Source organism: Anser brachyrhynchus (assembly GCF_964034855.1).
Source record: "Anser brachyrhynchus genome assembly, chromosome: 19".
In the NCBI taxonomy this organism is placed as follows: Eukaryota; Metazoa; Chordata; class Aves; order Anseriformes; family Anatidae; genus Anser; species Anser brachyrhynchus.
The window spans coordinates 4229923-5341164 of NC_137712.1; the positions used below are offsets into that span (position 1 = coordinate 4229923).

General features: G+C 48.3%; 43 protein-coding genes and 11 long non-coding RNA genes across 160 annotated transcripts in view; 28 read left to right on the top strand and 26 right to left on the bottom strand.

Annotated features, from left to right (window-relative positions):
* Positions 1-227: 227 nt before the first annotated feature.
* On the bottom strand, positions 228-9731 carry LOC308180316. Of its 2 annotated transcripts, XR_013940880.1 has the most exons (4): positions 9659-9731; positions 8182-8266; positions 5818-6390; positions 228-5723 (listed from the first exon to the last, which is right to left on the bottom strand). It is a non-coding gene; the product is annotated as an uncharacterized lncRNA (long non-coding RNA). The 2 variants fall into 2 exon arrangements; XR_013940881.1 differs by having other exon boundaries at positions 228-6390.
* Positions 8848-31880, top strand: LOC308180315. 3 transcript variants are annotated; one of them, XR_013940877.1, is made up of 4 exons: positions 8848-15858; positions 16451-16576; positions 17883-24628; positions 27758-31880. It is a non-coding gene; the product is annotated as an uncharacterized lncRNA (long non-coding RNA). The 3 variants fall into 3 exon arrangements; XR_013940878.1 differs by lacking the exons at positions 8848-15858; positions 27758-31880 and adding an exon at positions 15863-15983 and having other exon boundaries at positions 17883-19564; XR_013940879.1 differs by lacking the exons at positions 8848-15858; positions 27758-31880 and adding an exon at positions 15865-16005 and having other exon boundaries at positions 17883-19564.
* A 148-nt stretch (positions 31881-32028) lies between these two features.
* LOC308180313 (uncharacterized protein) lies at positions 32029-34809 on the bottom strand. Its single transcript, XM_080561684.1, has 3 exons — positions 33765-34809; positions 32438-32578; positions 32029-32350 (listed from the first exon to the last, which is right to left on the bottom strand). The coding sequence occupies exons 1-3, from the start codon at positions 33838-33840 to the stop codon at positions 32163-32165; spliced, it is 405 nt and encodes a 134-aa protein (XP_080417810.1). The 5' UTR covers positions 33841-34809; the 3' UTR covers positions 32029-32162.
* A 3326-nt stretch (positions 34810-38135) lies between these two features.
* Positions 38136-51587, bottom strand: WDR5 (WD repeat domain 5). The gene is made up of 14 exons (XM_080561677.1): positions 51386-51587; positions 49103-49293; positions 48159-48267; positions 46752-46825; positions 45723-45812; positions 44940-45029; positions 44482-44565; positions 43358-43413; positions 43211-43257; positions 42336-42411; positions 41614-41647; positions 41044-41118; positions 40207-40294; positions 38136-39211 (listed from the first exon to the last, which is right to left on the bottom strand). The coding sequence occupies exons 2-14, from the start codon at positions 49181-49183 to the stop codon at positions 39111-39113; spliced, it is 1005 nt and encodes a 334-aa protein (XP_080417803.1). The 5' UTR covers positions 49184-49293; positions 51386-51587; the 3' UTR covers positions 38136-39110.
* Positions 51588-58631: 7044 nt separating this feature from the next.
* Positions 58632-99875, top strand: BRD3 (bromodomain containing 3). 5 transcript variants are annotated; one of them, XM_080561658.1, is made up of 13 exons: positions 58659-58780; positions 73434-73613; positions 75455-75771; positions 77923-78060; positions 79038-79185; positions 80712-80926; positions 82612-82983; positions 89062-89190; positions 90138-90329; positions 91150-91385; positions 91913-92205; positions 94075-94203; positions 94604-99875. In XM_080561658.1, the coding sequence occupies exons 3-13, from the start codon at positions 75571-75573 to the stop codon at positions 94717-94719; spliced, it is 2169 nt and encodes a 722-aa protein (XP_080417784.1). In that variant the 5' UTR covers positions 58659-58780; positions 73434-73613; positions 75455-75570; the 3' UTR covers positions 94720-99875. The 5 variants fall into 5 exon arrangements, with proteins under 5 accessions (XP_080417783.1, XP_080417785.1, XP_080417786.1 ...); XM_080561657.1 differs by lacking the exon at positions 73434-73613 and having other exon boundaries at positions 58632-58780; XM_080561659.1 differs by lacking the exons at positions 73434-73613; positions 77923-78060 and having other exon boundaries at positions 58632-58780.
* Positions 99876-100983: 1108 nt separating this feature from the next.
* On the bottom strand, positions 100984-104891 carry BRD3OS (BRD3 opposite strand). 2 transcript variants are annotated; one of them, XM_080561686.1, is made up of 2 exons: positions 104773-104891; positions 100984-104580 (listed from the first exon to the last, which is right to left on the bottom strand). In XM_080561686.1, the coding sequence occupies exon 2, from the start codon at positions 103894-103896 to the stop codon at positions 103627-103629; it is 270 nt and encodes an 89-aa protein (XP_080417812.1). In that variant the 5' UTR covers positions 103897-104580; positions 104773-104891; the 3' UTR covers positions 100984-103626. The 2 variants fall into 2 exon arrangements, with proteins under 2 accessions (XP_080417812.1, XP_080417811.1); XM_080561685.1 differs by having other exon boundaries at positions 104768-104863.
* A 4588-nt stretch (positions 104892-109479) lies between these two features.
* On the top strand, positions 109480-235325 carry VAV2 (vav guanine nucleotide exchange factor 2). 2 transcript variants are annotated; one of them, XM_080561656.1, is made up of 28 exons: positions 109480-109691; positions 139271-139387; positions 188706-188764; positions 200544-200612; positions 207610-207712; positions 210045-210143; positions 211568-211636; positions 212305-212405; positions 215871-215970; positions 217311-217406; positions 217809-217877; positions 220635-220721; positions 222468-222553; positions 223095-223227; positions 224285-224394; positions 224671-224772; positions 224882-224970; positions 225702-225718; positions 226000-226021; positions 227243-227370; positions 227574-227648; positions 228025-228077; positions 228855-228971; positions 229050-229137; positions 229226-229349; positions 230078-230164; positions 232022-232176; positions 232612-235325. In XM_080561656.1, exons 1-28 carry the CDS (start codon positions 109488-109490, stop codon positions 232657-232659), a joined length of 2607 nt encoding a protein of 868 aa, XP_080417782.1. In that variant the 5' UTR covers positions 109480-109487; the 3' UTR covers positions 232660-235325. The 2 variants fall into 2 exon arrangements, with proteins under 2 accessions (XP_080417782.1, XP_080417781.1); XM_080561655.1 differs by lacking the exon at positions 230078-230164.
* A 2994-nt stretch (positions 235326-238319) lies between these two features.
* Positions 238320-260413, top strand: SARDH (sarcosine dehydrogenase). 4 transcript variants are annotated; one of them, XM_080561653.1, is made up of 23 exons: positions 238320-238547; positions 238626-238722; positions 239431-239547; positions 239662-239752; positions 240387-240565; positions 240962-241141; positions 241717-241840; positions 241970-242070; positions 242850-242954; positions 243550-243679; positions 245349-245435; positions 245525-245615; positions 247894-248035; positions 249128-249211; positions 249332-249445; positions 250044-250182; positions 250587-250700; positions 252595-252742; positions 252969-253062; positions 256901-257063; positions 257332-257500; positions 257936-258071; positions 259927-260413. In XM_080561653.1, the coding sequence occupies exons 3-23, from the start codon at positions 239437-239439 to the stop codon at positions 260050-260052; spliced, it is 2628 nt and encodes an 875-aa protein (XP_080417779.1). In that variant the 5' UTR covers positions 238320-238547; positions 238626-238722; positions 239431-239436; the 3' UTR covers positions 260053-260413. The 4 variants fall into 4 exon arrangements, with proteins under 4 accessions (XP_080417779.1, XP_080417780.1, XP_080417777.1 ...); XM_080561654.1 differs by having other exon boundaries at positions 238331-238547; positions 239431-239603; XM_080561651.1 differs by having other exon boundaries at positions 238408-238547; positions 239431-239752.
* A 2144-nt stretch (positions 260414-262557) lies between these two features.
* On the bottom strand, positions 262558-276419 carry DBH (dopamine beta-hydroxylase). The gene is made up of 12 exons (XM_080561662.1): positions 275966-276419; positions 273652-273798; positions 272066-272323; positions 270567-270743; positions 270174-270276; positions 268743-268909; positions 267986-268129; positions 267834-267872; positions 267247-267306; positions 266472-266599; positions 265715-265874; positions 262558-263378 (listed from the first exon to the last, which is right to left on the bottom strand). The coding sequence occupies exons 1-12, from the start codon at positions 276344-276346 to the stop codon at positions 263244-263246; spliced, it is 1899 nt and encodes a 632-aa protein (XP_080417788.1). The 5' UTR covers positions 276347-276419; the 3' UTR covers positions 262558-263243.
* An 8275-nt stretch (positions 276420-284694) lies between these two features.
* On the top strand, positions 284695-305449 carry FAM163B (family with sequence similarity 163 member B). Its single transcript, XM_080561683.1, has 3 exons — positions 284695-285018; positions 302601-302716; positions 303049-305449. Exons 2-3 carry the CDS (start codon positions 302624-302626, stop codon positions 303436-303438), a joined length of 483 nt encoding a protein of 160 aa, XP_080417809.1. The 5' UTR covers positions 284695-285018; positions 302601-302623; the 3' UTR covers positions 303439-305449.
* LOC308180317 lies at positions 294142-302590 on the bottom strand. Its single transcript, XR_013940882.1, has 2 exons — positions 296625-302590; positions 294142-296026 (listed from the first exon to the last, which is right to left on the bottom strand). It is a non-coding gene; the product is annotated as an uncharacterized lncRNA (long non-coding RNA).
* Positions 305450-305962: 513 nt separating the features above from the next.
* On the bottom strand, positions 305963-330696 carry ADAMTSL2 (ADAMTS like 2). Of its 10 annotated transcripts, none has more exons than XM_080561643.1 (19): positions 330617-330696; positions 329021-329132; positions 328246-328388; positions 327607-327679; positions 327123-327225; positions 325358-325503; positions 325139-325262; positions 324113-324193; positions 322994-323169; positions 321727-322069; positions 320656-321037; positions 315890-316047; positions 314225-314351; positions 311972-312185; positions 310499-310654; positions 309406-309576; positions 309119-309295; positions 307968-308112; positions 305963-306763 (listed from the first exon to the last, which is right to left on the bottom strand). In XM_080561643.1, exons 2-19 carry the CDS (start codon positions 329129-329131, stop codon positions 306645-306647), a joined length of 2949 nt encoding a protein of 982 aa, XP_080417769.1. In that variant the 5' UTR covers position 329132; positions 330617-330696; the 3' UTR covers positions 305963-306644. The 10 variants fall into 10 exon arrangements, with proteins under 10 accessions (XP_080417769.1, XP_080417771.1, XP_080417770.1 ...); XM_080561645.1 differs by having other exon boundaries at positions 321805-322069; positions 327607-327682; XM_080561644.1 differs by having other exon boundaries at positions 315944-316047; positions 327607-327682.
* Positions 330697-330726: 30 nt separating this feature from the next.
* MYMK (myomaker, myoblast fusion factor) lies at positions 330727-361593 on the top strand. 2 transcript variants are annotated; one of them, XM_080561679.1, is made up of 5 exons: positions 330727-338961; positions 341264-341378; positions 343312-343460; positions 343822-343938; positions 344942-361593. In XM_080561679.1, exons 1-5 carry the CDS (start codon positions 338827-338829, stop codon positions 345086-345088), a joined length of 663 nt encoding a protein of 220 aa, XP_080417805.1. In that variant the 5' UTR covers positions 330727-338826; the 3' UTR covers positions 345089-361593. The 2 variants fall into 2 exon arrangements, with proteins under 2 accessions (XP_080417805.1, XP_080417804.1); XM_080561678.1 differs by lacking the exon at positions 344942-361593 and having other exon boundaries at positions 343822-344668.
* Positions 361594-365766: 4173 nt separating this feature from the next.
* On the top strand, positions 365767-375460 carry SLC2A6 (solute carrier family 2 member 6). Of its 8 annotated transcripts, none has more exons than XM_080561667.1 (11): positions 365767-365797; positions 366151-366314; positions 366914-367076; positions 367161-367367; positions 367927-368026; positions 368327-368538; positions 368696-368848; positions 368935-369043; positions 369263-369436; positions 369727-369872; positions 369959-375460. In XM_080561667.1, exons 2-11 carry the CDS (start codon positions 366214-366216, stop codon positions 370112-370114), a joined length of 1521 nt encoding a protein of 506 aa, XP_080417793.1. In that variant the 5' UTR covers positions 365767-365797; positions 366151-366213; the 3' UTR covers positions 370115-375460. The 8 variants fall into 8 exon arrangements, with proteins under 8 accessions (XP_080417793.1, XP_080417789.1, XP_080417794.1 ...); XM_080561663.1 differs by having other exon boundaries at positions 365781-365797; positions 366168-366314; XM_080561668.1 differs by having other exon boundaries at positions 365796-365934; positions 366168-366314.
* On the bottom strand, positions 374996-382671 carry CACFD1 (calcium channel flower domain containing 1). 3 transcript variants are annotated; one of them, XM_080561681.1, is made up of 5 exons: positions 381581-382671; positions 376666-376738; positions 376087-376240; positions 375894-376001; positions 374996-375785 (listed from the first exon to the last, which is right to left on the bottom strand). In XM_080561681.1, the coding sequence occupies exons 1-5, from the start codon at positions 381702-381704 to the stop codon at positions 375732-375734; spliced, it is 513 nt and encodes a 170-aa protein (XP_080417807.1). In that variant the 5' UTR covers positions 381705-382671; the 3' UTR covers positions 374996-375731. The 3 variants fall into 3 exon arrangements, with proteins under 3 accessions (XP_080417807.1, XP_080417808.1, XP_080417806.1); XM_080561682.1 differs by having other exon boundaries at positions 376087-376180; positions 381581-382670; XM_080561680.1 differs by having other exon boundaries at positions 376087-376212; positions 381581-382555.
* Positions 382672-383650: 979 nt separating this feature from the next.
* Positions 383651-404178, bottom strand: ADAMTS13 (ADAM metallopeptidase with thrombospondin type 1 motif 13). 3 transcript variants are annotated; one of them, XM_080561370.1, is made up of 30 exons: positions 403976-404178; positions 403581-403647; positions 402473-402753; positions 402129-402270; positions 401618-401754; positions 400918-401001; positions 400708-400832; positions 399791-399937; positions 399330-399464; positions 398643-398793; positions 398226-398330; positions 397599-397750; positions 397407-397470; positions 396708-396834; positions 396336-396484; positions 394874-394994; positions 394073-394153; positions 393627-393808; positions 393041-393176; positions 391180-391309; positions 390284-390473; positions 389477-389594; positions 388986-389115; positions 388212-388391; positions 387423-387627; positions 386578-386887; positions 386083-386229; positions 385413-385589; positions 384881-385065; positions 383651-384604 (listed from the first exon to the last, which is right to left on the bottom strand). In XM_080561370.1, the coding sequence occupies exons 1-30, from the start codon at positions 404048-404050 to the stop codon at positions 384446-384448; spliced, it is 4392 nt and encodes a 1463-aa protein (XP_080417496.1). In that variant the 5' UTR covers positions 404051-404178; the 3' UTR covers positions 383651-384445. The 3 variants fall into 3 exon arrangements, with proteins under 3 accessions (XP_080417496.1, XP_080417497.1, XP_080417495.1); XM_080561371.1 differs by having other exon boundaries at positions 389477-389591; positions 401618-401757; XM_080561369.1 differs by having other exon boundaries at positions 401618-401757.
* Positions 404179-404731: 553 nt separating this feature from the next.
* Positions 404732-409754, top strand: REXO4 (REX4 homolog, 3'-5' exonuclease). Its single transcript, XM_080561378.1, has 8 exons — positions 404732-405039; positions 405313-405767; positions 406058-406213; positions 406428-406621; positions 407036-407124; positions 407490-407564; positions 408197-408271; positions 409000-409754. The coding sequence occupies exons 1-8, from the start codon at positions 404854-404856 to the stop codon at positions 409090-409092; spliced, it is 1323 nt and encodes a 440-aa protein (XP_080417504.1). The 5' UTR covers positions 404732-404853; the 3' UTR covers positions 409093-409754.
* STKLD1 (serine/threonine kinase like domain containing 1) lies at positions 408174-422520 on the bottom strand. 4 transcript variants are annotated; one of them, XM_080561375.1, is made up of 20 exons: positions 422099-422520; positions 421568-421663; positions 421049-421093; positions 419658-419732; positions 419104-419175; positions 418576-418646; positions 417901-418016; positions 417300-417412; positions 417038-417198; positions 416381-416511; positions 415659-415742; positions 414745-414861; positions 414029-414163; positions 413159-413287; positions 412333-412461; positions 411799-411927; positions 411159-411296; positions 410740-410819; positions 409618-409661; positions 408174-408857 (listed from the first exon to the last, which is right to left on the bottom strand). In XM_080561375.1, the coding sequence occupies exons 1-20, from the start codon at positions 422111-422113 to the stop codon at positions 408779-408781; spliced, it is 1959 nt and encodes a 652-aa protein (XP_080417501.1). In that variant the 5' UTR covers positions 422114-422520; the 3' UTR covers positions 408174-408778. The 4 variants fall into 4 exon arrangements, with proteins under 4 accessions (XP_080417501.1, XP_080417500.1, XP_080417502.1 ...); XM_080561374.1 differs by having other exon boundaries at positions 419104-419208; positions 422099-422503; XM_080561376.1 differs by having other exon boundaries at positions 408174-409034; positions 419104-419208; positions 422099-422497.
* A 106-nt stretch (positions 422521-422626) lies between these two features.
* SURF4 (surfeit 4) lies at positions 422627-436652 on the top strand. The gene is made up of 6 exons (XM_080561383.1): positions 422627-422874; positions 430231-430417; positions 431583-431659; positions 432252-432295; positions 433245-433431; positions 433732-436652. Exons 1-6 carry the CDS (start codon positions 422827-422829, stop codon positions 433996-433998), a joined length of 810 nt encoding a protein of 269 aa, XP_080417509.1. The 5' UTR covers positions 422627-422826; the 3' UTR covers positions 433999-436652.
* On the top strand, positions 422883-428692 carry LOC308180180. The gene is made up of 2 exons (XR_013940791.1): positions 422883-423617; positions 425547-428692. It is a non-coding gene; the product is annotated as an uncharacterized lncRNA (long non-coding RNA).
* Positions 436653-437754: 1102 nt separating the features above from the next.
* Positions 437755-439962, bottom strand: SURF2 (surfeit 2; the record flags this gene model as incomplete). Its single annotated transcript, XM_080561820.1, has 6 exons — positions 437755-437766; positions 437828-438000; positions 438596-438793; positions 439236-439339; positions 439498-439652; positions 439888-439962. The coding sequence occupies 6 exons, from the start codon at positions 439960-439962 to the stop codon at positions 437755-437757; spliced, it is 717 nt and encodes a 238-aa protein (XP_080417946.1).
* On the top strand, positions 439889-444945 carry SURF1 (SURF1 cytochrome c oxidase assembly factor). The gene is made up of 9 exons (XM_080561379.1): positions 439889-440161; positions 440974-441055; positions 441179-441306; positions 441685-441767; positions 442526-442717; positions 443220-443292; positions 443469-443631; positions 444030-444111; positions 444376-444945. The coding sequence occupies exons 1-9, from the start codon at positions 439961-439963 to the stop codon at positions 444440-444442; spliced, it is 1071 nt and encodes a 356-aa protein (XP_080417505.1). The 5' UTR covers positions 439889-439960; the 3' UTR covers positions 444443-444945.
* Positions 444946-445600: 655 nt separating this feature from the next.
* Positions 445601-449800, bottom strand: RPL7A (ribosomal protein L7a). Its single transcript, XM_080561384.1, has 8 exons — positions 449707-449800; positions 449167-449287; positions 448571-448720; positions 447605-447745; positions 447203-447282; positions 446751-446881; positions 446248-446317; positions 445601-445762 (listed from the first exon to the last, which is right to left on the bottom strand). The coding sequence occupies exons 1-8, from the start codon at positions 449707-449709 to the stop codon at positions 445658-445660; spliced, it is 801 nt and encodes a 266-aa protein (XP_080417510.1). The 5' UTR covers positions 449710-449800; the 3' UTR covers positions 445601-445657.
* MED22 (mediator complex subunit 22) lies at positions 449789-456353 on the top strand. 2 transcript variants are annotated; one of them, XM_080561385.1, is made up of 4 exons: positions 449789-449961; positions 450322-450402; positions 450736-450944; positions 454977-456353. In XM_080561385.1, the coding sequence occupies exons 1-4, from the start codon at positions 449839-449841 to the stop codon at positions 455173-455175; spliced, it is 612 nt and encodes a 203-aa protein (XP_080417511.1). In that variant the 5' UTR covers positions 449789-449838; the 3' UTR covers positions 455176-456353. The 2 variants fall into 2 exon arrangements, with proteins under 2 accessions (XP_080417511.1, XP_080417512.1); XM_080561386.1 differs by having other exon boundaries at positions 449791-449961; positions 454983-456353.
* Positions 456354-456741: 388 nt separating this feature from the next.
* SURF6 (surfeit 6) lies at positions 456742-459606 on the top strand. The gene is made up of 4 exons (XM_080561380.1): positions 456742-456921; positions 457359-457565; positions 458172-458263; positions 458703-459606. Exons 1-4 carry the CDS (start codon positions 456828-456830, stop codon positions 459369-459371), a joined length of 1062 nt encoding a protein of 353 aa, XP_080417506.1. The 5' UTR covers positions 456742-456827; the 3' UTR covers positions 459372-459606.
* A 147-nt stretch (positions 459607-459753) lies between these two features.
* On the top strand, positions 459754-484172 carry CCDC180 (coiled-coil domain containing 180). Of its 2 annotated transcripts, none has more exons than XM_080561372.1 (37): positions 459754-460041; positions 460590-460774; positions 461767-461849; positions 462388-462497; positions 462594-462722; positions 462891-463001; positions 463985-464080; positions 464337-464500; positions 464686-464838; positions 465480-465559; positions 466244-466332; positions 467042-467164; positions 467412-467585; positions 467840-467955; positions 468699-468825; positions 469062-469101; positions 469207-469445; positions 470004-470221; positions 470853-471028; positions 472020-472200; positions 472723-472869; positions 473141-473285; positions 473506-473622; positions 474031-474129; positions 474771-474884; positions 475428-475627; positions 475841-475920; positions 476724-476853; positions 477419-477493; positions 477783-477849; positions 478615-478756; positions 479129-479289; positions 480096-480233; positions 481293-481404; positions 481648-481753; positions 482259-482397; positions 483565-484172. In XM_080561372.1, the coding sequence occupies exons 1-37, from the start codon at positions 459973-459975 to the stop codon at positions 483712-483714; spliced, it is 4785 nt and encodes a 1594-aa protein (XP_080417498.1). In that variant the 5' UTR covers positions 459754-459972; the 3' UTR covers positions 483715-484172. The 2 variants fall into 2 exon arrangements, with proteins under 2 accessions (XP_080417498.1, XP_080417499.1); XM_080561373.1 differs by having other exon boundaries at positions 464686-464805.
* On the bottom strand, positions 471035-491263 carry LOC308180179. 2 transcript variants are annotated; one of them, XR_013940789.1, is made up of 3 exons: positions 489935-491263; positions 488782-488977; positions 471035-471344 (listed from the first exon to the last, which is right to left on the bottom strand). It is a non-coding gene; the product is annotated as an uncharacterized lncRNA (long non-coding RNA). The 2 variants fall into 2 exon arrangements; XR_013940790.1 differs by lacking the exon at positions 471035-471344 and adding an exon at positions 476729-476825.
* On the top strand, positions 484208-495679 carry GBGT1 (globoside alpha-1,3-N-acetylgalactosaminyltransferase 1 (FORS blood group)). 2 transcript variants are annotated; one of them, XM_080561382.1, is made up of 8 exons: positions 484208-484563; positions 485458-485577; positions 486600-486712; positions 487683-487745; positions 489031-489081; positions 489180-489215; positions 491286-491420; positions 491863-495679. In XM_080561382.1, the coding sequence occupies exons 3-8, from the start codon at positions 486651-486653 to the stop codon at positions 492539-492541; spliced, it is 1026 nt and encodes a 341-aa protein (XP_080417508.1). In that variant the 5' UTR covers positions 484208-484563; positions 485458-485577; positions 486600-486650; the 3' UTR covers positions 492542-495679. The 2 variants fall into 2 exon arrangements, with proteins under 2 accessions (XP_080417508.1, XP_080417507.1); XM_080561381.1 differs by lacking the exon at positions 485458-485577 and having other exon boundaries at positions 484209-484563.
* A 2501-nt stretch (positions 495680-498180) lies between these two features.
* On the top strand, positions 498181-546972 carry RALGDS (ral guanine nucleotide dissociation stimulator). Of its 6 annotated transcripts, none has more exons than XM_080561772.1 (18): positions 498181-498403; positions 538764-538874; positions 539351-539544; positions 539802-539876; positions 540041-540234; positions 540642-540763; positions 540896-541111; positions 541231-541334; positions 541639-541723; positions 542391-542468; positions 542567-542653; positions 543029-543061; positions 543301-543422; positions 543544-543639; positions 543768-543969; positions 544134-544460; positions 544607-544721; positions 544907-546972. In XM_080561772.1, exons 1-18 carry the CDS (start codon positions 498386-498388, stop codon positions 545080-545082), a joined length of 2355 nt encoding a protein of 784 aa, XP_080417898.1. In that variant the 5' UTR covers positions 498181-498385; the 3' UTR covers positions 545083-546972. The 6 variants fall into 6 exon arrangements, with proteins under 6 accessions (XP_080417898.1, XP_080417897.1, XP_080417896.1 ...); XM_080561771.1 differs by lacking the exon at positions 498181-498403 and adding an exon at positions 506601-509211; XM_080561770.1 differs by lacking the exon at positions 498181-498403 and adding an exon at positions 523640-524016.
* LOC308180340 (general transcription factor 3C polypeptide 5-like) lies at positions 545321-556501 on the bottom strand. Of its 11 annotated transcripts, none has more exons than XM_080561785.1 (12): positions 555921-556501; positions 555147-555265; positions 554707-554905; positions 553562-553757; positions 552983-553087; positions 552350-552464; positions 551594-551674; positions 550937-551034; positions 550304-550386; positions 549867-550009; positions 549003-549165; positions 545321-545726 (listed from the first exon to the last, which is right to left on the bottom strand). In XM_080561785.1, the coding sequence occupies exons 1-11, from the start codon at positions 556355-556357 to the stop codon at positions 549008-549010; spliced, it is 1734 nt and encodes a 577-aa protein (XP_080417911.1). In that variant the 5' UTR covers positions 556358-556501; the 3' UTR covers positions 545321-545726; positions 549003-549007. The 11 variants fall into 11 exon arrangements, with proteins under 11 accessions (XP_080417911.1, XP_080417910.1, XP_080417914.1 ...); XM_080561784.1 differs by having other exon boundaries at positions 545321-548719; XM_080561788.1 differs by lacking the exon at positions 555921-556501 and adding an exon at positions 555688-555887 and having other exon boundaries at positions 555147-555372.
* A 645-nt stretch (positions 556502-557146) lies between these two features.
* LOC308180342 (bile salt-activated lipase-like) lies at positions 557147-563535 on the bottom strand. Its single transcript, XM_080561794.1, has 11 exons — positions 563215-563535; positions 562575-562725; positions 562033-562155; positions 561589-561786; positions 561358-561488; positions 560820-560927; positions 560401-560518; positions 559314-559500; positions 558579-558782; positions 557925-558122; positions 557147-557416 (listed from the first exon to the last, which is right to left on the bottom strand). The coding sequence occupies exons 1-11, from the start codon at positions 563278-563280 to the stop codon at positions 557230-557232; spliced, it is 1671 nt and encodes a 556-aa protein (XP_080417920.1). The 5' UTR covers positions 563281-563535; the 3' UTR covers positions 557147-557229.
* Positions 563536-563909: 374 nt separating this feature from the next.
* LOC308180345 (general transcription factor 3C polypeptide 5-like) lies at positions 563910-567672 on the bottom strand. Of its 2 annotated transcripts, none has more exons than XM_080561802.1 (6): positions 567078-567672; positions 566547-566708; positions 566107-566305; positions 564960-565155; positions 564380-564484; positions 563910-564288 (listed from the first exon to the last, which is right to left on the bottom strand). In XM_080561802.1, exons 1-6 carry the CDS (start codon positions 567526-567528, stop codon positions 564268-564270), a joined length of 1134 nt encoding a protein of 377 aa, XP_080417928.1. In that variant the 5' UTR covers positions 567529-567672; the 3' UTR covers positions 563910-564267. The 2 variants fall into 2 exon arrangements, with proteins under 2 accessions (XP_080417928.1, XP_080417929.1); XM_080561803.1 differs by having other exon boundaries at positions 566547-566665; positions 567078-567244.
* A 645-nt stretch (positions 567673-568317) lies between these two features.
* LOC308180343 (bile salt-activated lipase-like) lies at positions 568318-574589 on the bottom strand. Its single transcript, XM_080561795.1, has 11 exons — positions 574384-574589; positions 573744-573894; positions 573202-573324; positions 572758-572955; positions 572527-572657; positions 571989-572096; positions 571570-571687; positions 570483-570669; positions 569748-569951; positions 569096-569293; positions 568318-568587 (listed from the first exon to the last, which is right to left on the bottom strand). Exons 1-11 carry the CDS (start codon positions 574447-574449, stop codon positions 568401-568403), a joined length of 1671 nt encoding a protein of 556 aa, XP_080417921.1. The 5' UTR covers positions 574450-574589; the 3' UTR covers positions 568318-568400.
* A 241-nt stretch (positions 574590-574830) lies between these two features.
* On the bottom strand, positions 574831-578880 carry LOC308180346 (general transcription factor 3C polypeptide 5-like). Its single transcript, XM_080561804.1, has 6 exons — positions 578230-578880; positions 577699-577860; positions 577259-577457; positions 576112-576307; positions 575532-575636; positions 574831-575440 (listed from the first exon to the last, which is right to left on the bottom strand). The coding sequence occupies exons 1-6, from the start codon at positions 578678-578680 to the stop codon at positions 575420-575422; spliced, it is 1134 nt and encodes a 377-aa protein (XP_080417930.1). The 5' UTR covers positions 578681-578880; the 3' UTR covers positions 574831-575419.
* A 591-nt stretch (positions 578881-579471) lies between these two features.
* On the bottom strand, positions 579472-585633 carry LOC308180341 (bile salt-activated lipase-like). Of its 2 annotated transcripts, XM_080561793.1 has the most exons (11): positions 585553-585633; positions 584897-585047; positions 584355-584477; positions 583911-584108; positions 583680-583810; positions 583142-583249; positions 582723-582840; positions 581636-581822; positions 580900-581103; positions 580248-580445; positions 579472-579739 (listed from the first exon to the last, which is right to left on the bottom strand). In XM_080561793.1, the coding sequence occupies exons 1-11, from the start codon at positions 585616-585618 to the stop codon at positions 579553-579555; spliced, it is 1671 nt and encodes a 556-aa protein (XP_080417919.1). In that variant the 5' UTR covers positions 585619-585633; the 3' UTR covers positions 579472-579552. The 2 variants fall into 2 exon arrangements, with proteins under 2 accessions (XP_080417919.1, XP_080417918.1); XM_080561792.1 differs by lacking the exon at positions 585553-585633 and having other exon boundaries at positions 584355-585502.
* Positions 579567-642772, top strand: TSC1 (TSC complex subunit 1). Of its 8 annotated transcripts, XM_080561761.1 has the most exons (28): positions 579567-579703; positions 601009-601203; positions 602801-602918; positions 610717-610787; positions 612099-612238; positions 612790-613017; positions 620694-620756; positions 621809-621982; positions 622861-622964; positions 623533-623685; positions 625294-625438; positions 626465-626619; positions 626934-627007; positions 628484-628662; positions 629116-629225; positions 629468-629591; positions 629968-630080; positions 630350-630422; positions 631766-631864; positions 633066-633636; positions 634363-634406; positions 635104-635270; positions 636121-636303; positions 636684-636794; positions 637361-637483; positions 638456-638643; positions 638757-638918; positions 639683-642772. In XM_080561761.1, exons 8-28 carry the CDS (start codon positions 621877-621879, stop codon positions 640173-640175), a joined length of 3477 nt encoding a protein of 1158 aa, XP_080417887.1. In that variant the 5' UTR covers positions 579567-579703; positions 601009-601203; positions 602801-602918; positions 610717-610787; positions 612099-612238; positions 612790-613017; positions 620694-620756; positions 621809-621876; the 3' UTR covers positions 640176-642772. The 8 variants fall into 8 exon arrangements, with proteins under 8 accessions (XP_080417887.1, XP_080417889.1, XP_080417892.1 ...); XM_080561763.1 differs by lacking the exon at positions 602801-602918; XM_080561766.1 differs by lacking the exons at positions 579567-579703; positions 601009-601203; positions 602801-602918 and adding an exon at positions 605021-606401 and having other exon boundaries at positions 629971-630080.
* Positions 586256-596587, bottom strand: LOC308180349. 2 transcript variants are annotated; one of them, XR_013940904.1, is made up of 4 exons: positions 593419-596587; positions 589120-591604; positions 586723-586827; positions 586256-586631 (listed from the first exon to the last, which is right to left on the bottom strand). It is a non-coding gene; the product is annotated as an uncharacterized lncRNA (long non-coding RNA). The 2 variants fall into 2 exon arrangements; XR_013940905.1 differs by lacking the exons at positions 589120-591604; positions 593419-596587 and having other exon boundaries at positions 586723-588244.
* Positions 596631-610322, bottom strand: GFI1B (growth factor independent 1B transcriptional repressor). Its single transcript, XM_080561805.1, has 7 exons — positions 609204-610322; positions 603830-603958; positions 602003-602149; positions 601183-601445; positions 600779-600916; positions 600148-600313; positions 596631-599772 (listed from the first exon to the last, which is right to left on the bottom strand). Exons 2-7 carry the CDS (start codon positions 603942-603944, stop codon positions 599594-599596), a joined length of 1008 nt encoding a protein of 335 aa, XP_080417931.1. The 5' UTR covers positions 603945-603958; positions 609204-610322; the 3' UTR covers positions 596631-599593.
* Positions 642773-644683: 1911 nt separating the features above from the next.
* Positions 644684-721339, top strand: AK8 (adenylate kinase 8). 6 transcript variants are annotated; one of them, XM_080561797.1, is made up of 13 exons: positions 644684-645000; positions 653940-654024; positions 658047-658096; positions 658801-658914; positions 664209-664277; positions 670931-671012; positions 672640-672711; positions 673769-673969; positions 676714-676845; positions 679735-679824; positions 693198-693339; positions 718075-718155; positions 720760-721339. In XM_080561797.1, the coding sequence occupies exons 2-13, from the start codon at positions 653991-653993 to the stop codon at positions 721004-721006; spliced, it is 1314 nt and encodes a 437-aa protein (XP_080417923.1). In that variant the 5' UTR covers positions 644684-645000; positions 653940-653990; the 3' UTR covers positions 721007-721339. The 6 variants fall into 6 exon arrangements, with proteins under 6 accessions (XP_080417923.1, XP_080417922.1, XP_080417926.1 ...); XM_080561796.1 differs by lacking the exon at positions 644684-645000 and adding an exon at positions 651880-652031; XM_080561800.1 differs by lacking the exons at positions 644684-645000; positions 720760-721339 and adding exons at positions 651880-652031; positions 719835-720735.
* SPACA9 (sperm acrosome associated 9) lies at positions 646232-773450 on the bottom strand. Of its 3 annotated transcripts, none has more exons than XM_080561808.1 (5): positions 651745-651857; positions 650993-651154; positions 648380-648582; positions 647782-647929; positions 646232-646299 (listed from the first exon to the last, which is right to left on the bottom strand). In XM_080561808.1, the coding sequence occupies exons 2-5, from the start codon at positions 651134-651136 to the stop codon at positions 646291-646293; spliced, it is 504 nt and encodes a 167-aa protein (XP_080417934.1). In that variant the 5' UTR covers positions 651137-651154; positions 651745-651857; the 3' UTR covers positions 646232-646290. The 3 variants fall into 3 exon arrangements, with proteins under 3 accessions (XP_080417934.1, XP_080417933.1, XP_080417932.1); XM_080561807.1 differs by adding an exon at positions 773442-773450 and having other exon boundaries at positions 646295-647929; positions 651745-651790; XM_080561806.1 differs by having other exon boundaries at positions 646295-647929; positions 651745-651859.
* DDX31 (DEAD-box helicase 31) lies at positions 721738-785288 on the top strand. Of its 5 annotated transcripts, none has more exons than XM_080561779.1 (21): positions 737430-737670; positions 738414-738475; positions 739253-739500; positions 739684-739759; positions 740229-740272; positions 740725-740795; positions 741397-741461; positions 741895-741939; positions 743532-743573; positions 745350-745414; positions 746179-746298; positions 746683-746789; positions 747515-747750; positions 748108-748284; positions 749849-749908; positions 755746-755796; positions 757853-757992; positions 763575-763656; positions 769691-769802; positions 775072-775252; positions 784849-785288. In XM_080561779.1, exons 5-21 carry the CDS (start codon positions 740265-740267, stop codon positions 784997-784999), a joined length of 1713 nt encoding a protein of 570 aa, XP_080417905.1. In that variant the 5' UTR covers positions 737430-737670; positions 738414-738475; positions 739253-739500; positions 739684-739759; positions 740229-740264; the 3' UTR covers positions 785000-785288. The 5 variants fall into 5 exon arrangements, with proteins under 5 accessions (XP_080417902.1, XP_080417903.1, XP_080417905.1 ...); XM_080561780.1 differs by having other exon boundaries at positions 739256-739500; XM_080561776.1 differs by lacking the exons at positions 737430-737670; positions 738414-738475 and adding an exon at positions 721738-721926.
* Positions 728201-737441, bottom strand: GTF3C4 (general transcription factor IIIC subunit 4). Of its 5 annotated transcripts, none has more exons than XR_013940901.1 (6): positions 737065-737437; positions 734397-736217; positions 732506-732636; positions 731531-731619; positions 730364-730815; positions 728201-728338 (listed from the first exon to the last, which is right to left on the bottom strand). XR_013940901.1 is itself a non-coding variant. In XM_080561774.1 (5 exons), exons 1-5 carry the CDS (start codon positions 737398-737400, stop codon positions 730751-730753), a joined length of 2442 nt encoding a protein of 813 aa, XP_080417900.1. In that variant the 5' UTR covers positions 737401-737437; the 3' UTR covers positions 728969-730750. The 5 variants fall into 5 exon arrangements, 2 of the variants coding, with proteins under 2 accessions (XP_080417900.1, XP_080417901.1); XR_013940903.1 differs by lacking the exon at positions 728201-728338 and adding an exon at positions 728969-730252; XR_013940902.1 differs by lacking the exon at positions 728201-728338 and having other exon boundaries at positions 728969-730815; positions 734657-736217; positions 737065-737441.
* A 4859-nt stretch (positions 785289-790147) lies between the features above and the next one.
* Positions 790148-800437, bottom strand: BARHL1 (BarH like homeobox 1). Of its 3 annotated transcripts, none has more exons than XM_080562258.1 (4): positions 798045-800437; positions 796024-796712; positions 792688-792910; positions 790148-791162 (listed from the first exon to the last, which is right to left on the bottom strand). In XM_080562258.1, exons 2-4 carry the CDS (start codon positions 796454-796456, stop codon positions 790868-790870), a joined length of 951 nt encoding a protein of 316 aa, XP_080418384.1. In that variant the 5' UTR covers positions 796457-796712; positions 798045-800437; the 3' UTR covers positions 790148-790867. The 3 variants fall into 3 exon arrangements, with proteins under 3 accessions (XP_080418384.1, XP_080418383.1, XP_080418382.1); XM_080562257.1 differs by lacking the exon at positions 798045-800437 and adding an exon at positions 796826-797051; XM_080562256.1 differs by lacking the exon at positions 798045-800437 and having other exon boundaries at positions 796024-797051.
* Positions 800438-800585: 148 nt separating this feature from the next.
* Positions 800586-814014, top strand: LOC308180483. The gene is made up of 3 exons (XR_013940968.1): positions 800586-801412; positions 813173-813281; positions 813388-814014. It is a non-coding gene; the product is annotated as an uncharacterized lncRNA (long non-coding RNA).
* Positions 802521-863798, bottom strand: CFAP77 (cilia and flagella associated protein 77). The gene is made up of 6 exons (XM_080562268.1): positions 863482-863798; positions 827728-827827; positions 826938-827166; positions 814776-814878; positions 813129-813224; positions 802521-802778 (listed from the first exon to the last, which is right to left on the bottom strand). Exons 1-6 carry the CDS (start codon positions 863608-863610, stop codon positions 802710-802712), a joined length of 726 nt encoding a protein of 241 aa, XP_080418394.1. The 5' UTR covers positions 863611-863798; the 3' UTR covers positions 802521-802709.
* On the top strand, positions 856161-862654 carry LOC308180487. 2 transcript variants are annotated; one of them, XR_013940977.1, is made up of 4 exons: positions 856161-858846; positions 859049-859088; positions 859886-860137; positions 861068-862654. It is a non-coding gene; the product is annotated as an uncharacterized lncRNA (long non-coding RNA). The 2 variants fall into 2 exon arrangements; XR_013940978.1 differs by having other exon boundaries at positions 860025-860137.
* Positions 863799-863900: 102 nt separating the features above from the next.
* On the top strand, positions 863901-873449 carry TTF1 (transcription termination factor 1). 4 transcript variants are annotated; one of them, XM_080562246.1, is made up of 12 exons: positions 863901-863993; positions 864569-864669; positions 864809-865707; positions 866706-866950; positions 867397-867582; positions 869098-869176; positions 869462-869592; positions 870122-870350; positions 870661-870750; positions 870972-871037; positions 871714-871799; positions 872240-873449. In XM_080562246.1, exons 3-12 carry the CDS (start codon positions 864821-864823, stop codon positions 872398-872400), a joined length of 2160 nt encoding a protein of 719 aa, XP_080418372.1. In that variant the 5' UTR covers positions 863901-863993; positions 864569-864669; positions 864809-864820; the 3' UTR covers positions 872401-873449. The 4 variants fall into 4 exon arrangements, with proteins under 4 accessions (XP_080418372.1, XP_080418373.1, XP_080418371.1 ...); XM_080562247.1 differs by having other exon boundaries at positions 863961-863990; positions 864568-864669; XM_080562245.1 differs by lacking the exon at positions 863901-863993 and adding an exon at positions 864003-864147.
* A 1509-nt stretch (positions 873450-874958) lies between these two features.
* On the top strand, positions 874959-902942 carry SETX (senataxin). Of its 3 annotated transcripts, none has more exons than XM_080562199.1 (26): positions 874959-875112; positions 875626-875769; positions 876603-876783; positions 878101-878311; positions 878493-878602; positions 879137-879356; positions 879650-879769; positions 881203-881374; positions 881804-881894; positions 882748-887304; positions 888130-888229; positions 888901-889077; positions 889706-889935; positions 890458-890625; positions 891198-891354; positions 892192-892293; positions 892781-892893; positions 893442-893513; positions 894396-894545; positions 895054-895161; positions 896031-896218; positions 896577-896669; positions 897279-897443; positions 897926-898024; positions 900412-900499; positions 901052-902942. In XM_080562199.1, exons 3-26 carry the CDS (start codon positions 876604-876606, stop codon positions 901853-901855), a joined length of 8475 nt encoding a protein of 2824 aa, XP_080418325.1. In that variant the 5' UTR covers positions 874959-875112; positions 875626-875769; position 876603; the 3' UTR covers positions 901856-902942. The 3 variants fall into 3 exon arrangements, with proteins under 3 accessions (XP_080418325.1, XP_080418326.1, XP_080418327.1); XM_080562200.1 differs by lacking the exon at positions 874959-875112 and adding an exon at positions 875140-875542; XM_080562201.1 differs by lacking the exons at positions 874959-875112; positions 875626-875769; positions 876603-876783; ... (2 more) ...; positions 879137-879356; positions 881203-881374.
* A 7236-nt stretch (positions 902943-910178) lies between these two features.
* NTNG2 (netrin G2) lies at positions 910179-957921 on the bottom strand. Of its 6 annotated transcripts, XM_080562249.1 has the most exons (14): positions 956396-956990; positions 952679-953798; positions 936000-936643; positions 924974-925146; positions 923250-923276; positions 921174-921320; positions 918316-918384; positions 916326-916400; positions 915117-915191; positions 914527-914592; positions 914001-914075; positions 912210-912377; positions 911662-911796; positions 910179-911316 (listed from the first exon to the last, which is right to left on the bottom strand). In XM_080562249.1, exons 2-14 carry the CDS (start codon positions 952889-952891, stop codon positions 911093-911095), a joined length of 2091 nt encoding a protein of 696 aa, XP_080418375.1. In that variant the 5' UTR covers positions 952892-953798; positions 956396-956990; the 3' UTR covers positions 910179-911092. The 6 variants fall into 6 exon arrangements, with proteins under 6 accessions (XP_080418375.1, XP_080418377.1, XP_080418376.1 ...); XM_080562251.1 differs by lacking the exon at positions 911662-911796 and having other exon boundaries at positions 956396-957921; XM_080562250.1 differs by lacking the exon at positions 916326-916400 and having other exon boundaries at positions 956396-956987.
* Positions 912504-934216, top strand: LOC308180485. Of its 6 annotated transcripts, XR_013940970.1 has the most exons (4): positions 912504-912949; positions 920897-920992; positions 925311-927737; positions 928376-934216. It is a non-coding gene; the product is annotated as an uncharacterized lncRNA (long non-coding RNA). The 6 variants fall into 6 exon arrangements; XR_013940971.1 differs by lacking the exons at positions 912504-912949; positions 920897-920992 and adding an exon at positions 921063-921197; XR_013940972.1 differs by lacking the exons at positions 912504-912949; positions 920897-920992 and adding an exon at positions 925055-925175 and having other exon boundaries at positions 925278-927737.
* MED27 (mediator complex subunit 27) lies at positions 937781-1078804 on the top strand. 3 transcript variants are annotated; one of them, XM_080562260.1, is made up of 8 exons: positions 937781-937860; positions 987666-987810; positions 1019285-1019415; positions 1048969-1049062; positions 1059849-1059956; positions 1066925-1066966; positions 1075654-1075731; positions 1078297-1078804. In XM_080562260.1, exons 1-8 carry the CDS (start codon positions 937796-937798, stop codon positions 1078429-1078431), a joined length of 798 nt encoding a protein of 265 aa, XP_080418386.1. In that variant the 5' UTR covers positions 937781-937795; the 3' UTR covers positions 1078432-1078804. The 3 variants fall into 3 exon arrangements, with proteins under 3 accessions (XP_080418386.1, XP_080418387.1, XP_080418385.1); XM_080562259.1 differs by lacking the exon at positions 937781-937860 and adding an exon at positions 984824-985105; XM_080562261.1 differs by lacking the exons at positions 937781-937860; positions 1066925-1066966; positions 1075654-1075731; positions 1078297-1078804 and adding exons at positions 984819-985105; positions 1061969-1066897.
* LOC308180484 lies at positions 987817-1019269 on the top strand. The gene is made up of 3 exons (XR_013940969.1): positions 987817-1007201; positions 1007667-1007787; positions 1007923-1019269. It is a non-coding gene; the product is annotated as an uncharacterized lncRNA (long non-coding RNA).
* An 11725-nt stretch (positions 1078805-1090529) lies between the features above and the next one.
* LOC308180486 lies at positions 1090530-1104500 on the top strand. Its single transcript, XR_013940976.1, has 7 exons — positions 1090530-1091823; positions 1092419-1092539; positions 1094946-1095043; positions 1096005-1098371; positions 1099816-1101164; positions 1102848-1102973; positions 1104075-1104500. It is a non-coding gene; the product is annotated as an uncharacterized lncRNA (long non-coding RNA).
* A 6081-nt stretch (positions 1104501-1110581) lies between these two features.
* RAPGEF1 (Rap guanine nucleotide exchange factor 1) overlaps positions 1110582-1111242 on the top strand; it is a 90034-nt gene continuing 89373 nt past the window's right edge. For 2 of the 7 annotated variants that reach the window (XM_080562231.1, XM_080562236.1), the window contains exon 1: positions 1110582-1110870. Coding sequence is in view for 4 of the 7 variants with exons in the window: in XM_080562230.1 (XP_080418356.1) it covers positions 1110846-1110870 (25 nt within the window). In the remaining 3 variants the exon portion in view is untranslated. The remainder of the gene's footprint in view (positions 1110871-1111242) is intronic. The other 5 variants (XM_080562234.1, XM_080562233.1, XM_080562230.1 and 2 more) reach the window with 4 other exon arrangements.

Below are 1111242 nucleotides of genomic sequence, written 5' to 3' on the forward strand. Positions count from 1 at the left end.
GTAGGATGTGGGCACCTGCCTAGATCCCTTCCGAAAACAGGATGTGCAGATAACACTGCTTCACCTGGCTGGGTGACTTGCTCCGAGACAGGCTTATGCCCAGCCTGGCCCGGTGTCCTCCCCAAAATGTCATGTTTTCCATCAAAGGGAGCCATTCAGGAAACGAGTGACTCGGAGCCTGCAAGCAGTGTGGAAGCCGTGTAAACAGGGACGGGTGCCCGACGGCGCCAGGAGGTTGGTGTGCGCGGCGCGTCCCCGACAATGGTGGAATGCGTCCTGATCCCACAGTGAGATCAGAAGCCCCTCGTGATCCGGGCTGGAGGAGTTTGCAGAGCATTTGAGAACCCAAGCTCTGTTCTGTTTAAGCAATCCTCATCTTAAAAAAAAAAAAAAAATAGAAAAGAAAAAAAAAAAAGAGGTTATGGAGAATCCACTGAAAATCCCTGTGCGTTTCCTGAGCGTGGAGGAAATGAGTGAGATCAGCTCCAAGCTCTCGCAGAGAGCATGCCCTGCCAGAAATAGTTGTGCTTGGACCAGCAAAGCCAAACTTCCTAGGCTGGACTGGGAACCCAAACGCTTCGCTGTTCGACTCCAAGGGAAAATGCTGCCAGCTGCCAGGATTTAAACCAGCAATGTTGCTTCTGAGCATGAAGTCAGCCAGACAAGACACTGTGACGAGGAGGCAGAATGGGAGAAAAGAGGGCATGGACTCGGCACCGAAAGCACAGCGCTGAGAAACCCGGCTGCAGCACAGAGCTAGGACAAGCCCGGAGTGAGGCTGGGTGATATCAAGCCATTGGGACCGTGCTCTTCATATTGCTGCCATCCTTCATCCCTTACGCATCCTCAGAAAGAGGGCAGGAGCTTCTAAAAAGGTGCTACCGCTACCGCTGGTGATTGCCTGACCCTCCTCCCCGCCTGACAGCCCGGGGCAGGCTGATCCATGGGCTGACCACGCACCCCACGCTCTGCGCTGGAGATTGCACTGGAAAGATGACTCAATCTCACCTAGGCACCGAGGATGAACTCAGGTTGAATCGCTTTGAAAGATGACTACTTTTTCCTGGGGTCCATCAGCGTGATTGCTCCCGCATCGCAAACTCGTCCTCGCTCTGCCTTTTCCCCGCTCCCCTCTGCGCTTCCAGAAGCAGCAGGATGAAAGCAGATGTTGGCAGCCAGCAAGATTTTTCTTTCCCGAGCCAGGCAAAAGTGACTTTGATTTTCCATGCTGTTCCAGCAGACTTTTCTGACTGAGTGCATGAGCGGGCATGGCTAATGGCGAATTTACCTAATGGGTTAGGAACTATGGAGCAGGCCGTACATATGCAGATCAAATGCCTGTTTTAAATGAATGTCCAATGGCTGTTCTTTATAAAAACAAGGATTTGCACATGAAAAATGTTAACATCTGTGTGTTTCCTACAAAGAGAAGGTCTGATGGGAGCTGTTTTTTGTGGGCGCTAATTTCCCACATGGGAAAATCTGCACACAAAGGTGTTTTGTAAACGCATTGAAAACTTTCTTGCAAAAAGTGACAGAGTGTACCTCTCTGCAGTCAGAAACGTGATTGCCTCATATGTAGACATATCCAGGCTAACCTTAAGCTCATTAGCTCTGGTAGCAGCATTGCCTGAGCAAAGCTGTGAGAGATGCAGGCTGCAGTCCCCTGGAAGGGCTGCCTGATGCCACCTTCAACCTTTCCACACACTGCAGGGGGAAATTCTTCCAGCTGCCAAGCATCTAAATCCTTGGTTTGAAGAAAGTCAGCTGGGGAAATATTCCAAATTTCTTTTCAAAAGTGAGAGAAAAATATCACGTAAAAAATGATGTCTGGAATGTCCTCCTAAATAATAAATAAATAAATAAATAAAACGCTTTAAGTTCGTTTTATTCTAAGGGATATGTCAATTTAATATTTTTCTACATTACTTGATGACATATCAGAAATTGTAGTGCATAATAGAAGTGTCATTTCTAACAAACATGTCATAACATAATGGGACGTGTCAATCTGTGACAGAATAGGAAGACGTTTAATACTCGTGGCACCGCTAAAGCCACCTACCTTATTTTTTAGATCAAAAAGCACCCTGTCTGTATTGCAGCCAAACAGCTTGCTTTTGGCAAAATGTGTGCAAATGCAGTGATGGCAAATACCTGAGGGTGAAATTCCAGATCTGCTCACAAAAAAAGTGCCAATGTGCAACGTGCAGTGGAGATGCTCTCCCCTGCTGTGAGCACACACAGCTGAAACCAGCAGCATTGGTGCAGCCACACCATACTCTGGTGCTGCTCACACAGAAAGGAGCTGCAGGGGTCTGCTGCAAGCTGAAGTTTCGTGCTTTTGTCCCAGGCAACCCCAAGTTCCCACCCTACGTGCCCACGTGCCAGAAGAGCTGGGAGTTGTGCCGGACCTAGGTAAGAAATCCAGCGCAGCAGCACAGCCAGTGCTTTGGCACACAGTTAATATGAATGAGAAACTCCCACTGTCTCAAGCCAATTGTAATTCAATTGTAAAAAATTTGCTCCAGGTGGCAGTTTGGCATCTGCTTTCATTTCATCCCTGCACCGAGGGATTGCAGGCAACGCTAATGAACGGCTAATTTTGCACACAGCGGGCCGTATCCTCAGCTCATATTAAATCAGAGGAAGCACCATTAAATGTGAAGCAACCGAAGCTTACACCAGCAGAGACGCTGAGCCTCGGTGCCCGTCCTTCCAGCCAGCTGCTCTTGGTTGCAAAAGCAGCTTAAAGCTGTGAGCTTTGGGCTTCAGCCACTGCACTGGTGCCCAAGGAACATCTCTGGCCAGAGATCTGCTCCCAGCCCCTTCCCGCAGCCCGTCTGCTCTGGGGACATGTTGCAGGCTTGCTGTTTGCATCTGCAGCCCCTTTAAACGCCCGCTCTCGCGTCCAGGGCAGTGTTATCTTTCTGGCATTCCTGAGCGCTGAGCCCTGGCCTCAAGCAGCCAGAGGAATTTGCTCCCCGAGCACTAATTCTTTCTTCTTCCAGAAGAAGCCCATGGGACAGCTCCTGTTGTGCAATGAGGACGGGCTGGTGTCCTGCCAGTGCTCCTGACCCGTGCGCCGGGTTCTGCAGCTCGCCCCGGTCATCTCCACGGTGGGACTGGATGGTGGGGTCGTGGTGCTCCATCCGTGGTGGGGCTGGATATTGGGGTCATGGTGATCCATCCATAGTGGGGCTGGGTAATGGGGTTGTGGTGCTCCATCCACATTAGGACTCGATGGTGGGGTCGTGGTGCTCCATCCGTGGTGGGGCTGGGTGACGGGGTCGTTGTTCTCCATCCGTAGTAGGGCTGGGACAAGTGTGGGGGCAGCAGCCCCTTCTCCCCACGACCCCACAGGTGCCCCGCTCCACAGCATCTCATTCGGAGGCATAACCAGTGCCAGACCCAGCTGAGATGTGTCACACCTTGGTTCCTCGCTCCCCTTTTTCCCACCGATTTTGACGACAGAAGGGAACATTTCTCCGCACAGAGCGGAGCTCAGCTGCAGGAGTCCTGGCCGCAGGGCGAAGCTGCAGCAGAGTTTCATCACGGGCTGCATTCGAGGGGGGAATACAAAATCCCACGCGTACAAGAGCAAAGAGTTCAGAACATAAAAACGTGGGGAAGAGATAGAGGAGGTTGGGGACTAAAACAAGGCTAATTGCTTGGGGTTAGGAGGAGGCTCAACCACATCTGCTTACGGCAGGGCTTTTTGCCGCTCCGCCTGCTGCAGTTGCTGCTGGGGGAAGAGAGGCTTTGGGACAATCTGGGCTGTGGGGCTGGTGAATCATCCCGGGCGAGCTCTGAAGCAGCCAGCGAGCTTTTCCCAAGCCTTTGTGTTGACAAGAACATTGTGCTGACAAAACAGCCCATTTTCCCCAGTCTAACCTCCTCCTTATCAGCCATTCGTTACAGGAGTGTTGGCTGACACTGGATGGTGGCAGACGCCGATTATTAAGCTGTTGACAGAAAGCTCATCCACTTTGAACAGTTATCATCGCGGGGAGCATCCACCACGCAGGCTGCTCCTGACAGGCTCTCTCATCAGCCAGATGCCATGTGTCGGGGAGCCTCCTTGAGGCGCACGCCCCCATTTTCCCTCTTGGCGTATTTAAATGAGTTTCCCAGCAGTGTCACGGTTGATTAGCCCCGCGGATCGGTTTACGGTCACAAACAGACACGGGGGTGCTTCTTACCTGGCCCCCAGGTGGGATGTCTCTGCAAGGAAATAGGTACAGGGGTAAGGAGGGGATCCATTTGGGCAAACGACGCAGCAGTGGCTGTTCTGATGGAGAAGGAGGGAAAGGAGGAGCGCTGGATTGTGCCTTCCTGGGCAGGGAAAAGCCACCCAGCTTCTCACCTAGACTTTCCTTAATTTGCTGATTTTGCTACTGACTGCAGCAAGTGGCTGAAAGCCGCACCAAAGGGAGGGATTAGAAAGCCAAAGCACAGTTGGGTGCTTTTCTCCTGAGCTCACTAAACACGTCCCCTCCTCAGGACGGTGCTCAGCAGCAGCAGGCTTAGTGCTGGGCCATGCCCGGGTTTACCCCACGAGCAGGGTAGGAAGGAAAAGGATGGGAAGGGCAGGAAGGAGCGGGGAAGGAGGAAGCCATGGGTGAATTTTCCTCGTGTTCTGCCTGCCGGAGCGCAGCGCTCCCTCCCTGTTGCTTTGCCATCCGAGCAGCTCATCCGCTCGTCACAGGGAAGCAGCAAGAGCACCCCAAGCCAGCGCTGGAAAACTCAAGATTTCGCTTTGATGTCTGCCTGAAAGATGAAAAGTCTTAATCAAAGCCAAGGGCATGTAAAACAGCAGACTCTAAAATAATTGGGCACTCCAGCCTTCTTAGGCAAGTGCAAATAGGAGGATTATTGTGGCATGGGTAGTCAAACATGCCTAAGCTTTAATCTAAGTGGACTCAGACTCCCGCCTGCCCCGAGATCGTGCTGCTCTCTGCTCCTTCCCCTCTGGCTGGATTAAAGCTGCCGTGGGCAGAGCCGCCAGGTTTGGCCGGCACTTTGCTTGCGAGCCTCCAGGAGTGGCTGCTTTTATGTAAGGGATTTGGTGCACCCGGGGAGTCTGAGTCCTTTGCTTCATTTCCCCGTGCTAAAGGGTTTCGTATAGCGTCAGCCTGCGAGGCTGAAGAAGGTTTTTAAGAGGTTTTAAATTGGTCAGTGCTGGTGGGAAGGGGACGGGACTGGACATAGGCTTCCCAAGAGGATCAGCTTCCCAAGGCTCTCAGGACAAAAGTGGCCGACGTGCCGGGGGACCAGGGATGACCATGACATCCAGATGGGCAGAGCAAGGGGCAGCAGAAACCAGGAGGAGTGGGGAGGAAGGGGCTCGCTGCAGGCTGTCCCACTGGGATCCAGTGACGTGATGCAGATGGCCAGACAGGGGTGCAGGAGCAGCACCCAGAGACCCCATCTCCTGCCACAGTTTGTACGCCACGTTGCATCCCAGCACTTACAACCATGCTCCCCGTGCACAGACACACACACAAGCGAGCTCTTCTGGCTCAGGAAGCGTCTGCCGTTGGAAAGGTGTTATTTCCCAGGCTTGTAAAGCTAATGAGCAATTAGTACCGCATCACAGAGGTCTGCAGGTTCTTCCTTGGTTTGTCGCTGCTGCAGCCATGCGGTGTGCTGCGGGTACCGAGGCCAGGCACCGGGCGAGGGGGCAGCAGGACCCGGGGCCGGACGCAGGAGAGGAGGATCGTCTTTAAGAATGGAGAGGACATGAGACAAAATGTTCTTGCTCAATGTTGTAAACAGCCCTAAAGTGTTTTGAAAGACTCTGTCAATATAAATTACCGAGAAACAAGACGCTGGAATTGCAAAAGAGGAACCCAGCTGGAGAAAGGCTGCTCGCAGAGAGCCTCGCTGCCGTCCACCTCCGACACTCAGCGGGCTCCGCGCCGCGCTCCTCTGCCCTCATGCATTCCTCTCTATTCTTCCCCCTCTCGCATGGAGGAGATGCTTCAAGTGCTCTGTGCAAGATAAGTGCATTAAAACCTCCTTCAGCCCCAGCCTCTGCAGCCGTGCGAGCAGAGGGAATTTACCAGCAGAGCTCTCGGCATGGCATTTTTCAGCTGGAAAGATTTCGGGGTAATTCCTTGTGCAAGCCCCCCGCATGTGCACACCGCCAGGGTGCGGGTCTGCAGCGCATCCTGGAGCTCTGCGTTCACCACAGGGCGAATGTGCAATTAATTGCCGAGGAGCAGTTGCTGGGCCTCAAATTCACACCCTGTTTTACCTTGTGTTAACTTCCTCGTGTGGCCGTACCTTCTGCCAGGACCATGGCCAGACTCCTCTGAGAAACCTCCCCGACAGCCAAGGCAGAGCCGGCCGGCTCAGCTCAGGTAGCCGAAAGCCCAGGCGTTAATGCTGAAGAAAAATGAAAATAAAAGTCAGAGCAACACCGTGCTTTTAATTGCAGCCTGGAGGCATTGCCTGCATTGATCTGAGCTTGCAGAAAGGTTGCTGTGCACTCCCCAAGAGCTTCGGATCGCAGCAATGGGAGAAGGGCCTGTGCCAGGGTATTCTCACCCACACAGGCCGTGCTTTGGTGAGGGCTGGGGCCAAAAGTCCCCTTTTTTGGAGTGTGTTAACCCCCCTCGCAAAGAGATCAGGTGAAAAACCCCTTGCAGGGGCTGTCAGGGTGGTGGGCGCCCAGCCCAGCCCCAGCACCAACCCTCTTCCCATGGGGCTCTGGTGGTAAATCTTGGGAGGATTTCCACAATACTGGTGGGAGTTACAGACTTCAAAACCTTCCTCCTCGCCGATTAAAGTGCCATCACCGCCACCGCCTGCGCGTGGCGATGCTTCAAAGCCCTGGGATTTCCCCCAGCCCCGAGTTTTGCCAGCTACACGAAGGAACCGGAACATTTCCATCCCCCACTGAAACACCAACACGGCCGGGATGGCAGGGAGCCAAAGCAGAGAGATAATATTTTCCTTAGATATTAGCCCGGTACGAAATCAGAGCAGAAGTATACTCAAAGAAAGTCTTGACGGGTACTAATGAGGGTTTCAGGTGGGCTTTTAAAATTTAACTAGAAAGCTGAGAAAATGATGAATTCTCCCGATGATTAAAGGGCCCCAGCACCAGTAGGCTGCACATTTCAGGAGGGTTTTGCTGTGATCTCTGCTGCTGCTGACACTGCGGGAGGCTCCAGGAGAGCGAGCCGTGGTGCCCTGAGCTCTCAGCTCCTCCAGCAGCATCCGAGGCCACGAGCGGGGTCTCCGCGGGGCACAGCGGGCAGGATTACCCCGGCAGAGCCGCTGGTACCAATGTTTCTGCAGCTCAAAGCTGGCTGAAGCTGCGGGGTTTTGGGACACAGCCGGAGCCTCTCCACGGAGAAGACTCAAACCCAGCCCAGGGCGCGCACAAGGACTGCAGGGGTCCTCTCCACGTGCGTACTGCTGCCACCATCATCTCCCCCTGCGTTGGTGCTAAAAACACCTCGCCAGGCATCCCGGAGCAGGGCAGGGGATACAGCCTGACCTGAGAATGTGGGGCTAGGGGCGGAAAAGGGGGAACAGAGGGAAATTGCTCAGCTTTGCCTCCACCCAGCACCGCTCCCGGCAGCGGCATGAAGGAGGCATCGCTTCGCCGCGAGCCCGCGAGGAGCGTTTTGGCTGACGTCTCTGCCTGTCAGCATTCAGAAATATGAGACGATGGACGGCTCGCAGGAGCAGAACTAACAAGCCAACAAATCAGGCCGCTGCCATCTCCTCCGCCCCTCTCTGTCTGGTTCAATAACAGCCGATGGGGGAGGCTCCGCGAGCCGCTGAATGGCTCGATAACCAGGAGCCAAAAACATTCAAAACCACACGTCTAAATTAATTCATCCCAAAGCATCCGCAGACAGCAAAGGCGGGGGGGGTGGGGAGGGAGGAGGTGGAGGAAAAGAAATAGAAGAGGGAGAAACGACTTGGCCTCCTTTCAAGCCCTTTCTAAAAATGCTGAAAGAGTTTGGCAATACTAATAAAAACCCGGTACAGCAGTTGCCCTAATTTCTCCAAGTACCATCACTGAGACACAGGATGGCTGTGGCATGTAAAATAAGGGCAAAAAAAGGATGAGGAAAGGGTTCGGATGTCAAAATGACAGTGGCAGGATGGCGGGACAGAGCCGAGGCCACCGAGCTCCATTTCTGGTCCCCCAGCGCTCACCCCAAGCCCCCTCCTGGGGCTTCTGCATTTGTGCTGCAGGCTCCCAGAGCTGGACCCTGGCCACCTGCACGTCCCAGCCGGGCACCTGAAGAACAGAAGAGATGGATTTTAGTGTAGTTTAAAGGAAGCGGACGAGGTAATGCTGTCTGCTGGAATGAAATTCAACAGAGCCTCGGAGAGAGGCATGCGAGCACAAAAGCAAGGCGTTAGTATGCAGAGCGAGGGAGCCCAGCAGCCAGGCAGGCTGCTTGCCTGTAATGCAGCTCGGGGAGCGCTTTTTCTTTGAACAGCGTGAAATCCAGGCAGGAGAGAAGCTGGAGAGCTCGCCAGCTCAGCCTTCGAGAGCTCTCCCAAGGAGGTGAGGGCTGAGGAGGCATGGTGGGCAGGGCTTTCAGGAGTGCCACTGTCTGGGGCTCGATATCTTTGATAAAATACCAAAATATCGTCACTCCAGAGCAGTGCTGGAGGCATACTGCATGGTCACACCCCATCGTGGCCAAGGTGGGATGTGTTGGGGTATCTTGGAAGTTGGCTTCATCAGTTGGAAACTCTGGGTATCCGGTCCCTTGTGAATTTCAAGCTTAGTACCTTGTATTTTACGTTTCCAAAATTAAACATGAGTTTAATTTAAACTCGAATTCTGACGACTTCATTCCTACAGCTGTAGGATCAGGCTGCCGGCTCTCCTGGCTGCTGAGCGATGGCGCTTGTAGGGCAGCGCTGGACCCAGGTCCGTGCTCGGGGTGGCTCATTTGTAAGGCTAGCACTGCTGTGAGCAGCCCAACGTTTCAGGGCTGCAGCCCATCAAACCACCAGAACAACCAAGGTCAAAAGCATTTTTGAGTCATCCCGCCGAGCCTTACAGTGATATATATAAATAATTGTACAGGCTAAAGCTAACGACCGAATGCAAACACTCCCACTGCTGCAGAACTTGGTGACATTCAGCCAAAAGGTCAGTTTTCTCACGTTGGTATTTGCATTCTCCATCTACATACATTAAAAGGAAAGCAAAGGAACTGAAAGAGGCAGATGAATGGCCTGGAAATGCTGACGGGTCTCTGGTTTCAATAGCCCCTTGCATTTATTTTCCTCCCTTTAACTATTAAGGCTGAGCAACAAAACACCTCCCGGGGTGCTGGGGGCTTTTTCCCTCTGACCAAGCGCCCCGTGGGCGAGGACAGCACAACCCCGTGGGGCCTCGAGCCCCCAGCAGAGCAGCTGGGAGGTGGAGGATGCTGTGGAAGACCTTGCCCTGCTCCAGCTGGGGCTCGCTCTCCAGGGAGATGCTGGGGGGTCTCGTAGGGGCCAAGAACAAACAGTAGGATTGCTCTGGTGGAGCTACTATAACCCTAGGAAGAGGGTTTGGGAAGAATGAAACAGCAAAACTGGGCTCTGTTAAGTTATGTAGTATTTTTAGGGAGCCCTAATCTCAGTAGTAATGGAGAGCAATTGAAGTTTGCAGAGGGAAACTCACAGCTTTCGGGCAGGGGGCACCGAATCCCCATCCACTCCAGACAGGCTCCGATGGGGTGGAGGAGGAACGGGGCTTTTCTGTCCTTCGGAGCTGATGTTTGTTATCTGGGGAGCCTGGGGACAAAGAGGTGTTAGGAAATCTCTCTGACTCATTCTTAAAACTTGCTCAATCCAAATCTCCGCGGCGTGTAACATGCTACATCTGAGGGGTTTCTTCCTCAGAGCCCCATCCCAAGGGGAAATGGCTCCAGAAGTTTAAACCTCCAGCTAATTATAGATGCACTGCCCTATTAGTCTCCAAGCGTGCATCAGCCGAACCTCGTTCCTCTGTGATGCAGGGCATGGGAGACATCTGTACCGCTGCAAATTGCCTTAGTCAGAGCATTTCTGCAGCCCGAGGCGTGCTGGGCTGAATGGCTGTTCCTAGCACAGTTTCTGCTGATGTCTGAGGCACCTCAGAGTGCAGAATGCATCTTTTTGATCAGAAAGAAAAAGGCTGCAGTGTACACAAGCCTTGGGAACCACGTCCTCGAGGTCTGATGAAGGGATCGAAGTCAGAATACCCTCCTCCTTGCTCCCCAGATCAGGCAGCCACGCTGGCTTGTTGCACTGACTGTACATAATTTGAAGTCCTGGACAGGATTTTAACCACTTCAGATGGTTTAAAAGGCAGCAAAGAGCCTCCAGAGCCAAACCTGGGATGCAGACCGTGCTGTAACAGAGCTCCCGGGTCCCACCTCTCCTGCTGAAGGTCCCCACGTGGCCCCAGAAATTCAGGGTGACACGAGAGGGAAAGATCTCACACGGGAGATGGTAAAGAGCTCAAGGTGGGAGAGGGGCTAGAGCAGAAATTTTAGGAAAAACACTTGGTCCATGCAAGTCATCAGCACGAGGCAACCCCATGCTGCTCAGATTTCTCCGTACAGACGTCTCCAGGTGGGGCCAGTCCCGACTTCCAGGCAATGGGGCTACGTTGGAGTCCAAATGCTGATGCTTTCAGGGTTTTGGTGCCTGCAGGGTTACGTGCCATTTTAGCAGGGAGCTGAAGGGTGGCGATTTGGCAGATTACGAGTGGCAAAGTCCCACGAGTCCCCTTTAACACACTGAAGATCTTTTTGCGGATCCAGGCCTGTGTTTGTGTCTGTTTAAAAATCAATAAAATAATACTGGGCTTATGGAGGGTGTTGTGACACTCCGAGGATGTGTCTGGAGTGTTTTTGAGTTCCTCCTCTGGAAAGAACTCTGCAAGTGAAAATTGAAATTGCTTTTAACCTTTTCCTGGGTCATGCAAAGACCAGCTTCGCTTCAGCATCCAGCAGATTCAAGCTGAGATCAAGGGTTCTTTCTGCAAGGTAATAAAATATAGGCAAAGGCCATGCTCAGATAGATTTGTCACCCCAAAAAAAAACACAAAACAAAAAAAACCACAGTAAAAGCAGAAATCGTGAGCATCCTTACAGAATGGGTGGGAGGACAGGGAAAGGGGACAAGATAAAGCCAGACAAGAGGCTGGGATTTTACCTCCCCAGAGCATCCGTCCTGCAGCTGCTGATGCTCCTCGCGCTGTGGGAGACTGCATCAGCGCTGCGGCTGCATTACCTGCAGGGCATGCAGGCTAATTACCAGCCCCACACTCAGCAAATGGCTCTGCCTTGGAAAAGTGTTATCGACTGCATAAGAGTGCAGGAAAATGGCCCGATCTCTGCTAAGGTAACCTCCTTTTTCTAAATGGTTAATCTCCAACATTAAAGCTAGTGTGTTAAAGGAGGTTTAGGACAATTTAATAGCTCATAAAACTTTATGGTCCCAGTTGAAATTGGAGTGATAACTCTGGAGTGTAAAGCTATACTTTGCTAAATGTCTCCCTTAGATTTTTTATTTTATTTTATTATTGGAAACTTAACATCTGCTACAGCAAAATAAAACGGAACAATTTTCGCTGTTGAGAGACATGAGCATTCTGCTTCTCTTCATTCTGTTTATATGTTTATTGCTTAAAACTTTGGCGTCGGTATTATCCTTGATTATTAAGACTTCAATCACTTAAAGGAAGCGAGAGATAAAATCATCCAAAACAGACCCATGTTCAATTTAACCTGTGAGCAGAATAGAAACCAAGAGGATACTAAATTGTAGACATCAATATTGTCTGGAGCCCTTTCAAATTTCAATTACTGATATGGTTCCTTGGCCAAATTTTGTTTGCAACCGTGCTGCATAAAGCAACATGCAAATCATCACGGAAAACGCAATGGAGAGGCTCTGGAAGGTGTCCGGCTGCTAGCAGTCTCTGCCTTGGTACCAGGTGCAGCAGTGTCTCCATTTCCCCAGGTGTCCAACGCTGATGAAGTTACCTGAGCCTCCTCTTGCCGAGCAGAGACCTGCAGCCGAAGGGCTCATCCTGGAGGTCAAGCATCATTATAGCACTGGGCAGTAATGCCAGGCTTCGTCAGTGCCTAGCTCTTCAGCAGAACTTCTTCCTCCTGAGTCCCGGTGTCGTGGGGCTCTCTGATGCCCAGAGTAACGTCTTGTTTTCCTCCAGCAAGCACCTATTTGCTATTCCTTCCAAATTCTTCCCAGCATAAATCTCAGCTCGTGTTTTCTGGCCACATATTTAAGGGGAAAAATATGTCTCTAAAAGAGCCGCAGGAGAACTGAAGCAGCGACTTATGACACCGGATCAGGCAGAGCGTGAGCGGCGATGCGCGCGGACACGAAATGCCCACGTCAGCAAGCGTGGTGCAGGGGCTCCTGCCAGCCCTCGTGGGCAGCCTGGCAGAGGCTGCCTCTGGTCCCCTGGGCACAAGGAAGAACCCTGGGGTTGTTCAGGAGAAAAGGAGCTGGCTTAGTTTGGTTCGAGTCCCTGGCATGGCAGCCGAGAGCCCAGAGGTCTGCTTCAAGCCTGGCTCTAATTCGGTGCCCTCCCCTCAGCATCACCCCGTGCTTTATTACCAGGGGTCCTGCTCGTTACAACTCTTCGCTGCAATTTTGTGCGTTTAATTGCCACTTGGAACATAATGAGACAGTTCTGACAGGAGCAGAGCGGCGTGTAGAGGCTTGAGAGGGCTCATCCCTCCCTGGCGAGCCCCAGCTGCGGCACGTCGCGCTGCGGGCCGGACGCTGCGCTCCGTGGCGTGGGAGGAGAGGGCTGGGCAAGCCACTCGTCCTGAAGAGTCGGTTCCTCTGCTTCCCCCCGCGTGGTTTCCCAGGCAGATGGTGGCACGCACAGCTGTCCCCATTACTTTTAATGCCTCCCTGCATTTCTCCTCGCACACAGAAGCGCGCCTTCGGTGCCTTCCAGCTGCTCCGTGTGCGCAGGGCAGCTCCGTGCCGGTGCTGGTCCGTGGTGATCCAGCAAACAGCAGGGCAGCACCCGAGGAGTTAAAGCACCTCTGGTTAAGTTGCCCCCAGGGATCCTTTCCCAAGCTTCAGTCTTGGCCTTTAGCTGAAAGCCTTCCTCCTTCCACGAGATGTCATTTAGGCCGTTGGGGGATCTTCTGCGGGGAACAATGCCTCTCCCTTACACGTGGTCCCCTTAATTAGTAATTAGGGTAATGCGATATTGAAAAAAAAAAAAAAAAGCAAGGCACAAATTTAATTAGTTGTGTTTTATCGGAGTAACTGAGGAGAAGCCCCCCGGACTCCGCTGGAGGAAAGAGATCGATACGGAACATCTATTTTCACAGGAAAACAATTGCAGCTGACGGCTGTCCGCGGGGCGCGGGTGCCGTGATGGAGCTGCCGCCCGCCGCAGCCACCGCCGCCCACCGAAGGGGAAGGGGGAGAGCAGGGCCTGCTAAATAAATGATCGATATCTCCGGAGAGTATCTGTGTATTCTCAGATAGCGCTACGGAGCGGCTAATAGGAGCTGACACATAGCTATAGGGAGATGGCTTCCATTGCTCAATTAACTAATTATCTTTTAAGCTGTTCTGACTCAAATGGGAAATGATGGCGGAGGAGCGTGGCTTTTTGCATCTCTGTCCTTTTTGGCAAGTTGCTCGGTCTGTTGGCCAAGCAAACCCCCTCCCACGGCCGCTGACTCGCCTGGTGTGCAAGAGCGTGGGGGGGTGCAGGATAGCATGGCTGCACCATGGCACAGCTACACCACGGCACAGCTACACCGCGGCACAGCTACACCATGGAACAACTACACCACAGCACAGCTACACCACGGCACAGCTACACCATGGAACAACTACACCACGGCACAGCTACACCACAGCACAGCTACACCATGGAACAACTACACCACGGCACAGCTACACCACGGCACACCTACACCATGGAACAACTACACCACGGAACAGCTACACCACGGAACAGCTACACCACGGCACACCTACACCACGGAACAGCTACACCACGGAACAGCTACACCATGGAACAACTACACCATGGCACAGCTACACCACAGCACACCTACACCACGGCACACCTACACCACAGCACACCTACACCACGGCACGGCTGCACTGCAGCACACTGTGCACACACCGCAGGAGCAGCCACTTGCTTCTCCCGTGCCGTTCCCCCCCCCTCTCCCCGCCGCTGGGATGGAGTAACACATTTGTTGGCTCTTCCAGGCATCCTCATGGAGATATCGCAGGAAAGGCTTCCTTCTTGGCAGGGCTGCTGTGTGCACAAACTTGCCGTTATTTACGTGCTTGCTTCTTCCTATGAAAATGTCCCATCTGGGCACACTTAAAGAACTTTATCTCAGCGCCAGTGAGTCAGTAACAGGCATATCTTTGCCTGGCTTATTAAAGCCACCAGCCAGTTCCCAGTCCACCTTCTCCTCCCTCTACCTCTGTTCTGTAATTGTTAGCCTTTCCATATTTCATCAAGCACTGAGAGCGGGGCCCTGCTGTGCTAGGAACTGTACAAATACGTGCTGAGATAAAGGGCCCGCATGTGGGCACTTGTAGCTCAGAAAGGAAGATAACGCCTGGGAGAAAAGAACGATTGTCCTGGTTTACAAGAGGTTGCCAGTGGCTAGCTGAAGGTTGCACAAAGTGGCCACCGCTCCGAGTGTCCCGTGCCAGCGCATCAGCCACGGGGCAGCCAGGAGCCGAAATGGGCGAAAAATCCAAAATTCAGCAACGCTCTCTCAGAGTTGAGGACCTGACTCAAGCGCAGGCTGGCTTGAACGGAGGCCAGGCTTCAGGAAAAGCAGCTCAGCCCATCCTGGAAACCCCAGGCAATGCCACCTAGAGCAGGAGGAGGAGGGAGAGGTGGAGGAGGCAGCCCCGAGCCGTGCGCGGCACAAAGGGAACCGCGCTGTGAGCCCAGCCTCGCTGCGGCCCCGTGGAAGCGGAGCTGCTCCCGGTGTTTAATGCTCTCCAGCGCGATTTCGTCTATAGAGATCAGTCAGGCTTTGATAAGATCATAGCAGGAGGACAGGAGGAAATTGCAGTCTTGCCCAATGCTTGATCTTACGCTGCTGAACTTGCTGTATCTGGGATATTATAGCCCAGCCTTAATAGCATCATATTAAGCTGAGACAATGCAGCCCTGTGACCTTGCAATGCTTGATAGCCATATGTGCTATTTTAATGAAAAATTGGGACTTAAGTAAATGGCCGCCTATCGGCAGAGGGCTGCTAACAGGATCTCGCTCCCGAGCCCGGGCTGGGGGGGAGGGCAGGGGAAGGGAATTGGGATGTAATGGCCATAATCAGCCCCCGGCCAGTGACCTTCCGCCTCCTCCTGGTGCTCGCGGGGAGCCAGCCCCGGGGGACTGGAGCCAGGATGGGCATCTCCAGTCGGTGACAGACCCCGGAGGTGGCCCAGTGGCTGCTTCCACAGCACTCGGGTGCTTTAAGGCCACCAAAATCCCTTGCCCGTGCCAACAGCCACCCACAAGCAAGGAGGTGGTACTGCCTCGCAGGCGGACACCCACCCCTGCAGCCGCGCACAGGGGTTTCCTACCCCAGCAAATTGAAACTGTAAATATTGATAGCCTTTTCTTCCAGGGCTTTTTAATGCCCTCTGATACTTAGAAACTATTAAGTGCACCCATCATTACTAACCTGCGAAGTAAATGCGTCCTAATGGGCAGGCGAGCTGCGCTCGCCCCAACAAATCATTTCTAATGAATAGCACCTGGCACATTCATCACCGTTAAATGCCAAAGCAAATCCATCTGCGTTAGCCGCTGAAAAGAGCCAGGCAGAGCTCGCACTCCTCTCCTCTCCAAGGTAGGGGAGGGCTTGGCTTGCAGCGTGTACGTGTGGCTGTTTCTAATCTCTCCCCGTTCCTGCAGCCAGGATCCTCGAGGCACGCCGCTCAATAGCCGGGCTGCTCCCGCACACAATGGCCAGAGGTCTCTCCGAGCGCCGTGGAAGGTTTTAAATAGAAACCAGCGCCTCTCCCTCACACGCACACAATGCTTTCCTGACCCTCTCCTGACCTCACCCTCAAATCTGGGGTTCACAGCCCCAGCCTTGAACCCGGCTCTGTTTTTTCATGTTTGGCCTCTCTATTTCCTGAGGTCAGGCAGCCCACCGCTCCATTAGCATGAAGCAACTCAGGGCTCATTTGCCAAAACTGACATCCTGGGAAAGTCCTGATGAATTTATGAATTAGAGGCTACAGATGCCAGTAAAAGAATTAAGGACTTATTTATTTATTTTTTTATTATTTGCAGGAAATCAGCTGGGATGCTGCTGTTTTCTTTTTTTTTCTGAAAAGCGCCATCAGCCTTGAAGCTGCAAAGGCTGCGTCAGCAGCAGTTTGCTTTCAGGGAGGAAAAAACACATTTTTAAGGGTTTGTTGTTTTGTTTTTGAAAGGAAGGGCCGGGGGAAGAAAGTTGAGCGAGCGGACGAGCGCGGGAGCCGGCGCGGCACAGCGGCCCGGCGGGGCGAGGTGCTCTCACCTTTCAGCACGTAGCGCTTGCAACGCTGCAGAGAGAAGAGGTAAAATTTATATCCCATAAATCACATGTCAAGTGCCTGCAAGGAGAGGTCATTAAACAGATGTATGAGGCAAGAGACAAAGTCCATCCATTTTGGGAGACGCTCCCGGTGTCAGCAGCACTCCAGGAGCCTCCAGAGGCAGGTACCCGACCGGCACAGTAGAAGCTCCCCAGATAGTTTTATTTATTTCCTCCCCGATTTATTTGATTGCGTTTTCTTTATTTAAATATCTTGCTGGGCTTTCCCCTGCCAGAGCAGCCCAACAGAGGTGAGAGCGGAGGGTAGCAGCACATCAAACAGCTCGGGAGCACGGGCGGATGGAGTGATGGATGGAGGCCGGCCCGCGATTAATAATCAAACCAGGAGCTTTTGCTGGGAGTCATGTGGAAAATGTGGCTTTGGAAACATTTGTCTTGGTCCCACAAACAACAAGTGGTGTTTCGCTCCCTTCCTTTGTTCCTCGCCCCCCCTTTCCTCCCTCCCTCTCTCCCTCTTTTGGCTTTTCATGCCCAGATCCGCTGATTAAAATCTTCTCCATCCTTTACCTGCTCCAAGTGGCTTCTGCGCTGCTTTGATTTATGCTTTGCTTATCTCAGGCTTCAGTGCAAAAATAATGACCAGATAATAAAGAGCACCGAGGAGCTTTTCAAATGACGTGGCACCCGCTGCTCGGGCCGGGGCTTTGCAGAATCCTTGGCGAGGAACGTGGCGCTGGCCCTGGGCCCGAGCAGAGGGGGATGAAGCACAGCAGCTCCGCTCGCCCAGCGCCCGCGCTCCAGCGTCACCTCTCTGGGCAAAGCCGGGCACCTCAAAGAGCTCCTCCGTGGGTCGAGTCAGCACTTGGCTTGGCAAATCCATGGAGAGGTTTGCTGGGGGCTTTCTGCGGCGTTGCGGTGGCTGTCGATCCTCCCAGGGAGATGCTCAAGCAGCATCTCCACGATGCTCTGCCCTCCTTGAGCCCTGCTCCATCCTTCGCTGACCTGGGGTGCCCGAGCCCTGCAGCATCCCGATCCCAACGCTCCCATGGACCTACAAGGGCTCCACACCTGTGGGGGTTCAGATTTTACTATAGGGGTCAGATTTTATTGTAGGGTTGGGGACCTATAGGTTTCCCTGCATTCTTCGTTACGGCCTGCACAGGGACAGCACTATTTCGCTCTTCCAGATTTCCCCAGCCCCTGCGCCGCTGTCATCTGGTTAAAGAATTGCCATTAATTTTAGGGTAGGAAGGACCCATTGTTTACTACGCGATCGGGGAAAAGGGAAGGTTTCTGCTGCCAATAAACTATTTTTACTTGTAATGCAGATCCAGTATGGCCAGCGAGGTGGCCGCAGTGTGGGAACAGCAGGCTGTTTGCAGCCCAGGCTGCAGCACGGGGACATCAGCCCCCAGCGACACCGCGGCCAGGACAGAAGCCAGTGCCAAGCCAGGCAGGATTTTGGCGCTGGCACAGCCTGGAAGTGCTGCTCAGAGGTGGCAGCAGGGCTGGGCACAGTCCTGCAGTGCAGGGGCAGAGCTGGGCAGGCACCGGGAAGCAGGGGGACAGCAGCAAAGACCCTGAAGTGCTGCGTGCTGCTTTCTGCACCCCAGCGCTCGCTCAGTCCCGGAGGCAGTGGTAGCCAGCAGCCCCATCCCTTCCAGGATGCATTTCCAACAAATCATCCCCCCAAACACGCTGCTCAGTTCAATTTAACAGGGAGAAGAGATGCAGCCCAGCGCAGGACCTGCAGCGTGAAATTATTGCAGGGGAGGGATAGCAGAGGTCCCTCCTGGCTTTAAATAATCCTCAAAAATAGACATCTCCGGATTGCCTCCTGGCTCCTTCCGACGACTGCGAGTTTGTCAGCAGGGGGAGGGATGGATGCCTGCTCATTTACCCCCATCCTCCGGCGGCGAGCCAGCAGTTTACACCTACGGCAGCAGCGGAGACCTCTCCGCCGAGCGTGCGCTCCCCGCGCCGCGTGCTCTATAAATACGTGTGCATGACAGATTTGGCACCGCGTATTCCTGTAAGTGATGTAATCCTCGGGAAGTTACTTAGCAACCACGGAAAATGTTTTGGAGGCTCTAATTTTTCAGTATGGTAAAATCGTATATTTATGCAGTGCGGCTAATCAGCTTGCTGGCAAGTCAGCGACGATGATCTCATTTTCTTCATCATTATTTTATGTGAATTGGGCTTTTAGCACTAAAGAGACCACAAAGATTTAATTCAAAAATGTGATTGCTTTATGTTTCCAGGGTATCATTAACATGGCATCTACGCAAATAACCATGGTAACAAACTGGTAATTAGTACATATATGGCACTTATTATTAATACAGAAACAGGACAAGCTCCAAATCAGCGCAGATTACAGTACATTATTACCATAGTAATTACCTGCAGTAACACACACAAATTGAACTAAATGGCCAATTGAACTAGAGTGAATGGCTTTTTATTCCAGTCCCTAAATAATGTGCATTCTTGGCTGAGTAGTTCAAGGTAAATAAAACTGTTTTAAATTTATTGCCAACTTTTTTTTTTTCTTTGGTGGGGAAGGACTGCAGATGGCAGGAGTCAAGAACTTTTTTTGCTGTGCATACAGTGTAATTATTGTACAGACTAAGCCGTTCCTGACTTCCATAGGAAGACAAAGAGGGCAAAAGTTATTAGTTTCTATTTTACTAGCAGCTTTATTTCTGTAATTTCAGCCATGAAGTAATGTTCAATGTATCTAAAAGAGTCAATGCCAAATAACGTAGGGCCCAAATTCAGTCTTTTGTTTTCTGGGCTTTTTTCTGAGGCAGGGAAAAAGTACCTCTGTTTGGAGGAGGCTTGAAAAGTAAACTTTTTAAAAATGGACGTATTTATTAAAATAATGGAAAAAGGGGTTTTGACCTAACCCTTTCCCACAGTCTGAGGATTGACTGGAAAAGCACTGAACACGTGCCCAGGGCCAGAAGTCAAGCGCCCCGGCTGGAGCTGGCAGTGCCAGGACGAAGCCAACTGCTGAAAAAGGAGCAAAGCCCCTGCTGAAAAAGGAGCAAAGCCCCTGGCCGTTTCTCGATCCCCCCATTTCACAACACGGCACCGGGGCTCTGCTGCCTGCGCGAGCCCAGGGAGAGCAGGAGCAGGAGCACCCAGCCCGGACAGGAACAGAGCATCCCGAGAGCTCTCTGCCGGTGGCACGGCCGCGATGCCGGCCTGGCAAAACCGGCACTGCGCTTGCTTGTTGGGCCCTGGTGGGTCTCATCCCCCTTGCTCAGCTGCAAGACGTGCTGCTGCCGGAGACGCGGGGTAGCCCCAGCTCCTGCTCCCCCTGCACGAAGCAGAAACCGCCCTGCCATCGGGGCGCTGCCGGAGAGGAGCCCTCTCTGCTCCCCACCCGTGCCCTTTAAAGGTGAAAGCCATCTATCCAGCCTCATCCTTACTTTCTAAATGAATATAACATTTATAGAGAGGCTTTCAAAGGCGATGTCTGCCTGACCTCTAGGGCTGCGCTTTCGGCAGGGCGGGCGCGAGCGCTCGGCTGTGCCGCAGGAGCTCGGGGCTGCACGCGCTCCCCAGCAGCAGCTCCTGCAGGTGCACAGCCCGGGACCTCTCTTCTTTATTTTTTTCCAACTCTGCCTCCTAAAACGACTCTCCGGGGTTCTTAGTATGATGATGATCTTACCATTCACTTCTTATTTGGAAGGGCTTCCTTACCTCTGCAGTGTTTTTTCCGCCCAGAGGCCCATTGAAGAAGTTCTTGGAGCAGAGGAAGCGGCCCCAGCCCCACCAGACAAGGTGCCTCCAGTCTTCCCTTCCCCGCAAATGAGAGCAGAATTAAAACTGCAGTCTTTCACAGATCTCTCCCCTTCCTTCTCTTTCCTCCAGACAAGCATTAATATTTCCACGTGCTGCTGGGGACTCAGACAGCGCTGCCTGGACTGTGCGTTCAAGGTTTGTATGGCAACGAGCAGCACGTGAGGGCTTCATCTGCCTTATTAACACCTCTGTGATTAGCAGACACGGGGACCTGTACAACAGGAGTGGAAATCCTTCCCCACCAAAGCCCTGCTTTACCCGCCCACCAGCCTTTATTTGTGCTCTTTATCTGTGCACTTCCAGCAGGCATAATGGAGAATCATTGTTCCTTTATCGGGTCCATCTTTCATTGTACTTTACCTTTCTCAATTCATAAGAAAATTATTATTTTAGCAGGCGAGCATTTAATTATGTCTCACTGTATTTGCTTTGGCTCTCGCAGCACGGAAAATCTACTCCTTTTAACAGCTATCCATTTAGTGTGGGTTCCGATAAAGCCAAATTGCCTGCAACTCAGTTTTATGCAACCCCATCTGCGTTCTCCATACAGCTCCCTCTCTCCGTCCAAATCCCAAACCCACCTAACATTGTTCCAGCGCCTGCCCGGCCGTGCCAAAGCCTACGTAACCCCCCCAGGCATGCAGCAGCAGCAGCAGCAGCAGCAGCGCTTATCGGTGCTGCAGCGAGAGCCGCGGCACCCGCCTGACTCACCGCTCCGAATTAACGCCCATCAGGGCTTATTTCCATAACGCTCCTCCTACGCACCCGCAGCAGAGCAGCACCTGAGTTCAAAACAGGGTTTGGGCCTTGTTTTCATGCCGACTTTCTCCCGGTTTTGGCTCTCGGGGTGTTTTGGCTCGGGGGAGCCAAAAGCGTCGTGCGCCCCACGTGCGCCCCATGCGCGGGAGCAGGCGGCCAGCCGCTCGCACCAGCACCAAGGAGGTGCTTCAGTGCCCAGCGACGTGGCACAAAACATCCCACTTTACCTTAAAAAAACCCTGAAGGCCAGAGCAGGGCTTTATTTTCTCTTTCCCTCTCTCTCCTTGTTACCGTTTTGTTTTGCAGCCGTTGCTGCTGTTGCCATGCTATCGCCTTTTGTTGCTATGGATTAATATTGTTTTTTTACTTATTTTTATGTATGTCCTGGGAACATGATTGCTTAATTTGCCCTGCAGCTTTGTAGGCCTGACAGGCATTTCCACATCGTCCCAGCGCTCACCTTATCTTAATCCAGTTCTGGGCTGCTTGCAGGGTAAATACCTGCATAAATGTTCACTGCAGGCCGGGGACCGGTATTTGCCCCAGCGAGGCAGGGGACAGGACAGACTGTTCCTGCTGTCTGTGCCGTGCCCACCCTGCTATAACAGGGCTGGCTCCCACCTAACCCAGAATCACAGCTCAAAAGCTGCCCAGGCAATGGGCTACCAGGTCTGGGCAGAGGGGTGGGCTCCGGCTGTCTTGCACAGACCCCAGAGCCCAAAGGGGACACATCCGAGGGCTTAACAAAACGCATTCCTTTATGGGATTGTAATGGGCAGCTGAATTTTGGTCCCAATTTATTGTCTCTGGAAAATCTTTGTCACTAGAGAGGAGCCGGGGGGTCCCAGGGGAGCGTCTGAGCTGTGCCATGGAGAGGCTTTTGTCCTCAGCGTGCTGGAGCAAGGGTGTCAGGAAGAGGAAGGGATCATTTTCAGGAGGTTTCAGGAGGTTTGCCTGCAAGCTGTGCAGCCTGAAGGCCTCCCCACCCCGCCGCACCGATAGGGCTGAAGTCCTGAGGCCGCTGGCTCAGCTCCCGTTCGGTTCGTGCCCCACCAGCCTCAAGGGGCAGGGCATTGCTGCTGGCAGCACTCCGACTGCTGCCCTAAGCTCCTGAGCATCCCCGTGGTGCTGCTTGCCACCAGCCCATCCAAGAGGGGGACTTGCAAAAGAAAACCACCATAAACTTTGCGGTTTCACCGTGTTGTACAAACGTGAGGCCACCAAGGGGGCACAGGAGGGATCTGCTCCAAGTCTGGCTCCGTTGCATGCCCCTTGTGGGACAGCCTGCTGTATTATTTTAAGGCAGGCCTTTATTGCCCTGTGTCTCCATCCTCCCCACAAAAAAATGGGGAAAACAGTCCATCCTTTTGTCCCACTCCTGAAATCTTCGGGGAAGTGACTTTGTCCTACCATTATTTTTGCATTGGGCTCGCCACAGCGGCCACTACACCCTAATGCACTAATAAATATGGATGGCGGGGATTGGTCTCTCCCTTTCTGTAATTAATCTTGTCTCCATCCTTCTGGGTCATCTCGTGAGCAATGCACAGACAAATATCCCCCTGGAGTCGTGAGCCGGCGGTTCCTCGGCTGCACACATCAAAGGGGAGCTGGTGACATCACGGAGATCACAGAAAACATCAAGTCTGGCTGTCTGGGGGAGAAAAAAATAGCTCCTTGCAGATCCACAGCTGGTGGGTTTTTTTTTAATTACACCAGGGCCAAGGAACATTCCAACCATAACATCCTGCAGCCTGCCCGCCACCAGACAACACGTCTTTTATTAGCGTAGGAATGTATCTTTAATAAACTGGAGGTCTTCAGCTCGTCGGAGGGACTGGGGGTCCCGTTTGGCCCGGCTATAGGGCCTGCAGCAGGGCAGCGGCTGCAAGGTATGAGAAGACTTTGTGCTGCCCGTGCTGCTACAGGCAGGGCTCACCCTCTGCAGAGCTGAGTTCTGGGGACACGGCAGCAGCCTCGCAGCAGCAGCAGAAGCACAGCGCGTGGCTGGCTGCTGGCAGGGTTTGCGGAGGGCTCGTGGTGAGCACGGAGCTCGTGGTGCCGGCGGCCTCGTGGTCCTCGATGTGGCTGGAAGCATCTGCAGGGAGCAGCAGCCCAGCAGCACGGGTGTGCGTCACTGCCTGGAGAAATCCCTCGCTGGAGAGTTTGGGGAAAGAAATGGAAAGAACGGGTCAGGAAGTCCTGCCACGATGCCGTGGCCGTGCAGCTTCCAGGTCAAGCCTGCTTGTGGGACTCGAGCTCTCTCCAAACCCTACAAGGGCTTTTCCTTTGAGCCCCGAGCCCGGGCTGAGTGGCACAGTGGGACCCCCACCCTGCAGGCAACCTCAGTCAGCCTCAGGGGACAGCAATGGGGCACCTGTGTGAGAGGTTCGCCGCTGGCCAGCCCGGGAATTCAGCACCTCCTTGGGCATCTCACAGCATCTCTTCCCTCCAGTCCTGCCCAAACCCACCCGTGTCCCTGCAAGCCGAGGGGCTGGCAGCACACCACCCTCTCTGCTGCTTTTGTAAGAGCTTTAAGTGCGGTTAAGGTCAGCATGACAAATGAGGGAGTCCATTTTGCAGCCTTAATTATCTCTCCCGTCATTAGTGTATGCCTCTGTGTTTGCGCAAACTGGGTTTTGGGGTGTTTTCCATGAAAATAAATTTATCTCCAGTTCTAAATCCATTTTTGTCATCCTCCTCACCAGAGTGTGTGGATATATCCATGCAGGAAAGCACGATCCCACGTAATTCAGCAGGTTTGGGGGGGGTTTATTCATGGTTTTTTTTTCTTCTCCCCACTTAAAGCAGCACCAGAGGAAATGTGATGCTGAGCAGTTGCTCCACCAAGTAACAAATCTCCCGTATTGTTCCCTCTCCTTTATTTATCCTGAGCGCACGGTAGCAAGGCAGCCTGAAAAAGTGCGTTGTTTTCAGAGGCATGCAGCCCTGAAAATGGATGTTTGCTTTAATCAATCTCGGAGGAGCCCGTGGGGGCCGGGAGAGGTGCGGCGCTGGAGATTTGTTCTATTGATTAACCGAGCGCCGAGATGGGAGGCATCAAACACTCTGAGCGGATAAAAGCCTGCTAGGTGAATAGGGCTATTGTCGGGTTTGGTTTGCAGGTTATTGGGTTTGGGGGATTTTATTTTTCTCTTCCTACCTGCGGGGCCGAGAGCAAGCCGAATAACTTTTCTAATATTCCTCCCCGCTTCCCCTTTTAAACTTCCCCGGGAAAGGCATCGCGCCGCAGAGACCCCCCCCCCCCGTGTGCCAGCCCGAAGTGAGATTTCACATTATTGCATCTGACAGCCCTCATTCCTCAGGCGCTTTCTCTTCCCTTCCTAAGAGGAGGAGGGAAAAAAAATAAAAAAAAAAACAAAGGTTTCAAAATGTGAGCACCTTCTGAGGCTGCAAAGCGCAGCGCCTCCTCGGGGGGGCTGCTCGGAACAGGGAGCGAGAGGAGGGGCGAGGGGGAGCCAGAACCACTTGGGAAGAGGTACTGGGATTTGACATTGCGTTTGCCTTGGGCCCTCGGAAAATGTTTGCAGTTTTCAATTAATCTCATTAGTCCGGAAGGAGGTGGAGGGGCGGGGAGGCAGGGAGGAGAGGCGGGAAATAAAAATAATTTCACGGGGAATTCTCTTTAATGACTTTTTAAAAACACGTAATTGAAATTGGTGCTTGTGGGGAATGCTTCAGGAGCGCCGAGGCTGGCGGCGGGGGAGCAGCGAGGGATGGGGGGCTCTGCTGGGACGCGGCGGAGCTGGGGCACGGGGGGCTGCCCAGGCTGGAGGGCAGGGGGACAGCACCAGAGAGGGTCCAGGTCTCGGGGAAAGCTCAGCTTGCTGTCGTGGAGAACTCAATTTCCTTTTGCTGCTCTCCCAAGGCTGAATTTGCAAGCCTGGAAATGGGCAGCTCTTCCTGCAGCTCACCATTTTCTCGCTCCCCAAGAAGCAAAGGGGAGCTCTCGGTGCCAGACCCCCTCGGCGCCAGCCTCCCCACCGCGGTGACACTGGATGGGCTACGGGGTGGCCTGGGTGAGGACAGGGCATGGTCTGGACAGGCTCCAACCCCCACATCCCCAGAGGGACAGACAGAGGAGGGACAGAGCCTGCCCCTGCACTCAGGGCATCCAAACCTCCCTGGCTCACATGAACGAGCCCAGCATCACTCCTGCCTGATGGGGAGGAGAGCCTGGAGCATCTCCGGGGCATGGGACACAGTGAGGAGCCACCAAATTATCTGCATCCTAATGAACTGCATGTTCACCAGACAGGAAAACTGCTCAGCCAGGGGTGGCGCTTGCTTGGTTTTGAGGCTCCATTAGCACAGCGTGCAGGTGCTTGCCAAGCATCCCTCTGCACCCACGTGCTTTGCTTTCTGCTGCTCCTTGCCCTGTCGCTCGGTCAGCACCTCCGCACCAGCACTTCTCCTTTCCGCAGGGCATTCCCTCGCGCCCTGGTACCAAAACACTCCCAGCTCCCAGGGCTTTCCCTGACCACTGCCCGCCTGCCGAGTGTCACCAGACTTCCTGCATTTTGTCCCGTGCTGTGCCAGACGCTAAAAGCTGCCAAAACCGCATGGGTTTCTGCAGCACGCTCCCAGCCGTGCCGGGCATTCGTGCAAGCCTGCACCAGCTGCACCTCCACGGAAGAGCCCGTTGCAGAGACCCACAGCAGCTTCCACCAGCCCTCGTACACCCCAACCTGCCCCGTGCACCCCAACCTGCCCCGTGCACCCCAACCTGCCCCGTGCACCCCAACCTGCCCCGTGCTCCAAATCTGCCCCATGCACCCCGATCTGCTCTGTGCACCCCAGCACTGCATGGCCGCCCCTTCCCCTCCGCCTCACTGGCAGGGCTGTGCCCTCCGCTCCAGCCCCCAGGCTGAGCACTTAATTGATCGGATTATCCCTTATTTACTAATTAGCAGCCTTGCACTCAGACGGCCGGAGCGGGGGCCAGCAGCGCTTTCCCTTTATACCTCAGCAGTTGGTGTTTGCCGGCTGCGGAGGCTCGGTGAGCAATTTGCCGTGATTCATTTCTGCCGTGGAAAGCTGATACTTGGCACGGTGCTCGCCTGGGAACAAAGCAACGCAGATGCATTGCCCGTAGCCACCGGGAAGAGGCAACGGCAGACTCTGCCCACCTTTTAACTTGCCTTATTTTTTCCTTCTTCTGCGCCGTGGTTTGGTTTGCTGCGTTTAACGAGTTCGGTAATTGCTGGCGGAGGTAAGGTCTGCTGCTCCGTGTAGGTCGCACTGATATGGGTCTAATAGAGAAGATATTACCTAAGAGGAGGGACATGACTCCGGCACCCTGAAGACCAGGCTTTTGTCCCAGTGGCTCCTTCACTGAGGGGCAGAAAAGAGCAGATAACAAAAAAAAAATCTCCATCCTCTGCAGCAGAACCCGTGAGGTCAGCAGGACTGGCCCGAGGGTGTAAGATGCTAAAACAACAGAGTCAAAGGAAAAGTTTTGAGGGTGTGTTGGCAGGCTGGACAAATTAGATAACCGGGCAGGAAGGACACTTGAATCCACTGGTGATCCATTAGCAGGCTCTGCAAAGAAATGGGAATCTAGCTTCTGAGCCAAAGAGCACACCTTGCGACTTATTAGCAGCCAAAAGCTTGTGCGCATTATTTTGAGGCGTCCCGGGGGCATGTACAAATGCTACCAGAAGCCAGCTACAGAGAAACCAAAGCCTGCCATAGGAGGACACCCCAAAACACGCGGCCGTGGGTGCTGTGTGCTGCTGGTTACGGAGGGCAGGGGCAGGGTGCTGGGGCTGCGGGATGCCCGGCTGCCGGCGCTTGCTCCATCTTTGTCTGCTGCCAATGGATCGATTGTGTCCAGGGAGCTCTGGTTCGCCTATGTAGGTCAGGCAGACAGAGCTGGCCCCAGGGCTGCCACGAGGTTGTTAAAATGAACAAGGGTCCCCCTTCTCCCCTCGTCCAACCCCCCTGATGCCCAGCCCTTGGCAGAGGGCGGCCTTGGCTCTCTTCCTAGAGGAGCCGAGCGCTTCTTTGAGGCTTCAGGCTCATTCGAGCCCAGCCAGCACGTTTGCAGCTCCCGGGCCAGCGCAGACGTTTTGCCCTGCGCATCGCCCTGAGCAATGCTCTCCCTGTTTGTCTTTGCACGAGGAGAGCTCCGTGCTGGGAGGGGAATGGGCAGCGTGACCCAATTCGCGGCTTTCCGTCGCTACGGCTGGCATCGCTGCCTCTCGGCTTCGTGATCTGGAAAGGGCTGAACCAGCTCCCGGAGAAGGGGGATTTCTCGGCACTGCAGCATCCCCCCGGCAGCCCCGGGGAGGGGGAGATTTCCCACACTGGGCTGTTCCCCTGCTCGTCTCTGCATGGGAGGAGAGCAGATAAGAGAGCAACTTCCTAACCCTCAACCTCGGGAGCCTCTGGTTTTGGCCACGCATCTTTGCTTCCCTCCAGAAGCTTTCATGACTCAAGGAGGAAACCCAGATCCTCGGGAAACTTGGACTCCCCCAGGGCTTGCAGGCATGGCAAAAGGGGGAGAGCGAGAAAGCAGAGAAGAAACTTACTCAAATAAAAGAGACTCAGTAGTTTAGAGCAAACTTTGCACTAGCCAAAGACTTGACCTTGTGTTCTCTCCTAGGAACAAACAAGAGAAGAGTGAGGATCGCATTATTTTGCCTGAAATTCAGAGTGGATCAACCCCCTGCTGTTCCTAGCTCCTGAAATGAGTGGCTATAAACAACACGCATTTCCAGAGGATGAATTAAACAGCGAGCCTGAGTACTGACTGTATTTTAAGAGATGTTTATTTGTCCTCGCTGCTGCTCTACAAAGAGTTGCACAAGGGCTTATTAAATTTTAACCCCGCATTGTTCCTGGGTAAACACTGCCCTTCACCCAGCGTGCTGAGTGCTCGCAGCCCCGACAAGCAGCCACACACCGGAGCCCCCAGCGTGCAGGATCCCAGCACCACGGTCCTGAGCCACCAGCACCACGCACGGCCCTGTGCTGCCGCTGCTGGGGCTCGGAGGGCCGCTGGAGGCTTTCCTTTAGGTGCTGGGGAAGGCTGCTGCCCGGCTGCGGTTTCTGTCACTGGGGCAGCCAGCTCGTTTCGTCTTTCCTACAGACATCCAGAGCTTTTCTGCACCTTTCTGCCAAAAAAAAATCGCTTTGTGAGAAGGTGGGGAAGACCTTGGTTTGCGGAAGGGTAGCCAAGCCAGCAATGTACATCTGGGCTCCTCTCCTCCTTTTTTCAGAGCATGGAAAGGGAAAGGGTGAGAAACTGGGACTGCTGGCCAAGGAGCTTGCTGCAGCTCCCCGGCGTGCCAAGCCCCGGGGGCAGCCTTGTCCCGAGGTCCTCCTGCCCCAGCTCCCACCCCCAGCACCCCGAGGAGCAGGCACGCTGGACACGTGTGCCGTGGTCCGTCCCTCGCGTCCCCTTCCTGCAGGCAGCACGGAGAGCTTCCAGCCCCCAAATTGGCTCTGCGGCACGCCCGGGATCTTTGGCGAACACAGAAAAAGGTTGAGGGGATTCGTGCTGAACGCTCGGGCTGCCTCCCCTCCGCAGCAGCTCTCGCCTGCCCGTCCCGGTGCCGTGCAGCTGGGCAAGCACCACGGAGCTGCCCGGTGCACCACTGGTGAAACCCATCGGCGACAGAGCAAGAGGCACAGCCCGGAGCTCTGCATTGCTGGGGAAAAATAGGGTTTTGCTGTTTGCAAGGGCAAAGCTGAGCAATGAGCATGAAAACAAACCCCAGCACGAAATCCAGGCCAGCTCTTCCTGCACTGCTGAGGGCCCCAAGAAGTCATCGCCTCCCCATTTTCGGGGTGCTTTTGGGGCGTCTCCCCTGCTGGGGGTTGTGGGAGGGGGACACGCAGCCAGAAGAAGCGAGATGCTGAGCAGGGTTCTCCAAAAAGAAGGATCCGTGCCTTGCAGAAACATTTTTGAACTCATGTTTGTTCCCTCTCCTGGGTCTGGGCAGAATGTCAAAGCCTGCTCTGAGCTGGAAATATTTTAAGACTAGCACTCACTGGAGACTGAAACAATGGCAATTCTTTAGCTACTGAGGCTTTTATAAAAGGGCTTTTGACACAGAGGCTGCTTAGGGGTTTTTTCGTTGTTGGTTTTTCTCCCGGAAAGCACTGTGCTAGTGTCCGTGCGTCTGTTTGTGCGCACACTTCTGCGTGTGCAAAGCCCCCTCTTGGCTCCCAGCTGCGCCTTTCGTGCGCGAGCCCTCGAGGATGCCCGCGGCGCTGCTCGGGCGCAGCCAGCTCCGGCGAGGAGCGAGGAGACGCCGATCGCACGGGATGCCATGCAGCGATGCAGGAAGAAGACATTTTAGAGTAAATGTCAGCTTTTGCGTTTCTGGGTTTGGGGCTTTTTTTAAACACGTGGGTGGGACTTTTAATGCCCGCATGAAGCCGAGATGGTTTCAGTCTCCAGGGCTTATCCAGAAGATTCACACAAACACGATGGAAAGTGTCTCCTTGCTTAGGAGGATGAAATTTGACACTGCGGAGATTTTAACCCGGTATTCCAGCCAGGAGCCTCGGTGGTTAGTGTGTCATATCTGATAAAGGCTAATCAGCCCTCCTTCAGGCACCATTCAATTCTTATTTTCATCTGCCTCCTGTGCGCATTGCGTTCTCTGTGATACGTACTTGCACGCAGGCAAACCAGCGCAAATTCTGCTCAACTCTGGTCTTCCCTGGACACGAGGCCAACGGGCAGGGCTCAGGGTAGAGAAGTGCATGGCAGGACCCCCCGCCCTAGCCCACAGCCCCGCTCCTGGCCCTGCCTGCAGCACTTTTGGAGCCAGCTTTTTGCACGGGTATGGGGACAGGACCCCATGAGAGGCATTTTTCTGGCCAGCCCCGCTGTCGGCTGCCTGTCCCGAGCCCGGCTCCGTGCCTGCCCCTCCTGCGAGGTGTCCAAAGCCTCCTCAACAATTACCCGAGTTGCTGTTTGTTCAGGCGATGTGGATTTAGCTCTCCAGCCTCACGTGTAGTGTGTGCATAGGGAAAGATAGATTGCCGCTACTTTCCAGTATAAATCACATTCCTTACAACACTCCAAAGTAGCATTTTCAACCTCAGGGTGCTAATAGGATCCAGCAGGAGAAAGAAATGTCAGCTAAGTAGCAGGCGCTGTTTGGAGAGTGCAATGGAGCTGATCCACAGCCCTGGGGCAAAAGGAGCAATCCCAGGGCAAAGGTTAAAGAGTTCAGGAGCACTTCAGCCTACTTAATTGCAACAGGCCTCTTACACAGTGCAAGATGGATGACTCAAGCCGGGCAAGGGGGGCAGAGCGGGGCCAGCAGCATCACCATCTGGAGGCGGGCGGGCGGCAGGGGACCGCGGCGGAGGGGACAGAGGTGGCTCCTCGCCCCAAGCCACTGCTAGCCAGAAAGGTGGCCTGTGCCGTACCGGGACCCCCAGCCGCCAGCTCTGTCCCCTCCGCCAGGAGCTCAAGAAATGGGAATTTCTATCGGAGCTGGCTGAAGCCACCGCGGTTTCGTTGCAGGAGCTCAGCACTGATCCGGGCTGATACCTCCAGCTGCCAGGGAAAGGTCCCTTGCTCCCCCCAAATCCGTAAGGAATATTTTAAGGGGAAAGGAGAGGAACTGGTTATTTCTGCCGTTCTTGTCATTGTGGCAGGATTTGTTTTCCAGTTCCCTCTTTTTTTGTTAATCTTCAGAATCTGAAAATGTCTTGTACCAGCCCCAAGGTGATTCTGCTGGGAAGATGCCTCAGATAATATTTTTAGTAGAGTTTAGACTTGTTTTCTGACACGCATCTGAAAAAAAAGGTCATCAAAAGCTGATGTTCTGCATGGAAAATGTCTTTTGAAATATTTTTTTTCTATCTGAAGGAAAAAAAAAAAAAAAGTTTAGAATAAAAACATTTCTTTCAGGCCTCACGGGCGAGCTTTATGCCGTTTCCCTGGTGATAAAAGCACGAGGCCGGATCCTGAGGCACCAGCGCTTAATTCCCAGCGCCGCCACAACCCCCGCCATGACCTTGAAGGGGCCCCTTCGGCCCAGCTCCACGAGGGGCGAGATTTTTGTCCCAGCTTTTGGGGCTTTTCGGTCAATACAACGTCCGAAGGGCCTGTGTCTCCTCGGGACACCCCGCTCCCCCCACCGCCACCCCCGTGTCCCCCCCGAGAGGGGCTACCCCAGGGCTCCGTCCCCGCCTCCCCCCGTGCTTTCGGGCTGCTTTAGCTCCCTGCAGCCTTCCCCAGGGGTCGAGGGGGGATGAGCCCGGCCGGGCAGCCCCGGGGGCAGCCTGGTTTTATGGGGGGGCTGCCCCAGCTCCTCGAACCCCCCCATCCCCGGCTGGCGGCCCCCGGGTGCCCCCTGGTGGGGTGCGATGGAGCCGCAGAGCCGAGGCCTGCTTCGGCCTGGGGGGGCCCTCAGAGCCCCCCCTGCCGTGGGCACGACCCCTGTCCCCAGCCCAGGCTGCCCAAAGCCCCCCCAGCCCGGCCCTGGGCACTGCCAGGGATGGGGCACCAGGGATGGAGCCGTGATGGCTCCTCGGGGCAGCCTGGGCCTCACCTCCCTCGTAGCGAAGAATTTCTTCCTCATATCTGACCTAAAGCTCCCCTCTTTTAGCTTAAAGCCGTTCCCCCTTGTCCTATCACTGACACAGAGCCCCTCCCCAGCTGTCCTGCAGCCCCCCTTTAGGGACTGGCAGGCCGCTATAAGCCCCCCCGGAGCCTCCTCAACACCCCCAGCCTCCCTCCACGGCAGAGGGCCTCCAGCCCCTGAGCATCCTCCCGGCCTCCTCGGGACCCCCTGCAACAGCTCCGTGTCCTCTGGTGCTGGGGCTGCAGGGTGGGGGGGTCCCAGCCCACCTCCTCCCAGGAAGCAGCCCCATCTCCGGGGACATCACCGAGGCCTCTCCAGGGCAAAACATTCATCGGCTTTTATTGAGGAGGGGGGCGAGGAGGGCTTCGTGCACCGCTGCAGGGGCAGGGATGGCCGCACGTCCCCTCCTGCCCCCTCCAAAGCTCAGACACCCCCACCCCAGGCCCTGCGGGGGGCTCAGGAGAGGAGCAGGGCTGCCAGGAGGCAGGGCAGCAGGAGGCAGCCGCCGTCGAGGCCGGGGGGCGGCCGGGGGGAGCCGTTGCAGAGATCGGTGTCGCAGCAGTGGATGCGGACCCCCGGCAGCTCCTGCTGCTGGCAGTGACGGGAGGTGGCACAGCCGCTGGTCAGCAGGCTGCCCAGGACCACTGCAAAGCAAGCAGAGCGCGGGGCATCAGGGAGGGAGGCTGCAAGGCTACGGGGTTTGCTTTGGGCAGACAGCCGGGCAGACTCACCGCTCTCCGTCTTAATGCAGAACCGGTGTTTGAAGCCCTGGTGGGAGTGGGAGCAGGTGATCACTTCGGGGTTCGAGCACCCCATGTCCACGTACTTGGTGCCAACGATGATGTTGCAGCCGTAGCACTGGAGCCCGGACACTAAAGGAGAGCATATGAAACACAGCTGGATTTTTCCAGGGGAAAACACTTCAACTCCTTCCTGGCTGTTCTCTACAGAAGCATTTGCAGCACTCCCTGCCTCGCCAGGTTGCGTTAAGCTCTGAGTCAGAAACCAAACCTGCCCGCCACTTGTTTACCCAGTGGGCCCCAAAACGCAGAACCAGCTCCCGCTAGAGGTCAGTGCGAAATCAGAGATTAGCAGGAGATTTGAGCTGGGATCAAATCACAGGAACAAGGGAGCTCTGAAACAAGGTTTGTAAAGAGTAAGTGAAGCCTCCAAACCACAGACACCACCGAGCCTGGGCTCGGCCGCTCTCGGAAACAGCTTTTGCCTGTTTCTCCAAAATCCTCCAGTTTCAGCTGTGCCAGTGCCGGAGTCGCTCACACCAGAGGGATCATTTAATTTTTGGTTTGGTTTTCTCCCTGCTTTTAACGCAGGGTCTACAAGGGAGGCAAAATAATCCGAAATCAGAAGAGAAAGAGTCAGAGTGGCTGAGAGCAAATGCCCGTGAGCCCGCAGCAGTGGCAGTGCTTTGTCCCCCCCGAGCCCTGCTTGTGCTGGCGACAGCTCAGTCCTTCCCTGCAGGGTCAGCGGCTGTGTCCGAGAACGGCTCCCCCCAAAGCAGAAGGGGAATTAAACCATTTCTCAACTTCTTTAGAGAAAAATAAAAGGCATTCAGAGGATATTCAGCTACATCATCCACAGGGCTTAAGGCAAACGCAGTACCTGAGACACATGTTTATTAACCACAGCAACAGAAATCATGCCGCAGGCTTCCTCTGGCTGTTGCCTTCCCCCTGCCTCTTAGTTATGACCTGGAGCCCTTCCCCGTCCCTTGCTCGTTTGCTCCCAAACCCTTTTGGGGAGCTGTGTGAGCGTCCCCACACCCCTGGGCACAGCAAGGGGGTCACTGGGGAAGGGGAGCCCCCAGGGATCCTGGCTCCTGGCCCACACTTCTTACCCATGTGCCCTCATTTTATAGAAAACGTGATGACTTCTCCTAAAATCACCGACAAGGCAACACGCAGCTACACCGCTTGGGGCAGGAATACCCCCAGATTCATCCTGAGAACGAATCACGCTTTAGCAACCAGGGGCTGAGGAGGACGTGAAGGAGCACAGCGCACAGGGGACACTCCGCACCCTGGGGACATCAGCACTTACCCTCCGGGAGGACGAACGCCACGGTCAGCAGCGAGAGGATCCCATGGGCACCTCCAGGCATGTGTCTTGAGAGCATGGGGGGGTCGGCCCCGCAGCCCCCCCGGGGCTCAGAGGATGAACCCCAGCTGGTGGGGAGCAGGCACGGACTGCCTGTCCTCCCTGCTCTCCCCAGCCTCACTTTTCTCCTGGATTTTCTCCTGCGAAGCCCTCCGACGAATGAAGGCAGGGAGATGCGGTTGGTGTAGCAGAGATCTGGCCGCTCCCCGCTTCTCTGCTGGCCCCGTGGCGCTGAGTCTTGTTATGTCAGTGCTTAATTTCTCCCTTTTCCTCCCGAGAAATTCTCTGATTCTTTCAGTTCGTGCACAGACGTGAGTGCGTATGTGCTACCCTCGGTTATTTCTGTCCTATTTCCTCTGTCCACGATCGCTTCCCATTAATACTACCGTGCAGCAGCTCTTGGAGAGAAATTCTCCCTAATCAAGATTTAGTTTTAAATCCACTTCAAAATCCTCTAATTCAGTTGGATTAGGCAGAAGGGGTTTGGGGAGATGTGTTTTTACTTTTTTTTTCTCTCTCTTTCTCCTTTCTGAGCTGCCTCATCTTCACAAGCAGACCCACTGGCTTTGTGTGACATATTGTGCTATTTAAAGAGGGTAGGAATATTTTTATTAAAGAGAAGCCGTCAACTAATTTTAAACCCAAGGCTCGGGATTCTTTAATGAAGTACAGCCCTGGGGGTGGCTGTTGGGGTTAAAGGGAAAACCTGATGGAGGCAGAGGTGGGTCTGGATGTACTCTATGCATTTGCACACAAGAAAATCATTTCCTCATAAGGCAGCGAGGTGCCAAACGGGGCCAAGGCTGGGCTCGTATCAGCTCTGGGGGGAGCATGACCAGGGCTGCTCGGGGTTGGGGTAGGGTCTGTGGGTGCAGCAGAGGATCGCAAAGAGCCCTGATGGCCCTACAAGGCCAGGATCAGCCTCACAGCCACGTGGGGCCTCACGGACATCACTGGATGCAGGATCAGGCCCCCAGACCTCCGCTGGCTCCCCCACCAGCATCCCCACAAGCAAAACCCCTGCTCTGAGCAGAGCTAATGGGACTTAGAGAGCTAATGCTTACTAATAAGAGAGCACAACTGAATGCATGGGATTAAAAAATTAAAATGACAAAATAAGCTGCTTATGCAGTGCATCCAGCAACCGCCTGCTAGCACCTGGAAATCCCTGCCTGGGGCAGCCCAGCCCAGGCTGGTGGCAGGACCCCAGCTCCGTGGGCACCTCTGCTGCCAAAAAAAGCCCCAGCCAGCCAGGTGCTCAGACCCCATCTCCATAGCGTCTTCATTAGCCAGCACGCTCGTTAATATTTCACTGGGAGGCAGCACCAACTTGTTCAGGTATGGGCACCCACAGATCAGGAGGGGCAATTAGCACCTGGGAGAAGTGCCTGAGTAATGCAGCTCATTTATTCAAATCACTTAAACCACCCACGGTGTCTCGCTTGCCTCAAAACAATGTGATTATAGCAAATGTCTCACACAGCAAAGCCTGAAAGCCTAGGGGAGAAGGGATAAAATGCAGGAAATGGGATTGATTTAAACGCCCGCATAAATCAGAGCATTCAATAAGGAGGGGAGACTAACTTTTAATCCCTTAATAAACTCATCGGTGTCTGGCAGGGGAGGCTGCTCGCGTGCAAGGAGCGGCCCGGGCTCTGATGAAGCGATGCTGAAGCGATGCTGAAGCGACGCAGCAGCCCCGTGCAGCTGGTGGGTTTGGGGCCGCGCACAGCCCCAGGCACAGCACCTGGCTCTGCGGCCTCATCCAGCAAAGCTGGGGGCTCCGACGCAGCCCCTGCAGGGCAGCGAGATGGAGCCAGGGGGGCTGAGGGACAGCACGTGGCGTTGCAGTGGGTGGGGAGACGGGCAATGTGTTGCGATGGGGGAAACAGGACGATGGGGCTCTGCGGCTGGTCCCCAGTCGGGGAATGCGGCGTTGGAGGGGCTGGAGGAAGGAGCCGGGCTGGTAACCCACTGGTAACCCACTGGTAACCCACTGGTAACCCCAGCCTGGCCCAGCTGCCAGGGCGGGTGGTGGTGATGCTGAGGCTGGGGTAGCCAGATTTGCTTGTTTGTTTGTTGTATTCCCTTGGGATGCAGGAGGCAAAGACTTCTACAGGAATAAAACAAAAGACATAAAACAAAACCCTGCTCTTCTAGCCTGCCACCCCTTCCCCACCTGGAAGCAGCGTACGGTTCTTTTAACGTGCCCTTGGCTCTGCTGCAATTCAGAGATTTGTCAGCCCCGGGGGCACCGGGAACGGGTTGGGAAGCGGCCATCCTCCCCTGCCGGAGAAAGATTTGATCAGCAAATCCCCCGGCACGTTCATGTTCTCGCTTAAACCTTTGCGATGCCCAGCAGGACGGCCCAGCCCCGCGCAGACCAGGCGGGTTCGCCAGCATGTCCTGCTGTAGGGCTCAGCCCAGGACTCAGGGCAGCGGCGGGGCCGAGCAGCAGCGCTGGGCGCAGCCCCGGGCCCCGCACCCCAATTCTCGGCCCCCGCACCCCAATTCTCGGCCCCTTTCGCCCTTCCCAAAAGCCGGGCTGTGGCCGCTTGCTGCCCGCCCGAGGCGGGATTCGAACCCGCGGTCCCCGGAGCCTCCCCCCCCCACCTCCCGCCGCCATTAGCGCAGCGGAAGCCGGGCTGCCCACCGCCGGCAGGGGGCAGGCGGAGAGGCTCCGCGCCTGCGCTCTGATTGGCTGGTGGTGATGAATACATTAAGGAGGCTGGGAAAAGAGCCGATATGTGGGGTTTCCACGGGGTTTTCAGGGCTCTAAAAACTTGTACGAGTCAGAAATGATTTTTGCTCATTGGAATTAAATAGGGGCGTCTAGAAGGGGGAAAAAGAAATAAGAAATTATCCTCACCGTGTCCGCGAAGTAGAGCTATCATCAGGGGTTTAAATAGCCTCTGCGTAAGCAGCACCGCTGTGTTGTATGAAAGGAGAGAAGGTTAGCACTCCCCTTGATAAGGATGGAAGAGGCCCCAGTGGCCTGTACAACACGCATACGGTTAAGGCACTGCCACCTACTTCGTGGCATCTAACCATGTTTTTCCCATTTTTTTTTTTTTCGGGGAGCACAGGCAGAGCTGCTCCCTGCACTCTCCTCATTCGCCCATCATCTTTTCCCCCAGCCCTGCAGAGCAGAGGGCAGTGCCGTGCCTTCCTGCTGCAGGGTTTGATGCGCTGCAGCCCCCCAGCAGCCTGCACCAAGCCTCCTGTGCTAGATTTGCAATAACCTGGACCCCCAGACCACCATCATGCTGGGCTGGGTGCAGCAGTGTTGAGGCAGAGCTGATGCCAGCACCGCTGCTCCGCTTGAAACACAACCTGAGCCAGGGCAGGAGAGCAGCAGCAGCAAGCTGCAGGCATGGGGATGGCTCCTGCACGGGCAGAGTGCTGCAGCACAGGGGGACAAGCGAAGCCCCCCCAGACATAGCTACACGCAAATTGCTACACCATGCAGTGCTGAATCCACGGGGAAACGCCTACAGGTGTAATACACCAACTGCTCTGCACTGGTGAAGGAGCACGGCCACATCTTGCACTTGAAAAGTTCTGCTGGACTGTAAAAAAGGCTGAAAACCTTCATAAAGTTATTTAAAGAAATGGGACTATTTCAGCAGCAAGGCTCTCTAAGTCTAGAGCAGCAGCAGCCCTCCCTGTGGGTAATGAAAAGCCTCAAAGGATGTGATTATTAATAGCTGTTGGTGCTCAAACTCGGCATGAACCCTATGTTAAAAACAAAACTATACCTCATGGCTTGCAGCTGTCTTCTCTAATGGTAGAGAGGCAAAACATCCCAGAGCCACTACAGGAGAGGTCTGTACTACAATTGATTTTCAGTTATTATGAAGCACACGGCTGATAGCAAAAATAAATATATGAAAACCCCTTACAGCAGAACCCTCGAGGCAAAGTAAAGCTTGTGCACAGTTAACCGGCAAAAGCTAAATTTTAAGCACATAAGCACAGTTAACCAGCAAAAGCTGTATCATCATGCAGCCTGCCCTGCCCACTCCGCGTGGAGAGGGCAGCAGAATTCCTTTCCCCTTAGCTAAAGGGCCCTCTGAGGGTTTGTACTAATGTTGCCTCAGGGGAGGACACCTTCAGTTCAACCCTCTTACTTTCTTTCAACAAATGCTCCTCTTTCATCAGAACAGATGTAAGCATGGCTGTTTCTTCTCCCTTCTCCCTCTCCCCTACTCACTCAGCAGGGCTTCTACAGAAATACTTCCTCTTAAACCAGTTTTTAAAGGGAGGCTGCTTTGGATACAGACACTTCACATTAGTACACTCTTACCACAAGCATACACATAAAATCCCACCTTTTTATTATGGCATATGGAACTTGTTTGGATGTGTAAATACCACATGGGTATGACAAAAGGGGAAAGAAATACCAATGCTGAAATAGATACAGAGTCATGCCATTATCAATACAGCTTCATACGATGGATTTTCAAAATACAAAAGTCTGGGTTTCTTTTTACATTGAAATAACTTTACAGTGTTCCGTGAGCTCGCTTTTATCCAGAAGAAGAAAAAAAATATGCTCAGAATAACTACAAGCAGAATTAATTTTAATGATTAACAGAAGATTTGTAACTGCTCTAGAACAGCATCTATGAAACACACTTAACAAGAGGTAAGCAACTATACAGAAGGTAAGAGATCTTCACCACAGCAGTCAAAGTCAGTGGGGCAGGAAGGGGAGGGGGAAATCTGGAACTGCATGGTTTCATTTGGTCACAAAGTTTGAGCTGAGTGTTTAAAATGAAGCACCTTTAAAGATGCAGTACTCCTAGTTAAAACAATACAGAAACTTTCAAGACTAGAATCTACATTCTGAAAAAATAAAAAAGTCAGACATTTCAAAAAAAAATCCACGCATCTCTAGGCTCGTGACTTAACTTACTGTTAGAAAGCAGACTGGCAGCTCTTCCTTAAGCAGCAACAGCGCCTAGAAGTAATGCCACCAGAAAGTAAAGCATCTTTGGGGTGTCCAATACAAGCTGACACTTCTAACGATGTCAGAACGATCCATTTGTCTGCCAAAAGATTAGGCAAGAAAAGGAGACACTGCATCTTTTTTTTTTTTTCCACCACGTTGCCCTGTTCTAGCAAAGAGCTAAGACGTTTTCTTTGGGCCAAGACTAACAGAAACCACTTTATCAAATATTCTTCAGGTTTCCTGCCAAACTGGATTTATTATTCTCATGTGGTTTTTTAATATTTTTTTAAAAACAATTTTTCCTGACAGTCTCTAAAGTGATACTGGAACGTTTAACAGTCACTCTTCCACAGTTTAATTGTTTTGTCGTTTTCTAGTGCTGCTGATGCAATGATGTTTTCTGTTGGGTGACAAGCTGTTGAGATTACAACATCTATGCAAAAAGAAAGAGAAATACAAACATCATTATTTACAGCAATGAAATCAGGCTCATAGCACATTTCTGGAAAGTAACATGTATTGTTGCTACATCTGAAAACAGCGTAGACCAGTTACTATTTCCTTGTAACAGAATTAAGAAAAGTTTTCCAACATTCACTCCGTATATGGGAGAAGAAATATTTGCTAACAAAAAAGCATCCCATAGGCAGGCTCAACTTGAGAGCAGTAGTCAGGGAGTATTTGTCAGGCTACAAAATGAAAGAATCTCTAGATTCTCGTTCTTGCCTACCTCATGGCAAAGCTCTTGGCAATTACATCAGGACACAGCTAATAAAAACCCTGCTCGGTACCCTTCCTTGCAGGTATGGTATTGCCAGCTAGATACACCACTTAGTCTTCAGAGTCTTGCCCTAATCTGAAAAACGAAAGCTTGCTGCCACTGCCCCAAGGTACAGTCTAAACCGACGGTCCTGCAGAGGAATAAGCATGCTTACGTTTCACAGCACAATTCCTCCTAGTGAGTGCAGTGGGAATGGTCTCTTCAGGGATTCGGACTGAAGTACCTATCAGCTGACCTCTCAATACATGCTAAACCTCACCTTCAAGAAGTAGGTGTACAAACACACAAACGGCAGGACCGTATTAGTTCTTATCCTTCCAAGAGTTACAGCTTTAGGTGTTCAGAGCAATCCAAACTCATTACTATTATGAGTTGCCTAAATATCTTGACCAGCTCTGAACTCAAAAAGACATCTTTCCAAGCTGATGTCAAAATTCTTAGTGAAAAAGTACACATTTGCAACGACCGTTAAAAAGCCTTCGTGAAAAGGAGTGAACACTGATGGCTCAATTAAGCTTCAGCTGGTCGAGAATCTATGGGTCTGACAGCCAGAACTAAACATCAGTGAGAAAATGCTAAAGCTAAGCCCTCATTACAACCTGACATGAAGGATATTCTATCAATAAAAACAAAATCCTCTTCCTTACCTGTGTGCCCTTGTAATTTCTGTACAATCTCTTTTGTCTGAAGGTTCCAAATATAAACCAGGTTGTCTTCTGAACCGGACACAATCCACTGGAGGGGCAGAGGAAAGTTATTTTAATCTCTCTCGTCATCTATATCTAACAACTAGTACTCAGTAACACTTTATTATGATATTATAAGGAACTTACATGACTATCTGATGTCGTTTGTTCTGTCTCAGCCTCTATTCAGTGCATACAGGCAGCAGAAAGTTTTGTTACACCCTCTGTATGCCAGAGGAGGAAAACTAAACAACCAAAAGATGCTGAAGTCCTTCCGTGTTAGGATTTAACCTCTGCTGATGTGCTCCGCCATCTCAACCAGAGCACACCATCGTATCCTCGGACGGCTGCCTGCTGTACCGCTAACCGATACACACCCAGCTGCTCCCCACTTGGGAACGTCCTCTCCTGCTGCAGCGGAGGGAGCCTGGCCACGAGGCAGCAGGACCACCCAAGGACAGACACCACAGGCACTCAGAGGTAGATGGAGCTTCCCAGGACAGCTCCTTCTCCCACTGCACCCCCAAACAAGGATCTGCTAAGGGAGGTTTCCATCCCCAAATTACTGCTGCGCTTCTACAAAATTTTACCGTTGCTAGTTCATTGGCATGGCCTCTACTGAACTGAGTATTTTTTCCTCCTCTTCCAGACAAAAACCAGTTTTCAACAAGATGATAGAGATGTTTTGGAATCAAATTACAGAATGAGACACTCGCATCATGCTGGCATGCCCATGGAGAAAACCAGTAAAAACTGCACAGCAGTTAAAAAAAAAAAAAAGTCCAAATAAACACTAACCTTTCCACCGGTAACGGAGAAATTTGCAAATATGCAGTACTTTTCGTTTTTGTGTCCTGTGTATGTCTTCAGGCACTGAAAGTGAAGAGCCACAAGGCATAAGCATTGTTGGGAAGTAGCTTTCTCACAGCCAAGGACAAACTCTCTTGTCAGATCAAGCTATAAATATATCTGTCTGGGTTTCCCTCTCTGCCAACTCACTTATCTAGAGGATGCATAGGGCATTGCTGTCCTAGAACACTAATTTTGAGGATAGGAGGAAAAATAAATAAATTTGTCATTTCCCACCAAGAAAAACAACAACAATTTAATGTTTAAAAGAGAAAAAAAATACATATATATACGTATATATATACATATATATAAAAAAACTGTATTCAGTGTCTTGGGCCTATACAGGAGCATAAACAATTTTTTTTCAAAGGCATCTTTAGTCTTCCTTGATAAAGGGTTACTAACACTTTTTTCTATAATATTCGTAAAATGTTAAGAGAGGTTAAAAAGCAAATGAAATCCAGATTCTCCAATAAATTTAGATAAGTCTACACAGCAAGACAGGACTGTTCTTACCTTTCCTTTGCTGTAGTCCCAAAGTTTAAGAGTGCTACAAAACACAAAAAAAAAGCAAAGATTAGTTCTTGCAGTTTTTTCACCAGACAATTTCCTAGTAGCAGAAAGTTTCTCCATAGCAGAGCTTAGATGGGGCACTTTAGCCTGGCTTTTCATTGACTAGCTGAAAAAGGCAGGCTACAGTCGTGAAATTCTATGCACAGATGCTCAGACAGACAAGCTACCAGCCACCCAACACAGCAAGGGTAGGTCTCATGAAAGCAACAGCACCATTACTGTCTGTGAATGGAGATGACAGACCAACTAATCCCTTCTTAGACACTGCATAGAAGTTCTCCAGGTGAATCATTAATACAATAAGCACACCTGCACTGCTCTTACGCCTTACACAAAAAGTTGTTTTCATATTGCACCCTTTTATAGGCTAGATTTTGTCTCTTGATGTTACAAGAGAATCGTATGATTAGTGCAAGAGAATGCTGAGGTTTCAAAAGGTACACTAGGAGGAATGAACAGGCCTTGCAGTCATTAAGCAGTGCCAAGGCTTTAAAAACAGAAGCTCTGCCTGTGACAACGTACAACACCTCACAGATTTTCTAAGGTTTATAGTATGTATGAAGTTGTGTAACATCGTTACTGTGACAGCTAAACAGCAGCAAAATAAAGTTTTATCTGATATTCGTGAACACTTCAAAGCTTGTGGATTTTTTTTAAATACCTACTTGTCCAAAGTTGCAGCTAGTATGTATTTGCCATTTGGGGAGAATTTCACAAAAGACACTGGAGGGTTATCATCATCTACAGTGAAAATAAAAGTAATTATTAACCAGCGCACAGTTGCATTGCTTCATTGGCAGAGAATTTCTTTTGACAATAATCTGTTGTTAGTTGTCTCACTGAAACAAGCTTTCAGTTTTGTTATCCCTCGGTTCTTCAAGAAATACAGATATAAGAAAGTGATTGTTTTCAGTATTTCAAGAAAATGATATTTTGCTCACAAACATTTTAAATAACCCTTTGTAACTGAATTTTCCTTCTTTGCATCAGCACTTACAGAGCAGAAGTATATCTATACCTTTTAAAAACCATTACATTAAGAGCATATGCTGCTAATTTGCAGTGCCATGTAACTTGTCTATATAATGCTTTATAAGAATATGAAAGACCAGGGAACATATGCCCAACAGGTAGCTTTCTTTTATTATCTTTGTTCACAAGATGCCTCATGCTAACAACCATCACCAATAAAAGCAGGCAGCTCATGCAGTCACGGACTGTTTCCATCACATCCAACAGCATGAACAACTTTGTTACAGTTTTGAACTGCCGCACAGCAACCACCTGAATGGTAGAAAACTTTGAAAAACTCATTTATCCTGCAGCTATACTATGTAACACTCGAAGCTTAAGCAAGTTTCCATAGATGTGATAGTTCCTCTTATTGTAATAGCTAGGAGGACAACGGCGTACTAATGGAATGGTAGGAAGCCTGAAAAATAGGGGTTAAGGAAGTCACTGTTCACAGCAATGATGCAGAATAGCTGTATTGCAGCTAAACAGCTAAGAATGGAGCACAAACAAAAAGCCTTCTACTTACCAATCAGTGTTTTCAAGCACTGTCCTGATGCTGTATCCCAGATTCGACTATAAAAACACAAGACTCATTACTACCAATATGAGATTTTATTTTTTTTTAACATGCAACAGCTTTAAAGGTTGCAGCAGACAAGAAAAAACTACTTACCAGAGTCCGTCATAGCTACTTGACACTATCAGGGATCCATCACGATTAAAATGCACCTGTAATATTACAGAAGGGGGAAAAAAACTTTACTTATGTTTGTAAAAATCAATGTTTTAAGCTTCACTGAAAGTATTCATCTTCCGACACTAACAGTTTAATTCATATGGATAGAAGCAGAGAGTCAGTATGATATCAAAACCATAGGTATGAATTTAGATGGGTAACACAATCAAAACGAGATCCCCACCACCCCCGAGTCTGCCTGGCATAAATGGAAATGGGAGTTAACTACAGCTGTTTATTCATGGATCAGGAACTGGAATATACGTTTCCTCGGAAGCTAAGAGCAGCACCTTAACATGAACACAGCATTAGCTGCTCAAATAACAGTAGTGTCTAACCTGGGGTGGCACCTTAAAATTTTAAAGGACATGGACCTTAACCTCTTACGTAACCAAATATGTTTTGAGGTCAATTTATTCCCTTCAGTTATACCTCAAAATACTATTTAAAAGAATAATTACTGTTAATGTACATTTTCAAGTGTGAAATCCAGGCAAGGCAGAACAGTTGTACCAATCGCATTCCAACAGCCATGTTTTAACACATCTGAGGCTCAAAATTCTTTTAGTGTTTCCTTCACTTCAACAACATTAAGAGTTAAACACCTTCTGTTTTTTCCTTCATTTTATTAGATACTGCTGTATTCCAAGTTACTTTAAACTATTTAAATTACCAAGATTGGAAATAGAGTGTACTACGGAACTACCCTGGTCTGAACCATAGCACTAGTTTGGAAGAAGCAAGCAGACACACGGCGGTTCCAGGCTGTTCTCCGACCCTCAAGTGACAAGCAGTCTGTACCCCTGCATATCGGCACACCACTATTCACTGCTCCCCACATTAGCACCCAAGACAGAAAACCATGTAAGCCTCACATGTAACACTCCTCATTTTGTTCTCCTTGAGCAACGACCATCTGCAAACCAACCGCAGCCCATCCACGACGCTGTATAAGGGTTCATAATAAGAATGAGAGCACAATCCCACTCTTCCACCAACAGAGGTAGGAGAGGAGCTGCCCTGAACAAAGCACATGAGCATGTTTATCAGAAAGGACTTACAGCTGAAACTGGGTCAGAATGAGCAGGCAATGTCTTGAGGCACTTCCCTGTTTTCACATCCCATATCCTCACGCTTTCGTCAAACTGAAGATTGAAGAAATGCACAAGGTGGTTTAGTGATACACCTATTTGTGGCATACAAGATGTTATAACTTGATGCAAGTCTAGACACACGTCGTCCTCCAGTTGCACTGCAGCCTCGTTAGAAAGGCCAGGGCACAAGCACTACACAGGGTAGCAATAACAGACAGGGAGCACAGTTCCCTTCAACTCTTCCTCCACATGCAAGGAAAACTGCATGTTGAGGATGGGCTAAAGGCTAGACCGTGTCCCTGAGTAAGGACAGCAGTAACACTGCACAGCTCACCCAATTACAAGTTGCATTTGTGGGGGAAGACAAAATTGAAACGAGGGGTGTGCAGCAACTGCTGTGCACTAAGGAAAAAAAAATCACTTACTGATCCAGAAACGATGAGGTTTGACTGAGGGTTGAAGTTGCAGCAGAAAACGTAGTTACTGTGCCCCTTCAGCGTCTTTAAGCACTTACCCTGAAATAATATTTATAACAGAATTAAATATATAGCATCCTCTACAGCCATACATGCATTCAGATAAGCTGCATGAAGGTTAATAACCATGCAGCACAAAGAAACCATCTCTAACCCTAGACTTAGATGGGCAGAGGACCAGCTACAAGAAAACAATAGAAAAGAAAGACTTTTTTCAGTGCACGCAGCCAAATTTCAATCCCTCTGGGCAATGAGAGAAAACCAAGCAGTTTAACATATCTAATCAAAATTAAACCAATTTACCCAGTTTTCAGCATAACTGCGGAAAAGAAAGGGGGAAAGAAGCAAGGAGAAGTGAGCCTATGATGAGAAGTTACAAAAAAGTTCAATCTGAGAGGCTGCTTTCAGAAACAAAGCCTGCTACTGCATTGCCACTGTAAGACTTTAGCACTCTCAGAAGAAAACCAGACTCCTCATGGTACCCGTGAGCATCCCCCTCTTTCCAAAAGCATGCGGCATAACTCACTCATCCCAGCCCATCATCACACTCATCCCAGCCCATTCAGCCAGCTGCTCGTTTTAAGCAGGAAAGTAGGAGCTATTACCTAAAGAGGATCAGTGCTTAAAACTCTACCTTCTCTCATCATAGCACATCAAGCTCATCTCCCAGAAGAGCTTGATTTACGATGGCAATGCTGGGGAGGAGGTAGGTAAATAATAGTTTGTCCTTACCGAGCTTACATCCCATATTTTGAGAGTTTTATCATCAGAGGCAGAGACAAGAAGGTTGGAATCTGATGACCAAGCAACATCAGAGATACCCTAAAACAAAGGAAAACAATCCTCTGAGCGCTGTTTGCCCACTGACACATGCAAATGGAAAACACAGGCTGCATATTATAGTCACAGCTGAAGCTTGAAAGAAAAGTCAGCACTGGGAGCTGGGAATTCATTGATCTGACTGGGATACGGCTCCTTTGACATTGGCTCATTTTAGGCTGAGCCATACGCTCCAAAAACATCAACAGCTTGTTCACATAGCACTTACTGTGGCCAACAACACCCTTTCTTGGAATTCATAAACAGTATGCTACACAAACTAATCTGAATAAGTGGTTTCTCATGATGACAAATGGCTTGCTCTTTCTGGTCTGAGTCCCTAAGGGCTGGAGAACAACAAGATTCTACTGGCTTTTCTTTTGGTGAATCTTCATCTTTGCTTCTGAAACTTCAGCACATAAGAAACTTTGGGAAACAAAACCGGAGGGTTTGGGAATTTGTGTTTTCTTTAGAACTTTGGAGAATGAGTAAGTGTTGTGTTTATGTAGGCAAAGCCACAAGAAAATTCAATCTCCTTAAAAGGCAAGCCATTCTGCTCCAGATACAAAGGAAAGAAGGAACAGGACAGAGTGTTACAGCTTACAGGGATTTTCACCCAAGAATACGCTGCCCCTTGTAGGAGGTCAGTGTTCCCGAAATGGAGGGACTCAAGAAGATGGCTGGGCAGTGTGCGTGCAGGTTCTTCATTATCACTCTGCACTCTTATTTCCAGCTTGACCTGGCATCACCTCAGCAATTCCAGTCCCAGGATACTGCACAGGACTGTATAAACAAAGACGTACAAAACGAGGCTAAAGAACAAGCCCTCTACACAAGGCAAACTAATCACGAATGGAAAACTCTGGACGTGAAAAACAAAGCAAAGTCAATTCCTTACAAGTAAATTCATACTCAAGCGCACAGTGATCTCCTCATACTCACCAGTTTATGACCGGATATTGTTTTTTCAAACTTGCCGTCATACGCTCCCCAAATTTTAATGAGCTTGTCAGCAGCTGGAAAAGAACGTACCGGTTAAGAGACTAACAGCACCGACAGATGCATCTGTCCTTTCTAGATGGCGAGAAATTAACCACGTCCCTGCAAACAGTGAGTAGTTTTCCCTCCCCAGGCAGACGCTAGTGGATGAGGCAGTGTGTAACTGGTGAAGAACGGTTTCGTACGCGCCACGCTGCAGCAGCTGAGATTACATAAACTGCCTGGAATGCGCAGAGTCTCCAGCTACTTCAGTCTCTCTGATGACAACTTGGGTTTCTACTTTTGTTTCAGATAGCCAGCGGTAAGAGTAGTCCTGTTCCACGAGAAACGCTGAAACGCTTTTGCCCAGAAAGAACACAAGTGACATCACTACCTGGACTGAATTAATGTCTGCAAAAACCCAAACATATTATCCGTTTTAACTCGCAGAACAGGCCAGAGAAAAAGGTTGATATTTGCCAGAGGTAGAGGTTGGAAAACCTTGGGGTGGGGGAAAGGGTCTTTCGTAAGGATACTTGGACACAAAAAGGATTTATACACGGCGTGCTGGCCTTATAAAGGCAATCTGCAGTTAAGCCAAAGACCTAAGTCATTCCCATGTCTGGAAGTTGTTTGACTGGCCCTCAGCGTCGGATTCAACATTGTTCTTTTTAATTGCCCTTCCCATATATATGGATCCTCACCGAGGGTTTATGTAAACACATTTTCAAAGGAAAAGCTGTCAAGCAACATTAACCACCAAAAAAATTAAAAGAAATACCAAAGCAGTCAGGGAGAGAACTTGATCTACCACCTAAGAGAGCAAGTAGTGAAACACTATATATAATAACATCTTCTGCACATTTCATGGGGATAATCAAAGGCTCTGACTCACTGAACACCACAGGCACAGCGGACAGCAACACATGGCCAGTCCTTCATGCCACACTACAATCCAGTCCGGTAGTGCAAAGCTACCTTCCTCAGCTCCCAGAGCTAAGCTTTTGCCTGCAGGTACTACACACAAAGCTCAATTCAAATTCAAAAGCTTAAGCTAGAACTTGAGCGATACAGAAATGCACAGGGGAGAGAATCCTGTGCTCGCTTTTGCCCACTTGCTCGGAAAAGAAAGCTGAACGGGAGAGGACTCTGATCTGGCAACACCTGCAAGATCCAACGTCCAAAGTGACAGAACTTAAAAGCTGAGAAGTAAATCATCCCAAAGACTGCCAGCTTTGGGATTGCTCCTTTTCGGAAGAACAACGACACTACATCCCTCTTCCATCTGATGAGGGTAACGGTAAAGACAGGTAGCTCTCCAAGGCCCAAACATGCACGTTTTCAACAAGGTAATAAGAAAGCAGTACTTACAGGAACTGGCTAGCCACTCTCCGTTAGGACTAAACTTCACCGACGAGACTGCCTTTGTGTGTCCTGCTAATGTGAACTTTAGAGCATAATTTGGTTTTACTGGCGCGGGCTGAAAGAAAAATACGTATGAATGAGGTTAATCAACTCCCAGCAGAGTTTCACAGCACACAGTAATGGACTGCATGAGTATTCACCATAACAGAGATTCTACTGTTTACATTTTTTTTCCCCTCTCCAAATTCAAAAAAAAAAAACATGCTGTCAGGAGTCTGCGGTGCCTTACTGCCCACGTGCACCACCAACTCAACCTTGATAAGAATTCCACCCAAGCCAGGAACAAACAGATGAGAAGAATCCAACGGTCCAAGCATAAAGTGCTTGGCAGATTAAAATAAAACCCTTGGTACCGATCTGTGTAGTACCATTGAACATTTGTAGTTCTGTTCTTTGTTGAAAATCAAACCACAGGTCAACTCCTCCAGAACCCCAAAATCCCATTTTTTTCCACTATTTCACCATTTGTGAAGGCTTCATGGTTAGACAGCAGCATCTTCTTTCAGCATCTGCAAGGCTTCAAAGAATCTGACTAATGACTGCTTTCCCGTTTTGCAACTAAGACCACACACTCACCAGCTCTACAGTCACCTCTAGGCCTTTGGAAAATACAAACCACCTGAGCTTTTAACGCTCAAAGCGACAAGAAATATTTCCTTAGCAAGAACTTAAACCAACAAAACCTAGCGCTACAGAAGAGCCTGTTTTTATCCACCTGCTTTACCCATACGATCCTCAGCACGTTTTCACCTCCAGACAACAGCAGAAGCGGACATCTCGAGAAGTTCTTAATCTACGTTTGATTCAATCCTCTAATTCTGGTTTGCCTGGCGAACGCGCAGGTAGTTGCCATGTGCGTTTACACGGACATTGTTCGGCCCCACACACACCTTGCTCTGATTGGTTGAGGAGGAAGGAGTAGATTGTGTTTTGGTGGATTCTGCATCTGGCTTCTTTTCTTCTGTTGCCATGGTTCTGAAGCTGGCAAATGAGACTTACGGTGCTTGAAGGGGAGAATGAATGTGCTGCTTCAAAAGGCGGCCCTTGCCACAGAGAGCAGAACCGCACCGGTAATGAAAACCTGGAAGAAAAACAAAATATTCTCAATAGCTGTCAAAGAAAGATCGTCAGCAGCTAAAAGAATGAGGTCAGCCTAACTGCAGATTTCCAGAAAACAGCATGAAAAAACTTATCTATAATCTTTCGTATAGATATGTATATCTTTTCAGCAACACAGCAGTATTTTATGCCTTCAGGTCTATTAACGTGCAAGACCAAGAGTCCAACTCGTGGCCTTTTATTACTTCTTGGACAGCACTTTTCGCTCTGCTCTGTTCCAAGCAGAAATCATTAGAAATAAAGCAGAACAGCGTTTAGGTGCAGTGGGATGTTTCATATCATATTCCCCAAAATACTTGTAAGAAGTACTTGCATAGCACAGCAAATACAATGGTTTGTAGAAAAGGCATTTCCAAAGCTTAAAATCCCACCAGGATCCTTTCATCTCCTAATTCAAGTATTTCAGTCTCATATTTCTCCCCTAAATGGCCTGAGCATCACATCATACCTTTCTCTGTCTGAGCGTTTCACCTGACTGAAAGCCAGCCTTGTGTTAGCCTCAGCAGACTCGCTTTCTGTAACAGAACCTGATAAAGCGCAGCGCCAGCGCTCTGTAGTCGGGGCCGATGCTGCCGAGGGAACAATCTCTCAGCTACATTTTAGCCTTGCACCCGAGGAACCTCCAGCTCACACCGTAAGGATTTGTCTTTAAAGTACATTCGCAACGTCCCACCACAACTACCATTCTTTTTGCTGGTGGCAGCAGATTTGAGAGCCAAATCATTTGCTCTTCCAGCAACTACTGGTATTTTAAGCAACTCCTTCTTGGGAGGGGATGGGAGGGAACAGGGCAAAGTGCTACCAGTTGCCTGCCTGCTTTAATAAGCGCCCTCCGCAGCGTGGATAGACTTCTCATTGTTGCTACCCGTGATTTAAGTTTTCTAATGCAGATCACATTCTTTTCATCTGGAACTAATCCGGGGACTTGAGCGAGCACGCATCCTGCTGCCAGCGCTCAGCTCCGTCCCAGGGAGGGCTTCTCCCTGCGCCACAGCATCTCGCACTAAACGCAGCACCTCGGCGGCACCCGCTGCCCAGCGCGAGGGCTTCCAGCGGGGTGATGAGCAGCGGGCAACAAGCCCTCCTTCCCCACCCACCTGCCCTCGCCTCGCTGCTCCCCATCGTGCCCAGGGGAAGTTCTGTGGGAGAGCCCAAACTTTTTGGGGGGCAGGAGGAACCATCCAGAGGCACGCAAAAGTGCATGAACACACAGCCACACACGTGTGCACACACAGAGGCAAGCAAATGGAGGCGTGTGCACACACACAGGCATGCACATGCATACAAGCACGTATGGCTGCAAGCACACGTACAAGAGCATGGTATGGCTCCGAGTACATGTACACATGTAAGCAGACACAGCTGCAAAGCATGCATAGCTGCAAACAAGCATAGTATGGCTCCAAGTACACGTACACATGTAAGCACGCATGGCTGGAAGCGCATGCACAGAAACACAGTATGTCTCCAAGCACATGCATGCATATAAGCATGCACGGCTGCAAGCACACGCATGCAAACACACATGCATGGCTGCACGCACACGCATGCACACACATGCATGGCTGCATGCACACACAACTAAAAGCACATGGACGTCTGCAAGCACATGCGAGCAGGCATGCACTGCTGCGAGCACACCCCCCCATGCAAGCACTCACAGCTACAAGCACGGACACAACCATGCAGCGCTGCATGCACGCGCGCGGCTACGAGCACACGCCCACATGCAAGCACGCAGCGCTGCAGCCGCGCGCACATGCAAGCGCGCACAGCTGCAAGCACACGCACATGCGAGCATGCAGGGGTGCAAGCATGCACGGCTGCGGCGCGCCCCCCGCATGCACGCGCGCGCACCGCCCCCAGCGCGCGCCGCGGCCGGGGAGGGGTCGCGCGCCCCGCGCCGTGTGGAGAAGGCGGCGGGAAGGGGGCGGGGGGGGGGGGGGGGGAGGGGGCGCCGCGCGCGCGCTGCCTGAGGGGGCCCGGCCGGGCGCTGAGGGGAGCCTGGAGCCGGGAGCCGGGCCCCCCCCCCTCCCAGCCCCGCGGTGACTTACCGGGGGCCGGGGAAGGAGCCGGGGGCTGGGGGCTGGGGGCCGGGGGCCGCCGCCGCCTCCTCCTCCTCCTCCTGGGCGCAGAGGCGGGGGCGCGGCCGCGGAGGGAGGGGGGGTGGGGAGGGGAGGAGGGAGGGGAGGGGGGGGGGAGGACGCGGCGGCGGCGGCGGCAGCGGCGGCGGCTCCGGGGCCGCCAGGCGGGGGAAGGCGGGAGGGCGCATGCGCGGTGCGGGCCAAAGGCTGCACAATGCCGCTCTCTCCCGGGAGCGCTACGGAGGGGCCCGAGGGCCAAAAAGGGGCGGGGAGCGCCTTAAAGGGGCAGGCGCCGCCCTGCCGGGGTTGTTGGGGGGGGCGGTGTGTGAGGAATTCGGTGCTCACCTCAGTGAGGATGGGGCTGGGGGCGGTGTGCAAGGCCCCTGGTTCCGAAAAGCACCTAATTTCAGCCCGTTAAGGCCCAGTAGCTCACTCGGGCACTTGTCAGTGGTTTTATTTCGTTCCCTCAGCCGCAGCTGGGGCTGCACAGCCCGGTTTTGGCCAAAAAAAAAAAAGAGAGAAAAGAAAGAGACACGTGTCACTGACTGGCCCGGGAAGGTCCTCGGGATCCAAAAAATCCGAGTGGCAGCTGGGAAAGGGGAAAAAAATTAAAAAAAAATAAAAAAAAATAACGAAAAGAAGCTGTGGTGCAGCAGAGCCAAGGCCCAGCTCCTTCCCCGGCCTGGAAACCCGCAGCCGGAGGCTGGGGATTGATCCCTGCCCTCCAAACGCCGGGGGAAACACAGACACGGAACCGACAGGGCTGCCTGGTCCCCACAACATTATAGGGAACAAACCCAGTTAAGTTCCTGTCACCAATTCTTCCAGATAGATTTGGCGTAAAGTATTCGTTCTTTGTAAAAAATAAAGAGACCACGGATCAGATCAGCAGGGTAACGCTATGTGTTTATCCAGCTTGCACAGGGGGGGTTGTTTCTTCCATGCTGGAGATGAGGGTTGGTCTGCGTCGTGCCTCTCACTGCCTGGTTTGGAAGGTGTTTGCCTGATATTTTCTATACTGAGTAATACCTCTCTGGAACCTGAAAATTGTGGCCTCAATTACAAATACTAATCATAATCCTAAACAACTCCTAAGCCTCTGAGTGTCCTGGACTTTTATTTTAACAAATTTGAAGTTTTATAAACCCAATTTGGCAAAGTATTTGGTCACACGCTAGATTGTTTTTTTTTTTTTGACAGAAAAAGGCAGCCCAACACGCACAGGCATTTCTTCGGGACTGCATAATGTGAGCACCAGGGGATTTGCATGGACAACCCATGAAACTTAGCTTGTTGGTTACGAGTCAGCCGTGAGGGTCCTTCTTGCTCCGCAGGCCTTGCTGCCACAGCTGGGATCAGCAGGATGTGATCTCTGTCCAAATTCCCTCTCTGTAAAAGACTGGGCCTTGGCAGGCTTCTCTCTCACAACATCTTTCATTCCATTTGGTTCCCAATAGCCTGAACTTGGTGACCTGCCAAGTACACTGGAAAAGACACCTGTCTGTGGGGTTTTTTTTTGGTTTTGGATTTTTTTTTTCAGGGGGGAGAATCTTCCCATAACGATGAAAAAGAAGAAATTTCCATGAGTGGCTCAGATGGTAGGGAAATGACTGCTTTCTGTGAGGCTGTGATTCCTCTGGATGGCTTTAAGTGTGTCAGGAACAGATCTGAGGCCATGGATCCTGCTAAGACTAACGTATGCAATTTTGTCACAGGTTCCACCGAGACGAGAACTGATCCAGTCCTGCAGATTTCATCCAAAGGACATCAGTGTTTGTGGAAAAGCTCCCACTAACTTCAGCACATGCTGGATCTGCTCTTTAGACTTGACGGCTGCAACCAAGCACATGCTTATGTTTGCAATGGTGAGTAATAAGGCAATAAGCTTACGAGCTATGTAAGTCTATGTTTATGTTTTGGCACAATTAGCAGTCTCTGTTAGGACTTCTATTTACTTGGGCCGCTCAGACAGCAAACAGAGGGAGCACAGAACAGACGTACCGCATGTTTCACACTGTTCAAGAAACAGAGGGAGCAAGGACTCATGAGAGACCTGCTGCTTCTTTTAGGCTCTTAAAGAGCAGCTGATGCCTGACATATAGCTGTTTCTGTGCGGTTGCTAATATGCTGCTCTGTTTTTTTCCTAAATCCCAGATACATCACATTCATATGTTTCTTCTGGGATTTAAAAACAAACACTGAACCTTTTCCAGGCTGATATTTCTACCTCCCCCACTACAGTATGAACCTTACTTGCATTACTGCCAACATTTGTTCATTTAAAACTAGGAAAACTTAACCCAGTGGAAAGCAGCGAGGATTTGATTCATTGTGCCCTGGGAGGGATGTGTATACTTAGCCTGGGCACAAGGGCCCAATGGATGTCGAAGAACTTCTTTCAAAGTAAGATTATTGAACACTGCATGAATAGAAGTCCTTGTCAGGGAAGACCTGCAAAGAAGCAGTCCATGTTTTGGTAGGAGAAACATGGACTTCATGCCGGACTAGAATCCTGCAATATCGTTCAATGCAGATTCCCCCCAGTGCAAGTCACAGCCAAGTTGATGCGTAAGGGCTGCTGATTTGAGGGCCCCAGACTGAATCACACACGGTCTGATTGCCAGACGTGATGACAGCCTCTCTCTCCCAGCCTCTTCAACTGGAGCAGCAGGTTCTCAGCACTTCTGTGAATCAGGAACTTTGTTCTTGGCTGGTGCAAATGGTTGCAACTCCAGTGACTGAATGGTTCAATACAACTAGCTCATATCCCTGGAATAATTTACGTAAAATGTAAATATCTTTGTCATTTAGAAATTGAGATGTTTGAAAGTATTACTGTTGTGTTAGAGCTTCTCTTTACTGTTTTTCCGGTCTGTAAGAGGGCAGAATGAAAAGTAAGAAAATACACAGAAATATGTTAGGGCTTTAGCCAGCTGAAATCTAGCGTGTTCTGGGATCTGTTAACTCAAACTGCCAACTCAGTAGCACACACCATTCACAAGCTTGCTTTCCTGTGCAAACCACTGTGTTAACAGCAGGTGCTAGGTCTCTACATCACACTGAATGTGTAACAAAACCATTTAGATGAAGATAATTTCCCAATAAAAATATTTACTGTGGCAGAAGCTACATAGCCATATTAGCTGGGCAGTTTCTCTTCACTTCTCAAATTCCTTTGGTCATGTCCTTTTTTTTTTTCTTCCTCAACAGTTTAGATCTTTGCTCTGCTTCCTTCCATAAAAATAAAAGTGTCTCGGCTCACTGTCTCCCAGCATCCAGCTCCTCCAAGTAGTGCTTCTTGCTACATCCTGATAAAAGACACGGAGATCAGAGCATTTTGTGGGCTTTTCATGCCTTTCCTCTCCTCTGCAGAGGAAGCTGTTCATCTTTGTTTCTTTGTTCTGAGAACTGCCAGTCTGGAAGGACACTATTAAAATCCACTTCAGACCCTCTATTGGATATTGGCTGTCTCCAGAAGAGCATTTAGATCATAATCAAAGCTTATATTTGCAGATGAACACTTAAAAGATCCGTTGGGTCTTGGGCTGCTCAATTCCTTCCTGTCCTCTGATCAGTTATCATAGTGCTGTGCTTTTTGGGGCTTGTAGACGTACTGGCTCACGGGTTCCCTGTTTGGAGTCTCTGCATACCCCTCTCCTGATGAAGAGGGAACACTAAAAGGACAAAAGTCCTGTAGACACTGACACACTGACACCTTTCCCGGCAGTGAGTAGCGAGGGTGGCCTCACCAGTTGGTGTGGCCAGGCTCTCAGAACTACAAAAAATGAGTCAGAAGAGCTGCATCCAAGTTCTTGCTCTGCTAATGATCCTCTGCATCATCATATTCTCTCTCAGCTTCCCCAGCTGAAAAACAGAGCTCATAATATTTATTTTTTTTACCTACATAAGCTGTTAGGAGGATTATTGCATTGTTGCGAATTCCACAGATGAAAGGTACTACAGAAGAACGAACTGTAATTATTGTTTCAAACCTCTGCCCTAGACCCGTCACCCTTACCTTATTGAATAATGCTTACTCAGTCGAGGAAATTCTGCCGCTATGGTGAAGAAAATCATGAGTGAAGATGACTCTCTTTTGCAATAAGAACATTTATCCCCTAGCGTTCAACACCCTTCTCTCTGCCAGTGGGATGGTTGGAGTCACCCATATAATCTCAGTCACTCAGTACACACTCTTATGCAATACGCTGTTTGGACACTGTTGTTTCTTTATCCCAAACAGGACCGCAGCTGAATAAACTCTCTTTTTGTAATGGCTAATGACGTCCACTCGAGAGGTAGCAGCTCCTGGTAACAGGATTTCCCCTGAGTCCGCTGATAGGTGAAGGCTCTTGGAGCCCGTGGTGGCTGGTGGCTGACAAAACGGTCAGAATGGCCAAATTTGCCCGCCTTGAGGCACGTGGAGCTCCCATCAGCCTTTCACATGCACGCAGAGGCACAGTGTGCCTGAGGATGTGCCCAGAGATGGAGGACCGAACTCATTGCTGATGAAGTATTCAAAACACTTCAGCAGCCTTCTCCGCTTGCAATCTGTTTGCAATTTCCAAGTACGAATACTAACAAGGAGCTTCCTTGCTGTAGGAAACTAGGGTTTTGATGGTGAAACAGGCACTGAATGGTGAGGTAGAGAATCAGAACCTCACGGTTACAGCTTACACCTATGGCGAACATCGGGAAAATCGGTGCTCAACGTTAGTCTTCTCAGCAGTCCCTGACTACTATTAAATACTGTTGAGTGCAATTATGCAAGGCACTGCATGTGGTCATTTCTCATAAAACTCAACAGTCCCACAGAGACAAGCATCTCCCTTTTCTGATTCTGCCCGCTCTTGTTTTCTGAAGACTCAAGTCCTCCCCTTGACAATGCGAGCAGAGAAGCAAAAAGTATCAGTGCCAACCAGCCCTGAAAACTACTGTGTTCTTGCACAAATAAGTTTTTCTCGTCAAACCCTATGCACAGAGCTGCCTAGAAGGATGTACATATCACTGCACATTAAGGGTTAAAAGTAGTGCAAGGGCAAGGAGTAAATACACTGCCGGTGTTGGTTAACAAGGTACTAACTGGGTAACTGGAGGTGCATCTTAAGAGACCACAGAGGTTAATCAAAAGGCTTTGGGTGAACCTAGGGTGCTCCTTTGAGCTTAGGGAGCAGGTGATGGTAGCAAAGGCAAAAAAAAGCTACTGCTATAATCTTGTATCTTATGGTGAAAGTCAGAAGTAAGGTTTCTTGGAATAGTTGGGTTGTTAGATACTATGTATAAAGCTAATATGACAAAATTGGTTCTGAAGCTGATTTAGTGATTGCAACCATCTCTTCCTCAGTCTCTGTGCTCTTATTTTGGGCTAGGTTCCCAGTGCTTGAATCATTCTGATTTGATTTCACTATACCTTACTGTACTGGGGCTTATCCAAAATGAGCCAGCACGTACCTGTTTTGCTGACCAGATATGTAAATTTACTGCCTTGCTTAAAGGAGGCTGTGAGGGTCCCTAGAATATGTTGCTTTCCCTTTCTGTTAGAGGATGTGGCTGAGTTCTTCAAGCACAAGTTTGCAGCCCTCCAGGTAGGTGTGTGAGGGACTTGGATGTTCCAGCTTGAAAGCTGATAGCTGCGACATCTCAGGGGACGCTTTCCCATGTGAGCTGTTTTGCCTGGTCTGGTTGATGCATAATGAACATAATTTGGGATGAAATTATCTGACGACCCCCTGTGTGAGATAAAGGAGTGTAAGGCGTATAACGTGCTACGGGTGCAGAGAGCGCTGAAGCGGCTTTCAGGGACCTGATGTCCTGAAGTCAAAAAGGTCAACTTGCAGATGCCTGTGGTAGGGGGGATCCCGAGTCACACACAAACCCCGCATGGGGTTTTGCTGCTTGTGCGGGTGCAACTTCGGAAACTCTCTTAGAGAGTAGTTCTGTCCAAGAGAGGTATGGTTGTGGCACTTTTCTAGTTCCTGAATTTGCACCAGATTTCAAATAGAGTGAAAAAGGCATTTTTCTATGGATTTGGTTAAGGTATATGCACAGTTCTGCTTTCGTACTGAGGCAACCACAAGTCTGGCTAAGTGGAATTTTCCTAAGCATCTGTCCTCTTGCCTGTGCAAAAATCAGCCTTCGGATTATATCAGACTGTCTGAGAAGTTTCAGTTCCGTTGGTCACATTTTTCAAAAGCTAATCTGCTGGAAGTAAGGTCTTGCAGTGAAAGTGCCTCCACCTTATGGTTACAATAAAGGGACTTATTAATTGGCATCACCACACGGCTGTCTGTGCAACAGGCAGCGTGGCAGCCGCTGCTGGCATATGTGGCCATACAGAAATCCCGTAACTAGTTCTTATTTCACGTTGGCTCTCACGTTTCCTCTGGATTCATTTATTTTCCAACAGTTTTCTTTTTGTGCTGCAGCAACTGAATCCCCCTTTGGTGTGTAACAGTATCTTTTAACTTTTTTCTTCTGTTTGCATTGGTAGATTTGCTTCGGGATAGGGGCTGTAGGTCTTTATGGCTTGGAAGCGTTTAGCAGCGTCCCTGTTTGCTCTTGTGGTGGGTGGGTGTAAAATCCTTACTACTGATGGTAAACATTAGATTATTTCGTGCTTGTTTTCAGCAGTTGACCGCGCCGTGGAACTCCCTAAGCAACCCGCACCGGGCTCGGGGCTCTCCGGACGGATTTTTGGGGCGATTTTACCACTACAGCTCACGCTGGCCGCCTTCTATTTTTATTGCGGCTCGCATTAGGCGTTGCGTAACGAACAGGGGCGCGCATTACCCAATGCAAACCGCGGTTTCAGAAAAGCACGGGCCCAAGCGAAAAGAAACACGGGCCCGAGAAGAAAAAAAAAAAATAAAAAATATATATCTATAAAAGCCCAACATGCACGGACCAGCTCCGGCTGCCGGCTTAGCCCCGTCCCAAGGAGCAAGCGGCCGCCCGCGGGGTCCCCAGCTCCCCATCCCCGGGCTCTGCACCCCCTGGGGGACCCCGAAGCCCCCCGGCAGGATGGCGGGGACCCCCCCGTGCCCCCCCTGCCCCCCGCCGGCCCCGCTCCTTCCCCCGCCGGGGCCGCGCCGCTCCCCGGCCGCTGCCGCCGCCGCTCCGGGGGGAGCCGGGGGGGGGGGACTGGGGACTCGGGGGGGCCCTGCCGGCTCCTGGGACTTGTAGTCCGGGGGGTGGCCGCCGCCTGCAGCCCGGCCCGGCCGGGACTACCGGCCCCACATGGCCTTGCGCCCCGGCGCATGAGCTCTCGGGCGCTGGAGCGCATCTATTCTGCTGCCTTGCCGAGGATAAAAAGAAGAGCAACTGGAGGGACTGTAAGGCAAACGGTGCCGGAGCTGCCGGGGCAAAGTAATCTATTTAATCTTTCCCTTTCTTTGTCGGGTGCTGGGGGCGTGCGGTGCTAGCACCGGGCCACGGGTTCTGGGGGGAGCTGGGAGGGAGGGGGGGGGCCGGGGAAGAAGCGGGGGAAGGCGAAACCCACTTGAGAAAGGCCAACGCTGATTTCTTTATTTTTTTTTTTAATTTTTTAATTTTTATTTTTTTAACCCTCCCCTCTCCTTCCGCTCCTTCTTCGTGCGGGAGCCCCGCGCCGCTCGCCGCGGCCCCGCAGCCTTTGTGCGCCGCCACAATGCAACAAAGCGCGGCGGGCTGGGCACAGCCTGCCCATTGATTTCCTCCCGGCCCCGCCGCTCCTGCCCACCCTTTTCTTCTGCTTCTGCTTCTTCTGCTGCTGCTGCTTCTTCTTCTTCTCCTCCTGCCTCTTCTGCTCCTCCTCGCCCAGCGCCCCGAGGCGCCCGGGCGGCCGCGGGGGTTGCGCGCCCCGGCCCCTGCCCCGCGCAGGAGCGATTTAGGAGGGATTTGCTTTCTTTTCTTCCTTTCCCTTTTTTTTTTTTTTTTTCCTTCTTCCTTCCCCTCCTTCTTCCCCCCTCTCTCGCTCGCTCTCCCTCGTTCGCTTTCTCTCTGCCCGCCATCTTTTGAAGGGGGGAAAAAAAAATAAAAATTAGGGGCGAGGGAAAAAGAGGGCTGCGGGCGCTCTTGGGGGAAAAAATAGGAAGAAAGGGGAAAAAAAAAAAAGAAAAAGGGGGGAAGAGGGGAAGAAAAAGGCGGGGGAAAAGACAAGGGAATAGGAGCGAGCGGCTGGGGGCAGCTCCGCGGGCGCGCAGGGGGTGCGGAGCGGGGCCGGGCAGCTCCTGGGAGGGTGCTGGTGTGGGGACGGGTGGGTGTGTGTCTGTGTCTGTGTGTCTGTCTGTGTGTGTGTCTGTGTGTGCAGCTGCTGGCCTTGTGCAGGTAGCTGGCGTCCTCGGGACTTCGACAAATAGCAGGGGAAGCGCGGGTTTGTTGTCCAAACTTTCCGCGCTTTACAGGCGCAAAAAAGATTGACTGCGGACGGACTGCTGGCTGTCGCGCTGGGGGTAACGCCGCCGGGAATAAAACCTGGAACTTCAAAACAGCCTCGCTTTCCCTCCGTTCGTACGACTTCTTAGCTTTCGCACCTCCCCGGGCGCTGGGGATAGAGCGTTATTTGTAGCCTGCTTGGTTTCGCTTTCAAACAAAGCTGCAGTGTTCGGGGCGCAGATCTGCGCGCTGCAAGCGGGAGGCTGAGCCTCGCAGGGGGTCGGGGGGGGGGGACGGGTTTCCTACCGAGATGTCTTCTGACAACACGCAGCCTGCCTCCTGGAAGGCTGGCGTTAAATGTGTGACACCTCTGTACCCTGGGTGCACCCCTCTGCCGATGGCTACGGGAATCAAAAGTTACCAAAATAAACTTTTTTTTTTTTGGATGAGCAAATGTGGCGGCTTCAGTACTGCTCTAACGTTTAGAAATTTTACCTGCAAGTTGCCTGACGTTAGCAAACGGTAGGTTAGGGGGTAGCGCAATTAGCGAAGCACACCTGCTGTTCCTTGCTGGGAATAGAGAAGTGGAGAGGTGGTTTTGATAAGCTTGTTAGTATTTTTAATGTATTCAGTCTCTGTCAGCCTGCTAAGGGAGTGTCTCTAAATTAAGCTGGAAATTTGAGGTTAAGGCTGGAGCTCGTGTCCTCAATTTGCTCGGCGGTAAGTCAAGGTGTTAGAGAGGACTCGGTGTCTTCCGTATGTGCTGCAATATAGGAGTGAGAAGTGTGGAATAAACGTGCACCAAAACAAACAAGAAATCCCCAACACAGTCTGGTTGCGTTGCAAGCAAAAAAACCTCGATCTGCATTGCTTACACTTCCCAACAACTTGAGCGCGCTGTAAATGCGGAGTCCTGCCTCCTAATCTGCAGAGCGCAGCTCTAGCAGACTGCTGCGTGTCTTATTTTGTTAACGCAGAAGTTTAGGGAGTTTTTAATAATCCACTCGGAGGCTCCCGCTGAAACGGAGCAACTTCTGACCTCGGAGCCTTCCTTTTTGGAAAGAATAAACGCTAACATTGTGTTTTCTTTCTCTTCACTCCACGCTGGTTAAAAATACTCACTTACGCATGTACTTAGTGCTTTGAGACAATGTTTAATAAAAGGATTGGGCAGAGGGTAATAGTCTTATTCAACATTCAGCATTAGCCTGATTGCAATATTGTCTTCCATACGCGCCGCCTGTGTGGTGCTGGGAGCGGAGGCAGTAGCTGTCCCAGTGAAAGGCTTTTTTAGTTTTAGTGACCTGTGCCTGCAGAGTTTAAATTAAAAAAGGATGCATGTGAAACGTCTGAGGTTTGTTCTCCAGACTGACTTTGGAGTCTGAGCTGCATTAGTTTCAAATACAAACGAGGCTCGATTTCTTCTGGAAATAAGACTGGTGTTATTTTAGCACTGAGGTGCTTTCAAAAACTTTAGTTCTTGTCATTTAAAAAAATACTTAGAAGAAAAGCATGTGTTAAAAGTCTGATGGGCCCGCTCAGAGTGTGTGCTAGGCAGCAGTGCTGCTCTTCTCTCTGCCCCTTAAGGCTGCTTTTGCTGGTGTTGGCAAATGCAGCGTGTTTCAGCGCTTCCTGGGGCTTCCGTGGGTTTTTACCGGCACTTCATCGGTGCGAGCTGTGAAAGATGCAGTTTATTTTTTACCTCTTGGCTTTTGGAGGGCACTCGTGCGTTCCCACAGCGCGCGGGGGGCTGTGTGCTTCCAGCCGAGCCTGGCTGCCCTCCTGGAGTCCTGCTCCTTCTCCCCGGAGTAATCTGGGAGCCTGATCAGCCCCGCTGACAGCACAAACAACTCGGGAGTCAAATCCCTCTCCTCAGCAGCAGCTGAGTGATGTAGTGAGGTCTCATGTTTCAAAGGCTTAATTACTTTTACAAAATATATCACTCTCTGTCTACTTCGGTAAGCTATCAGGTGCTTTCAGTGCAGGCAGAACTGCGCTCACCTAAATAAATGAACAAAAAGCGTTTTTGCATTTCAGCATTGCTGATTGTTTCTCTTTAATCCCGGCTGCTCCTTCTTTGCTAATTTGCAGAATTCATTAATCTGCGGCGGGTTTCCCAGTCATTACCGTGAACCTTATGTTTTGTTTTGTTGTTGCCTTTTTTTTTTTTTTCCTTAAATTGCCACATTATTCTCCAGTAACAGCCCAGAACACCACTGTAAGCAATTGAGTTCTGGGAATTAGGAAGGAGCCATTGTTTGCTGTGCTGCTCAGTGAGCTGTCAGGACATTTTGGAAGGATGTGCGCGTCTCGAGCTTTTCATTCCACAGTATCATTCCACTGTGATGTTAGCGCGGCTTTGTCAGTCGTTAGTGCTTGCTGGAGGTGAACATCTTTCTTTGGGGCACACTAACGGCGCGGTAGAAGGGAGGAAGTACTCTTTAACCCACTTGCTGCAAAAGGCAATGTTAAAAGGATTTAAATTCTTCAGGAGAGCAGTGTGGAAATTCACTGTAATGCGCTGCTAAGGCTGTTTTTTCTCCTAGTCCCTGTTCGTTCCCCCAGTCTTGCTGATAAGACACTGACTGCAGAAACACTTGCCTCTTTTGGATTCTTTTCACACCTTGCCGGGCCTCAGCCCTTTTCCAGCTTGAGTCTGATAAGAAGACACCGTCGTGTCTGGGTGTATTTCAGCAACACGGATAACCTGGGCGGAGGAGGAGGTTTGTTTGAGTTTCTCATTCCTTTGCTGGACCAGCGCTTGACGTTTTCCTCTCCACCAGCAAGGCAACAGGTGGAGCAAAGACAAACCAAGGTGAAATTTCTGTGAAAGGGGGGCTGATCTGGAAGAACGTGACCTGGCTTAAACGATTCCAACCCTACGTCCGTTTAGCTTCAAACGCTGAGGTTTAGACTCCGTTCTGGTTGACCCAGGTCAGCTGTGGGAATGACCTTGCTTGCTTGGAATAAACAGCACGATGTTTGTGGTGGTTGTGCTTCCTTTGCCTTGAACTTCAGCGATGTCCTGGTTTCAGCTGGGATGGAGCTGGTTTTCTTTGTGGCTGTTGGTACGGTGCCATGTTTGGGGTTTAGGAGCAGTGTAATATCGATCACACGCTGGTGTTTCAGTTGTTGCTGAGCAGTGCTCACACCAAGTCAAGGACTTCAGCTTCTCATACCTTACTGCCGGGGGGGAGGCTGGGGTGTACCAGAAGCTGGGAGGGGACTGGAACAGGACAGGTGACCCAACCTGCCCAAAGGGATATCCCGTACCATATGGCATCACGCTGAACCATAAAACTGGGGGGAACTTGCTAGGGGGGGCTGCCACTGCTTGGGGACGGGCTGGGCATCGGCCAGCTGGTGGTGAGCAATTGTCTTGTGCATCACTTGTTTCATGTATTCTTTTTTTTCCTTCCCTGTTTCTTTCCTATTAAACCGTCTTTATCTCAGCCCACAAGTTTTACTTTTCCTGCAGGAGCTTCGGGAGAGGCTCAGGGGTTGTCTCTTCACTTTGCAGGGAGCTAAGCTGTGGGCGCTCGCAGCGGGAGCTGTGTTTGGGGGAGCCCACATCCTTCTGTTGGGATCTTCCCACATCCCCAGTCAGCGTTCCTCTGGGCGTGCAGGGGGAGAGAACCTTCCTCCTGTGGGTGTGTTAGGCGGGGGGAGCTCCTTCCCCTCCTTCCCCCGTTTAGCAGCATCAGCTCCCTGCACAGGCAGGATGCAGGCTTCAGAATCCAACCTTTTTCCCTTCTTTGCTGCCTGGGGATTTAAATCAGACGCACAAACTTGGACAGTCGAGACTGCCTGGTGCCCTCTCGGGGAGTGACAGCAGCTTAGCACTGTTTGTTCACACCTTAGCTGACCTGCAGCTTCCTCGCGTAGCTGGGTAAATTTATGGATCTACCCAACCTTAGCAAAATCAGCGAGGCACCTTTCGTCTGAAATAGTGGCCCACGTGCAGCCTTTTGCACTTGTTTGCTCTGAGTTAACACGTTGCGTTATTGTTCTGGGACAGCAATGTTTGTTAAGGCGAGGTGCTTGTGCTGGTCTAGAAACAGATAAATGGTTAAACCAGCGTAACTTTAACGTTTTTAGGGGATAAGTGGTGTTTGTAAACGGGAGGGCTGCTGCAGCCCAGCAGGTTGCTGCTCCTCTGTCAGCCAAGCTGCAATAATTAACCTGGGGGGTGTGTGTGCTTCCTCTGCCCCGTTACCAAGTGTAACATTACTGCGGCTCAGCTAACGAGTAGTAATTTTATGTCATGGTAATGCAATCCGTTTCACTTCATTGTCCATCCCCTCAAACCGACTTGAATGTCGTGTATTGATTTAGGTAAGCTTTGTGTGCTCGGCAAAGTTGCCGTACTATAAACCCAGCGTGATTTAAACCAGTAGCGGCTGACCCATGCGTACTCCAATTTTAATGCTTTTTGACCTAAAATAAATCTCCTATTCTTCAGAACGGTATCTTTAATCATTTTAATGTGTGCAAAATAAGTTTAAAAATTGAGTAGGAGAAGATGTTGGAGCACAAGAGGCGTGCAAGAGGTCTGTTGGTGAAAGAAGACACTTTCTCCGAGTTCCTTAGAAGGTTTTGCCGTGTGCTGTGAAATGCGTCAAAGAAGTTAGCGTGTGGATCTGCGTCTGCTTGCTGGAAGCCTGTCTTCTCTGTCAGTGTTTGCGTGGAGCTGCCCCTAAGGATAACATCTGTAGCACTTGTAAATGGCGTTAGTGATGCAGGTACGTGCTCGTGCAGCGCTGGAGATACAAGGGAGCACTGTGGTGTAGGTTATTAGGTCCACAGCAGAAAGCAGTCCTTTCAACAGGTAACGCGTAGGGATCGAACTGATTACCTGGGCTCTGTGTTTTGTACTTTGCTCCAAACACTTTTTATATTTAGTTTCATTGAGTTGCTCTTCCTGTTCCACGTAGCCTCGCAGCTTGAGATGAAGGTGGTGGAATTTGGCTGTATCTGAAAACCCCTCCCAAACAGGTGTCGCAGGGGACCTCTGTGGTGGTGGTGTGGTTTATCTTTTAGAAACATGCCCAAAGAGCACCGTGTTATTGGGGAGCGGGGTATAAAGCAGAGGGCAGTTTGTTTTGTGCCTTCTTCAAATGACAATTAGTGTTTATGTGTGTATATATATATGTGTATACTTACATATGCACTAAAGTATTTCTAGACCCAAGTTATGGTATTTGAGCACCTCAGAAATACAGGTTTCTAAGTGTAGTATCTGTTTCGCTTTGTTTTTTCCTTAAAAATCGGTATCACCATAACACTGTAAAGGACTTGATGTTCGATGGGCTGTGTAAATGCATGGGAAAAGACGAATGGCTTTAATTGTGAGTGGTAGGGGACGTATTTGTATCCCCGTTTTACAAATGGGGAACCGATAAGCCCACAGCATGGGGAGTCGAGCACTGAGCGGAGATGTCAGCATCCTGTTCTGTAGCTCTTTTGTGTTTTGTAATTCTTTGCAGGTATAGCACAAGCTCTGAGATGTTCTGCCCAGCAGGGAAGTATTCATTCTTGTGTTTTTGTTTTTTTTTTTCTCCTTTTCTTCAAAATGCTTTGTGTCCAATAATCTCTCCCTTTGGAAATCAAAGATCAGAAAAAGAAACAATCATGACAAAACCTGTTGTGGAAAGATTATGTATAATTTATTCACTGTGTACTGAATCAAACTGAATGGATACGAGCTTTTTACTTTTACAAGTACACAGAGCACCATATGCTGATTAAAAAGGGGAAGGGCTGACTGTCTTTTTCAGAACACAAATGTTTAGCTGCAGATCACATCCTTTAAAAAGCAAAAAAAAAAAAAAAAAAAAAGAGAACCCTGCGAGGGTGTAGACATACCATAATCCCATTAAGAGTTCTGAAAGCTGTTGCGGGTGTCGCCACGTTAAGCTTTAATGGGCATACATAAATGCTTCTATTATGCACGTATCGTCTGAAACTTGGGTCAGTGCCAGGGTATTATTATTATTATTTTTTTTAAATAATGTGACTGCAGGTTGGTTCGCTAACTTGAAATTGGGAAAGCTGATTTCTGGAGTCACAGGTTGAATCTGCCGTGGTGTCGTGTGTTGGATAAGTCACGCTTTGGAGAAGTTTGGCTGTAAAGTAATAGGTGAGCAGGGGGGGAATTAAGAGACAGAGCCTTGAAGGAGGTGGGATGCGGTGCTGACAGGGCATGAGACCGGTGCTGAACTGCTGTGATTTTTTTCCTTAGGTCACTGCATCTTGCCAGGCTGTGCCTCCCTTTCTTGGCCTGCCTGGGCTAGTGCACTCCTTAGGGCAGAGGCCGTGTGGGTGCTGCCCTGTGCTTGGTCACGGCCGGGGCAGGACAAGCTCTCGGTCAGGGTGGTTGGTGTCTGCACACAGCCTGGTGGAGCACGGTTAACCTGAGGTGCTCGACCTGTCAGTTATTGCCCTTTCAGTCAGACTCCAATTTATAGTCCGTATCCCCATCCCACTCTTCTCTTGCACATTTGCAATGGGGTGGTCATGAGAAGAGTCTCCCACAGCATGCACTGTCCTCATAAAGCACCGGGCACGATGAAGTCCTGGTCCACGACGGTCCTTTCCGTATTGTTGCATGGCAGCAACAACGGTGACCAAGCCTGGATGAACCACACCAGGGCTCCTCTTCCCCTCGCAGCAGCCTGTAGCTCGAAGCAGTGGGAGCGGATGTGTGTGATGCAGCACCTAACAGCAGCCTGCGGTCAGTCGCGTTTTCAAGCTGCATGAAATGGGAAGCTTTAACTTCCTGTCTCGTCTCTATTTTTCTCCTTTCTTTTCCTGACTTTCTCTACATCTTGCTTTCTCCTGCAGGATGTAGGTCTTTTCTCTTTTTCAGGGTTGACTGCCGGTCTCCTCTCCCAGTTCGTCTGCTCAGTAATATTTGTATCTGTTTCTTTCCGCAAATTTTGCTTCCTGAAGGAAAGGAAGCAAAAAGAAACCTTAGGTTGACTTCTGAAGCCAGTGGATACCAGGTTAAAACTTCTCAGCACCCTTTCATCTCCATCCAGTTCTGAAACGATGAACAGGTTAGGCCTGCTTGCGTGTCGCCTTGGTGGTGTGTTTGGGACAGACCTGTTGCTCCTGGACTTCTAGACATGTTTTATTTGTAGCAGTTTTCAGTAAGTGAGATTTTTTTCCCTTTGCTCCTTGTGCACTGTGGTAGTGTTTCCTGATGGCTGGGCAAGCGGGGACCCACAGATGCCACGCCACTGAGATCTGTTACAAGAAAGCTCGTGGTGAAAGCAGGTCGGGTTGTCACACAGCTTCGGTCTCCCGCTGGCAAAGCAATTGGGAGTGCTGGCCCAAAGGATGCTAATAATGGGTGACTGCAGCTCAAACCCAAGTGTGCAACTGGATTTGTAATTCTGATTGATCTTAGAGTACGGACCTGAACGCAGAAGCAAGGGTGAATAGAGGTGGAACAGTAGATTCTCTCCATCTGTGGAGTTTAAAGTGATTATACATACCCGGAACATCCAGCGGTGGAATACCAGGGAAGGCATCCAGCAGGCAGCCTTTGCGCTGGTTCTGAATTTGCAGAATTGGCCAGTCTGTAGAAGTTGTGGCCGAGGCTGTAGAGTCTTTCCCTTTGCCCATCAGCAAGGTTTTTGAATTCGGGATCATCAAACTTTTTCTCTTCCCTGGCCAGCTTTTGTGTAAATGAGGAGATTACTTTCCTTGGCAGGGCTCCAGTTTCTTCGCTGTGTTTTAGGAAATGCGATGACAGAGACCGAGATCTCCACGATCTTGCACACCTTATGCTTGTACGATGACACTTCCCTGGCTGGGGTCATGGTCTGCTGGCTAGAGCTGACTGGAGCTGGCTAGATCATCTATCAGAGCTGTTGTAACTGCAGGAATAGGAGCGCCCACAAGCCTTCCTCTTTCTGAGCAGACCTTCCAACCCCAGATAGCCCCTAACCTTCTGCTTAACTTTCTCTCACCCTAATAGACAGCTAGAGAAGGGGTTGACCCAGGCTGAGGGGCCAAAAAGCGTGCTGAGCCTGAGTTTGTTTGTGCCTAAACCTTCCTTAGAAAGAGGTTTATCTTGATGGAGCAATTAGTTGTATCTTGTAGGTGATAAGTTTGCAAAACCCATCTGTGGAGAGGCGCAGAGCCGCAGAAACTGTGCAGCTTAGCGAGAGGGGAAAGTTGCTCAGCGCTTGGCAGGATGGGGCTTGAAGTGGTTACTGAATCACGGAGATGCTGAGATGCTGTCGGTGTTGTGGTTTACACCATCCTTCCAATGTGCCTTCAGCCACGTTCCTGCCTCCCCCGGGTCCCCCCCCTTCCTCCTCCTGACATGTTGGGAGCTTGTATGGTATGTGGCCGTGTGCCAGCACCTTCCCAGCACTTCCTTTTTGCCCGGTGCCCAAGGCTGCAGGGCTTTGGGGCGCTGCAGTAACCTCTATCAGTTCTACAAGTTGCCACAGACGCACTCGATGTGAAGGTACGGTGACAGCAGGTGTGTCGCAATGCATTATATACGAGAGGGCGCGTGCCCAGGAGCAGGCTCACCTTATCTCCTTTCTCTGTGAACACTGACTGCCAGCTGCCTGGTGTCTCTCTGGCTCTGCCCATGATTACGAGGTGGTGTGGGTTCAACGTTCTGGGTCATGCAAGGTAACTTCATTGCATCTCTGCTTTTCCCTGCTAGGAAGAAATGGCACGAGCAAACTCTGCCCGGGCATGTGAGTCTCCCAAACACTTGCCTTTCTGTGCCAAATCTCTATAATGAAAATGAAAGCTGAAACAGCCCTTTTTTTTTTTTTTCATTGCCACTAACGGGTAATTGGTCTATCTTGTGAGAGGCACAAGCAGAAGAGTTTTCCTGTTAAGCACCTACCCGTTCCTGTCCTGTAGATTTGACTCAGTCTTCTCCAAGTGTTAATGTGCAAGCCACTGGCTGCTTTGTCCACTCTGAAACTTGTTCATAGATTATTTCTACTGCTCCAGCTAAGCATTCATTAACGTTTTCATTCTAGGTCACCTAGCTAATTTGCTGAAATGCTTCCAAGAAGATTTTCTGTAAGTGCAGTTCACTTTATTTCAGAAGTCTTAGTCCAATCTGCGGTTCAGAGTGAGGTCTCAAGCTGGCTGAACTTCCCTGGTCAGGAATCCAACACAGAGTAAACTCCCTAACCAGTCTGACACTCTTCTTTCCTCCCGTAGCCTTGTTAACAAAAGTGCACATAACTGAAGAGCTTGCACACAACCAACATATGGCTGAGTTAAAATTTGTGTCTGTTTTCAGAGAACCACAAGATGGTAGGGCTGGAAGAAATGTCCAGAGGTCATTTTGTCCTTCGCCCTGCTACAAAATAAGATCAACTGTGCCTAATCCATTACTGAGGTTGGTTATCTAAACTGTTCTCAAAAGCAAATTCAAAGCTATGAAAATAAACTTGTTATGCTGTGAGACATCACTCCCTGCACTCGAAACTGCAGCCTTTAGAAAGCAATCGAGCCCCATATGATTTGCGTTGCAGAAAGTGTGTGACGTGCATCTCAATTCTTGCTCAGACTCAGGAGGTGCTTTCGGTGGTGTTAGCAGCTCAGTGGAGAGAAATGCTTTGGCCCATAATTACCAGAAGGAACTTTTTATTTGGGGTGCCAAGAACAGTGCTCGTAGAAGTCCCCAGTGCTTTTATAGTCAGGATAAAGTAACTTCTGGGTATCCCAGAGTTTGAAGGCGTGATGTAAGGCATCTTAAAGCAGCCTGAGTTGTGGGAAATGCTGAGTACGTGTCGGAACTGCAAGCCCTTGAAATTAACAGCTACACCTCTGGCTAACTCTTGTCTACCAGCGAGGCTCCTCACTGAGGAAGCACCTGCCCTTACGTTAGCCGAGGAGAGACCAAGGGTGGGAAATCCATCCGTAGAATCCAAGGAGCATTCAACTAACCAAGGCAGAAGCGAAGGGACTGAGTTAGTCTGCCGCGATCTTCCTCCCTCCTGCAGAAGTAGGTAAAGCGCACAGTTGTCTGCGAGTCTCAGGATGTTACTGGGGCCGTGCTCAAAATGATATAGGCAAAAGGCAAATCTCTGCGTGGAATTAACGATGTGGGAGACAAGAAGGACAGCTGAATGGACTTCCAGAGCGCAAAGCTGCAGCGTGCCGTCGGGGCGCTTGCGAGCCAAATTGCCGTTTCCTGCAGTGAGGCCAGGTGCAAACGCTTCATCCCCAGCTTGGAGGGGCTGGCAGATTGTGTGCAGCCTGCGCGCGTCTGCCAAGGCTGCGTTGGCTGGTAAAGCAAATTATCTGCCCTCAAGTCTTGGTCTTAAATTGCAGATCCCTTTGCGTTTAAAGGGAACATCCACGCTGACACGGAGTTAGTAGGGAGTGAACGCTGCCTGAAGTTCAATTCCGATACAGGGCTGCGAAGAAGAAAGAGGAGGGCATGCAGCAGCCCTGTTTCTCTCCAAGGAGCCTGGAGGAGAGGCGTTGTGTCCCTTGCTTTCTGCAGCCATAGGCATGAAACGGATACAACTGCCCTCACTTCATAACCTTATCTGAGGTTAAGGTTGTGTTGATGGGTCGATTTTGGGGGCTGTACGGCTCACATACCATAATGAATGATAATGCAGGTGTCTCCAAGGTGGATGGAAATCGTTCCTGGGGCTATAAGGATGGGTGGATCAGGCACTTGGTTGCTTTAGGGATCTTTGGACTGCGCAGTAATAATAGGGCTTGGAGACAACCTGATGAGCCTCCATACCCTCATTTTCTTTCTGGAGATACCTTATTGTAAAGGTAATGGAAGTTTCGTAGTTTGGACAAAAAGAGATTTCTGGGTAGGAAATTGATTGCTAACAGGCACTTGAGAGAAAAGCAATATTCCCCTCGTTTGGGTGGTGTTTGATTTACCAAAATGGATTTCTGGGTTCTCCAATAAACCAAATTCACGTGCTGCCTCTACTAAGCTTTGCCTGGCCACTGTTAGAATCGAATGCTCTGTACTTTCAGTTCTCTTTGCTGTTCAACATCTTCCTGCTAAAGTGGCTTATGTACTGAGCAATACATGCATAATCACAGTGGCATCAAGATAAAAAGAATCTTATTCTTCAGTTAGGCAACTCAGGGAAGGCTGGGAAAGCAGTTCTGCTCGCCGCCCTTTGCATGTTTTATGACCAAATACCTGTGTGTTTTTCTGCCTTGGCGGCAATTTGTGTTTGCAGGAATCTGATCGTCGGGCAGCCTTTCTCATAACCCCAGTTTCTAATTTCTGCACCTCCGAAGTCATCAGAGCGCGCTAAACCTCTCCCACGGCTGTAAGAAAGCCTGGGCAGCGCGAGCACGGGCCGGCTGCTTCTCCGAGGTGGGGAATAACACGTGATGACAAATCTGACCGAGTTTTCAGCTATTGCTGCTGTCCAGGAAAAGGGACCAAGCGTCTGCTCCGGTTGCTGCACAGAGCTGAGGTGGGGCAGTAATGCTTGGAGAGGCAGAGAGCGGGTGCCCGCTCCGGCTGCCCTGCTGTCTCTGCGTGGTTCTGGCTCCATCCTAACTTCAGAAAAGCTCAGCCTCTGCCTTGCACGTCTGCTTGAGCAGTGCTGCCTTGGAGGTGGTGTTTCTCTGAGGGGCTGGGCTCTGGCTGGGGTTCAGGGCTCTGCCGCGGGCTCGCTGGGGTCCAGGTCCCATCGCTGCCGTGCGTACCAAGTGCTGCTTCTTCGAGGTGGGAACAGGGTCTTGCTGTGAGTCTGCAGCGTGCTCAGAGCTGAGGGACCCTGGTCTGTGCACAGCCTGTGCGCTACCAAATTGTCAATCTCGGTGTAGATAAAGACGAGGTCAAGGAACATCTCTTCAGCTTGATAATTTTCCCTGATGGGAAGATTTATGTGGCTGCTTCTGGCTGGGCTGGAGTTGCGCCAGTTTTTGGTTAAAGTGCAAGTAACCACGCAGAAATACTATACGACAGAAAGAGAGTTGTTGGGCTCGCACGATAACGTCAAGCTCGCTACCTTCTAATTTTGCAATCAAAACAAATACCTTCCTGTGCTGCAGGAACAGCAGCAAGGGACCGAGCCATCCGTTAAGCGTTCTGCCTTGCCAAAGGAAGTGGCAGAACCGTTAGCTGAAGCAGCAGGCTTACTGGCACAATGCACATTTCATGGGGCTTTATGGCTTATTTTAAAATAGTCTCCACCACTGCAGACAGTCTGTGGGTAGCATCAGCTGAGTCAAATGTTATCCTACTAGGACAGGGAATTATTAACATGTTTTCTCCATGCCAACTGTTTCTCCACTGACTGACCCGTGCAAGTAACTCGATGAAACAAATGTCTTTGAAAAACAACAACAGAAAACAAACTTCCAGCCTAACTGTGTTTTTTGATGCTTGGTTTGGCTGAAGGTCAAGCCAAACCCCGTAGCTTTGCTGGATGCCACACTGAGGTTGCAACTTAGCACAAAAGGACAGACTTAAACTCCACAGAAGCAGGATTTATTTGAAAGTTTGGGTTTGGGTTTTGCTTTTAATTATCTTCTCAATCTGGGGTGGGCAAGAAGGAGGAGAAATGCACAGTGTGGCAAGCAGTGCACGCTCTTTGTTTATGGCAGCAAAGGGTGTACTTTAAATTTGTAATATCAGAAGTGTGGATGTGCAGCCAGAAAAATCAAGGACAGCTTCTGTTACTTGTACGACTTGTACGTTACAGCTCTGTGGAGCAGGGTAAGTAGTAACTTAAAAATTTAAGTAATAATTACTTCTGGGCTAAAAAGTCCAACCTTGGGCCCTCAACGGAAAATGCACGTGCTGTCTGCGCCAGGGCTGGTTTTGGCAGCCTTCCTTCCAGGTTTGTGCAGCACCTTGTGCAGCGAGGTCCTGGTCACAGCTGGGCTCCCTGATAGGTTAACTGCTGATACTAACGGAGTTTAAGAAGATGCTGAAGTGCTTAGACCAGAGCTGTGTATTTTAATTCTACTTACAGTAATAGGACAGTTTGTGTAAGTCGGCTTGTTTTTCGTGCAGGAGTCTGCTTAAGTGTCGTGTTGGATGATTCGACTGAGAGGTCGGGAAGGTCAGATGGTCATGCCTTCGCTTTCTTCGTTTAATAAGTGAGGTCTGACAGCTAGTAAATGTCTCACGCAGGGCTGTGGCCTCTGAAAACATTGTCATGCACTCTGCTAAGAGGTGGGAGATTGCCAAAACGTTTGCACCCTCAGCTACAGATTTCTACTAATCCTGCTTTTTTTTCCTCCTTTTTTAAAAAGTATTATTTTGAAACTTGAAAAGGAATGAGAATTTTTTTAATTTTTTTTTTTTTAAATTAAGCAATGCTCTGATATCAAGGCTGCTTCCCTGGCAGATGATGAGGAATCTGATGGAGTAAGGGTTAAAAGGCTGCAGTGAGGCGAAGGTATATTAAAGCTGCGTTTATGTCAGGAACAGATACTTCCAGGTAGCTATTCCTGTCTTTCAGCTGCAGGATCCGGAATTTAATGACTGCTGCTAAGAGGTTTGGGGTTTGTAGCCACTTTTGGTTGTACTAAGTAATGAGAAGGAAAACGCAAGTTATAGAGGGTCAGTTGTCAGAGGACTAGCTGAGCTGGCTGTCATGATTCACCCTCCCTGCTTTTGCTAATGTTCTTAATTAAAATCCTTTCTGAGTTATGTCACTGATGACTGTTACAGTCCGTATAAGCGAGCCTTCTCTGGACGAGCAGCGTTGTGCACGTGAAGAGGCGGTGTGTGTGTGTCCCAGAGAGTTTGTAGGCTGCTGGGTGGAGCGGATGAAGACAGAAAGGAAATACCATTCCCTCCGTGGCACAGATGAGGAGCCGTGGCGTGAAGATCCTGAATGCCTTGGCTGAGGTCAGAGGGGAAGTCTGGGAGAGGCAGGAGCCGGATCTGTTTTTGGAATTACAGTTCTGGGACTTAATGAAAATTTTAAAAATCCTCTCTGAAATGGAGTTTGAGAGGTAGAAGGATGTGGGGAAATTCTGATGCAGAGAGGATTGTCGTATTTAACCTTACGGTATTTAAAGGGAATACTTAAGTTATATATTGCTTAGTTTCAGACTTACAACTGAAATGCTCCATAGCGCTAGGAGTTACTTTTCCACGCAAGCTCCATAAGAGCTATGTAATTAAAATAATCCGGGTCTGGATTCTGGAGCGTGGGACGCCTCGGAGCCAACCAAACTGGGCCAGAGCGAGGTGCACCCAGCGGCTGTGGCACCCAGAGCACTTGGGTGTCCCTGGCACCCAGCGGAGTGGCCGCTCCGCACCGTGCTCCCTGGCTCACAGTGCCACCGGGGTTCCAGAATGCAGTCCTGGTTACGGGGACGCTGGGATGCAGATACCTCTGCTGCCTGGGCGAGCCTGAGAAGACGGCTACTTAAACATCCCTCTGTGTCGCAGATCTGTTTGTGTTTGTACACATCTATTTTTGTAAAATTTCCCTAAATTAGGCATGTGTTTACTTGTTGCCGTCGTCTAATCAGCAGCTCAAAGGGTAAGTTGATGTTCTATATTTAGTCCAGACATTCAGTAGAGATGATTAGGGAGGTATCAAGGAAGAGTTATTTTTCTAGGATGTCTTAATATTCTCTCCTTCTTGTATTACTGCAGTTTCTGTCTCTGCTCGTGCTTTCTATGTGCAAGAAAGAAGCATATGTCAGTGAGAGTACATTTGTGGTTTTCTGAACGTATTTGAAATAATCTGCCACTAGAAAGTGACTGTGGTCTGTTTGCCATAAGAAGCGTAGCTACAGTTCTGATATGAATTGAAATATCAAGCGTTTACGGAAGATGACACAGCAGAGCTGTTTACCATATGGTATACAAGAAACAGTGATACTAGACCATTTTTCTGCTGGAGTTTGCCAGGGAAAAATAGGATAAAATATTGCAATTTGTGTATTCTTGCGTGTTTCATGCATGCCTTGGGAGAGGATGGCAGCGCTCTCTTAGCCAGCTCATGGAAAGCAATATAAGTATAATACTAATTATTATTTACATTGAACCTGTATCTTCCTTATGAAACTTCCATGCAAAACTGAGGGTCCAGCTAATTGGGCACAGTAAGAGACATCCTAAGACGTTTGAGATTCAAAGCACAGACCGCTTCCAGTTAGGATGTTTCTGGTGCCTTTTGCATTTACAACTGATCACAGCGCTTCTCTGCAGGCCTGTTCACTTCTCGTGGTGGGGATCTTCTGACAGCTGGAGTCAGCTCTTGATTATGGGATGTCAGAGAACCGTTGCACCAGTGTGGAAGCGTGCAAGCTGGCTCAGTGCCGCCCAGCGTGGGTCTAGAGGCAGCGTAGCTATGTTTACAGGGGCTGCGTGCTACGGATTTACTAGCTTGAGTCAGCACATTCATGGGAGCCTCTGCTTTACATCCCAGCTGTATTCTTGTGCTGCCCCATGTGTATTTGTACAAAGATGCTCTCTGACCTAGATAAAGCAAGAACCAGGCCTGCGAAGCTTACTGGCTTTCTGCAGGCTTTGAATTTGGGAATTGCTATTCCCATTCTCACTTGGGTCTTGAGCCATGCCCGTCATCAAGGTAACAAAGTTTGTTACAAAGAATGAAGCAGATGGGGTAAAGAGCTTGAATTAAGACACTTCTACTGCTGATAGTGTTTGAACGTGCCTACCTTAAATAAGTACCAGCATTTACACGTTGTCCTCTTCCTCATTTGCTGTAGGTTGCATGGTTGGACCCTGGAAATGGGATGTCAGTCCCATTCAGGGAGCATAAAGGAAGAAGGAAAATCTCCCAGTTGCTGCCGCTGTGACAGCGAGTGAGAGCAAGAGCAGGAAAATGTCGACAGTCACATCAGCAATTCAGGCTCCTCAGGGCCCTGTGAATCCGCCGCCTCCGGAGGTCACTAATCCTAATAAGCCTGGCCGGAAGACCAACCAGTTGCAATATATGCAAAATGTTGTTGTAAAGACCTTGTGGAAGCATCAGTTTGCTTGGCCTTTCTACCAACCTGTTGATGCAATTAAATTGAATTTACCGGTACGTATCTGCCACCTTCTCGGTACGGTGTTCTTGGAAAGCTGCATGTTAATCCGATCGGTTTTCTGATCCCTGGGTCAAAGTGGCAAGGTTGCTTTTGGAGATGACCTTGAGCGTTCTCAGACTCACTGAAGTTAAAGATTATGTTTTACAGAGCTTGAGGTGCAGGTTTCTGAAGGAGAAAACTGCTCCTCACTTAGTGAGGGAAGGGAACGCCATACAGGCAAGCTGCCTTACAGCAACTGAAGCACAGTGCTTCATTTGTGGCTTGCCTGTGGTTACTGTTGTGTGTCTTTCCTCCGTGTCCCACCTCTGTCCAATTTGAGCGACAGACCTCAAGTCTGTGCTCTGCTACCCGTGCTCTACGGAGCATTTGGTACTAGGCTGAGCGTAATTTGTGTTTCTGATAGGCTTTCCTGGATCTGACACTGACCGCAGCGTTGAGAGAGTCAGGAGAAGCTGATTACCAAGCATACTTGGAGTGAAGTAGCTTCAAACACCATGCTGGAAGCAGAACTAACAGAACAGTTGTATTTAACCATCTGCCTCATGTACTTAATGATACATATCCTGTCTCTGTCAGACCAGATAGTACAAGACAAAGCCAGGTTATTCATAAATGACCAAAGTGAGTTGATCAGCCTACTTCCAGGGAACAGAACCACACAACCTTCACCTCTTCAGAGTGGTCCTGCAGGTGTAAAAACTCCGCAGTGGAGGCAAGCCCCCATCCACCTGCCTCACTTAAACACGGAGCCCCCCATGCGCCCTGCTGTCCGTTCCTCCAGGCAGCCCATTACAAAGGCATTACAAAATTACCTGACTGCTCTGAACAGGAGGATTGCGAATAGGATTTGAGGGAGCATGGTTCTGGGGTGTTAGGTCTGGAGAGCTACAGTTACTGCAGGTTATGACCTGATTTTATGGACTGGGTCAGGAGTCCTTTGAACTCTGTAATTTTGTTGATGGGTACTATTTAAGGTGATAAACAAAAGAGTAAAACACTTAACGCGTGTATAATGTTTCACTAGGTCTGTGCTCCTGTGTGTCTTCTTTTTATGGATTTAGTTTCTCAGAGAGACATTTTGAAGTGGCTTTAGGGCAGGTTACCAAAAAGGAGGAGTCAGTTGGAAGCGTAATTGTTTTTCACATGTTTCAAATCAAATCTGCACAAGCCCAGTAACCAGCAGGATTGCCTCTTCTGTCCCGGTGTGTCTTGCCTGAAAAAAGTTGGTATCTCGGGTCGTGCCTGAGGGTTGGGCTCAGAGTGGCTCGGGGCTGTGTGTGGCTTTATGTGCACATGCAGTGAGAGGCATTGCTGCCTTTCTTCGGAATGAGAAAATTACAGCATATAACCTCGCGTGCCTGCAGTGTCTCCAGACTAATCACAGCCTCTACAGAGGCTTGAGACCAGCCCAGAGAGAAACTGGGTTAACACGTGGAAGCCTTTGGAGACCGTTTCCAGAGAGTCGCTGAAAATTTTAGTGCAGTCTTAGCCAGAGCTGGCACTGATAAACCTCTGTAAGTGCCGAGCGTTTCAGAGGCAGTCTTTTAAAGAGGCAGGCAGACTTGCTGTTTCCCAAATTGCTGCTGCCAGTTCACTGTTGAACTGAACGCTAGCCAAAGACGGTGCTGCCCCTGCTATCCCGGCTTCTGGTCCCACGCAAGCATGAATCGCATCACTGCGGTGTTAGCTAGCTGCGAAGCGTGGCACTGTCCCGCTCTGCAGCACAGTCTGCAATGGCACCTACAACCTCAGTGAGGGGGTATCAGGGCTGCAAACAACTTGCAGGGAGAGCTGCTCAGAAAGCATGTTTTCTTCCACATATCACTGTTACTACCTTCCCTGTCCAGCTGTCCTTACAAAAAAGCTGGTTAATGGCCAAGTAGTTGTTTGTGTGTTTGAGCGTGTACAGGGGGGAACTGGTGATTGTACAGGGGGATCCGATGCCTTGTAGTCAAGTTCCTAATGATAAGCTGAGGGCTACAAATCAGAAAATAAAACTAAAGGTGTTATATGCAGTTTGCACAAAAATACGGGGATGTGTTTTTTTGGGGAGGGGGAAAGAGGAGAAAGCTGGGACTAGGGAGCGATGTGAACACACTATCTTTATACCAGGAGATGTAACGTCTTTCCTGTTTCTCCAACAGGATTATCACAAAATAATAAAAAACCCCATGGACATGGGGACTATCAAGAAGCGCCTGGAACATAACTATTACTGGAGTGCCAGTGAATGTATGCAGGATTTCAACACCATGTTTACAAATTGTTATATTTATAACAAGGTAAAGAGCCCAGACAAGCACTTAGCTGGGGCACTGCCTAGGAAAAAAACACCTACAATTGTTACAGTGCAGGTTTTGAACAGGGCAGCTCCTTTGTGCTACAGGCCCTCCTTGCAAGGATTCAAAATGCCACTAATTGCAACCACATTACTTGAAATGCACAAAGCTGTCTTTGTGCTGCGTCTTTCTTCCCTCACAGCATTTAAAATGGCAAATGTGCCTTTTAATTATATGTTGATTTCTGTTTGGGGGTTGTGTAGCAAGTTTTTACTCCTCTTATTTTCATTTAGGAATTCTTCAAGATAAACTAAAGTTTGTGCAGGTGTTTTGTGTTATTAGCTCTAAGTGTTTTACTGGTTGTCTAGCAATAACCAGTGTCTCCTGCCTCTCTTAGCAGCAGAGAGCAGTTCAGTAAGTTGCGTAATTCTGTCCTCTGCTGTGCCTCCTCCATACTTGTACACCTTTAGATTGCTTATTATTATTTTGGGTTTGGCTTATTTGCTGTTTTGTTAGTTTGTTAAAAGCCAGTATTTTTTTTGTTTCTTACAGTGGTTTGTCATCATTGACCCATAGCGGAGAACAAGCTGAAATAAACAAATTAATTAGTGTAAGCCACAGACTCTGTGTTTACACTTTTCTCTAAGACCTGTTGGCAAGCAGGGAGGACAGCTCATCTGTTCCAGTTTTCTGCTTCCACGCTGATGCACGGGATGCTAGCTGTCAGGCTTCTGCTGGAAGTCCTGATATTCTCTGGATGTAGCCTATTTAGAGGCTGTGATTATTGCATTCTAGACCGGATTAGAAGAGCAGGAGAATAGTGTACAAGGAGGGAGAAGAGCTAGGCTGTTTATTGTCAGTTCATTGGATACCATCATTTATTTGAAGGGCAGTGTCATTGGGGATTTAAGAGCTTGATCTTGAACCTCTTTGTTTTTAATGAGCAGATGACACAGCTCAGGCTTGTCTTCTTCCTGCAGCCCACAGATGACATCGTTCTCATGGCCCAAGCCCTGGAGAAGATATTTCTGCAGAAGGTTGCTCAGATGCCTCAGGAGGAAGTCGAGTTATTACCCCCAGTTCCTAAAGGCAAAGGTCGTAAGCCGTCAGCAGGCACACAGAGTGCAGGTATTAACCTGATCCAGTGACCGTAAACGTTCCAAGCCTGTTGGTAAGGCCTGATCCACGTTCAAGCTGCATGACTTTGCAAATGGTGCAAAAGGCTAGGAAAGGAGCGTGTAATCTAACAGAGCAGCGGAGGAATGCAAGATGCATAGATAACGTTCACCCGGTGTTTCAGGGCTTGTCTGTCTTAATGCCACTCTCCATTTGTCACACAAACATCTTGCCATCTGATGTTTCCATCTGCACAGTGCTTCAGTGGAGGAGGGCAGTGCTGTTGCTTTCTGTGTGCAAAGAGGAAACCGAGGCAAGAAGAGACAAGGTAGTTAGACGTGCCAGCCTGCTGCAAGGGACAGACCGTGGTGCAGAGCCTTTATACATCGGGGTTTGTACAACTCACCCAAGGTCCCAACAGAAACCTGACACAGTGGAGACACTAAATCTTGCCAATCTCCCTAAACCCCAGATAATGTTTTTCTTTTGCACACACGGTTGCAACATCACAGAATAAAGTGTGATGGACCATAAAGGATTTATTAAGCTATTGCAAAAGGCTGTGTAGACTATTGTATATCAGTAGAAATTAAGTTTAATTCAGTTTACCCTGAGTTGATTTTAAATGGGTTTAAGATGAAAACGTCCATAAGCAGGGTAAAACAGTTCATAAAGGAGCTTGTGTTGGCTGAATTAAATTGTTGAAAGTTTTTTTTTCTGTAAACAAAGTCTAGTTGTTGCACTGGAAAAGTCAACTGTTCCTCTTTGTTTTCCCACATCTCAGGTGCCAAATGGAGCTGCAACTTTATCCAAGCTGAGAGAAATTTGTAACGATGTGTATTTTCAGCATCCTTTGCTAAATGCAGCTATAAAAGCATACAGGCATATCGATACTTTGGTTATTAGTTATTAAATGTCCTGTTTAATTTATACGAGCAGGTAATCCTGTAACAATGCAAGCGTAGTGTAAGAGACATTTGCCAGGCTCTCAGGAGACTAGGGCTCTGCACCCAGCTCTGTTTTTCTTGTTTTATAACTTGTGGCAAATCTGAAGCCTTAGTGAACTCCTAGGTGTTCAGCTGCCAGTAGGGGAGGGGTTGTTGCCGTTGGCCTTACAAATACTTCCAGACTGAGCTCTGTGCAGGACAGCACCTGTCAAAAAGAGCCGTCTCTCCCCTTTCCTTCTCCTTGAGCTCCTGATCTGTTGCTGAGCTCAGGGCAGCTGTGAGAGCAGGAGATGGATGAAAACTGCCCCAGAACAGCACACTTCATGTACAAGTATTTGTGTGGCTGGCCTAAAGCTTGTGGAAGGAAGACTTAGATCAGTGATTCTTTAGTTCTTGTCGGCCTCTGGGTAATAGCACCAAGCAAATCATACGCAGTGTCCTTTGTGCTCTTCCTGTGGCTCCGAACTGGGAGCTTTTTGCCAAGCCCATGATTGTATAATCCAGCAGCACCGGTGTCACTTTGTTCACAGTGTCCTGTCGGCGTTTGTAACCATCAATACATTGCAGTGTTTTCACTTTGTCGTTTGAAAGGAGCGCAGCAAGCAGTGGCCGTGTCTTCCGTCTCCCCGCCGGCCCCGTTCCAGAACGTCCCTCCAGCTGTGTCTCAGACGCCCGTCATTGCTGCCACCCCTGTGCCAACCATCACTGCTAATGTCCCGCCTGTCACTGCCCCTCCTGCCGCTGCTCCCCCTCCGCCTGCTGCTCCGATAATGCCTGTGGTTCCTCCTACGCCACCAGTAGTCAAGGTAAATGGAGAACTTGACCCCTTCCTCTTCAGAAGGCAGGACTGCTGAGCAGTGCTTTATTTTCATCCCCTTACTGCTGGTTGTGTGCTTAACTTCTCTGCATTTGACTCCTTGGCCATCGTTGTCCCTTTGGGATGTGCTCAGACAAGTGCTTGCTGTCAAGTTGCAGTGGGTTCAGAAAAGTTTTGCTAGTTTTACTGCACCCCAGCTGAGGTGATGTCACCTGTAATTGCTCCAGCTCAGTTACGAGCTCTCATCTGACCACAGCCTTAGCCAGTACTCCCTGAATCAGAAGGCTGCTGGAGGTTTCCCCCCTTTTCCTCCGTATAACCCAAAGCATGTCTGCCCTCTGGAACTGAATCCCTGATTTTCCTGGGACTATTCCATTAAGGTTTGCACACCCCAGCACCAGGAATGTGCCTCTCTGCCACAAATGAGGTCAAGATAAGCCTGTCACTCCAGTTGGAGGAGACTGATGTTGCCTACAGGTTTTTGGGTACATTAATTCTGTCTTCCTTACTGAGTAATCTCCTGGGAGGTGTCACTAGTGTTTCACTGTTTAATATGTTAATTTATGGGTAAATGAAAATGTTGCTCTAAATAACCGGAATTTTCCTAGCAAGCTGTGTATTACCTAAAAAATAGTCAAAGCATAGCTCAAAGCTCAGTTCTCTGAACTGAGAAATTAACTGCAAAAGTATTGGTGTTCCCTGACATGAGGTTGCATGGGTCAGCAGAGCCCCAGATTTTTTTCTAATTTAACCCTATAGTTTGAGAATTACTAAGGGAATTGTAAGTCAGATCTCCTTGCAGCTATGCTGTGCTCCTCAGAAGCCTGTCTCATATTGCAGTTTCTGTTCAAATAACTTGCTTCTGAGAATCAGTTTAATTTTAAAACTCAAGGATGAACCCAAAAGTGAGTTTGCCAAATATGTACTGCAAAATTAATCTTGCTTGGGATTTACTTAAGATTTGCTTTAGATTTCCCTGGGGAACCCCCCCCCCCCTTTTTTTTTTTTATTGTTTCCTCCAGAGGAATAGATCCTTCTTAGGAGCACAAGAAAGAGCTGACTGGACAGCCACAGCTTGAATTTATGGGAGATGTATGTTTTATTTGCTTGAAGCAAAATCGTTAAATTCTTACTCTTGTCCGTAATAAACAATCTACCTTAGCACATCCACTAAATACAAGGGAGTGAGGGCTCATGGGTCTTTGGTGATTAATATGCTTTGGTTCAGAACTTATAGCCTGATCCTGCCACTGGGGCCTCAGACATGTGGTTAAGTTACTGACACTTACTAAGTCACCATGCATCAGCTGAGCTGCAGTAATCGACTGGGCGCACTCCTTTCCTTTGGCAAACATGAGGTAAGAGTCCTTAGTTTAAATCTCAGTGAAATACATAGAGCTAACACATTTTTCATCATGTTTGGGGTTGGGTTGGAGACGTGCAAATGGCTGGTTACTGTGGCTCAGATGACATGTAGTAATACATTGTGTTGTGGTCGCTGAATTGTGTGTCGAAGCCTCTAGTCACAAGTCCCATTTATCCCAGTGAAATAATTGTGTTTTCTGTCAGAGGACAGGCCGATCTCAGAAATGAGGATGAATTGGGCTAGGTTTCTGCTAGCTTAGCGTGAGAACCGGGCATGCACTCATGAAGTCTGTCCGTCTCCTGTTTCAGAAAAAGGGAGTGAAGCGAAAAGCGGACACGACAACGCCCACCACCTCCGCCATCACTGCCAGCCGAAGCGAGTCACCCACACCCCTCTCGGACCCCAAACAGGCCAAAATCATCGCCCGACGGGAGAGCGGCGGCCGGCCCATCAAACCACCAAAGAAAGACCTTGAGGATGGAGAGGTCCCCCAGCACGCAGGGAAGAAAGGCAAACTCTCTGAGCACCTCAAGTACTGTGACAGCATTCTCAAGGAGATGCTCTCGAAGAAGCATGCAGCCTATGCATGGCCCTTTTACAAGCCTGTTGATGCAGAGGCCTTGGAACTACATGACTATCATGATATTATCAAACACCCCATGGATCTCAGTACTGTTAAAGTACGTCCACATTTACCACCTCTTTTGCAGGGTGTCACGGCCCTCTGGTTGCAGAGGACTGGCTCCTTCTGGGGGAGGGGGAAGGGACAAGGGTGGAAAACTGAAACTGGATATCATCTGGATATTTTTATATTTTGTTTCCTTACCCTCTCCTTTTTTCCCCATAATCTGGGACTTTTTTTTCTGCCCTACAAAGCAGACTATATGATGGCATCCTCTTCTCTTTACGGATAGTCCAGCTATTTAAACTTGTGTTATTGGGATCGTGTTGCACTCAGAGAAGAAGAGGTGCTGTATTTCATAGGATTCAATTAATAGTATCCCATTTCCAGAAACTGCTGCCTGGCTACTTGTTGGCATGATGCGTGGTCCAGATAGGCTTACGCTGAGCAATTCCAGCTGGAACACGATGATCTACTGGTAGGCAGGGGGAGGAAATAATGTGATGCTTGTGTGGTACGAGATTGGCTCTTCAAGACTTTAGCTTAGCGTGGTCCAATATTCGAGATGTTTTTCCCTGTAGACTGGGGAGTTTCTTAGCCCCTCCTAAATATCCATAGAGCAAAGCTGTGTCTTTCTAGTTCCCATTTCTGCTTGGGCATTGCAATTGGTGTCAGTGGAGGTGTGACTTTCTTCCATGTGCAGGAAGTTAAGGTGTCTCTGCTGGCTTTCATGAGCATGCCAGCACTGTTTTGCTCCCAGCTCGGCAAATGTCTAGGATTGTTTAAAATGCTCAGGTGACAAAAGGACAGCCGCGTTCTCGATTGCTTACATGTTCCTTGGCAAAATCTTTCACAATACCTGGCAGCAGCAGGTGGTGCTCTAATGTGCCATTCCATTCAGCAATGATGCTGCAGGGATTCTTACTACAGCTATAGCATTTTTAAGAGTATTTTAGTTGTATTATTTAATGGTGAGAGAATAGTTATCCCAGTCTGTGCACTGAGGACTAAACCAAGAGTTACCAGTGTCTGAGTTAATTGCCATCCTGATGCCATGGTCATTGGCAAGTTTCCCCGTGCCTCTCTGCCTTAGTTTCCCCAGTCATAAAATGGGGATAAATAATATTTAACCTACCTCACAGGGCTGTTGGGAAGACAGATATCTGGAAGGTGTTATCGAAATACTAAATATTATTATTGATTGGGTTTGTACAGAGAAGACCCTCTCTGAGCTGGCAAGAATGTTGCAAGTGGGCTCTGGTGGAGCTGGGCTTGGAGACAATTCATCTCCTGATCTTGCTGTGCCCTTGCTTTGTTCACAAAAACCAGTGCAATGTGCAGTATTTTCTTAAACTTGCAATTAAGCCAAGTTGTGTTAAAGGCCTGCAGCAATTTCCTGGGAAGAAAAGACAGTAAGAAGGGTGAGTTGAGCTGCAGGCAAGAAGGGGGAGCCAGAAACAAGTGGTAAAAGCAGGAGAAAGGAGTAGGTTGATCACTGTAGTTTGGGGAGTTGGAGCACAGGTGCCTGGCTGGGATGTTCTGCTGACAGAGGAAGGTCTCAATGTTTTCTTGAGTAAGTTTCCATTTCCTCTTGCTCTGAGCATGGATGAAGGAGGGAGAAGTTCCCATCAGTTTTGGTACTGCAGTTTGTTTGCCATCCTGCTGATCTTGGAGAGCCAGTACTGGAGGCCTACTTAGCCCTTGCACGTTGCTTTAATGATATGACTGCATCCCTTGCTGTCAAGGTCTGCTCAATTCCCTTTGCATTGGAGTCATTTTTTTTTCCACTTAGCTTGAAGGTCCATCCACGTGGATTATAAAGTAGGATTATAAAGTAATCCTAGGATTATAAAGTAATTCAGGTTGGAAGAGACCTCAGGAGGTCATGGTGTTTGGCGTACCATGCATACAGTTCTGCCTGCCTGTGCTTATCACTGGCTGCGTCAAAATCAGTTCCGAGTTCCTGAAGTGGCCAGTAGCTGTAAAGGGCGTCTGCTTCACCAACATGACTGAGATGGGGAGAAGCATCTCTGGCTCAGTGCAACTCTTCTTTCCGTTATCACACTAGAGGGATGCTCAGTTATTGATAACCTCTTCTCTACCTGTTCTGTGAAAACAATTAGATGATCGTGTCCTAGATGAAGTCATTCAGTTACTGTACTGGCAAACCTAGTCCTTTCAAGACGTGGTCTCGGCTCCGTCGCATCTCCTTGACTTCATAGGGATGCCGTGGGTCTCTCCAGAGATACCTGCTGCCTGGTGGATCAAGCCCAGGTGAACGCAGTAAGATTACGGATGAAAAGTGGAATCCTGACTGTCAAAGCTGATATTTTCACATGTGACTAGGTGGCTTCTCATTGCGAGGGCTTCTGTGCTGTGTTTTACAAAATGTAGGTGCAATGCTATGATTTTTTGGGGTTGGTGACTGCTGCTTCATACTTGAAACTCTCTGTAGTCCTAACTTTATTCTTTTTTAAAAGTGTCTATCTCTGCGCTTCTTCTACAAGTGCGGGTGATCCTTTCCCTCTGTACTTTTGTAGCATAGGTCAGAAAGCTGGAGAAGAATTACTGGCAGACCCGACAGAGTCTTTTGTATGTAAAGACTCTGGACTTGTCTTTCTACGTAGTAGATTTTTTTTTAATAAACTTGTTTGAAGTGCTGTCTTGTATTGTTCTTTATGAAGTGTTTTGTTGTCGTTGCCCTTGGCCTGTAGATCATGGCGTGACTTTTCTGAGATGCAGTCTATAACATGTTAAGTGCCTGGAACAGAAACCTGCCTTTTGCAGGCAGTGCAGGTGTCAGGGGCTTTCTCTGTGGCTCTGAAAGGCTCGAGATGTAATTCTGCACAAGTGACAATGGTTGTGGGAAAGCAGTGCAAGTAATGGCCTTCAGACTAATCTTGAGAGAATTATGTGAGGAACTAAAACATAAACATTGCTGCAGCTGTAAAGGATTCCGCAGTACCTGGCAGCTTGGAACTTCAGTTCTCTGATTGTACGAAGTTTGATTTCCATTAGGGAATGCCTTTCATGCCCAGGAGCATATTTTTTTTCAGGCTGTGCGCCCAGCAGAGGTGTTCTTCGGAAGGATTTGGAGATGGTTTGCGTGGTGGAAGCAGCAGGTTGGTTGTCGTGGCTGTGCCGTGGCAGGCGAGAGGTGGAGGGGCTGCAGCAGAGCACGTCGCAGCTGGGAGCAGAGGGGTGAGCTGGGGTGCTGTGCCGGGCTAGGACTGGAAGCAGCAAGAGCTGAGGGCACAGGGGGTCTGCAGGGGTCTCGGTCATCACAGTGCAGGGGAGAAGTGCAGAACTGTTTGGAGCAGAGAAAGGATGAGACATGGGGAGAAAGGGAGAGAAGGGCATGGATGATGCTTTAAAATCGAAGAGGCAGCAGCCCTTAACTCCCCAAAGCAGTTGAAATGCTTGCTGTGAAGCTGTAGCGGTGCTCCGCTGCTGCTGCCCTGTCCACGGGCATGCAGGTTGCAGTGTGCTCATGTCCTCTGCTGGTGCTGGGGAGCGTGGGCACGGGGAGGCAGGGTGCTGTGCCCGCCACGCAGTGCAGGATGAGGCCCCGCAGAGCCCAGCAGCAGGGATGTGGACGTCTCTGCCTTTGGTTTGCTCCGTGGTGAACAAACAACGGTCCTTGCCGTGTAAGAGGATTTCTAAAGGTGTTTACTTTTGGAATAAAGTGCTACGTCCAGGGATCTGACTGTGCTCATCGGTTAACTTTATGGCAGTGATTGCTGTGGCTTCCGAGCAGCTGAGTCTTGGGGTCTTGAAAGTGACGAGAAGGCTCTTTGGGGAAATTTTTTAAGATTTCTTTATTTGCACCTCTTGTAAAGTACAAATGCAGTTTCCCAAGGCAGCTCTTCTTGTTGAGGCAGATTTTGTAGGGTACAACTAGGCCCCCAGAAATAAGTCGGAGTCCTCGTGGTTTGATGTCTGCTGAAGTTCTTGGAACTGTGTTGCTGTGTCCTTCGTGGGCACCTGCCCTGATGCCATGTGCTTGGAGGGCAGGTCGATGTCCAGCTTAGTCTTGGAGAAGAGAAAATGGAAAGGAGACGTTTAACATGTTTGGAGACCTAACAAGATTGCTGCAAGAAGGGAGGGAACGGTTTTCTCTGCATCCTTGGCAGGCAGGACAAGTCTTACCTTAGAGCAAGAGGATGCTAGACATTAGGAAACAAATTTCTGAATGTTAAAGAATATTAAACAATAGAATTAATTGCTGAGAGAGAGATGAGATTTTTTTTTCGAGCTGGCCTCCCAGCACCCTTTCCAGTCCTGCTATCTATGTCTTCTGATTTGCCATTGTAAATGTTAAAAAAAAAAAAAAGTGTTAAACAGCAGAATATATCAAAGTGAATTAGTAACCCAAATATATTCCACCACATCGTTTTAAAATCCTCTTTCTTTTGTCAAGTTAATTTTTCTTTACACGAAAGCAGAAAAAAAAAATCGACAGTTTAAAGCATTGGGCTATAAAACTGTTGGTTTTGGATGAAAGCAAAGCCTCAGACACTGAAATGTATTTCACAGGCTGTAATCAGCCACTGAGCGTGCCAAACAAATACAAGCATATCAAAAAGGCCTTTCATGCAGCAAGACGTCTTTTAAAATAAATGGACCCTTTCGTTTGAACATATTGTTTTGCTTTGGAGTTGGCCTGAGACCCTTTTCAAACAAGGCCAGCTCTCCTTCAGACAGGAGAGGCGCACAAATTGTGTTTCCCTCCCCATCTTTGTGCTGCGGTTCGGAGGCTTGCCCCTCGTTTATTTACCAAGGGCATGAGCTCTCGTGACAGAAGCTGCACGGGCGTCGAGCTGCAGCCCTGCAGGGGGGGATGCTGCAGGAACGTCACCACCCTGCAGGCAGATCCCTCCAAAGCTGCATCCCTGAAGGTGCAATTCTGCCTTATTTGGAACAAAAGCAGTTCTAGGAGTCATTGCAATGTTTCAAAGTGATTCCGATATCTGCCTCATTCAAAGCTGTGACATATGTTTAATTTCCATTGAACAAGTGGGAGTTTTTCTAGCCTAAGCCTAAGCACCCCTGTCTTCTGCTCTGGTGGGGAAGGAGCCTTGCCCGATCCCATCTGCAGCCTGTCTGCCAGCCGCTGGGGGATACAGGTGCACAAGACATACAAAAGGGAGGCTGCGCGCACTTGGCAAACAGCGAGTTTCTTTAAAATCGTGTCTTTTAGATGCAAATGAAATCTAGTGTTAGCTTTTTTTATGTCCTTTTGGTAGGAGTAAATGGAGCTAAGGTTTTATACGTGGTAGTAATACATGCATAAAATCAATTAAGTGCTAGGAATGCCATAAACTGTTCTCTAAACCAAATCATTCAGTCCCAAACAGCAGGAGAAGTGGATGAAATTGAGAGCTAGAAAATGAGAGGAAGAAACAAGGTGCAAATATTTAGCTCCTGATATTTTTCCTCACTACAGTAGGAAATAACATAAGGAACTGGTTTGTAAAGGATGAATTCTGTATCCGTTCTGTATCTGTCGGTTGGACTTTTAAAATCAAGAGCTGGTTCTGTAGCTTAACAGCAAGTGCCTGACTTAGTGTAGAAATCACCAAGTGTAATTCATGCCTTGTGTTAGAAGGAAGCCAGGAGAAGGCTGTAATCTTCTCTGCCCTCTCAGATTTAGAGGGTAAAAATACCCAAGCAGCATATAGAAATACATGCTGAAGGTAATCCTGTCATTGTAACGTTGTTGTCTGTTGACTCCCTGCCCTTCAGTCTATGCTCTTTGCTTACATTAGTTTCTAATCCTGCAAACTCTTTTTCTATCTGACTGCCTTTATTTTCTAGCAGAATGGGGGCCCTGACAAACTTACATAGTACCGTTAAAGAAAACAACCCAAATATAGACTCTTAAGAGCTTAAACTATTGTGGAACTAGATCAGCTTGTTTAGTTGTCTGGCTTTTGTTTGCTTATTTTAAAAAGCAGAAACTCTAAATGTTATTTAGGAGCTAATAAGTCTGATCAAACTACTGTTCTCTTAGACAAATGTGATTTTTGAAGCTGTTCTGAGCTCTCTCCATGACACACATCCTTCATGCGATTACTATAAATGCTTTTTGCTTATGGCTTTTTCTCCCCTTTCCCTTTGGCTTGTTTGTTTGCAGAAAAAGATGGACAGTCGGGAATACCAGGATGCACAAGGTTTTGCAGCAGATATTCGGTTAATGTTCTCTAATTGTTACAAGTACAATCCTCCAGACCACGAAGTGGTAGCCATGGCCAGGAAGCTCCAGGTAAAGGTGTTGGCAACTGCATCTTTCAGAGTACATTTAGTTCAGCTATACGGTGTCCATTCAGAGATCCAAGCATGGATCTGCTCTTGGCACCATCAAGAGAGAGTCGGTGATTCTTCCAGTCCTCGAAAAGAGCCTTTAGATAATCTCTGATGCAGAACCGTTGTGTTCTTCACGTGGCATGGCCCAATGCCATTCCTAAAATGTTATAATCATTGCTGTATAAAATAATGGGAGTATTTTCTTGGGCTTACAGAGTATGTGTACCCCTCTGTACATGCACCTTGGAAAAGCTGGGAGAAATTGTGCAAGAAATTGAGCTGAAAACTGTGCAATGTACAGTACAAGAGCGAGTGCTTCAGCCTTTGGATAGGGTGTGGGGTATCCTGGCATTAAGACCAGCTGTGCAGTTGGCATGCAGAGGCTGAGCTTCCTCCCTGACCTTTATGGAAGAGCTAAAGACCAATTTAGAAGTCTGCTGAGCAGAGGAGCAGCAAAGAGTGAAGCCAAACCTAGAGGGAAGTTTGTTAGAAAAGCCAGAACGGGTCAGATCCGTTTAGTCTAGTGCCCCTCTCTGGAAGAGGCTGGTGCAGACAAGATGCAGAAGCCTCCCAGGAAGCGGAGGTGTGAGAGCCCCGTCACCCCTCCGCAACCTTCCCAGCCACAAAAGGATCTCAGAGGGAGATTCAGTAACCTTCCCCTGCCTATTCCTATCCCACTGCAACACTAATTTTGTCCTTGATGAGAGGAGGAACTATATCTTACTATGACGATTTCAACCCCTGCTCTAGAGTGCTCACTGTATTTTGTTATTTACTGCTACAGCCCCTTGTTTAGTGCAGTAGGACCCTGACCCGTGGTGGGGTGTCTGTTGTGTTTAAAAGACAAGAATGAGGTCTTTGTGGCTGAGGCTCCTTTGTCACCATTTTTTCCCCCTTTTTTTGTAGGATGTCTTCGAGATGAGGTTTGCAAAGATGCCTGATGAGCCTGCAGAGGCCCCACCTCCTCCTCCTCCAACAGCACCAGTTGTGAGCAAAAGCACAGAAAGCAGCCACAGCAGCGAGGAGAGCTCTTCCGACTCAGACAGCTCAGACTCAGAAGAAGAGCGAGCGACTCGGCTGGCGGAGCTCCAGGAGCAGGTTATTGTAGTGGCCAAGCTGTGTGTGTGTTTGTGCAGTAGAAAAGGCTTAGCAGAAAGGGTTTTTTTTCTTTCTTAAAAATCCCATCTAGTCTGCGGTGCAGCAGAGCGATCTCCCCTTCTGCCAGCTCAAGGGGAAGAACTCCCAGCTGTGAAATAAGTGTAGTTTTGATGTGATGTTAGTTTTCCTTGAGATAACATCAGCTTTGAGAATGGTTCTGTACTTTCTGGGGGTCCCAAAGTGTTCAGCCATCATGAATGAAGGAGCACACAATACTGGGGATCTCGGTAAGCAACGTGACCCCCATTTGGTATGAGAGCTCAGGCACAGTGACACCCGTCACAATCTTCCTGTGTGATATTTTCACTCTGTACCTCATCTACAGAAGCCGTTTTGACTGTTACAAGCTCTGAGCCATGGCCTTTTTTATTACGCAGATATGCAGTGGTTGTAGGTACTACCTTAATGCAGCAAAGCATTAATAAAATGGCTTATCCAGTGTCTCAAAGCAAGTTAATAGGAGACCCAAGAAGGGAATCTGGCATTTCAGAGTCCACATTGCCAGCACTCTAGACTGAGCTATTAAGCTTAATTTTTATTCGCTACTATAAAGCAAGAATTAAGTTTTCAGTTAGTTTCTGCACATTTGCACTGCATTCTTTAAAGAACTTCAAGCAAAGCTTGCTAAGTCCAATCAGTAACTGCTTGATCACTAACTTTGGGATATATTTACAAGTCCAGGATATAGAGGAAGTGTATGTGGGGGCATCAGTTATCTTGCCTCACAGTCTGATCTAGTTTTTCACTTTTCTCTCCTAAGCTAAAGGCTGTCCACGAACAGCTAGCTGCATTGTCACAAGCACCAGTGAACAAACCAAAGAAAAAAAAAGAGAAGAAGGAAAAAGAGAAGAAAAAGAAAGACAAAGAGAAGGAAAAGGAAAAGCACAAAGTAAAAGCTGAGGAGGAGAAGAAACCCAAGGTGGCTCAACCACCGAAACAAGCCCAGCAGAAGAAAGCCCCAGCTAAAAAAGCAAACAGCACGACCACAGCTAACAGGTGAGAGCTTGCCTCCCGCAACTTGCCTTAGGTGGGAATACCAAGAGCCTTCAGCCCAGTTTTGTCCCTTTTTTTGTCCCATTGAATTCCCTGGTGAAGCTCGGTTGTCAGCACAGTTAACTCGCAGTTGAATAGTGTCTCTGTTCCCAGACAACCTCAGGGAGTTTTTAAGTTAGGGCTGGCAGCAGAGCCATCACATTTCCACTGTCTGATTCTCTCAGAATCCCTGCCCAATCACTCTCAGATAAGGTTTTGCTTTTTGTCTTTTGCCTAGCCGGCAAGAACATGCTATTTCATTGCTGCCCCCCTGCTGCTACTTGGGCTTGTTGTCGTGCCTCACAGCACTAAAATATAATAGGAGTAGAACAGCTGATCTCAGATTTCTGAACTTTTTTGTGGTGCTGTTCAAGCTATCTGGCTTAGAGGTTCAAAGCCAAAAGCATTGAGATGTTTGTTGGAAGGGGAGTAGAAGAGTTCGTTGCTCTTTATATACCCATGAATGTTTCCATGCTTGCCAACCTCCCCAGGCAGCCCAAGAAAGGAGGCAAACAGGCGTCTACAAGCTATGATTCGGACGAGGAGGAGGAAGGCCTGCCCATGACCTATGATGAGAAACGACAGCTCAGCTTGGACATCAACCGCTTGCCCGGGGAGAAGCTGGGCAGGGTGGTGCACATCATCCAGTCGCGGGAACCTTCCCTCAGGGACTCCAACCCCGACGAGATAGAAATAGATTTTGAAACGTTGAAGCCCACAACTTTGCGAGAACTGGAGAGATACGTGAAATCTTGTTTACAGAAAAAACAAAGGAAACCATTTTGTAAGTTACCTCCTGGGGCACGCGTTCCCCAACCAGCTCTTGGGCTCAGCTTTGGAGTCGGGGCATGTTTGTTGAGATTCTCTTATCCAGCTGCTGGGTATGTGATGACAGGGATTTTTAGAGATTTTCTCCCAGAGAAAATATGCAGAAATGTTCTGGTTTTTCTGTTCTTTCTTCTCATGATGCCCTCTCATGGAGACCTGGAGGGACTATTGTTCCTCTGCAAGACCTGTGTGATATCTTTATTACTGATCTAGAAGGCACTACAAAGGTTTCGGTCTCATTGTGTTGGGTGTAATGTGCATATACCTGGAACGATACCTGGAAGGATTGGTTCCTTATCCTGAATAGTTTATCACCTAATTAGGAAGGAAAAAAAAAAGTGTGGTTGGAATCCAAAACTCCAAGGGAATAAATGACTCGCACAAAGTCACCTGGGTTACCTAAGGATGCTGGATGTGTCTCAGTTGTATGTTTGTGCCAAAGCTGCTATTCCTAGATGGCCTGATTACCATATAATCCTCAGTGATAGATGAGGGGGTGAATGTTAATGCACTGGTGAGTGTACAGTACTGTACAGTACAGGCTTTTCTCTGTGCCTCAGACACAGGGTGAGTTGTTGTAGCCCCTTGAGAATTTGGCTCCAGCTAAATAGCAGTAGGGTGCTTCTTAACCTGAAGTGGTCCTGACTCAATCCTCCTGCTTCTTGGTTAAGAGGAAGTTGTCCTGTTAAGAGTATAATATAACCGATAGCTATTCACAGCTCTTCCACAGCACTGTTTCCTCACCACAGGACTTTCAGGTGGCTTAAGCAAAGCTCAGACTTCGGCCCTTCTTTTTGCTTTTCAGTACTGGTTTGATTTCTGCCCCCACTCCCCTTCACTGGTGGAATAGCTGAGGAAAGGATTTTCCAGAGCTGTTAGGAATTAGGTTTGGAGTCAAAGCATGGAGTAACACACAACATCAGATGTCTGTCCGTCCAATCCTCTGCGCCCAGCCTGTCCGGAGCTGGCTGGCTGGTGAGCCTGGCCCACAGACACAGCGTTAATTCCTGACCATGGCCAGACTCTCCTGCTGTCTGCTGCCTATTCTAGTGTTCAGGGGCGCACCCTCTTAGCACTCTGCTTTCCAGATTTCTCTAAAAAAATAAAAATACTGCTTTAAAACAGTGCACAGAAACGTAGGTATTTCCTTGCTGGATCCGGCAAAATATACGGCCTCTGTCTGCTTCTGATACTGGCCAACACCTGTGTTCAATTACTCCTCCTCTGAGTGATATTTCTTCCGCTCAGGAGCATGAGTAGTGCTCGTACTTCTTACCATTTCCATCCGAACTGATGCCGCTATGTTCTTGTTGTCTTGCCAGCTTTCGCCTCTGTTGGTTTTTAACTTTTTGTTTTGTTTTATATTTAAATCAACGTAAACCACAGTCGATTCTTGTGTGAGGTGTCTTAAAGTTTTAATGGCAGATGCTTCCTTCTGACAACCTTTAATGGGACACTTTATTTTACAGGGCAGAAAACCCATGTAACAATTCTGTAATTACAAATGTGTAACTATTGACCATATAACTGGCTGGTAAGTAACCTGTAACTACAAGGTTATTACATGGATATTTCTATCTTCTAAAACACTTTCCAGAAGGTCTCTCTTAAAGTGCATGTTACAGGATGATTGGTGATTGGATAATCTAGACAACTTCGTGTGTTGTCCTCTATCTGGGATGTGTAGTTGCTGTGTGGTCACTTGATCTTAGCAGTGTCACTGCAGAGTGCTCGCACAGCCGTACATGCCCTGTAAAATAGCGATGTCCACTCTTTTTCACCCACAACCATGCAGTTTCAGAAATTGTGCATTCCTCCTCCACAGCTGCAAGCGGAAAAAAGCAAGCAGCAAAGTCTAAAGAAGAGTTAGCTCAGGAAAAGAAGAAAGAACTAGAAAAACGATTACAGGACGTCAGCGGGCAGCTGAACAACAACAAGAAACCTGCGAAGAAAGGTAATGGCTGTGGTTCTACTGTGCTACCGGTGCCTGGAAAGCTGTGGTGTGCCTCGCTAAGGCAAAGCTCCTGCCTTCTGGTAGCCGTGGATTTATCTGTGATAGCTGTCATTAGTGTGGGCACACAGAGAGCTGCTGCTGGGCACCAGAGCTGCTGTGTGGGGTCTGCTCTGATCCCCGTCTGGGTGGAAGCTCCCCTTGGAGTTAAACAGGAGGTGTCTTGGAGGCGATTCATCCTCTGGCGGGCCAGGCCCCGTTCCAGCGAGCAAAGCTAATGGGTAAATATGCTGCCTGTGCAAAGCGAGGTTGTAAATGAAGCAGTGGATGAGAAAAGCTGTGGGCAAACCTTCTCTAGTTCAGTTCCATGCAAATAACTGCTTCACTGCCTCTCTTCCTGCAGAAAAATCCGGCTCTGCTCCCTCTGGAGGCCCTTCCCGGCTCAGCAGCAGCAGCTCCTCTGAGTCTGGGAGCAGCAGCTCCAGCGGCTCCAGCTCGGACAGCAGTGATTCCGAATGAGTTATGGACACTTAGACACAAAACACAAAATGGACATCACTCTCACCGATGCTCTGCAGTGTTCCTTTCTCTCCTTAATATACTGCTCTTGTTCCACGGTGGTCAGGTTTTTTTTTTCCTCTCTGACTTTTTTTATTTTTTAATTCAGTATTATAAAAGGTATCTTCCATTTTTTTGGGGGGCGCTCTTTTAATAGGTCAAAGATCTTGGCGTGTGCGTGTGTGTGTGACTAGACTTTATGACAAATAGTTCCCTTTGCATAAAGTCTCTAAAATACATTTTAACTAAAGAAGATTTGTTGAAAATGGAAGAACTTGGAACTCTTAGCAGGAGATCACTAGAAGGTTCTGCAAGGTTTGTAGTACATTTCCCTCCTGCCCCTTCCCTCTCCCCAGAAATGTTCTCTTAATAAGCCCACCCGGCTCACACAAAGAAAAAAAAGTCTTTTTTTAAAAAGAAATCTCTGTAAAATGGTACTGTATCTGAAAGATGTTAGCTTTGGAACTAGTTGGTGTATTTGTTATTAGCACTAGTATTCTTAATCTCAAAGTCTACAGTGTGATGAAAATGTCAGATGCTATCATCTTTTTACATAAAAACAAAAAATTCTCACGTACCGTGGATTGCTAACATTTTTTGTTAATATTCGTAGAGGCCATAGGCACCTGTTCAGGAAGGTATTTAAGCATGGACTTAATTTTAAGCACATGAGCAATAGAAGTGTCTGCATTTCTAGTCTTTTCCACTAAAATTTTTATTTTTTCTTGGGAATATTTTGGTAAGAAGAGAGCGAGGGACACTCAGGTTTCTTGGAACTGTTATTTTTAACATCAAATAGATGATTTCCAGGAAATTGACACTGTCTATGAAAGTTTTCATTTAATTGAAAACAGTTTTTGGCTGCAAGTTCTCAGCTGGACCTCAAGGAGTGATCCCTGCAGAGTGACCAAGGCGTCATGTGCTCGTTATTAGACACATGCTTAAGTACTTTCTCCATGACAAGCACCTCAGTCTGGGCTTAAAATAAAAGAGCACTTGAGCTCCAGCTGAGGCTGAGCTGGCAGGGGACTTGGAGAGGGATGTTGGTTTTGTCTTTTCCTTTGTTTTTCCCCTTATTTTGTATCTGCAATGAGCTCCTAGAAAGGGAATGCTACTTCTGTGTCACACAGAAAGCAGGTTTCCAGACACTGAAATGTTTACCTCAATAATAGTAAGGGAGGGGGGGGGGGGGGGGGGTTAGAGGCAATTTTTTTGAGGCTATCAATTTCTTACGAGTCAGCCGAATGTTTCAACCTGCACTGCTGCAATACACTCTGTTTCCACTGTCCCTAATTTCATGTATATATAAGTACTTTATTTATTAAACACTATTGGTCATTTAAAATTTACTAAAAAACAACAAGACCAGCAGAAATGCAGATTTTTAATGTGGTTTGAACCAGATTAAAAAAAAAAAAAGAAACCAACAAAAAAAAATAAACATGTTATTTAAATACATTGGACTTTATACCTACAGGTGCTACAGTCCAGTCTATTGTGTATCTGGTGCTCTGTCATGTTTTGTGTGTTCATTTTTTTTCCTCTTTTCACTCCAGCCCCTTTATTTCCTGTTTTGTACAAATTTTGAAGACATACAGGTAGATGTAATTCCTTGATGCAGCACATTTTTTGTCTGTATTATTTCCACAGGTCTTCCCCCTCTCCATTTTTTTGGTAGAACAGTGTGGGGTTTGATTTTATAATCCAATTTTAGGAGAACACCAGTTCTATAATTATATAAAATTTGTATTTGTATTTCTGAGGGGCAGAAATTTATTGTAAATTCTTACCTTTTTAGCTTTTTATTGTAAAGAAAATATACAGAGTTTAACAGAAAGTTATGCCTTTCCTTCTCCCAGCACCAGCCCCTAAGGCTGCATCTCTGCTGTGGCGTAGCCCGAAACTTCACCCTGCTGAGGAGTGGCCTTGGAGGGCTCCTCAGCCCTGGCACAGGATTTTTGTTGCACAGTCAGCCTCCAAGAGCTAGGAGAGGAGCTGCTGTGCTGGGAAGCGTGGAGCCTGGGGGATAGCCCTTTGCTGAAAAGCCAGGGGGCTGCGGGGCCAGCCTGCTATTAGCACTCCATGGTTTGCACTTACTGCATCCGCATTCAGCTGCCAGTCACTTAGTGCCCATCGGCTGAGGTTTTATTAGCCAGACCCTTAGGAGATGGGATTATCAAGAAGTTTGTCCTTGCATCTGGCCTTTAGAAAATCCATCTTTCAAGGATCAGCATTTCAGGTTGTTCAGGTGTGCATCTCATACAGCCTACTGGCCCCGTCCGCGTCTTTTATCTGTATGGTGACAATAGCACTCTCCGCAGTTTGCTGTAGAAAGGAATTACCGTTTTCTGCTAAGGGTTGAAAGAGAGGTGCTCTGCTGCTGTAAACAGCTGTAAGTTGCTGGACGTCCTCAGCTCGTTTTGTAATTGCTGGGGTGCTTGGCCCACTGGCAGAAAACCCTCCAGGTCTTTGCAGATTGAGTTTCCTGTAGTGTTGGAAAATGCATGAACTAGTGTGTTCTGATTCTTGCTGAAATTAATGATTTTTCTTTTCCGTTAACGATGAAGTTATTTTTAGTTGCTATATTTTTTTAAATTCTGCCCTTAAAAAAACACCTTCCCCTAGACAGATACTTAGTAATATATTTTCAGAATTTTACTACAAGGAGATGTAATATACACCTAATTAAGCCTAGTTTTTTGTAATGGGCTTGGTTTTCATTTGTCTTTCTCCTAGTGTCTGAGACTTGCATTATCAAAACAAACTGGTATTTTTAATTAAATTAATTGCTACCAATTCAATACCACGACAGCTTGGAGAAACAGGCTCCCAGCTTTCCCTGCTGAAATCCTTTCCCGCCTGCATTCACCTGAGCTGTGCCGTGGATGTAAGGTGATGGTCGCCCTGGACAAAAGGTGCTCCTGTGCAGAGAACAACCCCCAGCCAGTGTTTGGAGGCAGTGGCGGCCCGCCAGCAGCTGCTCTCACCAGCATCACCACCACGCAAAGCCCGAGGACCCGGCTCTGCAGCACGCCACCGTCCCCTGACGCTGCGGCCAGGGTGCAGACATCCCGCCCGGACACATAGGTCTGTCCTGGGAATGAGTGGAAAGGTTGGAGCCGAAGGGTTGGGGACGAGCGTGAAGTGATGGAAAGGGGCCTGGCCTGGGACTGTCTGCAGCGCCGGAGGAGGATCCCTGCTTTAGTTGGCAAACTTGTCCTAGCCTGGGGATTTGCAAGGAAAACGAGCAAAGAAAACAAAAAAGAAAGATGAAGAAGCACCTGACTATCCTCGATAAGCCAGCTGCAGCTTGGGCTTCTCTATTTGGTGGAAAACTCTCATGGAAAGGAAGATGTTTTCCAATGAATGGCAGATCACAGGAGAAATCCGGTTTGGCGTGACCTTCGTTTTTCAGGGGGGAAAAAAATTGGTGACTCTTCACTGCAAAATGTTCTTACATTTTTTTCATTTTCGTATTGTTTGTAGTGCTCATTATCTCCTGATATGTCAGTAGTGGTGCCTCTTTTACATCCAGATCAGAGTGTCTCCTGGAAAGAAGAGATGTTTTCAGTCCGTAGTAAGTAGCAGCTGCCCTTAATGAGTTGGAAACGGAAACAATAGAGCATTTATTTAACTGAGTTTGTATTGCATGACATGTCAGTCCAGATGTCATGAAATAACTTGGAAATGATCAAATGTGTAAGTAACATTTGAAATGGCATTTTTAAACTTCAGAATGAAAAAGACTGAATTTTTTATGGTAGGATTTTTTCTTGAATGAACAAAGTTTAACTTTGTTTTCCAGGGGAAATTTCACTGAAATCAGTATGATTTCATATGTATACATACACACATAGTTTTATTGAAACTGTTTTTTCTGAAGAATTCCTGTTTTGACAAAACAATATCTGACCAGACCTAATACCAATCAACCAGCATTACTGCACCTTTAAAAACTTTGTTAAACTTTATCTGATTGTAAGGTCAGCCTGTCTCTTGGCATACCATCAGATGTAGGCTCAGTGGGACCAGAGGGAGATCCGCATCCCGTGGGCTCAGGCCCTGGTTTATCTACTAAAGGAATCTGTCGAGTACGACAGTTTTCTGCTAACCAAATGTTGTCTATACAAAATCTTTTCAGTTTTGTATTGATGTGATTTTAAACTTTCCTACCGACAGGGTTTGTAACTGTAGAACTGATATTTCAGGACTATGTAGCTGGTGTTTGTGGGGTGTGTGTACCATAGCTGCACGCACCCGCACACACATACACAAGCACGTGTGTGCGTGTATATATACAAATTAGTTACCCAGTGAGGTCTCTTTCCATGTTCTCTATGTGGTAGAAGCAGACTGCAGTTACCTAATCTAGTTCTTTCTCTGTTTTGGGGACTCTTAGACCAGTTTTTAATTTTTTCCTTGTTTTGAAAGGAATGATGTTTTTTAAAGCTGGGGTTGGAGCTAGGGGGGAAGGGATTGGGGCATGACAAAAAAAAAACACAAACAACACAACCTTTTTAGTAATGAATTTTAAAAAAAGAAATACTCTAATACACAAGCAGTTACCACTAGGGCTAACTGGGCAGGCTCTGCATTGTTGAAGATAAATTTAGGGCGAGGATTCGTTACACTAGCAGCATTATCTTGCTTGTAAAACAATGAGATGCGTTTAAAGCAAAAATGGTATTTGCATATCTTTTTAAATGTCATTTTAAAAAAATAAATAAACCACCAGCTAGGATTTGACACAGGCCACTTAGAACTTATCCCTGATACTGGCATAACCAATCCAGAAAGATTTGTTGTTGTATTTGTTTTGTTTTTCCTTTTTTTTAATATTTAAAAAAAATGTTACTTTTCTGTATGATGTGCATGCAAATTTACCGTAACTTTTTCTTAAAACTTTTTAGTGCCATTTCTAGTATATTCCTGTAAATGTCAGTTACTGGAAAAAAAAAAAAAGTCAATGTAAGTAGTTTAGCTTGTTTATTGCAAATTGCTGGCCTCAAACACAACAGAATTTTTAAAAAAAGTTAGAAAGTAATCTTTGATGTTACTGGTAATGGACCCTGGTCCTGGGGCATTTGTTTTGTTTTCATAATAAAAAGAAAAATTGTTTTGTGTGTGCAGTTTTATACTATATTTTCCCCTCTCCTCTCCCTTTCCTCATTTTCCCTTTCAGGTGTTGCAGCTCAGCTGAAAACCAGTAGGGCTTTGACCTAGCAATTGGTTGAGCAGCATTGCCACCAAACAAACAAAAATGCTAAGGATCCTAGTGCCATGAAATAATTTGGAAGTTATTTAGCAAGCCCAGCTGTTAGCACGCATGGTGTGCGGCACTCATGGGGGCAAACTGCAAGCAGAGGGCAAGTCTGGGGTGCTGCCAGCTTGGCCTGGGGGGTCTCTGAATCACAGTTCAGTACCTGACATGTGCTAAATATACCTTTTTTTGGTGAGGATCTCAGGCTGCTTTAATGCAGGGGGCAGCCTAGGAAGGACTTTTTCCCCGCCTAGAAAAGCCTGTGATCTGAAGGGGCCTCACCTTGTGAGAATTGCACCTGATAGAGGTAAGTTGAGCTGAATAAGAGGAGGTTGAAAATCTCACCCAAGTTTAATGCTGACTATTTTCCAGCCACCAAGACCTGAAGAAACCAGAGGGAATTTCCCACCAGCTGCAGCTGCCCCGCAGGTCAGTGAGCCCAGGGCAACCAGGACATAGGAGATGCAGTTGGGGAATGGGGGTCCTACGGCGGCTGATCGCATTCACAGCGCAGTCTTGACATTGCTGTATGGTGGCCAAAAGCTATTTTGGTTGCTGGAGGTTGTTTTTTTTCTGTTCGCTTTCTCAGATGCATGCCTAGTGGTTTATTTATACAGTAGGGGTTACAACAGCCAGGTTCCTGCAGGGTTAATCTTTCTCTAACCCTGTTCCTGCTCGCTGGGTTTAAAAGCCGTGATCACTCAGGTTTCAGCAAACCTGTTCTGCTTAGCTGTTGTATCAGTGCAGCTGTGCATTGTCAGTTGTTCCCCCCACTCCAAGGAAATGTTTTTTTTTTTCTTTTTTTTTTTTCTTCAACCTAGACTTTAAAATTCTCCTGTGAGGCTGCTGCCTCCACAAGTGATCTTCTTCAGTAGTGGTGTGGCTTCAGCGGGGCCCCCCCACTACCTGAGGTAATGCCCAGCTGCTGAACACGCAGAAGAAAAATGCACACCTGCACGCAATGATGCATTTAAATAATTTTAATGCACTTAACCAAAGAGGCTAAAACAGCATTTTAAACAAGTGCATTAATACGACCCACCTGCCTTACAGAACTGCTCACTTCCCTGCAGCCACCCCACAACCCTGCTGTGACTAATGAGGACACAGCTACGGAAACTGCACTCACACTCACGGGCATGAGAGGGAAGAACAAGTCACACTTCTCTTACGGTCCTGTCTACCCTCAGTCCGGGAAGAACTTATGCACACACTTAAGCTTTTATTCCTGAATAGTTTAACGCTTTAAGTAAGCTGAATTTTGGTTTACCAGCCACATAAACAAAAAGGGACTGATTATACCCAAAATAATCATCTTTCTTACTGAAATTAAAAAAATAAATGTGATTTTTCTATAAGAAAAGTAAAGAAAACGAACAGCTGGCTTTGGGAATGTGCTGTTGTTCTCCCTAGTTCCTTCAACTCCCCGGGTTAGGGCGCTCCCCTGGGCTGCTGGAAAGACCCTGAGCCCAATTCTGCCTCACCAGGTTGCTTCTGCACTTCCCAGGGGAGCCCTGGGGCCAGGCTCCTGCCCATTTTTCTAAGTGCTCGCCCGTCTGGAGCCCCGGGTGCGCCTCGTGTCCCAGGCAGTGCCCTGCCTTAACCAGCCCGCTCCGTAGAGCGGTTCTGCCGCCCCGCTAGCAGCTTTCGGAGTCTAGTTAGTGTTGTGAATCCTGTTGAGTGCTTTTTCCCCAGCTGAAAAAACATTCACCGAAAATATTTCTCAGCTAGAGCTCATCCTGCCAAGATCAAGAGGACTCTTTGAGCGTGCAGAGCGATGCCTACGGCTGTGAAGCACTGAGGTCCATCTCAGCAGGTTCAGTTTTATGAGCGCACACACAAGGTACCAAACATTAACACATGCATAAATAGTTACATTAAAAATAAGAGCTGCCCACTTTTTGCAGTGAATATACTTGCTCCGATCAGGGCTGAGTACATCAAACCTCTCTGATCGCACGGTGACACAGGTATGTTCTGCTCAACACATCAACTTCAGCAAACTTCAGTGTCTGTGCATTTAATGCGCACAGGAGAGGTGGAGAAAATTCTTCTTTGCTATGCTAAAAAAAATAAAGTGCTTGAAAAATATTTAACGGGAGAGGTTTTAGATAAATATAATAGCAGTACTGACTATGCCTAATTTTAGGCAGGTAAATAATCCACCTTGAAGTCAACATCAAATACTGATTTGCTTGAAGTTGAGCCCATGTCCAAGTACTGCTGGGTTGAGCACACGGGGCTCAGCCTGCAGGACGATGCCTGAGGCAGAATGTTAAAGTGGAGCCTGTGACTTCAGCCCGATGTTACGCTTTAATGCTGAACCCTGGGAACATAATGAACAACCCTGGAAGTGGTACTGCTTTGTCGTTAAGAAAGGTTTAGGTGCTTGCTGGGTTGGGTTCTCAGCTTGACCCTGTCATGAGGAAGTTAGGGACTCGGCTCCAACAGCAACAACCTGAGAGCAGGATCCATTCCTAAGAGGTATAACTGGAGTATTTTTGTCTCCTAAAACCCTTCAGTTGGTTGAAACAAATGCTGCCACACACAGTGTACGTGTACCAAATCTGCTAAAGCAAGAGATGTTATCCAACCTGAATTAGAAATTATTTCAAGCTCCTACATGTCTTAAAACCTACATGCAAAGCAAACCTCAGTAGGCTGTTTTTTTCTGTAGCTGATCTCTGGCTGCAGGTACGTACTCCCCGTGCCTGAGCGTCCCGATACCCCCCAGCAGGAGATGTGTGTATTTACAGCAGCTTTCTTCCTGTTGCTCTCTTAGGCCTGTCCCTCCCTCTCAGGTGGTTCACCTGGCAATACATTCCTGGAGCATTAGCTGGGGCTCGTGCAAGCTTTACTGGGGCTGGGGATCTTGCTGCAGGAAGGGACTCGGCTGCACTGGCTCCAGAAGTCCTGTCTGTGATTTATTTCTGTGATTCCAAACTGAAAGGGCACTTCGCTTCGCAGAGGATGAAGCTGCAAAGCACCTTTCCTGTTAAGTATTTTGAAGATAAAATTCTCAACACATTTTTTCCCTCTTCCCGTTGCCCAATAAATCATTTAACTTCATGACCTGGTTCTAAGAGACCACTTCCAGGGAAGTAATTAAAGGCAGACAGGGCAAGCAGAACAAGTACTGGCTGTGTATGTTAGCAGATAATCTTCCTAAAATCTTAATCTCAGCGGAAACCAATCTAGACTCGCCTGTCTCCCACCAGCGTTCGCAGAGCTTTGGCAATGCCTAAGGACTAGCAAGGTAAAGTGCCTGCTGGGGACAGTTCCCAAATGGCAGCGGGTGTTGTTCACGGTACACAAGCCACTTACAAGCAACACATGGTCCAGCACGGACCCTGCCGATGATGCTAGGCGGCAAACACAGGCCCATCAGTTCCTGAGCGAGGCTGTTTTTGTTATACACGCTCAACAACATGCAAAATCAGACACTACCTACAGCAAAAAATAAACATAAATTTCCAGCAGCCTTCCTGACCTATCCCACCCCCGGCCTTAGCCGCAGGTCTGGTGGGACGGTGCGAGCCCTCCGCTCCCAGCTTGATGCAGGTCTGGTTCGTCTCCACGTGCAGATTCCTGACGCCGAGCCGCCGGAATTACATGATAGCACAAAACTTGGACTGTCCCGTGTCCCTGGGGACATCCAGCTTGTTTTTGTCCCGCACCAGGATGGCTTCGTTGCCGTACTGCGAGTACCACATACTGCGGCTCCGGCTCAGGTACGTGTTGGGCGGCGCTGACTCCAGCTTCTGCTGCTGCTGCTGCCAGATGAGCAGCGAGGTGTCCCTGTAGCGCAGCCGGGCGTAGCCCTCGGACAAGGCTTTTTCAGGCAGGGGCACCCTCCCGTTCATCACCTTGTCAGTCATCTGCTCAAGGGCACCTTCAAAGGCGAGATCTTCCTCCCGGCAGCTCCCAAATACACCCCGCTGGGGCGGTGCAGACCGACGGCAGCTTGGTGCTCAGGGGAGGACATCCCCAGGGGCACAGCTCCTGGGGGCTGCAAGCCGTACACCGGTGCCAGCGCCCCTCAGAAGAGGGCACGGGGATGTGCACACCCGAAAATCACAGCGGGCAGCCTGGCCTTGCTTAGGGAACAAGCCAGGGCTTCCAGAAGCTCATCCAGCGGTGGTACTGCTGCTCGTTTCATCTTGCAGAGGGGCCGAGCGCACGCGAGCTGCTGGCTCCGGGCACACGAAGCATCTCGGCGCGGGCGAGCGCGACAGCCGGGAGTGACGGGGCGAGCGGCTCCGGCTGAGTGTCGCCTCTCCAAAGGATGGAGCCCCAAAATGTAGGGCACAGCTAAACGGCCACCGGCAGCATCCAGGCCCGTGCGGGACCTCGTGCGTGACCTCAGCACCCCTGCGTGACCTCAGCACCCCTGCGTGACCTCAGCACCCCTGCGTGACCTCACGCCGACGCCAGCCCGGCGCTCCCCCAGTGCCGCCTTGATGGATATCGCCGAACGCAACCGAAGCCGCTGCCTCCAGGTCTCCGCAGCCCTCCTGGGCCACCCATCACCTCCCGACAGCGCCGCTCCGGGGGGCTTCAACCTGGGGGGGGGGGGGGGGACACAGCGAGGGTCACAGCAAGGCCTGGCACTGCCCACCCTTTCCCCCCCCACCCCCCCCACCCTTTTCCCACCCCTCCACGGGCTTCCCACCGCCCACGCCCCCTGCCCCCCCTTTAGGGTGCCCCCCACCCCTGGGCGCTCCCTGCCCCGAGCCCCCCCGGCCCCACCGTGCCTGCGCTGCCCGGCCCGGCCCGGCTCGGCCCCGGCGCGGCTCCGCGGAGCGGCTGCGGAGGCGCCTCCCGAGCGCATCACGGCGGGGAGGAGCCGCAGCCGCCGGCGGGGGGAGAGGACGGGGCCGGGGCGGGGCCGGGGAGGACCGGGGGGGGTTCGGGGGGGGGCTGGTGCTCGCCTCCTGCCCGCCCCCAGCCGCTCCCGGTGCTGGCCCCGGGGCGAGCGGCGCCCCGACAGCAGCATCTCGGGGTCCCCCGGCACGGGGCGGGAGTTGTTTGCAAGAGAGCTGAGCGAAGGGAGATTATTATTAATAATAATTAACTTATTATTATTATTATTATTATTTGGGGGAGCTAAATGTAAGCTCCCAAGCTTCTTGCCGCCCGCTAACGCAGCGCCCTGGTGGGGTTTTTGCCCTGCTGGGCAGCCGAACACCGCCCCAGCCGCTCTCACGCTCCCCATCCTTAGAAGGGGGGAAGAAAGTACGCTGGAAAGGGAAAAAACAACTCACGGGGTGAGATAAGGATAATTTAATTAAAGGGGAAAGGAGGAAGGAAAAAAAATAAGCAAAGGCCGTGCGGAAGCACAGAGAGAGAGAAAAGGAATTACTCCCTGCTTCCCGTCAAGGGGAGGCACAAGGCACACGGCAATTCCCTGCACACAGATTTAGACCCAGCGCAAAGAGGAGGGAAGGAAGGAAGGACAACGGGAGGATGAACACGCATGGACATGGTCAGCACTGGAGATGTCCCGACTCCGCTTGATCCCCTCCCGCTAGCAGAGCAGAGACAGGAGCCAGCCCAGGCCGCACCCTGTGGAAGCTGCAGAGCAAAATGTGAAATCACTGAGTGGAACCAGATTTGCTTTTTTGGCACGGGTGAGGTGTCTCGGTCTCCTCTGAAATATCACCCGTTCTGTCACCATCCAACTCAGAGCACGGCAGAAGGGGCCGATAAACGGCATGGCTGCATTGCCTGGGCAAGGCAAGGATCCCTTTTGGCCTTCTCGCCAGCATCGGGCCGCCCCACGCTCACTTTCCTGCTCTCCTTTGCCAGGCTGCAGGCACTCACCCCCATCGGCTGCTCTGGGTGCCCGGGGGTTTGGGAGCTCCAGAGCAGCCTCGAGCTGTCCTGGCAGGAGCGCAGGGCTGCTAGCAGGAGGATAATTGCAATCACTCTTCCAGGCTACGAGCTGTCTGGGCAGGTCGATCAGGTGTTTACAGCAGGCGGCGAGCCAGACAGACAATCACTGTCTGCACGGGTGAATATTTGTAGTTTAACAGCAGCACTTCAACCCTGATAGTCCACGTGGGGTGTGCAGCCTGCGTCTTCCTCCTCCCTGCCTGCATCTTCCTCCTCCCTGCCTGCACCAGCTGCAGCCGTGCAACCTGTCCCTCTTGAGGATTGAGCAAGAGCCACTGCCGAGCACCGTGTTGGCCGAGCTGTGCCTCCCGCAGCTTTCCTAAAATAGTTGGAGAAGGGAGCCCACGAAGTCTCAGGGCGCGATGTAAGCGGCACCCGGCTGCACGGTGACCGCTGACAGCTCCTGCTCGGGGAGCCGGGACCCAGCTGGGGATGGGTGTCCTTTGGGACAGGCTGGTGCACACGCCGTCTGATCCAGAAGGTGGCAATGGCAATCCACGGACACCCAGAAATGGGGATTTCATGGAGGCACGGCCCTGGTATTTAAGGGAGATTTTCAGATGGCTGCTCCTAAGAGGCAGCGTGGTGGCAGCTTCTCTGCATGCTCCGACTGGGGGCTCGGGACTTCTCCTGGGAGCCATAAAAACACCACCTTCAATATCCATGCTCTGCTGTTAAAAGGTGGCCATTCCCCAGGCGTGTTTGTGCTCACTCGTACCGTACAATCTCCTTGCACATGTTCGTGCGTTTCCCTTCCTCCTTCCTTCCTCCTGTCCTTCCTCCCTCCCTCCCTCCTCCCTCCATCCCTCCTCTTTCAGGACAGCTTTGTCACCTCTGTGCAGGGCCGTTCCCTTCCCACACGGCCCCGTTCCGACCCCAAACCCTGCTGCCTCCCCGGCCGGGCACCCCGTGCCCTGCCGCGGGACCCCTCGGCTCAGCACAGGCTCCTGCTGGTACCGAGTTACTGAGACCCCGGGGATGAAAAGGCGTGATGCCCCTGCTGTTACTAGTTCTGTGATTATTTCTCCAGCGCCCATCTCTCAGGCCTCTCCCTTGAGAAAGCAACACGAGGATGGGCCACGAGGGCCGGGAGCAGCGCGCTCGGTGCCCACCAGAGGGTGGTGGCAGCCTCTGCGAGCAGCTCCGCCGCTGCCCCAGGCTGTCGTTCCCTGGCTGTCCGTCGTTCCCTGGCTGTCCGTCGTTCCCTGGCTGTCTCTCGTTCCCTGGCTGTCTCTCATTCCTTGGCTGTCTCTCATTCCCAGGCCGTTTCTCATTCCCTGGCTGTCTCTCATTCCCTGGCTGTCATTCCCAGCAGTGCCAAGGGGCAGGAGAGGGGAGCACCAGCTCTAGCACAAAACCCACCCCGTGCTCCTCTAGTTTATACAATCCCCCTTTCGGCTTTAGGTTCACGCTGGAAGCAGTGCCTAGATCCTCTCTGCTTGTCCCGTGCTCCCCCGGTTCAGGACGTTTGCATGATCTGCAGCGCGCAGCCCACAAGAGTGCGTGCTGGCTGCACGCTCTTCGCCGAGCCTTGCCTTCCAGTTGGTTCCCCGACTATCAAAAATCCCTGCTATCAGCTGTTTTTACTGCTGCAGAGGTGGGTGAGCAGCGTCCTTGCTTCAACACCTCCCACGCAGCTGCTGGCTTTGCAGCTGCAGCGATCGGTCCTGAGTGTCCAGGGGCCAAGTAGGGGTTTTATTATGCAGTAAAAAAAGCCAGGCCACAGCAAGCAGCTTTAATTATCCGCATATAATAAACTCCTCTGTAGCCCTCTACCTACAGACCTGATCTCACAGGGCAGACCAGCATCCAGTGAACCAGAATTATCCCTGGCAGGGCTCCACGCCTTTCAATGGCCTCGTGATTCCTGCCCGGTGGGTGCTGCTGGAGCCCTAGCGGGAGGCAAGGCAGAGAGGCTGAACGGTGAACTTCAGGAATGAGAAAGTTATGGGGAGAAATCTCCTCCGCAGGGTACGGGGAACTGCAGGCTGAGATCAGCATGCTCCCGAGTATACCCGGGGCAGGGCGTAGCTCTGATTGCGAGGCCAGGGCATATGCATGCTGCTCCTGGTCCGATTATACGCGCACTCATCCTGCCCTGCCAGAGGCGTACCAGGCACCGCACACAGCCAGAGCAGGGGCAGACCGAGCGCCAGCACGTCAGGCTAAAAGAAGCACTTCCCGTGATATTAAAAAAAAAAAATAAATAAAAAAGCTTCGCCAAACTGTCCTTGGAATATCAAACAATTGTTTTCCATTCTTCAGAGGGAATCTTCCTTCCCATGCTGGAAGTGAAGGGTCATGCCAGCAGAGTTGCTCTTTCTTCTTTATCTCCGCTTGGCTACATTTGGAAGAGATTAGCGTTGCATTTGTTTGACATCCAGGTTAATAGCTTCCCTTCGTCCCAGCCTCGGCTTCCGGTTTTGGCTATCTGGAAAGCCAGGACGAAAATTAATCGACAAACTCTTGGGAGAGGATCTCCGAAGAAAACTCAGAACAGATTTGAAAAGGGGCTGCTCTGAAGTGCGCTGATTTGGATGGGAGCCACCGAGTGAAAATTAGAGATTTTCAGGAGTTTGCTGCCAAGGAGTTAATGGCCGAGCGTTGAGGTTTGCAATAAATACGCTGGTAATTAATTATAGGAGTTGTCTTCGTGTTTGAAAGTCAAGGAACGCGACCGCTTGTTTGGGTTAAACATCTCCCCTGCAGTATTTGCAGCCCAAACACGAGCCGGGGAGGGGGAGCGCGCGGCCAGACAAAGCAGCGGCTGCTCGGGGGGGTGCTGGGGGGGGCTTGGGGACCCCAAATGCGAACGGGGGCCGGGGGGAGCGGAGCAGCGGGGCGGCTGGGGGGGGGGGGGGGCCGCTGCAGGACGGGGAGCGGGGAGCTCCGGGAGGAGGGAGCGGGGAGGGGGGGTGCAAAAAGGGAAAATAAAAAAAAAAAAAAAAAGAAAGGAAAGGAGGCGTGCAGCGCTCCCGCAGACAAAGGGGCGGCGGGGGCGGGCCGGGAGCTCCTCCCGGCGGGGCGGGGGCTTCGGCCCGGGGGGGGGGGGGGCAGCAAATTCCCACCCGCGGCGGCAGCGGGGGCGGCCCCAGCGGCAGCTCCGCGGCGGTGCAGGTGGGGCCGGGGCAGGAGCGGCAGCAAAAGCAGGAGCAGCACCGGGAGCGAGAGCAGCAGCTTCAGGAGGAGCAGGAGCAAAAGCAGCAGCAGCACCAAGTTTCCCCGGGCCGGGGGGGGGACACACGAAGTTGCGCGGGGGCGGCCCCTTTGTTCCCGGCCCGATGCGGCGCGCCTAGCCCCGGCGGTGGGGCCGCAGCGGGGGCAGGGGCAGCCCTCCGCCGGAAAACTCGGCGCCGTCCCCCGCCTCCCCTTCCTCCTCCTTCCTCCTCCTCCTCCTCCTCCTCCTCCTCCTCCTCCTCCTCCCCGCCGATGCTTCCCCGGGCGGCGGGCGGCGATGGAGCGGGGCGGTAGCGCGGCGGCGCGGTGCGGAGCAGCCCCTCGGGCAGCCGCCCGCTGCCCCTGAGCAGGGAGGAGGAGGAGGAGGAGGAGGAGGAGGAGGAGGAAGGCCGCGGCCATGGAGGAGTGGCGGCAGTGCGGCCGCTGGCTCATCGACTGCAAAGTTTTGCCCCCCAACCACCGGGTGGTCTGGCCCTCGGCGGTGGTCTTCGACCTGGCGCAGGCGCTGCGGGACGGGGTGCTGCTGTGCCAGCTGCTCCACAACCTCTCCCCCGGCTCCATCGACCTCAAGGACATCAACTTCAGGCCGCAGATGTCCCAGGTATTATTATTATTTTTTTATTTTTATTTTTTTTTGGGTGGTGGTGGTGGCGGCGTGCGCGTAGGGCTCTTTGTGTTCTTGCAAAACTTCGTGGTACGAGTGAGTGCGGGCGTGGGTAGGTGGGTGAGGGGGGGAGAGCTTTTTTTCCAGCCCCCCCCGGCTGCCCTTCGCCCCCTACCCCTGTGTTTTAGCTCCCAGCCCCGTACCCCCCCCCCCCCACCCCAAGGCTCAGCCCCAGCACCGGGGCTCAGCGCTGGGAAGCCATCAGCGGCTGTACAGAGGGGGCTGGGGGGGAGAAACCGCCCCGGGGAGGAAGGCAGCGTCCCCCCCACCCCCCCCTTCCCTGTGATGTATAACTAATTTATAACACCCCCACGTTTATAGCCCTCTCGAAACAAAAGCAGCCAGCACGGCCGAGATGAGGCCGGCGCGGTTACTGCCAAGCTTTTCTCGAGGCTTAAGTTTGGCTTTGATGCGCTGCAGGAGCGGTGCTCAGAGCGCTGTCCTGGCAGGGTGCTGGCCCGAAGGGCAAAAGTTTGCCCAGGGAGATGAAAAACAAGAGGAAAACGCTCCCCAGGTGCTCTGCGAGCCCACCCCGGAGCCGGGGGGCCGGGTGCTGCGGGGCTGGGCTCAGCGCTCCCCACCACCGTGGCTTTGGGGTTGGGTGACCCTAAGGCTTTAGGGTTCCCTCCCTGGACGCGTTTCCATCTCCGATCGTTTTGGTGGAAGGATGCTTGCACGCCAAATGGGCTCTGTCCGCCTGGCTTGCAGCGCTCTGCGTTTCCGCGTGCCGAGCCGCGCGGCATTTGCATGGGAATCGGGAAATGAAAATCGATGAGAAACGAATGAAACCCGGCCGTGCGTCCCCTGCCCCGCAGCTGCTGGGAAGCCGCTGTCCTGTTTGAACAGCCGAGGGCTTTCTCGGTAAAAAGGGAGGGGAAATCTCCTGGTCGCGAGGGCATGTGAGAATCTGGGTGTCAAAGTATTCACAGATAAATAACACATAATGTTATCTTGAGTTCTGCTATGCGTTGTGCAAGCACGCTGCCTACCCGCAAGCGCCTTTCCCTGGTTTTCCCAGAGTTTTGTTCAGGGTAACGGTGGGGTTCGTGGCCCTCGTGGCTCCCCAGCCAGCAAAGCACAGCCACGTGCGCTGGGGGAGCTGCTGTGGCTGAGAACAGCTCACCTGCAGGGTGCTGGGCCCCCAAACTGAGCCGTGTTTTGGGGTCTAAAGCGTGTTTTGCTGCGTGCACGGGAACAGCGAGGATGTAGCCGAGGCAGAGACCTTGATCCCACGGCCGGCCAGGGTGGAAAACCCCAACCATGCGGGTGAAAGGGCAGGTCTGTCTGTGAGCGCTCCTGCCGGCACGTGGACCTGCTGGTGAAGGGGAAATAGCGCGCACCCATGGCTCCTCCTGGGGTGTAAGAGTGCTATGAGGCTTCCTCTGGGCTCGCCAGGCTGTAAACCAATCGTACTGCCTGCTGCTGCTGCTGTTACCGATTGCAAGCCATCTGAGTGAAGCTGCAGTTGTGCAGGGACTGGGACTGGTACGGGCAGTGAATGTGCCACTGGTGACGCCCTGTATTTTTCTTCTAGGGAAATATTAAAGCCCTACAACCTAAATTCAGTTTAATGTTTGCCCTGTGGGGAAATAAGCAGGGGTTTAAGGACAGGGGCTGCAGTCAGGGCAGGTCCCCGTGGCAGCCCAGGAAGGAGCCTCGTGCTGCCGAGGCAGGTGTTGCTTGTTGGAGGTGAGGGTTTACAGCCCAGCTGTTACCGAAATCGCTTTCTGCTGCACCACCGGCTGCCTTGCTGGCTTTAGGAGGAGCGTGGAGTGAGCTCGGGGGGGGTCGGATGGCTTTGGGCAGCCCGTTTGTGGCCAGCTGAGCCCACGGGGCGAGCAGGTCCTGATGGAGATGTGGCTGCTACAGCGAGGTTCGGCTCATGCTAACCCACCTAGACCCGAGCCTTTACACGTGCTCTGAGGCACTTGATGTTTCTCTCCCGGTTCCTGAAGCTGGGAAGCTGTGATTTCTCCCCCAGGGCAGCTAAAGGCAGAGCACCTCGCTGCTCTTTGCTCTGTGTTCGCAGCCCCGGGGGGGGGACAGGAGGGCGCTGAGCCCTGCACAGGGGTTGGGCACAGCTGCAGCCGTCAGCACGGGGTTTGGTTTCTCTGGGCCGAATCTCCAAAGAAGAGGGCAGGAGCTGATTTTTGTCAAACAGCTGCGACGCGTTCAGACACGGGGGCTGTGCGAGACAGAGTGTGCCTTGGAACTTCAGGGGTTGTTTTTGATTATAAAGGCACATTTTGCCTGACTGGCTGGGCTGGCTAACCAGCTGTCTGCCTGGCTGCAGAGACTTTTTTTTTTTTTAATTCACTGGAAATGCCGGGGGACAAGACACTTGTGCTAGACTCGAAACACCCAGCGATGTTCAGTCGTCCACCTTTCCGAGTGAATTAAATGGGGTTGTGCAGGTGTGTAATGAGAAACAGCTTTTTGCCGGAGGTGAGCATCACTTCAAAGGCCAGAGGTGAAATCTCATCTCTGCAAAGAATTGCTCCAAGACCCAGACGCTGTCGTCTGTTTTCTTTTCCTTCCCCACTCCACGCTGATTTGCAGCGGGTCTTATTTTCGCTCTCAGCCATCAAAGGTGGCGCGGTTGCTGCGTGGCTCTGGCTGCGCAGCACGGTGAGGCCATCAAGGAGCAGGCTGCAGGGGTTTGCTTCCCTGCCGCGGGGCTGCCCTGGTGTCCCCTTCCTCCTGAAGCCTTTCTGTACGTGTGCGCCAGGCTGGGGCACAGCAGTGGTTTTCTCCTTGATGCAAGGCTATGTTCATTTAACTCGTTGATTTAGCTCCTCGGGCTTAATGAATAACTCCAGCAGGCTGTGACCTCAGGTTTGCTTTTTTGCTTGATTCCAGAGGCGGGAGACCTTGTCTCGGCAGGGCCCAAAGTTGCCGAACCTCCACGGAGGCTGGCAGAAAGAGCAGGAAGAAAAGCGATAAAACCCAGCTGTGCTCTGAGGGCCAGCGGGTGTGAGGCCACTTCTGATGAGCCTGGAGTAAAACTTCATTTCTGCTAATTGCTTTTGCCGTGGAGGCCGTTTGTGGAGAGGCGGGGAGCGGACTGGTGTGCTTGCCCTCGGTACTTATTGATCCTTGTGTCTATTACTGTGGTTGGGTTCGGGGGTAATTCGAGCTGGCTTCTCAGCCAGCTGAGAGCAATGGGAGGCCATCTGCAGTCACAAAGGGGAGCAGATGGAGCACCCCTCAAACCCGCAGTCCCCATTCCTACGTAGACCTGTTCCCAGAGCCCTGCTGCTTCCCCCCCTTCCCCTCTGGGGTACCTCTGGCACCGCGAGGTTCAGCCGCGCTCGTGTCCCGTGCGCTTTGTGAGCGGGGTGGGGAGCTCCGAGCTCCAGATCCCCATCAATAATCGGCTCTGAATCATCATTTTGTTAAGCCTCTGGTCAAATACAAATTAAATGGCTCTTCACTTGCGTTCAGCACGGCTTTTTATTGCACTTTTGGGCGAGGCTGCTCTTGTTTTCCTTGGATAAAATTGATCCTCCCTAGGAGGGCCGTGGATGCCCATGGATGCTGGTGGGGAAGCCCTGCTGCAGGCTGCTCAGGGCAGGTGGGAGCATGGGCAGGGCCCCTGCAGGGACTGGACCAGCTCCTCCAGAGGTCTCTGCAGCTCAAATTGGCTTCCCTTTTCCTTCTCTGAGCACCCTGTGGCAGTGTTATCGGCTGTGATGCTGACACCCTGACGTGTATTTAGGCTGGTGGAAGTTCATACTTCAGCCAAAGCAGCTGTGCCCTTCCAGGGTCTGATCATGCAGTTTGCTGTAAGGTGGAGACTCTCCTTAATATGTTACGTTTGCCCTTCGTTTGAGGTTGTCCTGGACACTTAAATATCTCCTAGATACTTGAAATCAAGCAACCGTATCTATTTAATGTGCACATTTGTGTGCGTGGAGACGTCAAGCTGGCAGTAATGGTCAGCTCATTAAGAATTGGTTGTTGTTGTTGCATATTGACATCTCTCTGTGGATAATCCATCTTGGTCTGCAGTGCCCGGAGGTTTTATTAGGGCTCCCGAGACTGATGAGACGCAGCAAACGTAATTGGCGTGATGACTTGGCTGCCCACTGCTCTGTTTTGCTGTCATTAGGGAAGAACAACAGACAACTGCCTCCCCGCGACGGACGCGTGTGACACCGTGCACCTGCCCGAGCTGTCAGAGGCATCCAGGCCGGTTTGTTTTCTGGAGGATGGGAATAATTTGGTATCAAAGTCCTGTTTATTGATGATGTGGGCGTTCATTTGCCACGACAAGCGGGAGCAGGTGGCTTGTAGCAACTGCTTCCCCCAGGTGTGCGGAGATGGAGGCGCGTTGGTGCACGGGGCACCAGCAATTACCAACGAGGCTCTGGGACCTCCAACGAGGCTTTATAACTAAGGTGCTTGTAATTGCTTCCATGAACCATGATCATAGCTACTTGCAAGGTGGTATTATCAGGGCTGGGTGGGCTGTTCGAGCAGGGGCTGCCTCAAAAAAGCACATGAGTTATCGCCCCAGCTGGAGGCCACTGCTCCCAGGAAAGCCCAGCCTTTTCTGCAGATCAGAGAGTAATTCCCCTGAAGAAAATCGGTATCCTGGGCTTTCTGGGTCTTTCCTACCCAAAAGAAAGCCTAAACGCCTTCAGCTTTCCCCTCTCTCAGCTCCTCGGTGCAGCTACCCTCAGGCTTACCCCGCTCAGGTCCTCTTGCTCTTTATTTACTCTCCGCTTCTTGAAGCCGAGTTCTGTTCCAGAAGCAGCTATAAAAAACGGCCTCATTACATCTCGCTGTTTACTGTGTCTCGGTGACTTCCCGTTCGGATGTGCTGAGCTTTACAAAGGGGGAAAAAAAGGTGCTCTGTTTTGTACGGCCAAACTCGCGAGCGCCTTGCGAATAGGAACCGATTGTAGTCCTTCTTCCCAGCCTCCCCTTCATGCCTCCTGCTCCGTTTCTGGGAGGAGATGTCAAACAGCACCCTAAAACCTTGTGGTACCCCCTCTTTGCTGTTTGGCGAGGTTGTAAGGTAAAAGTTAACCTGGGGCTGAAGGCCCGTGTGTATTCTGCTGGGGCAGAAGGTGACAGAGAGCATCGGATGGATCCTGCTGGCTGTGCCAAGAAGCATAAAGAGCAGGGAAACCTTCCCCCCCCCCCCCCCCCCCTCGAATGATTGATGAAGGTTAAATACCTGCGTTCAATATCGCAGGAACAGCCTCTTGAATGAAGAGCTGCCTTTCAAAGCACAAAGCCACAAAGCAGTCACGTCGGTCCCTCTTCAAGCTGGGACCGAGCTTGGAAGCTGCCTCCTATCCCTACAGCACAATGTTGGGCTGTAAAAAAACGCTCGGCTTTTATGTCCTTGGTGGTGGCCCTTTGTGCTGGGGGTACCGCCAAGGAGATGGGTACCTCGGTGCTGGTTCCTCGGGGCAGAAACGGGCGATTTCTCAGCCAGCACTTGCCTTTCCTCACCCAACCTCAGCCAAGAGGTTAGGTATTAGGTTGCTTGCTCCGGCAGAAGTTCTGCGAGGTGTGGGCTGGGGTTTGGGTTATATCACAGGCGAGGGCAGTGGCCGTGCTGGGCTGTTGGTGGCCAGCGGAGGGGCAGAGCATCGCGGGGTGTGGGCGCGGAGCCGCAGCCTTTGCTTGCTTCAGCTCCTCGGGAGCCAGAAGGGACCTGGCTTTTTGGCTGGGACAGAAATGTTGCTTCAGACTGACCTCAGGGCAAATTTTTGATCTGCTGCTTTGTCCGTTCTTAAAGAGACAAACCTTTTTCTCCAGTGTTTGAGCATTTGTGCTTCTCCGCGTGGATTCCCTTAAGCCCGCTTTAAGTAGCCTCTCAGATATGCTAATCCCACGGGGCTGATTTTGCTTTAATTCTTGAAACCGTGCAGTCTTTCTCCTGGGCATGAGCCCTGCAGGTGCCAGGGCTGGGAGCGTGGCTGGGCTCAGGGTGGGAGCATCGGGGTCACATCTGCTTCATGGGGTGTGTGTGTGCTGGGTGGGGAGGATTGGCTTGGAGGGCAGGTGAGCACAGGGAGCTTGGCAACACCTCTGGGGATCGAAGACTTTATTTTTATTTTTTTTAAAAGTGTGGATGCACCTTCTTTGAGCAGTTTCTTTGCCTTTCCTCATGCCAGCCCTGACCTCGGTTGGATCCATCGGATCCAGCTTGAGATGCGTCCCTGTGGCTGCTCTCCTGGCAGCCAGCACAGCTTCTCTGATCCCACCCCAAGTGCGTGCTCGGTGCCACTGCCAGGTGACCCCTTCTTGTGTGGATGCCTGTGCCCTGCCCAGCACCTCGCTCAGCACCCCCGGACCCGCAGGGCTCACTGTGTGCCAGCCCCTTGCAAAGCCTCAGCCCCGGCGTGCCCTGGGGGGCTGCGGCTCTCACCCTGACTGCCTCTGCTTGTTCCCGCTGCCAGCGAGCTGTGAGTCAGCCCCGATGTTCTCTGGGGTTGGTATTAGCCCGAGGAGATGAACTGCTGGAGCATTTTATTGGGGTGACTCACGCGTTACCACGCTGCAGCCCCCACGTCCTCACCCTCCTGGCCGTGCCGCAGGGAGGTGGCGGCGCCCTGCGATGCCGGGAACAGCTCTGGTCTCCGTCCCAAAACTGGTGGGCTTTGGCTGCCCAGGTGGGGGTGCAGGCACCGTGCAGGGCACAGCTCAAGTGCAGAGCTGTCCCCGTGCCCCCCGGGTCCCTGTCCCCAGCTGAGCCCCCTGTATGCGCTGCTGTCCGCTGTCCTGCCCCTCCTCGTACCCTGCTTTCTTATCCAAAGCTGTTTCCTCTGATCTTCCTTCTATAAGGAGAGGGAAAGACTTCCCTTTTTCTTTAGGGCAGCTGCTAATAAAAATCAGCATTTAACAACTTCAAACCCAGCTTTAATTAAATGCCTCTTCCCAGCGCTGTGTTCTCCCCTTCGAGAACAAGACAGCCTGAAAAAGGTCTGTTTCTAATAAAAACGACTTTTTTTTTTCTTTTTTCCCCTCCCCTCCTGTTTTCTTTGGTTGCAGCTCAGGGCTGTGCTTCATCCGATGACACAACCCGAGCGCGGCCGCTCCTTGTCCCCCACCCTCCGTGACGGCTCGCGGCCGGGGCTCTGCCAAAGCAGCGAGCGGAGCATGTCGCTGCGTGCGGTGCTGCTGCTGGGGCACCGCCTGCCCGGGTCCCCTGTAGGGTCCCCTATAGCTGGGGTTTGTCAGTGGCCCTGCAACTGCCGAGCACTGTGAGCGTGAGCCGCTCCTTCTCAGAGCGTGGGCGTTGTGTAGGGGTAGCAGACCTTTCCCTACAGGTGTGCGTTATTTTTCTTTTTCCTTTTTCTTTTCCCCTTTCTTTTCCCTGTGTGGGGCTATCACAAGCATCTTTCCTATTTTTGGATGTTTTTGCTGCTCCTTCTGGGAATGTTTGACCGGGACCCCGTTCCGGACTAGCCCAGCCTCGTGGGTTTGGTCCTTGTTATTGGAAAGGTTTAGCTAAGAAAGCTGTTACAGTTGAATCCCTGCAAAAAGCTTTCAGCTCAGGGTAAGTGGAGCATCTGACCATCTTCTGTGTCAGAGGGTGTTCTCGCCGTAGGACAAGTCTGAATGGCTCCATCCTAGAAACAACTGGACAAATAGGGGTTCAGACGGGATCAGGATGCTATTGTGTGTTTAGGTGTAAAGCCAGGTCGCTCTGGAAGAAAAACTTCCTTTGGGAGAAGTCACCGAGGACTGGTGTTGTATGTCAGCCATCGAAATGCCCAGGCTAAGAAGCCCCACGGAAGACGTTTTGGAACACCTCTGCTTCTCAGGGTCATTCTCCTTCTGAAGTGCCCGAAGCAGTTGTCTTGACCTGATTCGAGGGCTGGAGGCCCTTTCCGTCCCCAAAACAAAGGATGCGGCCTTCCCATTGTCTCTCTTCCGCCTAACGCGCTGTCGCTTGGGTGGCAAGAGATAACGCGGGGTCTATTCTTGTTTCGCAACCCGTGGGACTGCCCTGTCTGGACAGCAAGCCTTCGGCTGGAAGGTCCTCCTTCGCCTTCTTGGAAAGCCACCAACCTGAGTCATATCCTGACTTGCTCCGCTCGTTTGGCTCCTCGGTGGTGTGATCCAGCGAGCTCCCCCCCGCTCCGCAGACGGGCTGCGCAGCCTTGTCTGTGGCAGAGACCCAGCTGGAAATCAGCCTTTATTTGCCGTGACACCGCTCGACGTCTCCGGATTGGATTTGTCGGCTCTGCTGGACCCGGGCAGCATCTCCGATTTCGCACGGTGCCCTGCGCGCCCCGCTCGGGAGCAGCATCAGCCCGTGCTGACGGCTGACCCGGGGCTGAACCTGGCGCGGCGGATGCAGATGCTGAGAGCTGTGCTGGGATGTGATAAGAGTGGTGTGGGGTTGGGGGATTTGTGCCCCCTGGGCTCAGCTGCCAGCCCTGCCCAAGTCCCCGCGCTCACCTGCGGCAGTGCCTGGCTCTGCCTTGATGGATGGGAGAGGTTAAGGAGCTCCTATAGAGGGAATTTGCTCTTTCTCTTTGAGCATATGCTTTAATGCTGATGGAGGGGGGAGTAAATTGGCCTTTTTATAGCATTCATATCTTTTGCTGTGTTTTATAGTGGTTTACTGCTAAATGGAACATCTGGTCTGTGAAAGGGGCTGAGCGGGGAGCAGAGCAGGCTGCGGATCGAGGAGGGGAGGAGCGGGAGAAGTGATTTGTGTCTACTGCTGCAGACACAGAATTAGCCGTTAAATCCCCAGAACTCAGGTGCATGACAAAAGCAGCTGGCCACATGGAAAACAGGCATGTGCCCAAGCCTTGAGCATGGCCGAGGATGGGGCAAGCTCCTGGGTCCCTCTGGGGGAGCCCCGTTGCGGCGCCTTGCTCAGGATCAGCAGCACCCTGTCTGAGCGTGCGTTCCCCAAGCTGCTCTGCACTGAGACCTGCTTTAGGAGCTGTTTTTGTTTTCTAGGACAGGCTGTTTGGCTGCTTTGGGTTTATCAGGTACTTGGAGTGTTCACAGCTGTGCTGGGAGCATCCGAGTTCATGCAAGGGTACAGCTTTTCCTATGAGCAGACCCCTGCTCCTGAGAGGCTGGGCTCATCTTGGCAGCAGACCCAGCAAGAATGGGGAAGATTATATACATATATATCTTATATATCCATATAATTTTTTTTGAAGAGCTGTAGTGTGTTAAACGCTGCAAACCCCAGGCTGAATGGCATGTCCCCAGGACAGGAAATGTGTACAGCATCTGGGGCAGGCTTGTGTGCGTATCAAGACCCTTTGTGTTTATGGGAAGCACTTTCACATGTGAGTGATCTTCCAGGAAAGCTGGTGGTAAGGCTCAAGGGGTGGGGGAGCACAAGTCTCATCTCAAAGAGCTGTGGGAGAACTGTGACTTTAAACAGAGAACAAAATCAAACTTATAGTGAACCCAGGATGTTACTTTGAAGAGGGATTTTTTTTTTTAAATATATATAGACAAACTTACAAACTTCCATTTTCCTTTTCTGTCACTGCTGCAAAGCTTAGGGTTGTTTTCTGGGAACTGCTGCTGAGCTGGGCACAGCCCCAAGGGCTCCCCGAGCTCCACGTTGCTCGGTGCCGCCAGGCTGGGCTGCTGGCGAGGAGCAGGGCTTCCCCTGCATGCCTCTTCTGTACGTGGGTGCCCGCTCCGTGCGGTGAAACCTGGCTTTGTAACTGGTGCCGGCAGTGCTAGGGAGCCCGGGCGTGAGATCCCTGCCCACAAGGGTAGATTTTTTTTTTCCACGCGGAGTCGCAGGACGTGAAATGTGAGCGTGGCGCTGAGGTTTGCCGGGGCTGGAGCAGGGTGCCAGGAGGTGAAGTTCCCAGGGCAGCCTCCCTGCGCCACCTGCCCCTGCTCACCTCGGCTCTCCCCGCCACCGGCGTGATTCACCCAGCGTCTGCTTGCGAAACCAGCTGGAGATGCAGGAGCCCGTCCCGCTCCGGAGCAAACATTTTTTGTAAAACCGGAGTCTAAAGCTTTAAAACAAAATCCAGCGTCTTGCCAGCTGCGAATCGCCCTGCGTGCTCGGGCGGCAGCGAGGGCTCGAAGGCTGGGAGCTGGGTGGCACGGCGCGTCTCTTGTTTAACTTTAATCCCTTCGTGCGTGTCAGTTGAGTTTTGGTTTCTCCAGCGGTGGAGGTGCTCGTACTGATGGAGTCGGGACGTTTCCCACATTTAATCGCTGCTGCTTCCCGCCTGCTCGGCACGGCATCGATCTGCATGGTGCAACCAGCATCTCCTGGTGGGAACGCGGTCCGAGAGGAGGCCAGCTTGGTCGAATGTCCTCTGCGCTTGGTAGCAAAACCCGTTTCTTGCAACACGAACAGCGGCGGTGGTCAGAGGCCGGGAAGAAGAAGAGATAAAGCCACGATAAGGCAGCCCTGGCTGGGAGAGAGGGGCTGGAAGAAGGCTTTGCTCAACCCTTGCTGGAAGGCTCTGCAGCCTCGTGCGTGTCTGGGTGCACGTCACCAAGCTTTACCCACGCTGAGGAGCATTTTTCTTAGGGGTCACAAAGGTTAGAGGTAAAGTTCTCTTGTATTGACGGCTCGGTTATCTCAGAAAGCGTAATGAGGAAGCTTTAATGAAACTACAGTGTCTGCTTGAGTCTTTTTTTTAGCCAGGTTGTTGCAATAAGCATTTCTAATTAGCGAGATTTAATTCCAGATTTTTGTCCCCCCCTGCAACTCCCCCTTACTACTTAATTATATTTGCTAACATGTTTAACAGCTTTCCCTTCAGAAAAGAACAATTTATTCAAAGGTCATAAACAGATTCTGGCATTAATTACTCCAGGAGCCACACTGGGCTGCACCAGAGAAACCAACTCCGTGGGGAGCGCTAAACCTTTGGCGGCTGGATTTATCTGCAGTTGAAACGACTTTGTTTGCACGCGCACAAAAGATAGGCACCTCCAAAAAATAAAAGTCATTGTATCTATGTTAGAGCCCAAGTTTTTAAAACCCACGGGGATCTTGCAGGTAATTTCCTTCAGTTTTTGGAACAAGCGGATAAATCACATCTGCTTTGATCTGCTCGTCTCTGCCTTACAGACAACGTCCAAGGGTGTTTCCATCGATGGGTTTCGATCCCATCGCTGCTGTTGGGGTGCTGGAGTGGAGGAAACTCGGCAGCAGGATGGGGCTGAGCCCTTCCCCTTGTCACCAAATGCCAGCTGCAGCCTCTGGCTGCCCAGCCTGGCTGCTGGGCTAGGTTAATGGTTTTTGTAACCTCCCCATTTCGGAGCGGCTGCAACATCTGTTCCAAGTGATAATCAAGCAGTGCTGTGGGGAAATTAGCATACAGCTGCCAGGGTGGGTGACAGTCTATAGAAAAAAAAAAAAAAATGAATTTACTGATGGAAGATGAAGCCTCATTGCATTTTCATATTTCCTGGTGGTTTTGGCAGCGCGACCAAAATCTGCTCCTTTGTGATGGAAAAGGCCAGTGCTGCTCTGTGGGCTCCTGATGTAAATTTAGGAGCGAAGTGTCCTTTGTTCCAGTTCTTCCAAGAGTACTTCTGCCTGCTTTTGGTTCTTCCTGAGGTCTGTACGTCTCCCTGGTGTGGTTGAACCCACCCTTGGTGCTGGTGCTGCCGCTGCCCTCCCGGCGCGGAGCCGTGGCTTGGCTCCCTCCCTCCTGCCCGCTGAGCTCGCCGCTGAGGACCGGCTCGATGCACGCAATTAAACCGTGTCTCTGTGACTTTTCCTCCCTGGTGCTCTTCCAGAAGAGCCAGCTCCCGGCGTCCTGTGATGCGAGGATTTATTTTTTCCTTAAGGGAAGGCAGACAAACAGGCGCTGACGTTGTTGCTTTCGCTACTTTGGGGGAAACGCATGAAAACGCGATTGAAGTGCTCTCTGAAGTCTCATAAACTTGAAAGCCAATTTAAAACAAGCAAGTTTTAAAATTTATAAAGCAGGATGATCACTGAACAATGGGTGGTGCTGTGCTGAATTCCGCTCCTTGTCAGATTAAAATAAAGGGGGGGGGAAGGAGGAGAACACCTTCAGCCTTGGGGTCTGCCACCAAAAGCTGGTGAAACCAGAGCTCTTCTCCCCTGTAAGCATGGAGAAAAATAATCTGAAGTGGGATGATCTGCGAAATGTCTGGTTCGACTTGGTGTGAATAAAACGAGAGAGAATAAAGCCTCGAGTGGTGTAAAGCAGCGTTGTAACTCCACCAAGGGAGGAACTTGCCAAAGGCTTTTTATTCGCGTGGGTATTAAACCTCCTGGGCTGGAGCGCAGGGAAGGACCTCTCCAAGCAGGCGAGGAACAACTCAAATAGACTTTTTTTTTTTTTGAGACAATTCTCCTAATAATAGGGCGATGGTGTGAAGCTCTGGTATAATAAAGGCAAGGCGTCAGGTAGTGTTATTGCTCACAGAAACCTGCTGTTCACCGCGCAGGGCTGTGATTTGTGTGATTCGTGTGCCACTGTGGCAGGAGGAGCTTCCACGCCGCAGGAGGCAGGCGGCAGTGGTACAGGTGTCTGCAACAAGGGGTATTTAACTTGTCGGTGTGCTGAAGGTAACTTAATAACTGCTTGGGTTTGTCTTTGTCGCGTTAGCAGCCTGCCTCTGTCATGTGTTTGAGTGCTTCTGAATAAACGGAGAGCTGCTCCCTCCGCCCGCTTGGTGTTTTTACTCAGGAAAATGTAAAAAATGAAAGAAAATAGTAGATATGGATAAAACTGCAGGGGGACTCGCCCCGTTTCGCTGGAGCTGTGCCCTGGAAGTGGCAGCGTGCATCTCTGGGTACCAGCCGTGGTGGCACCGGGGGTCCCGTCCTGGTGGCTCCGTCCCGGTGGCACCGGCCATGCTCCTTGGGCTGCTCCTGAAACCCTTACGGTGACCTCAGGGTTTGGTAGGAACACTTCAAGGGATCTACCCTTTTTTTTTTTTCCTTCTTCTTCTTCTTTAGGTCCTCTGAGTGCTGTGGTTGTGCTGCTCCTGCTGCTAATGGCAGCTGTCCTTTGCCAGGTTTCTTCCCCTCCTGCCCGTAAATAGAAGCACGAGGAGCAGGAGGAAGGGCTGCCGGCCGTCTCCTCTCTATAAGGAGACTCCTCTGGCTTGAGGGAAACTCACTGTGACTTCTGAAAGCTGCCCCAGGGCTCATGCTTCACTTTTCCAAGCACAGACTGAGTTTTCCCCAAGATACCTGCTACCTTCCCTCTGCTCTGCGGGCGGCTGGGGCAGCAGTGCTGGGAAAGGTGCTGGTCCCAGGGTCTGGTGGCGCTGGCTTTGGCACTGCCACCCGTACAGGAACAAAGCAGGAAGGTGAGTGCTCAGATTATCCCAATTGTACGGTCTGTACATGCTTCAGGGGTCGATGCAGTCATCGTAATAAAGTAAAATAAAAGATTAATTGGTTTATGTTGGGGCTGGGTCCCCAAACCTGCATGGAGGAGGAGAAGGGTCTGCACACCTCTCCTGGTGTGTCACGCGTGGGGTGGGTGCTGTCACCGTGCCGGCGTGTCCCACAGCGCCTGGGTCTGGCAGCAAAGCTCCTTGTGTCACGTTTCCTTGGGATTTAATGTCTTTAGCGTCCATTAGCCGGGCCGTGTTTCTGTTTCTCTCCTTCCCACCCTGTTCTTCTTGGCTCGCTGGCTTGGAAATCCTTGTGGCCATGTTCTGGGAGATGACGGCGTAATTAGCGCTGATGGAGCTGATGAGCAGCCTGGGCTTTGTGCTGCTGCAAGGTGCTGAGCCGAGCCCCCCCCCCCCCCCCCCCCCCCGATATCTTGGCATTATTTTTCCTGGTGTTCTGTGGGAAGAAAACTTTTTTTTGCAGAAACTTTCGGTGGGTGGCTTGCAAAGAAATCCTCTGTGCACTGAAGAGGTGTTGGTAACAGCTCTGTGGGTTTTAGGCAATTGTTGTTTTCTAAAAAACCAAAGCAGCTGCAGGGCTTCGTGTGGCTGTGGTCTGCTCGCAGACTCTGGTTCTGCAGAAATCTTTCAAAGTGGATGTGAGCGCTGTGGGGAAAAAAGGGCAGTTACAGATGTCACTGTTTGCATCAGTTTTGTTGAATTGTGGGGTTACAGGTCCAAGCTCTTCCTGGTCCTTTCTTTACAAGGTAGGGGCCCTAATCCTGGGCAGCAGATTGCTCAGACGTCCACCACGGACTGGCTTGGGGTGGCCCATTTGGGTGCTTGGGTCAAAAAGAAGTCACAAAGCAGAAAGCAGGAGGGCTCTGGTCCTGGGAGGACTCCGTTTCTCCTCCGATGGCAAGGGAGGCTGTGCGCTGCCCTGATTTTCTTCCCCTCCCCGAGACGCGAGCCCCCCACCAGACGTGTCAGACACATGGTGGTCGCTCCTTGAGTCTTGGAGGGGAAACAGTCTTCAGGACGGGAGGTTTTTTTAATAATAAAGGAAAAAAAAAGTTGTGTTTTACTACTTGATTGCAGCCAGAAGTGATGGCCACGATGACTTTACGTGGAATGTTATTTATTCTCCCCTCCCTAAAAGGCACTCAGCACTTGGAAAGCCTTTTCTCCGTGGAGATGAGGAAGGACTGTTTTGAATAAGAGCTTTTTATATTGGAAGCTACACCTTAGAGAAAGATGTTTTATTTCCCCTGGTGTTTATGGCCGTGTAAAATACTACGTAGCCTTCATTTTTTTTTTCTGTATGGTCCCAATTGCAGTATGCAGAGAAGCAATTTACTCCTAACAGCTCAGCCTAATACGTGCCATAGCGATTTTCACAGGAGCCAGACCCGTCTTAATGTTGGCTATATGACTTCTAAAACGCACCATGCTTGCTTCTAACCATTAATAACTTGTGCTTGGGGCTGTGCAGAGCCCAGCGCGTCTTAGTCTGACAAAAACCCGTGTGGCTGTTCTTCTGCCTTAATTTTGTGCTTAAAAAAGTGGATTTGGAGGAGAAGGGTGTGTGAGCAGGGCTAGGCCAGTGACGCAGGGTAGTGCATGGCCAATTTAAGGCAGATTGTGACATCTTCTGCATAAACACAGGTCTTGAGATCTTACTCCTGTGACATTTTCCTATGCGTGCTCTAGTTGAGTTGTCCATACGTTTGACACTGTGGATGTGTTGCTGGAAGTAGTTGCTTAGAGAGGGATTGATTTAAAGCAGAAGATTGCTCTTCTTTAGTTATATATGTGGTTTAAGTAGTGAACAGTAATTTATATTGGGTGGCTCTAGGAAAATAGCTCAGGGTTGCCGGCAAAAAATGGGAAACAGAGTCCATGTCCGGCTGCCTGTTGATGCTTTCTTAGGCATATCAATAAAATAACTTCAATTTGCAGGTCAGGGAGCTGGCGTTTTTAGGGCCGCTGCCTATCTAGAGGTATTGATCGTCTCCCAGTCGAAGCTCTGAGCGTTGTGCTCCATGTCCAGCTGATGGCCAGCCCTAAAGCGGCTCCGGGACCAGCCGGGGTTAACGGCCACGTGGAGGAAGGAGGGAGCTGGGGATCAGATGCTGCTTCCAGCTCCCCCCAACTCCTTGGGCTGGAACACGACGTTAATGGGCCAGCCCAACAAGTCCCTGGGGCCTCATCTCCCTGCTCAACTCGTAACCAAATTAATTAGACCAGCGCAGCAAAACGCACCCTTCCCTATCGCTCCCTGCTCTGCAAATGCAATTACGCCTTTACGCGGAGTTTATTTTAGATATTCCAATTAGGAGAATAAGCTTTGCTCTTATGTGCTGTCTGCTGTAACTGTTTGTGTCTGACTGGTAAATACATCATTAAATTCTGTTTCCAGGGGAAATACTTGTCCTAGTAAAACACCTGCGTTTGACTGCACCCAAGTCAGCGAAGGGATGGGGAGAGTCGGTGCCAGAAGACAGCCAGTTCTCTTCACCCCACAGAAATTCCAGTTAACTTTATTTTTTTTTGCCTAAATGAGTGTAAATTGGGGATAACTGCAGCATTGCAAGTGTAAGCGTTTGTGACTACATGTACCTGTTAAACTTCCCGCTAAATTATTTAACAGAGCGTCGTTTGTGGTAGACTGCAGTAAATCCTTCGCCTCTCCCAGTCTGGCTCAGAAAGGAGGACTTGCCTTCAAATGGTGAGCCAAAGCTGGAAGCTGTCTGCTCAAAAAATTGGAGACTTCGGGCAAGAAAGTCAGAATTTGCCCCTCTCCCTTTCCATCAAAAACTAATGTCAGGGCAGGGGCAGCAGATCAAACTCACTGAAAAATGCTGGGTTTCTGCATTCCTCATCATCCCTTTAAATGCAGGGGATTTCTAAAACCGTCTCTAACCTGACTGATGCTGACTGTGAATACCCCCCTGTCGCGTTAACGCGGTGGATAAGCAGCAAGTGTTACGGGCTGGGAAGAGTGAGATGTGGATATTAGATTAGAGGGTTACGTTGATCTTGTTACACTCCCAAGGTATTAATTTATATAAATATCCAGAGCCTTATTTCCTGTAATCTGCGGGATCTGTTCTCAGCGGCGGTTCTTTTGAGCCGGGGATCTGACCTCTTTAAGCAGCTTTACAAACGAAGTAGCCGCTAGATTAATTTTCTGTAGCCCATTTCCATCACGCACAGGGGTGCCTGTACCGAGGAGCTGTGTTGGGGCAGAACATTTTGCCTCGCGAGCGCGGGCAGGAGGAACAAATATCCCAGGTAAGGTAGAGCAGGCACGTCCAGGGAGAGATTTAAAACGAACTGGGTCAGGTGTGAAGCTCCCCACTGTCTCCTTCCCCTTAGGACACCCCCTGAAGTGACAGCCACGGATGGGGACGTACCCAGCTCCAGGAGGGCTTGGGGCTTGTGCTGCAACTTGCTGCAAACACCTCTGAAACGTTAGGCGCTTAGTCACGGCACAAAGGTGTCTTCAGTTCGTTTTGGCACCACATCTTTTTACACTTTGGGGAACTTCACAGCCCAGCGTTAATTTTGGCTGGAATCTCTCATTAAATTCCACTTTGCAAAAATAACTGGGAGTGGAGAGTAAATTTTTTTTTTCTTGTAGCATGTTTTCTCCCCTTGGTGTGAAACGGGGTAACTGACAAGCTGTAAAACTAAAGCAAAATGAAATAGGGCTTTTGTGGCGCTTGCCCTCTATTTTTCCTCCCAGGAAAGAGTCCGATTTCTGCATGGCACGTGGAAATCCATCGCTGAGCCTCCCCAGTGCTCAGATAGGCACTGAAATTGGGGGGGGGGGGGGGGGTCACAGCATGGCAGCCTGGCTAATCCTTTCTATCTGGGGACAGCAACAGGGCCTGAGGGAACAGCATGGAGCTGGGACAGGGGAGGGTCAGGTCAGGTATCAGGAAAAAAAAGCCCTCACCATCTCAGACGTGGTTTGAGGCGGGGATGGCTTTTCTTCTGCCTTTCACCTTGGGTTTCATTGCAGTGCTTAGGTGATTTGGAGTGATGCTTGATCTAACGTATTAAGGGATTGCGCTCTTCTCTTCTCTCCAGAAGGGAGAAAAATACTGAAATAATGAAGATAAAATAAGTTCTAATCTTTAGCAAAACAACCAACCTCACAGTGATGCCTGTGGCTTTCCCGTTCTTCCCCTGGTTGAAGTTCCTTCTGATTTTTATCTCCCGTACATTAAATGTGGTGGTTAATCTTCAGGTTTCCTGTCTCAGCCTCCCAAGCTTTGTGATACTTACAGTTACTAGTCAGTTAATTAATTTCCTTGCCATGTTGAAAAGGAGAGGAACTGATACCCTGAATGCAAATGACAGAGGCGGTGAGAGCGCTTTGTGTGGCAAGAAAAACGTCTGCTAGTGCCTGCGTTTGTGGAGGGCTTTCCTTTCCTCATGTAGAGAAATGGATTTGGAGCCGTTAGGAGAAAGCCAGGCAGGATTTGGGGGCCTGGTCTGAAGCCTGCCGAAGTTGTTGAAGGCTCGTGTGAGGCTTTTCCTGGTGCCTGGGAAGTTCTGCGTTTCAACATGGAGCTCTTCTTGTTTGACAACACTTTCATCTTGTTCCTGGAGGGGACTTCATCCCAGCTGGTCTCGCTCCATCCCCGCTCTCCCCATACATCCAGAAGCAGGCAATTTGTTCTCCCAGGCACGGCCGACAGACCTGTGGGAGCCGTGCACTTCTTGTACGGAGGGAAGCGGTGCTGGAAACCTCCGTGGAGGCGAGGTGTATCGCATCGCTGCTCCGAGCCTCGTCTGTCTAGCTGATTGCTTCCTTGTAGAAAGCAATTGGGTCGGACAAGCAACGCTTGCTCTGCTAAATGCGTGCTGACTGTTCCTGATTTACCTCCTTGTCCTCGCAAAAGGAATCCCTAGCAGGGCATGCTCCAGGTCGGAGGTGAGGCTGATCAATCAGCCTGCGGCTCCCTGGGTCTCCCTCCTTGTTTGTAAAGATGGGCGTAATGTAGGCTGTGTGCTAGGGGATGTCTAAAGCAAAGGCTGAATCACAAGCATGCAAGCAGCTGTAGTGTGCGTGAAGCTGGAGGTGTCTTTTTCAATCTCATCTCGTTTTGTCCGTGACAAAACAGAGGCTTTGTGTAATCCAGGCTTGCTGCTTGGATCCCCGTCTGAGCTAGGCTGGAATCACTGATGTGTGCTGATGCTATGAGAAGTTCCTGGTCCTGTTCGGGGATGTCCTGCCTTTTGTCTCACTGGTGTTGCAGGAATTGATCGTTACAGGGACCATGTGTATGGCCTGGGCCCTGGTTTGGCCACCGTGCAGGTACTGGTGCTCACCACAGAGCAGCTGCAGCTTGGTCCCCAGCTCTGCAACAAAACAACTAAAGCTGTTGGATTATAAAAACCTTTTATTTTGCTTCCATTAAGAATTTTTTTTAATAGCCTAACTGATGCAATTGTCTTTGCATCGTGCATGTGTTCGAACCGCTCTTGGTGCGTTGTCACTTTGCATACAGGGGGTACTCCCTGTTCCTGCTCTTACCGCTCTGCTTTAGCTTAATCTGCACAAGAAATGTGGAGCTAGGAAACTTGATGAGCCTCAGTTAAACCACTGGTAAAAACAAAAGTCACTTTGTTCACATTCTTAGCCCCTCCCAGCACCGAAAGGCAACACAAAACTTACTTAAAACCAAGGCAAGGAAGAAGCCCCAGGTGACTCCCTGGGCATCGGTCGGCCTGTCCGTTCTCCGTCCCCGGGCAGAAGTAGTCCCTGCACTCCGGTCCCCAGGGACCCTTCTCTTAGCCCTGGCAGCATCAGGACCAGCTCCAGCTGCTGCCTGTAACAGTAGATGTGCTGCTCGCCTCCACTGATTTATCCAGGAGGCAGGAACCAGCTGTCTGCAGCGGGCTGCTCCTTCCGGCTCGCAGCAAGGTCTGCCCCGTATGCCTTGCAGTGCGTGAGGTTTTCCTTTGAAATTTCTTAAGAGGATTTGTAGTGCAGCTCGGCCTTTCCCACCTCTTTCCAGCTCTCTGCTCTTCCCACCTCCCGTCCTGCGAGCCCCTGGGTGGAGGAGCAGTGCATGAGGTCCCTGGCCCCAAAGCACCCTCGTTAACATGTTTGTCCCCTCTGGGGGTGACGAGGGTGCTGGGCTGCTCCGAGGCTGCCCCACCTCTGCAGCCAGGAGCTGGGTGCTTTGCACAGCCCCCCTCGTGCTGCTGCGACCAGAGAGGCCTATTAAAAGCACATCGTGGGCTTAATCTTGCACAGTGCAGCTTAATCTCATATGCAGGCCCACATCAGCCGTCTGTAATGTGAAAAGTAGGGTTCTGGTTTTAATTACTTCTTTGGGAAGAAGCTGGGGGATATCTTTCAGCATCATTACCCGGTGCCATTAAGCTGAGCTTTGAGTGTTTGTCGTCTGCTTTTGATAATGCCATCCCAGTCCCCAGCGTGGCATTTAGGAAGAGTTTTTCCACCAAACCCGCTGCCAGCCAGAGCTGGCAGCCTGGGTTCAGCAAGGACGTGCAGGTAAGTGGGGGCTTGGGCAAAGTCCAGGAACCTCCGCGCAGCCCAGGCGTAGCAGCAGGTGCTCTCCATCTCTCCTGCTGGGACAAACCAGAGCTTTGTGTGCTTCAGCACGGATCCTGATGCTGAAATACGATCTCCAGATCTTGACAGGCCCCAGCAAGACTGGGCAAATCATTGACCATTAGAGCATTTCAGCTTCCCAGCGCTGCCATCCCCCGAGTCATCAGGGAGAACAGCGTTTGCTGCCTATCCAATTTCTGAGGTTTCTCGCTGACACTTGTATCGAAATGACAGAATTTTGCAATTGTTCTAGGCCATTATTTCCTCTGTCACCAGTTTAAAAGGTAAAAGCTGCAACGAATGCGGCGTTATAAATATTTTTCATGGCTGCCTTCTCGCTTTTCAATCACGCTTTCCCTGGGAGTGCTGCTCTACTTTGGCTCAGTGGGACGAATGCATCGGGAGATTGGTTTGTTCAGCGCGTCTGATTCCTGGCAGGTAACCTGGCACTTCTCGCAGCGAGGAAAATAGCACATTTGGTCGTAATTCCTGAAGCTCTGTGAAGGGGAAGCAAATCTAATTGGAAGCGGGTCACCCAAAATCATGACTTTATGGAGAAATGATGCTTGAATAACGCGATGGCAGTTCGTACAGGCTCTTGCCAGAAAAGTCTGTTGGATGTTGAGAGATTACATGCCACTGGTCTGATATCAGAGCTTTTGAAATAAGAATTCCTGGGAGGTTTGGAGCCAAAAGCCTGCAGTGCTTGCAGTGAGACAGACGTGTGCCTTGATGATGGCATGGTCAGCAGAGGGGGTGGTCTGCAGATAGCAATGGGCATGTAAAATGGGGCTCATGCGGGACTCAGAATTGACATAAAAGTCTCGAATTCAACGTAGGTGTCTGGTAATTATGTAGTAAGTCTGTTTTGACAGTTTAGCATAAGCGATGTTGGAGTTGGCTGTTGCAGGCACCTAATTCCGTTCCCACCCCACGGTATACTTCCAAAGTCAGAACTTGTCTGTTCAGCATTTGTAGGGCAGCTTAGCATTAACTAGAAGAATAACAGTTCTGTGAGTTTCCTGAGCTAGCCCAGACCTGCACGCTACCGCCTGGAGCTCCCTCTCTCGGGTCTGGCCCCAGTACTTGACGTGACAAGGTCTGGTTTCCTGACTTGGCTGCTACTTGCTCCTCTCGGAGGCGTACCGTGGCTGTTCCCATCCCCGTCCTGTCAGGAGTTCATCACGGGCTGATTCCCTGCGCCAGCCCGAAGAGCAGGAAAACAATGACTGCTTGGAAAGCTGGGTACGAGCGTATCGTTACGGTGTAATGCTATATACGGTTACGTAATGATCCATTTTCTTTAACAGCAGCTGAATTCTCTGTTATAATTTGATTGTCATGGCTCAGGTCAAGTCCTGTCTTAATGCTCTGGGTTGGCCAAAATGTTTCGAATTTTCTTTGCTGCAAACTCGGTGCATGGGAAGGTATCTGATTTCTCAACTGGCTATAGCCATAATTTCTTCCTTACATATCTCTCTATTTTGTGTTTTTTCTACCTATGGCCGTGTTTTTTGCATGATGAAGTGTGAGCCCCAGTGAGACAAACACGAGTTTAGGACTTTGTGTCAATAGCAAAAGCCAAGGCAATTCCTCCTTTTTCTTTTCTTGAACCAAGCTCCCCTGATGGAGCTGCACGTCTTCAGCTAGAGGAGAAACGAGCCGCATTTAACGAGCGCAGGAGGGGGCTCTCTGCTGGAGGTGCCAGACGTGGGCAGGTTGAGCAATCCCCCCAAGCTCGTGAGGTCTCAGACCTTGTGTCTCGCTCGGTCCAAGCCGGGATTTGGCAGCCTGTTGGTAACTGCGCCTCGGAGACAGCCCCAGGCTGGTCTAACCCTGGACTGCGTGGGAACGTCTCAAAGAAGCCTCTCTGCATTTCTCTGCGATCCTGGTGCTGAAGAGCCTCAGAAGGCCCAGCTGGGTTTCTCATTTAGGGCACGGTGTGGGTACCGTGAGTTTTTCCCATGCTCAGCTGTAGCTCCGGGTGCGCACAGCTCCGGTCCCTGCCCCGCTGCCCTGCACAGCTCTGAGGCAGGCCAGGACCTTGAGACAAAACTGCTTCGCTGCTTTTTTGTTTTCGGTCTTGGTGTATATGGCGATGGGGAGGGTGTCTGGGAGGGCAGGCATGTGTCCTGGCTCTGGTTGTCGCGCCATTGCCCTTTGGTGGCCCCAAAAAGACGAGGACAGGAATACAAGCTTCTGGTCTGTGAAGGATATGGCACATCCTTACTGCCTAGGCAGGTCCTGCACCAGAGCAGGAGAGAGGCTGAGGAGGGATTTTCACACAAGAGATGCTGATTTGGGAGTAACACAAGGGCAGCTTTCAGCCCAGGGTTTTCCAGGGTGGTTCGGGATGTGAATTCTCTTTATTCAGCAAACAGGGCTTCCTCTTTCCTGGCTTCCTAGCAGCAAGGAGGCACGTTGCTCAAAGCAGTGTTGTCCTTCATACAAAGAAGCCCGAAATTCCCTCCCTCAGGAGCTGCTGGGGCCTTCAGAGAGGGTTGGACCCAGCTGACTTTGCAAGAAGCGCGCGTTATTCCTGGGAATGGGTCTTTGCAGATTTCTTCCGTAGAGACATCCTAAAACATCAACCTCTGAAGTCTAATCGGCTGCCAGATGCAGTGCAGGGAATCTGGTTAGGGTTTTCTAAAAACCTCAGTGGCAAAGATTTTGGTTTCCTAAACCTCAAAGCTGTGGTTGGGGTTTGCACCCGTGCTGAACTTGTTGGGATTTTGGGTGGCCAGGCAGGAGGCAGAGAATTGCAGACCCCGTAAGTGTCCCTGATAGAAATGCTCCAGGTGTCACAACTAAATCCCTTCCCTTATCTGAGCGACTGCTAATTTTCCAGCACATCCCTACGTCTGCAGACCCGGGAGGGCTTCACAAAGGAGGGAAGTATTGTCCTCAGCTGCAGCGCGGCCGTTTTCGCTGGGAAGTTGCAGCTTCCTTCCGCTCATTTAGAGCCCCCGCGCTTCGCTCTGACCCCGCCGTGGCAGGATGGCCCCGGCAGCTCCCCCACGTACTTTTAAACAAACCTGCTGGGAACGGCTCAGCCTGTCGATAAGCATAGGAAAAGTATTGATGCTGTCAAAACTTTCCCCCTGAGGACGTAAGGATCAGGGATTTCTGTGACTTTTTCCCTGCTCCAAACCAGGGGACGTTACCCCATCCCCTCCTCCAGCATTGCATTGTCATCTTGGACTCAGTAGCTGCCTGATGGGATTTTTTTTATCCATGCTTCTGGATTTTATTTTTTTTTTAACTTTTTTCTCTGAAGGAGCATATATAGTGGAGAAAATGAGCCTGCTGTCCCAGACTGTGGCAGCCCTTGGGTTTGGGGTCAGCAAAACTTCCATAGGATGCACCCGCAGCGCTGGCTTGGCCCTCGCAGGGCTCCTTGGCGGGGTGACAGCAGCCCTGGGGGGACACCGCTGCAGCCCTGGGTATATTTGTCCCTCTCTGTATCTTCTCTCTGTTTCAGTATGTCCCTGTTTCCTCTGCGTCTCTGAGTAACTTGGATTTAATCGTTTGACCCCGTGCTGTGTCTCTCGCTCTTCCCACGTCCTCTGCACATTGGCCACCTCGGAGGTGTTTGCCTCGAGCCCTCTCCTCGTTTCAGTAATTGATGTTTTGTACGAAATCCAGGGGCTCTGGCTAATGTTTTTGCCAGCTCTGACTCAAGCAGCGCTGAAAGCCGTTCCTGTGTCTACAGCTGAGGTTTGTGAGTTCAGAGGATTTAATAGGTTACTCCAGGACCTCCCACTGTTTGTTGTTTTTTTTTTGTCTTTTATATTGATTCTGTAATTTTATTCACATTCTGGCTTCCAGTCAGAAGCTAACTGGGAACTCTTTGCCTGCTTTACCTGAGCAGGAGCAAGGGAGGCAGCAGGGCCGGTGGTGGCTTTGCCATCAGATGCTGTGGTGCTGCCTGGTCGCTCGGTGCTGGGACACTGCTGCATGCAGTAGATGCTGATTTCACGTTGTCCCTGGAAAATTAGGCCACAAAATGATGATAGTGACGTCTCAAGAGCCAATGCTCCCCTCTGGGAGGTGCCTCGGCTTGCTGTAGCTCTGGGTTTGCTCCCCTCCTTCCTCCCAGTAGTGAGGAGCTGTTGGTGTTTGCTCGAATAAATGATTGCTCTCCCTCAGGTGTTCTCCTAGGGCTACTCAGGGCCTGTGGGTGGATGCGAGGAGAAGGAGAAGCTGCGGTGAGGTCAGTGCTCATCAGCGTTTTGGGCTCATTAATCAGCCTTGCTAAGTGGAGTTTGCCCAGCCCGTGAGGCTCTGCAGTAGGAATGCCTTTGAAACGGGGAGAAATAATAGCACTAAATTGTTGGAGAAATAATTTCATTCTCCACTTCTCAGTAGATAAATTTCCTGTCCAACAACCCGAAATTTAATCTGTCCGTCTAAAGTAATTGATGAGTTGTGACTTGAATCCAAATGTAAATGTAGGAAGGGAGGTTTTCTGCAGCGAGATGTTTTGAATCATTTCCGTGGCAGCTGCTTTCTGCTGGAGGCAGTGGCCCGAAGTGGGAGAAGCCCCAAAGCTGCAGAAGGTCTGGGGCTGCTGCTGGAGGGTGGCACGAGCTTCTATTGCCTTTGACTTTAATTACTGCTCCTGAAATTCTCCGGCAGTGCCTTGATGGGGAGTCGAGCTAGATCCGGCAGAGCCATTTGAAGAGATGAGCAGGTAAAGGTCATGGTTTAATGTGCAATTTGAAATGCACGGTTCCATTAGCTCCAGTCCTGTGGTTCCTGCTGGATACTTGGATGCCCTTAGACTTTCTCACTGCCTCTTGACTTCAAAGCAAGCAACGGGAGCTCGAGGAGCTCTGCTTGGTGTTGGCTGCAGGCCTGCTTGTTCCCCCTCCCGCATGCTGCTTATCTGAGCTTGTGCCACTTGGGCTGCCCCTCTGCAGTGCTGGAGTAGCACAGGGGGAACCCAGCGTGACTCGGATGTCCTTTGGTGTTCTTAAGGGATTTACACCAGAGCACACCCATTTCACCACCGATGATTGCAAATTCCCAGTTTTCTCAATGAGGGCCCTTCCCTTCCCCGTTTGTGAAGGCTGTGATAAGCAGATGCTCAGAGCTCCCCACCAAAGGCTTGCTTTTTGCCTGGTGCATGCGCGTTGTGTTGGCAGCCAGATAAGAGGAAATCTTACATCACGGGCAGGAAGTGCTAAAGAAAGTTACTTTCGTCATTCGTCAATGGGTTATCTAAAACGGTAAAGCTGCAGCATTCCTTGCATGCTGCAGGGTCCATTTAAAGCCCACGGCTTTGGACGAGGTTCAGCAGCGTGGCTTCGTGCCCGGTCACCCAGAACTATTGCCTGCGGCTCCGGTCCTCCTAACCCAGCCCCCTGCCGTCACTGCCTCCCTCTTAGGCCGGCTCTGAAAGGCTGTGAGCTTTCGCGTGATCCTGCCCTGCTGGATAAACCACCTGCCCTGCTTCCTTCCTCTCCCTATATTCTGCCCCATCATCCATTTTCCCCTGGAGACCCCGAGCCTTGCAGCAGTCCCCCAGCTGGGGATGCTTTGCGCCGTCCAGAATGCAGGGACTGGAGGCTGCTGTGATGTTCATGTGAGCGTCCTCCAAATCTACCTCAGGCAGTTTGGTTGTTGGGCGAATGCTGCTGCCTTCACAGGCTCCTTGTGTCCCGTTAACAAAGCAGGCTCCAGTGGGAGCCAGAAATGCATGTGGCTTTCCGGCCTGGGAAGCATGTGATTATCTCTGCTGTTTGCTCTCTCTGTCCGAGCCGAGGCTGGGGGATGGTTTCCAACCTAAACCAGGCATGCTTGAGCGTCTGGAGCTTTTTCTAAAGAATTGACTTGGGAAGCTGCTGCTGTGTGATTCACACAGGTGCTGCTGGGTGCCCTGTCCCTGGGACTGCAGCAATGGTGACAGGAGGGGGGCACGTGGGGCACCAGGGCACTGAGCACCACCTCACCCAGGGTCTCTGAACTAATTAAGTTCAATAAAACAATGAGTAATATAATAAAAGCCTTTTTTAGAAAAAAATCCCAGAAGCTCCCCAGGTGCAAGGCTGCTGTGATCCTGCCGGGGTGATGGGGCTCTCGCTGCCCCGCTTTGCACAGCGGGTTTCTGCAGGGCTGGGGCTGGCAGCAGTTTGTTGACCTTACTGCGCTGCGGGGGGGGGGTTAAAAATAAACAAAACTGTTCTGAAACTGGGTGTACACAGGTGCTGGGGCCCTTCTGCTGCCAGGACGGCTCGTGGGGACAGGGGCTGGGCTGTAGCGGCTGCCTTCTACGTAGTGATGGCTCGTTACAACCCTCAGGATCTGTTCAAGACATTTAGTTTCACCAGATGTGTCCTGCTCAGCTCCATCCCTGCTCCTGTTGCCTCTTCATTCGGGCTTTTAAAGCCCCCCTGTCCAGAGCACCCTGGATGGAGGTGGTCGCCTTTGGAGCCTGGGCAGAGGTACGAAGGGAGCCGCAGGCATCAGCAGATGCTGTGGTCTCTGGGGTCTGGTTCCAGGACTGACCATCCTGGTTGCTGCTGGTGGTTTTCCCCCCAAAAGTGACGGCTCGAGGGGGCTGAGCCCATTCTGGTTGCAGAGGAGGGTGACAGCCAGGCTCAGGGTATGACCCTGCACCACCAGGAGATCCCAGGACCCTGCTTCAGGTCTCGTCTTGCTCGAAGCTGTATAAATGACACCACTGATTTGGGGCCTGGCAGGTGTTGAATGAGCCCCATGGAGAACATTGATTTCTCTTTCTCCTGTGGATTGTTTACTAGTCCTAAGTTGTGACTGACTGGTAAATAAAATGGCCTCGGCACAGCTCATGTTCAATTGTAGCTAACTTTAACGTGGGGCCCTTGAATAATATTACCAAGCCAATAACTCATAGTCCTCCATCCCAGCCTCAAAATGCTTGTGAGCAAAAGCACAAAGAAGGTACTTTGTGGATCGGTGAGACAGAAATAGTGCAGGAGGGAACCGTGCCCCCACATTTAGCTGCAGTTGTCACCCCAGGTGGCGGCAGTGCCGGTGGGCCAGCGCGGTGGCCTTGCTCTGCTGCCCCATCCCTGGTGGCAGAGCAGGACCGCAATGCTCTGGCCACATGGGTTTGGTGGCCTGGCTGGCTTTCTGGGGGATGCTTTTAGGATTTGCTGCTTCCTGCCCGTTTTGTGCTTTACATTGGGCCTTTTGAGCATCTCTTTAAACAGATTATGGGGTTCTTCTTTGATGTAGTCATCATTTTTGTAGTCATCACCTGGAACTGCAGGAAGGGCAGTGGCACCGCTCCGGGGCAGCTTCTGCTAATTTAGCAGCTGGTGGCCTGATGCCTTCCAGATTTTAATTGGATGAATGAAGACAGTTGGATACAGCTGATGCTGAACAGAATATCTGGCGCTGTCCTTCCTCGCCGAGGCCAAGCCGAGATGGGGGGAGCTCTGTCCGACCCAGCCCCGTGGCAGCGCTGGTGCTCGCTGGCTGGTAGAAGCGCTGTCAGGACAAGGCGTTTCATCCGCTCGGATGTGCGAGCTCTCGGAGACGTCTCAGAAGGTAGTGTGAAGCCGAAGCTTTTCAGGGATTTGAACCCAAAATGCATGGTGCGGCGGGTTCAGGTTCTCGTGTCTTTCACACAAGGGGCTTCTTTCGCTTTGCTGAACGTTGGCTCTGGGAAAGTCGATCTCGCCCGAGCCCCCAAGCCTTGGGAGGCAAGGAATGCTCTGTGGAGGAAGGGTGCCTCTTGCTGTGTGCAATCGTGGCTGTAACCTGTGTCATTAGCTTTCAGAACTGGAGGCTTAAAAGGACTTAAGATAAACACGTGCTAGAAATTTGAATTCAATGAGACCGCAATGCAACAGAAAATGCAGCCCTGCTGCAGGCAACTGCCCTGCACAGGATGCAAATCCTTGCGGAGACCCGGCAGACAAAGTTATGAAATAATCTGTATCAGCGAGAGAAGTTGTAAAGAAATTCCAAAAAACCTCTCAGTCTAGACAGATTATATTTACTGCAGTGTTTATGTGAGATAGAGGAATGCCCTAGAAAAACAGAACTGTTTTCAGTTTCTGCCTCCGGCACTTGCTCGTTTAATGAGAGCGCCGATGTGATGGCTGCGTGCTGGGGAGCTTGGCTCTCGCTTGGCGGCTTCGTGTGGATGGGGCTGGAGTGGGGAAGAAGGGTAAAAGGTTATTTCTGCCTTTGTGTAGGTGAATCCTTCTGTTGTTAACAAGATGGTTTTGCTAATCCGTCACCACCGACCTTAAATTTAATCCCAAATGCAGCAATGCCAACAAGCTGCATTGCAATTACGTTTATGGAGATGTGATGACCCCAAAGATTATGTTTGAATCTTTTAATTAAAAATAAGCGCTTTTTTTATTTTTCTTTGATGGCTGAAGTTTGTTTTTGCATGGTGTTGGTTGGTGCTGGTTGAGGAGCACATGCAAACTCCTCCAAACGCAGCTCGCAGCCCCTGCCTGGTTTTCACGTGGGGCAGATTCACTCCCGATGGGCTGATTTATATAAAAGCTTTTGAGTTGTACATGTTTGTGAGGGATTTGCTGAAAAAGAAGAATGGTATAAAAATGCAGCAATAAATTGAAGAGATTTCGTGGAATAGCTTGAGGAAGCAGAAGGAAGTGGAATTAATGGCTCGCTCAGCACAGTCGGTCAATCCTGATGAAGGACACAGGTGATGCAGCCACACAAGTGAAGCAGATTTTTATGCTTCTCATCCCAGTCCCTGTGCTGCCAGGCGTCGCTGTTGGAGCGAGACTGCGGTCCCTAGGCTTCAAAACCCCCAGTGCTCACGAAGCACCAACCAGTTATTGCTTTTGTCGAAGATGGGATCTTGGAGGACACAAACAGACGGCACAGTGTTTTGCTGGCTTAGCTACCTGAGTAACTGAGGGTGGTCCTAGAGACGTGGGACTGCTGCTTCTAAACCTGAAGACTTGCAAAGCCTGATGGAAGCAGTCTGGCAATTGCCCTGGGCTTGGGCACGGGCTCAGGGCAGGGTCAGGAGCAGCTCTGCTGGCTGCTGGTGTTCCTGGTGCCTGCAGTACGGAGGCACAAGGACAGGGGTTAAAACGTTACTTGAATAAGTTGTTGCTTCAGCCCCCAAAGCAACAAGCTACAGTTTTCAATGTCTCAATCTTTCGGCTTGTTTGGGATGTGTGTGTGCGTGCACGTGTGTGTTGTACAGTAAGAGCTACAAAGAGCGATGCAATGTGTGCAGCTTCTGCCGGGAACCAGTGGGATCGTGTTGGATATGGTTAAAAGTACAACACTGGGCTTCTGTAGAACATCGTCTGTAATTTATATTTGGCTTGAGGCTCGAAAGAGAAACGTCCTGGCTTCAGCTTGCGAGCCTTTCTGCAATGTTACCTTATGTTTGAACTGTGAAACTTGTTTTTCAAAAGGGCGTTTGTTTCTGGTGTGCAGCTGAGAACACAGAAGTCCTAACAGGGCACCAGGAGGCCGACATCTTCAGGAACAACAAATAAACTAATGCATCGTTTTTCAGTGCAAGTTTCTGAGTTCCTGTAACTTGTCTCACATGAATTTAACTCAAGAAATCTCAGTTAAAATTTGTGCCTTGCTTATATTTTCTCTCCCTTTCTTTTGTTTCTCCTAGTTCCTCTGCTTGAAGAACATCCGAACCTTCCTAAAAGTGTGTCACGACAAATTTGGGTTAAGAAACAGCGATCTGTTTGATCCCTTTGACCTCTTTGATGTTCGGGATTTTGGAAAGGTAAGAGGTGCTGAGTTCTGGGGAAGCGACGGTTCTGGTTCTGGTGTTGCGGGCCCCGGGCTGTTCTCTGGACTTGTGCTGTAGCTCAAATATGAAGGTTTTGTGTTTTTCTGAGCGATTTCTGCACCCTTAACCCATGCATTGAGCACCTGTTCCCCTGCGCTTATGGTAGTGTGCATATCTAGAGGTTGATTGTGCTGTGTATTTAATTAGTGAAGGGAGAGAAAGCTTGAAAGCCTGATGTTTTAGATTGCAGACCCTCCATGATCAGTCTCTCAAGTACATGGGAAGTGTCTGTTTTGGGGGAATTATCCTTATATGCATGTTCAGAGGAGCTGCTGGGAGAGGCTTTAGCCAAGGGTCTGGGTGCTGCAGTGGGGTCAGGATTTCAGGTCCAATGCCCAGCTGTAGAGCTGGGGGGCTTGCACCATCTCCTGCGTGAAGCCTCCTCCCTGCCCTGCACATGCCAATTTGGGACTGAACGCTGCCACCCCAGCAGCACGTTTCCAGCATGGGGTCCCTTGTCCACAAACGCTTCTGGTTTGTCCAGGTGTGGGTGCAAACCTTGCACTGTCCTCCCCCAGCTGCTGCCTGTGCCACGGCTGCGAGCAAAACATCTTTACCGAAATCACTGTCGGGTTTGTAATGGGGCCGCCGAGTTTCCCTGGCGGTCAGAAAGTTTCAGGCCGAGGCCAAATTAGTCCCCTGAAGCGCTTCTGAAAAATGCATGTGGAGGTTTCTCCTGCCAGCAGCTCCGGGATGCTGGCTGTGTTTGTGCTGCGTGTCACCTAGACGAGAGGAGCGAGCGAAGACGTTTTTGTTTTGCTGTAATTGATGGGTGGCACCGCACGCTGAACGAGACCCAGCTGCAAGGGAGGAAAATCCTACACGATTTTGACAAGAGGCTGTCATTCTGATATCCTTGCTTCTGACATGCACGGCATCAGGGCTGCGCTGTTACTCTGATGGATACTGGGCTCAGGGAGGCTATTACGCAGGACAATTGCTATATTCTGCGGTGGAAGCGGTGTTAAAAGATTTATTAAAGCTCTCTATTGTTTTACCTGCTTTTGAGCTACCAGGCATGAGCTGCTTGAAGGCATCTTCTCTTCTGATTATCCAACGAGTAGATTTTCACTGCTGATGGGGATATATTATTTGATATTTATTGCCTAATTTATTTCTGGACCATTATCTGGAATGTGCAATTGCAGGGGCTTGTTTTATGAGTTTTTTTTGATTTATGAAATACAAGAAGGCTTTTGTTGTTCCGGGAATATGAATGCACAGAGGGAACCTTTTGGGCTGGGGAAAGAACCGCTGCTAATTAAAACGCTGCTTTATCGTCGCGTTCTCTCTTTGTGCTGTTTCAAATTGCCACAGAAGCCTGCTAATCGAGCCTGGTGCTAAACACTTCTGGAACATGTCAGCTGAGCGCGGTTTGGTTTCCTTTGTGTTCTGGTTAGGGAGCAGCCATTCCCGACTCCTCCTGTTTACTTTTTGGAGGTCATTCAGAGCTGCGCAGGCCTTTGGGCTCTGACTTGGGAAGGAGGCGATTTGCCGTTTGCTCTTAACCCGTGACAGCTGGGTGCTTTAAGAGATTTCGGGAGGAAACTTATCGCAAACTTCTGGGAAATCCTGGTACACTTTATTGCCTGGGTCTTGCTTATTTTCATGTGCATTGTCGTCTTCAAACAGCCTTACAAGGTTTGTGAGGCACGGACTCTGTACACAAACACCTTGCTGATCTCGTCCTGATGTGCTTTTTATGAATTTGGTGGGGGATATCAGCTGTTCAGCTCTGCACCGCCCTAAATCCCTCTGGAAGCCTTTCAAAATGTCCCCATTGTCTTTGCCACCTTTCATTCCCACTTTATCCTCAGATCTCTTTTCAACAGTGGCAAAGCAAATAAACAGGGAAAAATCTGCTGCTGACCAGAGCGCCTTTCCGTTTGAGTCACAATCCTGCAGCCCTGAGAGCAAAAGGAGCCTTTAATTCATGCTCCAACTGGCCAAATGCAGACTTCACACACAAAAAATTCTTCCTGAAGCCGTTCATTATTTAGATCAATAGCACTTTTTGGCGACCAGACACTTACGCCGTGTCAGAGGCTTTCTGAGCAGCGCACAGCAATAGCCGACCATTTAATTACACAGGAACCTTGGTGGAGTGGTGCTGGGTGGTTCCTTTCTGGGCACTATTAAAGTAGTTATTTCTCTCCTCCAAACCAGCCAGGCAGTTAGACAGCAATTACGAACAGCACTTGGATTTGCTGAAGTGTAATTACCAGGCAGAAAGGCAGCGGATCGCGTTCATGTGGTGCCAGCCTGTACGTAAAGGGACCTGACCTGAACGAAGGAAGATGCTGCTGCTTTAGAAGAGGAAGAAAAAACAGATCTGCCTTGCCTTGACTGGCAGATTTTCTGAAAATGAGGGTTTTCCACGGATGCTGTTTGCTTCCCAAGGCAGGATGTGAGCAGAGAAGAGCCGCTTTAGGCTCCACGGAGCCCCCTCCGAGGCAGCAAACGGGGTTGGGACATTGATTTTCGTCCCTGGTTTTGCTGCTTCCTTGAGGTTTAAGCTCGGGAAGTTACTGCTTTCCTGCTGTCACTGGGATAACAGCTAGAGAAATGGGATCGTGGTCCATGCGGGCTTCTCTCGCCCCAGTCCCTGTGGAGCTGAACAGACCCATCCCTGCCTTCGTGGGATGTTGGGTAATAGGCAAGCCCAGGCTTTTGCCAAGCAGATGCGTCATGGTTCTTGTAATCTGGGTTGCAGTGTTTCCCAGTTACCCAAGGGAGCTGAAAGGCCAGTTTAAGTTGCTCACGGCCAGTTTTTTTCCAATGTCCGGTTGTTTAGCAATCCCGCCGTGACAAGGGACAGGCTGCATTTCGTGGCAGAGGGTGCCAAAAGTGACCTGAGAAGCTGACCGGCTACATTTCTAGCTGGGCCCCTTGTAGACACCTTAATACACTTTTCTACAAGTTGGATCTCCACTTCCTTTTGGTTTGCTTAAATCTTTTTCCTTTACAGTGGATCAAAAGCCCTCGGTAAGGACTAGGGACGTGAAGTGAGGGCCTGGTCTCGCAGGAGTGGGCGCTGCAGGGGTGCTGTGCCCACCTTTTGCTACTACAGCCTGGCTCCTGATGGAGAAAGAAAATTAAGTAAAAACACAGTGCTCACGTACGTCATGGTGTTGTGCAGTGCTACATGCACATTTAATAGCAGTGGTGATATAAAATGCAACTCTTATTGGACTTGCTAATTTATTAGCACTGACTATAACGAGATAAAATGCACATAAATATGGATTAAACTCTTTATCACTCTATTAGTCAGCATGATAGTAGCAAGGTTCATTAAAGGGAGTTACTCATTTTCAATAACTTGCAGTAATGTACGTTTTTTTGGAGAAATATAGTTCAAATATTCATAAACCCGCGGAGCGTGCCATTTATTAGCCTCCTACTCCTCTCTGCTCTCCTGATGTATGTTTAATTGTCCTGACTTTTTCTTTTGAAGTTCCTGGACTGCCTGAAAAAAGGTGGGTTTTTTTCTTTTTTTTTTTTTTTGCAAGACAGGGGTCTTATGTCTCACTGCCCCCAGCAGCCCCGTTTTCAGAGCCTGCAAAATGTTTGAAGCTCCCTGCTGTTGGGACAGGGTACTGGGAGAGCGGCGAGGGGACTCAGCCCCAAGCCTCCAAAATGCCCTGCTGCCACTCAGAGAAACAAGATTTCTGCTTGACTTGAGTGTGGAGAGCGTTGTCAGGATTATTTAAGGGATTTTGAGACATTTCTGCTGAGTGCCAGCGGTGTTTTGTGTTGCTCAGACTCTTTGCTGAGAGTTCCCCTCCCTCCATCACCTCCAAGCACACGTTAATACCCCCGCGGCAGTGTTTTACGGGGGGGACTTTAAAACTGGGCACGCACTTCTAATGTAGCCTGAGCACATAATGGGGGGTGGAAAGGGGGAGATTTATGTGAAATAATATAGGTAGTTGAAAATTGCAAGACTCTCAGATAAACGGCTGTGTTTCGGTGCCATAACAAACAACACGAGCTCAACGCCTGCCCTCCCGCAGCTAACCCGCTGGCGGTGGGAGCAGCTCTCCTTTTCCCTTTCTGGATTTTTTTTTTTTTTAGTACTTTATTTTTTATTTCTGCCTTCTCGTAGCCAAGAACAAACTGGAAGTCGTGCCTTTCTGCTGCATGGAGTGGCCGGGAGCAGAGCTGGGGGTGGCCGAGCTCGGCGCCCTGTCCCCTGCTGCTGCTGGCTGGGCTGCCCGCGTGCCTCGCGTCCTGGTGATTTGCAAATCCCCCAAGGAAACGGGCAGCAGCACAGCCCTCCCCTTGTTGTGGCCCTCTGTGCCAGTTATTCAGGCGGCTGCTACGTGGTGGCTGGACGTGTGTCAAGAAAAGGGATCCTATCGGAGGCAAAACTGCTTCCAATTGCCGTATAACTCACAAGATGCGTGTGCAGCGGGTGGGGAGGGAAGTGAGGAGCCTTCTCCAGAAGAAGGGCGTGTGTATTTTTTTTTTTAATTCCCAAGGGAGTAGTAGAATAACTGCCTTGCAAAAAGATGTGTGTGTGTGTGTGACTGCATGCAAGAAACCAGGAACCCGCTTAACTCCTTGCCAGCCCGGTGCTTACAGTGACGTTGTCCCAGAGGAGCAGGAGCCGCGGCTGCGTCCCCAGCCTCTGCTCCCCTTCGTGTGCCTGTGCAGAGCAGCCAAGCTCTGGCTAGCTCCAGCAGGGCAACATTTTGCTTTAATTGCATCTGATTTTTCTATTTTGAAGCTGTTGCGCTTTTCAGAAGTGACCAAAGAGCTTTACCAACAAGCTGAAAATTCACGTGCGGCGTGGATGCTGCTCGGGGGGATTTTGCCCAGCCCCTTGGGGGCTGCAGGTCCTTGCTGCAGGGAGAAGCAGCCCTGGCAGAAGCAGGCAGCCTGCTGCGGCTCTCAGACTGATGATATCCCTGGCTGCTCGCAGGAGCTGCGGGTGGCATTTGGCCCTCCCGTGCAGGCTGGCACGCTGTTCAGCTGGGGTTATGCTGGCTGACTTTTGGCCACCCGTGTTCCAAGTAGCTGGAATCGTGCAGGATATCACCATGAACTCTACAAATGGCAAAAGTAGACTGGAAGAGGATGGTTTGGTTTTCTTCCCCCCTTTTTTTTTGCAAGCTTGTGGGTCCATTTGGGTCGGGTGTTGCTTTTGTGTCAGGGCACCCAAGCTCGGGGCCAGCCGTGCCCAGGGCAATGCTGTCGGGGGGCACCCGGCTGCAGGATGCAGGGAGGGGGTGGTGGCAGGCTGGGTTAGCAGGTGCGGTGCGTCCCGCAGATGTTTTCAGCCAGAACGCTAAAAGCAAGCACAGGAAACCCTGATGCTGAACTTCTCTAAAGCACGGGGCAAATGAATTGCAGATTTCTGTGGCTAGCCAAGCGTGCAGCAGGCGGTGCTTTCTGCTGCGCCGTGCACCGGCCTGTTACGGCGCGGTGTTTGCTGTAGGAGATGCAGGGGGTGTTGCCACACATCGTGTATGTTTTTAGGGTCCAAATCCTGAAAACTTCCCCCTGGTCTCCTGTTAACATTGCCCTGAAGTAACTGGTGGATTAAAAATCTCCTAGCAGGCTGCCGCAGTTTGCAACCAAAAGGACCACGCTGGTTTACTTTGTGGTCTTCAGGGTCCAGTGACAGCACCGGGGCCTCAAATCATGCACATGCACCAAGCTGCTGGTAAAAGCAGTTGGTCTCCTACTGCACCCTAAAGTGAAACACCTGGGTGTCACCAGCCCAGGAAGCTAGGTGCTGAGCTGTGCCCTGTGCTGTCCCCTCCTGTCCCTGGCTGGGCCGGAGGAGAGGCTGCTTAAAAAGCAGAGCTTTTAGCTGCGAGGTGGCCGGCTATCTCTGCTTTCTCCTTCTCCTTTCTCCTTTTCCTCCCTCTCCTACTTGCAAATCGGCACTGTTTATAGATGCACAGCTCCGCCGTGGAACTGAAAGAGCCAGAAATGTTCATTCTGGGAAGCTTTGCTTTTCTTTTTTTTTCCTCCCCTCTTGGCTGCTTTCCCCAGTATTTTTCCAAGGGGTCACATTAAGGGGTATTATGTTTCAGATCAAACAAGCACGGACAGGATCTTTCCTAACTCCCATAGTCTGCATGGGAGAACGGTGCTGTTGGGCCTCAAACTGCAACCGAAGTGTTGTAATGTGCAGGGAGCCGGAGGTATCGATCAGGACGTGGGTAAACACGTATTCTTAATGTGTATGAAATTGATTTTCTTGCACTTCCGTGATTTGGCTGAGCTCTTCTTGTAGTCATATTAGACAAGATCGGGGGGTGGGGAACCTGAGAGCAGTAAAACATTCACTGGTCTGTGCCTCCAAAAAGGGGAAGGGGTGCAGTCCGTCTCTTCTGTGACCCTACAGCTTTTGTCTGTTGTTTGAAAAATGCCTGGCTGCTTTTGAACCCCACAAGATGTTTTTTTTATTACATTATCAGGCGTTTGTGACTTAACGATTTGGTCATGGTCACCACGACTGAAAGGTGTCAACAGGCAGAGTCAGTCCTTCGGTGCCTCAGCGCTCCGTTAGTGCATCTGGCATCACTTGAGCTCAACCGTTCAGCATGCTTGTGCTTTGGGAAAGGAAGGAAACACATCCCGTGTAATGTCATTTAAAGCAATCTCGGAATAAAAGGAGGTTTTTATTCTGTAACAAGCCAGGGATCTTCTGTTTCTTCATTAAAATCTTCCCCAGATTTCCTAGCCTCTCGAAGTTACAGCGTCTGATAATGAAACTGTCTCAAGGCCAAATGCTTCGGTTATGAAGAATAATTAACATTTCTTGAAACAGATTAACGTGTGGGTGTAACCATGTTTTAGCAGAATGTGCAAAAAGCGAAACTCTCAGCCTGAAAGCACTGCCATGACCGAACTTCTCAAACCCCAGTGCTCAGGGTAATTCTGCTCAGCATCTACCCTGTGAAACAGATTAAAGGAAAAGGGGAGAAAAAAGCCTCTGCAGCAAACCGATTCCTCCTGGGGCAAAGGAGAGCGGGTACAAGTTAGCGTATCAAAGCATCGTGCCCCAAAACAGGCACCCTGATGCTGGGATGGAGCCGGGGTGCCTGGTGCCCATTCCCCAGCCCATCCTGGGAGAAGGGGACAGGGCTGGGGCGCACGGGGGGGGCCCGATTTGGCCCGGTCAGCCTCCTCCTGTATTGACACTTTGCATTCGGGCAGTCACGTATCGAAGCGAAATGTTAATGTTTCACGGCAAATAAACATTGCTCAAAGTGGGGGCAGAAAAATGGTGTGTTGAAACCTCGACTCCTCAGCAGAGCGTGGTTTCGGTGAGGTTTGCTATTAACACCCAGGTCTCCTGCCATCTCCTGATTCAAGGGGCTTCACGGTGCTGAGGCCGTGACTTGGGGGTGCTGCTGTTGGCAGGAGCAGCTCCGTGCACGAGGGCTGCCCTCGTGCCACAGCTCGCTGGTGATGAGGTTTCTCCTTTCCATCCCCGCCTTGTTCAAGAGAATTTAAAAAAAAAAAAAAAAAAGGCATCTCAGACTGTTTTGTTCCACTCTTTCAAAATGGGCTGCTTGTTTGTTCTTGGAGCGCTTCCAGACTTTTTTTTTTTCCCTTTTCCTTCAGAAATGAGTTATTTCTTCAAAACCGCCCTGTACTTTCAGGATTCCTCCGGGTGATTCCCCTGCCCGCTCCAGCTGGGTGTGCAGGGCTGGGGGGGCTGGAGAGCTTGGTGTGATGGGTGTTCCAGACCCGCATGGGCTGCACTGGGTGCATCGGGGCAGTGACACGGGATCAGGTGGCTTGGATCTGCAGTGCTGGCGGGGAACAGTTTCCTTTGGATGGGTTTTAAATAGCTTCCCTGAGCATCGCAGGTGAAGCCAGGATCACGGAGACATGTGAAAGCCACCTGCATGGGCTGTGTGATGTTCCTAACTATCGTTTCCCTGCTGGGAAAGCTGGTGCGTTCCTCCTGGGGACAAGTGCCTCTGCGTTTCCCAGCCCTTCCCGACTTTGCCAGGTTTTGAGCTAGGCAAGGAAGAGGCAGGGAGGCACGGTGCCTGCCACCAGTGTCGATGTGCAGTTTTTTGCTGTACCTGCAGCCGGACGGCAGCGCTTGCCAGCCCTCGATGCTTTGCAGATTGAGTTAATGAGCCTCAGATGGTGATGCCGCAGCTCGCTCATTTATGCTCTCAGTCTTAATGGCGTGTGTGTAAGTGAGGCGTTCTGCTCTTCAACATCGTTTTCTTCTTACTAATTACATATTAAAGCATAATCGCGGTAGCAAGAAAGCAGCCTTAATGCACCCTGGGTAAAGCTAACGATGTGGGCACACTCTATTTAGGGGCGTTTGTCAAAGTTCCCTATCCCAAGCCTGTTGTTAGTAACTTCAGGAATTTCTGAGCCAGCATGGACTTGGTAAATGTTTGCAGTCATTCCTCCTAATGAATAAGGCTTGTGTGGGAGAGGCTGATGGAGCTGCGGTGGAGATTTTTCCCTGGCTAACAGATGGTGGGGATTTCACAGCCTGTTACTGAAGTTTTGAAAAAGGTGGTTCAGGGGAAGGAGCTAAATGCAAATGGGCTGTGGAAGTAAGGCAGATCGGAGCCAGCACTGTGTATGTTCTTCTGGGACTTTGGGAGTGGTGCTTCCCTCCCTAATCCTAGGGCAAGGCTTCATCTTGGTGCCTCACTGCTGACACTGCTGCTGGTGTCCAGCACCTTCTCTGCGACCTCTGCTGCGTGGCAGAGCTCGTCTCCATCTCCTGTGCTTGCCACCTTCGGGATCTCCCTGACTTCAGGCAGCTCTGGAGCATGTGTCTAACTTGAAGGCCACAGAGGGGCTCAGCAGTGAGGAGAACTTGTACAATATCTGGGTTCTGAGTCGGTGCAGATGTGGCCCAAGAAGCAGCAGTAGGCCCGGGCCCTGCAGAGTGGTGCCAGGGGGCAGTGACGGAGGCCCAGCAGTTGTGGGCCCCGACCTGGTGCAGCCCCCCAGCCTTTAAGAGACTCTCGCTGAAGACAGGTGAATTACTCATATGGGTAGGGAGACAGCCGCACAGATATTTGCATTGTATGGTCTTTGAGGATGCAGTTAACGTCCCACAGAGAATAATGAATATCGTACGGTTAAAGGTGTACTCTTGTCTCACTTCGTTTTGCGTGTCTAACTTAAAATATGCCTCTGGAGAGACCAGATGTAAAAGTGGTGTTTTGACAAAGAAAACTGAGTTTTCTTAAGGGGAAAAAAAACCGAGAAAAGCCCTCTCCCAGTAAGCAGACCCCTCAGTGTTGGTGCTACTCGTGTGCAGAGGTGGGGGTCCCAGGAGGCTCCTGAGCACGTGTGACAGTGGGGGTGTTCCTCTGGCTCTTCGGCCTCCTCTGGGTGCATGCAAACACAAAGCCACCAAAGACGGTGCTGGGAGCACTGATGTGCGAGAAGTGCTTGGAGAGGCAGCGGCCTCGGAGCATCGCTCCCCTCCGTCCCCGTGGTGTGCCCGAGTCCGGTGGGTGCAGCCCTGCAGTGGGGAAGAGAAACCCAGTCTTCCAGGCCAGCGGACTGTAAAGATTATTGGAAAAGTTGAATATATTTCTCTCATGCTGAAATGGTGCTGTAGTCCTTGTATGTAGGGATTTATCAAAAGGACCTCTGTGCTCTCGGCAGAGCTGAGATCACAGTTCGTTGCAGATGGGAGTTGAACTGCCCGAGTCCCGCTTTCCTACGAGTCTGAATAACCATTGTACAGCGGCGGTGTATCCTGCACACCGCACGGCAGTCCTGCTCCCAGGCAGCCTTTGCAGATGCTGGACTCGCACAATAAAACAAAACAAACAAAACTGGCTTCTGGAACTAACATGGCCAAGTTGGCTGTGAGGGCTCTGTCTATGGGCACGCGATGTGGGACCCTGGGGAGCAGCAGCGAATGGAGCCCACCAGTTCCTCAGACGTTAGGGGCAGATCCACCAGCACGTGGGTTTGTTCAGTTTGGTTTCATTTTTTCAGCTGGGATGTTTGATCCCGGTGTGGGAGATGCTTTAAGTTAGCTTCCCATCCAGCATTTTCAGCTAACGCAGCCACTTGGGGCGTTCTGATTTTGGAGACCTTAGATGACAGCTTCTCCGAGGGAATCTGATTTTGAGAGCAGGCTGTCACTGGGATTAGATGTTTCTGATGTCTTAGATCATGCACAAAGATTTATTAGTCACTGGGCGATTCTGTGGTAGGACCTTGAACTGAATGTGTCGGGAAAAGCCATTGCCCTGGGTGGTGTTTTCGAGGTAGAGAAGAAAGCTGGGTCAGGGTCAGCAGCCCACGTTTGATCTAAGTACAAAACTTGCCTTACAAAACATGCACGCGTAGAAAAAGCTGCAGTTGGGAAGTAGATAAACGTCTGGCTTAACTCCAGCCCACGGGGAGCCCTGTGAAGGGCCCTTGCCCAGGGGCCTCGCTTCGCTCTGTTTGCTCAGCCCGCTTCCTCCATCGGCCAAACCCCAGTGTGTGCTGCCTCCCGCCCGCCCCCTTGCCTTTTTTCATAACATTGTTCTAATTACTGGAGTGTGAAGAATTGACTCTTAAAATGCCTCTTGGCAAATTCCATTTGCGCATTGATAAAATTGCCCCGTGCTGCAGCCGCGCCGTTAGCGCTGGCTGCTCAGCGCCTGCTGGGCTCGGACCCTCTCCGTCCTTCCCAGGCAAACCAGGACACGCCAGCTATTGCCTTGACTGGGGAGAAACGGGAGGACTGGGGGGGATGATGAGGGGTTAATACTTGCGTTGGGGCTCCTGTTGGGGTGTTTTCCCAGCGCTGCTTCTCCTCCGGCAAGCTGGCTGCAAAATGTCACTTTTGGGGATGGCTTTTTGGCCGTGCGCACATCCCTGCCTCGGCGTGGTAGTGCAAGGAGTTACTGGGTAAACTGGGACACCCGGAGAGAGGCCAGAGCTTCTCTGGGGTGGCTGCGGGTGTGAGGCTCCGGGCCCAGAAGCTCAGCTGGTGGCACGGGGGTTGTAGGGCCGAGGTTTTTGGGGAGGTCGAGCTCTGAACCCTGGGCGGAGTGGGGATGTTTGTGGGTGGCACTTTGGCCATGTCCTCTGCTTTAATTGTCCCTTGAGGTAGGGGCTTGCTGGCTCTGTCTGGACCTCCTGTGCCCTGGCTTGGTGCATGGGCGTGCAGCAGGCTCTTAACCCCATTATTTCTAGAGGACTTTTGGTTTTTAAGCAGGCAGGGAGCACTTGAATAACGCTTTGGGCTTTGTCTCCAATTGCGAGGGCTAAAAACTTAAAAAATAAAACTGAAAGCTCAGTTAGCAAGTAATTGCGAGGTTCCTGGGACTGAGGCTTTATGGAGAATGCCGAGGAGGTGGTTTTCTCTAAAATGTAAGGGAGCGGGCAGCTTTTGGACCATGTCCTGATTCCTGAACACTTGTGGTGGGTCCGTGCAGCAGACTGGGGTTGTAAAATTACGGGTTGCTTCTGTCTGGGTTTCCCTTGTCCCTGCGTTTGCAGCATGGAGCTGGGCCAGCAGGTCCTGGGGAGGAGAACAGGGGTGGGGAGGGATGGGATGGAGACGTTGGTCTCCCTGGGCCCCCCGTAGCAAAGGATCTGCAAGACTGGGCTGCGCTGAGCTGGGTGCTGGCCTCAAGCACTGATGGCTTTGGCTGCCATAAGATCTTTATCATTAGCATCTTTGCGAAACTGCCCGGGAGTTCTCCATGCAGGATAGGCTGCAGGCTGCAGAAGCATTTGTCTGGACCCAGCTGACTTTGTCTGAGGAGCTAAACTGGTGGGGAACCCAGGCTCATCCCAGCGGCTCTGCCCTGCTGGCAGCCCCCGTGTGTCCCTGCGTGGGACCTGCTGGAGGTGTGGTGGCAGCCCGGTCCTCACGCTGCTCCAAAGAGACCTGCTTGGGTGCTGTGGGCAGCCTCTCCAAGCAGCTATAGCCATTTTCTGGCACACAAAGTGGCGTAATTGCCCCTTGCAGGAGTGTTGGCACACCCCCCGACTTCTCGTAATGTGCCTCGACTTGGCCGACGACCCACGGAGGAGCAGTTATCCTTCCGAGGAGCAACAGAGCCTGAACCTCCACCGCGTTATCATGCTGACCGGCTTTAACCCTGCTACGGGGAGGGTTAGAAACAAGAGAGGGAAGGCTGAGGAAACCTGCCCTGCTCTAAGCTAAGGAGAAAACACCTGGGGACGCAGCAGGGACGGTCGGTGGCCGGGGATGCTCAGGTTGGGTGTGCTGTCACCATGGCAAAGGCCTCCAAAATTCAGGGGAAGGGCAGTGCTGGAAGCGCTGGAGGTGGTGATGAGGGCTGCAGGTGGTACTGATGGAGAAGGTGAAGGCTGTTGTGGCTGCACTGGGGCTGTCGGGGGCCATGAAGTTGAAGCGTCCTCCCGCTGCTGTCCGCAGCAGGCGCTTCTGCTGGCACCTGGTGCTGCACGAGGGCTCCTGGAGCCGTGTAAAACAGCCAGAGCACGTCTCATGTCAGGCCTTTCGCTCCTCCCAGACACTTCTCCGGCTCTGCCTCGCCACAAAGAGGCTTGTAAAGAGGTAGCGATCGATTGAAACGAGTGGTAGCCAGTTCCTGGTAGTGCGAGCTGTCTGAAGGACGAGCAGGTCTTTAGATTTCTGTGGTTTTGCTCAGTTCTATTCCAAGCTGCATTAAATCCCTTTTTTTTTAACCTGTTTTCTTCTGAAACATAAACAAGCAAATGCCACAACAAGGACACACTTAAGGAAAAACGAAGCGTGGCTATAAATATGAGTGACCCTGCTAAAAGAAAGGGCAGATAGGGGACATTACCCGGCAGTCCTCATTAGGGGAACTGGTGTAATTCAGCTCTCTGGATTACCTGCGTGTTCAGCAAAGCTGGTCGGAGGACTGGCGGAGAGAGATAAGAGATACAAGATATGTATACAGATTTTTTTTTCCCTGTATGTTTGTATTCTGGGCAATAGAGCAGGTGAAATGGAAGAAGGATGTTGATACCCATGATTATCTGTGGTGCACTTGGTATGCTTTGGGAAAAATAAATAAATAAATAAATCCTTGCCTTGGGGAGAAAGGGAAAGGAAGGAGCTGGCCGGCAGCTCTTTGCAGAGCCCCTGGCAGCCTTGCTGTTTGGAGAAGGCAGGGCTGCAGCCAGGCTGTTTGCTTTCCTGCTCCGTGCTATGCACCCAGGTATTTGCAAAGTGCTCAAAGCTTTTCATGCCGCGGGGCTCAGAGCCTGACCGGCACCGTGGAGGGCAGGCGCTGGGGCTCGGCGTGCTGGTCTGTGCCTCGTGTCCAGCTCCGGACGGGTGGCTTCTGCTGCAGCTACGTGGGTGCTGAGCGTTGAGGTGGGAGCGTGGTGGAGGAAGGAGCAGTGTGCAGGAGCAGCGCACGGCTGTGCAGCTCTGCCCCGATGAAGGAGCCAGAAATCTGGCAGACAGGTTGAAATGGGAGCCACCTTGGAGATGGGGCACTGAAGTTACTTTTCCCCCACCCCAGGCACACGGTAAACTACGTAACATGCCGCGACAAGAAGCAAAACCACTGAGAGTTGGGTATCTGCGTGAAAAAGGAAACTGCCCACAGTTAGGAAGGCAGGAATGGTTTGGAGAGGAGCTCACGTCCTACGGCGCGGGGCTGGGAAGGAGCTTCCACGGCACGTCAGGGGCAGCGGTGCCTTTCGTGGCCCCGACAACCTCAGGCACCTGCTGTCAGCCACCTCTTGGGCAGCATCTGACGGAGGTGGGCCACCATCTGCGTGTGGATGCACTGCCACCAGCCCCAGCCTGTTTCTACCCATTTTTGTCTCTGCTCCCACCCGTTTCCATGCCCGAAGCTCTCCAGGTATCCACACGAGTGTGGAAGTGCATCCAAGTGATACCGGGAAGAAACGGTGCTGCAGTAAATCCCCATTTATGGCTGGAGCCACGCTAATGGGGGTTTATCTTGGAGATTAACCGAACTCTGCTTATCGTTTTGCTTTTCCTGCCATGAAATGCAGTTCCATGAACGGAACAGAATTGCTCTACAGGTCTGCACCATCTGTGGGAGGTATAATAATTATAATAAACCCATTTAAATTCCCCCTTGTATTTGGGAGGGACGGTGATAATTCTTGTGCTCCCAAGACTTCTTTAGCGTTGTTAATACCTGCTTTTCAAGTTTCCTTTTTTTTCCTTTCCTTGCTCGTGGCTGTGGTATTGGAAAGCTCTGTTCTCGAAGAGATTTAGCAAGTGCATACCACGTGAAGTCAACAGGGGCTGCACTTCAAAGTGAAGCATGTGAATAAATATTATCCTGACTTGAGGCTACTATTTACTCTTTTTCTTCCGAAACAAAACAAATTCATACGTGCCTTTTTGAGGCTTGGGATTAATAGTTTTCTGTTTACCGCTGTGGCAGTGCCAGCACTTCAGTATTTGCTCAGATGATGGCTGTGCCAGTGCTGCAGGATTTGCTCTCTGGATATATCTGCACCAGGCGCGTCCCTGTGCCCCAGGCGGACAGAAGATACCAATAAATTTGGGTCTGGACAGCCAAATCTTTGTGGGGTTTGGCTTTCAAAAGGTGCTGAGTGCTCTGTCCTCTGAAAATCAGGGTCTCCAGTTCACCAGGTCTCGGGGCGGTTCGCAGCAGCCAGGGGTGCTGCTGTGGCATCGCTGCCCCCGATGCTTCTTGCCGCCTGCTTCGGTTCTCACCTGCTGCTCCAAGGGGGGAAAACCACCTCACGTAGGAAAAAACAAAATAAAATTATGCCGTCAAATGTTTTATGTATGAGGAGGCACAGGCTGTCAATAATCCTCTATGTTTTTTAATGCGAACTCTCTCTGTGTTTCTGCTGGTGGCTGATGACACCAATTAATTTTATTGTTTGGAAATAATCTTCTGCGGCATGCGATTTGCACAGCCCTAGCCTTATGCTTTCTAATGATTTCTCTATTAATTTCACCGCTGCCAATAAGCCGAAGATGCCTTTCAAGTGGAAAGGGAAACATGACCTAATACCACGGATAAAATATTAGCAAGAGCAAATTAAATCTCGGTTACTCGTGTTAGGACCCCGGCCGCTAAAGACAGAAGAGGTGCTGGAGCGTAGCAGCGAGCTGGGAGGCTCCTGGAAAGAGGAATTTTGGTTGTGCGCCTTCAGAGCTGGCGGGGATGTGGTGCCTGAAGTTTGATCAGAGCTGGGTGTGCGATGCAAAGAGCAGTGTACGGTGACCGGAGTGGGGATGTCATGGCTCAGGAACTGGGACAAGTGGCACAGAAATGCCCCTTTGTGATGATAACGCATATATCTGCGTGCTGTATAGGAATGCACAAGAGCGCGGAGCTCTGATTTATGGACAGCTCTAAAATTAATGCTCAATTGGTGTCTTCATCCTTTCTTGCTCTAGTGTGCTATTCCCTGGTCAAGAAAAGTTGGCCCTGGTAGATTTCCACCGGCTTTACAGCTATCCAAAAAAAATCTTTTGAGCACCGTTGGGGGCCATGGGATATCCACGAAGGATGCATGGAGGGGTGCAAGTGGTGCTGTCTGTGCACCAGCACTGCTGGCCCTGATTTGCTGTCTGACCTCCTTTCTGGACTGAGGATGGGTCTGGGGTGAAAACGATGAGAAGTTCCCATGAAACTGTCTTCCTTCCACCTCTGGAAGATGCCGTAGTCACAGCGTGGCTCTCAACACGTGCATGGTGTTGGGCACTGTCTGGGTGCCTGGGCTGGCTCCGTCCATTTCTTTCTGCGAGGGGAAAAATGTTCCTGTAATGCACGGAAGTATGGTCATGTCGGTATTGCTTAGGGAAGCCACAAAGGGAAAAAATCGATGCAGGTTGTCACCAGAATATTGACATGAGGATTTCTATAAATATACAAAAACGCAAACATACAAATATTGATAGCTTTAACATTGTACTTGCCCTGAGTGCTGTGCGGTTATGTTGCTCCTGCACTGAAATATGTGGCAAAAGAGTTGGTAATCGAGGGTGTGGGCTGCTGGGTGGTGGCAGCCGGTGTGCCTCTGGCGATGGAGGAAAGAGCTGGGGCGTTGTGTGCTGGGAACGCTGGGGGAACTGGGAGCACTGGGACTGTGTGCGCTGCCCCTGCCCCTGCTGGCTGCACCTCTGCAGCCTTGGGAGCAGATCAGCGGGCAGGCTTTGGGCAAGGGATTTGTTGTAAGCTGTGAAAGAAGCAGTCACTTTGGCCAGAGTCGTTCCCAGGTATTTTATTTTGAGTGGTAACCTGTGAGGCGTTTCAGGAATTTCAGTTTTCCTTGCTTTTAATAGCAAAAGCTTACGTAAACCCCAAGTTCTCCCAAAACTGAATCTCGTAATGGTGTGGGCTGAGAAATTTATAACATAATGAACTATACATATATAAAAAAAAAAAAAACATCAGAAGCAATGATTGCAGACATGTCTGTGGCACTGCTACCCTTCTGTTAGTGTCCCTGCCTTGACTGGGTTACAGAAGATGCTTCGAGGCGCACCCTGCCCGCTGGAGCCGGCAGGAGCCCTGGCTGCAGCACAGAGCAGTGCCCGGGCTGCTTAATGCCCGTGGGTGCAGCCGTGAGCTGCTTTTGGGTGCTTAGTGGTCTTTGAGTTGGCATTAAAATGCTTGCAGCTGGATCAGAGTCTGAGCGTGAGGCTTCTGCTGGCCTCGGATTCCCTTGCAGTGGGCTCGGGATTGCGGAGCGAAGTCGAGCCCTCCCGTGGGGTAAGGACCAGCACGGTTCCAGCTGACTTCACTCCTCTCCAATAAAAAAAATAAAAAAAGCTTCGTGATTAGGGGGTAAATAATGCTGTAGTACTCCGGTGGCATTTCCCCCTGGATGCTTTCTTCTCTTTCTTTATCTCATTGAGTCTAATCTTCCAATATTATAAGAAGCGACGAGTAACTTAGCTATTGGCCTTTTTAAATATGTATGAACTTCTTAGGGGAAGCCAGAGAAATGAGGAGCGACTGAGACAGATAACAGATGCACGATGGTCTCACAGCCGTGTCGTTTGACATGCTGGTTTTTTCTGCTGTCCTAAGTCATTATTCAGAGGCAAAGCATAATGTATCTGTGCTTTTCATGTACAGATTATTATTTTTTTTAAAAAAAATGACGGTATCTGGGACACAGCTGCGATTCTATCGCAGAAAGCTGATACTGCAGTTCTGCTCGTCCTGCCTTTGGCTTGCTGGGCTTTTGCTGCCGGCAGACAAAGATGTTTCTGCCTCTCGTCGGAGTCAGTCTGGGAGGGAACTCAGTAAAATGGGCTCTGTGGGGCGGGGTGCTGACCATGTCGCGGTGGTTTTTCTGACGGACCTGCGGACTGGCACTTGTGGTGGTCAGGCTTGGTTTCTGAGAGGCAAAGGGTCTGTCCCTTCTCCTCCATCAGCCTCGTCCCGTAACGCATGTAACATAATAACTGGTTTTATTTTTACTGGGGAAGTGAAGCTAGGAGATAGGAGCTTGGGAAAGGAGGAAAGCAGCGATAGGATAGCATTTGCTTTCCAGGAGAGCGCTCGTTGCCCAAAGCGTGACAACGTGTGATGTTCCCTGGTAGCGTGCAACACCGCTGCCACCTGTTTATGCAGTGATTGGGTTTTATAGGACCGGCTTTTAAGCACGTGCTTGGTTTGCTTTTATTCTCCAGGCTTTCATACTCTTGGCTATAGGACCCACTGTGGTGGTTGCCCCTCACCCGAGAGGGAACCGACGCAGCTCCGAGGGGCTGCTCTCGCTCCACAAATTTTCCAGAAAAGACTTGGCGGAGAGATGATGCCGTTTAAAGAAAATTACTGCATTGCCTATCAACTGAAAACAAAAGTCTTTTGTCTTGTCAATCATGAGGAGGCTTTATCTTGTCACTCACAAGGAAAACGTCTCCTTTTCACTTCTGCCAGACTTTGCTGAGACCCGGCTTCTCCTTCGTTCAAACAAACAAGAACGGGGGCCAGCAGCTGACTTTGGTTTTTGGGTTCGTTTTTAAAGAAACTTAAAAAAAAAAAAAAAGGAATATTTTATCAGTATTTGGACTTGAATGACAGAAGTAACACAAGCTAGCGTGTGTCCTCTTGTCCTGTAGCCGCACCTACAAGAGGTTTGTCTAATTCTTGCCGTGGAGCTGGGACCTGTGGCTCTTCTCCAGCAGCTCTGGAGCAGCCCGTGGTGCCCCGTGTCCCACACCGTGCTGCTGTCACCACAGGGAACGTCCCCTCCGTGTGCGCTCTTTGCTGACCTGGGCCGTGCTCCCCCAGCCTCACAAAAATTGGGGATGCTTTGCAGCCTTTGCCCGGCTGGGCAGGCGTGAGCTCTGGTGGCTTTTTCCTGTAAACATCTCTCTCCTGGGGCACTGCGCGGTGTCAGGAACTGGTATCATTGTTCTCAAGAGCCGCACGTTTCCCTTCGCAGCCAGCTCAATACACGCAGCTGCCATATGGAGTTCCCATTTCGCTCTTGGCCCTTCTTGCAGCACGACACCCAAACGCTGCTCTTGCTGCGTGCCAGCGTTTTCGTGGTGCGCCGAGGTTACATGACATCGGTGCCTTCGGTTGACAGTCCTTTGCCAAGCCAAGGTGAAATATTTGGCCCGTAGAGACGTCTGCTCGTAGCAGGGAAGCGTGAATCACGCCTGGTCAAGTCTTTGGTTGCACGCCTTTTTCTTTTTCCACTGCCCAGCGTTGTTTCCGCTGCTCTGCCCCGTGATGCTGCGGCCGCTCCCCGTGGCAGCGTGCTTGCTGCAGCAGCAGAGCGTGGGCTGCCCTGTCCCCATGGGATGTGGTAGGAGATAACGGAGCTCGTGGCTTCGGGGATCCTCCTGGTCCTTGGGGAAACCCCAGCGTGCCGGCGCTGCTCCGCATCCCGAGACGATGCTCTTTCTCCGCTCCATTTGCTTTCGCTGCCCGATGGCTGCTCCCCTGGGAGTCATCACTCTCCGGGGTTTTACATCAGCCGTGTGTGTTTTGCCACTCTTCTGTTATTAAAGAAGTTATTTTCAGAGCGTGGAGGCTGGAGCAGCCTGGGCTGGCTCCTGGCTGTGCCCTATCTCGGGACCGGGGACCAGCGCTGGTGACAACGTGCCACCTGCGCCGCGTGTCTCTGTTTGAAGGAGCCCAGCTGGTTCCCAGAAGGTCTCCTAAGCCCCTTCGGTTCTTTCATCGATCCAGGTGAGGCTGGGAGAGCCACAGGGGGTGGGTGAGCCCCCTCCCAGCCTCTCCTTCGAAGCTGCCTCATCCCAGCCTGCGTGCGAGCGGCCCGTCTGCGCCGTGACAAGGACAAATGAGACCTGGCGTTTTCCTTCATTTCTCCGAACGCGGAGAATCTGTCTTACCCAGACTTTTAAGAGAAGACAAATACGAGCGGCTCAATTTTCTTTGCGTCAGTCTTTTTTTTTGTTTCTTTCTTTTTCCTTCAGAGCCATAACAAAAGCTGTAGTGCGCTGTGGCCAGTAACGAGCTCGGCTCCTATTTCCGAGTATCTCACCTCTGGAAGCGTGTGTGTGTGTGTGTGTCAGAGGCTCCAGGGCTGCTTACAGGAGAACAGCCCCAGGGTCAAATTTGCATTCCTGCTAAATAAATTCAAACTACTTTCGTATGCGAAGAGATTTTACTTGTCGGAGCATCGCTCTGCACGGGGCAGGGGGATATTTTGAGTACAAAGCTCTTCATCTACAGCAGGAGCAGGGCCCTGGGGACGCGTGGGGGCTTCTTGCTCCTGCCTGGGCTTTGCACGGGGAAGAAGAAACCTCCGAGTGCCAGAGCGATGGAAGGGGCTGTTGCTCGCCTCCAGAGAAGCCCCTCCTGCAGCAGCTGGGTGATGTTTGACGCCCTGCAGTGTGCTTCTGTGAGGTTCTGGGGTGGGAGGCTGTGTGCGCACCTCACCTGGTGCCGCTTCCATCGGTAACTGCACTGCCTTGTTGGTTTATTTGAATAACGCATCCCTGTTTTCTTTGAGCACAGCGATGTCTAGCAGTTACCGAGCGATTGATCGCTGTCAGCGCAAGCCTTTAGTGTTGGCTTGTACTCTTTTGTAATAATAATTAATTACCTCTCATCTTTCAAGTATCCTAAGGCTTTTTATGAGTGGCTGATGATGAAGGGAGCGTGCTGTCCGTGCCTGAAGAGGGAAGGGCTGCTCCTGCTTTGTGCTGTTGGTGCTCCCGAGCCCCAGGAGATGCTCTGAGGGACTCCCTCAGGTTTTAGGAACCAAGGCTCTCACTTCTCCCCACGGCGCTGAGCCATCATCGTGAGACCAGCTGGCACTTGAAGCATCTCGCTCAGTGACAGCCAGCTTTGCTTCAGACCTGATGAAAACACAGGAGGTTGCACCTGAGGAGTGCGTGGTCGTTCTGGATTATTTTCAAGCTTGTCAAAGGCCTCCTGTCTTTCTCGGTACCAGAACCTGGGACCTTTTTGCACCCATCTCCAGCCTCTTCCCGTGCCGCAGGTGCCTGGGTCCCCCCAGCCCCGCTCCAAGCCCTTTGCCAGCAGCACGGCTGCTGACCGCTGCAGCCAAACTTGATGTGATGTCTTTTGGAGGTTTTTGTTTCCTGTGGAAGCATTTCTCACCCGTCCTTCTTGTTTAATGTGAGCTGGCAGAGGGTATCGGCCCTGTCTGAGCCGCTTCTCGAGTGTTCGCTGAAATGTCGCCGTGCCTCCCGCGCATCGCCTCCCCTGGCAGCTTCACGCCTTTCTGCTTAGGTGGAGGGGTGCCAGAAGTCAGCCAAAGGGCAGGGAGCCCCGCGGAAAGGCGAGTTAATGCTCCTGTCACTGCTGTATGAACACCCCAACTTAAGGGAGCATTGCAAACTTCAGTCCTTGGATGGGTGCGCTCCTGTTGATATGAGGGATGCGGCATGAAAAAAATGACTTAGCTGAAGCCCAGCCATTCCTCTGCACTTTACCAAGTGCTTTTTCTGGTTATTGTACTGGGAAAGTACACTTCTTCGTGCCCCTTACCCCACTGCTTGTTTGTAAGGAGGTAAATGTGGATTTGATGTCCCGCTGTGGAACCACCGAGCCTGGTTTTTCTCCAGCTGGGTGAGCAGGCACCGTTTGGTGGTGGAATGGCGCTTGCCACCTGCAAGCCTCGAGGCAGGGCACTGCACCCCTGGTGAAGGAGATCTCCAAGCTAGGACGCACGCAGCTGCAATAACACAGGTCTTTCAGGGCGGAAAATGAAAACAAAAATGGAGGAAATGGTTATCCTTCCGGAAATTACAGCTTGCAATTTGATAATTGACCCCATGATGGGCTTGTGAGTGATGGCTGCATTAGGAGGTCCGGGTGGCTCTTTGCAGCTGCCTTTCCTTTCCATTTTCAACCCCTTGCTAGCACCAGGCTGGCGCTAGTCCCCTCCTCCTGCTTTCCAAGAGGATTGCTGCCTTAAATCACTCGGAGGCTCATTACCCACGGTAGGAAGCCGCGGTGCGCAGCTCATCCTCCTCCAACAAGGGGTCCCCTCCTGGGGAGCAGCCCCTAATGAGGAGAGGACCAGGCATCCCTCGCGATGTCTAGAGGAGGAACATAAAATAAGCAGAGGCAAAAAATCAGCTCCTTGCTTGCATTCTTGGTCTCCTCTACCTTGTCACTTGGGTTTCGGTAATCATTTTAATCTGCGGTTGGGATTGCCTGACAGCATAAGGATTTTTTCAATGACTGTCATTTTCTTTGTTACTTTCAGGCTGGTTGTTTCAAAACTCATTACCCTTGGCATTTATTTACTAAGGCTGGAAGCAGCTTGCACCATGGGCGCAAAATGGAAATTGATTTACAGGGATGGTGCGTGATCTAGAAAACGTCGATTTTTTTTCCCCTCTTGAGTCCATAAATTAGTTTTGATTCCAATGAGGTTTTATACTGTACTTATAAATCAGTTCCAAAGGAACTGTGCGAGCATGGAAATTGAAGCCGTCGAGCAGCAGGCCGGTGCTGTGGTGTTGCTGATGCAGCTTTATCGCGGCGCTCCTCTCCTGCACGGGGATGCGCCGGGGCTTGGCGAGCACCGAGGGGTTTGTGGGAGGAGGCTTCTGGCTGGAGAGCAGAACCAGCTGCTGAAATACGGCCGTGTCCTCCCAGCTCCGGTTAAAACACGAAATAGGTCAAAGCTTTTAGGGAGGTAAGGGTCCACGTTTTCAGAAATGACTTGTGATTTAAGGGAACGCTGAGGGGTTTTTGAGAATATCGACACCTCAGCGCTCCAAGCTACAGACCTCCGCAAGGACTTGCGTCAGGCTGTGAAACCACTGACGTTTTGGGAAAACTGGGGTTGTTTGGATTTGTGATTTCAACACTTACACCCTCTGAGCACCTCATGCGTGCAGGCGCTCCCAGGGCACTCTCCAGGACGGCTGATGTGCAAAAGTGCCCGAGGGAGGGTTGGAAGTGAGGAAACCCAGCTTTCATCCGGTGCTTTCGCATGTTTTGGTTTGACATGCTGTTGAGCTAGACGCAGAGATGCGAACGGGCACAAATCCTGTTATCTCCTTGCCATTTTGTTGCTGGGCACCGTGAGAAAAACCATGATGCCTTCATCTCCCTTTGCTGTGATAGGCGTCGAGCTGGGGGAGCCGGGGCATCCCTTGGCTGTTCAGCAGGAGCTTGGCCATGCCGTGGTGCAGCGGCGGTGACAGCGGGCGAGCTCCTGGGTGATGCTGGCAGTCCCTTGGGCCATTTCCCTGGCTGCCTGCAGAGCTGCAACAGGAGCTGCTGAGCACGGTAGCTCCTCTCCTGCGCCGAGATGCTGATTTCCAGCTCCGTGAGATGCAGTCAAACGGGTGCGTTTCCTGCCGGAGCCTCTACCTGCGGGCAGCCTGTCTCGCACGCCGCGTTGCTGCTGGGCTAAACTTGGTTCAAGCTCCGTCGAGTACGATATCGTTTTTACGTCTCGTCACTTCGCATCTCCATTCCTGTCCTTAACGTCGGCTGCTCCGCGGCCTGTCTCTTGTAGCTGAGTTGCCTTGACAGCTTCCCTTGCACACGCAATTGGGTTGTTGCACGCTTGTGTGGCTCTCTGCTTTTTATTTATTCCGTTTTTGTGCCTTAATTGAAGCACCGAAGGAGCTGATAAAGAGCCATCCAAAGGACCTGCTGCGTTGCTCCTCGGCTTTCTATGGACCCAGGCCAGCAGAGCAAGACCTGCGCCCCGGCTGGCAATGAGCAGGCGGGAGCAAAGGCTGGGGTCATCATACAGCAAAAATCACAGTGAATTTGCTCCTCCTGCCAGCCCTGCTGGGGTTATTCCCCGAGCAGTTGGGGTCCTGAGGGAGCCTTGTGGCACTCAAGGCTCAGGCTGGATGGGCTAATCCTGTCGGTATGAGCTGGCCTTGTCTGAGCTCACAGGAAAATTATTTTCTAAGTCAACACAAGATCTCCTAGCAGGTGACAAAGCGGTTTCAGCCTCGTTGTTTTTTCCATTTGCGACACCAGCACTGCTGCTGCTGGTACCCCTAACCCGCCAGGGAGGTTTTTGGTGGTCAGATTTTCAGCTGGTTAGGAAGAAAGGCATTTCTTGTATGCGTGGGGGTATTTGCTTTGCTTTGGGTTTATTTAGCAAATGTTGGTGATTTTTTTTCTCTTTAATTAGAGAAATGTAAGCTTAGAGCAAATTTGAAACAGATGGAGTTGGTGACATCACCCTTTGTTTTCCTCCTGTTAGTGCAGATTACCTACTTTAAAAATGTGAAATCCTAAATTTAGGCTTAAGCACCCGTGTCCCCTTCGTTCTCCTTTCCTTTCTGCCTTTCCCATCCGTCTGCTTTGTTCTTTCATTACGCCTCCTCCACCAGCTCCAGGCGCGGTGCCTGCCTCGATAACCCGCTGCTTCCAGCCAGGGTCCCTTAAAGCTCCCAGCCGTTTCTCGTGCTCGAGAGGAGCAGCCCCAGCGTGTGGGCGGCAGTCCCCGTGCAGACAGCCTCCAAGGGTGGCTGCTGGTGCAGGGCCAGAGCCCGCAGCTCCGGTGCTGAGTGCTGCTGGACCCTTCCCCAAACCCGACCCCGCGTGCTTAATCTGCATTGATGTTCTTATTTTCTGTGGGTGTCTTCTGGCAGCTGCTGCTCTTGTTGCGTGCACCAGACTTTGCAGCACCCCGTGGTGCTCCTACCTCACCTCTCCTCACCCCCAGCATCCCCGGGGGGCTCTCCCATGACCCCTCCAATAAAAAAAAAAAAAAACCAAGCTGCTTGCAGCCATGCAGCTCCTTGCAGGCTGAGAAGCCACGGGTACAACCGGGGCACGCAGTGACCCCACAACCTCTGGTCTTCACCGCCATGGTCACGCAGCCCCCGCGGGCAGGCAGGATGCGCGCTGCGGTGCGCTGCTGTGCGGGGGTTGCTTGTGGATCCACACCAAAGAGCACACGCACAGCTCGGGGTCAGTCCCCGTTGGGTCGGTCCCGGCGTGACCCGCTGTCCTTGCCTGTCCCTGCTGGGTCTGTGGCTTCCCTTGTGCTTGGCCCTGCCTTGTTGTGTTTTCCTGCCGTCGTTTCCACAAGCGTGCCAGGCAGTCTGTGGAAAAAAAAACAGCACGTGTCTAAAGGAGCAATGGCTTGAAATCCTGCCCAAATCCCCGTGCCACCAGCTGTCCCTTTGGCTGCAGCCGGGGGATGGAGGCAGGCGGCTAAAGATTGGGGGGCAGAGCAGGGCACGGCTGCTGCGGTGCTTTCCGAGCCCCCCGTGTCCGGCAGGGCGCTGCTGGCCCAGCGGGGCTGCTCGGGCAGGAATCCGCTCCATCCCCCTGGCAGCACATGAAAAGCCCTGGCCACAGGATGTGTTTGTGCACTCTGAGCTGGGGAAAGCGAGGGGAGGGACAAGAGAGAGGAAGGGAGCTGAATTACTCTCTCCATTGTCAAGTTTATTTTCAACACTTTTTTCTTTTTTTCTCCCAAAGAGTTGAGACTTTTTATTTCCCCTTTCTCCAGCAGTGACCTTGGAGATTTATTCTGCCTTCTCCAACAATAACACCATCCCGGTCCTATTTGTGGTGCGGGGCTCGAGCAGCTGGCACGAGGGGCTGGGCTGGACTGCCAAAAGTTGGGGCTCTTTAACCTCCGCCAGCCGCTTCCCCTGAGCACCTCGGGGTGCAATAAATTAACACACTCGCGTCTTTCCGGTAGGAACCTGGACGAATTCACAGGATAAAATACCTTTAGCAGGCTTTTTTTTTTTCCCCTGCTTTTATTTTCCCTTTTCCCTTTCCCTTTGCTCCCATTCAGTCCAGGCTGCTCCCCGCTGTCCCACGAGCACTGAGCGTGGCCAACGTAACGAATGTCGCTTAAAAATACAGCTCTGCGTAGCCCCTTTTGCACAGAGTTGTATTGCATTGTGGCTTTATGCTTTTATACCTGCTCGTTAATGCTCGTGGATGTGAATCCAGCCGGGTTTTTCTTGGCCGTTTCAGGAATCGCTTGGATTCCTCCTGCCTCGGTGTCCGCAGCACGGCGCGGGCGAAGTGAAGCCGGGCACGGTCCTGGTGCAGGTCTCTTGGCTCAAGCGTCTTTGGACCTCCATTTCTCCATTTGGGAAATGGCACTGACTGTTTGCAGTCATTCCGTGGGGATTAATACCCGTAAGATGTTTGTTTGGTGCTAAGAATTCTTAGAAACAGCAATGCGAAGAGCATGCAGGACTGAGCAGGGTGCGTGTAGGACCTTCTGCTGTGCCGAATGCTGACAAAACGCTTTGACTTTCCTCTATTGTAAAAGCAGAGCAGCCATCCAGGCTGGAAGCAGGTTGCTTTTTCCTTCTGTGCGCCAACTCTGAGCGACTTTGGCAAAAGCAGCTTGCTCCTGAGCACCGGCACCGATGGAGGAACAGCCCCCTGCCGCCCGTACCCGCTGTGCTGTGGCTTACCTGGGGGCAAAGGGCATCCCTGGGTGCCACCAGCAGCTGAAATCAGGGCTGGAGGACCCCAGACCGCTGGTACCCCAGCACTGCGGGATGGCTTTGACAGCTCTCCTGTTGCTCTGGTTGGTTTTTGTGTCCCACCATCCAGGCCGGTGCTGGGGCTGGCTGCGGTGTGCGGGGCTGCTGCTCCGGCTGCGGACCTCTGGCTGAGCCCGGCTCCTTTTGGGATAGGTAAAATCATCCCAGCTGCCTCATTTAGATCTTATCGCCCCTCTTTGGTGCGGACGGTCCCTTCCTGCGGCGCTGCTTCCATCTTTAGGCCAGTATCTAAGAGGAGGCTATTTATTCCTCTGTTTGAATTTATGTAAAGCATAAACATTGTGTCCTGAGATGTTTATAAAGCAGAGAGGCACTTCCTCTTCTCATTTCTCACTTTTAATCAGTGCTTTTTGGTTACTCACCAGCAGCGAAGCCATAAAGGGATCGTTTCTTTTCCTTTTCTCCCCGATTAAATTAAATGCCCCTGGTGCAGGTACTGAAAAACAACCGATCGTACAGAGAAAAAAGAAAAAAAGTGTTCTCCCTGCCTGCCCGCTGATGGAGGCGGTCATCTGCCGCGTTACGGAACAAAACACAGCGGCAGCCCCAGCAAAATGCGGGCTGTGAGGTTCTGGTGCTGCCAAGCGGGTTGGGAGCGGGTGGCCTCCCCTCTCCTCACCCACCCGTGGCACTCGTGAGCCCCCTGGGCACAATCCTGGCAGCAAAAGGGGCAAGGTCACGACGAGACGGGAGAGCCCCATCTGTGTCCGACCAGACCCACCACGTGTCCGGATTTGTTCTGCCCCGGTGGGTTTAGGCTCAGAGATGGGAGGCTCTCGCGGAGACGTTGCACTCCTTCAACGCGAAGCTGATGTAGGTGGATTGGGGTTGCCAGGAGGTGACACAGGGGACAGAAGGGTGGCGGTGCCTTATCGGCCCAGCAGGTCGCTGCTGTGGCTCCGTGTCCGAGCTCTGTGCCCTCAGCGGTTCCGCTGTGTCCGTGCACGAAGCCTGAAAGCGCAGCTGATGCTAACCTTGGGGAGGCATTGGCTGAGCGTGGATAATTAAGGTAATTTTCACTGTTTTCACCTGATCGATACTGGGAGTTATCGATCCCGTTTGGCGATGGGGACGGAGAGGGGGCAGCACGGCTGTTAGTGCCTGCGCAGGCATCACAGCGCTCCTGCGCTCACCCCGCAGGACCCGCTGCAATAAATCCGTGCAAACCGGAGCAGGAAATGCCTGAACCAGGCAGAGGGGCAGAACAGACCCCCGCAAACAAACGCAGGTGTGCACAGGAGCAGCTCAGTGTCAGTTCTTCCAGCTGGTGCACGGGGCAGCTAGCAGGGGCCATGGCGCACGCTGGGCGGCACGGCCCCCGGCTCCGGGGAGCTTCACCTGCAGGCTGCAGCACCCCCGGTTGCACCCCTCAGTGGGAAAGCCAGGCTGGAAAGCTGTGGGGGCTGACGCATCAGCCTCTAGCTGAGGTTGGTGGTGGTGGAGGACTGGAATTTTCTCCTCGAGCCTTTCAGGGGGGCTTCGCCGTGTCGTGCGCTTCTGCCCTGGGTTGCTGCTGCTTGGGGTCACTGCTTTCGCTGACGGGATGGCTTTGTAAAGGGTGTGTGATTCTGCCGTGTCTGGCATTGTTCCCATGTGGGTGCATTTTCTCTTCTTTCTCCCATAACGTGAGCACCCAGGAGCTCAGTCTCCTGCTTTGCTGCTCTGGGGCGCTGCTGCTGCTCGCTCCACGCTGGTCCTGAGCGAGCGTGAGCGGACAGGCCTGGCTCTTCGGGGTTTATTGGGATCTGTTCTTACCCAGCTTCCACTTACAAACTCTTCAGTCAGGATGAAATCTGGGTAGGATTTCCCAACGTGGTAGCTGCGAATAAGAACGTCTCCCATCTCTTCGTGCCCTGCAAAAGGAAGAGAAAGTGTCTAATAATAGCTGTGCGAGGAAGGCTGTACACAATAAAGACATGATGAAAAATATTACACTCATTCATATTGATTTTTGCTTTGTTTGCTAGCTGCTTGCTTTATTACCCTGGCAGAGCCATGAGCAATGTCATCCCAGGCTGAGCTAATGAGCAACCATCAGCTGTCATCAGGCTGGCTTGAAAATGCACTTCCACAGCCGTGTAACAAATAACCATCCGAAACGCCCGTCCGGAGCTGCGGTGTCTCCTCTGCAAGCTGGTTTGGAACAGGGAAGCACCGAGGGGAGAAGAAGCCTGCCTGGTTTCTGGTCCCATCCCTTAGCTGGGGCGTGCGGAGCTGCCCCATCCTGGGGACCAGCGCTGCGGGAGGATGGCCAGCCCCGTAACCAGGGTTAAACACGACCCTTCCCCAGGTTTTGCAGGTCACCTTTATTCAGCGACCTTTTCTTAAGCAATGCTCTTCGCCCCCAGTTTCCCCCCAGAAAGGAAATGTTTGCAAGTGCTTAATTTATTTTAAATTGACCCCGGTTCCCAGCGGCAAGGGCTGGAGTTAGCCCCAGGGTCTCTGGTGGGAAGAGATTTGGGCTGTCACGGAGAGTGATGTGCATGGGTTTTGAATACCATTAATTAATTAGAGTTTTGCAGCCCCTTGTCCATGCTGGAGCAGCAACTCCCTTCATTAGCAGCCAGATAAACGCCGCCTCCAGACAGCGCAGCACAGTCCCCGAAACCTTCCCGTCTCCTTGCTGGAGAGCACGTTCTCAGCTGGGACCGGATTTACGGTGCCATCATGCATTATTCATCCGAAACAATGCATATTCTAACTCCGCGATGGTGCGGGCCAAGGCAGAGTAATCTTAAGGATGTCTCCAACCTATAAATCTTAATGATCCAAGCATTAATAGACTATGTGTGTGTGTTTGTGGGTACACAAGCAAGCGTTCCTCGTAGCAGAGAGCAAGATCCACCCTAAATTAAATTGTTTTGCAAGCAAGCAGCGCAGCATTTCACTTCCAGCAGGAGAAATCGGTGACCTGGGCACGTGCAGTGCTTCCAAACAGAAGTTCAGACCTGCTCTCGACGCATCCGCTGGGAAAAAAGGGGGGGGGAGCTCGCGGTCTGAGGGTCTCTTTTGGGACAGGAGGTTGGGACACTCGGTTTAGATGCTGCTCGTGCCCAAGTTGCAATGAAGAGCTAACCAGTTGCTGCAGCTGCGGATTTTGGCATTTGGTAGCGAAATTATTTCTGATTGGGAGAGTGGAGGAAGGGTTGGGAATAAAAAATCTTCTAAAAACTGCTAGGATTAGATGACAAAATTAAGTATCTTTTAAGAAAGTGAATAGGATGTTGGACTTTTTAAAGGGGGGGGGAATTTTTGCTAGTGTTTTTATAATAATTGATATTAAAGAAAGAAATTAGGCATTGTTTACGTAAAAGCCATGTTCTTTGCCATCATTAAATCCTTCTGCTGCCCATAATATCACACGTACCCTTAGGTCTCAAATACGACTCGGAAAGCCCTTTTCTTTAACCGAGTAAATAAGATTTAGTTCCTGTGCGCTATCTACCTGTTTCTATGGAAACCGGATTTTAGTGCCAAGCAGGCTGCTTGAAATCGGCTTCGCTCCTGGTACGGTCACAACCCGTCCTGTGCCAGAGCAGCAACAAAACATACCCGGGGGCTCGTGCCGATGGCCTGGAGAAGTCGAATTAATGGGGGAATGGCTTGCTGCTGCGGATGATTTTTAAGTTTTTTTTTTCTTTCTTTTTTTTTTTTTCTTTTCTGAAAGCTGATTTTGCCTCTGCCCAGAGGGGAGGAGGAGATGCTCCGGGCTGTGCTCGGTGCTGGGGGAATTCTGGTGCCCCACCTGGGAGTTTGCTGGATCAGGGGTTGGGGTGAGCCCGCAGCAGTGCTCTTGCAGTGCAGGGGCATCGTCCGTGATGCTGCAGAGAGCCCTGGGTTGGATTCGGGAGGAAATAAACAGAGTTAAGTGTTGTTCGTCTCTCTGGGTTCCCATTCAAGTGCAGCTAGGAAGAGCAGAGCAAGCCAAGCACGACTTCCCTCTTGTACTGAAAAAATTATTATAGCATAATTATGTTCTTAGACTTGGAAAATGAAACATCTTTCTCAGCGGGCCTCAGGGCCAAAATAGATGCATTTTTATGTTATTTTTACCAGTGCAGTTTTTTTTAGATGTCAGTTCCTTTTCACAATCAAAGTGGAAGCGACCAAGCTACGCGATCGTCTTTATGAAAATCTCCAGCCTATTTTTGCCGTGTTTGGGATTAGACGATGCGACACATCCAAGGGCCTGCCCTGGAGACAGGGGCATGGGTCGAAAGTGTCAGATGGTTAAAAACAGATGGCTTCTGGTTGTCTTTTTCTGCTCTCAGCGCTTGTGTCGCATCAGTGGTTAATGTTTTAATGAAAGGCTGGAGGGGAGGTTGGAGCTGGCGTTCTCCCAGGCTGGACATCCCCATGGTGCTGGCAGTGGTTGTGGTCTTTCATAGCCCTTCAGATTATTTCTGTAATCCCTTAGATTATTCCTTTTACTGCTTCCCATGAGTTCCTCCTCTCCTTTCCTTGCTGCGCCAGGGTTCGTGTGATGGTTGGGGTCCGTGAGATCAGAGTTAGCTGCAGAGCAAACCCATCGTGGCTCCACCAGGAAAGGCGGATCGCCCTCGCTGGGCGAGCACGCACCGTGTCGGGCACCTTGATTCCTGTTGGCATGCCGAGATCTGACGATAACGAGGGTTAATAACGTGCCAGCATGATAAGTCTGGAGCAGACCCAAGGCACAGCGGGCAGGACTATGGCCTTGGGAAGAGGCGCTGCTGCCAGCCCCGGGGGAGCGCTGCCCCGCTCCACGCGGGGTGGGTGTCGGGAGGGTGCCCTCCGTCGTGTGTGCTGCCACCGTCGTGATCGCTGCCCTCAGCTGGGAGGGAACGGAGGCTTCACGAAAAGTTCCCAAAGGTTTCTCTGCCAAATGGCATTGCTGGATGGTTCTTCCATGCTCCTGAGTTCCTCTTTTGGAGTTTTTGTGCTAAAAGACGTTATGCCCTGCATCCGATGTGCCAGCTGGCTCGCCGTTAGAGGTGCACGAGTGTGAGTGATGAACCCCCCGTGGGCTGAGCAGCACCAACCCTCTGCATGAGAACAGGCCTCCAGGCTGTGGCCAGTCGGATCTTGGTGCACGTTTTCCCCGTTAATGACCAAGGCAGAGTCCTCATCCCGTATCTGGACTTTTTTTTCCATTCTTCTTGCCTGAAGCCCTTCTGTAATCTTAATGGAAAAGAAATCCTCCCTCCCCGTCCACCCATTCGTTATTGGAACTGCTAAACAGTCATCTTCAGCAACTCTCTAATAAAAGGATGTCAGTTAGATGAAGCCCCGGAGAGCCGAGCTGCTTGTGGGGAGCTGTTTCAACTTGTTTCCGTGCCGGCTTTTTAATATACTTTAATAGAGTTCTGGTCCTTTTTCTGCATAGTTTTTCCCCATCAAAGCTTATCTTCCCTGCTCTTTTGTCTTACCATCGCCTAGCTTTGTGTTGGGCTTGGGGGGAAGGGGACGGTGCACGGCGCAGCGGGGATCTCGATATTTATATCACAGATGCAAATGCGCGAGTGGCTCGGCTCTGTCCAGGTGGTGAAAAGCTCTGAGGTTAAAATTCTGGTAACGAACATGCTTGTGGCACCGCAGCCGCTCACTTAACGGGCTGCACTTCCTTGTTTGTTTGTAATTTTATTTGTTTGAACGTTGCTCTGGAGCGCGGGATCACCTTCAGCCTGTTCGCACCTCACCGTGCAGCGCCGTACGGCTCCCACCGCCGTTCTCAGGCAAATCCATCCCAAGTTCCTCGACAGCAAAAACAAAGGCAGGAGGGCAGGCGAGCTGTCAGGGGAGCTGCCGGAGGAGGAAAAGACATGGGTGGATGTGTGCTTATAGGGTGTGCTGGGCCCCAGCAGGGAGGCAGCACTGAGGATCAAGGTGTCACAGCGTGGGGCTCGCTGGAGCCGTCTGGGAGATGCTCTTGGAAAGACTTGATAAGATGTGTGTTTGCTCTGCGAGATTTATGGATGGACCTGGCCGAGCTTCCCCTTCTAATGTTTCATCTAATATTCCCATTGGCGCTGGGGAGGAGAAGCAGGAGAGCCCGGCAGCACTGGGGGACACGAGCTGCCGGCTGCCTGCCCTCTGATGGGGACCGGCGGGGCCGTGCTTGTGCCTTGGCAGCTCCATTTTTCATGCAGAAACGTGCGGTGTTTGCCTAGGAAGGGCAGAGAAAGGGTCACGCAGAAGTGATGCTGGGTTTGCCGCTTCCAATAACACATAGGTTGGGTCCCCGCTGCTGGAAACCACTGCGAGCACGCTGGTCGAGCTGGAGCAGGCTCAACATATAGAGCTGAGCCGGTTCATTTCTCTGCCTTGTGTCCCTTGTGTGTTCCCCTTTCCTCCGCCTCTTTTCCCACATGCTCTGCATTGTGTGCTTCTGCAGCACCCTGAGCATCCGGCGGCTGTAGGCACCCATGGGTGCTGAGATGCCAGCTCTGCCTCACCCTCCCGTGGCTTTCCTGGAAATCCCAGGTGTGCCGTGGGTGCAGCGGTGCCGCGATATCCCCAGTGGGACATGCAATTAATTTATATCACCTGTACCATGAAGGTAGTGGCTCAGCTTAGGGGTGCTGAGGCTTGCCCTGGCGGCTCTGCTGGAGTCCCGATAGGGCAGCTGGTGGGGGGCTGTGCTGACACTGTCACTTGTCCCTGCTCCATCCCCGTTTGTCCCCAGGCTCAGCAGGAGAGCAGCTGCGGAGCCCTGGGGGAGCAAAGACATCATTGAGATGTCTGCAGGCCCTTGGGGCTAATTGCTTTCCATGTGCCCCATCCTTTGCTCATGCACCACGGAAGAGTTGTCCTGTCCGTGCTGCCGTGCTGTTAACCCCATCCAGGCCCTAATGAAGACATCCCGCATCCTACACGGGCAGAGCTGGGTGATGCGCATGGTGGGATCGTGTGCTGCCCGTGCTGTGTTTTTTTGGGGGTAAAATGGGGTAAACCGGGCTCAGACCCATGCACAACGTGAAGGAGGAGAGTGCGGTGTCGCACGTGGGAATGCGCTTCTTGCAGAAGGGTTCCAACATAAATCACTTGAGTGGCTGGTTAATAAAAGTTTTAATAAAAGCTGAGTTGTTTCGGTGTGCGGCCCGTCGCTTTTATCCATGACTGTACAAATATCAGTGCCATCACCCACTATTGTGCTTGTGAACACTTATTACTGATAACGCTCGTATCTGTTGCAGTAGAAAGCACTCTATGAAAAATACATAAGTGGGGCCTTTGTTAGGAGAGCGCTGCTGCCGCTTCTCCCCGCTGCGATAACCGACGGGGGCATTTCACTGCGTTTTCCCTCTGTGATGCAGCGATCCCTATTTTCCCTTCCTCTCCCTCCTTAACCCCTCAGCTCCCTTCTCTCGCAGCTCTTGTTCCCCAGGCCGGGATTGACCCCAGGGTGATGGGGACCGGGGACAGCTGGAGTAAGGGGGGTCTGGGCAGGGGCTGGTCCCTGCTTTCTGGGCATGCAGCAGGCAAAAGCAGGGAAGAAAGGAGGAAAAAAGTTTGCGCAGAAAAAAAATATGCTTTAGAAGACCTTTTCTCAACGTGAGCTGGTTTGTCCCCGTTTCCCTGCCCTCTTCTCTGTGGATATACTTATTCACAGTCCTGCTTGGTATCGGGTACCGGCCGGGGTAAGTGATCCCGTGATAAATATTGCAGAGGAACTGACACAGGGCCGCTTGGGCTTGGGTTTGTTGGTGCCCAGAGGGCCAGCCCAGGCTGTTGCCGGGAGCACCCTCGGTGTTCGCATGGAACCGACCGCCCCTCCCCAGGTCCGGCCGGAGGGGTGGGGAAGAAACCCCCGATCTCGTGTCAGCTGAGTGATGGAGAGCCCCGTTCGTAGTTCCCGTGTTCCTGGCGTGCCTTGCTTGCTCCGCGGAGCTGCATTTCGTGGTACGCGCCGGCTGGAAAACACGTCCCGCTGACCGATGGCGAGGTCCCTCCGCGGCACTCTTGGACCCGCTGGTGGGAGAATCCCGGCTCTCGTGTGACCTGCAGGGTGCCTGTGGATGCTGCGGGATGAGCTGTGTCCCCGCTGGGGTTACCGGGTGACACGGGTCACCCTGTGGGGTGAGTCTGGAGGTGGTGACCCCCGGGGTGGTGGAGCCCCGGTCCTTGTGCCTGCAGGTCCCAGCCCGTGCAAAATGCTGCCAGCTCAGCACAGCAAGGGGATTGCTCAGTATCGCTGTATGGGATAGCGCCAGCCAAAAAAACCAATGCTGAGGCTGCTGGGCTGTGGCAGGAGCAGGATGAGGCCCAGAGCTGTGGGTTTGTGCGGGTCGGGTGGATCCTGCTCAGCCTCCCCTGCGGAGGTGTGGTGCTGGGGCCGCGGCACTGGAGCCGCCTCGGTGGCCGGGTCAGGCCCCAGCCCGGTCACCGCTGCTCGCGGAGCCCCCCGACCTCTCCAAACCTCATTTATAGCCAGCTAGGGAGAGAATTTGCTTAGTTTAATGTTTTCTGTGCAAATGTAATTTCCGAGAAGGGAATACTTGCATAAATATACATACCTCGTCTCACCACCTTTTTCCTTTTAGTCACTCAGACATGTGATTTTATTCCTCCAGCTGTAAAGCCAAGCGTGCGAATGTTAAATTGTTAAATAAGTCAAACATAATTATTCGAGTACCCAGCATAATGTTTCAAAAGTGCAGGATCTGAAATCCAACACAATGCACGCGGGTAAACGCTTTTGTGGAGGTTGTACTCCTGAGGGGGATGTCATTTTGACAGGAATATGTTTTCCCCCTTTCCCTTTCGCAGCCTGTCTCGTACGGTCTCGATGCTTTCGCGGAAGTCTCATCCGCATGCGGTTCGTTTTGATGTGGAATTATTCAAACCTTTCAGCTCCATCCCTGCGGACCGCTTTGCTCCGCAGGCTGATGGAGCGATACCGGCTCAGCTCGGCGCGGGGGCCCCCGACGTGAAATGAAAGGTTTTTTTTTTTTTGCGAGGGGTAGGCCGAGCTGCTTATCTCTTGGTAGCGCTATCAAACGCTGCAGCCCAGGCGCAACGTCTACATCTGGCCAAAATATGTCGTGGAAAAAAAAGTTGTTTTGAATCAAACCTCGTCCTTTGTAGCAGATGGGGGAAATACTTATTAAAACTGAATTTTCAGTGACATTTTGGGCCCTTGTGGTCCGAAGATGTAATATAGTCTGTCTCAAAGTTTGTGGATTCAAAGGAAACGTTGCTTTTTGTTTTCCTTTTTTTAGTTTTCCTTTTTAATTGGATAAAAACGAGGCGCTTATTGGTATCTTTCACAGCAGAAAGCAATCTCTTCCTTCTGCTGCCCCCCTCCCAAAAGCCGAGGTTTGTGCCAGGCAGAGCTTTTCTCTGAGGCCTTCAGCAGCTGCGGTGGGCACGGAGGGCACGTGGGGCTGCCGGAGCTGGCTCTCGCTCTGCGCTGGCCTTTTTGGGGGTTTCACGCTATGCAAAGCACCTCATACAGCGGTCACCTCGGTTGCTTTGCTTGCTGGTGGTGTGGAACCAGCATCACTCGCTTTCTTGCAAAAACCTCTCTTCTGGACCGTAGCACCAAGGAGAAGTTTACGCGGAGCCTCCGTTCCTGGCCGGCCTGCTCCTGCCGTGTCAGCGTTTATTTCCTCCAGCGGCTGCTCTGACCTCAGCTGCCAATTCGCAGGAGTGGCTTTTGGGACGGGGCCTTAGGTGTTGGCCTTTACTTATAATGCTCTCCAGACCTCATGGCCCGCCCGTGTGGGGCCAGCGATTCCTGTTCCCCCCCACGGGGGTCCCCGTGGCAGGCATCCCCCTGGCTGCAGGGCCCCCTTTTTTTAAGCAGGGTTCCTTCACAACCTCAGCCCTTAACGCCCCAGCCCACGTCAAAGTGGCCCTATATTCCTGCAGGAAGATTTATCCCTTTTTTTCCTTCCTTCCCCCTGCAACCCAAGCCTGACCACAGCACCACCCAGCTGCTCTTTGTCTCCAGTGACCGATTAAAAGGCTCGAGGAGGGAGCATGTGGTGGCCGGAGCTGCACTTTCCGCTCTGTGCATCACCGTGTGATTACGCCTGTGTATTTTTGGCATTTCTTCCCCGTAACGGGGCTGGAGCTCGCTCTTTGCAGCCTATGTAATTTTAACGTTGCATGCTGAAATTCATCGAAGCTTCTGGCTTCCGCAGATCCCGCTTTTGCTCAATCTGTTCTTATTAATTTTTAAACACTCGCATTTCAGCGGTAGATAAACAGCTGGTGACACCTCCAGAGCCACGCTGCATCCGCCGAGCAGCTGACGGAGCTCTCCCAGCACAGCCCCAGGACCTCTCTCCGGCAGGGTGCAAGCACTCGCCGAGCCCTGCTCCCACCCATCCCTGGGCCCAATTTTCTCTTTCTGCTCTTGCCCAGTTTTCAGCCAATTTGCTCTTTCTGCTCTTTCAAGCCATCCTGTTTCGCTGCGGGTCAGAAGGGCCAAGCGGAGCTCATGGTGGAGCATCCAGCTGGGGATTCTGCCCAAGCATCCCTGACAAAGCTATTTACATTCCTCAAATCACTGCCTGAAAACATCACGCCTGATTCTTTCTGTCCTTTTCTTTTCTCGAAGGCAGCCAAGATCTAATCTTTGATTTTTTTTATTTTTTTTTTAACAGCTGTGTGGATTTGCTAGGTCTGCAGGGACCCTTAGGTCATCTTGTCTCACCCTCTGTACAGTAGTGATCGCGGAAACCCATCCAGCTCCCCTTCCGCCCCGTAATTTGTGAGCTGTGACTGTGCGCATCCCACTGAGGGAGCCGATATTTCGGACGTGTTTCACTGCAATTCTTTCACGTGCCAGTTTGCAGCGCGTTGTGAGCGATGCGTTTCAGTCGCCCACGTGGCAGTAAATGTGGTGTCTGCAGAGGCAGCTGGATGGAGCAGAGACTAAATTTAACCAGTGCCACCAAATCAAAGCCCTTTATGGGTATATTTATCCACCATTGCAACACAAGTAAGGGATGTAGCTTCTGGTTATCAGTGTCTCTGGAAAGCTGCCTTGTGCATTTCTTTTTCATCAGCCCAAGGCTCCTGCCTTTCTGCAGGTGTAAGTGCCTGCACCGACAGAATGGTATCGACGTGTATATTCCTTGTCGCAGCTTTTTTGCGGAACCAGATAGTTCTGTACTGGACGTACCTGTTCTCGTGGTGCGTTTAGATTATCCTTAATAACCTGGAAAAATTAGGCAGTTGTTGCTGATGGGAGATCTTCTGTGTCCTCTGCATGGGAGGAGGGAAGCAAGGTGCGTGCCTCTGGGAACGCGTCTTCCAGGAATGGTGCATCCCTTCTTCCTTTGTTAGAGAAACTTCAGGAAGGGGGTAAATTGTCCCATGCTCAACGAAGTCAGTGCTTTTGGGAAAAGCTAGTCATAACCTGAATTAACGTTTCATGAGTGTAGGAAGTGAGGTTTGCTTCCTTGTGCCCTGTGCTTGAAGTGTCACACCGTGCTCGAGGTGAGCTTTCCAAAGGTTGCCGGTTGCGTATGAGCACAGGGCCTTATATTTACACATAACCGAGGCTGAAGCAGGGAGCTCTGTAGCACTGGGCGATTTCTCAGCTGGAAGAGCAGTTTTCAGGGTCACGGAGCAGGCCCCGGTGATGTGACGGGCTGCGGCTGCGAGCCCGAGCGTTGCCAGCAGCCGGGGGCTTGAAGCCGTTTACCAGGCGTGTTAGTGCCGATCCCAAGTGAGAAGGGCTGGGACCTGGGTGGCTTTGGGGAATTTTGCTTGGCAAGCCAGCTTGTAATAACAAGGAAAAAACAAAGTTTACAAGGTGCTCGCCTCCTCTCTGAAGGCCAAGAGAAGATGGGAGTTAATGAAAAGAAGGTTACGCTTGCTTTCCCATGCTTTGCCATCTAACAGCCGCTCTTTCTCTTGTTTTTTTTTTTTGCTGCTTGACGTTGCTTTGGGTTTTGAGATGCTGGAGGCAGGGGTCCGCAGGGCAGCAGGAGCCCCATCCCCCTGCCACGTCACCACCAGGGCAGAACGGGGCGGCTCAGGAGGTGGTGGGCTGGTTTCCTCCAGCACATCTCGTGCTGCTCTTCTGGGCTTTTGGTAGTTGATGCTGTGGAAATGAGCACGTTTCATCAATCTGGTGAACCTGGAGCAGCCCAAAGGGCCTTGATCCTAATGGGGTTCTCGTTGCAAGGCCTGGGTCTGGTGCAGGCTAAGCCAGAGCTGCAGGGGCAGAGGTGGGTGCTGCGCTCTGCTCAAGGTGCAGCACCCAGCTCACAGATAAAGTGCTGCTGCAAGATGTTGTGGGCTCAAAGCTGGAGAAATCAAAATGGGAAAGCTTCCGCTGCCTTCGGAGGACTTGGACTAACCGGTGTCTGTTAGCCTGGCTCAAGCTCAGAGCTGACCCCGAATATTTGTTCAGTGCCAGGGATTCCTCTGGCTGTGCTTGGACCCTCTGAGCCACAAAAGCTCAGTGTGGCAGCAGGGGACAAAGCTGTCCGTGTGCCTGCGTGCACGTATCCTGCTCCTGGTGCTGGCATCTCCTGCCTGGGTTACTGCTCTGGTGCTGGGGGGGGGGTTCAGCGTTGTTGGAGAACCACCCGTCTGCGTGCCACGGCCGTGCCTGAAGTCAGGGGGATCTGCAAAATCCAAATAACTGGCTTTTCTGCACCGTCGCTAGTGTTCCTCTTAAATACTGCTGCACTTTTTTCTTTAGCAGCTGGAATAACGATGAAGGAAATAAGCCGAGGAGAATTTCAAGCCCTCTCTCTTCAGTAGGTAAATTGCCATTGTGCGAGTGAATTGGTTTCATATGGATGCTTCTGATTTCTCCCTGCATATGTTCATAAGCCTCTTTTGTGCTCCATATGCTTTTCTCTGACTGCCCAAATCCATTCCAGAGCAGGGTGGACATGGGAACTTAAAGGTATGTGAAAATCTGTAATATTTTCTGCTTACATCCAAGGCCTTGATCAAGAAGGATTAAAGCTAATGCAGGCTAAAGCCAGTTTCTCGGAAGCGGGTTGGGATATCCCTGTCCTGCATCCGACTAGTTGTTCTTTCCATCTGTTCCGACAAATCCAATCAGTGCTGGGGGATGGGGAACGCATGGCTTTGGGCGTCACGAGTCCAGGAAAGTCCTTGAGCACAAGGAGGGGCGAGATTGCGGAGCAGGTGCCTCGCAAGCTGGGGAGGAAACTTAACCAAAGCTGCCCGAATCCAAATGGTTAACAAGCACAGCTCACTTCTAGCCCGAGTTCAGCCTGTTTTGGGCTTTCCTGTGGTGCCAGATGAACACCCCTGCCTGGAGCTGCTTTTTGTAGCACGATGGCTTGGCCATTCTGTGACTTCTGATACTTGCATAGTGGGTGACCCTTTCCCTGACTTTTCCTGATAATTGTGTCAGGAGATATCACAGAGGTGTGGTGATTATAACCACCACAAGACGGGCTCCAAGCCCTGGGGGCAACACTGAGAGGCTTTCCTAGAATCTCCAAAGCCTGTGGGGATGCATTCCTCCCTGCCTTGCAGGGAAATGTTGCTGCTGGTGTTTCCTTCCATGTGCTCACACAACTTCGTGCATCTCCGTGGCGGCTTGCTCCTGCGTGCCAACACGAGGTGATGGAGCTGAGCTCTGTGTGGCCCAATTAGCCATTGCAAATGCATTTACTGGCATTTTAAGCTAATTAGCGTTCAGGGCTTTTTTTTTCCTTGCTCCTCTTTAAGCACGAAGGGCAAAGTGCCCAGCAAGTGCAGGCGCTGAGGTCAGGGCTGTTGGAGCCCGCATCTTCCTGCACGTTTCACGTCCTCCCACACTTGAGCCGATTCCATCAAAAACTTCCTACCTGCTTGTCACTTCAAAGGGAAGCGGGGAGGAGATGCAGCTACTTGCTCATTGCAGAGCTTTCCATTTGGCACCCGTTTACTGCTCTGTGACAGCGGTGCGACTGCAGCCTTGCAGGTGCCCCAGGAGCGCAATCCCAAGGTCAGCCTCTTGATATCCGCGGGGGTGTCCTGGAGCCTGAATGCCTCAGTGGGGATTTGTGGCCGCTGGGAACATCAGTACCACCGCATTTGTGCTCACGCTGTGCTTGTGGAGCTGGAGCAGGGGTCTGGGTGACAGCAGCTCCGTGTACAGGCGCCACGGCAGCTCGCCTGCACGCGGGCAGTGCTGGGCATCAAGCAGGGGCGTCGTGGGGCAGTGCGATCCATGTCGCTGGCGAGGATCTGGGGAGAGATTTTTGGCCCTTTCCCAGCTGTCACGCACCTGAAACCCCCCTGCAAGCCCCCAACAAACCTGGCCGGCAACTCTTTTTCTGTTAAAGGCTGGTTGATCTCCTCCTTCGTGCTTTTGGGGTCAGCTAATGCTGATCGCCCGGCACGCTGCCACCCCGTCACCCTGCCTGCCTTCATCCCGAGCTGCTCAGCGCTCGGCATCCTTCCAGGTTAATTACAGATCCGCTGCCTTGCTAATTGGGGCCGAGGGAAGGAGACAGCTTGGCCAGGCGAGGCACAGAGCCGCGGAGCCCCGGCACGTGCCGGTTGGTGCTGCCACCCCAGCGGCTTCTGGCTCCTTGATGTGCTCCGTGGCTGGGCACTCACCTTGGTGTCAGCTCCAGGAAGCTCAGCCAATTCCTGGCTTAGACCTTTTTTTTCCCCTAATTTCCAGGGAAGCGCCGTTCCCTGGCTTCATCAGCTTTGTTTCCAGAAGGATGCACTTTTTTAGCCAGCTTTTGTAACTCTCACAAAAGCTATACAAATGAACCCTCTGCGTTTTTCTTAAAGGCAGTTTTGCAACATCCTTAGTCTCGGGGAAAGCAGCCAGCCCCTCAGCTCAGACTCCCCCATGCTCAGGCGTTTCTGGGAATCCTCCTTGTCTCTGGGCAGCCGGCAGGAGGATGCTGAAATCTCATCTAGAGTAAAAACGAAGCGCTTCGTTTCGCCTCCCATCTGGTTCCCATTGCCCAAATATATTCCGTCATTGCTCTGCAAAAGCAGAACATGGCTGGCTTGGGCTTCACAGATCAGCAAAGCCAGCGTGCACTGGGACGGGCCGGGATCACACGAGCAGTGAGGGGCCGTGGTGCTGGGCAGCAGCGAGGGGAGGTGACCCAGCGGTCCCTGGGCACTGATGGTGCATTGGAGCCCCCCGAGACACGAGGGTTGTGTTCAGGGGGAGAGAAATGCACAGGCAGCTCTCCTGAACGGACTGATGGTCAGAGAGAAGTGCACGTGTGTGAACGAAATTAGAATCTCTCCATCAGCATGTGTAAAACATTGCATCCTCCTCCGTCTTCTCGACAGTAAGACAGGACAAATCCTCTTCTAAAGCCAGTCCAGGATGGATCTCCTGCTGTCCGTCCCGCTGGGGCGTTTGTCCATTTGCCATCTCTGACAAGCCAAGGATGTGCTTTGTGGTCTGCAAGGAGGGACGGAGTGCCCTGTGAGCCTGCTGTTTACTCACACGTCCCTCTGATCCTCGGCTCATGTCACGCACTGCTGCACACCAGGGCTAAGATGGGTTAGGCTCCTGTTTAATTAATGCTGTTCCGTACCATGCAGAAATGTGAGATGGCTGGTGCCACCTTACACCCACACTTGTGGCACGTTGGTGACTCATTCCCAAGTCAGCTTTTAGAGGTGCTAACAAGCTTTTCCCACAAATAACTTTTGGGACATGGAGGTTTTTCGTTTTCCTTCCTTTCTCGTGCTAAGAGCTGGCTCATTTCCGATGGCTTGCAACTTCTGTGCAAATTGACGGTGCCAAGCTAAGCCAGCTAAAACAGTGGAGATGATGGCGGGTATTGAATAGGAGGATGCGGAATTGGAAAGTCGCCTCCCCTGTGCCTCCTTGAGAGCATTTGAGTCACACCGCCGGGTTTTGGGGGACCTGATGTGCACAACAGCTCCCTGGGACCTCCCGGAGCGTGCAGCCACGGGCAAACTCATTGCTTGACACACTCCCAGGAGGAAATCTCCTGTATTCCCCTGCTGGAGATGCAGCCTGCTTCCAGCAGCACGTACAGCCTCAGTGTCTGCTGGCTTTGGTGTTAGTTCGCTTCCTCAGGTGCTTGGATTTTTTTTTCCCCCCACTCTTTTAAAGTCCCATCAAAGCAGGCTCCTTGCTTCAGTCGTTGCCAGGACATCAGATGGTGATGGCAGAGGTAACTGCATGAGACAGAGACTCAGCATCCGTGTCGGAGAGGAGAGGCCATTAAGTAGCGGAATAAGTATTTATTGCTGTTGTGTTAGAGGAACTTGGCAGCGTAAAGAAAGCCTCGAGGTTTCGGGGCATCGATTTCTGTGCCTGGGGGTGGTGGGGAGCTGCACGGCGCATCCAGCTGCAGCTCTTGGTACTTCTGCGTGTCGGGCTGCCTTGCTCGTGCCCTCTCCTGCCTTTGCATCGTTTCTGTGTCCTGGGGTGGTGAGGGGCCTGCTCTGTGTTGGTCCTGGCTCGGAGGGTTGGCTGTGGGATGGGGACATCCCTATTGCAAAAGGAACCGAGGAGCACAGGTGCCTCCTTATGGCCTTAGGGACCAGGCACTAAGAGGTGATTGAAAACATTTGCTCCAATACTGTGCGATAGGGAAAGACAGATCGGTGCCATAAATATGGGAAAGGGGGTGTATGTGTCTGGGAAGCTTCTGACAGCGTGGTACAGTGCAGAGCTTTTCTACCATTAGCTATAAATCCACCCGAGTTCCTCTTTTCTCCTCCCTGTCAGGAGACATATTTTTGCAATGCCTGCCCACTGTTATAAGGCTGCACAACAGCAGACAATATGCTGGCCCCAAATTCCTCAAACGAGGCATGTTGAAATGATACAAGACCTGTTCCCCCTGCAAATCAGCAGAGACTTGGCCAGTGACTTTGATGAAATCATATTTGTGTCCCCAACACTTAACATGGGCAAATCATGGGCTTAATGCGGCATAATGCTGGGTTAAATAACCCTTTTTTCAAAGGACCAGCCGAGCAAATACATACTCCCTGCCCACATACCCAGCGGAGCGATGCTGATCGCCTCGGGATGGCCTCCTGGACCTCTCTAGTGAGGGCTGTAAAAGCCCCGTTCGCACTCAAGCCCTTTATTTTTAATCACACCTACGCAGGTGCCCTTTTCTGATGGAGTCCCTGCCCCGCTGCTTTGTAAGGAAATAACGCAGACCTTTGGTGCACGCTCCTCCTGCTTTCCCGGAGGAGTTGTTGGTTTGGGTAAAGATGCTTTCATCTGGAAAGCGCGTCTCTGACGAGGCACTGCTGTTAGGGGGCTTAACCTCATTATCCTGAGAGGTGTAATCGCTTGTCCCCGTAACCGTAACGCAGCCTGACACGGGCGCTCTGAGCTGTGGCTAAGAGGTCTCGGGGACAATCTGTGTCAGATGCTCACTTGAGATTATTTTAACCCTTTGCTACTCTCGTGATGGAGATTCCCTTTAGAAAAGGAAGGAGCCCTGTACGTCTGGATGTCCTTGGTGAATTTCGGAAGCAGAATCCAGCTTGTGCCTGCAGATCCTGCTCCCAGCGTGCAGACTGGGTGCCCGGCTAGCAGTCCAGCCCAGCGTGAGGCTGGTGGTGTTAGCATCCCTGGCGAGCTCTCCTCCTAATCAGCATCTGGGCTTGAGGACCGTATTTACCACTTAAAAACAGCCCTTAATGCTGCACGCACAGCTTTAAGAGGTCAGGGGAGCAGCAAACCCGGAGGTCCTGTCCTGCCTCAGCGATATTGAGCAGGGCCCTTGGACAGTGCAGGACGGGGCTGCACCCGGAGATGTTGGTGCAAGGGATTCCCTGCGACATCTGTGGGATGCTCAAGGGGCAGCAGACACCAGCTGTAGGTTTAATGTTTGCTGTGCTTGTCGGGCTTTACAGGTACTGTACAATAGCATGCAGAGCGTAAATAATGGATCCAGAGCAAGCAGGTTGTGTTTTAGCTGTGCATTTGGGGCTGGCTCACATGCTCGGGGTCTCACAGAGCGCTGCAGGACTCGGGGCTGGGTTCGCCGAGGTGCTAAGCACGGGGGAGAGGCGCATGCAAAAAGGCAGTGATGGGAAAAACTGCTGGGGACACTTTGGTTTGCAAATATCCTGCCTTGGCTGTGAGCCCTGGTGTGCGCGTGGAGCTGGGTGGGAGGTGCTGGGGTGGGTGCTGGGCCCCGGGTGTGCAGCGATGCTCCTCGGCAGGTGGGTGGGCAAAGGTGTACGGTGACCGCTGCCACCAGCACCACAAACTGGAGCTGTCTGGGGCACGTCCTGCTGGCGCCTCACAGCAATCTCACGGCTGCTTTGGTTCGGCAGCCTTGTCCCCACTGCAACTCTTCACGTTGCCGGTTTTGCTGTTGGATGCCGTTACCCAGCTCAGAACTAATTTAGCCAGCTTGTATCCAAATTTGGGGTCTGCTTCCCATCCACACTGAGGCGAGGGATTTGGTCTGAGGATTTGTAATTATTTTATTTTATTGTTTATATTTATATTTTATTTTATTCTATTTGCCCTTCCTGAGTTTAGGTGTCAAATCATTCCATGCGATTTCAGGCTCTGAAACCACCTTCCCCCCGAGAAGCCTGTGCACGGAGGTAGCAACATCAAGGTTTCTGCCCAGGCTTATCATCACTGTGATGGGCTCCTGACTTGCTGCAAAGCAAATCCTCTTGTTCTGGGAATGCACGACGACCTCGCCAGGGTCTGCACAAGCCACGAGCCTGGCTCCAGCCCCTGCAGCTTGCTCCTAACTGCAGGGTTAGGGAGTTCCTCGTATGCAAAGCGTATTCCAGCCCAGCTGCCTCGGGTTGTTTTTGCAAATAACGAGAGTTTATTTTAGTTTTCTAGATGTGCAGAGATACCGCTAGAAATAAGCAACGCTGGAGGAAATAGAAGAGCAGTAAGCACATTAATTTATTTATTTTTGTTTTGTTTTAGTTTATTTTTAAATCCGTCATTCCTAAAAGAAAGCACTGGCAGTGAGAAAGATGAAAGTTAGTGGTTTTCTTACGGTGTGGGGGTTTTTGCTGGTTTTGTTTGTTTGTTTGCAAAAATCCCGTTTCTTTGCTCAGCCAGGATCCTTGCAAAGTGACCGGTGAATTTGAGGAACCTGGGCTGAGACTTGCTTTTGTTTCTGGAAGCGCAGAACTCGGTGCCTTTCGAAAATGAGGCTCTCCGTGAGGCCTCTGATGCTCGGGCTCCGAAACCGTGTCCCTGGCCCTCCCGCTGCCTTTCTGCTCGGGCTGATCCACGGCAACGCCGTCGTGGCACGGGGCACGGGGCTGGTAAATGATCAGCTGGCTTGTTTGGGTTAGCTCGTGGCAGAAAACGGAGGAGAGCTGGAATGTCAGGAATGCAGAGAGCGTCCCTCACCCTGCCCGGGGAAACCACCAGGAATTTCCCAGCCCCGTGCAGGTCAGCTGCTGGAAGCAGCCTGTGGCTGCGGGTACCTCTGCCTGCACTTTGTACCTCCAGAGCTCCGTCCCTGGCATCTTGTTGTCAGTTTAGACGTAGCTTTTATGGTGACTTGTGCGCACTGAGCGCAGCTTCTCTTGAGGAAGTTCCGCCGAGAACTGGATGAAGAAGTAATAATAATAATAACCTGCATGAGACCTTATTTAAGCCCACAGCCGGCCTCCTCCCAGAAGACAAACTCGACCATACAAGTGTGTTTTTCCCAAGCAGAGTGTAGAAATGACTCTGCAAAACCTCGCCGCTGCCGGTATCGAGCACGGGGCTTTCCCCTGGGCTGCGGGATGGGGCACGGCACTGGGCTGTGCCGCGGGCTTGGTCGCTGGAGCCCTCTCCAGCATGGTCCAAGGGAGCTGTAAATTTGGAAACTGTTGCTCACGGCTCCTGGTGCGCTCCTGTAGCACTTTCAGGATGCTGCAGCCTCAAAACTGGCTTCGTAGGTTTGGGCAGTGGGGATACCCAAAGGCCTGAACGGGTGAAGTAATTGGCATAAATCATCGGGGAGCTGATAAGGAGTCTGGGGGCGTGCTGTCTGCCCCGGGAAACAAAGCTTCTGCGTTCCCAGTCTGCCTTAAAGGAAAGGGGAGGTATAAATAACCGGCGAACTGTAATTCCACTCGGTGTCATGTCTGCATTAGCTGCATTAGTATGTCCTAGAACCGCAGGAGCAACTAAGCCTCAGATGAGATCAGGGACCCCTTGTGCCAACCGCTGCTTGGCTGCGTAACGAAGCGGTTCCTGCCCTGCCTAATAGAAAATGATAGCCGGGAGTGGCGGGACGTATTACTGCGCTTCCCAGCACATAAGAACCTGCTTTATGGGGAAAATGACACAGTTTAGCAAACACTTAAGGATTTACTTACTTTTAAGAATGCTGTTTAATCCTGTTGAAATTGAAAGGATTACTTGTTCTTAAATGCACGCTTCGTGCTTCCCTGGCTGGGGCTGGCGCAGGAGCTGGGGTTGTGCGGGGCTTTCCTCGCCCCCAGCTCCTCCTTAGCAAAAAGATAAATAAATTCCTCCTCGGAAAAACCCTGCCTGGTGCCGGACAGTCACTGCTCGCTCTTGTTTCTGGAGGTGTAGGGCTTCTTTGTACCCGATCCTTCTTAAAAAATGGGTCGCTTCGCTGCGTACCCGAGCGTGGATTTGGAGCCTGATCACAGGCAGGCTCATCCGGATCAGGTCCCGGGCTTTGATGTGCCGGGATGCTCAGAGACGTGGGGGTTTCGTGAAAGAACAAAGCAAAAAGCCCTGGCGTGGAGAACAGCGTGCTTCTTTTAGATTTCCCTGGAAGTCAAACCCTTGTCGTAGCTGTCTGACTCATAAACTGATCTCTGTGCTGCGTGAGCCTGGTAACAGAGGGCAGAAGAGACTCACCCGCTCAGGAGGGGACGTCCCTGGGGCCGCACGGTGCCCCCGGCCCCTTGTGGTCCCGCCGGCTGGCGACCGGGCTCTGCCTTGAGCCCGTGGGCAATAATGGGCTCAGTCCCTCCTCCTCGCCCAGCCTGGGTGCAATCGGCCTGGCGGGTTTTAGAGGGGGGATGCTGAGGCACAAAGATTTAATGAAACAGCCAGAGCAGTCTTCTAGGTTGCTGACAATTTGGGGAGTAAGACCTGATTTCTTTGAGTCCCAGTTCAGTTTTAACATTTAGATTTGCTGGTTAAAGGGCGGTGTTACCAGAAGTCATGTCTTTGCTTGACACTTCCCAAAACCGAAGCAAACAAGAGCCGGCCAAGACAGGGGTGTGAGAGGGACCGGGAGAGCCTGGCTGGCTCGGTGCCCCCCAGGACAGAGGTGGAAATCTGGCAGGCGCCTGCAGCATGCTGGCCGCAGAGCATGTGGCCAAAGCACCTTTTGCAGAGATCAACCTTTGCCCGTGCTTTTTTTTTTTTGTTGTTAGATTACAGTAAAATGGGGAACTTCGCCGCATTTACATTTGTGGGACTACGCTTCTGCTCGGGGAGCTTTACGGCTGCTCTTCTGGTTGCACAGTAATTATGGTCCGTGATCAGGGGCTCCGGGGCATCGCTGTAAAAGGCAGGCAGGCGGGGATGGTGTCCTGATTGCCAGCCAGATGGGCTCCCGAGGGTGAGAAATAGGCCAAAATAGGCTCATGACAACCGTAGCAAAAATGATGTTTTGTCTAATTAAAAAAATCCCTTATCCATATCTTCTGATTAGAGGGAACTGTCAGGGGTAGCATCTTATTTAAATAAATAAATAAATAAATGGAAGGATGTTTTGGTAATGCTCTGCTTTGTTAGAAGTATCGTACAGGGGACGATAAAGGCTCTGAGGTGAGAAGAAAATCCCCTCTTGCTCTGCGGCTCCTCTCTTTGCTAGACGCCCATCAGGGACATTTTATACCAGGGAGAAACCTGGCCAAGTTTTGCCATTCACAGCATCTCATTTGCCTTGTTGAATAATTCAGCATCTCTGTTCTCCGAGTGGAAGTCGGCTGCGAAATGCCAGGCTGTGGCTGCTCCTTTGTTGCTGCCCTGGCTTCGGGTCCGAGCGTGGGGACCGGAGGCCAAAAGCCACCAGGTCCCCGCTGAGCGGTGCCAAGCGCTGGGCTGGCATTTGCAACGGAGCTGCAAGAAACGGTCCTGGAGCGAATCATGAGCTGAAAGTCACAGAATGAGTCACAAAAGTGGGGAGGAGGGCAAGTAATGAGCTCCAAGTCACAAAATGTGGGGAGGAGGAGACAGGTTTGGAGCACGAAGCATCGTCTGTGCCACAGCCGGGGGAGCTGAGGTTCACGGGCATCCCGTGGATCCGTGTGTGTGCGTCCCCCGGAGTGAGCTTGGGGTTTGCACGCAGAGGGAAGGATTTGCGTGGGGATCCGCGATCCAACTCTGCTTGGCATTTTTGGGTCATTGTACAGGAGGGAGAGAGGCTCTGAGTACACCAGCAGTCCCAGGAGAGAAGCCAGGCGTGCACTTAGGGCACGTGCGCACCTGGCTGGCTGCTCTGGAGGTGGCATCCCTCTGCCAGGGCTCGTGCCATCCCTACAGAAAGCATTAACGGGGCCTTGTGGTTGGGTTGGGTGCAGGGCAGCTCCACATGTCTGTGGTGTTCGACTTCATCTGCCCAACGGAGAGCCTGGGGCTTGGGGCCCTGGGCACGGGGACCTCTCCTGAAGTCCTTTATCTGCGTCCCGGACACAGGCACCTCAATTCATTCCAGTGGGCAGGAAACCATTCCAAAGACAATAGATTTGTCTTTTCATTCTAGCTTGGAAATGATGAATATGAGTAAAATTTGTAGTTTTAGATCTGTAAGTGACCGAAACCATTCTTTGTCTTCACTTAAAACTCTGCGTAGCAATTAAAAAAAGGAGCGTGCATCAAAAATGAGAGTTTTCAGAAAAAGCTGGTGTCTTTGCTGCTCTTGATTGCGATGCTGGTGAAAATATTTCATGCCGAACCAGTCCCGTCTGCTTTCTGCCAGAAGGCAATGGTCTGCGCTCGGCTCTGACCAACTGTTGGTGCCTCTTTATTGAAGTGCAAGTAGTCAAAACCTTTCAATGTTGGGAAGTTTGCCTCGAAAAGATCATCGTCTTGGTGGAATGAGGCACGAGGCGCTATAAACCTTTTGAAATAAAGCACAAAGTAAGACATTTTTTTCCCCAATGGTTCTCAGTGCTGCATAAAACCCATTGGAGCAGATCTGGCAGTATTACAGGAGCTGCAGGACGGAGTTTCCTTGGGTGACGCTGCTGAATGTGTATCTTTATAGCTGAAGGTTAAGGGTCTTTTATGCTCAGTGGTAAAAGCAGAAGCGGTGTTTGCTCTGATAGTACACTGGGAGTCCTGACGGCGATGTGCTGTGACACTGATGGGGGAGCTGGAGCCCATCCATTTCACTGGATGGCTGTGGGAGCAGAAAGCCCAGGCCCAAATTCCATGCTGCGGGTCCTCGGGTGCCCTCCTGCCTTCCTCTGTCTTCAATAAGCACACCAGGATTTTTTTTTTTCTCTCTTTTCCAGGTGATCTCGGCAGTATCCAGGCTCTCCTTCCACAGCATTGCTCAAACCAAAGGAATTAGGTAAGATCCTTGCGATGTGATGCTTTAGATGTTGTATCTCTCTATGTATACTCGTAGCATTTAATCACATCAGGCTCTCTAGAAGCATTGATACGACCGGGATAAATTGGGGTTAAGCAGACACTGAGGATGCCTTTGGGATGTAGGCAGGCTACTTGTAAAAGCACCTTGCCAGCTGCTCAGGAATAGTTTACAAAGAGAAAAAGAAGTGAAAAAGCCACGAGTATGTAATGCACTGGGGAGGGATAAAGGGTGGGGTTGAGTTTGTGGTGGTGGAGGCTTTGCTCTGTTCTCCTCTGCTGCTGCCAAACAATTCCCCTCGTCAGAAATGCCCGTCCCTTTCCTTGCCACCCCGTGTCCCTGTCCCCTGGGCTCGCACCCGCTGTCCTCCTGGGGACTTGGCGCTGTCGGGAGCTGCAGAAGTGACCCGGATTCGCCAGCAGCCGGGAAATCTCTTCCTGGGGTGGAGAAAGGCACCTGATGGCTGCCTGTGTGATGGGGGTAAATAAATGGCCTGGCCGCAGGGAGAGCTGCCCCGCTGCTGGGGCTGCTCCTGCCTGGAGCCCTGGAGAAGGGCTCAGAAAAGCAAAGAGCCCCATCCAGCAGAGCTCTGACCCGCGCCTTTGTTCAGTTCAACGCAATTTGTTTGCAATTGGTTCCCTTGTTTGTGTGCATTTATATTATTAATCAGACAACGTCTGCTCATTAGGCTCAGATACAACTGGGAAGAGTTCTCAGCCTGAAGAACCTTTCCTCCCTTCTTTTTTAATTGGTGGTGGTTGTTTTTTTTTCCTTTCCCCTTCCTCCCCTATGCCCCAAGCTGTAAAACACTCGTTTTTTTCCTCGGATCTTGTCTTGCTGCTATTCTGGTCAGGGTGTAGCATCGCACTGCTCTGTGGCTGTGTCTTGGGGCCAGCCCCAAAGTGTGGGGCCAGCTGTGGGGTTTAGGACTGGATGAAGCCCCCCTTTTACTCCTAGCCCTGCCGCCCATGCCAGCCACCCCACACCACGATTTTTACGGCCTGAACTTTATTTTCTTAACATCACGCTTTATTTTTCCTGCCTTAGCTGCACTGATATTGCTGGAGGGGAACAGCTTTTCACGTGTAAAACAAACTCTGAGTCTTCCCATCTGTTAAATACAAACCTGACAGATCCCACCCGGAGCGGGGGGAGACTCGGGGAGCGAAGTAAAACACACTGAGGGATAAAGGCGTGCTCTAAGTTAGGGGCTATTTATTATTAAGAATAGCCCAGAGTCCTGGGGAAGGTTGGTTTGCTGCTCGGGATGCAGGCGTGCGGGCTGTGGCACAGCTCTTGTGGATGTGCTGATTTTTTCTCGTTCATTTTATAACCAGCATTTACAGTCCCCACTAAAATCCCTTATCTTGGAAGCCTTTTGGCACCGTAATTACACAAGAATAGCAGAGAGCTTAGTGGGGCTTTGTGTGTAGCTCTGTTTTCCCTGCGTATTAACCCTGCTCCTCCTCCCCATTGTAGGCACAGAAAATGCTCTCCCTCCCTTCACCTCGAAAATCCCCCCCACGGGGCTGTCTCTTCCCATCGCTGCTGTCCCTGCAGTGCCAGAGCCCTCGCTTTGCCCATTGCTGCCAGTTTTTTCTCTTTCTAGCTAGACGGTTTCTTGCTGCACCATCACCTGAGCCGTGGTGCGAAGCTGATCTCAGATGAATTCAGTCAATCTGGGGGAATCTGCTGAAAGTCAACCAGCAGCCCCAGCTCCCCGGAGGGACTGCTCGCTGGGGTCCCTCGCTTTCCCTCTGGGGAGATGCTGCCATTGGAATAAAGAGGAAAAAACTTGTTGGCTTAAGGCACGGTGCTCAAAAAACCATGGTAAATACTGCGCAATTAGGATTGTGTATGGGTTGTGTGGTCTTCAGCCCCACAGCACGGATGCGGGTCTGTATTTTAGGTCTAGGGCTTCAGGACCAGGCAAATTAAGAACGAAATAAATCCACCAGCCTATTACCTGTCCTTAAATAAGTTCTATGGCACGCAGGGTAGGAAAATAAAAATCAATCTTCTATGCTATTCAGTGAAGAAAATGTAAGTCTTTCTGGCTAATAATTTCTGGATTCATGAACCTTGCCAGAGAAAGCCTGTTTCACAGAGTAAATCAGATAGCTATCAGGATAGCTCTGTGGCGATGACAGAGTGTTTCTTCCGAGGAACAAGCTACAAGCAGCAAAACATGGCAAAAAACGAGTGTGAGTGCAGTGTGCTGTTTGCAGAGCTCTGCGAGGGCTGGAGATAATCCAGGGCGGCTGCAGCCCGTGCAGCACGTCTCCTGCTGCTCTGCTCTGCCCTCAGCTGCAGGTTTCAGAAGTCCTCTGCAAAGCAGCGGCATCTTTCAGCACGTGGCATCACCGACTGAACTCCTGGCATGCTGCTGGTTGCTGAAGTAGAGGTGTGGGTTGCTCTTGCACAAGGCTGTTGGTGCAAACAGCACGGATGCTCTGGTTTCCCAGTAACTCCAGCAGCGTGTAGTCCCAAGGGCCACCGCTGGCTGCTGCACACCCGATTAATTTTTGGGTAAGAGCCCTGTGCGTAAGAAGCCCCTCGATGAGAGGCTTGGTGGTGTCTCCTAGAAAAGGGCACGTTTTCTGTCGCTGAGTCCATCAGAGAGAGGAAAGGCAGTTTTGTGGAGGAAGAAGCGTGCTGAAGGAAAGGGGATGCACACCGTTGTGTTCAGATCCTGGCTCTGCCCAGGTGCTGGGCATGGCTCTGGGCAAATCCCTGAGATTTGTGTGTTTTTTGTGTTTTTTTCCCCAAAAAGCTCCCCTTTGAGCTTTCTCAAGCAAACTCTCAGCTCTCAGGAGGACAGCAGGACTTCTTGCTGCAGATCCCGATAAATCAACCAGGGTTTTCTCCTCGAAGCTTGGTTTCTCGAAGCCTTTCCCGACACAGCCCTGGTTGCTCCCCATCGCCCACGGTACGCCCGGCCCCGGCTGCCGTGCACCTGGTGCTGGCGAGCTCCTGGGGCTGCTGAGTGCGAGCTGTGGGAGGGGGGCCGGGTGTTTTCATCTCCCCGAGATGCTTGTTTTTCCTGGAAGCAGAGTTTTGCAAGCAAAGCAGGAGGTTAAGGAATATTGGCTCGTGCTGCCTGCATGCATTTTTAATGTGTGCGCAGGGAAGCCATCTGAGAACGGGAAGGGGTTCGCGTGTTCAAAGGCCTTTTACCGAGGTCCTTGATCTGAGTAAATCCTTTAGATATGAACCGAGCCTCTAAGTGACTTTCTTCAGAAGGCACGGCGGTTAATAAAACAGATTTTAAAACATTTGCAAACGGGGAGGAGGGGTAAATCAGCATTTGTCAAGCAGACGGGGTCTGCAGCGGGCATGGCGGCGGTGCTTTGGTTGTGCAGGGGGACGAAGAGGAGGAGGAGGATGGCTGTGTGTCCTGGGCACTGGGGGCTCAGGCAGGGCCCCCCCAGGAGAGCGGAGTGCTGCAGCCACCTGGAAGCACGTTTGTCAGACAAATAAATTGTGGGGATTTTTTGTTTATTTGTTTGCAAGGCTTTACTTGCAAAAGCAAGACAAACACAGCAAGGCCAGCCTGCCAAAACTATTATTTGTATTTGAACAAATAAATAGGTAGAAGCCAAAATGCCATGTCTCTTGGCTAGTAACCTCTCTGTGTGTAACACTCCCCGAAATCCCAGGCTGTCTGCAGGATCTGCTCTGAGCCAGCTTGGTGTGGTGCGACGAGAGGCTGCAGGAGCAGGTCCCAGCATCATGCTGTCAGTGGGGATTTAACCCAAAGATTTCCCAACCTCCCTGCTTTGTCTGCAAACCCCATGCCCTGCTGATGAGGCTCAGCACTGCTCGGTTTCGCACAGGTGAACTGTTAAAACAGACTGCCGTGCCTAAAGTGAGGTTTGCAGCCTTACCATCCCCGGAGTTTCTGTGCTTAATGGCTTGCCAATAATATCAGGATGTGCGTGTGGGCTGGGAAGGGAGAGCCACGAGCATCCCGCCTGTGCTGTTCGTGGGATTGTAATGCTGCTGTCGGCACGGCAATGCCTTCCCTGCCCGAGCAGAAGGGGCAGAGGGTGCCGGAGCTGCTCTGGCAGCCTGGAGCTGCTCAGCCCAGCTCTGCCTGCGGGATCCTTGCTCAAATAAATCATCCTGGGGGCAATGCAGGGGCTGTTGGGAGGTGCTGGCTATGCTCTAAGTCCAGCCCCGTTACTCTGAACATCTTCATTTCCACGGTGCAAAGGCCTCCCTGGGGTAATGAAGATGCTTCCCATGAGGGCAGCAGAGATCAGGTCTGGGAGCTGGGGTGGGACGGGGAATGGCCTGCCCAGGTCACGTCACAGCAGTGCTCTCTTCCTTCCCAACATCTTTGATTCTCTGATTAGCTGTGTTTGATCCAGGAACTCCTCCCCGCTTCATTCACCGTTTCAGAATTAAACCAAGAGTTTTGCCCACGTTTCAGGACTTTGAGCCATTTCCCCATCCGAGCCCTGCTACAGCCTTAACCCTGTGCTGGGGACCACCCTGGCAATGAGCCTGATCCTGCCAACAAAGCCCAGCTCTCGCAAGGGATGGGAAGGCACAAGCCCAGGCATAGCTGGTCAAGGAGACATTCCCCTGGCTGTCCTGGGGGAGAGAAGGGAAGTAGTGGAAATACTGGGGGTATTTGCAGACTCTCCAGCACGATGGAGGCTCCATGCTTATCGTATTTGGGCTGTGGGCCCCTGTCCCTGGGGACGGTAGCTCAATGCAGGAGGCAGATCCAGCCGTGTGTGAAAAAGGCAAGCAATTAAAGTCGCTAACGATTAAGTCTTGGAGTGTCTTCAGGCAGGCTCTGGTGGGAAGGTAGTTCCAGACCTCTTCTCCCGTACAGCTGCTTTTACAAGGGCTGTTGTATTCATCGCCAGCACGCTCCCTGCGATTGCGCTCTGCCCATTATATTTTTTACTGCTGTTGTGTATCCATTGTACTCACTTTAAGTGTTGCTATAAAACGGATTTAGGAGGCTGTGTAAGGAATCCGTGTCCTGAAAATTGCAAGCGGTTGCTGTGCAGCATGTTCTTGTGCTCTGGGGAGTCTGGGACTGGGACACAGCATAAAAATGCATGCCTGCGTTACCCGAGCTGATGAAAACCATCCATACCTGTCCCGGGGCTCCTGGTTCACATCTGCCTTGCTGAGCATCAGTCCTGACCGGCACAAAACCGCCACAGACCTTGCAGTCGTGGGGTCAAGTGGAGATGGCTCCCTGTGATGCGGACAGACCTTCGCTAGGAGCGACCGAATGGTCGATGAGCAGGACCCTTGGCTATGAGCAGTTCTCTCCCAGCTAAGACGTTTTCAGCACATTTATTTTGGCAAGTGTGCATCCTCGCAGGCTCGCTCCTAAGAGGGCCTGAAAAATCTCACCGACATGTTTTCCTGCGCGGCCGCTCTGTAGGCTGGGGAGGTGCTGAGGTCACCCCGTAAGCATCCGCTAATGGAAGCAAAGGCAATTTCTCTCGCCCCCTCCCCACCGGCGGCCTCGCATAATGAAGGTACAGCCCTGAAGTGCACAGCTCGGCTTAGCGGTGAAATCTGGGGCTTGCCGGCTTTTCGGGTTCACCAGCCCCGTCACGGCTCGTTGCCTCGAAGGCGCTGAGCTTCCCTCGGGGTCCCTCCCTGCCTCGCCTCCCACCTCTGGGTGCGACTGCGGAGCGCCCGCAGCCTCCTGCCCCGCTCGGCGTCAGCACACGGGCTGACAGGGGAAGGTGTGGGGAAGGCTGTGCTGAAATTCAGTGCTGTCCCCAGGCGTGCAGAGGGGTTTCAGGCTCGGCAGATCCAAAACACGGGCGGGGAGGCGGGCAGCTGCCAGCACTGGGGATGCGAGGGCTCAGCCTCAGGTCCTGCCTCCTCTCGGGGCCAAGCCACGTCCCTTTGCACCCCTGTGACGAGGGGAACGCACGTCTTTTGGTTCCTGATGGACCCCAGGCAGTGCTGTGCAGGCCGGGGGTCTGTTTGGGTCTGGCTGGTGTTGCACGGCAGGGCCCTGTCTGGGTGGCGGTGCTGTCCCGCGGGCGCTCAGCGGTGCTGGCACGCACCTGGGAGCAGGCAGGAATATCTATCCGGGGAGAGATTTGTTTTTATTGGCAAGCGCTTCAGAGGGCTGCAGCTGCTCAGGTACAGCAGGGAAACTGCTGCTCGGAGTACCGAAAGATTTCCTAGGGCCACTTCGCCGCACGTTAAGAGCAAGGCTTTGGGTCTGACAGGGAGATTTGCAAATTCAGGCAATCATGGAGCTTTGCAGGGTGTAACCAACTAGTGTGGGGTGTGATTTGTCTTCACGCTCCCAAGGTGACCGGGGGGAACATGTCCTGGGGATGGGCTGCTGCCCCTCCAGCACTGGGACGTGGGAAGCTGGCACTGCCCCTGCTCACCACGCTGGCCGTTAATTTTCAGCCACAGTGTTTTTAATCAATTTGTTTTCTGAGTCAGACAGCTGGACCACATCCCTTCCTAGGGATTGTTACCCCACAGGGTACTTTTTCTCTTTGGGAGCGATGTTTCTGGATTCCCCTTTTGATTTTACCCATCTGTTATTGTCAAAGTGGAGCTGAAGTGAGGAGGAAATCGTGCCACTTTCCAGAGCGAAGCATTGCTGCATGAGAATTTCTTTTTTAAAAACGCGATAATGTGTTGAAACATAAAATTATACGAGCTGTTATTTTCTTGTCTCATAGTCTCCAGAAATATTTGGTTCAGATTCGAGCTAAAGATAAATCAGGGCATGCAGCTAACCCTTGGGCACTGTGCAGTGCGCTGTGCTGAATGCTGTAAGTACTCTCCTGCAAAATCATCATCTTTGTGTTATCTGATTATGTAGCTTGCTGCTTCCCCGCTGAATTTCTATCAGAATTAATCTTGTGAGAATTTCTGCGAGTTCCAGACCACAAATAAAAGCAAATCATAATTTTTCAGAAGACGTGTCTAAAATTTGGCACAGCACGAGGTGCTTCTTTCCAGAGATGAGTAATGTAACACAATAGCATGATTTTAATTAAATTCAGCAGCTTTTGGTATGCTCCGATGTGTCTTGTTCTGCGGGGAGAATTGATTCCATCCTGCTTTAGAGAATCGGACGTTAATAGCGTGCTTTTTGTCTGTCTCACAGCGCTTGACCAAAACCATTCCCTGAGCCTGTTTCCATCTCGCAGAGGGAAACCAAAGCTTGGGGCAGTGCCCGGTGTGAGAGCAGAGCTGGGGAAAGAGCTCTGTGTCCCCCCGGTCAGCTCACGCCCACCTCTCGCCGCAGCCATAAATCCCTCACCCCCCCGAAGCCGATGACGGACGCGTTCTCGGTTGCATGCAAACATCTTGCAGAACCACATGGTTTCTTTGGACGGCCCCAGGGGCGCTGTGCTGATGAAAGCATTACGTCCTGCGTCACCCCAGGGAGCTGCTGCGGCCCCGGGGCTGAGGAGCGAGCGCCCCACGGCTGTCAGCACGCTGCTCGCCAAATGCTCTCGGTAAGGAAAAGGTGCTGCTGGGATCCTCGGGCAGATGAGGTCTGAACTCTTTTCCTTTAGCTCTTTGAAAGGGTTTCTTCTCGTACACGGGTGTATTCGGGTGCAAGCAGCTCCCCAGATCTGAGTCCTGCAAGCAGATGTGACACAGCGTGTGGGCACGCCGGGTGCCGTGGCCAGCAGGTCCCACAGGTCCGTGTGAGCACCCAGACTCACCCAAAAGCCCAGGAGCTGAGGCTGGCTGCTAACCTAACACCCAAACTCATGCTGAAAGCCTGAAGGACAAAACCTTGGTGAAATCAGAGTCCTGGGTTTCTCTGTCTTGCCATGAGGATTTCTTCGGAAAGGGCTCGTTGGAGGATCTGCGCATCCAGCCGTGGTTTTGTAAGTTACTGCAAGATGTGATTACAGCCTGAAGATCCCATGTATGAAAACGTTTTTCTGCCAGATCCTGAGCATGGGGCGCTTAGCGCAGCTCCATCCATCCCAGCAGAGCTGCAGAAGCCCATTTGTACCCGTTTCAGGCTCTGGTCCTTTCCGTTTATCAAGGAATCCCTTGCAGAAGGGGCAGCAGATGGGCGCAGCTCAGGTTTCACGGGCGTCACACACCCAGCCTGCTGTTTAAAGCATCGACGTGCTATCGCTGGACTTGGGAAAATGGGGCAAGATTAGCATGCTGGTGTCTGAAGGCTGCAGTCCAGCTCCTGGCGAGGGCTGAGCCACCTCCTGTGGCCTCCTGTGGCCGTTTGCACAAGTCATGCAAACCTCCTCACTGTGCCGGCGGGGCTGGTGGCTGTCCCCAAGAAATCAGGATGGAGACAGAGAGGGGAAATAGAAGATTAATCACGCTGGATTCACCCTGCTCTCTCATACACGAATTTGAGGCTAAGATGCTACTGTACCAAATGATCCGAGTAAAACCGACCCGTCTCTGACCCTCTGTACTCCCTGTGATGGTATCCAGAGGTGAACGGCTGGCTTCGGTTGCTAGGACAGGGCACCAGGCGCTGAAATATGTTCACAAATAAATCTTTCTGCTTATTGCTGCTGGAGAATTGCAGCCTACCTAGTTCTCCTCGTTAAATAATTCAGAGCAGAGAGCAGGCAGGCAGCGCGCCGAGCGGCGAGCATTGCTGCCGAGGAGCCTGGGGATGGCTGCTGAGGATACGGCGTGGGATGGCCCCGAGTGACCACGGAGAGCAAGGGAGGGCTGCTTCTGCATTAGGTGCCTGGTGAAATATTAATTCAATATCCCCAGTGTGGTGTGCTCTGGTTGGGGGCTGCTCCTGCATTTCTTTGCGAGAGGCATTTTTTTTTCCAGGGGGCTCTGTGCCCCAGAAAATCACCTGAGTGGTTTTTAAGATCAGAGGGGAGCTTTGCGTTGGGTGTCGGGGAGGATCGGCTGCTGTAGCTCTTGTCCTCAAGCTGAGAAGCTCCCTTTTAAACGCCGCAACAAATCACTTGGTCTTTTCTTCTCTTTTTAGACTCTAAAACAAACGCCTTGGATCAATCACTCTTGGGTTCTCTTCTTTGATCTCTGGAAATGATGCTGTTGAATGCGCTGGGGTTTGTTGTGAAGAAGTCTGCTCTGGAGGTTTATCATCTTTAAGAGGCTGCTCCAGCAGCGTTTGATGTTGCTGGGGCTTTTGCTCTCCATCCGAGAGGATGAAGTGGCACAGGCTTGAAGGATAAATGGCTCAGCAGGTGTTACTTTTTTTTTTTTTGTGATGGTGGACTGAAAAAAATGAAGTCTAGTGCTTAAATATTGATTCTAAAAGGAGACTTTTTCAAATGAATTCAAAGAGTTTGGGAATTCTGCAAAACTGATGGGTTTCAGTGGACTCAAAATATTTTATTCATTAACGTTGGGCATTCCCAGCTATTGCAGTTAATACTGCTTATGAAGCGCAATGAAACACAGTTTTGCAGGGAATCATGAGCTCTTGGTCCCCTTTACTTCCAAGGCTTCTGCTATAATTTTGTTTGTTTTTTCAAATAATGCCATTCGGACTGGTCCTAGGCACCACGGCGGCTCTCGGAGAGCTCGTGGCTGGAGGAGGTGCAGCTTTTGGGTGCCAGCTGCCTGAAGCCCGTGGCAGGTCCCTGCCTGGGTGCTGCCGGCTGGGAGAGGGGCGGCTGGCACCCTGCTTCGGGCTGGGGAGGGCAGGGAGGTGGCAGCCCCGCTCCCATGATAGTGACCCAGGGATGTGGGAGCATCACCGGGGCCGTGTGTGGCTCCTGGGCAGCCACACGTTTGCACAGGCAGCCGGCTCGAAGGGCTCGACCAAAGTGCGGGGCTTCCTCCAAAAAGCCGCCCTTCAGCTCCCGAATTTCAGACGGCTCATTTAGTAACCCTCCCCTCAGCCTGACCTTCCTTCTAATTGCATTCCGCGCGTCCCTATTTAGCCATTATCTGCAATTGCTGAGATACAGGTTATTAATTCCTCCCCTGCCCTGACTTTCACTCCGGTGCGTTGGCCATGGTCAAGGTGAGGCTGCCGGGGCTCGCGGAGCTGCCATCTCCAAGAAACTCTCGTTAGGAGATGGTTTTCTCTTTGCTCTCTCCTTGTCTTACACGGTGGGGGTTTATCACAGCACTTGATTACACCTCAAGCTCAGATTTATGGTTGGAAGCGCGTTCTTGTGATTTTAATATTCTTGATAGCTCTTTAACGTCTTTCGTTCTGGCATGGTGAGCACTGGAAGAGGAACTAGAGATTAAACGCAGAAGGTGCGTTTAGAAAAAAAAGGAGGTCGTGTCTCGTGGTGGGTTTTTGCTTTTACTTTAACCAGTGGTGTTTGAGCAGAGGTCACCTCTGGTTTTTTCTCTCTTCCTGGAGCTTTGCAGGGCGGTGCAATGCCGCTGCTATTCCCCTTGCCGTTGGGCTGAAGTCTGAGGATGTTTCCCCAGGATCAGCTGAGCCGTGGGCAGCTGGTGGCTTTTTGTGAGAGCTTCACGTGGATTCGTGCTAGCCCCAAGTCCCCAGGGCAGGGGAAACCCACAAACACGCACTCTGTGAAGCCCCACGGTGCCTCCTGATCTCTCGCTGTGCCTTTGTGCTTTGAAGCTTGTCCCCAAAGTGCAGAGGGCACATCTCACAGACACGCGGACAGATGCTGGGGCTCTGGGACAGCCACCAGCTGGCACAGCTTTGCGGGGAGAGCGGGCACAGCCCCGTCTGCTCTTCCCACCTGTGGCTCCCTGCCTCCCGCATTGCCCCTTGGCACGTGTGCATGGTTAAAACCAACCAGCCTGGAGCCGTGCACCCTCTTCCTGTGGGTTTGCATCTCACGGGGAGGCACCGCAACACCAAGACTAGGACTATGGCATCGTCCTGCTCTGTGCTGGGGGTCACCACAGCTCCTTCCCCTCCTGGGCTCGCCACCTGGCAGTGGTTGGGGTTAACTCCCGGATCCAGCCCCTGGTTCACTCGGCCTGAAGCCGCTCACCAAAACCAGGGCGAAGCGAAGCAGGGGAGGGAAGGCAAATTAGTGCTGGAGACGAGATCCAAAAATAGCAAATTGAGGGCCCAGCCAGGCCACGTATTAAATCTTTCAGGAGAGGCAATCCATCGTGAAACAGGGAGAGCGGGAGGGAATTGAGGAGGAAATTGCACGTGGGGGCAGCTGGAGGTTCACGTGCGTCCGCTTCCCCGCAGCATCCTCCTCGGCCCCGTGCTGCAGCCGGCGGCGCAAGGTGCACCCAGCCCCAGCAGAGCCCTGGCCCGCCGTGGCCCCGTGCCAGCAATAATACATTGGCTTTAATTAAAGCAATATTTTTCATCTCTTTCCTACATTACTTGATTATTACTTCAGAACGAGCCAAGGAATTCTTGCTTCCCCCCCCCCCCTCCCCATTCCCTCCCTTCCTCTTTTTAATCCGCTTCCCCCTGCTTTCTTTTGCCCTTTTGGTGTCCTTTCTCTCCCCCTCGCCCCCCCGACGGGGTTTTAGCCTTTTTTCGGCTTTTGCAACGCGTTCATATGAGGAAGCCCCGCTCTTGCAAGGACTCGCTCATCCTGGTGGGATCTCCTGCTGGCAGCACGGCCTCGGGTGAGGGCGTTTGAGCCGTGGCAAGCAGAAAGAGCAGCATGGTGGTTTCCTAGGGGGAGCGGGCAGCAGCCCAGGCAGTGTCCCCCTGGGACCTAACGCCTCGAGGGGGACAAACGTGTTTGCAAGGAATAATTTTGCTCAGGAAGCAGCTCCGGTGATGCTCTGGGTTCGGCTGGGGCCGCAGGGGGGGGGGCGGATAGACCACTAACGCTGTCACCCGTCTCCTTCGCAGGCCCTTCCCTTCGGAGGAGACCGCGGAGAACGATGACGACGTGTACCGCAGCCTGGAGGAGCTGGCCGAGTGAGTGCCTCCCTTCCCGGGGGGTCGGGGAACACACGATGGGAAAGGTTGTCCTTTAGTTCCAGCAAAGCCCGATGGAGTTTGACAGCGGGGCTGGCAGCGCCGGCCTGGCTGCTTTAATCGTCCCGCCAGGAGATCTGGGGGCTCCTACAGCGCTCTCTCTTTTCCCATGCAGAGCCCTGGGAGACGCCGCTTTGGGTCAGGCCGAGTTCACGGGCGGCTTACGGGGGGGTGGCAGCCCATGGGGACCCCCTCCCGCCGCATCCCTTTCTGAGCTGCAGAAGCCCTGGGTGTAATTCCTGCAGCGGGGCTTGCTCCGAGTGCTCTCCGTGGGCCTGCAGGTCGGGGAATAACCCCCACGGTAACCCCAAGGTCCTGCGCAATGCATGAACCCGAGCAATTTATGTTTTTGCAAGCTGTGTCTCACTTCAGCGGCACGCTTTCCACGAATAGTTGGGACTGCGCAAAGGCTTGTAGCACCCGCTGTGCGGGGCAGAGCAGCCAAAATGTGGCAGGAGAGAGCCTGTGGATGACATGGGGGTGCCCGGTGCCTCGATGGGTGCCAGCCCCCCGCACCCGACAGGCCGGCAGTGCCTTCCCCTGCCTCTATTTATTTGTGTCCCCGGTGCCTGTGCTTTGCTGCCCCTGAGCTGCGGGGATGATATAACAGGCTTTTAAACAACCTTGAACTAAAACTGGTGGCTGGTGAAACGCTGGCCCGATTGGAATTCGATGGCAATATTCCCACCGGCTCCGGCGGGGCCGGGACCGGACTTACAAAGTGCAGTCTGTTTCAGACGGGGAGAAAATCTGGGCGGGTGGATGTGCGGCTTTATACGGTTAAATATTATTGTTCCACAACATAAATAATAAGGCTCCTTAATCCAATGAGTTCCTTATGGCTTCGGTTATTAGGAAAGTAAATCATAAATCCCCCGTACAGGGAACGGAGGATACTGCAATCCCCCGCTCGTGGGTTGGTCCCAGCAACTACAGTTTAATAAAATTTGAACTCAGAAAAGGATCCTTTCAAGAGCAACATTTTCCCCCCTCTCCTAAAGTTCTCAAAATCCCTTTAATATTGGGCTTTTTAAGTTCCCGATTCTTGCACGGGGGCTCTGCAAGGTGCTGTCTGTGCAGGAGCCCCGTGGTGTAGGGCAGGACGCCTGTGAGCGCTGGGGACCGGGGGGCAGCATCCAGCTGTGGCTGTCCCTGCTGCTCCCCATCCCTTCGCTCGTGGCTGGGAGTTGGTCTGGCCCTGGGGGGCCTAAATGTGCCCCGATGGCTCGGAAATTTCTTTCCGATCGGCTGCCAGTGGGACACGAGCTCCTTTCTTCTGTCCCAGATCATCTTCAACTTTTAATTTGTTTTTTCTTCCCCCGTCCTTTGCCAAATCCTCTTCTTTACGTCATTAGGTGGGACCAGTGCTGACAGGGGTGTGTAACCGGGGATAGCTCACGAATTCGTTCATAGGAATCAGTGCTCCCGGCGCGGCCAAGTCGTGCGGAGGCACAACCCGTGAAATGGAGCCGTAATTCATCTGTAACTGTAAAACAACCCTGAAATGCCGCCGAGAGACCCTGAGCAGCGGGGCTGGTGTGCTGCCTGCTGACTCAGCAGCACCGCTGCCCCTTCCTGCCCCGGCCGAGGAGCATCTCCCCGGGGACGCTCTCGGGCAGCCTGCCGCTCACAATGGTGCGCACTGGGCACCCACGCTGCGCGCTGGCAAGCCACGAGGCCGCATGAGAAAGCTCTTTCTTAGCTGCTGCCGGTCCCCAAACAGCGGAACAAGGGCATCATTCACGGGCTGGGAGTGATTCAGTCCGCCCAGCAGCTCTGCATTGAATATCGCTCACGATCCAGCTGCCTTGGGAAGATGGGAGTGCATCCCGAATGCTGTACCGAGGGTGAGGAAATGATTTGCACAGCAAGCAGTGAAGTGACCCAGTGCACAGAAGAAATCACTAGAAACAGTAAAACCGCGCACAGCAATCTTCCCTCTTGCAAAAGCAGTCCCCCATCCCTGCGCTTCTTCTGTGCTGCCTGAACAGAGTTATCCGAGTGGTGATTTTTGCCCTTTGGATTTCTGTGTAGGGATGCACAGCCCTGTGCTTAAAAACACTGCAAAACGTGCCATTGCAGGGTCCCGGCCTGCTGTCCCCACTGGCTTTGCAGGGACAGGGAGGGACAGGAGGAAGGGGACAACTGGCACGGACTGGGACCTGCCCAGTCACCCCTGCAGGGCAGGGGAGTCCCCCACGTGGAGCTGTCTTTGGGAGTTGTGCTCCTATAATAAAAAGCTCTGGATAAATACTGAACTGGTTCAAACACAATGTTTTGGTGGCCGGTGCAATTGTTTTTTTCTTTTTAAAGAATGGCAAAACGCTTCATTTTTAATCTGAAGCACTGAAATGCAGCGGTTTCATGTCTTCTGTTTGCTCTTTTAGGTGAATTCCTGCTTGGCAAAGCATTCAAAACACAAACAAGTTTGTGACGGAGTTGCGGGTTGGAGGAGCAGGAGCAGCCAGGCCTGTCCCTGTTGTCCCTCCTGCTGATGGCTGTGTCCCCACGGGGGCGGCAGGGCCCCCCCAGGGTGGAAGAGCCGGGCACAGGAGCCAGCACAGGCTCCGGGTGCAGGTCACTAGCAGCACCCTAAGCACCAGGGTGCAGACACAAGGTGTGTGCCCACAGCGAAACGCGGCCACGAGAAGGCTGGTGGCCCTAAAGGACGTCTGTGCCTTGCTGAGCCCTTTGTGCCCTCACCTTTGGGACGGGGCTGATTTTCCGTGCGGATTACCTTATCCCCAGCATCGTGCTGTCCGTCCAGGGGGTCAAGACAGATAAATGCATGGAGGCGGATATTTATTTTACATCCAAAAAAAGAGCAATCGGTGATGGAGAGGGGAGGGGAAACCAGAAGGCTATCAGGGGAGCGAGCAAGCTCTCAGATTCCCTGTCCTCAGCCCGCCTGCCCCTCTCTCTGCTCATGCTGCTGTCGGCCAGATGGCAGCCTGGGAGCACCGGGGCAGATGGCAGGGCTGGATGGTGGCTGTGCCATCAGCTCTGGGAGGAGTGGCAAAAGGTCGAGCGTCCTCTGCTGCGTGATTTATTGCAGCCTGCCCGGCTGCCAGGCCCTCCAGCAGCACGTTGGGGGGAAATTTACACAAGGAAATGAGTGGGTCGGGGCGATAACGCGGCTGCTTTCGCTGGAAACTGCTGAGAAGAATCAAAGCAGTGTTTGTCCGGGTCTGTGCGAGCCTCCTGGCAGCAGGCAGCGACCCGCCGTGCTGCTCAGCACCATCCTGCCCGCTGCCTTCGCATCTCGGGGTGGCCCGAGCCACTCTGGCACCTCCCAAGTCTTACTTGGCACTTCACCTAAATTTTCTCTGCTGCTGCTTCACCACACCCCGGTTATTTTTGTCACAATAAATTTACGAGGGCAATTAATCCTGGTCCTCTTTACAGCATCAGAACCTTCCTCATCACGAACCCGCCCCGCTTACCTTCCCTCTGCAGGGCCCTGGCCCTCTGCTGGCGCGGAGCGTGGTGTGTGGGTTACACCCAGGGCAGGTTCGGGGTTGTTTGGTAGGTATTTGAAGAATCTGGAGTCGATTCACAGAAGAACTGTGAATGGTTTGACACAAAGCATTCCCTTTGTGTAACTCTTGCCTCTTTTTCTCCTCTAAAAGTGAGAACTTGTGCCCAAGTGATGCTGCTCATGTGGGCACAGACTTTGCCCCAAAGCTGCCCCCTGCTATGAGCTTCTTGCTGAAGTTTCTTCCATTTCTTTCCCTGCTGTTACCAGTGGTCCTTGTCACATCTTCCAAAACAGTGATGTGATCAGCAGAATTGCTCAAGTGCATTTAAAAAAAAGAAAGTAATGAATTGAGAAGCCAAGGTGAGATGATAAGTTAGCTGCCACTTTTCTCATTATTTTTCCTGTGTTGGGAAAACCACACATGCCACACAGTGAAATAAATGGCTCTGTGGTCCAGGACACTCAAGCCAGAGCACTTGTACACATCTTTTCATCTCTGTCATCAGCAAAGATTTTTATATGTCTTGCTTTTGCCATCTCTGAGAAAGTGTTGGTTGCTATAACTGCTTGAGGCTCATTTCTGAGATGATAAGGCTCGACTTCTGATGGAGAATGCGAGACCAGGGCAGAATAGATGGGTAAAAGCCTCTCTTGCTATTTCCAGACGTGTGTCTCAGTCTAAATACTGTCTGGGTAATTAAAACCCTGCAAGATCTCGGGTCCAGCCGCTGCGTTGCACACCTTGCTCTCCAGCACCCTGACACCTAACCCTGCCAGATGCGCTGCCAGCACAGGGCTCTGCTCATCCTCTGGCTCTTAACCCCAGCTGCAGTGCTGGAAATTTGCATTCGGCTTTTGGTCCTCTTATTTTAGCTCCTTCGCCCTCCTCCTTTTGCTCTTCCCGGTGCTTATTTCTGGTCTTTGATCAGTGCAGCGAAGCCGCGCGGTGGTTTTGGGTGGGTCTTGGCGTGGTTGGTTTGGTGCTGAGCGCCTCGCTGGGGCTCGGCTGTGAATTTCTGAGGCTGGTACAAACTCGTCAACTTCCTGGCATTTCTCTGCTTACCTTCCTCATCTGTAATGTCATTGAAAATGTCATCGGTCCCTCTCTTGTGGGAGCTGCTCTCTAGCAGGGCCACTGCCTGCTTTGGAGGGCATTTGTGCAGAGTGGTCATTGCCAGGGAGGAAAAGCTCAGCCAAAAGCACTGGGTTTGCCTGAAATAAGAACAACTCCTATTACTTTGCCCCGAATAAGCTTCCTTGGCGAGGCAAGATGCTGCCAGCCCAAAGCTGTTTGTATCCATCCTAATAACAGCAATTGGTTGCAAAGGTTGCTGTTAACTCTGAAGGGAGGAAAAAATCCCTTTGCTAAACCCGGAGATGTCAATGAAGCTCCTAATCCAGGCAGTAGATCTCAGGCTCCAGTCCCCACGGGCAGCTCTCAGTTTGCTGCTTTTATTGAAGGACTAAATCCTGTCTCTCTGTGAAGAAAGAGGTGGGGGTCTGGCCTCCCCGGGTTGCGCAGTCCATGCGGGGCATGCTCGGGATGCTGACCATACTGCCTCCTGCAGCAGGGCGCCGTGCCGAACGCTGAAAATATCTGCCTTTAGGGTGTTTAAAATTTAGTGTCTTCATGGGTCGTTGCTGTGTAAAAACACCCAAAGCCTGTTCTCTTTTTTAATAATGGGTGTGCGTGCTTATTTTCCACTCCAGCAGACAAAATACGGCACCGACGGAAGGGGATGGGTTTGAGCACTTCTCTAAGCTCTGAAATGGACGTGTCCTTCCAGTTGGCCTTAGGATTTGGGAATCGTCTCTGTTTTTGTGTCTGGGCAGAAAATAGAGTTAGCGAGTGCTGGTGCTGGTGAGCAGGGGAGCGTTGGCCATGGTTGGGCACCAGCAGCCAGGCTCGCGCTTGCGATATTAACCCAGCCGTACGGTTCCTAACGACCTTCGAGCCAGGGAAATGATGTATGGAGAGGCAGCCAGCAATCCGAGAAGGGAAGATTAATCAGGAAGCAGGAGTTACTTGCTCTGGATGAGGAGAGGAGCTGAGAATATAAATATTGGTACAGATAATAACGGTGACGGCGACGCTTGGGAAGGGGAAGATGGATCACCAGCTATTAGTGGGCATTATTACAGCAGCTGCAATGCATCACTCTGGAAGAATGGGATGGATACATCATGCCAGTGAATTTATTTAAAATCCCCAAACTTTTATTAAATAAATCTGTTTTTAAAAATAGAAAGAGCTGCATTTAGAAAAGAAATAAAGCCCAGTTTTGCAAACAGATGTGCTCTGCTGCTCGGTGCTGTATAATATAGAGATGTCGTGCGTTATATTTTGAGCACGGTTTTACACCTAAACATATTTGTATGTAATTAATACCCATGTTGAAAGAGACTGCTTATAAAATATGTGAAAGCTGTTTGATATTCCAGCATTTCACACTGCCCTGATCCCATGAGGTTGACTTCAGTGGGAGCTGTTAGCAATTTGCACCTGTAGATCTAAGCTCTAGCATTACTGTTGTTAATTGGTATTTATTATGGGTTGAATTTTCAGAAGAGCTCCAAGACTTAGGAGCCCCTGGGGGAGTTTGCAAAGGCTCAGGTGACAATTAAGTACCTAACACTTCCAATAGAAGTTGGGCACTATGTCACAGGGCCACCTTAAAGCCTGTGCTTGTGGGGACAACTCCTAAGCATCTTGGCCAGTCCTGAAAATGTGACTTTTTGGCTGCTTGATTCATCTGTGATGTAAATGCTGTTACTGGAGTCTGCTCAGCACTGGGACTGAGCATCACAGAGCTGAGCATCTGGTGAGACTCCCTTAAGGCAAAACCTGCATTGGGAGTGTGGCTGCGTGAACGTGTTTGTTTTTTTGTGTTTTTTTTTTTTTTTTTATCCCCAGCGTTTCTTTTATTCCCATTTCCCAAGCAGGTTGCTGCTGGGGGCTGCAATGTGTTGTGGGGATGCGGCCGTGCATGGGCAGGGTGATGCTTCAGCCCTTTCCTCCCCCTACAACCAGCTCCTCTTTTAGATACGTGACACTCAGCCCATTTCTGCTGAGCACAGAGGGAGCAAATCGACCCCAACGTGGGCTGGGACGGATCCTGCCTAAGTATTCCCTAAGTTTATTAACTCTGTGTTCAAATGCCCCAATCAGTCACTAACACGGGAGCTGCTCCTTGGCCTAAAGAGCTCACAGGAGATGCGCAGGAGGCTGCGGACACCTTCGGAGGAGTGGATGGACTCAGGCTGGGTCCACCTTCACCTTGCCCAGCTGCCAGCCAGCAGGAGGGGCTGGGCAGCGGGACTTTAATGCAGATGGGGAGCATGGATGGATGTTAACGCCATGGGTCTCGGGGTTTCCTTATGGCTGTGATCGTTCTCCCTCCGATCCAGCGGCAGTGAACGTGCCCTGCTGTCGCTGAGCCGCTCTCCTTCTCGTTCCAGCGAACACGATCTGGGGGAGGATATTTATGACTGCGTTCCCTGCGAAGATGAAGGCGATGATATCTACGAAGATATCATCAGAGTGGAAGTTCAGCAGCCCATGGTAATAATCCATATGTGTTTTTTGAACTGGGATGGGGCAGGGAGAGGATAGAATTAAATAATAAGTGATCTATAGGTGATGGGGGTTGAGGATAGAATTAAATGAGGAGTGATCCACAGATGACGGGGGTTGCTGCAGGGGAGCAAATCACTTTGCATCATCCCTCGAAGCCAAGCTGCCTTGCCAGAGGTAAAAATAAGCCGAGTGGGATGGTGCTGGCCCAGAGGGGGCTCTCCGAGGAGTTTTCCAGCACATCACATCGTCTGAAGGAGTCGGGGGAGGAGGAAGGGGAAGGAGAGCTAATAAGCCCAAATGGTAGAAGACAAGCTAAAAATAGTCGTTTGCTGCCGAGCCAGCGCAGCGTGTGTCACTGCAGCCCCTTCGGGGGGCGACGGGGCTCGTACGTGCTCCATCACCGAGCCTCGTGCCCTGTGCGATGGTATTTTTAGATCCGGGCTGGCAGATCTGTGTGCTGAGGGTTCAGCACGTGGCTTGGAGCTTGTTCCTGCTCCTGTCTGGGTGCTCGGAGTTTTCACAGCTGGGATTCCTGGAGTGGGGGGAACTCAGGGCCCCGTGGGGCTTTGTGGAGAAGCAGCCGACCCCATTCGTCACCCCCAAAGACAGCGGGGAAAAGCAGGAGTGAGGCATGCAAGACCTCGTGGAAGGACTTGCATTGACTCCAAGGGGCTCTGGTGCAAGTTTCCTGCTCCGTGGATGGTCCAGGAAGGTGGTGGTGGCTCTTGCATCTCCCCAGAGGTGCCTTCAGCCCCCCTTGCTGCCTGCGTCCCCACTGAGAAGGGTCGCACTGGTTTTTACTGGTGCAGAGCTGGAAGGGAGCCTTCCATCCGAGCACAGGCTTCCAGATTCTCTCCCATCCCCTATCTGCCACCTCTGGATTCGTGTAAACCCCAGTTACTGCCTCCTGCTGGCAAACAGCAGCTGGCCGTGGTGCAGAGCTCCCCGCAGCACAGCAGGATAAGCGCACGCGTTGCTGACCCATTAAACACCCCAACCGGGCACACGGGCGGGTGCTGGGAGCTTGGGGACCAAAACCAAGTCTGGCCACATGTGAAGGCTGTGACGATGCTGGATGAGGCGTTTCATCTCTTCACTCCTTGTCTGCAGCCCGAGGAGCTCCAAAAACCTGCCTGGATTAAGGAGCTGGGCACAAAACATCCCCAGGGACCCCTGCCAAAGCGCCCAGAGCTGCTCACAGGCACCGGAGGCGATGCCGATGTCAGCGCAGCCCAGTGGCCACCAGTGCTTTTACCATTTTGCCATCAATTTTAGAAGCCAGTCGGGCCAAGGACTGTCCTTGGGTAGAAATTTCCCGTGCAGAAGGCAAAAAGAGGGAATGGTCCCACCACGCGGGTGCCCAGCAGGCAGGTAGTGCCGGATTAGGGGCAGTGAGAACAGTTTTTCTGAGTCCCCTGCAGTGTTTTGGTTTTTTGGGCACCGCTGAGCAGCAGTGGAGTCAGTGGTTTAACTCCCTTTCCTCCCTGCCCTTGAGCAAGAGTCTATTTTTAATACAATCACCCACGTTTCTGTCTCGATATTGGATTTTTTTTTAAGCTTTGTTGCCATAGCGAGTGTGTAACGCTAATTGGTTTCTTGTATTTCTGCATGCTTCAGATTAGATACATGCAGGTAAGCCGCATCGATTAAAACACCGGTTTGCTGCTAGGTCCGAGCTGGGGGTTATAGCAGGCACACGGAGGATGTGCCTTCCCGTGCATGGTCATTAAATCAAACCACCGACTGAATCACCCCCCAAACTCGGCACTAACACGTGCTTCGCCTCCCACCACGACGCCTCAGCTCCTCTTTACAAACGTAAGGGAAGGGACGCCAGGAGTTGGGGCTTTGAGAAAAAAAACAACACGTGTAGCATCAGATCTGACCTAAAATCGTGAGACTTGGCAGCCCTGGCAGGGGATCTGTAGAAGTCTAACGTATTATTTATGACCTATTTAGGCTCTGCTGTGATTTTCATCTTAAGCAAAAAAAAAAATTAAAAAAAAAGAGGAAAAGAGCATTTCTCTCTCATTTGTTCTTTAGCCGATAGTCTTTGGTGATGGAGCTATAATAAATGAAAAAATGCAATGCTGTCTATGTTGAAATATCCTGAATAGTAGAGCCAGGGTTTATTCCTAATTTTTTTGGATAAAAATAGTTTCCTATAACATAAACCAATACCAATACTCCTCTGCCTATCCTAACTCGTGCTCATCACAACTTTGCCATCCCTGAAGGCCGAAGTGAAGCTCCGGTCTGTGTGAGCAGGACCACCATTAGGACTATCTGAACATGCATCACTTTAACTTTTTTCTAGAAAATGGGCATGACAGAAGATGACAAAAGAAATTGCTGTTTGCTAGAAATCCAAGAAACCGAGGCCAAATACTACAAAACACTTGAAGACATAGAAAAGGTAAGAACCGAGCCACCCTTTTTTACGCCATTGCCTTCCACCCCATCACTCCATCCTGCCTTAATCTTGCCGTGTTAGTTCTTGCTGCGAGAGCTGGCAGATGCGACGAGGCAGGATCAGTGCACTCACATGTTAAATTGCAAGAGGAGGAGGAGGAGGACGCAGAAAACCCATCCTGACAAGCATAAGTGCGCAGCCTGTAACTGCAGGAGCTGAACAGCATATTTTTTTCTGATCACTGCATATTGGAAATAAACTGAAAAATTCCCTGCTGTGTCCCCCCACCCCAGGGTAAGAGGTTTCTGCTCCGCTCATCCTGGCCGGTCTCGCTGATAAGAGCCGTGGTTGCAGATATCTTATCTCTTCGATTGCCACTGAATAATTTGAAGGAGTTTCTTTGTTCTGGGCGTTTTTCAAAAGTGCTGAAGCTGTGCTGACTTGTCATTGAAGCTAATTGGATTAAAAGTAACATTCCACTGCTTGAATTCATGGGTTTTAATTGGGTTTGGTAAATTATTGTTGTGCCTTTCTTTTAAAATAAAACGAACGCCGCAGCAAGACGGTGGAGTCATGGGTGCTGCCAGAGCCTGGAGGTGGTTTCTGCTCCAAGGAAAGTGGCAGAAATGAAGAACAATAGTGAAAATGAAGCTGCCATTTCTCATCACCCTAATGCTTTTGTTTCCCCCCTTCTGCAATTGTTTGCCTCAGTCTGCTGCAAGTTCCTGCAAAGGAGCTGGGCACGGAACTGAGTGCAATAAAATAACATTTCCCACTTTACAACCAAATGTCCTAATGTGTGCAAATAGCTCTTTTTCTTTGAAAACAGCCATAAACCCTCTGTTTCTGTCTAAAAAAAAGAGTTAAGTTATTGCTTTGATATCCTTCAAAACCGCTTGCAAAGGCGTAGCAGGTTCTGACAACGTGTTAAGGGCCAGAGGGTCCTGTCTCCAGTGCATCGCATCTGTGTTGTGTTTTTTTTTGTAGTTACAAGTAATGTGGATATTTCTATTAATATGTATTTGTTCAGAAAGGCATTTCCAATGTAATCATATCAGCTATGCTTTTTCAAGGGCAAAATTCTAGGGAGAGAATCAAAGATGCTTCAGAGCTGCTCACAGCTGCAGCCAAGAGCTGCAACGTGGTGGAAAAGCTGGCAGGTTAATAAAGTAAAATAAAGTAAAATAAAATAATAAAGTAAAATAAAATAAAATAAAATGTAGTTTAATAGAGGTGGTAGCACTGGGGTGCCCTGCACCTTCCCTGCTGGACGGGCCCCTTGCAAATGCACAAATTCATTAAAACTGGGCATCTAGCTGCCAAGGTAAATGCAGCTGGTGAAACAGGAAAGTATCTCCCTTACGCAGAAAAAAAACAACACTTGTTCACTCTCCAATTTCAATCCCTTTTCTACTTGCCTCTTGCAGAACTACATGAACCCACTGAAGCTGGTACTGACTCCCCAGGACATGGAAGCTATTTTCATCAATTTGGAGGTAACAACACAAGCGCTGGCTTAAATATTTGCTCTTTTCACGGCAGCTTAGCTTTCTTCCCGCTTAAGAGAAGACTTTCAGATTGCACATTAGATTCATGCATTCCCATGAACAAGCTCAGTCCTTCCTCTGCTGCAGAGCTTGAATGGGTTTGGGAGATTTTTTTAAGTGCTTATTATTAAAGTCGAGGATTATATGAATTCTAGGTAAGAAAATAATTTTATACAGCGGATGTTCCAAGGCCTGTGTGTATTTTAGCTGTGCTTAGAAACGCTTTGGAAAGATAGCAGGGCTGTTTCAGAAGTAGGCAGGATGGAGAAAAATGAGGAAGCCCCCAGCTGGGCAGGAAGGGCAGGGCGGTGTGGCGGAGATGTGTCTCCTGCAGAAAGGTTGGACGCTGCTGCTCTGGGCACACCGTGGGATCGGGGGGGCTGTTTCCACTCCTGCCGTTGAGCTCTGATGGCTTGCATTTGTCCTATCTGAATTGCAGCCTTGCACTTATGGCTGTTTAGGGCTGATCTCACCAGGATGGCTTATTTTAAAAACAGGTAAAAAGAAAAAGAAGAGAAAACAACTGCCTGATGAAGAAGTGAACGTGCATGTCTTTAGGCTCTGTTTGCCCGCTTGCTTTAAGTGTGTTTAAAGTATTGATTGTTTCTTCATTTTAGGACCTAATTAAAGTGCACTTCAATTTCCTGCGAGCCATCGACGTCTCTATGATGTCTGGAGGAAGCAGCCTGGCAAAAGTATTTCTGGAATTCAAAGAGAGGTAAAGAGGAAACTCAGCCTTTGGACAACTCTGGTTTTAACAAACTAAGGTTCCCAACTGCATGCGTGTCGCAGACCAATTTCCTAGCAGCAATTCAGCAGCTAGAGGCTCTCGGGCTGCTGAAGCATCACTTGGTGCCTGCCCTTAAATACAACACGTTGGGAGAGGTGTAGCAGAAGGGAGACAGGAAGATAAAGGTGGGAAGGTTTTGATTACGGTGAGCCAGAATGGAATAAAACCTCTCTCACCTGCATGTGCTTTAATGTTGTCTTCTCCTGCGAGCCCTGCTGGGGATTGTAGGGCCTGGAGCATGGCAGCATCAGGCCCTGCAGAGAGACGTCTGTCTGGTCAAAAGCAGTGGTTTGCTATAAAAATCCCATGTTTGGCACTGGCGTTGTCCCGCACCTATGGAATGATGAAAAATGTGAAAGTTGCTTTCGCAAAAATAATAGGTTCTGTGTTTTGGCAGCTGCGAGCGGGAGTACCCCCGAACACAAAGATAAGGTTAATAAAAGCCTTTAATATCCTTAACACTAATCAAAGGCCTGATTCATTGTGGACTCATGCCAGGGTGTTATTTCACTGTGATTAAACCAGTGTCTAGACATAGAAATGCCATTCAGAAGTCAATAACTCCAGAAATACCATCTGCATTAATAATACACCGTAAGGTCAGATATTCCATCACTCACAGTGCCTCTTTTAGAAAGGGAATGTTTCTTGGATTAAAGGAAAAAGTTTCCAAAGAAGAATGCAAATAACTTTAAAATGCTCGTAAAGCCCACTTAGGTGATTTTAATTTCCTAATTCCTGACTCGGCTCTGTGCACATGAGTGCTGTCCCCAGGCAGGAATCCTTTCCTGAGCCTGGGATGGAGCTGTGCAGGCGGGGACAGGGAAGGGATGTGGGCATCCCTGGGCTGACCTGCATGGCTACACAGGAGCTAGGAGCTTGCAAGATGCTGAGGTCAGGATCTGGCCAATTACAGCAATTTTTGGTAAAAAAAAAAACAACAACAAGAAAAAAAAACAAAAAAACACAAACCAAACGACAAAGAAAAAAGAAAGAGAAGAAAAGAAAAGAGAAGAGAAGAAAAGAGAAGAAAAGAGAAGAAAATAGAAAAGAAAAGAAGAAAAGAAAAAAGAAAAGAAAAGAGAAAAGAAAAGAGAAAAGAAAAGGAAAAGAAAAGAAAAGAAAAAAGAAAAGAAAAGAAAAGAAAAGAAAAGAAAAGAAAAGAAAAGAAAAGAAAAGAAAAGAAAAGAAAAGAAAAGAAAAGAAAAGAAAAGAAAAGAAAAGAAAAGAAAAGAAAAGAAAAGAAAAGAAAAGAAAAGAAGAAAAAAGAAACCACTTTTCTATTTGTCACAACAAGGTTTTGCGCATCAGCTCAGAGCACTGCAGGAGTGGAGCAAAGTGTCCCTGTTGCTGCTTCTGTGAGCTCGGCCGCAGCAGAGGGGTGCCCTGCTGTGAAATACTTAGACAAATTTTAAGCTGAGAACGGCGCCAGTCCCTTCAAGGAGAAGAGGCTCCCGAAAGTGGAAAAGAAGAGTTTGGAGCAACTTGATCTAAATTGACAGGACCCTTTCCTCCGTGGGGAAAGGGCTGGGGGAAGGTGGGGATGTCCCCTGCTGCAGCGAGGAGGTGAGGGTGCAGGAAGAGGCAGCGAGCTCGCATGGGGAAATGGCATTGCCCCACTGGGAAGTGAATGTGGGCTTCCAGAGTCCCTGCGCTGAGACCTTCCTCATCTAACGTAGCCATGACAAATAGCTCTTGCTCCTGTCCTCATCCTCGGAGAGGTCCTAGCAAAATGATGTATTGCTGTTCTGCTTTGCAGATTTTCTTTTCTTAAAGGAAATAGTTTGTAAATCTCTTTCTGTGAAAGCTGGAGGTTTGAATTTATGCTCCCAAAGCCTCTCCGAATCTCTCCAAGTGCTGGCAAGATAGATATTATTGTGCCCGCTCGGAAGTTGTCAAGGGGAAAAGGCAGAAGAATAATCTGTATTGGCTGCGGCGTGGTCGGGGACTGCGGAGCCCATAAATCTCTCCATTCAATTACCCGCCGGGTCCGAGGGTCCCACGTTTACAGAGCGACACCGGGGCAGGTGCTGGAGATCGTCCCCATCGAGAAGCGAGGCCCCCGGAATAACGGATGAGTTACAGCGCCCGGCTGAATCCGTGTCTTATCAGCAGCCGTGCAGTTAACAGCGAGGAAGGCGGGGGGAAAACCCAAACCTGTCACGTAGGATTAATGAGCAAAATGGAGGAGAAGGGGGAATCCACAGCAAAACCGCTCTGTTTGTGTCAGGTGTTTAGATTTAGAGCCCGGGGTGCCCTTACAGAGCTGTGCTGTGTTTCCAAAGGCTGTCACAGCCTTCTTTCCCCCAGTCCCCCCCCTTTCATGGTCTCAGGTGGGTCCCTGTGCCTGTCCCACGAGAAGCACGCAACGTGCTGCTGCCCTCCTGAAGCTCTGCTGGGACTTGTCAGGAAGACGTCCTTGGGCTTCAAGGGGCTTCGAAGCCTCTGGTTCCCTGGTGAGGTGCAATAATTACCGCCCGCTTCCAATTGTGAGCTTTTCACAAGAATTGAGAGTTTCTTGCCTTCCTCTGTATTTGGTGGAGCACCCGTGAGGTGTGCGCATTAGTGCCATTGTTTTTTGGGCTGCGAGCGGCCCGGACGCAGGAAGCAGAAGTATTTTGGGGGGGAGGAGATGATCACAAAGACAAATACATAGGCTTGAGCCTTGCAAGGTCTGGTGGCAGCCACATTTGGAAATGCCCTCAGGAAATCGATCTTTGTTGGTGTTTGGGCTTTTTTACCTCTGTGCCTGGAAGCTGCTTGCTTTCGCACACCCTCGCTCAGCCCTTGCAAACCGTAGTGTGGCGTAGCCAGAAAACCAGAGAGCATCGTGACCGAGGAGGCACAGCACCAATTAAGACATCGAGGCGATTATGTCGGTGTTGTAATCTTGAGAAAAAGCTGACTCGCAGCAAAAGAGCCGCTGCAGCGAGGCGTGTGCTTGGGCTGCAGGGTTCAGCGCTCGCCCCCTCCGTGCATTTCCCTTCATCTGCTGCCCCTCGCTGTGGTCAGAGTGGCCCAAAGCATTGTATTTCTTTTACTGTTTGCAAGAGGGATTTGTCTGCTCTGCCCCAGACACAGGGGGATGAGGGGCTGGGCTGGCTGGGGTCACGGTCTGGCACTCAGGAGCTGGGGCAGGAGCTGCCGTAGCTCCAGAAATGGGGCTGCAGAGCCCCTTTTGCCGAATTGCCCCAACAGCCTCCAGCTCTGCAAACTCCAAAAGATTTCAGCGTTAAAAAGCGCTGCAGTAAAAGAGCGTTAATACTAAGCAGTTACACGGGGAGTAGCCGTTCACCTTGTCCTCCCACCACATACGTGCACATAGATCTTTTATAACGGGTTATAACTGCCAGCGAGTGTTTCTGATTAAATTTGTGATTTCCCCCTCCCCAGGCTACTGATTTACGGCAAGTACTGCAGCCACATGGAGTACGCCCAGACCACGCTCAACCACCTCATCGCGAACAGGGAGGACGTGCGGCAGAAGGTGGAGGTGAGCGCCTGGGGGTGCCGAGGGCTCCCCGGACCCCGCCACGGGTTTGGGAGGGCTGCAGGAGCTGCTGGCGTGTTGGAAATGCTGGATTTAGTGAGAGCTGGGGGCTGGGGGCTGAGCTTGTGTTACCCCAGCTGGGAGGCAAGAGGGAGCAGAGCTGGGGTGTTTCTTGTCCTGACCCCGTACTTGCCTCTTCCTCTTCCAACCCTTGGGTTAAACCAGACGAAAGCACTTGGGCAGCTTTATTTGTGTGCATAACTAGAATTGTTCTTTTGGTAGAAACCCAAAGGCATCGAGCATCCATGCGTGGGGACCCAGCTGCCTTCCCGAGGTCCCACGCGGTGCTGGGGATAGTCAGAGACAAACCCAAGTCCTGCACAAGTGCCTTGATTTCCCCACTGTCCTCCTGCCCCAGCACAAGGGCTTGGGGTAAATAGGGGCACATCCAGGTGCTGAGTAGCTCCAAGGAGCCCCAGAAGGAGGGATGTGCTGTTCAAGCTGCAGTTTGTCTCTGATTCCTGCTTTCGTCTTGATGCTGATCCGAATTTGCGGGGCTGTCTTTGCGCCTTACCTTGTTTTCTGCAAATGCCCCTTGACTCTTTGCACAGAAGTAGCAACCCAATTCGGGGATAAGGCTATGCATTCGGTAATTATTTTAAACATCTTCCCTGGATTTTGCATCAAGCTTTCACAGTCTGAGCTGCGTGCTCTGCTGAAGGCTTGGTTGCTGTGACATCCCCTTGCTCCTGTGCTTTTCCGTTTGCTCCCTCCCTCGAGGCAGCTCAGCCGATCCTCCTGCGGCCACGGAGAGGTCCAGGGCTAGCACAGCCCCGTATCCAAACGGGTCTGGGTGAAGGTAGCTGTGCAAAACTTCCTGTGATCACATTAGCTTATCGTAATGACTTAATGCTTATCAGCAAAGCCGCAGCAACTGTCTGCGTGCTTGCTCCTAGCCCCTTGCAAATAAAATGCATTAGTTCAAGCCAGTGAGGAGGTGAGTTAAGCTAATGCGTTTCATTTGACATTTCCCGAGGTCTAGGAGCACTCGCGTGCTCTCCTAATGAGCAGCATCTCATTAAGCTGCGGTAGCTCAGCTGCATGAGATTGCCTGCATTTTAGGGTCCAGCCCCTGTGTGTTATTCCTCGATAACCTCCACGGTGGCGGCCCTGGCAGAGCCTGCGAGCAGTTTCCCAGCAGAACAGAGGTTACAGAAGCAAAATATTAGAGCCGTGGAACTGTTGAGTGTTTGTTTGTTTGTTTGTTTGTTTGTTTTTTATTGTGGGGTAGTCATTGTTTTCCCTCAGCTACTTCACTCCTGCCTTACTGATTTCTTTAATAGGAATGCACGCTGAAAGTCCAGGATGGGAAATTTAAATTGCAAGATCTGCTGGTGGTTCCAATGCAAAGAGTTTTGAAATACCATCTCCTGCTAAAAGTAAGTGTTTCAGCATTAGCACTTCCCTCCCGCTGCCATCCTTGCTGTAGCATCTTTTGGCTTTTACAGTAGAGAACGAAGCATTGCCAGATGCAGAGTGAGGGTTTCTTTTTCCCCCCCTTCAAATGAAATAATTACTAGAGCTACTTAACATGACATAATATTTGTGCCGTCTCTTAAAGTATGGTGACCTGGGGTAATTCTGCACTTGTTAGCCACAAGAGGCAGTTAATGAATACAAAATAAGCTTGCATATAATCTGATTATGTGTGAAATTCCTGCCGTCAGCTCCGTGTAACGGGTCTCTGCAGCACCAGCAAGTTGGCACCGTCCCTGTCCCGTGGTTGGAGCAGCAGCAGCGCAGGCAGCTCACCCCATGCATCCCCTGCTTTTGTGTTTCAGGAGCTGCTCAGCCACTCGTCAGAGCGCCCAGAGAAGCAGCAGCTGAAGGAGGCTCTGGAGGCGATGCAGGTACGGGTGTGCAGCAAAGCTGTAGGTGAAAAACAGCCCGGCAGCCCGGGAGAAGGCAGTGTCCCCTCCTTTAGGACGTGTGTGTGTGTGTACTGATTGCTGTTTAACGGGATTGCTTCGCAGCACAGCTCTTGTCATCACCGTTATCTTCCTTTCTGAGTGTTTGGGGAAGCTGATATTTGTTGACAACGTAGAACTTTTCACTAATTACTGTTGTGTGTAGAGGCCGTGCCGGATTTAGCTCTTGGTTTTTGCTGGTAGGGGTCTGGAGGAGCTCCAGCCGTACCAGCAAGCCTGGGGGCACCACTGGAGTCAGCCCCTGCCTGCACGGGGCATTGCCTGCACGGCGTCATCCAGGCTGAGGGGCCTGCTCCCCAAGTGTATTTTTTCAAAGAAAATGATGTTTCCAGAAACCTAGAATTCTTGTGTCAAAAACTGGATTTGTTTAAAAAAAAATGTTGAGCTTTTGGAGGTGGGGAATCACCCAAATGTTTTTGACTTGGGTACATCCCCTTGCACCCTCCAAATTCACAGCAGGACCATCGCCAGCAGAATCTGATGGGAAGGTGATGGTTGCATCCAGTTTTCCTCTCGTGGAGCACCCCAGGATTCATCCCCGGCATCATTCGTGTGCTCTGAGGTCACTTTGTTTGTTTTCTACCTCCAAGCCTCAGCTTTTTTAATGACACTGCATTTCCTGGCAGTTACATAAGGTTGGTGACCTTTTTAGCTGCTATCCCTGCAAGCCAGTGAAGCCAGAGCCGATATGTAGGTCGTCCTAGCTGAGGTTGTGTAAAGGACATTGCATTCCCTCTCCGCAATACATGACCGTGGCCTCAAATGAACGCTCTGGGCGAGAGAAGGGAGCAGGGGAAGGGATTCTTCCTCGTGCCACAAATCACCTCTGTCCCCAAAATGTCCAGGCTGATGAGACAAAGTGACAAACCTGGTGACAGCTGTTAAACCCTGCTTATGGCCTCGTAATACGGCATCCACCGCTACCTCTGCTAATAAATAAATGTATACAGTCCGGTTGCACTACAGAGTCAGCATTTTTTGGAGGAAGCTGAGAGCTTTGTTTGCTTTCCCTGCCCCATCACCAGGAGAGCACGGATGCAATTCAGACCACACAGGGCTCGCCGGGGCGAAGGAAGCAGAGCAGTTTGATTTTAATTGATTCGTAAACCCAGGCTTAACTTACAAGTAATGTTTTTCATCGAGATTCCAGCCTTTTTGTTTCCCGTGCTGGCAGACTTTACTGCTGTCCAGGATGAGAGCTGTGCAGGGGGTGCATGCCTACAGCTGGAGATGCATTTCCCAAAGGGCTTCACCTCCCTTTTATTTAGTACATGTGGTTGTTAGCACAAGGCAGCGCCAGGATTTGCACCAAAAAGCCGCACATGGGGGTATTCGGTGCATGCGTTCTCCCTCCACGGGAGCACACAGAGCTGAACCCCAGGGGACGGGGAGGTGAGGCAGGTTCCCTGGTAAATCCTGCAGACCCGGTCTGCACATTGCTGCCGCTGTTTCGAGCCACCAATGATCCTGGGATTGGGTTCCCCTTTTGCGTGTGAGACAGATTTACTCAGCAGAAGGGAACAAATGCTCTGCTGAACGCTCAAGTGCTGACGGAGGATGCCAGCCTCGTTTCATGAGGCTTTTAGTTTTGTCGTTCTTCGTAACCATCCCTGCCACTGGCTGGGTTGGGTATTTGGTGATGTTACGAGTATTGTCATGTCGACTTGTGATTATCATCTGTGATTAACCCTTCCTGTGTTGGGAAGCTGGGGAAGGTCTCGCCTGGAGGGGATGTCTTAAAAAATTCCATGCTCAGATTTAATCCAAAATGACAGGAGCTGTTGTTGAGGACAAGGAGGGAGGGAGCAGATCAGAAGCAAATGGGCGGTGGAGATACAGTCGGAAGGATGTGAGAAGTAGTTTCAGTTGAAGGAGCAAGGTTCTCTCTCTGGTGGGTCAAAATTTGGACAAGCAGGGAATTTTTCAGGGGAGAGCAAGCACCATCCAGTGTCTCCATATTTCCCAACACAGACTTTTTGTGTGGTTGGAAATCCTGGAGTTCAGAAGCGCTGGATTTAGGGATGCTCTTGGGGGCTGCCAGCAGGGCCAAGCTGGGGAAGGGCCCTTCCCAGCAAATGTGCAGCCCAGGATCCAAATCAGTCATTTTACGAATGTGGGTGTTTTGACCTTGAAGGCTGGCTTGGAGCTTTTTTATCCAGGGCGATGATGGGAATTATGGTGATGAGAGCTGGGAGTAAAGGGTGCTGCCGGGGGCTCACACCAGGCAAAAGCCGTGTGTAGGGTTTGCCATTGCGGCAGGAGCTGTCTCTGCCTGCTCGTGTACCACTGGATTAATGCATTGCCCTCTTCTGGGAAATGGGAAAAATTGCAGCAGCTGCCTGGTTGAGCAGTGCCAGCACAGCACAGGACATAGAGCGTGCCCCAGGGTGCTGGGATGGAGCCCAGGGGCACAGGCAGCAATGCTGGGTGCCAGCATGGGCTCCTTTGCTTTGACTGATATCGCTGGGTTTGTCTGTAGTTCAGCAGAAATCTGCTGAGCTGCTTTTCCTTTTTTTCTGGCGACACCTGTGCTCACAACGCCCTGTGCTTTTGGGGTTCTTGCAGAGCTGCTTCTGGTCTCGTGCGAGGAAAGGGGAGCGGGGGACACGTGTTGTCTGCTTTAGTGGAGGCGCTAGCTTTGTATGGAAAATAAAAATCAACACTCGCTTTTCTTTTAAGGACTTGGCCATGTACATAAACGAAGTAAAGAGAGACAAAGAGACTTTAAAGAAAATCAGCGAATTTCAGAGTTCTATAGAAAATTTGGTAAGTTGGAAGATTCTCCTTCCCAACTTTAACTAGATCAGTATGAACGTATTTGTTTTTTTGGTGCGGTTATTACTGAATTCAGTGTAGATATCACCGAGTTACTTCGGATGTGCTACCCGAGAAAGACCCCTGTGTTTTCACACAGTCCCTGACCATTGTCAGTGTTCACACAGACCAGAAATGGTTGCTTCATAAAAAGTAATGATTTGGGTGTGATACAGGGTGGGTTTTGTTGGTGGTATTACACTGAAAATGCTTCTCCTGCTTTTGCTCATGCTGTTTGTGTAGGGGTGACCCAAGAGTTCCCCAAATCAACTGTCTGTCTGCTATCTAAAGTAGGTTTTCTTTTGTGGTCAAGGCGACAAAATGCTGGCCTAGATGTTCATGCTCTTGAAAACGTACCAAGGCCTCCTTGGAGGAGGATGGCACGTGCAATACACACCTAACTCCAAAATCTCAAGCAGCTATTTTAAAGGGAATCTCGACCTCCAAACTCCAGAGGCCTCAAACACATGGTCCTATTACCATGCACCAGCCGACCCCCATCACTCGTGTGCTTTTAGCCCTGAACGAGCCCATTAATTTAATGTTCGGCAGCAGAGCTGCAGGCTAACGAGCTTTTCCCCCCATTTGCGGCGGGGTCAGCTGCAGGCACAGCTGCTCCGCAGGCCAGCTTTACGCTGGGGTAATGCGATTTGGGGTCTGACACCTGAGATGCTTCAAAAGGGCTGAGGGAGGGAGATGCTGAGTGCTGTGCACCCCGAGGGCTTCCCAGAGGCATGGCAGGTTTGGGTCCTTTGAGCCTGGACTTTGAAAACAACGAACTTTTAATTGACGATTATTTAACAGAGGGAGGCAAAATCCTTGAAATTTTCAAGAGAAACCTGCAAAAAAATCTCAGGTGGGATCTGGGCCATTGCAGCTCATGGGTTTTGATTGAAGCAGTCTTGATAATCCTGATCTGTGTGAACAATCAGACATGGCACGCCATAAAAACGTGAATGTAAATGGGGGCATTAAGCAGCTCCTTCTTGACTTGCAGCAGGCAGAGAGCAGCTTTGACGTGCAGGAGATGAAATGTTAGCAAAGCAGTCACTCCTGTCTGCAGATCAATCCCACACACGTTCTGCTCGGTGTTCCCTTTCATTGCACAGGGCTGGAAGTTGTGGAGTGATTGGTGTTATGTATACAGAGCCCACATGGCACAGCAATGAAATAATTATAGACTATACACACAGCTGGATAAAATATTTATTTTCCTGAATAGCGGTGACTCTTCATGGTATTTTTCTTCCTGTAAGAAGCACATAAGTGGACTGATTCACGGGGCTCGGTGGTGGTGCTGCCCTGAGTAGTGTGCAAGCATTTCAAGCTGAAAAACCAACTGATGAGACCACCGGGTTGGATTCCAGTCTGCCCCAATATGCCCAGTCCTGGTTCAGGACAGGTATCAAAACTACATCAGGATGGGTATCAAAACTATGTCAGGATAGGTATCAAAACTACAGAGCCCTGGCTCTGGTTTTGTAGAAACCCCTGTAAATAAAGCTTATTTTGCTAGAGTTTTTCTTTCTGGATCCCAAACCTTCCCAAAATACTTTGAACCCTGCCCTGGGACGGGGTGCTGGTCTTCTCGTGGTCCTCCTCCTGATGCCGGGGCCACGCTTGGGCTTGGGCTGCCCTTGGCGAGGGTGATACCGGGCACAGGAGCTGCAGATCTCAGCCCCGCTTTGCTTTCTGCAGCAAGTGAAGCTGGAGGAGTTCGGGAGGCCAAAGATAGACGGCGAGCTGAAGGTCCGCTCCATCGTGAACCACACCAAGCAGGACAGGTGAGCGAGCAGCAGCATCCTCCTAAAACATAAATGGGCTCCGAAGCACGGGGAGACCCTTCCCCAAAGTCACTGATTGTCCCTGCTAGGGTGACACAGCCAGCGGAGCTGTTTGGCTACTGCTGCTCTCTGCAGGAAGGGATAGAAAGCACAACTTTAAAAACTTAATTTTTGAAGGAGAAAAGCGGTCCTCAGAAGTTTCCCCCACCCCAAAACGTGCCCTTTGTTTGGCCTCCCCCCTCGCCCCCGGGGCTGCTCTGCGAACAGCCGCTCGGTGACCTGTGCGCTGGGTTAATGCCTCTTGAATTACCCGCACCAGGCACGTGGCCACGCATCTCCAGATATTTTGTGCCCAATTATTCAATTACTGCCTAGAGTCGCATTGACAGAAAGCACCATCGATGTGGAATTATAGCACAGGGAGAGCATTGAGCTGTGCTGGCTGGGGATGCTCTGCAGAGCTTTCCAAACCCTTCCCCTGAACGGGGGCCGTAATTAGAGGTTTGACTGGCTCGCTTGTTTGTTTGCTTGCTTTGGGCAGGTATTTATTTTTATTTGATAAAGTGGTGATCGTCTGCAAAAGGAAAGGCTACAATTACGAGCTGAAAGAAATTATCGAGCTGCTCTTCCACAAGATGACGGATGACCCTATGAACAACAAGGACATTAAGAAGGTAGGTGGACCGGGGATTAGCTCTGCTGGAGAGCTTTGTGGAGCTGTTCGGGCCACTCCTTGGGCAGCACATTTCCAGCAGCCTTTTTAAATAGAATCAGAGCTCGCAAAATGCTGGAACGTAAATGCTCGGCTTTCAGGGGAGCCTTACAGAGAGTTGGGAAATGCTCACAAAGGTGGGGTTGGGCTTGATCCTTTGACTTCCAGCCTTGGAAAACAGCCCTGGAAAGGCTGGGGTGGTTTGCCTGGAGGGAGAGAAAGCGGCTCCGGGCAGCAAGGGTCGGTGGGGAGCAGGAGCAGGGTGTGGGGCAGGGAGGGAAGGTCCCTGGCAAGGCAATGCCAACGCTGCCACCAGCCTGCCAAAATCAGCACTCGGCGAAGGAGCATCATTTTGCCAGTGGTTTGGGGCTTAGCCTGCGGCCATGGAAGAAAATCTCCTCCCAGGTATCAGGGACCTGTTAGCTTAATCCACCAAGGTGCGATGCAGGGAGGTGTTGTACAGATGGGAGCAGTGGCTGTCGGGTGAGAATAGCCAATGTTGCCACTTGGGTGCTGAAGAAATGCTGTTAGCTTTGTGTTTTAATGAAATATGTTTCCACTTTGCTCTCCTATGCTTTCTAGTCTCATGGAAAAATGGTAAGCAAAGCACACAATTTTCTCTCGTGTTTCTCTGTGCAGTGTTGTAACGAGACAGGCAGAGCATATGTGCATCGGGCAGGTCAGATGTTCCTCCTGGGCTGTCAGGGAGAGGAGTAATGGCTGGGGAGGATCCACTGAAGCAGAAAAATCCGGGTTCTCTCATCTGCCACTGTAAAATCCCGTTTGGCCCTAGTGCACAGTGCAGAGCTGATTCAGGCATCGTTAGCTGTAATGTGTTGTAGAGATAGAGAAGCTGTTCTTCCTTCTTCCCTGCTGTTATCCATACAAAGGAGCTGTAGTCCCTAAGGGGCAGGCGTTAGGAGTAGTTCTTGAGAAGCCTGGATAAAAGCGTGCCGTGTCTTGTTGCTCTGGTGCTGGGAGAGCAGCGGTTCAATCGGTCCTCTCGTTTCCTCTTGCAGTGGTCCTATGGCTTCTACCTAATCCACCTCCAAGGAAAGCAGGGCTTCCAGTTCTTCTGCAAGACAGAGGAAATGAAGAGGAAGTGGATGGAGCAGTTTGAAATGGCAATGTGAGCACCAGGCACGGGGGGAAGGTGTCTCCGGCTTGCTGACTGTCAGAGGTCAGCTCTGACAGCCGAGCCTGTGATGGGGAGGTTTGTGTGGGCTTGCAGGGTGGGTCTCTGCGTAAAAGGAGGTTGGGCCCAGCACAAAATCACCTGCCCTGAGTGTTTGCACCAAAGCATTTCCGAATTTTGCCCGGAATGCAAACAGCCCGGGCTGCAAGAGGCCCTGGGTGCAGAGCGACTCGTGGGGGCAGGTCAGTAACCCCCGGCCCTTCCCCTCAGGTCCAACATAAAGCCAGAGAAAGCCAACGCGAATCACCACAGCTTTCAGATGTACACGTTCGAGAAGACTACCAACTGCAAAGCGTGCAAGATGTTCCTAAGGTGAGCCACGTCCTAACTTTTCTGCCTCTGCACTCAAACACGAAAGCAGGCCACAAAGCTGGGGCTGAATTAAAGCTTTGTGACTTCTTTTTTTTTTTGTTTTGCACAGAGGAACGTTCTACCAGGGCTATCTCTGCCCAAAATGTGGAGCTGGTGCTCATAAGGAGTGCTTGGAAATCATTCCTCCCTGCAAAATCGGTGAGTTATTTGTCAGCATTGGCAGCTTCTGACAAGGAGGTGAATGTATGCGATGATCCCAAATATCTTCCCTAGAAAGCTCCGTCAGCTGTTTGTTTTAACACCCACCAAAATCCGAGGACACTGCAAGCTGCTTCTCAGGGCTGCAGTTCATAAAGGCTGATGGTTGAAAACACAAACAAAACAGACAAAACACCAAAAATCAAAATGCCCAATCCCTGTATTGCCAAAGATCGATGATTTCTCCGTGTGAAAACATTGGTTGGTGCGTGCAGGAGGGAGCTCTGCAGGGCTCACACTTGTGGTGAGCGAGAAAGGCCTCCAGACCCCGTAGTGCTGGGGTGTGGGAGGCAGAAATCCCCATCCCTGAGCTAATCTGGGCAGACCTGTGGTGCTCCTGCGACCACCCAGCTCAGCACTGGAGCTTTGTGCCGGGGAGGATGTGGGAGATTTTCATGGAGCAGCACCAGAAGGGGTTTGGGAGGGGAACGGGGAAGAAATGAAATCTCAAAACTTTGTGCAAGTGAGAAAACGGCCAGGCCAGCTCCGGCCCCTCTCGTCTCTTGCCACCAGGCCCTGAGCCAAGGAGTGGCCCCAGCCCCTGCCCGGCTCTTCTTTGGTTCTGGCCAGGTGTTGATGCCACCTTAATGAATCCTCGTGGCACCAAGAGAAGCAGAAAATGAGTTTGTGGCCCGTTAAATTAACCACCTGTTTCAACATGTCTCTTGCAGGTTCTTCAGCAGAGCAGGTACGTTGCTCGATGGCCCTTTTCCTTCTCTGCATGGGGCGGGCCCATGTCCCCACCTGGTCTGGGCATGGGCAGCTCCCGGGGGGGCACAGCGTCAATCTCAGGGGGGTCCTAGGCACTCTGGGGACAGGACTGGAGACTGACAGCTAAAAATGGCCCGGTCTGCACAGTACCGTGGGCCTTGGGAGGTGCCAGCACCTGGTTTCACAGCCCAGTGGCTTTAACTGGGGAGAGCTGGGGCTGCTGTGTCCTCACAGGGACTTTTTCTTCTCTCTTTGCAGGATTTGCTGAGTGCTGGACCTGGTAAGGGCATTGCTGTATTGCAAGAGGGCATCGTGGTGGTAGCTGAAGGCGTCACCGAGGCTTGAGCACATGGGGTGGGGAGAGCTCCTGGGAGTGGAGCTTTGGGATCCCAGGCGGTGGGATGGGATGGGACGGGACAGAACAGGATGCCTGGGGTTCTCTTCCTACCCCCCAAAGCCTCACTAGCTGCCAGGTCTCCTCCCTGTGCTCAGCCCCTTGCCCACCAGGGAGGAGCTTCCACCCCATAAATAACTCCCTGCTCCAGACAGAGGAAGAGAGCTTCGCAAACTTGTGCCAGATCTTCCTCCAAAGCAAACCACACAGGCCGTGGTGATGACGGGGGAACATCCTCCCACCCACGTGGGATGCACAGCCCTGGGCACTGCCCTCAGATGGGACTGTTAGTCAGGATGCTTGCTGCAACTTTATTCGTATATTTGTTTATTTTATTTTCCTTCACACTAACCTGGACAGAGTGCTGGGCCCGCCCTGCCCGTGCTCTGTCTCAAAGAAGAAGGAACAGTTTGTTTTTGTGCTTTTCCTGTTGAAAGGAAAGCCAAGCCTGGCAAAAAGAAACTTGAATCAAACTGTCGGTTTGAAAACACGGTGCAAGAGCACAGAGCTCTCTCTGGGCAGGGAGAGGCAGCTGGCGGCAGAGGTGGGGAAGCATTTTGAAGATAAACACTGTGGGTTTTGTGCAGTTTGGGAAGCTTATTTAATCTGCTGGTGTTTGCAAGACAGCTGGACTTTGGCTGCAAACTCCCGGAGATGGAGGGGTGCTCGGGTCCCAGGTCTTGCAGAAATCCAGTGCAGGACGCCTGTTTGCAAGTGTTTTGCAAGCGTTTTGTGGTCACGGGCATCACTGTTGGACCTGGCAAGGTTCAGTGCTGGCCGGGCATTGCCTGTTGAGAGCCTGTCTGCAATAGCAAAGTTCAAACCTGGGTGCTGGGTTTGGAGTTGGAGCTTTGGCTTGGCTCAGTCCCTCGCTGGCTTGTTTTCGCTCACTGAACTCAGTCATCCATGTAACTTTAGGAGCCAAGACTGTTTGCTGTGGGTGCTGATCCCTTTTGTTTTCTTGCTTTCTGTCCCAAATTCCTGTCTGCTGGTGCCTTTAGATTTGTGGTTCACGGGTTAAGGAACAGCAGACAGCAGGGGGGTTATTGCAGTTTTGCTTTTTCTTAGCAGGGACTAGGCAATGAAACTGCTTTGCGTCTCTCCCAGGTCCCAAAATGGTGGCAGTACAGAATTACCACGGGAACCCAGCGCCGCCAGGCAAGCCGGTGCTGACATTTCAAATTGGGGACGTGATCGAGCTGCTGAGGGGGGACCCGGACTCGCCGTGGTGGGAGGTGAGGGTCCTTTCCTCGGGGAGCTCCCAGCAAGTTTCAGACTGGTGTCATCCGCATTGTCCCTTTGCTTTGTCACCTTTCCTGTACCGCGGGGCTGGGCTGGGTCCATGGGAGCTGCAGAGGGGTCCGTCCCCAGCCCTGCACAGCGGAAGCCTTGCTTTTCTGCCCATCCTCAGCTGATGTCCACCTTCTGTGTTCTGCAGGGGCGGCTGCTGCAGACGAAGAAGTCGGGTTACTTCCCCAGCTCGTCAGTGAAGCCCTGCCCCGTGGACGCGAGGGTATGTGCTGAGCCAGGAGCACCTGCGGGGGCCATGATCGGGTGGCAGGGGAACTTCTGTTCCACTTTGGGAGGCAAGAGATGCCCCAACAGGACCTTTGGCTCTCCCCAATCCATCCCAGACGGGTTTGGGTCCCAATTCCTGCCCTGCAGTGAGCCCATGGTGCCACCTCAGGAGCCTCATATCAGCTACAGTTCAGGAGAACTGCCCTGCGCTATGTTCAGTAGTGCTGTCAGGCACTTCCCTATTAAAAAAAGGCTCAGATAACTCAAAAAATGCAGCGTGCTCATCGCAGCTATTTTGGGCAGGGAGGGTGGGAGAGAAGTGCTTGGCTGTAACACTGCCCTCGCAGTAACGAGCAGTGCTCTCTTTGCAGCCTCCCAACAGCCGGCCGCCATCCCGGGAGATCGACTACACGGCGTACCCATGGTGAGCCCCCCCGAAAGCCAGAAAGACGCGTCGGCTTTGCTTTTTAATTGGTGCTCTGTCACAAACCCGCTCTAACATGGAGCTGAGTGCATGTTGGAGATGCTTTGCGTCCCGCCACGGTTGCACTGGTGTCCAGGCATTGAAACCCACAGTGCCTGTGGGGATTTCATCACTGATGGAGAGGAACAGAGTCAAAAGGAGAGATTCTTCTGGTCTCTCTTCCCATTCATGTTTTTTTCTGAACCCAGAAAATGATTTAGGGAGGGAAGAAGAAATTCCCACCTTGGCGCAGGAGAGGTTGTGCTTCCCTTTCCTCCTGCTCCTTCCTGCTGGCTCCATCCAGGGTTTCAAGTTCATGAGTCAAAATTAGCATGAGTTTAAATTATCCCCAGCTCCTGCTGAAGCCTCCTTCACCTGGAGAACAATTCCCAAGCAGTGGGATTTTCTAGGTGCCCTGGGAACAGGAGGGAATTCAAATGGCATCGCTCCTTGCTCTGTTCAGTGGTAGCTTCTTATTATCTCCGGGCTCTTCTGTTTGTGCTTGTGGAGATTCGGATGAGACCCCTTTTTCTACTTGCCCAACCTTCACACCTTTTAAAAAGACATTCACACCTTTAAAAGAGATGCACCCTTTTGCCTAAAACATGCCATTGCTCGAAGGAAGCATTATCCCGGGAGGCGATTCGCTTTGGAAGCAGGCTGCTGCGCGGGGCGTCGCGGGGGCTATGCGGGGGCTTCATGGGGTGCTTAGCATGGGTCTCAGCACCTCGGGCTCAGGTTCGCAGGGAACATGGAGCGGCAGCAGACGGACAACCTGCTGAAGGCCCACGTCAGCGGCACCTACCTGATCCGGGAGCGGCCGGCCGAGGCCGAGCGGTTTGCCATCAGCATTAAGTGAGTGCGGCCTACCAGGGCGGACGGGGCCGGAGCGCGAGCGTGCGTTTTCTTGAACGTCTTCGCATCCTGTCGCAGGTTCAATGAGGAAGTGAAGCACATCAAGGTGGTGGAGAAGGACAACTGGATTCACATCACGGAAGCCAAGAAGTTCGAAAGCCTGCTGGTATGTCCTTGAAGCCCCTTCAGCCGTGCGGCAGGCTGCTGCCAGTCGTGCAGAGCATCGCCCGGCCAAGTGTCCCCGTCCTTTGCAGGAGCTGGTCGAGTACTACCAGAGCCACTCGCTGAAGGAGAGCTTCAAACAGCTGGACACAACGCTAAAATACCCATATAAATCCCGGGAACGCTCTACCTCCAGGACCTTCACCCGCTCTCCAGGTAAGACTCGACTTCCCCGGCAGGCATCGTCGTGCTCCTGGTGTAAATCCTCGTGGGCATGGTCTGAGCAAGGGGGTTATGGTTGCAGCCTCCCAGACAGTGTTTTAGCTGCTTTTCCCCTCGTGGTTTCCCACACCAGGGATTTTTGGCACCGTTTGGTGCAGCGTGAGTGCACTGGGTCCTGCCGGGCTCTCCTGCCTGTCGTGGTCGGCAGCAGCAAGAGCGGGATGTGTTGCAGCGTGCGTGCGTTTTGGTGGCTCTGGTTTCACTGTCAGTTGTGGTTTGAGTCCCAGGGGGGCTCCTTTAGTGGAACTGGTGGGAGAAACAGGAAGTCTGCCAACCAAAGAAACGTCAAAGTAAACGGAAAGCAAAATTTGCATTATTGCAGAATGTCCTGTGTGAAGGCCTGAGAGCAGATACTACTTCATGGGGAAAAGTGTATTCTTTTAAAACTTTTTCCATGACATATTTTAAAAAGAATATCAGTGGAAAATAGTTTTAAAAAGTTGATTAAACATCTTTTCCAATCAAATACACCCCTAGGCTGAGGGCTGTGGCCAGACCTGCCACCAGCTGTCCCAGCTCCAAGCCCGTGCTCGAGACCTGCTGCATGCTTTGCCCCGTATCTCTCCGTCGGCTTTTACAGCATTGTGCATTACGATTTTTTTTTCAATTTCCCTTTTAATGCGTGCTCTGCATCTTTCTGTTTCTCTCTAACCTCTTTGCAGCCTCCTGCGCTTCCTACAACTTTTCTTTTCTCAGTCCTCAGGGCCTCAACTTTTCTTCTCAGAGCTCCTCCAGTCCCTTCTGGTCAGGTACCAGCGCCTCTCCCCGCGGAGAGACCTGCAGCATCCCCAGCTTGAAAGCCATCGCAGCGCGACCTGCCTGGTCCCTGCAGTCCCTCTGCCGCCCCTCCAGCCACCCGCAGGCAGTTGAGGGGTTCCCCAGCACTGCCCTGCCAGGGGCACAGCCTGGAAACAAGTTAATTAGCCAAGGTTTTGCTGGAAGCAAAATGCGCTCCCCCTCTCCCCAAAATTAAAGCAGGGAGAAGATGGAGTTGTTGCTAATGAGAAAGGGGACTTAAATTAATGAAAAACAACTCTGGCGCATTGGGATCTCATGATGTACTTCAAGCTCGACCTGCTTATCCTGTGTGTTTCACCGAATGAGCATCGGCATCACACCATCTTTCAGCCTGGTTTTCCTTGCTATGCAAGGAGAACACCTCAGTGTCCAGCAGCTTTTGAGCTCTGGGATCTCAGCCTGCTCAGGAGCTCCGTGCCAAGAAGATGGGGAACCTGGGCTGTCAAATGTTCTGTGGCTCAAGCTCCCTGCAGAGAGTGCAGTGGAGCTTTGGCCTTAAATGCATTACAGACCAGTGTCTTCCTCCAATTTTATCAGGGATCAGAGCAAAAACATGTCCTCTTTATGCTTTTACCTTTCAGCATTTTCTTTAGGCTAGGCAGGGAAAAACATCTGCAGAGCCAGATGTGCTTTCCTTAATGCTGTGTTTGGGAAGAACACAACTTTTCAAGGTATTAAAACATAACCGGGAATTTGCGATGCTTAAACTGCATAAAAAGTAATGCAGAAGTGAATCTTTGCAGAAATGGGCTCTGAGCAAGCTCCTGATGAAAGAGTTCAAAGCTGTCATGACTCTTCGTTCTCCAGCCTGGCAGGGATGAACGAGCCCTCCAGTGATTGCACATTGTGTGTCTGGACTGTCTCCATCGCCATCCTCATCTCTGTGCATCCCGAGAGCTGAAAATCTGGGCAAAGCTTTTCCTCCAACTTAGTTCAACCTTGGTTTGCAAACTTTTTAAAATTTTAATTAACTCTGGAAAATCCTGGGACAAAAAGGGCTGCTTCACTGACACCTGATGTACCTTCAGGGTGGTTTTTTGTTTTCTTTTCTTTTTGCAGACTCCCCAGAATGTGCATTTTTTCCCTCCTCTGCTTGCCCTGCAGTGATGGGACCCATCCTGTCCCTGCCACCCTTACCCTCCAGCCCTCCTTGCCCCTGCCCAGGTGCCAGGGCAGGGAAGCCAAGCGCTGCCCCTGCCCTTCCCCGCTCCCCTGCTGTTCCTCTGTGCACAGGGCTCCAGCTCTCCTCCCCTCTGCCCCACGTTTCCTTGCCTGAAGCAATGGAGATCCTCACTCAGCATCTCCAGGAGATCCCAATAACTCAGTTTTTTGAAGTGGTTCAAACACCAGCTGACTTGTCAAATCTCCTTCTGACAGGGTGGTCCCATCAGGTGTGGGGAGCTGTGCGGCACCCAGACCTGGTGTACATGGTGGAAAAGGATTTTTCCATGGTTTCATCATTAATAATTATATATTCCTATGCAATCTTTCCTTATGCCGCCTCCTTCCCTTCTCAGAAATGCCCCTTGCCCTAGCAGTCCCCACCAAGGGGTCCCAGCCCCTCGTGGGCAGCCAGAGGGGGCTGTCCTTGCTCAGACCTTGGGGTTCTACAGCCCCAGCAGGGTTCACTTTACCCCTGACGTCCCCAGTCTAACCAGTACAGGTGAGACCAGAGCTGATCTGGGTTGTGGCGCTGCAACGGGAGCCAGTGCCGTGATGGAAAACCCAGGTTGAACCCCACCAAGCTTTCCCCAGGCTTCAGCTGCTCGGTGGGGCTGCTGCTGATGTTTCGCTCTGTCCCCTCGCAGTGTTCACCCCTCGGGTCATAGGGACGGCGGTGGCGCGCTACAACTTCGCGGCGCGGGACATGCGGGAGCTGTCGCTGCGAGAGGGCGACGTGGTGAAGATCTACAGCAGGATCGGCGGCGACCAGGGCTGGTGGAAGGGGGAGACCAATGGAAGAGTAAGCGCAGCTGGTGTCCCGTCCCTTTTCCCACTGCGTGGTCCGGGGGATGTCCGAATCTGCCTGCTTGGGGGGAATTAATGCAGGAGTGGTTCTGCGAGTGAAAGGCTCAGCAGCCTGGGGAAAGGCTGCAGGTTTGCACTGGTGTCCCACAGGGATCACAGCACCGGGGACACGTTCCTGATGTCTTTACTGCAGCCACGTGTCCAAGGGAACGTACAGCTGCTAGGTGTGGGTCACTGTGCAAGCTTTGGGAATGGCTGCACCACCTGCCCATCACCACTAAACATCAGGGGGTCTGACGTAGGGATAGGGCTGTGTCCGGCACCGTGCAAAAAACTCTTTGGGAACACCGCACGGTGGCAGGGGAACAGTCCTGGAGATGGGACAGGAGCCTCCCGACTCCCCAGCTCACCTCTCCGTCTCCCCCCGCAGGTTGGCTGGTTCCCCTCAACGTACGTGGAAGAGGAAGGGGTGCAATGATTGCGGGGATGTCTGCTGGAAAGTCGTCGAGCGCCCAGAGCGAGCCGCCGCAGCCCGTGCACGGTTGTCCCGGCACCCAGGCTCCACGCGCGGCGCGATGGGACTCCTGCCAGGACTGCCGAGAGCGTCGCCGCTCTTCGCAGACTCTTTAGCGATCAGTTCCTCTGTACAGTGTGTGTGCGTGTGTGTGTGCGGGCCTGGGGGCGCCGCTGGCCCTGGCCGTGCGACGTGTATAGAAGATGGGTGGTCTGTGGGGTAACGCGCGCGTAGCAGCTGCAGAAGTCCCGGGAAAGCCGCACGCCCCTGCATGGACGGAGCTGAGAGACTCTGTGCGCTTGTCCCGTCCCCCCCCCTCCCCGGGATGGTGTCCAGACCTGTTTTCCTAAAAGTGTTTTAAAGCCCACCGTGGTGGCGGTGGGAGGAGAAGCCGAAGGCCTGGGCTGGTGCCCGGGGGTGCAGAGGTGGGTGCGCGGGGGGCTGGGGCGAAGGGGGCAGCTCGGCTGTCCTGCCCTACACTGCCTCGGTGCTGCACGCCAGGATGGCACCCGAGGGAGTGGAGCAGGGACACCCTGCTCAGGACGAGGAGCGGCTGCTGTTCGTCTCTGGAGGATGCCAGCTGTGAACCAAGGAGCGCGGCCGAACCTCAGGCGTAGGCTGGGAGCGGACCTTCAGGTCAGAGCAGGAGGGCAGAGCGCCTTGCGGGCTGCCCAAGCCCCTTTGTGCACAGCTCCCTCAGCCCCCCCGCCTTGCTGAGGGTGGAGGGGGCAGCCCGGGATACTGAGCGGCTCCCAGGAGGGCTCGGCACGTTGCAGGACTGGAGACATGCCTTGCCACGCAATAGTTTTGGAGGCCACCGGGCGAGCGGGGGCACCCCTACAAGGTCAATTTTCCTGGCAGCCTTTTCAAGTCCCACCTCACTGAGCTCACGGGGCGAACCCACATGAGTAAGGGCTACAGTTCCCGAGTCGTGATTTATCTCAACGAGTCCCGAAAGCATCTCTTCTTTCCCAGCTGTGTGCACTTTTGGGGGTCGTGAGCATCGCCCCCTCTCTTCCTCCCACAGGCTGTTACTGCTGCTGCTGCTAAGGGAAAGGTCCGTCTGTCTGTGCATTGCCACTTTGTCCCAAGTCCCGTCCATCCGAGTTTGTTCTTCCCATTTCGCAGCCCCCGTAGCCGATAGGCAGTGCTGCTGGGTGGAGATCCAGGCCAACATCTTCTGCCGGGCACTGGCTTTGCCATCCAGCTCCAGCATTTCCATCCGAAATGCTCCGTTTTGAACAAATCCTTGTGTGTGTGCGTGTGTGTGTGTGTGTGCAACAAGGAACAACTTCCCTGTCTCCTGTTTCTGAGCTCCGAGAAATGCCCTCCCATCTCTCTGAATAAGGGGCATTTTGAGCTGGTGCTTCCATGCCCCGAAGCTGGCCCCCTGGCACTTGGGGTGGTCTCGCCGTGGGCATCGTGCTAGCGCGGGTCTGGGGGTGCTGGGGGGTGCTGGCATTGCGTGGCTCTGCGGTGCTGGTACAGCCCCGACACCCAGCACCACGCTGCATCCGAGTCAAACGGAGCAGCAGTGCCCTGCTCAGGGTATTAAATGGGAGAGTCTGGGGCTGAAAAGGGAAATGTATGAACTGGGGGACAAACTTTGTGGCTCGGCGAGAAGCCCAGAGCCAGGCCGGTTTGCTCCCCGGTGCTCCTGGATAGGGCCAGGAGCAGAAGGGCTGCGTGGGGAGCGGGGCGGGTGTCCTTCGGGCAGGGACCAGCCGGGCTCGTGGCTTTACCAAGGTACTGTTTGGTGCTAACCTCTCCCAGGCCAGCTCATCGGTGCTCAGCTCGGGGTATGTCCAAGGGGTCCTGTTTGTGAAAGGAGCTGAATGGGCCGTGCTCTGCAAGGAAACTTTTGGGGTGCAGCAAGGAAGGAGCAGGCAAAGCCCTGCTCCTCTCATTTGAACGGCCGATTTCGGTCGTTTTGGCATAACCAAGGGCGTTTTTAAGGCGGGTGAGACGCACGCACACACACACCAGAGATAAAATGACTGCTGATGTTCTGCCTCAGACACAGCTAAAGCCTTACGCCACCCCCCCAGCCCAGAAGCCGTGCTCCCCACGCCGGCGGTGGGCGCATCCCCTGCCGCAGGGGCTGCGGTGCTGCTCCCGTGCCCCCCAGCCCAGCCCCGAGCCCCCTCCTCCAGCCAGGTCTCCCTCTCGTGTTTACTGTTGTAAGAAACTTGTTCAAAAGATTGTCTCGTTTGTAAGTAATTCTTCAGCCATTTTGCCACGGTATATATCTGTGAATAAGAAGGGAAATGTTTTTTTATGACGGTGAGAAAATTGTATATATATTTTAGTTCATCACGGAACATTCAGAGTTGCAATGGGATACGTTGGAAAATAATATGTAAATTCCTTGGGTTTTTCCTTTGCACTGCACTAACTGAGGTTAGAAGGGGCTCGGGTGGAGGGGATTTAAAGATCAAACTGTTTGTTTATGGAATAGTTTATAGCTGGGAATTTGGAAATCATTTGGAGTAGCTTGTAATGCTGGAATAGAAACTTTAGCTGCTACTTAGAAACCCTTTTGCATGTGGTTTTTCCAGACCTTTTTAAGTTACAATACATCAAAGTAAATCCCACAACAAAAAAAAAAATAAAGTGTAATTTTGCTGATATATATATATATATATTTTTTACCAGCCATGATCTTTACTGCCCATAAACCTGCGTCCCTTGCTGGGCGAGCAGGCTGGGTCTTGTGGGGGGCTTCTTGTCCCTAAAGCCCTTTAATGCCGCAGGGAGGGGGCGTTTGGCCAGTCCGGGAGACGGATGCTCATGGGGTTGAAGCCTTTCTGATGGTCAGCACTCAGACCCCTTCCAAAACCCAGCCCCTGCGGTGTCAGACCCGGCTCTTCCCAGCGAGGCACGGCTGCAGCAGCCCCCTGGGACGCCTGCTGCCCTCCCCTCGGGCCTTCACCCGCTGCCCCCGCAGCTGTTCCCCTGGTGCAGTTGTCCCGGATTCCTGCCCCCTTGCCTGGGGCTTGCCTCTCCCCGCGATTTTCAGGGCTTTTATTCACTTCTGAGTATCGTGTTCCGAAATCCCACCTGGCCCTACACACAGCGGTGTTTTCCAGAGTAATAAAAAATAAAAGGAGAGAAATCACCCAGTGGCTTGTGATGAACTGCCCAAGGCATTTTTGGAAGAAAGGGAAGGTCTCACCCCAGAGATGCCCCTGTGAGCTGCCGTAGCGTTTAATTTATAACAACATTTATTGTTTTCCGCTCTTGGAGACCCCACTGCTTTGTTCTATTTGCTTGGACCTTCACGGGGTCGGCTGAAAGCTGTGGAGCTGAGCAGGGGGGGTTTACTTGTAGAAGGAGGACGTTAGCGGGGTGCTAACTTCTGGGTGCTGGTTTGGAAAGATGCTGCTGAGCCAGAGCTCCAACCTCGGTGGTGGTGACAACCCCTGCCTGCCACAAACCCCTTCCCTGTCATTGCTGTTCAGCCTCGGGAAGGCTCCCCAACACAGGCTGTGTGTGAAATAGCAATTTTGGGTACCCGACCTCCCTGCCAGCGATGGGCATCGGCTCAGCCCTGCGCAGGTCAGGCACCGCCGGGGGACACCCACAGCGCTGGAGCCTGGAACTGGCTGCAAGAGCAGGTAAATGCAGAAATCTGCTTCCATGCAAGGTCCTCCTGGCTCCGGGGACATCGCTGCCACCCCAGGGGTGTCCCCACTCCTTGGTGGCAGCTGGTGACATTTAACCCACCGGGGGTGGTTGGAGCAGCCTCGGCCAGGTGGGTGCTGTGACAGCCGGCTCTGCTCGGCTCTATCTAACCCCCCCGGGGTCTGCCCGGAGGGGATAAATGGGGCATTTATTCCCTGTGCCCAGCCCAGCCAGGCGCTGTAACCAGACCAGGAGCAGCCTTCCCAAGGGCATTAACAGGAGGATAAATCTCCAGCCCCCAGCCACGGCTGGCAGCTGGCTCCAGCCCTGCGCGGCCCCTTGTCTGCTTGCACCCCGGAGGGAGGAGGAGGTTGCACCAGACACAAGTTTTATTTTATTTTATCTTTTTTTTTTTTTTTTTCAGCATTAACAGCTGCTGACATAATCTTCCCCCGCTAGCTGGGCTCACCGGGGCTCTGAGCAAACACGGCGCCGGGGGGTGGTTGCATTTGCTGGCTGCCCTCTGCAAACAGTCGCTCCCGCTCCGTGCCGCGGCCCCCAGCACGCCCCATGGCCCCGGTGGCCTGTGGCCGGCCAGCGTGCGGCCACCTCCCTCCACCGCCCCGCTGCTCCCTGCCACGGGCAGCCTTGGGCACCAGAACAGTGGCTGGGACCCCAGAGCAAGGATCCTAACAGCTCGGGGTGGGGAAACTGAGGCAGGGGGTGGCGAGGTCAGAGCTCGGCAAAGCTACGGACTGTGCAGGGTCAAGGGTGCTTTCTGCTCAGTGTCATGCAGTTGTAGTGCTCTCCTGACACCAAACTCGGACTGCAAGGCGTGAAGAGGGCTCTGTGCATGCCAGTGCAAGCTCTGGTGACGGTGATGGCATGTCCTTGTGGCTTCGTGCACTCTCTGATCCGCCGCGGCCTTGCAGCACGCTTGGGCAGTTCATTTGTGCATCAGCCGTAATGCCTTCTGTGACCTGGAAAGCTCCAGCTGGCATATGCAAACCGCTCTGCCCCTTTATTTCCTAATTAATCTAAGCCATTACGGGGAAAGGATTGAACATTTTACATCCCCTCTATGCTATAATGACCACCAAAAAAAATAACCTCCCTCGGTCTGGCTCTGCAGCTCCATCAGGGCCTGAGCATGGTGAGCTTCTCGGGCTGCTCGACACATGCTTCAGCTTGCTTTGTTCCGGGTCTTTTCTAACCCAAAGGCCGTGTTTGTAGTTAGGACATGCTGCCGAGACGGCTCTGTCCCATCAGACAGCAACACCCCACCACAGGCAGGAGTTTCGACTTGTTCGCATCTCTTTGGTTATTCTGAGCGATCAGCAGGCTGGGAAGGCTGGAGGGACGGGGGCTCTCTTTAAACAGAAACTGGTTTTGTCTTTAAAAAAAAAGGCGAGACTGTGTTGGGCTAATTCTGGATCAGCTAACCCGCCCCCCCTCCCTCGGCTGCTATTCAACCCCTTCCTGAACTGGGACGATTTGGATGCAGCCCCCGTACGGCGTGCATTCGGCACACAACGGGGGGCGGCTCCCGGGGCGGTGGTGCCACCAAATGCCACGAGCCCCCCAAGCCACCACGAGCCCCTCAAACTGCCACGAGCCCCCCAAACCTCCACGAGCCCCCCGAACCGCAGCCCCCAGGCAGTGACCGTGGGGTGCATGATGCCGCTCAGCCCCCAAATCCACCAGCCCCTGACCCAACCACGGCTCCACCTGCCCCCTGCTTCACCCAGACAGCAGAACCCGGCCCTTCGGAGCCGCCTTTGAGGAGCCTGCACCGCCTGCGCCTCCTGCCCAAACAGGCCCTAATTTTGGGGGTGAGTCCTGGGCAGGAGGCGCAATAAACCTTGGGGCTGTGAGAGCTAAATGAAAAGATTTATTTTCCTCCCCCCCCTCCAGATGAAATTTTTTGGTGTTCCCACCTTCGCTTTGGGCTCTCGGGTCTGGCTTAAACGCGTTTTAATTCTGCTCTTTCAGTGTGACTGCTGGGAACTCCGGCAGGAGGGTCAGATGTTCGCCGCGCTCGCTGTGTTTGCTTTCTGGCACCGAGCGAGCCCTGCAGGCTGCGAGCCCCTCCTGGCCCCAGCCGCGCTCTTTGCTCTCTGCCGAGCGCTGATCTGGGGAGAAAAGTGAGAATTTCCTTCCGTTTCGAATTTCTCGACTCCCCCTGACTTTTTCTTCTTCGTCGGCGAGTGGCGGAGGAACAACAGCGGGTAAGAGCTCGGCCGGGGCAGGGGAAGCGCTCAGCTGGCCCCGCTCGCCTCCGGCTCTGGTTAATGTTTTCATGGCAGCGGCGCAGAAGAGGAGGAGGAGGAGGAGAGCATCGGAGGAAGGCAGGCGCCCTACGGCCATCGCGGCAGGGAACGCCACCCGGAGCAAGCGTCGCCGGTGAGTGGAGCCGGCGAGCAGTGGGGAACCCGGCGTGGGTTTCCTCCCGGCAAGGAACTCCTGCGGGATATCCCGGGTGGGATTTCCCAGTTTTTTAGGGCTGCGGGGTGGCAGCGAGTGGGGTCCTGCAGGAGGAAGCTCCGCAACAGCCCCCGGACAAAGCTCGTGTGGGAAAAGCAGTGCCACCCCATTAGAGCCTGCTGTTTGCGGGGCCACGGCTGCTCCAGAGCCACGCAGCCAGAGCAAACCCCGAGCCACGTCCCCGGATCCCAGGCACGGGGCTGGAGGACATTACCCGACCCCGTCCCGGCCAGCAGCCATTGCACTGCCCTCTCCTGATACAGAGCAACCCCTGCTCCTTTGTCGTGCCTCCTGAATACGCAAACAGACATTAAAAAGGGGGTGGTTTCTGTGGGCTGGGCAGGAGCTGCCGTGACCTGTGCATTTCCAAGCTCCTTTTTTTTTTTTTTTTTTTTTAAGCTGGGCCCCCCCGCAGGGTGTTTGGGAGCCGCACCGGCTCCCGTTGGGGTGCGATTCCTGCAGGTGGGGTGTCCACGGAGCCCAGCTCAAAGCCGTGCCCTAGGCCCCCCCCCAGGTACCACTCAACCCATTTCGTGGCACCACGATGCCACCACCGGTGCCACCACCGGTGCCCATCCAGCGGGGGCTCCGCTGCCCACCCTGGCGAGGCGTCTGGGGGCTCCGCAGGTCGACATGTCCTACATCAGCTGCGCCTTGCGGGCGGCAGCCCCCCGCCGCCTGCCAGCCCCCTGGAGAAGCCCCCGGCCCTTCAGCAGCGCCGCGGGACCCCCGGCGGAGAAGAACGTCCCCTACCAGAAGACGCTGAAGGAGGAAGGCGCCAGGAGCACGGGGCCCAGCCGGCCCCTACCGCCCTCGGCCGAGGTGGTGGTGGTCGGGGGGGGCAGCCTGGGCTGCCAGACCACCTACCACCTGGCCAAGCTGGGGGTCACCAGCGTGGTCCTGCTGGAGAGGGACCGCCTGACGTCGGGCACCACCTGGCACACGGCCGGTGAGTTATCGGGATCGGGATCAGGACCTGGGGGGGGGGGCTTACACAGGACCCCACAGCTGGGGACGGGTGGATGGAGCCCACCCATAGCATGGGTGGGTTCTGGGTGTGCCGGGGGGTGGGGGTTGGCTTTAATCGTGGAGAATTTCAGGGTCCTGCTTTTCCATTTGGCGCAACTTTCCATTAGGAAAAGTTGTGCCAAACCCCATTTTTTTTTAATCTCTTTATATATTTTTAATAGGATCAGAGAATAACTAAACAGTTTATTTCCACTCTTTTTAAAATTATTATTTTTAAGCCAGTTTTCTTTGGCAGGGAGATGGGAACTAGGCGAGTTTAATTCAACGCGAATTTTGGGGTTTTGTGTCTTTTTGGGGTAGTCCCCACCAGAAACCCTGTTCTCCCATTCATTTAAAAATAATAAAAAAAAAATCAAGATCAATGGTTTGTAGAGCTCCGAGGTAGCCACGAGATGGAGCAAGTGCCACAGCAGGGTGACACCCGTGCTGCGAGTGGGACGGTGGTGCCAGGAGGCCCCCCCAGAGCTCCTGTCCCCGGGGCTTTGGGGTGATGAGGGGGTTGGAGGGGGGGGTGCAGAGCCGCCTGCCCCACGGTAGGGCTGTCCCCCACCCAGGTTTGCTGTGGCAGCTTCGTCCCAGCGACGTGGAGGTGGAGCTGCTGGCGCACACGCGGGACGTGGTCAGCCGGGAGCTGCCGGCGGAGACGGGGCTGCACACGGGCTGGGTGCAGAACGGGGGGCTCTTCATCGCCTCCAACAAGCAGCGCCTCGACGAGTACAAGAGGCTCATGTCGGTAGGGAACGGCCCCCCCGGCGTCACCCCCGAGGACGTGGCGTTTATCTCCTGGGGGCCTCCTGGTTTCCATAAGGCTGATAAAAACAAGGCAAAATGCTGGCAGAATGAAATCCAGCTGTCAATTTTTGCCCGTTCAGATAGCAGTAGCATTATTTTTGGGGTTGCACGGGCAGCTTGAATAGGAATATGGGGTCATGTGGCCCTAAAAAGCTGTGCAGACCTTCCCACTGCCCTGGATGGAGGGTTTGCCTTGGGGCAGCGGCGCACCTGGGCCACGCAGCAATTGGGGAGCTAAACGTGTCCCGGGGGGGGTCTCCAACTCCCCCAGCAGCACGGGATGAGAAAAGGCTCTCGTTCCCTGCTTAATCTCCCAATTTTCTTGTCTGGCCGGCAGCTGGGGAAGGTGTACGGCGTGGAGTCCTACGTCCTGTCCCCGGCGCAGACCAAGGAGCTGTACCCGCTGATGAACGTCGCCGACCTGTACGGCACGCTGTACGTCCCCAAGGACGGCACCATGGATCCTGCCGGCACCTGCTCCACTCTTGCCAGAGCAGCAGCTGCCAGAGGTGCTACGGTAATTCCTAATTAGTAATTGCTAATTAATGCCTGTTGAACCTGGGAGGAGTTTTCAGCCTCTGCCCTCCCCAGCTCTTCCTTTTGCATGGAGCAGAGCTGCTCCTGCAGGGTTGGGGCTTTGCCCTGCAAGGGTGCTGTGCTCTTGGGCTTTGATGGCTCTTGGGGTCACTGTGACAAAGCTGGTAGGGACCATAAGCCCACAGAAATCCATGATGAAGAGAAGACCTTTAGGAGCGAGACGAGGCAGAGCCCAAGGCAGGTTCCTTGGTTTTAGGGTCAGGTAACACAATCCCCTCTTTGAGGCGAGGATTGCCGGCCTGTCCTAGGCATGGAGCTTAGCTCATGGGCAAGGCACATCAATAACGAGTGTCCCCTGCAGCTGTGGGTGCGCAGAGATGTGGTTTTAGGGTGGAATTGAGAGTAATGCTGTTTTCAGCAGCAACAGTAATAACTGGAAAGGAAGATGGCCAGGGCCAGAACCCTGCCCAGCCTCACCTTTCCCACTTTCGGGGCTGGATGTCAAGCGAGTGGGGACAACCCAGCCGTGACTCTGCTTCTTCCCACCCACCCCAGATCATAGAGAACTGCCCCGTGACCGGCATCCAGGTCAGAGCCGACGATTTTGGGGTGAAGCGGGTGCACGCGGTGGAGACGGCCCACGGGACCATCCAGACCCCCTGCGTGGTCAACTGCGCAGGTACGGGGCGGCTGGCGGAGCCGCTCTGCCTTATGCCATGTGGGCTAGGGTGTTGGGGGGCTGCTCCGTCCCCTGTCCCCCTGCCACCCCCCTTGACTGCCACCCCCGACGGGCTCTGTGTCCCCGCAGGGGTGTGGGCGCGTGCCCTGGGCCAGCTGGCGGGCGTCCACGTGCCGCTGGTGGCGATGCATCACGCCTACGTGGTGACCGAGCGCATCGAGGGCATTCAGGTGGGTCGTGAGGCAGGACAGCCCCCCCGGGACCCCCCTGCAGGACCCCCCCTTCCTGTCCCTCTGCACAAACCTGGGCCAGGCTCTGCAGGCACCCCACAGCTTCTCCCGGTAGCTGACTGCCTGATCAGAGTCATATTTAATATTTAACAATGTTATGACTAGCGGATAATCTTTTTTTTTTTTTTTTTCTCAGTAGAATTATTGTAGGGTCTCTGATGTGTTTGGTGTCTGAAAGCAGCGTTCGTAAAGATGCCAAACAGTTTCTGAACCAGCCCCGGTCCCCGCCAGGCAGAGCTGTAGCTCTCCAGGCGTTCCCAAACCAGCTGCAGAAATCTGTTCTCGCCTTCTGGCTGCAGAGAACAGCTCGGAGTCAAAGCAGCCTTCATTCACTCGGGTGCCAAGGCCTGGAGAGTAACACCTGCCTTAGCTTCCATCCCACTGACACAGCCCGTGGCTGAGCCTGCAGTCCCCGAGGCCCCATTTTAAGAAGGGACGATTACAGGGATTGTGTTTCCGTCCCTGTAACTCTGGGCCGTGCAAGCACAGTGGGGAAGAGGCTTTGGGGAGGAAAGGCTGCAGCTTGCAACCCCTCCGGTGCCTCCTTTTCAATCCACCTAACTTCAGTCCCCAGCTGGGCTGGGGACACGGAGGGCGATGAAGCCTGGATGCGTTCGGGGTGCCTGCTTACCCCGCTTGGCTTTCCCCATGGGTCATTCCCCACATGTGGGGCCCTGGGGGGGTCCTCTCATCCCCCTCTGACCCCCTCCCCGCTGCAGAACATGCCGAACGTGCGCGATCACGATGCCTCGGTGTACCTCCGTCTCCAAGGCGATGCCCTCTCCGTGGGCGGCTATGAGTCAAACCCCATCTTCTGGGAGGAGGTGAGCGCTGCCGGGGGGGCCAGGAGGCTTTGCAAGGAACCCACAGCCTCAAGGGGGGGAGCTCCTCGTGTCCCCGCTCGCATAAAGCCCGTCCTGTGGGCACCGACCTCGCGGCTGGTGGGGAGAGCAGGGCAGAGCGTCCCCTGCGCCTGCCCTGGCGGAGGCACGAGGCGCACGGGTGTGAGAGGAGATGAGGAAGCTGAGTAGGGCTGGGGGGGACTTTAGAGGCCACCGTGCCACCCCTGGCCTGCCGCAGGGTCCCTTTATCCAGGTGCCTTAATTCAGGCGCTGCCCCAGCCCTTTGGCTGCATTTTTGTTGGTTTTTTTTGGGAGGGACTCTTTGCCAGGGGATGCAGCGGGAGGTGAAGATGCGTGTCCCTGCGGTCCCCAAGAGGCTTGCCCTCCACACACATGGGACACAAAGGGCTGCAGAGGGCCTGGGTGGGAGCTCTCGCTGGTTTTGAACCTCTGCCCTTTCCTGAGCTGCTCATAAAACCCCGAGAGACCTGAGTCTGAGGCCTCAGAGGCTGCCAGAGCTGAGAATGCCACCAGCTGTGCTCTGTTTCGTGTCCTGACTCCCGTTTCCCCACTTCAGGTATCTGAGAAATTTGCTTTTGGCCTCTTTGACCTGGACTGGGATGTTTTCACGCAGCACATCGAGGGTGCCATCAACAGAGTGCCGGTGCTGGAGAAAACGGGCATTAAATCCACCGTCTGCGGGCCAGGTAACGCGGTGGCAGCATCGTGGCAGCTGTGCACCTCCAAGCATCTCACGGGACATCCGTGGCTGCCTCACGGCTGGTTTGGGGCTGTACCCCCGGCACCTAGGGGCTCGGCAGGAGCAGGGCCTGACCCAGGGGTGGATTTGGGCACAGCAGGCGTTGGTGCAGGATGGAAACGCAGGAGCTGGCTGCAGAATGCTGCCTGTGCTTGGGCTGCAATGGTGCCGCCTTCCTGGGGGTGGCATCCCAGGCTAGCCACAGAAATAGGAGCGAGCTCCTGCTTCCGCGCAGCCGGGGCCACAGGCAGAGGTTGGCAGCCAAGTGGGGACGTTTTGGGGACCTTTACAGCTGGTGCTGGGGCCACTGGCCTGGGGAGTTAAGGGGAACATATTCTCAAGCAGTAGCCCCTGTTCTTCTGGGATTTTTATTATTTTTTTGACCATGGGATTCCAGGTTTCCGGGATGCTGACGTTAGGTTTGCTCAGGTTTGCACCCAACGCGTGATGCGGGGTTAAAGGCAGTAGCACCGCTGTCCTGCAGCCCCAGCAGCTGGCGGTGATGCTGCCGTTGAACCCTCTCCCTGTGTGGTTGGTTTGGCTGTGAAATCCTCCACACGCTGAAAAAAACACTTCTCTTTTTGCTGAAGCACTTAGAGGGAAACCCTGGAGGCCCTTGGGGACGGAGCTGGGCTGCGCACAGCGGGAAAGTAGGGCACGTCGCTGGCCCCGCAGCGGGTAAAACATGGCTTGTACAAGGCGGAGGCCGTAGCCCTGGGCACTGATGTTTGATTGAACTGCGGTGTAAGTGGAGCTGGTGGCCTCCAGCGGGGAGCTGACGGCTTATAGACATACGGCTGGTGTTTGTAATGCAGGGGGGTAACCTCCAAAGGGTCAGCGCTCCTCCTCTGCTGGATTTAGACGAGCTGCTGCTCTGCTTGCAACAGCTGAGTCAGGCTGGACTGTAGCAAATAGCAAATGCTTGTTCTTTCCACTCTGCTGTAAATATTTCACCGATAAAACAACTCGCCCCCCTCGGAAACCTGTGCTTCGCAGGGGGAGCTGCCTGCTGCTGAGGCCAGAGGTAGGGGGGACCAAGCTGGGCACAGGTGCAGGTGCCTCCCCTCGCTTTTTGCACGGTTGGACAAACCACCTTGACACAGGGAGCACTGCACCTCTCCATCAGGGTGTTTTCTGCGCTCCCTAGTGTGGGATTTGCACCAGGCTGGGGTTGTACAGGGAGTGAGGGCTCCCCCCGGGCTGGCGTCAGCGCAGGAGCCTCGGGTAGCATCGATGGCAACCCCTTAGCTGAGCCAAGCAGCTTAAATTCACATTTTTTTTCCCAGCAGAAATCAATGAAGGTGAAAAATAATAATAGCAATGAAATACGGCCCGGCTGTTGGGGATGTGATGGGTGGGATGGTGCAGGGCAGTCTGCAGAGTGCAGGGCTGAGAAGGAGCTGCCTCGTGTCACCAGCCTCTGCTGCTGGCAGTGCTGTGTGTGCGCATACATGTACCTGTGTGCAAGCTTCTGGAGGAAATACATGGATGTATCCATATGTATGCTCTCTGGGAGCAGGAGCAGGATGAGGCCAGCACAGGATCCCTGCTCCTGAAGCAGGCGGTGTGTCCCAGAACGCCTGCCCAGGCTGATGCTCCCCGTCTCTGTCCCCCAGAGTCGTTCACGGCCGACCACAAGCCGCTCATGGGGGAAGCTCCAGAAGTCCGCGGCTTCTTCCTTGGCTGTGGCTTCAACAGTGCTGGTAAGAGACGGCAAGAAATACCTCCTTGTGCATCCCAGCATGGGGTACTTGGCCTCGCGGCCTCATTTTTGTCCTTGCCTCTCCCGCAGGGATGATGCTGGGAGGGGGCTGCGGGAAGGAGCTGGCTCACTGGATCATCCACGGGCGGCCGGAGAAGGACATGTACGGCTACGACATCAGGCAAGGCTCTGAGCCACGGGCTCCACTGGCACCCATCACCCGTGGGAGGTCCTGGGGACGGGTTTCGAGCACCCCATGGGTGCTGGCATCAGGACCAGGTGTCCGTGCCGCAGCCCCTGTCCCCCCCCGAGAAGCCAGAATCAATTACGCCCCACGGCTTTAATAAATTTACACGTGGGGTTTATCTCATTTGCCTCATTCCGCTTCTACGCAAACAGCTTCCAGCAGGCGCGAGGAGATTGCAGTGATGAGAAAGGACAGGGTAATTACGTTTGGGTTGTGTTGTTGTTCAATTAGTGCTGTGCCTAATCCTCTAAGTTAATCATCAGGGGTAATGTTTTCAGCTGGAGAAAGATTACCTTCCCTTCTCCGCAGCACGACATGGGCCGCGAGGTTTCGGCTGTGCAGATGTTGGCTCTGTAATTGCTTTTGACTTGCTCGATTGTGTTTGATTGGGTTTGGGCTTTCTTATAGGGCTGCTAGCGACAGCAACAAGCTTGCTGGGGACAAGGCTGTTAAAATCCCGTCGTTTTGATGGCAACGCTGGTAAACCACGCATGGAATCAGCCTGGGAAGGGAGGGGGTCGGTGCTGCTGCTGCAGCAAAGAGAGAAGCCCGCGGGTGGACAGGGACAGCTGTAGGGTCAGGAGCGTGGGGTGGGACAAGGCTTTCACCACCTTCCATGCCACGCTGGCTCCAGCCACTGCAGATTTTGCTTCGTATTGACATACTGGGTTGCAAAGCGGGCAGCAGCCCCATGGCCCCGCTGTCCCTGCCGTGGGGACGGGGACGTGCAGCAGGAGCTGCTCTGCCCGCTGCTGTCCCCTGGGGCACCACGGCCACGCACAGCCCGGCTCCTTGGGGTTCTATCCTCTCGGTGCCTCGCCTTTTCTGGAGTTGTCAAGCTGATGTCAGTCCCTTTTTTATTTTTATTTTTTTTAAATTGTATTTCGGTGATGATTACTGAGCTCCTCTTTAAATAACTCCTTTTTCTGCACATTTAAATATTTATCCTCTCAAAACGCTCGTTTGTAAATATTTCATCTGGCAGCTGCTGCTCCTCTCGCTGCTGTCAAATGCAGCGCGTTGGTGACGGGGCCGGGGCTGGTGGGTGCCCGGGGTGCCCGTGACATGCCGAGTGTCACCTGCCACGTGTCCCCTGCCACTTGCCGGCAGAAGGGGCAGCTGTCCCCATGGAGCTGACTTGTAGCTTGCCCACGGCTGCTTTTGGGGAGCACTGCTTGCATTTTGGAGCTCCCGGGTCTTGTGTAAGAAAAGACCCGAAAGCACGACCCGTGAGCAGCGCCGGTCCCTGCTGCCCTTTGTCCTGGGAAGCCCCAACCCAGGTGCAAATTTGGGAAGCAGCCACCAGCACTGAGCTCAGCTGGGGGCTGGGAAAATCTGCTTTTGGGTGCCCTGAGAAGGCGAGGGAGGGAGAAGGGAGAGGGGCGGCAGAGCCTGCAGCGCTCGGCCCTGCCGTCCCCCTGCTGCCCACCTTTACTCTGCACGCACCGAGTGGGGAAGAAACCTGAAAATTAGATTTCAAAAGGCCCTATAAATGATATTTTTTCTCGCCTTTTGCCTGCTGACTGGCTGCCTTTCTGCAGACAGAGGGGCTCTGGGCAATTCAGACACCGCTCCCCTGCCAGAGCAGGGACAGGAGAGGTGGCACTGGCCGAGAGGTGATGGCCCGGGAGTTACAGGGCTCTGGTAGTGGCCCCACAGCACGTGCTGAACTGGCACATTCCTTCAAGGAGCTTTTCTGTTTGAAAAAGGAAAATATGTCAAACAAATTTAAAACGCTTTGGGTTTTATTTATATTTCAGTCTAGGGAGAATTGGATGAAAAATGTGAGGAATGTTCACGGCTCGCTCCCTTTCGGGGCTGCATTTAAAACTGGGCTCTGCGAGAGATGCTCTCTGAGGCTGGTCCAACACTGAAACAGAGCAGAATTAACATAAATTTTACTATTTTTTTTTATTTTTCCCCCAGCAGGACTGTATCCAGCTCTGGTAAATCCATCTGGACCAGGGCTGTGGGTTGCACTGAGTGGGCAGAGCCACAGGGATGAGCTGGAGTGGTTTGATGGGCAAAAGATGCGATTTTTTTGGTTTCTTTGCTCTCCTACCCATAAAAAGGGAGCAGGGATCCCGAATTTACACCGCAGCAGCTGCAGCCACCTCCTCTGGCCAAGGGGTCCGTGCCCAGGGGGTGCCGGGGGTTCTAGCAAGCCGATGTGCTTGTCCTGATGGCCACCCTCTCTTGCCGTGCCCTCCAGGAGGTTTCACCAGTCCCTCACCGACAACAACCGCTGGATCCGGGAGCGGAGCCACGAATCCTACGCCAAGAACTACTCCGTCGTCTTCCCCCACGACGAGCCGCTGGCGGGGCGCAACATGAGGAAGGACCCCCTGCACGAGGTGAGGAGCCCGGCCCCTGGGGACCCTCAGGGCCACCCCTGCTTCTGCCAAAAAAAATAAATAAATAAATAGATGCATTGAAGCATTGGCAAGGCATGGCCTCATCCGCATCGCTCTCCAAAACAGCGGGCTGCAGAGATGCATTAAGAGCCTGGTGAGGGTCACCGGGCAAGGGGCAAGTGGAGAGCAGGGCTCAGAGCCCCCCAGACCACCCAGTGCTCCCAGGGTGGCCCCATCCTGCCAGGGTGCAGCCACTTTTGCTGAGCCCCTTCCCCCTGAGAGCGGATTCACAGCACAGCATCCCTCTCCCGATGGCGAGCAGAGGCTCGAGCAGAACAACAGACATTCCTCCCCACCGGCCCCCGATGTTTGGTTGACAGCTCGGTTGTTTTCTGTCACCGAGGATGCAATTTATTTTTTAATAGCATGTCTAATAAGCGATGCCCATTTGACTGACAGCCTGGTATTTGTACATGCAGCTCCAGAACATGTGCTGTGTTTTATAAATAGACACTGAATCACTTCTGAAATGTTCAACAAAATCTATTCTTTTCCGAACGGAGGCACCAAACAAAAATATCTTAATGGATCCCTAATTAATTGCGTGCAGAGAGATTTTCCTGAGAGAACAGAGGAGGAACAAGAAGGTTGCCATATGAATCTTGGATGTTATTTGTATAATTACTCTTGAAAGCACTGGGGAGAATCGTGCTGTGTGGATTTAGCATCCCTCGGCCAGCGGTTCGTGTGCCGCCGTGCAGACTTTGGAGCGGGGCACGGCTCACCTGCCGGGCTCCTGGCTGTCGGATGCTCTTGAGACAAATACCCTTGTTGGGTGGGCACAAATATCAGCCAGTCTGTAGGCAGACGAGGGGCTCTGCTCTTTTAAAAGACAACCCATGGAGCTGATTTTGGCTGCTGCTGACCCTTCTTTCCGTTTGGCTGCTGACAGCCAAAGCCAAAGGTTTACGAGTTGGGTTTTGAGCATCCATTGGATGTGGGCAGCCTCGGCACTGCCAGCTGAAGCAGGAAGGCTTGGTGGAAAAGGCTGCTTTTTAACCTTTCCTTCCCATTTCTCTTTGTCTCAAGTAGGAGCTGCTGCGGCAGGGCTGTGTTTTCCAGGAGAGGCACGGCTGGGAGCGGCCGGGCTGGTTCAGCCCCAGGGGAGCAGCTCCGGTAAGCACGGTGCCCGACGCGTACTGCCCCGAAAGCGGGTGTATTTCCCCCAAAACGGGGAGCAGCCCTCAGCTTTGAGGGGTCTTCCCACTGCCCTCGGTCCTCCTGCTTCTCCCCCAGGTCCTGGATTACGACTATTACGGTGCCTATAGCCAGGAGCGCCACAAGGACTACGCCTACAACCAGCTGCTGGCAGACGAGTACACCTTTGACTTCCCCCCCCATCACAACACCGTGAGTGCAGGGGGGCTTCTGGGGGGTGTTTCTGGACCTGGGGGTGTTCGAGGCACCAGAGCCCCTGCAACACTGCAGCCCTGCAAAGAGCTGGTGAGGCTCAGGGGGACGGAAGCCATGGGCTTTGCCTAAAACTGGGCAAAATGTCCCCAAATAAATGAAGCAAAATGCATGCCCTCTGCTTGGAAACCTCGGCACAGAGCCTGCGTGAATTTCATTGCTGCTTTCCTAAAAGAAGGAGTTGAAACCAGCTCAGGGAAGCTCGGATCCATCCTCAGTGTTTGCCCCCAGTGCCAGATAAACGGCACACGCTGCGGGGCAAGGGAGCCCGCCGGGAAACGGGGGAAGGAATACCTAATTTGATAAAATCCCACTTATTATTGATAACTCTCACTGACATAACGAAGGGGACTGGGCATACGGGGGAGCCTGCCAAACGTACTACATTTAACACCTGACTTTTCAGGGGTGTTTTGAAGGCACCAGGCGCGTGTCCGGGTGCTGCTTCTCCTTACGTAAATGGCTTTCACACGTCTCTCCCTTTGCAGAGTGAGAGGAACGCGCCTCGGCTCCAGCAGTGTGTTTGCTTTAATTTTAGATCAAGACCGAATGCTTAACGTGCCGAAACGCCGTGGCTCTCTTCGACATGTCTTATTTCGGGAAGTTCTACCTGGTTGGCCCCGAAGCAACAAAAGCGGCCGACTGGCTGTTCACCGCCGACGTGAGCAAAGCGCCAGGTAAAGGCTCGGCCTCCGCCCGCGGGCCACCAGGCCTCCGCTGGGAAATGCCACCTCAAACCAAAACACGCAGCGGGGACCCAAAGTGGCTTTTATTTTCCATGCTGCTCTTGCAGAGGGTGTGGGAGTGGTGCGGGAGCGAGTGCTCTGCCCGTCCTCACCGCAGGCCGGATCCTGCTGCTATTTGTGCTGTGGGAAGTGTGCTCTGAGCCAAGAACTGACACAAACCTAAGGGGAAAAAAAAAGCATTGCTCCTGTCCGCTGCTGGGCACGCAGCGTAGGGCATGGCACACCGAGGCAGTGGTGTTTTATATAAGAATTAGGACAAATTTTTTGTACTCCCCCCGCTTGCCCCGTGCCGGGGGGGGGGCTGGTGTGCAGCCGAGCCGTCTCCCCTCCCGCAGGCTCCACCGTGTACACCTGCATGCTGAACAAGCGCGGCGGCGTGGAGAGCGACCTGACGGTCAGCAGGATCAGCCCTGGGGAGCCGGGCTCCCCCCTGGCCCCCGCCTTCCAAGGTAAAACCCCCTGGTGCTGGGGACGGGCGTGCTTTCACAAGTGATGCGGGGCTGAGGGATATCTCCAGCAGGGGCTGCCCTCCCGCTGCTGCACCAGGAGCAGTTCAGCCTCCAGCACCTTCTGCTGGGGGGGCACTAACGCAGCAGCAATGCAGAACTGGGGGCCTCTGCTTTCGTATAAGGGTCACGGGGCTTCATCGAGCCCCCAGAATAAGCTAAAATACAGTTAAATAGCTGAGCATCGGGAGGAAGCGTACCACAGATGTTAGGGTTTGTGCCTGCAACCCTCATCGTGCCCACAAACCAGGCATGTGGCGGCAGCCCCCCGGGATGTGCTCGGCTCCCAGCGGTGATGGGGACAGGGGGCCACAGCGGCAGGTTCAGTTCAAGGTCCACCAGCAGCTCCTCCATCCCTGCCATGCTCAGGACCACGTGTGGCCGCGGGCACCGGGGTGATTGCATTTACCTAATGGCACCGCCTGGCTTTTCCACCTCCACCCCTGGCTGCCCGTAACCCAATTATCCCCTTTGTGCCGGGGGCCTGCGCCGCTCCTCGGTCTTATTGGGTTTCTCCAGCCCTGGCTGGCTGCTCTGACCTCTCCCAAAGCCCTTATCAGCTGCCATAAAGAGGAATTGAAAGGAAGCAGAGCAGCCAGCCCGGGGGGCAGAAATGACATTAGGGAGCAGCAGGGGAGGAGGGCGCCCAGCTGGGCTCCGGCAGCGCTGCCAGCGCCGTGTTGGGTGCTGCTGCGGCAGGTACCTGGTGCCATCGCACCCTCATCCTGGTGGGGATGGTGTCGGTGAGCCCTTCCCACCCCACAGCCCATCCCACATCCCTCTCATCCAGGGCGCCCGCGGGTGACGGGAAGCGGATGGCGGAGCTGCCGGGTTTGATGGGTGCCGGAGGAGTTTAATAGAAGCGAGTCTATTTTTCCAATTACAGTAGGTGGCTGCACTTATTAGCGTTATGACAGATTATCAGAGAGCAATTTCGTCGTGGCAGGCAAGGAAGAGGGGAGATCGATCATGCGATAATCAGCTCCCAAACTGCATCCCTGGGAAGTTGTCGCCCAGGATTAGCAGCGAGATGAAATTCCTGCTCACGTTCACACACACGCCTCCCTGCCTGTCCACCCTAAACCTGAGCCCTGGTGGGGGTTTGATTTCCCATCCTGGCAGCCCCGTTCCCTCTGCATGGGTTCACCCCCAGCTCTGACATTCAGTTCCCTTTTCCCTCCACATCTTAACATTAATTCTGTATCGGACAAAACGTATCAGGAGATTTTGCTGTTGGTCTCGAGAGACGGAGAGTTTTCTCTTTCCATGATGCTCACTGCCAGGCATCTCCGGGGCTTGGACAACTGGGAATTTCCTGCAGAGGAGAGCAGGATTGGTGCAGGTGCTGTGTCCGAGCTGCACCATGCCGGGGGAGCTCGTGCAAGGGGAGGCGAGCGTGGTGCTTTGCGAGGCTGCTGCAGCCCGTGGGAGGCAGGAGTCCCTGCACAGCGCTACCTTTGGCATTAGCTCGTGGAGCTCCTCGCGTAACAACGGAGCAGCAACCGGGCAGGGTTGCTCCCAGAGCTCTGTTTTGCGTGGCCCCACATCCCAGCTTACTCTTTCTTCTTTCAGGTTTTAAAGGTCATTCAGTTTCCCCTTCGCTGGCTGAGCCCCACAAGCAAAATCAGCATGAAGGGCCCCTTGTCCCCTTGCCCTAACATTATTTAACCTCCCTGTTCTTTGAGGTCCCCCCGGGCTGTGCAAGCTGGAGGCACCCCCAGCTTCAGCTCAGCGTCCAGAGCCAAAAATCAGTCCCGAGCTGAGCTGAGCATCACCCCCAACCCAATGCCACGGAGCCTAAAATAATGCTGGGGGGGGGGGGGGGGATTTCTTCCAGGGGACGGCTACTACCTGGCCATCGGCGGGGCGGTGGCGCAGCACAACTGGTCGCACATCACGGCGGTGCTGCAGGACATGAAGCTCCAGTGCCAGCTCATCGACTGCTCGGAGGAGCTGGGCATGATGAGCCTGCAGGGCCCGCTCAGGTGAGCCGAGGGAGCACCGTGATCCCCGGCAGGCGCCCTGACACCTGGCCCCACGTCCCCTGGTCCTCACCCCGCTCCCTCAGTGGGATTCCCCACGTTAGCTCCCGTTTGGAGGGAGAGGGGCTGCCAGCTGGGATGGGAGAGCAAATCTGGGTGATGGCCATCAGCGGCGGGTTGGCGAGCTGCCTCCTTTCACCACGGCTCCTTTGCTGCTGTTTCCCCGCAGCCGTGCCGTCCTCCAAGAAGTGCTCGACACCGACCTCAGCAACGAGGCCTTCCCCTTCTCCACCCACAAACTCGTCAGGGCCGCAGGATGCACGGTAGGACGGGGCTGGCACGCGAGCTCCCAGGGCTTGTCGAGGCTGGGAGTTTGCAACGGGCTGCTGGGGAGTTTGGTTGTTTTGTTGGTTTTTTTTCTGCTTGGTTGGTTATTTTTCTGCTGGAAAAGAGCAAAAAGGACAATGGGAGTAGGGTGTTTTCCTCCCCATTTGCCTGCTCTCCCAGCTGGGGGTGCCTGGGCGCTCTCTGGGCTCGGGCACAGGTTTGCAGCAGCGGTGGAGGAACAAGAGAGGCCTCCCTCAGCTTAGGGTGAGCACTGGCGATAGATCTGTCTGATGCTCCAGATCCCTTCCTTTTCCTCCTACCCCTAAAAAAATATATAAAAAAAATTGGGGGGGAGCGATTTAATGCGAGATGTGTCACAGCTCCCTGTTAAGGGCTCAAGAGCCTGACGCCTCGCTGCATTTGATCACAGGCACAGTCTGACAACCTTAAGCTTTCCGTTCCAGCGCCGATCATCCTGCGTTTGCCGAGACTTCGGGGCTCACGTCAGCGGTTATGCAAGCGCGGAGACGGCCAAAACCTGGGGCTGAGCCCCACGGGGCCGGCACCAGGGGACGGGAAGCGCCTTGGGGTGCCGGTGGAAGTCGGCCCCGCTGCGTGCCCTGGGGGAGCTGTGTTGCAGAGGGTTTTCTAAATTCAAAAGGCTTATCGTTGCTGTCTGACACACGGAAAAGCTAGTACATGTTCAGATGTTTGTTTTGCCCAAGACCGTCGCTCAGCAAGACGGTGAGAGAAACAGGATGTCGTTTTTGTGTTTGTCTGCTCGATGACCTACTCGGTCAATTCAAGCTAAGTCCTTGTAAGTAGAAATCTTGGTTAAGAATGCCCTCTGAGGTTTAGAAACTGATTATATAAAGTAGCAGGATGATACCAGTTCTCCAAATAGCCAGAATTGGCTTAACAGTGAGCGTAGCATTAAAAAAAAATTGTTCATTGTGCTTCTTGACAGCGTTGTAGGGAATAACGCAGTTTTTGAACTCACTAAAATTCTTCCCAGATTTGGGGACTCAAGAAAATAACAGCAGGGCACCTGATATAACATCAGAAAGGAAGTGAGAAAACTGTCTGGATGTGTTCCTAGCCTTAATTAATTAAAGGCAAAATTAACAGCCCCCTGCCCAGGCTGGTAGCCCCGAGCATCCTCCTGGAGGTGCGGCGGTGGGAGCAGGGGGTGGGAGGCAGGCCTGGGATATCAGTGAAATTGGGTTAAGCCGCACGCGGACACTTTTCATTCGGAATTAAAGTGGCTTTAATTCGAATGCAGCTGGCTGCTGAAGGGATTGCTGCTAAATCAAATTAAGGCTACTTGAGCTGTGAGGGAGAGCCTAGCCAGGGCTTAGGGCACTTTAACTAAGGCACAGGTTTTGCCTAACTCGGATGAATCCTCCGAAATGTCACCACGCGGGGGCCAAAAACCTGCTGCGTGTCCAGCATCCCTCCCGGGAGGGGACGGTGGCACAGGGGACCCGAAGGCCAGCCCTTGCTGCAGGCTGTCCCACTTGCCACACGTCACTGTCACCGCCGAGGAGCTGCAATCCTCCCCGCGTCCTCCCCGTCACGTCTGTGGCAAGCCGATAACATCTTGTAATAATCTACTTAGCCCTCTGAAAGGTGTATGAATGTTCCTGTCTGCAGGAGTGCGATCGGTTTATTTGCATTTCGCTTCAAGTTTGCAAGAAAAATAATCCAGTCCTGCGAGGTAGAAACGGCTGGAAGAAATCTTAGGGCTTCTTTTGAGTGTAAATGCCCTGATTTTATGGAGGGGAAAAAAAAAAAAAAAAGGGAAAAAAGAATAGAAAAGAAAAAGCTTTCCTGCCCTCCCAGGCAGAGCCAGCACCTGAACTGCAGGCATCTGGGCAGAGACAGAAAGGAAGGGCGAGTGAATTTTCAGGCAGTTTCTTGTGAAATTGGTAATATTATACTGGCACAGAATTGAAGGAGAAAGCAGAGTGTTCTTGCGAAACAAATCCCAGGGCTGCAAAGTATAGGATTTTTGTTGTAAGTTGGTTTTTAAAGTTCTGCAGAAAAAAAAGCGAGCTCTTTTCATACCGCTTTGCTGAAGTGCTCAGTAGTGCTGATGTGGGAGCAGTCACCCCGTAAGCCTGAAGGCAGCCCGGGTCAGCGTGCAGAGGATTCAGCTCGTATGGGGGTGTTTCTGTAGCTGTAAGGTCGCCGTGCATCCTTTGGGGGGGCACCTTTGGGCCCTCAAAGTCGCCACGAGCAGGGACAGGAGGAGGCAGGTTCCTGGGGGCGGTGAGCTGAAGCCCACCCCGATGTTATCGCCTTCCAGAGGGGTTAAACCGAACCCGGCATCTCTAAAAAGCGATCGCTGAGGTTTTTGTGCGTTAACTCAGTAGTTGAGCAAAATCAGCTGGAGTGAAAGGAGAATTCCCGCGGAGCTAATGAGACTGGAAATTACCGATTGGTTTGCGAATTTATATATAGCGTCTCTCATTGTATTTAACAGCAGCAAAAGGACCCCGGTTGAATTTCCCTGCTGGATTGCGGGGTAAAGCTCAGGTTTTCATTTTCTAGAATACTTAAACGCTTTTGAATTGCTGCTCAAAGGCTCGGAAATTGATGCTATTTCATAGCTCCGTTTGAAACCTACCAGGAACGCCTGCTCCCAGGAGACGTTGGCAGAAACCCGCGGGAGAAGCAGAGCCTGGTCCTTGCCTCCGCAGCCCGGGCCGTGCCAACCGAACGGCTGGCACCCAAATTTCCCCGGAGAGCCGGAGAGTTCTCTGCTTCCACTCCCCAAAAAAAGCCATGAAGCCAAAGGATGAACCAGAGGGAAATAGAGCTGAGCCTCCAGGGGTGTCTCCAGGGAATGTCCCCAAGCTGGGGTGGTCCCAACCAGCCTGGGGAGCTTTGGGAGCGCAGAGGAGCTCGACGCGGCTACGGGATGGCACAATGCAGGGCACATCTCTGCCTGCCTGGGAGAGAAGTGGGGATATCAGCAGGGCCAGGACATCACGGTGCTGCCCCACGCTCCTCTGTGGTTCCTGTCCCTAGGGAGCACGGGCAGGCTGGGAGGGAGGGAATGCTCCGAGGAGCACCAAGCTGTGCTCGTCTTCTCATGTTCTTTCGGGTTTGGTGCATTCAGAGTCTGGCTAATTGGGCTGCCAAGAGGAATGCTCTGGGGCACTGTGTCTGTAGGGGGAACCTGAGCATCCCCGTGGAGCAAGCAGGGTGCAGATGGGGACGCCGGGCTCAGCCCCTGGGTGACAGCATGCAGCTGCTGGGTGCCTGGAGTGGGACACATCCCTAGGGGACAACAGCCCCGAAGTCCCACTGGGACAGGTCTCCCCGCCATCAGGCAATACAGCAGATTTGGGGAGACGCAGCATAAGCGGTGCCTGCGGGCCTTCCTCCAGTGTAGCTGGATCAGCAGAGGGAGACAAAGGCCTGGCTGGTGTGGGGAGCATCACCGCTGACCACAGCCTGACCGGCCACAACCGCAGGGACTGCTGGCTGCAGGGTGCAGCACCCCGAGCCCTGTGCCCCCCCCCGGGACACCAGTGACAACTGCAAGCAGCGGGGTACCGAGGGGGACTTGGGCTCTGGGCTCACTTGCCTCTTAGCTGTGGTTCTGAGCTGCGAAGCGTTGCTTGTCCAGAGATGAGAAATTCACTCTGAACGTGGCACGAGACAGAGCAAAGAAAAGCCTTGCACAAAATCAGGATGAGCGCAACGCTGCCGGCCGAGCTGGCTTTCCCCCAGGTGGGCGGTGAGGCCGTGTGGGCTCAAGCGGCCCCTGCCACGCTGCACAGCCACACTCCATCCCCAGGGATTTTGGGGTTTTGTGCTTTCCAGGTCCGTGCCATGAGGCTGTCGTTCGTCGGCGAGCTGGGCTGGGAGCTGCACGTGCCCCGGGCGGACTGCGTCAGGGTGTACCGGGCGGTGATGCAGGCGGGCGCCCGGCACGGCATCGCCAACGCCGGCTACAGAGCCATCGACAGCCTCAGCATCGAGAAAGGTTTGGGGCTTTCCTGGCAGCTTGCCTTTCCTGGTGCTCTGCCTCGGGCTCGGGAACCCAGATAAATGGGGTTTGCCCAGCTTTGGGGTGCAGCTGGCCCCATGCTGCCTGCTGAGACTTCCCCACCTGCGGGTCCTCTTGAGGGTGCTTTGCCCAAGGCCAAGTGACCCAACGGGTGGCCAACAGGCGGGGCTGGTGTCTTGGTCTCCCGAATTGCTCACCCCGGGCTTGCTGACAAGGCAGGGAGACCCACGCTTGTTTTTGGCAGGGTACAGGCACTGGCACGCAGACCTGCGCCCTGACGACACCCCGCTAGAAGCAGGCCTGGCCTTCACCTGCAAGCTCAAGTCCGGCATCCCCTTCCTGGGCCGGGAGGCTGTGGAAGCCCAAAAATCCTCAGGCATCTTCCGCCGCCTCGTCTGCTTCACCACCGACGAGTGAGTACAGCCACCCGGGGCCGCTCCGCGCCGCTCAGCACCACACGCGGCAGGATGAGCACCCGCAGCGCTCCCCATCCAGCCCCCGCACCCCGTGAGCGCACACGGAGCTCGGCTGCCAGCCCGCTCGGCTGTTTTCCGTGCTCTAATTACATCTCTAATTTAAATCCCACCATGTATTCCCCGCTAGATATTTAATGGAAGCTGGAAGCGGTGCGACGGGGAGGGGGGTTATGTTGTTTCACCCAGAGCAGCAGGAGGCTTTGCAATTCGGGCTGGAGGGGCCTTGGTGAAGGATTGGGGGAGCTGTAGGGCAGCAGCCCCCGTGCCAGGGGGGAGCCCCAGCTCGTGGGCCTCTCCTCCAGCCCCTTCCCCCTGGCCTGTGGGCTCCCAACTTGGCTTTTTCCCAACGTTTGCTCTGCTCCTGCCCCGCAGGAAGGTGCCGATGTTTGGCCTGGAGGCCATCTGGAGGGACGGCCAGGTGGTCGGCCACGTCCGCCGGGCAGACTTCGGGTTCGCCATCGATAAAACCATCGCCTACGGCTACATCCGCGACCCCGCGGGGGGACCCGTGAGTACAGGCGGCGCCGCCTGCCCCAGGCTTAGCAGGGGAAGTGTGGAGCTTCTGCTCGAAGCCATGTGCACGAGCACGTTGCCGTCAGATGGGGTGCAAGACGGGGCAACCCCCCCTGCCCCCCCCCCCAAAGTGATAGCAGTGTGAGACGTGGGGGCGAGTGATGCCACGGCTCAGCGGCGGCGATGTCCTCGCCGGTGACATCCCGGCTGCCACCCTGCCTGGCCCCCACGCCCTCTCAGATGTTAATTGCAAGCGAGTATTTAATTGCAGCGGTGAATTAACTTGTTTCCCGGGGATCGACTGCCCAGTAGGAGCGCAGCAGGCTCTTAATTAACCCCGCGAGACTCCTGGGGAGTAAATGAGGTGCCCTCATTAAGCGGCGTGCTGCGGGCAGAGGTCGGGGTGCCTGCGTGGGGACAGAGGGCTCAGGGTGATGTCCCCGGGGGCTGTCCCTGTTGCAGCACATATGTTTGTGCTTTAATCCTCTGGCTTGCTTTGGTTTTTAATCCTGTGTCAGCACAAGGCTCCCGAGTCAAGCAGGGTGGGGTTGGAGGGGTATCTGCAGCCCCCCGGGGGGACCTTTCCTCGTCTCCCTGCCTCAGCACAAGTCAGGGACATGTGCCGAGGGGGGAACGCAGGACTCGGGGCTGCTCGGTTCCTTATGGGAAGCTGTGCAGGAGTGTTTCAGTGAGCATTTAGGGGGGTCAGGCTGTCCCCGTGGGGGAGGCAGGTGCCCTCCCAAGCTGGGAGGTGGCAGCAGGTGCTTGCAGAGCAGGACGACCACCGCAGGCTGGGGGGCTCCGGCTGGGTGCTGCTGGGGGGTCTGCAGCCAGTGCCCCCCTCCCGCCACGGTGAATGCTTTCCCCTACATCTGGCTTTCTCCTTTCCTTTCTTTTCCCATCCTTTCCCCGTCACATCTTGCTCTCCCGGCCGCCCCTGCCTGCCCCAGGCAGCGTGACGGAGGCGGCAGGATGGAGGTGGCACGGGGACGGTCCCCTCCTGCCTGCGGCGAGGCGGCAGAGCGGCGCTGAGTGCATCCCGCTGGGCACGTCGAGCGCTTCTCCCTGCTCGGGCACTTGCCATGGGGAAACCTCTGCCGGCAGTGGGGTCGGCAGCTCTCGGTGTCACGGGGAGCAGTTCTGCGTGCAGGGGGCTGCGCTGCGGGGCCCCAACCCTGGCAGCTCCTTTGTGCCTGCGGGAAGCAGCGCTCATTAAGCAGATGTTAATGTGCAGCCTTAATCTCTCCGCTCCCTGCGATAACTCCCGCTTGATTTACGCCGTGACGGCAGGCGTTGGCTGTGCGGGAGCTGCACCAGGACCCTGCCCTGCGCTGGGGTGTCTCAGGCACCGGCACTGCCTGGTGCTGCAGGAGGGACGCCTTGGGCTTGTCACGGCAGTAGGGACATCCTGGCTGCCACCACGGTCCCCTCCTGCAGCCAGTGCCTGGCTGGGGGACAGCGGGGACTGACCCCACTCTGGTGTGCCATCCCCCTGCCACCCACCCCATGATGAACTCGAGCAGAATGCTTGTAAATGCACTTTGCATTGGATGCTGGTGAAAAAAATCCACAGGAAAACAACAACAACAACAAAAAGATAGAAGAACTGATTTTTTTTTTTTTTTTTTTTTTAGCTCAGTGCTTTTAAAATCTATTTTCTTCCTCTCTGTGCATCCCTCCTGGGATGGCAGAGCTGGGTTTTCTGCAGGAAGCACATCTGCAGGGTGGGAGGGGAGCGTCCCTGAGAGCAGGGAGGGCCCAGCAATGGGGTCGGGGGGGTGGCAGGGGGCTGCTGTCCCCAAGCACCTCGCAGTGCGTAACGGGGGTTTTGGTGTGGCTCTGCCCTGCAGGTCTCGCTGGATTTTGTGAAGAGCGGCAGCTACCAGCTGGAGAGGATGGGGGTGAGCTACCCTGCCCGAGCACACACCAAGTCCCCGTTTGATCCGGAGAACAAGCGAGTGAAGGGCATTTACTGAAGGACACCGGTATGGGGATGGGGATGGGAGAGCCCTTTGGAGGTACCGACCAAATCCCCAGACCTCGCTGCCCCAGCAGGGAGAGCTGGGCAAACACCTGCAGTGAACTCGTCGAGCAAATTTGGTCCAGATCAAAGGGGAAGAAATGGAAGAGGTTCCAAAGAGCCCAACAATTTTGTTCCCAGCTTTCCTAAATGAAGCAATACCACTAGAGCAATAGTTCTTTCCCGTGGGTTAATTGACCTGAAAACGGTGTTTTGCTTGACTGCAAATGAAATGGTTTCAATTTTTGGCTTTGCTGGAAACCCTTTCCCCCAAAATGTAGTTTCATGCTGCACGGAAATGAATTTTTTAAACCATCTCTCTGCCATTAATATGACTGTCGCCTCCAAATCTGGCATCCCTCTGTGTTCTTGCTGCTCCTGTCCCTGCTCTGACAATTATCACTGCAGGGTGGCTGTGCCCTGGGGACCCGCTGCTGAGGGTGCAGGGGGGCACGGGGCTGGCTCTGCCCCTTGGGCTCTCACATGTTTTTTTGGAGGCATTTCCCAGCAAGTCGCAGCCGTGCTGGTGGAAATTGGCTGTGGGGTGAGCCGAGGGGTTGGGATCAGCAGCACGGGACAGGCGGGTGTCCCTCAGCATCTACCCTGGGATGGGGCAGGGGGCACAGGGCCATTTCCCAGGCTCACATCGGGGATGCTTTGCCCACTGCAGGATTCCTCTGCACCACGAAATTGTGAAATCCAAAGGGATTTTAAGCACCCAACATCCATGGGTTGGTAATTGCTGCCTAAGTCCCTTTAAAAACAAAGCCTGGGGTGCCTAACCTTTTGGTGCTTGCTCGGGTTTTGTCTGTGGTGCTGAAGGGCTGTTTTGGGGTGTGTGGCAGGGGGCTGGGAGGGCTGACATTCCCCAGACCCATGCAGTGACCTTTTCCTTTTGCTGCAATGCAAGAGCAAGGGCAAGTTTCATTTTTTTTTTCCCTCTGTGGATCCTGGGAATGGGAGAGCACTTGGTGCCCCGGGGAGCGCTGCCAGCCTGTGCCAGCGCTCTGCTTTTGAAATGAGGAAAACACAGCGGGGCTGTGCAGCCCCTTAACACTGAGCTGCAGGGAGGTTCTCATCTCCTGCCCCCAGGGAATAAAAGAAAACCCCAAAGGCGATTGCGGCTTGGGTCTGGGTCCCTTGCTGTGTGTGTGTGTGTGTATATATGTAAATCCTCTGAGCTTGGAGAAGAAGGAGTCTGACCCGTGTTTTGGCCTGTGGCTTTGCCCTGTGTAGTTTTTGCCCGTGTCCCCTCTGGGCTGCTCCTCTCAGGGCTGTGCAGGGTGCTGGCACCAGGGCTGCTCCGCGGTCCCCTCCTCTCTGCTGCCATCGTCCCGAGGTCACCTTGGAGGTGGCTCCGGCAGCTCCCAGCTGCCAGGGGGATCCGTGTGGCCCCCGAGCTGCGTGCTGCCAGCCCCGGCAGCGCAGAGCTGGCTTTGGAGGCGTCGGGGAGGGTTTTCTTTGCATGCACAGCAAACCCCCAGCAGCTAAGGGAACGGGGTGGCTGCTTCCAGCCCCTGTGCTCATCCCCCTCTCGTAGCCGTCAGCACCCCTGGGCTGTGCAGGCAGCCTCTGGAAACCCCCCTGGCTGCCCTCGGGGGGAGCAGGAGGGGATGGGTCCATGGTCCCTTTGGTGGCCCCGTGGCTGAGCCCTGCACCTGGAGCCCCCCACGGCTGCGGTGCTCGCCCTCCATCTCTCCCCAGCCTCCTTTAATCACAAACGATTGCAGGCGGCGAGGGACTCGGGCTCCGTCCTCCGCAGCGCAGGGAGGGCCTCGTCTCCAGCGCAGCTTTCCCCCGCCTGAAGAAATAATCACACGACATCTTTTCATTTCGTTCCCTCCGACTGGGTTCGCTTGTTTTCTGTTCTCTTTAGAGCTGATTTCAGTTCCTTCGCCTCGCGCAACGAGCACCACGGGCGAGAGTTTGAACTCTCAGACGCTTTGGTTTCGCTGGAAACATTAAAAAGCCAAACCGGGGTGAGTTTGTCTCACAAGGGGAGGCGATTGCACTCCCTGGTGCTCTCGAGCTGGAAGGCAGAGGCGGGGATGGCCGTGCTGCTGTCCGTCTGTCCTAATAAATGAGGTTCACGCTGGCTACGTGGGGATGCGTCCCCCTGTGCCAGGATTAACTACCTGTCTGCTGGGATAATACAGCCTTATCTTCCTGCAAGAAACCCCCAGCTTTCACCCTATAAGCTGTGTAGGGTTGTATTCTCTGTGGAGAGTGTCCCCAAAACAACGGGAGACCGATGGCACTGGGGAGCAGGGGTGGTCAGGGCAGCTCCAGCCTTCATCGAGGATGGACCGAGCGAGTCAGGTCCCTGCAAGGGGAGCCTCTGGATGCAGCGGAGGCGTGGGCAGGGGCTGGCTGGGAGGGACGGGCTCTCCTGCATCCCCTGGGCCCTTCCTCTGGTCCAGGCAAGTGTTCTCCCTTTGCAGCTCAACAGCAAAAAGTGTCCTTTTTCCTTTTTATTTCACATGTAGGTATTGAATGGAGTCGTTTTTCCTGCCAAAGGTTTGTCTTTCCCCCCGTTTCCCTCCATCCCCATCCCTCCCCCTTTCGAAATCCCATCACGCAAGTATCATTTGTTCCCGTCCGCTGGCATCTGGTGGCGTCAAGGCGAATAATCCCCGGCCCAGCGGGGCTGCGGCAGGCGGCATCTCCTTCCCTCCCTCCCTCCGTCCCCCCGGGGGTGTCAGCGTGGGGGAGCCCCCACAGAGCCACCCCGAACAAGATGGGCCCATGGGGTGCCAGGAAAGCTCGTGTGCTGCTCCCACGCTGCTCTTTGCTCTGTGCCTCAGTTTCCCTGCGGGGAAGCAAGGCATCTCCCCCCCCCCCCACTTCTCCCCGGGGCCGCGCTGGGTTTGGCACAATAGCAAACCTCCCCATTATTATTCTGGGGGCGGAAAGCAGCATTACTCAGAGCCGGGCTTGCTAATAACGCACTAAATATAGCGCTTTCCATCCCCAGAGTACTTTCTGAACCGCTAGGGATGAGCCCTAACCCCCCCCGGGTGGAGGCAGGAGCCGGGGCAGGGATGGGGGGAGCGATGGGACGAGGCTCCCTGTGGCCACCCGTGTCACCACCGTGCAGAGGCGCATCCCATCGCGGTGCTGGCACGCCAAGGGGGACCAGGAATCGGCTCAGACCCTCTTGATCTCACCCAGCTTGAGGGGCACGGAGGCAGCAGGATGAGGCCCGGGGGCGGGCGGGCAGTGAGGGACGGGCTCCCGCAGCGTCTCGGTGATGCTGGGGAGCGGCTGCTTCTCCCACTCGCCCTGCAAAGAGAGTTGGGCACCGTGAGACCGAGGGTTTCGGGCACCTGGCTGCTCCGCGTTTCTCCGTGCTTGTAAAGACGACGTGATCTTTAACGCTGGGAAGTGTTTTGAACCCGAACCAGGATGTTTTCCCATGAGACATCACCAATTATTTATCTCGTGGGAGCACCTACGCATCCCAGCAGCGGAGCAGATGCCCGCGCTGCACCATATTGCACGAAGCCACCGCAATCAGGGAGCTTCCGCCCCGAAAAAACGCGTTCCCCACCGAGTCACACGGCGACAGCTCCGAGCGGCGAGCCCCACCAGCCCACCGTGCTCTCAGCCCAGGCTGTTTGCCAGCTGCTGGCGGGGAGCTTGGCTCGGAGGTGACATTTGCAACGTGCCAGCACGGTTCCTGGTGCGCAGCTGCTGCCGGGGGCGAGGGAGGCGGCAGCCGGGCAGAGCCGAGGAAGGGGCTGGCAGGGCCATCGGGGCGAGGTGACCACGGGCAGCACAAACCCTCCAGCACCATGGGTGCTGCTTGCTTTGGGGGTGCTGCCTGCAAGGAGCAATTTTCCGGGGTTAGATCGTGCAAAGGGCAGAGACGGCAGGGCTGGATTCGTCTCCTACGTGATTTGGTGGTCCGGCAAGGGGCAGGGGGAGCTCAGGCCGGGCTGGGCTCCCGTCTGTTCGCTCGTGCAGAAATGTCAGAGACGGGCAGAGCTACAGCGGGAGCGGGAGGAGGGCGGGCTGGAGACGAGAGGTAGGGCCGTGAGTCATCAGCAGGAGGAAGAAAGTTGGATTCATCGTTTCAGATGAAAAATCCTTGGAGTGTGCGAAGCAAATCAGGCCAGAGCTTGCACCTGCACCTGGAAACCCTGGGAAGGGTGGAGGGGGCGGAGAACCCCTCCCGAAGCAATCAGAGAGGGGCAGCAGGGCAGGAGAGCACCAGCTGGAGAACCGAGTGCTTTTCTGCAACCTCAAGGCTTAGGAGAGCACCTGGGGGCTTGGGGCTGTGCCTGCCCCGAGGTTTGGCCCCAGCCCGGAGCCCACCTGCTAGGGTCTGCCCTGTGCCCTGCAGATCTCCTCCAGCCCCTGCTTTGGGAGGGCATCGGGGGCATTTGGTGGGGCTGTGGGGCTGGGTTTGGTGCCGGGAGAGAGCTGGGATCCTGGGGAACTGGCACGGAGACCTCACACCACGCTCACAGTGCCACCTCGGTGTGAGAAGGGGCTTGCTAAATAATTAACAGCACCACGTCCTTGCAGAGAGCTAGGCAGGACTGGGATCACTGAACTGCAGAAATGCGTGCGCTTAATTAGAAGCTGGTGCTTGTCTCTTGGCAGAAATGCTGTGGAATAAATGAGATGTCTTGAAATGCAGCTCGCTCCGAACGCACCGAGAGAGCAGGGGGGGCAGCTCAGCTCCCTGCTCCCCTCGCTGCGTGCCAGCATCGCCTCTGCTCCCCGCCAGCCTCTTCCCAGCCGCCCCCAGCCCTCTCTGAGCTCACACAGTTGCCAGGGCTGTGATTAAGAGGCTTAATTCATAATTCTGCTGCTGCAAAAAACTTCCGAGCCTCTTTTGTCCCTGCTCCAGGCTCTGCACAGCCGAGAGGTGAGGGTCTCCGGTGGTTTAGGGCTGGCAGGGGAAGGTTCCTGCCCCCTGGGAGTGACCTGGCTGGAGGGTTTTTACCTGGGAGGAAGGCTGATGGTCTTCCTCGCCATCAGCTCAGTGTCCTCCAGCACTGCAGTGGGCAGCACGACCTAACTTATCACGGAAGCTCATTACACTGATGAATGGCATCAGGAACCGATGGTGATAGGGACCATCAGTGGCTTTAAATCTTCATCATCATCAATGTCATGAGCATCGTCACTGGGCCTGGGTTTTGTTTGTTTGTTTTCTTTCTGAAGCTCCTGTGGTCCTTTATCCTTCATGCCTTGCTGTAGCTCCAGGTTTGGAGATTGCACAGATGCAGTGCGTAATGAGCTTGCTCTGCTGGGACCTGACGTAATTGGCCCAAATCCTGTAAAATGGCCTCACAGTCCTCCTTGCTTCTGCAGACAGCCCTGCTTTAACACTCCGGGCTGCTCAAAGATGTCAGTAAATCGCTTTATGCAAATGCACATCCTCTAATTGAATCCGCCCGAGCGCACCCAGCGTGCCGGCGGCTGGGGCACGGTGCTTTAAGTGCTGCTGGTGCTGGGGTTCCCCGGGCAGCTCCAGCTCCCTGCTTTGGGGCCACAGGGTGCAGCCACGTCCCTAGCCCATCGAGGAGCCGATCGAGGAAGTTTTAGCCCTGGCCTGGAGTTTTGCCATGAAGCACGTCAGCCCTGGGTGGCAAAGCTGTACGTACCGGGAAGCGGACGGCCGAGGATTTGTTGCAGTGCATGGAGATGGGGGCGAAGCCGTAGAGGGATTTTAGCACGTCTCTGTTGAAGGTGTTCCAGGGGATGGAGGAAAACTGCTGTGGGACTGAGACCTGCGGGCACGTGCAGACCTCCTCGTCGTTGAACCTGCGCAGGAGAGATGCCAGGCCGAAAGGCAGCCAGGTGGGCTGGATGTGCCGCGTTCCTCCCGGCCTGAAGCTGGACCTGGGAAGGCTCCAGACTCTGCACGTGGCAGCAGGAAACACTGCCATGGCTGGCACCTTCGGGGGAAGACTCGGGGCCACCCGGTGTGCCCGTGCCTAGGACGCCCTGTGCAAGGTCAGCACCTCACCCTCTTGCCAGGGGCAAATGAGCCTGCTGCTCCGGCAGCATGGTTGGTGCCTGCCTGGGCTCATAAAATGTACTTTGCAGACAGAACTGCCTTGCACTGGGCCTTGCAGGGAAGTCCCATACCCAGAAAGGTCTCCTTGTCCTTGGGATCCCCTCTACCTCCAGCCCTAACAGCCCTGATCTGGTGCCTGCTCTGGGGGATGGCGAGGGCAGGACTCCTTCCAGCCATGCCCCAGCACATGGCTCCCCAAAACCTGCACCCCCCCAACAGCCCCAGATACCACCGCTGCAAACCCAGGGCCTGAAAACCTATTTTTATAACTTTTTTTCCAGCACTGCCAGCAAAGGGCTCGGCAGCGGCCCCTCTCCCCTTCGCACAGCCTCGCTCTGTACCTGTTCACGAGGCTGAAGTACCGGTGCAGGTAGCCCGGGTCCACGGCGCTTTTGCAGAGCTCCAGCTGGGTCTGGGGGTAGTAGTGCACGTAGTTCACGCACATCTCCTCCATGATGCCAAACCCGCCCTGCGGCACACACACGGGGGGGCTGGGGGCAGCGCCGGGCAGCAGCCCCCAAATTTTCCCCCCAAACGTTGGCCGTGCCAGTGCCCAGCTCAGCGCTGCCGGAGCCACAGGGGCAGCAAGAGGGGCAGAAGGGGGTATGTGGGCACCGAGCTCCCCCCTTTACGTGCACACACACCGTCACGCACACTCGGCTCATCTGCCCACCCGCCCTTCGTGCAAGGACAGGCTTTCAGGCTGGAACGTGTGGTTTACATTAAAATGCAGATTCCCTGTAATCCCTCCGCTATATTTAGCTTCGTCCCTGTTGATGGTACCTCTGACAGGCTCCTTTTTTTTTTTTTTTTTCGCTGCCTATGTAAGGGAATAACACGCGCTGTCAAAAAAAACACCGCTTCTCCTTAATTACAATTAATACCCAGCGGAACGGTTGGTGATGGGAATCAGAGTGGCAGACGCTACTTCTCGATTAGCACCTTAGCATCCCAGCTGCAGGAAGCGGAGTCCTGTGGGTTCGCTTCCTTGCCACCCTTCTCCTGGCTTCTGGCTGTGATTTAGCCCCGGTCCATGCACGTGTTCCCCCCCCCCCGCCTTTCCTGCACCTTGGGGTGCAGGCACTGACCCCGCAGCGCGCACGCAGCCGTACTCACCACGGTCACTTGGCTCCTGTCCTCCGTGTTGTAGGTGCAGGCTGTGATGAGTTCGTCGCCCTGGGGGGTTCAAACAGACATGGGGGTGTGGGAAAGTGCAAAGTTCCCCCTCCCCAGGCAGCAAATATCAGGACGAGTGAACCCGTAACACAGCAGGACCTCCGCGCTCTTTCGTGGTGCAAGTCCACAGGCAGCATCGGTGCCCCCCCAGCATTTGCTCACCGTGCACCCCCCTGGGAGATTCCCTACGGCCATACCCCAGGAATTGTGTTTCCTGCTTTCCTCACTTCCTAAGAATTTCCTCCGGGCTAAAGCACCTTAAAAAAATCCACGTAGGGACATTTTGCATTGCCCAGCTTGTACCCAACGTGGTGCCACGGCTGCCTCCCCCCCTGCAGGGCCACCCCAGGAGCCTGAGCACAGCCCGGGGATGGCTTGGCTGGGGCTGAGGCTTTTGAGCAGGACACCACGAGCAGCAGCAGCAGTGACGGAGCAGCGGAGAGGAGTCCAAGCCCCTGGGCCGCAGTGGGTCTGTGAGGGAGTACTTGCTCTGATCGGAAACCGCCACGATTTTTGGAGCCACTCACCGGAAAAACTGCAACCAGCTCCTTCAGCATGCGGATCTCCTGAGAGGGGGGAGAAAAAGGCACCGGGTCGGAGCGGTGCCGTGCCCCGGCACCCATCTGTGCCCGCGGGACCGGGTGTCCCGTGGGTGCCACCCACCCGCCCGGTGCCGTACCTGGAAGTGAGGGCTGTAGTGGCCGTCGGCGTTCACCACCTGCCGCTCCCTGCCGTCCCGCGACAGCACCGTCACCACTTTTCTGCCCGCCAGGTGCGTGTGGAGCTGCGAGGCGAAGATGCGGATGCCGGCAGCAGGCAGCGCCTGGGGAAGGATGGCTTCAGGCTCCGTGCCTGGCCCCGTCCCTCTCCCCTCCCGTGTGTCCCCGGGCTGTGAGCTTGGGATGGGTCCCCCCTGGCTCCTGGAAGGATTTTGGGGGCTGCTGGACCCTCGGGGCAGCCCAGAGGTGAGCTGTGCAGAGGGGTAGATGCTCAGCCTGCTGTCATAGCCAATTAATGCTATGCCATGCCCCAAATTAGCAGGATCTGGATGCAGCTTGCTTCCTCGCGCTTGTGGCACCGACGACTTCTTTTGGGTAGGCCCTATAAAAAATACCTACTAAAACTTGCCTGAGAGCAGGGTGGGCGGTTTGAAAACATACTTGAGCGAGCTCTTAAGGAACTCCCCAGGAAGCAGAAGCCAATCTTTGCGTTTCCATAGGGGAAAGCACCCAGGCATGGCACAGCAGTATGTTTTCCTAGATGGCAACGGTACTCGGGGGAGACGGAGCAGCTGGCTCCCGAGGAGCTCTGCCTTCACGGGGAGCTCAGCTCATCCCAACCAGCTGCTCAGGGCCAACTGCTGCTGGTTGTGGGCTGTGGGGTTTTTCTTTCCAGCACGACCCCGAGGGAAGGGGCTCGGAGGGCTGGGCACTCACCCGCTGGGTGCACTTGTCGGTGCAGTACCCGGTGAGGACGAAGGCGGTCTCGCCCGGGGGCACGGCCATCACCGGCGTGTAGACCAAGCCCAGCTCCATGATGCCGGCGTCGTAGCGGCGCAGGCTGCCCGTGTAGTAGAGGCGGATCCCCGAGGAATCGCGGCGCCCTAGTGGGCAAAAGGACGGGGTGGGAAGTCACTGTGGGAGAGCTGACAGCTCTCGGGTAAGGTCAGGTGTGAAAAATGATGCTCTGCTGCCACAGGTGTGGGGAGGGGTGCCCAAGCTTCTCACTCACAGCTTTTTTCATGTGTGCTATTCCTATTGTTATAAAATCCTGGATATTTTCATGCAAGTGTTGGTTCCCCAGAGAGGTCACCAATTCCTCCCAAGATAAAGGCAAGGAGTGCCTTTGGAGAGCCCAGAGCAGGACAGGTCTCAGGGTGCTTTGGCAGACTCAGAAGCATGGCTCATTGCACCTTCTTTAACTGATACATCAAAAAAAACAAAGCTATGCATTTACTGGGGGCCTGCCAGGAGGGGAAATGCTGGTGGAGCAAGCACCCCCTGCATTTGCAAAGCTCCTGGTCTTTGGTGCATTCGAGGTTGCTCTGTTTAACCTCTAGAGCCCACATGCAGCTGGGGGGGGGGCAGAGGGAGCCCCGGGCCCTTGGGTGCTGCAGAGCGGAGCCGAGCCGGGCTCCCCGCAGCAATGGGGAAGGTGCAGACCCAAGGAGTCGGGCTGGGGCCAAGCCCCCTGTCTCTGGGCTGGAGACCGCCAGGGGATAAGAATAAGGAGGGAGACACTATTGGTTAACACACCAAAGCTGGTAAGTTATGAAAGACGTGAGCTCCATATTTATAGCTGTGTTTCTTCTCAAGTTGCCGAATGTGCTATGATTGATCTACAGTACATATGCTCCGGTCTCCTAAAAATACACTTGGGTAGTCAAGAAGTTACTTGATTTTATGTAAATGAAGAAACTGTGTTGTTTGGAATCCTTTTTTTTTTTTTTTTTTTTTTTTAAATGTGTCTCCTGACAACGTTATCGAAGCAGGAATACCATTAAAACAACATCCAAATCCCCCCGTCCCCAGCCAGGCTGGTGCTGTCTCTCTGGTGACTTTGGCATCACTGATGCTCTTGGCTCCGAGCTCAACCCCTCCACAGCTCCTTCCACAGATGTCGGGAGGCACCCACCAGCAATCCCAATAAATATGGGGCTTGCCACGGGTCATAGCCCTGCAGGACCGATGTGCAACCCCACTGCTTGCTGGGCTCCCCTCCCCAAGCATCCTCCTTGCCTCTGGGCACGCGTGAGGATGGGTCCAGCCTCTGGTGACACCCCCGGCAGAGTGGCAGTCCCCATCACTCCCCCAGCTCTCCTGTGTCTCGCTGGCGAGGTGTGGGGGCCGCGCCACGTCCCCACTCACCTTTGAACACCAGGGGGTTGTGATAGTGAATCTCAAGGCGCAGATATCTGGAGGAGCCCGGACCGCCAAAGGCAAGCCCTGCTTCTTCGGGGTAGTAGAAAGCCTGGAAGCGGAGGGAGGACATCAAGGGAGGAGGGTGTCACATTGATTTAGGGAGCCAGGGGCATTAGGGGAGGGGATGTCACATTGATTTATGGGCTGGGGTGGAAATGCTGAGGTGTCTTGGGACAGAGTGGGGGGGAGGTTAAAAGGGACTGAACCCAAATCTCAAATGGGATTGGAGCAGCCCACACAGGGATGAGTCAGGCACCCATTCCTATGAGAAAGGACTAGGAAGGGTTGGAAGATGGCAGGAAAGGTGGCCGGGAGCGAGGGGTCCCATCGTGCACCCACCTGTGCGCCCATGGCCCACGCGGCAAGCACGTGCCGGCAGTAGTTGAGCTGGTCTGGCTTCATCTTGGCGTCACAGGGCCCGTTGTAGCGCGGGATGCTGTCCAGCTCGGCGGCGCACTGGAAGACTTCCATATGGTGCACCAGGGCCTCGTTGCCCGCCGTGATCACTGGCTCGTACTGCAAAGCAGCGTCCGAGAAGGAAGGGGAGATGTTAGGACCGTTTGCCAAGGCCCCGTCCCTGAGCGTGCTGTTTGTGCAGCCCAGCGTGGGTAAGTCTGCCCTCAATTCTTGCCATGAGATGGGGAGGGAAGGTTGCTTCGGGCACATGGACCAAGGACCAAGAGCTTTTGGCTGGCTTTGGGACCAACCCAGAGTCCACCAGAGCTCGTGGAGAAACACCTCGTCCCTTCCCTGCAGGTGGCTGCACCTGAGGAGCAGCAGAGCTCGGGCTGCTTCGTGGTGACCGAGTCCTTTGCAGACTTGCTGGGCTTAGAGGACTTCGGTTTCTCACAAAGAGAGTCCTGGCCCCACTGCCCGCAGCTACCGGGTTTCATGCCCAGCCAGGAGCTGCTGTTCTGGGCACAGGCAGGGGGGATTTGGGTAGAAAGAGCGACTTCAAACGCCTGAGGAATGGCTCCGGCTAAAAGCGCCAGCTGTAGAGATGATCTGCAGCAGCGGGAAGATATCAGGAGTTACGCACTTTTTACTTACACACAGATGATTCATTTTGCACCATCTGTTGGGGAGAAAATCCTCCTTCTGAGCTTTCCTTTGCAGCGTCGCCTCTCCCCTACAAATCGCTGAGCGCTCGCTTCAGCTCCTGTGTCAGGCTTCCCCTCTCCCTGCTGCGTGCTTTTGGCCCCGCGGGTGCCGGGTCGTGCTGTGCTGGGGTGACGCTCCCAGCACCTCGGGACAGGCACTCTGCTGCCACAGGTCTCTGTCCCCACCCCCTTGGGGATGTGACCCGAGCAAGTGCAACGCAGCCGCACAAAAATTGTCTTTATCTGTATGACTTTTTTTTTGCAATATGCCTGATCTGTTAGAGGGCAGTTCATATTCTGGCTTGCTCTGCCCTGCCCTGGCCAGGCTTGTTAATTTGTTTGCCGTGTTTCTGTATTCCTCGTGGCACATGGTGAGCCATAATCCTGCCCCTGATGGCTGCAGCTCTCTCCTCTGCAAGGGAGCTGCTCTGAGCCCTGCCCTCGTCCCCATTCAATGTGCCAGGAGGAAAGTCACCATGGTCCCCATTCAGTCTGCCAAAGTCACCAACCTGCCACCAGATTTGGGTTCTCTAGGGGATGTGAGGGTGCTGCTGGCTGGTGGGCTGGCTCAGGGAGGTGTTTTGGTGCTCTGGGGGTGCATTTGGGACTGAAACCCTCCCTGCGAAAGGGCAGGAGAGAGGTGGGCTTTGCAGAACAGCTTTGAGGGACCTGAACGCAGCTGCTGAGATGCACCAGGGAAAGCATTTCTCCTCTTTCACCTCTTCTCCTGCCTCTTACCATGATGATGTGGTGCTTGGGGAAGCCGTCTGGCAGCTCTGCCATGTAACACCAGTAGGTCGTCTCCTGGCTGGGGATAACGACACCGGGGGCCGTTATCTCCATGGTCTTCATGTCGCTGGGCAGCTCGGGGATGGTGATGTTGGGCTTTAGCAGCTGCACCCTCTGCAGCCCCCTGTGGATGGCAGAGATGTTGATGGCTTGCAGGGAGCGGACGGGTTTCTCCAGGATCCCATAGATGAGGTGCACGGTGCCGTCCTGAAGCAAGAGCAAAGCGTGGCAGGTAGTTTTATGTGTAGGATACCAGAGAGTGTGAATCTCATGGACAATTGGCACTGGTACTGGTGGCATGAATTTGGAAGTAGGCCCTAGCCCCTCTCCAAAGGGGAAACCATCCTGGCTTCAGCAGCATCTCTCTTTGCTGGGCCGTAGATTTAGGGGAATTTATTTCACTAGCATGTTTTAGCATCGAGCGATGATCACAGAGAGTTCGCTACCAGTTGAGAGAGCCTGGAAAGCTTTCCCTACATGGCACTGGTTTCCAGCAGAAGTCAATACTGGTACCTCACACCTCTCCCCTGTCCCTAAAGGAACGGCTCCCCTCTGCTCCCTCGGCCCTCCTGAACTGCAGGCTGGGGTGGCCACGTGGATCCAGACCCCGGGCAGCAGCTTGGGGGGGAGCAACAGAAACAAAACTTCTCCCCCAGACCCTTTCTGCCAGCTTCTGGCAGCATCAGAGAGGGTCTGCTGAAAGCACAGTGGGCAAGGAAGGTGCTGCTGAAGGCACTCAGCTCTGGACAGGAGGTAAGAAGGAAAGGAAAAGGGAGTCATTTTCTCTCCAAGGCTAAGAATAAAGACCTGCAAGTCTTTCCCTGGTTCACACACAGATATTTTTTCCTCCGGGGCTCTCCGTGTTTTGGCAGACACCTCTCACCACAAGGCATGCCTCCGAAAACTAGCAACAAAACCTCGAGGCTGCTCTGTGCCCACGGTGGCTTCCAAATACCCTGTCCACCAGAGGATTTCATCTCAAACGAGCCTCGTGGAGATCCCTGCCTGCACCCGGGGGCTTCCCCTTCTTGTCTGAGACCCCGAAGCTCTTTGACATCCCCAGTGGGGCCGTTCCCACCACCCACTCGCAGACCCAGACGCTCACAAGCACGCAGCCCTGGCTCCACTCGCTGCACCTTCGCTCGGCTCCTGCAGCCCCCCCCTTTGCCTCCCGTTGAGCAACACCTCTTCGTAACACTCCAAACACTTGGCTCCCAACTGCAAGCCCGAGTGATGCAGGAGGGTATTTATATAGACCCAGCACACGCTTACCAGGAGCGGATGATGCAAACGAGCTGAAATCTACGCGTTAGAGAGGTTTTTAAGGGGTTGTAAATAGATGGTGCCAAACATTACTCATGGCGCGGGGCTGACATCTGTAGCACGCTTCCTTACTGCACGCAGCAGCACAAACACCCGATGCCATCCCAAAAAACACAACGGGGGTGAGGTCTGACCTGCAGGCTGGGGGGGTTGGAGCTGTGGGGTTGGGATGGGGCCGGCGGTGCCGCACTAGGCTGAGGGCGATGCCGTACCTCTATAAGGTAGTCCTTGGGGTCACAGGTGCTGAAAGCTCTTCTGAAGAGGATGTAGAACCCCTCGGCGGCGCTCTGAGCCCCCAGGAGCTGGTAGTCCTGCTGCGAGTCCATGTGGAGGTGCCCCTTGGCATCGCTCCAGGCATCCTGCGGGAGGACGGCACCCGGTAAGCCGGGGGGCTGCGCGGATCCTGCACGGCCCCGGGGGGCACGGTGGGGACCTCCAGTGGTGCACGGGTTCTCCTTTGGTTCACCCTCCTTTGGTTCACCAGCGTTCGGTTCACCAACCTTTGGTTCACCCCCCCTTTGGTTCACCAGCCTTTCAGAGGTGTGAAATACCTGACCCAGCACCGATATTCTGCAAAAAAGACCTTTTAGAGCTGACGTGCATTTGGGGAAAGGAGCTGGGGGAGGAAAGCCTGCAGGGTGGCATCAGTCTGCGTTGTTCTGGGTGTACGGCTGGGGGCACTTTCTGAGCAGGGTGATGTGTTTTCCACGACCCTTGCCACAAGCCAGCTGCTCTCGATTTGAGATCAGCCCCCTGATGGGCTGCAGTGTCAGCCCTTTGAACCACGAACCCCCTTTAATGCCCTGAGCTCGCCGTGGACAGATTGTCCCAGGAGCCAGGCAAGGCTGAAAACTGCTCTCGGTTAATGGTGGTGACAAAGCCACGCTGGGAAGCAACGCGGTAGGCTCCTCCTGTGCTTAGGGGTTGGAAGGGTTGGAGTAGAAATTTTATAAATAATATAAATAATTTTAATAATTTGGATTAGAACAACATCTTTGTCTTGATTTTTGCATCTCTTGTTTGTGGCTTTTGTTTACCAAGAAAAGGCCCCTGGGAAGTACCTTGCAGCACCAATACCGGTGGCACTGGTTCTCTCGTCTCGGGGGAAGAAATAAAAGAAAAAGAATAAAGCATCTTGGCATCGTTTCAGCCAGAAGTATAGAGTGATATTTCGAGAACATATTGTCCTTAGAGGGGGAGAATAAAATCAGCTACATGAAGCTAGCATGACATTTGTTTTCATAGGAGTGCGTTGTGCAAATTAATCTCATAGTACATGGGGGGGTGAGCAAATTTGGATCTCTTTAACAGCTGACATCCTTATCCAGCAGAAAGACTGCTGGGAGAGAGAAAACCAGGGCTGTAGAGGTTTACAGAGAGCTCCTTGCAGGATGCTGTTCAGCACCAACGGGAAGAGAAAGCCCCAATGCTGCTCGGCGTTTAATTCAGCGCTGTTTGTCTTCCAGTGAGCACAAGAAGGCAGATTAGCAATGATCCTTTATGTTTTTTTTAACATGATGCTGTGAAATACTGTAGCATTTGGGTCATCACACATCCTGAATGGCTGGTAATTAGCAGGAAAACAGTACAGATAATAAGCCCTCCTTTTCATCCTTTCATTGCACTGCAGATCACATTGCAGCTGATTGTGAAAGAATATATTTTACGGCTAATTTCAAGTAAGCAGAGAGGTAAAATTTAACTTACTGGAAAGCTTCACACAGGGAAAATGTGAATTGCTTTCTGCAGTGAAGCGCAATTGCAATAAACCTAACGTGGTGATCTGGGGACAGGGAGCTGCCGGAGGGCACGGGGTGAGGTATTGCAGCTCCAGCCCCGGCGGAAAGACAAACCGCAGGAGAGCCTGGACAAACGGACTGTGTAAGAAAGGACAAAAAAATCAAATGGCAAAACTACAAACGAGTTCCCCCTCCCCATCTGCTACCACCGGGCATTTGCATACCGCCCAAATACTTCTGCCTGTTTAATTTCTGATAACACCACGCTGCTGGCAGGCGGCCGTCGGATTGGGTTTTCCCGTGTCCTGTTGATCTCTGCTGTAGCTGCAAACGTGAGTTGCAGGCGGCTCATTGGCGCTGGCAGGAGCAGACTTGCTGGTTGATAACTTTTGCGCTTTCTCAAAGTCAGGAATGGGAGCGGTGGTTAATTTTTAATGCGGCTGAGGGCAGCGCACAGGCGAACCAAGCTGTCGATGCAGCCTGCGTTTGCGTGTAGCCGAGCTCTCTGTGCAACCACCTGTTGGAGCGCTTGCGGATGAGTACAGCAGAGTTACTGCATTTATCCCTTTCTCTTCGGATTTCAGATCCTATACCAAGCCCACAGCATAGGCCTCTGGACCAGAACCCCCCCAGCCCTTTTGGACCACTTTCGTTGAGCAGCGAGAGCAGTCCAGCCCCGCTCAGCCCCGTGCCGTGCTCTGGACCAGCTCTGCCCCAATTAAATAGATCAGATTCACCCGTCGGGCAGCAACCCCAAAAGCAGCCGTGACAAAACACGGCAACTCACCCCAAAATACGAGCTGTGCCCGTCGCTCCAGAGCACGGCCAGGTCCGCATTCTCAAACTCTCCCCGGTCCGACATCCCGAAGAGGAGCCCGAACTTGAGTTCCCTGCTGAGGATCTGGAAGTACACCGCTTGCTCGGGGTAGCTGACGTTCCAGGAGAGCTCGAGCAGCCCCTGGGGATCGAGGGGCACCTTGTAGGGAAAATAGGTGCCGCGGGGCGCCGAGCCCTGCAGGGCGGCCACCAGGATGACCAGGAACACGGCGATCATGGTGAAGTACACGGACGCCACCTCCCGCAGCTTGAAGCCGGGGCAGGGGCACGGCTTGCTGCCGGAGGTCTGCATGCTGGGCAGGACGGCAGCCGCCCTCCTGGCTTTTGCCATTTATGCGCTGGCCATCCTGGGCGAGCCGGGTAAGCGATACTCTTTAATTGCATTTGGTTGTGGGGAAATTGGATTGTGGTATTGACTCCCCCCCCACCCCCCCACCTCCTGGCCAAACACTTGTCATTCTCTGCCTCCCCTTAATTGGCTCTAATTGCACATGGACATTATCAATAGCAATTGAACTCGACTGAGCTGATGTTATTTGCTCTTAAATCATCCTTAGTGGCTGCAAAGTGCCGCTTTCTTGCAAGCTGCTCCTTGCACGGCCATGCTGTGCCCTGCCGCTGCTGCCTGTCGACGGCTCTGTGTGGCCCCGCTGTGGCTCCCGTCGAAGGCCCTGCCTGCCTGCACCTTTGGAGGCGTTAAATAGTTGTTATTCCTTTGTTTTTGTAGCAGCTGGGACTTCAGCTCTGGTTTGAAGATACCCTTTTGTCCCCCACCATCCCCCTTCTCATTTCTTTGGCCTGCTGCGTTCTCTTTTGGATATTAACTTTTCTGCGCTAACCGGAACGAAGAGCCTCAAGCTCTGATACACACACACTGCCTGGTTTACACTCGGAGCTTGTGGCCCCGTTGTATCAGTGCCAGCTCCCGTGACAAGCAGCACCCTTGGATGCCTCCCGGAGTCCCCTCCATCCCCGTGGAGCTCGGGTTTCGCTCGCGGTCCTTGCAGCAATGTCGCCGGGCAGAGCCGGTTCCCCAGCGCTGCGTAACGCGAGGATGGAGCTCGGTGCCCGGTGTTGCAATGAATCATCAACGTGTGCACCTCTGCTGCACTCGATGAGGTTTTCATCATGTCCTGAGACACGGCGGTTATCCAGGGGCACGGCGATCGACCCACGGTGCTCTCCTTGCAGGGTGACCTCTGGCTTACGGGTGCTCTCTCACTCAGCTTTGCCAGGCAAAGACCGACACAAAGCAAAGCTGACGAGCCGAGCTCTCCAGACGAGGGTGTCATCGGCAAACCCCAGCTGCTGCTGGTGTCAGCTTCAAAATCACACGTCAGGATGGCACAGTGAGGAGGTACCAGAGACAGGCTGGGAACGCTCCTTCCCCCCCGAAGCCTCTCGGTGCCTGCAGGAGGTGGCACCGAACCCCGCAGCACCTCGGGGAGGCTGCAGCAGGCGGGGAGCAGCCGAGGGGCTGCACCTCCTCGGTGTCACCGCTCAGCCCCTCCGCACCCTGCAGGAGGAGGCAGCGTCCCCGCCGTGCCCCCGGCTCCTGGGCTCGGTCCCGGCCGTGCTGAGCGAGATGCTGGCAGCCTCAGATGGGTGTCCCTCGGATGCCAGCCCCGGTTCCTCGGGCAGACGGCTGGCTGCGTGACAAAGGGCCCTGAGAACAGATTTTTGCCTTGCCCCGTTCCTACCCTCCAAGCACGGCTTCTCCTCCTCTCTTGGCTTTGTTTCCGAGTTGCAAGGGGAACGAAGCCACGCTGTCAGCGTGGCAGGAAGGAAAATGATCCTCGTCGGGGGGCAGGAGGGGGTCCTTAGCTAACGAGCTCTACCTCCGTCTATTAGAGATGAATCCCCAGGTTGCTGGCATGTGCAAGTGGAGCTCCTGAGCTTTCCTGTACAGAAGGAATTTGCAGCAGAACAGCATAAGGCGGGCAGGTCAGCTTGAAAACAGCTGAACTTTGGAGATAAGCAGTGGGAATTTACTTAAAGAGGAGAAAAAAATATGTATATCTCTCTCCCCCCTTCAGTTTCTCCAAGCCACTGCTCGTAAATCCAGGCAAGAAGTGAGGATCAAGCCTTCCTCTCCTTGCTCCTGGGTTTATTTTAGGACTTGAACGAGATGTAGCAGTGCCAGTTTGCTGACTCCGACCCCCCAGCTGCTTGGGGCAGGCACAGAGCGGGTCCCACAGGTGAGAGGGACACCGGGGGGCCGCGGGTCCAGCCTCTGGCCTCAGGGCAGAGCACAGAGACAAGGCACGGAGACAAGAAGGTCTCGTCGGCGCTGACACCAGCACCATTGCACTGGTGCTAGCCCCTCCCAGAGCCCCTCTGCTCTGCTCCTGCGGAGGCTGCCCGATTTCCCCCAGGCACAGAAGAGCCGAGAGCACAGTGATGCACAGAGCACACCTGCAGAGTGCCCTCAGCCCCCGGAGAAGGGCCGTGTTTTATGGACGACCCCCCCAGACCCCACGCTAGGTGCTGTATGAACCCCGTAAGCCTTGCGTACAGGTAAGCAGGTTTACACACAATTGAAGCACTGAATCGAAGCAGGCAGCGCCCCTCCGAGCTCTAATCCCTGGCCTCACTAACGTGGATGCCAATTCGATTAAGGCGAGGGGGGGCATGGAGGGACGGCTCCTGTCTGCTCCCGCGGAGCCGGGGCGCAGCACACGCGCAGCATCCCGCGCCCCGGGGCTCTGGCAGTCACGGCCCCTGTCCGCGGCCAGATCCTGCCCTGCACCGCTGTCCTGATCCAATTTCCTCGGCGCTGATGAGGTTAGGCAGCCTCTGAGTCAGGCTGGACCCGACGTGGTTGCAGAGGGAGAGGAGAGGTCTGGCACGTAGGGGAGATGCTCACGCAGGCAGGTAGGGCCCGGGGACCCTGATGGATGCTGTCTGCGTTTCCCCGCTCTGGCCAGACCCACCCCGTGCCCCTGGGCTCCTGTCACGTTATTTCCCGACAGAGGCAGTCGCTGTTTAACCCGCAGAGCTCTGGTCAAGCTGGGATGCTCAGAGGGGATGGCACCCACCAGCGGTGGGTGGGAAGAGGCGTTCCCTCCGCATCACGCATGAGTTTGTCCTACAGCATGAGAGCTGCAAAGGAGAGCAGCACCCTTGCAGAGCCGCTGCTCTTCCCAGCTTCTTGCTTCCTCCTAAGGTGTTTCTCTTTTTTTGTCTTCCTCAGGACCGAATTTTCTCTCTCTCACACCACCACAGGGGTCTCCCCAGATCAGGGCCAGAACTGGACCTCAGCTGCCCTGTGGCTCAGCACTGCTGCTCCTGCTTCTCCTGGAGGAGCCCGAGCTGCTCCGGTCTCTTCTGCCTCTCCTCTCCCCTCAGTCCATCGCCCGTGGCTCTTTGCAGCTGCAAAGGCAGGCAGGTGGGCTGCAAAGAGCCCCATGGCACCATCGGGGGTGATGCAAGTGCAGGCAAAAGGTCAAAGCTAGGAAAAAGCGAGCATCGTTTGCTCCTGGGAGGCATTGCCTCGCTGGGTGCCCGAGGCCAGGTGGACAGTCAGGTCCTTCCCAGCACAGCCCAGCATCCCAAAGACATCCCTCCCCTACTGCTCCCCCCAAAAGCTGCCACCGCCGAGCCACCTAATGAAATCCTCCTTGCCTGTGCATGCTATATTAGGGTTTCCATGGATATGGTACCACAAACACTGGGCTGTGGCTTTGTTATATAAACAGGAGAGATTGCCACAGACACCCAAAATATCTGAAAGGACAGGAAGAGACAAAGGCGGGCTCCGGGTTTGTTTATAAAGGGTTGCGTGATGCAGCGGGTAGTGCCAGCGGGAGGTGGGAGAGATCTGGGCTAGGTTTGGGAGCTGGAGCACAACCAAGGGGACATCTCGGTGATCTCGGAGTCGGCAGCTCCCGGAGACTCCCTCCGGTCTTCCACAAGATCTTTTTAAAATGCCCAGAGAGGTGCAGCTGGCGGGGCTGCTTGCTGAGCCTGCTCGTGCCCAGGAGCTGTGCACCCCGCAGGTCACGGTGTGAATTGGGCCTTCCTTCATGCTCAGGTACATCCTTGGCCCTGGTGGGGAGCAGGACCGATGGTGGTGGAGACGTGCCATCTTCTGCTCTGCCAGAGCTGCCCACACCCAACCCAGCTCAGCAAGCCCGTCCAGCTCATCCTGTGCCGTCTCAGGTACAGAGAGTCCCTTGGACCGTTGGAGGAATCGTGTAATTCAAAGAAAAAAATGTCTCTAGAAATGGAGGTGGAATGTAAGGGAGATGGAGACATCAGTGGCTAAAATTGTATTGCACTCCCACTCCCCTGCCAATAAAAACACCATAAATAAAGTGGCTTTGCAATAACCAGCTCCACGCATTGTAGCACAGATTCACGAGTCCCTGCCAAGGATGCTCGAGGCAGGATAAGCTCCGCTCTAGGCTCCTTCTGCTATTCTCCAGTCCAACTATTCCCCTTGTGGGTGCTACCCCAAGCTCCCAGTCTGGGTCAGTGGCCTCCTCTTCCCGTCTCCCCTTGTCCCCTGTGGGTGACATCCCCACCCCACGGTGCTGCAGCCCCCTTGGGGCTTACAATGCCCTTCTCCACGGGATGCTCGCTTCCCACTTGTCTTCCCTCCATGGCTCTCTGTGTGCGTCTGAGCAGACACCTTTCCACGCTTCATTATCGGGCATGTGGTGTGGAATACCAAACTCGGTAAGATTTGCTTTATCCTTTAAAAACACCCCAGAACCGGTGTTTGTTTGTCAGACGCACAACGCCCTGCACGGCCCTTCTGCATCACCTGTCAGCCTTCATTTTGCAGCGCTTGCCTTAACATCCGTGCGGTGACCCCTTGCCTCTCTGGAGCGGTTTTCTTTGAGCTGGTCGGGAACAGGAGCAAAAGGAGCTGAACTCACCGCGGGCATGGCTCCAGAGGAAGGGCTTTCTGCCAGGTGTTTTTTTTTTTTTGGGGGGGGGGGGGGTGGGTTGGTGCCAAGCCCTTCTGTGTGGGGCTCTGCTCCCTGCTGCCAGCCTTTCTTGTTGCTTTTCCTCCAGCCATTGCCGTCTGGCACGAAGCTGCTTCCTGAAGGCTGCACAGCAAGCCAGCCTCAGCATCAAGAGGAGCCAATTCATGGGGCCAAAAGAGCCTGAGGAGCTTGAAGATGGAGCTTAGCAGCAAGGGTCGGTGCACTGAACGACAAAGGCTGCACGTAGATCTGCCCTGCATACTTGATGTCTGTAACAGACGAGTTAGCAGAAGGTAAAATAAAGGGTGGCTGTAGTGGATGAATATGATTGACACCAGAAAACTCAACATGGCTTCTGTATGGGGAACACTAGCCATACTCTCGGCAGCCTTAAAAGGGTTGAATAAGCTTGAAGGGGGGGAATAAGCAGTAAGAGAAACACAAGGATGTGGTGGGCATCCTTAAATCCAGCCCTCTGCCTCTCTGTTCCCTTCCTTTCATTTTCCCTTGCAGCTGAAGCAATGGCTGTGGAGGAGCACATGGCAGTGCCAGCCTTGTGTGTCGGGACGTGAGCTGGTGGGTGCGATGCAGCACCACGCGCCTGCCCCGTGCTGAGGCTGCTGCACCCCGCGAGCCTCAGTATTTGGTGCTGGGTGCGGGCTGGGGGTGCCCAACACCACAAGGGGTGAAGCAGCTGGCTTGGGGAAGTGGGAGCTCATCCATCCTGATTAAACACACTTCTTTGAGAAGTTTCACTCCCCTCATGGGGATCAGCAAAGAGGTGCAACAGGGACGGCAGGCAAGGTCATGGCTCTGGCCAGTTCTTAGGGCTGTGCTTATGAGACAGGGGCTCCTATTTTGTGGGTGGTAAGAGCAGAGGGAGAAAGGTTTGCAGGCTTGAACCTAGAAACTGCTGTCCCCGCTGAGCTGCTGTGGGAGCAAAGCTGGTGGAGCACTGGAAATGCATACAGAAAGCTGGGAATTGCTCCCAGCAGCAGCCAGATTCAGCTGTGGTTTGTGGCCATGTAAGCCATGGGTCAAATGGGGTCTCAGTGGGAAGATGTCACCTGTGCCACGATAGCCAGGCGAAGCTGCTCCTCCCCTAGGGAAGGAGCAATCTGGAGGAGGGGAAAAAGCCTAGAAAGCAGGCTTGGGTGGTGAATGAAGGGAAATTCGTGTGCAGTTTGATCCCAAGTCCTGAGGCAGGTGGCAGGAAACAAGAACTGGTGGGTGCAGGAGGGCAGCCTGGCTGCACGAACCCCCCCGGGGACTTGCACCGTGCACAACGCACCGGGGGCGTCAGAGGAAAGCAGCCGATTACAACCTGAACACCTTCACTTAAAACCTACAAACGATTTGGCTCCTGGCTGCCGTTGTTTATCCCGCAGACTTGGCAGGCACAGGGCGCTTCCCAACCGGCAAGGAGGGCTGCTAGAAGTTGTGGCTGGCCAGTGGCCAGCTCTCAAGGCTATCGGCTGGCTCCCATGCTGCAGCGCCCAATTAGCGCTTTCCTCCTGTAAAAACGCACGTCGCAAAGTCTGGGGGATTACGGCTCTTCGCACTCCGTGCCTGTTCAGCCCCTCGCACAACAAGACCCTGCTCACAACAGACGCCTTGCAACCGCTAGGTACCAAAACACCCTAAAAACCTCGGTCTCCCCATCGTAAAAACCTCGGTCTCCTTCAGAGGTTTGGTACCTGATCTTCACAGAATTGATTTTAGAGTAACTGGATCTCGTGTTAGAGATCCACAAAATAAGATCTGTACTCGCTTAAGGCAGCGCAAGTATTTGCTAAGTCCTTGTTATAACATTGTTTTTCCTTGCTCCTGTCCTGGGTTCAGATTGGAGAAGAATTGCTTTGACATATTCATTAAAAAGGCAGCTTGGGAAGAAAGGAGGCTGTTTATTTCAATACAGGAATACAGCCACAGAAACCGAAATGAATGGCCCAAACAAAGAACCTCTATCTTTCATATTTCTGAACAAAAATACAAAGATAAATTGCTAGACAATGACGTTTGACCCATAAAAGTAATAAAAAGCTAGAATTGTTTTTTCTTGGCATAGCTTTTCAGCATGGTCCGCACGTAGTCCAAGCAACCTTGAAGCAAAGCTGAAGAGGAACCGTGATACAGACGGTTCAGCACTAATCAATACAGTCTATGATAATTAAACAAGAATAGCCCGAAGTAGACCCTCTAAAGATAACCTACGTTTTGTCCCCTTGCTTTCGTTTCTGGTTGTCAGACTGGATGGCTTGTGTTTCAGCTCTGTGCACAGGCGTCTGAACTGCGTGCAAAGTGTGCTGAAATTACTGGCAGTAATTAGTTTATTTAGGGAGCAATTAATTTAATGCAACTGTTTCCCTCTCCATAGATTAAAAGAGTGCTATAAGCGATAGCATCTCAAGGAGAGCAGATGCACTATAAAAGGGCCGGGAACTGATTGTTCCCATCAGTCAAGAAGGACAGAACGAGTGTCAGTGGGCTCAAACAGAAGAGAAAAATGAAGTTTGCCATTACGAACAACTTTGGGACCACAGGCACAGGTCAGGCCAGGGAAATCAGCGCCGCAAGACAAGAGCCATGCGTCCCTATGGGCAGAGGTGCTCCGGGATGACGGCGCTTATCTCCCAGCGTTATCACAAGGGGGAAGGAGGGTGGCCTGCAGAAGGGTCCCTGCCCATCGCAGGAGCCCAGCAGCTTTCAGACATTTAGGGGACAGCAGCCCAGGCTGACGGCGCTGGGTGCAGCTCGGCAGGGCCGTCACAGCCTCCCAAAATGTGCCCAGGGGAGCGCGGGCACTGCTCGGCTCTACAGGGGGAAGGCAGGGGGAGAGCTGGGGCAGTTCGCGCTCCCCGGTCACAGCAGCCTGGGGACAGGGGACAGTGGTTTCAGTGCCGGGGGGCTCTGGGGGCTCCAATCTGCTTGAGGGGTAACAGCGACCCAAGTCGGCAGGTTTTCTCCCGGGTTCTGCCCCCCAGTGCTTCTCCCTTCAGCTCTGGGACACAATCACCTTTTCCCTTTCCACCTCAAGCGTTCTGTGATACCGCCCTGCCACTGATGAAACCCCGTGGGCCGCCCCTGCTGCCGCTGGACGCGCCGTGTACGGGGCCAGCACCTTCAGAGACGGCTGTGGGCGAGGACTTCTAAAGCAGCTGAGGTCGTGCTGGAAGGGACGCGGGGAGATGCTGCCACCGAAACCAGAGGGCAAAAACCTCAGCACGGTCCCCGGGACAGAGCCGCGTAACGTAAAAAGCCACGGGATGCCTGTGGGGCTGAATGGGCTATATGGTGGGGGTCACTCCTTTTTCCCCCCCACCCCCCCACCCCCTCGCAGGGGGAGGATGCTTTCCCTGCCCCGGGGATGAAGGCTCCCAGGCACCATGCGGGGACAACCGGACCCCATTAAAGGGGGGGTTCCCGCTTCATTGGGGCCGAAGGGGGGGATGCGGGGGGGGGTGTCTCCATCTCGGTGGGTTCCACAGCACAGGACGGGGGGGGGACCGCGGGGGGGAACCCCCCAGCGCCTCCCGCTCGGCAGCGGCTTGCGGAGGGCGGGGATGGCGAGGGGGGGGGGGGAGGATGGAGGAGAAGAAAGGGGAGGGGGGGGGGGGGGAACCCCGCATGCACGCTCCGTGCTGCCGGGGCTGGGGGGGGGGTGGGGGGGGGCGCAGCGCTGCTCCGCACCGCCCTCATTGGCGGCCCCGGCGGGGAGGGAGCGGCTCCCACCCCCCCCCAGCCCCCCCCCACCCCCCCCCCCGCACCGCCGCGGCTGCCGGCACCGGCCGTGTGCCGAGAGGGTGCCCGCCGCCCGCTCCTGCGCTCAGCACCCTGAGCTGGCCTCGGCCTGGGCGCTGCTCTTGGTTTTGTTTTTTGTTGTTGTTGTTGTTATCTCGTGTTGGCTTTGATTTTTCTCTTAGTACCTTTATTATTATTATTATTATTTTATTATTTTTTTTTTAACTCTTTCTTGTTTTCGATCCCTGCGTTGATGCGCTCCGAGCCGGAGACTTCGGGAGACGCGGTCCTCACCTGAGAGATCCGGCACGATTCCCCCCGAGCGAAGGTAACGGGCTCTGGGAGGGTGGCAGAGAAGGGATGGCACCTTGCCCCGTCCTTTGCCGCGGGGGGGGGGGGGGGGGGTCTTCCCTTTTTCCCCTGTTTCCTCCTCTTCTCCCCCTTTCCTCTTCCCGGTGCATCCTAAACTGGTTTTCTGCTGGGGTGGGACTGGGGCTGTGGGGCCCCGGCTGCTAGCCCCCAGCCCTGGGGGATGCCCACAAGGAGAGCAGGCAGAGGACGAGCCCTGGCTCCGGCGCTGGGGCTGGCAGGGGATTCGGAGAGGGGCTGAGTACTGCCCAGCATCCGCTCTCCGAGAGCCTGTCTCTGGGGGACCGGTGAAGCCCGACCGCCTTAGAGCAGGATGAAAAACACCGGGGTGCTCCAGGCTCGGTGCTGCTGGTTCCTACAGCATCGCCAGCCTCAAAGCCTCAGCTCTGGAGAAGGAAGGACGCGAAAGCCTCTCTCAGGGTTGGGGGGGGGGGGGGGAGATGCCCCCCACGCCGTGCCCTGGCTGGGTGCTCAGGTCGTGTCCTTCGCTCCGGGGACAGCTCGTCCTCCTTCCTGCACGTGGCGTGGGGACAAATCCGGCCTCTCTGGGTACCCCCCTCTGGGCATCTCACACAGGAACCAGGCAGCCAGGATGAGGGATCGTTCCTGTCTGGCATCCTGGCTCCGAAGGACACAGGAACCCCCCCCGAGCTGAGTTAAGCAGCAGAGCGGCCCCCCAAGCTCACCCACAGCAAAGAAATGCAAAGGTGGCTGCAAGGAAGGGGACGGCAAAATTATCTGGGGGCTGCTCGTAGCGGGGTTTGTTTAATACAGCAGCTGGCTGGGGCTGAGCTCGAGGAAGCACATGGCCGTCGTTCGCTCTGCAGGATGGGGGGGCTGCGTGGGAGAGAAATCCCCCGAGGGAAGATGGCTTTTCATTTCCCCGTATCGAGTGGTTTCAGACAGGATTATTTATATTTGACATAACAGATCACCAAACTTGGAAGGCAGTGGGGGTGTGCTCGTACTCATTAAGGTAGACAGTTTTCTGACAGAATAAATTAAAGGTAAGAGAAGACTGCACTTTGAGGTTCAACAGATTGTCTTCCAGCCTGAAACGAGCGGTGAAATCAGCATAAAACCTAGCTGGTGAAACCGTGCGCTCAGGTCTTCCATGATGGATGTCTGTCATTTTGGGAAACCTGGCTGGCATCCCGATGCTCGGGGTGCAGGCAGTGCTCCTCGGTGACCTCATTCGAGCAGCAGTGCCCGGCGTGATTGGTTTTCAGTCCTCGCGTCTTATGTCCTCACTGAGTAAGCATCGAAATTATAATGCTGTTAAGGGAAAAGAGTTTATGTAAATTGTGCATAAACCATGTGCCTGAGCTAGCCACACAGCTGTCTTCAGGTGCTTGCCCCGTTGTGATGGCATGTGAGTAGCGGAGGCTTGTTTGCAGCCTTTTATGGCTGTTTTTCTTCTCAGCTGAAATTAGCAGAAAGATACATTACGGCTGTCAGTTGGTGAAAAGAGATTTTAAACACCTTAAAGAGCGTGCAGCTGTAATTAAACCGTAACCTCCTTCCTCTGCATGTCAGCGTTCCTGTGCAGAACGGTGACAAGAAGTCTTAGGAAACAGTGCCGGTGCTCAAAGGAGATAAAGAAATTCAACAAAATCCCCCCCCGGAGGGACTGATGTTGATTTATCACCCCTCAATACATTGGGGTTTGCTTACGAAAGATGAGTGGATGTGAGGGGAAAGGAAGGAAACAGCATCTCTGGGCTTGTTCCTGTTTTCCATCAGTAATGCGGATTGCTAACGCAGGTGGTTCTCCCGTGCGTGTGCCTACCTGCGCACGAAGGATGCAGACCATGCCCAGCGCCGTGTTTACTGACTGCAGCTCCGCCAAGCCCCCGTTTGCTTTCAGCAGAGCCTGGTGGATAGGTCCAGCTGCAAAGTCTCCCCCTGACCCTTTTGCATTGCAGTCACAGCAGAGCCCAAACCCTCACGTAGGTGACACGAGAGCCGAGCCTGCAGGTTTGGCCGCAGGGGCTCTGCCACCCCAGAACACGTTCAGAAGTAACAGAGACCTGCGGGATGCCCTGGGGCATTTGTGCTCAGCCCAGGGAGCTTGGCTGCATCCTCGCAGCCCAAAGAAATTTGTGACACTGGTCCTTGGGCTCAGCAGGACACGTCCTCAGTGCTCAGCGCGGCGTTCGGTGGGGAGTTTCACAGCTGCAAGGTGTTCACCTACCTGGGAGCTTTCCATTTGGCTGTACGGTGCCCAGCTGCGTTAGCGGCGGTGTAAGGAACAGTAACAACCTTCCTGCCCGTCATACTCGGGTACCTGGCCGTCGTGTTGTCATGGATATGGATTAGGACATGGCCAGCGAAGAGGTGCGTGCTGCTGGCAGGGCTCCCGCGGGCACGGCTGTGATGTGACAGCCCTGGAGAAGAGCAGGGGAGGGATGGAGGGGAGGTGGCAGGTGCCGGGCTTGAACTTGCAATTCGTTCCCGTTCTAATTTACACTTCTCCCCGTGTTGTCTATCTCCTTCTCTCCTCGTGAGCTAATTTATTGTGGCAGGCAGGATTTGTTCACCCTTTGCCTGAGAAAAAAGCATATGTTCTAGCACCACAGCTTGGCAGAGGGACTAAAAATATGCCGGGTGATGGACTCTGACCTGCTCCAGACATCCCAGCTGCCTTTGGATCACGGCTGGGATCAATCCAGATGAGGCTGGGACCTCAGCACCCTCTGAGGCCTGCCAGAACAGCCCTGCACAGAGGTCAGCTGGAAAGGTCAGAGGGGGGAAAAGGTTGGAAAAGTGAAAAGTCGTAATAAGATTTTGAAGTGTCCTCGGACAGCTTGATGTGAGCCAGGAGCCGGTAGCAGCAGGTCAGGGCACCAGCGGGAGGACCTGGATGGATGCAGTTCATCCTGTGGATGGAGCATTTCACCAGGTGTCTGTCAGAGGCAGCGTGGGGGGACAAGGAACGGGGCTGAATCAGGCCAAAGTCATAAGGGCTGGCTCTGCAGAGACCAAGTGATGCGTTCCTGCGTGATGCTGCTGCTGGTGAAGACATCCGTGGGAAGGCCAGAGCGGAGACGAGGTGACAAAGCCACCACTGGGCACAGGCAGCTCAGCCTCCTGACTTCCAGCTCATTTTATGTTTGCACGAGGGGTTTGGGGCTTGGCAGTCCCGGCGCAGCTGATGTCACCCCATCCCTCGTGGCCGTGGGTTGGGATTTCTCATGGAGGGGAGCTGCTGGCACCCCCCTGGCCATGTGCTGGTGCAGGCTGCGGGGTGGAGGCCGGCGATGAGTCAGGGGCTGCGTTTGGTTTTCCCTCACTTCAGGCAGGGTTTTTGCAACAGGGACCTGCGACGGGTCAGGGCCGGTGCTCAGCTTCATTCCTAATAACAGCACAGGATGAGCCAAGGCTTGCTCCCCAAATTTACCACCCGGGTAACTCAGCCCCTCCCGGCTGCCTCCAGTGCTTCTCTCCTGTTTCTTACCTCCAGGACCAAAGCCACCTGCAGCAACAAGCACCAGGCATGCAGCCCTGAGCCTGCCAAGCTCAGGCTCTCCCCAGCTTCTGGTACCCGGCCAGCATCACGCAGGGGACGAGGCATGGCGAGGGACACGGGCTGGGGTCCTGCCATAGCCCTGCACCCCCAGCCCCGCCACCCCGAGCAGCCTCTCCGTGCTCCACGGCTTTTATCGAAGGGCCGGGAACTTGTCACGTTCTCTCTGCAACAATATCTGACATTACCCAAACAACTTGCCCTTGGTGTGTTTCCAGAAATAGTTAGGCCTACAGGAGACACGGCTGACATCTGGATGCATTACCGTTGAGCTCGGAAACATTCAGCAAACAAGGAAGGATCTATTGTTTAAAGGTTATTTCAAGAGACTCCAAGCGAGTTAGTTATCTGGCCGTGCAATGGGGAGAGCCTTAATGGCCCTGTGATAATTGCCTTTTTCTGAGGGCTGTTTTAGGGGAAAGTTAGCAGAAACCCAAAAGCAAGTCTCAGCCCGTGATTGGCAGGCCAGGGACCTGATCCAAGCGGAAAATGTGCAGAGATTTTTCTGTTTCCTTCAGTGCTGTCGGACCAAGCCTCGGCAGCGTGTGCCTGATGTGGGAGCAGCAGGCTGGGGGCACGGGGGTGGGGTGTAGGGGAGCCCACCGTTAGCCCTGCAGTAAAAATGTTTCTCGGGTCAGCATAACTGGACGGTAGGATCCACATTAGCAGAGGGCGAGATAAAATCCTCCGCGAGGCTCTGAAAATAATGAAGTTGTGGTTTGCAGGGGGTAAGGTCAGCGCTGAGCACTGGAGACGAGGGGCAGGGGGCTCTGCAGGGCGAGGGGAGGCTGGCAGGGGGCTCCTTGGTGCCTGCTGCAGGAGATGCTCTGAGGAGCACATGCCCCCGGTCAGTGAATAACACCCGTATTAAAAATAAATAAATAAAGGGGGAGAAAAGTAAAGGAAAAAGAAAAAGAAGGGCGAGTGAATTTTTGCAGAAGCGTAGTGGCAGCTGGCATCCCCTTCCCTCAGCCAGGTGACAAGGACTTGAGGGCACGTGGCAGAGGGGACGTGGCTCTGCTGCCACTCACTCCAGCCTCACATGGCAGAAATCTCTCCTTGGTTCTTACCCTGGCCGCGGGCAAGCAGCAGCCGTTCTCACTGGCTGCTTCACGTGCCCTGGGGAGCTGCGGTGGGGAGATCGCATCCCGTTCTCCTACCTCTCACGTTCTCTTTTCCCACTGATTTTCTCTGTGGGGGATGTTGGGTGAGCGAGATGGGGGCGCAAAGCCACAGCCAGGTTGTCTCTTTACTCACCAAGTGGTTCACTGTTTGAGGTTAAAGGGGAGGATTAATGAAATTAATGAAAGGAAACAGGCCGCCTGTGGGAAGAGGAAGACCCAGACTGCCAGGGGATGCGACTGGTTCAGCCGTCGTCGTGTCCCCCGGCATCGCCCTGACTCGGGCTGCTCCAGCTGAAGCAGCCCAAAATGTCTCGACGTTCAGAGGCTGCTGCAAGCCCCAGCAGGGAGATGTCCTGGAATTCCTTGTAGAAGATGCCACAGAGGCCATCCAGGCTGGTGTTTGCTGTGAGTGTGCCCAGGCATGTCAGGAGACAGGAGCTCACAGGCACGGGCCAGACGAGTCCCCGGAGCGGCCGCTTTCCAGCGTGCGAGCTGCAGCTCTGCTAAGCCACCCGCTTAGAGGCCCCATCTCCTGTGAGAAAAACAGCCTACCCGCAAAGCGCCTGGCTCATTTTCATTCCCGATATTCCACCTTTTCTCCCCCAGGTTGTTTGCCTTTTTCCCCCAGGAAACAGCAAGTACTTTCCGAGGTGCCTGGCAGGGACAGAGCTCGTGCTGCGAATTCCCCGTGTGCTTCCCCTTTGAGCACAGGGAGCTGCCCTGCCTTTGCCTTGCATTTAAGACTGGATCCCCTTTGCTCTCAGTATGGATTTGGCTCTGCTTCAAGATCTGTCGTGGGTTTTCCTGCCCGAGCTCTGGCAAACCATGAACTCTCTCTCTTCTTTTTTTCTGTTTCTGGCGTCTCCCTTTATAGCCAGACTGCAAACTGCTGGGTGCGGGGAGTCTCCCCCTCGCTGGCTGCCTGTCAGGCCTGGCGTGCTCCTGCAGACGATGCTGCACGTTGTTATTCCTGGCTTTCCACCCTTCCTTGGGCCCAGCATCCACTGCTCAGGGTGCAGATGCTGGGGCTCTGCCCGCCAGCACCCGCTGCGCCCTGCAAGCCCCGTGCATCCCTCTAGCGGCAGCCAGCACGCTGAGGCTGTTACGGGCTGGGTTATTTGGGAAAGGCCAGGCTGCCTTAGGAAAAACCCGGCCAGCTCTTAAATATTTAGGTTGATGGACAGTCAGTAGCGGCTCTCCTTTGATATCAATAATTGCTGCAATTTGACTCCGCTGCAACTTCAGCTGTAGAAATCATTCACTGTACAATAGCGTGCATGTTGCCACTCTGCAGTTAACAAAATACATGTGTGTTAGACAGCAAGATATTACGCCTTTTGTGGAAATGCGAGCTAGGCTCCCTCTGGGGAAAAAATACAGTATTGATGCTGCCAGAGACTCGGCTCTGAGCAAGGGCTTCAGCACCCCAGCTGCTGGAGCAGCCCGGGAGCTGTGCGGCCTCGAGGGCAGGGAGCTTGCCCGGTCTCCCTCCGCAAGCCAGGATTTGCAGGGATCTCATTTATAAGGCTCTCGTGTGGAAGGAAAGGGATCTCTCTTACTCTGATCAGTGTTGCCTGCCAGGTAGCTAAGCCCTGGAAAGATTAGCAGGGGGATCTGGGGAAAAATAGCCGTGCTGTGAGAGTGGGAGCGAGGGTGGGAATGGGAGGATAATAAGTGTTGATTGGGTTTGCAGTTAGGCAAATTTTGTGCTTTGGTTGTCACTTTGGTGTAATTTACTTTATTGTACCTGGAGGACTGAGCTCTGGGGTGCAGCACGGGGTGCTGGCGTGGCTCAGCTCACTGCGGCATGGGCAGGAGCCCCCGGGGCACTCGGCACCTCGCACACACAAAGCTGCCGTGCCTAAATCTGGGTGCTCGAAGTGCCAGGGGTGCCTCCTGGCAGAGCTGCAGCCAGGATTCCCCCAGGGGCAGCATCTCCTGGCTGCCTCCATCTCCTGAGCACGGCTGAACCAGGCTGCTCCTTGCAGTGGACGCCTGCCTGTGTCCCCCCGGGGCAGCTCTGGATGTCCCATCCCATGGGCAGGCATATTCCTCTGGAATAAAGGCAAGGAAAATATTTATGCAATTAATATTAGACAGCTCCAGCTTGCTTTTTTTTCTGATTTGCGACAGTTTAGTATTGCTGAGTTCCCAGTTCTCACAGTGGCTCGTGGGAGCAGATTCAGCCCACAGAAAGTGGGATTTTCTCGGTCGTGCATATTTTCCCTTGAGTTTCTGGCACCGTAGTTTTGTTTTTGTTTTATTTTTAAATAAAACAGAATAGGTTATAGAAAACACAAGACTATAATACCAGATTCTGAGAAACCAAGTACTAATCTTACTTGCTGTCTGGATACTTTTGTAAATATTATGATGTATTGTTGACTGGTAGGATTGGCAGACAAAGGGCAAGTCTTAAAATATTGTCTGACTTGATTGAAAGCAAATAAAAAACATAAATATTGCTGGGTTGTGGCAGTGCTGCTGACTGCAGAGGATTAGAGTTGCCCAGACACAGAAATGTGTAAACCTTCAAATGCTGAAATGCTTTTTCTGCAACCAGTGCTTGGGTTTTGCTCGAAAAGAGAAGATTTCCAAAAATGAATACAGATGAGAGCATTTACAGGAACCCTAAAAGAAAAAGTGCTTTGTGTGACACGAATGCTAACATCGTAGTGTGAATAACACAACGTTGCCCAATTTCATAGTATCCCAGCCGAACCAACCCGAAGCAGAACTGAAGCATCCTGCGAGTGCAGAAGAAATCCCCAACACGGAGCAGCCGTGGGCTCACCTTTGTGCTTTGAGTCCTGTGCTCACGAGGGCACTGCCCAGGGCTGCTGTGTTTCACGGGACAGTAACAGGCTGGGGCTGCAGACAGCGGTGAGAGCATTTCTGACTCCCAAAGGAGCCCTGTGGTCGGTTTAACCCTGCGAGGGGCACCTCCCAGAGGCAGCCCTCCGCCGCGTGCCAGGCACCTGCGTGTCGAGGAGCTCCGGTCTCCCAGGCAGGGGCAGTGAAGGTGCACACGCCTGCAGGTTTGGGTTTTGTAAGACCTAAACATATCTGTTAAACAGCTTTATGCATGGTTTACTATTGGGGTGGGCTGTTAAATAAGTGCTTGTTGTGGTACTACCAGCATCAGCGTGGCTGGGGTGACATTTAGATAGCTCAGGAAATCAGGGAATGAAAGGTTTTGTTATTGCTGTCATTAGTTCCCAATTCGTCCCAGCTGAACTATTAGCTCTGGGGTGTGAAGAGCTATTTAGCAATACCTCCTTCCTTTTTCCCAACGAGTTCCAGCTAACTTGTTTGAGTGAAGGGAGCTTTCTCAGGGCTTGAGTGAGGAAAGGTGAAATTGGGGTAGGGTTTGGAGGCTGGAGGGGGGCAGTGCTGGGTGCAAGCCTGAGTGGATGGGTTCCTGCATGCACATCCTCACGGGGCTGCTGTGACCCAAACCCCCAAGCACAGAGCATCCCAGGGGAGGCATGGCTGCTGTTGGTACCCAGCCAGACTGCCCCTAAGCAGGGCCAGGGGATGGCAGCCATGCAGGGGCTTCGCTGCTCAGGGCAGGCTGGTGATTCAGAGCGCTGGTCTAACGTTTGGCTTTTAAAGAGGAGATATTTGGCATTTTCCAGTCCTTTAGGGTGCCACAAGTCATGCCTCATTTAAGTGAGGAAGGCAGGAACTGCAGCCTGCTGGGGTGCTGATTTGCTGCAAATACGAGGAGCAACGAGGCTGCAACACCCAGGCACCGAGCAGCCGGAGCACCCTGCCCCGTCCCTTCCCCAAGGATGGACCTGTGGGCCTGGGAACGAGCTTCTCCAGGTCAGCCTGTGCCAGCAGTAAGGCTCCTCTGACCCTGGGGGACACGGCGAGAGGACGAGCGAGCCATGAGCGGGGAGCACGAAGCAGCGCATCGCTCCCTGGGGCCTCTCCAGCATCGTGGAGTCATTTCAAAGGCAGCGGCTACGTCGTCCTGATGCTGATGCTAGGCAAAAAAGATACAGCATCGCATGTGTTTTGGTTCCTGAAAGATGCCATCCCTGGGAACAGTCGATATTTCAAACATTTGATCTCAGCAGCTCTGCTAAGCCCACGTGTTTTTAAGTGGAACAATTTGTGTGAAGGTTTTTCTCTCTCTCTTTATTCGGCTAATGATGGTTTTCAGCTGAGCTGTATGAATTACTTTATATTTTCTGCCTTTTTGCTTGTGATCATTTTGTTGTGGTGGGTTTCTCTCCCTTTGAGTTAAACCTTTCCCTCTCTGATCTCTCAGGAAAAGCTGTAACAGAGCTGAAGATGAAGAAAAAAAAAAGGGAAATTTACTGGAAATGTTTCAGTAAAGTTGCCAAGAGTCTGAAAACTGTTGGTCCCTATTAATTCCCCTGATGCAGCAATGATAAATCCTTATTAAAAAAAAATAACGAGAGCATAAGGAGACTTTAAGGAAACTCCTGGTCACAAGCAACAAGGAAGCCCATCGCTCCTTGTTCATAATCAACCTGCACATCCCTCGCCACGATGCGTGGTGCTGGCACCGGCCCCGGGGGCTCGATGCCACCTGCAAAGGAAACTCAGACCCCACACAAGTGTTGGGTGAGGCAGACGCAGGGTGAGCGGCAACCCTCACCATTCAGATGTGTTTCCAAAAGCTCTTCTCTCCTCCACTTATTTATTCATGCACTGTGCTAACTTGCCGGGCTGGAGTAGGAAAAAACACCCTGCTTGCTTTTCCTTGCATGGGTTGAACCTGAGCCTTTGTGAGAGCGATGTAAAGCTGTAGCTATGGAAACTCCCTACCCTTTTTATGATTTTTTTTTTTTAAAGGCAGAAAGGTGTATCTCTTCCGAGATCCCAGGCAGGGCTGCGTGGGTGTTCAGGCAGCCCCGAGGGCCCGTCCCTGACTGCTGCTGGCTCCCCAGGGCAGCCGAGACGGGTTCACCCCGGACATGACAACCAGGAGAGACCTAGGGACCCATTCCCATCATAATTCCCCGAACAGGGAAAAAAAACACGTTCCTGCAGCTAGATGTGGGACGCTCCCTGGAGCTCTCAATGCTCTTAATGAGCACCAAAGGAAATGGTGCTTCCTGCTGCTTCCACCCTGTTCTCGTCGGGTCCCTGAATCCTGAGCAAATGAGGCAGAACTGGGCAGCTCCCAAATATTCACTCTGCCCAAGATCCGTCCCGCTGAGCTCTGCTCTCACCTCCTGGAAATGCAAGGCCTGTCGCGTTTGCTGCTCGGTGGAAGCGTACGCTGCGTGCATCCTGACCGACGCACGGCTGTGCCTCGGTGTCCGCAGGGGTCCTGTGGGAGATGGGGGCTCGTCCTCCCCACCACCAGCACCAGGGTGTGGAAGGAGCACGGAGCTGCCCCCACCTCAGTGCCTGGCCCGGGGGAAGCCACCGTGGCCTGGAAACGTGCGACAGGCCTCACGCAACCTGGCCTCGAAGGCAGAACCTCAACCGGCCCAGGTCTCGGTTTTCCTGCCTGTGAAATGGATATAAGGACAGCTAAGCTTTGCCTCTCAGGCTCCGTACTGTTTCGTTGGCCAGGAGGACAGGTGGGAAGCCTGGCCTCACACAGGGCTTTGGCTGAGGTGTCGCACGAAGGCCGAATTCGCAGCTGGGGCTGGTTGTGGTTACCTGAGGCAAACGCCAGCACACGGAGTCCCTAACAGCGCGGGGCTGACTCCATCCGTCTCCCCAGGCCGGCTGCTCCAACGCTTCCCCGTAAGGCTGAGGTTCTGTGCAGGGCCCGAGCCACCAGATGCCCCCAGCTGCATCAGTTTTTGTGGGGACAGCCACCATGAGGTGCTGCTCCCGTGGCTTTGTAGGGCCGTTGGGGTACCAGGACCTCACCGTCCCCATGCACGGTGCTGCTGGCCTGCCACAGCCTTGTCCCCAGGACCAGGACAGGGGGATGGAGGCTCCCTGGCCCATCTCAGCTCCAGCATCACCGTCTCGGGGCCAGGAGACATTCTCAGGAGCCCTGTGGGGATTTTTTGCCCTTGTTCTCTGTGGCAGCGTCAGTAACTTGGTAAAGCCTGCTGGAAGCTCCCACTCCCACAGGTGTCGTCCCCTGCCCACAGCGTCAGGCTCTCAAGACAGCAGCTTCTCTTTTCTGTACTTAAAAGCTTTCCAAAGCTAAGTGAACGGAGCAATATTGGGAGGCACTGCTCTTTCAGAAGGACAGACGCCCCTTTTTCTGCTTTTGCTGCACTGTTTCCGCAGAGCTCTCTGACAACTGGGTCTTTGTGATCTTTCAGCCTCTGCTCAGGAGACTGCTCCTTGCTGGGTGGTGATGGAGATCCCTGCGTGGACAGGAAAAAGTACAAATCAAGGCCGAGATTTACAGTAAGAAGAAGTCTCCGTGGGGGGGGTGTCCCTATCCCAGACTTATTTCCCACTTAGCAGTGATTGCAGCTTATCTCAAGCTGCTAATACCAAAAAAACCTGCTCTCTCTCATGCTAATATCTCAGGCTGACTAAACCATAATTCAAGAGGAGATTAAATGATGCAGGGTGGAAAGACAGCCTGTCTTGCTTTTTTTTTTTTGCTTTTTTTTTTTTTTAAGGAGTTTAGGCTGCTTTAGAGTGTTTTGGATGACAGCCTGCTTTCCAGCTGGCGCATGGAAATAATTCCTTGTACTTATGCAGATTGTGATTGTTTGGGCTGGAACAGGTGGGATTGTGGAGGGCAAAGCTCTCTGGTGTGGTCTGATAGCAGATCCCATCACCTCCATACAGGTTCTTTTTTTTTTTTTTTCTTTTTACTCTGTCCTGGTGCTAGCATAGGGCCATTGTAGGGCTGCAGCAGGGCTGCTTTTAGCAATCTGGTCCCCTCCTGCTCCCAGCTGTGCTCTCTGCAGTTTTACAGAAGGTCGGGGTGATGAAACAGGGTGAATGTACCTTGTTTTATTCCAGGCGATGCTGAAGCATCTGCAGACTCCTTTCCTGGTCCCTTTGGGATGGTGATAGAGGCACCTTCGAGAAGGTCCCGTGGCACTGAAAGGAGGATGTTCCCATGGCACTGTCCGTTTTTCCCCCCATCCCTCCCCAGCAGCACTGCTGCCTTCCTTTTAGCATCTGCAGTCACTTAAATTCGTGCCTGGAGTTGTGCTTAGTAAGCCTCAACACCGCTTTGATGAGCTGTGCAAATATTATTTTTCATTAGGAGTGATTAGGTTGTATTAAACGACATTATTGCCTCATTATTGCAGTGCACATACTCCCTCTCGCTCCATGCTGGGGCTGGCATCCCCTAAATCGATTCCCTTTGAAGGCAGCCTGCTGGAGTGTGCTGAGCATTCAGAAGGCTCACTAAGAGCTGATCTCCCTTTTAAATACAAATAACGGTAATTGGGGGGGGGGGGGGATCCCTAATTGTCCCACGAATCCCTGCTTCTTTTAAGCCTTTCTGTGATACTTGGTTCAGGAAAACACAAAATTCGGAGTGGCTGTCGCTGTGTTATGTCCCTGCTGAGTTGTCTGGGCATCCTTTGCTGGGTTTTGCTCTCGCTGAGCTGTTCCAGCACAGGAGCACAGCCCGGCTGCTCCGGCACTGCCGCCTGCGGGGACGCGCGCCCGCTGTGTCCGCAGCATATGGAGAAGTCTCATACAGCTCGTCAGAAAAGCAGTGGCTTCTCTCTGAGTCTTTGGGCTGCCATATAATATTTAACAGAGCACTTTGGGCTATAAAATTGCGTGGGATGATAAAAAGAGCAGACGGAAGGACCGGTTCAGTGTGACACTTGACTGTCCCCATTGCCTGGCCATCGGCGCTGCTCCGGGAGCGTTTCTGGCCAGGAAGATGCAGAGCAGAGAGGAGCGACCCTGGGGCACAGAGCAGCTTACCTGTGGTTATGATCCATGCAAACTGCCCGCATTGCCCTGGTGCTCATCCTGCATCAGCCTGATGTACCTTGAGGCTTGCCTCCTTGCCTGGGGAGCTAAAACCAGCAGGAGGGAGCATTGGACCGGCTTCTGAGCAGAGGGAGGGCTCTTTTTTAATCCACAAACTCCTTCTGTCTTTTCGGGGCCGTGGCCTCGGAGCAAAGGTGTTTTTCCTCCTGCCCTCCCTGTCCCCAGCAGCCACAGTCCGTGGCCGTGCTGCATCCTGCAGAGCCGGAGCCCGATGGCCCCGGGATGCTCTTCTGCAGAGCTCAGCGCTGCGCCAGCAGGAGCCTAGCAGATGAATCATTGACTGGGCACCAGCTATCGATCACCTCCTCCATGGATTGCTTCCGGTCCGGATGTCAGCAGGAGCTTGGGGGATGCTTGAGGAGGGCTGGGGCTGAAGCCGCCCGGGTCTCTGCAGACTTAGCCGAGCTGTGGGCTACCTCTCAAGGGGGGTCAGTGGCCTCGGTGACTGGCTGTGAGGCAGGCAGCATCTCTAAAGGCAGCAGAAAGGGGCAGGCACTTCCAGGTGGGTGTGAGGTTTTGTTGCTTCCCGTTCTGATGGGGTGTAAAAGCTACCAGCTGTGTTACAGCCTGTGCGGGCCAGCCCGGCCTGGTTGCCTCTCCCAAACAGTGCAGCCCATTCCAATTGCCATAGACACCCTTCCAAAAATCCTGCTTATTTGTGGGACTGTCAGCAGTGGCACAAAGCCTCATTTCCAGGGCAGGGAAGTGTCCGGCCTCTGCTCTGCTGCTGGTTGCAGGAGCTGTGCTGCGAAGGATGACAGGAGGACAGGGCTACCGTGACCTCAGCACCACCTCCAGCATCCAGGAGCAGCTGGGTGCTGTGGGTGAGCCTGGAAAACCGAGAAATATGCTCTGCAGAGAGGGGACAGCAGGGAGGCTAGCAGCCCCTGCTCAGCCCAGAGCCAAAGGGCAGCAGGCAATGACCCGGCACATCCCACAGGACACAGGCTGGAGCTCAGGACAGCTGCTCACAGTGCTGGGATGGGTGCTGAGGAGGCAGAGGGGCAGCAGTGGCTGCAAACCATCGCCCATGCATTGATCCAGCACGCCAGCGTGGAAGGACAGGAGGAGCACGGGCTGAGCGCCCAGCCGCCCGCGGTGCACCCTGGCTGTTTAAATCCCTGCTGTCTGTGCAGAGCATCAGCCCCCAGGCCAGCGGTGCTGCCGTCACGGGGACGAGAGAGAGAAAAAGCACAGAGCGGTGCCGCAGCCCCACTGCCTGGGGTGGGTTTCAGCCGGGAAGCCGCATCCTGCGCCCGTGTTCCTGGCAGCTGCCCTGCCCGCCGGCTCCCCGAGTGCAAACCTCCCGCTGGCACGCTGCCCTGCTGCTCCTCCAGCCCGGCTCTTGTTCATTGACTGGGCAGGGTTACGGCCACTGGGGGAAACACCACAGCACGGCTCTATTTGCCACCAAACAGCTTTGGGCTTCTCATTTGTTTGCTGCCTTCCCACCACCCGTGCTGGTGGCTGCTTGCTGGGCTTCCCCCTGCTCCGGCTGGCTGCGTTGGGGTTTACCCTCGGGCAGAGCGCTGGCACCGAGAGGTGTGAGCAAGCCAGGTTCCCCCAAAACACTGCAGCATCAAGGGCTCAGGTCCAGTCTCCTCTTCCCAGGGCAGTTCATTACATGGAGATTTCTTTTTAACCTCTGGGCCAAGTTCCTGGGTCACAGATGCTGCCTGCACCCAGCTGCGGGGCGGACAGCAGCAGCAAGAAGCTCAGGGAAGCTGCAGCTCGGGCGTCCTGCACGCCCCGTGTGCTCTCCCATTGCCTTTTTTCTAATTGCTGGGCTCTTTGCCTTTCTTCTGAAGCGGGGCTTGATCAGAAGCATGACATCAGGGGTAGCTGTGCGTGGAAGAGCTGGGAAAAGGCCTGCAAGCCTTTGTGGGCTGGATGTGCCGCCTCTGGCCGCAGGTCCCAGGGCTGGCAGTGGACGCACGGAGCGCCGCTGCACTAGGACAAGCTGAGGGCCACGGCTCTTTGCAGGCAAAGCACGGTCTCCTGGGGCAGGCACAGCTTTGGTGGGACCAGCACACCAATCTGAGGCTCAGTTTTGGTACTTGCCGTGAGTGCACTTCCAGCTAGTGCAAAAGGCCTTGGGGTGACTGTGTTACCATGGGATGGGATGAGATCTGTGGAGGCATCTAGGAGTCCGGCCTGAAGGTTTTCCTTACACCTGCAAACGGCAGAAGCTGGTTTAACTGGCACTTGAGGGTCTCTTACAGGAATCTCAGCCTCACCTCAGCCACCACCAGGCGGGGTCCGGCCAGGCAGCAGGAGCCCGCTGTGGCTGGAGGGCTCCAGCACCTAGAGCAAGGGAAGGAGCCACCAAACCGGGGCTGGAGCTGCTGGGAGGTCTGCTTGTGTCTTCTCCAGGCTGCGAGGAGCGGAGAAGGCCATTTGCTCACGTTTTGGGCTTTCCAGCTGCTGCAGGGCTGGTGCCATCCACATCCCTAGAGCTGCAGCCATAGATGGCCTGGCAAAACCAGGCAAGAGGCACAGGACAGTGCCTAAACCAAAGCAGCTCAGCCAGGAGCAGCTCGAAACAGCCGTGCAGAGAAATATCTTCAACTTTTCGGGTGTTTGGGCATCCCTGGTAGCTCGAGGGCTCCTCGTGTTACCCAGGGGGAAGGCAGGAGCCAAGTGGCCGTGGGACGTGCCTGCCGGTGCCTGCGCTCCTCCTAGCAGGGCTCCTGCATACCTTCCCCGAGCCCACAGCGGAGCTGCAAAGCACTTCCTTTTACCAAGATATTTATTACTAAATATATGAATCTGGGAGCCTGCGGAGCGTGAAATTAGGAACAAATGTAAAAAGGAGGTCTAGACAGGAATTGTTCTGCTTATGGGCTTTCCCCCCCTTTCCTTTGCATGCTGGAGAGTTTAATGCTTCCAGGTACCCAGCTTTAATCAGACAAGTATGTTACGGGAGGGAAAAAGCGAGATGCAAACGGTCCAGCTCTGTGTCGAGTGGTGGCTGTGAGTGGCACGTCTGGCTGACCACGGTGGCACCGGTGGGGAGGGAAGCGGAGCACATCACTGTCACTGTGTGCTCCCCTTGCTTGCCCCTGGGCGACCATTTAATGGAAACGGGAGCAGCGCAGGCGCAGGGGCACCCAGCACGGCCCGAAATCCCTTTCTGAGCAGGAGTTCCCAAATCCCCGATGCAGTCTGGGAGGACGCTTCCCCTGGCTGTGTCCCCCTGAACCGCTGCAGAGCGTTTTGCCCCAGAGATGAGGGCAGGATTCAGCCAGGCACTTGCCCCGTGGCCGTGCGGTGCGAGAAGCTCTCACGTTGCACAGTGGTGGTATAAATTCCCCCCGCTCCTACAGCCCCGTTCAGCAGCGACATAAAATGTGATACTGCTTTATCCATTCAGCACTTACCCAACTTTAGCAGGACATTAAGCGCCTGAAAATATGCCGCAGATTTATTTTCTTTGGAAGCAGGTTAAATCCCTGACAGATACGGTTGCTTTTCCTCGGGTGCTGAAGCAATTTGGGTTTGGGGTGGCTGGCTTTTTTTTGGTTTAACCTGATCTCACGAGCTGGAGGCCAGCTTTGTTAAAGCACTTGTCGGGTAGGTGGTCAGAGTTCACTCCCTCTCTTAATTTATGGCGGTTATCCTGTTCCCAGCTCGACTCTCGTGGCACTAAGGGGCTGCTCGAGCTGCAGAGCGATGCCGGTGCTGGTGCGTGGCTGCCAGAGGTGTGTGCAGGCAGCAGCACCGCTCCCCACATCCCCCCGGGGACAGAGCTCGGTCTTGTTCTGCACGGCTGGAGGGAACTTCAAGCCTCCGGTGAGCTCCTGGGGCAGGGATGCTCAGCACAAGACCTGCACCGGCATTGCAGGGCTTGGGTGTCTCACGCTGCATGAAGCACAGCCTCTGCTCAGCGCGGGGCTGGGGGCCTTACACATTTTACCATGCTAGCACCCAAATTCCCCTAAGGGCACTTTTGGGAGAGGAGGCTGCTGGCGCTACCCTGAGAAACAAGCAAGTGGCTTAACGGCAGCGTCCCCGTGATGGTCAGCATCCTCAGTGTGAACACTCAGGGCTCTCAGAAGCACTGTCCCGGGTACCCCCGTGCTCCCCCAACACTTCATCTTGCCCCAAAAGAGGCACAGAGCTCGGTCCCCACCGCACCAGGCGGATCCACCCCATACCGCAGCGCGCTGCTTTGGGAGGGGAGGGGAGAGCGCCCGTCCCTGCAATCGTTAAAGGCTCACTTAGCAGTTCCAGTTATTCCAAATTAAAATACCACATTGTTTTCATGGGGAAAATGGATTATAGGCTCAGAGAAAAAATGTGCACAGCTCAAACCCCCCCTTACTGCGACACTGCTCCTGAAGCTCCGCGCTCCAGGCAGGAGCCGAGGGCAGGTCCCTGTCCCCAGCACGGGGCACGGAGTGTGCCAGGAGGGCACCGAGGGGGCTGTGAGCTCATGGCCAAGCCCCGTGCTGGCACCGGGCAGGATTTACTTCCCTGTACCCCCCTCCTGCATGCGGAGCAGCCCGCTGGTACCCAGAACAGCTGAGATCCGGGAGTGCTGTGCACCCTGTGGCACCCTGCTCGGCCAGCTGATGGGCAGCTTACAGGTGGCCGCTGCTTCCCTCATTGTCACAGGATGGGATTTTCACTGCAGGACCATTTGTGCAGGTCCCATAGGGTCCCAGCACCCCCATTCACCCCCTCATCGAGGTGTGCTGTCGCCCGAGCTCAGTTATTCAGCACACCTGCAGGCTGCACTAACACTTAGTAAATCTCTCCCCTCACTGCACCAGGCTTTTTCCATCCTCTCCCACCCGCCAGGTGGCATTTAGAGGGGACGAGGGCTCCCCTGATGGCTTTCCCAGTGCTGGCACCGGGCCTGATCCTGCCCTCACCCCTCTGCAAAGGCACAGCCCCCCCCCCCCCCCCCCCCCGGCTGGCAGCACCATGCCCCACCACCCCGCGTGCTCTGTGTTGCAGGCTGTTAATGGAGAAGAGGGCGAATGACAGCCGGGACCGTGGTCATCACAGGTGGAATATTAGCGACTGTCATTTTACTCTGTATCATCGCTGTCCTCTGCTACTGTAGGCTCCAGGTAAGGCTGGGGACGTGGCATCATGGGGACGGGGCAGGACACTGTGATGGGGACGGGGCAGGGCACCACGATGGGGACAGTACAGGGTACTGTGGTGGGGATGGGGCAGAACACCGTGATGGGGACAGGGCAGGGCACCACGATGGGGACAGTACAGGGCACCGTGGTGGGGACAGGGCAGAACACCGTGATGGGGACAGGGCAGGGCACCACGATGGGGACAGGACAAGACAGGGGGTCCCCGTGCCCGATCCCACCTCCCTACCGTGGGGCGACACGGTGGTGGCACCAGCGGCGCAGCGGGCCCCTGGCTGAGCCCTGTCCCGTTCCAGTACTACTGCTGCAAGAAGGATGAGTCCGAGGAGGACGAGGAGGAGCCCGACTTCGCCGTGCACTCCCACATCCCTCCGCTCCACTGCAACCGCAACGTAGTGCTGACCAACGGCCCGTCCCTCTACGCCTCCTCGCCCTTCGGCAAGAAGCCGACGCCGAGCCGGAGCGGCTGCCCCGGCTGCGGGCAGTATGAGCCCCCCACCTTCTTCCTGCAGGAGCCCCCCGAGGAGCTGCACAACGGGGGGGACCGGGTCAGCTTCCAGACCGTCAGCCAGGAAGACCTGGAGCTGCCGGTGAGCGTGGGCAACCTGCAGGCGCTCAACCCCAACCGGCTCTCGGCCATGCGGGAAGCCTTCTCCCGCAGCCGCAGCATCAGCACCGACGTGTGAGGCAGCATCGCGCCTTTCCAAGGACTTTTTAAAATCCACAGAATAGTTTTAAAGAAAAAAAAAAAAAAAAGGGGTTGGGGAGATTTTGAATGTATTGCTGCGTTCTGTAGGCAGAGATGTGGTAAATTGTAATATGAAGGGTTAGCAAAAAAAAAAAAGGGGTGAGTGAGGGTGAGGACAGTTGCAGCTGGGACACGAGGTTTTCTAGTGCTGCTTTGCGTATTTTTTTTTCTTTTATAAAGAGGATTTTGATATTGTGCAGCCTTTTATACAGAGTAAATGCCCCTCCTCCACGTCAGGCAGGAGCGCTGAGTGTCGGGCGGGTGACGGGCACGGGGGTGGCTGCAAAATGCCTCGTGCTGCGAGCCAGCGGGCACCCGCTGCTGCTCCCCGGGGACACCCAGCACCCACAGGCTCCTGGCCCTAGTGTGCCAACACACACGTGTGCACACACACACACCCACCATGGTCCCCGGCAAAGCAGGGCTCCTGTTGCCCACCCCTCCATCACCCTGTCCTGCACCGCTCTGTGCTGCAGCCATGCACACGTGCGCACCTATCGTGTCCCTGTCCCTGCACCCTCTCGCTGCCCCCCTTGGCCATTTCTCCCCGGGTCGCAGCCGTGAGACCCTCAGGGGCTGGGGGCAGCGGGTGCAGAGCCTGGCCCTGCCCGCAGAGCCCGATGGAGCCGGGCTGGGGGGGGTTTGCAAGCTCACAGACGCACGGCTGCACCGCCGGGTGGGAGCAACGCACAGAGTGCTTCCAGCTGGAGGGATGTACCCAGAGCTGCCCCCCGCAAATAACCAGCCTGCCCTCCCCAAATAACACCATATGCTACTTCTAATCTAGGGAGCTGAGCGCTGGGAGAGCAGGAGTGGCCGTGTATGTGCGCGTACGCCCCTGCGTGCACATTTTTACATGCTTTTTTTTTCTATTAAAAGTTAAAAATAAATTTAAAAAAATATATTACAAAAAAAATACAAAAACACCCACGACACTTTCTCCCCTCCCAGGGATGTCAGAACACTTCACATTCACGCAGAGCCTCCTCTGCGTTTCTCCCCGTGCTGTTTCCCCTGGCCGGGACCGTGGCACCAGCTCTGCCCCAGCTCCGTTGGCCGCACTGGATCCGGCCAGGGCTGCACGAGCGAAGTGGTGGGCACAGAGCTGGTGCTGGTCACACTGCGGAGGAGTGGTTTTGTTATCACTGCAGCCATGGTAGCAGGACCTACACCTTGCACTGGTGTGTCCACGGGCCCTGCTTTCTCCTTGCTGGCTCAATTCCTCCCTCCACGTGTACGATTTGTCTTACAACGTACCCTCTTGCTCCCGGACTGTGCGGTATTCAGGTTAAAAGCATGGCCTTGGACTCAGGGGACAGCTCGCCCCGCCGCAGTGGAGGGCGCAGGGGCTGCAAATGGACTCTGATGGCCTCGGCGCCGTGCTCTGGGTCAGGCGTCGGTTTGAAAGATGGGATGGGAAGAAAAAAGGCGGCACTCCACAGCCGTCGGCGTACCCGCGCTGCCCGCAGCCGATCCGGACATTTTAACTGTGAGGGCTTTTAATTCCCCACCACACCTTTTGAGGTACGAGTCAGTCTTTGCAGAGTATCTTTGACTTTTTGGGGTTTCTCTTGGGGGTGGGGGGAGCGGGTTTGGGCTTGGTTTTGTACACGTTTAATATCCAGCGTTTTGTCCTGCCCGGGCTGTGCTCCAGGGAGCATCTCCCTGCTCCAGTTAGCACAGCCAGGTTGTACAGTGCTCACTGCAGTTTGTTTAAATGCATTTAGACTTCAGATCCTTTGCATTTCTTGTGAGTGTACTTATCTTTCCAGCTTCCTTTATTTCTTTTTTTTTTCTTCCCTTTTTTTTTTTTTTCCTCCTTCCAGTGTAGCTTGGAAACTAAGCAAATGATTGACTTTCTCTAACCTTCACCTGGTGAACTATTGTACAGGACTTTGGGCATCAAGGAAAAAAATAAAAGAGAAAAAAATAAAGTACTTTGCCATGGATTTTGAGGCCAATCTTTGTGTACCAGCACCTTCAAAGGCAGGGTGCTGTTTGCAGAAGCATCACAAAGGTGCAGGAACTCCCCCCTGTGAGATCCCAGTGCAGCACAGGGGAGAGAGCAGGGGCTTGGGGCGCAGGCACCAAGAGCAGGGATGCTTGGTGAGCCCTGCCCATGGAAACACAGAACAACCACCTCCTTTGGGAGCCCCTTTTTTGTTGGTACCCTATCAAACCTCTTTGCCTGCAGGCTCCTGAAAATCCTGTAGTTCATAAACCCACACACGTAACTCCCAGAGAATCCCAAATCCCATAGCAATGGCCCAGAAAGGACCCAAATTCAGGGACTTTTTCCTGCCTGACTATCAGAACAGCGCTGTTTCCTCATCCTGGGCTGAGAGCTGTTCTTCTTCCCCCAGGAACAGACCCAGCACGCGGGCTTGTAGCCCTGACACCAATGTTTCCAGCACATAGTTTGTTTTCCAAACACCCACCACAAACTGGAGAATAAAACAAAATACCACCATAAATATGACAATTTTATTAAAATATACATATGAGTACAAATTAATGATTATGTGGATAAAGTTCACTGTATGTAAACAAATATATTAAAAAAGAGCACGTCTTTTTTGTGATATAAAGTGCAGTTATGTTTCCATATTATATACAATATGTCAGCATTACATTATTTTTTTTTTGGTAAGGACTATGGAACTACCATTTGATTATAAGATAAAATCCTCTGAGAAAGTATACACCTACATATTACAAAAGAGGGCCTGGGCTCGAGTTCATTTAGCAAATGAAGATCAGCTCCCCACCGTGTTAAATGCAGCTAACGAGAGCGCAGGTTTTGGGGACAAATGAGGGAGGAGGCACTAACTCTCGCAAGGGAAAGGTGCTGGTGCTCTCCCTCCAACAGGCTCACGCCACCCTATTGCCAACCCCAAACGTGCACAGGCAGAAAGAAACCAAAGGACAAGACCTTGTAGAAGAGGTGAACGGCTCCCGTCGGGGGAAATCAAATATACAGGATCTATGTACAGCTCTGATGACCAGGGAGGAGAGGGGAGCAGCTCTGCGCCGGCAGGGAAGGATGGATGGGAAGCGCCCTTAGGGCCCGGCAGCTCGCCCTGCACGGTGCCTGGGACCCCGGCAGCGGGGGGAGAAGCCTGGCCGGGCCCCCACGGCCCCGCACTAGGAGTGGGGAGCGCGGCAGGAGCGGCAGCAGGCTTTGCTGTAGTACCAGTGGCTGCACAGGTTCACCTTGATGGCCAGAGCGCAGTTGGTTCCTGCCTGGTCCTGGCAGCTGTCATCTGCAGGGCAGGCAGGTTGGTTGGGGGAAGAGAAGAAAAAAAAAAAAGGAATTGATATGGAAAGAAAAGAAATAACATTGCAAGTTCATGAGTTCCCTATGTCCCGTACACAGCCTGCCCTAAATACCATGGGCTGGGAAAGAAACAAAAAAATTGCCCTGGCTGCCACGGTCACATCCATGCTCCCTGGCAGAGCATCCCCTGGAAAAGCCAAGCGGTTTCCCCATGAATATCATCGTCAGCCCGGGCAGAGGTACAAGGTTGGCACGTTTCATCACGCCTGCCCTGGGGAGCGGCACTTGGTTCCAGCCCCAAAGCTTGGGCTCCTCCCTGGGGGAGCTGCCCAGCAGCTCCCCCAGCCACCGAGGGACCCCGGCACCGGGCTGTCCCCAGCCAAGGGCCTCCGGTGGCAGGGCACAGGGTGACCCCAGCACATGCACAACTCCTGCCCCAAATGGGTATTTGAGAAGGTGAGTGGGAACCCAGCAGCGGGACAGCAGGAGCTCAGGGCAAATGAGGTGCTGGAGAGAGAGGGGGTGGCAAAACCCACCGTAACACCCTCCCTCCCAGCTCCCTCCAGAGCAGTATTTTGCTTTAAATCCTGTGGGCTTGCAGTTGTTTTGTTTGTATAAAATCCATAGGAAGGATGAAACCAACCCGCCCCCAGGAGACAACCAGGCACCCCAAAAAAGCACTGCAGCATGCCCCCGACCCGCGGGGAGGCCGAGCTGGTAGCCGGGGGCACCCCAGGTCCGCAGCCGGCCCCAAACCTGCCTCCCGCCTCCGTGCTCTTCTCCCACATCATCCTTATTCCCAAATCCTATTAAAGAATTAGAACCGCGTGTTCGCTAAAGATCACAGGGGCTTTGAGCCAGCAGACGAGTCAGATAATGAGATAGTTACAAATCCCACAGGACATTCGGAGACCAAAAATCATTAAAATAATGGCACAGACGAAACTTCCTAGACATGAGCTGGAATCACACAGAAGCACCACCCAGGTCAGCTCTCCACAGCTCCCTCTTATCTTCAGGAGGGAGCGCGCTGCTTTTGAACTCTCCCTTTTATTTAATAGGGTTACATCGAGATGCAGCACGGCACCGTGTCCCTGGGGCACAGAGCGAGCTCTGTCCCCTCTATGTTCCCCCTGGGGTGAGCAGCAAGCTGGGGGGCAGCGGAAAATAAAACACCAGGGGGTGCTCACCTGGGGGCTCCGTGGGGCAGGGCTGCAGGTCGCAGGTCTGCTTGCCGACTGGCTTCACCAGCGGGTCGCAGCCGCGGACGATGTCCTTCCCCTGGTAGCACTTCACGTCCCGCATCCTCACGCCGATGCCGCAGGTTTTTGTGCACTGGGGAACAGAGATTTGGGGCTGAGGCGAGAAAACCCCCTGCCGTGGGGGGGTCTGCGCTGAGCCAGGACCTGCTTAAAAACACCCTCAGTGGAGCCGTCAGGGCAGGGGGCTGAACTCTGCACCTCTCGTTGCACTGCTGGCCCCTCGCTCCGTCCTCGCTGCCAGCAGTCAGACGTCTGCGGCGGGCTGACGGGGATCCATGGACGCGCTCCCACCCCTGGGGCTGCAAACCTCCCTCCTCCCACCAGAGCCACCGCGGCTCAGAGCTGCTTGGTGACACTGAGGTGGCTGTGACCTCCCCCTCCGGCCAGGGGCTATGGGGCTGGGGTCTGTGCAATGAGTATGGGGTGCACAGAGCTGCTCCCAGGCTGCGCTCGCTGCCTGCTGCCCTTTGGACGCCTCGGCGCACGGGGATTACAGCAGGGTTTCTTGGGCTAATTATAGGCTGCAAGGACGGTTTTTAAGACTAAACAAAACGAGCTCCAGGCAGACGAGAAGGCCTGCGTCAGGGAGCTCTTGCAGGGAGCTGGGAACAGCCCTTCGCTGCTCGTTGCCTCCTTGCTCGCGGCACAGAGGAGCCCCGTACGGGACTGGGACAGCCCAGCCTGCCCCCAGCATCACCCCACACCTCGCCGGAGCCCAGCTTTGCTCCCTGCTCATCTGTGGGGCAGCTGTAGTGCAGGCTCCATGCACAGCCCCAGCTGCATTCCTACCAGCTGTTGCAGGGAAAAAGTGGTGAAAAATAAAAACAGGAAAAAAAAAGCTAAAGCTAACCCAAAACATCTCCTCTCGGTCCTGTTCACAGCAAGTCCTGCCTGCATTGTGCCAGGGCAGGCTCTCCCGAGCTGCTAGCAAAGCAAAAGGGCTCCTCTGTGCACTCCCTTGCGGGCTGCACCTTGCAGAGCTTCGCCCAGCTCCTCGGGGCTTTTTGCAGGTGGTGTAGGAAGGGCATTTCCCCCCGCAGTAGCACCCCCGAGATGCCCCCAGCCCCCTCCCCACCTACCTCTGACCAGGGGGTCGTGTACCACTTGAAGCACGGCCGCTCGAAGCACGTCGTCTCCTCTACAGGCTTCTTGGCCACGTCGCAGTCGGCGGGGTTGCGGGTCTTGATCTTGCCGTTGACGATCTCGAGGCAGAGCACGATCCTTTTCTTCACGCCCCGGCCGCACGTGGTGTTACACTGCGGGGACGCAAGCGGGGCTGAGAGCCGTGCACCCCATCCCTGCCCCGCACCAAGAGCATCCTCCTCCATCGCCCCCCCCGAGGGGACTGCCAAGCTCTGAGCCTTACCCGCTCCCAGTCCTGCGCCAGCCAGTGCGACGGGCAGTTCTTGTCCCCGCAGGGGTGGATGGCCAGCGGCTTCGTCTCCAGGTTGCACTGCGACTCCGGCACCACGCGCCCGTCGCTGGTTTTGCAGTACACGTGCCGGATCATCCTGCCCTGCCCGCAGCCGCCGCTGCACTGAAACCACACCGAGCACAGCAGGCGGTCAGAGGTGGGGAAAGCAGCACGGTCCCAGCCCCGTGGATGACCCAGGATGGGGACTGAGATGCCTATTTGGGGCTCAGCTCTTCCCCAGCCCCACCTCACCAAGGGATCCTTGGGGTTCGGATTAAAAAAGCAGCAAACGCTGGCTGCAGGGAAGCTGGGCGCATCCTTCCCCGGGGAACCCTCGCAGCCAATGCGCCCTGCGGTCGCATCCTGCTGGCACCGAGCAAAACTCGGCGCCTCCTCGGCACGGGCAGGAGGGGAAGTGCCACAAACAGGGGAACACGGGGCAGCTTTCAGAGACCAAGATAAATGGGACCAAGCGAGTGGCTGCCAGTGTCCCCCCTTCACTGTTTCGGCAGTGCCCCAAGCCTCGGGGGGAGCAGCGGGTGTTCCCCAGCTCTTCTGCGGCCGCTCTTGTGGATACGCACGGCGTTTTGCAGCCCCGCTGCTGCCATGGAAACTGCTTATTTTTAGCCAGAGAATAAAAACCCTGCGTAAAAATAGCTTGGGATGGAGAGGGTCTGTGTAGCAGAAGTGTGCAGGAAGGGAAAAGAGGGGAAAAAAAGGCTAAAGGTTCACTTTCCAGGCACGGAGCATCAGCATTGCCCAGCTCAGCAGCAGACAGGGTGCTTCTGGCACCCGCCAGGTGACAACGGCAGGAGCTGGCCAGGCTCTCTGGGATGGCACAGGGCTCCACTGTCCCCCCCGACCCGTGGGGATAGAGCACATGCAATGGCTCATCCCTGCCATGGGCAAGGAGCCTTCTGCAGGGCAGGGTCCGGTGCTCACAAACTCCACCAAACCTAAAACCCCAGGGAACGCAGCACGGAGTGGGCGGGTGGTGGTTAGGGCAAGCCCGGAGGTGCTACCCGTCCCCTCCCCGGGGTCTCACCGGTCCCCAGTCGGAGACAGTCCACTGGCGGTCGCAGGGCGGCCCGGTGCAGTTCTTCTCGGCCAGGGGCCGGGCGCTGGCGTCGCACAGCTTCTCCTCCTCCGAGCAGCGGATGTCCCGCGTCACCACGCTCCGCTCGCCGCACCGCGCTGAGCACTGGGGACAGAGGGGACAGCATGAGCAGGGCACCCACCCGACACAGCACGGCCCCCTCCCCAGCCACAGCACGCTCTGGGTAAAGGTGATGGAAACTGGGAGCTGATTTTTAGGTGTTTTAACGTTTTTAACCTTAAACTCTCGAAAAATGCACGCTGAAAATCTATTTAAACACATCTGTAAAATGAGACGGAGCAAAGCCACCTCTCTCCCAAAATGCCCCAGCAGCCCCAAACAGCCTCAGCAGTCAGGTTCGGCAGTGCAGGAGGGGTTGCATCCTGCCCAGGTGCTGTGCAAGCCCAGCAGCCACGCTCTGGGGGGGCCACCCCAGCCTCACTGGCGTTTTGGGGGCACGGAGCTGGGTCAGAGCCTGGCTCAGCCTCTGAATGCATCCGCTTCCAGCCCTGCTCCTCTCACAGCTGCTTGGCTTGAGCGGACCTCCCCACACCCACAGAAGCCAGAGGGTGAAAAACCAAAAAACCAAGGCACCAAAACCTCCCATTATCGGAGCTGAAAGGTTGTAGCTGCTGTTTAAAGCCAGGAGTGAGATCTCCCTCACTTCCTTCGCAGGAACAGCCAGCTGCTTTTCGTGTCCTTCGAGAATGTTTTCCCCAAACCACAGAACTGAGATTTTTATCCTGTGGATAAATTTGGCACCGCGCAGCGCAGTGACATTATTTAGAACTGGATTTGAGTTACTGCAGTCTCCCATACACACGTTTGCTCCATGCATAACGTTAAGCAGGGAAAAGTGTCAACAGCACAGCGCTCAGACGCACCGCGCTGATATGTTAATCCTCAGATCTCTGAAACGTGCTCTTTTTTTATGCCTATTTCCCAAGCCAACTTGGCACCCGGCTTCAGATATGATCCAAATTAGATTAGCTTTGCTGCTGGCTAAGAGCGAACGACTCCAGGAGTGTCTCAAGCAATCTGTCCCTGACACATGCCGGAGGAATATATGGGTTTGGGTAAAATAAGCCACTCCACTTCGCTACGCCAGTCAAAATATCATGCTAGCACGTGCGCAGGGAGCTTTTCTCTACCAGACTGGGAAAGTCAAAACATCCTGCAAAATCAGAGAAGGCACCAGCCCCTCCACCAGCAGCACGATGGGGACAGCTCTCCCCAGCCCGAGGAGGGAAGGAGACGTTTAAATCACAACCAAGAAGCATTTCGGGAGCTCCCAGGAGGGGAAGCATCCCATCTCTGACGGCACAAGCCAGCACGTGCGGCCATCAGGGCCAGTGCCCTAGGAGGTCCCCACGTGCCAGGTCTCCGACAGCCACAGATGAGCCAGAAATCCCCAAAACTCACCTCCGACCACTCCGACATCTCCCACTGGGGCCCGCAGGCTGGGTTCTTGCAGACCTTGCGCTCGTCCGGCCTGGTGATGTCGGCCGACTCGCAGAGGTCGCTGTAGACGGAGCTGTCGAAGCCCGGGGAGATCATCTTCCAGCAGCGCACGATGCGGAACTGGTAGCCCTCGCCGCACGTGCGGGAGCACTCGCTCCAGCTGCTCGTCTCCCACCTGCGGGCCGAGAGAGAGGCATCACGCGGGGGAAACCCAGCCCTGTGCAGCCCCACGCCACCCACGGCAACATCACTTTGCCCAGAGGCAGAGCGGCGAGAAAGCAACCCCACACCACCTCCGTGCAGCCCCCCATGCGCAGAGCCAGTATGTGCCACAGGGGATGTGGTGCCCCTCCCCAGCCCTGCACGTTTCTCTGTTTGCTCACACTCAACCCTGATTTTTTATTTATTTTTTTTTTGCCTGACCAGCTGAAGGACAGAGGGGATACATGCATCTATCGCAGCCAGCACAGGTGAGGAGGAACAGGACGCAGGCAGAGGGAAGGAAGAGGGGTGCAGGTGCCCTTTGGGGTGCCACAGCCGGTCCCCAAGGAGGGATGCAGGCTGGCGTCTTTGGAAATAGGGACAACCCAAACGACTGCAGGACATTGGTGCTGTAAGAGCTACGGGCTGGGAATGCTGACAAAGGGAGGCAGGAGGGCAGGGCTCAGCCCATGGCCCTGCAGATCCCCTGGCAGGAGGGAGGTTTGTGCACCACGGTCACACCAGCTCAAACGTTGTGAGATGGGATGGAAAAGGTAGGACCTGCTCCAAGACGATGCCTGCCCCTTACCACCCCCTGCCACTACAAGAGGGGAGCGACTTCTAAACCAAGGGAAAAGCCTCCTATGCTCAAGCCTTCTGTAGTATAGCAGCATTTTAAGTGTTCTGATATATAGAATAATATTAAAAAAATAAAAAAAACTAAAAGCCTAAACAAATCAGAGGTCACAAGGCTGCCCTGGGGGCGCCTGGACCATGTCCCCCCTGCACACCAGCCCCATGTCAGGCTGCAGGCACAACACGCGGCCACAGGAGGCTGTCACATTTTGGGGTGCCACCTAAAGTGCAGAAGGGAGAGAAAACCAGGGTCTTTCCCATCCAGATCAGACAGCTCTCGGGCAAATCAAAAGTTCTTTTGGCTTTAGCTTCTGGAGAACCTCCGTGGCACCAGGCTGCCCCACCTGAGCCCCCTGCGGCTCCTTCGCCCACCCGCTCTCCTGCTGCATTCACAGCTAAACCCCCCTCACGGTGCTAAAGCTTGAGGAACTGCAGCAGCACAAACCCAAGGAGGAGCTGGCTTTATAACAGACCAGTGGGACAACCCAACACCCGTGCTAGGAAAACACCAAGCTAGTGCAAATAAAGTCCCCGTGGTGCCCCCAGGACCGGGCTGCTCACGGCAGCAGCACCATTCCCCTCCCCTCTCCTCGCTCGCACCACGACCTGCTCTGGCTTTCAGCCTCAACGTGCGAAGTCCGGCGAGATGCCACCAGCCCGACAGGCACGTGCTTTCTGCCCCCTTGCCCTCCCCAGCACGACCAGCCGTCCTCCACAGTTACCCGAGCTGAAAACGACCGCTCTTGGCTTTTGTAGGGCTACGCCTGGTCCCTGCTGCCACCCTGCCCTCGCTTTATGCTGCTGCTGCGTGAAACCATTTCGGGGCACGCCCCAGACCTTTACTTATCCCTTTGCACTGCCCCAGTCTGACCTCGTCAAGCCCTCCCTCCGACAGACACGGGTAACTGCTTTTCTTCGCAAGCCTTCCGAGGCACACGTCCCGTGTTACAAACCAGCAGCAGGGACGCACCCAAGCTGCACGGTTTGGCTCTGGACCGCAATCCAAGCCACGCTTTTTGGATAAGAAGCCACAACAGAAGGAAAACAGGCTCCTGTCTGCATCAGTACCCCATGCTTTGCCCTGACTGCAAGCAAACCTCGGCAACGTTTAAGATGTCAAAGAGGGCACGGGACTGGACAGATCCTGAGTGCAGTTTGCAAACTGCAAACCACCAGGAGGTCAGGGAGCTTTTAACCCAGCAGCCGAAACCACAACCCTCAAGGGGAAAGCCTCACGGTGCCCCAGGGCAGCCCAGGCAAGCGGGGCAGGAGGGCTGGGGTGCTAGGGGCCACGCGCCCCACGTCGCTGCTGCCCCCCGCGCCGTGCCAACCCCCCCGATGCACCCACGGCAGAGGAAGCGCCCTGCGGGGCGGTACCTTGGCTGGCACTCTCTCCCAGCACAGAACTCATGGACGGGCTCGGGGCGGGTCATGGCATCACAGTACGTATCGTCCACTTCGATGCCGTCATAGCGCACACACATAGCATACGTGGACATCACTCCTGGTTTCAAAGAGAATACACACACACAACAGAGGACGCTTGGTGACTTTTGATATCCAAACTATCCCCCCCCCCCACCCCTCTTAGCTGCGTTTTCCAAAAATTCCTCCTGCGGGAAAGCAGCAAACCTGACTTTCTGCCCACGGGGAGGATGCTGCCCAGCAGGGAGGACGACAGCGGCCACCAAAGCCAACACTGGCAAGGGCTGAGGCTGGCTCCAAAAGTGGGTACAGCCACCATGTGCAGGGCTCACCACCAATAACAACATACAAGCAACGTGTTTTCATAGGAAAACGCTTAGGGCAACGGGTCTGCGAGGCAGCTCCCTGCTCCAGGGCAAGCACAGCTCTCAGGACATGTGGTTTACATGAAACCAAATAAAAGATCTCCAGCTCCTGACATCGTATGGCTTCTCTGCGATGTGCCATTAGGAAAAGGTAATGAGAAAGGAGAAATTTAAGTAGAACCTCTCCCTGCTAGCTGCAAACTGGGCAGGGCAGCCTGTCCCAGTCAAGGGGGAGGTTTGTTCAGAGGGGATCAGAGAAGCCAAAAATGACCCAGAACGTGTGGCTGATGGGATTCTGGGGAGGGGGATGGCTTGCTAAGCCCCCACTACCTGCACACTGTGTGCAAGTGCCTGGCACCCTTAAAAAAAATAAATTAATTGCATTTGCTTTTCTAAAAGGTATCCCCTAGACTGCGGTCTCCTCTTTTGCCCTTTTTCCTTCTAATTGCAGAAGCCCCACAGCATCTGGATTATTTCAGGGACAGCAACAGCGAGCAGTGCAGCAAGCAGAGGGCTTGTGCCCAGTAGTGCAGGGGACCAGGGACACCACTGGCTTCCCTCCCCCTAACCAAGGAGCAAAGGAGAGGGGGCTCAGAGCTTTTGGGGGATAAAAAGGGGGAATTTAGGAAAAAAGAACAGAGGCCAGACTTTGGCAGATATGTCGCTGTTCCAGGCTGACACCATTGCAGCTGAGACCAGCCTCGGCAGCAGGAGGAGTGGGAGAAACAGAACTAAATCAAACAGCCAAGTGCTGCTTTGTTTCCTGCCAGAGCCGAACAATCTTCAAAATTTCAATCTGTCGGAAAGAAGCTGAGCTTTTCAAAACCCTCTGAATGTTCAAAAGGGAACGGGAAATAAAAAGCCATGAAAAGAAGGAGCCCGGCTGCACAGAGTTCAATCCCCTCGCTGTCACAGCTGCCCCGGCTCGAGGAGCCGACGTGCTCAAACCCAGCAAGAAGCGTTGGGACCCTGCCGGGCTGGTAAATGCAGGAGGACAGGGAGCTTTTTGCAGCTCACAAACGCTTTGCACAAAAAGCCCACGGGGTGAGACCCTGGGATTTTTCCTCTCCTCCCCAGCAGCACGCACCAGCGGCTCTGCAGAGCTCGGGGGGCTGAGCTGCGAATCCCCTGGCTTTGCAAGGCTACACTGGGGGACGTGGGGTCGTGCTACACCAGATCTGACAATGGAGAGACCCCCTGAGCATCGCCAGGTCCTTCCCATCCCTACGAGACGTAAAAGCGACTCACACACCGGGTGGTTTCGGCGGCTGTGCAGAGGCTGCGTTTGGCTGCGTCTTATAACTACCTGTGGTACATGTAGAGCTGCAGGGTTCATGGGAGGAAAGCTTCCACCTGTACATGTCAGCAGCACTCACACCTTGGCCCTTTCTTAACAACTTCAATCTGTTTCTAGCAATAAGCAAAAAAAAAAAATAGCATTTACAAGGAGAGCCGTGATACGCCACGTCAGAGACACACATCTGCGAGCAGGTTGGGTTTGGGAGGGGATTGGCTTTGTTTGTCGGTTGGGTTCGGTTGTTCTGATTTTGGGGTTTGTTTGTTTGAATTGTTTCGTTTCATTTCACAACATACCTGTCCTGAGCCCCAAGTAGAATCCCCAGCCCGGTTAGAGGCAGAGCTTCCACTGTCTAGAAATAGAGAGAATGGGATAAAAATACCCACAAGTAGAAACAGTTCAGAATTTAAACAAAAAGTTCTCATTTTTTTCTGCTCAAATACACCTGGCCCTCGGCGTAACGGCGGCTAAAGGTGCAGTATCTCCTCCCCTGCGCCTCCGGGGCCGACCCGGCACGCCGCCGCGCGCTGCTCAGCGCAGGCGGATTTTCGGCTGCTCCGAGCTGGGCAGCCTCAAGCCTACACGTGGCGCGGGATTTCGGCAGCCTGCCGCTCCAAGCACACTTTGCTTTTGGACACAAAGGCCCCGCCGGTCGCCTACCTGTTGCTTGGGCCACTCTCGCTGGATTGTTTTGGTTTGGATGCGTGATTTGCATCTCTCGTGTTCACGCTACGTTCAAACGCGTAATGCCAAGTGGGAAAGGGATAACAGATTCAGCCTGGTATGTGAAAAAGCATCTGTCAAACCAAGAACAGCAGCTTCTCCCGGTTCAGTGCGTCGTACGTCCTGAAATGTTGTAACACGTCAGGGATACTGCACCTTTACAACAAAGTTCTCAGACCTTTGCTCAAACCCTGCAAGTGTCTACCCTGATTGAAAGAGCGGACAAGGTTGTATCCTGACATCCAGCTGTCTCTGGCCTGGCAAGATATGCAGCTTATATGATTTCTAGGCAGCAGAAGCTCTGGAATTGCCTTATTTAGGTGATCATAAGAAAAAGTTCAGGTCCAGTCTATCAGATCGACCTTTAAGAGGCGCTGGTGAGAATCCAGGCATTTCCTTCCAGACCCACCCTCCTTCCAGTGATCCTCCAGGAGGATTACAAACAATTCTCCTTTTCCCTGTTGATTCTGCCTGTCATTTTGGCAAATGCTCATTTCCTGCATTTGAAATGGAACTGAAACGAATGTGGCTATTTTTGCACAAAAACCAACAACCTTGGCTTGCCATACATAGCGCTTTATCTTGCCAAAGCGGCTCCGCCAGAGCCACGCCGGCCACTGCCACCAGCAGCCCTGGTGCTGCCTGTGCTGGCTGCTTCCCCCAGGACAGCTTTCAGAAAGAGCCCTTCACATGCAGTCAACATCTGGATTTTATATTTTAATCATTTTAATTTGCCTGGAAAAGGGGCTGTGACCTAGCTCCTCTGCCCTGCACCCTGCTCTCTGAGGCACCAAAGCAAACACCACATTATCAGCTGAAAATAATCACCAAAATAAGCTCTATATCACATCTGAGAATGGAAAACCCTTCAGCAGCATCCCTTTAACGTATGTGATCCTGAAGAACTTCTCCTATGCGTAATGAGGTCACAGGGACAAGTTCTTTCTAGGTAGGTCAGACATTTGGTCATAGGGCACTGCTCAGCTTTTATCATTTCAATCTGAACAAAATAACAGTTTTGTCTCTCTAAATACTAACAGCAGCACGTTGTCCTACAAACAAAGCAGGCTTTTTTTTTTCCTCTTTATGTAATGTATTTACAAGCATTATTATAGTGTCAAGTGTTCTCTTCCCTGCCTGCACTTTGTTTCCATTTTTCATGCGGGCAACGGCACCAAAAGCCAGCACCAGGCCCCTTGTGCCAGGTGCCTGACAGCCTCGTTGCTGCTTTCTAGTGAAATTCCTTCCTGGGGCAGTGGAAACAGACAGCCCTTTCTGGCAGCAGCTGATGCTTTGGCTGCCCATCTTCCCTAAACAGCCCTCGTACCAGAAGAAAAAAAAAATAAAAATGAGTGCATGAGACCAGGAGGTGACCCCAGTGCAGGACAAGCCCCGGCGGTGATGCTGCCAGGGTGCATCAGCCCGGCCCCGTGGGGCTGGCTCCAGGGATATAACAGGTCAGGACGGCACAGGCACTAAAGGCTGCAGTAGTTCAAGAAAAAAGTACCCCACCTCTAAGCAACTGTCTTGTGTGTGCAGCCGGCTGCTTACAGCCTGCAGGCAGATGACCCTCTCCGGCACCTTCACTTAAGGGAGTGGAAGCCAGCGAAAAGCCAACTTCCCATCCTTGGTCTGGGAGGGATGGGTTTGGGATGGGTCAGGTCCAAGCTCCTACCCAAAACTAGGCTGACCCCAGGATGAGATGGGGCACATGGGGCCTTGCCCTGCCTGGTTTTGCCCCTCTCCAAGGGCAGACCCACAGGGCAGAGGTTTTCCTGGTGCCCCATCAGGGTCCCCCCTGGGTAGTGCCTCCAGCCTGGCTCTGCATTAGCACCCCTCCTCCTCCTCTTCTCCTGGAGGAACAAGCCCAGTGCCTCCACTGCTCCTCGCATACCTCGTGCTCCAGCACCCTGCCCGTGGTTGGTGGGATGGGGGGGATAAGGGGGGGGCAAGCCAGACCCCTCACCCTGCTATCGTGTCGTATTTCCACACGCACAGCTCCTGCTTGCCCTGGGTGCAGCCTTTGGCTACTGCAAAACTCCAAAGGCAAAGGTCTTTTTCAGCTATTATTGTTTAGATCTGAAAAAATCCTTATTTTCTTCCCAAGAGTGGTGGGAAGAAGGAACATTGCCATTTTCTTCCCATTCCTCCCTTAGCTTTGTTCTGCAGTGCTTGGTACCTGTCCTGAACAGGTTTAAATCCCTGGGCTGTGCCTTTGATAGAGGGGTGGCTGGGGATAACGGGAAGAGGGTTTGCTTTTATATTTGTTTTTTTTGTTATTATTTGGTTTGGGTTTTTTGTTAAGCATCACAGGGAACTGCACTCAAGGCACTAACAGTCTTTTTTGTTTTATCCTGCAATAGACAAGCTGCTCTGAATTTCAAAGCACATACAGTTCCCTGCATTCCCAGGAGGCAGAAAAGCATCAGCCCCATTTAACAGCTACCAAAACGGAGATGTGAGTTACAGGGTGCTGAGCAAGGCCACACAGGGAGGGTGCTGGGACCAGGCAGGACCCCAGCCGCAGGGCAGGCTCCCTCCTCGCCCCACAGCACAAGGAAGGGAGCTGACAGCGCTGCCCTCGCTTGTCAAAGTGCTAATGAAATGCTTGCTTTGGCAGCTGAAGGCAGGCTTTCCAAGCCAAGCCACGAGGAGAGATGATAGACAAGCCCTTGGCAGCGTTTAAGTGTTCTTATCATTAAGAAGTCTGTGGATATGTTTGGCTGCACGGACATTTTCTTTAGCATAAGCTTCTTTAGCCTAAGCTAGCACAAGTTCTAGGTAAATACAGCTAACTAGAGCCAGAGAGCGTTTGCTCGGAGCTTTACATCTTCTGCAGCTCAGCAGCACAACCCACGGCTTCCCCGTGGGGAGCCGGGGGACAGAGGGGTTGGGGCAGCACAGCTAGGAGGAGACCTGGGTGCTGGGGACCCCCAAAAAACAGGAGGGGCCTGAGTCCACAGCTGTGGATCTGGGACCTGATGGCTCCCAAGAAGCCGGTCTCAGCCCAAGCTCTTTGGGGATGCTCAGACCTGTGGCTGTGTGTGAAGGACTGTGGATTGCTGCTCTGCCCAGCCCACCAGCAGCCACATCCCTGCGAGCCCACGCTGGGAATGCACTGCCGTGAGCCCCAGGGCACCTCAGGAGGCACGCAGACACAAGGACAGGCACTATCCTGAGACTTCCCTTCCCCCAGCCCAGATGAATTATGCTGCTAATGACAGATTATGTTGTGTTGTGTTTTTTTTTTAAACCTTCCCATTGTATCTTTGTAACTCTACCACTTCTAACCAGCCATCAAAGAGATGTGAAGTGCCAGTCCTATTATTAACCACTTGAAGCGAAGCTGCCAGAGAGCTTTTGATATCCTTATCAAAGCAAGGACTAATTGCACTGTTTCTTCCTCCATTAATGCAACAAACCCAGACTATTTCTGTAGGCCCTACACAAATCTCTAGCTCTGCTGTGCCTCTCCAGCTGTCAGTAAGCAGCAGGGCTAGCCCCGGGAGCTGCTGTGGGCATGATCCTGCCAACTCCAGGGAGGAAGACTGTGGGAGGCAGTCAATAGGGTGCAAGGAAAGGGGCCAGACCAACTTCTGCTGCTTTAGAATTAGGAGGGGGCCTGGGGAAAACCTAGCAGGACTTCAAGGGAGGACAAAAGGAAAAAGAGGCTTCGTTATGGCCATGGATCTGGTAACATGTTGCAGCTGGCCAAGAGCCAAAAGCATGCTGACAGTCAGCAGCATGGATTGCTGACATTCCCCACTAAGGAGGGCAGTGATTTTTCCTCTTGCTTAGAAGCTCTCTCAACTTTCTGCTCCCAAACCTTTCCTTCCAGATTAACCCCTGGCAGAAAGCTTTTATGGCATCCTACTCCCACTTACCTTCTGGCTTCCAAAGCAGGTAGAAACCATGCAATGGGGTCGGCATTGAGTACAGTACTATTATGAGTTGAGAACAACAATAAATAGGATCGACTAGAAAGATGCGTCTCCTACCTTGCTTTGTGGGTTCTGTTCCCTTGAGGGCTGGTCATGGTGACAGTGGTGTTTGAGAAGGGAGTCTCTGCAGACGTGTTGACGGCTTTGCCATTGCTCAGCTCCATGTAGGTGCCGTTGATGGTGTAGGTCACCAGGCCATCCGTATCTTCATAGTCAACATAGAGGCTGTCAATGTGCGACCCCACAGAGTTGAGCGGGTCTCCCTGGGCAAAGATGCTGTTCATGGTCATGTTGAGCACCAGCTCCTTCGAGTCGGAGGACTTGTCTAGCAGCTTGTCCGTGATGGCGTTCTCCGAAAGGAATTCTCTGGAGGTGAGCCTGGGGTCGAAGTCTCTGTCATCATGGTCTGTCTGGTAAGTAGACCTGGTTACGTTTGAATCTAGATTGGAGCCAACAGGGGAAACAATGATGACAACCACAAAATGCATTCAGGCTGGGAGGCGAAAGCAGCCCAGAGCAGCAGGGACACATCAGAGCCTGAGCTCTGTCAGAGGCTAGAGGCAGGAGCAGGGGATTTGGGGGACCTCATGGAGTTGCACGCACTTGGGAAGAGTCCACAGCTCTCCTTGGGCCTCACCTTGGTACTGTGAGGCCCAAGGAAGAGAGAGCCTGGCTCCTGGCAGTGCAGCCCCAAGCAGTAGCAGAAGTAGGAAGGAAGATGCCCGCCTGGCTCCCAAGCCCACACAGCCATGCAGGGAAGGCCCCAGGGCAGTTTGGTGATGGGATGCCTGAGGGACTGGGGTGGGAAGGAGGTTGCTGGGGCTGTGGATAAGAGGGAGGTGACAGGAGGCTGTGGGGGGGAGATTTGCACACCCAGGGCTCCCTCCCCTCCTTGGGACCAGGCAAAGCACCGCAGGGCACCGGTGGGGAGACCTTACCCATGGCCACCCCCCACCCACCAGAAACCAGAACCTGAAGGGCAAAGAGGATTTTATGAGCAGACACGTTTTAAAGAACTTTCCAAGGTTTCCAAAAAAACGAACCAGCAGGATCACTAGAGTCAGAAACAGAGCATTTCTCAACAAGAGCTCTGAGAGCAGAACACTGAGGCCCAAGTCTCCTCCTTACCTTTGGGTTGTTTGCCCTTCAGTTTTGGCTCACAGTCAATTGTTTCTGCTCTTTCATAGACCTCATTGGTTTCCTGACCTTTGCTCAAGTTTAAATCTTCCTCCGTGTCCTGTCTTCCAAACACCTGGTTCTCCAAGTCTATCCTTTCCCTGGAGATTTTCCCAAAATAGGTTGCGTTGTGTTGGAGAAAGCCCAATGGCACGTCTCCATCAAACTCTCTGCTTTCTTCGCTATCTGACTCAGAAAAGGTGTAGTAGATAGGCTGGAGATTTTTTGAGTGTGGCTTCCTCAGGAGAGTGTATTCAAACGTGATGGATGGATTCTTGCCATTTTGATTCCAGACCTGGCAAACATGACATTATTAACAGATGCAGTGAATACTGGCACACAAAGCTTGTGATTTGTCTTGGACTTGACGGTTGGTGAGCATCCACCTTGCTATTTCCAAACTGCTTTCCCTTGGATTGCCAGCTTTGTACAGCTGGAGCCCAGCATGGTTGTCCAAGGGTTTTTTTTTTTTGTTTTTTTCTTTTTCTTCAGTACCACACCAGGATCAGACCCAGCTCAGGGCTGGGAGCCCCAGGCAGAACTCCTTCCCCTACCTCCAAGCGATCACCGAGACCTGGGAGAGCTGCCTTGAGTTACTGTCATCACATGCACAACCCCCCTTTTTGTGGCATTACAGTGAACAAGGGGCACATACCCCTTCTGCTACTATATCCACTGTATGGGGACTCAGCTCAGGCACTGCCACCCCTTTACTGACCTCATGCTTTCTGAGCACCCAAGGGACCACCCCTTCCCCTTCAGAGAAGCCCTTGGCTACACAGAAGATGGCAGGAGTGGGGCTCTGGCTGGCTGCCCAGAAGCCAATTAAATTACTTTTCTCCATCTGCCTGGTTTTAGACAGTTTGCTTCAAAAAAAAAAAAGCTGGATTTTAAAGTTTGTGCACTTAGATAAGCTAGCTGGCCCAATTTCTTATTTTCACTTTTCCCAGCAGGTAATTCTGATGAGACACACCAAGAAGAGAAATCCCCCGCAGTGCCTGAGGCGACTTCTCCCTGCAGAGAGGGGCTACCAAGCCCACGTTCATTATTCACGGCCCTGCCTGGGCTTTTATTTGACGATGCAAATAAAACACTTTCATGCAAGGAATGCTCCCAGGGGAGCTGTGAAGCCACAGCAGGACTCTGCTCCTGTGCCACCCATCCCCCTCAATCCAAGGCAGCTTTTTCCATTACTCCCCCAAAAAAAGCCAAAGCACACCATTATATTCAGTCCTTGATTTGTTGGTCCTTGGGCAACGATATACTCTATGCCAGTCTCATAGACATCCATGGGCCTGCGGTACTTGAACACCGTGCCTGCAATGTTGAAGTTCTTTGGACTGTCAACTTTGTAGTTCCCGTTGAAGAAGTAGTAGCCAGCTTCATCAGCCACAGCTTAAAGTGAGGGAGAATGAATAAGAATTATTTCCATCAACTGTGATAAGAGAGGCATGCAATACTGCCACTTTTTTGTTCAGGGCATACAATTATTGGAGCGTCATAGTTACAAAATACATTTTTCCTGCTTTTTGTGACAGATACATCACAATATATTTCCAACATGCATTGTGCCAGTCTTTGCCCAGAGCTCTGGGCCATGCTTTCCTTACACTGCGAGCTGCTGGGCGCGTTGGCCCACGGCCCTGGCTCAGCACAGCCATTAAATAAGAACAGATCTGCAGACAATAAGCAGACTGCCGGGGGCTGGCAGCAGAAGCTGCTTCTCTGGGAGCCTTGAACTGCTTACACTGAGCCCAGCGCTGGCCCAAGGCAGTTCTGCCAGAGCGAGCCCAGGACCTGCACTAAATGCAGCCCTTTTTATCTAAGCCTTCCTACACATGGCCACGAGCCTCTGAGGCAGCACCGGAGCATGACGGCAGCAAACATGAGCCTCTGTTGGGCAAGGCCAGGTTTGTCCACACCCTTCCTGAGCAGCTCTGCCACCTCCATCAGAGATCAGCCTCGTGCCACCAGCACTTGATGAGGCAGCCCATAGACACATCTCCTGGGTACTGCCGTCATGGGCCATCGTGCATTCCTCAAGCTAGGAGGGATCACAAGAGAGGTGAAGTCAGTGGGCTGTGAGCTGGCACCAGCATGTTTGTCAAACTGCACTGCAGTAGCAATAATATTGACCAACAGCTCTGCATTTTGATTGCTTTAATGCAGAAATACAGCCGAGGTGAAGAGAAATGCGCTGGCTCGTATAACATGGTCATTTACACTGACTGTGGACTGAGCTCATGTCCGCAATAAAGCTACATTCATATCCACGTTGGAAAAAATATTAGCTAGCATACACATGCATTCTAGGGAAGTACCAAGAGGTTATACACACCCAGAACATCTGCAGATTTTTTCCGTTCTACTATCTGGATATCCCTCGCTCCAGCAGGAATGTGCGTTACCAGAGAATAGCCTACGGGAAACTACAGATTAATGAAAGGAGAACTTTTTAACGAGTTATCTGAACAAAATGCTCAGTAGTCAGTATTGCAATATTGCAAGCAGACTGGCTCTGATCCAGAGACTTACAGGAGTTACAGATTTTAATGGAGATTAATGTTAACTGTTAGGCTGCAAGTAGGAGCTTACTGGTAATAGAAAATAAGAAAGTGTAAGCAACAGATCTTGCTTTATGATGGGTTAATGCAGTCAAGAGAGGAAAAGGATGCAATCCTTATATGCACAAGCATAAGTTTAAATAAACTGGTGAAGGAACACGTCTGAAGACTTGGCTAGCTAGAGAAGCAGTCCTGGGGTTGGACACCCTGTGCTAGCTGGTCTTCAAGACCCCCCCCCCCCCCCCCCAGAACAAGATTACAGCCTGCTTCACCTCCAATTCCCCTTTGCCTAGTGCTAGGTAAGTGATGGGACAAATCCTACTAACACCACTGCAATTACTTCAGCTTGCTCTGTGTTAAACTGGTCCCCAGAGAGCATTAATCATTATTCCTGAATTAGACCACTATATTTAGGACGAGTAGGTTCTGTTGCTTTATATCACACTGATTTTGGAAATCCCGGTCTTTCAAAACACCCTAGCTTCCTGTTGTTACAAGGCATTTATTTCTGGTTTTACTGGGTCATGGGAAATTAAACTAAATCAGAGACGGCAGCCTCTTGCATAACCCTGTTGCACCGTTCAGAAATCTTGTATTTCTGAGAAGTGTCATGAGAAGTTACTGTTTTTACAGAAGGGTTTCCCTGCCCAAATCTGGAAGTGGCATCGACACAAGAAGAACATGCAGAAAAAAAGCTGAGGCAGGGCACTTAGTAGGAGTGAAAGCAGTTTACCAAAAAAAAAAAAAGCGCAATTAAAAGAGCCCTCTGCCCCAAAGCAAAGGGACCCTTAGAGCCTTACCAAGATGAGAGTTTCCTTTCCGGTAACTCCCAGTCACATGAGTGCAGCTGCTCCCATCTCCTTGGCAAACTCCACATTTATCCAAGGTGTGGGTGGAAAAGAGAATGCCATCGCAGCCAATTGGCTAGAAAAGGCATAGAGTACTGAGGGTCAGGCAAATATTGCACCCCTTGTAGCTCTCTGAATGCTAACAATATTTTTGCTATAATGTTTAACAACCTCACATTTTCCAGACACGCAAACCCCTCGGAAATCAGTGTATTTGCAGGATGTTCCATCCCGAGCCTGAACCATTAACTGTCTCTGACCATCCACAGTGGTGCAATGGAGGTCACAGGGCTTGCTAGAAATGTGAACATAGTCATCTAAGGGGAAAGGATATAAAGATACATTCAAAACAGCAGAAACAATAACTTTCATCCAACCAAAGTCAAAGAATCTCTGCCAAGCTAAACAATGGCAGCAACAACACAACTGCACGGCAGCCAGCGCTTCAAGAGCTACAATCTCCTGTGCTTGCAGGCTGGACAGGAGATCGTGCTTCTGACAGCGTGACAGCCTGCTGCTGCAAGCCTTTGCACAGCCAGGCAGCCCTCGCTGCTGCCAGCAACAGATGCATCTGCTGATGCTACTGGCATCACAAATACCCGCCTGAGGATGCCACTACTCTGTGCAAGGGCTTGCAGTAGCAATACATACATTACACAACAGCATATGCACGTTCACATATCAATATTTAATACTTAAGTTACATTAACATAGACATCCACTGTTTTAAATAGATATACAAGGCTATATTCAAGCCATAGCAGCTTAAAACGTAAGAGCTTTTCCATAAACGTTCACCCAAGCTGGACTCCATTTGCCCTTTGCTTTCTGCAGACAGCTGGCCGGCTGCACCCACTGGCGCAGCAGACCCACGCCCAACAGACATTTTATAATACCCACAGGAAGCAAGTGACAAATTCACGTTTGCACCAGCAATCCAGCGCCAAGCGTTACGCTCCGCCACGGAGGGAGCAGTGATATACCCACTGGCCTGCGCACCCAAGCAAGGCAGCATCAATGGCAAAACATTATCCTGCAAATCCCCCGGGAGCCACGTGAACGCCTGCTAAAAAACAAAACAATTCACTGTAACTGTTCTGGTGAATCATCTCGAGTAGTGAATTACGTTTAAAGAAGTTGTCACCTTGCCATAGGAAGGGGACAGAACCAGCCAAGCAGTCAGAGCTAACCAGCCAAGCCCTGCCACCCCTGCCAAGAGGCTGGCGAGACAAGGGCTCGGTTCCATTGAAAGGAAAGGAGGCAACAAGTAACTTCATGATGCATAATTGTTCTTGGGTATGTACATAGACACCTAAAATAAGAAAACTCCACTAGCTCCCATCTCTATTTTTGGACACCTACATGCCGCTGCCTGGGGTCCCAGGGAAAAAAGAAGCCTGAATCCGACGGGCATTAGGTGCCTAAAAATAAATAAGTGAAAAAACAAACCTCGCTCTAACTCCTAAATTATTCCTGCAGCTCTGTGTCGCTCACCCCAGATGACCGAGCTGCCTAACCTCATCTCGGTGACGTTTGGCAAAGCACACGAGCTGCGGGGGAGGCAGCAGGCGTCACTGGAAGGCAGCAGCCAGCAGCGGCCCCGGCTCAAAGGACACTTGTCTGGGGAAGCTGGACCCTCCCTGCCCGCACAGGGCATCACCCCGTGCTCTCATCCCCCTCCAGCCTTTCAACTCTGGTCCTTGGGAGTGGTGACCAGAACAGACTGAAGGATACAGCTATAAATACATTTGTTATTTTATTTTTTAAGTAACCCTGCAGCTGCAAAAGCCTCCTTTGAACTTGGGAGACAGCTGATTGTGTCTCTGAAAAATCACTTTAAAACAGCAGAGGAGGAGCCTTCCTGCAGTCTATAGCATCATAACTATCAAAATATTTTGGCTAGGCATTATGAAACACACAAAGAACGCCTTGTTACCAGGATATAAAGGTTTCCATTGATACGTTCTTCCATTATACACATGGGAGTTAAAGGATGAACACTGCTCCTCTCGAAAGCTCCTTCCGTTTGCAGGGCACTCCTAGAACGGGATACATTAACGTCCTGATGAAAACAGACTGTGGGAAAGGTTTCTGGCACATCTCAACCAGAGCTTTTCCATCGCCTGCCCTGTGAGGAACCACATCTTCCTCCTCCTCCCAGTGCAGGGACAGCTGGGGAAACCCCCGGGGAGATGGTGAAGAAGAACCCGCTGGGTTTCACGGCCCCAGCACACACAACGAGACCCAAAGCCCCCAGCACAGCAGTGACGAGGGCCAGGGAATGGAGCTCCAGCTGGGGTGACAGCTACAGGACAAACGGTGCCCCCACTCCAAGGGACCCTGAAATGCCACATGAAGCAAGCAAGACTTTTTTTAGTCTTAAAATCAAACATCACCAATTAGAAAAAGGATATCCTTACTTGTACTTTGCAGAGCTGGTATCTTTTGGATGTTCCAGTGCAAGTTTTATTAGCCAGCCCACTCACTGACTTTCTTCTGAATAAAGAAACAACGGTTAGACGGGGGTCAGAGACCCTTCTCTTCACCCTCTTAAAAGAATTTGTCCCCTGCTTCTGGGAGACCCGTCTCCGCATAGCAGAGCCACGTGGATCTACCACGGCCTCACTGAAGTTGAAGGCAAAGATCTCACTGGCTTTGCCACCTGTACCACGAGCTGCTCATCACAGTGTCCCGGGAGACATCGCAGGGACCAGCCCGGACACGGGAGAGCCCTGCACGAGCAGCTGGCACCAGCAGCCCCCATCCAGCCCCGCACCACGGTGCTGTGCCAGGAGCCCCGAGAGCAGCACAGCGCTGCACCCGCTGCCCATCCGCACCGATCCTGTGGGAGAAACCTCGGGGCCAGCCCGAGGGGGACAGCCAGGACACAGCCTCCTCATAACAGGACGCTCCAGGCACACTTACCTTCTGCCCCGGTGGGGTTTGCCAGCTAACAACTCTTCACCAACGCTTATCTACCACGCGATGATGTTGGCCAGACCCACCAGAACACCCAAGCCGGATTTTTGCCACCCCTGCCATGAAGCACAGTGCAGTACCTCTGCCGCAGGCAGTGCCTCTCCTGGGACTTGACACCCCCGCCGCAGGTCCTCGTGCACGCCGTCCACTTGGTCCACTCGCCCCACCAGTAGGCGGTCACATCCGCGCCTTCCTCCAGGCTGTTGGAGGTCTGCGGCATGTCCTGCTCATGTACAGCCAGGTTTGGGAGAGAAAGTTTTGGGTGCTCGCCCCACGTTGCTTGCCCGGCCACCCGTCCCTGCTCGGCCCATATTATGCCACCCCAGGGCTAACAGGCATTGCCTTCGCATCTGAGGTCAAGCCTGAGACTCCCCTCTTGCAAGAAATTCTGCTTTTTCAATTGTGCTTTCATTACGAGTTGGAATGAAATTGCAATATTTAGGATTCCTCGGGAAGGGAAGCGTTCATTGTTCAGCTCAGCCGGCAAAACCAAGCTCCCAGACAGCCCTAACCCCCCACGTCTGCTGGGGCTCTGCTCTCGCTCCACAGCGAACTCAGGGAGCCAAAGAGCTGGTGGCAGCCAGAACCTGAAGCAAGCCCTTGCAGAACTGCTCCGTGGTGGCACAGGGTGCCCATGGCGGGCTGGAGGAGCCCATGCGCTCCCCATACACGTGCCACCAGGTCTGTCACTTCAGGAGGGTCCTTGACACCCCGCACTCCTGCCACTGGTGTGACTCCAGCGTCAAGGGCAATGGAGCTGCTCTGCTGGCAGCATCACCACCACCTGCTCTGTGCTGCATCACTTTAAAGCCCAGAGAACCCCAGCAAGGACCCCCGGCAAGGCGACCCGCTTACCTGAGCTATCACAAAGGCAACATTGCCCATGACGAGAAGGGCCAGGGCACCTTTCAGCTGGGCCTGCGCGCTGCCGGAGATGCTGCTCCACCTCCACCTGAGGATCTTCATTCTAGAAAGCAACCAGACGCCTCGCTGAGCGAGACCCCATCCAGGCCAGGGGGAGGTGAGGCTGCTCTGCAGCCTGGGATACCCGGTGTGTGCCTTATTCAGCATTCCTGGCCAGCTGAGTGCCACTGGCAACTACAAGGGCTTGATCCAGAGGCTCTATTTAATTAGAGGCCGCATTAACACAGACAGGTTCTATCATATGTCAGCTGCTATCTTCCAAACCCCACCTCTGTGCTGGTTCCCAGGGGCTACACCTGGTAACAGCAGCGTGAGCCGGGCTCCGAGCCTGCCTGGGGCAGGAGCGGGGCTGACACCAAAGCAGGCGCTGCACGGGAGGTGGGGAGTGACAAGAAGTGTCACCGGCTTTCAAAAAAAAAGCAATGCATTTCAATATTCCCATTTACAGAACTGCTCCTAGAAGAGTGAGATGAAAGGCTTCGTAAACAAACAAAACAATATGCAATTAGCAGCCATTATTTCTCCTCTTTTCATTTATTCTACTCTAATTCCCAGAGAAGCCTGTTCTTATAGAAAAGAAACCATGCGCAATTAAAGCGCCAAAATAAAGTATCCCAAGCGTCAGCCTTCCATCTGGCTCTCCATTTGTCTCATGAAAGAAAATAACCCAGAATGGCATTTTCTTAAAGAAAACCCAGCTCAAAACCACAATACATTTTATTGTGAGCCTCGCTGCGAGAGCCAGGAGCGAGCAGGTTTCAGGAAACCATGCTTCCAGGCAATCAAAGTGGTGCACGTCTGTAAGAGAGACACAGACAGTCTCCTCTAGGCTAATTCCCTTCGAGAAGTAACTAGACAGTATTTTTGGGAAGCGGGGAGGTGGGAGAGGGGCTGCTCCTGGGGAGAGAGGGCACGACCGTAGAGACACAGAGGTTTTTTCCTCCTCCTTTTTCTTTTTGCGGAGGCTTTTGCAGCGGTTTGGGAAAGGCAGACGTGCTGGCAGCGCCTGCCCAGCTTTGGTGGCTGGCTCGCAGCAAGCCCCAGAGGGGCTCCGGGTCCCCAGCCCGGCTTCGCCATCGCCCCAACGCCGAGGCGCAGCTCGCAGCAGACACTTTCCAAATCGCGGCTCCGTTGATTAATTGAAGCCCGGAGCTCTTGGCCGGGGATGCCGGGGACAGGTGGCTGCGCTTTGCCTTACACTTGGTTTTCATTAAGGCTCCCAGACACTTCTGATTGCGAGCCAATAAACTGGCTTGCTCGGAGTTTATCCGAGACTCAGCGAAGAGTTTCGTGCTTAAATACCCTAGGTTCGGCGAAGAGTTTGCATGCGTAAATAAAAGGGGGAGGAAAAAGAAAAGGGGGGGGGGGGGGGGGAGGTAAAAAAGAAAAAAAGGGCAAAAAAAACGGGCATTTCGGAGCATTCGGAGCCGGCAGAGGATGGAGCCCCCGGAGCTGCACCCACCGGGTACCACGGCCTCGGCTCTCGCCCCCGCAACCCCCCCCTCGCCCCCAGCCCTTTCCCCGTACCTGGCGATGCTGCGGGTGCCGGGGAGCAGCGGCAGCCCCGGCCGCTCCCTCCTCTTCCTCCTCCTCTTCTTCTTCTTCTTCCTCCTCCTCCTCCTCCTCCTCCTCGACTTCAAAGCGCAGCCACCCCCAGCGCCGGGCTCGCAGCGAGGAGGAGCCGCCGCAGTGGCTCCCCCCAGCCCTCGCCGGCCGCTCTTATAGCGCTGGGGGGGGGGGGGGACCGGGCGGAATTCACACCTCTCGGCCCGGGATGCCCCCACCCCGCTTAACCCCTCGCCTCCCCCGGCGCCGATCCGCGGCCGCCAGCCGGTTTCCTGCGGCGAAGCCGGGGGGGCACAGGCGGGGGGGGGGGGGAGGCGGCACGCATGCGTCTCCGCCGCTGCCCGCCCGTGATTTTCACCCCCCCCCCCGGCCCCGAGGCCGTTTTTCGCCCCCCCCCGAGCTGGGCAGGGGGATGCCGAGGTGCCCCCCCGAGGTGGCAGCCGCCCTACTTGCTGCCTGCCCCCCCCCCCCGTCCCCGCATCGGCTGGAAGCGTGCTCGCTCCTGCAAAAAGGAGGGGGGAAAAAAGGGGAATCCTGCAATCCCGGGGGGTTGGTGCCCTTCGGTGGGGCTCGGCGTCACGCCCGCTGCTTGGTGCAGCTTGCCGCCACGCAGGAGGTAAAAGGAGGGTGGGGGGAACGGGGCTTGGCGCACACGAGTTGCCCTGCGGGGTGGCTGCAGTGCCCCTGGCTGGGGGGCACCGGCACACGTGTCACCTCCGGCCACGGCAGGTGGCAGGGACAAGCCCGGGGTGGCAAGTGGGACGCGATGACGCCACGTGTGCAACCCACAGGTGTCCCACGAGGTCCCTTCCCTGTGGGCTTCGTGCAGCCGCCGACGTGGTTCACCTGCACGGTGCCGCGCGTCTCTGTGCACGTCGTAGCACGGCCCTGCACACCCACTGGGGACGTCCTGGCACGTCACCAAGCCCACCTGCACGGTGGCCTCCGTCTCCTGGCTCCAGCACTCCAGGGATGCTCCGTCTGGGCAAGGACCGCTGGTACCACGGTTATCCCGGAGCAGGGCTGCGAGGATGGGGGCACCACGGTGCCTGGGGACACAGCGGTGCCTGGGGACACAGCGGCGCTTGGCCCTCGGTGGCAGCACTCAGCCCCACCCGGACACCCACCCAGCCTCCGTGCGTGTCTCCGCAGCCACGGGGCACCAACCCCACGCAGCTCCCGGGGCCGCTGCACCTCTGGGTCATGGAGAATTTGGGCCCCAGGGATGGCGGTGAGGAGCCGAGCGGAGAATCCATCCCAAAAAAATTTACATGGGAAATGAAGTCTCCTTTTCTGTTTGGCTAAACGTCTGCCAGCCTGTTTTAATTTATCCAGCTAGGTTGATTTGCAACTTTTAATTTTCCATCGGTTGGCTGTGACCAGGACACTGGGAAAATTTAGCGCTCGAGTTCACCCAGCTCCTGTGTTTCAAAATATCCCAGCCCGAGACATGCAGGAGAAAGCCCTTTCCGTTTCGGAACAACCAGGAGGGAAAAGTCTGAACACGAGAGATTTTAAAAGCATCAAGCTATTTCACACTGAAAACGCCAGAGCAGCCTGGGTCCGTGTGAGCCCCTGCATCCCCCAGCCTGCCCCAGGTTTGGCAGGAGGCTGCACCCCGTGGGACCCCATCCCTGGGTGACCCCGCACCCCGCAGGGACAGCCGGGACTGGGAAGCACTGGGGATGAAAGCCAGGGGTCGGGGACAGCAGTCCCCAGGCAAGCACTGGGGGAGCCAGCAGCAGGCGAGACGCGTTCAGTCTCTCTGTGCCTCACCAAAAGTCCACCAAAGCCAAGGGAGTTTTTTTTCCTTTTTTTTTTTTTTTAATGAAACAGTTGAGATGACTCAGCGGTTTCTGACGCAATCCCCGTTTCATCGGAAAATTCCTAACCAGCTCCTAGTGGCAACTGATTGCTCCCATAAATCACGCCGTGTTATCCCTGGCCGCGGCAGCGCGGCTTACGCAGCCCCGGCCCCTCCGCGTGAAATCAGCAGGAGCGATGCCATCGCGGCGGTGGGAGCAAAAAACAGCCCCGAAAGCAAAAAAGCTCCGCAGAGCAGACCCAAAGCTCGAGCCTCCCTCCTGCTTCACCATCAGGGGCCAAACCTCCATGCTCCCCACCCCAAAGACCCCGATCCCCCCACCCCAAATCCTGTGGCTGCGGGTGCTGCTGCTGCCGAGGCTGCCGGCAGGTCCGGCATTAATCACCGGCGGCCGGTCTCAGACGACAGGGTTTTTTATCTCCCTTTTTTTTTTTTTTTGGCATGAGCGTTAGAAATGATTTGCAGATGTTATTTACTGCGTTTTGGGCTCGGAGTAAATCGAGACAAGATGCACCTGCGTGGACGGGGAGAAAGCCCTCCCCACCCGGGGACGGTCGCGGCGTGCTCGCGCAGGATTTTCCCAGGGAAATTTGGGACTCGAGCAGGGGCTGAGCCATGGGGAGATGGAGTGGGTGCTGCAGCCTCTGCTCCAGCCCCGCTCCACACCAGCCAGCGTGCATCCCGCAGCACGATGAACAAGGAGCAAAATCTCAGCCTGCATGAGATTGAAATGGTGCAAATGGCCCGGATCTGCCCAAAAAGCTGATTTCAGCTCTGCTGCCCTTGCTGCCGCCGTTCGGGGCGTGCCGTGCAGCCCCTCTGTGTGCCAGCAGCTCGGCAAAGCCACCCAAAAAGCGAGCACAGCAGGAAAACAGCCTCAGCCCTAGCAGGCAGAGCACGCTCGCTCCCAGGCTGAAGCCGAGACGTTCAGGGTCAGTGCTCTGAGCTACCTCGGCCAGGAACGAGGGCTTACTCCAAATCTAACCCCAACTCCCCAATTTGGCTCATTCCCAGGGGAGCCTCCCCTCCCCGGGGACCCAGCCAGCCGGCCGAGCATCCTGTGCTGCTGCACCCCACCGTCCCCGAGGCTCTGACCCCTGCGCAGGGCCGCTGCCAGCTTTTCCACCCCAAACCAGTGCCCAGCTTAATTCACGGTCCAAACAAAAGGAGCGACAGGCACTCCAAAATATCCTCCCTCCAGCCCGGGGAGAGCCGGCGGCGGCTGACTGCTTGTTTGGCCGCAGAAGTGCCTGCAGAGGAAAGGAGTTTCCTCCACTGAAATTAGTTCAGTGAAGTTTTGGACAGAGCAGTGTCTCTGCTCCACGGGAGCCGCCACGGCACGGAGGCACTCTGCGCTTGGCAGGATCGGGCCCTTTCTTGGGGGTTGCTTTGCCAGGGGCAGCCCCAAGCAAGTCCCCGTGCGGGGCTGCACGAGCATGGAGCAGGACCTGCTCCCGGTGAGCCGGAGCCACCTCCCAGCCACGAGCTGCACCGATCCGGCACCACTTTCCAGGCAACATTCATCCTTTTTCTGGCCAGGCCCCGGTGCGGGTGCAGTGGATGGAAGAGCTCTGCTGTACCCAGCCCCTCCAAAACGCCTGCCCACGTCCAGGAGAGCCAGGCTGGAGGAGGATGGTCTGGAGTCTGCTGGTCCAGGACCCCCCGGCGGCTTCATGTTCACTCGGGGGGAGATGACTAACAGATTTTCTTCCCTTTTTTTTAAGGTTTCCTGCAGAAGTGGCCCGTTTGTTCAACAGTCCTGCACAGCTCCACGCGGCGTTTTCGGGCGAGCCTGGCGCGGCGTGAGCAGATCTAAGGCAGCCATGGAGCGGGTGAGGTCCCTGCATGGCCGGGACATTGCCAGGGGGAGCAAAATGTGGCAAAGCCCCAAAAAAAAGGCCCTGGCAGCCAGCCCTACCTTCTTCTCCAGAGCTGTGGCTATGGCCTACCACTGTGCAACTACAGCAAGAGGAGCCCAAAAGAGTGTCCTTTCGAGACACTCCCAGTCCCTTGCAGAGTGACCCACGGCGCAGTATTAGGCAAGGCACTTAATCTGTGCGTGCTTGCATGAAGTGTGGAAAATGATTTATACCATGTTAGCGTGAGGGTTTCAGCCGTGGCTATTTGCAATATGTTGAGTCAAACCGAACAGGCCAAAGCCACCAAGCTGCCATCAGATTCCTATTAAAATGCCTCTGGGAAGTTTGAAAGCCACAAGTGACCACAGTGTCCCCAGGTACGGTCATGGCCGTAGAGTTTTAATGGTATTAAAAGCTATTACTTTTTTCTGCAGATTTATTTCGCTTTAATTTTACCTGCCCCTGAAGAGCATAGGTTCCTGCAGGAACCTGGAGGAGCGTCCAGACTGGTCACGCTTGGCTGGGAATTTAAGCTATGCAAAGATTAAAAACCAAAAAGTACAAAGCCTTTTCTTCTAATGAAATGAGTCTCGCACGGAGGTTGTGTAGCATTGTGTAGAGGGACATAAGCTATGCAGCATTGCCAACCACAGGCATTCAACAGCCATGAGTCAGACTCCCCCCAATCCTAAGATTGGTTTCATTCCCTTCTGGCTTTTGAGCCTTTAAACATCCCAGCTTGGAGCTTTTCTCTTCAGAAAAGGAGGTTTTTGGTCAACAGGGCTGAGACCCTGACACCATCACCGGGCTCCAGCAGCTGTGACCGTAACACAACCATTAAATCCCACGACACCAGCAAGAAACCCCTGGGCTTGGCCAGCCCCCACACTGCCCCCAGCCCCACTACACCCCTATATTTTCACCTTTGGCACCCAAGCAGACCACCCTGATGAGCCAGGACAGCCAGATGGGTACATATGAGCAATATAAAGCTGGTGACAACAAAGGAGATGTCCCCAGCACTAACGGTGGCCTTGTGGGGGGCAGTGACCAGGCGGAGGAGCAGGGCAGGGTGAAAAACCCAAGGGAAAAAAGAAGCGAGGGTACCTCTGGGGACACGCACAATAGGTTATTCAGGGGAGGCAGGAAGCAGGAATTTTCTTAAGGGCAGGCATTCAGCTAAACGGGGCCGGGCCTCACGGAGAATGGAGATTTTAAGTGGCAATTTATTCCGCTAATAAAAGGAGAAGGCTGCAGGTGCTCTGGCAGGGCTGTGCGCGGGTGAGAGCCGAGCACGAGCGGGGCCGGCCCCACAGCCGGGAGCGTGCTGGGGCTGTGACACCCCCTGGGGGTTCCACATTTACTGGGGTCTTCTCCCCTACCTCTGGACTGTGGCTATACCAAAAGCTCTGCCCACCCCAGCGTTCATGCAGCGGCTCTGACTGCAGGGAAAGTAGGCGATGAGAGGGGTTTTACCCAGATGCTCCAGCTGCCCCTGCTCCAGCAGCTTAGGGAAGGAGCAAAAAATACCCCATGGGTGCTGCCAGGAACCCTCCTGCCTCAAGGGTGGGCTGCCCAGCACCAGGCCCCTCATGCCAGGACGGTTCTTGGTCACACCCCAGAGCCCAGACTGCGCACGTCGAGGCGTTGCAGAGAGGAAGAACCCGGCTCTGAAGTAACGGAGGCGGCGAACAACGCCTAGCAGTTAGCACCACGTTTGCACAGCCCTTCCTCCTGCTCACGCTGCTCTTGCACACTGCAACACTGAAAAATCATGAGCTCATGCAGAAGCTGCAAGCGATTCTCCATTTTAGTGTTGTTAGCACCATTATTCCAGGCCTGGCACTCGCCAGGACTCACAACAGTCCCAGTTTCAGTTCTGATACAACCTACACCAGACAGAAAAAAGGTCATCCTGTACTCATCCCAAGGTGAATATATTCTAAATATTCTAAATTAGCATCAATCCCCAATCCTCTATTTCAGTATATTCTACTTCCAAACTATCACCCTCGTATAAAAAGGAACACAAAACGCTCTGTGTCTCTTTCCTCCACTGCAACGTCTGAGCTGAAACAGTAGAAGTGCTTACAGAAAGCCATGGTTAGTGTTACCCTGGAAGGATCCAGGACGGCATACCAGAACCTGGTTTTGGCATCTGGGAACCACTTTTCAGCCATATATATCACCGTTCCTGCGTGCGCTCGGGTCCACACAAAATTAGCCCTAAGGAATGTGAGTTCGAAATTTGCTTTCCAGAAGCACTTAAGTGCAGGAGCTAAAATTTGCTCTTTCTAGATTTCCTACCTGTTTAAGAGAGAAGGAACGAAATTCTGGCCCTTTGTTACTTGGGCTCCTTCCCGGGAAGATGTGCAAAGCCCGTGCCTGGCTCTCTGGGTCTGCTGTTTGTAGCCTGAACCGAGACTTTTCAGGCAGCAGCTCCCGAGGTGAGCTCGCCACCTGCCCCTTGCCTCGCGGTTTGCTTTGGGCTCTCTTTTTCAATAAGAGCTGGAACACGTGTGCACACTGGGGTGGGTTTTTTCCCCCATGCCTACAGCGCTGGCTGCAAACCAAACGCCAGCCCAGGGCATGCAGCTGGGAGAGATGAAGCCCGAGCACCTGGGGAATGTTTTCTTGCCCCTGGGAGCTCCAGCATTTACTGCTCAGTGCCACGGCTGACACTCGCTGCATCCAGCAGCCAGCTGGGTTTGCCTTCCTCTGGGCTCCAGCTGGAGCAAAGTTGCGAGGGGGATGCATTTGACAAAGGTTTGATCTTATTTTAAACTGATGCCATTTGGCCTGCTGCACGACTGCCTTACAAATGGTCCCAAGAGAGCTGCCTTGCCCCCAGACGTGTATTTTTGTCCCCACAATTGGGCTCCGAGCTGCATTTTCACCAATCTGACACCAATGTCACAGCCACAAAAGCAGGGAGCACACGGGTTGCTCATCCAGGGATCCGGAGTGTTTTGTTCAACCAGCTAACCCTAACCCTGCTCCAGACCCCCCTGGAGGCAAGACCCCCAGCAGCCCCCAGTCCCAACCTCAGCCCCACAGCTCGTGCAGGAACAGCTCAGAATCACTGAAAAGGAACAAACACCAAAAAGGAACAACGACCAAAAAGGAGCAGGGTATTTCAGAGCACACTGGCACTTTGCTCTGATTGCCGCTCAGGGCTGGATGCGTGGTGAGAAGCAGGGTATTTCTGTGCTGTCTTGGGGTGATTTATTTTCACGGTAAAATGAGATGTTAGAGCTTTTCTCTGTTTATTTACAGCTTTACAAGGATTTGTGGTAAGCTGATGGCTTGTCCAGGGTGGCTGAAGATGCGGCGTGGGCAGCGTGGAGCCACCCTGCTCTGCGAAGGGATGCTCGCCTGGAAGGAACGTGGCCGGTTCCTGAGATATCAGATAAAATGGGAGCCCTGCCCTGCTCGTCTCAGCTGTGCCTGGAGGAAGGCTGCCAGCAAACCCTCCTGGGACAGCACTTTGATGCTGCTGGGCCATCCTCACCGCACCCAGCACCCACACATCCTCCTCCCCGGGCCCTTTCCCACTTGGCTGGAGGGTCTCAAAGAGCCTTTTTCTCCACGCATGCCTGCCTTTCCCTTGGACCCTCTCCCGGGGCAGAGGCAAGCCCGTCCTATCGGCCTCAGAAATCTTCGGTGGCTCCTCGGAGGCCTGCAGCCTCCTCCCAAACCCGGAGCACAAAGGCTCAACGCGGCATTCCTGTTCCCTGCTCTGCAGGAACAGCTGTACCAAAAAGATGCCGAGAATCCCTGCGAGGCTCCAAGGAAAAGATATTAACCCAGGAGGGGAGCAGCGGTGCTATAATAAAAAGCCATTATAAAAGAGAGAAGCCACTGAGTGGATTAGCAGCCCAAACCTTGCTTGGATTTTGGTCTCTTTTCCTCCAGCTCTCCTGCCCTGCCGGGCAGTCTGCGCCGGTTCCTCCCCACGAAGGGAAGCTCAGCTCCCAAATTTCAGACGGGTCTCCTCTGGGGGAGTCCCCCTGCAGTATGGGGCTGGGTTTCACACAACCCGAGCACCCAGAGGGCACACACACACACAGCTGCCGTTTCACACTGGGTCAGACGAGCTCCCTGAAGCCTCCCCTCCAGCTTCAGAGCTCGGCGGCTCCTTGCAAAACAAACCGCAGCCACGTTACAGCCCCCAAGAAGTGAAGGCACACGCTGGTCGCAGCCAGCACAAGGCGTGCAAGGACACATTCCCCTGCGCAAACAGCCGGGGCGATGCCGGGCGCAGAGCATTTGCTGCGTGGGGCCACCAGCTGTGCCAAGAATTTCGCTGTTTGGGGGAGAAGGGAGCACGTGGGGCTCCTGCACCCGCAGCTGTTCCCTGCCCGCAGCCCTCCCGGCCATGCAGGGCATTTAAATTTTAAAGCACACTCCCCACGGTTGTTTTCTCCTCCCTCTCCACCGGCTCGCACGGACCCCGTCCCCGGGAGCTGCCGGTCCCCGAGGCACCCATGGGCTCGCTGGTGGCCAAGCTCCTCCTGCCCACCATCAGCACCTTGGTCTTCCTCCCCACCATCAGCATCGCGGCCAAGCGGCGCTTCCACATGGAAGCCATGGTCTACTTCTTCACCATGTTCTTCGTGGCGGTAAGGGGCCCCTTGTTTCCTTCCCCCTGCACCAGATCCCTGCTGGGAAGGGTTGGGGGGTCTCCCCGTGGCAGCGAGTGACCCCCAGGATATCCACTGTTGGTTACCTCCCACCCTGTGTGGTGCTGAGTGGTGAATTCCCCGGTTTGGGTGTGCTGAGGGTGTCCTCGCGCAGATTTAGTGGTGTTCGTGACGGTGAGGTTAGCAGAGGGTCTGGGTTCATTGCGGTGTTCTGGAGCTGGTTTTCTCTGTTTTACAGCTGGTAAATGCCCATGCTGGATTTAAACTGTATGCAGAGTATCTTGCTATGGTTCTGTCATTTTTTGCTGAAAGCACGTAGCCAGATTCTTGATTTTGCAATTGCTAAATGGTGGTGTGAGCAATGCTGGAGTCGGGGAGTTTCTGCACAAGGACAGGCAAGGCTAGAAACATGCTGCTGAGCTATCAAGAAAAACAATTTTTAACCCTCTGCCCTGGCAGAGAGGTTTGAAAGTGCCAGAAAGACCCAGACTCCACCTGCCTCCCTCATCAAGGGAATTACGAGTGGAGAAAGTCCCTCGGCCATATGCACACCGAGCAATTCCTGCTCCTGCTCCCAGCAGCAGGGCTTTTCGTGGCGCTGCTAGGTGCCTCGTACTCCCACGGGCTGAGCGCCCAAAGCAGCATCTCTGCTGCAGAAGGTCCCTGTTTGACACCACGGCAGCAATCTGTTAAAAAAACATGAAGGAAAATAACCCAGCAGCACAATTAGCATTGCATTCGCCTCTGCCCAGCACTGATCTCAAGGTATTTCACGAGGCTCATCATGTCCCCCACCTGGACACAGAGAAACCGAGGCAGGGAGCAGACAGGCAAAAGCTCCTCCGCAGCAGAACCAAGGATACAACCAGGCTCTGAACTCTGGATTCCTGAGGATCCACTGTTTAAACCTCCGTTTAAACACAATGCAGGGGGAAAATTTCTGCCAGTTCCATAAAAACTACAGTAGTTAATAAAACCGTCCCGGCCGAGCCCCCCCCTCGCCGCCACCCCCCCCCCAGCTCCCCAGGGAAGCCAGACAGCTACGATTTCATTTTGCACTGGGCTCGCGTCTGCTCCACCTCCCCGAGAAGTCAATCGGAAAGTTGGCACGCGCGGCGAGGGGAGGCGGGACAGGTCCTCAACGAGGAGCCTGAGAAGCCGAAATCTCTGTGCGTGGGGAAGGGGCGGCAGCTGCTGCCCGGCCGGGGACAGGGGGGTTGCAGCTGCTGCTGTCACCCTTTTTACAGCATCCCCCTCCCCGAGTTGCAGGGGAAGCACACGTCCATCCCCAGCAAGCGTTGTGACGCCGGCCTGAAACACGCTCTTTGTCCTCCAGCCTTTCTCCCCCGTCTCCAGGCTCCCCGAACCCAACCTCGAGCCGAGAGCAGAGCGATGGCCCCGGTGCAATTGTTTCTAGAGACCACAGCGAGCCAAAGGACCCGCAGCAATTCCCATTATAAATAATATCAGCATCCCCGGCGGGGCATGACAGCGAGGATTACACCAGGGGCGCCTTGCCAAGCAGCGCAGGGACTTCTTCAGAAAGAGCAGGGCTGGTGCTACCAGTAGGAAACGAGCAGGGCCGGGAGCTGGGAGGAAAAGTCGAGCGCCAGGCAGGAGCATTCCTTTGATTGCACTGGAAAATTTCTCTTGGCTTGGTCTGCATCTGTGTTGCATGACAATGTCTTTTTGCAAATATCCCCATCAATGAGCCATCGGGCAGCAACATCCAACGGACAGGGACCGGCGGGTTCGCGGGGGATGCACCCAGTGAATTCCCCGTTATTCAGACTCTGGCCACACAAACCCCAATTAGCCCGGACAGTGACCTGGCATCCACACACATTTCATCGGGAAACTCATTTGGAATTCTTTTACAAAAACCTTTCGCAATTAGAATGAAAACCCTCAGCGCCCCTCCTGCTGCTGGAGGAAGGACTGTTCTGCATGGTCTGGGTCTCGGGCAGAGCATCTCGGTCTGCAAATTACAAATCCTGGCACAGCCCGGCCGGCAAACCAAAGCCAGTCCACAGGTAACTTGTAATAAGGCAGAAGAACGCTGATTCTCAGGTAATTTCTGATTGAGAAGGACATTATCTCTCGAATAGATTCATTACTGTGTGTCAGTGGCCCTGGTGGGTTTGAGACTGCTCAGTGCCACCATTTCAGCAGCCACACAGAGACCGTTTCAAACCAACCGATAAGAGCAGACGTGTTTTATTTTATCTTCCTGGTCTGTGGGCAAGCATCTAGCTTTCTAATGCCTTTTATTTTTTTACAGATCTACCATGCATGTGATGGCCCCGGCTTATCAGTGCTGTGCTTCATGCGCTACGATATCCTGGAGTACTTCAGCATCTACGGGACAGCTCTGTCCATCTGGGTGTCCCTGATGGGTAAGCAGGGGCTCGCGGTCCCTGCAGCGCCCGGCTTCTGCAGGGGGGGTCTGAGGGCATCGCTGGTGGGCGCTGGGTTTCCTGGGTCAGAAAACCACCCATTTCTCCTCACTTTCCCCGTGCTAGGCCCATCAGCTTGTTTGCTGATGTTCCGCTTCCCAAGGGACATCCCGTCCTGATGGGGGGCACTAAGAAGTGCAGAGCCTGACACTTCCCTCGGTAGCATGCAAATCCGGGTGATTTAGCCAAAACAAACATATCTCCCCGGTTTATCAGGTCTGGGCTGACAGGAAATATTAGATCTGATTAGAAAAGGCAGAAAGATATTTCACTTGCTTTCATGAAAAATCCCGACTCTGACAATATTCAGTTTTCCTTTTCCCCTTTCTCCTTTTTTCCCCTTTTGTTCCTCATTTGCCACTGAAACAAAATATAAGAGATGAACAAAATGAAAGAACTAGAGAAGGATGAAGCCTTCAAACCTGTTATTTCCCAATTTTGTCGGCAAGTTTGAGGGACGGACAGGAGCAGTTCTGACAGAAGAGGGTAGGGCAAGGGGCAGGATGAGTCTCCTTGCTTTCCTCAACAAACCGAGGCCACCAAAAGCAACCAGCCCAAAGGCCCCACAGGACCTTCCCGTCCCCTCCAGGCCCCGGGGATAGAGCGGTGCCCCCATGGCATCACCACATCGCTCACGGCACCTCCGTGCTCCCCGGGCTCGGTCAGAAAGGGCAAGGACAGGAACCACCCCCACGGGACATTCTTAAGCAGATAACGGCCGTGTCAGGGTAGGTCAGAGCCGATCCAGACGCTCTGGCTCCTTGCAGCGAAATTCGACTTGATTGCTTCATTACTGCATTCAAAACCTCACCAAAAAAATAAAAACCCCGGACTAAGATGTTTAAAATATTGACCCGCAGGGAAACAACAGAGATTAAAATGCGGACATTATCCCTTAGCCAAACTCCCTATAAAAACACGATCCAAGGACATGGAAGGTGTGGTGACTGAAGCCCAGGGAAGCCTCTCGCTGTGGCTTGTAAAGCCCGAGCGCACATGTGCGGACGCAGACCCTCGGGCACGCTTCCCGGAATGCAAATCCAGGACAGCCATAACACAGCTGTGCGAGCTGGAAAAGCATGGAGCCCACTGGGATCCATAACTTTTATCAGTTATTACCCCATTCTGTGCTAAACAAAAGCCTCTAATAATTCACTTGCACTGGCGACTTCCAGCTTGCAAAGCCCAGGCAGGTGCCGGCGTCGCCCGTCAGCCCGGAGCCCCGTCCCCACCGCAGCCGGCAAATTTGGGAGGGCTGGGGAAGCAGGAACGAGCCCAGGAGCCGAGCACGGCTGCAAGCACCCTTGTGTTTGTCCCTGAATTTTCGGTCGAGACGGCAGCAGGCTCTGCTGGAGGTCAGCCTGGGAGGTTTGGGGAGCAATTTGGGCAGAGCTGGGTGCGCGTCTCCCGCCGACAGCAGCTGCGGGTGGTGGTGGGCTCTGCTCTGAGCAGTCCCCCAGAGGTTTGGCTCCTCCAAGCACGGCCTCGATGCCTCCCTTGTGCAGCCAACTTCAGGGTACCGGGACCAGAGAGCAGGCTCTGCCAAGCCTGGAGCCACTCAGTGTCCCCACGTGTCCCCGGCTGCCACCCCCGAGCCCTGTCGCACACTGTCACAACACTGAGCATATTTCTAAAACCAGCTCCTGAAGACACCGCTCAGATACCCAGGGCCGGCTCACTTTGCCCCCTGCCTGCCTCAGCTTCCCCAGCTGGGAGGCATAAGAAGGGAAAGTTGGGCCCAGATCCGTCCCTGGGGACCCTGGGGCAGACCCCGGTGAGGTCTGGGGGTGCGGCAGAGCCCCGAGCCGCTCACCCCACAACAGGAGGAGCGGAGATGGGCGAGCCGAGGCTCCCTGTGCTCTGTGCCCCGCAGCCCTGGCTGAGTTCGATGAGCCGAAGAGATCGACCTTCGTCATGTTTGGCGTGCTCACCATCGCCGTGAGGATCTACCACGACCGCTGGGGCTACGGCGTCTACTCGGGACCCATCGGGACCGCCGTACTGGCGATCACTGTGAAGTGGGTACGTCGGGAAGGGCACGGCGGGGCTTTGCGGGATGCTGGTTATTTCCCTGCCATCAAGAGGTTTCTTCCCGAGGTCCAGCTCCTCCAGCAAGGGGATTAGACGGGGCTCTGCTCTTCCAGTCCTGAAGCAGAGACTGGGTTTGCAAGGGAATGCATGTTTTTGGGTTGAATGTCAAGAAACCAGCATTGTGAACTGATGTAGGAGAAGCCAAAGCGGCAGGCAGGCAGAGGGCTCGCCCTGGGCCGGCAGAGCCCACAGCTGTGTGAGCGGGCTGCAGGCTTCACAGGGTCTTATTCACGGGATCTGGACGTGGAGCAGCCAGCTGAAGCTCTTTGGTGTGTTCTCTCTGTGCTTCCAGCTACAAAAGATGAAGGAGAAGAAGGGGCTGTATCCAGACAAGAGCGTCTACACCCAGCAGATCGGTCCTGGCTTCTGCTTCGGGGCATTAGCACTGATGCTGAGGTTCTTCTTTGAGGTAACTTTTCACACACTAAGCCCCACTGACTTCGCAAGGTGCAGTAGACATTACCAAGCCAGGAGGTTCCCCCTTGCTCTGCGGGTCTGCATCCAGCCTCGGACAAATGTCAGCTCAGGTTCGTGTGCCGGGCGCTGCAGGACCCCTCCATCCCCGTGCCCACCCCAGCCCCTGCTCCGGGTGCTGAGGTCTGGATGGGGCAGTAGGGTTTTGTCCTCTTTTTCCCCGTAAGTGAGTTACAAGGACACCGGCCACATTTCCTTCAGCCATACGTGGTCCTTGAAGTGCTTTTGTCAAGCGGGAGCGGCCGCTTTTGGACACAGGGCACGGGTGACTTGAGGACACCTCACGTATCCGCCGCAGGGACTGGATACGACCCAGGCGTGGCCGGATCCAAACCTCGCTCACGCCAAGGAAAAGACTCCGTGGGCTCCCCGGGGCACTCAATCCCACATTTAACCTTTTGCTCTTGCCGCTGGCCAGTCCTCCTGTCCTGCGTAAGGGGTCTGTCCGTCCCGGGATGGGGGTGGGAGGCGGTGACCCCCCTGCCACAGCTGCCGGTCCCGCCTGCGCTCAGCCCCGCCGTTACGGCTGCTCCGTGCATTGGGAGCTGCGAGATACAACCTCGCCGTCGTCCCCAAGGATTATTTTTCAAAGCATTTAGTAATTGCAAATTCTAGCAGAACATAAAAATGTCACTTAGCAGAAAGTCCCCCCCCACCTCCCCCACCGCGCCCCATCGTCCCCTCCCAGCCTCCCGGCCTCGTCCTTTGCAGGGTAATGAAACACTTCATTCATGAATTGGGAAACGTGCAAATTGGAATGCGTTAAATCCACTTTGCCTATTTTTTTAAGGCTGGAAATCCTTTCTTCTCTGACAGCAAAAAGAGGCAGAAGGCTCAGGATTTTTTTTAATTCCTTTCCCTTTGGCTACTTGCAGAACCCCTGTGTTTTGCACCCACCGCCAAGCCCAGCAGCTCCCACTAACGCTCTCCCTTTGCAGGAGTGGGACTACACCTACGTGCACAGCTTCTACCACTGCGCCCTGGCCATGGCCTTCGTGCTGCTGCTGCCCAAGGAGAACAAGAAGGCCGGGGGCGCCGGCAGCCCCGCCAGGCTGGACTGCTCCACGCTCTGCTGCTGCGTCTGAGCCCCCGGCACCTGCTCCTGCGCCTGGGCACTGGAGGGCTGCGACTACGAGCAAAGTGCTGCCCGCCGTGCTCTCCTTGGGACCTTCTCCCACCAGTTCTGCGCACGCCCTGGGCTTTTCTTCCATGGAAAGGCTTCGTCCTTCCACCATCATAACGCCTTAGGCGTTTCCAGTGTGCTAAATTCCTGTACTTCTCCCTGGAGGAGCCCTTGTTTGGGATGTGCTCCTGTCCCGTGGCCCAGCAGCAGGTGCTGGAGACCTTGGTGTCCCTCTCGGCCACGTCACCTCCCCGCTGTCCCCTGTGCTGGCCCCGGAGGACCCAAGACGTCCCCTTCTGTGGGTTTGCCCACCCTGAGCGCACAAGGCTCTGTTTGTAACGCCCGGTTAACAGAGCCTGTATTCTTGTGAGATATTTCCTATTTTATTTATGCATTCTCTTGATGTAAATACTACTTATCAGCAAAGACTCTTTGCAAGCGTGCAGCACCAGCTCTCCTTAAACGGCGCAAAAACCTTTCCAGCTCAGCTGCTGCTCACCCCAGCTCAGGCATGGGCAGCCCTAGAGCACAGCCACCACCTTCCCTGGCCCAGAGGTGGCTGCAGCATCGGTCACTTTGTCCCCGCCAACCTGCTGGGGTGGCGCAGGCAGCAGGTGTGCTCGCAGCGAGCCGCGTTAGTCCGGAAAGCACATGGAAAACGAGAGGCACAGCAAAGAAGCTCCTGGAGCGGGGGGGAGGGCTGTAAGCCTCTAACATCTCCTATAACAGACTATTTACTATAGCAGAAGTGTATGATTTATTTGGACTGTCTGGGAAAAACGCCAGGACTATATGTCATGGACAATTAGAGCGGTATTGATATACAGTGATGTCCACAGAAAGCCCACATTAAGCCTGGGCTCCTCTGGAAGAGAAATCCACCCCAGTCATTCATCAGAGCCACTTCCTGCGACGGGGCAACAACCAAAGCCGAGCGGGTTTCCAACAAAAATATAAATGAATCACGAAGCCCCGAGCGTCCAGGAGTCACTGGCGAGCTGGCGCTGCCGGGGCAAGGCCAGCACGGCTGTGCGCGGGGGCAACGCTAGCGAGGGGGTCCCAGGGGGCTCGCCAAGCACCGAAACCAACCCAGCCCTGCTGTGCATGAGCAGCCAGCCCCCAGGAAAATTTGCAAGGTGCTGCGAGGGAATGCAGGCAACGCTTTCCCCATTGCCTGCTGAGCAAGTCTCTGCGTCCCTGAGCACACCAGGCTGGGGTGCGCTACCCCACGTACAAATACTCACCCAGCCACCTGCGCATGCCCTTTACCACTTGCTGCAGCCACAGACCAGAGGCACCAGGCCCCCACGACTTATTTTGTGAGTTTGGCCCCTCCGGGGTGGCGGTGATATGAGTATTCCCCATGGCAAGCCCGGCTGTGCCAGCTTTCATGGGCATGGGAGAGCCTCACACCTGTCCGGCGCTCTGTGCTGCGTAAATGCAACGCATCACGGGGCCTGAACACGAGCTGAAACAAGGGTGGCAAACCCCACACAAACCAGGCGGGCACATTGCTGAGGTCCAGCTGAGTAAATGAAAGCTCCTGCTCCCACCTGCCGCATGTTCAGGTGTTACACAAAAAAAAAAAAAAAAAGAAAAGAAAAAAAAACACACCCCAAAAGGGTATTGGGGTATTGCACACAAAAAGAGCAGCAAGGTTTTTTTCCCCCCTCTGCCTCCTGCTGCCCCCAGGTTCTGCTGCCACTCTGCAAAGCACCCATCCTTGCACACACCTCGAGCAGGACCAGCACCCATCCTAGGAGCTGAATCGCAGCCAGCCCCGCTGGGGGATCGGCCCCGGGGCAGCACCCATGGGCGCAGCCAGGTGGGAGCGGGCACCCCGCACCCGGGAGGTGGCTGCAGGGGCTGAGCTTGCTATCGCCCAGGCAGGATATCCCATGCAGTACAAATGCAGGGAAATATTATAAACATTTACAGCAACGTAGACAAAACAGTCTCTTGTAACCTTTTAGCGCTGCCGAGAGCTTTGCCTGTAAGAGCTCTTGAGCCCCTGCCAAAAATTCTTGCTGTTTTCATAAGAGTAGGTGTTTTCGTCTAAGGTGCAGTCTGAGTGCTGTGACCTTTGTCATGTCTGCTACTGAAATTTCCTGCTTCCCTGTTATTCTCTTCTTTGGTAAGACGATATGAAACCCAAAACTTTTATTGCCCCTTTTAAAGCGTCTTTATAGCTCCCCGTCTACTTCATATACTGTCTTATTCTCGAACACTGGGATATTACTTATGGGATCCGAGCTTGATGCTGCAAAAGGCATTTGGGTTTCACGGAGCCGAAACCGCCCGGGCTTTTTTAGCATCAGCATGGGGGGGGGGGGGGGGGGGGAAGGAGGAAAGAAAGGAAAGAAAAGGAAAAAAAAAAGGAATGAGAGGGGAGGGACTGGGCTTTCCGCTCCAGAGCAGCGGCATCTGCTACCAGCACCGAGGCAGAGCGCCTTCCTGCGAGGGAGAGGTGGGCACCAACCTGCAGCAGGGTTTGGGACTGGCCCCTTGAAGCCCCTTTCAGCACCTATGGTTGAAGTGTCCCTGTCCCTGTCCCCTCCAGGTGACACCCGCTGCCCTGAGCTCGCCTGCCACGGGGCCGGGATGAGAGGGGAGTTAGGACCCGCTGCTGCTCGAGGGGAGGCTTCCAGAGATGTCTAGTGGGGCTCAGTGCCAGCTAATCTTCCAAGCAAACCTTATCCAGATCCCTTTGGCTGCATAAAGTGTAAAACTGGCCAGACCGAAACATAAAAGCTTGGTTTCTGCTGCCAGCTGCATGGGGCACTCCAGAAAACGCCTTATCACCATGTGATTTTGCAGGGCGGCTTTCGGCTTTTTCCACGCACCGCCCACCCTCTCCCTGCCGCTTCTCCGTGCACGTTCCAGTTGTGAGCCACCCCAGCCAGACCTGCCAGGTTAACGGGGTCCTGACTCCATCTTCTAGCCATGTTAATAGCCATCCAGCTTCATAGCCATCGTCGGGCCACGGCGATGCTGCTACTCTTCAGAAAGCAGCACGGCTCCAGCCTGAGCGCACAAAGATCCGGGGTGGCGGTGATGGACAGCCCCAGGAGAGGCATCCACCAGGACCTCCAGAGAAGTCCTGTCCCATCCAGGGGAGGGACAGAGGAATCTGATATGCCTGGGAGGTTGGGAGTGGTGATTTTTTGCGCAGGTAGAGCCAGGAGCACTGCGGGCAGCCCAGGAGAGCTCTTGCTCTGGGCTCCCCCATCCAGTTCTGACGTCCAGGAGGTGTCTGCGCCCTGTAACAGGGCACAGCTCGGGGGTAAACCAGGTCTGCAGGGGCAAAGGGGAGCCACCACCAGTGTCCTACAGAGCACCAGGGCTCCATGGCCCCGGGACACGGCACAGATGCACTATACGACACCAGGCCCATCCATCAGCCTGGAAAAAAGGGGAGGTGAAGCAATCGCAGCCCCCATCCAGACCCACTCGGTATCTCCCAGCCATCCCAGCCCCAGTGAATATTTCCTTGCGGAGCACAAAGCAGGTCTGCTGTGCTGCAGGAGCCTCAGGGTGCACCCAGGAGGAGCAGGGTGGGATTCGCTCTGGGTCTGCAGGAATAACCCCTCTCTGCAGCAGCGCACGACGGAGTTAGAGCAGATGTAACACGCGGCTCAGCGAGGGGGTACGGTCCCGGGACACCCCATCTCAAAACTCTACGTCCTGGAAGGGAAGACCCTGGCCGCAAGCCCCTCGCACACCCGCAGGTGTCCGGCCCACCGAGTGGAGCTGGGGATGGACGTGGGCTGTGGGCACAGCCCCAAATCCCAAATCCAAGCCCCTCGGCCCTTGGAGGGGCAGACGGGGAGCAGCAGGGCTCGCCTGGCTCCTGCCGTGACACTCTCGCAGCTGCAAGAAGCTCGCTCCAAACCCGGGTCCGGTGCCTCAAGCCTCCCTGCTCCTGCGGCAGAGCGGTCCCAGGGAGCGGCGGTCCAAGGTTTTGGTTTAGGCCAATCTCCCAGAAATTCTGTCATCATGCAGAGCATCACGCACACTCCCGGATCCGCATTACAGAGAGGATGGCCCCGGTCCAGCGCCTCTTAAAGTCAGTGGAAAAACCCTCCCTCGCTACAATGGGAGCTGGCTCGGGCCTTATACGATCTGACAGATACCAAGGAGCGAGAGGAGCTGTTTTAATCTGGGAATATCTTGTGGCCCCAGAGCTTCTCCTGCAGACTGACAGGGCAGCATGTCTGCGGAGCATGTGCTGCTAAAAAAAGGGCCCGGGCTCGCAACAGCCTTTCAATAAGCGCTTAACTGATCGTCTTTATCTGATCCATGTGCTCCAAACGCGAGGGAACCGGCCGGGTTTCCAACTGTACACATCATCTGATGCTCATAAAAAGAGCTGATGTGTCTGGAAGCCCCAGACCCGAAGAAGCATTATTTAAATGGGGGGAAAAAAGTCGATGCTGCCTTAAAAACAGCCTCGTGCACAGGCAGGGCAGGTGGCTGCTTTCCCCCGGTTACCTGTGTTTTTCCAGCAAAGCAAACGTTTAGTGATAAAACTCATGATCTCATTATAAAGGAAGGATCTGTTCTGCCTGCGAAAAGGGAAGGTCTGGGGGAAGCTTTACACGCGCCTCTTCTCCCTCTCGTTACGTGCCTTTATTTGCATTTTCATTTTCACAGTAGTGGAGCTAATCGGAACTGAGCAGGAGCGAGGGCCCAGGTTATAACCACAGTATCGGGTAGCACCTCCACATCTGGAAGGGATTTTGACACAAGTTCTCCCAGACTGTTACAGACAGTTTAAAAGCAGAATCTGATAAATAGCAAATGTTTAACAAGTCAATAGGAAGCCGCGTTTGCTACAACATGTGGCTCTAACCGTTCTAGCACCGCCGCACTGCCAAGGCCTTCCCGAGCGCGTGCACACGCGTACATGCGGCACGGAGCGCGAGCTTGTCGTGGCTCTGGCCGGACCTGGCCTTCAGAGGGAAGTATTAAAGACAGACGTGTCTTTATACGTCCAGACGTGTCCAACAGCCTGGCTGCTGCCTCCCTGCTTTGGTGGTAAGGGGGTTTCTTCTTGCCGCAGAAAAGCGCCGCTGCGAACAACCCACCCCAACGCGACAGCGCCCGCGGTGTCGCAACCCTGCCTGGTTTGGGGAGGCTTCACGGCAATAAACAAATGACTACCCGAAATGTGGAACCAAGCATTAAAATAGACAGAATTATGCAAGGAGGGGGGAGCGGAGGGGGAGACGGAAGAATAAGAAGTGACCAGAAAAACCACCAGAAACCCTCCGGGATGCCTGCCTATATTTAAAGATAATGTGTCCAGCCGTCTTGCCAAGTCCCACTCATTTGGAGCCGGGCTCATGTTTTGGATTAATTTTAAGGCAGTTCCTAAAGCATCTCACTCACACAAGGAAGAATTTTTGCCTCCTTGGCCAAGGTGACCTTTTAAAAAATCTCACTCACTATTTTTCAGCCTCTCACTCATTTCTAATTGTCATCACTCGGGAGCCCCGGGGCAGCCTGCGGAGGGGATTGTTTCACTGGGGCTCCCCAGGCGCACGGCCCCGAGCCTGCTTGTGCGGAGACGGGGCTGGGTGCTGAGGGGGCATTTCTCTGCATATTCGGGGTCTTCCCCTCTCCTGTGAGCATCACCCGATCACAGGCTGAGAGCAGAAATCACCCCTCCTGGATACCTGAGCCCCCGCAGGCACCCATTATGGGGTGGTTGAAAGTTTTCCATGGAAATTATTCTTCCACAGAAAGCTTTTTTTTAACCAAGCCATTGTGTGGACACATCCATGTGCTCTCCAAGGTTGTTTTTTTTTTTTTTTTAGTTGAAATGCCCAACACCTGAATGCAAACTCTTCTGCTTTGTCCTGACCGGCGTCTTTGTTTGAAGAAAGGAAAAGTAAATCGCAAATATTGCCCCCAAACGTGAGTGCCCCGCTGCACATGGGCTCACTGCTCAGCCCTAGGCTCAGCGCTGCCCCAGGAGGAGCCACCTCAAGACGTGCCCCAGTCTCTGCGTGGAGGAGGCGTTCAAGAGCTGTCACCCCTCATGTCCCAGCCTCAGCACCGGAATCATTTTGGAGCAGAAATGTGGGAGCAATCCCTGGTGACCCGCTCCCTGCCTCCAGCACCCGAGCAGCTTGCACGCAGCAGCTCATGCTCCTGTAAGCACCACCCAGCCCACCTTCTTGCGAGGCATCTGCAGCATCCCGATCACTCTGGAATCCAAAGCACGTCCACGGCACAACCCCCAGATGCTTCCCATTTAGCTCACACGTTTGCAAGATGCTCAGCCACTGACTCAGCGCCGGGCCCTGGGCGAGGCGGCACTGGCGGTGCAGAATTGCCTCAGCAAGGCATCTGGCACTAAAAGGGGATTCCTGCCAAAGCAAAGCATCCCTCCGTACTTTGCACCTCTCTCAGCACACCCAAAGTGCTACCAGTGAGCGAACAGGATGGGACCTCAAAGATGAGTTCTCGTGCCGAACAGCCCAGGTGCCATGCTTTGGTCCGAGCAATTGGACAAACGGAGGGGAAAAGCACCATCTGAGGGGGGCTGGATGGGGCTGGAGGCATCAGACAGAGCTGGCAGCAAGGCACAAGGCTAGGGAGCCTCAGCTCTGGAGGCACAGCAGAGAGAATCCCGGGGGTGAGGGTGGTACAGCTGCAGCATGGCCAGCCAGAGCTGCGGGCGGCTGCGCCTCTGCTCGACCCTTTGGGACCATACCAGGTAGGGCCGGAGGCTGCTTCTTTCCCTCACACCTCAAGCCTTAAAGATCCAGTGGAAACACCAAGCGAGAGCAATGATCAGAAATTGGCCCTTTGGCTGGAAAAAAAAAAAAAAATACATCACAAGGTCTCCCTGCTGCAGAGGTGCAGAGGTGCCAGAGGCAGCACGAGGAAATCCGCCCTGCAGCAGCGCTGGCACGTTCGCATCCCGCCCCGGTGGAACCGAGGCACGCAGAGGCTGCCACGAAAATGAGACAGACATTTGGGGTTTCAGTTAAGCAGATTTCCTCCAACCAGTGAGAAAAGTTCAGCTTAGGTTTGGCTGGATTTGGAAGATGAAGTTTCTGGGCAGCTCCGTGGTTTTATTTAAGCCAGTCCAACCAGCCATCGCACAACCGCATCCCACCAGGGAAATGCAGGAGCTGAAGGTGCCTCCTGTACAAGAGATGAAGCTCTCTACCTAGGCAGGTCTGGGATAGTGCTCAGAGTTTTGCTCCATCTCTGTCCGGGCTAAAGGAAAGACCACACACAAAATGGTTTCAGGATGCCAGCAGCTGTGCACAAAGCATTTGGTTTACATTAATTATGTCTGGACCAAAAAAAAAAAAAAAAAAGAGAGAGAAGGAGAGAAAGGCGAGAAGGCAGGAGGGATGGAGGGAGGCTTTTGCATCATCCTGATAAGATCTGCTCAGATCCCAAATGCAGATTACCGCGCATGCCTTGTGTCTTAACACCTCCTGCCCCGAGCAGCTCCTGGTGTCCCGAGTGGCGCGCCCCAGCCCCGCACGGCTCCTGTAAACGCCTTCGTGAGACACAGGCACAGCCCGAAACATGTCGAAGGCTCCAGTGGGATCTTTCCTCCAAGCTTTACTCCCTGCTTTGTCATAAGAAAGGCTGGGAAAGGTAACGCAAGTGCTGCTGCTGGCAGGGGACAGATGCTGGTGCTTTGTGGAAATGGAAGCAGCAAACAAGAAGGGAGAGTAAATGAACCACGGAGGAGGTAAATTCATTAAAATTTTGTAATGAATCCATAGTAGTGGATTCATTAAAAACGTAAAAATCCCCTTTGTCCCCCACTGGTGCAGAAACCCCAGCGGTGGGTGAGTGAAGCCCTTCGTGGTCTCCCCTCTGGGCAGCACCAGGAGCAGCGGGGACTACTCTGAGCCCCAGCGGGGTCAAGGATGTCACCCTGCAGGGATGGGACATGCAACATGGGCACCGACCTGCAGCACCCAGCCTCTCCCCAAGGGGAAGGAGAGTCTGGAGAGGTGCAGGCTCAGCCTGCCTGGCCTTGAGCAAGAAGAACGACCAGAAGAGATCCCTGCAAACCAAATCCCTGCCACCCGTCGTGGTGGGGGAAACACAGCTCCCACCTTGGTCTGCGCCAGCATCACCCCACCAGCCCAGCTCTGGGCTCTCTGGCACGCACAGAGCTGGGACACCCAGCCCCGAGCCCCCATCCGCAGGGATAGGGTTGAACGGCCACAAGAAGCTGCCCACAGCCCCCAGCAGCTGCACCCTGTGCATCTCCATCCCACGAAGCCTTCCCCAGGCTCGGCACGCTCCCAGGAGCTGCACAAATCCCAAACACGTCCCCATCTCCCACGGACCAAAGGCATGCAGCAGCCTGGGCAGGGAACGACGGAGCCCAACCGCAGGGAGCTACCCCAGGACGGTGTCCGAAGGGCCCTGCTCTGCAAACGGCCACAGCAGGGGCAGGTGGGGGCATGGCCGAAGCCCCCTCCCTGTGCCTCGCCACCCCCAGCGCCTCGCGATGAACTCCTGCGGCGCAGCGGCCCCGTCTCCGCTCAGTGGCTCGGGGGGCCCAGCCTGCGCACGCCAGAAGCTGGACTGACCCATGTCCGAGGTGATTAATTTATCAGGCTTTTGGCACCCACCGCTCCCCGCCAGAAAAACAATATCCCAAATTCCAGGCCCTCCCGCCCAGCAGATGTGTCTGCGGCGAGGGCGACCGTTCCAGCCCGTCTCGCAGAAGTCGCTGCCTGTCGCTGCAGGTCCGGCCTCGTGTCCCTCGGAGCCCTGCGTGCCACCAGGCCACCACCGAGGCCCGGGCTGGACGGGGAGCCACCGGGTCCCCGGGTGCCGCCGTGCCCCCGGGGAGGAGCGGCACCGTCTTGTCCCGGCACCCACTGCCCCACCGAGCTCCCGGCCCCAGCAGCCTGTTTGTGTCTGAACCCAGCAGGCAGTGATTAAGGCCTCATTAAATTTGTATTAATCTGTATAATCGGGGAAATGTGCCAGGCCTTGAAGGGGCACGTTACCCAAGTCATTCTGGTTGGCAGCGGGGGGCAGTGGCAGGGCTCACGCACAGCGGCACAGCAAATTTGGGCTCGGCTCCGAGGCAGCCCCGAGCCCCGCAGCTCGCTCTCCCCTCCTCTCAAGGAGGCTTAAGGCGAGACACAAAGAGCCCGGTGATATCATTCAGAGGCCGCGAGGCGCTCAGACGTCAGACAGCCAAGAAACCAAGAAACAGGGGAGCTTTTTCTGCCTCCCCCCTGTTTGGGAAGAGGGGGGATGCGAGCCCAAGGGAGAGGCACCAGCAGCCCCCCGCACCCCCTGTCCAGCATGGGGACACCTCCTGCCCGGCCACGGCCTGAGCTCGCCCTGACGTCAGGGGCAAGGGGGGAGGACGGGCAAACAGCCTCCTCTTTATCCGAAAAGGTCACCCGCGCCTTGGAAGAGGCTGGAGCTGGATCCCCGCGGTCCGGCGGAGGCCAGCGTCTCCTCGAAGGAGAGGTTTCACAATTCATCTCATTTGTTCGCTGTGGCATTTTCATCACAGTAGTTCGACTTATGCAATTACATAAAAAACATCTAATGAAATCTCGGTGACACAAAACATGAACGTTTATATTGGCCTCCCCGTGCCGCGGAGTTGATCTTGGCCGGGGCATCCAGACAGACATTCTGCATTCTTCAGAGATTAAGCACTGAAATGCTCCGGAGAAACCCAGCTGCCTTCTCCCCCTGCAACCGCGGCGCTAATTCCAAACACATGGTAGCTGTCCGGGGAAAGGGGAACACATACATTACACACACAGAAATATCGCTGTGTCTGCGCGGGGCGCACGCGGCCACGCACACCCGCGCCGCGTCCCCGTCGCCCGCACGCGGGAGATGCTCGGGGGTCCGGCCCCGGCAGCTCAGCAGGTAAAATAGGTGTAAATAGGTGTTGCAGCAAAAGTAAGGGACTAGGAGGGATGGGTAAGGGTGGCACGGTGCTGGGGATCCTGACCTGGAGTCGTGGCTGGAGCCCCCCGGCCGTGACGCTATCGCTGCCAGCGGCCGTGTGGCACCTCTCCGTCACTCCTGGTTTTTCAGCCCACGAGATGTCAGGCCCCAGTCAAAATAAACACGCCTGGGAGGCTCTGGGCAATGAAAACCCACTCCTGGTTTGGTTCCCATCTCCCCCCTTTTAAAAATTCTTCTGTATCCCATTAAAAATCAAGCTGATCTTTAACAAAAAGAAAAAAAAAAAAAGGAAAAAGGAGAGAAAGAGGAGCGGAGGGAAGGGACTTTGGTTTTCCAAGCACCAAAGCCCGCAGCTCTCGTGTGGAGCATTGTAGGTGGGGAAGGGCTGGATATTGGAGTTGCCATCCCCCCCATGACTGCCCCCACAGCCGGGTGCCACGGGCCAACGCTGCTCAGGCATTGCAGCGTCGTCCCCGCTCCTGCTGCAGCTGCTCCTGTGTTTTCAGACCCAGGGCAGCGGCTCCTGCAATCCTGCACCCTAGCGCCAAGCAGCACCCTCTGCCTGCCACATTTTATCAAAGAAAAGCCCCCGTGGAGAAGCACACTGCCCGGAAAGGTGTCCGTCCTGCCCCCAAATACACCACATCCACCCCCAGCAGCTGCCATCCCGCTGGGTGACACCGAGGTGGTGACACCGCCAGCAAACCCAGCCCGAGGCTGAGTTCCTTGTGGGCAGCACAGGGCGAAGAGGGGCGAACCCTGCCCAAAGCTGGCTGAGATTTCTCAAAACAGGGGTCGGGCTGGGGAGAGGGACCTCCGCTGGTTCACGGGGCTGGATGTGGCCACTGGGTTCCCACACCACATCACCAGCTGCGGCCAGAGCTCTTGAAAAACCCCAAAACCTCCTCGTTTGCACAAATGGGGTGTCCAAAGGACGAAAGCCACCGGGGGAACCGCTGACACCAGGGACACCGCACGGTCCCCTTGGGCAAGTGCCGGGAGCATGGCCGCAGCCCCGGCCTCCCGCTGGTGCCCCCGTTTTAAGGGCGGAACATTTCCGACATCCCACGAGCCACCAGCAAAACAAGATGTCAGGGCTGCAGCCGCTGCTGGCCGGGGCCCTGCCGGGTGCTGGGAGGGATCCAAGAGCAAGGGGGGGGGCATTAAAAACCAGAAGCCCCCGACCCTCACCTCGCAGCTGGGGTCGGGCATTTTGGGGGGCTCCAGCCCTGCCAGGGCACGGGAGGAGGAGGAACGACGGGATGGGGGGGGAGAAAGAGAAGGAGAGGGAGGAAAAATAGCCCCTTATTCCACTTTCATCAAGGAAGCATCCAGCCGTCCAAAAAATTTAATGTCATATTTTAGCAAGAAAAACAGCTGTTGTGGTACTTTAAGGCCCAGCATATTTTGGCCAGGGCTGCATGTTGTGGATATTGGCTGAGTCAAGGTTAGCTGTTAAAAGGCAGAAATTCTAGACCCATACAAAGAAACATAGCGTTCCTTCATATCCAGATAATATTTACTCCCAGGCCGGCTTTGTTTTGTTTTGTCCTCCCCTCTGGAGCGGGGCCAGGCGGCGGGGCAGGGGACGGCACAGGGAGCGTGGCAGGGGGACAAAAGCACCGGGGAAAGGGGGGGGGGCCCCGCCTGGCACCCAGAGCTCGGGCTTTGCCCCTCGGTTTTAGGCACTGCCTGGCTTAGAGAGGTTATAGCCGGGTATGGTGGGTCCATCCTGGACCCAGCTGGGTATATAGGGTCCATCCCAGCACTGGGGGTTCGGTGGTACAGAGGGGGGGAACCACCAGACGCCAACGGCTTCATGTGAGCGAAACAGCCCTTGCTTTGAGGAGGGTGCACGGGGAGAAGCATCCGCATCGCCTGGAAATGAAACCCCCCAAAATGGATATTGTGAGATTGAAAAAAACCTTACATGGTTTTCAGCTGCTAAAAGCATTTCTGCGAGGAACCTGGATCCTCAGAGGTGCGGTTGGTTGCCTTTTTGTTTTTAGCCCACTTCCCCTCTCCCAGAGAAAAATAATTCAAAGGAAAACATCAATATAACGCTTTCATCAGCCACCGCAGCGGGGCTTGGCTCATCCTCCAGCAGACGGCCCCGCAGGGCAGGGCCAGCCCTCCCAAAAGTCCCATTTCCCAACAGAGCCGAGCCTTGCGTGATGGCCTTGCCATCGGTGCCGGGGATGCGGGTGCGTGGGGCACAACCCCCGTCCTGGGCACGGGTGACCCCCCATAACCACCCAAGCGATCGCCACAGCCACCCGGGCGCGATGCCACACAGGCTGTAAGTGACTCAGCTTCCCATCGACCCGGCTTTAAGGAATAAAGCAGAGCCCTCACCCCGAAACAATTCCTCCGTGCCTGCCAAGGTCCGTGGGAGCAATTGGCGCTGCGCCCCCACTGCCCCTAGCACCGGCGTCCCCCCACCACGGGACCACCGCCCGCGGCACAGCCGGGCACCCCGGGGTTTTCCTCCTGCCTCCGCCCCAAACGCGAGCCACCAAACCCGATCCCGCATACTTCGCTAACCTCAGACGCTTGGATAGCAGAGGCTGCGGGTGAAAAGAAAAAAAAAAAATAAAAGAGGAGAAAAAAAAAAAGTCCAAGGTGGAACCGCAATGTTTATAAAATGGGTCACTGAATTATACATAAAAATATTTTCCTTGTGGATGCAATTACTTCCTGGACTTGTTATTCCACAGATGCTTAAGTTCGCCTCAAGCAACTCCAATAAATGCTTTACAGTCTGCTAGATCAACAGTAGCAATGCTGGAGTGAATTGAATAGCACTGTTTCAAATTTGTCAGAAAACCACACAGTGTTTTCATGCGCACGTTTTAGAAACCCAAACAAAATGATTCCCAACCGTCGTGCTCCCTTTCCTTACGCTTTTAATGCATTTCACATGAGCTCCTGCGGGGCGGGCAGGGCACCGAGGGCTCCCCGAAACGCACGGCCCCGGCAGCAGGGCTGCACCTCCCGTCCCTCTCCCGTACGGACCCTGCTCCCTCTCTCGCCCAAATTTCCCCGTCTCAACTCACGAGGGCTGGCTTGCGTGGCATGCGTTTGGGGCTTGTAGGTGGCTTAGGAGGCTTTCCCAGAGGAAATGAATTTCGGGAGCCCCCGAGCCACCCCTACCCGCTGCACGTCACCTCCCCAGGCCTCGGAGGTGAAGACGTCTCAGTGCACACGGGGCTTGGCCCAAAGGCCCTGAGTAAAATCCTGATGCATCTCGGTCATCAAAAACTCAGAGCTACGTTTGCTGAAAGTCATTTCTGCTGCTTCCAATGACCTTGAATGATAAAGCATCCACAGGGCACTGGAGGGCACGCCAGGATTACGGGGCAGAGTGCTGTTATGCCAATAAAATAAGTGAATATATGCCCAGGAATACTCAAGATGCACTCAAGGCCGAGCAGGTGGCCGTAACAAGATTATCCTGGTAACAGACGGCCAGCAGAGCAGAAACGTGTCTTCAGATCTCTGCTTTCACTCCAGATTTCATCGACAAGATTTTCTGACTGAAGGATAAATGGGTTAAAAGGTTCCTGCAAAAACAGGCTTATAAAAAGCTCTTTATTCCCCTGCTTCGAGGACACAGACGTCTCCCATCCCCTGTATATAGGGATCCCTTCGACTGCCATGGTGCAGTCCCCAGACCCCCAGGACGGGCTGCTGGCAGCCAAACGAAGGACAGAAATTCCCCGTGCCACATCAGCCCATAGGAAAATCCCCAAAGTCCCGAATCCAGAAGAGTAAAAAAAAAAAAAAAAAGAAAAGAAAAAAATAAAAAAAAAGTAGGAAATAAGGAAACCTCGGGGCCAGGGTGCCTGCCTGGCAAATCGTTTATGTGCAATCCCCACCCCACCACAGGTGGAAAACGCTCTGGCAGTGCAGGGAGCTGCTTTTCCTCGGCCCCACCATGGGGACGGCGTCCCGGGGGCCGAGGCGCGCGCGGGGCCGCACGCTGCCCGCCTCGGAGGTTAACCCAAGGGCCCCGCAGGGAGCGCGCTGGCATTTTTATTTGGGATTAGGTCCCGGCACATCTTAATTTTCAATTCAACCGCCGCTGAAAAAGAAACGTAAAATAAAAACAAGCGCCAGCCGCCGGGGCCTGCCCACGGCCCCGAATTAGCTGCAGAAAAAAAAAAAAAAAAAAAGTTAACATTCCTGCGCTGGCCCCCGGCCAAGAGACGGAGCACTTCAGGAGACGGCCGCGCAGCCACGAGCTCGGCGCTGCTGATGCCTGCAAAGCCCCCGTGCAAACGGCGGTGGCCTCGGGTGCAGGATGGCCCTGGGCACCCTGCCTGCGGGCTCAGCCCCCCGCCGCTTTGAGTGCCACAAGGAGTTTTTTCATCCTAAGGTGACTGGGATGGGAAATGCCACGCAAGAGGTGACGTGTCCCACGCGGGGTTTCTCCCTGGGTGGATGCCATCGGGCTTCAGGAACCCGCATCGGCGGTGCCTGGGTCGGAGGGGTCTGATCCTGCCCACAGAGTGATCTGGGTGTGATGGGCAGGTCAATGAGCACCGAGGACGCCCATGGGGGGAGCCGAGCACCCAGCACCCCTTGGAGCATCCCCAACACCCCGCACCAGCCCTCACCTCATCAACCCAATGCCTGCAGCCCCCCAAAACCCACCACAGACCCCAGCACCCCTTCGTCAGCCACCCCTGGATGCCGACACAGCTCGAGGCCGCTGGCACGCGCCCTGGCACCCACGGTCCCTCCGCCCCAGCCCTCCTGATTTCGCCATTTGCCGCGCGCCGGAGGCGCAGCACCGCGCTCGCGAGGGCTGCCATCTGCTCCTCGTTAGGAGGGGCAGACAGCCCAGCGCAGGAGTCTGAGCGCTAATCTCCTTTCCAGTTGGTATCCGTCAGCAGATGTACAACAAGTGGTCGGATATTTCAGAGGGCATGTGCGCGACGGAGGAGGCTTTAGCTTTTTTCCACCCGCGTGGCCGAGGCTTCGCCGGGCGCACGCGGAGCCCGGCGGCAGGTCCCGGCGCAGCGTCGAGGCTGCCAGCTCCGCTCCGCCGCCGCGCTGGTTTGTTTTACCAAGGTCTTTCTTGGAAGAAGCGGTGACGAAGTTAACAGCCTGCGAGCCGTAATTGGCTCGCATTAAATCAAGGAAACGATATGTTTTGTTTTGCCCTTTTTTTTAAACAAAAAGAAGGAAAAAATAAAGAAGACATATTAAACGGGAAAAAAATGCGCGTGGCCAAGGAAGGAGCAGGCGGCAGCTCGCAGGAATTTAGGGGGAGATTTGTGTCCCTAGGAATAAAGAAATCCAGCCCTTGCCATCAAAAAAAAAAAAACAGCCTCGTTTTAAAATACTCAGCACAGATGCCCATGGGCAAGGGAAGGGGTCTCCAAAAACCCCAGACAGTGGCCCCACAACAGGCACCGCTTCAGAGCCTGACAGAGTGGCTCAGGGAGTTAAGCTATATTAAGTTATATGTATATTTAAACAAAATTCTTCTTAAATGTTGTTTTATTTTTATATTTGTCTTATTTATTACCTCTTTACCAACACAAGGTATCAAAAACTTTAACCTATATATCCGGAGCCATGTTAAGGCTCTTATATTCAGAAGATAAAATTTCTTGTGCTTGTTCTTTCTTACCTTTATTTTTAGCCCCCGTGAACACGAGCCGAGCTGAATGAAGGCAGAACATCCTCCCAAGGCTGCAGATAAACTAAGCCTTCGGGTCTGGGGAGGGGAAAGGCCCAGCCCCTACAGCCTGCCCCGAGACACCCCTGCAGCCCAGCAAGGCCCTGCTTTGTCCCCGAGCACGCTGCTGTAGGGCGCAGCCCTGCGCTCACCGAGGTTCCTGCAACACCAAGCGGGAGCTGTGTCCATCCGAAAGCACAGCATCTGCCTGAAGAGATGCACCCAGGACACTGCACGTGTGCTCAGTACCACTGCAAGCCATGGGCCCCGCTAGGTTTGGGGCACCAGGACCGCATGCCCTGCTCGCGCTGCGCACCAGGACCACCACCACGCACACGTCTCCTTCTGCCAGCACCGCCGAGGGCAGAGCCACAGGGGAAGGTGACATCTTGTAGCCACAGCACAGCATCCTTGGGGATGCTCAGCCCCTGCTTTCATGCTGCTGCTGCACAGATGTGCCTGCACGAAGCTCAACCACGAGCTTTGCCCAAGCAAGGCCAGACACCGATCTGTGCGGTGTGGGGACGCAGCGGGAGCACTGCCGGGTGCTTCTCTCCCTCCAGTCCCTGCTGTCCCGGAGCCACCACGGCCCCAGGGAAGCTCAGTCTGGGACACGTGGCACCTCAGCACTGCTCACCCTCCATCCCAGGCCAGCAGCCACCCAAAAACTGCAGCAGGAGATGCAGAGAGTGACTACAACATGGGGAAGGCTATAAACTGCGATCCAGCCCGTGTCCCCATTCGCTCCACAATTCTCCAGGCTCACCTCCACCTGTTCAGGGGCACTGGAAGTTGTGCTGGGACTCGACGCTTCCAGCGCCCTGAAGAAAAGCCTGGCAAGCAGGGAAAAACATCCTGCTCTTGGTAAGAATTTGGACAAAAGGTAGATCCCACGGGCAGCTGAAGTTCACCCACATCTTCCAGCACAGCCCTGCTTTAACCAGGATGAAAATGGGACACCAAAACCCCTTGTTAAAAAAAAAAAGGGGGGGGGGGTGGGATGGAGGTGCTAGCAAGTTTTTCCATTGTGTATCAACCAGGAAAACCCCCAAACTCAACACTTTTGGAACTTAACACGCAAACAAACAAGAACATTCGATAGGAAACTCTAATTTTGTTTGGAAATGTCATTTCCAAATCGCACATGAGAAATCATGCTTCGACCCAGCCCTGCTGACAGGCAAATATTTATCCCCACAAAATTTCCACATAAACCCGTCCCTGTTGTCAGTAGGTCCGGGCGCCGGCAGCAGAACAGCCACGGGATGGGAGGAGGCGGTGCAGGGACACGCAGCCCTGCCCGGCGGGGTCACGGCAGAGCCCCGCGAACGCCATCCGCCTCCTCGAGCCCCACTCTGAGGCAGGATTCAGGCTTTTCCAACACATTCGTAGCGAGTATCTAGTGTTTTTCGAAGCTCCTGGTACCATTTTTAACAAGGCATTAAACGCAGGGCCCTGCTCCTGAGCCCCGCAGCACTCCATCATCCAGCCCCGCGGCAGCGCGGATCCCTCCCGGCACACATTTCTCAGTCGACCAGGCGGAGTCGTTCCTTTGCTCTGTGTTTGGATACTTACAAAGCCATTACCATGTCTCGCATGCACATCCATCATCAAGGCTTCAAACTCCAGAAAAGTCCCCAAAAAAACGATTTTCCACTCACCATGCAGCCTGCCAGGCTCTGTTCTTCTACTCTGCCTCCCTCCATCCATCGAAATACATTTCAGCAAGTTCCGAGGCCAACAAAATAAACAGATGGCAGCCTGAAGAGGTGGTGATTTTTTTTCTGGAAGGGGGGGGAGCGTGGTGAGGGATGCAGCAGAGAAGAGCTGGCTTCCTTCTGGCTGTTCGGAAAAGCCAGGCTGGGGCTGCAGGCACCAGTGCCCCTTTGGAGCACGACGCACAGACCCCATCCTGCAAAGCCCTTGAGCCTCGGCGGGCTGGGGGGGGAGCAGAGAGCCGGAGCTCTGCGCTGACCCCCACCTCTGCAAGCCTCCCCCCCGCCCTCAGAACTGCCCTGGAGCCCATGCGTGTCGTTTGCCCACGTTTTGCAAGGATCCTGCTCACCAGAAGAGCCCCACATCGCACCGATGGCTCCTGGTGGGGACCACGAGCTCCCCAAAAGCACCCACGGAGCAGCTGCAGGCGTGAGATGCCAAATTTGCTGCGGCCACACGGGGCGAGGGGGATGCAGACCATCAACCATGCCCCAGCACAGGGCACAGCACCCCTGGGGCAGGCACCAAGCGTCCGTGCGTCTCGCTGCAGCCGTCAGCAGGTCAGACACACGGGGAGGATTTATGAAGGGATGCGGCCAGATGAGCGATGGAGACAAACGGCCTTGAGGAGTGAACGGTCTCTCCCTTACAACGGGGACAGAAATTAATTTATGAATTGGCTTAGTCGGGTTGCCAAGCGGCTTTGATGCACTTTGGTTTTTTTTTTGCATGTGCTGGTGAGCGATTGCACAGCTGTCAGAGGGGGAGGAAGATCCCGCAGAGCCGGAGCGATGCTCCACGCCGGCCGAGGCAGCCAGCGGCTCGCAGCAGGACCAGACTGTCTGCCCACCAGGCTGCTGCCTGCACAACACGGGTGTCTTGTCCCCCCCGTGTCACCCACGGGGCCCCAGAGCCATGTCCCACACCGCAGGAGCAGGCAGGAGCCCCGTCCGGTGCCCATGACCCAGCGCAGATGCAGAGCATCTTCTTTCACCCCTTGTATATTTTGGTAGGACCTACAGAAAGTCAGGAAGAGCTGCTGGGAGGCATGGAGCAGAGGCAGGGCGGTGGGGACGTAGGATGGGACCTGCCCAGAGGCTCAGCCCCAGCTCGCCGACCCGCAGACACGGCTCCCCCGCGCCCCCAGCGTTACAGGTGCTTGGAGGGTTTTCAAGACACGCAGCAATTTCCTGCCCGAAGCAGTTGACAAATCTGCGCAGAAACTGGATAAGGCTTCGTGTTTCAGAGATCCAACGGCTCAGGGCTCCTCTCCAACGCGCTGCTTTGCCCCAGATAGGAGAGGAAGAGCTTGGGTTAAGCATTCCTCTCTTTCCTATGTCCAAGTGGCTTCAGGTTTAGGACAAATGCTGCATCCTCCTACGAGGTCTGCGGCAAGCTTATGCAGCTGCCACGTGCCCAGGAGGTGCCTCGGGCTCCCCCAGCCCGGGGGGTCCCATCCCCATCCCACCAGCGCTCCCAGTGTCCCCTATCCTGCACCGCCCCAGGGGCTCCCAAAGCAGGAGGTGGTGGCGCACGCAGACGGCCGTTTTGTGGCAGCTAGCTCCCAGCCATCCTCTCCCCATCCAACCGCCCCGACTGGGTCAGTGCCCAGCACTGCCGGCAGTGCCCCGCACGCCATCAGGACCCATCATCTGCTCCTGCTTCAGCTCCTGCCTTTGCAAGGGAAAGCTCCCAGCCCCTGGGAGACACGCAAGTCCAACCGATGCGCAGCCAACAGAGCAACAAACCCACGAACACAGCACAAAAGCCTTTCTTCCAACCATCCCCAAGCACGCCACGGACTAGCAATGCATGTTTGGCACCCTTGCTGTAAGCAGCATTGGTCCCAGCAGGGTCCACAGCCAGGCACAGAAACCCCCCCCCCCGGGAGCACAGAGCTGGAGTGACCCCGCACGGGGCCGCACGCTCAGCCCTGACGAGCAGCCACCAAGCAGCTCCTCCAGCAACAAGACAACCATGGAAGAAGCCAAAAAACAAGCTAATTCAGCCCACAGCTGGGATCTTCGTAGCACACACGAGGATCAAGAGTAAAAAAAGAAAGAGAAAAGCCTTACCTTGTATCAGCCTCAGACCCCAGAGACCTTGCAGCGACCACCCCTGGGCTCAGCACCTGCAGGCAATCTTCATCCAGAAAGGCTCACGGAGGGGATTTTACTCCTCACAGGGCTGACAGACAGCTGCTTTGGGGTGGAACGTGGTAAATATTGCATTGCGGAGACTCGGTATTACTGATTTGGGGAAAAGGCTGAGGCCTGGGAGGGGCAGAGGGGACAAAGAGTAATTGTCTCCAAGAGCGGCCTCGGGGAATTTGAAGAGGAAGGATGCTACAAATTCACACAGCAGTGAATTCGCAGCATCCTTCCTCCTGAAATTCCCTCCGTATCAGCTGTCCTTGCAGATTTCCCACAGTCTGCAAGATACACCCAGCACCAACGCCTCCTGGCCCCCAGCACCCTGTGCAGGACCACGGCCCGGCACAGAGCAGTGCCACCACGGGCCCAGACACACGGCACAAAGCGCGTGCCATGGAGGTGACCGGTGGTGTCCGCAAACAGAGGGGACACCCAGGGTGCGGGTACCAGCTCCAGGGGAGGCAGCAGCTCCCTGCACCGGGCTGGAGGCTGTTGTGACACCTCCACTCGGACCAACTCAGCTCTGGGAATTTTTTGGATGAGCTGGCCCGCTGCAGCCTTGGACGTCCCCTTGCTCCGTGACCTTTCTCTTCCCACAGAGAAATCCCAGCCCCGAGCGGCTGAGTCAGCGGTAAATCCCCAGCATCGATCAGGCACTGAACGCGGAGCGGGGCGGCTGCGGAAGGGGAAGCGGGCTGCTCGAGGCGCTGCACGGAGGGAAGGCGCCGCGAGCCACGGCAGCACCAAAGCATTGCTGGGGCTCCCACACGGACTTGGGGTGCAGAAACCACCCAGGCGGTTTCCAAAAGCACCGCGGATTGAGGCGAATCATGGAAACAAGTGAATTAGGGAAAGGCGCCTTTTAGCTAATTAAAGCTGAATGCAAAGCCAGCAGTCCCCCCTCTTTCCTACAGTGAGCTCGGAGCACGCAGCCCCCAGGAGCTGCAGATGCCCAGCACAACTCTGCCGGCAGGGTGGGGGCAAAGCCAGCCCCCAGCAGCTCCCATCGTGGCAGCAATGCCACCCTCCCCTCATCCATCCTCATCAGTGCTCATCATTGCCCCCACCTGCTCCCTCGTGCCCCCCTCTGTGCTCGCCCCTCTCTCGTTTCCTTCCCTTCTTCTTCCTCCGCTCTGCTCTGCATTGAAAAACCTTCCCTGCGGTGGGCCACGACAATGTAATTTACCCCAGCAGAAAAAAAAAAACACAGCCCTTTTTCAGCCTAGCTGCTTCTAGTTCCTCAAGGGGAGAGGTGTGACCTTAGCGAAAGGACTTTTCTGCTGGGGTAGAAGGGTTTCGGTGAGGATCGGCCCCGTAAGTGCCGCTGTGGTGGTGTTGGGGGGGGTCAACAGGGCTGGCCGGGTGCACGGGGAGGGCTCGCAGAGCACCCTCATCTCCCCGTGGCTCCCCATCTGCTGACTTTCCGGCCCCACCAGTTTCCTCTCCAGAAGCTGGCCACGCGCGAGCCCACAAGGCGCAGATTTCTCCGATTAAGCAACGCCAGACGGGCCTCTCCCCTTTCATTTTCAGCTGCCTCTTCCTCCCAGGCCCCAGAACCTGCCTCGAGCATCCGGCACCAGCCGTGCCACCGCCATGGAGCCGAGCGCACGGGAGCCCCTGGTGAGGAAGCCGAGCTCCTCGTACCGAACCTTCCCCGAGGGCGTCAGCAAGAGGCTGGACAAGGAGTACCTGCGGTGAGAGCCGGGCTGGGGCCGTGGGGCTGGTGGCGGGGTGGCTGTGTGCCCCGTTTTGGGGCTGGGGAGCGGGTGGGAGAGCTGCTGCCCACCGCTGCTGCTCCCCGGTTGTGTTTTGAGGGGGCCTCATCCTGCCTTGGGCTTACGGTGCTGTGTGTGCCTGCCGTGGGTGGGTGGGCTTTGGGGTGTCTGATACTCATGGGGTCCTGCTGTGGGATGGGGGGCCCTGGGGGAAGCCCCCTTCTCTCTGCTGTGAGCTTCTGCTTTTCTCACTTTGTTTCTTGGCTGACAACCGCCCGGCCACCTGGAAAGCATCGGTGGCACCCGTGGAGCTGGGTCCTGCTCTCACCCGCCCCGGGAGCCGTACAGCCCTGGCACAATGGGCAGACCCAGCACGGCAGAAGCGGCTGCTCCTCGGCTCAGAAAAACCCCACCAGCCAGGGCCCTTCCCCAGGAAAACCCCTCCGTGGCTGGCTGGGAGCCTCGGCGAAGGGCAGGGCTGGGCTGCACGGGGGGAAAGCTGCAAAAAGGGCGAGCTACACTTCCCGTCGGGTGCCGTTGCGGTGTCCGACACGTCCTTCTTGCTCTGTCCCCTTCAGAAGCCTCCACAACAAGCGGCTCTACCTGGCCGTGTTCGCCGCCGTCCTCGGGAATTTCAGCTTCGGCTTCGCCCTGGTTTACACCTCGCCCGTGATCCCCGCCCTGGAGGCTCACCCTAACCCTGCGCTGAGGCTGGACAGGCACAAAGCGTCCTGGTTTGGGGTGAGGAGCGGGATCGTCCCTGCTGTGGGGTGCACGCAGGGACAACGGGGACCCACCAAAGCCCCTCTCTCTATGTCCCCGCAGTCGGTGTTCACGCTGGGGGCGGCGGCGGGGGGGCTCAGCGCCATGCTCCTCAACGACCGCCTGGGCCGCAAGCTGAGCATCATGTTCTCGGCGGTGCCCTCCGCCGTGGGATACGCGCTGCTGGCCGGAGCCCAGGGCATCGAGATGCTGCTGCTGGGCCGCGTGCTGACGGGCTACGCCGGCGGCGTGACATCCGCCTCCATCCCGGTAACGCGCCCCGGGAAGGAGTTTGTCAAGGGGGTGGCAGGATGGGAGGTGAGGGGGGTGCAGGAGCTGAGCCTGGGGTCTCCTGCTCCTTTGGAGGCATCAGCAGAGCTTCGGGGCTGCGGATGGGCTATAGGGGATGGGAAGGATGCACCAGGTTAGTGGCTCCCCGCACAGCCAGCCTGAGCTGCCCCCATGCTGCTGGGGTTTTTCTGCCCACAGAAAGTGGAAGGCAGGTCCTTGTTCCCTCCCCAGCGCTGTTTCCTCGATTTATCAAATGACACGCAGAGGAAGGCAAGGATTGAGCAACCCTCGGGCACATCTTTACAGTAACTGGAGTCTGAGCGTGCACTTCTCCTGCACCAGGCGAGGGTGGGTGTGGGTGGGATGGGTGCCACAAGGCTCTCCTGCCCTGCTGCAGGACCAGCTCCTGCAGGTTCCCCCTCCCGGAGGACAGATTTCCCAGCACTTTGGGTTTCCCTGGCTGTGAGGCACGGCAGGATGGGTTTTGTTGGTGCTGGCTGCGTGCTGCAGCTCCGCTGCGTGTGCTGTCCTGCTGCAGGTCTACATCTCGGAGATCTCCCACCCCGGTGTCCGAGGCATGCTGGGCGCTTGTCCTCAGATCATGGCAGTGCTGGGCTCCCTCATCCTCTACGCGCTGGGCAAGTATCTCGGTGTTTGGCGGGCAGGAAAGCCCCGGGGGACCCTAGGGAAGGGGGGTTTATTTTAAACAGCTTTCCTAGTGAGTTGCTGGATCCGTTCCCCTCGCAGCCACCACCACGGGCGTGCAAGGGGCTTTGCCGAGGTTTTGTCAGGGCTGAAGAGCGGCACACCGTGAACTGTTGTTCTGGTTTTTCCCTCTCTTGCTTTGTTAAATCTCTGCTGTTGGGGTGCCGGCACTGCAGCAAGGCCAGGAGGCCTTTCCCTGTGCTTTCCCTTCCTAACCTGGCTGCCTCCCGCAGGGCTGCTCCTGGACTGGCGCTGGCTGGCCGTGGCAGGGGAGGTGCCGGTGCTGGCCATGATCCTCCTGCTCTGCTTCATGCCCAACTCGCCCCGGTTCCTGCTCTCCCAGGGGAAGGAGGACGAGGCCCTGCAGTCGCTGTGCTGGCTGCGGGGCAAGGACACGGACTATGCCCGGGAGTACGAGCAGATTAAGGACAGCGTGAGGAAGCAGGTGAGGAGAGCACGGGGCTCACCTCCAGCACATGGGAGATGTAAGATGAAAATGGTCAAGCCCAGCATCCTCTGGGCATCTCCCAAGCTGCTTCCTGGGTGCTGTGGTTGTGCCCAAGGGACTAATATATTGTCTTTCTGGCTTTGTCCCCTCCCAGAGCCGGCGGGTTTCCTGTGCTGAGATCAAGGACCCCTTCATCTACAAGCCCATCCTGATTGCCGTGGGGATGAGGTTCCTGCAGCAGCTCTCTGGGGTCACCTGTGTCCTCGTGTACCTGCAGCCGATATTCAAGAAAACGGCTGTCATCCTGGTGAGCTCGGGTTGCCCTGTCATCAGGGATCTCTGCCCTTTCCTGGGTCTCCCCTCTCAGCTTCCCCACGGCTCTTGCTGTTGCAGAAACCAGAGTACGACGCAGCTCTTGTCGGCCTGGTGCGTCTGTTCTCGGTGGCGATTGCTGCTGTGTCGATGGATAAAGCTGGCAGGAAGATTCTTCTCTTTGTGTCGGGTAAGTCTCTCTGCCGTGATGTGCAGGGGAAATCTTTCTTCAACTATTTCCAGGAGCTCTGCAAATGTGCAGGAGTGGGAATTTAACCACACGGGGCTCAGGATGGGTCTCTGGTGGTGGCTCAGCTCCTGAGCAGAGGTGACCCTAGGGGCTTGGACAAAGTCACAGAAGGGGATCGCTCACCCCTCAGTCCCATGGTGCTGTTGCATCTCTCCACAGCCGGTGTCATGTTGGCCTCCAACCTGACCATGGGGCTCTACATCCACTTCATTCCCTCTTCTCAGAACGGCACCATCGCCAACAGGACCCTGGCGAGCTCTGCCAGCCCTCCTGCTGAGTCCATCAACTACATCACCCTCATCCCCCTCCTGGCTACCATGTTCTTCATAATGGGTAGGTGCAGGGGGCAAGAGCCCAGGACCACAGCACGGAGCAGGGAACCAGCCTGGGGAATATTTCTCCTCCAAGGCAGGGTGATATGGGGCGAGGGGTTTGGGATTGGGATCAGGAGGCTGAGAAAAATTGGCATTTGAAGTCGCTTTTCAGGACTGACAGTGTACATGGGGAGAAAATAATGACTGACTGACAGGGGAGCAGGGCAGGATTGTGCCAGGCTCCCCTGTGCTCCCCTAAGGGGCTCTGAAGCCTCAGCAGCCTCACCTTACCCTCTCCTATCCCTGCAGGCTATGCCATGGGCTGGGGCCCCATCACCTGGCTGCTGATGTCGGAGATCCTCCCTCTGAAAGCCCGGGGGGTGGCCTCAGGCCTCTGCGTCGTCGTGAGCTGGCTGACAGCCTTCACCCTCACCCAGTTCTTCCTCCGGGTCGTGGTGGGTACTGTCCCGGGGGGTGTCCAAGAGCTCTTCCTCAGAGCCCCCGGTGCTGGCTCACATCTGCTTTCTGCCCCGCTTCCCAGGAAGCCTTCGGCCTCGAGGTGCCGTTCCTGTTCTTCGCTGTCATCTGCGCTGGGAACGTCTTATTTACAGGCTGCTGCGTCCCAGAAACCAAAGGCAGGTCCCTGGAACAGATCGAGGCCTTCTTCAGGACCGGGCGGAGGTCGTTCATGAGGTAGGAGCTGCCGGCTGCACCGGGCCGCCAGCCCACATGCTCAGGGACCAGAGAGAAAATGGCTGTGGTGCTGGAGGTGGAAGCTGGAGGGCTCCGAAGATGGTGCTTCCCCCCGCAGGGGAGAGGGACAGGCGGCAATGACTGTATTGCTTTGGACATGGGTATTGCCAACCCAAACTCTACCTTCTCTCCCAAGTCACTCAGCACTACCCGGTGCTCTCGGGGCAGCATGTCAGCCCGAGGCATGGGACCACGTAACCGGCGCCAGGCTGGGACTAAAAGCATTCTGGAAACTAAAAGGTGCGGCTGTGGACAAGAGACCTCGCACGTCCTTAGCGCAGCAGCCACCCAAGCAGCCCCAGAGCCCCCAGGCTTTGGCTGGAGCAGAGTTAACAGCTGTAGCTGTGCTGGCACCCATTCAGCATGTAGTTGCAAGAATAAAGCAGTTTTGCCTCCAAGTGCAAGATGTTGCCTTGGTTTGCAGAGAAGAAAGCTGAAGGGGGGTGGGAGGGGAGAGGCAGGCAGGGGCTGTGACTTGGGGATCGCAGCACCCTGCAGCTTCCCATGTGAGTCTCGTGTACCTGAAGACTTCAAAAAAAGGCGGAGCCCGATATTTTTGTATAAAAAAGCTGCCACATTTTATTGCTCTAAAAACACACATTACACTAGGAGCCTAATGAACAAGACCAACTACAGTTCACAAAGAAAATTCAAGACACAACACACAGCATGGGAACAGACAGACATTCAGCTGTAGTGCAAGTGATTCCCTGGAGGAAAGACACAGTAGGTACAGACTACGTCGTAGTGGGGCAGGTCCTTCCCGCCCCAGGGTTTTACACATCCAGGAAGGTGGATGTGCCCCATCACAGCTGTGTGTAGAGCTTCCACCTCCATCACTGAGATTTCAGCTGCATAGTTAGTAGCAAACTGCTCTCACCCTTTTCCTGATGTCCTGCAAGATTAAGGTCTTTATTTTTATTTTAATTTTTTTAAGAACCTAACCCTGGGTAAAGCACAGCTGCAGGAGGAGGTGGTTATGGCTGCAAGGAATGACTGGCCTTGCTGAGTACTGCATCCAACCTAACTCTTCCCAAAGGGGCAGAACAGCACAGGCTGAACTTGGAGATGATTTGCCTGAGCATTTGCCAGCCTGCTGAAATGCACTTGGCAACCTGAGGGCCTGTGGCTATGCTTGTGTCCTCCCATTCCTGATACACTTCAGCCTGCTGTGACAAGGAACCGGGGGGCAACACAGCATATTTGACCTGAATCTCAGGAAACACTAACTGCTATTTAGATCCCCTGCAGTAGAAGGTGCACCTCACCTCGGAGATGTGCTTTATCAGAGGATTAATTTAAAGCAGCCTAGGACAGAGGAAGAGAGATGGGCCAAAATCAAAACCACAGAGAAATTTCAGTATTAGACCAAACCTCTGCAGCCGAGACCTGTTTCCAGAAAGATGTCCAGCCCTGGCTGGAATATGACTGTTTCTAAGCATGGCCAGATTACAAGAGCTCTCAAGAGCCTCTGCTTTCCACTGACCTTCAGAAGATCAGGATCTCTGGCAGCCCTGTCCTAGAGCATTCTCTTTCTCACATGGCTATGTACCAGGTCTTGATATCTTCACTTCAGTGAAACCCTTCCCTGCAGACAGTGGATGTTTTTTCCTGAGAAAAAAAAAAAATGACAAAGATGAATAAAGCTTCCCAGGGCTTGGCCTAAGGAGCAAATGCCCGAACCACATTGGAGAAGAATTTTCTGAGTGATCTTTATTCCACAAAGAAAGCGTGAGGGTTTTTGCTACAACATTTAGAGTCTGAGAAATCACAGTGGCTCTTTCCAGAGGTAGAATGGTCTTTTTATTCACTGCACACACAGAAGAATCAATTGGTGTTACAAAACCAGCTCCTGCTTAGAGCAGCAAGGTCTGGGTACACAGCAGAAAGAGAGCTTCTGCCCTTCTCTGCGTGCCCAGGGGAGAACCCCAGGGGAACAGGGAGCTTATACGCACAAGTGCAGTAATTTCTGAGATTGAGTGGAACGCGGAGGAGACGCGTGTTGTATAAATGCACTTGGGTAAGAGCAGTGCACAGCTCAGACAGTGAATGGTGTAACAGTCCACTCCCAAGTGCACACTTACTGCTGGTTCCCAGCCATCTTTCCATACTCGCTGTAGTCAATGCACCACCTGCTACTGAGGTCTCACATAAGAAAATTTCTGCCCCCTTCTTTCCCAAGAGGCCTCCAGAACCTCCTCCACGGAGACTCCTTAGATTAGTCCTCCAGCCTGCACACCGCCAGCTGGGACTGGGCTGATCCTGTAAAATAGCTAGAGCAGGACTTTAACTTCATTATTCTTGCACAGCTCCTAGCACCCTTCCTCTAAACACAACTAATAACCACCACGCACTGTGAATGGGCACCTTAACTACTGTGATACTACTACTCTAAAGGTCTTTTCTATCGCCACAAAAATAACCTCACACTGAGGTGAGACCAGCCACTAACCCAGCACCGCTCCCGAAAGCCATTGGTGCTGCAGGCCCCGCACACAGACTTCACCAGACCAGCAACAGCCGCATCTGGCTTGGGTCCTGCTGCATCACAGCCAGCCAACGGTCCCCAGAGCACCCGCTCCAGATGTGCTCACCCCAATATTGCAGCATCTGTAGAGTCAGCGCTCGCGGAGCACGGATCCCAGACACCTCCTGTTCAGGCAGGCACGGAGACGCTGAGCAGAACCAGAGGCGTTAAGCGTTGTGGCCACAGGAGAGCTCAGCTCTTGCAGAAGAGACCCTGAGGCTCATTTTCAACAAAAGCACACCCACAGTTCGGAGCTGGGCTTTGCACCCTGCTAATGGTGGCAGAGCTACGCAAGTTATTAGTTTGCCTGGTCAAAGTTGGCTGCTGTGATACGCAGCGTGATGGCACTGCTGGCACCCCAGGGACTTCTGCCGCTGGAGCGAACGGAGCAGAGGTGAGCCAGCAGGCAGACGAAGCCAGCAAGGGCCCTGCTGTTCTCCTGGTTCATCCCTGTGGGCGTAGATCAGACCACAAGGGTTACCCTATTGCCTCTGCTTTGCCTTCCACCTGCGGAACTACTCGCAGAGCAAAGCAGTCACTACCAAAGACATGTGCGTCGCTACGTGCGTCGGTCCTCTGCTAAACACTACTTAACTCCCCAGCCCCTTGAAATCAACTCGGATGTCCTGCTCGCCAGGCAGGACTCGGACTCTGCAACGCAGCCACCCGAGGAAGGTACTGGGGACAGGAGGAGCAGAGAGGCTATGATCACTGAGGCTTCACTCGGAGGTGTCTGGGGGTGCATCCCCCTGCGCCACCCCACTGCTGCGGGCTGGGGTCCCTGCGCACGCACGCACAAGGAAAGCCAATGCCCCACATATTGCACGCAGCCACAGGACCAGCCCGGAGCTGGGGGCTCCGAAACGGCAGAGGCTTTATTGAAACAAGCTGCATCTGCGCTGGCGGTGCCTATTCTGCGCCCCAGACAAGCTGGTGTCAGAGCAATTACAGCTCAGAGGCCCGGGGGAAAAGGGGCTTAGCACGAAGCGGCTGCCCAGCATCCAGCTGCGAGGGCGTGTGTGTGCAAATAAAGCCAGGCCACATTCCTGCCTGGTGCAAATCTTCACACCTCCCTGAACACCGCGGAAGAAACAAGAAATGCCATTAGCTGGCAGCTTAGCCCCCCGGCCCCCAGGGGCTGCGCTGCTCCTGCTGCAGTGCCCACGTGCACCAGTACCTTGCCATCCTCTCCTGCAGCTTCTGATGATGAACAGCACCCAGTCACCAGCAGCACGACCCTTCTGGCACCCTGGTAATTTGAACGGGACCATGAAGGGTCAGGATGCAGCAGGAGCCCAGCTCCCAGCACAGGACGGTGACAAGAGGCTGCCGCTGCTCGCCAGAGCTGCCCGCTGCCTTCACCGAGCACAAACCCTCCAGCCCAGCATGGAAAAGCAACTTCGGCCACATCGGCACCCATAAGACAAAGGGATCGAAGGGCAGCACGCTTTACAAAAGTCTGAGAAACACTCTGAAGGCTGAAATGGGATTTTACAGTACCCCAGTTACAGCAGCCAGGGTTCTCCCCGGGTCCAGAGAGAGACCCCCGAAATGAGACGATGCTTTCCTTCGAATGACAGGGAACGGAGCGCTCCTTTCTCCTACATTCAGAGAAAGCAAGGCCCATCAAAACACATAAATATGTAGAAATAAGTTATTCTCCCTTTTCCTAAGTAAAACAGAAAACAAATAAATTAACCGCCCCCAGAAGAAACTGTGATGAGAAGCATGGGACCTGGACCTAGTGAGCAGTTCTGTTCTGCCTGACACAAAGCAAACAGAGAACATGGCAGGAGCACCGCTGACAAAGCTTGGAATAAAGCAGCAAAACGCCCAGGACAATAACCTGCTATCCCCACCGAACCGGTACAGATTTCTCTGTTTGCAAAGGAAGGATATGCCACCTCCCCATATAAAACCAGCCCAGGACTGATGTAAAAAAGCATGAGCCCGATGAGAACAACTGTACCAGACAAGCAAAAAGCAGGTCCCACACGCAGAGGAACAGGCTGCAGGAGCAGACACGGGAAGGGAGAGATAACAGAGCGCAGTCCCGGGCTCACGAGAGAAGGATGCTCACGCGCATCAGCAGCCATTACACCAGCAAAAAAAACCAGTTGGCTCAAGCAATACTATCCTTTTTCAGCTGAGGTAAAGCAAACCTCCCTTCCCTTCCTCCCCAGTAAAAAGGTGAAGCTTAAGACAAGTACCCTTGTTCAGACTAAGCAATTAATGCATATAATTCAAGTAAATTGTAGAAACCGCCTGAAGCTGTATCCAGAGGAAGGGGAGACCGTACTTTACAGTTCCCAGGATCTGCCCCAGCATCTCTCGCAGCTTCTCTGCAGAGTGGTCGTTGTCTTCACGTGGGTTTTTTGCTGCAAGTCCTTTACTGCGCAGTGATGTCTGATGCCCAGCCTAACTGGGCCCGTACTAAAACCTGCTCAGTGGAAGAAAACCAAGCGTGAGCGTCACCAGGTTTTGCTAAATGCTGGATTAGTGTTTTGTGCCACACCAGAGTGCATTACTTTAAAACGTGTAACATGACCAGTGGAGCCAGGCAGCTCCAAGAGCAGTTCCCAGTGAGCATGTTGCCCGCACTCAGTCCCCAGCAAAACACGGCAGGCTCATTACCCAGGCATCAAAACAGAGAAAGGCTACATGTTTAGGCTTGTACAGCAGCACCCAAAGGGCCAGCACCTCTGCAGGGGGAAAAAAAAAAAGGAAAATAAAAAGAAGGGGACTGTGAGATATTTGGTTCAGTGTTAAACCTCTGAGAGGGCGAGGAGAGAGCGGCCAACACGCTGAGGTCTGGCTGCTGGTGTGGGAGGAGGGCACAGCCCGCCCCAGCCCCTGAGATTTCCAGTTGCTGCAGTGTCCGGGGAAATAGTGGAGTAACAGAGAAGGGAGCAGGCAGAGGGAAGGGCAGAGTGGATTTCCGTATCTTCACCGACACCTCAGCGTCCAAGTGAGGTTCCCCTGAGCTCAGGCGCTTCAGAGGGCCTGTCCCTCCAGGGACCCCGTGAGCTTCTCTTCATCCATTTGCTTCTGCTGCTGGTGGATGCGGGCGTAGGAAATGGCATCTCCTCTGCAGAGAGAAGGGACAGTGCGGGAATGTGAGCTGGGAACGGACGGGGTGCGGGCTGGAGGGCCACCTTCCCCTTCCCTCCCCTGCACCAGCAGGCAGATCTCTTACTTCTTGCCGAGCGCCGACAGGCCGTAAAGCACCCCGGTTGCAAAGGCGATGGCATTTCCAAAGAGCGTGGTCAGCGTCAGGCTGAGCATGACGGGGAACACCGCCATCCTGAAAGAGAGAGAGGCAGCCCCGCGCTGGTTTGGGGAACGCAGCACCCAAAAGGCCCAGTGCCCGGCCCCGGGAGCATCCTCACCCGCAGTAGAAAGCAGCTTTCTGCCAGGGCCGCAGCTTGTCCGCCCTCGCAGACACGGCGTTGGCGAACTCGATGAACTGGCAGCAGAAGGGGGCTTCGCACAGGAACAGGACGAAGGCGTTGAGCCTCCAGGTAGAGCACACGAGAGTTAACACTGCCCCAGAGCGAGGGTCAGCCGTGCCCCCGGCCACACCAAAGCTGAAGCACGCAGCGGGGCTGGACCCCGCTTCCCTCTCCCCCCTTCTTGATAATTCCCAGCCCCAGGCCCCAGATTTATTTTGGGTAAGGTTACTGCGGTATTTACCTAAAAAGGGGTGGGGAGGGGGGTAAGGAGAGAAGAGGAATATAAATGGGGACATAAATAGGATAAAGCCTGTGTCTCCACCGGTCTGACTAAGCAAGACCTGGCAATTCACGCCCGCCCGCAGGACAGGGCAGACATTTCACCTCAGCTCTGCCCCTCGCTCCGTGGTGCCTAATGAACAGAATCACGGGGTACCCTGAGCGGGAAGGGACCCCCAAGGATCCCATCTCCCTCCCGGCAGAAAAAAAAAAAAAAAGAACAGAAACTCCACTCACATCATCCACACGCCAGCTGCTATGTTCAGGGGGTTGATGGTGACGCAGTTCCACAGACCAGCAAAGGCACAGGCTGGAAGGCAAGAAGAGGCTTTCGGTGGCCACAAAGACCCACAGGACAGCGGGGTCGGAGGCTGGCCAGCAGGGCTGGCTTCTCCCAGCTCCAGCCTGCCCTGCAGCCACACCAGCAGGGTTGTGCCCTCCTGTGCTTTGGGCTCATCTGTCCGGACAGACAGCGCTGGAGCTGCCCAGAAGGGTCCTTGCCTTGGCTGGCACCTCCGGGCACTGCAGAGCAGCATGCACAGACCAGCACAGAAGGGCTGATGGCCCGGGGAGAGCAGGATGCAGGTGGAGGGTTTGTTCCCATCCCACCTGGCCCAGCATCCAGGTATCCTTCTGCTCTGAACGCTTGGTGCCTCAGTGTGACGCCTGCTCAGAACAGTGTTTGCTTTTATGTGCGGTCACATACGTGGCACCCCGGGTATTATTTGCAAAGGAACCACTGGTTTGCCCCAGGACTGAACAAAGACGACCCTGCCGGCACCCATCTCAGAGCAGCATGGGGAAAAGTTCAGCAAAAAAATTACTTGCAGCCCTTTCAGGCTGAAAATAAAGGAGAGGTGAACCCGGTCTTGGTCACACACTGCTAGTTCTGTGCAACTCTGCTAAAGATTGGCAGAAAAGAGCCAGTTTTGGGTCTCTGCTAATACAAATGGAAGTGGCTGCTGGTTAAAGCAAGGCCCAGAATAACTCCTGCTCTCCTGAATTCGTAATGCCAGGAGAGGAAGCAGCCAGCAGCCAGGCTGCAGGCACCCACCTCCTGCCTCATTAAACTTGCAAAGAGCTCCCTGCACTCGATACGGCCCCTTTCCCCCGCTGACACCGAGAGGCTGCTGCTGCTCACCTGGGAACCCGAGCCCACGGGAGGGAGGGCGGCGAGGCAGGGGCTGCATCCCCAGTAAACAACAACACAGTGCAGAACCGCATCTGAAATTATAGAGCCCTTAAAGGCTGGCCCGGGATGTGCAGCTGAATAATGAAGAGAGCGGTGTGAATCTGAGAATCAGCCTGGATCCAGGTATTTCTGAAGTCTGCTCATGTTTTGCTAAGGGAATCCCTGAGCAGGGCTGCTGTGAGCAGTCCTGACCTTCAAAAGCTTGGCACGAGTTTGCAAGGTTTCCTTCAGGCATCCACTGCTGAATCCTCAAGGTTTCCTCAAGAATATTTACCCTTATTTACCAGACTGGGAAACAGAGCTGCAGGCCTATGATAGGACCAGGCTAAGGTCACCCCACAAGCAAGTGGCCCCCTGATTTTAGAAAACAACCAAACAGGTTTATTTTTAGAGGCTTCCTAGGACTGTCCCCTAGGACCCAAAATCTCCTGGAGATTCCTGCAAGAACAAGATCCCAACAGAGCAGAAATGCCACAGGACATGCTACCAGCCGTGCTCCAAGGGCACTTCTCATCCTCCCATCACAAAGGGATCAGTGTCAGTGTCCCTGCACTGCAGGGGGAAACTGAGGCACCGGGGTGGGATGATGCACACACGCAAACAGACGGAGAGCTGGCAAAGCACCAGCGAGCAGGATTGTAAGGAGCAGCAGGCAGGGACGTTTCTAACTCTGTGACCAAAAGCCTTGGATGCTCGCGGAAGAGGAGCTCAGGGGACTTGTGACATTTGTGACACAAGTCCGCACCGTGGACTTCTAACACTTTTTCTTCACAGAAAAACACACTTCTGAAAATAACCTTAAATGACTTTCAAGCATTTTATTATTAGCAGAACAGCAAAACCCAGCAGCACCTTGACTACCACTGAAAGGGCAAGGGCAGAGCCCTGCCCTGGTTAACAGCACAGTGGAGCAGAGCAGTGCAAGAGGTTCAGAGCTACAAAATCAGCCTCAACCACAGAGCAAACCTAGGGAGGCAGAATGTTATTTTCCAAGCAGGACTTTGGCCCTACTATTTTTTTATTTCTTTTTACCCTAGTCAATCAGGGTTTCGCTTTGTCAGGGCTTTGGTTCAGTTCTTCAAGTTTTGTTTTCATCCCAAAACAACCCTTGACCACTGAACGTCCTCACAGGAGCCTCAGCGAAGCGATCGCCCTGGTTGCCAATGGACTAATGACCCAGCAGGCCTGAGCTGAGCGAGTCCCTACGTCAGCACGAGCACCAACCAGCAGGAAAGGAGTCAAAGGTTTATAATCGCAGGAGCACTGCACTCAGTGGTGGTTGCCAACAGCCACAGAGATAATGATTCGGTGACCTTCAGTCTCCTTTGCAGTGCAATGCATCCTGCGGCAGCCTGGCACATCCTGGTCCCGCTGGGGCAGGATCGGCTCCTGCCTCTGTAGCCAAAAGGGACGCGGAGCCAACCCAGAGGCTTCTTTTTGCACAACAAAGCCTCACAAGAGGCTTCAAATTCAGATAATGCTTGATGGCACGTAAGCTATGGAAGACAGTCCTGCCATTTGTTTAACTGCTGTCCCGTCCTGAGGCCCTGGGGAAGCACAAATAACTGGGAGCTAAAACGAGGAAGTAAAAAAAAAAAAAACACACCACCCCCCACAAAGCCTCTATTCATTCCAAGCAGCTGGTCACTGTCCTCAATGCAACCCTATTTTTGCTCCTAGAGCATTTTACAAAAGCCACAGACTCCCATCGTCCTTTTACAAATGGGAACACAAGGGGGAGAGGGGACTCGGCCGAGGTCACCAAGCCAGGCTGTGCAGGAGCCAGAAACAGACCCTGAGCCTTGTTTGTCTCGCTTGTGCTCCACCTCCCAGCCCTTTCTGGCTTGATCTTGCTGGTTACAGGTGTTGGCACGTGGTAGGTGTCACCTCCCAGCCTCACCTCCACTGACAAAGTTTCCCATCCATCCTACAGGAAATTCTTCCTCCTGCACAAAATAACCCAGGCCTGTAGCAGCCACAACCCAGACGTCCAAAATCCTTATAAATGAGTTCTGTTCCTTCGTAGCGAGCTCTGAAATTAGAGGCACACTCCAGCCTTGCCTAGTTATCAGTCAGCCCTTGTCCTAACAGGCCACCTTCAACAAGGCGATGCTGAACAAGGAGCGTTTTGAGGAGGCCTGTCACCGGCACGCAGGATTGCCTCCTTCCATGGCCTCCCAGGTCCCTGCTCCTACCAGGAGCCTGTGACCCCGGCTGCCTTGTTTTCTGCCCCACAGACCCCACAAAGTGAGACTGCCCAGGCCACAGAGCAAGCTGTCTGACTCCCCGAGCCATCGGCAATCCTCCTGCCTGTTTCTTCTCCCACATTCGCCCAAACACGTAAAACTCTCAGCTTTCCTTTAAAAACAAGTCATGAGTTCTCCAAGCTGTGAAGAAAAGACTGAGAAAAGAATCCAAGTACAACTCGGCTGCTTTGAAAGCTAAAGACAGAGGGGAAAAATCTGCCTTCAAAGACTCGCGCTGCTTTCAAGCCCCTCGCGAGCTGCTCTGGCACGCGAGGCGGGCAGCGCAGCCACCTCCGGCTCTTCGCCCTCCATCCACGTCCCCCGAGCCGTGCGTGGGCCAAAGCCACGTGAAGGGTGCCAAGGCCACAGCCCATGGGACCGACATCGCCCCACGGCCCCCTCATGGGAGCTGCCCTGGGGACACGGCCCTGCCAGCCTCCAGGCCTCCCGCCTCCACCAGAGGCCTCTGGTACGTGTTGCCCCGTAAGAGCAGCCCTGTGGAAACTTTTCACACCTCTGGAATTTCGGCACCTAAGATGTAAAAGCGAGAGCAGCGTTACGTTTTACCAGCATAGCCAAAAAGGGTTTTAAAGGGGCTGCCCAGTGATTCCACAGCACACGAGGTGGGCTGCAGAAACGCCGTGGCCTTGTACAGTCAAGTCCCGACGCAGGAACAGGCATGGAAAGGGGGCAGGAAGAGAGAGGGATCAGACGAAACACTACAGCAGAGGGAATAAATCAGGGCTGACTGTGCTGGCTGAGAAACACTCTTGTTTTACTAGAAGTCGTGGACCTGAAGCAGAAGGAATTCTCCATCCTGTGCTCTGCAGGAGATCAGACTAAGCGGTCATAACAGTCCCTCCTGCTTTTAAGAGCTATTAATCTCCCCACAGAATGTAGCAAAACAGCACTACGGGACAAGCTGATTTCTGGCAAAGGTGCAAAGACTCTTTCCCTGGGAAAATTTTTTTCGGCAGCAGGTAATTCACAGCGCAGCCAACTCACTTCGCTGTACGCTGTCTCCCATCTTCTGCGCGTCCAAGACTAAACCCTTTAAAAAACACACAACACTAACCAAGGTCGTTATTCGCCTTCAAAAAACACAGCCAGGCCCTCCGTGATAAACGGCAGGAGTAAGAGGAAACATGCTCTGATGTTCAGAACAGGAAAGTTGCAGGAACACAAACACCTGACGGTCAGATAGGATGGAAGAATCAAACCCCGGGGCCCCTGTTCACACCCTGCACCTGACCCCGCTGAGCGTCCTGGTGCTCGCAATAAAACCATTGTCTAGTTTATCTGCCCACGGCCCTCCTGCAGGACCGGGGGCTTGGCTGCTGCTCCCACCACTCCCAGAGACGGGAGATGAGCTTCATCCAAGAAGAAACTCGAGGATTTGCAGATCCCCCCCGAGACATCCCTTCTCCCAGGTGCCAAAGTTCAGCGAGTTCAGCAACCACGCAGCACACCTCTCACGTGCAAGCTAAAATCACCCCGCTTCGGGCTCGTCGTGGCTCTTCCTCCTGCCCAAAACGCAGCCAACTACACATGTAGAAGAGACACAAACCTGCAACCCCAAACTATTGTTCCGCGGCCCGCCTCCCCGTACACAAACACGACCCAGGGACGGGCAGGCACGACCCCTGCCACACGCTTTTGCATGCACGAGCAGAGCCGATGGGGAACCCTTGGCTGCGAGGGAGGGGATACTTACACACGCCCCCGATGACCCCGGCAATCCTGCAGAGCCACCTGTACCACCAGGTCATGCCATCATCGGCGGAGGGAGCCGCTGGCTCAGGGGCTGCTGCTTGGAACTGGTCATCCTGAGAACTCATGGCCCCCCTGCTCCCGGGGGGTCAGGGGGCAGCTCCCCGCTCCCCACCTGAGCCCCAGCAGTGCGGGATGCCCCTCCAGGTGACACTCCCCCCCCCTCTCCAGCAAGGCCAGGAGACAGCCCCTAAACCCAGCCCTGCTGCCGGTGGGCCTCTCCCCGCACCCCCATGCACAGCCAGGCCCCCCAGGGCTGACAATGGAGGGGCTCTGCCTGCAGCAGCGATGCCAGCGGCCGGGGGGGAGCAGCCTCCACGTCTCCCTGCCTATTGCATTGTGGGTCCCCTCCTCCAGCAGGGAGGGCTTTGATGTCACGCTCATTAAAAAGCCAGTGGGCAGAGCCGTGTGTGCATATTCATGGACAGCAGCAGGCGGGGAGGCATGCAGCCCATGGCGGGCCCTAGGGTGGACAGGGCGGTTGGCTCCGCTCGGGGCGAGGGCACGCGTCTGCCCCGAAAGGCACCCGTCATCTCACGGGGACTGGGACTGAGCCCCAGCCTCTCCTCCCAGCTCAGCTCTGGACGCACAAACCTCAACGTTCGGAAGTTTCGGCCAGGCTGATAACACAGCTTCTTGCCTCAAATCGCAGGGGGAGGCATTGTGGGTGCCTCAGTTCTTAAAGCCATCTATATCCATAGCCCCCGTGCCTCAGTTGTACCAACAACACGAGCACACAGCAGGCTGCACTCTGCTCTTACCTCTGTCTTCACTCCCTTTACCTCTCTGAGGACTGAGCTTTTGCTTCAGCAGAAGGTGAAACGATTTGTCTAATGTTACGCAGTAAAGTCAGAAGTAGAGCAGGAGCCCTGGGTCCTGCTTCCCCTAACCACTACCTGCTGTTATCCCTGTGTATGCTAAGAGGAATGAGAAATTAATTTTTGAATGGATGAGAGTTGAATGTGAAAATTGTTACAAAAATTGTGCCCTCAAGAAAAAGCAAACCGCTCCCCTTAATCTGAATGGAATCAGGTTTTTAGAAAAGGGGAGTTGAAGTAGGACTTCTCATACCAGAGATGTCCCAGTTGGCAACCTGCTGGTATCCGAACAACTGGTACAGTGAAACACCCTTAATTCTTTTAAATTATAAAGGCAGCAGCTGCACATTTCGCAAATGAACACAGAGCATACGGTCAGTAATCAGAGCCCATCTCTGCAGACCAGAGACTCCGCATAGCTGATCTGGAACAAAAAATAGCAGTGAGACTTGGGATCCAGAGCTGAGTGGGAAGACAGATCCCATCTGCTAAAAGGTTACAAAAAAGAATTAAGAAAAGGATTTTTTTTTTTCATTACTGTTACGTCTCCTGTTAGACAGGAAATGAAGGCCCAGTGCCTGTATCACCCACGCACTGCAGTGGGACAGCTGATATATTCAGTTCCTCAAGGATCTTGCTTCAAGAATCTACTTTCTAGCTCTTCCAGGAACGGAACGTAAATCTGGAGGCTGGCAAGCAAAAAAATCCAGGCGGAACCAGCAAAAACCATTACTAAGAAGACTGAAGAAAATAAGATTTTGTGGTTGCAAAAAGATGTCAGAGAATTCAGCTGAAAGAAAGCAGAGGTAGGATTAAAACTGCCCAGGCAGAACCATTTATTGTATCCAGCGTGAAGGGTAGGGGCAGCCGTGTCCAGCCAGGCTTCAGGTCTGGAAAAGATCCCTTCAGCAGAACACTGAGATTTTGATGAGGACTTGTACCGAAGTAGGAGAATCCTTCAAAATGTTCAAGACATTAAATAAAACAAACAAACCACACAACAACTTTAGAAATATATTTAGGTCAAACTTGAGTGAATATTTGTCACTGTTCTAAAATACCTCTTCCTGCTACAACTTGTATCACGCAGTCTCAACAATCTCTCAGTGCACAGTTCCTTTGAGATGCAGATACAAGCAGATTATTAGCACAGCTACTATTATCTGAGTAAATATCCCTTGGCACCAAACCCATCATTAAGAGACAGAATTCTTTTATTTTTCCCATAGAAAAGAAGTACTGGTATCACTGTCAGACATGCAGTAACAGAACCGCAGCCGTGACGGCTGGGGAGGGACCTCGGGAAGTCATTTATTCCTCCCCACAAAGCCAACTGTCACCAGTGCTTGACCAGGCCGGCCACGCATTGGTCTAGCAAAGTCCTGAAGACATTTGAGGATGGCAATTCCATCAGCATTCCAGGTGACCTGTCCTAGTGTTGCACTGCCCTTCTGGGCCAAGAAACCAACTTGCCCTCATACAATTGTCTAGTCCTCTTGTTCTTAAAGCCCGCTGCCCTACACATCTTTGCTTTCTTTATAATTTCCCAGAATTTCAATGGGCCTCATTTTAACGAGCTTTTCCACTGCAGGGGAGTGAATTTAATTGTTAAACCATAATCTTAGCTACTTATGCTATAGAGAGGTTTCTAAGGGGACACTGAGAAATAAAATGATCATCCTAAAAGGTCACAGCATATAACAGAAGCAGAACCCTGAGACCTCAATGTCCAAGACACTAATTGCAGACACTGCATTAATACCAGTCAACACAGATAGGTCTGTATGAGGACTATTTGCTAAATATTTGGTAGTTACGTGTCTTTTGCATAAACTCTGTATGTGTTAACTGAGATCCCAGCAGAGTCAGTAGATATTACTGTTCTCACTCAGTAGATGGGGAAGCAATTGCAAAAAGGTTAAATGACTTGTGTGACCTCGAGCAGTGAGCAGGCAGCAGTGACTAACTCGAGCACAGCCTTTCTTCCCCTTTTATTTGGGTTCAGCAGCATGATATTCAGCCCAGAAACTGGTTCGGTGTTCCTTAACATTTTCATGAAATTCAATTTCAGCTTGGCTTCCTGTTGATTGCCAGAAGAATTGCTGTCTCCCATGAAACACCATTGTCTTCATGGTGCTTACGTCACGGATCTGAATAAAGAAAGACCAAACCATTATATTATAATAGCCTACAAGTCAAGCATCCACAAAATACTGGGGTCTTGCCAATTGGTCACTAAGGGAAAAGCTACCCTATATAAATGTTAGAAGAAATATGATAGACATAAGTAGTGCTCACTCACATCTACATTTACATAACAGTCTGACCTCTCCGATCTTGACTGAGCTTTGCATCTGGATGTAAATCTCTTACGAGCAGATGGGTCCTTGCCCATCTAAACCACCCCCTCTGGGCTTCTGACTCACCAGGATGTAATTAAACTGGGTTTGGTTGTTCTCACTGCCCAGGTCAATATACAGGGCTCGGATGGCTATGCGATGCTGAGGAGCCACATTAATGAAGGTCCGACACACTGCTTCATGCCTTTGACCAGGTGACTGCACAGGATTCACTATCTCACCTCGGGGACCAAACAGCTGCTTGTCACAGTCTGAGAGGGGGAAGGGGAGAAGAAGAGAAAATGATTTAGAGATGTGTCCGGTATCTCCGAGAAAAAAAAAATGGTTTAAATTAAACACAGACAGAAAAGTTTCTCTGAGGATTTTCATCTGGGAACCTCCAAGCATAAGCAAACACCTGCAGGGGGCTTGCCTTTAAAACAGAGGGGCAGTCCACAGATAGTATCCATTCTGACACTCCTTGAAAAGGGGCTTATTAGCTCTTAGAGATGGAGCAAGGTTTCCATAGATTCCCATAGACACCACGACCTATGGAACTCTGCAGGCCTTGCCATGGGTCCCCTAATTTAAAGCAATAGCGAAGCTTTCAGTGAGGTACCTTGGTAATATTTTTTAGTTGCATTTCTGCTGTTGTACTGAAGAACAACACCATTTCCTGGCAGCAAAACACGCTGTTTCACAATCAATGTATTTGTTCTGGAATTTATCAGTGACAAAGGGAGCTTCCTGCAGCCTGTCCGCCACATCATTCGCCCAGAAAACAACACGACTTCACCTGGAATGGATGAGCAGAGGGATTAGAAACACTTTTACTTTACGTGAGATAGGTGTGAATGCAGTTCAGTTTCCTATATTACAGAGGTCAGAAATCAAGTAATTTATGCTTCTTGCCCCTATCTTATCGAAATCTTTCATGAAACAGTCCAGTTAACTAATCTAACCATATTGATACCAACAAGAGAGTACATTACATAGTTTTTAACAAGCCAAAGTAGGAAGCTTCTTTAACCCCATAAATTCCTTTAATCCCATATCTATCAAAATAATAATAATAATAACAAATACGAAATCATCATGTAGGAGGAGGAAAGGCATCATCTTAGTTTAGTCCCGTCTAGCAAAGACTTGGTGGAACAGAAAAACTTATAAAATGGTTTCAGAGATTACACAAGGCAGCAAAAGCCATTGAGGGCACCAAGGCATGCAGGCAAACGATGTGCAGATTTCCCAAAGGGCCAGGCTAGTTCCCAGTTAGCCCTGGGCAGTACCTGCACTGCAGTTCAGGGAGCTCTCCAGAACGCTGAGTGTTATCTCCTCCCCTAGAGGACGTCCAATGGCCACAGTGCACTCACTTCTGTCTACACCTGTCATGTTGATGACCCCAGTGGCATTAAGGAAGAGCTTTCCACAGACACCTGTGAAACAGAGACAGATAAGAAACACATCCAGCTGCTGATAACAGCACTCAGTCCTTTCATGGCACAGTAAACAGACAAGCGCCAACAGTGTGCCCACCTTCCAGGTAAAGCACAGGAAGAGCCAGTTGCTGCCCCACAGAGTCTCAACTCAGAAGAGCTTTGGGAAGTCAAGGGAAGAAAGTGATTGTTCCTGGCTCAGACAGCGTGGACAGCTCATGGCATCCGGTCCCTCCTAAGCAGGCGCATTCCCTCCCGTGCTCCTGTCTGTGTATGGCAGTAGGGTCACTGGAACCCAGCCACACACAGTAAGTAGCTATCTCGACCCTTTGGTCATGCCCTCCTCACCTCCACTGGTCTCTGTCTGCTCCTGAGGGACAGCTGGCACGGCAGAAGGAGGAAGATCCAGGTCCTTGTATCTCTCCCTTTCAGCGGTTGCAGCTGTCGTAGGATGCATGGCTGGTGTCACTGTCTGCAGCTCTGCTCCGGGAGACCTGGTCCCCACCACCTGCTCAGGACAGGGCCCTGCAAAGCAGCCACGTAGCACGATGGCCTTGGGGAAGTGCCTGCAGAAGATGGGGTTCACGTGCTTACGGGTTAGCGGGTTGAGGCAGAAATCCTGCCGTGTCTGAACACCATTCCCACATGAAGTTGAACACTGCAGAGGAAGAAACCCACAGGCCTTTATACATACATTTCAATTGGTAGTCAGAAATAAATACATTTATTTGCTCAAGCACGATCTAGGGCTCTGATCTGTTGTTCACTGATGCTGTTCTGCCACTTGGCCTTTTAGTACTCTAGTTTCACCAGCTATAAGATGGGAATAGCAAAGCTGGCCCACCTCCCGGGGGATCCTCTAAACTGTATCTTTGAACTACAGAACCACTTCCTCAAGAGATCCAAGAAGATCTGCATTCCAGAAGAATGCATGCCAAAGATCATTATTAAACAGCAGCCGAAACCTGAGCTGAAAAATGCAGGAAGCACACCTACAGCTGCTAAATAAAGGCCACGGGAATGGGGTGGAAAACAAAAAAAAAGAAAAAACTAGAAACAGTTTAGCATTTCTGTGGGAAGTAAACACACAAGGCAGAAGTGGTTATTTCTCTTCTGTTTCCTTTATGAAAGTGAATGGCTATAAGACTGCTGCACTTAGAAACCAAGGACTGCATCTGAACAGGAGCTGATACCTCTGTCCATTCACTGAAGCTCCATTCATAAGAGCACCTTCGGATGACACAGGGGATGCTGGTAAGGGGCTTCTCTGACACAGGACACGAATGTTCCTCCAGCAAAATCTCTTTGCCTTGGTGAACCTGCACACAGGTGACCAGCTGAACAGCTAAGCCAAGCCCACAGCTGGAGGAACACGGACCAGCTGGGATTGTCTTCCATCTAACAGAGGACAAGGAGAAAAATGAAGTTAGGGATGAATCCCTACCCTCTATTATTTCTCACCATAGAGACCGTAATGCAGCTCCATCATCCTTCCCCCCTTTCTGCTTCTCAGCAGCTTCCTTCACCCCTCCAGCTCACACACTTTGCTGCATGCAGTGCTTACAGCAGCCTCTGAAACAACGTTAGGCATTCCGGAACAGGTTTGGTGTTGGACCCAAAGGAAGGACATTCACATTTTACAGGAAGCACACAGACTCCAAGTGTACATGGAGTCTTGCTCTATGTCCATTACAGTTCTCCTCAGGGTGACATAGAGAGGCTTAACAACAAAAGCAATTGGATCTCCCTCCAAAATGCACAACGCTCTGAGCAGTCAGATTAAAAACCAGCCCAGGGTTATTTGGTCCTGGGAGTGGCATCCTGCAGCACGTAAAAAAAAGTTCAGATCCCAGTACAGTCCAGTCACACAGCAAACAGGCCAAGGCAAGCTCTGCCCCATTTCTTAACCCTAAGCCATACCCTAGATCACACCACACACATTTACAAACAACCACTCGTGTGGTCCATGTGACCATTTCGACCTTGGGGGGCACGGCTCCAAATTACATGGCTCCTGCTCCTTTGGGCGAGGCAAACCGTCACACTGGGTGTCTGCCATGATCTCTTCTGCCTTCTCCCCGGTTTCCCTTGCACAGTAGAGGACCCTGTGCATCACACCTCCTCCACAGCTTGCACTGCATGAGCCCATTTTGTAATGCCACCTGGGAACAACGCAGCCGTCAGTGAGCACCCCCAGCTGTTACCCATCCTCCCTGGATTTTAAACCCAGCCAGTCTATGGAAGTACACCCGGAATTCTGTTAATGCACACATATGCACTTACTAATATTTGAGAGATCACCAGTCACCTCACTGAGCGCAGCTTGAAATCCTAAGAAAGTGCAATCAATTTCCTCTAGTTCTCAGAGCAGCTACCCCAGATTCTTAGAGAATTTAATACTAGCTATGTTCTTTGATGCCACGTGGCTGGCAAACATGTCACCACATTTTGCAGTCATGGATTATTTGTTCCCACTTCCTCAGAGGTTTTCAGCTTTCCCCTGGACTTAAACTCCAAAGACTTCACTTAGTTCTGCTTGAGAATATATCAGCCCAGGAAAGACTCCGTTAGTTTGGTGAGAATGGACCACTGCTACTGTTTTTGCAGCTGGCTGGCCAGGGCATTCTCTTGCTTTCAAAGCTGAGGAGAGGAAGATAACATCTCCAGAGTAGCTCAACCCGTACTTGCTATACTGGACATACAAATAGGAAGGAAAAACCTCTAACTGGCTCATTGTCCCTCGGTAACTGCTTTACCTTGGTGGGCAGGGACCGAGATTGCAGACTTCCACCCTGCTCTCTGGCTTTGGCACTGGATGACAATTTTCTTCTTGGATTTTTTCTTTGGTGTCAAAAGCTACACATACATACTGTATCTGAGTCTCACCTAGAACAGGAACCAAGTTTACTCCATGGCATGCATGCAAGGTTTGAAAATAAGCACAGAGTAACAAAAGCAGTGCCAACCACGTCTGTGTGTACAAAACAAGCAAACTGCTCAAGCCCCAGGCATGCTCATTCCACTCATTTTCCCAACTCTGGAACACAGCAACAGCCAGACAGCCCTCTAAACTATTCCATGTCTTGCGCCAGACCCCCTTGTCTCTTCCAGACTCAAGAAATTTGTGACCACAGCTACACATGCACTTTGATCTGTAGAGGGGAAATGACCAGGTCCCTGAGGTTCCTAGGTCTGAGCTCACACGTACAGCCATGTAACGTTTTTCTGCAGCATTGAAAGATCTCACCTCTACCACAGGACACTGAACACTCTCCAGCTAGAGGGCTCCAGACATACACAGTCTGATTTTCCAGTTGGATATGTCCAAGTGACTCCGGAGTCTGAAGCAAGTGTGTGTCTTCCTCCTCAGAACAGAACAAAAAGAACCGAACCAACGCTGGCACCTGCTTTGCCATGGGTCCTGATCTAATGAAGCCAGGGGATACCTCCAGATCAAACCCGCAACATATTCACAGGCACATTTAAGCAGTTTTTCCATTTTTGCAGAGCCTACAAGTTTAAGTCCCAGGAATAAAGGCTTCCAACAGCCAAGAGCCATCCTAATTAACACTACTTGAGGCTGAACAGAGATGCCTAAAGCAGCCTCTTCCTCACTGGTAAACATAAACCTGGCAGTGGCTCCCCAGTATGGGTTTGGACCAGGCGTCCAGTGCTGAGAAGTCCTCTTCCCTGTTAGTACTCTTCCCTCCCATGTCAGAACCTCTCTGTTTGACAGTGAAGTAGTTATCAGAGCAACAACAGTTATTTCTGTTTCTGACTTTTTTTGGACTCTGAGGAGAAACAAAGAAGGAATCAAGTAAACAGCTGCCATAAACAAACCACCACTAATAATTGTTGAATCCAGCAGCATAAATTAAAAGGGACAGAGCTTTCTAAAGACACAAGTTGAACCTTTAATTGGACGGACATCCTTGCTATAAACCACCATCCCAGCCTACTGTAGTAACGCGGTGCTTTCCAACTGGTAGCCTCCTGCGGGTTACAAGCCTCAATGTCTTAGTAAAACTCCTGAAAGCCAAGCCAATAAACTCACTTTGTCCCAGCCCAAAGGGCAGACGTTAACCACACACGGCACAACGGAGAGGGGTTTTTCTTCTGCTGGACATAAGCTGTCATCCACAACAGTCTCCATCCCATTATGAAGCTGAACACAGGTCAGATTCTGCTGTGCAATGCCGGTTCCACAGACAGCAGAGCATTCATCTGTCTGAGATATCTTCCACCTAAATGGGAAGTAATCGTATCACCCTATTTCTCATCTGAATCACGGAGGTTTATTACTCATGCCACTGATTGCAGAAATGGGTCATACAAAGTACTCAGCTTCTCTATTTCAAGGGCCTATTCTGGATATAATTGAGAGAATGACTGCCAGAAATTTAAGTCCTTGCACAGACACCTCTCTAGGGCTAAAAGCACCTAAGCCAAAGAACTATAGTTCACAGTGTAATCCCCTTTTATTAAACATTAAAATGTCCGTGAGATCAATGTCTGTGCAGGCTTGGCTCTCGGTTCTCTTTTGAGTCTAATTAACACAAGGATGTACTCCACAATAAGATCAAACCTTTGTTTGCACAGTCTTGGAAAGGATGTGATCAGACATCTTCCACTGGCCATGCCCCCAAAGTACACGAGCGTTATTTTTACTTAGTGGACTTACTGTAAAAAATAAATTAAAAATGGAAGGGCTATTTCCCATTCCTTCAATTGGCATCTCAGTTACTTCATGGACCAGGGAAGACAGAACATGGTTTGGAATCAGCTATGTCTTTACAATTAAGAAGAAACTACCTCTACACCTCCCCTTTTTTTCACCTTGTGCAATGCAAAAGAAACTGCAGAGACTGGGACAGAAAAAGAAACTGCAGAGACTTTGCAGAGAAAGGAGAAGCAGAGTGAGAATTCAGATTAGCTTTCAGAAACACCAACCTGTACAGGCATGGTTCCATGGCACAGGGTTCGTGCCTTGAAAGGGGTTGGGGGAATTCCAGGCACAACTGATCCTCTGTTGTTTCATTCTTTGTCTGGTCAAAACACACGTGATTCACTGGTCGTGTCCCTGGGATACAAAAGGAAAAGGAAAGGAAGTTATAAACAAAGTGAACAGTTCACCTCTATGATTTTAGGAAGATCCTGTAATTTTGCTTTATCTAAATCATCTGTGTAGGAAAAAATGGTATATTTGGGAATGCAGACCTTCTGAAAACACACAAAATTCGTATTTCTGATGTAACTTTTCCTTAAGAGTTTTAAAGTGACTTTCCAAGATGAACACCCCAGAAGATGAAAAATTTGATGGATAATCCGCTGTCAAAATGGAAAGATCACTCTAAACTGGCCATTTGCAAGAGCAAGGATATCAGTCATACTTTGGTCCAAATTACTTCAAACGATCTTGATGTCTGACTTATGAGACAGGTTGCTGAAAATAAGCCCTAACAGTCAGCCATTTGACTTCCTGTAGGACTTATCATGTAATATCGTCACACAGCGCCTGTACCCAGACAACACCATGCCAATGTCCTCAGAGTGATCATCAATATTCAGAACCAGATTAGGGGTAGCAGGAGAGAAATCGCAGACTTGCAGTTCCTGTGCCATGCAAGACATGGAATATTCATAAATTACAGCTATAAACAAGATTTTTAGCATTACTGAACTTAACAAGGTGCCCAGTTCAAAATAAACTTGCTCCAGATTTGTGGAAAGACATTACAGAAAGGAGCTCAACAGGTAAACTGGGTGAAGATCCAAACTCAAAAAAAGTTATGAGCAAAGCTGTAGGGAGCCTCCTTTGCAGTGAATGAGTTACCAACAAGGCATTCCTGCATCCCAAAGAGCATGACCCCGAGAAGCAAAATGTCAGGAATAAGTCAGTAATGTTATCTTTTCACTACCCATCTTGTTTTCAAATAACATTTGTTGATAAGGAGGATCTGACCACAACTTTCAGCTCTCAAGACACAATTTCATCTTGGATTCTCAGTCTTCCCTGTTATTTTAAGAACCAGCTTTCTCAATTTTCTCTTAGTGACTATAATAGCTGGGAGGCTTTACAGCATTTTGAGTTCTCTACCTCAGGGTTTCAGCAAACAGTTCACCTACAGAATCTACTGGAGAAAAGCTCTCCAGACATAACTAGTCCTAAAGATTGACTTGTAATGTATTTACTAAATCTTTGTCGTAGAAGTCTCAAAAAGCTTGCCAGAGTCATCTGTACTATCTGGTAAACAAGATGTCAAACCATCTACCAGAGCACTCTGTTACAATCTGCACTATGATTTCTACAGGGAGACAGAAAGGATTAGCCACAACACAGGAATAGAATTCTAAGAAGGAATCTTTATAATTAGCTCCAAGGCTTTAGTTAGACACTGGATACTTTGGTCTCAGATTTTTGATGTTTAACCAACTTCAAATTACAGTCGTCAATAACTTCGAAAAATCTGAGGAAATTGAGTCTTAAAGCCAGAAGGGAGGCTAAAACCAATTTAAAAATCCTCTTCAGGATAAAACATTTTCAATATCATTTTCATCGGCTCATTCACTGATTTGCTAGTTTAATTCAAAAGCTGTACTGCCCTTTTGCTTAGTTCAGCTTAGCACTGGCAACTGTAGCTCACTTCCAGCATTTACTTTTAAATTAATTTCAGTTGTTTAATAACTTCTAACCAAGTATCTACCACTGATAAGTCACACTTATTTCTGAAGATCTGGGTGAATATCAGCCAGCCAAATTAAGTCTGTCCAGACCTCCATAAGAAGTAAGGACTGAGTACTCCTGCCTCACCTTCCCCACAAGTCACTGAACATGACCCCTGTTGAGGAATCCACATATATGTCTGATTCTCTTTTGGCACAAAGAAGCTGTAGGTGATGTCTGGGTTGGTGGCATTGCCATATTCTTTCCCATACCTTCTATAAACCTAATGAAAGAAAAGGTTGTGGTCAATATGTAGATCAGTTCAGGGTCATTTCTCAGGACAGACAAGAGAATATAGTCCCCCTTTCCATCCAGTCCTGAGCCTTAATGCTATGGCAATCAGTTCTTGCCAGACGCAGTGAGAGTACTTAGACTGTGAGTTCTGCGCACAGGGCAGTGGTAAAAGAAAAAAAAAAAAAGATTAAGCCAAGCAAAAGGTTTAACTCAGTATGCCTTTTCCCCACGCACCCATCCCCCAGGCCTGCAGAAAGCCTGTAGGCAGTACACCCTCAGCACTTCCCAAAAAGAGGAAGGCCATCACTCTTAGAGAACACCAGTTGCAGCAGCTTTGGGCACAAAGCCCAACACACCTGGGCTCTGCACTGCAGCCGAGCCACAGAAATTCAGCCTGGTAAGTTCTGACTGGCCCCTCTCCAACTCTATGTTTATTTACCTGTATTTCAATCTCTTCTTGGGTTGGCCCATCCACATGGACTTCCTCCAGGCTTGGCAGATTGTTCTCGGTGAGAAACACTTTGTATTTGATCTGTCTGTCCTCCAGAACCGACGGATAGGTGACATTCAATGAGATTTTTCCCTTTCCAGCAACCACATACTCACCTTTAACCTTCACAGCTAGAGGAGCAAAAGTAGCAGTGAGGTTAAGTGATATGATGCAGACACAGAATCCCCTGGTGCTGGCAGCTACGCACTGCCCATTTGTTAGAAACCAGTTTGATCTAAATCAGACATCTCAAAGGGCATGGCTGCTACCACTTCCCACCGGAGAGCATCCCACAAAAAGTGCGTCATCAAGAACTTTCCTCCCAGTGTTGCTTGTTTTTACAAGCTTGTTTGAGCCCTGCCTGTATTCCCTCCTCTCCTTTTCATTCAACTCACCCAAATGTGTGAAGAGGGGTCTCTGATTGATAATGTGGACCAAGGTGGCGTTATAAGGCAGGGACAAAAATGTAACATACTCTGAAAGGATGGGAAAAAAAAAGAACATAAGGTCACCTTCTCCCACTGTACCTGTTTTAAGAAGTCAAGGGATTACAACCCCGCTTCACCTTATTAGCTCATTATCTATTGCAGGACGAGCCTTGCAGGCAGCAACAGATCTTATTGCAGACAGAGGTTATACAGCTAATACTAAAAAAATAAAGATACAACAGTGATGGCCAGCAGGCTTAAATTCACACTGACCTTAGCTCTATCAGCTTGGCATGAACACAGTAATGATGACCACAGACAACAAAACAACTGAATTCTGTGTTCTGTTCTCATTTTTCGTTTGCTCTTTTTACATATATCTATGTGTGATACTGCAAGAGCCAGATCAGTTCCCAAATGGATGTTTAACATCTCAGGCAGCATCTGACACAGCTCTCAGATCCCATGAATTTGCACGAATTCCCAAATGGCTACATTTCTCATCCATGTCCAGAGAAGAACTGTGAAAAGAAGTCACTGTGCCCACACAACGGCTACATGACTGCCACAGATCTTAGCTCCCTTCTCTCAACTACCCATACTCCAAAACCATATCCTCCATAAAAAAAGAACAAGCAGAAGCGGAAACAAGAAGAAAATTAAGAATAGAGAAAATAGAGAATAGAGAATAGAGAAAATTAAGAACACTTAATATGCTGTGCATCTCCTACAAACAGTACCATAATGTTGAGGCTGAGGACTACACACCTTTAGCTTTTCCTTCTGTGTAAGATCCGCTCACTTTGGTGCAAGTGGAGTTATCGCCCCCACAGACCTTGCAAGAGTCCATCATCTTCTTGGAGTCCATCCGGCCATCACACCCGAATGCCTGAGCAAAGAGGAGAGTCTGTCAAGATTGGCCTATTCTGTGAAGAAAACAAGCAAGCGAAAGCAACATTGCCCGAGTTCCTCAAACTGCCTTTTTCATCTGTAATTTGAATTTAAGAAGACAAACAGGCAAAGGTGTATTTATACCTAGGTATGCTGTGCAGCAGCTCACAAAGCTAGGGATTGGAAAGTCTTAGCTGAGAGCACAAAGTTGCATTAATTGTGTGAATTCATTTTTCCCATAAAAAGCAGACCAGAAAGATTTCTCCTGTGACCTAAATCTAAAGTTCTTTACTCTCTCTTCTGTGGTCTTTTTCTGGAGGCAAAAAAAAAAAAAAAAAAAAAAAAGAAAAGAAAAGCATCCAGGAAAACATTAAACATGAATGTTAGGTTCTAAAGGAACCTTTAGCTCCCCAAATACACACCCAGCTCACATCTTTCAGCCTGTCCCTCAATCCCATGGAGCTCAGAACAGGGATTCTATCCTCATTCCTACGAGCAAGACGAATTTACACAAAGCTACAGGAGGATCTCAGCAGGCTTAGCAGCAAAACATGTGCAACTGCTGAATTTATGCTAGAGGCACCGATACCAGGCTTAGGCTGCTGCTGTAACATACATATTTATCACTATTGCCAACAGAACAGCCGAAATCAGAATAGGTTATGCCTATGCCCTCTGCTGTTCACTAGCTGGAAATGCATTACAAAGCATTCTGAACACCAGGGGAATCAGAAAAACATAAAATTTACAGAGTATATATTTGAAACCAAAAAAAACAACAGACAACAAAACAACAGGGCCAACAGTGGGCACAGTTACTAACATCCACACATTGAGAGGGAGAAAGAATGCCTTTCTCACTCCCAATCCAGAAAAAAAAAAAGTTATACTTCAATTTTAATTACTGTTGATGCAACAATCAATTTGCAGAGCTATGATTCCTAGGTTTTCCTCCTTACTTTTCCACTGACCAGATATGTTCAAATCATGTAAGATCTCTCCAGAGTCAGCATTTTCTAGGGCTATTTATACCATGTAAACTGAACAACTAACAACGTGTCTTCAAAGAGGGCATAAACCAATTGCTGCATGGATTAGGGATGAATAGCCTTATCTAATTAATGCATAATTAGCAAAATGTCTTATCTAGAGGGCAGGGGATGCACAGATAACACTAGATTAGTTGGAATACATCCGATAAGCTTACAGCAAAACTCTCTTCTTTTGAGAAGTACTCCCTCTGTTGTTTGGGACACAGTGTGTTTCTTCCCCTGGTTCCTACTCAAGTGACTTAGCACAGATTACACGTCAGAGGTTCACCTGGATTCTCGTCACTTACTCTGCAGCTTCCCATTACACACAGACTGAAAGCTCCATGGTGTTGAGAGTTTTCCTGCTCACATCTGGTTCCATCTATGAAACTGTCTTCGCGGCTTACCATGAATTCGTTTTCAACGGCCCTGCACATGTGCTTGCACTGCATGTCCCCTGGAGGAGGCAGACAGGAGGACCAAGGAGTTACTCTTTCAGAAAAACACACAACTGGCCATCAAACCATAGGAAGAAGTCAAAAGAATCTGATAGAAACAGCATCCAGGTTTTACCTGAAAACTAAAACCATCAGTGAAATGGCCTTTAGATTTGGAAGAAGAGTTAAGCCCATCAGAACTCCCATTCACAAAGAAACCATGGTTTCTCAGCCTTTCCTTACCTTTGGCAAAGCCAACAGCAGAAGTCCAAGTATAAAAGGATGGCACTTCTTTGGTGAGAAACAGCGGCTTTAAATTTGTTGCTGCACACTGCTCAGCCATAAAGTCCTGCTGGGTCGTCAAACAGGCCTGCATCCCAGAGAGAATTGTACAGGTAATGAAAAGAGGTTATTGAGCACAGAATCCCAAGCAGCATTTCACTCACTAGCCATAGGCAGAAAACAGTGGCTGGTAAGTGAAAACATCAGAACAACTACAAGTAAAGAACACCACTTTAAAGTGAGGCTACAGGATACGCAGAGAATTGTGTTCAGAAGCTGATCTTTGCTGTTTATACAAATAAAAAAAAAAAAGGGGGGGGGGTAGAGGTGATAAGTAAAATAGGAACAATATAAGAATGTCCCTCTGAAGAAAACTAGCATTACATGAGTCACTATTTTCTTGGTGTCTGTCCTGCTATAAAGGTGTAGAGAAAATACCTCATTACATATGAACAATGCTATTAAATAACACGGTTGTCTTCAGACACAGTGCAACAAACACCTCACCTGTTGTCAAACAGATGGAGACAATATGCCAGATCTTTAGTTTCTCTTCCCACAGCAATCAGCTTTGAGAAGTAAAGTTCCGAACCATACAGCTTTCAAAGGGTTAAACAGCATTAAGAAAAAAAGTTCCTAAGATGCAATCAGCTGCATTACCTGAGTATTGCACATCTCCATTTGGATGCTGCTGCCCTGGCACTCCTGTCCCCCAAAAGCAGGCCTGAAAAATGACAGGAAAATAGCTCCTCTACAGAGGCAGGTTCATCCCAAGCAAAAAGCAAAACGCAGACGTCTGGGCCCTGAAAAGGCCAAGAGACCTTGTAAACTCCCCAGACCCACACCTCTTACCTGGGGTTGTTACAGAACCTCTGCCTTATCACAACTCCACCTCCACAGCTGCGGGAGCAGGAGGAAAAGGGGCTCCAGCTGGACCACTGCCCATGGACTACAGCCATGGGGTTCAGTTCTTCCAGAGAGCTGCACCGTCCCTTGAAGCACCACTGAGACCAAGAATACACAAAGTTGGCAGAAGCACCACAGTGAACCCAGCAGAGCTAGCTTCTGCAAGGGTGGCAATAAATCCCTCTTTTGGCAAGCTAGACTGTCACAGAGAATCCCAAGATGAACACGGCACCTTCTCACAAGAGGTTAGAAAAGAAAAGTCCCCTTCCTAATTATAGGATAACATGAGATTGAGATTTAAATAAAGAGCTTATGCCATTTCAAGTAGAAAGCAAAGCCTTGGAGAAGAGCTTAGATATAGGCTATAGGACTGCAAAGCAACTCCAGAGATAAAGACAACATGGAACACCAAGATCAGCTTGTACCAGTTTGTGACTTGAGTGTGTGGCCTTAGCTCCCTGTCCAAGAGGCACTGAGTCCCATGTAACATCCAGCCACAGACAGTGTCTTGCTATCTAACAAGCTCCATAGCACCCACTCTTTTCATCATCCGAGCATCAGCAGCCTCCTCACCTTATTGATTCCACACTCGGTACCATCCAAGAGGGGAACAAGAAGCCGAGTACAACTGGATTTGTCTCCTGGTTGTACATGGCATGAGAGAACTTTACATATGTCCTGGTGTGACAAAAAAAAAACAAGTTCAATTAATCACTTAGGCTCATCAACACTGCCATCACAAAAGCTGCTCAGTTTAAATGGTGCATGTCCCAGATGTCCACACAGCTACCCAACAAGGATGAAGGCCAGCAACGGAAATAATAAAAGCATTTTAAAAACCTTTTAAGGTTTGCTCTTTGCCAAGGAATCTGAGGCAGAAAAGTACCTTCAGTCCCTTTGTAATAACAAAGTCTCTAGCTCCCTTTCCCTGAATCTCAGCTCCAGAACATTTCCCTGTTGTCCCCAACAAGACAGAAACTTTCTACCTACAACATTGCTGTCAGCAAAGGTGCATGCGGTTGCAACACTCCCAAAGGCTATTTTACATTGCTCATCTGCTCCATAGTATAAGCCAGGCTTCCATCCAGGGATGCTGCCGTCCATGTCCGGCAGGTCATTTAAGCAGTTTGTTTGGCCTGTGCTGATACAGACATAAGAAATATCACTTTCCCAGCTGTGGGTAGTAAGGACAATGACATGTTTGCAAACTTCTGCTGAGTTTCATTCTGAGAGTTGGCTGTTGCTTTCCCAGACAACACATGCTTACTGTGGGCTGTGATGGATTTAGCTGCAGCAGCTGCCTGGAGACACTCACAGCTCTCCACTGCTGAGGTTAAAACAAGAACCCAAGCCTGTTCCTCACCCAGCCAGTTCACAGCCCACAATGTATGTTTAGACCTAGGCACTCTGACATTTTAAATAAAATTTCCAGGGTGAGCTAGTGTCTGAGGAGTCCAATGCAGCCCAGGCATGTTAGTCACTAACCAAAGCAATTTCCAGCTACTTGAAGCGAAGACTGGGTTTAACCTCAGCAACAGACTCAAGTGATAAGAAATAAACAAACCCCACATACATCACAGTTCCTCATTTTCTAAGGAAGTCCTACTTTATTCCTTGACTCTCCCCCACAGGGCTGTGCTCCCACAACACGCACACAAAACTCAACCACTCCCTTACCTGACGAAGGCCAGGAATTCTTCTCGGCTACACTGGGACCAGGCAAGGTCAATGCTACTGTGGTTTCCTGCTGAACCCATGATGTAACCATTGCTGCTGCACTGATTCCCCTCACCATCATGGGGGATTCCAAGGCTGTAACAGAAAAAGCACCGAGCCCTGAGAAGAAACCCGGAGGTTTCATTCCCTTAGCACCTCTATTCTCTCTGATCTCTAAGCAAGGGCTGAGCTCCCTCTGCAGCCTTTCCTCCTACAGTTGTCACAAAAGGTTTCTCTCTGCAGCTTTTAAGTGTTGCAGAACTTGCAGGAATGCAAGAAATGCAAGGAACTCTTTCCAAAAATTTTGCATAATCTATAGGAAACCCACCGTTATGACAAGAGATCCTTTACTTTCTCCTGAATTCTTCAAACCAGGGAGTGTTTTCCCCCAACTGTGCTGCTCCCTGACTTTCCTCACTGACCTGTGCCCAATCTCATGGGCTATGGTGACTCCCAGGTCAAAGCCGGTGTCCTGAGTAATAATGCAGCTCCAGGAGGAGGAGCAGACTCCCCCTAACTGAGTCACTCCACGTAGCTCCTTGTTCCCATCAGGTAACTCCAGATCAAACCTAAAGTAAGGGAGAGGAAAGAGCAAAGAAACATTTTCCAGAGGAAAGAGCAAAGAAACATTGCAACTAACAAAGTCAGGACTAGATATTCATACAAATTTATTTGCACCTTCCTGATCTAACTTAGAGAGCTAGCTAACATTTCTTTTGTCATATGAAGGTCCGCAGGGCAAGATGGTAGTAGAAGGGTCCCACAAATCCCTATTGTTCAAAATTCTTGGTGATTCTACATTTAAAAAATCCTCACATCCCCAGACAAGCAGAACAGAACGAAACAACCTAACCTATTTGCCAAAGACAGAGCAGTATCATCCTCTTTTTGAAGAAAGAGCTCCAAACCAAAGCCATGACATTCAAGAAAAGCTTGCCTTCAGCACGTTTAGTCAAGGAAATTTAGAACAAGGAGTCTGAAAGTCAGACAAAATGTCTGATTCTGAGAAAATCCCTGTAGCACTAGAAAACTTCTGTAAACACCTGTGGGTTTTCCTTTCCAGCTATCGTTCAACATTTCTGCCCACAAAAAGCTGCAGTGGATTTGACTGTGCTGCACTGGAAGTACACAATGTTCACTGAGTCTGCCTGGTCAGTGTTTGGGAAATATTCCAGTTTGTTCCAGAAAATGAGGAAACAGCACCTCTGACAAACCACACCACGGGCAGGAGAATCAATCCATCTTCAAAGGTGCTGTGCAAACCAGTGTCACTGTGCTGGTAGCTGGACACCAACAGACTGATTTCCAGTCTCCTGCCAGGACAGGGGAGCTTCAGTACCTGGTCACATACAGCACAATGTCAGCGTGCCGGGGATCAGAGTCATTCTGGGGGTTGACCTTCTTGCTCCACTCGCAAACACTGATTAGTGAAGAGGTGATATTTGTTGTGATGTTTACATCCACCTGAAGTAAGATCATACATTTGCACATTTCATACAGCTTTTAGCAAAGCCCCAGACAACATCTGAACAGAGCCCTCCCTGCTTACCTCCGGTTCCCTCAAAACAAGCATTTGCATCAAATGAACCCTGAAATGACCACCCAGCGAAGCATCTCGCAGCAGCTCTGCCCCCTGTTAAGATACAGAAAAGATTCAGTAAAGAAGTCATCTCGGTGACTTCCAGTATCTATTCCAAATTACAGGGGTGCACTCATTACAAAGCTAACACACCTGGTAACTATAAGGGCAAATATAAATTCACCAGGAAGTACAATCAAGTAAGCAACATAAATGTAAAAAAAAAATAAATCTGTCAATTGATGATAACTTGTTAGACTCATCAGCTACTCTGAAACAGAGAGAAAAATCTGCACAGAAAACAAATTTCATAGGGTAGGAGAGTAAATTCAATGGATCTGGCTTAACCTCACTGAAATCGAGAGGGACTGAATCAAGTCTCTGGTGATAAAACTCTTGCTACTGTATCTTATATTATCTGTGTAATTAGATTAGTAACGAAATGAAGAGCTTTTAACATTCACTTTTCCTTTTGCAGCTCTTTCAACAAGGGTAAGCTTGATGTGCAGTCCCAATGAAACACAAACGAACACCCTGCATGTAAGCAGTGCTCTGTAATAGGAGCAGGTAACCACAGACACCTCTGGGAAGTGCATCCACAGAGCTAAATCTACCTGCAACACTGTGAGCTCTTACACTGGAACAGCAGTCCAAACAGAAAACTACTCACAATGTTCAGGTTTGCAAGAATATATCGCTCCGTGTCCTCTTTGTGGTGCAAGTAAACGTCGGGACCTGCTACGACCATCAGCTCCAGATGTTTGACAGCTCCCTCAGCCCTCTTCTGCAGGCGAGAAGGAAACTGCCCTGCTGAACAGCAAAAAGGGACGCAGGGAGTTTAAAATGCAAGACAGCATACAAGATCCTGCAGATTCACTCCCTCTTCCTGAAAGACTAAAGTACTGATAGACGACTACTTTCACAGTCACTTGCCCAAGTTTCACACTTTTGTTGGTTTTCTTCACCTGTCTGCACCCTTGGTAACATATTTATATTATCCAAATAACAAGTACCTAAATGAAAAACATTGTTTACACCTCAATGAGGTGAGAGCCATTTATCAAGTATAATCATATACTTGCAGATACAAATCTTTCTCCTCAGCTCATTCAAGCAGCCCCACTACCAGAAGACAGTTTTTCAGAGCAGAACAACCAGGGCTTCCTTTCCAAATATGTTACCTCTTGCTGTATTTGATCCTACTCTGGCACTTCTGAAGAGAATGTGGGGACTGGAGAAGCCAAGATCCTTCAGCAGGGCCATATCTTTGTTTCTGACAGGCGTGATATGAATCTTTTCTTCATCTGTAATGACAACTCCTTGCTAAAGGAAATGAAATTCCATCTCTGAGTTATTCCAGACATTTACTACAATGGAGAACTCTTATCATGTCCTTCCTGCTTCTCTTTTGTAATGCTCAGATTTATTAAATGGATGGTTCACACATGTGTGGGGCATCAAGCTGCAAACCTGCAAAGGCTGTAAATACTTGTAAGAAAAGCTGACAAGTTCAGTGCATACTCACCAGCTGCCCTTCACAGTAAGTGACTCTACACTCAGCCCCAGCAGGTAGTGATGGTTTTCCACCTGCAAAGCAGTTGCCTGAGAATTGCTTCAGTATGCTAAAAGAAGAGTTCACCATTTGATTGATCACAAAGGAAGAAGAAACGAGGGCATGGTCCTCTAGAAATTCAAAGGCATAGACTTCTCCCCAAGCCTTAATGGAGCAATGTTGAATTCGACATGTCAGCCCAATGTGCTCTTCTTTACAAGGGCAAGTTGGCTGAGCGACAACAAACTCGGGTACTGAAAGAAACGAAACAAAACCAGAACAAGGGGAACGGTTATAAGAAATGATGATACATGGAAAACAAATATAATAATTTGTCTCCTTGCAAAAAATTATTCTCCAACTGACAACTGTGCCTTTTGAGGTCACTTTGCCAATAGTCAAAGAACTTCTGTGCGTTCAACTATTCCAAAGCAGGGTACTCTGACTGGGAACAGACAACAGCTCTGAAACTAGCTTCTGACTTATCTGTGCTTCTGCTCCCTTGTTAAGGAGAACGGCTCATTTGACAAAGGCTGAGACAGTTTTACTTCCTCAGATGTTAAGCATTACTGAGTGAGAATAATCATAACCCAAACAGAGACACTGGAAAGTGCGCTAGATGAACTCACAAGTCAACAACATCCTTGCTTCAAGAATTTGGGAGTTCAAAACGTATCTTTATTCTGAACTACCACCAATCCAGACCTAGAGTGCTAGTCTCTCCATCTGTTTATTTAAAAAAAATAACAAGTGCATTTAAAGCTATTCTTAGTTTATAGCTTCCCATTCAGATGACTTGGATGCGTTAATCTCGTAGAAATATATCAATACAGAGAACGAGGACTGTAGCAGAAATGCGTAAAAAGATTTATCGTATCTCCTTTAGGAGATTTTAAATACTGACCCAGTTCTTCAACACATTGAGACACAGATTACCTCACTGAGTAATGCAACTCAGAAATGCTAAATGCTTGTCAGAACAGAGTTAGTTAATAAGTGTTCTTAGCATTATCAAATGTACAGGATTAGAAATAAACTGACAAATATGTTCCAACATCAAGAAGGAAGGAGCTCTGCATACCATCAGACACTGAGCTGGTTCCAAAATAAGAGAAAATATCTTCCGGATCCAAAGCTCTGAGAAATTTCTGCAAGAAGAAGAATGGCTTTACTTTATTATTTATTTTTTTAAAGAAAAACAAATGGATACAAGACTATTATTTAACTGAACCTAACCTAGAAGGAACATCAGCAAACAATTCAACAAGTATCGATGCCAAGTTCTAATGGTTTTATTTTGCACTGAGCATATGCTGCACAATGGCCACCCAGAGGAAATAACTTTATCTTCTTGATTAGTGAGGTTTGATACATTTTGGCTTAGAACACATTGTGTTTTCTCTCCTTTTTTTTTTTTTTTTTCCTAGAAATAAAAAAGGCTTCCTGGAAACTGCATTTTCTGGAGGTCAAACTTACCTCTTGGAGAATGGATGGCCAACAAAATCCCAGAGGGAACATCATGAGAGCTCGGATCATCAAGCTGATGATCATGCTGGAAGAATTGCAACCAGTGCTGCAGAGTAAACTCTGGCCCAAGGGTGATTAAAATGTTTAGCCCGAGGCATCACGTGGAACGGAAGTGAAGAATACACAGTTTAAACAAACAGGAGAGTTGATCTTCTGCAGAGAGGGACAGTCGAGGGGGAATTGAACTGCTGCGGGAGGTTTTACAGGAACAGCTGTAGGGGCAGAGCTTTTGCGCAACGTTTGCAGCTTTATTACAGCCAAAGAGCAGAGCCATAAGAGGAGCTTTGGGCCAGTTTTAGCAGCCAAATAAACAAGGCACAATTTGCAGGGTGGGGGGGCGGAACTGGGCTCCAATTTGTTCAACCTGTGCATTGCTGCTCCCTGCACCTCGACCATGCTGGAGCCTCACAGGTGGACTTGGACAGACCGTGAGGCATGGCAAGACGCAGCACCTCGAAACCACGAGCCAGGCCCTGATGGCGGCCACACAGGGCACACACAGCAGGGTCTGCCACCCGCTTCTAAAGCAGGACCTCGGGTCAGCCCTCGGGGTGCCGCCAGCCCGCGGGACCTGCCCCCCAAGCACACAAACAATACCCTCGTGAAAGCCCCAGCTTTATTCACCCCCCAGACTCCCCCCTCCTCAGGGCTCGCCCCACGGGCGGCTCAGCGCCGGCCGCTCCCGCAGCCACCAGGGGCCGCCAGCGCAGGCCCGGCCCCGGCGCCCGGAACCGCAGCGCGGGGCCGCGTTCCCCGGCGGGCCGCTGCTGCGAGGCGCTGAGGAAACGGCGGCCGCGGCCCTTTCGATTCCAGTTCCCCGTCCCCACATGGCAAAACGGGGCCCCGCGGAGCCCGGGGCTGCGGGGCCGAGCCCCGGGGCCCGCGGGAAAGGCAAGAGGAAGAAATTCTGGCGGCGCCCCGCGGAGCCTGCCGCCCCGCAGGGCCCTAAGATGGCGACGGCCCTGCCCCGCAGCCCCCAGGAGTTCTCCGCCAACTGGAAGGCGCTGCAGGAGGTGAGGGCGAGCCGCCGGGCCGGGGATGCTGTCGTTTTCCTTGCTAGTGCAGCTCCACACCGCGTATAGTAATTAAAAAACATGTTTTTGTGTTAAAATAACGCGCAGGGGTCTGGGAGATGCCGTTGCAGTAATGCCCCTTCAGCCAGATAAGAGAGCCCTGGTCAGCTTCACGCTGAGGCATTGTGTGGAGTACTCTAACAAATGACAGCAGGGTAGAATTGAAGGGAGATAATCTTTTTTTCTTTTTTTTTTTCCTTTTGGTCATTTTAGCTACTGAAACAAAAGGCAAATAACTCGGATGAGTCCCACTCTGCATGTCAAACACACACCAAAAAGAAGCATCCGCTCAAAGAGGGGACCAGCCAACAAGTTCCAGTTAGCAAAGGGAATGAGAACGTGGCAAAGCCCAAATCCGCAAACAAAAAGGAAGATGGTCCTGCTAAAGACGGTCCTCCTTTGGATAAGAAAAAATCCAAGGCGGTTGCAGCGGACAAGAATTTAAAGCCCAAATCCACAAATAAAACGGACAACAGTTCTGCGAAAGACAATCCTCCTTTGGCTAAGCCAAAATCCAAGAAGGTTGCAACGGACAAGAATTTAAACGGCACCAAAAGCAATGGAAAAAGCTGCAAGGAAAAAAGGAAGAATGGCAATATTGAAAAGGAGAAGGGTGATGTAAAACATAAGAAGAGGAAAGCTGAAGCTGTGGAGCAGCAGCCCAAAGAGTGAGTACTTCAGGCATCATGCATGTATTTGAATGTTTATTTTAGGAGGTGTATGTAAGGAGTACAGGGTATTACATTTGAAATAGCTGCACTCTTCCAGACTATATTTTGGGAGAAGTAAGATGAACAGTGCCCCTCCTCGGATAAGGCAACAAACTTGCATAGATGACAGTACTAGACTACTTTTCAGAGCTGATTTCTTGATTTAAAAATAAATCTGCTTTTCCTACACTATAAAGATGGAAAACCACTTTAAAACTATTTAATGTAATTAAATTTGTACTTACCAGGGCTGACATCTGGTTTGATGATGTTGATCCAAAAGATATTGAAGCAGCAATAGGACCTGAAGCAGCAGAAGTTGCTAGAAGAAAACTGGGACTTAAAACAGGCCGATCCGAACAGTCTGTGGAGCGGGTGCTGGTTAAAGAAAAATCTTCTGATGGGTGAGTGGCATTCCAGTGGGAAGCATGACAGCAGAAGCATCAAGATTCTTCTGATAACTCTGATTTGTAGATGCAGCATGTAAGCTGACATCCCCCTGGGTCTGCTGACAGTCATACTGCTGAGTTCTCTCCATGAAAATGTGTGCACCTTGCGAACTTCACTGTGCGGTCCTTGTAACAGGTGTGTCACCAAGCTGTCCTTTTTTCTTTTCAGGCTGACAAGAACAGTAGCCATGGACTGTGAGATGGTGGGAGTGGGACCAAAGGGTGAAGACAGTATTGTGGCTCGAGTGTCCATTGTGAACCAGTTTGGAAAGTGCGTTTACGATAAGTATGTCAAACCTACAGAAGAGGTGACGGATTACAGAACTGCTGTTAGTGGCATACGTCCTGAGAACGTAAAGACAGGTAGGAGTTTTTTCCCAAACCTGTCCTTTAAGGAAGGCAATTTTAACATGCTACCACAAAAGCCTCATTGGCTGAGCTTGAAAAAGTTTTAGACCTAATTTGAAAAAATGGAAAATAAAATCTAGTCTGAATGCTAGGAAAAAATGTGGGAAGAAGAACTTTTTTACAGAATGGTCACTGATATCCCAGATGAAATTCACTTGTTAATTATGGTGTGCGAATAATATGTAAGTTGATTTCCTTTTAGTGTTGTGCTCTTCATGGCAAGAAGATTCAGTGTCAAATACAAATTCATATAACTACAGTCCCAAAGATACAATTGCCTTCACAAAAAAAGATGCAGTGTTTTAATTGTAGCTTGCTTAGTGTCTTAGGTGTCTAACAGAAGGTGGTCTAATTGTGTGGTGTTTTTAGGTGAAGATTTTAAAACAGTTCAGAAGGAGGTTGCTGATATCTTGAATGGAAGGATTTTAGTTGGGCATGCTTTACACAATGACCTAAAGGTACGTGGCTGCAAATTTCTTACTTTGAAGATAAGGCTCCAAACATTGAAAATTGATTAACTTTCTAATATATCTTCCTAGATTAGTCAGATGAACACACCTGAACTCCTAGAAACGACAGCTTTATAGTTGTTAGCTCAGTTTCATGTCCTTATACACTGCACCAGGTATAGCCCTATTCACTTACACTATTGACTTCAACTTCCACGCTGACTTAATAGCACTGATTTGGCTACTAAAGAGCCAGAGAAGAAACACCATAATGAAAGAAACCTTTGCATGCTTTGCTTAGCCTCCAAAGCTCAACAGTTTGGTTACTTTCCATGTAACAGCACTCATTAGCCCGGAAATACAATTTCTTTCAGGTCCTATTTCTCGATCACCCTAAGAAGAAAATGCGTGACACACAAAAATATAAACCTTTCAGACAGAGAGTCAAGGTAAGAAACTGATGTGAAGGAACACCTTGATTAATTGACTCCTGGGCTGCTGAATCCCAGCTTCTAGGTTGCCCCACTTGCTTCTGTTTCTCTTTACTACCTGAAACAAGTCTAATTGAATGGTTACTTAGTGTTTGAAATACGGCAATGTCACTTAGTGCATTACAGACATTACCAGTAATACCTGTAGACAAAATTCAGTGGCTCTCCCATTCTTTACCACTTGCATGGTCTTCATAACACTTTTCTGGATAGCAACATAAGATGGTACAGTTCTAATTACAGTAAGGCTTATGTGATGATCCCTCTTAATAGTATAATTTGTACAAGGATATAAAAAAATACAGATGGTTTCAAATTTCTACTGAGACTGCAGGAGTAAAGGTTCAGATTATAGGGCGATATTTTAAGTTTCATAATTATATACTTAGTTTGTTTCTCACAATAAAACACCCCAAACATAAGTCTTAGGGTTATGGTAATACATAGAAAACCCTCTTAGCAGTGCATGCAAACGTGCATAATCCTTGTAAATTCTCCTTGCTAGTTCACCAACAGAAGCTGTATGTATACGCGTATCTATATATTTCAAGCAGTGTGAGACAGCATGATTCAATCTTTTTTATTTCCAGTCTGCACGGCCATCATTGAAGCTGCTCTGTGAAAGACTGCTAAATGTTCAAGTGCAGACATCAGAGCACAGCTCGGTATGTATCTCATCAGAACGTACATTTTAGGGTAGATCAGTAAGATAGTACACATTAGCTCTAGGATCAGGATTCAGCTGAGAATCCTGCAGCTTCATTCTGTCCTCTCGAAAGTTAGCAAGCTCTGCTTGGACACCATCACATACTAAGATTGCCATCTAAGCTTGCGTACTGTTATGTGCCTGATATCATTTGGATTATTTCCTTACTTTTATAAACTTATTGTGCACAAGTCAACTATATTTTGTTTAAATATTAATTCTTACTATTTTAAGATCCTTATTAAAAAAAAGTAAAATCCCAAGTATCAACTGCTTACTTTAAAAGCAGCATTCTACACCTATGACAGGTTAGATAAAATAGCAAGAGCCTATTCTCAGCAGATACTCTCTTATCCACTGAAAAAATGGAGGTACAACAGAGGAATGAACTGAAAAAGCAGAGCAAATTTTGAAGGTACCTCCAAGATACTACGTCATTTTTTCGTAATGGCTTTCCAAGTCGCAGTCAGAGAAAGAAGTGCATAGCCTCGTGGTGGGCCGTACATGTTCGTTCCCCTCCACTAGTCACACTAGGGCTTCTACATCTGGAAGAAGATTATGAAGCGTTACTTGAAAGGATTTATTAGTTAAGATGATGGGAGATGTAGCTGTTTATTAACAATAAATGTTCTTCAACCATGGCAGCCATGTTTTGTTAAGCCTTCTGTATGTTCTGTTTCCTTTTAGGTTCAGGATGCGCAAGCAGCTATGAGACTGTACACCTTAGAGAAAAAGCAATGGGAAGCTGCTATTAAGAACAAATCTAAAGACAAACTGTAAAACTTGAATGATTCTACGCTGTGTTTTTTATCTGCAGTATTTGCTGTTTTCTTGTCAGATTCTGGGCAAATTTAGAGAGAGAACTCAGAACCAACAACAGCTATTTCATAAAATAATACAAAAACAAACAAAAAACCAGCAGACGCCACTTCCAACATGGTACATGAATGCTGCCATACAAGATACTGCTGAAACTGCTGAGTTTAAAAAAAATAAAGTGTTTTTAAATTATGATAAATGTAGGAGAAAATTGTTACTGCTTTACTGAAATTACCAAGGCTAAAGTGTTTATTTCAGGTATTTCTAAAGTCTACAAAGTAAGGCAAGTTCTTAATTACTGCTGTTAGTCTCACAGTTGTAACTAAACCAATGGAACATAAACTTGTTTATGTATTATTAATGGCCCAATATTAATCTTTCTGGTGAGAAAAACCTCTCAAAGTATTTCAGAAGGATCCAGGCCTTTATATCTGAACCAGAAGTCTGCAAGATTTGATCTTATATACAAAAAAAAGTTTACTTTACTTTTGCAGTTTCACAAGTGCTGTATCCACAAGGGTCATTATCTCCTGGAGAGAAATATGAGAATTGTCAAATAAGTACCTTGTTGCTTCAATTATTTTTATACTTATAAATTAATAAAGAGCATTGTGTTTAACATAGCCCTTAAAGACGACTAATGTTTTAAACATATGTAAGGTCTGATTCTGCAAAATCCAAAGCGATTGTAATTATCAGACTGAACACTAATGTTGTGATTTAAATAATCTAAATGGATAGTGGAAGGTAGCAAGGAATGGGTTTCAGAGATTTAGCAGTGGTATGCCACGCACTATTGCCAGAATGAGAGTTCTGGTATTGTCTGTCAACAGGTGGCGTGGGGAACAACAAATTGCATTTACAACAGAAGAGGGAGCTTTCTTCTCATTTGTGATTTTTTTTTTATGTGCACTACTTTATAGATGCACTGTTCATTAAAATAGTGCAGAGACACCAGAGAACAAGTTTGTAGGCCTCTATCTGAGAGGAATTACATAAGCAGACTAAATGCATAACTAAGAAGAGCAAGGTTATAAGACTAACCAGTTATATTGGCTTGCTGAAAAAAAAACACTTTACTGCTGATTACTCCACTGTAAGATGTTACAAAGGAAATATTAGCATAGCACATGAAATAGCATGAATAACTTTCCCGTTTCTGGTATTTCAATAGTTATCTTTTTTCAATATAACTATGTGTCGGAATATAAGTTAACCCTTCAGGCAAACTATCACAGTGTTTTTGTTTGGTTGTTTTTTTTTCCAAGGATGTCTCATAAAGAGAAAGTAACTGGATGCTATATACTTGTTTTATTCCTTTAAACTTTAGCCTGTTTAGCGTGAAAACTGTAGTAAGTTAACGCAGTGCAATGCTGCAGGAGACCAAAACATGGTGTTAAAAATTACAGCACAGAGCATAAATAGTCTTCCAACTAGTTGTTTTCAACATAGAAATATTCTTACAACTCACTCTTCACACCATATACACATAATTCTTCTGTAAATTTCTATACTGTGTAATTCCACCTAAAAATTTAAAATCCATAACCAGAAATTGTGTAGTATATTAAGCACACACCCTTTATTGTCCCAGTATCTTCTACATACCATGCTAGATGGAAAACGGCTTTTTATTTCAGACAGCAGTTCTTCCATTTTCTGGGACACCATATCCAGCACAATGTCATCTATAATGTAAATGAACAGGATAATTTATAGTTACTGGTACAATTTCCAATGGTTTTAGCAGGGGCTAAAAAAAAAAAAAAAGTAGTAAGGGGATGGATCTATACAAACAGAAGCCAAGGTACGATGAAGTTATAAAATTAATAAACTGCAGAGGCTTTTTATAAGTATTCAAGGACAAGAAAGTAACGGATGAATGTACAATTCCAATTCCTCCTCCTTTCTTAGATATATAGTGAGTCTTTCCTGAAAATAAGTTCCATTTGCCCAAGCAGCTGCTTTTTCTTTACTGTCTTTTAGGGCTGGGGGAGGAGACTGGATAAATAACACCACCATCTTACCATACTGAACCATCTCATTAATCAGCATACAGATATTTTCCACCACTTCTGGATCATCACAGTGAAAGTGGTAGGCCTCTTTGATCACGTTTATTCCACTGCCTTTTGAATCCATTGTAAATCTGAAAGCTGATAATTCTGAAAGGGAAACAAATGCATCTGGGCTAATCGGTTGTTGCAGACTGCATTATTTGCTTTCCAGTCCCCTGCCCTTGTTAGCACATGTAGTATTTTTCCAGGAAATCATGTCCATTCTTTTCAGCTTTCCTAAAAGCTATTCTGAAGTGTACTTGGCCAAGTAGAAAACCATATATGCAGCAGATGTGGTCATGCATGGCAGACGTAATATTTATTGTTTCTTTGAGCTCCACCCTTCTACATTGTAAATAAAAAATGAAAACACTCTCAAGTTACTAATAAATGAGACTGTGCTGATCTACTACTACTCAGACATGCATGCTAGCTCCATGGGAAGAAAAAATCTGCACTTCCAGTTTCACTATTTCTCTTTCCAGTTCTGCAAGAAAAGATTAACTCAGGAGAGCAGAAGACAATCTCAATCCCACTATGAACTCTTAAACTATGCAGAAGCACCTCTGAGGTGATTTGCAATTAACAAAAATTAATTACTGAATGTTACCAGATAGCCTTAGAAGGCTTGCTAATGCCAGACAGGCATTCTTCACCAGCACAGCTCTTTTCAGGTTCGTCCTAAGTGCATCCAGCAGAAGCACTGTTGTGGGCTCATAGTCATTTTCAGTTAAGCAACCTTTAAAAGAAAAAAATAAAAATACAAACATTTAAAATACACACCTGCATCACGACTTTTGTTTCTGAAGGGTTTTTTTAACTATGCAGCAAATGTTACAAAGAAAGAATGTGAAAACCTGTATTATAGTAACATAGACCCAGTAAAGCCTTATCATGAGCTGTATCCATCAGCAGTATCTAGTTACATAATCACTATGGATAATCGAAAATAGCTTCATTACAGTGTCAGAGAGCAAATACAGGGAGGGTTTATTAAGAGCATGCAAGTTTCTAACTCTGCTGCCATCTGCAGAGCCTGCTAAGGCCAAGCAGCCTGTATTTCATGAATCTACCGGCAGCGGTGTTTGACATGCTAGCCTTTTCCATGCACAAGGGACAAGATAAACAGCTTGGGAAAACACACCTTGGAGTGACAATGCCCACAGAGCCGAGCAAGCTGATTCCGTAACCGCTCCGTTCTGGAGGTGCTCTTGAATGACCGCGGTGGTAATGGGGACAGCACTTTTCAGCAACGCTTGGTCTGCGTTATTCTCTGAATTACCACAACAAAAAGGAAATGCATCAGGCAGGGTTATTTAACCAAGTAACAACATCACAAGCTCATTATAAGTCAAATTATTATATCAGTCAAACGCTAATAGGCGATGGCACTGGAGTAAAGCCACATTATTTTAATATGGTCGACAGTGAGGGAAGAAATCCAAAACATGCAAATCAGATTTTACAGGACTACTAAATGGTAGTGTTTACTGCAGAAAGCTGAACTTCTCTGGGAACTAGTTTCCTCTGCCATTTAAATTACACTTGGGCATCACAGCAGGAAACCAAACAAAACAATATTTTGAACTTAAAATCATTCACAGGATGGGTATTTAGCTGGTCACATAAATCAAATAGGTAGATTGTCACACAAAGAAAACAAAACACACCAAGTGCACTTGTGCACGCTCTGTGCTTTCAGCCTTCCTTGACCATTAGAACACAACACCTATAAAAGAACACATTGAAGAAACAAATCTCCATAAACTCCAAGTGTGGTCCCATAAAAAGGGGTCAGCTCTTGATCATTTAAAGTTATTCTAGCAGTGCTGTGGAGACATCTCTACAGAATGGGAGAAAAAAGTAAGAAAAATCCAGTCACGGCAACACAAATGTCTGAACTCAAGCACAATACCTGCTGCATTTCAGTCACATGAGTCTAGGCACAATACTTGCTGGGTTCTACTTACCACTCACAGCCAAGCTCCAGAGAACTGCACAGCTAGAGAGGCAGATCTGTTCATTATGAAGAAATTTTTTTAAAATCAACAGAAGGTCTGAAATGAATCCAGCTTTCCTTAGATTCTCTGCTGCAATTCCTGAGGAGCAGAGAAAAAGATATCATACAAAATCTGGCATTTGTGCCCCTCTCACTGTCCTTGCAACAAACTGCACTACCAACCATATTTAAACAGTGATACCAAACAGGTAACATCATACCATGAGCAGGACAAAAGAAAGAAAAAGATTGGATTCAGTTAGGAAATAAGGTATAAAATTTGGTCTTAGCTAGTAACTTTATTTGTATAAGTGTAGACATTTCATAACACTTTGTACAAACTAGTCTTTTCAGATTATCCCCTTGTTGTGAAATTCGGTGACCATTTTCCAAACAGTCTTGTGATGACTGCTGAATTGACACTGCAAACAAAAAATACTATAAATATTTAGCAATTACAATCTCAGGAGAAAAAAAAAATAGAGGCAGAATGTAGAAGAGTTTCAGTTCACCACAGCACAGCCGGAAATAGAATCCAGGTTCTATGCCCTCATTTTCCCAAGCACTACTATTTGCACAGCTTTTATTTGTTTCTAAAACAGTCAAATACAGCACAGCTCTGTAATACATACAACTCAGTAAGTGCCTGAAGCCTCAGCAGTGTAACTTATTCATAACATATCTGAAAGTATAAAAAATCTTACCACCATTACCCCTATCAAACTAATATCTACAGGCATCCACATCTCAGTGAAGTCATGAGTTCTGCATTGTATCTTGGATTAGATTATCCAAGTGGAAAAATAAGAATATTCCTCCAAAAATGAACAAAGTGACCCACCACTGGCTGAAATCATCATCAGTAACGTGCAGATCAATGAAAGAAGATCTTCATTTTCAGAGTGTTTTCTCACTATCTCTAATAGAGAAATGGTCACATTCTCATCCAGGGTCATCACCACATCCTGTTCTAGAGCTGTCAAAAGTAAACATTAGAACAGAACAAAAATTTCAGTGGCTTTGAATGCAGTTTGAAGCTCCTGCTCTCCACATAAGTAAAGCAATCAACTAACAGCTATTCAACTATTTCTTCACATAACAACTCCAAAATTATTTCAAATTTCTTTCTTCCAAAACACGTTTCTCATTATTTTCAATCGTGTACCATTATCAGGTGTTATTGGAGTAAAATGCCAAGAAACTGACAGAATGGACAACACAAGAGTGCAAAATGTCTTCTGTATTTTTATGCTTTGAAAGTCAAATACAAGAGCACTGAAAAACTCTTATTTGTAACATGAAAACAAACTTGGTAGACAGGTAAGACCAGTAGCCTGGATTTAAAACTTACCCTTTAACACGGAATACACATATGCCAGTCCTAAAGAAAGCCCCCAAGAATCTAGGCTCTTATTAAAGCTGGCTAAATTCCTTTATTACCTTAAATTTATCCCCTAAAATTATTAATGAAACCATTTCAAACCTTACCTGCTACATCTAACATTACAAGATAGGGGCTGTATTACCCAGCATTAGTTGGAAATGTCGTAACTGTACCTTGAGTAAGAATTTCAAGCAATAAACTGCAACCATCTACTTGTAACTTGAGGGAATCTGTATGAGCCTTCATTGCAAAAGTGATCAATTCTGTGAATTTTGGCAGATAGGGCAAGGCTGTAGGGAAGAGAAATGATAGAAACAACATTCAGTTACACAGTCGATTGCTCAGTAGATGTTTATGCTTCAAAAACACCAGAGTTCTGGTTTCAAATGAATTTGAGTCCCTGTGAAGGATGGGATACAGTAAAACAACATTCTTGAATGAAAGAACAGTAAAGTTTTCTTCAACAACAGTGCTGAAGAGGTTGGCAACTCTAAGGAAAAAAAAATAAAAATTACTCTTATTGATTACAGATATTGAACATCCCTGTGTGTTAATAGTATATGCTAACGCCAGTTTTAAAATGCTGTCACAAAAATGCAGTGCTATTTGATAAACTGAGTTAACCCAGTGCTTTAAAAAAATTGATTTGAAAGATCTGAAAAAATGTGCAGATAGTGGGAGAAAATAGTGTTCACTCACACAGCTTTACTAGACACATGTAGCTAGCCTTTGCTCTATCAGTCTCAGCCCTAGCCCTTACCCACAATCTATCCCCATGCTGATATGAATTACCTTCCTCAACAAATGTCAGTTTGTCCATTTCCCTTGGTTGCCAATTAAAACATCGTCAAGTTTTTTCCAGTACCCATTTTTCTTGTCCAGTAAAACATGTCGCTGTTCAGCAAAAGCATTTACAAACAAGTATCAACACAATCACATCAACTAGCAATCTATTTCAGTGTTCCAAAAATCAAAAATGTGAAGACAGCAATTTCATTCTCATTGTTAGGAGACTTTTTTCCTCTTCGCATTATCTCAAAAGGTAAGGAAAGAGCAGAATAAATAAATGAAGAAAGCAGTACCTTACCACTTTCATCTCCTACAAAGCTGGCAAGGTGCTGCATGGCTCTAGCCTGTGCTTCTTCTACATCCCAGAAAGCCTGCATGAATTCTACATTAAAAAAAAAAAATAAAAAAAAAAATAAAAAAAAAGATCATTTGATACAAAACAGTTTAAAAAAATCACTCAAATTTTATCTATTTTTGTACAAGATGTGAATTCACATAAATTAAAATAACAAATTTGTGATTGTTGAAAGAGAAACCCTTTCTCCCTAAGCATCAATCATTAAATATTAGAGTATCATGATTCACCTCGATAATCTCTGTATTTTGCACATATTTTGTGGAACTGTTGGAGTATCGAATCAAAGCAGGGCTAAGGGCTTTAAATGCGTTACTCGGACAGCCTTTTCATATTAAGATAACCTCATCCTTACAAGAAAAAAGGCAGAGTAGATCTCTTGTTGGCACAAATTGGCAAACATGTTAGAATGCAGACAAAATAAGTGTGGTTCCCAGATTTTCAGAGGAATGATCTCTGACCCCACTGCACAGTAGGTATGGCTGGTAAATTTACAAGGTTCTAGAAAAGGCTATACAGTGATTCTTGCTCCAAAGCGTATCCCATTCCATTTCAAATAAAATGGGAACACAGTAATTATTTTTCAAGTAGACTTGAAAACACATTGGTTTATCTTCTACAAAAATCACCATTATTCATCAAATTCATCTTTTTTTCCTCATTACCTAGAACATTTTCGATTCCTCCCTCAAGGAGCACATCTATTACACAGGGAGACAAAGACTTTTTCTGTTTTATTAAAAAGGAATCAGCAACAATCAGGCATTCCCCAACAAATGGAACATCAGTCAGATCCCTAGAATTATGAGAGACAAAGGTAGTACCAATAAATTAGAACTGGTAAGTTTCAGAAATATTTCTACAGGCTTCATTTCATTTTGATATAAAAAATTAAACAATGCTTTTTGAAGACTAGATTATTTTTGACAAAACTTACACAGTTTACTTCAAAACCGCTGATGACAAAGCTTACTGTAAACAAGCCAGACTTAGGCTTCGATTTAATTGTTTGTAAAATAGATACAATGCCAAAATATTACATTGCATCCTGAAGCTGATGCATTCTCAAGATGCAAAAAATTGTGTGCAACACGATTTTATAATGTAACTCTTCAAAAAAGGTCAACTACACAAATCAGAATGCCCGTTTCTAAAAGAAAAACAAGTCTTTGACTTTTTGTAGTAACTCAATTCCTCAAGGCAGTAAGATCAGCAACCTTGATTCAATCCCTTTCAAGCAGTAGCTAACGTTCCCTATCTTTGGAAGGTATGTGGGGTTTAGGACAAGAAGTAACAATAAAGGCACAGCATCTAGAACTCACTTTGCTGTGGGTCTCATGCTGGGCTGAATCTGTAGCATCATAAATAGAATTGGGAATAAAGGCAAAGAGCTGTTATCTCCATTTTGTATCAGTGGCAGAACTCCCTCAAGACAACTGGTATTGCGTCTGAGATCCTGCAGCAATGAAGTGATCTCTTCCGTCTGTAAAGAGTATAGTAACAGTAGAGTTTACACACACAAATTTACAGATATCCTGGTGGGCTCATGACATTTTAAATGTATAATGAAACATTATTACATACATTCAGAATGAAGCAGGTGATCATGTCAAGTAGAATACAGCCTAGAGACCAAATGTCTGATTTCTCACTGAAACAAAAATTGAATGTTTCCGGAGCCATCCAAGCCTTGCTATCTGTTGAAATAAGAATCCCATGGTAACATTGCTGACACTGTATTATACACAGTGTTGCTTGCACAGGCATGAACTGCAGGCAATAGTTTTATGTCTAAAAATAGAAATATTCAGCAGAGACTAGAGTCTTTTTTTTGTTTGGTTGTTTTTTTTGTTTTTTACTGGCAATATGTTACAGAAGAGTAAGAAACGCTACAACTAATAAATCATGTTTCAAGATGTAACTGCATATATATAAAGCTAAAAAGGATTCCAACTGTATTTATTACAGAGAAGTTTTGAGACTTATAGACAGCTTTCAATTGTGAACACAATTAATGCTCCAGGCAACTCTCTGTGAATATGCTATTCATATTTTAGAAGGATAATGCAGAGAAGGGGGAGGGAGATAACATTTCTCTCTTTGGCTGATTTTTCTCTGGAGATTAAAAAATATGCACCATAAATTAATCTTTTATAAATATAGCAAAAATAAAAGAAATATCTACTTTCTTCCACTCTTATTTTCCATTTCTCTTCATCAGTCATAAGTGTTTCTGTACTGAAGTCACAAAGCATGAAGGATTCTTCACCAGTCACAAGAATGTTTGATGGCTTGAGATTTCTGCAACACAAATATCTTCTGTCAGCATGTGAAATCAGAATCTAATGATATGTAGCTACAGGTTCCCAGCATCTCTACACATTAGAAAGTTTGGGGTTTGTTTCCTGTTTTGATATACAAGTGGTAATCAACTGAAAATTATTTTCTTCCTTTACTGTGAAATGCTTTTGAAATTGCAATTACAACAAAATTTATCTGAACACAGAATGCAACTTACTTTACTTAGTTACACAAAGTATACTTTGTCCATCACAGCCACCAAAATGTAATCATCGTTGACAGGCAATATTCTAATTTTTATATTAACAATCATACCTCACATTCAAAACAAGAGAGAACACCTCTTTCAAATGGCTAATTCAAGACAAAATTCAAGAAACAGATGACTTCAGAAGTCACAAAAAATTAATCTACAAGTGAAACCCAGAATTTCTATCTCCTAGTCCCCCCTTTTTGAATAGTAAAATTCACCGCTTATTAAATGAAGAGCTGCAGTGAATCAAAAGTCACTGCAAAGAGCAATGATCTATCAGACAATGAGAACAGGATTTCTACTCACCTATGCAAAATGTTTTGTTTGTGTATATAAAACAAAGCATCCACCATCTGTCCCAGGAACTTCACCATCACCTGTTGACAGGTACGTACGTGAAAATGTAACACAAATACAATAACTTGACAGAGAAATTAAACGTTTAACAAGAGAGAATGCCTGTAATTGAAGTAAGGTCCAGAGTGGAAGGAAGTACTATTCTCCCCAAACAGATAAATACGCTAATCTCTGCGTGTATTAGACAATTGCTATTACCCATACTTTCCATGGATAAAAAAGTAAAACAGGGAAAGATTTAATTGCTTGAGAGCAAGATACACAAAGAGTTAATTGTTGATACAGAAATTTCATAGTGATTCAGGGCAAAGAAGCAGATAACTTCCAAAAGCACCCGTCAGCGAAACAGTGTGCTTTGAAGATTTTGAGGAAAACTTTGAGAAAGAGTGAATACAGAGGAAGAAATATACAGAGGAAGAAATACAAAAGCAGCAAGATTCCATCAGTTCAACTAAATGCCTCTTCTGTACATTTTACCATGTCTGCTATTTTCTCTGACTTCTGCCTTTTCGTCTTGATCAGAGATGAAAGATCTTCTTGGCCTGAGTGCTGCATTACCAGACAAAGGAACAGAGATGATATCTGTAATAAAACATTACACCAAGATTGCCTAATTGTTTGCAGGTAATAACATATCCAGTAAGATAGATAAAAACAAGGACTTGGCCAAACCACTGGGTATGATGTTCACCAATACGCAGGTGTTCTGAGATGTTTAATCTGTCACAGAGCATACAATATTTACTTTCTTATATTAAAAATAGAGCACCTGTGTTTTTTTCCAAAAACATTACCCAAGCATCTCTTATATGAAGCCATGTGGGACAATTCAAGTCGAATATACACCCATAAAAACCAACATTAATTTCACCTGAGTGCTGAATCAAAACTGAAAATAAACAAGACAGGACTTTTGGCTTCCTATAGCCTCCTATGAAAGTTCTGTTTGTTTAAATGCAGGCATGCTGAAGACAGAACAAAAGCAGCTTAAAATTATACATTTTACACAACCAATCCTAGTTAATTCTCACCTCATTATTCCAAGTCACAAAAAACTCCTTGTAAGTACAGATGTTTGAATGACGAAGTTTTAGCAAATCCATTGCCTGCATAGAAAAAAAATACTGAGAGAAAGCAGTCTATAGCTACATACTCCTTCCCACTGAAAATGACCCTAAGAATATCGTAAGCCAGTTCCTGACATGTTCATGCCACGTGTCTGATCAAATCCTTTCTGTGTGTAAGCTCTGTTATATGTTTGCATGTGCCGTTGTAGGAAAATACTTTAGTAAGACTGCTCGGTGTAATGCTGTAACAGCACTGTGAGACTCAAGGTACAAACAGATCCTAAGGGACATGGTATGTAAATAATCCCCTTCCTCAATTCCTAACATCTGAACCTGACAACAGATTTTAGGATGTGAGAGTCACGATGATTTTTCTAGCGTAGGCGTTATTTCAAATAACCCCTATGCAAGCTCAAACCACAAAAAGTATGATGGCACTAGTGAGATGTTTATCTCCTTTACGTTGGTTTCAGTGTAAGGAACTAACAATTACCAGTTACTTTAACAAATTTGCTGATGATGAAAAATGTAACAGGAATTCAGCTCACTGTCCTAGTTTTGTTTGTGGCTGTGCAGACATTAAATAAATAAAAAAAAAAAGTAAGAAGAGCCACGCTTCCAGCTTGCACAGCTACATTTATTTCAATAGATGCATCAGCAGACAATTTGGATGAAACTGTATCAGGAAAGACAGTCTCAGTACATAAAGAGGTCACTTATCCTGAATAGGATAAAGCATTTTTACAGATATATATTCTCCCTTATTTTCCACTGCAGATATCATGCATACTGGACACTGTAAGGCTAATTCATCTGATATTATTTCAAATATTTTGTTTAAACAATTTTTGGTATTTTAACAGTATTTCTGATGTTCCTTCTTATGCATGGCATTGAAAAAAGTTTGCACAAAAAAAGGTAAATGAGAGGAAGAAAACTAGTCAAATTATTCACACCATGAAATACCCAACTCTGAGAAATGAGCATGTAATGAAACATGTTTGACAGAAATTAACAATAATAAATATATAAACAGACTGTTCTCCTTCAGCTTGAAGGCCAAAATGATGAGCTTTGCTCTTTGTCCTCACCACAAAACCAATACAAACTCTGAAAAATGGAACTATCTTCTGAGAACAGCTGTCCACTTGAATCTACATATTCAAATATAGGAAGAACTAATAAAAAATCCTGGCCTCAACTCAAGCAGAGGGCAGGGATAACACCCTTCAGATAGTCCTACCCAATCTGTATGTTGGCTATTTACACAGCCAATCTTTGTAGATAAAGACTTTGTTCTGTTAAAGTCTTTGGTCTCGGTAAGTGAAGCTAGTAAAGAAAACCTGCACTGATACCTCCTTCAAGGCCGTGTTTGCTTGCATTTCTTCAGTGCATTCAACCTGTACCAAACAAACAGAAGACAAAGATGAGACTGCAATATAGAAACAGCCAAATTTCTAAGGAAGTACAAACTTGCCAAGAGGATTAGAATTGGCAATTGTGTATGAATTGGCATCAATTTTAAATGATATCTCCAATCTGTAATGCTTGGAACAGTCTTGGTTTTGGGAGATGAACAGAACGCTTTAAGTGACTCCAACCACTAGTCACTGCTCCTGCACTATCAAAGCAGCAGAAAGCTTTGGTGAAAGCACACTGGATGGGCCTAAATAGGGCGTTCCCCTTTCCCCAGTTCTATCTCAATATTCTGGTAGACTGATCCAATTCCTCAGATTTCCAAAAGAGCAGCACAATGTAAGATGCAAACCTACTCTTATCCAGCGGCCAAGCTACAGACCACGTTTGCCTCTTTTACTATCAAAAGGGCCCACAGAGATGACGAACTCTTGTTTTCCTAGCAACCACCTTCTCACCTGCTTTATTACATATTTCTTCTTCTCACTCCTTTTTCCTTTTGATTCAACTACCAGCATTGTGCCCAGCGCCCCCGGCCACAGCTGCTCCACTACCTGCCGGGCAGAGGAGAGATATTAATGCACCTTGCTCCAAGGGGTGACACAACCATAGCAGAGACCCCCTTCAAGCCCGCCTCTCACCGAGACCCTCCACACAGAGCACTCCTCCCGCTCCCCGCAGCAGGACAACACGCACCCCCCAGGCCTCCTCTCCCCTCCTCAAATTTCCCCCCTACATCCTGCTGCAAGAGGGCAACACCCCCACCTCCCCAGGGCCTCGTAATCCCTTCAGCTTACTCTGTTATATATTTTATATTTTATACTCGTAGTTTCAGTACACCCCTGCGCCTCCTTCCCCTTCCCTTCCCCAAGGGGCCGCTTACACCCCCACCACCCACCCCCTACAGGACCAAGCCGCCCCCCATTTCCCCCCCTGAGCCACCAAAGCCTCGCCCGAGGGGCAGAGGCCCCCGGCCCCCCCAGCACCACCTCGTATCCCTCCATGAGCCCCTGAGGGACCGGGCCGGGCCCCCCCAGCCCCCGGGGGCCGCCGGGCAGCCGTTGGCCCCGGTTCCCCTCAGGGAATTTGGGGGACGGGCGCCGAGCCTTCGGGGCTCGCAGGAAGCTTCGTCAGCGCTTATTGAGGGCAGCAGGGCCGCACCGCACCGCCCCCACCGTTTCCTGGATGGGGGATTTCAGTTAAAACAGGGGAAAAAATTAAAAAATAGGAAAAAAAAAAATCGGTGCCAGGGAAGCAGCCGCAAGGGTACCACTGGGGGATGTGACGGGACTTGGTACGGCCTCACTACCGGCGGGGCACACACCCCTGAGGCGAGGGCAGCCACAGCCCAGACTCATCCGTGCTTTAGGACCAAAAAAAAAAAAAAAAAATCCCATTTTTAACCCAAACCCAACCCCGAGAGCTCGCCCCTCAGCGCCCGGGCGCGGCCCCTTTAAGCCCGCGCGGCACGGGAAGGGCGGGGCCCCTCCGGCCGCCCTCTCCCATTCGCCCAGCGTGCGCCGGGGCTGCCGCCCGCGCGGCGCCTTTAAGGGCTGGCCTACGTGGCAGCAGCAGCAGCCGAGCGGCGCGGCGCGGTGCGGCCCGGCCCGGCCCTCAGCTTCCCCCCCCTTCCCCTCAGCCCCGCTTCCCCCCTCTGCCAGGCCGGGCCCCCAGGCGCGTAGCAACCGGCCCCTGCCCGCCTTCCTCCGCCGCCGCCATGGGCCAGAACGACATCATGAGCACCGCCGAGGACTTCGCGGACCAGGTGGGGGGGGGGGGGGGCCTTTGTGTGCGCCCTCAGGGAGAGGCCGGGCCCGGAGATGGCGGCCGGGGTGGGCCCTGTCCCCTCTGGGTTCCTGAGGCACGGCTGGGCCCTGGCTGGGGCTCCCTGAGGGGCTGGGGGCTTCGTGGTGAGGGGAAAGGGGAAAAAGGGGGTGAGCCCTGCTCGTCTCCTCGCCCACTGGCCGGGGGGCTGTGGTAAGGGGGTGGGGGGGCTGAAGGGTGCCAGGGTGGGGGGCAGAGAGGGGGGAAAAAGGCCCGGCCCTTCCTGTGGGAAGCCCAGGCCTGGGGTGGAAGAGGCTCGCCAGCACCGGAGGGGTGTGCTTAAAATCGGGGTAAAAGGAGAGTAAACAAGCTGGGGCTGTTTTAGCCCTCTGTGTGGTTATTTTGGTAGAGGCCGTTGTGGGTTTTGCTGTGAAACGGAAGCTTATAATGCATTATGGTTACGTATCAGAGCAGGAATAGTGTGATTATAAGTAGCTAATGTGGTGGTGGTGTTAGAAAGATCCTCATCGTCATGGTGATTCATATCGTTGAAAACCGGAGGTAACATCTAATCATACTTTATCAAGTTCATTAGAAGAACCTTATTCTGCCTGGTTTTGCCATTTCCACTCCTGAAGCAGAGCGAGTGGTGTGATGCACAGCAACACTCGGCTCTGAGGGGGCTGTGCTGCCGCTACACATTTCACTGGGAAAACCTGTTCGGTGCTTCCTGCCCGCTCCCAGGTGGGCAACTTGTTTTAGAGCCACAGCTTCTTGTGGCATGTGGTAGAAATCAATTTAAGGAGTGTCCTGATCATTTTTGTCGTCCTCTCTCATTTTAAGCGAGAAACTTAAGCTGTCAATACAGTGTTCAAGTCACTTGCCAAAAAATACACTGTTTGTCCTGACCTTTTTATAACACCCCTCTATTTATTCCTGTGTGACTATTTCTAGATGTCTCTAAAAACCCTTTTTTTCCATAGTAATGAAAGCTCTTTTGTCTAGCAAAATGCAGTTTGCTTCCTCATGAGATGAGTTTTAAGTGGCACAAGTTTATTTGTGCTTGGCCACATACTATTTAAAGATGCGTCTTTACCTTAGTCACAGAATTTGGGGTATTTGCATACACTTATTCATCAGATTGCAAAACAACTTCTATGGCTCTTCAAGTAACTAAGATACTCCTCAGATAATTCTGGCTCCAAATGGCTGCCTCCTTGCTCAATCAGATGCTTTCAGTGCTGTGTCTGTTGCTAAAACTCAGTATCGCACCAGTGTAGGAGTAAAGGGACTTACCAAACAATTACCTCTGGTATATATTGCAAAGTTAATGCTTAGCGTTATGAAAACTTAGTTCACGTCAGATAAAAAACACTTGGAATATCTGGACTGAAGTAGAACTGGAACTCACCTCGATGGAGATGGTGAAGCTGGACAACTACTGTTACGTGACCTGAACGTGTTCTCGTTGGTCACCTTGCTTTCTCCATTCCTTGTGCTACTATTCAAGACCTGAAAAGTCTTGCTTTCTGTAACATAAAAGCTCTGTGGGGAAATATATTAAGTCTCCCATGAGATAGTAATGAGTGGCTATTAATCCGCAGGTGAGCTATCCAGCCGAGTGAAGTAGTGCACCAGGACCTGGCCTTACAGGGCAGCTAAGCGTGCCTGACAGCTGGCTGTGACTGACAGGGGTTGTTCTACTTTTCCCAAGGCTATGTTCCACTTTCCTTCTCTCACACAAGCACTCACCTATCACCAGGCTGGGAAGCTGAACTGGTTGAGAGAATGTGAAGGTTAATTTGCTGTTGGTTCGCTTCTCTCATTGTTCCGGTCAAATGGGCACCAGCCCTAGTGTAAGGGAATGGTTGGAGTACAGGACTGGGGGTGACACCAAGGTGGTGAGATCGCTTGTGGTGAAAACTAGCCAGTAATTCAGCTGGGCTATAGCATCTGTTTGTAGCTTGCAGGTGCACAGTAGGGCTGGGGAGCTGCTCTGCTCTCTGAGCTGCTGTTGGCAGTTCCTGAGGGTTGCAGTGAAGGATGTTGTGGGGTGGTCTTGCAGGTTTAGGAGGAGGCGGCTTACTATGTTAAAAGGGGTGGGAAAAGCTGCTAAGTTCTTTAAAAATGTGGGTGATGTACAGTGCGAAGAGATAATGATCTTGGTTCAGAATGATGTCCCACTACTTGCTTTGTGTTTGTCTTTAAACACTCTCCCATGATGCCAGCTCAACACTATCAATTAAATATCTTCTATACCTAGAGGTTAGACACGTTATTTAGTGATCCTTGCTAAAATATTACATGTTAAGCTCTTCAGTGCAGTCATGATATACCGCTGACATTATCGTACTGAAAATAGCTGTATCTAGGGCTGTAGTGGTTGTTTAAGTTAGAGAACTGGTTGCCTCTCTTCTGTAATCCCCATAAGAGGGAGCAAATCTCAAGCAACTTTTCTAATGTCTGTAATAATCTTTAGGAATGTGGGTGCCTGGTATTTCTGCCATTCTAAAAAAAATGGACAAAAATGCAACGAGACATTGGGTCATTGTACTGCAGAGAAAGGATTATAAGGGAAAAGCCAGACGCTGGGTGTTTTATTTAATTTTTCCAACATAAATGCTGGTGCATGTTGTTAAGCCAATTCTAACATCTCTGTATCCTATTTTGCAGATAACAGAAGGGAGAAGAAAACATTTCATTTCTATCCTGACCTTTGTGTTTAATATTAAGGAACTGAATTTGGAAACTCTAGCTTAAAGTCATGTCAATACGTGGTCCTGTATCATCATAAACCAAATACAGCTTATTCCTCTTAGGCTGGGAAAGACTCTTACCATGAAGAGTGATAGCGAAATGCAATATGTGACTAAGAAATCCCATTCTAAAGATTTGATTGAATAGCCTTTTGGAAAAGGGAATTTTTGTAAGGCATGATTTAGAAGTGAAAAAATGTTCTTGTGAGAAATCTTATAGCAATTAAAAACCTGATTGGGATTGCCAGAAATGTTCGGGGGGGTCAGAGCTCTTTTTTTTTTTTCTTTTTGAAATAATTATGAGAGCCTTGTTCTCAGTATTGAGGCTACACAGACAACTTGCAGACATCAGTTAGCCTGGTGTGATGGGTGCTGCTGTCCTTGTGGTCATTAGGTGGGTTCTCCCTACGTGGAGATATATAGATATTTCTATATATATATAGGCTGGTACAAGGAAAAATTAGCTCTCGGCCAGAGGATTTGAGCATCCTGCCCCACAGAATCACTGGTGTCTGCTAGCGCTCTGCTCTTCCAAGAACAAAGCAATCCCTTAACCAAATAAAAGCTAGGTACTTCAAACAGAACCTTATCAGAGGCTCTAAACACACAAAGTTCTGCAGAAGAGTTTTCTGTGTATTTTAGCAGACAGCTGTTCGTTACTATGATCATAATTTCACTGATTCAGGAACATACACTCACGAGGAAAAAAGCTTCTCTGTTTGGACTTTGGCCCGGTCTTAACGACCAGAGAAGCTGTGGATGCCCCATGCCTGGAAGTGTTTAAAGCCAGGTTGGATGGGGCTTCGGGCAACCTGCTCTGGTGGGAGGTGGCCTTGCCCATGGCAGGGGGTTGGAATTAAATAATTTGTGAGGTCCCTTCCAACCCAAAGCATTCTGTGATTCTAATCTTCAGAGTACTTCTAAGTTTGGTAAGATCACATTCATAAATGAAACCTGGAGGAAAAGGAACTTGTGCATGCAGCCCTACCTCCCCAGTGCATGTGTTTGTTTCCTTATAGAACACACCTAGGTGACAGTGAAATGTCCCAACTCGGGCAGTGTCTGTAGCTGTGCTATGATGTAACTTCCATCAAAATGGGCCAAGTTCCTTACAAATTTGGGACTGTTGTAGGTGGGATATTTTAGAAATTGTTAGAGTCAAAACAGGATCACTTCATCCTGTCTCTTTGGGTGGACTTCTTTTCTAGGTTTGAATATTTCAAGACTACTTTTCAAAAAAGATTCTGAGCAGAGGCTATTTAGGTATCCCCGGATCCTCTTGTGCACCTTTGCTTATTAAACTAAGAGGAGCATTTAAATCTATCTTTGCCCTCCTAATCCCATTAGAGGGGAAGTGGCAATGCAAAGCCCCTCTGGTGTATGTTAATGACTTGACTGCCAGTGCAGAACCAGCTGTTCTTCTTTCAGATAGTTTTACTTTGGTATTTTGTTACCTTTTTCTCTTGCGAGGAGGCAGTATGCGCCAAGAGTTGATGCAGAGCCCAGAACAGAATAAGCTGTCTGATTACTTCACGTCATGAGTTTAACACGGTCACCTCCGTCCATCTCCACACTTCATTTTGGCTTAAGTGCGCTGCGCGTAGCAGAGCGTGCACTTTGAGTCCCATGGATTAGTTGGCTATGTTTACTGGCTGCAGCTACCCGCTGCAGAGTTTCACATATATGCTGCTTTTACCCCTGTGAATCACAACTGTAGGAAGTAGGCTCAAAGTGCAATGTTTGGAGCCAGACGTTGCTGATGATGTGTAGGATCGGAACTGCTGCTTCAGTCCCTATCAGTTCAGTCCCACTTCCAGGGACCTCCTGTTTCTTTTTGGTTACTCTGCCCTAAGCCTGAATTATTTGGGTGATTTAGTACCTAAATTCTTTAACCTCAATAATCGTTTGGTGTCTGTTATGTTCTTGTTATTGTGTAACTGTTTGCTTCCTCTCTTTCTGATCTCTGACCAGTGTCTTTTGGTCTTTTCTCGTTCATGCAGTCAGCTTCTGAAGCTGACTTGCTTTAAGCTTGCTGAGGCTTAAAGGTTTTGACTTGTGTGTAGCTAAACCAAGGCAGCTACGTGAGTTATGGATGTCCAGAGACGGTCTGTGTCCCGATAAGGTTGCTGAGCACTGCAGCTGCCGTAGGCCTCGGTCGTTCTGACTTGTCGCCAGCTGATTGGATGCTCACACATGTTTAATAGATGGCATTACATTCCCTCTGTAAGCCCTGAGAACAGGTAAATGTTAAATGCCTTTTTTTGGCTCCTCACCTAGGCTGTTGGCAGCCCCTTCCTTTCAGGGAAAGGGAAGTGGGTCATGTAAGCTGATCTCATCTTCAAAAGCCGCAGAGATGAGGCTTGGAAGTAGATATCATCTGTAATGCTTGCTGCTTTTTTCTGGCTTTCTGCAGCAGTGTCTTTTTTTTTTTTTACTTTTTCCTACAGATGCTCAGCCCCTGTCCTCTTGCATTTCCTCTGTCCTTCACCTGTCTAGACCAAAGATGCCTGTTCCACATCTTGGCAGGGCAGACTATTACCTCTTTTACTTTTCTGTACTATTTCCGAACTATCTGTAGCATTCCTTGCCTCAAGCTGTCCAAACACAGTGAAATAAGGGAGAAAAGAAAGCTGTAAAACAAGATGCGTATCTCCTTCAGTGGCAAAGATCACAAATTTTCTTCTGAGTCATTCATCCAACTATTAACAGGGTTTTAAAAAGCCTGAAGTGGCAGCCCTGAGTCAGAGTACAGCTGCACTTAATATGCACTTGATTGACTTGAATCTTGACCCTTAGACTCTGCATGCATGCAGTGCAACTGGTGTAGTTTGTTCTGCTATTAACTGTTAAGCATGTTTGCCACGTTGTTTTTTTTCTTGTGGTAATCTTCAGTTACACAGTAAGCAAAGCTTTTCATTTGCATAGGATTTGAAACAGCCTTTAGTGCTTGCTGATTACTGTGACAAGAAAATGCTTTCAGAAATGGCTTTAGTGTCCCTTCCCTATACTCCTATATATAGTGAACACTTTCAGAGCCACAAAAAAAAAAAGGCCCAGAAATAAGCTTATTAGCTGTATTGTCTAACCCAAAGGACAGAAAGAATGAGTTATGAAAGAAAGTTTGTGGTGTTTCTGATGATTTGTTTTGATGTTGTTCAGCCTTGTCTGGCAAATGCCTGTGCTCATGTGGCTTTTCCCACCCCCCCCCTTTACATGTTCAAGCATCTAATATCACAAACTGTATGAAACTGTGCTTTACAGCACAATGAACTTTGTGTGGGATAGTGGGGTTTTATTAAATGGCTGCAGATATCCCTCCTTTAGAATTAGGAGAAGCGAAGTCTGGTGGTGCTGCATGAAGGCTTGTAACGTGGGCATTTACTTTTACAAGTGTCAGCCTGCCTAAACTGCTGTTGTTGTTAGATGGTAGAACCCTGCTGTTTAATCTTCTAGAGTTTTAGATTAAATTTGTTTGTTACTTAGTAGATGGCACTTGCCTACGCAGCGGCCCCCACTGGCTCTAAATGTGGCTTCCTGGTGATCTGGCTAAGCCAAACCAGCGTGTGTGGTGGGCCACTCTGTGGCAACGCAAATCCTAGAGGGAGTTCCCCTTAAATAACCAGTGCCATTCAGGAAACTGTCTGCCAGTTGAGCACTTGCTATAATGCAGATCCAGTATGTCCTCCTGTGCACCCCTCAGTCCTACAGGGTGTGCTAGTCTGGACACCACTTGGCAGTGCTGTATTTGTCCCTTTAGAATTACTGTAATTGCAGAGCGAGCTGACCAGTGAGTGCGGAGTGACAGTGTGGGGTAACCAGATGCAACTTGCATTCCCAAGAACTAAGGCACGGCATTTGTTCTACAATATACCTTTTTAACTACTATATTGAATAGAATATGTAAATGCCTAATTTATTTCTGCACAGGAGGCTGTTTTTAATGAAAGTAGGAACTGTGTGTACGCAAGGTGCAATTTTGTGTACCAGCTGCACTGAGCTAATAGCTGTTGCTCAAAAGTGAGGTTCTGCACACAGACACACGCCTTGCACTGGTGCTTTTAGGAGCTGCTGGAAGGAACTAGCTTGTCAGAAAGCTTATTAAAGTTTCTTTAATCTTTGTAGAGTTAACCTTCTGTCAGCCTCACTCCCTGAATCAGTTTGTTACAGGGTGTTGAGTGCCTGAGCATGTGGGTGGGAGTAGGCTTGCCCTTTCAGCTCCCGGCTATCTGATGGATCAGTTGAGCTGTAACATGAAACTGAGACAAACTAAAACCAAGGTCAGCCTTCATCTAGTAAGAGCTCCGTCAAAACACAGTTCCTGTTACGCAGAAAGGTGCTGCAGGATTCTGCTTTCCGAGTCCTTGTCCAAAAAGCTCTCCAGGTAGAGCATGAAAACTGGCTTTCCCCACCTCTCCCGCCTGTTCTGCAACTGGAATGAAGGAGAACTTAATTAAATCCTTGTTTCTCTGTAGATGTTGTTGACCCTGTGTGCATGAGAGCTGGTGACCTCAGTCTGTGGAGTGCATGGATCTCTTCTGCCTTGAGTTCTGCCTTGCCCTCTGTCCTGCCTTCCCTGCTAACTGTGCTGTCTGCCCCTGTAGTTCCTGAGGGTGACGAAGCAGTACCTCCCCCACGTGGCCCGCCTGTGCCTGATCAGCACCTTCCTGGAGGACGGCATCCGCATGTGGTTCCAGTGGAGTGAACAGAGGGATTACATTGATGGAACGTGGAACTGTGGCTATTTCCTGGCCTCCATCTTTGTGTTCATAAATCTCTTCGGACAGCTGAGTAAGTGGCTCTAAGGCTGTTAAGGTGGATGCCAGAGCACTCCAGTGTGTCTGCCACCCCTGGCTCATGTAAGCGCTGTGAATCATGTAAGCACGGGATGCCTCACTGATTTCTCAATAGCCATTGATAGCTTCGAACTAAGAGTACTATGTGGGCTGAATGAAAAGAACTCCTAATTGACCTGCCTCAGTCTTTCTTGGAAATAGTCCTTGAGAACTTCTGGTGACACCCTGAGTCAGAAGTGCCGGGAGTCCATTAGGGCAGTCTGTTTTCAGTTCTGTACATACATACACATACATAAACATACCCACAACCCCTAAGTTCTCTAAATAAATTATTCATATTTTCTTAAATGGGGCAGAGCTAAGACTTTCTCAGCCTGCTGTTTTTATGGTGATTAATCTCAGTGGCAGAGTTTTCCCTTGCAATTGGTACACTGCAGCCACAAGAGAGGTGTTTGTTTCAGAGGAAGTCAAAGCCCAGGAATCAAAATAATCCCAGTGTAAGTGCTAAATGAAATTAGAGTATCAAAAATGGAGAGGTAAAATTATTATATTAAGTCCCAAATCTACTGTTCTTGATTGCTCTGCAGACTTCATATCTTGTGGTTGGCTTTAGCTTTGACTTTTGTATTTCTTGTGTAGAGAGACAGCTTAATTTAATGTAATTACCAGTCCCCATGCCCAAGTGGCAAGGGCTGTCAGTGTTTCTTGATGGAACGCTTGAGGAAGGATCTAAAACAAAACCTTTCAAGGAAAGAGAGTACAGCATGTTTGCCCTAACAGTTTATCACTGATAAAATATTTAAAAAAAAAAACACAAAACATCCCTCCATGATTAGTTGAGTCTCTTTGCAACTTCTTGTAATACTTTAACGCTGACAGCTACTCTACAGTGCTGTGTGCTAGGGACTACATTCAGTGTATGCTTACTCTTTGTGAAATAAAAGATACTTCTGGAAGTAAAAACTTTCTCAAACATGTACTAAAACTTCTTGGTTCCCAGACTGATTTGTGCCAGTGTGCCATTAAAATTTCCTGCCTGGCTCTCTGTAGCACAGTTGAAAGAAATCTCATTCTGCTCAGTTCAAAACAAGTTACAATTCCTGCAGCATCTCTTCCTGTGCAAGCCAGAAGTGTAACTGTGTTCAATTTCCCCAACTCAGGCGGCTGTATCCTGGTGCTGAGTAGGAACTTTGTGCAATATGCCTGCTTTGGACTGTTTGGAATTATAGCATTACAGGTAGGAGGCTTAAGTCTTTGAAATCTTAGCCCCAGTATTACCAGCATATTTAAATACCCAGAATTTCTTTCTGCCCTGGCCTAATGCCAGTCCTCAATGACACTGAGCTATTTTGCTGTTTCTGTTCTTCTGATGTGCCTGATAGATCCTTGGATGTAATTGCAGTCAGTCAGCTGGAGATGTTGATTTGCTATTTGACCTTGATGAATTTAGCAGAAATAACTTGCAATTTACCTGTATGTCAGTAACATGCCAAATGTGGGGCTTATAGCTGCATGTTAGAGGCCAAAGCCTGGGGACTCTTCTGGAAGCCTCTTCCTGTCCCCATCACAAAGAAGCCTGACTAAATAGAATACTTCCTGTCTAAAACAGATGTATTTTTGTGGGGGCTGAAACACAAGGGAAATTCTGGCTTCTGTTCCCTGTTTTACACTGACTCATAGGACCATGCTGGTGTAACTTAGCTCGTTTCTTTCAGTATAATGTACTTGTAATTGACTTCTGCTATGGATAGTGAGGTTTGAGATCATAACATTCTGAGCTTCATTACAACTTGCACAGTGTTAATTAACTTCTCCTGTTCTTTGCCTAGACTATTGCATATAGCATTCTATGGGACCTGAAGTTCTTGATGAGGTATGCCTACATAGTTTTTTCAAAACAGAACAAAAGCTTTTGTCTGTCATAGCCCCCCTCTACAGAGGGAAGTTATCTTTGTATAGAGTATTTACTAGAAAGATTTTGCCAATGATGCACTTATATTAAATATCAGAGCACCTAAAAAAAAAAAGTACAGTGAGTTAAACCACAGACAGCAGGTTCAGTACTGTAGAAGGAAAAGACTAATCCTAACCCACTAAGATCTAAATGCTTCTGCTACTTCTCTCCTTGATGAGAGCTCAGGAGCAGCTGTCTGGATTGGATCAGTGAGTTGCTATTATTTCCTAAATGTTAAAATAGCAACTGTGTTTATGTGTGACAAACCATTTTCTGAGGAAACTGAAGCATTTAGATATTGGAATGGTTTCTGGGATTTAAATCTATATCACCTTTCTGCAGTAGAGGATGGGGCTATTGAAAATGAACTTCCTTGTCAAATGCCAAGTGATGGCTGTGTTACCTTTTTACCTCTCTCCTCTGAGGGGAGGGCAGGGGGCAGCACAAGATCTGTACTCTGGGCTTACTACAACCCTGTAAATGTGTAACTTCTAGCAGTACTGCTGGTCTGTTTTCTCAAAGCAACCTCTGGACTACTTTGGCACATATGGCTAAAGCAGAGGTACAGAATAACTTCAGTACGACAAAATTCATGATGTAACAGATGCTAAGCAACTGTCTGAGCTGCGGGTGCCAGACTGCTCTGGCAGGCTGCATGTGTCTACACAGACTTGTGTAAACCAGCGTTGTGTGCAGTGCTGCTGTTTCAGCTGTGAATTCTAATGCAGACAGTGCAAGGTACTGAAGAGGAGGTCACTTCTCGCTAACATGCAGACTATTACTGAGCTGAAATTGTCAGGTAGGACTAAGTGTGTAGTTTAGTTCAAATGATAGTTTAAAAAAAAAATCTATTTCTGTCTTTCCATAGGAACCTTGCCCTTGGGGGAGGCTTGCTGCTGCTTTTGGCTGAGTCACGCTCGGAGGGGAAGAGCATGTTCGCTGGTGTCCCCACCATGCGGGAAAGCTCTCCTAAACAGTACATGCAGCTTGGGGGTCGTGTGCTGCTGGTCCTCATGTTCATGACACTGCTGCATTTTGATATGAACTTCTTTTCTGTAAGTATCTTGAGTAGAAAAGCATGGGTTAAGGAACTGAAATATAGTATCGACTCCCAGGTCAGCTGTAGGGCTTACTCATTGCTGCTCATTTGTCTTTTTTTAGTTGAATTGATATTTTAAAAAGTTGTTAGTAGATCATCTGACAACTTGTTCTGATGAACTTAACTGTTTACTGATAATCTGTTGTCTGTGTGTCCATTTAAGAACCACATGTAAGCTTGTTTGGTTTGTTGGTGGGGTGTTCTGGTTTTTGGTGTTTTGTTGGTTTGTTTTTACTTTTTCTCTTCCTCCCTGCAGATTCTGCAGAACATTGTGGGCACAGCCCTGATTATCTTGGTGGCAATTGGCTTCAAGACTAAGCTGGCTGCCTTGACTCTAGTCATCTGGCTCTTTGGCATAAACATCTACTTCAATGCCTTCTGGACCATTCCAGCCTACAAGCCCATGCACGACTTCCTCAAATACGATTTCTTCCAGACCATGTCTGTAATTGGAGGGCTCCTCCTCGTGGTTGCACTGGGTCCTGGCGGAGTCTCCATGGATGAGAAGAAGAAAGAGTGGTAACAGGAGTAGCAACACTTTTGGGACATAACATATTAAGTCCAGAACTGATTCTCAAAAATATGGATTCAAAGTATGGATTCAACAAAAACTGCCAGCATTCTACACATACATGTCCCCTTCCTATTAAAGGCACAGATGTTTTGAATTTGATTTACAGTGGCACCAGTAATACAATAGATAAAACCCTATTTCTTCAAGGAATGTTGCCTAGGCTTATCGTTCTAACTATAGATTTGGAACTAACCCAATGAACCTGCATTTTGCTGAGGCTTCACTGAGTTGCAATAGAACGGTTGCTGTCTTTAATGTCAGCAGTGTTTTAAAATTTGAAGTACTGTGAGCAGATACAGCTGTATCATTTGGTGTGCTGTTGGGTTTTAGCTATAACTGAAAAAGTGGATCCCCTTTCTCACCCTCATCAGAACTCTGTCTTGTGTATAAGGAGTTCCACTGCTGGTTATAGCATTGCTTATCAAGGTGGAAAGCAGCATCAAAAGAACTCACTTCGCTGCTCAGAGGGCCTGTAACTCTCTTTTTATTTAAAAAAAAAAAAGGGGGGGGGGGAGGTCTTTCCTGCACCCAAATAGATGGCAAAAAAGAAAACACTGAAAGTAGCTATATCCTCTGCTAGGTAAGGAAAGGGAGAGGGTTTCCTAACTTGTTACGGTTCTGTTCTTGAGGGGAATGAGGTGAAATTCTGTATTGCTTATGATATTTCAAGAAGGAAGGGGCAAGGTACTCCCAAAGAGAGCAAATGTTAGATTCTGATAAAATTCTGTGCCAAAAGAACTTGTTAATTCAGCATTCTTTCCCCAGAGTTGCCCCTTTCTGAATTTCCAAGAAAAGGAGCTAAGCTATGCTGCAGGTTCCATAATAAAAGCTCCTCTCTGCTATTAAACCAGCTTCCATCCGTATGTGCTCCAAACTCATATCTGAATTGCAGGTTACTGGTGAAAGTGTCTCTAGAATCATGGAAATTCCCCTTTTCCCTGTACTCAGTACATGCAAAATGAGAGCAGTCAATCTTCTAAACTATAGTCTTTGCTTCCTAGATTCACTTCTGTCAGTCTCAGCTGCAAAAGCCCAAGTTGACTGAACAGTGGAAGAGCTGGGATGTTGAAGTGAGTAAAACCCTTCTCTCCGACATCTTGGACCACACTTGAGATGCGCAGGGAAGGAGTGTGGAAGGCAGCTGTGTGCTGCATACAGTCCCAGTTCTCAACGCTGTATTACAAACAGTTATAGCTGAAGAATGCAAGCGCAAAGCCTGTGCTGTGAATAAGCAGCCAGGGATGTAACTCGTATATTCAGAGGAAGGAACTCCTCAGCTTAATAGCGAGGAGAGGGGAAGGTCCTGTTTTCACCTCTCAGTGCCACAGCCTCTGTGCCATGAACACGTTTAGTCAGTGCTGCTCAGAGGAGGCGTTTTGTCCTCTGCTGGTAAACTAGGTGAACCTGTCTCACGAGATCATGAGAGCATTCTAGACTTTTAGCAAGCACGAGCCCTACCAACTTGCTAACGTTACATGGATTTCTTGCACTGTTGTATCCCTTTGAGAAGGCTGCTCAGCTACTTGTTCAAAAAGTAATTCAGCTGAACTTCTCCAGCAGGAACTATTTACCAGGGTTTCCTGGTGAGGACGCTAGCCTGGACAGTTCTGTTAAATGGTTGCTTTTTAGGTGAGAAAACTAGGCTGAGGACTGATGGCAAATAGAAGAGCACTGCCTAATGTTAAACTAGTGATTTCATCTTCAAGGGAAAAGTAGCCCATGTAATAGTGAGATGTGCTGCTGCTGCTGAAGAAAACTGATCAGTATGCGGGGTAGATGAGAGGAAGCCAGCATTTAAGTTCTGGTCACTTTGAAGGCTTTCTTCTAAACAGATTTTGCAGGAGAGGTTTTTGCCTCAAGTGTTAATTGTGCCTGTCTCTTCATAGCAAACCAAACTGTTCTTTCAATTCCTGATGTTCAGCACAGGATGTTCTTGCTCAGCTTCACTGCAGGTCCTCTGTCTTAGACATCAAGGCAGCCATTCTCAGATATCTTAACTGCTGTTGATGTTCATAGTATTTATAAATTGAATGGTAGAAAACAATTTCTGTACGTAGCCCTTAGTTAGCTTCCTCAGCTTGTTCTTTGTGTCCCGTCTAACTAAGGGTGTCCCGTCTAACTAAGGAGCTGGATGATGGACTATCTGAAATATTAACCAGTTTCCTCTGTCTGTGAAAATAGAGTTCCCTTTCCAACAAAAGACCCCAGAGAAGGGAACTGATACTGTCCCTTGCAGCAGAAATATTTTAGTACTAAAGGGGCACAGTTAGGTGGAGGGCATTATAACGTATTTCTAAGCAGCGCAATATCTGGACTTACTGTGAGTCCTGATGCAGAAGATTCTGGTTTCTTACATACACTGCTGTATTTGTGCATCTCCCAGAAATACAGTGACCTCCCCCAGTAGCTGAGAAACAGGATGTCAGCTATCAATTGGCTCTGTAAAATGTTCTGGAATTAATTCTGAATATATTTTTGCTTTCTATGTGGAAAAAAAAGTATAAATTCTCATTTTATGCTGTATTTTGTACCTTAGTTGTGTTTGAAAATGTTTTGATTTTTTTGAAACAATCAAAATAAAAACAATGGCATCTTTGTATCCACTTAGAGTGTATGACTGGTGACACTTAAGCTATCTGAAAATGCTGGTTAGCAGCCTTGCATGCTTTTCTCCCACCTAATGGAAGTTATCGTCTCATAAAGAGGTCCAAGCAGCGGTCTGCTTGCACTTTACTGTAGTAATAATTCTTGGTTTGGTAGCAGGGGATGGCTAGCGATGGTTAGAATGTAACTTAATTCCATCCCACTATTTCCCCCTGTTGTATCGGTTAACAGGAATGGGCAGCAAGGTGTAAGGGCAAACACTTCAGTCTTCTGCACCCTCTGGAATTGTTACACAAGAGGCTTCAAGCCACATTTTTTATCATTAAAGTTTATTTGCCATTGGTTGCTTTCCTGAAGTTCTTGGGTTTCTGATGACAACGCTTGAATTTTTTCCTTGAAGGGCCTGACTGTTTCTGTAGAGAGAAGAAGTTGATCAGTTTTTTCTAAACATTAAACCCAGACCTCTACAAGATAGCTTGAAGAGAAATCAGGTGTGCTCCTTGAACAAGCAACAGAACAAGCACAGTCTGAGTCACTGTGAACACAGGGCTAGCCAGGATGGTTTCTGGCCATATTCTGCAAGTTAGCATTCCTGACAGGCAAACTCCATTAAATAAAGTGACAGTCTCCCCACAGAAATGAGCCTATCCTTCCCCCAGCCTGAGCTTCCCAGCTTGATACCATTACAAGGGCTCCAGCACCTCTCTCAGGGTTCCCTTAGAGCCTTTATCCATCTTATGTGACTTCTTTCTGCCTCCCACACTGAAGGATCAGGGTATGTTGCCCTGTAAGCACACCCAAAGGCAAGATGTGGCCAGCTCCTCAAAGGAGGCAGAAAAAGTTTTGAAATCACCCTGTGATTTCAGAAGCATGTGTGTGGAAAGGAAGGACCCACTTCAGTCTCCCTGTTGCAACTGTGCAGCAGGATTCAATCACAGATGAGATATTTATGCAGGCAGTAACATCCCTATTTAGAGCAGGCAGGATAAACATTTCCTGCTAGTAATTCACACCCCAGAACGCAAGCCAGTGGCTGGCACTCAGGGAAAGTATTCTCCCAAATAGCTTTACACCTTCTGCTGGTTCTTAGACAGGAATAGCTCAGACAGACACCTACAGGACAGAATGCCTGTTCACACTCCCCAACTGCGGCACACAGCAAAGTGACTCCCACCTTTCCCCTCTTGCCAGCTGCTCTGTTCACATCCGCTCTTCCACCATCCTCACCGTTCACAACACCGTTCTCCCCAGTCAGCTTGGCCTCATCTTCTTCGCTGTCTATTGCAAAGTCATCGCTGGCCTCTGTGTTTTGTGGAGCTGCTGGGCTTTTTTCAGGGAAGAGCTCAGCTAAAATACAAAGATTTAGATTGGGATCAGTTCCTTGTGCACGTAGGCTCTGCCTACCCCTAGCTTTACTTTCAGCACATCTCAAAGGTGATTTGACAAGCTGATTCCAGCCTCCAAGGATTAACCCCTGTCATTTATGTGTCACTACTGAAATACTTCAGAAATAAACACACTGATGTTTTATTAGGAACGAGCTTAGAGCTCTCACTAGCCCGTTTCTTGAAACTGGGCCACACAGGCAGTTTTGGGGTCTTACAGCTCCGCTCTCCTATGGCGAGGCAGCGTCTTCCAGCCATAAGTCAGTGGGACAGCCTTACCAGCTCCTGCCATTGCTGAAAAACATGGCAAGCAGAGAGACCTAAAGCAAAGCCCAGCAGATCTTGTATCCCTCCCCTCACACCTTATGTGACCAACTCTGGTGTTACTTGGTGAGAAACACTATTTCATGTTCAGTGGTGGCAAGCTTTTCCCAAACCTAAGACCCCCAAACTGAATGAAAGTCACGTCTCCAGCAGACAGGAGCAGAATAAAGGTGTGAGAAGATGAGCTGGCAAGCTCCCTTTAGGACATAGGTGGTACCGATGTTCTTACTCACGTGGGTACAGATCACTCATGCTGTCATCCGTCTCCTCTCCGTCCTCATCTGTCCTGGGAGACTTCGGCTCCCAGAATTCTTCCTCTCTCTGAGGCTGCCTGCTCCCGTTCATTTGGTCGTCAGGGTGCTGCCTCCGTTGCTGCTTCTGTCGCAAGCAGGCAGGGACATATTCCACCCCTTTCTTCTGGCACTCCTCATCTAATGGTGCAAGGGATTGAGCAGCACTTAGCAAGGCTACCCAGCCACCTGCGTCCTGTTTATTTCCACCTCCACTTTATATTAAAAACAACTCAAAAGTAAGTTAAGCTCCAGCTCTAAGACACATTCATACAATTGACAGTGATACCATGGAGCATTAAAGATGGGAAAGACGTTAACACAGAGTCTCTGCTGGACATGTGCACCCCCACTCCGGGGGAATCTTTAGAACCACTCCTTTCAAGTGAAGATGTTTCAAAGTATTGGTAAAGAGGCCAACTGCTCCCTACAGCTGGGCTCTTCCTTCCCAGCTGAGGAGCACCTGCAGTAAATTACCGTCAGTCTAGAGAAAGTTTACACCCTCTCTTCACAGGGAGATACTGGAATTTTAACAGCTCAAGGAAACAAGTAGCTTTTCTGAAGACGGAGTCAGCCAACTTACATGCTTTCAGGGCCTTCTGATAGCGTTTCCCTTGGACGTGACGGAGCACGTGCTCTGGAAACTTGTTTATGTGTCTGAGGGTGAGCTTGCAGAACAGCTGATGCCTGAGAGAAAGAAGCAAGGAACAAAGGAAGGAATACTTTAAAAAGACTTTCCCAGCTTCCCCAAAATTAAAAATGCTTGAGAACTTCCTAAAGCTCAGCCACTTGGTCTGAGACTGAACAAAGCGCGATGCATAACATGCAAGAAGAAGAATACGCACAGGTTCTTTGTGCTGGGCACTATGTGGGGCTCAAACTTCTCATAGTCAAACTCCCCGGCGGTCCTCACCAGCCGCCGGTACTTCTTGCCGTCCGTGTACGCCTGCAGCTCCGCCAGCCGGCACGGCAGCTCGTGGCCGGTCAGCCTGCACCTCACCTGGCGGAAAGCAAGGGCTGGTCAGGGCAGCTCCGCAGGGCTGGGGAGAGGAGAAAACTCCAGCTCCTGCCGGTCCTCGCCCCCATACCTCATCTCTCCCCCCCCTCACCCCGCGGCAGAAACCCCTGAGGCCGCAGCCAGGCTCCGGGCCCCTCACCCGCCCTGCTGCCCCCTCACGACCCACCTTCTCCTCCTCACCACCACCCCCAGCCCCTCGGGGTCCCGCCCCGCTCACCTTGCCCGGCGCGGCCACGCCGAGCAGCGGGTGCTGCCTCAGGAACAGCCGCACCTCCTCCGGCACCTCCGCCATGGCCGCGCCGCCACAGAGAGGCGCTGCCAAGCGGGAGCCCGCCTCTCTTCCGGGGCCGGCCAAGCCGGGGGAGGAGGCGGCTCCCATTACAGAGCCGGGGGGGAAGAGGACGAGCCGGGCCGGAGGCGGTGCCGCCATGGCGGCGGGAGGGGGGCTGCTGAGAGCCGGGCGGCGGCTGCTGGGGGAGCGGCGGGCACCGGTGGGCGGCCGGGGGGATGCTGAGGGGGGAAAGGGGGGAGCGGGGAGGGCCTCGGGGGGCGTTGAGGGGAGTCCTGAGGGCCCGGGGGAGTAATGAGGGGAGCGGGGGGAGCGGGCGCTGAGGGGAGCGGGGAGGGTTCGGGGGTCGCTGAGGGGAGCCTGGGGGGTCGCTGAGGGGAGCCTGGGGGGTCGCTGAGGGGAACGGGGAGGGCGCTGAGGGGAGCCGGGGGAACCCGCGAGGGTTGTTGAGAGGAGCCGAGTGGGTGCTGAGAGGAACGGGGAGGGCCCGGGGGGGCGCTGAGGGGAGCCGAGGGGTCTCTGAGGGGAGCCCGGGAGCGTCGAGAGGAGCCGGACCGGGCAAGGCGAGGCCCGGCCCCGGCGGTGCTCGGTGCTGTACGGACCCCGCCGCCCTTCTGGTGGTCGGTGGGTGGGTGGGTGGCCCCCGGTGCGACCCCCGGTGCGGGGACGGGCTCCGCGGCACGGGGCGAAGGGGGGTAAAAGGCTGGAATCGGCTGCAAAACGCTGGGCTGTGAGGCTGTCCTTGTGCCACTCGAGCATGGCAGCACGTATGTAAAAAAACAAACCACGATGCTGTGTACGTTTGCTGATGGCACAGATGGGAAGGGAACCATCACTTATTTTGCTCTGTTACTGAAATATTTATTTTCTTTTTAAAGTGTAACTGTAGTGTTTCACTGGCTGTTGCTCAAATAGCAAACCAAATCCCGTGCTGTCGTTGGGACAACTGGTATCATCTAGATATAACATTCCCAAAGTAGAAATGCTACCATGGATCTTTATTATTTCATGTAGGTATCAAATTGCTTGATCAGAAGAACATTTTTTGGATATACTCTAACTAAAGCGGGTTCCAGTCGGATTCGGCAAACTAAAGGTAAGGAGGGATTTGTTTGGGGCTCTGTCATTTTTCAGCCTTATACCAAGAGGTGACATTTCCTCAGGAATTTAGTGTCTCTTCTCCTGTACATGTCTAATTCCTCATTCTGACTTTCTTCAGATGTTTGCTTGAGGTTCACCAGGCCACGAAGTTCTACAACAGCTGCTGATGCATCTGGAGAGGACGTCATACTCAAATGGGGCCTTCTCCTTGTGCCTCTGACTACATTCTGTCTTGGCACATGGCAGGTACAAATAAACGTTTCATTTTTTCAAGAATTAAGCACTTTAGGTCTGTCAGGATTTTTCCATCTTTGACTGTTTAATCAAGTTCAAACCATAGGCAGGATAAAGATTTGCTGATATTTTACTTTCCTGTTTTCTGAGTGTCTACTAGTGAGGTTAATGCAAGTCTTTAAAAGAGAGATTCATGTTTTTCACACCTCCAGTATAAATATTTCCCCCAAATGAAGATAGTAGCCTCCATTTTCATATATCAAATTACGCTGTTTCAGGTCAGGTCTGAGGAGAAAATTATGACAAAGAAACAGATTTGAAAGCTTGCTGGGGTCATTACATTGCTCTGTTCTGCCAATGGGAGTTACTTTTGTATTTGTGTACTTTCAGGTTCAGCGGCGAAAATGGAAATTAGATTTGATTGCACAGCTGGCATCAAGAATTTCATCAGAGCCCATCCCTCTGACTTTAGAGTAAGGAAGCCAAGATAGTTTATTATCTACCAAGCACTGACAGCGTGCTGGGGACATCAGATAAGGTCTCTGCTCTGATGGGTTCATGCTAAACTAAACTGCATGAAAACAAAGGAATTCAGTGGGAGTTGGGATGTGCAAGCAAATGAGAAAGACAGGCAACATGTTCATTCTCTTATTTTAGATAACAAAGTGAACTCTTCCTTATGGGATACTCTAAAGCCATGTTAAAAGGTTGAATCACTGGGAGAATGTGGTATGTAATTCAGGCTGAAGAAGGAGGGCTTGGTAGCTGGTGCCTGTGATGTTCCAGAGCAGGGATTAATCCTGCAGGAAGGATTCTTAGGTCAATAGCAGGCCCTTCCCCACGGGTGGAGCGGTTATGTTAGACATGAGAGAATTTTTGGATCACTTGGCCATATGGCCTAACAGTCAAAATAGTTCAGTTGTTCAATTTCATGGCCTGGGATGGGAAAGAAGCTCTCCCTGTGGGCTTGATGTACATGTAGTGTATCCACCTGCTGATCAGCTGTGTGTGTCATTGAAGTGGTATTGGGTTACAGATCCCATGGAAGAGAACTGCTCTTTGGATACTCATGATCATCTTGATTTGATTCACTGTGATAGTAATAAAATAGTCAGCTGCTTATTCCATGAGGCATCTGTCTTCTAATTGGCAGCTGGTCCTAGGGGTAAAATCCCCAAAATGTGCTTTGCCTATCACAGCTGTGATTTTGTTTTTATCTCGTTCTGCGCAGCCCTATGGAGTTGAAGGAATTAGAGTACAGACCTGTAAAGGTCCGAGGGCATTTTGACCACTCCAAGGAGCTCTATATTTTGCCACGATCACTTGTGGACCCTGAGCGAGAAGCCAGAGAAGCCAGGCAGCTGACATCCCACCCAGAAAATGGAGCAAATGTCATTACTCCTTTCTACTGCACAGAACTGGGGTAAGTTAAGCAGTGGTTCTCATGAACAACTTATTTCTGTTTTGAAAAGCTGAATCATAGAATCGTCACCTTTCTTAAATACCTCTGGGGATGGGGACTCCATCAATTCCCTGGGCAGCCTGTTCCAATGCTCGATCACCCTCTCCATGAAGAAATTCTTCCTAACATCCCCTCTAAACTTCCCCTGGTGCAATTTGAGATTGTTTTCTTGTGTCTTATCACTTGGCACCTGAGAAAAGAGACTGACACCCTCATTGCTACAATGTCCTTTCAGGTAGTTGCAGAGAGTGATGTTAGTGATTGGATTTATATAAAGTTCTCCTTCTTCCTTAAAAGGCATGCCTCTCAGTCTGTTAGGTGCTTGAGGCTCGATTCCAAATTGTATTTAAACTCCCTTGGAGTCCCTCAGATGTTTCTTTCTTTGGTACTTAGTTGTAGACAGCAGCAAGAATGAATTTGCTTCAATTCATGAGGTACGTTTGTCCTGTCTGTGTAACTCTAGGGTCACGATTTTAGTCAACCGAGGGTTTGTGCCCAAAAAGAAGTTGAAGCCAGAGACCAGGCTGAAGGGACAGGTAAGAGTGATACAGGGAAGTCTTGCATGACACCTCCTAGTCCCCACTGTATAGCACAACGTGCTGATTTATGACCAGACCCCAGTCACCAGAAAAGTGACTTTTCTACCAGGACATGCTGAAACGTGAAATAACTCTTGAAAGATTCCTTTTTCCTCCCCTGCGCTTTTCTTCAGATTGAAGATGAAATTGATCTCACTGGGGTAGTGAGGTTATCAGAAACCCGGAAACCTTTTGTGCCTGAAAATAACATTGAGAAGAACCGCTGGCACTACCGTGACCTGGAGGCTATGGCAAAAGTGACCGGTGCTGAGCCCATCTTTATTGACGCAGATTTCAGTAAGTCGCAGAGGAACCCAACCCCATGTCCAGTTTACACCAGTCTCCCCCTTTTCGGTTCAGGCAGGTATTTCCCCAAGGCATTTCCAGAGGTATTGCACCTTTCTAGGTCACTGTTTTGAAGGTGGTAGCCAGCCAGCACAGGTGAGCAGCAGCACACTGAGGAGAAGGGGTTGCAGGCCCCAGTTGGAAGGAGGTGGTGGTTGATGCCCTGAGACAAGCAGCCACATGCTCGGGGGCCGAGTGCCTCACAGCTCGGGCTTTGCCGGGACCTTGGGAGCACCAGGGCTGGAGGAAGTAGGGTATCCGTGTGACTTACCGCTCTGAGTTTCTCACAGCAAGGGCTGCTCTACACCACGCAAACTAAAGATCTGACCCGTGCGCTCTTACACCTACAGAAAGCACAGTCCCAGGGGGACCCATTGGAGGCCAGACAAGAGTGAGCCTAAGAAACGAACACATGCAGTACATCATTACTTGGTAAGTTACCCAGCCAGCAGTTTGACCTTTTTTTAATGTAAAGCTTTCAACTGCTTTCTGTTGAAAGCAAGGGAGTGATTTGTTTGGTGTTCTTGCTTCTGCATCAGTGAAACTGGGTGAGCCCTTCAGCTGCAAACCTATTTTTAACCTAAGTAATATTTGCAAGGTGGTTTGAAGTGACTGCTCTTTATTGAATTGCAGCTGACTTTTAGGGAGGTGTCATCGATCTTGAAAATAAAGTATGTTTTTTATTTTCTGTCACAGGTATGGCTTATGTGCTGCAACTTCATTCCTGTGGTACAGAAAATTTATCCAGAAAATACCTCTCTGAGGGGAAGGGCTAACTGCTACTCCCCTGTACTACAGTCAACACCAGACTCTTACAGAAGACTGCAGCCTGATCAGTCCTGAAGAAGCCAATCTCAGGACACCACGTTCACTAAGTTTGTGCAGCTATCAAGCTGCAAATAGCCTTTAAGCAGCTGATGCAAGTTCTGTGCTCCTACCAGCATGATTCTGGCTGCAGATCAGAAACATTCAACTTCAGACTTGGAAGTGGCTGTTGAGTCTCCTGCTTGAATCAGCTTTCTAGAAATCTCAAGGATTTATTTTTCTATTGGGGTTGGGCCGTGGTTGGTCACAAGCTACAAAACTTTCTTCTCCACTGCCATATTTGCCATGCTCAGTGCAAACAAATGATGGCAAGGGATTTTATAGTTTCTTTGTTTATAATTTATGCTTTCTTTGCACTGAGTAGTCATGGGTGAAGTCAGAACTGATGCACTGCAGCTGCATCAGTATAAATAAAAGGGCCTACAGGTGTTTCTCTTTTGACTTGCATTGTGTACCTTACATCTTAACAGCACCAAGAACATAAGAGCTAGCAGAAATAACAAGAAGCTCCCTCAGATTGGGCTGGAGCCTTGCCAAGCTTGTTAGCCTCCAAGAAAGCCACAGGACCAGGTCAGTCAGGAAAGAACAGAAATACAAGTTTGTTCAGATGCTTGCCCCCACCACCTCGGCACGCCTTCACTGACCAGTGTTGCACTGCAAGAGGCATTACAGACCTCCTAAAGAGAAGGTCTTAATGATCTGCTTAGGAAGGTAAAATGCTGTAACTCCCTGCATAAACATGCCCTTACAAAATCCATACAGTAACTCAGTCTAGGCAGTAGTGATGATTTAGATCTATTTCCAACTGAGATGTTTACATAATTAAACTAGGCTGAAGCCAGAACTAGCCCAGCCCATTTAATTTTTCTGATCACCACAGCACATGCAGCTGAGGGGCTGTTGATACACTGTTTAAAGGAGAGGAATTACTACATGGGACTAGCAGTTAAGGGCAGTTCTAAGCAAATAACCTGCGCCATACCACTCTGTGCAGTGCTATTCAATCATCTGCGTGAAGGCAAATGGAGAAGTCAGGCAGTGACCATGTGCAACCCACTGTCTCGAACCCTCTCATTAATAGAGACCACTGAAACTTCATCTGGGGGTTTATTCTTTTTATGTACAGAAACCATGGTAGCAGTCCAGTACATCTTCAGCCCAGCTTAGTAGCCAGTTCTTTGGCCTTTGCTTTTTCAAGCTTGGCAATGCGAGCCACTGATTTTGGACCCAAGACGTTACCACCCCAGTGACGACGGATCTGCAAAGAAGTGAGAACAAGTTAGATACCTCTTACAATCTTGTACTTCATCGCTCAACTGACTTACTCAATTCCACTCCTTTACACACAAGGGGAAGAGCTCCCATGATTAGGAACTCTTACAAATCTAAAGCAGTGAACTACACCATGGGGCAGCACAGAGATGTGACAGTTTAAAAATCTTTCCCCGCCATCATCTAACTTCTGGACTTCAGGAATGGAATCAAGTCTAGCTGAAGTTGTTGACCTCTCGATACTCCTCACCCTGTGTTAGTTGCATTTGCTTTTAACTTGGTGACAGTGTTCACCTTCTAGCCCACCCTCAAGTAAGAATCTGGATACATCATAAAAAAATCTAGATACAACACACCCAACAGGCTTTAGGCTGATCTCACTCAGAAACAGTCATCTGCATTTCACTGGGAAGCTGTTGGGGATGTTACCAGTATGAACTGAAAGACAAGGCTAGCAGCAGAGAATCTTACCTCATCGTATCTGTCATTGTAGTTGGTCTTGACAGCTTCAACCAGCTTTGCAAGGGCTCCCTTATCCTCCCTGTTGGTGACAGGTTAAATTCCTATGCAGCATCCATTTAATGTCCTAAGTCTTTTGTCTCAGGATTAAACAGCTTGGAATACCAACGTTTTTCAGGTTAAGCATAGCATCATTTACAAAAGGTTAATCACTCAAACCATCAAAGATGTAAGAACTCTCAGTGCTTAGATGGTAATTCTGTTTACAGATCTCAGTTAAGAGTAAGCCATCCGTTTTAGTAAACCAAAGTAATGTATAGCTCCAGCATCTGACAGACTGCTACATACAAGAAGTCCTCTGTATTAGAGAGGTAGTCCATGCAAGCTGTTTTTTCTGTTTTCCTTCTTTAAACTAGAGAAGCTCAAGTTTGGTATCTGTCAGCCCTATAGTCTGTGCTTATGGCCGGTTTCTTTTCTCCACTACAGTGCATCCAGTCAGCACACAGAATACTTACGGGTTAACTTGGGTGAAAGCAACACAGGTACACGTTTTCCTGTGGACTAGTCGCCCCAGTCTGGCCTTGCTCTTGATTATGCAGTATGGCACTCCCATCTTGCGGCACAGGGCTGGCAAGAAGACCACCAGCTGAAAAGAGACAGAGTGCTTTATCACTGAGGGGGAACAGCTTTTTATCCTCTCAGTTGGCCTGGGCTGTGGCAATTGCTCAGTGTTAAAAAGCTCGTTTTTGCTCTTCAGCATTGATTCAGGTGAAGAAATTCATACATCATCGCAAGGGCCAAGCCTCAGCTTAATAAAACGACAACTAAGAACATGCATAAGCACTCCACTTGTGGTAAACAAGTTTTTATGTGTTTATTTGTCCCAAAATACACTCTCACCCCAAATCCAGTTCTGACCTCAGCTCAAGTTACACAGGCTCTACCTTGTACTACTGAGTATGCTTACCTCTATGGGGTCCACATCATGGGCAATCACTACAAGCTGCGCCTTCTTGTTCTCCACCAGAGTTGTGACAGTGTTAACACCTGAAAAACAAGTCAAAAATGTTTGTTTTAGGTCAGTCTTTTTTCAGGGCTTTCACATAAGCTTCATCCAACCCGCTGTTTCCATAGCACACCATTAAGAAAATTGTGAAAACTTCCACATCCTTCCAGTAACACAAGAGAAGCAGTTCCATGGACAATTTGCTAAAGCTCAGGGTTAAAAAGCTCGTCTATTTTGCTCTTCACTTTAAGTTCAGGTGAAGAAATTCACACATCATTGCCATAGCATGTCCAATTCTGTATGGCTGGAGCAGAAGGCACCCCATTCCCACATACGCAAATAGACAAGTTCGTGTACACTTACCTGCCCGCAGAACCGGTGGCCTCTTGGTTGGAGTATCTCCCTTTCCTGCAGCTTTCTGCTCAGCACGAGCCAGCAGCCTCTGCTTCTTCTCTTGCTTAGTTTCTGGCCTGTATTTGTGCGCCAGCTTCAGAAGCTGCGTAGCTGGAAGAGAGCATGGACTAGTTAGCTGCGTAACCTGAAAATCTCAGCATTATTTTTTAAGGGACTCAAGTGCATCAGCGATCTTGGTGGTTGTCATCAAGTGTATTTAGACAGCAAGTTAGCATCATTTGCACAATGCAGGGCAGAGCTAGCAGAGTGCCTCCAGAGCCCATATTTACCACCTATGCACCTTTATTGGCATCAACAACTCCTTTAATGCTTGAGTGAGAAAGCATCTGCAACTCAACAACAACTACAGTTAAAGGTGGTGCACTTTTTCCTCTAAAGCAAGCAACTTGTTTGACAACATCTACAAGGGTTACTTGTTTAGGTTTAAAATTTCTTACACAGACACCATCACCTGAAAAAGACTATTCACTCATGCACAGAAGCCCCTGAAGTATTTTTTTCCCCTACATATATATATATATATCAGGGTCAGCTTGCAGGATGTTAGCTTTCCCTCCAAAGCCTGCACTGAGAAAGATTTCTCAACCTATCTGATGCAGTCAAAAAACCCTACATGTTCTCCATCAAGCTAGAAGAATAGTCTCCAATGGAAACACAACAATTCTGAGTTTGCATCCCTAAGTAGGAGCCCCGGTATTTTCTACTCCCTTTTCAAAACACATAGCAGCCACAAAATTTTGGTCAGCAAATTCATAAGACAGCTTGTTGTTCCTATTATCACAGTCATTATTAAAGCCTCCCTAAAGTGCTTCCAGCGATACTGCAGCTTACCTTTAAGTCTTATTTTGGTTTCTTTCCTTACACACAACCCCCTGAAGACCCAAGTCAAGAGAATTTTGTGGGGCACACCCTTACCTGTTTGGCGGTCCAAAGCCTGAGTGAACTGGTTAATTGCAGGAGGCACCTTCAGGCGCTTGTACAGAATGGACCTCTGGCGCTGGAGTCTGATGTAGCGGGGCCATTTCACAAAGCGTGTGAGATCACGCTTAGGCTGGATATCCTGTCCTAGAAATACAGACTTTAACTCACAGCCGTTCCAGACCACACAGCAGCAGTATGGAACAGGCAGGAGTGCATCAGCGATCTTGGTGGTTATGTATGTCAGCACAACCATTCAGATAACAAATACTTTTTTACATCATCTGCACACAGTATAAAAATAGTACTACGTAAACCTGACTTAGATGACTGCATCCTATGTAAAAGGGCAAGATTCGCCACAACAGGAAGATGTAATGCAGCTTTGCAGCATGGAAAATCTAGCAAGGTATCCATAGACACCTTCAAATATCCAGCAAAATACAGCTCTACCACTGATAGTAGAGCAACTGCCTGTATTTCCTTCTCCACTCTACAGTTTTATTACAATACAATTCAGTGTTATTTACATGTCTGTTAATTAAAAAAAAAAAACATTTTTTGAAGTAGCCTAAAAATATCCCCTTACTCACCGATGCCAAAGTTCTTGGGCCTCTTCTCAAAGAGGGGATTGACGACCTTCTTGGCCTCCTGCTTCTTGACTACGGCAGGGGCAGGTGCCACCTTCTTACCCTTGGCCTTCTTTCCCTTCGGCTGCAAAGAGAAAATAAGCACGTTCTTCTTTTTTGCCTGAACTACTTGGTGCACTTTAAGAGCTTACAGCCCACCTCAGAAATACCTATTTCCAGGCACTTATCCAGCCAGGCAAGATGCCTCGCTCTTCGCAAGCCCAAACCCTTCGATAAAGCTTAAAAACGTTAACGAGGCTCCCTCCGGCCGGGAGCGGCCTCCTCCGGCCGGGAAACGCTGCGGCCTGCCCGGGCCGCCCCGCTCCGCCGCTCGGCTGCTCGGCTCCTCGGCCCCGCAGCCCGCCATCCGCCACCACAAGCCCATCCCGAACCCTTTCCACATCCCCCCCCGGGCTGCCGGGCACCCGCGGCGCCTCCTCAGCGGGCGGATGGCGGCGGATAACGGCGGCCCCCCCCACCATCCCCGCGCCAGCCGCCGCTCACCATCTTGGAGGCAGGAGGAGAGGGGAGGGCGGGGCGCGCCGCGGGATTTCTACGCCCTGCGAAGTCTCGCGAGAGGACGGGAGGGGCAGGGAGGGGCGGGGGGGGTGGCGGGGGCAGGAGGGAGGTTCTGTCATGGCGCAGCAGCGGGTGCTGCCGCAGAGCAAGGAGACCCTGCTGCAGTCGTACAACAAGCGCCTCAAGGACGATGTCAAATCCATCATGGACAACTTCACCGAGATCATCAAGACTGCTAAGGTGGGAGGGGAGAGGGGAGAGCCCAGGGGGTGGCCCCGAGGGACCCCTTTCCCCCCCCGAGGGACCCCTTTTCCCCCCCCGAGGGACCCCTTTCCCCCCGAGGGAGCAGGGTCCCCTCTCAGGGCGGGTGGCTCTCAGTTCCCCCTCCTGCCCTGGGGCAGCCTAAAGGGGCTGCTGAGTGAGGGCAGCCGCTGAGGGGATGGGGCAGGCTGACAGAGGTGGGCAGTGGGCGACCCGAAGGCAGCCCTAGGGGTTGCAGGTGTAGGCTGAACTGGGCTGAAACGAAATTCCTTCCAGTGTGGCAGTCGTGTCAGGGTTTTGGTGTGTGAAGGTGGAATTGTGTGCTTTTTTTTTGCTTAGATTGAGGATGAAACTCAAGTCTCTCGAGCAACGCAGGGTGAACAAGATAACTATGAGATGCATGTCAGAGCTGCAAACATTGTAAGTAGCACTCTCATACTCAAATCGTTGGGCAGCGCGTCCTTCAGGAGTGGTTTGGTTCATTATTATATTCCGAGCAGCCTTTATAGCACTCACAAGGACTGCTGCTGAAAGAGTAACCTGATATTCGGGGTGGCTGTGGGGTAAAGTCCTCCTCTGGGGGTAAAGCATGGTTGCCAGCTACAGACTTCTGTCAGAATCCTCACCTAATGCGGGAGCTTCATCTTAACTGGGGCTTGGGCTGTCAGAGCAGCTTGGGGGACCTTGTTCTAGAATTGGAGCGAGCACTTTTTTAATATACTAATGCTACATGATTTTTCTTCCTGCTACGAGGTCCGAGCTGGTGAGTCCCTGATGAAACTTGTGTCTGACTTGAAGCAGTTCTTGATCCTCAATGATTTCCCCTCTGTGAATGAAGCTATCAACCAGCGCAACCAGCAGCTGAGGAGCTTGCAGGAGGAATGTGACAAGAAGTTGATTGCACTACGGGATGAGATCTCCATTGACCTGTACGAGCTAGAAGAAGAATATTACTCTTCCAGGTACAAATAGGGCAGTGGACTTCTCCTTAGTGACTCCACCCCTTCTGGGGGAGTTAGTCCAGACAAGAAGTAGTCCTTAGCGTATAGGTCTTGAGAATGTTCCCAACAAAATTTTATTCCTATTTATAATTCGGTCAGACTCTCAGCAACTTAAAACAACTGCCACTTCCTTGCGGATATCCTACAGGGTATAAATGTCTTGGTGAAGGAGATATTCACAGCATCTAGGTGCCTGCTTCAGTTGGCTAGATTTGACAGATAATTTGCATAGGATCCTTTGCAATCATTGTAAAAGGAGATGAATTTCCTTGGGGGACATAGGCTTCAGTCTCAATATCCCTCTGTAGGAACTTTTATCTCTCCCTGGAGAGTGTAGCTTGCTGAGCTGGGTCCTAATGTTAGATGAGATTAACACGTCCCCCATCCTTGTGGTGAGTTCTTTCACAAGTGACCTGGTAACACAGCGTGCCTTTTCTCTTGTAGTCCACTGCTCCAGTTGCCTGGAGTCCTGTTGAGGTGAACATTTGAAATGAGCAAAAAAGACATGCTCAGTTTCACTGAATTATGAAGTATTGTGATAGGATTTTTTTATGGAAGATTTATAACTCATTTGTTTGTGGAATTTTTAAGATTTTAAAAACACTTTTACTTAGAAAACAGGTTTTAGAGAATTTAGGCACTTTATTTTTTTAATTTTATTTTTTTTTTTGTCATGCACTCCAGCACTTGTAAATGAAAGCAGGAGAAAACAAATGAGAACCTGATTATGTTGGCTGCACTGTCCAAACTAAGTGAAATCAGTGCAATAGTGGTGCGAATTCTAACCAAAAATTTTCTAAATCTTACAAAAAATTTTCATGACCAGGTTTTCCATTTTTGTCTCTTCCCTCTTTCTAAAATTTCTGAGTGTCTATAACCCCAGATAAGTTAACTAAAACCATAATTGCTCAGTATCTTTGCAACTTAGGCCACTGTTTATGGGTAATATAAATATTTTAACACTAAAATGATGCGACATAGTTTAGAAACTGCTACGATACTTTAAGAAAACTTGAGGTAAAGTTTAGAGTCGTTTTTTTTAAACTTTACTCAGTTTTTGGGAGAGGTGGCAAGGGGTCCTAGAAACGTCTCGGAAAGGAAGAGCGATGATCACAGACCTAAGCACTAGTCCTGGCCCTGATGGGTCGGGGATGTATCCACTACGTGGACTGCACGCAGCACAGCGTGGGCTGCACCAGGGTGACCCAGTGTGGGGCGGCAGTGCCTCACGTGTGCCAGAGGAGCTTCTCTCCCACCGCCACCAGGCTGCCGTGGCTGTGTGTCAGTGGTTTTCCCTCTTGGGCTAGGGGGTTCTGACCATGCTGGCGTGGTCTCTTACCTGCCTGGTACAAGATGCCGTGTAAAGCAACCCTTTGTAACAGAGCTAACATCTAAACACAGATGGTTTTCTTTCCTGGTACACTGAATGGATCTGCCTTCACGTTCTTTCTTGTAAGAGTGGTCATGAGGTGAGGAAGCTCAGCTAGGGTACAGAGCTATGATCCCTCCACTGAAACCTCGTATCATATAGCACTTAATCATTGCTTTTAGCACTTAACTCCCTTCTCGTGCTCCTTCCTGCCTTTTTCTGCACCAAAGAAATTGTGTGTGTAAATACAGAAGCAGTGATTTATTCAAAGTCCTTTTATAATTCTAACATTAAGATATTTTTAATGGAATTTTATTGTCTGATGTGGGAAAGCATTTCTGTTATGTCACATAGCCTTAGAGCGTTATAATCATGTTTAAATGGCTGTGAATGTAACAGGTGGCCTGCCCACCAACAGGACGTTCTGTGCTGACCTGGGAGCCCAGCTGGGGTTTCCCGTCTGTACTCCGTTACTTTCTCTTGGGGCTTGATCCCACAGGATTTATAAAGAGGCGCACAGTCCTCTGAGGACAGGACGTGGGTTTCAGACAGCTGTCCTGCCAAACTGTTCTCCGGCGCCCCGGTTACCCTGAAGTTCGGGGGCGAGTTTGTTTTAGGTTGTCCCTCCAGGGAGGCTGTAGAAAAGTGAGCTTCCCAACAGCTGTGAAAAGCCCGTTAGAGGGAGCATGTCCTGCCCAGGAATTGTCACTGCCTTTGTTTTGTGCTAACAGCACTGGGAGGCAGCCCCTTGCACCACAGCCAGTACCCAGTAGGATGTGTCTTGGCTGTAGGGTTGCGCTTCCCTGCGAAGCTTTTCGTGTGCACATAGGGGATTTGATGAGGGGACCTGAAAGCAGGTCGATGAGACTAAAGCTGAGAAGAGAGCTCTGAGGGGGACTCTGCTTTCAGTCCCTGGGTTTGAGCAGTTTCCTGGAGCTGTTCCTTTGTGCACAGACCTGGCTGTGTGCCCCGGGGGGAGCAGCGAGGTCTCTTTCATGCTCTAAGAAGCCTTCAAAGGACAGGATAGGAATTTGGGTGGTGCTGCTGTGGGCCGTGCAGCTGCTGCTCATCCACTCGGCCTTTCAAGGAGTGGGACGTGAGAGGTGAGTGTTAGGCTTTTGGAACTGTTCTAACTGGGGCAGCAGGAGGAGCAGCTCCACGTCGATGCAGCTAACATATTCTTAGTAACTGACCTACCAGGACAGGTGTGGTGGATGCCGTGGTCAGGTTCTCCTTGGAAACCACGGCTTGAGGTTTAAGACTGACAGAAAAGGGACCGTAGCTCTGGGTCGGTCCCAAACGTTTTCACTAAGTGAACCCAGAGCTGCTTTGTGTTGGGGACTCGAGGGCAGGGTGGTCCTGCTCCAGCAATAGGAATCTTCCGAGGGGTTTAACAAAGGCCCTGGGTATAAAACCTGGATCCTCTGCCTTCCCACTCCTACTGCAATGCCAGCTGGGTGATGCTGCCAGAAAAAAAGCTCAAATGTTAGGTGCTTGCAACTAGTGCTTTGTGTGCTTATTCTCCAAAGCAGTAACTCCAAGTCCAGCTTGCCTTCTGTCATCCTAAACCCAAAACTTGTGTTTATGTTCCATTGCTCCCTCCTCTGAGATCACAGGAGCTGTCTTGAGTGTGGACTTAGACCTCAACATGTTTCATGTTTGTGCAATTTGAAGTGTCTCGTATTTCTGCACTTAAACTATTTCCCAAAGCATCTATTCAAGTCCATACGTTAAAAATGTAAATAAAGCTACAACGACAAAATCACTGGACCCACTGGGTTTGTTTTACTCTGATCGCAAGCTGCTTTTTGCTCCAGCACTCACTTTGTCTTGGGTGTCTCTTGTGTGTGCAGCTCCTTCCTCTCTTTGGAATTTTTTCTGTTTTTGTTCCAGTTTTTTCCATCGCTTTATTTTTTAGTTTTGCCCTTCCACGTCGTGTTTTCCTTGTAGCACAGGCAAGAATTAGCCGGTTGTTTACTTTCCCATGCTGCTGATTCATCTGACTGTAGCCTAGCGGTTAAATCCAGCGAGCTGCTTTGTAAGAACTGTTAACTCTGGTACTGCTGAAACCTGTAGAAGCTGACAGCACTTTATAGGCTGGGGAGTTTCAAAAGAGGACACAGACCTTCTGTGGAGCGCTTTACTGAAGGGGCAAGGAGGCAAATAGACTTAAGTTTAGAGCATGGTTGAGATTTTTCTCCCTCACATAGGCTGCAATCAGACTCCAAGAGAAAAGAGTGTGGATGAGGTCTTTGCCTCGCTCAAGAACTCCCATCTTTGGGGTGTCAGAACTTCTGCCCAGATCTCTCTAGGGACTCGTAGTGTCTGGATGAGAACCGAGCCTCTGCTTCAGTTTGTAGCAACAGCTTTGTCTCTGAAATTTCCCTGATCCTTCCCAGGCCCATGAGATTCAACACCAGCCCCTGAGGGGTGTGTTAGGAAAGGCCAGTGCCCCAAGAGTTGTGATGAATTTGTGAACACAGACCTTACATCCATGAACATTTTTTTGCCATTTTCTTAATGCTTTGCTTCTGTCTTGCTTTTCCTCCCTCCCCTTTCCTCCCTCCCCTCCTTTCTTATTGCACCTGCTGCCTCTCCTTACTGGGGTTGTTTGTTCTGGAAAGCTACAGTCTCTGTGACAGCAATGATCTCCCGCTGTGCGAAGCCTACTGGAGACAAGATTTTGCCACGCTGTCCCCCGAAAGCCTCTCCATGCCTCTGACAACTGCCACAGCAGAGCAGAGCGTTGCTACCTCTCAGAGCTCGACCCCATCGCACCCTCACGTGAACGGGCATGGGGCGGGCCCGACGGAGCACTCCTGAAGAGGATTCTCTGCTGCTGACCACGTTCTTCCTGGTGGCGCTGAGCTGCTGGAAGTCTTCCACCTGCTGTACTGAGCGAGCAACTCCTGCTGTCAGGAGAATGCACTGGGGCTGTGACTGCGGGATTCTGCGCACTGGACAGCCACAGTGCTTTCTCCGTGCCTGGGACACTGCCACGAGTGTTCCTCGCGCTTAAGAGAAAGTGATAAGTAAATACCGAGCTGATTATTCTAACAAATTAGAGTTAGGTTTGCTTTTCCGTGACAGTTACGTGTAGAGTTTGTTAGAAATCCAGAATTTATTTCCATGTGAATCTCACAGTAAGTACATGTTAGAGTGCTGGGAGCTGAACTTGTTAGGGCTAGGAAACTCGAGCCAAATCTGGCAGTTGTGTGTTTCGGGGGCTTTACGCGGTTCCCAAGGTTTCTGACATTCTGGCTGCTTTAAAGCTTTCTCAGGATGCCATCAGACAACTTCTGTTCTACTTAGAACAGAATCTTAAGAATCTTCTAGTATTTTTACTCAGCATTCTTCACTGTCAAAATGCTTCACAAACTTGAACTTTTTCCTAGGAATCCTTTGGGAGGAGGCTCTCTAGGAGGCCTGTATCGACGAACAGTATTCTGCCTTTTGGAAAGAAAAGGGCAAACTGAGAATCAGACTGAGGTATTAAATGATGGGACTCGCTTAAGGCTGTAGATAGAAGCAGGAACACACTCCTGTTAGTCTGATTCCTTGTTCCGCTATTTACACAGCAGCTTTCAATTAGTGTAGCGTGAGCTAGCACAAAACTAGCATTTATGTTGGTGATAGTTTCTTTAATTAAATCTTGAGCCAAGTGAGGCATATAGAGCCTAGAGGGTGGGTGACTCGGTTACAGTTTCCTTCCAAAGGAACAGTTTTGGTGCTTTGTTGGGCAGCTGGGCACTTGTGCCCTCTGTGGTTGTTAAGAGGTGGCTCTGACTGCGCAGTCTAAGGGGGATGGAGTTGAACTGGAACACCACCATGACGGCCGCAGAGCTGATGCCTTCAGAACAGCGTAGCAGAGCTTCCCCAGCATTGCGCTGTACCGCCTTGTTTCTCTGGGTGCGAGTTTCGGTTTACTTCCTGTTCTCTTCCTTCCATTCCATTTATTTTTTTGTAACTAGGTGGTTTAATAAAATAACTCTTTTGTATAATTTTTTTTTTCAAGCGTGTGTTTTCAGCCACAACCTTCTGTGACAACATGACACCGTTAAGCGCGAGCGTTTCTTAGGACGAGCGTTCCAGGACGCGTTCAGCAGCAAACCCCTCCAGCTGCAGCCCCGTCCCTGACAGAAACTTGGGCGAGCTAACGGAGGAGCAGCTTCCTGCGGCCGTTGTGCTCTGTGTGTGCCAAAACTTGGACCCAGAAGGGGCCCAGGGGTGCCCCCCGCGCCCCAGCCCTGCTCCGGGAGGGGGCCGCCAGCCCTGGGCCTAAGGGGGACCGGGGGTGGGGGCGCTGCGGGTAGGCCCTGAGGGCAGCCACAACCCGGAAGTGCCGCCGTTGCCGTGGCAACCGCTCCTTGCTGCCGGCACTTCCTGCTGTGCGTGGTGGCGTCACTTCCGGCGGGGCGGCAGAGGAAGGGGCACGCCGCCGGAGGTGCGGGCTGTGAGCGGCTGGCGGCGGCGCCATGGCCAGCCTGGCCGCCCAGGACTGCTACCTGCAGGGCCTGGCTAGGAAGGTCGGCGTGCGGCACAGCCCCGAGCCGCGGAAGAGGAAGTGGGGTGAGGGACGGGTGGTTTGGGAGAGACGTGGCGGCGCCGCGGGGCGGGTTGCGGGGAGCAGGGAGCAGGGCTCGGCCGTCAGGCGCTGCGCGGGCCGGGGGAGCTGGCTTGGGGCTGGGCCCTGAGCAGGACCCATGTGGTGGAGCGGGGGGGTTCTGAGCACCTGTGGTGCGCGCTGCTCTGCGAATAGGCCGTCTCCGTTCATCCTTACACGTGGTGCCTGGATGTGGGAAAACTCCTAAAGTGGTCAACAAGGATAGCTCTGTGTAAATAAATCCTAAAATACATAATTTTTCACGATTGAGATACACCGTTACAATGCTGTACACTGGGATTGCAACTGTAATCTTCAGTAATCATAGAATCATTAAGGTTGGAAAAAACCTTCAAGATCATTTGGTCTGACCATCAGCCTTTTTTTTTTCTTTGCTTTCTAGTATCTAAGCCAGGTCAGGCAGAGAATGGTAGCAGACCGCCCAAAAAAAAGAGAAGGAAGTCCAAGAAGGAAGCCGAAAAGACAAATGCTCCTTCAGCTAAACAGGGAGCCTCTAACGCCAGTAAACTTGCTACAGGACAGAAAGCAGCTCCTCAAGCCAACAAATCATCTCCACCAGGTGTTACGCAGAACAAAAATGAGAGTTCAGGTAAGAATAGCAGAGCTGTCTGTGGTCAGGTTAAAGTTGCCTGAGCTGAAGTGGCTGCATTTCCCTTGCTTCACATGTGTATAGCTCGGAAAGCATTCAAGAAATCCAGCTGCATTGAAAGCGTTTTAGCTTATCCTGTGTGCATAAACTTGTATCGTGGCCACTGGGTGGCTCTCTAGAATTACAAGCACTTCGTAGGAATTGCAGGGGGGTTTTATATACTTGGTAGCTTCTGGGTATTATCGCATGGATACAGTCTGTATCATCCTATGCCTGCTTCCCATTATGAATCTGAAACAGCTGAATGGAGAGATGCAGTCGGCATCTTTATTTCCACGAGCCTGATATTTTTATCCCTTCTTGTTTGGGAGCTACAGGGCATGCCAAGCTACTCAGGGCTGGCAGCACTGAGTGATGGTGTAGGTAGAAAAAGGAGAATTCTAAATAAACCAATAAGGTGGACACTCTTGTTTTCATTAGACTCTGTGAATGGAAGAAAGGAAATTCCAGAGAGTTCTCACAGGTTTTTCCCATAGCCATAGAAAATAGTTTTGTTTAGCTTGTGTTGTTTTTCCAGTATTTTTATTTTCTGTCTCTTATTTTCAGGTGGCAAAAGTGAACTCGATTCCACTTCTTTTTCCGCAATAAATCTCTTGCGTCAGAGACTACATGAGAAGATTAAAGAAGCTTCTGGACGAGTATGAGAACTCTAATATGTACCCTTAAGTGTGTGTGTGCAGTACGAATTCTCCTTGGGCTACCATGGCACTTGGGGATGAGGTTTAGGGTTTGAGATAATTCCATTCCTTAAGGAAGTGCCTGTGAGTGTTGCTGGGAGTACTGCTTGTATTCTGGGGTCCTGAAAAACATATGAAGAGGTAGCACTTAGCTTGGAGCAGTGCATGCCTCTGGTGATATTTGAAGAAGAAAAGGCACTAAGTCTGCAAGGAACACAGCTGTAGGATGCTCAGAGGGAGTAAAGGTTTTGAAATGCATGTACTATGTTTATTATCTCTAAAAGCTGAGCCCACAGCATCTTAAGTACTGCTTTTTTAACGAGAGGTTTGAAATACATCCCACTTCTAGCTTTGTATTGTCCCTGTAAGGCTCCTGATTCATGTCCATCCTTCTTCTTAGGATGATGCCAAAGAATTACCCCCTTCTGTTCTGGAGAAGAGGCGGCGAAGAAAGTATGAGAAGGAGAGAAAGAAGCGCCGAAGAAAGGAGTTGAAGATGAAGGCAAAAATGGAGAAGAAGCAAACTGAGGATGTACCTGTAGAGCCACAGAGCAAAAAGGAAGAGAGTACAGCTGAGATTGTCTTTAACAGGGTTGAAGTCCATGAAGAGAATGATTTAAGCAAGGTCCAGAAGAAGAAGGAGAAGAGGAAAAGAGTGAAAGGTAAAATCACTCCCCTGACAGGCAGAAACTACAAGCAGCTGCTGACCAGGCTGGAGGCTAGGAAGAATAAGTTGGAGGAGCTCAAGGATAAGGACCAGAAGAAAGCTCAGGAGCTAGAGAACAAGATGAAATGGACAAACCTTCTCTATAAGGCGGAAGGAGTCAAGATTCACGACGATGAGGAGCGTCTGAAGGAAGCTCTGAAGCGTAAGGAGAAGCGCAAAGCACAACGCCAAAAGCAGTGGGAGAAGCGGACAGAAAAAGTGGCAGAAAGAATGCAAGAACGGCAGGAAAAGCGCCGCAAGAACATTCAGAAGAAGAAGAAAGAGAAGATAGAGCACAAAAAAGCCAAGGCCCGGAAGAAAGGCCGCATTCTGCCAGAGGACTTGAAAAAAGCTGGCCTGTAGTGGGCGAGAGGCAGCTAGCGCTTGCAGCCTGGCCATGGGAGTCGTGGTGAAGGGCTGCTTGTGGGGTTTTCATAACGAACTTTTGCAGAATGGTTTTGGTGTGTCTGCCTGACGCTGGTTGCGCTGCGGGTGCCCAAACCAGAGCTGGGGTCTGGAGGAGGCGGTGTCTGAGGAACCAGCCTGCGTGCCAGTCGGTGCCATGGCTACCCGAGTCAAATAAAAACAAACAAACAAACTCGTGTGTGTCTGTTAATTAGTTGTCCTGTCCTGCGGAGACAGTTTCAGATTGGGTTCGATTACATTATTTTCCTGAAGGAGACGCGTCAGCCTCCCTTCCCTCTCGGGAGAGGCGCCCTGTGAGGGGCTGCGGCCTGCTCCTGACTGGGCTGGCGGCCATGTTGCTGTGCTGCCATGGCGACGGGGCCTGTCGCTCCTTCCCTCCTACCGCCAGTGCACGGAGCGGCCGGGGAAGGAGCAAGGAGCCGCTGGGCTGCTCCATGAGCACAGGCTGGAGCTGTGGCACAGGCAGGTGGATCCGCTGCCGGGAGCGCTGAGGCCCAGAGGGTCGCTCTCCTCCCCGCTAAATCCGAGCGCTGGCCCCATGCAGCCGGTGGGGGCTGCGCGCCTCGTTCCCCGCGGTGAAGTCTACACGCAGATCTTTGAAGATCAGGTAAAGAACAGCAAAAGAAAAGAGACAGGCAAGATCTGAGTGTTCTCTTGCTCGGTTTGTTGGTTTCTAAAGTGTTGGTGGGGAACCGGAGGTGAACGTCAGCCTTGCTGGTTTTGTTTGCTGTAGCAGAAAATAGTTGTTGTCTTCAGCACGTCCTTCCTGGTGCATCTGAGTGTTTGTGTGTCTTCACTGGATATCAGGACATATTAAATAAAGGCAGAATCATAATCATAACACAACATTAAAAGACAAGGCCTAGTAAGCCAGATGGGTTTTTCTGACTCTGTTATTGACTTTCCTTTTAACCATTCCCCAGCCACACAACTCAGTTTGCTCCAATTTTCCCCTGAGAGGGACAGGATTTTTTTTTTCTCATTTTGAAAATAGTATCGGATGAAAAATTTTATGCTTGTGCTAAATAGCATTTATTATTTTAACATTCTCTTCTGCCACCTTTGCTCCACTGCTTTTATCAATTATTTTCTTGTTATTCTCTGCTCAGTAGGTTTGGAAAGAATTCTAACCGTTTTGATTATGGTTTTTTGAAGGTTCAATTAGTACGCTCGTTGGATGAAGCAAGGAGGAAGGCTGGGGGTTCTATAAAGAGCAAAAGCGTCTCTCTGGTTAGGGATTCAGAAACTTCTACTGATACAGGGACGTTACCGTGTAACCAGCAGAAGGGGGCTGGAGGAGTGCCCTACAAAGACTTCACAGAAAAGCCATCACCATGCAGGTATAGAACAGAAGCAGACATACCTGATTGTGTGACTGTAGGCATGAAGTTTTAAGATTCGCCCTGAGAACTAGATGTTTCCTAATTCTTGGTCACAGCACTAACTGCTTGTAATATCTTGTCTCCTTTCTGCCAGTTGTAAAATGAATTTTCTGAGTTTCTGCCTGTTAAAATGCAAATTAGCATGCTAGTATTTGTAATGGCCTACATACTGTATGGCTTTTCTTTTTAAAAGCTATTTTACAGGTTTTTTGTTCAAATCAATCTAGATATAAGCCCATATATATTATTATACTGTATATCTGATACAGCCAATTACATATTATTGAACTCTATTTTTAAGCTATGTTAATAGCTTACATGATTACACTGTAAAGATCATGTAATGATATTCTTCCTGTTAAGCAGATTCTTTTCCTGTATGTTTGAATAGTTTTCCTAAATTTAGTTGGCCTGAATCGCACTTTAGTGGAATTCCTACTGCCATTTAATAATGCTCTGCTCTGAGCTGCATTTATAAGCAGAAAAATAAATCAGTGCCTCCTTCCTTTTCACCCTAACTCTTCTGCTGAATAATGACACCTTTATTCCCACTTCTGTCAAGAAGCGCAGTGCCCTAACCGATAGGAAGATCAGTGGGCAGATAAAGTCTGTTTCTACATTTCTTGCTGTTTCTTACGTAACAGTTTGTATATATTATACCTTTTAGAGATAACATAGATGTCCTTGTAGTTTACAAATCTACCATTTATTGCTTTTATGCCAACATATGAGATCTGATGTTGTGACGAACCGAGGATTAATGATTACTTGGTCCAAATCATTTGAGAAGCAGCAACATTAATTCTTCGAACTGTGTTCTTTGAAGTTTGAATGGAGCTTGGAATGGAGCATTTAGGAATGTTACATTAAGATAATGGAATAGAATATTATACGAATTGCAAATCTGTACTCTTACTTAGTACAACTCCAAGTTTAATTCTCTGTTTCAGGGAAGCTACGGCATTTCAAAAGGCTTGGAAAAGTGAAGATGTAACTGCAGCTGAGGAAGTCAGAGCCCTACCTGATTTTGTTGGTAAAATTTGTTTTCCTTAATGTCAGATATTTTAATTTGCATTTTTAGGAGCTACTATACGTAGAGTGATTTGAGCTGAATAAGGTAAAAAATCAATCTCAGAAATGACCTGACATCTTTTCAATGATTTGTATGTAATTTTGAAGACAAAGAGTCTACTCACAAAAGAAAAAAAATAAGTGAAACTGTCAATCAATCACAATTATGTTTAGAAGGTACATTGTAGTTATGATATAAGCAGATTTATTTCTTGGAAATTGCAATTTTTTGCATCATACCTGAACTTGGTTCATGGCTTCTATGCTTTTATCCTTCTGAAACCCACAAATCAATAAAGTCAAAGGAAACTTAGGAATATGCTGTATTACTTTTAACCTAGATTTGCATAGATTTCCCTTCCTATGAAGAGCTTTCAGGCATGGTAATTGCTGCACAAACTGTAGAGGTCAAAGTGTTGATTTAGTGATTTATTGTGTATGCATTGAGTTTTTTGCAGCAACAGTTTTCCACTTCATCTTCGTAATTTCTTTCTTGACAGTTCCTGAGGAAACCAGGAGCAATATCTTGGAACTCCTGTCAGAACGCAGGCAAGGCCGTCATGATGAAGCAGTAACCTTAATGTATCATGAGCTTGCTTGCATTGCCAGGGTAAGACAAGATTTTGCAATCCAGACTGTCTAGAATACTATGCTAAAGTCCAGGGGTAATGTTCAAAAGATGAGACTGACTTCCTTACTTTTTTAGGAAATAGAACCCATGATTTTGGAGCCTGGAAAATTGTTTTTGACAAAACTGATGGAATCTGATAGAAAAATTGAAATTCTGTTTACAAAGATTGAGCTTGACACTACTGTCGAAGGCTTCCCGATTGAAGTAAGGCAGCTCTTGCCATTATCTCATCTTCAGTTAATTATACCTGTTGTCTGCTGTCTACTTGGTCAGTGTAACATGCCTTCCTATGTCTTGCTGTAGTTTTAAGATAAGAAAGCATTTTTTCACATTTAGTTTTTCAGTGAGATTGAGAGTAAATCCTTCTTGCAGGGTTTGGAAGAACTGTGGACTACCATTCAGCAGGAATCCTTGGCCAGAAAGAAGTGCGTAAGGGAATTGGATGAAACCCTAAAAAAGGTTGAATGGAGTCGAACTGACAAAGTGAGATGTAGTTTTAATAGCTGTGAACTAAGCATAAGATTATCATTTGTTTATAATACTGGACACAAAGCGAAGAGTAGCTTATTTCCACAGGAGTCAAGGATGTCCGCCAGGTTCTGATGTATAGGCGATTACTGCCTTTTTAACAATATGTCATTCTCTCAATATTCAGAAAAAGATCATTCTTTTCCAGTTACAAAGTGTTTTTCTTCCACAAATACCTGCAGTAAAGATGCAAGGAATGTCTGAGTTGCTTTTGTGCTTCTGCAGGGTTATTTAGGTTGAATTGTCATCAGGCTTAATGTTATTTTGCTGGGATTCTATTCTGAAGGTGAGAATGTGCATGTAATTTTAGTTTGGGTAAGCTGCATTTCAGTAACAGAGATGATAGAGTTAGGTAAGCTTCAGCCTGAGCAATAAAAGTAACTGGACGTTACAGTACACATCTGGATACATTAATGGCTAGTCCATAAGAAAGTCCTTACTGCTTTGTCCTGGTAGGCAAACAAAAGTTGTCTGCTCTACCTTTGTCAGTTTGTCCTCTCTTGTAATGTAGATATGTTGAATAGGTCCAACAGTAACTTTTGTGTTTGATTAGTTGTGAAAAATACTGGAGATGATCAGGTTTCATAAATTTCTTGTCTGCTTAAAATAAGCATTGGTGAATTCACTACAGATGTCAGAAGGGAAGTTGTTTTATTTATTTGTTTCAAATTCAGTTTGCAGCCTCTCTGCAGAGCTCTCAAGAATCAGAGATAATAGAGAAATCAGTCAAGTAGTAAAAAAAAATGTATTTTAAAAAATTATTTTTATGATTCAGTGTCTAATAAATTAAAATCAATGTTAATATTCACTTCCCAAAATATCAGCCAACTGAAGTTATTTCCAGGAAAAAAATTTCACTGGTATAATTGAAATGTCAGTTCCCTAAGGTAAGCAATTACAGACTGTGTGTGTGTGTTCTTTATTCTTTCGTTGTGCAGATAACAGATGTACTAAGGAAGTACACTGTGATGCTGGAGGAAATTTCCTTCTTCTTATCAGCTGATATTCACAGGTTCATGAACAATGAGGCCATGGTAAGTCTTTTTATATTGAGAGTCAGTTTTACCCGTAAGAAGACAGCCATCTGAAATATACCTGAGAGTCCTTTTATTTCCTCATTTTCAAACTGAAATTCATCATTTCTACCAATCAATTACTGCCTTATAGGAGAGTGTTTTCTATTTTGCAGGGTATTCTTTGTCATTTGTATTTTTTTCCTTAGTTTGACACTGAGCTGGCAATTTTTTTCCTGTCACATGCTGCTTTTTAATATTTTTTTTTAATACACAGCTGATTAACAGAGCGCTGTTGGCTAACCAGAGGGCAATTTCCAAGCTGTTCTTTAATCTAATGAAATCAGAGATGAAAAGGGAATTATCACTTCGATTGAAATGGCAAGACAGAGTCAAGAACTGGAAGCTCGCACAAAAGAACTATATAGTTCAGAGTTTCAGGTATGAAATTTTACAACAGATTATATTTTTTAGTATGAACAACACAAAATGGGTAGTGTTCATTTGTGTTTTCTATAGAAAGTAGTATTTTACTACTTTTCTCTTATAAAAAAAAAAGAAGTTAGCTTTTTTTTTTTAATTTTTCCAAACAGATATTTACTTAACCGTGTTCTTCCACCCTACAGAGAATTTATGGTAAATGAAGAAATACAGAATCCCCCAGCCGTGAAAACAGAAATGGAAACTATGATAAATGGACAGATTTTACTTAATGCAAAGAGACTGGAAATTCTGCAGCACCTTGTGTATGACAGAAGAGAGTACAGTAACAAAGAAAAGTAGAGTTCTTGGTAGAGTTAATAGGGGAGCTCCACTACAGAATGAACTTTGCTCCATTTCAGCGCACAATTGTACAACACAGCAGTAAGGCAGGGCCTAAACTTCTGTAAAGCTCTTTTTAATGGAAAAAAAATGTATGTGGTTTCCAGTGCACCTGTTACAATAATAGAGGGCTATCAAGGGCTTGAAATGCAGAAACACAAGTAAACCTTACTGACACTTCAAACCTAGTAGAAAGTGACAAAGAAGGGTGGGTGGATACGTAAAAATTGGTGGCATTGTCACATAATTTCTCAGTGAGAGTTTAACTTGTATAATTATGAAGAAAGGAGCGTTGAAAGAAATCTCACACTGCTACTTTTGAATTCTGTCTAATCTGACAAAAATAGGATGGTTTGGGTGCAACACATTGCAATATTACTATTTTCAAACAGTTTTTCTATTATAACGTATGTAGCAACTAGGTACATCCAGTTCCTTGTCAGTAAACAGTGGTCTTGAAAAGCAGCAGCCATCTTGTTTTATTTTCATTGCTGATATGGCTGCAAAGGAAATAGAGCAGTCTGGTTACTCTGATTCATAGTTTTAACTGACTAGATTATATTTGAAGAGATCTGATTCTTGTTTCCTCTTTCAATAGCGATTTGTTGCCTCCAGCGTGCACACAAGCTGAAGTTAATGAATGGTACAAATCTTTGGTGAATTTAAACAAAAGTATGGGTAAGTTGGGAAATCGCAAATCACAAAAACAGTCTGGAATTCAAGCAGTTCTTTCTTTTTTCCCCAACAGTAATGAGTCAGACTGGTGGTTTGAAAGTATCTTTGGAATATTCTTTGTTCCCTGTTTTCCCATGTACCTAAGTTGCTTTGAACTAGCAATATGACCCCAGTAAGATGTCTGTTGCACTGCCTCCCTTTTGCCACCACAAGCATGTTTGTTTAGCGAGGTCTCGCAGGAATTGACTTGGTTAGAATAAATCTGTGGAAAAAAAGGAGGTTATTTTAGTCCAGATCAGTACTCAATCATGGAAAAATACTTCTTATCTCTTGTAGAATAAAAGGTGAAGTATATGAGATTATTCCTTTGTCTTGTAGTATGCCTTCCCTCTGTGTCTACCTTCTGCTTCGCCAGAGCACGTGCCCTCTTAATGTTTGTAGTCTGTATTATAGCAAAGATGTTGGTAGTGGCTATAAATAACTCGCTGCTTTTAAGCATAATGACAAAAAGATTTGTAGAAATAATGTCTCATTTTACTGACTGATAATATCATACCAGTCTGAAGACACTACTGGGGCACACTGGCTGTGCTGAGGCTCAGCACAGGTCCTCCTTCATGTTTCCATTTCACGCTGCACTGAGAAATAATGACATTTTTACAGTGGTTTCTTTTCCATATCCTTCAGATGCCCACAATAGGCAGTGTATGATGAAAATTCGTACCCAGCATGAGACAGTGCAGCAAAAATGTTTGGCAGAAGTGCAGTTATACAAGGTCAGTATCATAGCTTTGTGAATTCTTGGAAGGATTCTTTGTAATAGTATACAATGTGTTGTTGCAGTACTGTGGGCTTGAGGATCCAGCAAATGTTGAGATGAGTTAAATTAGTTCTACCCTCTGGAAAACCTGTTGTCCGTTTTGTTTCACAGTACCTTGTGGTATTTGTACTGGACATGTGTAAAAGCAATAACAACTGCCAGTAATGAAAGAAATGCTGTCCCTCGTTTAGGTAGAGGACTCAGGGTCAGAACCCTCACCCTTTTCCTGAATCTGTCTTATCTTGGAAGAAATTTCTCCTCTCTGCTAAGTTTATCTTTGTCCAAATAAAATTGTACTGCTTACTACCAGAATATGATATCTGAGGGTTGAATCTTTCTCTGTGAAACATTTTGAGAAACCTTGTTAGTGAAGCTACCTGAGGTACAAACAATTTTAGTATGCATTCGTTTTCTAAAGCTGATATACTGTTAATGAAGTACAATAGGGAACCATCAACCTGCTAACAAGATGAATATAGCAACTCCTCAGATTACACATGAATAGCATAGGTTCAACTTAAAGTAACGTTATTGGATGCTATTTCTGGAGCTATCTGTTCACAAGAAATGAAGAAATACTAAGTTTAACCATACTCTCTAAAAGTCACACAATATTTTATGTTAGATTATATGCATGTCAATAGCTTAACTTTCTTTTCTTTCAGAATAAACTGTTGAATCTGAATGTTTGCACACAAAAGGAGGCTGAAGAAACTGTAAATTCTGACTTACTTCAGTGGACTGAGAAACTACAACGTCAGTTTGAAGAAGAACTGAAGAATATGGATGTATGTTTATTACATCTATTTTTATTGCTGTTTGGGAATATTCTGTTCTTCATGTGCTACTGCCTGAAACGCTATGTGCATCTTAGGCTATTGATGTCATACTAGAAAGAGGTCTGTAGTGTGATTGAATACCTATCCCGTACATAAAACAAGTTTGATGTGATTCAAGAAGAAGAGTTCGTAAGTGCAACTTCCAGCAAACAGTTTAACAGTAACCAGTTCACTTAAATCGTTGGTTTTTTTTAAGGGAGAGTTTGAGGAGCTGGCTAAACAGAATGAGCAGAACTGTAGAGATCTGCACAGCTATTTTCAAGAGGCCAGTAGTCTCTGGGATGTCCATCAACTCAAACTGTCCGAGCAGGAAGGTGAACTTCAGAAGAAACTAGATGAATGCAGACAGAAACAGAATAAATTAATACAGGTATAAACATAAAATAAGAACGTAGTATAATTTAAGGAAAGGACTTCTTAACGCAGAGAAGCCTTTGGAATTCAAAACATCTGGTATAAAAACATAATCATTAACATTTATGCTGGATTTTCTACGTTAGTTTAATTCTGTCCAGTACATTTTTGGATACATGGTTGAAATTAATTATTTGAATCCTAAATAGTTATGAAGCTTTTTAATAATTACTGAATCATTTCTACTGGGTTCTTTTTATGTGGTCTTAGATGATGGAAAATAATCTGGATATAATTCTGGATAAAATGAGAACAGCGAGCTCTGAAAAAAAGCTGAAGAAATATTTGGAGAATGCCCTTTCTTCTTTGGATGACATTAGAGCTAGGTATGAATTTTGTAGTGCAAACTTAGCAAGTAAAGTGTATTTGAAATTTGTTTGTATTTAGGTCATATTCATGCTCTAGTGTGAAGGAAAATACTGCTCCTTACTTCTTGTAAGGATGTAAAATAAAATAATTTCTATATTGAACAAAGTTAAGGCAAACAATAACTACGCTTTAGAAGCAGGAGTAAGGAAAACCCAACAAATATTGATGCTGTTTTAAAAATATGCTGGATCAGTATTGGTATGTAGTATACCATGTCATTCATGCCAATACGATCATTATTCATTCAGAAGGTAGAAGCAGTAGTTCAGATTCTTGAATTGTGGGGATCAAAAAGTTTATCCGTGCCATCAGCTCTGCTTTGGGCTCACAGATTTGACCTCTTTCAAAAGGTAAGGAATAGAAGTTACTAATAATTCTCAGATAGCCGAAGTCTTTTGGTAATCTTTATGTTATGTTTCTTGAATGGTTTCCCATCCAAAAAGAAAGTTCTGAAAGACTTTATTGTAAATATTTCTTAACTTTTGCTCATTTATGTATTTATAATGAACTAATCCCTACTAACAAGCCAGGTTGTGATTGTGTTCAGGCTGAATAAATACGGTAGAATAGTTTATTCTAGCCTGAAGGATTGATCATATCAATTAAAAAGTTAGATTTGGATTTAAAGACATAGTAGTCATATTTCATTTTATTTCTATACATGCTTGAGTGTATTAAACAATGACTTTGAATTTCACAGGTATGAGACATTCAACAAAGTTCTGGTGGATAAAGTAACAGCTTACCCAGAAGCTATTTTGCAGGAATTGATTTCTTACAGTGTATCTGTCAGCAAATATTTTAATGTAAAAGAAATATTCAAGCAGGTAAAAAGAAGACAAACTTCTTTTGGTTTAAAATCTTCCAAGTGTATTAATTTTTCACTTTGGGGAAATTTTACATCAGCTTTAAGACATGTATTACGTAAACTGAAACATTGCTTTGGCCATAGGACCAAACTGCTTTTATATCAATGAAATAGATATATTTTGAGAAGGAATCTGAATTCCTTACAAGCAAGCAAATCCTTAATTTTTTTTCTTATTGTTCTCGTTGCTTTTAGAACTTGGAAGGAAAGATAGACTCCACGTTTCAAGGTCAAGGTAATTCCTCGATGGTACAAATAACTTATTTTTTTTTGGTTGTTTTTAATCTGTGTTTCTTTGGATTATGACCAGTAAAACTTTGCTTTAACTGGAAATAATTAGTTGAGGTTCTGGAAGCTGAAAGTCTGGTGGAGCAACAAGCTGAGAGTATTGTGCAAAAAAATGAAGAAAATCAGAAGATGGATAGCTCTCAACAACAAAATGAAGAAACAAACATAGCTGAGAATGAGGAGATCTTTGCATGGGAAACTAAAGAAACAGAGAAACAAGAAGATGGGGAGAGTATTTTTCAAGAGAGTGATGAAACTGATGATACAGAACAGGGGGTAATCTTTTCACAGGTAAGGGAACAAGAAAATGAGTACTTTTGAAAGTGATGGAAGTTTTGCACAACATCATGGCAAATAAGAAGTTGTCTAGTTGCTGAGGGAAAAAAAATAAAGTAGAATAGGTTTAGTTTGTACACAGAGCACCCATTAGTCTTTATTGTTTTCATTTATTTCTGGACCATCAGGATTTTAGATCCTACTAATGGGTCTACAAAACAGTTCACAAACATTCCTTATACACCACTTTTATCCTTTTTAAAAAACAAAAAATAAACCACACATTCAGCAGCTTTAGTATATGTGTCTATCTTTGTATCTAAGTATTAGTTCTTCAGATCTCTAGTTACATGAATGCAATTTATTACCATAACAGAAACCTTTTAAAATACTGATGATTCTGTCTATTGAGACTTGCAAAAATATTCTCTGTATGAGTTTGTCCAAATTTGGAAACAACATTGTTACTAGTGTCTTTAGGAATCTTACATTAGCTTGAACACTGTGATTATGCACTTATTTTAAAATAGTTGTTTTAGAGGTAACGGTTGATGATTCCCAGTTGTTTCCTAGGATGTGTTCAAGAGCAGCGAGGTGAAAATCTCTGAAATTGCTACTGAGACTTTTTCCACTTCTAGTGGAAACATTTACACAGTTCTCGCAGTTGAAGAAGCAGAAAAGACTGACATCCGAGAGATTTATTTTACAAAGTATGAGGAAAAAGAATCACTTCCTGTGTACCTGGAACATGTACTTATCAAAGAAACCATACTTGTAGAGCTGAAGAAACGGTTAGTACAAAACTTGCGTAAGTTCTTTCTTTCCCTTTAGGTAGTAAACAAATTTCAGCTGTTTGGAAGAAATGTTAGACTAAACATGCAAAAATTATCTAAATATTTTCATGTCATTCTTTTTTTAACTGATTAAAAATAAAAGACGCTTTTGACAATGCTCTTTATACATTGCTCTTAGATATACTGTACAAGCATTTACCTCTTACAGAACATTCCTATTGTACAGAAATGTATTTAGTGAGTAAACGTGGTACAGAAAGGCAGGTGATTTGCCCCAACTCCCTACAGAGCCATGAAGTTCAAATATCTGGCACTCAGTGGTATGATTCCAGCTCAAAAACTCTTCTGTTCTTTTATCCTAGTTCTTCATTTTTATTTTTTTATCTCAGCCTTCATTAATGTAGAATAGGAACAGAACTTCAAAAAACATTACAAGATTTCTGACTCAGTCATATTAATATTATTTATAGTTTCTGTTGACAAAATGAGTAGTACCAGTATTGTGCAAATAGTAACGAAACCATATCTTCCTGTAGCTGGAAGTTAAATTCTTAGAGTTAACATATTTAATGCATTTTTGTTTATTACTCACTGTTCTTCACTGTAATGTATATTTTTTTAATCATAGGATTCGCCGCTGCTTTTTTGAACACTTGGAGAAATGGTTTGCAGAGTCCTTATCCAACTCCTGTGCCACTGTAGCTGCCAAGAAGGAGGAGCTGAATTCAGAACTTCAGCAGCATCTTCTCTTGCATCAGCAAAGGCAGGAGAATATAGAGACAAATATCTACAATGTTAGAGCTGGTACCTACTTTTTTACTCTGAGCACTACCTGCCTTCATTCAGAGATGATCATAAGTGGACAAAAATCTGTTTCAGTGTTAGGTGTCTGTAGTAGATGACAACGGGAAACAACTGAGTCTGTACTAATTCTCGGTATAATGTTTCTCATATTTTTAAAAAAGATGTTTCTTATCTATAGCTCATGCATATTTGTGCAATTGTGCTATTGTGAATATTCAGCAATAGCTTGATCAATGAATTGATTGTAGTTGTAGAACATTGTTTACATTGTCCATACTTGTGACTGCTCGTTCATTTCATTTAGCAGGTGTTTACACTGTACCAAGAAAAAAAAAAGTGTTACAGAAAACAAATGAAATGCTGAGGTTGGGCTTCTGAATACAGGAGAGGAAAGAATTACCTGTGTGAAATATTGCTGAGCAGGCACAGATTGGCCCCTAATGAGAAATCTGTCTTGTATGAGGATCTGGGGGGAGAATTGATTTAAGGCAGGTTTGTTGGTCTTTAGTATATGAAGTATGAAAAATCCTGGCTGTTTTTTTGAGGTTGATTTGCTCACTCTTGGTTTACCCAAATATTTTTCCAGAAGGGAGACCAAAAGTGATTTTTTTTTTCCCACAAAAATAGTGAGAACAGCAATTTCTATTAAAACCAAACAAACCACCCTTTACCTTTACTTTCGTTACAAGACTGAAAATGGAAAGATAAAGGAGATGTCAGCAGTGACCAAAAGTAAAGGAAGAAGACAAGAGCTTAGAGCAAACAAAAGGCATTTGTGATTTGAATTGAATTGATTAGGAGCTGCCAGGGACATAAGTCAAAAACAGGAGAAAAGTCAAAGAAACAGAATCAGGTCTATTTTACTAGTGTTTTTAAGCTGCTTTGAGATCTGGTTCATTTTATTTTACTGCTGCTTCTGATAATAGTGGTTGTGGTACGCCATAGTAAACAGGGAATAATGACCATGTTGTAAAATTTCTTTCCTTATCAGCGGAACTATTACTTCATGAAAAGCGTCTAGAGTGCCACTGTGCAGGTGTGGTGGAAGCTCTGGACAAGGAGAGAGCTGAATTCCTCAAATTTTGCGATCAGCAAAATGACGTCATCAAAAACTTAAATTCTCGGATCCATGACATGGAATCAGTCTTCCTCAGTGCTGCTATGACTGAGAAGTAAGTGTGCCTCAGGTCTTGCTGGCTGTGAATTTCCAGAGTTGAACACTCCCGATTGCTCTCTGGGATGTTCCCGGTTCCTGGCTTGTGTTCTGAGTCTCTCTTATCTGTGTGATTATTACTCTTCAGCCTCATGAAACTTTATAAAAATGAAAATAATTTCTGTTTTCTTTCTCTATGAAGAAATTAAAATCGCTGCTGAATTTAAGACAATTTTCAAATATTTTCAAGGTGATGGCAGTCTTAAAGTAGAAAATATTTGATCTATTTAGATTTTATCTGCTTTATTGAACTTGTACAGTAATAGTAATTGACTAATTGGTTTTGAAGAGTAGTCTTCAGCTGCTTGCTGTTGTCTGCATGTTCATCAAAACAATCAGCGTTCAGTGAGTTATTTTCAGAATACTAAAATATTCCCGAGTTCTCAGATTTGATTGATGTCTTTGTAACCAGCAGCTTCTGAACCATAACGTGCACTCCTCTTTCAACGCATTTTCCCTTTCTTTTATTATTGGCTGTTAGGTTAGTTTCTTTCAGCAACGGTCTGCACTCAGAGCTCCTTAATCATCTGGAAGTCATCCAGGTTTCCCTGAGGAGTTATCGGAACTATTTGGAGGAAGCTTTAGGAAAATTAAGAGATTCAAATGTGGATTTTCTCAAAGCTTGCAGGTATAGAGATTTCACTGGAGGAATGTTTATAAATAGTCATCTATTTCTGGGTATTAGCATTTGTTATATAGGCAGAACAGGAAAATTAATGTTTTTGTTACTCATCTGTTTTGCTATATGTTTGTATAAAAAAAAACTTAATTGTTAAGCCACAATGATCACACTGTTTTCATCACATTTGTTTCGACATCTAAGTACTGCTCAGCTAAAATACTCTTTAAGTAAAGGAAGACTCATAGTCAATTTTTTTGACTTTGCTGGTTGCTTTCAGATTATTTTGTGAAGGAGGTAATTTTTCTTCTGAGGAGGTACAGTCTTTCAGCAAGCATCTTCAGAAAGAAAGTAAGCGTATTAACTCATTTGAAAGGTTAATCATGGCTGATATGGAGAAAATGGAATCGAGCTGCTTGGAGCAGGTGTGTGCAGAGCTTCACTCTTTCAAGTTATGGATTATATTGGCATATTTAATGTGATTTATAATCTGCAAGCTCCCCGACTGGAACTATAAATACTGTTCTAGTTAAATCTGTGACAATTACATGATGGAAAAAATAAGTAGAAATGGTAAGTTCTATTACTCAAGTTGAAAAAAGTGAAAACAAATTATCCCGTCTCTTGTTTCTGACATTTCTAAAGGCTACTGAACTTATCAACCAGGCTGAAACGAAGTTCTGTTATCTCTTTACGAATCGAGTCTTTATGGAGAAGATCAAGCGGCTTCTGACAAATCTACAGCTGCAAATCAAATCAGAGGTACAACCTGAAACATCACAGCTTTGTTCAAATGAAATTAATTTGTTCGTCTTTTATTACATTTAGGAGATTTTTGGCTGAGTTCAGAGTGGACTTAGGTAACTTTTTGTGTCAATTCACATCCATTTTGTGTCGTTATCATCCTAAACTATGGCTTTACTACAGCTGCAGCTATACTAGCACATTGTGGTCTTGCAGCACGTTGAGCATGTGTATTTGAGTAGACCGGCCTTTTTGTGTGGTGCAGTAAAGGACATGAAGTGTTGTTTTTGTGAATTATTGTTTTCAGCTCCTCCTCTGAGTACTAGTGACTGAGTGTTTTTACTAACAAGTCTAGTGGTTTCAAAGTGGAGGCTCTGAAATGCCCCTGAATGGGATTTTATGTCACCAATGTGTTTCTGGTTTTAGGTAGCAAATTCCAATTTACAGGCAGTGACATTAAAATCCTACCTGGAGAAACTCCATCAGAAGATAGATATTTGTGCTCACTCTACTGCAGATAAAGAAGTAAGTTCTAAACAGCATGAAATAGTGTTAATTTGATTCACCATGCATTTTTATATGTTTTTGGAAGTACTCACCAGAGACCATGTAGTCAAATTGACATGATGTGTTATAATCGCAGAACAACTTTGTGACTATCTCCAAACCCAAAATAGTAAAAATGGTACACAGTCAGAAGTATGTAGAGTTATATACATGCGTATGTATTTAAAAAAGTGTTTGTGTGTGTACATGTATATAAAATTTAAATCAAAGATAAAATACAATAGCACAGAATTTATGTACCACCTTTTGGTAGCTAACCAAAAACTTGTATAATAGTAGCCGGTCACCTGCATTTAGCAGGCAGTCTTCCTATATGATACTTTAAATAAGCAACTATATTTTTGAGGCAGACTTCTGTCTATACACATCGGGGGGGCTGGGAGGAAAAGAGTACTTTACCATAGAATTTTTGCTCAGGGAGGTCCTGTACTTTCCTGCTTGCAAAACAAAAGCCTCAGTTTCTATACACTCTCATTGCTTCCACATATGCATAAACAAATTGGTGACAGAACAGATTCAAATGAACTTGTATGGGACTGAGTCAGCATATCTCAAATCTCAGATTTAGTAAATACCACCTGTATTAACATATCTTTCAGGCTTTGACTTCTGAAGAGTTGTATGACTTTACCAAAGTCCTGTTGAAGGAACTGAAAAAGAGGAGCCAGTATCTCGATTGCCTGCTAGTCGATACAAGAAGGCCGTATGATAATGTAGGATAGTATTTTAAGTTCTCTACATTTTATTTAACTTTGAGTGATTTTTAATCTGTATATGTTTTAAAGGCTTTTCAGAATCTGCTTTGAATTTTCAAATGAAGAAAAGTATAACATTATGTCAGGATGTCTGAGACACAGTAACTTTATGTCAGTTCTTCTACAGAGCTGATTGGATCAGTCACCACTGAGATTACTAAACGTCAAAAACAGCAGCTTAACAAAGAGTTGGTCAGTCCTTTGCAAGAGTTTATTTTCAAGGTGTAGCACTGTTCGTAGCTACATATTTCATGGGTCCAAAAGAGAAAAATTCAAATGTGTCCTAAAAATTTTGATGGAATAGGATGTTTTTGTATCGAATGTTTTTGCTTCTAAATGTCACAGAGTTGCGTAGCTGTAACATTTCTTCTAAAATTATTTTGCCTGTCGAGCAAAATAGCGTCTGTTTGCAGGATCTGCTTTGGTAACCAGCAACTACATGTAATGCTAATACTACTTGCCTGCTACAATCAATAGGCTTTCATTTTCTGCCCATTTCAGGAGCACTTTACCCCTCCTGCAGCAGAGGTTACATTACAAGGTCCAATTGCTGTTGCCATTCGAACGGAGTGTCTCAGAGATGAGAAAATATTGACGATGATGGGGCTGGATCCTGTCAAGTTTCCTTTGTTAAATCCAAGCAGAATGGGAAAGTCTGCAGTTGATGATTTAGCAGTAAGGGTTATCCAGAATTTACTGGAGTGAGTATTTGTTTGCCGAATTATATTTTCCTAAATTCCAGTTAAGCAATTAGTTACCCCATGAAGGTACTTATATACTTATATTTGCACTGTTGGTTGTAAACGTAATCCTAGCAGTTGAATATTATCTCTGAAATTTAGCTGCACTTATTACCTGGTGGGAGTAGAGAACTTGTAGCAGGGTATTCAAAAGCCACTTAGCTCTTCGTTTAGTTTCAGAATTAAGTCATCCTGGAGAAAATCTTCAGACCGAAATCAGGACAGAAATGTTTTCTCACATTCATTAGGACCAGGTATGCTAGCAGTTCTTTTAATTTATTTACATTAATCTAAACTGTAGTTTCTAACATGTTACTGAGCAGGTCCAGCTTGTTCCAGGCCACTGGCTTACATGCTAGCTGTGGGAGGACTGTGCATCCTAACTTTCATCTTGGCTGTTTTTACTTTGCAATAAGATGACGATTTTTGGATCTTAACCAATGAAAGCTGCAGAAAGAGATAGTGTTTTTTTTTTCTTTTTTTTTTTTTTTAATGAAGTAGCAAAGTACCCGTATTTGTTATAGCAAAAGTAAAAAGGCAGAGAAAAGAATTAGATGTCATGAAAATATGTAGGGGATCAGGAGTTTTCTGTCCTATATTATCATTGACTTAAAGATGGGTGCAGAGGTAACCCCAATTGCTCCTGTCCTAATGTTCCTGTTTTCTCATCTCTCTTTCCCAGAGCTTGATTCCACCAGCTACTTCCAAAAATACTTTTCCTTCTGCATTCCAAAATTGCCCTCACAGCCAAGACTATGGATGTAGCCCACTCATTTTCCTTTTTATTCCTTGAATTAATCTTGTTTTAAGTCCCATCCCACCTACCACATATTTTATATCACAGTTGTATTGCTCATGCCTCAAAGGACAGTCTTTATCACTATCACAGCTGCTAGGGTACTTCAGTTTTGTCTGTAAGAAATGATTGTTCCTACAGTTGTCCTCTTAATGTTGTGAGGAAGCATTTTAAATGAGAATGCAAACTGCATATCTGTGTAAGAAAGACTTCAGTTGTCATTTATACAACGTTCTTCATCTTTTCTTATTAAATATAAAGCAATTCTTCCCACACCGAAGAATTCTCACTTAAATGTACGTGATGGAGGTCCTCAGAACTCTGCTGCTTACAGGTATGCAGCTCGTGTCCCCAAGAAGTCATCTATTAGGAAAAAGATGCCAAGAGGAAGGTAAGATGTGAAAAGAAATTTCACTTAAAATTACTCCTGTGCAGAAATTTACCTAAACTTTGTACGCTGCCTGTTCTTTGAGAAATTCTTAATGCTTATTTGTATTGGCCTTCTTTCCACCTGTGATTATAATTTGGAATCTCTTCCCTACTTATGTCCTCGTGATCAGCTCTGCATTTTATTTCAGACTTTGGATGGAAAAACATTTTTCTCCTGTTTCATTGGCTGTCGATTTGTATTGTGAATTTGTTAGAATATAGACTTTTAAATGAATATGGCTTAATTTGGGGGTCCAGTGTCTAAATAGTATATCTTCAGCTTGGTCCACAGATCGATGAAATGAGCCAGTGTAATAGTGAAAACAACAGAAAGCTTTTGAAAAGCCACTGAGGAGAGAATCATGTTTTTCTTTCATCCAAAAATATTTTCATGTAATACTAGTTTTGGAGTTACATTTTCTCACATTTTTCTTCTATTTCTTATCCATCACATGACTGACTCAAAAAATTGTAGAGAGAAGCAAATGACTTGTGGATAGTTTCAAATTAATTTTTTGCCTTCTTAGCATACAGAAATACACTAGACCAGTTCTCAATGATAAGAGATACCAAATATTTGGAGAGAAGCCTCCTGAATCTGAGTAAGTCAAGTAGATCTACAGAAAGAAATTCATTGCTTGTGCTGGGGAGAGGGGGGAACCAACCAACCCTACCTATCTCTGCCCTTGACAGGGGAGGGGGTGGAACTAGATGATCTTTAAGGTTCCTTCCAACCCAAATCATTCTATGATTCAGAGTATTTGTTTGCATATGCCCCAAAAAATGTATTAAAATGCACCTGAACAAAAGATTCGAAAAACAGTAAATATTGCCAATGTGATCTTTATACACTATGATTGTCTTTTTTTATTATTACTTTTTTATTTTCAGTACTTTTAAGGGGATTATTATGAATATTCTCTGGACAGGTAATAACAACTTGCTCTGTCTTGCTGAGGTAAGAAAAAAAAATGTTCTTCAGTCATTTTTGCTGTTGTAGATCTACTTTGTCAGCTAAATAACTTATAACTATATTATGATGTTTGGATGGCCATCCAAAAACTTTACTTTCTTCACCAGTGCATTTAGTTTTTAAATAGTGTTTGACACAGAGTGTTTTTAATTACAGGGTTCTTTATAAACATCAGCTAAGCATTCTAGAATCTGGGGCAGTGTAATACACAGGGACAAGCACAAACACCCATATCTAGTTGCATAGGAGAACAATTGCAAAGGCAAGACAATTCCAATATTATTCATTCTAATGGCATCAAGAGAAAATATCAGACTGAAACAGCATGAAGCTGTGACACATACCCACCTTTCAACAGATTTTTCCAAATAGCCATAAGTATACTGAAGCATCATTAAAAGTATCTATAATCAGAACATTCCTTATTAGGACTTGCTAGACTATAATGCCATCTTAATAACTAATATTTGGATACATATACCCAAGTTAAGAGCAGTACAGTAGTAAGAGGACTGATATCTTTTCAGAATTGGCAATTAAGCTGCACTGCAGTCTCAAAAACCCTACCCATTCAAAGAGCAGATAGGCAATAAAACTAAAGCTCCTGATACAGTGCAGGCAAAGGAAGGCAACTGATCTCAAGAAGGTGGTTGACAGCCTTATATATCCCTGCTACTGTTATATGTGTAGGTGTGGTTTATCTGAATGTGTTATCAACCCCTTTTCTGTTTTACCTTTACCTCCTGAAAGGAGTTCTACCAAAAAGAGAAGCATCAAATGACAATGCCTGAAGATCTTCCAGAGACATTTGAACACTGTGCGGAAATGTTCAGACAGAATCTATTGTCATACCAAAGTCAGACAGATGATTACTACAACTCCTGTCTTAAAGGTAAATTAATACAGTTAAGACTTAATTTCACTGAAAATTGCAATGAATCAAGAATTATGTAGCCCAGTGGAAAAACTCCTGTTAAATTCCAGTAAAATACTGGAAGTTGGGCCAATAACCTCTTTAATATATTATTGACTACAAGGAGTGTGGCAAAAGAGCCCTGGACTAAGTTGAAAGATCTATACAGGGTAACATCTTTTGGCAAGTGTGTTTCTGTAATCATGGGACCTAGAAAAAGGGCTGTTAGGGGCAGAAAGAGAAAATTCCAACTTGTTTGATCCTGGCACTGTACATTCAACTTGGCTGGGTTTTCTTTTCTTACAATGACTGCTTCTGTGTTGCATAAACACCCCTACCTTTTCCAAAAAGAATTTCAGGATCAGTTGAAGTTGTTTGAAGAGGAACTCCCTTACGTCTCTCAGTTGGCAGTTGATAGTCTTTTAAAAGAACATGAGCAGAAGCTCAGCAATTCCACTGGTAACATTCGGCACCTCTTCAATAAGCAACTAGAAGAGTGGGAGTGCATGAAGGTACGTATCCTGGACATACTGGAATGCTTCCAGTGTAAACAATGCTAAACGCATCAGAATTATAAAATTTCATTTTATTACTCTCACTGTTTGCTTAATCGCTCACTGCTGACCTCATCACAGATTTTGTTTCTGTGTTTGCAGTTAGTCTGCAGTTCTACTGTAAACTTTGTAATTCTAGTAACTCAGTCCTTTCTCTCACTGCTTCCAACGTTAGGCTTCCTCTCTATAATCTTTTACAACTCTGTGGTTTGACTCTTAGGTCTTAAATTTTTTAAGAGCTGGTAACGTTGTAGTATGGCTATACAGTTCATACAGTATAGGCGTTGATGCCTATCTCATTTGTAGGTACTATTGCATATGGACAATGAAATATCATTATTGTATTTTTTAAAAAGGTATATTTTGTTCAGTAATATCAGCTCTGATAACAGAATCATAGTGGAGAGCATGCAGAAAACGTTACAAGTTAGTATTTTCAGATTTTGTCCTTCTGAGTATTAAGTTAAATTCAGGAGAAAAATACAGATATCAAGTTATAAAAATTTCATGTTCACCTCTTGGTAAAGGCATTACTAATTGTGATGACTTGAAAATGATAAACCAGGTGAGATCAGGCCCTGTTCTTCAGCGGATAGACAATTTGTTATATACTGTACTGCAAGGTTTATTTAGTCAGCCTAGGAATAGACCAAGTTTTCTTTCTTTCTGAATGTTGTGACATAAAATGCTTGATTTTACTACTTTTTCATTATGACTCAATTGCACGTTCATTATAGAAAGCATTCTTATGTGTTTACTTAAAGGTGGTGCACAAGAATCAATTATGTCCCTCCCTGGGGCATCCAGACAACTTACTTCAGCTGGAAGCTTTGTGCCAAGAGGAATCAAAAAGGCAAAAAGACCAAGCTGATGCTATTCATCTCAACACAGAGATGCTTAGGGTAACTATAAAGCCATGGCTGAATATGAGCTTGATAGATGTTGCATTTAGAAAGAACAGATTTTGGATAGTTTTTTTCTTCTGCATCAAAAGTAAACTGAAAAATGTTTTCAGTTTTAGTGTTCACATGGTATCTTTAAGTTATGTGTCAGCAGCATTAGTTCGATATATGCATAAACGCATATGTGCATGTACAAGCACATCGATTTGTTGTGGATCTAACTGATCTTTTGTATCACTCATAGAACATACTGAGTAAGTGATGACCTCTTTTACTGGTAGAGTTGTTGGATATGAGTCTACATTTAGAGTAACAGTGACATCCTCTGGTTAAGTTATTTTACTTGCAGAAGACAGATGCCTGGAAGGTTTTTTTCTGTGTGCGTTTCACTAGCACAAGTAATTGGCATTTCTCCATATAAGATGAAGAACTCGAATAAGCAAAACTTTACAGGAGACACTCAAGAATCAAAACACTCCTGCTCCACACCCATTTCCTGCTCCATCATCTAGGGTTATTGAAAGTCAGTTTTCCAGCAGTAAAGCTCTATTATTTCTCTCAGGCCACCTACTGAAAATTCTATACTGTCTGCAGATTTTTATTTTTTTTTTAATTGCTAAGTAATACTTCCTCCTCTTAGCTCTGAAACACACACAGAAACAAACATAACCTTTTTCAGAATAATATCTGTTGAAAGCACTTCTGCTCAAAGTACCTGAATTCCAAAATGGCCTTTGCTCAGGCAGAAGGATGCATTTACAGATTGCTGTTTCTATCAGGTTTAAATGCTCAACCCAAATATACAATTACAGGACAACTATACCCAGAACTCTATAACTTTTTATACGTTATCTTAGGTAATCAAGTAATGTTGAGAACACTGCAGAAAAACACTTTTAGATCCTTTTATGTGCAATTGAGAACCTTATGTCTGTGATCTGCAGCTGTTGCAAAGCATCAAGGTTGGAGAGTTGTGTAGTTCTTCTGGAGCTAAACTAAAAGGAGATGAGATCAAATTATCAAAGGAATTCCTTTCACTTGTATCCAATGTCCCAACAGGACTGTGCTATTGAGTGTGCTCAGAACTTTGTTTCTGCACTAGCTGCCTTCACAGAAAAGCTGCTTCTGGAATTGGATGAAAGTATCACGACTGATGACATACAAGTACCGAGTAAGTAAAGATGAAATTGCTTGTTGAAAGTAATACTCCATTCTCAAAGACTGCAGAAGACTTTCCCTAGAAAGAGGAGACCTTTGTATTCTATAGTTCTTTCAGTGGAAAAATTTGCATGAATGCAAATGCAAAGCTATTTCTTGAAAGTGAAGAGCATCTAGCTGTATATAAATACTTCAAAACAATATTATGACTGCCCATGTTTTGTTGCTGCTGAGTGTATCTTATATTATCTCTCAGATAGTGAAACACCAAGGGAAAAGACATCCATGTTAATCCGTAGTAAAGAAGCTGGACTTCCTCTAGAAATCTGCAAAGCTGAACAGTTAATTGAACGTGGGAGCAGGTAATATTTGAAGATGCTGAACAGTGTTGTATTCAATTTTTTCTTCCCTAAACTGACATCAGACACTGTCCTTGTAAGTCTTTTGCTCCACTTGTTAAAACTGCTGAATAATATGCTTGTCTTTAGTGAGGTCATTTAGCCAGTAATGGGGCAGGTTGGATGGGTAATGATTTTAAAGAAAGAATAGCGATCGATCCAGATTAATGTGAATTATGTATTATATTGTAAAGCAATTTAATATAAATTTTATTGCTGTGTCACTTTGCTTACCACTATTTACCACTTGACCATTTTCAAACTTGTGGAGTATACTGTGTATTTTCACTCAGAAGACATGGATTCTATTTACTGTGCAGAGCTTTGGAGGCTTTAAAAGAAAAAAGTCGTACTAAAAAAAAATCTTTTACATTTAAAATATGTTGTATGAACTAATATGATCTGCTCTCTTCTATTCTAACGTTCTCTCTCATGGGTTTTTATTTTGGTTTGATCTGTTTTTTTAAAGGACTTGGCCAGGAATACCCATGACCACTCTTACAGACAATTCAGACTATATTATCTGCAAAGAAACTGCATCAGTTACAACAGCAAAGACTACGCTGGGCCACATAGCAGCAGTAGAAGCAAGAGATGCTGTATATAAGGTTGGTCTGTGGGAAAGGACTGTTATGAAGTGCAGGGTAGGGGGGAGGCTGTTACTGTTGTGGGTTTGTTTGTTTTAAGATTAAAATTATAGCTAGGTATGTTTTTAATACACGTAGCAGTTTCAGACATTAAAGTCATATTCACCATGTATAGAAATCCACTCCGTTGTCCATTTCTTTGTGATGTCAAAAAGCAGACAGTTGGTTTTTCAGGGAGCCCTCTCGTTCAGATACGTTACATTGAGGAATTGTTTTAGCAGAGAAGCACGGATAGTGTCAGAAATTTAATGCATTTCACCAGCATCACAATTCAGAAAGTAGTTACTGTCACCATATCTACACAATGCCATTTCAATACAGCTGAGACTCTGATTTGCACTAGCTATAGCTTGTGAAACAGTAGTATCCAGCAATTAGGGGAGTATTCTTATGATAAATCATTTTGGAATAAATTACTGGTGTTTACACATCTGTCCTGGAATTAATCTTATTCCTAGTGAAGAGAATTCATTTTAAAAACATATATTTTTAATAGGGAAACATAAAATACACAGTCAACAGGCAAACACCATTAAAACTATACATTTGCATGAGTGTTTTATGTGTATAGTTATGGGTCACAGTACACTTCCGAAGTGAAGGTAGAGTACTGATTGTGTGCATATAGTAAATACATGCCACAGTAATGTTTTCCTGAATGTGTAGTGCAGACTCTGTAATAAAGGTACTTTGAGTTTCTTGTGGTAGTTCACAAGTTTTTGTTTAGGTAAAGTACCTTTTTATCAGCTTTGTAATAATTCAGTTCATAATGATAACTTAGAAAGTCCTAGGTAGAGTCAGAGTACATTCTTTTCGAGATGCACGCCTCTTCCTCTCTCTTCTCTAAAGAAGGTATCTCTTTAATCATAGGAGCCTAATGGAAGGGAGATGAAGATCTTGCATTTTATAAAAATTTAAATATTGTAGATAGTGGAATTTCAGAAGTATTTAAAATGAACACAGAAGAAGGCAATGAATAAGTCATTGCTCATATATTTCTATTGTCTAAGGCAGAAAATAAGTGTCCTGCATGCAATCATCTGATATTGAATAGGACTTGGAATTAGGCAAAGTAAAATTATGTCTTATTACTACTAATTTTGTCCTTTGTTGTTGTTATTTCTACAGAAATACATATGTAAATTTGAGCAGCACTTTGCCCAGATCAAGAAAGAAAGTACATCTCAGCTGGTGGCAGTTCAGCATTGGGAAAACTGGTGGAAACAGTCCATCCAGAAGATTAAGCAGTTCTATATGTTATCAGCCAAATCTTGTTAATGTTCTTATTCAACAAATAAAAGTACTCTTTAACAGAGAAAAAGTTATCATACTGTATCTTTGCTGGAGTAATTGAGGAATGTAAGTTGCTTTCTGAATGGTGAATTACATTATCATCCTTATTCAAGCTCTCCCTGTTCTCTTTTTAACTTGTTTTTTGTTCACTAATTTTCTGTTACTGAAAAATACTGGTCTAAACAGATCAAAGTTGTATGTACTTACAGCTGCATTTTACTGTAGTCCTGCAGCAGTGTTTCTGGCACGCACACTTATGTTCAAATTCATTGTTGGTGTGAACAGACAAGTTTGTTCTAACGTCAGAGATGTTACAGATACGGTTCAACGGAATTTTGTATTTTTATTATTTCTGTTGCGCTGAGCAAGTGCAGTGGTGAAAGAATCTTTTTTTTTTTTTTTCCCTCCTGAAATAAAAACTGACGAATGTGCTGTAAATGAAACGTAGACTCCGTACAGTCGGTTCTCAGTTGAAGTTAACTCATTGTGGTGCTAGCTGGAACGTGAGAACCTGCACAGCTAGAAGCCCAGCAGTGCGTTTCGACTAAAGTCCACGTTCAAGACTCAGGCAAGGTTGATTGGGTCTGTCATGGCACAGCCTTAGGTTATAATTGTTAAAGGCAGCCTGTGTTAAGATGGAATCCAGCAAGGAAACTTTCTTCAGCACAGAAGATGGCCTTCCTGTGGGTGTCTTTTCTCCACGTTCTGAATGACACTGTTTTTTACATTCTGTACTCAGAGCTGCTTACTTCGTTTCTAGAAATCTGAAGTACAGGTTTAGAAACTTGAGTTGATCTGCAAAGAAAATTGTCCATGGAATGGTCTACAAATGAGGTATTTATCTGCAATTTTTAGTACTTTCTGTAGCAGGGCTTGAAAATAATATACTGCTTTGTTCTGGGAGGTCAGGCAAGTTCATTTATGCATAATATAGTAACTTTCAACTATATTTCTTTTAAAAACTCTTTGAACAGCTTTGAGAAACATGAATAACTATTTAAAAAACATTCAGTCATTTTTCTGTTAGGAAATCCTGTTATTAACTGCAACCCTGTGTATTTCATTTTTGTTTGTATTCATTATGAATCCTAGAGCTGTGGATCAGTTTAGGACAATATGGTAAATGTCACAGATGGTTTTAGATGCAAGGAAATGTTCTGAACTCATCTGGCTCCGGTGTTCCTGAAGATTTGCAGCAGAGAAAATGAAGCAAAAGGAGAATGCATCAGCTGCACTCCTAATGATGCAATATTTCAAAAGTATATGCATTGCATTTCCTGAGCAATTAGATGTCTACTCTGCAAAGGCATATGGACATACACAAAGCCTTTTAAAAATAGCTGAAATCACACTAAAATAATCAGAATGCACATCTTTTTTTTTTTTTTTTCTTCTCTGTGTTAATCTTACCATTCGGTTTGAGGATAATATTTTTTTTCTTCTGTCTGTCCTTTGCCATTACCCAAGTTCTCTGCTCTCAGTCTGTACAATGAGTGCAGGAGGATGGTCAGTCTCCTGGGTATCCTTATTTCCTGAGCCTATCTGCAAAGTGGTTCTGGTTTATATTTTCATTTATGCTTTTGAAGAAAACTTGAGAAGATGTTTATGAAATTTGTTAAGTGGTGTCCAGCTGGGAGGGGCAGCAAGGACCATGGAAAGAAGAATTAATTCAGGGCTTGATGATTTAGAAAAACAAATGGACTACCTGGAATTATGCTCCATTTTCAGGCTATTACAAGGCTTTATATGTCATAAACCTGGCTAGGAGAGATTCCACACAAAAGATGTGTGGAGTGCATTTGGATACAGGCTGAACATCACCACCGGTGCTGTGCTCTGGCAGAGGAGGCAAGTGTAGAGGAACGGATGAACTGTCACAGTATTTCAGTCAAGGGGGGTAATCTTGCTCTACTCAGTACTGGTGAGGCCTCTGCAGGATTACTCTCACATTTTATGAGAGTGGACTGATTCAAGGGAGAGAAGAGGGAAGGAAACATCATAGTCTTCAGATACGTAAAAGGAGTCCCCAGGTGCATGATCATTGTCATAAAAAAACACAGACCCAAAATGCAGCAAGGCAGATCCTGAATAGGAAGATGTTAAGAAGCCTGATGGGAAGTGCAGTAAAGTGCTGGCATAGGCTGCATACCCATCATATGTCTTGCCTGCTCTTAATGTCAAATTGAAAAACAGCTGTTTGAACTCTGCTCTGCACACTTGTGAGCAGGAAAGGGATTAAACTGAGCTTTTAAGGTTAGACAGCTGAGCTGGGGGAAGTTGATTTTTATGGCTGCTGAAAACAGAGGAGTAGTTAATTTATTTTTTTTCAGTAAGTAAATATCATTACCTAATACGTGTTATTGTCATCTAAAGTTTCTTTGCTGGTATCAGACCTCAGTTTACCTTCCTCCTACATGCAGCTTCCGTAGGACCTGTCTCTGGCAGTGAAAGATGGAGTTTATCAGCCAAAATGACAGCTGTATTAGCCCTGCATATCACCTGATATGATTCAGTCAGGTGAATTTACTAAATTGCAAAGGTGTGTGATTTAGATGAATACATAGAGAACATGTATTCATAACGTACATACAGAAATCAGAATCAGTTCAGAAAGGTTCCCGCTTCGGTTATAACTGTGCTCGTTTCTCGCTGAAATGAGAGACCTCTCAAGCATTTTACATAATCCACCTCAGTGACTAAGCAGCATGGCTCTAGCTGTCTAGCTCGTTCCAGCTATCTGATTTCAGAAAGATTGAATTAATTTGAAGCTGTTTGAAGAACTTTATGCTCCTATGAAAGAAAAAAATCAACGTTTCTCTCATTTTGAGGTATTTGTAACTGATTTTCCCTTGTTATTTTGTTCTTTGCAGATTGAAAGCTGCTGGAAGTAAGAAGTTGCCTTTCCTTCTACTCTAGAAGAGATGTTTTCCAGGAAAGTGGTGGGATCTCTTGTCTGTCTATCTGTTGTTATCACACTTATCTGGTAAGCATTTGCTAACGAGCTTTATCATGTTTAAATCATGAGCTTCCTGGCTATAAGTATACCATAGTAAAAAGCATAACAGCAGAATAACAAATACAGGCCGTGCATTTTATGGGAAGTGCCTGTTACAGCTTGTAAGAAAGAGCAATGATTAGTATAACGGGTAAAGTAACAGTAGTAGGGGGATAAGCCTCTGAAGGGAGAGAGGAAAAGACTAATTTTGTCCAAATGGGGCAGCTAACACCGTGTCTGACTAACAAACAACTGTTCAAGTACAGAACATTCCAGTTACTTTTCACTTCAGACCTTAAGATCTGTCTCTTCAAAAGGTCTAAACTCACTCCAAGGTAACTAGGGATAGCTTGTACCTTTCAAACATGGAAGATGTTTGTAACATGGAGGACATTGACTCCTGAGTATGCTTTGTAAATTCTTCTGAAAAAAATCAAATTAAATTATTATTAATCATACTGTATTTCTGATGTTGCAATTTGTTGTTATTTCACATTGTGGGCAGTTGTATTTCACCACTAGCGAAGTGATCCTATATAAGAAGCCATAGAGGTTGTGATCAAAACTGAAAGTAGACAAAAGCCTATGTACCTGTTCGTCTGTTATGTAAATTAAGACAGCATTTAACAGTTTCAGAAAGTGTCTATATGTCACATCAGTATATATTGCATACTTATCCATTTTGAACATTGCCTTGTGAATCTCCATTTGTGTACAATTTTTGAAAACACATAGTTTTACATTTTGTAAATCACTTGATGTAAATAGTAATATTTAGTCCTGACGTTTCAAGCTGGATGCTTCTGGATTCCTTTTAACCCTTTTTTAAAGGAGGCAAGCAGTTAACTAGAGTTACTTCTCAAAATCTACGCCAGATTCTGAAAGTATTTTGGAAAATACCTGAAAGATATATTTCAATGCTGCCTGTCTTAAAATATTTCTTCGTTATCACTTACAGGATTACAGTTGGGAATGGGAAAGTGCACTACCTCCCCTATTACCTTCCTTGCCCTGAAATCTTGTAAGTCTCACATTTTATATGTAACGAGTAATATAGATCACTGTTACAAGAGCTGTACTTCTCTGACAGTTATTACCAAGTAGTCACTTGTTCTTTATTTTATGCAAAGATGAATCTATAATTAGTCACTTTCTTCAAATAAAATGGTGACAATTCAACTTGTTTTGCTTTAGTCTGCTTCCCCTTCAGTACAGCTCTGTTTGTACAGCTTGGATGAAGTCTTGTTTGTTGTGTGTCACAGACTGTGACTAACAGGTTAATGTTGGGTTCGTTATCAGGGTGTAATCACGCACGTACACATGTACACACAGGATCTCACTGTGCTTTGAGATGTGGGTTAAGTCTCTCACCTTGCTGGACGGAGAAACTTAAGTAAGAGAGGTGAAGTGAAAGATCCCATAAGGCCACAAGGATTTCTGGCAGAGTTAGGAATAACGCATTAGTCTCCTAACCATGTTCTTTAGCGTATGATCTGTGCTTTCAATTCCGTTTAAGAATTTACTTGTGTTATGGCAGCAGTTGAGACTATGTGGTGAACAAACTGAAAGGGTGGCTGCTTCTCCAGAAAACTCTAAGGAGTCAGTTTCACTGCGTGATGCAAACTAATTTAAAGTTAACTGACCTAGCATGAATCCTAATAGCCATCTCAAAGCTGCATAAAAGGAATTTGTACTGTGAAAGAGCAAGATATTTAGGCTGACTTCACTGCCATATTGGACCACAGCCATAACACGGCATTCAGCAGGTTTACCCATCCTTTATAAGGATCTATTGACCTTGTAAACACAACAGAGATATGCAAATAGAAAATACGATCTTTTATAGAGGTATTTAAATTATTCCAAGCCATTAAAAATAGGGTGCCTTGTAAGAAGGTTATTTCTCTGAATTCTGTTCAAAGTGTGACATATTTCAGATAGTTCAGCCCTCCAGGTGAACAGGAAAAGGTGTGTGGGGAATGAAACGCATACATGACCATCACTGGCAGTCCCCAGCAAGCACGTGGCTTTTGACCCCTAAACTCTGATTTACTCACAGACTTGGAGAGCTGCCAGCATCTCCCCATCGCTGTTTGGTTCTGCATCAAAGCTGTTACTTGTCTGGCAGCCCTTTAAGGTGTGTGCAGGCAGCGCCTAACTCTCTGCACCGGGCAGAGAAGCGCACGCAGCAGCTGGAGTGGGAACTTGGTCAGATGTCAGTACACCAGCAGATCCTGAAGCTAAACCTGGTTCCTGTTTAAAGAAAAAACATGACAATCTCCTTCTTTTCCCACCCCATCATGCAGCTCCATGAAACTCCAATACACAGAAGAGAAGCCGATCCAACTTTTCCCCCAGTAAGTGATGGCTTTTCATTCCCTGACCTTTAAACTGCTGTTCCTTTCTTCCAGGCATATTCATGTATTATTCAGTGGATATTTCTTCCTTTTTGCAGATTATTTTATCAGCAGCCAAGAGTACTGGCCCCAAAGTAAGTTTCTTTTTTTGAACTTTGCTGTTTGTTTCTTACTCTTGCAAGTTAGAGAGCTGCTGACTTTGGTTCGGGTGCTCTGTAGCACTCAAAATTTCAAAGTTCTGATATACACTGAACAGTACATTGTTCCATGAGAAGCCTAACTGCATGTATATGTTTATAGCTGTCTATGCTACTCTAAGATTGAGCACAGTCACTGTACACTTGCTACCATACCTACCGTAAATTCCCAGTTAATACATTAGCACACACTCAGCCTGCCTACACAGCTGCTGCCAAGGACTCTTTCTGAGATTGGAGACGTAGTAGCTGGAAGACAGTAAGAAATAAATAACTTCTGGAACTGTTCGATAGCTTTAACCAGCTGTGGGTGAGCTTTGAATCCATTTCAGGGCAAAATCAAGCAAGTGCCTTGTATGACCTTCAGCAATGGTTTTGGCTAACCTGCTGGATCTTACCCTGGAACAAATTACAGGCACTCATAAAGGCCAGTCTGTCTGAGAGGCAGTCGAACCAGTGATTTTAAACAGACATGGAAGGCTTCAGGCAGCAGCAGCCAAGATGTGACTTAGGCAAATGTTCCTTGTCAGCTCGTGTTTGTTAGCAGCCTCCTTTGGGCCAGCTCATATGACCCGACTCTTACCTCTAGCAGCTCCCCTTCAGCAGCCACCATTCTGACCCACATTAATAAACGCTCCCTGTAGCAAGGTTTTTACCTTGTTGTTTTGATGGGATGTGCGAGGCCCGAATATTTCTCTCCCCCACGTTGGAATAAATTAATGTGCAAAATCAGCTCGTGCAGGGACTGAAGTAAACGCGGAGAGTATCATGTAGCTGTTAGTGCTGTGTTTTCTGAAGGGAGTTGACTCGTGTGCACTGAGTGGGTGCATACCATGGAAATGAGTCATCGGGAAACCCAGGGCAGCTCTGTCAGATCCGATGAAAAAAGAGCCCTATTTAGAGAAAAAACAACATAGATTTCCTTCTTCCCCCTCTCTTTTCTCTCTCTATGCCGTGTCCTCACCCCCTCCCCAATTAACCCAGAAGGAGAACAGCTGAGTTAATACATTTTATACAAACCAAATTCTTCTCGTGTGATTTCATCTCCTAATCGTATGCATTACTATAGGAGGGAGTGAACTTGTTATTCTCACATTCTCACAGAATTAAAGTATTAGATGTGGGTTGAAGGCGTACCGCTACCTCAGGCATCAAACTGCTCCGCGCAGGTCCCTGCGCTGTTATTGGGAGCGCGCCAGATGGGAGGCTGCTTTGGCCTCCGAGTGTGGTCCTCCACCATGTGGCCGTGACAAATTTCATTAGCAGGGTGATACAGGTCTAGTGGAAATGTGAACAGGCTAGGGTAAAATGGACATTGTAAATAACATCCTGTTTAAAAAATCAAAAAGGTAGGAAACTCTGGAAACAAGGAAGAAAGCCGAAATAGCATTGCATAACTGTAACTGGGCATAGTCGGACTCTGCTGCAAGTATATTGAAAATTTCCACCACCCACACACAAAGAATATTAAGGATTTTCTATAATTGTTACACATTTGAATGATGGCTCACACACAGAATTTCAAATTATATCTGAATGTATTAAAGCTATATATAAATACTGGAAAAATAGACTGTCATGCCACAAGCTGTGTTTTAATAATACAATGACAATGGGGTATATTTCTATAGTAATTTTTATATTGTTACTTCCGCATTAATTCATAAGTAGCTATCTTCATCAGTGATAGCAAACGTGTAGCTTCCCATTCTGTGTGTTCAGCGGTCATTAAACTCTCTTCAGCAGAGAAGTCCTATAAACTTAAATGAGATTTTAGTGTACAATCACTTTTCTTTACAATTCTGTAAACAGTGCTGAATTTCATCCCAGGAACTGAAATGTCTATGCTCTATGAAATTAAATAAGAGTGCAGGAAAATACCTGAACAAAATACCATCCATAATAAGTTAATGCTGACACACTCTTCGGTGCTTCTTTCCCATTGACTGGGCTTGAAACCAAAGGGAGCAGCTACATTTCGTTAACATTCCCTTTGTTTTCTTTCAGGCGTCAGGATGTGCTAACGGTCACACCATGGCTGGCCCCCATCATTTGGGACGGTACCTTCAGTCCTGAGATCCTGGACAGTGCCTACCGGCCACTGAATCTCACCATAGGGGTAACAGCCTTTGCTGTTGGGAAGTAAGTGAACCATTCAGGGGACACGGCTCTGGGGTTGATGTTCTTCCTCTGTGGAAAGCTTGTTTTGGTTTTTCTTGTCCTCAGCAGAGCTGAAGTCTCTTCCAATCTGTAGTAAATTTTAATGCCTGTGTGCTGTGGCCATAATCATACAAGCCTATAAGACGATTCAGCACCCAAGATACCTGAAGTGTGGTCAAGATTTTTAAAGAACTGGCAGGTGCCTTGGGAATTAAAGATATGTAGATAGGTGGTTGGTTGGTCAAAGCAGGGATAATCCACTCATTCCTTGTCCACAGAACTTTACTGCATGTGTAGCGTATGTATCCTTGCAGCAATAGCTAGTCAACACTCTTCATCTCTTGTCTTCACTCATTAAAGTACCCTTTATAATCCACCATGCAGCCCCATGTCTCTGCTGTGCTATTCCTATGTGTCCGTACAGATACACAAGGTTCGTGGGCCGCTTCTTGGAGTCAGCAGAGAAACATTTCATGAAAGGCTACCGGGTGAACTATTATATCTTCACTGACAACGCTGAGACAATCCCCAACGTCCAGCTGCAACCTGGTCGAAGATTTGTCATTGTCCCTGTCAAGAAGTACCCCAGCTGGCAGGAGTTCTCCGTGCGCAGGATGGAGGCCATAAATAAGCACATAGCAGAGACGAGCCACCAGGAGGTGGACTACCTCTTCTGCCTGCACATTGACATGGTGTTCTGCAACGCCTGGGGGCCTGAGACCCTGGGTGACATGGTAGCAGCCATACACCCTGGCTATTTTAACGTCCCTCGAAGCCAGTTCCCGTATGAGAGAAGGAGCTCTTCAGCAGCCTACATCCCTGATGGAGAAGGGGACTTCTACTATGGAGGAGCCGTGTTTGGAGGTCTGGTCAGGAAGGTCTATGAGTTCACCAAGACTTGCCACATGACGATCCTGACAGACAAAGCCAACGGAATCATGGCGGCCTGGAAGGAAGAAAGCCACCTCAACAGACACTTTCTCTCCCACAAACCCTCCAAAGTACTCTCTCCAGAGTATTTATGGGATGACAGCAAGCCAAAGCCCCCTGAAATTCACCTCATACGCTTTTCCACAGTGGATAAGAACTATAAAGAGATATGAGATCCTTTCACAGATGTTCTCCACATGATCAAACCCACTGAATATTAGCTCCCAGAGAATAGGCCCCACTGTGAATATTTGGTCGCACTGTGAACAAACTGAGAAAGGAACATGTGTATATTTTCTCTGGAGATTGGGAGTCTTAAAGCGTTTCAGAAGCAGCAGCCGAAGCGGAGATGAGAATGGAAAGGTTTCTGGGTTTCCTAATCTTTGTAAATACAGGTGTTCCACTTGAGGCTGCAGCACACAAAAAGCTATCAAAAAGGCCAGCTGTCAAATCTAAGGCTGTCCTTATAGCAGGGCTGCAGATGTCACTGCCTGAGTATTTTTCTTACAGAAACTTAGGCAGGATCAAAACAGTGTTTTACATTGCTGTGGAGAAAGAAAGACATAGTTACATAAAGAACTTTCCACTTAATAAAATAATAACAAAATGTGCAGGGTAATAAATTTTCATGTACTGTGGTTTAAACTCACAATGTTTGTCAGGATCAGGAAGAAACTTGCCCTCAGAGCAGGTTACACCTGATTAGTGTGCAGCAGGATTTCTTGGGCCTTCTTGGCAGTGGGCTGGTGCCAGCCATTGCCAGTAAGAATCCTGGCCTGACAGGACAAATCGTGTGGATTCACATAGCAGCCATCTTCCAAATTCCAGTCTGTGTTTTGCAGACCTGAATTTAGACAGAACTGGCACAGTTCAGACCCAGACTGAACTCCTTTGGGTTTGTTCCAATCACAGATGTGCTCTGAACCTTTTCCCCCGTTCGCATGTCTCTGGGGATTATGTAATCTTTTCCAACACAGAAAATCTGGTATGGGAGGTCCATGTTCTTATCCGTTGCTTCAGTCCTTTCCAACTTTTCTAAGCTCTGTGAAATAAATTGGCTAGAAGTCGTTGGAACCAACAGTAACAGCTGGTGCATTTCCAGCAAGCAGGGTGATTTCATTTCATAATGAAATGAGCTAGTTAAACCGTGGGTTCAGCCTAGAGCTGGAAATAGGCTGGGGTTAACATTTCTTTTGCATGAATACGACGAGAAGTCGAACCAGGTGGTTTGCAGCCTTAAAAGCCTGAGAGCTCACTCAGGTGAAGAGGCGTGGGTGATGACCAAACGCAGGGGAACGGCCACCAACAGCTGCATAACTGATTATCAGCTGAGGTCACGGCATGGAGGCTTGTGTGCCGCCTCCCCTGCTGCAGTGCATTGCCTGTAAATATCTCCCCTATTAGCTCCTGGGCATGCTACCGAAGGGTGGTGCACGTCCGTGCTGTGGTCATTTAATGCCAGCAGGCAGCCAGAGCCCAGGGAACAGCCAAGAGGAGCAGAGCTGGGTGTTGCTGCCATGCTGCACAGTACAGGGAGGAGAAGCAGGGGTGAAAGGGCTAGGCTGGCTGTTTCTAAGGGAACAGTTTTTTTGTTTTTTTCTTTAAAAAAAAGGCTCATTTGGCAGAGAGAGAGAGAAAATGGGGAAGAGGTGCCTGACTGTACTTGCTTCTCTTCACATGAGAAAGTTGCTGTGTGGCAGTGCATCACGTACTGAAAGCTTCAGGGCCCCACCATTGATTGCAGATGACTGAACTACCCATTTCAGCCCTATGTGAGCAGGCAGAGAATGGCCCGTGTCGCTGCAGGCATTTCCTCTTGCAGAAGGCTCATTGGAAAACCTTTCACAGCACCCACAATAGGGGTAAGGTACACAAAGCACCTCCAGCCCCAGACCCCTAGAGGCAGCCTGGGCTGTTGCTTCATGCTTTCTCCATCAGAGGATCTGCCCTATCGTGTTTTCTGAGCGCTGTGGTGCTGGAGGACGACACCCCTCCGACATAACCAAACCAGAAGGGATTGTGCTGCGAAGATGTCTGTGTTTGGTAACCACGGAACCTCATCTAGACCAAAAGGGTGAAGAAAGCTCCTTATCCTAATCTTTCCGAAAGGACGTATTCCTGCCAAACCCACGATTAATACTGAATATTTTCTGTTTGTGAAACAATAGTGTCCAAAGCCCATGACTGAAACTAGGGTTTCATTATGCCAGTTACTATATATATGCATATGGATTCCTTTTCAAGCCAGAAGGAACTGTCTGGTCCGATCTCCTGCACAGGCCAGGCCAGATAATTTTATCTCCTGATGTCAGTATCAAGCTCACGATACGTGGCTGAGCTGTGCTAGATCTCTTAGAAAAGCATTCAGACCCAATAAAAACTTCAAGTGATACAGAAACCACAAGCCCGTAGATCAGCTGTGCCGATGGTTAATTCCTCCTGTGCCTTAATTCTGTTCTAAATTGGTCTGTGTTTTCAGCCACTGAACTTCCTTCTGCCATGCTGGATGATTCGGATTCCTGTACAGATATTCATAGTCTATACCAAATCCACCATGAGAGGAAATTCCCCACCACAAAAAAATGTGCGATAGGAGGTGTTTCTGGAGTATGTGTTCTGAAAAATCTTTCGTGAAAGGTTTGGTCTCCTGCTCTGCTTCCTGTGTGTCCTTTTGGCTGGATTTAAGACCCAGACCTTCCCCCTGTTACTGGCAGAGCGATGGACTCATCTGTGCAGTGCCAAACACGTTCATCCTCTTGGCAGGCCCGCAGCTTCTCCCCAGGGGAAGGTCTTCTGTCGCATGACACCGTTCTGCTCGACAGGGCTGCGATTTGGAGCGCTACCTAGAGAGTGCCTCTGTCTCCAGGGAGCAGAAGAACGTGACAGCAGGAACACGCTCCCCGGTGCAGCGTGGGGGATGCTTCCTGAATCAGCTCATGTCCTCCTCTAATTAATGAAAGTCTGGACTTCTGTCATCATCGCCTCCTGCTGATTAATCCCCCTCCCCCAGCACCAGCAGCAAGCTTTCCTTCTCTCGGTTGGGTTGTGCAGCCTGACACCCGTGGCACACGCAGGGACCTACGTGCTGGTCTGAGTTTCCCACCAACCTCCGCTGCTCTGTGGGGAAACTGAGGCACGGAGTAATAAAGCAACAGACTGGTTCTGTGTGGGGGGGGTCTGCCTTCACTCACCGCAGGGGACAGTGCCACCTCACACATCCCCATGCCAGGGGAATTCGGACTTAGGGACACATACATACGGTACTGCACAGAAATGAATCGGCACATGTAAATAAATCACCAGCTGATTTATGCTGCCCGGGGACCTGGTCATGCTTTCAAGGTATTTCTGACTCAAGCCCTGTTTGTCCGTAACCAAGTCTCCCATCAGAAGCTTGTTGCTTTCCCAAGAGCCCCTTGTTCCGTCGGTCCCTTTCTGTTTGACTGGAACAGACTCATCATTCATTGTCCATCTAATTTAAGAACCCATCTGACAGGCTTTTTCTTTCCTTGCCCTAGCCGATGACTTGCATGGTGCATTCAGCCACAAAGGAAAAACTGCTCTGGGAGGGGGGGAAAGAAACAGAGACTTACAGAAAAAGATCTGAAGTGGGGTCAGACGTCTTGCTCTCCCCCCTAGCAGAACAAGAATCATTTGCACTGAACTCAGACTTGGTTTTCCTTTGCTGTCCCACAGGTGGTGTTACCTGGCAGCACTGAGCAGAAATGCCCACTTTGATAGGCAGTTAAAAAAGGACAGATCTGGGCAAACCTCCTCTGGCTGGGGGACAGGGACTGGGATGATCTTTGGCAGACAGGGCCAAGGAAGGCTAAGAACAGCAGGTACATCCCCTGCACAAAACCAGCAGAAAAACAGCAGATGCACCCAGCGAGCTTAATGCAGCAACAGCAGCATGGTGGTGGAAAGGAGCTGGAAGGCTGCAAGCTCTGCGACAGCGCCTGGTTTTACTCTGCTACCCTTTGTTTTATCCGTTCCCCTTGTGGCTTTTCCAGGAAGGTACTGTCCCCTGTCTGTGTCCGCACAGGGTCTCGGTCCCTCACTAGCGAATGAGACACCAAGCAAGGATTTGCTCTGATCTCCCAGGGTAGTTCCAGGCACCGGGGCTGTTATTTTCTCACTTGAATTCCCCTTGCTCTGCTCCACCTCAGTGCCCCAGCGAGTCCCCGTGGGATCCCCAGCACGCAGAGAGCAACGGCTGCCCTGCAGGTGGAGCGACAGGGACGGTGACGGGCACCCTCGGGGACAGCAGAAACCGGAGCAGAGTCTGTGAGTGGGTTGCACTCTGCTCACGCTAAATCCCCAGCCCTGCGGTTCTGATCCACACCATCACATAATTTAGGAAAACATCGCTAGCAAAATTCATCGGAGTGACTTTTAAAGGTCTGCCTACCCACCCAGCTCCCTCCTTTATCTACATGCAAGCGTGCTGCTGTACTCGCTTGACTTTTCTTGGGCTATATTTAGATTAAGCATAGATCCACCAAATGTTGCTGTTTCAAGTAAAGCTGGTATATCGCCATACGAGTAGAAAGGCAGTTTGAACCAGAAATCTCTGTGCGTGTCTGCCCACCTTGTCCCTTTGCTGAACCTTGGGCCAATTTAGAGTAAGCCAGATGAGTACAAATGACTTTCTAAAAGGGCTTTTTTTTTTTTTTTTTTTTTAAGTGAGTTTTGCCTGCGGCAAATTACAGTTATAGGCCTTTTGAAATATGTATTTTCCCCTCCGTTCAGCGCTGACACTGTTACTATAATTAGAGTGATGTTGCTCTGTAGCAGCATCTAGTGCCAGGGAGAGGGCCCTCGCAGCACCTTTTCCTTTCCTGGCTGCGCTCCTGGCCCAGAGGCCGGCTCTGCTGGCACGAAGCCACGCAGGAGTGAGACGGTCGGGCGCGATGGGCTGTGCCGTGTCCCCAACTCCTGCCGTGCCCCTGGCAGCGCTGCTGCCTCCTGCTCGGTGGCTCCAGGCCAGGGGGCTCCTGGAGGCGGTGGCACCCAGTGGGTCCCCAGGAGGGGGTGGCCGGCTCCGCACCCCCAAGCCAGGAGCGACGCCTGGCTCCGTGTCACCTCTGCATGGCCTTCGCCGCCGCCGCTTCTCCTGACATCACCCGGCCATGCCACATGTCACCGGCCTCATAAATACAAGCCATGAGCACTGGAGCCTCTCGAGCGCAGCTCTCTGTTTCCAGGGCAACTCCGCTCAGCCTCGCCGGCTCACCAGCTCACGCTCCAGCACCCCGGCTGCGCGTGGAGCTTTCCGGCACCTTTTTCCTCGGGTTCCCCCGGGCCCCCATTTCGGGCGCCGGGCCGAGCAGAGACGCAGCAGCCGGGGGGTGGCCGTCGGTTGTGCTCCGGCCTGGTGGTCCCAGCACGGCGCTGGGCTCCCCTCCTCGGGGGAACGGAGCCGGGAAGAGCCTGGCAGCGGGTCCCACCGCGCGCCCCCCTCCCCGCCCTGCAGCTCTCCTATTTATAGGCGCACAGCGGCGCTGCCCCAACCCTCCGCTCGCTCCCCGGAGAGCCCCAAAGGCTCCTTGCTGCCCCCCCCAAAAAAAAATTTGGGGTCCCCAGGGGAGGAGGGGACACAAGCGGGGCGCTTTTGGGGTCCCCCTCCCGTGCGCGCCGCGGGGCGCAGGTGCCGCTGCGCGCCCCCGTGCCTCGGGGCCGCGGGTGCGCGCCCAGCGGGGCCCGTTGCGCGCGGCCGGGCGGAGCCGGGCTCGGCCCCCGCCCCCCCCTTACCCCCCCCCCACCCCTCCCCGTTCCGCGCGCCCGCCCCCGCGCTGCGCGCTCCCGGCGACGGCGGCTCCCGGGGCGGGGGGGCCCCCATGGCCGGCGCGGCGCGGCCCCGGCCGCCGGGCAGCGCGGGGGGGCGCTGAGCCCCCGGCCCCAGCGAGCGCCCCCCCGGGGCGGGGGGGGGGCACCCCAGGCCCCGCGGGGTCCCGGAGCGGAGGCCGGCGGCTCTTCCAGCGCGGCTCCGCGGAGGCTATGGTGTGCGGGGCACGATGATGATCGACAGCCAGGTGAGAGCTGCCCTCCTTTGGGTTTTTTTTACCCCCCCCTCTTTCTGGGGGGGGTCTGTCCCCTTCTGAGCACTCCTGGGGGGGTTCGGGGTGAGACGGAGCGCGGGGGGGCTGCAGGTGCAGGTGCCCGCCCCGGGTACCCCGCAGGGGAGCAGCAACAGCAGCCCCGGGGGGTTCCTTCGGGTTCCTCCTGTTCTGGGGGCGCGGGGGCCAAGAGGAGCCTGGAGGAGTGGGGCCGAAGGACGGGAGTGAAAGGCTGAGACGGGGCTGGCTGCTGGAGTGGTGCTGAGGGGTGCTGTGGGGTGCTGTGGGGTGCTGCAGGCTGTGCCCGCCAGCCGGGGCTGCTGCTGCTCTCTCGGGCAGGTGGCACCAGGAGGGCCCTTGTCCCTGCCCGGAGCGTTTATGAGGCTAAACGAAGCTAAATTGAGCCTGGAGGGGCACAAGCTCCACGCTCACAGCCCCTCCTGGTGCTTTTGGGGGCAGGGGAGGATGAACCAAAGGAGGAATATCTGGGGGGTCTCGACAGAACGCGGCTCTTTGGTCCTGCTGCCTCTCTGACTTTATCTGTTCTGGTGCCCTTCTCACGTCCCGTCCTCTCCAGCCCTGGTGAGGGATGGGGTCGGTGCCCACGGGGGCGGTGGGAAGCAGGTGGGCACCGACGGCCCCTGGAGTGGGGAAGGGAGAGGGCTGATGCCGTGATGGGAAGGTGGTTGGGATGTGGTTTTTGGACTGGAAAAATGTGCGCAGCGAGTGGGTCTGTTCGGTCTGGGCCTCGTTTGCATTGACCCAGCACGCAGACAAAAACTGAACCAGCTCTGTTGGGGGGGCAGCGTGTGAGGCAGGAGCTGGCACCGGCGTGTGTAGTGCACCTCTGGCAAAGGGGACTGGCAGCCCACGTACCGGGGTTTGCGTCCTGACCCTGCCGGGGGTCAAGAACAAGAGCACTCTGTCACCGTGGCTGTGGGCTGGAGGGGATAATTCTGCTGCGAGACCCAGAAAATCACGGGTGTAAAGTCGTCTAGAAAAAGACGTTGAGAGCTCAGTCCCCTGCTCGTGCTGCGGAATGCGGGCTGCATTCCTGCGGAGCGCTTTGCACCCGGGTCTGGGCTTCAGCCTTCCCTTCGCTGTTTGTATTTACCCCGTTTTACATCGGGGTAAACTGAGGCACGCAGAGGTATTTGTCCCCAGCCTGAGATCCTGTATGGAGCGGGCGGAACGGCGTAGGGCGCAGCTGGGCCCTCCTGGCTCCCGTTGCACGTCCTGCTCGAGGAGGGTGAGCCCTTTTGCTGCGTAAGGGGTGCAGATCGTCGAAGCCCCGTCCTTTTTTTATGACTACCGGTGAGGAGGAATTTCCAGCTGCGCCCGCGGCCGCACCCCGCCGGCTCCGCTGGCTGCACGGCCCCATTGCTCCTGCCTCGTCAACGTTTCTCTGCCGGGTTGCCAAGGGAAAGACCCACACAAACAGCGGGGAAAACTCGGTGCCGCAAAGTAAATAAGCTGAGCAAACAGGGAGGGGTTTTCGCCTCTGGTCTAATTGCTGCAGGTGCGCTCGGCGCGTCGTGACGCGGGAAAGCAAAGGTTGGTGAGCAGTGGGGAATTTCAGCCTTCAACGCCGAAACCTGCACGTGAACGGGGTCAGAAGGTGGCTCCCACCCTGGGCCAGGCTCCTGGAGCTGCAGGCTTGTCCCTTCTCTCTCTCGCTGCCTGCTTGGGCCGGAGAAGGGAGCAGACGGCACGCGAGCGGGGCTGGGGCTGGCCGAGCCTCTGCAGGACGCGGAGCCTGAGCGCGGGGAGCGGGGCTGGGGCTGAACTGGCTTCGGTGCCCCCCTCGCTCGTCTGACCCGAGGCCGGGCAGGGAGCCGTGCCCGGCCACCTCTGCCAGCCAGCAGCTCGCCGGCGGCTGTGCTTTGCTGCGGGCAGGAGGGCGAGCTGGCAACTGGTGACGGCGAGCGGGGGTCCTGCTGGCAGCGGGGCCCGGGGGGCCGCAGGAGGGGAGATGCTGAGACCCTCCGCAGAGGGAATCCACGGCTCCATCTGGAGCTCCCACTCTGTGTGTGTGTGTGTGTGTGTGTGTGTGTGTGTATGTGTGTGTGCCTGCAGACAGGGCCGGGCAGCACGAGCGGGGGGTGCAGGCTCCAGAAGAAACCCCTGGGCTGGGATGCTCCAGCGCCTGATCCGACGCCCTGCAGCTCGGTGCACTTTGTTGTCTTTGGGGTCGGTTTGCTTTGCAAGGGCTGTTCACGTGAGCCAGGGGGCGAAGGGAGGTTCAGGACTGTTTATTCTGGGCATTTTGGGGGTTCTGTTTCTCCGTTTCTTGCCGTGCCATCCCCTGTACAGTGCCCGCCTGCTGCACCTTGGGAAGCAGGGGTCCTGAGCTTGCCTGGTGATTTAAAAGCAACCTGCCCTATCCGTCACGGCTGGCTTCGCTTGATACCTTCCCATTGCTATAGCAACGTGCGCCTCACCGAGGATGCCAGCACGCTTTCCAGGCAGCAGACGCGGAGAAACTGCTTCACCTGCCCCCAAACTGCAACCGCTCAGGAGCAGGGGGGGGCTGACTGGTAACTGCCCGCAGCTGCTGGGGCCGGAGGTGCAGAGAAGCTGATGCCGGCTCGCTCAGGCTGACCCCGCTCTTCCCACCCCTCCTGAGTCTCCCTGGGACAGCAGGGTGGCAAAGCAGGGGCGGGAGGGCACGGTACCTGGTGCTGGGATCTGGGGTTTCTCTCCAGAGGAGCTCGGGATGGTGCCAGCGAGCTCCCGAGGCCGGCTGGGTGTTGGGGGCTGCTTGGGTTTTTACCCTCCTGTACGAGGCCGCCAGGTGAGCCTCACCCGCAGTGCCCTAATGGGATGACGGGGTTGTTTGCCTGTTTTCACCACAGGACCGTGCTTCTTGCTCCATATCCTTGCATGTTCCTCACTGGATGTGCTCTGGGACCCTGTGGTCTGCTCCCCCTTCCCGCTGTCCTTTGCTTTTCCGTGCAAGCCAGAGGCTGTCCCCTGTCGTGCAACCATGGGTGGCCGTCGGGATGGCTTCGGGGCTGCCTTCCCCCTCCGGGGGTGGCTGCTGCTGCCCCCGTGCAGCGCTTGGGGCTGGCTGGGGACGTGTTTTGGGAGCCCCGTGCGGGGCCGGGCAGGAGAGCGGGGCTGTGCAGCAGATGGCACTCTTGGTTTCCCTATGAATTATTGCCTTGGGTTTTGCCTTCGTCAGTGCTGGGAAGGGTCAGCGGGGACAAAGAAGGGGGCAGATCTGCTCGGAGCTCGGGGTTTGCGCCTCGCTCACCGAGGAGGAACCGTGTTCGGCTGCTCGGTGGTGAGAACATGAGGCAGCTCCATCCGTGGAGACCCCAAGTCCAACCCAAACCACCCGGGACCTGCCGTGAGACCTCGGCGAGGCCACGTCAGTCACCGCGTCCCTCCCTCCTGGGAAATGAAAGCCCCGATCCAGAGCTCCCTTTTGTGCCAGTTCCCACTGCCGGCAGCCAAACTGTCCTCAGCGTTTCCTTGTGCCCAAAGCCATGTCCTCCCCATCAGGAGGACGGCAGAGGTGCCGAATTACATGAATTTCCAGGGCCTTTTGGCTCCCAGGCCACCCCAGCGTGCCTGGGGCTCCCTGCGGGGTGCCGGATATTTGCTTTCCTTACCAATTTATTTCCCCCCCCCCCCCCGCATTGTCACTTTTGGCCGTGGGTCAAAGACAACACTCGTAGACGGGAGCTGACGTCAAAGGCAGCTCGGCGGTGGTGTGTCAGAGGCTCACAGGCTTCCAGGACGGGGTTCCCGCTCCCCGGGGGCTGCGAGTTCATCCCCTGGGAAATCGGGCTTTAGGTGAGCGCCGGAGCTTGGGGAGTTCGGGGTGTCCCAGGGTGTCCCCTTGCAGGTTTCACAGGATGTCCGGTGCTTGGGAAGCAAACCCCGTGGGACACGAACCCCGTGGGAAGCAGACCCCGAAGAGACCTTGGCCAGCGCCGGAGGAGCCCGCCTGGCTCCGCACGCAGCCCGGGGCCCTTTGAAGCCTCCCCCCCGGCCCCGCTGCCTCCCTCCCGCAGCGGATTTCCCCCCGCCTGCTTCCTGCCTGTCCCAGCTCTTCGCCTCCCCGCGACACCACCGGCGTGAAAAGGGCTGGGTGGGCGCGTGGGGGGAGGACGGCCGGTGTCCCCGGGGTGGGTGGCCGAGGTGTGGGGCCAAGCTCAGCCCGTGCCGGGGCGTCCTTTCCTTCCCCAGGAGCCGGGAGCCCCACGTTGGCTGCCTCGTGCCTGGCTGGCCCAAGGGGAGCATGAGCCCGTTCCTCCTCCTCCTCCGGGCGCTGGCGGTCGTTTGAGGGCCCTGTTTTGCTTGGCAGAGGATGAAAGTCCCCGCGGGCTCCGGCCCTCCCTTCAGCATTTCCATGGTGACAGGCGGGCGCTTCTGCGCTGTCCCCAGGGCACCGCAGCGATGCTGCGTCTCCGCGGGGTGGGTTTGGAGCCCCCAGCACGGGGACACAGGGCACGCTCCCGCCCCAGGGCTCGTGGGGGGGACAGGTTGTCCTGTGCCCCGGGGGGTAAGCACTGAAACAGGGACGGGTTTTGTTCGGGGTGCCTGTGGCGTGGACGGGGGCGCCTGCAGCCTCGTGTCCCCAGACAAAGAGCCCGTCCTGTGCCTCTGCAGTGAAACCCGTGCTGGAAAATATTAGGCCGGTGCTGTGTGAGTGATGGCAGAGAAGGGGTGGGGAGAAGCCTGATAAATGCTCCCGCTGCCTGCGGAGGGTGTGTTTCTGCCGGGGGGAAGGCATTTTTCTCCCTTCTGCTGCAGCGCAGACCTTCTTGGGGATAAGCGCGGCAGAAGCATTGGTTGTGCCGTTTGGAGGGGAGCTGGACCCGGAGGGCTTTTGTTTGGATGAAGCATCAGGCAGGCATCTGCATCTCGTGGTGCCCCAAAACCCATCCCTGTGAATGGCTGCCCGTTAAGGGGCTCACAGGGGCTCCTTGCCCCCCCGGGACTGCAACGCAGCGATGTTGCAATATTCCGGGTCTGGGTCCTGCAGTCTGAGTGCCTGGGCACCATTTTCCTGCACGAGACCTCCCAGCTCCTTTGTAGGAGCCAGCGACGTGCAGCCAGAGCTTGTGGGGTGGGTCCAGGAGGTCTTTGTCGGGACTGGCCCCGCACCCACGGGTGCCACGACCCCAATTCTGGGGGCCTCACCCAGCACCCATGGAGCCGGGCGCTGCACCGGGTGGCTCTGGGCGCTTACACAACTCCCCTTCACGCTGCTCCCGCTGCTGCTCGACAGGGTGTTTAGTTAATAGGATTATAAAGCTTTCCTGTCGTTAGGCAACGGAAATCAATGGAGGGCCTCCAGGGCTGAGCCTCAGCCGATTTGCAGCGCGGTCGCTCGATGGCGGTGACGGGTGCGTGGCGAGGGACGGGCGTGGGGCAGGAGGGGGACGTGCCACCTCCTGTGCCGTGCCCTGCTCCGGGAGGATGCTCTTGGCCGTCAGCACCAGCCCTCTTTTGTCCTGCTGCAGGGGCTCGGGCTGCAGCCGGTGCTTTGGGGGGGGGTCTCCGTGCTTTCTGGCCCACCGAACCTGACAGCGTTTGGGTTTGGTCCGTACCCCCCTGCCGCGTCCTCGTTCACCTGCAAGGGGAGCAAACCACGCGCCGGTGTCCAGGCTGAAACACCTCTCCTGCTCTGATCCAGGGCTGGGCTGGCTCCGGAGAGGTCCACAAAGGCCATCGGCTCCTGCATGGCCGAGGAAGCGGTGCCAGACCCCTCGCCTTCGTGCTGGGAGGCTGGGCAGCACCTGAACTGGAGCCCTGAAGGAAACCTCCAGGAAAATCAAGCTGCTCCAGGAACCCAGCCGTGCAACAAGTGTTCCCATCCCCCTGGCTGGCACGGGCTGGTGAGGAGGAGACTGCATGTGGCGGAGGCTTCTTCGGAGCCCCTCGGCCACAAAGCGAAGAGGGAGGGCTGGGAGAGCCTTGGCTTTGTGCGCGGGGCTGGGAACCGCTGAGCTGCTCCGGTTGTGTCTCTTATCTCCGAGCCTGTTCGCTGTCTGACAAGCGATCCGGGGCAGCGATGTGGCTCCGCAGATAACCTCCTGGCCACGGCTTACGTTGCGTAAAGCGCGCCCGGGGAGCTGCAGGCTCAGCAGCACAGCGTCCTGAGGGCTGCAGGGCTGGGGGACAGGACCCCCATCCCCTGGGTGTGTTTGAGCTTCAGTCGGTGACTCGGGGGATGCAGCATCCCCGGCGAGTGCTCCAGGTGCCATGCAGCACGTCCCCGTGCCCCATTCGCCTGCGGGTCTCGATGGCTGTGGACGTATGCCCGCAGAGATGCCCCGGCCTTGCTGCCAGCCTGGTCTCCCTCGGCAGACGGCTGCTGCTCCAGCCTGGCTGCCAGGTGGAATAAACCCTCGCCGGGCAATGATAATTGGTGACAGCAGGGGCTGTCGCGGCTTGCCCGTGCCCTCAGCCCTCCGTGCCCCGCGGCACCGTGCCGTTGTGGAGCAGAGATGCTGCTGGCAGTGAGGAGCTCCTGGTCGCGCTGGGCTGGCCGGCGTGGGGCTGCGCGAGCCCCGCCGTGCCCCGTGTGCTGCCCACCCCGATCCCAGCGAGGCTGGTGCTGCGGTGGGCGGGTATTTGGCGAGATGCTGGGGGTTTTCCTTAGGTTTGGAGCTGGCTGGGAAGAGCTGCGATGCGCACGTGGCAGCTCGTGGCACCTCTGCAGCCCCCAGCTCCCACACCCGCTGCCTGAGCCCAGCACGGGGAGTTGGGTGCCCCTGCGCGAACGCAGTCACCCCGGCTATTTGTGCCCAAAGATCACGTACGGGCTGTGTGCCGGGGATTTTCCTGCCCGAGAGCTGCGCCCAGGCACCCTCCTGGAGCGGCTCTGCCCGCCCTGCGCCCGGCCACCTCCACCCGGGGGCTGCGGCATGGGTGCCCCCATCCCGGGCTCCGTCCCCATCCCCGAGGGGAGGTCGGGATGGAAACCCCATCGCGGCGTTACCATGGCAGCCTCCAGCAGCTCCCTCCTGACGCCGTACCCGCCGTGACGGCTCAGTATCAGCAGCTCCCGTGGGACCCATTCCAGCAGGATAAAGCGCTCTCGGCACGGGACGCGGCAGCTGGAGCGCGAGCGGCGGAGCCCCGTTGCGCTGCTGATGCTGGGAAGCGGCCTCCGAAGCAGAAAGGGGACCTGTGGGCACCTCCGGGCCGTTTTCTATGGGGAAAGTGGTCCTCGGCCTCGTTGGCATCCTCCCCTGGTCCTCGCATCCCCCCAGCCGCGCGTTGCCGCAGTGACCGTCTCCACAGCGACTGGTTCCGAGGGGCCGCATCCAGGCACCGCGGCGGGGGGCGATGGGGACGTGTCCCCGTCCCCTCCTCCCCACGGGACCCGGAGGCTCCCGGGGCTCCTTCCCACCCCCAGGGGAGCGTGGAAGTGGGAATCCCTCAAGTGACAAATGTGTGGAGGAATCCTGAGAAAACTAATTGGTTCTCACCCTCCCCAACGCTCGCTGGCTTTCACTTCGCAGTGGTAATTGCTGCTCCGCACCCATTAAACGGCCGTCTCGTGCTTCACATGGGCTCGACTGAGAATTAATTTTGCGTACGTGTCCCTTCTGGGGAGCTCGGGCATTCGTTCAGGCTGGGGCCGCTGCCAGGAGCGTAACTTTGGGGGTGCAAGGGCGGCTTCTTGAAGTAAACGCCTGAAACTGAGGGTGCGGTTAAAAATGAGTGGGGTTTGTTCTCTTAACTCACTTGGGACAAGGCAGATTTGGAGTGGGATTTGCAGCAGCACCAGGATACCAAAAAAAAAAAAACCTTGGTTTTTGCTGAGGATTTGGTGTCCCACCTGCTCAGGTCCCCTGGAAGCCCCATGGGACACCCACCCACGGGACACCCACCCACGGGACACCCACCCGCACGTCCGAGCCTGCTCTGCCTCTCGAGGTCTGCCCGTGGGCTTCCTGTAACCGCCCCGTTTCTGCAGAGGGATGCCACCGGGCTGGGATTTCTGGGCTTTCGAAAGCGGGTTTCCTCTTCCTATTACCGATAAGTATCGAGGGGGAAGAGCTGCTGGGATTTTCCATTTGCTTTCCGCTTGCCCTGCTGCTCTGTTTCCCCTTTGCCTTTCCGCCAGCCCCGCGCGGTGACAATAAACCCGGGGGGTTTGCATCGCTTCCCCGAAGCAGGGCACTCTCCTGCACGCGCAGGGTGCAGCGCCGTTTGGGCTCGGGGACGATACGGGGAGTCGCAATTTCCTCGGCAAAACAAACCTGCCGTTGTTACTGCCGTGGGATTTCTTTCGTTTTGTGGAAGCCTTTGATGCTGGGCTTCATCAAGCGCCGGGGTCAGCCTTCCTCGGGTGGGTCTTTGTCCTCAGGAGCGAGTCGCTCGGTGGTAGAAGTAGCTAATGGGCTGGGAGAGATCGGGCACTGCTTTTGGAGCAGCCTGAGGGCCTCCACCGCGTGCTGGGCACTGACACCCTCCTGCGCAGAAGTTCGTCACCGAAACCTGCGGCCACCTACACGGAAACTCGGTCGTGGTCCGTCCCAACGAGTCAAAAACGATGGGTTTTGGGTAGCAGGGGCTGTGAGGGATGGATGCACGGCCCCGATCAGGAGCTGGTCTCTCTGTGGGCAGCAGCAGAGCAGCCAGGAGCAGGCTGTAGCCGGTGGAGGCATCGCCGTTTCTCTGTTCCTGCCGAGGCCCTTACTGGAAAAGGGCATTTTCCCAGTTAGAGCTGCGAAGCAGCGAGGTCCCGCTGTGGGCTTCCTCTGCTGAATTGCAGGAAACAACAAAGCCCCAATGCAAAACGAAACGGGGAAGCACCAGGGGCTGCGCTGGAGCTTCCCTGTCTGCCCGATGCGGGGCTGAGGGGTGCTGGGGGAAAGTTTCTCCTCCAGCCCTTGCAGGGCTTCCCCGCTCCATGGGCTCCGTCCTGTGCTGGGGGGTCTGTTACCGCTGCGGGATGGGCATGGGGCGCTGCTGCTGCTGCTGCTGCCGGAGGATTCGGGATTGTAGCTCACCCAGGGTGGAGGTGGAGTGGGATGGGGCCGTCGTTCACGAGCCTGTGCGGGATCGTCCTGTCTGGGCTGGTGTGATGCCGGGGGAACCGTTGCCGTCTGCTTCTGCAGCAGATCTCCCGGTGGCGAGTGCTTCTCGGGACGGCGCTGCAGTCATTCGGCCCCATCAGAAGGTGCAGTCCCGGCCAGCCAAGCCCAGTTGGTTACTGGAAGGTTGTTACTGGAAAGCCGTGCTCTGCTGAGCTGTCGCGGGGCGGCAAGGAACCCGAGCGGGGGCTCGGCGCGGCTTTGAGTCACCTTTCCTGGGAGCGGGGCTGCGGGTGCTGCCCGTGCCGGGGGCAAGCTGCGTGGCCGGTGACGGCAGCGTGCGGCGCTTTGAGTCACCGGGACATTGTGTGCATAGCGAGACGGTGACTCCGTGCCGGGGTGTTTCCTGGGCCGTGGCACTGCCTTGGCAGCGTGAAAAGGGCCGGGCAGGTCCCATAATATTACCAGGCTGAGAGGTGGCCCCGGAGACTCCGTGCAGAGCGGGGCTCAGCTGGGTTCCCCAGTGCAGCTCCAAAACCCGGGCGTGAGCCAGCCTTGCTGTGGGACTTGAGAAAGCAGGGACTGGGCTGCACCACCCTGGGTCTCTGCCCTGTATGCAGCAAGGGGCAGCCCCAAATCAGGGCCTGCTGCTGCCCCCGTTCGCCTTGTCTGCACCCCTGGTGCGAGCATCAGTGCCTCTCCCATAGCCCCGTGAAAAGGTTGGTGCAAATGCTGCAGGAAGGTGTCCTTTGTAGCTAAAGCACCCCGGTGTGTGCCGCTCTCCCCCCAGCACAACTCCTTTTCGGAGCTGTGGGCTCCCTGGGGTGGAGAAGGCAGCCGGTGCCGTGCTCCCCTGGGTGAAACTTCCCACGGAGAACTGACCCCTACCAAAATCTCCGGTGCTCGCTGCCTTTGTTCGGTGCCGTGCCGCGTTTCCAGTGCCATGGGGCTCCCAGTCTCTCGCTGGGTGTGAATTATTTAAGCCTCGCTGTGGTCCTGGGAGCGCAGGAAGGTGTTGGTCTGAAACTGCCTCCGACAATGGGAAGCGGGGATGGAGAAGAGGAGAAGGCAAGAAAAGGGGAGGCTCCCGCCCGGATCAGACATGCTCCCTGCCTCACAGCCTCTCATCCTTCCAGCTCTGCCTGTTCGCCTGCCGCAACAGCCGGAGGGAAAAGCTGTAGCCTCCGCAGACCCGGTTTGATCGCAAGCAGAAATCAACAGCAGGCAGGACCTGTTGTGTCTCGGGGACAATGCGCGGGACCCGCGAGCGCCGCGCATGCAGATGAGGCTTTCAGCCTCGCGCCAGCGCAAGGTGGGAGCCGGCACCGGGATCGCCCCGAGAGCAAGGAGCGGCTGGGGAGGCAGCGTGCCGCGGCATGCTCCCAAAGGGCTGCTCCTCCGACCGCGGGAGCATCGCCCGCTGCACACACGCACACGCACAGAGGCGCGCTCGCTCACACACGCGCACACACGGCCTCTCGGTGCGGCTCCTCGCAGCCCTTTGATTCGCGAGGGAGGAAATAAGGGCGCTCGGAGCGGCGGCAGCAGCTGTTGGCAAGATGCGCTGAGAAAACCGAGCGGGGAGAGATCTCTGGTCCGCTTCCCTGCCTGGGCTGGAGCCCCTCCCGCGAGAGGAGCGGCGGCAGAGAGAGGAGAATGAGCAGCCCCTCCGCGCCCGGGAAGATGGAGGCGAAACCTTTGTTCAACGTGCAGAAGGCTCTGGTGCAGCCCGTGCAGATGTGCATGTTGGATATCCCCCTGAGCGTGCAGGATGACGATGTAAGTGGCAGGCGAGGCAGCCGCCGGCCCCGCGGGGGCTCCGGGGATGGGGTGGGCGTGCAGGGGGGGCAGAGAGGAGCCGTGACCCCACCCCAGCGCTGGCCGGGGCTGGTGGACTCGAGGCAAAGTTGAAGGTGCCAAGAGGTGGCACCGCCTCCCGGCGCAGCCCTTTCCTCCCCAAGCGCTGCGTTTGGAGCCAGCCCGAGCCTTGCTCTTGCAAAACCCAAGATGAAAGGAGGAGTCGGGGAGGCAGGGGAAGCTCCCCTCAGGGTGGGAGACTCGCCGTGGCGTTCGGTGCGGAAGGGCAGGTTTCTCGCAGGTGTCCTGGCTGGGGATGGCTCGGAGGTGGTGGCAGAGCTCGGGGCCGCCCTGCCCGGCCCCTCTGGCACCGTGGGCACCGCTCCTGCCTGCTCGGCTGCAGCAAAGGGCAGGGCTTGGATGCACAAAGTGGCGCTGGCTGCAGCGCTGGGGTGGATTTCCCCAGGCGTGTGGCTCAGGGTGCCCGTCGTCACCTTAACTCTGCCCCTCGCAGGAACACACCGGGAACCCGACCGCACGGGGGAGAGCCCTGCCCCAAAGCTGCCAGGGACCCCAACGTAGGGGCAGTGCTTCCCCCAGCTCGCGGTGGGCGAGCAGGCGGCATCCCGGCTCCGCGAGGGTTCGGGATGCGCTCCAGGTGCCGTCAACATTTTGGGGCAGAGCTGCCTCTGGCTGGGGAGCAGGGGAAGCCCCCGCTCTCGCTGTGCGTGCTCAGCGGTCGTCCTCACCACAGGGGCCTTAAATCTGCATTTTTTCCTGGTGGAGAGCGATCAGAATATAATGGTGAACGTTACCTTCTCTTCTGCGTTACCTGCGTGCTTAAAGGGATAAAATGACACCGAGAGGAGAGGAGGGAGGGCTCCCCTGCGGGCGCCGTGCCGGATCCTGGCAGGGGTGGGCAGCCCCAGCCCAGCCCAGCTCCTCTGCAGGGATGGGCTCGCAGGGAGCCTCCTATATTTAGAAACACCCCAGGGGTTTTGCCAGCACCCAGGGTGCCGCTGTGCTAATGAGGATACCTGCGACGGTCACTGCAGAGCCAGCAGGGCGTGCCGGGGCTGGGAACGCGCCCCGAAATCGTGGCAGGGAGGGGAGGAGGGAGGCGAGGGCAGCCTGCGGGGTGCTGGAGCGCGGGAGGAAGGCGCCGACCTCGCAGCCGGGTGCTTTATTCTCATTTAGCTTGATTTGTCAGCAGCTCACACCTCGCCGTAGCCATACCTGGGGCTGGGTTTCCCCGCAGCGTGCGGTGTGCTGTGGGATCCTCAGGGTTCACCAGCGCTGGAGACCGGTGTCCGCCTGGGACGGGGCGTGGGGATGCCCTGCCCCGGGTTGCTCGAAATGACCTCTGCCTGCTAATTGTATCCGTGGTTTCATTGCAGAATGGAAAAAATAATAATAATTAAGGGGGTTGTGCACAGTGGGAGGGATTTTTTTTTGTTTGGTGTCCCCAGCCCTCCGTCACCGCCGGGGCGTTCGCTCCATTGTGCGGGACGGAAGGGGTTAGCGCTTCCCGGTGGAAACCCAAACCACTGGGAGCACGTTCTCCAGCATCCCCCTTTCCACTCCAACTGGGGCTCCGCCTGCGTGCCTCGCTGTGTTTGCGCGAAGGAAACCCGGGGATGCTCGCTGCCTTCCCTTCTCCCAGAAAGCGGGGGCGAGGCGGCTGCGCCCCCGCAGCGCCGGCACCTCTCTCCCTGCTTGGAGCCCCCGCAGCGGGGAAGCCGCGGGCGAGGAGCGATGGGGAAAGACCTCGCTGGCGGCCAAGGAGCTCCCCCAGCCGCGGATGTCAGTGCCTCATGCCCGCCCAGGGCTGTCCCCACGCTGTCACCTCGCCGGGTGGCATCTCCTGCTCTGCTTCAGCACCTGCAGGCTCACGGCTTGCCTTTCCTCTTGGAGAGGGCGCAGGGAATTTGGGAGAAGATTAGGGACTGTTACACGGGGACTTCAGATGCACGCACCTGAGCGGAGCTCTAATAAGTGGACGGGGTCCAGGGGCCGATTGAAGCAGGGACCACGCTGACAAGCGGCCGAACGCTGCCCAGCAGCACTGCCTCCCGACCCGCCGCGAGCGAGGGAGCACCCGGGCTGCTCCGCAGGAGGCAGGGATGGGAGCGGATAAAACAGACCTGCATCACGGGAAGGGAGTCGGAGCAGCATCCCAGCTGCGTCACCGTGCCCCGCTGCTCTTTGGGGCGCCCCCTGCCTCTCCCCACTTGTTTTCCTTTTGCAGCTAAGGGAGGGAGGAAGGGACATTGGCACCCGTGGCACGTGGGCACCCGTGGCCACATCCAGGGGCTGGCACCCCGGCGTGGTGCCGCGTGCCAGACAGAGGTTCCTCTCGTTTCCGTCCCCCTCGCTAGCTGCCGCTGGGGCTGCCAGTCCCTCCCTTTCGTAACCCAGCCGAGCAGTTGCAAAATTTCTCAGGGTGCTTCTCGTGCTACTATGGGTAGGGATTTCCAAACCTTCGCTAATAAAAGAGTAACGGTTTCTGTATCTGGGAAATGGGGAAATCAATGAACGGGCTGTCGCAAGCGATGTAACGGCTTTTGGGGGCACCTCGGCACTTCCCTCGTAGGATGGAGCTGCACGGCAGGCCGCTTGGTCAGCTTCCTTGGCAGTATCTGCTCCCTGCGAGTGGTGGGGACGGGGACAGCGTCCTGTGGTGCTGGGGTGCCACTGCCTGGGCACATCCCAGGGGGTCAATCCCATGCCTCGGGCTTTGGGAAGCCATCGGGTGAAGGCACCAGCACCCTGCTCAGCCCCCCGTCCTTGCTCCTCGGTGACGTCCTCGTGAGCGCAGTAGGTTTGACTTCAAAGCAGTTAGCAAATATTTTCCACTCCAGTGGGCTAATTAGTTAAATTACATTTCACATGCTAATTTATTCCTCTAATATTATTTTTTTTCCCAATGTGCTGACGTACAGGAGGAGATAAAAGCTTGGTTTGACCTTAGAGCCAGGCCCGGAGGAGCTGGAGATGGGAGCGAGCGATCTGTTCCCAGGTTTGCTGTAGCCCAGGTTTATTCCCCGCTGCGTTCAGAGATCTCGTTCGGCTGGGCTTTTTGTGTTTTAGCTGACTGCGGCCTGGGTACCTTGGGTGTAATGTCATCTCCTGGCACGTAGCAGAAAAACTTGGAGATCAGCACTAATGAGTTACCGATGCTCCATTACTCAGGAGCACAGCGGTGTGCGGCACCATACAGCCTCAGAGTGCTGTGTAGATGGCAAGGGACGAATCCTGCCCGGGGGGGCTCGGGGCAGCGCCGTCTCCTGCACACCAGCGGCACCGGGGCTGCCCTGGGGGCTCAGTCTGCTCCTCGACAATCTGCCCTGCGCCAGGGCTGATGGAGCTGCTTGTGCAGGGGCTGGAAACGAGCCTTCCTCACCACGCTTGGGAGGATGAGCGCCCCTGGAAGGGAGGCGGATGCTCTCCCCATCCCGAGCCAGCAGGGCTCAGCACCCTCCCATGGACGCAGCGGGTGTTTTCGGGTGATGGGATGAGCTGGCGAGTGGGGGGACGCATGGTGTGAAAACCTTTCGTCCCACTGGTGAACCCTTGCTGGTGACTGAGCCCTGCCCAGAGACTCAGCGCCCACGCCCCCCTGCAGCATCCCTCGTTTGGGTGGCTTTGCCGACCCGTGCCCAGCGGGGAGCGGGTGGGCTTCCAGCCGGCAGGACGGGGAGCTGGAGCTCGCGGGGGTCACGGGTCGGTCCCAGGCGCTGGGGCGAAGCAGTCGCTGAAAACAGCTCTGCAATGAATCAAACGCTTTGTCGTGTTTATATCAAAGGCTGTTTCTTTTCCACTGCCTGTGCATGGTAGATGTTATCAGGAGGGAGGAGCTGAAAATGAGCGCTGGGACTGTTTCCTGACCACAATTACAGACAAAAACAACAAATCCCTCCATCCTCTCTCTTTTGGCCAAACTCTCCTTTCCCCTCGGGTGAATCACCGCTTGGCTTTTTAGAGGAAAACTGGAAACTACGGAAAAAGTCACCCAGGCTGAATCCTCATCCGCGAGGGCAGAATTCCAGGAGAGCGCTGTAAAATCCTGGGACTTGTGGGAAGCAGCAGAACCCCCCCCCACTGCACCCCTGCCTCCCTGGGGGCCGGGTTTCACCCCCCTGGCGAGGCTGCCCCATGGGTTCAGAGCGTGCAAACAAGTGTGAGGGGGCACGGGCGTGCTTCTTGCTTGTGGTGTCCGTGCAGGTGGCCATCCTGGGAGCTTTGGGGACGGTGGTGGTTCCCAATTCCAGCTGCTGGGGGGGCTGGTTGGCGTGCTGGGCTGAGCTTTCACCCTGGGCTAAAGGGACGGGGGAGAGGGTCGCCGATGGCTGCTGCGTTTGGTTCCCGGGTGCTAACGCGGCTGGAGTCGTCGCCTCCACGTCCATGCAAGCTCCTCGACCGAATCCACGAGGGGAACGGGGCCGTGGGCGTTGCTGGGCTGGCGATACTTTAATAAGCAGCCAGCAGGACCGCAGCGATGCAGCCGGGCGGGCGAGGGTTGCCAAACCGAAATGAGAACCCAGACCTCTGGAGCCTCGAGCAGAGTCTGCCCCGTGCCCGGGACTCATCCTGCCCGGCCACTCGTCATCGCAGCCCCAGCGGGTGGCTCGGGGGAGCCCCACGTGCCGACTGGGAGACGGGGCTCGCTGGTGTGATTAAAGCAATGCTAATTCTCCCTGTGCTGCAAGTGCAGAAGGAGCTGATGCTTCCAGGAGAACTGTCGGACTGATCTGCTTTCCGCGGGTTTTTGTAAGTGATTGGCTGCGTCTGTGCTTGCCAGTAGCTGCAGAGTAGAAATTGCAAAGAAAATTTGGTAACACACCTCGTGCTGTGTCCTCTACTGGTACAAGTCAAGGCAAAACCACTGGTTTGGGTGGCGATACCCCCTAACTCTCGCTTTGGACGTGATTTAATGTTCAGAGAGATGTCCTGGAGTGTTGCCCTGTCGCTGTGCTCTTCCTCCTCCCCATTTTTTAGCCCCAGCTGCTGCCCGAAGTCCGGGGGCAGTGTGAGAGCTTGCCCCTTGCAGCTTTTACTCTGCAGACAAGCATCTCCCAGAGGCGTGGGCTCAGCCTCCTGAACTTTCTCAGGTGAGGTGGGCTCTCTTCTCCCCGTTTTTCTCTCTCCTCTCTCGTTTTCCATCCCGACAACACCACGAGGGCCGTCGAGCTCGGCGGAGCACCTCGCACGGCTCCCGGCGCCCGCGTGCTGCTGGCGGTCGCTGGCTCCGTCCCGGTGCCCTGGCTGCAGCTGCCTCCCGGCGGCACGAGGTCCCTCTGGGACAGCACGTTGTCACTGTCACTTGGCCCCGGGGCTCGGAGCAGGGCTGCGGGCGCAGCTGCCGTGGCAGCGTGCCATGAACGTGCCGGCGCCGCTCCGCTGAGCCACGGCGGGGTTCGGAGGCTGGTTTGGGGCTGTGGGAAGGGTGCGTTGCAGTGCCCAGCTGGGGCTTTGCAGGGGCACAGGGGTGCTTCTCGCTGACAGCAGCTCCTCTCTCGCAGTGCTCAGCGTCCCTGAAACATTTCGGTATTAATATTTCAGCGAGGGTCGGCGCCGTCCCGCCCCGAGGAGGTGGCTCGCGGTGGATGCTGCCCGGCGGGGCAGTGGTTCCCTCCGTCATCTGGCCGTGCTGCAACGTGCAGGCAGGCACTGTGACGGTTCGCTTTGGGCAGAACTTGTGACACTCGGTATTTTTAACTCGTGGGGCACGCAGGCTGCCTGCTGAGGGGAGCCGCAGTCCACGGCCGAGGCTTTCAGGTGTCCCCTCGATACCGACGCTGGCTGAGAGCAGCATCCCTGGTGCTCGCCTTCCCCTGTGCCTACACGGTAAGGAACTGTCTCTCTTAAAGTGAAGACCCAAAGTTATGAACCGTGAAGGCTGTTTACATCCAAAGGCTGGCTTGCCGATTTTTCTTGCGTCCTCTGCCGTGCAGCCTCATGCAGGTGTCTCCTCATCCCAGGTCCTTGCTTCTCTCCCGGCTCCCACTGGGTCGGAGTGCCCTGGCTCTCAGACAGCCTGCGGGCTGGCAATCCCTGACCCGCTCCCGTTGATGGCTGCCTTTGCTTTTCAAAGCTGGGTGCTGCCAGCTCCTGAGGGCAGCGGGCAGGGTCAGGCCCTCGGCCGGGGCGCATCGAGGAGCTGTTTGAGGTGAGCGGTGTGATGTGCTTGGTGGTGTCTGGCCGTGATGCTGGCAACAGGGCAGCAAATGCAGAGCTTTAACACCCCCAGTGATGCTGGGCCACTGCTTGCTCTGCTGGGAAACAGCATCCAAAAAGAAAAACCCTAAAAATAACCCCTTTCTGCTCGTCCTTTTCTTCTCCCTTTAGGCTTCTATGTGCATTGGTCTGAGAGTTTGGGTTTTTTTCTTTCATCGTAGCTACCCACCCCTCTTCCCCCCAGCCCTTCTACTTCCCGTTCTGGGTACTGAGCACAAACCAAGAACTGTGAACGGAGAGGTCGGAGGGGAAACGCGATTTTTAGCAGCAGCCTCCGGGCTGACCGACCCCAGCAGCCGGGGGCACCTCTGGGGCCATGGGGGCGGCGGGCTGGAGCCAGCTGCTGCAGCCCCCCAGGGTCCAGCAGCATCGCGGTCACGGCTCGGGGAGCTCCTGCCCGGGGGGGTCCCACCTGGGCAGCCCCCGAGCTGCTGGGGCTGGGAAGTGGAGATTAATCCCCACCCGCTGCGTGCGAGGGAGAGGGATCAAAAGGAACTGTGAAAATCCCGGATTTCCCTTCCCGTTTGGCAGAGGGAAGCAGGGGGCAGGAGACGGACGGGCTGCGGGGCGCAGCGCCACCATTTCCCATTGCACGGGGCTCGACACCCTGCGCCCGTGGGCCTTCATCCCTGGTTATTTTGGGGTCAGCACAAGGCTGCATCCTGGCAGCAGACCCCATCCAAGACCTCCAACAAACCTCAAATTCCGGGGGGCCCCCTCGCCACGAGGCTGCTCCAGAAAAGAGCTTTGCAAGTGGATGTGGATGTTGGGAAGGGAAAGCAAGGCTCTGAAGGGAAGGGAGGCTCTGAAGGGAAGGGAGGCTCCGAAGGGAAGCTCCACGGGGCTCTGGCTTTGGCAAGGAGGTGACTCGGCACACGCCAGCCCGGTGAGGCACCTGCGTGCTGCCACGTTGCACGGCTGCGTGTCATGGAAACACTGACACAGCCCCGCACCAGCGTGTCGCAAACAGCAACGGGGTAATTAACCATCAATACGTAACGATCTTCACTGCTGAGATGAAAAAAAATCAACACGCAGGCTGCTCGGCAGTGGGTTAATCAGCCCGACCTGTCGGTGCTGTGAGAGCTGACGGTGGGAGAAGCTCGTTGGGGCAGGATGCGGCCGGGCACTGCGATGGCTTGCCGAAAGTCCTGCCAAAGTCGGATCAGAGCCTTTGGGAGCAGCTCGTTGCACTCGTCTTCTGCTTCCTGACCCACCTAAAAACGCCTGGGTCACATTTCCTAGCCTTCTTCCCTGCAATGAGGAGGCAGAAAACTCTTAAAATCCGTTTTCCTACCGAAATGAGGTTAACGGCGAGCTGGTGTCTGCCTGTCTGTGCCCCCCTCCCCGAGTGACTTCTCAACCTGCTGGCCCGCTTCATGCAAAGTCGGCGGAGGGCTCGCAGATAATTAGATCTATGCAAAAATGATGAAAGGAGGTAGCTGAGTGGAGGAAAGGAATCTTGTAAATGCCCCCAGAACAGCTGTAGCGTGAGCTCATGTATTATTAGACACCAGAAAATCCACGTGGGAGACGCTGCTTACAAACGCTTTAACCACAAAAACATTTTCAGTCTCAGTTCGTACATTTTTAGGCACCGAAGGCGGCCTCGAGACACAAAACCATAGGAAACGAGACCCGAGTAGTTCCAGCGCTCGCAGGGTGACCTTGTTATTTTAACGAAAACCAAAATTCTTCGGCGCTCGCCGTGATCCCCGGAGCCAAGGCTCTGAGGAAGAAGAGCGTAAATCACGACCCGGAGGGCCAGCAGCGCCGCGGCCGGACCCGGTGCCGTGACTCAGCACCGCCGCTGCTGTTTGTGCCACCGAAACCGAGGGATAAAGCTGGCCCCGTGCCACCGGCGGATGGCATTGTTGGGAAGAGCGCTGCTCCGCCGCGCCAAGCAAGCCCAACAAAAAGCCGTGCTGGCCGTCGGGGGACGCGCCGGAATAACTTCCCCTGCTGAAACAATGCAGAGCGGAAACCTTTTCAAGTGGTTACTACCGAGGGGAAAATAATTTGGGCTTTTCTAAACATCCTCTGAGGGTCTGACAATACCTGGGAAGGCTAAAAGACTTTTGCGATTCTTAATTGACTTTTCAGCCATGTGGCCGTGTGTCTCATCGGGGCGATACCCGGCTCGGGCTCTGGGCAGTCAGACTTTCCCTTTCCAGCTCTTGCCAGGCTCCTTTCCTGCCTCTCGTGGGGACACCAGAAAGTGTTAAAGCAGGATCCTTCCATCTCTACTCGCTGCGCTCTGCCCCGACCGAGGGGATTTGGCCCAGGTGCTGTCAGCGTCAGCGAGCACCCGCATGCTGTCCTATCCCATGGCCCTGCCCCGCTCCTGGCCCTGGCTTCTCGCTGCCAGCCACGCCATCGCCACGCTCTGCGGCTGCCTCCAGGCTTCTCCCCTCGCTCCAAACCAAGCCAGCGTCCCTGCGGCTTGCACCGCGGCTTCCCGACGTGCCCGGGTTTTGATGTATGCTTTCCCTGACGCTTGTGCGGCTGGAGGAGATGCAGGGCCATTGTTGGAACATCCTTTTCCATATCCCCCATTAAAGGGCTCTGTTCCTGTTTAGCTGGATTTCTTTGTTTTAAGTAACCTCAGTTATTTACTTGTGGCATTAGCGCTGTGTGTGCGGTGCACCTTACTGCCGCTTCGTGTATTTCCAGGATCTGGCATTTAAATATGTTCCACCTCACTCCTATTCTGGGCTAACTCTGCGTTAAACCCGGGCTGCCCTGAGCCTGTTTGGCCTTGCTGCCAGTAGTTCTGCTCAGCGTGGCTCTGCAGCCTGCGTGGGTCCCATGTTTAGCTTTGGACGTAGTGCAGTCCTGCACGGTGCATCAGCTCCGTGCGCTGCTCCTCTGCCTTTGTGCTTTTCTCTTGGGCCTCCTAGCAGCTCCGTGGCCCTGTTCCCTCCCCTACGTGTGCCCGGACACGTTTCAGCAACGGGGATGCTCATGGTGCTGGAAAATGTGCCAGGGTAAGGAGCTGGCGATGAGCAAAGTTTCTTCGTTATCCGTCGGGATTTCTCCGTTGGTCCGCTGCCAGGTCCTCGTGTTTCCGAGAGGCTCCTTTTACAAGATTCAGCTGAATGTGTCAGTTCGGCTCCTTACCGGCGCTGGAAAAATGTACTTGCTGCCCTTGAAGGTACCTTGAAAGGTGAGCGGAGCCCGAGCCCCGCTCTGTGTCTGTCCCATCCAGGCGCCCCACCTGGCCGTGGGGAGCCCTTTTTGCCATCCGGGTGATTTTTAGGGGGCTGCACCAGGCTGGAAGGGGGCATGGGGGGGAGAGGGAAACGCTCAATAATGCCCAGGGAATCCCGTTATGGGTTGAGTTCCCTTTGGGAAGCGTCACAGCAGGGACCCTGCAAGGCTCAGGGGTGCTTTGCCAACGCCTTGCCCCATGTCAGGAGTCGGCAGCTCTGTATTTCTGACACTCATAATGAAATCTCACTGCGCCGTCTTATTTTCCTGGTGGACGAGAGGGCCCGTTTTGATTTCAGAAAGGAATTTATCGTATCTTCAGGGGTTACACCCATTCCTGTCTTTCCCTGCCAATTTCTGTGGCTTCTTAACCTTTCTCTTTCCTACCAGTGGTTTGCCTTTTCCCTACTATCCGACAGAGGAGTGCAAGCACGGGTGGAAGCTGCAGTAATTCAGAGCACCTGGGAGCCCCGAGCTGGCCGCATGCTGATTGCTAAGCAACGCAGAAAAATGTTTTTCCTGTTTTTCTTTTGGTTACGAGCACCTTAGGTGGTATTTGTTAAAAGAGCTGACTGAAACATTCCGGCAGAAAGGTGATAGGGAGATAAAAGCTGCCTTTAAAGACAAATGGCTCAAGAAATACGTCTCCATGTCTGCAGCGTGTCCGGCTGCAGCAGCCCCGTGCCCGCTGACCTCGGCTCCGGGAGCCTGAAGTTCAGCCGAAGGGGAGAGGCTGCAGCTCCCACTCGACACGGGGACGTCTGGTGCTAAAAGCTGCTGGGGATCCAGCGATCCTCCCCCAAAACCAGCCAGCCCTGGGCAAGCTGCTCTGGTTGTTTCGCTTCATCCCCCTGCTGCTGGCCGCCCTGCGAAGCGCCGTGAGGTCTCTTGGTGCTTTTCCCAAGATGGAGCCTGTTATCTTTGGCTTTCTGGGCGTGTTTCAATGTTAGCAGTCGTATTTTGCCTCTCATTTTTTTTCTGGGTATTTTCTTTTCGCTGTAAGTGGCTGCGTGACTTCTTTGTGGCAATGTCCCCGTGCGCCTTTCCCCAGAAGTGTCCGCACGAGGTGTGCTGTGGTCAGTTGTTTCGCAGAAAGTGGCTTTGATTTCCCCGGGCACCTCGTGCCGGCCTTGTTCTGCTGAATTTTAGAGGTCAGCAGGTCTGAAAACCTGAGGCTTACGCTATCATCTGCTGCCCTAATGGAAGATGCTCAAATATCGTGGCAAAGCGGGTGGTGTGAGCACTAGGATGGAGTGGAAATATTCCTGCAAGCTCGTTAGTCTTCCAGGCCGGTGGCATAATTGTGCTGCCATGGCCGAGCATCAGGCTCCGTGGGAGGTGCTGCGGCCCGGCTGCTCACGGGGGGCTGCAGGAAACCAAGCCCGGCAGAGCGGGATGCAGAGGTTCAGATCCTGATTGCCCGGGGATTTGGTGCGCTTCCTTCGCTGGGCACTGACGATAACTTGGAGCCTGCCTCGCTGCCTGAGATGTTTGGTGTGCTGCGCTCCTGAGTCAACCCGGTGCCCGATCCTGCTGCCCGTGGTTGCAACAGGGGTGGCAGCAGCACAGGCGCTGAGTGCAGGGGAGCCCGGGCAGCCTTCCCCTGCCTGCACAAAGAGCTCCTGTGCCAGAGAAAGGGCCCAAGAAACGCCCCAGACCTGGAGGCAGCGCTGGGTCTGAACAGCCGGGCTGAGGGATTCCTAAAACACCCTGGCAAGCGGTGTCTGGCTCGCCCCTAAAATCTGGATAAAAACTGTCATGGATCGTGATCACGAGTGGGAACTGGGGCTGTGGGAGATGGGGCTGGCTGGGATCCACTGGTCCCCAAATAAATTTTGGGAGCGGCTGCTCTAACCTAACATCGGCGTGCAGGGGGTACTGAGCGCAGCGCTGATATCACTGCCCCTTCTTGCACAAGCCGTGAGGTTTTTTTCCTGGAGTAGAAGAGGAAGTGGTGCTAGTTCTTTGTTTTATAAGAAACGCTAATAATAATAATAGTAATTTTCCAGTTGAGCCTGGGCCTTGGAGAGGCGAGGGCAGTGGAAGTGAAAGTTTCAAATGAAAATCTGAACGCCCAGAAAGTTTTGATTCAGGACTCAAAGCAAGCAGTAACAGACAGCCCAACTTCCAGTTAATAATTCTTTTCTACCAACAGCACTTCTCCTCCCAAGTGCCTTACAAACGAGGATGCAAAGCGCTTCCCCAGCCCCTACGGCGCGAGGAGGTATTCCTGCCTCCATTTTGCAAGGGGCCGGGCACGGAGCGCTGCGGGGACTGACCCGATGTGCTTCATGAGCTGGTGCCAGCCACGATAATGTCGCGACTCCCATTCCCAAACTGTGATTTCCCAGACTCCCGACTGATGGGGAAAAGCCCCGGTGATGTGGAGTACGGGAACAGGGTCAGCAAGAGTCGTGTCCTGCAGGAAGCGCGCTGGGAAGCCCTGCCCCGCAGCGGAGGACAGTGAAGGAGGGCGGCTGTCCGCAGGGCTGGCGGAGCTTCGGGGTGCTCAGGGGCTGTGGGATGAGCTCAGAGCTCAAATGTGCTGGGGAGAGAACTCGGGGTGTGCGCTGAGCCCTGGTATTGAGCGAGAAGCCAAGGTCTGAGCCTGCAGGTGCCGACCCAAAGCTGTCGGGAACTGGCGTAGCGTTTGCAGAAGCCCCTGGTCGTTACCCGTTCCGCATCGTTAGCCGCGTGGGGAAGCCTGCGGGCTGGAGGCTGTGGCAGACGAGCGCAGGTTTGTGATTTGGAAGTGCATGGGTTTGTGTTTATTCAGTCAAAAGCTCATTGCAGGGTGATGGAAAGAAACCAAGTGAGGGATTTCCCGCAGCACCCGGTTCCTGCACCCGTCTCTGCTCCTGCGCCTGCTGAAGTCGCTGGGACATTTACGGCTGACGTCAATGCAAAGTGCTCAGTGTGTTGTGAAAAGCTTTTGCTGAGCTTGCCAAATGTAAAATGATTATTATTTTTTTTTAATGAGTCACTCAATCGTAGATGGTTTCCTTAAATCCCCTGCTCCAGGAGTCACACGTATAAAATCAAGGTAACTTTCAAAAATTTCTTGACCTTCAAGGGAGAGAAGCATGAGGGTGTGATCCAAGTGTTGCCTTTCAGCTCTACGCTTACAGGCAAAGACGGAGCCCTGAAAAGTTATTTGTTTCAAGTCTCACGGTTTTCAAGAGCTTGGCCCCTGAAGGCTGAGTGTTTGGGGTTAGCTGCGCTGAGCAAACATCCTGAACTTGGGCTCCTGACCCCGCTTTGAGTGTTTTGCTTTTCAGGCCCAGAAGGTTCCCAGGAGAGGAGAAAGGAAACTGGCTGGCTATTTTTAAACCCTCTCAGTTGCCTTCCTGCTTTATATTATTTATTATCCATTATCAAAAGTGTTTCTCCCCTGAAACTATCTTTAGTGGTCAACCAAGGGACCGGTGAAAATTGCCCATCAAACAGAGCTGCAACTTTCCGTAGAGGTCAGACGGAGCTGGAGGGCTTTGCAGGGTTTTGCCAGCTGCAGATGAGTGGTGCTATTATCTGTGACGTGCACGTGGGCAGTGTCAAGTGATTCCCGTTGTGGGCTGCAGTTTCGCCAGCCCGAGAGCCGAGTACCCAGGGAAAGCAGGGTCTCCTCTCCCAAAGACCCCGCAGCCCGGAGGGGCGGCACCAGTTCCCCCGGCTGGGCGCTGCCTGATTTCTGCACGCACCCAGCCAAACGAGGTGTGTGTGACCATCACGTTTTATTGCACGTCTCGCTGTATCACGCAGGTTCCACGCGACACGGCAGCGGTAAAATCAGCATCGCCCCCAGGAAAGCATCCCAAAGGCGCGGGGCTGCCTCGGGCAGCGCAAAGCCCTTGCGCAGGGAGGGCTCGGTCCCTTTTCCCAGGGTGTCCCTGGAGGTCCCGTTGACCCTCTGTGGCTCCAGATAAGCGGGACAATAGCCCGCATTGTTCTCGCTCATCCTCCTGCCTGGTAAATTTTCAAGTTTGAAGAGTGTTGCAGCCCTGGCAGCTTTGTTAATCCTTTCCTGCCCGGGCAGGAGGTGCAGGTGGTGGTGCCCTGGGCAGAGCTGGCTGTGCAGGCTGTGGCTCCATGTTCTCCTTGGAAATAAAGCCGCGGGGCTGGACGGCCTGGGAGGCTGATGTTATTTCAGCTGTGCAGAGAGAGCTGAGGCGTAAAAGTCTGGGTTTTGGTGGTGTCAGCAGCAACTGCGATGCAGTTTATCGGCAGGGCGTGAGGAGGGAAGGGGAAGAGGCAGGGGAGGGTGAGAGCACGCCGCGCTCAGCGCGGAGGGGTGGTGAATGACGAGCAGGTTTGCCTGTTTCTCTTTGCCTCTGAAAGCAAAGTTATGTGGCGTGGTTTCAGCATGGGCTTGGGGGCTCAGAGCCTCTCTAATCTGGGATCTGCAGCCCCAGTCTCCCTTTCCCTGTGTCCCTGCTGGGCCGTATGTTGGTGCCCTGGACCCCACGCACTGGGAGCTGGCACGGGGATGGGGTCAGACCCTGCTCCCAGCACTGGCTTGCCGTGGGGCCCCACAAATGTCCCTTCATCTCCACGGGGCCATCACCCCATAAAATCCAGCTGGGGCTGGGCAGTGCTTCCAACACAGACAGCACCGTGGGGGGGGCTGAGCCCCCGGGATGAGATGCACCCCAGCTGAGCGTTAACGCGTGCCCTCAATCTCCACGCAGACCCAGAATTATTAGGGTAACGTGCCATGCTGGGTTTTGGGTGGGGTGGTCTCAGGACCCCGGACGTGGGGGCGTGAAGCCCCCCCCCTCCCAGCACCACGTCCCCCCAGGGTCACCTCCGTGCCTCGCCCCCCCCCGCGCCCCCTTTTCCCCCCGCTCCCTGCCGCCCCCCAGCTCCGTGCTCTGCCATGGGGCGGGGGGGCGGCCCCCTTTGCAAGCTCCCCCCTCCTCCTTCCTTTCCTGGCTCCGTCCCCGGGGGGGGGGCCGAGCCGAGCCGAGCCGGGCCAGCCCCCGGGGCGGGCGGAGGCTTTAGGGGAGGAAACCAGCGCTCGGCTCCGCGCTGCCACCGGGCTGCTCCGCCGCTCCCCCGCGTCCCCCAGCCCGCTAGGGTTAGGGTTAGGGGGTCAGGCTTAGGGTTGGGGGGCCCTGTCCCCCTAACCCCCCCCCGTTTATCCCGGGGCTGGCCGGGGATGCGGTGCCCATGGTGAGCCGCCGGCACCATGCCGCCGCCGCGCCCGCCCCCGAGAAGATGTTCGAGGGCTGCCGGCGGGCGCGGAGCCTTTGGGGCGGCGTGAGGCTGGAGGTGGCCGGCGAGAGCAGCCCCGTGGTGCTGCACAGCTTCACCCAGCTCGACCCCGACCTGCCGCCGCTGGAGGTGAGAGCAACGAGGCTTTTTTTATTTTTATTTTTATTTTTTTTTTGGGGGGGGGGTGTGGGGGGGGCTCGGCCCGCTGGGAGCGGAGCCCTGGTGCTCGTCCCTTTGTGGTTTGGGGCTCGTTTGCAGGCTGGGAGAATCCGGGGTTAGGTACGGGGACAGCTGGGGCAGCCTGTTTTATTTCTTTCCATTTATGAAATAACCGGGTGCCCCTGCTCGTCTCTGCGCTCTGTCCCTGGGCCATCGAGGGGCGGGCAGGCAGCCAGACCGGGCTCTGCTGGGGGAAGCAAAGGGCCTCTCCCCCCTCAGAGCAACCAGGGCAGGGGGGCAGATTGCTAAAAGTGGGGGCTCCTAATAACTCGTTTGAGCCCACCAGCTGCTAGAGGTAGGAAACTGCTCGTATCTGAGCTGCTCGTAAGGGCTTCAGGCTCATCCAAGCCCCATAAGTGTCCTCTGGGAAGGTTATGGGCACCAGGAGGACTTTGCTGGAGGATGCAAAATATTTGTGCTGCTTCGGATTCGACCCTGGGCGCTTCAGAGCCGGTCCCCTGGAGGTCTCAGCCCGACCGGCTTGTTGATGGCAGCTGTGCGGGGAGGTGGAGGCAGAGGCACCCAGAACCATCTGAGTCAGAGCTCTGCCTTTTTTCTTCGTAATGGATGATCGTCTTCTGCGCGCCAGGAATGTCATTGATTCTGAGTAAGCGGCGTGTTAGGAGCAGCTCAGCTGGAGGAAGGTTTTGGCGTTCAGAGGTGGTGGTTCCACAGCAGCACCCGGGCCCCGTTGGCTGGCGGCACAGGGGTTAAATCAGCGAGGGTCAGGAGCCTGGCTTTGCCGGGATTTAGAGCCAGCTGCAGATGTGCTTCGTGGCTCTGGCTGCTTCCCGCTGGAGGGGGGCGGCTGGGGGGGGATCACCGCTGAAACCTCTGCGTTACTGTGCAGATATCCGGGGAAGGGAGCCAGCGTTCCGGCGGTGATGGCTCCTTCTCCCTGCTCCGAAGGATCCATCCCATAACCTGCACTGCAAAGTCCTGCTCAGCCGGGGATGGGATTAGCGCAGGCTCCAGCCGTACCAGCTCCCCTCCGGCCTGGTGCTCAGCTCTGCCGAGAGTTCACGAAAACACCATCCAGCTTGCCTCCCCCCCCCCCCAGCTCCTTTCTCCTGGGGATGGGCGTGCTGACATTGTTCGGCGCACATCATCTGGTTCGTGTTATGTCTGGCAGGAAGTCCGGCCTCTCCGGCCCGCCGCGCTCCGGGAGGCTGCAGGGCCGCGCTTTTGGCAGGGGGAGTGAGAGGAGCGGGGGGGGGGGGGGCGATGCGGCTTGTCGTGGTTTTACCCCCCCAGGAAAGCTGTCCCGTGCACCCCCGGGGATGAGGCCTTGGACCTCGGGAGGGGTTTGGCTGCATCGTGGGGATTGGAGGCTGCGAAAGCAAAGTTTTGGGGGCTGAGAGTGGCTTTGCGTGGTCCCAGCGTGGCAGAGAGAGGCGAGCGTCCTCCAGCCCTCCTCTGCTGTCCTCTCTGCCCAGGTTTCCCCTCTGGGCTGTAACGTGGCTCCGTGCTGCGTGACGGGCAGAGCAGTGCCGGCATCCCAGCGCCTGGGCTTTCCTCCCGGCCCCGAGGAACTTGCTGACAAATTCCTCCTTCCTCTGTGCCATCCGTTCGCGAGCGGAGGCGAGAAAAGGCACAGCCGGGAGCAGGGTTCGGTGACCCACTGCCTCTCGAGCAGCTCGGAGAGCCTCTAACCTCCGTGTGCTCCCGGGTGAGAGCTCCGTGGTGTTCTCTGGGCTGTGTGGAGTGGGTTTTGCTCACTGTCGTTACACCGCACAACCGGGAGGGCAGAGAAAACAGAGTTGCTGTGACAACTGTGCTGGCAGCAGCCTGGTGTGGTTGTAATCCTCGGGTAAGGTTTCTCTGTGAGATACGCCCTGGGAGGAGAAGGCGGATTATTTGAATGCCCCCCCCCCAGACCATCGCTGTTTTGCCGAGCTCCACTTCTGTCCCTGTGGTGGGAACCCAGGGCTGTGCTCCCCACTCGGCCCTGCGCTGGGATGGAGCTGGGCTCAGGGCCGTGCCAGCTGCTGGGGGCCATCGCCTGGTCCCAGGGGAATACAGAGGATCCCTGGAAAGCTGCTGGGCAGGTGGTGGGGAACGCGGATCCCGCTGAGCCCCTGCGGATGGCTGTTGGTGGCAGGGCCCTTTGCCTGTATCCCAAGCAACGGTATCGATCTCCCAGGCACCGCGCCGAGGTGGCCGTTCGAGGGCTCGCGGCCACGTGCTGCCAAGCGTTCTCCTGCTGATTTTAACCGTGGGGAATGGAAAGTTTATAGCGAGCCTCTTTAGCGAGGGACTGGCCAAGCTGCTTTGCACACCTTTTGCTTTGTCCTTTTCGGTTCTACCCCAGCCCAAATCAGCAGTGAATGTCACAGTGTGAATTTATTTGGTGGTTCTCCTTGCTGGAGATGCGTGCTGTAAACACGACTGCAGATGACACAGACTGAAACTTTCATGAGACTGGCATCGCCGAACCTCCAGACAAATGGCGAGGGCTGACGCATATTGAAAAAGCTTGTATTGTTGCTATTTTGGCTCTATTTGTTTTCTGAACAATTAGGAGACTTTCAGTTGCTAAACACATCCTCGAAAACTTGAATTGCTCAGCCCAGATGCCTCGGAGGTCAGTGCTTGTGCTTTATAGCCGAGAAGGAGGGGTGAAGATCTCTCTTAAAAGCCATTTTCTTTTAGCTTCCAGTGGTGCCTGTGGAAGAAGATCCTTTTCTCCCAGCCTCTTCCCCTCCCCGAGGCACAACCTGATATGCCCCGTGCAATTTGCGAGAAGAACATCATCGGCTGGTACTTCTCGCATGGGGACCTGCCTTGTGGCTCCCTTCCAGAAGGGTTTGGAGGCGGCGGCGAGGCTGGGAGCAAGCTGAGATGCTGATTGTTGGTGGCTGCTGCAGGAGGGGAAGAAAGGAGGTGGGAGGGAGTTTTGATTATTATTTGATATCGTTAGAAGCTGGGGAGAGGTTCCAAAATGTGTTTGTATAAGGATCGTGTTACTCAGGGGCCGCCATGCCCTGTTTCCATAGGGGTAGGAAACCCTCCGGTACTGGGATCTCACTGAGGCTTTAGTGCTGGATTGGCAGCCCTGGCAGAAATCTTGTTGGGCTCCACCTGGCCTCCAGGGTCCTCACTTGACCCTCCAGAGCCCCCCAGATCACACTATTGCTCTGCTACGGCCCTTTATGTCCTAGCTGTGGGTGTGGGATTACCAGGCAGGGACAACTAAATGCAAGCTTGGAGAGTTTCTGCACTTCCCTGTGCCCAGGTTCGGGGGTGGAATGAGCTCGGATTTTGCAGGAAAAGAGCAAAAGGACTGCTGAGCTGCAGGGATGTCTCACTTACTCAGCTCTTCTGCTGGGGTGGTTGGCAGCAACCACCCAACGTTTCAGGCCGGTGCACAGCCTGTTTTCAGGGACGTGCGAGTTGGTCCGGCCATAGGACTGACTTCACCATGAGTGGCTTCTCCATCACCCTTTCTGCCTCTCTAATTGCCGGCCGCTGCATCCCCCGAGGGACATGTAATTGAAGGAGCAGAGAGCTTATTTAGGTCACTGCAGACCACATGTACAGGCTGGGCATCCCCTGCTTGTACTTTCTCTAGCACTCTTATCTCCAGAGCTGCCTGAGCGACTGTTTTTCAAGCAGTTGTGTTCTTTTTATTTGGATGCATACTTGCAGCAGGGCTGTTTCAGTTCTCAAATATTTCTCTATCTCCCATGGACCCAGCAAGGGGGGGGGAGAAAGCTGTAGCCAAGGAGCAGGATTTGGACACAAGGCTGGTTGTGACGGGTGAGGGAGCGCGCTGCAGCTGGGGGGGGCCTTCCATACATTGCTTTGTTTATCCCGTGCTCTTCCTGTGCACAGTGCCGGGTTAGACACAAGGGCAGCATCCTTGGCCTACCCAAAATGCGTGTTGCTTGTCGAAGGCCTGCGGGACCTTCATTCTGCATCTGTGCGCTGAAAGATGAGCCTGGTGTGAATGCTCGTATGAGGAGGTGCTTGGTGCCCGAGAGAAACTGGTTGAGCATCGCGCTGAAACCATATCGCAACCTCTGTGCAAGCCTGGAAGAGCTGTGGGTGGGGGAAGAAGAACTGAGCAGTTTGGCTCCTTCAATTGTCAGAGTTTCTCATTCCTGTCCCAGCACGAGGACCGACCACATGGTGCAGCCCTGACCCCCAGAGCCCATCCAGCTCGTGCAGCACCCTCTGTAATACCGATGTGCCCGGACTTTGCTCCTGAGCCGTTATGGAGCCCTGAGCTCCGGCACGAGCGAGCCCAGCCGCTCCCCGGGGATCGGCCCAGGGCCCGATAAGCGAGGGCAGGGAGCGGGCGCTGCCCGGCGAGCCGGCTCAGGGTGCTGCGGCTGGCCAACACTGAAGTGGCTGTGCTCACGCGTGTAATGCTGTGTTTGCAGAAGGGCTCTTGTGGAGCGGCCTTTTGTTCCCGTAACACCTGGCAGCAGCTCTCCCGGAGGCAGGAGAGAAGTCCTTCCCAAATCTTGGCAGCGAGCTCACGCCATTCTTCCTCGGTGCGATGAAGCGGTGGCTGCAGCGTGCAGCACCGCCGCTCCTCTCCGTGCCTTTGGTTTGGATCGTGGTTATGACATGCAAACAATCCCTAAAGCTGACAGCTATGTTCCAGGGCTGCCTTGGTACAGGTTCCTACAGGGCACCACATTTTTATTAGATAACCAGCGAGAGTTTAGCGCACCTGATGGCCAGTAGTTATGTGACAGCGAAACACCGGTGGGGATGAAGCACTGCAGAGGCACGCGCGCGGCCCGTTTATCTCGCATAGCTCAGCAGCAGTGAGTTTGCTTTCATTCCACCATCGGTATGTCGACGAGCCCTGCTATGGGATGGGGCGAGGCATCCCCCAGCCCCACACACCGGGTCCCTGGGCACTGTGGAGGCAGGATGGAGGTGGCTCATGTTGCCAGACAGCAGGCCGCGTCCTCAGAGCTGGCGGCAGAGGGAAAAAAAAATTTAAAAAAGTTGTTTTGACTTGCAAACGGCACAGATTGGAGAGGAAAGTCATCAGAGGCAACTTAATCTGGAATGCTGAGGCATTATTTTTAGTGTGGCTTTTCTTTCTGCTAACCACACTTTAACAAACAGCAGCTGAGCCGAGGGCCTGTGTGGAGACCTGGCTTTAAAGGGCTTGCTACCCGTCTTACCAGAGCTGCTCTTCATGTCAGGGAGCAAAACCACAGCGTTTCCCTGCTCTTTGCAGTGGTCGTGTCTCCATGGTGACCCAAAGCTGAGAGCCCTCACCTCTGAGGTTGGTGTTTTGGTTGTGAAATGATGTGTGCTGGGCTTGGGTTGCTCTAAGCCCGGCCTCGGCTCAGGAAACCATCCGGCAGCCACGCTGGGCAGGGCGCAGCACTCTGCCCGAGGCTGCTGGTGGCCATCTCGCTGGGATTTCTGATTTTCTGGATGGCACAGGCTGCGAGATCCCGTCCTGGAGCCGCAGTGGGAGCTGGCGCTGGGACAGCCCGGGCTGGGCTCCCTGGCAGCCTGTGCTCGGCAGTGACTCAGAGCACAGCCGTGGTGCGCTGTGGGCGTCACAACAAAGCGCTCCTTCCCTCGGCTGCTTCGTTGGGGTGGTACCCCACAAAACCCCTCTCTCCCAGTCCTCATTTCCACAGATTTCAGCACATTCCCCTGCAAAAGTTGTCTCTAAGAGGAGGGGAATGCTCGAGGCTTGATGACCCATCTTAGTCCAGGCAACATCATGTGAAAGGAGCCGGGGCAGGAAGGCGGGCGCTGCCGCCCGCTTTGCACTGACGCTGTCCCGCTGTCATTTTGTGAGTCAACTTGTTGGTTGGATTTGTCCCCAAAACTCATTTTGAAGCGGAGGGCAAGCCATGGGGATGCTCAGCCCTAGTACCAGGCATCCGTCCAGCCCAGGGCAGCAGACGAGCCCAGCTAGGCCCATGCTGGCTCGCCTAGTGCTGCGTGCGGCACAGCGAGCCTTCGGTGCAGTTTTGCCACAAAAAAAAGCTTTATGATGTGAGGGAATGACCGCCTGCAGACGGAAGGGTAGATGGGAAAGTAGAATAACCCAGCGTGAAGCTGTCTGCTCTCTCCCTGGCACCCCCACGTTTTGGGTAACGCTGGCAGAGGGTTTGCTGCTGCAGGTCCCTCTCTGGCTGATGCTCAGAGGGGGTCAGCTGCAGGAGCCACGTTTACAGGCATGGGGACAAGGGTCCTAGTAACTGGGGAGGGAATTGGGGCTGGGGGGGACTCATCCCACCCCGGACACCCGCCTTTCTTTTGCCACAGCCTCTCTGGATGTGCAGGATCCGGCACACCCAGCTCCCGGGGCAGGGCTCGGGTCCAAGCCTCGCTGCTTGGGCTCCCAGAGTGCATGTTCAGGCATTTGACAACAGCTAGATTTTTTTTCTTTCCAGTTGTTTTCTCTCCAAAGGTGCCAATTGAAATTAAACTCTCAGTTGCTTCAGCTGTGGAAATCAGACCAACTTAGTTGACTTAGCATCCTGACTGCAGGCCCCCCAGGTGTCGGCTTGTTGACTCCTGCCTCTGTACCTGCTTATATAGCACCTACTGCCTCGTTGACACCTAGTTAAGTAATGCTCTGAAGCTGAGATTTTCTTGATTACAAGGCAAAAGCGCTTGCTCTTCCCTCTTCCAGCTTCCCACAGGCGGCAAAGCCGCCGCGGGGAGGGGAAGAGGTGGCAGGGAGCCATCCAAGGGCACAATGTCCCCTGCTCAGCCCCATGGCAGCCCTTCCTGGAGCAAAGGGGTGGCCAGAAGCCCACAGCTGGGATGTGGCGGCGGCTGCGGGTGGCAGGAGGAGGCTGGGACCAGCCGGGGTCAGCCCGCAGCTCCGCAGCAAATGGAGGCACCCGACGTCATGCCGGCCGGGTTGGGAGTCGGGTGCGAGGGGCACGGCCGGCGAACAAAGGCTCGCTTTTATTCCTTTTGCCAGCAGCCCCTCGCTGCTGCCTCCCTGCCCTGGATTGTTCGTGCGTTTTCTCTGCTTCAGCTGTTTACTGGGTCACCCTGCTGCGGACGCGCGCACAAAGAGCGAGCCATCCGCCGAGGCCGTCCCTGCGCCACCGGCACCGCAAGCCCCTCTGAGGCCCCAGGAGCACAGTGGTGGCATTGAACTGGGCCGGGAGAGCACCCGAGCCTGCCCTGCTGTGGGGCTGGGGGCACTGGGAGCATCCCACCACCTCCCAGGCATCCTCCTCCTCCGGGATTTCGGGGCAGGGGGGTTCTGGGCTCGTCGGTCCTGCCCACGCTTCGATCGCACCAGCTTCGGTGGAGTGAACGTAAGTCAACGTAGGCCAGTGTAAACACATGGGTGGACACATTCACTTCACGAGGGCTTATTTTGGTGCAGCTTATCTACGCTAAGGATGTGTCTGAGCTGAATCAAAATGAACCTCGCTCAAATTGAAGCGAGGGGTTGCAGCGCAGTTACCACAAGCCAGACGGCAGCCAGACGGCTGTGGGTTTTGGACAGCCTCCAGTTTGTCCACCCCAATCTGTGCACCTTTGAGATAACAGAAAGATAAGACTACTTTTTTTTTTCCTTCTTTTTTTTTTTCCCCCATTGCAAGCCACAGCCGATGAGTGCACAGGCAGCTATGTACAGGTTATCCAGGCTGCTCGGGAACGGCGTGGGCAAAACTCCAGCCCCAAGTGTGCTCTTCCTTCGTGCAGGTCACCCACGTGGGGGGGGGCAAGGGGAGGTTTGGGCAAAGAAGCTGCTTCTAGGGCAATTGATGCTTCTTAAAATTGAACGTTTGGCTGGTTAGACTGGCATATAAGCTGCAAGCTGAGAGCAGGAGAATATTTATTGAAGGCTTTGTGTTTCTGGGAATGTAAAGACTTCTGGGAACTCACTAGCTTGAAAATGCTGATGCATGCAAGGGACAAAGCATTTCCCTGGAACTGCAACGACAAACGGATCTGTGTGTCCCGTGCTGGTCCTGAAGCCAGAAATATACTGGTTAACAGGCATTAAGACATAATTGAAAACTAAGCAGTGAGGATCCCAATGAGTTGCAAGGTCTGTCAGCTCCAACGCCGACCCAGGCGCTTCCCCTTCGCTGACACACTGTGGTTCTTGCTGACGCAGAAGTAGCTCGCTTGGTGTGAAGGGCCCCGTTCCAGCATTGGAATCAACAGGGCAGTACAAAGTCAGGTAGGCTTCACTGTCATCTCTTTGGGACACACACACCCCGTTTTCTTCACATTTGAACAAGGCATTACAGGGCTATCATGTTGCATGGGACCTACAGGTGCTGCTGTACACCAAAAAATGCATTTCAGTATTGGAGCTTGTTTCTGTGATGTTCCTTGCAGATTTCTCTGTTTCACCTCGGTGAAACACAGACCTTTGTTCCGAGCCGAAATGACTTACCGTGAACCACTTGATCTTTATTTACTCTTACAGAGCAGGAGGCATTAATTTTTTATACACCAGTTGTCACCAGCCACGTGGTTCTGGTTTCACTTCCAGTAATTACCCTCCGGGCTCCAGGCGAGTTCGTAGCGGAGCGGTGGCTCTGCAGGCGCAGGCCAGCTGCGTCCCTCCTAAGCAAGGCTGGCCGGGTAGGCGTTGGCGCTGAGCGGGGATGCTGCAGAAACGCACGCCAAAGTGATCACGAACGCAGAGCAAAGCAGTGTGGAGCAAGAGCTGGAATTGCTGTGTCAGCCGGATCCTTTTTCCATGAACTTAGAGAGGAAGCAAAACCTGCTGCTCTCAGTTTTCTGCTCCGCTTCAGCAGCCCGCGAAGGGAAGGAACCCTTCCTGGCACGTCCCTGGGTGGGAAGCGCGAGGGGAGTCCTGCTCTGGGGGCAGCCTAGGCTGGGCTTTCGCTTAGGATGCAGCTGCCTGGAGGTGCTGGGTGGTCTTCGTGTGCTCCAGGGTGTAAGCAACACAGGGTCTGGAGTTACACCGTCAGCCACCTGTGGCGTCTCTGGCACCGCCAGTGGCAGGCGCAGCTCGTTTTTCCCAGGGGAGTCCCCAGAGCAATCCCCATCTCCCGCAGCCCTCGGAGGCCGGTGGGGATGCAGTGGGCACGCAGCATTTGTGCAGGTCTGACTCTCGATTTCCAGACCATAAAAAGAGCGAAAAAGTTTCGATGTGTGGGAAGGCTCCCAGTTTTCTTTGAAAGCAAAACAAACGCGAACGGGGGAGGAATCCAGTGTATCTGCTCTGTCTCGTTTCTGGACCCAAGCGCTGAGCTCCTAATCCTCGCTCCAGCCACTGACTCACTGCGTGCGAGTCACAAGACGCCTTTGTACCAGATCCTCCAGCCGCTGCTTTCTCTTCTTCCTAAGCCACACGGGCGGAGACGGCTGCCTTTGAATATCCTCCCCAACCACGCGGGGCTACGGACGCAGGCACCACCAGCAGGATCAGGCCTGCCCTGTCTCAAACAGTGCCCTCAGGCAGGCCCTGATGGAAGAGGTGCCAAAGCCTCCCGCGAGGCAGATGTGTGTGGGGGGGTGACACGTCCCCACTGGGTGACAAGTCCCCACCGCCACCCATCCCTGCCTGGGGGTGCCCGGGGGGATTCACGGCCCCTGGCTGCTCCCCGTGGTCGCTGGCTGCAGCTCCCCCTGCTTAAACACCTGAAGCAGAGCAGAAGCAGAGCTGAGCGTGTCAGGGAGCCCCGGCTGCAGAGCCAAGCAGCTGATGGGTGAGAACAGGCCCTCAGCTGTTGCCACTGTCCTGGTATCCTGGCAAAAACACCCCCTTTTCACAGCGGGTTTAAGTTTAGCTTCTGGCCCTTTTTCTATTCTTTTCCTGTTTCCCCCTCTGTCATTATTTTTTCATGGGCTGTTGGAACCGTTCCTGGTCTGAAGTGGCTCAGAGGAGGCAGGAAGGAAGGCGGAGAGTGTCGAAAACCCGAAGAAGAAAACACGTCCATCTGCTGAGCGCCCCAGCGCTGCAGCTCCGCGCGGGGCAGGGGCTGGGATTCGAGCTCCATCAGCAGCGATGTGATACGGCACAGGAGGAGAGGAACGGCCTGAGATCGACCTGGAGTGCTGGCTGGAGACAGCCGTGATGCCCGGCATAGCTTGGTCACTGCTGGGTTGGTGTTTGGGAGCTCCTGGCCTCGATGGGGCTGCTGACCCAAAGCAAAGCACGTGCTGTGGGTAACCGTCAGCACCGGGTGCCTTGCCTTTCCCCAAGCACGGGAAGGTTCAGCAGTGTCTCCGGGTGGTCTCTGCAGCCTTCCCGAGCACGGCCGGGGAAAGGAAACCGCCGGAGAGTGCGAGGAGCAGAAGGGCTGCCCCTGACCGGCAGAGCCCTGGGGGAACATCAGCCCCGGGGGGGTTTTGCCTGGAAGTCCCCGCGAGGCAGGGCGTTGTGGGCTGTTGTGCTGCGTGCGCTTATTTTGGATGAGCGGGACAGAGGGCACTTCTGCTTCTGCGGTCTCTATCTGTGGTTCGCAGAACTCAAGTTGTTTTCCTTTCACTAGATGAAGGTGGATTTTTTTTTTTCTAATTTCCTTTTACATAACGCCATGCGTTTTCGTTTACATAAGAGGCCCCGAAGTTACTGCCATGCGTTGCATGGGTTCAGGATCTGCTCCCGAGGGTGAAACAGAAGTGAACTTGGGGCTCGTGTAAACTGTGGAGGACGTGGTCCTTGGTTTCTTTCGTTTCTGGAAGGGCCAATTTCCCGCTGCCAGTGGGAAGGAGTTATTGTGAGAAGGGACTGGAGACTGCAGAGCCCCAGCCCGTTGTACCGCCTGCAGAACACACATTTTGTGTTGCCCAGCTGAAAGGGAGCAGAGTAACGCGAACATCTTGATCTTTAAACCAGCTGTTGTTCAGGGAGCATCAGTAAAAGCACTTTAAGCAGTCTTGTCTCTTCCGTGTGTGCTGAAGTTAATACCTTTTTCCACTAACAGTTCATTATTTTGTGTCTTTGGAGGCCAATGCACTAAGCCAGGGGCACGGGGGACCAGTGCTCTGAAGACCTGGTAATTGTTGGCTGATTGTGTGTGATGTGCAGGAATGTTGTCATGCTCACAGTTAATCCTGTGCTGCGCTCCTGTCTTACTAAACCCACCTTTGTGATTTATCTCAATACTTCCTAGAATGCAGTTTCATAGCCAGTATTTTCCTTGCTGTTGGGATTTTGCATTTTTCCCCGTTCAGCTGATGAGAAGGGACACAGGCAGGTTCCCTGCTGCCCTGTGCCTTGTCCCTCACACCGCAGCCCTTCTTCCAGGCTTGCTTACGAACCTTGGCTAAATCCTAGAGCTCGTTATTAAACCTCCGTGTGAAGACGTGGGGTTCAACGCCGTGCTGTGTACCAGAACACGCGCCCGGGAGTGGAAGAGTTGATTGCACGGAGCAGGAATTCCTCCCTGGTGTAGTCACCAAGGCTTTGAACTCAGGTCCGGAGCTCCCTACTGCTCACGCAGCCCAGGGCTATCCGCGGCTCCAAGAGGCGGTCTCTGAAACCAGGCAAGCCATCTGGCGCGGCCTCCAGTTTCATATTTCAGGGGATGAACTCCTGCCGAGTTCACTTACGGCTGCTTTTTGCAAAAGCCTCCGGCTCTCGCAGAATTGTGTGTCCGATTCCCCCCTGTTCAACATGCGTGGGGTTCTCCCGTGCCCCCATCCGAGCAGGAGCAGGGCTGCGTGCTGAGAGGGAGAAACTGGGGGCACGTGGTTGGGTTTGATGTCTTCCCTTTTTTTGATGCCCATTTTCTTGAAATGCTTTATATCCCGTTTTCCGGGATGCTGAGTTCCTTCCATATGAGTTTGGTGGAGGGTGCAAATGCTGTAATCATCAGCGTGCTCAGAGTTGGTGCTGTCACAGAAAAGCTTTGCTGAGTTTTGGTGCAGCCACTTGAAGTGCTGCCTGGGCCTGTTGGCCACATCTCTGCTACCAACACAATGCAGTGAGTGGAAGGGGCTGTTCGCTCGCACCTCTGCTCGGCTATTTAGGTGAAGGTGCTGGTGAGGGAGGCTTTGGTTGTGGGTGCTAGGCTGCGGTTGTGCCACTGGGGCCTGCCTCACGTCTCCTTCTGCTTTCCGAGCTGGAAAACTCCAGCAGAAAAGCAGTAGCTGCTGCAGCAGCACTATTTACCCACATTGTCCATCAGAGCTCTTTTGAGACCATTCTGGGGCCGTTTCTCTTCGGTTGACTTGCTGGAAGTCCTAGAGGGAGCTGGTGCGAGCGCCAGGCAGGATTTTAGAGCCATCGGTGCCCGTCCCATAACTAAGCCGTGGCCGGAGGTTCTGGGCTCTGCCAGCCCTGCCTCCGGTCCCTCATCTCCCCATGTGCAAAGGGAGAGACGTGGGTTTGGAGCAGGTGCCGAGGTGGGGCTTCCCCGGCTGTGTCCTGCCGCTGCTTTTTGCTCCGTTAGTTTTTAACGAGCATGTGCCGAATGCGCAGTCAGCATCTCGGAGAAAGAGCAGGAGGAAAGAGGAAGCTCACGCAGAATATAAATAACCAAATTTTAAAATGTACCAGTGTAGCAGCTCGCCCGGCTCTTGGCATGAGCCTAGCTGGAAACCGCTCGGAAGCTGCGTACTGTGCGTGTGGTTTGCAAAGGGGGAACTTCGGGGGACATCGCACGAGTCAGCAAGACAGAAAATGAATGAATCTGACAGTCTCGAATATAGGAAGGAAACGAAATTTGCTTCTACGCACATTAAAATTAGGTGCACCCTCTGCACGTGACATGAAATACAAGAGTGGAAACCCTCGCAGTTGTGGCAAGAGTTTCCACTGGCGTTGCACAGCAGCTGCCAATGATTCATGCATTGATCCTGGGACATTTTGTCCTCTCCTATGATTTGATTTCTTTATTAATTTAATTGTGTCTCAACAAGCATCTGGTTTTGGATGGCTCTTTGTGTCTGGGGTTTATAACTGCCTAGCCAAATCTCTTTTCGGAGTTAGGGGGATCTGGTCCTGCTGGAGCCGGAGCTTTCCTCCATCCCAAACTGGGACGTTTCCAAAGCTTTTCCTTCTGTATGTTGGAAACCGCTTCCACAGGTGGAAGACAGACAACCTGGTTGGCATGGGATGGAGTTGGGTTGGCATGGGATCGCTCCAAGTGCCTGATGTGGACGTGGGGCTGCAGTGGTGTCGGCAGCGCTCTCTTGGGGTCGTGCCGGTCCCCGTGGTTCTCTGCTAAGACGAATCAGCTTGTGGGGTCGGGAGCAGCTCACCTGGCCCAGGAGCACCTCGCTGCCCTCACCTTGTGGAGGAGGGCACCTGGGCACCCCTGCACCAGGGCCCAATGTCCGATGGCAAGGGTGGCCGCTCTGGCAGGGCTCTCAGCAGCCCAGGGTCTCGCTGAGACAAAAGGGAGATGCGGAGGAAGGCTCAGGGCACACCTTGCTGGTGGCTGAGTGCGTTTCACTCTTGAAATTCAGGCCTGTCTGTACCTGAAAGCACATTTATGCTGTAACTTATCCCAGAGCAAGAGGAAGATGGATGCAGGCGTCCAGGATTTCTGTCCGTCTTTGTGTGGGTGCTGCCAGGGTCGGTTGGATGAGTTCGGGTGTTCACAGCTGCAGTTAGGAGCCTCGTGGCACCTCGGAGCTTCAGCAAGCCAAATGCCTTGGCATGAAGTGAGAAGAGCAGGTTCAGTAGCAAGCGAGGAAGAAGTCCAATAACCCTGTCCTGAGGGATTCTCTGTCCTCATTCATTACAGCCGTGAGTAAGAGGCTCTTTAAAGTTTTCCCCTTGCTCTCTGAGCTGGTTGTGATTCTCTGCCTTAATTCCTCGCTAATAACAAGCATTTGACGTGAGCACAGGGCGGTAATAACACGGCGATCGCTGCTGTGCTGATAAAGGGCGGTGGTGAGGAGCAGGTTAGAGCAGGCTTGGATCTGTCTGCTCAGGTTTTGTTCGGTGCTTTCAGCTCAGCATCTCCTGAGATGTGCGGCATCGTCTGGAACCGTGGTCCTTGTGTCCACGGGGAGAGGTTTGGGACAGGGGGTTTCACGCCCTGCAGGCTGCAGGGAAAGCTGTGGGCTGGCAGCATGCCGTGCCCCAGCGTGTGGTCACCTCCTCTTGCTCAGGAGGGAGGGAGATCCCCACAGTGTGCAGAGGGATCTGCAGAAATCCTCTTAGGGAGGCGCTGATTCAGCACAGCGTGGTAGGGAGAGGGCTGAGCTGAATCTGAGGGGGTCTCCGCATCCCCAGAGCAGAAACGAGAGCCTCGTGGCTGGGTCAGGATGTGACCCGGGGGTGCAGCAACCTGTCTGTATGTCCCCGAGGCCACCCCACTGCTGCTCCCTGGAGTTTTCCCCTAGATTTGAGCTTCCCTCTTGAGTTTCTGCCCAGCGTGTGTGGCCAATGCTGCCTGGAGCTGATGGCCAGTTTGGTTTCACGGTCGTTATTTGCTATCCAACAAGGCTTGCGAGTGCTTGAGGTGCTCGGGGCAGATTACCGAGATTACATCCAGAGCCAGCAGCAATGTCACCTTACGTCCTGTAAGGCCACAGGGAGGGAAACAGCCGGGGTACGGGGACACGGAGGCTTGGCTCTGCCTGGGTGCGGGCTCTGGGTTCAGCTGCCCCAAAGGGCTGGTGCTGCTGGCTTTGGGTTTGTGAGCGGGCAAGCAAAATCCCTTTGGCTTGCCGGGACACCCCGTATGGGCTCACGAGAGCATCTCTGCTACCTGTTACCCTCCTTATCTCATGGTGTATCTTGTTGTCTCGTGCAGAGCTCCACACAGGAGATCGGAGAAGAGCTGGAGGATGGTGTGATCTACAGCATATCGCTCCGGAAGGTGCAGCTCCATCACACGGCCAACAAAGGGCAGCGGTGGCTGGGGGTAAGCGGGGGCTCCGCCAGCATCGCTCTGGGGGATGTTTTCTGATGTTTCCCTGCCAGACACGGTGACCTGATGTGGGGGCTTGGCAGGGTCAATGCCAGCCCACATCCTGCCCTCTTCTTGTGTCCCTGGATGCTCCTGGTCTGGGAGCTCCTTCCAAGCCTTATCCCTAAATCATGTATTTATTTCGGAGAGGGGGCCTGGGAGCACCCGCTGTCCTCTGCCCCATGGGAAAGAGGAGTGAGGGAAACAACGGGAAGCCCCGTTTTGCAAAATGGGGCAACCCTGATTTGCATCTGGATTTCAGCAATCCTGAAGCTTCCCTCTTCTCAAACCCCATCGGGGGGTCCCAGGCACTGCAGGGGTCCCCGCTGCCAGCCGAGAGCCAAACAGCTCTTGCTGAGCTGGTGGGACCACGTCGTGCTTGCATGTGTCTGCTTCATCCAGCCCACTGACTTGTGGTCCTGTCCCGGCAGTTTGAGAACGAGTCAGCCTTAAACCTCTACGAGACGTGTAAGGTGCGGACGATAAAGGCTGGGACCTTGGAGAAGCTGGTGGAGTACCTGGTCTCGGCCTTCAAGGGCAATGATTCCACCTACGTCACCATCTTCCTGTGCACGTACCGGGCCTTCGCCACCACCAAGCAAGTGCTGGACCTGCTGCTCAACAGGTGAGGCTGCCCTGTGCCCTGAAATGCAGCTGGGGTGGCTGGTGCCCAAGCCCCTTCGGCCAGGAGAGCTCCAGCATCTTCTGCCACACAGTGGAGGTCTGATGGGCTTCTCCCAACCCCATCAGCACAAAGGTTTTGGGGTGGGCTGGGGAGGGAGATGCTCATCCTGGCCCCCAGCAGAGCTGGGGGTGATGTGGAGGGAGAAGAGGCAGAGCTGAGTCCAGGACCCTCACTGTCTCCTTGCTGTGCCCCACCAGGTATGGCAAGCTCCACGTGCAGGCGAACGGGGACCACACCAGGCACGTTGTGGATGAGAGGATGGAGCTGAAGAAGTAAGTCTGACCATGCTGTGGGTCACCCGGAGACAGGGGGCCCTGCTGGTAGCTCTGTGGTTCTTGCATGGAGGCATGTGTTGTCCCACGGGCCCATGGGTGCACACGGGTACCTCGTGGCACCCGATTCTCACATGGGCCTGCCCGAATTCCTCTCCCCACAGCACCATCTCCTCCATCCTGGGCGCCTGGCTGGACCAGTACTCAGAGGACTTCCGCAAGCCCCCGGACTTCGCCTGCCTCAAGCAGCTCATCTCCTACGTGCGCCACAACATCCCCGGCTCGGACCTGGAGCGCCGAGCCCGCATCCTGCTGGCCCAGTTCCAGCAGCAGGAGCAGAGCGAGACCGAAGCAGAAGGTGTGATGGTGGTTCCCTGCTCACGGGGGTGTTTGGGGCTGTGGGGAGAGTGGTACTGGTTAGCATTGAGGGTCTCCAGAGCCTCTGGTCTTGCCACATGGCTAAACCCCTGTAAACACTGCCTGCGTTTACATGGAGATACACCGGGAAGCTAATCCAGCTGAACTAGAGGTGGTATTTCTAAGGGGATTAGCTAATCTGCCTTTAATCCTTCGTGGACGCTTGTATCCAGGTGAAAATGCCTGTCCTTCTATCTGGGCCTAGTTTCTAGCCTAGTTTACTTGAGCAGACCGAGATTAGGAGTGCTGAGGTGGGATGTGGGTGTCCACAGGGGCTGGCGTGGGATGTGGTGCGGTGCTCAGCTCGTGGCCATGCTGCGGTGCTCAGCTTCGCGCTGTCTCTTGCAGCTGTGGACCACGGTGGCTGCACGTTCCAGCTGGTGGAGGAGAACGGGGTCGGGGACGGGAAGTCGGATTTCCTCTCCTTCTCCCCAGAGATGGTGGCGGAACAGTTCACGCTGATGGATGCTGTGAGTACTCATTCAAAAGCTGGGCCGGTGGTGCTCTGCTCACCTGCTGCTCTGGGCACAAGCCTGCCTGCTCCCTTGCTCCCTGCTGCATCTTTTCCCAAAGAGACCCATCTCCATTCCCTTATCTTCCAGGAGCTGTTTAAGAAAGTGGTGCCTTACCACTGCCTGGGCTGCATCTGGTCGCAGCGAGACAAGAAAGGCAAAGAGCACCTGGCGCCCACCATCCGTGCCACGGTCTCGCAGTTCAATAGCGTGGCCAACTGCGTCATCGCCACGTGTCTTGGAGACCGGTCCCTGAAGCCGCAGCAGAGGGCTAAGGTGGTGGAGCGGTGGATCGAAGTGGCTCGGGTAGGACAGCGCCATCCTTGCCTCCTGCCCCAGCCCAGTGCTGGGATTTTGCAGTCCATGAATTGCAGCAGGTCCCTTGGCTGTCTTTTTAACATGGAGTCCCCTTGTTCTGTCCTCAGGAGTGCCGCATCCTGAAGAACTTCTCCTCCCTCCGAGCCATCCTCTCGGCTCTGCAGTGCAACGCTGTTCACCGGCTGAAGAAGACCTGGGACGAGGTCCTGCGGTGAGCAGCACCTGCTGGGGTCCTGTGGCTGCTGGGGGGTCTCGAGGGGGAGGTTGTGCTGTTGTCGTGGCTCTTTAAGGCGTAGAGGGGATCACTGCAGCTCTGGCTTTGCCCAAAAGGATCTAAGGAGGAAATAAAAGCAGCATTGCCTGCTTCTCCTTTCCTTCCAAAACACCCTGGAATAACCTCAGACAGCAAGGGTTGCTGGAGCTGTGAGCTTTGCTGGGGTCATTTGGGTGAGCAGAAGAGAGCCTGAGGAAGCGTGGCACCGTCGCTGACTTCCCCCTGTGTTTCCCCCGAGCAGGGAGAGCTTCCGCACTTTCCACGAGCTCTCAGAGATCTTCTCTGACGAGAACAACCACTCCCTGAGCCGGGAGCTTCTCATTAAGGTACGGGGAAGCGGGCACCCACATCGCTGTATGTCTGACGCGGAGCTTAGGCTGATGCTGGCAGAAATCTGCACGTTGCTCCAGCTGCCAGCCCTGGCGGCACTGCTGGGGCTGCAGGCAGGGGTTTCGGAGCAGGCTGGGCTTTCTGCTTCTCCACCCAAAAGTCGTCGTTGCCCGGAGCGCTCAGAGCAATTTAGCCAGCAGAGATAAGCAGTGGGATATGATCTTGTGCGCCAGACGATGGCTTCTCCCCAGAGGCAGCTGCATTTGCGAACAGCCTGGTGCAAAGGGCAGAGCTCTCGGGAGGCCTCTTGGTTTAAGGTTTAAGGGGCTGTGGGGTCTGTGAAAGGCTGCAGCCCCAACGTCTTTCCCCACAGCTTTCCAGCTGCAGATCGGGGCTGAGATCACACAAAACACAAAAGGGAACAAAACATCCCATTGAGGAGCTGTTTATACAGAGGGCTGGAAATGGGAGCAGCCTTTCCTATTCACTAAGGCTCTCCTCCCTGTTTGCCGTGAAAAAGCTCAGCCTTGATTTCCTCCTTTTCCCCTCATTCCTCTTTCCCTCCACGAGCAAATTTTACCAGTAAAAGTGGGTATGAACTTTAGCTCCTCTCTTGGCACGGTTTCCCACCCGCGCTGATCCCCACCTCTCCCCACCGTCCAGGAGGGCACGTCCAAATTCGCCACCTTGGAGATCAACCCGAAGAGGGCTCAGAAGCGGCAGCAGCAGCAGCGAGAGATGGTGAGTGGGGCACGGCCGTTCTCGTGTCCCCTTCCTGGTGGCTGTCTGGGCTGGGCTCGGCTCTCCGCTGACCCCGGCTGTCCCTTGCTGTCCCCCAGGGCGTGATGCAGGGCACCATTCCCTATCTCGGCACCTTCCTCACAGACCTGGTGATGCTCGATACCGCCATGAAGGATTTCCTGGACGTACGTACCTCCATCTTTATCCTCCTCCCCCTCTCCTTCCTCTGCCCAGGCATCCCCACAGCCTGGAGTGAAAAATGGAGGTGGTTCCCTGTACATCTCACTCTGCCGCCCTGTGCGTCCTATATCCAACGCTGCCCCTGTGTGTCCCATATCCAATGCTTACCCCCGTGTGTCCTATATCCAACGCTGCCCCCTGTGCATCCCATATCCGATGCTGCCCCCTGTGCCTCCATCCCCTGGCAATGGGCCGCTCTCGCACTGCCCCTCGGCGGGCACTGCCCGCACTGCAGCGGCTCCAGGCCGGGCAGGCCGGGAGGGCTGGGAGCAATTCTCCTTGCCCTGCTTCGCACCGACCTCTGGCTCCTTCTTTTCCAGGGAGGGCTGATCAACTTTGAGAAGAGAAGGAAGGTGAGAGCTTCACCGCGGCATGGGCATGGCTGGGTGGAGGGAGGAGGCTGGCTTTGTGCAAGCCCAGGCTCTGCCGGTCTCTTTGGGGTTGATCTCTCTTTTTCTTTGCTGTGGTGTTCTTCATTTTGGGGGGAGATCCCGGTCCTTCCTAGGCATCTCTGTGCATGGGGCTGGGCTTTTTGGGGGGGTGTGTGTTGAGGCTGGCAAACAGCCATTCTGACTGCCTCCGTTGGCTGCAGGAGTTTGAAGTCATTGCTCAGATCAAGCTGCTTCAGTCGGCCTGCAACAACTACAGCTTCACGCAGGAGGACCATTTCGTGGACTGGTTCCACAGCCTGGAGCGGCTCAGCGAGGCCGAGAGGTGAGCACGAGCGGGGCCGAGCTGCTGCCGGTGCATGGGGAAGCCCCTGGCCCGTCACCTCCGGTTCTGCATCCCTCACCTTGCCTTGGCAAGCTAAAACCTTCCTCTCCTCTCCCCCCAGCTACGGGCTGTCGTGTGAGATCGAGCCGCTGTCAGAGTCAGCCAGCAACACGCTGAAGGCGAAGAAGAACACGGGCATCATCAAGCGATGGAGCGAGTGAGTCTGCTCGTCCTGGCGGGATGCGGGGTGGAGGCGGGTGCCAAGGCCATCGTCTCCACGGTGGTGCTGGGCCAGCCTTCCCTTGCCCCGCTCCCTTCTCACCCTGCTCCTGTCCCTCCTGTCAGCCGGCAGCCGCCGAGTACCGAGCCCTGCGCCAGCGGCAGCTCCCACTCCAAGTCCTTCGACCAGCTCAAGTGTGGGCAGTACCTGTGCAGCGGGGACGCCACCGACTCGGTCAGCGTCACCTCTGCCGGCTCCAGCAGCTCGGACGTGGAGGAGATCAACATCAGCTTCATCCCCGAGTCCCCTGACTGCCAGGAGAAGAAGGTACGGGGCAGCTTGTGGGGAGGCAGGCGTGCCCTTCACGTGGGGACAGCCCTCAGCCTGCTCTGGGGCTGGGGGCCTCGGCGTGGCGGGGTCTCACGCCTCCGGCGGCTGTACGTCCCCCGCTGGTGCAGGGCAGTGAGATCCCTCTGGCCTCCCTTCCCCAGCACTCGTACACCCCGTCTGTGGCTGATGGAGAAGCTAAAACCACTGTGTCCTCCGCATCCCCTCTCCTCCCTGCCCTCCAGTTCTGGGAATCCACGTCCCTCTCCTCCCTGGACACGTCGGGCATCGGCTCGGGCTCCAGCAGTGCCTCGTCCTCCTCCGTCTCCTCCACGCCGGTGACGGCCTCCCGCACCCACAAGCGCTCCGTCTCCGGCATCTCCAGCTACTCGTCCCTGTCGCTGCCCCTCTACAACCAGCAGGTTGACGACTGCTGCATCATCCGCGTCAGCCTGGCTGTGGACAACGGCAACATGTACAAGAGCATCCTGGTTAGCAGCGGGCACCCGCGGGGAATTTGGGCAGGGGGGGCTCGCCACGCTTGGATGCAGGCATGTCCCACACTGGGAGGAGACGGAGGCGGGAGGTTTTGCAGCATTTTGTCCTCTCTTCGGTTAATAATGCTGTGTGCCTGCAGGTGACGAGCCAGGATAAGACCCCGGTCGTTATTCGCAAGGCCATGGCCAAACACAACTTGGACGGGGACCGGCCTGAAGACTATGAGCTCGTTCAGATCATCTCGGAGGAGAGAGGTGTGTACTGGGGTGTGGGAGGTTTTCCAGGCCCTGGCTGTGTCCCCAGCAGACCACACCTCAGCCTTTGGGGCATGGGTGGGAGCAGGGCTGGGAGGCGGCAGCAGGTGGGTGCCAGCACCCAGGGACTGCTCGCAGCCCCTTTCAGGGGTGCCCAACTGACCCCCGTCCTTGGACGCTTCCAGAGCTGAAAATCCCCGACAACGCCAACGTCTTCTACGCCATGAACTCGGCCGCCAACTACGACTTCGTGCTGAAGAAGCGGGGTTTCTCCAAGGGGGTGAAGATCAAGCACGGCTCCAGCTCCACCCTGCCCAGGATGAAGCAGAAAGGCCTGAAGATCGCCAAAGGCATCTTCTAGCCTCAGCCCCACTGCCACCCCTCACCGACGGGGCCTTGGGGGCAGGCTGCTCCGGGCCCGGCTGCGGCTGGTCCCCGTGCCGCCGGCACGGCGAGGAGCGAGCCTCGCCTGCACCGAGAGCCAGGGCGCTTTGGCAACCGGTGGCCTCCGCCTCTCTCTGCACAAGCTCCCGTTTCAATCAGGTCTTTTTTTTTTTTTTTTCTACACAGGAAGGCAGCGGGGGGAATCTCTCTGTCTCTCTGTTTTATTATTTTTATTTTTAAAACCTTCCACGGTGCACCACTCGTCCAGCCGCCGGCCTGCCCAGAGCAGGAGCCCGCCTCTCTGCCGTAGGTGCCTTGTGTCCGCGCGAGCCGGGGAGCGGAGGCCTGCAGAGGGGCCGTTTGCAAGGAGCGGCGGGCGAGCCGCTGCTACGGGAGCTTCCCGGCGCTGGTTTTTACCTCCACGTCCTTACCCTGGGAGAAGCCGCGGACGAGGAGGCACGCTGGAAGGGATGCAGCCCCGCGCCGGTGCTGGGAGCCCCGAGAAGGGCTGCGTGCGTGCCGCGATGGAGCGGGCGCCTCGTGCTCTCGATGACTGGAAGCCTTCGCGTGGTCTCGCTCCTCTCCCCGATCCAGCTGGACTTCGCCAGCCCGCGTTCAAACCTGCACCAAAGATCAAATGCCAGTGTCTCTTCTGCAGGCGGGGGAAGCTTTGCGCGCCTCCCCGTGCCCCCAGAGCTGCCAGCCTAGCGAGGAAGAGGAGAGTGAATTTCTGTCCGAGTTTGTGTAAATAGAGACCCTGGGTCTGCGCAGGTGGGCGACGAGGCGAGACGGAGCTTGGGGTGCTCCGAGTACCCCGGTGCCGCCGCCTGCCCCCCAGAAAGTGCCACTCACCTTGGGCTTTAACCAGACTTTTTCAAACACTGACCGTGGGAGAAGCAGCAATGAGACTTCTTTTGTATAAAACGAAAATGTTTACTTTTTTTTTTTTCAATATTTATTGGTTGTAAATAGAAGAGATGAACTTGTACATTTTACTAACCCAGCCTCGCCCTGCCCTGCAGCCCAGTCCCTCTCCTCTCCCCCCCTGGTATTTTCAGCTGCTAGAAGCAGCAGGGTTGCTCTGCCACGCTCTAAGGCACAGACCGCTCTGGCCTCCCTCTCTCCCTTGTTTCTTTACCACTAGTTGATCGAGCAGGGGCGGAGATGCTTATTTTATTGACTGTAGGAAACACTAACCAAAGGGGGGACTTTTATTCTTTCTTTTTTATTATTTTTTATTTTTTTTTTACTTTTTCTTTGCTCCTGGACCTGCTGGGCCATCTCGTTTAAGCACTTCCTCCCACCCCACCCTCTCTTTCCTGTCTGTCTGTGCTGCCGGGCAGGGGCGATGCGTTCCCTGGCTCCAGGAGAGGGCCCTGGGCTGCAGCGATGCTGCGCTCTCACGCTCGGGGGACCAGGGCTGGTGGCAGGAGGTGGTGGGACCTGTGGCACCAGGTGGGGAGAGGCTGCTTGCTTGTTGACCAGCGGGGCTGGCACCAGCTCTGCCAGCCCCACGTCCCCTTAGGGTGGCATGTCCTGGCCCACCGTGCCCACGCTGCACATGATGGGAGCCCCTGGCACCCTGACGCGGAGGCTGCCTCCTGTTTTCCCCCCCTGCCCGGAGCCTGGTACCAGCACCCTGGGGCCTCCCCTCGGCCCCGCGCCGCTCTGTGCCTGCCAGCTCCTGCCCACCCTGCTGTCACCGTCCCCCTCCCCTCCTGCCGGTGTCCCCTGGCAGCTCAGCGTCACCGGAGGGACTGGCTGTACCATATGTATTTTGTACCACTTCAATGAAGGAGCACACTGCCCAGTGTGACTTGTACACAGCAATGTAATTAGTCTTTGCAATAAAATACCGATGCTCAAACGTCCCTGCCCCAAGGCAGGGGTTGTCCTGTCTTCCTTCCCAAAATGCTGGCCCGTTCCTGGAGAAAGGGGAAACGGATCTGACCGTGGATGAGGTGGTGACTGAGCCTGTGGTTGTACCGTGCAGTACGTGAGTTGAGCTTTGTTTTGGGCTTGAATGAAGAAACAAGGCTTTTTTTTGTTTGCAGATCTAGTTCCTGCTTTCAAGTAACCCTGTTCATTTGAATCTCAGTTGTTGGGCCTGGTACATTTTCTGGTAGCATAAATGTGACATCTAATTTACTGGTTTTACTTCTTTTCATATTAGCAATGGTTTTAAGAGCAAATGCAGCGGTTGGTCCTTATGTTGTGGAGATAGTGGTCTGTTTTGGTTTGCGGCATCATTCCTTTGGTGTTCAAAGGTTCCTTTCCTAGCATGGCCAGCATGTTTATTTTCTATTTTATAATTGCACAGACTGCAGTGGAGATTGCTTGGATGGTGTAATGGCTCTGAGTGGGGGTATTATAGATACAGTTCCAATGCACAGAATTGCTCTGTGTCTTTTGCTACATAGATTACTTTAAAGCTGAGTTTTTGAAAACTAAAGGATTGTATTGTGCAGGCAGGGCTGGTAATGTCATTACCTACTAAGGCAGAATTAAGCATCCATGTAATGCAGTCTTCTCAGACAGAAGAATTTCAGAAACAGATGGAAAATGAGCAAACTCTGGCCTGTTGTTGATAGAAAGCTTGGCTTCAGGTGTTTTTCCTAGCATTTTATTCTTGGTGCCTGCTAACACCTGAGAACAGGTAGGTGTTCTTACCTGGAAGTAGAGTGCCCACAGCATCGCTCCTTTTTTCCTAGTTCTCTGCTTGCAGTGTACTGAGAAGGATAAATCTGTTGCACAGCCACTCGTGCCTCTGGCCTTGCGCATTGCCAGCACCTACACTTTACCACGGCTGGTTCTCCCCAGGCAGAACAATACACAGCGCCCCTTACAAAGTCATAAAGCTATAAGAAATGCCTCTGTACTTACTGTTGTAGCCCATGCTACAGAGGTAGCAGTACAAGGCAAAGCAACATTTCCCAGCGAGCTATAGTGTGTGCACCCATGAGGAGCCAGTCCTCATATATCTAATGTTAGAATATATATACCTATATGCATTAGAGCACGTTATCAACCACTAATGATAAACCTTCCACTTGTAACACACTGAGCAATGAACAAGACCCAGGAAATGCCAGCAGATCTTTAATGTCTGTGACTGCACGGTAACAATCCAGCCAGTGATAGCAGACTAATGGCCAGAGTGGGCAACCTCTGTGAGCCTGAAGCTCTGCCACATTGCCTTCTTCTTGCAGTCCTTGTTAACTTCTGGCAAAATCAAAATGGAACTGAGAAGTGTGTTAGCTAGTAAGGACAACATACGCTACATCCAACAGAAGGGAATAATTCACTGCCAGGAAGTGTTTTTGTCCTGCTGGCTTTATTTCCAAGATCACCAGCTCGGCTTGATGCTGAAGTCATTGCACAGAATTTTAATTCACCTTACACAAAGGAAAGAGCAGCACCCTGCCTTTATGGACTCGAGTAACATTGGAGTGCTTTACCTCAGCACCTCCTCGGGCAGTTTTTCTATTTCCCACACGGCCATCAACCCAGACAAGGTGTACTTCTCATACATGGAGAGATTTAGGAATGCAACTTCTCCTGCTTTCAGGTGTCATTTCCAGATGGTTTGGATTCTGGTCTCTCTTCTTGGCAGCCTGTTGAGATGCTACATTAAATGCCATTTGGAGCCCGGCAAGAAATCTATATCCCCTGTCAATGTTTTGAGGGCTTATTATCCAGCAATTATGAAAATGTGGGCAATGGCTCCTGAACATCCAAAACGACAGCCATCAGCAGGTACCACAGTCAGTACAGGTAGGTAGCTGGCAACTTAGTGCAAGATCTGCTTTCCCACATCCTGTGTATGGTTGCTGAGCCCTCAGCACTCAAGGAACAAGAGCCAAGAATATTCTGTCCAACAGCAGCAAGACTACTCACCGAGTTCACACATAGTCCAGAATTTCTGTTTCCATTTCATTTTCACTCCCGTCAGAAGGCTTGAAGTCCTCTTCCTCCTCCTCTTCATCATCCTCATCCTCTCCAGACTCATATGCCAGCTGCTCTTTGCCATCTTCATTGCTTGTTGTACTTGAGAAAAGAGCTTAATTGGGAAGAAAGAGAGGAAGATACTCTGATGCATCTCTCAGTGCAATGTGGGGGAATATGCAGTAGAGTTCATAAAACAGAGAAAGGCAGAAGCCTGAGGATCACAGCTAAGGTTGCACATCTTAATAGAATTTTTAAAAAAGAAAAGGAAAAACCCAATGTTTTCACGCCCTCGGAATGATCTTAGAACAGCAGCAGATCTGCAGTGTCATGTCTCATCTCCTATCTGATTCCGAGCTAATTCAGTGGGATATTGATTTGGCCCAGCATCATGCAAAAATAATTTCCTCGCTTCTTGTTTGTAAGATATATGCCATCACTAAAAAGGAAATAAATCTTAATGTCACTAAGAGATGCATCAGTAAGGATGATATCTTGGTTATCGCTGGGCAAAGACATTTAAAACCTGAAAGCTGCGATACAGGAAAGATTAAAAAGAAATCCTTTACTCTTGGCTATTCCTGCAACCCACATTCACACGCAGAACAACAGCTGCAGCTCATGCACTGTGATGCACTAAAGCCCAGGGAGCACCAGGTGTAAAAGAGCACTTAATTCTGCACGGAGGCAGCAAATATAGCAACGCTGCTTCCCCAGCAGTGATGGCAATATCCTGATTCGGTATACAACATCTCAACGTCATCAGGTAGGTAGTAATACACTGCTCAGCACTCTGAGGTTCAGAAACGTCCTTACCAGGTCTAGTGGATCTGATGATCTGCTTTATCATCACGGACATGGTATCGCGCAGATCATCGCTAGTCTTCGGAAGGCACCACCCATCCCGCTCTGTGCATTCTGTCTCTGTACCATCATTCCGATGGATGATTTTCTGTAAGCTAAAAAGGAGTAAAAAGGGGGTGAAATGTTAGCCTTCTACAGTCTGATGCAGGCTTCAAATACGACAGACTGTGGCTTACTTCAGTTTCATTGAGCTGGACTAGCATATTTGGTTATTCACCTAGCTGTCATAGGGGAAAGGAAGTCTGTGTGAAAAGTCTGTTCTATTTTTATTAAGAAGCTAAACACTTCTTTTGTTGCTGGTCAAGGAGAGCAAGTATAATGGACTGGATATAAACAACAGGCTTTGAAATGTAGTTCTAACAGATGACTCGGCTGAAAGTGTGCCATACCTTTCCACGTTCAAGTCACAGAGTTGGTAGAACATCTGCCGATAAGGGGGTAAGGCTCCTTCTCGGAAAATGTAGATGGATTCCTAAGAAGAGTGAAGACAGAAAGGATTTAATGCGCGTTTTGTGGTGTAATGGGGCAACCCTGGCACAAGGCATTTCCTACACACCCCTGTTCCAAGGCAATATCCAAGCTGCAGCTCTAGCTGTAGCTTGTTGCTGCATAACAATGGATCAGAGGTGTTGCTCGAGCAACAAGGAGGGAAAAAACAGACTCCTGTTTAAATATTTATTTTGCCTTGCTGGATTCTGCAAGATGATAAACACATGGCAATGTTTTGCACTTTGCTGCCCATCAAGTTCTCCAATTTTATAAACTGAAACAAAATACTTATCATGTTTAAGACTAGGGGTAAGAGTACACTTCCCATCTTGCAGCATGTAAGAAATATATTCGGTGAACAGCAGATGAAGTTCTGGAGTGAGGTGTTCAACTAGCAGCTTCCCAGGTAAACTTGTAACCATCAACTCATTCAGGTCTCAAAGAGAAATCTGTGCCCCTAATGACTTATAAAGTAGGAAACATTCCCTTTTTGCGATACTATTTCAAGATTCTGGTAAAAGAGTAATGCTTACCTTCAGTTTATACCTGCTGGAGGCAGACTTTTTTGCACTGGATGCACCAGCAGTACCAAGTCCCTGCTTCAGATCGTGCACACTGACTGTATGACTTACTGAAAAGCAACAGAGGCATGATTAGGGACATATTTCACTGTGGCATTGTACTGTTTCTTCTGTATGTTAGTGCTGATCAGCAAAAACCAGACCAACCCAGCAACTGAACTGCTGATTCTTCAGAGATATTACTGGACAGCAAATCAGTCACAGGAAAGGTGGCGAGTTTGGCTGTGTTCCTTCCACAGCACATTCGTTAACAATTTTAATCTTTTCTACTTTTCTTTGACAAAAAAAAAGAAACACAAAAACCAATCAACTCCCCCCCTAATCTGTGCTGCACAATCACCAAACACAAGTGAATGTTGAGTTCTCACAATGTTGCTTACAGAACTCTCTTCTCTCTGGCTCAGCCAGACACGTATCAAAGACTCTCCCAACACTGCCCAGCAGGAGGCTCTTCTATTGGTTTTAACAACAGCACAATATTACAAACAGGGAGGGAGTTCCAATTTTGGCTCAGCCGGAATGCAGGAAGACTTTTTACCACCTGAGACTAAGATGGAGTAAACCAAAGAAAGAGCAGAGCCAGACATCCCTTCTGCTGCCACAGCATACCTGGCTTTTTGACAGTGATGGGCAGACTGTAGTTGTATGTGCTGCGTTTTGCTTTCACTGGCATATCATTAGGTGCGTAACCTGGAGGTGAAAGAAGAAAACCAATAATGAACTGAAGGCAAGCATTCTGCAGAGTATCACTAGCTCAGTAATAAACATGCTGGACTAGTGTGTGAAATGATCTTTGGGATATGCTGAATTTGCGAGATGGGGAGAGGAGAGGTGTCACATAAACAAAAACCCTTTTGGTTGGACAGAGGGATCTATAAGATCCGATCATAATGACTGGATGTCGGCTCTCTTGTGGACGTATTACATGACCCCAGAAAGTCCTTTCCCTCAACTTGCCCTCTACAAAATCACAGCTCAAGGAACCTTCGTCCTAAAGCCTAAGACCAGGTGCCCTGCACAAACGTTGAGTTCACTGAGGGAAAGCTACCATGGAAGTAACAGAATCTACTGCTCAGCGTCTCCCTTGAGGAACAGTGAAGATGGGCTGCTGACACACACTCGGGCTTTGAATGCACATGGAGATGGAAAGTCAGCCAGCTGTTCCTGGGGTTTGGAATGTGCCAAATGAGGGTAGAAATACCACATGGTATAAAATTAAGTTTTAAAGGACTTTATGGAAGAACTACTGGAATCAATGAACTTAAAAAGGTGTCTTCTTCATCAAAGCAGTTACAGCAAAAAAGTTTGAAAACAAATGAAAAGAACTACAAGCAAAGAGGGTCTCTGGGGGTTGGGCCCTTTTACCGTATTTCATTCCACAGCGAATTCGGAAGTCCAGTACTTGATAAATCTTTGCTTCAGGGTGTTTTCTGGGGTCATACCCAAACCTAACCCATAAGCTCCTCCAGGGACCTGTTAGCTGTGTAAACATACAGGGGTAGATGGTTACAAAAAAAAGTTGTGTTGCAGAGACTCTTAGAAAATTCTAGTAGTTTCCTGCATTGTCCAAATATTTCTTTTACTAACTCCTTCCTCACTTTTCACAACCAGTATTTACATACTGAAACATGGGCAATCGATGCACTGAAGGCGAAATATTTCTGTGCCTTTAAAAATCGACTTGCAAGATCACAAGAAAATCTGTCTGGAAAAAATCCGATACCATTGCCAGATGGACAATCAATTTGAACGTGTGACCAAATTGTAAAGCAGACTAGAATCAATGGAGCTAACAGTTATTGAATCATCTACAGTTGTAACTTTTGTTCAGTAGGAAAGTTTGCCTTCCCTTTTTCTCTTTACGTGAGGTAAAGGTAATCAGGTACTTAGTGGTGGGACCTCAGAACCTGCAGAGAGCCAGGAACATCCAGGTGATCCACCGCTGCACCACCTCCTAGCAGCATCAGCCAGAACCAAGGGCAGATTCCTCACACTTACCATGTAATAGGCCAGATACGGCAACAGGAGTTTCAGCTTGTCTGGGTGGATGTTGACATTGGCTTTTACTGCATTCCGGGACCAGACTGGGCGGATTTCAAAGAGCTAAAACAATACATCATCATTTCAGGTACGTGCCCCTCGCTCGCTTTCCTGACATGACATTGTCACGCCTTGACAAATATGTAATATCCGTCATTTACAAGGGGAACTGCAGCTGTTCAGGATGCCAAATATTCTGGTATCCCTGTCAGAATATGCCAGTACAACCCCACTTGTCTGATAGATAACAGAAAAAGCAGATGCATATTTGGCTACAGTCACAAAGGATAGCTGGTATCAACTGAGAATTGAACCCAAAAGCCTGGCTTCAGAAGCCTGGTGTAATTGGATGGGCCCATATCTTGAATGAGGTTAAACAGGAAATTTCACATCACAGAAAACGTTCAGAGAAGCCGACAAGTAGTTGTGATCCCTACAATTTTTCTGGGAAGTCAAAGAAAATGGCTGCATGCAGTCTTTTCAAGCACAGCATGCAAGTGTAGAGTGCTCAGCCCAGCTCAGGGACGTGGCACGTACCTTCCTCAGCTCTTCCTCCACCTTTCTATCCACAGCATTGGTGCACACTTTCTTCCAGGTCTGTACAGCAGCATCCAGGGGTTTTGTTGGGACTTCTTCCTCATCAAAGTTCAAAAAGATAGCGTTGTGTGGGCGACGGGCCCTGCTGAGGCCAATGAGGTTCTCACCAGACACCTGGGGGTTGTTGTACCCATCCCTAGGAAGGAAACAAGGCAAAGGACTGTGTTTACTTCCTGCCTGTGGCACACACAGACATGGCTTTTAAGGGAACACATGAAAATGAAGTATGATTGTTTGATTTTTGATGTGAAGGGATATAGCTGTGTAAGGAGTGGGTCTTATTTTGTCCCCAGCATAGGCCCAGGGAGCATACTGGTAACTGTAAAGGACTCACCGCTGAGGAAAGGTCATTTCAAGTTTTAAAAACAAGCGGCCAAACTACCTCTAGTTGCATGTTGAAGGAGATCCCCCGTACTGTGAGAGAAACCCCTCAAGCAGTTGATTACTAATTTGCACAAAATGTATGTGCTTCAGAACAGGCTTCCCGCTCTGCCTCTGCTCTCCTGGAGTTACTGGGTATCAGTAGAGGACATCGACAAAGTAAAATGGAAACACAGGTAATAAGATAAGTTTGCTTTGCTAAGTGTTAATGAAGGACTACAGTGAGAAATCGAAAGATGTTTCTTGTGGGAGACCTTGCAGATTGTTCTCCTGGCAAAAGTAACCAGGGGCCAGCAGGCAACAGGCCCGGTGAATGTGGTCACAGGACACATGGCATTGACTCAACATACTCTGCACTCAGCTGCAACCCCCTGGAAGCAGGCAGAAAGACACTCTCATGCATCCTACACCGCATGTCGTGTCCTGCGGGGAGCAGTCATCTTCTATTGAAGCATTCAGCAGCTGATATTGATGAAATAGATGAACAATACATTTAATGCTGCCGTGATGCTTCAAGAGCACAGTTCCTGTAACAACACTGAAGTCAGAATGCATTGGATGCATCTTCATGTGATGGAAAATGAAACCTGAACTTGAAAACCTGTCTGTTGTAAGCGTATATCAATGCAACAAAATGTTTCACGTTCCTTTCCTTCCAAGAACCAACGCGGACTATTTACTATATCAGGAGAAAAGGCACTAACCGGTGTTGGGTATCTGGTCGATAAAAATAGTCAACAGGAGTGTCTAAACGTGAGAAAATTGGTGGAGGGATGTAGAGAGGCAATTCTCTATTGAAAAATTCTTCCTTCTCTGGTTTGAGCATTAGGACTTTGTCATACATGGAGGTTTGTTTGCCATCAGGCCCAGAGTGCATTGCCAGGTACTGGAAATCAGACATTCCTGTGAGAAGGAGACGTTAAAACATTGTGAAATCATGGTGAAGATAATACTTCTCCCAACACTCAGCTTTCAGGAGCAGTTGTCTGATAAGTCCATGCAAAGGTTTATACAGAAAGGAGGCTGTAACAACAGACGACTTGCTTTTCTTTGCAGTCTTGAATTCTTCAAGTGAAACATTTCCCTTTCCCATCAGCCCTTCCCATCAATCCTTAAGCTTTGGGGACCCACAAACAAGTATTACCTTGGAATTTGTAAACTGTGGTGACAATCCCAACAATTTCCATTTCAAACCGGACTTCTGGCTGGACTGGCTCTTCCGCGTCCACCTGCGTCTTATTCCTCCTGGTCCTCCTCCTCACCCTGAGCAGCATGGTGGAGGTGGGGAAGCGATTGGCGCACACGGGGTGGCAGTAGGGGTCCTTGGGGCGGAAACACAGCTCCAGCCTTTTGGCAGGGTCGGCGTAGATCTGCGTCGGAGAGGACAGCGGCAGTCTCTGTTAGCACGGCGCCAGGGCTGGCGGCTCCCTGCAGCACCTCAGGGGCACCCTTGGGTGCTCCGACCCCATCTGACACCTCCCATCCCACCTCCCTCCCCCGGCTGCGGCCCAGGAGAGCAGCATCACCCCGAAACCTCGAGAAAAACCATCCCTCAGCCCCAGCAGCCCACAGATGAGGGGATCCCAATAGGGGGACCCCAGCGGGGGGATCCCAACGCGAGCCCCCCCTCACCCCACCCTGCCCACAGCCTGGACCGCGCTCCCCGCTCCCCAGCGGCCCCTCACCCGCGACACCCCTTCCTCTCCTCCCAGCGTCCGCAGCACGGCTCCGACATCCCGCACCAGCCCCGGGTACTCCACGGACACCATGCGCGGCGTGCGGGGCAGCTGCACCACGGCCGAGCCCCGCTCCCCCCAGCACCGCCCGGCCGCCGCCATCGCCCCGGCAGCCGCCCGGCAGCCGCCCGGCGCCGCCCCGCGGGCTCAGCGCGATGGTTCCGCACCTCCGAGGTTCCTACCCGCCTCGGTCACAGCCCTGGCCGGGTCCCGGGAGCCGAAGCCGGCCGCGAGGCCGTTTGCAGCCCCCCCGAGAGAGCCCCTGAGAGCCTTCAGGGGTGCAGGCTGCGGGGCGTGGCGCTGTGGAGGCCGTCGCCTCCATGCTGGTTGATGCTCGCCTGAGCAGGAGCCGCGGTGCGCCCAGGTGGCTGGTGTCGGGAATTGTGCGGCCAGCAGGGCCAGGGAGGCGATGTCCCCCTGTGCTCTGCTCTGCTGAGGCCGCACCTCGGGCGCTGGGTTCAGCTCTGGGCCCCTCACGACAAGGAGGACATCCAGAGCAGGGCTGTGAAGCTGGTGAGGGGTCTGGGACGCAAGTCCTGTGAGGGGCGGCTGAGGGAGCTGGGGGCGTTTGACCTGGAGAGGAGGAAGCATCCCATATCCAGCTCTGCCTCCTGGGCATCCTCTAGCCAGTGCTTCCCCCTGTGCATCCCACACCCAGCGCTCGCCCTGTGCCTCCATCCCCTGGCAATGGGCCGCTCTCGCACTGCCCCTCGGCGGGCACTGCCCGCACTGCAGCGGCTCCAGGCCGGGCAGGCCGGGAGGGCTGGGAGCAATTCTCCTTGCCCTGCTTCGCCCCGGCCTCTGGGGCCTTCTTTTCCGAGGGAGAACGATCAACACATGGTAAGCAGGCGGCGAGAAGGTGCCGGTGTGGGGCAGGGTTGGTGTCACCCACAGTGGTGTGAAGTCGGGAATAATTCCAGGCACAAATCCTGGGTGACAAATCCTGATCCTCGTCTTCCTTCCTGAGCTGTAGCTCCGCAGCCTGGCCTTTGCCAAGCAGCCCTGTGGCCAGAAACCCATGCAGGATAAATTCCCCCTTGCTCGCTTGGTTTTTAATAGCGAACTGGGCACCGATTCACTAAGAGGTTTGTGTTGCATCTATTACAACTGCAGTTAGCTCTGAGTTCTTTGTTATTAGTGTGGATGATTGTAAGGTGGCAGCATCCAAAGGCTCAGATCAGCATTGGGTCCGTCCTGCTACAGATCACGCAGGCAACCAGGAAAACCAATTCCCGAGCCAAAAAGCTGGCAGAGCAGACCAAGCTATGGCACTGATGCCTCAGCAGCTTAACCGAGCTATTGCTGTGTCAGGGGAAAATGCTTTGCCCAGAGGCTGGATGTTGCTCCCTGCCTGACTGTAATGCTAGAGACAAAAGCATGTCACGACAAAGACATTGAGAAGCCAAAATTGCTCAGTCACAAGCAAGCCTTTAATGAACTAAGTCTGTCTTTACAAGGTGTTTTTCTTTTGTTTCTCAGCAGCTCCACAGTTTACTGGGTGGTGGCAACCTGCGGCAGTTTCAGATAGACGGCGTTCCAGTAGTTCACGAATGGGGATCTCAGGTTCTGCTTCACGGAATCGTAGTTTAAGTTGCTGTTGATATCCAGGTAGTAACCGCCCTCAGTGGTGTAGGGCAGCCAGGTAACGGGCACCTCTGAATACCCTGTGTTGGGATCACTGGGAAAAAAGAAATAGACGTTCTGTTTTATGAGGGCAGCTTGTGGATGTAGCAAGGCTTGTGTTGTCTGGGGATCCTGCCTGTGCTCACGGGAGGCTTTAAGTGAGTGCAAGAAAAGAGTTTGACATTGAGACAAGTGATAGCGCTTCTGCCTCCTCGGAGCAAGTTGTCAACATGCATTCTCCTCCTTTGGTCCCCCCAGTATCAGTCCTGGCTGCACGCAGCAGCTTAACTACTGTCTGAACTCCAGGGTTCAGAAACAAGCTTCAACATTAAGTTTGAGCAGAGATCACAGATTCTGAAAATGCTTCTGCTGTCCCCGGGTGTTCTCTGGATGAGGAGAGCTCAGAGCAAACTCCACCACTGGGAGACATAGAACCAGATTTGAGATGGAAGCACAGACAGAGAGCACCCTGCTTTTGAGAACTGCTTCTGAAAAGTTAATGGGCAAAAGCAGGAGGTTGAAGTGCTGTAGCAAGCCCCACGCGTGGAACCAGAATCACTTACCCTGTCCTGGCAAAATTGGTCCAATAAGCAATCATGGCAGCTGAGAGAGTCCTGTGCTTGGGCAGGTAGCCTAGAGGGGTGGCAAAGGGTTTCCCAAACACGTACTGCAGGTCATCAGCGTGGTCTGCTCCTACCCAGCTTGGGTAGATGGGCATCCGAGATGGCTCGGAGAACACATAGCTGTATGTCTTGCCACGCCTGGGGAAATAAAATAAAGGGGTGCAGATTCATAACTGTGCTCCAAACATCAGCAGAGCCAGACCCTGAGCCTTGTACGATGCTCATGTGTTTGGAATTGTCTAAGATTTGCTTTCAGGAGAAAACTTTCTATCTAGTAATTTTTAGCTTCCACTTCTGATTGTCACTCTAACCCTCCTATCATCCAGCTGGTGTGTCTCATGGATTTGAACAGTGCCAGGATGAAGCTGGGTGTTTTGGAGATGCAAAAACTTGTTTCAATGGTAATTTAAAACTCTTTCTCAGCATGACTCCCTTATAGCATTAGAGAAGTAACGTTTGTACGAGCCACATGTAGGTGGCTCCTTCAATTTCAGCCCTCTTAAACAGCTCCTCAGCCCCTTGTGCTGGGAGTGCAGCATCTCAGGCCGCCCCCCCCCCCAGGCTTTGGGCTGCTGCCATCACCGAGCTGCTCACCGGGCATTCCGCAGGTGCAGGTTCAGTGTCCACTGTGTGGGAATCAGGAAAATGTAGTCAGTACTCAGGTCCACCACTGTCCTCTTCATGACTTCCTGATCTGGGTTGTTACCCCACAGCTCTGTGTAGATATCGTACGTGAGCTTGGCTCCTCTTTCCCCCCTGTCCGCAGTAAGTCCTTTGACGAAGTCATAGACGTTGCTCCTGAAAAGACAAGATTTCCACCCATTATGGACCAGCAGCTTGAAGCGTGGTGTGGGAACTGATCCCAGCTCCCTTTGACGTTCACAACCAACCCTGTGGTCAGCAGCTGTTTGGTGGAATAAAAGCCAGGGATTTCAGTGCAGCTCTTAGATGGGGGGCACGTGCTCCACAACTTTCTCAGCAGAGCAGCTTGAGGCCAAATGGGACACAAGCTCCTTTAGTCGGTAAGCACCCAGAATCTGTTTTTTGTACCTGCTCTGCACAGAAGAACAGCAGGGCTGCCAAGCCTATCGCTTAATACCACTGAGTTCAGGAGCACCTTAGAGATATTTGGGGAGGCTTCCCCACTAACAAATCCTTTGTCTTGAAGACTCTGGACTTGGCAACATATCTGTTAGACACCCCAGCTTGGAGAGACATCCTGTTTTGAAGCTAGTGCCTTCTCCAGTCAGGACTAAGTCCTCGGTGTGGGAGGGATAATTAAAGTTGAAGTTCCTTTCGGTAAGGGTTTTAAGAAAGTCCTTTTCTTACGCAGTGATTTTCACCAGCGGGCTGTTGATAGCAGGTATATCGATGCCAGCAAAGAAGTGTCCGTCCATGTCGTTGACCCCAGCGATGTAGTCGATGTCAGCAGCGTTGGCAAAGAGTTTCTCTGGCACGTCTGGGAGGAAGTCTCCATCGATGACAGGCGTGATGGCAAGTGTATGAACCAGGGGACCTGCAGCAGGAGACAAAACCAGAATGTGTTAGGAGCACAGCAAGGCAGATGTGTGGCCTGGCATACCCCATTGCTTGAGGAATTGTAGAAAGAACAGGCTGAGGGGAAGGAGAGCTTGGGGGGTGACTTCAGCATGGGTAGGATGTCACCGGGGAGCAGGGTGACTGCAGGATCATGTTCAGTAAACCCCTTCCTGGAGGTGGAGGAGAAAAGCAAGAGATTTGCCTGCCAGCTGCTGGCAGGCAACATCAACAATTCCTTTCCTTCTTTCCCCAGTCCGCTCCCCAGAGCCAAAGGTTGGGAAGAGCAGAACTTCTCCTCCCCAGCCCATCTGGCTGGTCTGCCTCACACCCGTGCAGCAGCACAGCAGCGGCTCAGCCACTCTCTGCTCTGAGCAGGGCTGAGCGCTGGGGCTGCTTGCTAGGACCACAAGTAATAGCCCCCAGCAAGCGGAGGGAGTTTCTTGGGAAGGAAACTGCCACAGGCAGCAGAAGTGCAAATGTTCTCCACCTGCTGTGAGCCCAGCAGACCCTACGCTGCACCCAGTGGCTCGAGGGAAAGTAGGAGGGTGTGCAGTCAATTATTTTGTTGTTTTTAAGCTGTGTTCTGGAATTGCTGCTTTCACAAAACAGAAAGTGCAGACCAGAAGCTACCTGTTTTGGCACCAAGGCATGACCCTCGGACAACTGCTCTGCCACTGCTGCCGCTGCACACCCAACAGCATTCATTCAGCGCAGCGTGCACCTGCCTGGGGAAGGGTGACTGTGAAATCTGTCATTGTTGTCCCCCTTGAAGGACCCAAGCACTGCTTAACTACTCCTGGCAACCACGCCAGTGCCCCCTCGAAGGCACAGGGAGCCTCTTGTGTGCGGAGGACCCAGCGCGGGCTGCGGGACTTACTGGCCAGGTTGACGAGCTGCTGCTTGTAGGCCAGCGTCACAGCTTTGGGGTCGCTGGCACGCAGGCAGTTGGCCAGGGCTTTGGTGTTGCCTGTGGGGCAGCCCACTTGTTGTCCAACCTGCAGAAGGAGAGAGAGAAGAACCTCATGGCATTACCCTCAGAAGCCAGGCTTCATTCCCAGCTCCCTAGAGAAGAGGTTGGTGTTAATTTCAAAGAACGCATGTTTGGCGGCATTGCTCCTCCGCGTCCCTTGCTTTTTATGCTCTTCTCTATGAAATGCCTTTTTTGTTCCCTCAAGCAAGACTTCAGCTTCAGGATTGCTGCCCAGCATGGCACAGCTGTGATCCAGCCAGCCCAGGTAGGTGTGTGGGGTCCCCAACTGTCCCATGTGCCAGCTGGGGTCCCAACCCGCACGTTACCTTTTTAGCCCAGTAGAGTGGGTCCTTCTGGATGGCCCAGCTGCACAGGCTGACGCCGCTCTGGCTGATGGCTCTCTTGAACAGGCCTGCATTCTTTGGGGACAGTATCTGCAGCACGAAATAGAAACAGTCGATTTCAGTAATGAATTCCTGAAGAGATGATTGCCTGCCAGAGCTGGCTGATCCCCCACACAGCTTGTGCACAAGGCCAGGGAAGCTGCCAGCTCTCGTGATACTGAACAGGCTCAGTAGTTAAAAGGTGATATGGTGAAAAGGGGAGAAGAGGAGCAGGGGGACGTGGCAAGTAACAGCTGTTTCACCAGAGATCCCCAAAGTGAGGACGCATGCCTGCGGTGGGGCAGCTGCTTAAAGTGAAGAAGGAGGAGTAGCTACACAACAAGGAGGCTGAGCCCTGCTGTCCCCAGGCAGGAGAGGATGCTGATCAGGTGGAGGAAAGCCACGGAGTGCCGAAGGGACTGGCTTTCCCATTTACAGGAAAGAGAAGTGGCTGCAGTGGAGGCTGACAAGGATAACAGACCTGCAGGGAGACACTGGTGGCACCGGCTGACTCTCCGAAGATGGTGATGTTGTCTGGGTCACCCCCGAAGGCCTTGATATTCCTCTTCACCCAGGCAATAGCCATGTGCTGGTCCTTCAGCCCATAGTTCCCTGAGCAACGGAGCGCACCCGCCGTTGAGTCAGGGCACAGCCAAAGCCGATAAGTTGGGGTCCTGTGGCAGGATCCCCTAAAAGAGAGCAGCTCGGGTACCTGGCATGTTTGAGTCTCCAGTGCTCAGGAAGCCCAGGGGCCCCACGCGGTAGTTCAGGGTCACCACAATCACGTTGCCCCGCACTGCGATCTCCTCGCCATCATAGAGGTAATTGTTACGGAAATTGGTTCCCTCCGCCTCTCCGATAAGGAAGGCGCCGCCGTAGATCCACACCATCACTGGCAAGTTGGTCGAGACTGGGAGAGGAGGAGGACAAGCAGTGTGAACCACGACGTAGCCAGAGGGTGCTGCCCGTCACCATGCCTGTTTGCTAAGCACTGCTCCACTTGGGCATTACAGACCTCCTGGGGCTGGTGCAAACGCCCCTTCCTTCATTGTCACCTCACCCTCACCACAGGCAAAGTATTCCCAGGACAGTAAATATGTGTGGAGCAGAAAAAGCGGCTGAGAATCTCCTCCCCAGGTCTCCGCCAAGCACATACCCGCTTTCTTCCCTTGAGGGATCCAGATGTTCAGGTAGAGGCAGTCCTCTTTCCCTCGGACATCATTTTGCTCAAGTGTCGTCTGCATGCAGCAGTTTTGGAACTCTGTTGCCTTCAGCGTTCCTGGGAGGAGAGAGAGAACACACCAGGTCCTAGTTAGAGGTGCCAGCTCTGTCTTTTGGTTGCAAGCTGTCCGTCCATCCTTCCTCCTCTCCGTAAGTTCAGCACAGAGGCAGCAAAGCCTCCCCAGCCACCGTGACTGGCCCGAGGGAGTGACAACGGGGTACCCTTTCCTGTGTGAACTGGCTCTGGACAGCCAGGGCACGAGAAGGAGAGATTCAGGTGCCATGCTTTGGATTTGTTACTTCAGGTGGTCACTTGGGAGCAGTTGGATGCAGACTCTCATACCTGCCCTGAGACTCAGCTTTTGCTTGGCATTGCATAGGGCACTGTTAGTGCAGTACCTTCTACCTATCTATAATGGACGGAAGAGACAAAAGTTGGAAACAAAAACCCAAAGGCATTCCAAAGCTGGATCTTACCTTGCCATCCAGGATGAGGTTTGGGGTCTTCCAGAATGTTTGGGGGGGCAGCAAAGGGGATCCCTCTGAAGATGTCGATGTAGTTCCCGAAGAGTCCCAGCTGTTTATTCTCGCCTTCCACGAAACCTCCCTCGGTGCGCACCACACCCAGCTAAATGTGGCACCGTTGAGAAGAGGGGAAAGTAAATCCATTGCAGTCCTTCGTGATGCCAGCAACCACAGTGTACCCTGGCTGGAGGGTCCCCCCACGGGGGGCTAACTCGCAGCCTCCCTTCACCAACCATCCCTTTGGTTCCTTGTGGAAAGCCCACGGGTTGCTGGAGACGTGCCCGTGCAGATGTCCAGCACGCTGCCCGTTGGAGCAGGCAGGCAGCAGCAATTTCCCTGCTCTTCCATGCACACACCACAGAAGGTGAGAACCTGCAGCCTGAAGATGTAAACCAGGCCAGAGCTGCTACAGAACCGTGCAGAGAACTTTTAGAAGAATGTCACTGAGAGCCTTTGCCATGTTTAGGGCAGGAAAATACCGTGCCATTGCTGTCACTGTTTGGGCTTCAGGGTAGACATAGCAGGATTTTGCTCATTCAGGCAGGAACAGGCAAAAAGTTTTCCAAGTTATAAGAAATGCCTCTGTACTTACCGTTGCAGCCCATGCTACCCCAAGGTAGCAGCACAAGGCAAGACACAGGATCTCCCAGCGAGGCATGGTGCGTGCACCCGAGGAGCCGGTCCCCAGCCAGAGGCTGACGGCTGTATATATAGCTACGAGTGCGGCTATGTGTCAATGCCGTGACCCAGTTTCTATTCTAAGTTGCAGGAGCCCCGGCACACTTGTCCTTCAGTAGGCTGAGGCCAAGCCATGGCTGAGGTAGACTGGCATCACGGTGTGAGAGCCCTGCAGATGTTGCCTTTGTGGGATGAAGGTCAAATGTAAGGCAATATCTCAATCTAACAAAAAACAGGGAACATAATGCTGAAGCCTTGAGAAGCCTCACACAAGTGCAGGAGATTGAAATTATATTAAACCGTGCACTAGAGCGTATTACCAACCACTAATGATAAACCTTCCACTTGTAACACACTGAGCAATGAACAAGACCCAGGAAATGCCAGCAGATCTTTAATGTCTGTGACTGCACGGTAACAATCCAGCCAGTGATAGCAGACTAACGGGCAGAGTGGGCAACCTCTGTGAGCCTGAAGCTCTGCCACATTGCCTTCTTCTTGCAGTCCTTGTTAACTTCTGGCAAAGTCAAAATGGAATTGAGAAGCGTGTTAGCTAGTAAGGACAACATACGCTACATCCAACAGAAGGGAATAATTCACTGCCAGGAAGTGTTTTTGTCCTGCTGGCTTTATTTCCAAGATCACCGGCTCGGCTTGATGCTGAAGTCATTGCACAGAATTTTAATTCACCTTGGATAAGGAAAAGCGCATTTTTCTGTTTTCCACATGTCCATCAACCCAGACAAGGTGTACTTCTCACAGATGGAGAGATTTGAGAATGCAATTTTGTCTATTTTCAGGTGTGTTTCCACCTGATTTTGATTCTGGTCTCTACTGTGTGTTTGACTGAGCTGCAAAGCAGACAGGAACCGATGGAGCTAACAGTTACTGAACCATCCAGGGTTGTAGCTTCTGTTCAACAGCAAAGTTTGCCTTCCCTTTTTCTCTTTACATGAAGCTCAGGTACTTAGTGGTGGGACCTCAGAACCTGCAGAGAGCCAGGAACATCCAGGTGACCCATCCCTGCACCACCTCCTAGCAGCATCAGCCAGGACCAAGGGCAGATTCCTCACACTTACCATGTAATAGGCCAGATACGGCAACAGGAGTTTCAGCTTGTCTGGGTGGATGTTGACATTGGCTTTTACTGCATTCCGGGACCAGACTGGGCGGACTTCAAAGAGCTAAAACAATACATCATCATTTCAGGTACGTGCCCCTCACTCGCTTTCCTGACATGACATTGTCATGCCTTGACAAATATGTATCATATCCGTCATTTACAAGGGGAACTGCAGCTGTTCAGGATGCCAAATATTCTGGTATCCCTGTCAGAATAGCCAGTACAACCCCACTTGTCTGATAGATAACAGAAAAAGCAGATGCATAGTTGGCTACAGTCACAAAGGATAGCTGGTATCAACTGAGAATTGAACCCAAAAGCCTGGCTTCAGAAGCCTGGTGTAATTGGATGGGCCCATATCTTGAATGAGGTTAAACAGGAAATTTCACATCACAGAAAACGTTCAGAGAAGCCGACAAGTAGTTGTGATCCCAACAATTTTTCTGGGAAGTCAAAGAAAATGGCTGCATGCAGTCTTTTCAAGCACAGCATGCAAGTGTAGAGTGCTCAGCCCGGCTCAGGGACGTGGCACGTACCTTCCTCAGCTCTTCCTCCACCTTTCTATCCACAGCATTGGTGCACACTTTCTTCCAGGTCTGTACAGCAGCATCCAGGGGTTTTGTTGGGACTTCTTCCTCATCAAAGTTCAAAAAGATAGCGTTGTGTGGGCGACGGGCCCTGCTGAGGCCAATGAGGTTCTCACCAGACACCTGGGGGTTGTTGTAGCCATCCCTAGGAAGGAAACAAGGCAAAGGACTGTGTTTACTTCCTGCCTATGACACACGCAGACATGGCTTTCAAGGGAACACATGAAAATGAAGTATGATTTTTTGATTTTTGATGTGAAGGGATACAGCCGTGTAAGGAGTGGGTCTTATTTTGTCCCCAGCATAGGCCCAGGGAGCATACTGGTAACTGTAAAGGACTCACCGCTGAGGAAAGGTTATTTCAAGTTTTAAAAACAAGCGGCCAAACTACCTCTAGTTGCATGTTGAAGGAGATCCCCCGTACTATGTGAGAGAAACCCCTCAAGCAGTTGATTACTAATTTGCACAAAATGTATGTGCTTCAGAACAGGCTTCCCGCTCTGCCTCTGCTCTCCTGGAGTTACTGGGTATCAGTAGAGGACATCGACAAAGTAAAATGGAAACACAGGTATTAAGATAAGTTTGCTTTGCTAAGTGTTAATGAAGGACTACAGTGAGAAATCGAAAGATGTTTCTTGTGGGAGACCTTGCAGATTGTTCTCCTGGCAAAAGTAACCAGGGGCCAGCAGGCAACAGGCCCGGTGAATGTGGTCACAGGACACATGGCATTGACTCAACATACTCTGCACTCAGCTGCAGCCCCCTGGAAGCAGGCAGAAAGACACACTCATGCATCCTACACTGCATGTCATGTCCTGCGGGGAGCAGTCATCTTCTATTGAAGCATTCAGCAGCTGATATTGATGAAATAGATGAACAATACATTTAATGCTGCCGTGATGCTTCAAGAGCACAGTTCCTGTAACAACACTGAAGTCAGAATGCATTGGATGCATCTTCATGTGATGAAAAATGAAACCTGAACTTGAAAACTTGTCTGTTGTAAGCGTATATCAATGCAACAAAATGTTTCACGTTCCTTTCCTTCCAAGAACCAATGCGGACTATTTACTATATCAGGAGAAAAGGCACTAACCGGTGTTGGGTATCTGGTCGATAAAAATAGTCAACAGGAGTGTCTAAACGTGAGAAAATTGGTGGAGGGATGTAGAGAGGCAATTCTCTATTGAAAAATTCTTCCTTCTCTGGTTTGAGCATTAGGACTTTGTCATACATGGAGGTTTGTTTGCCATCAGGCCCAGAGTGCATTGCCAGGTACTGGAAATCAGACATTCCTGTGAGAAGGAGACGTTAAAACATTGTGAAATCATGGTGAAGATAATACTTCTCTCAACACTCAGCTTTCAGGAGCAGTTGTCTGATAAGTCCATGCAAAGGTTTATACAGAAAGGAGGCTGTAACAACAGACGACTTGCTTTTCTTTGCAGTCTTGAATTCTTCAAGTGAAACATTTCCCTTTCCCATCAGCCCTTCCCATCAATCCTTAAGCTTTGGGGACCCACACACAAGTATTACCTTGGAATTTGTAAACAGTGGTGACGATCCCAACAATTTCCATTTCAAACCGGACTTCTGGCTGGACTGGCTCTTCCGTGTCCACCTGCGTCTTATTCCTCCTGGTCCTCCTCCTCACCCTGAGCAGCATGGTGGAGGTGGGGAAGCGAAACCTCCCGAAAGCTCGAGAAAAAACATCCCTCAGCCCCAGCAGCCCACAGATGAGGGGATCCCAATAGGGGGACCCCAGCGGGGGGATCCCAACGCGAGCCCCCCCTCACCCCACCCTGCCCACAGCCTGGACCGCGCTCCCCGCTCCCCAGCGGCCCCTCACCCGCGACACCCCTTCCTCTCCTCCCAGCGTCCGCAGCACGGCTCCGACATCCCGCACCAGCCCCGGGTACTCCACGGACACCATGCGCGGCGTGCGGGGCAGCCGCACCACGGCCGAGCCCCGCTCCCCCCAGCACCGCCCGGCCGCCGCCATCGCCCCGGCAGCCGCCCGGCAGCCGCCCGGCGCCGCCCCGCGGGCTCAGCGCGATGGTTCCGCACCTCCGAGGTTCCTACCCGCCTCGGTCACAGCCCTGGCCGGGTCCCGGGAGCCGAAGCCGGCCGCGAGGCCGTTTGCAGCCCCCCGAGAGAGCCCCTGAGAGCCTTCAGGGGTGCAGGCTGCGGGGCGTGGCGCTGTGGAGGCCGTCGCCTCCATGCTGGTTGATGCTCGCCTGAGCAGGAGCCGCGGTGCGCCCAGGTGGCTGGTGTCAGGAATTGTGCGGCCAGCAGGGCCAGGGAGGCGATGTCCCCCTGTGCTCTGCTCTGCTGAGGCCGCACCTCGGGCGCTGGGTTCAGCTCTGGGCCCCTCACGACAAGGAGGACATCCAGAGCAGGGCTGTGAAGCTGGTGAGGGGTCTGGGACGCAAGTCCTGTGAGGGGCGGCTGAGGGAGCTGGGGGCGTTTGACCTGGAGAGGAGGAAGCATCCCATATCCAGCTCTGCCTCCTGGGCATCCTCTAGCCAGTGCTTCCCCCTGTGCATCCCACACCCAGCGCTCGCCCTGTGCCTCCATCCCCTGGCAATGGGCCGCTCTCGCACTGCCCCTCGGCGGGCACTGCCCGCACTGCAGCGGCTCCAGGCCGGGCAGGCCGGGAGGGCTGGGAGCAATTCTCCTTGCCCTGCTTCGCCCCGGCCTCTGGGGCCTTCTTTTCCGAGGGAGAACGATCAACACATGGTAAGCAGGCGGCGAGAAGGTGCCGGTGTGGGGCAGGGTTGGTGTCACCCACAGTGGTGTGAAGTCGGGAATAATTCCAGGCACAAATCCTGGGTGACAAATCCTGATCCTCGTCTTCCTTCCTGAGCTGTAGCTCCGCAGCCTGGCCTTTGCCAAGCAGCCCTGTGGCCAGAAACCCATGCAGGATAAATTCCCCCTTGCTTGCTTGGTTTTTAATAGCGAACTGGGCACCGATTCACTAAGAGGTTTGTGTTGCATCTATTACAACTGCAGTTAGCTCTGAGTTCTTTGTTATTAGTGTGGATGATTGTAAGGTGGCAGCATCCAAAGGCTCAGATCAGCATTGGGTCCGTCCTGCTACAGATCACGCAGGCAACCAGGAAAACCAATTCCCGAGCCAAAAAGCTGGCAGAGCAGACCAAGCTATGGCACTGATGCCTCAGCAGCTTAACCGAGCTATTGCTGTGTCAGGGGAAAATGCTTTGCCCAGAGGCTGGATGTTGCTCCCTGCCTGACTGTCGTGCTAGAGACAAAAGCATGTCACGACAAAGACATGGAGAAGCCAAAATTGCTCAGTCACAAGCAAGCCTTTAATGAACCAAGTCTGTCTTTACAAGGTGTTTTTCCTTTGTTTCTCAGCAGCTCCACAGTTTACTGGGTGGTGGCAACCTGCGGCAGTTTCAGATAGACGGCGTTCCAGTAGTTCACGAATGGGGATCTCAGGTTCTGCTTCACGGAATCGTAGTTTAAGTTGCTGTTGATATCCAGGTAGTAACCGCCCTCAGTGGTGTAGGGCAGCCAGGTAACGGGCACCTCTGAATACCCTGTGTTGGGATCACTGGGAAAAAAGAAATAGACGTTCTGTTTTATGAGGGCAGCTTGTGGATGTAGCAAGGCTTGTGTTGTCTGGGGATCCTGCCTGTGCTCACGGGAGGCTTTAAGTGAGTGCAAGAAAAGAGTTTGACATTGAGACAAGTGATAGCGCTTCTGCCTCCTCGGAGCAAGTTGTCAACATGCATTCTCCTCCTTTGGTCCCCCCAGTATCAGTCCTGGCTGCATGCAGCAGCTTAACTACTGTCTGAACTCCAGGGTTCAGAAACAAGCTTCAACATTAAGTTTGAGCAGAGATCACAGGTTCTGAAAATGCTTCTGCTGTCCCCGGGTGTTCTCTGGATGAGGAGAGCTCAGAGCAAACTCCACCACTGGGAGACATAGAACCAGATTTGAGATGGAAGCACAGACAGAGAGCACCCTGCTTTTGAGAATTGCTTCTGAAAAGTTAATGGGCAAAAGCAGGAGGTTGAAGTGCTGTAGCAAGCCCCACGCGTGGAACCAGAATCACTTACCCTGTCCTGGCAAAATTGGTCCAATAAGCAATCATGGCAGCTGAGAGAGTCCTGTGCTTGGGCAGGTAGCCTAGAGGGGTGGCAAAGGGTTTCCCAAACACGTACTGCAGGTCATCAGCATGGTCTGCTCCTACCCAGCTTGGGTAGATGGGCATCCGAGATGGCTCGGAGAACACATAGCTGTATGTCTTGCCACGCCTGGGGAAATAAAATAAAGGGGTGCAGATTCATAACTGTGCTCCAAACATCAGCAGAGCCAGACCCTGAGCCTTGTAAGATGCTCATGTGTTTGGAATTGTCTAAGATTTGCTTTCAGGAGAAAACTTTCTATCTAGTAATTTTTAGCTTCCACTTCTGACTGTCACTCTAACCCTCCTATCATCCAGCTGGTGTGTCTCATGGATTTGAACAGTGCCAGGATGAAGCTGGGTGTTTTGGAGATGCAAAAACTTGTTTCAATGGTAATTTAAAACTCTTTCTCAGCATGACTCCCTTATAGCATTAGAGAAGTAACGTTTGTACGAGCCACATGTAGGTGGCTCCTTCAATTTCAGCCCTCTTAAACAGCTCCTCAGCCCCTTGTGCCGGGAGTGCAGCATCTCAGGCCGCCCTCCCCCAGGCTTTGGGCTGCTGCCATCACTGAGCTGCTCACCGGGCATTCCGCAGGTGCAGGTTCAGTGTCCACTGTGTGGGAATCAGGAAAATGTAGTCAGTACTCAGGTCCACCACTGTCCTCTTCATGACTTCCTGATCTGGGTTGTTACCCCACAGCTCTGTGTAGATATCGTACGTGAGCTTGGCTCCTCTTTCCCCCCTGTCCGCAGTAAGTCCTTTGACGAAGTCATAGACGTTGCTCCTGAAAAGACAAGATTTCCACCCATTATGGACCAGCAGCTTGAAGCGTGGTGTGGGAACTGATCCCAGCTCCCTTTGACGTTCACAACCAACCCTGTGGTCAGCAGCTGTTTGGTGGAATAAAAGCCAGGGATTTCAGTGCAGCTCTTAGATGGGGGGCACGTGCTCCACAACTTTCTCAGCAGAGCAGCTTGAGGCCAAATGGGACACAAGCTCCTTTAGTCGGTAAGCACCCAGAATCTGTTTTTTGTACCTGCTCTGCACAGAAGAACAGCAGGGCTGCCAAGCCTATCGCTTAATACCACTGAGTTCAGGAGCACCTTAGAGATATTTGGGGAGGCTTCCCCACTAACAAATCCTTTGTCTTGAAGACTCTGGACTTGGCAACATATCTGTTAGACACCCCAGCTTGGAGAGACATCCTGTTTTGAAGCTAGTGCCTTCTCCAGTCAGGACTAAGTCCTCGGTGTGGGGGGGATAATTAAAGATGAAGTTCCTTTCGGTAAGGGTTTTAAGAAAGTCCTTTTCTTACGCAGTGATTTTCACCAGCGGGCTGTTGATAGCAGGTATATCGATGCCAGCAAAGAAGTGTCCGTCCATGTCGTTGACCCCAGCGATGTAGTCGATGTCAGCAGCGTTGGCAAAGAGTTTCTCTGGCACGTCTGGGAGGAAGTCTCCATCGATGACAGGCGTGATGGCAAGTGTATGAACCAGGGGACCTGCAGCAGGAGACAAAACCAGAATGTGTTAGGAGCACAGCAAGGCAGATGTGTGGCCTGGCATACCCCATTGCTTGAGGAATTGTAGAAAGAACAGGCTGAGGGGAAGGAGAGCTTGGGGGGTGACTTCAGCATGGGTAGGATGTCACCGGGGAGCAGGGTGACCGCAGGATCATGTTCAGTAAACCCCTTCCTGGAGGTGGAGGAGAAAAGCAAGAGATTTGCCTACCAGCTGCTGGCAGGCAACATCAACAATTCCTTTCCTTCTTTCCCCAGTCCGCTCCCCAGAGCCAAAGGTTGGGAAGAGCAGAACTTCTCCTCCCCAGCCCATCTGGCTGGTCTGCCTCACACCCGTGCAGCAGCACAGCAGCGGCTCAGCCACTCTCTGCTCTGAGCAGGGCTGAGCGCTGGGGCTGCTTGCTAGGACCACAAGTAATAGCCCCCAGCAAGCGGAGGGAGTTTCTTGGGAAGGAAACTGCCACAGGCAGCAGAAGTGCAAATGTTCTCCACCTGCTGTGAGCCCAGCAGACCCTACGCTGCACCCAGTGGCTCGAGGGAAAGTAGGAGGGTGTGCGGTCAATTATTTTGTTGTTTTTAAGCTGTGTTCTGGAATTGCTGCTTTCACAAAACAGAAAGTGCAGACCAGAAGCTACCTGTTTTGGCACCAAGGCATGACCCTCGGACAACTGCTCTGCCACTGCTGCCGCTGCACACCCAACAGCATTCATTCAGCGCAGCGTGCACCTGCCTGGGGAAGGGTGACTGTGAAATCTGTCATTGTTGTCCCCCTTGAAGGACCCAAGCACTGCTTAACTACTCCTGGCAACCACGCCAGTGCCCCCTCGAAGGCACAGGGAGCCTCTTGTGTGCGGAGGACCCAGCGCGGGCTGCGGGACTTACTGGCCAGGTTGACGAGCTGCTGCTTGTAGGCCAGCGTCACAGCTTTGGGGTCGCTGGCACGCAGGCAGTTGGCCAGGGCTTTGGTGTTGCCTGTGGGGCAGCCCACTTGTTGTCCAACCTGCAGAAGGAGAGAGAGAAGAACCTCATGGCATTACCCTCAGAAGCCAGGCTTCATTCCCAGCTCCCTAGAGAAGAGGTTGGTGTTAATCTCAAAGAACGCATGTTTGGCGGCATTGCTCCTCCGCGTCCCTTGCTTTTTATGCTCTTCTCTATGAAATGCCTTTTTTGTTCCCTCAAGCAAGACTTCAGCTTCAGGATTGCTGCCCAGCATGGCACAGCTGTGATCCAGCCAGCCCAGGTAGGTGTGTGGGGTCCCCAACTGTCCCATGTGCCAGCTGGGGTCCGAACCCGCACGTTACCTTTTTAGCCCAGTAGAGTGGGTCCTTCTGGATGGCCCAGCTGCACAGGCTGACGCCGCTCTGGCTGATGGCTCTCTTGAACAGGCCTGCATTCTTTGGGGACAGTATCTGCAGCACGAAATAGAAACAGTCGATTTCAGTAATGAATTCCTGAAGAGATGATTGCCTGCCAGAGCTGGCTGATCCCCCACACAGCTTGTGCACAAGGCCAGGGAAGCTGCCAGCTCTCGTGATACTGAACAGGCTCAGTAGTTAAAAGGTGATATGGTGAAAAGGGGAGAAGAGGAGCAGGGGGACGTGGCAAGTAACAGCTGTTTCACCAGAGATCCCCAAAGTGAGGACGCATGCCTGCGGTGGGGCAGCTGCTTAAAGTGAAGAAGGAGGAGTAGCTACACAACAAGGAGGCTGAGCCCTGCTGTCCCCAGGCAGGAGAGGATGCTGATCAGGTGGAGGAAAGCCACGGAGTGCCGAAGGGACTGGCTTTCCCATTTACAGGAAAGAGAAGTGGCTGCAGTGGAGGCTGACAAGGATAACAGACCTGCAGGGAGACACTGGTGGCACCGGCTGACTCTCCGAAGATGGTGATGTTGTCTGGGTCACCCCCGAAGGCCTTGATATTCCTCTTCACCCAGGCAATAGCCATGTGCTGGTCCTTCAGCCCATAGTTCCCTGAGCAACGGAGGGCACCCGCCGTTGAGTCAGGGCACAGCCAAAGCCGATAAGTTGGGGTCCTGTGGCAGGATCCCCTAAAAGAGAGCAGCTCGGGTACCTGGCATGTTTGAGTCTCCAGTGCTCAGGAAGCCCAGGGGCCCCACGCGGTAGTTCAGGGTCACCACAATCACGTTGCCCCGCACTGCGATCTCCTCGCCGTCATAGAGGTAATTGTTACGGAAATTGGTTCCCTCCGCCTCTCCGATAAGGAAGGCGCCGCCGTAGATCCACACCATCACTGGCAAGTTGGTCGAGACTGGGAGAGGAGGAGGACAAGCAGTGTGAACCACGACGTAGCCAGAGGGTGCTGCCCGTCACCATGCCTGTTTGCTAAGCACTGCTCCACTTGGGCATTACAGACCTCCTGGGGCTGGTGCAAACGCCCCTTCCTTCATTGTCACCTCACCCTCACCACAGGCAAAGTATTCCCAGGACAGTAAATATGTGTGGACCAGAAAAAGCGGCTGAGAATCTCCTCCCCAGGTCTCCGCCAAGCACATACCCGCTTTCTTCCCTTGAGGGATCCAGATGTTCAGGTAGAGGCAGTCCTCTTTCCCTCGGACATCATTTTGCTCAAGTGTCGTCTGCATGCAGCAGTTTTGGAACTCTGTTGCCTTCAGCGTTCCTGGGAGGAAAAAGAGAACACACCAGGTCCTAGTTAGAGGTGCCAGCTCTGTCTTTTGGTTGCAAGCTGTCCGTCCATCCTTCCTCCTCTCCGTAAGTCCAGCACAGAGGCAGCAAAGCCTCCCCAGCCACCGTGACTGGCCCGAGGGAGTGACAACGGGGTACCCTTTCCTGTGTGAACTGGCTCTGGACAGCCAGGGCACGAGAAGGAGAGATTCAGGTGCCATGCTTTGGATTTGTTACTTCAGGTGGTCACTGGGGAGCACTTGGATGCAGACTCTCATACCTGCCCTGAGACTCAGCTTTTTCTTGGCATTGCATAGGGCACTGTTAGTGCAGTACCTTCTACCTATCTATAATGGACGGAAGAGACAAAAGTTGGAAACAAAACCCCAAAGGCATTCCAAAGCTGGATCTTACCTTGCCATCCAGGATGAGGTTTGGGGTCTTCCAGAGTGTTTGGGGGGGCAGCAAAGGGGATCCCTCTGAAGATGTCGATGTAGTTCCCGAAGAGTCCCAGCTGTTTATTCTCGCCTTCCACGAAACCTCCCTCGGTGCGCACCACACCCAGCTAAATGTGGCACCGTTGAGAAGAGGGGAAAGTAAATCCATTGCAGTCCTTCGTGATGCCAGCAACCACAGTGTACCCTGGCTGGAGGGTCCCCCCACGGGGGGCTAACTCGCAGCCTCCCTTCACCAACCATCCCTTTGGTTCCTTGTGGAAAGCCCACGGGTTGCTGGAGACGTGCCCGTGCAGATGTCCAGCACGCTGCCCATTGGAGCAGGCAGGCAGCAGCAATTTCCCTGCTCTTCCATGCACACACCACAGAAGGTGAGAACCTGCAGCCTGAAGATGTAAACCAGGCCAGAGCTGCTACAGAACCGTGCAGAGAACTTTTAGAAGAATGTCACTGAGAGCCTTTGCCATGTTTAGGGCAGGAAAATACCGTGCCATTGCTGTCACTGTTTGGGCTTCAGGGTAGACATAGCAGGATTTTGCTCATTCAGGCAGGAACAGGCAAAAAGTTTTCCAAGTTATAAGAAATGCCTCTGTACTTACCGTTGCAGCCCATGCTACCCCAAGGTAGCAGCACAAGGCAAGACACAGGATCTCCCAGCGAGGCATGGTGCGTGCACCCGAGGAGCCGGTCCCCAGCCAGAGGCTGACGGCTGTATATATAGCTACGAGTGCGGCTATGTGTCAATGCCGTGACCCAGTTTCTATTCTAAGTTGCAGGAGCCCCGGCACACTTGTCCTTCAGTAGGCTGAGGTAGACTGGCATCACGGTGTGAGAGCCCTGCAGATGTTGCCTTTGTGGGATGAAGGCCAAATGTAAGGCAATATCTCAATCTAACAAAAAACAGGGAACATAATGCTGAAGCCTTGAGAAGCCTCACACAAGTGCAGGAGATTGAAATTATATTAAACCGTGCACTAGAGCGTATTACCAACCACTAATGATAAACCTTCCACTTGTAACACACTGAGCAATGAACAAGACCCAGGAAATGCCAGCAGATCTTTAATGTCTGTGACTGCACGGTAACAATCCAGCCAGTGATAGCAGACTAACGGCCAGAGTGGGCAACCTCTGTGAGCCTGAAGCTCTGCCACATTGCCTTCTTCTTGCAGTCCTTGTTAACTTCTGGCAAAGTCAAAATGGAATTGAGAAGCGTGTTAGCTAGTAAGGACAACATACGCTACATCCAACAGAAGGGAGTAATTCACTGCCAGGAAGTGTTTTTGTCCTGCTGGCTTTATTTCCAAGATCACCGGCTCGGCTTGATGCTGAAGTCATTGCACAGAATTTTAATTCACCTTGGATAAGGAAAAGCGCATTTTTCTGTTTTCCACATGTCCATCAACCCAGACAAGGTGTACTTCTCACAGATGGAGAGATTTGAGAATGCAATTTTGTCTATTTTCAGGTGTGTTTCCACCTGATTTTGATTCTGGTCTCTACTGTGTGTTTGACTGAGCTGCAAAGCAGACAGGAACCGATGGAGCTAACAGTTACTGAACCATCCAGGGTTGTAGCTTATGTTCAACAGCAAAGTTTGCCTTCCCTTTTTCTCTTTACATGAAGCTCAGGTACTTAGTGGTGGGACCTCAGAACCTGCAGAGAGCCAGGAACATCCAGGTGACCCATCCCTGCACCACCTCCTAGCAGCATCAGCCAGGACCAAGGGCAGATTCCTCAGACTTACCATGTAATAGGCCAGATACGGCAACAGGAGTTTCAGCTTGTCTGGGTGGATGTTGACATTGGCTTTTACTGCATTCCGGGACCAGACTGGGCGGACTTCAAAGAGCTAAAACAATACATCATCATTTCAGGTACGTGCCCCTCACTCGCTTTCCTGACATGACATTGTCATGCCTTGACAAATATGTATCATATCCGTCATTTACAAGGGGAACTGCAGCTGTTCAGGATGCTAAATATTCTGGTATCCCTGTCAGAATAGCCAGTACAACCCCACTTGTCTGATAGATAACAGAAAAAGCAGATGCATAGTTGGCTACAGTCACAAAGGATAGCTGGTATCAACTGAGAATTGAACCCAAAAGCCTGGCTTCAGAAGCCTGGTGTAATTGGATGGGCCCATATCTTGAATGAGGTTAAACAGGAAATTTCACATCACAGAAAACGTTCAGAGAAGCCGACAAGTAGTTGTGATCCCAACAATTTTTCTGGGAAGTCAAAGAAAATGGCTGCATGCAGTCTTTTCAAGCACAGCATGCAAGTGTAGAGTGCTCAGCCCGGCTCAGGGACGTGGCACGTACCTTCCTCAGCTCTTCCTCCACCTTTCTATCCACAGCATTGGTGCACACTTTCTTCCAGGTCTGTACAGCAGCATCCAGGGGTTTTGTTGGGACTTCTTCCTCATCAAAGTTCAAAAAGATAGCGTTGTGTGGGCGACGGGCCCTGCTGAGGCCAATGAGGTTCTCACCAGACACCTGGGGATTGTTGTACCCATCCCTAGGAAGGAAACAAGGCAAAGGACTGTGTTTACTTCCTGCCTATGACACACGCAGACATGGCTTTCAAGGGAACACATGAAAATGAAGTATGATTTTTTGATTTTTGATGTGAAGGGATACAGCCGTGTAAGGAGTGGGTCTTATTTTGTCCCCAGCATAGGCCCAGGGAGCATACTGGTAACTGTAAAGGACTCACCGCTGAGGAAAGGTCATTTCAAGTTTTAAAAACAAGCGGCCAAACTACCTCTAGTTGCATGTTGAAGGAGATCCCCCGTACTATGTGAGAGAAACCCCTCAAGCAGTTGATTACTAATTTGCACAAAATGTATGTGCTTCAGAACAGGCTTCCCGCTCTGCCTCTGCTCTCCTGGAGTTACTGGGTATCAGTAGAGGACATCGACAAAGTAAAATGGAAACACAGGTATTAAGATAAGTTTGCTTTGCTAAGTGTTAATGAAGGACTACAGTGAGAAATCGAAAGATGTTTCTTGTGGGAGACCTTGCAGATTGTTCTCCTGGCAAAAGTAACCAGGGGCCAGCAGGCAACAGGCCCGGTGAATGTGGTCACAGGACACATGGCATTGACTCAACATACTCTGCACTCAGCTGCAGCCCCCGGGAAGCAGGCAGAAAGACACACTCATGCATCCTACACTGCATGTCCTGTCCTGCGGGGAGCAGTCATCTTCTATTGAAGCATTCAGCAGCTGATATTGATGAAATAGATGAACAATACATTTAATGCTGATGTGATGCTTCAAGAGCACAGTTCCTATAACAACACTGAAGTCAGAATGCATTGGATGCATCTTCATGTGATGGAAAATGAAACCTGAACTTGAAAACCTGTCTGTTGTAAGCGTATATCAATGCAACAAAATGTTTCACGTTCCTTTCCTTCCAAGAACCAACGCGGACTATTTACTATATCAGGAGAAAAGGCACTAACCGGTGTTGGGTATCTGGTCGATAAAAATAGTCAACAGGAGTGTCTAAACGTGAGAAAATTGGTGGAGGGATGTAGAGAGGCAATTCTCTATTGAAAAATTCTTCCTTCTCTGGTTTGAGCATTAGGACTTTGTCATACATGGAGGTTTGTTTGCCATCAGGCCCAGAGTGCATTGCCAGGTACTGGAAATCAGACATTCCTGTGAGAAGGAAACGTTAAAACATTGTGAAATCATGGTGAAGATAATACTTCTCCCAACACTCAGCTTTCAGGAGCAGTTGTCTGATAAGTCCATGCAAAGGTTTATACAGAAAGGAGGCTGTAACAACAGACGACTTGCTTTTCTTTGCAGTCTTGAATTCTTCAAGTGAAACATTTCCCTTTCCCATCAGCCCTTCCCATCAATCCTTAAGCTTTGCGGACCCACACACAAGTATTACCTTGGAATTTGTAAACAGTGGTGACGATCCCAACAATTTCCATTTCAAACCGGACTTCTGGCTGGACTGGCTCTTCCGCGTCCACCTGCGTCTTATTCCTCCTGGTCCTCCTCCTCACCCTGAGCAGCATGGTGGAGGTGGGGAAGCGAAACCTCCTGAAAGCTCGAGAAAAACCATCCCTCAGCCCCAGCAGCCCACAGATGAGGGGATCCCAATAGGGGGACCCCAGCGGGGGGATCCCAACGCGAGCCCCCCCTCACCCCACCCTGCCCACAGCCTGGACCGCGCTCCCCGCTCCCCAGCGGCCCCTCACCCGCGACACCCCTTCCTCTCCTCCCAGCGTCCGCAGCACGGCTCCGACATCCCGCACCAGCCCCGGGTACTCCACGGACACCATGCGCGGCGTGCGGGGCAGCCGCACCACGGCCGAGCCCCGCTCCCCCCAGCACCGCCCGGCCGCCGCCATCGCCCCGGCAGCCGCCCGGCAGCCGCCCGGCGCCGCCCCGCGGGCTCAGCGCGATGGTTCCGCACCTCCGAGGTTCCTACCCGCCTCGGTCACAGCCCTGGCCGGGTCCCGGGAGCCGAAGCCGGCCGCGAGGCCGTTTGCAGCCCCCCGAGAGAGCCCCTGAGAGCCTTCAGGGGTGCAGGCTGCGGGGCGTGGCGCTGTGGAGGCCGTCGCCTCCATGCTGGTTGATGCTCGCCTGAGCAGGAGCCGCGGTGCGCCCAGGTGGCTGGTGTCGGGAATTGTGCGGCCAGCAGGGCCAGGGAGGCGATGTCCCCCTGTGCTCTGCTCTGCTGAGGCCGCACCTCGGGCGCTGGGTTCAGCTCTGGGCCCCTCACGACAAGGAGGACATCCAGAGCAGGGCTGTGAAGCTGGTGAGGGGTCTGGGACGCAAGTCCTGTGAGGGGCGGCTGAGGGAGCTGGGGGTGTTTGACCTGGAGAGGAGGAAGCATCCCATATCCAGCTCTGCCTCCTGGGCATCCCATAGCCAGTGCTTCCCCCTGTGCATCCCACACCCAGCGCTCGCCCTGTGCCTCCATCCCCTGGCAATGGGCCGCTCTCGCACTGCCCCTCGGCGGGCACTGCCCGCACTGCAGCGGCTCCAGGCCGGGCAGGCCGGGAGGGCTGGGAGCAATTCTCCTTGCCCTGCTTCGCCCCGGCCTCTGGGGCCTTCTTTTCCGAGGGAGAACGATCAACACATGGTAAGCAGGCGGCGAGAAGGTGCCGGTGTGGGGCAGGGTTGGTGTCACCCACAGTGGTGTGAAGTCGGGAATAATTCCAGGCACAAATCCTGGGTGACAAATCCTGATCCTCGTCTTCCTTCCTGAGCTGTAGCCCCGCAGCCTGGCCTTTGCCAAGCAGCCCTGTGGCCAGAAACCCATGCAGGATAAATTCCCCCTTGCTTGCTTGGTTTTTAATAGCGAACTGGGCACCGATTCACTAAGAGGTTTGTGTTGCATGTATTACAACTGCAGTTAGCTCTGAGTTCTTTGTTATTAGTGTGGCTGATTGTAAGGTGGCAGCATCCAAAGGCTCAGATCAGCATTGGGTCCGTCCTGCTACAGATCACGCAGGCAACCAGGAAAACCAATTCCCGAGCCAAAAAGCTGGCAGAGCAGACCAAGCTATGGCACTGATGCCTCAGCAGCTTAACCGAGCTATTGCTGTGTCAGGGGAAAATGCTTTGCCCAGAGGCTGGATGTTGCTCCCTGCCTGACTGTCATGCTAGAGACAAAAGCATGTCACGACAAAGACATGGAGAAGCCAAAATTGCTCAGTCACAAGCAAGCCTTTAATGAACTAAGTCTGTCTTTACAAGGTGTTTTTCCTTTGTTTCTCAGCAGCTCCACAGTTTACTGGGTGGTGGCAACCTGCGGCAGTTTCAGATAGACGGCGTTCCAGTAGTTCACGAAGGGGGATCTCAGGTTCTGCTTCACGGAATCGTAGTTTAAGTTGCTGTTGATATCCAGGTAGTAACCGCCCTCAGTGGTGTAGGGCAGCCAGGTAATGGGCACCTCTGAATACCCTTTGTTGGGATCACTGGGAAAAAAGAAATAGACGTTCTGTTTTATGAGGGCAGCTTGTGGATGTAGCAAGGCTTGTGTTGTCTGGGGATCCTGCCTGTGCTCACGGGAGGCTTTAAGTGAGTGCAAGAAAAGAGTTTGACATTGAGACAAGTGATAGCGCTTCTGCCTCCTCGGAGCAAGTTGTCAACATGCATTCTCCTCCTTTGGTCCCCCCAGTATCAGTCCTGGCTGCACGCAGCAGCTTAACTACTGTCTGAACTCCAGGGTTCAGAAACAAGCTTCAACATTAAGTTTGAGCAGAGATCACAGGTTCTGAAAATGCTTCTGCTGTCCCCGGGTGTTCTCTGGATGAGGAGAGCTCAGAGCAAACTCCACCACTGGGAGACATAGAACCAGATTTGAGATGGAAGCACAGACAGAGAGCACCCTGCTTTTGAGAATTGCTTCTGAAAAGTTAATGGGCAAAAGCAGGAGGTTGAAGTGCTGTAGCAAGCCCCACGCGTGGAACCAGAATCACTTACCCTGTCCTGGCAAAATTGGTCCAATAAGCAATCATGGCAGCTGAGACAGTCCTGTGCTTGGGCAGGTAGCCTAGAGGGGTGGCAAAGGGTTTCCCAAACACGTACTGCAGGTCATCAGCGTGGTCTGCTCCTACCCAGCTTGGGTAGATGGGCATCCGAGATGGCTGGGAGAACACATAGCTGTATGTCTTGCCACTCCTGGGGAAATAAAATAGAGGGGTGCAGATTCATAACTGTGCTCCAAACATCAGCAGAGCCAGACCCTGAGCCTTGTAAGATGCTCATGTGTTTGGAATTGTCTAAGATTTGCTTTCAGGAGAAAACTTTCTAGCTAGTAATTTTTAGCTTCCACTTCTGATTGTCACTCTAACCCTCCTATCATCCAGCTGGTGTGTCTCATGGATTTGAACAGTGCCAGGATGAAGCTGGGTGTTTTGGAGATGCAAAAACTTGTTTCAATGGTAATTTAAAACTCTTTCTCAGCATGACTCCCTTATAGCATTAGAGAAGTAACGTTTGTACGAGCCACATGTAGGTGGCTCCTTCAATTTCAGCCCTCTTAAACAGCTCCTCAGCCCCTTGTGCCGGGAGTGCAGCATCTCAGGCCGCCCTCCCCCAGGCTTTGGGCTGCTGCCATCACTGAGCTGCTCACCGGGCATTCCGCAGGTGCAGGTTCAGTGTCCACTGCGTGGGAATCAGGAAAATGTAGTCAGTAGTCAGGTCCACCACTGTCCTCTTCATGACTTCCTGATCTGGGTTGTCACCCCACAGCTCTGTGTAGATATCGTACGTGAGCTTGGCTCCTCTTTCCCCCCTGTCCGCAGTAAGTCCTTTGACCAAGTCATAGACGTCGCTCCTGAAAAGACAAGATTTCCACCCATTATGGACCAGCAGCTTGAAGCGTGGTGTGGGAGCTGATCCCAGCTCCCTTTGACGTTCACAACCAACCCTGTGGTCAGCAGCTGTTTGGTGGAATAAAAGCCGGGGATTTCAGTGCAGCTCTTAGATGGGGGGCACGTGCTCCACAACTTTCTCAGCAGAGCAGCTTGAGGCCAAATGGGACACAAGCTCCTTTAGTCGGTAAGCACCCAGAATCTGTTTTTTTGTACCTGCTCTGCACAGAAGAACAGCAGGGCTGCCAAGCCTATCACTCGCTACCACTGAGTTCAGGAGCACCTTAGAGATATTTGGGGAGGCTTCCCCACTATCAAGTCCTTTGTCTTGAAGACTCTGGACTTGGCAACAGATCTGTTAGACACCCCAGCTTGGAGAGACATCCTGTTTTGAAGCTAGTGCCTTCTCCAGTCAGGACTAAGTCCTCGGTGTGGGGGGGATAATTAAAGATGAAGTTCCTTTCGGTAAGGGTTTTAAGAAAGTCCTTTTCTTACGCAGTGATTTTCACCAGCGGGCGGTTGATAGCAGGTATATCGAAGCCAGCAAAGAGGTGTCCGTCCATGTTGTTGACCCCAGCGATGTAGTCGATGTCAGCAGCGTTGGCAAAGAGTTTCTCTGGCACGTCTGGGAGGAAGTCTCCATCGATGACAGGCGTGATGGCAAGTGTATGAACCAGGGGACCTGCAGCAGGAGACAAAACCAGAATGTGTTAGGAGCACAGCAAGGCAGATGTGTGGCCTGGCATACCCCATTGCTTGAGGAATTGTAGAAAGAACAGGCTGAGGGGAAGGAGAGCTTGGGGGGTGACTTCAGCATGGGTAGGATGTCATCGTGGAGCAGGGTGACTGCAGGATCATGTTCAGTAAACCCCTTCTTGGAGGTGGAGGAGAAAAGCAAGAGATTTGCCTACCCGCTGCTGGCAGGCAACATCAACAATTCCTTTCCTTCTTTCCCCAGTCCGCTCCCCAGAGCCAAAGGTTGGGAAGAGCAGAACTTCTCCTCCCCAGCCCATCTGGCTGGTCTGCCTCACACCCGTGCAGCAGCACAGCAGCGGCTCAGCCACTCTCTGCTCTGAGCAGGGCTGAGTGCTGGGGCTGCTTGCTAGGACCACAAGTAATAGCCCCCAGCAAGCGGAGGGAGTTTCTTGGGAAGGAAACTGCCACAGGCAGCAGAAGTGCAAATGTTCTCCACCTGCTGTGAGCCCAGCAGACCCTACGCTGCACCCAGTGGCTCGAGGGAAAGTAGGAGGGTGTGCGGTCAATTATTTTGTTGTTTTTAAGCTGTGTTCTGGAATTGCTGCTTTCACAAAACAGAAAGTGCAGACCAGAAGCTACCTGTTTTGGCACCAAGGCATGACCCTCGGACAACTGCTCTGCCACTGCTGCCGCTGCACACCCAACAGCATTCATTCAGCGCAGTGTGCACCTGCCTGGGGAAGGGTGACTGTGAAATCTGTCAATGTTGTCCCCCTTGAAGGACCCAAGCACTGCTTAACTACTCCTGGCAACCACGCCAGTGCCCCCTCGAAGGCACAGGGAGCCTCTTGTGTGCGGAGGACCCAGCGCGGGCTGCGGGACTTACTGGCCAGGTTGACGAGCTGCTGGTGGTAGGCCAGTGTCACAGCTTTGGGGTCGCTGGCACGCAGGCAGTTGGCCAGGGCTGTGGTGTTGCTTGTGAGGCAGCCCACTTGTTGTCCAACCTGCACAAGGAGAGAGAGAAGAACCTCATGGCATTACCCTCAGAAGCCAGGCTTCATTCCCAGCTCCCTAGAGAAGAGGTTGGTGTTAATCTCAAAGAACGCATGTTTGGCGGCATGGCTCCTCCGGGTCCCTTGCTTTTTATGCTCTTCTCTATGAAATGCCTTTTTTGTTCCCTCAAGCAAGACTTCAGCTTCAGGATTGCTGCCCAGCATGGCACAGCTGTGATCCAGCCAGCCCAGGTAGGTGTGTGGGGTCCCCAACTGTCCCATGTGCCAGCTGGGGTCCCAACCCGCACGTTACCCTTTTAGCCCAGTAGAGTGGGTCCTTCTGGATGGCCCAGCTGCACAGGCTGACGCCGCTCTGGCTGATGGCTCTCTTGAACAGGCCTGCATTCTTTGGGGACAGTATCTGCAGCACGAAATAGAAACAGTCAATTTCAGTAATGAATTCCTGAAGAGATGATTGCCTGCCAGAGCTGGCTGATCCCCCACACAGCTTGTGCACAAGGCCAGGGAAGCTGCCAGCTCTCGTGATACTGAACAGGCTCAGTAGTTAAAAGGTGATATGGTGAAAAGGGGAGAAGAGGAGCAGGGGGACGTGGCAAGTAACAGCTGTTTCACCAGAGATCCCCAATGTGAGGACGCATGCCTGCGGTGGGGCAGCTGCTTAAAGTGAAGAAGGAGGAGTAGCTACACAACAAGGAGGCTGAGCCCTGCTGTCCCCAGGCAGGAGAGGATGCTGATCAGGTGGAGGAAAGCCACGGAGTGCCGAAGGGACTGGCTTTCCCATTTACAGGAAAGAGAAGTGGCTGCAGCGGAGGCTGACAAGGACAACAGACCTGCAGGGAGACACTGGTGGCACCGGCTGACTCTCCGAAGATGGTGATGTTGTCTGGGTCACCCCCGAAGGCCTTGATATTCCTCTTCACCCAGGCAATAGCCATGTGCTGGTCCTTCAGCCCATAGTTCCCTGAGCAACGGAGGGCACCCGCCGTTGAGTCAGGGCACAGCCAAAGCCGATAAGTTGGGGTCCTGTGGCAGGATCCCCTAAAAGAGAGCAGCTCGGGTACCTGGCATGTTTGAGTCTCCAGTGCTCAGGAAGCCCAGGGGCCCCACGCGGTAGTTCAGGGTCACCACAATCACGTTGCCCCGCACTGCGATCTCCTCGCCGTCATAGAGGTAATTGTCAAGGAAATTGGCTCCCTGCCCCCCTCCGATAAGGAAGGCGCCGCCGTAGATCCACACCATCACTGGCAAGTTGGTCGAGACTGGGAGAGGAGGAGGACAAGCAGTGTGAACCACGACGTAGCCAGAGGGTGCTGCCCGTCACCATGCCTGTTTGCTAAGGACTGCTCCACTTGGGCATTACAGACCTCCTGGGGCTGGTGCAAACGCCCCTTCCTTCATTGTCACCTCACCCTCACCACAGGCAAAGTATTCCCAGGACAGTAAATATGTGTGGACCACAAAAAGCGGCTGAGAATCTCCTCCCCAGGTCTCCGCCAAGCACATACCCTCTTTCTTCCCTTGAGGGATCCAGATGTTCAGGTAGAGGCAGTCCTCTTTCCCTCGGACATCATTTTGTGCAAGTGTCGTCTGCATGCAACGGTTTTTGAACTCTTTTGCCTTCAGCGTTCCTGAGAGGAGAAAGAGAACACACCAGGTCCTAGTTAGAGGTGCCAGCTCTGTCTTTTGGTTGCAAGCTGTCCGTCCATCCTTCCTCCTCTCCGTAAGTCCAGCACAGAGGCAGCAAAGCCTCCCCAGCCACCGTGACTGGCCCGAGGGAGTGACAACGGGGTACCCTTTCCTGTGTGAACTGGCTCTGGACAGCCAGGGCACGAGAAGGAGAGATTCAGGTGCCATGCTTTGGATTTGTTACTTCAGGTGGTCACTTGGGAGCACTTGGATGCAGACTCTCATACCTGCCCTGAGACTCAGCTTTTTCTTGGCATTGCATAGGGCACTGTTAGTGCAGTACCTTCTACCTATCTATAATGGACGGAAGAGACAAAAGTTGGAAACAAAAACCCAAAGGCATTCCAAAGCTGGATCTTACCTTGCCATCCAGGATGAGGTTGGGGGTCTTCCAGAGTGTTTGGGGGGGCAGCAAAGGGGATCCCTCTGAAGATGTCGATGTAGTTCCCGAAGAGTCCCAGCCGTTTATTCTCGCCTTCCACGAAACCTCCCTCGGTGTGCACCACACCCAGCTAAATGTGGCACCGTTGAGAAGAGGGGAAAGTAAATCCATTGCAGTCCTTCATGGCTCAGGCTCCTCGTGATGCCAGCAACCACAGCGTACCCTGGCTGGAGGGTCCCCCCACGGGGGGCTAACTCGCAGCCTCCCTTCACCAACCATCCCTTTGGTTCCTTGTGGAAAGCCCACGGGTTGCTGCTGCTGGAGACGTGCCCGTGCAGATGTCCAGCACGCTGCCCGTTGGAGCAGGCAGGCAGCAGCAATTTCCCTGCTCTTCCATGCACACACCACAGAAGGTGAGAACCTGCAGCCTGAAGATGTAAACCAGGCCAGAGCTGCTACAGAACCGTGCAGGGAACTTTTAGAAGAATGTCACTGAGAGCCTTTGCCATGTTTAGGGCAGGAAAATACCATGCCATTGCTGTCACTGTTTGGGCTTCAGGGTAGACATAGCAGGATTTTGCTCATTCAGGCAGGAACAGGCAAAAAGTTTTCCAAGTTATAAGAAATGTACTTACCGTTGCAGCCCATGCTACCCCAAGGTAGCAGCACAAGGCAAGACACAGGATCTCCCAGCGAGGCATGGTGCGTGCACCCGAGGAGCCGGTCCCCAACCAGAGGCTGACGTCTGTATATATAGCTACGAGTGCGGCTATGTGTCAATGCCGTGATCCGGTTTTTACTCTAAGTTGTGTTGCAGGAGCTCCGGCACACTTGTCCTTCAGTAGGCTGAGGCCAAGCCATGGCTGAGGTAGACTGGCATCACGGTGTGAGAGCCCTGCAGATGTTGCCTTTGTGGGATGAAGGCCAAATGTAAGGCAATATCTCAATCTAACAAAAAACAGGGAACATAATGCTGAAGCCTTGAGAAGCCTCACACAAGTGCAGGAGATTGAAATTATATTAAACCGTGCACTAGGGCATATTACCAACCACTAATGATAAACCTTCCACTTGTAACACACTGAGCAATGAACAAGACCCAGGAAATGCCAGCAGATCTTTAATGTCTGTGACTGCACAGTAACAATCCAGCCAGTGATAGCAGACTAACGGCCAGAGTGGGCAACCTCTGTGAGCCTGAAGCTCTGCCACATTGCCTTCTTCTTGCAGTCCTTGTTAACTTCTGGCGAAGTCAAAATGGAATTGTGAAGCGTGTTAGCTAGTAAGGACAACATACGCTACATCCAACAGAAGGGAGTAATTCACTGCCAGGAAGTGTTTTTGTCCTGCTGGCTTTATTTCCAAGATCACCGGCTCGGCTTGATGCTGAAGTCATTGCACAGAATTTTAATTCACCTTGGATAAGGAAAAGCGCATTTTTCTGTTTTCCACATGTCCATCAACCCAGACAAGGTGTACTTCTCACAGATGGAGAGATTTGAGAATGCAATTTTGTCTATTTTCAGGTGTGTTTCCACCTGATTTTGATTCTAGTCTCTACTGTGTGTTTGACTGAGCTGCAAAGCAGACAGGAACCGATGGAGCTAACAGTTACTGAACCATCCAGGGTTGTAGCTTCTGTTCAACAGCAAAGTTTGCCTTCCCTTTTTCTCTTTACATGAAGCTCAGGTACTTAGTGGTGGGACCTCAGAACCTGCAGAGAGCCAGGAACATCCAGGTGATCCACCCCTGCACCACCTCCTAGCAGCATCAGCCAGGACCAAGGGCAGATTCCTCAGACTTACCATGTAATAGGCCAGATACGGCAACAGGAGTTTCAGCTTGTCTGGGTGGATGTTGACATTGGCTTTTACTGCATTCCGGGACCAGACTGGGCGGACTTCAAAGAGCTAAAACAATACATCATCATTTCAGGTACGTGCCCCTCGCTCGCTTTCCTGACATGACATTGTCATGCCTTGACAAATATGTATCATATCCGTCACTTACAAGGGGTTCCCCTTGCAGCTGTTCAAGACGTCAAATATTCTGGTATCCCAATCAGAATATGCCAGCACTCCTCTTGTTTGATAGATTAGAGAACAGAAAAAGCAGATGCGTGTTTGGCTACGGTCACAAAGGATAGCTGGTGTCCAATGGGAATTGAACCCGAACGCCTGGCTTCGGAATCCTGGTGTAAGTGGACAGGCCCCTATCTCACTCTTGAGCAAGGTTAAACAGGAAATTTCACGTCACAATCAGAAAACCTTCAGAGAAGCCAGCAAGTAGTTGCGATCCCAACAACACCTGGGGGTTGTTGTACCCATCCCTAGGAAACCATGCAAAGGACTGAGTTTGCTTTCTGCTTGTGGCACACGCAGATGTGTGGCATTCAAGGGAACACATGGAAATGTTCTCCAGATTTTTGATGAGAAGGGATACAGCCGTGTAAGCAATGGGTCTTACTTTGTCCCCAGCTCCCCAGGGAGCATACTGGTAACTACAAAGGACACACCATTGAGGAAAGGAAATTTCAGGTTTTAAAAACAAGCGGCCAAACTACCTCTAGTTGCCTGTTGAAGGAGATCCCCCGTACTATGTGAGAGAAACCCCTCAAGCAGTTGATTACTAATTTGCACAAAATGTATGTGCTTCAGAACAGGCTTCCCGCTCTGCCTCTGCTCTCCTGGAGTTACTGGGTATCAGTAGAGGACATCGACAAAGTAAAATGGAAACACAGGTATTAAGATAAGTTTGCTTTGCTAAGTGTTAATGAAGGACTACAGTGAGAAATCGAAAGATGTTTCTTGTGGGAGACCTTGCAGATTGTTCTCCTGGCAAAAGTAACCAGGGGCCAGCAGGCAACAGGCCCGGTGAATGTGGTCACAGGACACATGGCATTGACTCAACATACTCTGCACTCAGCTGCAGCCCCCTGGAAGCAGGCAGAAAGCCACACTCATGCATCCTACACTGCATGTCATGTCCATGGGGATGTAGTATCTTCCCCAGATCACCAGATCCCCTCTCTAGCAATCCCCTTCCCAGGCGTGCCTGTCTGTTGTACCAGATCAAGAGGGCTAAAGCAGAACAAGGCAGCAGCTTCAGCAGGTGAAGGTCTCCTTCAGCCCTGGGCCCTGACAGCACGTCTCCCCTGGACTTTGGTGCCAGGCAGCCTCACACCGTGGGCACCATCCGACACCAGCAGCACATGAGGGGCACGTGCAGCCACCAACCCCTCCCCAGGGCCGCGGCTACACTCCTGGCCCCACAGAGCCAAACTTCCCCCTGTCCCACCGTGCTCCCCATCCCCGGGTACCCCACCAACAGCACCTACAGCGTGTGGGGCAGCTCCAGCTGGGGAGTTGGTGGCGTGTGTTTGTGTGCCTTTGTGTTCCAGCTGCTGCTGGCTTTCCTGCTCATCCCAGCAGTGTAGGCGATAGAATTGTTTGTTGCTCTGGTATGGGGCAGAAGCAGAGCTGCTAGACCCAAATGCCCCGGAGTCCGTAGCCAGCCTCCCTCCCAGAAGTGATGGCCTGGCTTAGAAACCATGATCAAAAATAAATAAATAAATAAATAAATAAATGGATGCTCTGTTTTCAGCCTGCAGGGTGCAGTGGCACCACATTTTCAGTTCTCTGCAGTCATCAGGCTTAATAAACATCTAATTCCCTTGACCCTGACAGTCAAGCTTTAAGGAATACACCTGATTATTGTTAGACTTGAGAGGAAACCCCCTAAAGCTGTGAGAGCAGGTGGCAGCACTGCAAAGGGAAATGCTTTAAAAGGGCACCAACAGGGTGTCCTTTGTGTATGGCTTTGGTGGTGTTAATTTTTGGTGTGAGGTTTGGAGGCAGCTAATGTTTATAGAGCCTGAAACATGGGATAAAGTGAGAAAGGAAGTGCTGTCCGCCAGGAATAAAATACTTTGGGATTGCTATAGCAGTTTCTGGTTTTTTTCTTCATGTGTTTTGGTATCTGCAGAAGCCTCCTGGCCTGAGGTTTGCTACCTATTCAGCCTTCCATTTTTCACTAATTTCCTCTGTGTTGTGCTGTGAGTGCTTCCTTCACCTTTCATAGGCAAGAGCAGCTGGGCACTGTAAGTACCTACATTAACGCCCTGTTCCCTCTAGTAGCCCTTGGAAAAGGGGCAAGGAGCGCTTTGTTCTGCTTTCATTCCTACTCTGTGCTTTTCCACGTACCTGTTCAAGTCCTCTGGGAAGTGTTGGCAGCCCTGGGTGGGTGACTGGGTCCGAGGCACTCCAGTTCTTCATAGTTACTTTCCTTAAGGCTTCGTGTCGCTCCTTCCTTACCTTGCCAGCTGTCGTCCTGGTGAGCCATGGTACAACCCTCTGAAGTAGTGTGTATCTGTTACAAATGATGTGTTTTTGAAGGTTGCAGGGTAATGTGCAGTTTCAGTAGGCTTTGTGAGCTGTAACTTAACAGTGAGTTGGATATATAAACATGCGTGAAGAACATAAAAGCCCATAGCAAGGTAAGTTAGTCCTCTGTAGTTGTACTTCAGTATTGAAATGTTAATCTCTGTGCTGTTTCAATGTGGTCAATCAGGAGTGTAAAAGCAATTGAAACTGAAGTTTATCCATCTCCAGTACACCTACATGCGGCTCTTGAGCTCCTCTTTCCTTTTATGCTTATTGTCATTGCATTTAATCTAGTGGAAGGATGCATCTCTGTGGTACAGATATTGGGGGACCCACTGTGTTGAAACATTCCCAAAATGTGACATGAGTGTGCTGTAAATTGCAAACACTTCTGTTTTCATTAGGATTTCACATCATTTTTGGAATGATGGACTTTTACTGGAGTGTCTGGGTGGAATGCCATTACAGGAGATATTACATCTATCAACCAACCAGCTGAAATTTCTTCATTTTCTATTGTATGTGCTCTGTACCATGACCTGTGAAGTTGGTATCGTGTTCCACCTCAAATGCTTCTAGCAGGAAATAAAATAATTGTGCAAAAGAACTATAGCATATAAAATATGGTGGCCAAAAGTGTCAGAAGTTTAAAGATTATTTCTAATTGCTTTCTTTCTTGCCTTAGATACCACCTGACATATCTTAGAACTTTTTTATTTCAGGAACAGTAATGTTTAAAGTGCCTGCGAATGGGCTTCTGAGCCATTGAAAAAGTTGGTTATGGTGCGCAGAAACTCCTTCTGAAAATAGTCTGCTTGGTGGAACTTTGTTCCAGTATAAACCAGAATGGACTTCTCAGCTCAGTTGTACCAGTAAAAATCCATATCAGCCCTGTGCAATGCCCAGATAACAGAGGGGAGAATATGCTTCATTTCCTTCCACATTATGTACTCTTTAGTCAGCAGTGTTTTAAGGTGTAAAGACTCAAAATACAGTTGTAATTTGTCAGACTTTTATTGCCACTCTCCAGAAAAAAAGTCTTTGCAAGGCCCTTCAGTCCTTGTGTCGTGCAGCTTCACCGGCTTTTATCTCCCTCCTTTGAGCCGCAGCTTTTCCCTGCTCATCTTTGTAATCTGACATTGTGATTTGTTCACTTCTATGCTTGTTTTTCTCCTCAGAGAAGATTTGCTGAATCATTGGGGAGGAGGCAAGAGCTCTAGAGGCAGCTGGTGGTCAATGATAAAACCACGGCCACATCCAGTCCTAATGGCTTGCAGATGACAACCCTTCAGTTGAAGGCCTGAGTCACATTCCCTTCTGAGCTAAGATTGCTGGGGACTTCAGGACCGAGGAAGTGGGGGCAGGGAGGTAGTGCCAGTAACTTATTTTTGGGACACTAAATAAATTGATTCTGACAGCCACAGGGGCTGTGCTGCATCTCCTGTGAAGAAACTTCTAATGATGCTGTGAGAGGGTTTGCAGACCAGGGGGCTAAACCCTGCCAGCTGTTGTATGTTGTGCCCACCTCAGTGGGAACACGTTTTTTTTTTTTTAATGTATTAAAAACTAAGAAACGCAGGGATGTGGCTTAAAATAGGTCATGATAGCTAGTGGCTGCTTCTAGGCTTGCATGGTCTAGTGTGAGCAAAGATGGGCCAGGGCTCCAAGATGTTCGTATACCTGATTATTCATAGAGGGTGTACCAAATTCCACCAGTATAACTGGTGATGTGAATTATGCAGCAGTTTACATCACAACAGGTCTGAATTTTGCCTCCTGCCAATAAAATAAGAGCTGCAGCTAAAATGACGTGGTTTATTTCTTAGCTCTTTCGCTCATTCTCTGTATGGCTTTGGGTTAGTCGCTTTATCTCTCCCTAGCTCTTGGTTTCCTTGTCTGTAAAATGAGGATAAGATGTGTCCATCTTTGTGGAGCAATTTGAAATCTTTAGGAAGAATGTGGTATTTAAATGTGAACTATCATAAGTATTTGAGTCTCATAACAACACTGTTATGACATTATGTAGCATAATTGAAGTATAATTTTATGAAACAAGACTGGAAGTCCAGGCAACCTAAGTTCCACTTCTAGTTCTGCATCAAATATACTACTCAAATTTGGGCAAATATTTCTAAAGATGATCACAATGCAAGGACCTTGCTTTGTGCATTTTCTGTGAGATTTCTCATAATGCTGGATCCTGCTCCAGTGTAAGATTACTGTGCACATGCAGCAATTCTACCTTGCTCTTATCTGTAGATCTCGGTATGTCCGTGTTGTTATCATCGTTTCTCAGATGGGAAACCTGAGACAGAGAGAGGGACAGTGACTGGCTTAGATCAGCTGGTAACAGCAAAGGCAGGAGAACAGTCCTTTTTGTTTGAGTCTCCTATTTAGCTCTCTTCACGATCCTACAATAGCAAAAAAATGCACTTCCAGTTTCTGAACTCTCTTCCAGGTGCTCTGGCCCCTGGGTGTCCATTGAGCATGATTGATTTACAGTCAAGTACAGGCTGGATCTAAATAAGGCACTGGGTCAGGGATGTCTGAGTGACACACGGGTTCACCATGTCCACAATCTCAGGATGGGGTCTTCTTAAGAACAGGAATGCTCCATCATCTGACTTCCCCTTCCCCAACTGAAGCAAGAGATAACTTCTAGTTTATAAAGAGAAAAACCAGCGGACTTAGCCACTGCTGAAAATCCCACCAAAGTTCCTAATATAGAAGAGCCTGGGATGTAAGATAAAGTCCCATTGCTTTAAAATTATTCAAAGAGAAAGCAGAATCAATGGTAGATGGTTTTGTTTTTTTTTTAAAAAACTCATCTTTCTTGATGAGAGAGCCTCGAACCTGAGAAGTGCATTGGCCACTGCTGGGTGTGGATGTTGCACTCAGAGCTTACTTGGGAGCCCTTGGTGCACAGCGGACTGAAATGGTTTAGAGGTGGCTGATGGCTTGGAGAACAGCAGGTTATGGGCTGGAGCAGAAAAAGCTGTGAGAAACGTGGCCTGAGAGTGGTGCAGAAACCACATAAGTGTGACTCATCTCATGTAACTTTAGATGTCTACATATGCTAGGTTCCCCTTCTGATCGGTGGGAGAAGTAGGTGCATTAAAGACATGACTTCTCCTTCTAAAACATGCATCTAAAATAGGACAGACAAATCGCCCCATATAGATCTTACTTGCTGGAAAGGGAGCATTTGAGTAAACTGCCTTGCACAGGGGATGTCCTGGCCTATGCTGCTGCAGAACATTTCCTTCCTTGTTTATCATGGAGGGCTTGGGACAGCACTTGTTGCAAGCAGCCAAGTGTGAACCCATCCTGCAGGCTCAGGGCTTGCACTTGAGCCAGCTCTCAGCACCATTCCCTGCTGTAAGCAGGACCCAAGTCACCTGTCTGAACCCAGTCCGAGACCCCAAGGTGAGCCTGATAGAGGATGACTGCTGTTGTGGGGTCTGTGCTAAGGGAGCAGCGACCTCACTGCAGTACGGTTGGGCAGACTGGAGGAGTGCAGTGTGTCTAAGCTGACGGTCTTACACCGTTTTTATCCTGCGTGGCACATCTGTAGCAGGAAACCAAGCAGAGGATGTGCTGTGCAGGAATCTTCTTTTGCCCTCCCTGTCGTGGCTGAGGAGTGCATGCAGGGAGCTGGCACAGGCTGTGCTTGTCCAAGGGAGCTCCTCCAAATGGGGGGAGCCCGTGCTGTGATCTTTGGCTGTGTAGATTTGGTTATTGCTTCCCTGGAGTAAGAGTGAAGGGGGTATTTGCTGGCCCATACTTCTAACAGATGGAAGGGGATGGCCAGATTTTTCTTCTATTCACTTGATGCTTTTTAAACTATCTTTCTTAAAACAATAAAGGGTAAAAAAGCATTTATCTGCACACCAAAACTTGGTGTGGTGTTGGTCTGAAGTGCTGGAGTTGTCCTGCCGAAGCTAGGGAGGGCAGCCTGCTGGGGAAATGCTGTCCGGAGGAGCGGTTTGTTCAGTAAGCATCTGAATTGTTGGCTGTAAATCTGACTTTCTCCTTTGGGCAATGTTTCTAGGAAAACCTTCCCCTGCCCATTCCCTCGGGCCTCTGTGTTCACGTTGGCAATTTCCATGCTGCACTTACCGGTTATTCGCATGGGCCAGGGCTTGTTGTCGGGGTGGCAGAAGCGAAGGGCTGACAGGCCTTTCCTGCCAATCTGTCTGCTGTTCAGATGAAGTGGTTGGAAAGTGCTCGCTCTCCAGTTCCCTCTTTGGCTCAGGCTCTCCGATAAGGCCTGGGCTGTCCTATCTTGCCCTGGGAGCTGTTCCTCCTCCCTAACAGGCTCACTTCGCCGGCTGACAGTTAGCAGCCGGCAGTGCTTGATAAACTTATCAGACCAAAGCTGAGCCCAGTGCATACTCAACTCCTCCCCGGCCTCAGATTTCCCCATTTCTGGGGACTCTCTGCTCTCTGCCTGCCTTGCTGTCTGGTGAGGTGACCAAAGATCACCCTTGGGCCACCAGGTCACAATCAGCCCAAGGCCAGATTGAAAAAGGCTTGTACTTAGGCGGTGTTGCTAAAATGTGGGTGTCACGTAGGATGTTCGTAGCATTGATATCCAGCTCTGTCTCTCTCCTTTGGATATTATTCACTGGTGGAAATGCTGCTTGCATCTGATTTATCCTTTCTGTGTCTTTGCTCGCCCCTTTTCTCTTCTCATTTGGGGTTTTAGTGGTTTTAATTTGGGGTTCCTGCTGTGCATGCTTCGATGTTTTCTTTCGAAGCTAGCTACAGAATTGGGTTGCTTTGCCAAATTAAGTTTCTATCATTCGTTATTGGTATCACAGTAGCACTTAGTAGGTTGCAGCTGAGATCAAGGCTCCATTGTGCAAGGCCCTGTATGTAAAAGATAAGGAGGGGCAGTCCTGTCCCTGACTATCTTACCGTTGAAATAAACAAGTGAAATAAAAGGGAGAGGAGGAATTATCCAGCTTTCACAGATGGGGTAAAGTTTTCTGTGGGCTTCACAGGGTGCTGAGCAACTTCACAAATCCAGAGCTAATGTCTTGCCCGAGGTCGTGCAGGAAATGTGGGGCAGATCTTGAGTCTCGGTTCAGGGTTGTAACTAAAAGACCAGTGTGTGCCCATGGTGACTGTTAGGTGAAACGTGCTAGTTCAGGAGCTGCTGCACAGATCTGTGTTTTCATAGGTCTCATCCACCACAGAGGCAACTGAGTGATTTAACCATCCTTGAATAACTGCTGTGGCTGTTTTCAGTTGTCTCCCCTGTATGGACATGCTACTCTAGGGCAAAAGTGAAAAAACATCTCTGCTTTACAAGCAGAACTGATTTAAAAAAAAAAAGTTTATGGAGTATTTTTCTGTTTTCCTGTAGCAGCTTTGCAGGTCAAGTTCCCTATCCCTTTCCAGGCCAGGCCCTCGAACTGCAGGCAGGAATGTTTGTCCTGTGCAAGGAAACGTGCTTATGCAGCTCCTGCTGGGAGACTGTCTGATGCTTTCAGGTCTCCACTTGCGTGCTGTGTTTATGGGTTAGCACAGACCTGCCGCCAGCTGGGTGCGCCCACCGTGTCCCCCTTTCACCTGCCACAGGCTCTGCAGTGCTGGGGAATGGCCTGCTGTGAGGAGTAAGGACTCTGCTCGTTTCTTTCTTTTTCCACTGAAAACACTTTCTCGTGAAGTCTAGGATGGGGCACAAGCAGGCTCAGCAAATAATTTCTTATCCAATGCAACCCATACGCAACTGGAGCTAACTTCCTCTGTCCTTCCCCTCAATTCCTTTTAGACCTGCTAACCATTGCCAGCACACATGAAACCTTCAGAGTTTTGCCCTCTCTAGGACTTCACTCCTGTGTAGGTTAATAGAGCCTGCGGGTAAGCTCTGGTATGATGTTGTGCTAGCTAGGAGCACACCTTCACTTCCTGCAGGTGTCCCGTGGCTGTCTTCATCAGGAAAAGATGCATCTTGTGTCCAGACCTCAATCCACCCTTGATCACAGTGCTTCTAGGCTGCTGCTCTCACAGCCTGAAGGCTGTCTGGAAGACAGAGGCACACCTCTCTTTCTGACAGCTGCCCGGGGGGATTGCTTTGCATGTCCTTCATTTGCTAAACAAAACAGCCCAGAGACCAGGATTTTCTTTCCCTGGCAATAAAGGAGTGAAGGTGTGAAGAGGACGAGGGAAGTGCAGGGTCTAGGGCGAGCTCGGAGAGAGGCAAAAACAATCAGCTCTTTCTTCAGTCCCAAAGATTAGTTGAGATTTTGCTTTTTATCTGTTTCCTTCATTGACTGACCCGAATGTTTTCTGATGCAAGGCAAGATGGTGGGAAAGGGGTTATTTTCAGAACTGGGCAGAATTTGCATGTTTGGAGAACAAAGCCAGGTGTGTTTGGAGTTGGTGACACCAATGGCCGGATCCTGACTGGTGCTGAGCATCTTCAGGTGTGCCTGTTGTGTGGATTCAGTAGTTCCAAGGATCAGATGAGGTTTGAGGCAAAGCGAGGCCTTTTGCTGTGCCCTACGCCAGCAGCAGCCTGGCCCCGTGTCTGGCTCTGGTGCTGAGCTCTGGGCTGACCCCATGCTCCTGTGGTATGGCTTGGGTAAGGCCCGATTTGTTTCCTTACTCCTTCACGTGTGCTTCCAGAGCTTCAAACAATGCAGATGAAAGCCTGGGGAACCGTGCAGAGCGCAGCTGCAGGCTCCAGAGCAGGCCTGGGGCCTTCCTTCCCACCCAGGACTGGGGTCCCAAACACCAGGCAGCAGGTTGGGAGGCCTGTTGTGAGCAGGCTGTTGGGGTACACTGCTGTGCTTGTAGTGCTGGCTTCACCAGGGCTGTTCCTTGGGGTCTCTCACCTGCATCTTCCTGATCTCCCACCGCTGGGCAGGTTGGGACGGGCTCTTTGCGAAGAGCAGCGTGCGGGGAAGACCCAAGCTGGGTCCCTCCAGCCTCGTCCTCATCCAATGGCTCTCCCTGGTCAGGGACTGCAGGCAAACAAGGGGCTGAGGGGCTCTGAGGGCTCTCCTCCGGGCTGTTGGCACCCGTTGTTCCTTTCAGTGCATGGTGCTCAGGGAGAAAGGAGGCAGCTGGTGTTAGTGGGTGGCCTCAACGCGGCACCTTGTTACTCTCTGCGAAGAAACTTTTATTGCAAAACTACCAATTAATTCCCTCTTCTCTTTCTCCCTGCTCAAGTCACCTTCTGACTCTTGTTTTTTGTCTCGTGAGTGCCTTTGCCAGCTGGCCTCTTTCCACAGCCCGTGTTTCTGGAGATACACTCGCAGAGCCGGAGGGAGTGGGCCAGCCTGGCCGCCTCTGCCAGCTTCGGCTGCGGGTATGTTTCCCTGAGTGTGGCTCTGCAGCAGCACGCTGCCCGTGGTCACCCCCGAGTGCTGCTTTACTCGCTGCCCGGCCAGCTAAAGCAACCCTTGTGTCTCCTGGGGATGTGTAAGGGTAAGGCTGGCACTGCCTCCTCCGCCCTGAGCGCCCCTCGGTGATCTTTGCTCCCAGTAACCAGGAGAGCAGCGAAAGCAGCTGCCTTCCCCGCCTGCCCCAGAGCCCGGGGAAATGAGCGACAGGGCTGGGGTGAGCTGCTCTTTGTTAGGAGGGAGAAGCCAGCTGTAGGCACGCAACCTTAGGATATAATACCCCAGCCACCAGTTCAAGGCTGCGACTCCTCCGTCTCATGGAAATCAAAGATAGGGATGGAAATGCGATGGATAGAGTAACCCCCCTGTTCAGCAGGCTCAGAGGAAGCAGCTGTCTGATTTGTTTTTATGAGCGGTGTAACAGGCAATCTCGCCGTGGTGCTGATCGGTTTGTGCCAGCACTTCCCTCCAAACCCGAGGAGCCTCCAATGAGTCAGGAACACCTGCTGTCCCCGGGACACAGACAGGGAAGTATGTGCCCGTGTGCCTGCGTGTTTTGGGGCTGGAGGGTATTAGCTACCAAGCAGCTCAGATGCTGACACGCTCTTTAAATATTTCTATTTGCAGATTCGAGGAGGATAAGGGAAATAATAAACGCAGTTTGTATTTTTGGCAGTGGTTTTAATAAGCTGAAATGCCTTTACCTTGTCCAAGGCTTGTGCCTATGTACATGTGTGAGTGCTCGTGTGTGTCTGGTGTCAGAGTCAGGACCTGGGGCCGGTTCCTCCCTTGGTGTCTGTGTCCTGGCCAGGTTCTGGCACAACCCCGTGCAGGACAGCTCAGCTTTAACAGAGGGGCTCTGATAATACTGTCCCCTGTCACCTGGTGTGGCTGTAGCAGCTCCCTGTTGCTCTGCAGAGCTGCCCTGCTGCCTGTGTGGGGCTCTGCACGTATCCGCCTTTGGGGCGATGTCCTTTGCTCCTGGGCTTTGAGCTGTTCTGCATGTGGGTTTCCATCCTGATTTCCTCTTGTGTCGGAGCCCCGGGGCAGGAACTGACCACGAGGGCAGTGCTGTACTGTCCCCCTGCTTTTCCACTCTACCCCCACTGCTGGCGTCCCCAGAGCTGAGTACGAGACTTTCTTGAAATGAATGTTTTTAACACAAAATGCCCCGTGTTAGCTCAGTTACTGAGAAGGAACAGATTTATCAGATAAATCCCAGCAGGCCTGTACATGTTGTAACTGTCTGGTGTATTGCAATAAAAATATACATTAGAATAAGTATAAATATATATTTACAGTGTGCAAGGACAAGCCAGGAGTACAGACGCTGTTTTGAGTTTCCGGCATGCATATTAATGATGAACAGCTTAGGCACAGCAAAAAACAGGGGCGAGTACATTTTAGATCTTAGGAGAATGGCTTTGGATTTACAGCAGTGTAACTGAGGGCAGGATGAGGCCTTTTTTCTCCTGACAATAAATGACTTTTCCACTTGGACTGTTTCTTCTTCTGCCCATGATGGCAGCCTCCCTTGATAAGCATTTGCAATGAAATAGGTATTTCTCCAGGCCGTTTCCCACAGGTGTCATTGCACAATGCCATGTGTTCAGGGACGTCGTTAGGGGGTGGTCTGTGCGCTGCTACAATGCCCCACATAACTGAAAGCACTTCTTTTTAATGCTGTAATAATACTTTGTCCTTCCTCTCAAGAACTCAAGGGACTTTACAAACCTGATTGAATGACTCCATCACCAAGAGGGGTGGAGATGTAAGTCAGAGCAGTGCAGTGACTTGCCCTAAGTTATACACTGAGAACGTAGCAGAGGTTAGAGGGGAGCTAGCTCTTTCCCTGTTCCAGTGCTTTACTTCAACCTCTAGACCTGGATGAAGAAGGAAGTACCACTGCTGTTTGTGTAACGTTTGTAAGGTATTCAGATTATGCCAATGTGTATGGGCTAGGCTGCTTCCTCCTTTAAGAGGGGCAGGAAAGCATACCTCTCTGGTCCTTGACACCAGTACCCAAGGGTCATTTCCAACCATGCAGTGACACAGGATTGCTCAGGAGAAATCTAATTCAGTAAGTCCAGCGTACAGTGAAATAGTGTGGGACGCACCAGCCTGGATTCCGAGAGCAGCCAGTCTCTCTTGCGTGGTAGCGAGACGCAGGGCTTATTAGTTTATGCCTAGTGCTTTGGCCTGACTCTTCTCAGAGCTCTCCAGGTTGCCTCTAACCCCTGGATCTTTGCTGTAGGGTGTGGATGTAAGATACATTCAGAGTCCCCTGTTATTAGCTAGGGATAGGAACAGTTTTTTCATTATTTTCCTCCCACTCCAAGTTAAAAATACAACACAGTTCATTTGTCACTTGATCACAGTAAATGCTCTGCTGAAAGAAAATGATTTTAGATGTCTGTTGCCAAAATTTATGACCCGGGCAAGTCTCTGCAGAAGCCCTGTCCAGGCTGAGCACAGCTCACTGAATGCAGTCTATTTGCATGCCCCAGCCTTATCTTGTTAACCATCAGAGCAGAACATGGTTACGGCACCAGCTTGGCACAGATTGTTGCTGCCACTAGTCCAGGAGTTCCCACCTCATTGCTGGTCCAAACTGACTTCTGCTCACGGTGTAAATCCGGAGTAACAGCAACCTTTAAAGAATCCCTCTGGATTTACACTTGAGCAGGTGATGTCAGCTCTGGCCTGGTACCTGCTGTAACTAAAAAGTGAGAGCTCCCACGAGTTCCTTTGTCACCTACCAGGCTGTGCCAGGACACCAAAGCCAACGACGCAACTTCGTTAGCCTCCAGAGCGATGTGGGAAGCTGTACGAGCTTAATATGTGGGCAGCCCCATGCCGGATGGAGGTGCTGGGGAGGATCTTCTGCTGTGGAGCAGGCGCTGGCAGCGGGGTCTCTAGCAGAGACCTGGAGCCATCCCTCACTTGAGACTGTGCTGGGTCTCCCGGTGCCTCCGTAGGTCCACCTTGCGTTGGAAGCCCTTGGCACAGAGCTCGCAGCTGAAGGGCTTGAAGCCGGTGTGCTTGCGGCTGTGGGTGATGAGGTTGGAGCTCTGGCTGAAGGCTTTGCCACATACCTGGCATTTGTGGGGCTTCTCCCCTGCAGGGCAGAGAAGATGGTAAGAAAGACATTAGCAGACGGTGGAAAGAAATGGCTTTCAGCAGACTCAGGCCTGACTGGCTGTGCTTAGGCACCAGTGCTGTCAGCCCGGCTGTCCTGCTAATGTGTCTGCGCTCTCCTCCAGCAGTGGAGGGTGAGAAGAACCAGAGGCTGGACAATAACCACCTCCTTGTCACACAGAGGAGGACGTGCATCTTAGGGATGCTCAGACCTTCAGCTGACTGCAAAGACTGACTTTTTAGTGCCTTGACACACATCCCCAGTGCAACTTCTCTGTGTCTGGGAACTGGGTGTGTGCAGGGACCTGATGGACTCCAGTTTGCATTTGCTTATTGGGAACGTTTTGTTTCTCACCGGTGTGGATGTAAGTGTGTTTCTTCATGTCGGACTTCTGGTGGAAGCGCTTGCCGCAGTACTGGCAGGGGTAGGGCCGCGTGTCTGAATGGATCAGCAGGTGCGTGGAGAGGGTAGAGGAACGCTTGAATGTCTTCCCACACATCTTGCATTCAAAACTTCTTTCCTGGTAGGGGAGAAAATCATGGGGTGTCAGTTGGTAACTGCAGAACATGTGACAGAGCTTGAAGACTGTTAAATCATTGACTATAGTAGATTTGATAAGCAAATCTCTCCAGCTCACAGACTGATGTGCTAATATGAAGAGGAAGAAAGGAGGGTTACTTATGGAAATGGCTTGCATCTTGTGATCCAGACTCCTGCACCCTTTAGAGAAGGTGAGGCACCTGAGAAGCAGTAGCAACCATCCTCCCCTCCCAATCTGAGACATTTTCAAGGACAGTCTGAGATTTGAGAGATAAGAGAGCTATGATCTGTGGTTTTCAGAGCTCCTAGCATTGCCACTGGGTGCTGCAGGAAAGCCATCCTGTTTGTAACCTAGGAAAGTCACTTCCCTGATAATGAAACAACAGCGAAGGTCCCAGCACTCGTGAGCTCTGGAGATCTGGTTCTCTGGAACCACGCTACCCACCTGGGAGTGAATATTGGTGTGCTGCTCCAGGCTAACAGCGTGCCCGAAGGTTTTGCCACATACTTCGCAAGCGAAGGGCCGGGTCCCACTATGAGACCTTCGTACATGGACCTCCAGGCCATGGGGAGTGGAGAATACCTGAAAAACAAAATGTCAGTGATTTTTCCAGGAGGCAGCTTTGTCTCCATCTTTGATTTCAATTCCTTCTCTTTGATTCTTTCCTTTTGTAGGCCATGTAAACTGCATAATTCCTAGCACCCTCATCCTCAGCCAGGAGAATGAATGGGCACCTATTACAAGCCGCATGCGTTGCACCTTGAGGCAAGCCACTGAATCTCTGATATATTTGATGAAAACTACTCCCGACCCTCATCATCCCCGAGGTTCCCTCCTCCGTGACGCACCTTGTTGCACTTCACACAGTGGTAGGTCTCCATGTCGGAGGAGTAATGCATGCTGTAATCCAGAGGGGGCTCGGGGCTTGGCAGGAGGTGGCTGCCGTACAGGCTGACTGGGTGCTCCAGGAGGGCTGACTGCATGGTGGAAGACATCTGTCGATAGCTGTACGGCAAGTGGAAAGCGTCCCAAGAAAAGCCGGTTTTGTAGAAGGTGGGGGTGCTGGTCGGGGTAGTGCAGTCTTTGATCTGCAGACCTGGGATGGTCATCTCTGAGTTTGTAAAGCAGAGGGAGAAGTGAGTGTCATGTCAATGCCTGCAGCAGGATACCAGTAAAATAAAAAAAAGTTCCCCATATACCTTGCCCCTATTCAGTGACCTTGGGAGTTGCAAACTTGTTCTTTGACTCAAACCCTGATCCCATACAAATTTCATATTTAGACTTTGATTTCAGTCTGAGGAAATTTTAGGGGAGAGGGGATGCTAAGGCAATATTAACCCCCTTACTAGCCCTACTTCATGTGGCTTTTGAACAAGTATCATGTGGACACCAGCCTTGACCATATCACACAGCTACACCAGTCCTTGAGATGCAGAGGCTTGCTCACTGGGAATCGTAGCCTTACGCTTCAGGGAGATGCTGGTCTAAACCAGAAGTGTAAGGGGAAATACAGAAAGCTCTCAATGAGCTCTGCCTGGGACAAGCTTGACCAATGGGGTCAAAATAAGAGCTGCCATTTACTGAAAATCTGGACCCAGTCACAGGGGCCTCATAAGCCAACCAATCTAGCCCAGACCTCTTTTGCAATTCTGACCCTGGGGAGCAGACCTTGAGCTGAAGGTCCTGGCAGCATCCTGCTCGGGTGCTGGACGGGGACACTTTCTTCTTTCGGTTCAGAAGGGTCCTTTTCTTGTTTTGGAACCACGCATTCTAGGTCCTGTTTTTTGCCATCCTCTGCTGTCTTGTCTCCTATGGCTGTAATCACAGTAGTGTCACGGTTAGTTTATTCCACCCCGTAAGAGGAGAGCCTGGTAAGGTGGTCTGTGTACTTATCTGTGAACTCACACTCGGATACGTGAGTCCACGATCAGTTCCCCGAATCAGTGCAGAGCGGTGCAATCAGCGTGGCAATCAAAGTCTGCCCACTGCCGACAAAGGGAAATTCCAAGCAGCATAGGAGAGGCAAGGCAGAGGAGGACAGGAAGAAATAATAGGGCACTTGATGCCCTATATAACTACAGCAAATTAACCCTAGAAGGCCACATTGTAAGAATAATTTCCTTATTTAAAACCATTCTCATTTATGAGGGTAACTAACAATCACTAACTTATTAACCTCCCCACTGCTCCCATCAGAGAGTTGAGTATTGTTAACCTGAATTTATGGACAGCCGAGCAGGGAAGCAGAGAGGGGAGGTGCCCACAGAGCCCAGTCTCCTGCCCATGCTCACGTTTCTCTGTGCCTGTCCCAGCCCTTAAGAGACCAACCAGCACTTGTTAGAAGTAGACTTTATAGTAAGAATTTTAAAAAGAGGTCCAATACATGTGCTGCCTTTCTGCTGAAGGTGGGACTGGGCTGCCGAACGACAGCATCCATCTGTTTGTCCAACCCCTCTTGTGCTGCAGATAAACACTACAGACGGCCAAAGGATGACGGAATTGGAATTGGATTGCCACGTCCTTTCTGTAATCAAACTTGTCATAGGGCTGGACTCTAGTTCCACAGCCAGGGCCAGAACAAAGGGTAAGTTGATCCTAGATTTGAATAAAGAAAATTTGAATGGTGCCTGAAGGAAGAAAATAATTGTCCTAGCCCTGCTATTGCATGGTTGGCTCTGGGAGAGCATGAACCCCTGTCTAGGGGGAGGACAGCAGGCACAGGCAGAAACACCGTTGGTTTGTATTGATCTGGTGCGTAGCAGCCAGCCTTTCATGGGCAAGGTGTAGGACTTCTTTCACAGTGTTAGGGTATCACTAGTATCTTCTTGCTCTAGCTGCAACCTTCCTTGTAAATCATGAGGAGGAGGTGGTAGCACACTGAGGTAGAGAAGATGTACATAGAGTATGTAGACAGTGAACACAGCAGGTTAGAGATCGAGGTGGCAGAGCTGTGAGTTTGTAGAATGCCAGCCAAGCAGAAGCTCTTTTCCCAACTGCTAATTGCCCGAGGTTGGACATCCTTCCAAATGTGACCAACTCCTCGCAGCAATCTGGTATCTCTGACCTCCCCCCAAGGGAGGTGGGAATCAACAACTGCAGCAAGAACAGAGAGCAAGGCAGGATTCCCAGTGTAATTTCCACGCAGGTGGAGAACTGGCCATCAGAAACCTTGTGCTCATTTAGGGTTTCCAACGCTTGTGTCTGCCCAAAGCGCGCCAGTGCAGGGGAGTCTCGCTGCACTGTCTCTGGAATCACAAAAGCAGCACCCCGGCAAGAAACAAAGGGAGGATCTAAATTTGTTTTCAGTGCAACACCGTGGATTTGTCCCAGAGAAAGAGGGCGCACGGTGGGGGATAACCTAGTATTAGACTGCCATCCCTGTATGGAAGCCCTTAGTTATTCTTTAGCTCATTCATCCTACTCCCTTAGGTTGCCTACTCAATTATTTATTTGCCCTGGTGTATTCTTACAAGCCCAGTGGCTCTATTGACTCACCAGTGAAGGCAGAGGAGATTGGATCCCATGTGAATATAGGCAGATCATCTTCCACAAAGCGGTGCTGGTGGTAGGTATGAGCCTTTTTGCTCTTCACCAAAAAGGAACGTGGCATTTTCCATTCACTGCCTGGGCAGAAACGCAGAATGACAGCAGGTAAATCTCTGGTTTGCAGGATAGTTTCTTGCCTGTTCCCACAGCACGTCAGCTCAGTACGCAGCAGTGATGAGAATTAAAAACCCTTCTGCTGGGGAGCCAGATAGTTCATCTCCACGGTCCCCCCACCCAGCTGAAGAGAGGGGAGTGGTTGCTTGGGCTTAGGCACTTGACGGGTCTTAACTTTGGGGAAAACACCTAGCTGCGGAGGGGCTGAGCAGAATAACTTACTGCCAGATAGTTTCTGCTGCTGAGGTAGAGATGGGAGTGCGGATTGAAGGTGGGATTGCAGATCACGTTATGCTCTGTAAAAAATATCCCTCACAATCCACCCCTAGGCTGAGGCAAAGGATTACTGCTGTCTGTGAAGACAGAGGTGAAGAAATGGTGGCATGCTTAAATCGAGTGCTGTGTTACAGACCAAAAATGTTTCTGTGGCAGGGACAGACAAGAACCCAGAATCTCTCTCATGCAGTTCTCTGCTCTGCTTCTCTGAGATTGTCCCCCCGTGGTAGGGACTGCTGGCTGGGGACCGCCCGTTTCAGAAAGGGTCCTTGCACCCAGAGCAGTGCAGTCCCACCCGTGGCATTGGCTCCTCTGCGAAATTGCCGTCCAAATAATAATTACAGTAAAACCATGGAGAATGGGAAAGATGCAATGGAAAATCCCCACAGCCTTAACATGCGGTGGGTTTCCTTCTTGTTGGCCATAGCTTGAATGTTTTGTGTTGTGGCTGGCAAACACCGGTCAAGCAGCGGCAGAGCAGAAGCGTTGGGTGTGAGAGGTTACCTTTTGGATCTGACTCAAATATCATAGACCGTTGAAACGACAAGCATAAAATGCTGAAATTTAATCATACAAAATTCTCTTGCAATGTATCTGTTATCTTTACTGCCCAGAACCCAGCCCGCCCTGTGCCCGCTCCCCATGGCTAATAACTGTTCTCGTGCAGCCAGCACGACAGCAGGCTCGATGCTGTGCATGGCAGTATCAGCTGGTGCACTATTTGCATATGTATTTGCATTTTCCCTTGTAACTGTTCAAGATAGTAGCACTAAAAGCAAATCTTGCTATATTTCATATGAAAAGTTAGCAGCAAGTCTTTGCTCTCTACTAGTGGGCAAGTGCATTGTTATTTATTTATTTATTTATTTATTTATTTATTTATTTATTTATTTTTCCTGGGATCGGTTGTAATGTTGCGTACTTATTTACTAAAAAAGAACAATGTTTGCTCCTGTTAAGTAGGAATGATGTGAGGTGTCTACGTAAGTCGGGACAGAGCAGCGTGGGCTCCTGGAATCCCAAACAGCCAGCGATGGAAAAGGTCTGCTCGGGCTGCTCCTTAGGGTTCAGAAGTACCTGCCCTTACCCCTGTATGCTAAATATAACTACATAGCTCAGTGGTGGTTCACTTCAAGCTTTGAGGGCCAGATTTATGATGGTGCCTGCGGCTACAGGTACGTGTACAGGAGGGGAATTCACACAGCAATGCCTGCTGTGGACAGGTAGGTTGCTGAGCACATTGCTGTTGGTGGGAGCCAGGTGCTCACCAGCCCCAGCGCCTTCAGAAATCCCATTACAGCTCTAGCTGACTTTATAAATCTAGTCCAGGATTCCCACTTTCATATATGACTTCAGCCATTTTTTCTTCTGCAATGACCCACCTGTTTTTATCTATTTCCAAGAAACGTATGTGTGACTTGAGATGAATATGAGAAAACAGAAGCCAAGAGTGGATGTGTTAATTTAATTTTAGCAAGAGGACAAAGCAGTACTGAGAAGGAACCACGAGCATGCACTAGAGAGAAGGGATGCTGAAGTCCAACGCTGTATTTACTTTCCTGTAACTCTGACGGGGTTCCTCCTAAGTATCACAAAGTGCATCTCTGCCCATCCTGTGCACACAGAAGCGCTCAGCTCGGTGCGAACACAGAAGTGTTCAGTGATGGCCGTAGCCCTTGGAGCAACGCGCCCTGCCCAGCCGGTAGCCTCCCATCCTAGCAGAAGTGCTCAGCTCAGATGGCACGACAGGAGGGGCTCGGTCCCAGGTGGGACATCTGTGCGTGGAGCTCCACTTGGCAGCGTAGATGTGCCCCAGATTAAAGTCCTGCCACGAGCCCTTTCTACATGGGATTTCCACTCATGTCAAAGGGATTTTCCCACGCGGTGGGCAGGACTGTGCCCACAATGGAGAGTATTCATACCACCAAGCTTTAGACATCTGATTTGTCTGCCTGATTTAACCAGTTAACTTCCCTGGGCTTCCTACACAGTGGAGGAAGAAGCTCTGGCAGCAGGTAACTGAATGCACGAGGAAAGCACTCACACTGCACTGCCTCCTGGAAGAGCTGCTGTCCCTGCCCGCCAGCCGGAGGACCCTGAGGCATTCACCAGATAAATTTGAGGACTGAAGGTGGGTGGTGTAAGCAATCTTGCAGTGTTTTACTGTAGTACCCATGGACTAAGTACATGAAGGTGCTAAACACAGCTTCTCTTGTCATGCTGGTTGGAAGTAGCTGCGTAAGAATCAATGGGATTTTTCTGGATGTGTTTGCTCCAGCATATGTAAAAGTCAAATTTGGGCCAGTATCTTGACTGCTGATAAGGGCCTCTACAGAGCAACATGATCTTTAATGCACTACTGAACGTTGCAAAAGGAAGTTACCTTCCCCCACCCCATTTCACAGAGAAAACAGGAACTGGGTGCCCAAAGCATAGTTAATTAACAACTGCATTGGACTCTCTGATTCACACAACCGAGTTAGAGGAAAGCTAGAAGCACAGATTGGGATAGAAAAAAAAATACTTCGTCCTTGAAACTCACCGTTATCAGTAGCAAGTGATCAGCTGCTACCAGCAGCTAACTGTATTTCACAGGGACAGTAGTGCTGTGGACAGCAGCCCCTGCTACAGCTTAAACAATCACCGAAGCTTCCAACAGAATTTAGCTTCAACCTTTTGCTAAAAGTTGCACTTTTTTTTTTTTTATGGAACCTGTTCTTGCCAGCCCTTGTGGCACCTGGTCTGGCAACTGCACAACGGAGTTCAGTGCCTGGGCAAGAGTGTCGTCCCAAAACACAGGAGCGTGGCATTTCATGGATTCAGTACAGAATATAACATCAATAGCCAGCTGGAACTGACACTCTTATTTGTTTGCCATTCCTGTAGCTGTATAATAATGTTGTAGTAATCTGCTCCGAGGAAAAGATAGCTGAAAGAACCCAGGGGAAAAAAAACTTCTTCATTATTTTGGGTACCTAACTTGAAGCATCTGAGAGGAGCTTGTTTTTACCAGCTACAGGTGCCAGATTACCAGCCAGATTTGAAAATGCACCCAGCACCTGTGTATTCCCCTTCTGTGTTCTAATTCAAAGCTTCTTCATCCCCAGTGATGCTCTCTGGTGAGCATCCAAATCAAAAAGTGTTTTTTGTTTGTTTGTTTGTTTTTAATGGGGTGGTTTCTGTCTTCAGGATCCTAATGTCATGGTCCTATGTATCTCCTGAAGCCCTGAATGCGGTATCAGAGCATGGCAGCTCACAGAACCCAAAAACACAGGATTGGGCTCTTTGATACAATTTAGAAGAAATCAGTATTCTCTCTGTATTAGGTTACGGGGCCGTTCTGTCAGCGGTTCCTTCAGTGAGACAATTCATAATACAAAATACCGTATTTGGGAACAGGTTCTTGCAGGATTGTGCCATGCTGAATCAGGAACCCAATTTGCAACACAAGTTCCATTCTAAAGCCGACTCATTTTTCTGTAAGCCCTTCTAAATTCGAGTATTCCAGTTTTCAAATTGACAAGGTTAATTGTAGAGATGAAACCCTTTTCCCTACTGCACTCAGAGGAAATACTTAATTTTTAAATTTAAGTTGATATGTGGCTTCAGGTAAGCTGATGAGTGTACAGAGTTTTAGACTAAAAGAGGCTTATTTCCCTCCTACTGCTTAATTTATTTTTAATCTTTAATATTGTTTTTTCTGCTCTTTCTGGCAAAACTGAAGCTACCAAAAATAAAGAATAGTGTGTCTGTCAGAAGACTATATTTTTGAAGTAAAAAGCACAAAATAAAACATACCCATGTATGGAATTTTTAAGAGCCCAAATAAAATAAGAGGTTTTGTAGACTCCTTACTCTTTAAATTTAAATCATATTTAAAAATAGTTTCAGTCCTTCACAACAAAATTAATCATGTCTCCACTAGTCCATGCTTGTAAAATTCAATGTACTTGGGGCAAGTAATTTGAATGTGGCTTTTTAGTGGAAAAATGCACCGAACGTTATTCATTCTTGTGGTAAGACTGGGCAAATGGACATTATGCCAAGGCTTGGAAGTTACGGTGAAAATTTTGTTAAAGAAGTGGAATGGAAATGCTTGTGCATCTTTTATTACCTAGAAAAAATGTTTAGAATACAATTGCAGCATTTGTTCTTCAGAAACCTCCTCTAGCTCCTGGTGATGTTGGGAACGCCGCTAGCTTTAGCAAACTGCCTTAAGCTTCCCTGGATAGAACAACTTGTATAGCACAATTTCCCTTTAATGTATACATGCGCTTACTTTGTGAACCTGTAAACTGTTTGTTTTCCTGCTTAATGTATTGAACCAGCCTGGTAGTATAGGAGGTATGCCTATAAATATCTAATTGCATATGCTAAAATTTTTGTTACACTAATCAGCGTATACTTAGAAAGGATGGAGAGATAACATAAATAAAAGATAGGTTCGAAGCAAAAATCCTCAACAGGAGAGACTGAATTCTCATCTAGGAAAATTGGCATAAATTAATTGATGGCAGCAGAGATGCGCTGTTTTCTGAATTTATAGGTTTGGCTCTGTTCAAGGGCAATTAAAAGGAAAAATACAGCACGTCCTCAATGCTTAGGTACAAAAGTCTACATCTGGAAACTGCCTGCTGCATGTAGCTTGCTGGGATGCAGGTGTCTGAGACCATTGACACATCTTTTCTATTTTATTCTACTATTATCATTTTCATATGTGGAAAGGTGAAGCAAGTATATGGCATATAATTTTTAAAAGCTTGACCTGTTTGATATACATAAACCATTATCATAAATGCTCAGTACAAGTGACTTACACAGGGAAATATGTTACATATTTGCAAACAGAAGAAGAAGAAAAAGAGTATAAAACACATCAGAGAAATGAGTTAAACATTGAAATTTAAAGTGTTTAAAAGAATAAATAAATCACCTGTTTAGGGGACTTTGCTTTACTGGATTCGCCTCGAAATCTCCCCAGACAAGCCCCCAGCAAAACGTTGTCTTCTCTCTGGACTCCTTCTTCCACTTTTTCACTTAGTTGCTGTCTGCTGAAATAGATACTTCTCCTTTTTTCTCTCTGTTTTTTTGCCCCTGTTCCCCTCCCTGATTTTTCAATCAGATTATTTGTGTCAAAATCTGGCGGTGAAGAAACAGCCAATAGAGAAGCAGAGCCCAGAAAGTATTTGCTTATCAAAACTTTCCAGGACTTTGAAAACTTGAAGAGAATTCACGATGCCCAGCTCTAAACCCTAGGGGCAGCACCCTTAACTTTCTGGGGCAGCTTTGCTTTCTGCAGGAACGCTCTTCTGTCATATTGACAATGAGCATGACACAGGGAAATTATGTATCAAGCAGGCATTTGTTCTTTTTCTTTTTCTTTTTTTTTTTAAAGCTTTTAAGAAATCTATATTTTTACACATTTATCCACACATCATATCTTTCACAAACAGACACACCATCTGTCTCGCATACACACACTCACGTACTTCAGTCTCATAAACAAAACCATATAGCACATATGCACAAAATTATTATATACTAGAAAGTATCTTTTATCTCTTCCATTTCCAAGGAAAAAGGAATAAGAGCTTTCACAGTAAGAACTGAAAAAGATGTGTGTTAATAACCCTTCATTTTTCTGTATGTGTGTGCAATTCATACATTTTTTAAGCACTGCTCTCTATATATACAGCTGTATATAGGATATAAATATAGACTTAAGAAAGCTCATTAACAAGGATCTTTGCAAAAAGCTCTTCAACTCAAGAGCAATAATAAGGATTTGTTCTTCTATTGCTTGCTTTCAGAAAGAGTTTGAAAATGGGTTTGCAAGTACGAAATAACTGACTGCCAAACTTCCCTGTAAAGGTAGGGTGAAAAAGGGAGAGCAAAGCAGAGGCAGTGTCTTTTCTCATGTCACCTGGTACTTATCCAGTAGAGGTTAGAACAGGAGCTGAGGAGCAGTGATTTTCTTTGGAGAATGCACGGACACAACTCCTGTTTGGAGACAAACAAGGAGAGCTGGTCTTCCCAAAGGCTTGGGGGATAAAAGGTAATTCCTTGATTTCGCCTATTTTCTGGTTTTCAACAGTTTCCCGACTGTGCAAGTGCATACTGACATGCTGTATGTGCCCTTGGTTATCCCCTCGTGCACTGACAGCCCAGTCTGTGCGTGGTTTGAACAGCAAAGATGCCTTCTGAGAGGTTTATATATACAAGCACACACCCAGCTGCCAAGTACTCGGACTTTGCTGTCAGACAATTGCCTTTATGTCCTGGGGTTTTTCTGTTCATTGTAAGCCTTCAGATGCATTTCACTGTCTTCCACAATTGGTTGCGCTATGCTAGGATTCCTTGTGGTCGTTTTTCCTTCTGTAGCACAGCGTGGTGAAAGCACCAGGAAACAATAACTTTTTTTTTTTTTTTTTTCTGCCGTGCAACAGGATCGGCTGCAGCGTGGCGGTCCCCTGATGGAGCAGATGTGGTCCAGAGACACTTGGGATTTATTGCAGAGGTATTTGGTGTCTGGCTGCGAGCAGGCAGCGGGGGCCTTAGCGCTCTCTGCTGGGACTGCCACAAGTCACAGTTCTTGTCATCGCGCCCTGCGTGGACACCGCATTGCCCCATGGCACCGGACAGGCTGTGCAATGGGTTTTGATGCAACTCGAAGATAGGAGTGTAGATTTCACCCAAATTGAGAAAGATTCAGATTTTAATCTTCACCCATCTGTCATTTACTGAGCATAATTAATTCTTGCTGTTTATGGAAGCAAACAATCCCTTTTTCCTTTCCCTCTTCCCCTCCTCATTTATCTAGCTGTTTTGCATGAAAGAAACGTTCCCAAAGTATTGTGCTAGCAAGCTGATTTGCATCCTCTTAAACACAGGCATTTGAAGGATTACATTTCCCGCTACAAAAGACAAGCATTGTAACAGAAAACCAAGATGTACATTGCAGCTTCAGGGTTTCATGTGAAGACAGTTACAGGAATTAAACAAAACAGGAAAATGACAAGCTGCTGAAAGGACTGAGATGTTATTTTATGAAATGTTGGAGCTGGCTTCTGCCAGCACCTTGAGCACAGACTTCCCGTTGACATAAAGTACAATTGGCTGCAGAAAGTGTCTCTTAAACAAGAGATGGTAAAACCAAGTCAGCCACCAAAAAATCCTACAAAAGACTAGTTACACACACACACAAAAAAAATATCTAATAGCATGTTCAGTAAAATTTCACCAGCTATCTGACTTACGAGGTGCTCCAAAGAGCACTGTGCACAGTCATTTGGAGAAGGAGGATGGCCACATCTCCTAGTTTCAGTAATCTATGCGTAGAACAACCGAAAAACATACAAACAAAAAAAAATCTGTACCATATCTGTTTCATACAAATTGATCCCTGAGATAATGGGCACAGATGCTCCCTGACTATTACTATTATCACTACACTAGAATGCCTGAAGAGAGATGGGAACGCTGTTATAACTGGTTCAGCAATCATTCATCCTCTCTTCCTTTGTTTTATTTCAGGAGTTCCTATGCACCAAATAGTTACAGGATGGGAACACAGTCAGGGAAGCTGTCATCTTGGTGTGTTGTGATCTCACTCTTCCCTAAATTTCTGTTTGTGGCTCCTGTTAAATTTAACACCTCTCCTCTTCAATAAATCAATAGCAAAAGGTGATTTATACAAGCTGGAAGGAAAAATAAAAGTATGTTGGGGATGCATTTTAGGCTAGAAGGACCTTTCAGCAGGCCCCTTGTGGTCAGTCATATTTTATATTTGTATTGATAGAATTTTTCTTGTATTCTCTTCTTGTTTCAGGGTCAGCAGACAAAGAGGAGAGCCACAGAGGGCTTCCTTGGATTCACAGAAGCTTGTGCTGTTCCTGACCCACATGGGCCATGGTGGATGTACAGCTAGTTCAGCTTGCCACTGAGGACAATTTAATCTTGTGTATTGCTGTGAGTTCTTATTACATGTCCTGTGCTCTAGTGCATCCTAAGTAAATAGATTATTAAATGCATAACTCAGTAAGAATGAACAGGTTAATTATAACACATCATGCCCATTCTAATGCTGTCGTCTTTCCTTTAAAATCTAGCAGCAATGCCCTCCTGCAGCATCCATGTTTTCTCTGTCAATTCTAATGTTATAGTAATTAAGTCACACTAAAATAACACGACTAATTGCTTTCAGTTCTTTTCTGAAACTCATCCTAATTTCCACTCTTTTCTGTGGCAGATTAAATAAACATGTTGTCTGCACAGCAGGAAAAAAATACCATCTCTCAGTCCAGACTGCAATAAATACCAACTGCAATGCACAAGGCAGGACAAGATTAAAAACATGCTATCTCATCCAGAGGCGGGCTGACCCCTCGCAGGTGCAACACAAAGGAGCTATCTCGCTCCTGCAGGGATGACAGCGGTGGAAGAGCGCAAAGTAACGCCGTGAAAGTTAAAATTCAACCGGTAACTTTTGTGATAGGGTTCTAATCTGTGTCTTTTTATAGCTGGTTTCTGCTGTGCAAATCCAGCGCCTGTAATTCCCACTGGCAGCCGAGGACGGTTCCTAGGGATTAAAGAATTGGCTCGAAGGCTTCGGAGGGCTGTCAGGGCATCCCCACGGCCCTCCCCTACGTGGGGGACGAGGAGTGCCGAGACCCCACCGGTCTGAGGGCTGAGACAGAGCAGAAAGTTGAGTGGCATACGGGAACGAAGGCTGGAGAACCTTCCCCGAGGTAATTTTCTTTCTCCTGAGCACTGTTTATTTCTACAGGGATGGACAAAGATCTAAAGGGAAAGGAAGGAGGAGGTTTTGTGTGCCATGTAGCTGCCGCATTTCAGGATAAAAACAAAATCCTTGTCTATGCTTTGCGTGAGAACTCAGCCCGGGGGGCCGGCTGCCTGGTGGACAATGGGGAAATGGGGCAAAAGGGGGCGGTTTTGGGGCGCTGACAGGGCGCGGGGCGCTGACAGGACCCGGCCCCAATGGCGGCGCCCCCCCGCCCCCCCGGCCTTGTTTACCGGCCGCCGCCCGGCCCCGCCCCCTCGCCCCACGTGACCGCCCCTCCGAGGCCCCGCCCCCAGAATCACGCGACCCCCCTCCGCCGAGCCGCATCGCTCGCGCTCCCAGATCCTTCCGCCGCGGGGATCTTTTCAGCTCTCTCCCCTTTCCCCTCCCCGCCACACACACACACACGCACCCCGGGGGGAAAGCCCCGTGAGAGCGAACACCCCGAGCCGGGCGGCGAGGGGCCGGCGGGGATCCCGTAGAGGAGCAGCGGGCTGGGGGCGGCGCGGGACTACTTTATTCCGCGGAGGGATTCGAGCCGCGAGCCGCCCGGTGACTGGTTGGGAGGGGGGAGGGGGAGGCAGGGCCAAGATGGCGGCGCCCTGCGGGCCGGAGGAGGCCTGAGGGGGGGAGCGGCGGCGGGCGGCAGGGGCTGAGGTGAGCGCCCGGCCGCCTCCTGCCCCCGCGGCGGGGCGGCGGTGGGGGGCACGGGAACGGGGGCGGGGGAGCGGGGGGGGACGGGAACGGGGCTGGGAGGGCGAGGGGAGGGAGCCTGGGCAGGGGGCGCGGCGTCCCCCCCGTCCCCCCTGCGCCCCCCGCGCCCCCCTGTCCGTCCGTCCCCCGTCCCGTCCCTCTGTCCTTCTCCGCCCTCGCCCCCTCAGCCGTTGGCGCTGAGGAGCGGGCTCCGAGCTCGCCCCCCCCCCCCTTTTCCCCCCCCGGACCCGCTGAGGGGGGCCGGGTGCTGAGGCGGCCCCGGGGTGCCCCGTCCCGGGCAGGCAGCCCCCGGGCCTCCCGCTGCCCGCCGGGGCTCCTGGGTTTTCCTCGCTTCGTCGGGACCCAGCGTGAAGCCAGGGGGTTGTTTACTTGTGCACGAAGACCTTTTGTCACCGAGAAGTTGGAAGGGTGCAGCTGGGAAGTTTTCGCGCTGTGTCAGGCAGGCAGGCGGTCGTGGTGCAGCCTGTTAGTCCGTGTTTCTGTGCCCCCCTCCCTTTTCCTTTAATGAGCCTTTTACAAGGTAGTCAGTGAAAAACACATGCCTTAGAGGAGTATGTGATTCAAAACCCACAGAAACGGGGATCAGCCTTTGTCTGCAGAACTGTTTCCAGAACTGCTTTTTGCGCAGAACCTTCCAGTGGACGGTAACGCAGAAGGTTTTCGTTCTTTGCCTGCTCTGATCGTGTAGTGTCCTAATGCTGCCTTCCTGGCAAGTTGTTAGAAATCCGTCATACCTGGAGCCATGCTACTGAAGTGATCCCATCAGATAGGAAAAGACCCTCCTTGGTTTACGTGTATGAACCACAGAGAACTGGCAAGTGAATATTTGGAAACTCAAGAGTCCTAATAATCAGTGCAGGCATTGGGAAAACATCTGTCTGAAGTTGATTTTACTTTGCTAAGCAGCAGTAAGGCACCAGATCTGCTTGCTTATCAGAACGAGCTAAGTTACGTTTAAGCTTATAATCAAGGATTTAAAACCCCTTACTCTGTTTAAACAAACAAAACAAAAAGCAAACAAACAACAAAAAAAACACCCCACCTCTTCTGTTTTTTAGTTAACAGCCTCATCAACCCTAGGTTAAATTGTATTTATGTGGGGTGACATCGGCTTACTCAGATGAAAATACAGTCAGAATATCTAATGTGTCATGAGATAGGCTTTAATTAAAATGATTTTATCTTTGGCTGTTTTTCAATCTCAGCTATTTGACTCTGTTACGTGAGAGTTTACTCTTACGGTGACTAATAAAAAGCAGCATTATTAAAAGGTTCTCAAGTGGGATGTACTGCCCAATTGCAGACGTGCTGGTGTTTGGAACAAGCAAGTTCCATTCAGTAACTTTCTAATTTAATGCTGGCCCCACTTAGAGCTGAACTGCTGGGATGTTGGCTTGTACCGATCCCTGACATTCTCACAACTGTCAGACACCTTGTCACATCTGTAACAAGCTGCTGATGTGATTATTAAAGTCAGTCTCTTTAAGAACTTAATAGCCTGCAAGATGCATGCACACACACAGATATCTCTTTGGAAAAGATACCTTTCACAATAAGCAAGTCAAATAAATAGTCAGTGCACTTTTTAATGGTGGAAGCAAGGAAGAGTACCAGGTTCTATGGCATGTTGCAGCTAGGTGGTTTTGCAGCCATATTTTTTTGAGAGAATATTGCAACTTAGGATCTTGGTATAGCATGTAGCTGCTGTGTTTTCATGTAGTTTAATAAATGTGCTGAAGACAAGTAATAATGCTTGCTTTGTTAGCATAAGCACGTTTTTGGGTATCACGTTAAAAACCGAGCAAACTTCTTGAATCAGTGAGCACCCATCGCTTCCCTGGGTATTACTCTTTTTTGGTTTTAATTTAAGAAAGTGACATCATTTGGTTCTGTGTTGTGTGTAATGCCTGCTTTAATTCTTTGGGTTGTTAAAATGACTTGATTGAGTACAGTAGTTAGTTTGCAGGGTTTCAAGGTTTATTGAATTGCAGCATAACTCTTGGAATTTGTTTAAAGGAATCTTTTGGTGGCAAAAAAAACAGTGCTGCAGAGATTTAGGAGCCTCAGTCGTTGTGCTGCTGTGAAATCCAGAGCTCTCCATTCACCTCTTCATAGTTTTAAAAAGATTCCTTCATTTAATTTATTTTCCTTGTGTACGGTTAATTAAATTGGCATTGAAAAATAGTGCTTGCTCTTATTTGTTATTAATATATGTGGTTGTATATAAGGAACAAAAATAATTCCCTTTCAGGTTAGTAACTGAGTTGCTAGGATGGCTTCTGCCAAAGGGTTAAGTGTTAAGCTCTGCTGTGTTTGGGCTTTTTTTCAGCATGCATTGCTTTTAAATAATCTTCCCTCTGACAGAAGTTTGATGGGTAGCAATTAGCGTAATGTATTGGCACAGCATAGTTTCAAAAGAATCGTTAAAAATGCTGAATGTGATTCTCTCTTTTTATTTGAGGGTGTTGGGTTTTTTTGTGATCTTCCTGCTTCAGTTAAGCACCTGTAACAAAGTACGTAAGAGTGAATGTACTAATTAATTATTTTATAAAATAATTACTGAGTTTAGGAGTGGGATCTTGTATCAGATCTTAAAATAACCAGAAAAATGCAGACTACTAGAAGAAGGCAAACACTCGGATTATTATAAATAAATTAAATTTATTGTATTGCCAGCTGTAATGATCCATCTGATCTGAGGCTTAAATTGATCAGGGCTGTTATTTTTAGGGGGTGAGAAGGGGTGTGATCAGCTGCTTGCTGCCCTATTGCCACCATTGCTTTTTGTCCCTGCTGTCGGTTTTCACTCACTGCTCGTTTTCCGCAGGCACTGTCGCTTCTGTGGCAGTAGCGTTTAGTTGTGAAGAAATTACAAAATCGGATATTTCTAGGAAACCTAAAACAGGCTCGAATTATGGTGTGTCAGATGGGAGGGAGGGAGGCTTATCCTTTTATGACTGCAGAACATTTCAAAGTTTTGAACATGAGGGGCTGCTTCCTTATCTGAATTTTTCTTCAGAAACAATGGTCACCGTAAAATACTTCTCATTCGTGGCCTCTGCCAAAGCAATACCTGTGGGCCTCGCTTTGCCTGCAGGGGAAATCAGATGGAAAAAATTAAGTCTTGAGGTCTGGCTTCACTTCAGTGCTGTCAACAGTGGTCTTACGTTGTTAAAATCCCCCTCTTCCCTCGTTGGTGGGGGGTAAATAACCATTTCCTTGCGCGTCACAAATTTAACGTGTGATTAACGAAGAGGGATGAAATGCTGGTGCTGGCCACGTGCACGCTGCTCTTCCCCCCCCCCCCCCCCAAGTGCTTTGGGCGTTATTACAGAAATGCTGAGGACGTTGTGGAGGAATATGTGCGTGTGCTGAGTGTGCCCCCTCCTCCCCACCCCTCACCGAAGCATAACTGGCACTACCAGCTGCTTTTTCGTTTGGCTTGAGATAAAAATACACTGAACTGAAGAACATCTCTTGACAGAAATACTTAGAGAAGTCATAATCTTTTGAAATACTCCGTTATCTCATTCTCTGTGTAGCCTGTTCCAATGAATATTTATACAGTCTTCCCCTTTTTCTTCAGTTTGCAGCTTAACTATATTGTGTTGTGGTTAAATTAGCTACTGAAAATCTGTTTTTAAAAAAAAAAACAACAAATTGGTTATTTGCTTCTTGGTTTCTCCTTCGATTCCTTTAAGCTGGCTCTGAAGTCTTTAAGTATTGGTACTTGAAGTGCATACTTCAGTTAAATCTGTCTTTATAAAAGGTCTTGAATATAAGAATGAGAAGCTTGCTGTTGATGTTTGTCTTCCAGTAAGACCAAAATGTTGCATTTTAAAAGGTAATTAAACATTGTTGTTTTTCTCAGTCTTTACTACTTAGTGCCTTGGATATTTCATATAAAACTAACAAAAATGTTAGTGAAGAGTCGGTGCCTCAAACTGCATGGAAAAGTTACTTCGTTTTAATCCTGGCAGTTTAAAGCGTGGCTGCGTGGCTGTGGAAATTCTTCTAACAGGGGAATGATTGCAAGAGCCTGGGATGGAAGAATTAGAGATTCATCTCGTGTACCGTGTGTTTGAGAAGAAAGACGTGGCCGTGATGTGATACTATAAAGGTTTCAGGGCGATCCTGTTCACCACAGCTGTTACAACGATCCCAGATGCAAAATACCCTGGCTTTCAGTGATGATCTCAGTGTTATACAAGATAGTGGAAGTTCCCTGACTTGGCCTGTCCTGGGTTCCTTATCTACGGGATTTGAAAATCCCATCACAAACTACTGGGGGGATTATTCATAAATCACAGGTACCACGGCTCCTGGGAACTGCTTCCGTCTTCTGGAGCTCAGTGGTTTCATGTTTAAGTTCAGTGCCTGTTACTTGTAAACTACTTATTCAGCTGTCTCTGCCTAAAAGAAAAGAAAATGTGTGACAGTTAAACACCGTTGCTGGAATTTCCTGGTTTGTTCATTTGTGTTGGGCATCGTGGTCCTGATATTAGGTTAGAGGAGCCAGGATTTCAAATCTGTTCCTCACAAATGACAATCTCAAAGGAGATCTTGGATCAAGAAAACTGATTTGCCTTTTAAAAGCGTGACTGCTTGTGTGTAGAGTGGTGACAACATTGCGCTGTTTTTGTGTGATTCCAGCAGATAAACGTTGTGTGTAATGAAATGACTCTGTAATACTGTCCCATGTTCTGACCTAGGCCAGAATACTTTTAATATTTTGAACGCTGGCTTCTGGAGTGGAGATTGCTTCACTTCACGTGAAGCACATTGAGCACACAATTGACTGATAGACAAGTTCATTTAGATTACGCTGGGTTTATTGACACGAGGTTCCTTGAGCCATCTGGTTGAATTAGTTAGGGAGCTTGGGAAGTTACCATTACCTACACGTGTAGTTATCACGAACTAAGGTTGCGTTGTCAGCCTCGCTTTTATCTGATCGTGGTGTTTGTGCGGGCCGTCAGGCCAATGGTGTAAGTTTTGGAATCCTCCTACCTGCTGAGCACTGAAACCTGACTTTTCCCCATCTGGCTGCAAGCGTATTGCTGAAGCTGACAACCAAAGCCCAGCTTCTGTTGGCCGCGTAGTTGGGTTCCAATTTCACCACGCGATCGCTCCCCTCTGGCGATAGCAGAATTAGTGAAACCTGCTCTTGAGGTTTTTACCGGTGTCATGAAGATCTGCTCCAAACGTAATAGCAGTCCTAGAGGAAAATAAGGAATAAAAGTATTGGTTGTGGTGAGGAGTCCTTGATTCTGTGCATGGCAGTTGCTTTGGCAGTGGAGTGGGGGAATAAAGGAAATAGTGTTGACAGGGTCTTGATGGGGTAAAACAACAAAAACCAGAGACTGGTGTTTGTGCTGCTTTAATTCTTAAAACAGGTTTTGCTTGCAGCTGATTTGGGGGTGTGGTCGTGTATCCCTTTGTTAACAAGGCTTCAGACAACTAATTCAGGTTGCTCAGAAGCCGGTGAATCTCTTGCTTAACCATAGCTGAGGCTGTAACCTGATGGAAACTGAGGCACCTTTGTTAGCAAGCCCTGTACGGACTCGAAGGCCGTGTTCGCAGAAATACACAGATTACTGGTAGGGAGCTACATCCCCACATGGCTCTGCAGTGCTGTTCTGGGACCGTGTGCATTCAGGGTATCTGAATACAACTGGAATTTAATAAATTTAATACTGAAGAGGTTTGTAGAAACTAACAAAGCCTTGACTCCTGAAAATGAGTATCAAAGTAGGAGGTTGACTCCTGAGGCTGCACGGATGAGTGACTTTAAACTTTTGAATGGATGGTGTTTGAACATTTTGAACATTGTTTCCCCTCTCAACAGCAAGCTCCTTGAGGAAGAAGTTGAAGCTTGGAAGTCTGCACAATATAGAGTCAAAAAAATATCCCACAAATAAAAAAATATCCCAGCAAATCCCGCCCCAAATCTTTTTGGAAAGCAGACTGGAGTCTGTTATGCATTTCAGTAAAAAGCAACTCTTCTCCCCACCCCCAAGTTTCCATTTTATTATCTTTAGTTTGAAAGTCTTGCTTATAGTACCAGCCAGTTTTTAAGTCTGTAGTTTTTAAGGTCTTGCCAACACGGGATGCAAAAAGAAATGGCATTCAGCTCTTCCATTAGCAGACGAAAATCGAGGGTGTTTTTGTGTTCTGGCAGTGATTACTGAAACCCTTTAAGAAAGTTTGTTGCTATAGAAATGCCTGTGGTGTGTGTGGTGCTATATTATCACCTTTGAATTTGCAATCAGTGCCAAATTAAGTAAGCTGGTGGCTTGTGTCCCTAATAAAAGTGACCTTGGGCAGCTTTGCAACTAGGAAGTGATATGTTGCAAATGACGAAGTTTACCGGGAGACGGGTTAACTCCTGCCGTCCAGTAACTCTGTCAAACATGAGCTTTCAGGAAAATACTACATATATAAGTAATTACAGCATTATCTCCTAAAATAGAACACTGATATATGGTCCTTAGCTAATGTGTAACAGTGTTTTGACTAGAGACTGGAGACTTAGGCAGTTAGAGTAATTATTCTGGAATCAGAATTTGGTATGATAAGAGAAGACGTGTGTGTGCAAGATTTTACTTCGCATAAATAAAACTCTTTAACAGCTTCTTAAGGTTCACAGTGCAAAGCTATAATCTTGTTGCGAAGGCCATCTAGTTTGAGGCCATTGCACAGCCTAACCTATGGACAATTCCAGAAAGGACAACTATGCAATGCTTCTTGGGGTTTTTCAAGCCAAAGGCTGACTCTCCTTGTACAGGAGGTGCCTAGCTCTGCTGTTCTTGGTAAAGAATTTAACGTTGTTCTGAATATACACGGTTTGGTAAGGAAGAGGTAATTTGTACCTTTTGTTAATCTGTTCCTGCTTTTTTTCTTTATTAGTGATCATGAAAGGTGTGTGGTTGGCAGCACTGCAGACAGAAGCTCAACGCATCCACAGAACAGGTGCAGTATATACAGCTGCAGTAAAAAAAACCTTGCGTGTAAACTTGGTCATGTGTCAGTCCATATAGGAAATGAAAAATACATGCTAGCTGGAAATAAGAGAGAGAAGAAACCCTTGCTAACAAATTAGTATGATGTGAAGCCAGATTCTTTCTGCCACTTGAAAAAGTTTAGCATAGGATTCTTACGGGTGGAGGATAACTTGGTTCATTTTGTGTTAGGTGTGATAACTACATCCTTCCCTCACTGCTACATGGAAGAAAGCCACATAAAAAGCCCCAAATGGTTTAGATTTACTCCTGCTTAGTACTCTGAAGGTGACCAGAGTCATTTAATCTGCACGGTGTTGCTTGTAGTAATCTATACAGCTTGTGCACTGTGGGGTTTTTAATATATAATGCACGAATTATACATGTGAAAATGAGGTATGTTGTGCTGCGAAGCTTGTAATTTAGTATGCACGGATGGCCAAGCAACGGCAGCTGTAGTAACCCTAACTGAGTTTCCGAACAGCTGCAACTTGGCCATATTGCAAGTATTAAAGCACAGATCTATTAGTATGCAATAATGGAAAGCCGAGGGCAGTGAATTTCTCATCTAGCCACGGGAGTGGAAAAGGATCTCGAGCTGCATATTTCTTCCAGGGTGTAGACTACTATGTGGAGTGCTTGAAAGGTTGGTTGAGGAGGAATTGCTGTAAGAAAATGAGAATGGAGTGAATCCAGGGAGCTATTTGCATTTTATTCAAAACTTTAGTTTTAGTTGACTTACCTGGAGAGCAAATAAAAAAAATAAACCTCCAGAAACAGAACGGTCTGATAGTCCCCAGTCTGTGTACGCTATCCAAGGTCTTCCATATGACAGATTAATGTCTCAAAAACAAACAAACATTTTCTCTCACAGCTTTTATTGCAGGTGTGTAAGTTCTAGCAATTCTTTCAGTGTAAAACTGTTAAATGGGCAATACTGCAGAAAAGAAATAGGGAAACAACAAATCTAAGATAGAAAGGAAAAAAGGAAGGCTCATTTATCTGTTCTCTCTTCACTCCTAGTCTGGTAGAGGCACCAATGAGGAACTTCCTGAAATTTTAACCTCCACATTCACGTTAGTACATGCATCATGGCACAACAAGGAAATGTTGGTGAGCTCCTCTCAATGCTGGATTCTCCAATTCTGGGTGTCCTGGAAGATATAACAGCTGCGTTCAAAGATAATCTCATTTGTGGTATGTATCCTTAAAAGTAAGTGGAGGTAGGGTTTTGCTTTTACACCGACAAAGGTAGAATAATGTGATGCTGTTCTCTGTCAAATACACTCTTTTGCAAATGTGACTTGAAGGAAACTCTTAATATTTGGGACTTAAATTGCTTTAAGGGTTGAAGGTTCTCTTCAGTCTGTTTTGCTTAATGGCATGTCTCTTGGAAGGTTTGTTAAATAATTGTTAAAATGCTGTTATAAAATGATTGGATTTTTCTGGGGCATAACCTCAAGTTGTGGGCTGATGACGCTTTCTTTGTCAAGTGTAAAAAGAATTGGGTGTCGTGCACATTATGGGAACTAGCGGGATTTTGCTTGTTCAGAACAAACAAACAAAAAACCTGACCCCAAACAAAACTTCAGATGCAGACTTTCTTTAAAAAATGCTCTCTGCTACTAAGGCATCTCTTATGTTGATGGAGCCTTTTCAGGGAATGAGAGCATTGTTAATCTCCTTATCCCTGAGGTTGTTCTTTATGCTGAAGGGAGAGAGTATAAAATTGCTCCTGAACTCTTTGCCTCTGCTGGGTAGAACACTCCTGCAGTTAGCTTCATCTAGGTTTTTAAGGTTAGAGAGTGCCGCAGTAATTGTTCTTCATTTAAACAACAAAACAAATCAAAAAACACCGGTTACTTTCCTACTGAGCTAAATGTAACTGCTTGAATGGTCATGAACTAGTGAAGGTAGTTGAGAGGTCTCATTTTCTGAAAGGCCTGAAACAGTAGGTACTAGTTTGTTATAAATTGTGCAATAGTTGTCACAAAGTTGAGCAACATTCCTGTAATAAATGCTTCATTTCTAGTATATTGAGAATATATGTTTTTTTCTTGTTGTAAAACTGATAGACCGTGGACCTATGCTTGTGAACAACCTGGTAGACTATTACTTGGAAACCAATTCTCAGCAGGCACTGCATATACTGTCCACACTACAAGAGCCTCATGACAAGGTAAAAAAAAAAAAAAAAAAATTTTTTAAATTATGGCAAATTTTAGCGTGGTAATTAAAGAAGCATTTAAATAGCATCTGTTAGTATTGTGCTTTTGCATTCTGACATGTAATTACCTTGTTGTAGACATGTAGTATCTCTATATCAAAAGTAGAGTTTTTAGTTTTTTAATCTTAAAAATACTCCATTTCATGGGTTGTTTAAACTGGCCTGGTTACCAAAGAACCTCTACAATTTGAATTTTTTTTGAGGAATGATGTTGGTTCTTTGCATAGCTGCGTCTGCTTGTTGAATGTTAGATTTATTAGCCTGAAACAATTGGGGTATTTTTAGAGCAGGTAACCATTTTTAAATAGATTGAGAGAATGGCACTGGAAATTTTTACTTTGGTTGACCAGATTTTTAATATTTGGATCCTGTATATTTCTAAAATGCCCTTAGTTTCCACAACTGACAATAGCAAACTGGTGAATATAGATTTTTTTTTTTTAAATATATATATTTAACTAAAGTATATTTTCATCAAACAAAACTTCCCTTTTTCTACCACTCTAAAATCCTTTCTCAGCACCTTCTGGACAAAATTAATGAATATATGGGCAAAGCTGCTACCCGTTTACCCATTCTCTCTCTACTGGGACATGTAATAAGACGACAACCATCTTGGAAACATAAGCTTTCTCAAGCACCTCTCCTACTTTCGTTACTTAAATGTCTCAAGGTAAGAACTGTGTCACTGTTGTCCACTGAAACACTTGTACACTTGAAGTAAGCGTACATACTTGTAATGTAAGGCATTTATTTTCTGTTTTGGTGTCACTTAGTTAAGCTGTGAGTAGAGAGGAAATGTTGATTAAAATACAGAGGCACGCTGGAAAAATTGCAACTGAATATTCTTCTGCTCCTCTTATTACTGACAATCCTGTCTCTAAAAGCATCTGGCACTGCATAATTTTGAGTTAGGGATGTTTAAAGTTCACTACAACTTTTTGAAAACAAGTCCAAGACCAAGAGCCATTGGTGAAGCTGATGGATACCTTGAATGTGAATCTATTGAGAAGCTAAGTGACTTCCCGTTAGTGCGTTCTGAACTGCTCGCATGTATGGCGATATACTCTGCTCCATCTGCAGTGCAGTTGAGCTATACAGCAGACTATTCCATGGTGAAATTACCTTTGAATTAGTAGACTTTCCCATCTTAGGTGCAGACATGCTGGAGTGTAAAGAGGTGTCTATCTGGAGTATACAGAGAATAGAGGAGGCAGAGAAGAAAAATCTGTAACGTTGACTGTCCCATCAGCCTGGGTGGCTCTTGGGATATATGCCAAGACCAGCTTAGTAGCATCTCGCCGCAGGCTTACCTGTGCTGTTCATGCCCCTCTCCTGGCAAAGCAGAGGAACTACTGAGGGAAACGTACGTTGAATTGGGGAAGCTAGAAGGGACTGTACTGGGAAAGAGTTTGAACATAGCCTGTGTCATGTCCTAAAATCTAGTTTTTATTACTGTTTCATCTAGCTAAAGATTTTTGCTACCATACCCCGTTCTCTCAGTGTAAGCCAGGGGGTTCTGATTGTTTGAGTTACTGCTTTATGAAATATTTAGCAGCTGGAGTCATCAACCAGGCATTGTTTACACTTGCATGCCATACAGCAATGCCTCCCTCAAGTCTCAGTGTTCTAACAGTACTAAGGCTTTCGTTTGGTTCACATTTGAAGTCTCTGAAACTGAGAAAAGGTAGCTTTTAATTTAGTGAAGATTCAAAAGACCAAATAGTTTATATAACTTGTCATGTTAATCATCCTGAAAACTTGATGTGACAATGTGACAGGTAACTCGTTCGCAAGATGCACAAAGGTAAGTTTGTATGATTTAGGTTTAATAGAAAACCTTCTGACCTTTGTGTCAGTAATTGACCAAAATCCTTGAATATCCTGACCAGATTTGCATTTTCTTATGCTCTGAATGCCCTGTGCTTGGCTCTGTGGAGTAGGAAATGCAGTTCGTAAGATGCTTCACATACCAGTAATATTTGTTTTTCCTACTTAATTGATGGAACTGTGGTGATGTTCCCTTTTTAAGTCAAGTCTTTTTTACGGAAAAGCAGGAGGCAAATAACAGGACAGGAGCAAGAATCTAAAATCTTTTTCTTAGATTTATTCTGGATGAAAGAGACAGTAACTTTGGTCCATTAAGATATGGTAGGTTTCAGACTGTTTCAAAGTAGAGAACTTTTTCCATGATGATGTTTCCAGTGCTTACTTCATCCTTGGAAAAATGAAGTTTAACTCTATTTTAACTGACTAATGCAAGTTTTTTCCCTTCTTGCAGACTGACACAGATGTAGTAGTACTCACCACAGGTGTCCTAGTGCTAATAACCATGTTGCCAATGATTCCTCAGTCTGGCAAACAATACCTTCATGATTTCTTTGGTATCTTTGGGCGTCTCTCAGCCTGGTGCTTGCAGAATCCAGGTGAGATTTCTACTTTGTTGCATGCAGTTACAGTGTAGCAGTATCCTTGAGACTCTTAGGCTGCTGATGAGCACGTTCTTTTGTGAGACTCTTAAAGGTCTGAGATTATTTAAATGCAGAAGATTATGTATTAAGATTAAAAGCTATTCTGTTCTTTGGTAGTATTGGGCACTGCTTCTTTGCTCAAAAGTTAGAAATCTCTTAGATTCTCTAGTGTGGTGCTGCTGTTATCTGAAGTGTTACTGGACAGAGATGCTACCTTGATGGCAGTGAAAAAGCAGAGATTGATGTTAATGGGTAGAAAAAGGAAACACTGCTAACATTTGAGGCAGATATTTGGGAATTTGAGTTTCCCAGGTGTGACTGGGGAGGCAGAAGCAACACGTAAGAATTCCTTTCAATATATAATTTTCAATAGTCATGAAAGTGTTGGCAAACCTAGTCTTCTCAGTCACAACATTGGTTTTGCTGAATTTTTTGTAAGCTATCTGAGATCCAACAAGTTCCAAGTTACTTATGTATGTCTTGTGGATATATGAACAAATGTTGTGTTAAGCACATAAAGATCCTATTTACAAGGCAATTTGTCACTAGCAAGATTGGAATTTATAGAACAGAAGGATGGCTAGTAAGAGTCAAGTCTGTTGTGAATGTTTTCTGTGAAAGACATTTTGAAGTGAAGCATGCCTTTTTTAATTGTTCAGGCAATCTTGCAAACTCTGTATTACTATTCAGAGTGGCTTCTGGTATTTTTATTTGAGTAGAAAATACTGTGCTTTAAAGACTAATTCCAACCAGTATCCTGTCATTCTTAATGGTCTGTATCTAATTTTTGGTTTTGCTGTGAGCTGATGAGAATGGGTTGGCTGTTCTCTCAGAAGACTTCATAGCTTTGCTAGGGATTGTTTGTATTTCAGAAGACCTGTTCCAGTTAGCATTTCAAATGTAAAAACAGTTTGCTTGCATTCTTAGAAGTCTTGTTCTTTTCTTCAGTGTAGTGAAAAAGATTCTAACTATTTTTTCCAGGTCACGTGGCAGAGATTTATCTTGTCCATCTTCATGCCAGTGTTTATGCTCTTTTTCATCGTCTTTACGGAATGTATCCTTGCAATTTTGTCTCCTTTCTGCGTTCTCACTACAGTATGAAGGAAAACTTGGAGACCTTTGAAGAGGTAGTGAAGGTAAAATGCTGTTCATCACTGTAGTGTCTGAGACAAGAAATTCATAGCTGTGTAAAGGCAGTTATTTGTCAAGTTAGTAGACTGACTTTGATTTTACTGAGAGCTGTTCAGCTGTATAGACAAGCTATTGAAGGACTGAAATCTCATTTGGAACAGGATCATCTCTCGAGGCTGTGATGTTATGTGCTAGCTTTAAACATTTGTTAAATGCAAAATTTTGACCAATTGAGATCAGCAGGTTGTTCATCGGTTTTGTGTATTTTAGTGCAATCAGAAAAATGTTGTAATAATGTTTTTTTCTCTTGCTCATCCAGCCAATGATGGAACATGTGCGAATTCATCCGGAATTAGTGACTGGATCTAAGGACCATGAACTGGACCCACGAAGGTATATATACGTTCTCTCTGCTATTAAGAAAGTCTATAAGTGACCATATTTTAGCTGAGTTATTTCAGAAGGCTTACAGCAAAAACTTTTCTATCAACAACAGCGTGTGCCAGTGGTGTTTCACCATCCATTTTCATAGGTACACCAGGTAAATGCATAGAATTTCTTCATCCAAGCTTACAGCTGGATGAATAAGCAGTCTTCTCTTGTGAAGGGCCGTTAACAATGATGTTGGGTTTCTAAATTCATTTTATATCTGGGATAGAATCCGTTTTTTACTTAACAATTACTTAACAGATTTACTTAATGGTTTACTTTCTTAATTTTATGACGTAACAATGAAACGTTTTCATAAAATTCTAAAAAACTTTGCTTATAGTAAAGTTGATCTGACCACTGTTGATCTGCTTCACTGGCTTAAGGTTTGGGTCACCGCTTTGGTTTGTTGAAGTACTTGGTGGGCTTTTTGTTGAAAACCTTCAGTGTGTCTTGTTTTGGTACCTAGATATTGGTTCAGTTAACAGATCAATTCTTTTAACAGGTATGTTTTAACATCAGTTGTATTAGTTTTCTTTAGAAATAGGCTCATTTGCCTGCAGCAGCACCACTTGCTGCTTTTCTCTTGTCTCCACAGGCCCAGCCACTGAAGAGGAGAAATTGACTCTTGTTGCTGCACAGTAGTGCTCTTGCCCTGCTTTTCAGAGCCACTAGGAAAACACTACTAAATGGGAACCTATTGAATATCACAATGCTCAGTTTTGCAGGCTTCTCTCAGACAGGGAGAATGGGTACGGAGGGAGGGTGGTGCCACTAAGGAGTTCAACTGGCACAAAACTAACTGTTTGAAGCCTTCTGATTTGGTATCGTTCACATATCTTACATTCAGAAGTGACTCAGCCTTTAATAGACAGCCTTCTGTGTTTTTTCTTCTTTACAGTGAACTTCCATCCCCTGAAATATTGGACAGATCTGTATGGCTGCTAACTTTAGTGAGGAAAAAAAAAATTCAGAATGAAGGAAGTAGTAATAATAAAGGACATTCCCAAAACTTAGGAGGAAAAACACAAACCTGAAACTGGCATTGCGGATGGTGATTGCTTAAATAACATAATTCCCTCATTGCTGGCATTTCTAAATTTTGACCAACATCTGAGTCTAGCTGAGCTGATTTCTACAGTTGCTGAAGCTCAGGATCAACCAAATCTTCATATACTATTCCTCCTTTCCAGAGTGCTCCATGGCAGACCTTTATGGATCTCTGTGTCAAAGCTGTTTGTCTCCTATATGAGACCCCATTTTATAAGTCATCTGGTTGCAATTTCTGTATGCTGCCTTGTTCCAGTTCTGGCTGGGAGTATGCAGGGCTGTCTGGAACAAATGAGCCATCCTATAAGCCAATTCCTGATATCTCCAGGAACCCTTGTTTGTAACAATAATTGACTAACTTACTCTTTTGGATCCAAAAACTGTCTGCAGGTGGAAAAGACTAGAAACTCATGATGTTGTGATAGAATGTGCCAAAATCTCCCTGGACCCTGCAGAAGCCTCGTATGAAGATGGCTATTACTCTGCATCTCGGAAACCCTGTACAAACTTAAAACATCATCAAACTGACCCCAGTGCCAGCCATTACATTGACACACAGAGCAGCTATGGTAAGATCTGCCTGATGGCTAATGAATACCCATTTCCTGGAAGAAAATGGGCCTTAGAGCAAAGAGGCATCTTATTATCTCACTTGAAGTCCAGTTCTTGGGCACTGGAAAACAAACTTTCATTTAAAACACGTGTATATGTTTACATATGCATGCATGCTCTGATCATGCAGACATACAGAATGTTGACAAAGCTGCCTTTTCCATGCCTCTGCCTGCCCCTCAAAACAACCAAACCAAACAAAAACAAAAGCTGTAGTATGTAATATGTGCAATAGATACCTTCTGGGGTTGGAAGAAAAGTTTCTTGTTTGCTCGCTATGGCTGTGTACATTGTGTATGTAGAATGGACTTGAAATGTTTTGCTTAAAAGCCTTTACTACTAGCCAGAAGAATCACTGATTTATAATTGATATGTATGATACTTCTAATTTATGTTTTTTAAACTTTCAGGGACTTCTACCCCGTATTCCACTCCTCGGCTAACACTATCACAAATGCCAGGGCAGCTACCTCAGATTCTGAGCCCACAGTCAATACAGCTGTCAACTGAGCCACAGCAGGTAAAGCAGAAGGTTACACGCAGCATGCACTTAATGCTTTGCATTTTGCTTGTATTTTCTATTGACAATACCCCAAAATCATGTTTCTGAGAAGTACTGAATTCTTCAGAACTTAGTGTGTATTTCAGATTTATTCCCATCTGGTTTCCTATATCAGAGCGTGGATGTGGATGCTTGACAGTGCACACATTCTTTTTCTGAGCTTCGCTGATTTGTGTTTATTGTGTATTGGTTTTGCGTAGGTTACCATCTGGAGTCCTTCTGCAGTTTGTGGTATGACCACTCCACCAACCTCCCCTGGAATTGTCCCATCAGAATCATCCCAGTCTTCATCGCAACCTTACAGCAAAGCTTTTGGCACATCTGGTATGTGCTGCGTTTTTTGAATTAGGCCTTGAGGATTTATTAAAATAGAAATTCTGGCTGTAAATTTTGCTGTCAGCTTCTTAAACGGGGTTGCAGCACTCTGCTGTTTGATAAGCTTAAGTCATTACTTCTGTGAATGGAGTACCTGGTCATCCAGAGTAATGCAAACACTGAGACAAATTGCAATGAGTTCAGTGCCAAAGTCTGAAACAGGCCCATTGGAAACTGTGTGTCTTTATCTTGGTAGATAGTGGAAAGAGATTTAAGAAGTAAATGGCTGAGATACTGTTTAAACATACAATTCTTCACATATAATGCTCAGCTGAAAGGAGGAAATGGGAACCTTGCTGAAGGAACTTTTGCTCCCCCTTTTCAGCAGGGGGTAAAGGAACGCCTTTGGGAACACCAGCCACATCTCCTCCACCCAGCACTTCAGATGACTTTGTGCATGTTTCACTTCCTTCAGCTGCTGCCACACCTCCTAAAAAGGTACAACAAAATTCTTCTGCCAACTAAATCTGACTTTTCATTGACTTACTGTACGTGCAGTAACTATAACCAAGGAAAATCAAAGTAACAGACTTGGTGTTGCATTTTATTGTAAAACCTCATTTTCTTCTAAGGTTAGACTACTTTTACCATTTCCAATTACATATTTTTTGTGTAACTGTGTAAATTTTCTTTCTATGAAACTGTCCAAGAGGTTTGTTTTGAACAGATGTCTGATATAAAGAATATGTATGTATGTTTTTTTCCAGGAGGACAAATCAGATTCTGGGAGGCCTTTATTGTACCGACAACAAAATGTCATAAACAGCGATAAATCATTGGGTAAACTCCACTTTCCTCTCCCTGTTTTCAATAACTTATTTTAAACAAATCCTGTTTTTAATGACATATTCCAACTGCCAAACACTTTTCCACAGGTTTTTCTATTTTTTTTCACTGAGTTCTTCATAGTTCCAGGATCCTGCCTTAAACTGATGCAACTTAAAACCTTCCCATGATGCTTTTGATTTCATTTTAAGTATTCACCTTCAGAAGTAGCCTGCAGATTTTTTTTTTTTAACTGGCCTATTTGCCTTTTCATGCGTATTTAAATTTAAATATGCAGATCAACACTGAAGTCTGAAAAAGGATTTTTTTTTAAAGCTGATGCTTTGAGGGTGAATTCTTTTTAGAAACAACAAGTTGTACTTGAAGTTTTTACTTGAACAAAGTATGTCACATGTGCAGCCTTACAATTTGATCCAGACATGAGGATAGATATGCTTCCTTGAAAGGCTTTTGGAAAAACTTTGTTTGCTATCCACAATTGTATTGCTGTACTTGAACTGTTTCTGAAAGTCCTGTGGAATATTGAAAGCAACAGTGGATGGTTGAGGAACTCAACTTCTAATAGGTAAATCTAGATTCCCTTTTCCATTCTCTGACATCTACGCCTGTGAGAGCTGTAGAAAGGGATTTGGGCACTGTTTGAAACCTCTATACATCGCATCTTTACTGTCCTCAAGGTGCAAATGATAGTGAAACTCAAGCTGGTTTTCCCTGCTGAAGTGTTATAGCAACACTGGAATCTGAACTTCTGAATTACAAGATCAGGCTAGGTTTTTCAGTGGGTTCCTAATCTGTTCCTGAGCTGTGAGCATGAGGTTTCTGTCCTGCATGCTTTTGTGTGTGTATCCCTGGCGGCTGTCTCAGAGTTTTGATCACTAGTCACAAACTGTCAAGTTTGTATTACATCAGCTTACCACACTTCCTTTTTGGGGTGCAGGGAGGTAAGAACTGTGTCCTCAAGTAGCCAAATCAGAAGCTAAGAGGGAGTTTAAAGCTAATGTAGAAGTATAGCTGTTGCACTACATATTGGCTGCTTTTTTATTTATTTAATGGATTCAGCTGCAGACAACACATCCTTACTTGTAGAGGAGGCCACCTACACTTGTTGTGCAGTAGCAAATGTTAAGTTTACAAAATTACACTTCTGGATTGGGACAAACATGTGACTAATCTCAGAAGTGGTTTCCACAGGAACAGATGCTTCCTCAAAAGAGGAAAGAGGGACACGTTTAATCTAAGGCCCTTACAGCAGTATAAGGCTCCTGTTCTGTGCTGTAATAAGGCTGGACAAAACAGCATCTATACAACTAACTTTTCTTTTCTTTTCTTTTTTTCAGACACACCCGGTAGTAAAAGTTCAGTAACCTTAAGTGATCTTCCAGAGTTTTTAGGCGGTTTGTCTTTTGAAGATAGTGCTGAAAAGGACAGAGAGGAAGGTAATTTCTGTTATCTTTAGATACATCTTAGCTAAGGAAATATAAGATTCATGGCTCGTGCTAAATTGTTTTGCCTTATATCACTGCTGTTCTCAGTACTCTCTAGGGTAACTTTCATATGTTTAAATCCCTTCTCTGTGAGCTTTGCCATTAATTAATTTTAAACGTGCCATTTCTGGGCCTACAATATGGGAATTCTTGTTGCAACCTGCTTTATTCCTTTCAAAAGTTGCCCAATGCTGAAGACTAGTACCCAGAACTCAGACTTGTTCCCCTAAGTAAAAAATCTCAAATCTTTTTTTATTAGAGAGCAGCTGACTGGAACGAGAGAACTTAGTAATGCTGGTATTTATTTTAGGAACAAACAAACAAATCTATAGGAGAATGAGTAAATCTGTGGTGATTAGTTAATTTAATAGCATTTGTTCTCACTATAAGGCAAATTCAGTCCTATGTAAAGAATCCCTACAAAACTCTTATTTAAAAAATAAAAATAAACCCTGTTTTGAGAGCTTCAGTGAGATAGTTGTATATTTGTCCTTAAACTCTTAATGTTTTTTTCAGGATGTCATTAATTTGTCTTATAGAAATTGGGCACATTTATTCATTTTTTTCCCATGTTTAGAATAGGTCTGCATTGTCTTTAAATAATAGCATCTTTTCAAATGCAAGTGTTTTTCATAAAGGTGTTCATAAATTGTCAAAACAGTAAAGTTTGTAAACTTAATCTTCTTCAGAAGACTAAAGTGGGTACGGTCCTGATGTGAAAGAATAATAAAAAGCAAACTCTAGAAGAAGGTATTTTAGCTGCTGTAATTCTATCTTACCTTCAAGGTGAGATTTTTATTTTTTAAGGCGTGCTTACATTGTTAACAGTAGGATTTTAGTCTTTGGGGAAATGCTTCAAGTTGACCAATTTAAGAACTAGAGCTACTTAAAGCAAGTGAATCACTCTTCTGTCATAGAACCATGAGTTAGGTTGCACTCCTCGGTTCTGAAGCATGGTCTGGTTCTAATTTTACTTCAGGGCACCTTGCAGGACTTTTTCCCTAGCTACATAGAGATGTTCAAGCATGTGTAAGGTAAATGGACGCCTAAGGGTGCTACGAGAACTGGTTAGGGTACAGGAAAAAATACACTGTCCAGAAACTTTGTGTTAAGCTGACTTAACTAATTGATCGCCCCCTTCCATCCCTCTCAGATGCAATATCTAAAGAGATCTCCGAGATCACAACTGATGCTGAACACATGGTGCCTAGAGGAGGATTTGACTCTCCATTTTACCGCACAAACGAAAGTCTGTCAGGCTCTCAGAAGAAGACCCAATCAGCAGTCTCTAGTGTTCAGGGACACGGTCCGACCTCTGAGCCTTTAACGTCTTCTCTGGACAAGCCTGGGCCTGAGAGTGCGCGGGAAACACCCAAACAAACGTTTACTCCCATAGACAAGCCCTGCGGAGGCTCTGGTGAAAGCCCTGCTGGTAACAGGGAAGGAACCTCTGGGGAGACGAGTATTCTCACTCCCAGCCCTTGCAAAGTACCAGCGCAAAGAAGAGTGGTGTTTGGGAGTGGGCAGCCTCCCCTGTACGAGCACCTTTTTGAGGTTGCATTACCAAAGACTGCCTACCTCTTTGTTGGCAAGAAGACTGAGGAGCTGCTAAAGAAAGTCAAGGGATCCCAGGATGAAGACTGCGTGGCCTCTACTTCTCCTGTGGAAGTACTGGACAGACTGATACAGCAAGGGGCGGACGCGCACACTAAGGAGCTGAACAAGTAGGTGACTGAAAGTCTTGCTTTGCAAACTTTCTTGTTAAGACTCTTGTGCTGGCTTTATTTTAATAACTGCGTCTGGAAAACAGGTGGGTTAGGAAACCTGCGTGAAAAATGTATTCCGTGAAACATTACTGTTGGGAGGTTTGGGTGGAGAATTTTTATATTTCTCTTGGTAACCATTTTACTATAAAAATGGATCTGTGCCCTTAGAACTCTTTCTGACCTTAGTAACAGAGCTTGGCGTGAAGAAGTAGGGCTGCTGGGTGTGCTACCACACCACTGCTGGAGAGATTTGCTTACTTTATCAGGTTTAAGTCCCCCACTAGATGCTCAAAAGCAACTGTAGAGTCCCAGGGGAGACTGACACTTTCTTCTTTCTAATACAGATAATGCGAAGGACTGGAGAACCAGATTTAAAGGCTAGGTGCATCTGCTGCATTCCTCCTTCTTCTCTCATTCCCTTGTACTCCACTTTCTCCTTATGCTGTTTTCTCTACCTGAGATAATTTTTCTTGCTAACTTCCAAGAAATTCTGTCCTCCTTTACCATCTGCTCTTGCAGCCTGCTTCTTGCACAATTCCTTCTCATTCTCTTCATACCGATTGACCATAATTGTACTTTTATTAGGCTGTAAGATCCTTTGAGGTGGGGTTTCCATTTTAAAGTGACTCGCACAGTGTTTGTGTATTTAAACTTAGTGGTTAATGCTACATTTTCATTTTTCAGATTGTCTCTGCCAAGCAAATCTGCTGACTGGACTCATTTTGGAGGTGAGGATGTTTCTTGTGTTTTGGCAATCTGTTCTTCTATTATTAGACTTGCTTAAACAATGACCTGCTACTGTCATGTGCTTTTTTTTTCCTTTGCTAATGCTGCAGAAGGATGGTGCCTTCCTTCCATTAAATCATGGCTTATCTGCTTAGCAGATGAGTGCCCGTGTTCCAGTGTGACAAGATTTTTGGTGTGGGTTTTTTCCACTCTTTGAAAAGTGAATACTGCTTTCCCCACAATTTTACAGATTTCCACTTCTGACCATTTAAGATCTGCTAGCCTTCTGAGTGATGCCAAGCTTGGCTTTTTTTTCTTCATAGAAGGAGCAATCCATCTGGAGCATGTATATATTCAGGATACAAAAACAGCTTTGTTTTCAATGTCTGCTGAAAGCATTTTTTCCTGTGAGGTTTGTGTAACGTGGGGGAATAAACACAGGATTAGAAACTTGCCTGTTAAAACTGTAGTCATCTGCCACTTGTTTGAAGCAGACTTGTGGTTAAACATTATTTTTCTGGTTTCTTTGGGAAAAAATGTTTAAAAAATTAAGTTTGTGTTTTAATTCAAATGGAACAGACAAATTTTTAAGCTGTGATTTCAAAGAAATCTAATGTGTGTACTTCAGAAGATATTTCCCAGGTGTGGAACATGGACGGTACAGTTCAGTAACCTCTTGGTCTTCTAACTCCAATCCAGGTTCTCCTCCTTCAGATGAGATTCACACCCTGCGTAACCAATTGCTTTTGCTGCACAACCAGTTACTGTATGAGCGCTTCAAAAGACAGCAACATGCCCTTCGGAACCGGCGGCTCTTGCGAAAAGTGATTAAAGCAACAGCACTGGAGGAACATAATGCTGCCATGGTGAGCAGGGCTACAAATCTAGCAGTCATTTAAACACAGCGGTGCTAACAAGGGTTAACTGTCTTGGCCAGCATCTTTCTGTACCACTTGATTGAAAAAGAAACCTAGTTTCTCACCTTATTCAAGTCAGTGTTTGTGGAATGACCTATGGATGAGTTGCATGCACCGTGATCATTAAAACCAGTAGTTTCCATTTAACTGTAGGGGACTGAATCCATGGACGCCTCCATGCTTAACTCCTGCTGCCAGTTACCCTTGGGTTAATGGTAAAGGTTTCACAATTAGTGGAGTTACTTAGTGCTCCTTGACTGAGCAGTGGAAAAGCAAAAACTTGCTAAACTCAAATGCTCTTTTAGAGTTATTTACTATGATAAAATTCAAAGTTGTAAGTGCATTGAAGAATGTCTCAGTACAGATTTAGGCATGTTTCATTCTGTACCTCCATGTTATAGCTACTTTGATCTACAATTTCACCTTTTAAGATACTAGTGGAAGAACCAAAAGTAGCTTTCCAGGTTTGTTTTATAAAATGAACCATAACTTTAGCTGTGAAGCCCAAGTCCCCGACAAAAGCGTGAGGTGCTGGGGAAGAATGTGCTATTTCTCACTGTGTCTTTGGATGTGACTTTGAGTTACCAGCCTGTCCACTCTAGCACCATTTAAACTTTCTTTCAGCCCCACAAAACCATTAAGAATCTGCTCTATATGAGATGTTCTATTTATGGAGAAGTGTCGAGCCTGCATGCTGTTTAACTGGTGTTAGTGCTTTACTTAGCTAGTGACTTAGGATAGATGTTCTAACTGATAAAGCAGATGTCTTGCCTGATGCTTCATATGGGGTTCTTAACAGAAAGACCAGCTGAAACTACAGGAAAAAGAAATCCAGGCCTTGAAACTGAGTCTGCAGAAAGAACAGGCCAGGTACCACCAGTTCCAGGAGGAACATGAAAATATAGTGTCTCAGCTTCACAGCCAAATCAGACAGCTGCAACATGACCGGGAGGAATTCTACAACCAGAGCCAGGAATTGCAGGTATGAAGCAGACAGAACACTGAACAAAATTGTGTTGTCTCCTTACTGTGATTTGAAAAATAACCTTCCTGCTGACGTGGCATGAAATATCTAAGAGAAAGCTACATAATCTCCATTAGAGAAACTGTCCTAATTCAGAGTAAGACAGTGCGTAATTGGAAATGCCTATCTGTGGACAGTCATTGTCCTTTTATAGGTCTGTTTTGTGACGTTTTTGATTTGGAAGTAGAAAAATGCGGTTTCTTAGCTGGCTTTGGGACTTTCACAAGCTCTCAGTATAACTTGATTTACGGTCCTGGTGGTTATGGCCCTCCAGCCATATGCCATTGCTACTCCTTACTAAAGTTTCAGAACCCTGAGTGAGTTTTTTGTTTGAACAGACCAAGCTGGAAGACTGCCGGAACATGATTGCAGATCTGAGGTTAGAATTAAAGAAGGCTAACAACAAGGTGTGTCACACAGAACTGCTGCTTAGCCAAGTTTCTCAAAAGGTAAGAGAAGTCACTGTTCCCAGAGTCCCTTTGAGTCTTTCTGTTTATTGTCTGTTAATTGTTATCAGGTGCTTTTTCTTGTTCTGAAAGCCTGTGCTTAGTTCCATAGAATCTGATATTCATTGTGCAAAAACAACACACAGAAATGTGTTGTGGTGAAGAAATTCTAAACTCAGATCAAAGGCTTCTGAAACTTCTCGTTTTGGCTGATCTTTGCACAGTAGGAATTCCCAGATTGAGCAATATGAACTTGTGTTAAAGCTCTGCTAAATCTTGGCATCACAGAAATCATGTTTATGTTGGAAGTTAAATGGACTTCTCCTATAATTGGAAACATGGTTGTCTTGAGGGAAGCAATGTCTGTATGGTGAAATTCTGTATAGACTGTCACCAGCTTTATGAAAATTCATTTCTTCATCACTTAAGATCTGTGGTGCATTACAGTCTTGTATTTGTCTCCCTTTTTTTTTTATAAAAATGCCCTGTGAACACAGTGCCAGTCAACTGTGACTCTCGTGCTGACCTATTCATTTCCCTGCTTGAATCTGTTAAATTTCTCTTTAAAGCTTTCCAACAGCGAATCAGTGCAACAGCAGATGGAGTTCTTGAACAGACAACTTCTGGTTCTTGGAGAGGTCAATGAGTTGTACCTGGAGCAGTTGCAGCACAAGCACACAGACACTACAAAGGTACAATTGCAGACAGAGCCTTTGGGAATACTTTGCCTGAAGTCATCATCAAGTTGTTCTCAGCCTTGTGGTCAGAGTAAAGGAAATGCTTCGTAACATATTTTGTTAGCCTTTTGTTCAGATATTTTTTGTGCACTGCGTGGTTACGGAATCACTCCAGTGCGCTGTTTTTGAAAGCTAGGAAGGGTATGTTAGGGCACACCTGAAGTCAGTTTTAGCCACTTGATATAAATTCTTACTAGTTTCTTCGTGCCACTGCTGTAAATCAAGTACGTTGCTGTGTTCTTGCTGTAATTGACAGCAGGCTGTTGGAGGTAAAGTAACATTGGGCTCTTCTGTTTGTGAAAGCGCATAACGTAGAACAGTATTGCTGGAATTTGTAGAAGGTTCTTAACCAGGGTTTTAGCAGTTTGTGTGAGATGCTGTTTTAAAACACGCAGTATTCCTCTTCTCACTCAGTTGCTTTCTTATTAAGAGTTGGTACCAACTTTACTAAAACTTCTGTGGTTCATATGGTTTTACTTCCTGACTTCAAAGAGACCTTTTTTTAATTAGAAGCAAGTAACTTACACAACAATTGAACTGTTTCTGCGTGAGAGCAAGTAATTGAAAAAGGGGAATAGTAAGCCAAAAAAATATATCTTTTACTGGTATTTAATGAAGGTCATGTTGCAAAAACTGTCTTTAAAATGAAGGTTGTCTAATCTGGTGCAGAACTGGCAAGTTTACTTCGCAGAACATTTTTTAATAAGGAACATTAATGTGCTAATAAATTCCAATGATGTAGAATTGTTTTCACAGTAACGTAGTGTGCATCCTCAGAGTATCCAGCTTTCTGTATCTGTTTTTAGAAATGCTTTTATTCCATCCTGCTTCAACTGTGCCTATTTATAGCATCAGAACCATGTCTAAATATTAATAAAAACATCACACAATCAAATTATACTTTAACACTGTGTTCTTTCCTTTGAGGAGGTTGAAATGTTGCACGCTGCTTATCGGAAAGACCTGGAGAAAGCAAAATTGTGTGTTCAACAGCAAAGCCAAAGGCTTGATGCTTCCCAGAAACGGATAGCTGAACTGGAATCTCAGCTTTCTAAAAAGGACCATCTCTTCGTGGAGCAAAAGAAATACCTGGAAGATGTCAAAATCAAAGCAAGGTAGGGATTTCCTATGTAAAACTTCAGCAGTGAGTTGACAGGTGCAGTGTTACATTTGAGGCAGAATCTGGAGAAACTGGAACTGATGGCCTTTGGTTTATCTTCTCATTCAGAGGTCAGCTGCAAGCAGTAGAAAGCAGATACAAGGCCCAGAAAAGAATCACCCAGGCATTTGAGCTGGAGATCTTGGATCTGTTTGGCCGGTTGGAGAAGAGCAGCTTATTGAAAAAACTTGAAGATGAAAAAACAGAAGCAGCTGAAGCAGCAGAAGAAAGGTAAGGGCAATGATGTAAATATGCTGGACTCGTGACCAGTTTTTGGAATTTATCACTGGGGAATTTCTAGCACTCGGAGGCATCATCTCAAAATATTTGTTATTTCCCACTTAGACTGAATCTGGTTCAGGACTCTTCCAGGGTTACTGAGAATCACTGTCAAAATTGGCAGTGTTTAGGAAATACTTCTCAGCTGAACATTATTCACACTTGGAGGCAAATGTCCAGTTTGTCTCATAGATTGGTCTCTTTAGCCTATAAATTGTTATGTGTTTAAGTAGTTGCTTTACATAAGTCTTCCTAAAACGCCTGAGTAGTGTTGTACTTTCATTCAGATCATACCTTTTTTTCCTACACCACATTCTTCTACAGCATGAGGATAATTTCTTGCACTGCAAGTGGATTTGTAGGTAACAGCTTATTTTGTGATGGGTAAAAGAAAGATCTACAGTCCAAGGACGATGTATAGATACCTTCCTTTTCCTTAATGGGTCAGGATACACCTCTGTTCTGCTTCGGGATTGTCAGCTTTGGGCTTTAAAGGTGGGATGTTGCAAGGCTTAGTGTGACACCTGCCCGGTTGCTCTGTGTGGCTTCTGCTTTGCTACAAAACTGCGGAAGGAAAGCTGGTGTAGGCCTGCTGAAGTAAATATATGCAGTTGCAGAAATGGAAAGTAAGGCTTGTGCTCCCTAGCATTTCCCTTTCCATTGTGAACAGTTGCTACCATTTCCTTGACGCTGTATCCTCTCTTGTTCCAAACCAGGTTGGATTGTGGTAACGAAGGTTGTGCAGATGCTGTGGCAGGATACAGTGAAGAAACAATTGGTAGAAATGGAGAAACCAAACCTCCCAGCGCTCGAGGTAGTAGTAGCGGTAAGGGTGGCAGCAACAGTGAGCTCTCCACCCCAGAGAAAAACCAGAACCAGAGGTTCATCAATCGCTGGGAGACATCCATGTTGCTGGAGCCCTCAACTACTGTCCCACTGACTGTAGGTTCACTCCCCAGCTCCAAGAGCTTCCTTGGAATGAAGTCACGAGAATTATTTCGCAACAAGAGTGAGAGCCAGTGTGATGAGCAGGGTGGAACCATCAACAGCCTTTCTGATACTCTAAAGACTGAACTATGTAAAGATCCCAACATGGAGACGAAGGCCCCTCCGAGCCCCAATAACAGCCTCTCGCCTAAGATCTCCGAAAGCAGTGTTGGACAGCTTCATATCATGGACTACAATGAAACTCATCATGACCACAGTTAAAAAAGAAGATAGTCAATCAGTGTTATTTTCATATTCTTGGCATAGAACAGGAGGCGTGAATGCAAGTTTAACTAAAAGCTTTTATGTTTCTTTGGTCTGAGCAGCTAGCTCATGCAGCGGAATAGGATCGATGTCCAGTAACGGAAGAAGGCTGCTGAACGAATGCAAAGTGGATTTTGGGGTCTGGAATTGAAATGCCCAGCCTAACTCTTGCTTCTTTCTCAAATTCAGTCTTTAGCAGCGTGTACTAATTTGAAGGGACAACTGTTAGCATTTGCAAGTATTTTTTTCCCCCTTTCTCCCTGTCCCCAGTGAGTGGCTGCATTTATGAACTTGAGTGCAATATGAGGCCAAATTAACATTTGTGAGTCTACTACGAATGCTTTGTATTTCCTTGCAAGCTTCCAATTTAGAGCAGTTCATTGTGCTGCCTGTCTGGGTGACTTCGGTTGTTTTCATCCTGGAAAGGAGCAGCACTAGAATTTCTAGTGCGTTCACCCAAGGGTCTCTATTTTGCCTGTCCACTGTCCCACATCCCTCAGAGCCCAGTCTTCACGCAGTTGGACTCTGAATGCCTAAATGTTTAAGGAACGGTGTACCTCTGCAAAATGATTCATTCGCCCTAATTCATAATCATTGTTTATATTGTCCTTAACATTTCTTGGAAAGTTTCTTTTGAACAGACACTTGGTAAGGAACTGGAGCTTGTAATGCAGAGACCATATATGCTGAAGACTTGTTAAAACACTAGCTTCTGATCGTATTGGTATTTTAAGTGTTTGCCTGACAGACTGGTACTGACCTCAAACTGGTTCATTTGGGAAAGCTATTGGGGTGGGAGAAGAAGGAAGAGGAAGCTTTATTCGAGTAGGGAGAGCATGCAGAACATGGATGTAGAATGAAAATTTGCAGCTCACAAAGATGTGCAAAGAGCATTTGTTTCTTTAATCAGGGAAGTACTTGTCCTGCCTGATGTCCTTCATAATTCTGGTCTTTGTTCCTGGTCTGAGCAAGACCGCTGTGTTCCAAGGCTGAGAAATAGGCCTCTCACTTCCTGGGAGTATGTTTTCAGGCTTGACTTACAATACGGAATACAGTTTCCTTTGAGTGCTGTTCTGCTCTACCTGCAGCACACTTTTCAGCTCAGCAGTGTCAGTTTGGCTCTAGGTATGTCCCCTTCACCCCCATCTCCTTAAAGGACAAGACTGAAGAAGCAGCCTGCTTGAAACGAGAATCTGAATTCTGTCGTGAAGCCTTTCCGTGTTAATCGTGTTTAAGTCAATGATGAGCCTTCTGTGAAGGAGGATGGCAGGATCAGGGCTTGTCAGTGGTCAGACTCAATCTCCTTTGTGACAGAACAGAGCCTGCGGTTAGGAAGGCAGTGTGCTTATTTTAAACCTCGGGTGTGTCTGGGTCCAGGCATACTCTGACATATCAGGCTTCACAGGTATCCTGCATCACGTCTCTTTTCTTTAACGTTCTGTGGGTGGCAGCTGCTGGTGAAGAATTGTCTCAAATATAAATCAAAGCCAAGTACACTTGCACTTGTAGTTCACTTCCTTTGTAACCTGAACAGCAAAAGGAGTCTGTCACAGGGGCTGGTGGCTTGTGAACGTGTGCCGGACACTACTTTGCCTCCCATTTCCACTTTTTACTTAACACCTAGGGTCTAAATACATTTCTGCCTGTCTAAATTATTCTCAGTGTCCTTTCGGTTGGTCAGTCCTAACTCTGAAAGTAAAAGTGAACTTCAGTGGTTTTGTCAAAGCTTGAATCTGCATGGAATAGAAAATAGAGAGTTGGTTGTAAGTGACAGACTGGTTTTGTCGACATATCTATAGGTTTTCTAAGACTTAGTGGTAGCAAACGTGGTAGCGTATGTTTTGGTAAGATTTGGAGGTTTCCTGCCTCTCACCCCACCGGATCCCAGCACCAGGAGTTGAACGGTTTGCACATGGCCCTTGAAGGGCTGCCTCAGCTGCTGGGTGGAGTTGTGTTGCAGGAGTTTTAGACCATCCTGCTTTGCCGAGCCCCAGAAGAGTGTCTTGCTTCTGTGATGACCTCACTTGTTCTGAGGAGAGGTGGTTTTTGTTGTGGGTTACAAAAATGCCCTGGCGGTAATGCAAGCTCATTGATGAGGTGGCTTTTTTCTTCTTTTAAAAAGGATTTTAGCACCAGGATAGTAACGGAAACCACTTTAGGTTTGTTTATGGACCACAAAGATTACGGAGGAACAAATTTTGCAATTTTTTTTGTAAGTCAAAAAATCATGTATCTGCTGTATGTAGTTAACTTGCAGTTTGTTTGAAGGGGTCCCATCAGTGAAGTGGAAACAGATTTTTTTTAACTGACTGCTTTTAGTTAAATCTAAAATTGCTGTCTTCGTCAAGTTAATCTGTTCCCTGCCTCGCTCTTTGTAAGCATGTTAAACAATCTACATTAAATGCCATAAATATGAAATACGAGGAAATGGTACAATCCTAAGCTAAAGAGAACTTCAACCAAAAGGAGGTTTTGCTGTCCGTATTAGAATGTTCTAAAATGTCAAGGCAGTTGCTTGTGTTTAACTGTGAACAAATAAAATGTATTGTTTTGCACTTCTGTGTTAAATTCCCTGCGAGCCCCTCTCTTTGGGACCAAGGTGTGCTGAGACAAAACGCGGAGAAACAAACTCAGCATCGAAGCATCTTCCAAGATCTGTGTGCTGAGTAGTACTGAGCAGATAACTGGGTCTGCCCCTTTTTGCATGGGGTTCTTCGCTAGAAGTTCACTTTTCTGCGTGGAGCTCGTGTTTTTTTAATCTTCTGTGGAATAACAACTTCAACAATGATGTGACAGTATAATCCATAAAATAACCACAGACACTTCACTACGGCACATCTCCATATTAGCTTTGTATGGGATTGTTTACATGGTCTAGAGGTTACAGTGATTAGACAAACTAATAGATGAAAATGTCAGACTGCTCTTTGCAAAGCTGGGGACAGAAGCGGGCTGGCTTCCTCTGTCCCTGCATACGTGCTTTCCTCTTCTGTACCCTGCTCAAGTGTCACGGTACACAGGGCAGTTCCTCAAACCAAGGGGGATTTGGGAGGTGATTTCACTGTAAGCTTGACCTATTAGGTTAAGGTTGTTTTCTTGTTTTGCCTGTCTCTCCTCCCAGCCCCCTCACCTGGCACTCTTACTGTATTTTTTTTTCCTCAAAGAAATGAATAGTTGAAAGCTTGCTCAAAGCAGTTTAGAAATTCATACATGAACCTCAGCATTGCAATTATGGAATTAAGTATAATTTTTAAATTTGAACAACCCACACAAGGGCATGGCACAAGTGATGTACAGTCTGTTTGTGAAAACACATTGGCTGAACAACAGCACTTAGTAGAAAATTTTATGTAAAAGTTACCCTGACCCTTATTTTGGTGCTAGGCGATAGGGAAAGCTGGCTTTCAGCCTTCTGCAAGGGGGTAAGTTTTACAGCATGGTGTAAATGAAAGGAAAACAAAGCAGAAAGTTGATCTTGCCTCATTTTAAATGTGTTTTGCATATCCCTTAAGCTTAAAGGTGAAAAGCTGCACTTACCAGTTCAAAAACAATTAGGTAATATTACCCCCAGAAGTACGTCCACCAGGGTACAAGAAGAAATAAAGTATCTTGCTTACCCACCTTGGTAGCTTGGTAGCTCATAAACCCAGCTGTAAATAATAAGCATGCAGTAGACACTAGTGAAGGAAATAACTTTATTTCCTGATTTTTAAGCATCTTTGCTGGTTCATCTTGATTTACTGGAACTACTTAGCTACAGGTGCGATGGCCTGAATTTGAAAAGTGGTTACAGAGCAGTTCAGAGAAGCAACAGGAGCTGAGTTACTTCATTCACGCAAGTGACAGCTTGCACCTAGACTTTACTTTTCATTCAAAGCTTAACTCCAAATAATTTTGTCTGGTGGTTTTCATGATTTTGGCATCTGTGGGATTTACTTGGAGAAACCTTTTTGGTGATGCTAAGGACCTCATCTAATTTTGGGCCTCACTGGGTGAAGTTTGGTGCCACACACTACTTCTGGTTTTGTCAGGGCTCTGGGCTGGCCATCGGTGATGCGGGGCTCGGTTCTCAGCTGACCAAAAGCTCGGTTTCAATGGGTGCTGTGCCCACCCCCAGCTGAATTCAGAACTCCTACAGAAACCCAGCCACCGTGGGCTATGAGGTGTTCATAGGGCAGCGAGGTGACTGAGCAGGACGGGACGCAGCCAAGAGCCTGTGAAAGCAGCCGGGAGGGGCCGGCACCTGTGTGCCTGCGAAAGCAACCATTTTGGTGGCGTGTAGCTGATGCTGCGAAGCTCCTCTGAGGATGTGGGAGCAGAGCGGGCTGGTTGAGCGCCGTGTAACCAAACGGCCTTTAGGAGGCTTTCACGGAGGGCCCAAGGCCGGGGTGCGTCGGTGAGGCGCTGCGGGGTCCCGGGCCGCCTTCCCCGAGGCGGCCGCTAGAGGCCCCCCGAGGCCCGCGGCTGCCCTCAGCAGCGGCCCCGGTCCCCTCAGGGGGCCGCCGAGGCCCGGGGAGCTCCCCCCGTGCCCCCGGGAGGCCGCCGCAGCTCCCGAGGCTGTGGTAACCTCTCGGGTGCCGAGCAGGGCCCGGCGGTTTGACCTGCGGCACCCCTCGGTTGTACCTTGGTAAAGGTCGGGTTTGCCCCCCCTGCAAATCAAGGGGCTCACAGAGCCTACAAGCGCCAGGATTTTTTGCCACCGTCTCCTCCCAGCCTGCGTCTCTGCCGCCGTGTTTGAAAGAAAAGCAGCGTTTATTTCCTGGACTGGCTGACAGATCCCGGGGTAAGTCAGTCTGGTGCCCTGCCTGGTTTCCCAGCGTCTCATGATTTTATGCTCTCAGAGGCTAAAGTAAAACTTCTGCACTTCTGCTTGGCATTTACATCCTGTTTATGTAAATTCTTCAAACAGCTTGATTTGTAATAGAGAAAAACAATTCTTGCTGTATCTTTTTGTCCTTTGAAGTGTCCATCCACTCTGGAAGAGGAGAACTTGTATGGAAATTAAGTAATTTGTCTAGATGTTTTTGTGAGGTTTAACTTTGCAGTCTTCCAACAGATTCTGGTCATGTCATTACCAAACCTCAGACTCTGAGTTTCACGCGCTTATTTTTCTGCTGGTGTCTTAAAATTTTGTCTGCGTAAGACCGATCAAAAGGATGGGGCTGGATTAGAAATAATTATTAAAGTTTGTGAATTGTGTTTTTCACGCATGTGTCACAAACTCTGTCAGGTATGAACGAGCGTTGAACAGCAGGTGTGGCAGGCAGCCGAGGACTGACAGGACTATTCTGACAGGCAGTTTGTGCTGTCTTGCACTGTGGAAGCTGAAAAGGAACTAAAAACGGGCAGATAATTTTGGTCTGATCAGAGCCTGCATAGTCAAATTTAAACACGATAGCTAGGGTTAGGAAGGCCAGGAGCAATATCTGAGGAAATTTCCCTTGTGTCGCAACACTTGTCATCCTTCAGTCAACGTAGCACCTACTTGGTTTGGAAAACTTTCCAAAACAGTGTTATCAGACACTTGTCTTTGCAACATGAAACACTAAAGGGCAGCTGTGAGCAACTTTGATTTTTCTTCGTAACGCTACCTCTGCAGCAGGCCTCCCAAATAAAGCCTGAGGTGGCAACAGGCACATTTCGCTGTCTGTGACCCCCGTAGTGCCTACGAATCTGTGTGACCTCAGCAGGCTTCATTACCATTTTTAAGTTCACTATGTTTCAATTCAGTTGGGATATGACTTCTCCCAGATACAGGCCCCTTCTCCAGAGTGGATAGATGTAGTATATAGTGGCATATGTATTTAGGGGAAGGAAAGAAAGTACAAAGGAACATGGGGTTATGTGAGGAGTAAAAATGCTCCTGAAAATACTTCCTATTTCATCTGAGCTATCATTCCTTCCTGTGCTCCCTCCTCTATATTAATTCTCCCTTCTTTTTTTTTTGCCTGTGTTGCCGAAATCTGGTCATCTTAAGGAAAAAGCTGTCCACAGTTTTAGCAAACTGAGAGAGGTATGCAAAGGGCACTTGTTTATTCAGGAGTGTCTTCCAGCAGGAAGCAAAGAACAGGTGCTAATTTGCCTGTGGGAGGGGAAAAGAGCAGTCAGATACAGGGAAGACATTGCGTTATTGAGATCCTAAGTTTGTAGTTAACTGTGCTTGAAGAAAAGCACCACGAAAGATGCATATCAGCTGCAGGGAGTGGGGGAGAGCCTGCGATTCTGCTTACCCTCCCTAAGCAGGCTGGAAAGCAAGCTGTTTTCAGCACTGGTATCAAGCCATTGTGCTGGAATTGCAAAGTGCTGTTATAAAAGCAGCACGAGACTATTTTAAATGCCTTCCAGTTTTAATTAATTAGGCATCATCACATCCTTGAAAAATAAGCTAGATTCTTTCCTTGAAAAAGGGGAAAGATATTTTAGTTTGCAGTTTAAAAAGGAACCATCTGAAAATGGCCACAGCTCAATCTCTCTGCTCCCCCTAGATTCCCTGAATCACATTTAATGGAAAAGACTTCCTGTTAGCTTTGCAGAGGTCTGGGGAGGAAGGGGGTGTTTATTCAGGTTGGGATATTGTCAATACACCAAACTAGGTGCAAAATTAAGGCTGTCCTCCTTTATACCTCTAGCTGCTAACAGCAAAGGAGTCAAAGCAGGCATAAGGGAACATGTTCTGCGTGGTGTGTACTGGTTGGTGATGGTATGAGAGAACCTGCAAGAATCCAGCAGAGCCCGGTCAGCGTAGCTAAGCATGCTGGCCTTTTCTGTAGCCAATGGTGTGCAAAGGAGACATCATTGGGGTCCTGTAAATGCTGATTCTTTGGTCCACAGACCAGACAATTTCAATGGGGTCAGCTGGGGTGAGGGAACTTTAGTGATAAGCCTGGTGTGAATGTCAGACGCGCTTCTGAGTCCTTATTGAGAGGCTTTTGCTTCTCTGCATCATGTTCTTCAAACGTGCTGGTTATTCACACCTCCACCTTTGGAGAGTGAGTGGCTATTTCTCAGAAAGAAGTCTGAGAAAGTCTGTAAAATCCTGTTTTGGGTAGCTGGCCTGAGATTTGTATCTGTGATTAGAACCTGATTATTCCCTGCTCTCACCACAATGCTTGTGAAAGCGACCGTGTGTGGTACAGCTCCTGCTGCTGGGATATGACTTTTAGGAGGAGAGAGAAAATTACAGCAAGGGAGAGCGGAATACGTATCTGTCAAAGCCTAGCTGACAGGACTAACTCTTCAGAACTTGGATCTCTAGTATTCATTTCACTGATTTTAATCAGCCACCTGATTAAAGGCGGAAAGCAGGAGATGCGTGAACTCCCATCCCTTAAAAGGCATGTCTACCAGGTGGTTTCCAGGGACTTTTCAGTTTCCCATTGTGATTTTCTGTGTCATTCAGGTGCTTCTTTCTGACATGCTTACTCCCCTGCACTTGTGCACAATCTTTGTTACTAACTGAGGTCTGAGCTTCAGGGTGGACAGAAGATGGGTTTTGGGAAACAGCTGCCCTAGACGGTTCATCCTCGGGTGCCCTCTTCTCAGAGAGAGCACTTCTACCACTCACATTATGCAGCACGTGCCGCGGCAGCTTCTCAGTGTGGGACAGCCACTCCTTCATGCAGTCTAGGACGACGGGGATGAGGCTCACCACCCCTCCGTAATGATTCTTGGCCTCATCACAGCTCAGGTGGTTCACAACATCATGGGGATATCTGCGGGACGGAAGGACACAATCAGCAGAGTAGTCCAAGCAGCGCAACCCTGGTGTTCAAGAGCATGAACAAACACTTGCCCCGTGGAAATGAACTCTACACAGAGCAGGAACAGGAGGGAGGAAGAGATTGTAGAATATGCCCGGTTGGAAGGGACCCAGAAGGATCAAGCTGCCTAATCACTGCACGTGACCTCAGGGTACTGACCCGCCTGTGTATGCCCTTCCATGCACCAGTAAAGTGAGCAAATACACAAACAAATCCCTTTTTGTGAGTGGAGGTTGGCAACGTTTTCACGACAGCAGGATCTGTAAACTGGGTAGCGCCTTTTATCCTCACTAAAGCCAGAGAGGTGTTACAGGAGAAACCAACAGAGAAGTCGAGCAGGAATGTTCTTGCTCCCAGTATCGACAATCGCCTCAAGGAGACTAAGCCGATGGCAAGACCTACTTAGCTCGGATGGTGCTCAGATCATTGCTGTGGCTAAGGAGCAGCTTGCATCTTTCCAAAATGCCATTGGTTGTGCCATTACCAGGATGCACGGCTTCCAGCTTGTGGCAGAGCTTGCTGAGGTCATTACAGATGTTCAGGAACATGTTGAGGATGCGCCTGTCCGTGGAATTGTTACAGTAATGGTCCGTGTAGGACTGTACCTGTAGAGTACAACATGGGGAGAGACGGGGTCACGCACATTAAATTACGTTTTGATATGCTGCAAAGTCGCTCAGGTTAGCGACGAGAAGATGCTTGCTCTTGTGACTCTGAGGGAGTCTCTCTCTGAAGAAGCGTGGGACTGCTGCAGCCAAAAGCACAGCTCTTCTCCGAGCACTGCAGAGAGAGGCTGGGTGTGAGCAGAGTTTTGTCTCCTCTGCCACAGCTGCTTGCATAGAGTGGGGTGGGAGGTGGGGGCAGTGGCCAAGCTGCAAGCGTTTTGGAGTAATAGCGTGGATGTGCTCGCGACTGTGCGCATTCTCCATGGCTCCTTATTTGGCACCACTAGATGTGAACGTAAAATTAAAGCCATTTAACCGAAATTGTCCTTACTAACCAATTATAGCAATGGTATTCCCTATCTCCCTGGGATGTTTGTGTTACCCAGAGTGAATGGCATCGTATGATGAGATGTTATGCCAAGAGATTAAGTCCCTTCTCCAAAGGCATTACAGCCACTTGAGGCGTGAGTGGTCGGAATACGAAGCACAGCGCGGCTGGTTGGCAGTCCTGTCTGGGCTCTAACACCTTTAGTGCTTTCTGTAAGATTTCAGGATAAGAACAGAGGAACAGTTCCAGCACTGGAACAGCCTGCGCATACAGAAAAGCCATGCAATGCGCTTGGGCAAATTCTCAGCAGGTTTGTAAGAAAAATAAAAAAGGCCCCTAAGGGTCCATTTCCACTACAGATTTCTCCTCCTGCTCTGCTCACGGTGCGTTGTGTCCGTGTGAGCGGCAGGATTTTTTTTTATTGTTGCTGTGTGCAGAAACAGTCCTAAAGAGAATAGCATTTTAGCCTGGTTGTTCACCGATAGGATTACAGGACTCCTTTCTGTCAGTATGAAGAGAAGGGAGTTAGTGCATACCCAGGATGGGGACCAGGACAACGTGAACAACGGCTGGCAAGGACCGCGCAGGTCTGCATTAGGCGGTTGCTGGCTCCTGAGCTGCGGCCCAGGGAGTTCAGGGAGAGCTCCTGCACAGGACCAGTGCCCCGAGCACAGCCACGCCCTGCAGCACAGGGACCTGCTGGGTCATCTGAGTCTGTGGATGAAGCAAGTGACGGAGGAATTTGTCTCACAAAACCACTTGGGATTTGACTTCGTACCCTATCCCCTGCAGAAGTCTTTAAGGAGCTGTTGCCACTTCCTGTCTGGTTGCGTCCCCGGTGAAATTTCTCTGGGAGCGGTTCGGTTCCTGCACAAGGGATCACCAGTGTGTGCTGCACCGATTCTTCCCCCTTCTCCCCAGTACCTTGCTCTTTTCCTTTTTCCACGCTCTCCCCAAGGCAGCATGGTTACACGCTTGGGGCTCTCCGTGCAGTATTGCCACCGCTAAGCTCACGTTACCGTGTCACAGACGATGCTGTGGATCAGGTAATTGCAGAAGTAGCTACCCGTGAGGTCTCACCCCCACAAAAGGCAGGCCTTCCAGCCCTGCCAAGAAAGATTCCAAGCCTGCTCTGTCCTTCTGAAATACCGGCACGTTTAAGAACAGAATAATGCAATATGAAACCTCAGTGCCTATTTTTGGAAAAAATGGATCAGTTTAATGTCTGTCTAGATCCTCTTCAATGTTATGAGTGAAGCCCATATGTTAGAACTGAGTCAGCCCTCAGGAAAGACAAGCAGCTCACTTCTGTTTCTTCACCCTAATAAGAGCTTGGCTTTCGCTCTGACTTCGGCATGGATCTGGGTTCTGAGCCTGGGTTCTGCTTTCTTACATCCACAATTCTAATTTTATCCAGATATTTCTTCCCCCTTTGTCTTCCAGTGGTCTAAGTTCTTTGCACTACTTAAAACATCCCGTGTTATAAAAATTCCAAGACAATTCACTTACCAGCCCAGAAAACACCTAGCCCACCTGGGAGTTTCAGCCCTCAATCCGTCATCCTACCTCGGTAACACAGCCATTATTTTTAATAAGCACTATAGAAAGATACAGCAGCACCAATACCGGGGGGAAGAGGCGAGCGTGCTGCTTACTGCAAGTTAAGGATTACGGATCCCGTGTGTGGCTGGGGAAGGAGGCTTGGTTTGATTGTGTCTTGTACCCTGCACTTCTGGCTACGCCTCGGAACCGAAATGACAGTATTAAACTAAATCCTAAAGTGATGCTGAGCGATGTAATTCCTTCTCTGTAAACGGGAAAGTCTAACGTAGTCATTTCTCTCCCCTACTTAATCTTTCGCCATCGGTTTGCAGAGCTAAACACAAACGTTAGAAGCAAGTTTGGGCGCATCTTCCCTAAGTAAAAACATTTATTCATCACCGAACTAGACCTGAGCGCCTGGCAGCACTGCCTTGTTCCCCGTGCCCATCAGCAGAGAACTCTGTGCCGAGTGCCTTGTACCTGGCTGATGCTCGCCACGGGTCTGATCGTGTCATGCGCGTTCTCTCGGGTGTGTTGCAGCGCTGCGATAAACGTAAACTGCTGCTGCAGGAAGAGCTTGTAGTGCTGTTCTACGGTTCTTAGAGCCTCCTTTACCTCGTTCATGTTTCCCCCTCCTGGATTCTGGTAGAGAAGGAGAGAAAAGAAGTTACTTTTTAGATGTTGTGAGATTTTACACGTGTAACTCTATCTTTCGCTTGGGTTGGAATTGTGTAGCTAAGAGGAAAACTTTATTAAAAGAAAAAACACAGGAAAAGAGAAAACATATTGTGTCAAAGCCCTGCAGTCCCCAGCCAGTCAGTCGGGGAGGCGGCAATGCTGCTGCGAAAAGAGGCAGGGAGCGCAGGGGGCCCCCTGGCAGTCACACGCCACGAACCCCGGCGGCTCTGCTCTGAACATGAGCACAGCGCGCTGAGAGGCCTGGGGGGGGGGGGTTAAATGCCTCCCTTATCCCGTGCGAAGCTACCGCCCGGCGCTGAGAACTCGGGGATGGAGACCCCGCCGCCCCCGGCCGGGCCCTCACCGCTTGGGTTCCCTCAGGAGAAGCCCCGGGCCCCGGCACCACCCCCCGGGCCCCGGCACCACCCCCCGGGCCCCGACACCCCCCGGACCCCGACACCCTCCGGCCGCCGCCGGCCCCGAGCCCTCGGGGGAGCCCCCCGGGGGCCCCTCAGCGGACCGGGGGGGCCTCTCCCCTCGCCCCGGCTCCCTACCGGCCGCTGCAGCCCGGCGGGGCCGGGGCCGGGGCCGGGGCCGGGCCTGGATCCGCTCCCCCCGAGCTCGGCGGCGCCGCCGTCTCCTTGGCAACAGCCGCCGCCGTCTCCCTGGCAACCGCCGCCCGATGACGTCACCGCCTGCCGCGCGCGTCGCGGCCTGGTGACGTCACTCCGTAGCAACGCGGCGGCGGTTGCTAAGGGAGGCCATGGACGCCCCCGGCCCGCCGTGGCTGCCGTCGGCGGGAGCCTACGCGGAGGAGCGGGGGCTGTGGCGGCTCCTGCAGGTGAACGGGACCGGGCCCCGGGGCGAGGGGCACCGGGACCGTGTGAGGAGGCCGGGGGCAGGGTGTCCTGGTGCCCTCTTGCCCCCCTCCGGTTCGTCTGGGGCAGCAAAAGGCACCGCGGAGGGGGGGGCCGGGGCCTCTCTGTAGGGCCCCCGGGTGGAAGGCAGCCCCCTCAGCTGCCGTGAGGCGACCGGGGGACAGCAAGGAGACTCCCGGCCCCAGAGGAATCTGTGCTGGGCGCCACAGGTCTGGAGAACGCCCGTTGGCCGAGGGCACGCTCTGGGGCTGCTCCCGGATGAAGCCGAGGGGGGACAGCCCCGGTGGGGCCCGGTGCTGACCCCTCGCCCTCCCAGCTCGGGCTTTGCGAGGCCTTCTTCTTCCAATCTCACTGGAAAACAAAAGCTTATTTTCCCTTCCTTCTCCTCTCCCCCTTTCTTTTCCCCATGTAATTCCAAGACCATTTACCATGAGCAGCGTGGCTTTATTTCTTAACTCTTTTTTTTTAACATGTGTTTTTCACTTTGTGAGGCACTGAAAGCAGCAGTGAAAATTAATAAATTAATAATAAATTAACAACTTAATAAATTATTTTAAATATTCATTTAAATAAATTTAATACCTAATTTAATATTTATTTAAATAAATTTAATATTTAATAAATTAATTTTAATTAATTAATTAATTATTTTAATATAAGTGAACAACTGAAAATTGTAATGCCAAATTCAGATTTTTTAGTTTAAATCAACAATGCTGGAAAGTAATAATTTTAAAATGAACTTTCAATAAAAATATAAATTTTATACTTTAGGCTATTTGCTACTCAGGCTTGGAAACATCAGAATTTGCATGTGAAACAGTTCATAAACAAAATAGAGTGGTGTAATTATTCTCATGAAGTGAACGAAGCAGAAAAGGAAATTAGACCACTTCAATAAAAGGAAATCTGTAGGCTAGAGTGTAAAATTTCATGGAGTATACAGACTTTGCAGAATTTACTTTCAAATATAAAAGTGTTATGACTGATTTTTAGAAAAAAAGACGTCCTATTACAGTGTAAGCAGTTCAGTAGATAATCTAAGCGAGAACATTAGCTGCTGTTAGATGTTTAGTTTTAATTACAGAATTCTTGGCTGCGCTGAAATGTTTTATAAGAAAATCAATGGAGTTAGTGTTTCTTAGTGTTATTCCTTTCCCTGCCTGTAAAGCTACAGTCACTGCTGAAATCAGCAGAAGGAGCGCTGCTGGTATCAGTGGGAGCTGAAGCAAGGCCCCGTATAACCTCACACATTTAATAAGAAAAGTGAATCCAGAACAGTCATTCAGAGAAAGGCTTTAAACCCTTCTCCCCGCCCTTGTTTTCATGCAGGAGGAAGACCAGCAGGGTTAAAGAAGTGCGATGTGCTGCTTTTGTGGTTTCGACTGGTTGTGGGCTTTGTGTGTTTTCTTCAGGTCTCATCTATCCTGCGGTCCTCTAGGCTGGTTGGAAACTTGTGGGAATGTGCTTGAGAAAGAGGTTTAACTTGCCCCGAAGAGATGCTAATTTAAGCTGGCTGGTTTTGAAACTGCTTGTATGGTTTTTGTCAGTGTTGACTCAACCCTTACCTACACCAGACTGCTCGAGCCAAACCTTTCTGGTGTCTCTATGTATCATAAATAAGCTAAAGAAAATAGTTGTGTTGTTTTTTTCTTTTTCTTGACATTTTTAAACTATGTTTTACTTAATTTTTTCAGCCTCTGGAAAAGGTTTCATGTTCTCTATTCTGTTTATTGAAAGGGACTTGAGAAAATGAATTAGCATGTATAAACTCTTTAAGATCCTCATCATTACATTGCCTTAAATTGCAAGATATCACGACTGTATAACTATGTTAAATTTTCCTCTGACTTTGCCCTATTTATTTTCAGAACATAGTTGAAGAACTCTTGATTCATAAGCCAGATGATCCCATTCAGTTTATGATAGACCATTTAAAGCAAAATAACGATGATGGTAAGTGAAAACTGAGAGACCACAGGCACTGCAACTTATATTTGTAAACAGCTGCTTAGAAACTGCACTTTAGTTGCCAAATGATGGATACAACTTTTCAGACCAAGTCTTGAGGAAAAAAAAAAGTGAGCATTTTGGAATAGTTATAAATAAGATGCTTTTTAATTTCCCTTCTTTTTTTTTTTAGCTGGTAATCTAATAAAAAATGCACTTTAACAGTTATAACAATGAAACCCTCTAAGGGAATAACAAAGAGTTCTGGTGTATCAATTATTAATGCATTCTGTGCCCCATCTGATATTTCCTGTTGTCTTTAAGCTCACTAATTACTCCTTTTGTCAGGTGTAAATTTGGTTTCCCATCCTACCTGGGCTGGCAGATTCTCTGTTTTTTGATTAGTTAGTTACTAGCTGTTGTTAATGAGTTCCAGTGCTCAGTGGCATCTCAGATGAAGGAACAGTGAGTGTGCCTACACGTATGTATAACAAAACCTGGTAAATTGAATAGGAAGTCTCTATTCTGCACAATAAAAGCATGTAGGCTCAATCAAATTATTTGATTTACAAACTGTTCACCCTTAGGCAGATTATATTTGGATATGCACAACTGAACTATAATTTTTGTTCTGCATGAGCTGTCAGGAACAGCTGGTGTCATGTTGCTTTGATGTTTCTTTAAAACCATAGTAAACCATTATGAAAGTTCTGCTGCAGCATCAATGAAATCATTATCACTGGAGGTGCTGTGAGCTCTTTATACATAGCGGTAGTGATCAGATGGATGTAGATTGAAGTGCTGCTAAGTATCCAAAAAAAAAAAAAAATCAAATTCTGCAAATTATGTCCAGCCCTTTCTGATACGGGCAGCACGTGGAATCAATCTATTTTATAGACCCATGGAAAATTTGCAGAAGAATTTCAGTTTGGTAGAATGCAGATAAAATTTCCTCACATTAATCTAACATTTGTCCTTAAGCCCCACAGTATCATTTGCACAGAATTAGGCAGGTTTTGATTTCGTGACTTCAGTACTTGGAGGCTAAAGATAGAACTACAGCAGTTGTTTGTCAAGAGAAAAATGCTGTCTGCTTTTGGTCTGGAAAAAAAACTATTGAGAAAGGGAAGGCACTCCAATTAAAATTAGAGCCTAAATGTTGTTTTAGAAATAAATTATATGGAAAATAATGTAACAGAAATCTGTAACTGAGTTGATTTTACTTTTTGATCATGGCAGAAGGTGCTGACTATTTAGAAGAAAAAAAACCCTTATTAGAGCCATCAGTAAAGCAATGAATTTTCATGATCTTGCCTTGCTAGACAGCTTTAGCCCTAGAGAAAATTTCAAACAGAGATGTGTGGAAAAGAAGTATTGCATCTATCCCAGGTGTGAAGTTAGAAAACCTTTTTAATTAATAATAGGATCTAAAGTACTCTTAAAAATATAAACAACTCTAATGATGATTATAGCTTACAACTGTCTTGAAAAGCTCCTAGGTCAAATGTGTGCCTGAATGTTTGTGCTTAGTGCTCTGTGCTATTGTTCTTTCATGTGATCCTTCTGAAAACCTTAAAGAGCCTACGAAGATTGATAATTCTTTAATATACAAAGATGCTAGTTTTCTACATTTTATCTTGGTTTGTGTTAGCAAAGAGCGCTTTCCAGATCCGGGTGACATTTCTCTGAGGTCTTGCTTTACTCTTATACCTCTGAAGAAACGTAACAAAGTTCTGCAAGAATGTTCATGATGTGCTATGAAGTTTTCCTCTTTGACAAAGGATTTCCCTTACAAGTTAAACTTTTTTTTTTTTTTGCGTTAATATTAATCATAGACTCTTTTGGACTTAAATGGAACTCAGTGAGCCCAGCTGTTATTTTACATTATCCCAGGATTAATATATATATTTTTTTTATTATTACTGAAAGCATCCTTGAATGTTAAATCGTAAGAATGCTTGGAAAAGTAAATTCTGTAACATCTCATCAAGTCTAAACATGGAATGAAGTATGATTTGTTAATGAAGAAAAAGTCATTTTGCAGATTTTCCTCACTTCATTTAGCTGCTGGTCCAGACCTCCAGTATTAAATACTGACCATTTGCTGATTGGAGGGGGTTAAACATTACATACAGTGGTGTCCTGGTTGTGCCCTTGTGTCATATGTTTAGGGAGAATGCTTCAGAAGAGTCTTACAAGTGTGCAAATGAGTAAATCAGTGAATTACACTGCCCCATCTGCTGCAAGCCACTAAGCAGAGAGAAAACCAGATTTAGTACAAAGTGAGCATTTACAGTAGCCCTGGGCAATATTAAAGCATGATATGGTGTATATAATGGTATGTTTCGTTTTTTATCAAACGTTTGTCCAAGAAAGCTGTGTATTAAAGCTTCAATACCTAAGGGTTTTCTTGTGAATTTTAAATCATGCTCCTAGTTAAACCTCAAAAGGATCTGTGGATGGAAAGGTTTTTTGATTTTCTTTGAAGTGGTTTGAAGAAGTTGATTAGTGTTGGCACCCGAGCACTCTTTTATGACGCTGTTTATAAATAATTCCTAAGTATCGGGCTGGAGTTTCAAGGTGTTAGATTAGAAAAAAAAAACCCTAGGATTTAATCACATTACATTTGAAAGAAATTAGGTGATAAAAACAGCTGATGTATCCTTTTAAAGTATTTTTCTACATTGTGTACTAGTTCTGTTGCACTTGCAAGAACCAATAAGGGGGAGTTTTTCTTAAACCTTCCAAGTCAGATAACTTTGTAAAGATGAATCCGTAATTTGGGTTTCATGTATGTTTAAAAATTGCACCTGCCCAATAACTGTTAAGCGCATGGAAAGCCTTATAAAAATACATTTCACATCCTTCCCTGTCTGCTGTCGTCAGACACTGTATCTCTCTTGGTTATCAAGAGCTGAAGAGGTTTTGGGGCTAGGAGATCCCTCCTTTGTTTTGACCTATGTTACTCCCAGTAAATAATCATCAGTCCCCTCTGTATATAGTCTGTTTTATTTTGCGTGTTTGTTTTTTTCCCCAAGTATAATGGTAAAACATCAAAGGTATTAATATAAAATGAGAGCTCAAGGAATTGCAACCCAAGGTGTGTTCATGCAAAAAGTCCCATATACTTTTGTAGGAGTTACTCCATTTTCCCTTGTTTTATCTTGCCTCTTATTCATTCCCAATAAATCTTACAATGGTAAGATTAAGAATTTCTCAGATCTGGGATGCATTTTTCCCCACCTTGCTGCCTTGGGGAAGGGAAGGGAGAGGGACATGCAGTAGGACGCAGGATACAGAGAGGATGAAAATGACTTTTAATGATGACTTGAGAACATGAAGGTAGCCGTCAGAGGATAGAGAAAAAGTGCTTAATTTTGCGGTGTCTAAATCTTCTCTAACCCTGACACAGCCTATTTAGTTGAAATTAAATCATAAAGTTTGGGGCTTTTTTTTTTTTTTTTTTGGTAATGGGAGCCAAAAGCTTTGCCAAAAAGTGTGTTTACTGCCATACTGAGTAAAGAGAACGAGAGAAGAAATTAGATGATGGTCCCATCCAACCTCAACCACTCTATGATTATGATAATTGTCACTTTTAAATAGTTTTGTCCTGCATGTGTAAGCTTTTTTTTTTTTTCCACAGTATATATCTGGTCTGAATTAATCTTTTGGGAACAAAAGCCAAACTGATATAAGGAAATATCCATATCTTGTGCTCTGGTTCACCCAGTAAGCTATCTGTTTGAATTGGTAGACAAATATAGATATATGTTTAAATGACATGTTTAGTCAGGGTATCAATCTCATTAACCATGGAGATTAGAGAATGACCCAGCTGCCACTGACTTAGTCTTTGCCTTTTTTTCTCTCCTCAGTGGAGCCCAATCATGAAGTTTCCATTCAGGCAGATTTACAACTGAAATTCTTTTTTCATTGTGATTACATTTATATTGTGTAATGGGATAGTGGGAAACTGATTGGATTTTTGCTGTTCTACATCTTAGTTTTCACATATTCTCATTTCATAGCTCCAAGAATTTGTATACTCGGTCCACCTGCTTCTGGGAAAACTACAATCGTAAGTATGCTCTTTCAGTGTTGTAATACTGTCCACTTACCTTTTTACTTTCTAACAAGCTCAGCACTTGTGAAAGTTTTATTCTGAGAAAATGATTTTTAGAATTGGTGAAGCGATGGAAGAGCACAAGGCAAGTTGAAGGACGGCATTCATAGGGATATGTCTATATTTTACAGTACAAGTTAAATGGAAACGTTTCAAGTGAGCTCTGCAAGAACTTGCCCAGGTAGTGGTAGTGATGCTGCTGTAATGCAATGGAACTCTGCGTGCTTTGTTTATCCAGCTTTTCAGCAGGATTAATTAACCTGGGAGGAGTACCATAAGTACGTGTTTGTGGTGTTCCTATATTGCTGATTGCTTCGTTTGCATGGCCAGTTGTCTCTCCTGTCGACTGGTGCCACTTAATTGAAAATCTTGAAGTGGTATTTGAACCACAGAGAAAGCTAACGACAGAAATTTCACAGATGGTGGTGGTGTGTGCATGCTAGGAAGAATGCTTTCTTCTTTAAAATCCATGTTATAGTACAGTAGATGAAAAAAGCCTTACTCAAAGCTGTAGACTCTTGAACATCTTTGTACGAAACTGTTTAAAGTTACACATATAGTCTATCTGTTTAAACACTCTGTCTTTCTGTAGTCTTCTGAAAAAAAGTGCTTTATTTTCTTTTCAAATATTTCATCCTGTATTATTTTTCATCCCTCAGGCAATGCGGCTTTGTAAACATTTGGATGCCATACGTATCTCTCAGGAGACTTTGTTATTCGAGGAAACATTAGCGCTGACAAAGGAAGCAAAGGCATATAAAGAAAGAAAACAGGTGTGTAAGAGGCTATAATAATGGTAGTTCTCATGCCACAGAAGAAGAATTATATGGCATTCCCATGATTTCCACTGCTATGAGTTGAGCAGATCAGAGTAAATATTCCTGTATCTGTGGTGGTTTGTACATTGGTTTATGTCTATGTAGGTGCAGGGTCCTTCAGAGAAGGGTAACCTGTGCTAGATAAGAGGATACGAACAAAGATAAAAATGTGTCCGGGCATAGAATTAGGGCCCAGAGAGGAAGAAAATGTAGAGTAACCTCGCACACGAGTGGTGAAATTGAAGAAAGTCCAGGAATGCACAATACCATTTAAAGAATGTTTCATTATATCATTAAACAAACCATCTTCTCATTTCCACATATTTGGTAATCTCAATAGAATAAGCATTAATCTCTGAGTCTTCTTTCACTACGAAATGCTATGGAAAATATGTACACAAAGAACATCTTTGGATCTGACAGAGCTACTTAGTTGTGCATATTTGATTTCTCTGTAGCGTGACACAAATAACTTAGTGCATTAACTCAAAACTAATTGACAATCCAGTCAGTTATTGGAAACTGTATAAGCTTTCAAGCTGAGGCAATAGCAGCAGACTCAGATCCTTCAGTTCCTGGGTAGAATCAGAAGCATCTTCGATTCTGATTCCTGCCCATTTAGCTGATTCATTTCTCCAGATGTCAAGGTGTTCCATGGGTAACAGAATGGAAGAAGCTTGGTTTTCTGTGACCATCCCTAGCAAGTCTACTAGTTTGAGTTGATTTATTCCACTTCATGACCTACTTTTGTAAAAATTGAAAGAATTTCTTATCTGTAAGAATTCTACATGCTGCTAAACTTGATTTAAATTGGCCAGATTTGGAATTTGCTGAGATGGTAGATAGTGTAATTTCATAATTTGTTTCTTTAGAAAACTAGGCTGAAAACAGAATAGTGTTTATTACACTGACTTAATGAGTGAAGTTTGGAGATAGCTCAAGTGATATATTTAAAGATCTGAGAGTTCATTGAACTTACTGAACTTACTGGCGAAAAGGTTTGCTTTCGGCTGGGATGGTAGAAAATGATTCTTACTGAGAATATGTACTTTGAAATTTTAGTTCTAATTATTAAAGATCGTTTTACTATATTCATAAATTTCAACCTAGAAGGGGGAGAATTTAAAACAAAAATTCCCTTTGGTTTAATTACTCTAATTATTAACATATTTCAGACTATACAGACGTACTTTCATGGGTGTCCTTTTGGGCTCATTTGATTTGAAAAGATGGATGGTGTGGAAGATGAAAGTCAAAAATGTCAAGGCTAATCAGGTAGTAAGGAGTGTCTGAAGAGCAGAATTTGTTGGTGTTTTAGTACTGTGCAGTACTGCGCCTTTTGTTTTTGAGATGTTAAATGCCAGAAGAATGGCTTCACTAAATCATTTCTTTTGTTCTTTTACATGGGTTTGATTCTTCATATGTAACTCCTAAAACTAGGAGGGAAATCCTCGCTTCCTCTAAATCAATAGAAGCTTTACAGTGACTTAAAATGTAGGCAAAGTATCATCTCAAGAGCTGTATTTTCTCTTGCTGATTCATGTCTGCTGGCTAAATCTGCTTTTGCTGTAACTGACCCCAGCTTCTGCTGAAAAAAGTGGTAAACTTGACTCCTCTAGTGTATATAACATCCATCAGCACTGATAGGTTTTGGATGTCTATTCAGGAACAGAACAATAGCTGTTTATACAGTCTTTGATAGGCAAGACATTAAAAAGTTGCAGTCCTGGCCAAAGCAATTTAATAAATGGAAAGAGGAAAAGCATGAATTAAGACTGTGGTTTTGGAAGTCTGGTGTGAAGATCATGTAACACAATTTAATGTTGTTAGAGGAATGTTTCATGGGTATAAGGTTACTGTGGCTAAATTAACCCGGATGCCAAAGGTCATTCATTTTTAGGTCAGTAGACCAATGTTATTAGATTTGGGCAAATGCTACAAAAAGGTCTGCAAATATTTGTTCTCATATTTTTCTTCTCTTTAGCCATGCTTTCAGCTCTTTTTACTTCTAGCGAAGAGTAGAATATTTGAGTTTTACTGGCACAAGAATTCGTGGAAAAAGTATTTAAAATACGTTATTATTCTCTGAAGCTCAATTTTTAAATTTGGACTTGCAATCATCCACTAACACACCTGGCTACTTACTAATGAGCGCAGCTGAAGTAGTGAATTTTAAATATTGACTGTTCAAAGCAAAATGTGAATATTCTACGTGTAAAAATATTCCAAAACTAAGTAAAATATTTTTGAATATTCAATAAATTTGAGAAACCATGAGCTACTAATAAATATTCCATGAACAGAAAAAGAGGCTACATTTTTTGATAAATCATTGCAAATTATTCCCTCATCTCTAGTTATTATAATGTTAATAGAAAGCACCTTCAGGTTTTTCCTATAGAGAAGTCTAATGATAAGCTGTTGCATGTTTCACTTCTCCTGTTAGATTTATAAAATAAGAAGTTGAAATAACTTGGGCTTTGCAGGATGAGTGTGCTTTTACTGCTATATTAAATTGCAGTTAAGGTGTTTGTATACTACTTCATGATTTAAAACTACACTACAGTTGCATCATACCCCCATGATTTTTAAGAAGAAATAGAAGAGAGGAAAACCCAAGGCATCCTTACCTATGCGTGTTCAGTGTTCTAGTCTATTCAAGAAGTCACTATAAAGAAACAAGTAGGAACTGTTCCAGTCTTGTGCATACTTTTCTTTTTAAAGACCAGCCTTTTGTGTGTACTCATCTGAACAAGCTAAATGTAGACATTTGTGATTTTCAGAATGCTAAACATATCCAAAATTTCCTATGGAAATGTCTAGGGAAAGTGCTTTCCCTTGTCACACTAAATAAAAAGTGTAGCAGTTTTATGAAAAGATTGCTATAACGTCTTACCTACTTAGAGTAATGTAAGATGGAATGTAATGTCCCTGAAACAACATTGAACATTTAAAATTGATCAGGAATGAGTACAGTTTTTTGGCAGTATGGAAACAGTTGATTAAACTAACATGTTTTAAAAAGTGGTGTAGACCACTTTGCACATAAGCAAAATGCTATAGCTTTTGGAAGGTTTAACATTTCAAGCAGCAGGTCTTTCATTTACCAAACTGGATACTGGGACCGTCTCAGTGTGCCTTAGGTAAGATACAATTCTAGAATACGATACCAAATGCATGTGTGTCATTGTCCACTCTTACAGATTTCTGGGAGGAGAAATCCCACCTATCATGATATATTAATGTGTTTATGAGAAAAAAAACATGTAAATGTAGTACATGATACAACAGATTTAATGGTTTCTAGTTGAATAAATAGGCAGTCTACAAGCAACCTACTGAAAGTGATTTTGTAGGCCATTGCTCAGTAGGAGGAAAACTGACCAGGAAATGAGACTGGAATTGAGCCCCAGAGAGCAGAAGTAACCAAAGCACAGAAATACCCACATGCGTGTCCTTGATTGTTCTCGTGCAATAAACCCCGCTCAAAAGAGGACTAAGCATACCACTGCACTGAAAGAAGGTAGTACACTTTTGGTTTAAATTGGTTTGGCAGGGCTTAGCAGAGTGGACCCCCGGCAGTTGCAAGCCTGTCTTGACATGACACATCAAAGAAGGAAGGAAGACGCTAGCTGTTTCTGATAGCAGCGTGATGCACCTTTGGAAGGTGACAGACTCAAAGCCGCAGACCCAGGCTCCAGCAGTGAGAGGCTGCAGGAGGCTTTGACGCACCACCCTATGGGACCTGCTGACTTTCAAGAAACACAGCAATTTCTTTCCCTTTTTCTCTTTTACCTGCTTGAATGTTGCCTTATGAATGGCTGATATTAGGACAGGCACTGAGAACAGGGGACAGTTGAGATAAATAAAACAAGGAACCCCACCATAGGATTGGGCCACCTTCTCCACTCCACAGCCTGCTGAGGACTATTATCTTTTGTGTATTCTGGAGAGCTTTGTCCACTGTACTTTAAAATAGTGACTTGTGTGGTAGCATTCCCACTGCTCCTGGTGAAATTGTTTCATGATCTAGTGAAGGAGAGTTATGAAATCTTTCAGCATAGACGTCCACGTTTCCACTACATCTATCTACATCTTTTAGTATAACGTAACCCTACAGAAACACTCTTTTTTAGGATAACATCCTTCAGACTATTTGGTTAGAAAACGAGATGGGAGCCTACAATATATGAAACTGCTTGGAATAAAGAGTCAAGTTCACATCGTTAGGTGAAAGATAACTGTGTGTATCAGGAGGTAGAGAATCTGACTGCTGATATTTTTATGAGTAATGGCAAAATAAATGAGACCAAGACAAGGCATTCTGACTGGCATCACCAAAGGTTTAAACTTTATCATGTTAAATTAAGAGTTTGTTCAACGGAGTTCAGCATTGAATGAAGGCCCAAGTTAACAAGATAGTGAAGAAAATTTCTTACAAGAAGGAAAAAAGGTTATTGTTAATTCCTTATCAGGAAATCTGAGGTAATAACGGACTAAACATTACGGGTGGAAAAATGATAAATCTGTAAAGGATCTTTATTCTTCTGTCTGATAGCAAATAACATCTGTGGATACAGGCAAAGTAAAAGTCACAGAAAAAAACAGCGCTTCTGAATATCTCGATACATACAATGTCAATTCCATTTCACAGTCTCCGGAGTTTAAATTAACTTTAACATTACAATGAGCTTTAACATTAAAATGTATTTTAAATAAGCTTTCTAGATGATGAAAGAGTGAGAGTTACTAGAAACTATGAAAATAACTTCCTGAAAATTACATTGTGTTCATCTGCTCTGTGTTGGGGATTCTGCTTCTCTCAGGTGATAGCTGTTAGTATGTCCGTGCACACAGCAGTACTGGTACGAAGTACTGGGTCAGGTACTTGTGGTAAAGGCACTACTTGTGGATGCGATGTTCTTACAGATGCCTTTGTCAGTTGATGTCCGGTGTGGTAGTTAGCCTGCAAAACCTGGCGCAACTTCTGTGTTGGTGTGCAAAAAACATGGATGTAGGCTTTGGCAAGTAGAAATGTGTTCAGCTTACCTTTAACACTGATTCTTGTGCCCTTACTAACACTCTAATATATTATGTTAATGACTTGGGACTGATACAGTTTGATTTATTTATTTATTTCAAGAAGACATCTCAGTTCACCTTTAACCGGAATATGCCTGCATGATAAAATTCCTTTTGAACTCAATTGTGAATATGCAGCCTTTTTTTTTTTTTTGTTCTTTCTTTAGCAAATTCCCAACGTGCTTTGGGCCAATCTGATCCAGGAACGTCTGTCAAACGTGGACTGCATCAAACAAGTAAGAATTGCTCCTCAGAGGACTGGTGGATAAGCACTTACACAACTCGTGCATAGTAGTTAGCATTCTGAGTCCTGAGCAGAGGAGGGAATGGGGGCAAATCATTGGGGGCTCTGGAGCGGATTGCTTTCTTGAACATCAGCAGAGGGAGTTTGGAGCTTTATTAACAGGATGAAGGGGAGAATGAGAGTATGCATATGCTAATCTTCTAGCACTGAGATGATCAAAGGCTGAACAAGCATAGCTTTGTTGATTGCCTGGGGCAACTGGCAGAGTTGAAGTGGACAAAACAGATAAACAGAAAATATATAAAAATCAATATGTTAAGATTTTACCTCTTGTTGAGGAAACGGGGGAAAGAGTCTAATGTTACTCATTTCAGTTTTCTTGCTTTCTAACCGTGTCTTCTTTTTCTTCCTGAGTAAACACTGCATTTGAATATATTCTAGGTAATAATTAGTATGTTCACTGTTAGCTTACACAAATAGGCAACTGGATAGGTTTGGCTGCATCCACAGATGTACGGCTTTCTTTCTTCCCTCCCCACTCCCCAGTGTATTTAGTTTTAACGTAAATAGAGACTTTTAACATAGAACCAAACGAGATCTTAAGTAGATTAATATTGGTTGAAATTAATGTCTGGACTCAAGGAAAATAAAATCTCTTTTATGTGTTTCCTTTAAAATCTCAGGTCCTATCATTTACTGAGTCCTCAATCAGACCATTATAAAGGATTATTTGTAAGAGACAAGTTTGTAACGATAAAAACCTCTTCCTAAAGAAGAATCTATGCCAAAATACAGTATGTACACTATTTGATGTAATCTTGAGAGGAAAAAGTCCATAGTTCAAAAAAGTTCATAGTCCAAAGCAGGCGTTGCATCCATGAAGGGCTGAACAACTTTTCTAGATAACTAGTACAAGTTCTCAGAATAGCTACTCTGTCTATTCACCTGCTAGTCAGAGGAGAGCTGATACTTTCTGACCTCATAGAGATGTTGCAAGGCTCACAGTTTTATTAAAATTTGCTGCTACTTGATATCATCATCTACCTTATTGATTGAATAAAGTGAGGCCGGTAATTAATGTTTCATTGAAGTGTGAAAATTGCTTCTTAAGGCTGTGTCAGCATCAGCCACTGGAAGAAATTGGACATGCTAAAAGCCTTATCCCCTTTGCTTCTCTCTCTGTCTCTGATTTTTGCTGTCGCCTGAAATGATCTGCAGTCTGGATCCTTCCATCCATGTCAAACAAAATGATCTAGGGGGCTAGGCCATTGCCTTGTAGCTCTTAGGATGGCAATTTTGTAGCACAGAGATGTCTATAGGTGTGGAGAAGTAACAACAAATCTAGCAAGAAGAATTCAAAACTTTGTTTTATGCCCATAAACAGTTGCCAAAGAGGTTGCTCCTGCTTCAGTGCAAAGCCAGCTATTTTAGCTTAAGCCGCTGATGGAAGTGTCTTTCAGTGAACCTGCCTTGTGTAAACTAGATCCGATGGTCAATGACAGTGTATGAACTGTGGAAAAGATAATTTGATCAGGATGGTAATGAATAGCTGGAGGTGTAATCTCTTAAATGGTTCCTGCCTGGTAGGTTTGCTAGAGGACGTGTCTGTGTCATATTTCTGTTGCAAACATAGCTGTAGCAAAATAGATGGTATGCTGCTCTTCTTAAGCAACAGGTTAAAACTAGCAGTAGCTAAACTTTGAGTAGCCCGTTAGATATTCCACTGTTTGCATGGGAATTGAAGTTAAGATACTACCCATTGGTATTTATGTTATGAAATGTAATGAAAGGAGTAAAGAGATGGGCAGAAAACCTATGTGTTTAGAAAAGGATTATCAGTTTTTCTGTACACCGTACTCCATGATTGATCTATCCATTTTGAATTTGCAAACCAAAATTTAACTTTTGCATTGCAAGTCACTGTGCTTGAATTATTTGGGTCTGCCTAGTTTCTCGTGAAGGTCTTTTTAGCTGAGCTATTTTTATTTTGTTTTGACTCATAATTGTTATTTATCCCTCCAAACCAAACATCTGGTAGTATTTAATATATTTGATTATCTGTACTAAATTTAGACTAGACTAATTCTTTTAATTGGCAGAAGGACCTGTTTAAAAGCACACATATATGCTATACCATCTTGTTCATTTTTGTAGCCTTTTGAATTGCAGTGTAGCTGAGGAACATTGTTGAGAAACCAATATTGTCAGCTCGGGATATACAAGCAGATGGGCAGCAAAAGACTGAATGTCAACATTTTGTGTGTAAGCAATGCAATGAGATGTCATGGATATAGAGCAAGTCAGGTGATACTAAGATTTACTGCCTTGTCTCTTTGTGGCAACATCTTTCTCTAGCGAAACTTCCTCTGTAGTGTGTATGTTTAAAATATCTTTACACCTTAAAGGTAAGTTAGAAAGATGATAAACCCAAGAGAGAAACTGCCTTTTCTGATCGCTATCTGCTAGGCTTTAGGCTGGTTTCAGTCCCCAAACACAGAGCCTTGGCTTAACATTAACAGCTACTCTGGTTGTGCTAATAATAATAGTTTAACAATTGCCACGTTTTCCCTGTATGATTGGAAATGAAATTAATACTGTGGATTTTGTTCTTCATTGAGCAGATTTATGCCAGCTCTCTCAAAGCATGAGTCAGCGTTTTTTTGCTGGAAATGTTAATAGACTAGGAGCTGCATGTTGGACCACAGTACCACCAGCTGTTTGTTTTATTTCTCCTTGTGGTGTCATTGGGTTGGCATTAATTGCACAGCTTTCATCCCACTGACAGTAGAAATACAGAATTTTTTGTGCCATTGTTTTGACACTCACAGGTTTATAGATGTCACGGGCATTCTCCAAGGAGAACATTTTTATTGATCAACGGCTCTGCTGAGACTCTGTTGTGTGTTCTTCTAATACAAATGTAGTTAGGACTGTGAGGGATCAGACGGGTAGGTCTTCCAGCACACACAGAAAACTTATTGCGAGCATTATGTTAGATCCTGGGACTTGTGAAGTTGATAGGAAGACTTTTCATCTTTCAGGGTTAGTACATGTTGGTTATAGCACCTCTGGCTGTTGTCTAACTCCCAGTGCTGCTGGTGTTGAGGAGGGAATTCACAGGACTGGGCAAGGCTAGCGGAGATATTGCTACATGATGAATTTGTGAGGGAGTGAGCTGAGCAACCTGAATCCTGCCTTACGACCATTTAGAAACTAAGCTTAGGCCAGTGATTCACATGAATAGAGGCAGAATTATTTCTGATTGGTATTAAACAATTCAGAAGAGTAGTGGCTGTCATTGAAAGGGAAGAAAGGGAAGGAGAAGAGAGCAATGACTATTGGTTCTTTTGATTTTACCATGACAGATAAAGATTATCATCTTGTCTCTGTGAAACTCCATACAAAGATAGTGATGTTACATAGATTCATCTGGGGAGAAAATAGGCCTATTCACCACCTTGTTTTTCTTTCCTTTTGTTTTTTGTTTTTTTTTTTTTTTTTCCCCAGGAAGAGTGTGGCTTTTAGCTTTGTAGCTTACTGAAGCTACAAATCCTCTGTATGTGGGAATAAGAGGTTTCTTTCCAGTGGAAAATTTGGTAAAGTTGGAGCTTCTCCATCATCTGTACTGCTAATGTTGACAGACTGCAGGAGCTGGGTTGGCAATATTCGTCCTGCACTCAGTCTGCTGTTTTCTGAAAATGTCAGTTTTGGATCCATGCTGGCAAAGCTATTAGTTATGACTGATTTTAGCAGAGAAAGACATGTAGTACTTTTTCAAAAATACTGAATGTTGTGGAAACGCTATTGTGATGACCTGTTTTCCTAAATGCAGAGCTATTTGTGATCTTTGAGCTCTATGCTTGTGGCTGAGATTTCTTTTGGACGTGCCATGTCATTCAGCATTACTTCTTGGTGCTATCCCTTTGCTGTTTTTGTAATTCTAAGGCAGTGTCAGTTTTGTATTTTGTAAAAAAAAAAAATTGAGTCTGTGCTGGTCAGATAACAAGAGAGAAGTGAATATCCAAGTCATCATTTTTGGGGTGGAAAGTGTGAAAGTGCATAGGCTTGGGATGTACTCACAGCAGAGAGCAGTGTGCCAGCGAAGGAATGAGATTTAAGTTTCAGAATGACCTCGAGGTTTTCCTTTTCTCCAGATTGCTCAAATCTGGAGAGGAAAGTGATGGCTTTGAATGCAGTTCCTAGTTGCTGATTTCTGTGTGGCATGGGTCTCCCAGGTGCACTTCACCTGGCATTAAGGCACCAGCACAAAGCAGTATTTACAGCAGCCTGCACGTAGAAAAGGTTTGTGGCCTCCAGCTGAAAGAGAAGGAACAGTGACCACAGAGTACGGCACCATGGAATTACTCACTTTTAGCCTTTGTTCCACCCTTGATGTGGTAAGGTACAATCCGTGCTTGGATGTAAGGTTACCGCTATCAAGAACAAAAAATAAATGACTTCTTAAAGAAACAAATTTACTATGTGAAGTTACTAATTACACTTTAATGATAGTCAGAAGGGCAAAAAAAGACCAGTGTTTGCATAAAGCATGATAGGCATATTTAAAGTCAGGTCTTGCTCTGCTGTGTGTTGCTTCCTCTTGCTAGTTCCCAAGCCACACTCCTTTTTACTCTTTTTTTTTTTTTATCTGTGACATCTGCTTGGAGCTTGTCCCTCCTGTGATACCATACTACTTGCAGCTGTTCAGACCTCCAGCTCTGAGCTGTGCATGGGGTGCCCTGAGCATACGGCCTTTTTGATGTGTGATAAAACAGAACCAAGCCACTGGGGGTATGGAGAGGGAATGCAGCAGAATATCAATAAACCTGTTCTGAACAAAGCTGCAGCTCTGTGGTGGAATAGACATTTCACTGAAGTGTCAAGTAGATGGATAATGTATTCTAATTAGGGACTGACTGATACCCTGGAACTCAGAGACCTTTGGAAATAAGATCCAAAATGCTAACTATTTTTGTAGTGTGTGTTTATTATGCATTTGCTTAATGCATTGCAATGCAGGCAGGAAGCTATTTATTGAGCTATGTTTTATTATACTGCAAAAACTTTTATTTATAAAATTCCTTATTGCCTGCATTAAGGACCTTTGAAATTTGTGTATGAGCATCTAGAAGCTGACGTTGTTAAAAAGAATCTGTATTTACTGCCTGTTGCTCAGTATTTGATTTTGGGCAATAAGCTGTAGTGACATCAGAAGCAATGGTTTTGTGGTGTGGTGGTTTTGTGATTTTTTTTTCTTTTGTTTAGTTTCCAAAAGTATTGCGCTTGGAGTGAAGAAAATGAGTCAGATTTGTAGTCTGTGTAAATAGGCATAGATTTATTGGCTTCCAACCTCTGATGCCATTTCTCCGTAGAAAAGGATGTGGGCCTATATATATGTTGTACAAACACAATATATTCAGAACTAGTGCTGAAGTTCCTAGCATACTGCTAAAAATATTGTGCAGCCTTGCCTCCTGCAAGTCCCAAGGGATAAATTGATTTCTTAGCACCTGCGTGACCTTAGACAGCAGTTCATTCTAATTCGACAGAGCAAACACTGGGAGTGGCAAAAATGGCTTGCAGTTTCTTAAGTCTCTTGTATTCTACAGATATCAGCAGGATGACATGTTCCCGAAACCAGGCTAATTAAAGAATTTTAAGTAGTCTACTCTATTTTCTTATATAATTGGAATGTCCCAATTTCCTCCCACAGAAGGCATGGAGATATGCAGAAATACTTCGAAAACCTTTGGACCCCATACTGACAGAGCTTCAGAAATATGTGGGAGATGATAATGATTGCTAGCTAATGCAATATTCAAGTATCTTATTTATTTCAGTACAAAGATAGTTTTGAGATTTATTGTAGCATCACAAAGTTATTAGGGGAATATTAGGTAGTGACAAGGACACGTGTAGTTAAGCAAATAACAGAAAAATTAGAGAAAGTTTAGAAGAGTCAGACTTGAGACTGGGAAGTGGATTAGATCTCAAATACTGCATCATGCAGAAACTGAGTGAGGCTGCAGCTCTTCTCCAGTATTTCACAGATCTGTAAATGTTTTTTTAAAGATGCTCAATCTAACACTTAGCTGGCTATAACAAGGACTTAAGGGAGCAAAAGGCTCTTTTTTCTTTTTCCTTTCTTTTGCTCTGTTGCTTCATTAGCTTTGGGAACGCTGGTTCCATTACTGTGAGTTTTCCTGTATAATTTAAGAAAATAATGAAAGCGTGCATATTTTCCTCAATGTTCTTGGCATTAAATCTGTCTTTAAAAAAGAGGCTAAACAAATTTATACACAGTGTGGGCTGGTATCCTTTTGAATATTTCAAAACTGTAGAAATTGTTTTGCATTGTTTTTATTCAAAAGAGAAGTTTCTTTTTTGAGATTGAAACATGAAAAAAATCCTTGCTACAATACATAAATGCCCATTGCACTGTGGCAGTGGTGTTACTGCATGTCACTTCATAAAAATATCAGTGCTCCATGTTTTCTTTTTTCTATCGCAAGCACCCATAACAAATATTGTCACATTGTGAGACCAGAATGAGGCGTTTTTTGTGCAAATAGCACCAATATTTAGTGCTACGTTTTGTGTTTTCTCTTCCAGGACCGATAATATTTTCATGTGTTTGTTCAACAGGGTTGGATTTTGGAAGGCTTCCCTGAAAATCAGGAACAGGCGTGGATGCTGCAATCATCTGGCATCATTCCTAGGCATGTTGGTAAGCAGTGCAAGGTTTATGTGTGATCGTGACCAGAAGGTAAAAGCCTGGAAGTGTTTTTCCCCAAACATCCTCAATAAATTCAATACCAATATTGAAGACAGAGTCAAGAGACAACAGAATATTTCTATATGGTTCAGATTCACTGAAAACCTTGAGTTAACCTGAAAGACTTTAAATCCTGTCTTTTCTGCTTAAACTCTTGGTCTTCCTACACAATAGAGTTCTGTAAATTCAGGATAACTCCAGCAAGTACCTCCAAGCAGCTGTATGTAGCTTTGCTTCTGTACTAGGTGTGTGTCCAAATTTTCTATGACTTCAATCTCTAGATCTCTAAATCAATCTCTAAATCTCTTTAGTGATTCTCAGACCAAAACAATTTCGTCATCCCCTAAATACAAATCATTCTTTTGTTGAATTAGAGAATACAAACTTAGGAAACTTAGCTAAGTGGAGCAGAAACATCATGATTTTAAACTTGACCTTTTAGTATAGATGGATTATAACTTGATTTGTGAGGAACATTTCTTTACTGGCAAAGTGCTGGTAGACAAGACCTTGACAGCTGCCCTTGCCACCTAGAACAGCCAGTTGTCCTAAATTAATATAGAGAACCTACTTAGAATGTAAGAAATGATGACAATTGTGTGGAATACAGGGTGAAGTGAGAAATGTACAGCTTGCCAGTGGGTAGTGAACTTGCCAGAATGTTAGTGAACTTGATGAATTGTCACTTTGGATTTGATTTGGATGAGATTTGACTGTTAATGAAGAATTCAGAATCACTGCAATAGAGCTAGGCAAAAATGTTTAATGTCTAGTACTTGCATGTATTTTTAATATAGCTAATAACATTTGAAGTCAAGTTTTGCTCACAATTATATCTGTGCAACCAAGACCTGAATGAAAATCTTAAAGCTCAGTCTGTCTAGTTAATCAAAAAGAAGATTGAGAGGAGATGAGATTTACGGTGTATGAGTACCTTAATAGGGAGAAAAGCGTCTGAAAGTGATATTTGATACAGTGAAGAAAGTCATAAGAAGAACTGGTTTGAAATCTGTAATAAAATGCACTGAAAACAGTAATTAAATTACAGCATTTAACTGTGAGGATGATTAGCCAAAAGCAACCCAGGGAACCGACAGATTCTCCATCTTTTGATGCTTTCTAATCAAGTTTGAACACTTTTCTGGGAGGTTATCCAAAAATAAGTTTCACCATTTTCATTACCAAAGTAGCTGGGTGAAAAGTAATTGCTTGTGGTATAGAAGAGAATCAGTATCAAGTGATCTGTGACTGCTTCCATCCTTGGTTCCAGATACAGTGTAAGTGAGGGAGAGCCTTGTTAATTGATACGGATGGCTGGGACAGCCAGCAGGCACGGGTACTGGGACATTATTAATGTGTATTTTTTCCCACTGTTCTGTTTAGGAGATGGAGGGAAAACTCTGACTAAAAGTGGAATTAAGTATTTGCAAGTAGAATACTGGTAAAGGAGAATAATGAGACAAATGTGTTTGAAATGCATCCATTCATCTTTAAAACTAGGATACATTAAAATAGCTACAAGAAATATAACAATGAGCTATGCTTTTTTGTGTTTTCTTCTTTTTTTGGGGGGGTCTAGTTGTGCTCTATGCTGCAGACACTGTGCTGATTGAGCGGAACAGTGGGAAGAGGCTTGATCCCTTCACAGAAGGTGCAGTATTTGTTTCTTCCTGTTCTCCACTAGAAACTAGAGTGTTGCTTGGTCCCAGAAGCATTATAATACCAGCATTATAATACCATTATTGGAAAAACTAGTAGGAATTTATAATTATAAATATAAACTCTTTTGGAAAAAAATATATGTTGACATTGCATTATTTTCTGTGCCAGTAAAATATGGGAAAAGTTAAAGCTCTCTATTGAGCCTGTAAACAGTAGACTATAGTAGTACAGAACGGTTAGATCTAGCCATATGAACTCATGTTTTGCCATGCATCTTTGCTAGGTCCTGATTTTTTTCCTGAGGTGCAGGCATGCTTTTAGGTGTCTTCCATTAAATGATTGTCACACAGACTTAGCTCCATGTTGTCTGTTGAGTACCATTGCTAATCATCCATCAGGAAATAAAATCTTGACATTGCTTAGTAAAAAATCATGTTGAATGTTTTTGGAGCAGAATGAGGAAGGATGTGCTTAACTAAAGAAATGACTTCTATTTATGATAGAAGAGATCTCATTTAAAAAAAAAAAAAAACAAACAAAAAAAGACACTTTGTTAGGGCTCAGTCTAAGAATTTGGAGAACTGTTCCCAGCTCTTTCTCTGTGGTGTTGGGTAAGTTGTATTGTCACTACTTGTCTTGGTTTACTGGATTGGAAAAGATACCTAACGATGCTATCGTGCCATCTGTGAAGTTCTTTAGTGCATATAAAACATTTTTGGATCTCTGAAAAGAACAAGAACCATCATTATTACTGCTTCTTCTCAAAGGCATGATTATACCAACTCTGCAATAGATGTTACAGTGTGTTTGAGGAAATGCAGGCTGTCTTGGCTACATGGGAGGGCAGTTACCTGGGCAGTTACACTTCCTATCTGTGCAGCTGCAGAGTAATAGCTGTCAGTACAGCAAGGGTAGTGCACAGATTATCACTTGTGCCAAAATACGAAGCTTAAACACAGACCTTGATTTTGTTTAGGAAACCTGCTGGAGCTGAGCAAGACCTATTAAATCATCCTCATAGTTCCTAATCACTGTCTGTCTTCTAGAGGTGTACCATACGACCTTTGACTGGCCAAGTGATCCAGTGATACAACAACGTTTGGTGAAACCAGAAGATCTTTCTGAGCAGGAGATGTCAAAGAAACTGCTGGAATATCACAGAAACTTCCCTGGGGTGTTTCAGATCTATCAAAAAGTTTTGAAATCAGTCAATGCAGATCAGCCTTGCATGGATGTCATATCACAAGGTAAGTTTGTATGTTTACAGCAAATGGTAGTTGATAAACTCCTATCTGAAAGGTAGCTCCTAGCTGTTAGAGGCAGTTCATAGGATTAGGATTAGCCAACACAGATGGCTCCCAGCTGAGTTATGTTCTCTCTAATACAGAGTTTGGGCCGTTTCTTATAATTATTTTTACAGGACTAGAGTAAGAGCAGATAACTGTTCCACTATCCTGCCAAGGAACAGCTGACTTGGTAGAGAAAATGGCATGGTTACTTCTGCGAGAGTCATTTCTTAAAGGTTGCATTGTGGCTCAATTGCTAATCCCCCGAAGGGCTAGTACCTTCCACAAGTCTGACAAGAAATAGGAGTAGTTCAAAGCTGGTAACATTTCATTATTTAAAAGCTGCTTGCACTCATAGCTTTTCTGTTCAACAACTCTTGTTTGCCTGTGCTTGACTTTAATGCAGTCTGACTTCTAATGTTGATTCTTCAACAAGAAAATAAGGAAACTGCCAGAAAGACCAATTGATAATGTACTTTTTAGCTGTCAGTCTGTAGATGATCTGTTATATCCCAGTAATTTTGCATCTCAAAAAGGTCTTTTTTTACTGACAAGTGCTGCACTTTTAAAATAAACAAGTAGGAAGTTTATATTATGAATTTACACATTAATTACCTCTAAATTACTTAATTAAATTTAAAAGTTCATATCATCATTCATAAAGAATTCATGCCTTGAATTGTAAATAAAAATGTGAGTGCCTGAATATTAATTATTATTAATTAATAATGTAGTGAGATAAATTGAAAATTGGAATGAAAAAATCCTCTCTAGATCTTTTTTTCTGTAGTGCATCAAGCAGCCAGATATTTTTTTTAAAGAATAATTAGATGTGGAGACTGTCTAGGGGATCATTACTCCTAATTAACTTGGTTATTTACTGCAAATTAAGCATCATTTGTAAGCAGGGTGCTTTGCCTGTAATGTTTCTGCTTTTCAATACACAGGGTTATGGAAAATGTTCAGAATATCTAGAGCACTCCTTGGTTAGCTGATACTTGTTTTTATTCATAAGTTATGCAGCAAATGCACTATTTTCTGTTATGATTTTCCAGGGGTTTTAAATATTTTTACTACAGATAAAGATTTAAAAAACAGTTCTCATCAGTATTGGGATTTTAATGGATTATTTCATACAGCTATAAAATTTTGTAAACTCCTAAATTTTAATGGATTTACTCATAACGTATGCTAGGATATGTGACATCAGATTCATTACCCAGGTACTGCTTGTGGTGAAGGAGAAAGAGAAGTGTATGATCCTATATGCTTGCAGTTTGAGTCGGTTTCTCAATACCCTAGATTCTCTACCTAGAAATAGTGGAGCTAGAGTTTCCTGGAGCCGCTGCTTTATTAAAGATAGATTTTATATTGATCCCAAAGCGTAGCAGAGGGTCCTTAGAAAAAATAGGTGGTATACAGCAATACATTAACCACAGTAGTTAAAATACTTATCCTTATGATGTTCTTCATCAATCCTTTTGTGTTTTTCTGTCTGTTTGTTTTAATATAGGAGTATGATTCATGCAAACATTAATGTCTAAGACCATCCTATTTGTTAGACTAAAATACCATTTTATTCCAAGGACTCTTTAGTCTATAGACTCTTTTATTTGACTTGAAGATGTCTGGGCTAACACTTAACTGTATCCACAGCAATTACAGAGGAAAGTATGTGTAGGTGTGCTTGAAACATGGGTAGCAATGGCAGTCAAGACGCAGCCGCATGGAGTTTAGCCTTTACATTTGAAACTATGATCCCTGGAAAGCTTGAGCTGCTCATTTTACTGATATTTTTAGCCAGAAAAAGGACACGGGGAGTAAGACTGGCTGTGTCCAGATACAATTCTAATTTGTCCTCACTGTCAAGCCACATTGTCCTGTAGCTTCTTGGTGTCTGTCAGGTTCTATTTTGAGACTGCAACAAAGTTCAGGTCTCTATAATGCAGCAATGATGATTATACTTTACATATCCTTTAGTCTTTCCAAGGCTCTTGTAGTCTGTAGATTGACATTAATGTAATGTTTCATATGCAGAACAAAATGTAGAATACTGTCCAGCAAACAGATTCGAATCAGACAGAGCTCAGATAGCCTTTACACATTATGCAAAAGTGATGGACAAGCAAATAAAATCATATTCAGTTATGTGTTGTCAATGCCATATCGTGTTGTGACATGATATGCTACAAGTCTATAATAACGTAATCAGGAGTCCGCTAATCACAAACAATGCTGGATAAATGTCGTATTAAGTTAACATCCTGAGTTTTTACAGTTAAATATTTGTTCAGACACTGCAGAAAATATTAAATGTAATTATCTTCCTCTATAATTTGCATGGTCAAATTGTACCTATCAAGCAAAAATGACTTCTGCTAAAAACAACATGGTAAAAGAGCAATTATTAATTGAATTTGCTCTTTAAAATGATTTGACATCTACTGATGAAAGAAAGTACAGGAGCATAATGATAGTAAGATTTCTAAAGGGCCTCTCAGTGTAAGTTGCTGACATGACAGTTTTATCAGAGTCCTGGTTTTGGTTGGATTCTCTAGATGTTTCAGTTGTGATTATAATAATAAAAAATGATGATAATAATTACGACCTTTTAAAAATGAGAGAAAAGTTAATCGATGTTTATATTATTTTTTAAAAAGAAATGGGATATAAACTGTATTTCTTGCCTTTCTGCCATGTTCTAGCTCTTACCTATGTCCAAACACGGCACCGATCAGCCGCCCCCTTTACACCACGTATTCTCTTTTGTGGACCCCCAGGCAGTGGGAAGAGCCTGCAGGCAGCACTAATAGCTCAGAAATACGGTGTTGTCAACAGTAAGTTCTCAGTAAATATGTACTTTGCTCAATTCCCCCTTTCTCTCTTTTTGATCATTTATCTTTTGCTGTCTGTCTTTCCTACTCACTCATAAAATTTCTCTGCCCATTGCTATGGATGTCAAATTTTTGAGGGAACTGAAAAATACTTCACTGAAGAACTATAAACCAATAGAGCATACATTCTGTGACAAACCAGCTCTAACATTTTTTTTAGTCATCATTTTTTATACCCTTTACCTCAGTTTTTTTTGTGTGTTAGGTTCTTGTAGTGTCATGAATTCTTCAGTGGATCAGTGGATCATGAGTAATATCATTGCAGTTGCAGCTGTGTGACCAAAATTGGGGCACTTGTTTTAAAATAGAATTTGCTCTGAACTCTGATGAAGATGCAGGTTCTGTGAATCTAAAGTAGCGTCTTAGAAAAGGAAGCAATTATCAAAAAGTGCATTCTCTTTCTTTTCTTTCAGAAAATTGCATTTGAGGCTTGTTCCTGATTAACTTGCTAGTATTAAAAAGTACTATGATACAAATGCATAGCTAGACGATAGGATTAATGCAATATGTGTCCATGTTCTGTAATATCATCTAATATCAGAGTAGCCATAAATCATTTTAAACAAATGTCTGACGTCTCTAAAATTTGCTGTTTAGTCATATCCTCTTTGTTAAATAAATGCAAGTTTGTTTCATTAGTATTATTTCGGTGTATGCCAAATGAGGAAGGAAAAAAACAAACAAACAAAACAGAATTAGGTAGGTAGTGGGTTTTTCTGTTGGGGGCATTCTTTAATTAGTGGAACTCAGTTGTCCATAGCAATGTGCCAGTTTGCTAGTGTCTTCCCTGAGTTCCTGGTGAAGTCAAACAAAAGATTTCAGCGATCTTGGACTTGGCTTTCAGTGTAAATATTAACTTCAAGATCAGGGCTGTATTGTTTTCAACTACCAGTTTAGTAGATCTGCTCAAAAAAAGAAATAAATTTCTTCAGGTTCAAACTTGAACCTTCAGAAAATGCCATGGGCTTTCCATATTGTCGTTCCAGCTGGTGGCTAGATCGTAGGTCTGTGTGTTTCCACTAAACACATGGAAAGAGCTATGAAACCGTCTGCCTATTGGTTGGCAGGTTTAGTCTAGGTTTAGTATTTTGGTATTTTAAATCACTATTACTATTTTAAAGTTTAAAAAAAAAAACATAAATACGACTAAACTGCTATCCGTTGAACTTGAAAAAGGTAAATTTACATGATTTTAAAATCTATACTAAAATATTGAGAAGTACAAATAAAATTGATGAAATGTGTATCAGTTATTTTATTATCACTATCAGGTATTTTATTATTGTTGTATCTTATCATTACATATTAAAAATTGAATAATAAATTTATTTGAAGCTGTATTTTTAATAATTATGCAGTTGGCTTAATTAAAATGTGTCTCAGTGCATTGAAAAATCAATGTTCTTTTGTTTCTGAATACTATTTTCTGAACTTTATTTCTAAAACTGCAAGTTTGATTCAGTGTTTTCAACTAGGTCAAAATTTGCATTTTTAAAATAGTTGCTATATAAGAGAGTTGCAGTTCTTTTTACTAAATACCATTACTACTGCTTCACCCATCTGTTGAATTTTATTGTAAGCACACTGTAAACCAAATATAAAAATTACTTATTTAAAACAAAGTCAGAAGACCATGAGTTTTCAGAAAAGTACTTAGCTCATACTTAATTCCCAATTAGGCCACTGGGACTAAAGCACACGCTTAAAAATTTAATCCTGTGTTTAAATATTCTCATAAATTGGATTGAATTTAAGCATATATGTATTTGTTGTCTTAAACTGTAGTCTGTGCACTGAATTTCTCTTACTTTTTACACCTTATGCTGTGAATATCAATTTGCTTCTCCAGGACAACTGGTAACTGTTAAAATTTGTGTTCATCTCTTGTCACTTAAAAATAAATTTAATCAACTTTGTCCAAAAACGTCCTTTTATTCTTACTCCTGTTTGCCATAACAGTGTCCTTAGTGGTGATAAAACAGATAAAAAAGCTTGCTTTTTTGCCATTAAGTCAGCGGTGCCGTTGATGTTGGTGCTATAGATTTCAGAAAGGGCAGAATTGACTTAGGATTGTTAGTTGAAAGGTGAGGTGATAATATATGGTGAGTATTATCTAATATTTACTAAAAATTAGTTGGAATTAGGACATGCTGTGGTGTCATGCAATTTCAGCATGCCTTAGTTTCCTGTCTGTAAAATAAGGTAACATGAACTCACAGGGGGCAGCAAGCCTCAATAACTTTGGTCCAAAAGTGTTATACGATCCCAAAGGAGCAGTATTTCGTGTTCTCCAGTCCTGACTAGAACTCTAAATCTGCATCTCCTGGTGTTCTGTGTATTTGATGTCAATGATAATATTGCATTAGCACAGTTTTTTAAATATAATTCTTGCATGATCATTAAATGATCCAGTGAGTCACTTCCTTGAACTGCGTATTATCCTGCACCTCCAGCAGTGCAGTTCAGATGCTGTTCAGCAGGTGTAACTTTATTCAGTAATTATAACTTTATAAAAAGTGAAAAAACACTAGCAATCCCTTGAGTTACTATTTCAGTAACATATTTCATTAGTATCTTTCTATCTCTGTTTTTAATATGATCTTTGCCAAATGTATTCTTTTTTATTCAGTATTCTCCCCTGCTCAGTCTTTGCTTTTTGCTCTGCTTGGCCAAAAAAAAAAAAATCCTAACAACAACCCCAAAAAACCTACAACTTTTATTTTATTCAGTGACCTTATTCCAGTATGCAGCTTCTGTATTTTTTTTTCCTTTTCTTTGTTGCTTCCTTTTTAAAATTTAACCTCGTGTCTTTTTGTTCTTCCTTCTTCTTAGTTTGCTGTGGGCTACTGCTAAAGGAAGCTGTTGCAGACAAGACAAAACTTGGAGAACTCGTTAAGCCTTACATTGACAATGGATACCCAGGTAGGGCACGTTGTTGTCTCATTAAACTGTGCTTACAAATTTGTGGGAAAAGATAAATTGAGAGTGAATTTTTCTTGGTCAGATTGTAATCTGAATTGCTTCAGAGTAATCTGGAAGTTGTTTAATTCCTTCAATTAGATGTGACTTATTTGCACTGTGTAACAGAATTTAGATTTTTAGTCTCTTCAGTATCTTCAAATAGTTCACCGTTCCAGTGAAATTCAGTGGTTTTTGTACACATTCCAAAATTTCAATTCCATGGTTTTTATCTCTAAATCAAAACCAGAATTCTGATATAGATGTATAATTTTAAAATGTTTAAAACTGCTTTTTAAAGCACAGTATCATGTTTCATTTTTATTTCAATTCCAAGAGCTCTATATTAAAGACTACCTGCTTTTATATAGAGATTTTGACTTGTAGAATGCTACTGTAGATTCATCCAGTTTCACACAAGCATTTTTAACTCAAAAATAAAGTTTTTGTGTAATTCATTTCTATCAGTCTTTTTGGTTGTAGGAGGGGAGTACCACAAAGAATATCTAAGTATATTTTGGTTTTGGATGGCTATGCAAGTGATTTCAGATAAATCATAAATACTGTAAGCACATTAGGACAGCAACTTAAACTTGTTTGTTACTTGTTTTGCACAAAGATAGTTTTCTGTGGTGGATATCAAAAATCAAAAAAAAGATCTATAGTTCGAAAGGGTAAGTCATATTTCAGTAGGGTTCAAGCATATTTATTTTGCCAAATTACAGTGGCCCAGAAGAGGAACTTTTAGTCCTGTTTCTAGCAACAGTCCACATGGTTACTAATGAGAAAAATACAGGGAGATGATCTTGCTGAAAATTGAGAAATCTCAGTTAAGCTTCAGTATTAGTAGAATTTTGAGCAAACGCCCTGGACAAAGAGAAATCTTCATTGTCTTTTTATTTTTGGCAAGAAAAGCCATTTGGTGAGGTGAAAGGCTTGAAAGTCCCTTTTTTTTTTTGCATGATAGCTTAATTCTGCAACTGAATTACACAGATCTGAAACATGAGCCTATAAAATTAACTGAGGTTCCCTCGATACCATACCAAGAGATTCAGTACTTTTCTAAGCATTTCAAAAAGACCTTTGGCAGCCTGCAGCTTTGGGTATTCTATCCCTCCGTCAAACCACAAGGTAATACATTTTATCTCTAAACTTCATCTCTAGAGAATGATTGTAATTATTCTTAATACGGTAACTCAGCTAGTTCAATGCATTAATATTTTGTGGCAGCCACCATATTGCGGGACTAGGAACTGATGTGGGGACTGTGGGAATGGAAAGCATGAATCTCTGCAGCCTGAAATAGGGGACCTGGGTCCTCTGTAACATAGGCAGAGTCATCAATGGGTAATGGGCTGTAAGCAACTGTCAGTTTCTTTTGCTCATGGCTGCCCTTTCTAGGTGAGAATTTCTGATTTAGAAATCTACTAACCAGCTCAGCTAACCAGAATGTCCATTTAGCTCAAAGTCAAGCAGTCTTAGCCTTTGTTAATTGTGATGTATCCTAGGCCTTGGATATGGAAGTATGGAAATCTCTTCCGTATGCGTGTAGTCCAATTGATCTGAATGTGGCTACTTTTGTATGCATTCAAACTTGCATATAGAGCATCTTAAGCTCTGGACCCGTGCCTTTTTGATGGTATCCATTAATTTCAGAATCTTATGCGTACAGTGTAATTTCACTTTATCCTCATCCCTATGGAGTAGAGGACTGCCACTGTAAATATCTCCCTCTCTAGATTTCAGTTATGGTCAAAATGGGAGTTTGGATGATCTGCATATTCAAAGATAAGTCTTTTAAGAGCTTTCTTTGCTAAAATGCTCTGTATGTATTTTATGAAGTTCATCTTAACCATTGAAGTTCCTTGAAGGAGATATCAAAAGCATTCCCAGTAGAGTAAAATAATTGCACAGATTGTAATGTTTAGCCGGTCCTAAAAATATGCACATCCTTACTCCAAGGGAGCTGCTTTTGTTTCAGGAAAATGAAATTGAAGTTGTAATTCCTTTCTTCCTCCAAATTAGAAGTTATTTCAGATTTAGATGAATTTTTTAATATAACATGCAAGGATAAATCTGTATAGTGCTTCTGCATGTTAATGGGAGTCATAACTATATTTCTGTGCATCGTGCTAAAAAAAGTCTCTCATCGTTTTTGTTCTATGCACATATATTTTATTTGGTGAGACATACTACAAAATTAATGGATAAATAAAAATAAATATTCTGTAACAATGCCAGAAATAATAAGTTCTGTCATTTTGCTAATCCTCTTCTCCCAGGAATAACAAAGAATGAATTTACTATAGTAAACACTAACAATTCACTAATACCCTCACAAGAGCCTTGAAGAAAATGAAAGAACATAGTGTACTGAGAAGGAAAAATGGGAAAAGAAACCTTACTGTAGAGTCACAGCCAGATTAATACAGAGGAAAGATTCTCGTGGTATTATTGACTACATTCAGTTGCAAGAAAATCACATTTCAGTAATTAGTTTAGCCAATAACAGTAGTTCAGGACAAATACAGACTTTTGCAGTGTTATAACTGTGAAAGGAATTAGGTCTTCAAAATTTTCATTGCTTTTCTAGTTATGTCCCAAGTAACCTTAGTACTTCCTTTGGGCAAGGAATCATGGAAGCGGTAGCATTGCAGAATACCCTTGAAACAAAGATAGACCACAAGAAATGTGGCGCTTAAATCATTGCTAGTCAAAAACAAACTAGTGCCATAAAATCTAGAGGCATGTCTCATATATTCTTAAAATGCTTGCTCTGGGGACTGATCTCAGTGTGGTTTCCTGTCCTGTGGACACAACTGATTGCATACAATTAGTCATTCAAGATATGCCAACAGGGTATGTCATGGTGTCATAAAAAGGCTCAAAAACTAGCTTATTCAGATCAAACTCATTGCTGAGTTATTGAGGCTGTGCACAGTCTATTCTGTTCTAGTTCTGGTTGACTAACTCCGGATCTTTTCTTGTTTTCGGGATTCACAAACATTCTTTGTATTGTTTTCTTCCTGTACTGCTGCTTCATGTATAGTACATGTATTTCAAGAACAGCCCAGACAATTCTATTATTCACCCCAGAAGGCAACTCAGTGCATTCCCATTTTCTGTATTTTCTAGTGTTTGTTTTCTCATGAAGACCTTAGTTCTTGCTTTACAAAATTTCCCATTTTTAGTATGGTGATTTATTTTGCTTAATGAAGGTAGCACAGACATTTTTGAGCCCATTAAATTTTTAATTCCCAGAACATCCTAGCCTACAGTCGGTGCTCACTAGATATTTTAAAATGCGTTCTCAGTTAAAAGTTCAGCAACCCGACTGCTTTCTGTCTATCATAAACACAGATTTCTTCTTTGGACAACTGATCTGAAATGCACTGACTTTCCTTTAATATATTGTGGTTTTCACTGAATACTGGGCAATTATTGCTAAATATACTCTGGGCAGAAAATTACCAGCCCTGGAATCTGACGCCAGTTTTCTGGTCCCTAACTCCTGCTAGTTTAAATCTCGGTCAATAACGCTGAATTTAGCACATGCCGTTTGCTTGGGCAGCCCGGGAAGACTAACATTTGGAGTAAGAGGCGACCTCAGTGACCTTTCCCAGGCAGTGACCCTTCCGCAGGCAGCAAGACAACTCACATAAATTAATTCACTCAGTCTGATTCCTACTGAAACGTGGTGAAAAGACTGTTCCGCAGACTGGTCCTCCCCTTCTAGTAATTCAGGACAAATACAGACAAATACTGCATGTGTGGATAGCCCAGACACAGGCCCCACTGGCTTGATGAGGACCTTTATGCAGAATTTGTCTATCTAGATTGCTGTAATTCTGAAGAAGGCTAGCCTGCATTCTGGACCGGTCTCATCTAGAACACGGGCACGTATTAATTTAATGTTCCATCTGCAGTGTCTACGTTCACCTTGTTAAAGATGTCTGCCGGAATTTGATATCTGAGAAGAACAAAAAAACTGCAGAAAGCATATCTTTTTTGTTTGCTTGTTTGTTTTTAAAACGTCCCCGGCGCTTACCCCTTGAGATGCTTGCATTTTATTAATGAAAATAGAAGCAAAAGCATTTTGGTGTTGGTCAGTTGGAAAGAAATTTGCATACCATTCTATGTGTTCAATTTTACATGTCTTTGTGGTGAAATAGCATGGAGTGATCACTGCTAATTAATATACGTTTGCAAGGCTGCAATAAATGAAGCCAAGAAAAAATGAAATGACAGGAAAACAGCATGAAGTACAGAAAAAAAAAAGAAAAAAAAAAAAAAAAACAATCCCCAAACAGTAAGATTCTGCTTTTCAGCTGGGAAAACTGCTATTAGTTTGGGTAATGTTTTTTTTTCCCACCAAAATGAACATTCAGGTAGTAAAGAGAGCTGATTCATGGAAGACAGATAATGTTGCACTGTTTGCAGCCTGTTAGAGCTGAACACACACAATCTGTGTTGTTTTTCCCCTTCCTTTTTCCATTTTTTAAGTAGTAATATCTGAAGCTGTCCCCAATGGCAGTCTTCATGTGGGGGGTAAAATCTGGAATTCCATAATTTCTACTATTTTCTAATAAAAACTATTACTGTACAAATGTAGATTTTCCCACTTATTTTAAATTGGAATGGTTTTAAAGGGGTGCTTTTTGGTGTAGCCTCTGAAAGTTGGGGTCCCCTGGTGATTGTGATCACAGTCTCACTGAAAGCACTTGTGGGTGTTTTTTTTGACATCAAATTAATATTCTCATCACTAAGTGTGAAGTAAAGATTTGACAATAGAGCAGCTTCCTCTTTGTTTAAAAACTTGCAAAGAGTCTCAGAGTTGAAAGGCTGAGTAAATCTTTATATCTGAGGAGGTAAGCTTAGTGTTATTTCTTGTTTTTAACAGCGCTGTACTGGCGAGCTGCAAGCTGTCTGAACATTGGAGAGAGACCCTTTGGGAGCTCCATTGGTTTTCAGCAAGTCTTTGCATGCAGTGTGTTTGTACTAGCTGAAGACAGCGCATGGCTCTCTAAATAATTTACAAGTTGATTAATAGACTCACATGGGTATAATTAGAAGAGGGAGAGACAGCAGCTACAGTAACGGGTACAGTGCTTGGGGGAACTAGAGACTTTATTTTTTTTAAAGAAACTTTCTAGGGTGCTGGGCGTTTGAAGATAAGTTGGGAAGAGCTCAGTGCCTCTTCTCTTTTGAAGTGGAAATAGGACAGTTTGAATCCGTCGAGTTTAATTTTTCACAAGCTTTAGGGGCCCTGCAGTGCAACTCCCTTTTTATTATTGAAAAAAACTCTCCATTTTTCTTTCATTTTTCACACACATGCACACACACACACGTACCTATGCACACAGAGTCCAAACAGTAGCTAATAAACAAATTGATTTTCTACTTTAAGTTAGTTTTATAATGATAGCAAATGTTCATCTATATATGCACCTCAATCACAAATATACTATGTAAAGTTGCAGACATATTTATGAATATACCATACTTTAATTTATGCATTTTTAAGAAACCTTCACCTCTGTTTGACAATGCTTTTGAAGTAGCTCCGTTTTTCAAGTCAAACTTTTGACTTTTCCTCTGGGACTGCTACAAAGGTTTTTTTTATGGAAAATAGGTAGCAGTCTTTTTTCCTGCTAGGAGAAAATTGGTGGTCAAGAGAACAAAATAAAATTTAAATATATATATATTTTCTGTTTTAGGTGTCCACATTTTAATAAAAGATGCAAGGTCGTAGAATAGAAAGTTTTACATGAAGGCATGTAGACAGTAAGTTGTCATCTTTCCTGAATTTTACTTCTTTTTCTAATGTGTTGAATCACTACAATATGATAAATTAGAGCCCCCCATTTCCTTTATTTGAAATTCTGGAATATATTTTCTTTAATCTGCACAACAGGCAAACAATCAAAATTGCCACTGCTGGTTACCAGATATTCAGGGCTGCAGTGACACTGGGGAGACTCGGTCTACAAAGGTACCTGTAAAGACCATCCCATTTAAGATTAAAAAATAAACACACACACAAAACAACCTGAATCCAGATCAGAAGATACAGTGTGTGTGATTTTAAGAGGCTAGTGAGGTGATTTTTGTTTTTGAGCAATTTTGAGGATCACTCAGTCAGTGGATGATATATATGGTCCTGCCTAGGTAAATTTTGCCAGTCTCCTGGTTTTGCGGCGTTGTTCACCATTGTTATTTTCACTGGAGTATCAACAGGCCAGTATTAGGCATCTTAAATCACATGGGCAGCGATGCTGGAGTCTGGGTTTGCAAGAGGGAGAAAAACAGTTTGTAGGTTACAAAGTACCATGCCCATGGTCCCCGTTTTTTGTCATGGGGGAGCATGGTGCACCACCAAAGTGCCAAAAAGCCCTCGTGGGTTTGAGTGAAGCTGCGGCCCTTTTGTTTATTTTGATCTCTATTGCAGACAGTCATTTGGAAAAAACTTGGAAATGCTTTATTTCCCTCCCTGCTACTCTTCTTGCAGCACTAGCTCCTGAGCAAAAGGCTTTGATTCTGTTTGTTGTTTTTTTGTTGTTGTTGTTTTTGTTTGGAGCTTGGGATGCGGAAATCACATGAGTTTTTATGAGATAACTGGAAGGGAAAGCACATTGGCAGCATCCCTTTCTATGGTCTTCAGAGTTTAACATCAAATTCTGGCTTTGGCTGTAATTCACTGGGAGCCATCCATACAGAATCAGGCTCCTGTATGAAATGCTTTTTTATGACAAGCAGTACATTTATTGGCTCTTGTATATCACTTTATATTTTTGAAACATTGCATTCATTCACTGTTCTCTGTGTAACTGTAAAGTGAGCCAGGGTGACGCTAGGTTTACTGTGCCCTGCTAATTTGTTTGGGTTAGAGGGCTGAATGTCCCTTTAATGTGGATGGTAGGCACTGGGGGGAGCAGTAAGGGGAGATGCAGGACTGTGACAGATCTGGAGTGCCTGCTGGTACCAGGCATCACTGATAAAGGACAACAAACCCTGTAATGTCCTCTCTTCTCATCACATGGTGAGTCAGTATCTGGTATAGAAAGCCAAGATGTTTTTTCACCAAGGTTGTCAGACTAAATTTCTTCTTTTTTTGAATATTATCAATGTAAAAAGGGTTTTTATAGGCCAAATTCTGTCCTGTCACAAGCCCTGTACTCTTTAGTTACGCTGAACTTGTTTAAAAATATGGAAGAAATAGGGATCTTTGATGATGGAAATGATGCATTACCTGGGTTAGAACTGTGCTTGCTGTCTGGTGTTTAGCTGTATTCTCTCTGCAGAAGGACTAAAAGCTAGTAGTGAAAATATATGCTTTGCTGCTACTTTTAGAAACTTTCAGGTTAGAAACATACCTGTGAGGTAATTCAGAGTAGCTTTTGTTTTGCAGGTGGGTAAACTGAGGCAGAAAACCTAATTCAGGTCAAGCCTTGCTGCAATCAATGAGCGAGCGTGGATGGGAACCCAGGTGTGTGGATCCTGACCTTAGTGTCAGCCCACTAGATCATCCTGTGCCTCCCGGATAGCCGGGGTCATTAGGCAAATACACAGAGATGCTGAAAACCTTGCAAGGACTATTTTCAGAGGGGAAAATGCTTTTATTATTATTATTATATATATATATATTTTGTATGCTGGATACCGAGTTTGGACTGAATTTCTATTGCTACACTGAAGATGCCACTAACAGGTAAAACAGTGCAGGGGGCTGGATTCTTACCTCGTCACTAAATGGGATCAGACGTAGATTCCTGAACCTCTGCTTTGATAACTGTGTGAGAAAGAATGATGCGCTCCTTTCACTTCAACATCCATTTCTGAAGGTCTTAATTTATCATGGATCGTTTGATTGATGCTTTGGGATCATACATACCTGCTTTAGAAATGTTGTTGGCACTTCTTAATACAGCTAATATTTATTTCAGATGACAACAAACCTGGGGGGGGGGGTGAAGAGGCTTTAGTATATTAGAAGAGACAGAAATATCTAAAATGTGGATGTGAGACATTTTATCATCGTTATCATCGTTATTTTACTGTATCAAAATAATTATTCCAGTTCTTAGGGGAAGTCAGCAGTGCTGTACGTACAAAATGAGCAAGCGGCGACTATTTCCGTGCACGTTTTCCATCTGATGAGATTATTAAATACGCGTTACAGTGCTTTGCACATGCCACGCCGGTTCTTATTTGTTCCATCGCCTCTTTATGTGCCGGCACCGAGAGGAGAAGAAGAGAGGCGGCGGCGTGGAGCTCCGCGCCCGCGGGGGGGCTCCTGCGGTTTCCGCGAATAACCCAGACCGGGCCGCTTGGAAGCTGCTGCCGGGGCCCGGCCGGGCCGTGCCGGTGCCACCGTGCCCGGCAGGTGGCGGCACACAACCAGCGAGAGGCCGGGCCCAGCCGGCCGGGCTCAGGCGATTCCCTCCCCCGGCCGGGCCCAGCCGCTTCCCCCCGGGCCAGGCCCCCGCCGCCGGGCCGGGCCCAGGCGCTTCTGCCCCGGTCAGGCCCAGGCGCTGCCCCGGGGCGAAGGCCGGCCTCTCGCCGCCAACACCCCTCGCTCTGGAGGGGCGTTGGGGTTCTCGTTGTTTGCAGGAGTCGGAATTTGCTCTGAATTAAAAAAAAATAATAATAAAAAGCCCGTTTTCAGGCGTCTGGTGCGCTGGCAGGATTCGGTTAAAATATTGGTTAGGCTTACACGATGGTGAATCGCTGCGAAATCATTTTCAAACGTGTTAGAAATAAATTGAGGCAATCTGAGGACCATAACGTAGGCAAGAAAACAGAATACTTCTCTGAAAGACCCAAATAAAATGAGCCAATGTGAATAAAGCAGAGTTCATAGAGCAATAAAATAACCAAATCGCATGCCTTGCTAATTTTAGGATTGACAGGACAACCCAGGAAAGTAGCCTTTGGCAGTAGCTTATACTCAGGGCAAGATGTTAACTGTCAAGTACTGGGATAAAGCCTCAGGCGTCTGAATTAGCAGTGAAAGTCTTCAGACCGAGCTTAAAAAAAATCTGCAAGAGAAGTATAAAGGGCGAACGGACAATATTGTCTAAAAGACCTTAAACTTTTTATAGCGCAAAGCTGACAATTTATGCCTGCAAATGCATTTATGCTGTGCTTAGAAAGAAGGGTTTATAACATTGGAGAAGTGAGTCAATACCCATCAAAAGTCCGTTTTAAAGGGAAGTGTATGGAGGAGGAATCAATTTAAATATGATAATTGTATAGCTTGGAGCACTGACAGCATTGAAGCTATTGGAGAACAGTGCCCTGTAATCTCTCAAGTACTGTTTTTGCCTTTCAGACTGTGCCTTTAATGTTCTGTTACTTTTGTCTTGAGCAGATGGTATGATTTTGTCAACTGATTGCCTGATAGGGTTTTCTATTAGTCGTGCAGATCTATGGGTTGGGCAAGAGCTAATAGGCCACACTCCCATGAGTTCATGAGGAAGTACTTTTCATGAGAAGTACCTTTTACTTGTGAAAAGCTTTGAAGCTCTGGGAAGTAAATTTATTTTTAAATGGTCTGCTGGAAGGTGCTGACTGACAGTCATGGAGACAGAAAATCTCTAGGTGTCTATGCAGCAGTTCCGGCACGAGCAGCAGTACTTGAAGCTTCTGTTCCCTGTGTCCTGCCAGATCTTACCCTTGAATTGATTAGATCACTATGTAAGTCCACAGCTGCTAATTCAGCTGTGTAGTCTAGCCTATTAACGTGGCCAAGACAGGCTGGAAAATAAAGGAAATATGTTGTGTGGTACTGACATTAGGCAAGAATGTATGCATGAATGAATTGCCTTTCTATATGAAGTTGGTTGTGGCCCAGTTCTGCCACGTATACTGTTCCTGAGGCTCACCATGAACTTGGTCCACAGCTACATACAGTGTTCTCAGTGTTGGGTATCATTGTAATTCAGCTGCTTTGCAGAATTACTTCTGAGGGTGGATTTTACTCCTGTACCTGGATTTTGCTTCTTAATAGAGATGTGCTGCCACATTTCCTAGTCTGGATATCTCTTTGTAGCAAATTGTAATTTTTACAAGAAACTTATCTTTGGACCGCTCTAATGATAAAGTAAAACCTCTCTAGAGCTTCGTTCCTCCAACTTTCAGAGTTGGAAACTCACAGAAGCTTATGTTGAAAAGGAATTGATTATTCAAAGCTCTTGTGCTTCATAATCTACTTAAAACATGCAGATTGACTGCCTCATCAGAAAAGCTGTAAATTTTACTTTGCTATATAGCCCTCTGGGTCATGTGCTAAAGGCCAGGAGACCTATGGCTAGTTACTTACAGATTGTGTGTCACTCCAATTATAGGTTATTAATTTCCCTTGCATTCCAGAGACAGTTCCACATGAGTGACAAGGAATGCCGTACTGCAGAGTTCTTCATTACCTACTCTGTCTATACCACAGCAAAATACGAATAATACTGATTTTTTTCTTTCCTTTTCCCTCTTATTTTTTTTTTCTGGTCTGTGGAAGATGTTTTACAGTTTTAATGCATCTGTTTTAAGCGTGACTGTTCCTGTTCAAGGGCAGCTGATGTACTTTGTAATGCCATTGAACAGCCAACAAGCTATGTTCCCCTATTGTGTTGAAGTGATAGGTATGTTCGCTAATCAAGAGGAGAGCAGAGCTTGCTGTCTGACTTGTTTATGTTTTATTTCTCACTATCAAGCTTTAGAGGAAGGCACAGAAAATATGTAAGCATCTATATTATTCAGTGATGTATATACGTACATGAGTGTACAAACAATCTGAAGTGTACTGCTGATACCTTCTAGTCAGTCATCACTGAAATTAGCAAGATATCAGGGTTACCACGTATCCCCAGTACTACTCAAAAGAACCAACAACCTGATGTGGTGTTAGCTAAATTGTTAATTAATTGTTACATCATCTTGCTAGATTTTTTTCCTCTTCTGGTTGCTCCAGTTTTTTTCAGAAACAGTCACCAAACTGGAAGATTTTGTTCCTCTGGCATTACAGAAGACTAATGGGAAGTGATCAGATGAAGAGATGCTGCCTATTTTCCATCATAATTGCTTTTTAATTTCTTGTAGACTGGTGTTTCTTCTTGCTGTATGCAGATTGGAAGCAATTTAACTCCTGGAACTGGAGAATCTCCAAAGATGGAGAGCGTGGTGTATCCACTTATTTTTCTGTGCCATTCCTGGGGCTCAAGTGCTTGCCCTGATTCCCTGTTTATCTGACAGGGAACGTCAGCTCTGGCAGAATCCTGCTTTAGTGCAATTTTACATGTGGGTTTGTAGGTCTCATTCATCTCCCTAGGAGAGGTGGCTGTAAGCATTTTGAAAATGTTTTAAAAATCACATAATATGGCATCTTTGTAAATCCGTACTAATGATTCCAATAGGAATCTTGATAAAACAACACAGATCAAGATAGGAAGTTTAGTGCTACAGCCAGAAATTCATGAGTACCAGGAAAATTCCGCCAGTCTTTGTATGGAATACATTTTGGGGAAAGAGCAAGTGAGATTTTTTATTCTTTTTTTTCCTACTGGCATGTCTTGGTTTTTAGTATTAGTTCTTGTAACCTGGAGGCTGGGGAGAAGAACTGACCTGTAAAGAGCTTGGTAATTCTCCTCTTATCCCCAGTATGCCTGCCTGCAGCTCAGGTCTCGTATAACCAGATAGGAAACATCTGTCTAATAACGTTTCTGCCTGCTGCTAATTTTGTGAATCCTATTTTTAATGGAATGCCTAGTTTTGCATTGCCATTTTAATCTCTGTCAAGTGACTGGTAACGATTTTATTCAATTCCCTTTTTTCTTTTAGCAGATGGAGAACAGTACTTTCCTTAACTTGGGTTTGATTATTATTTTTTAATAACGTGAAGCGGGTATCCTCAATTAATACACTAATTTGTTTTCTAATTAATTCCCTGTGGTTTTCCTCTGTTTTTGCTGGTACATTGAGTTCTGAGTGCAATTCTGTAAACTCAGTAATTTGATTACTTGAAGGTGAGGTAATGAATTTCACGATAGAGGCATAAGTCTTGAGGAAATGTTAAATTCCAGGAAGCAAATGGATTCTATTATTGTGGTTTAAAACCTGCTTGTATCCAGGGTATAAATGTGCACTGACAATAATATACTCTACTAAAATACAGGCGCATTCCTGTCAGCTAGTCCTAAAGCGAATTGCATTGTTAGGAATCTGACGCATACACTCTCCTACAAGAACTTGTTGTATTTTTGTATGCAGATGCAATGGCAGGGTGAGTATCAAAACATCAACATCCCGTGATGTGGATTTATGTAGCATTTTTTACTGCTTGTCTCCAGGAGAGGCAACAGTGTATTAGACATACTGTACAAATAAAGAGAAGGGGCTCTCGTTGCTTCTTGCAAATTGTTTTGGCTGCTTCTTTGGGAAGTAGCTTGAGGTGATTTTGCTGACCTTTCTTCAGTTATTTGACAGGAAACCCAACCCATTGCAAGATCTTTGGAAAATATACAGTCACTCTTGTTGAACCAGATTGTTTAATTCTCCTATTAAAAAAATAATAGTAAGAGAGAGATGTAAATTTAAGTATCTTGGTAAAAATATTTTTACTTCATGAAGACTATAGTGGGAAATATGCAGGATACCTCCTCACTACTGTGTCTGATTAAATACAATTTTAAAGCTGCATAGTAATTGTAAGCCTGATCAGAATCTTGCTGGTGTTACTCTCTTGTCCTAAAGATAAATAATAATAGAGGAAAGAGAACGTTTATCTCTAAAATTATGGAGTCATCAGTGTAGTAATTACAGTAGTTGAAATACATTTTAGAAATTTGTTTTCAGTTATAAAAGCTTCAAGCCTTTGCGCAAAATAGAGAAATATCACTTCTAGCCTGCTATGGCAGAACCATTATGATCTCCTAAGTTAAATACAGAGTGCTACAGACATTTTTTTTCCCTGTTTTAGGATTCTTTTACACAACTCAGGTCATTATTTTTGCATTTTTATAAGATTATGTCACACGCTTCATTGTGACATCAGCTGAGGATGGCTGAGAGAAAAAGTACATTGCAAAACTATGGGAGCATCTGTTTTTAGCAAATACTTTACTGTAGTCCTACAGTTCCTTATGATTTTGGGGTTTCAGTGATAACACAGTAAATAGGCACAGTCAGCAGTAACTCCTCTTTCCAAAATTTGTCACGTGTAAACATGTTTGTATTTTTTTGTCTTTTAGTTCATGTAGCAGTCTAACCAGAAAAAGGTAGTGTGTAACCTCCTTAATTTCAGTCTCAGCATACAAAATAAACATCATCTTTTTAATCCTTTGCAGTCCCAGACAACATTGTTATGAAGATCCTGGCAGGTCGCCTAAATGCACTGGACTGCGTGACCAACGGTTGGGTGCTTCGTGGCTTCCCAAGAGACATAGAGCAGGGAGAAGAGCTGCAAAAAGCACATATTATTCCAAACAGGTAAGATACATATTTAGCACGTTACATATATGACAAGTCTGTGGAAAGACACAGATCTTTGCTGACATTATATAGGCCGCTGCATCTTATTTGTTTATTCCTTACATATCTAGAAAAGGGCTCTCATCCCTGGAGAGTGGGAAATAGAGCACTGGCCTTACAAATCTGCCAGGTGACCAAATTGTAAAAGAGAGAAGTTTGTTCTTCTGGTTGTTTGTCTGAGTTACCTCTAAAGGCAAGCCATAAGAAACGGATTAAAATTTGGATTATATCTGAAGGTGTATTTTATTTGCAGCAGGAAGAGGATCTACTTCTTCTTACTTTAGCATTGGCATAATATCATGGAAATATATTAGCACTGCGAGGAGCTCATTATGAGACTTTTGGGTTTTGTGAAATAATTAAAAACAACATGAGAATTATATTTTATTTGAGCTATAATGAAGTGTTCAGAAATGTAATATAAGAGAAATGAGCATCAAAAGAGAGCTGTTATGACATCCAGGCAAATAAAATGGGGTTACTCTTCATAGCTAGTCCAAAGGTGGTGAGCATTTGAAATGTTGGCCTACTCATCAAAATCGAGAGGCTTTTCCATTCCCCTCCAGGAGTTCTTGGTTTAATCCATACCACTGGCGGACATAACATCTACTCCAAAGCTGTGCATTGAAATTTATGGTCTTTATGCTTCCAAAATGCTTGTCCTTAAAAATGTTTAAGTTGGCAAAGGTACTCTTCCTGTGTCTTCTCTGTGGCTGCCTTCAACTTGCCCCCCACACCGTCATGCTGCCTGTAGAGGGTACAATTTACAGTGGAAAGACGTGAAAGGGTAAGGTTGAGTTGTAAAGAGAAAAGAGGACAGTGAAAAGGGAAGGAGCTAGCAGTTATGATACCAAAGCTTGAAAATTAAATTATGTGAAAACAGCCTTATTTATTGAAAGTAATTTAAAGTACATCCTAAATAAGAGTCTACCTCATGAAAAAAAGGGAGAAGAAATTTTGATAGTTATGCTAGGTTCAGTTAAATAACATTTCCCGTGGATTATTCTTCATATGCACTTAAGAAGAAGGTGCTGAGTCCCTAAACAAGTATCTGAGTACGATATCACTGTGAATACTCATGCGTGCTCCTTTGTAGGATCGAGACCTCATCAAGTGAGGAAGAACAACTTGTTATAAGATCCTCAGTGTAGAGATTTTGCACTCATCCATTTGCTCAGCTTCCATTTTCTTTAAAGAGCTATGCACATTCATATCTGAGTTAAGAATTTGGTCCCCTCTATTTTACATAGGGGTTGAAGTAGGGGACAAAACCAGACATCATGCTACCTGATTGATTTTGGAGCTGTTATTTTCCATGCAGCTGAAGTAGTAGGTGTATAAGGGAGAGAGGGTGATTATAAACAAAAGGACATATTGCAGCATAGGATAGCAGGGCAGTAATTCAGTTGCAGTTGTGATGCTAGTTATAAAACACTATCTGCAGAGGTAGTGTTTCTGACATCAGGAGAAAACCCTGATAGAATTATAGCCTTGAAATCAATCTGGGAATAGGATGCAGAAATCTATAAATCAGACATAGAACAATCTACAAAGTCTCATTTTTAGGAGGACTCTGTTGATGAAATTAGATTAAAATAAATTTACATATATATCAAGTTTATTATTAAAATCTAGTCACATCAGTAAACAAAATTATTTGTGAAAGAGTATGTTACTCTGTGTTTTGAACTCAAAGTAGACCTCTTTGGCTGATCAGAACACAGAGTTATTGTCTGGTTGTCAAGTCATAAATCTATTCCTTAGAGCTAATAAATGGTTAGTGTTCAAATACTATGTTTTATCTGACTCCCACCTCATAAAGCTAGTACACATAATACTAAATTATACAGCATTGAGCAGGATCAGTCTCCTGACTCCTCCATCTTATGAAAAGAAAAACAAACCTAGTAATTGATGATAGAAAAGAAGGAAAATAAAGTTATTTGAAAACAAACAAAATGGGCTATAAAGTTTGTTAAAATGTAATAATAAAAAAACTCATACAGCATCAGCCACTGCATCCAAAGAACTGCCCTGGAACAAAAAGGAAAATAATTCATTTTCCAGTGAAAAAGTAAGGTATAATGTTTTCTTTAAATTAGAATTTGCAGAAGAGCAAAGGCTTGCTTACAGAAGGGTGCAGAAAAAACCTGCCTTGTATCAGACAAAACCTGTCTACCAAAGAACTACTCTTCCTATACTGAGAGGAGAGCCATGTATTGCTTTCTATGTTCCTCCCCATGAAGCAGTTATCGCTTAAGTGGACAGGATCCTAATCGTATTGAACTGTGGCAGCCTTTAGGGCAAATAAGAAGCTGAATCTATTAGTGGTCTCTCAGCTACCTAGTGAAAGAACGTCATTAACCACTTAGTGCCTACGGTAAGTGGGAATCCAAATACAATTACAGGTTGGCATCTGAAGCTCAGAACTTGCAAAGGACTGAATTCAGTTCCTCATCCAAATGAGTGTAAATAGATATTTTAGCTTTTTTTCCATTGTTAATGTTTAAGCAACAAGCATTATATATATATAACAAGAAATAGTGCATAGTGCTGGATAGTTCTAATGTGCAGAAACCTCTTAGTATTTTGCAAAATCTTTCTTGTCTCCCGTTCTCTCCCAAACATAGTTAAAATCAGATTTAGCAGCAACAGTGTCATCTGTTGTATATCTCTCGTCATTAGCTTCAGCTGGTTCATGACCAGCTGTCTGCTGGTTCCAGGCCAGTTTAAGGCAATCAGCAGTTTACAGATTCCCTGAGCCAGAGGGTCATCTGGACAACTATGTCTAATAGCCCATTTTCCTTGACTTTATAGTCCCTTTTCCACGCATTATACTTTTGGCCCCAACCAAATCATATAGAAAGGAGTTTTACTTTTTAATTGGGTGTCATATGAAAACACTGTGGTTTTGGGGGGTTCCTTTCTTCTATTATGAGAAACATTTATAAGCGTTCCCTGTTCATCCTCTCGTAACACTCCTGATTTTATATCCTGTTGTATATTCTGGTTCAGCCGTCTCTTTCCTATGCAAAGAATCTTGATGTGTTTATCCTTTCCTTTCTTGGAAGTCGTTTCACTCATCTGATTATGCTGTCTTGCTGTTCTGTACCTTTTCTAGTTATTCTAGCTGTTTCTTTTCTACGATGTGACAACCAGAACTTCACTCAGTTTTCAGGGTAGCACTGCATGCTGGATGTATGTATAGTAGCACAAATATTTTTGTTATTTATATCTTTATTTTGATCTCCATTAATATCTGTTGTTATTAGATGGTACTGTGATAGATTTTGGAGGAATGTCTTGCGTGTGTAGATTACAGCAACTACATAGAGTCCCTTTCATTGAAACAATATTGGAAAACTCAGTGAGAAAGAGCCGAAGGACCCTTTAACTCAAGATCTTTGTAATTAAAATTATAGCGCAGTTTGCGTTAGAGTTCTCTTCAAGCTGATAAAACCACTCCTTCCATCTGTTCCAACGGGGTCCACTGCTAAGGGTGTTCTGGGATTCCCAGTTCCTCTGCGACATCACTTGCATTGTTTTTTCCATCTGTTCTGAATCCAGGGTCGATTGTTATATCTCGGTATTGATTAATTGTATTACAATAGTACCTACAAGCTTCAAACAGTCTCCCTGTGTTAGGCAAATAACGCTGTCAGTCCCCATCTCAGCAAACACAAAAGAAATATGGCCAACAACACACTAAATGGACAAAATTCAGGAGGGGAGGGATGAGCTTGAGAGTTGACCTAGTGGTACAACAAAAGAAGTGTATAATATATTTCAAATACCCATTTTGCCAATGCTAAAGCTTTTTCTTTCCCAGTAGAGAAAATAAACAGCAGTAGCTTCTCCAATACAAGTTTTCCAGCTCTGTTTTATTTGGTCTTCAAAAGGATGTGGCTGTATCCCCAATTACGTGATCTTCTTACATATTTTTAAAGCTTCTTTTTCATCACTCTACTAAGAACCTGTATTCAAACAGTTTAGAATAATGAAGTTCATAATTTCTGAGACAGAATCGGTGAATATGCTGAGAACAAAAGGGAAAAATCATAATGGAAAAAAAAAGATTTATATTTTTTTAACTATTTGGTCTTTACATGGGGCTTTCATATTTCTGCAGCTGATCCCAGTGTGGATTAGGGATAATAAACAGCCTATTAATGGAGGCCTGAACTAGGAAATGGAGTTTGAATCAGCAGCAAAATTCAATGGCTGGTGAAGGTTAATAACTCCATTACTACCAGCTCTATTTTTTAGCCGTTTGAAGAGCTAGGTGTTAGCCTTATCTTACTCCTCATTAATTGAGCTAATAGAACCCCAGTGACCCTACCATGCTGCCATTATCTGAGAGTTTACCAGACATGGACTAGAATACTTATCACTGAATATGTATTCCTCAGATTCATTTTTTATATCAGAAATATTTTTGTTAAAATAGGTTGTCTTCAGGTTTCTTTTTTTTTTTTCCCCTTTCCTTCCTGCCTTCTGTAACAGCTACATATTTGGAAATTAAATGTAAATGACTTAATTAAAATCCTATCAAGGAACAAGCTAAGTCCCAAAATAGTTGCATCAAGGAAACATAATAGTGATTGAATTATTCTGACATGAAAAATCTTACAGGGCATTTTTAAAACTTTGGCCTAATTTAAATGATAGCTATTGTGTATTTATAGTAGAGGTATTTTTAATTGATGGCATAAAAAAAAAGATGAGTAACAAAGAAGAAATTTTATAAAGGGAAAAATACAGAAAAATGACTTGCTAATCAAGGCACTAAATCAGTACAATACATTTTGCCTACACAAGGGACAGGGAGAAACAGTAGGTAAATCCAAATGACCTATGGCTTATTTTTTAAAGAAAGTAGTAAAAATAATAGATCAATTTCCATTTCAATCGTTCTTGATTTTTGTCTCCTCTGATTAGAAACAGCTCCCTCTTACCAGAGCCATTTTCTTTACTGTCTGTTGTCTTCACTAATGCTAATTGTTTTCCTTTTTATTATCACTTTGCACATCAGTGCTCCCACCCTAGCTACTCACATCCTCCTCCTTCAAGTCTTCAATGCCAAGCAGACTGACCGGTCTGGTAAAATCTAATGGGAGAGTCCCTGGGAGCTAAAGGGGGCAGGACAGAGGCAGGATCTTCTGCAGGTCAATGGTACGCTTATGAAATAGAAACATCATTTGGAAAATGTGTCTCAGGTGATTAACTCTCACTTGTCTTCCCCACCCCAGCAGAGGTGCTCACCCTCTTAGCTGTGCTGACTATACATTAACTGTGTAGCTATGCTCTGGGGGAGCAGAACACCCTGGCCTAGAGACAGAAACGACAAGGGTTTTTCCCCACCAAAATCCGGTATAGATTGTGCTTATCAGGCAAAATGAACAGGTCTTCCTCTCACCTGGACTGGTGATTGACTCGTCTGCTTGACTGATCCCACTGAGTGAGTGGGATCCTTTTAATCCACGGTTGCTACCCCTGTAGCCTTTTCCAAGCTACAATAATTCAGCCATTGTGTGGTCTCTTGGTGCAAGTCTTTACAGACTTTACAGACTTACAGACTTGTTCATCGACAGGTTTTAATGAAGGCAGTTACCTTTGTTTTCCTGATCCACCTCTACTGCAAGAGGTGTCACTGAACACTCCATAATAGGCAAAATATTTCAGGGAAGCATAACTATCCCATTAACCTTTTGCGTAACAGCTGTGCATAAAAAGGCATACATTTGCTCTGGCATCAAGGCTCTATCAAGCAGTCATGCCCACAGGTTACTTTATAGTGTCAACTAAATCTTCACATTTAGTGCAAAAAGCAGCACACACACAGCCTTTAGCCCAGCACAAAACTGACAGAAGTGGCTCCTTAAACAGATTCCTAAGGTTTCGTCATCGATGGAGAATCCTTATTCTCCATTTTCCTTCTCTTCCGTAGTAGATAGTGCTCTCTTCCCTCCTAAAATAACACTCATCTGAACAGTAAAATCCTTCTATGGACTTTCTGTGGGATGCTTCATTTGCTGCCACAAACATTACTTCTTGTTTCTTACTCTGCTCCAGCAAAAATAGGAGGTATATTTGGCTTCAGTTATGGGAGGCAGGTATTATTTTTAGAAGTCACCTCATACAAGCTCCTTTTGATGGCTGGAGCTTGTTTGGTGAAATCCTGGATATAGCAATTAAGGAGATCTCTGATCTCAGCAAGCTTCCTAAGTCTCCAGGAAGAGAAGGAAGAAAAGCTTCTACTTCTAAGCCAAGATTTTTTTATTATTATCTTTTTAAGGACACAGAACCACACGCAGAATCCTTTCATTCTTTTTGCTGCTGAAAGAAAGGATATTTTTCTGCAGTAGCTACCCCTTACAAATGAAGAGACATCGGGAAACCTGAAGACTTCTGTCCTGTTTTCCCTTACGTTGAAACCATTTTTCTGTAAAGATGCCACCCGCATAAAGGTTGCCTTTCTGAACTTAACACCTAACTAGAGAGAGAGACAGAGAGAGATTTCCTACAAGAAACTGAAGATTACTGAATGTGGTAGCCAAATTCTGCCATGTTTGCACTGAAAATCTCCTCCCATATTTTTCAGGAAACTGAGAGGAAGGGAACCTGCACATTTCCATCTTGTGAGGGGAGAGTATGTTGATCTGAGAACTGCCTGAAAGAAGAACCAGACTTTTAAAACCCTGATTCACAATGACAACTTCATGGGTCTGATCTCTAAAATCAACAAAGACAGTTCAGGGCATTCACCTGAGACAACTTTTGTTCAAAGAATGAAATAGTCATGGGAAATCAAAGTGTTAGCATTTAAATACCAGTCAGATCATCTAACCTATGCTTTTCCCCTCTGAATTCTCTTTGCTTTGGTGACCAAAACCTGTGAATAAAAATCCTAACAGCGTCCCTGAGAGCTTACCAAACTCACAGACCCATTGTCAATTCTAAATATTTCTTCATGGACTAAAGCAGTCATTTTTCAAAATTTTACCTTAATTTCATCAGTAGTTTACATACAAAAAGAACCATATACATGTGAGTCTTATTTTTTGAGAGTTAGGAGCTTTTTGTAAGGGAAATACTCATTTCAAGAACCGACTAGAACCAGAAAAACTTGAAAAATAAAACTGGGGGAGGAAAACTTCAATTATACTGGTGTGGCAGCATTTTAATATAAACTGGGTAAAAGAACACTTATTGATAAAACTAATGAGTGTTTTGAATGTTTGAGAACAGTGGATAGAGACACTATCTGAGAAAGAACAATAGGAAAAGGAGGGTTGGCCAGTGCTGTCAAGCATCTCAGGTTGTTGATCACTTGCCATTTACTTCAGTGGTGTGATAGCAGAAGTTGGCTGAATATTCTGAGTAAATGTAGAAAGGTCACTGTTACATCTGTACATTTTAAAGTTTAGTTTATGAAAGTCCATTACTGCATTTTCTGTCTGATTTTTCACCAGGGCAGTTACTTTTAAATACGTTAGAAATGTACCTTACCTTTGAACTCTGTGATTACTAAAATTCAGGATTTTTTAATTAAAAACTTAGGACAAGATTGTGCCAGCCGCGCTCTGATTTAGAAGTCTCTTTGGATCTGAGACTAATCCCAAAGTAAGCCGTTACTCAGAGCTAGTGTGGCTGGCAAAATTGGCCCATGCTGAAAACCACAGGCAGAACAGGCATTATGCTGCTTCTGCTTAGATTCTCCATGCTGAAGATCTGGGAAGACAAGTGCATCAGTCTGTAGCAAATATAATACGGCTTGGGTGATTAAAACTGTCAAGTAATATTGCATATTGAATGGAGACTAGTTTGTCATTACCATGAGGATTAGAAAGTGTAATCTTCATTAAAACATCAGTGGATTTACTGCTGTTTGCCTTGGAACAAGATATTTGCTCAGAATTTTCTAGTAAGTAAATTTAGCAAGTGCAGGGCAATTTAAGAGAGTGGAGCTGAATAGTGTCATAGTTTATGCTGCAGGAAAGATGTTGGAATGATCCCTTGTGTCTGATAGGTGCACTGGATCTAATTCCCTTGGTCTGGATCACCTGCAGTCACATAAATGTATTAATCACTATCACTTATGTTGGCTTCCTTTGGCTCAGATGTAAGTGGTGACCCAGTGTTTTTGTGCTGTGTAAGGGTTATAATTTCTGTCCCTAAATGCATTGTGTTCATAAAACTGTGTATTACAAAACTGTGTCCTTTGTGAGGCTTGAAATACGTTTTGGCTAAGGCTTTCCTCTGTCCCACAGAGGTTTTCATCTTGTCCTTTTCTAACAGGTACTGTATTTCTGAGCTTAGAAAGACCCGTATCATGCTTTGCATGTGATCAAAATTTCAATATATATGTATTTGTCATCTAAGATTGTTCTGATACAAATGCTGATTAGTATCCCACAGATATGCACTGCAATGATCCAGAGAGAAGTCTGATTTTTTGGTGTAACTGTCCTATCCAAAGACCATGGTATAGCAGGTTAAGAAATAGGCATTTCATTTAACCTCCAGGAAATGCTACCACGTTTGTGAACATGATTTAAACTGATTTTCAGACCAAGTATATAGGAAGAGTTCCTCCTCATGTATTCAGTGAAATCAGAGGATTTGTACTGGCCTTGCACTGGCCCCAAAGTTGAAGAGAACAGAAAGGAAATAGAGAAATCACGTCTTCTCAACCCCTTGAGCCTTCGGACTTTTCAGATTGACATATAACTTTCTTAGCTGTGTTTCCAGTAAAACACTGAACTATCAAAGCTAAGTCATGGGTATGGCAAACTTCCTGTATTTTTTTTTTTAAAATAGTTTCTCCTTTGAAAAGTGCAGATTCCTCATGGATTGCTGTCTCCAGTTGTACATTTCTAACTGCCGTGGATGAGAGCACATAAATATTACTAGAATAAGAATTTTCATTGGCTTTCATTCCACCATTTGAAATGTAATTGCAGCCTGAAAACTTGCTTTTTGTTGTTGTTAAAAATGTTACTGTCAGTCCATTAATACTGAATCCAAGGCTTTATTAACTTTCAGTGAAGAACTTGCTGGAATGCATTTTGCCCAGTGATCACTAAAGAATTCCATGTATTCCAATTCTGGAATTCTTCCCGTAAGTAGCTGTTACTCAGATAAAATCATCCAGTAAAATACAGCAAAGCTAGTGATGGCAGAAGAGAAGCTTGGACATAACGGCAAGGGAGATCTAGGACCGGATTCATAACTTACGGTCTCACCTATGTCCTTCTTTACATTTGCCTTACACCACAGGCAGTTCAATCAGTACACCTACCAAGTTGTCCTGTCTACAAAAACTTGACAGGAGCTTCTGATCATCTTGTTTTACTGCTAAGCATGGGAGAGCTCTGTATTCAGGTTGAATATTTGTTTTTATTTCCTGACTTGCAGAGAATTTCTCCAGTGGTTCCTAAGTTTCTAATCGTGCTGTCTTCCTCTCCCCCACCCCTACCTGACCCTGCTATAGATCTCAACTGTTGTTTTACCTTGTTGATGTTTTGTCTATATTTGCTTTAACCAGATGCCCCTCTTTGCATGCAGCACTGGGACTCATCCCCTCTTTCCTATCAACAATAATTAGCCTTGTAAGACTAATGGAAGAAATCGTGTCTAATTACCCTGTTGAAGGCCCAATTATGTTATTAACATTTGTGGGCTATAAGCTAATGATGAGGAGAGCCGCTCATTTGCATAGCATTAAGTTAATTGAGCTGGAAGCTATGGGGTGGATAGCAGCGATGATAGCAGGATTCTGTTACAGAATGGATAATGATGACCGGAGCAGGACGATTCACCTGACAGGTTTATTAATTAACAGCTATCTGATTACCTAAAAGAAATGGCAAGTGGCGGTCCTTCTGAAAGAAGCTGCAGTATTTTATTTTTTTTTAATGAAAGATTCTGTGTCACTGTTGATTCTAGGGGTGATTTATGGTAATGGCAGCGAAGCTCTTTACTGGAAGCCTGCACATAAGCCTGTTCTGGGTCCAGCCTCCCCACCCTTACAAAAATGCCCTGGGAATGTCTGATAATTTTAAATACATCTAATTCTTACCTGGTGCGCTCAGTAGGGCTGCGCCAGTGAATTTGTACGGTTGTATGAACGGCATATTTTGAGGATCCCTAATAGTTACGTATCCTCCGAGTTTTGCCCTCGGAAGAACTGGATGGTTTGATTTTTGTAAAAGTATTTTGTTCATTATGGTTTTAGGGAGGATTCTCTGTTGTATTAGGGAGAAAATAACCATAAGCCTTTAGTATTTCAGGCTTTCCTGCTATGTACACTCTGCAAGTGAAAGTGAGTGCCCTTACCTTCACTTCATTACCAGGTACAAACAGTTATGGAAAGTTTTTGGGCCTTTTAAGGAACAATTTTTTATTTTTATTTAAATACGTTAAAAAGAATAAAAATCTATCTTTTCCTGTTTGATTAGATGTCAGCTTCTGCCTGGTTAAATCCAAACACATTGTAATTCACAACGGATTCAGTCAGTCTTGTTTGAGCTGTAGTATCGTGGAGATGAAAAAACGCCGCTCTGTTTAAAAAGTTGCCTGCACTAATCAGTCCAGCAGAAGGCTGAGAAGCTTGCGACATGGGTGCTCTTTGTTAGAAAACCACAGCGTAGTTCTGAACATACTGAAATGTCAAATACAGCTTCCTGTCAGTGGATCTTTTTAGATTTTTTTTGCTACGTTGAAGAGCCCATTATTAAATCATGTGAACTCCAGACCTCACCTACTGACTAAGGTACCCAGTTCATCCCGAACTACCTTTGACCAGACTTGTTCCAGGAAAAAAGAGAACACTACAAATTTTAACCTTGCAGAGAATGACCTTTTATCCAGTTAGATGGCGTGATGATTTGTGTTTCGATAGTAATAGATTTGTGAAGAGTAAAGATCTATGGACAAAATACAATTAGCAATATTTTGCTGTTGGAGATCTTGCATTCAGAAAGTCTCCCTGCATTCTGGGGCTGGCGTTTGCTGGGTACAAAAGAAGCTGAGAACATTGCCTTGATCTGATGTAGTTTACTAGATGCATGCAAACATTTGCAAAACACCACAGGCGCTTTTGGTCATAAGGAGAAGAGAAGAAGAATGGAAAATCAAAAATGAAAGAAGTAATTTGGGAGAATAGCTCATGGAGCTGGCTAGCAGTCTGATGTGTTTTCTGCGTAAGACCAGCAGCTGCCAGCAAGGATAAAGAGTCCAGCTGTTAATGCTGATTGAGGGAGAGTGACTGTAGCTGTGGACACTTGTGTGATGTGAAGCAAGTTAGGGAGAAGTGTCTGTGTAGCATTTACGAGAAGCATCTTCCAGCACACGTGTCAAAATTACCTAAAAAGGTTGCTCAGGAAACCTAGCACGATAAATAAGTGTCTGTGTGGGAATTTAATCCCTACGTCCTTCTGGTTCTCATTAGCTGTCTGTAATCACTAACCCATACAGTCAGTGGTGGATAGAAATATCTTTACTGTATAAATTAGCTTTTCTGTGAGGTGTTGTGTAGTTCACTGCAATGCCTCGCTGTATAAAATAGACAAACACAGCATTGAGCCTAGATACAATAGATAAGGAATTATGTATTTAATTCAGAGTTCTGTATAGAGTGCTCATAAAAGCTTGATCATGATAGAGAGGCCAATAAACGTTTGGGAACATAAATATTTCTGTAGGAAATGGCTTTGTGAAACATTTAGCTGTTGAGTAATAAGAAGAACAGAGCAAATCAGAGGAGCAGAAATCTCTAGGTACTAATCTGATGGGTTATATATGTTACAATGATGATAATGTTGAGGGAGAATTTTTGAGTAGCAGCAAAATACATTGAGTCCTGCGCTTTCTACTAATGTCTTCATCTTTTTGTGCTTGCCCAACTGACCATCTCAGCTGCTCCACAATTCAGCTTTAAACCTAGGAGCTCTGAGCTACTGCTGTCTTTGAACATGCCATGTAAGTTCTCTGAATTTGCAGGAGCTGAGTGCTTTGAGCAGGCAGAGGAGCAAAGCCTTGGAACCTCAGACTCGCAGAGACCCACCTGTCAGCTCTGCTGTTGGGACAAAAACATCTGTCAGAGGGACATGGTTCTGGCAGATCTGGTGGCAGCTTCTACCAAGGGACAACCTGGAGAAAGCTGGGTGCGGACCGGAGGCAGTAACTTCAGGCAACACAACAGCACTAGAAGAGAATACATGCTGTGTCCTCAGGCACTCTATTACTTGTATGACTGAGTGCCTGATGTTCCCAGTCAGGAAGGGAAGCAGTGGAATTAGTGGAAAAGACGAGGTAAACTGAGTGCATTTGATCTTCTGCTGTATGACTACTTCTCGTGATAAAAAAAAAAATGTTGGGCAAAACCAGATTCCGATAAATTGGATCATTGTACAATAACATGAGGAGGGGTAGTAGGTAGTGGGTTTTGATCTGAGCGCACAGCCCACAGACTCTGCAGAAGGACGGGCAGCGTTTGTTGTCAGGGATGGGCTGCAAGGGAAAATGTAAGTGCCTGAGGATTTCAGAGGAAATGATGCTCTGGGTCTCTGTCTTTTGTTTTTCTGGAACATCCATTACTTGAGTATTTAGGCATTGGTCCAGGCAGACAACACAAGGAAATATATTTTAAAAAATCACACATCAAAAAGTATTTTAAATGACCACATTTTAGAACAAACATTCTGGCAACACAGCTGGTGCTCTTGTCAGTCTGTAGGCTCGAAAATACGAGAACCAGTAAGAAAAATAAAAACAACCTAGGAATAGCTAATCAGGTTAGAAGTGATGTTTTGGCTGCAAGGATTTTTGAGTGCTGTAGAGAAAAATAGAGTAAGATTAGAAAATATTTGTCCATCCTGGATGACAGATGTGGGAGAAGATGTTATCATTTGTTACTTCTCTTTTTTTCCTCTGAAAACAGCAGTAGCAATGAGCTGGCAGGCACAGTGAAATGCAGTTAGCAAAAGTAATGGGAGTTGAAAGTTTGACCTTTTGTGATGGAAATTTGATATGAAAAAAGAGGCTTTTGATAATTTCTCTATCCAATCAGATATGGGAGATGTCTTGATCCTGTTTGCTCATTTGCATGCCGACTGATCTCATTTGAAAACCCAATCATTCAGAAATATTGGGACATCAACAGAAATGTTACAAGCAAGGAGCTGTTTTATCTGAAAGGTCTGCAGGATGTCATCTCTTGTTTTTCACTCCAGTGGCCTGATCTCTTCTTCGTGATTCCGTGTTTTTATTGGCAGGATAAGTTGAGCATATTGAAATGCAAATAGCCCTTTCCACATTGAACCAAAATATAGAAGTTTTTTCTGTATGATTGATTGTATCCAGGGCACTTCAAAAGCAACAAAGAAAATACTTTTCTGCAGTGCCTCTGATTTCTTGACATTGCCAGGTTTTGACGGTTCCTGTTAGCAGTCGTTGGTAGAAACTGATTCCTGGGCTTGCGTCTCACCTCTGCTTTCTCCCCACGGAAGGCCCACGCTGATGCAGTTCACTGGTTCTGGGACCAGGGTGCGAGATCGAGTTTGTCTGCATGGGCACACATACACTTCCAAGTTATTATCCCAGGTGCTGTCACGAATATATTCAATAGATTTAAGGAAATTGCAGAGGTTTTTAATTCAGAGTCTACCAATATCACATACTGGCTTTCAGCTGTGTGTATGACTGTCCAGATACTTACCTGGCTAGTCAGATTTCAGATCCTAGGCACTGCCCACTTAGCTGAGTTTAGGATCAACTTTATCTCCAAAGCAATTTAACCTTTCTATTTTCTAGAACAGGCAACCCAGTTTCCACATGACTCAACCACACAATGGGTTAATTAACGGTAGGTTTTCCTGCTGTGTAACTGGTATCATTACCCTTTATTTCAGGGAGTGCCTATTAAGCCAATATCTTAAGCCAATGTTTTGCATTTCTTAATCCAGAAGCTAGGAACAAACTAACAATATATAGCACTTCTGAGTAAAGGAGGTAATTTAAAATAATCTCTTTTTTTGGCATAATACCTTTCTAACATCAGGGTCAAGCTCTATGAAAAATATTTTTTCTTTAGTACTGCAAATTTTTTTCCCCACCTGTTTTTCCACCTTGACAACCCCTACCCTGCTAATGGGAGTGCTGTCCTGGGAAGTGAGACAAAAAAGCACCTTCTTTCAGGGACTGTTTAGGGTTATTCTGCTTTGTAGAAAAATGTAAGTATTCACTAAGTGTAAGTTTCTTGCCTCCCTGGTGAACACCTGCATTGGACTGCAGAGGTTCTCTGCTTTTCTGGTGTGGTGTAATTCTTTATACAAAATAGAACGATTCCAGCAGAAGAGGACAGAGATGGATTTTATTAGTTTAGTGTTGTGGCATTTGGCTGGGAGATGGTTCATAACTGGAATGTCAAAGAGAAGCTGGCACATTTTAAAGAGTTACCCTGAGAAGCAGCTGTTGGCTGTCCCTACCTAACAAAACCTCTCTTAAAATTGGTCTATTTGTGTGCAGAGTTTTGCTCCTGGCACACCCTCTTGGATTCTCTGGAATGGGCAGATTTGGAGAGGGGATTTCATGTCCTGTGCTGTAGGGTGGGGCACATGAGGAGGAGGTGAGCAGGTACCTGGGCTCATGGACCGACAGAGGAGGCAGCAGGGAGGGCGCTCCGCAGGGGCTGCTTGCCACAGCCCTCACCTGGAGGGAACGGATGCGAGGGAGGGGATGAACCAGATTATAAGCTTTACATAATGGGATGTTTTGAAAGTCGTTTAGTTGGTATTTGTACAACACTTTGAAACGTAAAGCTCTAAATTAGGCAGGAGATCAAGAATTACCACGGTGTTCCTCAGGTGGGTGACGATATGCCTGACTAGGGACCCACAGAAGCTCCCTGTCTTCATCATTGACCTACAGAAATAGTATACTAACTCGGCTTGTTCTTTATTCAATAGATTTCGAGGTCTAACCACAATTTAGTGCATCTATTTGTGATATTCATCTACACCTAATTTCTTCAGCACTAGATGTACTTCTGTGTATGGGTTGGGAATTTCACTGCTAGAAGAATGTGTCTGTTTCTGAGTGAGGACAGGAGTACCTTGACTGATAGGCCTCTTCAAATCCAGAGAATCCGTTTCATCAAATCCTGTGGCCTGTCAGCTAGGGGAGACTGCTTTGTAAAACAGCAGAAATGGTAAATCCCTCCATTCTCTGTGTAATAAACTGAAGTTGTTGGTATGAATAGCTGGTACAACTCAGCAGCTCTCCGAATTAGACACCGAGTGTTTTCCCAGATGGGAAATCAACCCCCTTCATCTCTCATGTATTTTAGAATATCGAACCATGTAAGTTAAAACATGATGCATTATTCTCGATAACCGCAGCAATGTAGCTCCTTCCTGCTGGATTTTTTTAAATATACTCCTCTCTCCCCACCTATTTCTGTTGCTCCTCAGTATTAAAAAAAAAAATCCTGCAGCTTAGTTTACCAATATTTTCTCTGTGCTGAAGTCAGCATAGAATATTAGTGTCCAAAAAGTTGTAAAACAAAAGACTATCATATGTTGCACCTTTTAATCATGTAATTGCTGAGTGACATTTAACTCGGAGGCTTTAAGTTACTCCTTTGTCAGCCAGCCTTCTCCTTCTGCCCTTCGCATTCCTCCCTCCTCTCGAAGCAACCTGCTTTTGCAGAGTAGTGCTTTAACTACACTGAAGTTTGGCTGGGCTTCTACATATTACAGCAGCAACACGAAAGCAAACAATTGAAGTATTTGAGAACAATGAAATATGTATGGCTATCTGTGACAGCCCTATAAAGCAGAGCAATTAGCCGCGTAATCCGAGAAAGCCAAAGCGACCGGCAGCCCACGGTTCCCTATTAGTTAAATGCTTTTTGTACGTCCTCATCCCATCAAATCAACTAACACTTCCTTTAATTGGTTCATGAATTATACAGCTTGGCTGCATTATAATTTAATCACCAGTAAACATTCCTGGGGCCCGCTGTAAAGTGTATAGCGCTCATTAATTCCTTAATTTCAGCAGATGGAAGGGGAGATCGGATGAACGGTGGCAGTACAGAGCGCCTTGGGCAATGGAAGAAGGAAAAAAAGGTGGGGGGCCGTTTAGGTTTTTTAAGGGCTGTCAGAAACTCAATCTGTGAGCTGTCAGCAGCTTGGACCCGTTTCCCCCCGCCTCCCCCTGCCTTCACCCCACCTACTGCTGCAAGTGACTGACGGATTCATATGGAGGCTTGTCAACCCGTCTTTAAACATCAAGCCAGCGGGTAAACCAAGCCCAATGTAAATTAATTCTTGTCTTACGGGCCCCCCTTTCTCTGTCCCCATGAATATTTCATGGCGGGCAGCATAAATATTAATTCTAATAGCTCTGCACAGTGGTTATTATTTCTGTTTTATGACAAATATTCATAAAATATTCAGGACCCTTTTTTAGAACATTTACACACTTGATTGTGAAATTTTCCAGCTTCCTGGGGACACAGTAAACATATTGGGGTTCTCTTGATGGACTTTTTTCTCTCTTAATTAATACTACGCCACATTAATATTTAATCAGATTTAGTTTTCTTTTCCCCAGAAGTGAACCCTATTACATTTGAGGATTTATTTGACAGTATTTAAACAGGGAATTTTTATTCCCTATTATGAAATTGGTTTCCTTTGACACATATATAAAATGACACATTATAATCCATTCTTTTATTCCCTCCCCTTGCCCCCAAATCATACACTTTCTGGTGTCAGGTCTTTAATTTATCTTATATACCAAATATCCTACCAACAGCAAAAGTTAGTGTTTAAATGATGGGAGTGGGGTGACTTTAATGTAGCATTTTATAAGAACACTTAAGTTTAAGCATAATTTACTATAAATTTGATTCCATTTATTAAAAAGGAAGAAAAGTACAGGTCTCCTTGTTGGAAACAGGAGGTACTAGAGAAAAGCTGCAGATAGATAGCAAAGGCATCCGTTCTGATATGAGTTTGCTAGTGCTTAACCCTGGAGTTCTTGCTCCACTCAAAATTTGCTCTGCAGAATCTCATTAATGCAGGGGAGGGTTGCGGGCATCTAAGGAAACACGTCTGCGTTTGGGGGAGCGGATTCAGGTTCCTGACCTCAGGCCTCTGGGGCTGCAGAGGCTTTCGATTATCTGAGACTGAGTTTGATTAACCTTACGGATTGTGGAAATCGTGCCAGCCACATTACTCTAAAGCAGTGCTGGCTGCCATCTTATTCTGTGATTCATAAAGCACCGCTGGAATGAACTCCAGGGGGAATGCAAAGATGCTAGAATAACAGCTGAGAGTAACAAGGAGGCAAAGAATAGAAACGAGGGGAGAAATGTAAAGCAGTTTTGCATGGAGGTAGTAATGCATCCAAGCCACTTATTACGTAGGGAAAGAGTTAATATTGCCTTAAAGAAGCGATTCAAAAGAAGCTTTAAAAATGCACCGAAGCCCCTAGTATGAAAATATTTGCTCTGCATATGTGTGCTTCTCGCCGCGCTTATGTAACGTTTACACAGCCGGTAGCTCTTCAGACCGCCGTTGGGTGGAAGGGCTCTCGCTGCCAAAAGGCCTGGGGTTCTTCGCTGCTGTAAGCCTGCGTGGTGCCAGTGGAGCTACTTTGCTTTACCCCAGCTCGAGATCCAGCCCATTGTTCTGTAAAGCAGAGAGGCAGCGCTACCCCGCCAGCCTGCGCCTGGTCCCCGCGTGTAAGGTGCCGTGGCACCCGCCGCGATGCTGCTGAGCCAGCCGGCTGCTGGGAGGGACCCTGTGCCCTGGCTGCAGAGCCCGAGCACATCTAACCACATCTAACCGGTGGGTGGGAAACGTCTAACGGAGTCAGAACTCCGCGCCGCTGCTGAAGGGAACGGCTGCAGCTAAAAAGGATGTTGTTCATCCTCCCCTGGCCAGAAGCCACGTCCTGGGAATAGCGCCCCAGTTAACTGCCTTTCGTCGTCGCTCGGCAGAAATGCAGCCGTTTGAAAAGAAAGATCCCATGCCCGCAAATAGCTTGTCATCAAATGAATCATTATAGGAACTCAGCGAGGAAAGCGCTCGTGCCGATTAACCTGTTTTAGTCTTTATGCAACATATTTTCCCTTATGGTCAAAACCTAGAGGGTGAAATTACTTCCCAAAACAGAAGCAAGCATCTTTCCTCAGAAGATATCCCAGCACTTGAAAGACATTGGTGAATAAACCTCCCAACAGCTCCTTCCATAAATAAGAGATAAGGATCATTTCATCCATCGCAGAGAGATGCAGAAGCAGCATTTAGGGTAGGAAGTAAACTAAGATCCATGTTCAGTCGGTCGTGCAGCCTTAGAAGATCATTTGTAGTCTGGGTACCCATGGGCAAAATACCAGGTTTATAGCTACATTGAAAGAAAGTGGAACAAGACTGGGGGAAAGTTAGATGGGATCTATGTAACCAGTTTAATATTTAAGAGGGAATTCGGGGATGCAGAATGTAATTATGGAAATACAAGGTGTGCTGAATCCTGTGGCTGGGCCCCTGATTCTTGAGAGGAGGCTTAGCCAAGGTTTCAGGTTCCAGGCGTGCCTATACTACAAGAAAGGGAACATTCGTTAGGGGAACTGCTTGATCCAAATCAGGTGTCCGCCTAAATAGTCAATACAGACAAGATGACCTGGGTTTTAGCTGGGAATAGTCACTTGGATTCAATTCTGAATTCCCTTCTTACCCATCACCTTGAACCAGTACCTTGGTTTGCCATATCCTTGTGATAACTCAATGGTTCTACTCAGGAAAAAGATGTTTTTGCGATGCAGATTTTTCTTGTGTCTTGGCCAAGCCTGCCTTCTTACCTGTACTTGGCTTGCCGTTCTCGTGTGATAAAGAGGTTTGTAGTTTTATGCATTTCTGGAAACTTTTAAAAAACCCCAAAATGTGGTCAGTTTTAACAGGGGGTCTTACAGTTTAGACAAATTCAGGACAGTTGTGAGAGATGCTGCTTGTCTCCCTGCCAGTTCAGGCCGTAATGCCCCCCAAGGCTTTTTCATCCTTTTGTGAGAACTGTGGTATTTCCTTCTCCGCCTGCTTTGGTTCTGTTTTATGAGCCAAAAGGAGGAGCATGCATTTGTGCCAATGGTCACACAAGGATTTTACCTGTGGTAGCCTTCCAGAGAGCTGCTGCATCCATGCACTTCAACAGTCTCATTTCTTTTTCAGCTTTATAGCTCATTTACAAAAATTGTAACCACTGCATTGCCTGAGCTAAGTCCTCCAGGAGAGTTATTCTCCATAGGGAACTACACCACGGCATCAGATAAGCCTGTATTGATATCACCATGCTGTCTAAGATGTGTTGTGCCCTATCAAAGACTCCATTTTCTAGCCTTGAACTTGACATTTTCTACTCGTCTGCCTAGAAAAGAGGGTAAACTTTGGTTCTTCCCTCTCCTTCCTCTCCTTCTTTTGCTCTCCCTCTCCCTCTCTCTTTCCGTTCTCTTTTGCTCACATTTACGGGGGGTTCTGTCAAAGTCCTGCCAGCAAAGTTTGCCGTAACTTTGAGATCACACAGGCATCTGATCCTTTTTTTTTTTTTCCTTAAAGCAGGCTGATGTGGTATGTTGTAAACTGCCAGGAGCACTTGCTAATTTAGTAGTTAATGACAGTCACAGAGAGTGTTTTTCTTGCCCCTGGAGAGGCTTTAGACACAGCTGGGGTAGATTTGCCACTATCAATTATGCACAATTTTAAACAAGAATTGGCCAGCAGGGGCCTCTTTTTTTGCAGAGCGCAGAGCGTGAAGAATGGGAATATGGCAGCTGGTACCTGCCTACGAGGGGGAAGATATATAGGAGTCAAGAAAATAAGGGAAAGATTAATAGCTTACTATTTTTAAAGTTGCAGTTTCAACTCAAAAGTTTAAATGTTACATTAAAAGTGGCCCAGTGCTGGTATTTGTTGTTTTTGTTTGCTTTTTTATTGGCTTTTTTTTTTTTAATTCAAGCATCCTAACTTTATTGCAAGGCTTGATCTGGCCCTAGTGGAGCCACAAGCAAGTCAGGAATCTCTGCGTTTTAAAAGCCAGCTAGGGAGTCAAGGTTCTGCCTCAGATACTACGCCACATTCTCTTTTCATCCCTAAATGAAAACAAGGTATGAATTCAATTAGATTTAACAGTGTCGGTCAAATTTCACAGACAATAATTTTACAAAAAGAGCTTGGCTTTGGGCTCCCCTCCACTAATGTCAATCCCGAATAATTCCAGGTGATAGGAAACGCCAAGGATGAGAATCCGACCTAAGTAAATAGCTCAGGTCTAGAACAGTCAACATCTGGATCGTTCATCTGGGTCAGGCTCATAAAGCGGCAATGTTTAAATTACAGGACCAAAACCTGTGAAAAGCCACGGCCTGCAGGCACAGCTTTGGATCTCCTGAGATGTGAAGGCAGCTGGCAGGGCAGCGGAGCCGTCCTGGAAGGTGACTCGGTACCTGTCTGGGCAGGGAATCGTGCCTTAATCCCTAGCTCAGTGATATCAGATTCAGGCACACAACACTTTTTTTTTTTATGGCAACACATTTTTTCCATTGTAGGTGCTTTGAGTCAGTGACATAATATCTGCAAAACAGGAAAACCACCACCAAAAAATTCTCCTGAGGCCAACTCTCAGCACTGACAGTTGTTAATAACTTGGATTAACTAGGTTGTTTGCCATCTGGAACAAACGCGTCGCTCAGGATTAGAGGAGTGCTGCTGTGGAGGTCAGTAAGCTTCCTTCACTTGCTGCAGGGCTGTGACACATTCTTCCAAAAACGTCTCACGATCATGCTTGAAATAAAACTTACTTTTACCTTCTCCTCTCTCCGTTTGCAAAGGGAAGCCACCGTGATGCCCTGGTGACCTCTAAGATGTTAGACAACACTGACTAGTCCAAAGCCAGAAGCAACTGGAATGCTCTTTTGGAACACCAGAAGGCTGGCAGGAGAGCAGCGTTATATTCCAGCTTTTAGACACTCGACGTATTTCATCGTCATCCAAAGGCAGGCTAGTTCTCATAACAGGGCCTTTGACTAGGTACACAGTGACGGTGTCATCAACATTATTAACTTGTTTAAATTGAATCTCTGTAATGTATCTGAAAGCTGTAATAGATTAGATAAGTGATATCAAGTACAGTGGGAAGGAGGTAGGATTCTGGCATGAGATTTTTTTCCCTTCAGTACTTGTGTTCACAGTTTTATTACCTGTGAAAGCTAGCTGGCGGGCTGGACCTTCCCATCCCTCTCCTGGGAGGGCAAACAAAGGAGAGAGGACGGAGCTTTGCTTGTGAGTCGCTTGGCTTCACTCCTGCATCTAGCAGCGATGTTGCCACTCGGTGGCCTGGGGGGCGTTTGTCCCCAGAGACCTGGGCTGAGAGGCTCTACCAAGCTACACCCCACAGCAAACCAATAAATTGGAACTGGATGCCAGTGATTTTTGGTTGGCACGAGGTAGGAGCTGAGCCCGTGATTCGGGGGTGAGGATTCTTCGTACATCTCTGCCCAGCCTCTCCGGTGAGCACCTCTCGGTGCTGCTGACTGACACCACTCACCTGTTGCAGAGCTGAACGAACGGCTTGCCAACTCTGAAAGAGAAGCTGCTAGATGCTAATCTAGCAGCATAATGTGGTATCCTTTGATATGAGGCTGTGTTTCCTTGCCTCCCTGTCTACCAATTCTGATGACATCTGTTTCATATTTCTCCTTGATAGAAGTTGTGACACATTACAACATACAAAGCCTGGCTGATTCCTAAAGAGAGCTTCACAGATGATGCATTTATGTGGGGGGAAAAAAAAATATATTACACTCTGTATGTGAAAGGGGCCAACCCCTGCTTGAATCCAGTACGTGCAGGGAGTTGTTCCAGGTACTGTGCTAAATGCTGGATCAAGGTCGTGGATGCAGGCCTCTTTCTTAGAGGATTTCCAAGAGAAATCCAGCGAAGGTGTTACCTGGACAGTTTGAGGGTCTGGTTTATGTGATCAGGATCACAGCAGCTGAGAGGTGGACACAGGAAATGTTGCTCAGAAATACCTTGAAGCTACCAGGAATAGCAGAAGGCTGGCACCTCACAGAGTGCATGCATGTAAATGGGGTTTACTCGTGTGAGTAAGCCTCCTGGGGCTGCAGAATAGACTGTGTGTGTTACGTGTCTCCTTCAAAATGATAATAAAGCTTTCTAATTGGAAGTATTTTAAATCTACCTGATAGTTCTGTCTGTGTTTTTCCCCTTCATCTTTTTCCTGCTTCTGAACAATTTTAAACTGACAGCCCCGGGGCACGATGTTTTCTCTCATCTCCGGGGATGTGCAGTGCGGCGGGGCGAGGCGTCCCACCTCCAGCTGGAAGGACAGTAAGACGAGGAGTTGGTGCTGTATATTGTGCCTGCCTTTTTACAACCCATCTGGGGGAAAAAAAATCCATATTAGCAGGGATGTCTATGCTCTCCCACATCTTCCCCCTACACTTTTCTTTAATGGTGACACCAGACTGGATAATAAGAAGCATCTTGTATAAAAGAGAAGGGAAGCTCAGACAAGGCTTTCAGAGTTCATTTTGTTGGCAGCTTTTTAAGTGGAGTTTTTTAGGCTCTTCTGTTTCAAACACCGTAATACTTTCTGAGTTAGTAACTATGAATTACGACAAGCTTTCTTGATATGCCAGGTTATAATCCTTTAGTGGTTTTGTTTATTTCAGAATATAATAGGGAGCCGTATCAATTATCATGACTGTATAAATGTTGTTCCTCTCTACTAGAATATTCATCTTGAGCTATATCATCAGATGTTACCTGTTCTGACAATCACGTTTTTGTGCCATTGTTGGGCAACAGAAACAAAGAAAAACAAAATGTTAAGAGTGTAAGGGATAAAAGAGTGTTGAAACTGTTGTTCTTTTCCTGTCTTTGGAATCTGCGAGATCTTGAATGTTTTATTCCTGGCTGTTATTTGTTACCACAGTGTGAATAGAAGTCATTATCTGTAAACATTTGAAAAGAGAGATGATTTTCATAACTTTAAATCCTACAAAGGATTCTAGTAATCTGCTATGTGCATGCCAAGGTAAAGCTCAGCCTTTCATCTGGTCTGATCCCACCCAGTCAGTGTAAAATGTTCCTTTGGTGAATGTCTAAAGCATACAGTATCTTTTGTGAGAGGCAGACAAAAACAAAAATAGGGAGTCTGGCCTTGAAGGCAGCAGCAGGAGTGGGAGTATTATAAAGGAAGATGTACTTAGAGACTTCAGGATTTGTGCAGTTGGTGAGAGTTTGTTTTCATAAGTTTTCAAAGGAAGCCTTCTTTTTAATTTTGCTGCAAATGAATCACTAAATGTGATCTTTGCCCTGAGCTGCTCTGTTGCAGTGGTGTCTTCCAATGGCCGTGTGACTCTCTCTAGCCCAGGGGCTCACGTCCTCTCATCCTCAGCAGTTTGTTGAGAATTTTCTGCTGACGAGTTTTTGAACTACAACATAAAATTAACAGAACTGTTGTAATGAACCGAACTGCCGAGGAGGAGTCACCGTGGGATGGGCACAACAGTTTATACTCAGCGGTGTAACGTGACTGGGGTCAATAGTGACCTCTATTGTTTTCTGGTTCTACGTCCTTGATTCAAATCAGGGCTCTTGTGGAACCCGTAGGGAACGAGTAGGCAAGTCCCACCCCATCCTCTGGTGAGAAGCTGTTCGTAGCTTGAAACCCACACCACTGACATCGAGGGTCTGGCTCTTCAAGATGCTGAGCAGCTATGTCTTGTTCAGACTCAGTGGGAATTGCAAATTCTGATCTTAAAATCATGCATTAAGATTTCCTCTAGCCGTCTCAACAGCAAGGCTGATTGTCAAGTGGGTTATGCCACCCTGCTGCCTTCCATGCCCCAGCGCTGTTCGCTGTAGATCAACTCTAACAGAAAGGACACGGGATTGTCAGCAGCGTAATGTGACACGTATTAAATCTTAATACTCGTTCTGCTTTAAAGGATGTACGATAAGAGTGTGAGATAGGAGGACTCACTCTGTGGGGCTGTGTGGGGAGAAAAGGGTGAAAGAAGTGAAAGTGGACTAAAACAGCAAGAGGGAAAACATTGTCATTGGCACCGAGATGTGTTGTGCTGTTATTAGGGAAGGATCCGTAATATTGGCACACAGCTCTTTTTCTGTCCTTGACAGGAACAGTAGCAATTTTTTATTTACCTGTTGCAGAATGTCCTTGTGATTGTATTTTTCAGCTGGATTGAGTAGCTGGATTCAGAGAAAGATCAGAGGTAGCTGCTGGATTGTGAGTGGTCCATGACAGACTCTGATATTGGCTCCGACTGTAATTCAGCCACTGGCGTCCAGCCTGTCTGTTAAGCCCTGCCACTGCTCACAGAACCGCTCATGTTGCATATCAAGGAGCTCTGCCTTTAAAACCCAGTAACTGCTATCCTCGTTTAAGACTAAACAAGGTGGGAGAACAACCAGAGAACTGAGCTCCCATGCATATGTTAATGCCTTCTGATTCACTAAGGCCTAACGGACACTTCCATGTTTCTGTGTCCCGTTCCTTTAGGGTAAGGATGAGCTCGTACTCTGAAGGTCACAAGTGCTGTTCTCAGGATGTTAATGCTCTTACTCGTTATGTTCTCCGTAGGGTGTTTTTCTTCAATCTTCCCTATGAATCCATCATGGAACGACTGTCTCAACGGAGGATCGATCCAGTCACTGGGGAAAGGTTAGCACTGATGTCTCATGTATAACGTTTTTTAAGACTGCCAGCAAGATGAAAGCACCAGGTAGAATTCATAGAAATCTAAGGAAAGTCAGGAATATTGTACTCATGTTAAGGGATTCCTTAAAAGAAAGGTTAAAATTTTCATAGCTACTCAAGTACCAACCCACCTACTGACTGCAGCAAGCTCCTTTTCTCAGAATAGGGCATTTTAAAATCCCAGAGAAATCTACAGCAGCAAGTAGCTCAGCTCTTAACACTGTAATGGTAACTAAATTGGCAGGTAAAAATAATGCTGAGGGAAGATGTCTGAAACCTAGCCTAAATGCACATGGTTTTCAGACATTCCCATGGGAATTTTGAAAGTTTCCCAGCTGGAGAAGATGGAAATCTTGATGCATTTTACCTCCCCCACCTCCTGTGTTGGTTCTGTCTACTGTGAGATATTAATACATTTCTTTCTCAGTAGAGCAAACTTGTTTGAGTCACGGAGTTAGTGTAAAATTTGGTTCTCAAATGTGGCAGTTTGTCTTACTGGCAGTCCCATTGCCTTATTTCACCAGGGAGCTTCAGGTTTACTGTCAGCTCCACCCTTGTTTTGGGGGGAACCAGTACCAGTGAAATACCATCCTAAATACCTGCTGGACTTGGGGCAGGAATTCCAACTTCCACTTGTGCTGTTGTTATGATTAACATCTCGAATGGATAACTCCCCACACTTACACTGTAAAGCACAATTTTATTTTCTTAATGTTTAAACGTATCCTGTTGAATCAAAGACGAATACTGAACCCTCCAAGATTAAGTCCATAAATACTGGATTCGTGCCAAAGTGCTATGTGATTATTCAGACATCTCACTCTAGGTGTGACATTAACTGGTGACAGCAGCAGTGATTTGCTGTAAGTGTTCCCTTTGTTTTAGTAATAAGTGATGCGGTTGTTCAGAAGAAATGAACAGTACGAAGCAAATCATTCACACATCTTTGCATTTCTTATCATTAGGATTAGCCTGTTCAGTATCTGCTCCAGTTAACACGCTTTCTTCTTCCAAAGTCTGGGTTTTATTCCTTCCAAATTCATTGTGAATTGAATTGTTTTAGATGCTGTATCTAATCCTCGGCATTATATTAAACCTGCACCACTGGCTACAGTGCAGTGAAGAGGGTGGCCTTCAGCTGTGCTCTAAATAATCCTAATGTGGAATGAACTCTGTGTCCACATCGTTGTACCAGCTGGGGCTGTATTGCAGCTCTCTGCAGAGACACAGAGACTCTGCTTCTCTCCTTGTTTTTGCATGTATTGGCTTTACAGGACGAGGGATAAACTGGTTTTGTGTCATCAGAGAAAAAGGGCACAGAAGACATCCAGTCAGAAGTAGAATTACTATGGCAGGAAATGTAAATATGTGTTTGCATTAGAGCTTTTAGCAATTGCTGAAAGCCTCTGGCAATACAGGAGCATTGTCAAAATACTTTTTGGTGTCAGCTGTCTGGGCAGACTGAGCTGGACTGCAGCACTGCTGCGGGACTCTGGTGATGAAAATCCTCTGACTTGCTAAAGATTGCTGACGAGATGAGTGAACCCACAAGAGGGAATTCAGGGAAGCCGAATTCTGGCATCCTGGAAATCAGAAGTAACTAAAACCTATCTTGGATTGAGGTAGCCTCTTTTTATCTGCAGCTCCTGTAAAAAAAGTGCTAAGAATTACATTCTACCTGGTGTCCTCCCAGAAACAGAGACCGAGGTAGGGTATTTGTGTCTTCTTAACTTCTTCCAGTGACCTTCCGTGCTGACAGCGTTAACCCTACTGGCCAGTGGCTTATCAAGAGAAAACAGGCCTGTCTTTCACACTCACGCCTGTGGTGATTTGGAGGCAGTGTTACGTGAGGGCTGTGCTTCTGCTGCCCTTCTGCCACTTGCTGGAAACATTCAGCCACATCCCTGCTAATAGGAAATACTTGTAAAGTTTGGTTTTGGTGATACCAGCCCTGTTCTTGCACTTCTGAATCTTGCCAGGAAAGTCCCCAGTGTCCGAGACCCTTACACACATTTTAAGTGCAGGTCCCTCAGCAGTGCCTGGACGCAAGGCTATGTTTGGACTCTGCTTCAGTGCAGAGAAAGCACTCGAAGTTCAACAGTTTTTTTTCTAATAAATGACTAGTGTCAGCACAACGGTGCACAGCAAAGATTTTTAACAGATTTTTAAGACTTAAGGTTAGGGGTTTTAGGTGCTATTTTTAGATAAGAGTCAAAGATTACAAGTAAAACACGATACCTTGGGATTGGATCTGGAACAGCTCCAGAAATGCTTCATTGGGCACATGACAGGGATTTCTCCGCACCTTATGTGAAGTATTAAAACACTGCCCGCAGTCTGTGTCACCTCAGGAGAAACTCTTGGTTCTTGAGCATCCAGCACTCCAGAGAGCAGGAAAGCCAAATAACTCGCCCTGCAATTCGTAATCATTGTTCTGAAACCCCAACCTAGAGCAGAAGGAGGCGCTTACAATGAACTGGGATAGGCAAAACCCGTGGAATATCTCAGGCTTTGGCTGCTGTGCCCTCAGGCTGAGCTGAAGCGGTGACATTTGTGTCTCATCTCCAGATACCACACGACGTTCAGACCAGCACCCACACCGGCGATCCAAGCCCGTCTCCGGCAGAACCCTAAGGACAAGGAAGAAAATATAGAGAAACGTGTGGAAACCTACTACAGGAATGTCAAGGAACTGGAGGAGTTTTATGAAGATGCCTTTTATGTCAATGCTGACCAAGATCCCCATGTTATCTTCGAGTTTATAGAAAGCTGTATCATTAAGCCCCTTCCATGTAAAAAGTTTAAATGCTTATAATTATTTCTTCGATAGCTGGTTTAAAATTTTTCCCTGTAATGTTTGCAGTCCAGTCACTGATGTAGCAAGTTCACAGGTGAACAGGAACTCAGTCAAGCTGTGTTAAATTTGAAGCTTACCAAGTTTAGATGAAGTACGGAGTAAGAAATTGTGCTTTATGGGAATTTTTTGTTGGCTTTTGTTTTGTGATCTAATGTATGAAGCACTGCAGCTACAAAAGTTCCTGTGTTTAGTTAAAAACATCCTTTTCTGAATCTGTGATAGAGTGAATAGTAGTTTTGTCTTAACTGTGTAATACCATGCAGCCAACTTGGATTATTAAAGCTATTAGACGTGTTTCTGTCTTAATGCACTCCGTGGTCTCCGCGAGAACTACTTGGGACTGCCTGTCTCTCTCTGACAGTCTGCTGCAAGCAAACACAACAGCAAATAGAAAAATGAAGCTTGCAGCTCTGCAGTGCACTTTTCCCAAAGACAGCTGCAGTGTTTTGAGACCAGGATGCCTTCTTAACTCGACTTGCTTAAAAAGTTCTTCCAGAACAGCAGGACAGTCACGCTGTGGGTGCGCTGTCCTTCCCCACCACCCTGTTCTGCAGTTCCCCCACCAGGCAGAAAGACCCAGAGCACCTGAAAATAATATCTAGAGCTATAGCAAACGAGCTGCAGGTTCATCACTTTCAGAGCCCAATTAAGGCCATAACGAGCTGCAGGAGCAGATAGGTTACTAAATTCTGTTTTCCTGGTGGATGGAGGCTCTTAGCCTGTGCCAGAGGCTTTTCTGCAGCAGCCATGCACCCACCCCGTTTTATTTCCTGCTGACTGCAGGCAGCACCCGTGGCTGGTGTAGCTTAGCTGTGGCTGGGGAAATTGCTGCCTGTGTTCTTTTACTCTGTCTGGAACTGGTTGCCCTAAATACTCAGGTAAGTCTTTCTTAAATAGTAAATCCTTGATGAAAAGTACAGTGCTGTTAGCTTGTTTGGACTCTAGCTATGGAAATGTGTGTTTTTAATGCTTCTAAGGAGGGGGTGTCATTTGTCGTGATTCACAGCAGTGCTGAGTTTGATGCCTGTTATGTCTCCCTTTATTTCTTCTTTGTGTATGTGAATGTGAATTCGCTTTGACCTGGCGATGGGGAGGTGTCACAACTTTCTTCTTGCAGCCTTCTTAACTGGGAAGATGTAGGAAGCACGTGGGAAGCACGTACCTCCTCCTTTCAGGCAGTACAGGCCTCCAGGAGCCTCTTAGTTTTGTACAACTTCTCTGTTCTCATCTTTTATCGTGTGTGTCTAGGTCTCCGTGGAGTACTGTAAGGATATACATGCCCAAGTCCTTCCTCCCACCCGTAGAGTAAATTCAGGAGGGAAGACCCTAGTTATCTAGGTGGCTCAGGGGATGTAGTTTTATTTTGGGGTTGGATAATGAGAGTTTAAGGTCAAGGTTTTCAAAACCTTTGGGAGCTTCGATGAATGGGAATTGGACTTTCCAGACTTGAGGATAGCCTTAAAAATCTCAGAATAAATATCTTTGGAATCTAAGAAAGCCAGCTCCCCTGGCACCACCAGCACAAGTTGAGTCCTCCGGGCCTCTTGCACTAAGAAACGCCAGGCTGAGGCCCTGGCTGCTTCCTCTGCACAGGGCCCAAGCGCACACCCTGGTGTAAAGCTGGACCAGGGCATTTGTAACGGTTTTACCTGTTACAAATGTGCTGTTTGGTAACCTACTTGGGCAGCTGTTTTTTATGCTATTGCTATAAAGATTTGCTGTAGCATTCACGCATAATTGGGAGCCCTTCTATTAATAATACATGGGAAGCTCATCTTGCTAATATCACCTTCATCTGAATGTTCCTACTAAATATTTTGATAGATGAAATGGATAGAGAGTGTATTTAAATACTGTTTGTACTGCAGCTAGGGTACAAAAGGGACAGTGCATCTTTAATTAGACAGGTACATCTGCTTAATTAATTTAGCTGTAAAGCCCTTTTTCCTCTTCATTCTTTCATCTATATGCGGACGCTATATTAGTTCCGCTCTGCTGGTTCCATAGAAACTGAGAAAAAGAGCTTGTCTCATTGAGATGCGCTTGGCATGTCTGGGTACGGAGTCTCAGGTCAATGGTCAACCCCCAAGGGTTTGCAGCAGGCCTGAAGTGCAGAACGTAAGGGTTAGCAGAACATGCTAATACTCATGTAGAACTCTCCCTCGGAAACAACTAAAACAATTGACATTCATTTAATTACTGTAAACGAAACAGCCCCTGCATCACTTTGCATAGTAAAGCCTGTTAATACCAAAAAGGTTCAGTGGATGGGAGGAGGAATTAGGCTTTTATAATTGGAATCCAACACTTAAAAACCAATTTGGTAACTATGCTTGATTTTATTAGCATCTTATTCTGGCAAAACAAATGTTAAGCAATGAGAAAAACAAGGTAAAGAGGAGGTGGTAAGAACACAGCGGGGAGCAGACGTTACTTATTGTACAGCGTGCCCGGTTCTGAAATGGACATCTTTTATCACTGTTTTTCGAAGACACTTTGCCGAGAGGGCTGTTTGGAGGTTGTGCTACACGCAATATGTTACGCTGTTAATTACGCGGTTTGGCACCAAGATGAACGCGTTCAGCTGTTCCACAAACTTTCACGTCCACCTGCTCCAGACAATGGATCCTTCGTGCGCTGCAGTGGAAGGATGCTGGAGCGCCCCCAGGCAGGGATTCCAGTCCTCCAGCCCTGTCTCTGCAGGGGGCCCTGGAGCTCTTGAAACCTTTCCCCTGCCTCCTTTTGGTTTCTCACCTTTCCTCTTAAGGCTTAGATGCATCTTGGGTGATGATGCCAGCACAGAACCCTTAAATGTAACTGGGTTTACAGCCATCCGTTCACGAGGTGTTGCAGGAGCTGTGACTGCAGGGTAGGAAGGGACAGCAAGGTGTTCTCACCGTTCCTTAAGGTTTGTTTTAGGCCAAAGACCAGCTTGGCAGGTTCCTGTGCCTCAGGGTCTGCTTCTTGGAGGTGCAAACTCTGGTTATGAGACTGTAGCTGCCCACATCCAAATCAGAACCTTAAAAGTGACTTTGCCTTGTTCTTAATTCACACAGAAAAGTGTCTGTTCCTCTCTATAAGCGAGGTTATTCTCCTCTTTCTGCACCAAGAACTGTTTGATTCTATGGAAGAAAAGAAAAGGCAATTGTCAGGCCCATTTCATCAAAGGAAGTTGGTTCTGCAGTGTAACTGGAGCTGCAGTATGGGAGGCTGGGGGAAAGAGGCTGAACCTGTGCTGGTGAGGAGAAGGGAATGGTGGTGTGCCTGGAGGGCTCTATCAGGCCCCAGGTCCACTCCCAGCCTTGGAGAGGACGGTTTGAGGCTGAGGTGTAAGGAACTCTGACCTTCCTCCTCTACTTCTACCTTGTACGAGCTATCAGATATGCTCAGAACATTCATTTTCCTCTTAGGAGTGCAGTATCAAAATTACTAACAGTCAGGTGAGGCTGGATACCTACTGGCAAGGTCCCCAACTTCACTCAGACTTCAGCCAGCTTCGCTAAGAGCTGTGCTGCAATGGGAAGGTCTCCTGCAGCATTGGTGAGAACTGGCTGTGCTGCCCGCCCTGCAAGGTAAGGGCAGAGCAAGCCAATTTGGCACCTAGGAGTCAAAACTGTCAGTGCTACAACTGGGAAGTCACTGTCCAGATCCATGAACAGTGGCTCTAAAGCGTGGTTACAGACCTCCTGCTTCGCCCTTCCTCCAGGTATAGCCACACAGGTAATTAGTGCTTATCCCCCCCAGCCCAGCTGCTTGGATACTTACAGACATAATGCTCAGTACTCCTTACTTGCTTTAACCAAGTAGTTTCCATTGCAAATAACTCCTCAGAACTAACAAAATGAGGCACATTCTTCTCATTTATCTAAGAAAACACGTTCTTAAATCTGGAGAACAACTAAAACTTTCAAAACACTTCTCATATGTTGAAAGATTAAAATCAAGAGCTGATCTTTAGCCTAGGCTGACCAAAGCCAGATTAAAAATCATTTATCCTTTTATTCTACAAGTGAGGCCCGGGGTTATCACAGTCTCTGAGGAGCTGTCCATCTGCAGCATGCAACTCCCTTGAAACAAACAGCACCCGACCCCGGCCCTGTGTAGACCTTTCCCACAGCTCCTGTGTTTGAAGTCTTTCAGATACCGTAGCTGAGAAATCTGACTTTCACAAGGCGTGGGGTCTAATTTGCTGCTCAGTGTAGTCCTTATGGAAGTGAGATTTTTATTATTATTTTTAAGCACGAAGAGGACTGAATCCTGTTCACTCTTGCCAGTCTCAGCTCTTGACTCCGTATGTCCCTCCCAGGAAGTCAGTCCCTTAAAATACAGACATTACAAAAACGTACTTTATTTATTTATTTAGAATAAAAAAGGAGCAGGATTACAATGCTACCGTCGCAGTATACAAAACATTCATCCAGGTTTGCTTCATGTTTACAAAATGTGCCATATACACAGCATCAATATTCACAGCAGCTTTGTCAGACCCTCCGTGAACTAAGTCTCAAAGGAAAAATCTAGAAAGTAAAGATTAAAACTCAGCTTTGCTTTTCATTCAGCCTGGTGACCGCACGGTCTGCCAGCTACAACACTCGCACCCCGGAATGGAATTGAAGTAGCATGAAGAGATCAATTAGATTAGCAGAGCAATTAAACTTTTCTCTGACCAGTTCCATTTGGATGGCTCTTCATTCTTCCCTTTTCAGGACTGGCTTCCTAAGTTTAGTGTTAAATAAGAATGCTGCAGGGCCGGCGTGGCCCTGTAACTCCTGCTGTAGGCTCTCAGCAGCGCATGAGTCCTTCTGTGATGAAGATGCTCCAACTCAGATATTCACATTTGGACTGATTCAGCTGCAGCCTAAGACAGCACAGGGAATTACTCCACTTTCTGCTCTGAACTGTAGTGTAGTTAATGCTAATAAGTGCCCTGTGTACCTGCTGCGTTGCAACAATGAAAGCGGTCGAGGCTAGTCGTGCAGAGGCAGCTGTGACACTCCTGAGGTCACTACCCAGATCATGCACACAGATGACAGACCAGCAGGAGTTCTAGGTCTTGCAAATAAAGAGAGCTAAAAACTGAATCAGCACTAATAAAATTTAGCGGTGGAATAAAATATTCCAACTGACACCAAGGGTCTGGGAACACCTCCAGTGTAAAGTATTAATGTATACCTTGTATGAGTTAGAGCTGAGTATTGCACAGACTAATTTAAGTGACAGTATGTACACGAGGCCCTCCGTGAGAAGGGAAAACAAAAGCTCTGTAGACATTGCTGTACATACACGCTAGCCTCTACAAATTGTGAAAAACCATCCTGGACTGAGACTTCCAAGAGAAGGCAAAAATCTGTCTTGTCCTGATTCTTCCAACTTCAATAGGTAGGGCAGGAACCCAGGTGTACTTGAAGCTCAAGTTGTCTTTGTTTACCCACACAGAGGGAAGGAAAGCAGCTTTGCCAGTGTACCAGTGGAGCAGTAAACCAGCAGGCACCTCCACACAGATGGTACCAGCTCTGGTTAAAGGATAAACCCCTGCCCTTGTCAATGTGTATCTAAAATTCAAGCGTAGTTTGTGCGTTTACAGGCCTGACAGAGAAAGCTCCAAAAGGGAACGCAAAAAGGGGGACGAGAACAAATAGCACTGATAACTACTTCGAGCATTTCACCTTTATTAGCTGAGATCCCCTAAGCTTTTTCTTCTGGTTAATTTTGGTACTCACTATCAATCTGCCTTTTGCCATGACTACCAATGCTCTGAGGCTATTGCCCTTATTTCTGGCTGCAAAAATAATACAAGCTAGTGCTCTGCAGCAACGGATTTTGAAGTTTCCTGTATTGCTACTATACTGACCTTGCGTGTTTTGCACCCAAAGATGTCATATTGAGCAACAGCTTAAGTGATTACCCCCAACCTGCTCTGCGGTGAGGGCTCTGAGGAGTGGGATGGGTTCTTCTCCTTGTTCTCTCTCTGATGCCATACCCTGAGGTGGCAACTGAGGCTCCAGTAATTGTGCCTGCAAGGCTGCCCGCTGTTTCACAACCTGGGTAAGCAATAAAGGAAGGGCTTTGTATTTGAGAAAAACTTGTAAAAACAAGTCTCCTGTAAATGTTAGTTCAGGGTATAACAGCACAAGTAGGGTTTGTTAACCCTTAACTAGGACTATAAATGTTTGCGTTCGGTTCTTTCATGTTGAGAAATCTTTAATGAGGCTAGAATAAATGGTGTTATGCTGCATAATCAAACCTAGTAAACTTAAGAAAATCAGGGAAACATTTATTGCCTGTATGTATCTAGTAGCAACCATGGTATTTCCTCTAGAAACATACAGTATGGATACTCAAGACACTGTCATAATGACCTCAAACTTTCACCTTAGTTCAGACAATGGAATTTATAGCACCAAGGCACAAAAAAAGCTGTCCAAAACCAGCCCAGAGCTGTCCTGCTAATCTGTTGAACAGTTTGGATTTCTTCATGCCAGGGGAGGAGTGACAGGCTTGTTGTCAGCACAGGAAGAAAGTCTGGTGTTCACCACCAAATGGTCAGGCAATTGAAAGCTTTTAACTATTCACTTGTTTGTCTTGCAAAACTTAGGGCAAAGACCTAGTGAGTAAATTGGTTTTGTGGGGCTTAGTCTTCAAATACTTCACTTGGTGTCTCAGACCAGACCGGGCTGTAACATGGGACAGCTCTAACTATGTACTAGTTGGGAAGGCAGCTCTGTTCAGGGCAAAATAGTGCAAGGACCTGGCAGCAGGTGCTCGTACCACCCTCATCCTCTTGCTTTCCCCATACATGGGATGAAAGCAAAGGTTTTGGTTAGGAAAGCATGAGGGATAACGCGGCAGGGTGCTGCTGTAGCTCTGCAGGCTGTTACAGAACTCTAAGAGGAATGGGACTGAACCCCACTAAACTCGAGAACTGAAGTCAGGAGTCCAAGACAAATTAAAGGTTTCTCAAAAGAAGTCTCAGCTGGTAGCTGGGCAGAAAATTCCGGTAAGATCAACATCAGAAATTGTGTTCCTGTTCTGAGGTGTGCTGCACTATTCAACTGTACACTGGTTAAAAATACACTTAGGGACCAATGATTGTTTAAAAAAATAAATAAATAAATCACAATACCTCTTTACCTGTTGTGAATGGGTCAGGGTGAGAAGTGAAAGCTTTGTGCTAAAGGATCTCCACTGGCATGCAGAGAAAGCCGACATCATTGGCTTTAAAATTCCATTCTCCCAGCAGTCATAAATCAGGTTAAATAAACGGGCAATGGTATACTGAGTATCTACTGCCTTGAAAGACAAGGAAAATAAACATTAATGCTGAAACATCGGTGCTAGGTGTACTAGCTTCTACATGGCTAAAGCATTACAACTCTAGGGAAATTCAAGAGAACTGCTAGAAGTGAACACCAGGATTTCCTCTAATGATAGTGTGTTGAGCCTTTTGGTCAGCCAGATATAAACGTTTCAGCAGACCAAGATGTTGTTATGGTCTCTAACCAGTATCAAAGAAATTAATTTGACTTTAAAAAAAATTAACAACTTATATATATGGCTCTGGAAAGTTCTCTTACCTCCAGAATCAGATGAATCTCTAAATTGGAACATTTACTCACTGAGAGAACCGGTCAGGACTGTCCGGACAAGGTCTTGGAGCTTCTGCTCAGAATGGTTCCCCTACCACCACAAATTAACCCTTCTGTTCAGCTTGTGCTGAAAATATATGTTGTGTTTCCCCCAAGCCTCATTAACACTGGGAAGGAGAACAGAAATGCTGTCTCAGGTACAGTGCCTGCCTCAGACTGCACGCAAGTTAGGTACCAAGGTTACTCTGACTTTGTTTCACTACATACTATCACAATCCACATTTTCTTTCCATCCAGACACACCAGTCATTTCAATTTTCAATGCATGGCAATAAAAAACTAAACATTTCTTTAATACAGTTATGGTATCACTTCCAAGGATATTTACAAACAAGACTAATTATTTTACAGATGAATGTGCTTATGCTGTTCTAGTCTACCATATTAATATTATTCTGAGTAAAGCACTATCATGCTTAATGCATGAAACGCTGGATAGTAAGGACAGCTGACTTGTTTTAATGTTAGCTGAAAAGAAAAATTTGCTCCTGCTAAAGGTTAAGGAACACTGAGAAAATATGCATAGTCATCAAATCAAGGAAACGTAGGCACCAATCCACACGTGCATTGCTGGAGACTGATACTGTCAGGACAATTCCTTGATTTTTCCTCAAATAGCTACAGAGGACGTCTCACACAGTCAGAAGTGTCATGAATCACAAACAGGGCAGCACATTTGAGTGTCCAAATTCATATTCTGAGGAATGTAAATACATGAATTTTGTATTATTTGACATGTTTTTTTAAGTCAACAAGACAACTGTACCATATAACCATACATATTTGAGAGGTATTATTCCTCTAACGCTGCATAGGAAGTTGAAAAGGATTCTCCTGCTCCCCGTATGAACTAGATGCCAAAGACAGAAAGAATCTTTTTCTGACAGGACGGTTAGAAAGCAGAATAAATTTCTGGGCTCAGCCATGCTACATCATTGGCATATTTATGAATCTCTTGAGAAAAAGTCAGGGTTATACAACAGAAGCTTTACCAGGCTCCACGACCAGCTGTGGAAACTTTGCCTCTAATATACTAGCCATGTTGGGGTTTTTGTTTTGTTTTGCTTTTACTGCATTATTACGAAACGAGAAACTGCCCACTGGGAGTGATTACTTGTGTGTCCCATTTCTGTAGAACAACATCTCTACCAGGGAGATTCTCAGTTCAATTGCAGATACAGTAAATGGGTAACGGTTGTGGTACCGAGTTGCACTGGAAAAGATGATTCTTGGTGGTAGAGGGTTAACTGAAACAGAAGGCATACTGGCAAAAGCTAGGAAGTGGTTAGAGCTTAGTTCAGAAAAAGAAAGCGGGGCAAGAGACGTGAGCATTGGAAGTTATATATATATTAGCGTTTAATTGAATTGCTAATAGTTTAATAATTATTACATTAAAAATTATTCTTACTGATCTGTATTTGACAGAGGCAGCCAATTTGACCCTTCTGACTGCAATACTGTTACAATAGTTGAAAGGCAGTTAGTCTTCTAGACTTTAAGTGAAACTAATGTAATGGCCAATTTCTCTCATATGGCTGTAACTGGCATTTGCTTCACTCTGCAAGAAATTAGAACCACAAATTATTTCGATAGTTTAATGTTCTGCAGCAAGTGCCAGTACTTGTTAAAAAGCAAACAAGCACTACGAGCTGAAGCCTTCTCTACCCACCAAGACTATTCAAGAGGCAGATCCGCTGTTCCCATCCTAGCTTTTGGGAAATCACACAGCTGCCAGGCAGAAAGGGCAATTCACGCTGCGAGCTTAAGACTTCAGCTTCTTTTCAGTAAAAGGAAGTGTGTCCAGCTGCTGGTACTTCAATGGGGTGCGTTTCCAAATTGCTTTACGAACTCAATCTTCCAGGTGTACTCCTGGTTCTGGAGCATGGAATGGCCTCTGGACCTAAGGAGTTTCTAGAACCTCCAATGTTCTATTTACAGGGTCACAGACATTGTCTTCCCTTTCAGTAAAGTGTTTATTTCTGTGCCCAATATCCTTCTAGACTGAAGGGAGCTTGTGTGGTAGTGAAAATATTTTCAGTCTTTACATAGCTCTTCTCTAGAAGACGGGGGAATCACAGAACGTGCAAGGTCCTTGCAGTAACCTCTTGATCCACTCGGGATCTGCAAATAAGAAAACAAGTTGTTTAGAGCTGGAGGCAGAGATGAACACAGAAATGGTGCTGGAACGGACAAACTAAATAGTAAACCTGAAAGTCTGTGTGTATTCACCACACAGGATTAACTGAGAGTTAATCAGCCTCTCTGTACAGAACTTTAAGTTCTGCAGTTAATCCTTAGTGATATACTGGAATACCTCAGGGGCAGTGAAAAAGCATCAGTAGGATTTCCTCCCAGCTTGTCCTTCCTCAAACTGTGAAAACACAGAGTCAAAAGGCTGACTGGCCCCACAGCCTGCCCTCGTCCCCGGATGATGTTCTTACCACAGGTTTGGAGCCTAAGCCAGCAAGGTGCCAATTTTTTCTTACCCTGTGCTGGAGCAATACAGCACTGAAATTGGATGTCAAAAACATTCAGCATTTGCAGACTTGGAAGCTAATTCATTTATTTAACTTGAATATAAACTAACAGCTGTAGCTCCCCAGCACAGGTTATGTATTTACCAGCTGTCATAAAATACAGTATTTACAAGTTAATTTCTGTAGTCACTATTTTGTAATTAACATATGCCATTAATGCATTGACAGCAGCAGGAGACCATGAAATGCATGACACTGGTCCCTTCACATAGCTGCCTACAAGAGGAAAGTCAATGAAACCAATGCAAGTCATTACACTGATAAGAATACATAATCCTGCCCTTATAGGAGCAGTTTACCTTCTGGGGTGGGATGCCGTGCAATGCTGTCATGAAGCAAACACCTCCTGTACACCAAACTCTGACAGGACTGGTAGGTTAGGAAGCACCTGTGAAAGGACAAGTTGTTTTACCACGAGGCTCGGGGTTTTACTGTTTTGTGACCTGCTCCTGTCTCCTGACTGGAGGCTGGGTTCTGTTCCCGACAGACCTTACTTTCCGAGAGTAGGGGCAGCTGTGAGCCACATCAAACACAAAAATTAAGAGTTTATTTATGCAGGTAAGTGAAACTTCCCAAGTGTACACGTAAATGAAAAGGCCAAAAAACAAAATGCTATGGAAAAGGTTTCATCATCGGCCAAAGAACTTCAGCACACAGTAGAAGAGGTCAAGAGCTCGAGAGCTCCTGTGCAGGGGAGGAACCAAAGCATCATTAACTGAAAGTAATGACTACGTAGCCAAAATAGCGCATAGGATTTGGTGGTAAAACTTCTTCTGAAGTGACAGACTACTGACTTGCAAAGTCTCTGTGGACAAACATCATACACCGATACGTCGATGCTGAAAGACTTCTTTTTCTAGATGAAGTTCCAGACTTCTCAGTGTAGTTGTTTCTAATCGTTTCCTCTTACATTACTTTGTTCTCAAATGCTGAAGTAGCTAGAACAAACTCTTTCATGTGCTGTTCTAAACCATGCCTGGTGATTGATTTTTTTTTCACTGTTCTCTCCCTCCCCCAGCTTGGTAAAAAAAAAAAAAAAAAAAAAAAGATTATCAAAAGCATTTTATTTTGAAAATAGCGTACTGATAAGAGAACCAAGTCCAATCTACGGTCCCTTTTTTCTCAGGGAAGAGCCAGCAGAAAAATGCAGTTAACTGCAGCATGGTAACATGCTTCATGACTTTCTACTCCCAACACTAGGAAATATTTTAAGTTAGCTATTTAAACATGTTAAATGTATGCGGAAGGGGCAAAAAACTCTAAGAGCAGATTACCTGAGCCAAATATGTCCATTGGAGCAGACTGCCTGTTTGCGATCAGTGAATGGCAGGATCTCTTTACACAAGCTGCAGTGCTCTGGAAAAGTCTGTTTGTTCATTTTCTTTAAGATATGCCCAATCAGCACCTGGGAACACACAGCAGTCAGCATCGTTTAGAGCGAGACAGCTGCCTACTGAACGGTAGGAAAGTCTCTCAGGGTACTGTGATTTCAGAACATGTTACAGGATGCAAAGACCTATCCACTTCACCGAAATCATATAAAGAAATATAAACGTAAGGCTGTCACAGAGATGTATTAATTTATTCTTGAAATATGATCACCTGGATTCATCTGTCCCATACTGCAGGGATACAGAACTTAAGAGCAATCAGTCTTAGGTTAAGCTAATTGCAAATGTAAAACAAAGCAGAATATTTGATATCATACCACTTAGGGGGTGCCAGTGATGGTTACAGCAGTGGTTTCAGTTCTTGTATGTATCACAGAAGATGTGCTAAGAAAAAATCCTGTTCAAAAATTAGTGAGATGTATGTCCTCAGCAGTCATCTTCGAGGATACATAATGTTTGTAGTACAACATTTACATGATAGAACTTGTCCTTGACATTTCAGTAGATACAAACCACATCCCAAGAACCTTTAAAATGTGACAGCAAACTGGATAAAATAGTTTGGCAGGCAGCTTTTAATCACTATAAAATGAAGAATCTTCTTTACAAGGTAAGAAAAGCAACGTCTTGGGCCTCCAATTCATAGTAATTGGGCACCAGAAAAACACAGGAGCTCTGCCAGGATACTTTCCTACCAAATTATGAAGGCCACACCGCGTGGCCTGCTGCCTTGCAAGTCCAGCAGAGAACACCACGTTACATCAGTAACAGAAACTGTGCTTGCTTCCTCTGTCTCTCTGAATGTAGTGTACAGGTTGATAATTAGAGTTCAAGTGACTTAAGGATTTAGGTACTGAATTGTTCTCTGCTCAGAGGTACAGGCACATCTGAGACACTTTTGTCATCGAGTCTTAAGGCCTGGAGGCTGATGGCAGTGTTCCCACTGACACTTCCCTTGTCTGATGTCTGTTGCCCACTGCAGGGCTCACCGATCACGTATTTTGTGCCACAGACATTTACTCTACACATTGCAAGTCTCCCCGCAGTTACGCTTTTACTTTGGTAGGGAGTACTGCAAGTTTGGGAGGAGGTCCTGTTACGGCCAAGCATTTAGTTACGCTTATTTATTGTACTTTAATAAATGCAAGTGTGCCTGAAGGGTCAGGCCATAAATGTGTTGTATCAAAGATGCTCAGTCAGCTTGGTTAACTGGAAACCCTGCATGAAGTTCTGAATCGCTGGATTTAACTCATAAAACAACTATCTGTAACTGATATTTTCATGGAAGGTTCGTGGAGCACCGACAAGACCAGAGATACCACCTGAACACTCACAGTACTTTGAGTAATAAATAGTTTAAGAAGTGATACTGCAACTCTGGAAAGTTAGAACTTCAGATGTGATTGACTAGAGGAAGAATCACCGAAGTTTAGGTTTGTGTAGATGCTAAATTAAGTAAGTCTAGCCACACAAACATTCTTCCCACTTAGTACACTTACAAGAGAATGAACTGTGATCCTCTCCCTTGTTTTGCAGAAACTCAGACATGCTTATTCCTTATGTACCTGATCCAGACTTCAACATCTGTATTTATGTTCCCTCCTATTCCACAGTTCCAAGGAAGGGCAACCATGGATGCTCTATAGAAGCCGTCTAGCAAGGATTACGTGATTACAGTTCTCTTTCCCACCCCTAAAGCTGTGTTTTCCTTTTAGGCTGTGGAGGGGGGTGAAAGAGGTAACACCGAATCCCCAGAGCATAGAGGTGCACTTACTCGTGCTGTTCTGTCCTCATATCCGTCATCGGACATTAAGAAGTCACAGACTCCTCTGGTGGGAATACTGGTGTTTTCTGTAATCCATGTGTGTAGATAAACTTCTCCCAACACCCGTTTCATGTGCTCTCGTGTCAAGTGCATTTCTACTGCCTCAATCTGTGCCTGTACTTCAAGCAGCTTTTCTTCCATTGGCTCGTGGCCTCCTATCTCACTTGACTGAGGAAGAGAATCATCGGCAGTGTCATCTATGTCCATACCTTTGCCTGTGTCACATAGGCTCTGCTTGCTGGCTCGTTTAGAAGTTCCTTCCTCTTGATCATCTTCAGTGCTGCCCATTCCAGGGGAATCAGAGATCATGATTTTTGTGTCCTCGTGTGATGGTTTCCACATGACCTCTGAGGGAGCTTTCTGCATTGACTGGTACAAAATCCTCAGGAGAAACAGCTTAAACCGCCAGAAGTAAGTAGAACCACAGCTCTCAATCTTTTTATCCAGCGCTTCCTGTAAAAATTGAGGAATATGCTTCTCCTTCAAAATTTTCCAGCGTACGAGATCTGTCAAGTCCACTTGCCGGAAAAGGTTCTGAACCGAAGATTCCAGGAGCTGCGCGGCTGCCTCCTCAAAAGTCTTTAGAGTAACAAACTGAACTTGGTAGTTTTTGTTAACGGGGTGAAGACCGTTAGTCATGCCCTCTGTCGTAATAACTGCTAAGTACGCGCCACAGGGGCTAACGGCTATTCCATGAGTCCTCACAGAGCCAAACACTTCTGAGAGCTTAATCAGCTGGTGCTCGAACTTTAAAGCAACATCTGTGAATATAGGAATCAGCTGCCTTACCTTTCCGTCACTGGAGCACGTATACACTGTGCCGTTCTGTTTGTCCGCGGTCATAGACACAATTGGCAACGAGTGAAGCCCTGTCACGTGGGAATTGTGGACGTTCAGACCTGCCTTGGATATCAACAGAAGACACCAAAACACGTAAGATCCTCTTGCGGCCACCACTAAGCTACAGCTACATTTCTGGTAGGGATGGTAAAGTGGAATACATTTGATACTGTGCACTGGTAACTGGTCCATTTCTTGCCATAAGACTACGGGCTGTCTTAGCGTAAAGTAGCCTTTGACCGCTTTTAGATTGACAGGAAGAATTTTAACTGGCCCAAAAGCACTCCCTACGATAAGTCCACTCATCTTTCGGTTGTTATGTTCATACTCCCACCAAGACAGGACACTCGGAGAGCTTATTCCAGACTCTATGGTATTGCAAGAAGTAATTGATTCCTTACCCAGAAACGGAAGCTGAAACTGCCAAACCACAATGTTACTGTTTTCAAAGAGTACTGCTAAGAGCACGCTACCAACATCCCGGCACTCGTTGTTGTGTTTAACCTGCTGAGTGGTACAGATACCCGACCACTCCATGCGTACTGGAGTCTGCATGCTGTGCCGCCGCTGAAATTCAGCAAAGTCTTCTAGTTCTCCCCTGGGAGTGTCAGCCTTGGAAAGTTTGTAACTGGCTTCGTACAGACGCTCGCCATAGATTTCCGTCAGGTCCACCAGCTGCACCCACTGCAGTCTGTTGAGGTTTGCGTGGATGGTCAATCGATTGTCCATGGTTAAAGCTGCAAGCAGGCATCGTCCGTTGGCGTCACAGCCCAGCGGTGACCAGCTGGAGTACTTGAACCCTCGCATTGGCGGCAGCGACTTCCCCTCAGGATTGAACACTCGATCTAGCATAAAAGTTTGGCTAACCGTTGGATCCATAGAACTGGAGAACTTTTCCCTACATTCTGCTACCTCCTTCTTTGGACCAACCTGAAAGATAACAAAAAACATTTAAATACATTTCAGAATGTTATTTTAAGATTTTCCAGGATTTAATTCTCACTTGAAATCAAGCACCCTATCACAACCTATGCTATGGTGCTCAAATTAATTGTTAATTAACCTCGCTCCTGAAGATTTAAGCCTCAGTGTTGGCCTGAATTTGTATAGTTTTGGTTTCCTGCTATTGGATCTTTGCTGAACCAAACAATCTGTTTTCATACTTGCGCACTGGAACAGGCTCCATAGGGATGTAGTCACGGCACCAAGCCTGTCAGAGTTTAAGAAGCGTTTGGACTGTGCTCTTAGTCATATGGTCTGAGTTTTTGGGTAGACCTGTGTGGAGTTGGACTCGATGATCCTTGTGGGTCCCTTCCAACTGGGGATATTCTATCATTCTACGATACTTCTGTTCTCAAATGTGTACATAAAGGTACGCATTTAACAAATTGCAAAGCGCTCGGTATTCCAACTCAAGTCACTCCACATTCTCAACTTCGTTTGGGGGGGGGGGGGGGGCAACAGTCATAATTTCACAAGACACACAGCCAGACTTGATTCCTGTCTGTGCTGAGGCCTGTGAAATTAAGGCATCCCCCAGAAACCCAAAGCTAAAACCTTGCTGCTAAAACCTTTCAGCTCCAGTAGTAACCCATGAAAGATCTCTATTAAAATCCTACCGGAATCGTTATCAAAGTAGTGGAACTGAAGCGATTCTTGGGAGAACAGATAACTTTTAGAATCCCTGAGGTTCCTTCCCACGCAAAACGCCCCCCCTGCCCCTGCCGGGCCTCCCGCGGGCAGGTAACTCCCCTCAGCGCCCCGAGCCCCGGCTCACCTTGAGGTAGCAGGCGGCGGCGGGCGCGGGCACGGCGGTGCGGTGGATCACCATCTCCTGCCCGCCGCCGTGCACGTCGCTGAGCTGCTCCAGCACGGCGATGCTGCGGGCCGTGCTCACCGACACCCGGTGATCCTCCGACCAGGCCAGCGGCTCCAAGCCGCTGACGCCGTGCTGCAGCCTCACCGCCGGCTCCCGCCTCACGGCCGTCAGCCGAAACCCGGCGCTCGCCGCCGCTGCCGCCGCCGCCTCCTCCACGAGCGAGTCGAGGCCCAGCGGCGGCTCCTCCTCCGCCGCCGCCGGGCTGCCCCCGCTCGCCCCGGCCGCCGCCGCCATCTTGCCGCCGCCTCACGGCCGCTCCGCCCGCTGCGCGCTTGCGCCGCCGCCGAAGCCCTCGGCCGCCGCCGGCTGGGGCTGCCCCGCCGCTGCCTGAGGGGCACCGGGAGCCCGGGTTCCCCCTTCCTTCGCCCGCTCCTCGCCCTTCGGCGGGGCGCCGGCCGCAGCCCCGTTCCCTCGGGGGTCCCCGGGGGCCGCCCCGGAGCCGTGGGGAGGCGGCGGGACATGGCGGCGGGAGGGGCGCTGCTCCTCAACCTGTGCTCCGGCGGGGTAAGCTCGGCTCCAGGCAGAACCTCGCTGCGTGTGGCGTGCCCGCCCGTCGCGGGGCCGGGGCTGAGTTTTGGGGCCGGGGCTGAGTTTTGGGGCGGGGGGGGGGGGGTGTGGAGAAGGGGTCGCCCGTCCCCGGGTCCCCTGCTGGCCTGGGAGCCGCTCGGACACGTGTGAGGTGCTGCGAGGAGGAGGAAGATGGTGACGATGAAGAGGAGGAGGTGGTGGAGGTGTTTTTGTGAGTTACAGAAAACCCCTGACGGCCGGAGCGCTGCCAGGCGCAGCAGCAGGTGCTCTTCTCCCTACAAGTTTGGGGAAAGAAGAGCCAGGATGGGTTCAAAGCGGCGTTTTTCAGTTGGGAAGCGAGAGTGAAAGCGCCGGGCGGCAGGCAGCGGCAGGGCGGGGTAGGGCAGCGCCGCCGCCAGCTGCCTGGCAGCGAGGGGCGCTGGAGGGAGGTTTGGGGGTGAATTGGGGGGGGTTTGGTAAATCAGGATGCTATTTTATTGAGAGTGCCCCGCCAACTTCCCCACAGCGTGCTTTGGGAGGGCCTGGAGAAGGCTGGGTTGTTTCAAGCAGGGTAAATCGGTGCGGGGAGAAAGCACAGAGGGGTAGTGAAAATAGCCAAAGGGAGACTGCTGCCAAACCTGCCAAAGTTTGCCCACTTAGATGTCAGCTAAGGTGCAGGGCCTCTGTCGGGTAAGCTGATGGAATTCTTGTAACTCGGTGGAGCTTAATACGTTTTACAGCAACTGAGAATCACATCTGAGGAGTCCTGAATGCCGAAAATGTGAAGAAGCAGGTGAAAAAAGTAATAGAGCTTGAGAATGATATGGTTCACAGGAGGACAAAGAAAATTACGGTGTGAAGCTAAGAGTGGGGAAGAGAGAGAAGAAAGTGAGGCGAGATTGTGCAGGGATTTCACATGTTTCGGGAGTTTTGCAAATGTGTCAAGGAAAACAAGTTCATTGAAAAAAGGCTGGGGGATAGAAAGGAGCTTTGGGGACAAAGGAAGCTAAATTAATTTTCTTCTTCAGTGTTCCTGGAGAGAGATGGGGAAAGCAAAAAATTTCTTCAGGTGATTGGAAGATCAGTAAAAGAAACCAGTTTTGGTAAAAGAAGTAGTGGAGAGCTTAGAAATCCTGAAGCTGGCAGAAGCACGGGCTGGAGCGAAGGACAGGCCATCCTGCTGCCCAGAAAAAGAAAAGGCTATAGAGATGGCTTTAGTATAAGGAGAAGGCTTGCAAAACTTTTGAGAGAGACTTTATTATTATTATATTTTTAAGCATGTTTGCTCGGTTACTAGAGAAGCTAGACAAAATTGTTCTGTGATAAGCACCATATATTCCTTTAGCTTTTTATTTGAATTTTAGTAGCATTCAGATGTCTCAGGCGTGATATTGAATCTGTTAAACTAGGAACTGCTTAGCTGCAAAAATCAAAATTTCTTTAGTCTAGGGGATTCCAGAACTAGGGGTTCTATTTGGGGCTGATGTTTCTGTTCACCATGAGCAAAATATGGTATCATTTACTTAATTCTCATTCATTAATGCATTCTTGCTATCTGGTTTGTTTGTTAACATCAAAGCAGTCTAATGCTCTGAAAAGAAAGCTCCAGTCACCGCATGGAAACCCACCTTTGAAACGTAAGCCACCGGTAAATGCCTTCAAGAAATGTGCTACAGAAACCAACATCAGGGAAAAGGGAAGCTTGTCACAAAAATCTCTTCCTAAGAAGCAGTTGACTGACAACCGAAATGAAAGCCAGAAAAGCAAACCTTTCATTAAGACATCAAGCCTGTTTAGAAACAACCCTGATATCCCAAAAATTCACAGGTATTTTACACAAAGGGGAGGGGGGGGTGAAATCAATGCCTTGAAATTCAGTGTCTTGAATTCTAGCCCTTGCTTGGGCAAAGTAATTGCTTGTCTTTTGGTTTCATTGCTGTTTACACAGACAACTAATGTGTAATTTGTAACCACACCACGTGCTTTGTTTTGTTGTTTCCCCTAACCCAGAAAAGCAGTGCAGCAGATACAAGAAAGTATTTTCACTGCAGATTCTTTTAGCCAGTTGGACCTCCATCCGCATCTGGTGAGTGGCAGGAAGGCTCTGTGCTTTGGAACATGCTGTTTAAGGTGTGGTGTTTCTTAGAGGGCTGAGAGGTGCACCTTTATTCGTGGTACCTTGAACAGGCTCACCAGTACTTTGGTTGTATCACAGTCTCTTAGCTCAGTGTGCTGGCCAGTATCCTCACCCATCCCCACACACAGAGGCTCAGCACCCTTCACTGTATGCATCTGTAATACCAAAACCACAAAAAGCTATTTGGGGGCGCAGTATTTTAGCAAATCTGGTATTTCACAATGTACCAGCAATGGTATAATTCTGATAAGCTATTAGAAGTATTTTGAGGACATCAGAACTTTTCCATCCAGCTGCCCTGGACGAGTAATGTAGAGAATAAATATCAGTCTTCTGGTTTTTGCTCTATCTTGTACTATGAAAGTAACGAAAGAGCTTGACGATGAAACCTGCTTACTCCTGTTAATTCTCTCCCTAGATATCCACAATAACCACTGTCCTGAACATATGTAGTATGACCAAGTAAGTAAATCTATATAAAAACTTTGCATTTCACTAACCTTTAAAGCCAATCATCTATGATGGTTTTATTATACTTAATTGGATTGTGAAGACCACAGTACTTGTTAAGCTATCCCATTTCCCATCAGGTTTATTTCTTTCAAAATCTGGGACAAGAAATAACTCATAAGTTACATAGCAAGTCATTGTCATAGCTGGAGATGGAACCTTGGAATCCTAGTTTCTAATTTGGTACTTGAATTATAAAATCACCTTTTTCTGATCTATCATATCTGATGTGTATCTGCAGACTTACTTCCCTTAAAACTCACCTCTAGTGATGTAGCTATACAGCAGAGGTGAACATGTGGAATTTGGGGTAAACAGTTTTGAAACAGTCAGTGTATGTTAAAACCTTAAGTTCCTATGCTGCGTTGCATCTGTATTTCCTAACTTGTTTGTTTGTTACACAGTGTTCAGAAGGAAACAATCCCTGTGCTCCTGCAAGGCAAAGATGCTCTAGTGAGATCTCAGACTGGTTCAGGTCAGCATTTAATTGCCAGTTTCCCTTCCTACAGCATTTTAAACTGGATTCCAAATTAAAGAACCGAAACATCGTGTTCCCAGTTCAGCTCACAAGAGTGACAGGCTCAGAACCCTGGCGTGGGACTGCCATGGCACAGACAGATGCTGTGCAAACTTCTGTGACAACCCGGTGCTAGGACTGAATGTTGATGTGCAGCTGCCAGCCATTGCACGTGGGCCTGTTCCAAGGCTCGTGCTGGGGATGCAGGGCCAGGAGGCCAGTGGAGCTAAGCAGCACACGCTCTTGTCATACAAACTTGTGTGCTTGCTCTACAGTAAACTATGTCTTGATGTCTCATTTTCTTGGGAGGACAGAGCTATTTATTTAGATGGATCTTAGTTGGGATACCACCACCTCTTCTTTTTAATGTAAACCCTCAGTGAGCAGCCTGTCAGTCTTCCTTTTTGGAAACCTCCTACTTAATTAAAACATTTCCAGACTCTGATTTCAGTCTAAGAATAGCGAGGTGAATGGTACTTTAATTTGCACAAGTACTGCAATTTCCATTTCTTTCTTTTTTTTTGATGGAGACTCTTCCAATTTTCTCTCTTTTATGAAGGTAAAACTCTTGCCTATGGGATTCCACTTGTGCAGTCTTTACAGGGAATGAAGACCAAAATAAAGGTAGGTACAACTAAGTATATTTGCTCTTGATAGTAAGATTAATAAAAAAATAAATTCCAGCTGTTATCTTGTAGTCACCAGTGTCTGTCCTTGTTAAAAAGGTCAAGCAATCTCTCTTGCTGTATTTGTGAATGTGACTTACGTGATCCTCCTGTACCGTTGAGATGATTTAAGAACGATGCAAATATTCTTATATGTAAAATGTTATACGTTCCCCTTTACATCAGAAAAGAGATGATAGTGCGGTATTGATACTTGAAAGACTGTTGATTTTTTTAAAAAGGGGTGGGGAATGCCCCAAACTGTGGTGTACAGGCTTATAATAAAACCCTTTAGAATTCACTTTGTCAGCTAACAGATCTTAGAAGTGGAAGTGGCCTGTGTATTAGTTCTACGTTCTTCTTAGCAGTCCTCTTGTCTTCTCTGTTTGCAGCGGAGTGATGGGCCTTATGCACTTATATTAGTCCCAACAAGAGAGGTAGGTGGCCCTATTTCTTTCTGTTTCTGTCAGAACCTGAGTGTGTGAACACTCAGTAGATGTGGATCTCTTTTAGTAGATGTGGATCCACCAGGGACTGAAGACTGTCCTAGGAAGCATCTTTTTGCCCTGACAGAAAGAGTGTTTGCTCTCTGAATGCATGTTGGCATTTTTGTTTACTGCCATACTGAAGTAAGTCAGAAGACTTCTCTTAAGGTTTCCCCACGCAGCAAGATCTCATTTGGGAGGACTGGAGAAACTCTAGCTCAGTGCATGGGGGGAAGAAGCTTAGCTAGTTCATACAGAGGGAGTAACTAAAAGCAATGAAATCAGCTTTGTAAATGTGTAGGTTTATACAAACACTTCACTTATAAAGCCCGTTTTTCAAATCCATAAGTGAATGCTGAAGTTGAGGCTGCCAAGAGTTGGTTTCTCCACAGAACTCTCTTCTATTTGGTTTATGTTATTTGCAATTCCAAAAGCGGTTTCAGAGGAGGGTATCAACCTTTTTTGTGCGTGTCAAATGATAACAACTTCAATGTAGAGAACTGATTGCAGGTATCTAGTTTGGGGCACAGCATTTCATGCAACCTGCAGTGCAACAATATCTCAGCTCAGTTCCATGAAAGGAGAAAGCTCTGAAGCTATTTAAAATTTTTACAGCAGCAAACTCTGTGCCTTGCTAGGGTGCTGTGTGAATACTAAGCATGTAGGAAACTGTTCATAAGCTTGTTTAAAAAGCTGCCAATGACTACACTTATCAAGATATCTTGTAATTACAGGTGGTATTACTTTTCTTTCTGTTGAAGGTAATAGGCTTTCTTGAGAGCTTGGCAAATAGTACGTAATGTGTAGTCAGAGCAATTAAAATAGTTTTACTCCCGTAGCTAAGCCCTGGTCACATACTCGCGTTCCATGAATGAGTCAGGGTGGCACCGTTGCCTTTCTCAGCTTTCCTCATTGCCACAGCAGCAATGTCTGTTGGACAGCACATGAAACCCAACAGCTAAACGTTTCCTACTGACCAGGCATTTAGATTTGCTAACTTTGTGTATACCGCCTCTGGTTTGCTGACTGGGAAACGGAGAAGTAGAAAGGTCCAGTGGCATGATCGCTCCGTGGGTCAGGTGAGGGGATAATGTGGCATGCACCGACTGCCAGAAGATAGTGTTTTAACCGCTGGGCTGCATTTCCTTTTTATAGTGTTCAGTTGTTTGTTATTTTTTCCTCCAGAAATAGTGCAGTTTTGCTTTTTACTTTTCTAGTGGAGCAAAATCTTTTGTGGTTTCAGCGTATTTTTTTCCCTGGGGCATTCAAAGAGGCCTGCAGAAGTCTGTATTGTCCTGACAGCTGGCTTGTGGAGTTGAACCAATAGAGGGGTTTTTGAACAGGTCCAAATATAATAAAAGAAGGATTATTTAAGGGACTAAAATAATAGGCAGCTTGTAAAAGAACAGTTAGGGACATATTTAGGATTCTGACAATATATGGAACAGACATCCAGACATCTTACAGATTTTTGAGGCACAAAGGGGATTGCTGTCCGTTAGTAGGCTTTCTCAGAACTCACTTTCTTGTGTTGAATTCCACAGCTTGCAATCCAGAGTTTTGATACAATTCAGAAACTACTCAAGGTAAGAATTCAAATCAATTTTTTTATTTTATTTTATTTTTTTCCCTTTGAGCCTCTTGCTGTAAGATGCTAAGCAACTTCAGTTCCTGTGGGTTCAACTGGGTGCTAAAGGAAATCCAGCATCTGTCAAGATCTATGGTCCTGCGAGATAAATCTGTCTGTCTTTAAACGCATTTAAGTGTGATTTTCTCTGCGGCATGTTTTAAACTATTAAATGAACAGTGAGCTCATTAATTCTGGCACCTTAGTTACATAAGTTTTCATAAAGAAGTGTAGTTGATCTTCACGTTTTCTTTTTAGAAATAGCTGCCATCATTTCAGTCTGAGTTATGAATGAAAACTCTCACGATGACAAGTACCATTTTACAGAAACTGTTACTAGACAGATGAATTTCAGATGGGGATTAGAATTTAGGTGAGCTGCTTAGCCAGTTGAATGGGTGGAGAAATTAAAAGGCTTTTAAAGATCACTACATGATAATGTATTACTTTTATCTGAGGCAGAGTATCTTAGCATGGGACTAGAAGGTGTCTAAATGGTTTGTCTGATCCATCTTCCCACTCCATCTTCTGTTGTTCTTTGAAATAATAAGGCACTTTCCAAATCTTTTTAGTGCTGGAATTATCAAGTAAAACTTTATTGTGTCGTGGTGAGGTTTAAAGTACTTGAGTCTTCTTCCGTAGTAATTGGAAGTTCTGAATGGACTCTTGACATGGAACTCTGATCTGTTAATATCGAGCAATAGTATTCTGTCAAGACCTCCATCAATTAAAGGTGATCATCAAAGAATGAAGTCTGGATTGCTCCACACCCTTTAATTTTTCTCTTTGTTACCCGTAAATGTGTAGCAACCATCAACTGTTACAGTGACCCAAAAGAGACTATTTGGATCATGGTCTGACTGGAGAGTGTAATTTGCTTGTGTAATTACTGAGGGAGAAAAAGGCTAGTTGAGCTCTTCTTGATGCAATTACTCTAATGCCAACTGCTGAGATTATATTGTATGGATCTTGCTTAGACATCTTTCTTGTTTCAAACCTGACCAAGGAGCACTTTTTGTTAGAAACTGTTCTGTTGGAGTATTTTTGGCAAGCGGTGACCCGTGCAAACTTAAGCCTATTTACCAGTCACGCATTTGTGCAATCCTTACAAGCTGTGCTCTGCGTCTGTCCTGCATTTCTTGTCAAGTGAGGCGATGACAGTCCTGTGCTTTGATTATCTCCCCTGTAAATATCGGGCAATATTGGACTCAGTGAAGAGTCAGGCCTCATTAAAGTAAATGGCAAAAACTCCTGCCAGTATCAATGAGACTGATATTTAATGTGCACATGGTGGCTGTGTGCCTGTAGATCTGTGTATGTATAAATAAACTTCATAGGTCCAGTGTTGTTTTTTTTAAATCTTTCTTGGCCGCAGGAAGATATTGCTTAAAGGTGAGATGAAGGAATAGCATTGTAGCTTGTCTTTGAACATTTAGGTTACATGGGGAGAAGGAAAAGAAATATTATTATGTGAGTGGAAGCGGTGCAAAAGTGATTGCATTTCTATTTTCTAGACAATGTGGGAAGCAAGTTACATGCCTAGAACCAGAGGTGCCATTGATATTTATCTGTGGGTGAGAAAGGGCATGTAGGCTGTATCTGTTAGATCAAATCAGGCACGCACTGCTGTCAGCTCCGGTCTTTTCTGTTTTTGCCAAGAAAAATCATTTGTTGGATTAGGCTCTGTCTGTTTATTAAGAAGAATCTATGTTGGTCTTGCTTTTCCTTTCTGTAGCCGTTTACCTGGATTGTGCCTGGAGTGCTAATGGGGGGAGAAAAGAGAAAATCAGAAAAAGCCAGGTATGAAACCAACTTCTTAAATTGTGTTTTGGGTTCTTCTGCTCTGCAGCCTTTTTCTCTGCTACTCTTCTTTAGAGTGCTTTTCTTAGTGGGAGAGAGGATTGTGAGTGTGGATCAAGCTGTGATCCCCCTGGATCTTACACAGATACAGTGACTGGGTCAGCAGGAAGTATTCACTTTCCTCAGTTGGATCTATTTCTAAAATGTTGATGAGCCTTCTGAGATGATGATCTCTTGTGTCAGTATTTTTTCTTTTCTGACAAACACCTGTATTTGCTTATCTCCAAGTGCTGTCTACAGTATTTGTTATGGGGGAAATTGCTTTCTGGAGAAGAGATTTCCTGGTGTTAAAAATCTTTCTTTTCCCTTTTCAAAAATGGAATTGTAAGCCAGTAAACCAAAATGGAATTTTCATTTGTCTGTGTATAAGCATACACAAAAAGAAGTTTACTCTATGCAGTACAAAGTACTCAGTTAGAAAAGAAAACCTAGCTTGCATGTTTTAATTTTTTTTAATATTATTAATATTTCTTTCCACCTTGTCTGTATCGCTGAGTATGCCACTGTCAATATCAGTGATGATTAAGGGTAAAATTTGGCTGTGTAAGAAATTTCAGTTTTAATCAATGAGAAAGTACTGTTCCTGCTAATTTTACTATGTCCGTGATTTTTTTCTCTGTAGGTTCCAGTTCCTCGTTCTGGTTTCCTATTCCACAGTCACTTGTAACCTGTGTTGTTTTTTTTTTGTTTTTTTCTTAAATCAGATTGCGTAAGGGGATAAATATCCTTATTTCAACTCCTGGTCGACTGGTTGACCACATCAAGTCCACTGAATGTATTCATTTCCGTCGCACTCAGTGGCTGATCATCGATGAAGCAGACAGGTAAACTTCCAGGTGTTCAGATATGGAAAAGAATAAAGATACTTTCTGCATCTGTATTAGATAACGCATTAATAAAAAAAAAAAAAGATGTTCTTAAGCCATTCATACTTAGTGGCCTCAGCTAAGCCACATATAGATGTCTGAGATTAGGAAGAAATATCCCCTTTGGACGGATTATTCTACAGATATTCAATTGCAGAGATTCTCTATGTATTCTGACGTGTCTTAACCTGGCAAAAGTTGAAGGTAGAACGTAAAGCCAGATGGGCTAAAGATCTGATCAGCTCTAGCACTTCTGCTATTATTAATTGGCTTATGTAGCCTTAAGACTTTCTTCTCATTCCTTCCTTACAGCATCTTTCATCATCTCTCATGTTTTCGTAGGATCCTGGACCTGGGCTTTGAAAAAGATGTGACTGTGATACTTAATGCTTTAAATGCTGAGAAAGAGACACGTCAGAATGTCCTGCTCTCAGCCACACTCACAGAAGGTAAGTTATAGACGTGTTGTGTCTCTTTTAGCTGAAAAATTCACAGGGAATTGTGAAATAGCTTGTTGAGATTTATTATATTATGTCCCAAAACGAAGCCCTTTGCAGAAGTGGAATAATATCTTATGATTTTGCTGGGTTTATGACACTTCTTCATTAATGGAATTTCTGTCAGTGGATGTACTTACATAGTCCCTACATATGTCACACACAGACCAAAATCACCATGAACCTTGGAAGCACTGTTTTTGTTTGGTGTTTGTTTTTTCCCCTTACAGATGCAGAATTAAGGCAGGACAGGACAGCTGCTGTGTGATTTGCTCAGTATTGTACAAGAAGCCAATTGCTGAGGCAGGAGTTGAGCCAGGCCTAATGACTCTTAGACTCTTTACAGAGCGGAGATCTGTTGTGTTTTTCCACAGACATCATTAAAAAATGGAACTGCCAAATGCTGTCTGGATGAGACATTTATATAATGTAAAATAACACAGCTGGCTGAAGCAGGGCTTGTGATGCTTTTGGTGGAGTCTGCAGCAACTAAGCCTGGCCGAGCCCTGAAAAGTCTGTAATTTGTGGAAGAGTTCTCTCAGTGTTTGAAGCATGGCTCACGAATTCCTTGTTTTTCACAGGAATTGCATTAGCTGTTCTGTATGTGAATGTATCACCACCCCCTCCAGCAGCACCCCAGGTTGGGCCTCATGTGTTTTTCATTTTCTGTGGTTTAGGTGTGACACGGCTGGCTGATATCAGTTTGAACGATCCCATCAGGATTTCCATAGCAGATGAAAACCAGAAGAGTCTCAAACCAGCGTTGCAAGCAGATAAAGAAGCCAGTAGTCCGTCAAGCTGTATGGACCAGGAAAACTTTGCTGTTCCAGAGAAGCTCAAGCAGTATGTCATGATGGTCCCCGGCAAATTGAGGCTTGTCACGTTAGCAGCTTTTATCCTTGAGAAATGCAAGGTGAGATCTGCTTGCATTTATATTACTAAGTAGCCCTTTGCACTTTTCCACTCCTACATCTCTTCCTCTGTCAAGGATAGCCTGGATTAGATCTAAAGCTTTGAAGTGCATCTAGTGTAGAGGGAGCCACAAGAGAGCTGAGGTGTTCTTGCATCTTTCATGCTGACAGTGAGATAACTGCAGCATGTTCTTGTACTGCTTCTGTGGGCTTAGCATTTGGTGTCAAACTTCTTAATATACCCCATTCCTGGATAATTGTATCTACAGAAGCGGAAGTCACATAAGTATCATGAGATCAGTGAACTGGGAGAGGCCTGTGGGAAATGGACACATGCAATTTTTTTTGTTTCCTTGCAGTTTGAAAAGCGACATAAGATGATCATCTTTTTCTCCAGCTGTGAACAAGTGGAATTCCACTACGATCTCCTTCTAAATGTCCTTTCAGGAGGGCTAGAGTCTGAACAACCTAAACATTCATCTGTCTCCTCCGTGCACTTAGAGTTTCTGCGACTGCATGGCAACATGGAACAGGAAGTAAGCACTATCAAAATGTCAGGATACCCGGTTTTGTTCCTTATTCCCTATGATTTATTTTGTGGTTATTTTGGGGTGGAGGGCAGAAGAGAGGACAGAGAGTCATTTCACCTCTTGGGGCCTCATTCTTCCATCTGCTAATGAGAATAAGAATATTGTCCTACTTCTGGAAAGTACTTTGGTAGCTGTATCTGAAAAACACAGCTGAAGAGGCAAGAGGTGTTATTTCAGCAGGCTGAGGCAGCCGTTCAGTATTCCCAGTGGGCACGCTTAAACCATTTATGTATCCGTGGTTCTCTCTCATGCAGTCAAGAAAGGCTTTTAATGCCAGAGGCAAACCTCATCCCAGCCCCAAAATGTTACTACCCGACAAGTTGACCCTATTGGCTTTGGTTTTAAAGAATGGTGTCTTGACAGCCTGCTCTTTTCCCTGGGATGGAATAATAGCAATATAATGGTGATTACCCCGAAGTAAGTCTAGGTTTTAGCAGAGTGGGCTGGGATGGTGAGCTTGGAGTCTGCTGCTGGGAGAACAGTGTCGAGTAAGCTGTCACTGCAGCGTTTCTCTCAGTAGCTGAGGGAGCTCCCTTGAAAGTTCAGCCCCAGATCCTGCCCTTGGTCTGTGATGGAGAGAGCTGCTGTTTCGCTCTCGAGCTGCACAGCAGAGATGGTAAATGAATAGATCTCTTCTGAGGAAGCAAGAGGTGAAGAGCCATTGTTTTTCTCACTCATTCCCATCCTGTGGAGACCAGAAACATGTGCTTTGCTGTCCCTGCATTCTGGCCTTTCCTCAACCTGCCTGCCTGAGTGAGCGAGCGGGCCTGGTCTGGCCCAACTCTACCCTGACCAGCTGTTAAGGCAACAGAACACCACTAAGTAGCTGGCACCAGGGGAAGGGTTTTGCCTTTTTAGTACCCAGTGTGTAATTAGTGCTTGATGTCTTCAAATTAAGAGCATTAATGGAGCTAAATTGTGGATCCCATATGGTACTGCTGAGCACGGCTGCTGTCATTGTCAACAAGATACAGCGTGCTCTCTTCTTTAATTTTTGTCAGCAGAGGGTTCAGTGTGTCGGCAAGGCCCAAGTTTCCCTTCTTGCCTAGAACAATACGTCTAGCTGGGAGTCAAGTACATCAGGTTTCTCTATCAACGTAGCAGGCCGTTCGCTTAACCTCTAGCTAGAACTCTGAGGAGGAAGGCTTGGAACATGGAGACAATTTTGGCAGGAGGAGGAAGAAGGGCCAGGAAGGAGACGGGGATCACGTGTCAGAGGCCACATACAGTCTGAGCTCTGAAAAGGACAAGAACAAGCGGAGTAAAATCAAGGAAGTGTGAGTGTCTGTAGGTGGATGGGTGTTACTGGCGAACACTGAGACCAAATGCTACTGAGGCCTTTGGTTGCTGGTGCTCAGAGGTGATGTAGTGTGATAGCAAATGTGGTTGTGTCGCCATGCGGGACCACTTGAATGAGGTATAGTTGTTTAATTGTTACATTAGATACTTTGCTTTAGGGTTGATTGTAATGTGTGTACACACTTCTAATTTTTCTGTTTTAATCCTCTAGGAAAGAACAGAGGTCTTCCAGGAGTTCCTAAAATCCAAGACCGGCATCTTGCTTTGCACTGTAAGTAACTTAGAGTCCCTCTGCAGCTCCATGATAATGGGCCCGCCTGGTATCTAATGGTAGAACAGCGAACTTGGCACTGAGCTGTAATTCCAGCTCGCTGTCTGACCTTGAGGAAAGTCGTCTCCTTTTTCTGCATTTCACATTAAATAAGGACTGTTGCCGTCTTTGCTAGCTATTGTGTGATCTTTTGCTGTAAGGCACAACAAGCAGAAAAAGTGAGTATCATGCATAAGAGCCTCTACGTGTTTTGCATGGCCTTATGTTTCTGCAAAAATCTGTTCATTTGAAGCTGGAACCTTGCCCTCTATGTGCAGTCAATAGAAAGCAATCCTAATTTGTAGCATGCCCCGTAACTGCCAGGTAAATTGGATGCAATGTAATATTTCCCATCTTAATGACTACCCCAAGGTTAAAAACAAAAACCTGCGGGGATGGAAGGGAAGCCCAACCAGAGAACGGTGTCATTAGAAATGCACATGCTCTGCTGCTCTCCATGCTTTGCCCTTCAAGCTTCCTTCAAGGGTGCTGACGGAGAAATTCTTGTCCTCTACTGAAGTTTGCTGGCACCCTTGTGTTGTGGTGGCACCTTCCACTTCTCGTTTCTGACCTGTCGGTGCCACAGCTAGCCTGCTGCAGTGGTGCAGAAGGCTGCACGATTTGCTCTCTAATAGTGGCAGCTGTTGATCTGAAAATGTGTGAATCTTGGCGATTTCTACCCACCGCAAACTTGTAAATTACAGCGATCGGGAGTAATTAGAGCTGAGAAAACCTCTCTAGCTCTGAAATGACTCCTGTTCTTGCAGCACATTGTTCTTAAAGGAAACTAGTTGCAATTTTTTCCAGAAACCGGGGGCAATTTCATGCCCACAGTATGAACTAGGACTGCCATGTATATAGGAGTGTTTGACATAGCATTGCCAATTTACATATTGTATCACCTGTAAAAATATACTTCTTACCTTCTCGTCTTGGTCCTGCTTGTGTGTAAGGTCTTTACAATGATTTGATCAAGGTCAAAATGTATCTTTGCAATGCATAAGTGTAACTGTAATTTGGTTTCCCTGTGTGTGGAGATAATACTTCAGTGTCTCAGTTGAGGAGGGTAGCAAAGCTTAGTCATTCACTGGTGCAGATGAAGTATTTTGAGGATAAAAGGAGTCTGATAAATGCTGAATGCTAAACAGGTGAACTTTTTTATCCTTCATGCACATTCTGTCTATAACTGAGAAATTTCAGGGATATCTCTTGTTACTGAAATTTCGCTTAGTATCTTCCTAAACTCGTTAAATGGCTCAGTTTTAGACAAAGATAAAATAGAATCATTGCAGTCACTCCTGTGTCTTTCCTGGGTGAGACAATTTGGAGGGGAGATGCAGCCTGTAGCAGGAAAAATATGACAGGGTAGGAAGAAAGAGAAGTTAGATAAAGAAATCCCAGTGGACGGGATTCCACTCTTGAGACACTGGAGATGTGGCGTGATTTCCTGCCGTGCCACAGACTCCGTACGAGTGGATGTGGAATTGTGATGACAAGGCAAGTAGTCACATCAGCTGAGCAGCGATAGTTGTGTGTTTGCTCCTGACCTGCCACAAATGGGAGGTAATGTGAATTAGCCTTGATCACAGTGAGGAGAGTAGTGTAAGGCGATGCATTTATTGTAATCCTACTTCATTGCAGTCTGAGCTATTTTGCATTTATTGCAAGGCGGGGATGCAAATCCCGACAGTTAAGAGTTGCTGTGGCTCAGCTGGCACGTGGTTGGCATGTTAAGCGCAGTAAGTTGTATGTCTAAGTCCAAAATCTCTCTGCGCTTCAGCTCCCCGTCTGTAAAATGGGGATAGTAGCACTGTTCTACCTTACAGAGATGTTGGGAGGACAAATGCATTGAAAGCAGGAGGTGGCCTGTTACCACAGTAATGGGGACCATATGGACACCTTAATATAGAGATACACTTTGCACTAGTCCCACATTACAGGTGCCTCCCCAACGCAGATGTCCAAAGGGCAGCCAGGCACTGTGACCACCTCCTGCCTCCGAGGGCACTGCTTTTTTCTGACGCTTTTTTTCATGTCAGCAAAAACCTTCTGCGGTAAGATGGTTCCGTTCTCTTCCGTGCAAAACAGTGTTTAGTGCCCACAAAATTTTGAAACCTGGCTCACAAAAGAGCAACACAAATAATGTTACCGTCCTTTCCTTGTCCCTTATGCCATGTTCTCCACCCATCTTTCCGCTCTAGTAAGCAATGGGACCTGCTGTTCCTTTTATTAATTTGCTCCATGTCATATGTATATTAGTATATTGTATAAAATATTTTTTGCAGGCAAAATAAGCTGGCAGACAAGAAAATAAAGAAGGGCTGTGTATCTCAGAGGGTCTCATCCAGATTTATTTCTCTCTCCTTCGCTGAAGTTCTTTGCGGCTTCCTTTGGGATGTGCCTTTTAAACAAGTTCATCTCTTCCAGGGAGAGAGGAAAGATCATTTGGAGATTGTTTGCTGTTTACTCAGTCACGCTAACTCATCTTGCCAGTTTTCTGGCGGCCCCAGCCAAGAGCTTTCGCCTCTGACAGCTTCTGTGCTCTCTCCTTCCTCCTCTGATTACGCAGCCCAATCTGTCACCCTGCCGACGGGGGTCTCTACCCTGCTGATGGCTTTCCACACTCGGCAGTAATGACTTTTGGCAGGCCGGGAAGGCGCGAGAGCTTCTTCCCCAGCTTGGAGAGCCGTTAGGCCCTCTCTGCCTGTTAGCTAAAGCACTTTGTGAGGTTCTTTGGTAAATAAATGAGTCATTTTAATCCAACTGACAGCCTGGCACCTGAGCAAGCTGCCTTCCATCTGTACTTCTAGGCCTCATGTAGGCAGCCAATTGTCAAGCTCAGGGCCTTCAAGACCTCACCATTGAGTGTCTTTCAAAAGCAACTTTAGCAATTTCCTTTGCCCTAATTAGATTGTGTGCGAGGCCCTTACAAAAGTTTTGTGGCCGTGTTGGCTCACATATTCTGCAGCAATGCGCCTCACTCTCTGTGTGGTGCTTTTGCCCTCTGTTCCCTCGCACCCACCCGTCTGTGCCTCACCACCCCCATCCCAGGCCACGAGGACAGGATGGCGACACCAGTTTTTAGGAGCAGAGATTTCAGTGTTTCTGCAAGCCCTCAGGAACGTGGTTAAGGCTTCAGATTATTGTTTGGTCGGCGTCCGGGTTTTCTTTAAAATCGCACTGCAGTAGTTTCTTTCTTCTTGCTCCTGTGAGAGGGCCACTCACTTCTCCTTCCCACCATCCATTGACAGGAATCAGCGGTGACGTGCTGAGGTGTCATATTCTTGATTTCCCTTTTATTGAGGAATGGTTATGTAAGGCCACATGTGGAAGGGGGAATGCTGTCTGGGGCAAAGGAAAAGGAGGGAGGGTAGTAAATTGGAAATCCGTTGGGCTTCCTGAAAGAGTGTTGGCAGCAGGTTAGTGCTTCTGCTTAGGGAATAAATGTAGTGCTAGCAAAACTGGATAATTGTTGCTTGAGCTGTGTTCTGTTTCCCGGCATGGTGACCCAGAAGTATTTTTCTAAAGATCTGAGAAGCAAGAAGCTCTTGGGCTCTGCCAGCAGAGGAAGGCAAATCAGCTCAAACTTTTTATCCTAATTCTACCTTGCTGCTGCCTACCAGGGTCTTTGAGGAAAAGGAGCTACAGGAGACGCAGGTGGACTGATACTGAGGAATCTTTGAGAGTTTGCAAAACACTCCAATTACCAGTAAATCCCAAGATACTTCTGAAAGAAAGCCAAGCTAAACCCCAAGAGAATAGCTGCTGATATATGTCAGTAACAGCTGAATGGAGTTGGTGGCATTGTGAAAGCAGAAGTGAATACAAGGCTGGCGATGGGAGAGCCTGCTCCTGAAATGTTGTCCCTGGCTTTTTATGTTTTTGGTTAACCTTTCAACTTCCCTGCTTCCTTTGGCCAATGTACTTGGGAACAGCGCTGTCTGTGGCAGTGGTTTCACAGCCAGGGGTATTAAGAAAAGTTATCTTAGAAGAGGAGGGAAATAGTCCTGATGGGTGAGGGATGGCCCCTTCACTTCCCTGTGCTGGAGGTGCCTGCTCGTGACCGCAGGGACAGCTTGGCTGCCTGCATATTTTGGGTAGACTGACCCTGTCCCAAGGTCAGAGCCCTCTGATCAGCCACAGCCCTGCCTAGACTGCTCGCTATGAGAGAGAGCACGGTGTAGGAAAAGACCAAAGGCTTGTCAGCGTGGAAGCACGTAACAGAACCAGCAAAAGCAGAATCAGGCGTCAGCACTCCTGTCTGATTGTGCTGTAGAGTTTATAATCTTGTTATCCTGGTAACTGCTGTACACGTTCCCCGACTTCTCTAGATTTATTTTCTCCAACCTCCTTTAAATGGCTTTTTGTACATCTGCTCATCTGACTCTGGGAACAAGTCGTTTCTTAATGAGCGTGCTGGAGCTAAAGTGTGTATTATTTCAGAGTGGGCGCTGTGGAAAGTGTCTCCTCTTTTACTGCAGTTGGAGCCACAAAGCAACCTGGCTAGTGCTTATGGGAAGGCCTTTGCTGCCAAAACATCAGCTTCCTAGTCTTTTAACGTGTGTGGGAGTTGCATGAAAACACTTCAGTGGGTGGCTGACACATTTTTAGTACATTAAGCTCCTGCTTACGTTCTTAATATATTCTATTTTGCAACTAGCTAAAAGATACACGTGTTCCAAAACATTTCCTAACAGAGTTAAATCTGCACACCTGCTCTGTTATTGTGCGTGGTGAATGTAAAATCCAAGGAGTATGTGAGGACATTACTAATGAACAGAAAATCAAGAAGGCAGATCGAACCACGTTTGCACTCTCTCTCCATTTTGAACACTATTTAAACTCTCTTTTCTCTTTGAAAGGATATATTTTTTGAGCTGCACTGGCTGTGGATAACTAAAGGGTCTCACTCAAGTCCTTCTGCAAGTTGATGCATTTTCTCACCAGCTGGCACATCAAATAACTCGCCTGAGAGTAGCTTCAGACTGTTTTCTTCAGGGCTGAGTTCTGTTTCTCCAAATCAAAGCCAGACTGGTGAAAATCTAAGGGATAGCTGAAGTCCCCTTCCCTCGAGCTGTCCTTCAGCTTCCTGCAGGTTCTACTAAATTGTTTGTTGGCCTTTTATCACAGGGCCAGGTGACCTGCAAGTCTTCTGCTCCTCAACTTCAGATCATCGCCTAGGAAACAGCTAATTAGTGGTGGTAGGAGATGGGTGTATCTTTGGACATTCTACTCAAGGCCTAGGGTCCTTGATCATTGCTTCGTGGCCATTTGCCTCATTAGCAGCCTGGTTGTTCTTAGGCTCGCCGTAGAGAAAGTCATGCTGAGAAGTAATGTTGCCTTACAGGGGTTTGATTCTGCCACTCTCATTGTTTGGGTAGTAGGTGCTACGAGCAGATCCGTTTTCAGCAGTGACACAAACTGAAGAACTAAAGTATCACTATGGTATCACTTAATGGTATCACTGCCATTACGATAGGTGACTGATATAATGCAAAGGGACCGTAGCAGACTGCTGTAATTCAACACCACTCTCCTGAAATTGATGTTTTTATATCCTCCAAGCTTTGGCCCGTAGCAGTGGAACACTTTCTATTGTATTAGCCTGTTAACAATCTCCCTTGTATTTTAAACCCTTAACATTATTTTTGACCTCTGTCCATCTCTCCCCAAACCAGGCACATAAAAATTCTACTTGCATAGCCAGTTGTCCCAGCATAATCCCCACCCCAGAAGAGTTTGTAATTTGCTGATATCTGCAAAGCATTTTTACAGTAATTTCCTTATTAATTTTAAAGGATGTCGCAGCGCGTGGGCTGGACCTGCCTCAGGTTACATGGATCGTGCAGGTAGGTTTGCTGTGTTTATGTATGTGTACGTATGTATTAAGCGCAGTCTTGCTCAGATGAAATCCCCTTCCAGTCCACATCCCCTTTCTGCAGTTTTGCTTGTCTTTGTGCTGGTGCCTACAGGTGTGAGAGAGCTGCGTGTTCCTGAGTACAGGACCAGGAGTCAAGGCTGACAGTCTGTTTTCCTTCTCAATAACTTGAGTATTGTCAGCGGTGTAATAATGTTCTGCTGGCTGGGAGGAAACACCTCGTGCTTCCCCCCACAGGAAGCTAGATTCTGTGAAGCACTGGCCATCTCTCTCGCAGTTCTGTGTTTCTGATTTTCTGAGATTGGTGGGGAGGCAGTTCCACAAGGAGTTTAAGTGCAGTCCTAATGTTAAACATTGAGTAGCCCAGTACTGTCTGTGCAATGACCTGAATGTTTCGAGTTAGGTTTTGCTGGGTTGGGACTGGGACTGGGTAGCTGTAAGCATTCAGCTTTCAGTAGAACTGCATAGTTCAGATTTTTCTCTTTAAAACAAAAACCACCACCAAACAAACAAACAAAAAAACCCACGAACACTGCATTGCTGCTGACAGAAATACTGTCTTTGGGGAGAAAAAAAAAATAAGGGAGATGGATTGAACCTTAAAAATAGCAGCCTGTCATTTCAAAGAGGAAGCTGGGGGCATGAAGCAGATTTCATTTTTGTAAAAGGTTTATAATTAAAAGAAAGGTTAGTTGAATTCAGGAAAACTGATCTAGAGATTCTCCTCTATCAAGTGACACCTGGGTAAAAAGAACAGTGCACAGAGCCTCAACAAAACAGCCTTTTAATTTCTACCTCATCCCTTCAGGTAACAAATTTTATTTTAATTTTGTGTTTTTAAAAACAAAAGATTTTGTAGCAGCTAGCTAGTCAGAGAAGGCTGGGGAAGTGAAGTCTTTAATTCCCAGCTCTGTATATTAATATAATTTACCAAAGATACAGTTGCCAGTGTTAGAACGCAGTGCAAATTACCTCAAGCCCTGGGAGACTTCTGTGTGTCCAGAAGGCGAAATCTCAGCTGTCCTGAGAGCTGTGTCCAAGAGCAAGGACCTGCAGGGAGCAATTAGATTGCTCACAGCATCTTACTCACACCTCTAGCCAGTAGAAACTTTGCCAGAGGGCACAGGTATAAACACTAGAGTGGGCTTTGGTTGTTGGTTTTTTTCCAGTTAAACTGCTGAGGGCTCATTTCTAAGCAGTATCTCTGTGCACGTTCATTTTTCCAGGAAAGAGGGGTGGGGGGGAGAATGGGGGGAGGCTAAAGGGAGGGAAATAGGTCACCCTTTATCTGATCTTGCAAATGGCTGGGCATTTTTGATTCCCAGAGAAGTAAACCGGGGGCACCGCTATTTGGGGTGGGATGGAGCTTTAAGCAACGTTTCAATGGCGCCTCGCAGTTATGGGTGGAAAGACAACTGCTGCATGTATCATACGCTGCCTAAAGGACTGGCTTCCCCATCTCTCTTAGGTTTCCTCTGTCCAGTAATGTATCCAGTAACCTATGATTTGGTTTAATTCAAACAAAGCAATTTAGCCCAACTCCACATTTACATTTGTCATGTTTTATTTCACGGCTTTTCTCCCAGATGCAGAGCAGGCAGCTTCTCGCTTCGTACGTATGGGCACTGCTGAGGGTTGTTTGGCTTGAGGTTTTTGTGCGTGGTTTTTTTCTTTTTTTTTTTTTTTTTTGAGGGAAGCAAACAGGTTCCTGACGTGCCTGTACAGAAATAAAATGTAAAAGGCAAAGAGAGACACTGAGATGGGGAAAACTGTCCTATTATCTGAAAGTTGGCCAACGTGTCACATTCACATGTCAAAAAACTGCTGTGGCTGAGGGGGTTGAGTGATGGTTACAGGGATGAGTCCGATGGGCTCTTTCTAAACAGACTGACTCCGAGGCAGGTACAGCGTGTGGGTTTTGCCGAGATCCCCTTGGTTTCGGATGAGCAGGCTGAATGTCTCGTTTATAATTAACACGCTGTGTTCTGTTAATTCCTCCTTTCCCTTCTCGTGTTCCCTTTTTGAAGTATAACGCTCCAGCTTCACCTGCGGAATACATCCACCGGATCGGGAGGACGGCTCGGATTGGCTGTCACGGGAACAGCCTGCTTGTCCTGGCGCCTTCGGAGGCAGAATATGTCAGCTTGCTGGCTTCTCACAAGATTAAGTGAGTCAGAAACGCGAACAAAAGTTTCAGCTCATCCTTGCTAATTAACCTTCCGTGGCACTTTCAGCGGGACTGTAGCTCGCGCAGGTTTTAATAAGAATTTATTAATTCTTGTGATCCAGGACCAGCCCCAGACTAGCAAAAGGAGAGGGGGGAAAGTGTGCGAAAAATCATCAGCCTGACAGATTGTGTGCAGGCGAGTGTGCGTGGCGAGGGGCAGAGAGGAGACGGGAGTCGGAGATCCTTTGCACTCGGTTGTTATCTCCGTGGCCCTGGGTTCAAGCCGTGGCTATGCGGAGATCACAAGTCAAATGAGCCTGTCAAATGCTAACTGGCCATCTGCCTGCATAGCACCATATTGTCAGAGATTGTGCTTTCGCTTCAGGAGAGATCCGGCGGAGAAATAGCTGGGGAGCTGTGGGTCATATCTGGCAGGTAATTGGCCCAGATATGTTGTGTAAGTGGCTTGTGACAGAAATAGTAGAGGCTTTTGCAAGTGGTGAGTGCTCAGTGTGGTCCTGGAAGGCAAAGAGGGCAGCGGACTCAGCAGACCAGAACTGGGGTACGTTTCCCGGCTACCTGAGAAAGCCTCTCTTACGCCGGCTGTAGCTAGGACTGGGGAATAGGCAGCAAGGAGAGCGAGCCAGGCTGGTGAAGGGCCAGCCCAAAGTGCAGTCGGCTCTGCTTGCGCAGTGGTCCCTTTGTGGGGGGAAAAAACCCCTCAGCATTGCTGTTCGGGAGCACTCTCAGGTCCCAAGCCTCCTCGGCAGTCAGCTGGAGATACGTGACTCCCCTTGCTCCCTGCTTTGCTGTCTCTTGGCATTTCAGAACAGCAGCCGAGCGGAGTCCTTTTAGTGTTGTACTGGTGTTGATGGAGCCCTGTAAACTCGTGCACAAATTAGTTCTCTTTTATTTCTCGTGTTTATGTCGGGCGGAGCTGCTTGGAGCTGTATTTGGTTTTGCATCCTTGAAACAAACAAATGTTGGCAGTAAATACAGGCTTATTCTAGGCTGTGAGCCATTTAGTGGTCTAACAAAGAGCCATCCATCATCCCAGGTAACTATCTATTAAGCAGACACCAGCAAGACATGGAGGGCTAAGCTGACAGGGGTTTTTTTCATGTAACAAACAGCACTGACATTTAAAGGTGAAATCCCACATAATTGTGAATTTTTAGTTCCAACCAGAAAGTTTTATTTTTCTATTTTACAGCATTTGGGCAAGAGTTGGGGAAAGGAGAGGGAAATTTCCCTCCTTTTTTTTTCCCCAATTATAAATGTTAATGCTTTTATCCGATTTTTTTTTTAACAAGTTTAAGGAGCAGTGTCAGTCACCCACGCTGGTAATTATATCTGCTAAGGAGACCTGTTGTTGAGCCAGCCGCCGTTCGTCAGGCATCTGGAGAAGACTGTGCTCAGTGTGTGGAGGGAGGTTTATGTGGATGTTTTTTCCTCTACTTCTCAAATCACTACAGCCAAACAACTCTGGGGACTGTCTTTTCTTGTTTGTTTGTTTTATGTTCTTCATAAAACGCGCTGCCCCGGAGAGAAGGGACTTCCCAAAAAAGGAGTGTAATTTTCCTCCTTTGACCCCTGTCTTCAGATGGAAGGAAATGAGTGTCTAATTGGCATGGGTGGGCGATTCGGCCTGGTTGCAGTCATGTGTCCTCTGCTCTTCCTATATGGTGTGAGAAGGGGCAGCGGAACAGAAGAGAGAGCTGATGAATTACAGAGAAGATGCGGGAAGGCAGCTCGAAGCTAAAGGCAGCAAGTGCCATCAGCACAAATTGCCGTTACCCTTCATAAACAGAGCATTACGGTGATAATCCTGACAATTTAATTCAGTGCGATGGTGAAAGACAGCATGTGTCGGACGCTCTCCGATCCTCTTAAGCGCTGATAATTTTTGTTTCTTTATCCTGAGTCCGTGTGGCTTTTGATTCGGACTGCGCAAGTTACCGGACTTTGCATTTTGTTTTAATTCTTGGCTTCAATTTGAAGTCTGTTGTTTCTTACTGGGGATGAGTGTGTTGTGAATTGTTCTTTAATTTTTTTTTTCTTTAAATGAAATTCCTGCTGGGTTTATTGAAATGTAAATACTTCATAAAATATGTATTTCTAAGAAAACAAAGCATGAGACAGGTCCTCACCGGCTTCGGTTGGTGTAAATGAGTAGTTCCCGTGCCGCACTGATTTGCAGTGGATGAGGATCAGACCCAGAGTTTTTTCTTAAACCCCTCCACCCACCCCAGCATGCTTGGGAGTAAGTCCAGAAATGTTGAGGGTTGGAAGTAATGAGAGCAGACGTGGCTTTGTTCCTGGATGAAAATCCACTTCGGAATTAGGGATGACTGCCTTTGAAATTGGAAATCGCTCGCAATTAATTTTCACCGGTACCTGAAGCCTCTCCTTGGCTTCCACTGTGGAAAAGCAGCATTAGCCTTTGCCAAAGCGATCTCACTTTGGCTCTGCTGAGATCAGTAATTCCCGATGGGTCTCAAGAAAGCTGCGTGCCTCTCTGTAACTTTCTTTTCAATCTTTGTGTGGCTTGAAGCTGTGGCTCCTCTACCCGACTGTAAACGCGTATGTACACGCACGCTGATGTTTAGTGTGCATTTTCCCACCCCACCCCCCGTTTTTTTTAAAAAGGTTAGACTCCAAAATGTTCTGTCTCGCCTCTACACATAACTAACAGATTTTCCTTCAAAGGCGGAAGGCGAGAAGCAGTAGAAAGTCAGCGAGATTTACTTTTTTTTTTTTTTTTCTCTTTTTGCTTATGTCTCTCTTAGCTCCTTCAACTGCAATCTAGCGGCGCCTGCCTCGACAGCTATCGGATAATTTCTTTATCTCCTAACGGCGGCCTAACTAATTTATAAAGGCAAACCCATCACCGTGAAGGCACGAGTCATTTCTCTCCCTTCCCCGCGCCGTGCTCTCCCCCCTCCTCGCCCGCTCCCCTCGCCTGGCGCTCCCCGCTGCGAAGCAGGTTCACAGATCTGTTAGGCTGCGAGCTGGCGGCGCGCCAGGGGAGGGGAGGATCGGCGAGGGGGTGACATTTCAGACAAATCAATGTCAGGGGGTTGACGTTTTCATTCAGCACCGCGTCAGAGCAACCTTTTGGGGGAAGGGGAGGTACGCTTCTTCGCTCGCTTAAGCGGTTGCCGTTTATGTTTTAATTTACTGTTATACTTCTCAAAAACAAACAGAGAGACCCTCAGTTGGCTTTTTATGCTCCGTTTCCCCTTCTCCCCCATCGCTCCCCGGCCTTTCTCGGCGGCCTCAGCGGAGGAATCTGCTCTGTTGAGTCCCAGCTGCACAAGGATGGGGCTTCTCTCCCACGCAGGGCATCTCTTGGCCACACCGGCCTTTCCCTTCCAGGCTGTGTGAGTGTTTCTCTGGACCGTCTCTTCCCTTCCTTGTGTCGTGGTGATGAACTGGCTGAGGTTGAAAATGCAGATTGCAGGGAAAAAAGGGTATTCGTTGCTTAAAGTGGGAAGGGGTGGGGAACAGGCCAGGATCACAGTATCCAGTAATGAAGAGTATGGTAAAGAATTACCTGTTCCTTCTGGTCAGGGGTTTTGTGATCTCTGAGTGAAGAGGAAGGGGAGATCCTTGTTACAGTCTTCCTGCACTTCACAGAAAGTCATCAGTGCCTCCTTTCAGAAGCCACGTACACCTGTCTGACCGTATGAGAGCTGTTAGGCCCCCAAGATTTACCTCTTCCTTAAACTGTTGTAAACCCTAATGAACGCCTCGGTTTCCGTGCATTATTTATAATTCATTCTGGTATAAAAAGGAAAAGAATCTCTTTTCTAGAGATGACCTTTGCCCATTGCTGAAGTGCAGCAACTTGAAGATTGGGGCTCCCAAACTTTAGCTTTTATTTTCTGAGTAATTCCCTTGGAAATGGGACCCAGTTTGGATGCAGCTGTAATATTAATTGCCTGAAGCTGCACAGCTGTTCCTGTGCTGTGTCACCTGGCGTGTGTGTGCCCCACAAGACAGCGTTAAAGAGGACAAAGAATATCTAGTCTCATGTAAATGCATCTCTAAATGGGACCACTTGCATGCTTTAAAATGAAGCGGGTCCTTAAGCGTTTGTGGTATCTGGGCCATAACAGTACCCAGCAGTGTTCTGCAAGCTGGACTGGAGAATAAATCATCTGGTTGAATCTACAGGAAGAATGTGAGCCGACAGAATGAAAATAAACGCCCAGTGTGAAACCTGGCTAGGACAGCTGACTGAGTCGCCTGTGTTTAAAAAATAAATAAATAAATAAAATGTGTTGGGTCCCTAATGGGCAGGGCTTTGGCTTTGCACTTGAGAGGAGAGGGAAGGTGAGTTCTCAGAATGGGGAAGGAAATCAAACCACTTATTTGGCGTCAGAGGTGGCTTTTGAAGCTATAAATGAGTGGGAGAGCATGTCCGTCAGGAACTGTGTTTCTGAGCCCTGACCCAGGCAATGTAGCAAAAGGTTGGGACGATGTAAAATGTTGTGGGAGAGAGGTGTGATGGGACCAGCTGGAAGGAAGCTGTGAGAGGTGGCTTCATAGGAAAAGTTCCTTGGGATCCTGTTGTTTCTCTCTGAGTCAGTGTGAGAGGAAGGAGCTGCGTCTTTACACGGCTTTAGTTCTAGGGCTGTAGCTTTGTGAGCATGGCCACTAACGTGGGTGGAAAATACTGTGTGTAAACGTCAAAACACTCTGTTCCTCTGAATGAGGGTTGAGCAGTGTCTCTGGTCTTTAAGAGGATCCAGGAGCTAAATCAGGGGAGATGAGATGTAGGAGAAGCAGAAAAGTAAACTTGTTCTGGCAGAGCTGAGAACACAGCAAAGTGAGAGCAGCACATCTTTCTAGCCTGTATGTGCATGTCTCACGTCAGGCTCTTTCTCACGCTTGCACAAGCAACAAAATCCAGGCATCATCTGCTCCCTGCCCATGGCATCTAATGGACAATGAAATCTTTGACGTCCTTTTGGGCTCAAAGTGGAGGTTACACATCTTATTGTTTCTAGCTATAAAGTAAATCTACGTGAAGCGTTAGTGTTATGAGGTGCTTGAACTCTATACTGAGTTTCTTTTACTGGAAAGCCAGTAAAAGAAAACTAAATGTTTCCTGATTGGCTTGGTGCTTTTCAGTGCAAGGAAAGAAAAATTAAGGAAACAACAGAAATATAATTAAAGGCCTGGAATTTTTCGGTAGTTAGTTATGCTGGTTGAGAACCAAGGAGCCTTTCAGTGGACTGTTATTTGTATGCCACCCTCAGCTATTTTGATGCCCTGTTGGAATCGGATTGTTTATTAGTGACTAATAATGGTGACAAGATTGTTGGTAAAATGTTGTCTCTGTTCCAGTGAAAGCACCAGTTCAGCTGGAGTGGAGATTTCCTATTAGTTACGTTTTTAGAGTTGCTAGGGGAGTCGCTGAGGTAAGACCTCATGTATTTCAGGGGTAAATGCTTAAGTTGAACATGTAAATCTCAGTCTTCTTGCAATCCATTATCAGCCTGCAGTTTGTTACATGCTATGTTTTAAAATGTAGAAGAAATCATTGACATTTTTTTTTCTTTGTTGCTTCACAGTGTCTCAGAGATAAAGATGGAGAAGGTATTATCCAGCCTGATGAAAGACGATCGCTTCAAGTTGCCCAGACCAAGAAGCAAGGTGAGTTATTCTGCTGATTTGGAATTGCTGCAATTTTCATTTACCAGTTGAGCATCGTAAATATTCCTCCCTTAGCTGCCGTCTTTACGGTATGATGGTTGGTATATCCATCATGTCAGGCAATGCAAATAATCATGGAACTGCCTTAGATCACAGTAGCCCGATCTTTAAACTGCTGCCCCCCAAAACCAGTTCCTTCTAACTCTTCAGCAAATATTTTTAGTAGACAACTAAGCTTTCTAGCTGTAAAAGCTTTATTTTTTTTCCCACAGTGTTTCTATTCTCCTTGGGTTTTCTGCATTAAAATACTGTTGGAGATGACAAATATCACAAAACTTTTCTGAAGAAACAAGCAAAATGTATTTGGTGTTGTGCTCTGTAGGCTTTTAAATTATTATCTGTATTTACTTGGAGCCTGAAACAAAGCTCTCTGTGTTGACAGTCACCTTTTCATTGACTTTGGCAAATTTTGGGTCTGCCATCAGTTTGCTAATTCACAGAATTCAGCCATTTGCAGGTGACATCTTTGGTGTTTCTGCATTCTTGCAAATTAAATCTTCCAAGAACCCTCGCTCTGAATGGAAGTCAAGAGCGCATCACGCATGATGCAGCAAGTGTTTTGTTTTTTTGTTTGGTTGTTGTTCTGTCTGCTTGTTCTTTGTTTTAACATGTATGAGCCTACAACCTGCCCAGTACCTTCTCAGATGACTGTTAAGAACTGTGGTGGTTTATGTAAAGATGCTTTTAAAGATGTTCACTTTTCCTACATGCCCTATGCTTCACAGAAAGCTGCATCTGTAGCTCATGTGAGATACAGCTGTATATAAAGGTCTTAATTTTTCACTAAAATCAGCCTGTAATGCTTATATTTTAAATGTTTGGAATGTGTTTCGGATACAGCCTCTTAGGTTTTTTAGCAAGTATGTAAAAGTGCAGTTAGGCTGTTTTAATGCAGAAGTTATTTTAAATAGCTTTTTTTGTGAATAAATACTTTCCTTTTCTCCTGAGTTGTGCTTGTAGGTAGGTAACTGAGTTTCCTTTGGAGAGTTTTTCAACAATTAAATCTATAAAGTTACTGCACTTCGGGTTTGTTACTGACATGGGACAGAATGTTACCTGTTCCAGGCCCGAGGACAAGTGTAATTTCACAGGAAGTGAGCAAAATAGAGAACGTGGTTTGGTATTTTTATTTTTTTTCTTCTTCTCTGGAAAATGACAGTTTGGTTTTTGAAAGTGGCAGGACAAACTGCATGCTGAATGTTGTTGAATGTCAGAGCTCAATACTTGAGGAGGTACGAAATCATTGATCTATTTCCAAAATTCTCATCTAAACATCTCAATGCCTTTGTATCCTTGCCTTTGGATCAGGAACATAAAGCTAGCAAACCTGTTTGTCACCAGGACCGATCAGATCGGTATTTCTACCATGCTTTCAAATTGTAAGATACTCTGCACATTTAAATGTAGAACATTCTGATTTAAATACTCGTATTCTGCCTTCCTCGCTTTACTCAAAACAACAACAAGAAAACATGAACAAACAAAAAACAACCCCAATTTGAAAAGTAGCTGTTACTCTCATTTCTTTTGCTGGGTAGTGCTGCCTAGGCATGCCCTGCCATGCCAGCTGCTGTACATGAGCACCAGTACAGAAGGAGTTGGTTCCTTTCACTTGCAGTCAAAGGTGGGATTGAACTCCTGTATTCCCTCTGCCTTCAAAGTGAATGGAATTTTGCTGTTGACTTCACTGGAGCTGAGGTACATCCACTGTGTCTGTAGGATAGTCTGAATCTGCTGCAGGGACTTAGAAATACAAAATTACCTATTTTTATGTGACTCAGAATCTTAAAGAATAGAGACTGAGAAATAGAGTTTCTCTTTCTGGAAAAAAAAATCTATATAATGGGGATGAAATTACCGTAGGCCTGTCAATATCAAATAGATACCTTCAGGAATTACTTGAAAAATATATTAAATGCAAACAAGAATTCATTCAATTTGTTAAGATTTGTATTTTAACTGCCATCAGAAGCTCTATAAGTGCTCTGTAATGCTTTCTCAGATGCTGCAGGGACGTGTTGATGAGTTTTAAGGGAGGTTAATCTCTATTAAACTCCCTAAGTTTGCTGTAAAGCCAGTAGAATAAGCTGGGAATGCAACGGACGCTGCATAGGACAGAGTGATTGAGGACTTGTTGTTACGCGGAGCTGAACCCGATCCATTTGTGATGTTGCCGTTCGAGAGCGAGTTAGCTTTGCTTATCAGCTCTCGGCGTGTTGAGTCATGTATATATTATGGTGGTGCACACAGGAACCTCATTATAATGCTCTTCGGTTCTCATTGCCTCAACTGAAGTCCATTATAAGTACCCCGTTGGAACATGCATTTTTTGGGCTTCTGTGTGCAGCCAGGGAGCAAGCTGAAGTGCCTGTAAAATGTATATTTTATATTTAGGTGTATAAAATATATATGTGGCTATGTCTGGGTGTGTGAATGTTCACCTGCCTACAAAGAGAATAAATTTGATCTTTCAACTTTTATGGAGGGGGGCAGGGGGACTTGGCGAGTTCTAGAGAAGGTGTGTGGAGGTTAGTAAAAAGTTGTTATTAAAACAAAATCCTTCATTTTGTTTTGAAGTATAATGGAAGCAGGAGATGTTACAGCCTGTGCTTTTGGCTTTTTTTTTTCCTGCTTTAAGAAAGAACTCCTCAACCTCAGTCTAGTTGTATTGTGTTTCTATCCTTTCTCCCATTAACATACTCTCTTAATGAACTCAGAGACTTTCAGTACTTATCCCAGCCTCTCAAACCTAAAAGCTGCAGTCTTTGTAATCCCAAGTTTCTTTCTTCTGAACGAGGCAAGTATGGTTTCTCCTAGTGTGGCTGGTGGGAGGTCCCCTGGTGTCCTGAACCAGTGAAGTCACGTTGCAACCAGGCCCGTCTCTTCTTTTAGGTTATTGGTATTGTTATTGATCGCAGATCATACTAGTGGTTAGGGATCTGCCAGAATAGGCTCTTATTTTAAGCAAACATGGGGTAGAAAAAGCTCTTCTATCCCACTATTTCTCCATAATGGCAGTAATGCTTGTTGCCTAACAGATGCAGCGTTCATCTGGGTGGAGAGCAGATCAAGCAAGCCTCTGGGGTAGGCTTTTATCTTTTGGGCCTTGGAAAAATGTGGAAGGGTCTCAAATTAATTGTCCTGTTCATCTGAACCAGGCTGCAAGCAGGATTAAAGCTGGTTTGTGTGAGTAAAGCACGCAGGATGGCTTCCAGTACACTTCCAGTAGCACTCTTGTATTTGATCTGCCCAGATACTCGCATGGTGTGCTGGTTTTGTTTTCGCAGTTTGGCTCTGAGTCAGTTTTAAATTTAGATTTATTTTTATTTTTATTTTTTTTTAAAGATGAACCTCCCTGGAAGGCAGGAATCAAACACAGATTTTTATTTTTTTTTTTCATGCCCATTAGGGGGCAATTTTAAAATGAGATCTGTCTCAAGAGGCTGAAGGGGATAAAAGACAAGGTGGAGATGGGAGGAGGGGAGAAGCTGTTTTCTGAGTACATTGTTTCCTGCCATTTGCTTTTTTTCATTTATTTCTCTCGGACTGACCTCACACTTTGGAAATTATGCACCTAGTTTTTTATCCCTCATTTTTGTCTTACTTTTTTTTTTTCCCCCAGCACCAGGAAGAAGAGATGCCTCATTTTGAAACCTAAAGGGGGGAATAAGAAAAGTCCTTTGTAATATATTGCCATATTATCACTAAATCCCCTGACAGTTGTGACACAGAAGCAAGTCACCTGTCACTTAAGCTTGAGGTCTCTTTAATTTTCTCCTGGAATTCGCACCAGGCTGTCTTTAATTTGAGGCCTTTATTGGAATTCTGAAACCTTTCTGCCTCCCCGGTGCTCAGATCTATTCTGAGTGCTGTTACAGAATGTATACAATAACCAACAGAGGGATTCAGAGGGGGCTGAAGCACTGTTTATTTAACACTCTGGAGGGATTTTCGTGCTTATTCGGTCCTGGCTACCCGGCTTTCAATATCGCTTTGACAACCGTTATGCCCTTCTCATTAATTTTAAACAGTTAAAACACAGGAAAAAGAGAAAAAGTTTTCATTATTAAAGTGCTTTACTTTTTAATAACAGAGGATTCTGTCCGCCAGGGGAAAGGGCAAACCTCACTAATTTCACATTCATATTAAAAAACGCTGGGAAGGTGACACTTTGTGCTGCCAGGAGGCTTAACAAAAGAAAAGTGATGGGGACTAGGAGGAGCGGGCGGGGTGGGAGAAAGTTTTATGTTTCACGTCAATGGAAACTTGTTAGTCGCAACGCCGAGTGTCCACTTCAGGGAGGCAGCACCACTTGTAGTTTATTAAACCTTTACAGAGGCCCCTCGACTGGAGACTGTCTCAGCTGATTAACAGGCGCACATGAAGTCAAACTAAGAGACGGCCCTGAAACGGGTGTGCTGTCAGTCTCTGGAGTGCACCGGGAGATGGATAGCAGAGCCCGGGAGTCTGGGAGATGCCCCGGGTAGCCTTAAAACACCAACGTTGTCTTTGCTGGAGATGCAGACAGTCCAGGCAGCGGGTGAGCAGGACCTCGAGTCCCCATGTATGTTTGCTTCGCTGAAGGGTTACGCAGCGGGATCCCGAGTTCCAAAGAGGGCGCTGTGCAGGGACTGCGCCAGCATTTGGGGTCGTGCTGTCGGCAGATTTGCTGTTAGGACGCAGAGGGGCAGATCTGGATGGGCAGAACGATTTGTGGGGGGTGTCAGCAGCATCGCCTGGCTTCCCCACTCACTGGGGTTCCCAGTGTCGACGCGATGTGGTTCCCCTGGACAGCAGCAGGGCAGAGGAGATGCTTGAAGCCGGGAGGGAGGGAGGGAGGGTTGTGCACCATTAGCATGCAGATCTCCCGGGGAGGAACAACGGGACTGTTGAGGTGGCACAGGCCTAGCTGCAGGGTAGTGGGAGGTGGATGTTTGTTTTCAGTCAGCCCTGGGCAGGAAGACGAGGGGTTGACCAGTAACAAATTGCTGCCTTGGATCTGGCACTCTTTGCCTTGGGTGCTGGTTCCTGTCTGAGTGGCTTTTGAGATCTGTGGTCCTTTCTTGGGAGAGTTTCATATCCATGGACGCTTGGCTTTGCACTTTGCTGTCAACTTGCCATCAGATCTCTCGTTTCCTTGTCCACGTTTCCTCTATCTGCCTTGGTACTTCAGAAAGAGAGGCAGCCTCTTTTCTCCTCCCAGTAACAGCTTGCTCCCAGTGATGATTGCCTTCCATTTCCTGCACTGGATCCTACAGTCTGATCATGGAAAAGCTTGAGCACATGCAAAATTGACTTTTCAGCTCAAGGAAATTTCTTCTGTCGTGTCTGTGGTGCAAGGGCCTTGTCTTACTCTGGAGGAACCACCAGCAGTTACAGTTACCTGTGATGTACTGACAGGGAGCAAACTTCATGTAGCCATCAGTAGTGAGAGGTTCGTTTCAGTTGGCTCTGTTCGCAGGTGCTGAATTTTTGGTCCATTCTCTGGGGTGTGGAGATGAATGCAGATCTCCTGCCCCATGAGCGCCAAGAAGAGGCCAGGCGCTACGGGGAACTGCTCAGGGGAACCTGCAACATCAGCCTGACTCCTGAGAAAGATCCTGGGCCCAGCGGAGTCCGTGTAGAGTCTGGGGAGAGTAATTCCAAATAACTGCAGGGGAAATAAGCACTGCTATCCGGCCTGTTGAATCTGAGGAGAGAAAAAAAAGTGAGGGGAAAAAGATACGTGATGGATGTTAGAAAACACAAAATTAAAACTGATTTGCTCTCCTCACCATGGAGTGCTTACTGGCTGCTTTGACTTTAACGTCTTTATCTATAATTTTTTTTTTCTCTAGTAATATTGAGAGGATTACCTTTGTTGGCCCCTGGGTGGTTACTGTGTGATTTTACTGTTATTAAATCTATTGTAAACTGCTTCATTATTCCTGACTCAAATTCTCTCTTTCCTCTAATCCTCCCACCGCCCTTGTAGAAATCTTGTGGTACGGACCCTCAGGAAGTCCGGGAGCGGGCCACGGTCTTGCAGACGAAATTTGAAAATTATGTTCACTCCAGTGAGGTGACCGTCCGGTGGGCAAAAAAAGGTCAGTGCGGTTCTTTTCAGCTTATTCCTGAAGGGCTCATTTATAATCTGCCAATGTTTTCTTCAGGGGAAGGGCTTCAGGGAAAAGGCCTGGAAGAAACATTTTGGGTACATCAGGCTCCGTAGGGGGGTTGAGATGGGCCCAGAAGGCTTTGTGATGATATTAAATGTTAATTTCTTGCATCCCCATATTAAGTGCAAATGAGGTTTAATCTCGACTTTTCAGTAGGATTCACATCCAAGGACTCTGACCCAATCACAAGAGCGAATAGTTGGCGTGTTACTCTGGGAAGGGCATGGGTGACCTGCCTAACCACATCCTGGTGCAACACCCACCAGGTGCTTTCAGTTCACACCAGGGATGAATTTGAAGCCTGTGAGGCACGATGTCTTGGGAGCAGCTCTTAACAGGCCAGGCTCTTAGGCTGGAGGTTGTTGTGTGGGATGGGAGAAAAACGAGAGAGAGCACAACTACTCAAAAAGGCGGGCAGGAAGAAGAAAAGCCAGGATGGATTTAATAATAATTGTACCCAGGAACAAATCTGGGACTGTGTATCTGTCCTTGCCAGGCAGGACATGCAGCCATTGTCACTGAGCAGTCCAAGAAGCTTTTCCTTTCTGCTTCTCGGTTTGAAAAAGCCAGAAAGGTGGATTTGGGGGAAAAGATGGAGAACTTGACATGGATGTGGTAGGAAAATAAACACTAAGCAGTCTCCTGAGAGGAGCCTAAGAGATGGTGCAGTGTAGGCACCCCTCTGCAAAGTACGATTCTGCTGCCCAGTGAGGCTGATCTGGGTGCGCCTGTAACTGAATAGCTGTTGTAAAGCTGGTGCTGGAAGTCAGGCCCCAAAGATCCTTGACAATTAGTTGGAATTTGTTCATTAGATAGTGAGACAAGTCCACAACATGCAAACTCTATGCAAGAAGCTGAGCCGCGCTTGCTCAGAACATATAGGACTAGAGCCTTTCCTTTCTTCCACTTGTCATGTGTCTCTCTTCCTGATCATTTTCTTTTTCACCTCTCTTGTGGCTTTGACCTGAGCCAAATCCTGCTGTCGTAGATTGTGTACAAGTCCTGCTGATTTCAGTTCCGCAGTTTCCAGTCATGTTTGGATGAGAGAGGTCCTGATAAGATATGAGATATATGTACCTGCTGTGTGTGTTTGCATATAGGTGTGGCACAAGCATCCATACATACTGCACTGCATAAATCACATATTAAGTGGCCAAAAACAGAAGCAAATGGGGAAGCTGGCCTTAGAGCTGTACGATGTCATCATATTAACTGGATAAGGGAACGCTGTTCTCAGGATAGAACTTAAATTCAGCATTAGAATTGTTTGAGTCAAGAGAAGTGATTAGATCTGTTAGAGAGGTCAAAGGTGCTTTTTTCCTGAATGCTGTACTGACTTAGGTGGTGAGGTTGCAGAAAGACTGAAGCTTGTACTATAACTACCTGCTTACCCCAAATTATTCTGCATGCTGTTAATGTTACGTGGCCATGTTGACGGGAAAGGTTTTTGAAATGCTGTTTCATGCTTTGCCCTACCTCCCCGCGACATGTCACTGCACTGTTTCTTACTACCACCACCCTGCAATGGTCATAGCGTTGATTTTTCCTTGGAGTTTTGAAATACTTTTCTCCTACAATGAAAGCATTAGAGACTTGCTACTTAAGCAGCTTGCTTGCACCCATTTTCAGTTGTGTTTTCTACTTGACTGGTGTATTACTTTTAGTAGGTGCCCTTGTAAGTCCATGATCTTAAAACATGTTCCTAATACGGTCAAATCCTTGCTTCTGCATGGATGACCTTCCAGATGCTCCACTGGGATTCCTCATCCCCGTGCGAACTTCTAACCTGAAATGACTGTGACAGGGAGAAGGAACAACTGAATGGCTTGGGTCTCTCAGAAAACCTCTGCGGTCTCTGTATACAGCTCACTGTACGCGAGCTCCACACACACTTGTTGCTGACTTCAGCACTAATAACTTTTTTAGCTGCAAACAAGAAGTCCAGAACATTTGTCAGGAAATTTGCCACGTTGTGCATCCCATTTATCTTGTACAGGAGTACTCCACCTCTTTCTCCTATTCCACTATCTACATATGCAAATTTTGCACTGCTGAGTGGCTTCCATAAACCCCCTCTTCCTCCCCTCTGCGCCAGGCATCATGAATAATTAACATGGCAGCTGGCTTTTGCTTTCATGGCAGACAATCAATTGGAAACCGTGCCAGCGATGCATTTGTTTCTCTCTCTTTTTCTCTTTTTCCCCATTTTCTGACCTAGTCAATGTTAATAAGCAATGTTTCGATTGCAGCCCGCTTTGAGAAGGCGAGTGGCTCTCTGCCCACTCATCCCTTCTGCCTCTCGGCCCCGTATTTTCCAAACTCCGATCAAATAGTCCAGGGAAGGTGCTGCCCTTCAAACTTGATTGACTGACCAGCGGTGAGAGGGTGCGGGAGGAGGGCTGTGGCTGAGCCCTGCTGCCTGAAGGACAAATCTCACGAAGAGGGGAGCCCCTTTTGGGAACCAGAGGCCTCGCAGCTGAAGGGTTGTGTACGAGTACTCTGTTCTGGAGCTGCAGTGACAGGTAGAGCTCAGGCAGTTGTCTTCTGATCCTCCGTGCCATTGTGGTTACAGAAAGGGGAGGGAAGCAAACCCTGCATTTCTCCTCTGCGTTTCACTATTTTATGGCCAATGCTTGAGCAATTTGCCTCACCCCTAGTGTGGAAAGGGACAGCAGGGTTACAGGAGCCCACTGCTGCAGCAGGATGCTTGTACTGGGGCTCGTTTTGGTGCATTCTTCTTCCCATTCCCCCGAGCTCTGAACACTGGCAGACCGCCCCCAGCAGCTTATCTGGCCGTGGGGCTGGGGCTGCGCTGCGGGGCCTTCACTGAGAGCTGGCTGCCAGCGTGGTGAACAGGTTATGGCACCTGTCTCATCCCTCGGTACCCTCCTGTCCCCCGTTTCAAAAACCAACAAACCAACCTAACCCCCATCAGGTGTAGCTCTTTGGTTTTATTCCTTTGTTTTTCCACAGTTCCCCTAGAAAAGTGGGGCTGCACGTGGGCAGTGGATCGCTCTGAATCCACTCTTACATCAGTGCAGGTCTGAATCTCCCCAGGCCAGCGTTGGTTAGACTCATGTTGGTGTGCAAAAGCTGTACCAGCTCAAGCAGCTTCCCTTGTGGCTTTAAGGTGATGTCCCCTTTATGTGAATTTTGGCCCAACCAGCACTGTTACCAGTCTTTTTGAGTTGTTTTCTCAAAGCTCTGTGTCTTTGATCACAAAATTGTAGAGGATGTCAACTTCGATTTTTATTTAATAAAAAAAAAAAAAAGCTTTTAATATCTGGCCACTATAATTGCACATAAAAGCTGGAAAACGTGGCTCTGACAGCACTGAAAGGTCTAAAGACCTGAGAGTAAGGATTTAAACAAAAAAAAGAAAAAGAATCCCACCCCAAAGGTCTTAATTTAGATTTCCTGAGTGCTGTGATGAACGTCAGCAGCTCTGAACTCCTCAGAGTTAAGACAGTTACATGAGCTGAGGTTTCGACCTGCTGGTACGGCAGGGCTGTTAGTTCACTTTTGGAATAGTCTCTCGCAGCTCTCCCTGGTGTTGCAAGCCCTGACTCAGGCCTGGATCCGGCAGCTTTCTGTCAGGACTTTGGGAAGGGGGCCCTCTGACACTCTGATTCTCTAACTCTGATCTGGGGAGTTAGTTCCAGCAGCCTTTGCTATCTGAAGAACCGAGGGAGGTGAGCTCAGCCTTCATAATAACAGGATCTTTAGTATCAAACATTTCAAATGCTGCAAGAAAGACAGCTATATTAGCTCCGACGGGACCAGATTTGGAGCGAGAGCAGGTTCATATTGTTCCTTTTGAAGAGTTACACCTTTTCTTAGCAGGTGAATTTGACCAATAACTTTATGCAAAAAAAAAAAAAAAGGCAACAGAACGAGGTTGTTGAGTGCATTTGAGCTGGTTTATAAGCCCTCAGAGGATGGCCTTCGGATGAGACAGTGAGACTAGGTGTTTGGAATTTAGCATTCTCTTTTTGGGAAAACACCGGTCTCTCGATGTTCAGATGCCTCTAAAAGAGTAACGTTGTGAAATTGGGAAGAAGGTGCAAAAAACTCAATCTTTTCTTCTCATCGATTGGGAAAAGGAGTTCGCTTTACTCAGTAAACAGAGCTTTGATGGATTCCCTGGGTCCTTCCAGGAGCTGATCTGCTAAAATGACATTTTTATTACTGTTCATAAACTCCAATCTCCTGCTGCTGCCAAGAGATTAGACATAAGCTGTGGGCAAACTTGCTGGTCCGGTGGCTCAACAGGCAAGGGCAGGAGAGGTTAGAGTTTAGAGCTTGCTGCTGTCAGGAGCTGAGAGGGAGAGAGGGCTGAAGGTGGTGGTTGGAGCGAGGGCTGGGGGGGGCACGGGAGGTTTAGCGAGCAGAGGAGCAGTCGGGGGATTGAAGGGAGGCGTTTTCTGAGCTGTCAGGTTGCCTTGCTGAAAGTCCCCCCTATTCCCTGTAGCAGGGAGGACAACCTGGGTATAGTTAACGTTACGGGTACGTGGAGGAGCAGTGGTAGCGTTCGTATTAGTGGATGATTGTCTTTAGAGCAATGAGCCCTGAGGGAAGGGCATTACAGGAATATAAAGATGTGAAAGGAAATTTGCACGCTATTCTATTATTTTTCCCTTCTGAGAAGGTGAGCTCTGTTCTCAGTGTGGTGATGAGTCAGGAAATCCATCTGGCTCTCAGATATTTATAAGGGACTATCTAGTAACTGGTGAAAAATGCATGGACTACTGGGATTGTGATATCAGAGGAGCCTTCCTATGCCACTTCCATGCTTCTATTTCCTTCTCTTCATCCCTGTGTCCCGCTATTCCCTCTCTCCCCCTTTCTGCTGCCATTTGATGTCAGCAACTCTTCCTGTGAGATGTGCTGCAGACATCACCCTTTCTGGCAGAAGGGGCATCCTTACAAGAGGCAAACCTAATGCAACTTCGTGTAGCATTGTTTCAGTTCCTAACCCTTCTCCACCACCTTTCTTCTCCTTACGGGATTGTACCAGTACTGTGTACAACCTTCACAGGTTTTTAACGTGCCAACCTTATCCACCAGCTGCTGACCAGAAGGTGTCCCAGAGGACAAGACCAATGTCCTTTCAGCTGGAACAGCTGAATCTTTAAGTGGATATATATAAAGATGCAGTAGCAAACAGAATTCACTTTTTTTTCCTTTTTTTTCCCAGCACTGCAGTCTTTCCTTTGTGCCTACGCTGCCTATCCCAGAAACCTCAAGCATATCTTCCACATCAAATCTATCCACCTGGGTCATATGGCCAAGAGCTTTGGCCTGAGAGACGCCCCCCAGAACCTGACTGCTCTTCCAACCGCTGGCTCAAAGAAGAAAACCAAACCGAGACCAAAAAGGTAGGCCAGCTTGACGTTCTCAAGCCAAGGGATGCCACGTGCCCACCCATGGTACACTTTGCTCCCCAAGGTTCTTGTGGTTGCTCCATGTGATTGTTCCTGAGAACCTAAATCATGTTGAGCCGGGCTTAGTTTGCATTGTGCTCTGAGCTGTTGTTTAATTCTTCTTTTTTCCTCAACAGCTTTAGAGAGCCTAAAAATTACATTTATTAAACCAACTTGGTTGATTTGAGTGGGAATTCAGTTAAAAAAAGGAAAAGGAAAAGAAAAAACAAGTAGCTCACTTTGTAGTTTGACTTCTGATAAGATGCTCTGGTTTTGAAGTAAGCTGTTAAGCGTGGAGAAGCGCCTACATAGACTAGCCTGGGTTTTGCTGCACCTTTACCAATTTCTGTGTACTTGAAACACACCAGTTCCTACAAGCAGAAACAGCTTAATTTTTATTTATTTATACTTCAGAGCTACCTTGAAGGGTAGGAAAGGGCACAGGCAGCGTTCCAGAGAGAAGCATGAGACTTCCTATATATTGGAGTGGTTCTCTGTCTTGCACAGGTCTTGGTGGCTGTAGAGCTTCAGCAGCAGTCCTGTTGTGGCCAAGCACTTCCACAGGAGAAGCTGCCAGGTTTTTCCATTCCCATTTCCAATCGCACAGGCCTACACAGCACTGTGATCCCTGTCTCAGGAACAACTGCAGTAGTAACTCTTCGCCCTCATCCCCGCCTAGGGAAAAAGGCTCTCAGATAGGGCTGTGTGCATAATTGCTTGCTGTTGGTATGTGGCATGGGGTGATAAAAGCATCAAGAAAATAGCAGAGAAATGAATATTTTCACTTCTCAAATTTGGATTTGACCCTCCTACCTATTATGAGTGAGGTACTGTGGGTGTTATTTTATCTCATAATATAGTTTCTTCCTTCCCTCTGGGCCTTGACAAATACCATTTCTTCTCCCCTCTTTCTTACATCTGTTCCAGTCTCCTGGGTGCTCCTTTCCTGCATCAGGAATCAGAGATTCCCTGACAAATCTGGAGAAGTAGAGCCCCAAATGCTCTCCTCTGCTTGAAATGGAGCTGAAGATGCTCAGTACCTCTGATCCTAGGTGCTCTGAGTTGCTTCCACAAGATAGATAGTTCTCCCTTTTGAGATTACGTCTTCCATAGCACAACGGCAGACTACAAACTTCTGGCTTGCCTGTAAAATCACTGCAATAATTCAAAGAAGGAAAGATCTTTCTTCTTTTCTGGTAGCAGTTGTGACGCTTTCCATGTAATTGTTGCCGCAAACTCCATTAGCAAATGTTAACCATGCAATTAAAGCACTAATCCACGTAATTGTTCCAGGCTGGTGACATCTCTTGCACACGTATTTATTTGGGGAGGGGAAAAAAAAAGGCAAGGGGAAGGGGTTTTAAAATAAGAAGTTGGAGACAGCATTGTCCTGCTTTGCGAAGCCACCAGGGACAGAGCACTGATCTGCCTCCTGCTTCAGCTGACCCTCACCAGCAGATGGGCAACAGGATGGGAATGCCCCTGTGAGCGGGGGATTTAACGGAGCTTTATTTCAGGAAGAATAGCCTGATTAGCCGATAAAGAGCATGTAAGATGGTATGGGGTGAGCTTTGATGTCTTGCTGGCCCAGCAGGGTGTCAAGCTATGACTGACAGTAGCGTGTCACAGGATTACTTGGCCTGCAACAATGCCTCTCTCTGTTCCTATGATGTTGCTACTCTGTTAGAGCTACTTTTTCCCTTGTTATGCACCTCTTTTAGACAGCGTTCCTCCTCCCCAGGTCTTCATCCTATTATAGTACAGACAAGCTCAAGATACAGTAGGGCGTTTATGCACAGGACGCGTGGGGTTGGGGGATGTGGAGGTGTTAGAACAAATGGTCAGAGAGTGATTTGAAAGCTCATTTGCACGTGGATCGGAGAGTCGCAGCTCAGGGAAAGTGGGCAGACTTTGCACAGGTTTGTCACGGCTCAGGCTCTAGGTTTCAAATCCGGGAGCATCTGGAAAGTTAAGACCCTGCAGAAATAGCCAAAGTTGTGTTCTGTGACAATTGTTCCTGCCTGTGACACTTGTTTCTAATTTACTTCATCTGTGTGTGCTTTAAAAGAAAAAAAAAAAAGAGAATATAGTAGTATTTATGCGCTAGCTTAGAGAAAAGTGAATATAGATTCAAATTCAGTGTCTGCTAGCATAAATTCAAGATAGTGCTGTTAATTTACAGAGAATTGCTTTTGATTTCACAATGACAAAGCAGCAGAATTTAGCTTGCCATTCAAAGACAAATGGCTTTTAATTGTAAAATGTGAGGCTTGAAATGGTAGGAGCATAGTCACAGAGCAATCTTTTTAATTATATTTCTCACGTGATACCCTGAGTGTTGGTTGTCGTATTACACATTGTCTCCAAACATCTGATACTTGTTTTTAATCAGGCTGCTCACTAAAGCCTCATCTCTCAGCACCTGCCTAGAGAATAAAGAACAGGCCATCCAGGTTGAAAGCAGGGGTAAAGGTGATCATTAAATGTTTCCTTATGAGGACAAAGAAAACTTTTCGTTTCTTTTGAAGTCTCCTTTTGTGCTTAGTGCCTCCTCAGAGAGCCTGCCTGGGGAAGGTGAGGCAGGAAGATGTAGCAGCCAGGTGCGTGGTGATGGGTCCTGAAACGTGGACACAGCCCTCTCCTTCTGAATGCACACGTACAACTTTCACGTGTTTTTTAAGCCTCTTTGTGCAAACCAACTGCCCCCCTAGCTGTAGCGGTTATTGCAAAACCCGATCAGAAGATGGCAAAATCCTGTGCTCACGATTTCCTTGAAAGTTGAAATGCCGTATTTATGTACGAGAGGGGCACATAAACCAGATCCTGTATATTAAATTACACTACATTAGCTTAGTAAGTGCCTGGGTTCATGCTTTTACTGCCGGGTAGATGCAAGGAAGCTGATCCCGCTTCCACTGAGGGATTAGCTGTCTTTCGGTCGCTGCAGAGAAGCAGCATGCCCAGGAAGTAGCTGACACGCCAGATAGACATTTCTTTTGACTCTTTCACAATGCAGACGCCAAAAACCTATTGCCGTTCCACCAAGCCTCCCCGTGCTACTCAGTCTTTCGCACTATGGATCAGCAGGGTTTTATGGGATTCTGTGGGGCACTAATGGTCTGCTTTTTCCTTATTGATCTCTCTGGAAGACTGGTGTGTGTCCCCGGAGGGTTTCACTGTAATGGGGAGTCACAACTTAATTTTCCTTGTTTGTGAACTCATGCTGTTACAAAGAAAGAGAGAAATCCTAAAGTTCAGTGGATCCTGTGGAACTCATTGCTGCAGGATGCCTCTAAAGCCAGGAAGGCTCAGAAAGGCGTTTACATAGGGGTATAAAATATAGTCATTGTTGCTACAGCATGTGCAAAAAATAAGAATAAAAATTAAGGTGAAAATCCCCTCACCCTTCAGAGATGAACTCAAACCTTAACTGATACAGGATCAAGGTAAGGTGTACATGGTGCTTCTGTTTGAGGGGCTTGATTTACATCATTATTACACCGGCATTGCTCTGAATATGAATATCATTATGCCTTTAAGGCTTTGGCTGCAAGATTATTGTACTGTTGCATTCTTCAGCGTTAGTAGTCAGAGAGATCGCCGGGAAATCTGCCTTGTAAACCAGGCTCACCCTCTGTGTGGCTAGGTCAGCAGTCTGCTTTGGGTGCAAGCGAGTAGCCTTTCACTTTGTCCCCCTAGCCCACATCCCTGATGGCACTTCTGAACTTCCTGGCGTTGACAGTCTCGAAAAGACTGATGCTTCTGCTGACAGGGCTTGCGAACCAAGGCTGCAGCTGGGTCTCCCTGCACAGCAATTGTCTAATCATTAGGAGTAGTTTGCCTGCCAGTTTTTGCGTGCTGTTTACAGCTTTCCTAATATCACTTAATTAGTCAAAATACGGTTTTGGAATTCTGCCCAATAGGAATTTCACTTGGTTTGGGCAGTCTGCTCTGGAAAGCCAGACTGGAGCTCAGGTAAGAGCGTGGATTCCTGCACTGGAATGCAATCAGACCCAGAAATTAGAGGAAGAAGTATGGCTGCTCTGAAAGGAGTGCTTGCCCTCGCTCGGCATGAAGGCAGTTCACGGACACTGATGAGTCCTGCTTACTACACCACGATGTTTCAGAAAGTCCTCTTATGAAATTAAAGTTTTATAATTGTAAAATCCACGTGATTGTTAGCTGCGTATAGCAATGCCCTTTATTACTGTCCCGTTCTACCATAGCTGCAGCACAGAGCCTTTGCTCCATCTTACAGTGAGCAAATAGGGCTTACACGTGGAGCTGGCAAACCTCGGTGTCCTTCAGTACGCACCAAGAAATGAGCAGCTTTCTCTAAGTGAAATATATTCTGGCCTTTAGGCTGGGAAACAGCCTGACAGAAGCAAGAGTCCTGGGAGGTTCCCAACCTCCCAGTGGTGCTTTGATCCTTATTCCACGGGGTGAAGACCAGGGTATTATAGTGGAAGTGAGGCTGTGGGGTTTTGTCTCTCTGTATAGCTGAACTACAACTGACTTCAGTAGGTGTACAGTGAGCTATACTCTTTAGCTCGTCTTGGCATGAATGCTTTGCTCTGACTGTACTGGAACAGCACTTGATGCTTGATATTGACTGGGTAATAATTATCCTCGTTCTTCTCAACTAGTGTTTACATCAGCTGATAAGAGTACCTAGGCCATCTGTTGACTTGTCGAGTGAAGTATAGGATTGCTGATGAATTTCTTGCCTCCACTCCACAAAAAACAGCAACGGAAAAACCAGCCCAAACAGGGTTGCGTTGGCTGCAGATGGTTCATCTAACGCTGTAAGTAGACAAAGCAGGTGTTGCAGCAGCCTTGGCGCCCAGAGGTAACCCAGCTCTGGTGCTGGCACAATTTCAAAGCTGTTGGAGATGCTGTCAGGCAGATTGATAGCGAGATCCATGATGAAATGCTTTCTGATAAATGGAACAACCTGCCTCAGTCTCCTCCAAAGACACACCGTGAGTTCTGGGAGCGTGCATCAGAACTTTCTGCTGGCCTCCGCAGCTGGAGCAATTTGAGAACCTTTGGTTGCTGCAGCTGCTGCACGCTGGTTAAAGGTTATCACGCTTGCTGCGCTGCATCGCACCAGCGTTTCACACAGCTCAAGACAAAGAAACAGCCAAGGAGAGAGAAGTCTTGAAGAAAAACTGTGCTCACTGTTTAGGGAAAAGGAGTAGCAGAGATCTTCTGAGTCACCATATGACATCTGAGAAACCACATATGTGTGTACACTCCTCTGGCACGTAGGAGCTTTGAGTTCGGAGGTCGGCTTGCAGTTCAGCTCTGTAATGAAGCGGAGTGTCAATGTAACACAGACTGGAATTTGGGAAGGAAAATGAAAAATGGCTTCAGATACTCGTGCCTTTTCTTTGGTACTTGGTCCTTGCACACCTGAGAGAGTCTTCACATCCAGCATCACGGTTTCCTACTGTAACAAAACAATCTGTGAAAATTAGCTGGTGAAAGTGATCATTCTTACAATCTTACTAATAGTGCTCGGGGGATGACTGGGGTGTTGTATAGAAACAGAACAGCTCGTGCGTGCTTTTCTTCCTCTTCTGTTCATGCCTTGGAGCTTCCACAGCTTCTCAGCTATGTTGAACTTCCTCTGATCTTATTTTAGTTCACTTCTCTTGTTGTTCGCTGGCCGTGTTGTCGTTACTCCACCATTTTGTTGTTAGTGACTGTGGAGTGCAGCGGATGGTGCAAAGCCATTCATCACCCAAAGTGCACGAGAGTCACAGACTGCGTGTGTTGACGGCACGTTGCGTGTGAGCTGGGGGCTCCTGTGGTGGGTTAGAGTCGTGTGGCAGAGCAGAAGACAGATGCAGAAAGAACAGAGGGGATTTCAGGCTAATCATCTGCATTGCATTCTCTTTTTTTTTTTTTGTGATGTGACTGAAGATTGTCTGGATTTTTTTCATGATATTCTTGAGCAAAGAAGTAAGTTGGGAGTTAAGGGACCAGTAAAGACCAGTCCAGAAGCATCTGGATTTCCTTTGAGGTGGCGGTTTCGGCGGCACCAGCACCCCTGCTGATCGCTGCAGGGGAGGAGGGACGGGGAGCAGTGCTCTGGGAGCGGCTCTGCAGAGGGAGGGAGAAGGAAGCTGAAGCAGATAAAACAGGGAAAAAAGAATGTTATTCTCTTTCCTTTGCTGGACGCTTTTTCTCTCTTGTTTGTTCAAGAGGCTTCTCTCCTGCCTTTTCATCTTTCAGCGATGTATTTGGCAAAATTCACGAGTTTCTGGTTGTGCTTAAAGAGCAAATTAAATAATTCCTTTTTTTTTTTTTTTTGGAGAAGGGCAGAGCTTTTTTGTCTTTAAAAGTATGGCTCTGGCCTGGTCTTTCCCAGTCTTTGAGGATATAACAAAGTCATCTGAGGACAGTTCCTCTGTTTCCTTGTTTCCTTGTTGTCTCTCTGCTGAGGCTCTCGGTACCAGCTTTTCTGAGGTTGCGACTTAATTACAGGTGTGCGCAGGCAACTGTAAGCTTGGGTCTTTCCTTCCTTCCCGTGCCTCCATGAGGAGGAGGGCAGCTTTCTCAGACCGTACCAAGCAACGTCGCTGTACAATACACCTTTCTTACCTAGGTAATGAGGTGATCTGAGAGACCTTGGGGTGACCTGGTTTTTGTCCTATACCTGGGGCATAAAGTCCAAAGCAGTGGTTGCCTCTAGGGCTGTGCACTGGCCTTGCAGGTGAAGGGACGATGTGTCCCCCACTTGATAACTCATCTCAGCTGGCTCTCTGACTGCGTACCAATTCTGCCTGTCTTTTACGGGAGTGCAGGTACCCCGTATCTAGTGTAAAAGAGTAGTAGTCCGGTGGCACATCTGCCTGGCATCCAGTATGTGACAGCGCCAAACTCCCACTGTGCTGGACAGTAACGCAGAGAAGTGAAATAACTTGTGTTTGGGGTCAGCGCCCTCCTAACGTGCATTGGAGCTGTTTCATTTTCTGAGTTACGATTCCTCTATTCCTGTCTCATTTTCCCCTAGCTAATAAAACTGGCTATTTTCTCCTCCATTTGAACATTCCTTTCTCCTTTAGGCGCCGCTGAAGTCCTGGCGCTGTAGCACATCGGGATGGTCAATCATTAATGAATCTTCTTTCCCTGCAAGTTCCCCTTCGTTGCAGTGTTTTGTAGTTCCCCACCAAAACGCCGACTGTTGTGTTTGGAAGGAGGGATTTAAAGGGCTGTGGATTTCTCTGCCCGTTATCAACATGATGTGTTCTCATTAGGGCTCAATACAGCGTGATACCTAGACATGAGATCACAGAAAGAGATGCTGACAATCCAGGTGTTTATCCAGTGATGGGAACATGGGTTCTGTCTAGGCTGCAAATGTCTTATGTTTACAGCCTTCCTGTGAAGCTTTTTGCCACGGTATCCAGTATTGCCACACGGCTCTCTTCAATTAGCATCACAGCAGCCTTCGGCAGCAGGGAAATACAGTCATCCCGGGTCAGGAGGTGGGAGAATGGACACGGAGGACAAAGAGGTTAAATACTTTGCCCAAGGATGCTCACGGTGTGAGTAGCGAGGTCTCAGCTCTCCTGGGTTTTGTCCCATAACCACAGGGCGCCTTTCTTTGTCATTGTTATCTTGGTTCCTCTGGCAGAGCCCTAGAGACTCTCACCAGCTGAGCAAAGAGGGGAATTTACACCTTTACAGCAGCACAGCAAGAAGAATCTGGCCAGGGATCCTGACCTGGCGTGCTGTCCCTACAGGCTGTCGCTGTTGCCTGTGGCTCTTGCACCTCGTGGTTAAGCAGGGCCTCGACAGCTGTTCTTCTTGCCGTGATCAGCACAGGTTTCACAGCACAGCTCCATTGATTTTTGTGGCCCTGGTTAGAGGGAGAAACCTCTCTTTTCCCTCCATCCTTCTTTTCCCGTGTACAGCTGATCACCACAGCAGGGGGTATTGATTTACTAATTGGGCAATGATTTCACCTGATTGATAATAAAGTGTTGGACAACCTCCCTGCTGAGCCGAAGCTCAGCCCGGCAGCTACGGGTGGATTACGGGTCCTTTCCCTGTTGTTAATAAACTGATCTGTTGCTTGGTAACCCTCGAATTACTGTAGTAAATGCTTGGAGACACAAGGAAAGTGTCGAATAGAAACTTAGCCGAGTGATGGAGGGGACTGAGTGGAGAATACAGCTGTAGATCTACACCACAAAGAGCCTGGATCCTAAATTAGTGAGGGAGTGAAGGCTACACCAAAGGAAGCAGTTTTCTTCCCCATGTCTTCCAGACTTAATCTTCTAGGGAAACCATCTTACAGAGGTGATCACTACACCATTCTTGCCATCCTTCTGAGCCTTCCTTCCAAACCCACTGCGGCCGTGAGACCTACGCAGGGATGGAAAGCAAACTGTGGAAAAGGGGGCAAGCAAATACTCCAGGGAGCCACGAGTTTGCTTCCCTTCCTTCTTTGCACATTCGGCCTAAGGAATGATTTAATCTGTGGCTGCAGCCAAGAACGCTTCCTTCTGTGGTCCCCAGCATGGTTCTAGACACCTGAAGGAACTGTGCAAGGCTGTGCAGTAAGGCTGCAACCTCTAGGACTCCTGAGGCCCACGTGTTATCATAACCACATGCTGGAATGGATATGGGGCTTCTGGTGCACTCCTTCATTGTTTTCAGAGGGCCAGATAGATTTCTCTGGAAAATCTTGAGGTCTGTTACTGGTCTTTGTAACAAACTGGTGAGGGGGACGTGCAGACAGCAGTAGGTGTGGATACTCCCATGCTCCCAGGGCTACGGGGACACTGTAGGGAACAACGGGTCCTGCACTCGGGAGACTGCAGCTCAACCAGTTCAGAGAGGGTGACAGCAGCAACAAAGGTGAGATTTGCCCAAGGTCACGGAGCAGGACAGTGGCAGAACCTGTGGTGGAAAAATGCTGAGCGGGTTTTTATATTTATAGCTGGCAGTTTAGGGCTGCAGGGAGATCCGTGTTGGGGTTCCGCGGCTGGGCAGAATGCAGCTTTGCAAAAGCTGGTCTCTGGGGAGGGGCTGCAAGGTGCATGGGATGTCTGCAGGACAGTGCAAGAAACGAGTCTGCTGGTTTTACACTCTTGAAATAATTTTTTGTTTGGGGTTTTTGTGTTTTCAAGGTCTGGATTTAAGCTCTGTTTATAAAACGTTTCCATTGTTCAATGTCTTAGGGCTCTTAGGCTTTTTTTTATTATTATTATAATTTTCAAACTGCTGTGTCACCTAATTCATCAGCCTTCAGCACACCACCTTTCCTCATTCTCCCCACCACCTCTGCAAGAGCATTTGTACAGAACAAAGGCTTGCTTTTAAAAACGGCATGATATTTTGCCACCTTTGCGAAAACCTGTCACAACAATATCTAATTTTGCATGAGACAGAATTTCAAATCAAGCCTCAAGAAAAGGAAGCTGTTCTTCTGCTAATGCGCAAATGTCACTTTCCACAGCTGTAAAATAAGTAACCCACCTAGCAGCGTTTCAGAGAGAAGGAAATCTAATGCCTGTTCTCTTCCCCCTGCCCAGGTCTGACCTTCTCAAGAAGACCCACGGCAAACATCGCCTTGCTGAGATCTTGCGATCTGAATATTCCAGTGGGATGGACACTGGTGTATCCAAGGTCAAGAAGAGGAAGAAAAAACAGAGGAAACCTGGCAACCAGCAGATTCCAACATAAGCCGGGACCTTCCACTCATTTGCTGCAAAACCTGCTTGAGCGCCTCAGCCGGGGGTCAGGGTGACCTGCCAAATCGACTGACGAGTGTTTCAATTTATCAGGCAAATATGGGAGGGATCTTGGGGATCCTGGCCTCCTCCCTCTCGCTCCATTTGCCCAAATGGAATGGAATCCAGGCGTGTCCTGTCGCACTGCTGCAATTAAATGTAGCTTCCCGACGATGCGTTGTGTTTCTAAGGTGTTTTTTTGCAGGAAAAATAAAAGAGGTTAAATACGGTTTTCAGAAAAATGTGATGTCTATGTAACCTTGAAGTGAGACGTGTGTGCTTTGCTGTCTAGAAGACCTGCAGAAACACTCTACACTGTGTTTGCTCACTTATTTTTAATCAGCAAAGCAGTGGCAGAGGAGGTGTTCCAGGTGCGGGTTTAAGAGGAGGCTGCTGCTTTCTGTGTTGCTATTCAGGGAGGCACTTCTGCTCCTGCTGCAGGTAACAGCCAAGCCGCTGCCACCTTCTCTCCTGTCCTTTGTGTGGTGGGGCAGGATCTGTCCCTGGACACTGATCGTTAGTCAAATGTTGCCAGCTGTAAGGAGTCTCCCTGATTTCAGTGAAATCGGTAGGACCCTGGAGAACTCCTCAGTGTAGTGACACATGGTCCCTTTGGGACAGAGCTCATGGGCACAAAACTTCATGTCAAAACTCCTCCGAGTTTGGGAACAAACGTTGTCACTGGGGGAAGGAGCCAGAGTGGAATCCAGCAATCTCCAAACTTCTCCTTGCCTGCAGCGTATTGTCATGCCTAATTATGAAATGCAGAATACGTATGAAATGTCTCACCTCTCTGAACATTAAAGCCTTTGCAGAGCCTTGCTAACGTTTTCCAGTAGTCACCCGGGCTTTCAAGGTTCTCCCTGCGTTAGCTCGGCCTCGCGCAGTGCTTTTTTCAGCACGTCGCGAGCTAATGGATTTCACTTCGTGCTTTTCCCCGTTCTTCCTTCTCATCAGAGAATTTCCACTGCTGAGAAAAGGAGGCAGCGTGAGCCCCCGTGTGCCGAGGTGGGCACTCGCTCACCACTGCCCAGCATGTGAAGTGAAAGCTGAGCTCAAGTGGAGCCAGTGGCAGAGCTGAGTTAGCAGCACATGGAGCCTGGCAGGGAGAGCAGGTGCCCCGAAGGCCTGCGGGCGACCTACAGAGTCCCACAGGACCCACGGGTGAGCACCCACCTCCCCGTGCCTCCTCCAGACCCCTAAAGGCCCTTTGTCTTCCTCGAGGGAAGGCACAGAGAAAGAGAGGCCTGCCTGCAGCCCAGCTTGGGCACGTTATTTAACGCAGCACCAGAAAGGGCTTAAATCCCGTAGAATTGTGAGGTGGTGGAAGGGGAAAAAGCAGAGTGTAAAAAAAATTTAAAAAGAAAGAAGTGGAGGTGAAAACAATATCCACTTCGTGAGTACAGAACTGGGGGCACCTAGTATTGGGCTGTAGTGAGTCATGCTAAGGGCTGTAGGAGGGAAGCAATCAGTCCAAAAGTATTTAATTTGTCAAGTGAATGCAGCTCTTGAGAACCAAAATGATTTTTTTTTCCTCCCAGGCAATTACCAAACAGAATGCTGATTTTCCTGCAGTACTTTAAGAAAGAAAGAAGTTAAAAAGGATCCAGTATAAAATTAACCATGTTTTTGCAGAGAGAGTGACGTTAATAACATTTCTTAGATTAAGATTTAAAAACAAAAAGCAAAGCCCATCTGATTTTATGATTACTGTTTGGAAGAGCAATCAGGTTTAAGGCAAAATGTCAACTTAAAAAAAAGAAAAAAAAAAGAAACCCCTGAGGATGAAAATGACTCAGAGAGAGCAATGCAGGGAGGGTAAGTTTGGAAGAACTGATCTTGTGCATGAGGGGAAAAAAATTGACCTTCTCTTGGCTGACTGTCACGTACGAATTAATAGGGACTAGTGGTAAATTCATAATAACAGGAATAAAGGGCCAACGGCACATCAGCGAGGCTTCGGGAAATCTCATTGCTGTCTGTATTAATTGGGCATGGAAAGTTACAAGCCTTATGGTGGACAATGTGATTATTAAAAAAAAAAGAAAAGAAAACAACTGCCTTTTTCTTTCAGAGCTATCTTTCAGCAGCTAGATCATTGAGTGATTAGGGAGAGGAGGAAGAGATCGTTAAACAGGGAAGTATTAAAAGAAGTGCGCACACACCTGAAGCTAATACTTTGCTTTAATAAACTTCGAAGTGCAAAACGTATTTAAGTTGTAGCTGGCTCAGCGGGAGGCAAATTCTGCTTTATTTACACCTCTAGAGGGGCTGGGAGCTGGCTTCACCCTTGCTCCTCACCTGGTTCAGGAAGCACTTAATAGGTTTGGAGTTAATTTGGTCTCAATTAGAAGCACCCCTGTAACAAGGCAGGGCACACAAGTGTTTGGCATGCCTGTAGGCTCCGCTGGCATGGAGCAAGTAGATGTAGTGCTGAGCTGTTCCTGAGTTTGTCCCCCCTTACTCTGAGGTACATGGTGGGTGCTGTGGGGGTCCTGGCTGGGTGGGAGCCGCCTGCGCAGCTCGGAGGGGCAGGGAGCTGGGCTCTGCGGAGCTGGGTGAAGCTGCAGCCTCGTTTTGCTGTGCTGGCATTGCCTTTGGTCAGGTTTGGTTTTTTAATTTTGGTTGGGGTGAGTGGCAGGGGCTTTGCTGGCCTGCAGCTTGAAGTCTGGTCTGGAAAAAACGGCACCAAGGAGCTGCTGTACAAAGTTCCCACCCAGGCTTGGGTTTGCCTTCCTTGCTGCTCCTCTGCACCTTGTTCTCAGAGCTGGGAGTCCTGGCTCTGCCAGGAATTGCTCTTGTGCTTTGCCCTGCTCTCTCCTGGCTCTGTCTCCTTCCCCCTGTGAGGAGCCCGCATCATTTGGGTGGCTGGGAAGGGCTGAAAGGCTGCGCTGAGCCTCTGTGTGTCACTCCCTGTCTGCAGCTGCAACATCTGAGTTCATGCTTTGAGGTTTTGGGGGAGAAAAAAGCAAGGGGGTAACCTGGGTACCAAGGTCACAGCTGGGCACCCACTTTTGGAATGTCTTGGTCACACACCTGACACCTTAACCCTAGAGCCCCTGCTGCTGAGCTGCACTGAGAGAACCGATCAGCAGAGCGCAACCCTGTTCGCATGGGTTTATTTTCCCTATAAGCCTGCAGAGAGGACAGGAGAAGCTCTGGGCTCTCTGACTTGGCCTAACTTTGTGTGGTGTTGAGACAGAAGGGTAAAAGAGCTAAAACCGTTCTGCTGGTTTTCTTCACCCTGTGCCTGTTGGCACGTTTGGGGAAGCAGCTTTCGTTCTTCACCCGCTCCCAGCGTGAGGGTCCTGATTAAGGCTGGGCCAGGAGAGGAGGAGGAGGAGGAGGATGGCCTTCATGCTGGGATAAAGCCCAGGTGAGGCCTGGGAGCCAGGAACGCGTTCGGTTCTGGCAGACCCAGCAGCACTGGCTGGGCTGTGCCTCAGACCCAGAGCTCACAGAGGCAGCTGCTTGTATGGAGCCCCTGCCCACAGGCTGGAGGTGAGGCTGGTCCTTCAGCGGCTTCGGAGGCTGCTGAGATCCTCCCACGGAAGACACTGCCCGAGTGGTGTGGTGCAAGCAGCGTTCTCCGACGAGAGCGTGCGGCATCCCCCCTAACCCTGTTGATTTGGGGGCTTTGCTGTGCCTTACGCTGCTGCCAGGCCTCTCTGGAGGACCCAGCTCCGGCCTGCTTCCCCTCTGCTCCCTGCCCCTCACAGCCAGCCCCGGCCTGGGGGTTTCCTCGGGCCCTGCCCCGCTGCCTCCTGTTTTTTTGGGGACAAACCATGCCCGTATTACTGCGCTGCCTCAGCCCCGCTTGCAGAGCGGAGTGCCAGCCTCTTCCAGATGTGAAATGGCAAATTTAAATATTGCAATTACAAACGTGTAACGAAGCCTTGTACTTCATTAATGTAAGAGGAGGAATCTGCTACGGCTACAAGGACAATTAAATATTAGAGAATGTCTTTGATTCCCGTTCCTGCTGTGTAAATGGGAGGAAGGTTGCTGTCTGCTCCTTGCCTGGGCGCTCGCGAAATGAAAAGCACACCCACTGCAAGTTGTCCTTTGATAGATTTTTAATATGATTTTAAAGAGTTTTGTTTGGCCTCATTCTTATTCAATGAGATTAAATTAAAGCACTTATCCCCTGGGTTTAAGTCAATCCATGTAGGATTTGGGACGGGGTTTGTTGCCCCGGGGAGGGGGTTGTTTGCAGGCCTCTCTGAAAGACTCCTTTCCCACTTCATTAACCCGAGCTGGGAGCGACCCCCCCTTCCTCCTCCTCCTCCTCCTCGCCCCGACCGAGGATTTACCCAACTCCCCCATTCACATGCAAAGGACCCAGCGGCGGCCCCACAAAGGCCGGGGGCTCTCCTCGGAGCGGGGCCCCCCCAGGCCTCGCCGTCGGGGCAGGGCCGCGGGCATCGGGGGCGTCGGGCTGGGCCTCGGCCCGCAGCCTCCGCTCGTTCCTTTTTTATTTTATTTAATTTTTATTTTTTTGGGGGGGGGAGGGGAGAGGGGGGGTCTACAGGGCCGGGGGGTGCCGGGGAAGAGGGAGGCGGCCCTAGGGAAGGGGAGAGCTGGGGGGGGGGGGGGCTTGGGCGGCCCGGGGGTGCCGGAGGAAGGGGAGGACTGGGGGGGGGAGGCCCTTGGGCAGCCGGGGGGAGGCCGGGGGGGGCCGGGGCTCAGCCCGCAGCCCATCTGTCGGCTCCCCGAGCCGGCGAGCCGCTGCCCGGCTGTCCCGGGGACCAGCTGCCGGGCCTCGGCCGAGCCCAGCGCCACTTTTCAAGGCGGGGGGGGGGGGGGGGGGGGGGAACAATCCATTTTGCCAAGCGCTCATTTAAAGCACTTAGGCAATTATACACTTAAGATTAGCGTTAATAATTCACCAGCCCGGCGGCTGGCCTCCCCCCCGCCCGCCCCGCGGATGCCGGCGGTGGGGCCGGGCCCTGAGGGGAGGGTACCGGGGGGGGGGGGGGGGGGGGGAACCGAGCCCTAGCCCTAGCCCCAGGGACCCCCCCCCGCTGCCTCCCCCTGCCCTCGGAGGGGAAGAAAGGGCCGGCGGAGGCGAAGCCGTTCAGTTTATAAAGAAGTTTATTTCCACATTTAAAAAAGGGGGAGCGGGGAGCCCGAGAGGCCGCGGCGCCCCGAGCCGCCCCCCCACCCCCCCCCACAACCGGACCCCCCCCTCCCTGCCCCGGCCGGGCCGGCCCCGGGATACAGACTGACAAGCATCACTTACACAAATACGCCCTCAGGGTTCACAAATAAATAATTCATATACATTTTGCGCACGGTATTTACAGTTCGCCGCTTTTTGCGGGTGCGGACGGCCCAAAACCCGGTGCCCACCCCCCCCACACACCATTCCGGGGTCCATTCCCGGCTGTGGGACCGGGGGAGGCGAGGAGGGGGCTCCCAGGAACCGGGGGGGGCTCGGCCCCGACAATTGCTTAGGAGGGGGCAGAAAGGCAGAGCCCCCCCGGACCCGGGCAGCCCCCCCCGGGCACCCCCTGCCCGTGCTCCCGGTGCGGGGTCGGGGTCGTGGGGGGGGGACAGCAGCGCCCCTCCTGCCCTTGGGGGGCACAAGGGGGCAAAGCGGGGCGGGGGCAGCTCTGCCAGCCCCCAGCCCTGCTCCTTGCATTCTTCGCGTATTAAAAAAGTGGTAGGGGGGCGAGGGGGGGGGTCTCCTTTATATATATATATATTTATATTTGTCGCTGGCTCGCGGCCCCAGGGGTGGGCTGGCCCCCTCCGCCCCCCCCCCCCCCAGACCGGGGTGTGTGGGGGTCGGGGGGGGGGGGTCCCGGGAGGCCGGGGCTCACCGGGGCTGCGCGGCCCGGGGCAGGACGCCGGGCAGGGGGGGCAGGGGCGGGGGGGGCTCGCTGCCGCCCTGCAGTCCGTGGATGAGGATGCGGGGCACCAGGGGTCTCTGGAGGGCCGGGGGCGGCGCGCTGGGTCCGCGGTACAGGTAGAGGGCAGCGCCGGGGTCCAGGTTGGAGACCAGGCTCTGCGGGTAGAAGTAGGGCGAGGGGAACATCCTCTGCAGGGCTGAGTAGTTGCCGGCCTCGGCCAGCAGCTCCAGGCCCACCGCCGTCTGCCTTTTCCACTTGGTCCTGGGGGGGGGACAAGCCGAGACAGGGGGGCGCGGGTGGCGGGGGGTGCTCCAAAGGGCGCGCACGGGGTTTTTGCGCTTCCCCCCCCCCCTCCTCCTCCCTTGCACAGCCCCGGTGCGCGCTGCCGGAATTCGGGGGTGGGACGGGATGGACTGGGATGAGGTGGGATGGGATGGGATGGGATGGGATGGGGCAGGATGGGACGGGACGGGGCGGGACGGGACGGTGGCCGTAGCCCCCATTAGCGGGGCAGCAGGACTTGGCTCCCCGGCGTCCCCACGCAGCCCCAGGGTCACAAAGCCCGGGTTTGGGTTTGCCCAGCGGCCACTCACTGGGGCCCGACCCTTGGGCACCTTCCGAGCCCCTTCCCGGGCCGGGAGCCGCAGGTTGCAAATCCCAAACGCTCCCTTGTGGACGCACAGCTCCGCCGGGCAGCCCCCCCCCCCCCCGTGCTGGTCCTGCTCCGGGACCCCCGAGCCGGGACCCCCAAGGGCCGGGGCTGCTGCAGGGGGCAGCGCTGGGGGGCTTTCGTTTGCGGCTTATAGGGATGGGGGGGGGGTCTGTGTCTGTAATTCTCTGTATCTATTTCCCTGTATCTGTATTTCCCTCTATCTATATTACTCCGTATCTATATTTCTCTGTATCTGTATTCTTATGTATCAATATTCCTTGGAATCTGTATTTCCCAGAATCTATATTTCTCGGTACCTCTATTTCTCTCTATCTATATTTCTCTCTATATATATTTCTATCTGTATTTCTATCTATATACTTCTCTTTATCTATATTGCTCTGTCTATATGTCTCTATATCTATACTTCTCTATATTTCTCCGTGTCGGTATTTCTCTATATCTTTATTTTTCTGTGTCTATATTTCTCTGTGTCTATGTTTGTGTGCACATTTATACACAGAGCCCCCGCCACCCCTAAGCAGCCCCGCAGAGCGCTGGCGGAGCGGCCGGGTTCCGCAGCCCGGGAACGGGGCTGGAAATTGGGGGGGGCGAGGGCTCAAACCGGGGGGCGAGGAGAGGACAGGGCCGGGGGGGTGCTGCCATCCGCCGCCCCCGGTCCGCAGGGGGGGCAATGGTCGGCTTTGGGGACCCTCGATTAAATCAATCGAAGCCACCAAACGGCTCCGGCCCTTTTGCAGTTTTGTCGCTGAAGCTCTAAACCTATTTCCCCCAGTAAATTATTCATCATAATAATAATTGTGTAATTACTGTAAAGGCCGTTAATTATTGATGCCCAAAGCAGTAATTGGTATCTATTATTAATGGCCCGATGTGTTATGCTGCTGTGTTTAGCTGGATGCCCGGTGCTCCCCTCGCTCGCTGGGGCTGGGGGGCACCGATTGCCCCCCGGCCCGGCCCCGTGTCCCCCCCCCCCCGAATTTGGGCTGGGGGCAAAAGGCCCCGGGGGGCTGCAGGTGGCTGGGACCGGGGGGCTGGGGGGGGCCCGGAGCGGTGCTACGGGAGCAGGATGGGACCGGGCGCTGCGGGCGGGAGGGCAGGGGGAATTTTTACCTTCTGTTCTGGTACCAGGTTTTCACCTGCGTGTCGGTGAGGTTGAGGGAGGCCGCCAGCTCCATCCTGTCCTGCACGCTCAGGTATTTTTGCCTCTCGAAGCTGCGCTCCAGCTGGGCCAGCTGATGGTCGGTGAAGGCGGTGCGGGCTTTGCGCGGCTTTTTCAGCCGCACCGGGGGGCTGTCCCGGGAGCTGGAGATCTCCCGGTCCCCTTCTTCTTTCACTGGGCCGACAGGGAGGAAGAGAGGCCAGGTCAGGGCAGGCAGGGAAGGGGAAAGGCTCAAAAGGGGCTGAGCCCCCGCCGCAATAAACCGGAGGAGAGGGGCGCGGGCACCAAATCGGATTCACGGCGCGGTTGCTCCGCACCCCGATGTGGTTTAACCCGGGGGGGGCCTCGCAGGGACCCGGCTCGGACCCGGCCCTTTCCGCCCCGACAGCCGGAGGGGGGCAGGATCCGGCCCCTGCGCTCTCCCTGCGCTTCCTGCCCGGCTTTGCCCCCCGACACCCCACAGCTTTTTTGGTGCCCGGGCATTTCGTTTAGTTTGGGGGTTGTTTTTCTCTCTTTTTTTTTTCCTCTCTCTTTTTTCTTTATTTTTTCTCTCTTTTTTTCCCTCTCTCTCTTTTTTTTTTTTTTTAAACCCCAAACAAAACCAACCCCAAATAAAGACGGGGAGGCCGCGTTTTTGGAGAGGAAAGCCGCCGGGCTTGGCGCCTCTTCTTCCCCCGTGCGGAAAAGCCTCCGTCCTCCCGAGCTGCTGCCGGGGCCGGGACCCAGCCTCCCTCCCGAGGCTCGCAACGAAATCCCGGGGAAGCGGCCCCGACCGGGCCGGGTTTGGGCTTCAAAGCCGGCGGCGGAGGCTGGGGGCGGCGGTGCGGAGCCTGCCTGCGCCCTCCGTGCCCATCACCGGCGGAGCGACGCCGGGATTTACACCGCGAAACCTCGGAGGGGTAAAGAGCCGGGAGGAGGGAAAAAAAAAATAAAGGCAAATATAGAAAACAAAATAAAAATATAGAAAATATATATATATAGGAAAAAAAAAAGAAAAATATAGGGGAAAAAAAAGAAAAACAACCCCAAACAAACCCAAACAAATCAAAACAAACCAAAACAAAAGCTCAGAAATAAGGAGGAGAAGGAGCCCGGCGGTGCTCGCCTTCCCCACCCTCGTGGAGGAGAGGAGGAGGCAGGAAGGCTCCGGCTCGAGACATTTTCGGCGCTGGGGCTTTGCGGGCTTTATGCTAAATTTCCCGGGGCCGGGTGTTAGCGGGGCCGGGGCCGCGCTGAACGCGAGCTGATTTCTCTCTGTAGGAAGACAATAATCCGGTTAATTGAGCCACCGGGGAGAGAAACCCTTCAACCGGAAAGCCCGGCTCCGGCCGAGGAGGCAGAGCCGAGGCCGGGGGGAGGCCGCCAGCACCGGGACGGCTCCGCCCGGGGGGGGCAGCAGCGACCCCGGCCTGGGGAGGGAGGGGGCCCGGCCGGCCCCCGAGAGATGCCCGAAAGTTTTGGGGAGCTTTTTGCCCCCGGGGCAGGGGCAAAGCCGGGTTTCGCACCCCGGGAAGAAGCAAAAAATTCCCTCCTCCGACCCCCCCCCCCCGCCCCGGGAGGCTCAGCCTCGGCTCCCCCAGCGGTCCCGCTGGCCGCGGGGCTGCGCTCGGTGCGGCGACGGCTTCCCCGTCCTGCAGCTGTGCCCCGGGCAGCCCTGGCTTAAAACACGAAAACAAAAAAAGAAAATTAAAAATCAAAAGTCAAAAATCGATGTCGCGGGGCTTCGGCATTTCGGCTCGGGCCGAATCCCGCCGGTTAGGCCCAGCCGCGCAGCCCCCCGGGCGGTGTAAATCGGGGCCGTTTCGCCCCAAAAAAGGCTCTTCCCAAAGCAGCAAAAAGGGCGCTGCTGGGCGCGGGGACCTGCTTCTGCTCCCCGCTACGCGGGGGTTTTAAAGCCCGTTTGCGCAGTGATTTTTTTCCCCCTATTAAAATAGGTGTTTTACCCCTATTTGCGCAGTGGTTTTCCGCTCCTTTCAGGCGGTGTTCTTGCCTCCCTTAAGCGGTGTTTTCCCCTCCTTTAAGCAATGTTTTCCCCCTCTTTAAGCGGCGTTTTCCCCCGTTTTAGGGAGAATTTCGATGCTGGCCGCGGCTGCCCCGAGCGGAGCCGAGCGCTCCCGCTCCGTCCCTGCCTCCTTTCTCCCCTCTCCGGGCGGTTTTGGGAAGGGGACAAAGGCGAGAGAATTAGGGGAGGAGGTTCAGGAACCGAAAACAAAACCCGAAGTGGGGAAGCGCGGCTGTTTTCGATCCCGGCCCTTCCGAGCGGCGGAGCCGAGCCCCGCGGTTCTCCCCGCGGATCCTCCCGCAGAGGCCGGGGCCTCCCGCGGGGCGCGGAGGCTTTTTTGGGGCAGTTTTCCTCCCCCTTCAGCCCGTTCAGCGGCTGCTTCGGGCGATCCGGGGAGGGGGGGGGTACAATTGCCCTATCCCGTCCCCCAGTTCCTGCCAGCCCCCCAAAATCCAGCGGCCCCGCGAGGAGCCACGGCCTCCCCTTTCTCCCCCAGCCTCGGCAGCCTCGCCTCTCCCTGCGAACAGTTTTTTCCCGGGTGAAAGTTATTATCAGTATTATTATTTTTTTCGGGGACGGCGGAGGCGGGATGGACGAAAGCTGCCGGGATAACCTGATCCGGGGTGGTGGGGGGGAGAGCCCCAAACCCCAAACCTCCCGCGCTGCGCCCCTGCCTCCTCCGAGGGGGAGGCCGGGCAGAGGCTGCGAGGGGCCGGGGAGGCCGAAGCCCCGGCCCGGGGCGAGCCGCAGCCGTTTCAGCCCCGTTCCCCGCCGCGGCTGCAGCCCGGGGCTCGAAATAATCCGAAATAATAACCGGGCTAATAACGCTAATACGAACCCAATCAATTCCCGCCGACTTTTCTCTTTCGTTTGATACCGGAGCAGGGGAAATACCCGGTAAAATCCGTGCCGATTTTATTATCGTTTCTATTTTGTTTTTCCTCGTGTTTTGCCCGGGCAGAAATCCGCCCCCGGCTCTCGGCTCCGCTTTCCCCGCGGGCAGGCGCGGAGGACCCGCGGGGAGCACCCGGAGCATCCCCCGGGCGGCTTCGGAGAGAGCACGAAGCGCCCCGGCCCCTGCCACCGCAGCCAGCCCCTCCGACCTTTTCCTCTCCAAAGTTTTCCCGACTTGGTGCCGACCCCGCGGTCATTTCGGGGGCCACCGGTGCCGCCACCCCACCCCCCCCCACCCCCGGCCCCGGGGCGCTCCCGGCGCATTTTGAGGTTTCAGGGCCAGGCTGCCCTGAGACACCCCCCCCACCCGGAGCCAGCGGCTCTTTTTTACCTTTGTACTCGGAATCCGAGGAGGAGCTGCTGGTGGTTTTTTCCATTTTCTCCCTAAAGTCCTCGCCGGGTTTGGTGGGGATCCTGCCCGCCGGCTCCTGCCCGCCGTGAGGTCCATTGGTGCTGGAGTAAGGGGCGCAGGCTGCCAGGGGCTTGCAGTCGGCCAGGATGTCTCTGATGAGGAAGGACGAGGTGACGGTCCGGGACTGGGAAGGAGCCGAGCCCTGGCCGGGCTGCAGATGCGGCCCCGCCGCCTCCAGGCACTCGCGGCCGGGCGAGCGGGGCGAGGGGCACCCGCTGCTGCCCTCCGAGCGGGGGCTCAGCTCCAGCGGGGACCTCCCGTCGCCCCCCAGAGGGTCCCCCTTGGGCCCTGCCGGGCTCCCGGCTCGGTGGGAGAGGATGGAGTCGATCCCGAAGCCGGTGGAGCCCTCCATGGCCCCCGCAGGTGCTGGCGCTCACACGGGCATCGGCGGGGAGGGCGCGGCGGAAGAGGGTTGGTAACGATAATTAACGGCGAGAGCAAGAACAACAACAACAAAAGGGGGAAAAAAAAAAAGGAGAAAAAAAAAAAGGAAAAATAAAAAGGTGAAAGAAAGAAAAAAAAAAAAGCAAAGTTCAGCCTGGGATCCGGGCTCTCCGAGGCGCCGCGCGTTACATCCAGGGCTGCTCCGTCTTCAGCATCGCGCCCAGCTGCACTCAGACAGACAGACAGGAGGGGGAGAGGGAGGCAGAGTCAAACTTTGGCCGCCGAGTGGGTGGTGGAGGTGGGGGGGGGGGGGGTTGGAGACGGACCCCAACCTCACCCGGGGGTCCCGGCCCCCGCCCGGCCACCCCAGCGCTGCGCGGAGCCGCGGGGCTGGGGGCAGCCCGGGGGCTGCCAGCCGGAGGAGGGGAGGCAGCGATCGATAGTGAGGCTCCGCAGCGCCCTAAGCGCTTAATGATCCCCAAATCAACTCGGCGGGGAGGGCGAGGGGAGGGCGGAGGGGGTGGGCAGCCGTCGGGCCGCCGCGGCGCCCCCCTTCCCCGCCAGCACCTCGGACAACGCCGGGGGAGGCGACGGTGGCAGCGGGGGTGGGAGGGGGGGGGTGGAAATCGGAGTCAAACCGGAGCCGGCGAGTCAGCACCTCGAACAGCTGCCGGGCGCCGGAGTCACTCCGGAGCCGGCGCCGCTTTCAGCACCTCGGACAGCGGCGGGAGCCCCGCGCTTCCCCGAGGGGGGAAAAAACTAAAAAATGAAATAAAAAAAAAAAAAGGGGGGGGGGGGGGGAGAGAAGAACTTGTGCCGCTCCGGCTCGGGTCCCCCCCCCACCGCACCCCAGCCGTGTGAACGCGCCCATTGGCCGCCAGGCGTTTTGGGGGATGTCACTCCCCGGCGGCGACACCTTGCAGCTTGATTACCGGGAATTAATTGCCGCCCGCAGCCCCGCGCTTTCCGGGCGGTTTCCGCCCCTCTCTGCTGTCATCATCCCGCTGATGGGGCTCGTAATAGGGTGATTAGCCGCGGGGGGGCGGGGGGGCTGCTGCTCGCTGCTCGCCTCCCCCCCAATTAGCCGATCCGAGCGGGGAAAGTTTTGCTGGGCGCTGGGAATTAAAAAAAAAAAAAAAAAAAAAAAGGAAGGGAAAGCAAAGGCAGAGCACCGGCACCCTCCGCCGAGCCGGCGGCTCCGAGCCCGAGCCGAGCCTCGGGGCTGCGAATTTCGTTGCATCCTCTGGCAGTGGGCTGCGGGGGGGGGGCGCAGCGCCTTTTGCAGCGCCCCTTCGGCAAAAAGCAGGGGGAAAGCACCGGGCAACTGCTCGGGCATCGCCTCCGCGGAGCTGCTGGGAAGGGACCGAGCTCGGGGAGGGGGGGGGGGGATTTTTCCTGCTCTCGATTTTGATTTTGATTTTAAAAATAAGGCCGACCTGCGCGCCCTGCCCGCCGCCGGCCCGTTCCCCCCGCAGCCGCCCTTCCCTCCCCTCCCCTCCCCTCCCGCCCCGTCGGGGCGTTTCAGTGCCGGGGGAGGGCTCACGCCCGGCTCCCACCTTCCTCCCTGGGGGGACCGGATCCTGCTCCTCCGGGGCTCCCTCGGGGGCTTTTCCTGGGGGCCGAGCCCTCGCCGCGGAGCTGGGGAGAAAAAAAGAATATAATAAAAAAATCCCGTCCCCAAGCCGTGGGCGTGCAGCCGCGCCGTGGCTGGTTATTTCTCAAATCCTCGATTTCTTCCTTTTTTTTCTTTCCCCCCCTCGCGGGCCAGGCAGCTGCATCTTGTCCCCCTTCCAAAGCCGCCCTCGGCCGGCAGCTTGGAGGCGGTGGGAGCGGGGAGAGCCCCCCCGGCCGCCCGGCTGCCAGCTGTCGGGCAGGGGCACGGGCAGGGCCCCAGCACCTCGGCCCCGAAGGGCTCGGGGCTCTCCGGGCTCGGGGCAGGGAACAAAAGGAGCCGCCGGTGGGGGGGGACAAGCCCCGGGACAAAAATCAGCCTCAGCCCCTGGCCCTGCCTGCCCCCAGCCTGGAGGCGCAGCGCAGCCGGTGTGGGGAGGAATGGGGGGCTGGGGGAGCACGGGGGGGCTGCTCGTCCCTCCCCGTCCCGTCTGCTGGGGGCTCTGGGGGCTGTTTCGGGCTGGTTTGGCAGCATTCACCTCCCCCGGCGGGGCTGGAGCAGAGCAACAGATGCAGGAACTGGTCCCAGTGAGGAACGGGGAAGGGACCCCACTGGGGGTCCCAGCTCCGCAGCGGGACTGGGCTGGCTGCTGGGGTCTGCCCTCCCCCTGCCCCGTCCGGGCAGCACAGCCCGTTTGGGATGGAGCTCGGCTCCGGGATCAGGACCGGCACCGCTTTGGGGCCAGGAATGGGACCGGGATGGGGCTGGGATTTGGATACGGGATTTGGACCAGCCGTGCCAAAGGACCAGGCTGGGCTGGTGGCTCTGCTGCTCCGCTTCCTTCCCTTGAGCCACGCAGCTGCCTTCAGTCATGAGGGGTTTTACTGGTTGGATCTGCTCTCCGATGCTGTGCAAGGTTTTGGGGTGCAGGGAGGGGAGGGGTCCAATCCTCACCCCGAGCAGACTCTGAGCTGTGCCATCCCTAGCCAAGGCCCTGGGCACAGGGACTCCCTGCAGGGCCACGCGTGGAGCACCCAGCAGGTACAGGGGCACCCGCACCTCTTGTCCCACTGCCACTGTGGCTGACATTAATCAATATGAATTTTTAATATTATCATTAAGCCATTTCAGAACTGGACTCCCCAAGGCAGAAATGTGCCCCATTTTACCCATACACAGAGCCCCCCTCCATCAGTTCAGAACCCATTAATTCCAGCTGTCACTTTGGTGATATGGGTCTACATTGGGAGCAAGTTTCCTGCCTTGGCCGAGCTGAACTCTGCACAAACCCTGGGGTATGTGAGGATGCGTTGGGCCTCGAAGGGCTAAAAACCTGTGCAACGCCACACAGCTTCATCCTGGCAGCCCCAGCTTAGGAGCGGTCCTGTGTTCAAGAGCTGGGCTGATGGAGAACTGGGGCAGGCTGCCTCCGTGTCCCACTGGCCGTGTGCCCCAAGTGGTGTGTCTGCTGCTCCCACCCCATCCCAGGCCCTTTCCTCCCACCCCAGCCCCCTCCGGAGCCGTGTCCACGAGGGCTTCCCAGTTTCTGGGCCGGCTCCATCCTGGAGGAGGTGCTGCGTGTCCCTGGGAGGGCACAGAGCCAGCAGCGTGAGCGGGGTGGGCTCCACGCTGCCCTGCACACATGGCCCCGCTGCACCTCGTTCTGCGGGGGGATGTCCCTGGAGGGACGGGGCCTGCTGGCCATGGTGGTGCCCCGGTGCTGCAGGCAGGACACACACTGCCGAAACGGGGCAGGGAACCAGAGGTGTGGTGCTCCACTCGTGTGTTTGCAGGATTTGGCTCTTCCAGCTCCAACAACATCTCATTTTGATACAAAGCAAACGTAGCTGCTCTTAAACCCGTGCCCTAGACTGCTTCTGGTCACAAACACACGAAGGCACCAGGGGAGAGCTCCCTGATGCTGGCCACATTTGCGGTCATCTCACCAGGGTTGGCTCTGGGGCTCTGGTGCCTTTAGGGTCAGCTGGACACCCCAGCTTGCTGGGTGCTGCTGGTGGCGGGGTGAGGCTCTGCTGGCACCTGGCACGTCCCTGGGTTTAGTTTTGGGGGCTCAGGGTGCAGGCAGAGCCCTGGTGGGACCTCCAGGGGTCGGAGGGAAAGGGCTGCCAGGCTGCGGCCCTGGCTGTGGCGGGGGCGAGCCTGGAAATATCCGGTGGGGTGCAGAGCAGTACCCTGAGAGGGTCTGGTGGAGGAAGGAAAATGCCTGGGGGCTGTGCTGGGCTCTGTTCCGAATTCCCCTCCCAGCCCAGCCGGGGTGCACGGCAAAGGAGGGCGCGGGGAGGGATGCTCGGCAGCGCCCGGCCTCGGTGGGATGCTGCGGGAAGCGAGTGGGCATCCCCGGGGGTGGATGGGGGGGGGGGGGAAAGGGGGGGATGAAAGGGGTGGACCGGCGGCCGGAGGCTGCGGCGAGGAGGCTGCAGCAGCGCTAAAAGCCCGTTACCAGTGGGTGTCACTGCAGGACAAGGAGCGTCCGGAGCCCGGGGGCGGCGGGGCCGTGCTGGGGCCGAGTCCCGGCGGCCCCGGGACGGGAACAAGGACAGGAACCGGCTTCGGCCCTCAGCGAGGCCACCCAGGCCCGAGGCTGCGAGGCCCGGACCTCCAGGGCTCCCAGCAGCGGGTTTTGGGGCGCTGCGGGGCCGCTCGCCAGCCCCTGTTGCAGTCTGGCTTTCTGGTCTCTTCTTTGCTGCTTTCTTGGACCCAGCCTGGAGCAGCAGCTCTGCGTGGGCTTGGTCGCAGCGTGCTCGTTTGCCAGCTCAGCCACGGCAAATGGCAACGATAAAATAACCCCCCAAACCCCATGTCGCTGCGATGTTCCCTTCCCTGCGCACAGCCCCAGAGAGCTGCAGGGCTGCCGCAGGAGGGCTCGGCTGCTGCTGCTGGAGCTGAGCTGGCAGCAAGGGAGACCTCGTGCCTGGGCTGCTCGCCCACCCCTAACCAGTGTCATTTGTAGCAGGACATGGCGTTTAAAGCCCGGCTCTCTCTCCCTGGGGAGGACAGAAAGGTCTCCTGTTATAATCCACTTCTGCCAGCATGGCAAACCCCGCTGTTACTCTCCTAGTTATTTCAGATGGGCTTCATTTAGATGCCTGTGCTAAAAAGAGGGAACCACATAGCAGGGTTTCCCTGTGTGGAGCAGGTGACTTCTGTCCTCCCTCGGCTCAGGTGCGGGCAGGGTGGAGTTTGCTGCAGCAGCTCTCCCTTAAAAAGGGCAGGGTGAGCCTCAAACTGCCCTAAGGAGGGTGCTGGGAATGCCTGAGCAGCTGCTGTGGAGCCCTGCTTGTCCTGGGGAAGGTAAGAAAAGCTGCTCCTGCAGCTTGCTTTGTTCTTGTGTTTCAAGTAACACAATTTAATGTCATGAAGGGCTCTGCTGCTTGAGGTCTGGGTCTAAAAGTTTGGCTGGAGATTGGGTGCGGAGAGAGACCTGGGCTCAGCAAAGCTTCCTGAGCCTTTGTGCCCCTCTGGCTGCTCTGGGTCTGTGTAGGAGCATGTAGGAGGCTGGGCTGAGGTGTGCAGGACAAGGTCACATCCACCTCCCCCTGCGGTGCTTGGTGCTGGGCTTGGGGTGCTCTGGGACAGCGGCTCTCACCTTGTGGCATGGCCCCAAGGTGCTCAGCCTGTCCTGGGGTGACCACGGCTGAGCTCTCTGAGTGGGAACAGGGCGCTGAATACAAATGCTGAAAGCTAACATTAGACTTAAATGTCTTCTGGCATAATCTGGGCTATGATAACAGATGTGAGAAGCATAGGGATAGTTGATTATTCCTCTAGCAATCTTGGAGACACACAATTAAAGTAATCGCGGTTATTATCAGCTGGTATTTTCTTAAGGTGTGAAGATCTTTTGGGAGCAGACCGCTTTTAAACGCTCTAATACCTGCCTGGGCTGCATGTGGCTGGGCCTCTGCCATCGCCTGCTGGTGACCAGGATGGGGTTTGGGTGCTGTGCCACTGCGCTGGTGCTGGGGGGCGTGGGTCTGTTCTGCAGCTGCCTGGAGAGGTACACCAGCAGTGTTCAAGTGTGAGCGTGGGGCTGGCAGGAGCCGCCTTCGTGCAGCAAGGCCTCGGTTTGACAGGGGCTTGAGGCAGGTGTGGGGATGCCTTCACGTAGGCAGGCAAGTGAATCGGGCAGTCAGGGGCCACTTGCTTGGCTTGAGAAGGGCTGATGTGTTATGGAGCTATTGTAGACTTGATATGGGTGAGGATATGGTTGAATTTAGTATATTTGTTCAGAATGGGCAGGGATGGAGACCCCCCTGCTTTCCCTGTGGGGTTATACTGGTGCAGACACCAATTCCTGGTGTGGCTGCTGTTACCTGGAGCGTGAGGCTTGTGGTGGTCGGACTGGGCAAAGTGTTGGTGTGCGTCTGACGTGAAGCAATGAACAGGCTGAGACAGGATCTTTCCTTACATGTTAATGATTTATTTGGCTATATCTGCATTAGCGTAACTTCTTAAAACCTGAGAGAAAGCCATTGTCTGTGGCCGAAATGAGTCTGGGGGCTGCGGTGCCCAGCACAGGGCTCTGCTCTGGGCTTCAGTTTGCTACGTGGATGCCCCAGGGAAGGGGACCGTGTCTTGCAGGCACTTCTCAATGGGAGGCACTGAACGCCTTTTTACGAGCATCACGGTCTGGAAAAGTACTGAGATGAGGCCCAACCTATAAGGAAAGGAGCAGATAGACGATTGGTTACAGGCAGCAGCTGGCCAAGAACAGGGTGTAGCACAAGCAGGGAAGAGACTGCAGATTAGTGCAAGGGTTTTTGACTGCTTGGAAAAACACTACTCCAGTTGCAGTTAACCACGTAACGTGTTTGAAATGGGGGCTAGTTTTCTGATCAGCTCCAGGATATTCTTACTCTGCTCCAGTAACAAAATCCTGTAGTCTTAACACTGTGTCAGTTATCTGACATTTTCAGATGCTGGCATGCCTTAAGATGGATTCTGAGATAAACATGACTTATTTTCCACAACACAGGACTTATGCCCCTCACTGGTGGGGGGTGGGATGGGCTCAGAGCTCCTGCTGAGGTCAAGGGCTTTTGTTGGGCAGGTCACACACACACACGAGCAGTTTCTCCCTGGAAATCTCATTTGAGGTGGGGATGTGGTGAACAAACGACCATGATAAAGGAGAAGACACTCGGTGGAGTTAAGTTCCAGGGCCCTTCGGGGTGAGCTGTACCAGTGGCGTGGTTTACACAGTTGCGTGCAACAAACCCATGCAGCAGATGCTAGGTTTACTCTGATATGTGAGTGTGTCTCCATGTACAGGGTGGGTTTACTGTGCGAGGCCATGGGCTTCACCTGCCTTGACCCAGTTCCTTGTGCCATATATCTGCCTCGTGTGGGTGTGCAGAGCTTTCTCCTGCCTCCCCCACCCTGCTCAGGCTGGATGGATGTCAGGTTTTGCATATGTAATAATGCACAGCAGTCTTTGCCCTGAAAAGCTTGCTAGTGATCTCATTAATCAAGACAAACAAAGCATATTTAGCTATTCCCCCTCACTGGAGGAAGGTGTTCAGGTGCTTAAATATGCATTTGAGTGCCTAACTTCAGACAGTTGTTTTGGATGTTCTTGCTTTCCCCCAAGTAGCAGCAGAGACACAACCCCTGTCGGGGTGGGGAGGCAGAACCAAGGTGGCTGAAAGGGGTGGGTGGCCCCTGGGAGCCCTCCGGAGCTGGCAGGGACGGTCCCCAGCCAGGCTGACTCTGACCTCCCATTAAAGATGCAGGAGATTTTCCTCTGACCTGTGTGGAGACAGAGCTGGGATTGTTAGGAAAATCCACCGCGAGGACAAGCTGAGCTGCTTCTCTTGAAGGTGCCTCTGTGTTTCCCGCTGTGCTCCCTGCCCAGCACCACTGGGCATGGGGCAGGGTGAAATTTCTGCATGGGGCTGGGTTGAAGCCCCAGGGGAGGAAAGAGCAGTTGGTTCGCTCCAGTCTTGGTACAAAGCTCCTGGGTGAGAAATGTCATGCTGAGCCACTACTGACTGTAATTAAAATTAGCGGAGTCCTTGACAAAGTTGAGTGATGCCAGCTTCTACCCTCAGCATGAGTAAGTGAGAAGCACCAGGTGTAAGACAGGGGACAAGTGTTTTTAAAAAATGAGAAGCCCCCTCATAATGAGGGATACCTGAGAAGTATGGATTAGTCCCAGGCCAATAATTAGAGACAAGATAAGGGTGTCCTCGGGTCAAAGGTCTTATTATGACAGACTGGTGTGAGAAGTCAGTGTCAGTGATGAATCCCCATATCTGATTCTTCTAATTCATATTTTAAATGATGAACCCAAAGGTACTTTCTCTAGAGACAGCTGATGATCTTTACCATTACTCTGATGTGGTTATGGGCTGTTACACCAGGGTTTTGTTCGAATCACAGATTTGGAGCATAGGCTGTAGCAGAATAGGAATATACTTTGTAGGCACAATCTTGGTAGTGTTCTCTGCAGGATGACGGAGCTGCAAGTGTTTTCATCTGCTCATTAGAAGCAGTGTTTTGCTCCTTCATTGCACATTTTATTGACAAATTAAAACATGCAGGGCATGTGCAGCTGGAATATTGTAACATCAGCCCTTGCTTCAGAGAATTAGAGGGGCAATAAACTTATCACTCCTCAAACTTCAATATGTATTTGGGGGACCATTTTCGGTTGGGTTTCTCAGTTAATGGTCTAAATTGGAAGACTTTAAGTGACCACTTGCCAAGCATTAGTGTGACCATTTGCATGCTACAAGCAGAGATCAGTCTGTTAAAGGAGGGCTAATAAATTCTGTGTGAGAGACAAAAGCAGCTCAGCTGGTGCAGGGAAGGCAGAACTCCCCTGAGGCAGTGCAGTACGTGCCCCAGAGACTGGATTTTTTTGGGTGCTGTTGGAGTTGGGCCTGCAGATGTTGAGGTGGGTGCTGGGGTGCATGGCAGCAGCTCTGCTCTGTGAGCACCCTTGGGAGGTTGGCCAGGTTAGCTTCTGGGGGGTGGGGGGGGGAGTAAATGGGATTTGCAAGGGGTTGGGGGGATTAATTGAGGTAGCTGGATTAAATGGTTTGTGGTGACTCGTGGGAGGTGTTGAGAAGGAACCCGTGGACAGGACCGGAGCAGTGCTGGGCTCTTCTCCTGCCGGAGAAGGATCCGTGCGTGGCGGCACCCGCTCCTCTCCCGGCACCTGCCTGGCTCTGCGTGCTCAAAGGCAGCCTCCCAGCCTCGTACGATTTTTCACTTTAACAACAAAGCCGCCCCTAGACTCAGCCTAGTTTTTCCATCATCCATTTGATTGAATCCTTTTAGTGGGTGACAAAACACTTTCTTGAGCTCTCTTTACAGGAAACCAATCTCTCTTCCTTTTTCAAAACCTCCCTCATTTACAGGAGTCTAACAAATCCCGGGCCTTTTAAGTCCTTTCCTGTTTTTTTTCCCAAAACAACACAAAACAACAGCGTCATGTTTGTAGATTTTTCGGTGGGGAGGAGGGGATAAAATACACAATGCGGGAGATGGGTGCTGTACGTGCACTGCACTGAGCATCCCCGTGCAGACAAAAACGCGCGCGCGCATCGAGATGCAAATGATTTCCGTGAAGCTATCACTTGTAAAGCTTGACAGAAAATAATGAGAAACACTAAATCTTTTATAAGGTCAACACTCAAGCAGCTGTCAAACAAGAAAAGAATTTAGCGAAAGATCCGCAAAAACTTCCATCGCCTCATTAAATCCAACAGGGCCGGGGCCCGGCGTGGTGAGGAGGCACCGGGGCGCCTCCGTTTTGTGTCAGTAATTTGTGGCGGAGGAAGAGGGAAGACGAAACAGCCAGCGCCGAAGGGGCCTTGGGGGAGGCTGGGGAATCGTTAGTGCGCCAGGAGCGGCCTCGGCTCCTAATTGGAAGCATTGGGCATTATCAACGGAGGATTTGCCTCGGCTCCCTGACAGCTCTCTAGGCCTGGAATGATAGCCCACTTGTCAGTGTAAAAGACCATTAAAAACAAACCATTTTGATTTAATTGGAGGCGGTGCGCTGGGGGCCCAGGTGAGGCGCTTCATCAGCTGATGTTGGCTGCTGATGCCTTTTTCCCCCTGTATTGATGGCTTTTTTTTCCCCTCCCTTTCAAAAACTGTCTAGGAAAGAGAAAGAGGTGCTGAAAGATCCTTCATAGCTGCACCGAGAGTGGCTTTCAATAGGGTTGTCAACAAATGCCATGACAAGTTAGGGAGAGGCAGGTATTTTTAAAACAGACGTTATTCTGTCCAAGCTGAGCTGCGCTGGGAGGTGGCTGTTGGATTATTAGGGTTACAAATACCGTGGCTTTTCCTGGCAGTAGCGTGCTTAACCTGCTTAATGAACGGGCTGGATGGCTTCTCCCCACCTTTCTAATTTCAAGAAGGCGAGGAAATCCAGGACAAAGGAATCTGGGCTAAACGGTCCTTGTGTAGCAAAAACAGGAAGGATTCAGAATGTGCTCAGTAATTTTTGGCTGCTGTGTTTAATGCCCCACTGAGACTTTCCTTTTTTTCTGCTTCCTGAAAATGAAGGCCACATATGTTTGCTGGACCACACTGGTCACTTGGTCTGGGCGATAGTGCACGTAAAGGAGAATTCAGGCACTCGAGCTGGAACCTGGCGTGTCGCCTGCTCGGCAGATGTCCCAGGGCTGGAGCAGAGCAGGCAGCTTTCACACCAACTGCGGGTTTTTGAGATTTGTAACTCAGACCCCTCTTGTGCCAGGCAAGAGTTTTACTCCAAGCTAAGTTGTCAGTTGGCAAATGGTGCCTCCACAGAAGGCAGAATTCCCTGACCAAACCCTCCAGGCCATTTAAAAAGCAGATCTGGGAAACTGTATGAAGCGGTAGCAGTGGTAGGGGCTTACCTGAAAGAACAACACAGCATGTGAGGCTGCAAGTGCCCTAGATCCGTTCCTTCATGGATGAATATCTCTACTGGCAACAGGCACTGGTTGCCAGCAGTTGCTGCCTTTGGACACGGGGGCTTGGAGGCAGGTGGAGCCTGCCCTGGAGATGGCCTGGGCTGTAAAGCTGTGCAGGGAGCGGTGGTGTGAGCTGTGCCTCGTGCTGCAGTGCTGCAGAGCCTGAGGTGCTCGGTTCATCGTGGTGCTGGAAGTCATGAGCTTACGTGGTCATGGGAGTGGGGCTTCAGATAGAGGCCAGATCTGAATATCTCCCTTTTCTTTTTTTTAAAGGGTTTTTATGGCTGTTTATGCTCTGTTTGCTGGTGTCAACCAGGAGATGTTGGAGAGCAGTGAAAATGGCAGAGGATGATGGGCTACTGGGTCTGTGAGGGGAAGGAAGGGCCGAGCATGGGAGAGGGGAGTGGAGGGTGCAATGGGGAGGCTCAGAGTAAAGTGATACTGGCAGAGACTGGATGAGAGAAATGCCTTCCTGTGACTTGAGTGATTATATTGTAGTTCTAGCTGTTGGGCAAAGCAAGAAAACCCGAAGAATCTCTTTAAATCAAGAAAACTTAGAGCTGGTGATAAGGGCCGAAGCATGCATTTAGTTACAGATGGCCACTACGTGGGAGGTGACACCTACGTTGTTGCCCCAGTGGAGATGTGCAATGATTAGGCCCTGGCTAGCTAGGTCTCCACCTATTTGGGACTTTTCAGGGTGTTGTATTTAATTTGGGTTGTGCCTGTTGCAGGCAGGGCAGCACTGAAGGCCCGTGGAGCTGATCTGAGTTGGACTGGGACCCACCAATTCATTTCACTTGGGCCACTGATCAGCCATCTGGTGCCACTGATTTTTAGTCAGCCAAAATCCCAGCTGAAGGGAGGCTTGATCTGGTACCATGGTGACAGAAAGCTCTTGAACTCATTGCATTGGCCTTCAAGTGCTATCAAGGCCTCAGGAGACAAGTTTTATAACACTCCAACTCCATGAAGTCCTGTTGTCCTCCTCAAGCCTGGGAGGATAAATGGTGCCTCTGAAAAGCCAGCCCGCTGTGTGCATCAAGCACAGGTTAGTGTAGCACAGTCTGTGGCTTTTCTGACAACAATTGCAGGATTACATGAGCTGTGCTTGTCAGTTCAGCTCTTCAGACAAAAATAGAGGTAAGGCATTAAAAAAAAATGCAGAACATTTTTTGTGTGTGTGTTAAACCTCAACTGTTAATTCTGATGAAGGATCAGGCTGTGAGCACATATCGGATCCCTGGTGAGAATCAAATTCTGGAGCCCAGAATTTTGCTGCAAAGTTTATACAGTGGGGATTCCTCTAATTACTTTCACTGGAAATTTACCTGACAGAGCTTTCCCAGGTAATGCAAGGCATACGCGGGAGAGCTGCTCAGCCGTTGACAGAGCCTTTGATTTTGTGCCAGGTTGCAAATTAAGTCTTTTGCCAAGGTACCCGAACACTTGCTCGTCAATTGCTTATCGCTTATTCATATCGCGCATCGAGTGCAGCTCGTTTCATCTGCTGGGGAAGGCAATGCGTGTTGACAAAAGTGTTGTCCAAAGTTGCTGCATTTTCTTTCCTCCCTCTGTCTGGTCAAGTAAACAACAATATTCTCCCTGGAAAGCCACCTTGAACGTCTGTGCAAGTTGGAATTCTCTAATGAGCAAAGGAAAAAATAAACCTCGTGTGTGTCACTGACACATGGTGTGCAGAGCTGCTTTGGCACGTGGGCAAATTCTGTCCTTTTACATCACTGCTGCGTGAGGTGTTGTTACCAAAATAAATGCCCTTCTGAGCTGACTTCACAGAGCCCTGGAAATCTATTGTCGAGTGGCCAGTGTTGAGCACTGGTTTGGATTATGACTATTAAAAATTCAGGTGGAGGCAGCTGAAGCTCACCCTGGACTGTTTCTCTGCAGACGGCAAGGCTGTGGGGATGCTGTGTTTTGGCAGCAAGGCATTTTCCAGAATTTGACACTGGGGATGCCATTCTGCCCAGACCAACACAATGCTAGCGATGGGTGATGTGAGGACAGGACACAAGGCATGAGCTGGGGGCAGGAGGACTTCTCTGTGCCGGGTGCCTGAGCTCTTACAGTCCCCAGAGAATGTAGAATGTAGTCCTACATTGGAGAAAAACAGTCTTGGTGCACAGTTCTAGCTGTGATCACAAAACCTGAGCCCAGGAATCAAGTCTCTGCAGGCAGAGCAAGGCAGAGGCCTTCGCCTCGGGGGGTGCCTGAGGAAGGGGAGGGCAGTAGAAACATATTGCTGAGGTGAATAAGGAGTTAACTTCTGCTGGGATTTGTAATAAATTAAAAAACCTTTCCCTAATGAAGTGCCCGCCAGGATGCGACTGGCTCCCCACGACCTGCTTGTCTCAGTGAGCCGGGGGCCCAGGAGACCCGGCGGCAGGTCAGTCCTCCAGAGCGAGACGCGGAGCAGGAGCGCGCCCCTGGTGCGCGAGAGCCTGTAACCCACACGGTTGGCTTAATAGCCTGGGCCATTATTCTAAAGCAGTGGGGCTGAAACCTAAATCCAAATGAAAACATAGTCAATTTGTCTGTACTTTAGCGACTGAACGGCTAGGTAATGCCATTCTGCCCTGGCAACGTAGGGAGCAGGCGGAGGCAATTAGAGGGGAGGGCAAAGCTCCTTTGTTTTCTCTTCTGCTTGCTCTGAGCTCTAGCACGGTGCCAGGTCTTACAAGGACCTAGTGGTAAGTCCAGCTTAAGAGCCACTCGGCTGTCTGCAGGGGGAGAGGATGGGAGCAGAAAAATCCTCCTCGATGATCTTTATGGGTTTAGAAGAACAACATTTTCCTGTCGCCCCCTGCTTTGGATTACAACCACCTTGCTAACAGGTTGTTCTGCAGGCTCAGAGCAGGCCAGACTCTGGAAGGCATCATGTATCTGATAGGCAGTGTCGGAGGGAGCACAAGGATGAGTGGCTTGAGGACATGTTGCACCCCTGTGCCTTGCACCAGCCTCAGGTCACAAGGAAAATTGCATAAATTATGGCTGTGGGGATGGGGGCAAGGGATTCTTTAAATGTTCTTGCCCAGAGTTAAGTTCTTCCCAGGCCATGAGCACCTTGTATAATGGCCAGAGCAGGACAATCTCACTGAAGGACAGTAGGAAATATGCAGATTGTAGTCTGCTAATGAGCTTTCTGTGAAGTGATACTTCTGCAGAGTTTTTGCTTCTGGAATCAGAAGCAAAGCCTTGCTATGGGATGCATTTCCTGAATGCTGAGGGAAGAGTCTTCTCCTGACCTGGTAGGACCCACAAATGCTTCTGGTGTTTTGCATGTGTGGTACTTTTGCTGCCTTGTATCAAGATCTACTTTTAGCTTTGTCTAAGGGCAATCTCTTTTCACCTAGCATTTTGTTGAAATTCCCAGGAGATGTCTCATACTTGAAAAAGTGCAAAGCAGGACAAAACCAGATCCTCTTATCACTTTATCCAACTTTCTGATTAGCTGCTAGACTCTAATGGGTGCTAACAAATCTGAAACAGCCTGAAACAATTGTCTCTGTTCACTCCCAGGTCAGAAATGCCAGTGACCACATTTTTTGATAGTGCTGAAAAAACACAAGACTTCAGCTTAATTCTTCTTAAAACTAAGTTGTTGTTTTTTTTGTCAGGCATTGTTGCTTGGACTTCCGGACAATTGACTTGTTCTGTAGCTCCTCAGCAACCAAAGTGACTTTCATGATACAGCTTTTTGGTAGAGAAAGCTAGACACCTGGCCAGATGGGAGCATTGTCTTCATTGCTGTCATCTTTTGGTGATGCTGAGGAGGCCTTGTAGGGGTGGTGGGGAGTCTGAGAAAGAGGAGCAGCTCTAAGGAGCCTTGTAATTCAAAGCAGTTGCCTTAAATACCTGTGGTGAGCTTTCTGCCATTTCATGTACAACTTTGCCCTATTCAGAAGCTTCTCTGGCCTCTGTGATCTGTAAATTGGAGGACAGAAGAGCACCTGAGACCTGTACTGACTGTATTGAGTTGTTGCTTATTTTAGTGGTATAGACTAAATACAGCGTTTGTGTGAATTACATACAGTAGCCAATGCTGATTACTGTCTTCCCCAGGCCACTGAGTTGATTCTAGGAAAGCCGTAAGTTAGATATCCCCCACCATGTTAGAGCCTGAGAAAGAGATTTCGTGAGAACAGAATTGGTGTAAGAACAAACTTCCTTGCCTCTTTGGAGCACTGTTCCTTATCGTCCTTCTTGCAATGGAGGGGATGGTAGCAAATGACTGAAGTCCCTGGGTTTGGCTGAGTTTGGCTAAAGGGTTAGGCCAGTTTGTCTTTCAAGGCTATTGCACCACCACCCATGTAAAAAACAACTTTATAGAGATGGTTAAGGCGCAGTTGGGAGACTATCAAGTGGTTTTTGAAACCATCAGCTTTCCTTGGGGTATTGCTGCTCATAACTGGGCAAACTCTTATGGATGTTTGAGGTCTTTTTTTCCATGGAGAAAACCATGTACTGAAACTCAACTGAGCAATGAGTTTCCTAATCCGAGTTCTAATATGAACTGTGCATGTTAGATCTGCAGCTGGGGAAAGGTAAACCATCCAGGTTAATGTAATGAGAAAGGAGGAATGAGGCAAATCTGCAGATGCTGTGCAAAACAAGTTGCTCCTCCTCCCCTAGATGCTGTTCCTAAGAAGGTAAGGAAGAAGAGAGGAAAAGACTCAAGTGGTGTTTGAGACCTGTGGCTGAGGGAAGAACCCAAGTGCAATCCTGGATGAAACAAAAGGGAAAGCACGAAGAAAAACAGAGGCTGAAAAATGAATAGTGATGGAAAGGTCTGGGGTGAGAGGAGCTCTAAAGAGGAGGCTTGCCCCAGTATCTCGTGTGACTTACACAATCTGTTTAACAGCGATCGGTCATGTTCTTTCCCTGACACTAGCTGCAGCAGCAGCTTTGTGCTGACAGGCAGCTGGGATAAATGATTACTGACATATGCTAATCGGACAGTCTTAGACAGGATGTAAAAGGAATACATCAAGGTGGTGCAAAACATATTTCTTGGTTGAAACTCTCCAACTTGTATAAGTAAATTAGCTTCAGGAAGTCACAAGGCTCCTTCATTGTTTTAAACTGCAGTTAAAAATCAACAGCAGAGCAAAAAATAAAATAATCTCAGAACCATCAGAACAAGGGCTGGGGCAGAGGGCTGAGAGACTCTTTGCAGTGGTATCTATCAATGCCAGATACGATTTTGGCCATGTACAGTCCCTACAGGGTTTTGATGCTTTCAGACTTTCTGGTGTCTCCTTTCTATTTCCATTGCCCACTTCTTCTCCCTTCCTTTGTAAAATGCCCCGTAGCTCTTCACTTGAAGTTTCCCTGTAATTTACACCACAAACAAAGCTAACAATTTGAACAAGTACCCCAGAGCACAGCAAGATGCACAGATGAGTTCAGGGAGATGTTCAGATCCCATTGCTAAAACAAGAAATCTTCACCCTGGTTCTTATTTGGATCAATTAAAGGAAGTGTCATGCACATCTGTAGCCTGGCTAGGCCCTCTGCTCAGTCACAGGGTGAATATTGTCAATCAGGTAGTTTAGATAGGTATCAAGAGCACAGAATTTCTGGAAATTTGTAGTTCTTGGTGTGAAAATGCTTCTTGAGACACATTAACCTGGTGTGGCTTGAATTAGTTACGCTGAGAGCTGATAAAGTGTCAGGCTACCTAAAAGTAGACTGGATTGTTTTGCTCGGGTAGGGCAGTTGCAGGAATACCAGGAGAGAACAAAGGCCATGACAATACTAATGGGGAAATATAACAAGATGCTTCTAATCTGATGAAGATCACAATAGAGCACATGTTAGAAAATAAGTCATTAAGCCCTTCCTCTGGTCAACTGCTGCTTCTCTTCCAGGCCTTATGTCTGCAAAAAGCATCCTACCCTGAAGTGTGATAGGGGCTGGAATTTAAACACATCCAGTGTGGGAACGTTTTGGGGTCTGGGTTTCAGGGAGCTCCAGAGTAAGAGCTTCATGTCTACCCTCATGTGATAAGGGTATTACCAGGGAACACAGGCAAGTTTAGAAAGTGTCTCTGAGTTCAGTCAAGTACTCCATACCTTCTCCAGGTGGGGCAGGTGCCAGAAGGACTCCTCCTTCGCAGGTACTGGCTGTTTTCGGAGAAACGTGGTACGAGTTTCACGCAATTTGTCTTTCTGTAATCAAAGATACACAAGAACAGGCTGGAATGGCTGCGCAGCTATATACATCAGGTTGGTGTCTTGTAACGATACTGGGATGAACTAGTCTAAAAGTCACTTCATAGATCACCTGATGATCACTAGTGCCTGATCTGGGTGGTCTTTTGTGTCCATGCAGCTAATGCTGATATCTAAAACACACTGAGGGAAACATGGACAACTGCCAACTCCGAGCTTTGTACCGCATCTCAGTGAGATGACCACTGCCTGCTAGGAGCCCTGAGATACAGCACTGGCTCATCACTATCTGGGAGAGTCATTTCTACCACCTCAACCATGGGGAAGATTTCCTGACTGAAGTGTTTCTCTCGTGATTAATTGCAATGTACAATACTTGATAGTCCCAGCACAAGCCAGTGCAGGTACCTGGTAAATGTTTTGGCCATTGCACGAAACCCTGGAGAATCTGTTTGCTCTGTGGTCTGGTTTGTAGGTATGTGTTGCTTAACTCAGTAATTGGGGGCTGCAAGCTTCAGGAACTTGATGGAGAGAACTTAGTGATTAAAACATCAGTCATCAACAGATAAGTTAGGGATGCATTTTTCCAACATCCTGGGCTTGTGCGTTCATAAAATAGCTGCTAATTAAGAACACTGTATTGCACTTCCACTATAAAGCATACTTTGTGATGGCAGTAAGCCCATTGAAATTGGTCATTACCATATTAGCTCGACTCTTCCTTGAGTCATTAACTAATAAAACAGTCATTGGCTGCTTTTAAATGTTATTACAATATTGCTATGTTTAACAGCTCTAACAACTGCTCAGGGTGTGTGCATCCGCTGCGACATGCCAGGATCAAGGCTGGTGCTGGTCCTTCGAACATTTGGCTGCTCCGTTCTTTTGTCCACTGCTGCAGGTAACCTGAGCAGAGCTGATGCTGTCCAAGGACAATCTGCAAGGCTTCTGGCAAGAGGATGGCATTAAATACCAAAGATAACTTGAAACCTAATGCTTTGTTATAGCAGAGTTTTTCAGTATTGTGGTGATGCAAAAAGAATTAGAGCCTCCATTTTAATTGATAACAGGAGTTTAGCTGGGCACCCTGTGACCAGGGACACATTGATGCAGACAGACACTTAATGATAGCTAGAAAGGTGTATCTGTGGGACAGGTGTCTAAGCCTTTTGGAAGGCCTTGACCAAACCACCACTGCCCTGAGCTTGCTCAGTTCCTGCATACACCTTCAGATACAACAATACTTTTATTTAAACCTTTCCTTTTGTCTCCAGTGCGCTTTCAGGCATGCACATTGCAATTTTCACATCTGGTGCTCACTCCCACAGCATTACCCTGCAGGATGTGCTCTGGCTGGAGCCAGGCCCATCTTGGCTCGGAAGCAGCTGATCTTCATTAGGCTCTGCCAGCCTTCTAGCAGTCAGGGAAAATGGTTTCCCACATGGGACTGCTCACTGTGATGGGTAGAAAGAAGCCCATCTATTGTGGGGTGGGACAGGGGGAGTTCATGCCTGGTAGCAAGCAGCAGTGCTGTTGGAGTACTATTACCTTTTTCTTTTCCACTCGCTGGGCTGCTGTCAGTGCTCTCTGCTGCTCCATCCACAGCTCCTTGTATTTGTGTTGGAGGACATCAAAAAAGGGAGTGCAAGGCCTGGAAAAAATGTTCAAAATACAACAATATTATCTCCAGGGTTAATGCTTCTCTTTACCTCCCTGTGCTGATTCCCTTCCCTGCTCCTGAAAAATGTGAGTGGTGAGAACATGAAAATGTGACTGCTGTGGTGTACAAAGAAGCCCAAACAGATGCACTGATGGACTGGGTGAGAGGACTACTGACGGTCTGAGTCTGGAATTAAAACACACTAAGACACTGTCAGGTGTCTGCAGTGCAAAGGGGAGCTGAACGACTGAGCCCCTCTGGTGCCCCAGCTGCACAGAGTGGATTTGCCTCTTGAAACAGGGCACCAGCGAGTGTCCCAGCCAGGAGGGGGCAGCAGCAGAGGAACTGCAGATGTCTACAGCTCTAGATAAATGGTAAAATTAAGAAGTCGGTTGCTTTTTGGTCAGTTTACCTGCACTGAGCTGGCATTAACCCGACCAAGTTGCAGCAAAGCTGTGGCCCAGACTTACTGAGCCTTGCTCCCGGCAAGGGAGGATGCTTTAACTTCATCAGCCACCGTGGGGGGTAGAATTGGCAGTGGCAGCACTGGAACAGCAGGGCTCTTGCCTCGAGGACAGCATATCGCTTATCACTGTGGTTGTGGTGCTATTCTTCTCCCCCCGAAGCAAAAATTAGAAATCCCAAGGGAGAAAGTGACGGAGGACCTGCAGCTGAAATTTTATCGGTCCTTGTCTTTGCACACCTTGCTGGGGAGGGACTCTTTCCATCTCAGCAGCAACCAACGACACTGTGGAGCCACCAGCTTTGCTCACACTTGTAGCATGCCGTGCCTTCAGCTGCTGCTTCTGAAGCAGCAAGGCAGGGCTTTCCCTGCCTGAACAGGGATCTGAGCTGGGCTAAATGCTGGGTGGTTCTGGGCCACCAGAAGGTGGCTTTCTGGAGAGAGCTCGTGCACCAGGCCACAAGTGAGCTGATGCTTCAATGTTTTTGTCAGCAATTGGCCTGAAATCATCAGCAGCCAGCTTTTAGCAGTCTGGAGGATCCTTGACAGTAGTGGAGGGTGCCAGCAGGGCATATGCAAATAGTAACTCTTCTGTTCCTTGTTCCTTCACCCCTGTGGTGACTTTTATTACTTAATTATTGCACACCACATGCTTCAAAACAGCCTAATCTATGGTCGTGTTTTCTAATGATACTAGATGTGCAACCCAGCAATATACATCCCAAGGGGGCATTCATATCAGAGGAGACATCCTTCTGCAGACTGCCCGTTTCGTAGATCACATGCTGCAGGGCTTTTCAAGGCTTTGCCTACAAAACAGCCGCGTTGCTCCAGACTGTCATCTGGAGACACCCCTTGCCAAAGGGGACACTGACATTTACCCTTGTCTTCCCTTGTTCCCTCACCTTCCCTTACAGTTGGGTATTTCACGCTGATCAGAGCTGGGCTAAAATATCTACAAAGGTTTAAAAGATGTGGCATAGCTGTGGCTGAGCATCTCATTGTATGGTGTAAATTTGGTAGTCCTTGCACGTGCTTTTGGTGAGCCTTGTGGGCTTGTTTCCTTGGCGTGACCCTTTGCTTTCCAAGGCAGGAGCTTTCCTGGGGAGTGTGAATAGCAGGGAGGGATGCAGGAAGACATGGAGCCTTTGTGTGTGGTGTTTGATTATTGATTTTTGTGGCGGCTGAGTGTTTTCACATCTCCATGGAGGTGACTTTTACCATCTCTGGTGGACCAGCCAGTTGGTGACTGATTAGTCCACAGCTGGCTTGTAAGTAAATGCTTGAAAGGACGCATTTGGGTTGATGCTCTTCAGAGACTCTTCCCTGCCGTGTGATTAATCGCATTTAAATCCTGATCCAGCAAAGTATAGAATCATGCCTGGAATAATACATGCGTGAACTGTCCCTGGGAAATTAGTAGGGATGACTCGTGTGCTTAGTTATACGTATGGGTTCTGGTGGGCTGTAAGATGCGATGCTTGATCTGGCTTTTCCTGCCTCCTTCGAGAGAAATACTGAGAAAGTGGGGCAGGGAGCAGGGGATATCAGGCAACACTTCTTTGACTAAGGTTACTGGAGAAATTTCAGCGAGGCAGCTCTTTTTTTGTAGGTCAAACGCTGCTACCATTGGGGTGGACGGGGAGTTTTGGCCCTGATATCGGTGTCATTGGGCAGTGTGGTGGTATGGCTCGGTGCAGCTGGCCTAGGGGAAAACGTCCTCTCGCCTTAGTGTTACTTGAGGACAGGAATGAACTGCTTGTGTGCTACGTTTCCCTCTGTCACCCTGCCCAGATGTCGCTGCTCTGGGCTGGGAGGATTTTGCTGTTACCGTCTGGGGCTGCTGGTTTTTGGGGGTGGGGGTATAGGCAGAGAGCCATCTGCTGAAAACTCTTATTGTGGATTAAAACCTGTCTCATTCAGAGCAACTCAGATCTTGTTTTGGCACAAGCATCCTGCCACAGAAAGGGAAGGGAAAGAAAGTTCTGATAGGATGTAACAAATTATTTATAATTGTGGAAAAAATAATCAGCTGCTTCCTTTTATAGTCAAATAGTTGGAGCCACTTCTAATGTTGACATTTCCTAAATATTTTAAAATTTATCTATGCACATTTTCAAAACTATTATCCCTGAAACAGTTCCTGTCTCTTTAATAGACTCTCTCTAATTTACTTTCAAGAGTGAGGGTATAGACCTATTTTCAACTGAAATGACAAGCGCCTGCTTACTTGGTTATACAATGTGGTATGCTAGCCTGCCAGAAGTCTCCTGGAAACGAAGCTGCAGCTGTTCTAATAGGCTATTTTACTGTGAAAACAATGTTAAAAAGTATAATAAAGTATTAACAATATTAAAATAAAACAGTGTAGGCCTTAAATGAGCTACAAACTAGTTAAATCTATTCTATTCAATATGAGCCTTCAGTGCTTTGCAGCTGATACCTCAGAGCTGGGATTTATCTAAAATGAAGGCACCAGGGACATGCAAGGGAAATGGTAATTATAATTTGCAAACATTAGGCTGACACTTTTTTGTGTACGTGTGTATAAATTCTGACAGCTGTGATTTGTGCGGCGTGCCAAATAGTGTACCACCAATCCGGGAGGGGCTCCCTTTCTGGCAGGCCATCCTCAGAGCAGCAGCTCATTAAAACTTTGGAGAAGAAGTTGCCGAAAACAGGAAGGCGTCAGAACCATCTGAGGGACTTTTGGTACACGCTTGTTGAAAGGTGTTTGAGAAGAGAGCCTTGGGTCTGACAAACTGGAATTTTAGTACGCCTCTCCGTTCACAGTGGGGCAAAATAATTGGTCATCAGTGACTACTAATTTGGTTTAGTAGCCAGAGGCATTTTTTTTCTTCCCAGAAAATCAATGACAGTGCCGAGGTCTGTTCAACGTGATTCAGCTCAAGACGGGTCCTCATTTAGCTCTTGATGCTTCTTCCACTGGAGACAGCTATTTTGTTAAAATGAAATTAAAATCTATCTATAATGCTCAGCTCTGAGAGCGGCACCCGTCAATGCCATGCTGCTCTTGAGGTTTCAAGGTTGTCAGTCTCCCCTCAAACTTATTTTCAAAGGTTTATACATCAGCGGGGGAAAAAAAAAAAGGTACTTGGCAAAAGTGGATACAAAGGACTTTTGCTCAGGAAGGGTTTTTATACTGGCTTAAAAGATGCAATCAATTTTATTGCTGTATTGTAAAAGGGCAAAAACTTGACTTGAGATTGCTTTTTTTCTTGTATTATTCAAAAGCACAAGGGCTCGTAAATATTTTAGTGCGAACTACAGCCCTTGGATTTTCCTGGTAGCCCTCCAGCCAGTGCAGCACGGCTCCTGCCGTACTCTGCCCGCTGATGGTCAGGACAGGCTCTGGTGGGGAGCAGAGGACACTTGCATGGGCACTGACTCCCTGGTGGCTGCGTGGTTTTGGGGCTGCATCAAAAGCTCTGCTCCCAGGAACCACGTGTGACCCTCTAATTTTCAAGGGCAGCTTAGTGGCAGCAGGCTCTGACACTGTATGGGTGCCTATACAGTAGGTAAATCATATCACTGATTTTTTTTTACAGCTGTGATATCAAAGCTGTGTTACAACACCAACAGCTATCCTGAAACTTTAACCCTTTCTTGAAAGGTTAATGAGGCTTCATTTTCTTGGAGTCAGCCCTTGCTAGTGTCTTTCAATCTGAGATGATTTCCTCTTGGTGTACAGCCAGGATCCACATTTGGGGTCTTCAGCCCACAGAGCCTTGAGAGGCACAGCCTTTGTACCCCTTCCTCACGTGCGTCGTGGTGTGAAGGATTTGTCCCGTGGCGGTACTGTCCGTACAGAGTTCTCTGTCCTGTCTTGTGGCTGGGGTTTGGATGGCCAAACTGGCGCTCTCACCAGCACAGATCAGTTTCTTGCTGGGAACCAGTTTGTTATCCAGTGTGGGGCTCCTCAGTGCAGCCAGTGCAGATTATCTTCAGCAACTAAAGCGCAAGCTGGGGTCTGTGATTCTGCTCGGGGCCTTGGGGTACCACCAATGCACACAGCACTGAGGCATTAATGCTCCGGTCCCTCTGCCCTGAAAGGGTGTTTATAGTACAGGAAAACTCTGATTACAGTTCCCTTGTACTGCTATATTGTCTCCCTTCCTCCCTTGTTACTGATGGGCTAGAGCTAGCAATCTATCTACCATTAATTTGTCTCTGTGTAGCCCAGCAGGAATCTGGGGCATGATTACAGCTCTGGCCCTTGTGTGAGAGCCGGCACGGCCCCGGCATCCCCTTGCAAACTGCCTGGCTCTGCCTTGCCTTAATTGTTCCCCTTTGGCCAGTGGACCTGTCTGCTCTAACAAGGGCAGTGAGGAGGGCCGAGGTAATTGAAGCACTTAGCCACACTCCCCAGCATTGCCTCCTGCAGCTAATTAGGAAAGAGGGCTGCTGGGCTCTTCGTTATTTCTTCTAATTGTTTGTGGGTTTTGCATAACAGTGAATGGCAGAAGAGGGATGTTCAGTTAGCGGCGGATTCTTGACTTTGAAATTTGTATAAAAGGTCACTTACAATTTGTTAGCACTTTCACAAAAGTGAATTCAATTAGCGGCTCCAGAAGTCCCTGCACACATGTGCATGTGCTTGTAAGAGGGAGAGATGGAAAAACATGCAGAGTGTGAATGTAAAGGCTCCTTGCTTTCCTAGGAAGCTTGTGGACTATACAGCGAAGTTATAGGCCCCTTACAGCTTTATGGTCCTCTAAATAGGTCCTGGCAATAAACCCATGGAGAGGCCTGAAAGATCATTTTTAAATGATCTCCACTTGTCCTCACTTTCCATTAACCACTGAAGAAAATAACAAGAGAAAAATTGGTAGAAAACACTCGGGGACCAATTTTTTTTTGCAGTCTTTGCACTGGCAAACCTCCCAGTTGAAATAGTGGGTCTTTCACCCGTGTGGCAGCTTCAGGATCCGTGCCGTCAAAGCACTGATTGCTCTGAATTTCTGAAGCTTCTTTACAGTCCTTGTAATTTGGATGAGGAAATAACAATATAAGTTATTTCACTGTGGGCAGCCAATGAGGCAGTGGCTTCTTCTAAGTGTCAGAGGATCTGTTATTTTGCTCAGAGGGCTCGTATGTATAGAACAGTAAAAAGAATAAAATCCATTGTAAACATGTACTTTAAAAGATTTATCAGATGCTCATAGCTGTACTTAGGAGTACACATGGTTACAAGAACACCAATTTGCTTTACTATTCCCTCCCAGGCCAAGAGTGAGATGTACACTTGTAACAATCCTAAATGCACACATGGAAACTCGTATCTCACAGCAAAGACACCAAGCCAGCTCTTACCTATTCGATAACTGGCTTCACAAGCTGGAATCTGCATGTTAACGTTGGTCTTTTGGGTTGGAAATGCCATGTGGCTTACTTAGCTGAAGGTTATTTGAATTTGTCTTCAACAAATTTATCTCTACTGACTGGAAATCCTCTCTTATCCTCCCAGAAACTCAGGTGGGACGTGGTTAGGGGACAGAGCTATTCTAGCCTGGAAGCCTCAAGCTGGGGCTGAGAGTGAACTTTGCAGTCTGCAGCCGTCAACGCCAACAAATGCAAACAGTCCTGATGAGTGTGCTGCTTTGCTTTCATTTGGAAGAAAATCCTCCCCTCCCCCCCAAAAAAAAACAACCAAACAACTAACAATGAACAGAACAAATCAAAGAGCCAGGTCTTCCCCTCGACCTCCTGTTCGTGCTTAAATCTCTGGCTAGGCGGGGATGTTACTGGCACTGTTTCCTTTCAAATGAAGCAAGGGGTAGAAAGCTTTGCTTCCACAAAAAGGATTCTGTGGTTGTTTCCCTCTGAACTAGGTTTTCATTGTACAAATTGCAAAAGCAGAAATTTGCAGGGGGGGGAAAAGTCTACTTGTGGCAAGAAGTAGTTTTAGAGGGTAAAAGTTCTGGTAGAAATTCTTCAGCCAGCTCTGATCCACAGAGACAAACCCATGGATGATAGCTAGTCTGTGTGACAGTAAATTACTTTCCTATTCAGTTTAATGCATTTGGTAACAAGGGATCTAAATCTTTATTCCCCTTTTCCCCATCTTGTGGCTGATGTTCAGGACCTGAACCTTATGCCAAAACATGCCTGTTTTTTTCTTCACGTGAGAGCCTGAAGTAGTCAGACTTACAACTGCAGTAGATAACCATGCTGAAGGAGAATCAGCATCTTCACAGTGCACTCAAGATTGTTTGAAGGGATACCAGGTCTGTACACAGGGCTCTGCCCACCCTGCACGAGGCAGTGCAATCCAGGCAGACGTGGCTGGGAGCTACGCAGTAGCAATACCTGCACAGGGATGCAAACACAGCCAGCCTGCCACGTGTCCAGTACAAGAAAATGATTCTTGAAATAGAAATTCTTATCTTAGCAACACAAGGATGGTGGCAGAGGCACAAAGTATCGTTTGCTGTGGAGCTGGATAGGAGAAGCAATTATCTGAACTGATGGGAGACCTATTTTTTTTAACTTGGTTGCATGTTTTTATCTTCAGCCTGATGGTGGTTCCAGTCTCTGTAATATTTTTATAATTTTTGTCAGTGTCAGATATTTTTTCCCCTTAAATTTTGGTTTGCCCCAGTCTTTTGGGGGCTTTGTGGCTTACACATTTGTTCTGCTTCCAATGATTGTGGATCAAGTGTGGTCTTCCTGTAGTATTTCTTTCTTGCCTGTCCAGCTTTTTTTTTTTTTTCCTGGAACACCATCTACTCTTCAGCATAGTTTCTTTATAACTGGACTTTTTTTTTCTTCTCCCTTCTTCCTGGGCCATATACTAATGACCTCAAATGTTCTTTAAGTGTTTCAAAAATAAATTTGCTAAAATCTCTGTGCCAAAGAGATGCTGGAAATATCAAAACAGCATTTGGGCAGCCTTTTGAACTTCGTTTTGGCTGTGTGCAAAAATCATGGGCACTTTGGGTGGAAAGGCCACTTGCAAAGCACAAGCACTAACACTGGAAGCTCCCTTTTTGGGGAAGGTGAAAGATAAGGACAGAGCAATCAGTTAAGCCAGGAAGCTGCAGGAGAAGCCAATGTAACAGCTGAGCTGTTAAAGGCCAGCAAGACGATTGTCAGCAGTGCGTTAGGACAACTGGAAATGATACAAAGGAAAGAGGAGGTACTGGAAAACCAAAGCCTTTGGCCAGTTGTAGCAGTTCGTAGAGGAGAGACTGCAGTGAACAAATGCTTCAGAGGTGAGTCTGCAGAAACACGGTGAAAGCAGCTGCTCGAGGACTAAGACCAGTTTTAGAGAATGGGAGGTAGAATGATGGGCGGAGATGAAGTTAGAAGGAAAACGGAATGTGAAATTCAGGAGAGGGACGATTGAAGCGAAGGCAGCCAGTAGGGGGGACCCGGCAGGAGACGTGGGGATGACAGAGTGCCAGGGAAATCCTGCCAGCACACCCAAGGTCAGCCCAACCTACAGGCCAACTGCCAAGTGGATGGCAGCATGTCTGAGGCAGGGTTATGGCCATGCAGGGTTTGAAGGAGGTACAGGTGTGGGATGGCAGAGAAAGGCACGTCTGTGCAGTCCTTGTGCCCGGGAACACGTTCAGGAATGTAGAAGGCAGAATTAGCAAACTTGCTCTAGTAAAAGAAAAGCAAATGAAAAGTTTTCTTTAAAAGCAGCCCTGGAAATGCGAGCCTGTGATTGTACTGAGGACGTACTCTGTGCTGCTATAATGTCTCTAGCTCCTGGGGATAAAACTTGTGCTTGGGCTACCAACTGTGCTGGTGTGTTTTGCCTTCAGACTCCTAGTGTGACCTTGTGTAAATCAAAATAATCTAAAATCTAGCTGTAGACAGCATCCATATATTTGTGCTTGCTCCTAGTTCCAAGAATGATGATTTAATACCTGCTAATTTCAGTGCATGGTAAACTTCAATCACAGAAGGTGGTTAGGAGGCTAAATATGGGCTTGGGACTCTTTTGGGAGTTGCCAAATGCATCTGAATACCAGGCTGTATTGACACCAGCTGTGATCCTGGAGGTCTTCACAGACCCTCTGTGTCTTTAGATTCAGTTTCATCAAGACTCAGGCCACTCAGTGCCTTGCATTCTCCCTTTTGTAAAACAAGGTCATTACACAAGGAGGATGGGGTTGAACACACCTGCTAATAGCGCTGTGTAGGGTTATTTTAAATGAAAAGACAGAGGACTTGGGTCCAGGACATCAGCAACCCTAAACCACAGACATCTTACAGCTATGTAACTTGCCATGCACAAAGAGCCTGTGTGGATGGGATGGGTTGGGTTGACCTCCTGGGGGGGGTACTGCCAACTCTGGGTATTTTCCTTGAAAGAAAATCCGTAGGCCTGTTTGCAGTGGGGATGAGGACTGAGGCAGGTGAAGCTGAGTGTGCTCGCACTGCAGCGTGGTCATTACTGCAGCGCCTGGGCCCAGTGGGCACGCACTCCTGCAAATTGTGGCTTGCACGAGGCAGCTCTTGTAGAGATCAGAAGCTGGAGCACGAATCAGAGGAGCCCAACTGGAGGGTGCCCCATGGGGGAGGCTGGGACCCTACCACATCCTCGTTACTGTTGACCTTGGCACGAGTGCTGCCTGCTGATGGATCGGTTACGGAGCTGGACAAGACCCTGGGGAACCACTGTATTATCTATTATCGTCCCATCAGTGTTTCCCCTGACCCCTCCCAGCTCCGCATGCCACAGGCATCAGGGAGGGAATAAATCTTTGTCTGATACTGAGAGAGAGAGGGAGCGAGAGCAGGAAAAAGGAGAGATGAAAAATGTCCTTTTTATGACTCTCACAACAAAGCTGGCCACATGATTCGTAGCAAACACCTCTCTGGGAAGAGGGAGGGTGAGAACAGGGGGAATCAGCAAAAAAGCAGAGCTGCTTCTCTCCCCTGGAAGATGCCCCCGGGGAATTAATAGAGAGGGGGCACGGATGATCTTTGAAGGTAAATATATTGTGGAAGGAAACAGGCCCTTGAGCTTCAGAAAACTCACACTAGTGTCTGTGAGGCTGCCTTGTGAAATGCTCCATGCAGCACACATCCACCATGAATGGGAAGTGGAGGCATAAGTGATCTGCTGTGCTAGAGGGAGCAGCAGGGCCAGGACGTGATTAATAAGGCACTAATAGCAACCCCAGCATTTATCTACGTTCTCTTCTATTTGGGATGATCCAGGAGAGCTTGTGCTTGTAAGCCTGGGGACAACTCCTGACCTTGGTGCCTTTAGGACACTTAGGTGCCTTTAGCACTGCAGCCTAGGGCCTGGGAAGGGACTTGAGAAATGATGCCAGCTGCCCAAAGGAGCCGCATTGAGGCTGTGGGTGCAGATGCGGGGGTGGGGGGGTTGCAATGGCACTTTGGGAGGCTCACAGAGCTCTGGGGATTGTCCCAGAGCATTGCAGTGATCAGTGCAGATGAATTCAGTGTGATGGGAAGGCACCTTTGCTCCTTGGCTGTACCATCTGTGCTGTGTTTTGGGCAAGGGAACATCATGCAAGCTCTGTTCTCAGCAAAACAAAAACAAACAAACAAACAAAAACTTTGATGAAGATCTCAGTTGCAGCAAAGTGGGTGCTTTTAGAAGCAAGTAAGTTCTTGGAGTCATGGGAAGGGACTGCATGCCACTGTTCTCTCCCCTTCTGCTGCCAGACAAGCACATATCTTACAGCAAGTGCATTCCCAATTAGCAGCACTAAGAACACAGTTACGCAGGGCTTAGAGTCCAAAAGCAGAAACAACTTAAATCCATTGACAACCATGTCATTTTTAACAGGGAGCATTGTGTTGAAACTGGTCCGCTGCGACTAGGAACAGACCTGGGCTGGGGAGCACTCGCCCGTGTGTTTGTCTTTAACTTGCCAGTCATGAAAACTGAGTTAAATTCCCCACTTTTACCCAAATGGTTGTAACAACTCCTTAGTAATCCTAGTAATTTGATTTTGTCTATAACATGCTTTTAAAGTAAAGGGATAAATACAATCAGTCTGCATAAAAGGTAGCTATTAAGGAGAAGACAAGTTGTACAATAATAACTTTATATTAAAAGCCCTTTCCCACTACTTCTGCTGTTGTGGGGTCTGCAGATTTTCCTTAAAACTTCTGAAACGTGCCTAGACTTCTTGCAGGCAGCCACTTAACCTCCGTTTATGAAGAAATAAAGCAAAATTGATGTTGATTTTGGTCTACATTGGGGGATACTTTTGCAACATAAAAGCCCTTTTGCCTGCAATTTACAGAGCAGCCCTGTCACGTTGGTGAGGGCTGATACTGATAAAGATAAAGCTTTATAGCTGGGGCATTTGCAGCTAACAGCAAGCTAATGCTGCATTTTCATTTTGATGCAATTAATGTTAATGTCTGCTACGAAAATTGTCATTAAATACCATTTTAAAATCCATTCAATTTGCATATGCAAAGCCCATTTACTATCATGTAAAATACACGGTGCCGTTCATCATGTCTTTTCTCTAGAATTTGTAGCTGTTATTTTTCTGGTAGTGATTATTATCCAGCTCTTAAAATGAAACCTAATGTCTAGTCCAGACCTGTACAGAGCATGAAAACTGTGCTCCAGCAGCATCAGGGCTGCTTTGGAGTCCTTTTCAGAGGTTTTAGCGCTTGTTTGCATTGGGCTTACGCTGGCTTTTCCAGACCACCATGCGCCCTCCAGCCTCCTGCGTGCTGCTGTAGAAGACAGGCACTCAGCCTAAGCAAGGTGCTGATGTTCTCCCCTGCAGACCCCCTGTTCACAACTACTCGGGAGAAATCAGCACGGCAGATAGCTGGGAACTGGTATGTGACGGATATGTTAGAAGTGGCAAAAGCGACCCATTTAAATACTTTATATCTTTGAACCTCAGGTGGGGGTCGTGTATGCTGGGTGCTTCTTAAAAATCTTTTAGACACTGCACTGCAACCCAGTTCAGTGTGAAGCCTTAAACATCCCACTGTGTTGCAAAGCAGGAGCGGGTATGTTTATGTCCTTCTAGAGGGGTTGCTGAGGGAGCAACCCTTGGGCTGTGCTAGAAGAAGCCCCTGGAAGCAGATGAGAGAGCAGGGAAAAGCTGGTTTGTGTTTACTCTGACTTACTGGAAGTTTCTGCCTGACGCATGGTGGTGAACTAACAAGTGGGAGAAAGTAGAATAAAGAACTTGAACTGATCCTTAATTGCACCAGAGTATGAACAGATAGAAATGCTGTTTGTTCTGACTCAGTATCACTTTCTGACCTGGGGAGGCCATTATTCTGGCTTGCAGATCCGTGCTCCTTTAAGTCAAAGGACTGGCATTGAAAATATTTTTTAGTAGTTCCAAGCACTTGGTGCTAGAGGTAAAATAGGGATGTGCTGTGGCATGCAGACTAGATTTAGGTAGCTGTTTGTGACACGTAGGTGGAATCAGGTGGCAAAACACAGAAGTGGTGCTACGATTCATTTGCATCATGTCCAGGTTCAGGACACTTCTCTTTTGGGGGCTGTACTGGCTGAGAGATGGGGGAAGATGCAGATGAGAGAGTAGAAAGGGATAGTTCCCTTCTGAGAAGGGCCCCAATCCTTTCCCCTTACCGTGCTGGGATGCCATAAGTCATGTCTGCAGGTACTTTGGGAGGAGATCTCTTGAAGCGACTGTATTCATTGTCTTTGCGCCGTATGTCCTTGGCCTTGTAGTACAAGTTAAATTCACGGGCTGTGGTATAACCAGCCTTCAGAGCACCGCAGTTCATGGTGATGAAGTCTCGGGGCATATTCTGAGTTAAACCAGTCCTGGGCTTTATTGTGTTCCAGTGGCCTATTGCTGGAGATGGAAGGAGACATGAGGCAAAGAGAAAAAGATTAGGGTGACCTTCTATTTGGGGAAGCGGGTTGATGCAAGGCTTGTGTGTTGCACATGAGGGCCTTGTGTGGCTTGTATGCATTTTTGCCACAGCTTCACAGTGGCGTGACCTTCAACATATCTTTCCCCGATTATTTTCAGATGGGGAACTATCCCATCTGAATTAGATGTCTTCTCACTCTCCACCCTGACTGGCTCAGCAAGTCTGATTTTACGGGGGAAATAATTTCTCAGAGCATGAAGTAGAAACTCTTCTGAGTTATGAAAGTGGCCACGTGTATTGCCCTTTGCAGATGCTCTACCCTTTTCTGCTTGGGCTCTGTGTGATCCTATAAAAGTTTCCAAGATGCTAGGGAAGCGTTAGTAGTCACCAAGCATTTTTTGTGATATTAATGAAAGTGGGTGAATGTTGGATTTCTTCACCTCCAGCTTGGTGAAAAGTAATGAGGAGCACTGGGAAGGAGAGTCCCTATTAGCATTAGGACTTTGTTGCAGGTCTATGTTTTAGTGGCGTTGTCATACCTTCAGGGACTCCTCCATCTGTCCTTTCGATGTATAGCCCATATGAAAAATCAAAGCCTGGCAGGGTATAGCAGTTTCTCTGGGGCTTTCCCAGTTCTGCCTGCAGAAGAGTGAAGTTAAAGGAGAAGCATAAAGACCTTGTTTGATGAGGTAAACCTCCTGAAAACAAAAATATGTAACAGAATGTGACCATGAGTGTCAGCAGTGGTTCTGGCTCCACTTGGCACAGGTTGGGATCCCAGTGTCTGGACACAAGGGAGTGCTACAGTGCAGGGAGGACTCACAGCCATGAGGCTTCACCAGGGCTGAAGCATGAGGGATGCTGAAGTTCATAAAAGTTCATACCTGAGTTATAGTGACCTAGCCCTACTGGGAATAGGGATCTTGATTTAATATATATGGACTTGAAGTCTCCCTTTTTGGCTAACTTATCCTTTGGCTTGAGTGCCCAGCTGTGATATCTACAGGGGGAGACTGCAGCTAGACTCGACTTTCCTTTAAGTTGCTTCATTTCCAAGTTGTTCTTCTTAGAAAGCTGGCAAAAACTCCCCCAAATGCAATCACACCACCACTTCAGCCTGGGAATAATCAAGAAGCAAGGCATATAGTGGGTGGGATAAGGGAGATGAAGGGGGAGCAGACCCTGGGGTTTATAGCACAGAAAAGAGAACTTGAGCTCAATAACCTCGTTTCTATTTAGTTTTAAAATGAACTCTTCCCCAGCCCATGTGTATCCCAGCCTGGTGGTGTCTGTGGGATTAACTGACCTCCCTTCACCCCTTTGTCTCTACCCTCCCATCTCCATGGTGAAGTCACTGCAGGATGTGTGTGTCTTGAAACCTTATTGCTGCTTGAAAGGGAGGCAGTGGAGGAGGGAAGGGGTGGGAGCCTGGCAGCCTGGGGCTGTGCGTTCCTGCTGGGGAGGCTGCAGCAGGGTCAGACAACAAGCCCCCTGGAGCCATGTGGCACAGTGTGGGTGCCTCAGACGGGTTATTTTCCATGGGAAGCCTGTTGGGGAGGATGGAGGGTTGTGGAAGCTGGATTGGCAGATCTTTTGGGGAAAACGGAAATGTTGAAATACTATTCTAGTGCTGCACACTGGAGCATCATTGAACACTGGCATTGAAGTGACTGTTGTTATGCTCCAGAGTGAACGCTGGATCAGGAGGTGCTGAATCAAATGTAGTGCTTTCTGCAGGGACAGACTGTAGCTGAAAATGATCCACTTCAAACTCGTCACTATGGCAGGCCGAGGCTGGACAGCAGTCGGTAAGGGATGCAGCTGCCTACTGGAGCTCCTTGTACAGGAACATTGTCCAAACCCAAATTTACGTTCTGCTCCCAGCTAGCCTTGCACAAACCTTGGCTGGGGCCTTGGACCATCCCCAGCTCTCCTGTATGCTGCCAGCCTGGTGGCCCCTTTGCAGTGTGCCGTAAAGGGCACTCAGTGGGTGTGCACGATGCTGCGGCGCAGCTCGAGCTCTTTCTGCATCACCCTCAGCTCAGGCAAAGCTCTCACCGAGCTTGTTTTGCCTGAATAGCGAGGGCTAAAGGCCTGCCCAAACAGGCACCTGTCCAGAGCGCTTTGTGCTGAGGTCTCTAAAAGTTGCTCATAATTCCTCAAACTTTTTGCCTGGAGCCATTTTTTTGTATGTTGTCAGTTTGGTATTTCTCAGCTCCCACCTCTACACGCCACTATGCAAAGACTTAAAAGCACGCAGAGGCTGCGGACAACATGCTGTGGGCACTGGGCTCCTCATCAGCATGTTCAGGGGCGAGATGGTGCCTGCATTTGCTTCCCAGGTCTGTGAGGGTCACATTAAATTCACCTGCATGTGACACTACAAAAGAGGTGTGGTGTCCATGTGACTCTCAGGAGCATAAGTTCACCAGAAAATGAATTTTCTGGACTTGCTAGACTTGCATAGACTTAAACTCTATCAGCTTCCTTGCCCTGCATGAGCCTACAGATAGTTTGATGTCAGCAGACGTTAGTAATGAGCTTTTTGAAGGCAATCAAATGAGTAACCTGAAGGAATCTGTGCATGAAGTGGCTGCTTCCCCCCAGCTACCTCCTGCAAAACTGGCAGGGGAAGGGGACTGTCCCTTGCAGATGTGTCCAGCACTGAGCACAATGGGAGCGAGTGGGCTTTTAGTGCTACTGCAATTGAAATATCACACGGCAGCGCTAAACCATATGTGCATGCTGCGTGTGAGTTAGGGAGCTCACGCAAAAGGCATAAACTGGTGCCAGAAATGATGAAGGAGCTTTCACTGTTGATCTATTTCTCCTGTATTTACAGGCATTTGTACAGGAGCTATTTTTAGGTTGGTTGTCACTCATGTACCAGGGAAATCGTACAGAGCTCTTCAGAGGCACGAGGAAAGGCTGTTTCCCGGGGTCACGTTCTGATACTGGAGCTAAGTGAGGCCAGAAATCTGCTGTTACGAGGAAGGTGTGGCAGGTGGGAGAAAATCTCGAAGAAACTGCAGGAAAGGAGAGGTTTGTAATCTGTGGCGAAGTGGCTTCCAGACCTTTGAACGCAGAACTGTGTAGAACGGAAGAAATTACAGCATTTAAAGGTTCCCTTTTGCACGGCACCTGAAGTTAACACAGTTGGGTATTTACTCTGTTGCAAAATGAATGCACGCTGTTTCTTTTTATGATTGGGTGGCGTTTTACAGTCACTTTGCGCTGAATAAATAATGCCAAAGGTGCTGGGTAATTAATTAAAGAAGAAAAAAATCTGGTCCAATATGTTGAACATGGAGGGAACCTGTGACTGAAGCAAACCAATAGGCTCAGAGGAGAGGACTCCGCATGCCAAGAATTTTTTTTACCCATAAAGGCAAAGAATGGGAAGGATGTAGCAGGAATGAATCTTGTTGAGTGTAATCAAAGATTAGTCTCTCTCATTCATAAATTAGCAAAATGCTGCTGCAGCCTCGCAGGCTGGTTCCATTTGTTTGTCCTCAGGCAGTGTCGGTGTGCTGTGCCACAGAGCGGTGGTGGGAGAGAGCCAAAGTTGGTGCAGAAGGTCCTTTTTTCTTCCCCAGCTCCAGCACTGTTTGCTGTGTTCAGGTTTAGACTGTCACAAAGCTGCTTGGCTGGAATACAGATCTGTCTGACAGCTGTGCCCATCAGCAGACAACTTCATTAAACCTCATTAAGATGTCATTTCTCTGCCTTATTTCCCACCTCTTGGCTCTAATTAAAACCGTCTCTCTCTGCATCCCAGGCGGTCCTAATTTTCTCTGGGTACCTTCTGCAAGTTTTCTCCCTTTACGACCTCAGTGAGGAAAACCAGGCATCTTAAATACTGTTTATCCAGCTCATTCAGAAAAGACAACTCTAGGCTTTCTCCTGAAGCACTCCCAGCGTATCCTGCAGAGATCACCACCTCCTAGGGCTGCAAGAGATGTGTGCTGAGGCTTTGTTTGCTCTCTAAAACTGTCTTCAAGGACTCAGCTAATGCATCCTTTCCCCTTGAGCTGGGTAATTGTCATTTTTGAACCAGGTGTGTGTCTTGTGCTCGGAGAGAGCTGCTCCCAGTCTGTCTGCAGTGCAGTGGTGGTGTTTGGGCAGTGGGATACCCTGCTCGGCTGAAGAGCAGTGTTGGGTGTATCGAGCTCTCTGGCCCTTCCCGGGTAGGCTCTGATTTCTGCAGCCTCAGATTTGTTTGAGTGTCTGAGGGTATTGGAGAACATTTCTGCGGAGCAAAAGGAGGGCTTGGAAATGGGTCTGTTTGCAAAAGGTAGGTGAGTTGCGAAGGTGCAGCAAAGGACAAAAACTTTAAGGATTACAGGTTTTGTTGCAAGCCTCCTGTGTTTTGTCCTCTGGTATTTATGACCATCAACACATTTCATTAATTTTCTACAGATGACCGAGACTCTGAGAGGGGTAAGGCACCTGCCTGTGTACAGAGGGGTACAGCAAGAGATGGAGACACGGATTTTTAATCCCTGCATCTCACACAGCCCTTAGCTGGGAGGGGATGCTGGGCAGATCCATGAATCCCTTCTGCTCCAGTTCATCCAGGGCCGCCCTGTCCCTCCTCCATGGCTCTGTCCTGGGGGGGGCCTGCAAACCCTATACCGGTGCATTTCCAACCCACCAGGCCTTGCTTCCTTCCCTACCTTCTGTTCCACTTTTCATTATACCCCCTTGTACAGTAAAGCCTCCCGTCACGCTGCCATTACTATTATTATTGCAGATTTACTGCACTTGCAGAGTGAAGTGATTGCGGTGACAAGGCCCAGCATTTTTCCCTCCTTCCCCCCGCGACAGCTTGAAATCAAGCCCTTCATTTGCATTTACATGATCTTGCTGTGCAGCTTATGAGATCGGGAGATTTATTTGCTACTTAGCTTGATGTTTGATTACACTCTAAGAAGGCAGTGAGCTACAAAGTGCAGGGATACATCAGAACGGAGCTACTGAAAGCCTCTGGGGGACAGTAACTCAACATCAGGTTTAGGTAGATGAGAAAGGGAATGTTCAGTGTTTTGAGAAAGGCAAATTTGATCAGTTTTTTTTAAAGGTGGAGGGAAAAAACTTATTTTCCATCTCTCTCAGAAATGGTCGGGAAAATCAGAATATTAAAAGCACATGAAAATCTACATTTGTTAGTGCAGAAGAAATCCTAGCAGGGGCTGGCGGCTGCTGGGTGGTATGCTGCTAACCGCCTGCAACTTCCACTCCCAGGAAGATTATTAATAATAAGTTGGCACTTATCTTTGAAGCTTTTCATAAACATTAAAGGTCAAAGTCAAAGGAAGTTGTGATTGATGAAGGACCACAAAATCTGGCCCTGAGTTATTAAACTTCAGAATGCGTTACTGAGCAATAATCCTGCTGTGATAGCTGGGGAAACTGAGGCAGGGGATTAATGTGCCCATGTCTGACAGCAGAGGGAATGGAGCTTGGACCAGGGAAAACAGGACTGCGGATGGTGCCCTGTGTTCAGAGTGGGAGACCAAATTATTAGTATCCCACAAAGGTGTGTGGGCCTTTCAGAGGAAAGAGCAATGCTTGGGCAAAAGGCTCTCATTGGAATTATCTGGGGGTAATGCTCAGGGATCTGATATCAAGGCTCCTTTCACTACAAGTACTCCAGATAGGGTAGAGATGCTGCTAATCCAGGATACATCTACATGTTCAGCGTGCACTAATCTGTGCTCCTGACCGATCCACACTGGGAACGCCAGCCTTATTAGACAGACGCCAGCCTTATTAGACAGAAACCTTCTTGTCTCAGGTCTAAATGTGAAAGATTTTCCCCTCCAGAAGCTATGTTTTGCACAAGGCTGGCAGCAGGAGCTTGTGAGGACGGATGGGACACAGGTGGCCCCCCCGCTGGGTTAGGCACCAGTGGCACAGAGGGGCTGCAATGGGCGCTGCCACCCCAGGGTTTTACCCACGCAACACCAGCCGGCCCCATCCCCTCTTCCTTTTGCTCTCCTGCTCGAGGGCAGGACCCAGCCTAGCGGGGTGGAATTACCAAAAACTAAGGGTTGTCCGTGAGGGTTCCTGATACAGAAGAACAGATCTGAGGAAAGACACCCGCTCTCCGGTACAGTAGCTTCACATGTGAACTGTTTGTAGTTCGCTTTGTCTTGAAAATTGCCGTGAGATATGCTATTACAATTAATCATTAAAGACTTAAGAAAGAGTATACCCCATTACATAAAAGACTCCGGCGATGATCTTTATCCAACTTGTAAAATGGGCAGACTTGATGCGACTGAATAATTTTCCTCTCATCTGCACAAAATCATGAATGCTAGTCATACTTTGAGCCTGAAGTGAACACTGTGAGACCAGCCTATAATTACCAAAATAGAAAAAAAGAACAGCGTTTCCTAATGAATGACAAGCCACTAGGTGGAAATCTAATTTGGTCTAATTAAGCAGCCTTTGTGAGGATTTGTCTTTAGATGAAAAGAGGGAGCCAAAGAGATCTAAATGCAAATGAACTCTATCATTTTGGTTTTAAAGGGCCAGACAGATAGAAAAGTATTTGCTTGCACAACACTTTAATTTGTCTTCATGGGCGTATTCACCTTCTAGGTTTCCCCTGAAAAATCTTATTTGCTCCCCAATTCTGGGACTCTGAGCACTAGTCACTGCTTGAGTTAGAATACAGTGTGCTGTTAGAGGGACAATTTTAACAGTAGGGTATGAGAAATGCTAAAATTTTCTTTCTCTGTAACAGGGTTGCTTCTTTCTGCTACTTGAAAATGGTTTTGGAAAAAATCATCCTCTTTGCTAGGGAGTGAGATCCCAGGTCTGCCACTTTTGGTGTGTGGCACAATATAATTCTGGGGTCTTTGGGGGCACCTACTGGACCCTGAGCTCTTCCTCAGTGCATCTGTGTCAGTATGAATTACTTCAGCACTGATAAATCACCGCCACCTTGCCCAGTTGTGCTATTTCTGCTGATTCTGCTGACAGTCTCAATGCTGGGAGCAGGCAGCGCAGGTACAGCCCCAAAGGCTGCGACTTGCTGAGGTGTTTGACCGTAATTGAGATGGAAATATTGAAAACGATCTTCTCCTGCTCTATTAAATCTGCTCCTGACTCAAAGATAAATTTGTGTCTGTGTAAGGTTTCATGCCAGCGCTGAAGGTCAAAGCAGCATACGTGTTTCTGTAGTGGGTGTCACCGCTTGTGAAGTTCACGTCGGCCTCTGCTTGCTCGCAAGCCCCAAAGAAGCAGCGTGCTCTGTAGTCATGAGACAAAGCTGCTGGCAGGAAGGATGCATTATTTGGGCTAAACGAAGACGGGTACAGCTCACAGCTACTGCTAGACTGAGATCTTACCTGTACCTGATCTTCTGAGCTGCAGCTACCTCTCCTCTCTAAGAGGAGGAATGAGCCTGAGATGGACGTGAGCATGTGTGGGGAACACAGCAGAGAGGTTTGGTACAGGAAAGGTTCTGCTTTGTCACCTGGCACGGGGTAGCCCTGCAGCAGTTGAATGGTGAGAGAAGTCTGAGATGATGAAGGTGGTGTGTATAGATGGATCAGGGTGGGAAAACCAGTGGAGTAATTCTGTCTCCAGCATGGCAGCAGCTCTGGGAGCTTTGTGGAGAATGTGGGCAGAGAAGCGAGAGGCATATAGCTTTTTTATTATTAATCTCTTTTACCCTCTTTGCATTTCTCTTTCCAGAGAGATGAGGGGCCTCCAGACAGTGGTTGAAAGGATGTAGCTGGGTTGCTTCTTCCTGAAGGACCACAGCCTTGGGGATCTTTGCTGTATTGTAAACCGAGATCAAATTCCGCCAGAGAATGCTTTTGCTCAGGTTCTGTTGACTTCAGTAGGAGCACTGGGGTTTAGATGAGAACAGGATTTGGGTTATTTGACTGAGAGAACATTCTATAAATGTTAAAGAGATGGGATGGCGTGTTAAATGTAAACTTTCCTTCCCCTTCAATCAGTTACGACCTTTTCTCTGTGCTTTCTCCTTAGTATTATCTATTCCATAAGCCTCCCCATCTGCTACTCTGAGAAAAAATCCCTTTATGTTCTCAAGGCCAGATGTTGTGCTGGACAAACTCAAACAACTCAACTCAGTGAAGCTGTTCCTTCAGCTCTGTACAGGTAGGTTTTAATTTCTTCCTCCTGAATTTCTTTGGTCGCTATCGAACATATTAGGCAAAATGCTGCCAGCATAGCATCCATATAGCCCCAATGACATTAAAGGAGTTGAATGCAAATGAGAGTGTGACTCTGGGCCTTCTGCAGCAGAACAAACATGGCCAAATTCCAAGTATGGCAGCATAGTTCCTCTGTGGCATAGCTATCTGATCTTAGGACCAAATTTAATCCCTGGCTGCAAATGAGATGTTGGCTGCCTTGAGAGCTACCCGTCACTTCACAGCAGAATTTGCCTGAAGTCGATGTACTTGTGGTTCCACCCAGGACAAAATATTGAAGTATTTCAGACTTACAGACAACTTGTAAAATTCAGGCAACCCCTTGGTTTAGGAATCTCTTTGCTTTCACTCATGGAGAAACTCTAATCTCTGATCATAGATGCAGGAACTTCCCACCTTGTCACCTCATGTACAGAATAATCTCCCATTTTCATTAGAGAATAGATAAAAGTTTTTGCTGTTTAAAAAAAGGATGCTGTTTCTTTAATGTAATAAAACCTCAGCAGGACAGAATGTCTTTAGTAGACTATCCCCCAGTATTCCCATAAGAAATCAAATATAATCCTATTTAAGAAGCTTTAAATAATTTTGAGCTTTCATATTGACTTATTAAAATGCAGCTTAAAAAACGCCTTCCTTGCAATCCCTTTACAAGGGTCAGGGATATAAAATTTGAAGAAATATGATTAGTAGATCAGTTGGAAAGATATATGCAGCAGCTTCCAATTTTATTATTTAAAATGCCTTTTAGAAGAAAAGGTGATTCAGTAAAAAGTGACACCACCTTGCTGAAGGGATGAGTCCCCTGGCTTTCCAGCCCTGCCTCCTGTCTACAGCACCCAAAACATTTGCTGGGCTTTTCTGAGACCTGAAGAGCACTTGCAGCTGGGAGTGAAGAGTTGCTTTATGTCCTCATATTGCAGCAAAACAGGGGCTTATCAGGCTCTAAGCACGGCAGTAGAACTTGTGCCTATCCACTGTTTGGTGCAGAAGACAGTGAAGGTAATAAAGATGCAAATCTGCCACAAAGGCATTGCAGAGCTGTTGTGAGCATGGGTACAGTTAGGCCCATACTGCCTCTTATTGCCTGGAAACTTTAAGGCAAGAAGAGGTCCCGTAAACTTTCAGATTTTGGTTGGAGTGGGACGAGCCCCTTCATTTTCTAAACGTTACATGCCCAATTACAAAATCAGAAGATGAAATAGGGATGTTGCTCTGCTGACCCAAACTCTTTGCAGGGTGAATTGTCTTGTCAGAGCGGTGACTGTGGACTCCACCCATATGTCCCGAGCATCCTGGCACAAATCTCCATCCAACACTTTTCGGTTCCCCATGTTCAGTCCTGTCGACTTGGGAGGCATGCGAATTGTAACCAAGAGCATTTTGGGCACATTGCTAGAAAAAATTAGCTTAAAGGTGCTCAGCAGAGAAAATTGAGTCAGTTACAAGTTGTCCTGAGCTTCGGCTCCACAGTTCTCCTGGGATTAGCAGGGTTGTACGGATGTACATGATGAGACAATTTGACCCCCCACTCTTGAAGTATATTAAATACAGTGAAGACCCAAATTGTGCTGTCAGTTAGACAGAACTCCTATTAAGCACGGAGGGTCTTGTGCTACTGCAAGAATCTGCCCAAGTCATTTGCTCTGTCCTACAGCAAAATGTATTCAACATGCTGAAATTAAACCGCAAAACCTAGTGAGCAAAATCACACCCTGCCCATTACACTTACAGCCAGTTACTGTGAAATTCTAATGTGTCAGACTCTTTCTCTGGGAAATAAGGTAGCTAATAACTTTACTCCTGCCTAAGGCTGGACTTTGGTCAAGGCTGTCAAGGCTTCTATGATTTTCATGTGTTTTTGAAAAAATACCCGTGATTCTGACACATTGGGACTTGCGTGTGAGCAAGCAGGGAGCTGTAATAGCTCAACTTCCCCAAGAGCTGCAGAGTTCAACCTTGGGCTCTCTGCATGACAAATACCAGAGGGTCCTGAGCCCACGAGCGCCTCGAGGTCTTCAGCTCCCAGTGAAGTCAATGGCAGTCAAGCGTGATCGGCTGCTGGTAGGATCTTGGCCAGAGTATTCTCTTGTGGCAGGAAAAGCAGTGACACCAAAGGCAAGACCAGCAAATGCTGGTGAGAGCCTTAGTGCCCTCAGGAGTTGTCGTGAGTTCTTTTTTTCTTGCCCTGATTCCTAATCCTGCCCAGATTCCTAATTTTCTCCATTTATGACAATAATAATTAAACTAGGCTGAAGCAGCACTGGAAAGTTGCTGCTGGGTAAGGAGTTGTTGTTGCCCATGGCCTGGTCTTATCAATGGCACTAAAAATATGGCAAAAGTTGTTTGGCTTACAAATTAGTGTTCATCTTTGATATATATATATATATATATGGATTTTCACAAAATTCCCTTTAATCCTATATCTGATTCTTTGACTGCTTTCCCTACCAAATCTTCTCAATACAATCTCTGCTCTGCTCTGTTTTTCTTCTCAATCCCGTACTTTTTTTGCAAGGCTGAAACATAAGGGGTCAGATACGGCTCAGGCGACGTACACAAGTAGCCCAATTACTTTCAAAGGGGCTACTCTTGTGAGGCAAGAAAGAGTTGGCTCTGAAAATTCACTTCATAATTGCACCATATTTGCTAAATCAGATGTTTTATGTGCTTAAGAATTCTCTATGTTCCCTTCTTACTCAGCCATTACAAAAGGATCCTGCTCTGCTGGAGTTCTGACCCATATTTTCAGTGCTGCAGTCCAAATTTGGTTGCTAAAAGGTAAAGGCAAAAATCTGTCTCCTCACATCTCTCCCAACCCCTGTTCAGCTGCTGTGGTATTTCCCTTCATTATGCTGCTGCCTCAGACTGTAAACCTCTCTAATTTCCTACATCGCAGCTATTTATTTAAATGCTAACTCGCATTATGAAGTGATAATCCACAAGCGCAGGAGATAATTTATGAAGCATTTAAATTAAGAGGAGCAGCTAATTGGGAGCATGTGTCTTATAAGCCTTGCTAACACCAGAAAACTACAAATTAGGGAGAAAATGGAAGATATTTTTATCTTGCTTTTCTTTTGTAATGCACTGAGGAAAAATATTACCATACATCACACAAACACTGCCGTTCACAGAAGTCTTCTTTTCTGTTGTTAGCTTCGTAGCTAGTGTAACGCACAATGTTCTCGTTATTACAAATTCCTCATTATAACACAAAATAATCTTTGCTCTCAGAGAAGGTGGAATGAGGTGGGGTTGTCTGTCTCCAAATAAAGTGGAATAAATTTCCTAAGGAAGGTCCCTTCCCAGCTACACGTGTTAATTTAAAAGAGCAAAGACTCCCTTGTTATGTAGGGATGTTAAAATGCATTTAATTTAGGACTGCATCATGCTGTAAGCTTTATAGGCTTGTGTTGAAATGAGAATGAGCGTAAATGGCTGTGAATCAGGGAAAAGAAAATACGCTATGGCCACAGGGCCAGAGAGAATGTACTTGGGATGGTCTGTGCAGATTTCTGTGCCAAAGTCACAAACTTCAGTTTTTTAGTGGTGTTTTAGTCATAGCAACAACTACTAACCTGAATTTGAGTACTGACGTGCCCCGTGATGTGCAATTCCTGGCATACAGCTGTGTGACAGAGGCTGCTGGAAAGGGGTGGTGGGGAAAAAGAAGGGTTTCAACCCTAAGCCAAAGCAACCCCACCTGGAGGAAGGGGGAGGCAGTAACCATCCCCACCTCAAAGCTGACAACCATGCACCAGAATCCCTGGTTCTTTGGGGCTTTTTTCTCAAAGGGTAAGCGGCAGCGCTGTCCTCAATAGGCAGTTGTCTTTCCCCGAAAGCAGAATGCCACTTCGGCTGCTTTTTTGGTTGCTGGTGCTTTAATCGCAAGAAATGGCTGGAACGTTCTCCCGGAGGAGCAAGAGGGTTTTTGTGCTCCCCAAAGAGCATCCAGATGATTGTGCAATGCAGTCAGGAGAGAAGTGGAGATATTTAGAAAGCTGTCAGCAAGGACTGTCTTAATATACAGTTGCTGAAGGGTGGGAGAGAACAACTTTAGAGTAGTTTCCAGTACGACTGTGTTAGATGTTTAGTTAGGATCCTCCTTTACTAGGCAACCGATTTCTTGTGGGTCCCTTGGGTGGCTACTGGAGACAGATTCGCTGTTAGAGTAAAATATTGCGCACACACCCTGCCTTGCAGGGTGCCCGTGAGTGGCGGCGAGGTCCCTGCATGGCAGGATGCTCTGGAAGTGTGTGAGGATTCAGCCCCGACGTGTGACTGCAGGAGTCTGCTGTGTGTCTAGAAAATACCCCGCTTTAATATCTGCATTTGTGTTTCTGCTCTTACAAATCTCCCTTTACGTATATCCTGTCAAAAGCAGTCAGCAAACAGGCTCTGGCGTTATTGGAGCTGCTCCTCAACTCGAAGGAAGCCATAAATCTGAAACTTCAATCATATCTTTATGATCATTCAGCAAACAGAGATGGAGGATTTATTCAACATGGGATAGCAAAGGGGAAACTGCAGGGGGTTATTGCAGGAGATATTGGTTTAGCTAAGGCAGAACTGCTCCCTCGGGCCTCTCTACGGCCGAGCCAATGAACAATGGCACCAATGACAATAACAAGGCAATTATGGGGAAGAGGGTGAGGAGGGGGTAATGCTTTGTTAAAGATATAGGTAAGATTCCAGCATGGTCTCTCTTTTGTGTGCTTTCAAAACTAAAGGATGGCGCGTCTGCCTGGGGTGGTCTTATTAGGAGCTGGTGATCCTAAAAACACAGCAAGTGCTTAAAAGAGCTTCTAGCTTGTTGTGATTGTGCTGCTCTTAGGAGGCTATGAAAATTTCCTTCCTAATCAAACAGGGCTGGCAATAGGTTCCTCTAATCCATCCTGCACCCCAGGGCAGGAGCTAAGTACCTAAATCTCTGCTGGCAGAGGTTTGTCTCTCTGGCCATAGTTAATGTTGGGTTTTCTGCATTTAGGGCTAATGCTTGTTCCTGGGAGGGGGTTCAGGGCACCTCCCCTTGCTGGGGGGTTGCTCAGGCTTTCACCCCAGGCTGGCTTTGGTGTTGTGCCACAAATACTACAGCAGCCCTTTGGCCAACATGACCTGGTAGGGCTGTTTTGAGACTGCTCGGTGACCTGCTGCCCAGCCTTGCACTGTTCTCGGCTTCATATTTTATTTTATTTTTTTTATGTAGCCAACACTTAAAAGCCTGATGAGAAAATGAAGCCCAATCCTTAAGGCTCAAATACAGCATGACTTTGAATGCCATGAGCTGGTGCAGCAGCACTGGTTCTCATGGGGCTCAAGCTGGGGCAGCACCAGAGGGGGGATCCTGTGGTGCAACCTGCCCTCAATGCATGGTGATGCTGGGGTTGGCCATGAGCAGGGGCCTCCAGCAACAAAGTTGTGCAAGTGCAAGCTGGAAACACACAAGCTTTGGCACCACGGGGTGGAAATGTTCATAGGAGAGCTGGATCCTGCTGCTGCCGCCAATCTGCATCTTTGCAAAGTGTGTTAGAAAAATGTCTCTTAAAAAAAAAATGCAGTGGTGCAAAAGCAGGAAATAAGTGATCCATCCCACCTGTCCTGCCTCCCCTCCCATTCCGCTGGCAATTTTTCCTTCCCCCCCCCCCTTCCCCTGTGAGCCTCTGAGCAGTTTGTTTTTGCCTGCAGAAGGAAGCTTGAAATATTGCAGAGGGGGTACAGGCAGCGCTCCCTGCGGCCTTGCCCCTGATGGCACGAATGCAGACATAAAATAACCCAGCGCCATCAGTAACCTGTCGCCAAAGCCCCACTACGAGGTGAGAGTTTTCCTCCCTGCCGTGGCTGTTAGCTGCAATGTATTTCTCCCTGCACTAAGCACCGTCTTTCCCAGGGCTGCATTACAATGATTTATAAACCCCATTTCTGTGGAAAACTAATAGATCAAAGTGAGGAGAAGGAAAAGGAGACATGAGCAGCTGGAAGAAGATATTGAAGCATGAAACAAAAACAGAAATGAAAAACTAGTTTGTGGCACTAGTGAGTTGTTCTGTGCTGCACTTCTATTATTGAAAAATAATAGGGGAATCTGTATTTTAATCCATTTTTTAAGAGCCATTCAAGTAATCTGACTAGGTCTTCCTAGAGCCAGCTTGCTTTTGTGTATTTGTGCATCTCTTACAGAACCAAGCGCTTCTTGCTGTTTAGCCCTTCCGTGTCTATTCATTGTTAGAACTTCTATGTTTTGGACAGTCTCTGGATTTTCTAAGAGGTTAGAAAGCATTGCATGGGGAATCGATGCTTGGCTGGACCTCAGCCTGGGATGTGCTTGATCCTGAGCTGGGTTTTACAAAGGGACATCGTGGGCTGGGACTGGGGCAGCCAGTAAGGTGCTCAGCCTTTGTTTTGGTTTCCTCTGCTGTACACTGGGGATAAACAGATGAGATTTCAAGTGTAATTCTCAGTATCAGTCGAGTTGCATCCTGACTGAATTGAGCCAGGAGTACAGACCCATGCTCATCCTAGTTTTACAATGATTAATGCATTAGTGTTTGTAAGAGCTTTTGAGATAGGAAGCTAATTGGGCTTTTGTGTGTGTTCTGCCTGTCTGCTTCAGCCGCCAGACATCCCTGACTTCAGACATAGGCAGTGGTGGAGAATTATTATGAAAACAACCATAATCCTTAGTACTTGTGCAGCACTTAATATAAAAAGTTTGTGTATGAGCCTTATATCTACAATTTCCGCACATGATGCATATATAAGTGAAAACGTTACACACAGTAGATGAAATGCACTGAATAGGCCAAAAAACAGATTTGGTGGAAAACAGACGTGTGTGGTAAGACTGCAGGGGCTTTTGTAAAAGGCTGTACAGAGCCAGGAGATAGAAGCTGCTGAACTATCCTTAGGTATGCTCAAAACTTACGAGGTTTGCAGGTTTCCGTTCAAAGTATTTTCTCTACATTCCTATTGCTTGTTTTGTTTTCCCTTTCTGTGGCAATTTTCTGTTGCCAGTTAATGCTGCAGTGTCGTGTTGACTTTAGGCTGGCTGTTTTACCTTGGTTCCTGATTTCTGTTGTATCCTTTGGTGCTGGTAAAGCAGTGATCCTGGGGGAAAGCAGGTGCAGGGATATGTTCACAGCCATGTATAATTGATACTTCTCGCAGATAACAGAGGAAGCAAGCACGTATTAAATGGGCTAGTGTGACTGCTCTGCACAAGGAAACTGCACTTGTTCACCCAGGAATGGCACGGGCAACAAGGTGTATTTTCCTTTTGGTGACTTGCAAAAACATGGCCTGGAGAAGAAACGCCTAGGATGGAGTTCAGGAGTGAACATCCATGATGTAATCTGCTTTCAGCTACGCTTCATGACTACCAATAAGTGAGCTAAATGCTGCGATTTGCAAGTTCAGCACTGGCCCATTAAATCAGTATGAGATAACCAACATCCGCACAGCTGAGACTAGCTTTTGGCTCAAGGTTCTGATCAGTAAGGGCTGAGTTAACATGAAAATACTGCTCTTGATTTTTGCTCACACCCCTCTGTGATGCAATTTAACACCATACTCAAAAATATTTCAAACCAGAGGTCATCTTATTAAGACATTTGCTCCCTCCCTCCTTTTGGCTACACAGCCCCAAGCAAATGCTGCTCCACTGAGCTGTGATTCTGGTGCTAGTGGCGTAGCTGGTGCCTGGCACGGTGGCACACCAGGCAGATGCTGAAGCCCTGTTCTCACTGCCTGGATCCTGTCTGTTTCTGACCAGAGTCTATAATGCAGCTGCATCTTCCCTAGACCTTGCACTGGTAGTTGCAGACCGCATTCCCAGTTACTACAGGCAGAAAAAGCTGTCCGTGCTCTAACAGCTATTGTAACCATCCTAAAACTATGACAGCATCTTTCTTCTGACTCCCTATGGCCTAGCCAGTCTTTACTCTTCTTCTGTTCCCTGTCTGCAGACAGAGCTCGCAAGATGAAAGACAGCTAGGAAGGTAGGGAGAGCTGAATGTGGACTAAGAGCTGCCAGAGGAATATGAGAGGAGAATTTTGCCCTATAAGCTTTAATAAGGTGGTGGGTTAAGAGAAATGCAGCTAGGGAGAAAAATGGGGAATTTTCTTTCTCCAAATGGGCACTGCTTCAGTTTGTAAAAGCACCAGGGATTCCCCATGTGGCTTAATTTATTATTTTCCCACTCGTTAAATGCCAAAACAATAAAGCAAAATCTATTGTTAGCTTTAAAATGCAGATGATTTGCATATGGCTGTGATAGTCCTACTGCTGCCTTCATTTAAACTCAGTAAGCCAAGGTACCTTTAAAAATTATGACTTGTTTTACATTTAATATACTGAACTATGTTAACATAATATTAAGGGGCTGACTTCACAGCTTAATTGCTGATCACGTAGAAGGCTGCTTTAGCAGAAGCATTAGCCTAGCAGTGCGGTAAGGCCTGATGTGGCAGGCTGGAATAGCAGGCTGCACAAAGGGGCCGCAAGCTGCTCTTTTGCTGGTGCAATGCCCTCCCGAGAGCACCCTAGAAACCCAGAATAACTACTCCAATCTTGGTTCACTGACTTGTGCTAGAAAGTATATGGTGCCCTATTGCAGAGCAGTGCCTGCGTGACACAAACAGGATGTAACTGCACGTGTAAAAAGTCATATTGGAAAATCAGTTTTCTGTTCGGTAAAGTTTTGTAGAAGGGAATGAAAATCCTATTTCCTGGCAGAGCTGAACATGTACTTTACTTTCCAGCACTGGGTCTCCAAGGTTGCAGTAGAGAGATGGTGCAGTCCTAGTGTTATTGTATATTCTCACTTTTTTTTCCCCTGCGTTTTTTGACCCTTGCTCATGTCAGGCTGAATGCAGACAGGGCAGGAACTGGGAAAGGGAACCTGGTCTACAAAGGCTCTTAACCCCTGCCTGAATTCAGAGGCCCTGTGACAGTGTTTTGGTCAATACGGTTGGCTAGTTGCAAAGACTGCAAGCTGGTGCTTGGAAGGGGGCCCTGTGCTGTTTCTTTTAAACTTTCCATATTTTCAGCGTGCTGAGCCTATGGGTCAGCACACGACGGCAGGGCATCACCTTTCAGGAGGGAAATTCTGCAAGTGGCTGACTCATAGCTGATCACCTCCAGCAGCAAAGTGGCACGCAGTGCTACCCTTCTTGTCCAAAGTCAAAAATATAATTGATTACGGACCAAATACAGCCCCAAGTGTCCAAAATAAGAGGCACTCATGGGCTTTTCAGGAGCCGAAAGGGTATCCAAGCATTACCAGCCACTCGTATTTGTGTGTGTCTGACTTTCATACGTGGCTCCAATATGGGCTCCTTAAAGATCTTGTCTTTTTTTTCTCGGTTAAAAAATTGTAGAGATTGACAGAGATGTACACCAAGTTCTAGCACTCTGATTTAACAGAGCAAAGTTATAGGCTCTTGGAAATAGAGGTTTATAATAGAGAAGCACTGGCAAACCCTTAACTACAGAGAAGCTACCAGGCGTTGCAACAATAATTGGGAAGGGAGGGAAAAAAAATCACACTGTGTTTTTCAGTGCTTAGCTAAGAAATACAACAAGAGAGTTTATTGCTTGCAAAACACAGCTGCACTGCCTCAAATTGGATGGAAAAACGAACCCTGATAATTTATTACACCCCTAAAGTCACAAGAATGTACCCATAAATTACTTTTTTTGGAGGGGGAGGGAAGTGGTACCACTGTAGTCCATTCTGCACAACCTACTTATTAGTATCATAATTTATTATTATTATGCCCTGCTGCAAATAGAGAGGCAGATAAAACTCAAATCTATTAAAACAACCGCTCCACTTTCTCTGAGCCACTGAGGGACACCATTCCAAAGGAAATGAGATAAATTACAAAGACGAATGTATGAGTCTTGCATTACAGCACACAGCTTGTATATATGCAAGAGCAGGAGGATAATTCAAGGAAAAAAGAATCATGTTAAGTTTTACCATTCAGGATTCAACACAGAGGGACTGGAATAATATCAAGTGGTCAATTAAATATTTTAAATGTATTGATTTTTTTCTTCCAGAAGATGCTATACATTCACTCTGAATAAATGAATGTGTAGATGTGAAACAACCGCCCTGCTTCTATTTTAAATATACTTGAACCAACATGCATTTTAAATACTTTTTATCCAGCTATTCTGGGGAAGCAGCTACTATAGTGACAAGTGTGAAAATTGTATTGATAGAATACATATATCCTTGTGGTAATGATTAATTGCAAGGCTGAAGGGGATTTAAGGTTGGTGAAAGACGCTGCCTTGCAGTCCCAGAAGGGCAAAGTGGCGCAGCCAAACATGCAGTTATAAAGTTCTCCACATGCCTTTGCTAATGGGTTTCAGATAAGCCAGTAGGAATTTTGTGATATTTTTCCTTCTCTTCGTTTCCTTCTGGGGTACTTAGCTGGACCAGCAGTTCTTAATGGCATCCTCCCCTTCCTTGCTACTTGGATGGATGGAATAACAAACAATAACTGTATAGGGAGGTTATTGCTCATTGTTCTTCTCAGGACAGGAGTCAAATGCCTGTTAGGTTACGATAAAGTTGGAATGTTTGGTGCTCTGGGCCAGGTGTACTGGACCCCTGATTCTGGCTGAAAGGAGGCTGCTGGACCAGAATGGCTTTGGGTACAGTAAATGCCAGGTCTAGGGAGAGACCTAGCAGTAATCTGCTTTCTATGTAGCCAATTTGTGCTTTCCACTTTCTTTTTTTTTAAAAAAAAAAAAAAGACAATGATGCATACGTGATAACAAATCACACTGGACTTTTCTAAGCAATATAAGAGTTGTGGAGGTTTAGCTGGCTTCACTTTTATGAATGCTGGGGATTCTCAAAGCAAGAGTACAGGAGACAAAGCCAGAAAAACCTCAATGGTCCACAACATAAACAAACTTAATGAGAAGAAAAGAGTCAGCAATCATTTCATCTTCCCTGCAAAGCCTGCTGCTCTGATCGGGAAAACAACATCCAGGCCACACAGTAAGACACCAAGACTTTGTGCTGTTGCTACAGAGAGTGGGGGAACAAGAGGGATTGTCTAAGGAAGGAAATGAGGCCACCTTCTTGCTGCGATACTGCAGATTTTCGTCTTCACAGACAGCTGGTGATGTGCACCAATCTCTACTTCAGATTGTTACTTCTGTACTCTTGCATGCTTGTAGTACCTGTGTGCATTTGTGTCTCTTGAATGATTCTCCATCCTTTCATATTCCATCTGTTGGCCTATTTTGTGTAGAGATTAGCTTTCGTGGTGATGGTTGTAATACTTAGAGTGAATAATGAGAAGTAAAAATATTTGAGATAAAATATGTATGAAATACATTCATAAAGCGATACTTAATATTGCTTCAGGTTTGGGCTTGGACACTTGTTCCTGCAGTTTATTCCTTAAAGTGTTTATGTAAGAACACGAGGGAAGAGAAGGCAGGAACAAGTCCCACTTTCAATTGAATGTTAGTTGCCAAATCCAAAGATCAGCTTGTTTCTTTTTTTTTTTCCTGGGCCTTTGTTAAGATCATGAATAACAAAGTTCCTAGTGAAACCTGAACTCCTCTTCAAATGATAAGCTGTGCTTTGTAAGGGTTTCCCTTCAGATGGGCTCTTTGCTTCTCTGGCCAAGTGCATGGTTGCTCCTTAGGTTATTTTGACAACTTTTCCTCCTGTTTTTGCCTCTACCTCATGGTAACGCTCCTTTGGTGTGGCCTGAGCAGTTTCTAGCATTTAGTTCAGTAGTTGGTCACCTTCTACATGAAGTTGTGGCACTATGTGCTTGTAAGTGGGAAGGAAAAGGGGGGGGGGGGCCAAGATAGGACACCACCTTACAGGCTCAGTCTTGGGCATAATATGCAGTGCTTAGCGTCTACGGTATATTGATATACAGCTTTTTCATAAAAGAAACCTGTGGTTTCCCTGTATTGGAAGCTGTGAGTAAATTTCAACTATTTTACATGATCATAGACAAGCCCCAGGACTGGCTGTGCCTGTTATGTTTTTAAGACAGCAGTAAACCGCATGCTTTTCTCTGAGCAACGGCTGCTTTCCTAATGGTGGAATGTGAAAGACTTACTGAACTGGGGCTCTGAGATCCACCTGCTATTGCTGACCTACAGTATTGACTGAAAACCATGGGATAATGCCACCTTTACTGAAATAGTGAAATATGGCGTTATCGTCAAATGAAAAACCATTATATTTCCATAGATTTAACTGGACAATAAAATCATATCCATGTTTGATTGAGAGACATTAGATGGGTGACATTCACCTGCCTTTTCCACATGTTGTAGGGGCTCCTCTATATCAATGAATCGTGGCTGTGTTTTCCAAGATGACTGGATTTGGAAGATCAAGGGACACAGCAAGGCAGACGCTTCATAGCGTACAAAACAGCTCATTGCTGCTTGTCACAGCAATTACGTTCTTATTTCCTAACTTGCTGTGTTCCACACTACCAGTGATATTGGGCAGCTCTTGCTTGAGCTTGGCTAAGATTTTTGAGAGCTAAAAGGTGTGCTGCATGCACCGAGAGACAGGAGTGCCTCTGCCTTGGACAATCTGGCATCCTCAGACTGGGGACATCTGACCCCAGCCTGTACGTGGAGAGGGGGGCTTGCTTGGAGAGGCCAACTAGGAATATGGAAAGCTTCATCTCAGCAAGCTATTTTGTGTTGCTCTGTGATGCTCGTTACTGTTGAAACCAAGTTTCCAAGCCACTGTTTTTCTCTACAAAAGGGAAGAGGATGATAGGAGCCTAAGCGGAGCAGGGATAGTGAAATTTAAAGTATTATGACATGCATACATTTAATAGTACATCACACGTAAGGAAACAAGCACATATGATTGCAGTATTACAAGATGGATATAGGTCCTACAACATTAAATTTAGTGCCTTGTGATTGATGATCCTTTGTTCGCAGGTTTTCTTTTATGTATGTTATTTCTGTAGGATAAGCATCTTACCAGCTGGAAGAAACATACAACTTTTTTATTTTCTAGCATGTAATTTGTTTGATTCACAGCTAATAAATAGGTCATCTTGTACTTTTGAAATGCCAACATGCAGTAATTCAGTGAAATAGAGACTCTACATTAAAAACCTGTCAACCTCAGTGCAATTTTCCTGCACCCTGCGCTCTGGAAAGATACCTTGTCACTCATGGTTCAGCTCTGTTTCCCTGAAATATCTCTTCTTCTGCATAAGTAATGAATACAGTTGCATGAAAATATCTGGCACAATGTCTGTTCTTCCTCCCACTCTAAGGAGCTGTGGTACAGAGGCTGTATTTATTGGTTGATCTTACCACACCTGTGACTTCAGGAAGATTTGCTGGGAATATTGTGGCCCCCTCCCACCTGCAGGCAGGTGTTCTCAGCTGTGCTAACCACACGGAAGTCACGGAAATGCTGCCTTGAAAAAATCCTGTTATTTAGCTGCTTCTCAAACTGTAAAGTCTACATAATACAGAACAATTTCAAATTCTTATTTGCTTTCAGTCTCTTTTCATTTCTAATGTGTCACAGAAGTCTTGCACAAAAAGAGCGTTGGGCTGAAGCAGATCCAGTTCAGGAGTTTTTAAAAGGATTTCTATTCTTTAAAAAAGAGCTATACACAGAACGTCAGCTTGCTAAGATTGTCTTCTACTTCACATAATCTGAAATACACAATTTACTGTTTTTTGTTTTGTAGTTTTTTCCTCCATAGCCCTCAGAGCTGACAAAAAGATGGCAAAACCTTCCGTTCTGTGTCTCTGATCTGAATCAACGCAAAATTGTCAAGCTGGGCTGCTGTGGCACTGCTGCTAGTGACGTGTGAGAGGGCAGTTCTGTTTATTCACAGACTTAAGGCCAGAAGGGGTCCCATGATTTTCTATTCTGTTCTGAAAAAAAAAAAAAGAATTCATGGGATCACACTTTCAGAGACTATTTTCAGATGCAATACAGGGAAACTTCTGCAGTGGTGGTTCCAAAATCTGTGTACAGAGAAACCCACCACCCCAGAACAGATGAAGTTTCAAGCCCAAGATTTAATCCTGCAGGTGTTACTCACATGAACGCTTTCCCCTGACCCTAAGTTGGATAATGTGGTGTGAGGAAGGACAAATGCTGTTTCAACGAAAAAGCAGACCAGCTCCAACCATGAAAAATTTGGCGGTGCCTTTTGTGTTTTTACATCAATAGCAAGTTGAAACTCGTAAGATGTCAGCCCCATAAAAATGGGAAAAGCAGGATGTGCTAACCCCCTGTGAACTGAGTTTTACAAGGGATAAAGCTACTGAATCCTCACAGTGAGGTCCAAAAGTAATTTAAATCTCTTCCCCTCTCTCTTTGCTCCCAATTTCCCCATCCCAGTTGTTGTTTGATGCATCAGCTGAGAAGGAAAGTTAGAGACTGACACTAATAAGGAGGGCTCAGAATCACTAAGAGTATTAAAAGGTTAGGTCATGGTGTGTTCTATTAAATAGAATATTAATTGAATTCTTGACATCTGAGGTGAACTGTGACATGCTCATGGGATAAATATTGCGTTTAACAGAGCATCATGACCTAAAGCTCTAAATACTATTGAGCATCAGTGCCAATCCTTCACAATAGATCTTAGCCTCAGTCCTCAGGGTACGAATGCTCCCTTGGAGTTTTGGAAGCTGAGCTTACAAACAGATTTCACATTTCTTGTTTCTGTTCTCAGTTAAGTCCAAAATTGGTTCTTCCATCTCAAGGCATTCACGCACTCAGGCTCAGACTTAGATTCTCAATATATATCAAGAAAAGCACATTTCAAAAGCCATGCATTACAATCTTATCGGGCTTGGTACAAGACAGGTTGAAAGAAAATTTCTCCATCTCCACCCCTGCACCATAAAGGAGATTAAAACATTAAAAAGGCCAATTAAAAATAGGGAATCTCATGGCAACATTTTCATTAACCCTCCCCAGTTCTTCTTTCTGTCTCATTAGTCATCACAGGGAGAGGAAGGATCATTTTAATTAGCAGCATTGTAAAGCTTTATTTAAGGCAACTGCCCCTCCTGCTGCTCTCTGGATTACCCTGCCAGCTTATAAATACAATACCAAATCATTAACAGCCCAAACCACCACCACCGAAAGGTTTGGAAGAAAGAAGATCCACTATGGTCAATGTTTAGGGCTCTTTAACAATGTCCTTGCTCCTTATTCAGGCATAATTCAAGCGTAATATTGGGCTTTATGAAACAACTCAATATCCTCTTACAGCAAAGCCCTTTCTAGTCAAGGATACCATGTGTGCAACTTTCTTCCCCTTTGTTTTCAGGGCAGTGAAAGCACAGAGCCACATCTGACAGGATAGACACGGTAGATAGGATCACGGGTTTTCTGATGTCCCAATTTGGAATTACTTGTTAAATTCTCAAATTAAGGGACCGCTGCATGCTGACAGCCTTGCAGGAGGGAGGTGAGGGACCAGACCCCTCCTGCGGGAGGCTGGTGGAGCATTTTAGAAGGAGGTTTCTGTGAGTTTAGGTTAAAACGAGCACCCATGTTTCATGAAAAGCGAATTGCTTTTTCCGACCATTGCTTGCTGAATTTCATGTTTTTGTAGAAGCAAGACCCATTGGTGTGTTCTACTAGAAAAAAACCCAGCCAGTGTTTACAGCCAGCGGTTTCTGTACCTGGCAGGGCAGAGCAGAACGTGTGCCCATGCAGAAGAGCAAATTTGCTCTCCCTCACAGCCCCGCGGCACGTGCTCTGCTGCTGGAGTTGGGCAGAATGACCCCGACGGCAGCGCAGAGGCTTATTTTGGAACTACTTTGAGTACTACAGTTTTGATTGAGAATTAGATGCAAGTGGAGATCTCCCATACTCTTGTAGGGTATTCAGGGTCACATTAATGGAAACGAACAGGACAGCATGACCCCAGGTCCTAAGTACCCCAACCCTATGGATAATCTAAAAATTGTCCTCCAGCCCCTGGCTGTTTCTTTCTCTTGCAAACAAATCGTTCTTCCTCTGTAGCAGACTGAAGCAGCTTCTGTTCTTTTGCATCCAGCAGAGTAGTGATGGAAACATCCCGTTTCTTAAAACAAAAGTTGCACAAAACCTCCTCCTTACCAAGACCCCACAATTAAGACTATTAGGATTCGCTATCTAGATCCGTGGCCTATTTTCCCTGACCTGAATATGTAAATAGGGACACTTCAGCACACCTGTGTGCTGTGATCTCTAATTGTTCATCACCGTTGAGCAAAGGCAACCCAGTCTTTCCCTTAGAGCGACTTATTAGCTACTTGTGGGAGTTTAAGCACTCCTGGTACTCTGCCGTGGACTTTTCAGTGTCCATATGTTGGGACGACAGCTAGCATTTAATTTTTCAGTTATAATATCAGACAGCTGAAATTGTCTGAAAGTCTGAGCTATCCTCTTTGCTGCTGGGTGCCAAGGTACATCAGAAGAGGACAAAAACTTTTAACCTTCAAGTCTGAAGACACAAAGTACGGTTTGTCTCCCCCTGAAATCAAGATTGTCTTGACTTCAGTTGGAGCATTAAGAAGAATGCGGAGATACTGTTTGAAAAATTAGGCATACTCCTCAAGGAAGGTTTAAAAGTGACGAGGTAAACTTGACTTTACCTCCATTGACTACTGTTTAAGTAATGAAAAAGACTACTGATGTATCACTGAATGATTAATGTGCTGCTACACGGAGTTCATTTCATATTAAATCAAGATCTGTACCTGTGGAGGTTTGCAGGGAGAGCTGATATCTCTTATGGAAGTAACTGCTATGTGTCAGGCTGTCACCAATGCAGTTTTGTAAGTGAATCTGAAATAAGTAAAACATTTCCACTTTTAAAAATGGAAAAAAAAAGAGGTTTGAGTTTGGGGCTGATCAGCCCCTCTGTACCCATCTCAGCTCATCTCCACTCGCTGTGGTGGGCCCTGAAGACAGCTGAGCAGGTCGCAGAGCGGAGCTGCTGTCACTAAATGTTCCTTGTCAAAACTGGGGGGAGGCTTCCGGAGGCCAATGTGCTGCCAGTGCCCATTCTGGAGAACCAAAGTTTCAAGGGATATCAGTCTGGAGATCATGGATGCTAAACTCACTTAAAACCAGGCAGTGACGATAGTCTGAGTAACAGTCCTTGTAAAAGTTTCTGTACAAGTCGCTTTGTTTTCTATTTACAGCTTCGCTGTATTTTTCTTATAATACATTTTTAATGACTTATAAGGCCTAGTTATTTATTCTCCAGAAGCCAAATACTTTCTCTCCCTCACAATGTGAGCAGATGAGCTTTGCACAGAAGAGCTGCATGGGAGCAGGGCAGCAGGGTGAGGGATACTGCATGGCTCTAAGGAGCCCCACAGCACCCAAGGTGCTGGTGCAGTGGGTGCCCGAGCGTGCAGCTCCCTGCTGCAGAGCGACTGCCTGCGTGGAGGGCCCTTCCTGGGCCACAATAGCTCCAAATTACTAATTATTCTATCTGTATGTAAGGGAGTCACTTTCTGTGATCACTTAGCTCTACATTTCCTACTCCAACAGTAACCTTAATTAAAAACCCACCCCATGAACCTGCAGTGCCCTGTGTGCAGAACCCCTTCTATCTATGTGTTGAAAAGTTAAGCAGCATGAACAACGGAGCAAACAAAAGCAGAAGATGGGATGCTTTGGTGTTTTTTTTTTTTTTTTTTTTTTGCAAGAGATGTAATTAGTCTGTTAAACCATCCTCCATCTCCAAGCACAAACATTGATTGCCTTATGATGACTCTAACCAGAGTGGTATTAAGTCTACCGTACTTTCTAAATTGTTATATATCCAATATTTTCTTTTGACTCTTCTTTATGTTTAGATTAATAACTATGTAATCACTTTATTAGTTTATTTAGATTATATCATTTTACGAAATTATTGTTTAGATCAGCCTTGTCCTTCCCTTCTATCCGTGCCTTCCCAGAATTAAGTAGTATCTGAAGAAACCAATTAATTGCAACGCGACTGCTGTAATGGGGTCTGCTCTACAATGTGGCACCATCTAATGGAGTTTTAATTTCCCCGTGGTGAGCCAACATTTGCTTAAAGAGAGACTGTCACAGCAAACCACTGCCCCAAGACACAGAGCTTCTTAAAGTCTGTGGGGTTGAACGGGCACGTTGGAGGTGCTGCTGCTTTTGCTGTGGGTAAAATTCACAGAGGGCCATAGCTGGGGCACCAAAGAGCATCCCGACCCCGTTGTGGGCTGTGATTTCCTGTGGACTTGCAGAACACAGCAGACATACAGCCCTGTACAGCTTATGCTGCACCTCCTAACCTTGCAGGATCCTGGGTGCTAAAATGAACTCCATCACCTACTGAAGGTTTTACAATTTATTTATTTTTTAAACACATGGCCTTCCTTAACATATAGTTATTTAACTTTTGGGGGTCCTCGCTATGCAGTTGCACCAAGGAGTCCTTGTCAGGGAGCAGGAGCCCATCGTGGTGGGGCTGAACAGAACCAGAGAAAAGGAAGAGCCTCTGCCTAGGGAGGCTGTGTAACTTGCAACACACACAGGGCGCACAGTCAAGAGAGAGCAGGAAACAGAGACAACAGAATTTGTAACAAGATTTTTCCGTTAATTGGATTGTTCAGAGTTTTTAGTATGACCAGAAGTTACAATGGGGATTCTCGAGGGAGGCGAAGCACCCAGCTCCCTTTGAAATTCAGCAAGACGTAGCCCCCTAGCCTGCTCAGGCCCTGGGCGTCTTTGAAAATCTCAGCCTACGCCGCTGTAGACTAATGACTGTTTTGCTTGGTGAACGCTGACAAACTTCTAAAGTCGGTCTGCCTTTCCCAATCTTCTGACAGCTTAAGAGATTTGAAACAAAGCTACATTATGATGCAACCAATTTCAGCAGCATCTGATTAACAAAAAGGAGGCCACAGCTACCTGACAGCAGCTGGTGGTTATTTTTTATTTCTAAAACAAACTGATGGCCTCAAACATTCATACATGTATTTATTTTTTTGTTTAAATGTCTCATTTCCAGGGTTTTTTTTTTGGGATTCATGCAGGGAAATAAAGTTTTGCAATTCTTCTTCTCATAATAAGTCTGTCTAAAAATGATGTTGCTCATTCTATTGAAAGATGGTTTCATTTCCTACTCAAAATTGGTATGAAAAATTTGCCTTGCCAAATGAACATTGTATACTGAACTTGTCAAATCCTCTCTCCTGACACAAATAAAAGATAACATTGGGTGGCAGCATGTAAAACAGCACTGACAAGACAGCTGGGAGGGAAGCAAAGAAATACATATTTTTTTCATTCTCTTTTCCTAAGAAGGGTAAGGGAAAGATCCAGGTGAGTGAATGCTGCTGTGTTACAGGGAAAAATACACTGTCTGAAGACTTAACAAGCCATTTCAATGCAAGTTTTAAGAGGAACATAAGCGATTCTGTTTCTGATTAGTAAAATCATGGCGAAAGTCTTGACTTTTTCAAGGCAACCAAGAAAGCTGCTAAGCAGAAAGGGCGGCTGAATGAAAGGGGCGTTCGGTTCAAAGTTCACAACTCGGCTGTGCAGGCTGGGAGGGCTACTTACAGCATTGCTGAGAATTATTCCTATTATATTTAAAAATAAAGAAGGTAATGATAGCACCTTCATTAGATCTGCAGTCACATCATGTAAGCGATTTTTTTTTCCCTATTAAAATTGTTGATTGAAGGCCGTTAGCTATTTATCAGCCCAGAATTACATTTCTCCTCTCCTAGGGGTTGCCTCTGTTAAAAATCACAACAACCGCCTGGTTAGTAACACGAAAAGACTACTAAAACTGCAGTTTCGGACTGGGAAGGAGGAATACAGGCATGAAACACAGATTGCACCTTCAAATCCCCGATGGCATCACGCTTCTTTGTTCTGCTAAGAAAAATTAACCTCAATCTCGGCTCAAGGTCCCCCGATTGATTATCATAGTCATTTAAATACTGTAATCTCATTTTCAGCATCAGGGAAAGGGAGCGAAAAGAAGAAAAAGAGAAAGAGGTGGGGAAGTGAGGGGGAGAGAAGGAGAAAACAGAATAAATTATCTGACAAAAGGAAAAAGGGCCTTTCTGCTTACGGAGCCTATTTCAGATCCTTCCACTTGATTGGAAAAGTTGATGAAGTTTAAATGAAGCAGAATTAGAGGCTCAGGCCACTGAGTATTGACAGGGGCCCACGGAAGAATGTGCAATTCAATAGGCCTGATTTCTGTGGAAAACAGGGGAAAGGCCTAAATGGTATAATCTTCAATCAAATCTAACATCGACACTGACAAGGCAGGGTAATGAGATAGGCCAGATCAGGCATGTTGGTTAAAGAAATTAATCCCTCTTGCTGCACCAAGAGTTCAGCTTTGATGCCTATTGTACAGACCCCTGTCCCAGCCTATCTAAATGCTAACTAACTGCGAGTGTGATCTGGGACTGTGCTTTTCATTGCTGGGGCTAATCTGATAACAATTTTATCTCCCTGATTATGGAGGCAGAGAGAGCAAGGCAGCCCCTCGCGGTGGCACCGCGCGGAGCGGGAGAGGAGAGGGGCAGAGCGCGGCGATGGATGCAGCGGTGCCGGTGTGGGCGTGCGGGGAAACTTGCATTTCAGCATGTATTAGCGCTTTAACACACCGTAATACATGGTAATTATTGTCGTTACAGTCGCCTCCTGACCAGCTGATTGGTGTCTCCTGGGAACCACCGCGGGGGACATGCGGCAGCCACGAAGGTGATCTGAGGGAGCAAATGTAAAGGGCGTTGTGACGTTAAAAAGCACGCTGCACACAAAGGGTCTCCTCTACCTGGGCAAGAAGCCCGAAGCTTGTGATGAAAATGATCTTTATTTTTCAGGCTAGTTTGCTCTTCACTAGGTAGTACAAGGCTCACTGTGTTTGCTTTTCCCTTTTTTTTTTTTTTCTAGCCAGGGCATTACACTATCTTTTTTTACGCACATATCAGCACACTGATTTACTTAAAAAAAAAATCAAACTGCAGCGATTTCCCCGATATTGAAATTTTCTTAAAAGCTGTTGTAGGAAACCTAGTGATAGGGCCCCACTTTCACTTGTCTATGTCACTTCAAATACAGGCAAGTTGAAAAGTTATACTCTAATTTATTTTCAGTACAAATGGTTAAAAAAGAAAATATCCTTAGAAATTCAGGTTCTGTCTAATTGCACAATGTGAGCAACAAGCAAGAACAAAACAATCTCTGCAAGATGACAAAGGCTTCTCCAATTCAATAATTAAGCATAAGAGCATCTCTAAGAATTTGCGTGGAAAGCAATCTCCCCTTGGGTAAAGTGTGGCTAAAAACTTGCAAACATGTGGAACAGAAAACGGTCCCTGTGATCGCTGGGAACGTGCTTTGTTTGCTCTACATTGCTCTACATTTAAGTGCTATGCAGCACTTAAAAAGAGGGGAAAATGATTTTAGCAAAGGTTTAAAAATGAAGAAGCTTTTGCCTTTCCTTTGGGTACTTGCCCACCCGATGCCTGCCCAATGTCCCCCTGTCCAGCAGAGTCCTTGCTGAGCCTCTTCCAGCTTCTCCTGTATGCTCGGGACATTTCCTTGTGCCTCTTCCAGAAAAGGAAGGATATTTATTGTTGGTGGGGTGGGAAGGAAATAAGGCAGAGATGTTCCTGTGCTCTTAAAAGTTTCAGCGGGGTCTGCAGTGCTGTTCTCAGCCCGGTGGGTTCAGTGTCTCTGGAGAACAGCTTGTGAATAAGGGCGCGTTATCAGGTTTTTGGTTGAAACGGCAGAATGGAATAACCTCCGAAAAGAACTGAGAGATCCGTGTGGTTTGAGCCTTGGGGATTATTACAAACATTTCCCCTCTGTTTGATAGGGACCCAAATGTCCCTGACGTTTTGCATGGTGTCTTGGATTTGAATTAGCCTGAAAATCATCTTTTGGCTTTACATGGTTCGGGGCCAGCACCATAAAGTGGCGTTGGCTCTCCCCCAGAGTTTCTTAAATCTCTCAGACAGTAAAGTCTGAGTTCTAGGTTCATCACAAAATCTTACAGCTGACGCCCTTCTTGTTGCTCTGTGAGTAAGGCGGCCTCATTTTAGACGTGGACACATTTGTGACCTTTTTTGTCATCTCATTTTTTTCTTTTTCTGCCTACATTCCTTCTTCCTTTAGCTTAATTTCTGATTTTATATCACCAACAACTCACACAAGGGGCTGTACAGATTTTCTCTGCTGTTACGGTCATAATGGAACAATTTGGTCTAATGGTTATTATCGTGCTGGCTGACTTCAATAATGCACTTCTAAATCAAAGGCCCTTTGAAGCTTTATTTCCATTGTATTAGACGGATAAACATAGAAGATTTTCACGAACATAAAAGGCATTCACCTTGTAATGTTTTGGGGGCCTATTAATCTCACCAATTTGCATTGTTTTGTTCACGTAAAGGATCAAAATGCCCTTTTGCTTGCTTTGCATCCTGCATGCCTGTCTTTGGGGCGAGCAGCTCTGAACGCCCGGTGCTGCTGCTGCCGCCCCTCTGCCCGCTGAATCAGCGCCGTCACTTTGCAGCCTAAATCCCATCTTCAAATAATCAGCAAAAAAATCCACTATTTTCACTCCTGCAGAATGTTTACTTGCCTCTTGGAAATGCCTTATTTATTCCAGCGGTTTCTGTGCAAGATGTGGGAGGGTACTAAAGCTCACGAGGAGTTTAATTTTTAGTGTACCAAATAATTCATTTAAAATCTTAAATGAGTTCATGCTGAGAAGAAAACCCTTAGAAGTCGGAGCATTGGCAAAACAAAGCTCAGAACCAAATCTAATGATTATTTGACTAACCAGCCCTTCATTAGTTTATTTCTCTAATGAATTATTGAGCTGTACTGGGTAGATGTTTCAGAATACATTTTAAAAGCACAATACTGGCCTTAGATTGCAAAAATATAATAGTACTAGTGGTATAATAATAATAATAAGCACACAAAATGCTGCATAAACACTAATTAATCCTCAGCGTCCCTGAGCAGCAAGCACAGAAGGCAGAACGCTCAGCACATGTAGTGATTTGAGGTAAATAGTATAATTAACAGCGAATAAAAGACAGCGCTATTCCAAACACAGCTCCCAGCACTTGTGGCTACTCTCCTCCGTGTTGCAGGGGTTATTCACCTGAGACAGGCAAATTAAAATTTGGTTCCTGACCAAGTTTCAAATAGATGCATCGAGTCCAAACAGCTGAGAGCAAGCATTAGGGAAGAGAACGGTTATTTAAATCAACAAAGCCAACACCTGAGAGAAGTTCTCTGAATGCCTGCAGAAGCTGCTTTGCTGGGCGGTGATGCTGTCGGTGTTTGCCACGTCTGAGGCTCTCTCTGGCTGCTCTCGGCCAGCACTGCTGCAGCTGCGAGGTCTCGGCTGCCGGCTGAAGCCCCGGATCAGTCAGGCAGAGCAGGGGTACGCCGTGGGGACAGGGGAGGCCATGGGGACCTGCGCTGTCTTAGTGTTTCTGGGGAGAGGGAATGATTTCGCTCTCTGTCAGTCCCACCCGCAGACACTGTACCTGCACGGTTTCTGCCAGCTCTCACAGCTCCGAGCATCCGGCCATGGGTGTATTTTTAGGGAAGCCTTCATTTTATCAACTTCTCTTCCTGCGCAGGTTAGCCGTCCTTGCACAAACGGGGATGAGGATTACAAAGGTGAGTGGCGCATCCTGGCTCCGTCCTGAGACGGGGCTTGATGAGTTAGGAACATCAGCACAGGTTCACCTTGGCTCATCATGTGCCTGTGTGGGGAGAGCTTAAGAAGATGCATGGACTGGGAGAGAAGGTTTAAAAAAAAAAGAGTAAGGTGAAGGTTAAAGGCTCAAAGATTGAGCACAACATTCAGGCACATAAAAGCCCTGTTACTGCTACAACGCAGGTCTATTAATAAAAACTTCAGCTCCAGAGTGATGGAAAACCTGTCCTTTCAATAATTACTGTTGGAAGAGATGTTTTTGATAGTGGCGGTTTGCAGCTTGAAGTAAATATCCTTTTTCATACCACGCACCTGTCCATGGTTGTCTCTCACATCAGTAGCGCTTTTTTTTCATGACGTGACACAATTTTAGTTTGATAAAATGCCACCAGTTCCTTTTCTTAGCTGTCCTTTCTACGAATGTCTCCAGAAAACAAACTCAGTTTGCAACAACTCTCAGCAGTGCCTTGCTCTGTAACAAGTCCGATGGCTGACAAATACTTCATGATAAGGTTCAATGGGCATTAAAAGAAAAGGTAAAATCTGGTGAGTGATTTCTGCCTCTACTTGGTACCCAATTTCCATCCCTTAGGGCTGAAGAGAAAAGCTTAGGAAAATGAACTCTAAATGGTCTGGCATTTAGACCAATAAAAAGAGCCCGGCAGCAGTTGTTATGTAAATAACAAGCTTTTAAAACAAATATTTTGCATTCTCGTAGTTCTGTAAAGTTCTGTTTGTTAATCTGGTTCTCTCGCAGCGCGGATGACTGGGACTGAGCCCTCCTGGCCACAGCCTGGCCTTTTTCACAGGTGCCAGCCTTTCTTAGCACCCAAAGCCCCTTTCCTCCTCCTTGGAACTGCTGGTTCTGAAACAGCTCTTCTTTTTCTTCTTCTGAGGCTCAGTTTGGGCTTCCGAATGCAAGCTGGGTGTTACTCAGCTCTGAAGCTGTATCATGGAGAGCAGCTCCCAGCCCCTGCTTCCTGCATGCCCCCTGGACACACCTGAGCAGGTAAGAGCATGCTTTGATAGCTGGTCCTGCAGCTCTGATTTCACATTTACCTTCGTGTACCGGGGGTATGGGCTGTTACAGGCTGGCGATGCAATGACTTTGGCAGCCCTGTCGAGGTTAATTATGGTCTGCTGGGTGTTAAGCACGGTGAAGTCTTGTTTCCTGCCCAGGACTGAATTATTTTTGTACCACAGAGTAGTTTTCAGTAAGTTTTTACTGAGAAAAGTGCTTTGCTAAGGCTTTTACCGGTAAAAACAAAGAACCCAAAAGTGCTTTGCTCAGATTTTTACTGGCATTACTAGATGAAATACTTTCCTCAGCTTTATGCTGCAAGAAAACAGATGTTGCTAAACTAAACTTACTCCTTGACCAACTAAAAGCTACTCTGTATTCTACGAGAGAATAATACGGTGTCCATTCTTTAGAAGGCGTTATGTGAAAAGATGCTGTGTTTGTGCTGAGCTAGCTGCTGTGCGTGGACACGTCCTGGTGGAGGACGGGCTGTGCAGCGCTGAGGCAGGAGGGTCAGCCAGAAACACGGGCAGCCGGCTGTGCAACCTGTGGCCTCCATTTGGGCACGTGGAGCCTCGTTTGGAGGATGCGTGAGAGAACGGGAGAGAAGGATGGGGGTCCCGTGGTTAGCTGCTGCAAAGCAGGAGGTCTGTCACATTTCCACTGGTTGTGCTCACTACTCGGAGCACTGAGGCTTTCGGGGACTGAATGCTACTCAGAGGAAGGCTGGGGAGCAAGCATCCCATCCACCACTCCTGGGCCTTCGGTTCTTCTGTATTTGCTGCCTGGTGAACCTTAATGCCAGCTGGGCATTCTTCAGGGCCCTCCCATGACTGTTAGAAGCACTCGTCCAAGCAGCAGTTGTCTCAAAAGCTTTAGTCCCCTCCTTTAAACCATCTTTGTATCTTTGGTTTTCAGGTGGCAGTGCACAGTGTGAGGGTTGGGACATGCTGGCCAACCCCTCGGGCAGCTGTTTCCAAAATGCCGAGTCTCCAGGGCTCCTCTGGAGGAAGAAGGGATCCAGGACTGCAGCTGGAAGCACGAAGAGGAGACATGGCAGAGGGCTGGTGCTGTGAGCATGCCACCACCAGTGTGTCTGCCACAGCTGCCATCCCATCGCTGTGACCTGCTGGCAGCAGGGGACACGCGGGTAACTTCAGCATTCAGTGCAGCATGACATGGTGTGGGAAGGCAGCTGGAAGGTGGTCAGCAGAATTTGCTACACGCGCTTTGTGCAATTTACTGTGAGGTGAAATTGCTGCTGATTCCAAGTGTAAAAGCATCGTGGTTAGCAGCACAGCTACTTCATGCATGAGGGAGGATTGCATCAAGTGCATATAGATCTCTTTACATCCTTACCAGCTGGCTTACTGTGAAGGAAACTCTCTTGCAAGGAAGCTCTGAGAGAAGTTGTCCAGAATGCTAAAATTTATTACAACTTTTCTTCAAAACTTGGTCAAATTTTAATTTCACCTGGCCAGATAGCTGAAATCCTGTCTGAGTCTTTTTAAAACATCCCACGGTTTACAATTGCTCAGAAATCTCATTGCCAAGGTGCTCTGCAACAGTTGTGCTGGGCAAGAACTCAAGCCCTAGAGCTAAGGTTGAGCAAACTGCTGGAAACAAGGGGAGGAGACATCACTGAACCCTGCGGACAGCCAGTGCTTGGCTGAATGCTCCAGTTCAGGTGGACAAATCTCTCACAAATTGACATAATCTTCACGACTGCATATAATTTACCTGCCCTATATGCGCTACAGAAGAAGAGCCACTCCTTGCAGTATTACCCCAGTTATAAATTCTTAGACCTGGAATTTTACGGCGCTGACTGGTGGTTATACACGCTTCAACTTCAGGAATGTGAATGCATTGTGACAACAAGATCAGCCCTTGCAATTAAGCCTTAACTTACCTTAACATCATATAATTATATACACTTCTGATTTATATTTATGTATCACCTAAAAATGTATTTACTAGCATGTTTTTCTAAGAAAGGCAGGGATGGTTTGGAGTGATGGGGAAGGTGCTGCGCTGCCTCCTCTCCCTCCCAGCCACCAGAGGAGCCGCCTCCATCCCCACGGGCATCACCGCACGCACAAAACGAGTTCGGCTGCCCTGCTCACACCTGGGTCTGCCACATCCTTCTGGGGCAGGTAGCTAGGCGAGGAAATTTCACTTCAACCAAAGTTAAAGTCACTCCCAGTCAAATGTACAGGATCCAGAGAGAAGAAACGATGCAGAGGCTTTGGATTGAAAATGATGCTTCGAGTTATAGCACAGAACCTACTTGTTTTCTTTGCCTTCCTAACCACTTCCAAATTAAGTTTTTAAGTTTCATGAGGAAGAGCAGACAGCGAGCGTTGCAGGACTCCTGTTCTCCGTGCTATTCCACAATTTTACGGCCGCCTTCCAGGCCTGACGGTACCGGGGGGTGGGGTGGGATAACGAAGGGAGCTCAAGACCTTCAAAACCTTCCCTGCCACAGCGCAGGCTGGGCAGCAGCAGCCTAAATGTCACCGCTGTCCGACTGGGGGGGGGTAAGAACCCCCCCAAACCCCCCACGCCAGGCGTTTTTGACCAGCAGCGGCTGCCCTCCCAAGGAGAAGAGGCAAAGCGCAGCTCGGTGCTGGCCCCGCAGAGGCTCGGCAGCGGCCGGGACCCCCTTGGACCCCCCCCCCCCGGAGCCCCCCAGCCCTCAGAGCACGGCCCCAGCCCGGCGGGGGGGGGGGGGGGGGCAGAAGCGCGGGGCCGGTGCCGCCGGGAGCGGCCGAAGCCTTTCGGCTGGTGCCACCCAGGGGCCGGGAGCTGTGCTGCAGCCGGCTGGGACCGGGGGAGGCGGCTCCGGGCTGGGGGCTGCGCTCCGCGGGGCTGGGAGCGGGGCTGGGACCGGGGCGGGGCGGGGGGGAGCCGGGGCCGGGACCGGGGCGGGGACCGGGACCGGGACCAGGGCAGGGGGGAGCCGGGATCGGGACCGGGATCAGGGCGGGGGGCGGGATCAGGACCGGGACTGGGGGGGTACCAGGGCAGGGAGGAGGTCGGGGCAGGGACCGGGACCGGGACCAGGACTAGGGCGGGGGGGGGGATCAGGACTGCGACCGGGGTGTACCGGTGCAGGCAGGAGATCGGGACCGGGACCGGGAACAGGGCGGGGGGGGGGGGTCGGGACCGGGACTGGGACCGGGACCGGGATCAGGGCGGGGGGCGGGATCAGGACCGGGACCGGGGGGCTACCAGGGCAGGGAGGAGATCGGGGCAGGGACCGGGACCGGGACCGGGTGAGGGGTCCGGGGGAGGACTGGGACCGGAGGGATCCCGGTCCCGGGGCTCACCTTGAGGATGAGGGGGTTGCGCAGCATGCTGTCCCGGGCCACCCCCAGCCTCTCGTTCTCGCTGCCCGCCTCCACCTCAGCCAAGCACAGCGGCCGCCGCGGGGCCCACCCCCCGCCGCCTCCCGCCATCCCGGATAACGAATTCCGCCGCCGTTCCCGGACAACCAGACGCTCGCGGACCGAGGGCGCGTCCAAAAGCAAAAAAAAAAAAAGGGGGAAAACAATAATAATAATAATAATAATAATGAAGAGGCCGCCACCCGCCCTGCGGGCACCGGAGAGGGGCGGGGGGGGGAGAACGGAGCGGCGGCGGCCCCGTCTCCTAGCAACCGCCGCGGTCCGCGCCGGGCCGGCTCCGGCCGGGAACGCTTCCGCCGCTGGGCGGGAACGGGAACGAAGCGGGCGGGGAGCGGGGGCCGGGGGGGGCGCCGCTGAGGGGAGGACGCGGTGGGGCCGCGTGGGGCGCCGTGGCCCGGCGCGCGGCGCTGAGGGGCCTCGGGGGCCTTCAGGGGGTACTTAAGGGGCTCCGAGGGGCTTTAGGGGGCTTTTAGGGGGTCTTCAGGGGGTCTCGAAGTTGTTCTCGGGGGGGCCTTCCCCGCCCCGCTGCCCCCCCCCCGGGAGGCTGACGGCGGCGGCGGGGCCGCAGCGGGGCGGGACGAGGCCCCGGTAAGGCCCCGCTGAGGAGGGAACGTGGGGGGGGGACCGTGGGGGGTGGCGGGGCCGTGCTGGGGCCGGCGGAGGCTTTTTGGGGTGTCTGTGCGTGCTGGCGCCGAGGAACGTGCTACAATGTTCCCGCCCGCGCTGAGTAACCGTAATTTTCAGGGGTGATCCCCGTTAAAGGGTCGGTGCGAGCTCGGCGTGGAGCTGCTGGAGCACAGGCAGAGCCAGCGCTGAGTCACAGCGTGCTCAGAAGCTTCTGCCAAGGGAGCTTGGTTGTAGCACCGATGGGTTTGATGCTTTATTTTTTTTTAATTTGTCGCTATTTCAGTGCTGGAAGAAGTGTTGAATACTGCAGCCTATTACTGTGCGAGTTATTCCAGCTCAACTAAATGCTAATAGTTATTGAAGTGTGTCTTTGTTGTTACAGGAAGGTGGTTTTAAGGCTGAATACAGCTGTGATGCACATCTGTTTGTTGAAGAAGGCATTGTTCTGGTCTAGTCACTTTGCACAATTTGCTGTGCTGAAAAGCAAGTATCTTTCTTATATGTTTTTAAGTTAATACTGAATTGTTCTACAGTAGTTTTCTAGTAACTTTTTTTTTACTGTGTAATAGTATATAAAGGTATGTATATTATGGTGCTTGAGTAAACTCCTATTTTATTTAAGATAAGAAAAAATATGACAGAAGAAGCAAGTGCAGAGGATTTTCAAGTTGGGGAGTCTCTCAGGAAGAAAAAGAAAAAACGCAAAGAACGCGATACGAGACAGGAAGATGATGAAAACGAAACTGTACAAGATGCAGAGCTTTTTGAAGATGAAGCAGCACAGAGCAGTGAAGTCTATAAAAAGAAAAAGAAGAAGAAGAAGAAAAAAAAAGAAAGAGGGGAGGAGGAGGAACAGTTTTCGTTAGATGATTCTCACGTAGGCCTGGAACCTGAAGTTAGTAATGAACCCGTGATGGATATTCCCCAAAAGAAAAAGAAGAAGAAAAAAAAGAAGCATAAACATGATGATAGTACAGATGGCCAAAGTGACGTAGCTTGCATCTCAGTAAATCAGCATAGTATTGGCAGTTGTCAGGAGGATGATGCTGATTACGTTTATATAAAAAAGTCTGCTAAGAAGAAAAGAAAAAAAAATCATCCAGAAGAGGATGGAGTAAGCGAGCAGCCTACCTCAGAAACACAAGATAAAAGCGATAATGAAAAACCAGTGAAGAAGAAGAAGAAGAAGAAGAAGGGAAGAGTCAGTAGTACCGAAGATACACAAGAGGACACAGCTGAACCTGTTGACCAGTTACTTTTGCCATCTCCAGAACAAAATAGGCAAGAGGAGGATGCGGTGTTGCCATCGCCCACAGGAGAGGGAGGTGTGGTAGTGTCCAAGCCATGCCATGAAGATGGTGACTGTGATGCTTCTCCTGCCGCATGTGAAGCCGTACCTGATAATTTTTCAAAACCCACTAAAGAGACTAATCAGTCTTCCATAAGAACTCCAGCAAGGCCCATAAAGATTAAAAGCAAAGCTTTTATCACAGATGAAAGCTCTTCAGACTCTGACACAATGTAAGTTTAGATTTTTTTTCTACCCCACTGTTTATATCACATAATTTGAGTCCCAGATTCTTTTTCAGTTTGTTTTATATGTATTTTGAAAAACGACTTAAAAAACCTAAATGTTAAGATATTACACACCTATTTTAGAGCTTAGTTATTTTATGAATATACAGTGAAAGTTTATTTGCATTGATTGAGAATAAACAAAATTCCTTCTGTTTAAAAAAATGTAGGTATGGAAATAAATTATGTGCAAAAAAAAGGCGGGGGGGAAGGAGAAATAGATTCCGGTTGTTAGGTTTGGTTTTTAGATTGAACTTGTGCATTTTTACAAAAAAAAAAAAATAGAGAGGTGAACTAAAGAATTTAACGTTCTGAGCAAATGCTCGTGTAAATAGCACTTGGTACTTTTACAGCGTCTAGAACCCACAGTTATAAGTACTGTGAGTAATGGAAGTTTTTAAAAAAAATGCTTGAGTGTTTCAGTTATAAGCGTTATTTCTGTCCACGTAAAACCTAGACAAATATCTCCACTAGTTGGTGTGCTATCATGTGGTGTAGGATCAGAACCAGAACGTGAAGTTAATCCATTTTCAAGCTTGATGGACTAAAGCTGACATTTAATGAAAAATAATGTTAAAAATATTTTTCAGCTCTTGCTAATAAGAAACAGAAGGAAAAGTTCTGTGTTGCCACTGGTAGTGAGGGACAGTGTTTCTTCTGCATATCCATGTGTGAGAGTTCTGTGGGAAAGCTGGGGGTTTCAAGACTTCAGAAACTTTGAATATTGTGAAAATACTGAAATTTCATAAATTTTGTGTGTGTTTAAAGGCTTATGCTGGGCTGGGGTGCATGAATGTGAGAAGTATTCCTTGTTATTTAATTAACAAACATGTTCATACTTGTAGAGATGTAGATGCTCAATATGTAGAGATATGATCAAAACCCCTGTTTTGAAGCTCTGTTTTTGTATTTTATTTTACTTTTTAAAATTATTTTTTAATCAGGACACCAAAACCCACAGTGTCAAAGGAGGCCCAGAGTAGTACATGTACTGAAACCGTAACTTCTGGTGACGTCAGCCTGGATGGCGACGAGTCCCCGGACTCTATCACATTTTCATTATTCGATTTAGATACTGCAAAACAAGAATTGGAGGAGTTTATTCCTCACGTGAGGCAAATATCAGAATATTCAATCAAGAAGATGGCTGGAAGAGATCTGATGAGATTTAAAGAGTTTAAAAAACAAGGTGAGACCCCCAAAGAATGCTGCGGTGAGGAAGAAGTGTGGAGCTGTGCTAATGTTTTGACAGAGCGGAAGTAGCTTGCTGTTGTGTCTTGTCACATCCGAGCTCAATTAATTTCAATTCAGCAACAGTTCATGAATTTATTTAGCAACAGGCTTGCATATGTAAAACGTGCATTTTTCTAATAGGCTTTCGCTGTAATATATTTAATTGCAATTAGTGTGGTTTCTGTTTAGTTGCATCTACAACCTTATCGTCAAATTATAGTCCCGGGTACATGCTTAAGTTACCTGTTCCCAGCTTTTGCTTAGTTGCTCTTCATTTGCCTTTTTACCTTTTGAATTTGTTGATCTTCCATTATACATTTGCTAAAACATCTCTGTAAACCTGAAATGTAATGTGCAAAAGATAAAAGATTATTTTTTAATAATACTTTCTGTATATTTTAGGTATTCCTATCAAGTTTGGCAGATTTTCCCAGAAGGAAAACGATCAAATCCGGAAAAATATTGAAGAGTTCATGGCAATTACTGGAATAGACAGTGCTGAAAAGCTCCTGTTTACTTCGAGGTATCCAGAAGAGAAAAACACTATCAATCGCCTAAAAGTACGGCACCTTTTTTGTGAAAAACTTGGTAAGCACAAAGTCCCTTTTCAAATAGATGAATCTTACATTCCACAAACTGCTGATATCACTATCTATATTCACAAATCTTTTTTTTGATCGATTGAAGAGCACAAATGTTGGTAAAGCTGGCAAAAAAAAAAAAACATGCTGCTGAGGGTATGTAGTTGATAATCTCCACAGTATACTGTTATTTTTTTGTTCTAGGTCATGAAAATGTTAGAGATTAAAAAGCCTGTAAGTGCTGCTGGTCATGATGAAATTTTAAACTTGCATTTGAGTTTTATGGCTTAAGGTACATTATTTGCTAGACTATAACTAAGTTTAGTGATTTATTAATGGGAGGCATGATTAAATATTGTCTTTAATTTGTTAACTGTTCTCAGAGCACAAAAATAGGGGGCAGATTCAAGACCCAGTGATGGCATAAACTGGAAGGAATTAGGTCATTAACCAAAGTAGTTAGTTTTCCAAAATGCCAGGAAAGCACATGAAATTCCAGCTACTAAGATTCTGTTTGCAGAAGGTACAGTCTCTTCCTCCTTCCTCATTTTAGTTCTTAGACTTCTCTCTCTTGGCTAGAAGACTTTCTTGCTTCATACAAGAAATATGTTCATCTTGTAAGATCTACGATGAAGCTGCTCAGTGGCTCTCCATTTGGTGTTGGTTCTGTATTATTACAGTCAAGACAGTGAACGACAACCTGTAATGGGTTTGGATACCTATTTAATGTCCAGTGAGGCTACAGACTTGATCCTGTTTGAATTTTACATGCTCAGTCATTCCACTTGCATTGTCACATTTGCATGGTGCTGATTTCTCTTCCCATTGGGGAGGTCGTTTCTGTTCTGGAAACATTGGGCAGAAACTGGCAGCGGTGTTGTGCCAGCTGCATGCAGCTACCAGCCTTGCGCATCGTGGGCCAAGATTGTTAGGTGTTCTCGGGTGTTTGTGGATTCTCCCCCACTTCAAGGGTCTTTCCTTCAGCCAAGATCTTTGCTTTCTTTTCACTGGCTGCCTCCATTCTCTGCTTTTCCTAATTGAAATACGCTGTATCCAAAAGCACAGTATGTCGTCAGCCTCCTAATTGCTGGCAGTCTCCTGTCTCTTTATTGCCGGGAGCATTCAGTACATTACTTGCACTTAATGTAGATGTTATTAAAACAAACAAACAAAACAACTACTACACCCAGTCCGTGCAAACTGTAGCTATAGAGTAGTAGGTTTGTGCTTCAGAGTTTAAAGGTTCAGTTTTGGATATTCATCCACAAAGGTACACAGAACTATTTACCAGCTGTCAGTGTTCACAATCTTACCATGGTTGTAGAAATTACATCTTTGAAAGTCTTCAGGAGATTATGTCCAGACTGTTTCCTGTGCAGTTCCTGAGTTACAGAGTGCTTTCTCTTGAATGGAGAGAATCTTATCACTTATAACACAATCATGAAAATGTCTTTTTTTTTTTCTGTGGCCTCACCAGTATAAAAAAAAAAAAATTCTTTAAATTGAATTGTTTACCTTCTAGCTGAGGGCATACCACGAGCCTGGCGGCTGATATATTACCGAGCAAGGAAGATGTTTGACTCGAATAATTATAAAGGGAGGTAAGCCAGTAATTTGAAGGAATTTAAGAGAAGGTTAATATAATTCTCTGGTGTTTAGTTGTACATTAAATATAGATAAAATGAAAATAATCTCTTGGGTTTGTGCTAGTTCCTGTGACTTAATTGGCAATTCATTTTTCTGACTAGTTCTTATAAATCTCTCTGATATATAAATTGAAACTGTAGTCATGAGTAACATTGAAACATCTGTGAAGAGTACAGCTTTCTTAAGGCATTGCAAGGGTTTGAATTTGTGTCTGAGGCAGTGCCTATTTTTTCTACTAGGTATACCAAAGAAGAAAAAGAAAAACTAAAGAAGTATCATGCTCTCCATGGTAATGATTGGAAGAAGATTTCTGAGATGATGTCCCGTTCTAGCCTCTCAGTTGCTATGAAATACTCTGAAATTAAGTCACGTACGTAATTTTTAAGAAAAACAATTCGTTCTGTGTATTGCAGAAACTGGAAAAAATTGCTGGAGTGATTTTGTTTGTTTTTTAACTGATTGGTGGTGGTGGTTCCTTTTTTTGTAAACCATTGTTTGTTATTTCAGACAAAGGATAAGAACAGTCTCCAACTAGGGAAAAAAAAAAGGGTGGGGTCTGGAGAACAGGACATGGGATTAATGCAATTCTTTCTTAAATGGAACTGACATTTTTGCTATCTAAACAGAAGCTTTTGTGGAGAGGGTGAGGGGAATTTGAGAGTTAGGTCTTAAAAAATAGAAACTAGGAACTTGTGCTATTATTTAGGCTGAACTCCTCTTATTAGAGTGAATTTTCCTTTCAAATCTGGTATGCAGAAGAGTTTCCGGGGAGCGTGTAAGAAACTGTGCCTGTAAATAAAAATAAGGCAAAGTGAAGCATTTGGGGTTTTGCTCTTTTTTTTTTCCCCTAGTAATTTATGATGAATTATACCCTAACTGTGAATATTTTTCCATTTTAGCGATTAATTATGGTCCTTGGTCAAAGGAAGAGACCCGGAAGTTAATGCGTGCAGTGGAGGAGGTGTTCATGAAAGGAATGGAGCCGGAAGATGCAAATTCTGTTTCATCATCAGAAAAGTCACGTAGAAATCTCTTGATTGAACGTGAGAAACTTTTCCAGAAATTGCCATGGAATGAGATTGAAGCTAAAGTGGGAACTAGGTATTGGAGACAATGTAAACAGAAATGGTAAGGTTTTATACTAAACAGATAGTGAAATCTGTTGGGGAGAATACTTCTTTCTGAAGAACAGCTTGTAACATGGTGTTTGTTTGGCAGAATAGGTAATAGGTTGTAGACTACAAAAGAGGTATTGCAAATATGTGTAAGAGATAAATAAGTAACTCCTTGCCAGCTGTGGTGAGTTTTCTCTGTGCTGTGGTCATGAAGCCCGATAGCCTGCTGCTTCATTGCTGTAACAGTGGCATCTTGAAGTTGCTTCCTTTTCATGCTTGGGATTTCGTGAAATGATAGCAGCCTTTTTTGTGTGTTTTCAAAGGACTTCGATTTTAACAAGCAAGATAACCAAAGGGCAGCAGTTATATAGGGGGACCAGAGGACTACAGGTCAAGATCAATCTTATTAAAAGGTACAGTTCAGAGTTGCTGGAATGTTTTGGTATCTCTTACTGTTCTGAGCTGTGTTCATGAAAGCGTGCTGGTTGTGAATGGTATGCCTGCAGTCTCAGACAGGTTTGCAACCACATTTTTTGGACAAAATGTCCTGTAACTTTTGACTAGGAAAGCTGTGAACATTATTCAATTATTTCTTGAATTTTGCCTGCAAACTGCTTCTGTTTTACGTTCACAGGTTGTATGAAATGAAAGTGGAGGATGCTGATGAAGTAAACTGGGAAGAACTCAGCGACATAGTTGGGTAAAAACTTTTTTTTTTAAATGGATACAAAAGATAGTTGAAGCAGACTCTCTTAAAAAGTCCCCAAAGGAATCAACATTCTTAGGTCTCTGCAACCATAGAAAACACTAGTGTGATAACATACAACTGTATATCCTGGCGCAGTACCGCATGATAAACCATGCCTAGCAGCGCTGAAATTTTATTTTAACTGCTTCAGGCAACCCTTGTTGTATTCCCAGTGTTTTCTATGTATTAAAACTGTTACGTAATCTGTGCTATAGTCTTTGAAAAAGGATTTTTCCAAATGTTAATGAACAAATAGCAAAAGGGATTAGTATTGCAATGTATGATACAGTCATCTTCCAAAGAAAATCAATGTTGAATGTGAAACTACCAATACTCTGAAAGCTATAATTTGTGTAGTGCTTTTTTTCTTTTTTCCACATTTTTTTCAGCTTTCTTTGTTTCCTTTACATGTACGTATTATACATTTATTAATGATATGGTTTTGCTGCTTACCTTAAGGGGAATTACTGTCTCGCAGAAGCTGTTTTTATTAGGTTGTAAAATCTGTCTTTTCTACCTAAAACTAAGATACTGTTTGACTGGTGTTGTTCTCAGGAATGGGTAACTCAGTTACAAGTAGATTTTACTAGTTTGTTTGCACCACTAATCCTTTGAATTCTGTTTTCAGAGGTGTTCCTAAAGACTATGTTCGAGCCAGATATTACAAGCTGAAAGTCTCCCATGTCCCTCTCTGGCAAAAAAAGACTTTTTCTGGTCAGTACTCCAGCTGTTTTTATCTACTCCTTAATGTTTTTGTTTGAATCTAAGAGGATACATATTCTACTTCTGGTGTTTTCTTTCTTAGTTTTTCTCCCTAAGCAAATTGCCTAAAATCATTGGCTTTATACTTATTTTCCTAAATGCTTTTTTTTTTGTGACACTAGTTTCCTTTCAATTGCATCTTCATACAGTATTTATCGACCCCTTTTCTTTAGTACCTTGGCTTTTAAAAGCTTTGCCTGTGCTTTTTCATTGTATCTTTTTATGTACTTTTATGCGTCTGATCTACTCTGCAGTCAGTATGATTGCCACCGAATAGTAAGATCTTTGTATTTAGTATTGATGAAATAATTTCTGCCTGTGAGATTCTGTTTCCTCATGGCACCCAGTTCCCTTACAGGTCCAATTAAGACAACTTTTTTCTTTTTTCAAAGAAATTATCGATTATCTTTTTGAAGAGAAGCTTCCGGAATTTGAAGAAAAGTTAGAAAGTAGAAAAGGGAAACAGCTTAGTTCTGGTGATTCAACAGACAATCAACAGAAAAAGGTTTTCCGATTCAGTGATGTTTTCGATTCCAGTGAAGAGAGTGAGTGATGACTGCCTTAAAAACAATTAAGAGTCTGCAAATTTAACTGCGAAAGGGATCTGTTTGAAAGTGGGCACAGATCAACAACTGCAGGTACATGGGTAGTGAAATAATGGAAAAAGCAAAGAAAAGCATGTCGTCTTCTCTTGTTTTATACTGAAGACTGAGGTAAACACTTTTTTTTTTTGGACCACCTTTTCTTACCTTAATTTAGGTTTGATTTTAGAAATCTTTTTTTAATTGCAACCAAGTTTCTTTCTAAAAGCTTCAAAAATATTTTTTTCCCATTGCTTAGGCTTCTGTGGAGTTGGAAACTGCTGTTTACTCTTTGTCCAAGGATTTGATTTTCAGTAATTAAAAAAAATTAAATCCCTTAAAAGAAGAAGACTTCCAATATTAGTTAAACAGTTAAACATTGAAGTAGAAGAAGTAGACTTTCAATATGTTAGTTAAATCACTAACATATAAACAAAACTTCAGACATCTGCATTGATTGAAACAGTACAACCTTGAGGGTTTTTTGACCGATATTTTTAAAAGCAAATCATTTTTATTTTTGTTGTAGATTTATTAACTTTTAGAGAAAAGGGAATTTTCTCCATTATATTAATAAGTTGTACTATCATTTCATGCAAACCAGAACAATGTGTTTAAAGTGTTTTTGTTAATACTTGGAATACAGAGAGAAAAGACTGTGTATATATATATATGCACATACGTATTTTTTTATTGTGCCAAGGAGAGTTTTTTACATTTTAATATGAAAATAGAGGGATAAGATGGAGGTTGTACTTCTGTCTTTGTATGATGTTTTATTAATTTGCCTAAAATTACTATTTATAAATTGACTTGAATGTAAAATAACCTCACTGTGTAAAAAGTATTTGTACAGCTTGTTTATATTTCATACATGCTGCATTAGAAAGTAATAGAAAAGAGTTGGTTCTGACAGTACTTTTTGTTCATTTTGATAAGTAAGAATTTCCTTCCCTAGTAATTGTTATTGAAAATGCAGAAATTCAAAAGGCTTTTGAAATAAAGGCTGTGTTTGAGGTTCTTCTTGACTGTGATGCGTCCAAGGATGTTGCATGAGAACGTTCCGTGTTAACTGTGGTTTGGTTTTAGTTTCTCTGAAGATAGAAAACTGTGATCGAGTGGGACAGGCAGGATACCACATGAGATCAGCTACTTGTATAAAGTTAAGTTTTCCAGCCAAACTTGCCTTACAAATTTGAAGGTTAAAAGTTGAAGAACTTGAGGTTTATAAATATAAACAGTTTGTGTTTTTTCTTTATTTTTTTAAATATCCTGGAAGAGGGAGATCCTCTGAAATTTTTGCAGGGTAGAGCACAAAACATTGTCTAGTTGCAGATTTTGCAGAGTAGATCTCAAAAGAAACAAACTTCCACCTCCATGACAAGATTGATTTTGTCACCTGTGTTTTTAAGGGGAAGCTTCTAAATGAAGGGTTTTGCTGATACATTCTTTCATAGAGAAACTGCATTTAATAAGGGAGGAAGCCAGGGCAAGAACTGATAACTTGGGGTCTTTGCTCCAGTGGCTGCTATGGGGGGAAAAAACAACAACAGAGCAGACCTCTCCCCACCGCACAAAGGGGAGACTCTTGTGGCCATCCTCCCCATGGGCACTGGGAACAGAGACAGGAAACATTTCCTTACCTCAGTCTTCTTTGGTAATTTGTTGTTCATAACCATCGTGTGCAGGGACAAACACTTGTTTGGAGGAGGAGAGGGTTTCTAGATCATTGCACGTTCTCTGAGTCCTAGGACGTGAGAGCATAAGCAAGCATCTTTTCTGTGTGTGTTCCTCTTAGAAAGGAGCATAGGAGCACAGGAGGGATAGAGAGTAGTTTCAAATGCATATTTAAATATTACTAAACCCAGAGTAACTCCAGGGAGAGGTTTAAAAAAAAAACAACACAAAAAAAACCTCCCCAGAATGAAAAGGGAAAAAAAAAAAAGCATTGACAGAGCTCTCTGTCGCAGGCTGTCCCGTAAATAAGAGCGTGACACATCCTCTGAGTCTAAAAAGCACCATGAGTTGCTAAAAAGCAGTGAGGGCTAAAAAGCACCCTAAAAACACAGCTGATTCAGCCAGGTACGTAACTGCCAGTGTTTTCCTCGTGCGTTAATGCTCTGAGTAGGGTAAAAAACAACCCTTGATGTTGGGGGTGATAGAGACAGTTGGGTCACCGGCCTTGTGGCTGCAGCACAGCTGCACTTCGGGGTTGAGAAGCATCACCGTGGCAGCAGCTGAAGACCAAAGGGGGCCGTGCCTTCTTTCCCCAACCCTTTTCTGCGAAGACCTAAAGAAGTGGCGTGGGGAGGCTGAAGACAAAAGCCCCTGCGCCCCGTTCGGCTCCTGGGAGCCCCTGGCCCTGGGGCCAGCACCTTCCCTGGCCCTCCCCGGGGCTGGGGGCCGAGCTCTGAGGAACTTGGGTTTGTACGCCCCGAGGAGCAGCGATGTGCGACGTGCCCGGGCGCTCACCCCGCGGGGGCGGGGTCGAGAGAGGAGGGGGCGGGGCCAAGAGGAGGGGGCGGGGCATCGGGAAGGGGCGTGGCATCGAGGGAAGCCCGCCCCCGCCCCGCGCGCCCTGGTTTTCCAGCGCCCACTTCCGGCCGCGGCCCGGAAGTGCTCGGGGGCGGCGGCGGCGGCGGGCGGCCGATGGCGGGGGGCGGTGGCGGCTGAGGGGAGCTGAGGTGAGGGCAGGGAGCCGCGGCCGGCCCCGGCGTTGGTCCTGACCCCGCGGGCCGGGCTCCGGGCTGCGCTCGGCTCCCGGGGAGGTGCAGCCGGGCCCGGTCTGGCCCCGGGCACCGCTCTCCGGAGATCCCTCGGAGGCCTGTGAGGGGCTTCGGGCGGTACCTGGCCGGTGGGAAGCCGCCCCCGGTTCCTGTCAGGGCCGCGCAGGGCGGGCGCTGCGGCGGGCGGCCGTTAAAGCGTGTCCGGGAGGCGGGGATTCCGCCTGCTCCCGCAGGTGCCGCTGGCGTCCCGCCGGGCCGTGTCCCAGCGGTTGTTGGTGGGCTGCGCCCTGGCCCTCCCGGGTCCGCCGGCACAAAGCGGGGCCGGCAGCGCCCTGCCCGCGTCTCAGGGGGGCGGCTTAGGCGTGAAGGGCGCTCGGCAGCTCAAAGGGTCGGTTTAACGCGAAGATAAATCTATTCCTCTGAATGCCACAGCAGCTGAGCCGATTTCTGATGGTTACCGTTCTCTTCAAGGTCTCCGAAATAGAGTTGTTACGGTTACCCAGGGCACGGATGGCTGAAGGCGTCAACCCCCATCACTAGCTGCAGGGCAACACGGTTTTTTTCCATCATGTGACCGGAGAGCACCTGCACAGCAAGTCCCATCATTTTCCAAAGGTAAACAACCACATCGCTTTCTTGTTCTGTTTTATTTTCCTTTGGGTGTGTTACACGTGAGGACACGCATCTTTCAGCTTTATCTTGATTCTTCTTTTGCGTTCCTTGTTGTGGTAAATACCAGTGAATTGCCACTGTTCAGTTTTTACAGTCACTCCAAGTGCTCATACTTTTACAGTACTCTGAGTTTTTTAGACTGGTGTGATCTGGGATGCCCGTAGTGCTTTTTGGTGAAGAAACTGCTTTTGAAGAATGCAGGTTGTGGTGAGGGCTTTATGATGCTTTCTCACGATAATAATAAAGACTGGAAAGCTTTGCATAAATATCGTTCCCTTTTTGACAACAGGGATTTGTTGACCTATAAATTTTAGTAGCAGACTAAGAAAAAAGCCAATTAAACGTTGTACTTACTAGACCTAGATTTCATAGGTATCAGCAAAGTGACAGATTGAAAATTAGCATTGTGCTTCTTGAAAGTGCACAAGCTTGAACAGGGGCTTTCTGGTACGTAAAGCAAATTTTCATGCATTGCTGTTCGGTAGTTTGAAAATTGTGTAATGCGATTTCTTCACAGTGCTCTGTTTATGTTTGCCATGCAGCAGACCTTTTCCCGTAACTTTCGTTTAATGCTTTAGTCTGTATTTCTTTGTTTAATTGCACTTGCCTGTGTGATATAAAAGCAGCCAAGAGCATAAGCAGGTGCGCAGCTAATGAGTTGCATGAATCACTGCATCGCTCGTTACATTTGAAAATGAGGTACTGTTGTGGCTGAAAGGAAGTGCTTGGCCGCTCTGTCTTCAGTCTTCTGTTGATCATTTTCTTTCCATCTAAAGAATGAGCACATGTCGATGGTGTACGCCCAGTGGTCCCGATGCCACTGAGTACCTGAAGTGCTATGCTTCTGGACGGCTGTCCCCGGAAGATCTTGAAGGATCCAACGATGACCTCTGTTACTGCTTGGAGTGTGTGGTTGAATACCACAAAGCAAGGGAGAAATTGCAAAGCTTGCATGAGGTAATCAAGTGTTTTCACTCCTGCACTTGACTGAGCAAGGAGAGCTTGGAAGTGAAGGAAAATTTCAGAAGGGGCTTCTGGGGTCTGGCCTCAGCGTACGGGGGAGCTTTGTGCACGGGTTGTCTTACTGGTTTGGGGGAATATGGTATCTTGCATTATCCGTGCTTTTTTTGTACTGGGTTACAAGAGAAGACCCGCTTGTTTTGCATATATTCAAATTAGCAGTAACTAAAAGAGTGTTGGCAAGTTTCTGACTAGACATTACAGTTTGAACCTTGTTCATGGTGTGGTGATTTGAGGTCTGAAAGAGAAGAGACCAGCTGCCAAACAAACTGCTCTATTTGTAAGGTGTTTTCTTTCTTCCTTTCCTCAGTTTCTGTTCAGTTTCAGATTTGTTCCTTGTCTGGTTTTGCTTTCATTTCTCATTCATGGTTGCGACAATGAATTTCAGAGCTGTGATCATGTGAGCAAGCATGTGAGACTGTGTAATTTAAAAACGATCAAAAACGTTCCAAAACTCTTATTATAAGCTGTTCATTAGCATCAAGTTTCATATTTTGGAAAGCTTATTTTCATGTGTATGGTGCATGTGTATATATGTATGTAAAATGAACGTTCATAGCTAAGTAATTGTAGTGCAGGTGCTCTTCAAATTAAGCCAGATTTCTCTGAAGTCCACAAACATGCATATCTGTGGAGGGCAATCTCACCTGAGCAAAGACTGGGGCAACTGGACCACTGAAGGTGCCTTTGTGTTTGTATTGATTGTAGGAAATAACTCGATTTCTAATAGGAGCACTTGCTTTAGATGGCTAATACTATGTGAGAAGAATCCTGTACAAATATTCAGCAAGGCAGTCAGTCTGCTTGTATTGGTTACACCCTTCCACTGATACATTGTAAAATACATGAGAAGACAATGTCTTAAAATCATTTTTTCCCTATTTTGGAGTATGACTCTTCTGTACCGTGAGCTTCTTTATGTTGGCCAATGGAACAAAATTTTTATGTGTAATCTATGGCCTGAAATAATTATTGAAGCTGTTTAAGAGATACAAAAAAGCTTGAAGATTGACTGCCACTCTCTTTTTCTTTAATCACTTTATAATCTTATTTCTGAAGTGAGAATGTTGTGATTTATGCAATCTGAATTCCGTGTCAAAACTTTTTCACAGCATGCTTGGAAAGAAACTTTTCAAAATGAAATTGTAGGTTTCGAAAATCTAGTCAGGGTTTCTGCATATAATAATAAATGTCCTTACTTGCTTTCCTTATAAAATAAAATCTTATATTTCTTTTTTCCCCTCTTCTGAATAGGTTTTGTGGGAATTGGAAACCTCCCGTCTCATAGCCCACATAGGAAAATCCATGAAAGAAGAAGCTGGAGAAGATGATGAGTTATTTATAGTGGATGAGAATGGAGAGACACAGCTGTCTGGTTACGTAGGTCCAGATTTTGAGAATAACCTGCGAGTGCCCCTTCTAGAAATACTGAAATACCCATATCTGCTGCTGCATGAGAAAGTCAGTATGTATCTTATAGCAAATAGTTGGAAGGCATGGTGCTGTTTGTATTGTAGGAGATAAAAAATAACAAATATCGGCTAAACCAAAGTACTTTTTTTTTGTTTTTATCAAGTAGTTGAATTTGTTTTTTGTTGTGTGAGCTTATAAGTAAGTTCTTACTGTAACTGTGTTTCTCCTTTTAGGTGAGCTTTGTGTAGAAGTGCTCTGTAGAATGGAACGTAGTCACGACTCCTTTCAGGTCTTTGAAAAATATCCAGGAATTTATCTCTTTTTGGTACACCCGAATGAAGTGGTAAGTTACTTTTTCTGTTCCGCTAAAACTTAGTTTTAAATAACATCAGAACAAATTCTTATTTTTAACAAAAAGATAAGAAAGTGTTCACATTCAGAATGTTAAATGGTCGATCTGTCTTTTTCTTGAAGAGTGTAAACAAAAATGAGATTTCAGTAGGAGCGCAGTTACTCTTACTGAAATACAGAAGACTGTTGTACTGTTTCTAAGATTGGCTTGGACACCAATGTGAAGTAAAGAATTTCAGGTTGCCCTTAGAAATGGTAAAAGATTTAGTAGTATTGTACTTCAGTTTCAGCAAGTATTTTCTTAGAGCTTCTCAGCTCAGAGAATGATTCCACCTAGACAAGAAGTGGCAAGTGTCCTCTTCCAACTGCACAACTCAACTGTTGTTGTTGTAGTATACGGTTATGCAAATAATAAATACTGGTTTAAAAAAATACGGTGTCCTGTTTGTAGTAGCAGTGACTGTTAATTGTGCAGCATTGTGATCTTAATTTGTACTTGATTTATGTTTTTTGTTTTAATTCTTAGATTCGTCGGTGGGCCATTCTAACTGCAAGGAATTTAGGGAAGGTTGACAGGGATGACTACTATGACTTGCAGGAAGTGTTGGCTTGCTTGTTTAAAGTCATTGAGTTGGGGCTTTTTGAAAGTCCAGATATTTACAGCTCTTCAATGATTGAAAAGGGTAAACTCATCCTTCTGCCTGCTCATTTATATGATACTACCAACTACAAGAACTATTGGCTAGGTGAGTATTTCTGATCAGAAATGAACTCTTATCTGTAACCACTGTCATCTGGTAAGCACTTCAAGTCAGAGCTCTACTGTTTCAAGTAGATGCTGTTTATTTTGGGGAGTGTCAAATGGGAAAACTGAACGTTGCACAACTTCAGTAGTGAGGTGGTATTTAGTTTCACACTGCTGCTGATCTCTTTGGTCAAGTGTTACACTGGTAGTGATGTTCAGAAACTAGTGGTGCTTTGATTTGATGAAACTTGGACAAATTTTCAGAAATAGGTTGTTTGTTTGTTTGTTTTTCAGGGATTTGTATGTTGCTCACGGTGCTGGAAGAACAAGCTATGGACTCCTTGTTGCTGGGCCCAGACAAACAGAATGATTTCATGCAGTCAATACTTCACACCATGGAGAAAGAAGCAGATGGTAACTAATTTTGGCTGCTGAGATTAAAGCAGTTCCTGGTCTATTTTTCACCTTTATCATTTTCTGTTATTTTCTATAGAACTTTATCATTTAGTTGAGGACATTTTTAGCAGTGTAGTGCTGAGCTGATAAAATCTCAGCCATGACGCTTATTTCTCTTCTGGGAGATGGATAATATTTTGCAATATTTGGACAATCCTTAAAAATACTGTAAAACTACATTCAAAACAAACTCCTTGTTGGAGAGAGGATGGTAGTGCTTTGAGAGGACAAATTAATCATTTCTACCACATTATTTTCATGTAATATACAGGTTGTGTGGGAGAGAACGTTTCACTATGGCTTGAAGATTCTATTTTGAGCCCTAAAATAGAGAAACACCTTTTGACTTGTTTGAACTGGCTTAAAGAACTGACTTTTCTGTCCATCTTGTCTATCCTTCCTTTTTGTCGTGTCCCACTCCGCAAACGTTTGCAATGTATTGTGGAAAACTGAAAACTTGTTTTTAACAGCTTCTTCAGAAACTTGGAGATTTTTTTTTTTTGTACGTATATCTTGATTTCAAGCTGTGATTGTTCTGCATTTTTTATCATCTTTTTTGCAACGTAGGCCTTTTAAATTAAGAAATAATTAGCAATGGTAACAAAAGGAGGATGAACCTATGAGTTGCCTAGCAAATGTTAATAGTGCCAAGAACTGCAAGGCATTTACCAGCTACCCTACGTGTCAGGAAAGTTCTGAGAGTTGTTTGTTGGCAGATGATGATGAGTCTTCCAGAGCTTTACTGCAAGCCCAGATTGACTAGGCATTTGATTTTTAGGGAACCAATTTTAGAGATGGAAATGTAGGCTTCAGAATTTAGACTGGTAGCCCTTGTGCTGTCCTTGTAGCCTGTGTGCCATAGCTTAGCTCTAGAACGGCACATGAATTCAAGAGTGGGGCTGCTTCTTAGAGAAAATAACTAGGTCTTTAAAAGCTTAGTATGTCTGAGGATAAGATATCATCTCACCTTATATAAAGAAGTATTAACACGGATGAAGGACAGTGAATTGCTTCAATCTTAAATTTGAAACATAAATTGTCACAGCATGTAAGTAGTACTCGCTTCTTAGAATAACACGGCAAAAAAATAGTGTGGAACAATCCGTTTTATAGAGTAGGGAAATGCTAATAATAGTTATCCAGGTTCCTGTTGATTAAATACGACAAGCACCAGTGTCTGTCTGTATGGATAAGTGAAGTTGATTTTTTTTCTCCTCCTCCTTTTTCTTTCTCTGGGTTAAAAAGCATAGTTGCAACTTACATACTTATATTAGTGTTTAGTAAAAAACACACCTAAACAATGAAAAACCGCTAATTTCACCTTGAGCTTAGTCCAAGAATGTGCAGGCCTCTTGCATTTCAATTTTTGCCAATATTATTGTATGTTTCAGATGATTCTACTGACCCCTTCTGGCCAGCGCTGCATTGTTTCATGGTTATTTTGGATCAGCTCGGATCTAAAGTATGGGGTCAGCTTATTGATCCTGTCCAAGCCTTTCAAACCATTATCAACAGCGTGAGCTACAACAGTGAAATAAAAAATATACGCAATAGCTTTAAGAGGTCAGTTTCAGTAAGATACTAGAACAGTTTTTATGATTTTATGATTTTAATATCAGGTAACATAGCAGCTTGGTCTTGGTTTCCTTGTTGGTGCTGCCTTAATTTACGCTGCGGGGAGGGAAGTGGCAAGGAGGAAAATCAGGTCGTGCCAGCTTCAAGCAATGAAAAGTTGAGGTAGGGCCAATAAAACTTGAGATTACTTCAAAAAATATGCTTACTTCCTTTTGACTACTTGATGCCTGGTATACTTTTCAGGATTTTTTCCTGAATCAGGAGGGCTGCTAACCGTTCAGTGCTTAGTGTTATAACCAACTTGCACTTGAGTTTAAAGAAGAGTGTCATGTATGAGACTCTTGACAGAATTATGAGAATTACAGAATTTTCAGTGAAATGACATAGTTTTTTTTTTTTTTTTGTATTTCTTCTTAGGACAAAACCTGAACCGGAGCCAGACTACGATGATGAAATGGTTACTTGCAGTCAGATTGTATATAATTATAACACAGAAAAGCCTCAAAAGGTATTAAAAATCTGATTGCCTTGCTTTTTGAACTCTGATCACTGAATGACACTGTCAATTTAAATCATCTATAATATATGGAAGGAAATGTTCACTTTCTACTGGTAATGTTCATAATGTTGCAAATCAAGAATATTAAGTCACTATTGTGTGCGTTAAGGAGCAGCCAATGTGGCCACTTCCTTGTTTGCCTGGTACTTTCAGGCTACGAGAGGAAAGAAGAATGTGTCTGTGAATTGGGCAGAGATACTATTAAAGCCCCTAAACTGGTATTGAGATTGAAACAAACATTGGTACCTCCATGAACACTCTGAATTCAAGTACAATACTGAGTAACAAAAAGTAAAATACAAAAACTCAATCAGCAACTTAAAAAAAATATATATATTGAATATGAAGTAATGGCATGTAAAGTGTTATACTTAAAATGTTCTCCAAAATTGTCATAACTTGTAGTGCTGTTTTTTTGTTTTTTCAAAAGCAGAAGAAACATCTGTGTGTTCTTCTCTTAATGTTGGAACATTGTATTTATAATATCTTTTAAAGGCGTTAAATGTAGTGTACCTGATTATCTGAGGTTAAATTATGCCAGTATGATAATATATTTGGAGGGTTCTAAATTATTTTTTAAAGGAAATCCAACACTGCACTTACTTCTTAGGTTACTCTTTAAGAACTGATTTTTCTTGTGTTTGTTCCATCTTGATTTCTTGTCTTTCATTTAATTTTGATTTATGATATGAGATCTGCTATCAATTAACATATTTGAGAGAAAGTAACACGGTTAGGAAACAAATAGGCAGATTAAACTGTGCAGATGTGAATAATGATGCATGGTAATTTTTTTTTTCAGGATACTGGGTGGAAAACTGCCATTTGTCCAGACTACTGCCCTAATATGTATGAAGATATGCAAACACTGGCTAGTGTGCTTCAATCTGATATTGGCAGAGATATGCGTGTTCATCACAGCACATTTCTGTGGTTCATCCCATTTGTTCAGTCACTTATGGATCTCAAGGACTTGGGTGTAGCATACATAGTAGAGGTCATTCACTACCTCTGCTCGGAAATCAAAGATATTCTCAATGAAAGAATCCGGCAGTGCGACAAAGTCTCTGAATTTTTTCTCTTGATCCTGGTCTCAATTATTGAGCTGCACAGAAATAAAAAGTGCCTGCATTTGCTGTGGATTAGCTCACAAGAATGGGTGGAAGCGGTGGTGAGATGTGCTAAGCTTCCAGCAATAGCATTTACACGGTGCGCTGAAAAAGCATCTGGAAGCCATGCGAGAAGTCCATCTTCACAGGCTTCTAACTCTGTGCAGCACGCTTGCGTACAGTTGATACGCAGCCTTCTTAGAGAAGGCTATCAAATCGGTCAGCATGCTCTTTGCAAGAAATACCTAGACAAACTCAATCTCCTTCTGCGAGGAAATCTGTCTTTAGGTTGGCAGCTGAACATCCAAGAAACTCAGGAATTACAAATGTGTTTAAAGCAGGTTATAAGAAGTATGAAGGGCAGAGCATTAAATGCCTCTGTACCTGTGGAAAACAATGCAAACTCTACAACTTTGCCTACTGTTTCTGTGAAGCAAGAGAAGTCTGTACCTGGTGATGGATATAAGATGGGTGTACATGGCAGAGATGGCCTTTGTTCACCATTTGCCTTCATGGCAAAGGAAGGTGGGGATGAAGATTGTCAAGGGAACTCTTTCACTAGAAGAAATATTGCATGGGAAGAGGAATGTAAAGATGCACCTAGAAATTCAAGATCTTGGACATCCATGAACTGCCTGTCGGTGAATATTAAAAAGGAACCGAATGACATGACACCTCAGGAATGCAAACAGAACTCTTTCACAACAGAAACGTATGGGAAAGTTAAGGAAAATAGGAACAATGATCTTGTGTCAGGGAACTGTGGTATGGATAATCGGTGTTTTAATCCAAATGCCCAGTGTTCGGATTTCAGAAGACCTGGAGAGCTGGAAAACAAATGCGAAGCAGAACCTGTTGTAACACCAATGCGTCTGTCTGCTCAAAGTAGTGGTGGTTCTCCGGAATGTGTTTACAGTTCAGATGTAAAGGAGAAAAATGTGTCTCTTGGTTCCTTATCAAAGTTTAAAGTAGATGCACATAGGCTTAGGAGTTTGAAAATGAAGGTACAGAAAACTGAATGGCCTCCAGGACTAATGCCTCTAGTGGCGCCACACGATTTGAAAAGCTGCAGTTCAGCAACAAGCGCAGCGGAAGCAGACCAACGTGTATGTTGCACTGGTGGTCTGTGCACCGGAAAAGATTGTTTTAAACATCAGGGAGTGAATACCATGTATGAAGATGGAAAATCAGCAGATAATTCAAGGAGTTTTGAAAGTATGCAGGAGAAAAGTGCTTTTCAATACAGAATGGTTCCTGTTAAACAGGAGACAAAAGAGATGCCATTAGACTGCCTCAGCTCCTCTAAAAATGAGCCTGGCTTGCAAGAAGACAAAAGTGTCGATGTTTTGCTTTCAGGGATTAGTGACACCTTACTGCAAAAAGTATCCACTCAAGAAAAATCAAGTTCATTTTTGACATCTGTGTTTAAGAAAGACCCTGCCATGCAAACTTCAGACCAGGGACAGGCTAACTTAGGTGACTTAGTTAACTATGACTGCAATGGTCAAATTTCAAAGACATGCTGTAAAGGTAAAAATTTGGCGAGTGGTCATGTGCCATCTAGCTCTGAAAGTAAGGGGGATGTATCCAACACTGCTCTGATCAGTCCACTAGCAATAAAGAGTGAATCAAATGACAAGTTAGTATTTTCAAAATATTTCAGGAGAGACAGCGATTCACTGGGGAAGAAAGAGAAGGATTTTGCGAGGATGGTTTCTGAAGATACTTTAACAGACTCACAGCTTGATGCAGATCTTAGTAAATTATCTTTAGCTGCATATGCAAAAGGCGTCAATTTTCCCTTCGATTCAAATCAAGAAAGCTCAATACATCATAATGTATGTGATATTAAAAGGAAAGTGAAAGGTGCTGTAAGGTCTTCCAACGATGCCCAGAGTAACAAGTCTCCCTGTGATGCAGATTGCCTTGACAATGAAGTCATTGTAATTTCAGACTCTTCTGATGAAGAAAAAGGTGTCACTGTCGAAGAGGAAACAAAAACAAAGAATGAAAATGTGTGTCCTGAAAAACAGCCTTTATCAGAAGTGCAGCGTGATGTTAAAGATAATACATTAGAATCGAAGATGCCAAGCTCTCCCTTGCCACTTGAAGACTGCGACTCTCAGTACTTTGAGTTTGAAACAGAAGCTGATGTCTTTTCAGTTTGGCAGGATACTCAAGCGTATAGCATGGAAGAAACTCAAGAGTATAAACAAGACTGTGCTTCAACATCGGTTGATAATAGTCATTCAGATAGCTCAGTGAAGGATCACACAAATGAATGGGGTTATGATACAGATTACATAAGTGATGACGATATGGAACAAGCAGACTCGACAGAAAAGCAGATAAATAATATTTCTTGTCCGAAAGAAGCTGATAATACAGAAGAAGTAGCTAATTCAACATTGCAAGAATCTTCTGGTAAAGGAGATGCAAAAGATCAACTGGAGAATTTTACAGACAAAAGCACTGTTCACAAAGACTTTGGTCTGAATGCAGAATCGACTGAACCCAGAGCATCTACTTCTAACATCACTTTAGCTTCGAAGTTGGCACTTAAGAAAAATACTGTGAGCCCACGTAAGAATACAGCAAAATCTAAGGTGGCAAGAACCATCCAAAGAAGTCCTAAAACAATGGCTCTTAAAGCAGCACAAACTAAAAAACTGCTTCAAATTACATCAAAAAATGCTCAACCTGGCAGGACGTTACCAGCTGTGGTTCCTCCAAAGAAAGTTCGTCAGTGTCCTGCACCAACGTCAACTGTAGAAAAACTTGGGCTGAAAAAGGCACCCCGCAAAGCATTTGAATTGTCCCAGCGCTCTTTAGAGAGTCTAGCTCAATTGCGTAGCTATGGTAAAGCTGCAGGGAAAGTTGGAATTGCAATGAAGCAGAAGGTTAAACTAATTGCACCTCAGAGTTTGTCTATAAAAAATAACAAAAAAATGCTAGCCTGCCAAGATCTTCAGTTCTTAAGGCAGACAAGGCCCAACAAAAATGTTAGAGTGAAAAATTTTGCCAGAAGTTCTGAGAGCAGAGGCAAAAAAGTTAGCACAATGGATACAAAGTCTGTGAAACAAAAGGCTAATTTTTTTGATGGGGCACCTGTTGAAGGAGCTGTTGGAATGCAAAAAGAGAAAAAAATGGAGCAGACCTATTGTCCCTCTGCCAGTGAAAAAGAACAAATTAAAAGTGTTTCTGGGAAGAAGGAGGCTGTGCAAACCACGCATCTCTCGAAAATGCCTAGTTCTTCAGACTCAAACAGAAAAACAAAGGATAGCAATGTGGTGGTTTCTCCGGTACCTATGGTTTCAAGTCTGTGTTCTGCTGCAGCTGTTGGAGATAAAGATAGCTCTTCAGAAAGAGGTTGCATTGTCCAGCCTGAGTTTGAGATGGTAACATCAAATGAAAACGGATGTAAACCAAGTGAAAACAGTGAGGAGGAGGATGATGATTTATTTTTAACTCAGTTAGATCCTGTGGATATGGAATTGTGTTCCCAGGAGGAAGATTTTGAAGATACTTCTATTGCTAGTAAAAAAACAGAGGAAATGGAAGTAGAAACTGCTGAAAAGCTTCAGCAGAATGAACCCTCGACTACTGTGAAATGTAAATACGAAGACTGTATGGAAAAAGTGGAAAAAACAGGAGAGTACTGTAGTAAACATTCATCCACCAATTCAGAATCAGATCACTTGTTTGCCAAGCCGCCTGCCCTGCCACCTCCTAAAACACGAAAGCCTTCCACTACCAAAATTTTCAGTTCGGTAAGTTCTTCGCGGAATGCAGCCTTCAGCAAGGATCTCGAAGATGTTAAAAAACAACCACCAACACCAAAAAACAAAGTGAACACAGCAAAACCTGTGGTAAGACCACCAAATGTAAAGGCTCTACCAACAGGAAATCAAACATTCAAGACTCCAAGTTCCAGTAATATTCCTCAACCCTGTGTTTCTGGAAATGTTCTCCAGTCACGAAATGTACATACCAACAATGCTTCAAATATGTCTAGAAGGCCTGTCCGAGAAGAATATTCTTCCTTTCTTGGTGCTCAGCAACGTGATCACAGTATTTTTGTTAAGGAAGTCTTAAAGTGGACTTACGAAATGTTTGTGAACTCCAGCCAGTTTGGACCTCCAAGTAATCTCCTGCAATCCATAGTGGCCTCTGTTCCTATCAGATTTCAGGGATACAATGACTACTTTAATACATTTTTCCCCTTGATGATGCTAAATGCCTTTGAAACAGTAAGTAGCTATCTAGTTCTTGGTTTCTTTTCATTAACCCTAGTAAACTTTGGAAAGAGATAAACAGGGAATGTAAAACATTTCTTTATGTTCTGAAAATCATGTCACCTTGGTCGGTTCAGATACACATCTGAATAGAGCAATGATTTAGGGCAAATAACAAGGGCTTTTTTTGTACCCATCCACAGTAACATGTAAAAGGAGGAAAAAAGAAAGTTGTTCCTCTTTATAGTATTTAAAGCTTAAAACAGCAATTTTTGTTTTAGAAACAAAAATTGTTTCGAAATTGTTTTTCAATTACAGTTTCTGTAAAAGAATAAGAATGTCATGTTTTGATTCATGTTGAGAACTTATGTGGGAGGGTAGGTTAATCTAAGTAATTTTTTTTGAAACAACTCAATTTTATAGTTTAATAGAAAACACTGTTTCTTCAATTAAAATCTGTATGCTTTTAGGCTCAGTCATTGCATTACTTCTCCAGTAGAAATATGTTAAAAAATGAAGACGGTATCAGGATGATGCTGGTATTTAAGGTGAAAATGCAAGGCAGGGAAAACCCATGTTTGTTTTGAAGGGATTTGTAAGGAAGGTATATTCAAAATGACAGGAAAAAGAAAAGCATTTTGCTTGCTGTGTATGAGTTTATATGTAATGTGTATGCATATGCTGAAAGGAAATGGTAAGACTTTTCTATGTCTTTGACAGTATGTTAGCTTTAATTTATTTCTTCCTAGTATTTTTACTCTTTGAGTCATGATAAGCTATGCTTCTGAATCACTAAACCCTTCTAAGTATTTTTATGTCCTTTTACTTTCTAATATGCAGCTGGCACAAGAGTGGGTAGAAAACCAGAAGACAAGAGAGAAGAGTTACTACTTCCACTTACAGAACTTCTGTGCGGACTTGAATACGGCAGATTTTATAGGTAAGTTATTTTTTCTTTATTTTTAAATTATTATTTTAATTAAAACCCTATTTTTGTTTTCAAGTAGATAGTGCCTATTAATGAGCTAGCATATAGAGGTAGAAATAAGTACATGACGTAAGTACATAAGTACAAGACATAAGCATGAGTACCTTTGGCAATTTGCTTATGTGAATATAAAAGAATCTTAGGAAGATTGGGTGACAGCTTATTTTTTGCCCTGATATTTAACTTTTCTTTTTTAAAATACGGGTATAGATTCACTGGGTGAATTTAAGGTGTATTTCCTAGCACCTGACACCTGGCTAACCTGACACATTTTGTTTGCTGCCAGAGTTCTTCTGCTCTGAAAGTGGTGTCTTGAGTCATAGAATTGGAGCAGCATTGTAGTAGGAATCTGGGTGGTACTACCTCCTGGTTTTATATCCACCTCACCACGTAACTTCTTTTAGTAAATAAAATTCTCCTTGACTTGCTCTGCCTTTACAAAGTTCAAGCTTGAAGAGTGCAGGATGAAGTTCATAAGGATGGAATTTTGCTATAGCTTTCAAAAGTTATCAGGTGTAGGTATTACTGAAATATATAACGTTAATTGTACCATTTCACTAGTCAAGAAGTAGTTGTAAAAGGAAAACAGGCACAGCTCTAACTTTTAAATGTGTTTTGGGTAGCTCATTTTCGAGAAAGTGATTTGGCAAAGCAGCTTCATCCAAAGGAGGATGACTTAATCTTTTTGGTGGTCCAAAAGAGCAAAGACGCCTTTGGGGAAGACGGCGAGATGGAGGACCATCTAGTGAATCACGTTGGTCTTGTGACACGATTTTCCCGTGCATCTGGCTGTTTAACTAGTAAGTAAATGGGCTAGCATTTCCAGGTACAATTTTTATTTTTGTTAAAGCTGGCTGAAGAGGGTTGTAGTATAGCAATTACTTTGGAGGAAATAGATTGTTTTTTTTTCACTGCAGCATGCCTATTTTGTGCTAGAAGCTTTATTAAAAAAAAAAACCACCCAACAAAACAGCAACTGAGGCTGCAGACCAGCTTTTCATGCATTTTGTATGGACTTCAATGAAGATATTAATACTTTGTGTTACAGCAGAAACTAATGAGTAAGTGTTGTGCATGCATCTTCAGGAGTGCAGTACTGTACGATACGAAGTGCCATGAATTGCTGTGACATAATTGCATAAAACCTTCACAATCTTGTCTAACTGGCACTGTGAACTACCAGGTTTCCTAAGTATCACAATAGGGGCTGCCTGATGAAAACATCGATGGTCTGGCTTAATGGAATGACTGATATGATCAGAGCCATTTCACAGAGCAGTATTTTTCCCCCGAGAATTAGTTGTTTTCTATCTAATAGAAGGCAGCACCTGATTCTGACAAATTCTTTGCGTAACCTGTTTGAATATCTTCCAGTTAACATTTTGAACATTCTTTAAATTAATGTGTTGTTGTTTTTCCCCACTTTAGGACAAAAGGAACCGTATACTGTCTGTCATCTTTCTGTGCAAACTCGAGGCAATTTGTCGTTCTTCATAAATAAACAAGTGAAGTGCGTAGTGGTCGGCTCCCTAGTGACCACACAACGAACATTCAAAGGTCTACTACTACTGAGCAGAAGTCCCCTGGCTAAACCCATCATAAATCCAAGTTACAATGATTTCTGTCCAAGAGACTTGCCTGTAGCTTCGGAAAGTGCTGTAAGTTCTGGACCTAGGAGAAGCGATAGTTAAAAATGGCAAGTGGGCACTTGGCTTCTGAGAGTTCTGCAAAACTGGTTTTGCTTGCTAATTTTGGAGACAGCCAAGTACAAATAGTCCAGTTTAAAAAAGCACTGAGCCAGGCTGTTTTTCAGAGTTGGTTGATTGGTTGGATAGAGAAGGCGGCTGAACTTGTTCAGGTGTTTCTGTTGCGCTGTAAGCAGCTTTCTCTTTTTTTCCCCTCCCTTGCTAGAGGTAGAGGAGTCTGTTCAGGAAATAAGGCTTAGTATGGGGAAGGTAATGCAAATTAAAGTCTTGTAGAGGAGACAAAATCTTCATCACCCCTTTTGAGTCTGAACCGGATATACGTCTAGAGGAAATGTAGAATCAAAAGCTTTGTCCTTTGAGTTTTTGAGTCTTAGCTAGGGGGTGTGGAACATTCTGAAGATATATAAAACAAGCGTGGAAGGCTTAATCTTGATTAGGTAATTCATTGTTTTTCTTTCTTGTCTGTTCCTTCAGGCATTTTACATGAATGAATACAATGAAGACCAAAGGAGAGCCATTGAGACAGCTTATGCCATGGTAAAGCAACATCCTGGGCTTCCCAAGATCTGTCTCATTCATGGACCACCTGGAACCGGGAAATCAAAAACCATAGTTGGACTTCTGTCTCGTGTCTTGAGAGGGGTAGGTGAATATGATGTGTTCGTCGTGCTGGTGTATGGTTTCCCAATAGAAGTCAGTGATAGATGAATGGAAGTGTAACACTGGTAATTGCTAGCGGTGTAATTCGTTAAGCTGAATGAATTAAACCAGCACTGAATAAGCTGTAATGGTGGAAACAACACCTTTTGGACATTTTGGAAAACACTTGTTTTACGGATTTTAGAAAGTAAAATTAGAAGAAAACATTCTTGCTGAACATGGAGATTGGTAGTATTAACATTTGCTACATTAATACATCAAAATACTAAGGTATTTTAAAGGGTGTTATTTGACCTGTCCAATTTAGTTGTTTTCATATTAGCATTCAATGGATTCATCAAGTAGATAATTGTTGAAGGGAATTTGTGCTTATAGTATTTATATGTTTGACTTGCCTTACACTGAATAACATCAGGTATGCTTTAAGAGACATTAAATTACAATAGTACCTATTCTCTGCATGCTGATCAAGATGAGTATACAGTCTGGCTTTTAAAATATGAGTGAAAACAATCTAAAGAGCCTATTCTGGTTTATTGTTAATTAATCTACAGAACACTAGGAATGAGAAAACAACTCAAAAAACAAGTTCCAAGATCAAGCCAAACCGTTTTCTAGTTTGTGCACCATCCAATGCTGCAGTTGATGAACTCATGAAAAAGATCATCGTTGCATTTAAGGAAAAATGCCAAAACAGACAAGAGCCTTTGGGTATGGTTTATTTAAAAAAAAATCTGTTTCTATGTTAGACAGACAAAACCAGAAGGAGAAACTGGAACAATTGATTAGGTATAATACTTCTGTGTTGCTCTAGGCAGCTGTTTTCTCTTGCAGAACACAACTGGCATGCATACTGTTGTTGATTTTAATTTGTTTTTCAGAAAGGTATACTTTAAAAAAAGAATAAATTGTACTTTGTCTATATGTAGACATTGCCCCTTTTCTCTTAGTGTTAATATGAAGTCACTACTTCTTAAGTACCCCTTAAGGATATGAACACAGTACTACTATGGTATTGAATAAAATTGGACTTCACTTATCACCCTAAACGATCTGAAAATTTTGACATGCCGGAACCTTTCACTTTTTTCACCTTCTAGTTTGTGGCTAATACAAAGCAGATGAGTTCTGAGCAAGGCATCTAGTCTGTGATGGTGGTGGTGGGAACTTTCTTTCTAACCAGAAGTTAATTCCATACCAACTGCATTACTAAATGGTACTTCTCTAATATTTTCTAACTTAGGAATTCTGTACATTTTAGATAAGAAGCCTGAGAATAAGAGGTAGTTTTGTTGATTCAAGATAACATTCCTAACCGTTAAGCACAACTAAAGCATAGGCAACATCTTTTTCTCAGTATGGAATTACTGAATTTTTCTGTTCCTGCATTTAGATTAGTACAAATTGTTGCGGTCCCCTGAAAAGCAGAAAAGGAAAAGCCTTGTTTGGTATCCATGATATGATTACATTTTCTTTTTTCTTCTCAAACCAAAGTGAAAAGGTGCTTAGAGAAATCTAAACATTTTTTGACTCTGATTTTGTAAACAGGAAACTGTGGTGATATCAAATTAGTGCGACTGGGTGCTGAAAAATCGATCAACAGTGAAGTCCGGGGTTTTAGCCTGGACAAGCAAGTTGAACACAGAATGAGTAAGTAACATGCAAATCAGACTTTCCTTCAGTTTTCTGGATGATGTTATGTACCTGGTGCACTTGGGACGATGTGCCCTTTAAGAAGGTAGATTGGGTAAAATAATTTTTTTTTTTCCCGCAGCATGGCACGTCATACCACAGTGCTTCATAAGCATTATTTTTCTCAGTCTTATTGGGAAAATGTCAACTTACATACAGCCTAAAATTTAAGCAAAAGCATAGAAATTAAGCAATGCTAAGTTTTGTATGTTTTTTTTAAAATGTGTGTTAAAGCCATCACTTTTAAACAATCCAGTTATGCAGCTTTCGAGAGCTACACTTGGAATCAAGAAAAGTGTATTGTCTTCATTTTAGTGCCCCAAATAAGGTTATAATAGGGAAACTGCGACAAAAAATGAGTTTGTCTATTCATTCTTAATGACTTAATGCTGTTATTGTAACAGTTGTTGTATTCCCTCTACATGTTTTCCTTCATTTTTTGTAGAACGAAAGCCAGGTGACCGTGACCAGGATATTCAGAAGAAAAAAGCAGCTCTGGATCAAAAGCTGGACATGCTGTCTCGTCAGCGTGCCATGCACAGATGTGAAAAGAGAGAGGTAATAAATAAGATGATAGTATTTTTAATCCTGTTCGTGTTTTTTTATATTCAAAATTGTATTGCAAGAGTAAAGAACTCTTCCTTTAAGCTATGACTGAAATGGAATGAGGAAGTTTCATATCATGGATTTTTTTGTCTGTTTACACTAGTATTTTCAGCTGCTCAGTCATCGAACCTATGGCTCTAGGGCTGAGTAGTCATCTTTTGGTTTTATCACCACTTAATTTCAGTGTAACCACATTTATAAGGCTTAATGATTTAAAGTCATTGTTTACTTCAAAGCTTTGTTTTTGTTCACATGGAAGTAGTAAGACAACCTAATATCTGAGACTTTGGGATATGTTTTACACTTGGAATTTTCAATTTAGTTGCTTTAAAAATAGGCATTTATGTTGAAATTGTAGATTTTTTTTAATGGTAAACCATTTTTCTAGTTGCACAGAAATGTGAGACTAGTATTGAGTATGGAAGGAAAAAAAGGTGTATAGCAAATGTGTTAATTATCCCTGATATTTATGTGGTTTCTTTTTTTTTTTGCCTACATAGAATCAAATGATAGATGATGAAATTGGCAGACTTTCAAAGGAGAGACAACAGCTTGCTTCTCAACTAAAGGAGGTAGGAATTTATTTTCAGGGCAGCTCTTGATTAAACCTCAGCTAATGTATTTGTATACTCGGTATCCTTTAATTGTGGTGTGGTGTAGAGTTGGATTTGACGTAGCTGGGAGCGTTTTGTAAATCAAGTAGTAAGTAAAGAGATAAGGATATAAGCTGAGATAAGGAGATAAGCTGAGCAAGTTATGTTCAGTCTGGTGTGAGATACAGGTGCGCTCTGGCTCTGTTTTGGGGAGGGGAAAAAATGGATGTGATGATTCACTCTTAACAGATGAGGGTGAATTTAAAAGGAAATACAGCATATTGCACAAAGGAGATGATAAAAATGTACTCACTATCCTCATGTACTAGGATCTATCTTTGTCCCTGCTTTCAAGTCCCTTGTGGTCCTACTGGAGCTGAGATATGTTTAGGCCTTTCTAAGAAAAGTGGTGGCTGAAGAAGATTTTTGGGTGTGGAAAGAGAGAGGTTTGGAAGTGGAAGTCGGTACTGATAGAAAACAGACGTTAAGGCTGAGTAGCAAAAACTGCAAAAGATAATCAAAGGTTGACAATATGCTGACCCTTAGGGTTGTGGAGGCTCAGAGCAACGAGTGGGATGGCAAACTAAACTTTGCTCACAGATGTGTCTAGAAGGTAGAGGTAAAGGGATTCTTTCTAGTTTGCCACCCCAACAGCACAAATCTGTGATTTTGAAGTGAGAGTAACAGTCAAGCTGACTTTTGTGACTTATGTTTGTAGTCATGGAGATGAGTGCCACTGGGTTGATGTATACAAATGATTTGTTTGGCAGTTAGAATTGTCCAGGCAGTTAGAAATTGCTCTAAGTTGATTCAAAAACACTAAAAGAAAAGAGGAGACATGGTGTTCTGTTGTACTTGAAGGTTCGGGGACACTCTCAGAAAGTACAGGCAGATATCATCTTGGAGTCCGACATAATCTGCTGCACGCTGAGCACAAGCGGGGGAAATCTCATGGAGTATGCTTTTTGGCGGCAAGGACTTGATCCTTTCAGCTGTGTCATCGTGGATGAGGTCAGTAAAGCTATTTAGACTTGCAGCTTGTTCCACGTTTAAAGTCTGCCTCGTTCTTTGCTTAGGTTACTTGAGACTGGCTGCTGTTATAATATGTTCTGGGTTGACTGCCTCATCCCCACATTTTATCTGGTAACCAGCCTGTCCTGCCACGTAGCGCAATGAGAAGAAAAAGTAACTACTAATTGCTTCTTCTGCTGACTTCCTTGGTGCTTTAATGGCAGACATCTTTTACTTAAAAATTGTGGCTGAAGTGATGCTGTAGAGATGTTTACATGGTTGGGTTATATTTTTACGTTTGGAAAACTCTGCCTATTTAGTAATAAAAGTCTGTTTGGAGTTTTCATCAGGGAAAAATCCTTCTATTTATTTTTTTCTTTTTTTTTTTTAGAAAACTTAAAAAGCATTCCAGAGTTAATTCTGGCTGTATTACAGGAAACTTACCATGCTTGCTTCCACTCTTTTTCTTACAACTTCTACTTTTTTGTCCTGTTTACGTATATAAAAGGCAGGGCAGTCCTGTGAGGTTGAAACGCTGATTCCACTGATTCATCGCTGTAATAAACTCATCCTTGTTGGAGATCCCAGACAGCTCCCTCCTACTGTAAAATCAGAAGTAAGTGTTCAAACTTTTTTCTTACTATCTGTTGGGTATAATATAAGAACAGTAGGAAAAATACATAAAAGGGTAAAAGACAACTTCGGAGGCACATCACAGTATGTATCAGATTACCGCATTTTACACTGCCAAGTAATTCTTGTTTAGTCTGCTACGCGGAGACCGTATCAATGCTGCCTTCAGATGTTTGAGTAAAGCTAATGTTTAAGTGTGGGTGCAACTTCCGTAGCTTACCTGGCATAGCTTCAAACTAATTTCATACACCAGTAAGAACAGCTACGACAACACAAACTTCAGTGCAGCTTAGTGCTTTGTGATGGATTTTGTTGCTGCAGGCTCTGTCATATCATTATGTGAGCTTCAGCCAGCATCACGTTCCTTAAGGAATGGAGGATGAACGCTACCTGTTTGTGTGGGGACTTCCTCACCCTACAGATGCCTTCTAAGGATGAAAATACAGAAACACTTTCTTGTATTCAACAGTAAGGAGGTGTTTTGAACAACTGGTAAAGAAAAGAGTTAAAGCAGACTGCCTTTTCTAGAAACACAAATTTTCTGGATGCTGAGTGCTTGTTTAGAGAGATCCCACCTGGAAGATCTTGCTTTTCATTATTATTGCGCTTCAAATTTTAGTATGTTATGACTCAGAAAGGAAAGTTCTCTTGCTGAAGACTACACTGACAAAATTCAGATTTATGCTGGCGATACCTAGCGAGTTAGTAAGACAAATAAACTGAAGTGCAAGTAATTTAATCAGTGATTTAGAACTTCAAAAGAAAATACCAAATGATTTCAAGTCCAGAAAGCAAATTCCTAGTGTTAGTTTGGGACTGAATTCCACAGAAATCACGTTTTCTCTCTGGCAGAAAGCTCAAGATTATGGCTACGACCAGTCCTTGATGGCACGCCTGCACAGACACCTGGAAGAGCAAGTGCAGAAGAATGTTTTACGAAGTCTGCCAGTTGTGCAGCTGACTGTGCAGTACAGGATGCACCCTGACATCTGCCTTTTCCCATCCAATTATGTTTATGGAAGGGCTCTAAAGACAGACAAGTGAGTAGCGCTCCGTTCTGATTTCTGAGCAGGGGGGACTTCAGAGAAGGGTTTCAAATCGGCATTTTTTTCTAGTCTAAAAACTCTTGCGGTTGTGGGTGAAGTTGCTTAATGGAAGACAACCTGCATTTTGTCTTTTAATGCTAGATACTTAAGTTAACTAGTTCACTTACAATGGAGCATATTCCTTACTACACGGAGTTGATTTTTAGGTCTCAGTATATGCAGGTAACAGTGAAAATTAAGGACTCTGGATAAAAGCTGAAGGTTGCTGGTAACTTATACTGAGAAGAAATAAATAATGTATCAGTTTTTAGGATTTTTTGTGGTTACTTAGTGTTAAGATTGTTATTTACAGAGCAACAGAAGAGAACAGATGTTCTTCAGACTGGCCATTCCAGCCCTATCTTGTTTTTGATGTAGGAGATGGTCATGAGGAGCGAGACAATGAGTAAGTCCTGCAATCCACTCTACCAAATTTTAGATTTGCTGAGCATCGGTTAACTGCAGAAGCATTGTCTTCTTTCCTGTATTGCTACTTGATGCATATTGGGAACTAGAACTGCATTTTCAATTTGATTTAATTTATGGATTTTTTGTTTTTTTTACTAAAAGCAGGTGTTAATTTTTATATGAGACTAGTTTTAATCCTGATTTGGCTGTCAGGATTCACTTGCATCTAGCAGACAGTCTCTGCTAACTCTAGTAATAGTTTGACTTTCTGATTATTTTTTTAAACAGTCGTTTGCTTTTCACAGCTGCATGCCTTGGTAAGGCCAGAAGATGGCATGCTCAGTCCTCCCCTTTGTATATTCTGTAAGGCAAACAAAGCTGCATAATTTTAAGGGAACATGACACGTAGCCCTTCACTGCTAGCATTTCTCATTGTTAGTCCCTTGTCAGGGCCTGTTGGAAAGGTCTTTGAGCACATATATGAAGGGGGTTCCAAAAGTTCAAAATAGGGTCTTTGACTCACAATTTGTCTTCCAGTTGGGCTAAAGAGTCGAATTTGAAAGCTGTCAGACATAATTCTGTAATGTTTCCATTCTTTCTTGTCTAGGTCTTTTAGTAATCCCCAGGAAGTGAAGCTGGTGATAGAATTAATTAAAACAATTAAAGAAAAACGGAAGGATCTGGGTCTTCGTCGCATTGGAATAATTACCCCTTACAGCGCACAGAAGAAGAAAATTCAAGAAGAACTGGACAGAGTGTTTAAGAATAACAGGTAAAGAAACCATGAGGTTTCAAGTGGGTCTTAGCTATTGCCTGCTGGTTCTTTCTTCATCCTCCTAATATCACAGCAAAAACTCTCAAACTTCTCTCTATACTGCCAAAATCGGAACTTGGTTAGGCCTTCAGACGGGGACGTTCCAAGCCTTTCCTCTTAAAACTGACATGGCCTTTTCTTAGTTACTGGTTGTATTTGTGCTTTCATTATATTGCTTTTTTGAGTAAAGCAGACTTGAAAGAAAATATAAAGTTCCAACCTATCTGGAACCAAACAGCTTTTCAGCAATGATCCTGGCCTCAGAAAAGCAAATTTTCCTTTATGTTCATACATTAAATCTTTTCAAGTTTAGAATCAGAAACTTTGGTCTGGATAATTTTGACAGTTGATCATTCGGAATAGTTTAGGGCATTTGCGTCAGCGTGTTGCTTAAAAATCCAACTAACAATTTAACTGTTCGATATTTTTTTCTTCAACAGCCCAGGAGAAGTAGATACAGTGGATGCATTCCAGGGACGAGAGAAAGACTGCATCATAGTGACGTGTGTCCGGGCAAACAGCACTAGAGGATCAATTGGGTATGTCTTTTTTCAGTGCTTTGCAAGTCCCGTATCTAATGACACTCTACATCTATATTGCCATTGTATTTTAAATATGATTAGTAGAAAAGTTATTAGAGAACAAGTCACTACAGCCAGAGGATTAGAAGTTACTGTAATGCGCAAATTGATGTTACTGGATTGGGATCTCCAAACAAAAGGGACATGGAAATTGCTAAGCATTGTTCTGCATTATATGCTGGTGAATTTGCTTGTCTGTCTTAGCCTGTCACTGTTTTGTTGTGGCAGGATCGGTCTTGGGAACTTTTATCTGCAGTACCACTGCAGTATTTTGTATCTGTTGTTCTATATTGTAACTTTCAGAATGCTGCTCTCTTAAAATTAAATCCTTTTTTTTGTGACTGTCACTTTACTGATAATGTAGCATTCTGTCTGTAAAAGTACTGCTGCCTAGTTACATAGGCTGTTAGGAGTGTGATCAGAGCAGCTGCATCTTTGATTCACAGAGCAATGGGCTTGAGTTGAGATTTGCAGAAAGTTCTGATTCAAGCTTGCAGATTTGATCATTTATATAGGATTTTCCCATCTGAAATAGAAGGATCTAGATACCAAGTAAGCTGTTTATCCCCCAAACTGCTACAGCAGTTGTTAATTTAGTTTAAAAATGGCAGTAGAAATGTGCTTTCTTATAATGTGTTAGCTTTTAAGTTAATCTATGCGACAGTTGTCCACATAAACAGAAATCTTTGCTTTTGCACCAAGTTTTGCTAAGCCATTTAAGCTTTTCTGATAGTAATTTCCTAATTGTTAGATAAAGGGCATGTAATTGTGCTGACCCATGCTGCCTTTGGGAAGGAAAAGGACCCAAACTGTATAGTAAGCAATGATGCTTTTTGGAGATGTCTTAATCTAGTTGATTGAGTTTGGAAACTGACGGCAGCTAGAATCTGCCAATGGTTTTGGCTGGCCTGGGACTTAACCTCTATCTGTTCTTTCAGAAGAAAACTTTCCAATTTACTGCCCTGAAGGTTTATGTAATAAAGCTTTGGCAATACAGTGCCCTAGAAGCTGTATGTGCCAATGACTTGGACGTCTCTGTTACAAGGTCAGGTGTCATTGGCAAGGTGCAGTGGGAAAGTTTGCATCACCGTTACTGATCATCTTGTAGATGAGCAAAGTATTTTGGTCTCCAAGGTTGCTAGTCCAGTATTAAATTTACTCTGAAGGTAACTTGCAAGAGAGCAGAAAATTCTCAAGAAATAAAAGTTTTTGATTTTTTTCCTTTCCTGAGACAATCATCTTGTCATCTTTCAATTTTAAAAGCTTATAAGAATATTAAGTGTTCTTTTGAGACCATTCCTCCACCAGAAGACCTATAGAACTAAATCATCTGTGCTGCTGGATCCACTCATCTGCTCCTCTTCTTGCCTCTCTGTCCTTTTTCATGCCCTGGCCAAATCCTCTGGGGGTGGTTCTGGGACTTTTTCAGCCTTTGCTCAGGTGTTGTGAACTTGCTGAATGGCAGGTCTCAGTGCCTTGGCCACAGTATCAGGTATTGATGTTGTACCTATTTAAATTAAGTTGTACAAAAACTTGGGTTTGAATTGCAGACTTTGTTAGTATAGAATAAGCTGTGCATTTTGAGAGCTTTTTCATTAGAGAAGAAATGTTTCACAATCTGTTGGTGTTTCTTTTCTGAAAAATCCTGAAGATTTGTTGGGAGCTTAGTTAAACAAGCCATAAGAGGAATCAGTGTTTAGGAATACACTAAACATTTATCTGTTTAGGTTTTAGTACCTTGGTTGGTGATCCCACAGAAACAGGCTAGGTACTCTGATAATCACAATATGAAAATTGTCTTCTGCAAGCAATGTACTTCTCAGATCTTGAAGCATGACAAAGCAAGTCTTCCTTCATGTTTTTCCAGTGCAGGTCACCTTTGAAATAAAATATTCAAGTCCAGTGTTCAGTATTTCAGCAAAAAATTTCCCATTAATCGTGCTAAATATTATTAATCTATTTCAGTTCAAGTCAAAAAGAAACTTAGTCTTGATTGGTGAAGTGAGGTTGATGTCTTCTGTACTTTGAGGAACATTTGAGGAAGCAGCAGTTGGCAGTGAGTGGATTTGCACTAAGAAAGGAAACATTGACAGGAAGAGTTGGAAAGAACTGGAATTCCCTGCAAGGAATCAGAGTGGTTAAAGAGTGAAAATGCAATTCAAGCAAAGCCCTGCATGTGAAGCAGGGACGCTGCAGTGGGATCTGGAAGTTGGCTATGAACTGTTTTCTCTGTAACTGCTTTTGTTACCTTCATTTCACTTAAGCTGACTATTATCTCTTTACTTATAACTTACAAGTCTCTTTCAAGAAGTATTTTAGGAGCTTAATTTTGTTTTGTCTTTTAGGTTTCTGGCAAGTCTTCAGCGTCTGAATGTTACAATTACCCGAGCTAGATTCAGCCTCTTCATCCTTGGAAGACTGAAAACGCTCAGGGTAGGTACAGTGTTAATCAGATGATCTTCTGTGATCTATCCATTTAGGTCAAGTCAGTTTTTGAGGTGTCTTCAGTTGTACTTTTTGAAACAGATATTTCTGGAAAAGAACTACATATTTGGCGGACTATAAAGGCCGAATGAAATGCGCAAGGAGTGCTCTTGAATAGACTTAATATCTTACAGTACTTGATTTTTATTCTTTTTCTGAGTCAAGGGTTGTTAGCTACACCACTAGAGGGCATTAAAACCACGTTTCATGCTCTGAGGGAACTCTCTCGGCCTGCATAAATACAGAAACTGTCACTTAAAGATTAGTTCACTCATTGCTGAAAGTACTTTCCTTGTGTTACAGCAGCCAGAGTTTTGCACAAGAAACTTTAGATCCTTCCATTCCGGAAGGAACATAAGTGATTTCCATTACGTTTTGGGTACCTTGATTAAAGGAGTTGTGCATCTTCTGACACCTCTGTCCATATGTGTTGATTTCCTTTTGATAAATATTTTCTTTTGGTGTGGGTGGGGTTGTCTTTTTCTCTCCTTTATTTTAAAGGAAAATAAAGACTGGAATGAGTTGATTCAGGATGCTCAGAGGAGAGGTGCTATTGTCAAGACGTCAGACAAAAGCTACAAGAAAGATGCTGTTAAGATTCTGAAGCTCAAACCAACAGCACAGAAGTGGGGTGCTGGGCAGCCGCCCACTAAAGTAGAGGCAAAGAAGGCTCCTCCAGCACAGGCGTGTTCTTCCGGCAGCAAGAGGGGTGAGCTTGCAAACCCGAATGAGGCCAGCAGCCCATGGGAACTCACTGCTGGTCCCGGCCATGCAGCGCTGCAAGCAAGCAGAGGGCCACAGCAGCTGCAGGGGGCTCAGGCTGCAGACTCCAGGCGAGCCAGTGTCTCCTCACCGGTGGAGGTTGCAGCGCTCCCTGCTGATCAAGAGAAACCACGGGACCCAAGGCTGGCAAGTCTGGCCAGTAGGACTGAAACAAAAGGGAAGGAACAGGTCCCAAAAGACAGCAGTCGGTTAGCCCAGAGCAATCCAGGATCAACGTCACAACAGTGTCTGGACGTGACCTCAGCTTCCAGGGATCAGATTTCCAGAACAGAAACTTCTAAGAAGCCCCAGCAAACAATGGGACAATGTGACACGCCTTCCATGTTGCCTTATGCAGCTCAGCAAGAGGGTGACAGGAAAGCTCCTTTACCAAAAGACAATTCAAAAGCCATCAATGAAGGAGGTCAATGTCATAGCAGTAAGGGGAACAAAGACTGTCGTGCTTTAACGAGGAGAACATCAGAGCTGCCACCAGAGAACACAGACTCGAACAGTGCCAAGCGAAGAAAGACCTTTCACTGACTTCTAGTACCTTCCAATAATGGCTCATTACTGAAAGTCTATTCCCAAGTTTCTATCTAGCAAAGAATTTATTTTAAAATATTTGGTACAGCTCTGTTACAGTGATACTGCTACTGTCAGTAGATCCATCTTATTTCACATCCAGTCCCTAATTGTGAAGGGGACTTTGTACCTGACAGTTACTAGCTTTGAGCTGTTGAAGAGAAAAGATGGGCAGCTGCATTGCTTGGAATGGCAGTGAATTTTGTCAGCTAGGAAGTTAAGGTTGTAAATGTTTAATGATGTATATTTGTACAGCATACAAAAATATTTTAAGATTTAACTTGGCAAATATATAGCCTCTTGTTTCCTTGTGCAAATGCATATTTCTTAGTGACGTAACTTTTTTTTTATGAAGAACAGGAGCAAAGCAAAAAATAAGAAATAAAGATAAAACAAATGAAAAAAGTCCCCACACAAAAAGGAAAAAAAAAAAGCCAGAATTCTTTTCTCCCTTTTGCACTAGTAAGACTAATTTATTTAATAGTGAAGAGTGAATGTTGAAAATGTGGTAACAGTGAGTCTTCCTCATGTTCCACTAGTGCCTCAGGGAAGACTGAAGGCAGATTTACATTGGTTGAATGGAGATAATTCTACTTATTTTGTATATTTTATTGCCTGTTTTTATAGGAACAGAAGAGCTTTCATTTATACAAATGTGCCTTGAGTTTTGCTCTCGCTGCTGCTCTGTCAGCTGGAATCCTTTTCTTGTAGCGGCAGCACGAACTGCAGATTAAAGCCTATGAGGTTTGTTTGGGCCCAGTGAGTCCTTGTGATGAATAATCAACAGGACTGTGGAATCTTAGGCAAAGATCTAGTTAACACGTATTGATGATGACACTTGAGTTTCTTTGGATAGAGCTCTTGAAGATCTACACAGGTAAAAAGGGCAAGCGGTTTATTCTAGGTATTACTGTATTCTTTCCACAGTATTGATTTAAAAAAAATAAAACCAGTAAAATGGGGTGTGGGGGGAAAAAAACTATTTTTAAGAAAGTCTTCCTCGCATCATTAACATTTCAAATAAAAGTGGAATTATTTCTCCTAAGAATGAAGTGTGTTTTTTTTTCTTTTCCGCAATACAGCGCGTCTGTCCTAAGCAAGCGAACAGCAATGTTTCCTGTGTGCAGAGCTGTGCATGGAGAGGGTCTCGTGTGCTTCTGCCTCAGGATGTGGCACCAGGCTGCGTTAACACAAGTCGGGTGCGTTGCACGCAAAGCCAGGCTGCTACCTCCAGGCATTTGTGTCAAAATCCCGTGTGTTATGTGCCAGCAGTATCCTGCTGTCCCTTTCTAGCTGTGACTTGAGAAGGGACAGTTGTGCTGTGCCTGACTTTTGTGCTGAGGCCTGATGCTCTGAGACCTAGACGGAAACCATCAATCTTACCTTTGTGCACGAGCTCTGGTAAGTGAATCTTGTGCCTGAAAATAAAGACCTGTCATGTAATGGGAGCAGGTTCTGGTACGCTGATGTGCTGAAAAACGTTTAAGGAGTATGTGAGGGTGGTTTTGGTTCTGTAACAGCAGTGGCTTTCCCTCAGGGAAGGAGCTGCCAGATTTTTCTGGCCAGAGTTTAAGCATAATCTTATTTATGTTTCTGTCCTGACACGTTCATTGCAATGCTGAGTGTTACCTTTGTTCTTTTATTTAACCCCCTCCAAAGCAATGTATGTGGTCCAGTTCAGTGATAGGCAGGTGGCCTGACGAACAAAAAGCCACGTAGCAGGTGGATGGCGATTGCTGCCAGTGTAACTTGTGTGCTTGATGCATCCGAGCCCAGAACAAACGTGCTTTACCAGCACCAACTGCGCTGTAGGTGCGTTGGGAGGCTTTAGCTGCTGTCTGTGTCTGTCCAGCTCATTGTGCTGGGTAATGCAGAGCATTTAAGATAATAGGGGAGAATTCTGGCCTTTGAGATGCCTGTGAAGTGAAATGGGGATGTGTGTGCAGTGCTCAGCTTTAGTTATTCACCACGGTGCAATCTTAATTGCTTCAGTGAACCCTGACCTTTTCCTGTCAGCAGTATACGCGCCTCTAAAACTGCCGTGACTCTTCCTTGATGTTGGGCACCTTGTGCGAGAAGGAAGGCTGCCCGAACAAATCTGAGTGTCAGGGATCGGACACTTCGTCACTCCCACTTCACAGAATCCATACCTAGGTGCTATCTCCCTTTATGTTAATAGGAATACTTTAAAACACTGTTGTCTTTGAAACCTTCTTGTCAGGGCCCTGTTGCCCTGCCTCCTATTTCTTAGCACGTTAAAAAGGCTGCTGTTCTGCAAGCTGCCGTAAGGTCCCATAGCTGTGGAAGCCATGTAGTCTGCCTTCGTGTAAGTAAAGCAAAGCTGTCAACAGTGTGAATGAGGAGATGCTTTTCTGGCTATTAAACAGACCTTGGTCAAGGGAATTTTCTCTGAGACCTTTCTTCTTGTTTTCTTTCTGCTTAAACAGTCTGGGTTTCAGACTGCGTTCTTCTGAGAACGGTACTTAGTACATGCTGGAAGGAATTTTGTTTCAACATTTCATTTTTCTTGTATTATGTACACAGCAAGTAAATCATCTAACTTCATAATTCCTGTCTTTTTCCATAAATCATCTTTGAGGCATGGTCAGGGGCTCAAATTTTTTTCTCATGTAATCCTAGATTTATTTGTCTGATGTAAGTTGTTGATCTTCCAGCAGTAGTTTAATCCTACTGTATCAGTCTGTATCATTACGGGCGTATTATGGAATAAAACGTTGGAGTGGTTTGCACTCAGAACACTTTTACTGTATCACTCAGATTAGGTTTGTAGTTTTAATTAACTTTTTTTTAACCATCTTTTATATCCATAATGTGTTAAAAACAGGTGAACTCTAATTGAAAGCACATTTCTTAGGGATACAAATAAAATCTGCATTGGGGAACAAACAAATCAGATAGAGTTTTGATAACTTCTCTGCTGTTTCCATTGTGTGTGTAAAATACTTAGTAGTGATGGGCAGTCTGTAAGCTGTGAGTGTAGGTTGCTTTATTCATTAAATGTTATCTCCGAAGCAATGACAGAGGAGGTTGTTCAGTGATCGTTCTCTTTCACCGAGTGTAAAAGTTGGAAAAATCAGTGAAGAATATATTCAACGCAAGTTAATGGAAAACAGTTTAATTGGAATTTGTGCCAAAAAAACTTTGGAAGAAATGTTCAAATTCTTACACAGAGGCTTTTGTTCTTCTTCTCAGTGCAAAACCAGTTCCCTGTGTGGTGCTATTGGTCACTGGTACCATTAAGAAGGGAAGATGTCTTGTAAGCACTAGGCTATTTTGTGATTTTTTTTTTTAATTCTTTGGTTGTACATGAAGTAGGCTTTCCTGTAAAGGTGTAGCATAACTTCGTTTATTCCTTTCTCTTTTAAAGTTTATTCCAATTATTTTCCATGCCACTGCTCCAAACCAGAGCCGTATCTCTAATGATAATATCCAAACAGGTACTTTCTTAAGAAGTTCTCCTTACCTATGTTTCACTGTACGTGCAGTATGCTCTGGGTGCTGGCTCGGGGAAGGGTGGCTTTGCCAGCTACACCCACAGAAGTCTGCCAGCCTGCCAGAGGAGCCAAGCGCTTGCAGAGGCGTTAACCTGCTCTGGGGAAAAACAGCTGGGAGGGTTTTGCTTCGCGGTGCGCCGGTGGCAGCAGCGCCTGTGCCTGAGTAATGCTGGGAGCTGGTGATCGCTCGCACTGGGGGTGGGCGTCACGGGAGCTGAGCGATGGCGCTGAGGGGGAGGCCTACGCAGCCCCGAGAACACCAGCGTCTCTTCCCAGTCTCTTGTCTAAATTCACCCTTCCAGTGCTGGTAATACTGGTGAGGTGATGAGGTGTTAGAGCACCGGTTTGTAGATGAGGTGTGTGCAGAAACTAATTAGCAGCTGGGTCCAGGGGGTGAAGGCACGAGGGCTCAGAGACTGAGTTGTGCCCTGCAAGGAGCTCAGCCCGTTCCTCTCGCTGTGCTGTGTAAGGAAATAACTCCCCCTGCCATGGCAGTGCTGATCAGTGCCCGCTTCTAGAGCGAGAAGGAATTGCAGAGACCAAACATACCGATGAGGGCAAACAACATTCTCAGTCCCAGGTGAGACCCAACTATAACACGGAAACCCCAGCTGAGACTTCTTTTTTTGCAGTTACTGAAGTGTGGTGAGATGTCATGGTTTACTTTTCCATATAGACAGGAGAGACTGAAACAGCCGACGACTGGAGGTGGGCTCTTTATTCACAGCCTATGGACTGTGGCAGTACCAAGGATAAGCAGAACTGTGGTCCTAGAAATGCGAGATGTTCCCTCTAGTCTACATGAATAAATGATGGATGAAATGGCTGCTGTATTGTAAATGGAATTTATAATGTTAACAATATAATACAGTCTCTTGCCACAACGGGTCCATTCCCAAGCCGTATATTAGGTCTCCTTTCTTGTCTTTAAGATGCTTGGAAAGGAGCCCAACGCGTTATTCTTTAATACAAATAAATGTAAGCTAAGCAGTCTTGTACATTGAATATTGCTGACACGAGACCTTGCAGCCATACGTACCTGTCTGCTAAGGCCTCGACTAATTTGCCACTAACTCCCAGGCAAACAATGATAGGAATGAAAACAAAGGTAGCTTGAGTACATTCGATACTGTGAAAAAGTAGAAAACTTGTTTTATCGCCCTGACAGGCTACACTGACGTGACTGTCCCGTTTTGTCTTGCTTGCACTGTTTTATCAAGCAAGATCTCCTTCCTTTGCTACAAAGGAGGTTTCCCTTCTCTGTAATCCCTGAAATAGCACAGGGCAGGGTCGGGATGGAGCTTTTGGAGCTTTGTAGTGCTGCTGGCCAGGAGAAAACACAGCACTGGGGAAAAAAATCGATATTCTTAGGCTTTCCTCACATGATTCACCCTGCAGTGATGCTTGTTATGACACCTCGAGAATCAAAATGATAAAAGGAGCCTTTAGGACAGTCTGAAGCTCACTTCTGCATCTCAAATCACTGTGCAACTTTTAGCCAGTTTCTGCATGACAGTGGCCAAACACCACATCCCTGCCAGAAGGGCTGAGACAGTGGCGATGGAAAGCTCTTCAGACTCCAGATCTGCTGTTACTTCTGGCAATAACACTCTTTATACTTCAATGCCTTTATACTTTATTTACTTTTGAGGCTCTTCATAGAAGCCAAATATAAAATAAAACTGGTTGGTGAGACCAGTAACTCCATCACCACTAACGGCGTGCTGCTTTTGCTACTCTAGCCTGCACAAGGCCTACAACCCCTCTTACAGACGAGACGTCTGCTTCCCCATCTTCAGCACAAACAAAACCAACCAACAACCACCCCATACCTGGTAAGTTCCAGCAGGCGTTTTATTTCCCCCCCCCTCCTTCTGTCTGCAGCTCACGGCACCTATAGGCTTCACACTTCATCTGGTGAGTGAGTAAATGTGCATAAAGCCAGGCTGCTGGTGACTTCTCCACAGCTGGGGCTGCGGACCCAGCCTGGCCACTGTGATCCCTCTCACCAGGCAATTTTGGTTTGGAACACCTAGATCTGTCAGTACTCTAAATAGTTAAAAATCAGAGAAGAATTTGAGGTAAACAAGAAAAATCAAAAGCTCTTCTTGTACAGCTTGAAGAGGTCACCTTTTTGCAGACAGAAGTATAATTTAAAAACTTTTTCAAAGGAATCAAATGCCGGCTGCACACAGGCGACAGGATGCACATGAAAACCTCTTGAAAGAGCGCAAGTGGCTTTTCTCGGAAAGAGAAGTACCCGTTGGTTAACCTTCCACTAGTGAAGTAGCAAGCTCGTTGGACAGCTTGTCCCATTTAGGACAACTTCCCCATTAATGCACAAACGTCTCTTAAAGAAGAACTTCAGGCTCGGCAGGTACTTGCTGTGCTGGTTTCTCTCAGTCTGATTTCAATAATGCTCCATTCTCCTTGTGCACGCACCTCCCTGCTAACTGATGGCTGCAGCTAAGGGGTTTTCAGCGCTGAAGCTTTCTGTGGCTTTATTTTCTTAAATACCAGGCTTAAGTCTGGTGTGAGATTATCTTTTCCTGTCTTGCAGTGATTTCTGTTAGGTGACTGCAAGTTGTTTAGCACATTTGGGCAGGTAATGCAGCGTCCTGACACACAGCAAGCGGGGGTAGCCCCACGCAGCAGCCGGGAGAGGAGGTCAGGAGGTTGACTGCCCCGGCTGGAACTTGCTCTTCTGCCTCTGCTCCTGCTCACAGGCTGAACGCCACTTAATTTCCTCTGGGAGATGAAGTCTGGAGCATTTGTCCTTTGCAATTACTATTTCAGAGGTCTGTGCTTCTGTACCAGTAGCAAGAGCCTAAGGATGGTATGGGTAGGGTGGAGAGTGGGCTTGTGTTTGGTTTCTCTTTTTTCCTGAACAGTTTTCAAGTGTCCTCTGGCAGAACTGCAGGAAGATTAGCACCACAGCTGTCCGCTTCTGCTTGCAGTCACTAAACTATTCAGCAGGCTTTGGTTAAAGAGGTCCAGGACTGAACATTAGAGGTACTTGGGCTTCACGGGAAGGTAGCACCAACTTTGTGACTTGGTTAGGAAGCCAGTGATGTTTTATTGTAAAAGCAAACAAAGAAAACCCCAAATCCAACCAAACAACACCCGGTCAACCAAAGGAAAATCCCCCAAGGGCTAGTGTAATGGTATATCACCTACAGCAATCTCTCTCGGGCTGTTCCGAGCTTTGTTGTGCTCTCCTGTGGTTATTTTCTATGGGAATTCGGTGCTGTTGCTCCTTGACACGTTCCGGCTTGCATCGCAATAAAAGCGTGCAATTGCAGGGAAGCCGCTGGGTGCAGAGCTTGTCTGGGATATAGCTTTATGAAGTAGTAAATTTTCTGTTGCTTAATCTAATTTGCTAGAGAAAAACACTAGTGCAGGGAGAGGAGAATGTGTGCTTCACCTTCCAGAAGTGCCATTAGAGATCTTGATCTTGTTACAGTCTGTTCTATGTTAGTACTTGTACGAACGGCAGCGTATGAGGATTTTAAATATATCTCAGTAAGAAAGTACAAAGAAAGAGCAAGTGTCAATAGCAACAGACAGCAAATGACTGCATTAAAGGGAGGAAATGCTTGTGTCAGCCCACTCCCTCAGAAATCAAATCTCGGCAGGGTGAGTTTAACCCTCGCTTCTTTTGTGGTGGATTAAGTCCTGTGACCTTTCTCTGTGATGTTAAATGCTGAAGTCCTGGTCACTCAGAATAGGCCCCACATTTCTTCATGTTGCTCTTTGATGTGCCAGTATCTGTCCTGTGCCTTCACTCCAGTTTTCTTCTGCTTCCTGTAAGAAAAATTCACTGCCTCCCTCTCAGTGGGGGTGGCTGTACGGTGGGGTGTGCAGCATTAGGCAGGACGATGCTGCGGGCTCTTGGGCTTGCAAAACTTGGTCTGTTCCCAGTGCCAGCCACAAGTGATGAGTATGAGCTGTAGGAACAGGACAACAGAGCGCTGACACAGAACAGACAGCTTGAGAGAACTTAGTGGAGAAGCACTCGGGCAAGGACACCAGACCTGGAAATGCCAGGGGGGCTCCAGCCTGGACTGCATGGGGCTCCTGGGCTGGCTCAGGGGGCAGGAGGGCTGGATCCAGCTGGTGCACTCCTCCACTCAACCAGCTCCTGGCTTGGTAAGGCTTTGGCTATGACAAAATTAAATTTCTTGTGTTGATGATGCTCCTGTTGTTCTGACAGAATTCCCTTATTTCTTGTCTCGGGTTTCTCCTGCCTTCTTTTACATGCTTGACTGCATACGCTTCCTCTGCTAGCAGCACGTTTACGAGCCTTAAATGAGCTGATTCTCTATGAGCTCTACACTGATGTCCCTGGCTGTGGCTGCTGGAAGATATTGAAATAAACAGCTTTTTCTGCAGCATGGCACCCGCTCTGTGGGGTGATGCACCGGGGTTGGACAGCTGAGATCCCCCCCTGGAGAAATATCCCTGGCCTCTCCAGCCTTCTGCTGCAGGCTCATTTGGAAATGGCATTTCAGCACAAGACCGGCGCTTAATATATCATTCAGGCTTTGTTCATTGTCTGCAGATAGTAGTGTAACCTAAGTTCAGCAAAGTAATTAGGAGAAATAATTAATGGCTCTCAGTGATGAAGCAACCCCTCTCTCCCTCCCTTCTCCCTCACCATGTGGTGCACCTTGGTAGTGGCTCAGAAAACACAAGAGGACGTTACGAATCAAAAAATAAGTCTTTACCTGTAATTAACTGTGCACACAAAAAGGAAAACGGGGTGGTCAAGCAGCAGTTGATAGTTGCTTTACTGTAGGAGAATACACCATAATCAAATGCTCATGGCAAAACGTCCCTTTAAGTTGTGTTTTTTTATAACATTTAATCCAAAGAAAAATAAGTCTCTACCAAAAAAAAAAGTATTTAAACCGTACACTATACGGAAATGTGTGGATAAGACACTGCATTCCTCGCATACCATATGCCTAATGGCCCCCTATGTTCTCCTTAAGTGCAAGAAAACAAAACCCGTCAATGAAATACAAAATCAATGCAGCAACTGGAGCTGTAGGCACCAGCACGTGGATGGCCTGGCCGCCAGTGGGACGTGAGACTATGCAGCAAGGATGGACCAGAGCCCCCTCTGCCCTCCCTCCCTCTTGTGTGGTGGGGCTCTGGTGGTAACACGACAGGCTCTTTCAAACCAGGACACTAAAAGAAGGTTTTAAAAAAAAAGGAACAGAAAGAACACCCCAGCCTATACCAAAGTAAATAAATTAATCGTAAAAAAAAATATCCCTTGGGTCGCGGCACTGTTTCACCGGGGCCCTAGTGGCCCCTGGTTGCCCTGTGCAGAGCAGGGAAGGAGCATCGCTGCGCGGGAGGAAGGATGAGCCACGGGTCCCTGCGGGGCCGCGGCACTGGTGTGCACTGGTGTGCACTGGTGCAGTCCCCTCACCGCTGCTCGGCAGCCGGCACGGTGCTGCGGCCGCCCCGGCCACGGCCGGGATGGTTTCGCGGGTAGGAGTCGGCCCCTGGTTTTCTGCGTACCTCTCTGCTTGGAAAGTGGACCGAAAGACGTTGTGCAAGTCCTAGCGTGAAGGAAGGCGGAGGAGCCGGTGGGGAGAGCCACCCATTACCTCGGGCTCCCCGGGTCCCTCGGGTGCTGTGCCTCGGCTGGGCTCCCTCCTCCCAGGCCTCAGAGGTCCACGAAGCCGCGCAGCTGGAGGACGAGCACGCCGAGGAGGACGGTGCCGAGGCCGGCGCGCGCGCTGGGGGCACCGTCGCAGTCCTTTTTGTCGACTTCGCACCGCGATTGCTGGCACAGGACCCCCTTGAAGCCTACGGGGCAGACGCAGCGCTGGTTCTGGTAGCAGGTGCCGCCGTTCTGGCAGAGCAGGAGCTCCTCGTCACAGACGTTGGCTATGGGACGGGAGGGAGGGAAGGTGAGGGGAGTTAGCCTGCGGCGCCTTAAACCCCTCGACAGCAGCAGAAACTAGAAAGCTTTTTGGGTTTCTTCTCTGGCTCCCAGGGGTTAAATTATCCAACCCTCACAGGGCCAGATCAGTCCCAAGGCTGCAGGAACAGAGTGAGGGGCTGCAGACTTCAAAGCTTCTGGGATTTGGGAGGAATGACTGGAGTCTGCTCACCCCACAGCCTGAGCAGGGCAGCCGAGCAGGTGGTGCTGGAGATCCCCCCTGCGTCTGGGCCCACTTCCCGCTGCCCCCGGCTCGGTATGGATGCCCGTGGTGCTGTCGGGGTACTTACGGAAGCAGCCCTGCCTCCAGTAGTAGTTGGGCAGGCAGTCGTCGCACTTGGGCCCCGTGGCACCTTCTTTGCATTCACAGTAGCCGGTCTCGTTGCAGCGGTCGTGCAGGGAGCCGATCTGGTTGCAGTTACATTCTGGCCAAAGACAGCGCCGTCAGGCCTTGTGCTGCCTGCGGGCTTTGTGCCCACTGATCCCTCCCCTTGGAGGTGCTGGGGACTTTGGGAGAGCCTGGATGTGTGCTACGGGAGGGCCCTGGGAGAGCCTGCATGGCCCAGGGGCTGGGAGGGCATGGCTGCGTGAGGGGGGGGGGTCCAACCGCACAAACACAGGTATGAAAGCCACCCCCACCCAGAGCTGAGCAACTCCTGCTACAGCAACGCATCTGAATCCAGTTGGAAAACGCTATTTGGGCTTTGTTGTCAGGAAATTGATGGCGTGGCACGCTGCTGAGGCTCTAATGGCTGCTGTCGTCTGGGAGCACCCAGGTGGATGCATCGCCCCCTGAACCGAAGCCCACCCCGCAGCATGAGGCCGCCCGAGCGCTCACCTATGCATACATTCTCGTCGTCCAGCTCCGCCGAGCTGTTGCGGTAGAAGCCCAGGCGGCAGTGCTGGCAGTGCTGGCCCCGCGTGTTGTGCTTGCAGCTCACGCAGGTCACCACGTTGAGGAAGTCGATGTAGCTGCAGCGGTTGGAGTGGCCGTAGCACTCGCAGTCTGCGGGGAGGAGGAGAGAGCTGGGCCCAGGGCAACCCTCGCTCGCGGGCGAGGTGGGGAGCCGTAGGCTCTGGAGGAGCCTTCTGCTCCAGCAAAAGGCAAAGGTCACTGCCTACGTGGGGCTGTGTGGGCTGTGTGAGTGCACTGGGGGCTGTATTTTGCAGCTGCAGGGGGGTGTTGGGCTGGGGACCCTTGCTCAGAGTGGGGCCAGGGTGGTCTGTCCCTGCAGGGGTACGGACAGGCGGGAGCCGGCCCCAGGACACAGTTTCTTCAAGGAAATGCATAATCACAGCAGCAGCCAGGGGGCTGTGGAGTGGTGTCAGGTGTTAATTAAAGAGATGCCTCGTTAATGAGCAGAGCCCAGCTTGGTGCCTGGAAGGAGAAGGGAGAGGTGCGGGGTTGGGGCTCTGCTGGGGCTCCAGGAGCTGGAGCACTGTGCTGGGGCAGCCTGGCCTGGCTCGCTATGGCATGGTACGGCACGGCCTGGCCGTGGCAAGGAGGAGCTGGGCATGCAGAGCACTGGGAAGGCCCTGGACAAGGCTGCGCTGGAGCTGAAGCTGCTACGTGCTCAGGTAAACCCTGGCTGCCTCTCTGGCCTTTTCTCCTGTGTCCCTTCTGTGTCGCCCTTGCTGTAGTACCTCCCCAATCAACGTCTGTTGTGAAGTATGGTGACTCTCAGCTGTGGCTGAGCGTGTTAGGGCTTAAAATGAGTGTGTGCAAGGAAGTGTGGCTTGTGTGGGGTTCTGCAAAGGGTGGTGGGCCAGTGCATGAGGGGGTGACCAGGGCTGCCTGGCACAGCATGGGGCGCTATCAGTGAGCAGAGCATTGCTCCTGTTCCCAGAATGCAGGGCTGACCTCTCTCAGCTGCAGGCGTGTGCTGGAAAACAACCACCCAGGTTTAATTTCTAGCCAGAGGAATCTGATTACTTGCTTCTTGTGTTTGCTTTTTATTACTCTGAATCGGGATGACGAGCACCTTGCTGCGCTGGCAGTGTGAGGTTCAGGATGATGGATCTTTCTGGGAGTTTAAAAGGACAAAGCAGGAGGAGAGGGACGCTAGCTGCCCTGTGGCACTGCCATCCTGCTCAGGAGGTGTCCCAGCCAGCTGGCAGGGGACATCGTGAGCAGTTGTCAGCCAGTGTCAGGCAGGTCTGAGCTTCCCCGGCCATTGGGAGGCAGAGGCAGGCTCAGAGCTGAGGTTTCTGTCCAGGCTCTTGCATTAAACATTCACGGATGGCAGAGGAATGGGAGGGAAGGACGCGGGCTGGCATGCACAGAGGACTGGAGGAGGAGATCTGTGTCAATGAAATGAAGACAGAAAGATGGAGCAGGGCACAGGTTTCCCCATGGTTCGCAGCTGCCTGAGGAGGAGCTGAGATGGTAGTAATCCTGACCCCCTGTGAAACAGCTACTGTTTGACAATATCCAACAAATTTCATCTCAAATACTTCTGGCTGCTGCAGTTCCCAAGCATCGTTCTGCCCTAGGGATGTTCTCTTACGTACAGCTATCCCGTGACTCGTATAGGCAAACCCTCCTCGTCTTCTGTGTGCCTGTGGCTGCTGCACCACATCGCTCTTGCGAGGACTGGGAGCCCCGGAGCGCCGCGCTCCTTCCCCTTACCTTTATATGTTTCGATAGGAGCCACTGGGCCAGAGTCTGGTTTGAGCCGGATGAGTTTGGAGATGTTTGAGGATGCTTAAGAAAAATCAGAGACAGGCTTTTTCTCACCGCTTAGCACCACTTCGCGTCCTACACTACTTCGAGCATCTCTGGTACGAGAACAATGACGAGCCAAGCCAAGAACACCGCTCTGGCAGCGCTGCAAGCTATTTCTGCACCAGACAGCTGGTAGCTGCTAAATTTCTCCTCTTCTTCTCCCCTCCTCGAAGTTTGATGCATGAGAAATTCCATGCACAGTGATATTGCAACGCTCGGAGCCGGGTGCCGGGCAGAGGAGCCATCCACACGTCCCCCCTACACAGCTACCAGCTGTGGCCTTGGTTTGATGGGGGCCAGGCCAACCGGCCCCCCAAAAGCTGCTAGGAGCACAGCTATGAGCTCAAACGCTACAAGTGTAGGCATGGTTTGAGGAGGGGACCCACAGGGCCCATGCTGCTCCAGCCCGCTTGCCCACACCGGCACCTACCTGGCTTCTTCTTGTGCTTCTTGCCTGCAGTGTGCGCTGTGCGCCCTGCTTTGCTCTTCGGGGCCACTACATGAGACGATACAACAAATCTGAGTGCTGTGATGGGGGGAAAACCCCAGAGTCCACCGAGCTGGGCTGGGTGGTGGCTAATCCACCAGGAGAAGTGGCTGCCCCTGGCCGGGATGGTGCCTGTGGGAGCCCTTTGCTGCATGGTACGAGGCAGCAGGGAATTACGGCAGCGCAGGCGTTAAAGGTCATTGCTTCTGGACGCAAGTTTGGGGTTTTGGTGCTTGAGGATTTTGTGCTGTTGTCACTGTGAGGCTGCTGCGGGGTTGGGGCCTCCTCAGCTCTCTTTGGGTCCCCCCAGCTCCACGGCAGACTGTCCTGCCCATCCACATCTGCCAGCCCCAAAAACGTCTCCAGTAAGACCTCGGTGGGATGAGGAGAACGGAGCTGGGCCAGACCCTCTGAGGAGGAGAACGGATTGTGAGATGCTGGGAGATGCTGAGGATGGGCGTGTTGTCCAGGCCGATGGGCACTGAGGGAGAAACCTGTCATGCTTCATTCTTGGGAAAGGGCCACGGCCTTACCTCGAATGTTCTTGGGAGGCTCTGGTTGCTTCAGCTTAGGTCCGAGGGCTGCTGCATTTGTTGGGCCCTGAACAGCTTAAGGGGGCGTGAGGTAGAAAGAACACCAGATTTAATACAGATCCTGCGCTCGCTCGCTTAAAAAGGTGACAAAGGGACCAGAAGTTCTAGGCAGGTTTCTAGAGCGGGTTGGGGAGCTGTGTGTGGTTGAAGATGCATTGAGGCAGGGATGAGAGACAAGTCTCCTGGAAATCAGAACCCTCTAGTATGAAGAGAGACAGAGAAACTACTCCTAAGGGGAGGGCATAGGAGCTGCCGGGAAGGTGAGTGTTGGCATGTGGTTCTTATATTACACAAGTGTGGAGAGATGCTAAATCTGCGGACCACTGTCAAGGCTCAGAAGTCCCCCTTGCTCAGCACAGAGCGTCAGCGTTACCTGGCATGGATGCATGTGGGGCAGACCCATCTCTCATTACTATACGAAACATAATTTTGTCTCTCTCTGAGGTTAGAGAGGTCCAAAAGCACAGCAGTTCCAAAGAGCCTGGGTTTCAGCACTTTGTGCCCCCGAGCTGAGTACTTCCAGATGTCCTGGGCCCAGCTTCAGTTGTTCTGCACTGGAAGGGGTGCTACTGTCCTTGGGGGAGCTAGCTACTGGCACCTCAGCTGGAAAAAGGGGGCTGAGCACCAACAGGCGACTGCCAAAGCATGCCAGTGGGAACCCTGAGGAGGAGAAACTTCAGCCTCAACAGTCAGCACGAAGCCTCCCAAGGTTTCCACCGGGAGCTTCACAGCTCGCCTTTGGTAGACACGTGGGAGATGTGAAGCAAGGAAATCTGTAAGAAGGCATCTATGCTGTACAGGACACGAGCCTATCTGTTTACAAAGTTGTTCTGCTCTACAGACAGACTCTGGTCTCGGGAGACAACAGGATTTCCATGGTTCTCTCTGTTCACCCCAGCAGCAAGCTGAGAACAATCTTCTGTACCACTTATCGTCCTCATCTTTCATGTATGCGAATAAACCCCGAGGCTCAATCCAGCCTCACCGGATTACCAGCCGTGGGGAGGGCACAGACAAACCCTGAGCTTCTCCCAGGCTGGAGGAGGAGAGAGATGCATGGAAAGTAGAGATGTGGAGCTAGGAACTAAAGCATTTGCTGGGTGTTGGGCCACTTGCCAGCAGGACCCAGCTCAACCACGCGTCTCCTACCTTCTGATGCTGTGCCAGCCTTGGCCGGGGGAAAGCCCACTTGCAGCGGGGCAGCCGCTGACAAGCTGGTGTAGTCTTGTAGCAATCAAAGAGGAAAAGCTGTGTTAGGAGGTGTGTTGGAGGAGCTGGAAACCAGCGAGGAGCTTGGCTTCTCTCTGATGGAGAGCCAGAGCTCTGGGGGACAAAACTCGGCCCTGTGGCTGTCCCTACAAGCAAGTGCCGTGGAGGTTTTCATGACTTGCCTGCTTGGTGCAAGTGTTACAGCCCCCTCTGAAAGCGTGGCTTTTGGTCTGTGTGTTTGTACAAGGGCTCTTGGTGGCTGGTTTCCACCCTTCTCTGCTTTGAGGAGCTTTGTTTTAAACACCACACAGAGAGCGAGCACAGGTATTTTATGATAGAGGCACCAAGTCCCAGTTTCTAATTTAAACTTCTAGGCTCTCCTTCAGGCCCTGCTCTTGCCTTGGAAATACCACTTAAAGAATTTGCAAGCCACTGCAGAGGAATTAAAGCAGCAGGAAATTTATAGATCACTTTTTGTTTGATTTCTCTGCAAACCCTCACCCCCACTGGCTCCATACCCCCCCCCGTCTCCTCAATATTGGTAACAATCTTCAGGTTTGCTAGAAAACAAACCAAGGAATAAAATTTTAAAAGCCATATTATTAATTTCAAGCTCCAGTTGGGTAACATAAGGAGGAGGAGGAAAAAAAAATTCCTTGATCCTTGCCAAGTTTCAAAGGACAAACCCGAGTAGGAGAGAAATGTGATTTCCCAGCCTCGTCAAGGGGATAATAAACAATGCAGAATAAAAAAGAAAAAACTCTTTTTTTTTTTAAAATGACGAGCTCTAAAAGAAGGTGATAGATGTTGTCCTTTTCAGCTGGAAAGTGGAAACCAATTGATATTAATATGGTGTTAAAGAGAATATGAAAAAAGCCCTGTGCAAATTGGCAAGGGTTTAATTAGAGTCACAATAAAAAACAGCCCTGGAGGCATTTTGCTTTTTAGTCATTCACATACACCTCCACTCGATCGCATTTACAGAGCCAGGAAAATTATTAATGCTCATTATCCTGAGAACCTTTCCCTTGTAGCTCTGTGACAGTAATGGACAGTTTTACATTTTGGGAGTGGGAGAGGGTTGCTCCAGCCCCAGACCCGTTTCATACAAATGGGAAGCACTGGGCATGTCTTATCCGTGGGTCTTTTATCAGCCCTGGTGAAAACACTAGGTCTTCGTGGGTTTCAGGTTAAGTAGAATAAATTGAACCAAGAAATCAGTTTTTATGGGAAAAAACTCTGGGCAAGTAATGTTTGGAAACAGCACAGGAGTAGTGGGGAAGGACCTTGGAAAAGCCCTTTTCTTTAATCCAGTGCCATGACTTTTCTGGGCTCGGTTTTGGTTTTCCCAGAGGTAAATTGGCACTGCTGGAATTGCCAGGTTACAAACTGCTGGGGGGGTGGGGGGGGGGGGGGAAGGAGGGGGAGGTAAATGGAAGCAGGAAAAAAGTTCCTTTTGCTTATATTGAACGTGGGGAAAATTGTAACAAACGGCAAGGCAGAATTTCACAGGCTTCAAGGAAGGTTTAGAAATAACAAATCTGCAGAAGGCAAATGAGAATAGCACTTAATTCATCCTCCTTAGGGTAACTGTGATTTCCCTTCGTTCTCCCCATTTTGGCAGCCTTGACTGCGTTCAGACCACAGGCCGTGTCCATAAACTCAATCCTTTCCCCCTCTCACCGCATGACAGGCGAACGGGCACAAAAGCGTCCTACGAATATGACCACAGCTCCACCTTGACCACAGAAAACACCACGAGCAGCCAAAGGAAGCAGATGTCTAGCAGATCCATGCAACCCAGAGATAACCCAAATCTAATCTACTCCTCTAAGTCTACGTGCTACGCTGCTTTCTGCCTTGCTGCTACCCACTAGTGTGCGGAGGCATGAAGGAGAAGGGAAAAACACATCAGTCTGGCTTGAAATACCTGTTTTTTTCTGTCTCTCTTTGACGGGCACAGAGGCAGCGAGCTCAGAGGCTGGTCTGATGATGCTTGCTTATGGTGGGAAGCAGAAATTCAGAGGGCAAAAGACAGTGCGTATGTTAGAGCGTGAAACAACACCGTGATGGGGCAGGGCCCTAGCAGGATTTTTTTTTATGCCCATCTGGCTGAGCTGACTCTAAAGGAAGGAGGGATTTGTTTAATACTTCTGAAATTCAGGAGGGAGGCGATGACAGAGTATCTCATTTGGGGATTCTTACCCGGCTCGGGGTTATTGCGCCTCCTGCAAACGGGCATCTCGCCAGGAGCTGGAAGGGTCACCTTTTTAATGAGGTGTTTTCCCTGAGGTCCCGGCAAGTTCGATTCAGAGCCCTTTGGGATCTCATGGTATTTAAAGAAGTACTTTACATTTTGCAGGACCAGAGGGGGAGGAACGTCTTGGGACCCAAATGCCAGAGTAGAGGAGGGAGACCAGACTGCCTCTATAACGGGGCAACGGCAGCTGCAAAACCCAAAGCTGCATCTCCTTTTCTGCACAAAGATAGGAATCGGGCAAACTCTGCTCAACTCTTTTAAACTCAAAGCAGAGTAGAACTGGGCTGTACTTTGCTTCCCTACCCATGCTCAGAGGCAGATAACGCTGTCTGGCTATTGCCAAGCTGCTGGGGGACCCAGAGCATCATCTTATTTGGAGCAGCCCCCCAGGGGCTGCCCCATCCCAGATGCACCATTCTGGGGTGAGACCTGGCTGTGCAAAAACCCAGGCTGGGGATCTGGGTGGAGGCGAGCAGCTCAGCTCAGCCCTGCCCTTGTAAAGCCAGGGATGCCGTGGCTGTTCTGTGATTTTTATTATTATTATTATTTGTCCCTTAACGCTAGGTAATGAATGCATTGGCTCTGGCCAGGAAGCAGGAGAAGGACTAAATCCCGAAGTTCAGAATGTTTTCCAGGTTGCCCGGAGCAGCTGGGCAGACACCCCCTTCGCCCCCAACCCCACACAGGTGCCTCCCTGCACGCCCCAGATGTATGACACAAGCAAGACAGAGCGCTGCAAATCATACATGAGACGGACACTAAACACACCACCCACGTATACACAGCACTCACAAAAAAAACAGACCTAAAATGTTGCTATGGGTGAGCATGGATAAAAATCATGACCCCAAGTGCGTGGTGGAGATGCAGCTCCTCGTCACTGCCTGGGGACGTGGTGATGACGGGAGCGCGGAGCAGGGGTGGCAGACAACCTCCTCACACACGTCTATGTCGTGTACCTGGGTGAGGAGCACTTTTTAACAGATAAGAAGATAGTAATTCTTTTGCCTGGGGTCATTCCTGCTCCATGGAAGTTGGAGATAACCCCCGGCTTCCCAATTAACTACTCAAGCAGGGTACCTCCATGAATATAGCTGTATTTGCATAAACATGCAATCAAGTTTCCTCATCCCTTTGACTGGCTTCTGGCAGCTCCCCCAGACAGACTGTTACTAACATACTGTGGGTGTAAAACGTCCTCCCGGGAAATATCAGGCCCAGAAAGCATGGCAATGGGAGGAATGCGTGTCTAATTCCCCCATGAGAAGCTTAAAAAAATGTCCTGCTGTTAAGTTTTATCTGCTCATTTCCAAAAGAAAAGTGAAAACGATGTCTCCTTGTTCACAGGGGAGGGAAGGTGGAACCCTGGGAAAAAGCACAAAGGTTTTCCTCCACGGGGTGATTTCAGAAATTAGGAAAGGGTGTTGGAGGCGTGTGCGAGCTCCAGCCCCCAACACGCTCCCTTGCTTCTTGTGCAGCTGCCACTTGGAGAGCTTTAGCGTGCGGCTCGTCCCTGTGAGCACTGCCCTTGAAAAGGCAACAGCCTGCGCTCAGTCCTTGAGTCTGGTACAGGGACTCGGTGCAGGGTTTGGAGAGCCAGCAAGGATGGAGCCAGCTTGTCCCTTGATCTGATGGCCGGTCCCTGGGGTGGTTTAGCAAAGCCTCTGCCCTGCTCTCAGTCTGTGGCTTCCCCCTTGGGAAGTTTTCCTGGCTGAGAGAGTGCAAGGGTGGGCAGAGCCCAACCCAGCCTTCCCTACTGTGCTCTGGGAGCGGCACCCAGCAAAGATACTGGGGCAGCTGTCCTGCCTGCTGTGGTATCCTGTGCGGAGCTTCGGGGACCGAGCAGGATGAGTTACAGCTCTGCTTGTCTCTCCCTGCAGTGGGACAGTGAAGTCCTCATGGCTTTCCTCCCTTGCCTTGTGGTGGGAGCTGTAAGTGAGCATCTCTTGCAGCCGTGCCAGCCCTGTACAGGTCAATATTGCCAGGTGGCTCTAGAAGGGAGATTTGAAAACCTTTTCTTTAAAAAAAAAAATAAAAAAAAAATAAAAAAATAAAAAGACTTGAGAGAAAAAAAGGGAAGAGTGTTGCTTCCCCCGCATCCAGTCCTGGCTTCACTTCTTGCTGCCCTGATGGTAACAGAGCAACAGTAAACTGAGATTGGTTGGTGAGGAGGGATGTTAACCCGTTGCGTGGTTGTCTCATGGACTGGGGCTTTGAGGTGGACCTGAAATGGCTGGCTTTGTGGTTTTAGGAACAACAACGCTTGCTCCTAGCTCATGATGCAAATGTCAAAGTGCCCTTGGACTGAAAAGGGGATAAAGCAAACTGGGACTGCCCAGAGGCTGAGGTATGTGAACCTTTTCAGGGTGATTTTTATCCATGCCCCATATTGGTCTAACGTGCAGATAACCAGGCCCACCGACACAGCAGCCCCACACGGTCCCCAGTGTCACCAGAGGAGCTGGCGGGGGAAGAAGCCAAAAAGAGGAGCCCAGTGGTGGAGGCAAAGCAGGGAGCGTGGCACCCACCTGGTTGGGTGGTGGTGGTGGCAGGTAGGGGGGTGCTGGTGGTGGTGGTGGTGCTGGTGGTAGTGGTGCTGGTGGGGGTGGTGGTGGTGGTGGTGGTTTTTGCGGTGGTCGTTTTTGCGGTGGTAACCCGCTGCGGTCGCTCAAATGCTAGCAAGCAAAGAGAAGAGGTGGGAGGCACTTACTGATGGGGCGTGGAAGGTTTCTTTGCCAGCCTGTGAGGCTGCTGCTGCTCAGGCTGAACTGGTGACCGATTTCTCAGCGTGGTTACAACTGGGGCACCGGGAGGTTTCTGAGGATTAAGGCGATGGCGGCTTGATGACGCTGGATGCAGCAAGCGCTGCGTGCGTGTATGCAGGGGCTGGAGGCTGTGGCTGCATCAGCTTACTCTGTTGGTGCAGATATTGGCTTAAATACTTACAGCTCTGTCATAAACTAATTGCCAATTAAGCTCGAAAAGGGGAAAAGAAAGCACGCCTTGCAGAGGTGGGGAGGGAAGGGAAGAGCAGGGCCCGCAGGCCGCCCTGCCTGAAGGTGGGCTCGCGCTCGCTGACGTCTCCGTGCCAGATGGCAGAGCCGGGCCTACCCCAGCGTGGCGAGCAGCACAACTCCCTCCTGACCCCCTAAAGGCACTGAGCTACTCAGCGCCGGCGATATCAACCCGTGCTGTCGCCGTTTGTTCATTTCCACTGGCGTCCTTCGTTCCACACGGCAAATTAATTGCTGGCTTAACTTTGCAAGTCGCCGCGGCGCTGAGCAGGAGCGCTCCTGGGTGCGGTGCCTGTCGCACCGTGCTTGCCGTAACAGCCGTGACTAAAATACCATGTGGAGCACAAATTCCTGCTTAACTTACACCTGCTGCCCCTGTGTCCTTGTTTGTCCCACTGCTTCATGCAGATTATTGTGCTTAATTTCATAATAGCCCTGAGCTAGTTTAAATACTTAATTTAGGTCACTTCTAGTCTCCTGTGCAAGCTAAATAATCTCTCCTTAACTGGCCTTGGTTACAAATCCCTCCTGTCTGCTTTCTGCACATTGCTCTAAGCACACCCCCAGCTTCATCCTGGCAGAAAATTTTGATGGGAAACATTTTCCAGTGAAACAAATGCAGAGCTGAGAATGCCAAGCTGTGTAAAAGGGAGAAAGAATTGCCAAAATGTTTTTGACCAGAAAAGCAAAGAATATTTTGGACTGTTACAGCATTTTTTTAAAATCCTAAATTCCTTAAGGGAGACTCCTAGTTCTTATTTGAATTTTTAAAATGTAATTACTCAAAATCTAAATATGCTTCATTTACCCAGAAAAACTGTCCTCCAGTTTTCAATGAGGTGCATTTTTCTTAATTGCATTTGAGTTTATCTGAAAGTATTCCTCCTCCAATTCTTTCTACTTGCCTGCAAACTGAAGAACTCGGTATTCATTCAGCTCTACAATTTGTTTCTTCTGGAGGCCTAATTCTGAGCCACAAAACTCAAACCCAAGCTTCCTTGCCCAAAACTCAAGGCTCTCTGATAACAAACTACCTCCAGCTTCGTTAAATAAGGAGTCCTATTATTCCATCAGTCTTTCAAGAGAAATCCCTCCTGAGCTCCCCACTCTTTGCTGCAGACACTTCATAGACGTATGTTCATATACATACACGTGTCGTGTACATACAGACATACACATACTGTATATGTATTTTTACAGATAGCCCAAGGTGACCCAGCCTGGGTGCTATGTCAAATAATTCAAACCCAGCTCCTTCTCAGAGCAGAAGTCTGCAATACGGGGGGGAAAAGTTCACAGCGAGCACTGGTGTTTTTGAAGAGTCTTTTTTTATTTCCTTTCCGGCTGCCATTCTAACGAACCTCATGGGGGGAAACCATGCCAGAGGAAGAAGCAAAATGAGGCTACTGAAGTCAAAGAAAGAAAATATAAGACTCTTTGACAGGATGGAAAATAAGGCACAATTAGGGAAGACTTATTGCCTGGAAAATGGTAATGGACAGAAAATAACCATTTTTTTTCCTAGTAACATCCACAAGGACCATGCACCGAGGTGTTAAATGCCAGCATTTCAGTTATGTTTTTACTTACTGCCAAAGGCTGAGCCTGCAGCTGCACCTGGAAAAAACAAGAAGCGTGGTCACTGGAAGCAGGATGCTGTTGTCTCTGATACCAACAGAAGATCAAACAGATAATACAACGTGGGACCAAACAGCAATTAATTAGCAGGGGTCTTGCTCATAGTTACATCAGTTTGCTGCAACATCTTACAAAGCTGCTTTTCTCAGACCACAGAGACAACCAGACAGAGCCGTCTGGGGTCTTGGTATCTCAAGCCTTTTGCCTGGGGAAGAAAAAACAGCTTGGTCCTGGCTGATAGGTTTTTCTGTTAGCCATTTCCTTGACCTACCACTGAGGCCCAGCAAAGGACAAAGCACGCTGAGGTTCCCTGTGCTAAGTACAGACCGTAGGGTCTGAACCAGTCTGCTGCAGCCGGGCAGGTCTCAGCGAGTGAGGAGGTTTGAACGCCCTTCTTGTTGCAGCTCTCAATCAGCAGGAGACTGCAAAGCCACTGTTTTCAAGCCTGCCATTCAAGGCACGGAAAGCTTCAGCTTGGCAGGAGTATATAGCAGAGGGCCAGTGGTGGAAGAGGTAGGACCACCAAGAGGAGAGGACTACGGAGAACGGTGTCTCTTGCAGAGGAAGAGGATGTCAATGGGGGAGGAGGAAGCGACAGAGAGAGAGTTGGGGGAAAGACAGAAGACTGACAGATGGGAAGAGAGATGAATGGGAGAAAAAAGAGCAGAGGAGAAAAAGAAATAGGAAGAGACACAAGGAACGGAGGGGAGGGAAAGGGAGAGAACAGCATGTCTGTGCCTGTCAACACCAGAAACTCTCCCAGGCTCCTTTGAAATGATGCAGCCGCTTGGTGGTAGCTGACAAGCTCGTTCCCTTTCAAAGAACCTGCTTGTCTACCATCCCTGGCACACACAAAACATTCCTGTCACGGCCTTCGAAGCCTGAATTTCAGCTTTGATCATCTTAAAGCACATAAATCTTTCAAAAAATTTGGGGGGAGGGAGGGAAAAGATTCTCTTTGGTAATGCTCAAAGCTGCTGCTTGAAAGGCTGAAGGGGCTACTGTGGCTCTGTGACATTTAAACAAGTCTGCTGATGTGGACCGGACAGAAACCCAGGAGAAACTGGCTCATCTGTGATGTTTCCTGCCCCAATTCCCCTGCTCGAACGATGGTGGGTATATATCCTTTATCTCATCTGCGCGCCTTTGCTTCTGTCACTGCGTTGCTACAGCAGGCAATTGGATGAGACTGGAGCTGCGCAGAGGGACTGCAGCTCTCGGCGCCTGCCTGAAACGCCGATGTACACAGAGTGGGATCCAGAAATCAACCAGGATATCCACCGTGCTGCGCTCCTGCAGCTGAGCAGCACCATCACTGAGCTCATGGGCTATGTGAAAGCCAATGCTCTACGGTGGCCAAATAATATTTTCTCCAAGGGACAATAATTTGCATTGCTACAAAGCCACAGACCTACATTTTGGCCCATACTTGTACAGACATAGACAAAGTCATCACTCATCTGCCGCTAGCCAAGAAACCACCTTAGTATCCACCCAGTTTGTCTCTTATTTCTCTGTGCACCAGGACGCAGATATTCATTTCCCTTCCGAAACACCCTGCAGAGCTACACACTGATTTGAGGAAGAGAAGAAGATGACAGCTTGCTCCCATCCATTGGCGTTGTGCAGCCCAAGGTGGCAGCACGGCCAGGGCTGGCTCCCCGCGGGTTACTTACATGCGTTGGGGGACCCGTTGGGGAGAGGCAGGTAGGATCCTGCTCGCCAAGACCTGGAGCGAAAGTTCTTCTTGCACTTGCCGCAGTCCTGCCCCGTGGTGTTGTGCTCACACTCGCACTGAAGGCTGCCCTCTTTGAAGGTGCACAGGTTAGCGTGGAGGTTGCATTTACACCTGGAAGAAGACGGGAGAGGAAGCGTCAGGTATTGCTGCGCCTTGTCCTTGCCCCAATGTATTGCAATCGGTGGATATGAAAATGTAGTGGTGAAGCTGGACTTGTTACCCCTCTCCTGTTCCTTCTGCAGGGTTTTTTCTACTGAACTCTGCTGTTTTCCCAGGGCATCCAGTGCTGGGGTTACAATGCCCAAGGTGGATCTGCAGCCTCTATTCCGAGAGGAGAGGTACTTTGCTCCCACCATCCAGCTGCGGTAGCAGAGACCATTTAACGGTAAGTCAGAGTCCCATCTGAGACCCCAGTAAAGCGTTGCACATATTTCAGTCTGTTACAGAAATCTGGCTGCTCTGCTCTGATGCAGGCTTTTATTGGAGGCAGAGGGGACAGCTTTGGGCTTTCAGATGGAAGAGCACAGATAACTCTGGTGCGACTCAGCCCCCTGACCCCTGCTCGGTGTGCTAAATCCAAGAGCGTTTTCTCCTGTGGGGTGAAGCTACACAACACAAACCCTTTCTGCTACATTCAGTGCAACCCCAGCCCGCTATGCCCGAATTAATCCAGAGAAAAAGCTGCCATCAGAACCTGCCTTTTAGTCACTGCCTCATCGGAGAAGGCAACAAAAAAAAACACTGTTCAGCAATTCGCAAGCATTAAGAAACTTTTAATGAGCTGTAGGGCAGTATGCAGGGAATAATTATCTCCACACACAGTAATTCCTGTTGCTCTAACTCGGGAGGTGACTTGTGCAGAGCACAGAGGCTGAGCCCGTAATTCACACGTGGCTCTATCGACTCCTAGGACTTAGTTCAGGCCATCAGACAGAGACTATGGGGACCAAACCTCCTCATTTCATTCCAGACAGTGGATCCCTAGCACAGCGTGATGGTTTTTCACTGCTTTGTGCGTGGTGTAATAATTTACACCCTTACAAGCAGAACCATTACAAAATGGTAACGCTGTACCTAACGTGAGTGGGCAGAGGGGTCTGACCAGGCAGTGTGCTGCTTTGCGGGGCTAATTGCACAAGAGACTCAGAGCTGAGGGAAATGAAACAGAGAAGATGAAGGAGACATGGCCTGTTTCTTGTGCTCTATCTGCTCGGGGATAAACAAAGTGGATTAGGCTGGGAGCTGCAAGCGGGGTCCCTTTGAGCTGCCAGCGCTGCGCATGCGCTTGGTGCCTCTCCCCCTCCGCTTGGAGCCCCCATGGAGGCTCCCAGCTGCCGTCCTGATGTGGCGAGCACGCCTTTGCCGTGCTCCCGTTCACGCATGGCTGGACACGCTGACCTCGCTTAGGATTTTTTCTTTCCTCCCTCCCCGGCCTTAATTCTAGCAAACCGCAGTTGGAGCTAAGCGTAAGCTGGATGAGCAGCTCCCATCGTACAGCCCTGCCCGTCTCTGACCAAGCACGGGAGGGAGCTTTGCAGTCTCTAAAAAGGAAGAGGGAAGTGAAGTGGGTCTGTGGAGCAGAGGCTGTGACACGCTCAGCACGCTCCATTGGTGTCTGTATGCTACCAGAGCTGGAGGTGCCGTGTCACGGCCAAAAGCACTCGCAGCCTCTCAGCACTCCTGCTCTGTGCGCAGGCTGTGGACCTGAGCAGCCAGGTGAAGGAAGCAGCTTTGGCCATCACTCACACCCAAGGGATGCTGTACTTCAGCCGCTTCGTGTCCCCTCTGCCTCCCATGAGGACGGATTTCAGCCGAGCTGTCCCAGCCCTTTGGCAGAGGCGATGCCCAGCCCTCGGCTGCTGCGGAGCCTGGCTCTGAATTATTCAGAGTCCAGCGAACACAGCCTCCTTCTCTCGCTTCAAAATTAGCAAACAGAAGGGGAGGGAGGGGAGCAGGCAAGGGAACAGGTTAAAGCAGGTCAGAGCCTCACCACAACCGCATTGGGCTCTGAGTCAGAGCAACAGCTTTGGGGAGCCTCAGCTGAGCTCCTCCTGCCCCTGAAAAGGTGCCTGCCTGCTCCTGTGCCAGCAAGCACAGCTTTTCCAGAGAGAAGCCTCGCTCCCTAATTGGTGTAAACAAGGAAAATTAAATAAAGAGAAAGCAGAGGCAGCCTCTTGTCCTTCTTGCCTGGGTCACCTATTTCTCACTGCTCAGCCTGTTGCCACTGTGCAAAAGTTTCGTTATCCAAAGGATCAATTTTACCAGGGAATTGCTTTCTGGTTTCGACCTCTGAGGATCATCAATCTAAGCAGAGAACTATAACCCCAGCGAGCTGACCCCACAACACAGCACTTTTCAGACCAATCAATCAGGCTGCATTATTTAATAGCCAACAGCTGGCCCACATTGCCAATCCCATCTTGCTCAAAGGTTTCTGCATCCGGGCCTCCCTGCTGCTTGTGCTCAGCGTTAACCCCCCTTGTTCAGGCTCCTCTGCCTCCTCCTCTGGGCCTGCAGCCCAAGGACGTGTGCCCGCTGACGGTCTGTGCTCAGCAGCATTCCCCAGCCAAGATCCAGCTGGTGAAGATGGGAGAAAATTATATTAGCCCAGTCCCCTGGGTGGGAGCTGCTTGTCCTGCTTGCCTCTGCTCATCTTCCTCAGGCATCCAGCCATCTCAGGAAAAGAGAGGATGAAGGGAAAGGTTAGGAGCTGCTTAGCAATGAGGCTTAAAGAGCAGCAGCGGGGCAGACACCTGCGCTGTGTGCTGCAGAAGGCGGTGGTGGCCTTTTCAGTCCCAGGCTGCTCTGGCTCTGCTCTCCTGGCAGCAAGGTGCTGAGTGCGGGGTGCTCGGGCTGAGGCAGGGGGCTCAGAAGAGCTGCTAGCTTTTGTCCTCTCCGGCTCTGGTTCAAGAGTAGCAGTGGTGGCACCGGTTCTTGGTGCCCACGTGTGGTGCAGATGTCGTGGGTGACAGTCTGGAGGAGAGCAAATCCAGCAGGAGCCACAGCACCCACGGGCACCCTCAGTGGCCTGGGGACACCCAAGTCCCGCGCTGGGCTGTTGGTCGGTGCACACACAACTGCCTTTTGCATTAAAACACCTGGCTCACTCCGTGCCTCAGCAGAAGTTGCCAGAGCAAAGCTTGGCCCAACACGTTGCACACCGGGGTATTTATGAGTTTATCCTCAGTGCAGGTCGTTCAGCTGCTGCCTTCCCCTCGAAGTGGTGCAGTGTGGTCGGAGGCTGCCAATGCCTCCACCAGGGAACAAGAAGGAGCTTGAAGAGCCAAGGAAAGTTTACAGGAAAGTATCTTTTTTTTTTTTTCCTATTTTTTTTTAACAGTCGTAAAGAACAGTTCACCGTCCCTGCATTTCTCCAAGTCAGCATCCTGGAGGTCACAGCAGCAAGCGGTTGGAGGCGTTCTGGTGCCAAGCCCGTCTGCGAGGGAAGGATGCGGCCCCGTGCAGGCTCTGAGAGGAGGCACAGCCTGCGGGTGAGTGCCGCAAACCTGCAGGAGCCGCGCTGGGAGCGGGACAGCAGCCACCACCCTGAGCTTTCACTAACAATGACTTTTGAAATAATTTTTAAAGACTTCTCAGCCCTTCACTTTTCTTCCAAGGGTCCTTATGTGTTTTACAACCTCTTTTTTTTTTGTCCATAACTGCATTTTGCAAAGCAGGAAATGTAGGCAGAAAAAGACAAAGAACATCTCTCTGTTCGTCTTCTTCCTGAACTTCTTGCTAAAGAGACACCTTTTTGGGCAGCCACTACAGAGGGCCACCACCTCCCTTGCCAAGTCTCCCTCCAGTCCAGCTCATGCCATGATCTCCACCCCGTGCTCAAAGGGAGGATGCTGCTGCAGGGCCAGGTGGCCCAGGGACACTGCAGGGACCCCTCTTGCTGGCTCCCAGGCCACTGGGCTCCTGCTCTCCCCCCCCACCGATGCTCCGGGCTGGCAGTGGTGCCCCCCTGCTTGCTTTCTGCTTACCCCAGCTGGCGTTGGGGGGAGGCAGCTCGCGGGGAAAGCTGCTAATGACTGCCATCCAAAGGAAGGATTATGATAGCTTTCCCCTGAATTGTTTGCTCTCACTGTAATTGATGAGACTTTAATGAGTCTCACGGGAAGATGTGTTTGAAGGGAGCTCTTTCCCCTCCATCCCCGAGGAAAATGGTGTTTCAACTGATCTCAGCTCTCGGGGAGACATGAATAACTCTTCCCCCCCTCTCTCTATTGTTATCCCCAGCCATTGCTTGCAGCGTGCTCCGGCAGCTGGCTGGCCACGACTCACCCACTTTTACCTGCTCCTTTGCAACCGTCTTGGCAGCTCAGCAAAAGCGTGGAGCCAATCTTTTGGGCAAAGCATAACGGGTGCTGAGCTTGGATTGCTTCTGGCCCATCTGTGTGTGCAGAAGTAAGTGAAAATAGCTTCTAAAGGCCGGACCATGTACAAAGCACTGTCCCTTTGGGGAGGGTGGTCACAGGACTCGTTTTGCTGGGGATCATTCAGGCAGAGGCTGGGCCAGAGCAGGGCTGAAAGGGCCCTGCCAAGCGCAGAACGGGGCAAACACAGCTCATTCATCCCAGGACCGGAGCTGGGAGTGTAACTGAGCTGTGGTTCAGAGCCTGAATGGGGCAGATGAGCCATCTTAATGCACTGTTCCTTTCAGTGCAAGCCAGGGAGGGAGGCTTCTGGGTTTTGCTGCTTTTTGCAGAGCCAAAAAACTGAGAAAAAAACTCCTTGGGTTAGGTCAGAGGGACATGTTGTGAGTGGTTTGTTTTCCTTGTGGGTTTTTGCTTTTGGTTGTGTGGTGGGGACTGATGAGTCCTCCCAGCAGGGAGGAACCCTGCTCGCTGCCCTTCGAAATGATTTGAGGTTTGGGTTACAAAGAGGAGACAATTTAAAAGATGCCAAAGTGGAGAGCATGCTAGCTGGCTGTTCCCATTCGAGTGGCTATTTATTTTAAATAAGTTGACACTCACCAGCTGTCAAGATCCTGCTGACTGGTGGAACGTTATTTACATTCAAAGCTGTCTTAAAAAGCAAACACGAACCCAAGCTTCCCCATCAGGGGGTCGGGCGACAGAAGGGAGGAAGGGTGAAGAGGACATCACACGGATACATGAACATAAATATTTGCAGAGTAATGTGTATAAATGCTCTTGGTCTTTCTCCTGGAATGCAATAATGCCTGCAATTGAGTTCATTGGCCAAATTGAATTTGGGCTCCTGTAGAAGTCTCTTTATATTAAGTGCTTTAACATACATCACCTTCTCAGTCTATCGAAGAAATTCTATTATCTGCTCAGGGCCGGACGCAACTCGGCAACAAAATCGGGGGGGGAAATAAAAATCTTCACAAAACTAAGCCAGGAGCTGGTAATAGGACCTTGGACATCTGTCTCCGGCTATTGACAAAGTGTCACAAGTATCTCGGTGAGGGGGGAGCTCTCTGGGTTTCTCCCTAACCGCCTCCCTTCCCCTCCATCTTGCTGCAGTGGAGGTAAAACTCTTCACAAGACTCAAGGAAAGCCAAGCAAACAGTTGCTATGCATTAACTTAATTTAACTATATGACCAAGAGCAAGGTTTTGCTTGAACTGAAGCTAATTCCAGCCTGGGTGAGTGCCAGGGAAATTCATCCTTCCAGCTCTCGGGGGCTGCCCAGCGTGGAGGCGAGGACGGGCTGAGGACCGCGTTGCCGTTGGCGCAGACTTGGCCGTCCTTGACACGAGGATGCCATTACCTCCCGGGACCCGACGCCTGGCTGCCAGGAGCTGTGGGGACAGGCATGGGCTGTCCTTGTCCTGGTTTTCATGGTCTTCCCGAAGCTGCTGAGCACGGACAGAGGCTGGCTGGGAGCTGCAGATGTGCTGGGCCGGTTCTCGGGGATGTTTGGGTGGGCCTGTGGATTGTTTTGGGGCCACACTCCTGCAAACGGGGCTGGGCATGATCAGCTCTGGAAAATCCATGCTCTCACAGATCATTGAGCTGAGGTTGCTGTGTGTCCCCTTTCTGCAATGCAGCAGTCATGCAGCCACCAGGTCCCACCCCGTCCTCACGGAAAAGTGTTCAACTTGGGCTTCTGTTGTTATGTAAAATGTAAGTGTCCCTGCAAAAAATTGCCCAACACATTTGCATTTTCCTTCCTTTCAGAGAGTCTTGTCAGACAAGATTGCAAACCTCTATGGCTAGATGCTCTCCAACAAATTCATCAAGGTTGATGAGACTGAGGAACTTCCAAGCAGGGCAGAGCAGCCTGGGGACAGGCACCCTCAGCTCAAGCTGAGCTGTGATTGCAGGGGGAAGCAGGCTGATTCAACTGCACTGGCTTGGACGACAGAAGCACAAGGCAGCCCCTGGGCTGAGCAGGAACTGTTCATCTTTAACAGCAAAACAGCATCGAGCATCACCGCATCTCCACAGAGCTGCTGAGAAGGCAGAAAAGAGTACGGTGTGTGGGCACCACTGACAGCTAACCAGCTCGATTTATTGGCGGAGGTGCTTTGGGGGATAGCTGTGATCCTCCAGGGCTGGAGTGCCTGATCCCAGCCGTTGATGCCAGGATAAAGGGCTGGGAGAATTCGTTCTGCTCCACCAGCACAAGCTCACTGCTCCCACTCATGCGGAGAGCGAAGCCTCCCGGAGCACATCTGCAAGCACAGCATCGGGACTGCTTGAGGGGAAAAGCAGGGGAGACCAGAGGGCCTTTCCCTTCAGCTCATTTGTGAGAGCAAAAAAGATGCCGATGAAACCCTAAGAAGAGCAGTTGGTGAAGGGAGTGAAAGAAATACCATTACAAAACTTGAAACCTCATCTTGTTGGTGCCTCTGACCTGAGCACATCCTAGAGGTGAGGCACTGCTGCATGGGTCTGCCTGGTGGTGAGTATCGCTCCCTCCTCCTGCCTTTCTCGGGGGATGCTCATCACTGGCAGGACAGATGGACAGAGCATGCATCGGAGCAGAGGAAGGCGAAGGAGAAAAATCTTAATAATCAGCCTAAAATTGATTCACTTCTGCTCAATCTGATTTCTCCTAACTGGATCCATGTGTCCTGGCCATGGCACATTAACTTCAATTATGGCTTATTAATGTCTCTGTGATGGAGCGTGCCCCGCTGAGCACTGCGGTGACTGACGTTATGAAGGGGAGAAAATTACTCCAAAGAGACGTGGCGTGTAATGGAAACAGAACCGGTGGCTTTCATCACACCGTCCGCCAGGCCTGGCAGCCAGGAAAAGCTCATTCACCTGCTCTCGAGAAGATGACCGAGCTCATTGCTGCACCAAGCAGAAAACTGAGCAGTGAACTGAGATCTGCGGGGAAAAGGCTCTCTGCTTCCCCTCCCCACCACGCCTGGCACACGCACAAGCACACAGGCCAAGGGCTTGCTTGTGTCTATTCCTGTCCTGACTCCTCTGTATCTCCAGTTACTCTGCAGATCAATAGGGACAGGATGTAAGGGAAAAAAAAATTAGATACCAAGAAGAAGAAAGACAGTAAAAATAAACTCATCCCTGGGCAAAGAAAAGGACCTGGCTGAGGTTGCAGGAGATGCGGATGGAGCGGGTAGAGGAGGCCCTGAAGCACCAGCCCACTGCACCAGCACCCAGCCGTGACCCTCAGGATCCACCAGACCCTCTGGAGATCCTGCCAAGCTCGAGCCCCCTTTGATCCAGCCTACAGGAGGGGGGAAGGCAGCAAAGTCCTTCCCCTTCTCCCCACGTCCTTTACTCCTTCTCACTCTGCTTTTCTGCCAAGCCCTGGGAGGTTGTGGCGAGGTGTTTCCCTTGGTGAAAAGCAGAGGCACGAAGGAGGGGGTCCCAGGCAGGCCCAGGGGATCAGAGAAACCCCATTGGACCCTCCAGCTGGGGCTGTAGCATGAGAACCCCCCCCTCGGGGTCACGGTCTGCTCTGAGAGCAACGACTTTTGCTCTTCCCTTGACTGTGAACTTCAACTGGAAATGAGCTGCCACGAGTCCCTCATCGCTGTGCAGGCACTGACAGCTGTCTGCCCAAATCCTGCTGCCGTGCAGGGGCACAAGTGATGCCACATTGCTCCTCCAATGCCATGGGCCACGACCGTGCCCTGCTCCTCCGCTGCCATGTACTGCAGCCGGGCACTGCTCCTCTGCTGGCCCTGGGCTGCTTGCAGCTCCTGGTCCCTGGCTCCTCTGCTCTCCAGCTGGGATTTTCGTGCTGCTTTTTGTCTTTGAGCCTTTATTTCTTCGTAATCATCTTCCCTCGCATTTTCTGTGACCCCTGTGGTGAATCCCTAATAACACACCCCATTTTATCTGCACACTCTCTTCCCGCTGCTCATATGTGGTCTGCTCTCGTGTGCTGCAAGAGGCATCGCACGTCCCCAGCCCTCCCCGCTCTGCCTCAGCCCTTCCTTGAGCAGCTCACATTGATTTCTCCTCTCTTCCTCTCTCTAACCCACCCCTTGTTGAGCCACACAGAAGATTTAATTTGGTTTTAGTCCCTGCACTGTAACTGGCTTTGCTTACAGCTCGAATTAGATTGCTTTCCTGCAAAAAAACTCTGCTTGCTGGGACTGGAATAATCACAGGAGCAGAGTGAATTCACACAAAGCTTCTCCACCTCACACACCACTTATCCACAGCTCCTCAGTCGCTTGCCCCTCGGTGCTGGGGGAGTCAGCCCAGGACAGGCATCGACTCCTTCCCTGTCCGCCTCTCCGGGAGGAGCGATCACCTCTCCTGGGAGCCTGCAGCAAGCCGGGAGAGCCAGAGCGGGGGCAAGCTGGGTCTTGCTATAGCTCAGCGCTTGGAGTTTGGGCCAGAAGCAGCCGATTTCAGAGTTTTCTTTGTCCCCAGCCAAGGAAAGCCCTCTCCTCCCAGAGGCCCTGCTGCATTGGCAGTGGAGGTGAGCAGGAGCCGCTGCTCTGCAGCAGCCGTGGGCAGCTGGCCACGCGGGCGGCGTGCCAGCGCCGGAGGGAGGCCTCCAAAAGCAGCCGGCAAACCCGAACCCCTCTCGGTCTGGCCCCAGAAAAAATGCAGCATTGCAGCTCCCACCGGACGCTTGCGGTCTGAGCGTCATTGCCAATGCTGTCCCAGGGCTGTGGAGTCTCTGATGTCTCGTAGGGGTTGTGCCGCCCCCTCCCCGGCTTTCCTCCCCTGCTCTATTTGCCTCTTTTCACAAAATCTGTGGGGAAAACAAATTTCTGTGGAGAAAACAAATTTCACAAAATTTGTTTTCTCCCTCAAAGCAATCTCTGCTGCTATTATATGGTATTAAATTTGGCCAGTGAGTTCAGAAGATGGTGGGGTTTGGGGACGGGGGGGAAGGAAGACAACTGACAGCCAGCAAGATGCTGAGTTACGAAGGATCTCACCAGCACAGCCAGGAACTAAAAATGCTGAAGGGGCACATCCTGCCCAAGGCACATGGAAAACATAAAGGGCTCTGCAGAGACAGACATCCATGGGTCACCAGCACCAAGAGCTGCTACACCATATACTAACAGCTCTATTCTACTGTGTACCTTAAAGCATCAAGCATCCCAGAGCTGCTGTGGGTACGGCAATGAGGCCTTGGTTACCTGCACAGCACGCACGAGTTTTAGCCATGCTTGGAAGCCAAAGGTCATTGCACAAGGGCATCAAATATTTAATCAATTACCACTTTATGAACTGGAAACTCTGCATCCCTGTTACAACCCTGAAGTCTAACCAGTCCTGATGAACTGGCACAGCACCTCCACCCCTCCCTGCCGACAGCCCCCATCAGCCGGTGCTTTGGCTGTGAACTGGCTACTGCAGCCTTGCCACTGCTGTCACCAGCACCAAGGAGCTGCAGTATTCAGGGGAGAGGGAAGGCAAAGCACCGGCCTTTTATCCCTCCTTTACCTGCTTTCCCTTCCTTTCACTCTCTGCTCTGCTGTTTTGCCCCACCCTGAGCTGCTCCAAGGAATGGATAGTTAGCACACAGAGGAATACAGGCTGGGAGAGGTGGCTGCTCGTCCCTGCCTGCGACTGCTCTGCAAAAGTGGCCGAATCCGCTCCCAGCACCCTGCTGCCCTTCCCACCACCCTCTGCCGAAAGAAAGGGCTCTTCCATCCCACTGCTGCCGCTTCCTTTCCCTTGGAGCGCAGTCAAAGCTGGCCTCAGTGGCACCTGCAAAACAGTTTCGCTTGCAAGTCTCAGAAGCAAACAGTTTGGAAACGATACAAACGGGTCCTCTGTCGCTGTGGTGATCCTTGTTAGCAGGGGTGGGTGATGGGGAGATTTTTCCCCTCTCGCCTCTAAGTCTCACGCAAGCTGAATCCACAAGCTGGATGGGAAATTAGCCATCTCGGCATTTTTCCACCTTACTTTGCTTTTTCGGCTGATGTCATAACGTAACATATGGCATTGTACAGAGAAACAAAAAACAAAAACCAGGAGAAACAAACCCCCTCCTGCCTTCCCCTGCCCCAGATCTGTCTCTGGGTCTAGCCTCACCCCAAACCTCTCTGGTCTGAGACAGGGCTGCTCTGGGGTACAGGGCTGAGCCAGGATGACCCACGCTGCTTGTACCACCTGCGGGATGGCGTGTAATGGGGAGAGCCTCATTCCTCACCCGCAGATCCACTATACCACCCCTGAAATATTTGGCAGAGGCTGCCCATGTTTGCACAGCTGGGGACAGGGTGAACGGGGGACAGAGGGGGTCAGGAATCTGGGAGGGAACTGAGACCTGACTGTCCATCCCTACACCACACTGGTAAGGACACAGCCCTTCTTGGACACCCCCATGGTAGCCTTTGAGATGCCTGAGCCATTCCCTACAAGGTCACATCTGTTTTATTACCAGTGCTGCCTGGTTTGGAAGAGAAGGTCTTAGAGGAAGAAACACCGATAATCTCATCAGTTGACACTGACACTGATGGCTCAGTTTTCTAGCAGTAACCCTCTTCTCATCCCTCCGAGAAGAGCTACCTAAAGAAACACAGTGGCCGTTACCTGCCGGTGACTTCAATGTTGGAGACGGCGTAGAAGTACTTGTACAGGTTCTCCCTCTGCACGTAGGTGCCCCCCAGGGCTGGCCTCAGCAGCCTCATCCTCAGGTCAGTCACGGTGAAGAAGTCCTTGAGCCCTTTGGCGCTCTCCAGCCGGGTGTACAAGTTGTCCATGTTCTTGAGGTCGGGGCCAGCAAAGATGGCAAAGCGGTCCCTCACCTCGAACCGGACAGTCTTCTCCTTTTTGGATCCCACCCAGCGGGAATACTCCTCCGTGCAGAGGACCCTGTTGGCACTGGTGGTGGAGAGGTCCCGGACCCTCCGTGCTGGCATGCTGAAGGCCTCCATGCAGTCATCTGCGTAATACTGGTATGGGTGCCAAGTCCTCCCGTTGTCCAGCGACTTCTCCAGCATCATGATGGTGGGCCGGCCGTACTCAAAGGTTATCACGATGTCGTCCGTCAGCTCGATGCTCTTGTTCCAGGACAGCGTGATGTTGGCCAGCAGTGGCTCCGGGTACCGGCGCCACGTCACGCTCTGCCAGTACGTGGCCAGCCCTTCGTCCTCGCTGTCGAACATGAGCTTGGGCGGGTGGGCCAGGTCGGGGTTGGAGGCATCGCACTCGTCGCTGCACAGGTACGGGTTCTCCTGGAACAACAACAACGGTCACGAGAGAAGAAAGCAATGCCTGGGCACTGTGGGCCACGCGGGGGTGACCGAGCTCGCAGCCAGACCCTGCTTGCCCCCGTTCCTTCTTTTTTTGCTGCTTTTGTCAAAATGTTAACTGCTCGGCTGAGCTGGAGTGTGCCGGGGGCCTGGCTCTGCATGATGCCGTTTCTGAGAATGAATTTAAGACAGAAATACGTAGCTCTGCCTTTGCCATTAGAATAGCTGAGTTGTTTCCTCTGAAAGGCCCTTTGGGAAAGGGCCCTTCAATTTGGCACAGGGGCAATTTTCATAGAAAGCATTTTCCCTGAGACTGTCTCTGAGAAACTTCACTTCAGCTTGGCCGAGTTACAAGCCCGTGGAAAGCCACATTCACGCCTGCTTGCTCAGAAAGAGGGAACGTCTCAATCCCCAGACACAGCCTCCATGCCTCCACCAGCTCCTGACACTGACCAGGCCGGTGAGACACCATTCCCCAGGCTCTCTGAGCGGGGCCCAGCACTGCTGGAGGGGGAAAGCCCCATTTCCCTGTGCCCTGAGCTGGGACGGGACTGGGATGTAAGGCAGAGAACAGAAGTTTGTTCTTGTGGTGTCTCTGCTGAACCCCCCAGGCTGCCCCAGGACAGTATGCTGGCCTTGGGGACAAGTGATGCAGGCACGCTCTGGGCTGCACCCAGTCAGCCTGACGCGATAACCATTTCTGGTGATTTTTCAGCTCAATAACAGGGTTGTCTGTGCTGATGGGTGCATTGCTCGTGTGTGTGTGTGTGTGTGTTAAAACTCTTCATTACAAGCTGGGGTTTGTCCTGCCCTGCAGCCCCTGTCTGCAGGGTGGAGTGTTGTGGGTCAGGCCTGCCTCGGGGATGATGCAGGGATGTGTTATAGCAGGTATATTTTTCAGATTCTGACCCCTGAAAAGCCCTGCATGGCTTCACACTGCAAATCTTTGTTGCATACAAAGCATCTTTGCCTCATACTGTCACTCCCAGAACCCAACCCCAGAGGATGGGGAGGGAGAGGGCCTGGTACGGCACCAGGCTCAGCTGTGGCCGGGCCCCTCACCACAGAGGCAGAGCCACCTGGCACCGAGGAGGTGATAAGAGGAGATGATAAAGCAGCTGGAGCTGCTCAGGGATGATGCTTGGAGGTGAGCAGCCTGCAGGGGTGCAAGGTCTGGCTGTCCTGAGCACAGCAGTAAGGTAAGACCGAGAGTTGTTTTATGGTTTTGTTTCTGAATGCTTTGTGGGTGGTCTGGAACGAAGAGTGCTGCATGCAGGAGCTGTGCTGATGATGGTACCAGAGGTTTAAACCCTGCGAGGTGCAGGGACCGTGGCAGGCTGGCTGTGTCCTGGGGCTGGGACATCCCTGGTGCTGTGAGCAGGGGAAGCCTGGGCAGAGGCTGCTTATGCACATTGATCCTGTGCCAGGGGCTTGCTCTGACCTGCAAAGCTGATGAAAGTGCTTGTGGTCTGATTTATGGTACCCTACGAAGACCCTGGGCAAAGCAGAGGAGGGGAGACCCGGCTTCCACAAATGGGTACTCATGGGTGCAATGTGGGGACTGGGGCTGTGCCTTGAACACGGATGCTGATGTATAATGTGAAGTACTTTGGAAAATCTGGGGTTTGCCATCTCCAGCTGGGCTACCAAACCCACCAGGAACTGCCTAGGGCTGTCTCCACTCTGCATCTGTAAAATGGGCTTTTGGCCTCCCCATGTCTCAGAGGCGTGCTGGGTACAAGTGAGCGGAGGCCACAGCGCCGAGAAGCCTAGAAAAGCTCCTGAGGGCATAAATAATTCTGTCTTCTGAGCAGCGTTTGGGTAGCGTGCTGTAAGTAAGGCAGCTCCACGAGCAAAAACAGCGAGCAGCTGATTTGTACGTGAGCACCAGGCTGCTCTGCGAGGGATGAAGCAGTGGCTGGGGGGGCGGGTGGGGGCTCCTGTAAATAAAGCGTGCCTTGCTGCATGCGTGTGCTAAGCTGCCAGGGAAAGCAGCAGAAACCAGGGGGTGAAAAGCAACAAAACTTGTACTGTTTCCAACATGAGCTCAACCTCCTGACACAACCCCAACTGCAGTGACGTGTGGCTTTTGCCATCTCCTGTGTGTGCGGGGAGAGGAAGGGGCTGTGGCCGGAGCTGCTGAGCCCTGGTGTGGTGCATGCACATCCCCCTGAGCAGGGAGGGCACTGGATGGATGCTTCGGTGGGTGTTCGGTTATTTTTCACCTGCAGCTGTACCAAGTGAATGAGGGGCATGCATGATGTGCTCAGACCTGCATGGGTGGGTCAGGTCGCGGGGTGAGGGCACCTGCCTGGTGCTCCCTTCCCAAAGGAAGATGTCCTGAGCAAGGGCAGATGCCAGCTGGGGTGCTGGGGGGCCTCTCCTGCTGCAGCATGCCGCACTGGAGCAGAGATTTAAAAAAAAAAAAAAGGTATTGACATATTTAATATGCTCTCCTGACTCGTCACGTTCAGAGGAATTGTTTACCTCTGCTAATGAGACACAGCTTCCTGCTGGGGGATGTAGCTGCCTCTTAGCACAGCTTTACAGTGGCTGCTGATGGAAGAGGATGAAAAATCCCCATCAGCTGAAGCTATGGGGGCTTTGAGTGCATTTTCCTGTGCTGAGGCAACATATTGTGTTGCAGTATGGTTCTGCTACAAATGCGGTCGTACAAATGGCTTAATAGGACAACCCTGAAAAGGCCGTCCTGGAGCTCTGTTTTCATGTCTGAAGAAAGGCACAGCAGTGCGGCGTTGTGGTGTGGGGCTGGTGGGGGAACCGCCTGCGGGGCAGAGCAGAAGGCTCCCCAATAAATTCGTGATACTGCTCAGGGGTGCCCTTGCTGGTGTGGCTTCCTTTCATTGCGTGCAGCAGCCGTCAGGGCTGCCAAAGCACCCAAGCAGGTAGGGGATGAATCTCCACCGAGTATTTGCTGCCTGAGCTGTCCCCAGCGTGGCTGTGCTGACCAGGCCCATCCTCAGGGCTAGGGATGTTGCTTCTATTGCGGATGATTTTGGAGGCTTCCTTAACCACTGGATGAACTACACGAGGGAAGAGCTTTGCAACCAAACCACGATGATAAAACACTACCCAGAGCAGAGGGGATGCGTGAGAGCGGTACCTGCAGCTGTAAAGGGTGGCCAGGGTGGGAGGTGGGAGAGGTTTCCCAGGAGCACTGAGGGGAAGCAGCCGAGTCTGACAAATTCAAGGCCCCTCCTGGTGTCCCACCTGCAGGGATGGATGGAGCTGGCCCGGCACCATGGCCAGGCATGCCTCCTGGTGCGGGCTGGCAGGCTGAGAGCAGGAGGAAGCAGGGCCAAAACCCTGCCTGTCTCCCATATGCCTGTCCCAGGGATCAGGGAACTGGAGGCTCATGATCCCTGGTGGCTCCTTTACGCACAAACCTGTAAACGTGCACAGCTCAGCAAGCCCAAGGATGTCTTTAAGCACCCCGGTGCTCCGGAGTGGCATATGGCTTGAGATCTGCTGAGTTTTAACAGGGCAAACGTGAAAATAACCTCTAAGTGACAGCGCTGAAAGGTGGGCAAGAGCCTCAAAAGCCACCAAGTGAGTCACGTCACTATGGCTTCCTCTGCTAAAATGAAATGTTCCTTTTTGGTTTTGGGCTTATTGAAATGTCCTTCCTCCTCGGGATGCTCAATGCGTTTGCTGCCGGTGGGGTGGTTTGAAGTCAGCCGGGAGGGCAGGGGGGAGCGGAAACAGATGGCCACTCTTTGGCTGCTCCCTTGGTCCTGGTAAGATCAGTTATAGCACTGTTGAAACAATTCCAGGTATTATTTTAGAATCTGGTTTCCTTATCCAAGCCATGTGTCCTCCAAAGAATCTGTCCAAAGTCTCAAGATATTTACGTCTTCAATCTAAAAGTCAGGATGCATTAGCCAGGGAAACTTGGTCCCAGGGAGCTTAAAATAAAACAGTTCACTTAGTCTCACGCTATTAAATCAGTCGTGAATGTCCTCATGGCAACTAAATGTTGCAGTTCTCCAGCATGCTCTTCTGGTTGCTCTTTTCTTGCGGGTGCACCAAAAAGTGTTGCAGCCTTGCTGAGCCCAAGCTCAGCCCAAATGGGCAAAGCCCTGGGGCAAGCGGTAAAATCCTAGCTGAGGACAAGTTGCCGTAATAAATGACATCACAGCAAGACTGTGACGGCATGGGGAAAATGTCCCCGGGAGGGTGACATGTCTGGCAATGTCCCGTGCTGGTGTTTGCAGATGCACCCTTGGGTTTCACCTCCTCTCGGTGCTCAGCAGAAATGCTGCACGAGGGCGCTTCTGAAGGTGACAGCGGGGGTTTGGTCCTTGAGGGAGGATTTCTTGGGCAGCAAGCTCCCTCTGACAAGGCACGATGACAGGAATCCAGGGTGCTGTAGGTAAGCTGCCCCCCCCACCTTGCTGGGGGGAGAGGGAATGGGGAAAACAGGCGCACTAAAAGCCCAGTTTCACAAAGCCCAGCTGGTTCCCAGGGCTCTTAATGAGTGCACAAAGTTGTTTTGCTTTTTTTCCTGGCAGATAATGCCATTTTTAAGCCTCATAGCATAAAATTATATATTTTTGTAGGTGAAATTACTTGATTAACCATTAAGCTGTTGAATATTTTAAACAAACTAGACATCTGTTGTGAATGGAGAAAGCTGCACAGAAATAAAACTGCAGTCTTCAGTAGGTCCCCATGCCAAAGGAAAAGCTGGAAAGAAATTACAATCGCTAGCTGCACAATGAAGAAAAATAATAAAAATATTAGTAATGTTAAAGGAAAAAATAAAGGTTTGAGCGGTGAAAAATAAGGGGACAATGTGGAAGTTTGTACTGCTCGGCCAAAGATGCTAACCACTGCTGTCAGAACCCCTGTGAGCTGCTCAGCTGGTGTCTTGGCCTGGGGACCCCGTGGAGCTGTGCTGTTTCCCCAGGTCTCCTCTGCCTGGTGAGATCCTACAGCTCAGGTCAAGGCTTCTCCTAGAGCCCAGGTCACCCTGGGATCGACCTGGTTTTAATCCCAATCACAAGAAGATGAGCGGTGTCACGTCAGTTTGGAGTAGCTTCAGAAATCAAAACTTTGTTTTTAGCTGGGGTGAAGAAATGTTGGCTTTTCTGTAGGAAGATTTTTATCCAAGGGGAAGGAATTAAATGCATTTCTTGGGCACAAAGACCCATGCTGTTGTGCAGATTTCCCTTGTGTCCTTCCTTCTGTAGTGTTTTCTCCAATAACTCAGACCTTAGATATTTCCGGGGTGTTCTGCAAGAGCTGGTGATGGTTGGGCAGCTGGGTCACCCCCTCAACAGCTGCCAGCGTTAAAAGTCCCGAGGAACCCAATCCAGCTCCCTGCAGACTTTGCAAATGGGACTGCTACTTAGCAAACAGATTCACCCAGCAGCCAGGAGAATGCCTTGACCTTTGTGTGCCATCAGCAACAACCGGCCCTGACACGGCTGGGGTGCAGGCAGGAGGCAGGGGGGCTGCGTTGGGCAGGGATGGCGTGGTGCTTCCCCTCCTTCGGCGAGCATTTATCAGGTTTTGTGAGCAGCACGAGTCATCCAGAGCAAAACAACCCTGCGAGGGATCAGCGTTTCGCTGGCCTTTGAGCTGGGTGGTTGCTGGAGGGATTTCAATGAGGAAAAGCAGCACAAAAACCTGCCTCCAGGGAGCACTGAATGTCACCTCCACCCACCAGGTGACAATCCTCTCCCGGTGCTCGCCCTGCTCCAGACGTCTTAAGGAGCTCTCAGGTGCATCCCAAGGTCTTTCCGCTTCCTGCAGTGCACCTACGACCCTGCCTTGGTTTTCAGCTTAAAGATTAGCTGATTAGGTTCACAAAGTCCCCGCGTTGCCTCACACAGCAACAAAGCGCTCGGGTTCGTCTCAAATTTCCATCAGACCCTGCAAAACAACTGCATTGGCAAAATCCTTGCGTGCACCTGATCCCTGCTACTGCTCCTGCCGTGCTCCCCGCAGGTGTCCTGCAGCCCCCTCCCCTGCGCAGCCTGTCTGTCACTGGTAGCCCTGGGGGACAGGGTCCCCGCCATGCGGTGGCCCCGTGGGGCAGCAGATGGCCGGGAGCACGGCTGGAGCAGCCCCCGTGCTCACAGCACAGCTCCTGCTGGGGAAGATTTCGGGCAGTGACGGTGACAGCACTTGTTCTGTCCCTGGCTCTCGGCATCCAGACACCCGAAGTTTTATTTTGTGGCTTCTCCCCGCAGAGCGCAGCGTTGGGTTTGTCTGGCTGGCAGGTTGCAGGATAAAACCGGAGGGGTTGTTTCAGTGCATTTGTTTTTCTGTTTCTCTCCTTTACGCTCAGATGAGTTCCCTGGGTTAATCCCGGGATTAGCGGCCCCGCTGCCCCGCGCTGCTCCCTGCAGCTGCCAGCCTGCGCCGAGCAGGCAGGATGCGGTCCCCGTCCCAGCCCAGGTGACGAGCGGCTCCGTCCTCTGCTCTGACACAGTGAGACCTGCCTTCTGCAACACGAATTTTCACCACGCTGCGATATGAGTGGATCAGGAGACTTTCCTGGTTTTTCTTCCAATACCTGCTCCAGGAAGCAACTCTGTTTCCTGACCAGAATCCCGTTTACGTGGGAGAACAGGCGGGCTTGTCCTAAAGCCATCGCCGGGCATTTTAGCTCTTGTTGCTCTTGACCCCAGGGGTCAACTGCTCTGTCGGGATTTATGAAAAGACGAGGTGATTTTTATGATCAAAACTAACGTTCGTGGGTAATTAAATCTCATGCTTCGGGGCATAAACCATAACCTGCCAGTGGCCAGGATGGGACTCCCAGAGAACTGGAAATAGTTGCTGACAATTAATTTTCACTCTATTCGTGGGGGCTGGGAGGGATCAGAGGGGTGAAACATCCGTAATTAATTTACAGCGATTATTTCCAACAGCTGGCAAGTGGCATAACTCAGCGGCAGAGATGGCTGGGAGCATGGAAATAATTGAGCAGAAATACCTCCGGAGCGAAGCGCCGGCCGGGTCCCTGCTTGTGCAGGGCCAAGGTCTGCGCCTCCCTCAGTGGTGGCTGAGCCCGGTGCCCCGGGAGCTGGAGGTGGCCCCAGCAGGGACGGGGTTTCTCAGCTCCCTGTAGGCTGCCAAGTGCCCTGCGCTGTGTCCTGGTGCTCAGGATCACCGTCCCCAGCTGGGGTGGATGTGGCACTGGCTGTGAAATAGAAGGGACGCTGCGGTTTGGTGTCTGTCCCTGCCACGGGTGGGTTTAGAGGCTGTGAGTGGTTTCTCCTGGCCAACTCCTGGTCCAGCTGAGAAGCTGGAGGGTCCCTTGGTCTTGGACGGACCCTGCTCATGTGTCTGCAACAACACGGCCAGAAATCAGGCAGATGGATGCAGAGGGAGCTGCAAAGCTGGGGGACATGGGAGGGATGCAGGGAGCTGCAGGGTGCGTGACGAGACCACTCTGAGCTGCTCGAGTTCCTCTTGCACTGGTTACCCTATCCCTGGTGCTTATGTGGGCTTTTGCTGTGATGTGAGGCTTTGTACTGAATCCAGCAAACATTTCAGAAGTATTTGCCTGCGCTGTTTTGGGATTCTTGGTGTGTTGGCAGGGAGGGGTCCCTGGATGGGGCCACATTTGCCGCAAAATTGGGCTGTGGGGATGCTGGGGGTGCTCCGAATGTAAAACACGCCTTTTCGGAATGAAACCTGAATAGCTTTCTTCAAGATGTGTGTTTGCCTGTTTCTCCTAAATGCCACTCAGTGAAGTTACGTGTCTATTTGATAGTCCAGAAGCCTGGGAGCTTGGGAACGCTCGCAGCAAAGCCCTCGTCCCTGCACCCTGCGGGTGTGCCCCGAGCTGGGCACGGAGCCCTGCGCATCGCTTCCCTCTCCGTGCTGACCCTCTGAAGAGATGCTTTTAAGTGGCCCATGCGTGTAGGCAGATTCTGGCAAGGCGTCTGTGATTAAGTGGTGGATTATTTAGCAGCTTCACCTCTGCAGGGGAAAGCTGGCTCCGTTTTGGAGGCAGGGAGCTCCGGGGAACGGAGCCTTGCAGGGATGGGGAGCGGCGCGTGGGCTCGCAGGGATGTTTGCTCGCTCCTGTGCCCTTCCCTCGCTGCCTCCCTTCCCCCAGCCATCTGCAAGGGGCTCTTATTAGGGCAGAGAAAGCAAAAGGGGAGAAGAACGTCCTCACTAACAAGCTGTTTCCTGTTTATTAGCAGGTAAAGGCAGAGCTGGGATGAATTATTAATAGGGTGGAAATGGGGTCCCTCCACAGATCTGTTGCTAATTCTGGCTCAGCCGAATGTCACTCTTACTCCCCCCTCCATCTCGCAGTGGTTTGGGGGATTGATTGCTCTCTCCCTTTCTTTCTATTCCTCCCGGATCGGAGGTTGTCTGAGTGCAAGGTCACCCCTCTTCACGGGGCGTTAGGACATGCTCTGCCTGCCTGCTGGATTCAGGATACCGTGAGTCAGCAGAACACGCACCGCTGGCTTCGCCGCACGGCTCTTAGTAGGCGCACGCCGGTACGCGCTCAGCAAGACATTTCGCTTTTCTTTTTGCCTCTTTCCTTTGGCCTGAAGCAGATACTCATTCACCGAACAGCATGCTGCTCGTTCAAGGCTCTCGCGCTCCCTTGGGCCCATCTCTCTGCAAGAGAGGAGATGCAACCTGTGCTTTGCTGGCTGCTGTTCCCCTTCCCCCTCTCCACTCTGTTTCTGAATTCGAGAAGCATCTTGTGCATATTTCACCATATTTTGCTCAGCACTGTGCCCTTCTCCAGGAGTAGCTGCTCCTGTTGCTCCACCAGCCATGGTAAAATGCGTGAGTGGCTGGGTTGGGGAGTACCAATGCAACATCCCATTCTCTGGTGGGGAAACCGAGGCAGGGAAAGGTTTAAGGAGCAGGTTCTGGCTTTGCCAGGAGCTTTTGAAAGTCCCAGGTACCAGCAGCTGAGCATCAGAGTGGTGGCTCCTTGACCCAGTCTTGATGTAGGGGTCAAGGAAACCTCAGCTCTTGCCCCATGCTGTCTCTGAAACTTTCTCTGTAACCTGCTTGGTACCTCCACAGGGGAAGGGTCTGCACGGATCCCTGTGTCATAGATCGTGCAGTCTGTGCAGGAGTCCTCCCCTCTGCAAAGGGAGAAGGCACCTGGTGCCCGTCACGCACAAGGACTGATCCCAGTCACCTCCCCATCCTCGCGGCACAGCCGGCACTGCTCAGGCACAGACAAAATGGTCAAAAAAAAAATCCGGTGACAGGACAAACGTTAAGCACCAGGCTGAAATCAGCCCAGTCTAAGGGTGACCTCTCCCAGCAGGACCCCAGCATGGCACTGGCAGGGCTGCCTTCAGAGCAGTGCTTACATTTCCACAGCCCCGGGGTGCCTCGGAGCAGCAGCCCAGCCTCTGCTGCTGGATCGCCCTGGCCCAAAAATGCGTGTGCAGCCCATCTGGGGGCGATGCGAGGGTTAAGCACCACGTGGAAAATTCCACTCCTAAGCAGATAATCTTGTCTGCGCTGGGCACATCCACGCATCGCGCGCAGCCTGGCCTCCCATGTCATAATTTTTGAGCAGCTCCTTCATTCGGAACTGGTAATCCCCCGATGAGCCGCTGTAACCCCGACCCCTCTCCGCTGGCCTCACCTCTGTGCCCGCCCTGCCGTCGGGGTGGGGCTGTGCTATGGCACTGCTCCTTTTGCCAGTTTGCAGATTAAGGGGTGACCTCGAGGCTGGGATCAGCCAGCGGGATCAGGAGCTGATGAAGCAGGCGCCCCTCGGCCAGCAAATGTGGGCACACGTTCAGGGATGCGGAGGTTTAATCCCATTGACTGCTTTTTAGCTCGCCTCCAAACCTGGACGTTCTGTACCCAAGAGCTGCAAGCTTTGCTCTTCCCGGGGCACTTCCCAAAAGCTTGTCCACAAATTAAGCTGCCTGGATCCTGCCCCATCCCTCCTCTGCCAGTTTAAGCCCCGTGTCTCGCTACAGAAGAGCACCTGAGTGCAGATGCGGCCCCTACCAGGAGCAGCGCAGCAGCAGCGACCTGTTTGCTGGACTCGGAGTGCATTATTGATTCAGGACGAAGAAAATGCTTAGGAAGTAGGAAAAGTGTCCTGCTCTCTAAAAGCTTGAGCGCCTTGCAAGCTCAATACATGCAGCCTTTGCAGAGAGGCTTGCTATGCTGCTATTAATATTTTATTCTCTGAGAGAGGCCCAGATAGTTTGAATGGGGGAGGGCAGGACTTGGTGCTTGGGGGGGGAGAGATGAGTAGAACAGAGGCACTGCTGCAGCCCTCAAATGGGGGTGCAGATACCCCCAGAGCCTTTATAGGAGCAGGACAGCTTGGTGGTGAACACCCCTGTACCCACCCATCTCCTATCAGGGCTCCTGCATCCTTTACTCTGCTTTTGCTGTTGCATGCACTTATGGAAACCATGGTAGAAGAGCGGTCCTTCCCACTAAGTGTCAGGGCCTGAAGGAGATCATATCTATGCTACAGAATACAACACAGATTAAAAATAAGTAAGAGGGACTTCCCTGAATCTCTTAGCTTCAGAAGTTGCTCATGGAAAACTGCTGTGCGTGGAGCTGGTGGATGAGTGAGGGCCACAGATGCTGGAGGAGCTGCTCCCCAGCAAGCCTTTGGAGTCACTGCTCTGTTTTTTTCCATCTGGATGCTGTCCCCACTGAAGAGCAAAGCTTTTTGTAAGAGCAGTTTCTTTCTCATCTCTTAAGGTGGGGGTAAACTTTCTGTTCACTGTACCAATTAAATCTACTTGACAGCTTGATTTCTGTTGCTGAGCCTTTTCCATCAGCGAGTTGAAGCGATTCTTGTTAGGAGAGCAATATCCCACTTTGCAACGAGATGAATCCCGAACTGGGCATTTAAGGAAATTGCCACGGACTGTGAGTGGAAATCCCGTTTGCTCAGCACTCTCTAATTTAAAACCGAGCTGTATTCTCTCATTTTCTGTAAAGCCTCTGCTTTTATAACGCTGAGATCCTGCTGCACTCGAGTAGCCTCTGTGGTAGGAGAGTGGTGGCGTGCAATTTGCTGAGCAGCTAATAACATGCAATGCAAGGGTCTGGCCCCAAGGGCACGGAGCCACTGGTCTTGACTTTGGATTGTGTTTTCTGCAGCAGCCCTGGTGCTGAGAAGAGATTTGTGAGGGGGGGTGGGGGGTGGAATATATCCAAAAGACCCCAGCCCTTTCTCCCATGCTGGAAAGCAATGCTGCAAGGGATGCATTTGGTGAATTAGGAAGCCTTCATCCTGATGCAAATGGCATCAAGTTGGCTTTTCCAGGCGCTACTCAAAGGAAAGAGGAGGCTTTTCCAGGCGTCACGTCTGTTCTGGAGGGTTGGTGGGGGATCAGGTCTGTTAGCACCTCACAGATGTGGAAAGAAAGATGAGGCTTTCTGTCCCTGACTGAGTTGTCAGTGGCATTTTGACATCTGAGAGTGGGCTTCTTGTGCTGCTGAATGTTGGCATAAAGGCAAAGTAATTGTCCCCAGTGCCACGTAGCTCCTGCCAGGAAGGGCAGCGGGGAGCTCTGGCACCCAGCCCCCTGCTACGGCCAGGGCTGGGGTTGCAGTCAACTGTGGGTGCTGCTGATTCATTCAAGGAGGGAGGACATCCCCTCTTCTTAGAAAGGATTTGACTCATGTATGGGCTCTGCTCAGCCCAAAGGGTGGCCTCGAGTCTCAGGGTGGTCACATGGCTGAGGACCCCTCGCGCTTTGCCCCCCAGGCTGGGGAAGGTCTGCGTATCTTGTCACTGCCTGGGCTACCAGCAGGGATGAATCCGTCCTTTAACCACCAGGTCAGGCTGCATCTCTACAAATGCCGTTGGAAGAGCATCTGTGAAGCAATTCCATTTTCCTTCTTTCTTTAAAAACTTTGAATTTCATTTTAATCCCCCCCCAGACCCGCAGTCATCCGTTTGTACCTAAACAAGGGTGTGAAGATGCTGCCAGGTGGAGCAGCATGTGACACACGCTAAGAGCCTAGGGAAAAGGACTTCTGTGCCTAAAAGTTTGTCTGCTTTTTCCTATGCTAGCAGCTGGTCTCAGAAGAGAAATAGCTCTTTAGCACAAGCCTTATAAACCCACGCCATTCAGAAAGTTTAGCTAAGAATTAAACTAAACATCAAATTTGGCTGAATGCGTAATGAATAAATAAAGCCTTTTCCTTTCATGTACCCGTGCCAAAATCAACAAGCTCTATTAGCTGATGAAACAATGCTGACGCTAAATAAAAATACCCCTGACCCATCAATATGGGCTAAGAGCTCGGCCCTGCATCAAAGAGCATTGTCTGAACAAGAAATACTGTCTCGACACCTCTGGAAAACAAAAAAAAGCTCCGATCCCGAGGGCTGCAGGCAGCTCTTGGCAGGGTGTTAAGGAGCAGCAGAACCACCGTGGTGGCCGCTGCCTCGCAGGCAGCCAGCTCCCGACACCTCTGCTCATTCCCTTCACCTTTGCTGTAATGATTTGGAAACCCGGTGATCTGCCAGCCCCTTTGGGACAGGGAACGTGGCTGTGACGTTTGCTCGCTCCCCGCCACCTGCCCTGTATGTAAATTGCCCACAAAACCTGTGGGTCAGTTTTTATCAGGTGTGCGAAGTGCCAAAGCTTGGACAGCGAAATTCTCCAAGGCCCCTGCTCGGTGTCAAAGTGCTTCAGCAACGGGGAACAGCTCAGCGCTGGGGCTGGGCCACCTTCCTGCACCACGTCCGCATCCCCAGCCCTGTGTGCCCCTGGCTCCTGGCTGGGCCCCTCTGGCCAGCACCTCCCATTTGAAATCTGGTTTGAAATCTGGTTTGAAATCTGCATTTCACTGCTTTGTGCCCTGGCCTGGGTCTTTGAAGTTTTCCCCCTCCCCTCGGCAGCCTCGGTTAAAAGCCCCGTTCCCTATTGTTCCCTGTTAGTCTTCGGTCCTGCTTTCAGATCGTTCAGGCTTTTATTTGCTCATCCATCTGTCTTCCTGCTCCCACCGCTCCCCCCTGCCCTGCCAGAAGGGAAAGTACAATTCATTTTTCAGGTAACCCTGCCAGAAGGGCACTGACATGGATAGGAGACGGCTCGAGAGCTGTGGAAAAAAGCAAAAACTCGGGGCTTTAATAGGCAGCAAAACGCTGCACAGCCAGAACGGAGCAGCCAGATGTGGCTAGAAATTGCTGTAAAACTGAGAAAAGACAACCCTCCCAATAATTCCTGCAATCCCCCAGGCGCCTCCTTCTGCAGAACTCCGAGGGCTGCTGTGAGTTGGTAAAACTGTAATGTGTGTGTGTGATCCTTTGGGCTGTGCAAAGCCTCCGGGGCACGGGCGCAGCCTGGAAGGTCAGAGCCTCGCAGGAGGTGCTCGTGGGGTCCTGGCCCTGCTGCCGATGCCCAAGCAGGGCTGTGCACCTTCATCCAGCGATGCTGTGTGCAGGATCATGGCCCACCTCCAGCACCCAGGGACGTCTGCGTGTCTTTAACTTCGATTTTAGTTGTCTGAGCAGCGCAGGCGTCCTGCCGGGCTGGGCTTAATTCTTAGTAATGTTAGCTTAACTTCACGGGCAGTACCCTGCTGTTTTGAAAGACACCTAAGAAAGCAATATAGCCACTGTAAGAGCCTCTCTGTTGGAAAGCTGGGCTTGTTTGAGGACCCACCTGTTATGTGAAAATAATTAAAACCTGAAGAGAAAGGGTAATGGGACAGGGAAAGGCATCGGGGCGGGCTGGCAGCAAGGGGCTCGGGTGGGAGCCCACCGCCGACCCGCTGGGTCTGTGCAAGCTGCGACCTTCCCCTCGCAGCAAGGACCAGGCTCTGAGGTCGCAATGATCGGCGGGCAGCGGCATTGATTTTTGTCCAGCGCTTCCCCTGCGCAGGGCCAGCACAAGTCCGCTCACATCCGCTGCGGACGCTGCGTGCCTCTCTGCATGTCAATAGGTGTCAAGTCACCACCCAGGGCCCCTGATGGAGAGGCCGCTTCTTGCTGATTCCACCTTACGCCGACCGTAAGGGGATGCTCAGCAGTAAGTGGCCGTGTGCCCTTCTCCGTGACAAGGGCCCTGAAAATGTACCTTGACGGCCTCCACGCGCACAAGTCCTGAGGCACAGATTTCACCCCGTCTCCTACTCTGCGCACTAAATGCTGGGGGGGCTCAGCGGTGCTGGAGTTCATTGGCTTCATTTTAGAAACTCTAATCCTCCGGAGAGGGCAGCACTGGTGTGAGATGTGGGAGACGAGGCAATAAATAAGGTGGGATTTCATAAACCTATCCAAAAAAATCTGAAAAATAGCACGCAGCGTGTTGTTTCTGTTTTGAGTTCGTGTCTCCGCCAGGGAATTTATCAGGGATTTTGCTGGGGAGGACCGTTTCTGTGCTGCCAGACAAAGGCTGGGCCGGGCGTGCTCCCGCCGGGGTCAGGCAGGGACAGGAAGGCAAATCCATGTTCTGCATTTGTGCAACGCTCATTCAGGGACGTATGCGGTGTTTGCAAGTGTTACAGCACATGGCAGGCGTACGCTACGGGGAAACGCTGCTGGTGCCCAGAATAGAAAGATTTTAGCTCAGTATTGACTGAAGCAAGAGATGCACAGAGCTGATTTCTGTTGGTATCTTTTACTTCCTCGGAGGGCAGTGGAGCTGGAGCCCAGCGCCCCGTCAGCCAGGGAGCATTTGCAAATAGCAGCCGTGAATTTAGCAGAATGCAATCTGTTGTTCACCTTCTAATCCTTCTGCAGCCAGCCAGATAAATGGGACTCCAGAGCGCCTTATCAATAGTTAACTGTTTTATTTGCAACCTTTGGCTTGATCTTTTCTTTCGAATGATCTTTTAAAGAGAAAAGCTGCTGCTTATCTGGAATTAGTGAAAACAGTTCTGGCTCTAATGAGCCCCCCCCCCGTAGGCTGGAGAGAATGGGGTAAATAGTGGTGTCATGTCGTGATGGTCTCAAATGCTTGGTGTCTTTTGATGCACCAAAGCAGTGCTTTTTTTCTCTTGGATTTTCAAGAGAAGCCCCGAGCTGCTTAGGCCCAGGGTGTTCTCCAGGTGGGAAACTGAGGCACGGGATACACAATTCTGGTTAGAGCAGGCAATAGAAACTGGGACTCCTTTCTCTCTCTTGCTGACTTAGATGAGAACACCCATTCTCATTGCAGCTAGTAGGGTGGCGTACTTTAGAAGCTGCTCCTTGCTCAGTGGAAGTCCCATCAACAGGGGTTGCCTTTGTTGCTGTGCCCTGCACCGCTGCCACGGGGCAGAGGATGCTGCAGCCATGCTGGTTTGCTCTCTGCTTTGACCCCTGAACTCTTTTTAACAACATAAAGCCTTGTGAATTATAAATCAAATGCTCCTGCTGAGCTTTGTGGTGCACGGAATGAAATGCAATGATTAATATTTAAGGGAAAATAAGTTAAAGATTTTAACTACAAGGGCAAGTGTCTGTCCACAAAGTCTTCTCACACTGAGACCAGAAGGAAGGGAGAGCTGCGTTTTCAGGGACTTTGGGGAAAGTCGTGGTGCCAGACCAGCTGACCCTGAGCTCCCCGTGGCCTCTGCTGTCCTGGCCCTTACTCTCACACCGAGACAAAGCGCCCACCACTGGCACAGCCCTGGTGTGGGCATTACCGGCAGGGAGGCCCCTGGACTCAGCAGCCTTTTGGTGTGGGACTGGCGAACCCACCACACGTTTCACCATGTGGGTGTGTGCTCTCAGAGCAGCTCGGGCTGCTGCTGCTGGCAGCTGTGCTTCTGAAACTCAGACCAAGAACAGCTCTTGTCTTTCTGCCCCTCAGCCCTCCCCAGCTCCTCACCCACCCCTTGGTGCACTGCCCCGTCCCCGCTCACGGGCCCCCCCGTCGTGCAGCACCAAGATGCGCAGGGACAACTTTTCCCATCTCCCAGATTTGGAGACTGGGAGCTCAAGGCGGCAGCCAGTGTTGCCACCCTGAGTGGGAATATTCCTCCAGCAGCACCTCAGCAGGACGCTGTGCCTGGCCACCTACAAGCAGAGCCTCTTACAGTGCATCAAACAAGGAGGGAAATACTTACGTGGGTGCAGAACCGCTCCGGAGGGTCCCCACAGGTGATGCCTGCCGGATCCACTCTCACTGTCACATAATCCTTCATCCGCATGGCCTTGGGCTGACAAGCGTAAAACTCCCATGACGGGCCATCGTCTGTGGTCACCCAGGACTTGCAAATGTCATACTGTCCCATGGCCAAGGGGAGACGGTGCAGAAGGAGAGCGAGCAGGTACAGCATGGCAGCTGCGGCCGAGTGCGGGATCCCAGGGCAGGGGCAGTGCCAAGAGTCCTGAGGAAGGCAGCTACTGGGCTAGGGGTTGCTCTCAGGATCAGCATGGAAACTCCTCATCTAAAGCTGATCCAGTCCAAGGAGATCAAGGTGAGGACAGGAACGATCCCACTTTGTGTGCCGTGTTCAGGCACAGAGAGTTTCTCTCGGCGCAGAAGCCAACTTTGCAAATTACTCGATTCGGAAAGTTTTGGCTGGAATTGCTGTTCAGTGGTCAAAAGTCTTCCTTAACCTCATTTTTTCTGCTTTTATTGTATGAAAGGGCTTCTAAATCAGCATGAAAATATCTAGAGGTGACTCCAGTCAATCAATAGAAAGATCAAGTTCTGAGTCGCTGATGAAATTTGATAGCAGTAAATTGGAGAGGCTGCGAGATGGTGCTGGATCAGGTTTTCCTCAACCTTCTTGTCTGCTGCAGATGCGTCGCTGGGTAAAGTGCCTTAACCCGGGGTCTGCTTGAAATAATTATTGGGGCTTTTGAACATTAGTATGTGAGATAACTACAGCATCTGGTCGTCAGTACGGCTCTGGCAGGAGAGGGCTCTATGGGGCTAACCTCCCCTTCTCCCAGAAGGTGACAGCATTGGCGTTACCGTGTCGGGGGGCGACATCTGCAGGGGTCTGAGCAGGCTGCTGGGTGCTCAGCGCATCGGTGGGAGCAGTGCTGTCCTCGCTGCTTCTCCCTCTGCTCCTTGCAGCAGTGGTGAGGCGCTGGCGTACGGAGGTTTGTCTGACTGTGCCTTTTGGCGACGGAGCATTGAGTTCCCAAGCCTTCAGCTCCAAGTCATGCTGCTACCTGAGGTCTCGTTCCTCTTGCATGATCAGGGCAAAGGGGGAGTTCATTAGCAGGCTGCACCTGCAACAAATTGAAAGACAAATTAGCTGGGGAAAGGGGGGTGCAGTTGGAGCAACAAGACCTGTAAGAACATGGGTCCCCTGGGAAATACAGACCTCGGCCGGGCTTCCCAAGATGCAGGCCAGTTTTTTGTAAAAGGGAGATATACAACTTTAATAAAAAGAAATCCATAGTAAGATGCTTATGGCTCTTCTGCTGTTTGGGAGATTGGAAGGAGTGCTGCCCCATTTAAGGTATCTGATTTTAACAGCAGCTGGACAACAATAGCTCTAATGGGTCTTCAAATAATATCAAGGAGTAGCTGTAGGTCATTAGAAGATGGAGAATATGCAGACAGACCAGGGACAGACAGATAAATTGAATGTCTTAAAAAGATAAGCAAATAAATAAGACAGCTGGGGAGACAGATACATTGTCCAGCATTCCCACATATGATTTATCTGAACAATAACGTTTAATAAAAAACAATTTAAAGTTCTAATAACATTTAAGGTTCACCTAATACAAAGAGCAATGACCTTCCCAGTATTCATTTCAGGTTAAAACAACAATTCTGCAATTTTGTTGTCTTTCCAATAGAGCTATAAAAATCTTAAGTAATTACAAAGCAAAATGACAAAGAACTGAAAAGGGAGAGTCAAACCCTCTCTCAGCATTAGATCCCGGAGAGAAATCTCATAAGAGGAGGTGGGAGGCATGCATCCAGAACAGAAATTCAGCTCTGGCTAATTCTCTTTCTATTGGATTCCCCAACTTTTCTCCCAGAATTTGGAGGTGCCTGCTTCAACAGCATGCCTAGCGTTTGCTTTCTCATAAAGCTCAGTTACTAAAGCTCAGAAACGGCAGGTTAACAGACGCATTGATCCGTGTTTGGGGGATTCATGTTGCTGTGCTGCCATCTCCCTTTCCCCCCTCTTTAGTTGAAAGATTTCTGATTGAGATGAATGAGTTCAGAAAAGACAAGCTATCTCTCATGCTTCATCGCTAGCTCTCAAAGAAGAGCCTATTATAGCTGCGTTGGACCCGAATAAACTCCCAAAGAATAGACTGGCTGCTATTTTTACATTATGAGTAAATGTAGTAAAAATAATAAAACGGTGTGACACAGTGTTTATAAGTCCCGCTGACATCAGAGCTGTCTTTTCAGTTATAAGTCAGTTCCTAATTATTACACCAAACTGGTCACAGCCAAGTGCCTAATAACATCAGAGCGCGTGAGGCTTCAGTGTTGTGTATAAAACAAGCAGGAGTTTTAATGAGGACTCCAGTGCTGTTAAGTTTATGGATCTATTTTCATAGCTGTAAAACCATATCTTGCGCTTGAATGGCTGTCAGGGAAGAACCCGGGAAGAAAGGATCTATAATATCTACTAGTTTCTTGTTATGCTTGCTAAATGTTGCAGATTCCCAGGGAAATAATTTGCCTGGGAATTTACAGTCAGTCAATCAAACAGGCGTGCTGGCTCCCTGGGAAGTCTGCGATGCAACACTTAAACGTTACAGTCCCTTTGCAGAAATAGTAGCACGACGGTGCTCTGAAGTAAGTCAGCACACCACCGACGGGGGAGAGACTTTCTGAGCTGAAGGTTTTGCCCTGCTTGGTTTGGTCTGATCCTCACAAAATAAATCTTCACCTGATATTATTAAGAAACTGCAGTTCATGGGAACAAATAGAATTAATGCTCTTTGTTGTCTTTGAAGAGTACACAGCAATCACAAGGGACTGATAGCCAGGGTATTAAAACCACAAAATTAGATTGTATCTTGACTTAGCTGGTTCTTTTTTTTTTTAATTATTATTGGATTAACACCCAACTGAACACAAGAGCACAGCACAGCAACAACTGAGCTGCCCTGGAATTAGGGACGAAGTAAACTCGGTGAAGGAGTTTTTGATTTCAGAAGTTGCCTTAGAAATCAAGCCGAGCCACTCTTCTCCCCGTGGGGACCGAGCTGAGAGTTTTTGTCCCTTCTTTTCCCCGGTCAGCCTTCCCCTGCCCCCCGACCAGCGGGGCTGGGGAATGCCCGCTCTGCGAGCGCTGCGAGGGGAGCTTGGGCTGCACGGCCGGCGTTGCAAAGCTCCGAGGAGCAGCCCCGTGCTCCCAGCAGAAAGACCTGTAAGTCTCCGAGCTGTACGCCTCGGAGCCGCGAGTCTCCGAGCTGTAAATCTCAGCCCCGTGAACCCGCTCCCACCGCCCCGCTCCCCGGAGCGCCTCCGAGCCTCGGCTCAGACCCTTTCCCCCCTTTGCACGCCTCGCCCGGGGTTTCTTTTTCACCCTAAAGCGCTCTGAGAGCATTCGAGGACTAGGTTAAAAGTAAAAAGGGGGGGTGAAAAAAACAAAAACCCACAGGGCGAGCCTCCCCGGCTCCGCATCACTTATGGGGAAAGTCCGAAGGGGAGCGATGCCTCCCCGCAGCTGGAGGGTCGCGCTGCCACCGCCCCGCCGGGGGGGGCGGCTTTGGGGTCGGCAGCGGCTCGGGGCGGGGGGGGGGGGGCGGCTTTGGGGTCGGCAGCACCCCGTCCCCCGGCGGCAGGGCGGGGAGCCCCCGGGGCCCCGCACCCCAACTTCCCGGGGCTCGGCGCCGCGCATCCTTACCGGGGGGGGGAAGCTCTGCGGCGGGGGGGCTCCCGGCGGAGCCGCCAACTTCGGCGCCGGGGGGAACCCCCCCCCCCGGAGGGCAGCCGGAGCCGCGCTCGATGCCCGGCTCCCTTCTCAAGTTAGCGCCGAGGCTGCGGTCCCGTTTGAATCCCCAGCGGAGCTTTTATCCCCGTGCCTGATCCGGGCTGCGTAACTTCCTCTGTGCAGCTTTAGCACACCCCATCCCAGCGGCGGGCAACGTGCTTCTTAAAGGTGCAGGGAGGAAATGCGAGCGGCGGGGGGGGGGAGGGAGGCAGCCGAGGAAAGCGCCCGAGGAAGAGGAGGCTGCGGGCACGAAGGCTCCGGCCCCGGCCAGGCTGCGGGGTCCGCCCCGTCCGAGCCGCTGGCAGGCTCTGCCGCCCCCCCTTTGGGTCCCCCCCCCCCCCCCAAAGTATTTTCATTTATTTATTTAATTCTTTAATAATCGCGACGTTTATATTTTATTTTCTTTTTTTTATTATTATGATTTTATTTTTTTTATTATGATGATTTTATTTTTTTATTTATTTTTTATTTTTTTATTTCCTTTTTTTTTTTTTTTTCCGTTAAATGACGACGAGGCCGCGTTCGCTCGAGGGAAAAGCCGCGAGGGGCTTCCCCCGCACGTGTGAGCTGGCGGCGCCCCCCCCCCGCGTGTTTCGGGGAGGCTCCTGGTGTGTGGGTGTGCGCTGGGGGAGGAGGGGGCGGCTGGGATTAATAGGATAAACAGAGCGGGAACGCGGAGGGGGGGAAATCAGACGGCTGGGGAGCGCTTTGACAACGGGGAGGGAACGTGCTCCGGGGTTTAACCGGACCCTGGTTCCTTATATAAGGCGGGGGGCTCAGCACGGACCCGTAGGGTGCGGTAGCGCCTTCCCGCCCGGGGCACCGAGCTGCTGGGTGCTGCTCTCGGGGCGCGGGGTGCACGAAGCGGCGGCAGGTGAAGGTCCCTGGTGCCCTGCACCAGGCTCTGCTGTGCTGACCCTGAGCTTCTGCCCTGGCAGAGGCTGGAGCCAGGCTCATTCCTAGGCAGCGACAGGTTTTTGACGTGCAGAGGGATAAATGGCAGCTTATTTGCAGGGGGAAGAAACAAAGAAACCCGCTGTCCCCCCGTACGTGCACAACCATCAAAAAATGTCTGTTCGTTCCTCACCAATAATTCAATAATTTCTAAGCCAGAAAGTGCAGTGTCCAATCCGTATGTGATTTGCAATCTCATTGACTCAGTATTTCGTTACGTGATTTACTTTTACCGGCTGCTCTGGGGTCTTTCTGTGGCTTCTCCCACCCAAGAGTCCCTGGAAAACCCACAGCCCACCCTGTGACCAGGCAGAGGTGATTTAGAGCTCTCCTGGGAAATGTTTCCATGTAGTGGAGCAAAAGTGAGACTTAGGAAATGACAGAAAGTATCTTGACTGTGGCCCCACCTAGCTGCTGCACTGAGGCAGGGGGTAGCTTCTACCTGCGGGACTGCCTTTGGTTCTGGGTCAATCCCCATTCCCCCTCCCTGGTCAAGACCCAGACAGATACTTTCCACGTGTTATTTTTTTCTGTAAACACTCATTTTATAGCAGCAGTATTACTTAAATGAGAAGCGCTGGCTGGGATTTCAGGGCTGGCTAATATTCCTGGATTTCACTTTGTGCCTTTAGGTCTTCTCTGTAGTAATGAATCCCCTGGAAATTCCCCATGTCTCACTTATTACTCCTTTATTAGTTATTATGGTACAGTAACAGGATAAAAAGGAGTTGGTATTTCATTTTCATTCCCTCTAATAGCCACGGCAAAGACCAAGTGGTGTGCTGATTATTGACATCAGAGTTAAGTGATATGCACGCATCATTAGGTTTCAATTGGAAAGAATAACAGCACAGTATGAGTCGTCACACTTCTGGGCTACTTGGCATTTAAAGAAAAAACGAAGTTGTTTTTCTCAGCCCTGCGAACTCAAAAGATCACAAGCTGGCAGTAATACCTACGCAGGTAAAAGGCGCTAGCTGCAGGCGAATCACCAGGAGCAGCAGCTGCGGGGTTTGCCCAAGGATGGGCAGAGCCAGGAGCGGGCTGGCGATGGGAAGTGCTCTGCTCCAGCTCCAGGAGAGAAGAGGAAGGTCTGGCTCCAAGGGTTCCTTACGCCAGAGAGGGGAGAGATCGGTCGTGACACAGATGGACATGGGAGCCCAAAAGACGCATCACAAACCATGCGGCCATGCTGTTTTCACAGGCAGGAAGGAATAGGGAATAGTTGCAGCGAATGTTTAATTTTAGACCATTTGCCTCCTTTTGCCCAAGCACATTCTGCAAATGCTTAATGCTCAGTATCGTCTCCTTCTTGGTGAGATTTCCACGAGCAGCAAAATGGATGTGCTTTTCCTTGAGGGGACAGCTCTGCCCCCTCCCTCGTGCTGAGCGCTACCTTCTCGCACAAGGAGAGCGAGGTTGAAAATCAATGGGGCTGCACTGAGATTTAATTACCACGGCGTAGGCAAGGGTGGAGAATAAGGCCCTTAATATTTAATACAGCTTCTGCTCCCAAAGGGATCCCCAGGGCTCAAGGGCCAAATGTAAACCCATTATAAGCAGGTGTAATTCTATTGACATATGCAGACTCGCACCTGTTTATACTAGGGCTATATTTGGCTCCCGAAATCTAAATGGCAAGCGATGATTTTGACATGCGCGGGAGAGGAGGGAAGTGTTTTCCCAACTTGGGATGACAGAGGATAAACTGAAACACCAGAAGGTAAGCGTGACACCTCGCAGTCCTCTTTCTCAGTGGAGATGCGCCTGCTAACACTTGAGCTGAGTTGAGTCCGTAGAGAGAGATCTGAGATTAGTGCCAGAATAATAACCGGGCTTACAAAGGATCTTTCATTTGAGGATACATATTGCTGTATCACCTATAATAGCAATACGTTCTTTTTATAGTCCTTATCTCGCTATGCGCGGCCAAGGATGTCAAAGTGCCTCCTGGAAGTGAGTAAGCATTTTATTAGGTGGGAACGCGAGGCTCGTAACTGTGCTCCAGCCCAGCAGCAGGCGAGAGACCCCTCTGCGAGGGAGGGTCTCGGGCAATGTCAGAGAAGCAGAGCTCAGCCTGACCCCGCTGTTTCGGGGCAGCTTTCTCCCTGCGGGCAGGCTGCGCTGCCTGCCAGCACCTCTGGAGAGGGGTTTGCAGGGAAAAGGGAGGCAAGGACTGGAGCTGGTTTTTTTTTTGAGGGACATTAAGGATGATGGAGGGAAGGCTGTCGCACAGCAGGGTTGGACCTTTTGCAGGTTTGGGGCAGATTTGGGTCATCTCGCCACCCTGTCCCTGGTGCTGTCCTTTTGTTCTCAGTAAGGTGGGTGTGCAGAAAGCCCCCAGCTTGGCCAGCGCGGGAAGGTTTGTGCTTTCCCTCACCTCGTGCTTGGTGCAAAGAGAAAATCGCCATGTTTTAGAGGGAAGAGACATAATATTTCATAGCTATGAGAGATGCTGGAAAACCCACACAAAGCCTGAGAAACTGAGCAACAGACAGCTTTGGTACATGCAGTCCAGGAGGGTGGGTGGGGGATATTTATTTTCTTGCCCTTCCTGCGCACCTCTGCTCTAGCCTCCGGGCCAGAGCAGCAGGCACCAACCAGTCCCCTGCTCTTTGGCACGCACAAACCCAGTGATCAGGAGAGGGAAGAGCCTAATGCCTCAGTCCCTGGAGTACTCTAAATTTTTTTTCCTTTGTGCAAGCTACTGGGGAGATGGCAGAGAGCATCTGCTCTGGGAGGGGAGGCTTCCCTCTGCCTCTCCTGGCTCGCACCCTCACGCACAAGACCTCAGATGCAATTTCTGCAGCTCGGAAGGTTTTACAGGGCCCTCGGTGAATTTTGCCCTCCCTGATTAGATAACCAAAGGAGCAGTGACTGTACTCTCTAGAGAGAAGATGCTGTCTCTTTCCTGCCAGAAGGACAGCTGGAGGGAGGGTGGGATTTTCAGCATGCAAGCACTTAGCCAGATCAAGGAAATGGGATGCAAAGCATTTTAGGCTAAGAAAGGTTGTTGTGCAGGGAAACATGAGGCTGCTGTTCTGCTAGGGAGATAACGCTTCTCAAAATGCTCCTGCGTGCCAAACTGCAAGCCTTAACCACGGCAGGTCATTGCCTCTTTAAGGAAAACAAGCATGACAAGTCAGAAAAAAAACCCCATCACTGTCTTTGCTGAAAAACTTTGATCATTTAAATGTTATTGATGCACATTAACTCCAGGAGAGATTGGCTGGGTGATGGGAAGTACTTCACCTTGACACGGGGAAAATATGTTGTTTTCTGTGCCTTGTCTTTTGCCTTGTCTTTTGTTTCATACATCAAATCAGAGCTTAGCCAAGTGAATCAGCTCAGGAAGCGTTTAAGATTTATTTGATTTTGGGGAAGGTACAGCTTTCCTTATCTTCACCAGCTGTGGGGGAGTAAGTATGGATAAAAACAGGAGGAGCTTTTGAAGGAGGGATCTATAATTAACAACCCCTCAGAAGGGAAACTTTCCTTTTAACTTACTATTAAAATGGAAGTAGTTGAGACTATACATTTTTGGCTCTGGGGATCTCGTACGTATCCTTGACAGAGCCCTGCGAATTCCTCTAATCCCTGCCTCAGAGCGTGTGTGTGCTTTAAAAACAACCCCACGGAGGGCTCACCTCGACCCCCCTTTCGGCTGAAAAATGGGGAGGATTCCCACAGAAAGCCCCAGAGCTGCCCCCCCAGCCTCCCACAGAGCCCTGGGTGATGGGGAAAGGAGCTTCCCACCCCTTCCCACCCTGCTCTGCTTCCTCGCAGCCCTGAGCCCTACGCGGGGAGGAGGAGATGTTTTCCACCGGTTCTTTTTAACCCGAGGAAGGAACGTGTCACTTCTAATGGAGCTGACAGCAGCAGGGAGGGTTTTTAGGTTAGTGGCTGAAGAACACACTTGTAATGAGTGAAGTAATTGAATAAATGCTGACAATTTGATGTGGAAAATGCATAATCAGCTAGCTCTGGAAGGTTGACTTGTTCTTTTTTCTCTTTCTTTAGCACTGGGATAAACACATTTATTCTCTTCCAAGCAGGTGATGTGTTCAGCAGCACAAAAACAGCAGATATATGCACATGCTTTCCTCCCAGGCACACATGTGCTGATTGCCAAATAATTGACCCAGTTATGCTAATATGCTGTTTGCATCACTGGAACTTCATAAATACACATATAATCAATCTCAACCCTTTTTCTGGAGCCGTATGCTGGTTGAATGAGCTAGTACTTCAGTAGTTTCACTGGCTCTAGACTAAATTACGGTAGCTGTACCCATCCTAGGGAGAAAAGTTGGCAGTCCTTTGGGTAGATACAAATGAGGTCACACCAGGTAGCACTAAGAGCTGATTGTGCAGGAATAACTGGGAGCACAACTGGCTTTTCAGATCCCAAACACAGCCAATAAATTGTGGACGCCGTCAGCGGAGCTGATGCGTTCAAGTGCAGTGACTTTCCCTCCCCAGCCATCATCCCAACTTTATGCAGATGGAAACTCGGTGAGCTTCTTGTCATCTAGCCCCCGGTTTCAGTCTGACAATGGGAACAGCATCATCTGTGTCATGTATGTTGGAAGCAGTGAATAGAGAGCTGAGCTCACTAATCTATTTGCATATTGAAGATATGGAAAAAACCAGCCTTCTTGCTTACTTTCCTGCCTACTCAAATATCCGTGACACAAGGAGGAGAATATGGGGCTTCTTCGTACTTCAGATCTCAGTGCCCTTGAATAAAGGAGCGATTGCTCCGTGCAGCCCTCTGGGATCAGTGTGGGAGCTAGAGACGGTAACAAAAGCTCTCCATACCTGCAGGCTGGTGGACAAAAGGCAGTTCCTGCTCATCATCATGGATACCTTGACTTTATGTCATCAGGACACCTTCTCCACTCCACATCCGAATCAGCACTTGCATATCTGGGGCACGTAGGTTTGACCTGCCAACTGTTAAATAAATTACAGCATGCTCCACCCAAACTATTAGCATGGAGCAGCACACAGCCCCAGGAGAGACAAGCTAAGGACACAGCAGTTCACAAGAACAATGAGCCGTAGGAGACTTTCCTTTTGGATAGAGTTTAAGGAATTGTTTATTACAGAAAAAGTGAACTAGCAGCACACGGCAGTTCATCTGTATCCTATGGAGGCACTGGGCTATGACTCCATATTCAAGGCTGAGCTCAAGTTCTGGCTTGGCTCGCCTTTCAGCAGCTCTGGATTATCTTCTTTTTAATTTGAACAGCTACTTTTCCTCTAGGTTATCGCTGTCTTAAGCAGTAGAAGTGAGATCCAGATCAGGCTTTAAGGTTTGGAATTTACTTGCTTTTTCTTATGCTTTCTGGTATTAATTTCATATGCAGTGGAAAAGTAATATCCTGTCTGTCACCAGGGAGGAAGGGATGTGCGTGCATATATACGCACAGACATTGCTAACTGTTGAGCTTTTTCACTCAAATTTCGCATTTGTGAAAATTTCTAAATTAAAGCTAAACTCAGCTGCAGAAATGATGAATGTGAAATACCAATAAGGCAAGAGCATGAGATGTTTTCTCTTGTTTTCGTAACTCATGGTCTTTGTGTGTAAGAGTGTATTGCATGGCAACTGCATTCACACTTCTCTTTAATAAAAGATTCTAGCAGATGGACCCACTATTAACGTGTATCCCCCAGATTTGCATATTTCATATTCATGCCAAGATGGCACTAAGCACACACGGGATGAACGAGACTGATATAAACACAATTGCGCCAGATTAATGCAGTGATCAAAGGGTATTGTCCTAGCATCCCCGTTAGGAATCCAGTTTAATATTGGTTATTAATATTGTTAAACTTCTACTGGAGTCAAATTAAGGTCTTCCAAATACAATTGGACAGGGCTCTTAGGTACTACAAGTTGATGAATATGTTATAAATTCCCGAGAGAGAGAGCTAAGAAACAGCATTTGCATCTGATCTGTGAAGAATCCAGTGCTGGAAATGTGCAGACCTCAAGGTTTGGTCCAGCATGCTGTGTAATTAGGACTCACTTGAAATTCAGCTCTTATCCAAGATCAGTATCTGAGTTTCTCAAAATTCAACTGCAATCAAATCTAGTCAGAAGACAAGACTGTCTGTAATACCTTATCAAATATTAGGCATTACAAACTAGTATTCTGGAGCCCAAAATATATTTGATCCTATTGTTCCAGACCATTAATCAAACACAATGCTGCACATACTAATAGGATCAAACATTTGGAAATATTTATGAATGAGCATTGTTGTGACTGCAAAAATTAAACACAGCAGGTTTTAAATACACTAGATCTTGAAAAGGAAAACTTTATTATCTCCCATATATCTGGTGCCAAATTCAGAGTGAATTTTAAGCGCATCTTAGGTAGTCTGTGCTTGAGTAATTTACACCTTCTTCCAGCTCCCGTCAGCGTGTAAATTATACCTGCTTCCACCTATATTGAATCCGACCCGTTACACCAAGGATACTAATGAAATCATGTAGCACCAGATAATGCAGCTTTTTTCATTGTGGGAGGGAGGCAGGAGGATCGTATGTAAGCATTTCCTCTGCTTCTGCATGCTGGGTCGATTCTGGACGTGGTGAAGTCGTTCCTGGATGCTGGGAGTTCTGTCCCACACTTCAACGGGGGCAGGATTTTGCTTGCTAGATCCGAAGGCAAGGCTTTGGCTTTAAGGTACATAGTAGCTCCACAAGCCGTGGTTTTGTCAAGAATAAATCATGTCAAACCAATCTCATTTTCCTGCAACAGGGCAGCAAGTCTCGGAGAGGGGAGAAGCTGGAGATGCGATGCATCTTGACTGCAGTAAGGCTTTTGGCACTGTTTTGCGTGGCATTTCGTGAGCAAGGTAGGGAAATCTGATCTGGGAGAAATGCTTTAAGGTATACGATTGGCTGGGAAGCCATAGAGAAAAGCTATCAGCTGGTTGTTGTCGAAGAGGAAGGACGGCTTGAGTGGGGTGCTGCAGTGGTCTGTGCAGGCTCTGGTATCACTCAATAGTTTCGTTAGTGACTCGGGAAATGGAAAATGGAGTCGACTCATTGGATCTGCTGACAATGCCAAGCTGAGAGGGGCGGCAAGTGCTCTCAGAGAACAGGAGAAAGATTCAAAATCTTGACAAACTGAAGAAACAGTCTGGAAAGAATAGATTGACATTCGAAAAGGACAAGAGCAAAACAGAATGTACTGGAACTACCGTAACGTATGTCAGGAAGCGGCTGCGTGGGCAGCGTCTCTACAGAGTTGGGGTAATATTGTGGGCAACAAGCGAGCCCTGAGCCAACTGTGGTACCCCGGAGTGAGAAAAGCAATGCTGACACCAGGGTGCGTAAACAGAGTGTGGTGTACACTCTGCTACACGCTGCTCCCATCTGTACCGAGTGTTTGAGAGGAGCAGTTTTGGTCATCGGACTTCTAGGAAAATATAGAAAATTAAAAGAATGGTCAGAGTTCAGGAGACTGAAACTACTGAGACAGAAAGAAAGAGCTGCAGTCAATTATTTAGGGCTGAGTGAAGATACAGTAATGATCTTTCAAGGTGTAAAAGATGCTGTGAAAGTAATAAACTGTTGTCCACATCCACCAGGGTAGGAGAGAAGCAGTGGGCTTAGCAGCAAATGGAAGCTGGCTTAGAGGTTGGGGAAAACCTTCCGTCTGTAAGAACAGCTGACAACCAGAACGGATCGTCTGGGGAGCCTGCGGAAGGTCCTTAAAAACCTCCAGTGATGAGCAGGTTAGACACACACCTGTCAAGAACGATTTGGGCAGGGTGGATCCTACCCCGGGGGAAGGAGATGGACTAGGTGACTTCTCCAGATCCGTTTCCCTCTTATTCTCTGCGGTCCTGGGCGTGCTTTGTATGGCAGTGATGTTGTGGGACGGAGAGCTTGATTCTGCCTATCAGGTAAACATTTTACATTGAAATGGGGAAGTTTTGTTTACTTGTCAGTCTGGTGTTTTTTCAGCTTAAATCTCACCAATTTCAGTCGAATACCTCACTATAAATTACAGCGGGTGTATGAGGAATATCCGAGGAGACAGGTACTGAAATCCATTAATCTATTGATCGGATTGATCGCAGTGTTTCATTTAGAATAGCATACACCTATTTTTGAATATGTTTGAAAAGACTCTTCAAACACCTTTGCTTTCTTGCTGTGCAGGAGTTCTCCTGCTCTCTGCTAGGTGAGTATCCTTAAGCAGGCACATGGAAAAAACTGATGTTGGCACATACAAAAGGCCCGGGCTGGAATCGCTCACTGCCACAGTAAAAAGGAAACCATTGGTTTTTTTAAATGAAGTCAGGCAGTGGTCTGGCTGCCAATTAATGAACACATTACTGTTAAGTGATAGCTTTGAAAAAAGTTCCCGGGTTCTCCTAATGGTTCTCGCTCCCCTTCCCTCCCTCCGTGCATCATATTGGCGGCTCGCTGACGGGAAGCAGAGCCCCTCCGGCAGCGCGATGCCCTCGTGCAGGGCCTGGCAGCGGGTAAGGATCCTGCGCTGTAAGTGCAAGGGGGGGAATCTACGACAGCAGAATGCAATTCCACAAATTAATTTGTTCAAGACCCAGGGGTTAGCGCTAATTTTGCACTAAGTACCAGGAGAGCTTTAATGACCGCAAATAGCAAACACTTGCATTTTTGCTTCGTCCCACTCAGAAGCCAAAACTGCCAGGTTTACAGTGCCCTCTAGTATCGCGCTGGAGCATTAGCTTTCCCGTGCCACCTCCTGAACTGCCACTTCGCAGCGCCGTTGCTCACTACAGCATATTTTCCATCAGTGCTTTTGCAGCGTAACCGCACCTGGCCGTGAGCAGCGGAGAGGTGCCAGGAGCACTGCTGTCTCTCCAGGCAGGCAGAAAGGATTCCTTGGCTTTTGTCCTGATGCACTGATCCCACTGTTTTATGATAAAAGTGCGTGTGAAGCTCTGCTTAGAGGGTTGTTGCAGTGACCAAGGTGCTCAGAAGAATCATATTCATTAGTTTGTGACAATTTGTCAAAGAGATATTAATAATAACTTGCCTTAAAATGGACTTGGTCCCCTACAGCTGTTGCTGCATAACCACTAACCAGCAAAATACACGCTGGAGAAGGAGATTGAAGGACAAAGTAGAAAAACCTGAGTCATACGAAACCCATTAGACATTACCAGGGACCACATCCTAGCCAGCTGAGGTCACTTAATGCAAGGACTTCTCAGAGCTGTGACCTTCAGCCTTGCTTGGATTTCTCAGTGGAGCAGCAGATGCAGGAAAAATCCTTGTGGGAATAGGACGTGGCACCTGCTGCAAGACCAGGCTTATTTATAAAGCACCTCTAAAGATTTCCAGCTACTGAAATAGCCTTTGGAGGCTGCCCGTCTGAGACAGAGACAAGGTTGTGCCGTGCCATTGCTGCTCTAAACAGCTCTGCAGGAAAAGTGCTGATCTCGTGGAGGCATAAGGAAATCTTAAACTCCTGTTTGCCTCCCAAACAGAGCTGTGCTGTACCAGGGTGTTCTTTACCAGACAACCCTTTTTACAGGAGTTGGAGCTTATAGTTACAATGGTTTGTAAGAAAGCAGCCCAGGTTGTTGTTATTCTAAGAGCCGTTGCTGGTTTCTGACAGTGAAATAGTCAATTCAGATGATGCCCATGTTACCCACAGAGATTTTTCTTATGGGGAGAACTACTTAACTGGTGAACTGTAGCAGGCACAAGCAAGGTGTTAGTAAATGGAAATGAAGTTACATTAACTAAGCAGATTTAGAAAATGCATTGCTTAGCATCCATTTTCAGACTTTTCCCATCATTTTATATGGCTGCCGGTGAGAAATTGTTATGGAAAAAAAAAAACACAAACAAAAAACAGGCATAAAGATGGAGCTCTTCTAGTATGCACCATGACCGACATGCACTTCACATGTCAATGGTATTCTATCCTTTGAAATATGTAATTGCAGGAGAAAGCTTCCTGTCAGCTTCGGCACCTACTTCTAGTTACTCCAGTTCCTGGGTTGTAAGCTACGGAAGGTGCTTAAGCTACTCTTGACTGTACAGCAGAGAGCAAAACCTGGCTAAGAGCAACTACTGTTAGTTTCTGAAAAGGTAATTATTGCTGCTTTTAAACCAGGTTTGAGAGAATAACGCATTTAAAATATTATATGGAATAGGAAGCAGTGTCACAGGACAGGGACAGGTTAGAAAAACTGCTAGTAAAATAAAATAATGTTAAAAGTATAAAGTGTAGAAGGTAAAGAGGAATAATAAGATGAAGAAACTGGTATGTATCCGAGGGGTGAATTGAATCTTATTATTCTTACTGGCTTTCAGAAACCTGCCATTTGAGATAGCTTTTTGTTTGTCTGTCGTATTGTGGGGCTGCAGGGTACATACAAAGGTATTTCTTTTCCTAAGTGTCACTGCGGAGCAGCAGGACAAAGAGCAAAGGACTTACGAGAATAACCTGCATGCCGGAAAAGTATCGTCCCCTCGGTCCTCCCCCCTTCCCCTGCAACTCTTAGCATGGTAACAACTTCTGGAGCTCAGGATGGAAACATCATTGTGTCTAGCCAGATTCTTCTTCATCAGAATATTTTCTTGCCCTCATGTACTATGCATTCAATGTAAATACTGAACTTTCATTATTGCCGATGTGATTTCTGCACATGGAGCCACGAGAGTCTGAAATAAGAGGTCTAGAGCCCTTCTACTTTAAATGCTAACTCCTGCAACTAGTGTGCTGGAAATGAAGAGCTATCTCATTGTATATGCAATATGTAAGTAGTTTGACAAGGATGTCTCTTTACAGTTTAAGTGTCAGCTCTGAATAGATGGATTGGGGGTCTTGAAAGACACGCTACACATCTCTGCATCATCGTTTGTAAAAACTTCAGTAAGTATCTTAAATTCCTTGCACAGCAATACAAGCAACTGCCTCAGCTTCTCAAGGGCACTATACCTTTGATAATGAATGTATTTAAACAAAAGGGGGAAAAAAACCTTTGCTGAATATAATAGAATGCAGCTTTCTACTTTCATATTTCATGGGACATGAAGGTTCATCATTTATTGAAAATAAGATGTGGACCATCAGTAACATCCTGTCTAGATTTCATTTTCAGAGTGAAATGCCTTTGCAGTAAAATTACAAGAAACTGCTTTTCTCAGACAAAACCCTTGTGTTCAGGCTGTGTTGCAGCATTCTCTAGACTATTTTCTCCCTTTTGCTGCGCTCTGCTGTAGCTTATTTTGCCAGCTGAGAAACTTCTTTTGCAAATCTGTGTTCTCCTGTATATTTAAAAATTATATACTGCATGGGGGCAAGTTTCCATAAGCCTTCAGGACTTCAGATTTACTGTTACTCCTCACTGGCCAACAGGCAAATTAATTTGATTAGAGTGCAACCTCCAAGAGAGAAGTCCAATCAAGAAGTATCTGGGGTCGGCTCACGAGTGAACTCCCCCCGGTACTGTATGCTCCCTATTTCATGAGCTGAACTCAGTGTACACAAGCAGCATCTCCAGCTATTGCCTCACCTGTCACAAGACATCTTCATTGCAATAGGAGGACCAAAGCGTGTGCTGCCGGAGAGCTCACATCCTGCAATAATAGGCACTGCTAAACAAACCCCGCAGGGGGTATCAGTGAGCTGATGTGAATGAGGCAACTGAATGTCAAACCCCAGGCACGAGCACCCAACAAAGAGGGCTAAAAGTGACAGCTGATCCCTATTCCGTGGCAACCAACGGATGCCAAACAATGCTAGGGATGGGGGACTTTGAATGAGGCATAGAAATAGCAAACAGCATTTCATAGGGACAGAAAAAAGAGGAAAATTATCATCAGTTTCTGAGACAGTTCTCTTGCCTACAGTAGTTCTCTGACATCCAAGCTAAATTGTGCAATGGCTACATTCCCAGAGGATGAGGATGAGACTATCAAATCAATGGACTGCACTCACATCACCTTGCAATGTGATATTTGCTGCTCTCTCAAACTAACAGGGCTGCTGGGGCAGTGTCTTGAGGACAGATCTCAATGGAAACCTTCTGTGCTGCAAAACGTTGTTTGGGTGGCTCAGAAGCTCTGTTTCCTTAGAATCAATATCGGATTAATGCAGCGGTGTTATATTGGAGGCACCAAGCTCCGGGAGATGCTAGCTGTAAGATGAGATATGGAACTGAAGTGTACTTGTAATGCCTACTTGTAATATTTTAACAATTCAGCCGCAGCTTTGTACGGCAGGTTATTAGCTGGGCTGCGTAAAGCAATTCTAGCCAGAGCAACTGAGTTCTCTCACTCTGAACCTTGCCCCCGTATTTTTATTTCCGTATAATATTCCTGACTTGAGTTCTTGCATGGCATTGCTATGCATTATTAAGCTCCCACTATTTTCTACTCCAGAAGTGGCTGCATTTAGATTTAGGTGAACTTTCTGTGGAGAGGTTAATCTACAAAAATACTATATAAGTGCAAACTATTAATTACTGCTTTTGTATTTTTAAGTTGAGAACCCATGGCTGCAGGGAAAAAATTGGTACATTGGCTCACTAACTTATTAAATTCTCATACTCGCCCTGTCAAAGAGCAATTTGGTCTCCTCCTTTACTCATTTTCTTTCCTTTTTATTTGTATTTTTTATTTTTGCAGAAAAACACAGTGATCAGATTGTTTATCTGTTTTTCTCATGGTGAATTATCTCCTGTGGGTTTTGTCCAGAAGATCAGGATCTCTTCTCAGAGCTGGTCCCCAACTGTACTCACATTTATGAACCCATACAAAGAACCCTGAAGAGTAATATATAGCCTGGTGATGCAACAGGCCAGGAGACAAAAAATAGCCCATTAAGGGGACAAAGCTAATCAATACTAATAGCAAAGACTAAGATTTTAAAAGCATCTCAATGAAGTCAGGCACAGTATTACCAGTCACTCAATGAAAACTGAAGTGTGCCTGGGGGGAGGCTGGGGGCGAGATGGAGAAGAGAGACCAGGGCCCTTTTTGTGAGACCGGGATGGATTAGTGCCCCAGGGCGTTACGGCATGTCCCGGCTGCTGATGGGTGAGGTGCAAGGAACAGCAGCGCTTCAAGGGGTAAGATGCTGGGGTAGAAACACACTGGAGAGGTCAGTTAGGTCTCCTCACTAGTTCTTCTTGCCTCTCTCTCCTTTTCCTTAACTTTTCCAAGTGCGGTTAGGATCTGAGCAGGACGATTACCGACCCCACATCAAGGTGTCTGTGCTCAGCCTTCCTCTTCTGCTGCTAGATTTGCTCACTTTTCAGGACAGAAGGTATTGTGGTTTCATTCCCTCCCTGGCGATAACTAATTCACCCAGGAAGCTGGCAGATTAAAGTGGTTCCTTCTCATTGCTCATCTCCACAAGCAAGATTTTGGATTTGGTACCAAGGCAGCAGTTTTGCATGTGATGCATGGGCATCCAAACACGGCAGCCAGCCCAACTGCATCCAGAGGAGATCAAATAAGCAAGTCCTTAACTCTCAGAAACTCAGTAAGGACTGAGCATCTCTTTGCCCCGTGTTTGTGTAGTGCATGGCTGAGCAGAGCCCAGCTACAAAGGCATAAGTGCCGTGGAGTTAGGATCAATAAGGTAAAATAGCAAACAAAGTTTCCCACCCTGTGCATCAGAAGTGTTGCACGGCTTTGAGCTGACAGCAAAGAAGAGGAAGGTTGCTCAGCTGCTGTAGTTCTGCCAGTCCTTGGCCTCTGCTGAAATTGCTACAAAGGCAGAAAATCACTTCAGCTAGCACTAAAGGAAGCAGCAATACTAGGGAGCTGCACTGGGATCATTAGGGTGGTTAATATTCAGCAGGCATATTGTTAAAAAGACACTGCGTGCTAAGAAAAAAAAAAAAAAGGCAACAAAACCCAACGCAGTGCATAGGTCTTTCTGGCAGAGATATTAACAGAGGCTGTTTATTTTTTGTAAAACAGACTGTTAGTATCCATTAAGACCGGAACTAGTGCCGTGCCACATCTCACTAAGGTCGTTGTGGAGTGGTTGTGAAAGCAGACCTGGGTAACGTGGGCCGTATTTAAGCCCGTGAATTACAGATTAAATGCTTTTGATTGCTTTACTGCTCTTCCAAAGATGACTTCTCTACTTTGTCAGAAAATATTCCTGTCAAGCTGGCATTGTGGCTTTGGTCAGGGGTCCAAAATAAAGGGGGCTAAACGCTACCCAAGCCTGTACATACATACAGAGAGAGATCTTCTGCAAGAAATCTCATTTAATTCATTAAAAAATAAAATAAAAAAACAGAACTCAAGGAATTATTTGGATGGGCCCTCAGCAGGAGATATAGGCTGTCTGTCATCATAAATGCAATGTAGCTGTAAAAGGAGTTTTCAATGTATATAGAGACTCTGTAGCCCAAAATGTGTTATCAAGCAGAAAAAGCAAATCCCTGTAAAGGGCCACCTCTTGCTATAATGCAGGTCTTTTCTATAATAGAGTCAGCTCTGATATAGGACTATTGCTGCACTGCAAGCTGTAATAAATATTAATGTGTCAAACTGCACGCCACCTCTATTTCAGGATGGAGGAAAAAGACAGCCTTACAGAAGACGAGTCGCAGTCCTGCTAGGGACCTAATGCATTCCTAGTGCTTTTGTTAAGAAACCTCTCTTTGCAGTGATTGCATCCTGAATTTCTCTAAAGAATCACCAAAAATTCCACTTTATAAGAAAGGCAAGAAATCTGCCTGTGCTTGGGGCAACACCGGGGGGGAGTGATATTTGCACTCCATGCTGTGTTCCTTGCAAAGCTGCCCCAATGCCAGTCCAGCATTTTGTAATGCATCCCCCAAGGTCATTCCTTACAAACTGAAAGGTCATGTATTAAAAGCCCAACATACACCTTCTTGCAAAGAGATGGTGATATTTCTATTGTATTTATTTCTCACTGTGAAATTACAAAGAAAACTAAATTTGTATATATTTGCATGTGTCTTATATTTTATAAGCTAATCCTTTCTTTTTCTTGCCTGCATCATGACACTGTATTAAATATCTTACCTAAGCATGTCTGTAAGTATTATTACTAGACCAAACATTTGAATGTATGCTTATCTTTAGACATAATATTACTCTAAACATAGGATATAAATGTAAATAAATATTACACTAAATATTTATGTTTACCATCCCATGTAACAATAGTTTATCAAATATTTACTACACTACTTACCTGTACTCTTGTGGGCATAACTGCATAGCTACTTATGCTACAGAGTGTTTTTGTGGTTGATTAAAACGCATTTGTGTGTATATCTGCAATGTTCGGTAGGCCTAGTTAAACAGCCACTTAAATAAGCAAGCAGGGAATGTTTCTCTTTTCAAAAAAATGAAGCTTGCTATAGATTCTGCAATATCCTCTATACGAAGCTCTTATTAACATCGTGCTAGATTAGATATCGGTGAGCAGCAGGATATTTTTTAAGTGTTGGGATATCACACACAGTGTTACTCTGAAAAAAAAAATAAAAAAGCTTTGATTTGTAATGAGCCTTGATTATGAGTTTCAGCTCACAATACATCGATGAAAGAGAACTACAAAGAAATGTTTCCGTCCAGGAATAATCCTGTTAGGTTAAGAGGCAGGAGAACATAAGAAAACTATCCGGATGTTTTCTTCAGCAGAGCATTAGGTGAGGTTGAGACCTGGATGAAAATCCCACTGTCTCAAATCCCAGACCGAAGAGGCAAGGGGATTACATACTTGTACTGCAGGAGGAATCAGGCGGGTTTTAGTGCTTATTCCATCCTCGTTAAACTCATTGCTCTACAGGAAAACACTGTTGCTGCTGTTCACTCCATATAGATTCCAGCAGAAACAATTTTCCTGCAATTAGTCAGCAGTGAAACTCGGTACTTAGGCAGCGTTAGGTGGTAGCAATCACAATTCTTAGTCCTTCTGGTCTGTCTCTAAGCAAAGTTTCATATTCTTGTGGTGCAAGAGGACTGCGTTTTCCGAGAGCAGACAACCAGCTGTGCTTTTTGAAAAGTCATACAAGACTCCCAACAGAAATGATTACTTTGATTCAAATTTAATAGCAAAAATGTACCTAAAAACCTTGTTCATTATGCTCATTAGGCTCATTAGCTAATTTATTAACAGAAATGCAACAGGAAAGAGGAAAAAACAGGAGCCTTTGCTTTTTATGGTAGATTTTAAGCAAATAACCTATTAAGGCAAATAACCAATAGGTTGATGTGGTTGCAATTTCATTAATTTCAAAGAAATTGGCTTTTGTGGGTCAAATTATAACCCGATAGGAGGTTGTTACACTGGAGAAAATCTGGCCTAACGCTTCAGAACAATGTAGTATCAGCCAGCAGGGCTGGGGGAGGTGAATTTTGTAAGAAAAAAGAGACTGCAATGAACATGAAAAAAAAAAAGACCACAAAAGCAAGCCATTAAGTGCTTTTTCATCCTAACTAAGTTCATTGTGAAGGGTGGTTGGGAAAAGGGGTAATATGAGACTTTCTTATTGAAAAAAATATCGATTGTTAGGAATCAATAGCATTAAAAAGCTGTGTCTTAAGCACCAAGCTTTGAAGGACTCCACAAGCTTTTCCGTTCCCTGTCTATTCTCCTGCCAGAACTTTGATAGCTTTAGCCTGCAAACCAGCAAGTGCAGGGATTTGATGGTGGCCAATATATATTAAAAAAATTAAGGTGTCAAGCATGAATTTTATTACATCTGCAATCAGATGTACTTCCTTCAGTCGGCTCATTTGCAATTAAGTCCAGCTGTTCTCAGTAGAAAGGACTCTTCCACGGAAATTGCTGTAAAATTTAATGGGAGGATTTTCCTTGGTGCTTTGTTGTAAATATTGTTTTCCTAATAGGCTTGTAAAGGGCTTTGCTTTCTTATTCAATGGCCAAGAGAATATCTGTAAATTTTCAGGCATTAGAAAATGAATAGGTCAGTGATAAGAGCTCATAAAACTTATAAAAATATTCTCATTATACAGCAATAGCAAGAGCTTTAAGCTCGAAGTAGAGGAAGTTTTTTGAACTTTTTTTTTGTCTGCATAGGTTTTCGTTTACATATGAAGGACTATTTTTAAGTGACATATCAGACAGAACTGGATCAATACCCTTTATTGGGTTTCTTCTGTCTAGAATCAGGTATGACAACCAGAGAGGCACACCAGGTTGTAGACATCAGAGAATGATACTTCATTTCAGTATTACACTATAACATCCTACAAGGGCCAAAATACGACACCATTAACTCACAAAACTTAGAGTTTAGACTACTACAAGAGAACCCAGTTTGGATTTTAAGCAAATGATAAAAATAAGAAACTTTTGTATGTCCTTGCTGCTACTGTGTCCAAACAGCATCATTTTCCTTTTTGTCACTTAGGCAAAGCTTAGATGTGCTTTTCTTTTTTCTTTTTTTTTTTTTCTTTTTCTTTTTTTTAATCTTCTAGCAGTCCTTTCAGCAACATTTTCAATCTGTGTGCTTCTGTCACTCCTGGAGAATAGTGCCTAAAATAAAACAGTTTGTAATTATTGGCATTATTTTAAGATGGAATGCTGAAACGTTAAATGTAACAAAATGAAACATTATTTTGAGGGGAAATGTTGAGACATGAATGATAGCAAATACTATTATTGTGGATTTATTTTCACCCAAGCAAAAATCAGACTCCTTCTCTAATGGTGAAATATGACCTGGCTCTTGCAGAGGGAGTAATTTGCTAATTTGTTTAATGTTGTTATCTGTGCAGGAGAGCCCTGCAAGAAAAAGAATTGGGAATGGATCAAAAGTGCAGGTTATTTTTGGAGACAGAATTAAGCTACTTTTTATTCTTGAAGACAGTGATCATATTCCTGTTTTGGCAGCTGTGAATACTGAGGAGAAAACAACTCCTCCTGGTCGAAAGTTGCGCTATCATTGCTGTATTGGTTTGCAATGCCAGGGGTAAAACTGATGTCCTATCAACAAAACCCTTCTGCTGAGGCAGTGGAAGTCCTTCTGCTAGTAAAGTTTATTTGAACCAGAATAAGTTACAGTAGAAGAAATGTCGTTTTGCTACTATACTCATATAGCTACCTTGGCAATTCTTCGCGGTTCAGAATCCCATCTCCCATGTCTGCAAATAGCAAGAGTTAGCTGGCACAGTTTGAAACAGTTCTCCAAAATAGTGTAGCAGATAAAGTTATAGAGGAAATCTCTGTTGAACGTGTATGTTCCCTTGTACAGGCTTGAGAACAGATTGATAAACCTGGTAAGAGATGATTAATCAAAAGGCTTTGGATCACGAAAGGACAAGGAAGTCAGAGCTTGCTGCAGAGGAATGTGAAAAGATAAAGCCTCTGTATGAGAAGGAAGTCTTTAATAGAGTGATTAGAAAAGGAACCTCAGTAGCACATGATTACCAGGGAAGGAGAGAAAGGTGAGAACAAGTGAAGATCATGCTTGGGGTGAACATCTGCACATGTGTTTTAGTTGTTTAGCTCGCTTGGTTTTGGTTAAGTTACTGCCTCTCGAATAAAGTACGTGAGTTTTCATCTTGAGGTAGTTCCTGCAGACAAGTTAAAGTGTTTGCTGTTGGATGAATTAATCTGCCAGGTCTGCCCAGCAGGAGTGGAAGGAATAAGCAGGAGGCACAAGGAATAAAATAGGTTTTCTTGTCCAGGAAATGGCTAGTGCTTGCCTTTCCCTTTCCTAATCCTTAGGCTTTATAGGCAATACTCAAAAAGGGAATCAAAAAGGAAAGCCACAGTGGGGAGTGTGGATAAATGACAGTGACATGAAGGTCTACTGCAATTCTGGAATGAACAGCTTTGAGATGAATGACAACATGTGCTGTTGCTCCGATAGGTTGTGCTTCCTTTATTGGATATGCAGTTGTTAACACCTTGCCATGAAGGTGAAGTTTCTGATGACCTAAGAAGGTCCTTTTTTCTTGCAATTTGGTTAAGCCCTTCTTTGCTTCAGCTTTTGCTACAGGGTAGTTAACAAAGGTCTCAAGAAGAAATATAATAGGAGGAGGGAATCAAAGAAACAGCATTTCTGTGCTTTCGTTACCAGCTAGCAGTATTCTAACGAGTACACAAAGCACTAGACCATTGGCATCACTTGGATGAGAAAGCTGTAAATAGCCCTGAGGTGCCATGGTCTGTTCATTCACTGAAGTTCTTTGCATGCTTCTTTTCCAGCCCCTATATTTTAAACTTACACATGATATATAGAAGCTTTAAAGGTGTCTGGGTCACATTTCAGCTTGTTTCTGGTAAGAGAAACAAGCACAAATGCACATTTTAACTCCGTAACAGAGCAAGTGCTATAGGAAGCTGGAGACCCAGTCCTGACTGCTCCCCACATTAAGCACATTTATGGTTTGTGAGCTGTGATCCATCAGGGAGGTGCATGACAGCTTCTAGAGAAAGCTTTCTTGGTTTCTTAAGGATTCCCGCAAGCATTATTCAGCCATCAGATTCACAGCCTCTGTATCAGCACTTACCGATGTATTTGGCTTAAGTGAAGACGAGCATATATAGAAGTCTGGCTCTGTTTAAAATAGTAGATGTGTTTGAGACAGGAGTCTGGGATCCAATATTGTGCTGTTTGAGAACAAGCAGGTTCTGCCTCGCATCCAAATGTTTTGTTTGTTTGTATTTTAATCCTCAGCTTCACTCTAAACTCAGAAGGTGACCGGAATTAATTCTTCTTCCTTATGTATAAGAATTGTACAGGGAGTTTTGGAACTGGAGAGTTCCAAACCCTTGGGATAATACTTTCCATTCTTCTTCACTCCAAAAAGCGACGGGAGTCTTTCCATGATGTGATGAGAATCTTCATGAGTATACATGAAGATTCTCCACAGAAAGTTATAGGAGGTTTGGGACCGGAGTGGCACTTTTCACAAAAGATCTGTCCCTTCGACACCTGAAGTTTTCTTTCACATCTGGTATCTTGAACCCAGTTCCCGTAACAATTTGTAGGCTGAGCACAGGGAAATTGCTTTCGTATGCTGTTCCCTTCTTCTGGCAGGAAATGCCTGGTGTCCATAAGAAAATTATCTTCTAGCAGTTTATCTCACCACTTAAGAGGAAATAATTAAACAGTTTTAGAATGAACACAAGTTTGCTTGACACTGCTCTTGTCCACTCCTTTTGCATTTCTCGATGCAGTTCAGAATAGATACAGCCAGGTACCTGCAAAGAGCTTAGCCCCACACGCGATCAATATCAGAAAAGATAAATCAGCTGCAATTGACTACAGGCTGTAATGTCAGTAAGTGACGATGAAAAATGATCACTACTTGAATACACTGCATTTTTATCTTTAAATCTTTCAATAGAAGCAGTGTCAATAACAGAGCACTAAATAATCTCTAGATAGAAGGAAAATCTTTTTTCTGTCTTTTTTTTTCTTTCTTTGTTTCTTTCCTTTTTTTTTTTTTTTAAGATGGAAGATGGATATCACTTTTTTGGAGACCTTAAATACTAAAGTATGAAATTAGACCTGCAAATTCCAGAAGTGATTGTCTGTTTAGACAATGTCTGTCTCATTTTAGGAAGGACTGGCATTATTCTGCTTGAAAACATAGCTCAATTTCACATAATGAATGCACCAAGGTAGCTGTAAATGGAATATTCAGGAATAAAGTACATAAGGATTTTACTTCTCATGTTCCTTTGGGAATAATATATCTCTCTGAATTGGATACAGCTGCCAGAGATGGCCTTTCTTCACTTTAAAATGCCTCTGACCTTTTCCTGAGCTAACTGGACAGCTTACCATATTGGCCCAAGTATAAAGCAAAGTCTTTTCCAGATAACAGCCTTGGGAAAAAATCCAACTTGCTCTGTATCTGGTGGCTGTGCCTCACACGGCCCTGGTCCTTCGTGTGCCTGTGGATGACGTTAGCTGCCGTGTCGGTGCGGCGGCAGGCCAGCACCTACAGTGCACACCCCTGCAGGTTGCTTTTGGGTCTGCTGCTCCTAATGGAGCAATACCCACACAGGGCAGATGTGTGCTGGGGCTGCTGGCAGCAACGTGACCTCAGTGAGCGAGTATGTTTGTGTTTCCATCCTGACAAAATGAAGGTAGTGTTTTATTTGAAGCCAATTTATTTCCACGTCATATGGTGCCTCCACTGTTACCAAGTTTTTACCAAGTTTTGGTGTTCCTTTTATCCCACATTCTGAGATAGCAAGAAACACTCCAGAATGCTTTGAACGCCACCATTTTTTTTTTCTCCTACAGGACCTTTTCCATAGCAATGTTGGTGGGAGGTAGCAGCTGCTGGATAAATCCAGTCCGGTGGCGATTTGAGCAATGCCAATTGTGTCCTGCTAACACAGAGAGTGCAGCAGTGACTTCTGGATGCTCTACACAGTTTTCAGAGCTGTGCTTTCCACATGGAGCCCACTCCAGAGGAAAGGGCCTTTTGGTTGCACACTCTGTAAATGGAGTTCAGTTTAGCTGCCCTACAGATTCCAGAAGCTGAGTCTTCAGGCATGCAGCGGGACTGTAGAAAGGCTTATTGATTTAAAAGTCCCTTTGTATCTACTTAAAGTTTGGCTCTGATACTTCGTTTAATAAAGGTCAAGATGAAGTACTGAATTCCTGAAATACTGAAGTTCTGAATATCCCACAGCTTTGATTTATTCTGCCTATTTTGTCTGGATTTCTGTTAAAAAGCATGGTTGTCTGTCCTTCTTAATGGGTTGATGAACAATACAGTGTGAAACAGCTTGAAAGCAAATCTGATCTATGAAGTAGCTAGAACTGCTTGACTTGTCTGGAAACTGCATGTTTCCATGCTCTCATTCTGCCTTGAGCATATTTGACTATAGTTATCTTTGTTGTTGGCCTCTCTCTGTTATAGCTGGAAAATGAAGGCATACGAGAAAAGCGAAAGAGTAAAGAATAAGACCTTGCTGCTGCAGGATGGCTGATGCTTTAAAGGGAGATCAGCCCAGTTTCATCTGTTAAAAATCCTGCTGAGATTGACTGGTTTATGGAGAGGTGATTATGAAAGCCATCAAGTAGTTTAATTAGGGTAAAGAGTCAGGAGAAGTAGCTTGGCTTTTGTTAGAAGTCCTGGAGCAAAAGGCTCTTGGCAAGTGGCTGGTGGAATGGAGAAAGCTAAGCTCCGGAGTTAGGCAGGATGGTTGCTTGGCACACTCTGATCATATTTAGGAGGAACAAAGCTGAAGACTGCAAAAATTGTGCCTGAATCTGGTTCATATCAAGTCTTATTGTCCTTGCAGGCTTTTCTCAAGTAGTATTTACCAATCAGAATCTTTAGAACATTTTGAACTTGTCTCAGTGGTTGTTCCCATGTCAGGTTTTTTAAAGAGACAGGGGAAAACCAACCTCTACTTTCTTAAGCTGCATGTTTGCCCCTGCCAAGAAGCACCACCATATATTGTACAACGAATTCCATTATATTTACTGTCACGAAAGCAGATACACAGCCATTTAAAACTTTCATGTGCCTGTTCAATAAAGAGCAATAGCTCGTGGATGTGCCCAATCATGCACTGAATAAACATCATGTTTCAAGCTTCTCCTTGCCTGTTGCAAAACCCTAACTCTGCAAGAAACTGGTAAGGAGTAGAATGGAAGCATCCAAAATCTGCTGACTGCTGCTAGGCAGTGACGCTGAAATGATTGTGCCAAATCCTGGCCCTTCGTGACAAGGGAAGTGGAATTTTCCCCAGAGCGAACCAGTGTCAGACAGAAAACCCAAGGCACAAGACAGAGCATTCAAAAATACAGCCCGGGAATAAAAAAAAATGGTAAATGGGTTTTAACTAGTTAATTTATACAATAAAGGACCACCCCAGAATGATGTAAAAGCCTGATCCTGCAGTCCTTGGGTAGGGGAAACACGTTTAACTGATTCTAATACTGCAGAATCATCAATACAAACAAGCAGCAGTAACTGGGTCATTCTGTCTCAGCCACTTGCATATTGCAGAACTACTTGTCTGTTCCTGCTACTATTTCGTTCCCTGCTAATGTCTTATTTAACCTGCTCAGGATAGTTGTCATTTTGAAAATGTGCAAAATACATTAAATTTTAACCACATAACTTATAAATACATGTACTTGTGCAGATTTTTCAAAGTGACTAGGATCTGAATGTATAGGGCAACAGAACATGACTCAAAGCCTAATTTAAAGAAAGAAGTATGTTTTGAGCAAGCATCAACAGTTAGACTGAAAAGCAAGGCAAAAGCATAGGTTTTTTTTTAGATGTTGAGTGGACTAAATGCAATGTGAATTTGTCTGCAAACCATCTGTGATTTCTGGTATTTTTGATGCCTTCGCAACTCTAATTTTAAGCAGTTATGTAGCCTTTAAATAATGATAGTTTCTTCCCATTCGGTTTTACATCAGACTCCATACTTGATCACTGAATGTTTAAAGAAAAGAAGTGGCTGAGTATAATTCTCTGCAGATTGCACACATACAGAATAAAACAGCAGCCTTTTATTTTTGCAAGTAAAATTTGACATATTTTGGGACAGAATTTCCGCATGCATAAAATACACCATGAGTTTTGCTGGGTACGGTTTACTTTTTGTATTTTGCTTTACACTTCTCATGCAAATTCAGTGCTGGGATAAGGTGTTGGATTGACTTCCCCAGAGACTGAAACTCCAGAAGCAGCACAGCATAACAGCAAATCTCTCTGAATTATCTTAAAACTGATATCAAGGGTGCCAGTTTCATCAGGCACAAGGGAATTTGAGAGTCATAATCCATCCAGTCCTTAGTGGCTCTGCAGACAAATCTGTTCCATGCTGAATTTTTTGTGTGTGATGTGGACACTTTATAACCACAAACCAAAACAAGACACTGGATAAGAAACTGAATAGCCCTCCAAAAATTGTAGTTCTTACAATTATAGTGACCCTTAAGGGGACTGGAAGGCCTCCAGGTCTGTTTTCCACATACTATGTTGTGAGGAAAGATCATTTCTAATAGGAGCCAAGTCTCCTGAGAGCCTGAAACAATGCTAAGCTAACTCCATTCATCCTACAGGAAATCTGATGATAACTACATCATTGTCAGCTCAGTTCATTATTTCACTGTTTCTTCTGGCAGAAAAGTTCAGATAAGATTTTCGCTCACTGTTGTTGGATATAGTGGGAGATTCTGATTCAGGGAACAATAGGAAAGAAATAGCACTGAAGATCAAGGCTCCCCCACATCTGAAAATGCCTTGCCATTCCAACACTGTCTAAAAGGAGGCAGGATGCATTCCCCTCTCTTGGCAGAAGCCTCACACATGAGTTGATAACCCCACAGCTTCTTCTCTGTTCCAATGATGCATTGTGTAGTAAACTCTGTGGCAAACTGAAGACTGAATACCTGAAAGAAATTAATGTAAAAATAGTAAGACTATTTTACTAATTGCATTATTGAGCCTCACCATTATTTGAACAAAAACCCCACATCAGTTTATTAGATTTATCTGAGCTCTTGTCAACATTGTAGCAATGAAGCATGGAGAAACGAAGAGGCCCTGCTGATGATTATCAGTCCAGCTTGCCACAGAATAAATATCAGCATTTATCTACTTCAAAGGAAGATGAAGATCGTTTCTTATGACATCATTTATTGCAAATGCTGAGTCCTATCCAAGCATTTCATGAGAGATTATCTGCACTTGCTAGGAAACCCAATAGTCACCATTAGTTTTGTCTCCTGACAACAAAATTAATTTCTTTTAAATGAGAATGCATTTCTAATTGGGTACATTCTTCCCTAACAAATTGTTTACAGTATCTCTGCAAGGATTCTGAAAGCATCCCTTTTCTTTGGTGTTGCTGATTAATTACAGCCCGCTTAGTTCTTAGTAGCTGCAATTGGAGTACCATAACGTACTTTGCTGTGAAAGGTTCATCTTAATTACATGCTCCCCAGTCAAGTTCCTGCTTTGGGAGAGAACTGTACTTCTTTTGTCAAGCTGCATGTGATGCCACTTTGGATTGTTACTTCTTCCCTCCCGCCTCCTCACCCTTTCACTCCAAGTGAGTTCAGAGCTTATGAATGTTATGAGACTGACAGCACCCAAAATGAAATTCTGTCTTTAGCCACAAAACAGATCCAGAATTGGCAGTTCAGTGCAGTCGTCTCTATTCCTTCTCTTACCCTATCTACATGGCACAATGCAGCAGTGTGTGCGGATAACTGGGCTAGTTGAAGTGTAACCGTGTTAGCATAGTGGTCTGCCAAAGCTAATTAGCAATGCTGAGAGGCAGGGTGAATTAGTCTGGTCAGAACGCAGAACTAACAGAGCAGACTGCTTCCAGGACTGCAGCTGCTGTTTGCATCTCTACATGACACTGCGTTGTGCAATGTGGATATAACCCGTATGCTTTAAATGTGAATTTTTTTTGGAAGGAGATCACTGGGTCCTTGAGCTTCTGGTGGAGATGTTGAAAAGATGTCAGTTCTGGTGCTTTCTCAGATGTGGATATGTGTCCATGTTGGGCCACCCAAATCATTTTGCAAAGCCCACTCAACAGCTGTCAGATAGTAAAGAATTTTGCAAGTTTTGAACATAAGTTGGATTCTTTTTAATGTTTTACCAGTGATTATAAGGCTAAAAGTTTTTGGTTTTGTTTTTTAAATCAGGAGTTCTTTTTTACCTTGGAGATATGGTGGTTTCCTGTACCTTATATCCATAATGACAACTTAGGATATACTTGTAGTGAAGATAAAACTAGCATACTGCCATGGTTTGGACAAGATGCTGCTTAAGCAATATTTCTCACAAGAAAGAAGTGAGCAACTTAGGCAGGGCAATCCCTACAAATGAACACACAAAACTATGCAGTCTTTTCCTCCTATATGTGGCAAACAGGGGGAGGAGTAATAAGAGGAACCGCTCTCAACTTTAGCCATTACCTTTTGGTGTGGAAGTGGAGTCTGCCTTAACCCCTTGCAGAGCCAAGGGAGTTCCAACTGCTCTGAATTGCCCGTTGCCTATTCAGGAGAACTTGGCTCCTCATTACTGCTCTGGCTGAGATAGTCCTGTCCTTTCTGCCTCTGGCTGCTGTTCCCTGATGCAGTACTTTTTTGCATAAAGAACAAACTATTCCTATCTTGTTTGCATTTGCCTTTCTAAGTGTGTTCAGTCCACTGCTGATTCTCTGCAGCACAACACTATACATTTCACTGTTTATGTAGGCTGAACTATATTGCGTCAGACCATATTGCTTCCAGTGCTGCTTTACCTCTGTGCCTAGATAGAAAAGCATTATCAAGATCCGAGTGGTGGAAATGCAGCCTTTTCATTTTCCCAATCCTTATGCTAAGTAATAGGGTTTCAGTAATCAATACCTTGTATGTTGTCTGAGAACATTTATTTGATCAGATGCAATTTTCAGAATCTGCTGCATGATAGACAGAAAAGTGTCACTGAGTGGAGAGCAAAGCCTCGCTTCACTTGGCCAGTGACACATCTGCCGTTCCTTGTCATACTCATTTCCATTTTAAATATTAAAAAAAGCATCCCCGAGTAAAGGATCTGTGTGAATTGTGCTTACTGAATTTAATTACTACCTGAATGACAGAGGTTGTTATTTATTTTAGAAACTGGAAAAAAAAAAAAATCCCGGCACTTCAGTTTACTCTGTGTGGAGTGACTACTGGCCTGCGCAGCGCTTCTCTTATTTTAGCTTTATTTATTTTTGCTGCACTTGAAGGGTGAAAAAGAGCTGGTGGTAGGATCAGAAACATAATCAGCTCCTACACAATCAAACCAGTAATACTTGGCATTATGACAGCACTTTCAAACTCCACAGTGCTTGGCAAACATTTGATAATTGTGTCTGGGTCTCACCCTGTTATCATAACACAGGCCCCAACCTTAAAAACTTCATTGTGCCCATGAGCACAAGAAACATTCTTGCCAGCTTAAAACTAAGCACAGTTGTTGCAGAAGGACGGGGGGCTTCCTTTCTATTTTAAATGATTTTATTTCTGTCTGAACGCCTGCAAAAATCCATACGGTACATCAAAAGGAGGGGAATACACCCCAGCTCCTGAGGTAGCTAGGATACTACTAGCAGCGAATGATGCAAAGCATGGGAAAATAGAAGGAGAGAGGACACTTGACTGGAAAAAAATAACATTTTGAGGAAGGAGACAGGTATGTCAGAGCTGCACACGCCAGTGCTCACTTCTTTTGCCCCAGGGCCGGGCAGACATTTCCTCAGTTTCTTCGTTCACACAAGGCGGGCACGGTTTGCGAGAAGCAAACCCCCCCTTACAGAAGAAACCCCTGACGTTACGAAAAGGCGACAAAAATAAATTTAAAAAGCTGAGGGAGGCGCCGGGGGGCAGCACGGCCCTCGGACTACATTTCCCAGGCTGCTCCGTGCCGCCGCGGCCTCGCCACGCTCCGGAGCGGAGGGAGGCCGGCCGGGCCCGGGCTAAGATGGCGGACGGGGTGCTGAGCCCCGGGGTGAACCTGGAGGCTTTCTCCCAGGCTATCGCCGCCATCCAGGCGCTGCGCTCCAGCGTGACAAGGGTCTTCGACTGCCTGAAGGATGGCATGCGGAACAAGGAGACGCTGGAGGGCCGCGAGAAGGGCTTCGTGGCCGCCTTCCAGGAGAGCCTGCACTCCGTCAGCCGCGACCTGGGGTGAGCAGCCGGCCCTCGGAGGGGCTTCGCCGCTCACCGCAGCCGGGGGTGGCCGGGAGGGGAGAGGGGTCCCGGGGTCCCCTCGGCTCCCGGAGGAGGTTTGGGACGGCTAAACGCGAAAGTGCCCCGCTCCGTGCCTCCCTGGGTGCTGCCTCTCTGTGACATTCCCTCCTGGAGGCTCCAGAGGGATGAGCCTTGCTCAGATGTTTGGCTTGTGAATAAGTGGCTGGGGCGCTCTAGGGGCTAGCTGGATGGTTTTTGGTTGCAGGGGGATTGGTCTCTGTTTTTCCGAAGTTTTTTGTTTTAAAATAATAATAATAATCGCTTCTTAGGCTCTGAATAATCATCAGCATTCAAGTGGCTGAAGGGTGTTACCAAAACTTGAAAGGTTGGAAAGTTTGTATAAATATGATTATTTAGTACAGGCTGGTGCACTTCACAGAGGTGAAATCAACTGTTGAGGCTGCTGGTAACTGCGGTCCTGCTGGGTCCTCCCGGGTGTGCTGGGGCCGGTGCATCCCGGTGGAGCCAGCGGCGCTGTCAGGGACGTGTCAGGGACGTGTCCCAGCATGGAGTGACCCCTTTGGTCACTCCGAAAAGGGCCAGTTTTTGGCTAATTGGCTTTCCTGATTTTGTAGTTTGTAATAGTTGATGATATGTATAATCTCTTCCCTGTTTGTTCCTTTCTATTCAGACAGAAGGTAAATAGTCATTTTTGTGAATGATGCTGTACACAGCTTTATAGACTTAAGTCGTGTCCCTTTGTTTTTTATGGTTTCCAAGCTGATGAGGCTTTGTTGTTCTCAACATGGAAGCTGTACTGTCCCTTTGGTCATCCTTCTTGTTTCTTTCAGTGGCTTTTTAAAGGACTGTATAGTCTAACCCCAAAGTCTCGTTCCCAAAGTAGTCTCTGACCTCTTTTCTCATGTGCGCTATGTTACACTTCTTTAGGTTGCAGTTTGTCATCCAGTGTTTTGGTGCTGAGAAGTTCTTCAGCAACTCTTTGCAGTTAGTCTTGTCCCTAGCACCCTACATGAGAATAGTTCCATCATAAAGCTTTACCAGTTCCTTTTTCACCCTGTTTTCCAGAGCATTAATGGGTATGTTGATCAGTACTTGGTGCCATTTCTTCCCTGATTCCGCTAGATCATGTTTGTGATATTTTGATGTATTTTTTTATTTTCTTTTTTCTGAAACGTAACTTCTCAAAAATAATATCATTCATGTAGCATCTTATTATTAGATAATTCTGTTTTGATTTTGGGAAGCATTGGTGTTGAGTAGCAAGTGAACACTCCAACGTGTACTGAAGTTAATGCTACCAGTGGACTTTGGCTTGAGTCATGAAAGTATTGACTGCATTCCTTGTTCAGCAAATTCTTAATTATCTTGTCTATTTGCATTTATTGTACAATTGCAACAAATGCTAAGTATATTCATGAGTGGTCAAAGCACAAGAGACTTAGTGTAGGCCGTGGAAGCTTGAGGGAATAATGATTAACAGAGAAGAGTTTTGTGATAGGAAAGCATAGAAGTTTCTTAATGGTTAGTTCCTTGGTCATTGATGTTTATTTTCATAACCTTCATTAAATGCAAACAGAGATATTTGGGATTTTTCTTCACAGACATTTCCATAAGTCACACTTTTAAGGGACTGAATCCTGCTCTTGATTTAGTGCAAGGTCTGAAGTTCAATCAGAGTGGGATTTGACATTCACGAGTCATGAGGAGAGGCACCTGATTAGTCATGTCATTTGAAAAATTGCATTTTATATCTGTGCGAAGTAGCCAGTCTTTCTTCTACAGCTGATTAATGCAAGTTTTTAACATTGCCTAACTCTTGTTATTATTAAATGTAGTGTTTGACAAATGAGATATGAAGTAATAATAGATCATTTTCACACTGATCTTTTTTTCATGGAAAAATGGTGCTTATTAAGCTTTAGTTGGGTATTTCGTACACGTCTCCAGACGTACAGGTTGCTCATGGAAAACAGAAGATGCTTCCTTGCCCTGACAACTTGGAATGCATTAGAACAGCCACAAACTCTGCAGGACCATCTCCAGGATTAGGACTAATGCCAGTTCACATGTATATTTACATGAGGACAATGTTAATTTCTAGTGCATTACGGAAATTACAAGACACCTGCCTGCTTGATAATTCTCCTGTTGTCCATAGCATCGCAGCCAGTGCTTCTAGCCAGAATTTTGTAGCTTCTGAGGGTGTGCTTTGCTCAGAAGATGACTTGAGTTATGGAAGTGTTTGTAAACAGGACACACCATAGTTTGACTCTTTCCTTTCTGTCTTACAAAGACTCCTGACTTGTACTTTCTCTGCTTAGCAATGAGTTTAATGACTAACAGGCCACTTAAAACTTTTTGGATAATGGCAGTGGTTAAGTTGTTTCTTTTTTAATCAAATTGGACAGATATTTAAAGCATGCAGATACTAAAATAGAGTGTAGACATGATTGCTGTTTCTGTAGAAGGACTGCACATCTTAGATACACGTATCTCCAGGTCTGACTTTAGAAAATGCTGTTGTATTTTCTTTCAGTGAGCTGGAGCGTCTGAGCAATCTGGTTGGTAAACCGTCTGAGAACCATCCCTTGCACAACAGCGGACTGTTGAGCCTAGATCCTGTTCAGGACAAAACACCTCTTTACAGCCAACTTCTGCAAGCCTACAAATGGTCAAATAAGGTAACAGAATACACTGATATAATTTAGTTGTGTGTTCCTCCAGAATGACCGATTTGCGATACAGTAAACCTCTGAATATTTAAGGCTGTCAAAATAGCTGAGTTTTTTATGAAGTGGGGAGCATAATATACATCTAGAATTACTTTCAAGGACAAAAATGGTATTTTAATTGAAAGGAGACTCTCCTGCAATATAAGTGTGTCCATGTTTTTCTAAGGGAGCATTGACTCCAAGACAGAATAATTCTCTTTGTAATAGCTGTTTAGCATCTTGTCTTATGTAGATATTAAATAAAAGTATGTTCTGTCCTCACACCTGTCAGTAATCATTGTAGCAGAAATCAATGGGATATTAGAGCAGAGAATCATGAGCTTATGTTATGTTGCCTCTAAAACTACTTGTAGAAAAACTCGGAGGGAAGTTGTCATCGTCAGAAATGCTGATGGCTTTCTATATCATTTGCTACTTTTAAAACCATTTCTGCCTGATTTCAGCACTAAATCTGTACTGAACATCTTTGGCATAGCTAATGTTTTTTGCATTGTATACGTTATGGAATTTTAAGTAATGCAAAAAGAAAATGCAGATAATACTACTGCTTTTTTTGGGGGGTATTTTTAAGAATGAATTGTTTTTGTTGAAAGAAACTTCTGATGAAAATCAGTTCAATTATCTTGCATGCTGAATGTGTTTATGGACAGAAGTTGGGTAGGTATCTTTGCTCTGGACGTAGTCTACTTAGGGTGGGTACATCAAAAATACCCCTTTCTTCCCATCCAATTTTATTAAATAAGTAAACATTGCATTATTGCAATTAATATTAATCCCTGTCTGAGCACCATTATGCTTCAGTTTGCCTGTTCCCATCCTGATCTTTTTGAACATGTATGCTACTTTTTATAGAAATATTGAAATGAATCACTATTTAAAAGTTTTCTTAAGATTATTTTTAAGTGTTTAGTGAGCTGTTGCAAAATATAGAGGATGGATTCATTTCTGTTTTTGTAACTGCTGTTAGTGAGAGATTCTGGAGTTGTAGCTCTTAACAACTGTGTACAAGACAGCAGGAGTAAGCAAGAATAATAAATCTGAAAATAGCTGGGGCATTGCAAGACAATTCCTCTCTAAATTATTTATTGCAATACATGAGCAAGGAAGACTTTCTGGCTACACGAGTACTCGGTAGGCAAATTCTTGTTATAAACTGAGCCAACTCAGTTATTTGGAATTAAAATGGACTACTACAATGATTCTTGTATGAATACCACAATAATATTTATACAGTCACTTTTCAGAATGCAAATGTGTGTTATGTCTTCAAAAATCTGTAGAATTCAGCATTAGTAGAAACTTTGGTATGGTTGGAAAATGGGGGACAGGAGAGATTTTAAAGTAGAAATTTGACAGCTGAGAAAAATTTTCTTGTTTGTTTGTGTTTCTTGCTGTTATTCAAACTGATTATTGGCACTGAACTTGAAATAATTTGCTATTTTCAGACAAAGCCACTTACCATTTATACTTAACTGCATGACAAGTTTAGAACTTTAAGTCTTCATTGATTTAATTATTTCTTTAGGATATTATCAAAGTAAACTCAGATGATAATGAAATAGCTCTGGAAGAGTTATTCTAATGGAGTTTTTTTATTAACTTAGAGTCTTATGGAGGTTTGAAAAACAGTTTTTTAATACTGGCTTCTGATTTCAGAAAGCAGAAAGTTTTAGCATCCTGTGCACTCACATATACATTTCAATTTTCCTGGAGAAAAAAAAACAGTTTTTTCTTCTAGCTTTGTTATCATTTATTTTAGCTGTAAAACAGAAGTCAAAGATACCATTTCAGTTGTATTTCAAAAATTGCTTTCTACCTAGTGGTTCTTCAGAATTTTACTACTGTCTTCTCTAGGGTTTGTAATAGCCAGCAGGTGTGAATAGGTTGTCCCTTTTTCTAATAGCAGATGTGTTACCTGTGCTGAGGGTAGATACTACTATTAGCACCAAAGACCCTAGTGGTGTTTGTGTAGGTTGCTGCTTAATTCTTCATTGCTAAATACATTTCCTGGATAAGTGTTATTTCATTACATCTTTTGGCCACCTTTTGTTTTTATTATGTGTGCCTGGTGTTTGCTGTTGCTTGGAAGGGAGGATTTGGATGTGGTGATTTGTCAATACGCTTTATGCCCGTTCACATTTAATTTTTAATTTGTGACCCCTTTGTGGCTTGCTTGCTTGTATTTTTGATGAGCTGAGATAAGGGCATTTTCCTCTCTCTCTGATTGTTCATGCATTACTGATGGCCTGAATAGCCACGCGGCTGCCAGGGGAGGATAGATGGAGTAGAGTTTCAGAGCTATGGTGCAATTCCAAAAGGACATTCATGAAATACAGGGGAAATGAACGCACACGCAATTTCAGTTGCATGTTTCAACGCATGCTGTTTATTTCTAAAACATGGGGAGCATGATAATAAAGTAGCTTGTAAGGCAGTAATAAGTCAGGTCAGTAGTAACAGCCGGGCTATTTCATGAGAAGCAGATTGTTTTTTGGTATATCCAAGTACTGTATGTTTTTAAAAAAGTGGCTTTGATACTTTTTTTTTTAATTTTATTTTTATCTAAAGCTGAAAGAACAATTAAAGGCCTGAAATGGTATGCTTTTAAAAAAGAAATCAGAATTTCAGAAGTTGTCCTATATAATAGTCTCGTTAAAAGCTGAGATGTTTTTTTTTTGGTCCATTTATATCAGTATATCTGCTTTGGAATCAGTCTCGGGCAGTGTTTGGAGACTGTAGTGATAGTAGCCTTCCAAATACCATAAACCACATGAAGCTCTTTAAACCACAGTACTACTATCAAGTTGTTCGAATAGTTATTTCTTCACATTAACAGCTTTATTTTGATGCTGGGTCAAGCAAATACCCAATTTTGATTTGGTGGTGGATGCATGAACAAGTTTTCTGAGTTAAGTAGCAGTGCTGGGAAGTATAGTGAAAATCATACTCACAGACTTTTTCCTTACAGAATTGTGTTATCTTGGCAGCTCCGGTTATTTATTAGCATCTGCTATCCTGATATTTACTTACTGTAGTTTACCCAATAGTTTTGCAGATGGTGAAGTTGTCCATATAATAGAAGCAGCTGTTTGGGAACTCAACAGCTTGTCAGATGCATTAATTACACACACATGCAGCTGTAAAGGAACTTTACTTTTCCAGGTGTTTAACAGGGCTTAAAAGCTAGAGCTGACATAAACATGAGAAGTTTAAATCGATCTTAGTGCAAGCAAGAGCTAAGTGATTTTGTCTTTGCTTTTGCTAACTGGCTTCTTTTATATATTGGTAAAAATCATACAGGTAAAACAGTTTGACTGTGGGTGCATGGAAGCGTGCAGCGGCTTTGGATCGGTATTTAGGCCTGCTTCGTAGTTATTTTATTTTCTCCTATTCAATTTTATTTAAGAAAAGAGGTTTCCTTTGTTACGATTGACGTGCTGTTTCCCAGAAGGATCCTTATCTGCCCTCTAATGTAATACTGAGGATATGATATTAGATAAGACAAAAATGAGCCATCAGCCCTACGGGTGATGTGATGCAGCCAAGGTATTCTCTGCAAGTTAGGACGCTTGCAGGAAGCAGCAGTAGTTCTTTTGATGCACACCATCTCCGTGTAATAGTTGTAGTTGATTTCTGGTTTTAGTAATTACGTATATCTCAGCTGTTAAACTTTCTGTCCTATGATCGTTATGTCTGAGCAGGTAGAACCCAGGGTGACGCTGACGGTTGGAAGGGTTTCTGTTCTGTCCTGAGCCTGCTCCTCAGTACTCGACCTGCAGGGTGATGCTGCCTTACTTCTTGTCACCAGCTGCATACTTCTGGGTGGTGTTAGGAGGCGAGGAAAACTACAAGGGAAACAAGGGGTTTTGTGGGCAGGAGAGGAATTATTGCTGATGCAGTTAAAGCAATATAACATGTATATCTCATATATAAAACGTTGAATAACTTATGCCGGTATGGTCGTCTGATCCAGCTGTAGCAGTCAGGGTAGATGCAGGTTTTGGGAACCAAGGAATTTGAACTCATTCTTTGAGTGGGGAAATTTTTTTTTGTCTGCTGCTTTAGTGAGGTTATTTATTGCCTGTAGTGTATATCTGTTCATCCTCTTTGCCCTTGGCAGAGCATTTGTATACCCTCTTCCCGTGCATGCCTGAGGCAGTGTCTGTTAAGGTGTTCCCTTTGACTCCGGTGGAACAGAAAATGCACAGCGTGGCGTGTGCTCACTGAGCTAGGCAAATGCTTTTGGAGGGCAGGTTCCCCCTCTCTTAGGGGGTGCTGTCAAGTACTTCATGCCCAGCGTCTGAGCTTTAATCCCTGCTATAGATTCTGGTAGAGCTTTTTCACTTATTTGAGTGTTGGGTTTTTTGGTTTGTTTTGTGGTGGGTTTTGTGTGTCTTTGTTTTTTTGTTTTCTAATTTTATTTGGAGAGAATACACAAACTGAATCAACTACCAAATTTTACAGGGTCACTCTTTCTGCCAGACTTACAAAACATTGACTTTGTTGGACAGCAGCAAACCAAGTCTTCCCTGAGCTGCTGAGTGACTGCAGTATTAGCAGTTTCCTTGCCCAAGTGTGTTTTCTACAAGCCTTCTCCCTCTCTTTTTTTTTTTTTTCTTGGTGGAGTTCATTTTCAGACTTCCAAAGAATATTATTAACAGCAGCACAGGTAGGGGAAATTTAGAACAATTTTTGTATTGAAGAGGTGATGTTATCTTAATTTTTTTCCTTGACTTTAACTTCATGGAAGCACGGTGCTGTATGTTCCAATGAGCTAGGTAAATGTGTGTTGAATTTCTGTTTGCTTTTCCCAGATTCCAGCCCTTCTGTAGTTTGAATCAACATGCGTAGGTGTGTCGGTGGTGGTGGTGGTGGTATTGTTTTTGTCATCATGAGATGGCACTTAACGATCATGGCAGTGGTGTGTTTGGGAAGGCTGTTATCTACCACTTCAAGCAGAAAGCAAAAAATCAACTTTTCAGACTTTGTGACTCTCTGGGTGAGTAGGATTTAGGTCAAATTATTTAATTTACTCATCTGTGACAAGAAGACTATGGCAACTTCCATAGACTTTACAGTATGTGTGGTACTCACACCAAGTGAACAAAAGTGGATAGTTGTTGTCATGAGTTCGTTTAACTGGCAAATACAAATCTAAAAGAGAGATTACTGTTGATATGCATATTGAAATACATTAAAAATATTTGGATTTAAATTTGTTACTTCAGAGCTTCCTCTTGTTTTTCCACATGAATTTAAAATCGAACTGTTGAGATAAATACCATTAACGAATTAAAATTATTTTCAGTCACATGACAAAATTAGAAAGGAATATATAGTTTTTGTATATTAAATTATCTTGATATGTTCCCTGATAAATTGTGTAAATTGTTTGTTGTAGGTCTCAAAAAAATACTAATAAAAAAATCAATAGAGCCTGTAGAGAAAGTCCAGACTTGTTAGGCTGCCCTTGGTAGCTTAGTATTGATTAGACACAAATATTGAGTTTAATGACAATAAATGCCATTAAATGTTAACCATAATAGTAGAGGAACACCGTCAAAGCAATTTTTTCTTGTTCTTCCTGATTGTAAAATGAAGTGCTCGTTCCAAGGGACATTAATTTTCATTTTCGGATGCGCTCAAACATTTTGAATTTAATGTAGTTTTACAGTAGCATGGACAGTGTAACTGAATTACTGTGCTGGCAGTTGTCTGGAAGTGCAGGCAGCTGGCCAAGATTTTGTCCTTTCAGGACTTTATTCTGTAAGAATGCAGCGTTTTAATAGTCTGGCATACTGTTGTATGGAGATCCAGCTGTTTTCTGCTGAGATTTCGGCCACCCTAATTGGGAAGTGTTTGAGTGTTCTGTAATATCCGTGACACACATGTAATATCAGGACAAGCTGTCCCCAGAACTGCATCAGCTTCTTGCCCAGTGCTTCTGCAGGTTGCTTTTGAAGATCACCTGTGCTTGCTGGGGTAGGAGGAGGAAGGTTCGTGGTGAGTAGGAGCTCTAAAGAAGTTACTTAGGGAAAAGACTTGAAGTTGCTAAGTCCTTTGGTTTGATTACAGAAGGGATCAAATGAAAAAAATAAGAACTGAATTGAAGCTAAATGGCTGCTTTCACAGTTTCTGCCCCAAGAATATTTCTGTAGCGCTCCGAAGAGCAAGTTTTACTTTGCTTTGTAGGAGCAGAAGCTGTGCTCAAAGAGGGAGTGGGCTGCAAAGGCTCTTCTGGATTACCAGGGGTGGACTCCTTTCCTGGGTAGATAAGCCATTGGAGTTTATATTTCTGCTGCTGGAGAAATGAATGATACATGTCCCCGTGTTTTCTTGTACACAGAGCACAAAACAGGAGCTGGGCCACTTGGATTCTATTCTTGCCTTTCTTATTAATCTTTGTTGTAACCTTGAACAGTGTGCATGATTTCTCCGTGCATCATTTTTATTATGGATAAAATGGGATCATACTTAACCTACTTCACGGGAGAGTTTCTAGTCTAAATGTGTCCCAAGTGCATTGGGTTCTTTGGATGGAAATGAATTGTAGATGCCAAGTATTGTATAGTTAGTGACTAATGTTGTTTGCCTGGCAGTCTGGAAGAATGCCCTTTAATGGGCTTTTAATTTTGTGTGATTTTAGGCAAATGTTTTGGTGAAATGCCCTTGTTATTCAGAATTACATTAATGTTCCGTTCGTTATTTTTTTAAATGACTAGGCAACAGGTGTTACTTCGTTGCCTCCAGCTGCCATGGTTATTAATTGTTGGTCAGTTTTCTGCATGGAGAGTATTTAATTTTGTTGTTGCAGGGTTGATTTTAGTGACCAGCGAAGATGGGGGTGGAAAATGCAGGTAGTGCGCAAATTATCCTTGATATTACAGTGGTGGTGGAAGAATCATTGGTAAAACTTATGAGGAAGGAAAAAACTGCTTGTAGCTTTTATTCTCCCTAGAAATCCTGTCCAAAGCAGCATCAGGGGCATTAGAGATGGATAACAGCAGCTGTGTCCATCTTCTTGTTGGGAGGGTGCATCTTCCCTCCTCAGCTGGGAGTCCCTGAGATTTACAGCTCTTGGGCCGAGTTTCATTGCCTTTTATTGCTATGCTGTTGCTGAACAAAAAGCTCCAACCCAGGGCTATCCTGACTAGTTTATTGCAACTGTGAAAACGTTTTTGACAGCTAATAATCAGAACAAAAGGAAATGAAAATTACCAGCCTCTTTTTTCTTTGCATTCCTGCTAAGATGCTACCGCAGGTGAGATTTTGCTACACTTAATTCCTCGACGGGTCAGCTGAGGTTCATTGACATTTTAGTAGAGTGAGGTTAGTTTGTTCCTTCAAGAAGAGAAGAGTGACAGTCAGTACTTTGTCACTAAAAAAAAAAAAGACATAATTAGCCTTTGATTCTGGCTTGTTATGTGGTTTTGATGTTTTATATCTGTGATCTTCCCAGAGTTATAATTGTAATAATTCACACTAGGATGTTATTGCGAGATGAGGTTATGTGGGTCCAAATGGAGTTTGCCTTTCTTGCTGGATTGTGTTAGAGTACTTCATTTCAAATCCGAAACAGCCTGAGAGGATGGTAAGGTGTTCCACTATTGTGGTGCCTGATGTTTGTTGTTATTCAACAGTATTTTTTTAAAGCTCCAATCAAAATAATGCTGTAAGCAGTACTGGTCTCACTTTTCCTAATTATGGGAAGTGATATATCAATACGCACTGTTATAAATCACAGCCCCCTTGTCAGCTGGTGGGAATTATTTAATGCTGTGCAACACCTTTATTTGCTAATGAGTATTTTTCTCCTGTTTCTTTGCTAAGTATTAATGTTCTAGCTGTTAGCCTATTTCAGGATGGAATTGATTGATGTTGGTCTATTTTAACCAAAACACTTCTGCCCACTCCCAGTTCTTCCTCCCCTAACTCCTTTTCTCCTCTGCAGGAACTCTTCAAACAGTTGGTGCTGGATGGTGAGTTGTGTGATGTGTAAGTCAGTGATCACTTCCCCTTCTAAGCTGTGTAATGCTGTCATCAGACCAAATTGGTTAAAACTGCTTTGCTAATATCAATATCAGACTTGGGATCAAACTAAGTCATGCACACGCACAGAATTGCAGTATGTAGATAAGTCATGGTACAAACATTAGGTTGGAATAAAATGCTTTACTTTTAGAAGCTGAGAAATACAGCAGGAATACAACGTGCTGTATAGGGATTAATTGAAGAATATGGAATAGAAGAATAGGACTGCAGAACTACAGGAGCGTTGTCACTAACCCTCGGAGCCAGCACTCCTCTGAAGTTTGGGTTTGTGTGCCCTCCCAGTGGCTCAGCCTGACTTGCTGCTGGTGCTGAAAGCCTGCCTGTCTTCCAGCGCATGGTGGCCACCGTGAAAGTGCAGAGGATGTTGTCAGAGACTCCAGTCCCTCTAATTGCCCCAGCAAAGAGTGCAGTAGAAGAAGAGCATCACCTAACTTTCATTGTCATCCTAAGAGCTTGCTATTGGAAAGCCCGTATGTGCTTAAAAAACTTGAGTTGTTTATTCATCCTCATGTGAGAACCAGGCAGGGATTGTTAGCTGTGGAAAACAGACTTCTTCTGTTTTGTTGGGCAGAACAAAACCCTTATTTTTAATGTTTTAGATTTTCTCTGGTAAATCAATACAACTTCCCGAATCTTCTGTGGCTGACTGTAAACTTGTCTATGATACATAAAGACTAGATCCTTCTGTTTTGTTTTGAGATCAATGTGGCTTTTATGTACGTGGCAACATTTCCAGAGGAAAAGAAGGTCCACCTTTATGTTAGTTTCCTTTCTGTGTGGAAGGTTGCACAAAAATTCCCAACAAACAGTTGATTTTATCATGTGTGAGATGGGGGATTGGACTAGGTGATTTTTCGAGGTCCCTTCCAATCCCTAATGTTCTGTGATTTGGGGGATTTCTGTCTTTTTTTTCCCCCATCTCTTTACATAGTTGCCCAAATACTTTATTTTATTGGCTTAAATTGTCTCGTAAGGCATAAACCAGAATCTTACCTAAAATAGTAATATTTGCCTGTGATTTCACTTGAGAGAGTTTCTTGAGGTCTGGCACCTGTTATTTGTAGTTCCTATAGACTAGGTTGTAGGGTTTTATTGGATGGGAAAACCGACGATGCTTCTGACATACCCCATTACAGCCCGCAGGGAAGAGTGATAACCGCTTTGGGTTCCTCATCTCTCAAAGGAAGCTGTGTCTCGCTTTCTTTGAAGCGGATTAAAGATGTTTGTAAAGTGTTTGGGGACCTTCATATGAAGGGTATTCAAGGAATATGAACACTAATATAAAATAACTGATAAAGTCGATAAACATCCTATTGGTATTCCTTCTGTGGAAAAGGTTTTTTTATAGCTTCTAAAGGAAATCAAACAAAATGGAAATTTTAATGATGTCACCTTGTTGCTCTCCACTATTGTTGTTGTCTGATCTTGCAGTGTGTCTGTTATTTGGGCTTTATGCAGAAGTGCACTCATCTCTAATCTCGTTTGGATTTCTCTTTTGGAGTTACTAAAGCTGATCCCCTCAGTTTGTGGAGGGACTGGGTAGTTTGAATTGCTTATGAGCAATACTCAGTTCTTCCCTGTTGTATCTTGATCAGACTCCAGTAATAACTGGGCTGCAAAACATGGAAGTCACCTAAAAGCTAATAAATTTGAAGATGGTCTGTGTAAGGAGCTGTATGTAATCAAAGTGCAGTTCAGGCAACTACTTTGGATACCGTGTCATGGAAAGGTACATTTGGCAAAAATGTGACAACAGTTTTATGTTCAGGAGTAGTTAATTCTGAGCTTTGACTATTGGAGCTGTGTAACATGGAAAGTCCATGGTGATTCTTGAAATCTCTAGATTCAGTAGGTACGCCTCAGTGCATACAGCTTCTCATTTTCCTTGGAGAAAAAAAAATAACCCTACCCTGCAGTAGCATTGTCATTTTGTGGCTCCGATGCTGTGACAAGTGCAGAATGGGAGTAAGAAATTCCAGACCGCGACAGCAGCATCCTTGTTGTTCACGTAGATGCCTGCTTTTTAGTTTTGATATAAAAGTTATTGCAGAGGATGTGCAGTTGATCTTAGATGGCCTTTGAGAGAATTTGATGTTTCTGATTTGATTGTTCTGTTAATAAAATGAAATGGGTGATGATTCGAAGAAAGTTGTCTGTTCTCAGAGGTGTAAGCTTTCACTCGTAACATTGGATAAGCCACTTAGGAAGTTCACACTTTGCAGTAGATGCAGTCATTTTACATTCTCCTGGGGGTGTGTGTGTGGGAAGCAGTTGTTTATTTTTGCAGGTGAATTTTATTTCAGATCTGGCCAGGTATCTGACCCAGCTTTTAGGGATACTTCTTCAGTTTTGTGCAGTAGGCTTCTGTTCTGCTTCGTGGAAGAACCCTGATGAATGACTCTTCTTCTGCAGAAAACCCAGAGCTGACTTTGCTTCTGTTGTAAAGTGCTGCTGCTTGAGAGACCCACGTAGAAGTTTGAGTAGTGCTACAACAGGGCAGTCGGGGGACTGGGAGATGGAGAACAGAGGATAGATGAGAATATGGGTATTGCACTCGGAGCTCCTTCACTGCTAACTCCTCTTGTGGTTGGTACCTCTTGTTGGTTTCAGCTTGCATTTAAAAGCAGTTAGAGTTGGGCAGTCCTGGAGGCTGCAGCTGAAGATGACTTACCAGCATGTGTTACCAGCTTCTCTGCCAATATAAGGTTAGTCCAAGTCTGAGCAGTTTATTTTATCTAGTTTTAAATGTCATGAATATAAAGCTTCCTCTTGCACAAGAAACAAAACTGAATAAAGTATTTTAGCCACAGACATTTGTTCAGTTACAGTACATGTAGGAAAAGATGTCCTCTGCATTAATAGAAGAAGATTTAGTGAAAGCTGATTGATCCTACTAGGTGCTGGTCTTTTACATTTTTGATCTTTTCACAGCAAGATCAAAAGGTTTTGTACCCTGAGCAGCAGTTACCTTGTTGTGCTCTGTTGCAAGGTTCTTGGCTTAGTGGGGAGGTTGCAGTCACGCTCTGGTGCTCGCTGAATTTGCTGAGAACTGAAGTGCTCGAGTTAAATGCCTAAAGCTAGACCGTGTGAGCAATCTGAGAGCTGAAATGGCTCATAACTGTAGTTGCATGCTTGCCTGGTGTCTGTGCAAACTCCAGGGAATGCATTTTTAGCTTGCTTTTTTTTTAATATATGCTCATGAATTGGCTTGTTCCCAGATAACATTTCTTCAAAGGCACACACACTGACAAGCTGATAGTAATAACTAATATACTTATTGGGTAGAATTAGTGTATATCATTATGTTATGAAAAGTAATGAACGTGTTGAAATGCTAAGAATATTTTCAAGATTACTTTAGATTGGGTTGGAGAGCGGAGTACGACGACTACATCTTAAAATACGTAATAAAGTCACAGTGGTCTTTGATGTTCAGACTTGTGCTTCAGAAGAAAGCTGTATTCAAAACCACTGCCAGGCTTGATTAATTTGCCTGTTGTGCTTGGATTTCCTAAGCAAGTTTTTATAACTGGCAGCAACATAGTGTTATAGGTACTCTATATATTTTGTGGGATATTAGACACAAATGAATTATATCTAGATGTGACATTCTACAGTTCTAAAATAAATGTGTTTATTTCTCATTATATGAAATTGCAGTTCCTGTGGAAATCGATATTGAAAATACTAAAAACCTCCTAGGATCTGCAGGCATGCACAGAAAGGAACCATATACATGTGCTGTTACTCGCAAGTGTTGGGTTAAAGGGACTGATTTTAATCTTTTCACATCAACAGCAATTTAGTATATTTTCCTTGTTGCAAACATCCTGTCACTGCTACAGAAAATGAAGAGAATGGGGACTAGAGCAGAAAAAGTGCTCAGGTGTCTTTTAAACTGTTTTAAGCTGCCCGTGGTTTGAAAATATTCAAGAATCTGTGATATGAGCTGTTTGACATTTTTCCTCTTCCAAATGCTCAAAGAAATAAATCTACATAAAGAGCAACTCACTTTTAAAAATGAGAAGTGTCTTTGCGACAGTATCTGGAATCTCACAGTGTTACTTTATTTCCCTCTTTTGGCTGACCACCATGATAAAACAGCTGAATCAAATACATTCTTTTATGTATAAAATATATTTTTTGGGTCTTGACAGCTTGTTTCCAGTTTTAGTCTAATTCGGTTTGAAACAGCTGTTCCTAATCTCTGCAAAACAGTTTTTTGATGGAAATCATGACATTCTCAACTACAGCAGCGTTACCGGGCTCTCTCATCGCAGAAGTTGGCTTTTCTGTATGTTAGAAGAATTCTTCATTCAGAGAAAAAGCCGCTTTTACATCAAATAAGCTGCATTCAAAGAATAATGGTTTTTCCCTCCCCTAAAGTCCTCTCTCATTGAGGCTGGATGTACGTTTCTCTTCCTACGTGACTTTTAAGAAGAAAACATCCCTGTGTGTTTTACCATTAGTGCGATTTTTATTCTCATGTTCCCTGCCTTGCCCATATGCTTTCAGTTGGGTTCTATTTAGAGTTTTCTCTGCAGTTGTCTCTGCACTCAGACTTAGCTTGCCTTATGGTTCAGTTTTACTCCGGAGTGAAATCTTGTATTTTCAGAATTTCAATGTAGCATTTTCAGTTTGCTCGGTGCCATCATTTTTTTTTTGGGTGGGGTCATCAGCTGCATTGCTGAGTGCATCTTCCCGAGCTGCTTGTGGGAATTTCACAGATCACAGAACTGATCCTGTCTGTAAGCTCTCTTGTGCCTGAGAAAGCAAAAGGTAACCTTTCCTTTCCGATTCCCTGGGTCTTTTGGAAACCCTAGCATATAGTGTGGAGTGGAGTTAGTGACTTTCTGCAGAAAAGAGTTTGCTGTCTGCTTGACTGTGTGAACACAAGCGTGTGATGGTGCTGTGCGTGGACATCTCAAAACATTTCTGATGGGAAGGGTGGAGGTTTCAAGAGTAGCAGGGTTGCCAGGTTCCCAGTGGCACGGGAAGGACTCTGGAGTTGAACACCCTCTTCTTTCCTCTCTCCTTAGCTTGCTAGATGAATTTCACAACTCATTTCATTATGCATGTCTTTGTTTTCCCATCTATACAATGACTGTGCTGCAGAATGAGTATTTGAGAAATCTGAGAGAGGCTGCAGTGTGCGACGAGTGGGATTGCTGGCAGTTGCTGATCTTGCTTCTGAGCCCGCTGTGGGCTAATACCCTCCTGAAGCCTCTCTTGGGTTATTTGTTAAGGCACATTTTATCAGCCGAAATAAAACCTGACATCTAACATGACACAAAAGCTTTGCTACTTAAAGAGCTGTTAAATATGTGTTCAGTTCCAAATTCAATGTTTTGCCTGGCAAATACTGTGGAGTGTTTATCATTTTCCCTGAGTCTTTTTTTCCCACAGTCCAAGGAACCTGACTTGGGGTTGCGTTAGGATTAAGTGAGATTACTAGCATCTTCTCTCCATCCCTCTTGAGTACCTTGTATGAATACATCCTAATAACTATTGATATCGCATTCATCCTGCGAGAAGCTGAGACCTTTAGTGTCTGCTGATGCTGCAGTTCTGATGTTGTGTTTTTCTTGCAAGTAAAATCAATTGAGACAAATCTCAGTAACTTTTACAGCAAAATAGAACGACTGTGCCAGGCAGCCATTGGAAGTTTCTTTTTTTAAGTATGGGCATGCTCTTAGATCACACATACAGGGTTGTTCCAGCAGAATTGATTGGTTGATCCCCTAGTTTTAAAGGTCAACTGTAATCACATTTCGGGAAGATTGAAGAAGATATAAAATTGCTACTATGCTTTTCTGAGTTGTATACCCTCGTCTGATGCTCTTTGCTTTTCCCCTGTACATCTTAATTTACTCAGCTGGAGCATCGATACGTAAAGGGCGCAAGTCAATGTGCCTGCTTTCCCTCGTCGAGGAGGGAGCTGGGTAGATGGCTGTCCTCCAAGCCAACACCTTCCTTCTGGGAGACGTGAGGCCCCTACACCCTACAGAAACGGAGGAGACAAATCTCTCTTTCTGTGAGGAGATCTGCAGCATAGCTGGCATGTCAGATGTTGTTCAGTTGCCAGAGTTAACGCATCCAAGAGATGGCATTGTCCCTTCAAAGCGCAGCACAGATGGAGTGGAGACACTGCACAGCCCTCTGACGGGGTGGACACCTTTGATAGTTGGGAATCAAAAGAACATCTCATTACTGGTGTTTTATGTGACAGCTTGGTATTCTGTAGTTCATAGAGACAAAGCAGTTTTGTAAATGTGGTGTTTCGAAATCATATTTCCATGTAGTAGACAACCATAGCCGCATGCAGATGTGAATAAATTTCTTGGTAATTTTTGCAACAACCTGAATGAGCCAACTGCTTTGCCGCAGCAGACTTCATGAAGTAGAAGCAGAGACATAGGGCATCCAGGGTCTTGGGTATAATTCATTTTTCCTGTAACAAAGCAAAAGGAATCCTGAAATGCCAAAGGGATTGGTGGAGAAAAAGGAGTTTTAGTTTAAGCTGATAAACCAGAGCGTGTTTATGATTCTTAGAGACTTTTACTTCGTGACAATTTTGTTGTTCTGGTTTTGTACAGATAACTTTACTGTTCTTCTGTCTGGGTCTTTCGCAGATCAACAGAAGAGAAAAGTGTTTAACATGGAATTGACTTAAATAGCACGGGAACTGTTCCCGCACAGGAGGCTACTGCGTTGCAAATGCTTTAGCTAATCTTCAAGCAAATTTCAAAGTAACTTTGTGCTGCTCTTGTGTGGTTTGCATGTTATTTGATCATAGTGCGCCAGTGGTCACGCCATAGCAAGGGCTTTGTAGGGTTAACAGGACATGGAAGGATGACTCTTAAAGAGTTACTTTTCCAACATGCCTGTTGTAGGGAATGCATAAATTATACAGACATTACTCGTAGCAGGACTCCAGGAGTCCGAATTACCTCACAAAGTACTGTCCTTAGTGCATTTTCCTGTGTGCTAACTTGCAAAATGCACTAATTCCCAGATGTATAGAAATCGAGGGTCTGTAGCTTTTCTGTAAGCATCCTGCTTTTAAGAGACACTGACATACGGCAGTAGTTGAAGAATGTGCTTGAGTGGACTGGGAAGACATTTATTGTGCATTTATTGAAGGTGGCCTTTTTCAGAGGCTTGCAGCGCTCTGATGGCCTTCTAACTTGGGTGTACATTTTGCTTTGTCAGCCACAACGTGAGATTGGGGAAGCTAATGTCTCATGTTCGCTACGCCTGTGGTAAATAACGGAAAGAATATTTTCTAAATAAGTAATGGACTAGGCAAAATTTTCAGAGGCTTGCATGATCAAATCAGAGTAGCAGCAAATCCTCTGTGACTCTCTCAGTGGCTGATGAAGTCAAGCAGTGCCTTGACTGACTGGTTTGGGTTTTTTCTTGCGAGTTGCTTAAATCTGTTTATTTTTTAACCCTTGATGGTGTCTGTCCTCAGTAAGAGGATACCTAGGAAATGGTGAATTTTCTAAAGCACAAAAGAGGTGCACGAAGAGTGCTGGAGCTGTGATTGTTGTTTTCGCGCCTGCAGTTGCATGTCCTCCTGATCAATAGATGAGAACGACACCTGAGGGCCCTTCAAAGAGGTTAAAATCGGGAATATATCATATGTTCATGAAGCTTCCGGGTTTCAGGGAATCATCAGGTTATAAGAGAGATTGTTTCTGTATGAGAAGTTTGCAAGTTTTTTTTCTTTAAAAAAAAAAAGGTCCCCTCCGTGCCCCAGCAGGGATGTTATACTGCAGTGCTGGCTTTATGTTTTTTTCCTCCTATTGCTTTCCCTTCAAATCACAGGGCTCTGTCTTGGGTTTGGTTGTCCTAACAGCAGATTGCTGTTGTGAATGGAAACATTTTAATACAGGATCCATAAGTTGCCAACATAAAATACCCATTAGAAAAAGGAAAGAAAAATCTCTGTATTGTCAAGAGTATTTAAGGAAAGCAGGTATTTAATCAATCTTAATAATTTGTTTCCTTGAGAGGAGCAATACTGATGGCAGCTGTCATGGTAAGCAAATGCTGAGAATATACACGCTGGTAATTATGTTGCAGGTTCTGTTCTAATTCTTGTTCCACAATGTACAATCAGGCTTAAATCCAGAAGAAGAGAAATGTGTTCTGAAAGCATATTCCCTAAAATGAGTTTATTTTAATGCCCCTCTTGATTATCGCTTTAAGGAGCGGTGGTATTTGGTTGTTTACTGAGTGCAATAACAAAGTTGTGCCTTCATGCCTGTACAAACTAAAGAGAGGGGCTGTCAGCTGTGTTCGAGCGCTGACTTGTTGCAGAGCTCTGCCCTGGGTACACCTTCAGTGCGCTGTCACTGGGCTTTGGATATGCTGCAGACCATTTATTCTGCGTTATTTTAACTGCACTTGTCCCCAGTTGTCTGTGTGTTACTCTGTGTGTCACATTGGTGTATTTACTTGCTCACTTTTCTCATCTGCAGCGGGATTTGTGTTGGAAATTGTCTTCCAGAAGTTGTTGCAGCCTCACGGGAAAACTTCAGATTTTGGAGAACATGGATAGGTAACGGTACTGCGTAAACGGTACCTGTGATCACATTGCTGAACCATGGAAACTTTAGTGAGGAAAGTACGTTTCTTATTGACGACTTACCTTTCTCCTCTGATAGAAATTAAACCAGTTGGTTTCACGGCTGATCAGAGCCCCCCTGTTGTTGCACCTTTATCCTCTGACTTCACTGCGAGCAGGTTGTAAGAGGTTCCTGTGGTCAGAGCACAAAATGCTTTGGTCTTTCTGAAAAGTCACAGGCTAAACTTTTAGGTTCATAGAAATCCTTCCATGACTGGTGCATCTCTTAGTCATGAAGGCCTCGAAGTGTAATACTTTAAGAAAACTGAACTGAGTTAACTCACCAAGTCCCTTCCTGATCTCGGTGTATGCATGTGCACTGTGGGTCCGCTGCCTCTGATTGTGTCCCCAGGTCTGAAGCAGGACTTTGTGCGACACCAGCTGGCTGCTCATCTGCTCCAGCGTGCAGTTGTAAACATGCCATGGCAAATGTGGGTTTTGTTCTGCCCAATTAAATAAGTCTGCCAGAAGGAAAACCAAAAAATACAGCCCCCACCCGTTGGTAATGCTGTCCCATTGCAGTCTGTACCATCTCCATGGTTTTGAGCATTCATTATGCAGCTCTCACTCAGCACACTTTTATTTAAAGCAGAGCTAAAAGTAGAACTAAATAGCTGACGTTCGCAGCCGTTCTGTGTGATGCAGGATTACTGGGGGGGACGAGCCGGGAAGAGGCAGGCTGCTAGTGCCGGGCAGTTTGTGCTCGTTTACTTGCACAGAACCGTGCAGGTTAGTCTGAAAAAAACTGAATTAAAGCAAGGAATACGAGCTTACTGAACTGAGAAGTTCTGTTCTGTTTTACTTGCTTTTTTTTTTTTTCTTTTTTTAATACCCAGAAATGATGCCATTCGGTTTGCTGTGGCTATTGCAACAGCCAGACAAACCATTGCTGCTACGTTCTTGCAGTGTCCCGGTGCCGATTGCTTTCCCGGAGCCATCTCCATATTGCAGAGCCATCTGTTTCCCTTACTGTCCAAGCATTAGGCTCAGTAGTATAAATTACTAACTGCTCCATGGCTTTTGATTGTTCCCGCTTGCTTAGCATGCCAGAAGCGAGTCTTTGGCTCTTTCAGTATCATTTGTAAGTTTTACTTGCTCTTTTATTTTTTTTTTTAGTGCCTCAGGCAAAAACCTGCAGTTGAATGAATTGTCCGTTGTTCGTGTCCCTAAATCGTTGGCTTGATAAAATAAACTTTGGGACGTATATAGGTAGTGTCCTAATTTACAAAAGTCTTTGTAGCAAGAGTAATAGAAACATGTTAAAAAAAATCCTGTGCTTTTTTGTTGTTGTTTTGTTTGTTTTTTGTTTAACAAAAATCAGAAAGAGGGATTTTGCTTCTACCAAATCTCCTAAATTAGCGGGATGCTTCAGAGTTTTCCATCCGAGGGTAGAGGGGCAGTTTTGATAATATGCCTTAAAATGAGTTGAACAGCAAGGAGGATTTTTCTTCCCTCTATGTATTTCGCATCAAGTGCCCGACAGCTCCCATCTAACTGTGAGACATTTGGGTTCCTGGAGCATCCAACACCACCTGAGCTGCTGCTGCTGTTTGAGTCAGTGCACGAGGTACGGGAGCGGGGAGCGGGGCTGCTGCCCTTCTGTGGGGGTCACGCTTTTGTCAACAGACCGAGTAATTCAAATAATTTCTTAATCTCGATTTCACCCCCTCCCCTCCCCACTGGTAATGGGAAAAAGACCAGCAGTGTCTGTCTGTTCTGACTGAGGTAACGTCATGGCTTGTAGGCAGTTGTGCCTTCAGTAGAAAAAAGGGTGCAGTAGTTGAAACGATCGCAGAAGTTGGTCGTATGGTTTGATGGAGGAAATGCAGTACTCACATGGGTGAAGGTGTATGGAAGAAGTTTCTGTTAGTACCGTGGTCATTAGTGCCCCTAATTTACCTTCCAGTAAGTACACCAAGTAAGCCACTGTGGCCAGCCACACTAAGTTTCTATTCCTTTTTTTATGATGGTCACCTGAAGCAATGCATTAATGTTTGCAATTTGTATTTCATTAATAATGAAGCCCACATAGCAGCAAGAGAGCTGTTTGCTTGGTGCCTTAAACTGGGGTGCAGATGAGCTGTTGTTTTGTGACCCTCTGAGATTTGCTTAGTGATTAGCAGGATATCGGGAGAAGGTACATCCAGATGGAGATGGAGCTGAAATGCCTGTGGGTTAGATGGTCAACAGGTAGGGGGTAATGGTGTTATCGAAGAGTGCCTGCAAGACAGCTGAGGCATGAAAAGTCAAATGTATGCCAGACTCTTGAAATCCATAAAAATTAATCATTTAGCTTTTCCTGTGGTTTTAACTCAGTCCCATGGCAACTTAAAAACAGCTCAGTCTCAAAGTTAAAGCTCTTTTGATAACACCAGTGTAAATTCCTAGCTAAACAAGGAATTTGTAGTGTTTATTGTTTCCAAAGTGCAAGGTTTCAAATTCTCCTGTGGCAATTAGTTCTGTGAATATCCTAGGGCTGGGGGGGGGAGGTGTTTGTGCTGAATAATGCCAGCTGCGAGTCTGCTCTTCAGAAACTTGGGGTTGGCCCCGAGTATCATTGTCTCTCCCTCCTCTCTTCCTGTTTTGCATCCAGTAAAGAGAAACATATGCTTTCTTGCATCAGATACATTGGTGTTACCTTGTGAAGCATGACAAGGTCAGGCGTTTGTATGGCAAAAGCGGAAATCTCGAATTATCTTTGAGCTATCTTAGACCTGTTTTTTTCTGTGATGTATGAAAGATTTCCATGATATACACGGTTAAATTTCCATTCGTGTAGGTATGCATGTGTTGATGGTACATTGCTGTTCCTGAAATTGGTACTGTTATATTATTAATATTGCAGATCATGCCAAAGAGGTGTCTTGAATTTAATATAGAACATAAGAAACCTTGCCTACCGAGTATGAAAATCTTAAATTGGAACTGAAGATGCTATAAAAATTTAAAGGCGACAAGATCAGCCTGAAAATTGCATATTTTAGAAGCAGAAAATCATCTATTTTTAACAACAAATTTTCTTACCTGTTACCTTTACTAATAACACTTTCAGTTTTTAAACCTTGAAAATGGTTTTAAGCCTTATTTTAATTGTACAACTATTTTGTTACCATTTGTTCAGGTGCCTGTTAAATCTGTGCTTTCTGGTTGAGAGACATGAGAACTGATTAAAAGGATTTGGGTTCATGTGCTCTCTCTGTATGATCAAACAAGTTCAATTTATACCACTCTCAAAAGAAAAGGTAACGGATGAGTCGCTTGTTTTGTACCAGCATCTTTATGGGGTGGGGGATGGAGATAACAGGCTTCTTCATTTTAGCAAGGAAATGTGATATATATTTGAATATATATATTTTTTCCATATTTGAAAATGGAAGTTAAATTCAGACTGCAGTGATGAGGTGCTTGGTGTAAAAGCTCATGGTAATAAAGCACTGGAGAGAGAGAGTATGAGGCTTGCCTTCCTTGGAAGACTTCACTGGTGAGCACGTCTTTTTTTCTAGCTATGTTTGCTAAATTCTAAAGACAGAAGTAGCTTATGTTAGGTAAGAAGCAAGACTAAATGTTCACAAAGGTTCTTTTAGATTGACTTAATATTTCCTTGGAAACTTGTGCCAGGATCGAATCCAACCGTCCAGGTTCTGAACCATAGTGTGGTTCACTCTTGTCTCTGCTGGGCTCACTAACTATATGCCTTCTGATTTGAGGACTTAAAACGTGAAGGGTCAGTATCCATGAGAACATGCTGTCCTCCAAAGCATAGAACTTGACTGAGATTCTGGACTTTCAAATTTTTAACATATTTTCAGTGTATAGGTAGCAAGATGTGCTTTGATGCCGATTAATGGCCAGTTGAGACAGAAAGTAATGGTGAAATGCTGCCGACTACTCCTTTATTTCAAGTGGTAGAAGTGGGATGTAAAGATTCCAACCTTGCTCACGACCCAACTTAAAGCCTTTTTGGGCTGCTTTGAAGAATTGCTGAGCGCCTGCCTGCTGCTGTTGTCTGTAGGAACCATTACGCCACTCTACTCCCAGCGTGAGTGGAATAAGAATTCTGAAGGCAAACAACAATATTTGTAAAGTAAGATAAAGCAGGAAAACATATAGAAGACATCTGAGAAGGTAAGTGTGGGCACTGTGAGAAATACTGTAAATAACATTTTGTGCATGAAAATGGGTGCTGAATAACTGCTTGTTTCACCCATGCAATCCTGCAGACGGTGGTAACTTGAGGTCCTTTGGAAAGAGGTGTGTGATCAGTCTGAATCCTCACCAGAAGCAGACTGATTTGGATTGCATGGGCAATATCAAGTCAAGCATTTCCTAGTTATTGAATGCTTCATTTGTAACCTTAATGATTTTGAATGTAACATTCTTAGCATATATAACAGTACGTGAAAAATCACTTCTCTCTTCCTGTATGTTAGCCTTTAAATATGAAATGTTTCTTGGGTCAGCACATAAGCTCAGATCTCACTATAATAAAGGGTGCGCTATAAATGCCTAGATAAATACAATAAAAACCTTTCTGGAGGGGGTTTCTTCCTTTTGGTGCCAGTGAGAGAGAGGGGTAAATAAAATAATTGACATGCCCTGTTAGCTGTCAACCAAGTTTCATGTGGCATGTCTTTCCTTTGGCATGCATATAGCAGCAGCGCGTTTTAGCACCTCGCCTACAGCATCCACCTCCTGACAGCAACACTTGCCAATAGAAAAGCATTCAGCACTTCATTATTTCTACAACCTGAGTGCATTTGCAAATTAATTGATGTGTGGGAGGAAAGGCATCTGCTATTGTAGAAGCCCTGAACTATTGCAGTAAAACTAGAAATAAACTGGTTAGCTGTAGTGAGCTGGTACGCTGTTGCAGGTGTTGAAGCCTCCACCAAAGTGGTGTCTTGACCATTTTTATTGCTATCTTTGATATATTTTACTTCTTTTTAAAAAGAAAAACTGCTCACTGAACAATAAACATGGAAACAAATAGCATGATAAAGGTAATAGATAATACCATGTATATTTATATATGGGTAGCTAGCAAGTGCTTTTGTATTTCTTGCTGGCTCAGCACCAAAAGAGTTTTAATTAGGCCTGTAATGAATGACTAGGAGCATTTTAAATGCTATTAATCTTGTGGTATGATTGAGTTAATTACAATATCATTATAAGCTCCCATGAAAATAATATGAAGTGTATTCCATTTGTTTTAATCCTAAAGATCTTCGTGAGGTTCCACAAGCTTCATCTGAAATACTCCTACTGAAATGTTCTATGCTGACAGAGAAAACTGTAAAACCACTTTCTGTTGCATTCCACCAAATGTTTCTGCTCAGTGCATCATCCATCCTGTTCCCATTCCGGGGCTTTCCAAGCTGCTACAGTACCTGCAAACTGTGGGTAACTTCCTGCACTGGAGCTCGTCTCTTCTAGTTTGCATTGCACGCTGTAGTATTTCCTTGTTTTTCTGATTTCTGGTCGGTTAGCTTACTCGAGTGTGGAAGATGAGAATGTGATCTATTTTCAGAAATAAAGATTACAGCAGCTTTTGAACTGTTACTCTTTGTGCTGCGGTTTAAAAAAAAAAAAAAAGTGTAGCAAAAGAGGTGTTTTTGCAAAGCATATGGCTTTTACACTAGTTCAGACTACAGTAAGTTTTGGATTTGGTTGTAAAACAACTCTCTGCTTTTTGCACTCTCTAGTCAGAGTGTGACATCTTCAACAGATGGACAGATAAACTTTCCATAATCCATGTCTTTCCTTTCAGAAGAGGAGATGAGATTCTCATTTGTAAAAGTTGTTGAGGAAAACCTCATCTGTATAAGTCTGTTGTATGCTTAGATGTCAGGGTGTGAAAATTGGATGGATCCGCAGCTAAGCACTAGAGTTATTGATATTTTTGGGGCTCTTTCTGCTGCTGCAAAGTCAGCCCTGCCTTTGCACGTACTTCAAGCATTATGGATCATTTGCTTTATCTATTTTCAGAACCCTGTGCTTAATTGTGGAACAAGCATGTTATTCAAATACACTTCCTCCCTGTTTTGGCTAATCTGTGGACTTGTTTGCTTCGTGTAACCCTGCGTTATCAGGACTAGTTTGGTCTCTAGTATTTTGAATTCTGCCATCAGGAGTCATTTCCAACCTTAATTAACCCTGCCAGGATGGAAGAACCGCCTTTTTTCTTTCAGTAACTTTTCTGGTCACACTTCTATATATTCCATCCTCTTGACTATTACAGATTTTGTAAATAGTTTAGAAATGCCAGCCAGTGATGTATGAGCCTCTTTAACATTTCTTTGATTTATGTGCACTGTGCAAAAAAAAAAGCAGAGGAAGCATATTATTCTGGAGAAAATGTTGCCAGTCTTCAGTTTTTTCAGTCTTAGTTAAAAGCTACACTTTTATCAATCAAACCTGATAGTTTCTGTTTTCATTCCTAAAACCATAACTTAACTCTTTGAAGTCTAAAGAAGTAATTTGACTGAGATTTTTATAAGTACCTATTTTGTAATGCCCAGCTTGAAATTCCTTTTAAACTGATTTTTTCAAAAGTGGAATTTTATGTGTAGTACAGTCTGATCATCTAAAAGTAGAGACATATTCAAAAATCACTAAAGGTGGTGAGTTTAATTTTTTTTAATAAAGTTTGGTCACATTTTGCCTTTTTTAATAGTGCATTGCACAAATTGATGTAGTAAAAATCTATTGTGATGTCTAGTGCTGAGGAGTAAGATTTCCTTACCTCGAGTACAAATGACAAGGAATGCAGGTTTATGGTTATCAAGCCTCTTGTCAGTGTTTAATTAAATGCAGAATGTTAATTTTGTTCAAGTCTGGTGTTTTATTTCAGATAAAATTCCTGAAAGTCCATGTTGTAAGCCATAAATGGCTACTGTAAAGAATTAAAGGAAGTTTACAGATACTAGCTAATGGTAATATTGTTTTAGCTGGAGAAGACTTTCAGTCAGGCTCTCCAGGAGGAGGAGCACTCTGCTGCTGGTGATCACTGGAACTGCTGCGTCACCCACAAGTCAATGTGAGGCCGAATCCACCAGGATTCGAATGTGTATCATTCATTTTTGAACACAGAAAACTTGAGTAAGGACAGAAAAACTCATTTTAATTACTCGGTGGCAAAACCGAAACTGTTTCAGATTTTGTTGACTGTTACATTTCAGCATTCTGCTTGCAAGTGCCTTAGTTAAGGTCATCTCCAGTGAGATTCTAGAGATGACCGTTCTTTGTTGACTGTGATGTTATAAAGGGGGAAAATGTTGCATTTCTTTTCAACGTTCATCCTCTGGAATGCCGCAGATCCATAGCTTGCAGCTGCCTTTGGTGACTGTGAGGTTTGCCTGTGCAAAAATCCATGTTAGTAGGGATGGGGTGGGAATCTCAATTATCTTTAATAGCATATAACAGTGACCTGGATTGGTTGTTCTTTTGTCTGAATGCTTTGAAAGGAGTATAAATTAAACTGGTCACAAATACTCTAAAGCTGTAGCAGGAGTGTTCATATAGGGAAATAGGCTGCATACACTGTTCTAAATCTTAACTGTTGCTTAAAACTTTTATTAGTTGTCCTTGCTAGCTGGCAGGAAATTGGCTTTCCCAGCAACATTGTGTCGTGATGCCTGCTAGATGTAAAGAAAGACAAGTTCGTGTTTGGCGTGCTAAGAATGAACAAGAAAACTGAGCAAAAAAATCAAGAGGCGAGGTGGCTTTTTCTTCTTTTCTGCTTTTGTGTATTAGCAAAAGTAACCATTTAAGCAAGAATTATCTCCTGCTTTGGCAAGTTCAGCCAGAACAGCTTAAAGAGTATTCACGCAACCCCTTCTGCTGCTGTGGAAGTGTGATAATCTGCAGTAGAAGTGAGCGGTAACATCTGGCGCAGCTTTGCAGAGCGCATCCATCTGCCTGTGGCATACCTGTGTCAGGATGAACTATAAGCTGGAGTTCGGCTCTTTGAGCACGACTTCCTCAGGAAGGCCACGAGAGACTGCACGAAGCCAGGTTTCACCATGCTGGAAGAACGAACCATGGCTAGGCTGACAGCTGTAGGCTGACACTCGGTATGGGGTTTGCTAGACTAAATAAATTGTGCGTTTGAATTATTGTGTGAGTGACCAAAGCTAAGGAAAGGCACTTAACAGAAGTTAAAATAATTAAATTCAGTGTATTAGGTAAAAATACATGAGTGGTGCTAGTGCAGGGTCACTTCTGCTGCGTTGCTCCATCTACTAACAGATGTCCCTCTTGTGTTCTTGGACTGTCTTCCTTCCCTTTGCCTCATTGTGCACTTCGGACTAGTCGGATTTGCATAAGCTTTATACTGACATAGCTGCCACCTGAGCCCCTGACACCAAAGATTAAGTCTAGGGCTTTAGAAGATAATAAGTTTAGCATGAGAGCAGTGTCTTCAGTTCGAAGTTCTGGTGGCTTTTTAAGGGATCACAGCAGCACTGGGGAAGATTCAAATTGTGTCTTTGTTCAGTCCTGAGTTTTATTGATGACTTTTCCTTCCTACAGATTATTTGCCCTATGCAAGGTTAGTCTTGTTGTCAAAGAAGAATTTAGGTTTTCTGTTGAATATTGGTGAGGTGAACTTCTTGAGTCTTTAGACTTTAATGAAATCCGTGAAGTGAACACACAGGTGTGAATAGGTGTGAATGTATCATACGGAGTGACACCATGTCCGTATTAGTGGGTTTGACCACCACTGTACCAGCTGCTGTCCTTGAACTCAGGGTTACTTGCAAATACTGTTTGATGATGCATGAGGTTTTTATTGTGTCATTTACATGCAGAATGCAGTATAATAATTTTATTCTCCTTTTTGTGATGCTTTTCCGTGTCTGGCTTGTAGTTACATATCCAGTGAAATGCCAGTTTATTTCCATTTAGTTATATTTCAGGAAATACTTATTTTCAAAGCCTTCAGAACACCTGTACTTGTTTATAAGCATCTTAAGCTTAAAATAATTCTTCTGAAAAGGTAAATAAGGTTGTATGCAGCCCTAAATTATGATTACTCTGCCTGTATCCATTTTAAAAACAAGATCCCTTTGAACCTCAGAGCCTTTGGCTGTGCAATGTCGTTTTGTGTTGACGTTATTCAAAAAACTTGAATATGTCACCGATGTAGGTATTAAATGTATTCCAAACCACTTTTTAAAAAAAAACAAACCTGAGGAGGAGGAGTGGCTTTTGCAGAGACTTGGAACAATGCAGCTGATTTTATTGGCAGCGAGGATGCAGATGCTGAAGTTTTGACCAATTTCTTGAAGAAAGTGCCAAATTTGCGCTCTCGGCATGGTAAAAAGCCAAAGACTTGCAAGCACTATTGGAATGAGGGAACATTGATGCAGTCATTCATCAGCAGAACTTCAGTGTTTTTGGAAGAACAGCACGGGATGAACACAATTTAAGGCTGAAATCTGACACTAATTAAAACAGTGCTTTCAGCGAAAGTATGAATCCAAAGACAATGAAATAAAAGATACAGGGAAGACAAGGCATTAAAACAGGGAAATGTATTGATGCTTTTCCTACTATTGCATCATGTATATATATGTCACAACTTCTTATCCAATTCCTGAGCCTTGGGTGGAGGGACCTAAGGGGGAAGCAAGCATGCCCGTGCAGGGGCACGTGTAGGTAGGTAGACGTCCACAGAATGCTCCACGTCTGCTGCGTTACTGGCCGGAGGAGGCACTGGCACTGTGCATCTCCATGCAATGCAAATAAGAGCAGTTGCGTGCAAGAGGCTTTTAACAGAAGTGCGAGCTCATTAGTTTCACAGTTTAGTTGGATCAGGGAATTCAGGAAAAGAGGGAATAACTTTTGTACAGGGATTTAAAAAAGAAGGAAGTGGAGGTAGCTTTTGTTCCCATCATGGATGATAGGTATTTGTTAAAATAATCGAGTAAACTAGAAAGTGTTTGGGGGGAATAAATGTTTTAAAAAATAATGAAATAGAACAAAGTATCCTAATTAAGTTGTAAACTAGAGCAAAAGCACAATGTCTAGCTTTCCTTTTAATTGAAAAGCCTGCAGCCCAGTTCAACAAGAGAGGAAAAGCAATGCGTAAATAAATTGGAGACTCTGTTCTTTCGGTTTATTGATGCTGTTCTGGCCAAGTTAAGAATTCAGCCATCCTAAAATGATCAAACATTGTTTGGAAAAAAAAGAATTTCCAAACCAGCCTCATTATCTGAGACAAGCTAAAAAAATATCAATTAAGGTAGTGAAATTTCTCACTTGCCTACTTTAGTTTGCAGAGATGAAACTGTGGGAGTGTCCTGCTTGCTTGCTTATTGCTCTTTTCAAAAGAACCACCAGAGTTTTATCGTAATAGACAAATCCCTTGTTAGCCACGAGGGAAAAATAATATAATGATACGGGGCAAAGCACTGTGCAACTTAAAAGGAAGCAAATGTGCATGCATTTGACAGTATTGCAGTGAGCTCAGAAAATTCCATGATGAATAAGTATGTCAGCCACTTCTGTAAAATTCCATTTCTCCAAGAAGTGCAAATAATTTATTTTTAATATTACTTATACCGGAGAAAATGCCTTTCTGTTTACATGTGTGGTCTGTACATATTTAGATAAGAGTCTTTGGAAAACATGTCACTGCGGAGTGATGTGGTCACAAACAAAAGTCATCCTTCTGATTTCACTTCTTTTAAGCAAACCAACTGGTGCTTAAAAAGCTTTGAATAAGGGTAATATGTAAATTTAATGTGCAACCGAGAATTGAGATGATCAACTGTAAATGCTCCAAGTGATTGTTTCCCCACCCCACCCCCTAATTTCTGCAGCTTTATGTGGCCTTGTAAGTAAGTGGAGTGTAATGACTTGTTTGGTCAGCAGTCAGCGCAGGCAAAATCTCCAACCCATAAATTATGTAAGCAGAAGACCTTTAGACCAAGCATAATTCTAATGATGAAGCTTTAATTTAAAAAGCTTTGAATTAGCACTGTGTACATATATGTGGCTTCATGACATACACTGTCGGGTAATCTTACAGGCCACCCTATAGTAGGCCACCCTATAATCTGTCCAGATGATGTACATATGTGTTGAATGAAGGGACCCAAATAAATGTGTTGTGGTTTGAGCCCCTCGGCAGGTAGGCTGAGCAGAATTCCCTGTCTACTCCAAACCTTAAAGATGATCTGTACAAGGTAGTGGGATATTCTGGGGGAATGGGGAGGTTCTTTTTTGTTTCGGTGGTTTTAAGGGGTGGATTGCCTTGATTGATGGTAAGGAAAAAATCACCAGGATAGAATACGTAGAAGGTCCTATGTGATTAACTTTTAAAAAAATGTTAATGCTTATGGAATTAAATCCAATCTGTAATTCTCTAATAAACCTTTTTTTTTTTTTAAGTAGTTCATGTTAAAGCCAAAGACATGTTACGGGAATGAAGAAATTGCCCTCCTAGAATTTCAACTGTGAGAACAGTGACTCCTAAGTGCTGTCTTTGTTGTGATGTATTTGACTTTGTGAGGAAGATCGAGCACTGTTAATATACGAATGTAGTTTTCATATACTCAAACACTGTGAAAATGTGACTTATGGCACCTGTAAAACATTAGTGGTAATCTTTTCTTCCTGAAAATACAGGCCATGTTGCCATTTAGGGAAAAAAAAAGTGAATCTCAAAAATAATGAAAAATAATCCAAGTTCTGTTTTATTTACCTTCAGGTAAAGCTTTTGTATGTATTAAATTATTATTTTCGGTAGTTTCCCGATGTTCTTGAGAATGAGAGTCTCTTTTGATTTTTAAAATGTGGAATTCACACATCTCTGAAATCACAGTTGTAAGAGAAATATCAGGTATCATGAAACTGTACAAGTTGGCACTGTGTATATCTTAGCTGCTAACTGCTATAAATTGATTTTGTTGTTGTTGTTTTATTTCTTAGTCTTCTGAAGTAGATTTTATGTTTCATCTGCATGTATGGGGGGGGGGGGAAGGATCAATGTTGGTGAAATTTTAGAGGAGTATCTCATAAGGAAGTAAAGAGTTCAGTGTTTTGTAAACCACTTGGAATTCCCCTGGGCTGAAGGACGTGGATGCTGGGGCTTCTTCGGTGGCTGATAAAGAAACGATTGACGGTACACCTACACCTAGTGCTGCACTGGTACCGGAGTTTAGTGTATATTTAGCTATTATATGGATAAAGCTGTTGCTGTTTACCGTTTTGCTGCTTTAAATGAGCACAGTAGTCATAGAGTCATTAAGGTTGGAAATGGCAAAAGCAGGTGTTGGGTAGCCTCAAAGGGTTTGTCTCCCCCGAGCTCATATTGGCTTCCCTTGTACCTGCGTGAGCCATTTGGTACCCATAATATCTTCTGACAGTACGTTTTGTGTGGGTTCCCTGGGCGAAGATAGACTGTTTGGAAATAGCATTCTTATGTCAGTAAGCAAATATTTTGAGGGGACCGTTACGATTTTAGGTAAGATTTACTGTCACGGGCAATGCTGGCAGAAAAGGGTATTTTACAGGAGGAAAAATGCACAGAATGGGACGTTCATTTCATTCTGCATCGTACCATTGAATCTCCTGGTGGTGTTTTTGATGCTACCGGTGCTGCTTTGGCACTGCTTTCAGTCTTGTTTCTGCTCATCAGAACAAACGATTAGTAAAGAATTTCCCAGTCTTTTCAGTTAACACCCCTCTGCCCCCAAAAAGGAATGCGTTCAGTGCAGTACAGCATGTGATGCTTTAATAATGTATAAATCAAGCTGGACAGAAGCTGCTTGTCAGTTTTATTAACTTTGACCTTTTCTCCCATTATAAGGCTGGTTCGGTAAATATTTAATGGGCCCTTATAGATTTTGACAGTTGGATCTGCATTCTTGGAAGCAAAGGTAGATTATGTGTAAATACTTATAATTAATAAAAATGGCTTAATCACTAGGAGTCAGCCTTCAAGGACAGAATTGTTTTTTAGAATATATTTATTTTTAATTCCTATTTTTCTCGTGCCTGACCGCGAAATGTCAGGCTAGCCAGGAGGTTAGGAGATGTTTTTCAAAGGTTACATTTAAAATTCATCTATGATTAGCACCTGTGATTACGTCTGTCTTTGAGCAAGTGACCAAACGATGTTATTTACTTGAAGTACCTGTCAATGTCGTTCTGAGCAGAGGACGTAACTGGGTGGTGTCACCAGCACAAGATGGCTGAAGGAGCGCTGCTGTAATAAGATGCAAGAAATAAAGGGAAGGGCATGTTGCTGGAGTCGGAGGGGCCTTCTGCCAGAGCTGTCTTTCCCTTTAACTCCCTGCGTATTGCACTCGCTGCAGATTCGGGTGGTGAAGATTGAGAACTAAGCCCTTGACACTTTGAAACATCGCCTTTCAAACATGTGCTGTCCATTGCTCTCATTGATTTTCTTCATTCCAGAAATCTGTAGCAGAAAAACAAATTTGAGCAAAATTCGTTGGCCTAAGATGAGCTGTTAGGGCAATAAAATAGCCCTTCCCTCGGTGGCTGAGTGCCGTTCTCTTCCCGTTAGCCACACTGTGCATCCTCTTGTCCTGCCACAGCTTAAATTGCATGGCAAAGCAGCTGCATCAGCCAGGGGCCTGGTAGAAAGCCTTCGGGTTGCTCTAAACGTTGATATTTGGGACAGATTGGCTCACTGGATAGCTTCACTTATTTTAATCCCCATTTTCAGGTAGCTTGCTTTACCAAGCTCTGTTCCCCTTGTTTTCAGTCATTACCCCGCAGAACAGCTTTGCCTAAGACCACTTCGTTTTCTGAACGTTTGTAAGCCACGCTTTCCTATCTAACGTTTTTTTGTACGAGGATCATGGGATCGGTGTTGGTAACGTTAAAAAGTTCACCTTCTTCAGAACAAGGCTGTGGACAGTTGACTGAAAGCAATGATGCAGGGACTGGAGTGATGAAAGGGATTGCATTTGTCTGACACTGTATCGTGAGCTTCTGCACCTGCCTTCCTTCTCAAAACGGGGAGCTGGACGCGTGCAGAGGTGAACTTGAAACTTGTTGCACTTGAGGCTGCTTTCAGGACAGACGCAGCGTTGTGGCTGTTCTTAGATCTGAGCAGTGATAATGTGCTCCAAAACTTGTAAATTCACGTGTGTCCTTCATAAATTTGTTTTTTTATTGGCAATTAAAATAAAAGGTTAGAGGAGAAAGCTACTGAATGTGAATCTTCTGCGATGCTGGTGAAATGTGTGAGCAGGTATTTCAAAGGCTAGGTTTTTCTTTAGAGGGCAGAAATTTCTTTGTGAATGTTGTGTGTTTTTGTTCAAGAAAAAATGAATGTTATTTTTTTTAAAAAAAATTGTTTATACAGTGGCAGGGTCAAACCTTTCTTCCTCTTACCTTCCTTTAGATAGTTTGGATACTTGATCCCTAGAGAGGAGGAGCTATCTTAATGTTTAAAAGCAAGTCCAAGCTTCAGGAGAGTTAGGACTTGAGAAAGTCTTTGATTCATCATCTTATTTTCCCAATGGCATAATTTCCTTGTAATACCTATTTTACAACAGGCTGTTTTTATATGCTTTTGTTCATATCATCTTCCATCCAAGCAATACATGAAATAGCATTGAAACATATACGTGAAATACATGAAATAGCTTGCCGGCTGTAATTTTAATAAAGTGGTACAGATTGTAGAGGTCTGACACAGAGTGCTGCAGTGGTGTATATTTTAATGTTTTTCTTTTTCTTTTTTTTTTCTTTATCATCCAGTTGCAGTACCATGCAGGGCTAGCATCTGGCCTTTTGAATCAGCAGTCTTTGAAACGGTCAGCCAACCAGATGGGAGTATCTGCAAAACGCAGACCGAAAGCCCAGCCAACAACTCTCGTCTTACCCCCTCAGTAAGTCATGGACTATGTTGAAGGGCTTACATGGTGGGGTGGGGTTATTTTTAACTTTTTATTGTAATTATTTTTATTAAAAAATGCATAATGATGAAAACTTTGTGCTTGCATTTTTGTTTCATGTTGGGTGGGTGGGGTACCCTATGGAAACAGTATTTTGTTTCTTCTACATTCGGAGGCACTCTGACAGCAGAAAAGTTGCAAGGATTCTTCTTCATAACAGGGCATATAAGTTTTTACAACACGAGATTGTCATTGAGGAATGATGTTCCCTTGATTAGTATGACTTGGAGCTTCAAGTAGCACTTTTCTGAAGGTCCTAAAAGGCTGAAGCCAAAAAGTCTTTGGTGTGAGTACTTTTTTGACAAATGTCTGTTCTGAGTCCATCTGTTCACCATATGTTAATTTTGCATTGGATCTAAACCTCTTTTACAGGTGACAAGCAATTATGAGGACACTTAGAAACTGTTTGAGGACATAGAGTATCAACACTTTAGGCGGTCTGTGCATTGATGCCAAAAACACAGAGATGTCCACAACTAAACTTAAAAAATTAATAGACTACTTAAAATATTTAGTTACATATAAGAAAATGATTATTATGTAGAAAATGAAGCACTAAGCAATTATTCGTCGTACTGAGCATCTTTGTAGTTAGTGGAAGCTGCGTGTTTTTTCACAGAAGAAGAGTCACTGATGTATAAACTATGCTACTAAAAACTTGGTTATAATAATAAAAGTCCTTGTTGTCACTGGAGTCCACAGGGCGAAGTTGATGAAGGAATCAAAAGGAGTTTAGATTTTTTTTTCTTTATATGAAATGATAACAGATCACAGTAAACAGAACTCTCCCCTTGTATATTAACTTTAAAGGGTTGCTAATTCAGGAATCCATAAAATGTGCTGTCGCTTTACCGGTACATCAGTCGAACAGGAATGGCTAGAAGGGCAGCTGTAGCAGAACCACAGGTTTGCAAAACAGACGCTTTTTCTGTTATATTTGTGAAAGAACAGTGGGGTATTGTGACAAACTTTGGTTCAATAGTTGTTTTCTTTGTTGGGGTGTCGAGTTTTGAGCATAAAATTTCTCTGATTGAAGTCTATAAACTAGAGCACTGTGATACCAGTTGTCACAGGTTTTATTCAGAGGCCTTAAAATAAAACTGTATTTATCATGGCTTCCCCAGTTACTAGCAGTACCCATAATGAGGGAGAAAGAGCTGGCTTACATTTTTGCATATAAAAGTCTGTACTTGTATATTCTATGTCATGAACAAACAACAACAAAAAACAACTGAAGATTTTCAGCTGTATAGATCTTAATATGGTAAACAAATGTAGAAGTATTATATGTCTTTTTATCTGCAGGTGATTTTTCCTTTTCATTCAATGCTGCATTTATCTGCAATTTGGAAATAGAATTAAATTAATAGAATTAAATTTGAACACAGTAACTAAAATTTGGCTAGTCTTTGAATTATATTTTAGTATATTATTACCACTTCCAGCATTATTCATAGTGAAAATATGTTTGTACTGAGCTGAGCCCTTTATCTATCCCTCGTTTCTTGTTCTCTGACTTCTTTGACCTTTCTGTTTTTGTTCTTATTTGCTATCTTGGTGTGTCCTAAAAGAGAAAAATAGTTATATTAAGTCAAATCGTATAGCTGTTGAGCTCAATACCATGTCTCTAACACAAGGCAGAGGCAGATTATGAAAAGACTTATGAAAATAGACTTATGAAAAGTGTTCTTAAAAAAAAAAAGGTATGGCAAATGGGATTTTAACATCTTGATTTTTCTATAGTTTCATGCAAATAATGATGAATAATTCTGTGATATTCTTTTCTTCATTCTCTTTAAAATGCAGAAGAAGAAAACATGCAGGTACAGAACTACGTATCTCCTTGAAAGGGCATCTTAGGGAAAAAGGTGGACTTTTCTGACTTCAGTGCAAATTTTTCTATGGCAATTCAGGAATTTTATTTTATTTTTTAAAGCTTTATTGATTAGTCAGGAAAGGGGTAACTGTTTTTTTGTCTCTTTTTGCTTTGATTTATGCTAATAAAATAAAGTTCAGTGACAAGTCTTTGGGCTGAGTAACAATGTGCTATGAGTCAAGCATATATTAAATGTTGTTCAGAACAACTATATTACCTAGAGCTTTCCTTAAACATAAGTAGAGAAAACTGGCTATGTACCAAGACGTCATTTTAAGATTGGAGGAAATAGCAGCACTGCAGTAATCCTTTTCAGTCAGTAAAGAAATGCAGGAAACAGTCTTGCTCAGGAGGTAACAAATAATGCTTTGGGCAAAGTATCTTCTAAAAACTGTTTATTTTGATGCTTATTCTGGATACGTATGCTTTGATATCTAATGGCTTTATTTTAGTCACATCAAAGAGCATGCTGCTGAAGTTCTTATTTATTTTCCTGTTTCTTGAAGAAACTGCATAGGTAACTTTTGTTGTTGGTGGTATTAAATTCTAAATGGTGATGCAATCTGAGCAGTTACCTTGTTAACCATATCTTTGGTCTCTATTGCTGTGGTGACACTTGAGTTTTATCCCACATGCTGAGTATTGCCAAGTGGTATGTCTTGGAAGAGTGGTGATGCAAAACATGATTTTTGTCTTGTGGCAACTCATTGTTCACTTGAGGCCTTCGTTTCTCTCCTTTATCTTCTTTTTCTTCTCCTTTTCTTCTCCTTCCCTCTGCAAAATATCTCTTAAAAATACATAAAATAAAAAACTCCACCCTGTCTTACATGCTAAACAAGTTCTTCTGCTTGCAGAAGGAGCTAGAGAAGGGGTTTTGCCAATGGCCCAGCTGATGCTTGGTAGTCCTGCTTGTTTGTCCCTTGCCAGTCTTAGGCCATCTTTTGATATACTCTGGTTTGGGAGTGAGAAGCTCTACGTTATCGCTAGTAGATATCTGTAATATCATCAGTCATTTTGAATAAGAAGATATTTTTTAAAATGGGAGGTCTCTGTCCTAGGTGACTGCTCTCGGAAAAATTTTCATTTTCTCTCTGTTTTTATTATCTGAGGGCTTCTAAGGGTGCCGAATTGAAACAGGCAGCTTAGCACATCAGGTGGCATCTCTCACCTGATTTTGCTGTATCTCAGTTTTGAAAAGGGGCGTTGTGGTGTTCGTGTTTGCTTTTCAGTCTTGGTTTCCTCTGGCTCCGAAAGTGCAGAATACTGGCTTGCTATGTATCGCATTTCTAGCCAAGTGTATCTGTATGAGAAAATGACTAACTGCTGGCTGCTTTCTCTTCTTGCTTTGTCCCTCCTTCTGTCTTCTATTAACAAGACATCTCCCTGTACTTGCTAATAGATGCGTTCCCTCACATGCTTCTCATCTGGCTGCTGCTTCCTCCCTTCTGGTACAGAATTGCGGAGCAATGTGTGCTGAAGTGCTGAAAGCTGTCAGCTCCTTCCAAGTGACTAGGAAAGCGTATACATGCAACACTTCGGGAAGCCAGCATGGCTTATTTTTGAGGGGGGTCTGAGGTGGGGGTGGAGTGGGTTTGCTTTATTTTATTTATCTAAAAAGAAAAAGATTCTTAGGTTTAGGAATTTTTTTTTTTTATCCCCCTCGACATATATTCATTGATGCAGTTAATTAATCTTGTATTATTCTACAGTAAGTGTCTGAAAAGCAAAGTCCTGCTGACGGTGTCAGCTCCCCGACCCCTGCAGGAGCTGAGCACTACGCCCCGAGCAGTTTGGGAGGGCTGGGAGCAGCGAGCCCACGCAGGTCCCTGCCAGCACGTGTCCCTGCCAGCTGCCACCCCGCTGAGAGCCTGGCAGGCTCCGCTGTGGCACCGTGCTGCTGAGAAATGACAGCAGTGAGCCGCTGCGAGGTGAGGAGGAAGAGAGAAAAGAGGAAGCACAGGACGTTGGCTTTGTGCTCATGCGGTTGTATTCGTTGGCGCACACACAGGAGAGTCAGTATTAATGGGAATTTTTAGGGTTCTCAGCTGAAAACCCTGGGACTCTGATAGCTCTGTGGCATGGGGCTTTCTCGGTGTTCCCGACTTAATCATTCGTCTTCTCTGCCTGGAAGGAAGTTGCCAGAACAAGAACTTGCTCACCACTATAAGTACTGAGACTCTTGCCCTTTATGGTGCCTTCTAGGGTCATTTGTTGTGACATTTGTAGTTCTGCAGAAATAAGGACACTATAAACAATAAACAATTGCAAGTCTGCTGCTTGTTTGACAACTTCAAGCTCAGTGGATAGAGAGGCTTGAGTAAAAATGAGTCCAATTTTTTGTTTTAGGGCACTTCAACTTGTCTTGTAAATCTTGTGTGCTCTGATGGATTTCCTAACTTGACAGTGAAAACATGTTAATAGATTGAGTAAAAATCTTTGTGAATTTAAACTGTATTGCTAGAAGCAGACCAGCAAAATTACTTTTCTTTAAAAAAAAAAAAAAAAAGACATGCTGCCCATAATACTGTTGTAGATAAATGAGCAACAAAAAGCTATGAAGATAATTTTTCTTTTAGAATGGAATAAGGACTTGAGGATAGACTGCTGGGTAGAGACTCAGGAGGGCTGTTCTTTTAGTGGTATAATACCATTTTTGTATAATCGCTAGGTGCCGTATAACAAAATTCTGTTCCCACATCATGTATGCACAGAATGCAGAGTCCTAAGCACTGACTTCTTCCATCTTTCTGGTTGTATAAGTGGCTGGATTAATAAGAAATCTTTTGTCAAGATTGCTTCCACAATTTATTGTACAAAACTCCTCATCCCCTCATCTTTTGGTGGCTCCCATCCCCTTACTTTTTCTAGAGAAGATGGATATATTCAAAAGAAGTTCATACTTGCTTTGGAGCTACTTTACCAGAAGATGCTCTTCAGTGAGCAGTCTCCTTTAGGAGCTTATTTGCAGGCTCAGCAGACGTGTGTTCACCTGGATGTGGAAAATAAACTTACAGATATACCGAGCTCTGTTTATTATAGCTTGGTTCAATACTAGCATTGTCAGAAGTGTTGTTTTTTCATAGTATTAATGCCCTATCAGATTTAACGATTCTGCTGTACAAGTGTCATTACAAGATTCTATTGTATTTGTTAAGAGCCTTCTTCAAGACATATCAGGTGAGTCTCGAGGAAGAAATGTAACTAAAAATAGTCAGCAGTGTAGTAGTCAAAAATATGACTGACTTAAACAGTTAACTGAAAGGTATTTGTGTATATGTATATAAGCTATATACCCAGTCGTTAGATGTGCCAAAATAAATTATTTGGAACTTAACTTGTGTAAATTATCATTTCTACATTAAGAAAAATCCAGATAAGCCCTTTGCCAAGAATTTTTGAAGGACAAGTTTTTTTTCAGTACTTTGTTTTATAAACAGCATCTAATTACTTCCTAGGTTCAGGAGTTTCATTATGAAAGAGGCAGATCACACTAAGGATAATGGCAGAGCTTGCTTAAGCCAAGAGATGCTTGTCGTCATTGTTGTTCTTAAGACCATATGTTTAAAGTCTGTTTTTAAGACCGTATGTTTAAATTACATTTATCTCATCTGACCTTGCTGTGTTAGAGGTCTGAAATCCCAGCCAGGAATTCATAATCCGAAACCAAGAATCTGACGCACCAGTTAAGCGTGACACCAGTATGTAAGCTGTGGGAAATGGGGTTGTTTAACATGCAAGTGTTGGTACAGCACCCTCAGTGAGCACTGGGAGCTGGAATCTAACATGTGGGCCTGTTCTTAAAAGTATTCAAGAGTGAAAGAGCAAAATGTGTGGCTGTTTTTTCCTTTTTGAGAAAAGTCATCAGAAGTTCTTTGTGCAGTTCTAAAATTCTTCTTTCCCCCTACTGGCAAAGCCGTATTAAGTATCAATATTCATTAAATACCACCGAGATGATAATGTAATAAAGAAATAATCCTCGGGCCCACATCTATACTTCTCTCCAGAAGAGTTGAGGTTGAGAATATAATTAAAGATTAAAACTCTGTTTGCATTCTGGAACATGGAGATATCTTTTTGTACATGATGGGGAATTGTATTAATAAGGAGGAGATCAGTTTCCAATAACTTCGAATACTTGGAGCTCACTTAATATCCCTGTTCATGTTTAAGTTTCTCCCGGTATTCCGTTAGCTTGACTTTTAGCAAGACAGTGCAACAGGAACTGTAAAAGAACATGTTGCTACAATGTGTGACCCTTTTGCTCTGCAAATTACTCCCTTTTTATATGAGGGAAAAAGATTAAAAATCAGTTCCTTATCATGTAAGACAATAGAGTTTACATGAATAGGTTTAATTACTTTGTAGCCATGCACTATGTAGATCAAACATGAATTTTATTATTCGGTATCTTGTGAACAATTTGGATCACATTTGTATTGTTTTCTTTTTGGTAATTTGATGAATGCCTGTTCTGCACAGGTTTTGTGAAGCTGTTTTAGTGTGAGCTGCAGCATATTGTCATGCAGTGAGATTGCATTTAATCTTAACTCATACTGATTTAGTGTGTTCAGAGTTTACTTGCACATCTTGCAGGACTTCTTGTTAACCGAGTCTCCAGTATTTCGCTTGGTCAGAATAAATACGGAGTCTCTTTAAAACTTTCTATATCATACTTCATCAACTTGTTAAATAACTATTACTGCCTTTTAAAGAATTCTAACCAATCTGTTCTGTCTTTTTTTTTTTCCTCTGCATGCGTGTAAGTTTTTGTTGTACCTTGTCAGTGTCTTTGTCTTTTTAATGATTTCCTTAATTTTGGACAAAGTGCAAAATATTGGTGCTTTTGTCCCCCCAGATATTGGTATTTCACTACCACAACTAATCTAGCTAGATGAAGTGTTAGCCCTTGGTGACCTCTGCTGAAAAGAACTGTGCTCGTTCCGTAGATGGTTTTGCGAGCATTTGTCCATTAACTAGATGAAAATCCATTACAAATTTTCAAAGCCATGCCATTCCTTTGGCGGACTAGTGTCCATTCTTTTTTAAATATAGTGCTGGAGGGACAGGATGTGACAATGCTCTTCCAGGTTATGCATTCACGTAGTCTTTCAAAGGAATGCAGATAGTGCAAATACAGCGTTAAGTTTCTTCAAAGGAAAACTACAGAATAGCATGAACTTGCTCAAAGTGCCACCTACAACACTTTCAGAGAATAGCAAAGTCCCTAAGTGATTGTTTTCAAACCATGTAGAATATTAAAAGGGGTAACGAGCAAACAGGAAAGCACTATTTTGACAGCTTTGTTACAGGAAGATAAGTGCTGAGAAATTCAGATCATAATGAATTTCAGCAGCTATTGAAAATACGATAGTTTCAAGTTATTTTAAGATATAGCCGTGTTTTGTTTTGGATTTTTTTTTCACGTTTCTCCTCTGCCTACCAAACAGAGATGACAACAATTGATTTGAGACAGATTGTTTTAGGGAAATGGGACGGGATCTTCTAAGTAAGTAGTACATCTTCATTTTAGTTTGAGCAAAACCTTTGGGTAATTCTGGTTTTGTCAAATACAGTAAGTATTAAATTTGTATTCTAAGGCATGGGAGGAAAAGCTCTACTTGCATAATCCTAATTTCTTTATCTTCTTGACCACTTTTCCCCACTTAAGAAATGTGGCTGTCAGGGTTATTGTAATGTATGTTGCCACCACAGTATTAGAAATTGTGATTTAAGTTACCCTTAAACTAAATGGCAATTTTTAACAGGTGTAAACTGATCAGGTTCTTTTCAGATTCAGTAGCTGGGACGATCAGATCCCAGAGCTGGGGAAGCAACTGCCATGGTTGAACCCGTATTGTATAACAGATTATGAGGGAAAATTCCTAGGTCATAACACATCGTTAAATTTTATTGAACTGAGTTTTATCTAGAGAACAGCTGTGCATATAGGTGTCAAGTTGTTAATTCTGGTTTTCGGGTGTGGTACAAGACATCCAAGTGATAAGGACTAGTTAGCTAAAAGATGATTTGAAGCTTTTCAAAAGTTTTTTTCCTAAAGGTCCGTGTCAACAGCAGTGAGGACCGGTTCGCGGAGCTCAGCAGCCTACTGTTCCCAGGTGCAGAGGGGTGATGAGCCTGCCAAAGCTGTGTTACCTTTTGTTTTGTGCACTTTGTTTAAATACTGGGGAAAAAAGCACTCTACAGAGCACTTTGTCACTTTCAGTTATGTGGTATTTACTGCTCAGCACTCAGTATGATTTAACTGGGAAGAAAAAAACAGAAGTATTGCTTTGGTTATGAAGGGTCGTGTTAGACAACTCCAGTGAGGTCAAATCCGATAACTTACTGGGGCTTTAACATCGATCAGTCATCGTCCTGTTTGTAGCCAAAGATACCTTACCGAGCTGCACTCCAAAAAAGGGAGAAAGGGGTAGTCCAAGTGAACTTTCAGTTTTGGCGTAAGAGGTAAATAGAGTTGTTAATTTGCTTTCTCTTCCTTGTATTCCCTGCTGTCACTAGGGTTATCTGTCGTGTTTAGCTTTGAAACCCTGAATGTGCTTTGCCACGTGTTAAGGTAGCAGAGATACTGAAAGAAGGAAGATGATACAGCTGTATTTTTCATTCTTTCCCTGTTTGGTCTGTAAGGTCTTGAGGTCAGTTGTTTGTCCTTTTCTGTGCTTCGTTAAGGATGTATGTGGTTTCTCTAGTAAGGAGCAGTTTTCAGTAGTGGACCAGCACAGATTTAATTAGCATCTGAAATCTGAGGGAAAAAAAGGTGGTAAGCGTACTGTAGTGCTCGGTCCTCCAACAGGTATCTGCTGGGACTCAGAGCCCACTTGTGCGTCTCAGACTTCTGCTCTCTGTTGCTCTGTAAACGCGATCCAACGTTATTAAATCAGCATTCAGTCGGGGAGAAACCCTCTTACAGTGGAATATATACGGGATTTGCATTTACGTTTATTTGGGCTCCAGGTTGGGTCCCAGGACGTGTTCCGTGAAGGAGGCTCTGCCCTGCAGTCCCCTTGTGCAGCAGGTGGGCCATGGAATCACTGCTGTGGAAGCTCCCCGATGTTGCCAGAGGTCTAGCGAACAGCTGAGTAGGCTCCCCAGGCTGCTGCTCGGGTACAACGGGACTTCATGCAGAGGTTTGTTGTGTTTTGTACCAGCGGCCATTCTTGTGTCTGCTTGGCACCTACTGAGTCGATAGCTTGGTGTTCTGTGCAACTTCAGAAATATGATCCCTCCAAAAAACTTTAATCTTGATCTAATCTCCTAATATGTAGATGTATCTGACAGCAGGGGGGTTTGTAATAATCCTCTTTATTTTGTTATACCTGATCAACGCCTTTTTTCTTTTTTTTGGCTGTAGTCATATGCTGAAATTCATTTCATTCCAATAAGTGCTATACAGCTGCGTATTTTCTTACGAAGTAATTACAGAAAACCAGCAGGCATTGATCAACACAGATTGTCCAAATAAAAGAACTTGACTAAAACCAAATGTTCCTTGCGATATTCATTAACAGGATAATAATTTCTGTTCGTGCCAGTACAAGAGACAGAGGTCATGGATGTTGCTTTAGTCCCAGTAAAATTACTGAGATTTTCATTAGCGGTGTTGTAAAATTTTGCAGTGAATTTTAACACGGGAAAATCTGTGCTATCCGTTCACTTTTCAGCAAGTATTCTTACCAACCACTGTGGAAAGAGAGTGCACGTAATTAAGATTTCATCATTTCTTTACAGCGTAAAGAGCTTCTCTTACCAGTTTGCTGTGAGCCGTTCTGGACTGCTAGCCTTAGCTCGTGTGTCCTTGTAGCGAATAGCTCCATGAACATGTCTTTCTTGGAGGCATTAGCTAAAAGAGGCCTTGAGCTGATTGTTGTTCATGTTTTGGTGTCGTACTCAGCAAACTAATCCCGCAAATAGGATTGCTCTGGGTGTGATGCACAGCCTTGTGTGACTGAGCACAGCGATTTGAAATAATTCCCATCTACTTTGCCAAAGATTAGCTGGAGCACTTCACAGCTGGGAGATGAAAAAGCTGTATCTCGCTGGAATCTGGGGGCCGTGTACCATCTTAGCTCTGCGTATTCATTTTCCAGGATATGCACAGATCCAAAGCAGTGTGTAGCCCTTAGTGAACGTTGGCGTTACTGAGAATTGCAGTTCTGTTGTAAAACAGCAAAGTTCTGACTCTTTGATGTATGCTTGCCTTAAAGGTAATGTTTGGGTGAGAATTGTGCCATTAAACGGTGGCAATTAATTAAAAGTTGTTCCGGAGCCCCAGCCATTAGAAGGTGCCCTTGCAGCCTTTAGAGCACAACACCAGTATTGCACTGTAGGGAATCCCTGTACTTTCAGAAAAAGGAAAGTTAAGGATGAAGATTTTAATGTGTAATTAAAGGCTACAAATACTAGTTTGACTGCTTGTTTTTTTGTCCAAAAAAGAATGGAACAGGCTACTGGTGGTTAAGCTAATTAGTGAAGAACAAGCTAGATAAGAGAAAATTTTATGAACTTAATAATGATATCAAAGCTGTTGCTAAAGCTCTGATTTTCATCATATGATTGCTTTAACCCCCCTCTTTTTAGCTCGACTGTGTGGAGGGGGACTAGAGGCTGCTTTGCTGCAGCAGGCGATCAATCTGAAAAGAATAAATTAAGCGTGCCGCCTGCCAAATTCAGAAATGCATTACAGCAAGTGTTTCCATATTCATTGCTTGTATATTCCATTGTCAAAGATGACAAGCAAAAAGAGCAGAGCCCTAATAAGGTGGGGGAGAAGGTCTCTATATTTCGATGCTTTAGCAAAACCAGCATTATTGCGTAACATTGCGTAATATGATGCCATATGAACTTTGAATGTATTTATTAATGATGTCATTTCTGTACTTCTACGCGATTCCAAGTAACCTTTAGCTATTTAAGGGAAAAGCTAAACAGCCGTAGTGTGACAGGAATAAAAGTACTTTCAAATGTGAAATGTGCTGTTAAGAAGGAAGCTCTGGATGTTTCACAGTAAGAAAACTTTGACGAATCTTACCTAAAAATAAAGACAATTACAGAGTCACCTGTATCTTTGACAATAACTCAAGAAAAAGGGAAAGGTTTCCTGAGCAATGAACTGCAGAAGGGGATTTACTGGGGGACTAAAGTGGGAGTTACCTGGGGACCAAAGTGGCTGCTCCCATCCCTGAGGACCGCAGTGTGCATCGTGGGCATGGCGGCGCTGCCTCGGGGCGGCTGTGTTCGTGCTGGTCAACTGACCCGGCTTCGGAGTTGGAGAAAGACCGGGAAATGCCCTATCTGGAAAGGATACACAGTAGGAGAACTGCTTTGCTATGCTTTCTTTACTTGATGTTAAAAATAACTGTTGTTACTTTTTAATTTCACTTTAGGGCATTGGCAGGGTATTCATGTGTTTACAAGGAACCCTATGGATGGGTTAAATGAAAAAAGCTTGGGCAGCAGGTTCTAGCTGATCACTTCAGAGTTTTCCTCTAAACATTATCTTCATTTCTAATGATTTTAAGTATTTTGGTACAAGTATTTGCTTGTCCCAATTTCCCAATTGCAAGTATGAAAAAATAAAATGCAACCATTTGAAATTTCACTGGGTGAAGTTATTTGGTTTTCATTTCTCTATGGATGTTGCTCTACTGTTATTTGCATTCCTGATGGTTTATTTTTGCAGAGCTCTTCCTCTTTGCTCTATAGATTTTTACCTACTAAAGTCTTAGCACTGTTTTTGTAACTTCATTATAATTATTCAGTAGTATGTGTATGTTATTTTGAAAACAAGTGTGGTAGTGTAACTTACATTTCTAAGTGTACATAGATACATTTGCCTCAGTATTTTAGTTGATTTCCCCGATTCTTATTTTCGCATGGGTAAAATAGGGAGTAAAATGCTGGACAAGGAAGACCTTATTAATGTTAGCAGACTATTCTGACTTTTTTCTGTGGTTTTTGGTTCTTATAAATTTTATTTTGGGAAAGAAGGTAATACATTGGTGCAGAGATCATGATAAAATAGTGGATTAGTCATTTAACTTTTGCAGTGTTTATCTGCACACCTCGGATGAAATGAAATAAAGTTTACATTCTATGTATGATCATTTTGCTCCATTATTGCCTGTGGTACTTTGTTTCCATCCATCACAAAATATAATTGTGGAATAGAGATCGGCCTTTTCATTCTCACCAACATATGTTTAAAAGCACTTAAAGATGCAGAGCTTCCTGACTAAGTTATTGCAGACCAAATTGCTATTTTGTTGAGTTGCTGTGTGCCTCGGTTTCCCCACTTGAGCTGTATGAATTGTATCAGCTGGGAATTGTGTGGGAGTGCTGAGAGCTACTCAAGTAATACTTGTACAAAGCTGGGATAAAAGAAAGCATTAACTGTAAGGTAGATACTTTCATATAGGTCAGGAGTCTGGAATTTTGTCTTATCAGTTGTTCAAGCCCAGTTAATTTTTTTAAACAAAATTCGAAGTCCAGGAGTGACATGTGAAGAATGAATGGCCGTATCATTCCTACCTGTGAGACCCAATAGGAAGCTCTAACTATCCACTGTCAGCATTCATTCTGATAAATGGATGGTGATGTATTATTCTGTATCTTTTGTGTTCTTGCCTTTAGGTGTTCATTTCAGTGATGGAAGACAAAGTGCAGACACATGAAATAATTACACAGCAAGCTTGGCTGGAGCCTGTCAGTCTGTGTCAAGCTCCCTAGACGTCTTGAATCTCAAAATTGTTGTGCTCTTTTGCTGATTGTTACATTTAATGTTTGGTGTTAAAATCAAATACGCTCCAGAAGTTGCAAAAAAAACACCTCACTGTTTTGATGTATTTTAAGTCAAAGTTTAACAGCTCTGTCCAAAATAGCGCTATAAAACTGAGCTCCCCTCAAGCCAAAACCCGGCTTTTCTACTTGTCTTTTACATGCAGATCCTTCTATTTCATTTTGGCTTTTGTATTTTGACAGATGATGCTTTTGCTCATGACAAATCTGTATGTGCCTTGTAGACAGGTCTTATAAAAAGAGCCCTTTGTGAAGGACTGAAATACAAATCAAGCTTGGATCTGAGTTTGGGGCTCATCAGCTACATGGCAGACTCATAGTGTGAAGAATCCCAGTTGTAGCTAAAAGTACTCCTTGGTGCTATTTATAATAAAGGTAGTTTAAACATTCATTGCTTTTTAGTTTAAAAAACGAAAAGAAGGAATTAGGCTGGTTAGCCAAATGTCACTGAGCTGTATGGTTAGCAAGTAACCAGCATATCTGAAAGTTTAGGAAATAATTCCTGGTTGGTAATCATCGGTCTGGTGTTTCGGTTCCTGAAGTGTGATCCATCCACTGCATGCACTGAACAGATTCCTGCTTGTATTTCCTCTGTTCTCACGTGCAGTAACTATTCAGGTACTGCTTCTGTTAACCCTCTGCCTGTTGCAGGTGTTTGCATTTTCTAATCAAGTCAATGGCAGTGGAAAAGTGTGCTGTGGCAGTGGGTGCTCCGTGTTCCCAGCTCTTGGTTGCAGCTTGATTTCCAGGTAGAGATTGCTCTGGAGTCGCCCAGTGGAGCCTGCCACTCAGGGCTGGACCAGATCAGCCACCAGGTTGCGTGCTTGCATGATCCTTTCTACTTCAAAAGTTTCTCTTCATTTAAACAAAAGGCTGTTTCAGCACCGTGTTTTTTTTACAGCACAATAGTCGGTAAGCAAATCTAATGCTATCTAGCTTTAGGTATTTCTGAGAAAGTGAAACTAATTTCTTGACGTGTCACAACAATGGTGGCTTTTGTATGGCACCTGTAAAATGAGCTTGTTGACAGAAAACGCCAGGTAGAACTATTTTAACATGTGATTATGGTTTGAAAATGAAAATTTATTTTCAATGCACAGATAGCAACTTCAACACCACAGACAGAAAATCAATTATAATTTTTGCTAGTACAGCTAAAATACTACCTGCTGCTACTAATTTCTTTTTGTTGTTCTACAATTGCTGTCTTCCCCGTGTGTGTTTTTGTTTTTTTTTTTATTAACACATCAATGGAGATAGAAATTCCAATAGCAAAGCCTGTGTGGTGTAATACCTGTTTATCTCTCCTGGTATGTACTTCTGCATCTTTCTGCTGGTACAGTACCATGTTTGAATCATCTGTTTATATACCCACTTAGTTTTTATCATGCCTTAGGCATCATTCTCCACCAGTAAGCCCTTACACAACTGAACTACTGTTTGCTTTTGCTGTTAATTGTTTTGCTGAAGTGTCAGTGTATGCTGTATCTTAAAGAACTGCATTTTGCAGATCTCTCAGACACTTCTGTTGAAAATTTTTTCCACGACTTAAAATGCTGGTGTAAATAAGCTACTTTAAGAGAAGCTGGTTGTAGGATGGTTTTGAGTTTTCAGGTTGTTTGAAATGTTTGCTCATATCTTAACTTGTTCTGGTTGGTTGGTTCAGAGCATTTCAATAAAGAGGTTCTCTCTCTCTCACAGCCTGTCCAAATAGTTGACTTCCTTCGCTTTCAAATCCTAAGTAAGTATTTCATTTCCATCTCCTGAATGTGAAGGACAGGATATATTGGGAAAACTTTAGCTCTGATTTGAGTATAGAGCCTCTCGAGAGCTGTCAGTTAGCGCTGATGCAGTGTGGCATGCGAGGATGGAACGTGCTCCTTTACTGCCTTGTGATACTGTGCAATATACACACACATTTAAAGTACAGTTAATGTTTTAGGGATTTTTTTTAAGCCCTTGGAAAGAGTAAAATGAGCACTCTGTTTTGTTTGCCCTTATTTTCTGTCTTTTGCTATTATGTGCTTCTTACTAGCAGCAGTTTACAAAGAAGCCTATTTTCTGTATAATGGGATGGGTTGCAGACAGACAGTCAAAGCAGCAAACCTTTGAGTAGCGCAGCTGAGGATGTAACTATAACTACATTTGACTTGTTTTCAGTCAAGCTTTCTTTTTCAGCTTTCCCATCTTCATGCTTCCTTTTCAGAGATGTTGTGCAATGTTTGTCTCATTGTGTCTTTTGCCAAGTAGTTATGTAAGCCATTGATTGCATTGCATTGTATAATTTTATTTAAAAAAACAAACAAACAAAACAAAACTATGAAGTGCTATTAAGAATGTGATTGATTTATTAGATCAATAGTTATATTTTTTTTGTATTTGGAATTTACAGAAAACTTGATTGTAAGTAGGCAGAAAATGAAGAATAATTAAATGTTTAAACAAATGCCAAATACAGAAACACATATCAATTCCATGAGTAGTGAATGCAAATTGGATATGAATGGAGAGCTGTTTGAAACGTCTGCAAATTTACTGGTGTTCAGAAACCTAACTGCAGGACGATCTTTGAGGTGATAGATGCCATTTGGTAATATTTCATCTGCTTCTGCAGGGCATCAGCTTCAACTGGTTGACTCTCAGTAGCTACGTGTTAGCTAATTAATCTTGTAATTTGCTGTCATGTTACTAGGTGAACCTGTATTCTGGTAGCAGCATGAATTTGAGCTAATGGTTTCCTAATGATTGAAATAGCTATAACAGCCCTGGCCCCCATGGTTGTCTTCAGCTCTCCTCCAGTTTTCAGAAAACATCAGGTTGCTCTTACTGAAAGGTCTGCCTGCTAATACAGATAGTTTTCAGATGTATTTATTAATATAACTGAGCTGCACTCACCTCTTTATACAGTATATTTTTATATATTATGTAATATATATATACACACTATATAAACACCATACTAAAGTAATATATTGATATATATTATGCCTGTCTTTAATATCAAGCTATTACGTAGCTTTTGCTCTGAGACGAAGCAGAGTTAGTTTTTAATTGGGTATTTTTTCTGTTTATGGCATCTTAAGACTTTTCCTAGGAAATTATAGAACTTTGTTAGGTGGACTACTCTGGAAGATTTGCCTAGAGAGTTTATAATTAGATTACAATTAAATTATAAACTTTTTTCACAATAAACATGTAAGCTCAACAGCACAACTGTATCATTTGAACAGCCATCTCCAGAAAAGGCAAAACAGAAACACTGTGTTTAAAACACAAGAAAACAAATGTAACCTTGCCTTAAAATACATTATCATTTAATCTCCATATTTAAAACTTTGTCTGTGTGCAGAAGTGTCTTTAGTCAGTATAAAAATCTAATTAAATCTTCTCATGGTAGCGATACATGGCTGACCCCCTCTTTACTGGAGCATCGTATTAGAATAATAAACCACTCCCTGCTGAGAGACACTGTCATTGACAGGCAAGCGAGACGCTTTGGCTGCTGATTAGAAAAGGTTGATCAGGCTCGTATTGTCTTCCGAGCCCGCACAAAATCCTTTATTGGCCCTTCTGTGGCAGAACTTCTGAAATGCCGCTTGGCAGCCTGCGGCCTGGCGTGGGGCCGGCCGGGATCCCAGCCAGCGCCGGCTCGCGTCGGGCCAGTCACTCGCATCACGGTGGGCAGCCTTTTTAATAGGGACCCTCAATGCACAGAGACTGCTCTTTTTGTAATCATTTACTGTAAAAACCTTTGTAGCATCTCAGAATTTCTTTACTGTGGTAAGCACCTTGACATTCGTTCCTTACAGGAGCCTGCATTTTACACTGTTTCCGAGCTCCATATTCTTGAAGCTAGGCAATTTTAATGGTCATGTTTGTATTTTCCTAAGGAGATTGTCATTCCTTATTTTTTTACTTTAGGCAGTTTTCTCTCTTAGTATACTTACATAAATAGGTTTTTTATTTTTTTTAGTAGGCTGAAAACTTCTCCCTGCTTGCACTGGAGACAGCTCCTAAAGGAGTTCTTTTACCTCAGATGTTTTGGGCGGGAAAGCTGGGTTATGTTTTACTCTTTAAGGAACCTGTGCAGGTGAGGTAAAGAGATGCAGATACAAGAATATACTTTTGAACAGAGCAATGTTTGCTTCCCTTAGTACTTTTTTGGCTTCCATCTGGACTTCAGCCCCACGAAGTACTTCAGTCTCTGCTCTGCCTGGTGAGCACAGTGGAGCAGCACAGGCAGAGCACAGACTCCAGCATTTAAAAAGCCACAGCGAACATAAATCCTTTCTGATCTCCGCTGTGGTTGCACACTGATCCTTGTGTGTGAGGGGAAATAACATCAGATGAGAGAGAACCTGATTACAAGAGTGGGAAGGTAGCCAAGAAGGTGCAGTGAAATTCTGGAGAGTCGCTTCACTGAGGTGTCTGGACTGTGTTTGGCAGGCCCAAGGGTTACTGGCACGATAAGCACTTTCCTCTAGCAGACTCCGTTGTTTACTTCTGCTGGTGGTGGTGGAGTTGAAAGAGAATTTCGTTTTCCAGAGTACTTAAGGGAATTAATCCTCTACCCCACTGACTTTCAGTGGAAGCGATGCAGTTCATTTCCATGCGCCCTGTAAAAATCCCAACCGAAGGCAACTTGCTCTGGAATGAGAACAGCTTGTTTAAAAAGTCACGGAGGAAAAGGTGATGAGAGGCATGTCTTCTAGAAAACAATGTTTTGAAGGGCTTCTCTCCTCCAAATGTTTGTACAAGAGAGTCTTGAATTAATAAATACCTAATTGTACTTGTTATATGCAGCTTTTGTACTAGAGGGGTGTAAAGATGACCTTGAAGGAGACTTTGGATAAACCTCTGAGTTTTAAGAGATTTTTCATCTCTGTAGTACTGGAGGAAGGTTTAAATACTTGGTCAAAGCATAAGCCCGAAGTGAAAAATCAGGATTAAGTATGAAAACGACTCAAGAAAACTTAAGAAGTACATGATCATAAAACTTGAAAGAGGTTTTATGGTAAAAGTTTTTGATAAATTGATTGTACTGTGTTGCACAAGTCATTGTTTGTTACAGTATTTCATCTTTTTTTGTTTTTAACACCTCTATAGAAAGTCAGTTGGGAGTTTGACTATCTGCTGTTGCATTTGTAAAAGGTGGAAGGTGATGGTATTTGGGAAACAGATGACCAGTCAGTTCCCAAGAGGCAAGAACGAGAGGGTTGCAGTTGTGCATCCATTTGGTCCTTGGTTTCCAAAGGTGGCTGTGAGTCTGGTTGACTATGGCTTCACAGCGGGCACTGCTAGAGATGCTGTTTTATGGCTATAACGGGTCACATTCTGCCCCTTAAATGACATGGGCTGTCCAAGGTTTGGGTGAGGATAATGTTAACGAACAAGCTGGGGATGGGGACTCGGCTGCCCTGCTTGGCTTCGGAGGCTGTGTTTCTGTGTTAGTTCAGGGGCGCCGAGCATCCCAGCTCGTTTTTAACATGCTCCGTTCCCTGCCTTCAGTAAAACTCAGCTTCTTACAATAATGGAAGTGCCTCTGTGCTGTCTGTAATTATTCTTGCTGTCTCAGACTGAGCGTGCTGACATGAGATTGAAATTTGAAAAATCCTGCACTCCAAAGTGCTTGGAGAAGGGCTCGCTCATCAAGTCTGTTTGCAGGAAATAAGACAAGGGGTTAGCGTCCTTGGTTTTGTGTGCAAGCATTTGTAATGCTGATCAACACAGCTGATGGAGAGCTGTTTATGAGCCACCAAACATGGGTATTTTTTTAAAAGCTTCTAATGCCTCTTCTGTATTCAAGGACTTCTCATATTTAACTTGGCATTTGAAGAAGCAACAGGTTTTCTGTTTGGACCTTTCACCTGCCAAGGCTTTTTCCTGCTGTTGTTTTTTTTGACTTTTTTAAAAATTTTTGTTTGTTTGAGTAAGTATAAACAGTTAACGTATGTGAGGTGTGTACACACACACAAAGATATGTCCGTGTGTGTCCTTTCTTTTAAAAAATGGTAGACTTCATAGCCTCACAGGCTCAGACAAAATTGTTGGGTACAGTTAATATGACTGAATGATTTGTGGCTGCCCATCTATAATGCATTCTTCAAAATTGTATACTAGTTTTTGAGAAGTCATCATGAAAATTGAATCTGAGTTACTGATAATGTAAGTAACATCACACTGCACGCTGCAGTGCCGTTTGTGATTCATTACTCTGATGTGCAGTGTGATTTTTTTTAATGTTTATTTTTCACCTTCAATTGCCTGTGTAATTAGAGAAGAATCTCAAGTGTCCTTAAAGGCTTGTATCAAGTACCCTAAGTACCTTAGAAATACTGCTCTTAGGATTTGGCTTTTTTGCCATAGTAAATCATTTTAATAAACCACAAAGATCTTGAAGTGGACAGTCTGCTGTGTCTGCTTGGAGCCTGTTGGTGAGGCCTAAAATTTGAGTCTTTGATTCCTGGTGCTCCCATTATGTATTCCCAAACCCTGTTCTGTAGGAATTATATAATTCTAAAGGAACGAGCAATGCAGTGTGTCACGACTTCAGTGAGATTGCAGAAGCCATGTTTTTAATGCCTTCATGTCTGTAATGTTTTTGTTTTTTTGGGGGGTTGTGCTTTTTCTCTTGACGAATATGCTCCTTCAGGCACTTCTGTTGATCTACGTATCCTTAGATGTTAGCACGTTTACAAGCTTCAGAAATCTGCTTCCACGGTACAGCTAGAGTCCAGTACAGATTCTAAGGTAATAGCAATAGAATAAAACTTTTATATGAAAAAGTTTAAGATCTTTGTTCTGATAGCTTCTATCAAGTCATGAAACATACATTGGGTATGGTAGAGTGGATAACCACACAGCCCACCCTACATGCATTCACGAATGAAGGCTGAAGCTCTGGTACGCGTGCTGCTGCCTGCATTAGATGCTGACATGGCAGAGACAATAAACGGCTCTGTTTTTAGCCAAAACTAAAAGAAAAACATATGGTGAGGATGAGAAATTCTACCGAGACAGATTTTCAGAGTACTGAGCCATTCTGAATTTAAAGCCTGTTTTAAAACCACATGGTACTGCCTGCATAAGGTCAGAATGTGATTTAAGTAGGGGATACTTTGTTTAAAGCAGAAAATGTCAGGGCTTTGGTAACTAAACTGATATAAACAAAACCTGTCTTAGGAAAAGAGAGTGGTTTTGATCATGTTTTGATACTGTTAGACATTCCCCAGAGGTTTGTATCCTTGATCTTCCCTTCCTCTCACTCTGTGCAATTTTTGTTGCCTTCAGTAAGTTCTGGGACTGGATGCACCTAACAAATGATCAGTAAGATCTCCTCCTTCCAGCAGTGCTTGTGTATGGTCAAATACAGGGCAAAAAAAGGTCTAATTGTGCAAAACGTAGTGTGTTTCTTATTCATCAATCTCTCAACCCAAAAGTAAAATATCACTAGTTTTGATAGGTATAGAATACATAATATCATGCATTATCTGTTGCCTTAAATAAAAGGAGGTAAGTACTGTAATTTCTGCTCTGTTGAGGGAGAAATAAAACACAAAAAGTGAGATGAAATTGCTGTTGAAATAAGTCTGCAATAGCAGAGCTGAAAATAATGTGTTATAAAACACTGAATTCCAGCTTTGGAAGAGGAATGGCAGCACAGAATATCAGGATCCCATCACGCAGCCCAAACAATCGGACCTTTTGCCATCTGCAGGGAGCCCTGTTTACTTTGTTTAGGATCCTGGCAAGGCAGCTGAGCCAAAGCCCAGCTCAGCCCATTGTCTTTCCAGAAACAAGACTGAACATGATGCGTTACTTTGAGGATTTCGTCAAAGCACTGCCTGTTGTCTACTGGTTTTACATCAGCATGTCCCAACCTACTCCTGTTTCTCTCTCCCTCAGTTCCTGATTGACGTGCCAGTGCAGGGTTGTTTCTCAGAATTTCTCCTGGAGACGTTTGGCATAGCTTTGCTGTATGGAAACTTGTATGTGCATGCTCAAATTTAGGTTAATAGGTGGGGCACAAATTGCTTAACAAGTTAGAAGTAACTTAAGAACTGTCTTTGTAGATAAATGCTTATATAGTGATTCTGATTCCCATCCAGGCCTCTGGAAATTACTGTTGTTGGCATTTAGTCTTAGTTGTGGAGCAACATCTAGTTTCTCAAACAAGTGGAAATAAAAACAATATATGTATGCTGTGAAGTATTGCTTCTGAAATTGTATTATTACTGATGTTGCATAGTTAGGGAGGGCTGTTTTTCCTCTAGAGGTACATATAAAGGAGTTAATGATGTTTTTCATAAAGCATACAGTCTAGTAACAAGCTCAGACAAGATTCTGATGATGACTGTAAAGTAGATGCATGCTTATTTTGTTAACCAGCATTCACACATTGTAATATCCATATTCATCTCTTGATTACTACCGTGAATTTAAGGCATTTTGAAGAATGTTCCATATAAGTACCAAGAAAGCTATTTTGACTGCATAGAGAAATGTCTATGGGAATTTGACTGCAAGGTCTCTATTTGTAACTTGAGGCTTTCCAAATTAAAGTTACGCTATTTAAGATGGTATACTGGAATTTGATGTTGTGAAGAGAAGTCTTTTTGCTCTGTCTTAAAAAAAAACAAACCATGCACTGATTAACGTATTCTGAAAACACGCTTTTTCTTATTAAACATGTAGATGTCTGGAGACTGATGTAAGGGCAGGTTTGCATTTCATAAGTATTCAGCATGAGAACTCGTGTGCATTTGTAGTACCACTGTCAACTCATACCTTTGAGGAAGTTCCTTATGTGTTTACACCATGTCACTTATCAGTGGATTCGCAGTGGTACTGAAGAATGCAGAACTGTGTGTGTTGAATAAACAATGTAGTATAAATAACGCATTTTACCATAAAACAATATTTCATTGTTGTAATAGGATGACACCAATGCACAGCATTCCTGTCCCATGAGGTTTGGTCCTTGCAGGGATTGTGCTGGCACGCAGTGTGCACAGCCACATAGTGAGTTGAATCATGAAACTGGTTTACGTTTAATACATTTATTTTATTTTATCTATTTTTTTAAGCCAGATTAGCTCTCTGATCCAGCTCTCCCAGCACAGCTGAGGGGGCTGGGATGTGTCAGTGCCTTATGTCACTGGTGGTGCTGAAGACTGAAGATTGTTGAATCACAGCCTCAGGTTTCTAAATGCCTTTGTGAGTCCAACCCTTAAACACTCTGTCTTGGCTTCTAGAGAACTGTCCAAACTACTCAGCATGCGTTCTTAAGTGCTGTACCAGTTTGGCCTTTTGTGAGTGAGAAGTGCAGATGGCTAAGTGTTTGGTACAGCTATACGTGCATATGCTTTTGAAGCAGACCACCCTGTGTTTATATGTAAACACTTTTAGACTATTTAGGCACAGAAGTTAATCTTTTGCATCCACTCAATAATGAAACGTAATTCCTTTATGACCAAAATAAGACTGCTAGCAAAGTGGAAAACAGGCTATCTTGCCGGAATAAGTGGAAAGCTGCCTCCTCTCGGGTTTGGAGCTGAATCTTTCAGATTTCAGATGCACGTTGTCTCACTTCTCCATGCTGGGCTGGGGATGAATTGTGGTCCAGGATATCTTAGCAAATTTGCTCCTTCCAATCCGCACATTCTGGCTTGCTTCTTCCCACACCCGTGGAGTCACACTACCAAGATGTTCTGGTGCCAGAACTCCCTCGTGCTTGCTGTATGTTGTAGCCCCCAGCCGGAGGAGCTGTATGGAACTCGAGTTCCAAGTTTGCCTCTTGTGCCCTCAGTCTACCTCGTGGTAGTTAGAAGTTTGTTAGTTGAATAAGGTAATATTTTTGCTTTACAGCGTATCATGAATAAAGATTTCACAGCAGGAACGGAGGCATTAAAGGAGTAGCGGAAGAATGAGTTAGTGCGCAGATGACAAAGGAACAGAAGGAAGCACAATGAGCTGTTGTGAGGAGCCTGGCTGAAGTCTTCCACCAACAGAAACTTTGAATTTGGATGAGAGAAGAGAGAGGAAACCATTGCAGCAGTTTGTTCAGAAAGGTCAGGAGGGCAGTGGTAGGTCTGTAAGACAAGACAGCCTGGCAAGGAGGTTTATGGCTGGGGAGAAGTTGGTCAAAACAGGCAAATGGCCTTAGTACTGAAGTCAGGAAACAAGCATTTTTAAAGAGGTTCTATACAGAAGAGCAATGGCCTGAAATAACAACAAATCAACAAAACCTGTGGAATTTGGGGAAAGAGGCAGAGACTTCCAGGTTCGATGTACAGATATTGCAGGTTGTGACAGCTGTCTAATCTAATGTCTTGAGACTTGAAGGTGCTTTCTCAGCGTGAGAGTTGTTGAATTTCTTTTCATGCTCTTCATTGCTTATCCAAGCAGGAAGTGTCATTTCCCAAAAGCTGGCAGAGGTCACTGTTTTAATAACTATTGTTAATTGATGCTGCTCAAAAGCCTTCTATCAACTTGAATTTGCTACCTGCAGAGACTTGCTCAGCAGGTAGCTGAATCAAATTAAAACTTTAATTCTGCGGTTAATAAATCATGCTAGAACTGTGACTGTAAGTTTTAAAAAATAATATTTCTCTAATCAGATTTTCTGAAAGCTATTTATTCTCTTTATAGAACCTGGGATATTCAAAATCCTGCCACTGTTAAAAGCATTCAGTCGATTATTCAGCCTAGTTCTGAAAAAAATAGTTGTGCCATTGGTCTTACCGGAGTGGAAGCAGGCTCTTTGCACCCGTCTTTATTAGTGAACACTACACATGCTAGCAAAAGCTTGCAGCACCAGCCCATCTTTCTGAAAAATCGGTCACATAAAAAGAAGCTATTAGCTGTGATGAAAATAGTAACTAAAAGCCCTCCCAGAAATGTGGGAGCAAGTAAATACAGTGCTAGTAAGAGAGAGAATGTGTGGAGAGTTTCCCCTTTTGCTGTCCAGAATATCATGAATCACAGATTCAACAGAATCGGAGCATCTCTTCACCTCATGTGTGGGTTTTTCACTGAGTGTATAAGGAAAGATTAAGCTCCAAAGTATTACAAACATCTGTCTGTTTCTATCTCTATCTAAAACCATTTAACAAAATTTTCTTTCTTCTGGAAGACCTCCTCCAAAAATTAATACCTATATTTCTAATTTTTAAACTGTACTGTTGAGTGGGAAAAAAAATGAACAGCATGCAAGTGAAACACTGCGTGGGATAAATGCTATTTAAATCTTGCTGAAGTTGCTAAACGTCACGCTAACGTTGGATCACTGGATTTAATCCAGTAAAAATGAAAATAGAAAAATAAAAAGGAGAGAGAAAGAGGTCACATTAGAGAACTAAGCCATCTGTCCAGTACAGAATTGAAAGGTATTTATAATGAATTAGTTTTTCATATTATTGTCTTATGGAGGTTCTAGGAGGGAATCAAAGAGTGTTTATCTACAAAGATGGTTCCTGAGTTATTTCTGTGTTGTCAACCTGATGTTTCTCTATAAAACGTCTTGCTTAGTGTTTTGCATAACTAATTAGTCCATTTTAATCAGTATTTTGTAACTGGCTTCCAAAGTTTCTTCCAGTTGTTCCAGGCATTATTCTCGTAATATGGACTAAAGGGCTCACATACATGCTTATTGGCAAAACTGCTGAGAAATTTTCAAAGAGTATCTCTGGTGCTTTATTATAGTGTTGTTTGTCTGCACGTTCATAAGAAAATTATTTGGAGTATAGCATTTTGAATTAGTTCTAGCCTTTCTGGTGTTTGTGAAGTAGATTGTTAGATTTGACTTTTGCAGTATTACCATAGCATGTTTGTACCAAACAGTATTGTACTACATTAAAATGAAAATAACGATTTATGGTGTTGACAGCCTTGGAGAACATCTGATGTTACGTCTGATCTTACTGGACAGGTTCTGTTGCACATTCAGATGCGTACCCCCGAGTGTTACTATTTATCATTTTTAAAATAAAGATTTTCTGTCAAAAATATAATTTTGAAACCTCTTTAAAAATCATGAATCTGTGTCATGAGGGGGAGAAGGATGAAAAAAATGGGAGAGGGAAGTTGTTACAAGGCAGCTATTAAAGCTTCTTTAAAGATCCTCCCTCTGACTAGTAAAATGACATTAACTAAATTGGTTTAGTATTTGATACGATGTAATGATCGGAAGTCTTGTTGGTCGAGTCTGTCGTTCCTTACTGACTGGGCTGTGTCCCCATCTGGATCATGGCGCAGTTACTGCTCAAGTTACTCGAAGCTCTTTTGAATAGAATGGGACTAACCGAGGGTCTTAAAGTTAGGTTTTTTGAGGTCTGGAGGAATAAGCAAGATGAAATTGTGTCTATGAAGAATTAAAATACTGTGCTGTAATTGAATGCATGAACTCCTGGGCATGGTCTTTTGCAGTCCGTCTTCAGACCTGTTGGAGCATCCTTTGCATGATAGAGAAGCTGTGGGAAGGGGTTTGTCTCCCCATTATCTCTCCAGACACTCTTTTCAATCCTTTGTAGGTGGAGCAGTGCTTGTTTAAGGACAGGAGAGGAAGTTACTGCCTTACGATTTCAGTTCATATTTAATTCTGAGAGTTCCATGTGTTTTTTTTCTTCAGATGCAGATATGCCTAATATTTCAGCAAATTTATTTCCACTGGCTTTCCCCTGCTTTGTGTTACTATTTCTGTGTCTGTAAGTGCTCATTCCAACCAGCATCTATTGAAGTAGGAAAAAACTGAGACACGGTAAATACATTAAAAGTTAAAGGTGCTTACAGCGGAAGTAAAATGACACTTTTCTCCATCCTTAACTGGTATGCTTTCTGATACTATATAAGAAATCCTAACATAAATAGGAGCCGTCATATTTTTGAGCTGTAATTTACTGGATTGAGATGTGTAAATTGTGACTGCTTATTTTGGCATTAAATTAATGTATTTCAGCTCTGCAAAATAAGTTCCAGACAGCAGCTTTTTCTCTGACCCTTTTTCCAGACAGCCTCAGGAGTGCTCTTTATCTTGTCTTTATCGTATGTTCTTCAGTTTTCTCTCAGATCGTCACCAGCTATGCTTCTACGTTGCTGTGCTGCATCTGACTTATCATATCCATCCTTCCACAAGATGTTTTACCAGATGTCCTCTCTGAAGGGCATATCTCTAGAAGAATTTGCCTTAGATTAGGTTGTTTGTCATTTTATATTTGAGGCTGTCATGTAGCCAGGCTAATCTAGTAATTTTATGTGAATCTTGAAGAATCCTTCTGTTCTGATGAGTCCTCAGGAAGCCCTGATGTCTACTTAAAAAAAATAATAATAATAATGGAAAAAAGGCAAAGGGGTCTTGGATTTTCTCTGGCATCCTCTTGAGTGAGGGAAGGAAAGGAAAATCTACCTGTAAGGACAGTCCCAGGAGCTGCTGTGCCTTGCCAGAGTAAAACGTATTTCCTTAGGAGTCTGTGTGTGCGGGGGGGTTCTTGGCAATTTTGTTTGTTTGTTTGCTTGTGGGTTTTTTGGAGGGATGGGGTTGAGGGGAGGGTGTCAACTGACCTATGAAGAGTGTTACAAAATTAACAGGCTTCTAAATGCAAAATATGTTACTAACCAGCTTCTGAAAGACCTTAGCGTGGAATTAACACAAACAGCAGTCTTCAGAAGATTTCTGGTTTGTATCAGCTTTTTTAACCAATGGGTTAGCTTTGTGCCTGATTTCAGTTAGGCCTCTTCACAAGCATGGAATTCCCTGTTTGCCTTATACCAGTCATTTCTGAAAGAAAAAGGAGGGCTTTTTCTTCTGCTGCTCAGGTAGCACAAGATGATTGTTGGGTTTGAGTCAAGTTTTAATGCACGCAGTCAAGAGAAGTTTTACATTTAAAAATAATCAGGTCCAAGAGTTGAAGAATTGCTTACCTCCAACCAGCCTGGATCACATTTTCAAAGGATAAATGTGCATGTCCACCGGGGTTTTTCAAAAAGACACAAGCAGATTAAATGCCCAAATCCAACTGTTGTTTATACAATTTAAAATTACTTGAATTTTTCTTCCTTCATGCATATCGTCTTTGTCAGTATGCAAGGAGCCCTTGTCTTATGATGTGCAACTTTTTGTATTTTGTTTGTGTTTAACTTATTATCACCCTAACCTCAGAAAACTAGAAAATTTAAGTTACGCAATAATTTGCATTAGAGTGTCCCAGGCTGTGTTCACACACAAGTGATAATTTATTTGCTAAGCCTGCAGTAATTGCATTTACAAAGCAGCATAAACTCTCATAGTGTATTTAAAAAAAAAAAAGTATGGGATTCAGTAATGTTTAAAAATAGGTGTGTGCTGTTGGTGTGTAGATTATTCATTCTGAAGCATTTACATGCCTCTTTCACCATGCTATGGAAGTTCTTGGCTTATGGATATTTTGAAGGCTTACTAGCAAGCAAGCTGTTAATGAGTCATTCAAATGAACAGGGAAACTTTTTTCTGCACAACTGGAAAGGCGGATTAAGGTTTTATTGCAAAATTGGCGTAACTAATTCCACTCTTTTGTTATATTTAAAAAATGGACTGATTTTACCAGCTGTGTATGTATAACTTCCTTGATTCATACATTATATATATGTGTGTATGTATATGTGTGTATGTATATATATATATATGTATATTTCTGGTGGTTATTTTTAATCCCTTGCAAAGTAAAAAATGGAGGGTAGCTCCTGGGGGGACGGGGGGCTGGTTTTTTTTTTGTTTGGTTTTTCCAGCAACTAACATTAGACCTGGGTAACTTTGAAGAGCAAGAATTCAAGGTTTTTTGCCTTCATCTAAGCAGGTTAAAGAGAAATAATTAGATTTTTCAGTTTTATTGTTGATCTAACTAGGGCAACTGAGTTTCCAAAATCTTTTACAAAAATCTTTTATCAGAGCACATATGTGAGCTAGCATGAAAGTAATTTGTAAAGAAATGCATTCATGGTTCTGTGATCAAGTTGCAGAGTTGGTAAATGCACAAGATGTTAGTGTCAGTAGTGCCCCTCCTGACCGATCTCTTACAGAGTTGGTAAGTGTGGCATCTCCCTGTTTCGAAAAGGTGTGAAAACTTTTCAGGTTTCAGAATGGGAGTTTCTTGTTGGGCTTCATCGTTCAGTGACTCCTATGAGTAAGCTCATCTACAAGCCCTTGATCTTGGTGTCCTGTAACTTTGACGGGGAAAAAAATCCCATAGGGAGTTTACTTGACAAATACTGCCGGGTGTTTTGTTCCAAACATTTGCAGACTCACCTGTTGCATAATAAAGGATGTTTGGCTCAGTTTAAGAATGTTTTGCAGAAATACTTTTCTCTTAAACAAAAACATATTTAAATATCCAGACTCACACTGTTTAAAATGCTGTGTGTTTTTGTTTGAATATGTATATACAGCATCCACCTAGGCTCATAGTTCTTCTGTATCTAAGGTCAGGCAAGATTCCTTTTTTTTTCCTCATACAATATTTCATTTTGTACATGTTTTGCCATCTTCCCTTCTCCCGTGTGCTGACAGAGCCCTGCTCCAGCTCTCCCCATGTCACGTTACAGCTGCTTTATGGTGGAGGCAGCAGGGCCATTTCCCTTCTCCTCCGTAGCGGTGTTTTTGTCTGGTCTGTGGTGGGCAGCTCTCGTGGTCAGTACTGGATCGAGCACTGCGGGGTCTGCAGCCTCTCAGAGATCATTTTGTAAGGAGCTGACATCTCGGTAGGCCTCGGGGGCCTCCTGTCTCTGCTATTTGCTGTGTCACGTTTCAGTTCTCAGTTCCGACTCCCATGCTGGTTTCCAGAGGATGGCACGTTGTTCCCTTACCTGTTTGGAAATGTGGGACAGTCTCTGAAGATGGCATAGAGCAGTACCCGGCCCTGCACTCTTGAGTGTTTCTATTAGTAGCCGAAGAGGAAGCACAGAAACATCCCTGATACATCACAGAGACGATGCCAAGGGCAAGGGGAACTGGAAGTGGTATAGGAGGACAGATCAGTTTACAGCGCAGTATTGACTGTGTGGTAAACTTTGCTGAGGCAGATAGTGTGCGTTTCAACGTGTCCGAAGGAATGGCTAAAGGACGTGAGACGTGCACATAGGATGGGATGCCGTGGCCTGGGAAACGAGCAGTCTGCAAGGAAGCTTTCACCGTCAGTGGGTGTGGGGTCTGCTCGCAGCACCGGGTACCCAAGGCAGATGCGTGGGCGCTAGGCCGGGCCTGCCCGAAGGCAGAGGGATTACGCCCTGCAGGAAGGATGTCAGCGTACCGCTGCATGTGGTCACTTCCAGAACGTGCCAGCCAAGTTCAGTCACCAGCGCTCTATAAATGAATTGGAAAATGAATTGTAATAATGAAGTGTAATAAATTGAAAAGATTCAGGAAATAAAAAAAACACTAGGAATGGTTAGAAGGCTCAAAGAGGGGGGTAAGGATGTGATAACCTGTGAATTTCTATGCTGCAAGATTAATGTTGATAATGTAACCTTTGACCTCCCCCCGAGGCAAAAGTATAGGAATATGATAGCAGGAATTTAAGGCTGACAGATTTGGACAAAAAACAAGTAAATGCATGTTTTTAAAGGCAGAGTAATTAATTTTCAAAACAACATAGGGCTCTGGTGTGTTTCCTTTTATCAGTAAGTCTTTTAATTGCATTTAAAAATATATATATACGTATCAAAGAGAAATAATTTAAAGACCTGTGGATATTATTAAAAAGGAGTAGTAATCTGTTAGTCTGCCCAGGAGTGTGTGTGTGTTAATTCTGTTGTGTTGCTTTGTGTGGTAGATACGTCGATGATGTGATCAATCGCATTGATAGGATGTTCCCTGAAATGACTATCCAGCTATCCCGGCCAAATGGGACCTCTGCAATGCTTCTGGTAAGTTGCATCATTTAATCCCTTAAGATGGATTTCTTAAGGGATTTAATTAGTATTTCTAAAATGCAGGTTATTAAAGATTATTTTTTTTCCCAGAAAAACACTGTTCTTCATTTGTCCCTGCTGGGGGGGGTGGAGGGGGGGAACATAAGATTTTTTCTTTGCTCTTAGGCAAATGGATGACAAAAAGAATTCTGCATTTAAACATCAGATCTATTACATTTTATTGTTAAATATGGTTGTAGAAATATGAACGCAAACTCAAATACGCACTGTGTTTTTCAGCAGTCTTGGCAATGAGTGTGTCTTAATCATGATAATTAAGAACAAAAAAAGTGGGAGGAAGAGAAAGAAAAAGAAAACCAATATGATTTAAATTTGTTCAAATTGATCTTGGTTCAGTGAATTTCTGTTTTATGATGAAGTCAAGAATTTGCCTTTGAAGTAAATGAGCAGTAAAGGCCGGATTATAGATAAACAAGTCCAATACATTCGACTTATTTCTGCCTGACCAAGCAAGATTTCATTCCAGAAGAGCCTATTGTTCACATCAATTTTCACAGGCAGCTGTTGTGCTTATAGCTAGAGAGGAGTCTTTAAAGTTTTTACTCGAGGATGTTATCACAGAAGTAGAGTCTGTTGAGGTCTAATAGCATGGCAGTTAGAAGCTGATTCTCCTCTAGTAAGATGACAGACAGAAGTCTCATCTTTGCAAACTTTTAAATAAAACTAGAAAATATTCTATACCCCTGTTAAGAATTGGGACCAAATCAATCTTTTCCATCTCAGATTTTTCATGGCACTTCCTCTTATATTTTCCTTTTTCGTCCAGGCAATTACAGAAGGCTTGGGTATAATGTGTATGTGAGTATAGTTCTTGTTTCCAATTAAATGGTAACATGAATCTAAAACTCAGATATTCTGCCAAAACGGATTTGTTGAGTCAATGGATTTTATACTATTTATAGTTTGTTAATTTGAATGCCCTATTATTTTTAGATGTTGCCTGTATTTTTCAAGGTTTTTGTTCACTTTTCTATAGTAAGTATAACTGTGGTTATGTTGTTCTTATTAATCAACTCTCTAACATTCCATTATTAACTTTCTTTGAACAGCCCAAAATTTGCAAGAGATTAACTGAGTCAGAGGTTAAAACAAACAGCTGGCTTCCACTGGAATTAAAACATTTAATCTGCAATTGTTGGATTCACCAAGTGGAACAACATATTCCATAAAAGAATTGAATTCATCAGTGCAGTCTTAAGAAGCTCTAAGTCGTGGAAGCTTTTGCGTTTGCTGCTAAGCTGACTTTATATTTAACTATTTCACCGTAGAAAGATTCTTGGTTTTACTTCCTTGCTTGGAAACCATTTCCATTCTCTTAGGTTCCTCTTTGCATCTAGCGAGTGCCTTCCAATTCTGATGGCTTTTTGAGGTCAGAAAATATGTGATAATTCTCAAGATTTGGGCATGATTAGGAAATTATGCAAATTTTCTTGGATATAACTGGTTAGGAACAAGGTATGTTGGAAGGGTGGACGCTGTAAAAGAAGCACCATTTGCAATCAGTAGTAACTTACTGAATTCCATGTTACAGTTGGTATCCAAATCAAGGACATTATTGCTGCTACAAGACAGCAGCCCTGTATTGAACCAGTGGCATGCATATTTTCCTTGGATCAGAGATCAGAAAGACTGTTTTTAAAGTATTTTTGCATGTGATTGTGTGATGGTTTTATCATTTTTTCTTTTAGCCAGGTTTTCCCTCTCTCCCATCTGTCTCAGTTGATGCTGCCAATATGGCTCTTTCCATCTGGCCCTGACTGCTACAAAAGCTTTTGCTGTTTTCAGCCACAAATCATTCAGCGAAAGGTGCTGCAGGATGGGCAGTGTGAAGAGCACCTCCCCCAGAAGAAGGGAGGTTTCTTCAGTACTTGTGATTTCTCACTCTGAACTCATCCCAAGTTAGATTTGGAGTTACTCCCTTACAGCAGAGTGGTTTACCATAATACCAAAGGATTCAGATAATGCTTGTTTTGTTTAAGAATATTTCACAACCATAGTGTTTGCTCAGAGTTAATTAAGTAACTCTGTGATCTCAACCAGTTTCATCCTTGGACTGTTCATATCATACCTGCCATTGCTTGTGAAGATCTTGGACGTAGAGGTTATCTATTTGTTATGTTAAGACGTCTTTAAATGCAATCATTCAGTTTATCAGAAACACATGTAGTCATTGTCAAAGGCGTGGTAAACAGCGTACATATTTTAAGAATGTGCAAATTATTGGAAGGAGGTGGGGAAGAAAAAGGGTGTGCTTTTGAGATTCTTTGAAACTTCAGAATAACTGGAGACATTGCCAAACAAATAATCTTTAGGAAAAAAAGACCTCATACAGAAAGTTTCAGCCCCACACTGATTGAGGTACAAGTTTATGTGCACATGGAAATCAATTTGTGTCCTTAGCTGTAGAGCTGGGACTTGAAGAGTCTCCGATTCATCCAGTGTTTCAAGAGGAATAATTATCAGTGGTGTGAGCTGCTGGTCTAAGTCTTACGGCTAGTAACCTTTGTATTAAGCTGGGTTCTCCCTAAACAGGGTACAGCTTTCACATTAGCTGAGAACTTTAAGCAAAGAAAAAAGAAAAAAAAAAGAAAAAGAACTATTCCTGGCAGCGCAAATGCTGTGCCTTGAAAGGTTGCTGCCTCCTAGTCCTTTGAGGTTACTGTTTTCTCCAGACAATAAGGAGTTTTTTATGTTTTAGATTTATACACAGCAATTGTACCTCATTAGTCTGGATTTATGCTACACAGACCAAACACATAAATAATTGAAATCTTTCAGAGCTGTGTGAAATCCTCAACTGATTTTAAAAGCAGTTTATCATTTCAAGGTGCTGTTTAATCCCAATCTTCACTAGTGATTTTTCAATTTATCTTTTAATCACACTATGCATAAAAAAGACTAAACATGGAATTATATCAGCTTTAATAAGTGTTGTGCAAAATTAATTTCCAGCAGCAGCAGGGGGAACTGAGGACTCCTTAAGGTTTTTGTGAGATTTTGTTGGTCAAATGCCAGGATCTATATAAATAGATAAACCTCATATCTTAAGAAAACATAAATTGATTTTAATTAATGAAAAATACCTAAAAATACCTTGATTTTTGCTTGTATTAAATGGTTAGTTGTATTCTTAGCTAATACCTTATTTTTTCTAGTAAGGTACCTTGATGGTGTGATTACCGTATGATTGTTTCACATACCTTGTTTCTGCTGCCAAAATTCAGAACACTTTTTCAGTGTGAAGCTACCAATTCCTGTATACAATTCATTTGTTTGATATCAGAAATATTTTACAAACCAGCAAATATTAGCCCTATTTTTTCAATGACAGATATGACTTCTTTAGGGTCACGTAGCTAGCGAGTCCTAGTCGGACACAGGAACTTCCTCTCTTGTCTTGATCCAGGAGCTACTTGGTCTTTAAGGATCTTCTGTCTCCCCAGTGTTTGTAAAGCTATATAAAAGCACTGCTGTACAAGTTAGGAACATTGGGTAAATATTTTTACAAATAATGAATAGTTTTCTATATTTTGAGCTGTTTCTAAAGGGTAATGATATGTATAACTAACTCAATTTGAAAAATTGTTTCTGCCAAACCAAAGCTCATTTCAGAAATCACGAGTTCTTGTTTTCATGTTATCTTAAAAACTTTCTGATGATAAATTCTTTTCATACAATTGTACAGATGCCTAGATTTTTAGTAGATCTTTCCTATAAAAAGTACGAAACATTCTTCTACAAATTCTATTCATTCTCAGTAAAACCAGACACATTTGCATTTCAACTTTCAAGTCTTGTTCCAAGCATTTTAAACAGTCTGATTGTATGGAAGTGGGCTGTATTAATTGCAAATAGGCTTGACATCTGTTCACTAAATCTGAATAATTTCTTCTGTCTGAATTTTGTTTATCAGTGTTTTACATAAAGTCAGGATGATTTTCTCTGGGAAAATGGCTTCTGAAATTTATTATATGCCCAATAAAAAAGGCCACCAAGCTGACTCTTGGTCTAGACACCCTGGTCTTGGGAGAAGCTGAAAAACCAGGGGGAAGAAGAATGCTAATTGATACAAAATTAGTATTAATGTCATACTCGACTAGAAACAATTAACGCTGTTCCTAAGACACACACACGCTCTTTTCACCAAACTGCTTAGCAGTGTAAGCGTTTCCCTTTATCGTTGCGGTGGTTCATTAGGAAGCTACTATTGCCTTAGGACTTGCAGAGCTCCTCCGTTTCTTTCTCGGAGGCAGCACTCGGATGCACGTGGAGCACCTGCTCCTAGTGGGCTGGTGCCTGCGCATCCCTCTGGTGACCTGAAGTTACAAGTTGTAAGATGACTGTGGTTAGTATCTTTTTCTAATTAAACTGACCTTTGTGACATCTGCCTTCCAATTAGCAATGACAGCAAACTTTTCACATGTTGGTGGTTAATTCTCCAGGGGTTTCCAGTTGAGCGTTTCTTCTGGAAGTGAGATGTCTCGTCCCTGCAGAGCAACGCAAAGCAGGGCACTGCAGGCTACTGGCACTGGGGAATCGGTGACTCCAGAAAACGTGGATATCCTGCGTGCTTAATGCTAGCGGGGATGAAAGGTAGGCAGGTTTATGGTGGGAACGTAGCCACTTGTGGTGGCTTAGGCACCTAATTTTAGGCACATGTGATGAGTCTTCATTTGGGGATTTATTCTCCTGGAGACACTAGGTAGGTTTTAACAAAGCTGCTGGGATGTCCAAGGATCCCTTATGTAACTGGGTCTTGAGGAATCTCTTCTGAACCAGTAGGGAGACTGTTGGGACTGCTGTAGCTTCACAGTTTGTTTTTTAAGATTGAGGACCAGCATTTACCAGGCATTTTAAAAATGCATTTGAGGTCGTGTATGTGGAGGTAGAAAGCATTCGATGTGAGCAGTGGGTAGGAATCAAGCTGTAAATTGTTTTCCACTTGTCCAGTGTAAGAATCGGGAAGATGAGGAACGGTCTTTTGATGGGAAAGTGAACAAGAGTAGGAAAAAGTAGAGAAAGACCAGAGAGCCATGTCCTCAGCTTTGCTCCCTCCCACGGGGTTAATGCGCACCGGCGTTGCTGACCAGTCCCAGTGGTTTGCAGGTCTGTGTTGGTGTTTTTACAGTTTTATATTCTGTAAAATCCCTGTAAAACTCCTGCTGTGCTGTAACACAGAATGCAAAAAGAGGCAGAATCCGTTTTGCCATCCGTAGCGATGCTGGACTAGCGTGACTGATCCATAACTGTGACTGGCCATTGGCAAAATCTGGCGTTTAACCTTTGAACAATGTAGTTTGTTCGTCTTATCTGCAGAATGTGCCATGGTACTGGGGGAGAGGATCACCAGCTCATCCTTGATATGCCAAAATGATTTCAAGTCCTTCATTTATGCTGACGTTTTATGGTACACTCTTGCAATTAGGTTAGATTAATGAAAGGTAAATTCCAGCCCTAACATAAAAAATAAAAAATAATTTAAAAAATCCTTGTAAAGAACCTAATTAGTATGTTTATTTATTTAGACTCTAATGGCTTAATTGCATCTTATCTTGCTATTTACAAATAGGCATCATTAAAGAATAACGAGCATGTGAGGGAAGGCGCAGCTTCACACCAGCAGCAGATGAGACACAGGGAAAAAAACAACAAACTAGTTGAAGGCCCGGATGGTGGGTTCTAATTATTTTTTTCTTTTAATACAAAACCTTATTTTTCAGTCTACATAAATAGGATCTCCAACCATTCTAGTGATCAGTAAGATAAATGTAGAAGTGGGAGGAAAAGCTTATGGCTGGCGGTGTCACAAGGAGCAGGTGTCTGGCCTTTTGCTAGTAACGCGTACAGCTTGGCTATGTCCCTGGTTCAACGTTGCCTTGTTGTTTGCTAAGGTGGATAAAAGCTGCATACAAAGTCATCCTCCTTTTTCTACTAGCAGGGAGGTACCCATGTTAACTGAAAATCATGTTTTCTTTTTTAGCTCTGCAATGCAGAGCATCTGCAGCTCAGATCAGCAGCAAATTCCCTGGGATGCCGAGAGGAAATCTGGAGCTGTGGGAACCTTTTTGCACAAGTGTTGGAGCTCGGTGGTGGTAGCACGCTTTCTCCTAATAGCAAACTTAAATAAATCTGAAGAAAGAATGTTTGTTAATGCATTTTTAAAATTGTTTATAAAAGCACTTTTCATTTGCTGGCGGTTTCAACGAGAGGCCAAAATTAAGGGGGGGCTGTTTCAAGCTATTTCCTCCAGGCAGAATTCTGGCAGGGTAAATGAATTCTGATGCTTCTCATTTTGTAAATTAATTTTGGCCCTGGTACTGACTTATTTGGAAAGGTACTCGCTGCTTTTCCAGTCAGTAAGTGATGTTAACTGGGAACTTTTTTAGCAGTCTTACCAGAAATTATCTAAAGCATTTTCCCTGATGATTCTGTTTCCCTCCCCCATCCTTGGCATGCACTGCCTGTCATATGCTCTTTGAGAGTTATCTTGGTGATAGACAAAATATTTTTAAAACTGGGATATTTCAGGATTTTTATTTTATATATTTTTGTCAGAAAAGCTGCATAATATTGCAGATTTCAATCAGCTGCCTGTCCTACCTTCTTCTGGAGCCTGCTGTTTTAGGAAGCAGGGGCATTATGAATAACTTAACTGTCTGAATTTAGTACACTTGAGTTAAAAGCAAGTTAGATGTGCATTGTTATTACGCAGACCAAAACAGAAGCTACAGAAGTATTTAACTTGCAACTGTTCCGTTTTCAGCTCACAGAACTGTGGGGCATATTTTTTCATTCATATTAATTGAATTTTAAAGTGACCTTGTACACGTATTGATTTGAATTAAAATTTTCTACATCAAGGACATGTTGGCATATATCCTACAGGCGAAATATTAAAAAGCCAAGTGCTGTCTTAACAGGGTATCGACAGAAGAAGTTGAAATTTAATGGGAAAAGTTGGCTTAGAAAGGGAATTGTTGCCTTTTTGTCACAATTGAAAGGTATCTTTTCGGTATAATGAAAGAAGCTCCTTGCAGTTGGTATCTGTGGAAGCGCAGGGGCATTTTAGTGCCCATTAAGAAGGGATCAGTCGGGCGAGCCTTGACCTCCAGAAGCAGAGACCTGCACTACGGGAGTTCAGTCGAACTATCCGATTACTTTTTTATCGGAGCCATTAGTTTTTTATTGCCTTCTTTCGGGTGATCCATAGGGACACAGTTGTATGACTGAAGGTGTAAATTGTATTCCATACGTAGATCTCTTCTGAACACAGGCTGTGGTTAGCCGTGCTCAGCAGGCACTGAAAGAAAATTGGTTGCTGGAAAACATGATGTGTAAAAGGCGGTCGAGGTGAACAAAAGTGTTGAGTCCTCAAAACAGTTATGAGCCTCGATTATCAGAGGAAAAAATAAAAGGTACCTTGTTTATTGTAGATAGCACAGAACTTGCTTTACCCTGAAGAGAGCTGTGGGGCATCCTTTTGGCTTCCAAGTCTGACTGCATCCTCCAGACCAGTGCCAGGCTGTTCGTTCTCTGTACTACTTGCCTCGTTCTTTCAGTGCGGTTAAATTGATGAACTATAATTTCTCTGAGCTATGCTTGCTTTTTCAAAATTGCTTTTTCTGTCAGACTTAACTCACGTACTAATATGCCTTTTGATACAGTCCCACAACGTTTGTCTGAAAGTCTTCATCTCCCAGCCACTATAAAATCTGTACAACCCCCACGCCGACACAGCAGCAGCATAAAACAGGGAGGTTTTTTATTTCAATACCAGACTGCTAATTCGATGCTAATTAGGTCTGCTAATACCGGAGCTCATTCACACAGCCTGGTGCTAACCTGGTTGAAGTTGCGATGTATTCTGTCGTTTGTATTACCACAATGTCTGGGTGCCCCTACTCCCAGCACAGGACCCCATTGTACAAATCATTGTGTAAGTAGTGATTCCAACCCGATATCTTCCTCAGGGAGCCCACATCTAAAATGCACGTCTAAGGATGGTTTTACACTGCTCCTTCCAGATGTGAGGGACAGGGGTAGGCAGCGTAACCCTGCTTATTTGACGTTCAGACAAGTTGGGGGATCCCCACTTGTCCCAGACCGGTTGCAGAATTGGACCTCTCAGTGCTGCGTGATGGATGGGAGCTGGGGTCTGGGTACCTGTGACACTTCCCGAAAGGGAATCACAGGAAGATGTGGGAACAGATGACGTGTAAAAAGGCAATGAGGTAATGCAGAAGCATTTTGAAAGGATTTGTGCAGGTAAGTCTTGCGGGGAGGTTTGAGGCCAGCACTAAGTATATTCAAGCAAGCTGGAGTGCCAAGCATGGGACTCTTCAGTTTGTTACGTGTGACTACTAATGCTGAGGATTTTCAGGAACATCCCACACAGGCTTCAGAGCAACTTCATCCAATTTTTTTTTCCCTGCCTGGCAGCAATGTGAGATATCATAAATGCAAAACGTAAGGGAAGAGGAAAGAAATGAGCATCCACTGAAGTGTGTGAAGGCAATGAAAATAGAAAATATTACATATAAAGCTGGGTCTGGATTTTTATAGGACTGCCTTTTTGCTCTTCATTAAGAAAATTTCTTTTTTGTTTAAAACTTCTTCTTTTTCTCCTTCTAATTTTGCTGTGTATGATTGCCCAGCGTCAGTTCTCTCAGTAGGCATATATCCTAGAGAGCTGCCAGGCTTACTGAGGTAGGAAAAAAAAATATTAACTCTAAATGTGCTGACCATGTTTTTTCAAAGTGTCTCCATTTCCTCATCCTACATCGAATTAATTATGCCGTTATGACAGAACTGTCTTTCTGATTCCAGCAGACGATCAGCGTTATAGATCAGGCACATCTGGGTCATGACTTAGTATTTTTAACTTAGCTGATGCGGTGGTAGGTACCGAAATAACTCTGCTACTTCCCTTTATGTGCAGGCCAGCTAGGTCTTATTACAGAGTATCCCAGCAAGGTTCTACATTTAGACCCAACTTCACAGCACTCGATGGCATGATAGGGTTGCCTGAGAACACGAGGTAGTTCCTACATGTTCGTAAAATCCCAATCTGCAAGAAGAAAGGGATCAGAGTAAACTAGTCATGCTGTCGGCTTAGTTCAGGCCTCAATGCAAGTTACCCTACTTCAGCCTGTAACATTTTTCTTCAAAAATTTACTAGTTCTTCTGACCTGCTTTTCTCCTTCATGTTCTTGCAAAATCGTGCCTAGCAGCCTGTCTTCTTGAAGTCTGACACTGACTTCTTTCTCCTTTCTCCTTTCCGTGTCCTGTCTGTTTCTGTCAGCTCGTTTTTGCCTGTTGCTTAGTCTTCTGCCCTGGAGCTGCTTTCTCCACATCCCGTACCAAAGAGATGCCAGCTGTTCTTTTCAGGATCTGTAACCCTGTCCTGCTGTATGGTTCGTCAAGGTGGAAAAGCAATATTTACAGCGGCTTGGGTAGCTGGTCTGCAAAGTCCTGCGTTCTCACCCCCTTCTTAGCACTTGCTATCACTCCTCGCCCTCCCCCAGCACGGTCCCTGCCTCTGCTTGCTCACGGGGTCTTTGTACCAGATTTCCCATCCTCTTGCTTTGGGGAAAAGCATCTCTGCACGTCAGAGCTGATTTGCTTGTTAGTCGCAGTCAGCATCGGGTTGAGGTTACTCCTGTTGAAGGTGGGAGGTAGGAGTCATTAGCAGAAATTAAAAGGGAAAAACATACAACAAATCGATGAAGGTGCAGATTGACTGATTTCTTTGGGCGTGGATTTGTCTGCTGAGGTTAGCAGGAAGAAGGCGATTGTTATCACATGTCTTAATCTAAACTGGACGAGAAATTGGAACATGGACAGTAGAAAACTGGCCAGTGCCAGGTGGGAAACGTTAAAATAAGCTTAAATGTTTTTCCGATCTTAGTTTTATGCTTTTGTGGGTGAGCGAAAACTCTGTAATAACATCTGTGTAGCAAAACACAAAGACAAAATTCTTATTAGACACATCTTACCCGTATTGAACTGCAAGCTCATCTTTGAATTGTAAATTGATTTTTAGATTAAAATGCCTTCATTATTGTATTTTTGTCAATACTATAATTTAGGCTTATTTCTGTTATATACTGACAGAGTACATGTGATTTCCATGATACTAGCTTTATTCTTTGCATTTTGCCACTTCTGCAGAAGAAAATTAAACCTTTGAAAATGTAAGATTTTTACTGTTGTAGCTGTAATTGCCCCCGTCCCACTCAGTTTTCTGGTAAATAATTTTACAATTTTATCGGACCTAAAGTGTTTTACATTAAACTAGTGGCATCCCTTTAAAAGCTAGCATTAAAAGAGTCTGATTCTTCTTTCAAATTTTTTTTATAAATGGACTTACATTGGAGAATATAAAATACATTGAAACTAATCACATTTTCTCATTGTTTTTGACAAGTTATTGAGTTGTGTTGTTAATAAAATGGAAAGAGTTTCTTGGCAGTGTCATGTCTACACAAGGGAATTCTGTGAATTCATACATTTTCAGTTGCAAATGAATGTTTGTTCTGCACTTTATAGTCTCTCTTCCTCATAATGCGCACAGTGTTTTTAGATCTTTTATTTTGTTCTGTCTATAAAATATTGAGAACTGAAATTGCATCAACTTAAGCTGTTAACTTGATGGTCTTGTGAAGTCAGACACCATTAGCTCTCCTTCAGCTTGTTTTTGTCCTTCTCTTGTTCTTGACAGGTTACCTTAGGAAAAGTGCTAAAAGTGATAGTGGTGATGCGGAGCCTCTTCATTGACCGGACAATAGTAAAAGGCTACAATGAAAACGTCTATACCGAAGATGGCAAGGTAGGTTACTGTATATCCAGCAACGTTAAATTTTATTTTTACCTGGTATTTAAATGACAGAAAAGGAATCCCATCACAAGTGTGCTAGAAACATAAAACTGTCAAAAGACTTTGTGGATGTTTTGCAAAGCGCTCAGGTTTAAATTTATCATGCTCTGCTTTGATTTTTTTCATACCCAAATGTCTGACTTTTTTCTAAGCTCTGATGCCCTTGCTTGAATTTCTAATTTATCACCTTAGACCCCAGTTGCCTCATTAATAGTGTCTACTGAGAAAACATTTTTTCAGTGTACCAGCACATCAGTAGCCCAAGGTTCAGATTTCTTTTTTGAGCGCCATTGGGAAATCTTGGGCTAGCTTTATGTTCAAGATGATAAGCTCAGCTATGAGAATCATTGGTAGGTAGTCCTCAGTTTGCTTGTCAGTAATAGCTCATCTTGAACAGCAGCTGTTAAAAGCAAGCGTTGCCTGTTTCCACAAGTGTTTTGTTTCATGAACAATTCGCCCTGCTTGAACCCACAAATTTCTTCCGACTGCACATGCTCCATATGGCTCTCTTTTTAGCGCATCAGAAGATGTTAATGGGACCTGACGGCCTTCAGCTCAGTTTGTTTCTTTTTTCAGGGTGGAATAGTCTCTTACGGAGACATCCGCCAGGATGCTCCTTTGCCAGTAACAGTACTAAATGCCTCCATGTTGCACATTTTCTCTCTGGAGCTTTCTTTTCTGATTATGAAGCCTATTAAAATACAAAGTTCATTATATCAAGATGAGTACTTGGCACCCATAGGCCATGTTATAATGAGGTGAGACTTTTTTTCCTTTCAGAAGTGATAACTGTGTTTTAGCACACAGAAGCACGTTATGTACTGACCCGGAGTTCAGCAGCTCTGAGTCTGAACCTCTGTTCCCCAGAAAAGGCCAGGAGCTGATCTACTGAAGAATATAGCACAACTGTGTTTCCCAGATGAGAGATCCTCACTCGAAGGGCAGGGGATTGACCTAGGAAGTAGTAAAATAAAAATTGCCTGGTTTTGATTTGCATTATTCAAATATACAGGTTTAAATACCATTTCACAGCAGCAGTTGCAGCATACTCCATGTTTATTAGCATATAAATGCAGAGTTACGGCACCAGCCCCTCTTTGCCCAAAGTTCTGTTTGGAAGTGAAATGATAGTCTGCCTAAAAAGCACTGACAGTGCTTGATGGATTCCTGTGTCACATTTCATTTGGATGTGCTCCTTTTTCTCTGATGAATCCAGTTTCCTTCGAAGCTCCCTTGAAATATAATAATGCTATATATGCTGAAAAGCTGAGTAAAAGAGTTCCTTTGCAAAACTCAGCATCTGGCGTTAGGCTTCTGTTCAGCTCAAGGTTAACTCTCAGGAGAGCTGTATACCTTTTCTCTGCCGTCGTTCGAGAGCGGTGCTCACCAAGGCTAACTTTGGGCACAGGGCACTAACCTTTGTCTGTTGTCAGTGGGGAGCAGTTAGCTTCACTTGAGCATCCGTGCTAACATCTGGATTGTTTTCTTGCTTTAAGCCAGGCTGCAGGAGAGGCTGTTTTCTACCGATTCAGCTTTCAGTGTCCAACGCTAGGCTATGTGACTGCTCCCCAGGGGCTGAGTGAACCTGTGTCTGTTCAATGGCAGTTTGCTATTCCACTGGGCCGTCTCAAGGCTTTAGCAAACCTGAAGGTCTGCGTTTTAGGTATAAATAGGAACATTTCTTCTGACTTAAGTAGAACTGGAGCTGCAGCCACTTAAATCATGAGTAAATTTGGCTTGGAAGAGTGAATAAATGCGTAGCTTGCTAGTTTTGCCAACTGGAACACATATTGACAAACAGTGGGCTCCCTTTTTTCTGCTAATTAACTACACTGGTAATTGGAGTATAAGAATAAGATTGTGCTCTTGCAATGATTCGCTTTACTTTATTGTGCCTGCTGGGAATGAGCGATTACAGTCAATTGCAAACATAGTCCATTCCAATTCCTTCTCTGTCACAACAGATGCTGTTGGGAGAGTACTCCAGTGAGGCTTCACCATACTATTCTGGCTTCTCTGTTCCCAGCCTGATGTTGGGGAGGAAGCAGTAGCATTCAGAGAGAGACAGAAGGGTATGAAAAAGGAGATCAGCGAGTATCTTCTTTAGATAATAAAAATACAGAGAGCTGTCAGCATCACAATAGGAGAGGACTGTTTTTCCCGTGAGCGGTTACACAGTAATTGCTGATTTGGGGTTGCTGATGTATTTCTAGGGAGCATTTAATATTTGTAAACAGCAGAAATTAGATTAACTAGGAGGCATCATACGATATGGCAATTCTGAATCTCCAGTCTTTTCTGTAAGCCACGTTGAAGAAGGGACGCTGGAATAAGTCACAGCATCATTGTACTTTTGTACGCTTAACTGGCTGAATGATGGTCTTTTGAGTAATCCCCCTAAGTCCACAAGTCCAAAGGTCCGTTAGGTAACAAGGGTGAAATTCACTGGGAGGATTTCACGGATTGAAGCGGAGCTTGGGGCAATGGTATATATTCAGCAATATTCAACCAAAGGGGAAATGGCCATCACTGGGAGACTCGATGACCACACAGACAGTAAGTGTGCAAAGCACTGCAAAGCACAGAAGAGGCCATCTGTTTGCTTGTGAACTAGGGGGGGGGTGTCATCATTTATCTCTGAAATTACAGCTGTTCTGGCTAATTTCACATTACTGGGAAGAGAAGGGAAAGAGATGAGTCCAAACAGAGGTATTGATGTCCTCTGGTGCATTAGGCAAATCGAACTAAAACAAATATGGGTGTTTCTGGTAGTTGTGGAACTGTGCATGGTGGCACCCTGAGGCGCAGCTAGCGGCTGCGCGGGAAAGCTGACATTGCATTATCCGGGGCGCTTTAGGTTGCGCTGTACTCGTGCGTTGTGCTGTCTGTGTTGACAGGTACTTATGTGGAGGCTTCACACGGTTTCTGGAGTACTGAAGTCTAGTTAAATTGGTTACTCTCTCTTTCAGATTTACATAATTTTAAAAACAAAGGTGAAAAAATAAAAGGTAGTGTTAAGCTTGCAATGAGTAAAACAAGATACTGTATTCTGGTATTTTATTTTTGAGCTTTGCTTATACAGACAAAGCATCAGTGTGTTTCTTAAGTGCTTCATATACTTCTCTCGTGAATTATTCACAAACCCTGCAGAATATGTCTTTGCCAGGTTGCCAGCTGCATAACTTAGACATTTTTGGTGACACTTCGCAAAAACAATAGGTGAGATCTGGCAGCCTCTGTCATGTAGTCGGCTCTGTACGCTGACTGTTCTGCAGGCTTCCTTGCTTACCCTACTAACCCGTTGCATCCACCACATACTGATGCATTTTAATTAGCCCTGTAGCTTTAGCAGTGGCACTGTGCCACCCTTAATTTCAAACTTTGACATACTCATTGTGCACTGGAATTTAACCGTGGATAGTAATTAATTACTGATGTCCTGATTCCTGAATAAATGAAGCTATGCAGCTCACTCTTGCACGGCAGGCGTATCGTCAGCTGATCTGTTAGTATCCCTAGCCTGCCAATAAAAAGAAAAATGCATTGGGATTTTTTTTTGGCATGATAATTCCCTGCTTTTCTTTGGATCCGTATCCCAAGAACCACCGTGACGGGGTGCATTTAGAGTGAGTGCTTAACTTCACCATCTAGCCAAATTCCTATTTTTGCATCCGTTAGATGGAAGAAACATAAGTGTCTCTGTTGAATTATCACGTTAAGGAACTTGGGTTATGTTAATGCTATGGCTTCATTAATTACCCCATATCAATAAGAAAAGGCAGCTTTTAGCCTCCTAGCGTAAGAGAGGAAAAGAAATAGTAGTATCAAAGGAAAGCTTCAAAGACAGCCAGAGCTGTCTCTCGGGTAATTTCTGATCCCCACATTCTTTCCACTTCAAAGCTGGATGTGTGTGTGTTTGGGTGAAGGGGGGGCTGAATCCGATTTCTCTAATAAGTGTTGGCACTGGACCTGTTTGATATTAGATTCAGGGAACATTCTGATTTGTTATCGCCTTTGAAATCGTTCAGACGACCTTCAGAAAATGGCCTCTTGTTACTTATGCTGGGGGTGGGTGGGGAGAGTGGGGCGCTGGGAAAGAAAGCCCCAGTTTAATTCACATGCAGAGGATGCCCTGAAATTGTGCTTTCAGCAGTTTTTTAGTTACAAATGTGTGTCTTGATTGAAAGTGAAAAGTTGAAGAATAATAGACCTGTAACGATGCATTCTTTAATCCGCCTCTGCCTTAATCCTGTTTCAGGGGAAAAGGTGGGCAGTCATTTAGGATGTCTGCATGTGGCTTGGGGAGGGGGTTTGTGGCTCTTTTTTTTTCTTTAAACTTGGATAACATCATGTCTATAAGAACTATTCATTACTCATGCCTATTCATTACTTTCTCAGCTTTTCAATCTCCTTGTCAACTAATGAACATTCAGAACCTGTTGGGCTCATCTTAATGCAGCATCTGAAGTGGCCTTTTTCTTTTTTTCCCTTTTTTTTTTTGGTCTTGAGTCTAACTGGAGAGGATCACACACTTGGTTTGATCACTAGAGATTAGCAAAACCATATATACATTCCAATTATAGCAACTCTGTCTGCAGTTAAAGCAAGCCTGAAATTACATGAAAACGGTTTAAAAAAATCTGTGTTAATTTTTTGTTTGCAAATGTAGATTTATGTAATAGGGAAACAAGATGCTGTCTTCCCTATAGGCACAGGTGTATTGTAACTGTAAATCAAGCTCAGGTCCAAGTCCTGGCTGAACCACCGGCTGTGGGGCCCAGAGTATGAGTGGTGTCGGTATTCAGGCAGGTTCCTGAACCCACCTTAAGAGGCAGAAAATGCAGAGTGTTGCAGGTACATGCCTTAGGGTACTTTTGTCTTCAGCTAGCCTGGAAAAGGCACTGAGACATCAGCTGCCTTTTGTCTCACGGCAAGGTCAGTGGTACTAAGCCATGAAACATCTACGCCGAAGTGATGTTTAAAGTCTTTAACAGTACCTCCTGCCCAGGCTGAGGTTTGGGGACTCGAGAGTCGCTTCTGTACCCGTATTCAGAAGGGAGCCACATAACGCTGGTACTCTTAAAGGAGTGGGAACCTCTAGGGTTCTCAACCTTTTTAGCTACGTGAATTAAATACTTGGGTTCACCATCCTTCTCCCTCTAGTGTATTTCACTCATTTCTTTCATTTCAGACTCTAACCTTTGTGCCTTTTAGAAGACGTGTAATTTCAGCTAGCACTTACGGACGCTGTCAAAAATTGGAATGAAAATAATTAGCTGCACTTTATTATAAAGGAGATGAATCCAACAAAGTGTCTCTTCTTTTAAATCAACTTCTTTTAAGATGTAAACTTAGCAGAATGTATCGAACATACCATACCCTATTTATTCTCAGAGTTTTACAGTTAGCTTGATTTCTCTTATTTACATTTTTAATTAAAATACAGCAGATGGAAACGTAATACGTTATTTTGTCATTCCATTAATTGTAAATGCAGGTTTTACATATGCATTTAAATGTGTTTCTCCAAGAAAGCTAGAACCACTATATGTGTGTATTTCTCAATGATGAAAGGTGAATTTGCAACTGGGGACATGCCGTGTGGTCCAAAGGGGTTTTATGTGCTTTGGAAGTAACCTGCCAGCAGTGAATGAAGCCAGTCATTTTCCATGCCTTTCTCTTAGTGGTGCTGTTCGTGGACAATTTTTTTTTAAAGATGGGTGTTTTAGATTGCTACACTACAAATATTTATTTCCCAATCATGAATGGTAAAAGAAAAAATTAATCTTTGGTCAGCTTTGTTAGGTTTATGCCGTTGTACATTCTGCATGTAATGTTTGGACCTCTTGTGCATCTTCAAACAAATTTATTATTTCTGGTTTATATTCTTCCAAGTGGCTGACCATGAGAGGGAGATACGAATGTGCCCCTTGTGGGAAAGCATGTGTCAAACAGCATAATCCAGCACTAGAGGTACCTGCTTCATAAATGCACTCAGTTTTTCTTTCATCTAGGTTAAGGTTCCTAAGGTTAATGCTGTAACAAACACCTTTCCTGGGGGAAGTTTTGTGCACATGAAAATGTTGAGTATAGTGGAATCTGCAGACAAAAGTGATTTGCAAGTCAGGGATTGAAGGAAATTCTTATTTCCTCCCCCTGCTTCTCTTTGACAGCGTACAAGATCCTCCACAAGGCTGGGCTAAAAGAGCACTAGCACATCAGCTGAATTTTTTTTAAAGTGCGAGCCATTTGGTTGTTTAACAAGGGCAGCCTCACCTTCTGGTTTCTGGGGTTAATAACATTTATTTCAATTTTGTTCTTTTAGTTCATACGCAGTTGAGCACGCATTTAAGCCATGGATGTCTGCAGTTATTTGCAGCCTTAAATCTCGGTTAGTGTGATTTTTGTCTGCAAATGTAAATGCGGTTTCCTAAGGGATGTTTTATTTAGCCCCAGTAGACCAGTGCTTTGGTTTAATTCAGCTAAATGTTCTTTGTGTCATTTGTAACTGAATCACTTATTCAGACACAAGACAAGCATCAACTTGATAAAAATGCCCTCATTTTAGAAACAAACTGAAACTGATGATTATTTGCATAGATTAGCCGCAGCCCCAGACAGATGAAGATTTTGCTGTTTTTAAAGAGAACACAGTAATTCAGCAGGTCTTGTGTATATATAGATTTTTGTTAATGAAATTGTGGTGAACTGTGTTCATTTTTTGTTGCAAAACAAATGAAATCTTGTCATTATTTCTCAGATTGCAACAGGTAAAGATGATGGGTCAAACTAGTGAACTGAGAAATAAGGCTCCATAACTCTCCTTCCCCTCTCTTTGAATTTGAACAGCTACTTAAAATTTTTTTCCTCGGTAATTGCATGTGGTAATATATAACTTTTCTTTTTTTTCCCTATTGTAGCTTGACATATGGTCCAAATCCAACTATCAGGTTTTTCAGAAGGTAAGTCCCTCATCATCTCTCTCTACATAATGCGTATAGAAGACAGGTGGAGTTTATTTTAAATACCTAGGGCCTTATGCAAAAGAATTCAGAATTTATTCCTTTATTTGTTCTGTAACTCTTACCACAACTTGCAAATAAGAGACTGTAATCTGTAGTAATGGAAAACGGCAAGCAGAAAACAAGGAGACCACTTCTGCAGTTGTTTTGTTTGGATTTATTTCCCATCACAGTTTCAGCCCGTGGTTTGGAATAGGAAGTTGGAGACTTTACTTCTGTAGCTTTAAAAGTTCAGGTGAATTTTTCAAGTACTCTTTTTCAGTTTAAATCTTTTGTGGAGTGGGAGGACCGGGTTGTTTTGAATTTTATTTTGTTGCTTTCATTCTTTTCAGTTGCCCCTCTCTCCCGGGGACTTGATTTTAATAAATTTGTAAACTAGCTTTCCAAAACAAGTTTGTAAATTTTTTACATGATGCTATTTTGGCTATTTCTCTTCTCATGATGGTTTAAGCAAAAGGAATGACTTACTTTGTGGAACGGCATTCCCTTCAGTAAGAAAAGACAGAGAGAATAGGAGCAATAAATATGAAACTACTAAGAAGGCAAAGATGGTTTTTGGATAGATCTGTATCTTGCTATTTTCCAGGCAGGTAGGAGAAGATTTCTCTTTGAAGGCCTCTTGTCAGAATGCTGTAAGTTCAGATTGATCCGGGGTTAAACTCCAATTTCCTTACCTTCGAGCCACAGTTCAAGGCGCCTGAGTCTCCAGCCGGCACGCTAGCTTCCTTTCATCTACTTTTGTAGTTTATGTAACAAATAATGGGTCAGGGACTCTAAAGGGCATAAAAGCAGGGGTCAAAAGTATGGCATATTGACTGCGTTTGTGCATCTTTCTTCCAAGACTTCAGATGCAGTCAGAAGTGAAGATGTTTGACCTATGGTATTAGCGTGCTAGAGATCAAAGGACAGCTTTTGGGGAAGTTGGTTGCTCTTCCTCTCTGCCTAGCATTAAAGCAGAATTTTGCTGTGCTTGGTTCTTTACTCCAGAGATTAGTGGATTAAATATTCTTTATTTTTTTTCCTCGCTCCTCAAAAATATTTTTTGTCAAGTAGGGTAATCCAGAGGGAAGCAAAACAGTGTAAATCTTAGTAAATTGTTTATCAGTATGCTTTTAGGTAATTTTTGCAATGGAATAAATTTAAGACTCTGTAATTAAGTGCATCATCTCAATTTCCCCATGTGTGTTTTAGGTTATAGTTTCATTTGAGTTTAAGATTGTCTTCCTGGATGTTTTAGTTTTGAATAACTTGGATTTGAGATAATTGATAATAAATCTTGAGGTTTTGATTGCATAACTTTGTCCATACGAAAGATAAGTGTAGAGTAAATGTAGAGGTTTGCTTAGGAGCCCAAGTTCAGGACTCAGGGAGCATAAGTACATAGAGTAAATTTTTCTTTAGCTCCAGGCAAGGGTCTTCAGATCAAAAGTGAGAGAGGTCAGTGAGAAAATGTGAAATGCCTCTGTTACTGCTGCCTGTGTGGCTGCTTTTTGGATACATATGAATCTGTTCTCTGGTTGTATTTAAAATACTAATTTCAATAATATGCACTGGATGGTAACTTAAAAAATATATCAAGATGCATTTTAATTATGGTCTGTGCACACGTCTCTAGGTATATAAAATAAGTGGCTGGTCTGTTCCTAATTCTTCTAAAAGAAGGTGACCTGTGTACAAGTTCCCGTTTTCGAGTTCTCTCTTGGTAAATAATACCAAATACATTAATATTTCCATCACCCCCCCCAGAAAAAAAAAAAAAAGAAAAGAAAAACTGCAGGAGAAAAGGTTGCCTTTAACATGTGCAGGAGCTGCCTGTGCTTTTACAGCTGGTGTTCCCGGCTCTGTCATTGTGTTACCTTGGGCAACTTCACCTCTCTTTGGATCAGATTTCTGCATCCCTTCAGTTGGGGTAATACTTGCTGACTTCACAGGAGCTAGTGCTGAATTGGTTTGCACTGTGCTCTCAGATCCTCGCATAAAAATGGGATAAAAATGCAAGGTGATGGTACTTTCTAATCAATAGATTTGGCACTACTGAGCTGATAGTTAAATAAGTTAAAGCTAGGACTGAAGACAAATTTTCAAACAGAAAACAGAAAATGCCGTGGTCCAGCATAGTAAGTTTCCTCTCTGTGGTGTTGTGTTTCGTTTGATTTTCTCTTTATTCTCTGAAGCTGTGCTTGTATCCATTTGTACATCCCTGGAAGAGCTGTTTAACAGTAGCAAAATAGAGGAAATGATTAAAACAGAGAAACTCTTACATTCTGTTAGCATTGTAGTACTGACGGATCTTCGGAACAAATGTTTTCATGCCACTAAAAATCATCGGTAGCTGTATCAGAGTATAGCTGAATGTTCCTGAGCTGTTTTTCTGGTGCCAGTCAGCAGTACGGCTTTGTGGATAACACTACGTGGGAGCGCTGTGCCCAGAAGGAAGGATACGGATGAGTTGCTCTTGCCACCGAGGAGCCCGGGCAGCCCTTTCAGCTCTACCACCTTTAATGCTGCAGAATCAATCATCGCTCTGAAGGGCAGGGACGTTTCTCTTTAAAAGCCACACCAAGTTCTCAAACTCTGTCTTCAATGATAATACAACAACATCTGGAGCTCGCAAGATACCTGTCTGTGGTAGCTGCGAGCCTGTCAAAATCTCCCAGGGTTGCGGGATGACTTTCTAGGTTAAGGACTAGAGACCTCTGATCTTCAATCCAACCCTGTCAAACGATGCTAAATTTGTCCTGACTTTTGTTTGCAAACGTTGGCTGTGTCAGCAAGCCTTTTCTCTCGCTCCTTATTAGTCAGGATACCCGAGTGTGTATAATTTGATGGGGGACAGCTCCCAGAGGGCCCATTACTGTTAGTGTATGGTCATTTTCTGCGTTCCCTGGAGTCTTCTTGAGTCTGGTCCTGGGGTGAGTAAGCTTCGTAGCTATTGAATCCACCAGCAGGGTTAGATTCAGAGAATGGAGCTGAGAAATAAGAGAGGGGAGGCTGAAAGGGCAAAAGCACGAGGAGCAATGAAAAGGTTTTCAGACTCCCATGTTTGTCTGACATTTAAACTCTGCAGGAGTAGCAACTGTTTTCATCTTAAACCTCCTTCTTTTAGCACCTTGCATGTCTTGGTCCACTGGCACAAGAGGAGGAACAAATAGGAAATCGGGAAGTATTTGGGGGCTTAAATCTTAGTGGGAGGAAAAACCTGTGTGAGGACTGCACAATTCCAGTCATTGTGCAGAAAGTTTAAAAATTATATATATGGATTGTAGAGAAAGGTGCGATATTTGTTAAGTTACATTCAAAAAAAAAGAGATGTAGAATGGTGGAACTGCTCTGAATGGATGAAAGCTGTGTAACTGGGGAAACGGAGTCAAACATTAATTGTTTCGTTTGTCAAGCTGCTCAGTAAGAGCAGCAGCGTTTCTTGCTATGCAGTACGATCAGTTGGGCTGCTTGAGTCATATTCAGACGTCTGTTTCTTACTGATCTCGAGTCCCTTTCTTAATTTCACCTGAGTGGTTTTTCATTTTTAGCGTGCCACGAACTGCTCTCTGTTTGGACTGACATGCCTCTTCCCAAGTCACGTTTTAACCTAAACTTTAGGCAGCTCTTGGTGCCTCCCCAGCTCTTTGTGAGACGTGCGATCCCAAACTCGGAGCACAGTTCTCACCACTACAAGGGCATATAAGTATTGTAATGTATGAAGATGTATTCTTGTCAATAATCTCAGAATAAAATCACATGCAGGATGAATGCATGCATGAGACAGCTATCGGGCTATTGATACGTCTGCTCAAGGAGAGGAGATGGGCTGGTCCAGGGTCACCTGCGGGACTGCTCCTTCGCATGATCACTGTTTGGCTCTGTTCAAAGACCTGCTTAGGTGGAAAAAAATAATCTCTGCTCCAGTCCAAGTAAGCAGAACAAGCAAAATAAGAACTTAAATGCTGGGAGCTCTGAAAACAGCTAAGAAATCCTGTGCTTCAGAAACGCCTGGTAGTGTTTTACTGAATTAGGAGCGGGGGAAAGGTGTGTAAAGGATTTTTGTGGCGTTCGTCAGTGCTCGTTTGTAGAGGCACCATTTATCATCCTTCCAGAGTGCCTCCGAGGCACTGACTGGGTTTTGTGCTCTCCTGCTTCCCTCCAGAGAGACTAAAACGTGTTCCTGGAGAGAAGATTGAATAATGGGAATCCTTGGAAATGAACAAAGGCACTCATGCAGTTTTCCACAGTATAAAAGGTCTAAACAGTAATAAAATAGTTGGTTTTTTTTTTTCTTTTAGTGCTCTTATTATCCCCTAGAACTCATTGCCATAGGCTGCTGTTAAGGTCACGAACCTAGCAGGGTTTAAAAAAAAAAATTAAAAAAACTTTCTGGGGATTTAGAGAATCCCTTTATATTAGATTGAGTCCTCAATGCTCTACTGGAGGAAATAAACCAATAAGTAAGTTGCGAGGAAAGTTATGCCTCTTAGAGGAAGTTTTGCACCTCCTCTTGAAAAGCAGATCCAATAGCAAGGAGAAAATATTAGAATAGCTTCTTTAATTTAGCCATGTGATGATGTGGTTCTTACTTTTCTGTTTTAGTTTTTAGGCCAGCTCTAGCTTCATACGTCTGTGGAACATGCCTAATCTACGGAGAAATGCCGTACCCCAGGTCCTTGATTTTGTGCCTCTTCTGGCAATCAGAGGAAGCACTTGTTCGGCTTTCCCAGCTGAACAATTGTAGGATTGTAGGATGCTTCTTTGAATGAATTTTCCCTGTTGGAGATGTATGACTAACGGCATTTGTCAAGGCCCAATAATGCCATTTTTGGACAGCTCATTGCAGCACAGCACCGCTAGCAAGCGGGCAGAGAAATGCTATAGAAACGTCTGGCGTGGGCTCGGTTGAGACAAATAACAGGGATTTCGCTTGCTGCCCACCGCTGTGTGCTGGTCTCCCGAGCTATTGACAACTTAGGGAGCGAGCCAGCCCAGCAGCCAGCTGCACGAGCAGGGCAGGAGCACGCGGCTTCACCGAGCGCCACCGCCTCCGCGGGGAGCATCTCGCAGCGAGTGCCCGGGTGGTCTCGGGGGGGGGCGAGCAGGGGAGATGGCGTTTGCACAAAGTCACGATAAGATTGGGTTTGGTCCGGTATCAGTCTGCTTTGCATTCCCTCTGGATGAGGGAGCGGAGATGGGTTTAAGGAGCGCACGTTTGCAATCAGCTTGGAAACAAAAATGAGAAAAATATTTCCTAACTATCAATAAAGAACAATTCCTTGCTCAAACTGAAAGCAAGACTGTGCCTCACTAAAGCAGAATCACTTCATACAGCCCAAGACAGCTTAGGTTTGTTTAAAGGTGAAGACCAGATTATTTTTTTCTTGTAAATGAAGTTTTTTTTTCCTCTGTCTGAGAGTGGGAGCATGCTTAGTTAAGCAACAGCTATTTTATTTAGCAAAATTGTGGCTTCAGTAGATTGCCTTTTTTTTTTTTTCTGGCAAAAATGCCAGGTGCTTTTCAGTATATGAATTGTGAGATATTGAGCTTTTCTGCAACATCACTTGAAAATCTATTTCAAGGTCCAGAGCAACAGCTATCCTAATCAATTTGTACTTTTCTGAATATGCTCCTCTATAGAGGGAGGTAGAATTAAAAAGTGACTGATAGTTTAGATAGCAGTAGGTAGGATATAGCAATGAAAGTGAGGTTAATAAAATAAAGTCCTGAAATGCACAAAATGTCATCCTACACCCAGAATAAATTCGTTTGTGATTCCAGCTTGGCTGGAAGAAAAAATGTGTCCCTTAACTGAGCTGGCTCATATGCAGTTTGTTTTGCTTTGCTTTGGTGTGAAATCATATTCCCATTAGTAAAGCTCAGGATCGATTTTTTTTTTTTTTTAAAGAATTATTTTATTATTTAAAAAAAAAAAAGTTGGACAATTTATGCTTTCTCTTATCATCTCTGTTACCTTGGGGGGCAAAGGTTTTAATTCTTCCTTCGCTCCCAAGCACTGGCCAGTTTGTCGTTTCTCTTTTCTCTTCTCTTTGCTGTGTTGTGTGCTCCTTTCACTGGGGGGGTTCGTTCCCCTGCTCCTCTTCCTCAGATTTGACACCCGCTTTGATCTGTTTCAGAAGCACTGTATAAGCAGTTGCTTATGGTAGAAATCGCCTCCTTTTTGTTCAGAAAACATGATTAGTGTTCTAGCAATGCTGGTGTGGCTTTTATCTCCCTGTGGAATCTCATTAGCTTTACATTACAATGGGAACAGCATATGTGCAACATCGCCAAAGTGGCCATTCCCTTTAAATTTGTTAATAGCAGTATTTATTTTTTTTAGCAACTTTCCACATCTTCAATGCTAAGAGAAAACAACTTTGTTGTTCAGTGGAAAAAAATACAGTTTGTTAGAAGTAGAAATACAGCAGAAGGAGAGCGGCTGCTCATAAATATCCTCAGAACTTCCTATTCTTTGACATGTCTGGTGTTATCCTATAAAAGCAGCATCTTAAAAGGAAAAAAAAATCACGTAACTAGTAGGACTTGGATTACAGTCATTTCTAAACACCACATGAGATGTTTGAAAGAAATGCCTGGTTTGTGTTACGCTGTACTATTAGCGTACAGTTAATCGTGTTATTTCTGGGTTTGTGTGTGTGTGTTTGGCGTATAAAGAGCTTCAGCAGGTTGAGGTCCATTTTGTGAATGTTTTCCCAGAAGTTTTACCTTCCAAATGCCAGAATCAGCTGTCCTTGCACTTGCTGGAGCTGCCTTAGGAGTGAGGCGTGTGTGTGAACGCTGGGGAGCAGAATCTGTTTCTAAAATTGCAGTGTAACTTAAAACTGCAGGATAGACTGTGTTCATCTAGTGTTCTGCGGAGGAAGTTTGTATGGTTAGAGCCCGTCTGTATGTGGATTTTCAGGAATATATCTTTTACAGATTCACCTCCCTAAATAGATTCAGGCATGAGCCTCTGTACAATGAAATTTTCAGTGCTTCAGCACAGTTCGCTTTGCTGAATTAGACTAAATACAAATTAGGAACAAGTGGAGTTAGTTGGGAACAGCAATTGTGATTTCAATTCACACTTTCTTACTCAGAATTTACTATACTATGTAGACATGCCCTGGAAAATAGAAAGACAACACCTGAGAAGAACACCTCGTCTCCTTATTAATTACTGATGAGGACTATAAATAGATTTACAAGTTACAAGATGCAAAATAGCTGCTGGGATTGTGTTGTCTGAGATCTTTGTAAGTGCAGCCCAAAGAATTTTGCCAATAATTTCTGCCTGAAGCTGGTAACTTCTGTGAAGAAGCAAGCTGTTGACTGTGATAATATTTTGGGAAGCTCTAAAACTACAGCTGGCAGGCTGGGCACTGCTGGTGAATTTGTGTCATAGCTGTTCAGAAACTGTCCCCCTTCAGAATCATTTTTAAATGGTAGTGATTAAAAAAAAAAAAAGGGGAAGAAAAAAAGCTATTGAACCATTGGTTAGTTCTACTGATTTATTTTTTAATTATTGTTGCAGTTACAAATTTATGTTTTATTTGTATTCTGTCTAGCTGTAATTCCCAGATGTAAGATCTTGTTATGGCTCTGTCTGGTAGATTAAAAAGCTTTCTATCAGGAATCTTTTACTAATGCAAGTAGTTATGAGCCATAATCATATTAATTGATTCCTGTTTTCAGAGGAAATGAGAGCTCGATTCCTATTTGTTCAGCGTAAGCAACCTGAAATAGAACTACAAGATTTAAATCTTTCAAGTGTTCTCATGAAATTGGAGAGGAGTATCCTCACTACTTCATTAAAATGCAGTTTCAAGTGAGGTTATTTTACCTTGTTTTCCTCATCCTTTTATTTTTTTCCCTTCTTTTTTTTCCTCTTTTTTCCTGTCTAATAAAGAAGACCAAACCCAAAACTTTGTTGTTGTTTTTTTTTCTCAGGAGTCCTGACCTCTTCCAGAACTATCTAATTTAGCTACATTATTGTCAATGGGGTTTTTTTTGGTTGTTTTTTTTTTGTTGTTGTTGTTGAGCAGATCAACATATGTTGAAGAAATACATTCTCTACTAAAAATTACCAAAGTGAAAAATGGGAACATGGAAAAGCAAAGTGCTTTCCACTGACAATATTTGCTTAGTGATTTTGCTTGTTTATGATTTCATGGAATACATGGGATTTCAATCACAGAGGTATAGGTTCTGCTCTTATGCTGTAGGCATAAGTAAGTTAGGTGAATTACTTGCTATGGATGCTTTTAATACAGAACAAGTTCTCTTTTTTTTGAAATTTCTGTCCTTTTAGCAGTGATAGAGATTACCTACACTACTAGCTTTTGTCATGTTTTTGAATTTCCGCAGGTGTTCTGATTTTACCGTGTGCATATGAATAATTATCATGTATGCGTATAAATAATTATCAGGATTGTTTTAGCTGATTGTTGTGTGAAGCTGGCTGCAGGAATGGAAACTACCCGGAGAAAGCTATCAAAATTACTCTAAAAATGTCTTCACAGCCATGTAGTCCTCGGTTTGCTACCTCTCCATGGAGTTTATGCTGCTTTTTCTTCACATTAGCACTTAATTTGTCAGAAACGCAGAACGAATGAGGCCTCTTCTCCTTTTGCCTGGTACAGGTGACGGATCACGCGACCACTGCTCTGCTGCACTACCAGCTGCCCCAGATGCCCGACGTGGTAGTCAGGTCTTTCATGGTAAGCGTGGTTGAAGAAATGTGCTTCCAGACAGGCTTCGGCTTGCTGGCAGTGAATGGCATGAGGCAGTTGTGATGCATTTATAACTTCACCTGTTTAAGCAAGCTAGACAGTAGAGATTGTCTGTCTGTAATTCTTTATCTCATACCTGGACAAGGATGAAAAATCTCAATACCATGGGGTAGCTGTGAAGGTTGAGCTTTGTACAGTTACTCTTATCACAGCTCTCGCTATTTGCTCAATGGTTCCTGTTTACAGAGCTAGTCTGGGTCATCTCTAAAGATAGCAGAAAAAAACCCTCTCAGCCAAACTCTTTGTTATGGACCAGCTCTTTCACACTGCTCTTGCTGTGCAAGGAGTCAATTTCTGGATGTGAGAAATCAGCTTCAACAAAAGCTCCTCAGTAAGAGCAAACTCCCATTCAGTGTATTCCAGCTGAGCCGGCCTGTCAGTGTGCCCGGTATGGCTTGTGGGGAGAGTTACTGTGTGAGTGGCGAGGCAGAGGCAGGAACATCATCAGGAAGAGACCATTTTGCTGCATCCACCTTCAGCCCAAACCTAGTTCCTTAAGGAATTGCAAGGGACTTCCACCTGCTGCAGCACCGAGCTTTTTGGAATTGAGGAAGTGCTCACGGAGGTACTCCACCGTTTCCTTACTGAACAAAATTAATGAAATCTACTCTACCTTCGCATGCAGAATTAAGTTTATCACTTTAATTCTGCTTGTATTTAGGTTTTTATTTGTGAGATAAACTTGTGTACAAGCAGTCCTGTTAGAGGGTGAGATCAAGGGTTTATGATTCAGAATTCCTTCAGAATTCTGGCAGTGAGTGCTGTCGCTGTTCTCTCCATGGCAATCTCCACTGCAAAGGAGGCTTTGGGGAGAGACTTCTGCTCTTCAGACTTTTTAGTTCAGCTATTGCATTACCCCTTCACTTGGAGCAATGTAATTGAGAGTTTTTAAAAACAAACACCTAATTTTGCCATTCACAATCTGTAGGTGTGTGAGATAGCATCGGTTCTTTTATGTCTTTCATTTCCAATGTGTGATTTCAGGTCAGATTCGCTTACCTGCTGTGCTTGTTTCTTTGTTTATTTAATAAAAAGGCCACGAAGATGAGAGATCACGAAAGTCTTTTCTCTTAGAGTGCATCTTAAAATGGGTTTTGAAAGGTGAAAACAACTCTTACTGGTCAAATTCATGTTCCAACGTGTCTGAAAATTAATGTTTAATAGAATGGGTATCACGTTTGTTTAAGCCATGGGCCTGCCTTATTGATTTGATAAAACACTACTAAAAATTTTAACAAAGCAAAACCAGATGTACAACCAAAGTGTCAATAAATTAGTCCGTTCAGCTGTCAGTTGAGCAATCCACATGACAGGAGGTAGTGAAGCCCTAATTTTCCAATGGCAATGGAGAAGAATTTTTTTTTCTTTCAAGAGATGTCTTCAGTGCGCAATTCAGCTTCATTTACCTATTTTTGTGTCGCAGTTCAGAAAATTCGATTTCTCTGTTGTGCAAGCAGAGTCCATCCAAGCTGAAGTAAATAACAGCAATTTACTTGTAGCGTTCTGTTGCCCTTGTCCCCATATTTACTGCTAAACCCATGGAAGATCCAGTTCTTTTGGAGGAGAGTTATTGACGGCCAAAGGTTTGGTTGCTATAGAGAAGGCTCTGATGAAGATGGAAGGATTTGTTTCAATAAACTCAGCTGACCTCTTCTTCAGGGAACAATTTTCTCTTATCGATGTAATTCAATAGGACTTTAAATGACAAGATTCATGTGCATCCTTCACAGTATAAATCTGCTGCTCTAGGTATTTTTTAGTTGCGTATCTCCTTGAGTTTGGAATTGAGTTATGTAATGCTTATTGTTATGTATGACAATGGGAAAAAACACTTGAGACGCAAGAGCTTTGCCTAGAACACCTGTACTTGCTGTTTGTAGTTCAGCAGTTGCCTTTTTACGTGTATATATTTATATCACTAAATATATATATATATATATATATCAGCGTAATCAGATTTAAAATCATTGACTATTTTTATGACCAGTGAGTATTGATCTTAAAATTGCATTAGGGAGGAAGTTAGTTAGCTTGCTGTGAAAGTGCTTGTATCTTCAGCTATTAAGAGCTCAGACTGTTGCAGAACGTTTGCAGTGGGGGTGTGATAGATGCTCATAGGAAGAGACAAACCAATATTCAGTTGAAGAAGGTACCCATCAAGAACAATTAAATTCCAGTAAAAATATGAGGAGCAGGAGAACATTTGCCTTCTGCAGAGATACTCTAGCTGCAAAACCCTTCTGTTCAGTGTGTGTGAATTGCTGTTAGCAAATTAGCTTAAGTGACTAAAAAGGCAAAATATTTAATAAGTGAGAATTCAGCTTTATAGTGACCTTGTAATCTTCTGCGTATTTCTGTTTATAAAATCACTGTACCTCACTGGGGCCTTGCCAAAGTACTTTCTCTGTCCTTGGGATCACTGCTTGACAAGAATGATGACATAGGGGAACGTCCACATCCAGTTTTCTTAATTTCTCTCCCTTTTCCTCTTAGACCTGGTTAAGAAGTTACATAAAGCTGTTCCAGGCTCCGTGCCAGCGCTGCGGGAAGTTTCTGCAGGATGGCCTGCCGCCCACGTGGAGGGATTTCCGAACACTTGAAGCCTTTCATGACACTTGCAGGCAATAGTAGCACAGCCCAGCAGTTGGCATGTGTGGAGAGAACTATGTCGGGCTGGAAAGAGAGCCGATGGTTTAATTGCTGGTTCTATTTCTGGCCCTTTCATCCTGTACTAAATACTGGGGTTGCACTAATACGTTTTACTATTTAAAAGTCCTTGCACGGCAAGGCAGATGTGAGTCTGATGTATTTTGGAGAAGATGGTAAAGATCTGTATGTGATTTCTTGATGCTTCTCAGCTGAAATAAATCTGTGGAGATCTGATATCAACGATCTTTATCCTAAACGTTAAGGAAAATATCCATGTACAGTTCGTGTTTTGAAACAGAATTTGCAATGTTGAAATCTTTTATAAGTTTGAAATAAATTTTGTATTCCAGAATTTGTGCTATTTATTTCATTATTTGATTAGCAAGATCCTTGGGTTTGGTGTGAAGTTTTCAAAGCTGCTCTTTTCTTGAGACAAACTGGAAACATTTAAACATGCATGCTGATATGGTAGGGTTTTGTTGTTGTTGCAAGGCTGCTTATCTGTGCTGGTCTTTTTCTGGAAGAGATTATGGTGTTGATTAAACATGGAATTTCAAAGGCATGTGGCAGCTTGGAAGATGCAATGTACTTTCTGAAGCGGGGGGGAACAGATGTTTCCCTTTACTAAAATTGTAAGGAAAAATGTTAACAAAATTTGCATGTATTAAGTGGTTAGAAATGTGTGATGAGCAGTGACACTGTGTATAATTCATTTGTCCTGTTTTAGAACTGAAAGTAGGAAAATAACTCAGCCCTTCAGCACAGATATGTACAGCCTGTTTCCTAAATGATTTAAAACTTGCATGTGACGAGCCAGTGAAGGGTAAGAGCCCACCCAGCCGTCGTTCCACTTGGGATGGGTGGAAGTGTTCAGCTTCTACGAGCCCCAGCTGATTTTCCATCACCCATAGACCAGGAAGTCTCTGGTCCTGTCCTGGATGAATGTTTGCTGGCCTAGGGCTGTTGTGGTTTCAATGTCTTCTCTGGTATTTTCTTGAGAACTGTTTCATCTGTCATCTCTTGATAGCTAATTTGGCTGTGCCACCTGTCCTTCCCGCTGGTGCACCCTCCTTTCCTTTACAAGCCACAAAGGCTTTAGTATTAAGCTTGCTTTGGGGAGCCAGTAAAGAGGTGAAGCGTTGTCACTTGGTTAATTTTTAAAATAAGTTGACATTAAAGTGCAGAGCTGCAGGGGGATTTTCAGGTCCCTTCTGCTTGTGTGAAAAGCTTCTGGTGCTGAAAGAACAGATATCCCTGTCAGAGGCTTTCGTGGTGGCAAGGTTTTATTTCATTTTTGCAATGAATGTTGCATAAAGTTAACCACCTTATCTGAAAGGGGGTTGAGGAGGGATGAACAGGAAGGGGAGGCATCCCTTTGTTTGTAGCAGAGTGAAATTGGGTATTCAGAGACCTCAAAGCACTCACCTCATTTTATTTGAACCAACAGCATTCATGAGGCAATGCGTTTAATAGCCATGGAACCTGAAAAGTGAAGAAAATTGAGTATCGCCCTGTACCCGTATGGTGCTGGCTTAGCTGTGTTTACTGCTAACATAAAAGGCTGAGCTTCCGCAGACAGCAGCTTCTCATCGTGCGGACTGTGAGTGGTGCGGGAGTTTCAGCTCCCTAGCTGCAGGACTCGGGCGAGACTGGCTGTTATTAAAGACAGAGGTACTTGAAAGAAAATACATGTTTATGACTTCCTGTGGAGGCACAACACTGTGTATGAACAATGAGCGTATATTTGTTTGAGGATGTTGGTAGGTGACATTCGATTTCTTTTTTTTAAACTCCCCCTTCCAGGCACCAGAGAAGTTGCCACAGGAGGGAGATAATGGCTTTTCAAATCCAGCTGCAGCTGAATTACCTAATGAAAACTTGTGCTACTATTTGACCCAAGCAGCCTTCTGGGTACAAAGATCACCCAAGACAGAACAACGTGTGCATCTTGGATGAGAGAGAGCCTTGTAAATAAGCAGCCCCGTGTCCCGCTACTGTGCTAATTAGAAGGCCTGGGTTTCTGACGGTGTAAGCATTTCTTTCGTTAATAAAAAGGTCATAATGTGGTATCCAACCTGCTTTAGGCACTGCTGTCTGCTCCATTTTGTTTATACTTAAATAATGGTGTAGAAAGCAAATTCCAAAGTTCACAGAAGTATTATATATGGAATCGGGTATTGGCACTTGGAGATAATTAGTTCTAGAGAACAGCATCAGGCAGACCGTGTTAATTGAGCCTGAAATTTTAAACCTGTAATTGGCAAGTCCGATGGAGAGTCATAAAAATCACTGTAGGTACCCAAGTACAAAGATAATTGTCTTACAGAAACGCAATTCAAACCTGTTTGTGTTTCTTTCCCTAAGAAACTGCAGTTGGAGGGAGTTTTCTCCCCTCACATGCCTTGAGAGGAAGAGCACTTTCTATCCCTGTAATCTTTTAAAGTACAACAGGTTGGAATATTTCCATTTCAGGGAGTGGAATTTAACCATCTAAATTCTTATAAGCTTTTAAATTTCAGCAGTTCGGATGCGATACGTGCTTGTCTCTGCTCATTGTCCTGGAACTTGGAACGCTTGGTGGCGAGTGCCTGATTGAGATGTCAGTTTCCAAGCCAAGCAGAAGCTCGCTTTGAGTTTTGAATGCAAGGAATTGAAGCTGGGAGATGGGTTTGAACTGAAAAGCCCTTCTCACAATACAGCGCGTTGCTGTTCTTCCTCCAGCTCTGCAGCTTGGATACTGGACGCTAATATTTCCCACCCTTAGTTAAAAGGGGGGACGGGAGGCAAAAAGCAGTTGAGTCACATGATGAGCAACTTATGTTTTATTTTTTTCATTGGAGCTTGTTGCAGCTTTTAAAACCACTCACATCTTAAGGCAAACAGCAAGGACCACGATCCCTAAAGAGCAGTTGGTTCTCACTTCTGTGTGTTCTAGACCTGCATTTCTTAGGGCGTTGCACAGCCAGCAGCAGCCAAATCCAACAGAGAAAATGAAATTATGTGCTGAAACAACTTTGCTGCTTTTAGTGGCTCGGGTAATGGGTTGTATTCTATTGAGCTGCATTGTTCCGACGTTGTTTATAGGGCAATGATACATTAAAGTCAGCCAATTCTTAGAAAAATGCATCGCCTTGCCCTGCCTGGTGTCAGCTTGGTGCGGCCTGCCCTAAGCAGAGCGTGCGCTTCTATTGCACCCTGATGGGAAGAAATCCCTTTTTATTTTTCCATGTGTAAACCCCGCCTACTGTTCTTGTAGAGCTTGCAAGTGCTAAAGGTTACAAAATCCATCTTTTCTCTAAGAAAGCAACTTAATTAATGTGAAAGTTTCTCCCATGAAGGGAACCCTCGGCAGCTATGCGGTGTGTATTGCAGCCAGCTCCCCGCTTCCCTCCCAGCACCCCTCCCCAAACCACTTTAATTTCTCTGCCAATATTGGACAAATGTAACAGGCTGACTTTTTAATTTTCTACTCCCAGGTCTCCCTTGTCCCCTCATGCATTTTTCATCACAGCTCGTGGCTCCCTCCCTGCCTGCCCTGTGAACAATATTGATCGACTGATTAAGCCATCAAGCTGTGGCAAACAACTTTAATTTTCGAACCAAAGCCTTTTAGTTCTCTTCCCTTTCTTGTATATTTGTTACCTTCTTATGAAGTTTTAAATGCCTCCTTGGAAACAAATACGTTTCTTAAATTAGTCCCTGGGTTAATTGGGAGCTGTGCGCTACCAATAGCAATCCCCATTAAAATACTAACCCAGAAAGTGTAAAAAGAGAGAACGGGAAGTGCGAGGTACTGGTTCGAAGCCAGAATCATTTCTCCAAGCTTTTGGGGAAGGACTAAAAGGATGCTTGTGGTGCTGGCCTCTTCTCTTCGGTCTTTCCCAGTAGCCTGGTGATAAATTTTGTGTAGGCCACAGGGCAGGTGCTGGCGCCCCTGTTGCTGTGTGACCTTATTCCAGGTGCGTGTCGTAGATTTAGTTCAAATACATGCAACAGGGCGACAGATCAGTCTCAAAACCGCCTCCTGATGCAGCTTTCATCAGTGAATTTAGCACCTTAATCCACTTCCTGGGCTCCTTCCCCGAGCTCAGCGTGCGGCCTGACTCCTGAATTGGGTTGGGACCGACCAGGCCGCGCGGAAGCCTCCAGTTCCTCCGGTTTATCACTAATGCGCTATGGCATGGCAGGGCTTTTGTTCTTTAACCTCACCTGGTGTCCTTCAGAAGAGATTTTCTGCAAGTAAACGGGGAAAGTGACTGCTCGGGGGGATTTGGTTGCCCCAGAAGCACGCTGCTCTGCCATGGTAGCCCGGGGGCAGCCGGCTGGGTGCCGGCCCTTCGGCCAGCAGCAGCCCCGAAACGGCTTGGGGGTGTTGGGGCTGTGTCGCCTCTCTTCTTTTGAGGAGCTCTGAATCTGGTTTGGATATCAGATAGATCCTGCAAAAATGTGTGCTGTGAACTTGTTAGAATTTCTGAGGTTGTCTTTTTTTCTTCCCTTTTAAAATCAAGCGATGAAAACAAGCGGCGTCTGCAGGTTTGCTTCTTGTTAACATGAGAGCAGTGAAACCGTTGGGGGGTCAGTGGCGTGTTCCTTCTCCACAACCAGGGCTTTTTGTTTGTTTTTTAATTTGGCTCTTTGTCATCTGTAAAGCTCAACAGTGGCACTAATGCCTGATTATCAGTTTTGTATGGTAAAAATGAGAGGAAAAACTGAAGAATGGCATGGGAGTGTAAACGGTCTTTTGTTATGCATTGAGTTGTAAGAACGCAGGGACAGCTGAGCATTTCTCATTTTATTTACTTTTTTATGTTAATAAGGAGACTAATTCAAACTGAGAGTCCTTGTAGTTGGCACTAGAAGGTTTTGTGCCGATCAGAAAGTTGCTCTGAAAAGCAGAGGGCTGGGATCAAGGACGAGGCCCGTTTGTTACTCAGATTCTGGGGCTGGTTGTTTTGGGTGTTAAACGTGGCTGCTTGCACCACGCTTGGGTCTGCCTTTGTTCAGCATCTCAGACGAGTTCCTGCAAGTGAACTTAGGGATATTTCCAGAAAAACAACAAAAAAAGTGAAATTACTATTGGCAAGATAATTTCAAATTCATGAGAACAAAAATGGGCATCGGGAACATGGTTGTAAGAGCTGCACTCGTGAAGCAGTAACGCAGGCTGGGAGTTGTGTGTTTGGGTACAATTAACCTCTGGCACCCGCGTTTCAGCTCTCGAGTTCTCACAACTAGCTGCTCGTTTGGAATCCACAGGTGAAGAATTATTAGCAGGAAATATCACCGTGGCCTCGGTATAAAAATAAAATGGATAGCGGAGAGAAGAAGCCTGTGCTTCTTTGGTGCTGCCATGCCCTTGCCTCTCGCCATCTGCACATCCTGCGTGCGTTTGGGTTTTGTTAAGGTATTTTTAGCCCTTTTTCTTTCCTTATAGCCTCTCTACCGTAGACAATCTCCTTTAAAATGCTGAGAAGAAAGCAGGAGGCTTCTCTTTTTAAAGGAGCTGGCATCCCATCGGCCGGGGCTCAGGATGACAATGAATGGCAGCCTCCCCTGAGCTCCGAACAATCCGGCAGCAGCTTGGGAAGAGGCGACCTGCAGGCACCGTTCCTTTTCCGCGAGACAAAGCGGCCGTGCAGTCGGCTCTGCCTACAGCTGCAGAGGCCGGAGCCCGCGGGGGGACCTGAAGGTGAGCGAAATGTCAGTGGAGGAAGGCAAACCCCAGCCTCTGGTGTGGGGCTGGGAATTGTGCAAGTCCTGCCGGAGGAGCGGACTTCACTCGCAGCAAAAGGCTCTGCCAGTGCTTGGGGGCTGCAGCTGGGTCCGGTCCTGGGTTGCTGGGCTCGGGCAAGAGCTGCTGAAGCAGGACCTTCCTGTCCAGGAGGCTGGGTTACGTTTTGTTCTCTTGCTGAGTTTCTATCCAAGCTAGCTCGTTCTTTTATAAACCCCGTTCTTGTGCTGAATTCCCCCTGAGCCAAGAGGTGACTGTTCCTGCACAATGCTCACGCGCTCCCAAAACACTTGCTCCTAAATTTCCCAAATCTGTTTGGTTTTCTGACTCAGATTGCAGTCAGGTAAAGGAAGGGAGAAAAAACTTAACAGCACGCCAGTTTAAGGTCTGTTCTGCTCATGCACAGGGTGAGTTCACCGAGTTTTGAACACCAATTCCCCGTTTGTTGCTGCGGAGGGGAAAGGGCTGGTGCTGGTGTGCGATGTGCTCGCACTCCTCCCTCCCACGCAGTCCCACTGCCACCACTGCACACGTTGTGAGGCAACAGCCATGGAAGATTACAGTAAAATTAGATTCTTATATTAAATATTTTTTCTCCTACTGAAAAACATATGGAAGTTAAACCAAGAGTATCTGACAAGACATGCCAAGAAGCAAAGCTGCTAAGCACTTCAGATTTTTTTTTGTTTTTACTGTTCACCTCACATAATTAGACATCCATGAAATTGAAACAGAATACTGTGATATTATATTTTTACATTCTTAAAGGAGCAGGCGGTGATCACTTAAAAAATTTCATGTTCAAAATCCACTTGTGTCAATCGCATTGAGAAATGGGAGGCGTGCTCCCTGACATTACTGGGGCTGATACTAGAGTCTGCAAGTGCCCAGGGGGTGTTGCCTTCTGCAAAAAACTTCCATGCTTGTTCCAGAGGCTATAAAACTGTACCTCTTATTGTATTTAGCTCTAATCCTTGGGTATAATCCTGTGGCGTGCCCACATTTGACATCTCTGTTTCTGAACCAATTTGCTTGGGCTGTTAATAATCCCCTTCTTGGCTGCCCTCTGTTAATGGACTGTTACAAAATTCAGTGAAAAGATTAATATTTATTTTTAATCTAAGCACATTTGTAAAGGGTTTTCTTGGGGTTGGGGGGAAGGACATGATTCACCGCTATTTGAAAAGCAAATACGTGCCTTTTCCTCACACGATCTGAACTAGGAAAGAGCTGAGTTCTCTCTTTTTTAATACAACCCAACTTAGAACCCATGGAAGAAAAATCAATACACCCTTACCCAAGTTATCAGAAGTACTGAAAATATTTATCACTAAATAGTGGTGATGTAAACAAAAAGTAACACCTTCAGCCATTGAGATTAAAAGTGTATTTGCTTCATTTTTTTTCCCCAAGTACAGTGCCTGAAGAGCTTGGTGTGAGTGGGGTGTGAAGTTCTGTTTGATGGAGACACAGCGAGGAAAAAGGAAAGCTTTTACAGAGCATTCAGAAGGCAAAGTATTAAAAAATAAATAGAAGAAAACTCAGAGACGCTGATTTGTAGGCTGCATTTTAAGTTGGTGCTGCCAACCAAAGCCTTCCCTTGAAAGACTGTTAGCAAAGAATAACATCCTGGTCTGTTTTATTGCCTTTTCCATTCTGTTGTTTTACCAGCTTTAAGTAAAAGCTGTTCATCCTTAGATTCCTATTCAAAAGAAATAACTCCACACATTTAGATGCCTGGCATTTTGGCCTTCCTTTTGAGGAAGCTGCAAAAACTGGGCTTTATTTCCTAACCTTTCCTATTGCGCCTGAAGGTGAAGTCCCCTGGCTTGCTCCGATGTCTGTTCAGAGGTGGGTTTTGGCACCTGTGCTCCCGTCTGTCCTCCAGCTTTGTGCTTAGGTTTCAGCAGCTCTCCCCCTGCGCTCGGTGCTTGTAGGACGAGGAGGGTTTCCTGACGCAGGGCCCTGCCCTGCAGCGAGCAGAGGACAGGGGAGGTGTATTTCATAACAGCACTGGGTTTTATTGGCCATGGAAAATTGAATTTCTTTAAAATGTAAATTTTGAGAATGGTTATATTTTATCATTCATCCCTGAGGTCTCACAGGTTTTACAAACCCTTTTTAATCTCGGATTGATTGATGTCAATGGGAGTTTTCCATCGGCTTCAATGGATCTTGGCCAGGTCCCAGGGTGCAGCAATGCAACGATCCCTGGGAGGGAACGCAGCAGCTGCTAAGCCTCGTGAGGTGATGCTCTTGGACAAGAGTAGACGCTTTATCAGCCTGAATAAAATAGAGGTAGGCATCTGTGAACCCCCGAAACGGTACGAGGTCAGAGACGGCTCTGGGCAAAGAGCCTGGATCCCACTGTCGCTTTTAATAACGCCTCCAAGGATGTCATCCGCGTCCTCTGTGTGAAGGCGGGACGTGCAGGAGGGCCGAGGCTCTGTGTGTGTGCGCCCAGGACTTTTGGTGTGACACAGGCCCATGGGGAAGGCGGTGACGTGCTCCGAGGGGTGTCCGTGCGGGCTGGGGGTGCTGGGCAAGCAGTGCTGAAAGCAGGGGGGGGGCTCATCTCAAGGCCACACTGTGCCAGAGCAGGGGGTGAAGCCTGGTGATGCTGGGGGAGAAAAAAAAGAATTGGGTTCAGGCCTCAAGATAAGGGGTCGGGGTTCGATCCACACACAGCACCAGGGCAGGGGGGGTATCAGGCTCCCAGCACAGGCTGGAGGAGCCGCGGGGCTGTCCCGGGCTCTCCTCTCTCCTTCCGTTCAGCCCGCTGCTTGATGTGTGCTTCTCCCACCAGGACCGAATTATGTCCCATTAAATCTCTTTATGCCATTTCTTTAACTAGCTGTGCAAACGAAAATGCTGTTGTGTGTGTCGCGTCTATTTGTATTTGCTCAGGGACCATCTTAAAGAAATATCCTAATATGCGGTGTAATGTAGACATAAATCACTTTGCCTTTTGGTAATGTGCTTGATCAATCTGAGCTACAGATGCCCCCACTCTCCCCATTTGTAATGATCTGTCCGTCTTTGGCGTGAGATTAATAGTAGCTGCTTCTAGAGCATTAAGATGACATTATCTCAAAAAAGACCAAATGCTGTTTGAATTGGGGATTGTAATGGGATTGACGTTCCTAGATTCGGTGGGAGAAGGTGGCTGCTTGTGGGAGAGCTCCTGCCTCCAGCTGGGGCTCAGGTGGGCATTAAAAGCAGCAAAACGCCGGCGTTTGTGCCCTGCCTGGGGAGGGACGGCGTTGAGGGGCCGCATGTGGCACAGCCCCAAGAAATGCTGAAGACTCAAGCCCATCATCCAAGGGTTTGTGGACAAGGAGACTGCACACACATGGGACTCACAGGTGCCTTCGCACACAGCCCTGTGTGAAGAGCTGATAGATTTTCTTTTAAAGATCTAAAAGCCAAGGGGTGAGACCCCAGGGGACACTTTAAAGCCACCATCCTTCCTTCACGCGTTTTCAGGAAGAGCAACGCCAGCAAAAGCCAAGCTCGCTGCCACCTTCTCTCTCCTCCTTAGCTCCCCCCTTGTTTCCGAGCTGCTCTGCTTTTGAGGACCTTTGCACAAAGGTGGCTCAGCGAGACGTGGATGTCCTCTGCGTGTCCTGCTTTGAACCGTTCGGTTGCAGTGTTTTCTCCCAGGCTCGGTGCTAAAAATACTTTGAAGGTAAGCCCTGGAGTGGCTCTCTTCACCGGTGCCTTCTCCTCCTGCCCAGGCAATTTCCCCTGCAGAAGAGCCGGCCCTTTTATCCCAGAGGAAACTTGGTATTGATCTCGCTACTTTGCGAAGGGAGGGGAAACACGGCACCTTTCATCTTCCCCTCGCGCGGAGTGATCCCGTTGTCAGTTTTGTGTTTGATGACGGGAGGATTTTAATCTGGCAGGATCAGAAATCTTTAGCTGATCAAAGCCTCCTGCTGCCCAGCGAGGGCTTCAGTTCTGCCCCTGCAGCTGGAGCAGGCCGGTGGAGAACTGGGAAAGCAGGAGGGGTGCCCGCTCCCTGCGGGTCCCCCCGTGGTGGGGAAGTGCCTCGGGTGTTTCTGGGGTGGGATCACCAAATGAGCTCGGTTGGGCATCGCACAGGGCTGCTGCAGCAGTCTCGAAATCCAAACTATTGTGTGTTTGTTTTAATTCCCCCCCCCCCCTTCCCCTTCTTCATTAACTCAATCGTTTTTGAGCGTGAACACCCAAGCTGTAAATCTGAGGCAATTTAGCGGGTTAGGTGAACTGTGAAAAGCAGATTTGCACAATTTGCAGATTGCTTGTTGAGGTGAGAGCTAATGCTGCTGACTCACGGGCTGATCTGATGCTGCTGGCAATCCTTCCCCAGCCTCCATCTACTTCCACCCAGCCCTTCACCCCGCTCAGCTTTTGGCAGCATCCAAAGTTTATTCCAAGAACAGAAGTTTACTGGATCCAGCAAAGCCACCTGTTTTCCCCGAACGGTGCAAATCCATCATCGCCTCTTCCAGAGCCTGGCCCTGGATCTCTTTCTAAGTGGCCTCGGCTTCGAGCAGACATTAGTATTCCGGCGGGCCAGCCGCTGCCGGCGGCAGCGGGAGGAAGACGGGCGCTCGATCTTTATTCATAATCCGGAGCAGTGTTTGCTCTTCGCAGCCCGGCTGCTGCAGTGCTGCCGGTGCTGGCTCTGGCCAAGCCGCAGGGGCCCTTCTCGTCGCTTTCAGGCCCTGACGATTTTTAGCATTTAGGGTCATTTCTGTGCTCAGCCTCTCGCCTCGCCCACAATAACCCTCCTGAGCCCGCGGTCCTTTCCCAGGGCAAACCTCGGAGGTGCCAGCTTGTGTGGCAGCAGGGACCTCTGTCCATCTGCCTCTTTTTCTCTCCCCGTTGTGGCCACCACTTGCTGGTCATGGGGATTTTTGTAAAAGAAAAATAAAATCTCACTTCTCACTGCAGCTTGCATCCTGCTCCAGAGGCTCACGAGCTCTGCATGTTTAGCAGCATCTCCCTGGGTGCAGCGAGCAGCCGCTGGGCTGGGGCTTGTTGGCACAAAGGGGTGAGGGACTCAGGGGATTCGGGGCTCTTCCAGAGCCAGTTTCCAGCCCAGCACCCCCGGCTGAAGGCACAGAGCTGTCCCCGGCACCCACGGCACGGCTGCCACGAGAGAAACGCCTTGGGAGCTCCGGCCTCGCGCTGCCCAGGGAGGCAGTGATAGATTAATCTGAGCAAAGATGAATCAATAATTTATTCTGGTGTTTTCACTCACCTGGGGCTCAGGCAGGCTTTGATATGATTTGATGGGGTCGGACCCACCTTGCTTTAATTAAACGTGATGCCGAAAATTAAAAGGAAAACCTATTGGCTACTGGAAACGAAATCAATCTGTGATCGGTAATGAGAGGCTGATTAAAGAGGCGATACCCGGGAACGAAAGGACATGTTCAGCAGACGCTTTCCGAAGGCCAGATTAGCGGGACATATTGAATGTAAATACACCGATCGGCGTTGTGTCACGGCGTGGCCTTTAGCGAGCGAGCTGTTTGTGTGCGGTGATAAATGGCCTGGCCCCAGGCTGCGGGAGCTCAGCGTGGCGCTGGGCCCTCTGAAGGAGAGACCTGGGGCAGAGCCTCGGCACCCGCCGCCCCTCACCGGGGCGGGTACGGCCAGGGGAAGGTGCTGGGAGACGCCAGCACCTTTGTGAAGTGGAGATGTGGGGGCATCGCGAAGCAGGCTCCAGGCTGGCCGTGTAGGGAGCGCCCTGCAGCGGGGTGCTGAGCAGGGTTGTGACCACCCCGGGAGGCAGGGAGGCTCTCTGAGGCCGGGCATGGCGTGAAGGTGGTGGAGGCTCATGGTGACAGCGCCTGCCTCGGTGTCAGGAGGGTCTGGGGGGGCCCCCAGGTGAAATAAGGCTGGTTTGGGGACCCTGCGGGACGCAGGTGGCAGCTCTGGGTTCGCCATGCTGAGGCTCTTTGGGCCCCCACCGGTGTCACCGGGTGCCTCTCCCCGTGTCCCCTGCCAGGACGGCAGTGGGGGTGTGCTGGGGGAAGAGCCTGGCCCTGTGCTGGCTCCTGGCTGCGATTTGTGGCAAAGCCCGGAGGGTCCCTGTGTGCAGCGGCAGCACGTCATGCTCTTCAGGGACAGACTTCTCCGAAAAGCGAGGAGAAAAGACATTTTAGCGTTTCCTCTCTCTCCAATCTACCTCTGACCCTATTATTTCTGTGGGGCAGGTGCCAAAAGGGGGATTGTTCCGGTCCCCCCCAGTGCTCTGCTGTCTTCTGCATCTGCAGCTCCACAAAAGACGCCTGCAGAGCACCACCGAGAGGTGGGAGAGGGGCCCTCTCTTTCCTTTAGTGCTCCTTCCCAACTCCCCTGTCACTTTGCAGAGGGCAGGGGGTGCGGGGCCTGGCTGAGGGGCTGCAGGGCTCCTGTCAGAGACGGGTCGCAGCCAGGGCCGAGCACACCCCACACGTCAGTGCCATCATAGGCTGGATCTGGGGGGGGGTGAAAAGGGAGAGGAACCTCTCTGGGAACAAGGTGACTTGCCTTAAAATAAGCTTTTGGCATCAATTATTAACACGCAGGATCTTGGAAGGAGTCGGGGAGCGGGAGCGCGTCCATCAGCCGCTGGCAGAGCGGGGCCGGGGCCGGCACGCGGGGGGCAGCACGCGGGGGGCTGAGCGCCGCTGCCTCGCTCGGGCTTTGATTCCTCGCTGACAGCGCGCTGAAGGATTGATCTGAGCGGGGATACATAATTCATGAGCCTTCTTTTTTTTTTTTTTTTTTTTTTTCCTTGAGCAGCTGTGAATTTTGAAGCGCGAGCTCTGCACAGCAGACGCTGTTGGGACTAAAAGAACAGTTTGAGGAGAAAGCTGTATATTTTTGTTGTTGTTGTTGTCTGTTGCCGTTTATAATCTCTAATCTCCTTTCTCTTTGTCACCTTCCCTGTTTTTTCCCCCGGGCCCGTTCGGTTCATCTGGCCCCCGCACGTGGCTGTGCTGCAGCACCCCAGCCCCGGTGCCTGCACGGTGCTGGGCACGGGGTGCAGGAACCCCCCTGCCCGAAGGGATGCACCTCCCGAGGGGCACAGCGGGGCTTCTGCTTTGGGAAACAAGTGTCAGGGCAGCTGTCTACGTGGTGAGGTGGGTGGGAGAGGTGATGGGTTGGGGGCATTGGTAGAAGAGCCTGGGGAGGCTCCGTGGGGGCTGAGGACTTTTGCTGTGCTTTTGGGCTCGGGGTAGGGGAGGGTGGTGGAAGAAGAGCTGGGTTCAGGCCCTGCTGGGATGTCTGTCTGTCCTGGACCAGGACAGGGATAGGAACCATGGGGTTCCCAAAAAAAAATACCTCTGCTGTAACTGAATACTGCTGTGACGATGTTCAGGTGCTTTAAATGACATGAGTTTTGCAGGTCATCTCACAGCTGGGGCCCATGGCTTCACCAGCTCCTTAAAATCAAGCATCCAAAGGTGCAAACGATGTAGCAAGAAGAGCTCCTGGCCCAACGTGGCTGCTGAACATCCTGTGAAGCCAAGTGCTGTAAAACTGCACCGAAATCCCACGCAGCAACTCCAGGAGATCCCGGGGAGCCCACAGCCCACCAGGAAGGAAAATGTGGTTCGAAAGGCGTCATAAGGGAAAACTGATGGCAAAACTGTCCTGCTGTAAGTCAGCCCAGAGTCATAGCTCTGGTTTCTTCATTGGTTTGTGGATGGGTTCGTCTCGGCAATGTGCAGGCAGAGGGAGAACTGCCCCTCGCTCAGCACCGGGACGGGGCTGCAGCTGCGTCCCCATCCTCTGAAAATAGCTCTGCCACCAGCCGGGGCTCCTGCCCCCTGTTTTGTGGCTTCTTCCCCATGCTGAGTCTGGCTCCGTCACTCCAAAAATTCTTGTGTGCCAGAACAGCAAAACCAGTGCAAAACGTTAATTGGAATATTTCCACGTAACAGGGGATGACGGTGTGCTGGGATTTTTTGCATCACTTTACCTGGCTTGTACAGTTTGTTATTTTTCAATCCCATCCATAGATGGGATGAAGACTTCTGCTCGCTCCACCTGGAGCAGGGGCTTTGGGACCCTTCCCATCGCACCCTGCAGGTCCCTGCGCCCTGGGGCCGGTGGGCTCCAGCTGGGGAGCGGGGAGAGGACGCCTGCATCCATTGCGGATGCATTGATGAAGCTGGATGGAGGGATTCTTGTTTTGGTTTGGTTTTCAGAAGTCCAGGGCAGGTTTTACAACATTTGCCTTTCATTTGCTAGGTGGTCAATTAATGTGAAGAGCCACCCACTCGCACAGATCCAGAGAGGATTTAGGGACACTCCTTGCACAAGAAACATTTCATAGGGGTCTGGCAGCGTCCGGTGAGGCTCCTTCCAGGAGGTGAGGACAAGCCCGGGGTCTGGGGGTGGCAGGGGACAGCAGAGCGATTCTTGCTATTTAATTCTCGGCCTTTTACGTAGAGGAGGAGGGAGGTACTGGGACAACAAACTTTAACCGCACCTTGCTGTGTGCACGAGCACCCCTCTGCCTCCAGCACCATGGCAGAAGCCCTTGGGGCTCCCCCTGGCTCCGGCTGCCCTCCTGCCCCTCCTGCAGCTGCTGCCCTGTGCGGGCGGCCAGTTCAGCCCCTAATTAAAAGGCAGCGATCAGTCCCGGCATCCAGATGCCAGCTCGGTTTAGCTGGGCTTTGTTTCTCCCTTTGGTGGCTTCATGATGTTCGTGCTTCCTCCGCACCGGGCGGCGGGCCCGCGGCAGCGGAAGCTTTGCTTCAAGGGTTCGCCGCGCTCAGCCGCAGCCGCCTGCCACGGCGGAGGCACAGCTGCGAGGGGAGAGCGGGATAAACACTTGAAACGAGAAATGAAGGAGGCTTCAAACATCTCCACTGCCTGTAAAACAGAGTCCTGTTTCCCGTTCCCTTTCTGAAAGCCACAGAGATCGCACGGAGATGCTCAGAACAGGTGGAAGTCTGTGGCGAGGCATTATTTATTCATAAAATAATGTGTAATCGTTCCTGTAAAGTGTCGGGGTTGGTGGGGTCGCTGCAATGCAGACAAATCCCTCTTACCCATCCCAATTTCTCCGCAGCCAGGCGGTGGGCAGGAGGCAGGGCAGTGGGCGCCTCTCCTGAGGCTGGAGCCATGCAGCCAAGCTCAGTGAAGTTCTGCTCCAAAAAATCTGCTTGGGGCACGGCGCCTGGCGGGCAGGTCAATGGCAAAGATGCTCCCCGTGGAGCTGTGCCGTGGGGATGGGGCCCAGGTGGCATTGACCCCGTGGGAGCCCTGGGTCCAGGATGGGGTGCAGGAAGAGCATCCCTCGCTGTCCTGTGGGTGCTTTGTGCATCCTTCCTCCAGTGCTGTGTGACCGGGACGGCAAGGGGGTGCCCCCTTGGGACTCCCCAGCCACCATGAGGGAGGGAGTGGGGCTGTGGTGCAATTCAGGAGGTTGTCCACCAAGGACTGGGGACATACAGTGTCTGCCACACATCTCCTGGGGTACCCCTAGGAGCCGAGAGGCGCTGTGGGTGTTCCCGTGGGATGCCACAGCTCTCGCACCCCAGCTCCTGCTGGTGGCATCATCTCTCTGATGGCATGAAAAGCCAGTGGGAAGCGAGACATCTCGTGAAAGGGGGAAACCCGCTTCATTAATCGATGGGAGATCAAATGTTCCTCGCAGGAGCATCGCGCTGCAATTACAGTTATGAGATTCCCGGGTACTTAACACATCGCTGCTAATTAATTTGCCGTGTTAGAGTATCTAACTGTGCTAGCGTAGGGCTGAGCACTGGCTGCCACCAAGGAGGCCCCCCACCAACCTGCCCAGTGCAGAAAACGAACTGTAACGAGGGTGGACGGGCAGCGTCAGCGTGGAGGAAACACCAACAAGAAGGCAAGGAAGAAACTTTTTTTTAACTTTTTTTTTTTTTCTGAATCTGTGCTGGTGGTTTGGGAAACCACAATTTCTTTGCCCTTAGCACTTTTTGCTTTGAAAACCCATCATAAATGTGAATGACGTCCGCAGTGCGATGGTGAAGGGGGCATCCCCATGTCCTCCCCAGCTCAGGGCTCCCCAGATGGTCACCCAAGATGGGTGCAGGTCTCGGTGCCACCCACCTCGTATGATGCCACCCCTGCTGCCCGCTGTGTCCCCGAGCACCCCAGCGCCTTGTAGCTCTCACCGCGCATCTGACTTTTAGTATAGAAAAGCAGGAGAGAAGCGATGCTGGATGCTCAAAGGCCTCCTGAGATGGGACATTGCCCACAGCCCCGCTCCTGCACGTGTTGCTGTGGCCTCTCTGGAGCTCTGGTCCTGCCTGGGCGCCTCCGGCTCGCTGCTGGCTCGTGAACAGCCCCGAGCGTTTTACGTGGCCTTGGAAAGACGCCCGGTCTGCTCTTGCTCAATGCCAGGATTTCATTAGCTTGCAATCAAATATTAGGGCTTGTGCTGCATGTTTGATTACATTTCTAATGCTGCTGCCGCCCCCGGGGGCCAGGAGCTGGGAAGCGCTTCTCCACCTGAACGCGGAGGATGCGGAGGGGCTCCTGCGTGCGCCGGCCCGCAGAACGGCACCGAAACCCCCGGAGGGGCTGAGATGCCTCCGGGAGCAGGGCTCAGGACAAACATCCCCCGGGGTGCTGGGCGGCAGCTGCCCCGTGGTGCTGGATGAAGCTGTTCCTTCCAGCCCTCCCCGAGGTTCACCCTTGGCTCTGGTCAAGCTCCCATCCTTTCTGTGAGCCCTTCTCCACCCTGCGGCTCCCACCTTCAGGACAAACCTGGGTTTTCCTGCAGAGCCAGGAGCCGGGGGCTCCAGCCCCAGGATGTGACCCACCACCAGTTTGGGACCAGCAGGGACCAGGTCATGGCTGCACGCCGCTTGTACCCCCCAGGTAAATCGTTCACGAGGTGGGGCATGAGATGTGTCAGGCTGGAAGGGGCCCAGGAGGAGCCCTGGCTCCTCTCCCTCTTCTTTTGTGTGCAAAAGTTATGGAGGGGAAAAAAAAAAGGCAACAAAACCCAACGAACCAAACCCAACTAGTTCATCAGCTTCAGTTGGACGGAGGCCCGAAACACAGTCTGGCGAGGCCTCGCGCAGCGCAGATGGAAATCCTATATGGGGCTACTGACTCACTGCACTAAAAACAACCCGCGAGGCGATGGTAAAGGGGGCGGCAGCTCCCAGAGAAACCCTCCCCGCGGGCCCTGGTCCCCTGGGGGATGCTCCGATTGGGGACTGCTCCCGGTGAGAGCCGTGGCGGGTTGAGGAGGGGACGCGATCGATCGGGGCTCCTGGTTACTGATTTCCCATCCCTCCCCGACGCACGGAGCTTTTCAATCCATCCAGGTCATGGCCCGCTTGAGCAGGGCCAGCCAAGGGTTTGACACTAACGATATGTTAATGAGGCGGGGGCAATCAATGCCCCCTTAAGCAGGTGATCAATCCCCACTGTCGGTGTCCCTGGTTTCAGGCTGTGTGGGAGCAGCATCCCGTTTTACAGTGAGGGAATCTCTGAACTGGCCTGTGATGGTGGGGCCAGACTTATTAGGGTTTATAATTAAAAAAATAATAATTAAAGAAATTTAATTTTTTTTTTTTTGTGATTGGAGCATCCTTTTGAATCCAAGTGCTGCTCTCTGGCCTGGTATTGAGTCAAAGCTCGTTGGCAGCAGGGGTTTGGTGCAGATGGGCCAGGTGGAGGGGATGGAGATGCTGATGGGGTCTGGGGGTGCAGCATCTCCATCCCATCCACTCCCCCTGCTCAGTTTCATGCCGTTAGCATGATCCTGTGGGGCTGGTGCTATTTGTGTGCCTGTGGGCATCCTCGCATCTGCTCCCACTCCTCTCCCCAGCGCCTCCCTGGCAGGAGATATCCCAAGTCCTCTGCCATGGTCACGTCGCCACCGGGGTCACTGGGACGTGGCTCATCCCGCACCAGCAGAGCCACGGGCACCTTCGGCAGCTCCTTTTGGGAGCTTTCACACCACGGCCGCCTGCGCCGCTGCGTCGGCAGCGACGGGAGAGGCTCCGCGGCGCAGACGTGGAGGCGGCAGCGAAGCTCTCCTACGGTACGAGTTCCCCCCGTTAGTCATGCAGCTCCGGGATGTTTACATGCCTCTCTGATTTAGTTGAGGCAATTGCTTTTAAGGGCTGATTATTTATGGATCTATAGTACACAGTGCCAGCAGGAATAAATTTCCCCATCTAAATAACTTATTTTCCCAGCACGACGCACTCCCCTTGAAATAGATGCACCCACCCCCTCGTCACCCAGCCCAGCGCAGCGGCAGGCGCCCGTCAGCACAGTGCGGCTCAGCTCGGCACGGCACGGCATGGCACAGTATGGCACTGCGTGGCACGGTACGGCGCGGTATGGCATGGCACGGTGCGGTGCCTGCTCCGGCTGCTCCTCCATCCAGGGCTTCCCATGCTCCTCCCCACCGGGGCAGGGTGCGGGTGCCTGCCACAAAACGGTGACTTTTTCTTTTTGTTTTTTTCTTCTTCCATCTTCTGTAGCAGCTCTAAGCAGATGCACAAGAAACACTGGGAAAAGGGCAGGGGCTTTGATCCCCTCTAATATTTTCTATCTCAGCCCTATGATTGTTTTTTTAGTGTCGACTATTTTTGGCTCTGGGAATTTCCTGAGCTTGAGGTGGTTTGCCCGTCTCTCTTTCAGCTTCTCACACACTCTCCTCTTGCACCTACGTGAGTTTTTTTTTCCACCTCCATCACCCTCGGGTGAGGATTTCGGCAGCTCGGCTCACCCCTGCATGGGGAAAACCCTTGAGCAGCCTCAAGTCCTTGCACCACAAAATCCCCTCATCCCCACATGCTGCGCGAAGCCTCCCCTGCGCTTGGGCAAGGCTGGGTGGTGGGGGAGCACCAGGCTGGCCCTTTCACAAGAACTATTCTTGCTCCAAGCTCCCTGGACCCATCTGTGGGAGGACAACGTGGGAGCAGGGGTGGGCAGGGGGGTGCCAGGGTCCGGGCTGTGCAGACGAGGGGATGGAGGGGCTGCTCGCTTGAATGTCGCAGGTGGAAACAGGCTGGAGGTGGCACCAGCCCCGTTAGGGAGCCGTCAGCATCTCCCGTGGCACGGCTGTGCCTCGCTGATGGCCGTGGGGAGGTACCAGAGGCAGCGAAGGGTTGGATGCGTGTGGGCACGAGGCGGTGGATGCTGTTCCTGGCAGGTCAGTTATTTCTAAGCGTCTTCCCCATCTATCTGTCAGCCCCAATATCGTTGTTAATTGCAGCGCACATCCAGCTTCAGCTAATGCGATGTGAGTGCCCCGCTGTCCTGTCATTAGCAGCAGAGGCCAGGGCTGATGTGATTACGGGTCCTGCTGTCCTCGCCCCCGGCCCCGCTGACCGAGGAGCCGGCGGGGGCGGCCTCCAGCCCCACCAGCTTGGTGCCACCTGCGGCAGGATGCTGATTCCTGGTGCAAAGCCAGCACGGAGGCAGAAATTTGGTCCAGCAGGAAGGCTGACAGCAGGCCAGTGCCTTGTGCTGCGATGTTGTAATGCTTTTGGTCCCAAAATCATGCAGGATTTACGGCTGTGACGTCCCCAAACCTGGCGGGTGACACCCCAGGGGAAGCTCTGGGGCTTTGTGGCATCGCCCTGCCGTGGATGGCACCATCCCATCTCAGCCATGGTCTGTGGCAGCGGGTGCACCCAAGGATTTAGGGACACCTGGGCACCAATATTGGCCCCTGCCCATGTCCATTGCATCCTGCTCCCCCCCAGCACCCTTCCCCTGGGTCCGGGGTGTCCTCAGTGCCGGCTGTGCCCTGTCACTGCTCTGGTTCCAGCCTGGAGCTGCCATCACCTGGCTACGGGATGAGGTCTGCCTTATCTCTGTGCTCGCCCCAGGTGCTGCTTTCCCACCAGCGCGCTCCCTTCATCAGTGAGAACTGTCTTTCCTTAACACTTATTAAGCCCTGATTTTCATCTTATTCATTACTACTGAGTCATTAAGCTGGCAAGGAATTAAATGAGGTGAAATAAAAAGAATTGAAAGAAGACTGGAGGGTTTGGGGTGGTTGGCTTTTTTTTTTAAACAGACCAGAAAATAATCTCCCTGGATTAAACAGGGGGCCACAGAAGGGCACGTAAGACTTAACGAAGAGGCTCTAATTAAGAAGCAGCACCACGCGACCCCGAGGCATGCTGTCTGTAGAGGTGGCTACGAGATCGGCTGGCCCCGATGCTCCCCGTAGGTGAGTACACGTCGTGCGAGCACCATGGCCCCGAGAGCGAGCGAGGGGTGCCCCGTGGAGTTGGCGAGGCCTCCAAACACAGTAGAAGGGCTCTTGGTTCTGGAGCTTTTGGGGGAGAGACATCTCTGTGCTTATGGGGTTTGTCGGGGGCTAAACACACCGGTGTGGGTGTATTTAGGGACGTTAACTGGTGTATTAGTACATAAGTAGTATACATTAGTATAGCATATAGTATACTTATATTGTTTCAATTACTAATTATATTAATATATGAATGTGTTTAGGGTATATGTTGATAGGCCCATGTATGTAAAGCCATTGGGTTCACAAACAGCCATCAGCCTGCAAAGTCACCACCTAGCTGTTTTCTCTGAGGGCAGCTTTCTGCCAGCCGCACGGAGCCCGCACATGGGGTTTGTGGGGTGCTTTGGGCTCAGAGGTGACAGTGTCCGTCTGCCTGTCCCTGTCCCCTCCGTGCCTTCGCTCTGCCTCCCCTGCCAGCCCTGGGCACGGCGTTGCGCTGGGACCGGCTGTCTCTGAAGCTGAACCGAGCGTCCAGACCCCATTTCACCCCCATTTCCTGACCCTCCCAGTGCTGTAGCCACTGGGCAGAGTGGGGAAATCAGCTGCCGCCGGGGCATCTTGCACCAGCGCGCTGCTTTTGTGTTTGTATTGTTGTTTCCTCAGACGGAATTAAAATAAGGGCTACACGGAGCAATGTCAAACCTGCCGAAGGAATCCCAACTCTCTGGTGACTTCATTAGCTCTGGCGCCTCCAGTCAGCGAGGGCACGGGGCTTGATGAGTGCGCCGCGGGTTTTCTGCTCTCGCCCTCTCGCATGCACCAACCTCATTAGCGGGGAGCGCGGCACGCTCGGGAGCCCCTTTTGGGCGCCATCCCCACGTGTTTTGTCGTCCTTCCCAACTCGCTGCCGTGCCACCTCCAGTGTCACCGGCAGAGCACGCAGAGCCCCGCTGTAATTGCGGGGATTTGGGACCCAGCGTTTCCCCCCCCCCAGCACTGCAGAGGGGTCTCAGAGACCCCAAGACATCTCTGGCCCCAAGGCGACAGGACAATGTTTGCGTCACGCCTCTCTCACTGGCCTGAACTGGTGGTACTGGTTTAGAGCCACCTCCGTGCACAGGGAGAGGTGTCCATGAAGCCCCCTCAGCCTGGCGTTCCCGGGGTCCTTTCCTGCTTCTCGCCTGCCTTGCAGGTGTGGGTTTGTTGCCACCCCACCTCCCACAGCCCTGCTTCACAGTCAGCATTCCCTATTTACATGGTGACCCTGCTGGTCTCCCATTCATTTTGATGCATTCAGGATCGTAAGAGGCTGTTATTTTATGATGGATTAACGACGCTGTATTTGCTTTTAGCCTGTTTTACGGTGCCCCAAGTGCCTCGGCTATAACTCTTCTGTTTACTTGTTTTATTATCCTAACAGGCTGCTCCTGGAGGTTTCTGCGAAGACACCCGCTGTCCCCACCACGAGCGCCTTCGGAGTGGCTGGGGCAGGGATCCCACCCCAGGCGAGGCGCAGGCTGCGGTGTGTGGGGTCCAGCTGGGTGCCCTGAGCGCTGCAGGATGCTGCAGGATGCTCTGAGGGCTGGGGGGACAGCTGGGGATGTGGGGGGGGAGGAAATTGTGGCTGCTTTTGTCTGGCATCCTTCTCGATGCATCCACCTGCCCGCGTGCAAGGAGCCAGGGGCTTAGCAGAGGAGGTGTGGAGCTGGCACCGCTGCAGGAGGACACATCCATCCCCTTCGTCCTCGCTGCTGGGGCTCTTCTCCAGCATCCCCTGGGCACGCGTGCCACTGGATGTCCCTGCACTGCCCAGACAAGGTGTAGGTGAGGTTTGGGTGGAAGGCGAGCCCAGCTTCACGGCTCTCCCACCTTCAGGGTGACCTTGACGGCAGCCCTGGACCCGCTCCTCCGCCACCTCCCCTCCGCGGGCTGCTCCGCTCCGTCCTCGCGTGGTCCCCAGGGGCTGGTATAGTTGCGGTGAAGAACCCGAGCACTAATAACTCCCATTAGCACCTTTGGCTGATGGACGTCAGCGCCAAGGGCCAGATTCAATTTCGGCTGCAAGCCCGACTGCTCGTTTCCAGTTGCAAAGATCAACCAGGAGCTTCGGGGATTAGAGCGGTGGGTGGAGGGGGAAACGAGAAATGAAAGAGGAAGATAAACATAAAAGTCACACAAAACAAATAGCTGGCAGTAACTCCATTAAATCAGGCATTTTAAAAGGAAATATTAAAATATTAAATATGTAATTAAGTATTTATTAATTAAAAAGGAAGCCAGCCGCATTAAGCTGAGCACAGCCCTAATCATGCGCAAATTCTTGTTTAGCTCAGCTGCCCGTTCAGCAGAGCTGGGACCCAGACCTGGACCTGGCTCCCCGAGACCTTGGGACTGGGAAGCAGATTCCTACTCAACCTAGAAGGGGGAAAAATCCCCTTAACGCCCCCATTTTCCCTGCCCTTTGGATGCCGGAGCTGCCTGGGCTGGCCGCCCCATGGGGCCGTCCCCACTCAGCAGTGGGGCAGCAAGAAGGGACAGGGCTGTCGGCTCCGGTGCTCGGCCTCACAGCAGGCTCTGCTGGGGGTGGGTGGTTCCTACTTTTTTTGTGACACCTCCTGAAGGTCTTTTCCTAACCTGGATGATTCAATCATTCTCTATGGCACTGGGGGACGTTCAGATTAAATATTTGGAAGAAATTCTTTGTGGAGAGGGCGGTCAAACATTGGAACGGGCTGCCCAGGGCAGCTGGTGGAGCCCCCATCCCTGAAGGTATGTAAGAACGGTGTGGACGTGGCACTAAGGGACGTGGCTTAGTGCTGGCACTTGGTGATCCTGCAGGTCTTTCCCAACCTGGATGGTTCTGTGACCCAAGTGCGCTGGGGCCAGCGCCCTGCTGGCTTTGGCACCCTGAACTTCAGGAGGTGAATCTTTACATCACGGACTAGGACTTCTTAGAAAATGGTTCCAGGGAGAGCTCAGCACCCAAGCAAACGGCCCAAGGGAGAGCTCAGCACCCAGCCAGCTACCTTTCAGGTGGGCTGCACCTTCTGGGTGGTGGGAGCTCGTCCCAGCGCCGTTCCTGGTTGACGTTTGGCAGAAACCCCTCTCCCTGCCAGGTGTTCCCGGGTGTCCCGCGGCCACCCCGTCCCCACGTGAGGACCCGGTGCCACCAGCCCCGGAGCTGTCACTCGTGCGGCGGTGCCGGGGTCACATTGAGCCCTCCCGGCCCCGCAGCGGGCAGCACGAGCTGTCTGCTGCCTCTGACAACTCATCCGTCACAGAGCAGGGCCAGCGGCTGCGAGATGCCATGGAAGGGAGAGAATTAAAAGAGGGAGAGAGAAAGAGCAATCAATACATTATTTAACAGCGGGAATGCAAATGACAAAAAATTAATGAGGCCTCTCCCCCCCCCCCCCGCCCCCTCCCCCAGCCCTCCTTTGCAGTGAGATTGCTGACAAATTCTCTGGAAAATATCAAAACAGCCGGAGGGTGTAACCTGCCAGAGTGATGCACCATTATCTATTATTGATGGAAACCTTGACAAGTTCCCTTTAAAAAAAAGGAGAGAGAAAGGGAGGGAGAGAGGGAAAAAAAATGCATCTAATCTTTGTTTTAAAGCTACAGTTGCTCGTTTTCTCTCCCCCGAGGGCGGACGAGCTGCAGAAGTCCTCCCGGCACAGCTCTGCCCAGTGATGCTCCCAGCCTGCAAGCTGGGGCTGACGGGGACGGGGACAGGGTGCCAGCAGTACGGAGGCAGGGGGGTTGTTGCTCCCTCCTCCCTCAGCCCCATAAAGAGTCTTTTAAGCCTCATTTAAAGATGCAAGAGGGCTGAGCTGATGGAGATGGCACTCGGGATTGTGTCTGGGGAGAATTTGGGGCCCCTGGAGCAGGGGAGCAGAGGATCAAAGCAAGCCCGCAGGAGAGGCTGGCCTTGGGATTGGGGCTGAATTCCTTCTAGGAAAAGAGACTACGGGAAAAAATACCCAGCAAGTCCCCAAAGTGTGTTAGGACCACTGCTGAGTGGCAGAGAGGCAAGAGACCACAGGAGCCAGCAAGCAGCAGCTATCGAGCATGCTGGCGAGCGCCACACTGCAGGGATTAATACTTTATAAATGTCACTGGCCTCCTGACAGGCTCCTGTATAAGCCTTTTCTTCAGCCTCTTACAGCAAAACCCTCCAAAAAAACTGTGTCCCTCCTCCCACCTGTTCCACCGTCCCCATGCCAGCATCCCTGAGCCGCCTCGCCCTGAATTTGTGGCCTGGCTCCCTTTTTACTCGGGCTCCTCTCTCCAGAGCTCGCCGCCAGGAAGGCAGCGCCCTTCACCGTGCCTCAGTTTCTCAGCGCACACATGGAGACAGCCACGGGCACTCGCAGTGAGGGCCAGAGCTGAAGGGCACGATGCTGGTGCCAACTATTTTTATTCACTCTTGCTTTTTTTATGGGTCCTCAGGTGCCTTTCTCTCATCTCACGGCCGAGTCCCTCAAGGACGCCGAGGGATCTGTTCCAGGCAGGTGCTGAAATCCAGCCCCGACATCCCGACCCTCCGGCTGGGAGCTGCAGGAATTTCCCCTGGAGGTTTGTTTCCCTGCCTTGATGTCCCATCTCCAGCAGAGCCCACCCCAGAAACCCCAGCAAAAGTACAAGCTGCTGGGCAGGACAGCCTGTACCCACTCAGCGTAACCGCAGCGGGTGCCGGTGTTGCTCTGATTTACGTCCCAGCGGTGCAGGTCCTCCTGAAGCCGTGTGTCCTCGTGGCCACGAGTCCTGCGGCTCTGCCTGTTGGGGTTCCCTGTTCTCAGTTTGAAAGGTGTTTTCCTCTCACCGCATTGACATCTCTTGCCTTGGTGCTACAAGGGCACATCTGCGCTCCTCTCCACGCCAGCCGTTGCTTTGTATGCCTCTGCCATGCCCTCCTTATCGTCACCTCCATCCCATCCCCTCTTAAACTAAATAGTCCTAAATCTTTTTAATCTCTTCTCATGGATTATTGATACTATTTGTTGCGCTCCTTTGGATCTTTTCCATTCCTGCTGTAGCTTTGCTGAGGCAGGGTGATGAGAGCTGACTCCTGCTGAAGGTGAAGTTTACAGAGTCACGGCGGCATTTTCAGCTTTGCTGCCTCTCCCTCGCTGCCAAATCCCGCTGGCTTTGGGGAAGGGGCAGCTTCTGCTTGTTGTGTTATGTCCCTGAACCTGTCGGCAGCAATCCCAAACTCATCCCTGCGAGCTTGCTGCTCACTTAGACCCCATCCATGAGCAGCAGGAGCTCGGTTTTATTCCCTGGGTGTTTGTGTTGGAGTTAGGTGATATCCGCAGTCACAGTGGGCTGGGTTTTGGCTGGCGTGGGTGCTGAGGCAGGGTCCCCTGGGCAAGGGGTGGCAGGCAGCACACAGGCACCAGCTTGGCCAGGAGGTGGCCAAATTCATACCCAGTTCATCTGGGGCCCTTGCAGATCGTGCCACCTGCCTGTTTGTCGTGCTTGTGGGGTGTCCCTGCTCATCACTCTCTCCTGGATGCTTTGTTAGTTAAATCAGTTAATTTTGTTGTTACAGGGAGGTGTCTGGTCTGTGACGCCATGATTTACCTCCTGGGACTCCTTTAGGGTGGGGTTTGGCTTGTGCTGCCTTTCTAGCCTGCTGGAGGGGCTGCTGAGAAGTTTGTTTTCCTCCTGTCCCAGCTGCAAGGAGCTGAGTCTCGATGTCCACCCGAAGTGCTACGTCTGGTCCCATCTCCCCATGCAGGCTGAAGCACTGAGGACCAGAAGAAGAAAAAGAAGAGAACAAAGATGGTAACACAACGGGAGAGGTGGGTGCTGAGATGCTCCAGTTCCTGCAGCAGGGCTCCTTGGCACACCTTGGGCAAGGAAAGCAGCACCTCGTGGAGCTGAGAGTCACCCCCAGGCCAGCTGCAGGGGACAGAAAGCAGCCAGTGCAGCGCTGCAAGTGCTGCATCCAGCCAGAGCATTGTTTTTGCTTGTCCACCATCCATCTGCTAAAGAAAGCTTTGTCGTTAAGTGGACTTAACAGAAAGTTTCTTTCTCTGCTTCTAAATTCATGCAAAAAAAAAAAAAAAAACAGTAATAAGAAGAAGAATCCAACATAAATTCTCAGACAGAATCAGAGGTCAAGTTTAAAAAAAAATGAAAAGGAGGAGGAAAAATGACACTAAACAGACCCTTGGTGCTGGCTTGACGACAAAGAGAAGTGCTCTGGGCTGAGAAATAATGGTTTGAAGTTCGCATCATTATCAGGGCTACGTGCCCCACATTTACAATGCTGTCTGAAATGTATGCAAGCTGGGATTTGTGGTGTCACTGCACCAGCGCGGGGGCTGGCCAGTCCCTGCTTTGGGGACAGGACAACCAAAATCAAGACCGGCTCGAGACGTTTCAGCTCGCCACCCTGCGCACTGCCGTGAGGACCTCAGAGGGGCTGGGGGAGGCTCGTTGGATAAGCTTGGTGCTGGCCACCCAGCGGCTGCTTTCTCATAACCATGCTCTGGAGGAGTCTGTGCCTTTCTCTTGTAGTTGTAGAGGTGACAGAGCCCTTTTGCAGATGGGGAAACTGAGGTACGGCGAGGCTGCCTACACTTCCAGTGACGCTCCTTCAGAAGCAAGCGTGGTTCCTGGCTCCTCTGCTCACCCTGGTGCCTCTCACCCCAGATAGCTGCATTTCCTGAGCCCCGAGCCTTCCTCCCGCGCTGCCTTCAGGGCTCAGCACATCTCCTCCTCACCTGCCACGTCCCTTTCTATTCAGTCCCAGGTGGGTTTGCTGACACAGCTTGGTCCTGCCCTGCAAGACCTCTGTTACCTCACACCGCGACCCTCTGCATCTCCCCCGGTCCCTCTCCCCCATCCCTCAGGTCCGTGTGTCTGCTGTCGGTGCAGGAACCTCGCGGTGCTGCTGCCACCCGGGCAGGGGACACCTGGGCTTGGGAACAAGGTCTGCCCACCAGGGGCTGGCAGGGAGAGGGAGTCAGAAGCCGGGCTGTCACCTCCCATTACGTTTTTTCTCCGGGTGACCTCTGCTTCCATAACGCGATTTTTATTATTTGACTTTGGAATATTGATTTTGATTTCCTTTTTTGATTCGTTTTGGTTTCACCCTTTCCTGCAGGGAGTGACTTGGGTCACCTTCAGCTTCTGTAGCGGGAGGCAGCTGGGGTCACTTGTCCGAGGGAAATGGCCCGGCAGAAAAGCCAGGGTTTAGAGAGCGCTTGTATGGAGTGGTCACGGGGCTGAGGGCTGCGTTTATATCTGAGGCCCTGAATCGGACCGCTCCATGTGCTCCCCGGAGAGCTGCTGAGCCCCCTGAGTCCCCCTGAGTCCCCCAGGCCACCCAGCCACTCGTCTCCACCTCCAGGAGCTCCTTCACGAGGCGGACACGAACCGCACCGCGACGGAGCAGAGCTGGATGTGGAGCGCCCCATCTCCGTGCGCAGCAGCACCAGCGTTGTCCGTCGGAACCATCGCCTCTCCAAACCAGCTCCTGGTTGAAAGGGTCTGTCATGGAGTCGTGTCCAGCTTCCTCGTGTCCCGTCTCCAGCAGTGCTCCGTAACGATGCTTCAGAAGGAAAAACTCAGCCCTGCCAGGCAGGGCCTAAGGTAAATTCCCCCCAGACCAAAGTCTGGGCAGGACAGTGCTGCCACCCCAACCCTGTGGGAACAGCAGCAGTTGGTGGGCAGAGAAAATTCTGCACGTTTTTGTTTCCTGTTTATTTTTTTTTCTTTTAATTTCCTTTTTTTTCCTTTTTTAATTTTCCTTTTAATTTTATAGCTACAGTGCCTGTCCATGGCCTCTGTGATGCAGAGTTGCACCAGCTGATGGCAAGCCGTGCTGTGGGGATGGGCTGGGGACCATGTGTGTCTCTGAGAAGTTACACTCAGAGTTTGCAAGTGAAAACAGCTGCCCAGGACGGACTGAAAGCTGGGAGGGCTCTTTCCACCTTCCCCATCCTCAGCAGCAGAGACTCCCAGGCCAGGCCACAACCCAGGACTGAGGACCGGCTCCATCGGCCCTGCTCGGAGCTGCTGCTCTCCAGGGACAGCGGGGAGGACAGGCCACCCGCTCGGCAAAGCCAGCAGCCAGGATCCTGCCTTGTACAGCAAAAGCCTTCATTGAATTACCTGCCACCGCCTCAATAACCCCCGAGAGGACAAGCTCTCGGTGAGACCCTCTGCACGTGGCGAGGTGAAAGGGCAGTCAGACATCGACCACGGAGCTGGTGCTGGCAGCAGCACCCTGCAGGATCAGGCAGCGTGTTGGGCTCTCCCTTCTCTCTTACCCAATTTACCTGTGTTTCGTGGTGATTCACACACTTATTTCCACCGGGAAGTATAATCCCCAGCAGAGGGATAAGGTTAACCCAAAGAACCTTTATAGCCTTTCCCTTTCCCCCCTCACCTTCCTAATTACTTTAAATGTACAAGAGGGCTGAGAAAATTTGTTAATCTCTCTCTTTTTCAGTTTTTCTTTTTAATAATCCCAGGGCATAGAGTTTTTCTCAGCCTTCCCCTGTGGTTCTGGCGGCTCATTCCTTTGGGAGATTTTTTTGGGGAAAAAAAACACAGTCTGTGATGCAGCAGGGAAGGGACCCTGCTGGCTGAGGCTGGGCTGTGCCCCCAGGCAGGGACGAGCCCACCCCCACGGACCCCCGGCTTTGTGCTCCCAGGGGCTGCGCTGCCCATCCGCCGGCATCTGCCGCCCTCTAGAGCCCGCACCCAAACGGGCAGGTTTTTTTCCAAAGGAAAAAGCCGGCACGAAAAGCAAGTCCTGGCAGTGATGGGGCAGGATGGGGCACATCTGCCTGGGCCAGGGAGAAGTCCCAGCGGCTGCAGGTGCGGGTGCAGGATGAGACCCACACGTTCCCAGCTGGGGAACCCACTCCTCGCCCAGCCCTGGCCACCAGCTTTCCACGCAGCAGCTCACGTCTCGCTCTGGTGCATCAGGCTCTGGGGTCATCCTGCAGCTAGGACCACCGGCCAGGTAGGCAGCCATTGCACCGAAAAAAACTGCAGAATGATGAGGGTGAAACCGGGGGTGCACTCTAAATCAAGGTCTTTTTGCTCGTGTCAAGTTTGGTGCAGCCCACACCACGCGTGCGCCTTTCCAGGGGCTGATACAGATGCTCTGTCCTTGCTCTGTCATTGCATGCTTCTTGGCCTTGGCTCCTGGATCCAGCTCCTTCTGCATTGCTCCTCCAAGCCTCTTACCCATCCCATCTGCCTCTTCTTCCCTGAGCAATTCCTCTCCTCCCCATCTCCCCACTGTTTATTCTCTGCCACTGCAGACCTCAGAGGAGTTGTGTTAACAGGCACTGAGAATCTTGTCCTTGTGCTTTAGTTTGCTTCCACTAAAATGTCTTCATCTCTTTCCAGTAGCATCGCTGCCCACCTCGAGGAATGCATTTGCATGGCAGGAGCAATATCGGGTCACCGTGGTGTATCTGTCACTTGGGGTTCATCGTGTTTATTGAATAAGGCCTTTACAGGGAGCTGCTCGTGTCTCACCCAAATTATTATCAAGGCCAGCGCTGGTCCAGAAGCCATCGTGCAAGATGGCTGTTGGCTGAATTGCATTTCTCTGCACCGTCCCGGTTATTCCAGCTCCTGAAGCCCACACAGCAGGGTTTGGGGGTGACTGGCTGCTATCTCCTGGCATTTCTGCAGGGACAGCCCCCGCATCGCCCCAACCCTAACCCCGCAAGTGGAGAGGAGCAGACCAGGTGAGGGATTGGGGTGGGAGGAAGCAGCTCGGGAGAAGGGAATGGCACTAGAGGGCAGGAGTGCTCTTCTCTAACTGCAGCAATGGTGTTGGCACCTCTTGCTCAACTTGCCCTGCTCAGTGGGTCAGCTGTAAAGTTCAGGGCCTCGAGTGACCCTGCGTGGTGCAGTCTGCCTGCGGGCCAGGGCAGAAGCAGAATGGCTCGGAGAGTTTTGGGCTCTGAGGCCAACTGCCCGCCCGAGTGCTGCTGGCACTTCTGCTGCCGGGTAGTTTCTCTCAGCAAAGAAAAGTCATGGGAAGGAGACTGAGGTTGCTAGCCCCCCCTTTGCATGCCTCCTGCTACTGGGAGGACATCAGTACTGCACTCATCTGGGAGCAAAGCAGGCATCCACGCTGGTACCAAGGCCTGGCACCTTCTTCTCTTCTGCCTGACGTGGCATTGGCACCTGCAAAATTGATCCTTTGCAGGACACCTCAGTGTTGCATTCTCTTGAAGGCAACCAGGTGCCATCATCTTCTTTCCTCTCTCCCGAGCCTTCAGCAAGAAACATCCCTGCACGAGCTTGTGCCACTCCGTACCGCTGCGAAAAGCCTCGCCTCCCCTCCCAGCTCTCCTCCCACCGCCCTGGCCCAGCTCTGCCCACACCAGTGCATTCACACCCCCGCAAATCAGATCCAGGGTGTTTTTTTTTTACCCCCAGACTGCTCACTGGGATATTTAGAAGCACTGGGTTCTCCCAGCATTGCAAGTAGCATCTTAATGCAGAAGGCAAGGGAAGCTTCAGCTTCCCCCACCGGCAATACAACGCAGGCAGAGCGGGGCTTTTTATATCAGCGGCTATGAAAAGCCCTTCCAATTCAGTAGCTGTTCTGTTTGTATCACACGTTATCGCACACGCTCGCCTTCTTCCTTGCACAAGTCTGACAACAGAGCGTGTAAGAATAGCAGCTTCTTACTTCATCCGGCTGCTTCCTGTGTGTGCTCGCGCTCGGCTCTGCTCACATTAGCATCACCCGCCACGGCTCCTACTTACTCTCGCTGGCACGAGTGAGTCAAAACAGCTCAGCACGGCCACGCCAGCCACCTCTTACACCCGTGTAAGTGAGACAAGAGTCCTTAATCTATTTTTCTTCAAGTTTGCTTAAAAAAAAAAAAAGCGCAGTCAGGAACTCTCTGCTCAGGAATGGAGTTTTGTTGGAGCAGGCACAAGTCTCAAAAAAATTAATGGATGGAGAATGCACGCTCTGCTTCCCAGAGGTGTTCTCCCATAGCCTGTGCCAGCCCCACGTGTGTGAGGTGTTTAAAAAAAGCTGATGAAGTCACTTCAAACATCATGTGTAAAGCTTACGAAAATACCAGCCTCGTGAATGATTATTTTGATAGAGGGGGAAGTAAACAGCCTCTGCTGCCTCAACAAGCGCCGGAGATTTATTGGCCTGTAGCACAGCACACCACCTGCAAGTCAAGGTACTGCTGTGATGTTTATCCCTAATTAAGTCATAGAAACGAGTTCATTTTCAAATAGGACCATAATCCTTTTATTGTGGCCTAGGGCCATCGCCACCAACTGCTGTCGTTTTCCACTAGGCAGAACCCACTTCTCTCCCGCACGTCCCCACGCTCGTGTCCTGCCACCAAGAGCTGTCAGTGCTTCCTGAGCACAAATTGCAGCCAGCGCAGATGTGAAGATAGCAAAAGTGGAGCTATGGGGTTTATAGCAGCCGAGAGCTGGAGCGTGTTGTTGTCTGCAGCCTCTGTGGGGCTGGTGGCAGTGGGTGAACCTGTTTTTTTGTTCTTTTTCAGTGAGACTGCCACACGTGTGGAAGCTGACGTGTCCATGCGATCCCACGAGGATGCTGAGCACTGGCGTCCACCTGGTTAAAAACTAGGGTGAGGTTTGTGCAAATCCCACCCTCGTTCCCTGTTCATTAACTTTGCTGCCAACACCCCTAAAAGCAAGATTCTGCCCTAACAGCAAATGCAGAAGGAGGCAGAGCGTTTGGTAGGCGCTGAGCTTTTGAAGGAGGACTTCAGGATTCGTGGTTGGACGTGGTGCTTAGGGACGCGGCTTAGTGGGCGACATTGGTAGTAGGGTGACGGCTGGATTAGATACCTTGGAGGTCTTTTCCAAACCTAATGATTTTATGATTCTATGATTCTGCTCAGGATTAAGCTCCCGGAGAGGCCCAGGACCCCGAGGCACATCTCCAAGCACCAGCAACCGGGAACTCCCCGTGGTGCCCCCACGGCAGGCCCCGGAGCCCCGCACCTCCCCCGGCCACACCGACGCCCCCGAGAACAGCCCTCAGGGCCTCCCCGAGCCCACCCCCCCCAGCCACCAGCACCCCGAGGCGCCCACCCCCGGCAGCCCGGCCCCTGAGGGGCCTCCCCGAGGCGCCGCCCGCCAGGCCCGGCCCGGCCCCGCCCGGTGCCGGCGCTTCCCCGGCGGTGCCGGCAGGCGGAGCTGCGGCCCGGCCCGGCCCGGCGCGGCCCCGGCGCGTGTGTGTGCGTGTGCGGCGGGAGCCCCCGGGCCGCCTCTTCCCCTCAGCGGCCCGGCGGAGCTGGGCTAACGGGGGGGCGGGCGGGCGGGCCGCGCCGCCCTGCTCCGCCGCCGAGCCCGCCGCAGCGCCTCTCTCCCGGATCGCAGCCGGCAGCAAGCGGGAGGAGGCGGCGGCGGCGGCGGCTCCTGCACGGCCGGGCCTGAGCGCCGGAGCCCGGCTGCGACATGTCCGGCAAGCTGGAGAAAGCAGGTGAGGCGGCCGGGGAGGCCCCCGGGGGGGAGCCCGGCGGGGAGGCGGCGCTCGCCGGCCTCCCCTCACGCCGCGGCCCGGAGGAGCCGCTCGCCGAGGGCCTGGCGCGGCCCGGCTCGGCCCGGCGGGGGGGAGGCGGGCAGGGCCCGGCACCCCGCGGCTCCCCGGGCCGCCCGGAGGCTCCTGTCACGGCGGCCGGGGCCGGGGGAGCGGCGGGGATGCTCTGCCCCGCTGCCGCCCTCGGCCCCCGCCGCGCTGCCCGGCTCGCGCGCTGGTTTTGTCAGGCTTTTTGTCTTCTGGTCCGTTTTTTTTTTTTTTGTCCTTTTTGTTTCCTTTTTCCTTTGTATTTCTGTCCTCTTTTTTTTTTTTTTT

Excerpts from the sequence above, each read along its gene's own strand:
- STKLD1 (XM_080561374.1), bottom strand. Across the intron at positions 418,647-419,103 it reads CAGAGAAAATAGCAGACATG|GTGATGGTGAAGTTCCTGGG; the intron begins GTAAAATGTACA and ends ACCTGTCAACAG. Across the intron at positions 412,462-413,158 it reads CTGGAGCTTGGCTGTGAGTG|AGAATAACGCAGACCAAGCG; the intron begins GTAAGTAGAACC and ends GTGGTAATTCAG.
- SPACA9 (XM_080561807.1), bottom strand. The coding sequence starts at position 651,136 with ATGAACGAGGTAAAGGAGGCTCTAAGAACCGTAGAACAGCACTACAAG. Across the intron at positions 648,583-650,992 it reads CCGTGGCGAGCATCAGCCAG|GTACAGTCCTACACGGACCA; the intron begins GTACAAGGCACT and ends TGTACTCTACAG. Across the intron at positions 647,930-648,379 it reads CTGAGCACCATCCGAGCTAA|ATATCCCCATGATGTTGTGA; the intron begins GTAGGTCTTGCC and ends TCCGTCCCGCAG.
- SURF6 (XM_080561380.1), top strand. The coding sequence starts at position 456,828 with ATGGCCAGCCTGGCCGCCCAGGACTGCTACCTGCAGGGCCTGGCTAGG. Across the intron at positions 457,566-458,171 it reads GAACAAAAATGAGAGTTCAG|GTGGCAAAAGTGAACTCGAT; the intron begins GTAAGAATAGCA and ends TCTTATTTTCAG. Across the intron at positions 458,264-458,702 it reads TTAAAGAAGCTTCTGGACGA|GATGATGCCAAAGAATTACC; the intron begins GTATGAGAACTC and ends CCTTCTTCTTAG.
- RPL7A (XM_080561384.1), bottom strand. Across the intron at positions 447,283-447,604 it reads GCCACCGGTTCTGCGGGCAG|GTGTTAACACTGTCACAACT; the intron begins GTAAGTGTACAC and ends CTTGTTTTTCAG. Across the intron at positions 446,882-447,202 it reads ATGATGTGGACCCCATAGAG|CTGGTGGTCTTCTTGCCAGC; the intron begins GTAAGCATACTC and ends GTCTCTTTTCAG.
- LOC308180342 (XM_080561794.1), bottom strand. The coding sequence starts at position 563,280 with ATGCCTCGCTGGGAGATCCTGTGTCTTGCCTTGTGCTGCTACCTTGGG. Across the intron at positions 562,726-563,214 it reads GGGTAGCATGGGCTGCAACG|CTGGGTGTGGTGCGCACCGA; the intron begins GTAAGTACAGAG and ends TGCCACATTTAG. Across the intron at positions 557,417-557,924 it reads ACCAATTTTGCCAGGACAGG|TGATCCCAACACAGGGTATT; the intron begins GTAAGTGATTCT and ends CTTTTTTCCCAG.
- NTNG2 (XM_080562249.1), bottom strand. The coding sequence starts at position 952,891 with ATGCTGTACCTGCTCGCTCTCCTTCTGCACCGTCTCCCCTTGGCCATG. Across the intron at positions 923,277-924,973 it reads CAACGGGTCCCCCAACGCAT|GTGCAGCTGCAGGCTCAGCC; the intron begins GTAAGTAACCCG and ends TGTTTTTTCCAG. Across the intron at positions 915,192-916,325 it reads GGCTGGCACAGCATCAGAAG|CTGTTCAGGGCCCAACAAAT; the intron begins GTAGGAGACGCG and ends CGCCCCCTTAAG.
- AK8 (XM_080561796.1), top strand. The coding sequence starts at position 651,954 with ATGGACGCCCCCGGCCCGCCGTGGCTGCCGTCGGCGGGAGCCTACGCG. Across the intron at positions 654,025-658,046 it reads AAAGCAAAATAACGATGATG|CTCCAAGAATTTGTATACTC; the intron begins GTAAGTGAAAAC and ends CTCATTTCATAG. Across the intron at positions 673,970-676,713 it reads CATGGATGTCATATCACAAG|CTCTTACCTATGTCCAAACA; the intron begins GTAAGTTTGTAT and ends GCCATGTTCTAG.
- SURF4 (XM_080561383.1), top strand. The coding sequence starts at position 422,827 with ATGGGCCAGAACGACATCATGAGCACCGCCGAGGACTTCGCGGACCAG. Across the intron at positions 431,660-432,251 it reads TTGGAATTATAGCATTACAG|ACTATTGCATATAGCATTCT; the intron begins GTAGGAGGCTTA and ends TTCTTTGCCTAG. Across the intron at positions 433,432-433,731 it reads TTGATATGAACTTCTTTTCT|ATTCTGCAGAACATTGTGGG; the intron begins GTAAGTATCTTG and ends TCCTCCCTGCAG.
- GTF3C4 (XM_080561774.1), bottom strand. The coding sequence starts at position 737,400 with ATGGCGGCGGCGGCCGGGGCGAGCGGGGGCAGCCCGGCGGCGGCGGAG. Across the intron at positions 736,218-737,064 it reads CCGCCGCCTGCTACCTCAAG|GTTGGTCCAAAGAAGGAGGT; the intron begins GTGAGCCGGGGC and ends GTTATCTTTCAG. Across the intron at positions 730,816-731,530 it reads ACGGCATCCCACCCCAGAAG|ATCCCGAGTGGATCAAGAGG; the intron begins GTAAACTGCTCC and ends TCTTATTTGCAG.
- MED27 (XM_080562259.1), top strand. The coding sequence starts at position 984,900 with ATGGCGGACGGGGTGCTGAGCCCCGGGGTGAACCTGGAGGCTTTCTCC. Across the intron at positions 1,059,957-1,066,924 it reads TCTATACCGAAGATGGCAAG|CTTGACATATGGTCCAAATC; the intron begins GTAGGTTACTGT and ends TCCCTATTGTAG. Across the intron at positions 1,075,732-1,078,296 it reads TGGTAGTCAGGTCTTTCATG|ACCTGGTTAAGAAGTTACAT; the intron begins GTAAGCGTGGTT and ends TTTTCCTCTTAG.
- DDX31 (XM_080561776.1), top strand. The coding sequence starts at position 721,753 with ATGGAGGCTCTTAGCCTGTGCCAGAGGCTTTTCTGCAGCAGCCATGCA. Across the intron at positions 757,993-763,574 it reads CTGGCTTCTCACAAGATTAA|TGTCTCAGAGATAAAGATGG; the intron begins GTGAGTCAGAAA and ends GTTGCTTCACAG. Across the intron at positions 769,803-775,071 it reads CGTCCGGTGGGCAAAAAAAG|CACTGCAGTCTTTCCTTTGT; the intron begins GTCAGTGCGGTT and ends TTTTTTTCCCAG.
- SLC2A6 (XM_080561663.1), top strand. Across the intron at positions 367,077-367,160 it reads ACAAAGCGTCCTGGTTTGGG|TCGGTGTTCACGCTGGGGGC; the intron begins GTGAGGAGCGGG and ends ATGTCCCCGCAG. Across the intron at positions 369,044-369,262 it reads GATTCTTCTCTTTGTGTCGG|CCGGTGTCATGTTGGCCTCC; the intron begins GTAAGTCTCTCT and ends ATCTCTCCACAG.
- WDR5 (XM_080561677.1), bottom strand. The coding sequence starts at position 49,183 with ATGGCAACAGAAGAAAAGAAGCCAGATGCAGAATCCACCAAAACACAA. Across the intron at positions 45,813-46,751 it reads CAATATCCGGTCATAAACTG|GGTATCTCTGATGTTGCTTG; the intron begins GTGAGTATGAGG and ends CCTTTGTTTTAG. Across the intron at positions 39,212-40,206 it reads GAAATTACAAGGGCACACAG|ATGTTGTAATCTCAACAGCT; the intron begins GTAAGGAAGAGG and ends CTTTTTGCATAG.
- ADAMTSL2 (XM_080561641.1), bottom strand. The coding sequence starts at position 329,131 with ATGAAGATCCTCAGGTGGAGGTGGAGCAGCATCTCCGGCAGCGCGCAG. Across the intron at positions 328,389-329,020 it reads TTGCCTTTGTGATAGCTCAG|GACATGCCGCAGACCTCCAA; the intron begins GTAAGCGGGTCG and ends GTACATGAGCAG. Across the intron at positions 323,170-324,112 it reads AAAATCTGCAGATGTTCTGG|CTGTGGCTGATGAAGCTGGC; the intron begins GTGTGTATAACC and ends CCTCACTTTAAG.
- LOC308180313 (XM_080561684.1), bottom strand. The coding sequence starts at position 33,840 with ATGCTCTCAAGACACATGCCTGGAGGTGCCCATGGGATCCTCTCGCTG. Across the intron at positions 32,579-33,764 it reads GGCGTTCGTCCTCCCGGAGG|TGTCCGGGCTCCAGTGCTAC; the intron begins GTAAGTGCTGAT and ends GCTCTCCTTTAG. Across the intron at positions 32,351-32,437 it reads CTGCATTAAGACGGAGAGCG|TGGTCCTGGGCAGCCTGCTG; the intron begins GTGAGTCTGCCC and ends CTTGCTTTGCAG.
- DBH (XM_080561662.1), bottom strand. The coding sequence starts at position 276,346 with ATGGCAAAAGCCAGGAGGGCGGCTGCCGTCCTGCCCAGCATGCAGACC. Across the intron at positions 272,324-273,651 it reads CCAAGGACTACCTTATAGAG|GACGGCACCGTGCACCTCAT; the intron begins GTACGGCATCGC and ends CTCTTGCTTCAG. Across the intron at positions 263,379-265,714 it reads CCTCGGCCGTCCGCTTCCCG|GGCGAGTGGGAGAAGCAGCC; the intron begins GTACGTACAGCT and ends CTCTCTTTGCAG.
- LOC308180340 (XM_080561785.1), bottom strand. The coding sequence starts at position 556,357 with ATGCCCAGGAGGCAGAGCTGGATATGGGATGCTTCCTCCTCTCCAGGT. Across the intron at positions 553,088-553,561 it reads TGGAGGAAGAGCTGAGGAAG|CTCTTTGAAATCCGCCCAGT; the intron begins GTACGTGCCACG and ends GTATTGTTTTAG. Across the intron at positions 551,035-551,593 it reads CATCACTGTCAAAAAGCCAG|TAAGTCATACAGTCAGTGTG; the intron begins GTATGCTGTGGC and ends GTTGCTTTTCAG.
- BRD3 (XM_080561657.1), top strand. The coding sequence starts at position 75,571 with ATGTCGACAGTCACATCAGCAATTCAGGCTCCTCAGGGCCCTGTGAAT. Across the intron at positions 80,927-82,611 it reads CTACGCCACCAGTAGTCAAG|AAAAAGGGAGTGAAGCGAAA; the intron begins GTAAATGGAGAA and ends CTCCTGTTTCAG. Across the intron at positions 94,204-94,603 it reads CAAGAAACCTGCGAAGAAAG|AAAAATCCGGCTCTGCTCCC; the intron begins GTAATGGCTGTG and ends CTCTTCCTGCAG.
- CFAP77 (XM_080562268.1), bottom strand. The coding sequence starts at position 863,610 with ATGGCGGGAGGCGGCGGGGGGTGGGCCCCGCGGCGGCCGCTGTGCTTG. Across the intron at positions 827,828-863,481 it reads GCAACCCCCTCATCCTCAAG|GCAGAACTGGGAAAGCCCCA; the intron begins GTGAGCCCCGGG and ends ACTCTTCTGCAG. Across the intron at positions 802,779-813,128 it reads ACCTGCCCCACCTGGAGAAG|GTTGGGCCTCATCTCAGTAC; the intron begins GTATGGAGTACT and ends CTTTCCTTATAG.
- MYMK (XM_080561678.1), top strand. The coding sequence starts at position 338,827 with ATGGGCTCGCTGGTGGCCAAGCTCCTCCTGCCCACCATCAGCACCTTG. Across the intron at positions 338,962-341,263 it reads TCACCATGTTCTTCGTGGCG|ATCTACCATGCATGTGATGG; the intron begins GTAAGGGGCCCC and ends ATTTTTTTACAG. Across the intron at positions 343,461-343,821 it reads TGGCGATCACTGTGAAGTGG|CTACAAAAGATGAAGGAGAA; the intron begins GTACGTCGGGAA and ends CTGTGCTTCCAG.
- MED22 (XM_080561385.1), top strand. The coding sequence starts at position 449,839 with ATGGCGCAGCAGCGGGTGCTGCCGCAGAGCAAGGAGACCCTGCTGCAG. Across the intron at positions 449,962-450,321 it reads AGATCATCAAGACTGCTAAG|ATTGAGGATGAAACTCAAGT; the intron begins GTGGGAGGGGAG and ends TTTTTTGCTTAG. Across the intron at positions 450,403-450,735 it reads ATGTCAGAGCTGCAAACATT|GTCCGAGCTGGTGAGTCCCT; the intron begins GTAAGTAGCACT and ends TCCTGCTACGAG.
- ADAMTS13 (XM_080561369.1), bottom strand. The coding sequence starts at position 404,050 with ATGATCATCAGCTTGATGATCCGAGCTCTCATGATGTTCCCTCTGGGA. Across the intron at positions 391,310-393,040 it reads TTCAGTGACTTGTGGGGAAG|GGACACGACCAGTGAATCAC; the intron begins GTGAGGCAGGAG and ends TTTGTATCCCAG. Across the intron at positions 387,628-388,211 it reads TTGGAGCCGTGCCCCCCAAG|ATGGAAGACAATCCCAGCTG; the intron begins GTCGAAATGGTC and ends GTCCTCTGTTAG.
- SETX (XM_080562199.1), top strand. The coding sequence starts at position 876,604 with ATGAGCACATGTCGATGGTGTACGCCCAGTGGTCCCGATGCCACTGAG. Across the intron at positions 893,514-894,395 it reads TTGCTTCTCAACTAAAGGAG|GTTCGGGGACACTCTCAGAA; the intron begins GTAGGAATTTAT and ends TTGTACTTGAAG. Across the intron at positions 896,219-896,576 it reads AGGGCTCTAAAGACAGACAA|AGCAACAGAAGAGAACAGAT; the intron begins GTGAGTAGCGCT and ends TGTTATTTACAG.
- REXO4 (XM_080561378.1), top strand. The coding sequence starts at position 404,854 with ATGGCAAAACGGGGCCCCGCGGAGCCCGGGGCTGCGGGGCCGAGCCCC. Across the intron at positions 406,214-406,427 it reads AAAGAAAAATCTTCTGATGG|GCTGACAAGAACAGTAGCCA; the intron begins GTGAGTGGCATT and ends TTTTCTTTTCAG. Across the intron at positions 408,272-408,999 it reads AGACATCAGAGCACAGCTCG|GTTCAGGATGCGCAAGCAGC; the intron begins GTATGTATCTCA and ends GTTTCCTTTTAG.
- CCDC180 (XM_080561372.1), top strand. The coding sequence starts at position 459,973 with ATGCAGCCGGTGGGGGCTGCGCGCCTCGTTCCCCGCGGTGAAGTCTAC. Across the intron at positions 462,498-462,593 it reads AGCTTGCTTGCATTGCCAGG|GAAATAGAACCCATGATTTT; the intron begins GTAAGACAAGAT and ends TTACTTTTTTAG. Across the intron at positions 481,754-482,258 it reads TTAATTGAACGTGGGAGCAG|GACTTGGCCAGGAATACCCA; the intron begins GTAATATTTGAA and ends GTTTTTTTAAAG.
- LOC308180341 (XM_080561792.1), bottom strand. The coding sequence starts at position 584,703 with ATGGCACCTGAATCTCTCCTTCTCGTGCCCTGGCTGTCCAGAGCCAGT. Across the intron at positions 584,109-584,354 it reads CCCTCAAGGGAAGAAAGAGG|TCTCGACCAACTTGCCAGTG; the intron begins GTATGTGCTTGG and ends CTCCTCTCCCAG. Across the intron at positions 581,823-582,722 it reads GCAGCTCGTCAACCTGGCCA|GTCCCCTGGTTCATACACTT; the intron begins GTAAGTCCCGCA and ends CTCCTGCTGCAG.
- BARHL1 (XM_080562258.1), bottom strand. The coding sequence starts at position 796,456 with ATGGAGGGCTCCACCGGCTTCGGGATCGACTCCATCCTCTCCCACCGA. Across the intron at positions 792,911-796,023 it reads CTCGGATTCCGAGTACAAAG|TGAAAGAAGAAGGGGACCGG; the intron begins GTAAAAAAGAGC and ends CTGTCGGCCCAG. Across the intron at positions 791,163-792,687 it reads ACCTGGTACCAGAACAGAAG|GACCAAGTGGAAAAGGCAGA; the intron begins GTAAAAATTCCC and ends TCCCCCCCCCAG.
- TTF1 (XM_080562246.1), top strand. The coding sequence starts at position 864,821 with ATGACAGAAGAAGCAAGTGCAGAGGATTTTCAAGTTGGGGAGTCTCTC. Across the intron at positions 865,708-866,705 it reads TCTTCAGACTCTGACACAAT|GACACCAAAACCCACAGTGT; the intron begins GTAAGTTTAGAT and ends TTTTTTAATCAG. Across the intron at positions 871,038-871,713 it reads GAACTCAGCGACATAGTTGG|AGGTGTTCCTAAAGACTATG; the intron begins GTAAAAACTTTT and ends TTCTGTTTTCAG.
- FAM163B (XM_080561683.1), top strand. The coding sequence starts at position 302,624 with ATGACAGCCGGGACCGTGGTCATCACAGGTGGAATATTAGCGACTGTC. Across the intron at positions 302,717-303,048 it reads TCTGCTACTGTAGGCTCCAG|TACTACTGCTGCAAGAAGGA; the intron begins GTAAGGCTGGGG and ends GTCCCGTTCCAG.
- RALGDS (XM_080561768.1), top strand. The coding sequence starts at position 530,817 with ATGGCAGCCCTTCCTGGAGCAAAGGGGTGGCCAGAAGCCCACAGCTGG. Across the intron at positions 541,724-542,390 it reads GCCGGGAGCTTCTCATTAAG|GAGGGCACGTCCAAATTCGC; the intron begins GTACGGGGAAGC and ends CCCACCGTCCAG. Across the intron at positions 542,469-542,566 it reads AGCAGCAGCAGCGAGAGATG|GGCGTGATGCAGGGCACCAT; the intron begins GTGAGTGGGGCA and ends GCTGTCCCCCAG.
- GBGT1 (XM_080561382.1), top strand. The coding sequence starts at position 486,651 with ATGTTTTCCAGGAAAGTGGTGGGATCTCTTGTCTGTCTATCTGTTGTT. Across the intron at positions 489,082-489,179 it reads CCGATCCAACTTTTCCCCCA|ATTATTTTATCAGCAGCCAA; the intron begins GTAAGTGATGGC and ends TCCTTTTTGCAG. Across the intron at positions 491,421-491,862 it reads ACAGCCTTTGCTGTTGGGAA|ATACACAAGGTTCGTGGGCC; the intron begins GTAAGTGAACCA and ends GTGTCCGTACAG.
- SARDH (XM_080561651.1), top strand. The coding sequence starts at position 239,437 with ATGTCCTACATCAGCTGCGCCTTGCGGGCGGCAGCCCCCCGCCGCCTG. Across the intron at positions 240,566-240,961 it reads AGTACAAGAGGCTCATGTCG|CTGGGGAAGGTGTACGGCGT; the intron begins GTAGGGAACGGC and ends TCTGGCCGGCAG. Across the intron at positions 257,501-257,935 it reads GTCTGCTTCACCACCGACGA|GAAGGTGCCGATGTTTGGCC; the intron begins GTGAGTACAGCC and ends CCTGCCCCGCAG.
- TSC1 (XM_080561761.1), top strand. The coding sequence starts at position 621,877 with ATGGCACAACAAGGAAATGTTGGTGAGCTCCTCTCAATGCTGGATTCT. Across the intron at positions 630,423-631,765 it reads AAACAGCGATAAATCATTGG|ACACACCCGGTAGTAAAAGT; the intron begins GTAAACTCCACT and ends TCTTTTTTTCAG. Across the intron at positions 638,919-639,682 it reads GCTGAAGCAGCAGAAGAAAG|GTTGGATTGTGGTAACGAAG; the intron begins GTAAGGGCAATG and ends GTTCCAAACCAG.
- LOC308180343 (XM_080561795.1), bottom strand. The coding sequence starts at position 574,449 with ATGCCTCGCTGGGAGATCCTGTGTCTTGCCTTGTGCTGCTACCTTGGG. Across the intron at positions 572,658-572,757 it reads TGGAGACTCAAACATGCCAG|GGAACTATGGGCTGAAGGAC; the intron begins GTACCCGAGCTG and ends TCCGTTGCTCAG. Across the intron at positions 570,670-571,569 it reads GCAGCTCGTCAACCTGGCCA|GTCCCCTGGTTCATACACTT; the intron begins GTAAGTCCCGCA and ends CTCCTGCTGCAG.
- LOC308180346 (XM_080561804.1), bottom strand. The coding sequence starts at position 578,680 with ATGCCCAGGAGGCAGAGCTGGATATGGGATGCTTCCTCCTCTCCAGGT. Across the intron at positions 576,308-577,258 it reads CGACCAGATACCCAACACCG|GGATGGGTACAACAATCCCC; the intron begins GTTAGTGCCTTT and ends TTTCCTTCCTAG. Across the intron at positions 575,637-576,111 it reads TGGAGGAAGAGCTGAGGAAG|CTCTTTGAAGTCCGCCCAGT; the intron begins GTACGTGCCACG and ends GTATTGTTTTAG.
- CACFD1 (XM_080561680.1), bottom strand. The coding sequence starts at position 381,704 with ATGAGTTCTCAGGATGACCAGTTCCAAGCAGCAGCCCCTGAGCCAGCG. Across the intron at positions 376,213-376,665 it reads GCAGCTGGCGTGTGGATGAT|GCTCAACGCCTTCGTCCTGT; the intron begins GTGAGTGGAGTT and ends CTCTACCTGGAG. Across the intron at positions 375,786-375,893 it reads CTGTCGGCGCTCGGCAAGAA|AGGAGATGCCATTTCCTACG; the intron begins GTAAGAGATCTG and ends TTCTCTCTGCAG.
- BRD3OS (XM_080561686.1), bottom strand. The coding sequence starts at position 103,896 with ATGACTGACAAGGTGATGAACGGGAGGGTGCCCCTGCCTGAAAAAGCC.
- LOC308180345 (XM_080561802.1), bottom strand. The coding sequence starts at position 567,528 with ATGCCCAGGAGGCAGAGCTGGATATGGGATGCTTCCTCCTCTCCAGGT. Across the intron at positions 566,306-566,546 it reads CACTGTTTACAAATTCCAAG|GAATGTCTGATTTCCAGTAC; the intron begins GTAATACTTGTG and ends TCCTTCTCACAG. Across the intron at positions 564,289-564,379 it reads CGTATCTGGCCTATTACATG|GTTCTGAGGTCCCACCACTA; the intron begins GTAAGTGTGAGG and ends GGCTCTCTGCAG.
- VAV2 (XM_080561656.1), top strand. The coding sequence starts at position 109,488 with ATGGAGGAGTGGCGGCAGTGCGGCCGCTGGCTCATCGACTGCAAAGTT. Across the intron at positions 139,388-188,705 it reads ATGTTCGGGATTTTGGAAAG|GTGATCTCGGCAGTATCCAG; the intron begins GTAAGAGGTGCT and ends TCTCTTTTCCAG. Across the intron at positions 207,713-210,044 it reads TGGAAGTTCAGCAGCCCATG|AAAATGGGCATGACAGAAGA; the intron begins GTAATAATCCAT and ends ACTTTTTTCTAG.
- GFI1B (XM_080561805.1), bottom strand. The coding sequence starts at position 603,944 with ATGCCACGTTCCTTTTTGGTGAAGAGCAAAAAGGCTCATACCTACCAC. Across the intron at positions 600,917-601,182 it reads ACTGTGTGAAGTGCAACAAG|GTATTCTCCACTCCCCATGG; the intron begins GTGCGTCACGGA and ends TTTGTTTTTCAG. Across the intron at positions 599,773-600,147 it reads ACACACTTACATCCACACCG|GGGAGAAGCCCCACAAATGC; the intron begins GTGAGAAACAAA and ends TCTGCCCTGCAG.
- SURF1 (XM_080561379.1), top strand. The coding sequence starts at position 439,961 with ATGGCCGCGCCGCCACAGAGAGGCGCTGCCAAGCGGGAGCCCGCCTCT. Across the intron at positions 441,056-441,178 it reads TCGGATTCGGCAAACTAAAG|ATGTTTGCTTGAGGTTCACC; the intron begins GTAAGGAGGGAT and ends GACTTTCTTCAG. Across the intron at positions 443,293-443,468 it reads AGACCAGGCTGAAGGGACAG|ATTGAAGATGAAATTGATCT; the intron begins GTAAGAGTGATA and ends GCTTTTCTTCAG.